The sequence below is a fragment of the Rhineura floridana genome, chromosome 8 (genome assembly GCF_030035675.1).
Source record: "Rhineura floridana isolate rRhiFlo1 chromosome 8, rRhiFlo1.hap2, whole genome shotgun sequence".
Lineage (NCBI taxonomy): Eukaryota > Metazoa > Chordata > Lepidosauria > Squamata > Rhineuridae > Rhineura > Rhineura floridana.
Window position 1 is genome coordinate 5768083 of NC_084487.1, and position 1005543 is coordinate 6773625.

A 1005543-nucleotide genomic window follows, 5' to 3' on the forward strand; every position below is an offset into this window, starting at 1 on the left:
CCACCATTCCAGAATACCATCCACAGAAACCCAAGCACAGAGGAGACACCCCCAAGTAGACTCACCTGAGTGTCTTCCTCTTAACTCACCTGGCTGGTTCCTTTCTCCTTGTTTCGCTCCAAACGTCTTTTCTTCAAAGGCCCCAGCAGCTCTGTGGATGCTTGCTCTAAAGAACGGTGTTCCGCCTCCTGATCGAGACTGGAGGGCATCTATGGGGCAAAAGCAAAGAAATGCAGTTTCAGAGAAGCAGCATTGAGGAACTCAACGCCTGAGCTGAGAAGATGCGGACAGCCACATTGGGGCACAGCAGGGGACTCGGCAATGCAACATCAGCATGGGCCAATGGAGCATGTCAAATAAGAACCTGCAGTTGGATCAAGCCAAAGGGCTATGTAGTCCAGCGTCCTATTCTCACAGTGGCCAACCTGATGCTCCAATAGGAAGTCTGTAAGCTGGACCTGAGTTAGCACAACATCACTCTCCTCTCTTGCAGTTCCCAGTAACTGCCTCTGATAGCCATCATGGCTGGTAGTCACTGCTAGTCTTCTCCTCCATGAAAGTGTCTAATCCGCTTTTAAAGCCATCCAAGCTGATGGCCATCACTGCCTCCTGTGGGTGTGATGATAAGGGGGGAGGTAGGGGTCTGCATCCATCCTGCTACACTGCCTGACTGTTCAAATGGCTTCCTATTCTGCATTAGTCAGGCCTCATCTGGAATACTGCGTTCAGTTCTGGGCGCCTCATTTTAAGAAAGATATAGTTAGAGCGGGTTCAGAAGAGGGCGACGAGGATGATAGCCGGCATGGAGAACAAGTCTTATGAGGAAAGGTTGAAGGAACTTGGCATGTTCAGTCTGGTGAAGAGAAGGCTGAGGGGTGACATGATTGCACTCTTTAAGTACCTGAAGGGCTGTCACATAGAGGAGGATACAGATTTGTTCTCTGCTGCCCCAGAGGGTAGGACTAGGTCTAATGGTTTTAAGTTGGCGGAGCGTAGATTCAGATTGGACATTAGAAGGAACTTCTTGACAGTAAGGGCAGTTCGGCAATGGAACCGACTACCTAGGGAGGTGGTGGGATCCCCTTCGCTGGATGTCTTCAAGCAGAGGCTGGACAGCTATCTGCGGGAGATGCTCTAGCTGTGGATTTCCTCCTGTGAGCAGGGGGTTGGACTCGATGGCCTACAAGGCCCCTTCCAACTCTATGATTCTATGATTCTATTGTGCATCTGGCAAGGAAGGTTGCACCAATGCATATGAGCATTTCCACCCCACATGAGTCCAAAGTGAGGAGCCTAAATAGCAAACAGGGAATCACTGAGAGCCAATATGGTGTAGTGGATAGAATGTTAGACTAGGACCTGGGGGACCAGGGTTCAAATCCTCACTCAGACAAGAAGCTCTCTCGGGTGATCTTGGGCCAGTCACTGCCTCTCAGCCTAAACAACCTCACAGGGTTGTTGTGAGAATTAAATGAGGAGGGGAAGAACTATGTACAACACCTTGAGCTCCTTGGAGAAGAAGGTAGGATATAAATGCGATAAATAATAATGATGAATTTCAGATGGTGATGTGGGATCTTCCCCCAGACTCAGATTGGCTTGGCTTGGAATAAGTGAGCTATTTCCCAAAGAAGATCGCACTTTATTGGCACTGAAGATAATAGGCATCTTTTTTTTATTAGGTTCTGGAGGTAGTGCTTACTTCAAGTTTGAATAGGTCTTCATCTGTCTTCATCTTGTCTGAAGTCTCGGTTACTCGATAGGATGCATTCTCTAATGAGTGTAACTGTGACTCTGGATTGAGATGAATGAAGCTGTGTTCTGCCTGAAGAAACTAAATAACCTCTTTTTTGGATGTCATAACAGATATTCAACTGAGCATGAGCCAATGACGTGATACTGCAGCACATATATCCAATATCGTTTCAGTTTGTATCAATGGAAACATCATTTCATAGACCCAAGAAACAACAACAGCAATTTACTCAGCACTGATAAGATCACACTGGAAGTCCTACACTTACTTCTAGGTGTGTAGTTAAGAAAGCTATGGACAAGTTGGAAAAGACTGATGAAGTAGCATCTTCAAAGAGGACCAAAGATCTGGAGGGAAAGTACTATGAGGATCTGGTATATTTTAGACTAGAGAAAGAAAGATCGAGGTACATTGACATTTCTAAAATATTTTAGAAGATATCAGAAAGAAGAGGCGTGCAGACAGCTGTTTATCCTAGGGAAAAGCCAGTGTTCTCAGAATCCTAGGGAAAGTCAGGATTTGCTGAGATGCAGAAGTCTAAGCTGTGAGCTTGCAGTGGCATCACAGTCATCATGTTTGTTCAGACTTAAAAGCTTTGCTTAAAGGTCATGATTGACTTCCTTCCTGGGCCAAATTCAAGGTGTTACTATTAGTAAACAACTCCCTTAACAGCTTGGGGCCAGTTTACCTGAGGGATTGCCTTACCCCATATATTCCCACTCGACTGCAAAACTGGCACTTTTACAAATGCCACATAATATTTGTTCCGTACTTGCAAGAAATCGACCCTTTAGTGTGGCAGCCCCTACTCTCTGGAACTCCTTGCTTATTGATATCAGGCAGGAGCCTTCATTGTGCTCTTTTTTGACACCTGCTAAAAATGTTTTTGCTTAGACAAGCCTAACCAGGTATGTAATCTCACTATATATACATGTATTTGTTTTTTAAATTGTTGATTGTATCTATATTTTGATACAGTTTCTTATGTCTGCTTGTTTTAAAAGTCTGATTTTACTGGTATTGTCTTATGAATTGCTTTATGAAAACTGCTTAGAGGTGTTTTTTTTTTTATTAAGCAGTATATAAATCTTTGCCACCCTGGGGTCCTACTGGAAGGAAGGGTGGGATATAAATCTAATAAAATAAATAAATAAAATATAGTAAAATATAGTAAAATAATAAAATAAATCTTGTTAAATAGAAATCATAAAACCGTTTCCCTGTTCCTCTCTGGAGCAGTTCAACTTAAAAAAATAAAAGAGAAAGAGAGAAAGTGCTTTATATTTTTTAAACTATAGCAAACAGCTTGCCTGAAACATATGAAGGAGAACGAGTCGGTATCAGAGTTTTCGTGTGTAGATTAGTACATATCACCAGCATTGCAACTGTGGATGGAAATCATGCTCACCACCTACGGCTAGCCTCCCTGCCTTCCACTCCACCAGTTCCAATGGGCACCAGTCTACTGTATAAAGGTCGGATTCCCATCCATTGCTGCACCCAGACTTGCCTTTGGCAAGTGGCCTCCAAGAGATTGCCCATGAAGGAACACAACCTTTGGGCTGAGAAAGTCTGTACCGATGCTTTACCTCTCCCTCTGTCTCTTTCCTTATTGGTGACTCTTCTAGAGACCACACTCCATCCTGGGTCTCTGAAAGGGTATCCTCAGCCGTGCCTGCCTGCTGTAAAGAGTTCTTGTCCATCTTCCTTTGAGGCTGAGCATCTGGCTCCTTTAGGCCTCTGGCATCAGCTGTGGCCTCTGACACCACAGAGTCACCAGGATGGCTATTAGTAGTTGCCATAGTCTTCTGATCTGCAGCAGCCTAAAAGAAATAAAATGTAGCTTATGAGGCATACAGAAATAAAACTACTGGCAGCTGAGCCAGCTGCTATATCTTTGAAGGAGGTTGTGGAGAAGCCATGAGACAAGGATACCCGTCACTTAAAAAAAAAAAAAAAACTACTTTCTTCATTACTGAAATGTAGCTATCCTTCCAAATTCACACGCCTCTGAATTTTGCAATGCAGTTCTGCAACCAAACAATATATTGCATATAAATTAGGGGAAAATGTGCATAAATTGCACATATTAGTGAAAATAACATTAAAATGCATTGCATCAGGGAAAATGCTTGCAAAAATGCGTATATTATACACAGTTGTTTATTAGGAGAAATTCACACACAAATGCTGATGAAATTTTCATGAGGATTAAAAAAATTGCTCTGGAAGTGGGGAGAATTGAATTTACGATTGGAAAAATGAGAAATGGAGAGATCCCAGATGGACAGATTTGTCCAACCCTACACTGTGTTATAGTCAAGCACCACCAACAGAACTGGGAAAAGTAGAAAGTTGGTGTCTGAATAACTTGATAATATTTCCAAACCCCTCCCCCTTCTTGGGAGGAGAAACCAGCCCCCCCCCGTCAAGATTCAGAAAGAAAATGCCCCACCTACCAGGCTCCCCTTAATGCAGCTAATTCTGAGAGTAGGCCAACTATTTTAACAAACATCCTCTTCTGGTTTGAGGCTGAGCAACACTCTTACTGCAGCAATGCTGCACATAAGCAAAACAGCGGATCTTTACAAGCTCAGCTTTCTTCTAGAAAAGCGGCTAGCCTCATGGGTGGCCGAGAAAAGTGTTTGAAAGTATATGGGCAGTAGGGATGGAACAATCTGTCAATTTTGTTTCTTTCAGTTTACTATTTTGCAAATCTTAAATGTAGTTCTCCACATTTCTGCAGCAATTTGCGATTTTTTTTAAAAAAAATCCTCATAAAAATTCTCCAGCATTTTAGTATGAATTTCTCCTAATAAATGCATTTTTGTAGGCAGTTTTGACTAATGTACACATTTTTGCACATTATTTTGGCTCATATATTCATTTTTATACACGCTTTCCTGTAATAAGAGCATTTTTGTAAACATCGCTTGGTTGGCAAACTGCAGTGCAAAATTCAAATGAGTGCAACTTTTAAAAGATGGCTGTGTTGCGGTTTTGGAAAGCGCGAATTTGATAAATTCAGCTTGAAATGTGAAAATGGAAATGGACTGCCTTCAAGTCGATCCCGACTTATGGCGATCCTACGAATAGGGTGTTCATGGTAAGCGGTATCCAGAGGGGGTTTCCCATTGCCTCCCTCTGAGGCTAGTCCTCCCCAGCTGGCTAGACCTGCTCAGCTTGCCACAGCCGCACAAGCCAGCCGCTTCCTTGTCTGCAACTGCCAGCTGGGGGGCAACTGGGCTCCTTGGGACTATGCAGCTTGCCCACGGCTGCACAGGTGGCAGGTCACGTAACCCCTGAGCCACTCACTGTGGGGGGGATCTTTAGCTGGACTGAAATTCTCACCCGCCCCTCATGGGCAGTGTCCGATAGCAGCTCAGGAACAGAGAAGTGATTCATGTGAATAACAGGGAGAGTTTCAGCGCTTCTTGGAAGCTCTTTCCCTCACCCATTACTGTTATTCTCTACATCTAGCCTACAGTTCACATATCTTCTTCATACCCCTTTCACTTCCAGGTCCTTGCCAAATGAGTCTATAGGCTCTGAACCCCTTTCTTTTGGAAGCAAGATCAGAAGAAATGGATGCAGATTAATTTAATTCAGCCTGAGGAATTAGGATTACCTTGAGACAGACATCCTTATCCTTATCCTTATTATTATTGACATAGGGATGTCGGTCCCTGCACATTTTTTACTTCCCAATGTGAGGACCAGCCTATCTGCCCCTTTGTGAACAGTTGTCAGGATCAATCTGCAGCTCCTCCTTATGGTGAAACTTTGAACTGCAGGTAGCAGCGTCTCAGTGAAGTACCTTCAGGCACTGGACTGACTTCACCCAATCAGGGGAGCCACTGGATCCTCCTGGGCCAGAAGGAGTATAGTAAAGGACTTCCTGCTTCAGTTAAGCCTTGCTGGAGCACCAAGGCTTTCCTGAGCTGTGGTGTGTTCCTGGACCATTAATTGTTCTTTGGTCCTCGCCTCTGGTTTACTCTTGGAGCCTGGTTTGCCCTCCACCTCTGACTTATTCTTTGGTCCTGCTGTTGGTCCTTTGGTCTGGTCCCACGGCTCCTGATTCACCCCAGAAGCTCACCCCAAACTGCTATCTATGGCCCAGCCCTGACAATTGCTCTGCTCTCTTCCACCAAGAAGTGCCGAAAACTGCAGTAAGAGTGTCTGTGTGCTCAGTTAGCCTGTGGAGCCTGCTCTGTTATGGCAGGCGGGGCACTGCCCCACCATAGATTCATAGAATCGTAGAGTTGGAAGGGGCCTATAAGGCCATCGAGTCCAACCCCCTGCTCAATGCAGGAATCTAACTTAAAGCTTGGTCCTGGGCCCAGTGCTCTTCAACATTTTTATGAATGACTTGGATGAGGAGGTACAGAGCATGCTTATCAAATTTGCAGATGATACAAAATTGGAGGGCATAGCTAATACCATGGAAGACAGAAACAAAATTCAAAGGGACTTGATAGGCTGGAGAATTGGGCTGAAAACAACAGAATGAAATTCAACAGGGATAAATGCAAAGTTCTACACTTAGGAAAAAGAAACCAAATGCACAGTTATAAGATGGGGGATACTTGGCTCAGCAATACGACATGTGAGAAGGATCTTGGAATTGTTGTTGATCACAAGCTGAATATGAGCCATCAGTGTGATGTGGCTGCAAAAAAGGCAAATGCTATATTAGGCTGCATTAACAGAAGTGTAGTTTCCAAAGTGCGTGAAGAATTAGTTCCCCTCTATTCAGCACTGATTAGGCCACATCTTGAGTACTGTGTCCAGTTCTGGTCTCCGCACTTCAAGAAGGATGCAGACAAACTGGAACAGGTTCAGAGGAGGGCAACAAGGGTGATCAGGGGACTGGAACAAATGAGGAGAGACTGAAAGAACTGGGCATGTTTAACCTGGAGAAGAGAAGCCTGAGAGGAGATATGATAGCACTCTTCAAGTACTTGAAAGGTTGCCACACAGAGGAGGGCCAGGATCTCTTCTCGGTCGTCCCAGAGTGCAGGACATGGGATAATAGGCTCAAGTTTCAGGAAGCCAGATTTTGACTGGACATCAGGAAAAACTCCTTGTTAGAGCCATACGACAATGGAACCAATTACCTAGAGAGGTAGTGGGCTCTCTGACACTGGAGGCATTCAAGAGGCAGCTGGACAGCCAGCCATCTGTCGGGAATGCTTTGATTTCGATTCCTTCATTGAGCAGGGGGTTGGACTTGATGGCCTTATAGGCCCCTTCCAACTCTACTCTTCTATGATTCTATGATTCATACCCGACAGGGGGCTGTCCAGCTCAGTCTGCCCTCAGCCACCCCCCACCTGCCTTACTTCCTCCTTACCTCCTTACTTCCAACCAGTCCTCCGTAGTCTCAGTGTTACCTTTGCAGAACTCAGCAGGGAGGAAAACGGGGGCAAAACTAGAATTAGTTGGCTCTGGTGCCACCTACTGTTGGCCCTCTTGCCTTCTGCAAAGTAGGGAACAGCCACCTAGCAAAAGGTGAATTTTTTTGTTTCCACAAAGTGACCTTCCCCCAACCCCCTGTGTTCAGCTCAGCGTTAATCTGCACATGTGCTTTTTTAATCACCTTAGCCAGAGTGGCAGGTGGGGAAGTGGAAGGAGAGGAAACGTATTCCTCAGCTTCTGGAACTGGGTATTCCAAATCTAGGCTCAGGTCTTCTTCTTCTTCTTCAGTAGCTTCCGTGATGCTAACTAGGTGCTCACCAGAAACATCATGCTTCAACGGGCTCTGTCAAGATTAAACACAAAGAGGCTAGTGGCAGTTACTGAGCAATCTGTTTATTATTTTTACTTATTTCACAAAATTTATACACTGCTTGATTGTAAGAAACCTCTAAGTGGTTTACAAAAAAAACCCTAAAGTTATCAGTAAAAGCAGTTTTGTTGTTATGTGCCTTCAAGTCGATTATGACTTATGGTGACCCTATGAATCAGCAACCTCCAATAGCATTTGTCATGAACCACCCTGTTCAGAACTTGCAAATTCAGGTCTGTGGCTTAGTTAAGGAATCAATCCATCTCTTCTTTGGCCTTCCCCTTTTTCTACTCCCTTCTGTTTTTCTCAGCATTATTGTCTTTTCTAGTGAATCATGTCTTCTCATTGTGTGTCCAAAGTATGATAACCTCAGTTTCATCATTTTAGCTTCTAGTGACAGTTCTGGTTCAATTTGTTCTAACACCCAATTATTTGTCTTTTTCACAGTCCATGGTATGCGCAAAGTTCTCCTCCAACACCACATTTCAAAGGAGTTGATTTTTCTCTTATCCGCCTTTTTCACTGTCCAACTTTCACATCCATACATAGAGATTGGGAATACTGTGGTCTGAATGATCCTGACTTTAGTGTTCAGTGATACATCTTTGCACTTGAGGACCTTTTCTAGTTCTCTCATAGCTGCCCTCCCCAGTCCTAGCCTTCATCTAATTTCTTGACTATTGTCTCCATTTTGGTGAATGACTGTGCCAAGGTATTGATAATCCTTGACAAGTTCAATGTCCTCGTTGTCAACTTTAAAGTTACATAAATCTTCTGTTGTCATTATTTTAGTCTTTTTGACGTTCAGCTGTAGTCCTGCTTTTATGCTTTCCTCTTTAACTTTCATCAGCATTCGTTTCAAAAGCAGTTAAAAGCATTTAACTTAAAGCATTTTTAAAAAAACGATTAAGAACAACAATGGACTAAAAGAGGTTAAAACACACCAGCATCTTTATATCTGGATTGCCTAAACAAAAACGTTCTAAGCAGGCGCCCAAAAGAGTACAGCAAGGGCACCTGTCTGGTGTCCACAAGCAGAGAGTTCTTGGCACAGGATTGGCACAGAAAGAACAATCTTAGCACAGGATGGATGAAACGAGAAAGGTGGGCTCCCAAGGGTTTTTTGTGGAGACCCCGTATATAACACATGAGGATATGTGAAAAACCCTGCCATTTCAGGCCAGAGGTCTATTTGGAAACCATCAGTTCTATCATCTTCTTCACAACAGCTCTGTGAAGTGAGTCCAGTTTTATGGTCCTAGTTTTACATCCAGGCTTGGTAAAGATCTCCAGTTGAGACCTTGGAGAGCTTCTGCTAATCAGGGGCAGGAGCAGCCATCAAGGACGGGCACCTCTGCAGACCTGGCATCCCAGCAGCAGCATCACTGCCATCTCTTGGGACAATGAGGGTATGCAGAGGCAGTGAGGCTGAGGCAGTGTGGATGTACCAGCAGATCCAATCTGGGGCTCCTGCCGGTGCACCCACTCCATCCCTAACCTCACCACTGGCCTGCCCCACCCTCTGACCATCCCAGTACACAGCAGTGATGCTGCTTCCGGGAGGTCAGGTATGCAGCACTGTGCCTCACTGCAGACCCTCCTGCCTCTGATTGGAGGCTCTCCAAGGTCTCAGCCAGAGATCTTTCCCAAACCTGGCTGTAAAACTAGGACCATAAAACTGGACTTGCTTTACAGAGCTGTTGTAAAGAAGAATGGAATGATGATTCTCAAAAAAACCACACACAATTGGTGGACTAACATTATGATATTAATGGGCACCAGAGCTATTCCCTTTTTCCAAACTCCTTTTCCATAACATGTACTCCTGTGATACTCACCACACCGTCTGTGGCTTGCTTAGATCCTTGTTTCTTCTTGGCTGCCTTCCCTTTCCCCTTCCGAGAGCTAACCATTTGCTGAGTCACCAGTTCAACGCCATCCCGTTGGAGAAGGTCACTCAGTTCCTTCAACAGAGCCAGCTGTAAACATGTAAAACGGGGTAGATATCATTATTCAACCAAGAAGAAGATGAGTGAATAGGCCCTGCTGGGATAATATGGTCAAATGTTTTTGGTAGGCTGTCCATCTGTTTTAAAATATGTGTTAATTTTTTTGTGGCTGCATATGGGCAGGATAAGAATAAGCTTATATGCGTATAAAAGCATAAACATTTAAAAGCCACTTGCAAAACTGTTTTGGATATTGGTGGTGGTGGTGGTGGAGGAGGAGGAGGAGGAGGAAATAGTGTTGGATTATGTCACCATTACTAGCCAAATGGAACCTAACTCAGGCAGCTTGAAGACTTTGTTCCCAGGTCTTGATCACAATTCATTGCTTGTCACTCTTGCCTCCCTCCTGTCTGCTGTCCCCCTGCAACTCTGAAATGTAGATTATAATCTCTCTGCATCTGAACAGTGCCTTTAAAAAACCTGCTTTCCTCCAGTAGCTCAAGATACACAGTTCCCAAAACATGGGTCCTATAATCTTACTTGTAGAATTCAATTTGTCTAACTCTTAAGTCATTTAGTTTGCAGCCACAGGTAGAACAAGTTACATACCTTGATGCCATAAGCTTCAAAAAGTCTTTCCAAATCCTACACTCGGAACAAATGACATCATCATCATCATCATCATCATCATTATTATTATTATTATTATTATTATTATTATTATTATTATATCCCATCTTTTTTCCAGAACTGGGATTCAAGGAGGCTTACAAAAGTTAAAATATATTTAAAAACACATAGATAAAACATACAGAAATTATAATTAAAATGTAATTAAACTAACTACAAAATTAAAACCATTGAGAACATAGCGATTTTTTTTAAAAAACCACAAAATACAAATCAGTAAAAACAGCACTCTACTTAATAACCCTTCCAGTCAGTTCCCAACAAAAGAAAAGTCTTCACCTGCCGACAGAAGGACAACAGGGAGGGAGTTCCAGAGCCTGGGGACAGCAACTGAGATCCTCTGAACTGTATCAAAACTATACACCCAGACGCACATTGATTTGGGATCATTTTCATGTTAAAAGTGATGGATAAGGAGCCAGGGCACAATTATGGAAGAGAGAAGAATGCAGATACCAGATATAATTCAGGGATGGGTTACTTCTGGCCCTCCGGAAGTTGTTGGACTCCAACACCCATCAGCCCCAGCCAGCATGGCCAATTGTCAGGGGTGATGGGAGTTGTAGGTTTAGGTTTATTAAATGTGTACGTTGCATCCCACTAAGCAAGTCCCAAAGTAGAAAAATACAATAATAAAATCACATAAACGTCATTGGAAACAGATGAAACAGTACAATCATAGTCCAACAACATCTGGAGGGCTACAGCTTCCCTATCCCAGCTGCAATTATTATGTTCCTGGGGCTGCTTTGGCCTTGGATATGTTTGCACTTACAGCAAAAAGGTCAAAATGGCACACAGGCTGTGTATACAGCACACATCAAAAGCACGTTAGTTCCCCCAAAGAACCCTGAGAACTGTGGTTTGTTAAGGGTGCTTGCAATTGTAGCTCTGTGAGGGGCAAACTATGGTTCCTAGGATTCTTTAAGAAATAAAGCTCTTTAAATATATGCTGTGTACACAGCCACACACTCCTCTTTTTTAAAGTGAGCCACAGTGCTGGACCTTGAGAAAGAATAAGGGGGCATCTCTTTGGAATTTGCTACTGAACTGCTTCACTGTTTGCCCTGTTGGAGAATGGAAGCGTGTGTCTCATGGTGTCCGTCAACTTTTGTTGCGATTTACCTTGATATCCAGGCCTTTCCCAGGCGGCCCAGGATCTCCCTTTGAAGAGAAACAAAAAACTGTCATGTAAATGCATCAGTTCAAGGACAGACCCCGAAACTGAACATCTATGCAGGCAGCTGATCCTTTGGCCCCCGTCCATGCCTGTGGGAAAAGGGCAACCAAAATGATCAAAAGGAATGAGCAACTTCCCTATGAGGAAAATGTCCAAAGTTGGGGCTTTAGAGTTGAGATAAAAAGGCAAGCAAGGAGGGGACACAAGAGAAGTAAGCGTATAATATTTTGCACAACGTAGAGAAAGAGGACAGAGAGAAGTTTTTCTCCTTGTTTCATAATTCTAGAACCCAGCGGGGCCATCCAATGAAGCGGAAGGTTGAAAGATTCAGGACAGATGAAAGAAAAGACTTCTTTACACTGTGCATAGTTCAAACTATGGAATTCGCTTCAATGAGATGTGGTCTACATGGCCACCAACCAAGTTAGAAGGCTTTAAAGGGGGGATTAGGCAAATTCATGCAGGATACAGCTTTGAGTAGCTCATTTGTTTTCCATGTTCTTAATTCTTTTAAATGTTTTGATTGGTTTCAAATAATTTAAAAATGCTTTCATTCTATTTTAAATGGCATTTTAATCAATCAGAATAAGAACCTAAGAAGAGCCCTATAGCAGCTGGACAGGCCAAAGGGGGGCCATCTAGTCCAGCATCCTGTTCTCACAGCGGCCAATCAGATGTCTCAATGGGAAGCTCAAAAGCAGGACCTGAGAGCAACAGCGACTCTCCCGTCCTGTGGCTCCCAGGATAAAATAGTAGCTACATAATATCTATATGCTCCAGAGAAATGCTGCAATCAACCTTGCAGTCTCTTGCATCAGCTCCTGGCTGGGTCAGGGGGCATAAAAGCCTGGCTGCCCTTGGGCAGCAAGTCTGCAGCCAATGGGGTTGCCACCGAAGGGGTGACACCAAAGGAATCACCCCTTGGGGAGTCCTGAGGGCTAGGGCGCTACCCCCTTCTGTTTTTTTTAACCAATCTAGATTGGTAGTGGGGAGAGCATATGGCACATGTGTAGTTCCCATGCAGGGTGAGAGCCTGTGCCGTGAACTGAATGATAGGGGAAAGTCGCCAGATGCTTTCAGAGAGAGTCTGCAACTGGCAGAAGGCTGGCCCTTCCCGGGTGTGAGACAGAGGGGGAGTAGATGTGCCCTGTGTGAAAAATATTGAGTGGGTCTGACTGTTCCCAATTCTCTCAGAGGCCTACTAGGATAATTGGCTCGGGTAGGTTTTGTTGGTGGGCTCGTGTTGGGTCCATATCAGGTGTTTAGGAGGAGTCTTAGTAAGGAGGGACATGGGTGATGCCACCCCAATTTCAGTGATCACTGGTAGAGGAAAGTATAGCCATGGGGTGTGTGAATTACCATAGAAGACAAGGGCAAGGCTATCGCGCCCACTCCTCCCATGGATGGGTTCCTTCTTGCTCATCTGCTGTGCCCACTGGCCTGTGTGTGTTGTTGTTTAAAGCCAGATTGATACATAATAAGACCACTCTCATCCATGATTTGATTGTGGATTAAGGTGCCAATTTGGTGTGCATTACCGAGATCTGGGTGGGTAAGCTGGGAGGAGTTGATCTGATCCATCTTTACCCACCTGGATACTCAGTGCAACACCAGCACAGGCTGCAGGGATGGGGGGGGGGAGTTGCTGTGGTCTACAGAACTTCCATCTCTGTCACCAGGAAACCACTCTGTCTTGGAGCTGGCTGTGAGGGCCTGCACCTGGTGTCGGGCAAGGAGACAGTAAACTAGGGTTGCTGCTGGTGTGCCATCCACCCTGTTGCCTGGCAGCTTCTCTGACTGAGCGGGTGGAGGTCATCTCGGCTGTGGTGTTGGAGGAGCCCAGAATGATAGTCCTGGGTGATTTCAATGTCCATGCTGAGGCTGCCTCTAGTGTTCCAGCTTGGGACTTCATGGCCTCCATGACTACCATGGGGCTGTCTCAAGTTGTCACCGGCCCGACGCATAGGGCAGGGCACACTCTAGACTTGGCTTTTGCTCTAGATGGTGGAAGGGGTGGTCTGGAGATGGAGGGGTGGATGTCACCCCATTGTCATGATCAGACCACTTCCTGGTGAAGTTTATACTTATGGCTCCAATCCTCCCCTCCGGGGTGGTGGACAGATTAAGATGGTCCGCCCCCAGAGCCTAATGGAATCCACTGGATTCCTAAATGCCCTGTGGGAGTTCCCAGTAGATAGAGCAGTTGACCCTGTTGAAGCCCTTGTACCATCTTATCAGGAGGTCCATTCTGCACAACATACGAAACGGACCTTTAGTGTAGTGCAGCAATTCTCAAACGGTGCGCCCAGGCACACTGGTGCGCCCTAAGAGGTGGCTAGGTGTGCCTCAAATATTATGAAAGTATACTTTAAAAATGAGAAGAAACCCAATTGTATAGTGTAAGTAATAGTGTTCTATAGTTATTTTTATTCATAGTTTAAAATATATTAATATATTTTTAATTTGGTACATGAAGTGCACCAGAAAGTTTTTATATGTTTTACAGTGCGCTGCGAACCAAAAAAGTTTGAGAACCACTGGTGTAGTGCCACCTACCCTTTGGAATTCCCTCCCCTTAAATATTAGGCAGGCGCCATCTCTGTCATCTTTTTGGCCCCTACTGAAGACCTTCCTCTTTCAACAAGCCTTTTAAGTAGAGACCTTATCCCAGTCTGTGTCAGTGTTGGAATTGCTTTTTAATAAGTTTTTAAACCCTTTCTTATTAAAAAAAAAAAAAAGATGTGTTCAAAGCTTTTAAAAATGTTTTTAAAGATGTTTGGTTTTAATATATTTTAAAGTCTGTTTTTATGATATTTTAAAGTGTTTTCAGTGCTTTTGTTTGCTGCCCTGGGCTCCTACTGAGAGGAAGGGCAGGATATAAATCCAATAAAATTAATAAATAAAATATATGCTACCTCCAGCGTGAGAGACAGTGTGTCTCTGAATACCAACTGCTGGAAGCAGCAACAGAAAAGGGTTATTGTACACATGTCCTGCTGATGGGTTTCCTGAGATGCATCTGGCTGGCATCTGTGAGAAACAGGATAATGGACTAAATAGGCCTTCACTCTGCTCCAGCAGGGCTATTTTTATGGAAAGCAAACTAGCAGGACCCCTATCCACCCATCCCCACCCTGCAAACCTCTGGCAGCCTCTAGATTTCAGGAGCTCCCATTAAACAATCCTTGATGCGAGTTGTCCCCTGACATCAGAGGGCTTTTAAAAAAAAGTTTCAGTAAATAGATTACAGGAGGTGTTCGGCCCTCCAGATGTTGCTGAACTTCAATTCCCATCAACCCTGCTTCAGCAACATCTGGAGGGTCAAAGGTTCCCCACTCCTTGGCTACAGTCATGCCTACATGTGAACATTAACATTTTATGTGTGACAGGGTGCCCCTTCATGAGATTTGGGTTAGGTCTCCCTACCACAGCCCACTGACAGCAGGACCACCACCACCATAACCACCTGGATGCTTAACTTCGCCATCTGTCTCAGCTTCTACAGCCACCTCAATAGAACCAACTTGAGGATGCTATGAAGTCTTTGCTTGATAGGCTCTGACAGATGGGGACCCAAAAGAACGAAGAGGGATTCCATGCCTGATGGACTTCATTTCACAGAAATCTGATTATCTGCCTCTACAGATTCCGGTGGAATGAAGGGCACCCAAGCCACGGACTAGCATGCTCTGTGGCAGGACATTTCATCCAGGAAGTTTTGTAGTCACCTGGAGGGTGGTCAACATTCTGCATTCTGTGGCTTAACCACTAGAGAGTTAGATACCAGGCACTTGCCTTGAAGGTTCCCATCAAGTGATGCAGTTTTGGCACCAACATTTCATAATTAATGGCATCAAATGGTAAAAGAAAACATAAGGACAAATAGCATCCATTTGCAAGTCTCTAGGTCAGCAGCAGGAAACACTGTTCAGCCTGAGGGCCGCATTTCCCCATGAGCAACCATCTGGGGGCCGCATGCCATGGGTGTCACTAATATTTCAGTAGGGGAAGAAGTGATACCTTCTCTCCTTTGATGACGATCCTGTTTTCCAGAGGAGGAACCTACAATTGTCAGAGGAATAATGATAAGCACATGGAAGGAGGAGATAGCACCTTTCTGAGGAAAGAGGAAGTGCCTGGCAGTTACCTAGCAATGTTCTCCAAGCACTTCCCATTCACTCAGGGTGTACCTCCTATGGTTGTTAGGCAACTTGGGATGCTTGCTTGTTCCTTAGCCCAACTCAAGACCAGGCAGGCTAAAGGACCACAGTGAAAACCAGTCGTTGGCACCATGGGTGGATTTTCATTTGTCCATTACGATGGTAATGTTGGATGGGCAAGCAGGAATATGACTTGAAAGGGGAGCTCCCCCCCCAAGAACAATTTCAGTCATTACCAAACACACACCATCAGCCAAATGTGCATGCAGTTCTTGCAAGGTACAAGAGGGAATCTTGTGCAGACTGTCCAAACAGATACGCCCTGTGCAATTCCCCAGACTCGATGTGTTGCATGTTAGAATCAGAGCTTGGAAAAGTTACTATTTTGAACTACAACTCCCATCAGCCCAATCCAGTGGCCATGCTGGCTGGGGCTGATGGGAGTTGTAGTTCAAAAAAGTAACTTTTCCAAGCTCTGGTTAGAATAAGGGTTGCCACCTGAACATGGTTGCATCTGGCAGCATGTTCAATTGACAACAATGCTGCCATCTTGCCGGAGACGAGTGTCCAGTTTCTTGTAAAATATCCTCCTATTTCTTGCACCACAAAAGAAGCTTCTGCTATTCTGCATTGTTCACAGGGCCCTTCTTTTAGCATTTTGGTGGGTGCGGGGTAGAACTTATTATTTTGAGATGGTGAGAGAGCGTGCGTGCTTTTTCTTTTCATGAAACCTTTCTCCAGCACTTTGCAGCTTCCCCCAGCTGCCTGCACTTCCTGATTTGAAACAGTACCATGGGAGGTGTCGCCTCATGATGGCTTCCCCTGGGCTTTCATTAAAGTGTGGGAAGTTGTGGCAGGGGGGCTACCAAGCATCTGAGACCAGCGCACTTACTGGTTTTGTTAAAGGGAAGTCCGTCCTTTTTCCCCCAAAAAACATTTCTGCACTGATTGCTTTGGAAGTAAAAGGACTTCACTTAAAAAAAAAAAAAATCAGCTGTCAGTATCACAGTGTTCAGCCACCCCAGCTTCCCACACTTACAGGAAAGCTCAGCCCAGGATGCCGGGGGGGGGGGGTCAGGAAGTGCAGACACCCAGGAAGGCCGCAGAGAGGTGGTATGTAGAATAGAAGGGCACTCTCTCTCACACACCGTTACTTGAAAGTAAGGTACATGCAATAAAAATCCCACTCGCCACCTATGAGAATATTAATAATATTTTCTTTCCTCATTTTGGTAATTTTTGAACGCAATTTATTTTCTCATTAATTGATGCAGAAATGGCTGGGGAAAATGCAAAAATAATTATCAGCAGAACACTAAATGATGACTGCACTCAAGATGGAGCAAATTCTTGGTGGCTTCAGTAAATGACCCGCAGAAGCACTACTAGCCCAGTCATAATTTGTTTGACCCAGGAGACACATTATAGATTTGCTTGCATTTGCCTAAGTTCAGTGCCAGATCTTATGAAAGTGGTGGCTATCTTCAAAATATGCAGTTTTGGAAATATTCCCCTAATTGCCCATACTGTTATGTTTGGTACGCTGCTTGCACTAATTAGATAGCTTGATATTACCCTCCAACTTTTAGTAGATAGACAGAACTATACTGGTCTGAATTAATTCGTTTTTCTAATTACATCTTCCCAAAGGAAAGGATTTGGTACTGTGCTTTGCAATAACTAGAAGAAAAGACTCTTGTGTAAAAGCAGGTGAAATGTCAAGCTTTTGACCCAACCTGGAAGGACCAACAAGGGTCAAACATGTGAAGGAACACCCAGATCCTGAATTCTAGGTTGACAATATAATTCTGTATGAGATTGCATGGGAGGCCTCTCCAGGCTGAGTCACCCCCTAGGCATTCGACTGGAGACCACAACAAGAGTCTCAAGGCCGCACTGCCTCAATGTCATGCCCCACTACCATTCTGTCTATCAGGACCAGAACAGAACTGGATGAATTTTCCTCCATGGAGGATGAGTTTGGCACTGGTCCTAGAACCTACATGGCTCAAGGTGAGTCTGTTGACATTAACATTTTCCTGTTCTGAAGATCTCAACCTTGGAAGATGCCCTGCTTGGAGACGCAGCCTATTCATGGGACCCAGTGCATCCTGTCTGGTTCCACTCGCTCCCTATCCAGACCCTCCAAGATCACTCCCACATGTCCAGTTGGCAACACTACCATCTTGAAATGTGCTGAAGCATTTCCAGGATGACTAAAGCGGGCACGTCCAAGCAGAAACCCAGAAGTAAATGCAAAGTGCTCCTCTTGCAGGAGGAGACTCCACCCCTGAGCCCTTCTCAAGAGGAAGAAGTCAGATTCAGCACATACTATGGGTCAGGGCCCTGCTGACGCCCCAGGAAGAGGCGAGGCAGCAGGGGCAGCTGTAAAGTTGCACAGTCGGTGCCTAGCCACTGCTGATGCAACATGTTCCCCTGCTCTACTTTCAGTGACTCATTTGCGGAGCGCTCCCTTGCTATCTTGAACACCTTGGTTCCCCCATCTGTTGGACAGCTACTCGGCCTGGCTGGTAAGGCAGGAAACTGAGCCACACAGCAGGATCTGATTTCTCCTGAATATCTGCCTCCTTAGACACAGTCCTCTGCTCTGGTTTTTCTGATATGGGTCTCCACTCAGTTTTCCAGCCAGACCCTTGCTGGGGCAAATTCTACATTAGCTTGGCTCTTGATCAGCCAGGCTTGTCAAGGAAAGAGACCCCTCTTCCTTTCCATCTTGCCATGTTTCCCCAGAGTGACAAGCGCTACTCACAGTCTTTCCAGGAATCCCAGGAGGGCCAGGCTGTCCCTGCAGAGACACAACAGACACATATGTGCCACCATGAAAACCTTCTGAGGAGATGGATGTAGAAGACTTGTAAGCTTTAAAGATGCCTCAGAAGCTCTCATGCAAGTCTAAAAGGAGAATGTGCAAACCTACAGATTCGCCCTTGTCGCCTTTCTCTCCATTGGCTCCCTAGGAGAAGGGTGAGAAAGGCAGAACGAAACAAAAGTCAGAGGAGATGTTGCTGAAAGAAGGTACTTCCCCATATCCTTCAAAGTCACATAGGGATGCTGGCAATCCTGTGCGCATCCCTTGGGCGGTCACCTGCTTGCAGGCATCCACAAGTCCCCTTCTCTGCTTGCCAGGGAAGAGTGCCCCTAGCTGCCTAGGGTTTCTCTCTCACAACACTAGAACTTGTGACATCCAATGAAGCTGGACATTGGGAGATTCAGGGAAGGCAGGAGAAAGGACTTCTTCACACAGGGCATAGTTAAACTATGGAATTGCCCCTGAGCCTGGCAACCCTATTAAGGACACATTCTAGCCAGGCAAAACCACTTGGGGGAGTGTGGAGAAGGACAGGTGCATGGCCTAGGATGAGTCCCAAGGGTGAGATAGAGAGGGCCGGAGGGCCTCATTTAGCCACTGAGCTGGGGGATCACTATCCCTGGATGATGGGATCTGAATCTTTTTCTTATTCCAGGAAGACTGTAGGGTTGGGACGATTAATATTTTGGCAACATGTTCATAAAAGTGCCAAGAGGACTTCCCCATTGCACAATTCTTTTGGCATTCAACTTACATCCTTGCCAGGTTCTCCTGTACTTCCTTTCATCCCTCGCTCTCCAGGACGTCCTGGCAGACCCAAAGGACCCTGCAGAATGATTGAGGGGAAGGTCAGCAGCTCTGGCCTTATTCCCACTTAGCTGTCCAGCCTGTGTATGGGCTGTCCATCCAATGGACACACACACACCCCTGCTGCATCTCCGCTTCTCTCTGCATTAGAGACAATGTTGGGCTATATAGACCAGTGGTCTGATTCAGAATATGACAGCTTCATAGGTACAATTTGCTTGGCTGTTGTTCAGTTCCATTTTGGCCTTTTCTGCTAGACTATTCTGTACTGACTCCTGGCCTGAACTTAGAACTGGTCTGCATTCTTCAGAGAAACATTTATGACCATTCTCTGCCACTGGAGATAGGGAGAGCAGTGAAAGCACCTTGGACAGCTCCTTGGAAGTTCAGACTAAAACCCGGAGCGGATTCCACTGATATGGAGCCACCAACCGCCACTGTCTCCGTGGCATGCAAGTCTGGAGAGATTTCTTACCCGGATTCCTCTTTCTCCCAGCTCCCCAGGAGTGCCTGCTTCTCCCTAGAAAGAGAGACAATACAGTGTTCATTGTAATACTCTTTTAGCAGCTTCAGACCTATAGATGCTGCCCTGTCATGCCAGGAAGCCCAATCTAGGACATTTTACACAGATGGTACGATTGGACATTACTGTGTCCTGTTGCACATCAGCATGTCCTGAAAACCCCAGAAAACTGAGCAAAAATGTTGATGCAACAATGTGTACTTTTGCTTAAGTATACTGTAGGGGTGGGTGAGAATTTCAATCCAGTTTGCATTTCAAGCAGAATTTATCGAAACTGCAATTTCTGAAACAATATGGGAACCGAAACACAGCCATCCTTCGAAATCCGCATTTATTAGAATTTTGGGATGGAATTCGCCAACTGAACATTTACAAAAATGCATATGTTAGGGGAAAGTCTGCATACAAATGAATATATGAGTGACAATAACATGCAAAAAGGCATGATCTGATGAGGAATCGCTTGCACAGATGTGCACCTTCATCAAACTGCCTACAAAAATGTGTTTATTTGGAGAAATTCAGACTAAAATGGTGAAGAATTTTCATGAGGATTAAAAAAAAAAATTCGCAGATCGCTGTAGAAATGTAGAGAACTGAGTTTAATGCTGGAAAAATAAGGAACTGAGAGAACCAACACAGACAGCTCTTTCCATGCCTATATACAGTGGGCTGTGATGCAAGAGATCAGAAGGCAAGCTAGATTTCTCAAGGCATTACCTGGACCCCAGGCTCCCCCTTCTTCCCTGGCTCTCCCTAGAATGAATTCAAAGCATCAGTTTCCATAGAGTTTCACAGTTATTTTTCACTAATCAAAATGTGCATCTTTGTACACTTTTGTCACTTAATATGCCATGGCTATAAGTTGGTATTCCAAATTTCCATCCTGATTTATCTCTAGAAAAGGTTATAGCAATACCTCATTTGCAATTGTCCTTGGTCTGCATCAGGGATGGGGAGCTGATGGCCCCCCAGAGGTTGCTGGACTACAACTTCTGTCATCTGCTTGGACGCCACAGTCACCATCGCTTATATCAGTGTTCTTAAATCTTGGGTCTCCAGATGTTGTTGGACCACAACTACCATAATCCCCAGTCAGATTAGCTGTTGGTCAGGAATGCTGGGACTTGTAATCTAACCACATCTGGGGGGATCCAAGGCTGAAGAACACTGGCTTATATGAGCAGATCACACTCACTTCTACTCCTTTTCACCCAAGCTGGAAAGAAACAAACCAAAATCCCTGTCTGAACCAGGAATTGCGATATGTTTTACTTCCACACAAACCATAAGGATAAACCAAGGTTTGTCCTTGGCTTAATGATTATGGTTTGTTTTGCTCAAACAAACAGCCTCTGGTTTTGATATAATGCTAAATCAGGGATTATGGCTTGTTTCTCCTCAGCCTGAGCAGGGAGGAGAGAAGATCAGCTCATGCACAGTGTGCCATTCACTATGGTTTCCTTTGACATGCAGATGTTGCCTATGACTAATTGTGATTGATAGACTTTTCCTCCATGAATTAGTTCTAATCCACTTCTACCTGAAAATTATATAGCAAAATTATAGCTAAAGCCATCTACATTATTATTCAGTTGTATCCAACTAAATTCTTCTCATAGACCTAAGGAAATTTGCCACCTCAGTAGCTCCCATGTCAGATCAAGTCCCTTTTAAAAAGTTGCAGTAATAGTGTAAGAGATATCCGCGTTACGATCAATTCAGGGTGCTTCCAGATAGGCGCTTAATAATGCAAATGCCCCATTCAGATATCACAAATGGGTTGTTGGTTTATGGGCTTTTTTTGTTTTTAAAGACTGCATTTCCCCCAGAGAGGGTGAATCCAAATTTAATCAGGGAAGGCAGGAAAATACAGGCTGGTATTTTGATGACAATGATGTCATGTAGATTCTGCCCCCTCCCTTCCCCCTCAAAAACACACCTTGCATGCATGGTGAGCTCAATAAACAATAAACGCAGGGAAGAGCCATGGCTTAGCGGGAGAACATCTGTTTTCATAGAATCATAGTAGAGTTGGAAGGGGCCTATAAGGCCATCAAGTCTAACCCCCTGCTCAATGCAGGAATCCAAATCAAAGCATTCCTGACAGATGGCTGTCCAGCTGCCCCTTGAATGCAGAAGGCCACAGGTTCAATCACTGGCATCCCCAAGCAGGGCTGGGAAAGATTTTTATTTTTATTTATTTAGTTATTAGATTTATATCCCGCCCTTCCTCCCAGTAGGAGCCCATTCCTGCCTGGGACCCTAGAGTGACTGTTTAATTGTTTTTAATGGTTTGATTGTATATTTTAATTAAGGATGTTTTCATTGTTTAATTGGACAGTAATTTTAATTATGTATGTATTTTATCACTGATTTTGTTGTAAACTGCTTAGCAGCCATTTTAGCATATAAGCAGTATGTAAATAAATAAGGAAGTCAGTGTAGCCAATCTTGTGCCAGACGGACAAATGGCCTGACTCCGTATAAAGCAGCTTCCTGTTTCTATCCATCTGGAGACACCATCATTCTATGGTGCTCCTGCAATATTTAAAGGCCTGTCGCCGTGTGAACAAGACCCAGCATAGAAAGGTCCTTCAGTGATCACCTTCGCACTTCAAGCCAGGTGACAATTCCGTAGTAAGGGTTAGGGAGCCAGTGCAAAAGGCTCCACTCAGGTTGTTGCAGGTGTATAAATGTTATCTCGTTTCTGTTGCTGTGTAAATTTGTATAAATGTTAGCAGAGATTGTCAATGGTCTGAAATGCGTGTGTGCCAGTCTGTGCGTTTACCTAAGAAGCAGGCTTTGACCCTGCATTGAGATCACTGAGACTTAAGACTTAGTAAAATAAGAAAAGCTACTGTATTTATGGAAATACGTAGTAGATAGGAAAGGCATACCTAGTTCTAACTAGCTAACTAAGTTGGAGGCGCAACGCCCAGGTTTGGGAGTTGCCCTCATGGCTCAGGAGAGAGAGAGCAGAGACAAAGGTGTCTCCTCTCTCTCTCGGACAGTCAGAGAAGAGAAGAAGGGAAGAGCGGGAAAGGCGGAAGGAGGAGGGGCAGATAAGCTTCCCTAAGACATTTCAGTCTAATGATGGAAGGAAATCAGTCAGGACATCACAGGTAAAGGTAGTCAAGCCTATCCATCTGGAGGACCCTAGCTCTGTCTCCCTTCTGGAGCACAAACAAAATATCAAAACAGGAGTTGCTCTTGCCCCACTTCCAACAGTTTCCACTTCTATCTATCTATCTATCTATCTATCTATCTATCTATCTATCTATCTATCTATCTATCTATCTATCTATCTATCTATCTATCTATCTATCTATCTATCTATCTATCTATCTATCTATCTATCTATCTATCTATCTATCTATCTATCTATCTATCTATCTATCTATCTACCTCCATCCTGTGCATATCTATCTACCTCCATCCTGTGCATATCTATCTACCTCCATCCTGTGCATATCTATCTACCTCCATCCTGTGCATATCTATCTACCTCCATCCTGTGCATATCTATCTATCTATCTATCTATCTATCTGTCTATCTATCTGTCTATCTATCTATCTATCTATCTATCTATCTATCTATCTATCTATCTATCTATCTATCTATCTATCTATCTATCTATCTATCTATCTATCTATCTATCTATCTATCTATCTATCTATCTATCTCCATCCTGTGCATATCTATCTATCTCCATCCTGTGCATATCTATCTATCTATCTATCTATCTGTCTATCTATCTGTCTATCTATCTGTCTGTCTGTCTGTCTGTCTGTCTGCCAACTATGTATACTCTGGCCACTCAATAATATCCAGGCAGTGTGCAACAATATACACAAATGAAACATAAGACATATAAAAACAATTCAAATCAATCACAAAAATGAAGCGTTCATCTTAAGTTAAACAACTGAATAGGCCTATTGGCATTTTTTAAAAGTGTTCCTGAGACATCTGAATGTTTGCTGCACATGTCGTTACAGAACAGGGATGAGGAACATTTCTTTATTTATAAATATATTTGTATACCGCTATTTCATTTTTTAAAAAACACCAAAGCAGTTTACAACAAATAAAAAAACATACAATAAAAACCATTAGAAATGCTGTAAAAACAAAGAGCAACATGTGGCCCTCCAGACGTTGTTGGACTCTGAATTCCCAGCAGCCAGGATGGCCAGTGGTCAGGGGTGATGGGAATTCTAGTCAGCAGCATCTGGAGGGCACCGTGTTGGCTACTCCTGAGCTAAAGCAACATATTGTCGTTTTGACATATACTGTGTATTTCCTCCCAGTCCTTGGTTTAGAAATTGCACAATTCAGCTCCCCAGATTTGTTGTACCTTTAGTTTTTACTTACATCTTTACCTCTTAGGCCGGGCTCCCCTGGTCTTCCAGATACTCCTGGCTCACCTTTATCACCCTTGGGACCAGTTTCCCCCTGCAGGAAACAGTATCCAAGATGTCTATCCTTCTTCCCACATACACAGCTACTCTCACTCACTGGCAACAGCAAACTTATCGTGGCATGACCATTGCAGGCCAGTTAATATAACTCTCAGTTAACTGAAATGGCAAGGACTTGCTTTCAACCCAGCCTCAAAACCTGGTGGGCCTAAATCTGCAGTGTGAGAAATTGGCCTCAGTCATCAGAGCTGGAAAGAGCCCATTCACAGATTGAGCACAGCCAATAAAATTCACATAACACCAACAAAATTCAATGCTTTTCAACAGAGCCAACCCACTCATTCAAGGCCAACTGACACAAAATGAATCATTACAAGCCACATCAGGTTTTGTGTTATTTTGTAATTGTCAGGAGGTACATGAGCGGGGAATTACAATCAGGACTACAGAGCACAGGAAAGAGGAGTTTCACCTTTCCTTCCCTCTCCGTGGTCCTGAAAAAAAATCCCACCTCCTAAACTGCCATTGGCTGGGGGGAGGGGGGAATGCTCCCATTGGCACATATAGGAGCTTTACTCAGGGCTTGTGGGGAGGAGGGTGATTCTTCTCCCCTGCCTGTGTACTGAGATCCTGATGAAAGGCAGGGACCCCCGTACCCACTTAGGGCTGGGAAATAAATCTGTTCCATGTGCATTTTAATGCTAACCTAACGCTAATTTGTACTTGCTAAAGTAATATGCAAACTCAAATGCAGGTCTCCTTCGAGTTACACCCTTCTCTTAATGGGGGTTGGGGGAAAACCTGTATCGGGGTCAATGCCATCACACGATCCTGGGCGCCCCTGAGACACTTTGTTTTGGGCCTTCGTGCCAGCTGCCGCCAACAAGACTGGGCGATTTGCATTGCACCCTAAAGCCTGAAGGACAAGCCCTGCTGGAATGGGGGCATCAAAGTTGGGTAAGAGTGGAGTCAATGAGCTGAGAAACCCTTCAAATCTTGCCTCTGCTTTGATCTCACCAGGTCAACCTTTGCCAGCCTGGTGCCCTCCAGCTGTTTTGGACTACAACTCCAAGCTGTGCTGGCTGGGGCTGATGGGAGTTGTAGTCCAAAACTTCTGCAGGGTACCAGGCTGGCAAAGGCTGACCTAGGCAAGATTGGGCGAGCCCACACCCACTTGTGGCTTAGCTACCTGTTAAAGCAGCTGCACAGATGTGCCTTTACACAACCTGTCAGCCTGGGACCCCCTATATGGACCAGAACCTTTGCATGGAGGTAGGAGGACATAACCCTTTCCCCCTGATGTAGCCCAAATCTGGATCAAGGTCCCTGTACGCTGCACTGGGAATTAAAATTGAAATGAAACAGCATTGGTGGCTCTGGTGGATGACATGAGAAGGGCATGGGATAGAGGCGAATATACTCTCCTTGTTCTTCCGGATCTCTCAGCAGCCTTTGACACTGTTGACCACGTTATCCTGTTAGATTGCCTAGAGAGCCTGGGTATTAGAGGCAGCGTTTACAATGGTTCTGTTCCTTCCTCTCTGGGAGGTACCAGAGAGTGGCGCTGGGAGAGGAGGTCTCTGAGCCCTGGCCTCTTACTTGTGGGGTTCCGCAGGGCTCCATCCTCTCCCCAATGTTATTCAATGTCTATATAAAGCCGCTGAGAGACATCATTAGAAGATCCGGTCTGCAATACCATCAATATGCAGACGACACGCAGATTTACCTCTCACTCAAATCCTCCCCACTGGCGGCACTGAATTGTTATCCAAGTCTCTGCAGTCGGTGGGGAACGGATGCGCAGGAATAAGCTTAGGCTGAATCCGGATAAAACTGAGGTTCTGTTGGTGGGTGATAAGGCAAAGCTGGGGATTACCAATTTGGTGCTCAACGGGGTACATCTGTCCCTGAGTGACCAAGTCTGGAGTTTGGGGGTCATCCTTGACTCCCAATTAACTATGGAGGCGCAGGTGGCGGCCGTTAGTCAGGCAGCGCTTTATCAACTTCACCTCATACGAAGGATACGCCCTTACCTCCCGAGCCGTTTGCTCCCTTCGGTGGTGCATGCTCTGGTTCTGTCTCGCTTGGACTATTGTAATGCTCTATATGTGGGTCTTCCGCTGAAGACGGTCCATAAGCTGCAGCTAGTGCTGAATGTGGCGGCTCGCCTGATTAAAGACAGCTGCCGCTGAGATCACATTACTCCAGTCCTCAGGGAGCTGCAGTGGCTGCCGGTGGTCGCTCAGGACAAATTTAAGGTTCTGACTTTAACCTTCCTTATTTGAAGCCAGCCCTCTCTACTTAAAGGAACGCCTCCATTCCCACCAGGGACGCCGTTGAACAAGATCATCCATGAATGGTTCACTCCTTATTCCCCCTACAAAAGCAGCTAGACTGGAGAGGACTAGGTCAAAAGCCTTCTCTGTAGTGGCTCCTTCGCTATGGAATGCCTTTCCAACTGATCTCCGCCAGGCCCCCTCCTTGGTGTGCTTTCGACGCGCCTTGAAGGCTTGGCTCTTCAACCAGGTTGGGGAGGGGGATTAGGTTGTTAGATTGCAGTTCTAGGGGTGGTTTTAATTTTTCTGCTTATGTTTTTTATGGAATGTATTTGTATTTTATTGTACGTCACCCAGAGTGGCAGGATAACCCCTGCTAGATGGGCGTCTAACAAATTTAATAAATAAATAAATAAATAAAAATTGCACGGGGAAATAAAAGTTCTGTTTGCTTCAATGGGATGTGCCCCTGAATGCAAATTGCATGCACGGAGGTTCGGCTCCAGATAAGGTCTACAGCAGGAGGTAAAGGCCTAAAGCTATCCCTCACACTAGAGCCCTGATACACATCACATCCTCTCCCCCACCCTGGCAATTTGTGTTCTCTCTCTCTCTCTCTCTCTCTCTCTCTCTCTCATGTGACGCCCTTCCCTGGTTCTCCCTGTCAGGTTCCCACCTGCCTGCGGCTACTGCCTTTCACTAGGCACCACCAGGGATACCACCAGTCCGGGCCGTCCTTTATATGGTTTCTCACTCCGCTCTAGCACAGATCTCACTAGATCCCCCTGCTAGGCAGCACCACCAGTCACGTCCTATAACCAATACTCCCAGAGACTTTGCCTGAGTCTCTCTCTAGCTGGTTACTTTTGTGACTGCGTGCTTATGCTGTTCCCAACCCCCTTGTATCTTTATAGATAACGCATACAACTTCGGGTTGCTCTGGATACTTGAATTGCTATTATTCCTCCCTTCACCGCTGCCACCATTAGCACCGCTGCCACCATTAGATACTGTTTCTGTTCAGCCTTGGTAATTACCTTGCCCTCCCTTCTGGCATGTATATCCCCCAGCCAAGGAACAGGCGCGCACACGCGCACACACACACAGATCACTTGTGTGCTCACCTTTTGCCCTGGCTTGCCGGATAGACCAACGTTTCCCTGTTAATTTTTTTAAAAAAGGTTAGCAATGCAGTCATTCATATATCACACGCATCAATACGACTAGCAAGTCAAAATGTATGAAAAACACTTCAAGTGAAAAACTATACTTGTAAGCATGCACAGGTTTCTTTGTTTGTTATGTGCCTTCATGTCAGGATCATTCAGACCATGGTGTTCCTGATCTCTATGTGAATCTTCTATGTGAAACTTGGACAGTGAAAAAAGCGGGTAAGAGAAAAATCAACTCCTTTGAAATGTGGTGTTGGAGGAGAGCTTTGCGCATACCATGGACTGTGAAAAAGACAAATAATTGGGTGTTAGAACAAATTAAACCACAACTATCACTGGGAGCTAAAATGATGAAACTGAGGTTATCATACTTTGGACACATCATGAGAAGACATGATTCACTAGAAAAGACAATAATGCTGGGAAAAACAGAAGGGAGTAGAAAAAGAGGAAGGCCAAACAAGAGATGGATTGATTCCATAAAGGAAGCCACAGACCTGAAGTCACAAGATCTGAACAGGGTGGTTCATGACAGATGCTCTTGGAGGTCGCTTATTCATAGGGTCACCATAAGTCGTAATCGACTTGAAGGCACATAACAACAACAACAAACCTGTGCATGCCTGTGTGTGTATAAAATGCAAAATTACAAAATACAGGCACAAATTTTCCAAGCTATAGCCACTGTATACGAAAGAAATAAACATTCCAGATAGACAAACGTTCCAGATAATACATTTATGAGATCTCCAGATTGTATGCCATTTCATGCTTCTTCAGTATCAAATTGGAGAATTATTCATAGATGGAAGGCCCCCTTATTGCCTCAGTTTTCCCCTTCTTTCAGGAATATGTTATTCCTGTTAATTGTGATTCTTCCAAGAGCAATTGAAAAGTGAAGAATTTTTGAATCGTAAGCAAGGAGTAAGTATACTGATATTCGTTTGCTGCTGCTCCTTGCCTTCAATTCAAAAATTCTTCCCTTTCAGATTTAGCTCTTGGCGTAACCTTTTAAGGCTGACCTCAAATGACTAAGCGTTTTAGCCCGGGATTACAGCATGACAAGCTTAGTGCCTTCCTCTTTTTTTGTGGGCTTCTTATTGGGACATCCTGTTGACCACTATGGGACACAGGATGCTTGGCTAGACATTTGTCCTGGTCCAGCAGATAGTTTTATGTGCCTTCGAAGGTTTGTGCACGGACCTCCCCGGCCACCGCAGCTGGAGGGTCCAACATGCGTCAAAGCCCATCCAGGGGAAAGGGTCGTAGTGGTACAGCAGTTGTTTTGCAGGGAGAAGGTCCCAGGTCCGATCCCTGGCAACATCTCCAGGTAGGGCTGGAAAAGACTCTTGCCTGAAATCCTGGAGAGAGGCTACCAGTTAGTGTAGACAGTTCCTGAGCCAGATGGATCAACAGTCCAAGCCACTTTCCTGTGCTTCTCTATTTGCAAGCTGACACAGGAAGCCCCACTGACTTTGTTTTTGAACAAAGAGAGGAGGCCCGAAATAACAGTCTTTGCCTCCTTCGAGTGCAGCTGCCACCTCACTGCCTTTCCTTGCTTGATGGAGAGACGCCACTCCGTTTTCCAACTCACCCTTTCTCCGGGCTCTCCCTTCAGCCCAAGTTGCCCTGGAATGCCGAACCCTGGGCTTCCCTGCAGAAATCAAGGCAAAGTTAAGCCCAGCTTGAGCCTTCTTCATCAAACTCAGAAACAACGGTGCAAGGAAACAAGCTTGCTGGTTTTTAAAAAGTGCAACAGTGGTAACACAGCTGGAAGGAGGAAGTCGGCGCTTGATTTCGAGGGCCCAAATCTAAATGCGATGGGAGCAAGATGGCCAGACTGAGAAGAAGACAGGGATTCTACAGCTGTGCTATCTGCATCGGGCCATCCTAGACCTTTGAGTCATGATGGGGGTCACTGCCGAATCCCTACAGAGCAGGGAGGATGGGAATTTAAACCACAACAGCAGGAGTGGGGAACCTCAGGCTCCCTGGCCAAATGTGGCCCTCCAGGCTTCTCTATCTGGCTCTTGGAACACTCTCCAGGCCACATCTCCTCTCCCCAAGCCACGCCCTTCACTGGCCTTGCTTACCCACATGTTTTTCCTGGCTTGAATGTGCCTTTGAAATCTCATCATGCCTCTTGTTCACTTGAATGGAAGGTTGTGTGAGTAAATTTATATTTGTTGTTTCATCAACTTTTGCTTATGGCCCCACCCACCATGTGGCCCCTAGAAGCTTGCATAAAAGGGAAAGTGGCCCTCAGGCTGAAAGATGTCCCCCACCCCTGGGATATCAGGGCCTTGGCTGGGCTGGGCTGCCTGGCCATCCTTCTTCCCTTGTGAGGAATTGTGTATGTGAATCTGAGTGCCATCCTTCTTGTGTTGCAAGGAAGTGTGTGTCTGAGTGATATCCTTCTTGACTTGCAAGGAATCAGATGTGTGTACGTGTGTGTAAGTAACCCCAAACAGCCTGCCAAATTCAAGATTTGGGGTTTATATACAGTCTTCACAAAGCCAGTTTAACTTTACAACAACCCTATAGGGGGAAAAGGCTATCTTTACTGTAATGCACTCTGCGAGAGGCTGCCTTTAAAAGATGGTTTGGAAATGTCAACCTGGAGCAGAATGCAAATTCTAGGATGCTTGTTAGGGCTAGGCATCCAAAGCACAGAACACAAATGCAGTACTGGTTGTATTGGCTGCCTATTCATTTCCAGACTCATTTTAAAATGCTGGTGTTGGGCTTCAAAACATGAAATGCTTTGGGGACCAGATGATTTGAAGAACTGCTTGCACCCTTATGTGAGCCTGGGCCTCAAGATCAGCCTCTGAGGCTTTTCTCTCAAACCTGCCATCAAGACCCACCATACTAAAAACAGGGCCTTCCCAATAGGGCCCCCCATATCCTTGAAACTCTTTCCCAAAAGATGCACGTATAACTTTGGCTTTAAAAAAAAAAACAAAGAAACAAACAAATCCCAGGACCTTTTCTGTTTCAATCAATATTCTATAAAAATGCCGCCCTGAGCTCTTACTGGGTGGAAGGAAGGGATATAAATCTAATAAATTAATAAATAAAAAGTGAGGGAAGTTGGGTTTTCTAACTGTTTTAAACCACTGCCATTTTCAATTTTTGCAATTTGAATTGTTTTTATTTGCATTTTTAAAATAGTTCTACGGCTTTAAGTCTCTTTCATAAGCTTCCTTGAGAGGACTTTGCCCTGAAAGAGAACTTGCGTTGTGAGGCAAGTGACAAATGCAACCAACTAACAAAAATAAAAATAGTTTACATAAATATATACATTTACCTTCTCCCCCGTTTCTCCTTGGTTCCCGGGGTCTCCTTTTGGACCTGGAGGGCCGATTGGCCCCAAATCCCCCTGTACAAAGGGACAAAAAAAATGTTTAGGAGAGTTGTTTTCACACTGTGTCCTTATGAGCCCTAGAAAGCTTATTGGGTAGTAATGGCAGATGATCACTAATGGCAGATGGTCACTAATGGCAGATGGTCACTAATGGCGGATGGTCACTCTTTTTGTACACCGCCCAGAGAGCCTTTGGGCTTAGGGCGGTATATAAATTAAATTAAATAAATAAATGAAATAAATAATGGCGGATGATCACTAATGGTAGATGATTACTATTGGCGGATGATCTCTCCTAAAAGACAGCTGGCCCATTGATGCAGAGCTTCCCTGGCAATTGTGCAATAAATAGCACAGGGTGCTGGATGTGTTTGTTGACCATTGAGCAGTACAGTCTGGAGTTTTTCCACAAGACTATGGCAGTGCTAAGCAGAGCAAGGGTTAAGCTGCTTACAGAGGCTTGCCAGGCACCCAAGGCCAACACCTGGCGTTGGCAAGGGCAACCATCCTGATAAAGGCTGGAAAGAGAAACCAGCAGATTGTGGGGGGAAAGTCTATGGAGAGGAACGTGGAGCTGGATTGTGTGTGTCTGAGGCTTGTGTCTAACTCAAGTAAAGGACTCTTAAAACTTTCAGAAGTCTGCACTTGTCTCTGTTCTCTGGTTCACTCACTGCCAGGTAACACCGGAACTGGGCACTTGCTTATTCACACGACGACAGTGTTCTGGAGGGCACACACTCCATGCACATCAACAGTTAGACACAACAGAAGAAGACAGTAACTGTATACACAAGTTACATGTGTGTACATTGAGCATGTGAATGGGGGAGGGAGTGGGATCATGCTTGCTGGCCCTTCTTAGGAGCATTCAGCATACCATGAGCTCAAAGCCTCCATGTAATTGGGAACTCTGCTCCCCCCCCCAAAAAAAACACTGGAGAAGACAAGGATATGGCGTACATGATAGTGGTCTTCAAATACCTGCAGGGCTATCATGTAAAAGATAGAGTAGGCTTGTTCCCTCTTGCTCCAAAGGGCAGGACTAGAACCAAGGGGTGGAAATGGAAAGGAAGCAGATTTTGGCTAAACTTTAGGAAAGGCTTTCTCCTAAAGGCTGTTCAGTGGTGAAACACAGTGGCGGCTGGTGGCTGCCTGCCAGCGGCGCAGTGGAATCCACTCCAGGTTTTAGTACAAACTTTCAGGGAGCTGTCCAACCTAAAGCAGATGCCCCACTGACAGGGAGCCACCACTGGTGGAACAGACCACAGCAGGAAGTGGTAGGCTTTCTTGCACTGGAGGTATTTAAATCAGGGCTGGACAGCCATCTATCAGGGATGATGCAGTTACAAGATTCCTGCATCAAGCAGGTGTTTGGATGGGATGACCTCCAAGTTCACTTCCGAAGCACGCAGGTGTTCCTTCTATAGACATGTAAGTCATATACAGGACAATTTTCTCTCTTGAATCAAGTTTGTGTCCTTGAGAGCCAGAGTGATGTAGGAGTTTCAGACTAGGACCTGGGAGACCAGCGGTCAAACCCTCTCGATCATGAAATTCACTGGGTGTCCTAGGGCCAATCACTGTTTCTTAGCCTAACCTACCTCACAGGGCTGTTGTGAGGATAAAATGGGGAGGGGGAGAACCTTGAACTTTTTGGAGGAAAGATGGGATATAAATGAAATAATATTTTTTTTAAGTATTGAAAGCCACCCGTTTGGTTGTAATTCATCTTTGTGAATGGGTGTTATCAACTTTCTGTATTTCCTGTAACAAGCCTATGGAAAAATATCAGATGGAAGGTGGACATTTTTATCAGGAGGACAGGACAAGGAGTTCTGACCCAACAGGGCTCTTTTTATGGCATAAAAGGTAACATCCACAAATGCTCTGAGGTCCATGGATTTTCTGCAATTTTAATTCAAATATATCCAAACCTTTCCTGAAGAAATTGCCTTCTTTCCCCCTCTGCTGGTGCCAGGACCTACATCTCTTGTCCTGCCCTTTCTACTACCTCTCCCTCCCCACAACCTCCCGCATATACCCTGGCACCACTTACCCTACTGCCTTTCTTTCCGGAAGGTCCCACCACCTATGGAGTAAGAGACCACGCGTGAGTCTTGCCACGTCTGCTTGGGAGCAGGGATTTCGGTCGCATGTTATTCTGCATCCCAGTGACCACTGCTCATTATTTCAGAAGGCCGGAAATATGATAACCACCGCTATCACCACCACCACCCAACAGTGGAAAATCTGATACTATTTATCTCAGTGGTATGTATGGGGAAGGGCCGTAGCTCAGTGGCAGAACATCTGTCTTGCATGCAGAAGGTAGGGCTAGGAGAGACCCCCTGTCTGAAATCCTGGAGAGCTACTACCAGTTGGTATAGATATGATAGTTGACATGGTAGAAGTCAGAGCTTGGAAAAGTTATGTTTTTGAACTACAACTCCCATCAGCCCCAGCCAGCATGGCCACTGGATTGGGCTGGTGGGAGTTGTAGTTCAAAAAAAGTGACTTTTCCAAGCTCTGATAGAAATGTATAAAATTACGCATGGCATGGAGGAAGCGGACAGAGAAATATTTTTCTCCCTCTCACATGACACTAGGACTAGGGGACATTCAACAAAGTTGAATGTTGGAAGATCCAGGAGAGACAAAAGGAAGTTCTTCTTCACACAGCGCATAGCTTATTTATTTATTACATTTATATACCGCCCATAGCCGAAGCTCTCTGGGCGGTTTACAGCAATTAAAAACAATAAAAACAAATATACAAATTTTAAAACACAAAAAACAATTTAAAAACCACAATGTAAAAAAAATTAAAAGCAATTTAAAAACACATACTAAAATGCCTGGGAGAAGAGAAAAGTCTTGACCTGGTGCCGAAAAGATAACAGTGTTGGCGCCAGGCTTACCTCGTCAGGGAGATCATTCCATAATTTGGGGGCCACCACTGAGAAGGCCCTCTCCCTTGTTGCCAGACTCCCAGCTTCCCTCGGAGTAGGCAACTGGAGGAGGGCCTTGGATGCTGAGCATAGTGTACAGGTGGGTTCATGTCGGGAGAGGCGTTCCATCAGGTATTGTGATCCTAAGCTGTGTAAGGCTTTATAGGTTAAAACCAGCACCTTGAATCGAGCTCCTTGAATCGAGTTAAACTATGGAATTCACTCCCACAGGAGGCAGTGATGGCCACCAACTTGGATGTCTTTAAAAGAGGATTAGACAAATTCCTGGAGGCTATCAACGGCTATTAGCCACAATGGATATGCTCTGCTTCCATGACTGCAGGCAGCGTGCTTCTCTGAGTACCAGTTGCTGGAAACAGCAGGAGGGGAGTGCGCTCTTATGCTCAGGCCCTGCTTGTGGGCTTCCCACAGGAGCATCTGGTTGGCCCCTATGAGAACAAGATGCTGGACTAGATGGGTCACTTGTCTGACCCAGCAGGGCTGTTCTTATGTTCTTAGATAGTATTGAGCTAGATGGATCCATGGTCTCACTCACGATAAGGCATTTCCATTGATAAATCAAACTGATAACACAGGTAAGCGCCACTGAAAGGCTACAGCCCTGCCTCCCAAAGGGTGAAAGAGATCTGGGGGATCAGGATGGCTGGGTGGGATCAAGGCAACAGGCAACTTCAGCAGTCAGACTAGGACAAACTATATCTGTTTGGGAACGTGCTCAGCTTATTTCTGAACCGTACAATTTGAGCTTGCAAAACCTTCCCCATCACTACAAAAAAACCCTTACACTTACCCCCATAGCAGGAGCACCAGGAAATCCTTGGATGCCCTGTTGAGGAAGGGGAAAGGGTTAGAGTTAGCAAAAAAAGAAAAGAAAGGGGTATGCCAGGTAGACACAGGAGCTGTGCTTTCAGCTGCCTCCCCAACGTTCCTCTTTTGGCTCACTCAGATGGAAACCCAGGTGAGCCAGGAGGGGGGCAGCCATGGACAACAGCCCAGGAAGATTTAAACTAGTTTGACTCCTGCACACAAGAGAGAAAAAGACTGAAAGCTACTTACTCAATTTATGAAACAACAGTTTTCAGGCCTTGCAATGTTGTCTTGGTACAGCCTGGAGGTCAACACTTATTGGCTACAAACCTGAAAGGGCGGGGTTAGAGCAGCCAGCTATGAGCTCATTTAACTGAGGTTGTGGGGTGGCGCTGATGTTTTGGTGTATATCTCAAGAACCAGACCACCTAGAAACTTAATTTTTTAAAAAATGAAAGCTGAGAGTCCAGAGATTAAGGTGACTTACCTGGAGAGGACCCCAAAAATCTGAAGTCTCTGGGCAAAAACCGGACATCTGGCAACCCTAGATCAGATGCTCAGAGTAGTGGCATGAAAGGCAAGATGTGGGAATTTTGAAAGAGAAGCCCTGGGAAAATTTATGAGTGGAAGATGCTGGAGAAGGAAAAAGGACAAGGGGGGGAAAGGTAGGAATTGGCTCCTAGGGGCGTCTGTTAATGTGGGAGAAGGCATTAACAAGGACCTCATTCTCAACTCAGCAAAAAAGGCAGGGGGAAGGGGGCATGGCTGTGACTACATAAAGAGACCCTGCACTTCTGAATTTGCCACTACACTACTGACTGACTATTACTAAAAGGTTATGAAGATCTGAAAGGAACCACTATTCATCTTAATTTTCTACTTCCTGTCATTTCTCATCTATTCCTTTTTTAGAAGCGACCTAGCTCCTTATTAAATCCTAGATCCTCAACTGCATAAAAACCTATTTCACAGTGCACATTATTTTTGACACTGCACAAAATGTGTCTAGCTGCCCATTAGAATGAACCCTGCCACTTCCCCTCTGCCTGCAGCCTGAAATGGTCCAGCCTAGGTCCAGCTTGACCACTCCAAGTGAGTATTGGGCCTTAGGTCTAGCAGCTCAATGGCTTGCTGTCATTTGCCCTCACCACTGGGATCCAAAACCCTTCCATGCTGTTTTCACTTACTTGGTCTCCTTTGGGTCCAACGGGGCCTGGAAGACCCTAAAAAGAAGAAGTTTAAAAGATAGGCAGATACATTTAGAGCACATCCAATGCATATTTTAAGAAAGCAGCTTCCCCAGAGAATCATGGAAACTGTGGTTTCCCCCTTACAGAGCTACAAATTCTCAGCACCCTTAAAAAACTACACTTCCCACAATTCTTTGGAGAAGTCACAGGCTTTAAACATGCACTGGATGTATTTAATCGTATGGTGTGGACCCGCAATAAAACTGCATGAAATATATACAGTATATTTAGTTGCAATATATTTGTTGACTTGGTTATGAATTCTGAAGGAGATAAGCAATTTGCCCTAAAAAATAATTGAATAAAGCGGGGTGGGGAGCTTTTATTTTAGCCTGAGGGCCACATTCCCTTCTGGAAAACCTCCTGCGAGCCACAAATCAGTGATGAGCTGGACAAGAGGCACAAAGGGGCAGAGCAATGAACAAAATCTTTACTTTTATACACTAGGCTAGTTTCTACATCCCTCTCTATCATCCATCGAAATGAGAAAAAATCAATTGACAAATCCAAGCCAGGTAAAAACTCTTGGGGTGCAAAGAAGAACCAGAGAGGGTTGTAGCCTGGGGAGAGTGGGTGTGGCTTGGGGGAGTCCTGAGGGCCAGAGAGAGAGGCCTGGAGAGCCACATGTGACCCCTGGGCTTAAGGTTCCCTGTCCCCCAATAAAGCATCAGATTTGCTTTATGCCTAGAGTCTCCCTGAAGGTACATCACCGGGAGTGTAGTTGTTCGGAGTCTTAGACCCCTTACTTTTTGGGGAACAGGGTCCCAGCAGGGTCCCTATGTCACCAGCATCCTATGAGCCAATCAGCATGAAAAGGGAGTGTATTACCCACTGGGAAGAGTCTTCTAACATGCTTCCTTATCCTTTCCTGCTGATTGGAGCTAAACAGAGTAAGGTGAGGTGAGTCAGCCACTGAGAAGACTCTTCTCAGTAGCTCACTCCCCTTTCATGCTTAAAAAAAGGATGGGAAGGGGCATGGCTGTGACTATCATGAAGGGACCGTGCACATCTGTACTTCACTGAGAAGCTGCCACTTGCAGTTCAGTAGCTCACCACACAGGGCAGCTATACACAGATCCAGCAGTTCCTGACAAATGTTTGCAAAGGGGCGGCTAGGCTGACCCTCACACTGGGATATAGAAACATTTCAGAATTGATATGCCTCTGTTGACACTCATTTCTCAATTGTTTTACCCACCATCCTAAGGGGGTGTATCTTAGTAAGTCATGCTCAGAGTAGACAGGGGATGGACAAACATGTCGACTTTGATTTCACACTATTTCTCATTTTCCCATTCTTGTTCGCTGTTCCCCATTTCTGCATCAGTATGTGAAAGTTCGACAACATTCAAGTGCCTGTCTCTCCTAATATGTTGTTGTTATCTACAAAAATGTGTTTTTTTTCTAATCAGACTAGCAAAATAATGGATGGATGATTAGCAATCCTAAATACAGGGTGCACTGAGCTTTCGACATGTACCCTACGAACTGAGGACACATCCTTGTCCTGAAATAGTTGGTTCTTTAATTTAGATCATAGTGGACATTACCTGGATTCTCCTGATAATCGTGACAGTCAAATTCAATTAAAAATGGGTTGGGGAGGATTCACATCAGGTGTCAGGCAATTGACACAGCAGCTCAACCAAACTTCATGATTTTATTTATTTATTATTTGATTTATATCCCACCCTTCCTCCCAGCAGAAGCCCAGAGCTTACCGCAATCCCATGAAGACCCTTCAGCCCTGCTTCACCACGCTCTCCCTGCAAAGGACAGAACTACAGATTCTCATTATGCACTACACAAATGCATAAGCATCCATGGCATCTAGGTCTAGGACATATTGGTGTCGTATAGTCTACATCTGCCTTTTCCAACATTTGGGTCCCAAGATGTTGCTGGACTACAATTCCCATCACCCCTGACCACTGGCCATGCTGGCTGGGGCTGATAGGAGTTGGAGTCCAACAACATCTGGGGACCCAAAAGCTGGGCTACATTCATTTAATATAGAGAGGGGTAGGGGGACCTATGGCTCTCCAGATGTTGCTGGACTATAGCTGCCATGATCCCTAATCACTGGCCATGCTAGCTAGCACTAATGGAGTCAAATCCAAGGCATTCAAATCTGTATGTGTTGCTGTGGCTGCAATCTTAGCTCCACTAACCTCGGAGTAAGCCCCATGGAATTCAATGGGATTTACTTTCTGAGTAGACATGGTTAATATTGCAGTCTGTTCTAGCCAAATGCGACAATAAATAGTCTTATGGCAACTCAAAACTAGCAAATTTATTATGGCACCAGCTTTCGCGGATCACAGTCTACTTAATCAAACATCTGATGAAGTAGACTGTGGACTGTGAAAGTTTATGCCACAGTAAGTTTTCCAAGTGTTTCTTCAAGGTGCCCAAAAGCTTTTTGCTGTAATTAAATCTGGGTTTGTGTTGCCATGCTAGAACAAAACCAACCGCACCTCCCACAACGCAATGTTATTTATTTCGGTCAATGTCAGGAGAGTCAGAGACAGAGTGGCTATAGTGGGGTCAAGCACTGTGGAGGGCTGGTTTCAAATCCCCACTCAGATTCACAGTGGCTGATCTTGGGCTAGTCGTTACCTCTAGGCTTAGCCTACTTCACAGGGCTGTTGTGAGGGTACAAGGAAAAGCTCCTTGGAAAAATGATAATGGGAAGATGTAAACACCTCACCTTTTCCCCTTTGACACCATCTTGGCCTTTTTTACCCTAGATTGAAAAACAGAAGACAACACAAAGCAAACCCCATTTGCAGAACTGGGTTAAACTTGCAAATATCTCCCCTCACGCTATGCAGGAAAAGGATGTGTGGGCTTCTTTCCTCCTCCAGAAGAGAGATGGTGAACTTTCATCTCTGCCTCTGTCAGGGCCCCCATCCTTGCCTCTCCTACCCCTGCCCCAAGAATGAGAGTCTCCCCCCTTCCCTACCCTCAGGCCAGGTGGTCCTTCCGTGCCCAGCATTCCTTGTTCACCCTAAAGAGAGAAAAATGAAGCCATTATTCCCAGCAAGCCAGTCACCTGAAGAGCATCTCACTGCAAATAACTGAACTCAGTATTATCATTATTATTATTTATTAAATTTATATCCCACCCTTCATCCCAGAAGGAGCTCAAGGCAGCAAAGAACAAAAAACTAAAACATCTATCATCAAAACAAAACATCTTACAAATAAAACACCTTTTTTTAAAAAATTAAAAACTTCTTAAAAACAGTTCCAACACAGATGCGGACTGGGATAAGGCCTCTGCGTAACAGGCTCATTGAAATAAGGTCTTCAGTTGGTGCTGAAAAGACAACAGAGAAGACACCTGTCTAATATTTAAGGCGAGGGAATTCCAAAGAGTAGGTGTCACAAAGCTAGAGGCCTGATTCCTATATTGTGCAGAATGGACCTCCCAATGAGATGGTATCTGCTGGAGGCCCTCACTTGCAGAGCGCAGTGATCCACTGGGTATATAAGGGGTAAGACTATCTTTCAGGCATGATATGATGATGTAAAACAGACTTTTTTTGGTTTCAGTTACTTAAAATAAATTAAAAATAGCTGGCATAGAGAAGATGAAAAGTGGCAAATGAAAGGGATTATCACTTATAAATAGAAAAACACACACACACATGCAACAGAAGATGATCACCAAAAATCCTAGTTAAAATAGCCCCAAGGACCACAGCTGGGAGAATAAGAACATCTTCACCTGCTGCCAAAAAACATGTCCAAGTCAGCACCACTTTGGAGAGAACATTCTGTAAGTGGGGGGCTGCTACTGAAAAGGCCTGTTTTCAAATTTCTCCTGGAAGGAACATGTGGAGAAGGGTCTAAGATGGTTATTGCAGGGTCTGGGTAGGCTTGCATAGGGGAAGGCAGTCCATGAGGTACTGGGGTCTGTAGCTCAGTGGTAGAACATCTGCTTTGCACACAGAAGGTCCCAGGTTCAATCCTCAGCAGGTACGGCTCAGAAGGACTCCTGCCTGGAGCCTGGGAGAGCCACTCCCAGCCAGTGGAGACAATACTGAGCTAGATAGACCAATAGTCTGACTCCAGTATACGGCAACTTGATATCAGTGGCAGCTGGGGCTTCTGAAGCACCCTGGTCAGCTCCTTGAAAGTTCAGACTAAAACCCAGAGCGGATTCCACTGCCCCACTGGCATGGACCCACCAGCCGCCACTGTTTCCTATGTTCCAGCATTCAAGGCATGGGGAGTCAAAACCAGTCCTTTGAACTGGGCCCGGAAATGAACTGGCAGCCAGTGCAGCTGGGCCAAAATTGGTGTTATATATTCAGGCAATGATCTGGCCACCAAATTCTGCACTACTTATACTTTATGTACCATCTTCGAAGGCAGCTCAGAGTATAAAACATTGCAGTAATCTAGCCTAGATTACAGCTGGAATAGCACAGTGGGGAGGACAGCCTGGCTGGGACGGGGACTTCAAGAGAATTTGATCACTTTTCTCCACTCCCCGGCCTTACTTGCTTGGCGAGAACATTTTTTAAGTTCCACTGACCCCCTTGACCTTTATGGGGTCATTAAGGCCCCGGCTATCCACCTCTCACCCTCCAACTAAGAGGAAATGTGGATGGCTTGATGGCCAGTGCACACAACTAAAGAAAACCCTTGCTGGAGCCATAAGAGCCCTGAGAAGAGTAAACTCCTCTGAAAATCTTGACTCTTACATTTTTTGGCGCAGGGCTTATAAAAACCTACTTCGGAAAAAAAAGGCAATGTTTGTACGCCAACAATGGTCGGACCTGACCCTAGCGCTAGCCGAACATAATTCGGCTAGCTTTTGGGCCATAATATCGAGAGGGCTCAAAGGGGGCTATTCTCCTATCGACAATCCAATTACCCCCTCTCAATGGTATGCACATTTCACAGATATCTTTGCTGGGGACCCTTTGATAGATACCCACCTTAGCTTAGTCACTGTGGCCCTCCAGACATGCAAGGAGTGGGCCCCAGTGAGTCCGGAAGAAGTGCTTGTACTAATTAACTCTCTCCCTTCCAAGAAAGCCCCAGGTCAGGATATGATTCCTGCTGAACTTTTCAAAGCCACCCTTGACTGGTGGGCACCCATTTTCGCTAAGCTATTTTCTCTCATAAACCAGCATGGCTCTATCCCTAAGGGTTGGACTGACAGCATTGTGATCCCAATTCACAAAAAGGGCTCCAAATCCGACCCCAAAAATTACAGGCCTATCAGCCTCATTGATGTGGCTGCAAAACTATACTCTAAATACCTGCTAGGGAAGTTACAACTCTGGGCCCTTGAGAACAAGAGCATTGCAGAGGAACAGGCGGGCTTTACAAAGGGCAAGTCTACTTTAGACCATTGCTTTACTCTTGCGCATTTGATCCAGAAATATGCCCTTCAAAAGAGAAGAGAGCTGTTTGTGACCTTCGTCGACTTCTCTTCCACATTTGATCTGATTGACCAGTCGAGACTCTGGCAAAAACTCACGGAGACAAACATCGACCGCCGCCTCCTCTGCCTCCTACAACTACTCCATTTTAATACGTCCCTTAGGGTTAGGGTTGGCCCAAGTGGTGCCCTAACAGAGGCAGTGCTCACAGGGAGAGGTGTCCGACAAGGTTGCTTGCTGGTGCCACTCCTTTTCAACCTTTATGTCAACAGCATTGTTAATGTTTTAGCGGGGCCGGAATTCTTCCCCCCTCGAATTTTAAACACAAAGTTGTCAGTATTACTTTATGCTGACGACCTAGCACTGATTTCCATCACACAGGTGGGCATGAGGCGATTGTTATCCTCTCTGGGTTGCTATTGTCATAATGAACACCTCAAAATTAATCATTCCAAGACTGTGGTGGTAGTTTTTGGGAAAAAGTCCAAACAGCATGTGTGGAAACTAAATGATAAGCCCATTCTCCAGCTACGCCAGTTTAGATATTTGGGCCTCACTTTTACTTCTTCTCTATCCTGGAATCCACACATCACAGCAATTAATTTAAAAACGTCCTATTCCATCCAATCGCTGTGCCGTTTTTTCTATTTTAAAGGTGGAAAGGCTGTCCCCCCTGCAGTTGAGGTGTTCCAAAAGAAACTTATTCCAACTCTCCTTTATGGTGCCGAGATTTGGGGCTACGTGAGGATCCCATCCCTAGAGAAGCTACAAAACGCCTTTATTCGAAGGATCCTGGCCCTTCCAAAAGGGACGCCATCCACCCTTTTGAGGCTGGAAACTGGCTTACACTCTTTAGAAGCATTGGCTCATGTAGCCCTTGCTTCTTTCTGGCTAAAATTGGTGGCCATGGATGACTCAAGGCTGCCAAAAAAATGTTATCTTGAGCAACTCCAGAACCCTGGGCAAGAAAATTGGCTAGCAAGGACCAAATTAATTTTAGCTTTTTATGGGATAAGCGTTGAAACTGCCCCCTCATACATATCCCCCAGAGCAAAGGCTCAGCTGAGGGACAGAATTCTTTTTTATGCATCAAGATGGGACCTGGTCTCTGCCTCACACTCTTCTTTTTCGCATTGGTATTCAATATACAAAACATCCTTCAAACTGGAGTCCTATCTCTCCTTCCTAGAAGCGCCATGGTTGAGAACCGCATTCACTGCCCTTCGCTTCCAATCAATGCCCTCCGCGCTTCTGGATGGGAGATATAGACGTATCCCATTTCACCTTCGCTGCTGCCCATGCAACTCAGGTGATGTGGAGGATATTTTTCATTACTTGCTGTGTTGCCCCCTTTACAAAGATCCTCGGGCTAAGTTCTTATCCTCTATTAGTAATCTCATTAAGGATAGGCCTCCCCTTGAACAGGTTTGCACCCTGCTTGTGGGCAATGACCCTTTTATATCACACCAAGTCGCTAAGTTCGCCCTTGCGGCAGCAAAAATTAGAGTTAAAACCCAAAGACAGTCCCCGCCGCCAGCATCTTTACCCTCTTAATTCTGTAAATATACTGTTGGTTCCATTGGTATAGACTTCTGTCTTATTTTTAACTTTTAACCTTTTATGTGTTTTTAGCAGGACTTCTGGTGTTTGTATTGGGTTGTTTCTGTTGTTTATATGATGTTTACATGTACCTGCGGTGGCCTACGAGCTGTAAGCAATAAACTCTTTTCCTGGGTGTCAATGGCCAGCTAAAGATCACCCCCACAGTGAGTGGCTCAGGGGTGACGTGCCCTGCCACCTGTGCAGCCGTGGGCAAGCTGCAGAGTCCCAAGCAGCCCAGTTGCCCCCCACCTGGCAGTTGCGGACAAGGAAGGGGCTGGCATGTGCAGCTGTGGCAAGCTGAGCAGGCCCTAGCCAGCTTCACAATCTCAGCCACTTCCACTCAGGTTTGACAAGCATCATTCAAAACCCACCTTCTGCCCTTGGGATCCAGAGAGCCCCGTTGCCCCCTGCAAAGGAAACAGAGACGGAAGTTCAGCCTGTCTGCCTTGGACCACTTTGTTTTGCAACCTGAAACATCACCTGTACATCTTTGACTGAGGAATGAGAAACTTCTTACAAAGAGGAAACCCACCTTGTCTCCTTCTGCTCCCTTTAAACCAGGGGCCCCTGGGAGCCCAACTCCTACCTCGCCCTGAAAAGTAAGCAGAGAAGCATAATCAGGGCACCAGAAAGTGTGTGTGTGGGGGGGGAGAAATTCAATGGCATTCACCTGTAAAGGCACTTCCTGAAACAAGGTGCAAATTGAAACTCACCCATCATTGGAAATTCATACTTCACTGAATTTTGCAATACAGTCCTCAAACAACAAAGGTGTACAAAAATATGTACATTGGGGGAAAGTGTGCACAGAAATGTATATGTTCATGGAAATAACATACATTATATTAGGGGACGTTGCTTGCAAACAGGTATATTAGGCAAAATTGCATACAAAATTATGTATGGGAGAAATTTGCTCTAAAATGCTGATTAATTTTCATGAGGATTTCTTTTTTTAAAAAAATGCAAATGATGACTTGTCATTTTCAGGCTCTACCCAGGTTCTAGACAGTTTTCCAAGAAAGGACAAGAAATTATCTTGGACACACTGTGAATCTTTCACAAGAACATCCACAGCGCTTAAAGAAGTCATCTTGAACTATCTGCCCTATAATTGAACCAAGGAACCTTGCTTATTCATTCATTCATTTGATCTATTCTATATCCACAGTAACTTACAAATATTTAAACACATGTAGCAAAGATAAACATCAATCAGTCAACCATTTAAATCAAATAAAATATTAAAAAATGCACAGTATAAAATTGCACATTACAACTGGGATCTGCAACAAGACATTGTAGTACAGAGTGCTTCTGTCCACTGTCCAGTCCGTCAGCTAGCGAGCCTCATCCTCTTTCACAGTACTCCACTCTATCTCACATCCCACCCACTTTTATGTCCACACATACACACACATACACACAAAACCAGTTAGTCAGTCAGTCAGTCAGTCAGCATTCTGTGGCCCCTGAGCACTTTAGTCCAAACTAGGGATGGGGGAGGATTTCAATTCAGTTCACATTTAAAGACACATCTATCCAATTCACACTTTTCAAAACAGTGTGAGAACCGAAAGACAGCCATCCTTCAAAATTTGCATTTATCCAAATGTAGCAGTGAGGTTCTCCAACCCAAGAATGTTTGCAAAAATGCATATATTAGGAAAAGGTTTGCATAAAAATGATTATATTTGTGAAAATAACATTAAAATGCATTATATTGGGAGAAACGGATTGCATAAATTTGTCCATTAGTCACGTGAAAAAAGGTGTTTATTAAAGAGACATTTGCCGTAAAATGCTGAAGGATTTTCATGAGGATGGAAAAAAATAATCTCAAATTGCTGCAGAAATGAATTGGTTGGAAAAAATGAGAAACAAAATCTACCGGTCTTTCCATCTGTAGTCCTCAATGGGCTGTTTTTGTGTTTTTTGGGGGGAGGCAGCACTCCTTAGGATTTTTTTCCTAAATATGTTTTTATACTTCTGCAAACCTTGAAGTTCCCCCAAACCTTCTGGTGCTTCCCTCTTGTGCATGGGGGCTCCTGTTTTGGCTATGCAAGCAATGACACTCACTGCCTGAACATCAGAAATATCCAGAATGACAAAACTAGGGCAAGAAATAGAACAAGACGCATTCTTCAGAAAGCAGCAAACCATCAAATAATTACAGCCTGCTTAAATAAATGTGTGTACAAGCACCCATCTGAACATAAGCAGAGAGGGATCCCAACAGGTCTTCCTAAGGAGGACATTCCACCGCTTTTTAATGTTTTAATTGTTGTAAACCTCCCAGAGAGCTTCGGCTATGGGGCCGTATACAAGTGTAATAAATAAATAAATAAATGGAAAGCAATAGAAATTGAATAGATCTATTTATTGTTTAAGCCAATGGCCATAACAATGTAAATATCGATACAAAACATCTGGTAAAACATACATATAAAACATATATGGGACATTAGGAATCTATCCCATTATGCATAGATAAAACCCTGAGTTTTCAAGAACTAATTAAAATAATTATAGAAATGTTGGGATTTATTTCGTTTTCCTATATTTAGATTAAAATGTGCTCAGGTGAATCTCCCTTTGTTGGTGGAACTCATGTGCTTTAGGCAGAGCTCTGAAAAGTTACTTTTTTGAACTACAACTCCCATCAGCCCAATCCAGTGGCCATGCTGGCTGGGGATGATGGGAGTTGTAGTTCCAAAAAGTAACTTCTCCAAGCTCTGGTTTTAGGAATGCCATTATTATCTTCGCTGCAGCTAATGCAAACAAGGCTACCCTGTAGGTGACAAGTTTATCTTTGTAGAAAGCAATACCTTTTCACCCTTTGGCCCAGAAGCACCAGGAGTACCATCCAGCCCTATGGGTCCCGGTAAACCAGCTTTTCCCTGTTACAAAAAAAAAAAAAAATGAGAGTCTGATTTCAGAAAAAGCTTCCATCCTTCTTGTATCTGTGCACCACGCCAAACTCAGAAGCAAATCAATAAGCTAGCGTCCCTTTCCGCCTTTTTGAGAATAATCCACAAGAGCAGCAGTGGAAATCCGTGGCCCTCCAGATGTGGTTGCACTTCAACTCCCATCAGCCCCAGCCAGGATGGACCACGGTCAAAGATGATGGGAGCTGAAGAGATGCCGGATGATTTGCAATAGACTGGGAAGGCATTCTGTCTTCTCTAACAACAGCAACAGATCCTCCCTTCCCCCTGACTATAAATTAGGTTGTTCGAATGCCTCATCGAATTAAGTAACAGCTAAAGATTTATACTGATAAAAGCAGGTTGTTCTAGGGCAGCCTTTGCCAACTGGCACCTTCCAGTCAGCTGGGAGTGATGGGAACTGTACATCTGGAGGGTGCCAGTTGGTCAAGGCTACCCTTTGGTGTGGCTCATGGGATATAGTAGTTTATTGGCTCCACTCCCTGGGCCACAAACATGGCTGACAAATTGTGACACCTTCCCATTCCCTGGAGCCCTAACAATAATGTTGGTTCCAGGGCTGTGCATCTCCCCCCCCCGATCTAATTTGGGGCCCAGTCTGGTGCTTTGGAATGGCCCTGATCTGAGCCAGGGCCAACCTGACTTCAGCCCTGAACAGAATTGGCTGCCTTGCAAATATTTAATTAGGGTTTTAAGCCCTCAGTACACATGCAATCGGAAGGGTGCAGGGAGAAGGGCACGCAGGCCAGCTGTCTGCATTTCCTTCTCTCCCCCCCCCTTGCTGTTCAACTGCCCTTTTGACAGTCCCGGATCACTCCAAGCGTACCCAATCCAACCCAGGGCTATCCAGGGCTGCCTCAACCAACTCCAGCTGAATCCTGGGTTGAGCCAAGCTGGCCCAAGCTGGGTCAGGATCCAGGATTTGTCAGGAACGGTTGCACGGCCCTGCTAAGTACTACCTAGCAGGGTCTCGGCCATGCCGCATGACTGCCAAACCCAGAGGAAAATCTCTTACATTTCAGCATCCCTGAAAAAGCCCTCCACTATTTCCCCTGACCACGAAAATGACCCGAAGGCCCAACTCACCATCTCTCCCACGTCTCCTCTCTCTCCCTTGGTGCCACTCTTTCCTCGAGGCCCCTGTGGGGCACAAAGAACCAATGAATTGTTGCAGTAAGCATGGCGGATCTCTAATGACGGCCACCAACTTGGATGGCTTTAAAAGAGGACTGGACAAATTCATAGAGGAGGATGAGGCTGTCAATGGCTACTAGCCAGGATGGCTATGCTCTGCCTCCACAATCAGAAGCAATGGGCCTCTCAACACTAATTGCTGCAATTGCACATGGGAAGAGTTGCTCTTGCGCTCAAGTCCTGCTTGCGGGCTTCCCATTGGGGCATTAGGTTGGCCACACTGAGAAGAGGATGTTGGACTAGCAGAAACTGGGGGTAAAATAACCAGGCACTTACTCTGATCCCAGGGTCTCCTGGATCACCCTGGAACAGAGAGACAGGAGAATGTTGGGGAATGCTAAAGGGGTTCCTTAAATCATCCCAACCTCTTAACTCTTCTCCTTTCCCCATAAGGCTGGCACAGACCCCCTGTTTTCTGCCCTTAAATGCTGTCAGGAACTCACTTGTGCCCAGAGGTCAAACCAGATTGGACCTGGGAGCAAAGGAGGAGGACTGCTGGGTCAAGGGGAGTTGACATTCCGGCAAGCAGGAGACATAATCACAACTGAAGGACACGCTCCAGCCAGGCAAAAGCGCTAGAGGAGGAGAGTGCAGAGCAGAGCTGAGGGTGTGGCTGGGGGGGACAATCCCGAGAGAGGCCAGAACAGCAAGGACTGGAGGCCCACATTTGCCCCTGGGGCCAGAGGTTCCCCACCCCCTGGTATATAGGCTAAGGATGAAGATTTGACAGACTTCAAGTTCATTAAAGATGTTATTCCTTTAGCTGACAGCAGGTGGAGCCACTGATTAATGCTGCTTTAAGGCATTCTCTGGTTAAAAGAACACATTGCAGCATCCTAGTCCAGCCTTTCCCAACTAGTGGGCCACCAGATGTTGTTGGACCACAACTCCCATCAGCCTCAGCCAGCATTGCCAATGGTCAGGAAAGATGGGAATTGTGGTCCAACAACATCTGGTGGCCCACTAGTTGGGAAAGGCTGTCCTAGGTGCTGTATCCAGCGTGGGCTGGGGAGCATCCCAAGGATTGGATAGAGAGGTCTGGAGGGCCATACTAGTCCCATGGGCAGTGGAGGCTGGTCCATTGGGGCTAGTGGGGCACTGACCCACCAGCCTTAGCCTGTCCTCAGCCCGCCTGCACCCACCTGCCTTCTTACTTATAACCAGTCCAGGGGGTGGCACTGGCTGTCAGCTTCCTCCTCAATCTCAGTGTTGCCACTCAGCAGGATGGGTACAAAACCAGAATTAGTTGACTCTGCCTGTCATTGGCTCTGGCTCCATCTACTGTTGGGTTCTCCGCCTTCCACCCCACCAGCCACCACTGGCCACAAGCTTTAGGTTCTCCCCCCCCTCAGTCTACTCTGGCTGGCAGCAGGTCTTCAGCAGAGGGGGGCATTTCCTTGTCATCTCCTACTGGATGCTTTTAACTGGAGATGCCAGGGACTGAACTGGGGAGGCCCTTCTTCATGCAACGCATGTGTTCTACCACTGAGCTATGGTCCTTACCCCCACACTGGATCCCGCTGTTTGCAAATGTAGGCAGAATGCCAGACTTGCATTCCCCTTACCAGCTCACAACACCATACGCACCTTGACTGACAATCCGGGTGGTCCCTGTGGTCCGGGTAGTCCGGGCAAACCTGGTGGGCCTGGCACGCCGGGAACTCCTGGCTGCCCCTTGTAACCCTGAAATGGTTTAACTTGGACATTTGAGCGATACAGCCTCCGTTGCGCTGCTAGGCATCCCGTGACCACCCACATTGCTCCCTGCAGGCTCTCCTTCTCCCAGGTAGAAAGCATCCGGCCACCGCCAAGACAAGGAAGCAGAAAAACTGCACTGGGGCTCCCAATGAGAGTCACGGGGGGGGAGGTAGATGGGGGCACGATCCCAATCCATTAAGAAAATGGATTGATTTTAAATGCTTGAATGGTTCAGTTGGGACTTCTCATACAGGGGAACCCAAAAAAGAGCCTCAAGCGAGACAAGGAGAAGGAAACAGCCCCCTCCTCCTAGATCTAGGTTTCCAAATGTGGTGCCTCTGGGCACCAGGGCACCCTCAGACATTCCCCTTGGTGACTTCTAAGGCCCTTGCCTCTCCCAACTTTAATTCTTAATGTTTTTTTTGGGGGGTTGCTCTTTGTTTGGGGAGTGTTATCTGTATTTTTAGGGTGTTGCTTGATCCCCGCTCCACCCGTTTCATTTTTATTGATTTTTATGTAGACAACTAAAACTGAAAGTAAATACCACTGAATCAAATAACAAAGGATGAAAATATTTTAGGCATTTCACTGGGAACATCAAAAGAATGCATCAAGTCCAAGAGCATTAAATTACCGACTGTCTCCCATCTTTGCAACAAAGAGATATAACTTGCCTCACAGGTAAATAATACATCAAAGGGAAAAAGGATCAACAAGGAACAATCATGGACTGAAAGAATTACAAATCCTGAAGTCTTACTTACTGACAGCCTGATACATTTGCCTGCGGTTTGTTGGTGAGTTTTGTGTCTGTGTACTTTGTCCATTTTTTTTTAGGGGTAGGGGTTGTTCTGAGCATTACCAGGTTTTCTTCTGTGAAACGGATATTTTGTGGTGCCCATGGCAATTTCTTAGATTGCTACATTCTCCTCTAGGCCCCAAAAGGTTAGGGACTCCTCTCCTCCTGGATGACATCATTGTTTTGAGGACCCCCAACCACCAGCAGGAAGAAGTGCAGACTTCAGATCTACCTTGCAACCAAAATGTTTGAGCAACAGAAGAATCTTCAGATTCTGACACTCAAGAGTTTAGTTTTCAGCATTAACATTCTAAACAATCAAGTTTCAGGATATAATGTAGGGATGTACTAGAATTCCACCCCATTCAGATTTGGTACCCAATTTTCCATTAATTCAATTATCCTCTATTGTTGCGGATCGGATTTTTATGCGGCAATTTTTGCAAATGGATTTAAAAAAAAAAAGAATTCCGCCTCTAAAACATCAATATTAAGAATGACAATTCTATCAATATTTCCTTTCATTTATTGATATTTCCTTTAAAAATATCAATATTAATATCAATATTTTTCCTGAGGGGAAAAATGTGTTGGCAAAAGCAGCAGCTAGTGGACAAAGAAGAAACTCAAAGCGATACCATCCTGTTAGGACAGCGGAATGCTTTCGAACCAGCACTGGCCAATGAATCCCATCCCTAATTTTAATGTGATGATTTCAAATTCAGCAAATGTGTTGAATTCTGAGTCTGGGCAAAACCTTGTTCCAGCTCTAGAGTAAACTGTATATATATATATATATATATATATATATATATATATATATATATATATTGGGGAAAGGAGGGCCAGATAAGAGCAATATTAAGAACAACGACAAGGTTTTTGCTCCTACTTACAGGGGGTCCAGGCAGTCCATTTTGCCCAGGAATGACTTCCACGCCTCCTAACACATATCCTGGCTCCCCCTGCAGAACACGGAGATGCTGCATTTATTTACATTTATCTGGTCTTGGTGTACAAAGCCCAATGCACTGGTAACCCTCCAGGCTGGATTACTGTAATGCACTCTATGTGGGGCTGCCCTTGAAGTTGGTCTGGAAGCTGCAGCTGGTGCAAAATGCAGTGGGGTGACATGCAGTGGTGAGACTGCTCACTGGGGCAGGGTATCGCCAACATGTCACTCCACTGCTGAAAGAATTGCACTGGTTGCCCATTTGCTACCGGGCCAAGTTCAAGGTTTTAGTTTTGGTGCACAAAGCCCTATATAGCTTGGGACCAGGATACCTGAAAGACCATCTTATCCCTTACATACCCAGTTGATCACTGCGCTCTGCAGGTGAGGGCCTCCTGCATATACCATATCATCAGGAGGTCCGTTCCGCACAACATAGGAAGTGGACCTTTGGTGTTGTGGCCCTACTTTTTGGAATTCCCTCCCCTTAAATATTAGACAGGTGCCATCTCTGTTATCTTTTTGGGACTTGCTGAAGACCTTCCTGTTTCAACAAGCCTTTTAAGTAGAGACCTTATCCCAGTCTGCGTCTCTGTTTTGGATTTGATTTTTAAGATGTTTTAAAAGCTTTTTTAAAAAGATGTTTTTAAAAATGTTTTGTTTGATACATTCTAAAGTCTGTTTTTAAGAAGTTTTAGAGTGTTTTTAGTATTTTGCCACCCTGGGCTCCTTCTGTGAGGAAGGGCAGGATATTAAATAAATAAATAAAATAAAATTTACATTGCTGATCTCTTTCCGTGGAAAAGCACCAAAGAAGCCCAAGGTGACAAATAGGGATGGAAGGGGATTCAGTTCTGTTTGCATTTAAAAGTGAGCCCACCTAATTCACACTTTCTGACACAATACATGAACTGAAAGACCATCTTTTGACATTTTCACTTCTCTGAATTTTGCAGTTTTCCAGCCAAGCAGTGTGTACAAAAATCCTTGGGTAAAGTGTGCGTACCTTAGTGAAAATAACATGCATAAATGTGTTTTATTAGGGGAAATTGCTTTGCCAAGCTGTGTGTATTAGGAGAAATTCACATTAAAATGCTGGTGAATTTCCATGAGGGCTTTTTAAGAAACAGCTTTGTAGACTGATGTAGAATTATGGAAAGCTGGACTTGAGATTGCAAAAATGAACAAATGAGAGATTTGGCCACCCCTGTGCCAGGGCTGCCTCAGTTGGTGCAGAGGTCATGTCATTTATTGTGACATGAACACCAACTGATGCATATGGAGATTGGAGAGGATATATCTATGTACAGCCTTCAAAAGGATCCTCAGAGGCCACCCATTCCAAAGGAAACATCACAAGCACATTTTGCTATACTAGAATTCAAGGCTACCAGGACTGCGCCACTCCACAGGAGTTAAAGCATGTTAAGAGCTCATTAAATAGAAGGAATTGTGCTTGGCTAGGTTAGGTTTGCTGAATTTATGAATCACTTCCCACAACAAAAAGTCCCAAAGTGATTCACAAAAAGAATAAAATACAGTAATAAAAATACTTAAACATATTAAAAACACAGCCAGACTATAAGCACCCAATCGTTGGTGCTGCCGAATGCTCAGGAAAACAAAAATGTGTTTGATTGGCACCAAAATTGTTACAAAGTTGGTGCCAGGCGGGCCTCTCTGGAGAGAGCATTTCATAGACAGGGAGCTACTACAGAAATGGCCCTGTTTCCTCAACACCATCCTTTGATCCTCCCTCGGAGGTGTCACACAGCAAAGGGCCTCAGATGACAACCTCAGGGTCTGGGCAGGTTCATATGGGAAAGGCAGTTAGCACAGCCAGGAAGAGACATTAACAATGCCGTCATGATTTAAATGCGTAATAGAAACTCACCCTGTCTCCTTTTGGCCCTGGGGGTCCCGGATACCCTGAAGGCCCCTAGAATGCCAAAGAAAGAATGGGTGCTTAGCCTGCTGCAAAAACAGAACAACTGAACGCCAGGAGCTCACATGCCAAAGGAAAGAAAATCCAAATCTACATCCCCATTGAGGAGCATGCATGTCGAGCTCCAATACTGCTCGGGGTCTGCAGATCTTCATGGAAGCTGGACAACAACACCACAGCAAATGCAAGGTGCCCTGCCCTGCCCCCTTCGCTCAAGGGGCAGGGTGAGAATTTGGGGCAGAGAGGAGGATGGGATGAGCCGACATTGTTCCAGGTTGGCCTCAAGCTGTGTTTTTGTGGCTGCAGTCCTACGATCAGCTATGGGGGGAGGGACCTAAAGCACTGATTATATAGTTCAGCATGAGTGGTTTATGCTTTGTATTTTAAAATATGCAAAGGGGTCATAGACCTCTGCACAAAGAAAGTCTTAGTACAGCAAACCATATTGTCAAGGACAGGCATGGGCATCTTTTTTTCTGTCAAGGGCCTCATTATCTCAGAAGTCATCTCTCGGGGGCCACATACCAGCATGTTGCAGGGCCAGAGTCAAATGCCGGCAGGACTAGAGTGAAAAATGAGTGGGATGGCCCCTTTTTTCTTTCTGCCACCCCTTCTCCCTCCATTTCCCCTCTCCATGCCACCCATATCAAATTATCTCAAAATTAGTCCCAGGCCCGCAAGCTGTCCATCTTTGATCTAGAAGACTGAAGTTAAAAACTGACTAGTTCACTTGGAACTAATGTGGGGAATTGCCCTCCTTCCCTGCCCCCTACCCTTGTGCTTAAAATGTCTCCCTCACCTTTCCCTCAGATTCCATTTATCAGCCCACTGCCTGTTTCTTCTGTTGCCCTCCCTTCAGCCCCTTTGCTTCTGGGGTCCTTTCAGAGATGGGCCAAGATGTTTTGCTGCCTGAGGTGAAGGACAAGATGGCGCCCACCACCACCACCACTCCATGTGCAGAAGACAACTGGAGCGGCGGTTGAATCTTATTCCAGCACTGGTGAGGGGACAGTGTCCTCCACGTCACCTGAAAACAGCAGGCTAGTTATGGGGGCTCCCACAGAGCCTACACAGCTCTGTCCATCAACAGATGATTACAGCCAGGGGACTCAGGAGGAGCAGCCAGGGGGCTACTTCCACTGACCCACACTCCAGCATCTGCCTCACTCTGCCTAATGCTAGCTCTGACCTTGGTTTCTGTCCCCTTCATCTTCCTTTCTCATGGGACCTCTTCTCAGCCTCAGCTTGTCTACCCGCAGCTCCTTTTTGGTTTTAATCGCAATAATAATAATAATAATAATAATAATTTAATTTATGTGTCGCCTATCTGGCCAATGGCCACTCTAGGCGACGTATAAATCAGTTGCAGTAAATGCAGCACAATAAAATACACATAAAATACAATATAACAAGGAAACTATAAATAGGAATGATAACAGTTCAGAGTAATAGGCAGTTAGTCCTGAAAATTAACCCTCCCCGGAAGTCCCAAAGGCCTGTCTGAAAAGCCAGGTCTTCAAGGCTTTGCGGAATACATTCAGGGAAGGGGCATGCCGAAGATCGTACGGGAGGGAGTTCCAGAGAGTGGGGGCCGCCACTGAAAATGCCCTCTCTCTAGTCCCCACCAACCTAGCTGTTTTAGTTGGTGGGACTGAGAGAAGGCCCTGAGTGGCTGATCTTGTCGGGCGGCATAATTGGTGATGCTGGAGGCGCTCCATCAGGTAAACTGGTCCGAAACCGTGTAGGGATTTAAAGGTTAGTACCAACACCTTGAATTGAGCCCGGAAAATAACTGGAAGCCAGTGTAGATCGAATAACACTGGAGTGATGTGTTCCCGGCGGCAACAATTTGTAAGTAGTCGAGCCGCAGCATTTTGTATAAGTTGTAATTTCCGGACCGTTTTCAAGGGTAACCCCACGTAGAGCGCATTGCAGTAGTCTAAACGAGAGGTGACCAGGGCATGTACTACCAGTGGGAGCTGATGAACAGGGAGGTAGGGTTGCAGCCTACGAATGAGGTGTAATTGATACCAGGCTGCCCGGCTCACTGCCGAAATCTGAGCCTCCATGGACAGCCTGGAATCAAGAACAACCCCAAGGCTGTGGACCTGGTCCTTTAGGGGCAATTTTACCCCATTGAACACCAGGTCAACATCTCCCAACCTTCCCTTGTCTCCCACAAGCAGCACCTCAGTCTTATCGGGATTCAACTTCAACCTGTTCCTTCCCATCCATCCACTCACGGATTCCAGGCACTTGGACATGGTCTCCACAGCCAACTCTGGCGAAGATTTAAACGAGAGATAGAGCTGAGTGTCATCCGCATATTGGTGACACTGCAGCCCAAATCTCCTAATGATTGTCCCCAGCGGCTTCATATAGATATTAAATAGCATGGGAGAGAGGATAGAGCCCTGTGGCACACTACAATTGAGAGGCCAAGGGTCTGAAACCTCCTCCCCCAATGCTACCTGTTGATGCCTATCGGAAAGAAAGGAATGGAACCACCGTAATACAGTGCCTCCTATTCCCAATCCCTCCAGGCGATGGAAAAGGATACTGTGGTCAACAGTATCAAAAGCCGCTGAAAGATCGAGGACAAGAAAGGTGAATTCTCCCCTATCTAATGCCCTCCTCATATCATCAACCAGAGCGACCAAGGCTGTTTCAGTTCCATGTCCAGTCCTGAACCCCGATTGGTATGGATCCAAATAATCCGTTTCATCCAAGTGTGTCAACAGCTGATTAGCCACCACTCGCTCAATGACCTTGCCCAAGAATGGTAAATTCGAAATTGGGCGAAAGTTATTCAAAACCTGGGGATCCAAGGAGGGCTTCTTTAAGATGGGCTTTACAATTGCCTCCTTGAGGGCTAATGGCATTACACCCTCCTTCAAGGATGCATTGACCACCGCCTTGATCCCCTCGCCCAGTTTCTCTTTGCAGCTCACCAGGAGCCACGATGGGCAAGGATCAGTTAGACAGGTGGTAGGCTTCACAGTCGAGAGCACCTTGTCCACATCCTCAGAAGGGAGAGGCCGAAACCGATCCCACTTGACTGGCTTGCAACTGGCCAACTCTGATTCACTCACTGCATCCACGGCGTACAGGATCGAGCTCCGTAAATGTTCGATCTTGTCAGCAAAGTGCTTTGCTAACTTGTCACAGGAGGTCTTGGACTGCTCCAAGGGTTCCTGAGCAACTGGACCGACCAGGCTTCGGACCACCTGGAACAACCTCCTGGGACAGCACTCTGCTGACGCAATAGAGGCAGCAAATAACTTCTTCTTTTCTGCCTTTATTGCCACTTGGTAGGCAGTTACTGCTGCTCTAACCTGTGTCCGGACATCTTCGGAACGGGATTTCCGCCACCGGCGCTCTAGTCGTCTCACCTCCTGTCTCAGATTACGCAACCGTGGTGTGTACCATGGTGCTAACTGAGTTCTGTTCAGGGGGAGAGGACGTTTCGGTGCCACCCGGTCCAGAGCCCTGGTGATCCCTTCATTCCACTCTAACACCAGGGAGTCAACCGAGCGGTCTTCAGCAGGTTCCAATTCCCCAAGCGCAGTCAGGAATCCTTCTGGATCCATCAGGCGTCTGGGGCGTACCATTCTAATAGGTCCTTTTCCCCTGCGGAGGGTGTGAGGCATCGAGAAGTCTATATTTACCAGGTAGTGATCTGACCATGACACAGGGGTGGAAGAAGCAACCCCCAACTTCAGAGCACTTCCCTCCCCTCTCAGGACAAACATAAGGTCGAGAGCATGACCGGCTACATGGGTGGGCCCAGTATTACTAAGGTGCAGTTCCCAGGAAGCCATGGTTTCCAGGAAATCCCGAGGGGCCCCAGTGAGAGTGGTCTCGGCATGCACGTTGAAGTCACCCAGCACCAATAATTCTGGGGACAACGCCCGTACAGCCGAGAAATCAATCAATCAATCAAGAAAGCAATCAAAACCAGACAACTTTTCCTTGCGTCACAGAAGCCAGATTGCAAATATCCTGTAGCTATGCTCCCTCAGCATTCCATGCCATCATACCAGCCTTGCCGACTGGTGTCAGGAGCTCCATTGTCACCAGCACAACATGATATAGACTAGCTCAGCCAACCAAAGGCTTTACTGCTGCAAGAGCAACATATTTGCATCTATGAGTCACGGAGAAAGTAAAAAAAGTATATAGAACACTGGTGACACTCTGGAAATTCACTTTTTTCTGTGGTTAATGAGAGATTTTTCCAGGCATTGCCTTCACACTTAACAATCCTCTCTTCTCAGTGTTCAGAACTAGGAACTCCCTTTTTCATAATCTCAGAAAAGAAAATCAACATGATCATGAAGTGGAATTCTGCCCCGGGTTCCAAATCCTGCACTTGCACAGTACCAGTTGCAGAATTGTGGGATATGCTCAGTCCTTCCTTCTGTCATTGAGCAAAGCAGATAGTTTAACAAGGCAAAAGGTTTAGAAGGTTTAGCAACATCCCCAATCAATCCCACCCACCCACAAATCCTCTGTCTGCAAAACTACTGCAGGAAACCTGTAACTACCAAGCCAAAGGACTTGTCCAAATCGCATGAAGTTCCCCTCTATTCGGCACTGGCTAGGCCTCATCTTGAAAACTGCATCCAGTTCTGGACACCCCACTTTAAGAAAGATGCAGACAAACTGGAACAGGTTCAGAGGAGAGCAACGAGGACTATCAGGGGACTGGAAACAAAGCCCTATGAGGAAAGAATGAAAGAACTGGGCATGTTTAGCCTTAAGAGAAGAGTTGAGGGGAGATATGGTAGCACTTTTCAAGTACTTGAAAGGTTGCCACACAGAGGAGGGCCAGGAACTCTTCTCCTTGAAGATTTTGATGGAACATCAGGAAAAACGTCCCAACTATTAGGGTGGTACGACAATGGAACCAATGACCTAGGGAGGTGGTGGGCTCTCCAACAATGGAGGCCTTCAAGAGGCAGCTGGACAGCCACATGTCGGGTATGCTTTAATTTGGAATTGAATTTGGGTTCCTGGTTGGACTCAGTGGCCTTATAGGTCCCTTCCAACTCTATGATTCTATGATTTTTTTTTTAATTGGGAGGGTGGGACACTGGTTGAGAAAAGGTGGCAAACACGACCAACTTACATGATCCCCTTGGATACCAGGGTGGCCCTGTCAGTCAACAGAGAGAAAGGAAAAGGAGGTGTTACAAAGACTGGATGCCACAAGGCCAATGTTCTGAAGGCCCTTTCAATCCAGTCCCCAGAGAGCTACCATCAGTCCAGGAGAGCCAGGAGGGCCCGTCCGCCCAGGCCGGCCAGGAAGTCCAGGAATTCCATCTTTACCAGGAAGGCCCTGAATATCGGGGGAAATGGCAAAAATCAGACTGGAGGGAGCCTTCAGACTTGGGAAACGCTGGAAAATCTCATCTGCTGTTGGAAACATTTTAAAGGATGATAACATAGAAATTGATATCTGTTTGTCTTCTCCCCCCCTCCGGTTTTTAAAAGACTGAGATTAATAGGTATTGATTTATTGTGTATATGTATATAATGAGCTAGTGTGGTGTAGTGGTTAGAATGTTGGACTGGGACCTGGGAGACCAGAGTTCAAATCCCTGCTTGGCCACAAAGCTCACTGGGTGACCTTGGGCCAGCCACTGTGTCTCAGCCTAACCTACCTCACAGGGTTGTTGTGAGGATTGTACACCACCTTGAGCTCCTTGGAGGAAAGGTGGGATGGAAATGTAGTAAATAATTTATTTCATATCATGCATATTTCTTTTACTTTCCATGTATGAAGAAACTAATGATAATAAAATTCAAAGGGGGGGAAGGAGGATAAAGCTATCAGTGTGCACAACATGACACATTCATGGCAGATAATTATTATTATTATTATTGAATTTATAAAGCTATCAATGGGCACTAGCCATGGTGGGTGTGTTCTCCCCCCCGCTGTTGGAGGTAGCATGGCTCTGAATACCAGTTGCAGGGAATCACAAGTGGGGAAAGCCCAGTTGCACTCAGGTCCTGCTTGTGGGCTTCCCATCGGGGCATCTGGTTGGCCACTGTGAGAACAGGATGCTGGACTCGATGGGCCCCCTTTGGCCTGATCCAGCTGTAGGGCTCTACTTATGTTCTTGTGTCTACCTTCCATTGAGGGCTGCGATCCTTCACTTTATAACAGATGCTCCCATGACAGTGTTGGTACAAAAACTCACCATGCTGCTTCACTTACCCGCTCTCCTTTCTCCCCCTTGGTGGCAAAATTAAATGGGTCGTAACCCCCTCCGGTAGGCAGGCCCATGAAGCTCTGGAAAAAAAGAGTCAGAAAGGAGTGCCGTTCAAAACGTTACCTTCATCCTCTTCCCTGCTCCCCAGAATCCAGACATGTCCCAATAATGGTGTAGTCCTCTGCTTTTTAGAAGTTGATTGCATTTTCAACGCAGGCTCTACAGAGCTGGGAGGGGGGAACAAGTGGGCTTCCATATGTTGTGGGACTACCAAGTCCCACCATCCCTTATTATTAGCCATGCTGGTTGGGGTCATTGGGAGTTGGAGTCCCTCAACATCTGGAAGGCCACAGATGTTTCCCATCCCTGGGGCTGAAGATCCATGGATCTCCTGGAGTTTCTTTCTAGGGAGGAATCTCAACACAACATGAGTAGGCTCAAACAGAAAATAAAGAGCCATTGTGTCCACAAGGTTTCTCTCATATGCCTTTAGAAACCTCATTCTCTACCCCGCCAGATCATCTACCCACAGAGAAAGCCCCCACTCGTCACTTACCACATCTCCAGGTGGCCCTTGGTCTCCCTGGGCAAAGAAACAGGAGGTCATTTTTATGGGAGGAATTAATTCAGCTGCATCACCCTTTCAGAGCAGGTGGCCTAGGGGCAACTCATTTTAAAACACAGGTGGTCAGTCCAAGGACAGCTCAGTCTAAGCAAGAAGTTGTCAGCAGTTGTAAAGTAGCAGGTGGAATGCTATTGGGCCCTTGTGTCATCTGACCCTGGGAAGTGGATAGCTGCAATACCATCCTCTGGCCACCTTCAGAGTGGTGGCGCTGCAGCGCAGCAGAAACCATGGGCTAGCAGATCTTTCTTTCAGCAAGCTGCCGGAATGTTATTAGAGTCTTTGTTTCAAGACTCCGGAGCTGTACACAACTGTCTGTAGCCATCATCTCACCTCCTACACTTTGAGGTATTTGCAAACTTTGGCAGGAGGCAGTCATCTATAGTAGCTCACAACAAGATGACAGAGGGCCTTTGCTTCATACAAAATGATTTGACTTAATGGACAGCAGTCACACGTGGGATATTTTATTCATTCGTTCATTTATACTTTACTATTACATTTCTATCCCACCTTTCCACCAAAGAGCTGAGTTGACGTACATGGTTCTCTGCCCTCAGCATGTTATCCACACAGCAACCCTGTGAGGTAGGTTTGGCTTAAGAGACAGTGACTGGCTCAAGATAACCTAGTGAGCTTCATGGCTGATTGGGGATTTGAACCCTGGTCTTCCAGGTCCTAGTCCAACACTCTCACCACTATACCACACTGGATCTATATCACAGTGGAGCAGGTATCATTTTCTGCTCCCTTTCCTGAAACGACTAAAGCAATTGGCAAGGAAACGTTGAAAGTTCATACTAAAAACCAGAGAGGATTCTACTGCTCCACTGACATACAGCCACCAGCCACCACGGCCTGCAAGAATGGAGAGGTTCTCCTACAGACTTCCAGGTCCCTGCCCTGCCTAAATCCTTCTCACAATAGCACCTGATTCTGTGTAGTCAGTTCCAGTCACCATCCTTCCACTGTTTGATGCTTTCATTGCAACCTGTTGCAATTCTGATAAGGCAAGCCGCATTTCAGTCTGAGTACTATATAATTTAGCTGGTATAGCACAGTATAGTTCCATTTCACTATATATTACTCTGAAAAGCAACTTGCCTCTTTGGCTAATAGTGGAAGTGGCTAAGCAGCCTCTGACTCATTTACAATTTTAATTGTTGTTATTTTTTATCATGGCTTCAGTGAGCACCACCTAGAAAAGTACTAGAGACACTGATTACCCCCCCAGATCACAGTTTAAGAATCACTGAATGATCTCATAATTAACATTACAATCATCCCAACTGTTTCTAGTCCATAGGTTTAATTCATAATCTGCATTCTCTGAATAGGTATATATTTCCTCGTATGTACTGTATATATACCTTCTGATGTCTCCAAAGTTTGCAACCCCCCCAAAAAAACTTGTGATCAGGTTAGAAAACTTACCTTCTCTCCCTTCTGTGCCTGCAAACAGAACAGAAAGCATGCTGGCTATTTTTATTGTTGTTGTTGTTATTATTATTATTATTGTTGTTGTTATTATTGTTATTAATATTACACATTTTATCCCACTCTTCAGCCATCCCCCCAAAAAAAGGTTCCCAGAGTGGCTTACAAATATTAATGAGAAGACAGTCTCTGCCCTCAGGTTCACAATTTAAGAGACACAACACAAAAGGAAAAGATACTGGGATAAAGGAGGAAAAAAGCAAGCTCAGGTAATTCCATAGTGCATCAGTGGCTTACTTTTGAGCATTTGAGATCACAAGGTCCTTGTGGGGTCTGAACCGTCAGAAGAGCCGAAGAGGAACTGGAGATGGGCGATGTTGTCTTCGCATCCAATGGCAGTTCTCCCTTCTTCATCTCCTTGCTGGCAAGCTGAGTACAAAGGACTCAAGTTGATATGACAGCACTCTTCAAGTACATGAAAGGTTGTCACACAAAGGACGGCCAGGATCTCTTTTCAATCATCCCAGAGTGCAGGACACGGAACAACGGGCTCAAGTTGCAGGAAGCCAGATTTCGACTGAACATCAGGAAAAACTTCCTGTTAGAGCCATACGACAATGGAACCAATTACCTAGAGAGGTAGTGGGCTCTCCGGCATTCAAGAGGCAGCTGGACAGCCAGCCATCTGTCGGGAATGCTTTGATTTGGATTCCTGCATTGCGCAGGGGGTTGAACTCGATGGCCTTATAGGCCCCTTCCAACTCTACTATTCTATGATTCTAAGTTAGGCCGATTTTCCTCAAAGAGAGTTGAGGGATTGACAGCGCAATCCTGTGTGTGTCTACTTTGAAGCTAACTCCCCTTGAGTTCAGTGAGGCTTATATAAGTGGGGATAATATTGCAGCTCTGATTGTTTACTTGGAAGTAAAACTCACTATCCCCAGAAATCCTTTGGCTAGTGGAAGTACTTAGGTGGATAACATCCTCGATTTCCCAAAGCAACCACCACATAACAGATATATGCAATAATGCTTATAGCTGTATAAAAATAATATTTACTAAAACAAAATTATGCTGCAGAAATACAGTACAGCATGGAGCTTGACTCTTTTATATTCTGTATATTATACATATAATATACATAGTTTTGCATATAATTTTGGATAGAATTATTTGGGCTTTTTTAAAAACAAAAAAAACTCAATAATGAACAAGCATTTGGACACAAACAGGCATTTGATACAAGAGGTGGTCCAACACGAGGAAAGCTCAATAAGGTCAGGACTGGCAAATTCCATGTATAAATCCATTTAGAAAGGATTCCTCTTATTTATTATTATTATTTCTTTATTATTTGATTTATATCCTGCCCTTCCTCCTGGCAGGAGCCCAGGGCGGCAAACAAAAGCACCAAAAACTTTAAAACATCATAAAAACAAACTTTAAAACACATTAAAACAAAACATCTTTAAAAACGTTTCTTAAAAAAAGCTTTCAAAACATTGTCTAAGATTAAAAACTTTTTTTTAAAAGACAGTTTAAGAACATATTAAAAAAGCAATTCCAACACAGACGTACACTCTTCCATCCCTAGTTCCTGTATCTCAGGAGTGGATAACTTGTGGCCTTCCAAATGTTTTTGGAGGGCAACCAGCTTGGCGAATGATCAGAGATGATGGGAGTTGTAGTCCAGCAACATGCATTCAGATACCTGAAATATCGTCTTACCCCTTATAGACTCAGATCACAGTGCTTTGCAGGTGAAGGGCCTCCTGCAGATACCATCTTATCAGGAGGTCCGTTCCACACAACATAGGAAGTGGACCTTTAGTGTAGTGGCACCAACCCTTTCAAATTCCCTCCTCTTAAATATTAGACAGGTGCCATCTCTGTTATCTTTTCGGTGTCTATTGAAGACCTTCCTCTTTCAACAAGCTTTTAAATAGAGATCCTAGTTCAGAATTGTTTTCAGCTTTTTTAATTGGAATCATAGAATCGTAGAGTTGGAAGGGGCCTATAAGGCCATCGAGTCCAACCCCTGGCTCAGTGCATGAATCTAGGTGAAAGCATAAGTTGCTTTTTCACTTATCGTTTGCCACCCTGGGCTCCTTCTGGGAGGAAGAGCAGGATATACATTTAATATATAATAATAAAACTACAACGACATTTTCAGGGCAACAGCTTCCCTTGCACCCCTGCTGTACTCTCTGGTCGGCCTTTAGTCTTCATATGCTTTTTGGTTCTGCTTCTCCATCCTGCCTCGTGGTTTTCTTTGGTTCTCACCTTTCAGTCGTGGCTATCAGCACCACCCCACAGACCCAGATATCTGGTTCCCAAGTCATCTTGCAAAGGTTACATTGGGGAAAACAGTTCTAATTTGCACATTGATTCTGCCCGTTACCTAAGGAATGCAGCCTTCAATAGAGAAACTAAATCAGGAAGAAGTAGTGGTATTGATAGATGGACTGAATAGCTTTTCTCATCCCACATGGGACAAACCACATTTGCCAGATTCCCCCTTCTGTACAATAGAAAGGGCAAGATCCCTTCTGGTCGCCTCATCTCAAAAAGGATATGATAGAGTTGGAAAAGGTTCAGAAGAGGGCAACCAGAATGATCAAGGGGATGGAGCGACTCCCTTACGAGGAAAGGTTGCAGCATTTGGGGCTTTTTAGTTTAGAGAAAAGGCGGGTCAGAGGAGACATGATAGAAGTGTATAAAATTATGCATGGCACTGAGAAAGTGGATAGAGAAAAGTTCTTCTCCCTCTCTCATAATACTAGAACTCGTGGACATTCAAAGAAGCTGAATGTTGGAAGATTCAGGACAGACAAAAGGAAGTACTTCTTTACTCAGCGCATAGTTAAACTATGGAATTTGCTCCCACAAGATGCAGTAATGGCCACCAGCTTGGATGGCTTTAAAAGATTAGACAAATTCATGGAGGACAGGGCTATAAATGGCTACTAGCCATGATGGCTGTGCTCCGCCACCCTTGTCAGAGGCAGCATGTTTCTGAAAACCAGTTGCCAGAAGCCTCAGGAGGGGAGAGTGTTCTTGCACTCGGGTCCTGCTTGCGGGCTTCCCCCAGGCACCTGGTTGGCCACTGTGAGTACAGGATGCTGGACTAGATGGGCCACTGGCCTGATCCAGCAGGCTCTTCTTATGTAATTATGTTCTTATCCCCATCTGTGTTTGGACCTGGTCAACCACCAGAGGAAATGCAAAAGCAGGGATTATAAGTTGATCAAAGAGAAAGACCCTCACCCTCTTTTCCTGAGGCACAACACCCACTTGCTGGGAGCCAAAGCAAATGGTTTGTATGAGCTCCCGTAGGATCTGCGGAAGGTCATCAAAAGTCCTGACGTAGAAGAGGTTGTACAGGTTCTGATGCAACAAGACCCTTTTCAGTTCTTCAGGATCAGCCCCTGAAATACCCACAGCAATCATGCGGATCCCTGGAGGGGGAAAGAATTTCCAAACTGAACCAGCTTTTTTCAAACTGTTTTTAATGATGTATTTTAAAATCATTAAACATCAACTGTTGTGACCTGCCCTGGGACCTTTTAGTACGTCTTATAGTATGTTGTGAATGTCACTACACCAATGTCACTTGTATAAACAACAAAATCCATCATAAGCATCAAAAACTCACATCAGTGTGAGTTTTTCTACAAAAAAAGGTGCCACTACACTACAGGCCCTGCCCTGCTGCAGGAAACCACAGGACAGGCCTCGGGAGCATGCAGCACCACTCAGAGAGCCCCCTCAGATGGCTGCAGTGACCAGGAAGATCTATCAGGTGGTCTGTGCTGTTAGTTTAATTCTGTAATTTGTATAGGAGAATCTAGAAATGTTTTGATAAATAAACATCTACCCTGAATATAATCAGCAGTCTAAGCTAGGGGTAGCTAACCCCCAGTTTGAGGGCCTGTCCCAGCCCCCAAGCAAATTTCTCTCCCCCCCCCAAAAAAATAAACCTCTGCTTATTTTTACGGCAGCAAAAATGGGAGGAAATTAAATTAGACAGAATGCTGGCATAGGCAAAGCCCAGCACCCTAACAGGGGTGCAAACTGCCCCCTCCTTGTAATTTATTGAGAGGGAGAAGGGGCAATAACCCCCACCTCATCTGATCTGCATGGATCAGCTGAGGATGTGTGTGCTTTTTTGTAGGTCTACCTGTCTGTGCATTTGCGAGTGTGTGTGTGAAAGAGTGTGGGGTGAACACTCCCACTCTGGGCCGCACCCACCACAGTTATGTCCCTCGAGACTTGGCCAAGGGTGAATGCAGCCCATCACTGCACTACACTGCAGCAGCTCTGACCTAGAAATGGGTGAGAAATTTGATTTAGTTCACATTAAAAGCTGAATTTAGCAAATCTGCCCTTTCCAAAACAATATGAGAACCAAAACACAATCAATCTTCAAAATTCACACTTATATGAATTTTGCAATGCAGCTCTCCAACGAAGCAATGTTTGCAAAAATGCCTGTATTAGGGGAAATATATTACTGAAAATAACATATAAAAATGCATTACATTAGAAGAAATTGCTTGCAAACCTGTGTAAATTAGTCAAAACTGCATACAAAAATGTGTTATAGGAGAAATTCTCATTAAAATTCTCTTTAAAATGCTGGAGAACTTTCATGAGGATTTTTTTTTTAAAAAAAACCACATATTGCTGCAGAAATGTGGAGAACTGAATTTAAGACTGGAGAAATGAGAGACTGAGAGAACCGAAACTGACAGATCCTTCCATCCCTACTCTGACCGAAGCAGATTAGAAGAAGCCAAGGACAACTTGTGAATCTATTTACTCATTTTATTCCCCCCCCCAAATTGCCTCCAGCTGGGGAAGGCTCTACTTAAGGGAAACACAGAATCCAGACAGGCTAAAAATCCTCAGTTTTACCTATAAGGTGGGCCACTTTGGCCGGGGGCATCACATCATCCTGAGATTGTCCGTCCGTCAGCAGAACCAAGGTTCGGGACACAGAGGGCCTCATCCCCTTGGAGGCTTGAAATATCTCTTTCAGCACATAGCCTATGCCCCTGCCTGTGAGAAAGCACAGAAATGAGGTAGAGCACTTGCCCAGCATCAAGGGGGAAAGAAGTATATATGCTTGGTGGAGGGAGAAGACAAGATCTGATGCAGAATTCCTGAAGTCCTGAAATGTTCGCTATTTATTCTTCAAGAGAAAGGAAAAGAAAACAAGTTTCTAGACCACATGGTTAGAGAATTCTAGAATTCTCTAAATAGTCTATTCTTTCTATGGAAATGTGACAACGTCCAGTAATTTAGAGTGGTATCCAATGCCAGTCCTACTCAAAATAGACCCATTAAAGTTAATGGACATGACTAACTTAAGTTAATGAATTTTAATGGGTGCATTCTGAGTAGAACTTAATTCTTAGGAAGCATTAGAAGTGCAAAGATGATGCTATGCAGGGGACACATGGGTTGTATTCAACTAAGTCCTACTCAGAGGAGACACATTGAAATTGATAAACCTAAGTTAATTTTAAAATTGTTTGGTTCTAAAGTTTCCTAATGAGGATCTATTGATGTTTTCATAGGATATATTAATTAGTCTGTGTTTTCCATTGAGGTTTTCATGAGATATATTCATTCATTTGTGTTCTTTGTTAGCGTTTTATTGTTACTCGTTTGAAATTTCAGGATGGTTGGTCATCAATTCAAACCGATAACATGAATTTTTTTTTTAAAAAAAGAATACATTAAATGATGCAATACTCACCCGTCTTTGTGTTCCCTCCAGCATAGCGGAGTCTCTTGAGAGCTTTTAGAATGCCACTCCGATCCTTATACTGGTTAAAGTGGAATTCCGTCCTGGGCTCTTCACTGTACTGAGCTACAGCAATCTGGTTAGGTAAAACAACAACTCAAAAACCTGGGTTTAGCTAGAAGGGGAGACAGAAGGCAATCCTTCCAAATTTAACTCTTCCCAGTTTGCCAGCAGATTCCTTGGCCAGTCAGGAGGAACTAACCATCAGCGCCTCTCAATTTCCTCCAATGTATCTTCAGTCCCATCACTCATGCGGGCTGAAGCAGAAGGCGGGTGGGGCCGTCTCCTCCAAGCTATAAACTGGCAGAGCTATTGGGCCCGATGCTGTCAAGTGACAGCAGCAGGGACAACTTGGGATTAAGCAGAACCCAGGTCAGCTCAGCCCTCCCCATTAGCCTTGAAACCTTGAGACTTTCTGCAGGTTGCCCGCAGCGGGAAGCCACTGGAGGTACTTCCACCACCATCCTGCACTTTCATCAGGGGGAACAGAAAACTCCATGGCAGTAGAGTGGAGTTGTTCCAGACTGGATGCTGGGATACTTCTATCCATTCAACACCCTGTCATGAGCCAGGCAGAAGGGAGGGGACTGGTTGAAGACAAGTCAGAAGATGAAGGCTTGGACTGGGAGCCAGAGAAGGGGGAGGACTGCAGGGTAAACTTGCAGGACACCCCAACCTGTCTTGGACAGTACAGCTCCCCCCACTCCCGATTTCCCTGCGGAAACACCACCTAGCTTATCGGACACTCCCCAGCGGGACACTCCCACACCGCTCACATCTGAGACACAGCCGGGCACATCGAACATTTCCCTGCCCTGGGTTGCCAAGTTTACCATGCCCGAACTGACTGTTAGAAGCTCCCCTCCATCAGAGTGGGAGCCAGAGATAAAACCACCTTCGCTCCATGCGAGGAGGCACCAGGGGCGGGAAGTTCAACAGGTGGAGGAGGAGCCTCCATGTGTGTGTGCCATTGAAGCCTACTTAAGCTGACTCAGGGGAGAGCCCCGTTGCTGAGTCAACATCTTAATGCCGCGTTAGCATTCTTAGACAGTGTTAGTTTAGGGCCAAAGTTCCTAGCAGGTGTAGTCAGGTTAATGAGGTGCACTGCTTTCGATGTATCCATAACTTTAATAAAAAGAGGGGGGAAACCACAGACACTTCTGCAACTAAGTCTTCTGATGACGGACAGAACACCCCCCCCAGCATGGTGGATTTTTGGGGGGAGGGATGGATTGCATTCTTAGCTAGTTAGCACTTAGAGGGGAAACCAACTTGGAGCCCTGTGTACACTAGCAATGCGAGAGGAAGGTGAAGGGAATCTGTAGAGAATCTTCCAGTAGCTCAGACCAGCAAACAAACCTGAGCTGGCATCATTTATACCTGGAACTTGTGACCTAGCTGCCCCACCAAGCATTGCTTGACTCCGACCATCCCTGACCACTGGCCATGTTGGATGGGGCTAATAGGAGTTGGAGTCCAGCAACATCTGGAGGACTCATACCTGGGTTAGGAGATACTCCTTGAACCTTCTCTTCTCAAAAATGTCCATAGGGGAGAGATGGGGGGAGGGATTCAATTTTGTTCACGTTTAACACTGAAGTTTTAAAATCCACACTTTCTGAAACAATCTGAGAACCGAAACACAGCCATCTTTCAAAAGAATTACTTATCTGAATTTTATGATGCAGTTCACCAACCAACCAATGTTGACAAACATGCATATTTTAGAGGAAACTGTGCATAAAAATGTGAAAATAACATGCAAAAATGCACTATTTTAGGAGGAATTGCTTCTAAAAATGCGTATATCGGTCAAAACTGCAGAAAGAAATGTTTTCATTACGAGAAATTCTCACTAAAATGCTGAATAATTTTCAGAAGGATTTAAAAAAAATAGTAAATTTCCACAGAAACGTAGAAAATTTAAGATTGGGAAAATGAAAAATTGGGAGAATGGACATGAACAGACCCTTCTGTCCCTAGTCATGCGATATGAAGGCTGAAAGCCTGGCTGATGGCATACCTCCGTTTCTCAGTGATGTCTTTAGTGTCAACAAAAGGAAATAATCTCGCGAGAGGATGAGGATCCCCCATGACAATGACCGTACAAACATGTGCATAATACAAGCTTTTACCTGTGTACCTTCAGGCCCAATTTTGGGGAAATAAGAGACAATGCGGAAGAGGAAGTCCTTTATTTTGGCAAAGTTGCTTTGGCCGATGCTCGAAGACTCGTCCACTAGGAAGGCAATGTCTGCTTTGGATTTGCTGCAGACTGAGAGTGAGAAAGGAAGGCAGCGGCCTCCATCAGTCACAGGCAATGTACATTTGCCCCCTCTTCCCTGCCCCGCTGTTTAAAAAAGAGTGTTATTTTTTTAAAAAAAGTTCAAGACCTGCTTCGTAGAAGATTGGGAAAATGGGTTAGGGACCTCACTGGTTCCTAGCCAATCAGTGCTATGCACAGATGTTTTGCTGCAAAAAGAAAGAACTAGGTTCCCCCAGACTCAGTTTGGGGGCAAAGCTTGTACACTTGATCAAAACACAGGTTATTCAATGAGAGTAGACCCATTGAAGTTAATAGACATGACTAACTTAGGTTCATTAATTTCAGTGGGCCTACTCTAAATAGGACTTAATTGAATACAACCCATTTTCAGGGCCCTTCCCCAGCAGGATCACAATGGATGCCTGGACATGCCTTTTAACAACAAAGCAGGACCTTTTTTGTGGTGGCCTCATCATCATCAATGCCCTTCCTAAAGACACCTACCTGAGCTCAAGTTCACAATTTTTCATGAAAAGTTTCAAGACATTTATTTTCACAACCATTCAATATCTTGGTATAGTTTGGGAGCTACCAGGTGTTTTGATTGATTCTCAAGTTTAATTGTTTTGTTATCCTGATGGTAGGGTGGACTTGAAGATGGGAAGTTGATTCACTGTGAAAATAAATTCACAAGGAGTTCAGAATCTCTTGTGGACAAACTTACTTGAGCCAGAGGTGGTCGCTGAAGGTCCTGGCACCTTGGCGATCCTTGCCGTGTGTGCAGCAGTGATTCTTGGTCCAACAGACGTGGCTGTTGGAGGAGGGAATTGACTTGAACTCACTGACAGAAGACTTGTTGTAGCAGGTGTGGCAGATGGAACTGTTGAAAGAGGAATGGATAGGTCCCTAGGAGATCCCGCTAAAAAAAATAATGCAAAAGGAAAGTTGGTAGGGATGCCCTTTTTGCATCAACCACAGAATAAGTGGTAACCTTCTGGAATGCACTACTGCTGATTGCAGGCAAGGGATCATAATTTGGAATGCTCCCTTGTGTAAAAAGTAATAGCCTATAGCTTTTATTATTATTATTATTATTATTATTATTATTATTATTATTATTATTATTATTATTAACGTAGCAGAGGTGGAAGAATTTTCTGCCACAGCTCCACAAATTTCTATTTCAAGCCTTGCAGAGAAGGAGCAGAAAGTTTTTGCAGTACTTACCAGTGCCTTGTGTAAGAGTGACCACTTTTCCGTTGGAGACTCCAAACACAGCACAAATCCCAATGGTGTACTGGGTATTGGGCAGCAAATTTTCCAAGCAATAAGCAAGTAGTGAGCTGTCCAAGAGCCGGCTCTTAGCCGTGTCTTTCTCTGAAACAGAAATACCGCCACCAACATTTGCTTTACTCCTTGCAAAACAGCTGATTGTTATGGTTATTCACCAGGCATACATGGCACTTTTCAGAACTTACAGTCTGGGGCTCAAACTGTCCATGATGCTGTGTTCTGTGATTCCTTCTTCCATGGGTTGTTGGATTTTTTAAAAAACAAATCCCTATAGAGCCTTGGCAAACTGAGAATTATAGCTGGATGACACCATGTGCCAGTCACTTCAAAGGTAATCCAGTGTTTATAGTGTCAAGTGATGGCAGTGCAGTGGGGTCAAAGAGGAAAGGAATAGTGCCAACCTACCAAGTATTCAGGGGGTCAGCTCATGCACTCCATTACTGCAATGCCTGTCCTGGTGCTCGGTGATGCTAAATTTATTACGACCAACTATGTGAGCCATACTTTCTGACTTTGTTTCCAGGAGATATAGTGATGTCCACCAGACATAAATGCAATTATGCTAGAACTAGGTCAGCCACTTAGATACAGTACAGATCAGTGTATAGGCTACAGTGATATTTCCCCCCAGCTTTTCTACAGGCTGAACTGGGAATTGTTTAATGCATATACATGTCCTTCTACTGGAATTAGAATGAGGATGTCTTAAGGGTAGAAGATCTACACTGGGGCTGATTTGATGCAAGTTGACTGTTCTCTGTGCCAGAGAAAGGTCCCATATGCATTGTGTTATTGTTGGACTTGAATTGTTGCATGTGAGCTGCTGAAAAGGAACACCCTGGCTGAAATGTGTACACTTTGTGTATGGATTGGGAAAGGGCCATAGCTCAGGAGTACAGCATCTGCCTTGCAAGCAGGATTTCAACCCCCAATGGCATGTCTCCTGCCTGATATCCCGGAGAGCTGCAGCCAGTCAGTGTAGCCAATACTGAGCTGGATGCACCACTGGTCTGACTCAGTAAAAGGCAGCACCCTATGTCCTTAAAAAACAATCAGACGGGCACCTACGATTCCGATAGTTTTGCCTCCTGGTGAAGAGGCACAGTGGTCCTGGGCCACTCTTTGGAGAACCTTGAGAATACAGAACCCTCTGGGTGAAGCCATAAATGTTAAAGTGGTATAAGACCTTTAAATGTATGGTATGGATGTGACGTAACCCTCCAAAGCTAGAACTAAGCCAGGGATCATAGAATCATAGAATAGTAGAGTTGGAAGGGGCCTATAAGGCCATCAAGTCCAACCCCCTGCTCAATGCAGGATGGGGAACCTCAGGCCTGGAAGCTGTGCACGGCCCTCTAGGCCTCTCTATTTGGCCCTTGGCAGTGTCCTCAGGTTGTACCCCCTCCACAGCCAAGCCCCTCCACAGCCTTAGGTGGACCACTCCTTCAGCGTTTTTGCTGGCTAGAATGCGTCCCTGAAATTTGATAAGGCCTCTTGCGTGCCTGGAGGACACAGAAGGGTGCATGAGTATGTGTAGAAACTAGCCTACTGTACAAAGGTAAGAGCCACACTCATTGCCCCACCCACTTTTGCCTCTGGCCTGTCCCACCACTGCCATGTGGCCCCTGGATGGTTGCCCAGAGGGGAATGTGGCCCTCAGGCTGAGAAAGCTGCCCCATCCCTGAGCTGAAGAGTCCCATATGGTCATACGTCATGTGAACGGACAGGGTACACTGAGCACCATTTGGCTTTTCGTTCCAGAGGGCATTTTACCTGGGCAAAAGCCAGGGAGCAACCTCATCATACCTTGCCCTGCTCCGGATGGCCTCCAGATGACCTTGTATTTGGTGGCAGCAGGGACGGCGCTCCAAGACAGAGAGATGGAAGTGCTTGTGTAAGAGGTCACCCTGAAATTAGTCACATAGCCCAGAGGAGCTGCAAAGGAAAGGAGTATGCTAAATAGCAGTCAACAGAGGAAAGGCCAGAGCTCAGTGGTAGAGCAGCTGCTTTGCGTGCAGAAGGTCCCAGGTCCAACCCCCAACATCTCCAGATACATCCGGGAGACCCCTGCCAGAAACCCTAGAGAGCTGCTGCCAGTCAATGCTGACAATATTGAGCTAGGTGGACCAATGGGCTGACTCAATAAGAGGCAGCTTTGTAGTTTGTAGGTTCCTCCTCCTTGTAGAATCCAGCAGAAAATGGACAAGGGCCTTTGAAGGCTGACAGCCAGCTCCTGCAATCAGGCAAAGTCAACTGCGCTACAAGTGTTGTCAGCCTTCATGAGGCTACAGCCCTTTGTAGAGAGAACTTCCCTCCATTGCCTGCAAAACGGAAAAGAACTGCAGCCAACAGAGGTCATTAGGAGCTCTCTGTTGTTCTTCCATGGGCTACCCAGATCTGGATGTATCTGGTCCAGGCAAGCTACATTATCCTGTATGTGACCCTGTTTATTGAGACTTTGATGGATGGATGGAAATGGCCTTCAAGTCGATCCCGACTTATGGCGACCCTACGAATAGGGTTTTCATGGTAAGCGGTATTCAGAGTATGTTTACCATTGCCTTCCTCTGAGGCTGAGAGGCAGTGACTGGCCCAAGGTTACCCAGTGAGCTTCATGGCTGTGTGGGGATTCAAACCCTGGTCTCCCAGGTCCTAGTCCAACACCTTGACCACTACACCACACTGGCTCTCTATTGAGACTTTACTGGATGAGAATATACCTGATAGTACATGACTAAGGAAGTCTGCTACCACTTCCTCTGCGAACCCTTGGCAAAACAAGACAGGGGTGAAAATGTTTCATGAAACACACACCCTTAAGTTGAAAAAAACAACCTGGACTTCTTAACAATTGGGTTTATAATTAATAATGTATCTCTTTTCCCATTGGGTTTTTCATAAAACCAACAATAGCAAACCTGACGGACAGAAACTTAATTTTATAAAAAGGAAAGTTGGCATTGTCAAGTTTCTAAGAGGAACTCATGGTCTGTATCTGGGGGCCAATCTCTTAAAACAGTCTACTTGAGATGATATTGTACTTGTGGGGGGGAAGTTCAGTCCTTCTTCTGCAATGCAAATGTACTTACATGTCTTTGCGGTAATGGTGATTCCAGGCCCTTCTACCGAACCAAAAAGGACATAGAGTGAAATAACATATTCAGTGTTATGGGCCAACTTTTGCAGGCGGTAAACTGTGGTAGAGCTGTTCAGAGCAAGCTGCCGAGGTCGGTCTCTGCCAAAGAATTCTTGAAACACACAGAAATGAGTAAAGTTGAAGTGCAGCATCCTTTGTGCATGCATTACTCCTAGGTGCCTATGGGGAGGGAAATGTGCCCATTATCACATGCCGTGAATGAAGCATGGCCATCCCCATAAGTGGTTCATGGCAAAGACAAATGCATGAAGCCACCACAACTGTGAGCCACACACCAGTGATGTGAAAGCTAACATGGGGAGCGCAATCATGTCTCATGCTCAGGGATCATGGTCTTCCATTGCCAACAACAGAGCCTAGTTTCACATGCCAATATCATCATCATCATCATCATTATTAATCTTTATTTATACCCCACCCTTTTTCCAAAACTAGAACTCAGGGCGGCTTTCAACTAAAAATGGGTACATATAATTTGAACATATCATCATCATCATTCCACCCTTCCTCCCAAAAGGAGCCCAGGGCAGCAAACAAGTAATAAAACCATAAAAAGATATTTCAAAATCTTAAAAACATCTTTAAAACAATCACAATACAGATGCAGACTGGGATAAAGGCATCTACTTAAAAGGCTTGTTGGAAGAGGAAGGTCTTCAACAGGCACTGAAAAGACAACAGAGATGGCGCCTGTCTAATATTTAAGGGGAGGGAATTCCAGAGGTGCCACAACATGAAAGATCTGCCTCTTATTTTGTGCAGAACGGACCTCCTAATAAGATGGTATCTACAGGAGGCCCTCACCTGCAGAGTGCAGTGACCGACTGGGTTTATAAGGGTGAGCCAATCTTTTATGTACCTGGTTCCAAGCTGTTTAGGGCTTTGTACACCAAAACCAGCACCTTGAACTTAGCTGGGTAGCAAATGGGCAGCCAGTGCAATTCTTGTTGAGGTAACATGCTGGTGATATCCTGCCCCAGCGAGCACTTGAGCCATTGCATTTTGCACCAGGTGCAGCTTTCAAACTTTAGAAACTATTCTTTGAATGAAGCATGTGTGTATGTTCACAAAAAAGTTTTCTGTAATTAGGGTAGCATGTCTTAGCATCACTTCCAGAAGTAGGGTTTTTTTTCCAGTTATAGGAGTTCGGATAAACTTTTAAAGATATACTTAACCTTCTCTGGGTTGCAGGTGTCCTTTTGTTTTTAAAACAACATTTTATTTTATTTCATATCCCACCTTTCCTCCAAGGAGCTCAAGGTGGCATACATGTTACTCGCCCTCCCCATTTTATCCTCACAACAACCGTGTGAGGTAGGTTAGGCTGAGAGACAGTGACTGGTCCAAGGTCACCCAGTGAGCTTCATGGCCGAGAGTGGATTTGAACAATGGTCTCTCAGGCCCCAGTCCGACACTCTAACCACTACCTCACACTGCTATGCTTTATTTCAACCTATCATAAATGTAAAGGCTTCAACGCTGTACATGTCCTTCAAATGTTGAGAGACAGAATGGTTTGACACCCAGAGAAGAGGAGCAAAGTTGTGACACTAGGCTTACTAGAGAGAAAGATCCCTGACCAACAGATCTGGATGCTTTGTTGTGATGGTTCTGTTACCTGGAGTCGGACCCCACGTCACTCGGTATCCAGTGGCCCCTGGCACTGAATTCCAGGAAACAAGCACGGAGCTGATCGTGACATCTGTTGCTTTCAAAATCCGCACAGCACTTGATGACACTGTAATAAACAGACGTATCAACAGCAGGAAAACAGCGAAGGGTCAGACTGGCATTCCAATATGCTGGGTGGATGCACTGCTTATCTTGGGCAGTGACGCACAACTATCCCACTGCTCAATCCAAACTGGGTCTAGCCTTTGCAGGTATCGCAACTGAACACTCACAAAGGCTCATGAGCCCTGGGGGAGTCCCACCTCTGCCACTTGTTTCTCCAACCCCGAGGTCTAGAGACTTACTTGGGAGCACAAGAAGGCAGAAGTGGGTGTGGTCTAGTCCCCAGCAGCATGCTTTTTCCTGCCCAGAATCCATGGCAGGAAACATTAGCTCCATATATCATTTCTGTTGGGAAGAATGCCCACCCAAGGCCTTGGATCCTAATTAATTCAGAATGTGTTGTTTTATCAGCTTACTAAGTAGTATTCAATGCTAGTCCTACTCAGAGTAGACCCACTGAAGTTAATACACATGACTAACTTTGCTTCATTCATTTCAATGCGACTACTCTATGTAGGCCTTAGGTCACATCCACACCAGACATTCATTCCACTTTAAACTGTCATGGCTTCCCCCAAAGAATGAAGGGTGTTGCGTGTTATTAGGAGACTCCTATTCCCCTGACAGAGCTCCAGTGGCCAAGGTGGTTTGACAGTCAGCCCCTCTTCCCAGATAATTCTGGGGACTGGAGCTCTGTGAGGGGAATAATGGTGTCGTAACAACTCTCAGCCCCCTTCACAAATTACACTTCCCAGGATTCTTTGGGGGAAGCCATGACTGTTTAAAGTGGAGTGTGGATGTGGCCCTACGTTGAAAACAACACATTGATATTATGTTATTTAATATTTTATTGTATATTGTATGTTTTGACATTCTGTACACTGCTTTGAAAGTTTTTTTTAAATGTAAGCAGTATATAAATATTTTGAAATAAACAAAACCATCAAATGAATCAGGGCCAGCTGTTATGCTGAGTGGGGCAGTGGCCTCAGGGGGTAGATTATGGGGGAATGGTGGCAAGGTGGTGGAGGACACCGCGATGTGTGCCCCACAGCCTGTCCTGAGCTGAGCTGGCCCCCAATGTTCAAGTAAGCTTCAGCTTCTGTTCGTAGAATTGGGGGGGAGGGACTATCTTGTCCTTTGCCTTAACCAGGAAATGTCTTGGGCCAGCCCTGGTTTTAATCGCTGCTTTCTTCGTTCTTGAATTAGCTTGTATCTTATTTTCTCATTAACTTGTCTTAGCCACCTTGAATTACGTATAGATAAGGCTGAATATAAATAACGCAAACGAACATTCGTTGCAGGTTAACATAAATGCCGCTCCACAGTGGGGAGACTTACAGGTCGTTGCTTCTGCGGTTACTGTCGGTCCCTCAATGGCGCCAAAGACAGGATTCACCGTGACGACGTATTCGGTGCCAGGCTGCAGCCCTTGGATCATGTAGTAGCTGAACGTGTCCCCCAGGTTCACATTCTGAACGCTCCCTTCTGTAAGCATCAGAGAAATAGCAGGGACATGACTAGAGGCAGTGTTAGCCTTTCTTTGCAAGGTGCAAGGGGGGTCTGGCTGCGAGATTCTAGTCTAGGCTTCCCAGGCCTATTGATTTGACCTGAGGTTTCAAAATAGTGCAGCTGTGGGGAGCCTCCAGGGGCTTATTGTTGTTGTTGCTGCTGTTATTGTTATTATTATTTCCCACCTTTCCTTCCATAGGAGCCCAGGGATGCAAACACACAAATGATGACATATCTAAAAACCTTTTCAAAACAGATGCAGACTTAAAAGGCTTGTTTGAAGAGGAAGATCTCCAGTAGGCACTGAAAAGACAACAGTGATGACGTTTTATGTTCAGCAGAAGGGGATTCCAAAGGGTTGGGACCACCACACTAAAGGCCCCATTCCTATAGTGTGCGGAACGGACCTCCTGATAAGATGGTACCTGCTGGAGGCTCTCACCAGCAGAGTACAGTGGTCAATTGGATTTCTAAGGAGTGAGACAATTTAACAGAATTTATATACTCCGTGGCACAGAGTGGTAAGCAGCAGGAACACAGCCAAAGCTCTGCTCACGGCCAGAGTTCGATTCCAACAGAAGGAGGAAGTCGAATCTCCAGTAAAAGGGGTCGAGGTCCACTCAGCCTTCCATCCATCCATGGTTGGTAAAATGAGTACTGGAATATGCTGGGGGGGGGTAAAGAAAGGCCGGGGATGGAACTGGCAGTCCCACCCCATATATACGGTCTGCCTAGTAAACGTCGCAAGACGTCACCCTAAGATTCGGAAACGACTCGCACCAGAAGTGCAGGGACACCTTTACCTTTAGTTGTAAAAACCTATAAATGGTTGACATAAAATAAAATATACATTTAAAATCATCACTAAAAGTCAGAGTTAAAAACATGTGAACCTACTAAAATTCAAAATATAAATAAAATATAAAATATTTTAATAATAATAATAATATGGGAGCCAGTTGCGTGTAGTGGTTAAGGTGTTGGACTACAACCTGGGAGACCAGGGTTCGAATCCCCACACAGCCATGAAGCTCACTGGGTGACCTTGGGCTACTCACTGCCTCTCAGCCTCAGAGGAAGGCAATGGTAAAACCACCTCTGAATACCATTTACCATGAAAACCCTGTTCATAGGGTCGCCATAAGTCGGAATTGACTTGAACACAGACCATTTCATTTTTCAATAATAATAATAATAATAATAATAATAATAATAATAATAATAATAAATATCCTGCCCACAAAGGGCTGGGCAAGACTCCAGCCTGAAACCTTGGAGAGCTGCTGCCAGTCAGAATAGACAATACTAAGTGAGATGGATCAATGGTCTGACTTGGTGGAAGGCAGCATCCTATGGTCCTAAAAGAACATCCTAATATTTTATCAGAAAAAAAAAAAAAAAGCTCCTCCAATGGTCCAGTGACATTGTCACAGGACTAGGGTCAATTGGGGTAAATGCCTAAGTCAGTCTCTCCCTATCCACTTCTGTACTACAAACATATCTACACTACAAACATATTGTTGCATGCGCCCCAATCTCTGAGCAGTTTGAGACTTCCAGGGGTTACTGCACTTGCCAGTGATGCAGGCGTCCAGGGTCTCAGGGGATATTAGACCCCTTACTTTTTTGAGAGCAGGGTCCCAATGTCTCCAGCATCCTATGAGCCAATCAGCATGAAAGGGAAGTATGTTAGCTACTGAGAAGAGTCTTCTAACATTCTTCCTTGTTCTTTCCTGCTGACTGGAGCCAATCAGAGTGGAAGGAGGTGTGTCAGCGACTGAGAAGACTCTTTTCAGCAGCTAACACTCTCATCTTTTGTGCTTATTGGCTCCTGGGGATTCTGTTCTTGTGAGAGAAGGCATTAGCAAGGATCTCATTCTGAACCAAGCAGCAAAAAAAGAGGGAAGGGCATAGTTGTGACTATCATGGAGCGACCCTTCACTTCTGAATTTGCCACTAAGCTACTGGCACATACCCAGGGTTTGGTTTCTTCATGATACAAACATACATAGTTTATTTACTTGTGTATACAACCTGAGCATAAGAGGGAGGGGCTCACAGCATTGGCAGTCCAGAAGATCTTGGTTCTCCATCAGGTTTCTAGGGGAGTCCTCCAAGCAATAGCTTGGTGTTCAACACAGAGAGCAGGACAAGCCACTCTGTGTCCTTCCAGCTTCAACTCAGATAACTTGAAATCTACCTTCTGCCCCAGTCAGGTGAAGGAGGGAGGGATGCCCTTGTTCCTATGGCAACATATTGCTCTCCTGGCCAAATCCTTACACATGTTAATGGGGCAGTTGATGACCTGATCAGCCCATCAGCTTATGAAAGGAACTAGTTTGACATAGTTCAGCAGGTTTCTCTGCTACAACTCCAGTGGTACAGATTCCAGATCAAAGGGTGGAAAGGGGAGCTAAAGACATAGTCTATCCCAACCCCACAATCCTATAACATTATGTTGCTTTTATACCATTTTAGCTGTCATAGCATCCTCTAAAGAATCCTGGGAATTGTAGTTAGATGAGAATTTTCCATTAAGAAATCCCTGTCTAGCCCCATCCCTCACTACAATTCCCAGGAAGAGGGACGGACTATTCAACCAGATTAACTCCTGATATTTAAATACACACTAGGGAGCAAATTGGACTTCATGCAGGATATCTATGACTAAGATCTCAAGCAGATTTCTTTCAAAAGTCAACATGTGCATGGGAAGGGATTTGGATCGCAGTCATGGCACAGGGAAGGGGGCTAACCATATACTCCCATATCATTTTTCCCCATTTAAATTGCCCTCTAGAGCTTCTATTTGCTCTATGGAGGAAAACATACAATTGCATGGTGAGACCTGTATACTCTGCTAGCAATGGGGCAAGTAGCAGTTGGGAGGCTATATAAATCTAGAAAATAATGCAATGGGGAGCCTTATACATACATACATACATACGAACACACACACATACACACACAGTGGCTGTTAATTAACTTTAAAATGTGTTCAAAGATCACCGACGTTGTGTCTAAGTTTTATAATATTGCAGGAATATCTCTGTTCTTTTTTTTCTGAAGTAACAGGTGATCATATTTCATTCCAACACTAGGCGGCAGCATTTACTCATTTTACTGACTGTTACTGACTCAGTACCAGAACTTTCCTCCCTGCGCAAAGAATGTTTCTTCTTTTTTTTAACCTCACCGGCTAGCCTAGTTTTTGAAATCTCGTTTGTGCAGTGAAACTTCTTGTTTAAACCGGAATACTCCTGGTGTCTCTACAGGCACGGAGGTTAAACAAATAGTGTGCATGAATTGTAAGAGACCTGCACTATTTCCCTAATCTGCAATGGTTGCATGCTTGTTTGTACATTTCTGAGTCTCAATAGCTCTCAGTAAGGCTTGTTACTATTTGTGCATCTGGGGGGAAAGCAGATTTGCACAGCTATCCTGGGGCTCTGTCACCTGAGACTGCAGGTGCTCGCTCACACACAACAAACTCACTGCCTACCAAAAAAAACAAATATGGCATGAGCTTTTGCGCACTACAATCTTCTTCATCAGATGCATGAAGAGGTATTATGGCCTATCGATATATCTTTTTACAGGACTGAGGGTTGGTTTGGATGATGTCTTTGGATCCCCTCCAACCCTGTAGTTTTCTATCTGCAGGACGTAGTAGAAGAAGTTCGTGCAGTGGTTAAACCAGTCCCTTTCTTAAATTAATGGGCACAGCTGAGCCTGTTAAGCACCTATGTGTGCATGGAATTAGAAACAGTGAGGTCAGAGGAAAATGAAATGCAGAAAACCTAGCTGGACACTCATAATTCACAAAACGGTTCTTAATGGCCCAGACATCCCGGCATTGGTCAGCCAGTTAACACATACAATGTGCTAAAAGTCATTTGTGTCTGTTCGATCCACAAGGGGTAACATTGAACCTTGTGATGTGTTGCGATCCTGTGGCTTCGTGCTGCACTCTCCCTTTTCACTGCCTCTGCTCTAGAATTGCCACTCTAAGGTCCCTTGCAGAGTGCCCTGGGAGATGATCATGTACTCCCGCCGGATTCTGAATGCTGCCGTTTATGAATTCAGATTTGCGTCAGGTTGAGGACCACGTGGCAGTGGCGACCAGGGCCAGGTGCAAGAGTGGGTGGAGCAACAAATGTACACTTTACCTTTTGTATAGTAGGCTAGTTTCTATACGCATTCACATGGGGCACCTGATCTGGATTAGGACCCTGGTGTAGGGTAAGGAGGCTTTAGCCCTTCCCTCACCCACTGTGATCCTGATCTGGACTGGGGGCGAGGTTTGCGACTGCGATTTGCTTAGAGGGCAAAAGTGCTACTCACTCTAATGGGAGTTTTTCCCCATGCAAATGGCAGGCATGGGGGGCAGTGTTGATCCACACTGGGACCACAAGCAGGGTCCAAAGCCCCCCTCCCTGCCATCAGCCCCCCCCCCAATTTTTGAAAAACCTTGCATTCAAGAGCAAGCCACGTGATCAACGTCACGTGCAGTTTGGCCCTCTGATTTGACTATTACATGAAGTCATGTTCTTCAGTTCAGCTAGTGTCTGGCCGCTTCCCTGCAAGAAGCCCCAGTGAGGATGCTCTACCTGAAGACACCCAGGTTAGTCTGTATCCTGACGCGCCCCTGACTTGCATCCATCTGGCCTGGATAGTATTGGTTGTTGCATTCTGGAGCTTGAGGCTTTCCACGGGCAACAGCTTCACTGCAAGAGACAAACATTTATGCTGGTCAGGAACCGGATGCTAACCCCGGAGGTCACCATCCCTCCACTTTTGTCACTTCATCCAAAGGTAGGGAACATTTTTCATCCCGAGGGCCACATTCCCTTCTGGGCAACCTCCCAGGGGCCACATGGCCATGGTGGGCGGGGCCAGGTGGGTTGGACAACAGACGTATGTTTTTGTCCTTGTACAAAAAAGCTAGTTTCTGCATGCACCTCTCTCTGTCCTCCATCCTGACATGAAAAAGGCACAAACAGAATCCAAAGGCGCATGCCAGCCAGGGAAAAATGCTGAAGAAGGGTGGGAAGTGGGACTGGTGATGGGTTTGGTCAGGGGAGAGTCTCAAGGGCCTAGACAGAGAGGCTTTGAGGGACACTTTGCCCCCCCGACCTAAAATTTCCCATCCCTATCTTAATCCATCTATGTATTGCCTTGAAACGAAGGAGTTATTTTCTTTCTCCAAACGCAGGAGAACCAAATGTCCTATCCTTCTTCTGGGAAAGACTCCTGTCTGAAGCCCCAGAGAGGCTGTCAGTGCACTGACTGAGCAAAATGGAGCAATGGTTTGGCTCAGTATTAGCCAACTGGAGGCTAAGCAGGAGATGCACAAGTGCTCTGTTGTTTTTGCTTTGGGGGGAGGATGTGATTGTTTGATCGGTGCTGCAGCTTGTTGGTTTCATTGCTTGCCGATTGCAAAGCACTTAGACATTGCATTCAGGGGTATACAAATACATTCAGTAAATTAAATAGATCAGAGTTTGCGTTGAGCATCTAGTGCAGAGGTGGGGAACCCCAGGCCTCAGGGCCAAATGTGGCCCTCTAGGCCTGTCTGTCTGGCCCTTGGGAGTCTCCCCAGGCTACACCCCCTCAAGTGTTTTTGCCAGGCTGTCTCCCTCTTGCTTGCCTAGACGGAAGATAAGAGAGGGACATGCGAGTATGTGTAGAAACGAGCCTACTGTACAAAGGTAAAAATAAAATGTTTATTTGTTTCACTGACTTTTGCCTCTGGCCCTGCTCACCACTGGTATCTGCCCCCCAGAAGATTGCCAAGAAGGGCCTGTGGCCCTTGGGTTGAAAAATGTTCCCCTTCCCCGATAAAGGCTAACCACTCTTATTAAAACCGCCAGCAACCTCTCTCTGCTTTATGCATAGCACATCATACAACTGGGCACAATTTCCACAAGGTCCTTCGCAGCCCACCGGGCTTCATGCAGTCCGTGGGAGTTGCGTGACATCATGCTCAGTCTGCGTGGGCTTGAGCTGCAAGCCATACATCAGCTACCACACCTGCTTTTTGCCAGCTTCGTCTCCGGACAGCTTCCAATCACATGGCATGTGCACTCGGCGGATGCAAAAACATCCAGGTGTCGCCAGAAGGGGACGGATGGCACACTCTAAACTTCAGCAGAAGGAGGAACTTCAGAGACCACGCTTTGCAATAGATGCTCCAAGCCATTATCCTGTTATATCTCGCAAAGTTAACAGAATTAATTGTGCTTACACAACGGCCCCATCCTCTGCAAAGCTGAAAGGGTCGAGCAGCTTGGAGCGACGGTTTTAATGTCCCACAATGTCATCAGTGTAGCAACCTACTCTGTGCAGGAAGCCCCTCCAGAAAGGCCTCATAGGGACATAGGAAGCTGCCTTGGATGCAGTGCGACCCTTGGGCCATCAAGCTCAGGATTGTCTACACTGACTGGTACCAGCTCTCCAGGCTTTGAGGCAGGAATCTCTCCCAGCCCTACCTGGAGATGTTGCCAGGGATTGACCCTGGGGCCTTCTGCATGCAGGTGCTCTACCTCTAAGCTATGGCTGATGGGACCCAGGCAAATGCCTAAGGTTGTTAGATGCTGATGCCAGTCCTGGGCAAACCAATCTATGAATTGCTAAACTTATACATTAGAGCGCTGGTATAGCACAGTGGGGAGGAGAGTCTGGCTGGGAGTCCAGAGTCTGTGAGTTCAAATCCCCGCTCGTGTCTCCTGGGCATCAAGGGCCAGGTAAAGATCACCCCCACAGGGAGTGGCTCAGGGGTTACGTGCCCTGCCACCTGTGCAGCCGTGGGCAAGCTGCAGGGTCCCAAGGAGCCCAGTTGCCCCCAGCTGGCAGTTGCGGGCAAGGAAGGGGCTGGCTTGTGCAACGGTGGCAAGCTAAGCAGGCCCTAGCCAGCTGGGGAGGACTAGCCCCAGAGGGAGGCAATGGAAAAACCCCTTTGAATACCGCTTATCATGAACACCCTATTCATAGGGTTGCCATAAATTGGGATCGACTTGAACGCAGTCCATTTCCATTTTTTTCATACATTACAGCATATGAGTGCAGACCAAGGAAAGGAGTCAAAACTAGACAAGACACATGTGGATCACATTCCAGAAACGTCTCTGGCAAACTGAAACTAGTGGAAGAACTTACACGTTCGGCCGGTCGTTGACACCGGCCGGCTTGTCCCTTCTAGATAGATGGCATAAATGCTGACTGCATAGTCTTTATCCTCCAGTAGGTTATCAAGGACGTGCGAGGAGACATCGCTGGCGAGAATCTTTTCCAAGGTCATCCCAGACCCGTTTGCTGCACAAAAGTTAGTAACAAGAGCGGGAGTTAAGTCTGCATAGCAGCCCCAATGAAATTTCAGGTTGAAAGAGAAGAATAAAGAGTTGACAGGTAGACAAGGGGTAGAGATGCATCCAGGAGGGGGCAGGATGATGGAGCAACGTCTCTAGCAGTTAGTCCACCCATCTTTAAACCAAGGCCAACGGCAACAGAAGCTGAAGTTTGGAAGATTCAGGACAGACAAAAGGAAATAATTTTTCACACAGTGCATTGTTCAACAATCGTCATTATTTAATTATTTCTGTCCCACCTTTTCTCCAAGGAACTCACAGTGGCATACTTGATTCCCCTGCTCCTTCTTGTTTAATCCCCACAACAACCCTGTGAGGTAGGTTAGGCTGAGAGGCGGCGACCGGCCCAAGGTCACCCAGTGAGCTTCCTGGCTGAGCGGGGATTTGATCCCCACTATGGAATTCGCCCTCACAGGAGGCAGTGATGGCCACCAACTTGGATGCCTTTACAAGAGGATTAGATGTAAATCGCCAATTGCCAAGAAAATCCAACATGGTCACATTTGACTTCAAAAGAGGAAACTTCACAAAAATGAGGGATTGGTAAAAAGAAAGCTGAAAAACAAAGTCCAGAGGGTCACATCACTCGAAAATGCATAGAAGTTTAAAAACACTATATTAGAAGCTCAACTGGAGTGCATACCGCAGATCAGAAAAGGTACCGCCAGGGCCAAGAAGATGCCAGCATGGTTAATGAGCAAAGTCAAGGAAGCTCTTAGAGGCAAAAAGTCTTCCTTCAGAAAATGGAAGTCTTGTCCGAATGAAGAAAATAAAAAGGAACACAAACTCTGGCGAAAGAAATGCAAGAAGACAATAAGGGATGCTAAAAAAGAATTTGAGGAGCACATTGCTAAGAACATAAAAACCAACAACAAAAAATTCTATAAATACATTCAAAGCAGGAGACCATCTAGAGAGGCGATTGGACCCTTGGATGATAAGGGAGTCAAAGGTGTACTAAAGAATGATAAGGAGATTGCAGAGAAGCTAAATGAATTCTTTGCATCTGTCTTCACAGTGGAAGATATAGGGCAGATCCCTGAACCTGAACTAACATTTGCAGGAAGGGATTCTGAGGAACTGAGACAAATAGTGGTAACGAGAGAGGAAGTTCTAAGCTTAATGGACAATATAAAAACTGACAAATCACCGGGCCTGGATGGCATCCACCCGAGAGTTCTCAAAGAACTCAAAGGTGAAGTTGCTGATCTGCTAACTAAAATATGTAACTTGTCCCTCGGGTCCTCCTCCGTGCCTGAGGACTGGAAAGTGGCAAATGTAACGCCAATCTTCAAAAAGGGATCCAGAGGGGATCCCGGAAATTACAGGCCAGTTAGCAACTTCTGTCCCTGGGAAACTGGTAGAAAGTATTATTAAAGCTAGATTCACTAAGCACATAGAAGAACAAGCCTTGCTGAAGCAGAGCCAGCATGGCTTCTGCAAGGGAAAGTCCTGTCTCAGTAACCTATTAGAATTCTTTGAGAGTGTCAACAAGCATATAGATAGAGGTGATCCAGTGGACATAGTGCACTTAGACTTTCAAAAAGCGTTTGACAAGGTACCTCACCAAAGACTTCTGAGGAAGCTTAGCAGTCATGGAATAAGAGGAGAGGTCCTCTTGTGGATAAGGAATTGGTTAAGAAGCAGAAAGCAGAGAGTAGGAATAAACGGACAGTTCTCCCAATGGAGGGCTGTAGAAAGTGGAGTCCCTCAAGGATCGGTATTGGGACCTGTACTTTTCAACTTGTTCATTAATGACCTAGAATTAGGAGTGAGCAGTGAAGTGGCCAAGTTTGCTGACGACACTAAATTGTTCAGGGTTGTTAAAACAAAAAGGGATTGCGAAGAGCTCCAAAAAGACCTCTCCAAACTGAGTGAATGGGCGGAAAAATGGCAAATGCAATTCAATATAAACAAGTGTAAAATTATGCATATTGGAGCAAAAAATCTGAATTTCACATATACGCTCATGGGGTCTGAACTGGCGGTGACCGACCAGGATAGAGACCTCGGGGTTGTAGTGGACAGCACAATGAAAATGTCAACCCAGTGTGCGGCAGCTGTGAAAAAGGCAAATTCCATGCTAGCGATAATTAGGAAAGGTATTGAAAATAAAACAGCCGATATCATAATGCCGTTGCATAAATCTATGGTGCGGCCACATTTGGAATACTGTGTACAGTTCTGGTCGCCTCATCTCAAAAAGGATATTATAGAGTTGGAAAAGGTTCAGAAGAGGGCAACCAGAATGATCAAGGGGATGGAGCGACTCCCTTACGAGGAAAGGTTGCAGCATTTGGGGCTTTTTAGTTTAGAGAAAAGGCGGGTCAGAGGAGACATGATAGAAGTGTATAAAATTATGCATGGCATTGAGAAAGTGGATAGAGAAAAGTTCTTCTCCCTCTCTCATAATACAAGAACTCGTGGACATTCAAAGAAGCTGAATGTTGGAAGATTCAGGACAGACAAAAGAAGTACTTCTTTACTCAGCGCATAGTTAAACTATGGGATTTGCTCCCACAAGTCGCAGTAATGGCCACCAGCTTGGATGGCTTTAAAAGAAGATTAGACAAATTCATGGAGGACAGGGCTATCATTGGCTACTAGCCGTGATGGCTGTGCTGTGCCACCCTAGTCAGAGGCAGCATGCTTCTGAAAACCAGTTGCCGGAAGCCTCAGGAGGGGAGAGTGTTCTTGCACTCGAGTCCTGCTTGCAGGCTTCCCCCAGGCACCTGGTTGGCCACTGTGAGAACAGGATGCTGGACTAGATGGGCCACTGGCCTGATCTAGCAGGCTCTTCTTATGTTCTTATGTTATGATTCTCTTCAAGACTATCGGTAGCTACTAGCCCTGATGGTTACGTTCTGCTTCCATTGTCAGAGGCCTCGGGATACCAGTTGCTGGAAACCCCAGCAGGGGAGAGTGCTCTTGTGCTCAGATCTTGCTTTGGGGCTTTCCATTGAGGGATCTAGTTAGTCACTGTGAGAACAGGACACTGGACTAGATGGGCTACTGGCCTGATCCAGCAGGCTCTTCTTGGGTCCCTGTCTCCTCTCCACATCTCACCCCTCCCCACCCCTGAATCCTTGCCACATACTCGCTCTGCATCCACACTGACTGACCCTTCAGGGACATTTTGTTAGCAAGAGCTCAATATTTGCCATTTATTTTGGTAGCACGCCAGAGGTAAAGTCAACTAAAGCTTTCAGTGATTAATTATACTGATGAAACCTGTCCAGGCTTGCAGCCCTAGGTTAACTAAAGAGGGGTGTGTGTGTGTGTGTGTTGTTTTGTTTTTCTTTTTGGCTTTGGAATGTTTATTAACCATCCATAGCACTGGGTAGATCAGAAATCTAAAGGCAGAAATAAATTAAATTAAAAATAAATTAGAAAGAAAATAAATTAAAAACCTACCACGCACAAGGGGACAAACTTCTTGCACCAACTATGCATATTTTATAGATTCATTGACTTCCCAAAGAAGGTGTTAGAATTCAAAGAAAATGTTCTCTGGGCTTATTCCAGGGGTCCCAACCTTTCTGGGATCTGGGGGCACATTTGTAAGTCTAAGAAATTGTCATGGGTGCCACAAAATGCCCCTTTTACAGAAGTAAAACTGGCAGTGCTCAGAACCCCCTTCCCCCAGGCATCATGAAAACATCTGCACACATCCTAAAACAAATAAAATGCAGACAGAAATAGTAGGAAACCCCAAAAATAATCAACTAGAAAAAATCCAAAAGCTCTCCGTTTTTTAAATAAACAAAAAGAAATTTGGGAGGAAGAGGGAGTCTTGATGAGTGCTATGGTGCCCACACACAAGATGTTGGGGACTCCAGACTTATTCCCCCTCCCTGAATACAGTCTCTCTCTCTCTCTCTCTCTCTCACACACACACACACACACACATACAGAGAGAGAGAGAGTCTAGCTGGGTTGCAGTTGACTTACTCAGCATGTAGATCTTGTAGCCTTCCAATTTTCCTAAAGGAGGGGTCCAAGCTACTTTGAGGCTAAACAATCCTTCTTCTATGACCCGGAAATGGGTCACTGGAGGTATGGATGCTTTAAGACAAAAGGGCATATGAGAAAGAATGAATCCACAATGCAAAACGAACGGAGCTTGTGGTGGTTGAGCCACCCTGTTAGCCTTGCAGGCCACACTGGAAAGATGAAACAGAGCCTGGATTGCAGCCTATAATGTATTACTTATGAGCAAAATGGACATCATGATGATGGGTGCGGAAGGAATATTAGAAGGACCTCTTAGGGTGTAGCCCATCTCTGCAGGGGCATATTCCACAAACTGGCACCCATGAGATGACTGATGACAGCAGTGGAGGACTTCTCCAGGTAGGCGCTATCAGACAGGTGCCTCCCCAGGCATCCTCCATAATAGGAATGGGGAACCTGTTTCAGCCCGAGGGCCACATTCCCTTGTGGGCAACCTCTGGAGGGCCACGTGCCAGTAGTGGGTTGGGGCAGAGGAAAAAGGGGGCGGAGCAATGAATGTGAATTTGTACCTTTATACAATAGGGTAGTTTCTACACACACACACCTCTCTTTCCTCCATCTAGACAAGCAAGAAGCATTATTAGATTTCAAGGATACAGCCCAACCAGGTAAAAACACTCATGTAAAGCATGGACAGTGAAATGCGTAGGGAGAGTCCCAAGGGCCATAGAGAAAGTCCTGAAGGGCCGGATTTGGCCCCTCAGCCTGAGGTTCCTCATACTGGCTCAACTGGTACAGAGGCCACCTCTGTAATCACACATGACTCCTTTGCCTACACCAAACAACCTCTTGGAGCACTTTCCCAGTCAGGCCTGCTCTACACACCAGGGAAAAACACTGGATGCCAGTTTGGTTTTCCCAAGTAGAATAGAATAGAATACTTTATTGCAAGCTTAGCCATAGGCCATGTGCAACCAAACATACATATACATACATATATACACAAAACCTCTAGTTGGTTTAGACAGCTAAACAAATGTAAAAATAAGGAAGGTCTTTTCAAGATATGATTCGTTTCACAAAGGCATCTCTCAGTTTTTGTGCAGCCAATGCAAAATTGGCGACTGCGCAGGTCACTGAATCGAAATTATCCATTAAAAGGTCGATTACCTTCTCACTATCTGAACTATGTACTAAAATATCTAAAAACGGAGATAAAAATTTCCTCCTGGGATCGTCGTAGAGTGGACAATGGAGTAAGTAGTGCACGATCTCCTCAATTGCATCGCAGCCGTAGATACAGAGACGCTGAGTCACTGGTATGCCACGATAACGGCCATCAAGATAGGCTGTGGGCATTACTTGGTACCGTAATGCAGTAAAAGCTTTTCTGATTGGTGCTCTATCAAGTACTTCTAGGTACTTTGCTGCCATATGATTCAGTTTAATATATGGGAACCAGGTTGAGAACGGGGCCAACACTATGGACGCACGGTCCTGAGCAGCATCATAATCATAAACCCAGTTGGTAAGTGCTGCTTTGCTTAGTTCCAATAATTTAGCTGGGGAAAGATCATATTTGGAGAATAGTGACTGGCATTCCATGGCCCACCCTTCCCGCAGCATTTGATCATACCAACATTTCTTAACCAAGGTTGAATCTTCGCTGTTCAAGATTCGGATCCAATATTGTAAGTAAGTTAGATCAATTCGTGCCGTGACTGAGGGTAATCCCAGCTCAGCTCTAAGATGTGCTGACGGAGTCCCCGGGGGAAGACCTAGCACCAACCTCATAAAAGCGTTCTGAATTGACTCCAGTTTAGTTCCTGCTGCCAATCCCCATAATTCTGCACCATATAAAATTTTGGGGAGAAATCTAGTTGTTAAAATTTTTATCATTGGCGTAACAAGTTGACCCCCTTTGGTAAAGAAAAACTTTTTTGCTAAGCCTAGGGCGCGTGTTCCAGCTAAGGTCACTGTTTTTAGCTGAGGGGTCCAGGATAGGTTGTTAGACAAAAAAATACCCAGGTATTTAAAAGAAGATACCTGGTCAATAGGGATCCCATTTAGTGACCAATTATTCTTTACTTTCCTGGCTTTACCACATACCATAATTTTGGTTTTAGTATGATTGATCTTAAGTTTCTGCGACTGACAATACTCCTCCAATTTATGGAGCATGTGTTTGAGTCCAATTTTCGTTAGAGAGCATAGAACTACATCATCTGCATATAGCAGAATAGAAATTTTTACCGCGCCAATAGAAGGAGGAAAAAAAGAAGGAGATGATAATGTATCAACTAAATCATTTATAAAAAAATTAAAAAGAAAGGGAGTCAATAAGCACCCTTGCTTGACTCCTTTGTACACTGGGATTTTAGCAGACAGGGTACCTTTATTTCCTAGGCGGACTTGGATGGCATTAGTTTGATATAAAGCTCTAATCAACCAGAGCAATCTTCGATCTATGTTTGTCAAAGCCAATTTTTGCCACAGCAGCTCTCGGTCAACAGAATCAAAAGCCGCTGAAAAATCTACAAAGGCCATATATAAGGATGAGAAGACTTTGGATTTAGTTTTCCTTATTAAATGATGGAGTATAAATGCCTGGTCGATTGTGCATTTTTGGGGTCTGAACCCAGCTTGTTCATCATGTATTATTGACTCTATCTCATCCCACTCCTTTAATTTGTTCAGCAACAAACGACTATACAGCTTCAATGATACGTTTAACAAGCTTATGGGTCGATAGTTTGCTGGCTTAGTAGGGTCTCCTGATTTAAATATCGGGACCACTATGCTGGTTAACCAGCCTTGTGGAATCACTCCAGTATTGTTTATGTAAGTAAAAAGAGTGGCAAGAAGAGGCGCCCACCAAGATGTATTTTGAATAAAAAAGTCAGGAGGGAGCAAATCCTCTCCGGGGGCTTTTCCTGCTCTCAGGGAGGACACTAACCCCTCAATATCTTCGATAGTAACCGGAGGCCAAGACGGAAGATCAACCGGCTTCTCAGAAGTACAGGCCGAATTTGACAGGAGATATCCAAAAATCGAACTAAAATAAGCTTCCCACTCCTCCTTCATTATGGGGGGGAGGCTATATAGTTTGCTGGTTTCGGGTTCCCCTGTAACATTTTCCAGAATTCTATCTCATTCCCCTTCTGGGCAGCTTTTGCCAGCGCCCTCCAATTTTCCTGGTAAAAAGATTGTTTCTTATTCTTGAGAAGAGATTTATAACCTCTTCTTTTCATTTTTAGCTGATGAAAAATGACCGGATGGTTATTAGATCTAAATAATTTAATTTGCTTAGTCAATTGTTTCTTAGCCATCCTACACTCTTTATCATACCAGGTCTTGGGATAGGGGGAGACTGATGCCATAGTAAGATCTTCAATTCGTGGACTGAGTTCTGCAATTATGAGCTCATATAGTTTTAAGCTATATTGTGGGTCAGATAAGGCCAGTTGGCGTAAATGCATAATAGAGTTTGTTGACAGAACAAGGCTAGCTTTTTCCCCTATCTCCTGCGACCATTTTAATCATTTGCGTCCATATTCAGGGTCTAAATAAGGGGCCTTTACAAGATCAGATCTATTATTTGCCGCGGTCTTGAAGGTTAGCCTTAGGGGGAGATGGTCACTTTCAGGCCTGGTTAAGACATTAAGTTCTTTAACGTTGTTTACCAAAAGCAAGGAGCCTAGAAAGAAATCCACTAGGCTGGCCCCGGACCTTGCATGGTAAGTAAAAGAGCCTTTAGAAATATCTAATGGAGAGCCGTTTAGACATACCAGTTGGAATTTTTGAATTAATTGAAACAGGGCACAGCCGTACTTGTTAATTACTCGATCTTTCGCTGATCTGTTTAAAAATGGAAGGCCCTCCAGGGGACCTGTCAAACCATCATCCCCTATAGGATAATTAATGCCCATTCTGGCATTAAAGTCACCTCCTAGGAGGAGCTCATAGGATGGAAACCTGTCCTGTAAACTTTCTAGAAAAGAGTCTAACACTAACCAGGGAGAATCTGGCAAGCTAGAATTTGCCGGGGGGATGTAGATATTTACGCCTATGACCGGCGGTAGGCCCTGGAACTTCATACCCAGCGCTAGAGAGACTGACGAGGCCTGGGGGTTCAGATCTATTACTTGGCCATTTAGATGGGTGGAAACTAATATAGCCAATCCCCCTCGTCCGCGACCTCTAGAAGCGCATTTGATCGCTGGATTTAACCAAGTTCTATAGCCCCTAATCTCAAGGGACTCTCCCTCAGTTAACCACGTTTCCAGCATGTACGACTATCTGCCTGTTGGACAGAAGTCGTGGGTATGCTCTCGGTGCAATGAGCTCCTGGCTCTCCGGGAACGACTTCATTTCCTTAAGGCCAAGGTGGCGGACCTGGAAAAGCTGAGAGAGGCAGAGAGGTGTGGAGGAGGCCTTCAGGGACGTTATAGCTGTGTCCCACTCCAACGATGATAGCTCTCCTGCTATCATGGACAATGATGATCTCGGGGAAGGAGAGCATCCAGCTGAGGAAGAGGGAAACGATCCCTTAGAAGGGACCCATTCCTTGGGGGATGAACAGCTATCCTCTCGTGCCGAGGATATATCTCCAGGGGCTGGAGGGATCCTTGTAGTGGGTGATTCGATCATTAGGAACATAGACAGTGGGGTGTGTGATGGGCGTGTAGACCGCAAGGTGTTTTGCCTGCCTGGTGCGAAGGTTGCAGATATCGCCCGCCGTTTAGATAGTTTGGTAGACAGTGCTGGGAAGGAGTCAGTGGTCGTGGTGCACGTTGGCACCAACGACATGGGGAAATGCAGCCGTGAGGTCCTGGAAGCAAAATTTAGGTTGCTAGGTAGGATGCTGAAAGCCAGGACCTCCAAGGTGGCTTTCTCTGAAATGCTACCGGTTCTACGCGCAGGACCAGCCAGACAGGCCCAGCTTCGCAGTCTCAATGCGTGGATGAGATGATGGTGTCGGGTGGAAGGGTTTGTTAGGCACTGGGGAACATTTTGGGACAAGCCGGGCCTGTACAAAAGGGACGGGCTCCACTTGAACCAGAATGGAACCAGACTGCTGGCATTTAAAATTAAAAAGGTGGCAGAGCAGCTTTTAAACTGACTGAGGGGGGAAACCCGACAGGAGCTGAGAAAGGTTCGGTTCGGAATAAACCTCCCCCCTGGGATAAAAACCAAAGAAATGATGAAATTTTAAAAGGGGTAGGCCTAGAAGTAGGCATTGTGAGAGCAGGGGCACAGGATATAAATTCAGAAGAGCAAAATTACCACAGGCCTAACCACAAGTGCCAAAGACACTTGAAGAGAGACACTGCTTACAAGTGCCTGTACGCTAATGCTAGGAGCCTGCGAACCAAGATGGGAGAACTGGAGTGCTTGGTCTTAGAGGAGAGCATTGATATAGTGAGCATAACGGAGACCTGGTGGAATGGAGAAAACCAGTGGGATACGGTTATCCCTGGATATAAACTATATCGGAAGGACAGGGAAGGACGTATTGGTGGCGGAGTCGCTCTATACGTGAAAGAAGGCATTGAATCCAGCAAGCTCGAAACCCCAAAAGAGGCAGACTCCTCCACAGAATCGTTGTGGGTGGTGATACCATGCCCCAGGAGGGACTTAATACTGGGAACGATCTATCGTCCCCCTGATCAAAATGCTCAGGGAGACCTGGAGATGAGATATGAAATTGAGGAAGCATCCAAACTAGGAAATGTGGTAGTAATGGGTGACTTCAACTACCCAGACATAGACTGGCTGCATATGTGTTCCAGTCATGACAAAGAAGCAAAGTTTCTAGATATTCTAAATGACTATTCCCTAGACCAGTTGGTCATGGAACCGACCAGAGGGACGGCAACCCTGGACTTAATCCTCAGTGGGGACCGGGACCTGGTGCGAGATGTAAGTGTTGTTGAACCGATTGGGAGCAGTGACCACAGTGCTATTAAATTAAACATACATGTAACTGGCCAATTGCCAAGAAAATCCAACACGGTCACATTTGACTTCAAAAGAGGAAACTTCACAAAAATGAGGGGATTGGTAAAAAGAGAGCTGAAAAACAAAGTCCAGAGGGTCACATCACTCGAAAACGCTTGGAAGTTGTTTAAAAACACTATATTAGAAGCTCAACTGGAGTGCATACCACAGATCAGAAAAGGTACCGCCAGGGCCAAGAAGATGCCAGCATGGTTAACGAGCAAAGTCAAGGAAGCTCTTAGAGGCAAAAAGTCTTCCTTCAAAAAATGGAAGTCTTGTCCAAATGAAGAAAATAAAAAAGAACACAAACTCTGGCAAAAGAAATGCAAGAAGACAATAAGGGATGCTAAAAAAGAATTTGAGGAGCACATTGCTAAGAACATAAAAACCAACAACAAAAAATTCTATAAATACATTCAAAGCAGGAGACCATCTAGGGAGACAATTGGACCCTTGGATGACAAGGGAGTCAAAGGTGTACTAAAGAACGATAAGGAGATTGCAGAGAAGCTAAATGAATTCTTTGCATCTGTCTTCACAGTGGAAGATATAGGGCAGATCCCTGAACCTGAACTAACATTTGCAGGAAGGGATTCTGAGGAACTGAGACAAATAGTGGTAACGAGAGAGGAAGTTCTAAGCTTAATGGACAATATAAAAACTGACAAATCACCGGGCCGCATTTGGAATACTGTGTACAGTTCTGGTCGCCTCATCTCAAAAAGGATATGATAGAGTTGGAAAAGGTTCAGAAGAGGGCAACCAGAATGATCAAGGGGATGGAGCGACTCCCTTACGAGGAAAGGTTGCAGCATTTGGGGCTTTTTAGTTTAGAGAAAAGGCGGGTCAGAGGAGACATGATAGAAGTGTATAAAATTATGCATGGCATTGAGAAAGTGGATAGAGAAAAGTTCTTCTCCCTCTCTCATAAGACTAGAACTCGTGGACATTCAAAGAAGCTGAATGTTGGAAGATTCAGGACAGACAAAAGGAAGTACTTCTTTACTCAGCGCATAGTTAACCTATGGAATTTGCTCCCACAAGATGCAGTAATGGCCACCAGCTTGCACGGCTTTAAAAGAAGATTAGACAAATTCATGGAGGACAGGGCTATCAATGGCTACTAGCCATGATGGCTGTGCTCTGCCACCCTAGTCAGAGGCAGCATGCTTCTGAAAACCAGTTGCCGGAAGCCTCAGGAGAGGAGAGTGTTCTTGCACTCGGGTCCTGCTTGCGGGCTTCCCCCAGGCACCTGGTTGGCCACTGTGAGAACAGGATGCTGGACTAGATGGACCACTGGCCTGATCCAGCAGGCTCTTCTTATGTTCTTATGTTCTTATGTTCTGAAGGAAAATAATGTCAAATTGTTGAAGGAACTGTATAAATGCCAGATCAGCCATCTTGGTTTTCCCAAGTATGATCCAGAGCTACGTGTTGAAATAGTAACAACAACAACAGCCTGTGCCACAAATCCCATACATCTTGCTGAGCCTTTGGTTCAGGGGAATCCCTCAAGGCTGGATTAAAAATCAAACAGACATGCCTGAAAAAGAACAATATGTCAGAAAGATCCCGTCCTCCATGCCTCCTGGCAAAATAGCTTATTGTTATTATGTGCCTTCAAGTCAATTTTGACTTATGGCGACCCTATGAATCAGCGACCTCCAACAGCATCTGTTATAAATCATCCTGTTCTGTGGCTTCCTTTATGGAATCAATCCATCTCTTGTTTGGCCTTCCTCTTTTTCTACTCCCTTCTGTTTTTCCCAGCATTATTTTCTTTTCTAGTGAATCGTGTCTTCTCATGATGTGTCCAAAGTAGGATAACCTCAGTTTCATCATTTTAGCTTCTAGGGATAGTCCTGGTTTAATTTGTTATGCCTGGCTGAAATCCACACCTCTCTCGACACATCTCCCAAGCAGAAGCACCAGCCTTTGAGGTGCAATGCAACCCTTTTGATATGGCCTGATGGTGCGTTGAATGGCACGGGGGAGTTTCCTATGCAATGTGAAAGTCCAGATCTAAGAATTTGCACATCCCTGTACTGGAGATGATGGAGGAAGACCTTGCTGGCTGATGCTTAAACTGATGCTCGGTGCTCCATCAAAGGTGACGTTGAAGGCAAAATATCAGGGGTAGTAGAGCTGAACTGCATCGCATAACAGCTTCTGAGTGAACATGCACAGTAAGTCTCCAAAAACCCTACAGCAGCCTTTGCCAACTTGGTGCCCTCCAGCTGTTTTGCACTACATCTCCCACTTCTGCCCCAGCAGCCAACATGTGGGGCGGGTGACAGTTCTCCAAAACATCTGGAGGGCACCGGGTTGGAGAAGGCTGCTTTACAGCTATCATTGCTGGTGGCTCAAAATCTTTTCCCATCCTATCATAGCATGTCCTGTCCATGCTATCAGCATCTGCAAATGTGACATCCGTGCATGTGTGGAATAAGTCATGCTAGAATTAAATCCGGCCCTTTCAAAATGGATTCCCATTTCCTCATTGTCTTCCTTGCCTGTCTTGTCAACAGTAGGTGCACTGGGGTGGGAACCCTAACCAAAAGGGTGTGCTTGAAAAAGGCAAACTCACTAGTTTTCCCTTTGATGGTTGCCGGCTCTCCGAGAACATTCGTGTAGACGGCCATGACAGTGAAGAAATATTTCGTGCTGGGTTTCAGATCTGTCACCAACGCGGAGCTCTTGTTGGCATCCAAAACAATCTGTCATATAAAATACACACAATACAGTAGCATAGCGGCAAATTCAGAAGTGCAGGGTGCCTTCATGATAGCTGCAGCCACACCTCTTCCCAGCCATGCTGCTGCAGCCACACCTCTTCCCAGCCATGCCCATGTTTCCATTTTCTCTCCTCTCCCTTGCTCGCCGTGTTGTCGCTGAGTTCGCACTCCACTATAACAGACGTCCCTAACAGCCAATCAGTATGAAAGGGGAGGCTGTGTTAGCTACTGAGAAGAGTCTTCTCAGTGGCTGATTCACCTCCTTTCACTCGGATTGGCTCCAATCAGCACAAAAGGACAAGGACTCTTCTCAGTGGCTAACACTGTCCCTTTTCGTGCTGATTGGCTCGTACATAGGGATCTGGTTGGGACTTTGCTCCCCCCAAAATCTATGACCCACTCCCCTGCAACTCCAGATGGCTACATCTCTGTATATATAGCTAGATCTGGCTGGCTGGGCTGTCTCAAAACTATATCAGGATTCAGTGAGAACTATCCTAAACGATTTTTAGGATAGTTCAGGATGATAATTTTTAAAGATGTTAAGTCCAGCACTTTAAGGACCTTATCTGTGCTTATGTGTTTAGTGTAGGAAGGGGCAAACATTTTTCCCAACCATGCATACATCTCCTGCCTTTCAGTCCAGCCCAGCCCACACCACAGAAATTTGCAGCTGCGACAGCTAACAGAGAGCTGAATGTAATGCCAGTACTCAGAGTGGACCCAGTGAAATTAATGGCCACAGCTAGTTTGGGGGTCTATTAATTTCATCGGGTCCACTCTAAGTAGAACTCAGCTGGAGACAACCTAGAGAGGCATGTGACAAGAGAAGCTGCCTTATACTGAGTCAGAACATTGGGGGTCCATCTAGCTCAATATTGCCCACACGGACTGGCAGCAGCTCTCTAGGGTTTCAGGCCGGGGTCTTTCCCAGCACTACCTGGAGATGTTGGGGGTTGAGCCTGGGACCTTCTGCATGCAAGGCAGATGCTCTGCCACTTCTCAGATAGGATCAGACTTCTGGTTTCAGGCAAGGGTCTAGTGGGAGGCTCTAGAACTGAAGGTGCTGTCAAACTGATATCTGATGGTGTCAGTGCTTCCCAAGGTCATGGTAGCTGGTGACCACTATTTCCCCCCAAAGATTCTCAGAATGAGAGCAAGACGTTTTACCCGCATTCTGATTGGTTGCAGGCTGACAAAATGTCATCAAGTAGTGTGAGTGAGGGCCTCCCCGTCACCCCAAAGTTCACCTTAAGCCAGTGTTCTCCAACCTGGTGCCCTATACGGGCCATGCTGGCTGGGGTTCATGGGAGTTGTAGTCCAAAACACCTAGAGGACATTAGGTTGAGGAAGGCTGGCTGAAGGTGAAATGTTATGTACCTTTTAAATAAGAGATGTGTCCGCAGCTGAGATCCCTGAGCTGCTAGTTCACATTGCCCCAACCTTCACAAACCTCCATTTGTTTTGGACTACAACTCCCATCAGCCCGAGTCAGACGTTGTAGTCCAAAACAACAGGTTGGCGAAGGATGTATTACCCATATGAGTAGTGAACTTCTAATGAATTGGGGGGTGGAGTCATCTGAGGACATATGTGTATCAGCATTCAGGTATTTAGCAGTGGTCACAATTCGAAATTCCCTGCAAATACACAGTGACCTCAGAGTGACCTATGCAAGATGGTCTGGCCAAAACTCTCCAAGACGCCCTGCTCGTGTAAATGTGCCATTGAAGCCAAATCTCTGAAACAACCTGATCCCTAAATAAGCTACAAGGGTGGGGTAAGTGTGGCTTTACCTGCCGCTCGTTCTCTGGAGTGCCCTGTCTGGCAGCCAAGAGCGACTCCAGGAGAATATGGTATCCAGTCACTTTTCCAGTGGCTGGCGTCCAACTAAGCCTCAAGGAGTTGTAGCTTTGCTCGCTGATTATGAGGTCCCGAGGCCCGACGATCTTCTCAGCTGCAAGGAGAAGAAAAAAGGGACGCCGAATCAAAGGTCCAAGTGATGCGGCTGGCAGGCAGCACAACAGGAAAGCAAGGACAAGACACTCTTGCCAAATGCTGGGCTGAAATTGGGACTGACTCTCAACACTCACAGGGTGTCAGGAGCCAGGCTAGAACTGGGAGCCTTCAGCTTTCTCTGCAGCTGCCCCAAGTGGTGAGCTAAGGGAACTGCAGGTCTGAACTCCTCCCTGGCTGGGAAATGTTCTCAAGTTCCAGACTGGTGGTTCCCAGCTAGCCTGACTGCTGGGCCCTCAAGGACAAGATGGCCTCTGGGAGGTTTCCTCTCTGAGACGGGACCTTGTCTGAGCCACATCCATCTTCCTGACTCTGTTGTGCTTTTGCGTATCCCTCAGCAATGATTCCCTGGCTTGGCTCTCACAGATGTGACTCGCCTCCCAGCTCCTCGCTCACAGCGGACAGTGCTTCAGTTCTGGCCTATGGCCTGAGGTTCAGGAAACCTGTGTTTTCAGCATCATGGCCCCAGACCAGAACAGTGACTCAAAGGAGGAGGATGGATCTGCCATGGTCCATTCTGCATGGGTCCACAGGGGCTGAGCCCCCAGGAGACACCTCTGCCACCAGACTCTGATGGCTGGTCCACAGACTCCTCAGGAGCTCAAGAGAGATCTCCACAGCTTGTAACCCCATTACCCAAGGAGCCAATGGCTGCAGAATGAGGCACTGTCCCTTGAATGGGCCAAGAGGCAGCACTAAGGGGGTGGGGCCTACCTAGGCCTGCTAGAAAACTTAACCAGTTGCGGTTGCTCCCTGCTGAGACAACGTAGATGTTTGGCTTCAGTTGGGGGGTTGCTATCCATGGTGCTGAACCCATACCTCTGCAGTGCCTTATCTTGCTCTGCCTGCCTGGCTGGCTGGCTGGCCAGCCTGCCTGCAGAACCAGGAACTATTGAGCTCCCCTTGCTTGGATCATCTCCCTTCCTTGGTGTCAGCTCTTCTCACGGATCGTGCCATTCAGTGCCTATGAACAGGTTCAAATTTTCACTGGCAGGCTTACCAAGCAAGAGGATAACCTGGGGCGTTCTGAATTTATTTATTTATTTATTAAATTTCTATACCACCCCATAGCTGAAGCTCTCTGGGCGGTTCACAACAAGCAAGACATCAAAAATACAATTAAAACCATTTATAGAACAATGTAAACATACTAAAATACAAATATACTAGCATACTAAGATGCTAAAAATAAATTGAGATGTTAAAATGTTAAAAATTAAAATTATTAAATTATTAAATTTATTAAATTAAAATGCCTGGGAGAAAAGGAATGTTTTAACCTGGCGTTGAAAAGATAATAATGTTGGCGCCAGGCGTACCTCCACAGGGAGATCGTTCCATAATTCGGGGGCCACCACTGAGAAAGCCCTTTTTCTGGTTACCATCCTCTGGGCTTCCCTCTGAGTAGGCACCCGGAGGAGGGCCTTCGATGTTGAACGAAGTGTACGGGTAGGTTCGTATCGGGAGAGACGTTCCATCAGGTATTGTGGTCCCAGGCCGTGTAAGGCTTTATAGGTTAAAACCAGCACCTTGAAACGGGCCCGGAAACATATAGGCAGCCAGTGCAAGCGGGCCAGAATCGGTGTTATATGTTCGGACCGCCGGGTCCCTGTTATCAATCTGGCCGCTGCATTTTGCACGAGCTGCAGTTTCCGAACCGTCTTCAACGGCAGCCCCACGTAGAGCGCATTGCAGTAATCTAATTTAGAGGTTACCAGAGCGTGGACAACTGAAGCGAGATCGTCTCTATCCAGTGGACAAATTCATTCTGTGATTGCAGGCAATGACCCCAAGCCCGCCCAATGCCTGATTCTGTCTGGCTTCCCGTCCGCTGTGGTGGACTCATTGGTGGCAGATGCACAAGCTCTTTGCACAAAGGCAGCTGGGTGTGCAAGTAGAGTAGCAGTAGCTGGTGCCAGTGGGGCAGTGGAATCTGCTCCAGGTTTTAGTCTGAACTTTCAAGGAGCTGTCCAAAGCACCAGCTCTTTGGAAATTTGAAGCAGGATTCCACTGCCCCACTGACATCTAGCCACCAGCCCCCACTGAAGAAGAGGGCCTTGAGCTTACCATTGATGGTTTGCTTGGCAGGCTGTGGGGGCTCCGAGGCAGTGACGCAAAGCCTCCGGGACAGCTTTCGCCAGAGGCTGCTGAGCTGGTGGAAGTCTTCGACGTAAAGCGCATGCTCCTCAGTGGGCTCAGATGCTACTTTCCTCAGTTCCTTCCGATCAGCATTTTTAATTCCTAACAGGGAGGAGGTCAGAAGGAAGGAATGCAAAGTGCTTCTTCAGACAGCCCATAGTTAAAACGGTGGGACTCCCTCCCACTGCGGGTAGTGAAGGCCACCAACTTGGATAGCTTTAAAAAGAGGCCCGGACAAATTTGCAGAAGATAATAAGGCCATCAATGGTTAGGTGACTTTGGACTGCCTTCAAGTTGATCCCGACTTATGGCGACCCTACGAAGAGGGTTTTCATGGTAAGCGGTATTCAGAGGGGGTTTACCATTGCCTTCCTCTGAGGCTGAGAGGCAGTGACTGGCCCAAGATCACCCAGGGAGCTTCATGGCTGTGTGGGGATTCCAACCCTGGTTTCCCAGGTCATAGTCCAACACTCCAACCATTATGCCACACTGGCTCTCCAATGGTTAGTAGTGATGGCGATGTTCTACATCCATTGTCGGAGGCAGTAAACTTTTGAATACCAATTGCTGGGAATTGCTAGTGGGGACAGCACAGTTGCACTAAGGTCCTGCTTGCAGGCTTTGCAGGGGCACCTGGTTGGCCACTGTGAAAATAGGATGCTGGACTAGATGGGCCACTGGCCTGATCCAGAAGGGCTCTTCTGATGTTCTCAAGGGCTCCCAGAATGTCCCAAGGGATAAAGCAGAATAGAGTGCATGTGACTCTCCAGATCTTCTTGGACTACAATTCCCATTAGTCTCAGCCTGTACAGCTAATTATCAGCGGTGATGGGAGTTGTAGTCTAGCGGCTTCTGTAGGGTCATACCTTTCCTATCACTGGGCTAAAGTAAATCAGCTGAATTTGAGACAGGTCAAAATCTGCCCATCACTCTTACTTACTTACTTACTTACTTACAGGAAGAAGTTTCAGCTTCTGCCCTGGGAGCGTCCCCAAATGACACACACATATGTAAACAGCCTCTATCCACTCATTGGTAAAGAGAATATTGTCTTCTTAAGATCTTCTGAGGAACCTCTGCTCTGCACCCATCCACTGCCTCAGTATGCAGGACAGGTCATTCTTGGTGGTGGCACTTATGCTCTTGAAACTCCCTTACTAGGGAGGCTCTCCTACCCCTACCCTTCCAGCCTTCCAGCAGTGTTTAGAGTATTGGACTGGGACCTGGGAGCCCAGGGTTTGAATCCCCACTCAGCCATGAAGCTTATTCAGTGACCTTGAGCCAGTCACAGCCTCTCAGCCTAACCTACCTCACAGGGTTGTTGTGAGGATATAATGGGGGGGGAGAACCACATATGCCACCTTGAGCTCCTTGGAAGAAAGGTGGGATAGAAATGTAAAATAAAAATAAAAATGGTTCTATATAGCCATGCTTTTTGTGCTGATTCCCCAGAATTTTGTCTTTCATTCATTCATTCATTGTTTTCAGAAGCCACCCTTCAATACAAAGGTTCTGATGCTGTTGCGTTTTTCAGTAAAGCAGTAGTTGTTCAAAATTGGTTTTAGTAGGTGGTGGTGATGGTGATGTCAACAATGTCAAGAAAACCATGATTTTTTCCCCCTTTACTGTACATACCCACTGCAAACACGGTTACACCCCTGTCCTTAAGGGTCACTGCTGGCTCATCGATGGAATCGGAAGATTTCCCATCCGTAATTAAAATCACCACCTGCAAAGACACACAATGAAACTGACAACAGCAAGGTTTAATGTGAATGATTGGTAACATGAAGAAGGGAACGTGTGCAGACTTCTTCACACAATATTACAGTCCCCGGGGAGTCAGCATGCCATGACCAGTGAGCATGCTGAGTCCACACTGGGCTGTTTTTGAGGTTTTCTCAGTCATTCTTTCCCCCTAAGGATCTTTCCCCCCGGGGATCCCTTCCTCTTCTGTATGGGTGGTGCTATTTTGGCTGCGTAAGGGTCCACACTCAGAGAATGAGTTCTGTATTGGTATATACCAATACAGTATATAGGGGGTTGAACTTAATGGCCTTATAGACCCCTTCCAACTCTACTATTCTATGATATAGCAGAGATGGGGAACCTTTTTCAGCCCAAGGGCCATATTTCCTGATGTGGAACCTTTTGGGGGCCACATGCCAGTGGTGGCTGAGGGGGGCAGAGGGAAAAGTGGACAGAGGAAATGGGTGTGACTCTTACTTTTGCGCCGTAGGCTACATTCCAGCCATGCAAAGGCCAAAGATTTCTACACACACACACACACCTCCATCCATGCAAGGAAGAGGCATGATCACAGACCAAGGACCCATTTCCAGCCATGCAAAGTGAAGAGTAGGAGGTGACTTTAGGAGGGTCCAGAAAGCCAGATAGCAAGGCCGGGGGCGGGGAACCAGAGCCTGAAAAAGTTACTTTTTTGAACTACAACTGCCATCAGCCCAATCCAGTGGCCATGCTGACTGGGGCTGATGGGAGTTGTAGTTCAAAAAAGTAACTTTTCCAAGCTCTGGGGGGGACCACATCTGGCCCACGGACCCGAGGTTTCCTACATGGTATACAGGATACAGATGAGAATTTGGCAGACTTAAGGTTGATTGAGGATGTACTTTGTTTAGCTGAAAGCAGGTGGCGAAATTGCTTAACTCCGCTTTAAGGCACGTTCTGATTCAAGAAACATACTACAACAACCTCAGAGGTGGAGCCACATGCCACCTTTGCTCACCTTTGCTGCCTCTTCTCTCAGTGTTCCTGGGGTGGTTACTGTGTCTGCGAGGAAGGACAGGGCATTCCCTGTCTTTGCGTTGCCCCCTTTGAAGGTCAGGTCCCGGACAGCCACCAGCACCTTCTCAATGGTGATGTTATCTGACAGTTCGATACTTACTCTGACAGCACCAAGGCAATCCCCAGATTTAAAAGAAAGAGAAATTGAGTTGATTTCTAGACATGTTTCAAACTTGGCTTTTTAAGTTGATTAACTGAGTTCTTTTAACTGAAGCACCTTGGACAGCTCCTTGAAAGTTCAGACTAAAACCTGGAGTGGAGTCCACTGCCCCACTGACATGGAGCCACCAACTTGGGAGACAATTTGTGATGATAACAGCAGTTCAGCAATGGAACCAATGACTTTGGGTTGTGGCTGGCCGTGGTAGCTGGTGGTGCGCATTTGGGACTGGTAGGGTGGAATGCAGAGATGCCAACTGTGGGTGGAACCAGAACCAATGGCAGACACAGATTCTAGTTTTGTCCCCATCCTCTTCTCTGCTGAGTTTTCCAAGGGGCAACACTGAGACTTAGGGGGAGGAAGCTGATAGGCAGAGCTACCCCCTGGACTGGTTTCAGATGAGAAAGCAGGCAGGTGGGTGGCAGGCTGAGGACAAACTGAAGTTGGTGGGGCACTGACCCATTTGCCCTAATGGACCAGCCTCCACTGATGGATAGGTTGTCCCTCACTGGAGGTCTTCAAGCAGAAGTTGCGCAGCCTTCTGTTGGGGATGTTCCACCCCTGGATTTCTTGCATCAAGCAGGAAGGTGAACTACAAGACCCCCACAGATTTTATGATCGTTCACATCACTCTGTCATATACACATAGCATTCACACATGTTCTAGCAATTGGCCAATACTTCAGTTGGGATGCTACCTACTGTGTGGAGCCCCAACAATACTAAATTCTGTACCTCCCTAGGGTTTGTGTGGCAACAGTTCTTCTGAGCAGTTGGAATATTCATGAACATTCCATAACACCACAACCACTGAGCAAATAGCTAGGGGAGTCTCCTTTTCCTATACTGAAGCTAGAGCTCTTATTTTATTTTATTTTTTTATTTATCTATCATTTGATTTATATCCTGCCCTTCCTCCCAGTAGAAGCCCAGGGCATCATTTCAGCCAATAAAATAAATCCCATGCCCACCTTGGTTTATCCCCATACAGCACCACGCCCAAACGAATGCCTGCCTTTCCCACCACAAGGTTTTCAAATGTCCGGATAACGTTATAGATGAAATCTCTGATTTGCCGGAAGTTGCTCTCCCCAATGCTCCAGGATTCATCCACGAGGAACAAAATGTCCGCTGTCTCCGCTGTACCACAGGCTGAGGAAAGAGAAAGGCAAATCAGTGTTCATGAGGCCTGCAGTTCCAACAGGGTCTGGGCTGGGGTGGCCGTGTTTGACAGGTGGGGAGGGGGAGGAGGCAGAGGGGGCGAGTGAGCTGGAGCCGAGTGGGATGGAGAAGGAGGACCCAGCCCTCTTGACTCAGGAGGTTAGGGATGGGAGAGTGGATTCCCTGGCTTTTGGCCCCGCTTTGCCCCCAGAGCAGGAAGTACACTGGGTACCAAGGAGGCCACGGATTCACTGGGAGGGGCAGCAGGGCAGCAGGAGGAGGAGGGGAACCTGGGGGGCAGGTCACTGTCCTGTTGCCAAAGGCTTGGTGGTGCCTCCGATAGCACCGGCAGTTGCATCCTTCTCACAGAAGTGCCCACCTCCAAGCAGTCTTTCTGTGCGGGGTGAGAGCCCTTATTGCACATTTTGTGCAAGCAATTTCTCTTAATAGAGTGCATTTTTATGTAATTTTCACCAATCATTTATATGCACACATTTACCTAATATACACATTTTTGTAAACAATATTTGCTGCCCTGGGCTCCTTCTGGGAGGAAAGGTGGGGTATTTTATTTTTATCATCATCATCATTATTGTAGTAGTAGTAATAGTAGTAGTAATTGGGATGGCAAACTGCATCTCAAAACTCAGATAAGTGCAAGTGTCAAAGGATCGCTGTGTTTCAGTTCTCAACTTGTTTGGGAAAGTGAAAATTTGATACGTTTACCTTTAAATGTCAACTGAATTAAATTTGTCTCCCATCCCTAAACCCCATTACAGTTTTCCCAAGAAAAACTGCCTTCCCCTTTCCACCCTGGCTTTAAAACAACACATAAGCATCCGGGACTGGATTGTCAGGGAAAGGCCCATGGCTCAGTGGTAGGGCATCTGCCTTGCATTCCCAGGTTCAATCCCAGACAACATCTCCAGGTAGGGCTGGGTTGTCTGCACAAACCCTGGAGAGTCCCTGCCAACCAGTGCAGGCAATACTGAGTTAGATGGACCTGGTTCAGTACAAGGCAGCTTTCTATGTTCCTAACGTTCACCATGAACAGAAGATGTCGGAGGCGAGTGAAGTGCCAGCCGCCAGGGCGATCAGAAAGGGAGGTGGCCAGGGCCCCCTGCAATTTAACAGAGTGATGTTGCCCTGTGGCTATAACAGGGAGCTAGCATAATAAAAACACTGTTTAAAGCCATGAAAAAGCATTTTCCAGCACTTAAAGCGTTTAATCTGTTTTCATTGGATTTCCTTGTCTGCTTGAATAATATTTCATGGACAGAATCCAGGAGCAATTTCCCCTTCCCCCTTCCACCATTGCAGAATCTAATGCATTTTTGCACAATATGTTTACTAATACCCTCCTCCTAAAAAAGACTTCTAAGTGGCACTTTTTACCCAAATTGGTATTTGCATTTATTTGATATTGTTTTTATATATGCAATTGTATTGTATATGCCATTATTCTAATGGTTATATATGCAAGTGTGAAATCACTTAAAGATGCTTCATAAGAAGCAATTCATAAATTAAATAATCATAATAATACATTTTAACCACTGGTGGCTGCTGGCTCCGTATCAGCAGGGCACTGGAATCCGCTCCGGGTTTTAGTCTGCACTTTCAAGGATCTTGGACAACACAGAGTGGATTCCATTGCCCAATGACATGCAGCCACCAGTCCCCACTGATTTTGATAGAAGTTTTGGGCTGAGAACTGCATCACAAAATTGAGAGAAGTGAAAATTTTGATGGATAGCTATGGTGTGGTTCACACATTGTTTTGGGAAAACGAATGCTGATGAAAGTTAAAGAGGAAAGCACAAAAGCAGGACTACAGCTGAACGTCAAAAAGACTAAAGTAATGACAACAGAAGATTTATGTGACTTTAAAGTTGACAATGAGGACATTGAACTTGTCAAGGATTATCAATACCTCGGCACAGTCATTAACCAAAATGGAGACAATAGTCAAGAAATCAGAAGAAGGCTAGGACTGGGGAGGGCAGCTATAACTAGAAAAGGTCCTCAAATGCAAAGATGTATCACTAAATACTAAAGTCAGGATCATTCAGACCATGGTATTCCCGATCTCTATGTATAGATGTGAAAGTTGGACAGTGAAAAAAGCGAAGAGAAAAATCAACTCATTTGAAATATGGTGTTGGAGGAGGGCTTTGCACATACTATGGACTGCGAAAAAGACAAATAATTGGGTGTTAGAACAAATTAAACCAGAACTATCACTAGAAGCTAGAATGATGAAACTGAGGTTGTCATACTTTGGACACATATGAGAAGACGTGATTCACTAGAAAAGACCATAATGCTGGGAAAAACAGAAGGGAGTAGAAAAAGAGGAAGGCCAAACAAGAGATGGACTGATTCCATAAAGGAAGCCACAGAGCTGAACTTACAAGGTCTGAACAGGGTGGTTCACGACAGATGCTCTTGGAGGTCACTGATTCATAGGGTCGCCATAAGTCGTAGTCGACTTGAAGGCACATAACAACAACAATTGTTTTGAGAAGTGTGAATTCAGTGGGGTTGCATTAAAATGTGGAGAGAAAGTCTCCCCTATCCCTGGAAAAGAAGGGACAGGGTGGAAATAATTTCCTCTGACTGAGGCTGCCCAACCCCAGCCTTTCCTCACATATGTAACAACAGAGATTTCAGGGTCTGGCGGAACTGAAATGGAACTGGAAGAATATATGTCAATATCCAAGTTTGCAATGTCTTCAGTTATGCCTTTTGTGGAGTTAAGCATAATATAAATTTGAGAACATAAGAGAAGCTGTGCTGGATCAGGCTAAAGGGAGCCCATCCAGTCCAGCATCCTGTTCTCACAGAGGCCAGCCAGAAGCCCCAGTGGGAAGGCCCCAAGCAGGAAACGAGTGCAAGAGCAACTCTCCCCTCCTGCCGTTTCCAGTAACTGGCATTTGGAAGCATCCTGCCTCCGACCATCGATGCAGCGTGGCTAGTAGTCACTGGTAGCCTCCACAAATTTGTCTAATCCCCTTCTAAAGCCATCCAAGTTGGGGGCCATCACTGCCTCCTGTGGGAGCAAATGCCATAGTTTATGTGCCACGTAAAGAAGTCCTTTCTTTGTCTGTCCTGAATCTTCGAACATTCAGCTGCTGTTGCCATTGGCCTTGGTTTAAAGATGGGCAGATCAACTGCTAGAAACTGTGCTCCACTATCCTGCCCGTTACATCTCTACCTCTCTTCCACCTGTCAACTCAGGAGGTGTCTGCTGAAGTCAACCAAGCTCTTCCACACATACACACCTTCAAACAAAAACCTGGAGAGTTGTTTTGAGCAGAAACAAAGTCATTTGCCTACTGATGCTAATCTAGAAAGAAGCTGTTTGAAAAAAGGGACATATGCACCGACACCCCCTCTAAATCATTCTTCATTTCCTATGCACAAAAAAACCCCACAACCCAAACCCCAACAACCCCGTCATGTATTTTTAAGCCTGTTTAGACTGGTACTGCAACAAAATACCAGACCAAGACAGCTATATTAATCATCAGGGGGATATGTTTTTATTTGAGAATTTCCTTGCACCTTAGATTACGCAGTTTCATAAATCAAAAGGTTGTCAGGGACAGTTGCAGGTGCTGATTTATGGCACTGTTCCCAGCTCTGAATTAAACAGCATTATAGTCAAGTATATTGGTTTAATTGACAGCTTAGAATTTAATACGTGTAAATTCTTTAGAGGCCACCAAAGCTTCCCTTTAACCCCTTGGTGGGCTTCCCAAAGTTTAAAGGCACATTCTATATCAGCATAGCTATCCTTTTTGGGGGGAGGGGGTTGAAGGATTACTCCAACCCTCTGAGGGTGTGGCCTAATTGGGGATAGCCAGAGTGGTCAATGCACTCGCTCACATAGAGACCACACATTCAAACAGGCAGGGACACACACACACACACACATTCAGACTAGCACACCCCACTCTTCTGCCAATCAGCAGAGGAGCAGTAGATGTTCCTCCCCTTCAGAGCACTGGGCTGGGAAGAGAAAAATCTCTCCTTCCCGCCCAGCACTGTAATGGGAGGAAAGTCCTCCACTTACCTTGCAAAGGCATTCTCTTCCCCCATTGCTAGAAGTCCGTAGCACTCAGGAAACAGCCATAGCTAGATGGTGCACCGTCTGGCTTGCCTACAGAAGGTCCCTGGTTCTCTCTGGCACCTTGAGGTAGGGCTGGGATTAGGGTTGCCAGGTTCAATTCCTGAGACTGATCCTGTATCTTTAGGAGAAGAGAAAGTCAGCCAAGTGCACGTGTTCTTGCAACCTTGTAATGGGAAAAACCACAAGGTGGAATTCTACCTTCCCCCTGCACAACTTTTAAAGATACAGAAGACCTCTCAGTTGCCAGGCCCAGCCTCCAAGAGGTCTTCTGCATCTTTAAAAGTTGTGGTGGGGGAAAGGGAGGATTCCACCTTGTGATTTTTCCCATTAGAGTGTTGCAAGAACACCTGCACTTGGCTGACTTTCTCTTCTCCTAAAGATACAGGATCAGCCTCAGGGATTGAACCTGGCAACCCTAGCTGGGATAGACGCCTGTCACTGCCAGTCAGTGTAGAGTAGGCAGTACTGAGCTAGAGGGACCATTGGCCTGACTCTGTAAGGAGAGTTCCTTCTTGTTGCCTCAGCGCTAGGTCCTTCTAGCAATGGCGTCGTGCCAGAAGGAAAAGAGGAATCTTTGCAAGGTAAGTGGAGGGCAAGATTATTTATTTATTTATTTATAGATTTATTAGATTTATATCTCACCCTTCCTCCTAGAACAGCCTTTCGCAACCAGTGTGCCTCCAGATGTTGTTGGACCACAACTCCCATCTTTCCTGACCATTGGCAATGCCGGCTGAGGCTGATGGGAGTTGTGGTCCAACAACATCTGGAGGCACACCGGTTGGGAAAGGCTGTCCTAGAAGGCGTCCAGGGATGCAAACAAAAGCACTAAAAACACTCTAAAACACATTAAAAACAAAAGACTTTAAAACAAATTTAGACAAAACAAAGTAAAACCAAGCATCTTTAAAAACATATTAGAACATATTTAAAAGATGTTAAAAACATCACAACAATACTGGTGCTCTGGTTGAAATAACTTGATGGCATCACCAGCATATGCATTCCCCAGGAAAAGCCCATTATCGATTGGGCACAGAAACTTCCTAGTTCAAGAGGAGAACATGTAGGTAACACACCCTACCTTCTTGTGGAGCCAATGCTCTGTACTGGGCCACAATCACTGCTAGAGTAAGGAAGAGCATGGGAAGTGACGCTTTCATCTTCCTAGAGTAGATACCCCTCCTGGGGCAAAGGCATCATTGGACAGCCTGGAAAGTCGGTTTTCTGCAACAGAAAAAAAGGTCTGGTGTGAATTTGGAGATTGAACCACATCAGTCCATCCAACACATTTGTGTGTAAAGGGAGGGGTCGGAGTTGCTGTTTAAAGGACCAAATGGTCATGAAGGTGGGCAGTGCTGAACTCTCCTCCACCCACTGGTCCAACCTTGGTGTACTGAGCCAGGTGACTGATCCATCTGGTTCAATATTGTCTCCCAAACTGTGGTCCGTGGACCACCAGCGGTCTGCCAGCTTCATTCAGGTGGTCCACTGCATGTCTGTGGATTTGTGGCTGGAAGATGGAAGGCAGCACATCCGTGGCATTCAACCTTCATTTTGATTTTTAATTGCATTTTTATTGCTCTTGTTTGTTTCTGATGTTGTATTTTATTGAAATATAATCTGGATTCTGTGGGAAATATAAGGAATAAAAAGAAGCAACAAAATGCCATTTAAAAACCATACTGCATCTAGCACAGCGCATTGCGATTGCTACAACAGGCAGAAAAATCATGAAGTGGTCCACCAACACCCTCGGCAACGTTCAAGTGGTCCATGGGGGAAAAAAAAGTTTGGAAAACCTCTAGTCTACACGGGCTTGCACCAACTCATCAGGGTCCTAGACAAGTCAAGCCATTGGCCAGCCTAGCTGATATTTGTCTGTATCAGGGATGGGGAGCCTGGGGCCCTCCAGATGTTGTTGTATGCAAGTTCCCATCATCCTTTACGATTACCAGTGGTGGCTGGGGTTGATGGGAACTGTAGTCTAACAAAAAAAAACCTGAATGGCATTGCATGGGCTATCCCTGGCCTACGCTGACTGGCAGAGGCTGTTCATGGTTTCAGACAGGGGTCTCTCCCAGCCCTACCCGGAGGTGCCATTAGGGATTGGACCTGCGACCTTCTGTATCCAAAGCAGAGTCTCTCTCTCTCTCTCTCTCTCTCTCTCTCTCTCTCTTTCTTTGTGACATCACAGGGGGGTTCACTTACAGAGTCAGACCCCAGCTTGAAAGGGTAAAGTATGGAAGTTACTGTTGCAGGCGTAAGGAGCGTTCAGTGTTTATTTTATTTATTTAAAATGGTTTATAGACTGTTCATTGCAACAACAACAACAACAACAAGGTGGTTATAAAATAAAACCAGTACAATCACAAATACACACAGTTATGCAAAGTTCAGTGCAGCCATGAGCTTCATCTTCAGCTAGGAATTGGGGAGAAATTCAATGCAGTTTGCATTTCAAGTCCAATCTATCAAATTCACGCTTTCTAAAACAATAGGAGTACCAAAAGAGCCATCCTTTGCAATTTGCACTTATCCGAATTTTGAAATGAAGTTCTCCAACCAGTCTTTACAAAAATGCATATATTTGGGGGGAAATTATGTTCATGAAAACAACATGCAAAAATGCATTATATCAGGAGCAATTGCTTATGATTCCCAGCAACTGCTATTCAGAGAAAGGCTGCCTCCGATGGTAGAGGTAGAATATAGCCATTGTGTCTAGTACCCACATTTCCTTGTTGGCAACCTTCAGGGTGGCAATGGGGTTGCATGCCAGCTGTTGTGCTTCTTTCCTTTATCTAATATGCTACATTTCAGCCATGCAAAAGTCAGAGGTGTCTACACACATCTCTCCATCCGCCATCGAGGCAAACAAAAAGCATGATCACAGTTGGACTTCCGGGAAGGGTGACTTAGCCTGTGCCTGCTTTTGAGACGGGCTCCTGCCTCAAAAGAAGCTTATTCAGATATATCAGTCAGTTTTTTCTTTTTTTTTGACTGATTAAACTTCTCCCGGGTAGGGAGAAACGAAGAGATTAACCTCAAAGCCTATTTTTGTTGGGACGACCAGATCTCATTAATTTATGGGACGAGGTCCAGCCGACGAAGGTGGGACGGATTTTCAACAGCAAGCTCTATCTGATAAAGCGAACGTTCACCTTATCTTCTAAGAGAGAACGCACTAACAGGCAAGCACCCTTCTTTCTATATTTTTCTTTTACTTGACTTAAATTGTTGCTGTTTAAAAGAGATTTGCCAGATTGATCGGTTTTTGACATCTCACTGGGGAGCCATAACTTCTCTCTGCTACGCACTAATTAATAGCTTATCTCTGTTTTTGTTGCAAAAAGCTGTCCTGGATTTGCATTCTAAAGATATACACAGAAGAGGGATTTCTATTCCAGATTTTTATTTTGAAGAATATTATATTGTCTGAGACTACTCTCTTTTTGGTCTATTTTATTTTATTTTATTTTGACGAATCTGTTTTCTGACGACTGCCATTAATTGTTTCGATCCTGGGAACTGCATTTTGTTTACTTAACTATGGAGAGATAAGGCTGTCTGCTCTGTTTATACTGTGATGTCACCAAGTTTGGAGTATTAACCCAATTGTTGCTGAAATAAGAAGTGGTTTTCCTATATTTTTCTTTTAAAATGGCAATTAAGAAAGTGGCTGAGAATCTGGAAATAACTATGTTTCAGAAAATAATGGATGAGATTGAGATAACGAAACAAAACCTGCGACAGGGTTGTAAGGAGCTGAAAATTGAATTGAGTAAAATGACGCAGGAGATTAAAGATATAGGGGTCCCTGTGAGAGAGGTGACCCTGGAAGGGGTCCCTGTGAGAGAGGAGACCCCGGAGATTGGAACAAACGTGGAACAGGAAAAAGATTTGGAGTCTATGGACTTTAGAAATAAAATCTATTGTTTGGAGACACAGGAGATTAAAGACATAGGGGTCCTTGTGAGAGAGGAGACCCTGGAGACTGGAACAGGGGTCCCTGTGAGAGAGGAGACCCTGGAGACTGGAACAGGGGTCCCTGTGAGAGAGGAGACCCCGGAGATTGGAACAAACGTGGAACAGGAAAAAGATTTGGAGTCTATGGACTTTAGAAATAAAATCTATTGTTTGGAACTCAATGTTATCTCTGAAGAAATTAATGAAGATTCTAGAGATAAAGTTATCAATGGCATGGATAATCTTCTGGACTGGAATGATGTGATGGAGCCCAATATAGAGGAAATCTATGGAATTAACTGCAGCCATGTGACAATGGAAAAACTTTCAAGAGATGACCCAGTGTATTTTGAAAAAAAGAACAGAGATATGATTTTACAGCAGTATTTCAGCAACCTATTCAGAATGGATGGCAAGAAAATATTTGGGATAGAGGTAATTCCCATCAGACTCTTACTATATGACTATGGCTTTGACAGCAAGATTATTATGGAATACTGATAATGGAAGATTGGATACTGAAATTACTGGACTTAACAAGACTACTGAAGATGGAAGATGGAAAATGGAACTAATAGGGATAATAGAACAATGGCTACTGAAATTACTGAACCTAACAGATTCTGATGTGATGGATTAATTGAAATGTTTATTTTGACTATGGTTATGACAATAAGATTATCATAATTAGTAATGAGATGGGTTAATCGATATGCTTATCTGGAAAAAAAAATTGATAGATATATTTCTTAAAGAATTGAAACCTCTCTTTGACTTTTTGTGGAAAGAATAAAGTAATGTTTATGAGATTTGATGATTAAGTAAGATAACTATTGGAGGAAAGTGATTTTATAATATGACTTAAGAGACAGGATTGTTATATATTATAGACTTATAACTGATCTGATCTTTGACAAATGGGAAGTCAATATTTTACTCTTTATTTTTTATTTTTATTTTTATTTTTTTTTATTTTTTTGTTTAACTATTTTTGATTTTGTTTTTTGTCTTTGAATGTTTTATGATTTTGTCTTGTATGTTTTATGAAAATTTGAATAAAAATTATTGGAAAAAAAAAAAAAAAAAAAAAAAGCATGATCACAGTTCAAGGACATGTTTCAGCCAGGCAGAAGCACTCAAGGGGGCAAAGTACCAGGACCAGGGAGTGGTGTGGTCAGGGGAGAGTCTCAAGGGCTATGACAGGCCCAGAGGGCCACCTTCAACCCTTCCACCCCATTTACACTATTCATCTTGTTACGCCTCTTCAGCATCAGTAAGGAGCAGTAATGGTTGGCAGAACGGCAGTAGATACCAGACCTCTAGTCACTGCCATCTCTGTGGCTTACCAGGAGGGGGAACAACAAATGAGGTCACTGTGTGCAAACACACTAGAGGAGCGAATCTGGTGCTCCCGTCGGTGTAATTGGACTAGGGCTCGGGGAGAAATTCAATTCAATTTGCATATAAAGCCAAATCTCTGAAATTCACACTTACCAAAAGACAGCCAACCTTCCAAATTCGCAGTTATCTGAATTTTGAGATGCAGTTCTCCAGCCAACTAATATTTATATCAATGCACATATTAGTGAAATATTTTGGTGAAAAATAACATACAGAAATGCATATTAGGGGAAACTGCTTGCAAAAATGTGTATGTTAGAAAAAACAAAATACAAAATGTTTATTATGAGAAATTTGCAGTAAAATGCTGAACATTTTCACAAGGATTTTTTTTAAAATCACAAATTGCTGCAGAAACCTGGAAAACTGAATTTAAGTCTGGAAAAATGGGAAACTGAGAGAATTGCAACTGACAGATCCTTTCATTTGCACCATACCAACCTCACCTCTCCTGGTAATCTGCAGCAGCACCAGTGGCAGAAGGTCAGCTATGCACTGCCTCACCACCAAACATGGACTCATATTCATGCTGTTTGGATCTTGTATTCCTTTCTGCTTTATGTAGCACTACGACATGCCTTTCCCTTGAATTGCTCAGTGCTTTGAACTCATTTTATTTTGTTTTGTTTTATTACATTGATCTAGCACCTTTCCTCCAAGGAGCTCTAAGTGGTGTATGTGATCCTTTCCTCTCCATTTTATCCTCACAACAAACCTGTGAGGTGTTGGGCTGGTGACCAGTAGGCATTACTGTCTCTAGTAGTTTTCCATGAAGCCTGCAAGTTTGAAGACGTAACTGTGGTTAAGGGGGAGTTATGTCTATGCTCTGTCTGGGAACGGACTGCCAGGGTCGTTGCTATGGTAGCCATCTGATAGCGACTGGGAAAGTTCTAACAGAGTCTATGTGTTGTTCTCTTCTGAATTATGCCTCTGAGCTGAGAGGCTGTCTTTTGTGTTTATCTATGGAGAGAGATGTACCAGAAGGGGGGTGACTGACGAATCTCTACATGTATTTACTCTTAAGCCTCTGGCCTTAATGTCTTTCAATAAAGACTCTTAACATGCTCTGAAGAAGTTTCTTGCTCAACTTAACTCCAATGTAATGTATGCTGTTTCACACAACAACGCACACACGCCAACATGAGGTAGGTTAGGCTGAGAGACAGTGACTGGCCCAAGGTCACCCAGTGAGCTTCATGGCTCTCTGAGTGGGGATTCGAATCCTGGTCTTCCAGATCAGAGTCCAGCACTCTAATGACTACTCCACACTGGCTCTGTTTTATTTAATAATTAAAACAAAGCTTTTTTCTTCTCTCTGAACTCGGGATGTCTCTACCCAATTAGGTGACCACTTCACATATCTGACAAAGTGAGCTCTGTCCCACAAAAGTTTTTGCCACAATCAATCTTTCAGGTGCCAAAGGACCCTTTTATTCTTTCAGCTTCCATCAGCTGCCAAGCCAAACAGCAAAAAGAAAGGACAATTTAAGAGTTGCAAAAATGAAAAGCAAAATCCATGGCGGAATAGGAAACATTTCTATAAACAGAAGGGCTTCAGATGGCATTTCAGCAGTGCCCTTGATCTTTTATTGTCCTTGCAAATGGTTATTGGTAGCATCTTTCTCCCTGTAAAAGACACCTTGACACACTATATAAGGTTATGTTGGCTTCAGTATGGCATGCTCCCAAATGAAGTCAGCTATGAGAGGACAGAATCTTCAGCATCTGAGAAACACTTACTGAAAACTCTTTGCAAAAAAACCCCTCTCTTTGGTTGAAGGCTACAACGCAGCATCAGTCTAGGGATGGCTGCAAAAATTCACAAGCTTTGAGAAGAGTTTAGATTGTTCATGGAATTCACAAAGTATTAGGGATGGGCAAATTTGTCAATTTTTGTTTGCTCACAGTTTCTTGTTTTTCCAATCTTAACTGCAATTCTTGACATTTCCACATGTTTTTGATTTTTTAAAGTCCTCATGCAAAATTCATTTGCATTTTACTGTGAATTTCTCCTAGCATACACATTTCAATGCAATTTGGCCTTATATACACATTTTTTGCAAAGCAATTTTCCCAAATAGAAAGCATTTTTGTGTTACTAATATATGCATTTATATGTACGCTTCACCCAAGTAGATGCAGTTTTGCACACATTACATGGCAGGAGAGCAGCTTTGCAAAATTTGGAGCAGTGCAAATTTCGAATGATGTCTGTGTTAGGGCTTGTACATTGCTTTGGGAAGTATGAATTAGGGAGGTTTGCCTTTAAATGCAAACTAAGTTGAATTTCTCCCCCAGCTCTACAACACAGGAAGCTGCTTTAGACCAGGTTTGTCACTCTATTTGTCCATCTGTCCAGGCATTGACTAGCACTGGCTCTCAGATCAAAATATTTCTTATGACTTGCTACCCAAGCTCTTTCAACTGGAGATGCTGGGGGTTGCATCCTGTACATTCTGCATGAAAAACATGTGCTCTGCCTCTGAGCTGTAGTTCTTTCCCCATTGCAGACAAGTGTCCCAACAGCCAGCAGGTGCACGTTATCATCTGATGCACACACTCAAAACTGTGTGTTGGGCTGAGAATCTAGGCTTCTCTTGAGTAAGCCTCTCTTTAAATGTTAAGGATGCACATTTAAGCCCTGTAGCTTTATTTGCAGAGACACTTTCCCTTTCTGCATACTCATTTCTCTTGTCTGAAATGCTTAACTGGAATTTGTCATCACTCAAAGTGAGCTTAACACTGGTGACAGCAGTGGGATAGTGGCAAGTTCACCCCATTTCTCTGAGCTGTGAGAAGTTCCAGGGGTGCCGTGCTTAGCCAGGCTTGGTTTTGTTTGGAAAGAAGTCACTGGTGGCTTATTGGCATTTTTACATATTTGAATTTATTTACAAATATATGGGATGGGCATAGGTGAAAACACACCTTATACACTCCAACAGAGAAAGTCTGCTACTCCCACATGAGATATCCAGGAAGACAGCCAGCTCTCTAAGGGCTTATCCAAACGGAGCGGGATAATCCACGGTTTCCATATTCGTTTTGTCATCTGATAGTCCTCACTTTGCCTTTTAGTTCGCTGTTTCCCAATTAAAAAAAACGCTTGTTTGCACCCGCACACGCAGCGGTAAGACCCCTACATTCTTTTCGCTTTTTCCAAGCTCCGCCTCTAAACCCTCCCCCTATCAACCTATTGGTCAGCCAAAAAATTACGTATGCTCCTCTCCCCCTTTGCAAGGAAGCACAATATGGCTGTAAAGGAGTTCTCACCTGGGAAGGAAAGGCTACTGGTCGGTTTCACGCCTGCCTTCCCAGGAGAATGAAATTGACAAAGCTTTCTGGAGCAGGCTTTGCAATATTACACTTAAACAAATGTATGCTTTTCTGCCTTTATTGATATTTAAGGAGATACACATGCTGGCAATTGCACTTATTTCTCCAAAAAAGCAAGAAACGTGCCCCCCCTCCTCCCTTTCCTTCCCACAGAGAATGAAATTGACAAAGCTTTCCTGAGCAGGCTTGAAACCGACCAGAAGCCCTTTTCTTGTTTGCATTTGCGATATTACACTTAAACTAATGTATGCTTTTCTGATTTGAAGCAAAACCCCCAGCAAGTAGAATGAAATTGACAAAGCTTTCCGGAGGCAGGCTGAAACCGACCCCCCCCTTTCTCACTTCCTGTGCATTGCAGATCTCACCCAGAGCGGCCGCCCAGTTTGCAGGCTGGCAAAAAATAAAATGCATCTGCGCAGTAGTTGCAGACCCCCCCCAACACCCCACCATTGCGATGATTGGTTCAATTTTCCCGGGCTTATTCTCGCACATGCACAAAAGTGCAGATACGTGATTGGCTGGAATGAGGAGAAGGGGCAAGGGGAAATGCCCAAGAACCGCCCATCAGCTGTAAAGTCCGCGGTATTGCATCCTAACTCCTGAAGGCACAGCGAATGATTCCCGATTTTAAACAGCAAATCGCATTTTTGCCGGTATTGCAAGGAGCGGATTTAACCCGCGAAAATGCATAACAGCGCGAGATGTCATTTGGATGACCGAAAAATAATGAACACACATAGCGGGCATGTCACACATTTTGCAGTCGTCTGGATGAGCCCTAAGATGCCTACAGAGCCAAAACTCAGTTCTCTGTGTCTGACTCAAACTGCCATCTCCCCTCACACAGAGAAACCTGGATTAGCTCAATCAGGGGAGGGGGAGTGTCTCTTGCCTTCTCTGATAGGCTTTTCCTATTCCTAACATTCCCAGAATAGTGCTGTAGCAAGAAGCAAGTGTCTAACCGTGGCATACCCATGGCAATGTATAGTTCATCTAACAAAAAGATGTCAGATCTGACTGGCAGGTTTGACTAGCCTCACCACAGTAATTCTTGCCACAGTAACCCATACTCTGATAACCTTCCCATTGGGTGACTGCAATGGGCTCTCTGCAAGTCTGCCCTTGATGACAGTTTGGAAGCTGCAACTTGTGCAGCTGCCAAAGCTTTCAGCTGTTCAACCAGCCAGAATCATGCAACGCCAACTCAGAAGGATCTGCATTAGTTGCCTAAGAACATAAGAGCCTGATTGATCAGACCAGTGGTGCATCTAGTCCAGCATCCTATTTTTGCAATGGCCAAGCAGGTGCCAATGGGAAGCCCGCAAGCAGGACCCAAGTGCAAGAGCATTCTCCCCTCTTGAGGCTCCCAGCAACTGATTTTCAGAAGCATACCGCCTCTGACTATGGTGACAGAGCACAGCCATCATGGCTAATAGCCACTGATGGCCTTTTCCTCCATGATTTTGTCTAATTCTCTTTTAAAGCCATCCAAGTTGGTGGCCATCACTGCCTCTTGTGGGAAAGAATTCCATAGTTTAAATGTGCACTGCCTATGAGCTTCCAAACCAAATTGAAGGTGATGGCTCATAAAGCCCAAAATGATTTGGAGACCAAAGACTTGAAGGAATGTCTCTCCCTGTGCACCAGCCTTCCTGGGCTTCAAGATCTTCAGGGAAGGCTCTTCTCATTGTTCCATTACTTGGTGATGTATGTTACATGGTGACATGGATAAGGGCCTAGGGTTACCAGGTCCATGGCCTGAGACTGATCCTGTATCTTTAGGAGAAGAGAAAGTCAGCCAAGTGCAGGTGTTCTTGCAACTCTGTAATGGGAAAAACCACAAGGTGGAATTCTCCCTTCCCCCTGCACAACTGTTAAAGATACAGAAGACCTTTTGAAGGTCGGGCCTGGCAACCAAGAGGTCTTCTGTATCTTTAAAAGTTGGGCAGGGGGAAGGGAGAATTCCATCTTGTGGTTTTTCTCATTACAGGGTTGCAAGAACACCTGCACTTGGCTGACTTTCTCTTCCCCTAAAGATACAGGATCAGTCTCAGGCCAAGAACCTGGCAACCCTATAAGGGCCTTACCTGTGGTGACACCCCATCTATAGAATGCTCTCCACTCTGAGGTATGGCTGGTACTGCTTAGTTTTGATGCAGACATATTTTGCCCATCTAGTCCAGCATCCTGTTCTCACAGTGGCCAGTCACATGACCCAATGGGAACCCCAAAAGCAGGACCTGAGTACAAGAGCACTCTTCCCACTTGTGCTTTTCAGCAGCTGATATTCAGAGGCAAAATGCTTCTGACAGAGGAAGTAGAACATAGCCATCATGGCTAGCCACCATTGATGGCCTTACCCTCCTTAACTAACTGAGCACAGAGACTGCCACTTGTAGCCCAACTGGTGGAAACATTGAACCAACTGTGTTTAGAGCAGCCTTTCTCAACCTGGTGGTCTGCAGATGTTTTGGACTACAACCCCCATCAGCCCCAGGCAGCCTGAAGGGTTCCAGGTTGTCGAAATGTGGTTTCTAGAAGCCAAATGCAAAAGACAAGAGTTATGCAGAGGCTGCGACAGGCCTGTCATCTTGTTAGCAAGCCAGGTGCTCACCTTTGTCAACGGGCACATCTGTTGAGCATCTGCCTGGGGAGAAAAGCAGGGGGTGCAGCAGCAAGATCTGTCAGAATATTCTCTCCCAGCTTTTGAACAGGCCAAGCCTAAATCCCAGGCCTTGTGAATCTGTGCAATCTGGTTTCTTTTACACTGGTAAACGATAGCAAATAGCTAAACTAGAATCGCTTGATCTGTGGCTCCAGGGTCAATTTTGAAAATGACGTTTCCTTTCACTCAAGCTGACAGCAGCGTTTGCTGAGAGGAGGTTATCACGCACAGAATACCTGGAGCTGGTTTCTGGGCTGCCAGCTCAGATCCTGCATTGGAATTAGGAAGAATAGGAGGAGGACAAAGGTGGCAGTAGCACCCAGAGGCAGCTTTCTTGTCTGGCCAGGAAAGACCTCTCTTAATGAAGTACTAAAGAGCCTATGAAGCCAACGTGGTCTAGTGGTTAGAGTGTTGGGCTAGGATTTGGGAGACCAGGGTTCAGCTCCCCAATCAGCCTTGGAGCTTGCTGGGTGACCTTGGGCCAGTCGCAGTCTCTCAGCCTAACCTACCTCACAAGGTTGCTGTGAGGATAAAATGGGGAGGGAGGAGGACCACCTTGAGCCTCTTGGGAGGAGAGGTGGGATGGATAAGTAGTAAATAAAGAAATAAACAAAATAAGCAAGTAAGTAAGAGCCCTGCTGGATCAGGACAGTCTCCTGTCTAGTCCAGCATCCTCTTCTCACAGTGGCCAACCAGATGCCCAGATGCCAGCGGGACTTGAGCGCAACACAGCCCACTGACCCTACTTGCGCTGATGGGGCTTTGGCCTGATCTCGCAGGGCTGCTTATGTTTTTAATGCTCCTAGTATGACCATCATGCTCCATTCATAAGCTCAGGGGGAAGTTGTTGGCAATGTAATACAGGGTGGCTGTGGTTGTTATATGCCTTCATTATGACTTATGGCGACCCCATGAATCTTTTTTGGATATATTCACAGGGTTTTCATGGTGAAATGTATTCAGAGGTGGTTTACTATTGCCTTCCTCTAAGCCTACGACACCCGGTATTCCCAGGAGGTCTCCCATCCAAATACTAACCAGGCCCAACCCTGCTTAGCTTCCGATATCAAACATGATCAGGCGTGTTCAGGGTAGTATGGCCATAGGCAATGCAGGGTCAAGAAGGATTTATGATGGTTCTTAATTTTCTATTATGTTTTCTGCATTTCATTTGTGTTCTCTCTCTCACACACACACACACAGTGGAGGCTGGTCCATTAGAGCAAATTGGGCATTGCCCCACCAATCTCAGTAAGCCCCCACCTACCTGCCTCCTAGCTTGCAACCAGTCCAGATGGCAGCACTGGCTGTCTACCTCCTCCTTTGTCTCACTGTTGCCTTTGTAGAACTCAGCAGGGCGGAGGACCAGAACAGAGTGAGCTGGCTCTGCTCTAGCTCCATCTACTGTTGGCCTCCTGGCCTTCTGCCCTACCAGTCCCAATGGGCATCAGCCTCCATTGGAGACTAGGGATGGAAGGACCTGTCAATTTCAGGTCTCTTAGTTTCCCTTTTTTTGCAATCTTAAATTCAGTTCTCCACATTTCTGCAGCAATTTGTGTGTGTGTGTGTGTGTGTTTGAAGAAAATGGAAATGGAAATGGACTGCCTTCAAGTCGATTCTGACTCATGGTGACCCTACGAAGAGGGTTTTCATGGTAAGCGGTATTCAGAGGGGTTTACCATTGCCTCCCTCTGAGGCTGAGAGGCAGTGACTGGCCCAAGGTCACCCAGTCAGCTTCATGGCTGTGTGGGGATTTGAACCCTGGTCTCCCAGGTCCTAATCCAACACTCTAACCACTACACCACAGCCTCATGAAAATTATTCAGTATTTTAGTGCGGATTTCTCTTAATAATTTTGTTCGCAGTTTTGACTAATGTACACATTTTTACAAGCATTTTCTCCTCATATAATGCATTCCTGTATGTTATCCTCACTAATGTATTCATTTTTATACACACTTTCCCCTAAGATATGCATTTCCCCCCTAAGATATGCTTTTTGTGCATTGCAAAATTCAGACATGTGCAAATTTTGAAGGATGTCTGTGTTTCGGTTCTCATATTGTTTTTGAAAAGTGCAAATGTAATACATTCGGCTTTAATCAATGGCTACTAGCCGTAATGGCTGTGCTGTGCCACCCTAGTCAGAGGCAGCATGCTTCTGAAAACCAGTTGCCGGAAGCCTCAGGAGGGGAGAGTGTTCTTGCACTCGGGTCCTGCTTGCGGGCTTCCCCCAGGCACCTGGTTGGCCACTGTGAGAACAGGATGCTGGACTAGATGGGCCACTGGCCTGATCCAGCAGGCTCTTCTTATGTTCTTATGTTCTTATGTTCTTAAATGTGAACACACTCAAAATTCTCCCCTCCCTATTGCATGCATGCACACATGCACACCCCTATGCACATCCAGAGGGCTTTAAGAAAGTTGAGTTTCAGTTATTTCTTTATTTGTAAGTGCCATCAATCCACTTCTGACAAGGACATGCACTGACTAGCAATGTTTACAAGACAGGAGACAAAGGAGTGTGTGAGTCAGTGTGAACCCTTGGCAAAGTCTGGTCAATAAAAGAATCAAGAGGCCATTGAAGGAAGACAGCTTTGTGCTCTGGACCCCAGTGAACATGCCGGGATTGTTCGAAAGCACCAGGCGAGGGGACCTGGCAGATCCTCCATCTCCTCAACTCACTCTTTAGCCCCCATACCTACTGTTGGCCCATGGAAGTGAAAGAACACCACCACCAAAACAACCCTTTAGTCCAAGTAAAAGACGATAAGTAGAATTAGCATTTCAATCGACCCTGGGAGAATTTGTGCCAACGTGAACAACGAATCCTGAGCTCCTTGAAGAGAAGGCAAGATATGCAACAGCCTTCAGCAACCTGGCGCCCTCCAACAACAGCTGGTGGAGTCTGATAGACATGGGAATGTAGGAACATAGGAAACTACCTTACAACAAGTCAGACCAAAGTGGTTTGTATATATCTCAGTATTGTCCACATGGACTGGCAGCGTCTCTCTAGGGTTTCGGGCCAGAGTCCGCAATCCTACCTGGAGATGCTGAGGACTGAACCTGGGGCCTTCTGCGTACACGGTAGATGCCCTGCTAGTGAGCTATAGCTCTTTCCAAACAAGAACATCAGAAGTTGGGCTCCTGCTGGGAGGAAGGGCGGGATATAAATCAAATATATACCCAGCCAATCACTGTGTTCTGCAGGTGAGGGCCTCCTGCAGATACCATCTTATCAGGAGATCTGTCCCACACAACATAGGAAGTGGACCTTTAGTGTAGTGGCACCAACCCTTTGGAATTCCCTCCCCTTAAATATTAGACAGGAGCCATCTCTGTTATCTTTTTGGCATGTACTGAAGACTTTCCTCTTTCAACAAGCCTTTTAAGTAGAGACCTTATCCCAGTCAGCGTCTGTGTTAGAATTGCTTTTAATATGTTTTTTTAATAATATGTTTTAACCCTTTTTAAAAAGATGTATTTAAAGCTTTTTTTAATGTTTTTAACGTTGTTTTGTTTTAATGTATTTTAAGGTCTGTTTTTATGATGTTTTAAAGTGTTTTTAGCGTTTCTGTTTGTTGCCCTGGGCTCCTGCTGGGAGGAAGGGCAGGATATAAATAAAATAATAAATAAATAGATAAATAAATAAATAAGTTGTGTTATTCCACAACTTGCCTCCATTTATCCCTTTTCATTCCTTTTCTGATAATCCCCCCAAATGCCCTACCCCAACTTCGTGCTCTCTTGACAGAATGGCAAAGTAGGGGGCAGCAACAGCTGGAGGCTCTGTTGGAAGTGGGGCAAGAGCAACTCCTGTTTGGGTTCTTCTGTTTGTATTCCAGAAGGGAGACAGAGTTTGGATCCTCCAGCTGGCTAGGCTTGCCTGCCTTTACCTGTGATGTTCTATTTTATTATTTGATTTATTTATTATTTGATTTATATCCTGCCCTTCCTCCCAGCAGGAGCCCAGGGCGGCACCTAACCTCTACCTAACTTCCTTCCATTGTAAACCGATATGTTCAGGGACGCTGACCTGCCCCTCCTTCCTTTGTCTTCTTCTTTGACTGTCCAAGGAGAGAGGAGACATCTTTGTCTTTGCCCTCTCTCCTGAGCCATGAAGGCAAGACCCACGTCTGGGCATTGCACCTCCAACTCAGTTAGAACTAGGTACGCCTTTCCTATCTACTATGTATTTCTATAAATAAAGTAGCTTTTCTTATTTTACTAAGTCTTAAGTCTCAGTGATCTCAATGCAGGGTAAAAGCCTGCTCCTTAGGTACATACACACACAGCTCAGACCGCTGAGGATCTCTGCATACATATATTTCCATTACAGGCTCCTCGTCCAACTCCTTGAAAGTTTGGATTCCATGACCCCACTGACATGGAGCCACCAGCCATCACTGGTGGGAGTCATTTGTTCTCAGCCCTCTTCTGCAGCCCTAAAACTCATATTGGCTAAAGTGGCCTTTAGTGTACTTTTGCTGCCTCTTTCTCTGCACACCAATAAAATGCCAGCAGCTGTGGGATCCAGCCCCCCCCTTTACATTTTCAAATTTGTTTCCAGTCTAACAAATCCGGGGCAGCTCTATTCAGTTGGCGAGCCACTTCACACATTAGCAAATGGCTCTCAAGGATGCCGTCTCCCAGCTGTTTCCACTCAAGGTTTTCTCTCCCACATCGGCTGCAGCGTCAGCTGTCGATGCCAAGGAAAAGACATGGCTGTGCAAAAACTGCAGCGCCCATTCATACGTCCCTCCCCTCGCTGATTGCCGTGCACAGGATTACGCCTCAGCTGTGTTGAATGTGCCTTGAATCAAGAGTGTTTTCAGCTTGAGAGACCAAACTCACCTTTTCTTACTGTGTCATTGAAATGCATAAAGACCCCTTTTGCTATTTTATCCAGAGATGAATGACTCCTGGCAACTGGCCAGGCTAAACAGCTGGAACAAGCTAGGGCAGAATCTTGGAAACGCGTCTTTGGGAAAGCAAAGCCAGAGGAAATCAGCAATACGGAAACACATACGAATCTAGGCTCGAGGGGGGGGGCTGTTCACACCCCCTTCTCCCCACCATCCACAGAATATGTCCTGGAAATATCATCATCATCATCAACATCATCATCATCATTTATTACCCACCCTTCACCCAAAGGTCCCAGGACAGGTTACAACCATTTTAAAAGATGACATCAAAAACAATTTAAAAAATCCCCAAATAGGGTGGTTCTTGAAAATACGTGTCTCAGGTGTCAAAGGACATGGTAAAGAGGTGAGTCTTTAGCATTAGCCTAAAGCTCTACATAGAGGGTTGCCAGGCTCAGGGCCTGAGACTGATCCTTTATCTTTAAGAGAAAATTCAGCCAAGTGCAGGTGTTCTTGCAACACTATAATAAGAACAACCACAAGGTGGAATTCCCCTGCCCCCTGCACAACTTTTAAAGATACAGAAGACCTCTTGGAGATTGGGCCTGGCAACCAACAGGTCTTCTGTATCTTTAAAAGCTGTGCAGGGGGAAGGGAGAATTCCACCTTGTGGTTTTTCCCGTCACAGCATTGCAAGAACACCTGCACTTGGCTGACTTTCTCTTCCCCTAAAGATACAGGATCATTCTCAGGCCCTGAACCTGGCAACTCTAACATAGAGAGCCAGTGTGGTGTAGTGGTTAAGGTGCTGGACTATGACTTGGGAGACCAGGGTTCGAATCCTCACACAGCCATGAAGCTCACTGGGTGACCTTGGGCCTGTCACTGCCTCTCAGCCTCAGAGGGAGGCAATGGTCAACCCCCTCTGAATACCGCTTACCATCAAAACCCTATTCATAGGGTCACCACAATTTGGAATCTGCTTGAAGGCAGTCCATTCCCATTTTTCAAAGCTGTACATATGTCCCAGTTAGCATCACAAAATAGTCATAGAAAGGGCTTTCCCCTTCAAAGAGGCACAATGCTCCATTCAATACTGGAGCACATGTTGTCAGGGATAATGGGTTTACTCATGAGTAGGAATGTCAGAGAATTCCAATGAATGAAGAAACAGGAGTGGAAATTGCTAATATTTGTTTATTTGTTTCATATCCAGAACGGAAATCAATCCAGCACATATAAGCAGCATTCACTATTATTGTTGATTTCAGTCCACAAATGATATGTAATTATGTTTCCCCCTGATTAGCATTGCATTTCCTTTGCATTGAAATGAACTGGATGGAATAATTTAAATGCATGTAAATTATATAGTTAATTAGTAAATTTTGTAAGTTATGTGATTTCACCACAGTGGACAGCAAGATGAATAACGTCATTTTTGGCAGAAGATGAACTGCAGCAGAACAGAAACAGTGCTGCATGCAACGAATACAGGGTGGAATGGAAAACAATGCCTTCTTACATCCTTACTCATAAGTAAGCCCCCAGCTACACTTGTTCGCAAGATCAAAGAGGGGAGCCAAGCTCAGTGCCAGCCTTGGCCAACCTGGGGGCCTCCAGATTTTTCAACCACAGAGACAGTTGTCACTCCCAGCCATCATAGCCAAGTTAGTGAAGCCTGCTCTATATACAACACCCCACCAGCCTATACAGCAGGGGTGGGGAGTCCTTTTCAGCCTGAGGGCCACATTCCCTCTCTTGGACACCTACCAGGGGCCACAAGCCAGTGGCGGCCGGAGCCAGACGCAAAAGTCAGTGGAGCAACAGATGTGGACTTTGTACAACAGGCTATATTCCAGCCACACACAATTCAGAGATTTCAACACACACACACACACTTCTCCATCCAGGAAAGCAACAGTTGTAATCACAGTTCAGCAACACATTCCAGCCATGCAAAACCACTAGAGTTTCCCAGACTGGGAAGAAGATATGTCTTCAGGGAGCGGCTCAGATAGAAAGAGAGTCCCAAGGGCCAGGTAGAAAGGCTCAGAGGGCCACATTCAGCCCGTAGTCCAGAGGTTCCCCACTGACTCCTGCTACACAGTCGCTCTTCGTACCTCTTCGACACCCACATAACGACTTACAAACTGGGGTTGGGGCCCAGCTGAGGGAGAGCCTCTCACCCTCACTTGGGACGGCACACAGCCTGCCTAGAAGGGCTGCTTGAGATCTATAGGTCTGAGAAGTAGCAATCAGGGATGGGGGGGCAGCACAGGCAGGGCGACGTCGCTCACCTGCCTTCCCAACACTGAATGCCACTGCTGGCTCCTGAGAGAGGGCAGGGGCAGACCCAGGGAGGTCAGCACGATGCAGGCACAGCAGAAGAGCCAAGTCGGTGCTCCTGCCACTGCACCCGCACTGCACTGAGCTCCCTGCCTCTTAACATGTCATGAAGCATCGATGAAACGGCATCGATGCTTGGCGTTGGGAATGCAGTGAGCATTACTGGCTCTAAGTCTTCCCATAGCCTGGCCACCACTGCCCCCTTGGTCACAAGGTGGCGGTGGCTACCTTTCCCCCCTCCTGAACAGTACATAGAATTGAAAGAGGAAGTTGGGAAAGTGACATTCTTTCCCACTTCTTCGTTCGGCTCTATGTGCTTTTCAAGCTTAAGCTCAGATTGATTCTACTGGATCGACTTTTACCCAGATCCTTTGGAAAATCAATGTCTGTGTGCATGCACTTTCTTTCTTTCTGTCCCTCTAGAGTGAGGTGGGGGGAACATAAGAACATAAGAAGAGCCTGCTGGATCAGGCCAGTGGCCCATCTAGTGCAGCATCCTGTTCTCACAGTGGCCAACCAGGTGCCTGGGGGAAGCCCGCAAGCAGAACCCGAGTGCAAGAACACTCTCCCCTCCTGAGGCTTCCGGCAACTGGTTTTCAGAAGCATGCTGCCTCTGACTAGGGTGGCACAGCACAGCCATCATGGCTAGTAGCCATTGATAGCCCTGTCCTCCATGAATTTGTCTAATCTTCTTTTAAAGCCATCCAAGCTGGTGGCCATTACTGCATCTTGTGGGAGCAAATTCCATAGTTTAACTATGCGCTGAGTAAAGAAGTACTTCCTTTTGTCTGTCCTGAATCTTCCAACATTCAGCTTCTTTGAATGTCCATGAGTTCTAGTATTACGAGAGAGGGAGAAGAACTTTTCTCTATCCACTTTCTCAATGCCATGCATAATTTTATACACTTCTATCATGTCTCCTCTGACCCGCCTTTTCTCTAAACTAAAAAGCCCCAAATGCTGCAACCTTTCCTCGTAAGGGAGTCGCTCCATCCCCTTGATCATTCTGGTTGCCCTCTTCTGAACCTTTTCCAACTCTATAATATCCTTTTTGAGATCAGGCGACCAGAACTGTACACAGTATTCCAAATGCGGCCGCACCATAGATTTATACAACGGCATTATGATATCGGCTGTTTTATTTTCAATACCTTTCCTAATTATTGCTAGCATGGAATTTGCCTTTTTCACAGCTGCCGCACACTGGGTCGACATTTTCATCGTGCTGTCCACTACAACCCCGAGGTCTCTCTCCTGGTCGGTCACCGCCAGTTCAGACCCCATCAGCGTATATGTGAAATTCAGATTTTTTGCTCCAATATGCATAATTTTACACTTGTTTATATTGAATTGCATTTGCCATTTTCCGCCCATTCACTCAGTTTGGAGAGGTCTTTTTGGAGCTCTTCGCAATCCCTTTTTGTTTTAACAACCCTGAACAATTTAGTGTTGTCAGCAAACTTGGCCACTTCACTGCTCACTCCTAATTCTAGGTCATTAATGAACAAGTTGAAAAGTACAGGTCCCAATACCGATCCTTGAGGGACTCCACTTTCTACAGCCCTCCATTGGGAGAACTGTCCGTTTATTCCTACTCTCTGCTTTCTGCTTCTTAACCAATTCCTTCTCCACAAGAGGAACTCTCCTCTTATTCCATGACTGCTAAGCTTCCTCAGAAGCCTTTGGTGAGGTACCTTGTCAAATGCTTTTTGAAAGTCTAAGTACACTATGTCCACTGGATCACCTCTATCTATATGCTTGTTGACACTCTCAAAGAATTCTAATAGGTTACTGAGACAGGACTTTCCCTTGCAGAAGCCATGCTGGCTCTGCTTCAGCAAGGCTTGTTCTTCTATGTGCTTGGTTAATCTAGCTTTAATAATACTTTCTACCAGTTTTCCAGGGACAGAAGTTAAGCTAACTGGCCTGTAATTTCCAGGATCCCCTCTGGATCCCTTTTTGAAGATTGGTGTTACATTTGCCACATGAATTAGAGGAGGGGGTGAGAAGTGACCAGAGGGGATGGAACCAAGAAAGAGTGTCTGCAGAAATATTTCTGAATGGGGAGGGGGGAACGGTCTATCAATTGTTACTACAGGTCATTGGCAACCCACTCCATCCACCATTAAGTTTAGCATTCTGAGGGTGGAAACCATGGCACTTACTCAAAAATCCAAATGTGCCCATGAGCCTAAAAATGTTGATGACACTTGTTTCAGTGACTATTTACTTGGTACTGTCCTGGCTTCTCTTATAAAGAAGCATTTGGTACCTGTACTGGGATAAATCCATGATTTGAATAAGGGTAGAGACATAGTTACTGTTCCGCCAGTTCCAGGTCATCTCCACCTCTCTTTTCTGAAAATGGGGGCACACAACACCAGAGGTGCAGCCATTCAGGGTCTTCGGGGTCTTAGACTCCTTACTTTTTTGGGAGCAGGGTCCCAACAGGGTCCCTATGTCTCTAGCATCCTACGAGCCAATCAGCATGAAAGGGGAGTGTGTTAGCCACTGAGAAGAGTCTTCTAACATGATTCCTTGTCCTTTCCTGCTGATTGGAGCCAATCAGCATGAAAGGAGGTGAGTTAGCCACTGAGAAGACTCTTCCCAGTAGCTAACACTCTCCCCGTTCATGCTGACTGGCTCCTAGGGACATCTGTTGTTGTGGGAGAATGCATTAACAAGGATCGCATTCTCAGCCCAGCAGTAAAAAAGGAGAGGGCTGTGGTTGTGACTGTCATGAAGGGACCCTGCGATTCTTAATTTGCCACTGCACTACTGCACAACACTAGTCAAACTTGCCCCTTTTTACTGTAAAACCTGGTGGGATGAGCTCAAATGCACTTTTAAAATTATTATTCAACTTCAAACAGATTTTGCAACTGATTGACAGATCAACCCATTGCCCCTGCAAGTGTGGCCAATGGAAATGCTTTGCTGAAGGTGACTAGTGTGTTCCCAGTCTAAATTGCACTAATACAGGGATAGCCAATGTGGTGCCCTCCAGCTGTTGCACTACAAATCCCATCAGCCCTGACCATTGGCCATGCTGACTGGGGCTGATGGGGGCTGGAGTCCAATGACATCTATAGGGTATCATTAAAAGGGTTGGTGACCCTTAGATCAAGGGATGGGGAAAGACTGCTCCCTGCCTGAGACCCTGGAGGGCTGCTGTCAATGCTGAAAATTAAGAACCAGGCACAAAAATGGGCAAGATTTTTAAGTTCCCCTCACCAGATATAGAACAGGAGCTGAGCATTCCAGAGCTGCGTGCAAAACAAAAGGCAGATGGTTTATGCATCTAGCACAAGTAGGGTTGCCAGGAGGACCATGGCCTGAGGCTGATCCTGTATCTTTAGGAGAAGAGAAAGTCAGCCAAGTGCAGGTGTTCTTGCAAAACTGTGATGGGAAAAACCACAAGGTGGAATTCTCTCTTCCCCCTGCACAACTTTTAAAGATACAGAAGACCTCTTGGAGGCCGGGCATGACAACCCTATGTAATGGGCTACTTTAAGACTGCGGGTACTTAGGCCTGAAAGCTCTCCTCAGGCCCACAAGATAACAGGAGCAAATAACTGTGTCTTACTGAACACTAAAGTCGGGATCATTCAGACCATGGTATTCCCGATCTCTGTGTATGGATGTGAAAGTTGGACAGTGAAAAAAGCAGATAAGACTAAAATCAACTCATTTGAAATGTGGTGTTGGAGGAGGGCCTTGCAGATACCATGAACTGCAAAAAAGACAAATAATTGGGTGTTAGAACAAATTAAACCAAAACTGTTAGTAGAAGCTAAAATGATGAAACTGAGGTTATCCTACTTTGGACACATCATGAGAAGACATAATTCACTAGAAAAGACAATAATGCAGGGAAAAACAGAAGGGAGTAGAAAAAGAGGAAGGCCAAACAGGAGATGGATTGTTTCCATAAAGGAAGCCACAGACCCGAACTTACAAGAACTGAACATGGCGGTTCATGACAGATGCTCTTGGAGGTCCCCGATTCATAGGGTCACCATAAGGTGAAATTGACTTGAGGGAACATAACAACAACAACTGTAAGCATTGCAATTGGCAAGTAGGAGGCAGCAGTGGCTGGCAAGGCAGGGCAGTGTTGCTGGCTAACAAGAGAGGAGGGCCAAGGCCTTGGGAAGCTAGTGTACGCACATTGGCGGAGCCAATGCGATGCTCCCACCGCTGCAACTGCACCATGCAGAGCTCCCTGTTGCCTGGCCCCTGGGAGCGGCACATGGGTTTGGAAAGCCAGGTGAACAATGCCAACCTGCCTGCCCCGTACACCAGCCACTACTGGCAGTATGATCCTTGTTAGTTCATGATTGCCACCCTGGGCTCCTTCAGGAGGAAGGGTGGGATATAAATTCAATAAACAACAGCAGCAGCAGCAGCAACTCCTAGGATTCTGGCCTTCTGTAGTAGAAAGTTTCAATAATGGGCATCAGGAAAATTAAGGTTTTGGGGAAACCATCCAAGGTGTGTAGATTCTGGTGCACAAACAGTCAAGCACACATTCTTGGCCAAGCCCTGACTTTAATTTATAATAATGCCCCAGATGTCGACAAGCAAAATATTATTATTATTATTATTATTATTATTATTATTATTATTATTATTATTATTATTATTATTATTATTATTATTATTATTTACCCGCCCTTCACCCAAACGTCTCAGGGTGGATTACAACAATTTTGAAATGCAGCACTGAAAACAATTAAAAACAACCTAACATCACAAACTAGGGAGGGTTCTAAAAGTATACATTTCAGGTGTCATACATACAAATACACATGATATATATACACATATATCTCAGTGGGAGGTTATCCATAGGGCACTTCCTTGCTCAGTTTTGCACACCCAAGTTTTGAATTTGGCAAATATCCAACATCCTTCCATGCAGAGGGATATAAAAGTGCACGTCTTATTTGCATAATTTGTTTTTCTGTGGAAATGTACCATTTTGGGGTTCTCAAAACTGACTTGGGGCAAGGGTAGCCCCTGTGACCCCTTCAGCTATTTGGGGTTGCAGCTCCTATCAGCCCCAGCCAGTATGTTTAAGGATCATGGGAGTTGTAATCCAACACCTTCTTGAAGGCACCACGTTGGGGGGGGGGGAAGTGAGGCAGAAATTCCAATGTGGGACATCCGAATACAAGACTGTAGGTTCCTGCTTCCAAAGCTCAGATTTTTATAGTCAGTGCAGATTTACAAGTACATACAAAAAACATCCAGAACTCATTCGGTGGGGGACTGGATTCCCGGAATTCACTTTATTCCACAGCTGTAGCTGCACGTGGGAGACTAGAAAGATTCCAAGTCCTATTTCTATTTGGAAGGGAAGGAGATCACATATCCATTGCCAGCACCACCACCAACTGGCATGAATCAGGATGCTTTGCATGACATAGTCAACTGGCAACAACATGACCCTGCCACAGTTATGCACTTGCATAGGGCAATCCTATATACACACTAACCAGGGAGTAAACCTCAGTTAACACAGCATGCATAGGATCGCATTGTAAGGCTGCTGCAACACACCTAATAAGGGATAAAGTTCCGCTGATAACAATGGGGACTCACTTCTTGTGTGTTTAAACTGCAGTGTGAAAGTCCCATTGATTTCAAAAGGAGAGGTTTAACACCATGACATCAGTGAGGCTATGAAGGGCGTACGTTTGGTCTAGGAATGGGTGAATCTGTCATTTTTGGCTTCTCTGTGTTTTCTGATTTCCCAGTCTCACGTCCAGCTCTCTCACATCAGTTTGCAATTTTTAAAAAAGTGCTCATGAAAAATTCATTTTTACTGCAAATAATATACACATTTTCATATGCAATTTTGCACAATACACACATTTTTGCAAAGCATTTTTCCTTAATATAATGCATTTTTGTGTGTTATTTTTCACTATATGTGCATTTGTATGCACACTTCTTGGCCGTTCTTATACATATTCCTTGGCCAGAGAACTTCATTGCGTTGGATCATCTGCAATGCAAAATTTGGAGAAGTGTGAATTTCGACGGCTGGCTGTGTTTTGGTTTGTGGATTGTTTCGGAAAGTGCAAATCAGGAAGATTCACCTTTAAATGTGAGCTGACTCGCATTTTCCCCTCATCCCTGCTAAGGTCGCATCACGCCCCCTGTGTTATAATACCATGGCTTGCGTGACTGGGAGACCAAAAGAAAAGTTCATCCAAACTGAGAGCCGCTAAAGCGGATTGATATTAATACCACTTACCTGCCGTGGGCTTGCACGTGCATCAAAATTCACTGCAGCAGCAGCACACTATAACCACAAGAAACCGTGTATAGGTGCTTTGTTTGTCCCTGCAGCCAAGGGCTCGACTCTATCTCTGACTTTGTCTTTCTGGGTTTTGTCGTTTAAAACTCCAGGCTATAAGCAGGCCAGGCTGTTCCCTGAAGCTTCACTAGATGGCTGTAATCCCCATGTCAGCATCGACAGCAAAAAGCACGATGTGCAGGTCGGAGAAAAAAAACAGAAAATGAACGCCAAGCAGAGTTAGGGCAAAGATGTAAGGCAGGAGGAGGGGCTGGTGGGAAGCCAGTCTCTGACATGGGGCTCCTTCTCTGATTCCTGGGGCAGAGGCTGTCAGGCAGGCTTTTGCAGGGGTCCCATGTGATGCTTGCAATAAGGAATGTGCGAGGGAGGGGAGAAAGGCCTCCTGTACCTCATGGGCAGAACACATCCATAACAGCGTGCATGTGGAATGCCTCAGCAAGAACAACCCCGTACTGAGCAGTGAGGAAAGGGAGCACCTGAGGGATTGGGAGGAAGGGGCAGGAAGGCAAAGGGCAGAGAATCCTGTGCTGCTAGGAAGCTGCCTTATTCTGAAGCAGAGAATTAGCCCCTCTAGCTTAGTGATATCTGCAGTGATTGGCAGTGGCCGCTTCCGACTCTACCAATCTGTCATTCTGTGCTTTAACCTGGATTCCTGCACTGAGCAGGGGGTTGGACTAGATGGCCTTATAGGCCCCTTCCAACTCTACTATTCTCTGATTCTGTACTTTAACTTGGATTCCTGCATTGAGCAGGGGGCTGGATTAGATGGCCTTATAGGATCCTTCCAACTCTACTATTCTGTGATTCTATGCTTTAACCTGGATTCCTGCACTGAGCAGGGGGTTGGACTAGATGGCCTTCTAGGCCCCTTCCAGCTCTACTATTGCATGAGGGTTTCCAGACAGGGGACATTCACAGCCTTGCTTGGGGATGCCATTGGGGATGCCATTGGGGATTGAACCTGGGACCTTCTGCCTGCACAGCAGGTGCTCTGCCACTGAGCAGAAACATAGAAAGCTGCTTTATACTGAGTCAGGAGAACATTGGTCCATCTAGCTCAGTACTGACTACACTGACTGGCAGCAGCTCTCCAGGGTTCCAGACAGGCCTGCCTGGAGATGTCAGGGACTGAACACAGAGCATGCACATGGATGCTGTGTCACTGAATTCCCAGCAGAAACATAAGCTTCCTTATACCAGGTCAGACCAGTCTAACTCAGTGTTGTGAACACTGACTGGCAGCTGCTCTTCAGGGTTTTAGAGAAGAGACATTCCCAGCCATACTGGGGATCTTCTTTTGCAGAGTGGGTGCACTGAGTCCCAAACAAGGATAACAGAACCTGCCATATATTGAGCCAAGCCACTGGCCCATCTAGCTGAGAGCAGTCTACACTGGCCAGCAGCGGCTCTCCCAACCCTGTCTGGAGATGCTGGGGACCAAATCTGGCTTAGCCTTCTCCGAACATTGACTGCAAACCCCACATTGTGGCATACTTGGATTTGCCACCTTTGGGCGTGGAAGTCTGTGCTTCCAAAAGGCAGGAGCTCCCCTTGTGCCAGATTTATCTTCCTTTGAGTTATAAAGGCATCCACTTGATTTGTCCCGTTTGATCAGCGTCCTCATCAAAGCATCACAGTGCCATGGGGGGCTTGTAGCTGACCTTCTAGAGCTAGGGTTGGATGAGCTTCAGGTGCATTGGGTCTTTCTTTTTTTTTTCTACTAGGAGCCCAGATCCCCCAACGAGTGCCAAGAGAAAGTCAGATGCCACCTGCCCCTCTTCTTGATTGCTTCCCTTGGCTATTTATGCTCCTGAGGTCCAAGAACCCTCCATCAGGCCTTGGTGGAAGCACGGGCTCCATGCCACCCTCTGCTCCTGGCTGGACAGGCTGCCCTGGCTCCTGCAGAGGCAGCATGAACGGAACAGTCAGGGCAGAAGTAACCCATGGTGGATCTTCATCCTACCAACCAGGGCAAAGTAAGGATGGAAGAACAGGGCGTCTCTGAGCACATTTCCAACCCAGGGATTTGTTTTTAGTTCCAGAATTCAACTGAGCTCATTGTCCTTTCACACAAAGGACCACTCCTGGGAAGCTTTCCTTATTTCAGCAGTCTATAGGTAGTAGGGTTGCCAGGTTCATGGCCTGAGGCTGATCCTATATCTTTAGGAGAAGAGAAAGTCAGACAAGGGCAGGTGTTCTTGCAACACTGTAATGGGAAAACCACAAGGTGGCATTCTCCCTTCCCCCTGCCCAACTTTTAAATATGTAGAAGACCTCTTGGAGGCTGGGCCTGGCAACCAAGAGGCCTTCTGTATCTGTAAAAGTTGTGCAGGGGGAAGGGAGAATTCCACCTTGTGGTTTTTCCCATCACAGCGTTGCAAGAACACCTGCACTTGGCTGACTTTCTCATCTCCTAAAGATACAGGATCAGTCTCAGGCCATGAACCTGGTAACCTTGATAGGTGGTGGTGGGGGAATGTTATTGTGTTGTGGCTATAGTTAGACAGTTGTGAGCCACTGGATCTCAGTCCAACTGCTGTTCCCCCAGAGTCTTCTGACCCTGCTGCTCCTCTTCCTTGCGTTGCTGCCTGCTCAGTCCTTGCCACCCAACCAGAACATCAGAACAGCCCTGCTGGTTCAGGCCAAAAGGGACCCCACCTTGTCCAGCATCCTGTTCTCAACAATGGCCAACCAGATGCCCCCATGGGAAGCCCAAAAGCAATCAGGACCTGAGGGCAACAGCAACACTCTTCCCGCTGGTGACTCCCAGGAACTGGCATTCAGAAGCACATTGCCTCCAACTGTGGAGACCATAGCCATTGTGGCTAGTAGCCCCAGATACCTTTTCTCTCTCTGAATTTGTCTAACTCTCTTTTAAAGCCATCCAAGTCGGTGGCCCTCACTACATCTTACTTGCCTCACATTTTGAGTTTACTCTCTTATTTTCGAAACGAAAAAGCCCCAAATGATGCAGCCTTTCCTCAAAGAGGAGTTGCTCCATCCCCCTGATCATTTTGGTCATTCTTTTCTGAACCTTTCTGAGCTCTGCAATTTTTTTGTTTGTGAGGTGCAGTGACCAGAAGTGTACACAATATTTTAAATGCAGTTGTACCGTAGATTTGTACAACTGCATTGTGATATTGGACGTTTTATTTTCAGTACCTTTCTTAATGATCCCTCGCATGGAATTTGACTTTCTTCACAGCTGGCACACACTAGGTCAGCATTTTCATCAAACTATCCACTATGACCCCAGGTTCTTGTTCCTGGTCAGTCACCGCCAGCCGTGTTAAGAGCTCAACATGCCCTTTTGTTCCACAGCATAATAAGGGCTTCAACAGGATCACCTGCTCTGTCTATAGAAACTCCCCCAGGGTGTTCAGGAATCCAGTGGATCCCATTAGTCTTTGGGGACAGACCACCTTAATCTGTCCTAACAGCCTGACGGCTGGATCAGGCCTATCTAGTCCAGCTTTCTGTTCTAACAGTGGCCAACCAGATGCCCCACTAGGTATCCTGCAAACAGGACCTGAGTTTAGCAGCACTCTTCCTGCTTCGGTTTCCCAGCAACTGGCATTCAGAGGCATCCTTGCTCTGACAGTGGAGGTAGAACATTATGGCTGGTAGCCACTGAAGCACCTTTATTGCAGTTTTGGCTAGAATTCGGTTCAGGTGCGGCTAAGGGTCTGCCTTTCCAAGGGAGCAAGGCCTTTTATGAAATGCACACACTAGCGATGGGGTTCACTGCCTAGTTCCATCCACTTGTATTCCAACAGACCGTAATTCAATCCCAATCTGGCTTTTTTTTGTTCCCCCTTGCTTTTATTATTTATTAATTAATTTATTACATTTCTACCCCACCTTTCTTTTCATGATTGAAACCCAAGGTGGCCTACACATGGTTTCCAGGCGGTCTCCCAACCAGGCACTGACCAGACCTGACCCAGCTGGCCTTATGTGCCTTCAGATCATAGCCTGGGACCTTTTGCACTTGCCAATTTGATCTGCTGTTTTTGGTTCTTTTTGGTGGTGAAAAAAATAATGTAATTTTTAACCTAAATACATATGTAAATCCATGTAAGTTAATGGATAATAGTGATTGTAATTACGAAGATAATTACGTAAAATCGGGGGGGGGTGTAGAAAAAAAAAGCTGTGCTGATTACAGCCACAGCTTGCCGCAAGAAATCAGTGCCGGTCCGAAAAGACAGGGAACTGTCGGATTCAGTCAAAATCCGGTACTAAATCCAATTTAGCGGATATTCTCCCATTCCTAGTACGCACTCACAGTGTTTACAAAGACAAAGGAAGGAAGAAAGGGAGGAAGGAAGGAAGGAAGGAAGGAAGGAAGGAAATCTCCTTGGCTGCCCGCCAGCACTCCTCCCTCCTCCCAACAAGGAAGGGGAAAAGCTGAAGCTCAAAGTTGTCAAAGGGGCTTGTCAAAGCAAAAGGAAGAGTGCCGATATGTGAAAATAAACAGAGCCAAAACGTTTCTTGGTCCCCATCCAAGGGAAGCATTTTTCAAGCGTTGGAGCGATCAGACATATTTGAAAGCAATCAAGGGAAAGAAGGGCCAGCAAACAAAGGTATTCGGGGAAAACTGCGCCAAGTCAGAGAGAGTAAATGACTCTCCTTAAAAAATTTGGGATTTAGCAAAAAAAAAAAGCACTTCAGACTGAAAAAAAAGTCCCTTATGATTTTAAAAATCCCCTCAAGTAGAAATGTAGCATGGCAGGGAGAGAGGTGGGCTAAAATCTCTCTCCCTTATGGGCTCATTTTCTGCTTGCAGGGAGGCTTTATTTTTTTTACATGAGGGAGCGTTTGAAAAGTGCTCACATTGTCTGCAGTGATACAGTCCACTCTCCCATCATAGGACTGTGCCGTCACATTCTGCTGCATGAGTAGATTAGGACTAAGGCTGTAACTGGATAAAACGGAAGGAGATCTGTGACTGGAGCTTCTGTGTTGTCGCATTTTAAAGGGATTGCAGTGCTTGGGGGGAAGGTTTAAACCTTTATATCCCTCCAAGTAGCAGCACCAACAGAAAGGGATCAAGGAAATGACACGGATGAAAGTATTAACACACACACACATACCAATTCATCAGTGAATTTCTACTAACATACATGTTTGTATGCAATTTTGCCTTATATACATATTTTCGCAAAGCACTTTTTCCTAATATAATGCATTTTGTATGTTATTTTCACTAATATGACCATTCTTATGTAAGAATATGGTATACGCATTTTTGCACACAGTACTTGGCTGCAGAACTGCATTGCAAAATTTGGAAAAGTGTGAATCTTGAAGGATGGCAGTGTTTTAGTTTCTGGGCTGTCTTTGAAAACTGTTTGGAAGCTCCAGTTATTGCAAAATGTGGCTGCCCAACTGTTGATGGGTTCAAGGAGAACAGAACATAGAACATCAATTCTGTTCCAGTTGCGCTGGCTGCCTGTACGCTTCCAAGCGCAATTCAAAGTGCTGGTTTTGACTCATGAAGCTCTTTGTGGCTCAGGAGCCCAATATCTTCTGGAATGCCTCTCTTGCTATGACACTGTCCAGGCCCTCAAATCTTCTTCTGAGGCCCTTCTCCAGGTGCCCCCCTCTGAGGGAAGCTCAGAGGGTGGTGGCACGGGTAACGGCCTGGTCAGTTGCTGCTCGCCATCTGTGGAATATCTCCCCGGTGAGGTCTGCCTGGCACATTCATTGACATCTTTTCAGGACCACTTAAGACTTACATTTTTTCCAGGTATTTGAAAGACTAAGATGATGTTGCTTGTATTAATGTGCTTCCAAAGCTTTCTGTGGCTGTAAAGGGCCAGCTAAAGATCACCCCCACAGTGAGTGGCTCAGGGGGTACGTGCCCTGCCACCTGTGCAGCCGTGGGGAAGCTGCATTGACCCAAGGAGCCCAGTTGCCCCCCAGCTGGCAGCTGCGGACAAGGAAGGAGCTGGCTTGTGTGGTGGTGGCAAGCTGAGCAGACCCTAGCCAGCTGGGGAGGACTAGCCTCAGAGGGAGGCAATGGTAAACCCCCTCTGAATACCGCTTACCATGAAATCCCTATTCATAGGGTCGCCATAAGGTGGGACTGACTTGAACGCAGTTCATTTCCATTTCATGGGGTGGTGGTGGTTTAATTATTTTGTTTTATGGTATGAGATATTTATTTTAGTTTTTAACAATGTTGTAAGTTACTTGGAGACCTTGGGTAACAAGTGACTAATATATCTAATAAATAATATATGTATATTGGGCATTATTGTATATAAAATGTGTGTATAAGAGAAACTCACAATAAAATGCTGATGAATTTTAGAATAGAATAGAATAGTAGAGTTGGAAGGGGCCTAAAAGGCTATCAAGTCCAACCCCCTGCTCAATGCTTTTTCATAAAGGTTTTTCATAAGAAAATGTGGGAATGTGGGAATGTGGAGAACTGAACTGAATATTGGAAATCTAGAAACTGAAACTGACAGATGAAATTGACAAATTTGTCCATCTCTGCCCTTACCTACCTTGCATTGATGAGCTAAACAGAAAACTCTGCTCCCACTGACATTTTAAAGAGCTTTACGAATGACGGAGAAAAAAGGAAACCTCTTTCTCAGGGGAAGAAAACTAAACATGGATCTTCCCCTTTCTTGCCCGGTCCGGTTCTCAGTCTCTAGCTGAATGTAAGAAAAACAATGTCTCTTTGATGATAGTGGCCAAATCCCTACAAGTTCTAGACTACAGAGATGTTTCTCTTAAAAAAAACTAGAGGAGGAGGAAAATTTGTCCATCCCTGATTCCTTGCCACAGACATTCTTTGTGTTTTTTTTTAAAATGCACTCAGGGTTCGTGTTGACAGGAAAACTAAAAGACATGCTGGAAAAATGCTATGGCATTGAATCAGTCAAGTACCATCTCAGACACAATAAGCTTCCAGCTGGCAGGTGGTTGGCATTCCATCTGGCTTCTTTATGGAAAATGAAAGAAAAAGGATGCATTGCCAATTGCCATCCACCCCTGGTGCTCTAGTGGTTACAAGGGCTAAATCCCAGATGCTGGAAGACTGAGAGGCATAAGCCAGTGGGATTCCCCCCCCCTTTCCATGTCCTCTTGAAATGACTGGCGCCTGAAGCACCTTGGACAGCTCTTTGGAAGTTCAGACTAAATCCCAGAGCGGATTCCACTGCCCCTCTGACATGGAGCCTTCAGCTACCAGTGCTTGAAATCAGCAGGAGCAGCACAACAGCCCGGTAGCCCCTTGCCTCTCCATGTTGGCATGGATTTTATTTTCAGCTTGAACATTTGCTGCCTGCCTTTCACTCAGGAACTCAAAGCAGCTAACATAGCACAGGACAGCCTTCCCTAGCCTGCTGTCCTCCTTCAATCTGCTGACCGGGTCTGATAGGAATTGTAATCTAAAATATCTGAAGGGAACCAGGCTTGGTTCTTTGCAAACAAATTACAAAAGGTAACCAAGGTTTATTTTGAGCAGTGGCTCATGGTGTGTTGGGGGGGGAAGGGAAGCATGCGACTATATACTGCAAATTCGTCTTTACACCATAGTTTAGCAAACCAGGCTATATGTGTTAATTGGCTTATCAATGCCAGACTCATGTGTGTGCGCACGTGCGTGCATGCATGCGAGATCATAGTGCCAAATTCAAAAGTGGCAGATCCCTTCATAATAGTCACAGTCATGCCCCCCTTTTAAGATTATAATCTGGCCAGGTTTGAACACTGCTTTCTTGCTTCTCTGTCACTATCACCGTTTGAATGTTCTTTCCCACCATCAGAGATATTGCTTGCATTCAGTGCCCACATGTTTATCTCCTGCTGCTACCAAACTGTATGATGATGTAGATGGGACACTATCATCAGGATTCACTGTCTCTTCTTCTGCAATTACAGAATTCTCACTCTCCACAACATGGCTTTTTGAAGTAGGAACTAATAGGACCTCCTTTCACTCTGACTGGCTCCAATCAGCAGGAAATGACATGGGAGCAAGTTAGAAGACTCTTCTCAGTGGCTAACACATTCCCCTTTCACACTGATTGGCTCACAGGATGCTGGAGACACAGGGAGCCTGCTGGGACCAGGCTCCCAAAAAAGTAAGGGGTCTAAGACCCCCTGCGACCCTGGATGACTACACCCTCTGTGTGTGTATGTTTATACACACACACACACACATATGTAACATAGAATAACACAGCATTCACTGTGGCAAGACCTACCTTACTCTGGAAAATTTTATTAGTCTTTATTAGAATAGTACATTGTGAGTACTACTTGCCCTGACGGTCCTCAATAGAGGAACTAACAAAATAAAGTGGACATGGGCAAACGAAATTGAGCCATTGTAGCAAAACAAGGTTTGGCTTTCACCTCTCCTACCAGCCCAACATATGAAGTTTTGGCCAAGCTACTATCCTCTCTGTTCCCATTGCCAGCCATAAAATTGAGAACCCCTGGCAGCCTACCTTGTTATAAGGATGAACATGGCAGACCGTCACATACTTTGCAAACTAATTTGCCAGTGCAACAACTTTAAAGGTTTTGGGGAATGTCCACAGCTCAGTGGTAGAACATCTGCTTTGCATGCAGAAGTATCAAGGTCCAGTCCAGGTAGGGTTAGGAAAGGCCCCTGCCTTAAACCTGGGGACCCATTGCCAATCCATGTATAAAGAGCCAGACATAGCTCAGCTAGATGTGTTCCAGGGCCAAAAAGGCTGGAGAATCCTGATGTACATGAGGCTGAATTGCAGCTCAGTGGCAGAGCACATGTCTGGCATACAAAAGGTTGCAGCTTCAGTCTCCAGGCAGGGTTGGGAACTCTGGAGAGCTGCTGCCGGTCAGTGAAGGCAATATTGAGCTAGACAGACCAAGGACCTGACTCAGTATAAAGTAACTTCCTAAATTCCTGTAGGCAGATTAAAAATGGGCCTTGCGAGAGCCAGTGTGGCGTAGTGGTTAAGGTGCTGGACTACAACCTGGGACACCCGGGTTCGAATTCCCACAGAGCCACGAAGCGCACTGGGTGACCTTGGGCCACTCACTGCCTCTCAGCCTCAGAGGGAGGCAACGGTAAACCCCCTCTGAATACCGCTTACCATGAAAACCCTATTCATAGCATCGCCATAAATCGGAATCGACTTGAAGGCAGTCCATTCCCATATTGCGGGAATACAGCTCCCATTCAGTTCAGCGAGGAGCTCATTTCAAACCTGCAGTTTTGACTATGCACTATGTGAAGAAGCATTTTCTTTTTCCTGTCGTGAATCTTCCAGCATTCGGCTTCTTTGGATGCCCACAAGTTGATGAGACTTATTGCAGCAACACTGAGTCTTTTCCAGCACACGCCTCCACACCCTCGTCCAATGCCTGCCAGAATAGCTGATCACTGCAGCCTCCGCCAGGACCTCAACATGGTTGGGCTTGACACGTTCGTTGAAAGATTCGGGACAGACAAAAGGAAGTCCTCCTTTACACACTGCGGAGCTAAACTACGGAATTCACTCATGCAGGACACATTGATGGCCACCAGCTTGGGTGGCTTTAACAGAGGATTAGCATGCTTCTGAATAGCAGTTGCCAGAAGCCGCTGGAGGGGCAAGTGGTCTTGCGCTCCAGTCCTGCTTGTGGGCTTCCAATTGAGGTATCTGGTTGGCCACGGTGAGAACAGGATGCTGGACTAGATGGGCCACTGGCCTGATCCAGCAGGTTCTTCTTAGGTTCTTACATTATGAATAAGCAACTAAACTGCAGGAAAGGAGAGCCCACTGCCTCCTGCAGTGATCTGCTCCACGGTCAAACAGCTGTTACTCCAAGGAAGTTTCTTCTACTGTTTAGCTAAACATAGGAGGACGTCAGACCACTGGTCTACCTAGCTTAGTACTGTCTACACTGGCTGGCAGTGGCTCTCCAGGGTTTCAGGCAGGAGACTTTCCCAGCCCTACTTGGAGATGCCATTTGGGATTGAACCTGGGACCTTCTGCATGCCAAGCAGATGTTCTGCTACTGAGCTACAGCCCTTTCCAGCTGCTGCTCTATTCCCTGAGCCTTGCTGGATCCAACCAAAGCCAATCTAGTCCAGCGTCCTCTTCTCACAGTGGCCAAGCAGAGGACCTAATGGGGAACCCGCACACAGGACCTGAGTGCAACAGCAACTCTCCCCTCCTGCAGTTTCCAGCAACAGGTATTCAGAAGCATACTGCCTCCAGCTATGGAGGCAGAGCATAGCTGTCATGGCCAGTAGCCACTGATAGCCTTCTCCTCCATGAATTTGTCTAATCTTCTTTTAAAGCCATCCAAGTTGGTGGCCATCACTGACTCCTGTGGGAGTGAATTCCACAGTTTAACTGCGTGAAGGACTTTCTTTTGTCTGTCCTGAATCTTCCAACATTCAGCTTCATTGGATGTCTACAAGTCTAGTGTTATGAGGGAGAAAAATGTTTCTCTATCCCCTTTCTCTGTCTCATGCATAATTTTATATACTTCTATCATGTTGCCTCTTTTCTCTAAATTAAAAACCCCCAAATGCTGCAACCTTTCCTCATAGGGGAGTTGTTCCAGCCCTTTGATCATTCTGGCTGCCCTTCTTTGAACCTTTTCCAGCTCTACAATTCTACTGCCTTCAACAGCAGAAGGAAAGCATAGCCATCAGAGCTAGTAGCCACTGATAGCCTTATCCTTTATGAATTTGACACTTCTCAGGGCGGTTTGGGCTCTGGAACCCTCCAGTTGCAAATGCCACACTTGAGATCACCTTCAGTGCTGGGCAATGGTTCATTTTAATAACATATACACTTAAAATCACCATGCGAAATAAAAACACTCCAAGGTGCTTCTACCAAGGAAGGAGAAAAGGGAGCATCAAAACAATTCCCAAAGTTTATTTTTGGTCTGGGGCCTTTTGGAGAAAGATTGCCAAGGCAGCCTGTACGTGCTGCAGGATTGCAGAGCCAACAACCGATAGAATTATGCAAGATCCTCTGAGGAAATGGCTTCAGATGGTCTGGGACAGGCAGCGTGGTGGATTCAAAAGCACACAAGCAGCAGCATTCACCACCTATGGTACAGAAGAGAAGATAATCCAGATTACAAACAGGCAAAGAATAATGGGGGGGGGAAGAGTGGATGGCCAGGAAAACCTTCACCATCTACATTTTTATTACGAATTGATAAAAAGGTTAGATTGCAACACAGGTACATAGGAAGTTCCTTTACACCATTGGTTCACCTAGCCCAGATTTGTCTACACTAGGGATGGGTGAAAATTTAGATTCAGTTTGCATTTCAAGCATTCGCAATTTCTGAAGCAATATGAGAACCGGAACACAGCCACCCTTCAAAACTGGCATTTATTAGAATGTTGGGACGTGGTTCGGCAGCTAAATAACATTTTAAAAAATGCATATATTAGGGGAAAGTGGGCATAAAAATGAATGCATGAGTGAAAATAACAGGCAAAAAGGCATGAAATGATGAGAAATGGCTGGCAAAAATGGGTACCTTTGTCAAAACTGCTTCCAAAAATGTGTTTATTTGGAGACATTTGCACCAAAATGGTGGAGAATATTCATGAGGATTTAAAAAATAAAATCACAGATTGCCGTACAAATGCAGAGAACTGAATTTAACATTGGGAAAATGAGAAACTGAGAGAACCGAAAGAGACAGATCTTTCCATCCCTAGTCTACCCCAAGCGCATGGACGTTTTTTCAACCTGAGGGCCACATTTCCTTCTAGGCAACCTTCCAGGGGCCACATGCCAGTGGTTGGCGGGGCCAGAGGGAAAAACGGGTGGAGCAAGGACTGTGAATTCTACTTTTGTACAGTTTGCTAGTTTCAACACACATTCACACACCTCGCTCTACGCTCCATGCAGGCAACCAACAGGCATGATCAGAGTTCAAGGGCATATTGCAGCCAGGCAAAAGCTCTCAAAGCAGGACATGAAGTAAGGCTGGTGAGAGTTGTAGCCTGAGGAGAGTCCCAAGCCAGATCCAGAGTGGTCTGGATCGTCATCAGCGGAGGAAGGGTGCCTGGGTCGTAATAAAAGCTAAAACCTTCTCTGTTAATTTTTACCTCTGTAGTCCCTTCACTACCACTCGCTATATATATGTGTGTGCGTATGTGTGTATATATACATACATACATACATATATATGTATATATATATATTATATTTTATGTATTTTAACTGCATTTCATGTATTTCAATTTATTTAATGTTTTTGTGATCTTTATTGTGTACAATTTTTATTATGTACATGTTTGATTTTATTGTAAGCCGCTGTGAGTGCCCTATTATAGGGTAGAAGGGCAGGATAGAAATATTTTTTAAAAATAAAGTGAACAGCTGTGAACTCTTTGTATTACAATCCCATTCGTTGCAGAATTTGACCGCATGTCCATGGTGCAGACCTTTGGCCTGAGGGCCAGATGCGGCCCCCAGGGTCTCTCCCTCCGGACCATAGCTCTCCACCTCGTTTCCTTCCCTGAGCCCCATTTCCTCCACTTTCCAGCTGTTTTCCTCTCTGACCAGCTGAGCAGCAGGGGAAGATTGCAGGGGGGGAGATTTCTACTTCCCCTCCCCATGATCTGCTGCCCCCTCCCCCACAAACTGCTCAGATTATCAGAGAGAGAGAAAGAGCTGAGAAGGAAAGGAGAGGTCATAAAGGACCTCCTATAACAGAGGAGAGGAAGACACAAACTAATTTGTGCAACTGGCAGTAAGGTCCAGTTTCACAGGTCAGTTCAGTACACACACCTGTCACCTGCACACAAAGAGAGAAAATAAGTGCACTGCAATCCTGAACCCTAGACTGCCATCCTACACCATCTCACCTAAACGAAAGTCTCACTGAATTCAACAGGGCTTAATTATGAGGCATGATGGGATTACAATGGATCTCTGCAGAGATCCTTTTTTATTGTGCATTCATGATGATTTGCGCTCACGATGCTGTTGGGGCTGTCATACGCGTTCCTGATTTCAATACTGTTTACCCCTGCAAAAGTCTTGGGTTGGTCACACTGTTTCACTTCTAATCAGTGCATGTCCCATAACTTCCTGCTGAATAAACCCACCACTAATGCAGTTATTGGGTCAAGAACATGTTGCAGAAGACACCCGCAAGAAAAAGCCCCCCCCCCAAAATCTATGAGACAGAGCCAGGTGGAAAAGACACGCCGTTAAAATGACAGAACAGGGAGCCCCAGAACACCCTCTGAGCCTAGGAATTTGTTTTCAGTACTAGAACCGAACTAAGCTCAGGTGGAATAAACAGTTTTGTTCTTGCCATTGTTAAACAACTGGCAGTCAAACACTTGTTGGTCTACTGCAAAACACCCAGAGATCTACCAGTAGGTCCAGATCTACCTTCTGACCACCCATGAACCACAGCTACACTAGCACTGTAAAACTTGCAGGTCATTTATTAAGCAGTTACAATTTGTCGAAGATGATGACATCATGTCCGATACTTTTGAGCGAACGACAAGTTCATAAGATGAAACTTTTTTTAAAAAAATGACAATCCTCCCAAACATTGTTTGGAACCAATGAACCAAATCAGTCAGCTCAAGTCTTTGCCAGCTAGTAAATTAGCCAGAAAGAGACGTTTAAAGCAGTGTAACATAGTGAGCACATTCTTTCCATGCCACAGACTCAGGCTGTTCAAAGAAACTGTCACATACGCGGTGCCAGAGACTGCTCAGACACAGAATATTTCACCTCAGGTTCATCGGTTCCCATTTGGATGGTGGCGTCTACTGAACGACAGCATCCATTCACTTTAGGCAGCTTTGGGATTATTTGGCACAAAACGTCTGATTGAGTAGTTCCAGTTCAGCTCCCAAGAAGAAAGGTGACCAAATTAAAAACAATTGTGGGTGCTGGGGAAAATCAGAACATTGTAGGTTGGCTGAATGGCAGCCATCTTGGCCAGGAAAAGGAATGTCTGATCCATGAACAAAGCAAAAGAATAAAGGGGGATGGGCTGAGAGCACATGATACAGTCATCTTACTGAAGCGAAGGAAGTTTCGGTCTGGTCAGTGCCTGGAAGGGAGACACACTGGAACCAGGTGTTGGAAGAAATGCATCATCATAACCATCATTATTATTTAAATTTATATCTTGCCCTTCCTCCCAGAAGGAGCCCAGGGCAACAAACAAATGACAAAACATCTATAAAACATATTAAAAACACTATAAAAACAAAACAACTCTTTAAAAAACATGTTTAATCAAAAACATCTTTAAAAGCATCTGTCAAACAATTCCAGCACAGACACAGACTGGGAATAAGGTCTCCACTTAAAAGTCTTGTTGAATGAGGAAAGTCTTCAATATGTGCCAAAAAGACAACAGAGATAGCGCCTATTTAATATTTAAGGGGAGGGAATTCCAAAGTGTCAGTGCCGCAACACTAAAAGTCAATTTCCTATGTTGGGCAGAGCAGACCTCCTGATAAGATGGTATCTGCAGGAGGCCCTTCACCTGCAGAGTGCAGTGATCGACTTGGTATATAAGGGGTGAGATGATCTTTCTGCATGCCTTAAACAAGTGCCTGGATGCAGTCATGGCCTGAATCAGATCTAATGGACTGAATCCCAACAAGAATCCGAAGTAGAAGCCCTGGGCTCCTACTGGGAGGAAGGGTGGGATATAAAGCAAATAAATAAAATAAATAAGATGGAGGCCCTATGAATGGGTGGTTCCCAAATCTGGGCATCCTGAGTACCAGCTCTGGTTGGGGTTCTACTCCTTCTGAAGGAGGTGTACGGTTTTTTTTGGGGGGAGGGGTATTTGCTAGATCATTGCTCTCACTAGAGATCCAGGTGATCTCAGAGGCTCAGAGTAATTATTATCAACTTGAGTTAGTGCACCAACTATGACTTTTCCTGGACAGTGGTCCATACATTAGTAACCTCTCAGACTACTGCCATGTGCTTTAAGTGGGGCCACCTTTGTGCCTGGTTCAGAAGCTGCAGCTGGTGCAAAATGCAGCTGCTAGGGTGCTTAGTGGGACACCCAGCTTTACAGAAGGTTGAAAGATCTGCATTGGGCACCTATTATTTGGTTGCTTATTTCATTTATGTAAAGCTTCCTATTAAGCATCTCAAAGTGATTTCACAATGGTAGACAGACAGACAGACAGGCAGATAGAAAACAACTGCAGATACAAAACCAGTGTCAGATCCAATACAGATACCAACTGGGATAAAAAAACTCAGCTTAGAAGGCTTGTTGAAAGAGGAAGGTCTTCAGAGATGTGTGATATGTAACGGGAGGGTGTTCCAAAGAGGAAGGCAATGGTAAACCACCTCTGAATACTGCTTACCATGAAAACCCTATTCATAGGGTTGCCATAAGTTGGAATCGACTTGAAGGCAGTCCGTTCCATTTCCATTCCAAAGGATAGGGGCCACCATCCTAACGGCCTGATTCTGACACAGTGTCCATCTCCTGATAAGATAGTACCAGAAGGGTGCCCTCTCCTGCAGAGCACAGTGATCAGTTGCGTATATAAGGGATGAGATGATTTTTTAGGTATCCTGGTTCCAAGCTGTAGGAGACTCAGGTGACAGTGGGATGGAAGACTGCCAGTGGTGAGAGGTGTGGCTACCATCCAATGCATGCAAGTTAACATGTGGAATGCCCTTTGGCAATAGTGACTCTCCCCCTAGGTAGGTATACTTCTTCAGGTCCCCCCCCTCAGAGGGAGGCTTGGAGGGTGATGACAAGGGAGAGGGCCTTTTCCGTTGTGGTCCTTGTCTGTGGAATGTTCTCTCCAGAGAGGTCCATCTGGCACCTTTGTTGACATCTTTTCAGCTCCAGGTAAAGATTTATCTTTTTCCCCAGGCACTTGGATAGACTGAGACAATTCTTTTTGTTACTAATCTACTGCCAAAGCTTCCTGTGGCTGTTATGTGGGTTCTTTGTTCTCTTTTATGGTTTTTATGGTATTATGTATTTGTATTTATGTATTTAATATGCCATAAGTCAGTTGGAGACCTTTTTGGAAACAAGCAACTAACAAGTTTAAATTATTATACTAATACGATATTAAGTTCAGCATTGGGAATTAATGTCTCACCTGTTTTGTTTTACGCTGTTAAATTTTAGGTTAATTTACTTGTTTTGTTTTATATAATGTATAGAATTTTTGTATTTATTGACATTATTATGATTTTAATTGTTCTTAATATATTATTAATTCTTACATTTATTACTGTTCATTTGGGCACAATTTTGTGGAAAATTCACATACAAATAAACTGATGATGACGAAGAAGCTCTATATGGCTGTTATTATTATTTATTGGGCTTATTAGTCACTTGTTACCTAAAAGGTCTCCAAGTGACTTATATTTAAAAACATAAATGTAAATATTTTATAACATTAAAAATTCATATAAAACATTAACATTCTCATTCAAACACCTACAATTCATATACTCACCCAGGCATACAAAAGCAACCCACCAAAAGAACCACAGAAAGCTTTGGCAACACACCGACAGCAGAATGAAATCATCTCAGTCCATCAAAAGCCTGGGGGAAAAGGTAAGTCTTTACCTAGGGCTGAAAAGATGGCAGCAAAGGCATCAGTTAGACCTTGCTGGGGACAGCATTCCACAAGTGGGGAGCCACAACTGAAACAGCCTTCTATTAGCCCTCTATCAGCTACCAAGCCAATTTCAAGATTTTGTTGTTGACATTTCCAGCCCTAAACAGGATACCTAGCAGATTGCTTCCCCCAGTACAGACCAACCTGATCCTCCAAAGAGTCTCTGCTTCTTGTTCCCTGAGTAGAGGATTGTCATTTGGTGATACCATGGAAACAGACCTTCTCAGTGACAGTACCCACCCTCTGGAATACCTTTCCTCGGGTAATTTGTGAGGCATAGAGAGTAATAAATGCCTCTTAAAAACATGTGTGTTCACCCAAGCTTTCCTGGACTCTGATGCTTAATGCATAATTTTTAACAATTTTGTACACAGCTCCATTTTATTTCTGATGTACAAATGCATTTTGTTCTTATCTAGTTTTTAAGAAATATTGTTGAATGTTATGTTTTTACTGTTTTTATGTAAACCGCTTAGAGATTTGTATTATGTTAAGAGGTATTAAAAAGTTTAAAAATAAATGAAGATTACAATTGCTATGGAACAGTCTTCACCACACTTGGTGCCCTCCAGATGTTGCTAGACTCCAACTCCCACAAGCCCCAGCCAAAGTAGCCAATAGTCAGGAGTGATGGGAGTTGGAATCAAACAGGTTCTAGATGGCACCAGGTTGGGGAAGGCTGTAATGGATGGTGCAACAGGATACAGACTTCACTCCATGGCTTCCCCTTTGGTTTTACTAGCAGCCTCATATGCAGCATTACTTGGAAATTCAAAGAAACCAAAACTTAACTGCAGTTTTGAAATCAATTGTTAAAATCAGTACAGTTTTGCAAGGTTCAGATTGATTCAAGATGGCTTCCAACTGTATCCACAGCTGAAAACCTACTCCTTGGTCTCAGGAACCATCAACTTTGGTTACAATATTTTAAGAGGTGTCCAAATGCATAATGAACAAACAACTTTCCCAAATAAATAGTAGATGTATCCGCCATAAAGCACAGCCAGGAAGCAAGGTAGGGGGCACAGCACATTCCTAACATAACTTGGTGTGCTCTACATGCCTTTCCGGGGGAGAACCTTGTCACCTTTTGCCTGGGCTGGTATTTCCATTCCACACACACACATGCACCTGGATGGGGCTGTTTGAAAAACGACTGTAAAAGGAAAAGTGATTAATAGGCAAAATGTTACCCTTGGCAGAGATGGCTAGAGAAATGCATTAATACCCTGAAGATAAGACAGATCCCAAAGATAAGAGTATAGTTTCATTCAAGGGAGTGAAGGAAAAGGTCTGTGTCTGAGGACAGATTCAGAACTAGAGCTGTGTTGAATGTTCAAACGTGAGTGTTTTTGGTGCAGAAATAGTGCTTTTGAGGGTGCTGTTTCTTTTGCAGCTGTTTGCCGTCAGTTTGTTGCTGAAGTGGCAGATGCTCCTGTGCCTTTTTAAAACAAAAAAAAATTGAGAAACACAAAGCTGTTTCTTCCTGGGGAAGTGTTCTCAGCCAATTGGTGATTACATGACAAACATGATGATGTTGTGACACAGCCAATCCAATCTGGCTATACGATCATGTCACACAGCCAGTTCAAAGCGAGGGTAATGGTTCCTGCCCTCACTTTGAACGGGCGAACATTTCTGCCCTGTTTGTACCACTCCCCTTGAAAAAAGAAAAACCAGCCCTGATTCAGATCATTTTCCCTTGAGAGGACTTTTGCTGTGTCTGAGTGGTGAGCATGCAGTGAGCAAATCTAATGTGAGATGGACTCTGTTGCCACAATAGTTGTAGGAAGCTATTGGATATATCTTAAAACAGCTACACTGGTTGCCGGTTGTTTTCCAGCTCCAATTCAAGATGCTTGCTCTGATGTTTAAAGCCCTAAATGACTTGGGACCAAATATCTGCAAGAACATCTTCCATATCAACCTCCCTGTGCTCTAAGATGGGCAGAAGAGGCTCTTCTGGTGGTTCCTATGTGGGATGAGGTACATGGTGTGTGGGTCTGGGAAAGGGCTTTTTCAGTGGTGGCTCCTTGTATGTGGAATGCTCTCCCTATGTGGTGTGTCTGGCCTCATCTCTTTACAACTTCAAGTGGTTGGTCAACACTTAAGTCTGGGGGAAGTGCAAGAATTCCACCCAATTGTCAGTCTTTGTCAGCTGCACCATGGTGACTGATGGCACAGTAAAACAATTAGTTGGTGGCTGGCCAGGCAGTGGCTGGGTTGTAAAACTGCTGAGGCTTTGAGATAGCGAGGGAAAGGAAGAGAGGAGCTGGGGTCTTTTTCCAATCAACGATACCAGTTGGGTTCAGCAAGTGAAGTCTGGCAAAGCACTCCAAGGACCAAAATATTTGGAAGGGTCCGGGTTACAAGCAAGGCTGGTGAAGGTTCAACGTTGCTTCCAGCGGAGGGCGAAAGGCCCCTCGTGGTCTTTTGAACTCCACTCCCTGGTGCAGGTGGTTGCAGTCAGCCCTCCGGCTCCCAGCAGCTTGCAACCGCCTGTGTTGCTCAGCTACTCACTGGCTTCTCTGCAGGGGGCACTCTTAAATACCTAAAACCTTTGATGCAGTGCAAGGGTACATTGGAACATATATCAAGTGAGATCATTGGCCCATCACGCTCAGTATTGTTTACACGGACTGGCAGTGGCTGTCCAGGATTTCAGACTGGGGTTTCTTCCAGCCCTACCTGGGGAAGGAGAGGATTGAACCTAGGACCTGCATGCAAAGCAGATGTTCCACCACTGAGTTAGGTCCCTTCCCCTAAGGGTAAACAATAACCAGATCTTACATCCTCTGGCTTGGTCAGCTCCTTGTAGGGTAAACTGGCTGGTTTCCTTCGTCCACTCTGCCACTTTTCCCAGAATTTGGTGAACAGGTACTTGTCCATAGATTCAGCAATCTCCCAAGGAGTATCCAACTTTTGAAAATCCTCCGATGGAAGCGTTTGGATATATCTGGAGGCATGCTGTTAAAAGGGTTAGCCTGTATTACCATTCCTTCAAAACCCCACCTGCAAAATCCAACCAGCCTTCCCCTGCCTGGTGCCCTCCACATATTTTGGACTACAACTCCCTTCAATCCCAGTCTGCACAGATTGTGTCATGGTTCTCCTCACACCTCCAGTGCAATCCTGCAAAATGTAGTTCTGCAAAGGCTCTCTAAAAAGAGAATTCTCAGCACCTAACATTTTTAGACTGCGTATGGGTGGGAGGTAACTGAAAGTACCTTGCTGCATTCCAAATGAATTTATTTGTTTGTTTGTTTGTTTATTATTTGATTTATATCCTGCCCTTCCTCCCAGCAGGAGCCCAGAGCGGCAAACAAAAGCACTAAAAACACTTTAAAACATCATAAAAACAGACTTTAAAATACATTAAAACAAAACAACTTTAAAAACGTTTTTTTTAAAGTTTTGAAGACATCTTTAAAAAAGGATAAAAAACATATTGTTTTAAAAAAAGGTTTAAAAACATATTAAAAAGCAATTCCAACACAGAAGCAGACTGTGTTTGAAATTTATCTTTAAAAATTTACCTTTTTCTCTCTCCCAAGGCAAGCTTTGAAATACGTGTTCTGAAAATCTTCAGCATAATCAGTTTGAACCAAGGAAAAGCTAGCAGCGGAAAGCTCCTAATGGATAGCACTGATGTGGCTCTATGTTAGAGCAGCATGGCTGCAACTGTGCGTATGTCCCGCCCTCTTGCAAAACATCAGGGCAGTGTGCAGCAACATAAAAACATTTTAAAAGCAATACAAAATCATCATTAAAATGACTGGCTAATCAAGAGACATTTTAAACAGCTGCATAGTGGGTTTTGTGGTTAGAGTGTTGGACTAGGACCTGGGAAACTAGGGTTTGAGGTTACATCCACAGCAGACACCTAAAGCACTCTTATACCAGGGCTGCGTATTGCCAACATGTCACCCTACTGCTGAAAGAATTGCACTGGCTGCCCATTTGCTCCCAGGCTAAGTTCAAGGTTCTGGTTTTGGTGCACAAAGCCCTATATAGCTTGGGACCAGGATACCTGAAGGACCGTCTTATCCCTTATATGCCCAGTCGATCACTGTGCTCTACAGGTGAGGGCCTCCTGCAGATACCATCAGGAGGTATCAGGAGGTCCGTTCCGCACAACATATGAAGTGGACCTTTAGTGTAGTGGCACTTACCCTTTGGAATTCCCTCCCCTTAAAAATTAGACAGGCACCATCTGTGTTATCTTTTTGGCGCCTACTGAAGATCTTCCTCTTTCAACAAGTCTTTTAAGTAGAGACCTTATCCCAGTCTGCGTCTGTGCTGGAATTGCTTTTTAAGATGTTTTTAATGCTGTTTTTAAAAAGATATCTTTAAAGATGCTTTGTTTTAATATGTTTTTAAATATGCTTTTAAAGATGTTTTTAAAGATGTTTTGTTTTAATATGTTTTAAAGTCTTTTGTTTTTAAGAAGTTTTAGAGTGTTTTTTAGCGTTTTTGTTTGCCGTCCTGGGCTTCTTCTGGGAGGAAGGGCGGGTTATAAATTAAACAAATTAACAAATTAAACAGCAAATTAAGAAATTAAACAACTAAATAAATAAATTCTGACAGCTGATCTGGTTAGAAAGGTCTTCTGTAATGCAAACTGCAATGCTGGGGTCACGCCATGAGTGAAAAACCTGCTGCGACTGTTCTTAAATATCTAACACCTGTCTTCCCCATCAAGATGACTCCTGATGCCTAAAAAATGAGCGAATCGATTCCAATTTCTCTAGAAAGATAGGGATTTGTTTTATTCCAGGTTGGACTACTTGTTTATCTGGCCCAGGAGCATCTGCCCTGGCTGGAAGCGGCTCTCCAGGGCAGAGAAAGGTCATTTCCCTCACTTGCTCCCTGTTTGTTTTGACCAAAGCGTCCAAGGACTGAACCTGAGATGGATCTTCTGTAGGCAAAGCTGGCATCCTACCAATGAGCTACAATCTCTTCCCTGTACACATCCAGCATCAGGTGTCGAGAAGCTTTCTTTTTGGGAGAGTTCTAGGGTTGCAAGCTTTAATTTGTACATCAATCAGCTAAAGTTTTAGGAACAGGGGAGGGTGCTGTATACCAGGTCAGCACACTGGCCCATCTAGCTCAGTTGTGTCTGCTGTGACTGGAAGTGGCTCTCCAAAGCTTATTATTTATTTATTTAATTTGTATCCCGCCCTTCCTCCCAGGAGGAGCCCAGGGCGGCAAATGAAGCACCAAAAAACTTTAAAACTTCATAAAAACAGATCTTAAAATACATTAATACAAAACAGCATTAAAAACAATTAAAAAAACAACCTTAAAAAGGGTTAAAAACATTATTAAAAAATAATGCTTAGAGCAAAGGCCTTCCTCAGCCTTGGCATCAACGGAGGCTGGTCTGTTAGTGCAAACGAGGCACTGCCCTACCAACCGCAGGGTGTCCTCAGTCAGCCTCCACCTGCTTCATTCCAACTGTGGCCGTTTCTGGACCGTGATAGCCTGACCACTGTTGTCCACGCACTGGTAATCTCCAGGCTGGATTACTGTAATGCGCTCTATGTGGGGCTGCCCTTGAGGTTGGTCTGGAAGCTAAAGCTGGTGCTGTATTAAAAATATGATTTAATATTTTTGGCGCTTTTGTTTGCCACCCTGGGCTCCTGCTGAGAGGAAGGGTGGGATATAAATCAAATAATAAATAAACCAGTCCAGGGCGTGCCATTGGCTGTCATCTTCCTTCTCAGTCTTACAGAGCTACAATTCCCAGAGTGGTTAACATTAGTCAGCCCCTCTTCCTGGGGAATACTGGGAACTGTAGCTTTGTGAAGGGAATAAGAGTCTCCTAACGGCACCCTTAACAAACTATGGGCTCATTCACACGGGAGCTGAACTTCACAGAAAGTTTCGCAGTTTTTGCCACCTCAATAGATTGGCAAGGTTCACACTTCCTACCTTCAAATCCGCTATTTTCCTTTCACACAAGTAGGCAATTCCTCTGGAAAGGGTTAGGATCATTTTTTCCTTGTGGCCCCGCCCCTAATTTTATGTGTTTACTCCCTCCGGAGTAGCAATATTGCTAATGGAGAAGGGGAGGGTTTTTTTTGCAAGCTTCATTGTTTCTTGTCAATGCAGTTGACACAAAACTGTATGAGACTGAATAGAGGGGGAGTGAGTGAAAGGCAAAGTAGGCAGCAGCTGCTGCAGCTTTCGCACACAGCAGAGAGAGGGGGAGCTGGCGATGGGGCATAAGACAGCCTGCCCACTAAAAAAACATCAAGACAAAGCACCTACACAGAGAAGCACAGCAAAGCTGAGACAGTTTTTCCTTTCCTTTTTGCATTATAATTGGATTGGGTTGATACGGGAAAACTGTGTGATAGATGCTGATTGCCTGCATCGTCATGTGAACCATGCAAATTAAACGGGGATGCAAGTAGCACCACTCTCACAGTAAGTCGCTGTGTGAATGAGCCCTACAGCTCCCAGGATTCTTTAGGGGAAGCCTGTCAGGTCCCTTCCTGTCAGGATCCCACCTCAGGCCACCACCTGCTAGGATCCCGCCTGTGGCTACTGCCTTGTCACAGTCCCACCTCAGGGTCCTGGTTTTTAAATGGTTCTCTCACCGGCTCTAGCAAAGATATCTCAAGATCCCACTGCTAGGCAGCACCACCAGTCACTCCCAGTAATTCAATATTGCCTTGAGACTGAGCCTTAGTCTCCTCCAGGCCTATTGATACTTTGTGTCTGGGTGCACTTGCAGGCCACAACCCCCCTGTATCTTTGTGCCTGTAAAGCATACAGCCCTGGGTTGCTCTGGATACCTGATGATGTTACACTATCTCTTCACCGCTGCCACCATTGATACTGTTGCCCAACCTTGGTATATGCCCTGCCCACTCTTCTGGTCTGTGTAAACCCAGCCAAGGATCATGCGTTAGGTAAACCAAGAAATATTTATTTATATATACAGGAATAACAAGATTATTTAAAGGCATAGTTTAACAAGCGTATGGTTTCATCAGATGCGTTATTCTTTATGTTACTAGTTGTCAATAACCTGCCTCACTACCAGCCTAATCCAATCCAACCCACAAAACCGACCAACAGCCTCCCTCAGAACTCCCATCAACCGAACTCTCCTCATCACCAACTGTCATCCTCTTATTTATACCTTCAGACACTCAAACGCGCACCCAATCATAATACAACATTCTCCAGCGTTCCAGCCCATGTACTCCTCCCTCTCACTCAGTCCACTTACCATATACACTCTAATAAACCTGCACTTACCATATTTACAGTCATATATACAGGGACCACAAAGCCATGACTGTTTAAAGTGGTACAATAGTATTGAATTTATTTTAATTTGGTCCAAGACCAGCAATTAAAGTGGTACGATAGTGCTTTATATGTGCTGTGCAGATGGGACCTTTGTCGGCTCTGCCCAGCATTTGCTCTGGCTCCGCCAGCTGTTGGCTCCCTTGCCTTCTGCCCTACCTGTCCCAACGAGCACAGTTGCTCCTTGGATTCTTTTAAGTGGAGATGTCAAGGATCAAACCTGGGGCCTTGTGCATGCAAAGCATGTGCTGCACTACCAAAGACCTATGGCCTTTTCCTCACAGCACACAACTTTCCTTACCTTACGCACCCATCCATTTCCAATCTAAGTTTTTCTTCATATTCTGTCAACTCTTCCTGAAGTTCCCTACGAGACGAGAGAAAGGGACTCAGAGAAGTATCCTTTGCCACCTCGTGACAACTTTTAGACGGAGCTTTCACCTCCTCTCAAGGCCACCAGACTTTTCCACGAAGGCCGCTAACCCGTTTGAGGAAAGGATGAGCGAGCTGGATATGTTCTGTCTACGGGAAAGGAGAATTGAAGCAGGAGATGGCAACAGATATCAAGTCTTTTGAAGGACACAAGGATGAAGAAGAAAACAAACATAATTTTCCCCCCATTTCTTTTTAGATAAGGAGGCTCATAAGTTCTGCTTGGCAGTCTTGAACTGAAGCCAGGGATTGGCAACTTGATCCCCGCACTCAGCAAAATACGCACCAGTGCTTGCTTTCCTTGTCCCTCCTCATCTCTTTTTCCTTTTGTATCACATCTGTTTGATTGTGAGCCTGTGGGTAAGGCCTGCCTGTCTTGCCTTTTAATATCGGTACAGTGCTTGGAAATTTTTTGGAGATTTATAAAATGATGATGATAAATTATAATTTCATTACATCCACCATTTTTAATGCTTGCTTTTATTGCTATGTTTAATGAATATTTTATAGTATCTTATGTAAATCACTTAGAGATGTTTTTAAAAAATTAAGCAATATATCTATTTCTATATTTCTACATATCTTGCTAAACAAACAAATAAATAAAATAACAATAATAATTGCTGAACAAAAAGACAAAAGAGGGATGCTAAGGAGGTCGCAACAGCTACAACAATAGGTTCTTACCACCTAACACAGAAAGCAGCTTTTCCCTCTTTTATCACTTGTTTCCTTTAAAAGACTTTATATCCAAATTGCTCCCTTAGCCTTTCCTCAGTTTGAATGATGACTGCAAGCTTATCTTGTTGCAGAAAGGCCAGCCCATCTAGTTGGTGGATGCAACAATGACACCAGGCCCCAGAGCAGCTGTAGCACCATGGATGAAAAGCCTGCAACACCCCTGGAGGATAGACAGGCATGCCTGGTGGAACCAGAAGAGAGAGGGCAGTGGTGGAGAGAAAGGCAGCTGAACCCTGGGTCCTGAGAATAAGATGGTGAGAGAAAAGGAGAGGGGCAGAGAGGAGGAACGGGGCTGGATGGAAGGAACTGGAGACTTCAAAAGGTGACATGTACCCAGCAGACAGTGGAGGCTGGTTCATTAGGGAAAGTGGGGCACTGCCCCACCAACCTCAGACAGCCCTCAGCTCCCACCTGACTGCCTTCATACTTACATCTACTCCAGGGGGTGGCCCTGGCTGTCAGCCTTCCTCCTCCTCAGTGCCAGTGTGGCCACTGTAGAACTCAGCCGGATTAGCTCTGCCAGAGTCTTTGGCTCTGGCTGTGCCTAGTGTAGGCCTCTCTGCCTTCTGTCATACCAGCCTGAATGGGCACCAGCCTCCAATGCCAGCACAACCACCCAATTTTTTGTACCTATTATTGTTGCTATAAGAACATAAGAACATAAGAAGAGCCTGCTGGATCAGGCCAGTGGCCCATCTAGTCCAGCATCCTGTTCTCACAGTGGCCAACCAGGTGCCTGGGGGAAGCCCGCAAGCAGGACCCGAGTGCAAGAACACTCTCCCCTCCTGAGGCTTCCGGCAACTGGTTTTCAGAAGCATGCTGCCTCTGACTAAGGTGGCACAGCACAGCCATCACGGCTAGTAGCCATTGATAGCCCTGTCCTCCATGAATTTGTCTAATCTTCTTTTAAAGCCATCCAAGCTGGTGGCCATTACTGCATCTTGTGGGAGCAAATTCCATAGTTTAACTATACGCTGAGTAAAGAAGTACTTCCTTTTGTCTGTCCTGAATCTTCCAACATTCAGCTTCTTTGAATGTCCACGAGTTCTAGTATTATGAGAGAGGGAGAAGAACTTTTCTCTATCCACATTCTCAATGCCATGCATAATTTTATACACTTCTATCATGTCTCCTCTGACCCGCCTTTTCTCTAAACTAAAAAGCCCCAAATGCTGCAACCTTTCCTCGAAAGTTAGTCACTCCATCCCCTTGATCATTCTGGTTGCCCTCTTCTGAACCTTTTCCAACTCTATAATATCCTTTTTGAGATGAGGCGACCAGAACTGTACACAGTATTCCAAATGCAGCCGCACCATAGATTTATACAACGGCATTATGATATCGGCTGTTTTATTTTCAATACCTTTCCTAATTATCACTAGCATGGAATTTGCCTTTTTCACAGCTGCCGCACACTGGGTCAACATTTTCATCGTGCTGTCCACTACAACCCCGAGGTCTCTCTCCTGGTCGGTCACCGCCAGTTCAGACCCCATGAGCGTATATGTGAAATTCAGATTTTTTGCTCCAATATGCATAATTTTACACTTGTTTATATTGAATTGCATTTGCCATTTTTCTGCCCATTCACTCAGTTTGGAGAGGTGTGTTTGGAGCTCTTCGCAATCCCTTTTTGTTTTAACAACCCTGAACAATTTAGTGTCGTCAGCAAACTTGGCCACTTCACTGCTCACTCCTAATTCTAGGTCATTAATGAACAAGTTGAAAAGTACAGGTCCCAATACCGATCCTTGAGGGACTCCACTTTCTACAGCCCTCCGTTGGGAGAACTGTCCGTTTATTCCTACTCTCTGCTTTCTGCTTCTTAACCAATTCCTTATCCACAAGAGGACCTCTCCTCTTATTCCATGACTGCTAAGCTTCCTCAGAAGCCTTTGGTGAGGTACCTTGTCAAACGCTTTTTGAAAGTCTAAGTACACTATGTCCACTGGATCACCTCTATCTATATGCTTGTTGACACTCTCAAAGAATTCTAATAGGTTACTGAGACAGGACTTTCCCTTGCAGAAGCCATGCTGGCTCTGCTTCAGCAAGGCTTGTTCTTCTATGTGCTTAGTTAATCTAGCTTTAATAATACTTTCTACCAGTTTTCCAGGGACAGAAGTGAAGCTAACTGGCCTGTAATTTCCGGGATCCCCTCTGGATCCCTTTTTGAAGATTGGCGTTACATTTGCCACTTTCCAGTCCTCAGGCACGGAGGAGGACCCAAGGGACAAGTTACATATTTTAGTTAGCAGATCAGCAATTTCACCTTTGAGTTCTTTGAGAACTCTCGGGTGGATGCCATCCGGGCCCGGTGATTTGTCAGTTTTTATATTGTCCATGAAGCTTAGAACTTCCTCTCTCGTTACCACTATTTGTCTCAGTTCCTCAGAATCCCTTCCTGCAAATGTTAGTTCAGGTTCAGGGATCTGCCCTATATCTTCCACTGTGAAGACAGATGCAAAGAATTCATTTAGCTTCTCTGCAATCTCCTTATCGTTCTTTAGTACACCTTTGACTCCCTTATCATCCAAGGGTCCAATCATCTCCCTAGATGGTCTCCTGCTTTGAATGTATTTATAGAATTTTTTGTTGTTGGTTTTTATGTTCTTAGCAATGTGCTCCTCAAATTCTTTTTTAGCATCCCTTATTGTCTTCTTGCATTTCTTTTGCCAGAGTTTGTGTTCTTTTTTATTTTCTTTATTCGGACAAGACTTCCATTTTTTGAAGGAAGACTTTTTGCCTCTAAGAGCTTCCTTGACTTTGCTCGTTAACTATATTCATTTATATCTTGCCTTTTCCTCAAAATTGGGACTCAAGGTGGCTTAGAAATATTTTAACAAATACGGATAAAAAAATAGCTAAAACATACAAAACGTTATTGTTAAAATGTAATTAAACTTATCTATAGAATTAAAACCATTTAAACCATATCCGTTTAAAAAGTCAAAGATAAAGATAAGTAGAACAGCACACTATTAAAAGCCCTTGCAGTTGGTTCCCAAAAGCCTGTCGGAACAGAAAGTTTTTCACCTGCCAGCAAGAGGACAGCAAAGCCAGTCTAACCTCCCTACGAAGAGACTTCCAGAGCCTGGGGGCACCCACCAAGAAGGTCCTTCCCTGTGTTCCCACCAGACATACCTGTGAGGGTGGCGGGACCGAGAGAAAGGCCTCCCCTGAAGACCTTAGAGCTAGAAAAGACTCTTATGGGAAGATACTGTCCTCCTTATAGCCAACAAGACTTCTCCAACAGGGAAGAGTCATTGTTCTGACCAGCCAAAAAAGAATCACCGGTGAGGCTGTGCCTCTCGTTGACAGAAGGCTACATAGAGCACAGCTGAGACATCAGCCCAACAGTGACTTCTGCTAGGTTACAAACACAACAAGATTTGTGCTATAACTTGCATTCCTCAGTTCTTTGCGTGTAACAGGGCCTGGCCTCTGGAAGGGTGCCCAGAAGAGATGAGGCCCTCAAACTGAAAAACTTTTCCCCAATCCCTGGCCTATAAGAAGGAATGCCTCCTTTGCACCTTCCAAGCAAGGCTCTTCAGGGGTAGATAATCAGGTCCCCTTCATCTTCCCACGTGTCAGTCCAAACGGTGAGCCCTTTGATGTCACCCTTCGATTCCTAGTCAAACCCTCCATTCTTATGAACAAAGTACGTTGCTGCCTGCCTGAATCCTCTGCTTGTCTGTGTCTCTGTTTACTTCTATGAAGCTCGAACATTGGGGTGCTTGGATCTGGAGCCTCCACCCTCCAAGGAAGGCCAACCACCACTACATATTCCCTATATACAGTATCTGATGGCCTTGTACACAAATCCACCCTGTGAGGGTAAGGAATCAAATGCCTTACAATATCCTGGAATGAAAGTGATGCACAGCGCTTCCAACATTATCTCTCTTCTCCTGCAGTCGTGGACTGAAGACCCTCCTAGCCACCTCCTTCAGGTCTGCTTTGGCTTGGACTACATCAGCTGAACTGGAAACTGGTTGCTGGAGGAAAGGCCACATGTGCAAAGGGAGAGCGGAGAGTCGTGATGGATGCCGGAGAAACATGCCATCTAGTATCTCCACAGAGGTGGACTCCTGGATGGCAGTGGTGTAGCGGTTGTCTCGGGCCACTGGGTTGTCCTTGGAAGGGGGTTGGGTAGGTAGAAGAAGGAAACACAAGCCATAGGAGGTTACCACACATACTGAAAGTGCATTGTCTGCACCTGTGATAAAGAACCATAAGTGCCCCAGTAGGGAGTGAACCCCCATCCCATCTTCTCAAAATGGTCTCTTGGTCCCACTACTACCTGACAAATCAGACATAATTAAATTGTGGAACACCCAGCCAGTAGATGTGGAGACAGCCACTGGCTCATATGGCTTTGGAAGGAGATTAGTTACCAAGAACTATCAGGTATGGTGGACTGTTCGGAAGCTGTAGCTTGTGCAAAACGCAGCGGCCAGATTGGTAACAGGGACCAGACAGTTCGAACACATAAAACCGATTCTGGCCCGCTTGCACTGGCTGCCTGTATGCTTCCGAACTCAAGTCAAGGTGCTGGTTTTAACCTATAAAGCAGCCTTTCCCAACCAGTGTGCCTCCAGATGTTGTTGGACTACAACTCCCATCAGCCTCAGCCAGCATTGCCAATGGTCAGGAAAGATGGGAATTGTGGTCCAACAACATCTGGAGGCACAATGGTTCGAAAAGGCTGCTATAAAGCCTTACACGACTTGGGACCACAATACCTGATGGAACGCCTCTCCTGACATGAACCCACCCGTTCACTACGCTCAACATCTAAGGCCCTCCTCCGGGTGCCTCCTCCGAGGGAAGCTGGGAGACTGGCAACAAGGGAGAGGGCCTTCTCAGTGGTGGCTCCCAAATTATGGAATGATATGTCTGACAAGGTGCACCTGGTGCCAACACTGTTATCTTTCCGGCGCCAGGTCATGACTCTCCTCTTTTCTCAGGCATTTTAGCATGTGTTTTTAAATTGTTTTTAATTTTTTTAAAAAATGTGTTTTTAAATTTTTTTTGTGTTTTAAAAATTTGTATATTTGTTTTTATACTGGTGAAAACAGCAAGCAAAAGTGCATTATATTACAGGAAAATGCTAGCAGAAATGTCTGTGTTAGGTACAAGTGCATACAAATATATATATATTAGGAGAAATCAACATCAAAACATTGAAACATTTCAGGAGGACTTTAAAAGAAAATTGCAAATTGACGTGGAAATGGGGAGAAATAAACCTAAGGTTGGAAAAATGAAAAATGTAGAGAAACCAAAATTGACACATTTGCCCATCCCTACTTGCCACTATATCTCAAACTCCATTCAAATGACAAAATCTGCCCATTATTCTAACCCAGTCTTCCCTTACCTGGTGCCCTCCAGATATTTTGGACTACAAGTCCCATCATCCCTCAGCTGGCTGGCTAAGGGATGATGAGCATTGTAGCCTGAAACATCTGGAGGGCACGAAGGCTTGTCTAACCTTTTGCTGTACGCCTTCTTGGTCAATATTTGACTGTAGCCCCATGCCTTGCCTTGAGGGTGAGATGCTTCAGCCTGCGGAGACCTCTGAGCATGTGCAAAGCCTCTGGCAGCCTGCGAATGCAATTGCCGGAGGCATCCAGGATGCTGAGAGACAGCAAAGCAGCAAGAGGCCGCAAGCTGGCAATGCAGTTCTTCTGCACGTAGAGCTCACAGAGCCGGGGGAGATTCTGCACTCCTTCCAGAGACTCCAACTTTAAAAGATGAGCACATGCAAAGAAAGGAAAGATGAACAGACATGATGTGTGGACAACAGTAGTGCAGTGGCAAATTCAGAAGTGCAGGGTCCCTTCACGATAGTCACAGCCACAATCCTTTTCTTTTCTTTTCTTGGCTGCTGTGTTGAGAATGAGATCCTTGTTAATGCCTTCTCCCACAATGGAACCAATAAGCATGAAAGGGGAGAGTGTAAGCTACTGAGAAGAGTCTTCTCAGTTGTTATCTCACCTCCTTTCACTCTGACCCCAGTCAGCAGGAAAGGACAAGGAAGCATGTTAGGAGACTCTTCTCAGTGGTTAGCACACTCTCCTTTCATGCTGATTGGTTTGTAGGATGCTGGAGACAGGGACCCTGTTACCAAAAAAGTAAGAGGTCTAAGACCCTGGATGACTACACCCCTGGAAGTGTTTTTTCATGCAATTTTCATGCCTTACTAGGTCAGGCTAATGGCCTGCCTCATTCAGCATCCTATTGTTATTTATTACATTCATTTGTCACTCACTGCACTGCAAAAATGTCTCAAAGCGACTTACAATTATAAAAGCATACCTAGTACAACATTTTAAATACATTAAAAAAAACAACAGAAACATTAATTAACTAAATGTGTTCCTCTTGCAGTAATGTAAAAAGGATGAATCCTACCCCACCCTACAAAAGATGAACACCAAATACAGGCTTGGGTGTAATCATAAACTCAATCAACTAAAAAAAGGAGGGGGCAGATTGACTGCTAAAATAGTTAGGGATGTTGCAGACGATCAGACAGGGGCACTCACAAGAGCAAATGCCCCAGTTCAGTTCCTTGACAGTTGGGTCAGGATGAGGTTCAATCCCTGGGATCTTTAGGGAGGGGGTCAAAAAGCCCTCTCCTGGAGCGCTGCTGCGAGTCAGTGCAGACCAAGGATGGGGAATTTTTTTTCATCCAGAGGGCCACATCCCCTCATGGGCAGACCTCCAGGGGCCACGTGCCAGTGGTGGGCAGGGGCAAGGACAAAAGCAGGCAGAGTAATGGATGTGATTCTTAACTTTCTACTAGAGACTACAGAGGTTTCCATACACACATACACCACCCATTTAGCTCTCCACCCCATTCAGCAAGTTGCATGACTACAGTTCATCGGCACATTCCAATCAAGCAAAAATATTCGAGGAGGCAATGAGTCAGGGAGGGCCAGCGAGGGGTATGGTCTGTGGAGAGAGGGGGTGTGGCCTAGAAACAGTCCTAATGGCCAGAGATCCTGGAAGGCTACCTTTGGCCCCCGGGCCTGAGGTTCCCGACCCCTAGTGTAGACAACACTGGCCTAGCTGGATCAATGGATAAGGCAGTTTCCACTGTTCCCAGTACAGCAAGTATCCCCCCACTATTGCGGCCCACTTCAGGACTCACAAACCAGAAAGGAGCCAGCAGTACAGGCCAATCGCACCATTTCCCCACAGCGGTTGATTGGACTTGCAGGGCTCAAAGGCCGTTTTAAAAATGTAATAGTGAGAGACTCTTCTGGGTCCCATCATACCTACCTGATGTTGCCCAGTGAGCTTCCATTTTGCCATCAAGTATCCTGACTGTTATCTCTCTGAGGAGAGGTGGCTAAACACCTGAAAGGCTTTTTGAGAGGGTTGGTTCTAACCCAGGACCTTGACCATTGACCAGGACTACTGTGTAAATGGGGATGCTTGTTTAGGGCCCCAGAGCAAGGAGTGTCTGCTTGTCTCTTGACTCTAGGGATCCCAGAAGAGCCAGGCTGTTGCTGGGTCAGGCCAAAGGGGACCCACCTTGTTTTCATAGTGGCCAAGCAGATGACCCAGCCAGAAGCTCACAAGTGGGGCAGCCCTTCCTCCCACAGGAGCCAGGGCAGAAGCGATAAAACAATTAAACCATTGGAAAACATGATCATTTGGAGATATAAAGAGTGAGACAATCTTTGAGATTCCAAAGAACAGCCATGGATTCTGCAGCAGTGAAGACATCTCTGTCAGAGTCTGGGGATTCCACTGATATTGTGAGAGAGTCCATTTGAAGCTTGTTTGCTGAATTACCTTTGGAATCTCACCTTCCCTGAAACAAATCAAAGGTGATCCTGCATTGCGTGGCATCGGAAACCTGTGATATCATCATCGCACATGCCAATGAACAATTTGTATTCACCAGTCATCTTTCAAGTTCATCACTGATACAGGGGACTTTGATTCCAACACACAGCCAAAGATTTCCACAGCAGGCATTTATTGCTGGAGAAAGATTGGTCGAAGACAGAGCTCTTCATCCTACACCAGACGACAGAACTGTACAAATGTAGGGATGTTTCCATGCTCCTATACCTTCTTTTGGAGCACAATCTGGAGCCAGCATTGGAGCAAACGTTACTCAGAATCCTCATGACTACATCTATGACAACAGCAGAAGCTGAAGAGGATGAAGCTCTGAAGAGGATGAAGACGATGAAGCTCTGAAGAGGATGAAGAGAATGAAGCTCTGAAGAGGATGAAGAGGATGAAGCTCTGAAGAGGATGAAGAGAATGAAGCTCTGAAGAGGATGAAGAGAATGAAGCTCTGAAGAGGATGAAGAGAATGAAGCTCTGAAAAGGATGAAGCTCTGAAGAGGATGAAGCTCTGAAGAGGATGAAGACATTCTCGAGGAATGCTGTTTCAGATGACAGCCTTGGTAATGCTGTCAGTTGAGAAATGATTGAGCAAACTTTGAATACAATATGACATTATGAGAAATCTTCTGAAGAACTGGAGGATAGGGGTGGCTGTAAGGGGTGGTGGAGGCCACAAACCAATAAATAAATAGCCAAGTGCAACAGCATGGAAACCTTCTGAACCAATGCTCCAAATAGTGGAAAACTTGGAGGAAAGGGGTGGCTGTAAGGGGAGGTGGAGGCCACACACACTTTCTCCCAGCAGAGAAGCAGCTGTGACAGCAGGGACCCCTTCTGAACCAAGGCAAGACTCTCTAAGTAACCTCGAAAAGAAATGCTAAACAACTGCCTGTTGGGCAGAAGTCGTGGGTGTGCTCTCGGTGCAATGAGCTCCTGGCTCTCCGGGAACGACTTCATTTCCTTGAGGCCAAGGTGGCGGACCTGGAAAAGCTGAGAGAGGCAGAGAGGTGTGGAGGAGGCCTTCAGGGACGTTATAGCAGTGTCCCACTCCAGCGATGATAGCTCTCCTGCTATCATGGAGAACGATGGTCTCGGGGAAGGAGAGCATCCAGCTGAGGAAGAGGGAAACGATCCGTTAGAAGGGACCCATTCCTTGGGGGATGAGCAGCTATCCTCTCGTGCCGAGGATATATCTCCAGGGGCTGGAGGGATCCTTGTAGTGGGTGATTCGATCATTAGGAACATAGACAGTGGGGTGTGTGATGGGCGTGTAGACCGCAAGGTGTTTTGCCTGCCTGGTGCGAAGGTTGCGGATATCGCCCGTCGTTTAGATAGTTTGGTAGACAGTGCTGGGGAGGAGTCAGTGGTCGTGGGGCACGTTGGCACCAACGACATGGGGAAATGCAGCCGTGAGGTCCTGGAAGCAAAATTTAGGTTGCTAGGTAGGATGCTGAAAGCCAGGACCTCCAAGGTGGCTTTCTCTGAAATGCTACCGGTTCCACGCGCAGGACCAGCCAGACAGGCACAGCTTTGCAGTCTCAATGCGTGGATGAGACAATGGTGTCGGGTGGAAGGGTTTGGATTTGTTAGGCACTGGGGAACATTTTGGGACAAGCCGGGCCTGTACAAAAGGGACGGGCTCCACTTGAACCAGAATGGAACCAGACTGCTGGCACTTAAAAGTAAAAAGGTGGCAGAGCAGCTTTTAAACTGACTGAGGGGGGAAACCCGACAGGAGCTGAGGAAGGTCCGGTTCGGAATAAACCTCCCCCCTGGGATAAAAACCAAAGAAATGATGAAATTTTAAAAGGGGTAGGCCTAGAAGTTGGCATTGTGAGAGCAGGGGCACAGGATATAAATTCAGAAGAGCAAAATTACCACAGGCCAAACGCCAAGTGCCAAAGACACTTGAAGAGAGACACTGCTTACAAGTGCCTGTACGCTAATGCTAGGAGCCTGCGAACCAAGATGGGAGAACTGGAGTGCTTGGTCTTAGAGGAAAGCATTGATATAGTGAGCATAACGGAGACCTGGTGGAATGGAGAAAACCAGTGGGATACGGTTATCCCTGGATATAAACCATATCGGAAGGACAGGGAAGGACGTATTGGTGGCGGAGTCGCTCTATACGTGAAAGAAGGCATTGAATCCAGCAAGCTCGAAACCCCAAAAGAGGCGGACTCCTCCACAGAATCGTTGTGGGTGGTGATATCATGCCCCAGGAGGGATTTAATTCTGGGAACGATCTATCGTCCCCCTGATCAAAATGCTCAAGTAGACCTTGAGATGAGATATGAAATTGAGGAAGCATCCAAACTAGGAAATGTGGTAGTAATGGGTGACTTCAACTACCCAGATATAGACTGGCCGCATATGTGTTCCAGTCATGACAAAGAAGCAAAATTTCTAGATATTCTAAATGACTACTCCCTAGACCAGTTGGTCATGGAACCGACCAGAGGGACGGCAACCTTGGACTTAATCCTCAGTGGGGACCGGGACCTGGTGCAAGATGTAAGTGTTGTTGAACCAATTGGGAGCAGTGACCATAGTGCTATCAAATTAAACATACATGTAAATGGCCAATTGCCAAGAAAATCCAACACGGTCACATTTGACTTCAAAAGAGGAAACTTCACAAAAGTGAGGGGATTGGTAAAATAAAGCTGAAAAACAAAGTCCAGAAGGTCACATCACTCGAAAATGCTTGGAAGTTGTTTAAAAACACTATATTAGAAGCTCAACTGCAGTGCATACAGCAGATCAGAAAAGGTACCGCCAGGGCCAAGAAGATGCCAGCATGGTTAACGAGCAAAGTCAAGGAAGCTCTTAGAGGCAAAAAGTCTTCCTTCAGAAAATGGAAGTCTTGTCCGAATGAAGAAAATAAAAAAGAACACAAACTCTGGCAAAAGAAATGCAAGAAGACAATAAGGGATGCTAAAAAAGAATTTGAGGAGCACATTGCTAAGAACATAAAAACCAACAACAAAAAATTCTATAAATACATTCAAAGCAGGAGACCATCTAGGGAGGCGATTGGACCCTTGGATGATAAGGGAGTCAAAGGTGTACTAAAGAACGATAAGGAGATTGCAGAGAAGCTAAATGAATTCTTTGCATCTGTCTTCACAGTGGAAGATATAGGGCAGATCCCTGAACCTGAACTAACATTTGCAGGAAGGGATTCTGAGGAACTGAGACAAATAGTGGTAACGAGAGAGGAAGTTCTAGGCTTAATGGACAATATAAAAACTGACAAATCACTGGGCCTGGATGGCATCCACCCGAGAGTTCTCAAAGAACTCAAATGTGAAATTGCTGATCTGCTAACTAAAATATGTAACTTGTCCCTCGGGTCCTCCTCCGTGCCTGAGGACTGGAAAGTGGCAAATGTAATGCCAATATTCAAAAAGGGATCCAGAGGGGATCCCGGAAATTACAGGCCAGTTAGCTTAACTTCTGTCCCTGGAAAACTGGTAGAAAGTATGATTAAAGCTAGATTAACTAAGCACATAGAAGAACAAGCCTTGCTGAAGTAGAGCCAGCATGGCTTCTGCAAGGGAAAGTCCTGTCTCAGTAACCTACTAGAATTCTTTGAGAGTGTCAATAAGCATATAGATAGAGGTGATCCAGTGGACATAGTGTACTTAGACTTTCAAAAAGCGTTTGACAAGGTACCTCACCAAAGACTTCTGAGGAAGCTTAGCAGTCATGGAATAAGAGGAGAGGTCCTCTTGTGGATAAGGAATTGGTTAAGAAGCAGAAAGCAGAGAGTAGGAATAAACGGACAGTTCTCCCAACGGAGGGCTGTAGAAAGTGGAGTCGCTCAAGGATCGGTATTGGGACCTGTACTTTTCAACTTGTTCATTAATGACCTAGAATTAGGAGTGAGCAGTGAAGTGGCCAAGTTTGCTGACGACACTAAATTGTTCAGGGTTGTTAAAACAAAAAGGGATTGCGAAGAGCTCCAAAAAGACCTCTCCAAACTGAGTGAATGGGCAGAAAAATGGCAAATGCAATTCAATATAAACAAGTGTAAAATTATGCATATTGGAGCAAAAAATCTGAATTTTACATATACGCTCATGGGGTCTGAACTGGTGGTGACCGACCAGGAGAGAGACCTCGGGGTTGTAGTGGACAGCACGATGAAAATGTTGACCCAGTGTGCGGTTGCTGTGAAAAAGGCAAATTCCATGCTAGCGATAATTAGGAAAGGTATTGAAAATAAAACAGCCGATATCATCATGCCGTTGTATAAATCTATGGTGCGGTCGCATTTGGAATACTGTGTACAGTTCTGGTCGCCTCATCTCAAAAAGGATATTATAGAGTTGGAAAAGGTTCAGAAGAGGGCAACCAGAATGATCAAGGGGATGGAGCGACTCCCTTACGAGGAAAGGTTGCAGCATTGGGGGCTTTTTAGTTTAGAGAAAAGGCGGGTCAGAGGAGACATGATAGAAGTGTATAAAATTATGCATGGCATTGAGAAAGTGGATAGAGAAAAGTTCTTCTCCCTCTCTCGTAATACTAGAACTCATGGACATTCAAAGAAGCTGAATGTTGGAAGATTCAGGACAGACAAAAGGAAGTACTTCTTTACTCAGCGCATAGTTAAACCATGGAATTTGCTCCCACAAGATGCAGTAATGGCCACCAGCTTGGACGGCTTTAAAAGAAGATTAGACAAATTCATGGAGGACAGGGCTATCAATGGCTACTAGCCGTGATGGTTGTGCTCTGCCACCCTAGTCAGAGGCAGCATGCTTCTGAAAACCAGTTGCCGGAAGCCTCAGGAGGGGAGAGTGTTCTTGCTCTCGGGTCCTGCTTGCGGGCTTCCCCCAGGCACCTGGTTGGCCACTGTGAGAACAGGATGCTGGACTAGATGGGCCACTGGCCTGATCCAGCAGGCTCTTCTTATGTTCTTGTGAGAGGTGTGGTAGCATTTCACTCTCGCTGAAAGTTCCAAGTTGTTTTCAAGGGCAGCCCCTCACAGAGCACATTACAGTAGTCAAGCCTGGGGGGTTACAAAAGCATGGATGAGCAAACCTCCAGAAGATGATGATGATGAAGAAAGACTCTCACAGCACCTTAAAGACTAACTGTTGTGGCCAAAGCTTTCATAGATTAGAGGCCACTGGACAGATGCGGCAAGCGTTATTCTTAGTTGACAGATATGCACATGGGAAAAGAAGGGTGTCCACCTCTAGCTGCACAGAAGTATGTTTACTGAGCTCAATGTGATTCAAATATATAAATCCTTTGCAGGAGCGCCCTTAGGCACAAACTACTTCATTTTGTCCAACAAAAAAGACCTAAGAAAGCATATGCCAGAATATATTTGTTAGCTTTTAAGAGGCCACCTAAAAACATTTTTTCCTTTTCTTTTTTTTAACTGCTACAGACTAACACATGTACCCTTCTGGAATTTGTCTAGAAAACGAGAGATCTAAGCTGCAATCCAATACATGTCTACTGAGAAGGAAGCTCCATGAGGTTCAATGGCACTTACTCCCAGGTAAATGTGTATTGAATTGCAGCCTTAGACCTGGGCAGGATCCTAGAGCACCTCTTTGCACGCTACAGCTATTCCAACTTGCTGCAAAGATTATACGCTTAAGAGAGGGTGAAATCTTGGTTGATCTAAAAGATAAGACACGTTCTCACAGTGCGCAAAGAAGATCAAAGCCAAAGGAAACAGAACGGCTTGCAAAGGTTTGGGACTCATTTAACATCATTAAAATAACAGCAGAATTCAGCAGTATGGAATCAATCAGCTCGGAGAGATCTGTTGTTCATTACCCACCAGGTAATTCTTCTTGGAATCTGGACTACTGGAACCTGTTACGAAAAGCTCTGATTCCCACCCATCTCTTCCTCTCCTTTTTTTATTACCTACAACAACGATGCTCCCCATTTCCTCTGTGTCATTTTATCTGATGTTATTTGTGCCTGCATGTGTTGCATTTATGTCAAGACTAGAGTTGCCACTTTGGCACCCACGGGCACCAGCGTGGAAGCCAGGGCCTCCTACGGTCCCTGCAAAAGTCTTAGCGTGTATCATCTCAAAACTCCACGGTGCACAAGAGCTCTTCCCGTTCGGTTCCTGCTTGCACTGACTTGGCCTCTCCTCCACTAAACACGCCCCCCCCCCAGACATGTCCACATTTCACTGGATTACAGGACTGGATGCCCTCCCGTTTTGAAGAGAGGTGCAAAGCAGCGGTGGCTGAAGCCCACTGAGACTAGTGGGGCAGAAGGCAGGGAGCCCAAACAGTAGGTGGGGCCAGAGCCATCGAGAGGCGGAGCCAACTAATCCTCATTGTGTCCCCCTCCTCCTCCTCCTCTCTGCTGAGTTGTACAAGTGGTCGCACTGAGACTAAGGAGGAGGAAGCCGGCAGTGCCACACCCTGGACTGATTGTAAGTAAAGAGGTAGGTAGGTGGGGGGTGGCTCAGGGTAGACTGAGGTTGGTGGGGCAGTGTCCCATTTGCTCTAATGGATCCACCTCTGCTGGTTGTTGTTGACATGTGCCTTCAAGTCGATTACGACTTACGGCGACCCTATGAATCAGCGACCTCCAAGAGCATCTATTATAAACCACCCTGTTCAGATCTTGTAAGGTCAGGTCTGGGGCTTCCTTTATGGAATCAATCCATCTCTTGTTTGGCCTTCCTCTTTTTCTACTTCCGTTTTTCCCAGCATTATGGTCTTTTCTACTGAAATGTCTTCTCATGATGTGTCCAAAGTATGATAACCTCAGTTTCATCATTTTAGCCTCTAATGATAGTTCTGGTTTAATTCGTTCTAACACCCAATTATTTGTCTTGCCAGTGTCACAGTGGCTGATGAACGTGCCTTTCCCCCCATTGATGGGGCGACTGATGGGGGGGGGGCTGTACCTGCACCATTTTGTGGCCCTATCTCTTTTCCTGCACTCTTAGATGTGGTGGCCATTTTGCAATATGCCACACCCCCACGGCAGCCATTTCATGAATGGAACCCACGGCACTTTCTCAAAATTCCAATCATGCCTGCTGGCCCCAAAAGGTTGGTGAGCCCTGGTTTAGGTAACATTTACAATATGGTATTTTTGCTGCTGTCTGCATATATTATAAAGTTACTTTTTAAAAAAATGTAACAATGGTGAATAGGGGAGAACAGGTTTTGTAGGCCGAACCAGCATCTTGAATCACTGCAGAAATCCAGTGCGCTGTCTCTCCCTGTTGTGATACGAATTCCTCCTTCCTCTGAGCAGTAGATTTGGGAGGCAGGGAGGCAGAAATGCAGTGCACACTGGCTAATACTCATTTTCTAAAGATGTTTCTGCTGGTTCGTGTGAAAGCAGAGGCAAGGTAATGATTCTGCGTCTACAGATGGATTAGAATAATGAGGAATAATGAGGAATAGTTTGAAACTAAGGATGGAAGGGTCTGTCAATTTTGATTCAATTTCTCATTTTTCTAATCTTATAGAGCAATCCAAATGAGGGGAAGCAGGCAGGGGGTGCGAAGCTCTGCGGCAGCCACTTGCTGCTTGGGAGCTGCCAGCCCAGCTGAACTCAGGCTCTGTTGGGAGTCATGTGCAGGGGGCAGAAAAGCAAAAGCTGGCTCCCACGAATACCCCCTACTAAGGAGTAGGCACTCCCCATTGACCACCATGGAAATTATTTTAGTCTGCCAGCCTATTGGCCAGCAGAAAATTTACTTGGATTAGGACCCACGGGAGTGCTCCAAACGCGAGCAGGATGACGCATAAGTCCCTTCCCCTCGGCTCCTCTGCCACACCCCCAGATGCCCCATTTTGGGGGGCGTTCCATCGGCTTCCACTGGCTCACCATCTGCCGGGCTGGCCATCCCCAGTGGACTCCCAGCTGAGCTGACCGAGTCCCAGTGGTGCGGCAGCTGAGCCGGGACGAGGGGCTTCTGCTGGAGGAGCCCGGTGGTGCCACAAACCGCCAACTCAACTAGGGGTCCGCCACATACAATGCCCCCCAGCCCGGCGCAAATACAAGTTGGATTGTGCCCTTAAACACAGTTCTACACATTTCTGCACCAATCTGCTCTTTTTAAAGGAAAAAATTCAGCATTTTAGTGCGAATTTCTCTTAGTGAACACACTTTTGTATGCCGTTTTGACTAAATGGACACCTTTCTGAAAGCAATTTCTCCTAATATGATGCATTTTTGTATGCTATTTTCACTAATATATTATGCCCACTTTCCCCTAATATATGTTTTTTTGTAAACATCGGTTGGCTGGTTGGAGAAATGCTCTGGGTACAGGTGCATGGGTGGAAGGACTTTAAGGGAACACCAGTGTAAGGCATTAAAACTTAGCACAGCATCATGTAGTTATACGAGTTGGAACATGTTCGGTCAAGTTTTTTGTTTCATACTTCCGTCTCCTGTGACATCTGTGGAAAGTTTCCCATGGTGCTTTATTTTACTTTGGAAAATAATCCGTCCCATAAGTTTCATAAATGAACAGATGCCCGTGGCAAATACAATTATTAAGCATGCATGGCCGCTTCAACGTTTTTTGTATTGCCGGCTAAACACGAGTAAAAGGGCATCAGGAAATTTTTCAAAGATGTGCACTTCTGCATTCAGGCAAGCAAGAGGCAATTTCACAGTTCAAGCACACATCCCAGCCCAGCGAAAGCACTTGTGGAGAGGGGCCGGTGAGGGATATAGTCTGCGGAGGAGGCCCGAGGGTCAGGTAGAGGAGCCTGGTTGGCCAACACTCAGCCCCTAGACCCCTAAGATTCCCCAACCCTGTCATAGAAGATCTACCATCTGCCTTGCTGTTTTGCTACTAGGGGCCCTGATCCTGCAAGGAAGCAGTGAGACCCACTTTCCAAGCTACTCTCTAAATTAAGTGTGGTGAACCTTTGGCCCTCCAGAGGTTGCTGAACTACAACTCCCATCATCCCTGCCCATTGGTGGGGGTTGATGAGAGTTGAAGTTCAGCAACATCTGGAGGGCCAAAGATTCCTCACCCTTGCTCTCCCATCAAAGATGGTGAAGTCGCGGCCCTGTACATGTTGTTGGACTACAACTCCCATCAGCCTGATCATTAACCATACTGGCTGTTGCTAATGGAAGATGGTGCCCAACAGAGTCTCAAGGGCCACAGGTTCCCCATCACTCCTCTGCATCCTCCTTCATGTAGCCTACCATCTTGTGAGGTCCCCAACACACAAAAGAAAATACCTTATTGGAAGACAAATGAAGCTGAGTCAAGTTGCTCAGGACAGGGATCTCCACGAGAGTCCTCATTTGGTTGTGGGACATCTGCAGCATGCACAGGTGGGGGCAGTTTTCCAGGCCCTTCATCTCTCTGAGCATGTTATAACTGAGGTTAAGTACCACAAGGCTGGGAAGATCTCCAATCCCTCTTGCGCTACAATCCCAGATGAAACAAACAGAAGATTGGAAATAGGTTAAGAATGGCTGACATTGTTGATGCCTCCAAGAACTCAAGGAGAAGGCATTGTCCCCCACCTCCTATGCCATAGCTCAGTGGTAGGGCATCTTCCTTGCATGCAGAACGTCCCACATTCAATCCCCGGCGTCTCCAGGTAGGAGTGAGATTGCCCCTTGCTCGAAATCCTGGAGAGTCACTGCCAGTCAGTGCAGACAATACTGAACTAGGTGGACCACTGGTCTAAGGCATCTTCCTATGCTCCTACCAGAGCTTGGAAAAGTTACTTTTTTGAACTACTAGTCCCATCAACCCAATCCAGTGGCTATGCTGTTTTTCCAGATCCACACCATACATTTAAAGCACATTCAAAGCATATTTAAAGCACATGGCTTCCCCAAAAGACTCTTGGGAACTAGATTGCAGCCTGATGTGTTTCTTGCTCTGTGCTAAGTTCATTAAAATATCCTAAAAATATTTTTTAGGGATTAAAAGAAACCATAATTCCTGTTATTTCCTAATTTCAGTGGTTTCCAAAATGTCCGTATGCATAGACACTGCATCATTGCAGCTTAGCACCAATTTACTTGTGGGGCCACCTTACCACGTATGTGCCCCACTCCACTACTTCGATCTGCACAACTGACACGGTTACCGGTGCCACATAATACTCATTCTGCACTTGTAAGAAATCATTCTTTTCGCATGGCAGCACCTACTCTATGGAACTCCCTGCCTATGGATACCAGGCAAGCACCTTCACTGTACTCTTTTTGGCACCTGCTTAAAACCTTTCTATTCAGGCAAGCCTATCCAGATTCACAGATGGTGATGGCTTTTAATCTCTTTTTAGTCTACTATTGTTCTTAATTGTTTTTAAAAATGTTTTTAATTACTTGTTTTTAACTGTATTGACTGAAAATTTTAATTTTTTTAAAATGCTTAGAGGTTTTTCACAATCAAGCAGTATATAAATATTGTTAAATAAAATAAAATCTCCAAAACCTTGGATCCCTTCTATGGTTGTCAAAGTCTGCTCAGGTTGCTGATGTGAACAAACTATTTATACACATCATCCTATATTCTATCAGGTGCCAACTTTGCAGTCCCCCATCTATTCATTGATACATTAACATTAACATAAATAAACATTAACATAACATACTCATCATCGCCATCCTATATTCCAATGCCAGTTCAATTCTCCAAATACTGCCACTTATGTGGTCAGAACTGCACCACCCACTGTCTACACACTAGAAGGATGACTCAGCAGTTTACAGAAGTAGAAAAACTTTTTAGGAAAAGCAACAGCCACTACCCAGGGGCAACCCACCCACAAAAAGCCTAATGAAGACTGAGCATCTCAGTGGGCATGGAATGCTGATGGACAGTTTCGTAATCCTAACAGCAGGTGCATTCTTCAAGCCTTGGTCATTTTTATTTATTACATTTATATCCCACCTTTCCTCCAAGGAGCTCAGGGTGACATCCAAACATGGTTCTCGCCTCCCAATTTTATCCTCACAACAACCCTGAGAGGTAGGTTAGGCTGTGAGATAGTGACTGGCCCAAGGTCATCCAGTGAGCTTCATGGCCGAGTGGAGATTTTAACCCTGGTCTCCTAGGTCCCAGTCCCACACTCTAACCACATAGGGAGTTGTGTTAGGCTAAGTCAGACCTTGGTCCATCTAGGTCAGTGCTGTCTACACTGACTGGCAGGAGCTCTCCAGGGCTTCAGACAAGGGACATTCCCAGCCCTACCTGGAGATACTGGGGATTGAACCTGGGGCCATCTGCACCCAAACCAAGTACTCTACCACTGAGTTATGGGCCTTCCCAAATAGAAGCACAGGATCCTGACTTATACCAATGGTCCAAACTGGCTCAGTATTGTCTACACTGACAGGCAGTGAGACATTCCTGGCCCTACCTAGAGGTGCTGGGAACTGAACATGGGATCTTCTGCATCCATTTCATGTGCTATTGAGCTACGGCCCTTCCTCCACATAGCCATGGCTTTAGACTGTTGCAAAATAATTCTGCTCAGTGCAAGTGGGACACATTTGCACCCTGAAGTGACCAGGACCAAAACTGGTTCTTCAAAAGTGGCCCTGGGGAGGAACTTAAATCGAAAGACGCTGAGCTCTCCTTTCTTCCTTGTTCCAAAGACAGGTGGTGGCCCGCCCAGGAGACGAGAGAGGGTGAACTCCAGGCATCTGCTCAGCCTGACAGCTTACAAAAATGGAAATGTGCAGACATTCTTGTTTTGATTATTGCTGGCACGTCTCCAGAGTTATGTCATGCTTTCTCTTTTTCTTTTTTTAATCTTTGAAATTGAAAGTAGCACAAAATTACAACTGGTGTAAATATGGCTGGTTCCATGTGCATGTACCTGCTTGCTTTCAACAAAAATGCTGTAACGGTGGTGGGAGTTTGGCTCTGCAAGCTACACTTCCCAAACACGCTCCTCCGGCACCTTGCCTTGATAAGAAGGCAGGGCAAGTGGGCGCTGGCTAAGGGCAGACTGAACTTGGAGGGGCAGAATCCCATCTGCCCTAACGCACCAGCCTCCGCTGCTACAAGGGAATGTGATGTCCATCTGAAAATCAAACTGTTCTTCAATTCCTGGGCAGAGCAATGACTGGTTGCCTTCTCCTTCTTCCTTTCGAAAGCCTTTTTCTGAAGTTCTGCTCCGTCTCAACTTGGAATGGAGGAGAAATTCGATTAAGTTTGCATTTAAAGGCAAACTTACCTAATTTCCACCTCCCAAAACGATGAGAACCGATACCCAGGCATCCTTCAAAACTTGCAATTCTCCTAATTCGACAATGCAGTTCTCAGCCCAGTAAGGGGTTCAAAATCCATATGTTGGGGTAAAAGAGTGCATAATAAATTCATACTGTATATTAGGGAAAATAATATACAAGCATGAACTACATTAAGGGGAATTGCTTGCAGAACGATGTTTGTCAAAATGTGCCTTTAAAAACGTGTATATTTGCAGAAATTTGCGCTAAAATGTTGACAATTTTCATGAGGCTTTAAAAAATAATAATCACAAATTGCTTCGGAAGTGTAAAGAACCAAAATTAAGTTGAGAAAAATAAGAAATGGAGAGAGAACCAAAATTGAGAGATTTGTCCATCCCTACTCCTCAGATGCCTAAAACCGCACTATGTTGCTCTGCAACATACCCCATCGCCCCTTCATTTTGTCCCATGCAAATAGCAAGCGCGGGTGGAGGGCCTGATATAGATCAGGACCATAGCAGGAGGCAAAGGGTTCAGTCTCCCTATTCCGCCTACTAGGGTCCTGATCCACATATGTGTGGGGTGTGTGTCCCCCACTGAATGACAAACTGTACCATTAGCATCATGTGTGAAAAAATGGACTGCCTTCAAGTCGATCCCAGCTTATGGCGACCCTGTGAATAGGGTTTTCATGGTAAGCGGTATTCAGAGGGGGTTTACCATTGCCTCCCTCTGAGGCTGAGAGGCAGTGACTGGCCCAAGGTCACCCAGTGAGCTTCATGGCTGTGTGGGGATTCTAACCCTGGTCTCCCAGGTCGTAGTCCAACACGCTAACCACTATGCCACACTGTCTCTAGCATCATGTGTAACTTGGCTTTTATACTGGCCAAAATGCCTATGAATGGGGCGGGCAGGTGGGTAGAGCAAAATCGAAGGGGGATTTTGGTGTAGCCCTGCTATGCAGAAGGTCCCAGGATCAATCCCAGGCATCTCCTGTTTAAAGGATTTCAGTAGCGCAGCCTCAGCGTAACTCCCTGGAGATCCACGGCTTGACAGAGTGAAAAATATTGGGCCAATGATCTGCTCAAGGGCAAAAGCAAAAAATCCCCTCTCTCTTCACAGGCCTTTAATCTCCTCCCCACCATCTCCCCCCACCCACTCCCAAACCCCATCCATCAAGTCGCACTCACGTGCCTAAAGCATTAAGCGATGCATCTAACTCAGCAAGATTCTCAAAGGGGAAAAGTGCTTCAGGTGGAATCTCTTTGAGTTCATTTAAAGAGATGTCAAGCTTCACAATCCTGAGGAATGAACAAGGCAGTGGGGAGAAGAGGGGGAGGGGAGGGGGAAAGAGAGGATCAGAACTATTTTCAACACTCCCTCCTATTGACCAACCATCATCATTTCATTTCTTGAGTGCCTGGCTAACGATATCACCCCTGGTGTTGGGCACATAGCAAGACAAAGGGGGAGCTATGGGCCCAGCGATGGCAGACTGGCATGTTTTAAAGCGGCGATCAATCAGAAAACACACCTCGCAGAAAAAGAAACCAGGGCAAAGTTGAGAACAAAGAGACAAGCTCGAAGCTAGTTGGACGTAGTAATGCCTGAGGCATTTGATCTTTGCAAATCCCAGTTTGAATTGACCTGATCCACATCACCTGGACTAACATGGGCAGATCAGAATGCAGCTATCCCCTAGACTTCACACTTCTCTGAATGCTGCAGCACAGTTCTTTGCTCAAAAAATAAAGTATCAAAATGAATTAGAATTAACAAAGCATGAGATTTTTCCTCTTCTTTCCCACTCCCTTTTCCTTTTGTGTCGTGTCTCTTAGATTGTGAGCCTGAAGGCAGGAACCATCTTCTCATCTATATTTGTAAGTTGTTTTCAGAGTCTTTTTCAGCTGAAGAGTGGGATAAAAATGCCTAATCATCATCACTGTTGTCTTTCTACCAACCTGCCTGTACATTGAGATCAGTGAGGGAGGCCCTTCTCATTGTTCCTCCACCTGGGAAAGTAAATGGGGTGAGGTGGGGGACAGGGCCTTCTCTGTAGTGACCCCTTCCCTTTGAAGTGCATTAAAAAACAAACCTCTTTGCTAGGCTTTGGGAGAGGCGTAGTCACCATAACCAATCACTCTCAGGGAATCACCAGCTGTTTAATGGATTATTATTTTTAGAGTTGCTGCGTATGTTTCCGTGGTATTTTGCTGTGGCTCTGGCCTATCCAAGGCCACATCTGTACGACACATTTAAAGCAGCATAATTCCACTTTAAACAGTCATGGCTTTCCCCCAAAGAATCCTGGGAACTGTGCTTTGTTCAGGGTGCTGGGAGTAGTTAAGAGACTCCTGTTCTGCTCCCAGAGCTGCAATTTTCAGAGTTCCCTGGGAAGAGAGATTGATTGTTAAACCACTCCAGGAATTCTAGCTCTGTGGGGGAATTGGGGTCTCCTATTACCTCTCAGCACCTTTAACAAACTACAGTTCCCACGATTCTCGGGGGGAAGTCACAAGTGGAATTGTTGTTGTTATGTGCCTTCAAGTCGACTACGACTTATGGCGACCCTATGAATCAGCGACCTCCAAGAGCATCTGTCATGAACCACCCTGTTCAGATCTTGTAAGTTCAGGTCTGTGGCTTCCTTTATGGAATCAATCCATCTCTTGTTTGGCCTTCCTCTTTTTCTACCCCCTTCTGTTTTTCCCAGCATTATTATCTTTTCTAATCAATCATGTCTTCTCATTATGTGTCCAAATTATAATAACCTCAGTTTCATCATTTTAACTTCTAGTGACAGTTCTGGTTTAATTTGTTCTAACACCCAATTATTGGTCTTTTTTGCAGTCCATGGTATATGCAAAGCTCTTCTCCAACACCACATTTCAAACGAGTTGATTTTTCTCTTATCAGCTTTTTTCACTGTCCAACTTTTACATCCATACATAGAGATCGGAAATACCATGGTCTGAATGATCCTGACTTTAGTATTCAGTGATAAAGTGGAATAATACTGCTTTAAATGTGAGGTGCAGTTGGGGCCTGATACAGATCTGCATTTGTCGTAACCTGCTCAGGGATCAATACTATGAAGAGCGGGGCTAATGAAAATAATGGAATAAATAATAAATAAATAAATTTTAAAACTTCGTATTTGCAGATAAAATACATTCAAAAATAAATATTTAAATGCAGTTTTATTTCATTATACATTTAAAGCACAGATTAATTTGGGAACAGGATGGAACAGAGAGGAACTGAACACATGCAAAAGTAACACACCAGAAATAGACTGATTTACTCATCCCACAGTGATAGCAGTTATCATTCATTCATCCCCCCCCCCCCCGCATGTGGAGTTCTGCTCAGGCCCGGGAGCTAAATGTGGCCCTCCAGGGATCTCTGTCTGCCCCTGGGCCACACCCCTCCATGCCCTCCTTGAGTGCTTTTGCCTAACAGGAATGTGTCTTTAAACAATGATAATGTCACTTACTAGGGGTGGCTGGTGGCTCTGTGCTAGTGTGGCAGCGGAATCCGCTCCAGGCTTTTGTCCAAGCTTTCAAGGAGCTGTCCAAAGTGATCAAAGGTATTCTCAAAATAGGTTCAGCCCCTTGGACAGCTCCTTGAAAGTTCACACTAAAACCTGGAGCGGATTCCACTGCCACACTGTCATACTCTGCCTTTGATGGCTTGTATGTGTGTGGGTGCATTTTGAGCTCTGCATGATTAAAGCGTAGACTGCCATTAAAAGGTGAGCCACATCCATTTTTCTGCCAGCTTCTAGCTCTGGGCAAACTCACTTTCGCCTCAAGCTGCACCCCCACTGGCATGCAGCCCCCAAAGACTGCCCACAAGGGAATGCAGCCCTCAGCCTGAAGAGAGTTCCCACCCCTGCATCTCACAATGTCCTGATTTAAATGCTCATTGGGTCAGTGAGTGTTCCCACATTGTGGAGGAGCATGTGACCATGCTCTCCTCTCCCCCCACACATTGGCATCATCCACAAGGGAGACAGCCTTCTCAGTGGTGGCCCCCAAAATATGGAATGATGTGTCTGATGAGGAGCTCCTGGCACCAACACTGTTATCTTTTCGGTGCCACGTCAAGACTTTCCTCTTCTCCCAGGCATTTTAGCATGTGTTTTTAAATGGCTTTTTAATAATGTTTTTTTTAAAATTTGTATATTTGTTTTCAATGTTTTTAATTGTTGTGAACCACCCAGAGAGCTTCGGCTATGGGGCGGTATACAAATGCAATAAATAAATAAATAAATCCCTTTCAGATATACACACTTGATCTTAGCCAAAAGGCCTTTCAGATATTTGATTCCTATGTGCTTATTGTGCTAGGAAATTGCTACCTGGTGACTGCGGGTAGGACTACCCCAAAGGTTTATGCCCGAATGCAGTACCCGGTCAGAGTCAGGAACCTGGACAAAATAATATTAATGGCCTGAGATAGGCAGGTGATAGAAGCTAATGGCCACAAACCAGATGGAGGTCTGCTTAGCCTTCCGAATAGGAAACACATTTGGGGAATAGCTGTAGCGTAGTGGCAGAGCATCTGCCTTGCATGCAGAAGGTCTCAGATTCAATCCCCAAAGGCATCTCCAGGTAGGGCTGGGAGAGATTCCTGCCTGAAATCCTGGAGAAGCTTGTGATGCCCCTGTAAATGTTGTACAGTAATTATGGTACATGTCAGTTTTGTAGGGTAAATGTGGTAAGTAAAGTGAGTGAGAGAGGGGAGTACATGGGGTGGAATGTTGAGGAATGCTGAGTTGTGATTGGCTGAGCATCTGGGTGACTGAAGGTATAAATGAGAGACTGACAGCTGGAGGTTAGTTGATTGTTGTAGGTTCTGGGTTTTGGAGGTGTGGATTTGTGTTTAGTGAGGCAGGCTTTAGGACTAAGAGATATAAAGAGAAAACTATTGTATGTAACCACACGCATGTTGACTGCACTTAAAGTGATCTTGTTTATTTATTCCTGGTGTTAATAAACAAATAGTTTTGGTTTAACATCATGCTTGATCCTTGGCTGGGACATTACAGACCAGAAGGGTGGGCAGAGCAAACACCAAAGCTGGAAACAGTCTCAATGGTGGCAGCGGTGAAGGGATAGTGTAACGGCAGCAGGTACCCAAAGCAACCCAGGGCTGTAATCTTTAAAGTCAGAAAGATCCAGGGGGGTTGTGGCATGTAAATGCACCCAGACACTACAAAGCAATCTGAGAAGGAGACTAAGGCACAGTCTCAGGGCAGTATTGTGTTACGGAGTGTCAGGTGGTGGCGCCTAGTAGTGGGATTGTGAGAGACCTGTGCTGGGGCCAGTGTGAGAGATCCATTACGAGTCCAGACCCAGAGTAGGGCTCTGACAAAGCCACTGCCGGTTAGTGTAGACAGTTCTCAGCGAGATGGACCAAAGGTCTGATTCCGTATAAGGCGGCTTCCTAACACATGAGGCGAGGGATCCTCAGCCACCCCCAGCTAGGAATGGGTCTTCAGGTGTGTGTATGTAACAGACACAGTTCAAAACAAAGGAAGTTGAAGCTTTGCAGAGAGCATATTGTGAGCTCTGGAAGAAGAACCTGAGGTGCTGGTACCTCTCCCTGAGAATCTGATGTGGCAGGAGAGAGTCTGCCGCTCTGCTAGGAGGGTGTAAGCCAGGGATGGTCAGCCTGTGTTGTCGGACTCCAACTCCCATCAGCCTCAGCCAATGGTCAGGGATGATGACAGCATTTTGCTTCCATAAGGCTTTACCAAACTTGGTGCCCTCTAAGTGTTGTGGACTACAACTCCCATCATCTCTGACCATTGGCAGTGCTGGCAAGGGCTGAAGGGAGCTGGAGTCCAGCAGCAACTCCAGGGACCCACAATGGCTTCCCTTTTCTACTCAATCCCTCCTCCCCACAGATACATATTTCCAACAGTAGCCATCATCCTGCTACCCAGCAGCCTTCCATAACTTGGTGCCCTCTAGCCATTCTGGAGAACAGCTTTCATCATCCCTGACGACTGACTAAGCTTGCTGGTGTTCAAATGGGAGCTGGGAGTCCAACAACCTCCGCTGGGCTACTCTGGTGCTAGATTTCTTCTTCTTTTTTAAAGAGAGACTTGGGGGACAAGCAATTTGGAAATTCTCCCATGCTGATCCCTCCGAAATGAATGGTAGCTACCATACTCTTGAGCAGCTCCCAGACATTCCAATGAGGTCCCCATGGAGAGATTTCTGTGGGGGGAGGGGTTAGACTGTTTGCAGCCTCACTAAATTCTGACGAAGGTGACTTTGCATCGCTGTTCAGAAACCACAAAAAGCCCACACAGATCAGGGATGACTCCTGTATCTGAATTCTCAAAGTAAGCGTTGGTGCGATGTTCAGGCAGATGAGGGAAGAAATTAGGTATCGCTTACGTGTCTTATGATTCTTGCTTACCGTTCAGGGAATTCCGTCTTTGGAAAAGATTGCCTAAAATAAACAAACAAGAGGACAGCTTTAACCATCAGTGCGGTCCTTGCTCGGGACTGGGTGAACAGACATTAAAACCCCAGTCTGCGTTGGAATTGCTTCTTAATATGTTTATAAACCTTCTTTTTTTAAAAAAATAGATTTTTAAAAACTTTTTAAACATGTTTTTTCAAAGTTTTTTTTAATATGTTTTTGATGGTTGTTTTGTTTTAATATATTTCAAAGTCTGTTTTTATGATGTGTTAATAGCATTTTTGGTCCTTTTGTTTGCCACCCTGGGCTCCTACTGGGAGAAAGGGCGGGATATAACCCCAATAAATAAATAAATAAATGGCAAATGCAATTCAGTGTAAACAAATGTACGTTGATGCATGTTGGGGCAAGAAATCTAAATCTCACATATGTACTCATGGGGTCTGAACTGGCGGTGATTGACCAGGAACGAGACCTGGGGGTTGCAATGGATAGCTTGGTGAAGATGTCGATCCAGTGTGCGGCAGCTGTGAAAAAGGCAAATTCCATGCTAGAGATCATCAGGAAAGGTATTGAAAATAAACCTGCCGATATCATAATGCTGTTATACAAATCTTATGGTGCGATTGCCCTTGGAATACTGTATACAGTTCCGGTTGCCTCACGTCTAAAAGGATATTTTAGAGCTGGAAACGATTCAGAAAAGGGCAACCAAAATGATTAAGGCGATGGAGCTACTCCCCTATGAAGAAAGGTTGCAACATTTGGGGCTTTTTAGTTTGGGGGGGAAAGCACGTGTGGGAAGATGTAAGAGGTGCATTTTCATGGTGTGGGGAGAACAGAGAGTGAATGTATTTATTATTTGATTTATTATTTGATTTATATCCCAGCCTTTCTCCCAGTAGGAGCCCTGGGTGGGAATAGAGAGGTTTTTCTCCCCACCTCCTAATGCTAGAACTCAGGGCCATATGATGGTTCAGGTTGGACGATTCAGGATAGACGAAAGAAAGTACTTCTTCACGTAATGCATATATCAGTTGGGGTGAGCCTGTTGCAGGCCTCAAACCAATAATTTCCCGAGGGATTTAGTGGGAGCCACAACTACAGATCACACTACAATCTCATGTGACCTTATCCCAAAGGCCCCTTCTAAGTTACAAAGCACCTTTAATGAAGAAAAGGGGTGCTTAACTCTTCCCCGGTCAGCCACTTCTGTTATTTCCACCAGAGTGTCCAGATATATATGGCCAGGATGCAGGACACAGCAGGGCTGGAGCTATGATCTAGGAAGTCACTGGATTGAATCTCGCCTCTGCTGTGAACTCATTCAGTGAGTTTAAGATACCCTCTCTCTCTCTTAGGCTGAGTCCGGCATCTGCAATGTGGGGGTGATAATATCCACCTTACAGGGTTGTTGTATCCATTTTACAACAGCATAACACATGCGAAGTGTTTTGAGCACTCTAACAGACTATACAATATTATTATACATGGTGTTGTGGTTAGAGTCTTTGACTAGGACCTTGACCACCAGGATCCAAATCCCCACTCAGCTATGAAGTTCACTGGGTGATCTTCCGTCAGTCACAGTCTCTCAGCCTAACCTGCCTCGCAGGGTTGTTATGAGGATAAAATGGGGAGAACTATGTATGCCACCTTCAACTCCTTGGAGGAAAGCTGGGGTATATGTGTAATAAATAAAATAAAAATCATAATCATTTATTACTTTAGGGAATACTTTCTCTCATATATATTTTCCCCTGGTGTGTGTGAGAGTAGAGCTGGTTCTGTATGCTACCCTAAGATTATTATTATTTTAAGCATACACCTGAAAATGTTGTGTGAACATGACAAACAGGTGTTTGAAAACATATTTATTACAGATGTAACTTTTTCACATGTTACGCAGTAAAGCCATACGTAGGTTGCCCTGCACTGGCATTTACCTGGGGTCTACAGATCCAAATTCAAAGGCGAATGCAAACTGCTTTAGCCGGGACATCTTCACATTGAGAGTGTAGTGGGGACCAGGTCCTTCCACATTCCAGATGAAAGGAAGGGGGTCCACCTCCACAATCCGGTCCTCAACAAACTGACGGTTCATCTCTTGGGAAATACTGGAACAGGCCCTTTTAAGAGAGAGATGCCTTGGCTCTTATTTTTGCAATGTTCATGTGCTTTAAATGTTTGGTGTGTACGCAGCCTAATAGCCATGGAAAAGCAAGCACCTTGAACAGCTCTTGAAAGTTCAGACTAAAACCTGGAGCTGATTCCACTGATTTGGAGCCACCAGCCACCACTGCACTGGTGGCAACTGCGTCGAGGGTCCCTGAAGCCTGGCACCAGCTTTGATGTTCTACACAGGAACACATCAACTTCAAATTCCTCACAGTTGCAGTTGGCACAAAAGGTCCTCTCAAGTTTAAATGCATCATTGGGTTGATAATCCATGACTTCATGTTCAAAACCCTGTTATAAAGCCCTCACTTACAGCCAAGACATGCCTCTTGCCAACTTAACTTCTTTAGCTTTCAGGAGGGGGGGGTACTTGGGGGGAAACCAGCCTGCAATGCCACCATAATAGCTCAATTCCCAGGCACACCAGAGGAGAAGGATTTTGAAATGTGCAGCAGGTAATTCAACATGAAAGCTTTGATGCTCACCTAGCAAGAGTTCACAGCCTTGCCTGTGATCTTTTACTTCAGATTTGGAAAATGGAACTGGACTGCCTTCAAGTCGATTCCGACTTATGGTTACCCTACGAATAGGGTTTTCATGGTAAGCGGTATTCAGAGGCGGTTTACCATTGCCTTCCTCTGAGGCTGAGAGACCGTGACTGGCCCAAGGCCACCTAGTGAGCTTCATGGCTGTGTGGGGATCGAACCCTGGTCTCCCAGGTCCTAGTCCAACACCTTAACCACAACGCCACACTGGCTGTACCCAAAATGCCTACAGAAGTTTACCCCTACACTTTAAAGTCCTGCACTATTTATGCTAAAACAAAGGAAATCACCTCCAAACATTGCCACGGCTTTAGGGTTTCTTGAATTGGAAGGGGGGGGAGAGGAACATCCTTTTATCTCAAACATCCCTGAAAGTCATTACGAAGTCATTACAAAGAGGCACTCAGGCAGTTGGCTGCTCCTGGCTGTGCGAGTGGGGTCCTAACCAGGCTTCCCTTCACCTCTAATTCAAAAAGCGAGACAAGGCTTCTCTGTTAGTACGCATAGGCCAGATGCTGCACATATCTGAGGCCTGGCACTATAGTCTGCTATGCAAGATAAAAAGTGGATGATGCAAGGATCCTTGCCCAGTTTAACACTACGACTCGTAGGGTTGCAACAGAGCAAACAAAATGCCCAGCTTAGCAGTGCTACACCACAGTAGCGTAAGTCTGAGGTGGGCCCCACGGGAAACCAGTGAGGGCATCCAATGAAGCTGAATGATGGAAGATTCAGGACAGACAAAAGAAACTACTTCTTTGCATAGCAAAACTGTGGAATTTGCTCCCACAGGATGGGGTGATGGCCACCATCTCTGATGGCTTTAAAAGGGCAGTAGACAAATTCATGGAGGATAAGGCTATGGATGGCTACCTGCCATAATGACTATGTTCTCCCTCCATTATCGGAGGCAGCATGCTTCTGTATCAAAGTTGCTGGAAAGGACAAATTGGTAATTTGCTGTTGCGCTCACGCCCTGCTTGCGGGCTTCCCAGAGGCATCTGGTTGGCCACTGTGAAGACAGGCTGCTGGACTAGATGGGCCATTGGCTTCATCCAGCAGGGCTCTTCTGATGTTACCTCAGGCAGGGTGAGATGTGCAATCCTCAAGCTCCATCCCATCCACATCAAGCCCCTTTGCACAGGTGTGCTGATGCAATCTCACAGACTAACTCCAAGTCCAGACCCTAAAGAGGTTCAAGCGATGCTGAACACCCCCACAAAGAGTACTGGAAGCCCAGCCGTGTACTAACGAATGTTGTCACCAAACCACCACCACAACAGGAGAAATGGGAAGGGAGAACTGCTCTGTGCTCGTTCAAGCAACACTGACACATGCCAATGCTTCATAAAATAAAAGACTTTCTCCTTTTTTGATTCTTGTTTTTAATTCCACAGGGGGGAAAGCAGTTCAAAAGAAGCAATTAACGGAGCGGCTTTCTGCCTGTAGCAGGCCAAAGGGCAACCCATTTATTAAGAGAGGCGCACATTTGACGCGAGGCAGGTGGGGAGGGGGAAAGGAAAGCAACTAGCAAACCTTGGGAGTTATTAATGCTGAGGTGAAGGGGGAGATCAATCATTTAGACTTGAAGGATTGTCATTTAATAACTCCTGGGCACAGCGGAACACTCCAGAGAGCTACTTTCCTCTTTGTTCTCTGCCAATGAACTATGAGATGCTTTTAATGATGCAAGCACAGAAGTCACCAGACCGGAGCTCATCCGGCCTCCACCCAGACTGCGTCTGTCCTACTGGCCAAAGCAACCCCCCTTTAAAGGGAAAGGGCTATAGCTTAATCATGCTTTGCAGAAGGTCCCCGGTTCAAACCCAAATGGCATCTCCAAGTGGGTCTGGGAGAGACTCCGTGCCTTAAACCCTGGAGAGCCACTGCTGGTCAGTGTATTATTTATTTATTTATTGTGTTTATATACCGCCCCATAGCCGAAGCTCTCTCGGCGGTTTACAATAACTAAAAACAAATATACAAATTTAAAAACACATCTTTTAAAAACAATTTAAAACACAATTTAAAACAACAGTACTGAGCTAGAAGGGCCAAGAGTCTAACTCTGTATAAGACAACTTCCTACGGTCCTGTTCGGGAAGGACCGAGGCTTTGCACGCAGAAGGTCCAAGTTTCAATCCCTGCCATCTCCAGTTCAAAGGGTCAGGTAGTATATTATGAGAAAGACCTTTTTCTGCTTGCAGGCCCTGAAGAGCTGCTGCCAGTCCCAATAGAGAAGCCAGCCTAGATTTATTTATTGCATTTATATACCGCCCCATAGCCAAAGCTCACTGGACGGTTTACAATACATGGCAAATAGACTGACCTCGTATAAGGTTTCTATCTTGGATTGCAAAATATTTAGGATGGCAGGCTTAGTATCTAATTCTGCTACTGTTTTTAATGAATTTATTTGCTGCTTTTTTTCTTCTAGAAAAAATGGCAATGGCCTGCCTTCAAGTCAATCCCAACTTATGGCTACCTATGAATAGGGTTTTCATGGTAAGCGGTATTTAGAGGGGGTTTACCATTGCTTCCCTCTGAGGCTAGTCCTCCCCGGCTGGCTAGGCCTGCTCCGCTTGCCACGGCTGCACAAGCCACCCCTTCCTTGCCTGCAACTGCCAGCTGGGGGGCAACTGGGCTCCTTGGGACTCTGCAGCTTGCCCACGGCTGCACAGGTGGCAGGGCACGTCACCCCTGAGCCACTCACTGTGGTGTGATCTTTAGCTGGCCCTTGACACCCAGGAGACGCGAGCGGGGATTGGAACTCACAGACTCTGGACTCCCAGCCAGGCTCTCCTCCCCACTGTGCTATACCAGCCGTTTCGCTTCTAGTCTCTTGGTATTTTCAGGTGGTGTTCAATCACTTACCGGCAAATTCAGGTTGCACAATGACAGGTGATTGGGAGATGTTGAGGAACAAACCTGCTTCCCTAAAAGACTGGATAAGGAAAGTGATAGGAAAATGCTCTGGAAAGTGTGGGATATCACTTGCTTGACACAATGACATTTAATCTCCCGGCGAACAAACTGAGACAAAGGCTCAATAAAAGGTCATCTTAGAAGCACCTTAATTCTCTGGTTTTAAAATTGTATTCTTTAATTTATTATTATCAGTTTCTTTTTCTCACAACCGCTCAGGGTAATTACCGGTAGAAAAGCAGAATAAACATACTTAATAATCATGTTTCAGAATGTACATGTAAAGAGCATTGAACAACAGATCAAACAAGGAAGCTGTGTTGATCTATTACAGGCATGGGGAACCTCAGGACTGGGGGCCAAATGTGGCCCTCCAGGCCTCTCTCGGTTTGGCCCTTGGAACCTGCCCCAGGCCATACCCCCTAGCCCCAGGCCACACCCCCTATCCCCAGGCCACACCCCCTATCCCCAGGCCACACCCCCTATCCCCAGGCCACACACCCCAACACAGTAGGACTTTCTGTTGAGTAAACAGCCTCAGATTCAGGCTGCCTGGGATCCACAAAACAAAGAAAAGTATTATTAAAAAAGGCAGCTTCGTTTTACCTCGCATGTCCTTTGAACACAGTGGGGCTTACTTTTGAGTAAACCTGCAGAGGAACACAGGAAACTGTCTACTATTGGATTTGGAGTCAGTCCATCTAGCTCAGGACTATCTACACCGATTGGCAGCAGCTCTGCAGACAAGGATATGTCCTCCCAGCCCTACCTGGAGATTGAACCTGGGTCCTTCTGCCTGCAAAACAGATACTCCACCACTCAGCTATTGCCCTGCTAGAGGATCAGCCTATCTATATTAGGGATGGAACGGTCAGTTTTGGCTCTCTTCATTCCTCATTTTTTTCCAGTCAGTTCTCCACATTTCAGCAGCAATTTGCAATTTTTAAAAAAATCCTCATGAAAATTCTCCAGCATTTTAATGAGTTTCTCCTAATCAACACAATTTTGTAGGCAGTTTTAACGAATGCATGCATTTTTGCAAGCCATTTATTGTCATATAATGCATTTTTGCATGTTATTTTCATTCATATATTCATTTTTCCCACATTTCCCCCTAATATGTGAATTTTCGTAAATATTGGTTGACAAACTGCATTGCAAAATTTGAACAAATGTGAATTTTGAAGGGTGGCTGTGTTTCGATTCTCATATTGCTTCAGAAACTGCAAATTTGATAGATTTGGATTGCAGTGCAAAATGAATTGAGTTTCTCATCCATCCCTAATATACACATATTACAAGTAGCATTAATTAGAAGCCTATTTGGGCATTAAAGATGGACCAACTTTCTAATATATGAAATGGACCGCCTTCAAATCGATTCCGACTTATGGCAACCCTATGGAGAGGTCATGGTAAGCGGTATTCAGAGGGGGTTTACCATTCCCTTCCTCTGAGGCTGAGAGGCAGTGATTGGCCCAAGGTCACCCAGCGAGCTTCATGGCTGTGTGGGGATTCGAACCCTGGTCTCCCAGGTCATAGTCCAACACACTGGTTCTCTCTCACACACACACACCACGCTGGTTCTCATATAACCTCAAGGCACAGCCAATTGTGTTGCAAAAATTAAAGTTTGTACCATATCTTTTGAGCTGATTGATTGCATTTGTATACCGCCCCATAGCTGAAGCTCTCTGGACAGTCTACAACAATTAAAATCATTAAAACAAATATACAAATTTAAAAACACATTTTTGAAAATCAAAGTTGCTTTTTGTGTATATGAAATAAAGGAATAAAAGCTCAGAGCCTGCATCTTTCCTAAAGAACATTTTTAAAAACACAATAAAGGGAGGCGAAAGGGGCAATTTACCTGCAGCAGGCAAACCCTTTTTCTGCGGGGACTTAGCAACCAGCTACCTTCATCCATCCCCGGGTTTATCGCAACCTGTCCCCAGCAATCAGTCTCCAAGACCAAGGCGGAGGGGAGGTGGAACTACGCTTCCCAGAAGCCCTTTGGAGAACACGCTCCCTGGGGAGGGAGGAGCCATTGACCAGAGAACGGCGGACACGTGTACCGGCCAGTGGCGGCGCGGAGCCTTCTGGGAGCCGTAGTCCTTGGCGCGCGGCAGAGCCGTAGGGCTGCGGGAGAGGAAACAGGCCCGAGAACTACAACGGAGGGCGGGCGGCTTGAAGCGGGAAGTGAAGGCGGAGAATCGGCTCCCTGTGCCGGCTGTGCCCGGGGCTGGTGCTTTGGAGGCACCCGACAGTGGCACGAGCGGGTCCTTTGCAGGATGCATCCCGGGCTGGCCGTGGGGCTGGTGTTCAGCGGGTGCTGCAGCAACGTTGTTTTCCTGGAGCTCTTGATCAGGTGAGCGCCTGGGGGGTGGGTGGCGAGGATAAGGGGGGTCCTGCCAAGATCAGCGGAGGGGGAGCTAGCCCTCGATCCAGGTGAGCAGACGGCCGCCTGCGGAATGTGCAGGTGCTCACCTGCCCGGGGGTGCCCTAAGGGGGAAGGGAGGAGCGCACGTGGGGAGGGGCCATAGGTCATGGGTAGGGTTGCCAGGTTCAGGGCCTGAGACTGATCCTGTATCTTGAGGAGAAGAAGAACTCAGCCAAGTGCAGGTGTTCTTGCAACACTGTAATGGGGAAAACCACAAGGTGGAATTCTCCTTTCCCCCTGCACAACCTTTAAAGATACAGAAGACTTCTTGGAGGCCGGGCCTGGCAACCAAGAGGTCTTCTGCAAAAGTTGTGCAGGGGGAAGGGAGAATTCTACCATGTGGTTTTTCCCATTACAGAGTTGCAAGAACACCTGCACTTGGCTGACTTTCTCTTTTCCTAAAGATACAGGATCAGCCTCAGGCCCTGAACCTGGCAACCCTAATCAGGGGCAGAGCACCTGTTTTGCATGCATGAGGTCCTGTGCCAAGCGTGGAGGCTTGCCGGCCCCGGGGTCAAATGTGGCCCCCTAGGCCTTTCTGTTTGGCCCTTGGAACCCTTGCCAATGCCACACCCCTCATTGGCCCTGCTTTGCACCCCCTCCCAATGTTTTTGCTGGCTGGAATGTGTCCCTGAGCTCTTGTAGTGCTTCTTGCTTGCCCGGATGGAGTATAGGGGTGGGGGGGATGAGCGTGTGTAGAAACTGGCCTACCCTGCAGAGGTAAAATTCCCATTTGTTGCTCTGCCCATGTTTGCCCCTGGTCGTTCCTGCCTCTGGCATGTGCCCCCCACCCCCAGAAGGGGATGTGGCCGGCCCTCAGGCTGAACAGATTTCTCTCTCCTGCCTGAAAATAATTGCGGGGCGTCACTGAAGAAGTATCGAAGAGTAACGAAGCTTGATTTTCAGATAATATGGAGACAATAAGCATGGAGATCCAATTGATCTAGGAGTTCTAGGAGATCTAGAATAAACCTCCCCCCTGGGATAAAAACCAAAGAAATGATGAAATTTTAAAAGGGGTAGGCCTAGAAGTAGGCATTGTGAGAGCAGGGGCACAGGATATAAATTCAGAAGAGCAAAATTACCACAGGCCTAACCACAAGTGCCAAAGACACTTGAAGAGAGACACTGCTTACAAGTGCCTGTACGCTAATGCTAGGAGCCTGCGAACCAAGATGGGAGAACTGGAGTGCTTGGTCTTGGAGGAGAACATTGATATAGTGAGCATAACGGAGACCTGGTGGAATGGAGAAAACCAGTGGGATACAGTTATCCCTGGATATAAACTATATCGGAAGGACAGGGAAGGACGTATTGGTGGCGGAGTCGCTCTATACGTGAAAGAAGGCATTGAATCCAGCAAGCTCGAAACCCCAAAAGAGGCAGACTCGTCCACAGAATCGTTGTGGGTGGTGATACCATGCCCCAGGAGGGACTTAATACTGGGAACGATCTATCGTCCCCCTGATCAAAATGCTCAGGGAGACCTTGAGATGAGATATGAAATTGAGGAAGCATCCAAAGTAGGAAATGTGGTAGTAATGGGTGACTTCAACTACCCGGACATAGACTGGCCGCATATGTGTTCCAGTCATGACAAAGAAGCAAAGTTTCTAGATATTCTAAATGACTATTCCCTAGACCAGTTGGTCATGGAACCGACCAGAGGGACGGCAACCCTGGACTTAATCCTCAGTGGGGACCGGGACCTGGTGCGAGATGTAAGTGTTGTTGAACCGATTGGGAGCAGTGACCACAGTGCTATTAAATTAAACATACATGTAACTGGCCAATTGCCAAGAAAATCCAACACGGTCACATTTGACTTCAAAAGAGGAAACTTCACAAAAATGAGGGGATTGGTAAAAAGAAAGCTGAAAAACAAAGTCCAGAGGGTCACATCACTCGAAAATGCTTGGAAGTTGTTTAAAAACACTATATTAGAAGCTCAACTGGAGTGCATACCGCAGATCAGAAAAGGTACTGCCAGGGCCAAGAAGATGCCAGCATGGTTAACGAGCAAAGTCAAGGAAGCTCTTAGAGGCAAAAAGTCTTCCTTCAAAAAATGGAAGTCTTGTCCAAATGAAGAAAATAAAAAAGAACACAAACTCTGGCAAAAGAAATGCAAGAAGACAATAAGGGATGCTAAAAAAGAATTTGAGGAGCACATTGCTAAGAACATAAAAACCAACAACAAAAAATTCTATAAATACATTCAAAGCAGGAGACCATCTAGGGAGACAATTGGACCCCTGGATGATAAGGGAGTCAAAGGTGTACTAAAGAACGATAAGGAGATTGCAGAGAAGCTAAATGAATTCTTTGCATCTGTCTTCACAGTGGAAGATATAGGGCAGAGGGGATCCCGGAAATTACAGGCCAGTTAGCTTAACTTCTGTCCCTGGAAAACTGGTAGAAAGTATGATTAAAGCTAGATTAACTAAGCACATAGAAGAACAAGCCTTGCTGAAGCAGAGCCAGCATGGCTTCTGCAAGGGAAAGTCCTGTCTCAGTAACCTATTAGAATTCTTTGAGAGTGTCAACAAGCATATAGATAGAGGTGATCCAGTGGACATAGTGTACTTAGACTTTCAAAATGCGTTTGACAAGGTACCTCACCAAAGGCTTCTGAGGAAGCTTAGCAGTCATGGAATAAGAGGAGAGGTCCTCTTGTGGATAAGAAATTGGTTAAGAAGCAGAAAGCAGAGAGTAGGAATAAACGGACAGTTCTCCCAATGGAGGGCTGTAGAAAGTGGAGTCCCTCAAGGATCGGTATTGGGACCTGTACTTTTCAACTTGTTCATTAATGACCTAGAATTAGGAGTGAGCAGTGAAGTGGCCAAGTTTGCTGACGACACTAAATTGTTCAGGGTTGTTAAAACAAAAAGGGATTGCGAAGAGCTCCAAAAAGATCTCTCCAAACTGAGTGAATGGGCAGAAAAATGGCAAATGCAATTCATTATAAACAAGTGTAAAATTATGCATATTGGAGCAAAAAATCTGAATTTCACATATACGCTCATGGGGTCTGAACTGGCGGTGACCGACCAGGAGAGAGACCTCGGGGTTGTAGTGGACAGCACGATGAAAATGTCGACCCAGTGTGCGGCAGTTGTGAAAAAGGCAAATTCCATGCTAGCGATAATTAGGAAAGGTATTGAAAATAAAACAGCCGATATCATAATGCCGTTGTATAAATCTGTGGTGCGGCCCCATTTGGAATACTGTGTACAGTTCTGGTCGCCTCATCTCAAAAAGGATATTATAGAGTTGGAAAAGGTTCAGAAGAGGGCAACCAGAATGATCAAGGGGATGGAGCGACTCCCTTACGAGGAAAGGTTGCAGCATTTGGGGCTTTTTAGTTTAGAGAAAAGGCGGGTCAGAGGAGACATGATAGAAGTGTATAAAATTATGCATGGCATTGAGAAAGTGGATAGAGAAAAGTTCTTCTCCCTCTCTCATAATACTAGAACTCGTGGACATTCAAAGAAGGTGAATGTTGGAAGATTCAGGACAGACAAAAGGAAGTACTTCTTTACTCAGCAACTATGGGATTTGCTCCCACAAGATGCAGTAATGGCCACCAGCTTGGACGGCTTTAAAAGAAGATTAGACAAATTCATGGAGGACAGGGCTATCAATGGCTACTAGCCATGATGGCTGTGCTGTGCCACCCTAGTCAGAGGCAGCATGCTTCTGAAAACCAGTTGCCGGAAGCCTCAGGAGGGGAGAGTGTTCTTGCACTCGGGTCCTGTTTGCAGGCTTCCCCCAGGCACCTGGTTGGCCACTGTGAGAACAGGATGCTGGACTAGATGGGCCACTGGCCTGATCCAGCAGGCTCTTCTTATGTTCTTATGTTCTTATGTTCTTAGTTGGAGGTGATTCAGTTCTGCATGGCATTATCCTTCCCCTGTGGGATCAGATGCATGATCTGCGGATATTCCCGTATCCGGCTTTGTTCCTGAGAACTTCAGGTGGTAGCTTTGGCTGAGAGTGTCTTTTGCCAACTTAGGTTTGATTGACCAGATGTGGCCACACCTGGAGGAGCGCGGCCTGTGATGCATGCTGTTGTGACCTCCAGGCTGGACTACTGCAATATGCTCTGTATGGAGCTGCCTTTGAAGGCTGTTTGATCTTGACAACCCAATTACTAACAGGCCTTGTTCAAAACCTCTCTTTTATTGGAAGTCAAGTAGAGCCTTCTTAGTAGTGACACCCAGCATTGAGGAACTCAATAAAGGCAGCTGTATTGCAGTTTTATAAAAGTTGTGAAAGAGAGCTTTTTTTTTATCCTGACAGGCATTTGGACAGCGCGTGTATTTTTCTCTTTTTATTCATTTGTATTGTGTGTCCTGCTTGTAGATATTTTTGCATAATGTTAATAAAGTTGTTTCACTGAACACTAAAGTCAGGATCATTCATACCATGGTATTCCCGATCTCTATGTATGGATGTGAAAGTTGGACAGTGAAGAAGGCGGATAAGAGAGAAATCAACTCATTTGAAATGTGGTGTTGCTTTGCAGATACCATGGACTGCAAAAAAGACAAATAATTGGGTGTTAGAACAAATTAAACCAGAACTATCACTAGAAGCTAAAATGATGAAACTGAGGTTATCATACTTTGGACACATAATGAGAAGACATGATTGATTAGAAAAGATAATAATGCTGGGAAAAACAGAAAGGAGTAGAAAAAGAGGAAGGCGAAACAAGAGATGGATTGATTCCATAAAGGAAGCCAGAGACTTGAACTTGTAAGGTCTGAACAGGTTGGTTCACGACAGATGATGTTGGAGGTCGCGGTCGCCATAAGTCGTAATCAACTTGAAAGGCACATAACAACAATAAAACTTTATGTTTTAATGTTGTTGGTTTTGTTTTTTTGGTGTGTTCTATTATACTTTGTGGCCTCTCTGTAGAAATGTGATAGATAGAGGATACATTCTAAAGTTTGTTGTTATGTGCCTTCAAGTCGATTACGACTTATGGCGACCCCATGAATCAGCGACCTCTAAGAGCATCTGTCATGAACCACCCTGTTCAGATCTTGTCAGTTCAGGTCTGTGGCTTCCTTCATGGAATCAATCCATCTCTTGTTTGGCCTTCCTCTTTTTCTACTCATAAGAACATAAGAAGAGCCTGCTGGATCAGGCCAGTGGCCCATCTAGTCCAGCATCCTGTTCTCACAGTGGCCAACCAGGTGCCTGGGGGAAGCCCGCAAGCAGGACCCGAGTGCAAGAACACTCTCCCCTCCTGAGGCTTCCGGCAACTGGTTTTCAGAAACATGCTGCCTCTGACTCGGGTGGCACAGCACAGCCATCATGGCTAGTAGCCATTGATAGCCCTGTCCTCCATGAATTTGTCTAATCTTCTTTTAAAGCCGTCCAAGCTGGTGGCCATTACTGCATCTTGTGGGAGCAAATCCCATAGTTTAACTATGTGCTGAGTAAAGAAGTACTTCCTTTTGTCTGTCCTGAATCTTCCAACATTCAGCTTCTTTGAATGTCCACGAGTTCTAGTCTTATGAGAGAGGGAGAAGAACTTTTCTCTATCCACTTTCTCAATGCCATGCATAATTTTATACACTTCTATCATGTCTCCTCTGACCCTCCTTTTCTCTAAACTAAAAAGCCCCAAATGCTGCAACCTTTCCTCGTAAGGGAGTCGCTCCATCCCCTTGATCATTCTGGTTGCCCTCTTCTGAACCTTTTCCAACTCTATCATATCCTTTTTGAGATGAGGCGACCAGAACTGTACACAGTATTCCAAATGGGGCTGCACCATAGATTTATACAACGGCATTATGATATCGGCTGTTTTATTTTCAATACCTTTCCTAATTATCGCTAGCATGGAATTTGCCTTTTTCACAGCTGCCGCACACTGGGTCGACATTTTCATCGTGCTGTCCACTACAACCCCGAGGTCTCTCTCCTGGTCGGTCACCGCCAGCTCAGACCCCATGAGCGTATATGTGAAATTCAGATTTTTTGCTCCAATATGCATAATTTTACACTTGTTTATATTGAATTGCATTTGCCATTTTTCTGCCCATTCACTCAGTTTGGAGAGATCTTCTTGGAGCTCTTCACAATCCCTTTTTGTTTTAACAACCCTGAACAATTTAGTGTCGTCAGCAAACTTGGCCACTTCACTGCTCACTCCTAATTCTAGGTCATTAATGAACAAGTTGAAAAGTACAGGTCCCAATACCGATCCTTGAGGGACTCCACTTTCTACAGCCCTCCATTGGGAGAACTGTCCGTTTATTCCTACTCTCTGCTTTCTGCTTCTTAACCAATTCCTTATCCACAAGAGGACCTCTCCTCTTATTCCATGACTGCTAAGCTTCCTCAGAAGTCTTTGGTGAGGTACCTTGTCAAACGCTTTTTGAAAGTCTAAGTACACTATGTCCACTGGATCACCTCTATCTATATGCTTGTTGACACTCTCAAAGAATTCTAATAGGTTACTGAGATAGGACTTTCCCTTGCAGAAGCCATGCTGGCTCTGCTTCAGCAAGGCTTGTTCTTCTATGTGCTTAGTTAATGTAGCTTTAATCATACTTTCTACCAGTTTTCCAGGGACAGAAGTGAAGCTAACTGGCCTGTAATTTCCGGGATCCCCTCTGGATCCCTTTTTGAAGATTGGTGTTACATTTGCCACTTTCCAGTCCTCAGGCACGGAGGAGGACCCGAGGGACAAGTTACATATTTTAGTTAGCAGATCAGCAATTTCACATTTGAGTTCTTTGAGAACTCTCGGGTGGATGCCATCTGGGCCCTGTGATTTGTCAGTTTTTATATTGTCCATTAAGCCTAGAACTTCCTCTCTCGTTACCACTATTTGTCTCAGTTCCTCAGAATCCCTTTCTGCAAATGTTAGTTCAGGTTCAGGGATCTGCCCTATATCTTCCACTGTGAAGACAGATGCAAAGAATTCATTTAGCTTCTCTGCAATCTCCTTATCGTTCTTTAGTACACCTTTGACTCCCTTATCATCCAAGGGTCCAATCGCCTCCCTAGATGGTCTCCTGCTTTGAATGTATTTATAGAATTTTTTGTTGTTGGTTTTTATGTTCTTAGCAATGTGCTCCTCAAATTCTTTTTTAGCATCCCTTATTGTCTTCTTGCATTTCTTTTGCCAGAGTTTGTGTTCTTTTTTATTTTCTTCATTCGGACAAGACTTCCATTTTCTGAAGGAAGACTTTTTGCCTCTAAGAGCTTCCTTGACTTTGCTCGTTAACCATGCTGGTATCTTCTTGGCCCTGGCAGTACCTTTTCTGATCTGCGGTATGCACTCCAGTTGAGCTTCTAATATAGTGTTTTTAAACAACTTCCAAGCATTTTTGAGTGATGTGACCCTCTGGACTTTGTTTTTCAGCTTTCTTTTTACCAATCCCCTCATTTTTGTGAAGTTTCCTCTTTTGAAGTCCAATGTGACCATGTTGGATATTCTTGGCAATTGGCCATTTACATGTATGTTTAATTTAATAGCACTGTGGTCACTGCTCCCAATCGGTTCAACAACACTTGCATCTCGCACCAGGTCCCGGTCCCCACTGAGGATTAAGTCCAGGGTTGCCGTCCCTCTGGTCGGTTCCATGACCAACTGGTCTAGGGAATAGTCATTTAGAATATCTAGAAACTTTGCTTCTTTGTCATGACTGGAACACATATGCGGTCAGTCTATGTCCGGGTAGTTGAAGTCACCCATTACTACCACATTTCCTAGTTTGGATGCTTCCTCAATTTCATATCTCATCTCAAGGTCTCCCTGAGCATTTTGATCAGGGGGACGATAGATCGTTCCCAGTATTAAGTCCCTCCTGGGGCATGGTATCACCACCCACAACGATTCTGTGGAGGAGTCTGCCTCTTTTGGGGTTTCGAGCTTGCTGGATTCAATGCCTTCTTTCACGTATAGAGCGACTCCGCCACCAATACGTCCTTCCCTGTCCTTCCGATATAGTTTATATCCAGGGATAACCGTATCCCACTGGTTTTCTCCATTCCACCAAGTCTCCGTTATGCTCACTATATCAATGCTCTCCTCTAAGACCAAGCACTCCAGTTCTCCCATCTTGGTTCGGAGGCTCCTAGCATTAGCGTACAGGCACTTGTAAGCAGTGTCTCTCTTCAAGTGTCTTTGGCACTTGGGGTTTGGCCTGTGGTAATTTTTCTCTTCTGAATTTATATCCTGTGCCCCTGCTCTCACAATGCCTACTTCTAGGCCTACCCCTTTTAAAATTTCATCATTTCTTTGGTTTTTATCCCAGGGGGGAGGTTTATTCCGAACCGGACCTTTCTCAGCTCCTGTCGGGTTTCCCCCCTCAGTCAGTTTAAAAGCTGCTCTGCTACCTTTTTAATTTTAAGTGCCAGCAGTCTGGTTCCATTCTGGTTAAAGTGGAGCCCGTCCCTTTTGTACAGGCCCGGCTTGTCCCAAAATGTTCCCCAGTGCCTAACAAATCCAAACCCTTCCACCAGACACCATCGTCTCATCCACGCATTGAGACTGCAAAGCTGGGCCTGTCTGGCTGGTCCTGCGCGTGGAACCTGTAGCATTTCAGAGAAAGCCACCTTGGAGGTCCTGGCTTTCAGCATCCTACATAGCAACCTAAATTTTGCTTCCAGGACCTCACGGCTGCATTTCCCCATGTCGTTGGTGCCAACGTGCACCACGACCACTGACTCCTCCCCAGCACTGTCTACCAAACTATCTAAACGACGGGCGATATCCGCAACCTTCGCACCAGGCAGGCAAAACACCTTGCGGTCTACACGCCCATCACACATCCCACTGTCTATGTTCCTAATGATCGAATCACCCACTACAAGGATCCCTCCACCCCCTGGAGATATATCCTCGGCACGAGAGGATAGCTGCTCATCCCCCAAGGAATGGGTCCCTTCTAAGGGATCGTTTCCCTCTTCCTCAGCTGGATGGTCTCCTTCCCCGAGACCATCGTTCTCCATGATAGCAGGAGAGCTATCATCGCTGGAGTGGGACACAGCTATAACGTCTCTGAAGGCCTCCTCCACACACCTCTCTGCCTCTCTCAGCTTTTCCAGGTCTGCCACCTTGGCCTCAAGGAAATGAAGTCGTTCCCGGAGAGCCAGGAGCTCATTGCACCGAGAGCACACCGACGACTGCTGTCCAACAGGCAGATAGTCGTACATGCTGCAGGTGGTGCAAAACACTGGAAAGCCCCCACACGCCTGCTGGCTTCTTACCTGCATAGTTTTGTTTGAGGTTTATTACGTCAATAGGTTGGAGACTGTGGTTTAGTTGAGGTCAGGGAACAGAAGGGCAGAGTGGGGGGCCCTGGCCTCCTCGCCCTGCTGCCAAACTCGCTCTGCTGCTTAACTCGCCTTGACGCTTCGTCAGCTGGGGCTCCCTCTCGCTCGTACTCCCTTCTGTTTTTCCCAGCATTATTGTCTAAAGTAAATAAATACATTTCTAAAGTTAATGACGCGCATGTTAGTTTGGGTGCTACAAGTGAGATGAGCCAGTGCCCCTACATTGCAGGGGTTGGGATGGACAGGACGTGGACCGCAGATCAGTTCCCAGTGGACCACACAGCTCTTCCTGGTTGGGGTTAAGAATGTGGATCCACTAAGCTCAGTATTGTATACAATGCCTGGGAGCTGCTCTCCAGGGTTTCAGACAGGGAGCCTTTTGCAGCCGTGCTGGGAGATGCTGAGGATTAAACCTGGGATCATCTGCATTCAGAGCAGGCGCTCCACCGCAGAGCTCTGGCCCTTCCCCTCAATCCCTGCCAAGAATGTGAGGTTGGTGGACTTTGGTAAGAGCCAGCAAGGTCCTTCCTTGGCACTTAGGCAAGAGTGTCTGCTCAGGATCACGTCACACCAGTGAGTTATGCACTAGCTCAGCATTGTAAACGAGCTTGCAAAAGTGACAAGTTTGCAGTTTATTTATTTTTACTAGCCTGCGAAGAGGCTGGTAGCAGGCACTTGGTTGCTGGCCACCAAGGAGGGGAAACTAAGTCACACCACCATTGCCGATCTAACTCAGAATTGTCTACACCCTGTGTGTGTGTTATGTGCCTTCAAGTTATGTACGACTTATTTTTTTTTTTTTTACAATTTTTATTCAAATTTTCATAAAACATACAAAACAAAATCATAAAACATTCAAAGACAAAAAACAAAACAAAACAAAAATGATTAAACAAAAAAAAAATGTTGACTTCCCATTTGTCGCAGATCAAATCAGTTATAGGTCTACAATATATAACAATCCTGTCTCTTAAATTATATTATAAGATCACTTTCCTCCAGTAGTTACCTTAATTAATCATCAAATCTCATAAACATTACTTTATTCTTTCCACAAAAAGTCAAAGAGAGGTTTCAGTTCTTTAAGAAATATATCTATCAATTTTTCTCCAAATAAGCATGTCGATTAATCCATCTCGTTAATAATAATAATAATCTTATTGTCATAACCGTAGTCCAAATAAACGTATCGATTAATCCATCTCATCAAAATCTGTTAGGTCCAATAATTTCAATAGCCATTATTCCATTATCCATATTAATTCCATCTTCCATCTTCAATAGTCCTGTTAAGTCCAGTAATTTCAGTGTCCAATCTTCCATTATCAGTATTCCATAATAATCTTGCTGTCATAGCCATAGTCATATAATAAGAGTCTGATGGGAATTTCCTCTATCCCAAATATTTTCTTGCCATCAATTCTGAATAAGTTGCTGAAATATTGTTGTAAAGTCATATCTCTGTTCTTTTTTACAAAATGCACTGGCTCATCTCTTGAGAGTTTTTCCATTGTCACATGGCTGCAGTTAATTCCATAGATTTTCTCTATATCAAGCTCCATCACGTCATTCCAGTCCAGAAGATTATCCAAGCCATTGATAACTTTATCTCTAATATCTTCATTAATTTCTTCAGAGATAACGTTAAATTCCAAACAGTAGATTTTATTTCTAATATCCATAAACTCCAGATCTTTTTCCAATTCCACATTTGTTCCAATCTCCAGGGCTTGTATCTTCCCTTTATTTTTTCTTTTCTCATCTCTGATCTCATTCTCCTCTCTCACAGGATCCCCTATTTCTTTAAGCTCCTGCGTCATTTTGCTCAGTTCAATTTTCAGCTCCTTACTGCCCTGTTGCAGGGTTTGTTTCGTTATCTCAATCTCATCCATTATTTTCTGAAACATAATTACTTCCAGATTCTCAGCCACTTTCTTGATTGCCATTCTTAAAACCACGAAAACAAAACAAAACAAAAATAAAGAAGAACCACTTCTTATTTCAGCAACAATTGAGTTAATATTCCAGGCTTGATGACATCACAGTATAAACAGAGCAGCCTGCCTTATCTCTCTATGTTCAAGAATACAAAACAAATTTAGTTCCCAGCATCAAAACAGTTAGTGGCGTCGTGAAGAAGCAGATTCGTCAAAATAAAATAGACCAAAAAGAGAATAGTCCCAGACAATATAATGTTCCTCGGAATAGAAATCCCTCTTCTGTTTATATCTTTAGAATGCACTTCCAGGACAGCTTTTTGCAATAGAAACAGAGATAAGCTGTTAATTTTGTGAATAACAGAGAAGAGTTATAGCTCACCCAGAAGTTCTTTAAAGCTGATTCATTTGACAAATCTCTTTTTGCTGCAACAATTTAAACCAAGTAAAAAAAAGAATAGAAAGAAGGGTGCTTGCCTGTTAGTCCGTTTTCTCTTTGAAGAAAAGATAAACGTATTGCATTAATCAGATAGAGCTTGTTCGGAAGTCCGTCCGGCATTGCTGGCTGGACCTTTTCTCATAAATTAATGAAATCCAGTCCTCCCAACAAAAACAGGCTTTTGAGGTTGATCTCTACGTTTCTCCCTGCCCGGGAGAAATTTCATCAGTCAAAAAAAAAATGTTCTGACTGATTTATATCTGAATAAGCTTCTTTTGAGGCGGGAGCCCGTCTCAAAAGCAGGCACAAGCGAAGTCACCCTTCCCGGAAGTCCAAGTCATTTACGACTTATGACGACCCTATGAATCAGCGACCTCCAATAGCATCTGTTGTGAACCACCCTGTTCAGACCTTGTAAGTTCAGGTCTGTGGCTTCCTTTATGGAATCAATCCATCTCTTGTTTGGCCTTCCTCTTTTTCTACCCCCTTCTGGTTTTCTCAGCATTATTGTCTTTTCTAGTGAATCATGCCTTCTCATGATGTGTCCAAAGTATGATAACCTCAGTTTCATCATTTTAGCTCTAGTGACAGTTCTGGTTTAATTTGTTCTAACACCCAATTATTTGTATTTTTTGCGGTCCATGGTACCCACAAAGCTCTCCTCCAACACCACATTTCAATGAGTTGATTTGTCTCTTATCTGCAATTTTCACTGTCCAACATTCACATCCATACATAGAGATCGGGAATACCATGGTCTGAATGATCCTGACTTTAGTGTTCGGTGATACATCTTTGCATTTGAGAACCTTTTCTAGTTCTCTCACAGCTGCCCTCCCCAGTCCTAGCCTTCTTCGGATTCCTTGTCTATTGTCTCCACTTTGGTTAATGCCGAGGTATTGATAATCCTTGACAAGTTCAATGTCCTCATTGTCAACTTTAAAGTTACATAAATCTTCTGTTGTCATTACTTTAGTCTTCTTGACATTCAGCCGTAGTCCTGCTTTTGGTCTACACCCTAGCCATACTGAAGTCAGCTCAGCTGGTCTCAGAGGAACATAGGGAAAGGCCTGATACCGAGTCAGACCCTTGCTCCATATAGCTCAGTATTGCCTACACTGACTGGCAGCGGCTCTCCAGAATTTTAGGCAAGGAATCTCTGCCAGCCCTACCCGGGGATTCCACTGGGGAGTGAACCAGAGACTTTCCGCGGGAGATGCTGTATCTCTGAGCTAAAGTCCTTGACCTGAAAGCACCAGTTCTGAGCTCTCTTTCTTAGTATCGGTACAAGGTGCTCTGCCCAGTTCTGAACGTTGGCCCACGCCTCCACGTTTGTTCCTTCGTCTGAGGAAGAGTACTGTAGTGGCAAATTCAGAAGTGCAGGGTCCCTTCATGATAGCCACAGAAACTGCCCCTTCCCCCTTTTTTGCTACTGGATTGAGAACGAGATCCTTGTTAATGCTTTCTCCCACAACAGCAGACATCCCTAGGGGCCAAGCAGCACAAAAGGGGGAGAGCGCTAGCTACTGAAAAGAGTCTTCTCAGTGGCTGGCTCGCCTCCTTTCACTCTGATTGGCTCCAGTCAGCAGGAAAGGACAAGGAAGCATGTTAGAAGACTTTTCTCAGTGGCTAACACACTCCCCTTTCATGCTGATTGGCTCGTAGGATGCTGGACACACACCCCCGAGACCCTGGACGACTGTACCCCTGCTCAGGAATTGTCTGATAGTGTGATGTTTGAGTGTAGGACTTATGCATTTCACCTGCGGAGGCTTCTGCAGTTCTCTGAATCCCAAAGTATACTCCACAGCAATGCGAGCAGAATTTTTGGCCCCCCGGATGTTGCTGCACTCCTGTCATTCTGACCATTGACCATAATGTTTGAGGCTGATGGGAGCTGGAGGCCAACAGTATTGGGAGAGCCACAGGTTGTTCTCCACCTCTGCTGTGCAGATTGCAGAAGGTCCCAGGTTCAACCACTGGCATCTCCAGGGAGGGCTAGGAGAGACTCCTGTCTGAAACCCTGGCGGGCCGCTGCCAGTCAGTGTAGCAAGTACTGGGTTAGATGGACCCAATGGTCAGACTTGGCATAGGCAGCCTGCTGTGTTTCCATAGCAGAAAGTTTAATTATGAGTCTCAGTCAGCGTCTCTTAGAAGTGAAGGACAACAGTCTTACAAAGTAACTTTGAATTGGCCCTTTTAAATCACAAGTGGCCTCCTCTCACGGCAGATTGTCATCTAAACTCTACTGCTGTACTCAAGAGGTGCTGCTGGCGGCATTCAAAGTCCTCCTCTAGAATAACTGTTCATGTAACTGGGTACACAGAACTGTTTTTGTATTTGCATGAACCACGTGACCGGCTCTCCACGGATTGCTTGTATTGACACAAGAGTGGATGAGGTTTTCTTCTTTTCTAATAGTTAAAGAGTCTATAATGAAGATCTGTTGAATCATTTTGTCGCCAGATGGACATTGCATAGAACTTGGTCTCGACATGTATCTTGGCATTGTCAGTTTCTGTAGTTATTTGTTGTTATATCTTGTTCATATTTGATGGAATTGGTATTGGAATGTAATGTGTGTGAAATCTTGTGGTGACATGAAAAATTGATACAGGTAAAAAACAAAGAGTGTTTACAAAAAAGAAAAAAAGAGTTTATAATGAAGTTGACACAGCCATTTCAGGTCGAGATGGGAGCCTTTAAGAAGGCCGCAGGGAGTGCGTGTTCTGGGTTTCACACAAGGCTGGGCTGTTACTTTATGTGGTTTCTTAGCCATGGTAGCCATGCGGCTTCTGAAACATATTTGATTCCTTCCAGCCCCCTGTTTGAAAGCAACAAGAGTTTTACTGTTTTAACCCTCAGTCATTACAGTAATAAAAAGTGCATGTCTGGAACAGAAATAAAAAACCTTAAAATAGGCACAAAACCAAGATTCAGCACTCTGCTTTGCCTCCCCATTCTCCGTCTTCACCACAATCCCACAAACATGTTTTGGAAACTTAAAATGACCCGATTGGTGCTGGTAAGGCAGGGGCTGAAATCTCAACGGGCTAACTTTTCGTCAAATTGTGCAAGCTTTCCGTTTGTTTTATTTTATGTGTTGTTTAGTTACAACATGGATTTTGGAACTGGGTTCAATATCCTCAAGATATTGCAAAGTCTTCATGTATAACTTGTCCTTCTTTTTCTCTCTTATCTCCTCCCCCTCCCCCCCCCCAAAAAAACACGCCACAGAGAATTGCCAGGATGTGGGAACTTGGTAACATTTGCACAATTCTTCTTCATAGCTGTCGAGGGTTTCATTTTCGAAGCAAACTTTGGAAGGAAGAGGGCAGCCATCCCAATCAGGTATGGTGGGTCTTAACAGGACAGTACCAAAACTGGCTGGGCAAGGACGATGCTCATTTCCATTGGCCCCAATCACTTTTATTTATTTATTCATTATTTGATTTATATCCTGCTCTTCCTCCCAGCAGGAGCCCAGGGCGGCAAACAGAAGCGCTAAAAACACTTTAAAACATCATAAATACAGACCTTAAAATACATTAAAACAAAACAACGTTAAAAACATTTTTTAAAAAAAGCTTTAAACAAAGGGTTAAAAACATTATTAAAAAAACATATTAACAAGCAATTCCAACACAGACACAGACTGGGATAGGTCTCAACTTAAAAGGCTTGTTGAAAGAGGAAAGTCTTCAAAAGGCGCCGAAAAGATAACAGAGATGGCGCCTGCCTAATATTCAAAGGGAGGGAGTTCCACGGGGTAGGTACAGCCACACTAAAGGTCCATTTCCTATATTGTGTAGAATGGACCTCTTAATAAGATGGTGTCTGCAGGAGGCCCTCACCTGCAGAGCGCAGTGATCAACTGGGTATATAAGGGATAAGATGGTCTTTCAGGTATCCTGGTCCCAAGCTATATAGGGCTTTGTACACCAAAACTAGAACCTTGAACTTGGCCCGGTAGCAAATGGGCAGCCAGTGCAATTCTTTCAGCAGCGGGGTGACATGTTGGCGATACCCTGCTCCAGTGAGCAGCCTTACCATTGCACTTTTGAATTGGATCTGTCCCCTTCCATTTATAGTTGCTGGTGACTGACTAATTCTGGCTGCCAACCAATGCCGGTAGTAGCCAAAGAGTCCTCCAAGGTCGCACAGGGGCCGTGGGTCACCTTATCAAGGAACAGATTTCTTTCCAGGCTGTCCAATCCCATTGCTGATGCTGCTTTTCTCTTTGGAGGGTAACTGGGATGTTTGCACTGTGCCCCGTCTAAAATTCCTGCCATGAACACGGTTCCCCTCTCCCGTTAAAGCTGAACTTGCAGCCCCAAATTATTTTATTTATTATTTATTTATTTATTTGTTGTATTTAAATACCGCCTCATAACTGACGCTCTCTGGGCGGTTTACAACAATTAAAAACACTAAAAACAAGTATACAAATTTAAACCATAAAAAATTAAAGCTTTTGCGATTCTCTTTCCAGGTACTATCTGATCATGGTGGCCATGTTCTTCACGGTCAGTGTGGTGAACAACTATGCCCTCAACTTGAACATAGCAATGCCGCTGCATATGATATTTAGATCGGTGAGTCCTGTATTTCCTTTGGAGTTGGGATGTGGGATCTGTAGCCCCCCAGGTGTTGCTGGACCACAACTCCTAACGTCCTTGAACATTGGCCATGGTGGCTGAGGCATAGAAAGCTGCCTTATACTGACTCTTGGTCCATCTAGGCTAGTATTGTCTACACTGACTGGCAGCAGCTCTGCAGGATTATCTCCCGGCTCTACCCAGAGATGCCATTGGGGATTTATTTATTTATTTATTATTTATTACATTTAAATACCGCCCCATAGCTGAAGCTCTCTAGGCGGTTTACAGCAATTAAAAACATTAAAAACAAATATACAAATTTTAAAACACAAAAAACAACTTAAAAACATAATTTTAAAAAATTAAAAACAATTTAAAAACACATGCTGAAATGCCTGGGAGAAGAGGAAAGTCTTGACCTGGCACCAAAAAGATAACAGTGTTGGCACCAGATGCACCTCGTCAGAGAGATCATTCCATAATTTGGGGGCCACCACTGAGAAGGCCCTCTCCCTTGTTGCCAGACTCCCAGCTTCCCTCGGAGGAGGCACCCGGAGGAGGGCCTTGGATGTTGAGCGTAGTGTACAGGTGAGTTCATGTCAGGAGAGGCGTTCCATCAGGTATTGTGGTCCTAAGCCATGTAAGGCTGTATAGGTTAAAATCATTGATTAAACCTGGGATCTTCTACATGCAAGGCAGACGCTCCAACACTGAGCTGCAGCCCTTCTCCAGGAGCCCAGCAACATGGCTCCCCTTTCCTACTTTAGAACATAAATCTGGCTCTCTTTTCAAACAGCGGCCAGTCTAGTGGCCTAGGCAGCGCACAAGCAGAGCATGAAAGCGGTGGACTTGGTTGTCCCTGCCATTTGGTGTTTGGAGGTATACTACCACTGAACGTGGAGGCTTCTTTTATTTATTTAATTTTTAAAATGTATTTTGAGACTTCTCGCCCACCCAAGGCAGTTCACAAAATTTCATAAAACTCTTACAAATAATTCACCAGATAATTCTGCCTGAATAATGAGCTGCAACAGTTAAAAACTCAAAAGCAGTACATCAGCCATGCTTAGTGCAAATGAAAAAGTAAGTCTTCAAGGACCTCTTTCAAGGCCGAGACTGAGGGGACCGTACATATTTCTCCCGGGAGGAGGGGGAGCGATACCGAAGAATGCCGACATTCTGGCTTCCCCCCGGCAGAGATAATATGGCCCTGAATACCAGTCGCTGGGAATCCTACTGTTGTGCTCAGGTCCTGCTTGGGGGCTTCCCATTGGGGCCTCTGGTTGGCCACTGTAAGAACAGAATGGACTAGATGGGCCACTGCCCTGATCCAGCAACCAGGCACTTCTTATCTCCCAATCGAGTAGACTTGTAATGCTGGGCGAGAAGAGGGCCTCTAAAGCTGACCTTAAAACCTGTGCAGAATGATCTGGGTATTCAGAGAACTTGGTCCCTGCCTGGTGCTGATGGGAGCTCTGGTCCAGTGTTCTGCAACTTTGGGTCCCCCAGATGTGGGCTACAATGGATCCCTTGACCAGTGGCTAAGCTGGCTGGAGAAGATGGGAGTTGTGGTCCAAGAACCTGTGGGGACCCAAGGCTGAAGGACACTGCTCTCATCCAGCAACATCTAGAGGGCCACTGGTTCCCCAGCCCTGCTGTAGTCTGATCAAGGAACAGAATCCCATTTCCCTCTCTGCTTTGCTGCATAATTTGCTAGGAGCTGGTTATTTGAGCAGTGCAGAGTTTAGCACATGTTAATTGTTGGAAGTGGAGCAAGAGCAACTCCTGTTTTGTTATTTTGCTTATGTTCCAGATAGAGCGAGGGTCCTCCAGATGGATAGGCTTGATTACCTTTACCTGTGATGCTCTGACTGACTTCCTTCCGTTGTTAGACTGATACGTCTTAGGGAAGGTTATCTGCCCCTCTTCCTTCCGCCCTTCCCTCTCTTCCCTTCTTCAACTGTCCAAGAGAGGAGACACCTTTGTCTCTACTCTCTCTCCTGAGCCATGAGGGCAACTCCCAAACCTGGGCGTTGCACCTCCAACTTAGCTACTTAGTTAGAACTAGGTATGCCTTTCTATCTACTATGTATTTCTCTAAATAAAGTAGCTTTTCTTATTTTACTAAGTCTTAAGTCTCAGTGATCTCAATGCAGGGTAAAAGCCTGGTAAACGCACCCACTGGCACACACACATTTCAGACCGTTGCTGTTCTCTGCGAACAAATATGCAAATTTACACAACATTAATAAGCGGGCGATTGCTTCCAGATCTCCATCCTGATATTTGATTCTAAACACCCTAATAGCAATATTTTTGGGTCTAACGTTTAATATATATCATGTTGCTTCATTTGAGTATATTACAGATAGAATTCCAGAAGGCCTGAATTTTTTTTGACACTCACAAAATATGTGCAGAAGGACTGTCCTTGAGACTTGACATCTCCAGCAATTATTTTGAGTTATTCCATATATCTGATTCAGGCTTGACACTGGATTTTTTTTATAAAGAAGCCTTCTGTAGATCTGCTCATAATAATTGAGGTGTAATTTCCTCCCACATCCATTTCCATTCATCAGTTTCAGTTGGGGAGCTGGGGGGCGGGGCGGGGAGATTAGAACAGTCATGATAATATTCAAATTAACAGATTGCAACAACCAAACAAATTTATGGAACAATGGTCACTATTTATCATATTTTGGAATGACAAATACTATGACAACATAATCTGTACAATGAATTTGGTTTATTGTGAATTTATCTTTTCAGTTTTCTTTCATTTATTTAATTTGTACAAGCCAAGATGCACTCTCTCTCTCTATTGAACAATAACTTTTAGCAATAATTTTTAAAAATGACCTTTCGCTCCTAGGGGGAAACTTAAAGTGCTGTTTTCATTGGAGCATCAGATCTCCAAGGCCAAAATCCTGCACCCGAATTCAGGTGTCCCAGCCACCACTTGCAGGGATCCCTCATAGGGGTGCAATATGTCTCTTTTCAGGGATGCATTGCACCTCCAACACCCCAAGGGGGCCTTGCACTATACAAATCTTTCACCTGTGTGCTCCTTGCCTGTCTATAATTATCAACTATTATTGTACTAGCTGTTTCCCATTGTCAAACCACCTTCCTTTTTTAATCCCCGCAATCCCTCTGACTGCCTTGCCTCCGTAGGGATCCCTGATAGCAAACATGGCTCTGGGCATCGTTATTCTGAAGAAAAGGTAAGTCTGCTTTATTTTCTTGTGATTGAGAACAGTCTAGAGCAGGGATTTCCAAACCTTTTCCCACATGGACCACTTGAAAATTGCTGGTGGTCTCGGTAGACTGCGTCATGATTTTTCTGTCTGTTGCAGCAATTGCAATAATGCCATGCGAACTGCAGTATGGTTTTTAAATGCATTTGCATTGCGTCTTTTATTTCTAATACTGTATTACAATTTGCATTCCATGGAATTCAAGCTGTGGTACAGTAAAGCACAATGTAAGAAATAAAGGTAGCAGTGCCAATAAATATTTTTAAAAAATCAAGGTGAATATTTAATGTGGACTTGCCACATTAAGCGGCGTTAACGCAGCCGACGCTCTGCTCACGGCCGGAGTTCGATTCCAACGGAAGGAGGAAGTCGAATCTCCGGTAAAAGGGGTCAAGGTCTACTCAGCCTTCCATCCATCCGTGGTCAGTAAAATGAGTACCTGGCATATGCTGGGGGGTAAAGAAAGGCCAAGGAAGGAACCGGCAGTCCCACCCCATATATACGGTCTGCCTAGTGAACGTCGCAAGACGTCACCCTAAGAGTCGAAAATGACTCGCGCTGTAAGTGCAGGGACACTTTTACCTTTACCTTTTTTGCCACGAACCGCCTGAGTGAAGCTTGTTTGGAAACCCCTGGTCTGGAATCCAGGTGGTGCGGGGAGGCAGGTGAGTGGCATGCTGGGAGTTGTAGTCCAAAGCATGAGGAGACCACTTGGTTGGGGAAGGCTGCTGTAAGGATTTTGCGCACACACACACACACACACACACACACACAGAGTGTCTTGGTGGATTGTCTTGGAAGCTCTAAAATTGTTATAAGAATGTCTGAGATAGTGTTTTGGTTATGTGATCTCCACAACCATGAGGACTGGGAGAATGAGCTTTCTCCTCCTTCTTCTGGTTTCTCACATGGAAGCTGAGATTCTCAAGACTTTGCTGGAGCTGCTGGATCCTGCAATGGAAGCCAGTGTGTGCAGGGATTGTGGCAACCCAGGTTCTTATGTTGACAGTCCCAGCCAACCCCCCAACCCCCAGTAACACTGTACTGGTACTTTAAGCGGGCTTACTGCACGGTCTTGGGCTAGCCTGGTTCTTCTGAAACCCTCCCTGTCCTCCTCTTGCACAGGTACACTGTCTCCAAATACACCTCCATAGCTCTGGTCTCTCTGGGGATCTTCACCTGCACCTTCATGTCAGCAAAGCAAGTGGTAAGGACCGCCATGCTCCCCCCTCCCCCACCGTAGCTGTGTGACCACCACCTCTCCCCTTCATATTGCATGAAGACCACCTTCAGAAAGAGCATCATTCAGTTCCCTGGTCTAAAAAACTAGATATTCACTCTCTGAAGCAGAGATGACCAAATGACAGGCCATATCTGGCCTCCACCTGATTCCTTGTGGTAGCACAGATGGGCAACTGGTGGCCTGTTGGCTGAATCAGTCTCCAAAGCAATTTTATCTGGTCCTTATTTGCCTTGTCTGATTTTAATCTTGCTGTCTTGTTAGATTGCTATGCATAGCACTGATTAGCCAGTGTCTGAAACATCGCTAACTCGCCCGCCCGCCCCCATTTGAAGTGTTTCCTCCCACCTTTGTAACATGGATTTTTTCCCTTTTCTATATGGAAAAAAGTTTGTCCACTTGTAAAGAAAAGTGTGTGAAATTCTGTATAGTGGGACAGAGTCCTTGATTATCTTTAGGTTTTGTGCATTAGGTCTAGCTGTGCTCAAAGACGTGTTCCATAGCTGTGAATCCCATGCAGCAAGGTAGTGTTGGCTCTACTCTAGAGCCTGACTGTTATTGAGGAGCTCTGCTTATATGGCATACATTTTGACTCCCCTGGCTATGATCTTTTGAATAGGATATCCCTTTACATCACCAAGAATATTGAAGTTCTCCACACCGGAGTTTCAAGATCTCTCCCTTTTCATAGGAAGGCTGGCCTTGGCCAAGCAGGATTTTATAGGAATGTTCTGTTATTTAAATACAGACTTGCGGAGGTTGACATTCTCTCCCCCCCCTCCCCCCTCTTTTGCTTCTTCAGAGTTCTACGTCGAGCACAGGTAAAGATGAAGAGAGTGTCTCTGCTTTCATCTGGTGGCTGCTAGGTCTGTATCTGCTGCAGTGCTAATTCCTTTATGAACAATCATGTCTGTTAAGTGGCAGAACTGGCTGGCCTTTCTGCTGCAAAAGCCAGGTGTGCACAGTGCTGATTGGCCAGCACTTGGAATGTCATAAACCCCACCTCTCCCTCTTCCTTTTAGATGGCTGTTTCACATTGTTTTAAAATAATGTGACAAACAAATGGCTTTGTGTGACTAATCCAAGCTTGTAATCTTTGCCTGGTCATCTGGGGTGACTAAGAATGGCCTCTATATGACCATGCTGGGAAGATGTACAAAAATTGGGTTTCATTTTCCCCCCACTTATGCCGCAAATGGCTGATATAGGAATGTCCGGATGGGAGACTGCCTGGGAAACATATGTAAGCTGCCTTGGGTTTCTATCATGAAAAGAAAGGCAGGGTATAAATGTAATAAATAATTAAAATAAATAAATAAATAGATAGATACTGGATGGGGATAAACTGGCTACAGTAATCTATGCTCTGGTAAACTCATGGTTGGATTATTGCCATGCCCTTTGTATATGGGGCTGCCTTTGAAAACGGTTCAGAAGCTTCAATTAGCGGCTGTCTGATTGTTGACAGGTTGAGGGAATAGCTCATGTAATCCCAATCCTGTTCCAGTTACATGGCTGCCTGTAGGCTTCCAAGCCCTATTCAAAGTGCTGGTTTTGGCCTATAAAGCTCTTAAAGCTCAGGAGCCCATTATCTTCCGGAGAGCCTCTCCTCATATGAACCTGCCCGGGGCCTTAGATCTTCTGAGGCCCTTCTCCAGGTTTCCCCCTCTGAGAGAGGCTTACAGGGTAGCGACGAGGGAGAGGGCCTTCTTGGTTGTGACTCCGCATCTGTGGAATACTCTTCCCAGTGAGGTCCTCCTGGTACCTTCACGGACATTTTTTGTGTGCCAGGTAAAGGCTTATCTTTCCCCCCGGCATTTGATAGACTAAGATGATACTGTTTGTATTAATGTGCTGCCAAAGCTGTCTGTGGCTATATGAGATTGCATCGGTAGCAATCTCAGTAAGGGGTCGGGATTGCAGTTCAAGATTGATAAGGAGGTAGTCAGGAAATACCTAAACCTAAATGAGTTCAAATCTCCAGGGCCTGATGAACTGCATCCCAGAAGGAACTTGCAGATGTACTCTCGGAACCTCTTGTCATCATCTTTGAGAAATCCTGGAGAACGGGAGAGGTGCCGGAGAATTGGAGATGGGCAAATGTTATCCCGCTCTTTAAAAAGGGTAAAAAAGGAGATCCGGGGAATTATAGGCCGGTCAGTCTGACTTCAATACCGGGAAAGATATTAGAACAGATTATGAAAGAGTCCATTGGCAACTATCTAGATGACAATGCTGTGATTAGTAGGAGCCAGCATGGGTTTGTCAAGAAAAAGTCCTGTCAAACTAATCTCATCTCTTTTTTTGATCGGGTCACTAGCTTAGTAGATGGTGGAAATGCTGTAGATGTCATCTATCTAGATTTCAGCAAAGCGTTTGATAAAGTCCCCCACAACCTTTTGATTAGCAAACTGGTCAAATGCGGACTAGATGGAAATACTGTCAGGTGGATTCACAACTGGTTGGAAAACCGTACTCAAAGAGTGGTCGTCGGTGGCTCTGCTTCGGACTGGAAGGAGGTTTCCAGTGGAGTGCCACAGGGTTCTGTCCTGGGGCTGATACTCTTCAACATTTTTATCAATGACTTAGATGACAGGGTGGAGGGAAGCCTTATGAAGTTTGCGGATGATACGAAACTGGGAGGGATAGCTAACACAACGGAAGACAGGAATAAAATCCAAAGGGACCTGGATAGACTAGAAAATTGGGCTGAAATTAATAAAATGAAATTCAATAAAGACAAATGCAAGATTCTGCATTTAGGCCACAAAAACAAAATGCATGTGTATAGGATGGGAAATACCCAGCTTAGCAGTAGTGCGTGTGAGAAGGACCTTGGAATTGTGGTGGATCGCAAGTTGAACATGACCTAGCAGTGTGATGCTGCGGCAAAAAAGGCAAACGCGGTTTTGGGCTGCATAAACAGAGCTATAGTTTCCAGGTCGAGGGAAGTAATAGTCCCACTATATTCTGCATTAGTCAGGCCTCATCTGGAATACTGCGTTCAGTTCTGGGCGCCTCATTTTAAGAAAGATATAGACAAGTTAGAGCGGTTCAGAAGAGGGCGACGAGGATGATAGCTGGTATGGAGAACAAGTCTTATGAGAAAAGGTTGAAGGAACTTGGCATGTTCAGTCTGGTGAAGAGAAGGCTGAGGGGTGACATGATTGCACTCTTTAAGTACCTGAAGGGCTGTCACATAGAGGAGGGTACAGATTTGTTCTCTGCTGCCCCAGAGGGTAGGACTAGGTCTAATGGTTTTAAGTTGGCGGAGCGTAGATTCAGATTGGACATTAGAAGGAACTTCTTGACAGTAAGGGCAGTTCAGCAATGGAACCGACTGCCTAGGGAGGTGGTGGGATCCCCTTCGCTGGATGTCTTCAAGCAGAGGCTGGACAGCTATCTGCGGGAGATGCTCTAGCTGTGGATTTCCTGCTGTGAGCAGGGGGTTGGACTTGATGGCCTACAAGGCCCCTTCCAACTCTCTGATTCTATGAGGTTGGTTGTTTCATTGTTTTGTTTTACAGTATGATACATTTATTTTGGTTTTTACCAATGTTGTAAGTCGCTTGGAGGCCTTTGGGTAACAAGTGACTATCATCATCATCATCATCATTATCATCTTGACTGCTTTAACAACTTAACTCCTGTCTTCTGCTTTTGATAGCCATGGGGAGAGGGACGCAGACCTACACGGATCCTGACAGCCTCTCCCGCTGCTGGAAATTACTCCTACAAGTGGCAAGCACAACCTGTTCATGTTGTCCTTGTGTTCCTAGGTATTCTTGCATTGACCTTTGCCCTCCTCATGTCGGCCCGGATGGGAATCTTCCAGGAGACCCTCTATAAGAAATTTGGCAAGCACTCCAAGGAAGCCCTTTTTTACAATGTAAGTCTCCATGCCCCTTTTTCATTGTGACCCCAACTGATCTTTCTTTCTTTCTTTCTTTCTTTCTTTCTTTCTTTCTTTCTTTCTTTCTTTCTTTCTTTCTTTCTTTCTTTCCTTCCTTCCTTCCTTCCTTCCTTCCTTCCTTCCTTCCTTCCTTCCTTCCTTCCTTCCTTCCTTCCTTCCTTCCTTCCTTCCTTCCTTCCTTCCTTCCTTTACTTACTTTACTTACTTACTTACTTAAATGGCTTCATAGAAGTTAAACCAAGTATTACACCCGGGGAATGCAATTCAGCAAAAGTTAGATGTGCTGTCGAAATCAGTGTGATTTAGAGTGTGTACTCAGCGGCCCATATAGGTCCACTTTATGCATCCAGAAGAATGGTCATGCTGTTCCTCGAATGTACCAACTGGGGAAGGGGGTTGCATAACCTGAATGTTGCCGCGTGGCTTACCATTCGTGTACGTGAAGTTTTTGTCTTTTAACGGGCCCAGTTTTAGATGTGGTGCTAAGCCAAACCATGGCTTGGTGCGAACAAGCAGATGCACGGGCTCTCAGTGAGAAGATCATGGCTGCTGTGATTCTCTTCCAGTCCTTCCTGCTGTGAGCTAAGCCATGGTTTGGCATAGTGTTGTATCCAAACCCCAGGCTCCCCCAGAAAAACCACAAGTGATAAACCATAGGATACGGGTTCCCAAACTGGTCCACTGGTCCGTGAGCTTCAATCAGGAGGTCTGCGGCATATCCGCATTAAATATTCATATTGATTTTTAATTGTGTTTTTCTTGCTTCTTCTTTTATATGGCATTTTATTCTGTAAAAACTTGAATTCTATGGAATGGGTAGAAATAGTTCATTTTGTAGTCTGTAGCATGAAGCGGCAAAGTCCAGGGACATGATTCTGCCTGTTGTACAGACTGGGCTGAAGTGTATAATGATGGCCTCTTCTCTCGGGGCAGACATCAGATTTCCAAATGCGTGTGTGTTGCATCAGACACTTCAAATTCATCATCTGAAATGTTTTGTAGGAGAGGGCCTGGTGCTTTCCCCTCCATTGCTTCTTAGCGTTCCATTCCTTTTGATTTAGCACAGTTGCGCCTTTCCTTGCCTCGGGGTGAATACACAGGGAGTTGCAAAGGAGGCTTTAGTGCTGCTGTGATTTTTAAATTTTATTTAGCTTCCGTTTGCAGCCCTTTCTTTGTCCAAGGTGTAGCGCTTTATCAACATGACACCCCTGCAAAGTAGATGCGGCTGAGAGAGTGTGACTTCTGCAATTCTGTCTAGTGAGGTTCTGTTGCCGTGTGAGGAATTTGAGCTTGGATGGAGAATTCCCAGTTTTCAAACGTGTGGGTCCTTTGTAATCTTTAAAAGGGGAAGTGCTTTTCTGTTGCGGTTCCGTGGAGGAGGCACCTGTGTCAAATCACTCTGGCCAGCGCTTGCATGTATCTCCCTGGAGCATGGCAATCAAGTCTTTATAACGGGGTGGATAACCTTTAGTTGTTTGTTTCTTTATTACATTTATATACCGCCCCATAGCCGAAGTTCTCTGGGCGGTTTACAACAATTAAAACATTAAAAACAAATATACAGATTTAAAAACACATTTTTAAAAAGCCATTTAAAAACACATGCCAAAATGCCTGGGAGAAGAGGAAAGTCTTGACCTGGTGCCAAAAAGATAACAGTGTTGGTGCCAGGCGCATCTCATCAGGGAGATCATTCCGTTTGTCCCGAGGGATTCATTCCCCGATGGGAAACCCTCCGTGTGAGCAAAAGTGGGTGTGCTCTCTGCCCTGTTGTGGGTAAGCACACACACCTCTCCTCAGCTGATTTTGTGCAGATCAGCTGAGGAGGGGGGTTACCACCCCTTCCTGCTCATCACATGATCTCTCTGATGACCGAGGAGGGGGCTGATATGCATCCCCTTCGAGGTGGTGGGCTGGTGGGTATTGGCGGAGGGAGGCTTAAACCTTTCTCCTTGCTTTTCTACACTTGGTCTACTTCAAGTTTTTTCTTTTTGCCACGGCTGCCACAATTGGTCGGGTCTTGGAGGACCAGAAAAATTTGCTTTCTGGGAGTGTGGATGGGTGAAGCGTGCTCTAGGGCCAGGGGTTAAGCTGGCCATGGTGTGTAGGATCCACTTTTAACAACAAGTCATTCATTTGAAAGTGCAAATGATTCCATCTGCACATTTCCTTTTTATCGAGTCATGGCAGCCTTTGAAAGGCTGTTTGGTACATGCCTAGTTGGGAGTCAAAGTGGTGTAGTAGCAACAGTGTTGGACTAGGACCTCACTCAGGCATGAAGCTCTCAGCCTGACCTACCTCACAGGGTTGTTTTGGGGATATAAGAGGGAGTGGGAGAACCATGTACACCACCTTGAGCTCCTTGGAGGAAAGGTGGGATACAAATGAAGTAGATAAATTATTAGCAATACTGGCTGTTCCATTGGTGACTGAGTTCTCTGTAGGTTTTCTGTGAAGCATACCTCCTCCCAAAGTCCTTGCCTCCTTTCCTCTCGACAGCATGCTCTCCCTATCCCAGGCTTCCTGCTTTTGGCTCCTGACATCTACAAGCACGCTCTGCTCTTCAACAAGTCTGGTAAGTTGGACTCTTCTCTCATTTTTCTCTATGTGCTGACAAAATCATTGTGCTTTACCATGTGTATGTAACAGCCTAATCCAGCATCCTGTTCTCACAATGGCCAGACGGATGGGAAGCCCCCATGCAGAACCTGAGTGCTACAGTGGCTCCAGGTTTCTAGGTCCAAGGAGAAACTGTTGAATTGTAGAAGGGGCCTATAAGGCCATCAAGTCCAACCCCCATCCTGCTCAATGCAGGAATCCAAATTAAAGCATTCCCGATAGGTGGCTGTCCAGCTGCCTCTTGAAGACCTCCAGTGTTGGAGAGCCCACCATCTCCCTAGGTCATTGGTTCCATTGTCATACCACCCTGAGACTTTTTCCTGATGTTCAGTCAAAATCTGGCTTCCTGTAACTTGAGCCTGTTATTCCGTGTCCTGCACTTTGGGACGATCGAGAAGAGATCCCGGCCCTCCTCTGTGTCTCAGCCTTTCAAGTACTTGAACAGTGCTATCATATCTCTCCATTATTGTTTTTGCTATTTTCAGGAGCTGTAATATTGTGACATCTATGGGACTGAGATGTTGTTTTTTGTATGCTTTTATACTTCCTATATTATATTGCTGTTTTATTATTCCTGCTGTTATGAAATTGTTCTTGCGACTCTTGGTTTTGAGATGTTTTGTTGTTTTTTGTGGAAAGGTGGCAAACAAATAAGATGATGATGATTCCCAGCAACTGGTATCCTGAGGCCCCTGAGAGGCAGAGCATAGCCATTGTGGCTTGTAGCTGTTGATAGCCTTGCAGCAGTTACCCTGTCAGAACCTTTTCTGAAAGCCCCCTGGTTTCCTGAAATGACGGTTGCAAGCGCTATGCGCTGCGTTTAAAGGAGAACACCTCCGTTTATGGGCTTCCTCTGTCAACAATGTAGGAACATAGGAAACTGTCTTCTACAGAAGACAGCCTGTTGGTCCATTGAGCTCAGTATTGTCTACACCGTCTGGCAGCAGCTCTGCAAGGTTTCAGGCAGCAACCCCACCTGGAGATGCTGGGGATTCAACCTGGGACCTTCTGGATGGAAACCCGGAGCTTCCCACTTTGGTGATAAACTGTAGGAGCCTATAAGGAAAAAGGAATACATAGATTTGGGGCACCTAGTGGGGTTTGCAGACCATTGTTGGCTATTCTCGTTCCTCCACCCACACCACTTTGACATAAATGGAAATGGATTGCCTTCAAGTCGATCCCGACTTATGGCGACCCTATGAATAGGCATTTCATGGTAAGCGGTATCCAGAGGGGGTTTACCATTGCCTCCCTCTGAGGCTAGTCCTCCCCAGCTGGCTAGGGCCTGCTCAGCTTGCCACAGCTGCACAAGCCAGCCCCTTCCTTGTTCGCAACTGCCAGCTGGGGGGCAACTGGGCTCCTTGGGACACTGCAGCTTGCCCACGGCTGCACAGGTGGCAGGGCACGTAACCCCTAAGCCACTCACTGTGGAGTGATCTTTAGCTGGCCCTTGACACCCAGGAGACACGAGTGGGGATTTGAACTCACAGACTCTGGACTCCCAGCCAGGCTCTCCTCCCCATTGTACTGTACCAGCTGTCATAATGCCTCTTTAAAAAAACGTGTTCTGTTGCATTCTTGTGACATTTCCCTTTAAAGAATAAATCCAGCACCTTTTAAGTTGTAAGACCTATCTCCTTACAAGAGTCTTATTGTAGAAGTGTTTTTCTTGCTATGAAATAAAGAGAACCTCTTAAAGCATTTCCAGGGTGGTGATGGTGCCGGTATCTCAATTGTGCAATCTATAGCTTGGAACAGTTGCATCTTTATTTTTTGATGCATGAAGCTTGGCTTGGGCTTATTTTCCCTTCCAAGATCCCCTGTAGCATATAATTGCCACTGACTAACCTCCTGCGTACTTTGATCCCTGTCTGGGGGCAGTGGAGGCAGTCTTGACCTTCTTCTGTTTCATGTAACACACACACACACACACACAGCACTGAAAATCAGCAGTGTCAGATCGCTTGCACATGCGCGCACACACATATGGATCACTTGCATGATAAATCTCCTGTTCTCGACAGTGGGACTTCCCAACTGATGGCCACAGGGGATCTGAGTAATGCTTCTGTCATGATTAACCCAAACCTTAGACTACAATGCACTGCAGTTGGCAAGCAGCAAAGAAGCTTATTTGAGTGTCTAATTTTTATTCTTGGCCCATGACTTTAATCATTTATTTGCAGCCTATTTCATAACTTGGATGCACGATTCACAGCATTGATTTGGTTGTCCATTTCATAACTTTACTTGCACGATCCCTCTAACATAATATACCTGTCTATAGTGTTTGTTTCAGCTGTTGAGTGGCTTGTCTAGGACAGCAGCCCCCCTGACCCCGACACCCCAGGCGCTTCCCTGGGTCACGTGCCCCTAAATCTGGCCCAGGCTCCAGCAGCCAGTCAGCTGTAGCTCAATAGGAGAGTCCTCGCTTTACATATGACAGCTCCAGGTTGGGTTAATAGAACTGAGAAGAGGCTGCCACCTTGGAAGGGATGTGGGGGAGGCATTGCCAGTGAGGAGGGCCTCAGGTGGGCCTCAGGAGGAGTGCCAGCCTTATTCCACACCAGTGGTGTAGTCGTCCAGGGTTTCAGGGGGACTTGGACCCCTTACTTTTTTGGGAGCAGGGTCCCTATGTCTCCAAAATGCTACTTGCTAATCAGCATGAAAGGAGAGTGTGTTAGCCACTGAGAAGAGTCTTCTAACATGCTTCCTTGTCCTTTCCTGCTTGTTGGAGCCAATCGGAGTGAAAGGAGGTGAGTCAGCCACTGAGAAGACCCTTCTCAATAGCTAACACTCTCTCTTTCATGCTTATTGGCTCCTAGGGACACCTGTTGTTGTGGGAGAAGGCATTAACAAGGATCTCATTCTCGACTCAGTAGCTAAAAAGAGTGTGTGTGACTGTGACTATCATGAAGAGGCCTTGCACTTCTGAATTTGCCACTGCACTAGTGTCACACATGTGGCAGATATGAGTAAGTGGCCTGAAGGCCTTCCAAGAGCAGAGCATCAGTTAGCATGGTTGGGGTTGCGGGAAGGGCCGTAGCTCACTGGTAGAGCTTCTGCTTAGCATGAAGAAGGTCCACGGTTCAATGCATGGCATCTCCAAGCATGTCCCCTGCCTGAAATCCTGGAGAGCCGCTACCAGCAGGGTGGACAGCGCTGAGCTAGATGGACCAGGGGTGTGGCTCTGTCTAAGGCAGCTTCCTGCATTCCCATCCATCCGGATAATGTGCCCCTTTTTCAATCCAAGCAGATTTCTCCTGATGATTTCCTGGTGTGTGGCTTTTAAATAACGGGGGCTTAATTTTCAGTTGTGTCTCTTCCCCCATCCTTGACATTTGAGCCAAGGGTGACTAAGGATAGGAAGAGGCCTGCATGGTTATGTGCCATGTATTTTCACCCTACGGCAATACTACTCTGAACATGCCCGATCTTGTCTGATCTTGGAAGCTAAGCAGGGTCAGGCCTGGTTAGTACTTGGATGGGAGACCGCCTGGGAATACCGGGTGCCGTAGGCTCAGAGGAAAGCAATGGGTGAATACCTCTTACCATGAAAACCCTATGTGTGTGTATATACGTCTGGGATTTGGGAAATGAGGAATCCTAGGCTTGCTTTTTCCTACCCAAACTGAAGATATGGCCTTTCTTTTAACTTCTTCAGGCCACCTAGCTTATTAAGAAACAATCCTAAGCATTTTAGCATTTTGGAATGAGGTTCATACTTACCAAGCCAATGCTGGAGCCCAAATCCTGTTGTCTGCAGTTGGGTGAGTGTGTATGATGGACAGGAGGTGTGGCTGCATTAACAGAAGTATAGTTTCCAAATTGTGTGGTTCTCCTCTATTCAGCATTGGTCAGGCCTCATCTTGAGTACTGCGTCCAGTTCTGGACACCACACTTTAAGAAGGATGCATACAAACTGGAACAGGTTCAGAGGAGGGCAACAAGGATGATCAAGGTACTGGAAACAAAGCCCTATGAGGAGAGACTGAAAGAGACTGAAAGAACTGGGCATGATTATCCTTGAGAAGAGAAAACTCTTCAAGCACTTAAGAGGTTGCCACACAGAGGAGGGCCAGGATCTCTTCTCAATCATCCCAGATTGCAGGACACGGAATAATGGGCTCAAGTTGCAGGAAGCTAGATTTCAAATGAACATCAGGATAAATGCCCTAACTGTTAGAGAGGTAAGACAATGGAACCAATGACCTGGGGAGGTAGTGGGCTGTCCAACACTGGAGGCCTTCAAAAGGCAGCTGGACAGCCACCTGTATGATGTGCTTTAATTTGGACTCCTGCAATGAGCAGGGGGTCAGACTCGATGGGCTTATAGGCCCCTTCCAGCTACTAGTCTATGATTCTATGTGCGTCAGAGAAAATGAGTGTTAGAACAACTTGATCATCATAACTTACGGCTATTATCCAATTCATTCTGACTTGGAGGAGACCCTCTGAAACTGGAAGACTTACTTAGAGTATGGCTGATGTTAGATATTCCCCTTAATATATCGTTGTCTGGGCTAATGTTGGCTGTGATTTTATTTATTCTGTAAGTGAGTTTTAATGTATTTCTGTACTCTCCTTTGTGCTGTTTGCATGGAAGCTGGTAGAGAAATATATTTAATAAATAATATTAAATTTTATTTATTTATTTATTTATTTATTAAATTTATATACCGCCCGACTAGCAATAGCTCTCTGGGTGGTGAACATAAAACAGCATAAAAATACAATAAATAACAAAACAATACGAAAATACAAGCAACAATCCAACACAATAAACATTTTTAAAATTAAATCAGTGTAACTTAAAATGCTTCAGAGAATAGGAAGGTTTTGACCTGGCGCCGGAAGGAGAGCAGAGTCGGCGCCAGGCGTACTTCCTCAGGGAGACTGTTCCATAGTTCGGGGGCCACCACTGAGAAGGCCCTAGATCTTGTCATCACCCTCCGGGCCTCCCTGTGAGTTGGAACCCGGAGGAGGGCCTTCGTAGCAGAACGTAGTGCACGGGCCGGTTCATATCGGAAGAGGCGTTATATTTATACTATATATAGTATAAGAATAAAATAAATAATAGGAGGAAGAAATGATTTGAAACACCTTTTGATAATCGATCCAGGACTAGACTAGATTTTTACCATCTTTTACGTGTATTTCATTACTTGGGTATTTCATTACTTGGGTAGGTGACCCCATGTCATGAGTGTCTGTAACTTGGGGAAAGTGCAGCTGGGATGTCATGCCTTTTTGGGGCCACCTTAACACTTCCCACCATAATTTTCAAAGAAAAGCACTGCTGTTGTGACGTCCACATTTGTTCTCTTTTCTCACCCTGCTAAGTATGCCTGGTATGTTGTGTTCTCTCTCTCTCATAACTTTTCACTGTGATTTAGCAGCAGTTTAAACAGCTTGCAGGAAGCTCAGACTTTTCCATTAATGTTATCCATTACTGGCTCATCATGGCTGCTTCTGATGTTTGCTGACGTTGGTGGCTCCTTGGGCCAAGGATCCTGACTTAATTGGCAGCAGATCTGTGAAAAGCTCGCTGCCTGTCTCTTGTGGATGCCGTCTGCTGAGTCAGACCACTGGAAAGACCAAGAGTTGTCTGGAAATGGCTGACAGTCTTCCGGCTCACTAAACTGGCTCACTTACTTATTTTGAGTAAACGTGTTATTTACATTCAGTCTGTTCTGTGTGTTTACACATAAAATAAATAGCTGGGTGTAAAAATGTACGTCAAATTTCTGTTACATAATTGGACAGGATATACAGATATAATGTTCCCAGTAATGAGTATGGTTCTGCATTATCTTGCACTTTGTTATGCCAATTCATAATGAAAGCACTCCATTTCTCCACAAAAAGGGTTAAATCAGATTGTCTGCCTTCTCTAACTCTATACCGTATTTGTTAGCTTACCCATGGAAAGAATATCCCTTATCTTAACAGTCTGTTCTTCCAAAGCTGGTGTTTTCATTTCTTCCAGTTGTGATAAATAATTGTTTGGCAACCATTAGTAAATGGTGAGCTAAGTCTCTATCCACTGCTAACACTATATCTTTAATGCAACATAAATAACATAATTAAAGGGTCTGTCAACAGTCTATATCCCGTTATTATGTCAATTTTACTTTTATTTTGATGCAAAATTTCTTGGGACAACCCCCCTCCCTAAAAATATGATGCATCCCAGCATTTGTTGGTTTGCATCTCCAACATGATATTAGCTGCACTATAAACATGGCTGAGCAGGGTTAAATACCAACAGAGCCAGACTGGCGCTTTTTAAGACACAGGCGGACTGCAGGGGAGAACAGCTGCCTTTGCGGCCTGCGTTCTGGCTTCTAGGAAGCACGTGCGGCTCTGGTGGCCCTCCAGATGTTGCTGGGTTTGGTCTCCCATCAGCCCTGACTGTTGGCCATGCTGGTTGGGGCGCATGCGAACTGCGAATCCAGCAACATCTGGAGCTCCCCATCCTTGCACTCGGTGAATCCTAAGAAACATCTGCTGCTGGAATTGTAGACTAGATGGATCCTTGGTCTGACCCGGTGGAAATCTTCTTGCGTTTAATAATGTCCCTCTGCAGGGCATGTAAGAATACTTGCAGGCAGGGCAGAGGGAGGTGGGTGGGCAGTCTGGTGGAGGTTTGCTCTCTGAAGCTGCCCAAAGACAAAGGATCCCTCACTGTTCTCTTCTGTTGCAGAACTCTTCCAAGTTCCAGGCACTGGGCTCAGCTTGCCTGTTATGTGGTTCTACCTCATCATGAACATCATAACTCAGTATCCTTTTTGTACAGGCTCAGTGGCCAGCAAGCCTTTCATGCTGGTTTTATTTATTTATTTATTTATTTATTATTTGATTTATATCCCGCCCTTCCTCCCAGCAGGAGCCCAGGGCGGCAAACAGAAGCGCTAAAACACTTTAAAACATCATAAAAAAATACATTAAAACAAAACAACATTAAAAACATTTTTAAAAAGCTTTAAAAACATCTTTTTAAAAAAGGGTTGAAAACATTATTTAAAAAAAAATATTAACAAGCAATTCTGACACAGACGTAGACTGGGATAGGTCTCGACTTAAAAGGCTTGTTGAAAGAGGAAAGTCTTCAAAAAGGCGCCGAAAAGATAGCAGAGATGGCGTGATGATAGCAGAGATGATGTGCAGCAAATTTTCTCAGACTTCCCTGGCTGGCACATGGGTTTGCCGAATCTCGTACCTTGCCTTGAGAACTAATTTTTCATTAGATAAAGCCCTCATTTGGATGCTTACTCTTGCCTTTGCATGGTTGAGGAGTGGCTCAGCCGTGGGTGAGCTATGGCAGTGCCCAGGATGTGCAAATTTCCTTCTTTAAAATAAGACTTTGGGGGAGAAAGGAAAGAGATCAAGCACATAGGCCAGCCTTTCCCAATCTTTGGGTCCCCAGATGCTGCTGGAGTACAGCTCCCATCAGCCCCAGCCAGCATGGCCAATGGTCAGGAATTATGGGAACTGTAGTCCAGCAAAATCTGGGGACCCAACTGTTGGGAAAGTTTGACACAGGCCATCATGTGGAGGGCTGAGCTCATTCTTGAAAACTGTGTCCTCCTCTACTGCACAAATTAATTGCTAAAGTGTCTGAACCGGTGCATATTCTGCTTCAGCTGTGCAGCCCAAAATGAGTTAACCACACATTTTGATGCAGAGAATCAGATGGATAATCTGTTCCCAAATTGCTCACATTGTGTTATAAATTACTGACTGTATGAGGGAAGGAATGTATTGTGTTTTGCATTTAAAAAGTTAGACCAAGCTCATCAGTGAGCTCTGTGTCCTTTATCAAAATTTTACTTTTTGTTTTTATAGATAAAAACACATACAAATATAATATTTACATCAAGTAGCTAGTTGTAAAAGAAAAAGTGGGAAACTATTTAGAAAAAAAAATTAGACTGGTTCAGATGTAATGCTAAACCATGGTTTATTGTGATGGGGACAAGCCTAGAGGAGCTGTGGCCTCTTGCACTCTTTCCCTTCTCTATCATCCTCTGCTGTAGAGGAGTTTGGAAACTTCCCCTGGATTATGAAGATGGCTTACCATAGTTTAAGGTTAACCACACCTGAAGTTTTGGACGTAACACTAAACCGTAGTTAATCTAAAATGGAAGTGAAAGCTTCCAAGCTCATTGCAGCCATGCCAGGAGAGGAGAGTAGGGGGAGCCCATGAGCCCGAAGCTTGCTGCTTATCCGTGGTTTTGCGCTCTGTGTGAACCAGGCCTTTTACCCTTCCCGAGTCATGGAGAAAATCCAATTTAGACAACCATAGGAGAGTTAATATTTTCATCTTGACTTTGTCCTGCCTGAACATATTTTTTTCCAGGAGTCCTCAAGAAAATTTCATTCTTCCATGGATAACTGAATTGCATTAAAATAAACCAGAACGGGCACATATAATTGCAATTATCTTGTTCATCATTGTAACAAACATTATTTTTCTTGAGCCCTTTCCACCCCAGAGCTGGGTTTCCAATATTTTGCTAACAATGTTCTGGCTGCTCATTACATGCTGGGTCATGAGCATTTTGCATTTCCAATTCTGAACTTCTGTGGGCTCATCCAAGATAACTGTTCCAGCCCAAAGACCTCTCCTATCTGTAGGGCTCTGTGCCCTTTTATGCAGCCAACAAACCCTTGTTGCCTGCACAAAGACTCCCATCCCCAGCATCTCTCTCCAAAACACATTTTCCCCTCCATTTAAAAATGTGGAGATGCCTATAAAACCCTCTTACTCACATGCTGGCCCAAAACTTGCATCCTCTTTCCCTTCGCTGGGGATCCTTTGCTGTGTTGTTGTTGTTTTTGCCCCCTTAACTCTGCCCTCTCCCTCAGATACGTTTGCATACGTGGAGTCTTCATCTTGACCACGGAGTGCACCTCCCTGACAGTCACGCTGGTGGTGACGCTGCGGAAGTTCGTCAGCCTCATTTTCTCCATCCTGTACTTCAGGAACCCCTTCACTGTCTGGCACTGGATAGGCACCCTCTTTGTCTTTGTGGGGACTCTGATGTACACGGAAGTGTGGAACAATCTTGGGCCTCTTCTGGACCGGAAGGGAAAGGAGGAAGAGGAGGTGAAGAAGCAGGAGTGACAATGGATACCTCCGCCTGGCAAAGAGGATGGGTTCTGTGCTGAAAGGTGGGCCGATCCTGGCTTGACTTCTCCTCTATGGTGCAGAGCTGCAGAAGATTCCCTTCTCATGGAAGTGAGGGGTTGATTTTTGTAATACAAAAATAACTGATTTTGGCTATGCCAAGCGGACGGACGAGTCCCGTGGAATGGGGAAGGGGGGGTCCTCTCTCTTTTAATTTTGTTGTAGCTGCTGAGGTAACAAACCAAACGTGGATGAGGTGAAACCTGCCGTGGCTCTGCTCCAGACAGGTCTAATTTTTGTCCCATGTGTGTTTTGGTGCCACCCACCCGTTAAGATGACAGCTGTCACGCAGTGTGGTTTGCGCATCAGCAATTCAGGGTGAGAGGCTTTAAGGCCCAGTCGCCATCTTGAAAAACCAAAAGGACGTTGGGTAAGGAAGGCCAGATTGCTGCACCCCAAAGTTGCCACAAGGTGACTTGTATACCCCTCTACGTTTTCTTATTTTGAGTGCAACCTCACAGAGGCCCATCTGCACAATACATTTAAAGCACTGCGATACCACTTTAAGCAATCATGGCTTCCCCAAAGAATCCTGGGAACTGTAGTATAAGAGTGCCAAGAATTATTGGGAGACCCCTATTCCCCTCATAGAGCTATGGTTCCTGGGGTTCCCTGTGAAGTAGGATTGACGGTTAAACCACTCTGGGAATTGTAGCTTTGTGAGGGGAATAGGGGTCTCCTGAAAACTTTCAGCACCCTTCACAAACTACAGATCCCAGGATTCTTTGGGGGAAGTCATGACTGCATAAAGTGGTATGACACTGCTTTAAATGTGCAGTGCGGATGGCGCCGGAATGGGAGGTGGTGTTCAGCACGGTGGATCAAGCCCTTGACTCAAGGCTTGCTCCTGTGGTGATGGTGGGTAACCTCTCTTGCAACAGAAGTGTACCTGCGGTGAGATTATTCACCACTCGAAAGCTTGTTGCAATGACTGTAACATCATAAAACAACCGTGTAAAGATTTAAGTCAAATACTGTCGACTTTCTGCAGGGCTCTGATGAGGGCAAATCTTAACGGCTTGTCCTCATGCGCTGCTTTTTGATACTTCTGAAGAGGATATAGCTAGCTAGTGCAGATACTATTCAAAGCTTACTTTCAGAGTAGGAATTGGGTGCTAGTCTGGTGATTCAAATCTTTAGCATGTGGATGTTCTGCTAAGAAACGTACATGGCCCAAAACTGGTTCTGTGTTGATTGGGTTGACCAACGGTCTAGTTCTCACTGAGGTGGGAAACCTGTCGTCCTATGTGGTAAACACAAGACACAGGTTGGGGCCCGCATCACTGAAAGCTACTCCCTATCAACCTGCTCCCCCCAAAAAACCCTCTCCATATGGAAAACTAGATGCCAGGGAAAAGAGTTCTAATCTAGCCTTTACCCTACCGTGATATGCAAGGTCTTTTTTTCTCAGGAGGGGTAGGGAAGAATTCTAACCTATATTTTGCTCTGACGATGCTTGTTTTCTTTCTGCAAGGAATTATCTTTTGTAGAAAGAACCAGGCACAAATTCTGGGTGCATTTTGGTCAACATTGATTTTGCCCTATAATATTTTCTTGTAAGTGGGGACCCTCCCAGATCTTTGGAAAAACTTGGGGACAGAACAGTGGGCATATGGAAGCCTCTTTAGACTTCTTTCCCAGGAGGCACTTCAAAGTCTGTTACCACAAGGCAGTTCTGCTTCAGCGGTGACTTCCAGAGCAGTCAGGCTGTTTTCTGGGTCTAGCTACCTTTCTCCAGATCTAGTTCCAGGTTTGATGGGGGGGGGGGCTCTGGTGGGATGACTCCTACTTCAGCGGATTCTGAAGGTGGCCAACAGCAACACTCCGATTTGGCACAAGGCCGTGGTGAGCCATCATTAGTATTTCCCACAGTGCCTCTGACATAGTGTCTCTCTGGGGCATTGTGGGAAATGAAAATGGCAGCTTCCAGAGCCAGCTGCCTTTTAAAAGGAGGGCTCGAGGCATGCCTCAGAGGTGGACCCTGCTGGGGCCCTGGGAGCTGCCCTACTATGCCTCCTGCTGATGCCGGCCTGGTCTTTCACCTTGGTGAACAAGTGACACATAGACTTGGTTCACACGTAGCAACAAACCATATTTTGCCATTGCATGCCAGAGCCTTGTTCTCCCCCCCCTGCCCTGAGTTCCAGTTCCACCCTGTGCTTCCTCTTATGACAAACTTACATGTCAGAATTTGGAAGCCATGATCAGATTGGTTTCCAGTTCTGCTTTTCAGGCAAACTTATGGCAAGCCAATAAAAAAAAAAAAGTACGGGGGAAGAGAACCGGCCACGAAACAAGAAAAGTACCCTCCAGCTGCTTGAAAGCCTATTTTATGTTTTAAAAATTGTAAAAATATTTTTAACACAAACTAACATAGTAGTTTTATCTCCTGCTTATTTAGTATGACTATGAGAATGCCTGATCCATGACACTTCACTGTCTTGTTTCCTGTGCATCTTGCTTGTATCGTTACATATTGCCCTGCCTCAGGCAAGGCTTTGTTCTGAAACATGCCAGGCCTGGAATAAACCTTATTTCAAGCACCTGCAGTTTTTCTGTTCCTCCCAATTTAAAAACAAAAGAGGAAGCAGAAAAGGGATCTTATCCTATGAGGGAACCCACAAGGAGGCTGAGGTCCCTTCATGTAGCGCCAAGCTGTGGTTTGGCTCTGCATCTGAACTCACCCCCATCATTGTCAGGACGAGTTTGCCTGGAAATGCAGACGCCTGCCTCCTTACAGTTTGGAACATGACTTTTGAACAACCGGGGGAGCTTTTCAGGGACGCAAGCTCGAAACAGGAACTGTGGGGAAATCCATAGTTGCTACCTTTTTAAAACAATTTTTAGAAAAGTGTTTTCCAGCCTAGTTTCTAACCATGGCAGATTGTGGTTGTTCTCAGAAGGGGCCAGCGTAAGAGTGGGGAGCCTGTGGCCTACGAGTTGTTGCTGGACCACACCTCCCATCGGCCTTGTCTGTTGGCCATTCTGTTGTGGGCTGATGGGAGTTGGAGGCCAAGAGCCACGCCTGGGCTAATGGTCTTTAATGCAGAACATCTCTCAGAATGGCAATTCACAGAGCTCCTTAGAAGAAGCTATGGCAATTCAAGGGTGATAGCATGAATGTGCCCAGAAGATGCTGATGTGAGAGAAGAGCAAGAATATGGTGGCCCATCCCGTGTTGAAGTAGGGGTTACCACCCACATCAACCAACGAGCCCAGGCCTCTGCTCAAAGGATGGGTCTCTTCACATGAGTAGATCTGGCCTTTGAGGTGCAGCAAAAAACAGGTGCCAGGTCAGCCAGCCTGGTTAGGTTGGCCTCATTCAGTGTTGGCGTAGGTGTTACTTCCCAGGTGCTTTTTCGCTGCTGTTCTGTTGGTCAGTGCTCGAAATGCCAAGTTGAGACCCTGGCCTTGAGGGACAGAAATGGGAATAGGAAGCATTTGTGAACGGAGAGAAGTCTCCATCCAGTTCTTAACAGGGTTCCTATTCATTTACTCCAGGTGTGGGGAAACTTTAGCCCTCCAGATGTTCCTGAGCTACAACTCCCATGTTTCCTTGCCATTCGCCAGGCTTGGTGGAGCTGATGGGAGTTGTAGTTCATCAACATCTGGAGGGCCAAGGATTCTCCACACCTGATTTAGTGTGGCAATATTTGCCTGTCAAGTTATTTGCGAAAAGCTGTGTAGCTTCTCTCTCCCAATACAGCGTCACCACTCTGGACAATTCTGTGAAATGGATGATAACTTGCGTTATACAGAGTTGGTGAATGTCTGGGTAGTGCCTCATTCTAATCCATTATGCTACACTGGTCCTCTTGGGTATCTGTAAAGGATTTTTGTGTATTAAGCTTTTTTTTTAGTTAGCATTTTCACCATGTTTATGCGTATTTATCTGTAATTCTTGTGTTTACAAGCCAGTTTGAATGTTATCTTTTAGTGCTGTAAATAGGAAGAGAGATTGTTTTTCTTTCCCATGTTTGGTACATCTGAATGTTTGGTCACAGGTTGCATTTTAGTTCTCATGTGTGCTAGGCAATGCCTTATGCACAGCAGTAAACGTGCATCCTATTGTCCTGACATCCTGGTGTGCTCAGGAGCTGCTTTTGTGCACTTTTGAATGCAGGTCTGTTGGGAATTTGTACTTGTGCTTGTGTGCACTGCTTCGATTTGCAAAAGATATATTTCCATGAATACTCATGGCTGGAATAGTCTCCTGCGACAGCAGAAGCAGAATGTGTGAACTGCTTCGGCCCCCATCTCTTCCTCTGATGCTCACATCCCACAAGGGCTGGTGTTGGGCAGATGTGCAGCTTTGTAATGAAATGCATCACCTGTCCCTTGGAGTGCTAGCTGTCGCTGTCATCAGCAGGTGCAGAGGACAGGTGAGTGTGCTCAGTCTCACAATTTAGGTGCTGCCTGCCAAAGACAATGGGTGTCTCTCTTATTGTCATTAAATTTGTTTTGCTAAGGGTTCCCCCACCTCCAATGACAGCAATTAGGGAATTAGGATTTTAGATGTTTCTTTTAGCAAGCCCTACCTCACCTCCTCACATAATTCCCATTGTTGCTTTGCAGGGGGATGAGGGCATGGGCGGGAAGCGCAGGGCAAAGGCCTTGCTTGTGGGTTAATGGACTGGAGCATAAACATCCCAGTGTTTTGAGAAACAAGCTTTATTAAACACTTGAAAAGACTATCAGTGACTTGAACAAACAAGAAGATGTGAGCTTCCTGCTTGCTGACTGGAAATGGGGAGAATTTGTACCATTAAATAAATACCTTTATTACAAAGAGGCATAGTCTAGTTTATTTCATGAACCCTCTTCCTCCCGCCCTGCCACCCATTTATTGAGCAGTCATTCTAATTTGCTTGCACAAAGCTTCCGCGGAGGTTGAATTATATTTGGTGTTGAGCATTAGTTCAGATATCTTTGCGGGGGGAGGGGTTGCAGCAACGAGCGTTCACTTTGATCTGCTTGCAGGTTAGTGTTTATACGCCTCCCCGTTAATCATTTCATTCCACACTTCTCAGTGCATTCCACCATCACTTTCCTAACCACAAAAAGTCTGTTTCTTTTTTAAAAAAAAGATTTGTTGCTCTAGGGCCAGAGTGCTTTAATCCACTTTAATTGCGCAAACCTACGTTTCCCAATATGCACTTGAATCTATCCTGCAAACTCCTGAAAGTCTGGAGGGGCCCTGAAACTGGCTGTAAATGTAGCTCTGAGTTGGATTTCATCATTAAGGTATGTGTCCCCTCTCAGCCTGACCTCCTACATGTATGTATTTAGACTAGTGAGAGTTCTGCCAAAAGGGCCATAAATATAGGTGGTAACCAAAGGTGGGTGGGTGGGTGGGTGCCCAGTCTACCCTTCCTTTTCCTGCTCTTGGCTGGATTTGGGGGCTGCCTCTCTTTCCCAAGGCTTGCATTACCAGACTGTGTCCTTGGAGGAAGGGAGGAATATAATAAATAAATAATAAAAAAGTGCATCTTACCAGACCATCTTAATTTAGAGTTATCATCCAGCTAAATTATTTATTTATTTATTTATTAAATTGATATCCCACCCCGCTTCCCAGAAGGAGCCCAGGGCAGAGTACTCCCAAATATCCACAAAACATTCAATATCCGTTTTTGGCATCCTATAATAATTTGTTGCAATCTTTCATAATTAGGAGTTGATATTTTGACAATATTTAACTTGATGTGCAGTGATAGTTTGGTGTCTGGTAGCTGACGTGCAATTGCGTTTACTATTTGACAGTGCATTTATTTAATTTTTTTTAAAAAAATGTATGACAAACCAAAAGAGATGCACCATCAGAAGAGCTCAAATTTTGGAAGTCAGAATTTTGCTTCAAAATTTTGAAGATGCAAAGCTGGAAATTTGGATTATCTTTCATTCTTTGCAAAGATCTGTTGTAGCCCACACATACACGTGCGCGCGCATCCGCACACACAGAGTCTGACACATGCTATTGTGTAACTTGAGAATGCTCTATTGTCTGCCTGCCTTCTGGACTGGTTCTAAGGACCCCTAGTTCCTTTTGTGGCATCTTATTTACCCGATTCAGTGGGCTTGAGAAATGAGGTGGTTTTTTTCAAAAGAGGAGGGGGGTGCTAGAAGATAGATTTTCAGGTTTCTTTGGCTGTCTAGTTAAATCCTCATTGCTTTCAAAGTGCAAGATAGAAGCTTTTGTCCCCCACATTAGATGGAAATGGCAAAGGGCTCTTTGGGGTCCTGTAAAGATGTCTTTATAAATCACCTACACACACTTTGGCTGGTTCTGGTTGTTTTTTTTACTGCTCTTTCTTTTTACAGACGATAAATTGTCTGCTGTGGAAACTAGGATAGGAGGGAGAAAATTCCTATTAAAAAGAAAATTCAGACGGGAAAGGGAAAATAGTTTATGTGAGGGATGTTGAGGGTTTTTTCCCATCTAGCTGTCTACAATGTATTGAAACAAAGAATCTTGATAGTATTCTAACCAGCAAACTTGGCTAGAGTGGGTTTATTTTGCTTTGAGTGGAACAGAGTCTGGAAATGGAGGAGTCACAATTCAGTTGCAAAGCATGCTTTTCATGTGCCCCAGGCTCATTCTTGGGTGACTCGGATGGCAGGGTTAGGGAAGACCTCTTTACCCCCAAGATCCTGAAAGGCCACAGCAGTTAGGGTAAATGGTCCTTGGCAGAGATGTGTCCATTTCTGTGCCTGCCTTCTTGCCTGGAGGGTCTGCTTAGCTATACCATTGCCAATTATTTTCATAGCTGATCTTTTTGTGAAACTATGTGTGTCAAGTTGGGTGGAGCCATTGTTCTCTGCCCCCTTGGTGTAAAAGGAGGCCTCAACATGAAACTTAGCGCAGAGTTGGGAGGGATGATAACTTCAGGTGAACCATACCCAATCCATTGGCCCTCAGAATGGCATGTATGGAGTTAGCCGTTTGCAGAAGTTGGATAGATGAGAGCATCCCAACCCCAACATAGGTTAATACAGAGCTTTGTGGGCTTGGGGCCCTTTACATGCAAACCTTCAAATATTTGTTAGATGAAAATGTGCATATGCTTTACAAGAAGTAGTGGGCTATGCTACCACTGTGATCACCCCCGTATTACTGCCTGAAAGATAATAGTAAATAAGATGAGAGTTTGGTTCATTGGCCAACTTGCGGAAATGTTAAATAAAAACTGACGGGTATGCAATTTGCGGTGTTTGGGAAGCTCCGTAGGCCTGGCTGCGAGAGCTCTGGTCTGTTTTGTTGAAATGAGCCCTCACTACCCATTGGCTGAGCTGCTGTGGTGTCATAGAATGTGCATATACATTCAGATGGCTGTTGCAGCAGCAGCAGGACGGGTGTGGAAAAGTGGGGGGATAAACAGTAGTTCACTACATTGTATAAGTGGGGTGTGAATTGTGTGGGTGATAATAGGGGGTGTGAGAAATGTATGGAGCTGATGAATAGGGATTGGCAATCGTAAGGGCATTTCAAACTGCATACACCACATTTTTTACAGACCTTCACTTGTTAGCTATCCCACTCAATGGATCGTCACCTTGTAGTGGTGAGTGGGCTTTCATGTTCCAATGAACCCTGTGAGCGATGCCGTCGGGAGTCATGTACTCCCAGCAGGGTCACCCATGGCGGTAAGGTCAAGGGAGAGGAACCAGACAAAGAACGATCCAAGAAAGTCCTCAACGGCAGCACAGGCAGAGGATAACAGTGTGTACGTTACAACGGCTGTGAAGGCGGATGAAGGCTGCAGCAGATAAAAGACTTCCAATCGTCGTGGTATCCATGCCATTTTTCTGTCAAGATTGTGTGTTGATCGTTGTGCGCCGATCTCCCCACATAAAACAAATTCACGCACAGGTGTCTTCCAAACCAAATTATCTTGGAAGACGATCTTACTTGGTCATGAGTGATCGCCAGTGAAAATGGATGTTAGCTATACACTATTAATTTTGGGTTATTGTGCTAATTTGTTGTCATTGTGATCCAAGGAAGTTAATATGTTGACTTCTTGCAGAGCTGCCCTGTCAGTTCAGTTGATATCTTTGTACCAGGTTTGTGAAGTGGTCGTTTCTTAGTAAAATACTTACGTTCACATCGTATTCCCTTTTTCAAGGCTTCAGGTGCCAGCTGATGCAAGGCTTGGCAGCCTTGAATCATGCTTACAATGAGGCGCATAGCAGCTGCAGATGTCCTTTTTGGAAAGCTCTCCACAGTTAGCTGGGTGCTTTCTACTTTCTGCATTTGAAAGCAACCTGCCTTGCTAATGGCTCCCAGCTGGTTCATCAATAACCCTCTTAGCATCTGGAGATTTATGTCTCCTCTTCAGTTGCTGGAGAGATGAAGCTGGTCTGTTGGGGGTGTGTGTGTGAAAGATGCATCTCCTTTGGGCACATGGCCTTCAGCAGTGACTTGTTTTACTGGATTTATTTTGAGTGCTGATGTTCCAGTTAGAATCACCAAAAGGTAGCATTTTATTTTCTAATCTGGATGCTAAAATGATCTTTCTCCTTCCAAGGTAAATTGGACCACTTTTTCTGTTACATGCCTCTTAGATTCTGCTTCCCACAATCATCCCCAGAAAGGGTGCACAACTAACCCATTTTGACCCAGCTTTTCCACAGATGTCCTATCACAATCTGTTTTCAGGATGTACATCTGTGTTGGAACAGGCCTGTGTGAGAGGAGGTAGGATGCCTCTTCCATAGTGGGGCCACGTGGTTTTGGAGAAATAGGTGTGTTAAAAAATAATTAAAACTAATCTTAAATATCCAATAAATGGGCTACTTTTTCAGTTATTTGGATAAAAAACTTTTTATCAGTTGAGCAAATTAGCGCCATAGTCGGTCCTAAGCACACTTACTAGGGAGTAAGCCCAATTGAATACAGTAGGGCTCTCTTTGATGTAAACATGTAGAAGATGCAGAAATGTTACCTTCCAGAATTTTCCTTATGCTTTATATAGAAAGGGAAGAAACAGCAAGTTTCTAACACCATCGCTGACAATTCAGGTTCTGGTTCTTTGCAGCTGGGAGATCATGACTCCATTCTGCCTTAAATATATTTTGTTCCATTTGCTCAGTCAGCATTGGCAACAAGGTCTGTCCTTGTCTGATGTGTCATAAGAGATGTAAAGCTGGCCCAGGTTGCTGTGCTGAGGCTGTACTACTCTCTTCCTGGAAACGGTGGCATGGAGCCATCTTAGCGAGAACTCTAATTCAGGATTCACTGGTATATTTTGTTCCCATCGGTCATAGTTGCATCATTTTGTTCCATCTCCTCAGTGAATGAAGAGCCACACCTCTCTTCTCAACAACAACTGAGCCTGTAAGTGAAGCAAATCCCTCCTGTAATGCCTATCCAGCTAAGCTAGTATTTCTTTCTAGCTTAGTGATTCTTAACTTTTGGGTCACAGATCCCTTTGAGAACCTGATGAAAGCTGTAGACCTACACAAATAAATATAATTTATTTTATTGTATTGGAATTATTTTCTTGCACCCAATTCACAGACCGCCCCCCAAAGCCCATCCACTGACCCTCAGTTAAGAACCCATGATCTTGCTAAAAAGGAGGTCTGTGCAACACCCAGGCTAGGCTCACTGTTGCAAAAGATGGAATGCTGCATAGATTTTATAGTAGTGTGCACCAGGGAAGGCTTCATGGAAATTCATCACCATTTTAGTGCACATTCCTTTTAATTCATACATTTTTTTGTATGCAATTTGTATTTATACACATTTTTGCAAGCAATTTTCCCTGGTGTAATGTTATTTTTATGACTACACGCCTACTAACACACACATTTTTGTAACATTTTTTGATTGGAGAAGTTGTGCTTTGCATGTGGCAGGCATGGGGGCCCTGCAGATGGCATTGGCCTCCAGTTCCCATCAGCCACAGCCACCACGGCCAAGAGTTAAGGGACGATTGTTTTAAATTGTTTTTATATTGTTTTAAATTTTAAAATTGTGTTTTAAATTGTTTTTAAAATATGTGTTTGAAATTGTATATTTGTTTTAATGTTTTTGATTGCTGTAAACCGCCCAGAGAGCTTTGGCTATGGGGCGGTATACAAGTGCAATAAATAAATATATAAATGATGGGAGTCGGGAGGCAGGGCCACAGCTTCACCACCCCTGGCGTATTTGTTTTGGGAAGTGTGAATAAGGATGGCTCATAACTAGTCATATAACATGTGGAGCGGCCTTTAGCATAGCTGTGTTCAGTTATGACAACATGATGGAAAACCTGGCCTTCTCTTTCAAGTTGAGAACACACAAAGTACATCAACACCACCAAGGGGGGGAGAAGAGGGTGTCCATTATTTAAAGGGCTACTAAATGCAAATAATGTTTGTTTGAAATAACAAAATAGTCATTTTGACTATGCAGTTGTTTTACAGTGAAACAATAAGCTGCCTTTATTCCTTAGGAGGGAGGAAAAGAGCTCTAACATACATCATAAGCAGTTGAACAGTCACCCCCCCCTCACCCCATAAAGTCTGCAATTTAGAAAGAGCAACCAACCAACCCCCCCCCCCAAAAAAACCCCTAATAGATGACTAAGGCTGAAGGGAAATGCTTGTCGTTTCCAAAGGAAAATCACGTCAGGAGTTATATATTCCAAGATGTACATTTAAATGAACTTACAATGTGCAGCCAACATCCTCTAAAAATGGCGCCCCGGGCGAGTGCTGTGTCACCATAACAGCACCCAAAATATCCATCCTGTTTTGAATGGCCTGTTTCCTGCAAGAGAGGGTCCGAGCAGCCTGCAGACAGATCTCGGAAGGGAGGAGCTATTCAGGGCACTTGGGAATAAAGAAGTCTTGTGCTGTATTTTCCCGGCAGAGTGGTGGCGGCGGTGGTAAACTGTTACGGCGAAGGCTTTGGACTAGGCATTGTAGAAGCAGTGTGCATGTCAGATCCCGAAGGCTTGTTTCTTTTCCGCCCTGATGGGATGGGAGGGAGCACCGGCTTGGTGTTGGAACCTGGACGGACTACGACTTGGGGTGCGAGAGGAGAAGTGGGTTTGGGTTTGGGAGTCTTCTTCTCTTTGGTGTCAGGAGGAAGGGTCACCTCTGTAAGAAAGAGAAAATGGGGTCCATTAGCAGTCCTGAGGTGTTGGCGACAGCCACCATTTCAACAGTGCTGGATTTCAGCCCCAGGCAATGGTCAGGAAGGATGGGAGAAGCAGCCTACTCTTGTGAGTCTGGCAAGAAGACCAGGAGATGGCCAAGGGAGAGATGTGGCTAAAAAGTTCCTGTTGAAGTAGAAACACTTCACCATTCCCCCCCCCCCATTGTAGCGCCTGCTGTGTCACCAAATACGTCCATACTTTCTAACAGGCAAATGGTCTTGTGTGCTTTAACTCCAGCTGCTCAGGAAGCCTCTACCCTTGTCATTGTTTCTGCTGCGTGGACTTGGGGTGAAATAGATATTCACATATGATTTGTGGCTTCATAAGCAGCATGCTGTACTGCTGAGGTGCCCAGAACTGGCATGCTGCATCTGGACCAAGAGCCATTTAGTTTGACACCCTCTCTTGGTCAGCCGTCTCCTTTCAGAAGTTCACTAGCACAACAGTGATGGCTCTGCCCTGCCATTTGCCTCCAGCTATACACACCTGGACTTCCATCTTGTTCTTATGGCTCGTAGCCCCTGATAGATCTTTCCTCTAAAGAGTTTACCCCCCCCCCAAAAAAAACACTATCAGGTCTTGAGTAGCACTACTTCATCTATGTTGCCACTACTGCTTATCAATTCCAAGGTGTCTGAGTGATTCTACTTTTTCCTTTTTTGACAGTTGGAGGGAGAATATCTTATGACTATTTTTTCCATAGATTTAACTCGTAATTCGATAAACCTTGACCATATTCCTCTCTCCCCCCCACCAGCTTCATATTAAGAGATGTCTAGATTATAATAGCACCAACCATTAAATGCGCACCAGAATCAATCCTTAAGGTCAAGGTTGTACTTCATTAGTAATCATAAAAAGAAGGCAATTTAATGCAGGTGTAACCTTATAGCAGAAGTCATAGCAGGATCTTCAGCAAGTCGTGTAACTCTGACTTTGCAATTTACACAGGCGGTACCCACCAGCAAATCTAATGCTGGTTCAGTCAAAAGGTGGCTGGTTCAGTTAAACTCTTGTGACACTCTCCATTCCTAACTGAACATGGCCATGAGCCGTGCTATTGTTCCATAGGCTCCTTCTCTGCACAGATGGCCATGTTCAGTTGGGAACCCATCAGTGTTGCTTCAATGAATCGGCAACTTTGTGTGCTCTAAAGGCTCAATGACTTGCTCCAGCGAATCAGTCCTGCTGAAAGCTGGCTTCACTACTGGTTTCTTGAGAGCAGGGACAAGAGACCTCAGGCCCGGGGGCCAAATGCAGCCCTTTGGGCCTCTTTACCTGGCCCTTGGGACTCTTCCCCAAACCATGCCCCCTCCTCCTCAGGCTGCGCCTGATTCACGCACTTTAGCAAGAAAATGTATGGGTTGTATTCAACATAGTACTAAATAAGTAGTTCTGTCAGTGCAAGGATTTCTGCTTCCACAATGAGCTTCTTCCTCTCCCTGCATGCCCCCTAAATGTGTTCTACGGGTTCCTACAGGCCCCCAGAGCATACATGGTTTGGACGCAGGGTATGCGCAGGGGAAGCAGAGGGATTAAAGTCCCATCACACTAGTGGTAACCCTTGCACAGATGAGACAGGTTAGTTTGACACTGCCCTTTGTATTTTTATTGTTTTTATGTAAATCACTTAAGAGATTTTTATTATATTAACCAGCATAAAAATTATAAATCGTGAACATAACTAGGGTTGCCAGGTCAGAAGAATCCCAAACCCTGAGATTTCAGGGGCGGGCTCTAGCGATGTCACGGGGCAGGCCCTGGTGATGTCATTAAGCATGATACATTAAGCATCAATCAGAGTTGATTGGAACAAAAAAATTTCTCTGATTGGAAATTTAGAAATCTTACCTTGGCTGTCTATTAGCTACTGGGCCCTGAATGACAATAATGCCTCTTGCTTGCCTAGAGAGGTGTGTGTAGGGGGTGGGTGGAGTTTTAGAAACATTTCACATTTTGTACAGCTGGAATGTAGCCCACTGAACAATCCCCTGCTCCGCCCACTTTTTCTTGCATTTGGTCCTCAGAAAATTGCCCTGTCCAGAATGTGGCCTTTGGGCTGGAGAAGATTAAATGCCTCCCGGCCCACCCCCACCTTAGAGCTGGCCACCGGAGATGGAGTGCTATGGCTGGATCAAAGGCAGGCAAAGGTGCTTCCAGAGCAGCCCCCACTGGCTCTTATTTCTGTCTTGGCCCAACAGAGGCCCCACGCGGGCAGCCGGCAGCCAACACTTTTGAGCCATTCCCACCTTTTCTGCCTTCCTGGTCATCGTTGCTCTCAGCGGATGAAACCACGTTGGCCACTGGCGTCTGAAAAGATGGGCGCATGGATGAAAATGCTCTCGGCGAGGAGATGAGCGGTGCCCCGGGTGTAGCGCGTGCATCTTTGGAGCTGAGAAAGGAAAGAGTGGTTCTTCCAAAGCTAAGCAGCCGCAGCAGCAGCAACAGAGAAGACCGGCATTTACTTTGCAAGCCTGGTGACTCAAAATCAGGATGTGGATTTTACAAAGCCCAAGTAGGCCTGAGACCTTTTTGCCCCTGCAAGCAGCAATGCCACGCAGTGGGCTCTGCGAGTGGTTAGCACAGCCTTTGCCACCCCTGAGGACACCCTGGACTGGCTGTGGCTGATGGGAATTACAGGTCAGAACCTCTGGAGGGCAGCAGCACCCCGAGTGGGCTGGTCCTGGACCCCCCCCCCCCAAGCTGTCAAACTATGAGACTTGGTTAAAGCCAAATGAGCAAAGGCCACACGGAGGGATTCCTCAGAATCACTTGATCCCTCCCACCATCAACCAGGTCAATGTTTGGAGCGCTTTTTTCTTTCCTGCATTTCCCATCACAACGTGGGGTATGCACAAGGGCTGGGTGAATCTGTCAAGCTTAGTTTCTCTCAGTGAAGAGAGAAACTAAATTCAGTTCCTCACATTTCCACACCAGTTTGTTTAAAAAAAAAAAAAAAAAAAAGTCCCCAAGGAAATTCATCTGCATATTCGCATGAATTTCTCCTAAAATGCACTTTTGTATGCAGTTTTGCCTAATATATGCACTTATGCAAAGCAATAGCGCATATGTCTGTATGTTATCTTCACAAGCATATGCATTCTTAGGTACACTTCACCCTCGTATATGCCCCCCGGACGCATTATTGGCAAAATTCAGAGAAGTGTGAATTTTAAAGGATGAATGTCTTTTGGTTTGTGAATTAGGGTTGCCTTTAAATGTGAATTAAATCTAATTTATCCCCCACCCTTAGTGCAGATGCAGGGCAGGAGCAACACAGCAGTTGCCCAGTGGGCCACTCTCCCTCCCTTGCCCTCTGCTTCTGGTATGCTGCGCTTGGCTACCCTTTGGCTTAGAAAATGGCAGGAGCGCCGGCCTCTGTTTATTGGCATGGGGTGGGACCCATAAGTCCCTAAGCAGCTATTCGGTCATGATGAAATCAGCAGCGGCTGACAGGACAACAACAGGGCACCTCTAGTCGTGACCTTCACATCCAAGCCTGCTCATGCTTTTGCCCCTACTTACCAGGACAGATTTTTTATTTTACCCGCTCTTCAATCCCAAATGATGGAAGCATGGAATGGAAAAGGAAGGATAGTTAGGAAACGGGTGTTGAGCAGCGCTGGGCTGACTCTCAAACCCTACCCAACGCCATCCCCTCCAAGTGGCCTGTCAGCAAGTCTTGTTCCCGCAGCCCCCGTCTTGGCCAGAGAATGGCCTTCGCTTACTCATAAGGGGGCTGCTTGCCATGCAAAAAGTCCCAGATTCAGCCCTTACCATCTCCAGGTAGGGCTTGCAATTTCCTCTTGGAAGAGAGCTGCTGCCAGTCTGTGTTTACAGTACTGAGCGAGATGGGCTAACCGTCTCACAATATAAGGTAGCTTCCTCACTCCTCTGGTTTGACAGCTGGCTGCTGTGATCTCAGGCCAGGGGAGGGACACTGCCTTTGCTCCAGAGGTTACCAGTTGTTGACCGCTGCCTTACAGGTCAGCCATCTCACTCGGGAGACCTTTGCCCTCAAGCTACATCCCTGCATCTATCAGCCAGGGATTGGTGGCCAGGGTGTACTTCCTGAGCTAGAACAGAACCACTGCAAAAACAGAAAGATGCCCCCACTTTGTTTCTGCCAGGGCTTAGGAAGCTCAAGGTGCAGGACCTGGCTGAGGAGAACGCTGCACCTATTCTCACTGGCCAACTATGGGAAGCCTACAAGCAGACCCAGAACACAACAGCACTCTCCCCACTTGTGAGTCCCAGCCAATGGTTTTCAGAGGTGTACTGCCTCTGACTGCAGAGGTGCAGCACAGCCACCATCGTTAGCAGCCATTGATAGCCTTTTCCTCCCTGAATTTGTCTAACCCTCTTTTAAAGCCACTATCTCTCATGGGAGCGAATTCCATCTTTCAGCTTGGTGCACTCATTGGCTCTGGTCCCTGGGCCACCATTTTGCATCTGATTGCACAGCACACACACAAAGTTCACAAAAGGAATCCCTGTGAACTTTCTGTGACATCACAGAAACTCAGCTGCGTTCATGCTCTTAGCTTTCCAACTTTCAAGATGCGTACAAGTTGCACGCCCGTTGTTTTTAGGTCTCACCTCATGCGTTTAGTTTCTCTTACCCGTACCCAACTTGTCAGACAAAGCCAAAAGAAGCCTGCCAGCCCTGCCAGGTGCTACTACTTTACATTTGGCTTGGAAGGCCACAGAATGTTTATCAATTACATCTCAACCCATGTGCTGCAAGGCAGCTGATGAAATAGGCTGTGGCCTATAAAAGCTCATTCCACACTAAGCCAGGCTGGCCTCTGGGCCAAAATGATTTGGCCTCTGTGCCATCTTTTTGCTGCTCCAGGCTGGCAGAGGTGATCCTCTGAAAGGGATTTCCATAGGGATGACATCAACCCCAGGACACCAAATTAGAGGAATAATTAGGATCCGGGCATATTCAACAGGTAGTTTTACGGATGGAGAAGCTGGCCATCTCACCCCTGGTCAATACATGGGTGAAGTGCTTTTGTCCTTACCCACCTTTGGTCTGGGCTAGTGGGTGGGATGCCACGATCCGGGCTGGTGGTGGTCCTAGTTGGCAGTGTGGAAAGGTGAGGCGTGGGTTCCAGAAATCGAGCATGCGAGACACCAACTGCTCCTGAGGTGCTGGCAAAATCCCTGGAATGATACGTAAATAGAGATGATGACCTGCTCTCAATTACATGCATCACAGAGGAAGTCGGGTCTCGAAAATAAATAGCACGTTTTTAACTTGCCTATAGATTTTTACGGGTTTTAATTTGGTATGGTTTTAAATTTGTATACTTGTTTTTAATGTTTTTAATTGTTGTAAACCGCCCAGAGAGCTTCGGCTATGAGGTGGTATATAAATGCAATAAATAAATAAATAAAATAAAAGGGGACCAACTCTTCCTCGCTATCCCATTGCCATGACCCTTAGCACTCCACAGCAAATTCATACTGTCAACCCTGACTTCTCCTCCCTATGTTGAAGGGTATCATAATGGAATTTGGGGTTTGTGGAAGGGGGAGGGGGGGCTAAATGACTCTCGGGGTCCCTCCCCTTCAACCCTGTGATTTTATGGATTCTGCAGGGAAAAGAGACTGCTAAAGAGGTCCAACAGGTTAGACAAGTGTAATCTGGCAGATACCATTTTGTTGGTAGAACAGAATGTTACTGCGATGAGTTCATTTTCTGCAGAGAATGGATGAGATCCATGGAAGGGTTGTGGTGTGGCATCCTCAGAACGCATTGCGCATGCTCTGTGTCTCTCTGTGCTTTTCTGCAAGAGCAGCTTTCATCATACCCCTCAGTCTGGGTAGCACAACTGTTTTCTCCCCCACCCCCAGTGATTTTTCTTAAACCCCTTGCATCAGGGATGGGGAACGTGGGGCCCTCCAGATGTTGGACCACAGTTCCCATCATCAAACTTGATCATTGGCTGTGGTGGCTGCGGCTGATGGGAGTTGGAGTCCAGCACCTGCTCCCCATCACTGTCCTACACAGAGGCAAAAAGTTGCTTCTCTGAGTTTGTGAGACAAGCAGCCTTCCAGCGGGTGACAGGAATGGGCTTTAAAACTCATTTCCAAAAGAGAAAGAAATAATTACTAGTAAATATGTTAAACTAACAAAGGAACCTATTTCTATATGCAGTTTTTTTCCTGGCATATGCAGAACCAAACTATTTAAGATTCTAATGGCTGCAAAGATGCCTCCGCACATATGATTTTAACAAAATTATGGCAACTGAGTGCTGTGCACTGAAAAGGCCAACATCCGTGACACCTTGTGGGCCCATCTTAAAAACAAAACGCTGCAGTGTGCTCAGAATGCATTTGTGACATGACTGGGCAGATGTGCAAGTACACCTGTACTCACATCTGGGAAAACCTGCTCATGCCTGGAGCGAGACTAGTTCCCAAGCACAGCAGGACAGAAACGCTGTGCTCTTTTCTTCAGAATGGACTGTGCAAAAACATCCGTGTACATTTAGCAACCAGATTATTTTTCGTCAGTCACATGGGAGATGGTGAGCTACCGATCAAAAGGCGGCTCTTGCTCCTCCATGGGGCCAGGCTGGGTAAGGATGCTGTGTGGCCATCTCTGCCGCTGCTGTGGCCGCTCCAAAGAATGTGCCTAGTTCCCTGCTGTGTCAGGCCAAAGAGCCATCTGGTCCGGGAGGAGGGAACCCTTTTCAGCCCGAGGGCCACATTCTCTTCTGGGTGACCTCCCAAGGGCCACATGTCAGTGGGGGTGGGACTAGAGGCCAAAGAGGGCAGAGCAACCATTTTTAATAAGCAACAAATTAAGTTTTACCTTCGTACAGAGTTATTTCTACACACTCTTGCACGTCCTTCTCTGTCCCCCGACCAGGCAAACAAAGGGCATTATCAGAGTTCAAGGAAACAATCCAGCCAGGCACAAACACTCAAAGAGGATGCAAAGCAAGGCCAGCCTCTCACTGGGGAGGAGGGCTGGCCTGGGGAAAGTTCGGAGGGCCACATTCGATCCCTGTGCCTTAGATTCCCCACCCCTGATGCGGCTTATAGTACCCAGCCTCTGGATGTCTCCAGCAAGCCCACAAGCAGGGCTGGGCGCAAAGGCCAATGGCCCTGTGCAGCTGCTGTTTCTGCCCTCCTGCAACCGACTCTGCTTCGTGGTGCTAGGCCTTGATCGCTGGGCATGGAGAGTCCCGATAGCTGCTGTCGCCCATAGCCAGTAATGGCCCCATGTATCACCCACAAATTTGTCTACCCCCTGCCGCTTCAAAGCCACCTGAGCTAGTGGCCGCCACAGGTTATGGCAGAGAATTTCAAAAGTCCCAGCCATTAACTCTGTGTGGCATTAATAAGCATGTAATTATACATTTTACGGATGTAGATACTGTGTGGGGGAGGAGAAGGACTCTTTGGAAGATGTTGTCTGTGCCCATTTGTGATGACCGCTCACGTCTTTCTTATACCAAAGCACATCAACCACCTCACACAGGTTGAAATGGCTGTCAGGCATGACATTCCTGCAGAGGTGTGTTACAGGAATGGTATTAATGCTTGTTAGCCTGCGTTGCTACTGTGGCCAGAGATCAGGAGGTGCTCCCTTTTGCGTTCTCCATCAATCCTGAAGCCCAGGGCTGGCCCCAAACTACCACCAACGCACTTGCAAAAACAGGAGAAAAGTCTCAATAAGAAGAAGGTTCTGAGAGTACACAAGGAGCCAAGCTACACCGACCATAGGCTGGGTCGGTCTGGTGGGCGGGATGACTCCTAGAGAGGAGACAAGAAAGCTCCAAGGACCCTGCCTGTTTTGACCAGCAGGAGGCATCATCCCTGTCGCAGAATGACCTCCAGCCTTGTCTCGCAGATCTCATGCCAATACTCCCTGCAACAGGATCTCATCCTTCAGACACTGGAGGACAGCAAGGTAGCTGAAAGGGTGCAGGACAGACCGTGGGGCACACACAGCTCTATCCTCCACAACCGAGGGGGATGTCTGAGGGCTCAGGAAGAAGAGCCAAGGGGCTGCTGTCACGGCCACCCCACCCTGCCCTCAGCATTTGCCACCTGAGGCCATTGCCTCACTCTGCCAATGATAGGACCAGCTCTGTTGAAGCTGGCATTGTTCTGATTAACTGATGAATTTATTGAATTTATTTCCCACCCTTCCTCCCAAAGGAACTCAGTGGGGCAAAGACACAAAACGGTTAAAACCATACAATTAAATTTAAATTAAAAAAAAATTATAAACTACAATGTAAAACATCTAAAAAGAACCATATACCCTCACAACTCATAATGTCAAGGTTGTCAAGAACAGTCTCTTTCAACCATCAAAAACCTGGGTAAACATGCTTTTAAATTCGTCCTGGATTTTAATAATAAGGGAGACAGATGAACCTCAGCAGGGAGGGCATTCCACAAATGGGGACCTGCTACTGAAAAGGCCCTGTCGTGGATCAGCACCCAACCAGGCAGCATCCAGCAGCTGTGGCACCAGCAGGGCCTCCCCTGCTGAACAGAGGACCCAAGATGGTCAATACTGGGGAGACACTCTTTTAGGTACTTCAGTCCCAAGCCGCTTAGGGCTTTGTATGCTAACACACCTTGAATAGGGCCCGGTTGCTCTCTGGCTCTCAGTCTTAGTGCATGGCTCCCAGTTGGGGACAAAAAAAAAGCCTCACCTCCTGACCCAAACTCACTCTGCAACTACACTTACCTTCCAACTAGATGGTGCTTGAGAGCTGCTCCAGCTGAAACTGCAGGAACTGCCTGCTCAGCACCATTTTCACCAACCTGCCAATTTCAAACTGCTGCATGCATTTAGGGGAACGTTACACATCAGTCTCCACTTCAGGATGGCGGAGACCTTTATAGGCTGCCTTAGTCAGATAGGAGTGGGAAAAGTTTTTTTGCCAAGTTTGTCCTTCATGGCCATTTCCCTGCCTGCATTTCCACTTTTGGTCGAAGTAAATTATTATTATTATTATTATTATTATTATTAGATTAATATCCCACCCTTCCTCCCAGCAGGAGCCCAGGGTGGCAAACAAAAGCGCTAAAAACACATCAAAATATCATAAAAACAGGCCTTAAAATACATTAAAACAAAACAACTTTAAAAACATTTTTTTAAAAAGCTTTAAAAACATCCTTTAAAAAAAGGGTTAAAAACATTTTTTTTTAAAAAAAACATATTAAAAAGTAATTCCAACACTGGGATAGGTCTCAACTTAAAAGGCTTGTTGAAACATGAACACATAATGAGAAGATATGGATCACTAGAAAAGATGATAATGCTGGGAGTAGAAAAAGAGGAAGGCCAAATAAGAGATGGATTGATGCCATAAAGAAAGCCACAGAACTGAACTTACAAGATCTGAACAGGGTGGTTTATAACTAGGGCTGCCAGGTTCTTGGCCCTGAGACTGATCCTGTATCTTTAGGAGAAGAGAAAGTCAGCCAAGTGCAGGTGTTCTTGCAACTCTGTAATGGGAAAAACCACAAGGTAGAATTCTCCCTTCCCCCTGCACAAATTTTGCAGAAGACCTCTTGGTTGCCAGGCCCGGCCTCCTAGAGGTCTTCTGTATCTTTAAAAGTTGTGCAGGGGGAAGGGAGAATTCCACCTGGTGGTTTTTCCCATTACAGTGTTGCAAGAACACCTGCACTGGGCTGACTTTCTCTTCTCCTAAAGATACAGGATCAGTCTCAGGCCATGGACCTGGCAACCCTATTTATAACAGATGCGACTGGAGGTCACTGATTCACGGGGTCGCCATAAGTTGCCATCGACTTGAAGTCACATAACAACACCCAACATGACCAGGGGAGGCGCCTTTCTGTTTAGCCCATTAACACCCTTACTAATCACATGGCATGAGATGAGTTCTATGCTGTAGCATCCACAGGAAAAAAAGAAACTCAAAGCTTTGTCTTGCAGTGAGCTCTCGACAGAAAGCCATTCTCTGTGTCTTGGCAACGCAGCGGTTGAACAGAGAAGCATGAAGCTTGCTTAGGTGCCTAAAGTGTTCCATGAAAGAAGCTATTCTGTTCTAAATTAAAATGAGTGATCCCCTCCCCCACAAGAGCATAGCCAGGAAAAGGGGAAAAGGCAGAAATGTATCAAAGCTTTTTGCAATTACTTTTCAGAGAGGCAGACATCTCCTTTGACCAAATCATTCACACAGAGCGCTCCAATCAGCTAATGTCTTGGGGAAAACAAATTTTAATGGAAGAGCAGTCTTTCTGAAATAGAGAGATGGTCAAACCTGACGGTATTTTGTCCCCGCTAACAATCCCAAATTTTGCATCAGAGGAAACTGAATTCAGCAACAGGGTGTAGGTCAGGTTAATGGCATACATTGGTAAGGCAGTTACAGAAGGGTATATCCTGACAGTGGTGCTGAAGAGAGACAGCTGTGCTTCAGTTAGTACTTCCATCCTTTACCTGCCCCCCATATGTCTTTATCAAACTGAAATGAATCCCCACTCTACAATTATTATCTGGAAAACTCACAGATTACTCCCTAAGTTACAAATATTTGGCAAGGACTTTGTACCGAGTATCAGCATTTGACCTCAGGAGATTTTCCAGTAACAGTCAACATTTGACACATGGACGAGATCAGTAATTGATGATATTTCGACAAGCTGGTTCTGGCTGAAGCTCTTCCCTATGTAATCCCAAAGGAGTATGTCAATGAGTGAGCAATCCTTGGATTCTCTGCTACGACACAACTGGGTCATCTTCAGCCTTCCAAATGCAGGTGTATATTCAACGGAACGATATTCCAGATGAGGTTTTAGCACAGAGTAGGGAGTTGCTGTTAGTTCTCACGTCCTGGAAACAATCCTTCTTAATGATGTACCGTTCTGCAGAAGGGTCAGCCCAAGACGTTTTGCTGCCAGAAGCGGAGTATGAAATGGTGCCCCATGGCCACTGCTGAGCCAAGGCCAGCCAAATTATTTGGGCCCTTGAAAATCCCATCTGCGCCTCTCCCGCTACACGGCAGTAAAATACAATAATGAGAAACTGAATAGTGGCCGCCTCAGTCTGCCTAACGGTAGGGCTGGCCTGACCCTGCAACACTTCTGGGGGTGGCTCCTCCCCACTTCCCCAACATTAAACTAGACATGGCCAAATCGGCCAGTCTTTGTTTCTCTCAGTTTCTCATCTTTCCAATCTTAAATTCAGTTCTCCACATTTCTGCAGCAATGTGTGTTTTTCCCCTAAAAAAAAATCCTCATGACAATTCACCAGCATTTTAGTATGAATTTCTCCTAATAAACACAGTTTTGTAGGCGCTTCTAACTAATGTGTACATTTTTGCAAGCCACTGTTTGTCATACAATGCATTTTTGCATATTATTTTTTCTTCTATACTTATTTTTATGCACACTTTCCCCTAATACATGCTTTTTTTGTAAGCGTCCTTCGGTTCGCGAACTGCAACATTTGAGTCAGTGAGTGTTTGGAAGGAGGGCTGCGTTTCGGTTCTCTCATTGTTTCCCAAAGTGTGAATTTTGACTGATTCAGCTTGAAATGCAAACTGCACAGAATTTCTTCCCCATCCCTAATCTTAATACATCTTTTTTTAAAATCACAAGTTCTGGTCCTCATGGTTACTGAAACATCTTTGGAAAACAGGCAGTGAATTGTCTGCAAAAATCTTGAGTGATTAGACTTCTATATCTCCTGTGAAAATAGCTGGTGGTGCCAAAGGCAGCTTGGGAGTGTGGCCTCCAAGTAGATGAGCACAAACGACAAGAGCATCCCCTCTCCCTCAGGCTCCTCCTTTCCATTTCCCCCCATTTTTCCATTTATCAGTCACTTTATACAAGTGACTTGACAAACAAAATACACCACAAACAAACCATTTAAAAGCAGAAACATTTAAAAACATACACTCCAAAATATATAAAATGCCCAACCAGCAGCATATTAATAAGGACAAGTCGTGCCCACCTCATGAGCACCTCCATAGGAGACTTAATTACCAAATGCCCAAGAGAGCGAAAAACAGATCTTTGCCTGATGCCTAAAGACTGACGAGGATGGTGCCAGGTGTATCCATGGATGGGGGGCCAGTACTGAAAAGACCTGTTCTCATGTGGCCACCCTCGGCACCTCCCTCAGATGGGGCGCACAGAGAAGGCCCTGTGATAAAGATCACAGGGTCTGGGCTGGTTCATCTGGGGAGAGATGGTTCTGGAGCTATTTAGCGGCTTTATCTTACCTTTGAAACAGCTGGGAGTAGGAGCTAACAGCCTTCCCTACCAGTCCCTGCTTGGCTGTGCGTTGCCGCCTCTGCAGAGAAGCCTCCTCCTGAACAAGAAGCACAATCAAATTAGAATAACATTCAAAGAGGCTGTGAATTGGCAGAGAAGACTCTCTCTGCCTAAAACCGGAGAGATAGCAAGAAGGCAAAATCCGTATCTGTGTGGGTGGGGGCTCATGTGATTGGTCCTCAACCCAAACAAAATGCCTGCACACAGAAACCTAGACATCAGGATAAAAGGCTAATCTACAGCCCTGTTCCCTGACACCTAATTTTCTATATGCAGGGATTTTTTTTATTTTTTTTTTGGTATATTTACTTATTTGTTTAAAAATATTTCTAAGATAACTTTTTGGGCAATGGTCATTAAAAAAACTGGGGAAAAAACAAAATACCAACAATACAAAAAAGTTAAAATTATCAAGCACTTTCCCCCACCACCACCACTTTGGGCAAGATAAAAGCCAAAAATCATACTTAGCCTGCCAATTAAAACACTGTTCACAGCAGTAGCAAACCATAATCCAGGGCATAAAAAAATATTTGGAAGAGTCGAGCATTTAATTCCGTGAGATCACCTGCCCCTGCCTTGCAGTCTAAACTGGCTCACCCCAGATGTAGGGCAACAACCTCAGTGACAACTAGGCTAAAAATATTACCAATTACGTCCCACCCTTTCTCCAAGGAGCTCAGGGCAACATATGCGCCTTTCCTCTCCCATTTTATCCACACAACAAACCTGCAAAGTAGGCTCAACTCGGCTGAGAGATGGTGACTGGCCCAAACTCACCCAGTGAACTAAGTCACCTGGGACTCCCCAGTCCAAAGGGACAACCTCCACTACGCACGGCACTGGCTAATTGGTTAGGCAAAGGACCTGCCAGGGACGCTGCCGGATTCTGCAAAAGATCCTGCCCAACTTGATCACTCAGCCTTCCCCAACCTGGTGCCCAATCTGGAGGACATAGGTTGGAAAAGGCGGTATGCAAGTTACTGATCTGTGTGGCTTCTTTTAATTGGAGCGAGGGCTCCCGTGCCTTTAACAGCAGCCTGGCCCACAAAAAGCAAGCAGGCGAACCTTTTCCTGGCGTGGAGATAAGGAGATGGGGGAAACGTCCTGCCTCCATTCTGCACGTCAGGATGCTGCCCACGGTGGGGCTGTCGCCCGTGTGTTGCTCCTTCCCCCATCCCTACCTCTCTCCACAGTAACGAAAGCCTTTTGCTGATCGGCGGGTAGCGGATCGGCTTCCGGCTTCTCTTCTCCATCTGGAGCTGTAACTCCAGAAATCAGAAAACTGGGCTTGATCTTCTCAGCAATAAGGCATGATGGTAATAATCCCACAGCTGCCAGGCCTGCTGAGCTGAAATTCAGCATTATTGCACCATCATTCTAGAACTGCAGGTTGGTTGGTTTATTTTCATCTAAGGCTTCCATGAGATTTCTCCTGCCAATTGGCATCCAGAGAAGCAAATGCACAGGAAATAAAGGAAGCTGGCCGGTGACAGGCCAGATTTATCCATATAGTCCACTACTGTCTATCTCGAAGGGCTGTGCCTTTCCAGGGTCTCAGGCAGAGGTCCTTGTTTTTTTTACCAACACCTGCTACTTGACCCAATTAACCAAAGGTGTGCCAAGGGCGGAACCTGGGTCCTCTCTCGTAGCGCAAGAACTAGAAGTGGACATCCAATGAGGCTGAATGGCAGAAGATTTCAAAACAGACAAAAGAAAGGACTGCTTCACGCAGCGCAGAGTTAAACTACGGAACTCGCTCCCACAAGAGGCAGTGATGGCCACCAGCTTGGATGGCTTTAAAAGAGGACTAGACAAATTCGTGGAGGAGGAGAAGGCTATCAATGGCTACGAGCCACGATGGCTATGCTCTGCTTCCACTGCCAGAGGCCCTATGTCTCTGTTTACCAGTAGCTGGGAATCACAAGTGGGATTTATGCAATCTGAAGAGAAACCAGAGTACAAGGAATTATAAGTGGGGAGAGTCGCTGCTGTGCTCAGGTCTTGGCTATGGGCTTCCCAAGGGCATCTGGTTGGCCACTGTGAGAACAGGATGCTGGACTGCATCCAGGCTCTTCTCAAGTTCTTTTGACCTTCTGCAGGCAAAGCATGTGCTCTACCACTGAGCTACACCCCCTCCCCTAAAGAAAAATAACTACATATTAGCGATACAAGTGAGCCAGTGTGGTGTAGTGGTTAAGGTGTTGGACTACGACCTGGGAGACCAGGGTTGGAATCCCCACACAGCCATGAAGCTCACTGGGTGACCTTGGGCCAGTCACTGCCTCTCAGCCTCAGAGGAAGGCAATGGGAAACCCCCTCTGAATACCGATTACCATGAAAACCCTATTCATAGGGCTGCCATAAGTCAGGATCGACTTGAAGGCAGTATATCATCATCATCAGCGATACAAACCTGGCAGCATTATACCAGGTTCAGTCAGTGTCTTTCCGGGATTTCTTGCTTGTTAATATGTTTTTTTTTAATAATGTTTTTAACCCTTTTAAAAAGATGTTTTTAAAGCTTTCTTTTTTAAATGTTTTAACGGTTTTGTTTTAATGTGTTTCGAAGTCTGTTTTTATGATGTTTTAAAGTGTTTAGCGTTTCTGTTTCCTGCCCTGGGCTCTGGCTGGGAGGAAGGGTGGGATATAAATCAAATAATAAATAAATAAATAAATTTCAGCTGTTCTGCTTCCTGAGATCCTTTAACTGGGGAGGTTGAGAACATCAGACCTTCAGCAGGCAAAGGGTGGGCTCTGCTATTGCGTCCATTTTCATCTGGTTTCATCTGGTTTGAGAGGCAAGCTGAAGTCAAGTGGGCCCTCAAGTGTCAGGGTGTGTGTGGGGTGCGTGTGTGTGTGTTGGGTGTGGGGTGTGTGTGGGGGGGGGGTGTGGGTGTGGGAGACCAGTTTAAATCAACCACAGCGTTCCCTCTCATGCTATGTCCAAATTTCAGTGAATGGACATGGACATGGGGATATTATATACATGCTGAGGCAAAATCCACTGTTTTGCACCCCTGACAAATGGTGTCTTGATAATTGGCTTGGCGGCAAAGAGTCACCCAAAGAAGGGAAATGTCAAGAGGTAAAGTCCTTCTCAGAACCTAAGAGAAATTGACCCTCCAGTCCAGTCCTGCATGGTGGAGGCTGAGAAAAAGTAGCTTAACCAGTGTCATCTGGCAGGGGGTGCTTGGAAGGGGGCATCACTCGGTAGAAGAGTACATACTCTGAGGGTTGATTGGATCCAGGCTAAGTCAGCTGCACTTGGTTCACAATGAAACTGAATGGGCTTCTCATGGCATGACTGACTTGTCTCACTGAATTCAACAGGACTCAGTTCAATCAACTCAGACTGCAACCCTAAGAATAGAAGCAGAGTCTGGCAGCTGGATCTGGTGTACTCCTGAGAAGACATGTCTACCACTGTAGTGTAAGGTAACTACAAAGCGAATTCTTAATGAGTCCTGCACTTTAGTGCCTGAATAGAAGGAGACATGCTTATCAAGCTTCTTTGCAAAATTTTCATTTGCCACTTGGGGAGGAGACACATTAACATCCACCTGCACTTATTGTGCAGTAGTATTTGCAGAAAATAACTTCTATGGAGTACTTGATCTCAGACAAACCCACCACAGGAAAGATGCATCCTGGTTGCTAGGAAAAAAGGATGGGCAAACCAAAGTTTCCAAGGACTAGAAAATGAGACAGTAGTAAGAGAAGTGCATTAAAGGGGAGGAGAAAAAAGCAACTCTTTAAGACCCCAGGGATTCCTACTGCCTGGTGTCCAAACAACTCACTTGTCAATCACAGCTCTGAGTCCACTCATTGATTAAAAACACTGAAAGGTAGAAGCAGCCAGGCTGGGTCATCTCACAGAAATCATTTTGAAGGGTACCTGCACAGTTTGCTCCATAATGTTCCTTCTAGAAGGACTGAGACTTGCTTCTGCCAGGCATAGCAGTGGTCATAGCTACCTGAAGGTTTGGTTGCTCCTGACACATCACCTGTATGACTTCGCAAGTGTCTTGACTACTCCCTGCCTAATTGGCTCCAGGGCTGCCTTTGCTATCTTCCTTGTAGAGGAACCATAATTGCAACAGGACCATATTTTCAATATTGATATATGTGCTGGCTATGGATTTTGGGAGTTGTTGTCCAACAACGTCTAGAGGGCACCAGGTTGGCGAAGGCTGGTGTAGGGGTTTAAGTGTGATTAACCATGGTAACACCCACACTTGAAAATGGAAATGGACTGTCTTCAAGTTGATTCGGACTTATGGGGACGCTATGAAGAGGGTTTTCGTGGTAAGCTGTATTCAGAGGGGGTTTACCATTGCCCTCCTCTGAGGCTGAGAGTCAGGGCCAGAAGGTAAGTCTTCACAAGTCATTTTAAGCAGCTGATGATTGCTGCGTCACGTATGGCAGAGGGAAGGGCATTCTGGAGCACAGGGGCAAAAAATGCCCATTTTGGGGTCACCGCCCTGTGATGTTCTGTAGGGTGCAGTCCCACCAGCAGAATTTCTCCAGATGATCTAAGTGGCCTTACAGGTAGTCCTTCAGGAAACCTGCTCCAGAGTTGTTCAGTGTGTTATATGTTAACAAGAAGACCTTGAACATCACATGGACCAGCAGCTGACTGGCAGCCAGTGCAGTTCCCTCAGCAAGATGTAATGTGTGGGTGTCCAGGCGCTACACTCAACCACCTGGCCACTGGACTGAACCCAAGGGCAGCCCCAGACAGAAGCACAGTACAGTAGTCTAATCGCAAGGTTACCAGCTTACCACTGGTGTCTTTTGTGCTGAAAGTTTGGCTGATATGACGGCAGAGTAGTTTTTGGCGGATGAGTCCATAAATGCATTGGGAGTGGGCAATGGTGCTACGCCGTCAGTTCCTTTGACAGTGGTTGCTTTCGGAAGTGCCGAGGGTGTCTCATCTGGAACTAAGAAAGAGCAAATCATCTTACTTAGGCTGGCAAACAAGATTAGTGTATTTACTGGCCCGTTTCAAAAATAGTAATTGTAGCCTGTTTTTTGTGCTATTGTTGTGTTTTTGAGCCATTAAGTTGAGACCGGTCCCCAGGTTATAGCAGGCGTCAGCTGTAGCTGCCCCAAAAGATTTCTACTTGCCTACAAATAAATGACCTCTCACCATTTTATCCCATGTTTTCCTTTTAGAAATGACACAATTTCCCCCCTCCCCACCCCAGCTCTTGTGTTCGACTGATCTGTGATCCATTTTATGACTTATGCAAGAAATCTCTCTCTCTCTCTCGTTTTCAGGCCTTGAGATATCAATAGGGGACTGGTTTATTTCCTCTCGTTTCATTCAGGCAGATTTTGAGCTGATTCAGCCTCTGAAGCCCCTTGCTCTATACCCTGACTCCATCTCTCCCTCAATCCTCTGCTTCCTCCACTCTTATCCTAAGCTGCCCACCCACCCCTCTCTGCCTGTTGTCTGCTTCCCCGTCCCTGCTCAGACCACTGATGCTTCCTCCCTCTTCCTCACACCCCCTCACCCATCACGTGCAAATCCTCTTGGGTCCCTGCCAAGGGTGTAGTCATGCAGTCTTGGGGTTTTTTTAGACCCTTTACTTTTTGCGGGGAGCAAGGTCCCAGCAGGGCCCCTATGTCTCCAGCATCTGACAAGCCAATCAGCATGAAAGGGGAGTGTGCTAGTCACTGAGAAGAGTCTTCTAATGTGTTTCCTTGTCCCTTCCATGGATTGGAGCCAATCAGAGTGAAAGGAGGTGAGTCAAACACTGAGAAGATTCTTCTCAGTAGCTAACACGCTACTCTTTCATGCTTATTGGTTCCTGGGCATTATCAATGATCTCATTCTCAATCCCACAGCAAAAAAAACAGGGAGGGGGCATGCCTGTGATTAACATGAAGGGACCCTGCACTTCTGAATTTGCCGCTACACTGCTGGCCCCTGCTGTTCTCCCTCAGCTTCTCAAGCCCTGCCTGCAACCCAACCTATCCCTCAGATGAGCTACTATCATGTCACAAATATATGGAGGGGGGACAGTGGAGGGGAGGTCAAAGGAGCTTCAAGTTCTGTCCATTGCTTCTGTGATTCTTCTGACAAAATTGGTTTGCTTTTTTTTTTTTACAATACATATTCTGTGCCTTAACATGATGCCACACCAAAGGGCTGGTTGAGACTCTCCTGGTGGTGTGGTTAAGAACATTATACTGAGTCAGACCATTGGTCCACTTAGCTTATAGTTATGTGTGCTCTGACTGGCAGTGGCATCCCACGGTTTCAGACAGGGGCCTCTCCTAGCCCTACATTTTTGAAATGTGAAAACATTCCTCTTTAACCAGGCATTTGATGTCTGAAGGAGACTGTTGCTGGCAACTCGAAAATCACTGGATAAAAGAATGTTTTTATCCGTTCTGCTTTTAGAATGTTTTTATATTTAACTTTTTAAAACTGTTTTTAGAATGCTTTTTGTTTTGTTGTTGTTAAATTGTTTTGCTGGTGTGTTTGCCACCCTGAGCTCCTTCGGGGTGGAAAGGCAAGATATAAATTCAATAAATAAATAAATACACGGAGATGCCTGGGACTGAACCGGGGACCTTTCGCATGCAAGGCAGATGCTCTGCAGAGATGATGAACCACAAGGTTGCCTAACCTTTGATTGCAACCTAATGGAACTCACAGGGACACAACTGCAGACAAGCAGTTGATAGCACAGTTAAGGGCTCGTCCTGTTAAGGATCCCACCAGCCTCACTTACATCTGATCCCTCAGGCAATGGTAACATGTCTTAAAACGGTACTACATTCTAACATGACTGCCACCGCCACACTCTCTTGCCTGTTTTGAAGAAAAGGCAGATGGAGCATCGGTCCTGAGCTTCTTTCAGTTCCCTTTCTTCAAGCTCCTTTTGTTTCCAGCTGCCCATGTTGTATTTATAAACAGACAGGGCAGGACAGTATATTAATAAAGCACAAGTGAAATGACAACTGCCCTTTAGAGATTGTTCCTTAGTCCTGGGATCTAGTATCATGTTCTCTAGCACACTGGAGGGCCTGATTCACTGACTCAAATATCCTGGCCCTGTTGATCCTATCAGTAGCCCTGGGGATCGTGTAGGAGAAAGCCATTTCTAAATGTCTTCAGAGTTGTCATCCCCAGCCCCAAACTGTCTTTGGCTGTCACTGACCACAAGGGACAATTATGCCACTTTCAACCCTCCCTCGAACTCAGTTTCCACCCACTACAGTTTCTCTGCTCTGTCCATTAGCAAAAAGCAAGAGCTCTCGGGTGTTGGTTCATTAAAAAAAGAAAAGAAAAAGATTTTTAATAGCCTCCCATTATATCGAACAACCAATCTCCTCTATTACGATCTTACTGCAAATGTTCATATTAAGAGTCAACCTTGAGGCAAGAATTTTTTTCAGACAAATAAATAAATAAATTTGCCTCATCCATAAGGAAAGAGCAATCTCTTCCAAAATAGGGTCATTACGTTAATTCAAAACACCTACAAATGAAACTCTAAATGAATTTAATGAAGCATAGTAAATTTTAAAGTTACTTTTATGGACAGTGGAATTGCCCAAACTCAGCGCTCATAATGAAGTTGCTGTGACTGGCAAAGAAATGCAAATTGACAGGATGGCAAGACATTAGAGGCTATTAAGAGCCCCTCCAAGGTATATCAGATGGTTTATGGCAGAGCATAAAATGATGAAGGCAAGGGTTCCTTTGTACTCCTTTGCCCTCCTCAATCACTGTATCCACAAGGGGGAAAGAAACCCTTTTGGATTTTGTGAACTTTTGGCTGACTTGCCCAAAGGCCTCTGTTCAAGATGACCTTCTGTTGAGGTGGCAGAGCAGCTGTTAAACTGATTGCAAGGGGTGGGTGGGAGGAGCCGACAGGAGCAGTGAAGCACCCGGTTTGGAACAAATCACTGCCCCCCCCCATGAGAGTGAAAATGGTTATGAGCATTCATGGGGAGGAATGCAGAGGCAGATGATAGTAATTTGGAGAGGCCAACCACCTGAGGGCAAACGCAGGTGCCAAAGTCATTTGGAGGGACATAAAATGTAGAGGTGTGTATATACGCGGATGCTAGAAGAAGCCTCTTCTGAGGCCTGACAGGTGAACTGGAGTGCTTGGTATTTGCGGAAAGAGTAGGTAAAGTGGGCATAAGGGAAAACAGGGGGAATGGAGAGAGCCACTTATCTCCTGGTATAGGCTCTACAGGAAGCACAGGGAAGGATGCATGGGAGGGGGTGTCTTTAGCTCAAGAGTCCAACAAGCTAGAAATCCCCAAAGGGGCAGACTCTTTTATCACTACCTCGGCACAGTCATTAACCAAAATGGAGACAATAGTCAAGAAATCAGAAGAAGGCTAGGATTGGCGAGGGCAGCTATGAGAGAACTAGAAAAGGTCCTCAAATGCAAAGATGTATCACTGAACACCAGTCAGGATCATTCAGGCCATGGTATTCTTGATCTCTATGTATGGATGTGAAAGTTGGACAGTGGAAAAAACGGATAAGAGAAAAATCCACTCATTTGAAATGTGGTGTTGGAGAAGAGCTTTACGTATACCATGGACTGTGAAAAAGACAAATAATTGGGTGTCAGAACAAATTAAACCAGAACTGTCACTAGAAGCTAAAATGATGAAACTGAGGTTATCCTACTTTGGACACATCATGAGAAGACATGATTCACTAGAGAAGACAATAATGGTGGGAAAAACAGAAGGGAGTAGAAAAAGAGGAAGGCCAAACAAGAGATGGTTTGATTCCATAAAGGAAGCCACAGACCCGAACTTACAAGATCTCAACAGGGTGGTTCATGACAGATGCTCTTGGAGGTCACTGATTCATAGGGTTGCCATAAGTCATAATCGACTTGAAGGCACATAAGAACAACAAACCTCCAGGATGCCTCTGAATATCATTTGCTGGGAATCACAAGTGGGGAGAGTGGTGTCACGCTCAGGTCATACTGGTGGGCTTCCTGTAGAACTAGATGGGCTGGATTATTCGGGCCTTTGGCATCATACAACACAACAGGGCTCTGTCTTCTGAGGTTCTCCTAGTGTCAGGAGATGGCACAGGCCTCAAACTGGGGCCACTGTGGGCCATTCAAGATGAGCAGTGGCCTGCAGTCCCGCCACAGATCATAGTGTGGTCTGCCACCACCATAAGAAAGGTTTCTGAGGGATCCCTTGGATACCAGGGTGGAAGGAATCAGAGGCCATTTTGCCAGGGCTCCTTCTAACCTGGTCTGCCCCTAGGGAACCTAAGCATTGACGTTCACTACCCAGAGGTTCTCAGGATGGAACGGTAGGCAGTGCATGCATACGCTCCACCCCAAACTCCCCTGTGGGGTACTGGCCCTACAGGCTATTTTAAAACTACCTCTGCAACATGGTAAAAAATGTAATTTCAAAGCCAAATAGCTGGCAAGTCCAGCTAGTGCAGGACCTCTCTTTCAATGATGAACGTAATTATAAGGAGCAAGCCACTTGTGGCAAGTTTCCATTTTGCTTCCTGGCTAACGCAGCTGAAAGCTCACACCTAGCAGATATGCAGTGCTATACCTGTAAGGAGATTGCTGTTCGATGCAGGAACTGTGACCTCAGTTTCCGACGGTTGTTTTAGTCCCAGGAACTCCTCAATGAGGTAGCTCAGCTTGGTGAATGCTTCGTCATAATCATCTAAATGGGATGGAGAGAAAGAATCACATATTACAGGGATCACCCAACCTTTTTAGGCCTGTGGGCACATTTGGATTTTTGACTGAGTGCCATGGGCACCACTTCTCTTCCCCCCACCCCCCACCACCACTGAGAGACAGAAAGAAAGTATGTGCATTTTTCCAAGGGATCTGGGTAAAAAGAATTAAACTGAGCCCCAAAAAGGAGATAGAGGTGAAAGAGGAAGTGGGAAAGAGTGTCACTCTTCCAAATTCCTCCTTCAATTCTATGACTTTTCATGAGAAGGTAGCCACCCTAACCCCCACATGACCAAGGGGTCGGTGAGTGGAGGGGGCTAAGTGGTTTTGTGGGCACCATGGAAAGATCTCAAAGGTGCTATTGCGCCCATGGGCGCCACGCTGTCAAATACGGTAAGGGCCACATCCCAGAGCAAAAACACAGCCTCAGTTATTTGTGAAGCCAGCATTCCACATCACTCTCATCTAATGCATCATAGTGCCCATTTGTGCTGCATCTGCAACTTCGCTGGACTGGCCATGTTGTTCGAATACCTGATCACCGTCTTCCACAGCAGCTACTTTACTCCCAACTTAAGAATGGAAAATGGAGTATCGGTGGACAGCAAAAGAGGTTTAAAGATGTTCTCAAAGCTAATCTAAAAAATGGTAACATAAGCATCAAGAACTGGGAAGCCTTGGCCCATGAGCGTCCCAATTGGAGATCGGCCATTATCAAAGGTGCTATGGACTTTGAAGAAGCACGAGTACAGGGCAAAAGGGACAAACGAGCTAAGCGGAAGGCACATCAAGCAAATCCTCATCGTGATCATCTTCCATCTGGAAATCTGTGTCCTCACTGTGGGAGGCTGTGTGGATCTAGAATTGGCCTCCACAGTCACTTACGGACCCACTGTTAAAGACCTTACCCTGGAAGACAATCTTACTCGGCCATGAGTGATCGCCAATGAATGAGCAGGCAATTTTCTGCCACAGGATGTGACAGCCATCTCTTTAGGTGGTTTCAAAGGAGGATTAGGCACGTTCATTTTCAAAGGAGGATTAGGCACGTTCATAGGGGATAAGGCTTTCAGTCACTACCAGCCATGATGGTTAATTCCAGCTTCAGTTGCTGGGGAACAGTAGCAGGGAAGAGCTCTTGCCTTCAAGTCCTGCTTGTGGACTTCCCAGAAGCATCAGGCTGGCCCCCGTGGAAAATAAGTCACTGGACTGGATTTATTTATTTATTAGATTTATATACCGCCCGACTAGCATTAGCTCTCTGGGCGGTGAACAACAGAATATAAAAATACAAAACATCTCAGATCTCATAATAAATACAGCATAAACATATATAAAACAAGAAATCAAAAACAATTACAACAAAATTTAAAACTAAAACGAGTTACATATTAAAACGCCATAGCAAAGAGGCAAGTCTTAACCTGGCGCCGAAAGGAGAGCAATGTCGGCGCCATATGCACCTCTTCGGGGAGACTGTTCCACAGTTCGGGGGCCACCACTGAGAAGGCCCTAGATCTTGTCACCGTCCTCCGAGCCTCCCTATAAGACGGAACTCGGAGGAGGACCTTCGATGTGGAGCGTAGTGTACGAGCAGGTTCATATCGGAAGAGGCGTTCCGATAGGTATTGTGGTCCCGTGCCATATAGGGCTTTATAGGTCAAAACCAAAACCAAAACCTTGGCCTAATCCAGCAGAGCTATTCATACAGCTTTCGGTCATTGCTCTCTGTCCATGTCCCCACCCGGGGCAGCCAATTCCTTTGAAGGAGATGGAGCTCGCCATTTCCCCCGTGGAACTTGTGTTTCCCAAAGGCAGTTGGTGGAATTCTCCACGTGAAAGGCAAGAGTGGTGGGAAGGCACAGGAATCGATGGGGAAAACCTAAATAACGGGGGCAAGATGAAGGGGTCTCTTTTGCTGCAGGGCTCTGAAATAATGGTGTCCTCTGCTCAAAGAAAATACGGGAGGCCTCTTGTGCTTGTAAAATGCTTGCAACGGGCAGAAATTCAATAAAGACCAATGGGGGAGAAAGATATTCGCAAGTGAACGTAAGAGGCTGAGGGGTGTAACCATCCTGCAGTGGTTGTGTGCTTTAAAAGCATCACATCCTCCATCTAAAAAGAAGAATGCAAGCTACGTACAGTTTAAAGTATGAGGAGAGAGGACCCCCATGCCTTTAAAGATGTTGGGGCACAAATCCAAAAGATAAGTCTTCCCTGACATGGGGACACAGTGCTAGGAGAGACTTTACCTGTTGAATTGGTGCCTGTCATTCCACTTTTAAAAACACAGGAAGTTTCCCAGTCAAAGCCAAACACTCTGTCTGTCTGTCTGTCATAGGGATGGGGGAACCCGTGGCAGTCCAGATGCTGGACTACAACTCTCATCATGCCCTGACCATTGGCCATTCTGGCCAAGGTTGATGAAAGTTGGAAATCAAACAATAGCTGAAGGGCCACAGGTTCCCCATCCGTGGTCTCTAATGTTGCTGCCTCCAACAAACCCCCAGTGGGCCCTGGCACCCTCATATAAAACCTTTGGTTTGGTTCTGGCAAATATCAAATATGCACCCTAGTTTCAAAGGTTAGTGCAGTGGGACTAGTGGTCCCCTAGCTACGTTTGCCCTTCTCTACTTGCTGTCCCTTCTAACTGGCCGGCTACCATTTCCCATTTCTGCCTCTCCTCCAGGAGATGTAATCTAAGCAGGGAGCAAATGTTGCTTTAAGTCTTGCTATCTGGATAGCACTATCTGGAGCATTGAGTTTCTGCAGTGCTTATGGCTTGTGCTCTTAGTTTAGAGAAAAAGCGAGTCGGAGGCGACATGATAGAAGGGTATAAAATTATGCACGGCGTGGAGAAAGTGGACAGAGAAAAGCCTTGCTCCCTCTCTCATAACACTAGAATGCGAGGACATCCAATGAAGCTAAATGTTGGAAGATTCAGGACAGACAAAAGGAAGGACTTCTACGTATAGCGGATAGTTAAACTATGGGATTTGCTTCTACAGGAGGCAGTGATGGCCATCCACTTGGATGGCTCTAAAAGAGCATTAGACAAATACATCCAGGCTAAGGCAATCCAGGTCTACTAGCCCTCATGGATATGCTTCATGGTTGGAGACACCATGCTTCTGAAGCAGCTGGGACCCGCAGAAGGGGAGAGGACTCTTGCACTCAGGCCCTGCTCGTGGGCTTCCCATTGGTGACTGGTGGGCTACTGTAAGAACAGCATGCTCGACTAGATGGGCCATTGGCCTCATCCAGCAGGCTCTTCTTATGTCATATTCTGTGTAACTCTTACATACACCAAAACAACCATGCTCATCCAATGACCACCAGCTTTTATGTTACCTGCTGTCTTTCTGTGCTGACACCAACAGCCCAATGATCTTTTTTCTTTTTAAAGACCTCCAGGGACCTATTTCAACAGCCTTTCACACAAGCCTTTGGTCACAATCCAGTGACCAAATGAGGAAGCACACATTTCAAACAACTGCAGCAAAAGGGAGTCTCCAGTAATCCCTGCTCTTTTGTTTACACTGATTGCTGTGAACTTCCACTATCATTTATATCCTGCCTTTCTTCCAAGAAGGTCTGGGTGGTGTACATGGTTCCCAATCCATTTTATCTTCACAACAATCCTGCGAGGCAAGTTAAGCTGATAGATAGTGCCTTGCCCAAAGTCACCCAGTGATTTGGATCTGGGTCTCCCTAGTCCTTATCCCGCGCTCTAACAAAGTGGTGGGTGACCTGTGAGCCCTCCAGATGTTGCTGGACTCTGACATCCACCAGCCCCAGCTAGCACGGCCACCGGACAGGGACGATGGGAGCTGTACTCCAGCAACATCTGGACTACACTGCACTAGTTCTTATCCTGTACATGGAGGCTTCTAAGGAACCATAATTGGGACCAGAAGTGAAGGCTGCGTGGAACTCCTTGTAAAACATATTTTGGGTGACCCAGAGAGTACAGTGCTTTGGTCCTCATTGAGAAGCCTATCCCCATACAATGTCCTGCTTGTGAGCCTCTAAGAGGCATGTGTCTGGACGCTGGCAGGTTCTGAACTTGGTGGGACCACTGGCTTTGCCCAAAGTAGTATGCCTTTTATTCTTGCCCATGAGCCCCTTGGCAGCATCTGCCCAGATCACTTGGATGCTGGGGTATGTCCTAGAAATCTCCAGTCAGTATATCGTGCAGGGCAGGAAAGTCAGGAGTCCACAGCACTCCGCTTCCTCCATTTGCCTATACGGGAAGATTTTACTGTCTCTTTGCCAGTAGGGGAGACTGGGTTTCCAAGGGGTGACTCACCTACGTTGATGACTGCATCAAAGAACCCTGGGAAATCCTGATTCAGTTTGATGTACATGTCCACCCGACAGATTGCTTCATCAATCTCTGCCCTACTGAACAGACCCTTCCTTCGCAGGTGACCCCCGTATTTTTCTTTGTTCATTGGGATCAGTAGGATGTAGCGAGGTTCAAAGTAGGAATTCTTCAAGCTCCTAACACCCTTGTAAAAAGAAGAAGGTGCTTGGTCATCATTTGCTTCTAGACTTTAGCTGTTAAATTTTACCCTTTAAATTCTACGTTAAATTTTACCCTTGTAGTCCACTTTAGTACCACTCCCTATATATATGTATATATGTGTGTGTATATATATATATATATATATATTGTATTTTATGTATTTTAATTGTATTTTATGTATTTTAATTTATTTTAATGTCTTTGTGATTTTACTGCTTAAAATTTTATTATGTACATGTTTGATTTTATTTTTGTAAGCCGCCCTGAGTGCCCCATTATAGGGTAGAAGGGCGGGATAGAAATATTTTAAGTAAATATTAAGTAAATATTTAAGTAGTACACGCCCTGGTCACCTCTCGTTTGGATTACTGTAATGCGCTCTACGTGGGGTTACCCTTGAAAACGGTCCGGAAACTACAACTTATACAAAATGCGACGGCTCGACTACTTACGAATAGTCGCCGCCGGGATCACATCACACCAGTGTTGTTCGATCTACACTGGCTTCCAGTTGTTTTCCGGGCCCAATTCAAGGTGTTGGTATTAACCTTTAAAGCCCTATATGGTCTCGGCCCAGTTTATCTTACGGAGCGCCTTCAACGCCACCAATTATGCCGCCCGACAAGATCAGCCACACAGAGCCTTCTCTCAATCCCGCCGACAAAAACAGCCAGATTGGCGGGTACTAGAGAGAGGGCATTCTCAGTGGCGGCCCCCACTCTTTGGAACTCCCTCCCACAAGATCTACGGCACGCCTCTTCCCTAAATACATTTCGTAAAGCCTTAAAGACCTGGCTCTTTCAACAGGCCTTTGGGATTTCCGGGGAGGGTTAATTACTGGATTGAATTGCCTCCTATCCTGTTTTAATACCCTGTTTTAATATCATTGTCTGCTGCTGTATTGTTTTTCTATTGTTTTTCTATTGTACTATTGTATTTTATCTTATTGTGTTTTAACTGCTGTACGTCGCCTAGGGTGGCCATTGGCCAGATAGGCGACACAGAAATTAAATTTATTTATTTATTTTAATTAATTAATTAATTAAACTGCACACAATGCCCCTGATTGACGCAAAAGGCAGTAAGCACTGTTGAACCAGCAGTGTCAAGTTGAGGTTCTCCTAATTTTAGGTGCGGGGCCAGAAGTCTGGGTTGCCCTGAGAACCATCCCTACATGGATTTTAAACCTCTAAAGTAGGGCAGTGAAGCAAGGATCAGAAAAATGGCTTCAGCTCAAACGAGGAATGTGGGTAGTGCCATCTATACAACACATAGTGCATCATCAGTTGCTGGCACTGACATCTGGCGAGTGTGTGCGCGAGTCCTCACCCTTATCTCAGAGGAGGCTCTGCGACAAACAGCAGGGAAAGGTTACTGCGCTGTCTAGCCCTGCTTTCAGGCTTCTCATTAGTGCATCTGGTTGACCACTGTGAGAACAAGATGCTGGACTAGATGTGCTTCCTTTGGCCTCTTTGAACAGGGCTCTTTTTATATTCTTATCTTCTTCAAGCCTTTCTTGTGGGAGTCTCAGAAGCTTCTGGGTAACCCCCGTTAAAAACTAGATTGGCTCTTCTTAGTCAGACAGAGCAGGGCTCTTTTGATATTCTTAAGTACCTATTTATTTACTTATTCATTCGTTTGATTACATTTATATCCCATCTTGGTCCCAGGCTATGGTCTGAAGGCACATAAGACCAGTTTCCTGCTGAAGCTAAGCAGGGTCAGGTCTGGTCAGTGCCTGGATGCGAGACCACCTGGGAACCATATGGAAGCCGCCTTGGGTTTCTATCATGAAAAGAAAGGCGGGGTATACATGTAATAAATAAATAAATAAAATGTCCCATCTTTCCTCCAATGGAGCACAAAGTGGCATACATGGTTCACTCCATTTTATCCTCAAAACTACCCTGTGAGGTAGGATAGACCAAGGCCACTCAGTGAGCTTCATGACTGACTGGGGATTTGAACCCTGGTCTCCTAGGTCTTAGTCTGAAATTCTAACCACTACACCACACTGGCTTGCAGCTTGGGGCCTTTAGACATCTAACATCTCCTGGAGTTTTCTCACAATGAAGGCCTAATTTCAACCAGGAAACTGAGGGTATTTAACACCTCAGCTGGGAGCCAGAAGTTGCTGGCACAACCCGTTGCTACTGACCAGCTTATGGAACTTCAGGAACCACGGCTTTGGAAGGATCCGCAGCTTGTTCTCCAGGGCTTCCTGCTTCCGATCACCCAGACCCTCGCCACAGGCCCAGCACTCGGATCACAATACAAACACAATTATACAGACTGTGCTGTGGTTGGGGATGAGGGTATCAAGTGATGCACATGTAACTGATGCTGCAAGAAAGGTTTCTGCACCCAGGGACCATTGTTACCTCTATTTCCAAGTGAACACAGGTTGCAAGTCCCTCCCGTGCAATGGATTCAATGGTGTCCCGGCCCAGTCCGTAGTAGAAGCTGCTGTATTTAAAAGACGCAATAAACTTCCCCTGAAATGAAAGGAATGAAGACAGTAAAGGTAACAGCTTTTGCAAATAACCATCATCTAGAGTCTAGAACAGCCTTTCCCAACCGGTGTGTCTCCAGATGTTGTTGGACCACAACTCCCATCAGCCTCAGCCAGCATTGCCAATGGTCAGGAAAGATGGGAATTGTGGTCCAACAACATCTGGAGACACACTGGTTGGGAAAGGCTGGTCTAGAATGTAAAACTTCAACACTCTATTCCTCAACATGAATATTTGCTGGTTAGATTACGCCTGCTTTATCTAGAAAAGTGAGGGTTAACTCATCTGCTAATTATGTAGAAGAGTGGGTAAGAAGTAGAACTATGAAACAAGAGACCCCCGGCTTCAAATCTTACTGGTTGGTGGTGACCCGTGACAGGGCCTTCTTGGTGGTGGTTGCCAACTGTGGAATGCCCTCCTTAGTGTGGTGCAGCAATCTCCCTCATTATTAACTTTTAGGAGAAATTTAAAAACATTTACCCAAACATCTGATGATAGAAAATCCTGTCCGTGGCAACTCTGAAATTATTAGTTTGAGAGTAGGCGGTTGATTTTAGGAGTTTTTAACTGCTTTTAGAGGGTTGCTTTTAATTGCTCTCAGAAGGCTTTAAACAGTTTTTAGAAGTTTTAATTGTATTATTTTTATATTGATATGTTTGCTGCCCTGAGATCCTTTGGAGAAAGGTGCAGGATATACATTTAATAAATAAATACATAAAAATAAGTAATACCAATTGCAAGCCCCTATCTCAGGGAAGGGCTGTAGTTCAGTGGTAGAGCATCTGGTCTCAGGTTCAATCCCCAATGGCATCTCCCTGTAGTCCTAAGAGAGACCCCTGCCTAAAATCCTGGACAGCCACTGCCAATCAGCATGGATACTGAGCTAGATAGACCAATTGCCTGACTCAGTATAAAGGCAGCATCCAATGTCTGTTCGTAAACCTCAGCCCACCCCAACACACTCGGCAACATGGAAGTAGCAAAGCTGATGTACCCGGAGGGTTTATTTATTTGATGAATTTATCTTTTCTAACAAAAAGCAAGTATTGATTACAGGCGAATGTACACGAAGCTCTGCAAACATTGTAATACGCTATATAAATACTAAGGGGATTTTGCCATTAAATTTCCAAAGGTTCCAGCAAACATTAAGCTGTCTGGGCTACTAAGCTTGGATTTGCACATTAGGAGGAAGCACTGAAATGGGGGGCAGGGGCACTTCCAGACAGGCTGTTTCTCGGCACAAAATCTGGCTGTTATGCCGCACTTTCTAAAACAGCCTTCACCAACCTGGCACCCTCCAGATGTTTTGGACTATAACTCCCATTAGCCCCAGCAAGCTAGTGCAATTGTCCCATCATTTTTCTAAATGCAAAAAGTCTTATTAAAAAGACGATGGGATATTGCACTGGAAAACGTACAACCATTAGCTGGCAATGCCATAGAAAGTCTCTGCAAACATTTATTTATTTATTAGATTTATATCCCACCTTTTTTCCCAGTAGAAGCCCAGGGTGACAAATATATGAGGATGAAAGCTCAATAGGGAGGCAACGTTGTATAAGCTTTGCATAAGTTTTGCACAAACATATCAATATCATGTTCAACAAAGAGCCCATCCGGCTGCTCCCCATGAATTAGTTGCACATTCATTTTTATGTGTTGTCTGAACAACACGTGAAGAGGAATGTAACATGCCTTTCCTGTGGCAAGACATGTGAGCTCTAGCTACGGAGAAAGCTCAGATATTTCACCACAGGGAAGTTGCATGAATTTCTCCTTTGCATATTACTCTGGAAGCACAAAACAAGATGATCCACTCATGCTTCCTCTGAGGGATTTCTCAGGATGCACAAGGCCATCCTGTTTTGAGTCCTGCATGGAGAAAAGACAAAAGTTCCCTTGGCCAGGATCAGGGCACAAGAATGTTAAGAACTGTCTCACTGGATCATACTGTCAAGCCCGGCATTTGGCTTCCAACAGCAGCCAGCCAGATGCCCTTGGAAAGCCCACAGGCAGAGTATGAAGACTGCAAGCAGCACCCAACATAGCTGGCTGCTGCAAGGCCTCTTATGACTTGACTAGGGGCTACATTGCTGAACATCAAAGCAAACCAGCATTTTCTGGGATGATGAAAAATGGAAATGGATTGCCTTCAAGTCAATCCCGACTTATGGCGACCCTATGAATAGGGTGTTCATGGTAAGCGGTATTCAGAGGGGGTTGACCATTGCCCCCCTCTGAGGCTAGTCCTCCCCAGCTGGCTAGGGCCTGCTCAGCTTGCCACAACTGCACAAGCCAGCCCCTTCCTTGTCCGCAACTGCCAGCTGGTGGGCAAGTGGGCTCCTTGGGACTATGCAGCTTGCCCACGGCTGCACAGGTGGCAGGGCACGTAATGCCTGAGCCACTCACTGTGGGAGTGATCTTTAACTGGCCCTTGACACCCAGGAGACATGAGCGGGGATTTGAACTCACAGACTCTGGACTCCCAACCAGGCTCTCCTCCCCACTGTGCTATACCAGCTGTTTCTGGGATGATAGAATACATTTAAAACAAACAAAAAGTTAAAAACTCACGATTTGTGGCTTATGTGCATAATCCTCCCAAAGAATGGAGAGCACAGCACCATTAAAAGTGAGCTGAAGGCTCTTAAGCAATTTAGGAACAACTAGACAGATTAAAAAACTATTCAATACGTGTTTTTTATGGTTTATCAGACATGCAAGTTAGATGAATATTACCACAGATGGTTTCCCCCCCAAAATCTCAAGCCCCAAAAGGAGTTGCTTACCCCTGCCCCTAAAGTGAGCTGTGATGAACTGTCAGGCATCTTCCCCTTAAGCCAAAAAGGAAATCAGCTCACTCCTTACCGTATTCACCATTTTGTCAAACTCCTCCTGGGAAACAAAATAGTAGTCTAATCTGTTTTCTTCTCCGAAATAAGCAGTCCTTGTGGTGTGGCAGGGACTGAAAGATAAGTAGCGTAGAAACAGAATAAGCAATTAAAAAGGAAGCAGCAGCCATTAAAGAGCTTGAGGGCAATCCAGTGCACAATTACTCAGGAGGAGTAAATCCCATTGATCTCAGTGGGGCTGAGTAAACAAGCTGTAAATGATGTAAATAGATGCATAGCAAGGGTTTTTTAAATTATAAGTGGGGTTGAGAGAGAAATCCTCCCCCCCCAAGACTAGAATTTGGGATAATCTAATGAAATTGATTGGCAGTAAATCCACAACACATAAAAGAAAGCCACACAGTGCATTAAAAAATTATGGGAATTATGAAATTGGTGATAGCCCTCTCCAAAGTCTTAGTGTGCATTCCTTATTGCGGTTGCATATCAGAACCAAAAGTGCCTCAACAACAGTTTGCCATTAATTTGCAGGACCATTTATTAAAATTACCCTCAGTTGATGATAATGATGTTTTAATGATGATGATTTAAACTTATTAGTCACTTGTTACTTAAAACGTCTCCAAGCAACTTTACATTTAAAAACATAAATGCATTATACCACAGGGTAAAAAAAAAAAAAAAAGTAACAAAACCCCCCTCATCATCTCAGTATATCAACTGCCTGGGAAAAAAGAGAAGCCTTTACCTGGTGCTGAGAAGATATCAATGAAGGTGCTAGGCAGACATTACCTGGACGAACATTCAACAGACGGGGAGCCACAACTGAAAAGGCCCTCTCCCTTTTTATCACCAGAGCTTGGAAAAGTTACTTTTTTGAAGTACAACTCCCATCAGCCCAATCCAGTGGCCATGCTGGCTGGGGCTGATGGGAGTTGTAGTTTAAAAAGTAACTTTTCCAAGCTCTGGTTATCACCCTCCAAGCCTCCCTCAGAGGAGTAACTCAGTTTAGTCCACTGAAGGACCATAGTTCAGTTATAGAGCACGTGCTTTGCAGGCAGAATGGCCCAGGGTTCAGCCGCCAGCATCGCTACTTAAAAGTCCTGGGAAGCAGGGTTGGGAAAGGCCTTTACCTGAGTTAGTGGAGAGCCACTGTTAGTCAGGGTTGGCCAGGAGTAGGCGGGTAGCCAGATGTTGTTGCACTACAGCTCCCATTATACCTGACCGTTTGCCATGCTGGCTGCAGCTGATGGGAGCTGGGAGTCCAACAACATCTGGAAGGCATTGCATTGGCCACCCCTGGAGTAGACAGTACTGGACTAGATGGAGCAACGATATAAAGAAGCTTCCCATGTTCCTAAAATTTCAGCTGATTAATGCCGGTTACAGCTTGGAGCCCCCAGAATGCATGCAAGAGCAAAGCTTCTAGAGGGTCTGTCTGTTGTGATTTGGGTGTGTGTGTTGTGTCTATTACCACATTTGTCTCTACTGAATAATTTGGAACTATTGATCTGCAGTCCTTTGCGGTCTGGACTGCACTGATTAATTAGTAGGGAGCAGCATGCATGGTTCTCTGAGAAGTGTAGGGAAAAGGGGGAGGTCATCAGCATGGGCATTCCCAGGAGCAGTCTATTAGAGTTGGAAAGTACCTTCAAAGGTCATATAGTCCAACCCCCCCGTCAATACAGGAAATTCACTGCTCCAGCATCCCTCTTACATAGCCATAAAACCTTTGTTTACAAACAGAACCACAGAGTTGGAAGGGACCTCAAAGGTTGTCAGCCATGGGTGAACAAACCCCTGAGAAAGCAGGCTAGAGCCCTGTTCCTTGAGCCACTTCCAAAGACCATAGGCCTTCTTGGGCTAAAGCAGCTTTACAGGCTCCTTGCCTTGCGCCACACGCTCCCCATCGGGATTGGTTCTTCCCATTTCCAGTCAGGTGCCTTCCAAGTGCAGGCCACATCTTCTAAGCTCTACTCCTACTAGCTCCTTCCACACTTCGACTCTTCTTTATTCATCTCCAACAGGGACACCCTTCCTGCTCTTCTCTCATGTCTGGGCTCCCTCTGGAAACTTACCTTGGCCTGCCTTTCTGACCAAACATCTCATACACTCCTGCTTACTACTTACCGAGCGCTATCCCTATTTCCAGGTGTCCGTTCATGAGGAAGGAGCTGTAGCTCAGGGGCAGAGCCATTGCTTTGCATGCAGAAGGTCCCAGGGCCAACCCCTGGCATCTCCAGGTAGAATCATAGACTAGTAGAGCTGGAAGGGGCCTACAAGGCCATCAAGTTCAACCCCCTGCTCAATGCAGGAATCCAAGTCAAAGCATTCCTGACAGATGGCTGTCCAGCTGCCTCTTGAAGGCCTCCAGTGCCGGAGAGCCCACTACCTCCCTAGGTAGACCTGGGAAAGACCCCTATCTGAAATCCTGGAGAGCTGGTGCCAATCAATACAGGCACAACAGAGCTTGGCAGAATAATTTATTTTATTTATTTATTATTTTATTTATATCCCGCCCTTCCTCCCAGCAGGAGCCCAGCAGGGATAATAGCCTGACTCATAGTCAGGCACCTTCCTAAGATAAGTGATTGTTCCCTTGTTTTTAAGCGATCTGCAGCTTGATCAGTCCTCTTCCAGATTTTGGCTCCATTTCCTGGGTCTCTAGAAGTGGGGTATGTGTGAGAACAACTTGTTTCCAGCGCACAAGCATTGTAAATACCTGTTTGTACGTGAACACTAACAGCACAATCCTATGCCTGTTGACTCGGAAGTTAGTCCCAATATGTTTAGCGGGAGTTACTCCCTAGTAAGCGTGTTAAGTTTCATCATCAGTTTAAGTTAAAGTTCTTAGATACTGCCTGTGTATATTAATGTTTTATCTGGCTAAGACCTGTATTTGGTTGCCTGCAATATACTGATAGTGTTAAGGAGTACAGCTAAGGATGTCGGAGAATTCCGACGAAAACAGAAATGGGAACAGAAATGGCCAGTGTCTGCTTATTTGTCCCATGTCCAGAATGGAAATTAATCCACTGAGTTCAATCTGTATTTGCTGCTTTCAGTCTGCAAACGACACGTAATGGATTATGGTTTCTTCCCATTAGCATTGTGTTTCCTTTGTATTAAAATGAAAGGGGTGAAATAATGTAATGACAATGCAACTTTCATAATTAATTATGTAATAAATCACGTAAGTTACACCAGAATAGAGAGCAAGATGGATAACACTGTTTGGGGTGGAAGGCGAATTGCAGCGAAACAGAAACAGTGCTGAATACAGGGCGGAATGGAAACCGATGACTTCTTACATTCCCTAACTGTAGCACAAGTCATCATGAATGTACCGCAAGACTCACCATTTCACACACTGAAGCTGAAGCAGTTTGCCTTAACTCTTGACTTTTACAGGCTACTACAGAGTAAATGAGTAAAAGCAAGCAGGGAAGAGCCTTCAGCAATGTGAATTTATGGGAGAGGGGAACTCAGGCAGTGATCCTTTGTGTAAGAGTGTGTGTGTGTGTGTGTCTGTGTGTGTGTGACAAGAACAGCGAGTGTCCCTCCCTATTTTCATCTGTGAAACGTTGGGTGGTGTGCAATTCTGCCACCTCCCACAGAGAGCTGCCTCATTCCAGTCCTACCGCAATAGTTCTACTTCCTGAAGGTTAGACATGAAAACGCTAGCCACTCCCGTCACAGTGATGCTCTGGGAAAGGAGATTCAGGCACCATCTTCTCCTAAAACTGTGCCAAATGAGAACCGTATGAGGCATGTGGACTCTATGAAGTTTAAACTTCAAAGGCTTGATTTTCTCAGAGATTTTTATCAACACACACATCTTGAAAGATCATTTCTAGGCATTGGCCAGATGTTTTCAATGCTCTACATATGTTACGAGCAACTTTTGACAGCAAAGTCATGTTTGCATTTGGCCCAATATCTTCCATAAAACACAACTTTAACAAGCGGTCTGTTGAAATTTGTAAAGAAGGCACACTAAAGCTACAGAAATCACCACTGAATAATTAAAATGCAAGTCTGCTTTATGGTAGCAATTTTCTGCTCTGCTAAGATTCTGTCACTCTGTTCTTCATATGCATAAAATTTATGAGGGAATAAAATATAAAATAAAACACAACAAGGCTCTTGGAAAACTTATGGCGTTTGGAAATCCCCACCAGTTTTCAATTATTTGGAAAATCCAGCCAGGCTTTTCAAACTGGATAATTTATTTAATATGTACTATATTTGATGTTTTCCCTCCTTCAGACAGATTTATTTTTAAGCGTTTAACTTACAAGATATCTGTCTCACTGATGGATTAATCTAGACTGGAGATAGTCAACATTATGCCCTCCAGATGTTCCTGGACTCCAACTCCCATCAGCCTCAGCCAGTGTGGCCAACGGTCAGGGACAAGAGGAGCTGTAGTTCAAGAACATCTATTAGGCACCAGACTAGCTAATCTAACATAGTCAGTTAAGCGTGGGATGGTTTGTGTTGTAAAATCTAAGCAACAGAAACCACAAAGTCTACAGGCAATTTTCTAGCTTTTCAACAACCAGGGGCACCAGGTGGATTTTAGACCAGGAATGGATAGCTCAGGGGCTATTGTGTTTCAGACAGTCAGTTGGAGGCCCAGACTGTCATCCAGGAACTGTGACTATCCTAATGTACATTCGGACTCTGTAATAAAGGTGTCATCACCTACCCGTCAGAAGTCATCAGGTGGCGTGGGATGGGGTAGCTTATTAAAATTCTGCAAGGAACAATTGTGCTTTCTGAAGAATCCTGTCAAAAGGCTGATTGGCAGGGATTCTGGGCCTTTCCAAGATATGTGTGAGATAGCAATGCAATGTCACTGATGTGAAATTTACACTGTATGTATCTTTTCCTTACAATTGAAATGGTAAACAACATTGTGTTTAACTACACTTTTGATCTTCTCTTGTGTTTAGACCATCGATCCAATCTTGTAATATTTGATAAACCAATATAAATCCCAGGCAGACTCACTGAGCTGACATGAAACCTCACCCTAGGATTACTGGCGTTACACGAACACAACCAGAGATGCCTGATATCCTATGCCTTGCACATCTGGTTTTGCCTCTGTTGCTGCTGTTGCCTCTGGAGGGGCAAAGTTTATGACTTCAGATGGGGTCCTACCTGGAGATGCTGGGGACTGAACCAGGGACCTTCTGCGTTCAGGGCAGATGCTCTACTCCTGAGCTACTGTCCTTTGCCCAAGGGAGGCCTTGTAGTGTTTGGTATAAGAAACAGGTGGCTTCTAGGAAAGGGGTTACAACAGCCTAGAGCTATAGCAATCTCTTAAGAGTGAATTCTCACTTTATATTTTGAACTTGGGTACAAAAAGGTACCTGAGTTTAAATGGCAAAAAAATACATGCAGCACTTGTTTACCCACATGCACTTTTTTTTTTAAAGGGAGGTTTCCATGCCCTGAACATGGAAGGGTCAGGATTTGTAGCTCAGTCCTGAAATGAAAGTTGGAGTTGATGGAGGGTGCACATATATTGGTAGTGGTGACTGGCCAGCTCAGTGCAGATTGCAAGTGGCTAAGACCAGCACAACCTCCAGCCCACAGGCCTAATTAGTGGGGGGGGATTCCCATTTGGTCCACAAGGCCATTTTGGTCAAACCACGGCCATAAGGCATCAGGTATGAGCGAGGAAAAGTTGTGGCACCCAGCTGAAAGTGAGGTTTGCCCACACTGCCAACCACCTAACTGGCGGTGCCTTCAAAGCCCTTTGTCTTCAAACTCCGCAGGCAAAGGAAAACATGTCACCTGATATTATTGTGGCATCAGGTGATTGACAGATGGACGGGCCCTGCCTACCTGTCAAGCTGGCGTGTGGGGGAACCTTGCCAGCTGGAAATGGTTCTCACCCCTCAGTTGAACTCTTTTTTTCCTCTCTGATTAAATTGATCAACATGCTTATTACTAAGAGCTCAGTATAGTGTGGTGTAGTGGTTAAGGTGTTGGACTATGACCTGGGAGACCAGGGTTCGAATCCCCACATAGCCATGAAGCTCACTGGGTGACCTTGGGCCACTCACTGCCTCTCAGCCTCATGAAAACCCTATTCATAGGGTCGCCATAAGTCAGAATCGACTTGAAGGTAGTACATTAATATTTATTTTTATAGCTACCTTTTTGCTATGTCAAACAAACAGCAGGATAACTCACAATTTACAAGGTTACAATTCATTGTTGGGGGGTGGAGGTCATTTTGAATATTTCCCCCTTTTATTCCTTTTTATAGTAACAGAGCAAAAATAGTTTCAAAAAAGAGAGAGCATTTAGTTCAGAGCCCCTCCAATTAAATTTGCACTCAGAAATTAAAATTGGACTCTGCCAATTAAACATCTAAATACTTGGAAGTAAGTTCCACTGCTTCAGTGGGGTTTCCTCCCAATTAAGCAGTGACAGGTCTGCAGCCACAAAACACGGATTAAAGCTTGCAGTCTTCAATCTGCCGTTAGCCCATGGTGAAATGGAGACGTGTAATTTGGATATTTTACGGAGAAATTCAAATAAACCACATATTTCCCTGCCCCCAAATCCAATCTGAAAGGCAATAAAAGATGGGAAGAAGGGAACTAGAAAAATGAAAACTGGTAGGAAGAGAGGAGTCTAATTGCCTTCCATAAAGATTTTATCTTCTTGAGAAAACCTGCATTGTTTTATTTCCAGCACCTCTCCAAGGACTCCTGAACATTTATATGCCAGATATACCTGTATCTGAAATAGTTGTTGAATTTTCTGCAGAGCCTGTGACAAAGTTCTCGCTTCCAGCAGGCCAGGGGTCCAGTCAACACCAGCATGGGGTAGGGGGCTTCGAGGCTGGGCAGAGTGCTGCATGGAGAGGGGAGCTGTCAATAAGCGTCTTACAGATGTCAGGGACGTCACACGCAACATGCACGTAAATCTCCCATAGTTCCCCTATAGGTATTTCCTGATCTCTGGTCCCATTTAGGTCTCAAGGACAACATGTTATAAGGCACGGAGACACACTAAGCAAAACAACAACTGTCTTTACATGAACAGTGGTGAAAAGCACAGGCAGCAGAGAGATGAGCCGGTCCAAATTGAAGGTGTTATCTAGCTGTCAAAGAATTTACTATTAGGCTCCTCTCAAGAAGGTGGTGGTGGGGAGAAATTCAATCTACCTCTCAAATCTGCACTTTCTGAAACAATATGAGAATGGAAATGCAGCCATCCTTTGACATTTGCACTTCTCTGTATTTTGCAATTCCAGGCATGTAACGTATGCAAAGATACATAAACTTGGGTAAAATGAACCCCCCAAAAACATATATTGTTGAAAATAACATGCACAAATGCATTATATTATGGAAAGTTGCTTTGCAAAAAAATGTGTATTATTGCATACAAACATGTATATATTACAAGACTGGAAAAATGAGAAACAAAGAGAGTCAGAAATTAACAGATCCACCCATCCCTAATCTAAAATATAAAGTCACGTGCAGAGGAATCACAACAGTCATAACGCGCATGACTATGAGCAAATGCCCATACGAGATATTTACAAAAACCAGAGAAGGACACAAAACGCAGCTGGGCATCTGTGCTCTGCAGGAACAAGACCCAGCAAACTGATTTATTTATTTATTTGGTTGCATTTATATACCGCCCTTAGCAAATAGCTAAGTTGTTGTTTTCATATCTCACTGTCCTCTGGCTTCCATAGCATTATCCATGTGGGGAGTGGTGGAGTGGATGTTCTCTTCCCTGAGCGAAGCCTTGGATGAGATGCCATGGAATAGCCCCTCTCAGGAGCAGTCCTTTTACAGGTCCTTTTCACAAGATATTCAATTGCATTGTGAACCTTCCAATGTCACAGCAACCTACGAAATGTTTGCTAAAAGGTTTAGGCTTTCACACTCTCAGAAATATCTTGTCTATTTAACTCCCTCATAAAGGAGAGCAGAGACTGTACCTTTCTCTGTGGCAGAGATGGGGCCCAGATGTCCTGCAATAGTGCCCTCTTCCCTTTCGGTACTATTGTTCAAAGTCATGTTTTTGATTGTCTTTTCAGGAATGTTGTTTGATGTTTTGGGGTTATTGGGGGGATATTAATTGCTACAAGTGTTTTAAATTGTGCATATTATTTACATAAGTCACCTTGAATCCATTTTGGGGGGAAAGAGTGGGGGGTGGCAGAAGTTTTTCAAATAAATAAATAAAATAATTTTGATCTTTTAAGGCGATGATTTATTCACTAGATCAAGATTATTCACCCAATCACTCCAATGAAGAAGCTACACATATATAATACATTCTTATGAGTTGGAGCTGTTACTTATAGAGCCCATCGAAGCGGTGGACTGGAGACTATTGATTTAATCCTGTGTGATGCCCTGGGACGAGTGCGCAACACAAGCGGTGCTGAGCTGTTTGGGAGCAGCTTCCCCAACGTTATCGCCTTCGATGTACATGCAAGCAGAAAACTGCCTACGAAATACCAATATAATACTTCTTTTTTTAAAATGGAAATGTCTGAAAAAATAAAAGGGAGCTGAAGGCTACAGATGGTCAAGTCCTTTCAAGGTGCAAGAGGGGGGGTTAGTTAAGAATGCAGAGGCTTTTATTACCAATTGTGAGTTTTGTGCCTGCCCCTTTTCTGGCCTTTGTAATCCATGCTGTGATCCGCAAGGGGAGGGATAGCCATTTTGCCCACCACGGGATGCCAATGCTCTTGACAGGAGAGAGTGAAAGACAGCCTGAAGAAATTACAGTTGCAAGTGCTCATCACCCTCTGGAGAATTCTTCATCGTTACTGGATATTGATAAGAGGTTCCCCCCGCACCCCGTCTTGCATTTGTGGTGTAAACGGCCATCTGCTCTTACAGATTGTTTAAAAGAAATGGAGTGGTGGGCAATCTGTCTTGGAACTCTGAGGTGAGCGACTAACTTCATTTCATAATCTGCTCAGCCATGCAAGATTTGCCTAATTTCCGTCCTGACAGTCATGGCGTGACTACAACATAGCTTCCTTTCTCTGAAGTGGAAGGGTGAGCAGTAGAGGTGGCATCCTATGCTTGCAAAAGCTTCATTTGAGTGCCACCTACAGGGTGGAAGGAAAACTGATGTTGAGATTACCTATCGAAGATCCGTTGTGGCTGCATCATGCTGTACATGATTTGGGTCATGTGATCCTGGGCGGCCACCACCTCAGGAGGAGGGTCGTACTTATTCACCGCTGCAACCTGCTCCCAGTAATTAACAGGAAAGGGATTAATTAATTAATTACACAAGTTCCTTCAACGGAGCAGGCGCCCAAATAGGCTTTTAGTTAGAATTTCCATCTGATTTATATGCTCTTTCTTTAGATCAGATAACTGCCTGTTATTTGTCATGCAGGCCGGATCTATTTCCAGCTGGTAGTCATTATGGCTGAATAAAATGTCCATGCTGGAGACCTGTGCAAGTGCCGGACAGACTTCTACCACTGCCACAACTGGCTCATGAATGTCCAGAAGCATCTACTGGTCAGTGCTGGAGGCAGAGTGTTGGACTAGATAGTCTGATGCAGGAAAGCAATGCACATGTTCTCTCTGAGGGTCAAAGTGAATTCCATCTGCTCCACATGCTTACAACATGAAGGCTCCACCCCAGTCTCCAGGTTTCTTCTAAACAGCTTTTGGAGGAGCAGAAGGATTCACACAAACGTGGTTCAGGCCACTGGCCCATCTAGTCCAACATCCTGTTCTCACAGTGGGCAGCCAGATGCCCATGAGAAGCCCACAATCAGTACCTGAGCACAAGAGCACTTCCCCTCCTGCAGTTTCCAGTAACTGGTTTTCAGAAGCATAATGCCTCTCCCTATGGAGAGTAGCCATTGATAGCCTTCTCCTCCATGAATGTGTCTAGTCCTCTTTTAAAGCCATCCAAGTTGGTGGCCATCACAGCCTCTTGTGGGAGCGAATCCCATAGCTTAACTATGCGCTGTGTGAAGAAGTACTTCCTTTTGCCTGTCCTGAATCTTCCAACATTCAGCTTCATAGGATGCCCATGAGTTCTAGTGTTATGAGAGAGGGAGAAAAACGTTTCTCTATCCACCTTCTCCATGCCATGCATAATCTATACACTTCTATAATGTCTCCTCTTACTTGTCTTTTTCCCAACTGAAAAGCCCCCAATGCTGCAACCTTTCCTCATCGGGGAGTTGCTCCGTTGCCTTGATCAGGAGCTCAAGGCATGCTCGGGCCATTGGTTGTGTCATTGTTATCCAGAGTATGCTATGTACTGGTGGCAACCCATTGCCAGCAACAGAAAGCAAGCAACGGTGAGCAAAATCCATAAAGGAGAGCTCTGCAGAATAGACCAAGGTTCTATCTAGTCCTGGATCCTGTTTCCAGGGTAAGCCATAAGCAATTGTAGGAGGGCAACAGTCCTCTCCTGCTCTGTGCTGCCCGGCAACTGTTATTCAGAGACAACCGGAAAGCACCAGCTGACTTCACAGCAGTGGCGGCTGGTGGCTCCATGTCAGTGGGGGAGTGGAATCCACTCCGGCTTTTAGTCTGAGCTTTCAAGGAGCTGTCTGAGGTGCCATTGGGCAGTGGAATCCGCTCCTGGTTTAGTCCAAATTTTCAAGGAGTTGTCCAAGGTGCTTCAGCTGAAGGCCCCCTCTGAAAGTTCAGACTAAAACCGGGAGCAGATTCCACTGCCCCGCTGATATGGAGCCACCACTGTTTCATAGGATTCTTTATTCTTGTCTTGTAGCAAATCCGTATACTGGCACTGGTGCAAGTATTCCCATGCATGAGACAGAATTACCAGCAGACGTGGGGTAACCCCAAGGTACACACAAGTACAAAAAAAATCTATGAGGGGGAGGGAAACTAAGGGAGTAAACCTCAAAACATCCCCGTCAACAACTCAATATTGAGTGGGAGAGGGAGAAAGGGACAAGCTGGTGGGGGAGGGAAACAGAACTGAGATGCTGCAACAGGAGGACACAGGCTCACAGATATATATCTGAAAGGTAGGAAGAACCATCTCATTGTCTGCATAGGTCACTTCCTGGCTCACACTCAGAAGTTATCTTTCAATGCCCCTAGGGATAGAACAGAGAGACGCACATATCCATAAACTGAGAAATTGAAAAAATTAATGAAACTGAGATTGGACACAAGTCTGCCCCCCACTCCCCCCAAAAAAACCTGAATGGAGGGGAGGAACACCCCATGATCAGCTGAAAGAGGGCTTAGCATGCTCAGTGGCCATGGAATGCTAAGACTGTTCAGGGGGAGGGGAGAGAGATGGGATGGAATGGCTGGAAGCACTCCACACTGCAACATTTTGTTGCAGGGCCCCACTTATAAGCTTACATTTCTGATATAGATGACACAAGCAAAATGACGCCCTTACCTTTTCTTGCACAGTGATTTTCTTATGATCCAGCTCTGTTAGTCGAAGTAGCATGAAAATGACCAGGAGCCAATAATCCCTGTGTTGCTGGTATTGTATATAACAAATTGGTGTCAGTTTCATTTAAATGAAGAATATTTAAGTTCAGCTCTTCAAACTAAAACCTGAAAGGCTGTTTTATCATACTTTGACACAGGAGATTAGGAAAGCAGAAGACATACACAGGAAATAAGAGAATAATCCATGCAAATCCACAGACTGACCATGACTTCTTCCAAATGAGAGAAGGAAACTGAGCCAGAACAGGCAGAGAGAAAGGCGATGTTGGCAGTAAAAATGCTTGGAAAATGATATATGCACACCATGAGATGTGTCTCCTCATCTCTGACCTGGTTTCCCATCTCCTTTCTTGTCCTTACCTTTAAAGCTCTCCATGGGCTTATGAACATAGGAAGCTGCGTCACGGCTGTCTGCAGATCCACACTATACATTTAAAGCACATTCAGTGCACAGTTAAAGCACATGATTTCCCCAAAAGAATCCTGGAAATGGTAGTTTCCCCCTTATAGAGCTACAATTCTGAGCATCCCTAACAAGCTACAGTTCCCAGATTATTTGCGGGGAAGCCATCTGTGTTAAATGTATGGTATGGATCTGCTTTGAGTTAGACCATTACTCCAACTCACCCTAAAAGTTCAAGGTTCTGGTTTTGGTGTACAAAGCCCTATGTAGCTTGGAAACAGAACACCTGAAAGATCGTCTTACCCCTTATGTACCCAGGTGATCACTGCGCTCTGCAGGTGAGGGCCTCCTGCAGATACCATCTTATCAGGAGCTCCGTTCAACACAACAGAGGAAAAGGATCTTTAGTGTTGTAGCACTGACCCTTTGGAATTCCCTCCCCTTAAATGTTAGACAGGCGCTATCTCTGTTATTTTTTTGGCACCTATTAAAAGCCTTCCTCTTTCAACAAGCCTTTTAAATAGAGACCTTATCCCAGTCTGCGTCTGTGTTGGAATTGCTTTTTAAGATTTTTTAAAGCTTTTTAAAAAAAATGTTTTAAAGATATTTTCTTTTAATATATTTTAAAATCTTTTTTTTAAATGTTTTAGAGTGGTTTTACTGTTTTGTTTACTGCTGTGGGTTCTTACTGGGAGGAAGGGCGGAATATTAATTGATTGATTGATTGATTGATTGATTAAAATGCCTTCCTCAGCCTGGTGCCCTTCAAATGTTTTTAAGGCTCCAACTCTCATCAGCCCCACCCAGCACAGCCTGTGGACAGGGATGATGGGAGATGTAGCCCAATCTGGAGGGCACCAAGTTGGAGAAGGAAGGTGTACTCTAACTAGCTATGGCTCAGTGGAGAGAGCTCCTCTCCAGCCCTGACATTTGAATGCCTTCAGCTGGGGAAAGCAGTCATTGAACCTGGACCTTGTACATGCCAACAATGTGCTTGACCACTGAGATATGACCTCTGCTGAACCACTAACCTATGGCTTGAGCCACACTCGCTCCCCTTATCTGCAGTACCTTCATCCTTCAGTTCCACCACTCTTGGCCACCTGAAGGTCCTGTAGTCTCTTAAATGACTCCACATATTTTCCCTGGCTGCCCACTGTCTGGCGCTCTTTGCTGAATCACTTTTGTTGTTATATGCCTTCAGGTTGATTACAACTTATGGCGACCTTATGAATCAGTGACCTCCAATAGCATCTGTTATAAAATACCCAGTTCAGATCTTGTAACTTCAGGTCTGTGAGTTCCTTTATAGAATCAATCCATCTCTTGTTTAGCCTTCCGCCTTTTCTGCTCCCCTCTGAAAACTATCTTTTGTTTTCTTTAATTAAGTCTACAAAATACAGCACAGAGACATATATAGCTGGATAAAGGAAATTATAGTTGTTGTTACATAAATCCACAAATCCACCACTGTTTTTTGTGCACATGTGCATGCTGCCCAACATAGCAGGTGCACACAGGAGTGTGTGGCTAACCTGTGACCCTTCAGACACTGGTAGATTCCAACTCGCACCAGCCCCAGTCAGCATGGCCACTGGTTATGGATGATAGGACCTGTAGTCCACGAACATTACGAGGGCCACAGGCTAGCCATCCCAATGCATATACTAGGATTTGGCATCACAGAGAAATGCCAAGAACGTTCACAAATCTTGCTTATGAGAGGTTCTAGACCAGAGGCTCATTCTGCACCTGCGGCAAACTCAAATTTTAGCATTTTGATGGGGCAGAATGTGCTATATCTCTTCAAACTGCTTGTGCTGGTGGGGAGGGGGCAGTGTTACATTTTTTAATCCTCTCCTTTTCTTTTTCTTAAACATCTCCATGCAGGTAGAAAACCAGCATTGCCAGCATAGCCTGGACTATAAGGTTTTTCCCTGATGAGCTAGTCTTCTATCTGTAGTTTATTTTTAATCTCATGGCACATGAGGGGAAAAGTGCCCCCCACATCTGCAACCTGAAGTGGTACAGCGCCCCACTATCTCTTTTTGCCTGTACAGCAGGCCATGCCCGGCGTTTCCAAGAGCACATTCAGACAGGGATCTTTTCAAGTAGTCAGAATCTGAGCCTGGGGATTCCCTATAACTGAACCACTAGGATAGCTGGTTAAAGGGGGGAAACTACAGGCAGTTCTGAGCCAACTTGCTGCAAGCCTCTGGTCTGTATCCTCCTGAGCCCAGGATTTGAGTGGCAGAGGAGCCTAGCACCCACCACGGACACAATTCCTGCAGCTCAACCGGTAGAGTTCGCATGTCACATGCAGAAGGCCCTGGGTTCAGTCCCTGCCATCTCCAGTCGGATCAGGTAGCAGGTGATGGAAAAAAACTTTCTCTGCCTGGGGCTCTGGTGGGCGGCTAAGTTTTCTCCACCTAAACGACATTGACAACAACGAGGGAAGCCACTTGGCCAACCCACTCTGTTTGGCGGGACCAGGCCACTCCTCTGCCTGTCTCCTGAACCTGCCCAGGTACCTGCTGTGTGTCCTGCCCTGTCCTCTCCTGCTGAATCCTTCATTCCAGCTTTCCCTCACCCGGTTACTCTCCAGATGTCTCAGACTACAGCTCCCATCAGCCCCAGCTAGCACAGCTGTAGGGAGCTGTAGTCCAAGACCAGAGCTTGGGAAAGTTACTTTTTTGAACTACAACTCCCATCACCCCGATCCAGTGGCCATGCTGGCTGGGGCTGATGGGAGTTGTAGTTCAAAAAAAGTAACTTTTCCAAGCTCTGTCCAAGACATCTGGAGAGCAACCAAATGAGGGAAAGGTGATTCATGTGTAAGAACAGCTACCTCAACCTTGGCTCTTCTGTCTGCTCTACAGATTTGGAAGCAGCCAGTCTCTTAGGAAGCAGCCTTGTACTGAACCAGACCACCGATCCATCTAGCTCAGTACTGTCTACACTGACTGGCAGAGCCTCTCCAGGATTTCACGTGGGATTCTCTCCCACCTGTACCTGGAGATGCTGGGGATTGAACCTGGGACCTTCTGCTTGCAAGGCAGATGCTCTGCCATTCTGCCTTCTGCCACAGGAATTAGTTCTCTACCACTATCTCAGACCTAACCTTTTGAGGTTCCACATGTCACCCTGAAATCGCCTTTGAGTCTTTTGCACTGCTATTTATTTACAGTCCTCCTCTAGGATGCACACCTTAACGTGGTGAGGGGGTTTGAGAGTATCGAAGAAGCTGAGAGCAAAGCCGTCAGGAGTCTAGACCAAGAGGCTAGACTCCTAGAATGGTCACCCAAGGCGGAATGGTCAAAGCTGAGACACCAGACTAAGATGCATCCAAACTCAGAGGAAGGCAATGGTAAACCACCTCTGAATACCTCTTACCACGAAAACCCTATGAACAGAGTATCCAAAATGCAACATGAGATAGTGCTGGAAGATGAGACCCCCAGGTCAGAAGGCACTCACCGAGCTACTGGGGAAGAACAAAGGACAAGTACGAGTAGCGCTGTGACTAATGATGCAAGTGGGTCAAAGCCGAAAGGAAGCCCAGCGGCTGATGCACACAGATGCAAAAGGAGAGTCCGGAGTTGTACGACGCACACAATAGGAACATGGAATGTGAGAAGAATGAACCAGGGAAAGTTAGAAATTGTCAAGAAAGAAATGGAACGTATCAACTGCTCGACACCCTGGACTCTCCATTGTGGAGTCCCACAGGGATCGGTACTGTCCCCCATGCTTTTCAACATCTATATGAAGCCGCTGGGTGCGGTCATCAGGAGTTTTGGAGTGCGTTGTCACCAGTACGCTGATGACATGCAACTCTATTTCTCCTTTGCATCTTCCTCAGGTGAGGCTGTTAACGTACTAAACCGTTGTCTGGCCGCGATAATGGATTGGATGGGAGCTAACAGACTGAAACTTAATCCAGACAAGACCGAGACGCTGTTAGTGAGTGCCTTCTCTGCCCAGATGGTGGATGTTCACCCTGTTCTGGATGGGGTTACACTCCCCTTGAAAGAACAGGTTCGTAGCTTGGGAGTTCTTTTCGACCCTTCCCTGTCTCTTGAGGCTCAGGTAGCCTCAGTGGCACGGAATGCTTTCTACCATCTCCGATTGGTAGCCCAGCTACGTCCCTATCTGGACAGTGACGACCTCGCCTCAGTCGTTCATGCTCTGGTAACTTCTAGATTGGACTACTGCAATGCGCTCTACGTTGGGCTGCCCTTGAAGATAGTTCGGAAACTACAGTTAGTCCAGAATGCAGCGGCCAGATTGTTGACGCGGACCTGTCCGCTCATATAACACCTGTTTTGGCCCGTCTGCACTGGCTTCCTATTTGTTTCCGGGCTAAATTCAAAGTGCTGGTTTTGACCTATAAAGCCTTACACGGCATGGGACCGCAATACCTGGTGGAGCGCCTCTCCCAATATGAACCTACCCGGACACTGCGCTCAAGATCTAAGCCCCCCCTCCGAGTACCATCCCATCAAGAAGCTCGGAGGATGGTGACTAGAAATAGGGCCTTTTCGGTTGTGGCTCCCGAACTGTGGAATGGTCTCCCCGATGAGGTGCGCCTGGCGCCGACGCTGCTATCTTTTCGGCGCCAGGTGAAAACGTTTTTATACTCCCAGGCATTTTAAAGTGTATTTTTACAGTATTTTATTACTATGTTGTATTCTGGATGTTGTTTGGTTCTCGTATTGTTTGTGTGTTTTTGTTTTTTGAGTTATTATATTTATTGTATTTATATATTGTGCCTGCTTTTACCTTTTATGTACACCGCCCAGAGAGCCTTCGGGCTTAGGGCGGTATATAAATAAAATAAAATAAAATAAATAAATAAATAAACATTACAATACTTGGTGTGAGAGAATTAAAATGGACTGGAATGGGACATTTTCAATCAGGCAACTACAAAATATTTTATGCAGGAAATGAGAAATCAAGAAGAAACAGGGTTGCTTTAATAGTGAGAAGTGATGTAGCAAAAGCAATTAGGAGCTGTAACACAAGGTCTGAGCGAGCGATATTAATGAGACTTAATGGGAAACCTAACAACATAACCATCGTCCAAGTCTACACTCCAACAGCAAACACAAAAGAAGAGGAAACAGAGAGATTTTATGAGGATGTACAGGAAGAAACCCACACACCAAAACAGGATGCTCTCATAATCATGGGGGACTGGAATGCAAAAGTAGGGAACAGAGAAGAACTAGCAAATATGGGGAAATGGGGCTTAGGAGATGGAAATGAAGCAGGAGAAAGACTTATTGAATTCTGTGAAGCCAATAATTTGTTTCTTGCAAACACATTTTTTGAGCAACTGAAAAGATGACTGTAGACGTGGACATCACCAGATGGTCAATATAGGGATCAAACTTATTGGTAGCAGAAGATGGAGAAGTTCCATACTTTCTGCAAAAACAAGACCAGGAGCAGAGTGCGGTACAGATCATGAACTGGTAATATCGAAAATCAGAGTAAAGCTAAAGAAGAACAACAAAGCAATCATAATGCCAAAATACAAATTAAATAACATCCCAGAAGAATATAAAGAGCAAATAAGGAACAGATTTGAGGCTTTAAACTTAGCTGACTGAGAACCAGAAGAACTATGGACTGAAGACATTATTAGGGAAGAATGCAAAAAGACAATACCTCTAGTTAAAAAGAGAGAAAGACCTCAATGGATGACTGATGAAACTCTTAAAATGAAAGAATGAAAGCAAAGGGAGATAGAAACACGGTCAGAACCCTAAATGCAACAATACAGCGACTAGTACGTAGGGACAAAGAGAACTATTACAATAGTTATTGTATAGAAATAGAAGAGGACAACAAAAAGGGAAGAACAAGAGCCCTATTCCAAAAGATTAGAGAAATGAAAGGGCAATTCAAAGCAAGAGTAGGGATGTTGAATAATCAACAGGGAAATACACTGACTGACCGAGATGAAATAAAAGGAAGATGGAAGCAATACACTGAAGACCTCTATAAAAGAGATGACAGGATGACAGATTCATTCATGGAGGAACCATGATGAAGAACTAGGAATTTTAGAATGTGAGGTGAAAGCTGCTCTTAAAATACTTGGAAGAAACAAATCACCAGGAACAGATGGCATACCAAGAGAGTTGCTACAAGCTACTGAGACTGAATCTGTCCAAATTTTGTAAAAAAAATAATCCAGCAAATATAAACAAAACTAAACAATGGCCCACAGACTGGAAGCGTTCAATATACATCCCAATTGCAAAGAAAGAGGATCCCAGGGAATCCAGTAATTATCGAACTATTCCCTTAATATCCCATGCAAGTAAAGTAATGCTCAAGATTCTACAACAAAGGCTCTTACCATATATGGAGCAAGAAATCCCAAATGTCCAAGCTGGATTTAGAAGGGGAAGAGGTGCCAGAGATCATATCGCAAATGTACGTTGGATAATGGAACAGACCAAGGAATTTCAGAAGAAAATCACCCTGTGCTTTATAAATTACAGCAAAGCCTTTGACTGTGTAGATTATGAAAAATTATTGAATGCTTTAAAAGAAATGGGGGTGCCGCAGCATCTAATTGTCCTGATGCGCAACCTATACTCTGGACAAGAGGCTACTGTAAGGACAGAATATGGAGAAACCGATTGGTTCCCCATAGGAGAGGGTGTGACACAGGGGTGTATTTTATCACCCTACAGTAGGGTCCTGCTTACTGGCGCTCCGCTTACTGGCGTTCCGCTAATGCGGCGGCTTTCCTCCCCTCTTTAAAAGCCGCTTTTGCCGCTTTTGCGGCATTTTCGCATCATTTTTGCACGATGCGCCCCATTAAAGTCAATGGGGTTCCGCCTTACGGCGATTTCTGCTTTACGGTGGGGGTCCAGAATGGAACCCACCATATAAGCGGGGCCCTACTGTATTTGTTTAATCTGTACGCAGAACATATCATACAGAAAGCAGGATTGGACCAAGATAAAGGAGGTGTGAAAATTGGAGGGAGAAATATCAATAGTTTAAGTTACGCAGATGATACTATACTATTTATTTATTTTATTTATTTATTATTTCTACTACTGGCAGAAACCAGTAATGATTTGAAACGAATGCTGATGAAAGTTAAAGAGGAAAGCACAAAAGCAGGACTACGCTGAACGTCAAGACTAAAGTAATGACAACAGAAGATTTATGCAACTTTAAAGCTGACAACAAGGACACTGAACTTGTCAAGGATTATCAATACCTTGGCACAGTCATTAACAAAAATGGAGACAATAGTCAAGAAATTAGAAGAACACTAGGACTGGGGAGGGCAGTTATGAGAGAACTAGAAAAGCTCCTCAAATGCAAAGATGTATCACTGAACACTAAAGTCAGGATCATTTAGACCATGATATTTCTGATTTCTATGTATGGATGCGAAAGTTGGACAGTGAAAAAAGCAGGTAAGAGAAAAATCAACTCATTTGAAATGTGGTGTTGGAGCAGAGCTTTGCGGATACCATGGACTGTGAAAAAGACAAATAATTGGGTGTTAGAACAAATTGAACCAGAACTATCACTAGAAGCTAAAATGATGAAACTGAGATTATCATACTTTGGACACATCATAACAAGACATGATTCACTAGAAAAGACCATGGGTAAACAGAAGGGAGTAGAAAAAGAGGAAGGCCAAAGAAGAGATGGATTGATTCCATCAAGGAAGCCACAGACCTGAACTTACAAGATCTGAACAGTGTGGTTTATAACAGATGCTATTGGAGGCCGCTGATTCATAGGGTTGCCATAAGTCGTAATCGACTTGAAGGCACATAACAACAACATTTATTTACAGTGGGCTGTATGTTAGTCGTACTCTCACAGTTATGACTCTGGACAGGGGTAACTTTGGTCCGTTCATTTTAATTGATCTACTCTGAGTAGATTTTAATTGGATACAATCCAATGGTCACATCCACACCATACATTTAAAGCACATGGCTTCCACAAAAGAATCCCAGGAACTGTAGTTTGCTAAGAGTGCTAGGAATAGTAGCTCTTTGAGGGGTAAACTGCAATACCCAACTGTCTACGGGGAAAGCCATGTGCATTAAATGTGCTTTAAATGTCTGGTGAGGATATGACCGAAGTCTAATTCTTGCTTGTGAGAAAGAGGAGAGGCATTTGTATTCTGAGCCCAAAGGATAAAACAAAGACAAATTGAGCATCCTTCATTTTAAACCCATCCAGATGTCCGTAATGCCCTGGGATGGGTCCTTCTCACCCCAGAATAGCTTGGTTCCCCTGTAGCATCCTAGCAAGAGGTAAGGAGGCCTTTATCACACATCAGTTGCCAAAGTGTAAGAGTGAAAGGAGCTGTCAGTTTGGGTTCTCTCAGTTCCTAATTTTTCCAGTCTTAAAATTTAATTTTTCACATTTCTGCAAAAATTCGTGACTTTTAAAAAAGGATTTCCATGAAAATTCTTCACCATTTTAGTGCAAATTTCTTCTAAAACATTTTTCTATGCAGTTTTGATTTACACATTTTTGCAAGCCATTTCACCTAATATAATCCATTTTGTATGTTTGTTTCACTAATATATTCATTTTTATGCATGCTTTCCCCTATTAGATGCATGTTTGTAAACACTGGTTGACTGGAGAACTGCATTACAAAATTCAGATAAGTGCAAATTTCGAAGGATGGCTGTGTTTCGGTTCTCATATTGGTTTGGAAAGTGCAGATTTGATTCATTTGGCTTTAAATGCGACCTTAATTAAATTTCTCCCTAATCCCTACCAAGGTGTGAGAGAAGGTGTGGTGAAATGATGAGCTTGCTGTTGGTTCTTTTTTAAATCCAACCTATTACTGAGGTTATCAGTCCTGAATGTGTTAAATTAATTCAGTGTTGTTGTTTTATCCGATCACAAGCAAGCATGTATGAAGGCCTGAAAATACCATCTGGGACTGAATAATTATCTAAACTCAAATTTGGTCAGAATAACAATTCCCGTGATTGTGAGTGAAGTGTCACAGGAATTTTAAGTGCAGAGAGAGAGAGAGAGAGAGAGAGAGAGAGAGTATGAAACATAGATGCTAAACAGAATAGTAAATGGATAAAAAAACAAAAGTTTAGTTGTCTGAAATATAACCTTAAGAGATACAGTAATTAACCATCAATGAGAAGGCTAAGATTTTGGCAGCTTGATTAGATGCATTGTCTCATGAAAATCTCATCTATTGTCTCATGAAAGTCAAGTCACATTAAATCAATCACATTCAAACCAATTCAATGCTGTCTTAACATAATTGCCACTTCCATTAGTAAAATAACTGAAAAGCCATGCAGATTAATTAGAGAGGTTTTTTTTTTTAAATGACCAAATGCTGATCTGAGGAGCATTGCCTGGTGTGGTTTAAGAGTGTTTCAGGAAGGTAGCCTGATTTCAGTTAGGGATGCTCTCCCCAAATATTATCATGGCACGCTATGGAACGCATTCCTGAAAATCGTCCCATATCCCCAAAAGTTCATAACATACTCACTGAGGGTTGGCAGGCGGATCAGTAATCAACCCTGGAAGCTCTTCCCTCAAACATTTATTATTATTATTAATTCATTTTTAGTCACTTGATACATAAGAAGTCTCCAAGCAATTTACATAATTTTAAAAGTATAAAGCATAACATGAAATTAGAAAAAAAGAATGCATGAAAATAAAAGCCATTCAACAACCTATAACACAAACCCAATAAAACTGCAGCAAAAACGTGCCATTGGTAGACAGCAAAATCTTAATCAACCATCAAATGTCTGGGAGAAGCTGATATTAATGATAGTGCCAGGCAGACTTCACCGGAGGGGGGGAGCATTCCACAAGGAGACGGCTGCAACTGAAAAGGCCCTGTCCCTTGTCACCACCCTCCAAACCTTCCTCAGAGGTGGCACCAAGAGAAGGGCCTCAGTTCAAGATTGAAAGGTCTGGGTAGATTCATACTGAGCCCCCAGGTTGAAGTTACATCTTACAGTAAACACAAGTCTGCCACAGAAGCCTCATGTTCTCTCCACTTCCCGTCTCAATAACCTTTGGAGATACTACTCAATACATGATATGCTGTCATTATGACATAAGGATCCCCACCCCTGCTCAACTTTGATTTCCGCCTATAGGAGAAAAAACTCAGCACTGTGATGACATCCAGTTTCATTGCTGACTATACCTGGAGGTTATGGGGAACGGAGAAGAAAGGTTGCTGTTTCAATGGCAGCCTCATATTCACCATAAAGTCTAATTTTGGCCCCAGAATATTGCAGGGGAGTGGGATGAACTTCACCTTCTACACCAACCTTTCCCAACCTCATGTCCTCGAGATGTTTTGGACTACAGCTCCCATCAGCTACTGTCCAAAACATCTCAAGGGCACCAGGCTGGGGAAGGCTGTCCTACATGCTCCCCCTGCTGCCCGAGTTCATTTCCTCTAATCAGGGGCAGCAGTCTGTTCACTGTGGTCCTCCCTGAATGTTCCAAAAGCCCTCTTCCTGCATAAGAATCCAGCCTGAACCTAACTGCATTAACTCAGAAGCAATCCACACTGATTTCAAAGGGACTAAGTATGCTCAGGATTGCAGCCGTTGGCTCCGGTATTGTGTTTCACAAATCACTGTACTGATGTATTTTCCCAACACAGTGCACTCTGAGAAACTGAAAGCCCTGCTGTGATAGTGGCAAAAACAAAAACAGTAAGCTGATGTGGCTTTCTCATAACTGCAAAGTCTCTGTGTACCACCAGTGAGGTCTGCATGGAACTTTCGCTTACTTTTTGGTTCCAGGTAAAAAAATTATCTTTACAACCCCAGGCTACTGATGCGACTATGATGATGTTGATGATGATTTGTTATTGATACGCTGCCAAAGCTTTCTGCTGCAACTGTGTGCATTTTTTAATGAATTGCATACGTTTTTGTGTGAATCTCTCTTTATTATAATGTATTTTTACTATGCTTATAAATATGCTGCAAGTCGCTTGGAGACCTTTTTGTGTAATGAGCAATTAACAGCTTGAATAAATAATAAAATAACAATACCCATACTGATGCGAGCATTTGTTCATGTGTGTCCTGCAATGTCCTCGCCTTCTCTACCTTTCGTGTTTGTTAACCTTGCCTCGCTATTCTCTTATGATGCTGTTTCTCTCCACTGTCAAATTTTAGACTGACTGCTCCCTGGGGCAAGGCCTCTGAAAAGGTACACCATGGATCTGGGATCCCCAAAATGGCACCTGTGAGCACATCGCCTTTAGACACACACACACACCCTTGGCACCTGCCAAGACCCCCTGCCTCTTTGGTGGGGGGGGGATGTCCAATGTGTGGTTTACTTTTTTTTGTCTTGGGGTACATGTAGGGATGTCAGAGAATTCCAACAAAAATGGGAAAGATTAGCGTGTTCGTCTGTGGTCAGGAAAGTAGATCAGTTGAGCAAATACGAACTGAATTTGTTCACATGGTGGGGTTTTTTTTCTTTAAATCCACAAATGATATGTAATTAATTACTTTTCCCCAGTATTTTGATGTTTCTTTTACACTGACATTAATGAAAGTTACGTGGGTCACGTAAGTGATGTAACTTAAGTAATTAGCAGACAGCGAGACAAATAATGTAGTATTTTATTCCAGCGGAATGGAAATGGTGACTAATAGAGATCAGAACAGAAATCACTGCCTCCTTACATCTCTAGGTGCCTGTAGTTGTTTTGCCTTTTTTGGGGGGGGGGGGTCTTGAGCATCACTAGTTTTTCTTCTGTGAAATTGGTTTTTTGTGGTACCCACAACAATTTCTTAGATTTCCCATTGCTCCCCAGGGCCCATAAAAGTTTGGGGAACTCTGGTATAGATATGCATTTTTAAAAAAAGATGTTTTGTTTTAATATGTTTTTAAAGATGTTTTTAATTTAATACATTTTAAAGTCTGTTTCTAAGATGTTTTAAAGAATTTTGTTTGTTGCCCTGGGCTCCTTTCTGGGAGGAGGGGCAAGATAGAGATTTAATAAATAAATGATCAGTAATGGTGCCGTGTGGGCTAATGGCCCTCAGCCTGCAACACTCATTCATTGCAGATTTAGCCTTCTTTTTGGCAAAGGTTCAGGGATCTACAGAAAGGAAGTGAATTCTTTTCCATACAGGTTCCATGAAAGGAAAGTTACACTTTGTGCAAAAGAAAAACCTTGGTGGATTGTGCCTAGTGACATCTACCAAGCAGGATGGTGTTGAGAAATGTGTAATATTTCTTTCCCAGATACCTGGAAATCATTTCAAAGATTATCTAAATCCCATCAAAATCAAGATGCCACTGCTGTTAATCTTCCACACTGTTCAGGAAAAGTTATAAACATGTGGTATATCACGTTGATACATGAGATTTGACTTTGCTTTAAATGTTGCTGTCATTGACGAATGGGATATTGTGGCTTGTTAATCACCAGAAACTCTTACACCCTTTGAATGAGAAGAGTCCATCTTGCAGAAGTTGCATCCAGATTCTAAAAGAGCAGCAGCTCAAAAGCCATCTTTGCATCTTTAGGTAGCTTTCTAGAAAGGGGAAGAAGGTGCACCACACTAATTTTTTCAGGTGTTTGATACTCAAGCCACAAGCTAGCCTGAGGCCTGCCTGGTTGCCCCAAGGCCCAACTGAGACCTTGTTGAGGGGGGCAGGGAGAGGCTGCCAGGGGCCCCTGCAAAGAGACCTCTGTCAGCTGAAGGAAAGAGGGTGAGCAGGAGCCGCTCTGCAGGAAACTGGGTCTGGAAGTCACATCAATTGTTAGGAATTACTGACCACGCATTCCTTTGTTAGAGCGATCACTGGCTAATAGCGTAGAATGGTTTGTTGAGGTTTCCTCTTTGGAAACTAATTGTTAGGAGACGGTTGCCTGAATCCTGGATATTAAGTGTTTTGAAGGAGACAGCCTTTAGGGAGGGGTGGGAAATGTGTACCCCTCCAGATGTTGTTGGATTAGGAACACAGGAAGCTAGCTACCTTATACCAAGTCTGACTGTTAGTCTATCTAGCTCAGTGGTTCTTAACCGGGGCTGCACGCACCCCCGGGGGTAGGAGACACTTTTTCTAGGGGTGCAAGGCATCGTTCAAGAGATTTTAAAAATTCATTTAAATAGAAGCAGAAAATTAATTATACAACCAATGAAATAAAATTAAAATAAAAAATGAATGGTATTTTTTCAGGGGGTGTGAGAGAGAATATTTTGGAAATCCAAGGGGTGCTGGCAGTGGAAAAGGTTAAGAACCACTGATCTAGCTCAATACTGTTTACCCTGACTGGCGGTGATTCCCCAGGATTTCAGGCAGGAGTCTTTCCCATCCCTACCTGGAGAGGCCACGGACAGGACTGGGACCTTCTGCATGCTCTGAGGCCCTTCTGCAGGGAGGCTTGGAGGGTGGTGACAAGGGAGAGGGCCTTTTCAGGTGTGGCTTCCTATCTGTGGAATATGCTCCCTAGTGAGGTCTGCCTGGAGCTTTCATTGACATCTTTTCGGCACCAGGTAAAGATGTACCTTTTCTCCCAGGGATTTGATAGATTAAGACGATGTTTGTTTTAATATGCTACCAAACCTTCCTGTGGCTGTGTGGGGGTGCTATTGCTATTTGTTTTGCTGTTACTTATTGTTATGTTTTTATAGTGTGTTTTATTTGTTTTTGTTTTATCATTGTGTAAGTCACTTGGGGACCTTTGGGTATCAAGCGACAAACAAACAATCAAGCAAATAATGCAAAGCAGATGCTCCTACCACTGACCTACAGCCCATCCCAAACAGGAACATAAGAATGTTTGCCTCCACTTGTATATGTGCTGGTATATTTGTAAAGAAATGAAACACTACAAAATAAATCTGCCATGTTCTCCTGGAATCTTCTGGCACTCAGAGGAGTCTCAAAGAATATGAAAGAAGACACACCACCACCATTCCTTTGCAGTCGGCACAGAAGCTATCCAGCTTTGCACTCATCTCAACAGTTAGCCACTTCCCCCCCCCCTTAGCTGAATCTTATACTTCCTCTGCTTTTACTTTTCCTTACCCGCACTGGATTGTTTAACAGGTTAAACACTCTGAGCAGAGGCAAGGTTTCAATGTATTCCAGTTCACCCAGTTCAGCCACCTGGATAAGATGCAGAAAAAAACAGCACTCATTTAAGGGATCCATTCCATGAGCAGAGAGCTCTGTGGATGCCACAGTTGTGTGTGAGTGTAGGAACTGCATAGAATGGGGGTGGGGAACCTGTGGCCCTCCAGATGTTGTTGAACTGCAGCTCCCATCAGCCCCAGCAAGCAGGGATGATGGGAGCTGTAGTTCACCAACATCTGGAGGGCCACAGGTTCCCCACCCCAGCACAGAACATGGCGGAGAGCACAGAATTCAACTTCCTGAGAACCTGAGCCTTCATTTTAAAAACAAGCTCAAGTTTCTAGCTCCTTTGACTCTGAAGAGAGGTTTGAAAATGTGCAGTCAATGGCTCTTGAAATCTCAGAAGCCAGAAGAGCAGCTGCTTAAAATTTCCAGTGTTTGTGGTGGGGCTTCAGTGGTATGGAGAATAAGTTATTCAAGACAATAATAGTTGTGGAATAAATTGTGCAAAAATAGGAGAATTTAGCCAAATATGCTTGGCTTATATATTTATAATTTGAATTAAAGCGTCATTCTAACTCGACTAAAAGTTAGAGGTTCTTGCTCAGTCCTGGCTGGATGCACCTTTACCTCTTTCCTCCTTTTGCCTCTCCTTAAACATGTAAGGCCTGGAACCTTACACCTAAGTATTTATTATTTGTTATATTTATAACCTGCCTTTTCCCCGAGGGAGTTTGAGAAGGTGTACATGATTCTTCTTCCCTTCCATCCCTTTATCCTCACAAGAACCCTGTGAGGTAGGTTAGGCTAACACATAGTGAATGGCCCAGGATCACCCAGTGATATTCATTGCTGAGTGGGGATTAGAACCCAGGTCCCCCAAGCCCTTCTCCAATTATTATACCACTTTGGTGCAGTACAGTCAAAATGGTGACAGTTTTCTGAGCTGTACCACTTGGACATGTAGGTTCCTAAAATGTAGAATTTCAGGATGCAGGTGGAGTGAGCTGCATATTTGGATACTTCTCTGCAAACACCAATTCTCCCTGTAAACAGAAAAATAACATGTAACAGACAAGGTAACCCTTCTCCCTGCCATGCTATTTTTCTATTTATAGGGCAGTGTTTTTTTAAACCCAAAACATACAGCAGCATTCAAACATGCAACCTCTTCCCCGGGGAGCCTGAAATGGAAAAAAAAAGCTTCACCATTAGATTCTGCTGACTAAACTGGCCCTTTGATTACCACGTCAGTGTTGCAAGGGCATGAGGCAGCACATCAGCTCTCAAAAGAGGCTGCACTCTGCTGGAAAAGGGTAGTTGACAAAAAAAATTGTTTGGCATGCAAGACCTTACCTGGTTATCTTTTAGGTTGATTTCCTCGAGTAGATTGTGCTCTTCCAGGCCTTCCAAACTGCTGATTTGATTGCCAGACAAGTCCAAGATCTGTAGAACTTTTAGCTCCTCTAAGCCAGCAGCTTTCGTTATCTGGTTTGATTTCTGCAAAAATAATTTGAAGCTTGGAAAGTCCTGGAGAGTAGACATCACAAGTGGGATTGCCTCTTGGGTAAGGTTGCCATATTGCCTGGTTAGCTGGATTTTACCTGGATTCTAGCCATTCTACCTGGTGCCCGCTTACCCCATTAGGTGGCCTGGAAGCCCAGCTTTCATTTTTTTAAAAAAGCAAGTCTCTAGCTCTTGTGGATCCAGAGATACAAGTCACAATGTTGAGGCAGTTTTCTGCCTATTTTGTGAGAAATCAGTCTATTCCCGCCTTCCATTGTTGTTAGCCAATGAGGGACACCACAGCTGTCCTGGGAACGTCAAAAATGTTAGCCTGAGTGCCTACTGCATATGCAAAATCTAGCAGTGTAGAAAACTGCACATGGTCACTCGATCAACACATGCAGCTCCACGCCTTACCAACAGACTTTCTGGTTGAGTCTGCCTGCCATCATGGAGGGTGGAATAAAGGGGTTTGAATCCACCAAATTCTCCCTGCCCAAATACAAATATAAAAACAAGCTGCTCTGTAGAAAAGGCTGAGGTATTTGCTTTTCTATTTTTCTTTGGAATGCAGCCTCGTTTATCCTGTGGCCCAGCAGAGCCTCTGTTCAGCAATTCAGAAAAGGCTAAAAAGTATTTTTTTTAATACACGTCCTTCTTCAAAATGACTGACAGGCATTTCCCCACCAAAAATCACCCTACTTTATTTCCTCCCCAGGGATGGATGGATGGATGTGTGTACACACACACACACACAACACACACACACATACATGTAAGTATAATAAATACATACACACACACACAGAGAGAGAGAGAGACTATATATAATGGACCGATCCACCCCACATTCACCAGCTTCTGAAAAGTTATTTGCTTACTATGTGGTATATTTTTTTCCTTGGTGCTACATGTCTGCCCCCTGGCAGTGGCTGAAATTCCTTATTCCTAATGCCAAATTAATAAAGGCAAGCTTAGAATGCAGTGCTGCAGAATGCACTCAGCATATTTTTAGAGGATCTGTTTCCTTTATTACTATTGCACACATTTAAAGCCCAATTCTTGTTTTCGCAAGGACTGGGGATAATTCCCTTTATTTAAAATTTGAAATAAAAATGACTTGTTTGTAGCTATCTACTTTTATACAGCCACATTTCAAACATCACATATTTTGCGATGTAAACCACTTTTGGAACTTTTTGTTGAAAAGCAGTATATAAATATTTTTACTACTACCACTACTATTTTTGGCAGGACTCCATATTCACTGTATGCTCAAAACACTCTGAAGTTCAAGCAAACCTTGCTGCACACCAAGGTTCAGTTCTTCCTAGTGGCATATTAAATACTCTAAAAATAGAATACATCCTTCCTATTTATTTATTAGATTTATATCCCGCTCTTCCACCTAGTAGAAGCCCAGGGCAGCTGATATTTACTTGCTGATCTTCAATTTACTGCTCAGCATAAGCAGAAACTTTGGTGTCTTCAAGTACTTCAAACTTGTGCAGGAATATAGTCTGGTGTTGGAAAGGATTCTACGACAGCACCGCTGGCTTTGAAGCGAATTAGATAAGATTATTGGCTGAACTGATCATACTGCAATCTTGATTTCTATTTGCAGTACAGGTTGCAGTGTTCATTTCATATTTACTAACTGTTCGCAAGACAACATCTTGGTCACAATGTTGCTTTTAATGATTGTGCATTTTTATTGTTTTTGTAAGCGGCACTGATGGCAGGATATAAATCCTCTAAATTAAATAAATAAACATTCCAAAGTGTTGGAAACTAGAGTCTTCTAGGCATTTAAGGCTGAAAATGTAAGGTAAAAAAAAGATTCCTCACATCCGTTACCACATTTTTGGTGGTAATTGAAAAATGGAAATGGCCTGCCTTCAGGTCGATCCCGACTTATGGCTACCCTGTGAATAGGGTTTTCATGGTCAGTATTCAGAGGGGGTTTACCATTGCCTCCCTCTGAGGCTAGTCCTCCCCAGCTGGCTAGGCCTGCTCAGCTTGCCACAGCTGCACAAGCCAGCCCCTTCCTTGTCCGCAACTGTCAGCTGGGGGCAACTGCGTCCCTTGAGACTCTGCAGCTTGCTCACGGCTGCACAGGTGGCAGGGCACGTCACCCCTGAGCCACTCACTGTGGGGGGATCTTTAGCTGGCCCTTGACACCCAGGAGACACGAGCGGGGATTTGAACTCACAGACTCTGGACTCCTCCCCACTGTGCTATACCAGCCGTTAAATTACTAGGCAGAAAAACAAAACAACTGGACAATGCAACCATTAATAGGCTTAATTTGCATAATTAGCACAAAATTTGTATAATATGCACATTAGCCTGTCCAGATTTGTGTAACTGGAATATTGCAACCCTACTGTTAGGCAAATCACTGCCTCTTATGTGACGTGCACATGGGGCTGTCTAGCAGCACTGTCCAACCCTAAAATTCTATGACTCACCAGACAGAGAGTTTTGATGGGTAATTTTCTCAGGCCAGTGACGGCTGTGATCTTGTTGTTCGCCAGGCTCAGGTAAGTCAAGCTGTGGCACTTCTCTAGACCTCGAATCTCCTCGATCTCATTATCTGTGCATCAGCATTAGACTTAAGGAAGAAGATTGCACTGCAAAGTCATTAACGGTCTAGAGTCCACCAAGGAAATCTTCCCGAGGAAGCCTCACTGAAATGAACGGGAGCTAAGCAAGAAGCAAGGATTTAGCAACAAAGGCAAACATTTATTCTTTAATTTGGATTCCTGCATTGAGTAAGGGGTTGGACTCGATGGCCTTATTCGCCCCTTCCAACTCTACAATTCTAATATAACAGCAGTGCACACCCTCAGTTTCTTCTCTAGCTTTTTTCCTTAAAAGACATCCTAAACACAAAAATACTCTGCATTGCCTCTGGAAAATGTCCGGGATGAAAGTAAAGAATCACACAATTTTCTCTACTGCTGCAGAGAGTCATCATTGGACTGTCGCCATCTGGAGTGGGAGGTGTGGGTTCTACTCCTACTAAACTAAAACCCTGCTCTTCTTTTTCCCGAAGTGGGAGGACCCACAGCTCAGACGTGCATTGACCCTTCAGAAAAGGGAACAGACGTAAGTCAGTTGTGGAGCACCTGCTTTGCATGCAGAAGGTCCCTAATTCACTCCCTGGCATCTCCAGGTAGGACTAGGAAAGACTCCGTCTGAGATCCTGGAGAGCTGCTGTCCATGGGCTAGACAAGCCAACAGCCTTACTTATTTATTTATTTATTTCTGGCATTTGTTAGTCGCTTTTTTTCAACAGTAGAACTCAAAGCGACTTACAACAAGAAAAAACACAATTGAAATCACTTATAACAAGAGCAAACAATTGCAAAACAATTTCAAACAAAATAATACAACCATAATAATAATAATAATAATAATAATAATAATAAAAAATAGCAAATATTAGCACAATACAAGAATTAATACCACACTATAAATATAAAATAACCTATAATAGGATAAGGTAGCATCTTATGGCTTCAGGCAAAACCTGCTCAGACAACAAGGCTGGAAAAGAACTCTGTCCGAGACCTCAGAGATCTGCTGCAACTAGTCAGAGTAGGTACTGCTGGGCTAGATAGGCCAAATGGATCACTTGGTGGCCAATGATTGTTGTTGTTGGGGAACCATTTTGTGCTCTTGTGCTGCAGGGTTGGCCTATAAACAGTGTAAGCAAAGGAATGCTCTTGAACGGTCTTTAAAGATGGAGATGGAACACAGAGGTGGTCTTTGAAGTGTACGGGGTGCCCTGTGGAAAGGGGGCTGAATGCGTCCCTCCAAGCTTCTCTAAGCGGCCCTTGGGGCTCTCTCTAGCCCATGTCCCCTTCCTAGACCACACCCTTCACTTGCCATGCTCTGCACCTTCCTCGAGTGCTTTTGTCTGGCTGGGATGTGGCCTTGTGCTGCCTCTTGCTTGCTTGGAGGGGGGATGGAAAGATGTGCATGGGTAGAAGCCTCTGATTTATAGGTGTCTGGATTTCAGCCTACTGTGTAATGTTAAGAGTCACATCCATTGCTCTGCCCACCTTTGCGTCCAGCCCTGCCCACCACTGACATGTGGCCCCTGTGGTTCCCCTCGAGAGAAAGTGGCCCTCTGGCTGAAAAAGGTTCACTAGCCCTGCTCTAGGTCTTACGGCCCTGGATTTAATGGCCTGCTTAGGTTCACTCCTTGGCATTTCCACTTACAAGAGATCAGGGAGCACAGCCTGGGAAGTGAGACTGCCAGTCAGAGTAGGCAATACTTAACTAAGGAATCAATGGCCTGACTCAGTATAAGGCAGATTTGTGTGTCTGAGGACTAAGAAGGTAGATTTATAGAGATGGATAGATAGAGATCTTCCCTTCAGGCTCGAAGGTGGTAACATTGCGTGACCTGATTCACTGTCACAACCATCCATCTACAGCCCCTGCTTTATAGATGCACAATTAAGGTAGAGAGAGATGCTGGATTTCCTCAGAGGCTTCCAACAAGACTGTGAGAACCTTGGGATCAAGGCCAGCTCAACCGCAGAAGCAACCCACAAGCTGTATTTTCAAGAACACGCCAGACCATTGGTCCACCTAGCTCACTGCAGTCCACATAGACTGGCAGCAGAGAATCTCTCCCAGCCCTGCATGCCAGGGCTACAAATTCCTTGCAGGGCTACCAATGATACTGTGGTACAAACTATCTGGGGCTGTGCCCCAGCATCCTTGGCGACACCACAAGGAAGCCAAGGGTACATCTCTTGGATTTTTTGCTTGGTGGTAGCAAACTGTGTGAGATTTGAACTCTGCTCTCTCTTAGGCCAGCCCTGTATCCACTGAACTACTTTAGGCATGGCTCAAAGAGCCCCAAAGACTGTCTGCAGGAGGCCCTCACCTGCACAGCGCAGGGATCGACTGGGTATATAAGGGGTAAGACAACCTTTTATACTGTCAGCTTATTGGTCCATCTAGCTGACTGGCAGCAGCTCTCATTTTAGGCAGGGGACATTCCCAGCCTTACCTGGAGATGCCGGGAAATGAACCTGGGACCTTCTGCATGCAAAGCAGATGATCTACTACTGAGCTACGGCCCTTTGCCTTTTGGATTCACAATACATGCACCCCGTTGTTCTCAGCATAACAAAACTGCACTGGGAAATAGTAACATAATAGAAATAGATATTTAGAAATATTACTACAGCAGAAACACCAGTCTGCTTACATCCAGGTGTTTCCAGAATGTGAAGCGAGATCATCAATAAAGTGTGGGAAGAATTCAGTCAGTAATTATTATTATTTACTTTATATTCCACCCTTCCTCCCAGCAGGAGCCCAGGGCGGCATAGTAATGCTATCTCACTGATTACAGGAATATTAAGGGTCCACTGCAAATGCTTTGTCAAGTATCCGAGCCTAAGGAGAAAGTGCTCCTCTTCCTCATTTTGAGGTAATACTTTTGAGCAGACAGATTTGTAATCCCAGGCTGTGGTCTGAAGGCACGTAAGGCCAACTCCCTGCTGAAGCTAAGCAGGGTCAGGTCTGGTCAGTGCCTGGTTGGGAGACCGCCTGGGAACCATATGTAAGCCGCCTTGAGTTTCTATCATGAAAAGAAAGGCAGGGTATAAATGAAATAAATAATAAAATAAATAATCCTGTCAAGTGTCTGTGTGTGCACATGAGTCCATATGCACAGTGGTCACAGTACCCATAAGGACCTCCAAAATCTGTGCTGCAGTTTCTGCAAGTAGAGCAAGAAATGTATCATTCCTGTCAGCTCAGCAATGCCTCTTTTGCTAAAGACTTTTAAGCATGTTGGCTCACCGGTAACCAAGAGGTCTTCTGTATCTTTAAAAGTTGTGCAGGGGGAAAGGAGAATCCCACCTTGTGGTTTTTCCCATTGCAGTGTTGCAAGAAAACCTGCACTTGGCTGAATTTTCTGTTCTCTTAAAGATACAGGATCATTCTCAGGCCCTGAGCCTGGCAACCCTAGTGTATTGCCCCAATACAACACCAACTGACACTTCTCATATTATAGCAGCACCCACTGCAAAAATGTTGTGGTATCAGAGCTTGGAAAAGTTACTTTTTTGAACTACAACTCCCATCAGCCCAATCCAGTGGCCATGCTGGCTGGGGCTGATGGGAGTAATAGTTCAAAAAAGTAACTTTTCCAAGCTCTGGTAGAAGTGCTGTCAAGTCCCAGCCAGGGGTATCCTCCTCAGAAGATCAGGAGGCTCCGGTTTTGGACCCAGCCCTGGATCAGGCTCGATCTGAGGGTGAGGGTCTAGGATCCTATGACGAGGCCCAAGATGGGCCATCTGCACCCGGGGCAAGTTTGACATCGAGGCTGAACAGACCCCAAGCCCAGTGGAGAGGCATTACCTCCGATGCCAGATGGAGACCCGGCCCATCGGGAAGAGTGCCCAAGTACAGGCCTGGACTCCTTGTGAGTAAAGGTCTGGCTGCAGGGGATCAATGGGAATCAGCTGAGGATTAGGGTGTGGTTCAGCAGCTTCAGCATATAAACCTCAGTGGAAGGTTGGAAGGACTGCTGGAATGTCTATATACTGACTCTGCATCTGCCCTGTCTAAAGAGTACCTGTGGACTCTGGACCTGTTTCTTGCCTTGCACCTTACCTGTGTTGCTTACAGACTGCTTAGCTTCTGACTCTGATTCTTTTCTGGGGTAGATTCTGACTTTGAACTGATCCTGGTTGCTGCCCTCACTTGTGTATCAGCCGGGGAGTCTCTAGCTTCCTTAAGGGGCCTGGTGAGAGCAGGACAAGTGCTGATCTTTAGGATGACCTTCTTGGGGCTACAATAAGATTTAAGGGCTCAAGGAGACCAGTTTACCCTCCTGCTTCTTTTCCAAGTGACACTCAACATCCCATGGCTCCTCATGCTATTTTTTGAAGGGAGAGGCCTTTTGATGTTTTTCTTTTTTTAATCTCTTAATTGTACTCCTACAAACTTCAGGGCTTCTCCAAGTATACCGATACCTCCCTCTTGTTTCCCAATGTACCTCTTTCGGCTCTCTTTCTATCAGCATGGAGGCCTTGAGTTTGTTATTAAAAGGAGTGATCTTTGGTTACCACTCTATTGTCAATGCAAGGTATACCTGGGTTTGACACGCTCTGAAAGCTAGGTATTAAACTGAAAGACCCCCTCCTTCCCTACAGACCCTCTTGGGTGTTAAGTTTAGCCAAGGAGACAGATCTGGGGTTCTGGGGGTGGCAGCCTGAGAGACGGCATTCTCTGTGACAGCCCCTTAGTTGTGGGACTTCCCCCCCCCCCCACAAGATGCCTCTGTCACCTTAGCCAGGGCTGTGGAGTTTTTCTACTGTCCGACTCTGACTCCTTCATAAATGGCAAATGTATATTAACTAGTAATAACAAATTTACTGTAGTAAAATGGTAGCACAAGGCATTTCTTCACCACCACGTGAATCCAGAGCTTGGAAAAGTTACTTTTTTGAACTACGACTCCCACGAGTCCAATCCCTGGTTAATATACATTTGCCATTTATGAAGGAGTCACGAGTCGGAATTGGTACATTTCTTCTGACTCCGACCACCCAAAATTGCTCCCGACTCCGACTCCACAGCCCTGACCTTAGCTACAGTTTTCATTGAATGCTGAAGATGCACCTCTTCATCCTGGCCTTTGACACTTGGTGTATATTTTTCAGACTCACCTTGTGCTTGTAATTTGTTTTAAACTATTTTTAATGTTGTATTTTAAATTGTTGCAGCTTGCCCTGGGACCTTAAGGTGAAGGGTGGGTAACTAATGATGATGATGTCTTTTTCAATCTCTCTGCCTCTCGCTCCATCATGGTCCTATCCCAGAAGTAAAGCTTCCCCATTTGGAACGGGGAAGGAGAGCTGCGCAGAATCTTTGCTTAGCTCAGCTAGCCAGAATTGTTCGGTTGTTCTGTGGATGCCATGGTTGATTTTGCCACATTGCTGGCAACCATACAAAGGAGAGAGGTAGAGACAGTGAAGTGCCTGCATTCAAAGCTATCCCTCCTCCTTCCCTGCCCCCCAAATGATAAGCAATGATCAGCCTTGGCCCTCATTTCATTCTTGCCGCATTATTTCTGTTCTGCAATGGGAAATTATAATTGCAAAGGGAGTGACTTGCTAGACTGCCAGCTGACAAGAACAAAGTCACCCAAACACCTTGCAAATAATGTACCTGAACATCTGGGACTGAGCTCTCTGTTGCATGCCAAGCTTTTAAAAAGGGGCTGAAATGGAACCTGTCCGGCATGATGTTCACATGCCAAGCTAACAGGATTTGGGCTGACTTTGGGAGCAAGAGGAAGGGTGGACAAAAAGGAGGTGCAGCAGCAGCAGGCGGGCCCCTGGCTTTCAAAGGGGACCTTCCCTTTCCAACAAGCCTTGTAAGTGGATATCTTTATCCCAGTCTCTGTATCGCATTTGAAATTGTTTTGACATATGACACTGTTTTTATACAAGGAATTGTTTTCAGTTCTTTGTGTATATGGAATTGATGCTTATTGTTGATGTTTTTGCTGTGAAATTGCTTTGAGATGTTTTATGGGAAGCGATTCGTAAATGGAAAAACAAATAAAATTGGCATAATAAGGGATAATACATCAATAAGCCATACAGAGTATATAAGAGAAAATTATTCCTTTTTACACCTATTATTACATGTGTGATATTGCAAGCTGTACTTGTTTTGTTAATAAATTTTCAACATTTAAATAAATAAATAAATAAGGCATATTTATTGGGGTCAGGCCTTTCCACAGCAATTAGCTGTGTTAACTAGACGATCCTCCCTGGTCAGAGGCAGTATGTTGCCAGGGAAGACAAGCTGCTGGGGGTGGCAAACAATAGGGGAGGGCTTTTTCTTTCGCACTCTGCATCTCGTGGGTCTTCCAGAAAAATCTGATGGTCCTCTGCTGGAAACCAGGCGCTAGGCTGGATGGAACCACTGTAGTCTGTTTCAGCAAGGCTCTCCTTCAAAAGCGGGCCAGCTTGGCTTTGCCTTGTCTTTAAAACTATACAGCTGTGCTCCTGCCATTCACAAGGCTGCAGGGAGCAGCAAGGTGCAAAGATGTCATGGGCTGCACATATGGACCAGGAGGCAGGCGAGGGCAGCCATGTTTGCCCTGATCCAGCCACAGAGGGGCAAGGCAAAAGCTCTGTGCCACCACAGCTAGCTGGATACATGGCCCAGCAAGGCAAGGGCCCCTGCATTCAGCAGGCCAGCTCTTTCGCCAAATCCTACTTCTGCCTGGAGCAGAATTTTGCAGTCTGAAAGTCAGGGCCATGATCTGAATAGAAAAGGGAAGACTGTTATGTCTCGACCAGCAAATGAGGAGTACAGCAGGGTGGGGGGGGGAGGTGGCAGACCTGGGTGCCATTACTTGTTGAGAGGCCACATGGGAATAAAAATGGAGGGAGGGGTGTGTGTGACAGAGAGAGGCCCCATGTGCATGATACACTTAAAACACTATTGTACCGCTTTAAACAGTTACAGCTTTCCCGCGAAGAATCCTGGGAACTATGGTTTGTTAAAGTGTTGAGAGTCGTTAGGAAGCTGTTACTCCCCTCGTTGTTGTTGTTATGTGCCTCCAAGTCGAGTATGACTTATGGCGACCCTATGAATCAGCGACCTCCAAGACCATCTGTTATAAACCACCCTGTTCAGATCTTGTAAGTTCAGGTCTGGGGCTTCCTTTCTGGAATCAATCCATCTCTTGTTTGGCCCTCCTCTTTTCCTACTCCCTTCTGTTTCACAGAGTTACAATTCCCAGAGTTCCCTAGGAAGAAAGACTGATTATCAAACCACTCTGGAAACTGTAGCTCCATGAGGGGAATAGTGGTCTCCTAACAACTAATCAGAACTCTTTGGGGTAAGCCATGACAGTAAAGCCATGATAACATTACCAGGACTTGAATGATCAGTCTTATTTCAGGTCAGGAGGAAGTCCCATCCAGCCCTCACCAGGTCAGATCAGCTGAGCATAGGGACAGGTTCTCACCTCATATATGGCTCAGCTTCATGGCCTGAGCTGAATGAAGTTGCATTCTCCTGCTGCTGCTGCAGCCGCCTCCCCACCACCACCTCTCTGCACTGATGGCAACTGCATGGGTGAGTGGGAGGCTGGCAAAAGGAGAATCCTGCTTCCCTGCATTGTTCCCTTGGGCTAGAGGGTCTGTCGCCCCCTCCTAGCTCCGCATGTCTAACACATCATAACGGTGCACATTCATTTTCAAGAGGGCAGGCCTAGGGGTGTCTAAGCACCGTTCCCACTGAATTCATTTCAAGGATCAGGACAGCGAGACTTAAAGAACACACGTCTTTGGTATCCAGGCAGAGAGACCGGCAGGCTTGTTTATCCTTTTCCTCTGAGCCTTTTGGGAGAATGACTCAGGGCCAGTCTCCCTCTGGATGGAAGAAACACATTTTCTTGTCAGGCATTTCTCCTCTTGAAATTAGAAATACGGATGTTTTTAACAAGTTAATATTGTTTTCCTCAACTGTGCAAACCCTTTTTCTTGGCTACATGTCCAAGAAGCCGTTTCCCCTTTTCCAGCATCACAATGTCCAAGATCAACTCTGCGTGTGTGTGTAGTTCAAATCCCCAGACATTCTCTTGCATTGAATATATTAACAATTTTTTTAGAACTGCTGCTGTTGGATTTCAATGAAGGAAAATTAGAAAGGGACATTTAACATATGATGCTCTATCACTCCGTCTTTCAGTATCGGTTCTTTTTAAAAGCACATGTGGAAACTGCACTCTGGCCCTCTGGATCCAGAAGCCCAAAGATGAAAGCAAAACAAATATGAAATTGATTCCTGGGCCAAACTGCCTCACAGAAGACCTGTGTGTCTGTTTAAAAGACCCCTAGGGTTGAGCTGATAACTCTCTGTAGTATCTCGCTTCTCTCCAGAATTTCCAATTTCCCCCCCAAAAAAGGATACTGTCCAGGATGAGCTTTGCAAGTGACTGGTAGGCAGAAAGATCTTTCATCGCTGAGATCTTGTTGTGTGAAAAATTCACTACCTAGAGAGGGAGGGGGGAAGAATATGTGAAGATGGCCCCACAGTGTTTTTTCTTTTTTCCTGTGGAACCAAAAGTTCCTCCTGTTCAACCGGGGTGCAAGGTTGGAGAATGAATATAATTCATGTGTGATTAGAACAGATCTGCACTTAACTACTTGCTTGGTCATCACTGGCGACAGGGATTCCAGACAAGCAGGTGGAATTCTCTGTAGGTGAATGACTGGGCTGGCAAAGCAAGGACAGAGCACTGTACTGGCTTCTGTACTGGCACCAGGGGAAGTGGCCTCCGTGGCCAGTACAGAAGTTGATCGGGCTAGCAAAGCTCTGCCCCTTCTTTGTAGCCACCAAGAAAGCCGATTGGGCTGGCAAAGTAAGAAAGACTGCTCTGCGTCGCCAGCTCGATAGCTGATTCGGCTGGCAAAGTGGCATGCTCCATGTTTGCCAGCCTATGCCACCCTGAGGCCTTCCAGACACTTTGGATGATGACTCCTATCAACCCTCTATAGATGATACTATTTGTTCCCGACACATTTTGAGTCTCAGAATAGCTGTGCCAAGTTTACTTAAAGATTACAGTCATAATATCTCATCAAACAATGAGGTAATATGAGAGCAGGTGAACCTTACATTGGGTCCAGAGAGGAGACTGTTGGAGTTCAGAGAAACAGGATTGCTCAACTTCATACATTAAAATAACCAGCCAAATGTTTGGCATCTGGTCTCTAAGAAATGATAATAATAAAAAATAAGGCCTGTCCTTACTTGTCACCTAGATTTCTTGAATTAAGTACAGTTTGATTAAGTAACCAGCTGCATTGAGGTGACCTGAATTCAAACAGAGCCCACAAAATTGCATTCTGTTTCTTACTTGAAGATTCTTAGGTGGTTTGAAGTCAAAGTATGTGATGAGTTCGTTCTGTGAAGCATTCAGTTCCAGCAAGTAAGGCATGTGGCTCACACACGAAAGATCTGGAAACAAAACATAAGAATATGGGGAGAAAAGAATAGAAGAAAAATGCAGGGACCACAGTGCCAGACTGGAGTTGGACGTCTGGACTGTGCGGACTCAGAGCTATAAAGAAATAAATACCTGTTGCATGGCCTAGGTACATTATGCAAAATGAGCCAAGAAACAGAACTCAAGAAATAGAGACAATCATGGAAAAAAGGCTCCATAAAAATCCATTCGTTTTTCCTTACTTTCCATAATTTACCTATGGTTTTTCATTATTTTACACATTCCTGCTCTGGTTACCTTGAGGTGGGGGGGGGCAAGGAGATAAAGAGGGCACCAGAGTACTGTCTGCTGGCTGCTGGGAATCTTATTTGGCAATCCTGACTTCTTTCACCAAGTGTTGCCCACAATTGCTTAAGTATGTCTTTGCAACAATAAGGGTTAGAAACTTCCTTTTTTTAGAGAGCTGAACTTTGCAGCCAATCCCACATTTGTCATATTCCACCCCTGGCAAGTTTTCTGCACTTTCGTGGAGCCATAACATGCTCCCTCCAGGCCTATGTATAAGCCGCCCTCCCTTAAGTGCTCGCTCAGGGAGAATTTTCATCTCCCATTCATCCTTGCAATACTTTTAGGGGGTGCAGGGACCACTAATATTTTAATTCCAAAACATGTTGCAGTGTTATGATTCTCATTCTAGAGACTGGAGAATGAAGCTTAGGAGACTGAGGGCTCATCCATACTCTCACATAAAATTGCTAAAAATCCACATTTTCCTTAGTCGAATTGCCTCCCCCCCCCCGTAGTCCAAACCTGATTGCTTTGCATAGCCTTCATACTCAGAGTAAAGTATTCCCCCATCCGTTCTTGTAGGCATGCCCTTTTCCCCCTTTGACTTTGCTCTTTTGCCCTTTGATTGCCTCGGCCTCCACCCCCCAACCCTCCTTCTGTGATCAAGTGAGTCCTGTGCAAGTCCACAAGTGAGTTTGCTGGGTTTACAAACTCCCCCTCCCTCCTTCATCCCCTCCCAGTACAGAGCTGACCATTACACACATCGGCAAAAATCGGGGGAGGGGGGAGAGGAGACAAGAGAAGCCTGGAGGAAAAGAGTCCCATTTCCCACTCCACGGTGCCTGTGAGAGTTCCACAGCGACAGATCCAGAAACACACTTAAAGCTTCTGGAAACCTTTCCCTTTTATTTGGGTCGATGCCATTCACTTTCTGAGAACTTGCCTCTTCTGATGCTTCCCACCTCCCCATCCTTTTTATTATTTTTCAGCCTCTGAGATACTGTTTCCTTCCATCTCGTTGCATTTTGGCTCAGAGCAGATAATAGAGGGAGGAGGGGCAAGGTGAGCTGAGCCAACAGGAACCCAGCAGAAGCAGGAGGAGTGGAAGGAGGTGGAGTCAGAACCACCCACAGAGGAAAACCAACGGAGGGGGGGGCTGTCTCTCCTTAGCAACGGGTTGAAATGCCTTTTTGAAGTATCCCTGGTATGAGTCAATCTGGATTAAGGGAGGGGAAAGTGTGGGAAGGCAGTGATTGGAGGAGAACGTCTTATGGATCAGAGGATTAATGGGTGCAAGGGAAATTTACTATTCACATTAAATGGCAGTGAGGATCAGCTCTGACTGATACAGATCTCACAGAGCAACAGCTCTCTAGGTAGACTTGTGGACAGCTAAAGAGTAGCATGTGTTTGCTTTCCCTTCCACCATTTGCTTTACCTTAAAAGCAGGATGGGGAACCTGAGGCCCTCCAGAGGTTAGGCTCTGATCATCAGACCCAGACAGCACAGCCAACGGTCTCGGAAGATAGGAGTTGGAACCAGCAACATGTGGAGGACCACAGGTTCCCCACCCCGGCTTTAAAATGAATGTAACAGCGAGCACCCATGGAAGACAGGGTTGAGACAGGAAGATCGATAGGAAACCTAAGCTGACATTGCTTGCCATAGCTCAGTGGCATGTCCAAGTTCCCAGGATTAATCCCGAGCATCCTCCTAAACTATTTCTGCTACCAGGGCCTGCGTGACCGCAGCAGAGGTGGCCCTCAATCAGCACAGCAAATAGGGGGTTAGAGAGACCATTGGTCTGACTCAAAACAAGGCTGCTCCTAATGTTTACTCTTGGCCCTCACTTCAGAACTCACATGGCTACTTGCATTTTTATTTCCAGATAATAAAGTGGACAATACGCTTCACATTGTAGTTGGTGAGCGTGTGCCATCATAGGTTGGTATGCGGGCTTAAGTGTGGCCATCCCATCATTCCCAAGGAGATCCAGTTGTTCTGTACAGCCATGTAAACAGAGTCAAGAAGAGCAGCTGTGTGGTCTGCCATTGCTTTCGTTTTATCTGAAACAGCTTTAGAGACAAGAGACCTAAAAAGTGGCAACTACATACCATTAATTTTATTGCAGGAAAGGTCTAGCTTCTCGAGGTGAATGTATTTGCAGAGAACACTAATGTCACTTAATCTGCGATCCTATGGGAAGAAAAGGGGGGAAAGAATTCAGTACGTGCAACCCTGCACCTGACTTCTCTTTCAAGGAGATGCCAAGACATGGTTCTGAAAATGAGGTTCTTAATTTGCCCCATAAATCTTTCCCAAAAGATTTTAGCTTCTCGGGTCCTGTTTGGTCACCACCCTCTTGCCCATTGGGGCAAGTTAAGAACCTCATTTTCAATTTCCACTAACACACTATGTGTGTGCAGGTCTGCATCCAGGAATATGCTCATGACCTTCCTGGTTGTGAAGGAACAAACTCAGGAGGAAAAATCCGACACGTTAAATGATCTAGAAATATCAAGGAACTGGTTTTTTGTGGGGGTTTTTGCTCTCTATAGGTTGGATTACTTATTTGAAGCATGAAAAACTATTTACTGTGCAGGCATCTTTCTGCAGTACACCTAAGACATGTCTGCCACGTCACATTAAAGTCCACCTAGCATCCTGTTTTTCACAGTATCCAAGCAGAGCCCTCCAGAGGCCCACAAGTAGCCACACTCTAGAACACAACCTTTCGTGGATCCAGAGTTAGCAACACATCCTCAGAGGACCATGGGAAATGCCCGCTGTGTCTCTGACTCGCTGGCTATCGTCAAGCCATTTGGCAGGATTGCTCTGAGACCTGCAGAACACAATGACGCAGCAACATCTAACCAGCTGCTGCAAGTTGGGTAACAGCAGGGGTGGGCTGATGTCTTCATACCCTGCTTGTGGGCTTCCCACAGACATCTGGAAAGGAGGATAAACCTATCAATGGCTACTCATCGTGATGGCTATATATTATTATTTATTTTGTAGATTGCTATCTGCCTTTTCAACTAGAGTCCTCAAAGTGGCTAACAACATGGATAAAACAGAACCACATATTCACAAAACAGAACAACCAATGTTAGAAGTCCCTTCTTACAGAACTGTTGCTATAAGTTGGCCCTGAAGTGGGAGGAAGGAGACGGGACAGTCCAACGGGAGCAGGCCATGCTGTTGTCTCTGCTTTCCTCACTCACTCACTCCTCTCTTCCCACAGGATATTACCTCCAGCATCAGTATGCCTCTGAAGACCAGTTGCTGGGGATAATGAGTGGGAAAGGGCTACTGTGACTTGCTCATGGGCTTCCCAGAGGCATCTGTCTGGCCACTGTAAGAAGAGAATGCTGGAATATTGGCCTGATCAAGCTGGGCTCTTATGATCTAGAATTAGCTGAACATCATTTAAGAATTCTAACCTGCCTTTGGGGGCACACTGCCCTCACAATACAGTTTTTGAAAAGTTAAAATACATAATCTAGTAATAGGCTGTCAAATGAGATTCGTTGACCCAAAAGCTTTATAGTTTTACTCAGCTGGTTAAATGTTTCTTGTTGGTTTATTTAATTCCATTTATGAATCACTTCCTATAAAATATCTCAAAGCAAGTTAACAATGAAAACAACTACAATAAAAATAATTACAACAATTTTATATATAAAAGCAATTTCAGGTTGCAATACAGATGAAGATTGGGATAAACATAGCTAGTTAAGAAGGCTTTTGGTAAAATTTTGGAACTCGGAGCTTATCTAATGCTCATCTATGACAATGTTTCAGGGTGTTTTTTCTCTCTAATTGTTTCTTCAGCCTGGTATGAAATACTGGTTTTTCATGATGCAGTTTCAGAGATGCTGAAAAAAACTGTATGATGTTTTGCTCTGCAAAATTGAAAAAATGGAAATGGACTGCCTTCAAGTCAATCCCGACTTATGGCGACCTATGAATAGGGTTTTCATGGTAAGTGGTATTCGGGGGGGGGGGTTCCCATTGCCTTCCTCTGAGGCTGAGAGGCAGTGACTGGCCCAAGGTCACCCAGTGAGCTTCATGGCTGCGTGGGGATTCGAACCCTACTCTCCCAGGTCGTAGTCCAGCACCTTAATCACTACACCACACTGGCTCTGCAAACCGCCTTGAATTCATTTCTTGGCAAAAAAGTAGAATAGAAGCTTTTCAAGTGAATGAATACAGAGAAATTTTGATAGCTTGGGTGGATCACAAGGAAATTTATGACTGCCTGACCCTATCGGGGTAAGGTTGGACAAGATAATAATCTGGATTCTTTCAGTTCTATGATGTAGTCATTGCAAAATCAGAATGGTTCCAAGTGAACCTGGTCCTCCAGGATAATCAAGTTCTAGTGGGTAGAAGGAATTTCTTGGTCAATACCAGAGCTTTGAAAAGTTACTTTTTTGAACTACAACTCCCATCAGCCCCAGCTAGCACGGCCACTGGATTGGGCTGATGGGAGTTGTAGTTCAAAAAAGTAACATTTCCAAGCTCTGGTCAATACAGTGTCACATTTTCAGTCCTAATACGTCAAATAACAAAAATGTAACTTGGGCAGAAGTGCATGATCAGGATCTCTAGAAAAAGATCATCCAAATATGCAGTCCGGTCAGCAGGGCCAGGTTAAGGATATAGGTGGGAGAGGCCACACTTCCAGTTTGACAGCAAAACTTTTTGGTATTAACTCACCGAGAGCGACAGACTGAGGTAGACATGTTCTGTGCCAGGGGCTGAACGCCCCAATTTATGCAGGGCTTCAGCAGTCATTTCTTCATCCAATACACCATCAAATTCCTCCTATGAAAGAGAAACAGGCAGTTTTGGTTAGGCAAAAATAATCGAAGTAGGGCAACCTCCCTAAAGAGATATGACCAACTTTGAGAAAAGGTGGGTGCTCCTTCTTGATTCTTTCCTCAGCCCAGTTTGATCGGATCACAGAGAAACATGACACATGCTTTCACCCAATCAGTGCAAAGTAAACAGCTAAAGACTAGAGCTGTCAGGTCCCTGTTACCATTATGGCCATATTTGCGCTACAGACCTACATTAGTTTAAGTGGCCACTTTTATTCGAAGGGAGACTGTAGATCTGTAAAGAGGGAAATCATAAAAAGGGCCTGGGACAATTAAAAAAGAAAGGTCTTTGCTTGACACCAAAAAGTAAGTGGAGGCAAGCCTTCAATGAGAGGGCACAACAACTGAGACAGCTCTATTTTGGGTCAATCCCCTCTCACCTAAAACCCACAGGTGGGAGCATGCAGAGAAGGGCCTCAGAGGGTGATCTTAATATTCAAGGCAAGGGGGCTGCCTGGTTGGCATTGACCCATGGCAGGCCTTTTCACTGGCAGTCCCCCATTCCTGGAATGCTCTCCCTGATGAGGTATGTCAGCTTCCCTCATTAGTGACTTTCAGGAGAAATTTAAAAACATTCCCGTTGCTCAGGCATTTGATGGCTGAAAAAAAAGGTTCCTGGAAACCTCGAGATCACATTTTTTTAATACTTTAAAGTATTTTTTAGAATTTTAAAAACTGTTTAGTTATTGATGTATTTGTGTTCTAGGCTCCTTTGGTAGGAAGGGTAGAATATAAATTGAATAAATAATAATATGTAATAATGAGATAAACAGTTTTTTAAGTAGTACCTTTAATTTCAAAGACCCAGGATTCTTTGGGGAAAGCCACAACATTTAAACTGGCATAGAACTGCAGAAAAACACACATTATAGCAAACACAGCAGCCCTACAATGTGTAGTGAGCATATCTGATTTCACAGCACCAGAGTTCCACATGACTCTTTATTTCTGAAATAAACCTTATGGCATGCCCAGATTCCCAGTCGGAATCTGCTCCAGTGCAAAGAAACAAGCCATCCACTGCCTCTATTGCCTCCACAGCCATCTCATCATCAGCCGTATTGACAGTGGGGCATTAGCAGGAGCCAAGGCATCCCTGCACACGCACGTGGTAAGGATCAGATGTATAGTCACTGCAAACCTAATTTCTCAAATTAGAGCCATAGGCACCGCTCCTTATATGCCACCTAAAAACCCAGAGTTTTATCATCTAAATAACCCAAAATTCATATCCACCCAAGCTAATCTGGTAGCATACTCTCATACGAACATAAGAAGAGCCTTTCTGAATAAGGCCAGTGGCCCACCTAGGCCAGCATCCTGTCCTCACAACAGCCAAACAGATGCCCCAAAGAGTAACCTGCAAGCAGGTCCTGAGCTCAACAGCACACTCCCCTTCTGTGGCTTCCAGCAACTGGTATTCAGAAGGATGCTGCCTCTGACTGTGGACCCATAAATTGCTCCCATATCTCTGCTTTTCAAAAAGTTTAAAATGATTCCCTCCAGCAGTTCATGAAACGACGCTTCCTTTATGCTTAATCCAGTTCTTCTCATTTGGGCAATCAACCACTCAAGAGTTGTAAAAATCAATTAACTGCCTGACACCTGAAGCTGACCCATTGAAACATACATTTCATTATGTTAATAGATTTTATTTTCAGAATCCAGAATGAAAAGGATAATTTTGTCATAAATCCATTGGCACCAGAGACACACAGGATGAAAACGTTATCAGGTGAACACACCTGCAGCAGTGGCCAAATATACTCAGCCACTAGCACCTACATCTAGCCAGACTGGACGCTGTCTTCTTATTCATTCATTTAATAGAAATATTCCACTTTTCCAAGGAACACATGGCAGCCATTTTTATCCTCTGGAAGGTACATGAGGTTAACAGACAGTAAGCGGCCAAGGTCAGCCACAGGAACACAGAGAGCAGCCTTTATACCAAGTTCCATCTAGCCCAGAAATGTCTACACTTACTAGGCTATTGTAATGCACAGCCTGTTTGGCCATAAGGATGTTCCTTGCTCAATGAAATCTTGGTTCCAGCAACCATTATCTGCTGCCTCTTTTCATTCCCTGAAATGCAGCCTGCCACTGAAACGCACAGAGTAAAAGCCCCAGTAGCCTTGCCAGGTCCTCACCTAACACTTTTAATATAGAGGTACCCTGGCACATTCAAAGGTACAGGTGCCATTGGGCAATGCTCTTGGGAAAAAGTGTTTGCTTTATATAGACACATGTGTTAATTTAACAATGTAATTAAACAGTTAATACAAATAGGAAGCCACCATATACCGAGTGAAACCATGGCTCATCCAGCTCAGGATGTGAACGGCTCTCTGGGGTCCCAGACAAGGGTCTTTCCCAACCCTGCCAGGGATTGAATCTGGGGCCTTCCTCATGCAAAGCAGACTCTGCCTGCGAGCTACAGCCCTTGCCACCCTACAGCAATCTCCTCCCTAGTTAAAGGCTTAATTCAGGCCAGCTGAAACTAAGAAGTTCTGCATTGCTTTCAAACCTAGCTTAGGGTCCAGGAGAAGATGACAGAGCCATAGTTTTCATTCATTCGTAAAACCAGGCCCACAGAAGAGTTTCTCCTTATTGCCCATTAGGGACAGAAGGATCTGTAAGCGCCTATCCTCCTTCTGATCATAATGCACAGGGGAGAAAAACACCCCCTGCCCTCCCCCAAGATATTAAGGTCAGGGGATCTGTGGCACTCCAGATGTTGGTGGCCTCCAGTTCCCATCGTCTCTGATCGTTTAGCATGCTGGCTAAGGCTGATGGGACTCCAACAACATCTGAAGGGCCACAGGTCCCCTCAACCTTGCCCTCACCTAACCCAAGCCTGAGTAGCGCAATCCCTTCTACAAAGGACGCTCCCGTAATTCTCCCCATAGGTGCGCCTCCCCAAAGGAAACACGGCTCCATTAAAACTAACACAGCAACCTCCCTATTTTTTCAAGGAGAGGGGGCGTTCTGAGCGGTCCCTAATTAATTACTCGAGTAGCGCGATCCCTTCTACAAAGGACCGTCCCGTAAGTCTCCCTATAGGTGTGCTCTCCCAAGAGAACATGACTCCATTAAAAAAAACCCCAGAGCAATCCCGTAATTCTCCCCATTGGGGAGCAACGTTCTCGAGCGTCCCTGAACCTTCCCGTAATTACTCGAGCAGCGCGACCCCCTCCACAAGTAACCCTCCCGTAATTCTCCCTATAGGGGGGCGACTTTCTTGAGGGTCCCTAACCCTTCCCGTAATCATCCGAATAGCGCGACCCAATTTTTTAAAAAGGGCCAAGCGCTCCCGTCATCCTCCTTGTGGGGGCGCCTGACGCAAAGCGAACCTCCTCCCGTAGTTAAGTCGAGCAGCGCAACCCCTCAACCCCCCGCGACTCCCCCTGCAGGGTGGACCCATCCTTCCTCCATTCCCCCCGTCCTCCCCGTCCACGCACCTCCATGGGCTCCGGCTCTGGCTCGGATTCGGTGGACTCCTCTTCGCCGAGCTCGAGCTCGAACTCTTCGTCCTGGCTGAAGCTGGTCTCGTCGTCCAGGCCCTCCCCATTGGTGCCCCGTGGGAACCGCTCGTCGAAGCGGCTGAGGAGGAGGGAGAAGGTGACGGACGGCGAGGTCGCCCAGGAGCGCAGCTGCGCCGCCCCGCCCTCGTCGCCATGGCTGCTCCGGAGCCTGCTCCTTGCGGAGAAGCCGCTGCGAGTCTGCATCCCGGGGTGAGGTGCGGTGGGGGCCTCTTCGTCCGCTTATTTTAATCTCCCCCCCTTCCCTCTCTCATGGGAAAAAGGGCCCTCCGGCGGACGCCATCTTGTGTACAGGCCGTTGCCCGGCAACAGGAGGAAGACTGCGGCGCAAGGCCTGCCGGGAGATGTAGGCACTTCCCTGCGGCGAAATGGCGCCGGGGAGGCCCGCGGTGTATGACGGGAAGTGTAGTTCGGCATGTCAGGGTCAGGCTCCCTCTGCCCGCCCACCCTCCTGCCTCACCGTCGTGTTCTTAGATGTGGGTCGCCTTTTGGGGAGGGAGGACGAAGGGCCGCAGAGCTCAAAAGAGAGTGAAGGAAAGTGCACCGTTAAGGACCAAAATGAAGTGGAACAAAAAATATACACGCGTGTTGGAAAGCCAGCAGAAAATCACAAATGAAATCCCACATACAGTAATAAATCAATGGCCACGCAAGATGGAATCCAAGATGCAGCTAGACACGTGTCGACGAGAGTTGTTCAGCGGCCTTGTGATTTAATAGGCATACTTTACAAAGGGCAGAAGATAAAAACATGTTTAAACGTTAATTACTCATAACATACACGGGCAAGTGGGGTCGCAGTATCCTAAAACAGCTGCTTTAAAAAAAAAAAAAAATCCAGAGACGCTCATAGTGAGAATTCAGGCGGCTCAGGAATGTGGGCCATTAGCTCTGTATTTTTTTATCTTATAATTGATGATGTTTGAATGATTTTTTCCCCTATACACCACCATATTTTTTAATGAACTGGTGGTTTAAAATAATCTTACCAATAAAAATAAATATAATTGTCTAGGGTTTGGAGAAAGTGGAAAGAGATTGGCAGGAGACTCAGGAGAGCTTTGCACATCGTGTCATTTTGTTGTTATGTGCCTTCAAGTCGATTACGACTTATGGCAACCCTATGAATCAGTGACCTCCAAGAGCATCTGTCCTGAATAGGGTTGCCAGGCCTTGTGGTTTTTCCCATTACAGTGTTGGAAGAAAACCTGCACTTGGCTGAATTTTCTCTTCTCTTAAAGATACAGAATCCTTCTCAGGCCCTGAACCTGGCAACCCTAGACTCGTGAACCGCCTTGTTCAGATCTTGTAAGTTCAGGTCTGCAGCTTTCTTTATGGAATCAATCCATCTCTTGTTTGGCCTTCCTCTTTTTCTACTCCCTTCTGTTTTCCCCAGCATTATGGTCTTTTCTAGTGAATCCTGTCTTCTCATGATGTGTCCAAAGTATGACAATCTCAGTTTCACTTAACTTACGGAATGCACTGCCACAAGATGCCAGCTCAGGTGGTTTTGAAAATGGATTATACAGAGTCAGTCCATAGCCGCTCAGTGGTAATGATGGCTAGATGGAAGCCCCAGGAGCACCGTACGCTGCACTTGATGCCCAGTTGCTGGGGAAGGCTGTTGCCTTCATGGCTTGCGTACGAGCTTCCCGTTAAGACATCTGGTTTGCCACTATTGAAAAGGTGAGATGCTGGGTTCTGGCACGGACTGGCCAAGATTTCAGGTGGGAACCTTTCCCTGCCCTGCCTGAAGATGTGGATTGAACCTGAGACCTTTTGCGTGCAAAGCAGATGGTCTGTCACGGAGCTGCAGCTCTTGCCCATAAGCATACAGGTAGATATTTCACAGGGGAGGATTCCAGTTTGTACTGCAGCCTGAAATGCTACAGTCCAGGAGGACCAGCTTCACTACTTGATTCTGCTGGGCTGATGACAGAAAACTTTGGCAGGCCAAGATAACAGCTCTCTGGAATGACTCAACTTTCTCGCTGTGCTTCTGATTCTTTTTTTAAAAAAACTGTAAAAAAGAAAACCACCCAAGACCAAACCAAACATTTCAAATCAAACATTATTGCTCATTTAGACACCTGGCACAGGCTGGTCCTCATTTCTCCGCTCAACATTTGTAGTCGGCCTTGTTGGATAGACGGGATTTCTTAATGAATCAGTTTTAGCCACTGGAAACAGCTTTATAGCTCCACAGGCTGCTGTTCACCCCTTGCTCCGCAGAATCATAGAGTTGTAGAGTTGGAAGGGGCCTATAAGGCCATCGAGTCCAACCCCCTGCGCAACGCAGGAATCCAAATCAAAGCATTCCCAACAGAAGGCTGTCCAGCTGCCTCTTGAAGGCCTCCCGTATTGGAGAGCCCACGACCTCTCTAGGTAATTGAGAGGTATCTGTTGCCTGGCAGGGTGGGCTTTGCTTCACCCCTCCCCCCCTATTTTATACCAGGTTACACCTTATGCTTGAAACAGCTTCAACCCTTCTTTGTAATATAATTTCTCAAACCTATGTTGCTCCATTTTTATGAGCGTGGGCTCCATACCTTTGACAGCCACATGACAGGCACCTCCCCCCAGTCTGATCCCATCGCTGCCACAAATTGGGGAAAAGCTGCAGTTCAGAGGTCCAGCATGTGCTGTGCATGCAGAAGGTCCCAGGTTCGACTCCTGGCATCTCCAGTTGGGCTGGCAATGTCCCCTGCCTGAAACCCTGCTGCCACTCAGTGTCAGCCGTATTGAGGTAGATGGACCAGTGGGTCTGATTCTGCATAAGGCAGCTTCCTATATTAGCTGTATCTCCATGCTAGGAAAAGATGAACCACGTTAGCATGCAAAGAGCCCTTCTGGATCAGGCCAGAGGCCTATGTAGTGCGGCATCCTTGTGACTAGCAGATGCCTCTGGGAAGCCCACAAGTGGGATACGGGCTCAATAGCCTCATCTTGCTGTGGTTCCCCAGCAACTGGTCTTCAGAGGCACACTTTGTCTGATCCCAAAGGTAATCTAGAGCCATCATGATTAGTAGTAACTGCAAGACTTTTCCTCCTTGGACTTATTTAATCCCCCTATAAAGCCATGTGCTAGAAGCTCTGGCCATTTCTTGTGGGACTGAGCTCCACAAATTGGTTGGACTTCAAAGCTGTCGGTGCTTTATATTTCCGTCATCTGCAGAACCAAGTTCTTCTTTGGTGGAAGGATGATTAGCAGGGGGTTTGGCGATGGGTGTTAGACAACCAGGAAGACCCAAATCCCTGCTCAGCCATGAAGTTCGCTGTGTGACCCTGATCCAGTCACTCTCAGGCTAACTTACCTCACAGGGTTGCTGTTGTGTGTGGAAGAGCCCAGAGTTCCCTGGAGGAAGTGCAGTATAAGCATGTAATAAATAAAGACTAACAGAACCGTGCTTAGGGGACATACCAAATCCTGTGCCTTGCTCCCATATGTGAATTCTGGTGCTCATTTTTGTACACCGTCTATTCTGGTATTTGCCAGTCATCCCAACTGTTTCATGTTTTGGATCTACAAAGCTTTTGCAAATTCCATTTTTCCCAATTCTCAGACCATAGGTTGCTACACTTCTGTATTGTTTTAGTGAGCTCCCCCCCAACCTTTCATTTTCCCCTCCACCTACCAATCATAGTGTCAGAATAATCTTTGAATGCTGTGCCTGTCAGTTAAGAAGAAGAAAAAAGATTCCTTATGGACATCATCCCCTGACTTTTATCTCTGTGCTTCAGGGAAATGTTATAACAATGGCAATAAAAGTCACCCAAATGACTTTCTTTCATTATCTTGCAGGCAATAAATGTGAAAGCCCCTTAATGAGAGTGACTCCTTTTCATTTAAGCACCCTTTAGAAGTTGCCTCAGGACGAGTCCCCCCCATATCTATGTCTAGGCAATGCACTCTGGGAAATTTGGAAGGGACGGGAACCTCAGAAGGAAAACAGTGCAGGGGGTGGTCATTGGAGGACGTTAAATTTTCAAAGAAAGAGCCAGCACAACAAAGTGCTGATATATCACTGTTTCCCCCTCCCCAAGAAATGTGGCGTGTGTTGCCCCAACCATCTGGGGCAGCAAGAGGAAGAGTTGTGTTGCCCCAACAGGATTTCTCCAAATAACAACAGCAATAAGAACATTTGTACAGCACTTCAGGTGTTTAAAGCATTTTAAATATAGTACTAGAATCATAGAATAGTGGAGTTGGAAGGTGCATATAAGGCCATCAAGTCCAACCCCCTGCGCAATGCAGGAATCCAAATCAAAGCATTCTCAACAGATGGCTGTCCAGCTGCCTCTTGAATGCCTCCAGTGTCAGAAAGCCCACTACCTCTCTAGGGAATTGGTTCCATTGTCATATGGCTCTAACAGTTAGGAAGTTTTTCCTGACTTTCAGTCGAAATCTGGCTTCCTGCAACTTGAGCCCATTATCCCGTGTCATGCACTCTGGGACGATCGAGAAGAGATCCCGGCCTTCCTCTATGTGACAACCTTACATGTACTTGAAGAGTGCTGCCATCTCTCCCCTCAGTCTTCTCTTCTCAAGGCTAAACATGCCCAGTTCTTTCAGTCTCTCCTCATAGGGCTTTGTTGCCAGTCCCCTGATCATCCTTGTTGCCCTTTTCTGAACCTGTTCCAGTTTGTCTGCATCCTTCTTGAAGTGCGGAGACCAGAACTGGGCACAGTATTCAAGATGAGGCCTAACCAGTGCTGAATAGAGAGGAACTAGTTAGTTAGTTAGTTAGTTATTCTTTATTTATATCCCGCCATCCTTCCAATACTGAAACTCATGGCGGCTTCCAGATAAACGCACATATAATTAAAACATACAGAATCTACATTAAAATGAAATAAACTACATCCAATATTAAAACCAATCATACTGCTAGATAAAAAGGAATCAAAACCAATTTAAAAATAGTAAAATTCGGCATTAGTAGTGCAGTTCCCAGCAGTCCCAACTTTAGCAACCGTCAGTACCAAAAGCTTGTTTGTTTATTTATTTATTTATTTCGTTTCATTTTTAGACCGCCCATAGCTAATAGCTCTCTGGGCGGTGTACAAACAGGATTAAAATACAATAGTATAATAAAATCAATAACACATAACAGCAAGTTAACTAACAACGTTAAACATGAAAACATTAAACATTAAAATGCCTGGGAGTATAGCCAGGTCTTAACCTGGCGCCTAAAAGAAAGTACCGTAGGCGCCAGGCGTATCTCCTCAGGTAAGCTGTTCCAGAGTTCGGGGGCCACCACAGAAAAGGCCCTAGATCTGACAACAATCCTCCGGGCTTCCTGATGAGTTGGTACCCGGAGGAGGGCCTTAGATACTGAACGAAGTGGACGGGTAGGTTCATAGCGGGAGAGGCGTTCCACAAGGTATTGCGGTCCCACACCGTATAAGGCTTTATAGGTCAAAACCAGCACCTTGAATCTAGCTCGGAAACAGATGGGTAGCCAGTGCAGGCGGGCCAGGACAGGTGTTATATGCGCAGACCGATGGGTCCTTGTTGGAACAGGAAAGTCTTTGCTTGACGCTGGAAGTACTGCAGGGAGGGGGTCATTATTATATCCCTAGGAAGAGCATTCCACAGCCTAGGAGCCGCCACCGAGAAGGCCCTATCCTGCATCCCCACCAATCATACTTGAGAGGAGGTGGGTACTGAGAGAAGGGCCTCTCCTGAAGATCTCAGGGCCCGGGCAGGTTCATACAGGGAGATACGGTCTGATAAATAGCCTGGACCTAAGCCGTATAGGGCTTTATAAGTCATCACCAGCACTTTGAATTGTGTTCGGAAATAGACTGGCAGCCAGTGGAGCTTTTTTAGCAGGGGGGTAGTATGGTCCCTGTAACCCGCCCCAGTTAACAATCTGGCAGGAGCACGTTGAACCAGCTGGAGTTTCCGAACAGTCTTCAGAGGCAGCCCCACGTAGAGCGCGTTACAGTAATCTAAGCGGGATGTAACTAAGGCATGTGTCACTAGTTGTCTTCCTTACCACAACCCTGTAAGGAAAGCCAGTATTATTATCCTCCATATTGCAGATGGAGGGCTGAAGGACAATGACAATCCTAAAGCCGCTCCGCAAGCATTTAGCAGAGGCGAGGTTCAAACTGTGGACTTCCCACTATGCTACCCCAGTTTTCTCATTAACCCAGTGGCAGGTAGTGGCTCCATGTCAGTGGGCAGTAGAATCCGCTCTGGGTTTTAGTCTGAACTTTCAAGGAGCTCATCTTGGACAGCTCCTTGGAAGTTCAGACTAAAACCTGGAGCGTATTCCATTGCTCCACTACCATGGAGCCACTAGCTGCCACTGAATTATCCTACAGCCACTAATATATGGCCATCTCAGGCAGCGGCCCTGAGCCCTCTCTTGGGTTGGGCTGACCTTCTATGCTCCAGCAATCACTTTTGGGAGCTCTCCCATTAGCAATACATGCCTGAGGGCCAATAGCAGGGATGGAGAATCTGTCGTTTAATCTTCATAAAAATGTGTCACATTTTGGTGCAAATTTCTCCATTTTTGTAGTTTTGACTATTATACACATTTTGCAAGCAATTATCCCTAACATAACACATTTTTTGCATGTCATTTTCACTAATATATGCATTTTTATGCACACTTCTCCTTATATATGCATTTTTGGACACATTATTTGCTTGGAAAACCAGATTGCAAAATCCAAAGAAGGGCACATTTCTAAGGAAAATTGTGTTTTGATTTGTGCATTGGGTCAAGAAGTGCGAATTAGTGAGCTTCTCATAACATGCAAACTGAATCGAATTTCTCCCCCATCCTAGCCAGTAGGGCTTGTACAGATTGTCTATGGGGGAAACAATTATGGAAACAGTCTCAAAAACATATTCCTTATAGTGGAACTATGCCTGACAGGGTAGCAGAGGTGGTGGGTGGAAACAGTCTTGGTGTGTGAGAAATAAAACACAATCTTGCAAAATATCCAACGTTAGTCAGAGCAGACCCAATGTAATCCACGCTTAAGTAATTTAAGTGCATTAATTTCAATAATCTGCTGTATGTTGGATATCACCCTTTATTTGTACCTTGCCCATCTTTGGAATAGCAGAGAATACTGTTAGAGATCCACAACAGCCCCCAGCGGTAGGTTAGGGCAAGAAATTATCTTGATATCAAAGATTTGAAACCAGGTTTCCCAACCAGGGATGGGGGGAGAAATTCAATTCAGTTCATGTTTAAAACCAAACCTATAAAATCCGCACTTTCTGAAACAATATGACAACTGAACACAGCCATCCTTCGAAATTCACACTCATCTGAACTCTACAATGCAGTTCTCCAATCAATCAATGTTTAGAAAAATGCATATCTTAGGGGAAAGTGTGCATAAATGAATATATCAGTGAAAATAACATACAAAAATGCATATTAGGAGAAATTGCTTGCATAAATGTACATTAGTCAAAACTGCATAATTAGAGGAAATTCACACTAAAATGCTGAAGAATTTTCATGAGGATTTAAAAGAAGAAATTCAGAAATTGCTGCAGAATGTGGAAAACTGAATTTAAGACTGGAAAAATGAAAAACGAACAGAACCCACACTGACAGTTCCTTCTGACTAAACTCAGCTCTGGCATTTAGATCTGGTTCACTGTAGCACATCCATCCCACAGTTGCTTATCAATTGATGAGTCTCAGCCAAATGTGTAAATGAAAAGTCTCCACAGAAGAGCGTAGCATGCCTGAGTTGGAACTGGCGTGATGTGAAAGTTTAATCTGTGATTATTCATCATTCAGGTGCGAGTCTGCAATCAGCAAGCAACAGCCTATTGGGATAGGTTAAAAAAAAAAAAAGAATTGCCCCAAACCAGAAAACTTTGCAAATTAATATCATTCTATTACCTTGAGGAAGAAAATAATTTTCCCCATTAGCTAAAGTGAAGATAACAATTGGAATATGCTATGATCATAATAATGTTATTGATATCATAGAGCTCCTCCTAACAGGCACTTGGGAGAAGTAACAGAATGCAAAGATAAAATAAAGTCAAATGGCATTATATATACCTCTTTAAGCCCATTTGAAAAGGAAAAATAAGACAGTGAAGGCAACACTGGGTAGTCTCAATGCACCCAGGGAATACATCAGACGCTTTTTCAAGGCAGGGAGGAGCCCAATTGATGCTTCAGGCCACACCTTATGGAGAGGGGCTGACATTTCCCTGCCTCCAAATTCTTCGCTGGATATCCTGGGGAGGGGCAGGGGGAGAATACCATTTTGACTTTTCCCTTTAGATGCCAAAATTAAAACAAAACAAAACAAACATTTAGGACCAGTTCTGTTGCTCACCTAGCAATCTAGGGTGAGCCTTGGCACGGAATCCCCCACGACTACGTGGTGCTTGAGTGCAGACAGCAACCAGGTTGACCTTTTCAGAAAGAAGCCTTGAATACAGAGACAGCGAGGTTAACATCTATTCACAAGGGCATGGTGCAAGTCCCTAGTGTGAGGGGTCGTGCTCCCCACCTACACAAGAAAGCCCTGCTGGATCAGGCCAGCGCCTTCCATCTAGTGCCCAGCATTCTGATTTCAATGGTGGCCAGCTAGATGTTCTCAGGAATCCCACAGGCAGGGCACGAAGGCTAGAGCTCTTCCCTGTTTGACCCCCAGTATCTGTCCTTCAGAGGCACACTGGTTTCCCACAATAGCTCTCATCACGGCTCCTAATCCGCTCTTTGGCAGTTCCTGTTTGTTTGCTTGCTTGTTCTATATCCCGCCTTTCCTCCAAGCTCAAGGTGGCATACATGGTTCTCCCCCTCCCTATTTCATCCTCACAACAACCCTGTGAGGTAGGTTAGGCTGAGAGATAGTGAGTGGCTCAAGTTCACCTGGGCCACATGCACACCAGACATGTATTCCACTATTATTCCACTTTAAGCAGTCATGGCTTCTCCCAAAGAATCCTGGGAAGTGTCATTTGTGAAGGGTGCTGAGAGGCGTGTGGAGACTCCTGTCCCCCTCACAGAGCTACAGTTCCCAGAGTTCTCTGGGAAGAGGAAATGATGGTTAAACCACACTGGCAAATTGTAGCTCTGTAAGGAGAAGAGGAGTCTCCTCACTACTCTCACAACCCTTCACAAACTACACTTCCCAGGATTCTTTGGGGGAAGCCATTACTGTTATAGTGGAATAAATGTATGGTGTGAATGTGGCCCAGGTGATCTTCATGACTGACTGGAGATTTGAACACAGGTCTCCCCATCTTAGTCCAGCACTCTGACCACTACATTACACTGGCTGATTCTCACAACTAAAATGACATGCAAGGTCATGGTTCCCTTGCAGTTGCAGTGGGGGGACTGAACACAGCTGTCATCTCAGCCCCCGACTTTCATTTATTGTTGCTACTGTGTTTTTTAAAAAAAATTAAAGATGTAATCTTTAATCCATTTAATCAGTAAATTAGTCAACTTTTTTAGGAATATATGACAGACATATGTTAAGAGGTACTGTGTTTACTGTATGGCTGATATGAATCAAATATACAACTAACTGGCTGAACTGGTGGTGGAAGAAACCATTTTTAATTGAGGAGTTCTGGGTTCAACTTATTTCAAGGCTATTTGGGTCCAGCATGTTGCTGTAATAAGGAGGGGCGGGGGAGGAAATATGAACCAACAGGTGGGATCTGCAACAAAACGTTGTAGTGTGGTGTGCTCCTGTTTTCCATTCCTCCACCACCCCAGTCACTCAGCATTCTGTGCCCACCGAGCTGTTGATGTGTGTGCGTTGTTGCGTGAAACAGCATACGTTACGTTGGAGTTAAGTTGCTCAAGAAACTTCTCAGATGCATTAGATCAGGTTAAGAGTCTTTTATTAAGACATTACGGCTTAAGGCTTTAAGATCCCCCCCTCTAGGAGAGAAGTTCTCAGTTCAAAGACATTACACAGAAGACTCAGCTCAACACAGATAGCTGCTAGAACTCTCCCAGTCTATCTTGATGCTGCCATGACAACGGCCTTGGCTATCCGTTCCCAGACTGGGCAAAGACATAACTTCTCTTAGCTACAGATTTCCACACTTTCAGACTTGATGGAAAAACACTCAGTGACAGTGTGGTTCAATGGTCAACAATCCCCCCTTTTTCCCATCATGTCTGTAACTCATTACAACAATAACAACAATACATTTCTCCAATACATCTTGCAATACAGCTTACATTTCAGTACAGTTCAGAACATCTCTGTACATTTAGCTAAAACTTTATTCAATCAAACTTTGGCTGTACACATGTCAAATACAAAGTGTCAGGATCCATTTCCACCAGTTTATGCATTCCAGGACTGGTAATTACCCCCACAGTATATCTTTCTGGCGGTTTCCCTATGTTTACTCTTGTAGAACGTCTTAATGGCACTAGGGCTTCTGCTCTCTCTGCCCCCCCATCTGTGCTTGTGCTTGGCACAGCCTGCGCAGGAGATTCCATTTCCTCAGCCTTACGTTTCTTTGATCTTCGTTTCCCACAAATGAGCTCATTTAACACATCTCTGAGAGGAATATGTGTGCCCTCCACCTTTATGTCTGGATTTGGCTTAAATGTTTGTGATTGTGTGTCATCTGACCCTGTAAGAATGACTGTTTCCCTTTGATCCCAAGGTTTTTCTGAGACTTTAATGCTTCTGCTCAGAATTAACTGCTGTGTTTCTGGACACCAAACTCTGAAATATGCATTCTGAAATCCCAAAACAAAACCTTGCAGTGCTCTGGGCGCAAGCTTGCCCCTCCTTTTTCCCTGTGGAATGTGGATCCAGCATCTTGCCCCGAATTTTTGAATGTGTTGTATTTTTGGTTTTCTGCCAGTGATTTTCTCATAAGGAGACATTCCAAGAGCACTGTGTAATACCCTGTTGTGAATATAATTCACATAAAGAATTGCTTCTGCCCAGAAGGAATTCCCTAAACTGCAATCCATCAGCATGGCTCTCATTGCTTCCTGAAGCACCCTGTTTTTGTTCTCTGCAACCCCGGTGGAAGGTTTAAGTGCTATTTTCTTACTTGCCAGCACTTCATGCAATGCTTTACCCATGAATTCTTCTCCCTGGCCTGAGTGTATAGCCCCCACCGTGATGCCATGTTGAGTTTCAATTCTCTTAATGAACAGTTTCAGCTTCTGCTCAGCTTCACTTTTATGCTTCAACAGAAAAACATGACAAAATCTTGAAAAATCATCTACCAGTACCATGAAGAATTTCGCACCTCCACGTGAAGCATTTATTGGCCCTGATAAATCAACATGAACTAGCTGGTAGGGAGCTATTGTGGTTCTTTCAGCCTCCCGGTTTATTGGTGCAATAGTCATTTTAGCTTTATGACAAGAATCACAATCCATTAACTGTCCACAATCTCTTAAACGCATGTCTTCACTATGCATTGGGGTTTTCTTAATCGTGTCAAGGTTTGTATGCCCCAGCCTTTGATGCCATTCATGGACACAGCCCTGATGTACCTGTGCCTCAGCATTTAACACAGCACACCCTGCTTGACTGCTCTTTATTACAAACTGTGAATCATTAAGGCTTCCCTGCAAACACACTTGATCTCCCCTCATTACATAACATTTGTCTTTGTGGAACAATACAGAAAAATCACAACTCACCAGTTTTCTGACTGACAAAATGTTATGAGCTAATTCTGGAACAAACAAACATTCTGAAAGTATTCCCAACTTGTCAAATCTCACCAGACCTCGGGCTTCCACGCTCTTTTGCGATCCATCCGCAAGTAAAACAAAGTCCTGCTCATTTGTAGACGTGTAAAACAAACTCCTGTCTTTAATTAATATATGGCTTGCCCCGCTGTCAACAATCCAATTAACAGGTCCTAAATCTTGAGACTTCTGTTTACAAACAAAGTTCACATTTCCCTGCTTCAAGCCTCCGTCCCTGGAGTTTCGCTTGACTGCACAGTCTTTCTGGAGATGCCCACGAGCCCCACAGGCATAACAAGCCTTCAGCCGTTGCTGTTCTTGCTTGTTTTCCTGTCTGCTGCTGCTTTCTTCTTTCAGCTTGGCTCTTTGCTTTTCCTCAGCACTTTTCACCTCTTGTCTCCACTGCCATTCCTGGGTCAGCTTTTCCTCAATAAACGCAACGTTCAGACCTCCGTCAGGCATGGCTTCGAAAGCCATGACCATATTATTCCAAGTCCCATCGAGTGAAGCCAGGATCAGATAGGTCTTCTGAAGTTCAGAGTGTTCGACGCCTCGGTCCGTCAGCTCAGCAAACAAACGTCTGTATTCTGTGAGATGCTCACTCATTTCGCACTCACCCGTGAAGCGCATCTGGTAAAGCTTCCGTGCCAAACACAATCTAGATCCCGCAGTCTGTTGCACATGAATGCCTTCCCACACGTCCCACATCTGTTTGGCGTTTGTAACATCTCTCACATGTAGAAGTTGAGAGTCTGATAGAGCCGGAAGTATAAAAGCTTGCGCCTTCTGATCTCTATGCGTCCAGGCCGCGGTCAGTACCGCCGGAGGGGGTCCATCTATAATGTCCCATAAATCCTCTTTTATCAGCAAAGCCCTCATCCTCGGCTTCCAGCTGCCATAATTCTTTTCCGTCAATCTTTCCATTGGCAAGCCTCCCCCAGACAGGTTTACAGCCATGTTGCTCACCTCTGTCTGGTACAATCAATCAAGCTGCCCTCTGGAACTCCGTCTGCCGTTCAGACCAGCAACTTACTCCCGTGTAATGCGCTGTGGATCTGGGCCCATAACCCTGTTGATGTGTGTGCATTGTTGCGTGAAACAGCATACGTTACGTTGGAGTTAAGTTGCTCAAGAAACTTCTCAGATGCATTAGATCAGGTTAAGAGTCTTTTATTAAGACATTATGGCTTAAGGCTTTAAGATCCCCCCCTCTAGGAGAGGAGTTCTCAGTTCAAAGACATTACACAGAAGACTCAGCTCAACACAGATAGCTGCTAGAACTCTCCCAGTCTATCTTGATGCTGCCATGACAACGGCCTTGGCTATCCGTTCCCAGACTGGGCAAAGACATAACTTCTCTTAGCTACAGATTTCCACACTTTCAGACTTGATGGAAAAACACTCAGTGACAGTGTGGTTCAATGGTCAACAAGAGCATGCTCAGACTCTGTGTGTGTGTGTGTGTGTGTGTGCGTGCATGCGCGCATGCACACACCCCCTTTGGTACTCTCCTCCTGATACCTCCCTTCTTGTTATGAATGGCTGCTTAAGGACTGGCATTAACTTGGAAGTAGCCTTCTTCACTGGCGGCACCCGTGTTGTGGAACACACTCCCTGATGAAATATGGGAGGCCCCATCAGCTTTGGCATCCCTGTGGCTCTTGAAGACACGCCTGTTTAGGCACGCATTTCCTTGATCTCCTGACTTGAACCTCCTGTGTTGTCATTTTCACAGCGTAACTGTTACGCTATTTTAATTGTTTTAATGTAGTAGTTTTACTATGTATTTTAATTACAAATGGCTGTATTTTATAATTGGGTTTATTCTTGTTATTCTGCTGTTGGTTTTTGTTTGTGAACTGCCTTGGTATTTTTTCTTGAAATGAAAAGTGGCATATACATTATTTTCTTACATATAAGAAAAATGTAAGAGTGTCATCACGCAGCCCCCACTGAAGGATTTGTAGTGCTGCATCACAATCCTGGACTTGCATGAAGCCAGGATAAGACAGGGGAGCAAAGAGAAGGAAGGTTGCACAATAGCAGCGGCTGTGGCATGGGAGTGGGAACGGAGGGAAACTGACTTTTCTTGAAAAAGTTTTTAAAAGGAGAAATAGCAGAGATGGGTACAACACAAAAGCTAACACAACAGAGCTTTTCCCAAGTCCCTTCTCTCTGTACTCAAACCTCTGCTCACTTTACTCAAACCTCTGCCATTGTTTAAAACAATAGTTTTTCCTAGTGTCTCTCAATCCCTGCTTCATTCAAACCTTTGGATTGTTTTAAAGAGCCACTTGCCCTTCTCAATATCACTCCTTTCTCGCTGTACTCAAACCTCTGCCATTGTTTAAAACCAATTTTTCTCCCAGTATCCCTCAATCCCTGCTTCACTCAAACCTTTGCATTGTTTTACACAGCCACTTTCCCCCTCTCAATGTCTCTCCATTTTCACTGTATTCAAACTTCTCCCATTCCTCAGCTACCTCATGTGTGAGAGATAAAGGATGTGGAGCCCTCAAATATTCCATAGTACCTTCACAATTTATTTAATTCCTGGTACCGTGTGTTGTCTTCCACATGAAGTTCTAGATTCAGTGTAGTAATTTCAAACAGTATTTCAGTAAGAAGCAGACACCCATATATATACAACATCCAGCAACTGAACTTAACCTTCTCTAACTGAACAGCGTTTCTCTTAAGATTCTAGTCATCTTAAATATACAGTAACATATATCATCATGGGGTGTGTGCAAAGTTGGCTGCAGATTAAGAGGGAGAAAGAATTACTGAAATGGGGATGGTCTCTGTACAAGAAGAAGTTTCACAAAAGGAAAGGGAGGAGGCATGGAGATGTGGGTGAAGGTGAAAATAAGTGCAGAGCAGGCCTGAAGAACAGAAGTGGGTTCAGAAATGGGGTTGGGAAGGTAAAAAAGTGGTTGCGTGGGGTGGCAATGGAAGCTCTAGGGGTTAATGTGGGGGAGTGGCAGGGGGTTGGCAAACGGAATGAGCAGGGGTGCAGCCCCTAGTAATAGCAATACGTAACAAATATATATTGGTTCATTCTTCTTCTCAAATAAAGTTGGTTTGGGTTGCATTTGATTGTTCAGTTGATACAATTTTTAGTTCAGTTCGAAGCCTAGGCACAGCCACAGAGGTAAGCATTCTTAAAATCCTGTTGAGGATTCAGCTGGAGAAGCCAGGCTCCCTGTGCAAAAAGTAGCACTCGTAATCCAATTAGCAGCTAGGCTGGCAAAGCGTCTGTGGAAGACTTGAGCTGCTGACTTGGTGGGAGAGCATGAAAGAGAGAAGGGTTGGTGCCAGGGCGGCTTCCACGAACTTCAGTGGAACCTGGCATCTCGCCAGCCTAGGTTAATGAGTCTCTGCACCGAAGTGTTCCAGAGTTTATTTCCCACCATCTGGAAAATGCCTACCCCTTCCAATGGGATTTGCAAGGGTTCCGCCAAAAAGAAGAGATGATTAAAAACTTCAGGACTGGAAAAAAAAGAAGCCACCATCTGCTCAGCTTTGGCAGAGCAGGGATGGCTGCTTCTTTGCTCAGCTCCAGCAGCACAGCTCCTCTGCGGCATCTCGCCCCAATGGCTGGCCATTTGGAGCACATTAGCCATATGTATTTTGGATGCTGGATGCATGACCATCGCTGCAGGGAAAGGGTTTTTTTAAAGCCTCAGAGAAGGTGCAAGAAAATGACTGGGACTCCAACGGGTAGGGTGGGGGGAAACAGCTCCACTGAAAAAACAAAGTTGGAGGCTGACTGTAAACCTTTTTTTTAAAAAACAGAAACCAAAAGTCTCTCCTTTCCATTGCAACTGCAGCCAAACACGGAGGCTTCCTGCCAGCCTTTGGCCTCCCCAGACTGCTTGCCAAACAAACGGGTTTGTGTAAATTTTTGGTGAATAAAGAACACAACTTGCTAGGAAGTTATCCCACCCACGCTTTATGAAAATGAGTGGACTGTGGAGGAGCACAGCTTTCGTTCATTGCAACAGGGCTTGAAGTGCAGAAGAACTGAATACATGTGAAGAACTGCCAGCTAAGACCCAAGTCTATCTAGCCCAGCAGTCTGAGTCACACCGTGGCTATCCAAGTTATCTCTGGAATCACATAACCGGAACAGGGAAGGCATCTCGTTTGTCCTGGTAGGGAAGCACCACAGCTCAGTCGTAGATAGAAACGGAAGGCTCTGCCAATTTTGATTCTCTGTTTTTCATTCTTTCCAGTCTTAAATTCAGTTCCCTACATTTGGGCAGCAATTTGCAATTAAAAAAGAATACTTATGGAAATTCATTTTTGTGCAAATTTCTCCTAATAAAACAGTTTTGCATGCATTTTGACTAAAGAAAAACATTTTTGCAAGCCATTTCTCATAATATAATGCATTTGTGTGTGTTATTTTCACTAATATGTTCGTTTTTATGCACACTTCCCCCCCCAATATATGCAGTTTTGAAAACACTGGCTGGTCAGAGAACTGCATCGCAAAACTCGGATAAGTGTGAATTTTGAAGGATGACTGTTTTGGTTCTCATTGTGTTTTGGAAAGTGTAAATTTGATTGATTTGGCTTTAAATGCGAACTGAATCAAATTTCTCCCCCATCCCTAGTGGAAGAGCACTTGCTTTGCATGCAGAAGGTCCCAGGGTAAATGCCTGGCATTTGCAGGCATTGCTGGGAATGTCCCCTATCTGAAATCCTAGAGAGCCGCTGCCAGTCAGTGTTGACAATACTGAGCTAGATGGAGCAACAGTCTGACTCGGTATAAGGCAGAGTTCTCTGTTTCTCAACTGGGGGACACATCATCTCAGACCATGCAGGTTCCATTTTGGCATTAGGGTGTATGGCATTTGTCTAACCCTTTAAGAACACAAGAGTTGTCTTAAAGTTCCTGGTGGATTGTGCTTCTGTTAACCATTTTGTGGAGATAAATATTTTTAATCACAGTAATTGCATGGTTTCTGCTAATTCCCTTAAGCAAGCAATATAATATTGGCTTTTATGGGTTGTTGTTTGTTTGTTTTTGCTAATTTCCCCCAAATTAAGCAAGGTGAAATGAGTGTTTCTAAAATAATCATGCCCATTACAATAATGTCTGTGGCGTGCAATCATCTCCAGCAAAGACCCCCCATAATAGCACTGCTGTGAGCTTGCAAGTAAGACAGAGGTTTATGTGTATGTGTGTATAAATACACCAGCCGCTCAGGTAACAAGTGCTTCCTCCCTTCCTCTTTGGGTAGCTGAGAACAAAAGTAACATGCCAAAACTCTGTACCCAAAATTTTATTTTACCTTCACAAGCATCCTCCTAAGTAGGCTGGTTAAACAGAGACAGTGATTTCTATCAGGCCACATCTGCTCAAGGTGTAGGAGATTCAAATTGAAGCAAGTTAGGGCTCTGTGCAGATGTGATTTGCATCATGGAATTAGGGTGTGTTGTGTGTGTCAGAGAGAGGAGTTAACCACTCAATTATTTGGCCCTGATCCAAATAGCTGCTTTTAGGAAAATGAAAAAGACATTGGGAGATCCAATCACAGAGTTCCTGTCTTGTATGTAATTAGCTCTCAGGAAACTTTATGGCTGAGCAAAGACTCGAATGTGGATTTCCAGATCCAAACCTAACTCCGTATCCTCTTCTCTGCTACAGTGGAAACAAATGGGGGGGCGTATGGATAAGCCCAGACAGAGGGGGCTTTAACAACTGTGAACAAGGGGCTGCATTCCTTTTGCTGCTTTGATCTATCCAACTGAGCCAACAGGGCGAAGGAGAAGGCAGTAATAAACACAATTCAGGCCGCTTGTTGCCCAGCCGTAATCATCAAATTTGTTTTTCATCAGCGGCAATTTATGAGGACGTTCATTGCATCAGTGTTCATAGTTCACTTTGTTAGGCGGAGGAGCAAGTGGCAATCAAGAGGGAAGATTGGCTTGTTAGGGTTTTGGATGCGCAAGCATTTGCAATTTCCCACACTGAGCTGTCCAGCAAAATACCTTTGGCAAATCATCAGCCGCTCTATTAGAGAGCCACCCTTGCTTGTTCTTGGATGAACCTGAAATTGGGCTTTCTAATAGTCAAAGCTGCTTCTCGCTACATCTGCCTGGTAGACTGTCATCACAGACTTGGTCCCTCAGCAGATATTTCTCGTTTGTGTAGACTAGGAAGCGGAGAGTGTCTTCCCGATTACAACCCATGTACCAGTTTAGAGGAGGCGACACTGGCCTACTGCAGAATCTTTTCTGGAGGCTCCCCTTTATACCTGGGATGGGTTTAAAGCTCAAATTAAGCTCAAAGCAGGGTGTATGCATCTGTTAATATTTAATAGCAAACCCCATCTTAGTATGTGCCCCAGTGCTGTGTATTAATGTGGCTCAAACGGTACGCAAAGGATCGTTCCTCCTGACATCATTCTCCCTCCCTCCACCCTGCCCAAATTTGTAGTGGTGCGAGCCAGTGGCAGTGGCACCTTGAGGGAGGCACACCCATGGTGCTGGGGCTGTGTGCATTCCTGGAAAAGAGGAGTCCCCTCCCCATGCTTCCCTTCTAGTGCTAATGGGATGAGCAGATGCCTGCAAGACAGAATTGGCCAGCTGGAGGGGAGCTCCTTCTCCCCTGCAAGTACCCCCCAGACCATTTTAGAGTAGTTTCCCTCCCCCCAGCTGGGAAATCAGAAGCAAGTTTTCCTTTGGGAAAAACAGTCCTGGGTGGTGGTGGTGGAAAGGAGCCAGCCAGTGTAGAAGGGGTTAAGCATTCCTTCTCCCTGCTCTGCTATCAGCCCGTGACTGCCTCCCCACCAATCCTTCCCAGGCCATGGTCTGAAAGCACATGAAGCCAGCTCCCTGCTGAAGCTAAGCAGGGTCAAGTCTGGTCAGTGCCTGGATGGGAGACCGCCTGGGAACCACGTGTAGGCCACCTTGGGTTTCAATCATGAAAAGAAAAGGGGGTATAAATGTAATAAATAATAATCCTTCCCTTCATGTTAGCACATGAAAGTGCAGTCAAGGAGGCCTGCTCCCCTGCCCCCAGGTCTGTACTGCTGCCAGAAGTGGAGGCCAGTGGAAGGAAGACGTGAGTGCCCTTTCTCTTGCAAGATCTAGTTCCATCGCCTGTGGCCAAATCCTGTTCTATGTTATTCTCCTGTGGATGAATGATTACAGTGCTTTTATATGGGATTCTTCAACATGCCACTTGCTCATAGGGTTGGAATAAAATGTTTAAGTTTGCAGCTGGCTGGTGAAAGCCATGCTAAGTTTTACCACTAAGATGCCACCAGCCCAGGGCCATTATGAACAAGTGCAGCAATATCTTTCCAGCAGGCCTCCTGGGTTCCTGTGAAAACGTCTTTCCTCTTCATGCCTGAAATGTTACTATTTGTAGGGTGGCGGGAAAAAGCCTTACTAAACCCTGCACTGCAACCTTCTTAAAAATCCTTGCCCAGAAGTTGCTGAAGTAGCCTAAGAGAATACCAGTGCATCCAAACAAACCACAATACAATAATTAAGGGCTCCAAAACTATCCTTTAATTTTCCAGTTGAACCAAAAGGAAAGCAGTGTAAGCAGCTGGCGAACAGAGCACGACCAGACAGGGTGATTCCTACTTTGAGCTGCAGGTAGAGGCAACAAACAGCTTGTATGAAGTCTGTCCTGCAGTGAAGGGCAAAACTGTTGTCAGGATTGTACCCTCCCCGCCCCCAGGATTATAAGCAAGCAGCCAGAGATTTCCGGGCTCTCAAAGGTGAAGGGAAGGTAGGTGTCTATGGAATTGGTTGACCCAAGTCTTTTCTGCAACAGCCAGAAAAGTGACATTGACCCCCAGTTTGCAAATCACATGAAACCATAGTTAAAAATAAACATATGAACTATTAGTATGAACTAGCAGCATGCTGTTGCAAGCTATTCAGGGGTCTCTGGTTTGCTCCTCCCCTGCTCCTGCTGTCGCTGCATTGGGAAGGAAACAAATCAGAGACGGGCTTCATGTTATGTGTGAACCAGCACTTGTGGTTTGTTTCCTCCAAACAAACCATGAGTGGTAAGTCTAGGAGAAAACCTTGGCTTCCAACTCATGGTTTGTCGGGAGAGAAACATACCACAAGTGCTGGTTCACACATATTCTGGCTTGTTTCCTCCTGGGGCCAGCAGCAGCAGGAGCAGAGGAGGACCAAAGCAGAACAGCTTGCACCAGCATGCTGCTCACTCATATTAAACCATAGTTTATTTTTAACTATGGTTTCATGTGATGTGCAAACCACACCATAATTAGGAACAGATCTGGGTTAGCTGTGGCATTGATGAGGTAAAACTCTATAGAAAGGCTTCGTAGTATCTTTAAGATATCACCCAACACACTATGGCTATGACCTAGTTGTGCTCAAGCTGAAATCTGGGGGACATCCAGCTGATATTCTTGCAATGATGGCTTGGAGTCTACCATGCAGACAGCACACCTTACACTGGTTCTATAGCCATCTCTGTCAAGCAAGGTGGGACCTGTCTAGAATGAACTTACTGCATATCGGCTGCATGGATCAAGTGTGCTATGTGATCAAACATGACCTCTCAGGCTTGTTGTAATGCCAGAAGTGCCCTTGGGTTGCAAGGTGTTGAAGAAAGCTGTCAATGACTAAAGTTCTGCTTTTGAATTGGAGAGAAAAACCTCAAAAGAAAATCACAATCCCTATTCGATAGCTAATGACCTTTGTGAATTCAGGGCCAACATCTTCAGGGAGGTCCAGCAACATTTGCTAAAAATAGTAAATGGTCTTCTCTATTGATCAAGTAGTAACTTACCACAGAATGAATGTAGGCATTTACTAAGCTGGCCAGCTGTTAATTGATGAAGAGAATCTTTCCACAACCAGCTGAAAAACTGGGGAAACAGGAGTGACAAAATTCTCACTACATAGCTAGACGACAGAGACAACCGGCTGTATACCATGGCTAATGGTTGTCTGAATAAAACCAAAGCAATGGACCAATGCAGTATCTGGCCAGCTCTGCCTTAGCATCTATTCTCTGCTTTCAGGCATGAGTTTACGTAGTTTTCCGAATGGACCAGTTACATGTTATTCAAGATGGCAGACAAACTCCATCGGCAGCCTATCTGAGAAAAGAAGAAGCTTCAAAACAAGTACAGCTGTGTATCATGATAGCATTTGCACGATCAGCAACTAATCGGTATGAAGTGGGAGGGGAGTCTCATTCCACTAGTTTTCATAGTGAGAGTTGAAGTTCAGCTTCAAACTGTTCATCAGCTTTTCTCAACAAAGGAGATCCAACTAGATCAAATGAACGACAGGCATCCCTCCTCCTCCTGTTCCCAACCCTTACACTCAGCTAAAGAAATCCGTCAGAACTCAAAAGGAAAGGACTCACCAGTCATTTGCATTCAGTTTTGTCTTGGTGACAAACATTGGTGATTCTCCTCTTGCCACAGAAATGGTTTTCAACCACCGCCCCCAAAAAGCAATGGCAAATATTTTCATGAAAAGGGTGTAAGACCCAAATATCACACTGTAGAGATATACCGCCCCCCCTCGCTTTGCTATAACAATGCAACTCCCATAACAATGCAATGCTTGATTGGCTGCAATCAAACATGAAGCCACTCTGGCTCCCCACCCCCACCCCCAGTAGAAAGGACCAGAGCCGTGTGAATTACACAGTGGTGATTTTCTTGTCCTTCGTGGCTTGTTTGATAGCTGCCTGCTCACAGATGATCTCTTTCAGGCGCTGTAGTCTCATGTTCTGGGTGGTTTGGTCCCCAACGCCGGTCTGGCTGCGGTGCAGCAAGCTCAGGGCATAGATGTACTCCAGCTCAGTGTATTTCACCCCTTGGTCCACAACCAAATTCAGCAACTCATCTGCTGTGTTGTATAGCATCTCATAGTATTGCCTGCAATGCAAAGACGAAAAATCCATAATCACTTCAACCATGTTTCATCCATCCAATTCATTTTTTTTCCTATGAGGACGGGGTGATTCTGATGTAACATTTTTGCTCCTTGGAACAGCATCTCCGTGACACTCTCACCACTGGCTGATGCTGGTCTTCAACGGAAAGGCCATAATTTACCGGTGGGTTGAGCAGAAAGGATGACAGGAAAAGAGGGAAGGGGGGAAAAATGGGCAGAGATGTATGAAAGGTAAATAAAGTAAAATAACCGAAGACAGAAAATTAAAACGAGTCCCGTGTAGAGGGTTCTAGTTAAAGGTGCTTCTGGGATGAAGGCCTCTTTCAGGTCCAATTTTCTGCCTCCAGAGGAAGAGCCATTGTAGGGGGAAAGCTGCAGCTCAGCAGCAGAGCATCCGCTTCACACGCAGGAGGTCCCTGGTTCCATCTCCAATATCTTTAGGTACCTATTTATTAAAGGTATATCCCGCCCTTCCTCCCAGAAGGAGCCCAGGGCAGGTAGGGAATGTCCCTGAAGTGGAAAATTCCACTCTCAGGGGTCGCTGGTATTAGTATGTAAATAAGGTGGAAGGAGACGGATGTTGCGACAGGATGGGGCAGACAAAAGATGAGTATGTGCGTTCATACTTCCTCGTAATGGAGAATTACCTGGCGAATCACAGAGCCAGGTGGAAGCAGGAAACAGGTAAAGCCCCTGATTGGGTACCTTGGGACACATGACTGTACCTTGTATAAACCTATAAAAGACCCTTGGTGTGGGGAAGAAGGCAGTCTCCCGCCATAGCACATGCTAGCAGGGACTCCTTACAATTGTAAGTATAATGAACAGCTGTAAGCTTCAACCTGCCTCAGTGCTGTTTCCTGGACAAGGGCTCCATTAAGGAAAAAATTCCACAACATCCCCTGTTCTGAAGCCTTGGACAGCCATTGCCACTCAGGGTTGACAACACTGAGCGAGACGGAGGGATGCCTAGACTCAGAGCGTTGGTTTGGAAAGAGAAAGTCATCTACGCTGCTCACCGTAATCTCTCATTGGGCTGAGTAGACATCAGCTCTGGGGTCCCCCACCCACAGGAGGGGCACATGGCTGCTGTTGCTATGGCAAAAGTACATGCTGAACATGCTCTCTTTCCTGACTAGAATCCAGAACTCACTGCTTTCAGAATTCACCTACCACTCCTTGGAGAATCAGATTGTTTTTAATTAAAAGAAACAATTATAAAGGTGACTGCGGGGGGGGGGAACTTGCATATTTAACTGGCTGCAATTAAATACACTGCTTTGTTTGCCCTGGTCTTGCCTTTGGCCAGCCGGCCTACACATGTGAAATTATTCACTTGATTAGCCACTCAGCTCAAGGTCTGCCTCCTCCATCTTCGCAAAGTATTAATAAATATTGATCAGCCGTGCTTCCTGTTTGCCTTTACCAAAGCAATTCCAATAGGCCTGCTCTCCTGATGTTATCAAATAATGAAATATGAAAGGGGGGGAAGAGAATTTGCCTCTTGATTAGCCTTCATTCCTTTTGCATAGTTTTTGCCTCCAGCCATCAGAAATGTTTTGTTTGATTTTCAGGAAAGGTGAGAGGGACACACACATTCTGTCTAGCGGCAGAACTTTTAATCAACAGGAGCCCCCACCCCAACCTGCCTGCTGCCTCCTCTTGTCTTGGTGCTTTATTCCCACCTTCTGTGGAACCAACATCTCTGATCAGGAAAACCACGTGGTGGATCTATTGCTGGGTTATGCCATTTCATACCACAGGTATCAAATGCCTGAATGCTCCCCAAAATGAAAACTACTTGAATGGACAAACAAGCAGGTCAGGGGAAAAAAGTTCCTTCTAGCCTCATCATCTCCCTAACATGCTAGTCATGCTTTTTTACACGCTCCCTAACATGCTTTTTTTACATGCAGTCAAAACAAGCCTTCCTCCATTTGCGCTCTGATGGTTCAGTCTAGGAGAAATTGCACCATATGATGTTTCTGACCATGCCTTTGAGTCGTTTCCTTACATTATTGTGCATGGTACAGTGTCCTCATAAGCCCACTCAGGTTTACTATTCTTGTTATGTGCAGCGTGGTGGAGAAGAGGAGAGACTCTGTGGACCTGATGTGATGGGCCATGTATTGTGGAACGGGTTGTAGGACCTGGAATGTATCAGAAATAGTGGAAATTTTACTTACCATGAATTGCTATTGGCAGACTGGAGGACACTCTACTGACAGGGATGACCCTCCCCTGGGAGTGATAGGCAGGGTCTTTTCCAATCTCCTCCAGGGGGAGGAGTTATCTCTCTCACCAGACCAACTGGCAGAGTGAGATGGCTCCTCCACCTCTCCCAAACAGCACACACAAAACACACCAAACACGCAGGAAACCACCCTAAATAGCCTATAAATAGCCGGGCCTAGATAGACTCTGAAACCACCTGGCCACAAACCACTCCAACTCAGAGACAAACTACACAGCCTTCACCAGCATTCACCAAGCAGAGGACGCGAGAGGAGGGCAGAGTGTTTTCCTCTCCAGGCTGCAAACAGCAATGCATGGTAAGTAAAAATTCCACTTTCGCCAGACTGGACTGAAGGACACTTGGTTGACAGGGATGATTAAAAGAGTGTAGGACCTGGAATGTATCAGAAATATTACGTTTCCAGTTTCTAGATGGCCCACTTTCACCCAGGAGCAGTGTGTCAGACACTTCTCAATGGTGCAGTCCCACACTGGTGGAGGAAGGCATGCATGCAGGCACGCAAGTGGAGCAGCAACATGGGCAAGGCAAATCATGCAGGCCTGTCCCCAAGCTATTCTGACCCAAGTGGGTGAAAAAACTGGGGTGGGAAAAGCCTAGGAAACTGCTCCCGAACACAATTCAGTTGCTGCATTCTCCCGTGACAGGGGACTTGGGGTGCTGCTGAGGCCAGAGCACAGCTCCAAGGCCTCGTGGAACCCAACTGACCCCAAAGATGGTGACACACCAGGAAGTGAACCACTGCACCAGAAGGCGAGATTCCAGTTGCCTGCCCTCCTAATTTACATCACTGATGGTTCCAAGGCGAGAGTGGCAGTGACTTCAGCAGACACCCCATTTTGGCAGCCGGAGAGGGGAGGGGAGCAATGGGCAGAGTTACAGGCTAGTTGCCGACATGCTCTCGTGTGGTTGGGAGCCTCCAAGGAAGAAGCTGCTGTTCCAGTCTGAGAACATTTCCACTTAGAAAGGTCAGGAAGGGGGTGGTGGAAAAAATCCTTTGCTTCAGACCTTGCAGAGCGAATGGCAGCCAGAGACAATACTGACCAATGCTTAGACTCAGGAGAAGGTGTATACTGACCAGCAAGCTGCATGCCAATTCCAAACCAGAATATCTATGATGGCTGTTCATTTATCGAGCCCCATCAATGTACATGGGAGCCCTACAAAGAAAGCAACTTTGTAGTCGAAAGAGAGACAAGTCTCTGCCCTCCAAAGCTCCCAGTCTTAATTTTGAGTGGGGATATAGTGAGAGAGAGGAGACAGAGAGATATGAGCAGGGGGAAGGCTTGAATAAGGCAGCCCAAGCGAACAGGGGATGAGCTACTTTCCGTGAAGGAATTCTGGAACATTTGAGGAGCTGCACCACTGAAATTAATGCAAAGATTTTCTCTCTGTCTCTTGGGAAGAAATCAAATCTTATCCAGATCAGGATTCAATCAGGAATTCCACCTGACTACCTCGTGAAACATTGTTTTTTTTTATGCAGACTGGTCTGGGGTTGGAGGTGAAAATTAGCATTTAAATGGAGAAAAGTATTGATGGCACTCAAGGGAGATTGTTTCATCTTGGTTGACTTTCCACAGAGATTTATTGTTTTTTTTAAAAAAAAGAAATCTAGGAATTTTCCTCCAAGTCAGGCAGTTCAAGATATGATCATTTCTCCCCACAGAGCCTTCCCAGAAGAAGGCGGCTTGTAAGAACTTCATTCGTATTAAAAAAGACCGTGGCGTTCTGGTTCAAGATCCCATTCATATGTTCTGAGCGGGGAGGAAAGTCAGGGATCAGCCGCAGAGTTCATGCTAGCCGCTTGTAAAGACGTCTCTGACGGACGGGCAGGAAAAACGACAAGAGCCGGGTTGTGTTCTCAAGAGCCACGGCTACTCAACGGCTGATAGCAATGGGCAAGATTGGCCTGTAATGAGGCCCACGGCCAGAAATTGTGTGCCCAAGGGCAGGCATCACTGCAGCAACTCACAGCAATGATGGACCGCAAACAATAAAACTAACTGAAGACAAACACCTAACTTACTAGAAATGCAGCATCATAAACTCTGTGGGTCAAAAGCCCATCTGCACAAAACAATCCTTCTGAAGGTTGGAGGGAATATATGAGCCTTCCAAGTGGCAGGGGGGGGGGGAATTCCGTTCAGTTCACATTTAAAAGCAAACCTCTTTCCAACCATCCTTTGAAATCCACACTTTTCTGAATATTGCAATGCAGTTCTCCAGCCAACTAATTCATGCAATAATGCATATTAGTGGAAAGAGTATACCGAAATGCATTTATGCAGGGAGATGTTGCTTTGCAAAAAGGTGTATAAGGCAAAATTGTACACAAAAATATGAATATTAGGAGAAATTCACAGTAAACTGCTGATAAATTTTCACGAGGACTTGTTTTTTTTAGCAAACATGTGGTAATGTGGAAAAACAAGCAATTGAAGGAAACTAACATTAACAGATTTGCCCATCCCTGCTTCCAAGGGTGGGAGCTCCAGAGCGTACATGCCACCACCAAGAGGGCCCTATCCTGCATACTCAGGCACACCTCAGATGGTGGTGAGATATGGACCAGTTTTCCTAGAAGATCTTAACAGATTGATTTAGGAAGAATCACACGGAAACAGCTGGTCCTTCAGGAATACCAGACCCAAACTGCATATGGCTTTAAATGGAGCAACCAGCACTTTGAATGGGGTAGGACAGCCACTGTGAGCCAATGAAGATTAACAAGGCATGGAGTCACATGCCACAAATAATGGACCCTTATCAGCCAGCTGTAGTTTCCAAAGGCACTCAATACTGTGCAGGTGAAGACAAAGTCAGTAAAACATTTAGAAAATGCCTGGCCATAGCGGTCAGCTATGGAATGAGCAACCTCTTGGGTGATCTGATGAGTCACCATATAGACCCATCACAAAGCAGCAGTCATGTCATTCAGCAGTCATGCGCACTTCACCTAGCAAAACCCACAATCATTGACAAACTATTTTTTTTAAAAAAGAAAGACCCCCCCCCGCCAACAGCTCCATCTGTGCTGCACTGCAAGTGAAAAAGGAAAGGAGTGTGAGAGAGGCAGCTTGAGCCCATTCAAACCCACTGAATATTGCTTCCAAAAACATCCTCTGAGACGGGGTCCCCTTAGCCCCCCACAAAATGATGAGAAAAAGCAGAGATGAAAATTCCCTCCTTCACCAAGTGGAACTTTATAGGGCATTAAAGAAACACCCTCTACATTTATCTAAATCTTTAATTAGTTCTATAATATACTGATGATATCAGGCCTAATTAAATTTATACAGATAAAGGGCAATGAAATTCTAACGAAGTGAGCTGGAAAGTACATATTAAACAGTAAATTTAATGGTTCAGGCCGATAAATGCAATTTCCTACACAAAAACTAAATTCAATTTAGTGTGTTGTATTCAAATTGATTTTGCATGTGCAAATTATTTGAGGGGAGGGAGGAGAGAGCTGGGATCTTGTTCATATATCAGTAAAACTGCTAATCCAGTCTATTTAAACATCACTTATTAATGCTTGCCATTGCACGTAAGTCAGACAGATTTGCATTTTTACTGCACAGAGTACAAAAATTATCTGAACTGGATACCACTTTATAAAGAATATTAAGCGACTTCCCTCCCTGCAAACAAGGGGGAGAGGTGGAAATGAAATGCCACCCTGAAGAGGAGGAAGGAGACAGTCAGCACTTTGGCGGAAAAGGCAAAGCCAAGAGTGCACCAGTCAGCATAAAACAGAATACAATTTTAGCTGCCCGCTGGGAACAACAAAGGCAGCAGTGAAGAGCATCCTGCCGTGCAGAAGGTGAACTGTGTTGGAACTGGACCCAGAAGCCTGATGCTGGAACAAAAGATCTCTAGGGCTATTATGATTCATTGCATATACAGCACTTGTAATCACTGGGTCCCTCATTATCTTTAGTGCCTTTGACTTCATAAGAAACCGTGCTCCCATTTTACAGACTGGGAACCCAGGATGAGAGATAGCTTGCCAACGAGTATGCATGGATGAAGCTGTTCTGTACGAAGCTGGATCATCGATCTATCTGAACACTCACTGTCTGCTCTGCCTGGAAGTGACTCTCCAAGGTCTCCGGTGCAGAACTTTCCCAGCCCTCTTACCTGAGTCCCTTTAAAACAGGAGCTGAACATCTTGCCCAGATGTAGAACTGGGCATCAAGTCTTGGGCAGGAGAGATGGGATCAGGTTCATTGGCCTTTGGACATCTAAGGCATGTATATTTTAGGACCAACCTTATTTTGTGAGTTTAGCTTGCTCTTAATTGTTTTTAATGCTGTATTTTAAAATTGTTGTAACCCACCCTGGGACCTTTGGGTGAAAGTGGTAGTAGTAGTGGTAGTAGCAGCAGGAGCAGCAGCAGTAGTAGTAATAATAATAATAATAATAAGGCAATCAGGAGGAGGTAAATTGGGAAGACAAGGAACAGGAGCATGGAGTCAGGCAGGAGGCTTCAGAAAAAGCCCCTCTAGGAGTTGCAGGCCACTGAGGACCAGAGCTTCCCAGACCAAGCAGGTGCAGGAGGACAAAGCTGAGGGTGTGGAACAGAGACGCTGCTCTGGGCAAAAATGGCCAACCTACCTGCCAATAGTCTGTTCAGGGAATGATGCTTTCTGCAGGGGAAACTGTGCTGGATAAAGGCCCAGGGAGTGAAATGAACCCCAGCCGTGTCCTCGTCCCCAAGCAGCAGAGCAGGACTGAAGAGAACATCCTGACAACATCCAGGCAAAAGACATTTTAGTGCCTGGGGTGGAAAATCCAAATGACATCCTCTGCTCCAGTAATTAACAAGGGACACTCTCTGGGGAGTTCTGCCACACGAGCTTCGCTGAAATGAACCAACTGCACTCTGGGGCAGCTCTGGTTAATTTTAATGACCTTGATGTAATCCCAGTGGGCTTGCAGCCCAAAGCATCTAGAGGGCACCAGCTTGGGGAAGGCTGTACTAGGTGTTCCTGGGGAGATGAGGGTCTGCCACGGCCACATGCCACGATAAGGCTAACGCAATGTCTGTGAAATGAGCTAGCCTGTTGTTCCAAGTCCCTGTGCCCCTTCTGCTTTTTAATCAATGACTGGAGTCAGAGCAGCAAAATCCGCTGTTTTCTCCTCTCTGGCTAGTGGCTTGTCTCTTTGTAGTCTCCGTTTGGTTATCAGGTACCCCTTATGAGTTATTTTCTGCACATTGTACTACGCAGTAAATTTGACTGGGTGTTAATGAGCCAGATGGGATATACTTCATGGTAACATTTTCCAGTGTACACACTCTTTCTCTCCCCCCCTCTTTTTCTTGTGTTGTCAAATAGGAAATGTGTACATCTGCTGATCCCCTCTTGGTTGGTGGCTTCCCTGCAGATGCTTTCCCTACTGCCTGTGGCCACGGATCTCTCATTGGAAGGGATGTAAGAGGAGCCCTGCTAGATCAGACCAAGAGCCAGAAACTCCAGCATCCTGTCTCCAAAATTAGCGAGGGCGATGCTTCTAGGAGGCTAAAAAGCAAACCACGTTTTTCTGCTCATTCTTGGAGGACACCTCATACTGGCAGGGAAACATCTATGAGGTAAACAAAATAAGGGACCCGTTCAGGGCAGGTGATCAGACCACAGTTCACATGGGGAGGGTTCTTTGAGACATGGATGTGTGCCTGTGATCTACCATGCATGTGCTTGGCCCCAAGATCAGTTCACAGCTAAATCGCTTTTTAAAAATGTGTTTTTTAAATTTGTATATTTGTTTTTAATGTTTTTAATTGTTGTAAACCGCCCAGAGAGTTTCAGCTATGGGGCGGTATAGAAATGTAATAAATAATAATAAATAATAATAAACCAGCTCTCAGCAAACAGGACTGAAGGATGAATTGAATGATAAGAGCAAAGCAGTTAACTGGATTGTGGGCTGGGCTTTATTTGACAAATATAGGCTTATCCACAGTTTACATTAACTCAAAAAGTAATTAGATTTTAAGCTAATATAGTCAGCGTGTCTGTCAGGCAGATAGATGTGTATCAGGATCTAGCTTAGCTTATCGGTTCTGTCAAGTAATGTTCATGCACAACACAATCTATTTTGCTTTAAACCTCCCCTATCCCTGCACCCCCACATGCCAAAAACGAAGCACTCGTTCCTTAAATCTCTGTTAGCGGCAAATGTTTATTCTTGGCTGCACAGAGCCGGTTAATGATGCGGTGGTTTGGACCGATGCATTACAGAGAGAACGAGAGAACGTGTATGCTGAAATCCCACATCTGATGTGTGAAGTTCAGGGGTTCCCATCAGGCAGCCCACAGATGCCACTCTGAGCCATTCTTAGACAGCCTCCATCTGCCAGATATGCTCATGCTAATCCATGGGCAAAAATCAATAATCTGCCTCCTTAACGCCATGCTCTCTACTTTTCTGGCAGAAGGCTTCAGAGGTGCGGCAAAAGAAGAGAACATGAACGCTGAGTTTCAACAAAGCCATCTGACTTCTGAGATGGGCACCCTCTTGGTGCTAAGATTGGCAGAGTTCTTAGTGAAATTTCTCTTACTCTAAAGATGAGCTTTGACGGTCTCATTTTAATCTATTCTAACAATATTTTGCCCTTCCATGCATAGCTTCCCCAATAATGAAGCAGGTTATCGAAAGCTGCAAAGACAAACATCGGAGATGAAGACCAGCAGCCAGCTTAAAGCTGAAGATAAATACATCTGTAGCAGTACAGCAAGAGAGAAAACTGTCCTTGGAATGAATCAAAGTCCTGTGGAAACAGAAAGGTAAAAAGCCATCCCAAGGGCTGTCAGATGCAAATGGTGGTGGCAAGCTTCAGTTTTACACTAAATGCAAAAACGGAGAAGGCTGAAGCCCTAATGAATCAGCTGACTATGGGTGCCCGTTTTGCACAGCACTTTGCAGGTGCTGCCAGTCAGTTGGTGGTGCCTGCAAATGCCCATTCAGCTCAACCATGTGTTTACCCGCCTCACACCCTGGGTCACATGTGGCATCAGGTGCAGGACAGGCGGGTAAGTCTTGGCCTGGCCAAAGCAGCCAAATGGGGAGGCCCGTGGGGCGGAGGTTTCCCTGCTGCTGCCCTAGAGGGAAATCTTGGGCAACGGAGAAAGTTGGATTGCAGGACACATGCAGAGTTGAAGAGATACCTAACCTGGCTGGAGAACTTACAATTCGAATCTGAAGAGGAATAGCCCTCCATGAAGTGGTGTTCAGTGCTCAACTGATCTATTTTAGCCATACCTGAGTGACAGCTTTGGGCTGTAGCTAGCTGTAGGCACTGTTGGGGGGGAGCAACACAGCTTTCACTTCCAGGGTCAAGTGACTCCTGAAGAAATAGAAGTTCTGTTGGTGGCTTATCTTAGACTTTGAATGGATTCAAAAGCATCTCTTGACAGCTGAAAGTTCACTGAACATAAGAAGAGTCTGCTAGATGAGGCCAATGGACCATCTAGCCTAGCATCCTCTTCTCACAGTGGCCAACTAGTTGCCCATGGGAAACCCACAGGCAGGAGTTGAGTGCAAAGAGCACTCTTCCCTCCTGCGGTTTCCAGCAACTGGTATTTGGAAGCAAACTGTCTCTGCCTATAGACCCAGAGCATAGCCGTCATGGCTACCAGCCATTGATAGCCTTTTCCTGCATGAATTTGTCTAATCCTCTTTTAAAGCCATCCAAGTTGGTGGCCATCACTGCCTCTTGTGGGAGCGAATTCCGTAGTTTAACTCTGTACTACGTGAAGGACTTACTTTTGTCTGTCCTGAATTTTCCAACATTCACCTTCATTGGATGTCCACGAGTTCTAGTGTTATGAGCGAGGGAGAAAAGCTTTTCTCTATCCATTTTCTCCATGCCGTGCATAATTTTATAAACTTCTATCATGTCGCCTCTGACTCACCTTTTCTCTAACCTAAAAATTCCCAAACACTGCAACTTTTCCTCATAGGGAAGTCGTTCCATCCCCTTTATCGTTGTGGTTGCCCTTTTCTGAACCTTTTCCAGCTCTACATTATCCTTTTTGAGGTGAGGCGACCAGAACTATGCAGAGTATTCCAAATGTGGCCGCACCATACATTTATATAATGGCCTCATGATATCAGCAATTTTATTTTCAATACCTTTCCTTATGATCCCTAGCATGGAATTTGCCTTCTTCACAGCTGCCGCACACTGGATCGACATCTTCATCAAGCTATCCACTACGACCCCAAGGTCTTGTTCCTGGTCAGTCACCGCTAGTTCAGACCCCATGAGCATATTTGTGAAAATAAGATTATTTGCTCCAATATGCATAACTTTACACTTGTTTACATTGAATTGCATTTGCCATTTTACTGCCCATTTACTCAGCTTGGAGAGGTCTCTTAGGAGCTCTTTGCAATCCCTTTTTGTTTTAATAACTTTGAACCAATTAGTACCATCAGCAAACTTGGCAACCTCACTGCTCACCTCTAACTCTAGATCATTTCTGAAAAAGTTAAAAGTTAAACAAGGTACTGTGTCTGCTCAATTTAATTAAGAGGGAGAGATGAACGATGGGATATGAAAAACACGGGATTAAATGGTCCCAATGAGGTGTACAGCAAAATGGAACGATACCACACTCTGCAAAATCTGTTACTGTCTACAGACAGGTGGGTGTGAAGCAGCAGAACCTCCTATAGTGAGGTATAGCCACCTTGTTGGCAAAAGACAACCCATTCCCTCCGGTGGAGAAGCTTTATGGTACAAAGAAAGAAGCAGAGCCCACTTCTTAGTTCCTGCCATTCCCAGGTGGAAACAAATTTCCACTGATTCCCAGTTTCTTTGAGGAGCTTTGAAGGATGGAGAGCGTTAAAGCACATGTCCAGGTGGTGTGTGTGCTTTAAAAAATGTGGGCAGATGTATACAGTAGGGCCCCACTCATACGGCGGGTTAGGTTCCAGACCCCTGCCGAAAAGTGGCAAAAAGTGCAACACGACAATGAAATGGCGCCCGAAGCCAGAAAAATGCCAAAAAGGCAGAACAAGCGCCGTATGAGTCGGGCCCTACTGTAACTGAAAGCCGCCGTATTAGTGGAACGCCGAGAAGCGGAACGCCGAAAAGCGGGACCCTACTGTATCCTCTTCGTCAACTTGACAAGATAGGACGACCAGATTGTGACTCTTGCCAAGATCCTAGCTTGCTCTTTCTTTCTGTTGCTCCCAGATCCTGATTTTGTTGCTAAGCCGGCTCGTACTGCCTGCTGCTTCTCCCACGTGCTCAATGACCTACCTATAATACTTGCTCTGTCCTTCCAACACTGAGTTTGCCTCACCTCCTTGGGTCTGGTGCTGCATTCAGAGGGATCTTCCTGCTGTGGTCTCCAGAGAAAAAAAGGCAGAGGTCACAACTGGTACCAGATTCTTTGGGTGGAGAGGCCTAGGCTCTCACCTATTCAGCCGGTAGAGAAGCTCACTGAAGGCAGCTTATTAGATAATCTAGCCCTGCCTTGCTTAGTACGCAACTGTTAGCTGTTGCTGCAATGCTTTTCCTTTCTTTTTTGCTATGAGGGCTGTGCAAAAAAAGAGGTTCATCTATCCTTTTCCCGAACAGCATTTCATGAGCGGTACCTATCAAAGGTGCCACATAATGTTCATTCCGCACTTGCAAGGAATCGATCCTTCAGTGTGGCAATACCTACACTTTGGAACTCCCTGCCCACTGATATCAGAGAGGTCCGTCCACTGTTCTGTTTTTGGAATCTGCTAAAAACTTTTTGTTTAAGCAAGCCTACCCAGACATATATATCTGAAAGTATTTTAACATGTAATTTTATGTTATAATACTTTTTAAACTGCTGGTTTTATTTATGTTTAACAAATGTTAGGTAAGTTTGTTTTTAATGTGCATTTTGGAGGGAATTTTAATGATGATCAAGTTGAATATAAATTCCTATTCCCTAGGAGGCAGGCCCTTCCCAAATCATGTGAGATCATCTCACCCCTTATATACCCAGTTGATCCTTGTGGTCTGCAGGTGAGGGCCTCCTGCAGATATCATCAGTGCGATCCTGTACAATATAGAAATCAGGCCTTTAGCGTTGCAGTACCTACCCTTTGAAATTCACTTTCCTTAAATATCAGACAGGCACCATCTTTATTGTTGGTGCCTGTTGAAGAACTTCCTCTTTCAAACTTTTTAAGTAGAGATCTTTATCCAAGTTTGCATCTGTATTGGAATTGCTTTTTGATGTTTTTAGATGTTTTAATTGTTTTACTGGTTGTGTGTAAATGTAATCAGTCAATCAATCAATGCTGGCACATAATAATTGACCTGACATTCTCCCAAAGAATGCATTTTGCACATGCATTTAAAACAAATCTCTAATGGGGGAAAGGAACTCTTCCCTTCTAATTACCATGGCTAGTGCTAAATAGCAATACTGAGGAGAGGGAAGGAAGTACATAAATGAAATAATTTGACAATGCACAATCATGCTCCCTCCTTCCAACAACACACACTTCATTCAGAATTCTCAGTACTCCTCAAGAAAGGAGAGATTAGCAAGACGGTCACTTATGGAATACATGAAAGTTTGTTCAAAAACTTCTGGGAGAAGGTACCACAGAGCCAAGGTATGGAAGGCTTGGGGTAGTTGCTTTGAGGAAACAGCGACCGCCAAGGCCAAGCTGGCTTCATGGAAGATAGGCCTTTCATGGCTATTTGTCAGGACAGCTCAATGGAACTTCCAGATTTAGAGGTAGTATACCTCTACACCTCCGGTGCTGGAGACAGCATCTGTTGATACTCAAGCTTTTCACTAAAAGGTCTCTGACAAAATTAACCTTGAACAATAAAGCCAATAAAGTATGTTAAAAATAGGATCCATGAAAAATACAGACAACAAAGCAACAAAAAGTCCACTAAAAACATTTATTCCCCTTCTCCTTCAAAGGCAGGTCTACACAAAATTGTAGGGATTTTTGGCCATCTGACAGAAGGAGAGAGGGCGTCAGGAAAACTTATCTGAGGAGGGAATATGTCTCCAAACAGAAAATAATTACAAAAACGTATATATTAGGGAAAAGCATGCATAAAAAGGCATATGTTTTGGACAACATACACACATACAGCATATTAGGAGAAATTGCTTGCAAAAATGTGTATATTGGTCAGAATCACAAGAAAACGTGTATACTAGGAGAATTCACACTAAAACACTGATGAATTTTCATGAGGAATATTAAAACAAAATGAGCAAATTGCTGCAGAAGTGTGAACTGAAGACTGGAAAACTGAAAAAGTGAAAGAAACCAAAATTGACAGGATCATCTGTCCCTAACTCTCTCACAGGGCTGATGGGAGGTGCACACCAAAAGTTCTGGGGGCACCAGGTTGGGGAAGATTAGTCTTGGGCCACTGCCCACAAAGCTGTTGCCCTAAAGTCCTGAGAGAGTACTGGACAACCTGGACCAACCCCGGTCTGATCCAAGCACGGCTCTTGTTATTTCTTCCATTGGTGCTACCATTATTGTTCAGTATTCAAGTAGTACCAACGGTTTGTTATGTGCTATATATCACCCAGAGAACTTTGGTATAGGGTGGCATATAAATATTGTCAGTAAGCAGCCTCTGGGTGCTTCCAGATGGTTGCTGATTTCAGGTGGGATTCGATCACATATCGGCAAATTCAGGTTCTGCAGCTAAAGTTGTTTTAGTGCTCCTGCACAACACACCTGCTTCTCTACACACACACCCTGCCCAAACAGGACTTTTGCAATCAGGAAAGTGGTGGGAGAATATACTGGAAAAGTGTGGGTTAACAATGGCTCAACACAACGTTGCAGAGCCTCCCCACAAACAAACCAGAGTAAATGCTCAATAAAGTGGTCTCTTCTGCCCAGCTGGGGTTATGATGTACAGTCACGCCATACCATGCACTGTCCCCCCTCGCCTCAGTCAGTGTTCAGTTTGGCAGAAGAGCTAAGGAAAGGAGGGGCCAGGACTGGTGGACCTGGCTGGTCGAGTTATAATTTTGTTGCCATTTCGTTATCTTCTGGGTTGGCAATTCTGGAGGGGGGAAATCTAGGAAGGTTGTTGGTTTGACCCAGGAGCTGCCAGTTGCTGACCCCTGCGTTACTCTCTGCAGTGCCAGCACAGCCCCTAGAGGAGGAGAAGGAGGTGGATGAAAGCTCCAAATTCAGCTCTTCTCTGAAATCTCGTCTCTGAGAATGTGAAAACAGGCTTTCTGTAGATTGAAAAGGTCACCAGTCAATCCCTCCTTCCTTCTTCACTTGCAGAGATTACCAGGTGAGGGGGAAAAAAACCCCATTCATTTCCCCTTCAACATAGTTTTAGCCTAGGAAAATGGAATTGCATCTGTTTACTCAGAGTGACCGGCAAACATCCATATTCAGGCACTGGAAAATCATTACCAAGGCCCTGAACACCCTATATATTTAAAAGGTTAGAGCAAGGGGATTAAAAGTCCCTCCAGGAAACGTTCAAATGGCGAATCTACATAACATCTTTGCGGCAAAAGGGAAAACCACCAAAAACAGTGGTGGCCATATGGGAAGCTGGGATTTTAAAACACCTGACTCACTGCTTAGGTGCTCTATAGTTTTGAATGGGCTGCTTAAAAAAAGAATAATTTTGATTATTTCAGAAGGCTGGGGCAGTGTATTTATTACACTTCTACCCTGTAGTAGTAAGAGACGGGGGCTGCCTTCAGACTGTCAGTATTTTGTGGAAGGGATTCAAGTGCATATTGGAAATTTAAGTTTGTGCAATTAAAGTGAATTAAAGCACTTTCATACTATGGCTCAACAAATCCACTTTTACAGCAACAACAACAAAAAAGCCCATGTTTTTGCAGACAGGAAAGTGATGAGAAAAATGTACGGAAAGTGTGGGATGAATGAATGCAGGGATGAATGAATGGGAAGATATGCAAGACACATAAACACCCCACAAGCAAATCAGGACGAATGCTTGTTGCTGTGTAACTCTCTACAAACAAATTGGAATGAATGCTCAATAAAGACCGGACATAGTTTAATCTCTGCATAAGCTTTGTGTAAGGAAATCAGGATGCTCAATGAACAGGCCCATCTGGGGAAGCTCTGAGCTACAAAAACCAGGGAGTTCCTGGTCCAGATCTCTCCTCGGACATTAGAATCATAGAGTTGGAAGGGGCCTATAAGGCCATTGAATCCAACCCCCTGCTCAATGCAGGAATCCAAATTAAAGCATCCCCAACAGGTGGCTGTCCAGCTGCCTCTTGAATGCCTCCCATGTTGGAGAGCCCACAACGTCCCGAGGTCATTGGTTCCATTATTATACTGCTCTAACAGGAAGTTTTTCCTGATGTCCAGTCGAAATCTGGCTTCTTGCAACTTGAGCCCATTATTCTGTGTCCTGTCCTCTGGAATGATTGAGAAGAGATCCTGTCTCTCCTCTGTGTGACAACCTTTCAAGTACTTGAAAAGTGCTATCATATCTCCCCTCAATCTTCTCCAGGCTAAACATGCCCAGTTCTTTCAGTCTCTCCACATAAGGCTTTGTTTCTAGTCCCATTGCTAAACTTGGATCCTTAGGGAAGCCACCCTCACTCCCCACCATCTGCTATATGGGGATAATGAGGGCAATAGTGGGAAATCTGTGACCAGATCTCTGCTTGGTGCCCCCCATCTGCCTCAATCTGACACTACTGGGGGGGGGGGAGGAGTGAACTCTTCGTCCCTGTGAAAAATCCCCCCATTGCTATTTCTCTTTTAGGGAAAACATACCCTATAGGTTGGTCAGGTTGATTTAAATCAGGAAAACTGCACAGGGAGAGTACCGTGTGGTGGTTGCTATCCCACCCACCTCCTGGATCTTGTTTCCAGGCCATTCTGGCTACAAGGAAAATGGTGGCAAAGCTGCCAAGAGAGAAGCTTTGTTGCTGCTGAGTGCTGTGGCAAGTAAGCCCCCCCCCTGCTACTGCTAAAGGTAACCCCATCTCCCACAATGGGGGTGAATTTTGTTGCCTCCCTCTAAACAAGCAAAACCAGTCACTTTTTTTAATGCATGTATGTTATTTTGCTTCCCTCTGAGAAAATTGCCAAAATTGTAAGTGATGGCCACCAACTTGGATGGCTTTTAAAGAGAATTAGACAAATTCATGGAGGATAAGGCTATCAATGGCTACTGGCCAGGATGGCTGTGCTCTGCCTCCACAGTCAGAGGCAGTATATTTCTTAAAACCAGTTGCCGGAAGCTGCAGGAGGGGAGAGTGCTCTTGCACTCAGGTCCTGCTGGTGAGCTTCCCACGGGCATCTGGATGGCCACTGAGAGAACAGGATGCTGGACTAGATGGGCCACTGGCCTGATTCAGCAGGCTCTTCTGATGTTCTTAAAATTTAAAATTTCAGCAATTTTTGTCTCAGCTCAATTGTATACAAACGTACTGCTGCGAGAGTGTCAGTTTTATTGCTTTATAAGCAAACACACTACTGCTGTTACAAGAAGGTTGTTAAAAAAAGTGGTTGTGCAGTGTTTTCATTTACTATGGTGAACAGGGAAAATCCACTTCTGGAGTATTTGCCTATTGGCTGGTGCTGGTGATGTCACAAACCCACCTCCACTTACAATCCCAGCAGCTTTAGTGAACTCTTAAAAATATTTGCAGGGTTCCTTCCCCCCCCCCCTCTCCAAGATGGAAAGATGAACAGATAAATGTGCATATGGTACTTTTATCATTTTCTTCAAAAAGACTGTCGGTGGGATATACATGTCTAGCATGCAAACTGCAAAGCTGAGAGGAAACTGAGCTCACACCACAGGCAAAGAACCCGCTGCGGATTCTCTTTTTATGACATGTCTGTCTTCATTCTGTGCTCAGCCTGCAAAGGGAAGTGTGGTCAGAGGGGAGCCCCCTCCCAGGAAGCATTTGAGACCTCTGGCTGTCCTTTGTGGACTGGAATTGAACCAGTAAGTTGGTTACTGTAGCATTTTGAGGCTGCTTTTCTTGTCATTTTAATCGCACACATGTGAATATAAATATCATTACTTGTTTCTGACCCTTTAGAATGCTGCAGGCTGTATTTAGAAACAAAGGGACATTGCTCTGGGCATCTTGCACTTCTAAAGCATTTGAACCCTATTCCGTTTGAGGAGAGGCTGCACGGAGATGCAGGGTGTTTGACTGCTATTCCCAAAGCCAGAGAAATGGCTCCCAGCCACGATGGCCCGCTGCTGGAGGCAGTATGCTTCCGAATCCTAGTTGCTGGAAACTGCAGGAGGGACGAGTGCGCCTGCATGTGTGCTTCCATTTGTGGCATTTGGGTGGCCACTGTGATAACAAGATGCTGGACTAGATGGGCCCCTTTTAGCCTGATCTAGCAGGGCTCTTCTTACGTTATTAAAAAGCTGGCGTCAGGAGTAGCCACAGTCTGAGGAGAGCTGGCTAAGATGAGAGACCTGCAAAGCCATCAACAGCGGAAAACCTGGCTGTGAGGGCCATTCCGCCTAGAAGAGATCACTGGAGGGAAGTGGCTTGTGAGAACCAGCAGCATGGAATCCTGGGCTGAGGAAAAAGCCCTGAAGGGTTTCAGACAGACCAGGGCCTGGTTACAAGTGAGTGGCCTGCCCAAGGCCTAGCTCAAGGAAAAGATGGCGCACAGCACACTGCCAGCCAGGAGGAAACACATGGCACCCAAGAATACAGGCTTGTCTGATCTGGGGCTGGATCTTCTGTGGATTTTGAATGATGCTCTGAGGAGAGAACTGCAGAAAGAGTTGTTTCCCTTTGGGACAGACAGGGATGCACTCTCAGGGGAGAAGCACCTCTGTAATATCAGTCACTGCCATCACTGTCCTCTCACTAGCTTTGAAGCTGGAGGCACTTCACAGCTATGGCATTTCTTGTGAGTTGGGTAATAACACTTCTCAAGCCCAACTGCTCACAACTGGCTGTTCATTACTTTATTGTATTTCGACTATTTGTCGAAAACAGCTCTTGAGCACAAATCTGTGAAAGATGCAGTATACAGACTGACTGGTCTGAGCTGCTTTTTCTGTGCACCTTGCCTTGCCCATCTGTACTATCGCATGGACGCAAGTTGGTTAGCCATGTGAGTGAGAAAACTCCTACGCTTCAGGCCTCATTTTAAGTACACTTATTAGGGATTCAGACAACCAAACAGAGAAACAGCAGGCTGCGTTAAAATAACATAAACAGTAGATTCTAACTGACTGCAGAATCGTATAGTCTCAAAAGAAGAGCTAGTAACTTATAAGCAAAGGAGCTTTATCTGACATGCTCCCAGAATTGGATCTGCTTCGCGGGGAGGGGCAGAGATTCTGCCAAGTGAAGACCTCCCCCCCACATAGCAAGCTAATGCTTTTAAAGGTGAGTTCTGGGGGTGGTGGTTGGATATAATCCAATCATCATCCAGCATCCAATCCAATCAGAGGCCAGCATCCAATCAAAACAGTCCTTAGAGGTTGTTTAAGTTCAGCAGGTAGGCAGGATATATTTGGCATCCAGCAAGCCAGGGAAATATCTGGAAAAGGTGTAAACTTGAAGAGGTTTCACCCTTCCTCTTTGCCAGACAGGAAAAAAGCTCCCCTTTGAGTATTATTATTATTACACAATCATCTGAAGTTCACAGATAGAATACTTGGATAGGATTTCTGAAAGGGTCAGAAACGGGGTGGGTCAGTGGAAAGAAAAGTGGGTGTGCGTGTGATGTCCCTATAGTTTGATAACTGTAAATATGGTAAGTGCAGGTTTATTAAGCAATATATGGTAAGTGACTGAGTGAGAGGGGGGAGTACATGGGCTAGAATGCTGGAGAATGTTGGATGATGATTTGCTGAGTGTTTGAATGGCTGAAGGTATAAATGAGAGGATGACAGTTGAGTCGGGGGAGTTGTTGGAGAGAGGGAGTGGAGCTGGGTTCTGGGGAGAGGAGAGTTGTTGAGAGGAGTGATTGACAGAGTTCTCAGGGGGTTTTGGATTATATTTGGCTGGTATTTAGACAGAATATATATGACTGGAAACATAAAAAGTGACACTAAATGAAACCATACGCTAGTTAAACATTCCTAAAGTAAACTTGTTATTTCCTGGTGTTATCAAATAAATAATTTTATTGGTTTACCAAAAGCCTGATCCTTGGCTGGGGATACACAGACCAGAAGGAAGGGCAGGGTAATTACCAAGGCTGGAGGGAAACAGTATCAAATAAATGGTGGCTGCGGTGAAGGGAGATATTGTAACATTGTCAAGTATCCAGAGCAACCCAGGATTGTATGCTTTATAGACAAAGATACAAGGGGGTTGTGGATGGCAAGGGCACCCAGACACAAAGTAACAATAAGCCATAGGGAGACTAAGGCGAAGTCTCTAGCAGTATTGTTTACAGGGAGTGGCTGGTGGTGCTGCCTAGCAGTGGGATCTTGTGAGATCTGTGCTAGAGCGTGTGAGAGAATAAATAAAAACCGAGATCCTGACAGGTGGTGGCCCTGGTGGGAGTATCTCAGGTAGAGCTAGCTGTGGGATCGTCACAGTGCGCTTAGTATTTCTTCTGTTACGGTGTAGAGAGTCTCCAAGCAAAGAGAGCATATATCAAGGGGATAGAGCTACTCCTCTATGAGGAAAGGTAGCAACATTTGGAGCTTTTTAGTTTAGAGAAAAGGCAAATAAGAAGTAGCATGACAGATGTGTATAAAATTATGCACGGCATGGAGAAAGTGGACAGAGATTTTTCCCCCCTCCCTCTCTCATAATCCTAGAACTCGTGGAAATCTGATGAAGCTGAACGCTGGAAGATTCAGACAGACAAAAGAAAGGAGTTCTTCACACAGTGCATAAAACTATGGAATTCGCTTCACTAAAGGCAGTGATGGCGACCAACTTGGATGGCTTTAAAAAAGGATTAGACAAATTCATGGAGGACAGGGCTATCAGTGGCTACTAGCCAGGATGGTGATGCTCCACCTCCATAGTCAGAGGCAGGATGCTTCTGAATGCCAGTTGCCGGAAACTGCACGAGTGGTGAGTGCTCTTGACTCTGGTCCTGCTTGTGGGCTTCCCATGGGCATCGGTTGGCCACTGTGAGAACAGGATGCTGGACTAGATGGGCCACTGGCCTGATCCAGCAGACTCTTCTTATGTTCTTAATGTTCTGAAGTAGAGCAGGCTCCCTTCTACAGAAACGCATGGAGGGCTGCAGGAGTGGGCCACAAGCAACGTAATGAGGGCAATGAGTACATATGCTATCATATCCCCCCTCAGTCTTCTCTTCTCCAGGCTAAACATGCCCAATTCTTTTAGTCTGTCCTCACAGGGCTTTGTTTCCAGTCCCCTGGTCGTCCTCGTTGCCCTCCTCTGAGCCTGTTCCAGTTTGTCTGCATCCTTCTTAAAGTGTGGTGTCCAGAACTGGATGCAGTTTCCAAGAGGAGGCGTAACCAGTGCCAAATAGAGGGGAACTAGTACTACAACAAGTACAAGTACTTTTATACATTGCGTAACAAGAAATATGAGGAATACATACATTTGAATTGTGGCAGAAGTGATCTGAACGCACATCCTGTTCCATAAGACACATAAGACCAATTCCGTCATTTACCTTCATGCAATTCCAGTTGTATGAGGGGAAAGAGTGGCAGCTAACCTCAAGGATGAATTGCTGAGACAAAGAACCAAACGTGGGGCAGCAAGTACATGGGGCTGGCCAGGCTCCCATTGATTCCTCAAGTCAGCTAGTCCATGATGTGCCATGATGTGGCAGGTGCTGCACAACAGCAAAGTTAGGCCGTGTGTGGGAAGCCTTTGCCCCCACCCCGATGTTGCTGAACTACAATCCCCATCTCTCCTGGCCAGGTATCTATTGAAGATGCCACAGTCCTATTCCATGGACTGAATCTGGCAGATCTGTTTTCTTGCCTGTATCTACGAAGGGGAGCAAGAGGAGGCCAGGCTTTGCTCACCCAATGCAAAAGGAACCACAATGAGGAGAGGCACCACAAAGCAGGGTGTGTGTCGGGCTTAATCCACTACGGTGGGGACTTTTTCGTTGTTAACACAGCACAAGCGCATTATTAAAGCTATGCTGGCATCAGAGCTCACCTGTAACTGCAGGAAAGATGACAAAAGAAGAGGCAAAAAAATTAAAAAGGGAAAAGAAATATTTTTGGAGCCAAGTTCTTAATTGAAAAGTGAGTAAAGCATGTGTTCTTAAGCACAAGCAGAAAGCAAAACCCAAGCAGGCACCCTTAAAGCTGATTCTAAACCTTTGAAGCCCTAACTGGCTAGGATCAGGAAACCTCAAGGACTGAGCATCCTCTCCCCTGAGCCTGCTGGGGTATCAAGATCCTCACTGGAGGCCCTTCTGTGCATCCCTCTGCTGTCCAAGGTGAGGCAGGTGGCGGCCCAGGAAGGGTTTCTCTCTCTCTAGGGCCCCACTTCTGGCACATGCTTCCCAAGATTAGAGCCAATGCGTTTTTCTTTTCAGCACCAAGTGAATGCCTTCTTTTTGCCCTGGATTTTAATGTCTTTCTTTCTTGATTAATTATTTGATTTATATCCCACCATTCCTCCCAGCAGGAGCCCAGAGCAGCCCTAACTTTCAACGCTAGTCAGATGGTTTCATTTGCTTTTACAGATTTAATATCACTTCATTGACAGGTTGCTTAAAACGAAAAAACAGTGCATGAATGTTTAATTATTCTGGCATTTATACCCTCCTTTCATCCAAGAAGCTCAAGCTGGTATACGTGGCCCTTCCCTCCTCGTCATATCTTCACAACAATCTTGTGAAGTAGGTTAGGTGGAGAGACGGGCTGGTCCAAGGTCACCCAGTGAGCTTCACGGCTGAGCAACACTCTAACCACTACACCACACTGGTTGTTGGTTAATGAAATTCAGTTTTAATGGTTGAGATGAACAAATAAAATAAAACATGAACCTTGGATCAATGACGGAGCTACACCTGACTCCAGACTCTTTGTGCTCTAAATCCTCATTCACAGCCAAAGGAAGGAAACAGAGTAGTTCTGCACTAGTCCTGATTCCCATGTTTGAACATGTTGGAATTTAAGCGTATGTGTGTGTTTACACCTATAAATTCCCCATTAGGAAACATTTCTTCAGAATATACCCCCATTATGGTGACAACTGAGGTTTACTACCTCCTGGACAATGAACAGAAACAAATACTCTGTAGAATGAAATGCATTTCCAGTTTCACCAATACGGGGAAAATTTCAAAACACACACAATTCAGTAGATAAAAATGTATCCGTAAGATTATAAGTACTAGTAAAATGAAACCACTGTAAAGCAGAAACCGTGAGTAATAATTTACCGTAGAATGACATTGTTAATAAGCAGCATGTGTTCTCTGGTGTCCAAAGCGTTTCATGAACATGATTTCACTGACTCCTACGACAAGCCTAAAAGGCAGCTCAGAGTTTTCTTCTTTATACTATAGGCGGCAGTGGAATGCACCAAGACAAAAGGCCTCAGTTTTCAGGAGGAAGGAATGGAACTTCAAGACCATGGGCGGCGGACCTCAGGCTCAAGGGGCTGAATGCGGCCCTCCAGGCCTCTCTGTCTGGCCCTTGGGAGACCCCCAGGCCACGCCCTTCACCCACTCTGCCCCACACCCTCCTCGAGTGCTTTTGCTTGCCTGGAATATGCCCCTGAACTGTGACAAGGCCTCTTGTTTGCCTAGATGAAGGATTATTTATTATTTATTGAATTCTTTAATTCTTTATTTATTCTTTATTGAATAATTTAATAAACAATTGAATTATTTATTATTTATTGAATATCCTGCCCTTCCTCCTGAAAGAGCCCAGGGGCAGCCCAGGATAGAAAGGGCTATGCCTGTGTAGAAACCTCTGACTTCCACTGGAAGGTAGCTGGAAGGTGGCTTACTGTACCATGCTCCAACCTACTTTTTGCCTCCGGCCCCACTCACCACGGGAATGTGGCCCCTGAAAAGTTACCCACAAGGGAATATGGCCCTCAGGTTGAAAAAAAAAAGTCCCCCACCCCTGTTTGAGTGATGCATGGAACCAACTGGTGAATTTGGACCAGAGGGACTTGTGCTTAGTCACAGAGCACACTAAGCAGCCGTGGGGAAAATGCTCTTTATGGAGCCCATCTCACAGGGCTTTTGTTAGGATACGACGGAGCTCAGCCCATACACCCCACTATGGGCTCCTTTGGAGAAACGGCGGTATATAAATTAAAAGGCAAGCAAATAAATGTCTAGCTACTGCCAGAAAGCACCAGTAGATGGCAGCATTACCTTGCCAAATAGCTACTGCACAAACACAGACACACTCCAATTAGTCTAGGGAGGAAACCCCCTGCAGCTTGCTACAGAACAAAATTTAAAACAACGGAATTGCACAGCGGCAGCAGAAAAGGGACCCTGGCAACCTGGATGCCATTTGCTGCACAGCACCGGCTCGGTGGAGCTGGATCCCAACTGGACGTGAGCTGTCAAGTTGGCCCTTGTCAAAACGAAGCAGCATGTTGCCAAATATTTCAAGAGGGGCCGAATCAGATCCAGAATGCCTCAGCCTGTATCATGCTGCACCACAGCCTACAGAAGAGATGGAGCAACATTTTGGGGACTGTAGTTCACTGCATTTAACATTCATTACACAGAAAAATGGAAATGGACTGCCTTCAAGTCGATCCCGACTTGTGGCGACCCTACGAAGAGGGTTTTCATGGTAAGCAGTATTCAGAGAGGGGGTTTACCATTGCCTTCCTCTGAGGCTGAGAGGCAGTGACTGGCCCAAGGTCACCCAGTGAGCTTCATGGCTGTGTGAGGATTCGAACCCTGGTCTCCCAGGTCGTAGTCCAACAGTCTAACCACTACACCACACTGGGTAGTCCAACACCTTAACCACTATACACACACAGAGAGAAACACGTGACACTGCTTTAAAGTGGGGCAGGCCACTAGCCCATCTCACTCAGGGTCTACTCTCACAGGAAGCAGCTCTTTGAGCTCTCAGTCAGGGGTCCCTTCCAGCCCTGAAACCTCGAATCATTCATCTGGCAACACCCGCAACTGAACCTGCACTCTTAGGCACGCAGGGCATGCGATCTACAAATGAGTCTAGGCTCCAGAGGAACATACACCATCCTGAGATTTTTGCGAGATAAAGAATTCTGAGAAACCCCAAAGCCTGCATATCCCTATATAGCGCTTTGCTGGTGCTGCATAAATACCAAACACGGCCCTCGTTACTACAGGAGTATCCCAACACGCATGTGGCACACCCATCTTGGGGGCTGAGTCCATGTTAAGAGATGCGGCTGGGTGTAGGTGGGTATTCCAGGGCCAATGTAAGAAAGTTGTTGGAATAGGCAAGTTCAAGGCAAATAACGCAGTTGGCCTCCTCATCCTCGGTTGCTACAAGCCATGAACAAAGCCCTGCTCTGAACTCCAGTGTTTCCGAGAGCCTGACCAATGGCTATGAGGAGCAGGGCTTTTTTTGTGATGGTGCCCTTATTGCCACAGGACCCTTTGCTCAGGTAAGCCCAGCAGCCTTTTAATGCATTAAAAACAGCCAGTCAAAACACCTGGATGGTGTGCAGCTGTGTTTTTCCTTTCATCTGCTGTTTGAAGATGCTTATATTTCAGAAGGTGGCTCTTTTAATTTAACAAGTGCTATTTGTTCCACATGTTTTGTAAGCTGCCTTGGGGTCTGGTCAAAAGATGGACTGGAAGCTATAGTGCTGGAGATTATTAGAGCTCCAAGGCAAGACTGCTAACAGCACAGCTGCAAACGTAATTATGCCAAAGAACAGTCTCAAGGCACCATTCTGAGGCTGGGCCCCTACCCAGTTGTCAAAATACATTCTGTGCTCCATGTGAGTCCAAAGTTTGTCACCTGTGTGAGATGCTTGGTTGGCCACTGTGAGAACAGGTTGCTGGACTAGACTGGCTGTTGATCTAATCCAGCAGCCAGGCTCTTTTTATGTTCTGATGCTTTGTGGCCACAGGAAGATGCAGAACAGTGGGCAAAGGAGAGTTAGTTTTATTAAATGTAAATGGACTGCCTTCAAGTTGATCCTGACTTATGGCGACCCTATGAAGAGGGTTTTCATGGTAAGCAGTATTCAGAGGGGGTTTCCCATTGCCTTCCTCTGAGGCTGAGAGGCAGTGACTGGCCCAAGGTCACCCAGTGAGCTTCATGGCTGTGTGGGGAAGAGTAAAGTCTGACCTACTTGAATCTCCCTGGAGGGTCAGACCATGCCTAGTTTGGGCACAAAGCTATAAATGAAAGCTCAGTTAGAGTTGCTCCAAATGGCTACAAAACTTTTATTATTATTATAATAATAATAATAATAATAATAATAATAATAATAATAATAATAATAATAATAATAATAAATTAGTTAGTTAGTTAGTTAGTTAATTAGTTAGTTAGTTAGTTAGTATACCGCCCTTCCTCCCAGCAGGAGCCCAGGGCGGCAAACAGAAGCTACTCTAAAGCATCATAAAAATAAACTTTAAAATATATTAAAACATCTTTGAAAACATGGAGTCAAGGCAATCAGAATGAACTCTTCAACATTACGCTCCTGAAGTTAAGCAGGCCTGGGCTTGAGAGATGCTGGATGGGAGATCAGTTTGGAAACTGTGTGTAAATCAAGGGCACAGATCTTGAATTCAGGAGGGTGGAGCTCTTCTGCCTGGGGTAAGATGGAGACCTTGGCCAAGCGTAGGCACAAAAGTTCAAAGTGCCAACACAGCTTGGGCCAAACCCCATTTGTGCGGCTGGCGAGGAGGTGAGCCACATCCCGCCCAGTGAGGCAACCTGGCCTGGTTACAAGACAGATTGTGAGTGCTGTTTACCTGCTCCTTGACTGAAGCCCTGGGCATGAGAAAGACCATGGCAGGGCAGTGGGCAGTGCATAATGTTTACCAATACAGGGACAACACCCAGAGCAGATGCAGCCTTAAAGATGCAGCAAGCATAGCCCTCAACGCTCGCAGCTGATTGCCTTGACTTTTTCGGCTGCCAACTTTTTCTTGCACTTGGGTCTCCGATACGGGTGCCAGTTGCTGTCAGCACATGCTCAAGTCCTTTGCTGCCTGCCAAAAACCTGGGCTAATTTAGTTAACATTTTGAGTTAAAAAAAATCATTTAAAACAGAAATGATTGAATTTGAGAATTATATTCTGGAGAGAATTGGTAATGCAGCCGCCGCCCCGCACTCTCTGCCTGGGTTTTTTGTAATTTCCCCATGTCAATGTTATTATGAATAGGCTAACTCAATAATGAGATCATTCCCCATATGAGAATCCAAATCATTGAAGCTTGCCAGAGGACTTTGTTCCCCCCTAAATCTGCTCAAGTCAGACTTCTGCACCCATCTAATTCGCTCTCAGGACAAAAGACTGTGAGCTTCCCTTTCCATTATTGGTGGATTATTCGAGTCGAAAGCGGGGGAGGGGGTTTGCACAAAAGCTTTTCTGTTCACTCCAAACAGGCATTTTGATTCCTGACCCCAAAAATATCCTTATGAATATTTCATACATTTAGCTGTCCATAGCTGACATGACTAATGCTGAGATTAAACAGACAACTGGCCAGAGAGAGGCAGCCCGTATTTCTCGTATCTGTTCGCAAAATCAATCCAATCCTTCTGGTGGTGATGTAGGGGAGGGGGACTGTTGATGCTTGCTTTCATTAATCTGGGTGCCAGTCCATAGCCCACACTGAATTACTGCAGAATTGAATCTGGAAAGGAGCCAAATTCTTGCCCTAAGGCTGGATCTGTGACAAAATAAGATCCACGCTGTATGTTAATGATCGTTGGAGCAGCCTCACTCAAATCTGAGCATGCCAGCAGGACCAAACACAAGTGGTAACTGCACACAAGGAATGGTTTCATCTTCAACAATCTACATGGCTCCAGCAAGCGAGCCAAGTCACATGTTGACAGGTCACACATAAGAATGGCCTGGCTGCTGGATCAGGTCAAAGTTAGGCCCATCTCGTCCATCGTCCTGTTCTCACAGTGGCCAACCAGATCCCCCAACTTGAAGCCCGCAAGCAGGACTTGAGTGCAACAGCACTCTCCCCTCTTGTGGTTTCCAGCAACTGGTATTCAGAGGTATACAACAGTCATGGTGGCTAGTAGCCATTGATGTAGCCTTATTCTCCATGAATTGTCTCAATCCTCTTTTAAAGCCATCCAAGTTGTTGGCCACCACTGCCTCTTATGGGAGCGAATTCCACAGTTCAGCTATGTCCTGAATCTTCGAACCTTCAGCGTCATCAGAGGGCCTTGAATTCTAGTATTACGAGACAGAAAATACTCTTCTTGTCCACTTACTCCACACCTTCATATAATCCTACACACCTCTGTCATGTCCCCCCTTTCCTCACTTTATTTCTAAACTGAACAGTCCTACACAGCTAATCAGACACAGGGAAGGAGAAAAATATTCCTGGCTCTCACCACCCAGCTCTTTTCATGCATGAAGAAGAAGTGCATCAGATCATATAAAAAAGAAACCATACAACAGCTTTAGAGTCATCCTCACTTTCTTGATGGGCTTAAAGACAATGCTGCCCACACCCCTTTGAGCAGTTCTCTACTGCAGCCAAGAACACAAATGGGGAGGAAAAGAGGAGGCCGCCTTGCAGCAGGCCAGGCTATTTGTCCATCTAGCCCAGTACTGACTACACTAACTGGTTTCGACTCTCCTGACTGGTCTGAGGCCTTTTCCTATCATTTCTACCTGGCCCTTTTAACTGCAGATGCCTTTGCTGAATCTGAGAGTCCCTTTTGCATGGGAAGCATGAGTTCTGCTGCCGGAGAGCTACAAATCAGTCCGTATGGCTGCAGTCGTTTTGTTCAGAAACACGGATGTGAGGTTTCTTTGACTTGTAAACATTTAGCACAGTTCTGGCAGCATGGCCTTGAAATGCAACTCTGCAGGGCCTCTGTTACTTTGAAAATAAATTATTTTGTGAGATTTCCCAAAATCTGTATAGAACCATTGTTGGGTTAGTTTGCAGCATGCACAGATTCTAGAAAACTAAAACAAAACATTGACATCTGTATTTGCATGAGAAGTGGCATCAGCTTGCCGCAAAAAGCAAGTAGGGCCACTCCGTCGGCTCTTTTGGCTCCTGCCCTCTGAACTGTTTTCATCACAGCGGGCCGTTGTATGGCTGGGGGAGTGGAGGCCTTGGGTGACCCGGGCACTGCGTCTTAGGTGGTGAAATTTGGTATGCCTCTGTCCTCGCCTCTGCTACCACAGTCTTGGGTGATGATGGGTGTGTGTGTGGAGGTGGGGTCCCTCAGCGGGAATCAGCTCCCTTTTTGTCATAGTGTCCTAGGGCAGGGTGCCATCTTGGGGGGGGGTAGGGTAGCCTCAGGTTGTTCCTTGGGGATGTGAACTTCCTGTGGTCCTACTCTGAGCTGGGGTCTGCCAGAAGGGCCCCTCCAAATATATTTTTTATTGCACACTGAAGATGATTTGTGCTCATGATGGTACCGAGCAGTCATAGCTGACCCCCCTTTCAATTCTATTTGTGCCTGCAAAGGCTTTGGGGCAGTCACACTGCTTTATTTTGAATCATTCAATGCCCCGTGATTTCCTGCTGAAATCCCATTAACTCTTTAGACCACAAATGTTGTGGTTTATGTCTGTCCCGCTTTTGTTGCGCTGTAGCCCCTCCAGAGCAGCAATAATATGGTAGCATTGGGGGCAGCAGCACAGAACAAACTAAAGCAGAAGTCCACCACTAAATGCACTATTATTGTGTCAAGAACATGTTGCAGAAGACACCTGCAAGGAAACGCCAATCTGGAGGAGCCCCAAGGCAATCCTCCTCCTCTGGCTTGAGACAGGAGGGTCCTGAAAAATGTTTCAGAACATGCGAGTTGCTTGGCTTGAGAGCTGACAGCTACTTTATTATGTTAAATTCTGCAAATACTGATGGCAGCATGACTCCTTGCATCTGGGAAAAAACTGTTGCACTGTGTGTAATTGTGTGCTTAATTTTGTTTAAAGCAACACAACAGCAACAGAGTAACAGCAGATGTTGAAATGCGAGTGTGCCAGTGTGTGCGTGGGTTTGCCTAAGGAAGAAGGCTTTTACCCTGCATCAGGATCACTGATACTGGATACTTAATAAAATAAGAAAAGCTACTTTATTTATAGAAATGCATTGTAGATAGAAAAGGCATACGTAGTTCTAACTAACTAAGTTGGAGGCATAACGCCCAGGTGTAGGAGTTAGCCCCATGCTTGGAGAGAGCAGAGACAAAGGGTTGTCTCCTCTCTCCCGGACAATCGAAGGACAAAGGAGTGGAAAGAGCAGAAGGAGAAGGGGCAGGTAAGCTTCCCTAAAGACATAACAGTCTAGCGACAGAGGGGAAGTCAGTCAGAGCATCACAGGTAAAGGTAAACAAGCCTATCCATCTGAAGGACCCTAGCTCTATCTCCCTTCTGGAACATAAACAAAAGAACAAAACAGGAGTTGCTCTTGCCCCACTTCCAACAAAAACATCACCCCAATGTAATGTGTGAACTAGTTGAGAGAGCCATGGCCAGGGAACCCTGTTAGGGACTGAAGCCAGGCCTTTACATATGCAAAACTTGCCCTCAGCTATTGAACCCTTGTCAGGTATCCTCCTGAGCTAATCTTTTGCCATCCACACTTTGGATGCAGCCCTGAGTTTCCCTCTCACCTTGCAAAGTCCAGGTCTGCCTCCCGGGACATGGTGATGTTAGTCAGGTTCTGCTGAAGGATAAAGATGTTTCGACACATCTTCTTGATGCCTGACTCGCTGATGCGCTTGAAATACTGGGCCCCATTTATGAGAATACAGGAAATCAAGTGGCCCAAACCTGGGAGGAACAGAAAAGGAACATTTCACATACAGGTGATCAGTCAGGAGAAAAGAATTTTTTAAAAAATCAGTAAACTAGTAATTCATGAAATAACTTTATTCTGCTTAATGGGCCACACAAAACAGGTGAAATTTTGACCTTTTTCTGGGCCTTATTTCTCTTAGGGCATACACAAAAAACGTTTCAGCACACATCTCCAGCAGAACCTTTCTGCAGAATTTCAGTTTTGGCTGTCCTGACTGATGAAATGCAATGGGGAGGGGTGTTGCGGGTGGAAGCAAAGGAGCAATGAGAGAGGGGTTGGCTATAGTGGGTGCCCCAAAGCAAGACCTGGCAGAAGCAACGAAGCACCCCTGGAATTTTTTGGACATTGGGGCGAGTGCGTGTGCACACGTACACACACCCCAGGCAGTAAACAAAAACCCTACCTAACACAACGGACCTAGAGCAGTTTTAGTAAGGGATTATTTATTTATTTGTTTATTAGATTTATATCCCCCCTTCCTCCCAGTAGGAGCCCAGACTAGGAAGAAAGTTCAACCATTTTTATATTTTTATCATACTGTGCCCCCCCCCGAGCCTTTCAAATGGGGAGAGGCTTCAGATTGAATCAGTCCTCTCCATGCAATTATGCATTCGCGAAGACAGGGCTGCACACCCCAAAGCCTGTCCCAATTGGAGGCCGGCCATTATCAAAGGTGCTATGGACTTTGAAGAAGCACGAGTACAGGGCGAAAGGGACAAATGAGCTAAGCGGAAGGCACGTCAAGCAAATCCTCATCGCGACCATCTCCCATCTGGAAACCTATGTCCTCACTGTGGGAGGCTGTGTGGATCTAGAATTGGCCTCCACAGTCACTTACGGACCCACCGTTAAAGACCTTATCTTGGAAGACAATCTTACTCGGCTACGAGTGATCGCCAATGAATGAACTTAATGTCAGCCTCCATATCCCAAAAATCTGTAAAAGGGGCAAAGTAATAATAACTCCATCCTCCCTGCTACCTCAGGCTCTAGCCACTGAAACCCATCTCACAGAAAGTGGCCTCACCACCATCCCGAGAGACATCAAGGTTCAAGGCTTCATCAAGTTTTCAGATGTTACACAGCGGCCCGCTTCTCATCAAGGGGAAAACCCACGTCTGGGCCGTGGAGGTTCATGTGATTGAAAGCTCCTCTGTTAAAAAAAACCCCTCACTTACTTCCAGAATGGAAATTGCAGCTGCTTCACTCTTCCCTGGTCCTGCTGCTGCCATGGTACTAAAAGCTAAACCATAGTTTGGCTTAGCATTACATCCAAATCCATGTTCTTGCTTTGCTCCCAACAAACCAGGAGCAGTAACTAAGGTTTGTTCATGGATTTACCCTTTGTGGTTTGTTTGGGGGAGACAAACCATGAGCTTGGGTTTGTACATAATACTAAGCTAAACCATGGCCTAGCTCCCAGTAGGGCAACAGCAACAAGAACAGGGAAGGAGCAAAACAGACACAGTTTTCGCTCTGGGTGCCCACACACTTGCACATTCTCACTAAGCCATAGTTTGGCTCAGCACTATGTGCGAAGAAGGTCACTATGAGCTCATTTCTTTAACCTGAGGCACCCTGCAATTTCATGTATGAACCCAGCAAGGTCTGCTTTTGTCCAGAAAATAGCAGTCTTCCCCTCCTTGCCCGACTCTATATGGTTGTCACCCTTAAATCACTAGAAAGCAAATCACCTTCAAAGATATACTGGAACTTGTGTTGCTGAAGACTAGCACTCATGGCTTCTTCAATGGCGCTGATGTCCTTATTGAGTCGCACCACCAGCGGGTCATAGTCCATGCTCTCCACATTGGCAACAATGGCATAGTTCCCTTGCTTAGCCAAGGGGATCAGATAGTGGAAACAGTGAACCCTGGAAAACAGAAGATCATTGTAGCCATGTAACTTATTCATCCATTTAAGCCAAGGAAGTATTTAGCTTAAACAACAGTTGCCAAGACCCAATAGCTGGGTGTACATTCACATGTGTGTGGGGATCCAAATAACCCATGGATCCCTTGGAGAAGACCAAGGAAATCTATGTGCCAAACTTCACACTGCTGTCTGTGAAGCTTGAGATGGCTACCACATCTTTATACCACAGAAGATAGTAACAGTATTCTTGCTGCTCCGAGGTAGAGTAGAATTAGGATCTGGGCCAAAAAGTAGCCTAAACTAGGCATCTCCCTGAACACTTTGATTTATGTAATGCCATCTGAGATGTGGGACAGGGATTTTTTGCGTTGCTGTAAACCAGGCTAGCGTAACTGTTCATCAACTGCAATATAAGAAATGCAGTCTTTGATTATTTATTGGGATTTCCCCCATATATACTTACACAATTAATGCTACGGTATTGAATGTACCACCTCCACCTTCTGCCCCTCACAAGCTCATTTCCTTCTCCTCCCTGGCACTCTTTCTGACCAAAACTGTTTCCTCCTCTCCTCACCCTAACCTCCAGTATGAAGTGGCAAGAGGCTAGCAAAAGCTGTACCACTTGATTCTTGTTTTTGTTACATGCCTTCATGTCGATTACGACTTATGGCGACCCTATGAATCAGCGGCCTCCAATAGCATCTGTTATAAATCACCCTGTTCTGTGGCTTCCATTATGGAATCAATCCATCTCTTGTTTGGCCTTCCTCTTTTTCTACTCCCTGCTGTTTTCCCCGCATTATTGTCTTTTCTAATAATAATAATAATAATAAACTTTAATTTGTTAGTTGCCTATCTGTCCAATCTCTGGACACTCTAGGCGACTTACAGCAGCAACAAGTACAATGTACAATACAATAAATACAACCATATTCATCAATTAAAACTAACATCAAAACATCAGTTAAAACATTACAAACTAATCTAGCTCAAAGGTCCTGTAGGCCTGCCTGAACAGCCAGGTCTTTAACGCTCGTCGAAAACTCATCAGGGAGGAGGCATGTCGAAGATCGTAGGGGAGGGAATTCCAGAGGGTGGGAGCCACTACTGAGAACGCCCTCTCTCTGGTCCGCACCAGCCGAGCTGTTTTGGCCGGTGGGACCGAGAGGAGATCCTGCACGGCTGATCTTGTAAGGCGGCTCAATTGGTGATACTGGAGGCGGTCCTTTAGATAAACCGGGCCGAAACCGTATAGGGTTTTAAAGGTCAATACCAACACCTTGAATTGGGCCCGGTAAACCACTGGTAGCCAGTGAAGATCTATCAACACCGGAGTGATGTGTTCCCGGCGACGGCTATGCGTAATCAAGCGTGCCGCCGCATTCTGCAGCAGCTGGAGTTTCCGGACCGTCTTCAAGGGTAACCCCACGTAGAGCGCATTACAATAGTCTAAGCGAGAGGAGACCAGGGCATGTATCACTCGCGGGAGAAGCTGTACAGGAAGGTAGGGTCGCAGCCTCTGTATCAGATGTAATTGATACCAAGCTGCCCGGCTCACTGCCAAAACTTGAGCTTCCATGGACAGCTGGGAGTCAAGAATGACCCCGAGGCTGCGGACCTGATCCTTCAGGGGCAATCTTACCCCGTTAAACACCAAGTCGATAGACATCCGCTATTGGAGGCCCAATCTTCTCTTATCACCCACGAGTAACACCTCGGTCTTATCCGGATTTAGCTTCAGCCTGTTCTCGCCCATCCATCCACTAACGGACTCCAGGCACTTGGACATGGTCTCCACAGCCACCTCTGGTGAGGACTTAAATGAGAGATAGAGCTGAGTGTCATCCGCATATTGTGACACTGCAGCCCAAAACTCCTGATGATGGCTCCCAGCGGCTTCACATAGATGTTAAATAGCATGGGGGAGAGGATAGAACCCTGTGGCACTCCACAAGTGAGAGGCCAAGGGTCTGAAACCTCATCCCCCAATGCTACCCGTTGGTACCTGCCTGAGAGATAGGAATGGAACCACCGTAGAACAGTGCCCCCCATCCCTAATCCCTCTAGGCGGCTTAACAAGATACCGTGGTCGACGGTATCAAAAGCCGCTGAGAGATCCAGGAGGACGAGGAAGGTATATTCTCCCCTATCCAACACCCTCCTCATATCATCTACCAGGGTGACCAAGGCTGTTTCAGTTCCATGTCCAGTCCTGAAGCCCGATTGGAATGGATCTAAATAATCCGCTTCATCCAAGTGTGTCTGTAGTTGTTTAGCCACCACTCGCTCTATCACCTTGCCTAAGAATGGTAAATTAGAAACTGGGCGAAAGTTCTTCAACTCTTGGGGATCCAAAGAGGGCTTTTTCAAGATGGGCCTTATCACTGCCTCCTTGAGGGCTGATGGCATTGCACCCTCTTCCAAGGATGCATTTACCACCGCCTTGATCTCTTCGCCCAGTTTCTCCTTGCAGCTCACATTGAGCCACAAGGGGCAAGGATCAAGCAGAGAAGTGGTTGGCTTCACAGTAGAGAACACCTTGTCCACTTCCTCAGCGAGAAGAGGCTGAAACCGCTCCCATCGGACCGGAATGCCACTGGCCGATTCTGGCCCACTACTTGTATCCACGGCGTGCGGAATCGTGCACTTCAGACGCTCGATTTTATCGGCAAAGTGCTTAGCAAGTATGTCACAGGAGGCTTTAGAATGTTCCATGGGTTCCTGCACAACTGGACCGACCAGGTCTAGTGAATCCTGTCTTCTCATGATGTGTCCAAAGTATGATAACCTCAGTTTCATCATTTTAGCTTCTAGTGACAGTTCTGGTTTAATTTGTTCTGACACCGAATTATTTGTCTTTTTCACAGTCCATGGTATGCACAAAGCTCTCCTTCAACACCACATTTCAAAGGAGTTGATTTTTCTCTTATCCGCTTTTTTCAGTTGGTTCTGCTGGATATATAAACTGCCCTGGGCTTTAGCCAAAGGGAGGAAAAGTACTTCTTTCCCTCTTAAGACTCAGACATCGAACAAGAAGTCGCCCATGCTTTCTTTCTCATAGCTTCAGGGGAAAGTCCAAAGCACATCTGAACTGAATTGTACAAAAGGCAAATTTTGTAAAGTGTGCCAATTACATACATTTATGCAAATAGGTCCAATTTCCATAATGCATTCCAATTGCAGATTATGGGGTTTGTGGTTGCCTTGATTACTTGAATAAGGCAGCTCTGAAGGCAAGGACTTAAAGCTGAGAGAGGAAGAGAAATGGCAAGTGCATATCCAGAGTGGGCCGCCACAGACCATCCCAGAGTTGAGGCCTAGACGATCACGTCACCAGTCCAGGGGCTTTGAGATCAGTGGCTGGAGCTGTACTTGGAACTGCAGTGGGCAGAAGGCCAGGATGCTAGTATTTATATTTTGCCAACCCAGAGGCTTCCTCTACTAGCCAATCACAGTGGCTGATGTTTCACACCCCTATTCCTTTCGGCTTCTGGAAGAGGCTCCAAAGCGCGAGGTCAGTATCCTATTCAAGTGAAGAAGATACTTCGCTTGGCCAGACTTCAGCTTTATATCCAGAACTTCCTGGTTCAAGCCCTGGAGCCCCTGCTGCCCAGTTCTTGCAACACGAGGAGGGGTGTACACTCTTGTGCAGGCCTAGGATGATGGAGATGGCTTTTGAGCACTGGTGCGGGTGAGGTCCCACCACGTGGCAGGGGGCTGGTCAGGGTGGTTGCTCGATTGTCCAACTTTAGGCTGAGACAGATGTGATGCTGTCTCCCTGTTAACAAACTCTAACCGTGGAAAAGTTGGTTCCCTAACCCAACCCTGCCCCCTGTCTCTGAAGCACTTTTCCTCAGGTCAACAGTCATGGTTAAAGTTAGCCAGGGTTTTCCTCAACCCAGGACCTGAAATCTGTAATTTCAGATTCTGGTTAAAACAGGAACTCCCATTAACAGCAGTTAATGACAGAGATGACAAACTGCTTACCCCAGGGTGAGGAGGAATTTGCTTCAGGGAGGCAGCTCTTGCTCCTAAGGCTAGCTCCCAATTTGTTAAACTGCAGTGAACAGGGAGACGGAGTTACATCTATGCTGGCTCAGTATGGTTTGCTGAAAATTTAAATGAAGTACAAAAGACAAGTCGTGTTGTCCCTCTGCCTCCCCCCACCAGGTCTCCCCTGTCTCTGTGCTGACATGTTTGCATTGACCTTGATGCAACTTTGGCATTAAGGTTTTCTGAAAACATTGCTGATTGCACAGCGGGGAGGTTGATTTTTGCAAAATGCTTCTTCAGGACCGTTGACTGTGATCTGTGGCTGGTGCCAAATCACTAAAAGCCCCCCTGAAGGGTAGACCTGTTATTTAACGAAACTGCCTGATAAAGGTGACATTCTCAAAATAAAGTGACAACTTAGTATTTTCCTTTTAAAGTTCAAATCGGGGAATAATAATAATAGGAAGAAAAACTCGGTTGGCGATTTCTGCTTTAAATATAACCACCATTTCAGTCTGTCATTCCCCCCCCCCTGTGGGGAAAATACATATAAAGGCCCATGCTGATTAGGTACAGCGCAAGCTGTCACAGGTAAAACGTCAAATGTTTCTTTTCTTTTGGCTCTCTCAACACAGATCATGCTGGTTCAGCAAATACATCCTTTGGAGGCATTTCAAATAAAATCCTCAAGGGGTGACAACGGAGTCTGGAGTTATGACCAGGCAAAGGAGAGCTAGGGGACACGGAGCAGTAATTTGCAGGTCAACACTGTTAGCTGCTTCTCGGCATCTGAGGTTCTGGAGGGGTCCTCTCCTTTGCTTTTTCTGTCTCACACCCTCATCTCAGTTCTACACCCATATGCCAGGTGGCCCTTTTGAAACTCACGAGCCAAAGCGTGGAGAGCAGGAATAGTGAAGGGCCAAATTAGCTGTGATGCAGAAGAGATGTAAAGCAACAACCTATCTTTTAAAAAATGTACACTTCAATGCAGCTGAAATTTAGTCCAAATTTGACTAGAGCGTTGGCAGAATGTATGCTAAACCTTTCCCCCTGTGGGTTCTTCCCCCCCAAATCAGAATTGCTGCCCCCCTATGCCCAACTCCCTTCTTAGAGACATATAATCTTAAGAGCTTTATAAGTATAAAATAGTAAGGTTCCTTCTAGAATCACCAACAAAGAGTCTTGTGGCACTGAAAAAAAATGGAAATGGACTGCCTTCAAGTCGATCCCAACTTATGGCTACCCTATGAATAGGGTTTTCATGGTAAGCGGTATTCAGAGGGGTTTACCATTGCCTCCCTCTGAGACTAGTCCTCCCTAGCTGGCTAGGGCCTGCTCACCTTGCCACCGCTGCACAAGCCAGCCCCTGCCTTGTCCGCAACTGCCAGCTGGGGGGCAAGTGGGCGCCTTGGGACTCTGCAGCTTGCCCACAGCTGCACAGGTGGCAGGGCACGTCACCCCTGAGCCACTCACTGTGGAGTGATCTTTAGCTGGCCCTTGACACCCAGGAGACACGAGTGGGGATTTGAACTCACAGACTCTGGACTCCCAGCCAGGCTCTCCTCCCCACTGGGCTATACCAGCTGTATGGCTGACACATTTATTATGGCAAAAACATTGGTGGACCACAGTACATTTTATTATACTTCATGCACCTGATGAAGTGAGCTCTTGTCCACAAAAGCTTATGCTGTTAATAGATGTTAGTCTTTCAAGTGCCACAAGACTCTTTGCTGTTTTTACTGCCACAGACTAACATGGGTATCCTCTAGCATCAAGACTCTATGGAACTTCGTGGTGTCAGTTTAAGTCCAGCTCTTGCATCCCATTTGTGTGGGGTAGCCAGGGTGGTGTAGTGGTTAGAGTATTGGACAAGGACCTGGGTGACCAAGGTTCACATCTCCATTAAATTATGAAGCTCACCAGCTGACCTTGGGCAAGTCATGGTCTCTCAGCCTCACCTACCTCACAGGGTTGTTGTGAGGATAAAATGGAGAGGGAGGAGAACCATGTACGCCACTTTGATTTCCTTGGAGGACTGTAATACATATAAATGTAATTATAGATAAATAAATAAATTTCAGAAATTGCCATAAAGCAAACCCATCATGACAAGGAAATGTCAACCAAAAGAAATGTCAACCAAGCCCACAAAATTTTAGTTGACTGGTGATTTGAACCTCAGTGTCCTACATTCAAAGTAGGGATGTGCTAGAATTCTGCCTAATTTGGATTTGGTTCTGAATTTTCCATTAATTTGCTTATTCAACATAGTTGTGGATCAGATTTTTATGTAGTGATTTTCTGCTACTATTTTTGGAAATTGATTTTTTTTTTAAAAAGCTGTGTTTAAAAATGATATTAATATGATATTTTTTACTGATATTCCTTTCAATTTATCAAAACTTCCTTTAATTTATTGGCAGTTCTTTTCAAAATATCATTTTTTTCCCAAGGGGAATAATGGCTCAGTAAAAGCCGTGGTTTGCAGACGAAGAATGAGCTTGAATTGATACCAGCCTGTTAGGTTGATGGAATGATTTTGAACCAGCACCGGCAAACGGATCCTACCCCTAATTTAAAGGCAACTCTCTATCCACTGTTCCACACTAGCCCCCACCCCACCCACAGAGCTTGGAAAGTTCATTTTTAAAATTAACTGGTTTTAGTTCAAATTCAACATGTCTAAAAAGGAACTAATTCCAGTTCATGTCTGTCCCTTTACAAAACAAACTAGCTCATTTCATGTTCAGTTCACAGTTTAATTCACGTTCACTCAAATGAACCTTGGCAATTCCCCCCCCCCCCAGCATTCAGAATTTTACAAGCTGTTGGGCTGAAGTATAGAATATATTTAAGAAGATTTAAAATAATAAAAAAAAAATCAACACACACACACAATGGAATGTGAACTGTTTAATTTACTTTCCCTAACAATTATGATCTTTAAGTTTAAAGGCGCAAAGAGTCTAAAAGCCTATGTAAGAGAATGAACTTGAAATGAACTACAAATCATTCAAAGTTCTACCCCCAAATGAACCTAATTCATGTTCAACTCACCCGGCAATTATGGGAACTACTTTCAGTGAACTTTGTTAAACTGAACAAATTCATTCCAAACACTGGCCTCAAACACAATGAATGGAACAGAGTGTAAAGAACATGAGCTGTCACATGGAAGCCCCTTGGTCAAACCTTAAATCAGCCATGGAATCACTGGATGGACTTAGGGAAGCTTCTGGATTCTGGTTTATCTTACATGATTGTTCTACGGATTGTCACACAAGTGTGATACTCCCCCTTTAAGAAGAATCCCTAATATGATTTTGAATGTCCAGAGATGGGTGATGAATATGGCATTTGGACTGGCTCAGGTGCCACATCATGGCTTCTGTATAACCAGTTGTATACATACCTGACTTCTAAGTGCAGAACCAGCAAGCAACGGTCAGCCATTTCCTGGAAGGATCGGGCTAGCTCAGTCAGGGTTTGCATTATCTGCTCGGATACCGGCGGGAGGTCCATGTTAGCATGGCTATCTTGGCCAGGTGACACTGCAGATGGAAGAGAGAGTGGAATGCAATCATTGCTTTGGAATACATTCTATCACAGCATCTGTTGTTACTTTGGTTGCTTTGAGACCTTTGGGAAAAAAGTGATTGTGAAGTCTAATAAATACATAAATATTCTCCTGCCCAAACTGAAGACAACACATTCAGTTTATTTAAATGCAATGAAAAGGAAACCCTAAACACCACATTTTTCACTAGTGATGGGGTGAAATCCGGAACAGGATATTTTTCCAAGCACTGGGTTTTAAGTAATTTGTTTGGTCTCACACCCACTGGAGACCAGCCAAATCAGAAATGGATGCATAACTTCTCCCAGTCTCACTGTGGTGTTTCCAGGAGTCTTCCCTGTTGCTCTCCCTTTCCCTGGTAAATTGCACGAATGAGGGTGGGAAGAGGCTGCTGGAGTATGGTGACGGTGTTGCATGACAGTCTAGGAGCCTGCTCTGCTCTGGACCCAGTCTAGGATTAGAATTAATTTTTCTGACAGCCAGTGGGCATCTGGGAAATTAATCTGTTAACTCTAAATTAATTTGAGAGTGAATTTGGACAGGTCTATCCATCACAAACTTTCACCAAGGTTGCCTCACCAAGTGGCACTTGAACAACAAAACCCACTGGTTATAACTTCCATGCAGTCTGTTTTTAAGCAGCACTGTGATCACACTGCAAATGATCACTCAAAATCCACACTCTGTCTACTATATTTCTTTATTTAGTCATTTAGTTTATGAATCAGCTAGTAAAAAATATTCCTTATGTAAAAACAAATTCAGTACCACAGATAGGACTATAGTCCTATGGAACATCCTCACATGAGTTAACATCTTGATATTCCTTGTGATCAAAAGGATGGTAGAATGGAGGATAGGGCTATCAATGGCTACTAGTCATGATGGCTATGCTCTGCCTCCACTTGCTGGAAACCACAGGAGGGGAGAGTGCTCTTGTGCTGAGGTCCTGAATGTGGGCTTCCCACAGGCATATGGTTGGCCACTGTGAGAACAGGATGCTGGACTAGATCTAGCAGAGCACCTCTTATGTTCTTAGGTAATGAAATCCTTCTTTGGAAAAAGGAAGTCCCTCCCAGACACTCCAGTCAATTCTTTTTATCCGTCATGGTCACTGCATCATGTTGCTTTCTTTTGCAACAATGAGGCCTAGAAAGTTGTTCTATTTAAAACACACAGACAGAGACTGGCCAAGACCACACACTGTTTTGCATAACTATCTCAACTACAGGGATTGCTGATCACCCCTCATTTCCAGCTAGCAGCTAGTTTCCGGGTCAGCTATTTTATCTAATAGGACTGATTTGGGAGGTGGGCTCCTAGTCAATGAGCATTTCTTTCTTGATGGCTCTAAACGCTTTTACAATAACATGTTCTGACAAACAGAGGAATAATTCATTCTGGCAAAGTGATGGGGGGGAAAAAGTAAGTCATTTGTGCTGGTTATCACCAGTGATTTCAATCATTTTGTTACTTGAAGGAATGGCAGTGCCTCTTGAAAAATTGAGCCTTGTAAATCAATGGATGCAAATGACAAGAGCTCAGGAACAAAAACAGAACTCGAAGTACTCCTGAAACACAATGGTTTGTACCCAATCAAGACCCATTGTGAAAGTCCACAGACCACTTCCTGATTGAACAGAATGCTGGGGAAGACTTTTGAATGGTTTAATGGCAGTGGGAGGAAAATCGATTTGGGGTTTCAGATTCTGGTTTGGTTGCAGCACAATGTGAACTGTGTGAGTTTTTAAAAGTATCTAACATGTCAGCTTGTACATGCACACAAACTATTCTTCAGAATTCCTCCCGACACAGTTCTGAAACACAGAAGAGAAAACCAGCATTTGAAAAGATAGTTGCACTATTGTGCAGATAGCTCTGAACTAGAGCTATGACAGACAATATTTATTCATATAATATTCCAGGGCTGTGGAACAAAAAAGAAATACCTCCTCTGGCCCTCTGTGTCCTATTCCCTCCCCTTTGACACATTTCTTGAACTAAAGACTAATGTCAGTGTTTGGGTCTAGGGTAGGAGTTCTTAACCTGTGTACCAAATCAATTTCAAATGATATATATATAATGGGAGTCCATAGCTTTTCTCAGATTCTTAAAGGGGTCTCTGACCCAAAAAAAAGGTTAAGAACCACTGTTCTAGGGGCTTCTGGGAAAATATGGGCTGGGGGTGCACTATAACAGCACTCCGACATCTACTCTAGCTTCCCACAGCTTCCCAAGTCTGAATCAAGGTGTCATTGTTAAATTACAGAACTCCAAATTTAAGTAAGGCTAGTAATGATAGGAGGCAAGGTATTTTCAGATGTGGCACCCTATATCTTGAGCTCCCTTTCCAGAGAAATTGCCGGGTGACATCTTTTTTCTCCTTTTGGTGCCAGGTGAAATTTTTTCTATCCACCCTAGGCCTTTTAGCCTTTTAGCTCTTTAGCTAAACATCCCTTTCCCAAATCACTGTGACTGGAGTGGCCTCATAAGATAATTCGCTGTGATTAAAAGCTAGACCTGTCTATCAAAACAAGACCACCCCTCCCTCTTGAAAAGGGTTTGGTTTCAGTCAGCTTGATTTCATGTCTCAGAAAAAACAAAAAAGAAAAAGAAATGTGTGTGTGTGGGGGAAGGCTGTGCATTTAACTTTTTGTAAAAACCAAAACCATGAAATGACTCAGAAGCTTAGAGAGTCCCAGATCCCTTGTTTATGGTGCAATCCGACTTGGGAACGTGACCGCTCTAATTCGCCTTAATTCAGGGTATGCACAAAGGTGATGCGCACCCCTAAAAAACAATAGCTTAGATTCTGGCACGCCTTGGAAATTGCCTCCTCAGTATCTCCCAACTTGATTTCCTAATTTCAAGTGTTCTCACATGATCTCTTCCATTCAGGTACTCGTTTGGAATAAAGCAAAGTACAGCAGCAACCCTCAGTTGCTTCCTGCAGCTACGGAACACTGTGTCCTCTTCCAAAAATAACTGACTGTTGGTGGCTTGGATTCCAGCCTCCCCCTCCCCCAGGTTCAAGATGACATGCTTCAGGAACACCTGTCTTTTCTGATCAACTCCCCAGCTCTACAGTTATAAAGTGGCACATCGCCCAGTCTCCGAGCGGTGTGAGACTTCCAGGGGTCCCTGCACTTACCCAGGGTTTAGTTTCATTGGAAAGAAGGTCAGCAGAGACTATGGTGTTTTATAGGATATAAGGTTTTTATTTACACACATTCCAACCTGAGCTTAAGATTGGGGGGAGGGTCACAGCGTGAACAGTCGAATAGATCTTGCTTTTCTATCAGGCTTGTAGGAGGCACCCCAAGCTATGGTGCAGAGAGCAGGCCTCTCTGTGTGTCTTCCTAGCTTCACCCCCAAGATGAGACTAAAACAATCCTCTCCTTGGATGGGGGGCAGGAGGGCCCCCCTCTTGAAAAGAGTTCCAACAGCCACGGGATCTCTCCTGGCCACATCCCTTTGTATATGCAGATGACCACTTAATAAGCCATTAACTCACAAGCTAACTTGGCTAAACTATTGTTGTTATGTGCCTCCAAGTCGACGACTTACGGCGACCCTATGAATCAGCAACCTCCAAGAGCATCTGTCGTGAACCACCCTGTTCAGATCTTGTAAAGTTCAGGTCTGTGGCTTCCTTTACGGAATCAATCCATCTCTTGTTTGGGCTTCCTCTTTTTCTACTCCCTTCTGTTAATAATAGGCTAAACTCAGAGCTTGGAAGTAACTAGTTACAAGTAACAAATTACTTGTAATTTATTACTTTTTTGAGTAACGAGTGGGTAACTTCATTACATTTTGCTGGTAACAGAACGAGTAGTAACTTCATTACTTTTGAGGAGTAATTGTAATGTTTCCAGCATTACTTTTGTGCATTACTTGGGGGGGAGCAGGGGAAGTCTTCTGCTCCTCTGATTTGTGAATAAAAATCATGTGCTTCAAATTGGGCTTCTGTGCAGCGTTGCTCTTCCCTTGTGCTCTGTGGGTGCTTAGGAGGCGCCGAGGGAGGAGGTGGAGAGCGAGATGGCGTGGAGAAAACAATTGTTTAAAAATTGACAGGAGTGGAAGGAGAAAAGAGCTGGAGGCAATATATATACACAAAAAATATGTGTGTTGGGGTATCATCATTGCTGGGGGTGGGGTGAGGGGATGTGAGATTCTGTTATGCCATTCTGTTAATCTTACGGATAAAAAAAAAATTCTACTACCCTCTGTGTGTGCGTTTGCTTATTTTTAATGTTGTTTTAGGCTACTTAGATGTGTAGCAGCCAAGGCTAGCACCTTGCAGGCAATTTTTTAAAGTAACTAAAATGTAATTGTAGCAATTACTTTTGAGCAAAAGTAAAGTAATCAGTTACTTTCAGAGCAACTGTAATTGTAACGGTAATTACTACTTTTGGGGGGTTGTGCAACTGTAACTGTAATTTATTTCTTTTTCAAAGGAATCTTCCAAGCTCTGGCTAAACTATTCGCTTATGCAAATAAAACTGGTTTGACCAGTGCTGCAGGTTTCTTCTCTTTGTAAGAAATTGCATCTGTTACAGGCACACAATGATAAACTAGAAGGGGTCTCACAGACACCACCCAAACCCAACCCCCACAATCCTATAACAATAATTAAATAGGTCTACATACCTAGTGTGTCACAAATCCCTTTCCTCTGGCGGCCAGACGAGGTGTGGGGAAGGGACTCTGACTTTTGTTGCTAACCCTGCTATAGTTCTTATGAGTTACATAAAAAAAGTAATCAGAACTGTTCAGGAAGGGGGAAATAAGAAATGAACATATCCAGGAGATGGCTTTTAAATCTTGCTGAGAAACTTTTTGTCACCATTATACGAGTGGAACCTGCAACAAATGTTCAGGATTCCAGCTGCGCCCTTCTCCAGAATACTCTATTCTAGACCTCCTCTTCACACCATCAGTTTTCCATCCCCCCCCAAATCAGGATTTAATGGGCAACTGAGTATGCTCAGTTCTCATTAAGCTGTTTTTGGGCCCTCCCCCTCTAAAGTTTTTTTTTTTTTGTATTTCTGCAAAACTGGGGCTTCTCTCAAGCTGGCTGATATCTTTCTGTTGTGGGCAGCTTATGTCTCTTTGGCTAGATAAGAATTCACACTCAGAGAACTATGTTTGCTATTAGTATGTAGGTTTTCCCCCTGCCCTTCTTCCAGGGAGTTCAGGGCAGTGGACATGGTCCCCCTTTTTATCCTCTTAACAGCCCTGTGAGGCAAATGAAGCTGAGGGAGGGAAAGGGACTGCTCCGAGGTCACCCAGGAAGGTTTGGGCTGTATTCAATGTTAGTCATGCTCAGAGGAGACCCACTGTGCAGCATCTAATGCTTCTGTTCTACTGCCGCAAGAGACTTCTGCTACAGGAACAGAACTTTCCCCTTCTCTCCAGCCTCCTGCGTGCCCTCAAAATCAGCTCCAGAAGGTTGGGGGATCATCCAGAGAAGATTTTGGGGGAGCACAGTAGGAGGAGAGGAAATGGAAGTGCCACTCCGTAGACATTGCACTGGACACCTTAATGAACATGGCTAACTTAGGCTCATTAATTTCAATGGGTCTACTCTGAGTAGAACTCAGTTGGCTACAAACCTTTGTGGCTAATGGTGGATTTGAATCTGAGTCACTCCTGTCCTAGCCCAACACCTGAATGACTTTATCATGCTGGGTCAAGTCTTGACTGTATGCTGGAGAAAGGGGGAGAGCGAGAGAGAAACAGAGAGACTCTCTCCAGGTGTTACAAGAAGCAGATAAATGTTAACAACAGCAAAAGCTGTTCCCCTTCCAGCGTTAAGAGTAGAAGCCTATAAATCTCTGCAGCTAAGTACAGCAGGATGAAAGGTGAGGGAGAGAGGCAGACCAGGTGAGCCGGAAAGGCACAACGGCTACCTCATTTGAGATAAGTGACGATAAGCCAGGCTGGGGGGGTGGCCCCCCATCCGTTCAGTAAACACTAATGATGGGGCGAGTGCTGACTGTCACTGGTGATAAAGAGCCAGCTAAACACTCTATTAGTCTTTCAATTTGCAAATTAATGTCCTTTATGGCGTGTGTACACTCTCCGGCTAATGAATTGTCTCGTTAGAACTGCCTGGGGTGCTCCTCAGCCGCCTCTGGTGGCAGGCATAAATTTCGCAAGGAAATTAAGCACTTTTTAAAAAGGCAATAATTCCTTGAAAAAGTGGTTTGCTTTCCACCCGTTTCTGCAAATGCGCAGAAAGTTTATTGGATGGGAGTGGGGTAGCGAGGGAGAGAGAAAATGACAAGAGTTCAAAAAGTAAAGAGAGAAAGAAAGGCAGGGAGGCATAGGGCTCAGGCCAATTTGCACTAAGGATGGAAAAGCTGAATGGTTCCCCAGACAGGCTTGAGATACAAATGAATCCTCGGGGGAAAAAACCAGTGAGTCCATGAGGGATGTCAGAGAATTCCAACAGAAACAGGAGCAGAAATTGCTGATGGTCACTTATTCGTCCTGTGTTGGAAATGGAAACAAATCCAGCAAACATGATCGACACTCACTGTTGTCTGCAACGATACACAATTGATTATGTATTTCCCCCATTTGCATTGCATTTCTGAAGATGGCAGAATAATGAAATGACAACATAAGTAAGTTATGTAATTTGCACCACAGTGGGCAGCAAATAATGAGGGTTTTGGTGGGAGATGAGCTGCAGCAGAACAGAACCAAATGCTACATGTGATGAATACAGGACAGGATGGAAAGTGATGTCTTCTTATTTTATTTATTGCTTTATTACATTTATATCCCACCCTTCCTCCCAGTAGAAGCCCAGGGTGGCTAGAGCCAAAGAGATCTTGGTGGCTGCTCATATCCTGTTTCCAGATCTGAAGTGTTGCACGGGATTGTAGAACTGAAGAGCAAAGGGAAAAAGCATTCACCAATCCCTCCTTTAACAAACGGAGAGTTTACAATTGCAAAACATGGCACTACGAACATCTATCACATGTCAATAGGGCATTAGAATGTATCATACTGCCAAAACAATGGAAATTTGCCTTAGAATGTATACAGAATGTTTCCTTATACCTGAAATTGAGACTGATTCAGCAGAAATTAATATTTTGAGCATACTGGACTCCACAAGGTTTGTAAAGGAAGGCAATGTCCAATATAGATAGATGCTGAAGGTGTAGTACAGAGAATGCGGCGCCTCGTTGAGGCATATGATGTGGGCTTGTCCAGGGCTATATTCATTCTGGTCTGAAGTTGTTATCTTGTTATCTGAAGTTGTTATTTTGTACTGGTGAAATCATTAATATTTCCATTAAATCCCAGTACTATGGACAACAAAGGTGGGTTTTTCAAGCCCTTATGGCTGCTAACAGACTCATAAGAACATAAGAACATAAGAAGAGCCTGCTGGATCAGGCCAGTGGCCCATCTAGTCCAGCATCCTGTTCTCACAGTGGCCAACCAGGTGCCTGGGGGAAGCCCGCAAGCAGGACCCGAGTGCAAGAACACTCTCCCCTCCTGAGGCTTCCGGCAACTGGTTTTCAGAAGCATGCTGCCTCTGACTAGGGTGGCACAGCACAGCCATCACGGCTAGTAGCCATTGATAGCCCTGTCCTCCATGAATTTGTCTAATCTTCTTTTAAAGCCATCCAAGCTGGTGGCCATTACTGCATCTTGTGGGAGCAAATTCCATAGTTTAACTATGCGCTGAGTAAAGAAGTACTTCCTTTTGTCTGTCCTGAATCTTCCAACATTCAGCTTCTTTGAATGTCCACGAGTTCTAGTATTATGAGAGAGGGAGAAGAACTTTTCTCTGTCCACTTTCTCCATGCCATGCATAATTTTACACACTTCTATCATGTCTCCTCTGACCCGCCTTTTCTCTAAACTAAAAAGCCCCAAATGCTGCAACCTTTCCTCGTAAGGGAGTCGCTCCATCCCCTTGATCATTCTGGTTGCCCTCTTCTGAACCTTTTCCAACTCTAGAATATCCTTTTTGAGATGAGGCGACCAGAACTGTACACAGTATTCCAAATGCGGCCGCACCATAGATTTATACAACGGCATTATGATATCGGCTGTTTTATTTTCAATACCTTTCCTAATGATCCCTAGCATGGAATTTGCCTTTTTCACAGCTGCCGCACACTGGGTCGACATTTTCATCGTGCTGTCCACTACAACCCCGAGGTCTCTCTCCTGGTCGGTCACCCCCAGTTCAGACCCCATGACCGTATATGTGAAATTCAGATTTTTTGCTCCAATATGCATAATTGTACACTTGTTTATATTGAATTGCATTTGCCATTTTTCCGCCCATTCACTCAGTTTGGAGAGGTCTTTTTGGAGCTCTTCGCAATCCCTTTTTGTTTTAACAACCCTGAACAATTTAGTGTCGTCAGCAAACTTGGCCACTTCACTGATCACTCCTAATTCTAGGTCATTAATGAACAAGTTGAAAAGTACAGGTCCCAATACCGATCCTTGAGGGACTCCACTTTCTACAGCCCTCCATTGGGAGAACTGTCCGTTTATTCCTACTCTCTGCTTTCTGCTTCTTAACCAATTCCTTATCCACAAGAGGACTTCTCCTCTTATTCCATGACTGCTAAGCTTCCTCAGAAGCCTTTGGTGAGGTACCTTGTCAAACGCTTTTTGAAAGTCTAAGTACACTATGTCCACTGGATCACCTCTATCTATATGTTTGTTGACACTCTCTAAGAATTCTAATAGGTTACTGAGACAGGACTTTCCCTTGCAGAAGCCATGCTGGCTCTGCTTCAGCAAGGCTTGTTCTTCTATGTGCTTGGTTAATCTAGCTTTAATAATACTTTCTACCAGTTTTCCAGGGACAGAAGTTAAGCTAACTGGCCTGTAATTTCCGGGATCCCCTCTGGATCCCTTTTTGAAGATTGGCGTTACATTTGCCACTTTCCAGTCCTCAGGCACGGAGGAGGACCCGAGGGACAAGTTACATATTTTAGTTAGCAGATCAGCAATTTCACCTTTGAGTTCTTTGAGAACTCTCGGGTGGATGCCATCCGGGCCCGGTGATTTGTCAGTTTTTATATTGTCCATTAAGCTTAGAACTTCCTCTCTCGTTACCACTATTTGTCTCAGTTCCTCAGAATCCCTTCCTGCAAATGTTAGTTCAGGTTCAGGGATCTGCCCTATATCTTCCACTGTGAAGACAGATGCAAAGAATTCATTTAGCTTCTCTGCAATCTCCTTATCGTTCTTTAGTACACCTTTGACTCCCTTATCATCCAAGGGTCCAATTGTCTCCCTAGATGGTCTCCTGCTTTGAATGTATTTATAGAAATTTTTGTTGTTGGTTTTTATGTTCTTAGCAATGTGCTCCTCAAATTCTTTTTTAGCATCCCTTATTGTCTTCTTGCATTTCTTTTGCCAGAGTTTGTGTTCTTTTTTATTTTCTTCATTCGGACAAGACTTCCATTTTCTGAAGGAAGACTTTTTGCCTCTAAGAGCTTCCTTGACTTTGCTCGTTAACCATGCTGGCATCTTCTTGGCCCTGGCGGTACCTTTTCTGATCTGCGGTATGCACTCCAGTTGAGCTTCTAATATAGTGTTTTTAAACAACTTCCAAGCATTTTCGAGTGATGTGACCCTCTGGACTTTGTTTTTCAGCTTTCTTTTTACCAATCCCCTCATTTTTGTGAAGTTTCCTCTTTTGAAGTCAAATGTGACCGTGTTGGATTTTCTTGGCAATTGGCCATTTACATGTATGTTTAATTTAATAGCACTGTGGTCACTGCTCCCAATCGGTTCAACAACACTTACATCTCGCACCAGGTCCCGGTCCCCACTGAGGATTAAGTCCAGGGTTGCCGTCCCTCTGGTCGGTTCCATGACCAACTGATCTAGGGAATAGTCATTTAGAATATCTAGAAACTTTGCTTCTTTGTCATGACTGGAACACATATGCAGCCAGTCTATGTCCGGGTAGTTGAAGTCACCCATTACTACCACATTTCCTAGTTTGGATGCTTCCTCAATTTCATATCTCATCTCAAGGTCTCCCTGAGCATTTTGATCAGGGGGACGATAGATCGTTCCCAGTATTAAGTCCCTCCTGGGGCACGGTATCACCACCCACAACGATTCTGTGGAGGAGTCTGCCTCTTTTGGGGTTTCGACCTTGCTGGATTCAATGCCTTCTTTCACGTATAGAGCGACTCCGCCACCAATACGTCCTTCCCTGTCCTTCCGATATAGTTTATATCCAGGGATAACCGTATCCCACTGGTTTTCTCCATTCCACCAGGTCTCGGTTATGCTCACTATATCAATGCTCTTCTCTAAGACCAAGCACTCCAGTTCTCCCATCTTGGTTCGGAGGCTCCTAGCATTAGCGTACAGGCACTTGTAAGCAGTGTCTCTCTTCAAGTGTCTTTGGCACTTGTGGTTAGGCCTGTGGTAATTTTGCTCTTCTGAATTTATATCCTGTGCCCCTGCTCTCACAATGCCTACTTCTAGGCCTACCCCTTTTAAAATTTCATCATTTCTTTGGTTTTTATCCCAGGGGGGAGGTTTATTCCGAACCGGACCTTTCTCAGCTCCTGTCGGCTTTCCCCTCTCAGTCAGTTTAAAAGCTGCTCTGCTACCTTTTTAATTTTAAGTGCCAGCAGTCTGGTTCCATTCTGGTTCAAGTGGAGCCCGTCCCTTTTGTACAGGCCCGGCTTGTCCCAAAATGTTCCCCAGTGCCTAACAAACCCTTCCACCCGACACCATCATCTCATCCACGCACTGAGACTGCGAAGCTGGGCCTGTCTGGCTGGTCCTGCGCGTGGAACCGGTAGCATTTCAGAGAAAGCCACCTTGGAGGTCCTGGCTTTCAGCATCCTACCTAGGAACCTAAATTTTGCTTCCAGGACCTCACGGCTGCATTTCCCCATGTCGTTGGTGCCAACGTGCACCACGACCACTGACTCTTTCCCAGCACTGTCTACCAAACTATCTAAACGACGGGCGATATCCGCAACCTTCGCACCAGGCAGGCAAAACACCTTGCGGTCTACATGCCCATCACACACCCCACTGTCTATGTTCCTAAAGATCGAATCACCCACTACAAGGATCCCTCCACCCCCTGGAGATATATCCTCGGCACGAGAGGATAGCTGCTCATCCCCCAAGGAATGGGTCCCTTCTAAGGGATCGTTTCCCTCTTCCTCAGCTGGATGCTCTCCTTCCCCGAGACTATCATTCTCCATGATAGCAGGAGAGCTATCATCGTTGGAGTGGGACACAGCTATAACGTCCCTGAAGGCCTCCTCCACACACCTCTCTGCCTCTCTCAGCTTTTCCAGGTCCGCCACCTTGGCCTCAAGGAAATGAAGTCGTTCCCGGACAGCCAGGAGCTCATTGCACCGAGAGCACACCCACGACTTCTGTCCAACAGCCAGATAGTCGTACATGCTGCAGGCGGTGCAAAACACTGGAAAGCCCCCACACCCCTGCTGGCTTCTTACCTGCATAGTTTTGTTTAAGGTTTATTACGTCAATGGGTTGGAGACTGTGGTTTAGTTGAGGTCAGGGAACAGACGGGCAGAGTGGGGGGCCCTGGCCTCCTCGCCCTGCTGCCGAACTCGCTCTGCTGCTTAATTCGCCTTGACGCGTCGTCAGCTGGGGCTCCCTCTCGCTCGTAGAGTCTCGTAGAGACTCATACTTTGAGCCTGGAAGGATAAATACCCATCATTTATTACACAGTGGACTGAAGACCTCACTGCCCTGACCACATTTCAACACACGTCATATAGACATCAGTTTTGAGTGGATACCTACAATATTTGAACATCTGGATGGCTTATATTAATGAATTCATATTAATAATGAATAAATGAATTTTACTAATGGATTCATATGAATGGAGGGATTAACTCAAGATGCATAAACTGATGGGTGCGTAATGTAAACTGGTGGTGGTTCATTGTTATTAGTAGTATTCATATTTTTGTACCTTCAATATTTTTATTTCTTTAATTTTAATTCATTTTAATTGTTTCCTTTTTTCCTTTTGTTACATTTGCAAATAAAAAAATCATTAAAAATGTGTTACATGTTAGATAATTTTGTATGCTAAAGATGGGCAAGGTCTCCCCTGTTCAGTTTGGATTAACTCAGAAATTATCCAAATCCTTCTGAAATAGCTCAGGAAAAATGTGGATAGTTTCCCAAGGGAAATTGAGCAGTTTTACTGGGGCAGCTCTTCAAAGCAGCTCCTTTGCAAAGTAACAGGGAAATGTCTCCAATGCTTTGCACTTTGGGGGGGGGGCAGGTTTGAAAGGCTGCCATCCAGGAAAGGGAGGGCCCATCAATGGCATGTGCCCCCACTGTGGCATGCCACCCCCAGGGTCAAAACCGTTGCCCACCCCAGATCTGTGGCACAAAGCAGAGAAAATGAGATGCTATTCTACAGCCATATACGGAGACACAGTGAAAGAGAATACGAGTTCAACTAGGAGAGCACTGAACAGGAATGTAAAATCCATGATCTGAAAGTGCTAGAGACAAAATATAATACAGAATCACAACATCAAAGCGTAATGAGCAAACTACTGGCTCCCATCACGTGCTACCGCCATTATGTATCACTGAGAAAGAACATCCTGTAATTTTTATCCAAGCCTCAAGAAATACTAATAGATAGTAGCTCTGCAGTCTTTCATTTCTTGCCATTTGGATTTTCTGTTTTTAAGAATCCTAATCTTAAAATTCAGCACTTCTCTGGTCATAAATTAAGCACTTCTGACATGTGAATTATCGTTTCCCTGATAAAAAGTAAAGAGTGATCTTGTGATGAAAGGTATCAGGAAGTTATCCAAAGAAGAAAAAGTTGTAGCGATGAGTGACTTCAATTACCCTTACACAGACTGGGTAAATGCATAACCCAAACCTTCCTAGAGTATCAGCTGGTCATGCAATTTACTGCATCTTACTGCTCACTATGAAGTTTGAACTGTATTTTATAATCCTTTGGTTAATGGCATTGTATGCCTGTCATCCTTTTGGTACGCTGCTTTGAGATTTCTGGATGTTAAGTGTTCTATAAATATTATTTTGGAGAGCCAGTGTGGTGTAGCGGTTAAGGTGTTGGCCTACGACCTGGGAGAGCAGGGTTCGAATCCCCACACAGCCATGAAGCTCACTGGGCCAGTCACTGCCTCTCAGCCTCAGAGGAAGGCAATGGTAAACCACCTCTGAGTACCACTGACCATGAAAACCCTATTCATAGGGTCACCATAAGTCGAAATCGACTTGAAGGCAGTCCATTTCCATTTTTTCAAAATTATTTTAAATAAAATGCCAAATCACATTGGCAACAATTAGGTGTGGCAGTGCTGGAAAAGGAGGAGTCCCGGTTCTGGGACATTGTTCCCTTCGGTATGAGTGCTGTTAGACCTATATTAGTCTAAATAATCTAAATTAGTCTAAGTAATCAAATCTGTGCAAGTGAATGGTACACTCACTTTAGTATGCTTTATGGGACAACTGATACAGAGTTTAGTCCTCCCATCTCCATTGCAGCATCTATCTGCCCCAGTGGCCTTCCGTCTCTGAATTTGAGATAAAGAATCTTATTACACCTCTCAAACCTAGCAAGGCCCCAGGTGAAGACATGATGCCACCTGAAATATACAAGTATTTCTCAGATTGGTGGGCCCCTTTATTGGCTAAAGTGTTTACTCAAATTAATAACTCAGGTATATTTCCAGCCAGTTAGAAACAGAGCATTATTTTCCCCATTTATAAGAAAGGTGATACAAGAGATCCTAACAACTACCAGCCAATAAGCCTTTTGGACATAGATTCTAAATTATACAGCACATTTCTCTTAAACAAGTTAGAGGATTGGGAAGCTTCTAATCATGTCATTCGCACCGAACAGGCTGGCTTCAGAAAAGGCTGAAGTAGTACTGGTCATTACTTAACCCTTCATATTTTAGCTCGACAGGCCATTGCAGGCCCCACCAAACACCTTTACTCTGCCTTTGTAGACCTTGCTGCGGCATTTGATTCATTTTATAGAAACCAGTTGTGGCTTAAATTGGCTGGCACTACTATGGATAAACGTCTCTTGTTCTTGGTTAAAGAACTCCATACTAACACATTTGCTAGAGTAAGAGTTGGGATTTATGGTTCTTTAACTGAACCTATTGCCACCACCAAAGGTGTAAAACAAGGGTGCCTTTTGGCCCCATCACTGTTTAATTTATATTTAAATGATATAGTCCCTAAGTTATCTGGTTCAGAATTATTTCCTCCTTCAATTGGGGCAAAAAATATTTCCATTCTTTTGTATGCTGATGACATGATTTTATTATCAATTACTCAAATAGGCCTAAGAAGGCTGTTGTCTAAGCTTAGTGACTATTGCATAAAAGTTAATCAATTATGCCAAAATGAAAGTGATGGTATTTGGAAAGAGACACACCCTTTCTCAATGGTTTATTGACAGTCATCAGATTGAGCAATGCAAGGAATTTAAATACCCTGGTATTCATTTTAAGGAAAACCTCTCTTGGCAAGCTCATGTGGAAGCAACTAAAGGAATGGCCTTAAGTACTATTGGAGCCATCCTTAAATTCTTTCACACAGCAGGGGGCCGTTAAGTTGGGCCAGCTCTGAAAATTTACCAGAGTAAGGTAATTGCCCAAATTTTATATGCTGTGGTAGTTTGGGGGTGAAATGATTTTTGCCAGGTAAACTAGAGGTTCTTCAAAACAAATTTCTTTCAGAACTTTTAATGTTGCCCCTTGGCACACCTGCAGCTCTGATTCAGGCAGAGGTAGGCCTTCCCTCTATTAGAGCCCATGCCCATTGCTCCTTGATTAATTATTGGAGAACTTTATTAGAATATCTAGCCAGGGTCTTTCCCAAGTTGTATTACAATCAGTTGCTAAAGTGCAAGTTTTGCACAGCAAGGTATCAGAATTTGCTTCAGACTTACTTTACCCCGGTTGAGACATTCTCTGACATAAAGTCAAAAGACAGGCTTTATGAAGTTATTTTTAGGCATAGTGAATTTTTAGACAGACAACCTATTATTAATTATAAAATTTCAAAATGGTCCAGATTCTATAAATGCGATCATCAAACAGTTGCCTATTTGTCAACGCTTCCTTTTCAAAATTTAGGCAAGCTTTTATGGCCCTTCGTTTCCAAACAATGTCAACAGCTTTGATTGACGGTAGATATGTCTGGACTCCTTTGAACCTCTCTCTTTGTATATGTGGAGCCCTGCAGATCAAAGACCTGCCCCATTACTTGCTGTTTTATCCATTGTATTCAGATCCTTGATCTAAATTTCAGGGTGTTATTTTGTCTTGCCTGCTTTTTAACTCTGTCCAAAAGAAGATTTTTCTCCTCTTGTCTGATACAGTCATCACTATAACTGATAGGGTCTCACTTTTTGCTCTGGAGGCATCAAAGATTTGTGAAAAATTTATCACTGATAATGCAGTCGCCTGTTCAGGAGATGCCTTGATTTAACGTTTTTGCTAAATGCTCTGATTTTACATTATAACCTATTTTAATTTTATAAGTGATCAAATTCCCTGTTAATTTTATTTAAGCATTTGGATTTCTCATTTTATATGTTATATCTACTGTAAATAGTGCTATGTTTTAATTCTTTTAATCCTTCTGTTTGCATCTGCAATGGCCTTTGGCTAAAACAGTAATAATAAACTGAACTGAAATAAAACAATAAAAATAATAAAAGGGCCCATCACAGGTAAGAGGTAACATGTCTGAATACCCCAAATGGCTATGCCTTAGAACAGTTGGTTGTAACCAGAGGAGAGGTGACTGTGGACTCAGGGCCTGGGGCAAGAAATAAGTATTGTTGAAAGGACTGAAAACAGTAACTATCAAGTTCAATTTATATGATACTGGACAGCTCCCAACAAATTCCAGCATGGGCACGTTCCACTTCAAAAGAAGCAACTTCTAAAATAAAAATAAAAGTGAGTGTATTGGTAAAAAGAATGTTGAAAGGGAAATCCAAGGGGGTCAGTTCCGCCCACAAGACTTGGAAGTTATTCAAAACCACAATAGTAGAAGTTGAGCTGGAATGTACACCATAAACCAGGAAAAGCAGCATCAGAGCCAAGAGGATGCCTTCACGGTTAATGAGCCGTGTTAAGGAAGCCGTTAGAGGCAACAAGGCGTCCTTCAGAAAATGGAAAGTCTTGCCCAGATGAGGAGGACTAGAACCTGCGCTTATCCGATGATGTTGAATGATAGAAGAGTAGGTTAGACAAAATAAAGTACTTCTTCACACACTGCATCTATGGAATGCATGAATCTATGGAATTCTCTACCACAAGATGTGATGATTGATTTTCAAAGGCTTTAAAAGGGGATTAGACCAATTTATGGATGATCAGGCTATCAGTGGCTATAAATAAAAATGTAAATGTACTGCCTTCAAGTTGATTCTGACTTATGGTGACCCTGTGAATAGGGTTTTCATGGTAAGCGGTATTCAAAGGGGGTTTACCATTGCCTTCCTCTGAGAGGCATTGACTGATTTGAACCCTGGTCTTCCAGGTCGTAGTCCAACACCTTAACCACTACACCACACTGGCTATATATAATCTGCCTATATGCCGGTATGCTATCTCCAGTATCACAAGCATTATGTCCCTGAATACCAGCTGATGGGAATCATGAATGGAGCGGGTTGTTGTGTTCATGTCCTGCTGACAGGCTTCTCAAGAGGCAACTGGTTGACCACTGTGAGTAACAGGATGCTGGACTAGATAGACCTTAGGTAGTCTGATTAAGTATAACCGTTAAACATAAGAAGAGCTCTACAGGTGGAACAGGCCAATGGACCACCTAGTCCAGCATCCTATTCTCACAGTGGCCAACCAGATGCCCCAATGGGAAGCTTGCAAGCAGGACCTGAACGCAACAGCGCTCTCCTCACTTGTGGTTCTCAGCAACTGGTATACAGAGTCATACTGCTTCCAACAGTTGGAGGCAGAATGTAGCCATCATGACTAGTGGCCATCAATAGCTTTTTCCTCTGTGATAGTCTCCATGAATCCTTATCCTCTTCTTAACTGTGTGAATTGACACCAAATCTCTCCTTTCAACACAGGTACTTCAAATAAAGCCAAATAAGCTTCTAAGTGGCAGCCTTGGCTTCTCAGGTTGAGATGACTTTGTTTAACCCTCTGCCCTGTTTCCCTTCCCCTTAGTCTGCCCACAGAGAGGGGACTTTACTCCCTTTGTCTCCCCCATTAGTTCTTATATTAATACATAATTTGGTTTAAAGCCAGAATTACACATTCTTTAGTGTCTGCCTGACCTCAGACAGCAAAAGCCAGTCTTAATGAATGTTGGTGTTTCATTGCTGCAATAAATGTGGATTTTAAGAGGAGGTTTATGTGTGCGCCCCCCACTTCCTAATGTAAGTCACCTATTATTATTTTAAGCTAATAAATTTCAAGTGCTTTTTATTCTCTGGTGAATTCTATAGACACCAAGAGCTCTCACAGGCAGATGATAAATCTTCCAGATATCTCCCAGACACACATTCCATTTTCTTGGGCCTTCATGCTCATCTAAAAGCCATGGGCACCATCTGCTGGGGAATATCTTCTGCTCAAACCCTGTTGAAATGCACATAGATGTATCCTAGCAAATTCATCTAGCCTCTCCCTTTTAACTGGCCATCCAAGGCCAATCTACATGCTGCCATAAATACACGGCTGACCCTGACATTTGTATTTAAAGACCACCAGAGACATGCTGTCATTACATTCAGCTTCTACCCCACTCCCACCTTTACTTTGTAAGCTGCCACTTGCGGGGACTCAGTTGGGAGATAAAAATGCTGAAAACAATGGCATCATATTATGCTTTTTCTTCACCTAAATGTCACCAAGAGGACTCAGACTGATGGCAGAAGTGTTTAGGGTAACATCTAATTTGGCCTAGAATCATATGCTCTTCTCTACTTGAGGGATCCAATATAAGGACTCTATTCCTTCCTACAAAGGGATGAGACTAATTAGTAGATCTCAGTGGCCTCTTTCTGATGGGCTCTCACTACATCTCATGTTCGGATTCTGTGAATACTGCTGTGCGGTTTGAATTCCCCATCTTACTTGGTGAGGCTGAAGAGCTGGGCGGCTGTTGAGCCTCAGCTAACCCAGAAGGGACAGAGAGGGGCGAGGCATGAGTTTCAGGCCCCTCCGCTGCCAGAACAAGCAGAGTTGGGAGTTGTTGAGTCTGAGCAGGACCTTGCGGGAGGGCGTCAGCCTACACTCCAGCCAGTTCCCATGGGTAGCGCACTCTCCGAGGAACAGAGTGCGCCGCCCCCAGTTGATGCAGAGGACTTGTTGGGGGAAGCTCCAGAGACAGTGCCAGCTCCTCCCTTGCCAAGCAGTTCCCAGAAGGATACCAGTGTGGCACAGCCCCCTGACCTCGAGCCCGTTGCTCAGGAGCAGGTGTCTTCCGATGAGCAGTTGGAAACACGCCCCCTGTCCCCTTGCTCCTGCCGCCACGAGAAACGGACAGGGCAAAGACAGGAATTACGAAGGAGTCAGAGATTACGTTCAAAAACGTTACCTACTTAAGCTTGCCGATCGCAGTGGGGAGTCGTTGAGTCAACTTCCTTCACACGCCACAGAGCATGTCTAGAGTGTAGTTACAGATTCTAGTGAGTTAGCGCAGGGTTTTCTATGAAGCACAATGCCTTTGATGTATCCATTACTCTAATAAAACGAGATTTACTTGCACCCTCGTCTCAGCCTCGTCCTTCCGGCTCTGGATGGGACAACAGCAGATCAAGAGAGAGGTCTGTGGCAAAGCTGCTGAGATGGCAAGAGGGCTGTCCAGTCAAAGAGTCACACGGAATTAGCTGCTCGGCAGAGTGAGCTATTGCATCAGAGAGAGCTAGGCATTAAGTGAGCATTTCTATAGCTGCCCCACCCCTTGCTAGAGCACTGAGTGTCCTTGACCAGGGCATGCATAAGCACTGGCTTGCACCTTATGGCATAGGTTTCCATTCAAATTTATAGCTGTCTCTACCCCAGGACACTGGGGGTGATCGTGGAGGGCCTGAAGATGTAAGTGTGTGACTACACAGAGTGCATTGGGTGCCCTGTGACTGCAGATTCCTTGGGTGGGTCGTCTTCTGGGGCGGCAGTCTCAAGATGTTTGTCAGGGTGTCCTGACTCCCCTTGATTCTCAATGTGTGTTAGGGCCAGTGGTGGAGTCCTTCTCTGGGAAGGAGATCTCATCCAGTTCTGAATCGAGGCTGATCTCGACAGGAAGGTGGTGGAACATGACTCAACTCTACATCACCAGCAGAACAAGGTTTTGAGTCACCAACTTCCATTTCTTCCATTTAGTGGGACTGGAAATGCTTGTATTCCAGGGCTCTATCAGAAGCAAGGGTGTTTTCCCTGAGGAACTCATCTGGTTAGAAAGGAGCTGGTCCATCTGTTCTGATTGACAGTGCCTCTCCCAGGGGTTCAGGCATTCCCAGCCTTTCTGTCTAAGTTCCTATTCACTGAAAACGCGAAGGACTGAAACTGGGAGATTCTGCATACAAACACGTGTGCTTCACCACTTTACTCTGTCCTATCAGTTTATTTTATTTATCAAATTTATACACCACCCTTAGTCAAGAGACCCCAGGATAGCACACACCAAACAATATGTGTAAATACTTAATATCTATACCATACAAAAATTAAAGCAATTACAATTGGAAATACATAATAAAATACAAAATCTCACAACCTAAGTTATTATCTCAGATACAACTGTAAAACATAATACATATTATGCATCTGTGTTGGAATTGCTTTTTAAGATATTTTTAAAGCCTTTAAAAAGATGTTTTTTAAAAAAATTTTTCGTTATGTTTATAAAGATGTTTTATTTTAATATATTTTAAAGTCTGTTTTTAAGGGGTTTCATATTTTTTTTAGTGCGTTGTCTGCCGTCCTGGGCTCCTTCTGGGAAGTAGGGCGGGATATAAATTTAATCAATCAATCAATCAATCAATTAAATAAAACTTATATAACAGCAACAACCTAGGAACTAAGGGAGGGAAAATCAGGAGCAGGGTATATAAAATATAAAAACAATGTAAAGTACGTAATCTTTTCTCTTTACAAAAGGAATGCTTAATTCCCTCTTCCTGCCCTCACAGAAAATGACTGACCCTCCTAGCTCTCACCTGGGAGCTTCCCTTTCCTCTTACAGTCTCTCACCCTGGGAGATCTCCCCTGCCTCTCACATGGGGTTCTTCTTCCCTCTATCTGCCACGTTCATGTGGGTGAAGTCCTTGCCCCCCAATGGCATCCCAGAAGGGGTGACTTCACTTTCATTGGCACATCACTGGTGGTTGTGATCACTCACACATCACCATTGCCTACAGCATGACCAGCTTCACTCTCCCCATCCTGAAACACCCTCAGGGTAGACAGAATCCATTCTGCCTGCCTCTTAAGTTCAACAGCATACTTATTAACGCAAGGCCATCCAAGTCTCCATTGGAGTGCTCTTATATACCGCTGCCCCGACCCATTCTGGGGCAGCAGAACCACATGTTAAACTGGCTGTCCAACCCGCTGATTTAGCATCACATGATGATGATCACAGTGTGTTGATTAAGGGCAGGGCAGTGTGGTGTAGTGGTTAAGGTGTTGGACTACGACCTGGGAGACCAGGGTTCGAATCCCCACATAGCCATGAAGCTCACTGGATGACCTTGGGCCAGTCACTGCCTCAGCCTCATGAAAACCCTATTCATAGGGTCGCCATAAGTCGGAATCGACTTGAAGGCAGTACATTTACATTTTAAGGGTAACAAGGTTTTGAGAACTGCACTGCTGCCAGGCGGAAAACTGAAAACTGTTGCATGTTCCTCCCTTCAGGTCCACCTCTTCATATTGGATACTGGTCAATCCAGACTTGGAGACTGCTGGCCTTAAAGCCACAAGCAGGTGGGTCTCACCACCCATGTCCTTGGGATTGTGGCTAAAACAGCCAAACCGTATCCTCTTCCAGCTCAACTTGCTGCTGAACGTTTCGGGATCCCACCAAGGATATTGGGCAGAGAACGTTCCTCTGTATTTTTTCCTCCCTTAGGAAGGGCCCAGCTTCTTAGTGGAGCCTTAGAAAAAAGTTGAGGCTGGGGCTATTAGCAGGCAGAGCCCTCCTGAACCTCTGCATCAAATATTTAACAGCCAGAGAATCACAACCTCCGATGCACGAAGCTGATGGCCTTCGTTCCTAGACAGTGCACATCCTGCTCTCCTGGAGATTCATCTTGTGTCCTGGGATCAACACTTTCGCTTGAGGTTATGATTAAGTTAATTGCTCCTCATCCCACTTTCCTCCCCCCCCCCGGCCAGCCTTCCAACCCTGCACGTAGAGAACTCACATGAATATATGCAACTTAGTTGGTGGTGTAAACAAAACTCTAACTGCAGAAACCACATGGCCGGACCTCAGGGCTACAGATTCATGAACTACAGAGTGTGGTGTGTCAGGCGAGAAGCGATACCTTGTTTTTCTTAGCAGTTAACTCCAGCTCTCATGCAGAGACTCCCCAGACATGTGCCAAATTCTCTAAAGCTTGGTCCAGTCCTGGAGTGAACTATCAGCCCCTTTTTCCTCTGGTCCAGAAGCCAATGTCGTGGCTTGGGACCACAATACCTGATGGAAAGCCTCTCCCGACACGAACCCACCCGTACACTACTCTCAACATCCAAGGCCCTCCTCTGGGTGCCTACTTCGAGAGAAGCTGGGAGGCTGGCAACAAGGGAGAGGGCCTTCTCAGTGATGGCCCCCAAATTATGGAATGATCTTCTTGACAAGGTGCGCCTGGTGCCAACACTGTTATCTTTTTGGCACCAGGTCAAGACTTTCCTCTTCCAGGCATTTCCAGAGAGCTTCAGCTATGGGGCGGTATACAAATGTAATAAATAATAATAATAATAATAATTTATTTTCTTTATCAAACTTTTACATCCCAAAGAATTTCAAGGCAATGAACAGGCACAGCAGAATAAGTTCACAATAGAATAGCTCAAAAAGTACACTCACCAATGAAAATTAGCATTGGCACAGAGCAAGGCAGAGGTGGGAACTGTCTGTCTGCATTGGACGGAGTGGCCTGCCTTTGTCCTGGACAGACTATTTACTACCACTCAGCATTTCTGCAATGACTGGCAAAAGCCCTCCAGGTAATTCCTGGGATCTTCTGCATGCAAAGCAGCTGGTGTGTCCAGTGAGTTGTGGCCCCTCCCCAAAAGCTTTCGGTGTGCTTCACATCCTTACAACAACCTCATCCAGTAAATCAGTTTTATTCAGATGCCAGCTGAGGTGCCTTCTTGTTAGTGGTGTCCTAGTTATGGAACTTCCTCTCCAGGGATGCCTTATGCAGAAGCCAGCTCAAAACGGTTTCATTCGCGTGTGCTTTTAACTGGATTCATTGTAATTGCTGCTCTCAAGTTTTATCCTGGTTTTATGCTGCCTTCTGCTACTTGCCATTTTATTTTTATTTTATATTGCATTAATAACGTCTATTTCTGGCTAACCACCTTGACAATTCCTATCACACTGAAAGGTCAATTTGTAGTTAGAAAAGGCAGTCATGATGGAACCAGCATTTGCATGTCACATGGGGCTGTCACCTACAGCTTGTCACCCCCCCACCCTTCCAGCACCTTGTGCTTTGGCGTAGCCCCACTGTGCATTTCTCTTCCCCCCGCCCACATCAGCCAACACAGCCGAGGCAAAAAAATGTGCAACATGGACATGATAGGAACAGCGAAGCATGGAAAAGTGGCTTATACTAAGTCTCACCATTGGTCTAGCCCAGTATGGTCTACACTGACTGGAAGCAGCTCTTTCCCAGCCCTGCCTGGAGATGGTAGGAAATGAACCTGGGGCCCTCTGCATGCGAAACAGATTCTCTATCACGGACAGGGGTGGAAAGATCTGTCAATTTCAGTTCTAGCAGTTTCTCTTTTTCGCATCTTAAATTCAGTTCTCCGTATTTCTGCAGCAATTTGCAATTTTTTAAAATAAAAAAATCCTCACGAAAATTCTCCAGCATTTTAGTGAGAATTTCTCCTACTCAACACATTTTTGTAGGCAGGTTTGACTAATGTTCACACTGTTGCAAGCAATTTCTCCTAATATACTGCATCTTGGTTATTTTTATGTTACTTTTGCTAATATATTCACTTTTATGCACACTTTTCAATGAAAAATGGAAATGGACTGCCTTCAAGTTGATTCCGACTTATGGCAACCCTACAAAGAGGGTTTTCATGGTAAGTGGTATTCAGAGGGGGTTTACCACTGCCTTCCTCTGAGGCTGAGAGGCAGTGACTGGCCCAAGGTCACCCAGTGAGGTTCATGGCTGTGTGGGGATTCGAACCCGGGTCTCCCAGGTCGTAGTTCAACACTCTAACCACTACACCACACTGCCTCTCACACTTTCCCCCAACATATGCATATTTGCAAACATTGCTTAGTTGGAGAATTGCATTGTAGAGTTCGGGTAAGCGTGAATTTCAATGGATGGCTGTCTTTTGGTTCTCATGTTATTTTGGAAAGGGTAGATTTGATAAATTTGGCTTTAAATGTGAACTGAATCAAATTTCTCCCCCGTCCCTAATCACTGAGCTAACACTTTTCCACAATATGTGGGAGCTAACTATGTATTACCAGTATGGACTGGAGAGAATGTGATGTGGGGATTTGGTGGCTTCCCTGAAGCACCTGGTTATCTACTGTGGGCCTATATTATTATTATTATTAATTATTGTTATTTAGATTTGTTAGTCACTTGTGACTCAAAGGTCTCCAAAGTCCTGTCTAGATGGACCTTTGCTACGATTCAGTGCCACCCAAAGCCAGCCAGTAGATATGAAGCCTGTGGCACAAAATGAAGAACATGTATTTGACTAGATGAGGTCAAAGTAGGAGGCAAAGCACAAGCATATCCTCCTAAAAAGCCAGCAGCTCTAGATGTGTTCCAGTTGCAGATAGCACACCCACAAGATGTTTGGTGCTTATTAATGCAGAGGCAATCAGCATAATCAGGGTCTGATTGCACAAAGATGGGAAACAAGATGGTTTCTTGGTTAAAAGATTGATCAACCAGCTAGAGAACTCTCTCCCCTCCACCTAACAGAGGGCTACGTTTGGGTGGAAAGAACTGTGCTGCCACTTTGCTTAAAAGCAAAACGAAATGACTCAGTAGGAGAATGTTTCCCCAAAGTGGGACATGTGACTTCTAGGAGGGGGTGCTCGCTGGTGGGTTGCAAGACCCTGGCCTTCATACAGAATCTGATATCAGATAATATATAAAAGGGAACCAAGGATCAGTTCCCACAACTATTCCTAAAGCAGCCCAAACCATGCATTTGCCCCACCCCTCTTTAGGTGAATTTAGGTGTTTTGATTTACAGCTTGGTTGAGTGCCTCAACATTCATGGAATAGGCTCAGAAATCCCAGACAGGGGAAAGTGACAGGAGCTGCTGGAGCTAGAACTGTGAGCCTTTGGATCAGTGCTCTGCTGCACAAAGAGTCCCAGAGGCTAAGATGTTCTGCCGACACCAAGGTAATTCCCTCCAGAAGAAGACTGGGTAGTTCCAGTGGCAATAAAAGCTTCTGAGTCTGGCTTGGGTTTTGCCCAGGCAGCAAGCAACACTGGCTTTGCTTGCCAGGCTGCAAGCCCTGCCCTTGCATTTTCCTACCTACTGACCTATCTGTTGGACCCCCTAAAGCCCTAGTAGCAAGGACTTGGCCCTCCTGCTCCCCAGGCTACGTATGGCCCAGTAGCACAATATGATGGCACAAGACTGTGTCTTGCAATAATTTAGGGTTGTCCTCTGGATTCTCCAGCATGGAAGCACATTATGTTAAAGGAACACTATCAGCAGCTGTGGGCAGGTGCAAAAGTTGGTGCTGCCCAGCTGCCCTTGGGACAGTGGCTGAACAAGCAAAGGGAAAGGACAGCTGCCATCTTAACTCGCAAACACTTATTTGTCCTCCAGGCACCTATTTGCTCCTGCCGTTGCTGCTGCTGAATCTCCTTGGAGCTTTGTCTTGCCAGGCACAGTTCTCCGGGGTACTCAGTCCTCTTCCAAGCTGTCAAGGAATTGCTGAGGAAGCACACAGAAGCTGCCCATTGGCTGGCTATCTGCCTGAGAAGCTCGATAGATGGATGCCTACCTTCCATTCCTGAAGGACACACTGCCCACTTCTCAGGTAGAAACAGAGACAAGAGCATTCCATTGTTTTTCATGATCTACACAGTCAAAGGCTTTGCTATAATCTATAAAGCACAGGGTGATTTTCTTCTGAAATTCGTTGCTGAGCAGAGACAAGTTGGATGGACGGATGGCTACCTCCTATTCCTGAGGAACACATTACCCACCTCTCTCTACTCAGTTCCTAGTTGTGCAAACAATTGTCACCTGTAACTTGCCTGACAAAACGGCAGCTGCTTCCCTTTTTCAAGGCAAAGCTGCCTAGTGCACTTATTGTACAAGGAAATAAGATACCCTCATGAAAAACTATGGAATGCTTTAAAAGAAATGGGGGTGCCACAGCATCTGATTGTCCTGATGCGCAACCTATACTCTGGACAAAAGGCTACTATAAGGACAGAATATGGAGAAACCGATTGTTCCCCATCGGAAAGGGTGTGAGACAGGGGTGTATTTTATCACCCTATTTGTTTAATCTATACGCAGAACATATCATACGGAAAGTGGGATTGGACCAAGATGAAGGAGGAAAACTGGAGGGAGAAATATCAATAATATAAGATATGCAGAAGATACCATACTACTAGCAGAAACCAGTAATGATTTGAAACAAATGCTGATGAAAGTTAAAGAGGAAAGCACAAAAGCAGGACTACAGCTGAACGTCAAAAAGACTAAAGTAATGACAACAGAAGATTTGTGTAACTTTACAGTTGACAATGAGGACATTAAACTTGTCAAGGATTATCAATACCTTGGCACAGTCATTAACCAAAATGGAGACAATAGTCAAGAAATCAGAAGAAGGCTAGGACTGGGTAGGGCAGCTGTGAGAGAACTAGAAAAGGTCCTCAAATGCAAAGATGTATCACTGAACACCAAAATCAGGATCATTCAGACCATGGTATTCCTGATTTCTATGTATGGATGTGAAAGTTGGACAGTGAAAAAAGTGGATAGGAGAAAAATCAACTCCTTTGAAATGTGGTGTTGGAGGAGAGCTTTGCGCATACCATGGACTGCGAAAGACAAATAATTGGGTGAAAAGGACAACAAAATGGGAAGAACAAGAGCCCTATTCCAAAATATTAGAGAAATGAAAGGGAAATTTAAACCAAGAGTAAATAGTAAATAATCAACAGGGGCACACACTGACTGATCGAGATGAAATAAAACGAAGATGGAAGCAATACACTGAAGAACTCTGTAAAAGAGATGCAAGGACGACAGATTCATTCATGGAGGAACCATATGATGAAGAACCAGAAATTTTAGAATGCGAGGTGAAAGCTGCTCTTAAAATTCTTAGAAGAAACAAATCACCAGGAATAGATGGTATACGAATAGAGTTGCTACAAGCTACTGACACTGAATCTGTCCAAATTTTGACAAAAATTTGTCAAGAAATATGGAAAACTAAACAATGGCCCACAGACTGGAAGCGTTCAATATATATCCCAATTCCAAAGAAAGGGGATCCCAGAGATTATCGAACTATTGCCTTAATATTCCATGCAAGTAAAGTAATGCTCAAGATTCTACAACAAAGGGTCTTGCCATATATGGAGTGAGAAATGCCAGATGTCCAAGCTGGATTTAGAAAGGGAAGAGGCACCAGAGATTATATCGCAAATATACGTTGGATAATGGAACGGAGCAACGAATTTCAGAAGAAAATCACCCTGTGCTTTATAGATTATAGCAAAGCCTTTGACTGTGTAGATCATGAAAAACAATGGAATGCTTTAAAAGAAATGGGGGGTGCCACAGCATCTGATTGTCCTGATGCACAACCTATACTTTGGACAAGAGGCTGCTGTAAGGACAGAATATGGAGAAACCGATTGTTCCCCATCGGAAAGGGTGTGAGACAGGGTTGTATTTTATCACCCTATTTGTTTAATCTGTACGCAGAACATATCATACGGAAAGTGGGATTGGACCAAGAAGAAGGAGGTGTGAAAATTGGAGGGAGAAACATCAATAATGTAAGATATGCAGACGATTCAATACTCTTAGCAGAAACCAGTAATGTTTTGAAACGAACCCTGATGAAAGTTGAAGAGGAAAGCACAAAATCAACTCATTTGAAATGTGGTGCTGGAGGAGAGCTTTGCACATACCATGGACTGCGAAAAAGACACATAATTGGGTGTTAGAACTGTCACTAGAAGCTAAAATGATGAAACTGAGGTTATCATACTTTGGACACATCATGAGAAGACATGATTCACTAGAAAAGACAGTAATGCTGGGAAAAACAGAAGGGAGTAGAAAAAGAGGAAGGCCAAACAAGAGATGGATTGATTCCATCAAGGAAGCCACAGAGCTGAACTTACAAGATCTGAACAGGGTGGTTCATGACAGATGCTCTTGAAGGTCTCTGATTCATAGTGTCGCCATAAGTCGTAATTGACTTGAAGGCACATAACAACAACGTACCTTCCTTTTCTCTTCAACTATGTGTCTCTATGTCAAACACAACAAAAGAACCTGGCTGCCACACCTGGAATATCTTAAAACCAGGCTGTCTGTCTGTATTCATTCATTCTAAGCATCAATTTAAATTCTGAAGAGGAAAACACAGACATACCCTTGGGACTAATACCACTTCTGAAAGCAGGTGGTGGAGTTGTTTGAATCCTCTCTCAAGCTCAAGAACTCCCTTAACATGGGAAGCTAGCATACCCCTAAGAAAGGTTCTAGCCCAGTCTCATGCTAGCTTTCCACATCCCAGGAAATTTTGACCCTGAAGGCCTGCTTTTTCTCAGCATTTAATTCTTCAAAAGCTTCACAAGCTCCAGCTCTATATCACCTTGAAATAGAAATCTTGTTCTTGGTTCTTATTATTGAAGCCTCCGTGTTATTATTTTACCACCCACTAAGACACCATCTGTTCTCCCCCCCCCCCCCGCTGCCTCTGATAAATAGTTTGTTCTGTCTGGGAGAGTATATATGTGCATGTCTGAATGTTTTTTACTGCTGCAGTTAAGGATAAATGATTAAAAGCCAGAGGTCTTGGACACTACATGACCACAGCTGTGTGTTGCTGAGTGAGGCACATGATGTTTAACATGGATTCCAGCAGCTCAAATAGGATCATGAATTTTATTTACAAAAGACAGCAAACATCGAATCCAAACGGAAGCAGAGAAAAACTGAAAATGTGTTACTTTTTGTTGTTGTTAAAAACTAAGGAAAGGAGAAAAGCTCTGGGAGGCGATTCCAGAGACTATAGAGTGGGGGCAGCTCCACTTAGCAAATGTGGTCACAACTTCCCCATAATCTACAGCAGAAACATTCCTCAGCCTAAGGGCCGCATTCCCTCGTGGGCAACTTCTGGGGGGCCACATGCCAGTGGTGGCAAAAGTGGGCACAGCAACAGTATGACTTTTACCTTTGCACAATAGGTTATATTCCAGCCATGCAAAAGTCAATGGTTTCTGATACCCGCATTTCTCCATCCCAGGCAAGCAAGAGGCTTATTACGGTTCAACAGCACATCCTAGCCAGGCAAAAGTGGTTGGGGAGGGTATAGAGGAGGCCTGATGAGGGGGGTGGGCTGGGGAGAGTCACAAGGGCCACAGAGGCCTAGAGGGTGGAGTTCAGCCAATGAGCCTTAAATTCTCAGTCCTTGACCTACGATCCATGCTTCTTGTATGGATTTATCCTCCCGTTAGATCCTCAACTTTTCCGCAAGCCTGTCTTTTCTAGACAAACAAACGAAACAAAACTGGGCTCTAAATGAGACATTTTAGAAAAAAGTAAACCTTACAGGTAACAATCCAGTCAATTATTAACTTAAAACGACTTGTAATCCTTCCTAAATAGGGACAAGGGACAGAGACAATACACATCATGAGCAATTATGCAAGGCCCCATAAACCTTTGGGTATACACAGGATTATACATATCGACACGCCATACAAAGTAATTGTCCCAACCCTGTTTCTCGTTATTTCTCTGGGGAGAAAAGGCAGTTCTGCTCTTGTGCCAACCCTCTTCCAGTCTCTCCACCCTGCAGAAACTGGCTGCTCAGAGTTACTACAGGCTACTCTTAATAGTAGTCCGGGTACTAAAAAGAATAGAGACAGGAGATCCTCCTTTAAAGAAGATGAGTGATGAGTGATGTGTGTGCACGTGTGCGTACTGTTTCGGTAAATTTTAATGGTGCAATGGCGTGGGGGAAAGGGAGTGTTGAAACCTTTGTCCTCATACTGTTTTTTCTTGATTGAAATCTCCCTACCCCCAGTTGCGTTTAGCCTCACCCGGGGGGGGGGATGATGATACAGGAATCCCTCCCCCTGGTATGGCTTTTAGGAATATGTATGTGGTTCTCGTATGTATGATTTTGATCAGGAAAAATGGTGCAAATGGGAAGGGTTAAAACTCCCCAATAGCCTGCACTAATGCTTCCATCAAAATCAGAACACCCCATACCCCCAAGAAACACAGCTGCTTTAAGGGGGAGAGATTTGATCATGTTGTTGTTGTTATGCGCCTTCAAGTCGATTACGTCTTATGGTGACCCTATGAATCAGTGACCTCCAAGAGCATCTGTCGTGAACCACCCTGTTCAGATCTATTAGCTATGGGCGGTCTAGAAATGAAAATAAATAAATAAATAAATAAATTGTAAGTTCAGGTCTGTGGCTTCCTTTATGGAATCAATTGATCTCTTGTTTGGTCTTCCTCTTTTTCTACTCCCTTTTGTTTTCCCCAGCCTTATTGTCTTTTCTAGTGAATCCTGTCTTCTTGTGGTGTGTCCAAAGTATGACAACCTCAGTTTCATCATTTTAGCTTCTAGTGACAGTTCTGGTTTAATTTGGCCCCCATATGTCTGTGTTGGGCCCTCTGCAGGATTAAGCAAAATGGGGGCAGGACACACATAGAGCTGTGTCATTAAGAAGCTCCTATAAGTCCTACAATGGACTGACTGATGGACCAGCTGCTTATTACAACCCTGCACAATTCTCTCCCCTGGCCTTCCAGTCAGCCTCTGTTGGGCTAGGTAATCCTGCCCCATCTGTGCACAGGAGCACTCAGTCACTCACAGAGACATGGTGGAATTTCATGCCCTCAGAAGAGGATGCCTGCTGCATCTCTGCATTCATCAAAGCATGTGAGGGCTACAAATCTGGAAGCAGAGCACTGCAGAACAGTGTCTCACCCAGAAATATATGGCAAGTAATTCCTACCTCCAAATAGTTTTCCAATACCTTTCTGCCATGCCACCAATTTTAAGTTTGAAAAAGCTTGCCTCAGCTACTGGAAGTCTGGGAAACACTGCACTAAGGACATGCTATTTGCTTGTGCATTTGTTTGCACAATAAGCCACCACATCCAAATACAGTCCAGATGAAGGCAAAAGAACCACAGCCCAGCAGGGGAGGAACCTTCAACAGTATGCAGACAGGGCACACAATGATAACATTCTGAATGCTTAGTTAGCACAGAATTCTAACCAGTACAGATAGCATTGCACATGCACAAAACAAGGAGGGAAATGCCTAAAAGGGAGATATACAGCTGTTTACATTTACTCCAAGGACAACTTCAGATGATTATTTATTTGATTTATATCCCGCCCTTCCTCCCAGCAGGAGCCCAGGGCGGCAAACAAGGCACTAAAAACACTTTAAAACATCATAAAAACAAATTTTTAAAATACCTTAAGACAAAACAGCGTTAAAAACATTTTAAAAACGTTTTAAAAAGGTTAAAAACATTATTAAAAACATGATCTATGTGTTGAGCATTCATCTTGATTTGCTTGCAGAAACCTTATGTGGAGGTCAGATTATATCTGGTCTTTATTTTTCTTAATGTTTTTAATGTTTTGTTTTAATGTATTTTAAGGTCTGTTTTATGATATTTTAAAGTGTTTTTAGCTCTTCTGTTTGCCTCCTCGGGCTCTTGCTCAGAGGAAGGGTGGGATATAAATCAAATAATAAATAAAATAAATAAATAAATATTGACCATTCATTCTGATTTGTTTACAGGGTGATTATATGACAACAAGCGTTCATCCTGATTCCCTTGTGGTCCATTTACATATCTTCCCTTTTTTCATTCATTCATCCCACACTTTTCAAATGTATTTCCCCTCACTTTCTGAACTGCAAAAAGTCTGTTTTTGGTTTTTTAAAGTTGATTTGTTGTGCTAGGGTGACAGTAAATTTCTGGTACCTGCTTGAATCCCTCCCACAAAATACTGACCGTCTGGAGGCACCCGACTGTGAGTGAGTCACTAATGTGTGAGTCATATGCAAAGGTGCACCTTTTTAACTGGGCTTTTGGAAATATTTGATTACTGTCCATCCTCTGCTAATGACTTTACTGGTTGCATTGTTGTTTTGGAGATTCATTATTTATGTATTGTCTGTTACCGGTTTAGTATGATGTAACCCACCTTGGGACCTCTCGTGAAGGGCAGGTAATAAATGTATCTAATAAATAATAACGGCAAGTGAAAATTGTGCTCCAGTAGCTTCTAGAGACAATTCAAGGTGCTGATGTTGGCCTATCAATCTACCATTCATCTGGAGGAGGAAGCCAGTTGCCTGAGTACAACCTGTATCATAAGAACAAAAGAGCCTGGCTGCTGGATTGGGCCAAAGGGGGCTTATCTACTCCAGCATCCTGTTCTCACAATGGCCAGCCAGATGCCCCAACGGGAATCCTACAAGCAAGACCCGGGTGCAAGAGCACTCACCCCACTCATCAGTGGCTCCAAATACCAATACAGTAGGGCCCCACTCGTTCAGCGGGTTACGTTTCAGTCCCCCGCCAAAAAGCAAAACTCCGTCAATAAAATGGCACTTGACGCCCGAAAAACACCGTAAAAGCAGAACAAGCGCCGTATGAGTGGGGCCTTACTCTAATCGAAAGCCGCCATATTAGCAGAATGCCGAAAAGCAGGCCGCCGAAGAGCGAGGCCCTACTGTACCTGGAAGAAGGCAGGCCAACAAGTGATACAAGCCATGAGGCAGTCCTTTTGTCCACAGAAGGTGCTCAGGATCAGTGGCAGAGCACACGCGTGGCATATGCGCACCCCCATGTTAAAGGCTCCTTTTTTATTTATCTGGAATGTTTATGCTCTACCTACTAACCATGTTCTTGAGGCAGCTTATGATATATTTAAAATACAATAAAATAGACAAGAGATGCCAGGGAGGGGCAAAACACTATATAGGTTTGTAACCCCCCCTCCCCCAATGTCCTCAGGTGTTTGGAGAGGGGCCATAGCTTAGTGGCAGAGCATCTGCCTTGCATGCAGAAGGTCCCACATTGAAACCCCAGCATTTTGAGGTGGGGCTGGGAGAGACTCCTGCCTGACACCCTGAAGACGCTGCTGCCAGTCAGTGCTGACAATACTGAGCTAGATGGGCTGTTGGTCTGAGTTAGTATGACTCCAGCCTGGAAACAGCTGCTGAAGTAGCCAATTGTTAGTTCTTCTCAGGGTGGGGACTATAAGGAGGAATGAAAGACTGGCCTTTTAAAAATCTTTGATTCATCTCAGTGAACCAAAGTCTGGAAGCTTGCAATAGCAAGGAATCCTGGGGAACAGCCCTTCTGTGAACTCTGAATAGCTATGTATCTCGAAACCCTGACGGTATAGACTTCCTGACTCCTACGAAAATTTGGGGAATGTTGCCCAGTGAGAAGCAAGCACTCCTTTCAAATGAAGAAATAGTATGCATTGTGTTTATGATAATCTTAACCTATAGAAGGAGCCAGGATAGCAATCATCTAAAACATCAGGAATTTACAGTGGGGAGATTGCAGTCATTCTCTGGGAATTTATCTGGAAATGGTTTCTGGAAAAGAACAGATTCTGGGACTGGTAATCCTAAATCCTTTTATTGTCTTTACCCGTCATGTCTGCATCTCTCCGGTCACGTTTATATTGGGGTTAGATTAGTTAGAAAAAGTATAAAGCACGAGGGGGTTGAAGGGGTCGGCAGTTCCTCTTCCTGGAGGGCTGCATGGCTGCCTTACTTACCAATGCATCCAGCATCACTGGGACAAACACTGAGCTTCAGAGCTAAGGTCTTGGGTGAGATCTTTCAAATCTACTGCAGGTTACACAAGGGTGAAGCCTTGGCTCATTGGGCTAGACACAAAAGTCTCTCTTAGCCTTAGACTCACAGCAACTCTCCAGGAAAGGTATACACAACTTCTGAGCTCCTTTCTTTTCTATCTCCTTCTGTGTGGGTGAACTGAAATTGTTTTTATATTGTTTTAAATTTTAAAATTGTGTTTTAATTTGTTTTTAAAATATGTGTTTTAAATTGTATATTTGTTTTAATGTTCCTGATTGCTGTAAACCGCCCAGAGAGCTTCGGCTATGGGGCGGTATACAAGTGCAATAAATAAATAAACAAACAAACAAACTGAACTTGGAAGTGTGCATAGGGTTTATACTTGAGTCTATCTAGCACTATACAACAAATGAATGAGCAACACTTAGAATGCTGCTCGCTATTAACTGCAACTGTAAACTGCAACATTTTCCCTTGTTTCCTCTATTAATAAAACCACTGTTTTAAGTTCTGTGTGCGTTATGGGGTTAAGGGTAGAGTTACGCACTCTTTAGGATGACATGTGGGTTTTTGTTGTTGTTGTTATGTGCCTTCAAGATGATAACAACTTATGGCGACCCTATGAATCAGTGACCTCCAAAAGCATCTGTCATGAACCACCCTGTTCACATCTTGTAAGTTCAGGTCTGTGGCTTCCTTGATGGAATACAACTCCGGACTCTCTTTTGCATCTGTGCGCATCAGCCTCTGGGCTTCCTTTTGGCTTTGACCCAGCTGCATCATTAGTCACAGCGCTGCTCGTACTTGTCCTTCGTTCTTCCCCAGTAGCTCGGTGAGTGCCTTCTGACCTAGGGGTCTCATCTTCCAGCACTATCTCGTGTTGCATTTTGGATACTCCGGGCACTTGAACTTCTAGTGAGCCAAGCTCACGAGCAGGTTCAAAAGGTCCATTCATAACAAGGCTTCTTCACAAGGGCTTCCGCAGCCACGGTCTGTTGCAGTTTCCGGCTCTGGTCAGGCAAAGGTGTTTATGAGCCTCCCCTGCCCCCGCCTCTGTCCAGTTCTCGGTGGTTTGGAGGGAGAAGGGGTGGGAATGACCTGATAACCTGGAGAGCTTCTGCCAGCCAGAATTAGAGGGGTCCATTGCTTTGACTCAGTGTAAGAAAGTGCTTTTGGGAGGAAGCCTACACAGCAGATAGAACAAGTATTACATTCCTAGTCAGAGGCAATGACTCTCACCAGCGCACATGGAAGTCAATGGTGTCACACCTGGAATCCCTTTCCCATAAGCCAGAGTGGCACAGACCGGATGTCGGTTTGAAAGAGAGTGGCTCCGGGCTCTAGCATTGCTTCTCATACTGGTAACCATGGTTTGCTGCGAACAAAGCAAACCCCCAACACTGGCAAAGACTAGCACTGGCAGCAGTTTCTAGGCTGGAGTCATTTCTTGGTCCCAGAGATACAGCGTGGCTATTCCATCTGTACATCCAAGGGCTCATCTTGGAGCGATGGCGACAGTTCCATCAGTTTAAACACAGAACTTCATATTCTGAACTCCCCCGAGCCCCAGTTCTCAACATACAGTAACATATTGCTATGTGTTAATGGGAATCAATTTTAGACTAGAAGCCTGTAACCGAAGAACAGGCCAGTTAGCTCATCAATATCCCAGCTTTTTGGTCCTTGTTGCCTGTGAGAGTAAAATCTCTCGGTAATTACTTCTCAGACTTCATTGTTCGTTTTAAATTGTTTTATTGTTTGTTTTAAACATTGAACTGATATTTGGAATTTTTATCTATGCCACCTTGGAATCCACATTTGGATGAAGGTGCTCTTTGGAGCATTACAAAATAAATAAAGCCGTGTCTGGCAGGTTTCCCCTGTCAGGGTCTAGACACTACCACCCAGAGACCCCCTGCCTTTGCTACCCTCCCCTCTTGACCACCCTTCCTAGCACTTCCAATGTCCCACTTCACTCTCCACAGCACACAGAGAATCCCTCTTGACCGTAGGTTTCTCCGGAGTCCCTCCAGACTCTTTTTGCCACAGTTCCCTGTCTCCTCATGCCACCAACCTGTCCTTCAAGCTCTTCGTTCTCACAGTACTACAGTCCACCACTGGTGATGGGGTGGAAACCCCCCTTCCAACACTGTCATCACTGCTACTTACCTGAACAATGTCTGGGCTGTGCAGTTGCACCTGCAGGAAGGCTGGATTGGCAGTGGTGCTCCTGTTGGGTGCAACCATGTGGCCCTAATGTCACCCCCACCCCCTCCAGGTAGGCAGTGGCTATGCCAGTGTCGGGAGGGTGGTTCTGCCCCCCTCACCGCTGCTGCAGCCCAACTGCCTGTTCTCCCCTATTCCGTCAGCCTCCTAGTCTCTTAGCTACCTGTCCTTTAGCTTTGCAATACCTTGGGACCTCTTCTCAAGTCCTTAGTCTGCTTCTGTGAGAGGTTTTATTACCAGGGAGGGGGGTGGGAAATGACAGCTTTCCATTTCCTCACAAAAGTTGCCCTGAAAATTACTTTGGGTGGTACTCAAGGGTAGCCCTACGTAGAGTAGCCCATTGAAATTCATAGACATGAATAACTTAGGTTTGTTAATTTCAGTGGGTCTACTCTGAGTAAGACTTAGTTGAATATAACCCAAAGAACTATGAGCTACTGAACACTTGGAGACCTCATACCCACTCAACCAATCAGCAGCAGAGGCATCACTGCCCGAAATTCAACATGGTTCAGCTCTTTTGACATCGTTTTTGTTTCCAAATATCACTATCAGCCCCAAATTCTCAGGAGGTGGAGGACCCACCATTGAAATTATGAATAAATAAAAATTTGCTTGACCACTCTGGTGAATTCAGCTCCGTGATTTAACTTTAGCATCTCTACAGTTATTGTTAAGAGTAAAGTTTGTATCCATTGAAGGGGGAGAATTGAAACAGGGGGAAGGGGAAAAAACCAAGGAAAGACAAAAATGACTGTGTCATATCTGACTGGTTTGGAAAATACAAAAATCCAATTCTGAAGAAGTGCAGATAAGGAGAGAGCTCTGGAAGTGCCATCAGCTTAGCAAACACTAAATAATGAACGAGGGAGAGACTGCAGGGTGTGATAAATCACTCCATTAGCTGGGCTGGTTTTAAATGAGTGATAATTGTGGCAGACACACAGCAAAAAAGGTTATTGAATTTTTATCTGTAGGAAGGGGCGGCCTTTGACAGACTAACCATAAAAAGTCACCCAGCCCACTTCGTATATTGTACAAATACTGTTAACAACAACAACAAAAAGTCTTAACCCCAAATCCTGACTGAGCCTTACACCGAGTATCAGACCACGGTCTATCTTGCTCAGTACTGTCCATCCTGACTAGAAGAGGCTCTCTAGAGTTTTCAGGCAGGAGACATTTCCAACCCTACCTAGAGATGCCAGGGATTGATCCTGGGCCAGTCAGCACACAAGGAAGATGCTCTACCACTGAACTATGGATCTTCTCTATTATCCCCCTGTGCAGCGGAAGACAGCAGGCAAGGCAGCATCTCCATTCTTGATGGACGTTTGCGTCCATTTGAGGCAACAGAAAAGTCTGCTGCATACCCCTAGGGCCCCAGTGCCTACTTGCGCTGGAATGGGTGGGATCTCCTTGAAAAAATACTCTAAGATGGGGACAGGGAAATACATTTATTGTATAGTTGTTTAATGATACAATCGTTATGTACTGAATAACAGTTGCTGGAAAACACAGGAGGGGAGAGTGTTCTTGCACTCAGGTCCTGCTTGTGGGCTTCCCAAGGGCATCTGGCTGACCGCCGTGAGAACAGGATTCTGGACAAGAATTGGCGTGATCCTGCAGGCTCTTCTTTTGTTACTTAATAAAACTCTATTTATTTATTCATTTATTTGATTTATATCCCGCCCTTCCTCCCATCAGGAGCCCAGGGCAGCAAACAAAAGCACTAAAAACACTTTTAAAAACATCATAAAAACAGACTTCAAAATATATTAAAACAAAACATCTTTAAAAACATTTTTTTTAAAAAGCTTTAAAAACATCTTTTAAAAAACATATGAAAAATATTAAAAAGCTATTCCAGCAAAGACACAGACTGAGATAAGGTCTCTACTTAAAAGACTTATTGAAAGAGGAAGGTCTTCAGTAGGCACTGAAAAGATAACAGAGATGGCGCCTGTCTAATATTTAAGAGCAGAGAATTCCAAAGGGTTGGTGCCACCACACTAAAGGCCCGCTTTTTATGTTGTGAAGAATGGACCTCCTGATAAGATGGTATCTGCAGGAGGCCCTCACCTGTAGTGCACAGTGGTTGACTGGGTATATAAGGGATAAGACGGTCTTTCAGGTATCCTGGTCCCAAGCTGTATAGGGCTTTGTACACCAAAACTAGAACCTTGAACTTGGCCTGGTAGCTAATAGGTAGCCAATGCAATTATTTCAGCAGTGGGATGACATGTTGGGATACCCTGCCCCAGTGAGCAGCCTCGCCACCACGTTTTGCACCAGCTGCAGCTTCTGGACCAACCTCAAAGGAAGCCCCACACAGAACACATTACAGTAATCCAGCCTGGAGATTACCAGTGCGTGGACAACAGTGGTCAGGCTATCCCAGTCCAGAAACAGCCACAAATGTCTTCCCAGCTAAAGCTGGTAAAAGGCACTCCTAGCCACAGAGGTCACCTGGGCCTCCAGTGACAAAGATGGATCCAGGAGCACCCCCATACTATGGACCTGCTCTTTCAGAGGGAGTATGACCCCATTCAAAGCAGGCAACTGACCAATTATCCGAACTCAGCACCCTCACCCTTGGGACTCCCTAAGGAGCTCCCCAAGAGGAGACCCCTTCGGTGGCGACCCTGCCAGCAGGAGACCCACCACCTAAGGGCAGCCGGTCTTTTAAGCCCCCTGACTATTGCGCTGCAGCCAGCTCAGAAGGGACAGGAAGGGGGGAGGCATGAGTTTCAGGCGCCTCCGCAGCCAGAAGCAGCAGAGTTGGGGATTGTTGTGTCTGAGCAGGATCGTGCAGGAGGGGGGCAGCCTGCTCTCCAGCCAGTTCCCACGAGTAACGCCCTTTCTGAGGAGCCGAGCGCACCACCCCCAGTCGATGCAGAGGACTTGTGGGGGGAAGCTTCAGAGTCAGTGCCAGCTCCTCCTTTACCAAGCAGTTCCCAGGAGGATTCCATTGTGGCCCCGCCCCCTGACCTCGAGCCCGTTGCTCGGGAGCAGGTGTCTTCAGATGAGCCGTTGGATGCACGTCCCCTGTCTCCTCGTTCCCGTCGCCGCGAGAAACGGACAGGGCAAAGACAGGAATTACGAAGGAGTCAGAGATTACGTTCGAAAACATTTCCTATATAAGCCTGCCGCTCCCAGTGGGGGGTCGTTGAGTCAACTTCCTTCACACGCTGCAGAGCATGTCTAGAGTATAGTTAGGGACTCTAGTGAGTTAGCGTAGGGTTTCCTATGAAGCACAATGCCTTTGATGTATCCATTACTCTAATAAAACGAGATTTACTTGCACACACACTCCAGCCTCATTCTTTCGGCTCTGGACGGGACACTGACCCAGCCAGGGGCTGATGCAAGAGTCTGCAAGATTGACTGCAGCCTCTCTCTGGAGTCAGGTTCAGGCAAGGGGACCCAGTCCTCGGAGCACTTACCAGGGACTTCAGCTGTCTCAAGAGACAGCAACCCAGAGGAGTGAGCAGGCAAGCACCCAGATGCTCAGGTACTCACTCCCAGGGCAGGTCTTCTCCCGGTATTGCAGCTGTTTAATAGAAAAACAAAAATCACCTATTATCTGAGCTAAGATTTCTGATGGATTTACCAAACAACTCATTTCTTACATTTTAAGCCATGAGAGGGTGCCAGATTCCTTTCCTACGTTCCTTTTTGGGGTATAACTGCTGCCTGTCCTTTTCAATGACTTGCACATCTACCTGCCAAACCCTTCACCTACAACAGCCTCATAAGGACATCAGAGGAGGCCTACTGGATCAGTCCACATAGTCCAGCATCCTGTTCCCACTGTGGCCAACCAGACGCCCCAACGGCACTCTCCCCAATTGTGCTCCTCAGCAAATGGTATTCAGAAGCACACTGCTTGACCACAAGAGCATTCTCTCCTCCTGCAGTTTCTGGCAACTTCAGAAACATGCCGCCTCTGACCCTGGAGGCAGAGCATAGCCGTCATGGCTAGTAGCCACTAACAGCTTTATCCTCCATGAATTTGTCTCATGCTCTTTTAAAACCATCCAAGTTGGTGGTCATCTCTGCCTCTTGTGGGAGCAAATTCCATCGTTTCACTATGTGTTGTGTGAAGAAGTGCTCCTTTTGCCTGTCTTGAACCTTCCAACATCCAGCTTCACTGGAAGTCCACGGGTTGTAGTGTTATGAGAAAGGCCTATCCACTTTCTCCATGTTGCTGTGTGTGTGTGCTTAATCTAGTTTAAAGCAACACCACAGCAAGCAGCGTAACAGCGGATGTTGAAATGCGAGTGTGCCAGCGTGTGCGTGCGTTTGCCTAAGGAAGAAGGCTTTTACCCTGCATCAGCATCACTGAGACTTGAGACTTAGTAAAATAAGAAAAGCTACTTTATTTATGGAAATGCATAGTAGATAGAAAGGCAAACCTAGTTCTAACTAACTAAGTTGGAGGCGTAACGCCCAGGTGTGGGAGTTAGCCCCATGGCTTGGAGAGAGCAGAGACAAAGGGATGTCTCCTCTCTTCCGGACAGTCGGAGAAGGAAGGAGTGGAAAGGGCAGAAGGAGGAGGGGCAGGTAAGCTTCCCTAAAGACGTAACAGTTTAGCGACAGAAGGAAGTCAGTCAGAGCATCACAGGTAAAGGTAAACAAGCCTATCCATCTGAAGGACCCTAGCTCTATCTCCCTTCTGGAACATAGACAAAAGAACAAAACAGGAGTTGCTCTTGCCCCACTTCCAACACTCCACACCAAGCATAATTTTATACAGCTAAATGATGACCCCCTCTTTAGTTCCCTTTTTTTTAAATCTAAAAAGCCCCAAGATGTCTTCAACAAGACCCCTCTTATTTTCAAGCTATCCTCACCTGTATTTGTACATGCTCTACCCTTTTCACGTTACCCTTTAGCAATCCTCCATCCTCTCCCACCATCCTTGTCTTGTTAATCTGATGTAGCCCACATGTCAGGAACTGAACCCTTTTTAATCTCCATCCAATAGTGGTTTTGGAGAAATGTTGAATGTGCTGTCCTGCTTTCCAAAATGGCCAACTGGATGGGCCCAGGAAGTTTGGAAGCAAGCCATGAAGGCAGTACCCCTAACCCCTGTCAACCAGTATTCAAGAATACTGCCTCTGAAGATGACTAATAAGCATTGAGAGACATGCCCTCCATAAATATTTATCTAATCTAATTTATCTAATGTTTTATAGTTGCACCTGAGATAAATCGTTACTAAGATGTTATGGGGCTCTGTATTTTACAGGAGTTGTGGAATTTATTGCTGGGATGACAGTGTGTATAATTTGACATTGCTGCTAAGTATGTATTCATTGTGTACTATTATGTACATGTGGGGTGGTAGTTAGAGCCACTCAGGGATTTCCTGGCATTTTCCTGTTCCGGTATCTATTCTTTTTCCTTCACACCTGTTGAGGTCGGGGACTAACAGGTGGACCCTGACACTTGGTTGGAGTGGTCAAGGGGGTGGAGGTTAATCTCTGCTTGTTCAGCCGGTCTGGACAGAAAGGGATGGCCCCTCCCCTCAGGATGAGGTAATCTGAAGTGGACTCTGCCTGCTGTACCAGAGGGAGGTGCCATCCCGAGGCCAATTACTGGCATCCAAGAACCTCCAGGGAATTGCTATTTATTCATGAGTCTCCACTGGTATAATCTTTATTCTGAAATCTGTATTTACTGCCTGTTTACATTCTTTTTCAAGTGCACTGCAGAGCAGATTAAGGCAGATAATCAAGTCAGTGTCTTCTCCCCCCTCCCCACTGCTTACAATCAACACCTCATTTCCCTCTGCTGCTTTCTGTCGGTCTATTACAATCAACACTTCACTGACATCTGTGAAAGGGAATACATATTTGAAGAGCTCACATAGAAAGCAGATTGATAAAAGTATCACTCACACTATTGATGATTTCAAAGCAAATTACAAAAAAAACAATAGGAAAAGAAGAAGAATGAGTTGGAAACCAGGCGCGGAGAGTTGCTACTTCAAAATTCTCTCCGCAGAGATAGAGAATCTCAGCAATAATAATTCAATGGCAAAGAGCCCATTGCTATGATATGGCAATATAGAAATACTTTTAATAAATTTATTATGTTCTATGTTGCAAACTGCCCTGTAATCTTCTGATGAAAGGCAATATATAAATTTTAAAAATAAATGAATAATTAATCCTATTTTAAAGCAGTATCAGCTATCAATACTTCTTGTGGCAGTGAATTCCACAAGTTAAATGTTGCATTATGTGAAGTATGGTCTTTTCTCTGTCCTGAATTGACTATCAATCCGTTTCACTGTGTGATTTCACTGAGTTCTAGCAACAGTGGGTATTATTTGACCCAGTAGGGTTGTGGTTATATAGTAATATAATTGTCTAGAGATCACTTACTTTGTGCCATTGGAAGGTTGGAGAAAACTGCCTTCATACGGCTAGAGAGCCATTCCAAGCTTTCATGCATATTGGCCAAGGCCTTCAGGTCACTGACATCACGGAGAATCTCTTGTGGGGGAATCAGTTTATCGCCTAGGTTCCCAATGAGCACTTCAGACTCTTTGCCAAAGGCAGTCCTAGAACAACAACAAAAATAGCACAAGGCCCATACAGATAACACAGAACCCAGCAACACAGTCAGCAAAAGGACAGCCTTAGTCAGATTTGTTTGGAGGGCTTTTTCTGGACTTGGATTTCACATGTGGCCTGATCTGAGCCCGTGTTAATCCTACATCAGTCTGTCAGGTGGTTCTGATTAGGTTCATCTGCATGCATTCTTTACTGTAGCCTGGGCTCCTTCTGGGAGGCAGGGCGGGATATATATTAATTAAATAAATAAATAATAGGTTAGCCACACTTCAGTCCCATTGAAATCCACAGGACTAAGATTTGCCATGATTAACTTGCCCCACTGATTTCAGCAGGACTAAAGCATGACTAAGTTGGGATCCAACCCATTTTTATTGAAGTTTATTTTATTTTACATGATTTTATCCCACTTTTCAGCTAGAAGCAGCTTACAACCAAAAATTAAAAATCAAGTAACACTAGTTCAAAACTGTTAATAAATGGCACAACTCCATTACAAAATTTACACCTCTAACAAGAACATGTATGTATTGTAAAGATGTAGATGGTCCTTTGTTTTTGTTATATCACTTCAAGTTGTATTCTTTTATAAGAAAAAAACTTATGCTAATAAAATGAAATGAAATAAAATATTTATTATTTTTTATTTATTATTGGATTTATATCCCACCCTTCCTCCCAGCAGGAACCGAAAATAAAATAAATGGCACAAACAAAAAAGCAAACCATGCTTCCTTCTAAGCATGTGAAGGAGTTTCGCCACTGTGCCAGGGCTGACTCCAGACAACATGGTAAGGGATAAGAATTCCTTAACATAATTTTCCTAATGGATTCTGGTAAGTTGTAATAACAAGCCTCTCATTTATCACCAGGGATTTCTAAAGCAACTTAGTAGCTCATGAACAGGCTTTTTCAGCTGTCCCAGGGGGAAGGGCTGGGCAGTCGGACAGAGAAGGCTAGTAAAATTGATCATAAGGTCAGGCGGTCAAACACTGAGTCATCCACTAAAGTAATACACACCATTAATGCCCCAAGGGAACCTCCCACAGTTGAACTCTATTTCCTGGTAACAAGCAACCCTGAAGCAATACATCCTATACATTCAAAGGAATCTGAGGGCTGTACATGTGTACACTGACAGAAAAGATAATCCACTCAAGGAAAGGCTACCCTCTCTTGTCACTACATCTACTATAATTTTAGGAAGAACTTACCTTACAAAGTCCTCCTCTTCCTCCCTCTTTGGCCTCAGCTGCTTGGGCTGGGCCATATTGATCCAGTTTGGAAGAGACTTCAAGAGTCTGGTGATATCATCGTCTTTTGCCCAAGATGCACTGATGACCAGCTTTTCATCGGATTGAACAATGTTCCTAAATAAAATTAGCAAAGGTGCTGTGAGGAAGAAGCAAGCTGTATTTCCTAAGCATTGGCTGTCTGGTTATTCGATATTCCAGCTTATATATATAAGAATCATCTCCCAAATGTGATGGGTGTCCAGACTGTGGGACGCAAGCAGTGTGTTCCTACACCATGCAGTAGAGATAGTTATAATCAACTTTGATCTCTGTGTAACCAAGAATAAGTGGTGTTAGTGAAGAATTCTTTGCAACTCAAGAGTTTGTAAAGGCTTTTAAATCAACAAGTTGGTTCAGTAGGAGGTAACTGTAACCCATTCTGTAGCTGTAAAGTTTCGTCTGCCAAAAGCTAAATGACACAGTTTGATTTTCAAATGCCGCAGGATCCCAGAGCCTAAATCTCCATTTCAACCTTCACTACTCTCTGGAACAATGTGCTTTCCCATTTCCTAAACTATCAACCCCTGAGCTGCATCAAAAATCAACGCAAAATTGAAAAGGAGATAAGAGTAAAAGCTGTCTTGAACAACAAATAACCCTCCAGCTCAGACTATAGAAAACCCAACGGTTCTGCCTAGTATTCTGTTAAAACTATCCAAAAAACATAGCTATTTTTGAAGGAAGAGAAGAATTTGGTCATTTACCCCATTTCTTTCTCATGGAGGGCTTATTTACTAGACTACGTTAACCAGTATGCTTTGACCACTCAAGTCTGAAATGACAACAGCAATGAAGCTGGGACTTCTCTGGGGTGGTTATGTCACAGTCTAACAGATACAACTGTTTTCTTCTCAATTTTACATCTCAGAACTATAGCCTTAGATTCATTTTATCCTATGTACCTCCCAGACATAAGCCCCTGTAACACTCTCTTAATGGTTTCAAATATTATCTAATAATTCAAGGAGAGAGATAATCCAAAGAAGTAACAAGAAAGAGACCCCTGGATGGAAGACAACAAATTAGCTACTGTCAATACGTTCGTGCTATTATTTGTTTATACAGGACTCCATCGCAATTAGAAGCTTTTGTTACTGCTTGGCTGTGTCACCTGGACCAGGTTGTGATCCACTGTAGCAAACCTTGGTTTGGATTGTGTTGACTGACGGGGGCGGGCGAGTGGATGTCCTGGTGCATGATAGAGGGTTGCTCTTTTGATCCTCTCTAGGATTTTAGTTTGGGCGATATAATATATGGCAGGTAAATATGTCTCTGAAGGAGAGCCTCAACTCAGCAGTCTTCTAATGCAGAAGCAGCCAATGTGGTGTCCTCCAAGTGTATTGCACTACAGATCTCCCATCCCTGCTTTAGATGGAGAGATCAGAGATTGAACCTGGGATCTTTTGGATACAAACCATACTACTGAGCTGCAGTCTCCTCCCTGTAACTCAATGCTCAGGCATATGGCATGTGTTTGGGGCACCAGACCAGAACCAACCCCTGCTTTATCTCTCGCTGAGTAAGAATTCTGTCATATTCAGACAAGTTATATGTGAAAGTGAAGGATCCATGCCACTGATTACTAGTGCTGTTGTCAGCAAATACCTGGGTCTCAATTAGCCCCAACGGCCTCCAGACATTTCCCTAGTCAAAGCCCCAAGCGCCTCTACTATTTTGTTTCCAGGGGCTATTAGCAGCCATTCACATTTTGGAAGCTGTGCAGGTTCTGGATCTGCTCTGCCATCTCAAGCAGATGTCTGATGCACTCAGCGCACTCAGCTGCGAAGGGGGTTGGGCCTTTCTCTGCCATGCCCTGTCACCTGTTTATACTTTACACCCCTTTCCCAGCCCCCTCCAGGGAGCCAGATACAAGACAGCAACGCAGATGGCTCTGTCTGTGGGCCAATGAGCCAAGAACTAATTATTAGATTGTCAGGCTGGCGGCAATGATTAACCCTATTAGTGGAACAGGAGAGAAAAAAATGCATAGCTAGTTGCTTTGAGAGGGCGGTGGTGGGAGGATATCAGTTTTAAGATTACAGTTCTGCTCTCCAATGAGTGCCACCTCTCCAAGACGATTAGTGTCTCTGTCTCTCCCACACCACTCCTTTAATGGCTCTTGCCATTTCTCTGCCGCTTCTGACAGCTGCTAGAATCCCAGGGCTAGCCTCCACATTTCCTAGTTAATATTCTGCACATCCATGTCCGTGCATCACCATAAGGAAGCACGGCAGTTAGGACAGGTGTAGAGGAAGCCATCAGAGGCAACAATTGTGTGAGGCAGATGACACTTCCCTTAGTAGGTGGTTAGTGGTTGGGGCCACAATGAAATTGCTAGATATTAACCTGTGCTGTTATCACATATACGATTGTGTGGATCCAGGGTGGCGTCAATGCATCTTTGCGGGAGGGAGTGGTCCCAGCCACCCTGAAAGAGGCGGTGATCTGAGTGCTCCCGAAGAAGCCCACCCTGGACCCAATGGTTTGTGACAACTACTGCCCAGTCGAAAATACCCCTTTTTAGGGAAGGTGATCGAGAGGGTTGTGGCACAGCAATTGCAAGTATTCTTGGAGGAAGCAGATTATCTTGACCCATTCCAGTCTGGGTTCAGGCCTGGCTGTGGGACTGAATCGGCCATGGTTGCCCTGATGGATGACCTTTATCGGACCCTGTTATTCTTACTTGGTCTCTCAGCGGCTTTTGATACCAATGACCATGGTATTCTTCTGGGCCGATTTGGTGAGATGGGTATCAGAGGCACTGCTCTACAGTAGTTCAGAACCTACCTCTAGAGTTGTTTTATTTATTATTTGAATTTATATCCCACCCTTCCCCCCAGAAGGAGCCAGCAGGGCCATTTTCAGAAGATAGCAGTGGGCAATTGTCTTTTGCCCCCCTGGCAGTTGTGCTATGGGGTGCCGCAGGATACCATCTTGTCCCACATGATGTTTAACATCTATATGAAGCCCTTGGGAGTGGTCATCAGGAGATTTGCGATGAGGTGTCAGCAGTATGCTGACAATACCCAGCTCTATTTCTCCATAATATCTGACTTGGGGGAGGTTGTGCAAACCCTGGACCGCTGTATGGACTCGGTGATGGGCTGGATGAGGGCCAATAAACTGAGTCTGAATCCTAGCAAGATGGAGGCGCTGTGGGTTGGTGGCTCCCGAGTTCATAATTAGTCAATTGCCTGCTTTGGATGGGGTTGTATTCCCTCTAAAACAGCAGGTTCATGGTCTGGGGGTGCTCCTAGATCCATCCTTGTCACTAGAGGACCAGATGACCTCAGTGGCTAGGAATGCTTTTTACCAGCTTCGGCTGATAAGACAGCTGTGGCCATTTCTGGACCGGGATAGCCTGACCACTGTTGGATTACTGTAATGTGCTCTATGTGGGGCTGCCCTTGAGGTTGGTCTGGAAGCTGCAGCTGGTGCAAAATGCAGCAGCGAGACTGCTCATTGGGGCAGGGTATCGCCAACATGTTACCCTGCTGCTGATAAAATTGCATTGGCTGCCCATTAGCTACCAGGCTAAGTTGAAGGTTCTAGCTTTGGTGTACAAAGCCCTATACAGCTTGGGACCAGCACACCAGAAATACCGTCTTCCCCCTTATATACGCAGTCGATCACTGCACTCTGCAGGTGAGGGCCTCCTGCAGAAACCATCTCACCAGGAGGTCCATTCTGCACAACATAGGAAGTGGACCTTTAGTGTGGCGGCACCTACCCTGTGGAATCCCCTCCTCTTAAATATCATACAGGTGCCATTTCTGTTATCTTTTCGACACGTACTGAAGACCTTCCTCTTTCCATAAGCCTTTTAAGTAGAGACCTTATCCCAGTCTGTACCTGTGCTGGAACTGCTTTTTAAGATGTTGTTAAAGCTTTTTTTTTAAAAAAAGATGTTTTTAAAGATTTTTGTTTTAATGTATTTTAAAGTCTGTTTTTAATTTGCTTCCGAGTGCTTTTAGTGTTTTGTTTGCCGCCCTGGACTCCTTTTTGGAGAAAGGGTGGGATATAAATTTAATAAATAAATAAATAAATAATATTGATTGGATGTTCCTTAGAAGCATGTATTCCTTCGATTACATTCCTCTCTCTGGTAAAGGACATAAAGTCCAGCTCCTTGTTCCGAGCCAAGATTCGCTCCACCTGCAAACTGTAGCCACTTCCCGTTGTTTCCAGTCTCAGTTTGCTGTTCCCTTGAACAGGAATATCAGCGTCATCTACACCAGCTTAAATGTGATGTAATGACCCATGCTACCTTCGACACATTCATTTTTTCTGATGAAGAGGAAAGTCCAAGACATTTGGATAGGAGAGAGCCTGCGAGTTACCTCCTCATTATGGTATTTTACTCTGCTCTGCGTGTGAGAGAGGGAGAGGGAGAGAATACCACATGGGGAGGAGCTAAGCGTAGCAGCCTTTATGCCCTGATTGATAAGGCATGTGATGATCAGGGGAAAAGGGACACGCCATTGAACCTGCTCATGTGTTGCAATACTGGAGTGTGCCTCTTCCTAGTGGAGCCACATGGGGACACTCAACAAGGAAGCGGCTCTTGTGTGGCAAGGCATGTGCCTAAAAAGACTGCACTGCAGGAGATATGAGAGCAGGGGCAGCCAACAACATGCCCTCCAGATGCTGCTGGACTCCCATCAGCCCCAGGCAGCATGGCCAATGGTCAGGGGTGATGGGAGTTGTAGTCCAGCAATACCTGGAGGGCCACAGGTTTCCCATCCCTGACCTAAAGGATTCCAGGTAGCAGGGCTAAGAAGGATTCCTGGCCAAGGTCTTGCGATAGCCACTCCCAGACAGAGCACACAGCACTGGGCAAGATGGACCAATGGCACAGCTTGGAAAAGTTACTTTTTTGAACTACAACTCCCATCAGCCCCAGCCAGCACAGCCACTGGATTGGGCTGATGGGAGTTGTAGTTCAAAAAAAGTAACTTTTCCAAGCTCTGACCAATGACTCTGTATAAGGCAGCTGTAAATGACATGATGAGGTGTTATAAATCAGGAGTGGAGCATATGCTTTGTAGTCCAAAAGTCCCAGGTTCAAATCGTTGGCATCTCCCGTTTCAGGACTGTGGATAGCTAACTGGGCCGGGAAACTCTGAAGAACTGCTGGCCAGATTAATTAATAGTCTGAATCAGTAGCAGGCAGCCACTTCATACATTCCCTTCTCTCGCACTCACAAAATTAAGAGAACTTCTTTTGCCTCTATTATGCTCTTTCTAGTCACATAAACGGTTTAATGACTTCTATTTGTATCTAGCATCTGCTAGCTGCACGATCAACTAGCATATGCTCTGGGCTCTTTCGTGTCCTCCTCCTGTAATCAGGGACTGGTCACTGAAATGACAACTGACCTAATTATATGGCAGCAGGTGCCATTCCCTGGAAAGGATAGCAGGGAAGGAGGGATTTTGAGAGAGGCCAACAACCTAGAGAAATCATTCTCTGTAGCACGGAGAGGTTTTTCCCTGCATGCCATTTGCACAGCACCCCTTGTTTGTCCTCCCCTCTGTGCAGTGATTTAATGTAATCTGGATTTTAGGGCTCACAGCTGCCAGACAAGGTGGGACTCACAAATGGAAAGAGGAAGATCTGATGAGCAAGCAGTGGGACATCTCCCCTGCTATTTTCCATCTGCAACGGGAAGAGAGCTAGCAAAACTTGGATTTCTGGGGGATCTTCTATCCTTTCACTAAGTTTGGCATCTCAAGTTGCCCTTGTTATCTTAAAAGTAGGGCAGCCAAGCACATACAGATAATTCAGCAGCTGATTAACTGTGTTTTAATTGATTAGCTACATTTGAATGCAACCATATAGCTCAGTAAAAGTGGCTTCCCTGAAGTGACCACATAGGAACATGGGAAGCTTCCCTATATACTGTCAGACCATTAGTCCACCTAGCCCAGTACTGCCTACACTGACTGGCAGAGGCTTTGCAGGGTTCTCTCCCAGGTAGGGCTTAATATGGGACCTTCTACATGGAAAGCATGTGCTCTACCACTGACCTACAGCCTGTTAGCTTACCTGAATGAAGACAACCATTTTGCTTTGTAACTTAATATTTTTTAAAAAGCCCAAGTAACTTGCTGCATTTGTTTAATAAAGGTAATGAAAATTATGTAGATGGATTCGTTTTCTCTACACAATAAGTGGTAGTTTGTTGGTTTTCTAAGGCTGCATACCCACCATACATTTAAAGCAAATGGATTCCAACCCCAAGACTCCTGGGAACTGTAGTTTACCCCTCGCAGATTTCCAGCACCCATAAAAAACCAGTTTCCCAAGATTCTTTGGGGGAAGCGGTGTGTTTTAAATGCATGGCATGCATGCAGCCTAAATGCACTGTATTAATGAACAGAGCTGGTGATTTCTGAGGTCTGCACCGCACAGGGCACTGTCCAGGTCCAGCAGGCAAGGCTATTGGGCCAGCTCATTAACACATGCAAAATCCAGAGATGTGCCCAGATGGCTCACAGTACAGATTGCTTTGAACACCCTTTTACAAAGCACTGATATGGCTGCAGTACACAGAGTTTGTTTTGTCTCCCCAAATTCCTTTGCTCATGCAGACCTTCCTTACTAAGCTCAAAGGAGACAAGAGTTCCCAGATTAAATGGCTTGCTCTTACAGTTGTGTAACAAAAGCTTTGCGTGGTGAAAAGTACTGGATTTAAGCTTTGAAGCCCTCTTTAAAATGTATTTTATCACATTTGTACCCTGCCCTTCCTTCAATAGATTCAAGAAGGTGTGCACGGGGATTATTCTATTTTATCTTCACAACAATCCTGCAATGTAGAATAGGCTGAGAGATAGTCACATGCTCAAAGCTACCCAGTGACCTTCATGACAGAATAATAAAAGAAGAGCATTTCTGGATCGGATCAAGGATCCCCCGAGCCAGCATCCTGTTCCTCAAAGAGGTTAGCAGAATGCTTTTGGGAAGCTCACAAGCAGGGCATGAAAGCAGCAGCCTTATCCTGCAGTTTGCTCCTCCCCCTGGCAACTGGCATTTCGGGGTACAAGTGTATCCCTGGTGTGTGTGTGTACCTGAGCCTATGGCTGAGGGGGTTGAAAAACAAAGATTAGCATCAAAGACAGGAGTCCTTGCTCTAACTCCATGTGCAAAATGTTATGTATTTCTTTATAGGTTTTGAATATTTAAGAAGTGCAGTCTCTACATGCTCATGAAGAGAACATGAGGCTTCTCCATGCAATTAAGTGCTTGATTTGACCTGGTAGGAGATCTCAAGGGACAACATAAGGAATTCCCTGCTGATCTGCAATATTGACACTGAACTATATTTCAGGGCTGCTGTAACCAATTCTCTCTTTTCTCTCAGATTCAGCCTAATTTCCAATGTGCAATAGGGGTAAAACATCTCCAGACAACACTGCAGGGTTTCTGTAAACCACTCAAAGTTTGTCATGTGGTAGTCAGTGTAAGTTACCCTGCAGGGCTGCCATACCATAAGCCACTCCCTTCCAGCAAGTCACTTCCAACCTGCAATTTGAGGACAATGAACTGCATCTGCTTTAGAATTTGCATTAACCAGGGTTGTTTTTCTACAAATGTTTCACACTAAACAAGACTGACTTAGAAAGAGCAGGAACTCTTCTCTTTGCTCCAAATTCCAGCTGCATTAAATTATTTACTTTCTCCACTGAAGCCTGTGAACAGCACTCCCTTTCACTTCCAGGGCTATTTAAAAGCAGATTCTCAAGTGACCTATGAGCTGGTTCTTTCCACCCTTTATATATGTCTATGGGCTCATCTACACAGCGGTTTAGTGTGTGTTTGGTGCTACTTGCATCCCCTTTTAATTCGCATGGTTCATATGATGTTACTGGCAAACAGAAGCTATTACGCAGTCTTCCCCCTGTAAATCTGTACTAACCCAATCCTCTGATAATCCGAAAAGAGAAGGAAAAAACATCTTCATTCCATATCACCAGTACTTGCAGATGCTTTGCTCTGATGCTTTTAAATGGGTGTGTCAATCGTTCCCCTCTCCACGGCCACTCCCTCCTCCTTCCTTCCTTCATTTCATTTCCTGTGAGGTGAAGGGAAACTTCCCCTGCTCTCTCCCATTCTGCAAGCCTTTTTTATGTTGCTGCAAACGGTGCCTTCCTTTTGTTCCCCCTCCCCCCAACTTGTGTGCAAAAATATAACACCGCTCAAACAAAGGTTTGTATTTCAGCTGTATTGTACCAGTGAAAATAGAAATAACTGCACTTCTGGGTTGTTGTTTTCTTAAATGAAACTTACTGGTAGAACAAACTGAGCATGCTTGGTTGCCAGGTAACCAGAGGGAGTGGAAATGTTAAATTAGAGGGCATGGTCTTTAGGAAACTGCGTGATTGATGCTTCCCCTCAAGTGTGACTAGAAAACACCATGTTTGCAGCCAGCATTGAGCCCTTACTGTGGACAGTGCAAACAGAAAACAGAGGAAAAACATAGTCTTTAGCACGAAGTTATGCTTCCATGTGGATAAGCCCTATGTGCCTCTGTCCTCCTGTTTTAGCCATTCCATTCTGTTCCCCCATCCCACCCAGCTGTGAAGATATTGCGGAGCTGTTTGGGGGTTTCCTCCCCCTTAGGGTTTTTCCTTGTATTTTTTAATGCTTGTACTTTGGGCTTTACTCTGAATGTGTTGACACCTACTATTTGTTTGTGGATGGCTACATAACTACTTTAAAGACTCAAACTGGGCTCAGTATATAGATGATGACTGCCTCTGAACATGGAAGTCCAACTGAGCCTTTGACAGCCTTTATCCTCCATGAATTTGTCTAATCCTCGCTCATGACCATCAGAATAGCTTGTGGAAGTGAATTCCAGAACTTAATTGTGCACTGAATGAAGAAGTATTTTCATTTGCCTGTCCTGTGTCTATTCCCAATTAGTTTCATTGGATGACCCTCACGTTCTAGGATTATAGGAGTGGGAGAAAAAACATCTCCATGACCAAATTTGTCCACACCATTCATAATTTTATTTAGTCATGTTGGTTCAGTGTCAATCATTTGTTCTGTATTTTATGATTTTATAGAATTATGATCTAATTATTTTATTGTACACTGCCATGATTTTTTAATGAGTTGGTGATTTAGAAATACACATAAATAAAAAAGTATAAAAATGCCTTTCCTTATTTGTTCCCCCCCATACAAGAAAGTCCCAAATGCTTTAGCCATACATACACACCTGAAGGGTGCCACCTTGACCTCAAACAAGTCTTACCTGTAGGCCACAATGCAGGTGTCCTTGTACTCTTGGAGTTTGATGCATACCATGTTGAGAAACTGGTCAGAGTAAGCACTTAGGTCATGCATCAGATTCATGAGGTCCTGGACGGTTTTCTCCACAACCACTGTGCTCTGTCACACACACACACAAGGGGGGAAAAAAGACTAATCATTATGAGCCTCAGCCAAGAACAGCATTTTTCAAGCCTAAGCACATTTGAAATAAGCAAACGAAGAATACCATCGTTAGTTTTAATTAAATGCAACAATTTGAATACAACCGCCTAAGAGTTTTGTCCTCAACCTTAGAGACTTTGTACTTCTTCACCCAGCACATAGTTAAGCTGCGGAATTCACCCCCACAGGAGGCAGTGATGGTTACGAGCTTGGAGGGCTTTAAAAGAGGATAGGACAAATTCATGGAGGAAGAGAAGGCTATCAGTGGCTACTAGCCACGAGGGCTGGCTACTGCTTCCACTGTTGGAGGCAGTAGGCCTCCGAACACCAGTTGCTGGAAGTCACAAGTGGGGAGAGGGTTGCTATGCTCAGGTCCTGCTTGCAGGCTTCCCACTGGGGCATCTGGCTGGTCATTGCGCGAAAGGGATGCTGGACTAGATAGATGTTTGGCCTGATCCAGCAGCCAGGCTCTTCCTGTTCTTCTTAAAAGGCTCACTTATCCATCTCTATCTCTCTGAGATTTCAGAGCAGAGAGCCCCTCTTATGCTGAGATGGAAAAAGTAGGGTGTTTCGCATGGCACAGTCCAAAACATTCGCCATACCTCTAACTCCCCACTGGATGGACAGTGAAGAAACACAAGGAACTATTGTGGTTGAGTTTATGGCTGGGTCATAGCAGTAACAATGCAGACACCCTGGAGAGAAACTGCCTTGTTGGTAGAAAGAGGTGGGAATGGCCGGTTTCCAAAGGAGCCCAGCAGTGCATCCAGAGGGGATGAAGAGGGAGGGTAGAAACACACTCACTGTTCTGCCAGTTCTGCTCTCCTCTGAAAATGGAGGCACATGATGCCAGTCGCCTCCTTTTTTACTGTAAAACCTGGTGGGAGCAGCTTGAGTGCATTCCCCCCCCCAATTCAGCTTCAAAGAGGTTTTGCAACTGATCGGCAGATCAACCAGTTCCCCCCAGGTGCCGGAGATGGAGATTACTCAGACTCTCAGCACTGGGAATGGCCATCAGCTAAACGTAAAAAATGTCAATGTACTGCCTTCAAGTCAATTCCGACTTATGGCGACCCTATGAATGGGTTTTCATGAGGCTGAGAGGCAGTGACTGGCCCAAGGTCACCCAGTGAGCTTCATGGCTATGTGGGGATTCAAACCCTGGTCTCCCAGGTCATAGTCCAACACCTTAACCACCACACCACACCGGCTCATGGTCACCCGCTACCTGGAAGAAAATGCCTGAAGAGGAACCTCCCATTCTGGCACAGCTTTTCATACCTTCCTTGGCTAATCAGAATATAAGAACAACATTACTGGACCAGATCAAGGGTTGACCTGCCATTCTATTCCCCACAGAGGCTAGCTGGATGCTCCTGGGAAGCTCATAAGCAAGACACAAAGGCAAAAAACACTCCTTTGTTGTCCCCCCCCCAAATAAATGAAATCCAAGGCCAGGCTGTCCCTGAGCATTTAGCTATCATGGCTAGTGGTCACTGAGAGATGTGACTCTTCTCCCACCCACAATGAATTAATCTAGTCCTCTTCTAAAGCTGTCTAGGAATACAGGAAGCTGCCTTATAATGAGTCAGACCATTCGTCCATCCAGCTTAGTATTGTCTACACTGACTGGCAGTGGTTTCAGCAGGGAAAATTCCCAGTCTGACCTGGAGATTTTGGGGAATGAACCTGGAACCTTCTGCATGCAAAGTAGATGCTCTACCACCAACCTACAGCCCTTCCCATATCTAAACCTGTAGCCATCACTACACCTTTGGGTGGTGAATTCCATAAATTAGTTATGTGCTGTCCTGAATCCTCTAGCCATCGATTTCAGTGGAAGACCACGAGGTCTACTACAACGAGAGAAGAAAAACGTCTTTGCCCACTTATCCCATGCCATGCATTATTTTATAAAGCTCCATCATGCTCCCTGCTTTTGCCAGTTTTTTCTAATCTAAAAACAATCAAGCCAGCAACAAATAAACAAACACACACACATCGCCCTTTCCTCATAGACAAAGTGTTCCAGCCCCCAATCATTTTGCTTTATTTTGCATCTGTTCCAGCTCAACAATCTCCCTTTTTTATTTGGTTCATGAGAACCTCCACATCCCTTTCTCACTTTCTGCCTGCCCCACTGAATAGCCTGTGGCTCAAGCCACCCCCTGGTCACCAATAATTCCATTCACGGGCCTCTCCTGCGCACAAGCAACTGTGCGTGCAAGTTATCCCAAGGGGAGCTGGCTTGATTTTGCAGCATTTTGCATGCAACCTCCTTAGCTGCAACACTTCTATTTCATACAAGGCACTCTCATGGGTGTAGCCAAAATCCCAAAGGTAAAATTAACTTCCAGAGAGGTAACTGTGTTAGTCTCTTGCAGCAAAAGCAGCAGTCTTGTGGCACCTTAAAACAACAACAACGAACCAATTTAATATGGTGTAAGGTAATATTTGGCCTCATAGGCTAGCAGGATTATTTCTTGAGCTGTGCACTTAAAAACAAGAGGTTGAAGCCTTGCTTGGGTTTACGTATACTGAATTATAAAGTACCCCATGAAGTTGATTCCACTGACTGCCTCCCTTGCAAGAGATGGGCACTTTTTTTGTCTGAAGTTGCAAAACCTCATCAGAGTCAAAGTTAGAGCCTCTCCACTACCCTCCCCCAAGCCTGGCTTCCTTCTCAACATTGATTTGAAGATTAAAGCACTGCAAGGAGGACCCAGATCCATAATCCTGTTCCTGCAGATTTACCGGTGAGTGACAGGAATTGATTCTGCTTTCCAAGCTGCTAAAAAACAACAACCAGGAAGCCTCTCTCTCGCTTAAATGCTGCAACTTGGCCCTTTGCATGTGTGGCACGTTATTCCAAGGGAAGCTTGACGGTCATCAAAAGCACTTTGCAGAGAGTGTCCTTGGCTGGGAATATACGGAGAGGGAAAATACCTCAGCTCCGCACACGTGTTGTTATTCCACAGATAGCCTACACAACTCATGACTTTCTGAGCTGAAGGCATCCCATCAGTCATAGCCTTGGCCTATCTGGGGCTTGAGAAAGCTCCTGCTTTTGGAGCCTGCCTGGACCTGCAACAGGCAGAGGGCTGTTCAAGCACCTGGCTAGCCAGGGCACTAAAGAGATTATGGGCTGGACCTTGTTTGGTAACATAGGAACAAAGGAAGATGCCTGGTACCATTAGCCTGTCTAGCTCAGTATATGATCTACACAGCTCTACCTGGAGACACTGCCGGGGACTGAACCTGGGACCTCCAGCATGCACAGCAGATGCTCTGCCACTGAGCTATGGCCCTTCCCCCAAGCCACCAACTGTGCATGGCAGGCCCAAGCCAGAAGGACTAATGCATCCCATTCCTGAGTTTCTATGGGCCCTTTTGGGCATTGATCCACAGAGTTTCCAACATCCTTAAAAACAGCCCATTTTTTGTTTATCCAACTATGGGTGTGCCGTGTACATTGGTTACTGTAGTGATGCTTTGTGTCGTCATGATCTCCCCAGCTAAACCTACCAGATGAGAGATGCCCCATTTAGAACCTTTGGTCAGTGCTGCATGTGCTCTGGGCTAAGAAGAAATTAAGTTTATGCAGCTGAGCCCCCGTTGTTGGTTTCCTGGACTCACAAAGAAGGTAAAACAGACCAAAATTCATGCTTCCTTTTTGTTTTTAAAAGCATTTCAGTTGACAAATGTCATGGGTTTGGCACACCACCACTCAGATCCCTACTGCACCCAAAACTAATGTTTTGGGAGTGACCGCAGCTCAGTGGTAGAGCCTCTGCTTTGCATGCAGCAGGCCGCAGCTTCAATCCCCAAAAGCATCTCCATTTTAAAAAAAGCAGGTGATGGGAAAGGCTCTGCCTGGACCCATTCCTGGGGAACTGCTGCCTCTCAGGGTAGACAAGTATGGGACAGAAGGGCAAACAGTGTGACTTGGCGCAAGTCAAGAGGAACAGGAAGTGAGGAAGCTTCTGATTTTCAGTCTGGTTTGCAGACATTACAGGTTTTGATGATGCCACCTTGTTACAGAGTAAAACGTGTCAAAACGAATTTAGGCAAAGTATAAACATAAATTGAATATTAACAGGCCTAATCTTATGGGACAAGGAAAGTCTGGACAAAAGGAATGTGTCTTTACAAGACATCTGAAGCAACTGATGGGATGATGCTTCACATATGGCAGAGGGAAGGGCACTCCAGAGCAGCGGCTGAGTGCTGGAAAATGCCCGCTTCCAGGTCATTGCCCTGTAGTATTCTGTAGGGTGCAGGTACGACAAGTAAATTTTCCCCAGATGACCTAAGTGGTTTTACAGGTCTATACAGGGACAGGAAAACTTTCAGGTAACCTGGTCCCGAGTTGTTCAGGGCTTTATATGTTAATAACAAGACCATGAGCATGACCCGTGTCTAATCAGCAGCCCATTTTGCATTGGTTACAGCTTCCAAACTGTCTTCAAGGGCAGTCCCATACACAGCATGTTACAAAAATCCAACCTAAAGTTTACCAGAGCATGGGTAACTGCAACCAGGCTATTTAACTCTGTCCAGAAGTTGCTGCACCAGCTGAAGCTGGACATAGGCACTCCTAGCCATTGAGGACACCTGGGCCTGAAATAAAATGATGACTCTAGGAGCACCCTCAGACTACTCCTTCAAAGGTTCAATTTGGCTGTTCTGCCACATCCCAGATCCAGGAACTTCCCACCCACAGTACCTCTGTCATGTCTGGATTCAGCCTCAATTTACTGGCCTGCATCCAGCCCATTACCGCTGCATGAGTTCATGAACCATTTCCTTTATATTTCTTTTTTTAAAACCGAAGCTGGTGTTGCTTTCCACACACCCTTTCAATGCTGCAGTGCATGCCTTCTATCGTACTGCACTCGTGGAGTGAATCCTAGCCCCAAACAGCACATGTGTCAGGGAGGAGGAGGAGGAGACTTCAGAGTCTTGCAGTACTACAGGGATGGGTTCTGGCTGCCAGAATAACCAATGTGAGGTTCCTCTCCCAGCCAGAGTTAGCTGCAACAGGGGATCATGTTGCTTTGTTTTTTGCAATCAGATTGCTGCTTCTTGCCTGGTTCTTCTGCAGCATCTCCTAATGACTTGCTCATGTACCCGCCAGCTGGGAAATCTCAATATGTGCTTCCTCCAGATCAGGTTGGGCACCTATTCTCTCATCCTTCCCCGTGCACACAGAAAAAGTTGGGAGAAAAAGATGGACAGTGAGATTGCAAGCAGCAGAATGGCAGAGGCAGGAACACACTGCTGATGGTCGCTAGAGGAGCGGGGTGGACAGTTGGAATTCACGGGCCAACATATTTTATTTTATGTGTTCACTGAATTTATATCTTGTCCTTCCTCCCAATGGAGCCGAAGACAGCAAACACCAAAAGTAAAACAATACAATTAAAAAACCAAGTAAAAAAGTATTTTAAAAGATTTAAAACATTTGAAAACATTATATCTAACAACATGTAAAACAGTCACACACCCTCCCGGCAAATGATACAAGGTTGCCAGGAAAAGTATCTTTCAGCCATCAAATGCCTAGGTGAACAGGAATGTTTTTAAATTCCTCCTGAAAGTCAATAATGAGTGAGACAGATGCACCTCACCAGGGAGGGCATTCCATACATGGATACTGCCACTGAGAAGGCCCTGTCCCAGCGCAACACTTAACAGTGGCACCACAAATAGGGCCTCCCCTGTTGATTGTGGGATCCGAGATGGTTGATATTGGGGGAGGTGCTCTTTTAGACATGCTTTTTTTTAAGTTGGGAAGATGGCACATAGGAAAAATAAAAATAAAGGGCACTGTAAAGGTTAAAATGGTGTGTGGTGTGTGTGTCTGGGTCATACTTTGGAATGATTTCCTGGATGAAACAAGAGGAATAGGAAGTGAGGAAGCGTCTGATTTTCAATTTGGTTTGCAGACATTTTAGGTTCATCACATAGCAAAACCATGCAGGACAGATGAAAGTATTTCAGCCCATCACTATGATGGTGGGTTTCAAAATTCAAGCAGACTAGACATTAAAATTTCACAGAAAGCAGCACCCTATATATTGCATTTCTCTGCTGGAACACTTTTTTTGTGGAGGGAGTGTCCCATCTTTGCTTGGGGTTGTTAATTACTTTTTCTCAGCTATCCCCCTGCATGTACTCAAGCACTGCTAAATTCACTGCATAAGGCTTTGGAAAACATGATTCATTCCCTTGATGTGGTGCTGATGGGGGTCTATACAGCAGGGGGCTCCAGTGACCTGTGATGGGGCACTATTCATTAGGGAAGGGAGCTGCAAATATATAAATCAACATGTCAGAGGAAGGAGCCATGGCCCGACCCAGCGGGAATGTGCGATACATACAGATTTGTTCCACTCCATGCCATTTCACCTGTCGTCAGCAGCCTGTGCCGCGCAGTAATCAATTAGGCTGACAAGTTTCTCTACAAATCGGCTTAGTTTCAGCTTCTCCTGTGCCTTTAGGGTGCAGCACAGAGAAAAGTATCTGCAGCTAAAGGGAAGAAGGGGATGCTCCCTCATAAGGAAGGGCTCAGGGGCAGAGCATCTGCTCTGCATGCGGAAGGTCCAAGGTCCAATCGCCAGCGACTCCAGGTACGGCAGGGAGAGACTTCCTCTCTGAAACCCTGAAGAGTGCCACCGGTCAGCGGAGACAATAGTGAGGTGAGACTGACCACTGGTCTGACTTGGTAAATGGTCCTATACGCCGGCGGCAGTTGGAAAACCTAACACAGAGGGTAGCTCTATCAGCTTCTATTAACAGTGGCAGATACACAGACCCGGTATGTTCAGAGACAGTATGGCTTTTAATACGGAACTGCTGGGGAACAAACACTAGGGGAGGGCTGCTGCATTCATGCCCTGTTTATGGAACTCCTGGAAGCATCTGCCTGTGAGAAACAGCATACCGGACTAGGAGCACCGTTTGTTTGACCTAGCAGGGCTCTTCCTATGTTCTTATAACACCCATTCTAGGAAAATGAGCACTGTCTGACTAAAACAAGATTATTCTGGGTAGAGGAAGGATTTGGGATTCAGATCCAGGCTGCAAACTCAAGATCACCTAAAGATTAGTTGCTCATTTGTTGCCATTGACCATTCGTGACAGATTCACAGGGAAGGCGCTTGAAGAGTGATGGAAAGGTGGTGGGTGGTTTTGTTTTTTTGCCTTTCAGTGCATGCTTAGGAAGGCAGACAAAATGGGGGTCCAAATCCCTGTCAGCATCATCACATGTCACAAACATTCCTTGCACAACTTGACTCACACAACCTGACCATTCTCACAAGGTAGGCAACATAAAATTCAACTGTGCAAAACTCTTGGAAACTGAACATTTTGTTTACAATACCTGGGCTTCACCTACTGAAGTTTAATCTAACTTCCCAGGCACAAAGGCACAAAAATACTTCACACAGTGGAAGATTAAGGTTATCAATAGCTACTAGTCACAGTGGCTGTGCTCTCCCTCCACTGTCAGAGGCAGTATATTTCTGAAAACCAATTGCTGCTATGGTGGACAGAGTGATAGCGGTGGCTACTCTGGCATTCCCGATCTCTATGTATGGATGTGAAAGTTGGACAGTGAAAAAGGTGGATAAGAGAAAAATCAACTCATTTGAAATGTGGTGTTGGAGGAGAGCTTTAAGCATACCATGGACTGCGAAAAAGACAATGATGAAACTGAGGTTATCATACTTTGGACACATCATGAGAAGACATGATTCACTAGAAAAGACAATAATGCTGGGAAAAACAGCAGGGAGTAGAAAAAGAGGAAAGCCAAACAAGAGATGGATTGATTCCATAAAGGAAGCCACAGACCTGCACTTACAAGATCTGAACAGGGTGGTTCACGACAGATGCTGTTGGAGGTCACTGATTCATAGGGCTGCCATAAGTCGAAATCGACTTGAAGGCACATAACAACAACAACTCTGGGATGACCTGAATTCAAATCTAACATCACCTACGAAGCTTGTTGTTGATTTTAAATGTCTCCATTAACTTTGATCCTTCCAACCTCCTCATCCTCCTTACTCTTCTACCACTCATCTTCACTTTAAGCCCAACATTTTCTCAGCTGCTTTGTCTACATGTGTTTTCCTCAGCTGCCACTGACCAATGGAGGACTTGCTCCTTGCCATCTGTTTTGCTCTGTTCTGTATCTTCCAAGGGGGAGATAGGACTCATCTTCATATTCAGGCCTTCTGAAAAGATTCACTTCCTGTACTCCTTCCATTCTCCATTCTCTCTCCTTATGGGTTGTATCTCACTTCAGATTGATAGCGTGTGATAGGGCTCTGTCGATTCTTTACATTTTAAGTGTGTGAGAGGGGCTGCCCGTCCCTCATCTTTGTAAGGCATCCACTCTGCTTTTTGGTGCTGAATAATATGGACAGAATGATATAATAGATATTGATTTATCTGTAATACCTCTCACTATCTCTCAGCTAGAGATATTGGTGAGTGTGGGCCCAGAAATGAACTTTGAGAGCTTATGATGCTTGCTTCGCAGGAGAGGAAAACATCAAGAAGTTCCAGAATTCTTCTAGAATTTGGATCAACTTGGATCAAACCCAGAGTTGAAGCCCTGCTATGAAGGGCTGCTCCGAGGAAAATTGCTACGCCACTGAGGAAGCAAAACCCCACACCTGCCACAGAACCCTCTTGCCCTAAGGGTCTCTGGTGTGTGTGTGGTGGATGGGCTTTTGCCCCTAGCAGCACCAGAATACCAGTGACCCTATGCAAAGCTATGGAAAAGTGTCTCCGTTGCTTTAGATAGGGGACTTCTTTACATAAATGGGTCACAGATCCCTGTGAGAATATGATGAAAACTATGGACCCCCATAAACAAACAAAGAAACAAAGATTGCATTGGAAATTGATTTTTTTGTGCCCGGTTCACAAACCCCCTACGAGTCCATGGGCCACAGGTTAAGAACCCCTGATATAGAATGTGTGTGTGGGAGTGAAAAGGCTAATTTGCAGGAAAAGCACCAAACTATCTCCATAGTCAGAGGTGGTATGCTTCTGAATACCAGTAGCTGGAAACCACGGGGGGGGGTGCTCTTGCACTCAGGTCCTGCTTGTGGGCTCCCCATGAGCAACCGGTTGGCCACTGTGAGAACAGGATGTTGGGCCAGATGGGCTGGCTGATCCAGCAGACTCTCCTTATGTTAACTAAAGATGTTGGCACTGTCAGAGAAATAGTCCCTTTATGAACAGAATCCTCGAAGGAGAATGTCACACGCTTCTAGGACTGCTGAATCCTCACTTCCCATACAACCACTGGTTACAAGAGCAGTCTGCAGTCAAGGTACTAACACCACACACCAGAATCCTGGAAATCAGGTGATGCTGGTGAGCCAATCCCATGCCACTGCCAGCTATAAAGATGCAGGGCCTCAGCACTCTGATACATAGTGAGGGCCTTTCTCTGAACTTTGAGGCTGTAGACTGGCCACACATGGGGGGGGGGACAGAGGTTACTGAGAGGAAAATATGTTAAGATTTATAAAATTATGTGGAGAGGATAAATCTTAAGTGTAAGGGTCACCTGCTGAAATGGACAGGCCCGCCCTTAGCATGTGCGGGGCCTGCAGCAAAAACATAGTTGCCCCCCCCCACATTCTTTCAATGTAACAGAGACAGCCATGAACAGCTTACAAAACCGTATCATTTCAAGACCATTCCTGGGAAGGAAAAAGCCGACTGTGGTGCAAATTCAGAAGTCTGACCTACAAATTCCCAAGGACCGCGAAATGGTGGAAGACATTCGCCCCAGTTAGCCCTGGCCGGTGGGGGGGGGGAGGTGGCAACAACATACGCTATCTATCCTTTGAAGGAATGAAGCTGCCCGGTGGTTTTTTATTTGCTTAAGAACTAGCCACTTTATTCTGCTACATACATGTCTGGGAGGAAAGAAGAAGTGAGAGAGTCCAAAGCCCACACTTGGGAGAAGATATTTCAAGAAAAAAATAGGCCTTCATGTAACCAAGTCTGATTGGTTACACTGGTGTCATGATCCTTGATTGGCTTGACCATGTAGCCAACTAGAAAAACCTTTTCTTAAGATAGACTGTGCCGAAGTACAATCTGTTGAGATGGGCAGTGAACAGATGGGGAGGTGTGAAATGGCAAGGATTCAAGGGGCATCCCCCCCCCCAAAATCCCTTTACTAGACTGAAAAATTTCACCCTCCAAATTTGTCTAGACCTTCACAAAATATAGTGATCACAACAGAGACACTCATGGTTGTTAGACAACTAAGGTATGTTCAAGATAGAACCAATGGGCCACATGTAGTCATGCTGATTATTTTCAATGAATAGGGCTAACAATAGATAAAGCCCACCACGACATCACCCAGATATGAGGAAGAACCACAGAAATAGCTACCAGGTCACTCCAGGGGTAAACTGGCCTAAATCTGCATTGATATTGGCTGGATACTATGATTGTCTACACACCATCAGTCGGTGCACTCTGATGATCCACTATGCTATTCCAAGGGTGTGTGTGTGTATGTGTGTGTTTTAAATAGACTGTGAGGCCTTTGTAAGCTGGAGAAAGCCTCTTTTAGTTTTGCAGAGTGTAACCTCAATGTGTATTGTTTGTGTATTGTCTTAGAAAGTGTGAATCAGGTAGGTTCGCCTTTAAATGCAAACAGAATCAAATTCCTCCCACATCCCTACTGGCAACCCCATGGTAAGCATCATCCCAACCCCTCCTTGACTCTTCAGCAAATTTCTTCCTTTTGCAAATGAGACAGAAAAAAACCCGGCCTCATATTGAGAGAGCAAAGTCATTTATAAAAGTAGGGGTCAGGATTCAGCTCCGCACTATTCCAGGCCATGCCCTGTGACCTTAGTAACATATTGTGGCCCACCTATGAGACAGAAGTAAGATGAGGGATTGTGTCAAAGTAAAGAATACACATACAGTACATACCCCAAAGGAAAACAAAGGATAAATTGAATGCATTCCTTAATAGACTAATAAAAAAGATTTAAAGAGGAGTTCGTTTATTTATTAGGAGTTATATAAAAAGCTAGTAAAGCAACTGCATAATATGTACTTTGTCCATTTTTGAAAAAAGAATATAGCTTTTAAAACCACTCTGTGAATTGGACAGGTAAGTGATAAACCCACATCTGGAGACCAATTGGAGATTTACCATTTTCTTTGGAAGAAATTACGTACTTACTAAACCATTTTGCAATTTTATGACTTTGGGATTTGCAGATACGAATGTCTTCCAATGGTGCTTCTGTGCAGAACACCTAATAAGAGTTCAGCTTTTTTTAAATTTTATTTTAAATCCAGCTCTCTTATTTTTCACTTTGATTTAAAACAACAATTGTGATTTTTTTTCCTGTACATTATCTGCAGGTTGGGTGTCTGTTGGAGGCTGTTTTAGATATAGGCTTTCACTTGCCTGCTCTGTCGCTGATTCTTGGGCCTGGCCATCACACCACTATCCAACGCTGGGCTCGCTTGGTGCCCGCTGCCAGGAGCCTCCTTGCCCTGCTGGGCTCCATTTGCAGATGAACTACACCCCCTCAGTTTGCCCGCCGGAGGGAGGGCGCTGTGTTGCAACCCGCAGCGAGCCACCTATTCACTCGCAGCCCGCCGCAGTGCACACGCTCCTTCCCAGGTCACCGCTCCCGCCATGCTACAGCAGCTGCAGCATAGAGCTCCTGGACCTCCAGCAGGCGCCTGAGCGCTGGTGCCGCCCGGCCAAGGCTGACCGCAGCGGCGGAGGCAGGAGCGGGACAGGCGGCAGCGAGCATTTCCCCGTTGAGCGGCTGCCGCCGCCTCCTCCTCCTCTGGCGGCAGCACCCCTTTATTGTTTGCACCTGGGGTGGCCTGCTCCCCCGACCCCTTGGTACGCCACTGCGCAGATCGCCAAGTGCAGGGCCCCCCGAAAGTGTGGGGCCTGGGGCAAGTACCCCGTGTCCCAGTGCCTAGGGGCGGTACTGGAAATGGACTGCCAGTAGGATTTGGAGGGACAGAATGAAGTGCTTCACACAGTGCAGAGTCAGTTTATGGAACTCCCTTCTAGAGGGGGGAGCCACTAGCAGAGATGGATTTTTAGAAAGGCTTCGACCAGCCTTTGCCAAGCTGATGCCCTCTGGATGTGTTGCTTTACAACTCCCATGAGCAACAGCCAGCACAGTCTGAATGACACCAGAGCACAGAGAATGTCTGGCTTGAATTTTGGAGGTGTCCACTAGCAAATTGCGGTGGTGGAGGGGTGTGTGTGTTAAAGGTTGAACTCACTGTGGAAGGAGAAAAAAGATTTTGGCTCAGCTCTAACTTCTCTGTGGTGGTTAGCCACAGTAGTTGAACATGATCAAAGGCCTCACACGTTGGGGCACTGAGATTATTATCATCATGCCTGCAAGCTTTCCTGGGGATCTGTCTGGCCACGTAGGCCAGGAGCAGGAGGGGAGGGTAGGAAGCTGGTCAAGGGCGGCAGTGGCAGCCTCAGCAGGAGGCTGGTAAGAAGCCTAGGCAGGGCGGCAATGGTGGTGCTGGCAGAATGGGCAGCTGGGAGGCTGGTAAGGTTTGTGAGGGCCCAGGGGAGGAGAGGGGTTTGTGAGTCCCTGTGGGTGTGTTTGGAAGTGCTTGGGGGGCGGGCGGGCACGCGGGCGCGCGAGCACACGTGTGTGTGTGTGTGTGTGTGTGTGTGTGTGTGTGTGTGTAAGAGAGAGAGAGAGTGTGTGTGTCTGTGTCCATGCGTGTGTGTTTGGGTTGCCTGATTATTTGGGGGTGCCTGGTGTGTGTGTGTTAGGGGGTACCTGGTATGTGTGTGTGTGAGTCCCTGTGTCTGTGTGTTGGGGTGGGCTGGCAAGCAAAAGTATCTTAAATACTTATCTCTCACAACTTCAGTGCTTCAGACAAGTAGCAAGATTTTAGGAACAAACAAAAAACTTTAAAAGCATTCAGAACATGGATTGATGGATCTTGGGTCTAGCCCAGGCGGGCAATTCTTATGTTCCTTGGAGTGCATCATAACGTCCTGAATTTTGACACTGGGCTGGGTCAAGGATGCATACGGAACAGTATAGCCATTTACAGCAAGGCCCCTAAAGAGTCTGGCCTTTTTCCTTCCTGATTTATATCTGCTACCAATGCAGATGGCTTCCTGTCGATCTTGCTCTACAGAACTCCCAGGCAGTCGTTGATTTCACAGAGTAAGCATTTCAATTCTGTCTTGTGCTCATACATTATTTTCCCCACGCTAACGACAGTCAAGTTACTGTCCTGTGAAAAAATCCATTTAGCTCTAGCGACGCTGGCTGCAAAGTGGGAAATGAAGGGCACCAGGGAAGCCTAAGCTGGCACCAGGCGAGTGCGGGCACAGCCATCCACAAAGCGCTCATCCATTACCCAATCAGCGGCATTTCCAAACCCAGCGGGGTCCAGCTGGGGTCCTGCTGGGAAACAGAAATTAACTTGGAATGGAGGTAATTCATCTTCAGACGCTAGTCATCTTTCTAAAGTGCTCCTTGGCAATAAAGGGGAGCGATCCACCAGCAACTGGGCACCATGAAAGAAACGCTTATCAGGAAGTTTGGTGGTGCTCAAGACCAGAGTGGTGCTCCATCTTCATTTTGTCCTTTGACACTCAAAACATGACATACGCAGAAGTGAAATCTGCATCTATGGCAGCATCTGGTTAGGCCATTTTTAAAGTGGATTATCCTCCTTAGCCCCAACTAAAATCAGACTTACTACAACTAAGGCAAAATGTAAGCTGGAATGTAATGCAGGCTAAGAAAGTGCAAATGTGCCCTTAGGTGGCTGTAACAGCTGGTAGTGGAGAGCCCCCTTCCAACTTTCTCTCAGCGCTACTGGCATCCTCTTCCTTGCAAGGAACAAGAAAGTCAAAGAGAAACTGTCACGCCTTCCTCATTCCTCTTAAGAACATAAGAACATAAGAAGAGCCTGCTGGATCAGGCCAGTGGCCCATCTAGTCCAGCATCCTGTTCTCACAGTGGCCAACCAGGTGCCTGGGGGAAGCCCGCAAGCAGGACCCGAGTGCAAGAACACTCTCCCCTCCTGAGGCTTCCGGCAACTGGTTTTCAGAAGCATGCTGCCTCTGACTAGGGTGGCAGAGCACAGCCATCATGGCTAGTAGCCATTGATAGCCCTGTCCTCCATGAATTTGTCTAATCTTCTTTTAAAGCCATCCAAGCTGGTGGCCATTACTGCATCTTGTGGGAGCAAATTCCATAGTTTAACTATGCGCTGAGTAAAGAAGTACTTCCTTTTGTCTGTCCTGAATCTTCCAACATTCAGCTTCTTTGAATGTCCACGAGTTCTAGTATTATGAGAGAGGGAGAAGAACTTTTCTCTATCCACTTTCTCAATGCCATGCATAATTTTATACACTTCTATCATGTCTCCTCTGACCCACCTTTTCTCTAAACTAAAAAGCCCCAAATGCTGCAACCTTTCCTCGTAAGGGAGTCGCTCCATCCCCTTGATCATTCTGGTTGCCCTCTTCTGAACCTTTTCCAACTCTAGAATATCCTTTTTGAGATGAGGCGACCAGAACTGTACACAGCTGTCAGGCCCTTTTGAAGAGCGAGTGGGAGGCTTGCAGCTGGGAACACTGAGAAGGGACCGGAAGGCAAGTCTCCTGACAGGCACAGCAGCTGTCAGAATCAAGGCCAACTACTATCCTATGGAGTCTTCTGACCATGTGCAGGGCTCTTGTGTGAAACAGTCCAAAGATTCCAAATTACATATTTGAAGGACCCTTCTATATCAGTTCAAGGTCTACAGTGTCTGCATGTTGGTCCATCTGGCTGACCTTTTCTCAACTTTTTTCATGGTCACTTATTAAGGTCAGATTATTATTTATACTGGCCAGATATTCTGTAAACTCCAAAATGTCATTAGAGCTTGGGCAGCTGGCAATGAAGTACATAACATATTGACAAGGGATCTGGAGTCTTTGTGGCCTTTTCTACATTATAGGGCATAGTACACAGCAATCAGTACAAAAATGCAGTATTTGAGAATCTTCAATTTCATTTTTTGCAAAAACATCAAAAGAGGGCTGTAATTCCTTATGAATATAGGGAAAAAAATTAAACCACAGTGGTATTGTGGAATTGGAAAAGTTTCAGAAAAGGGCAACCAGAATGATCAAGGGGATGGAGCGACATTTGGGGTAACTAAGTGGAGACAGTCCATCCATCAGGTGGGGACACGTTAGAGTGGTGTAGAAAATTATGCATGATGTGGAGAAAGTAGATAATACTAGAATTTGGGGACATCCAATGAAGCTGAAGGTTGGAAGATTTAGGACAGGCAAAAGGAAGGACTTATTCACACACTGCATAGCTTAACTATGGAATTTGCTTCCACAAGAGGTAGTAGTGACCTAAATGGAAATGGGCTGCCTTCAAGTCAATCCTGACTTATGGTGACCCTATGAATAGGGTTTTCATGGTAAGTGATATTCAGAGGGGGTTTACCATTGCCTCCCTCTGAGGCTGAGAGGCAGTGACTGGCTCAAGGTCACCCAGTGAGCTGCATGGCTGTGTGGGAATTCGAACCCTGGTCTCCTAGGTCGTAGTCCAATACCTTAACCACTACGCCACACTGGCTCTCAGTAGTGAGCTAGAAATGGAAAAAGTCCCTCACCTCTATTTTTCCCTATGTCCTCTTATTCTTCGCTATACCCAAAATTGAAGTATTTTGCCAAAACCAGAATGGCTTTGAAAAGTAAGCGTGCTCTTTAGTCTAAGCCCTCCCAATGAAATCGGCCACCCAATCGATTAATCAGGTAAACCTCGAACTGCCATGGTGTGTGGGCATTCTTTGGCAAGGTGAGTCACAGTGTGCTTAGAAAAACAGTATGCCCAGACTCCGAGGCCATGAGTGGTGGTTGGGAAGGGTAGTGATACTGCTCCATAGGAGCTGCTCTGAACCCTGGTCTCTGAGCATACAGTGTACAGGATTGCTGCTATGTTTGATGAATCTACTGACTAAACCCATTAAGGCCTGGAGCTGTCTTTTTTGTCAACCAAGAGCTCATATTGATGAAGTTGTCTCTAAGATGTCACAAATTTTGCATCTTCAGAGTACATTTCTCACACAATCACAGCACAGATGCAGCATTCCTGGGCATGTATGCAGGCACTCTTTTAAAAACCGAAAGAGGTTATTTTCTGCCACTGAAAATAAGAGACAGTTTTTTAAGAAAAAAAAATGGCAGGCTTCAAATTCATTAGGATGTAATTTAGCATCAGCATGTAAACCTCTTAGAGGTTTGTTTGTTTTTTAAGTGGTGCATACATTTTGTTAAATAAGATAAATAAATAAACAAACATGTTAGAAATGAATACTGGGATCATAGCACTTGTGCTTTTTTTTTTTTCCTGAGTGGCAAAATCGTCCCTATATGAAACATTCCACTGTCATTGGGAGTGGGGCTTCAGAAAATAACTTATTTAGCTTTATGTTTGAAAAGCCATTAATCTTGCTTTTGTCTCTGCATGAGTTTGCTGTCAGATTTCACATTACACTTAAAAAACCCAACAACCCACAAAACATCTAGGTATAGTTATGTGTGTTAAGAGCAGAGAGGAACGTGGAAATCAGAAGCTGAATAGTAGCAGACGCTTTGCAACTTGTAGAATCTAGTAGAAATACTTCTGCCTGACGTCTACTCTGTATCTGCAATTATATTCTCTTCTGAGTAATGCAATTATTAAAAATGGAAATAGTCTTAATGTCCAAAGAAATTTTTCAGCCCTTGTTTTTCCGCAGAAGAATAATTCCTTAAAACTTTTGAGAAAGGAGAAGGGAATGGTGTTTGCAATTCCACAAAGTAGTCTACTACTAAGATTTGAAATATTTCATAATAAAAATTACAACAAGATTGTTCAGGGATTGCTAAAGAGCAACACAAAGAGTTCACATATTATGTGTTTTTAAAGTGTATTTTAAAGACATGTTAAGAATAAACTTGGAAAAATGTAAAGTATGAACAAGAAGTGGCAGCAAACTTGTGTTTGCAAACATGTATCTTACAGATCCCCTCATCATAACGGGGTCCCTACTAAGTGTGCTTTTAGTGGAAAATCCAGAGTTGCCACTGCGCAATGTTTGAAACCAACCACAGCATCAAGTGATGTACCAGATGAATCACTGCAGTGAGATCTGATATTCTATATCACCTGAAGCCAACTCAAACACAATAGTTTTCACCTGAGACACTGCATATACTCAGCTGAGAGTCATCAAGTGATGAGTAACTGATGTGAATACATGCATGTCTGAAGCCGCCGGCGTTCACTCTGGAGTCTAACCTGGGGAAGATACTGCTGTTTAATCTCTTCCGCGAGGTACAGGGGCTCCTGAGCATTCACAACTTTTACAAGTTTAGCTGACAATTTCATGCACAACTTCTTTATTTAACTTAGGTGTTTTCCCAAACAACTGTATCTCTTCCCTCTCTATTATATCTACTGTTGCAGGTTTTGAGCATTTTACATGATTGACAAGAGCTGTGGTTCCCCCCCCCCATCCAAACCAGAGATATACCATCCAGCTGTTACAGAGAACAGAACAAACGGATAAAAATTGAGGGGGGTGATCAAAGAGAAGTCACTATGGAAGACTTCTGTTCTGCATTTCCCATCATCCTTGAGAACTTCAGATGCAAACAAACTACCACAAGAACATAGCCCTGACTAATTCTTGCCTTCACTAGCCAGCAGTATAGTCTTAGTATTGGATGTACCACTGGTCATTAGAACTTACTGCCGCAAGTTGTGACGGTGGGGTTCAGTTCAGGAAATGGCAGACAGAAATATCAATACCTACTGATGAAAGGGTAAGCCTCAGAGTTGTGAAAACTGGAGGTGACTGACAGAGATTGCCAATACCATCCAATACTGAGCAGTGGTGGAGGCTGGATACTGAGATAGGTGGATCCCTGGTTCAATGCAGTTAAAGCTGCTCTTTTGTTCTCAGAATTTCAGGCTTGGTCATTCTGGCTTTTGGGTGGACTGAAGGAGACTACCAGGAAACACTTTTAATCAGATCTGAGGGGTTCCCAGCCAAACGGCTTCTGGATGTGGACAAGGGGATGAGAGCAGCTACAGAGATATGGTCGAAGGGGTAAAAATTAAGATTTATGAGCACAATATTTGCCTTGTGAAGGCAAGCTTGTCCATGCCGTCGGGCTAATTAAAATAATCCATCACACAGTGTGTGTCTGAGGACAGGTCAGCTGAAAAGCTGGGTATAAACCAAATGTCAAGATATGCTGATGGAAAAGCATACATGTATGTGAATCTCTCTCCCTCTCTGTGCATCCGTGCACATCTGTGTATGTCAAGACCAAATTGTGAGAACATTTTGTGACTTTTACTGGTCTGTCCACACTGACTGTCCAATAAACGATGCTCCCAAACAGTGGTCCAGTTTGCACTGATATCACAGCAGCTGATGTCCTGCATGTAGAAGACCCTCTTTCTATTTACTGCCTTCATCTTGGATCCATGGCAGGCAGTGCTTGGGGGTGCCTGGGCTGCCTCACACAAGTGCTTTCTCATCCAGTAATGCAACTAGAGTGGGGGAAAAGATGCCAGCTTACTCAGAGGGTCAGAGAGGGCATCAGGCCAGGCAGGATGGCATCACTACAGGTTCTCATTGTCCCTGTCTCTGCATGGGAATTGGGAACTGCTCCAATCTGATTAAATGCATTTCTTGGTGGCCTGTTTCAATCCACATGAATGCCAGGATGACCAAAGCTGAGAGTCTGAGAATAAAAGTAAAGCAAAGCACATTCAGCCATTGAATCCTGTTGGTGGGGAAGAGGTCACAGGCATGCAACTCTGGCCAGCTTGCTTGTTGGCCACCAGCAATCAACAAGATTTTGTATTTGTATTTGTTTGTGTGTGTGTGTGTATATATGTGTGTGTGTGTGTGTGCGTGCGTGCACGCGTGCACACGTGCACAATAGTTTATAATGAGCAAGCTGACTTCAGGGCAGCATAAGCTGTCTGAATAGTGAAACCTTAAAAGGTCTCAAACGGATCAGGTTCCAGACTAGGGTTGCCAGGTTCCTGCCCTGAGACTGATCCTGTATCTTTAGGAGAAGAGAAAGTCAGCCAAGTGCTGGTGTTCTTGCAACACTGTAATGGGAAAACCACAAGGTGGAATTCTCCCTTCCCCCTGCACAACTTTTAAAGATACAGAAGACCTCTTGGTTGCCAGGCCCAGCCTCCAAGAGATCTTCTGTATCTTTCAAAGTTGTGCAGGGGGAAGGGAGAATTCCACCTTGTGGTTTTTGCCATTACAATGTTGCAAGTACACCTGCACTTGGCTGACTTTCTCTTCTCCTAAAGATATAGCATCAGTCTCAGGCCAGGAACCTGGCAACCCTATTCCAGACTGTCAGGTTCCACAACAAGGTCCATCTGTGGATATATGGTCTGAAGCAGGCCAGGTTGCGTCCTACAGCAGCAAACAGGGGTTGCAGAAGGTGACAGCAGATGTGTAGTCAAGGGGAGGCAGACATAAAGATCTAATGCAACAGCAGATGATCAAGAGGCAAGGATCAAGAGAAAGGGATGTAGCCCAAGGCAAGCAGAGGGCAAAACCCAGGCAAACCAAAACAGTTTACATAGCCCACCTAAAGCTAGGCAAAGATGGAGCCAACCTGGCCTCTCTTCAGCAGAAAAGACCCCACCCCAGGAACTCACCAACCGTCTCTCTTGGTGGTACAATATACAACAAATCTCTGATGAAGATCATACATTTCAGGCAGCCTCATATGGGAGGAGGAAGCTTTCAGATACCCTGGCCCCCCAAAATTTAGGGATTTAAAGGACGGAGCAAGCACCTTGAATTGTGCTCGGGAATGATCCATACGGTCTTATAAAGTCTGGCTTATGACTGCCACATGCAGTTTCTGAACACTTTTCCAGTGCAACCCCATATAGAGCACACTGCAGTAGCCTAAACAAGAGATGATTAAGGCAAGGATCACTGTGACCAAATCCACCTTCTCCAGGAAGGGGCGCAGCTGGGGTACCAGTCAAAGATAAGCAAAGGCATTCCTAGCCACAGCTGCCACTTGACCCTCCAGGAATAATGCAGGGTCCAAAAGAACCCACAAGCTGTGAACCTGGTGCTTCAGATTCACCCAGGAAGGCTGTATATCCTATCCTGGATTAGCTTGTCTACTGAGCAACAGAACCTCTGCCTTGTTTGGACTGAACCTCACGTTTTCATCCCACATACAATCCATGACTATGCCCAGACCATTTCTAGTTCCAGACCAAATCACAACTAAAAAGTATTGAGCTGTCCCTAAGTGCACTTCCTTCCCCCAATTCCATGTTGCAGTACTTGAGAATGCTGCAGCTATCTTATGAAGAGGGAGTTAGCTTTTTCTTGGGACAGCTCTACACACTGGAGGGAGACAGCAGGGAGGCCTGGAAAGGTTATGCAGGTATCTTTACCACTTTTGTACTATATTCAACATGCACCCCCACTGAAATTACTTGTAGATTTTCAATCTTGCTTTAATAACAAAGTGCCCAAGAAAGTGCACCTAACTCAAAAAAAAGTCACTGAAGTTGACCAAATCATTGTTGCTCGAATTCAAAGAGCAAAACAGTACTTGTAAATTAGCAGTAACTAGTGAGCATGGTTGATTTTAAGTGTGTTATTTTTATACTTCTCATGTTATCAGTTGCTGTGGGAATTCAAACAGGGATCAAAAGGGGGAAATGTAGGCATAACACCCCCAAACAAGCCTGCATTTCTCAATTAGCCTTCCACTTTGCGTTGACCTCAAGCTATGCCTATGATTGGATTCAGGTTATCCTGACTCTTAAAACAACCTCTTAGCCAGGTTCACAGTGGCTAAACATTGGCGGACTCTTAAGGGCATGACCATTTTTTATTGGTACCAAAAAGCATGATTCATAGCCTATATGGAAAAACATCAAAATTGAGAGTTGCACATGTCTCAGGAAAAAGAGACAAATTCCTCAGGATATGGTAACGTCAACTATAGAGAGTTTGGGCACGGGCCACCTCCACAATACACTGATGTTTGGGACACATAAGGAATTCCCCTTTATTTTTGCTGTTCCATGATTTCTCCAGTTATATCTCTTGTCTATCATCTTTATTGTTTATTGGAACCAAGGTTGGCACATTTTCTCATCTATTTTGTTGGCTAGTGCCACTGTAAATGGGGAGGGAGGGGAGGGGTTTATGGGAAAGGTTGGGGGGGGTTTCAGTGTGGATGTGGCTTTCTTATATGGGCCACGTGATGTCTTCTGTAGTATCAAATATGGTTGTGGAAATTTGGTTTTATTTCTTTTTGTTTTTTTCTTGCCATTGTATCTGGTTACATGTTTCTATAAAACCTAATAAAGATTACTGAACAAACCACCACCACCACTACCACCTCTTGGTGTCTCAGTTTAGCCACTAATAATTTAAAGGGTGCGTCTGTGTGTGCTTATGCATGTATGTGCGTGCAAATATATAAAAAAGCACTTCTGATAAGACTGAAAATCACTACATAGCACAAAGCATTATTTATTGATCAGAATTTTCACTCATGTCTCAAAGGTCACGTTCACCCTTCAGAAGCAAGGAATGCACAATTGATCGGCTATGACTGCAGCCTAATAGTTTCTGATTATGGCTGCAAATGGACCTGAAAGAAAACTCATTTGTTTACGGCACTAAACAACAAAACTCGCTTGGCAGCAATTGGTGGCCATTTGAACATCATTGTCACCAACATCCATCTGATTAATGTACAGTAATTTGACAAGATGAGAACAGTATGTCATTGTGGCTGGTAACGGTATTTTCTTGGGAGAGCCACAAGTGATCTCTCCCAGAAGCCACAGAGAAGGCCAATCCCAGCAATGGCCTCATTATTGTAAGCAACTCATTATGGCAGAAGCAGCTGTGCAGGCAGCCTTCAGAATGAGTTTTACTAGATTATCCACTTTCATGATGCCTCCATCAAAAATGCTTACATTCTACCATGATCAATCTGAAAGGAAGGCTTCCCTCAAGGGCGTCTTGGAATCACAGCTACTTTAAACAAGCATTGGGACAACCAAAAACTACATCAAGATATAGCCATCTCAAGGACATCTCCTGCAACTCTCAGGTGGGAGAAGGAAGTGAAAAGTGCCCCATGAAACAGGAGCTTCAGAAAATACCCTGTGGGTGGATGACTGTACACCACCAATGGCATGAGCACACTAGGGATGGCACTGGGCTATTATCTGGATGACTCTCATGGGTTCTGGCTTGGGGTGTAGATCCCTTGGAAAGGTTATACTTTGGCTAAAAACTGATGCATAACCATCCCTGGAGAAAAAAAGCCAATGCAACCCATTTTAATTCATCTATTTGGCCAATAACTGCCTGGACCAACCAGTTCTCTTCTGTAGCCTTCCCTGTCTGCCCACAGGTCTTTCCACTCCATATAGCTCTTTTTGGTTATAAAGACAAAAAACATGGTTTATATATAAAAAGTCCTAGGATGCCAGTCACAGATTTCCATGCCTGCCATTGTGTGGCATTTCAGTCATGCAGAATTCACAGCAGCTCTAAAGACGAGATCTTATTTCAGAGACTGGCAAGATTGTCAGAAAAGAGCAATTAACTAGAGAAAGTAAAGGAGGAAAAGCAGGACTCTTACCAAGTTTATAAGACAGAAGGTTTTTTAAATTAGTATGAACACACTCCAAAGAGGCACTGTATTATCAGCTAAATAAAAACCTGAATAAAAACCTTTCTAATATGTTGCCATTTTCTATTTAAAGGTGAATATTCTTTCCTGCAAGCCAAGAAACACTTTTGGAAACTTGTCCTACTAACATGTACACAAAAAGGCCAAAACAACCAAAAGGCCTGTGTTACCTCAAAGGCTAACAAATTTACTATGATATAAGCCTGGGAGTTGCTCGCAAAGGCTGTCATTGACACTTTAGGCAGGGCCCCCAGACTCACCTTTCATTTTTTAAAAAAACAAGCCTCCAGCCTGCCTAGAAAAAGGGTTATGAAGCAAGATGTGCCGATACCCTTCTAAGCAATTTCTGTAAAATGGTGGCCTGGTTGCTCCAGCCTGTCAGTGTTTTTAAACCAACGAGTGAGTACTGTGGGTACAGATTAGGGTTGCCAGGTTCCTGCCCTGAGACTGATCCTGTATCTTTAGGAGAAGAGAAAGTCAGCCAAGTGCTGGTGTTCTTGCAACACTGTAATGGGAAAACCACAAGGTGGAATTCTCCCTTCCCCCTGCACAACTTTTAAAGATACAGAAGACCTCTTGGTTGCCAGGCCCAGCCTCCAAGAGATCTTCTGTATCTTTCAAAGTTGTGCAGGGGGAAGGGAGAATTCCACCTTGTGGTTTTTGCCATTACAGTGTTGCAAGAACACCTGCACTTCGCTGACTTTCTCTTCTCCTAAAGATATAGCATCAGTCTCAGGCCAGGAACCTGGCAACCCTAGTACAGAATGGCAGCCTAGGCTTTGGTTGAGGACTAGCTTCAGCAAAAGCAGGGTTCTTGCACCTTTAACAGCTGTGTCTCCACAATCAGGACGAGCAGGACATAGCTGACTCCCCATGATAAACATGGGGCTGTGCGGGGGGGGGGAGGAGAAGCAGCAATGGCTGTACTTGCTCTAATTTTATGTTAGGCCATGCTCCATGGCAGCCATTTTGTGACTAGCACCCTCAGCACTGACAGAATTCAAATGTGCCGACTGAATGTATAAGGTTAGCGAGCCTTGGCTTTTGTGAATTTGACAAAGCAGTCATGAACCCATGAACGCTTATGCCATACTAAACATGTTTGTTTTTAAAGATGCAACAAGACTCTTTCTTGGTTTTGCTACAAAAGCTATGCCTCTTATTTATTTATTTATTTATTTTTACAAAAAGGACATTTTTAACCAAGGGGCTCTGGTCACAACAAACACCACCTCTCAACGTTGTGCTGTGTTGCTACATACACTGTTTACGGAGGCAGAAAAACTGGGAAGAATTTTTTTTCTTGAACTGCTTCCTTTCTATATAGTAAGCCAATTAATTTTTTTTAAAAAGTCTGCTAGGAAATGCCAAAAGTTCAGATACTTGCTCTGTTTGTGTGGTCACTTAAAGAGATGATAAAAGTCCAATAATTGTCTTGTAACTTGGAAATAGTCAGAAATGGAATTTCAAATGAGTCAGCTGGCTTAGGGGAGGAGCTGCTAGCGCGAGTTAAGCTGCCTCCTTTGAAAAGAGAAAGACTTTGGTTTTATCATGTAAAGCCCCATACGGACAAGGCTTCCCAAGAGTTGCCTCTGTTCTCCTATCCAACCTGAATGGCAATGGTACATAGCAGAGTTTTCTTCCTTGATTATGGAAAGCCATCCGATTCCCATGACCTCCAGTGCCACCATGCGCCTAAAGTTACATGCAGTTCAGAAACTCCAAAGGGAGGCTTCAAACAAAGCAGGGCCTTCGCACATCAGGCTGATGCACATGCATGAGCCTGTGCATGAAGCACCAGCATGACATACTAAACTAGGCCCTGTGTGGAAGGAAGGGATGGCGGCTCTACCACCAAGAGTTGGAATTCTGGCAGGTAGACATGAAAGCCATGCCATCGGTGCATTCAAAATGAAGATGGTGCACAGCAAGGTGCCTTCAACCTGTTTTCTCCACAGTTGTCATTCCTTCCCCTGAGGACTCCCCAGCGTCCAAGTGGGAAAGCCTCCTTCAGCTCAGCATTGTTACCTGCAAGAGAGGCCTCTGTGCCCCCAGCATCTTCATGGTGTCTGCATTGGCCAGTATCTTCAGTGGGTCAGTTATCTTGGTGACCCCTTCTATTTCCTTGTTGATTTCTCCCAGGACTTGGCTCAAGAAGATGTTCTTGATGTACATGGTGAGGAATTCCCGGAGTGGGCACTGCTTAGTTGGGCTGAGTCCCAAAGCATGCTCAGTCTCTTGAATAAATCTGAAATACAGCAAATGAGGGGAAACCCGTGGTTACTATGTTTCCCAAGTCAAATGGAACCAGACTTAAGCTAATGATTTCCAGACATTTCATAAAAGAGGGAGAGAGAAAAATCCTTCTTTGTTTTTCAGAAATGACTTCCTCCCTTCCAATGACTATTGATAGGTGTTCATTTATATATTTTTAAAAGCATATTATTTGTATGGCTCCCATGAAAACAGGCCTGGGGAACTACCAGAAAGTGGGCCAGATGTGGCCTATCGCAGCAGGGGGCGTTTTCCTTATTGCCCCACCCCCATGAAACAACTGGGCTTGAAAACAGCCTCCCATTGGAGACAACAGGAAGCAACTTTCAGGCCTGGATGCCCCCAATCCTCCACTAAAGCCAATGGGAAGCTGTCTTCAAAGCCTAACTGCTGGGTGGGGAGGAGGGAACCTTTGTAGAGAGTGCAACTGAGGAGGAAAGGGTAAGCCTTCCCCTCCCTGGCTGTAATTTCCATTAAGATCATCTTTCTCTCTAGCAATTAGGCTTGGAGAGAAGCTAACGGGTGTTCTCCAAGCCTAATTGCTGGGAGGTGGGGTAGAGAGAGGCTGCTGGTGTACGTCTCGGGCGCATTATAAGTCAGCATGTCTGTATTATCCATGTGCTCTATGTGTGCCAACTGTTGCCCCACGCATGTTGAATTAATTAATTTTTATTTAAAATACTTTTATGTCACCTTTAAGGACTAAAGTGGTCTCAACATATTTTGCAAGACAAAATGTAACAGGGCAAAGCACACAATAAATAAAAGCTGGCAATAAATAATAAAACAACAACCCCAAAATGTTCAACTCCAATGACAAGATACAAGTAAAACTATCACTGCAGTAAGAACACTTCTAAAGAAGGCCAAAGTAAACAGATGTGTCAGAATGTTCAATAAATAAATAAAATTGAAAATGGGGCGGAGAGTCAAAGGACTGGTACACATACAGCAGATACTACCCATATATATATGAGAGAGAGAGAGAGAGAGAGAGAGAGAGAGAGAGAGAGAGAGAGAGAGAGAGAGAGAGAGAGAGGGAGGGAGGGAGGGAGGGAGGGAGGGAGGGAGGGAGGGAGGGAGTTGGCATGTGCCTCACCACTAGCAGCCCAGGAAGCTTGATCTCAGGGTAATATGGCTTTCAGACTGAAAAAGCACCTGTCTGCATTAAAATAACGGATACCCCTTTGTTTTAAGACATCCTGGCTCCTGAAAAATCCTGTACAGTGAAGGTCAACGCTCAAAAGCATCCCTTGCATTTGCAAATGTGCCCCACCTTAACCATTTTGTGCTACACCTGTCTTTTCCATTAATAATCCTGAACCTAACTGGTACAACTCCCTTGTTATTTATTTTATTCATTAAAGTTCTTATTCTTCAACGAATAACAAATGATGACTAACACATGATTAATAACAATTACAATGAATAAAGCAAGAAATGATTTTTTAAAAAAGGCCAAAAGAGACAGAAGCATAATGTCAAAACCAGATACCAAATTCTGTAAGAATTATTGTACTGAAATCTGCATCAGGTCTATGGAAGCTATGCCACAGTTTCTCTGCCGGTAAAATGGAATCAATGATGTCCCACCCATTGTATAAAAATCATAGAGCTCTACCTGGAATATGTGTCCTCTGCAATCATACTACAATGAGATTTGGCATGAGGAAAGCAATACAGAGCCGTCACACACAACCTTTCAATGCCCCAGCTATTGGTCCCCCTTCCCCAAACCGGCATGAGAGAGTTTCCACTGTTCTAGTAACCCCTTGAATAAGCCCCTCTAGGCCAGTGGTTCTCGAACCTTTTCCCCCATGGACCACCTGAAAATTGCTGAGGGTCTTGGTGGACCACGGAATGATCTTTTCTGCCTGTTGAAGCAATTGTAGTGCACTGTGTGAGATGCTGTTATGATTTTTAATTGTATTTTTACAGATATGCTATGGACCATCTAAACAAAGCACACAGACCACCCTCAGTTTGGGAACCCCTGCTCTCAGCCTCCCAAGACAACCACATCAGAGTCTATCAGCAACCTCCAGCCCAGACAGCTTCAGGGTATGTGAGAGGAGGATCAAAACAGGAACACCATACTCATACAGTGTGGGACCCCCAAAGCTGGCTGGCTCAACTCTGTTCCTCTTAACCAAACAACCCTACAAGCTAATAATAGAGAGAATCAAAGAGAAGTCTACACATGAGGAAAGGTTGAAGGAACTTGGCATGTTCAGTCTGGTGAAGAGAAGGCTGAGGGGTGACATGATTGCACTCTTTAAGTACCTGAAGGGCTGTCACATAGAGGAGGGTACAGATTTGTTCTCTGCTGCCCCAGAGGGTAGGACTAGGTCTAATGGTTTTAAGTTGCAGGAGCATAGATTCAGACTGGACATTAGAAGGAACTTCTTGACAGTAAGGGAAGTTCGGCAATGGAACCGACTGCCTAGGGAGGTGGTGGGATCCCCTTCACTGGATGTCTTCAAGCAGAGGCTGGACAGCTATCTGCGGGAGATGCTCTAGCTGTGGATTTCCTGCTGTGAGCAGGGGGTTGGACTCGATGGCCTACAACGCCCCTTCCAACACTATGATTCTATGATTGATTAAAATATCTGCAGTGCGTGGAACAAAAGCATCTGTTATTGCATTATGATACTTCATCCAGCCTTCCCCACCACAGCCTTATGAGATTGGGTTAGGCTGAGAGAGTATGACTGACCTATTGTCAATCCAGTGAGCTTTGTAGCTGAGTGAAGCAAAAGGCATCTAGACAAACCCTATCCTACAGCGCTTTGACTTTCAAGAATCGGGATCTTTCTGTAATGCAGCCTCAGCCAGGATCCTATGCGGATCCAAAATAGCCAAGACTAGGGCTGTTCTAGATGCCCTTAGTCACAGCAAAAAGAGACATTCCCAGTAGCTGACTGGTTATGTCACTGGTACAATATCTTCAGTCCCAATGCAAATTTCAGCCCTAAACATGTCATTAGCCAGGCCTCGAAAACTGAACCTACACGTTATGTGGAGTTCCACAACTGAGTCCTCCATATTTAAAAAACAAAATCTGCCTAGACAGGCTATGAGTCTGGTATGCAAGGAGATAATGCTTAACCCTTTCCCAGCTGGTAGTTTTTCACCTCAAAAGTGCCCTCTACAACCTGCTTTTTCATCTGCAAACAGGGAAAATATGTGAGATATACAGGGAGCCTGTATCTTTCCACAGGTAAAAAAAATCAGCGTGGGAAGGACCATGTTGAACTGAAAGACTGCCAGATGGGAAGGTGTTAAGCCTCTTCCCACACACCCACTCCCTTCCTCAGTAAAGACTCACAGCCTGGCCTGGTTGACTGTGATTTTTAAAAAAACCAGTGTGGAAAAAAGAACCACAGAACTCTGCCCAAGCATAACATGTAGTCTGAGCCTAAACTGGCACAGTCAGACAGAGAGGGTTTATTTTCTTTTTCTGTCCATGGGAACTGGGATTACTTCCTTGGATATGATGGTTGAGGCAGGGCCTGGCACGGATCAGAAGAGCCCATCCCTGCCTGGAAGCAAGAAGGCCACAAAACTAAAGTGTTTATCAATTCCTTGGCAGGGGGCAACATGCGGCTGACATATCCTGCACATGGTCGAATGGGTCCAATGTGATGGAAGTCTATGCAGGTAATTTCACTTAAACCATTTCATCAAGAAAAGAACCATCCAGATGTAAATTTACAAGGGAATCAGACTCTGCTCAAAAAACATAAAGGTTAAAAAAAACCAAAAACCTGTGGGGTGTATTTTCTCAGTGTGAGAGAGCAAGTCATGTGGCAAGTCAAGGATGGAAAATTCCCCTAACGCATGGTAATTACACTTATTTAACATAACAACCGCAGTGCTCTTTCTTGTAAAATGCTAAGGAGATTTTGTGCAAATCAATATGCAAAGCAAGGTGCATCTCTGGTTTGCTGGACTGATGTCCTGAGGGAGGGGAGAGAGCCCAAAAACTTAATGAACCAAAACGGGGGAGGGGGAGGGAGAGAGAGAAAGAGATCAATTTGCCTGTTCCCATACTGCTATGAAATGTCTGAACAGAAACAAATAAGATCTGGGTGGGAGCCCTAAAGAAGCAGGAGGGAAAGCTGAAATCTCCATCTCATATCCAATTCAGAAGCAAGCGCTTGCCGAGTGATATACAAATTTAGCTTGTTTTATCTTTCTAGGAAAGCATTCAAGGTGATTTGTGACTACAATTAAGCGGTCCCTCTAGACAGAAAAGCACTTTAGGTAAAATCAAGTTTGTCTTTTTCTTCTTTTTTTGCAAATGACAACACACACACACACTTATAGTTTCCTAAAACTAAAGTAATTTTAACTCCTAACTTTATTGCCTTAGCTAGCCTGCAATATAAATAAGGATTTGACACAGAAACAGATGATCGTCATCTTTTGCAATGTATACATCAGCCTTTGCTTTTTAGTTGCAATGTATCTTATTTCAAGAGCTAAATCCCCATAACAGAATCCCTCCTCCACCCATGGACAAATGGGTTTGATATAGCTGCCAGCCTGGTCAAAGAGTTGGGTTTTATGAGGCCAGGGATGTTCAAAGTGTCTTCCACCAAGCCTTGGCATCCTTTGGAATATTTATCTTTGGGGGAAGTCATGTGCTTTGAAGGTGTGTTCAACATGCTTTAAATGTATGGTAACAGCTTCCAGGCTACGCTGGGCTGCATTTTGATTTTGTTTCCTCTGCCTGCCTGACTACATCCCACCTCTCCTTCCTGGTCATGATTCTTACAGAGTTAAGGAGACATCTCTGTAAAACTGAAAGCGGTTGTCAGGGAAGCAGAGAATCCTTCCTGAGGCCCCATTCACACACAGTACAGTAGCTGTTTCCCAATGATATTATCCAACACACACTACCATATATGACTGAATATCAGAACCACATTGATGTGGCCACTTACATTGGCCTCCTCCAGACCATTATTGTTGTTGTTGTTGTTATACAACAACAACCATCACCACCACCTACCCTTTGCCCTCAGATTCCAGGGTGGGTTACAACAATGCAAAATACATCCTTAAGAACTATTTAAAACAACTTACAAGCACAAACATTTTTATTTCATATCCCACCTACATGTTATGACGGAACTCAAGGCCTGATGCCTGCGGTTCCCCAAGGAAAGTCCTTCCAGGCACTGACCAGGCCCAGGCCTGCTTAGCTTCAGTTAGGTTGCAGCGTCAAATGCCTTCATGCCCCTGGGATCACAGCACAGGAATCATCTGCTATGCAGCATGTGTAAAAGGGGCCTCTGTCGACTCAAATTAGTCGATGTTTGGAGAAGCTCTCTGGAATTCCTCTCTACCATTTTGGTTTCCTGGGATCCCTAGCCCTTAAGAGTTCCTACAGTACATATGGGATCTCCTGCCCTTTCCCAACTAATTGGCCTGGTCCCATGCCTGGGACGAGTGAGCACTGTTTGGGGGAGGCTTTTCTGTCTTACAGCTGTTAGAAAGATGCATAGGAGATTCTGTTATTCAGGCTTCCACATTAATATCTTTGAAAGTCATCCTCTGGATGGAAACTATAATGGGTGAATGGGTCTAGGGGCTCTTTCTACTTAGTACTAACAATTCCAGATAAAAGATCTTAATCAAGGGCCCATTCATACTATCCATTATCCTGGCATAAACCCCTTGAACTCACTTCAGCCTTCGAGTTACTTACAAACCCAAGAGCTATATGATCATGCAAACAAAAATGGAACTATTGTCTATGGCAGATAAGAGTTTAAAATTCCCCTAGATCCTTCAAGGTTGTGTGGGAAATGAAACACTTGGGAATTCTGTGGCTGGGTAGACAGAAGTTATTTCTTCAGAATAATAATCCAGGACTGAGAGGATTTACAAGGCCAGAATATCTAGGATGTTGCTTTTGGGACTTTGCTATAGTCTTTGGCATATCTTTAAAATATTCTCTCAACTCATGGCACCTGTATAGCTGCAGCTGAGCCCAGTACTGATCTAAGCATTTTATAATGACTATTAACCTTCCAGGCAGCACTAAAGTTTAATAGTCTTCTTTGTATACAATGAAAACACCATCTTGCTCTCTTTCTCTTCCAAAATACAGAAGCCATTTCAGGTGGGCCCTGCATTTTGGCAAAACTGATTTGATGAAAGCTGCTTTCTCATTGCATTCCTACATTGTCTCCTGCAGCCTCCCACCCACCCCTTTCTTTGCATAAAAAAAATATCTCACTGAAGCTCTGGAAGTGACAGAGGATATTGACAATTAGTCATGCACATTCCTTAATACATATAATATGATGAACGTAAAGCATTCTACCTAACTGGATGTGCCAGGGATCATTTGCTACTGAAGAAACATTCAATGAGGAGGTACTAAAAGGAGAAATTCAGAAGAAAATGAGACACCAGGGAATTGAGCTACAGCATTATCCCTTACTACAGAACAGATATTGCTTTTAAGAACAAGCTGGTGACAAATATTTCACTGTATGGAAAGATAAGCCGTCCTGCCTCTGTTGAATGCTTCCAAATCCTCCCCCTGCTTGCCCAAACTCACACTCCTCTTTAGCAGCTCTTATTTTATTCAACCTCCCACCAAAAAGTGATAAGACTCAAAGAAAACCAACAATTCCCTGAATTCAAGACTGGGGTTACCTGAAGGAAGAACATCTATGCAACCAACCAACCTGGGCTGTTGTGCAAGAGCTGGCATCCATGTATACCATACAATGTCTGAAAGAAGGTGCCAGAAGGCGTTACTACTCTGCCATCCAGCCATGATGGATATATCCAACCTTTCCCCCAAGGTACTTGGGGCAGAGTACATACTATGCATCCTCACAACTATCCTGTCAGGTAGCTAGGACAACAGCAACCAACTTATCCAAGGCCACCAAGAGAGAGAGCTTCATGGCTAAGCAGCTTTCAGACAGGGGGCAATCCCAGTTCTATCTGGAGATGGTGGGGAATGAACCTGGAACCTTCTGCATGCAGAATGGGTGCTCTACCACTGACCTGCAGCACTTTCTTTCTGGTCCACATCTAACACCTATCCACACAGAGTCTCCAACACAAAGCCACCGGCAATTTAAATGGCTCCAACAGTATGCTGGGTGGCAGACAGAACATAGAAGGGACTCAGAACGCTTACAATCTACATTAGACAGGAGAGAGAGGTGTCAGGGACTGATAATGAGTATAATGCTATGCTTGATAATATGCTTGTTCACATGCTTCTGGGGAAGATTTATCTGAAACAGAGGTTTGAGCTAGATGCTCTGACAAATCTAACACTTTGAAGGTAAAGTTTATATCCTGAACTTCTGAATCTCTCTCCCTTCAAACCGATTTTGAAGCTACTTTGAATTTTCAGAGGCCATTTTCTTCATGGAAGGATATTTTTATATCACGAGAACACATTATTTTGGGTACATTTAATTCATTGGGAAGTCAGTATGTATTTGTGCTTTCTTTCTGTTGCTGTTGTTTTCTGGTTTAATCCAGTGGTTGCTTGTTAATTAAATCCATACTTCACATTTTGTTAGCGGCACTTTTCTCAGGTGTCCTGCATATGGAAAAGAGTCCAGGGGCCAACAGAGGAAGACGCAGCAAGGGAAAGCTTGGTTGGTTTGAGAAAGGCTCAGGGAGCGGTGGAGGAATTCAAAGACCAGCATGTCAAATGAAAGCTGCCAATCTGAGGAGCCTGAGTTGCATTTCCAGGAGTCACTTTAAAGAAACATTGCAGAATAAACCCAACAGCTGCGGTCGCGCAATGTGTCCAGGCAGCCCCTGTAGCAGAATTCATCTCTCTTTCTAGACAAATCTCTAACTGCAGCCTTTCCCTTTGACCAGGGGAGTGCTGAGCTATCATGTTATTAGCTACAATAAGCCATTGTAGTGCATAAAACTAAAATGGTGTCTGGGGAGCAACATGAGATGGCAATTCTAGCTAAACTGAGTAGTAACTAAACTCAAGTACTTTGGATCACTGAGGTTTTTAAAGATACAAACTGTCATCACACAACTTCTAAGACAGCAAGCACACAACAAGAAAAAAACATAGTCCCACGCAGAGCAAAATATTCCCCATGTTAATGGGACTAAAATACACTGGATCTTTCTTGGATGGCTTCCAACATTTAGTAAATCTTTGATTAACCATACACATACACAGCTTTAACATGAAGGATAACTGGCATGGTTAGAGATGGTACACACGAGCTGATTGTGAGATGCAGCGGTTCTACCCCACCCTGGGATGTACCGTGCCCCTAACTCTGAGAAATTGTGATAGCCTTTTTGAAATTTTTCTAGATTCCTTCGAAATTACTCTAGTGTTCCACCCAATAAAAAGAGCAAGGCCATTTTAGGTTGCATTGATTGTCATGCTCACAGACAGAAACAAAATTCAAAGGGACCTTGATAGGCTGGAGCATTGGGCTGAAAACAACAGAATGAAATTCAACAGGGATAAATGCAAAGTTCTACACTTAGGAAAAAGAAACCAAATGCACAGTTATAAGATGGGGGATATTTGGCTTAGCAGTACGACATGTGAGAAGGAACTTGTCGTTGATCACAAGCTGAATATGAGCCAACAGTGTCATGTGGCTGCAAAAAAGGCAAATGCTATATTAGGCTGCATTAACAGAAGTATAGTTTCCAAATCGCGTGAAGTACTAGTTCCCCTCGATTCAGTACTGGTTAGGCCTCATCTTGAATACTGCGTCCCGTTCTGGTCTCCTCACTTCAAGAAAGATGCAGACAAACCGGAACAGGTTCAGAGGAGGGCAACAAGGCTAATCAGGGGACTGGAAACAAAGCCCTATGAGGAGAGACTGAAAGAACAGGGCATGTTTAGCCTGGGGAAGAGAAGACTGAGGGGAGATATGATAGCACTCTTCAAGTACGTGAAAGGTTGTCACACAGAGGAGTGCTGGGATCTCTTCTTGATCGCCCCAGAGTGCAGGACATGGAATAATGGGCTCATGTTGCAGGAAGCCAGATTTCGACTGAACATCAAGAAAAACTTCCTAACCATTGCCATATGACAATGGAACCAATTACCTAGAGGTAGTGGGCTCTCCAGCACTGGAGGCCTTCAAGAGGCAGCTGGACAGCCATCTGTTAGGCATGCTTTGATTTGGATTCCTGCATTGAGCAGGGGGTTGGACTTGATGGCCTTATAGGCCCCTTCCAACTCTACTATTCTATGATTCTATGACTGACATATTAGATTAGAGCAGATGAGATGAGATGAGATGAGACTAGATTAGATTAACAGACAGACAGACACGTTTGCTACACTGGGCTCCTTCAAAAGAAAGGACTGGATATTAAATTGAATGAATGAATGATGTTACCATAACAGCATAAGAAGAGTCTGCCATTGGCCCATCTACTTGAGCATCTTGTTCTCAGTGGTCAACCAGATGCCTATGATAAATCTGCAAGTAGGATCAAATGGATCTTGTAGAGTTCTAACTTTTCCCAAGCTAAGTTCTTGTCAGTAATGTCACTTAAGAAGAAATTATTTGTGCTCTAGTTATTTAACCCCATTGGAATGTTTTTGCTGTTAATCTGGAGTTTTTATTGTTGGACCTTATTATGAATTATCAGTGGACTACTTAATTTTATTGTGAAGTTATTAATATGAGATTTTTTTATTAATTTACAGATGTCTTAAAATTTTGTTATGTCTTGCATTTGTTAGTGAATTATGTAAAACTTTTTGATGTTGTGAGCTGTCCTGAGCATGGTTTACAATGGAAAGGCAGCATACAAATAAACAACGATGAGGTTTCTGGAGAAACCTGGCAAATTTGCTGTGCAATAAGAACCTTTTCCATGGATTAGAAACCACACTATTGTTCCACTCTGGGAAGAGACAGCCATGCCTCTGATTGTACCCAATTCCCAATTCACTTCCCACCTCCACATTTGTGTGTTGCACAACTGCACTGCATTAGCACTATATAGAAGCACAACAAAGAGAGGGTTTTTTTTTGCATACGTGTGATCATATCTCTAATGCCTTTTTAAAACCATTATTTTTAAGCCTTAGTTGCTTTTCCCCTTACTTTTAACAGAGTATAACTGAGTAAATTTAACACAAAGAACCATGTAACAAATGCATTTGTCAAAGGGAAGAAAAAATAAATAAGTGATAATAAAGAATCCACCCCTCTGCTCAACAGCATTGAACTTGTGCTTCATAGTTCTCCCTGAGATAGTTCATTCAGGGCGATGAGTGACAGCTCATAAGTCACACCCAGTATCGGACTGACTTGGAAAGTCAGTTATGCTTGTGAAGTAATGCCCATCATCTGAAAAGTTGCAGTCAAAACCGTGCACCACTCTTTCCCTTGAATCTGCTTTGCTTCATTTCCTAATCTGTCACTTGTTCTATTAAAATTTTAATTTTAATCTGTCAGATACAGCAACAACTTTACAGATGGGAGTCATCTTTACGCAACTGACCTTCAATCAGAATGCACTATAACAACATTTATAGCATCCAAGGATGGACAGATCAGCTGTTTCCAGTAAGAAGGCATCGTTTTCTCTTCCACCCTGTATCCGTCACTGTTTGTGTTCTGCTGCAGTTTGTCTTGCACCAAACATTACGTTATTTGTCTCACTGTCTGTTGGGGTGAAATTGCGTAACTTATGTAATGTGCCTAATTAATTAAATAAATTGCATTGTCATTACTTTATCCCATGCCATTCATTTCAATGCAAAGGAAACACAACGCAAATGGGGGGGGGGATATAATCAGTTACATAACATTAATGGACTGAAAGTAGGAACTGAAAGTGAATACCGATCAAATTCGTTGGATTGATTTTCGTTCTGGACATGGGACGAATCAGCAAACATTGGCTATTACTGTTCCTGGTGCGTCCGGAATTCTCCAACATCCCTCTTCTTAAATCTGTTTTATCCCATTTCTATAACTGTACAAAAATCCGTATCTAACGATAAAACATATTTTATCGCAAAATATGTATTTACTGTATCTAAATTTGTGCATGTATCCTAAAATAAATAAATAAATAAATATATAAATTTGTATATGCTTTTTGAAGCAAAAAATGGGAAGTGCAAAATCTGAAGGATAATTATGTTCCAACTGATGTATTAGTCCAGGAGGTGCAAATGAGAGTCAGTTCCTTAAAAATATGGCCCAAGCAAAATTCTTCCTCAGTGCATTAAGAAGAAATGGAAACTGCACAAACTCAACATGGCTGGCGAACTTTCAAATGGCAAATATCGCCATGGTGGGCCACCCATGCCTGCAGTGTCAGATATTATCAGATCAACTCAATTACCGCTCTCAGCTCCCCTGCCTGCTACTCCCCCTTTCCATTTCATGCCCCTCTTTCCTAATCAGATAACAAACACTCTAATAACTGACTGTGTGTCTGTCAATTCAATTATTTCCTATTTGGGATGTGCTGACACTCCATTAAATAAAGCAGACAGATGGCAAGATCTTTCATTATCGTTCAACTGACTGATAAGCCGCTTATGCGCAGCACGGGAGCGCAGAAATCAATGCAATCAGATGTTCATCGTCTGAAAACTCCAGAGGGCAAATGCCAGAGGGCAGGTGCAAAATCTGTGTCCAGTATACCAGTGCCCTCTGTGCTCCCCTCTCAACTCACGGCCACACATCTGGGACTGAGGAAGGAAGATTGCTGCTTACTTTTGTAACTGACAGCTTATTAACAAGAATAGAAAATAGTGGGTTAAATGCCAGAGAGGTAGCAAAACACTGTGCCCTGCCTGTTGCACTACATGTGAAGGCCTCCAACCCACATCCCAGCCTGCAGCATTGGCACCATCATGCATCTCTTCTCCACGTCATCCAAGCAGTGTTCACCCACTGACTTTAGCTAGAATCACTGTGTCATTGATGCAATGTTCTCAAGCCAAATTGTCTCTCTTTTGAGAGATACAAATTTCCCTGGAGGGAGGAGGGATTTCTTAAGGGACCTACAACTCTGTTTCTTTGATCTGAAAAAAGGAAGAACTTCATCCAATTTACAACGTTTTTCACAGAAGCAAATCCTTTGGCCAAAGGAGCTTCATATCTGACTGTCTTATTTGACTAATAAGTGGAACAAGCTGAGGATTCTCTGTGTGATGATGCAATGCTGTCACTGTTGTGTCTTTTTAACTTGATTCCTACTGGACCAAAGAGACGTAGGAGTTCAGAGCAAACTCTGCTCCAGAGGTGGTCACAGTCAGAATTAGGCACAATAGCTTTATCTGCAGCCATCGTTGCACACTCCACACATCTGAACTCCAGTGAAATTAAAAAAAAAATTAACTAGAAACAGCCCTGAGTTACATCTCTGAACAGAGGCCAGAGAAAGAGGGAGCAGCTGAATCTGCAATTATTCTGAAGTACTTCTGAAGAGAGGAGAATTAAAGTGGCAGGCAAGGAGCATTAAAACATTTGTGGGACTGCATTTAAAAGATGGAAAGTGCATCGTTCTTTATATATATATAATATATATATTTTCTTGCTTTGGTGCCAGATTTTCTGAAAATTATAGAATTTCAGAGATGGCTTTCAGTGCCTTGCAAGAAAAATGTACAGATTTTTTTATAAATTATATATATATATATATTATATAATATATATATATATTATAGATATATATATTATAGATATAGATATATACATATATATATATATATATATATATATATATATATCATATATATACATAAAAAAATCTATAGATTTTTCTTGCAAGGCACTGAAAGCCATCTCTGAAATTCTATAATTTTCAGAAAATCTGGCACCAAAGCAAGAAAATTAGTATTCTAGCAGCTAAGGAAGTCTACATTAAGGGTATACTCCAGTGTTAGATTCAACTTTATGATGCATCACAAAACTGGAAGCAATGCTAGTCTTAGACATGTTCACATCTGAAACAGAATGATACCCCCTTTGCTCTTGGACTAGAGTTCTGTTTTTTAAATCTTGGTGGCAGGAAAATGGCAATATCAGAAACTGCTGCCTGTAGGTTGCTACGTGAGAAGGTCAGCCTTGATTAGAACTTCACCCATTTCCATTTGGAATGGGGTAGTGGTTAGAGTGTTGGACTACGACCTGGGAGACCAGGGTTCGAATCCCCACACAGCCATGCAGCTCACTGGGTGACCTTGGGCCAGTCACTGCCTCTCAGCCTCAGAGGAAGGCAATGGTAAACCACCTCTGAGTACCGCTTACCATGAAAACCGTATTCATAGGGTTGCCATAAGTCAGAATCAACTTGAAGGCAGTCCATTTCATTTTTCACCCCATCCTAGAAAATACATATAAAATATCCAACAATATCACCGACATGAGCATCCCTGCCCATCTCAGGAGAACAGGAACTTGCCCAGGGCAGGAGATACAAAAATGAATACATGAGTGACCAGATTGTTTTTCAAGGTTTATTGTTCATTTTAAGACAGCTAGTAATCCATTTCATTTTGAAAAGTGGACAGCTGGTCACTGCTGAATTTCCCCTACTCTGTACTGTAACTGCAGGAATGTGGCTCCTTGCATTAATACTAAATAAAGAAATTTTAAAATTAAAGAAAAAATGGTCAGATAAGTACAAAGTGTGATTTTAGAGGCACAAAACTCCCGATGAGAATTGGTGTAGTACAGAACGCAGCACAGAGATTGAGGCCTCAGGCCTACTTCATTTTTAACATGCTTAATCCACCACCAGATGCCTCTCTCACCACATTTTGCACACTGAATGCACTCCCATACCTTTGTAGGGATACACTTTTCAACTAAAATCTTTGTATGTACATGATCATCTATTAATATAGCACTGCTGAATAACTGGGACGAAATGATTTGGAGAAGGTGGGAAAGTGGAAATCCTAGTAAGTGTGCGCATACACGCATTTCCCTAAAACCTACTCTACCAAATTCCTCCAAGGAAAAAAGATTCCACTTAATATTTTTCTCTCTAGATAAATCATGGCATAGCTACCAAGATTTTCAGGTGTGAGCTGGGCAGCCTGATCCCCATTACTTTTGCAAGCAAAACTATTTCCTTCACAGGGAGTGCTTTCCCTTCCCAGCCTTTCCTGAACCACTTAGCTCTGTAAGAACTGCATTGGATGCTTAGGTATGTGAAACAGATAAACGACAGCAGGCATGCACCAAATCCGAAATCCACCTTTCACTTTAGGCTAGGCTATGTCGGAGCCAAGTACTATTTGAACCTTAATCAGACTCATTACTGGGTTGGCGGAGTAATAAGCCTCATGGCATGGAGCAATATTGTGCTTTAAGGAAGGAGGGGGGAACTCATCTAAAGCAACCAGCTGTGCCCCACAATCCAGCTCCAACTGAACAGGCCTTTCATCTAGGAAAGTCTGGAGGAAAGCGTTGTCATCAAATTTTATTGCATGTCTTAGGAGGAGGCACATGCTAAACCAATAAAGTTGATGATGATGACCAGAGGGGCTCCTTGTATGTTTCTTCAAAATCAGACTGATGGAGCTGTTATGAGCATGGGGGTTGGGATGGATGATTCCTGTGGGTCCCCTTCCAACCTCTGATTTGGAATCCTATGCCTTGGGGACAGAAACTCACTCTGCTGGTCAGATGAGTCTCTCCTTTGTTAACCAAATAGATTGGCCAGGTAAGATAATGGGCCTATCAGTTGCCCAGCAACGGTGAATGGGCCAGGAAGACCCTTTTGTCATTGAAACTCTTCAGGAGAGCATCCCCCCTCCTTCCTGGAGTCCAGCAGAGGCTTGTAGTTTTGAGTTTTGTCTAGAGAATGCTTGGAGACTGAAGGCAGGCAGAGAGACTGGCTCTCTGCACCATGGCATTTGGGGTGCCTCCTGCAACCCAGATGGAAAATCTGGATATTGGACTGCTGATGCACTGAACCCCTCCATTCTTAAGCTCAAGTTGGAATGTGTGTAAATAAATAAACCATATTTCATAAAGACACCGCAGTCTCCGCTGACCTTCTTCCTCAAAGGAAACCAAATCCCGGAGGAGCGCAGGGACCCCGGAAATCTCATAGCTCGGAGATTGGGGGAGGCACGCAACAAAGCATTTAAGACAGAGCTCAGGCCAAATCCAAAAAAACAGCAGCAGTTAAACAGTAGTCATATAAGTATCCAACAGAGGTGTAAGCTGATTAAAGGAAAGTAACAGTGGCCCATCACACTACAAGGGACCCATGGAAGAAAGAGTAATAAAGCAAAAAATAAGAAATCCAAGGCTGGCCACTGCTGAAAGCAGAATTGTAGACCACATGGTCTTCTGATCTGATCCATCATGATCCTTCTCTGTGTTCTTACAAGTAGTGGGATGTACAGCAAGGATGGGGAACATGTGGATTTCCCTATGTTGCTGGACACCAACTCCCACTGGCCCCAGCCAGCATGGCTAATGGTCAGAGACGATGGGAGCTGTAGTCCAGCAACATCTGGAGAGAAACAGGATCCCTATCCATTCTGCAGCATCTTCTTTACAGCACAGCTTGGGAAGCAATGTCTTGGCCCAGTCAGTGCAAAGCACTGCAGCTCTGATTCAGTCTCTATGGCAGTACCTTCAGCCTTCAGCTTGGCCTGCAGAACTGCCCCAAATCTCACATTCAGCAGGCCTACTACAATAACTGTCCACACAGTGCTACCACATATCTTGACCGCAATAGGTCTAGGAATTGCAACAGAAGGAGTTCTGACCTAATCTTACGCCCATGTAGTTTAATTTCTGAAGGAGGAAAAACTGGGATTTTCCCTAAATAAGGCCAGTCCTAATACTAAGTGATGCTGGTGACTGACTAGGACAGTACTGAGATGAAGGAGCATTCTGCTGTAACAGCAGGAACCAAGGATGATTCTTTTGTGATACCACTTTTCTTGTTCAGAAAGAACAAGGAGTGATGCATGGTCCTGTAGGAAGGAAAAGAAGGGCTACAGAATGAACAAAAAACATAAACAAGTTGGCAAGCAACTCAATGCACCTAGGTTGAAAATTACAGTAGGACTGACTAGAGATGGATTGGGAATTTGAAACCAAGGAAGCCTTGAACTTGCAACATTTCAGAAATCTAAGTCAAGAATGCTAACATGAATACTGTGTCTCACATATCCGTGTGTGTGTGCGTACATGCATATGCACACTCACATGATATACATATTTTTATTTTCACGGGAGAAATACTATAGCACACTGTCTTTGAGTATAAGCTGGAAAAATCCCAGATCAAATCTAGCATCAGCTACAAGCCCATAGGATGGTCTTAGGCAAGCTATTATATCTTAGCTTCTGCCCCCATCTCACCCCAGGTTGCAACATGGAGATAATAATACTGACCTACCATCCAAGAGTGTTGTAAGCAGACTGAAGCAATGAATATGAAATAATCTGAACAATGAAAAAGCATTATATAAACTACTAGCAGTGTTGTTTGTCGTTATTGCGACTGTCCTACCTCCAGAGCAGAGCATATCTAGTATAAAAAACCTGGTTGAATGCGGTTCTCTCGTGACTCATTTAAATGTCTTTTTCTTTTCTTTTAATAATGTTATTTGTTATTGCATTATTTTATTGATGTATGTATTGCTATATTTGTGTTTTTGTAAGCTGCCTTGAGGGCCTTTTGGCCATAAGGCGGGGTATAAATTTAATAAATAATAATATAATAATTATTTGCCTTCATGTCAATTATGACTTATGATGACCCTATGAATCAGCTACCTCCAGTAGCATCTGTTATAACCCACCCTGTTCAGATCTTGTAAGTTCAAGTCTGTGGCTTCCATTAAGGAATCAATCCATCTCTTGTTTGGCCTTCCTCTTTTCTATTCCCTTGTTTTCCCCAGCGTTATTGTCTTTTCTAGTGAATTATGTCTTCTCATTGTGTGTCCAAAGTATGATAACCTCAGTTTCATCATTTTAGCTTCTAGTGATAGTTCGGGTTTAATTTGTTCTAACACCCAATTATTTGTCTTTTTCACAGTCCATGGTATCTGCAAAGCTCCCCTCCAACACCACATTTCAAATCAGTTGATTTTTCTCTTATCCACTTTTTTTCACTGTCCAACTTTCACATCCATACTTTAGTGTTCAATGATAATCTTTGCATTTGAGGACTTTTTCTAGTTCTCTCATAGCTGCCCTACCCAGTCCTAGCCTTCTTCTGATTTCTTGACTATTGTCTCCATTTTGGTTAATGACTGTGCTGAGGTATTGATAATCCTTGACAAGTTCAATGTCCTCATTGTCAAATGTAAAGTTACATAAATCTTCTGTTGTCATCACTTTAGTCTTCTTGGCGTTCAACTGTAGTCCTGCTTTTGTGCTTTCCTCTTTAACTTTCATCAGCATTCGTTTCAAATCATTACTGGTTTCTGCTAAGAGTATGGTATCATCTGCATATCTTAAATTATTGATATTTCTCCCTCCAATTTTCACACCTCCTTCATCTTGGTCCAATCCTGCTTTCTATATGATATGTTCTGCGTACAGATTAAACAAATAGGGTGATAAAATACACCCGTCTCACACCCTTTCCGATGGGGAACCAATCGGTTTCTCCATATTCTGTCCTTACAGTAGCCTCTTGTCCAGAGTATAGGTTGCACATCAGGACAATCATAAGAACATAAGAAGAGCCTGCTGGATCAGGCCAGTGGCCCATCTAGTCCAGCATCCTGTTCTCACAGTGGCCAATCAGATGCTGTAGCACCCCCATTTCTTTTAAAGCATTCCATAGTTTTTCATGATCTACACAATCAAAGGTGTTGCTGTAATCAAGCACAGGGTGATTTTCTTCTGAAGCAGTGTTGTACCCAGTGTTTTTTGGGGAATTCTAAGAAACCAAAAAAACCAGTGAAATTTTGAAAACAGTGGTGAAAATCAGTGAAGTTTTGAAAGGTTCAGTCTGCCATCTTGATTGAAACTGGCATCCAGTTGTATCCAAATATAGCCAAAAACTCCTTGATCTCAGGAGCCATCATGCAAAAGCTGGTTATGATATCTTAAGTAGTATCCAAATGCATAGCAAACATTTCCAAATATAGCAATCATATTCAGTTTTATTAGCATTTTTCCAGAGTTGTCTTGATCTCTCCTTCAGGGCATCCTCACCTGCTGCCCCTGCATCACAGCATGCTCAGCCAGTCCTCTCCCGAATCTCACATCTTCCTCAATCAAGATTTACCCTGTGGCTTTCTGGTGGCAGCCCAGTGACCTGAGCTTCTTTTTTAATGCCAAGTAACAGTCTCCTCCCTTGAACGGTATGGGTTTAGCCTCTTAACTTTTACTGCAGGCACATTTAAAGCTCAGCAATGTTGTTCTAATTACAGGCTCAGAAGGAAGAAAGCAGAAAGTATGGTAGGAACCAGCCGGCACTCACAGCTCTCCAGATGGAGAGCACAAAGTATGCCATATTGCTTGGGCATGACTCGGAGGAGGGGGAGGAGGGGGAGGTGTGTATGTTCGGGGTGGTGGTGGTAGAAGCTGTAAATGAAAAGGCAAACCAGGAGGTAAAGTTTTGGTCCTTCCCCAGGAGCAATGCTCAATTCTAAAATATCCCGATTCAAGAGTATTTGAAATTCGTTTGTCATTCTACGGATTGTTTAGTAATTTGCACTGTCAGGATCACATGAAAATGTGGGACGTGCTTCTCCAGTTATCTGCAGATATCTGCAGAAAGCTAAAAGTCTCCACTTCAAACACAAAAAGACACCCACCCACTCTTCCCCAGGTATCAGTTTCCTCTGCCATGCCACCATGCTTAATCGTAGTGTTTTTACAGTCAGGAGGAATCCTTGTGCTTGTCTACAAGGTCAGGGCCCTTGTGGCATTTTCTCAGGATCTGTAAACTGCATGTCATAATATTATTGTTGTTATTGTTCAATTTATATGCCACCCTTCATCACAAAGGAGAATAGGGCAGCAATCACATCAACAAAACAGCACTCTAAAAACAATTAAAACATTCCCAAAACATCCATCCATCTATCCATTAGAGAAGGCGATTGAGAGGGTTGTGGTGCAGCAATTGTAAGTACTTTTGGATGAAACAGATTATCTTGACCCATTCCAGTCTGGGTTCAGGCCTGGTTATGGGACCAAATCAGCATTAGCTGCCCTGATGGATGACCTTTATTGGAAGGAGGACAGGGGGAATGCGACCCTGTTACTCTTACTTGATCTCTCAGCGGCTTTTGATACCATTGACCGTGGTATCATTCTGGGCCAACTTGGTGGGATGGGTATTGGAAGCACTGTTTTACAGTGCTTCCGATCCTGTCTCCAAGGTCGTTTTCAGAGAATAGCATTGGGTGATTGTCTTTCAGCCCCTGGGCAGTTGTGCTGTGGGGTGCCACAGGGTACCATCTTGTCCCCTATATGAAGCCCTTGGGAGCGGCCATGAGGAGATTTGGGGTGAGGTGTCAGCAGTATGCTGATGATACCCTGCTCTATTTCCCTGTAACATCTGGATTGGGAGAGGCCGTGCAAGCCCTGGACTACTGCCTGGACTTGGTGGGGGGGCTGGATGAGGGCTAATAAACTGAGTCTGAATCCTAGGAAGATGGAGGCACTGTGGGTTGGTGGTTCCCCAGTTCAGATTGGTCAGTTGCCTGCTTTGGATGGGGTTGGATGAAAGAGCAGGTCTGTAGTCTGTGGGTGCTCTTGGATCCATCTTTGTCGCTAGAGGCCCAGGTGACCTCAGTGACTAGGAGTGCCTTTTACCAGCTTCAGCTGGTAAGGCAGCTGTGGCCATTTCTGGACTGGGATAGCCTGACCACTGTTGTCCATGCACTGGTAACCTCCAGGCTGGATTACTGCAATGTTCATTATGTGGGGCTGCCCTTGAGGTTGGTCCAGAAGCTGCAGCTGGTGCAAAATGCGGCATCATGACAGCTCACTGGGGCAGGATATCGCCAACATGTTACCCTGCTGCTGAAAGAATTGCACTGGCTGCCCATTAGTTACCGAGCCAAGTTCAAGGTGTAGAAAGCCCTATACAGCTTGGGACCAGGATATCTGTCAAATCGTCTTACCCCTTATATACCCAGTCGACCACTCCGCTCTGCAGGTGAGGACCTCCTGCAGATACCATCTTATCAGGAGGTTCATTCTGCACAACATAGGAAGCAGATTTTTAGTGTAGTGGCATCTACCTTTTTGAATTTCCTCCGCTTAAATATTAGACAGGTGCCATCTCTGTGATCTTTTCAGTGTGTATTGAAGACCTTTCTCTTTCAACAAGCCCTTTAAGTAGAGACCTTATCCCAGTCTTCATCCATGCTGGAATTGCTTTTTAAAGTTGTTTTTAAAGTTGTTGTTTTTTAAAAGATGTTTTAAGATTTTTAAAAATATTTTTTAAAAGATGTTCTGTTTCAATATGCTTTAAAATCTTTTGTTTTTAAGATGCTTTAAAGTGCTTTTAGTGTTTTTGTTTGCTGCCCTGGGCTCCTTTTGGGAGGAAGGGCAGGAAAGAACTTTAATGAAGGAAGAAATCTATGGAATGCTAGGAATAGTCTCCGCTAGCCATCAAATGCCTGGGTAAATAGCAATGCTTTCAAATTCCTCATAAAAGTCAATAATGATGAAGACAGACACACCTCAATGTGAGGGGCATTCTAGGAACAGGGAGCCACCACTGAAAAGGTCCTGTCCCAGGTCAACACTAACCAGATGGCCCCTGGTAGGTTCTTTGATGCATAAATGGCCAAACTACCTCTTACATAAAATAACATGTAGCTCTAGCTAGTCAGACAACCCCCTTTCAGATAGAAAAGTCATTTTGAGAAGGGGAGAACTGATCCTCTCTGCAACCACGCTGGCTCAGAATGTCCCTGTGCTGCCAAACTGGGTTTGAAATGAATAAATGTTCTTCCAAACACATGTCTCAAAGTCAGACCCCACCAAGGGGCATCTTTGGGAGGGTGTTGTTTGTAACAGTGGTTGGGGAAAATGTCAAGGGCCTACGCTCCTTCTGCACTCTTAACTGTTCCCTCTGCAAAGCAGTTTTTCAAGCTCAAAGAAGACCATCAGGTTACAGTTACAAACATTTGAATGTAACATAAAGTTTGGCTAATAATAATAATAATAATAATAATAATAATAATAAAATTTTATTTCTAGGCCGCCTATCTGGCCAAATTAACGGCCACTCTAGGCGGCGTACATAGACTAAAATATAACGTAGAGTAAAATATAACATATAATACTAAACAAAACCCCAGTAGTCTATAGACATCCCGAGCAGCAGGTTTACGCACACATACACACACACGGTCTCTGGCCCCTTCAGCAGTTGCTGCTTTTGTAGCTGGAGAGAGACAGGGCCCCGCCCTTCCAGGCCAGGTGGAAATCAGCCAGAAATGCAGGGAGCAGGTCTTGCAGAAACTCACACAGGTAGATGGTCTCTGGCCCCTTCAGCAGTTGCTGCTTTTGTAGCTGGAGAGAGACAGGGCCCCGCCCTTCCAGGCCAGGTGGAAATCAGCCAGAAATGCAGGGAGCAGGTCTTGCAGAAACTCACACAGGTAGATGGTCTCTGGCCCCTTCAGCAGTTGCTGCTTTTGTAGCTGGAGAGAGACAGGGCCCCGCCCTTCCAGGCCAGGTGCAAATCAGCCAGAAATGCAGGGAGCAGGTCTTGCAGAAACTCACACAGGTAGATGGTCTCTGGCCCCTTCAGCAGTTGCTGCTTTTGTAGCTGGAGAGAGACAGGGCCCCGCCCTTCCAGGCCAGGTGGAAATCAGCCAGAAATGCAGGGAGCAGGTCTTGCAGAAACTCACACAGGTAGATGGTCTCTGGCCCCTTCAGCAGTTGCTGCTTTTGTAGCTGGAGAGAGACAGGGCCCCACCCTTCCAGGCCAGGTGGAAATCAGCCAGAAATGCAGGGAGCAGGTCTTGCAGAAACTCACACAGGTAGATGGTCTCTGGCCCCTTCAGCAGTTGCTGCTTTTGTAGCTGGAGAGAGACAGGGCCCCGCCCTTCCAGGCCAGGTGGAAATCAGCCAGAAATGCAGGGAGCAGGTCTTGCAGAAACTCACACAGGTAGATGGTCTCTGGCCCCTTCAGCAGTTGCTGCTTTTGTAGCTGGAGAGAGACAGGGCCCCGCCCTTCCAGGCCAGGTGGAAATCAGCCAGAAATGCAGGGAGCAGGTCTTGCAGAAACTCAGAAAAATGTGGCAGCAGAATGGGGAAATTTATATAGGGATAAGGAAAGGGTGTGTGGTTTTCTACAGAGATGCAGTGGCTCAAGGAACAGGGCTCCAGCCAGAAGATCTGCATTTCTAATCTGCCTATGGCCAATTACTTTGACAATTAGACTCATGAGGTGTTCAGTCCAGGATAAATTAGATTTACCTTGGGATAAACCGCTATCTGCACCCATAGAATAGTACGGCTGGAAGGGATGCCTGTTCTAAGAGAGAATACCTCTCTTAGTGCTTCCCAAGAGTTGCCTGTCCAGCCATCCCACCACCATCAACATCAAGGAAGGCAATCTCCTAAATTCCTGAGGCAGTTTAACCCAGATCTAAGAATGCTCAACTTACATGAGTTCCAAGTAACTTTAAATTATTGCTTCTTGTCCTGTATACAGTGGACAGGAAGATATATTATACAGACTAGAAAGAATAATGCATCTTTGTAAAGGTATGGTTGGTAAAGGAAGACGGCATTTCCCCTCCCCTGGAAGGTGGCTTGCAGAAGTATGGGCTGCCTTCACAGAACCAGAGCTTGGAAAAGTTACTTTTTTGAACTACAACTCCCATCAGCCCCAGCCAGCACATGCTGATGGGAGTTGTAGTTCAAAAAAGTAACTTTTCCAAGCTCTGTCAGAAACAGCAGGTGTGTTGGTGAACCTGTTTTGTGACCATTTTGAAATGTGTTGTGTGCGGGGAAAGCATATCAGTGAATGCTCCTCCTTCAAAAAAGAAAATAAAACCTTCCCTGAGCATGCAAAAAGAATTCTAGCCTAGCTTTCCCCTCCCTGATGTGCAGAGGTTTATACGTTCAGGGAACTTTTTTTTCCTGGAGAAGCATTCAGATATTTAACAAAATTTATGTATACTGCTTGAATGCAAAGACCTCTAAGCAGTTTATAAAAAACATTAAAATTAAAACTATTAAAATAGCATGTGTTTTTAAATTGCTTTTTAAATGTGTATATTTGTTTTTAATATTTTTAATTGTTGTAAACCTCCCAGAGAGCTTTGGCTATGGGGCGGTATACAAATGCAATAAATAAATAAATACTACGTAAAAAAATTAAAGCAGATTAACATCTATGTGCTTAAATGTTTTAAGCAGGCATTGAAGGGAATATAGTGAAGGCGCCTGCCTGACGTCAATAGGCAGGGAGTTCCAAAGAGGAGGTGCTGCCACCCTAAAAGAACAATATTTTTACAAGTGCGGAACGAATATTATGTGGCACCGGTAACAGTGCCTGTTTCACATGTGATCTCCTGCCCCCCATCTGCAGCATGAAGTGGCACAGTTCCAGACAGTTTTGCCAGCTTACATACTCTTAGTGAAAACTCAACTATGCTCTCCGTGTGCCACAGAAATTAAAGCTCCTTTGCCTTTATCACTATCACTTCTTCTATGCTACTGATATTCCCATAAGCTACATGGGCATTTGAATAAAACTACTCAATCAAAAGTACTTTTTAAAAGGTTTGACCTGTAAGGCAATGCTGTTTTTAAAACAAGGTTCATCCTAGTTGTAACATGCAGAAATCGAGGTTAAAGAACAAGTAGGAACTATGCTGAATATATAATTTTAAAATGGCTCATTTGCACAGATTAGGAAATTCTAACATTTGTATTTCAACTTTTTGCTCCCACAGTGAAAGAAATGCTTAAGTGGAAATTTCATAGTGTCTGCAAAGGTAACGCACGCACGCACACACACACACCCTGTAGCCCCATCAGGAAACATGAAAACAGTAATCTTATAATGCAACTTTGGAATGGAAATTTAAACTCCCAAGGTAATTTTCCATTGACGATGCCTGGTGATGCGTGAATTACACTCGCAGGGATGGGTAAATAGGATTGGTCTTGATTGCTTCATTGCCCCTCCATTATTTCAAATCTTCTGAAGGGGAAGGAGACTTCACAGAGATGAATGTAGATTCCTTGTTTGAAAACACAGTGGGGGACACAATCCCATCAGTCCTACAGAGGAACATGGCCCTTTGCTGTGAAATCATAATTAATACCGTAACAATCTACTTATAAGTCTCAAAAGCAGCCCAGATGGGGATAAATTAAGAGCAAAATATTGTTAGCATTTTATTTAAATTAAACAGAAGTGTCTCTGACAGAACGCAAATCGTATTACAGACTAATAAAGGGATCAGATGAAGCAATTAAGGTGTAAGCCGTTGTTTGCTAGGTTTGCGTATGCTGCTATTGGGCCCCTGAGGTGCACATGTGCAGGATTCATAAGGATATGCAGCGGCGAGGACTGGTACACCAGCTGGTGGTAAAAGCTGTAGAGAGAAGCGGCGACTGGCAAGGAAGAAACAGAGGGTCAGTGCATTGGTTAAAGGCTCAGCATCTCTAAGGTAGTTGCTGGGATTTCTATAAAGGAACTGGGTAAAGCTCCGCAGTGAAGTATAAACCTTACTGGCCAACACTCAGTAATTGTGAGGTGCCCCTCACCACACAGCGGGGAAGGGCCGAGGCTCAGTACTAGAGCATCTGCTTTAGGCTCCAAGTTTAGTCTCCAATGGTATCTCCAGGTAGGGCTGGGAATGTCCCCTGCCTGAAAACCAGGAGAATTGCTGCCAAGTCACTGTAGACAATACTAAGCAAGATGAACCAATAGTCCAAGTCAGCATAAGGCAGCCTCTTATGTTCGCATGATGACGCTTGACATGAACAATGGTTTGGGTTCGAAGAGAGGATCTGCAGGGAACATATGCAAACAAATTTACTGCTTTAGGGGCTGGATGCAAGGGCATTTTCTAGCCTATTCATGCCTATGAATTTAGGCATGGGTTGACAACTTGTGGCATGGGCTCCAGAGGAAGCAGGAGGTGTTTGTTCTTTGCATGCCTGGACAGTCCTGCAGACTCAGTAGATTGGAAGGTAAACCAGCCGAAGCACAGGGAGAGTTCTATGCACTATGGTGGGTACTAGGACAGCAATACCTCCTACTGCGGACCTAAATTTTGGGCACACTTGCAGAACAATTGGCCAGCATTCAACTAAAGGAACAACAGAGCAGTGGCTAAGGAGGAACAACTTGTGGGTCCAGCAAAATGCCTTTTCATGGGCCCAGTATGCTAACTTACATGTGCATCATGCTTCCAGAAAATGAGGGCTGTAAGTGGTGCCCGCAGCTCTACTGCTATGAGCACGACGGTCACAGGGGATTGACATATGCTGCGTTGCTGAACAGCTCCCTAAAATTTCTGAGTGCCATATGGAAGGGCTTCTCAATGCCAGCCTCTTTATGCCTATTGTCTTTATGACTCTGCCAGAAGAACAACGGAGGGGAAAAAGCCTTCCAAACTTTGGCTGACATTTACACTGAAGGCTTTATTTGACCTCAGTGGGACCTATCGGAGGTGCTCATACTGTATCCAGCTGCTTTCAAATCAAGGCAGTTCTTTGCTTCTGTTTCTGATAAGGGCACTATATAGTATTTTACTCCTTTAAAAGCTAGATTATATATTACAATTGATACAGGGAAATTTGCTTTAAATTGATTTTGGCAATGGCTATTACAACATGAACAATTTGCACAAAAGAACTCGTCACACAGACTTCTGTTCATATTGCAAAGGTGCAAAAGAAAAGATACACAGTGGCATGGTGCCTGAATCATTTATGTAAGCTGTTGCAGATGAGTAGTTCTCTGTAGGATAATGCTTGCCACATGGAACAATTTAAAGTGCTCCCTATGTGAACCAGCCATAAAAGGTTTATGTATTTATTGCCTTTATTTATTAATTTTATATCTTCTCTTCCTCCCAAGAAAGCCCAGGGTGGCAAACACACAAACAATAAAACAATTAAAACATCTTTTAAAAATTCTAATACAGATGCAGGCTGGGATAATGTCTCTACTTAAAAGGCGTGTTGGAAGATGAAGGTTTTCAGTTGGCACCGAAAAGACAACAGAGACGATGCCTGTTTAATATTTAAGGGGAGGGAATTCCAAATGGCAGTTGTCACAATAGGTCCGATTCCTGTACTGTGTGGAACAGGCCTCCTGATAAGATGGTACTTGCAGGAGGCCCTCACCTGCAGAGCATGGCGATCGACTGGGTGCACAAGGGATGAGATGATCTGGTCCCAGGCTGCAGAGGGCTTTATACACCAAAACCAACACTAAACTTAGCCAGGTAATTATTTATATAGCGCCCATCAATGTATATGATGGTTTATCTTGTTGGTTTCTTTGTGATGAAAATTAATTTTAGTCATCAGGTCCAAACTTGAGGGTTACTTCTGAATCACAGGGGAAAAAATTGCCATGGATACCTTGGCCAAAAGGCAGTATGTAAATGCAACCAATCAATTAATCAATCAAGGTTACAATATGTAACAAAATATAAGCAAAAGATGAAGCATGTCAGGTCCTAGGTACTACAATCTAAATTTTAACTGTGGGGAGACAGAAGCAGGAATGGGAAAGGAAGGCAAAAGAATGAATAAGTTCAAATGCAGGTAGCCAAGTTCCATTTCCTTTTCGGACAAAGACACACTTGGGTGGTTTCACTGCCCTGGATAATTTAATACAATTAGTTGCACATTATCCCACATATATTAAAATAAAATAGGGATTCTGTGAGTCAGAAAGAATCCACAACACTGGACCTGAAAGAAACATAAATCGCAATGGAATCAACAAAATTCCTAGGAACTATGAAAGAGGAGACATTTCTTTTAAGTGTTAGAACAATTTTACATTTACAATATTTTAAAATATATTTATACATTTGCACATGAATAATATTTAGTTCTATTATAAAACATTTATAAAATACTTATATTTGGGTTGAAAGAGTGCTTCTAAAATTTATTTTAGACTGGAATCCCTAATGTTATTATGGAAACAAACCCACCTTGAGACAGGTTGCGCTGAACCCATGTTCGTTCTCCTAACCTCTGTTCTAATCCCGGAATAAGGACAGGTTTATGTAAAGCAGGGACACCATAGGCCCAAGCCATTGTGTTGTACTCCAGATGTTGCTGAACTACAACTCCCATCCTACCTGACCATTAAGCCTTGCTGGCTGGTGCTGATATAAGTTGGAATCCAACAACATATGCCAGGCACCATGCTGGCTACTCCTGGCCTACGGTTTCTGTAAAGCCTTGTCACTCTCCCACATAAAGTTCTATAATAAAATATTTGTACACAGCAACTTTGTGTGGGCTACTTTGAGGCAGGACTTGGGAGGGGGGAGGGATGAGCCCAATACACTCCTTGCACATCATAATGGCTCACCGGTCAGCAGGTTTGTCTACTTTCTGATTGCCTTGCCTCCCCACAACCATGCTTTAATTTGGATTCCTGCATTGAGCAGAGGGTTGGACTCTATGGCCTTATAAGCCCCTTCTAATTCTACAATTCTATGAATCAGAAAGCATGCCTACAAGGCCAACACGGCCATAATTCCATCTTCCAGAATTTTGGCAGTAAGGAGAACAGGTATGTGAGGAGGGAGGGAGGGAGGGGGGGAGAGAGAGGGGAGAGAGAGAGAGAGAGAGAGAGAGAGAGAGAGAGGGAGGGAGGGAGGGAGGGGGGAGAGAGAGAGAGAGAGAGAGAGAGAGAGGGAGGGAGAGAGAGAGAGAGAGAGAGAGAGAGAGGGAGGGAGGGAGGGGAGAGGGAGAGAGAGAGAGAGAGAGAGAGAGAGAGAGAGAAAGAGATGGGGGCACACAAGCCACTGAAGGAGAGGAGAAACGTCAAGAAGGGAAACCCCTTTGCAATGCTTCACCTGCTCACATTTGTGCTTCCTCCAATGTCTGAATCTGGAAAGATGGGGAGAATAACACAAAGGATAACTGAGGCTCATAGCCACTAAACCTTGAGGGGGGTAGCTTAACATGCTAGGTAATATTAGGTTAGATTTTAGGGTGCAGTGGCACCAAGACACTTGATTATATTGCAAGCCATCCCTGCTTCTTCACTCAGTTCAGGCAAAAAGCTTTCATTATATCAACAACCTGATCCTACGAATCCTCACAGATTAAAAAAAAAGAGAAGTACACAAGTTAATATGTCCCCCCCCCAAAAAAAATACAAAGCTAGGCCCACATGGTCTAATCACGTGGGTGAGTTTGGAGCTATGGACACCAGCTGTCCTTCACTTTCCCAATCAAGTCCACAAAGGTCTCAAACCTAGCAAGAAATGGGATAGTAAGACCAGCAAATCTCCAAGGCTAGTCATGAGATCATTGGGGTCAGCCAGGAGAAAGGGAAAGAGCTCAGAGGTTTTGCTCCATGGAATGTAGCTGCCTTGAGTAGGTGAGGAGATGATAGTGCTTCCTCTTGAGCCAAGGAGAAAAAGCAAAAAATTGCTGGGAATTAGGATTTCTCGAGATACATTCTAGCATGACTGACAGCAAAATTGTTCCGTCATTCAGCTGGTTTGAGCCAAAGTCCAAAAAGGAGTGACTTCTTTCTTCCATGATTGTGGAGAACTGAAAGAGATTTTTTTTGACTCGGCAGTCCTTAAGTTTAAAACTCCATGCTATGTAACAGATCCCTGGACATAGTGGTGGCTGGTGGTACTGGAGACAGCACAATATCTTTTCCTCTGCAAGGCAGTTTTATCCCAGAGAGTGCACAGCCATTTGGAAATCAAGAAGAGACTGATTAAAAGGGCCCCCACTGGCTGGCATGCAAAAGGGAGTCTAGATTAATTGTCAAGCTAACACTTCATATATTCATTGTTAATTTTACCAACTGATTTCATTTCAAGGGAAAAAGCTGGGGGGGGGGGGCAGAGAGGAAGAAGGGTCCTGTCCTTCAAGTTTCTAGACATGTATTAGAAATGACAGCCTATGATTGCTGTAGACAACATCTAATTAACTGTCATTACAAAACACATGTCAAAGCCCGAGGCCTATGCTGGATCTGCTGTCTAATTTAGCTCTAGAATATTAAAAAGGCCCCTTTCATTTTGCCAAGCTGGTGAATGAATCTTGTTGGCTTATTAAACAACTTGTTCTTGTTGCACCCCTCCCTCCTGCATCCTCCCTCCTCAAACTGTCTCTGTTGCTTGTATAAAAAAAAATAAAAGAAAGATGGATATTTAAAACCACTTCCATGCCTGCTCCCTACTCTCCTGACTTGGAGGAGAATCAGAATGCAGATATGACATGAAAGGGGAAGCTGTCTGCAAAACTATTAGATGACTAATGAAACAATTATACCCAAACAGTCACCGCAACCGCTTACGGGGCTTATTTTCGCAGCGCAGCACAGCATGGTTAGACCTTATTTCTCCTCTTTTATTAATTAGGAGAAAGGATACACTAATCAATCACTGCCTCTGTTCAAGTGACTGGTAGGACTGGGAACTGTTCACATTTCAATTAGCAGTGCATTTCTTCTCTTCCCTTGCTGGATGAGGTCACCCAACATGCTAACCAATCCCGCTGCCATCCTGAAAGAGGTGTGTGTCAGAGAAATCACAGATTCCAGCACAGTTGCTCATTACCCAGCATGCCTTGGGGCTCACCTCCACAGCAACTGGAAGTGAAATGGCTACTGAATGGAACTCCATCCCTGCTGTTTTGCATCCTGCAAGAGCTCCACTGGAAAATACTGTGCGGATGCAAGGGTGGTGGAACAGGAAGATTTCTTGTCACCTTTCAGACCCCTTACATCACCTTGCCAGGTCATTAGTCACTTCCAGAATTAAATCATGGCAATGACTTCTGTGACAACTTAACATTAACAGGCTGCTGGTTCTGGATAGAAGGTTCAGCAGAAGTGAGTGTTTCCTGAACTGAGAGGAAGTTGAGAAGAGGACAAGGCTCTCCTCTCAAGCTGCATATTTCATTCTCTTCCGTCCTTATCACAATGTTCTTTTTCCCAATGCCATATCTGCCTTCCCCTTTCCAGTCTACCCCTTTCCAATGACAATCTGGAGATTTTCCACCCTTGCCAGGCCTGTTTAATTGGACACAAACCACCACCTCCATGCCCAATTTGCAGGGTAGTAATTTATTCAGTGCCACCACCACCTCATGGATTTCAATTCTTCCTCAAACTCTGAAACCCTTCCAATCTAAATCCAACTCACCCTCCCTATGTGCCAACCCCATGGCAAAGGGCCAACATTTTTAGCAGCATCTACTGCAACAGCTTCAACAAAACTAAAACTAAAACATTTTAATTGTGTACATTTTTACAGCCTAAGCCACATCAAACATCTTTGAAAATAGTGGGCTACACAACTACTGTGTATTTTAGAAAGTTGTTTGTATGTTTGCTGAGACCAAGGAGCAGGTTTTCATCTATGTTTGGATGCAACTGGATGCCGTTTTGAAACAAGAGAGCAGCCTGAACCTTTCAAAACTACACTGTTTTAAACTCTGACTTCAAAACTGCACTTATGTTCTGGTTTCTTACAGTTCCTGAGCGACACCAGGTACGAGGCTGCTAGTTTTAAAATGCATAGATGCATCTGGTATGCCGCCACCACCACCTCCTCTTGCTGCAGGAAGGTCTTTACAGTAACTCATGGAGGAAAGTGTGTATCAAAAGGAGGTCTTGGGATCGTGAAAGCAAAAGCATACCAAAGTTCTTGCCCCAGCTGCAGTACAACAATACATCTCCTTGGGTGCTGAGAACTACTCCAGCATCACACCTCATAGAATCACAGAGCTGGAAGGGGTCTTTTGGCGATCTAGTTGGACTACCTGTTTGATGTGGAAAATATAGAGGTAGAGCATCCCCAACAGATGGCTGTCCAACTTCTGCTTGAAGACCTCTAGCAAGGCAGAGCTCACTGCCCATGACTTCATAGGCAAACAAAGCAGGGATGACAGCAGCCGCATCCGAGGATACCTTGTTATGTCATGGGATGAATCACAGTGGACTTGAATGCAGCAAGTATCACAAAAGCTGGTGGTGAGAAGGAACAATGGGTGCCTCTCACTTTCCATAAACTTGAGTTAAAGCATCTCCCTCCTGTATTATTCCTTTACAATATTTCTCCCAAATTCTAGAAAATGCAGAGGCTTTTTTGGGTGGCAGTTGTGGTGGTGAGGGAACAACAAATTAGGATGAAGAGGAAAATGGTGAAAGTATCACTGTCGTTACCCAGCACTGAACTGCTACATCAACGAGCCATTTCATTTTTTAAAAATTACAACTTTATCTTGCTTTTCCTCTGTACAGTTGATGGCTACATGATTTTCCTCCCTTATTTTATACATGCAAGAACCATATAAGGAAGGGTAGGCTGGGAGGGTGTGACTAGCCCAAGGTCATCCCTTAAAATTTGTGGCGGAGAACAGATTTGACCCTTAGTCTCTCTCCCTGTTCTAAGGGATGATGATGATGATGATGATAATTAATCCACCCTTCCTCCCAGTAGGAGCAAACAAAAACACTAGAAAACATCATAAAAACAGACATTAAAATATATTAAAACAAAATATGCTTAAAAACATATTAAAACAAACATATTTTAAAATATCTTTTTTAGAAAAGCTTTAAAAACATCTAAAAAAGGAATTGCAACATAGACACAGACTGGGATAAGGTCTCTACTTAAAAGGCTTGTTGGAAGAGGAAGGTCTTCAACAGGCACTGAAAAGACAACAGAGATGGCACTTGTATAATATTTAAGAGGAGGGAATTCCAAAGGGTAGGTGCCACTACACTAAAGGTCTGCTTCCTATGTTGTGTGGAATGGACCTCCTGATAAGATGGTATCTGCAACAAGCCCTCACCTGCACAGCGCAGTGATCTACTGGGTATATAAGGGGTAAAACGATCTTTCAGGTATCCTGGTCCCAAGCTGTACAGGGCTTTGTACACCAAAACCAGAACCTTGAACTTAGCCCAGTAGCTAATGGGCAGCGACATGGGAGCATTACTTTATACTAAAGATGCTGTTTTCACCTCCATTTTCTGTTTGCACTGTCTGCAGTGAGTGCTCAGTGCCAGCTGCAAACACAGTCTTTTCAATTCACACCAGCAGGCCTACCTCCATGAAGAATCAACCACACAGTTTCCTAATGACCATGTCCCCTAATTTTACATTGCTACTCCCTCTGGTTGCTAGGAAACTGAGCATGCTCAGTTTATTTTACCAGCCACTGTAGATTCTTTTAAAAAAAACCCAGGGGAGAAAAAACTCCAAAAATGTTGGGCAAAAGGGGATGACCCATGGGCAGAGGACTCAAAATTAGTGTAAACACTCTAGGTCAGGAGTTCTGAAACTTTGTCTCCTATTGTACCTTGTCCAAATTGCCAATGGTCTTTGTGGGCAAACGAATTGATTTTATTCCTGTTTTAGCAACTGTAATATGCTGTGCTAGATGATCTATGACATTTAAATTTATTTGTATTGCTGCTATTATTTCTGCTTTGAGTGCTTATGTATTGATACTTTTTCAACTTTCATCTACACAAAAGCTACTTAAGTGCCCCAGCAAGCTGAGATTGAAGGGCTAGTCTCCTAATGCATCAACAGATATTCACCTGCCTTGAGATATGTTAAATCAGGTACCCAGTGTGGCAATTACAAAGAAATGAGCTGGACAAGTTTATTTTGAGTTGATACAGCTAGAAGTACAAACCTTTGTTTGAGCAGTATTGCACATTTGCACACAAGTAAGGGGGGAAAGAAAAAAAAATCACCACCAACCCACTCTTTGTAGGAGTCTGCAAATAAGGGAGAAAACAGGTAATGCCACCTATGTGAGTACAGCTGAAAGTACAAACCTTTGTTTGAGCAGTATTACATATTTGCGCACAAGTTAGGGGAAAATAAAAATAAAAATAAAAGGCACCGTGCCAAGAAGCGGAGCTGCTTGTTGCAGTAAATAGCCCCTGTGTCTGTTAGCAGCAACATAAAAAAGGCCAGAGCAGTAGGAAGTTGCTTGTCAGCCCCAGGAAATAAAATGAAAGAAGAGAGGATATACTGGGTGTGGAAAGGGGGGTTGAAAAAGTAAAGTTTGACACACCTACCTGAAAACATCAAAGCAAAGGGTCTGCAACTACTAGTGGAGCAGAGTGGACATGTACTTTTCTCCACTTTTTGTATTACCAGCGGACTGGGTTTGTATGTATTTACAGGGGGGAAACCGTGTGATAGCATCTGTTTGCCGGTAACGTCATGTGAAAGATGGGAAATAAGAGGAGATGTGAGTAGCAGCAAACACACAGTGAACCATCGTGTAGATAAGCCCCAAGTCTAACACCGGCAGCATCACACTGGCTCTCCTGACGCAAATGAGTGGTGTACAGAACAGAGACAGCTTAGTCTCTGTCTAGAGGCTTCCATTCCATGTTCAACAGACAAGATGGGAGTGGTGAGAAAGTCTTGGAACTGACAAAGGTGGAGGGGGAAGAAGAGGGGGAATTAGGAGAGCTGAATAGTGGAAGGGGAGCTGAGTCAGAGGGTTTGATGTACAGAAGCAAAGAGAAGCTAACAAAGGAGGATGGATAATATGAGCACAGCAGCCATAGTATGGGGGAAAAAATTCTCTGAAATCACCTGGGGAGGGATGGAAAGGTGGAAGATCAGCATGAAGGAGCTGGGTGATGACCAGAATGTGAATAAGGCTCTTAGTAGAAAAGAAAGAAAATAACATTGATGAAAAAGCAGCATTAGGATTTTGTCACTATAAAGGGCCATCAGGGCATAAATTGCTTCTGAAAATGTTTTTAAAAATGGCATTGGCAGCAATGGATTTTATATTTTGAAATATAACATTAAAAACATTTTTATTTATTCATTTTTTCAAATGAAAATGTTTCCTATGTGGGGAATAATAATATCATCCACATGATAACCATAAAATCAACAGCAAGATGGAATAAAATGACAAATTCAAAGCACAATGGCAAGGAGCAATTGCAACTCTAACTGGGATTTGGCTACTGTGATGCATACCCAGGCAACCTCCTATTTAGACGACTCTAACGTGCTTTACATGCAGAAGCCCTTGAAAATGATTTTGGAACTTCCAGATCACAGCAGCCAGGCTTATTACTGATGCTAGAAAGACCACTTCAACAGACCAAGCTCCTGGACCTGGCTGATAATCTCAGTACGATAACCTCAGTTTCATCATTTTAGCTTCTAGTGATAGTTCTGGTTTAATTTGTTCTAACACCCAATTATTTGTCTTTTTTGCAGTCCATGGTATCCGCATAGCTTTTTCAATAGTAGGCACTTGTAATGAATTGTTGCTCTAGATCTCATTGAGCAGGATGAACATATAGGAACAGGCAGTGCCAGACCCGTAATTTGGATCAGGAAACAAACTGGCATCCAGTGGAGTTCATAGAAAATATATGGGGTTTTTTTATATAAATGTATACTCTGTACTCAGGACCAAGTACACATGTTCAATATGTGTTATACTTGTGTGCTATCCTGCCAGAAGTAAATGATTCCTGTAACACCTGAGTTCTTATAGCCTGATTGGAGTGAGATCATAGTACAACAGCACTACACCCCAACTCCAGAGAGGGCACAGTCTCGGTCAATCACTGAGCTCAGTGTTCCAAGCAGGTCTCCATCAGTGTCAAGTTCGTCTCTTTGGAGGTAAACAAAAAAGACCAGAGTGAAAGGATGGAATAGGAGATGGGAAGCTCCTCGCCTCACTCCTCTTCTGCTGCTGCTATTAGAGTCCTCAGGTGGCAGTTGAGGTCTTAATGCTTGACTTGGAGAACGCTCACAAGGTGCCAATAACACTCTTCCGGGCCCAGGAAGGAAAGCAGGCAGAAGTCTCAGCCACTCAGTGGGGTTGATGTTCTAGGCAGAACTAGCTGAATGAATTGTTTTGTTGAGACTCAGTACACAGCACAAAGAAAAATAACCCCATCTTGGTGTAGGTGCTGCTGCAATACTTTAAAATTTAAATGTCCAGATGATCAAAGGAAAATAACGTGATAACAGTCATTGTACTTCATTTTCTGAGCAGCAAGAGGGATACAATAGTTTCTATTTGTCTGTGTTTAAAAGGCTGCATTATAGAAAATTTAGAGTGAATTTTAGTTTCACTGAAGACCAACTGCAACATATTGGCCAAAAATGATATAACCACTCTTTAAGTGCATGAAATCAGTAATTTAACGCAGAAGCATGTTTCTTTTCTGAGAAGAATTAAACTGCTTGTGGTAAGCAAATAATAATTAACGCTGGTACATACAGTGCTAATTAACAAGGGATTTAATTAAACAAATACACCAACACAACAAGTTGCACAACAATGTAATTGTGCTGTGTCTTGCTGGCATATTATACTACTTTAAAGTTTGGTTTGTTCCATGAGCCTTATAATGTGAACTTTTAAGAAGCATTTAAGAAATTAAAAGCAGGCTTAACACAACACATCCAACACATGCATATGCACACACTCCAGAGGAGGAGAAACAGGAGGAAAACACACACACAACTCAGTTCATTTATGGAGGTGTCTCAGCCTCATGAAAACCCTATTCATAAGGTCGCCATAAGTCGGAATCGACTTGAAGGCAGTACATTGACATTTTACCATTTGTGTCAAAGTCTGTGTAAAACACTCTATTTGGAAAGAAGGGACAGCAACTAGTAAGGACAAGGATTTGGTAATGGGGAGAAAAGAACTGGGCTTCTTCTTTTTTAAAAAGTGTAATTGATCTATTCCAAAAAAGTAATAATAATAAATTACTATTATTAATAATAAAACTATGGCTCCCCCACAGATAAAATTCAGAAAAGTCTGTTGGCTGTATTTCATAGTTTTTAAATTAGTTGTACAAATGAGAAAATAGAGCCTATGAGACTTATGCCGAAGATGTTTTAAGGTCAGCTTCTTAATTAGTAACACTTAATTATTCAACAGCTTGGCTTGAACCAGAAGACATACACTTTGCTCAGCCACTCAGAGTTGAACATTCAGAGGGTGGATGCTGGAATTCCCTCCCTCACACACATTTTGGAAACAGACATGTGGGATTTCCCTTTTAAACACAAACCCTGAATATTTTAGTTGCTAGCATTACCCTCTAAGGACAGACAGACATACGTTACATTTGTCTTCAGAAAGAATTTTTTTAAAAAAAAACACCATAGAAACATTAAAAGATATGTAAACAAATATTCTCTGGAGCTTCTCCACAATTATTCTAACATGGTGTGCCTGTCATGAAATACGCATACATTATCTAAAAATGAAGAATATTCTCCCCTCAGGAATTGTTTTGTACATATGCAACTTTGTGCAGATTTAATCAATCAATTATAGCTCATATGATTAATGGACTAAGATGTCTCTATTGAGGTTACAGCATAAACTATAGCCACTGAAGCTAGATTTGGGTGTTCCTACCTTAGGTTGCTTCCATACTAGCTCCTTTCTCTTGAATTTCCATCCTTTGTACACTCACTTTTATGAAGAATCCAGATGATATAACTGAGAAATTATTGCAATCCAGTGTTGTCTATATTATCCTCCCAATTTATTTTCACACTTGATTTATATGGGTTGTATTCAACGCTAGTCCTACTCAGAGGAGAGCCATTGCAGTTAACAGACATGACTAATGTAGGTTTATTAATTTCAATAGGTCAACTGTGACTAGAACTTCATTGGATACAATCCTATGTATGTATATAAGTGTGTGTACACACATGAACATACATACATAGGATCATCAGACACCAGTGTGTCTGATGTGGGCAAAGTGTTATTTTCAAGACTTTGTGCCTTTAATTGAAAGTTTCCCCTTGCCCAGGCTATTATTGCTTTCTGTTGATGGTAGATCATGCCTGGTGTATATGTGAAGATTAGCCTGTTAATTGTCCCTCCCATAGTCTCTCTTTATTGCCCCAGTGTCTGCTTCTGTTTCCACTGGGAGAGTTAATTAGTAGTTTCCTTGCATTATTTTTCTTCTCACTTAAATAACAGAATGGTTTGTTATAAAACATGAAAAGAAAAAATAATGCAAGGAAACTAGTAATTAAAGTCCCCCACCCTGGAATGGAAACTGACATTAGGCCCTAAAGATTAGGGCAATAAAGGACAATCAACAGGCTATTCATCAATAATTCCACTGCTTTGTTTAACAGGAAGTAAAACAGGCAGGACCAGCAAACAGGTAAATTTTGAATAATACTGGAAAGGACCTTTGCTAAATGGTATATACATCTGATTACACAAGGACCTTGGCTATGAGGAACGGGATAGCTGGATAATATAATGTTAAGTGCCATGTAGAGCCTTCATTTTAATTGTACTTCCAGCTCCTTAAGTCGCTAGCGTGGAAGCAACCTTACTTTCAACTGGAAACTGAATGTTTTGTTTAACCTGATTATTTTGGCTGCTTCATAAGGTTTTTACTGTGAAAAGTTGAATGGATTCACAAAGTTCTAAAGAAGAGATATGCATGAATTCTGTCCAGTTTGCTCCCACAAGACGCAATAACGGCCACCAGCTTGGATGGCTTTAAAAGAAGATTAGACAAATTAATGGAGGACAGGGCTATCAATGGCTACTAGCCGTGATGGCTGTGCTCTGCCACCCTAGTCAGAGGCAGCATGCTTCTGAAAACCAGTTGCCGGAAGCCTCAGGAGGGGAGAGTGTTCTTGCACTCGGGTCCTGCTTGCGGGGTTCCCCCAGGCACCTGGTTGGCCACTGTGAGAACAGGATGCTGGACTAGATGGGCCACTGGCCTGATCCAGCAGGCTCTTCTTATGTTCTTATGTAGTTGTCTCTTCAGTCGCGAAAATTGCTTCAGTGGTGGGAACTGCAGCGGCATGCAAAGCTATAGCTATACATGATGGCCTGTTCCTTTGTCAGATTTTGGCTCACATTGTATTAGACAGGTTACTTTACACCTGCATTTTGTGTCTTTGGATTACTTGACTATGTTATGTAAACATGCTTTGTTAAGTGCCTAACACTGGCCATAAACCAGAGTTAAGCAAATCAGTCTATGAACAAGTACTCCCATTTTGCTCCTCCCTTCCTTGAGCAGGGAATCGAACAGCAGAGCACTTGATTTAGCATTATATCCAAACCAGTGTTCATGGTCGGCTTCTCCCAAACAAACCGTGCTCAGGAAGCTAAGGCTTGTTCCTGGCTTCCCAATCACAGCTTGTGTGAGAGAAACAACAGAAGAAAGGGGCAAAGGAGGAATCAGAGACAGCACCAGGAATGACTGGGCCCTTGGGTACCAGCCTGCCCCGGGCCCATGGAGCTGTGGCCCAACACCTCCCATACAGGCGGGGTGGAGCTAACCCTGCTGTGGATCGTGGAGAGAGAGCTCCCAGGTACCCCTCCAATACGGACAGTGTGCCCACCCCACCTCTCGTGTTGTGAGAATGACGTGCACGCATAGCGCACATGCGGGCCATCAACCAAGATGGTGGCAGGGGTGTCAGCCCCTTAAGGAAGCCCTCACCACCATATTGCGTGATGGCAGGAATGTGTGCACAGCACACATGGCATTTACACTGATGGGAGTGGAAGGTGGGGCATGCAGGTGGGCTTATTGAAACCTGCACTGTCTGTATTGGGGGGGTGCCTGGGAGCTCCTTCTTTGCGATCCATGGCAGGGTTGGATTGCAGGAATCAATGCTGCCACAGATCGCAGAATGGGAGCGCCACCCTCCCACCCGAGGGAGAGGCCCTTCAGAGGCCCCTCTGAATCACAGGGGCCTTCAGTCAGGGCCCAGTATGGCCACCCTCTGGTGCCAGCCCTGGGAGGGAGTGCTTGAGTTGTATTGCCATAGTGTACAGCTGATTCACAAGCTAGCTTGCCTAGCTATGATTTACGGCTGGCATTCCAACCCAATGTGGTATCTACCTGAAGCTTAATGCTCCCAGGAATTTATAATGATGAATCAGGACATATCCAGGACATATCACTGTAATTCTCCACATTACAAGCCACATCAGCAGTTCACTAATTGCCAATCACAAACTTCCATGTTCAGGGATAGCATGAGTGGTAAACTGAATATTCCTATTATCTACCTCATATTAAAGGTGTCAGATTTTCCTACAATCTGAAATTTCTGTATCCAAGTACTACAATATTTGAATAGAACTGGCTCACACATTTGTGAAAATGTAAGAGGAAATTCTAAAGGAAAGGGACAGCCACCAAAAATACTTCTTCATTATTTCTTACAGATCTAATTCTTACAGATCAAACATCAGGACTGGTTTGATGAGAATGATAGTGAGATTGAACATATCATGACAAGAAAAGGAAAGCCTTCCAGATATGGCAAAAAGACATTGACTGTGCTGCTAAGAAAAACATCTATGCCAGTGCAAAGGCTGAGGTTCAAAGAAAAACTAGAGAACTTAAGAACGCCTGGTGGATAAAGAAAGCTCAAGAAATCCAGCATTTTGCAGATGCTCATGATGCACGGGGCTTTTTTAATGCCACAAAGGCCATCTACGGACCAACAAATTATGGTACAAATCCCTTACGTTCAATAGATGGTACCAAACTTCTAAAGGACGAAGAGTCTATTGCACTGCGTTGGAAAGAGCATTTCCATGACCTCCTTAATTGTAACCCTATTGTGGCTGATGAGGTCTTCTCGCAAATCCCGCAACAACAAATTAGAGATGAGCTTGCAGCATCCCCTAATTTGGATGAAGTCAGTAAAGCCATTAATCAAATGAAGAATAACAAAAGCTAGTGGACCTGATGGGATTCCTACTGAAGTCTTTAAAGAAGGTGGGCCTGAATTTGCACAACAACTTCATAAGCTCATCGAAAAAATCTGAATGAGGGAGGAGATCCCGGAAGACTTTAGGGATGCCATAATTATCACTCTTTTCAAGAAGGGTTATAGAACAGATTGTGGGAACTACCGAGGCATCTGTCTTCTAGCTACCACAGGTAAAATCCTTGCAAGGATCCTCGCAAATCGCCTCCTACCTATCTCAGAAGACATCCTCCCTGAATCCCAAAATGGTTTCTGCTCTTCCAGGGGAACAGTGGACATGATCTTCACTGCATGACAGCTTCAAGAAAAATGCAGGGAGCAAAACCGACCTTTTCATATGGCATTTCTTAATCTGACTAAGGCCTTTGATACTGTATATCGAACTGCTCTCTGGACCATCCTTCTGAAAATTGGATGCCCTGATAAACTTGTGAATATTTTGCGACTCCTCCATGACAACATGACGGCAACAATTTTGGTTAACAATGTTTCTCAAAGTGATCCATTCAAAGTGGGATCAGGCGTCAAACAGGGATGTGTCATTGCTCCGACCTTATTTGCTATTTTCATCGCCATGATTCTACATCTTGTTGAGGGGAAACTTCCCACTGGCGTGGAAATCACATACCAAACAGATGGAAAGCTTTTTAATCTCAGTAGGCTGAAAGCAAAAAGTAAGGTAATTACAACCTCCGTCGTAGAACTTCAATATGCCGATGATAATGTAATCTCTGCACGTTCAGAGGAAGATCTTCAGACTATCCTAAATCTCTTTGCAGAAGCATATGGAAAGCTTGGCCTCTCGCTTAACATCAAAAAACCCCAAAGTGCTTCATCATCAAGTGCGAACCAATCCCTCTGTAGCACCACCGATCCAGCTTAATGATGCGACACTGGAGAATGTCGATCACTTTTCTTATCTTGGCAGCCATCTCTCTGTAAAAGCTGACATCGACAGTGAAATTCAGCATTGTCTGAGCTCTGCGAGTGCTGCATTCTCCTGAATGAAGCGTAGAGTGTTCGAGGATCGGGATATTCGCAGGGAGACCAAAATCTTTATTTACAAAGCCACTGTACTACCGACCTTACTGTACGCCTGTGAAACATGGACCATCTATAAACGCCACTCCCAACTTCTTGAAAGATTCCACCAATGCTGCCTCCGGAAAATTCTGCAAATTACTTGGGAAGACAGGCGGACTAATACTAGTGCATTGGAAGAAACAAAGACCACCAGTGTTGAAACAATGATCCTCCAACATCAACTTCACTGGACCGGCCATGTTGTTCGAATGTCTGATCACCATCTTCCAAAGCAGCTACTTTACTCCCAACTTAAGGATGGAAAACGGAATATCGGTGGACAGCAAAAGAGGTTTAAAGATGTTCTCAAAGCTAATCGAAAAAAATGTAACATGAGCATTGAGAACTGGGAAGCCTTGGCCCATGAGCGTCCTAATTGGAGGCTGGCCATTATCAAAGGTGCTATGGACTTTGAAGAAGCACGAGTACAGGGCGAAAGGGACAAATGAGCTAAGCGGAATGCACGTCAAGCAAATCCTCATCGTGACCATCTTCCATCTGGAAACCTAAGACCTTACCCTGGAAGACAATCTTACTCAGCTACGAGTGATCGCCAATGAATGAATGAATTTGGTGCATAGAAGCTAAACTTAACAGGGTGTTATTGAAAGGAAAAAATGGAAATGGACTACCTTCAAGTCAATCCCGACTTATGGCAACCCTATGAATAAGGTTTTCATGGTAAGAGGTGTTCAGAGGTGGTTTACCATTGCCTTCCTCTGAGGCTGAGAGGCAGTGACTGGCCCAAGGTCACCCAGTGAACTTCATGGCTGTGTGGTGATTCGAACCCTGGTCTCCCAGATCGTAGTCCAACACTGTAACCACTACACCACATTGGCTCTAACAGGGTGCTATTACTGGGATTCAAAGGTCATGGGGCCTTAAGAATGGAAGCCAGGTCCAAGGAATGCTGGGGCCAAGTTTTTTATGAATTTATAGGCCAATCAACACCATGGAATTGTGCCCAGAAGAGAATGGGGAACCAGTCCAATTGCTAGAACCTTGAGCCATGTTTTCCTGGCAATCTATCTCCATCAGGAAGTAGCCTCAGCATCGTGTACCAGCTGAAGCTGCTGAACCATCAATAAGTGTAGCATTACAGTAGCTGACCTTATACAAAAGCCTGAATTTGCATGTAATCTGGGAAAGTAGGAACTTGACCCTTATTTATCTCCTCTCCTAACTCAGTGAGGTGAGCAAGAGTTCCTGGGAATCAGAGAATCCGCCACATTTGTGGACTGGCTAACAGAGTGAGAGAGCAAGGGTTGGGATGGGAGTTGGAGATACAAGTCTTGGGAAAGATTAGGAGGCTGCTGGGGGTGTGAAGAGACATAACACAGGTTGCATGTGGAGCTGCTCAAATGGGAGATATGAGTGTCTCATGGGATGCAGCCATCTGAAGATTTTATTACGAAGCTCCTCGATCAGCTACAGTAGAGAAAACTGAGCCACACAATGCTGTCTATGGAGCTCATCTCTCTGATGCTTTCTTGTTGCAATAAGTGTTCTAGAGGCTAATTTATTTATTTATTTATTTATTTCATTTCTAAACCGCCCATAGCTGATAGCTCTCTGGGCGGTGTACAAAACAAGATTAAAATAAAATCAGTAATAAAAAGCAACAAAATTAAACTAAAATATTAAACATAAAAACATTGAACATTAAAATGCCTGGGAGTATAACCAGGTCTTAACCTGACGCCTAAAAGAAAGAACCGTAGGCGCCAGGCGTATCTCCTCCGGTAGGCTGTTCCACAGTTCGGGGGCCACCACAGAAAAGGCCCTAGATCTAGTAACAATCCTCCGGGCATCCTGGTGAGTTGGTACCCGGAGGAGGGCCTTAGATACTGAACGAAGTGAGCGGGTAGGTTCATAATTAAATCAATTCATCTGTGCAGTGCTTGGACGTCTCTTGAAACCCTCCATGCGGCTTCTCTTCTAACTCACGTACTGGCTCTCTGTGAGCTTCGGAGGTAAACAAGGGCCGCCGTAACATCAAAATGCTATTTTTTCTCATGGAATGCTCAGCAGCCGGCAAAGGTTAAGGCCCCCAAAGGTGTATCGTTCATCCTGAGTTCTCTGCTCATTCTCAGCCTGAGGCTATGCACTAGCATCCCACAATGAGCTCTCTATGATTATTTGCATTGTTTATTATTTCCAGCATGATATTGCCTGAGGAGCTTTTGGGTTTTCTTTTATTGGCACCAGGTAGGAAGATTGGCTCTTACATCCTCATTGCATTTGCAAAGCATTACACAAGCCATGGTTATAAAGCACCTCTTTCTAATGTGCCTACAATAGCAAACTGCTTTTTTCTGGAGGCATTGTTGGCACCTCTCTGCAAGGCCACAAAATACCATTATGACATGTCAAATGTACGCACACACTTGCCAAGAGAATCAGTGCCCACACAGGAAGGGCTGGTGTAACTATTTTTATCTGAACTGTTTACAGTTAGTTATATTAGGGATGTGCAAAACCTGCAGGTGGAATTTTATCATCAGATATCTTACCTGGCATCAAACAGCAGATGTCTATGAGACATTCATCTGTCTATCTGAATTATGGCCAGTTTGATTTTCACTGCTCTTCCTTTACAATGGGCAAATGCTTTTGAAACTCATATTTATGTGAAACCCTGTACAGTAGGGCCCCGCTTTACAGCAGTTTTCGCTTTACAGCGGGGGTCCGGAACATAACCCGCTGTATGAGTGGGGCCCTACTGTATGTGTATTTTTTTAAATAAAGAAACTTTTTTTAAAAAAAAAAAGGTCAAGTAAATGACCCTCAATTATGCTTTTTTCTTTTGGGGCTGTGGAAACATATGAATATTTCACTCAGTCACACTGCATTATGGTTTTGTAGTCTTAAGATTTAATAACCCCCTGAATGGTTTTGCGCATGCTTGCCTTGTGAGATTTCACAAGACTATAAGAGATTGGTGCAAAAAGGTTAATGGATCTCCTGGTTAAAGAGACTGAAAGCGTTCAGAATGATCAATGCAGTATACAGTAACTGAAAAATATTGGGAAGGCTTACTAGAAGAATGAACGTGAGGCAAATTCCAGGAGGAGAGGAGTTGGGGCTTCCTTTAATGGGTTACCTAATGAGGTTTTGGCTAATCGGAGACTTGAATTGGGAACTTGCCTGGTTCACCACTTGTCCTTCTTTGCCACTCCATTCCACTCAGGTAGGAGCCTAGGATGAGGAACAAGACATTCATCCTTTTGGAAAGAGTGACTTTCTTTCCTACAACTCATTCTCATGGCCGAAATCTGAATATTAGAAGTGTTTACATGGTTTTGCATAGAGTAATCTTTGTAGAAAGTTCACTTTCAGATTTACCATGTCATTACAAGAACCTATTCATTTAGCAATGTCAGTAAGCTGAGCAGGTGTTACAGGGACCTGACAGCAAGCACACAAGCAGTGCTATTCATACGGCAATATCAATTCCAGCCACTGAAACCTCAAATCACCTCCAAACATAATAAAATCCAAAACTGTTTCAAGAAAACTCTCAGAGCAACCATTGAATCAGACCCAGCACATGATTTCAACCTGCAACCTTTGCAGGTAGGAGATATTTCCTTCTATATTTGAAGTAACTAGAGTCAAAGAGCTTTTGACAATGATTCCCCCCCTCTGACATTTACTGATGGGGGGGAACACCTCGGCCTGAGATCCAAGAGAAGTCTCTAAAGCTAGGAGCTGAGGCTGTTACAATTTTACAGGTGAGCTGAGAATCCCAGAACTGTGTTTTTCCCCACTGCAGAATTTGCGGTTTTTATGTTTGCCAAGGGACCCCAGCAAAAATCCCTTGCCAGGCTGGCTTTGCCCTTCTCAAACTTTAGAAGTGAAAATCACTTTGTAAACTCCTTTTTCACCTAGAAATCTGATGAGCAGATTTTAAACCTGATGTCACAAGGGAATTTCTCTTGCTCTGTGCCTCTGCCAATGTTGGGCATCGCTTATGGACTGCAGAATCCTCCTGGTACCTGTCAAACTTCTGAACCACAGAAGCAGCAAACAGCAAGGGAATGAATGAAAACTGGAAGCCTCAAGCCCTTCTAAACCCATTTGCTGTTGCTCCTTTCATTTCTCCTCATCCTCAGGAAAGGAAGGAAGGAAGGAAGGAAGGAAGGAAGGAAGGAAGGAAGGAAGGAAGGAAGGAAGGAAGGAAGGAAGGAAGGAAGGAAGGAAGGAAGGAAGGAAGGAAGGAAGGAAGAAAGAAAGAAAGAAAGAAAGAAAGATGGAGAAGAAGTCTGAGCTGCTTAACCACAGCTCTAAAGCACTATGTTCAATGGCTGACTTTTAGTGTTAAAATCCTTTCCTGGCCCTAATCTAACTCTAGAGTCAGGAATCTACTATCGTTCGATGAAAGACGCTCATCCTGGAACACGAGCCCTATCTGTATAAAGCCAGGATGTTAGTAGTTGCTTATCCTCTCTCTTGCACAAGGCAAAAATCTCTTAATACGCAATTTAACACAATACATCTGAAAAAAAATCACCAGAAGCCTGAAATGAATGTGCAAAGTTATTCCTTCCTCCCTTTTTTAAAAGCAGGCATATATGTCTTCCTAGAAAGACAACACAAAAGCAACGAGCTGAAACTGCTGCTTTAGTACTTTTTAGGTAACAATCTAACAATATCATCAGCACAGTTAAATAATATTTTAAATAAAATTAGAGCTATCATGGTAATCCCCCAGGTTTTATTTCCAAAGTGCAAATGGTTGTTATGCCAGCATTGGCAATTATTACAAACTTTCCTTTTTGTTGGATTTGCTCCGATTTACATTTCCATTGGGGGAAAATAATCAGTGGCAAAATGTACAATGTTTGAGCAAGCTATGCAACAAGAGAGAAAATAGAAGCAGAAGGTGCATTTTAAAAAGTGCATTCCCATTCACTACTAGTACAACAGCACAGTGCTGGATGTGAAACTAATACTGGGGGACTTGGGTTCAAATCCACAGTCAACCATGAAGCTTTCTGGTGACTTTGGGCCAGTCACTCTTTCTCAGCCTAATCTATCTCACAGGGCTGTTGTGAAGGAGTCATGCAAACTGCCCTGAACTCCTTGGACGAAAGCAAGGATAAAACTAGGCTGTGAACATGCTAGTTGCCCACAGCAGAGTGTTTCCATTAACCTCAACTGGAGAGGGAATGGGTTGATCTGGTGAAAATCTCTTTGAAGCTCTTTTTTTTTTAAAGCACTCAGGCTGCTCCCATCAGGAGCACCAAGCTCCACCAGGGCTTGACTAGCACCATGTGCCCCCATTTTCAGAAGAGAGAGGTGGAGACTCACTGGAACTGGCAAGAGAGTGAGTGTTTCTACCCATAGTCACACAACTACATACAACTAGAACTGGAGTGGAGCAAATGCATGGACCAAGCACAGAAAACAATATTTTTCTTTTATTGACAATCTATGTACATGGGCTGGCAAGTACAATTTTTCCTCTTCTCCTTCTTCCAAGATTGAGCATGTGGTTGCAAGGTAACAAAATGAAACAGAAAATATAGCACAACCAGAAATATCATACAAGCATACAAGAAAAATAAGGGCCTCACATGCAGAGAAGTTGCTCTGATAAACAAAAGTATTGATATCTGGAAAACCTGACAGCTTGCACACCATTTTAGGAACATTCAGGAAATTTTAGGAACAAGTTTTGCCTTTCCCTAAATTAAACCTTGCTGAGTGCTATGTAGGCATTTGCTGAAGCCATGTAATACAATAGGGAAGATAACATTGGGAATCAATCCCCTATATAAAATATATCAGGCCTCGCCCCATCCACTGGAGATTTCTATTTGGACATGGAATGATAGCTATTATACAGACTAAGAAGAGACTGTGAATCAAAGGCCCCTACTTCAAACACTGCCTCTGCCATAAATTCAGTAACTGAGCTTAGGCAAGCCTCCTTTCTGCAACATGAGGATTGGAACATTGACCTATAGGGTTGTAAAGATTACAACAAAATGATGTGCATGAAGTACGTGAGCACACTGAAATAATGCTCCAGAGCAGCATGACCACTGCACACAGCTTGAGGGTGCTCTTGCAGCTAAGTCAGCAGGGGTCAGATAACAAGGATCAATAGGGACTGCTGACTCTGGCCTGGCCTCTCAGTATAAACAACTGAATGCTCAAGTACAGACAGCATGGCTCTGAGACTAAGCACCAACTCTTGACCACCTGCTTACCTCCAGACCATAAGCCCAGTCATACAGCAACATACGTGATAACTATGCAGAACTGCCAGCAAAATTTAGAGGTTCTGAAGAATTGACAGTCTCTAGGATCCCAACCATGAAGAGAGAGACATAAGGCTGGCAAGTCCCAGGACTCTCTCAGTGGTGGCCCCAAACTCATGGCATTTCCCCCCTGGGGGAATATTAGGTCTTGTTATTCCTAGTCTGTGTTTGGATGAATTATACTATACTTGGGGGGGGGGACTCTAGCTGCTCTCTCTCTGTCTCTCTGTTAATTTGTAATTATATTTTCATGTGGTTTAGAGTTTTGTAGGCTGCCTTGTGATGACAGGGTGCGCTGAAGGGCATTTATTTTAAACAAACAAGCAAGCAAACAGCTTATAAATCACCCTGGGGTTCTTGGAGGAACGATGGGACAAAAATGTAATCATCACCACCACCACCAACCCAACCCAACCCAGCTCTTTGAAGTAATCTGGAGATGAAAAGTCGTAACCTATTCTTGGCCTCTTGTTTTATTTTGGTGCTTCCTCTCCCCCCTCCTTTCATGTGTGCCCCAGATATTTAGCTAATTGGAACTGCATATTTCCAGCATAAGTCTTTGGCTGTAATTTGGTGCAGCTGTTTTAGGGCTGTAACTAGGAATCTGAAATGATTTAATTATAATGTGCAGGCATCAGGAACGGCAAGGCAATTACAAATAACAACCATAGAAATGCTAATAGATAGAGCTTTGTTAGGGAGGAGGAAGACAAGAGACTGTTTCAATGTGAGCAATTACAAGGGCCCGTTGTATGCTGGAAAATGAACTGGCCTTCAAAACATTTTGACGGTTTCATTTGTACATAAAATAAAAGGTCTCCAAAGGGGGCTGCCTGACAAATCAGAGTCGGGGCGGGTGGGGGGGGGAGGAGGAATATCCCTTACATGACAAACATACAAGAGAACAAAGTCATGTTTTTGCCATTTGCACATGAAAGTCAGCACGGTTGCACCGTCTGCCATACCCATGTTCAATGTACACATCATTTCCCAGTGCTGACCAGGTCTCCTGTTCCATGCTGCAGTTTCAGACAACTCAGCATCTACCATTAAATATAGATTTATCGCTTATTCTCTTCACTCTGATTATGGCTGCTCTATCGTGACCGCTTTAGACATTAGAACACTAAAGTTACTATGGTCAGCAAACCTGAATCTCATCCCTCAAAAGAAGGAATAGGAAGCACTCTCCAAAGTGGTTGCACTAATTCCACATCACCCAGAGAGCTAAAATTGGGCAAAGCAACATGAAAATGTGCCATCTTTCTCTCAAAACAGAGTATATTAAGTACATACTCACCTTCACCCCACCCCCAAAAACTAAAATTTCTTATACGTTGTCCAACTGAACAGTATGAGATCATGATATTTTTAAAAAACTTTCACTCTACATGGGAGACATGAAGTATTTCCTCACAGTGGTTAAGCTACACTAGCTAGAAAGCTGAATTTGGGTGTTTATATAATTGATTAGTTTATTTATCTATGAAGTCTGCAACACTGAGAAGTGTGTGTGTAGATATGTTTTGTAAGCTAACACATGCTCTCTCTCACTTGTATGAAAGATTTTGCACACACAAAAAATCCTCTACTGCATAAATACTGACCAGAATTTTTCAAATCTATCTTTTCTGTCTCTTTCCTTCTATTGTATGTATCAAATAAGCCACTTTATTTGTATTATAGGACTTTCTCTGCTGATCTGCAAGAGTCCTAGTTAGATTCCTGTTGCTTGCACAGTGGGGAGGAGAGCCGGTCTGGGAGTCCAGAGTCTGTGAGTTCAAATCCCCGCTCGTGTCTCCTGGGTGTCAAGGGCCAGCTAAAGATCACCCCCACAGTGAGTGGCTCAGGGGTTACGTGCCCTGCCACCTGTGCAGCCGTGGGCAAGCTGCAGAGTCCCAAGGAGCCCACTTGCCCCCCAGGTGGCAGTTGCGGACAAGGAAGGGGCTGGCTTGTGCAGCTGTGGCAAGCCGAGCAGGCCTAGCCATCTGGGGAGGACTAGCCTCAGAGGGAGGCAATGGGAATCCCCCTCTGAATACCGCTTGCCATGAAAACCCTATTCATAGGGTCGCCATAAGTCAGGATCGACTTGAAGGCAGGCCATTTCCATGTTCCTTTTTACAGTTAGTGATGACATTAACGTGGCCATTAATAAACCAATTAAGTTGCTCTCTTGCAGTTTTATCTAACATTTTGTCATCAGGACCAAGAGGCAGCAGATTGTACCCTGCCCTGCTACGCAGAATTTTAGCTCTCCTATGACCATGTGATGCTGCCTGACCTCATTGGCTCACCGAGTCCAGTCTACTCACTCTCTAACTGGAAGCAGCAGCAGCTCTCCAGGCTCTTAAGCAGAGAGAGGCCAGGGTAGACCCCGGGGCCTTGGGCATGCAAAGCATGTGTCCTCTTTCTGTCTCTGCCAGTGAGCTAGAGCCACAACGAGTTCAGGTTGGACTTGCGGTGTCCCAGTTTAAAACTTGGGAGCGGGAATGTATTATTAATACAACAACGTAATGCAGCCTTGACCGTCTCTCCACAGATGCCTACGTTCTGGCAGCCTCTAGTCCCTTTTGCACAACACAATTCTCACTCCCACTTTTAAATTAATTCTGACACTTCCCACACAGAAGCAGAAGTGCTCGGAAGGGGGAGGGGCGAGGAGGCACACAACGGTGGAATATAGTAAATAGAGATATTACACATCTCTTTCCCCTTTAAAGGAGTTCCAGTTAAGAGAGAGAGAGAGAGAGAGATACCCTCAGAGCAACATGTTCTACTTCATGGCCCCAAATACAGTTGGTATGAGATCGACGGCTGTCGCCCATGGAGGGATAATAAAGAGGAGGGTTCGCAGCTTGGTCGCTCCCCCCCCCCCGGCTTCCCCAACGACTTTGAAATATTGGAGAGAAAATGAAAAGGACCCAGCGCGCTTCTTTTGAATTAGCTCCACTATCAGTCCCTCGGCTGGCAGCTTTGTGAGATGCAACCTGCCTGGGAAATGAGATTTGGGAATACAAGACCCTTTCCGTGAACCCTGGAGTGACAGGTCAATTTCGACAGAGAAGTGGGGGGGGGGGAAACACCATGTACGGTAATGAAACATGGCTTTTCTCTCTGTGAACACACACACACACATTCTATGTTCTGAGGCAGACAGCCTTCAAGCAGGGTTGGGCGATAAGGAGGGAAAGATAAAATGCTACCCTGTTAAAGGGTAAAGCCAGCGACTGGCAGATAAGACAGGGGATTGCATGCATCAGGCACATCTGGTAGCCACCTTTTGTTCAGACCACTCAAAAAAAAAAAAAAAAAAGGAAACCCTCTCTTCAAACATAAGGTTAAATGAAATGTTCCCATTATACTGGAAACCTCTATCCTTATTTCCATGTAGTTAGGGATGGACATTGGATACGTGGAGCGCTTGTTGTGGTCCAAAGAGGTGGGGAGGAAGGGGTGCGCAGCAACCTGCAGGGGGGTCTCTAATGCAACTGCCTCCCCAGCAGTGTCAGGAATCTATTACTTTTCCCTCCCTACCACTGCTACAGGAAGGAATTGCGTGTGTGTGTGTCTTTGCTTAGTTGGAAATGCCTTGTTCTCATTCTGCAGTGTAGGTGAAGGCATGACAGAAAGCCCCAACCGTTAAGAAAACAAAAAGCCACCCTCCATATAGAAAATTAGATCTTAGGGGGAAGGCTATGCTATTTCCCCTGGCATGCTTGTGGAAGAAGAGTTAGTTCATCATGAGAGACTCTTCCTGCTTCTCTGTAATCTCAGGAGGCACAGCCTGGACATGGACACAGGTATGCCACCAAAAAGACAGCTGGGGGAGGATGGATGGACGGATGCATGCCATGTAGAAAGACAGTTGGTCCAGGCTGAGAGATCTAAAGCCCTTTTCCAAGATACATAGTTGCCTTGTTGAGGTCTGACCATTCTATGTAAGCATTGGCTCAAGTAAAGGACGACTGAACAAGCCATGCTGATGGGAGGTGAAGCTCCCACAATTATTCTTATTTTATCGCTAGGGAGAACCTGTCATTTGCTACCTCGGACAGGCCCACCACAAGAGTACAGACTTTCCACCTTCAGTGTCATCAAGTGACTGCTTAAAGAGAACAGGGAGATGAGGCAGGAGAGTCTGACAATGGGTTTTCAGTCAACTTGCAGGAAATTTTAACGGTCTTAGAATGGAAAGTTACACGGGAGGGTAGCAGATGATAAGACATCTGCCAAGAGGTTGAGTTGCCACTAAAATAAATTTTGCCAAGCCTGAATTTACATGTTGGTTTGCAAAGAAACAAAATTCCAGTTTTCAGTAACATAGGACACGTTGTTCAAGAGTAGGCTGCCTTGGGCCCATAGAAAAGATAGGGTCTTCTTTGTGTTGGCACCCCTCCAAAGAAATCCCTCACTGGAGTAGTCCAGAAGGCCTGTACTGTGGGATACTTAGTGAAAAAAACACTCTATTTCACCGGGACTTAGGCCTGGTAGCTTGTATAGATGGTGCCCTACTGCTCATCTTATTGCTGCTCATAGTTTTTATTAAGCTGGACTGCCATGTTTTAAGGGTTGTTTTTATTGTTTTATTTTAACTGTGAGCCACGGGGGGGGGGGCTTTAATGAGCTGAAAGGTGAGATAATATATAAATCAATGAAGCAAGCAAGCATCCAACCAACTCAGAAAAAGTTTTATGTGATGCAGCTGTAAAAAAACCCAACTATTATAGCATCTTTAAAAGGCTACTGTTGGAAAGGAGCTATCAAGTGTTACTACATGCCTGAAAAGGTGATCGTCACTGGTTAACTCATGCACATAATCAAGCCTGCAACAGAGTTCTCTGATGCAGAAAGGAAGCCAAGTCCTTTAGTTGAATCCTGTAAAACAACAGTATACATAGCAGGATGGATTTGGAAACTAGGAGACCATGTTCGGGAGCTATGGGGAGGGAGGGTGCCCACTGAAGGATTATTGTAGCTCCAAGGCTCTAGACCAGGAGTGGGCAACTTGTGGCCCTCCAGATGTTGATGGACTACAACTTCCATCACCCTCAGCCCACAGGTTTCCCACTCCTGCGCTTGACCATTGAGAAGGCACCTTCTATCTCTTATCAGTCATTACCTGGCATGCATTTTAAAAGTTTGACTTCTGCTTCATTAGTGGCTCAGCAAATTCTAAGATGCCTAGCTGAAACATGGTGTTCTGGTTTTCCCATCAAACTGGGGGTGGCCATCTTACATAGAGTCTGAGCCACCCTTCTCAGCCTAAAATGACAGACAAACCGTGATATGAGCGCAGGACAACCAGACAAACCACACTATTCCTCCTGCTGGGTGAAGTGGCAATGCAGTGAGAGAGACACACAAAATTGGTCAGTACCAAACACTAAGGTCAAAATGGTACTGAAAAATGTTGGATGTTTCCTATTTTATTAAAGTTCCCTACATTTTCCACTGCCATTTTGAGGCACACCTCTTTGTTTTTGTGCCAATACAATCACTTGTTTGAAGTGCCAGTATAACCTCTTGTTTGATGGCATGGGCTGATGGCTCACCAGGGAAGGGAGGAGATGAATGACCATGGCAGAAGCAATCAGTGCTGCCTTCCAAGGAAAGTTACAGCCCTTTCACCACTTATCAGGGTTCCCTTGGTGAGAATATCAGCTGTTTTCCCTTGAAAGACAGCGTGTCCCACATTCCTTTCTCACATATAAAAAGGAGGGGGGTTGCAAAGAGCTCCAAAGGGATCTTTTCAAACTGAGTTTCAAACTCAGGCCAGTCAAAATGGAGTATACGGTTAAAAATATGGAATTCACTACCACATGGTGTGGCCACCAACTTATGTGGCATTAAAAGAATATAGACAAACTATAAAGATAAGACTAACAATGACTACTAATCAGGATGGCTATATGCTACCTCCAGGACCGGAGGCTGCACACCTCTGAGTATTAGGTGCCAAGGAACAGCAGAGGGCTGTTCCCCTTCCTGCTTGTGGCCTTCCCATACACATCTGGCTGGCCACAGTGGGAGACAAGATCCTGGATTATGTAGGCCTTTGGTCTGATCCAGCAAGGCTCATTTTATCTTCTTATGCACTGCCTTGGGGAATTGGTGGCACACTATAGAGTGTGCTCTCTATTCTTGTGAGGCAACAGAAAGCCCCTTATAACAGCTTGCACCTAGAATGCTGTACAACTGTCATGACCCCACAATCCAGAGGTGACCAGGACACTGAGTGTGAGACTATAGTGTGAGCAGAGCCTGATCCTCCGAACCCAAGGCTGACAGACAGCAGCCCCCACATCAGGTCCCAGAAAACCACAGCTGGGATGCTCAAGGACATCTTCTCCTTAGGGACTGAGTGCCTCCCAAACCACATCTCCATTCCAACAAGGCTATCAATGACTACTAGCCACAATGGTTATGTTCCACCTTCACTGTTGGAGTCAGTTTGCCTCTGAATGTCATGCGCTGGGATTCACAAGCAGGGAGAGTGCTGTTGTGCCCAGGTCGTGCTTGTGGGCTCCCATTGGGTCATCTGGTTAACCACTATGAGAACAGGAAGCAGGACTAGATGGGCTTGGCCTGATCCAGCAGGCATTTCTTATGTTCTTACAGGGAGCACATCAAGATAGAGGAAGGTGCAGAACACAGGAGAAGTGCAGAACACAGAAGAAATGCCCATATTAACTCTGCCTTAATATGAGGGCAGAGTTCAGGAGTCATAGACTGGAGGCAGAGGCTCAAAAGGTCTCAGTTGACTTCCAACCCTTGTCAGAGCAAGTGGCTCACTTGGAGCTCTCCATGGTATTATAACACCTGATCAGCCTGGGTCTGTGGGCTCCTCCTTGGAACCAGAACAAGACATCAGCCTCCAGACATATGGGGCTTCCTTGGCAGGTAAATGGAATTGGATCATTGAAGAAGTTTAAAAACCATTAATGTCAAAGAAGAGGCCAAACAGGTAACCAAGAACAACACAGCTGCAAGCCAGCACAGTCTAAATCAAGCCTATTGTTTCTTTGCCATCCTGTGTAGCCCCCATTTGATGCACCAAAAACAAAAAGGCACTAATTTTACTTCCTGCTTTCCTTTGTGGAAATGTTGACATGTCCTCAGTCAAACATTATCCACTCCTTCAATCAGGCCCCATTTTTCTCAAGAAGTGGGGGGGGGGGAGAGAGAGGAAGTTAAAAGTAATTATTGAAAACTCATAAGCCACAGCTTTAGTTTAATTACCCCAACTCTCCTTTTTAATTTTTGTATTGATTGCCTCCAGCGAATGTACAATTATTGACTGAACGTGTGCAGCCTCCCAGTGTGGCGATAAGAACAGCATCCAATGAGAAACAAAATGAAATTAAATGACCCATAAAAGTTAAAACAAACTCTACGAAACATCACCATGGGATTGAATTTTTACAGATAGCGTGCCATGGCCTCCACCTAGCTGCATGTGTTGGTAATTCCAGGTGACCTCCTATTGCCACAACAGTTTCACTGCTAGGGAGCAAACTTTCATGGGTGTGCTAAAACAGGGAAGCAGAAGCTGTTGTGAAGTGTCTGTTGACAGAATGCACCATTTCAGGCTGCCAGTGGAGCACTCAATGTTCATATTACACACACACAGAACTCTCTTCACATATGAACAAATGACATGTTAGGGGAAAATCTAGCCTAGAACCATTTTCCTAGCATGCTAGCATTGTATCTTCAATGACAGTCTCCCATGTGTCCAATTATAGATTGCAAACCCTCATGGCAGAGGCCTGTTCTCAAGTATTATGTAAAATACCATGCACATCAATGGTACACTATAAGGTACACATCAAATCAATCACTACTTGAGCTACCATACACCAAGGCAGACGGCTGGTCAATCACTCTGTATGGCAATGGCTCCTTGAGATCTCAAGCAAAGGTCTTTCCAAGCCCTGAGATCCTTTTGACAGGATATGCCAACAAAGGAACCTGAGACCTTCAGCATGCAAAGCACATGCTCTGTTGCTGAACTATGACCCCATCCCCTGGTATAACCTAGCAACAGACCCTTAAAGTGGGTGGAGCTTCTGTGCCTCCATTGTAGCTCTATGACTAGGTCAGGGATGAATAACTGGCCTACAGAGATCAGTTGATACAGAGTTGGTTTGGGTATGAGATCGACTGGATTTTGGAGATACACAATATTCAGGTCCACAAGGTAGAACTGTGGGGCAACATTTGAGGAATGTCTCCCACTGACCTGCATCGTCTTTGCTACACCAGCCCTCAGAGCCTTTGCTGTACCCAAGACCACTTCACCCACCTTTCAAGCAAAGGCCCCACTTGTCAAATACAAGCAGGGTCAACACTTGCTGTCAAAGTGCAAGCAAAAAGCGCCTGACAAACTATCCTCAGGTAAGTGAGTTCCAAAAGATCCCATTTAAATTCTGCCACATCTTGTTTAAGTAAAATGGAATTGGCATTTACGAAGCACAGTCCTCCCATCTTGCTTAATGTGCTAATGATTGCAGGAGATGAAACCTCATTTCAAACTGTTCCACCAGCTCCTCCCCACCCCTTTGAAGCGTACAAGTAAATTTGCAAGATTTCTTCAACAAAGCCAGCCCAAGCAGCTGGACAGGGAACAAGCTATATAGTATCACCCCAATACCCTCTTACAACCTAAAATAAAGAAATTCATCCACTGACTCTTCTCCAGAGCTTGGTATTTGGTTCAGATAAAAATCCATATATTGAACCCAGTAGAAGCAAAAATAAAGCCTCAGCCATGACAGAATGTCAATGGTAGGGGCTTGTACAGCCACCTTCATTGTTTTTGTTTTGTTTTCATTTTCAGTTGCCCACTTTAGCAGCATCTGAGATCAGAAGAAACTACATTTCAACAGCTCTCTCCACTGTAGGGCTGCCATATTTAAGGGCCAAAAGAAGGGATCAGATAAATCCAGTCTTGCTTTCCGTTTCTAAGAACAACTAGCACCTATTCCATCAGAGGAAGTGTGAAACAGAAGGGGCACATTAGGCAACCCATTCTTCAAGAGAAAGGTAGAAGTTGGAATGATTAGCAAACTGGGCACAGCCGTGACTATACAGCCATTATTATAATTTATATTTGAATGTGGAGCGCAAAATAAAGTAATAGCAATTAGAAAGACAGGGTGAACTTAAATGACGTGAAAGCAGCCTGAGAAAGCAGACAACATCAAAGCTCCTAGCAATCAGCCAAAGACAACTTCATGGTCTTCTCTCCTAAGGCCTACCTCTCAGTCTCAACTCATTCTATACCTTTCTAATATGCTCTTACCTTTCTAGCCTCCCGGTCCAATGCAAGACTGTGGGAAGAACCAACACTTCACTGCCGGAGTAATACCAGTGTTTGGTGTTAATTTAATAATAACCATTTCAAATAATGAATTTTATGCTAATTTCCCTATTTTTAATATTGAATTCCAGCTATAAAATTGGGTTTTTATAGTTGCAGAATAATACCTCTGATATGAACCTATACATCAGGGCACTTGCTATATATAAATTACCCTAGGAACCCAGAGGGAAAACAATCTTTTAAAAACTCAACATTAATATTTTCTTTCCAATTTTTATTAAATGGTTTTTAATGGACTGCTCCAAAACCATTTCTTGGTGCAATTAGAAGGTTTAATGAGGTATCCCAACAGTTTGTAATGGGAACCCAACAATCCAGCAGCCGCAATAGTCAGAGTTATAACTGAAAGAAGGGTTCCATACATTTTGTTGGGATTTCTAATTAAGGACATAAGAAGAGCCTGCTGCATCAGGCCAGTAGCCCATCTAGGCCAGCATCCTGTTCTCACAGTGGCCAGTCAGGGTCACATTCACAAAATACATTTGTCCCACTATTATTCCTCTTTAAATAGTCATGGCTTCCCCCCCAAAATCCTAGTAAGTGTAGTTTGTGAAGGGTGCTGAGAATTGTTAGGAGACTCCCTTTCCCCCCTCAAAAAGGTAAAGGTGTCCCCGCACTTATAGTGCGAGTCGTTTCCGAATCTTAGGGTGATGTCTTGCGACGTTTACTAGGCAGACCGTATATATGGGGTGGGATTGCCAGTTCCTTCCCTGGCCTTTCTTTACCCCCCAGCATATGCCGGGTGCTCATTTTACCAACCACGGATGGATGGAAGGCTGAGTGGACCTTGACCCCTTTTACCGGAGATTTGACTTCCTCTTTCCGTTGGAATCAAAGTCCGGCCGTGAGCAGAGCGTCGGCTGCGTTACCGCCGCTTACCACTCTGCGCCACGGAGGATCTTTTCCCCCTCAGAGAGGTACAATTCCCAGAGTTCTCTGGAAAGATGGACTGACTGTTAAACCATTCTAAGATCTGTAGCTCTGTGAGGGGGAGTTGATAGGAGTCTCCTAACAACTCTCAGCACCCTTTCACAAGCTACACTTCCCAGGATTTTTTAGGGGAAGCCAAGACTGCTTGAAGTGGAATAATAGTGGAATAAATGTATAGTTTGAATATGGCCCAGATCACAGCTTGGAAAAGTTACTTTTTTGAACTACAACTCCCATCAGCCCAATCCAGTAGCCATGCTGGCTGGGGCTGATGGGAGTTGTAGTTAAAAAAAAGGGTAACTTTTCTAAGCTCTGGCCCAGATGCCCATAGGAAACCCACAACCAGGACCTGAACCCAAGAACACCCTCCCCTCCTGCACCTTCTGACAACTGGATTTTAGAAGCATCCTGCCTCTGACTATGGTGGCTGACCACAAGCATCATGGCTAGTAGCCACTGATAGCTGAATCTTCCATGAAATTGTAATTCCACTTAGAAGCAACAACATGATTGTCATGTTACTCCTGTGGGCTAAATGACCCCCCACACACACACACACTAATTTCTTCCTTCAGCACTTTGCACTTCAGTTTGGGAGTGGGGGACCTATAGCTCAGTGAAAGATCTACATGCTTTGCACATAGAAGGTCTCAGGTTCAATCTGGCATTGTTAACTGAGAAAGAACATTCAGCCAGTTTGGTTTGAGTTGTAAATGCTGGGGTGTAAAACGGTTGCTTGTTGCTTTAGACTGAGGCTCTTTTGCACAGGGTGAAGTGGTGCGTGGGAGGGTCAAAAGGTCACTGGAGGATGGAGGGTCAAACATTCAGCCTAGGAACCTGGCAACTAAAAGAGGGGGGGGGGGTTAACCGGAGGTCAACTCTTCTTCTGACTGGCTAAAAGGCTGGGGAGGGGAGTAAGAATATTGTATCTATGTCAAGCTGGGAAATAGGGTAGTTTGATGGACAGACTTGAAGGTCAGGAGCTGAAACACTGCATGAGATCAGGATTGCTGTAGAAGGCCACAGGTAAAACACCACCTCTTTAGCCGGGCTTTTAACAACGTGGGACCTTGACATATTAGGTCACTGGGTTTCATAAGAAGGTGGAGTAATTGTTATACCAACTAATTTTAAATCTGAATGTTTTCACTGGCAATATTAGTTTGGTTTCATATCTGATGTACCCTGTCCTAGGATTTGGGTTTAAAATAAAATAAATATTGGCTTGTTTAGAAAAACAGTCTAGAAAAGGTCTGGCTTGATGCATTTATCTCTATTTTTATTTGCTCTTTATGACAGCCAGTGTGGCGTAGTGGTTAAGAGTGTTGGACTATGACGTGGGAGACCACGGTTCGAATCCCCACACAGCCATGAAGCTCACTGGGTGACCTTGGGCCAGTCACTGCCTCTCAGTCTCAGAGGAAAGCAATGGTAAACCCCCTCTGAATACCACTTACCATGAAAATCCTCTTCATAGGGTTGCCATAAGTCGGGATTGACTTGAAGGCAGTCCATTTCATTTTTTTATGGGTATTTATTATGCATTTCATTTTTTTATTAAACTTCTATTCTGCCATTCCTCCTAGGAGGTGCCCAGGTTGGCAAACAAAAAACAAAACATTAAAAACATTTTAAAACATCTTAAAAATATTGAAAAAATAAAACATCTTAAAAACATATTTTTTTAAAAAAATTAAAAACATCTTAAAACGCAATTCCAACACAGATGCAGACTGGGATAAGGTCTCTACTTAAAAGGCTTGTTGAAAGAGGAAGGTCTTCAGCAGGCGCCGAAAAGATAACACAGATAGTGCATGTCTAATACTTAAGCAGCCAGATGGGTGACTAATAAATAAATAAATAAGGGTATCTACTCAAACTATAAAACTAGTCCCCCTCCCCATAAAAAACCCTTCCTCAAAAAGTGTTTAAGCTATTGCCATACTAAGACTCTAACAAGCTTAAATGGTTTGGGGGGGGATGGTCTTAAGGTCTTGTTATTCACCCCATACCAATCTACCCAAGTAAGGAATAGGTTGGGCTAGTTAAAATGCAAAAGGTTAAAGGGCTGTTAAGTGGTGGCAGCCAAAGGAGGGGCACTAGATGGCATCAGTGCAGTGAATGAGGGGTTGGTTTGGCTCGTCTGCTTGCCTCGCTTCTCTGTCACAGTACAGGTTACAGTTCATCTCTAGTTTTATAGGATCTCTGACAGCAGGTAATAGGAAAGACCTTGGACAGCAAGTGCCAGTAAGGCCACATCCACACTACACATTTAAAGCATTCTCATACCACTGTAAACAGTTATGCCTCGCCCCCTCCAAGAATCCTGGGAACTGTAGTTTGTTAAGGCTGCTGAGAGTTGTTAGAATGCCCCTTTTCCCCTCACGGAGCTACACTTCCCAGTGTGGTCTAACAATCAATCCCTCTTCCCAGGGAACTCTGGGGACTGTAGCTCTCCATGGGGAAACTGGGTCTCCTAACACCTCTCAGCACACTTAACAAACTATAGTTCCCAGGATTTGTCAGGGAAGCCATGATTGTTAAAGTGATATGAGAGTACTTTAAATGTATGGTGTGGATAGGACCTAAGACTGGAAGGGCCCAGTGTTTGATTGACTTTTAATGTGGTTTCGGAATTGACAACATTCAAAAGATAGTATTCGATTCTAGTCCTACTCAGAACAGGCCCATTGATGTTAATGGGCATAACTAATTTGGGGTCACTCATTTCAGTGGGTCTACTCTGAGTAAGACATAGCTGAATATAACCCAAAATGTTTCTTTGAATTATCCACATTCACACAGAGTCTTTTTTCCAGGTTAGGCCTTAGAGTTTCAGCACTTTTGCGCATATGAAGCTGGTTTATGATGAGTCACAGATAATTTGCCCTTCAAGCCCAGAGCTATCAACAAGTCTTTTAAGTAGCAACCTTATCTCAGTCTGCATCTGTATTGGAATTGTTTTAAGTATGTTTCTTAAAAAAAATGTTTTTAAAATGTTTTAAGATGTTTTGTTTTTAAGGTTTGTTTTTTAAAAAAAAATACATTTTGTTTTTCAGATGCTTTCAGTGTTTTATCGTTTGTTGTTTGCTGCCCTGGGCTCCTTCTGGGGGAAGGGCAGGATATAAATTCAACCAATCAATCAACAAATGTTTAGCAGCTCTCTGGGTTTATTGCTCATTGTATTCATAATTTGTTCATTAAAATCATTTATATGCTGCTGCTGCTCCAAAACAGAGGTTTATTTATTTATTTATTAAATTTCTATACCGCCCCATAGCCGAAGCTCTCTGGGCGGTGCACAACAATCAAACATCAAATACAAAGCTACATATAAACAATGTAAAACTTTCTTTAAACTTACATTAAACTTTAAAATTATCAAAATCAAGACAATTATCAACACATACTAAATGTTAAAAATGTTAAATGTTAAAATGCCTGGGAGAAGAGGAAAGTTTTAACCTGGCGCCGAAAAGATAGCAATGTTGGCGCCAGGCGTACCTCATCAGGGAGATTGTTCCATAGTTCAGGGGCCACCACTGAGAAGGCCCTTTTTCTTGTTGCCACCCTCCGAGCTTCCCTATAGGTAGGTACCCGGAGGAGGGTCTTCGATGTAGAGCGTAGTGTACGGGTAGGTTCATATCGGGGGAGGCGTTCCACCAGGTATTGTGGACCCGTGCCGTGTAAGGCTTTATAGGTTAAAACCAGCACTTTGAACCTGGCACGGAAACATATAGGCAGCCAGTGCAGGCGGGCCAGAATCGGTGTTATATGATCGGAACGCCTAGTCCCTGTTATCAGTCTGGCCGCCGCATTTTGTACAAGCTGCAGCTTCCGGACCGTCTTCAAAGGCAACCCCACGTATAGCGCATTGCAGTAATCTAACTTCAAGGTTACCAGAGCATGGACAACCGAAGCGAGGTTCTCTCTGTCAAGATAGGGGCGTAGGTGGGCCACCAGTCAGAGTTGGTAAAAAGCATTCTGTGCCACCGAGGCTACCTGAGCCTCAAGTGACAGGAATGGATCTAAAAGAACTCCCAAGCTACGAACCTGCTCCTTCAGGGGGAGTGTAACCCCATCCAGAACAGGTCGAGCATCCACCATCCAATCAGGAGAAGCACCCACTAACAGCACCTCAGTCTTGTCTGGATTGAGCCTCAGTTTATTAGCTCTCATCCAGTCCATTGTCGCAGTCAGGCATTGGTTCAGCATATCGACAGCCTCACCTGAAAAAGATGAAAAGGAGAAGTAGAGTTGTGTGTCATCAGCATACTGATGGCTACGCACCCCAAAACTCCTGATGACCACACCCAGCGGCTTCATATAGATATTAAAAAGCATGGGGGACAGAACTGACCCCTGCGGAACCCCATACTGGAGAGCCCAGGGTGTCGAGCAATGCTCCCCAAGCACTACCTTCTGGAGACGGCCCGCCAAGTAGGAGCGGAACCACTGCCAAGCAGTACCGCCAACTCCCAGATCAGCGAGCCTCCCCAAAAGGATACCATGGTCGATGGTATCAAAAGCCGCTGAGAGATCAAGGAGAATCAACAGAGTCACACTCCCCCTGTCTCTCTCCCGACAAAGGTCATCATACAGGGCGACCAAGGCTGTCTCCGTGCCAAAACCAGGCCTGAAACCCAACTGAAATGGATCGAGATAATCGGTTTCATCCAAGAGTGTCTGGAGCTGGCCAGCAACCACTCGTTCCAGGACCTTGCCCAGGAATGGGACATTTGCCACCGGCCTATAATTGTTAAGGTTTTCTGGGTCCAGGGACGATTCCTTCAGAAGTGGTCTTACTACCGCCTCCTTCAGGCAGCCAGGGACCACTCCCTCTCGTAATGAGGCATTAATCACTTCCCTGGCCCAGCCGGCTGTTCCAATCCTACTAGCTGTTATTAGCCACAAGGGGCAAGGATCCAGCCTAGAAGTGGTTGCACGCACCAGTCCAAGCACCTTGTCAACGTCCTCAAGCTGTACCAATTGAAACTCATCCAAAAAATCAGGACAAGACCGTGCTCTGGATACCTCATTCGATTCAACTGCTACAACACTGGAGTCTAAGTCCTGGTGGATGCAAAAGATTTTATCCTGGAAGTGCCTAGCAAATTCATTACAGCGGGCCTCAGATGATTCGACCATGTCACTAGAGCCAGAGTGTAATAGCCGTCGGACAATTTTAAAAAGCTCAGCTGGTCGGGAGATAGATGATTTAATAGTGGCAGCAAAATATTGCTTTTTTGCTGCCCTCACTGCCCCTAAGTACAACTTAGTATAGGCACTTACCAGAGCAAAATTGCATCCATCAGGAGTTCGCCTCCATCTGCACTCAAGCCGTCGCCTATGTTGTTTCATCGCTCTCAGCTCCAAAGTATACCATGGAGCTGCATGAACTCTACCCAGGAGAGGGCGCTCAGGAGCAATCATGTCAACCACCCGGGTCATTTCTGCATTCCACAGTTCAACCAGGGTTTCGACAGGAGCACCAGTCCTATCAGCCAGAAAACTCCCCAGAGCCCTTTGGAAATCACTAGGCACCATTAGCCTCTGGGGGCGGACCATCTTAATAGATCCCCCACCCTTGCAGAGGGGAAAAGCTGCTGTGAGTCTAAACCTCAACAAGCGGTGATCTGTCCATGACAAAGGGACTGATGTAAAACTCCTTACATTCAGATCACCATCCCCCTGTCCAGTTGCGAAAACCAAATCTAGAGTATGTCCCGCTACATGCGTTGGGCCAACAGCATATTGTGACAGCCCCATGGTTGTCATGGAAACCATGAAGTCCTGTGCCGCCCCAGGTAAGGTGGCCTCAGCATGGATGTTGACATCCCCCAGCACCAACAATCTGGGGGATCTCAGCAATAGTGTACATAAAAATGCCTAAAAATACAATATAAACAATAACAATAGAATTACCATGTAAAACACCATCACAGCAGAGATAATTCAATAAAATCAGCAGAGACAGATCTTCAAACTTTCGCCTGATCTTGAAAAGAATAGAAGGCAGGCACCAGGTAAGTCTCTCTGGGTAGGACATTCCAGATATAGGCCTTTCCTAGTTCTGCTCAGCAAGATCCTATTAGCTGGAGATGTGAGGGACTGAACAGGAAATTTTCTGTCGGAAGGGCACAAACTCTGCCACCAAGCCATGCCCACCCCCTTCTACCACTGTGTTTTACATATTTGTTGTGGGGATATGGTTACCATTAGCAAGGCTCTAGGATGTGGGGTGTCCAATTATCTTCTGGGCCCAATTCAAGATGCTTTCGTTGACAAAGCCCTGAACAGCCTGGGGCCCAAGTATCTGCCCATGAATATCAACCTGCACATGCTAATGAGTTACATGTCTTTTAATAATGCTGCTAATTAAGTTTTTATGTAATTTGTCAGAATTATTTTAATGTTTTGCTTGCTTCTTATATATTAGGTTTTATTTATATATATTGTAAACTGCGCTGTGACCATCTTTGGTGAAGAGTGTTATAGAAATCTCTAAATAAAAGAGATCAAGTATATATAAAAAAGAAATTCCAAAATGTTTCCATCTTATTCACTATCTTCCTTGTTCCTCTCTATACTAACGTTAATGCCACGCACCAGAGATGACAGCCCCCACCTATGTTTTGTATCATCATCATTTTCCTGGGATAAAAGAGACATGATTCCCCATGAGCTTTTTTTTTTAAAAAAAAGCTACACACATAAATCAGAGCTGTTCTAAGTTTAGTAGTCCTTATCCCAAGACGATCAACTGTACAGCGAGAGCCCAAGCACTAAAGCACTGAATTGAGAACATGATGAGCTATTGTACAGATGAACCCTTGGAGATGGGATGGACTATAAATCTCTCTCAATGAAAATAACGTGACTCAGCTGGACAGCATTTGCCATCCGCCAAGAGAAAACAGCTTTCTGTAAAGAAGATAGAGGGACCGATTTTGATGTTAATCCTTCACAAGTACCAAGAACTGGTAAATGCCATTAGAGCAAACAGCAGCCTAGTAAGAAATTACATGCTGGCAGTTATCAATTACATTCACCCACATCAACAAAACATTTTGGAAAAGCGACAAAAGCTTCCCTGTGCCAAAAGGGCTCCGTCATCAAAACAGCTCTCAGTCTGACAGACACTGTTCTCTGTGTACCTTGGATGCATTTAAGTTGCTGGAGTCATCAAGAAAAAGGGTCCTGAAATTCCCTCCAAATAGTAATGCTGAAACACTGCTCCATAAGTGCTGTGTGTTGCTACTATGCTTGTTTAATCTGTTGCAACATGATGTTTATAGCTATTTTTCCTCCTGCTAGTTTGTATGGTGTATTCTGCACTTATTAGTGTTTATGGTATATATGTTTTTGTTTGGTATTTATACTGTGAGATGCTTTGGGCTTATCTATGATGTAGAGAAAGCAGGATACAAATTATTAAAATATCATAAAATGAATAAATGCAAAGGATGTCAAAATAAAGCAACTAGGGGTATTCAAAGCCTTGAGATGAGTTTTAAATTTGTGAGCAGAATCCTATCTTTTGCATTGCTTCAAGAAGAAACTAGTATTCAAAATGCTAATAAGAAAATTAATGATAACCATGTATATATAGTGCTGCATGAGTGCTGGAAGCATTACATTGGTAACATACATATATATCCTCGGTCTGAAGTATGGTAGATGGCTATGCGGGAAAACCATTCTCATCAGCAGTGGCATTGTTGAGAAAATACAGAGTGTGTTAGAATGTATAATAGAAATAAAGTACAGCCACATCGAAGGTCAAAAGACCTCAGGGAACTGATTACAATGTACTGAGATAAGGATAAGAAAACTAGCTGGAAGTTCTGGTTTATCTTGTTTATGCAGATGTAATGGGCCGATAGTCAAACGGTGGCACATCTTTAAGTTTCGTTTTCTTTGTTAAACTGCTTGAGCTTTGTAACTTTTTATTGCCACATAGCATTACTGAGATAAGGTATAAAAAGCAGTCCTGCTCAGTAACATGCAGGCAGCTTACTTTTACGCATGAGCGTGTGAGTGTGTCTCTATTCTGCAGAATAAACTTGGGTTGAACCCTCAACTGACTGACTTCTCATTCTTGGTGGTATATCAGAGAAAGCCTACCAAGGGGAACGGACGGCAATATTTGCAACAGCATCAAAAATGTGAAACTCCCTCCAATGGGATCCACAGCACGTTCTTTCTCTGCTGTCTTTCAGGCAATTGGCCTATAACTATATTGAGCTTCTGGGGTTCTGTGACTGGCCTGATTTTTGTTCTATATTTCCTGCTCCTGTTGACATTTCTGAAGTCTTGAGTTGCCGTTGTCAATTTCTGTCCTGAGTGCCTCCAGTGAACTTAATTATTTTTGGGGGGGTATGGTTGTAATATTTTGCATTTGTCTTAGTGAGCTGACGTCTGGATTTTTCAACTGGAAAAGTGAGGCTTAACAATAACGACAGACATATACATTATATACATACATTATATACAAACCTGCCTTACACAGAATCATGCCATTGGTTCATGTAGCCCAATAAGGTAGGCTAGTATTGTCATCTTCATATTTCAGATGAGTAGCTGAGGCTAAGAAAACAGTTCTTTGTTCAGGGCCACCAGGGGAATTCATAGGTCACAGCCAATGTGAGATTTGAACCAGGGACCCCCGGCTCAGAACTCATGCATGTAGTCTCTACATGGCACCAGCTCACAAAATCAGAACAGAAAAAATAGGTGTATGCCTTACACAGCCATCTCATTTATTTCATGGGTGAGACTGATATTCTAAAAGTGCCCCTATAGAAACAGCAATAATAAAAACATCAGGAATGCTTTGGATCAGTTTTGACACACTAAATTCAAATTCCTAAACATGTTAATAATGCATTAGAATTAAATGTAAATGCTAAAGCAACATTTGGCTCATAAATAATATCCATAAAGAAAACCATCTTCTCCCTCAAAGGAATAAGAATAAAAGCATTCTGAAAGCAGATGATGGTTGACCCGGGGAAAAGGTTTGGCACACTCTTAAATAATATATGTAAACCTGCAATTCACACTGATATGCACTCATTTTTCTTGCTATGACACCAAAGTTGAAATAATCCAATCGACAAGACAGAGTATACTTGGTGAAGCCATTACTCAAACAAAGGCAGTTCAGATTTCTCTCTTTAAAAAACAGGGAAAAAAAGAATATGTAGCAATTTGGTGCAATTTAGAGTAGTGATATTATGTGCCATTTTGCATTGCAATCAGCTGAGAAATTCTAACATTGATCTTTAAATAACCCGGCCAGTAAACCATTGCATGGATTTTTCCTTCTCTTGACCTCTATGAAGCTCAGGAAAGTTGCATTGAATAGTATAATGCTTATCACCTCTGCTTATGGCGACTGAATACAGCTGAAGCTTTGAAAGACCTAGCAAAAAGCTTGCAGGCGAGAGACAGGAGTGCTTAATTACCCAAATCTCTGTTAAAGAGTACCACTTTTCCCTTCCAAAATGACATTTTCTCATTTATCATAGAATACATTCAATAGCTTTTCCCCAATATTAAGGTAGTCTGAACAAAACATTCTAGAAATTGTTATGGGGAAACAACTACTAAGAAGTAAGAGAAATCCGGAGCTAAGGCTGCATATGCATCAACTGGAAACCTAAAACCACTGATATTACAACTCCTATTCAGAATGTGTCTATGAGCATATGATTGCAGAGCACCTGAGTACAGGTGAGAAAAGGCTAGAGAAGGCAATGGTGTGTAGACATATCCCTTGATAGGCGAAGGGAAGGGAACAGAGAACTGTGCCAAAGTCAAGCTTTGTTTCAATACAGTATCTTAAAGCAAAAAAGAGCAGATTTCTGAGTATCTCCCCTAACATATTTTCAGATACAACAGTGTTTTTGCTCTTGATGTACCAATAAATAAGTAAATACATAAAACATTATTAGTGTGTTTCAGGGTGCGCCTATAATACCAACATAAGGGTCAATGGCATACAACAAAACGAGTCGATTTTCACATTACTTCTTTCAAATATGGGATGGCTCCCATGAACAATTCATATGGCTGTGTGCATAGAGGTTTTTTGTGGATATGGGTTTAGAGCCACTTTGCAGAGAAAGCTATATTATTCTGTGAACTGATTCTACTTCAGCTGCTCAAAACTGCCAGTGGAGCCTTTGTGCTGGTGGTATTCAACATCAGATTGTAAGAAGGTTCCACAGCTTAGCACACAAAAACTGTATTACTGGATATTCTATGCTTACTCTGAAGGGCTCTTTCATCGAAGTAAGTAAGGCCCTATCTGTACATTTAAAACAGTATCATACCATTGTAAACAATCATGGCTTCTTCCAACGAACCCTGGGATGTGTGGTTTGTTAAGGGTGCAAAAAGGAGACCCCTATTCCCTTCACAGAGCTACAATTCCCACAGTGGTTTACCAATTAATATCTCTTCCCAGGGTACTCTGGGAATTGTAGCTCTGTGAGGGCAAATAAGGGTCTCCAAAAACTCTCCACATCCTTAAACTACAGTTCCTAGGATTCTTTGGGGGAAGCCATGGCTGTTTAAAGTGGTGTGATATTGCTTTAACTGTATAGTGCAGATGGGGCCTAAAGTCCCACCTCCAGGTCCTGTGGCACAAACACTCCAACTGTTTGGCAGCAGAGAGGGAACAATTCAACCAAGCAGTGATCACACTTCTGGACCTACTGCTGCCCAGCCAAGATCAAGACTCCTTAGGTTTTAGTACACTTAGCATAAATTAGTCAACTCTGGGGTTGGTACTTCATGACATTAAGAAGCACCATGGAACCTGATCCATGCAACTATGGTTTAATCCCTCATTGTTGCTTTTCAGTTAATGGTCTTCAGTTGCTCATGCTCACAACTGTAACAGTCCCTGATGCAGCAGAGACCTTATCATAGAAAAGTAGAGTTGGAAGGGGTATATAAGGCCATCAAGTCCAACCCCCTGCACAATGCAGGAATCCAAATTAAAGCGTTCCCGACAGATGGCTGTCCAGCTGCCTCTTGAAGGCGTCCAGTGTCGGAGAGCCCACGACCTCTATAGGTCATTGGTTCCATTGGCGTATGGGTCTAACAGTTAGGAAGTTTTTCCTGATGTCCAGTCGAAATCTGGCTTCCTGCAACTTGAGCCCATTTTTCCGTGTCCTGCACTCTGGGACGATTGAGAAGAGATCCCGGCCCTCCTCTGTGTGACAACCTTTCATGTACTTGAAGAGTGCTATCCTATCTCCACTCAGTCTTCTCTTCTCCAGGCTAAACATACCCAGTTCTTTCAGTCTCTCCTCATAGGGTTTTGTTTCCAGTCCCCTGATCATCCTTGTTGCCCTCCTCTGAACCTGTTTCAGTTTGTCTGCATCCTTCTTGAAGTATGGAGACCAGAACTGGACGCAGTATTCAAGATGAGGCCTAACCAGTGCTGAATAGAGGGGAAATAATACTTCATGCGATTTGGAAACAATACTTCTGTTAATGCAGCCTAAAAAAGCATTCACCTTTTTTGCAGCCACATCGCACTGTTAGCTTATATTCAGTTTGTGATCAATGACAATTCCAAGTTCCTGCTCACATGTCGTATTGCTGAGCCAAGTATCCCCCATCTGATAACTGTGCATTTGGTTTCTTTTTCCTACGTGTAGAACTTTGCATTTATCCCTGTTGAATTTCATTCTGTTGTTTTCAGCCCAATGCTCCAGCCTATCAAGGTCCCTTTGAATTTTGTTGCTGTCTTCCATGGTATTAGCTGTGTCCCCCAATTTTGTATCATTTGCAAATTTGATAAACATGCTCTGTACCTCCTCATCCAAGTCATTAATAAAAATGTTGAAGAGCACTGGGCCCAGGACCCAGCCCTGTGGTACCCCACTTGTTATTTCCGCCCAGTTTGAGAAGGAACCATTGATAAGCACTCTTTGAGTACAATTCTGGAGCCAACTGTGGATCCACCTGATAGTTGTTCCATCCAGCCCACATTTAGCTAGCTTGCTAATCAGAATCTCATGGGGCACTTTGTCAAAAACTTTGCTGAAGTTGAGATATATTGTGTCACCAGTCCTTCATGATTCCGCAAAGATAATAGACAGTGGTTCTGAGAGTTCTTCAGCCAGTTCATTCAATATTCTAGGATGCAGTTTATCGGGCCCTGCCGATTTGAACTCGTTCAAAGTGATTAGGTATTCCTTGACCATTTGTCTATCAATCTCATCCTGCCCCTTCTACTTCATGTTTCTCGGGAGGGTCATAGACCCTTTTTGGGGAGAAGACTGAGCCAAAGTAGGAATTGAGCACTTCTGCCTTTTCTTTGTCATCTGTTGTCATTTTGCCTTCCTCACTGAGTAGCTGTGCCACCATTTCTTTTCTCTGTCTTTTACTATGGATAGCCACTTCCTGTATGTGTCCTTTTTTGTTTTCAAGTCATCTCTAAGCTTTTTGTGAAGCCACATTGGCTTCTTCTGTTGTTTCCCCCCTTTTTTCCTTATTGGAATTGCTTGCCATTGCACTTTTAGAATTTCCTTTTTTAGAAACTCCCACCCATCTCGACTCCTTTTCATTAGGGTCGCTCACCATGGAACCGTACTTACAATTGTTCTGAGTTTATTAAAATCAGCTTTCCTGAAGTCCAGGGTGCGCGTATGGCTACTCTCAGCTTTTGCTTCTGTTAAAAGCAAGAATTCAAGTATGCTGTGGTCACTTTCCTCCAGTGTTCCCGTAACTGCCACTTCATCCACCAAGTCATCTCTATTGGTTAGAATCAAGTCCAGGATAGCTGATCTTCTGGTTGCTTCCTCCACTTTCTGTAGCAGAAAGTTATATCCAACACAAGTCAGAAATATCTTGGAGGGGCCATGTTTGGCAGAATGTGTCTCCCAACAGATACCGTGATAATTGAAGTCCCCCATTACTACTACATCATGCCTCCTTGAAACATTGGCAATTTGCTTTTCAAAAGTTACATTCTTGTCTTCTCTTTGATTGGGTGGTCAGCAGTAGACTCCAAGCACCACATTCCTTTTATTACTTGCCCCATTAATTTTAATTCAGATACTCTCAGTGGAGCTACCAAGCTCATCTTCCTGTATTTCTGTGCAGGGATATATATTTTTAACATATAGCACAACTCCACCTCCCTTTTTATTCCTTCTGTTCTTTTTGAACTAGTTATATCCTTTAATTGCTGTATTCCAGTCATGGGAGTCATCCCACCAAGTTTCAGTTATACCTATCAAGTCGTAACTACCCTCCCGTATTAAGAGTTCAACTTCATCCTGCTTGTTTCCCATGCTCTGCGCATTAGTATACAGACGTCGAAGACCATGTATTTATGGCTTGGCTTCCTTACTACATTTTTCTGAGGACTGTTACTGGGACCTATTAGAGCCGATCTCTCTGTTCCAATTACTGTGTGCAAGCCTTCATCAGTCGTTACTACCAAGTTTACGTCTCCCTCCCGCTTAGGATTCAGTTTAAAGGCCTCCTGATGGACTTCTCCATGCTGTGACCAAACACATTCTACCCAGTCCTTGTGAGATGCAACCCATCACTTGCCAGCAATAGATTAAGAAACTAGGGAATAAAGACAAAAGCCTACCAAATCCAACACACATTTATCCATACCATCCCTCTTCCTTCATGGAAAGGGGGAGGAGGTAACCCTGCCCTTGCTTCCTTCCAGAGGACACCTTACCAGCCCTCACCACGTATGCTGCTGTGTTCCAGAGCTTTGAAGCACCTCCCTGTCTCAGCTGCCATAAGCTCATTTCCTGAAAGAAAAGGCTAGCCTATCCAAGCTCTTACCAAGGATCCTGATAAATCTCTGATACTAAATTGTTTTAATTATTCTATTAGATCTTTTTTATTACTTCCTCAATTATATTGTATGCTGCCTCAAGCTTCTGAAGAAGTGAGATTCATTTTTAAAAATAAACAAACACACAAATGACTTTGTTTCTGTAATCTACGGCACGTTGTGGAATTTCAGAGATCACAGTAATTGCTACACATCAGTTACCAGCTTGCACATGAACAAGCAATTGGCATCAACGTAACATATTAATCAGTTCTTAGTGCACATCTGTTTGCAAGAAGGGCCATAGGTCAGTGATGGAGCATCTACTTTGCATTTTAGAAGATCCTAGTTCAGTCCCTGGTACTTTCAGGTAAGGCTGGAAATATCTCTTGCCCCAAATCCTGGAGAGCCATGGCCAGTCAGTGTTGACAATACTGAGAAGGATGGACCAATGGTCTGACTCAGTGTAAGGAACTTCCCTATGTTCCTTCTGGAAACATCACACACAAACTGAACACTAGGCACCGAGAATAGGTCACCAGAACACTAGAAAGAGAATCTATCCCTAGATGCAAGGATGGGAAGTCGTCCTGGGAAGGGTTTGAAAAATTTTGCTGTGGCAAATGGGTGACGACAAGTTGTGGACTTCAGTGTGAGAAATCCTGATTGGAAAGAAGCCCCAAGGTTGCCCAGTCTGCTGAATTCTGCAGTGGTGGAGGTCAAGCATTAACAGGGTTGCATCTTCCCTTCAAAAAACCAGAGAGATTTTTCCTGATCAGGAGGAAAAGTTAGAGAAAAACACTATTATTACCAAAAGAGGATTAAATTTCAGAGTTGTCATTCTCTGCAATGGCCTCTTCGTTTATGATTTTGAATCCCAGCAGGTTTAAAAGTGGAAAGGAGCAGGAGGTAACCCTGCCCTTGTTTCCGTTGAGACTGCTTGCTTTTTTATAATAGCTTTCTTCAAGCAAAGGGAAGCAGTAAATTGCAAGGTGATGGAGCAGCTGATAAATGTGCAAATAAGAAGGTTGTTCTTAATCGTCCCTGTTGGGGGAGGGGGTTGTGCTGCCACATGAACACAAAAGACGCACTATTAATTCTGCAAAGAATGAGAACCAGGTTCCTCCATGTCCCATTCTCCCTTTAACTGGATCTATCAGCAAGATGGGACCCTGCAGAGTTCGCAAGGAGAAAGAGAAAAGGGTTTCTTGCAATCTCTCTTCCTCTAATCAATATGAAGAGTGTGTTCATTTGCTGGTCCTTTACTCCACTATCACTACTATACATTTCATTTAGTACCCACACTGGATCTGTGCTGTACAAAACATGGAAATGATAGGCTTACAGTCTACTTTAGACAAGATTGAGGTGTAGAATTCAAGAGTAACAAAATAGGACTGAGAATGGAATGGGAGAGAATCAGGAGTGGAGTGTACTGGAGGCGAGCAGGCAAGGCCCAGATAAAAAAGCAATGCACACAAAACATAGTCAAAATATGACCGTGAATCAAATTCTGTGTCTCCAAATTTTGCCAGATTTGTTTGAGGCTAACAAAACACACATTCCAGGAGGAAACAAAATTAATGTCAACTGAAAAATCCAACAGGAAAATTCTAATTTGTTCTGCAGATTTTGGAATTTAAGAAGTCATGAAACTACACATTACAGAATTTAAAATTTGGTTTCCTTGTATCTGTTTGGTCTCCGTGTGAGGATTATGTGGCATTATAGGTTTAATCTTTGAAAAGAAAGTACTTTTTAAATTGAAGTAGCTTCTGTAGATGTAGGGGACATGCCAGTTTTAAAAATCATACAAGTAACTCCTTTTGGAGTTACAAGGGCTCCTTTGGGATGAAGGGCAGGATACAAATTCAATAAATAAATAAATAAATAATCAATAGAATGATTCTTAGATCAATAATATTTAAGAAACTCTGTGGTTCCAATTAGAAGAAACCACATATTAAAATATTTATTCAGTTTCTTTTAAGGAACTCCAGTTTTTTAAGACACTAAAATGCCCATGTCAACAGACTGTTTCATTTAATATTTAATACACATGCACAGTTAGCTAATAGGCTTGGCTGCTTGTGAGTCTCGCTATTCACTACCATTTTATGCTTTTCCTTTTTCCCTTTTAAATCCAGAACTGTTCATCTTACCAACTGGAGCTGCTTGCGCAGCAGAACAAAATGGTTTTATTGACTTGATCATGAACCATATTAACAATATGATCTCTCACCTATCATAGCTGGCAAGTACAAAGCCCAAGGAATGTGAAAAGAGAAGATGCAAATACAGACAATTTTTTATGAGAGCTTGTGAAATGTACTTCCCAACCAGAAGCTAGTCTCAGGTTTAAATGTCCACCTTTCTGCAAAGCTGCTGGCTGGTAGATAGTAGTATTGATTGCTAGCAAATGAGGCAGACAATCCATAGATAATGTGGTTGAATGCAGTCCACAATTCTCAGTGTTTTGACTAACAGAATTATTCTGCTAAAGGCATTTGGAGGTAACAGACAACAAAAGACCTGTTTGAATGCTTATGATGAAGCCATAGTGTGTACACACACACACACACACACACACACACACACACAAACACCTATTAAAGCTTTGCTTTCCTAGAACAGTAAAGATAAAGGTGTCCCCGCACTTGTAGTGCAAGTCGTTTCCGACTCTTAGGGTTACATCTTGCGACGTTTACTAGGCAGACCGTATATATGGGGTGGGATTGCCAGTTCCTTCCCCGGCCTTTCTTTACCCCCCAGCATATGCCGGGTACTCATTTTACCGACCACGGATGGATGGAAGGCTGAGTGGACCTCAACCCCTTTTACCGGAGATTCGACTTCCTCCTTCCGTTGGAATCGAACTCCGGCCATGAGCAGAGCTTCGACTGCGTTACTGCCACTTACCACTCTGTGCCACGGAGGCAGTAGGGGACACCTAAGAATAACAACTCTCTTGAAGGGGAGCATTCAATAACAAAGTGAACAGAATGGATATCTGACGATTCACCCAGAAGGTGTGAGAGAGGAAACCAGGCCACCTGAGATGCAGTTTGGCCACTAAGGAAGGCACAACTGATGGATCACCTCAACAATGAGTGCCTTTCTCAGATTCATATGTTCCTTGTGTCCCCATACAGATTATCTAGAGAGAGGGGAGCCCACAGAAGGTCTTGCTTGTGGTTCACAGCCCCCTAGGGATCCGTAAACAGAAGGAATACCCTTCTTCCACGGAGAAGGGTACATTAAGAATCTTCCCCCATCACCAAAGCATGGGAGGAAACATGACTCCTGTTATACTACAAACACCATTTTTGCCCACATGCCCTTTTGTTTGCATTGGCCAAAGCTGTTACTGCTGCTTTAGCTGCTACAGTTCTCTCTCCTGGTTTATTCCAGATGCCTGCTTCACAATGGGTTAAACATCAGAAATATTCCCTACTCCCCTGACCTGCCTTCCCCTTGTAAAACTACATTTCTCCATCTAAACAAATATATGATGGATGAAAATTCAAATGCTGTATTTCTGCAATCTAAAAACTACAAGTGATTCTACACTGGAGATTAAAAAAACCCTAGTTTTGGAATGTTAAGGCCATCCACCTTTGCAGCCACGGCATACCTCAATGCTACATTTTGAACTAGAAATCAGCCAGTGTGCACCTGTCTTCTGAATATTCTCACATGTTCTTGGTCCTGCAGGAGAAGTGAGAAATCCAGTTTCAGAAATTGGCACCATATCAGCTACTGGGAAGCGTGGCTATGGGAGCAAACACATGGGAAAGGAACCACTAAAAAGCACATTTAAATGGATTTGGCCACAGCAAATGGCAATATCATAGAAGACTCTCCCGAATGTAACCTATCACACCCAACAGACCATTCTTTACAAGAGAAAAATTCTTTAGCTTTCCCCTGGAAACCTGTTCATTTTCTACTGCCATTTTTCTTAATACGCAAGTATACCTTATGAAAACAACATAAACACTTTCTTATATAGCCTCTTTTGTGGATAGCAACTTGAACCACAGTACTCAAAAGAAGTCCAGGGATGAGCAGTGTTATTTGACCCACATTTTGAATGTAGTTCCTTTTGCCAGCACAGCCCAACTTGGCACCACCTTTCATGCCGCAGCGGCACCCTGTAGTCCCCTCTTTCATTTAGCCACTTTGCTTCTTTCCTAGGAAGGTGGTGTAAAATATATCAAAAATATTTAAATCTATATCTCGTAATCCTTCTGAACAAGTTACTGCCTCACCTGGCTGTCCCACGTCTCATGCATGTGCTTTTGAGTTTTCTCTCCTATGCAGAACATCTGACATTTGCTCTTATTAATTTCATCATCATGCAGGAATCCTGTTTGTCAAGATTACGCACATATTCAGCTTTTGTTCTAAAACAGGGATGGACAAGGAAGCCCTTGATCCATTGGTGAACCACCTAGTACTGGGAATCTTGCAAGGAATGCTGGACTCTAGATCTTGGGTTGAACCAGCAGGACTCTTCTTGTAGAAGGGTACCTTCTAGGTGCACTTAAGATACACTTAATAGTAAAAAAAAATCCTGTGCATGCGCTCTTGTTTCATAAATGTAACACATATTAGTAGACCATGGGGCTACCAAAGTGAACTGTACAAAACACCCATTCTTAAGTGAGTGTAAATTATTCCCTCCCAGTTTGAGCACACAATACAGGAAAAACATTTTCCATCGTCGAAATATACTTATTTTTCTACAAACATTACTGAGCTGTTGCCTACCATCATGTGTGTCTAACTTAGCATTTCAGTGGATGCAATGCCTTATTCATAAATCTAAGGATTCTGCTCAGTCTGTCTCATCCCCATCCCCCACCCACCCCAAAATCCCTCTCACTGTTGCCTGAGCCTTTCAATCCGACTCTACAGGTATCAAATTGAAATGTTTAGTGGTCCATTGCAGACAGATTGAATCTGAAAAGAATACGGCAATAAGAACGAAGCCCAGCATCAATATCATATAGTAAAGCTCTCATGCTCAAGATGGCAATGATGTCGGATGAATGACTGAGCATTTGTTAAACTCCTACCATTGTGAAAGCAACCTATTATTTTCCTGGTTGTGCTCCGAAATGCCTCAATCACTGACTGAACAAAGTGAGTGAGAAATAATACAGTTCATTTTCGATTGCCTTTGTTCAATAGAGCCATTGTGGTGCATACATCCTCCATGCAGCTTTTATCATCAACTTTCTAATATCCTCTCTCCCCCCCGTCCCTTACTTTTTTACCCTTATTTTCCATATGGAGATCTTCTGATAGATAGTTGTTCTCTTTAAAAGGTGTGTGTGTGTGTAAAAATATCACAGCCACCCCCTTAAACACACACACACACACACACATATACAGGTGTCTGATGACATACAGTAATATGTTAAAGGATTTGTCTTGCAAAGAAAACTACAGCTTTAAGTAAAGGTTACAATTTCAATAAAACCAAAGAGCTTCACAGCTAGAAACTATGCCTGTCTAAAGACTGCAGCATGAGATTATTCATACTGAGATGACCAGTGACTACCCATCCAGTTTTATGTTCACATCTGAGCTAAGTGATGTTTTTAGCTGTGCCCTAATCTCCCCCCTTCTCTCTCTCTCTCTCCCCCTCTCTCCTCCTCTCTCCAGACTATCTTGGAGAAATTTGGTTTCTTCCCGATCTGCAAAAGATCTTGAAAAATATATAGAGGGCAATGATGGGACACATCTAATGGTCTAGCTAAGCTTGATGTTCTGCCTTCCAAGCTGGCCAGTGCCCTAATCCATTCTAATCTCCACCACCAAGGGAAGGCGATGGCCCATGCAAGATGGAGACCACTAGGCTTGGGCTTCAGGAACAGACTGGCAGCTTAAACTAAGAAAGTTCAGAACCTTGGAGAATGGGGCCATGGTGCTGGTTCAGGACCACAATTAGCAGCCCTTCAGGTGAGGCAGAAAAAGCAAGTTGTCTCAGCGGTGTCTTAGAGCAACTGGCTGAACTTTATACCCTGCCTGAACAAGTAGCCATGATGCAAGCCCTGCCCTGAGTACTGCATCTGGCCAGTTAAAGGCCCTGTGCCTTTTTATGCAGCCATTCACTTTCTCTAGGCAGTGGGGTTTCAAGCTGCAATGACTGCTTTGGGAAGAGTTCCTCAGAGCTTTCCTGATCCTCTGGGGAGTCTGTGGGTCAATCATCATAGCATGGCGACAAAAGTGTTCCCTCAGTGTTTGAGGGACAAGATGTGGGCTCTTGTTCCACACGATCTACACAGGAAAGGAATGGGAAGTGATCACTCTTCTCCTCCTTGAAACTATCATTGTAGGAAGACTCTACGTAGGAGGATTCCTGCTCTACAGCCACAGATGGTCCAAGGTCAGAACTGTCTGTCTGCCAATGACTTTCAAATTTGAACCAGAAACCTCAAGATGGTAGGCTGGAACTGTCTATGCTTTTCCCTGAAAACTCTTCAGCAATAAGAGGGAAGAAGGGCATATAGCATTGACCCCTGTGATTTACCTGCTGTATGAAGCCTCAGGATTGAACAGGCCTGATGGAAATACTATAAACCTGACACTTTGTTCTTGCCCTGTCTTCAAATCACTGCCTTTTGCATTTCAGAGCCCTCCTTCCCGCCTCCTTCCCTATGGACCCTCTTGGGTGTTAAGGTCAGCAGAGTTCTACCATCCTCAGAACTTCAGGTGACAGTAGCCCGGGAGTTGTGGAATTCCCTCCTCACAGCAGTGCGCCTGGCACCTTCACTGTACAGTCTTCAGTGAATGCTAAAGACACACCTCTTTACCTTGGCCTTTGGCACTTCAGATGCATGTTTTCAGAATCCACCCTATTCCTGTGACTGTAATTTTGCTTTAATAGTTTTTAATACTGAATTGTAAACTGCTGTAACCCATCCTGGGACCGGTCAGCGAAGGGCAGGTAATAAATATAACCATCATAATCATCTCAGCATCAGCTCCAACACCTGACCTTAGGGACCCCAAGTTGGAAAACACATACCCCAGGTCTGGATTTCGGTGCAACTATCACTTCAGGTGACTCACAAGCAGGCTATGCTGAATATAGCAAGCTACCTCATACTGAGCTAGACCACTGATCTATCTAGTTGAACTCATTGCCTCTCCAACGTCTGAGGCAGAGGACTTTTCCATGCTGCTATCCAGGACTTTTTAAACTAGAGATTGCCAAGAACTGAGCCTGGAGTTTTCAGCTTGCAAAAGACGTGCTCCACAAGTGCTAGACCCTCACTGCACTCATTCCCTTGTTGTTAACATACAACATCTGGAAGTCATCTGGAAGTCAGATGTATCCTGCTGCCGCTCTGGCTATCATGACTAGTAGCCACTGCCTAAATTTACCCCTGCATGTATATTATTTACAGGGTGTTTTTTCTTAAAAAAACCCACCAAAAGTTGTGATAGTGGTATGGCTCAGATTAGAGCAGGATTAAGAGCGGGGGACCAGTTTCAGCAGGGGGATACTTTTCTTTATTTCTGTATCTGAGAGTGAGCCTGACAGCAGCAGGATTAAGATCTCCCTGAGGGAACCCACTGGTACCATAGACAACTAATACACATTCCAGTCATTATTCTGCCTTTGTGTATGGAAAGGAGAAGATTTATAATCATCATCATCGTCATTATTATTATTATTACTATGACGATGACAACAACGTTCAGAAGCATTTCAAAAGGGATCAGCCCTGTGTTAGACAACAAACAAACAAAATAAACAAATAAAGTAAATTATTTATTTATTTATTTAATTTATTTATTTATTGTACTTATATACCACCCCATAGACGAAGCTCTCTGGGCAGTTTACAGTAACTAATACATTTTCAAGTGACTACCCAAAATGTTAAGCATTTACATATTTGCAGACATGTGCATCATTGGGTACACTCATCTGGGTGCAATGATTGGTGGCCGTTTACTCTCAAGTATACACTTGGTGACAAAGCTGGGTTGGCCTCTGTGCAATATATGAAGTGGAAAAGCCTACTTACGGGCAGGATTTTACACCAACACAGAAGCAAGTCAAGACTAGGATTCACGATCAGGACTCCTTTGCTTTGATGTATAGTAATACCTCAGTTAGCAAAGTAGATGTGTTCCTGGACATTACTTCTTTAGCAGAAACTTTGGTACCAGAGGTAGGAATAACATGGAAAGAACAGGGATAGGTTCCTACACCCCCTCATAGATGGTGGGGCAGCTTCAATAGAGGCTTTAAAGGGTGCCTACCTGGGGGGCCCTCCCCTCCCCTCCTCTGAATTCTATTGGATCTTTCCCTTCCCAGCCCTGGGAGAAAGCAAGAGATCTCTTTAATGCAAAGCAAACACACGGGCGTGCCAGTTTCACCCTAGCAAAGCAAAGGCATAGGCTTATCAGTTTATTGATAGCAAAGCAAGGTACCTGCTTTAAAGTTTATCCACAGCAAAGCAAAACTAGTCAGTTTCACCTTTAAAAAAGCATTCTTTAAAAGGAGTTTGGTTCCCAGCAGATTTGTTAACGGAGGTATTACTATACAATCATAGTTGAGAGATAGAGACAGAGACAGGGAGAGAGAGAATGTATGTATGTATACAATTTATTTCTTTATAGCAGGGGTTCTCAAACTTTCTAGGGCTACTTGAGGCGGCTGAAAATGACCAGTCACAGAATAGTGGCGCAGAGGCAGCACCTGACACAAAATGGTGGCACAGTATTTGGCATAAGCAGGTAGCAATTACTGACATCACTTTCTGTTGATACACTTTCTATTGATATCCATTCCATCTTTGGAAATATCCATATTCTTTGCGACAGCATTTTCCTTGTTGCCAGAAGTTCCATAGTTCAGGTTTCCTAAACTTTAACTTCAGGTATTTTAACTGAAGGTGAATTTTCCCCATTTCAGGCAGAATTTGCAGATCCAGAGGCTCTAGGTGAAAAAGGTCTTTTCTTTTATACTTTTCCCTTCCAGCTTCACATGCCTCTTAAAGTGTTTTTTTACCCATCTCCTGTAATTTCTTCACTCATTCTCCTTTCAAATTCAGCTCATACTTTATTCCTCTCTCCACAAACTGCCAGTTTCTATTTCTTTTTATCCCTTCCCCTCTAACTCCATTTATATTATTATCATTATCATCATCATCACTACTGCTACTGCTACTACTACTACTACTACTACTACTAGTAGTAGTAGTAGTAGTAGTGGTAGTAGTAGTGGTAGTAGCAGCAGCAGCAGCAGCCTTTTATCTCACTTTCTAACTTCCTTCAACACCTTATCTGGCCCTTTCCCCTCAGAGGACAGAGATCTTCCTTCCTTTCCCCTGAACATCTCTGTCTCCTTGCCACCTTTACTCAGCCTGCAAGGAGTTCTGATGCTGACCATGCAAGTGAGAGTCACTGGGCAGGCTGTGGCACTGACACCCACCTGAAAGTGGTCCAAGCCCTACTGGTGGGTCAGAAATACTGGTTTAAGGTTTGAGAAATATTGGTTTATGTCCTTCAGCATAAGGTCTCAGGGTGGGTTACAAGAATATAAAAATACAGTATTAAAATCACTTCAATATGGAGCTGTCTTATACTGAGTCAAAGCATTGGTCTATCTAGTCTAATTTTATCTACTTTGACAGAGTAGCTCTTCTGGATCTCAGGCAAAGGTCGTTCAGGGCCTTACTACTTGAGATCCTTTTTCTGGAAATGTCAGGGATTTAGCTGATGCCCTTTTGCTTGTAACTCACAAGCATTGCCCCTGGTGCGGCACCTCCCTGCTACCCCTGGTTGCCAGTAAGCAACATCTGGTCTATCCTGCTTCACTTGGGAGAACTCTGGGTAAGGAAATCTTCAACAGAGACAAAAAAAACCTGTATGAGTTATAACATCCACCAGTGTCTGTCTTTACAATCACAATGGCATTGGAACCGGGGGAGGGGGAATCTTTCCTAGTTTTTGAAGGACACTTTAAACTTTTGGAACAATCATATTCTGCAGTACAATCAGGTGGCGAATGGTGGTGTCTTTCCTCATAAAGAAGAAAATGCCATCGTGATTTTTTCTAGTGTTCTGTCTTTTGTCTGACATGAAAACAAGACTGGCTCTTGGTTCATCATAACAATTCATGGGATCTCACCACCTTTTCCACCTCTTTGGGGGCCGACCCGATTTCATCATTCCTCCAGCCTTTTTACTGTGTGCCAGGTACTGAATTTTTACAAGGCCAATCTGCTTCTAGTTAAACACAAGCCTTTGATTGTGGTTTAATATAATGGCCCATATGCTCCCAGGCAGCTGTCTCTCGTGCTCCATATCCACAGCTACAGTGAGAGTTCTCGACAACAATGTTATTTCCCTGAAAGGGAGACTGGGCATCTGGTCTACTGTACAATGACAGAAACTCTGCTACAATCACCTTAAATCAAAGGAGCGGTTCATTGAGATGTAAATGATTACAGGACTCCTCCCCTAAGCGGCCATTGGGAGAAGGCTGTTTTGTGGCACCAGAGGAGTTTAAATTTTATGAGGGAGACACCTATTTGTATTATTACAGTGTTTTTATCCTGTCCACCCTCCCCCTCATCAAAACTCCAGGTGATATATACACCACGTCCCCAGCCACGTTTATCCTCACAGCTACCCTGTGTGGTAGGTTAAGCCAAGAGATAGCGTTAGCAATAGGAAATGAATAAGATCTTTTAATTAAAACCAAAAACCAAAAAAGCACTCCAAAGCGCTCAGGTATGAATGGCCAATTCCTTACCTCTGCATATTAACAAGCTCCTGTCATTAGGCTAGCTAAATAGCATCCAAAATCATTTGCTTTGTCATAAGCCTTCTCTCTCTCTCTCACACACACACACACACAAACAAATGAGAGAGAGAGAGAGAGAGAGAGAGAGAGAGAATTAAAAGACAGGCAGGGGCAGACTCATCTAGCATATTTGTCCAACATTAAATACCATTAAATTCTGTTGCTTCAAACAGGCAGCCTATGGGGGCCACATCACCTTCTTAATCCCCCTTCCCCCACTTTTCCTCTCCAGCCATCCACAAAGATAGCCCCATATATTTCTTCTCCGCTCCTGGATGTCCAGGTTTGGTCACTACAAGAAAAATGATACCTTATAGTTACAGCCCAATCCTAAACATGCTTAGTCACAAGTAAATACCACAGATTTCAGTAGAACCTATGGAAGCAGCATAGAACTGTCATATTTAGAGGGCAACCTATTCCCAGGGCCCTTGTGAAAGCTTTGGGCTGCAGCTGTTGCATACTGTAGAGACTCCCAATTATGATGAGGTTGTAGGCTTCCCCCTCCAAGCTTTGGCAGCATTTCCAAATTAAACAAGAAGAGCAGAGGGCTCCAGCCCCCACAGCACGAAGCGCCCTGCAAGAAAGCATTCCTGCTGTGTCAGTTAGCTGGAGGGAAGATGATGGTTCCAAGGTCACCTAGGGAGCTGAGCGGGGACTTGAACCTGGGGCTCCCCAGTACTTTCGATTTAATTAATAACTTCTTCAGACTGGAACCCTGGGCTCTCCCGTGCTTTTAATTAACAATATTATAATAATGTTCTGCTCCACGAGCTACAGGGAGCCTCCAGCTGACAAAGCGTCAAGGCAAGTTAACCAGCAGAGCGAGAAGAGCGTAAGTAGCACCCATTTATTTCATTATTTAATTGAATTAAAACAGCTCAGAGGAATAAGTAATAAGGGCAGACTAGGGTCACCCTGAGCTAGGAGCCAAATCCTGAAAGAACCTACATCTTAGGAGACAGATCCTAGGGGTAGGAAGCCTATAGATAGCTAGTTTTCAACACCACCCTAGCAGGAAAGCTTCAGGGGCCACTGTAAACAAGGCTAAATTCCAGTTGGAGAGAAGGGGAAACACTCCACCAAAGGGGAAACTCCACCAATACATACAGGAAGAGAGTCAGCTCAGTCTTGGCTAAAAAGGGCAGCTTTAGCCTTCCTTAAACACAACCACAAGCTCTGTTTCCCTAGGTTAAAGAAAGGTCAGGCTGTTCTAGGTGGGAAAACAAAAAACAAAAAAGATTCACCTGGAAGTCGCAGCCCCTGCTTAGATTAAAAGCAGCCAAAAGCTAGTCTAGTTTGCCCAGGCCAGAGTGCAAGGCACCACTTAAAACTACAGGGGAACTTGCACTGATAAAAGTGGTTGTTGTCAGCAAATAAAATAAAAATAGAGTAAAAGCTAGTTAACCTTTCTTAGTACCACTAGTCAAAGTCCTTAAACAGCCCCCCCTTGCTAAGGAAGGAAGCCTGCCTTCCTGTCTTCAAAGGAAGGAAGCCTAACATAATCCTAAGGAGTTAAGCCCCAGCTGATAGTTGAGCCATCAGCCTCAATTAACACATCATTGGCTGGTAGCAGTAGCTGGGAGGGACCAGCCACACATATAAATTCAGAGCACCCTAGCGATGGAGCCTGCTCCACGAGCTAGAGGGAGCCCCCAGCTGACGATGCATCAAGGCCCCAGCTGACGACGCGTCAAGGCGAGTTAAGCAGCAGAGCGAGTTTGGCAGCAGGGCGAGGAGGCCAGGGCCCCCCACTCTGCCCATCTGTTCCCTGACCTCAACTAAACCATAGTCCCCCAACCCATTAACGTAATAAACCTTAAACAAAGCTATGCAGGTAAGAAGCCAGCAGGAGTGTGGGGGCTTTCCAGTGTTTTGCATTGCCTGCAGCATGTACGACTATCTGCCAGTTGGACAGAAGTCGTGGGTGTGCTCTCGGTGCAATAAGCTCCTGGCTCTCCGGGAATGACTTCATTTTCTTGAGGCCAAGGTGGCGGACCTGGAAAAGCTGAGAGAGGCAGAGAGGTGTGTGGATGAGGCCTTCAGGGACACTATAGCTGTGTCCCACTCTAAGGATTATAGCTCTCCTGTTACCATGGAGAACGATGGTCTCAGGGAAGGAGAGCATCCAGCTGAGGAAGAGGAAAAAGATCCCTTAGAAGGGACCCATTCCTTGGGGGATGAGCAGCTATCCTCTTGTGCCGAGGATATATCTCCAGGGGGTGGAGGGATCCTTGTAGTGGGCAATTCGATCATTAGGAATATAGACAGTGGGGTGTGTGATGGGCGTGTAAATAGTTTAAATAGTTTGGTAGACACTGCTGGGGAGGAGTCAGTGGTCGTGGTGCACGTTGGCAGCAATAACATGAGGAAATGCAGCTGTGAGGTCCTGGAAGCAAAATTTAGGTTGCTAGGTAGGATGCTGAAAGCCAGGACCTCCAAGGTGGCTTTCTCTGAAATGCTACCAGTTCCACACGCAGAACCAGCCAGATAGGCACAGCTTTGTAGTCTCAATGCGTGGATGAGACGATGGTGTCGGGAGGAGGGGTTTGGATTTGTTACACACTGGGGAACATTTTGAGACAAGCCGGGCCTGTACAAAAGGGACGGGCTCCACTTGAACCAGAATGGAACCAGACTGCTGGCACTTAAAAGTAAAAAGGTGGCAGAGCAGCTTTTAAACTGACTGAGGGGGGAAACCCGACAGGAGCTGAGGAAGGTCCGCTTCGGAATAAACCTCCCCCCTGGGATAAAGACCAAAGAAATGATGAAATTGTAAAAGGGGTAGGCCTAGAAGTAGGCATTGTGAGAGCAGGGGCACAGGATATAAATTCAGAAGGGCAAAATTAACACAGGCCAAACTAAAAGTGCCAAAGATACTTGAAGAGAGACACTGCTTACAAGTGCCTGTATGCTAATGGCAGAAGCCTCTGAACTAAGATGGGAGAACTGGAGTGCTTGGTCTAGTGAGTAGATATAGCATTGATATAGTGAGCATAACCGAGACCTGGTGGAATGGAGAAAACCAGTGGGATACGGTTATCCCTGGATATAAGCTATATAGGAAGGGCAGGGAAGGACGTATTGGTGGCGGAGTCGCTCTATATGTGAAAGAAGGCACTGAATCCAGCATGCTCGAAACCCCCAAAGAGGCGGACTCCTCCACAGAATCGTTGTGGGTGGTGATACCATGCCCCAGGAGGGATTTAATACTGGGAACGATCTATCGTCCCCTGATCAAAATGCTCAGGGAGACCGGGAGATGAGATATGAAATTGAGGAAGCATCCAACTAGGAAATGTGGTAGTAATGGGTGACTTCAACTACCCGGACATAGACTGGCTGCATATGTGTTCCAGTCATGACAAAGAAGCAAAATTTCTAGATATTCTAAATGACTATTCCCTAGACCAGTTGGTCATGGAACCGACCAGAGGGACGGCAACCCTGGACTTAATCCTCAGTGGGGACTGGGACCTGGTGCAAGGTGTAAGTGTTGTTGAACCGACTGGGAGCAGTGACCACAGTGCTATTAAATTAAACATACATGTAACTGGCCAATTGCCAAGAAAATCCAGCACGGTCACATTTGACTTCAAAAGAGGAAACTTCACAAAAATGAGGGGATTGGTAAAAAGAAAGCTGAAAAACAAAGTCCAGAGGGTCACTTCACTCAAAAATGCTTGGAAGTTGTTTAAAAACACTATATTAGAAGCTCAACTGGAATGCATACCGCAGATCAGAAAAGGTACCGCCAGGGCCAAGAAGATGCCAGCATGGTTAATGAGCAAAGTCAAGGAAGCTCTTAGAGGCAAAAAGTCTTCCTTCAGAAAATGGAAGTCTTGTCCGAATGAGGAAAATAAAAAGGAACACAAACTCTGGCAAAAGAAATGCAAGAAGACAATAAGGGATGCTAAAACAGAATTTGAGGAGCACATAGCTAAGAACATAAAAACCAACAACAAAAAATTCTATAAATACATTCAAAGCAGGAGACCATCTAGGGAGGCGATTGGACCCTTGGATGATAAGGGAGTCAAAGGTGTACTAAAGAACGATAAGGAGATTGCAGAGAAGCTAAATGAATTCTTTGCATCTGTCTTCACAGTGGAAGATATAGGGCAGATCCCTGAACCTGAACTAACATTTGCAGGAAGGGATTCTGAGGAACTGAGACAAATAGTGGTAACGAGAGAGGAAGGTCTAGGCTTAATGGACAATATAAAAACTGACAAATCACCGGGCCCGGATGGCATCCACCCGAGAGTTCTCAAAGAACTCAAAGGTGAAATTGCTGATCTGCTAACTAAAATATGTAACTTGTTCCTCAGGTTCTCCTCTGTGCCTGAGGACTGGAAAGTGGCAAATGTAACACCAATATTCAAAAAGGAAATTACAGGCCAGTTAGCTTCTGTCCCTGGAAAACTGGTAGAAAGTATTATTAAAGCTAGATTAACTAAGCACATAGAAGAACAAGCCTTGCTGAAGCAGAGCCAGCATGGCTTCTGCAAGGGAAAGTCCTGTCTCAGTAACCTATTAGAATTCTTTGAGAGTGTCAACAAGCATATAGATAGAGATGATCCAGTGGACATAGTGTACTTAGACTTTCAAAAAGCTTTTGACAAGGTACCTCACCAAAGACTTCTGAGGAAGCGACTTCCGGGAAGGGTGACTTAGCCTGTGCCTGCTTTTGAGACGGGCTCCTGCCTCAAAAGAAGCTTATTCAGATATATCAGTCAGTTTTTTCTTTTTTTTTGACTGATTAAACTTCTCCCGGGTAGGGAGAAACGAAGAGATTAACCTCAAAGCCTATTTTTGTTGGGACGACCAGATCTCATTAATTTATGGGACGAGGTCCAGCCGACGAAGGTGGGACGGATTTTCAACAGCAAGCTCTATCTGATAAAGCGAACGTTCACCTTATCTTCTAAGAGAGAACGCACTAACAGGCAAGCACCCTTCTTTCTATATTTTTCTTTTACTTGACTTAAATTGTTGCTGTTTAAAAGAGATTTGCCAGATTGATCGGTTTTTGACATCTCACTGGGGAGCCATAACTTCTCTCTGCTACGCACTAATTAATAGCTTATCTCTGTTTTTGTTGCAAAAAGCTGTCCTGGATTTGCATTCTAAAGATATACACAGAAGAGGGATTTCTATTCCAGATTTTTATTTTGAAGAATATTATATTGTCTGAGACTACTCTCTTTTTGGTCTATTTTATTTTGACGAATCTGTTTTCTGACGACTGCCATTAATTGTTTCGATCCTGGGAACTGCATTTTGTTTACTTAACTATGGAGAGATAAGGCTGTCTGCTCTGTTTATACTGTGATGTCACCAAGTTTGGAGTATTAACCCAATTGTTGCTGAAATAAGAAGTGGTTTTCCTATATTTTTCTTTTAAAATGGCTATTAAGAAAGTGGCTGAGAATCTGGAAATAACTATGTTTCAGAAAATAATGGATGAGATTGAGATAACGAAACAAAACCTGCGACAGGGTTGTAAGGAGTTGAAAATTGAATTGAGTAAAATGACGCAGGAGATTAAAGATATAGGGGTCCCTGTGAGAGAGGCGACCCTGGAAGGGGTCCCTGTGAGAGAGGAGACCCCGGAGATTGGAACAAACGTGGAACAGGAAAAAGATTTGGAGTCTATGGACTTTAGAAATAAAATCTATTGTTTGGAGACACAGGAGATTAAAGACATAGGGGTCCTTGTGAGAGAGGAGACCCTGGAGACTGGAACAGGGGTCCCTGTGAGAGAGGAGACCCTGGAGACTGGAACAGGGGTCCCTGTGAGAGAGGAGACCCCGGAGATTGGAACAAACGTTGAACAGGAAAAAGATTTGGAGTCTATGGACTTTAGAAATAAAATTTATTGTTTGGAACTCAATGTTATCTCTGAAGAAATTAATGAAGATTCTAGAGATAAAGTTATCAATGGCATGGATAATCTTCTGGACTGGAATGACGTGATGGAGCCCAATATAGAGAAAATCTATGGAATTAACTGCAGCCATGTGACAATGGAAAAACTTTCAAGAGATGACCCAGTGTATTTTGAAAAAAAGAACAGAGATATGATTTTACAGCAGTATTTCAGCAACCTATTCAGAATGGATGGCAAGAAAATATTTGGGATAGAGGTAATTCCCATCAGACTCTTACTATATGACTATGGCTTTGACAGCAAGATTATTATGGAATACTGATAATGGAAGATTGGATACTGAAATTTCTGGACTTAACAAGACTACTGAAGATGGAAGATGGAAAATGGAACTAATAGGGATAATAGAACAATGGCTACTGAAATTACTGAACCTAACAGATTCTGATGTGATGGATTAATTGAAATGTTTATTTTGACTATGGTTATGACAATAAGATTATCATAATTAGTAATGAGATGGATTAATCGATATGCTTATCTGGAAAAAAAAAATTGATAGATATATTTCTTAAAGAATTGAAACCTCTCTTTGACTTTTTGTGGAAAGAATAAAGTAATGTTTATGAGATTTGATGATTAAGTAAGATAACTATTGGAGGAAACTGATTTTATAATATGACTTAAGAGACAGGATTGTTATATATTATAGACTTATAACTGATCTGATCTTTGACAAATGGGAAGTCAATATTTTACTCTTTATTTTTTATTTTTATTTTTATTTTTATTTTTTTATTTTTTTTTTTTTGTTTAACTATTTTTGATTTTGTTTTTTGTCTTTGAATGTTTTATGATTTCGTCTTGTATGTTTTATGAAAATTTGAATAAAAATTATTGAAAAAAAAAAAAAAAAAAAAACAAAGACTTCTGAGGAAGCTTAGCAGTCATGGAATAAGAGGAGAGGTCCTCTTGTGGATAAGGAATTGGTTAAGAAGCAGAAAGCAGTGTAGGAATAAACGGACAGTTCTCCCAATGGAGGGCTGTAGAAAGTGGAGTCCCTCAAGGATCGGTACTGGGACCTGTACTTCTCAACTTGTTCATTAATGACCTAGAGTTAGGAGTGAGCAGTGAAGTGGCCAAGTTTGCTGACAATACTAAATTGTTCAGGGTTGTTAAAACAAAAAGGGATTGCGAAGAGCTCCAAAAAAGACCTCTCCAAACTGAGTGAATCGGCAGAAAAATGGCAAATGCAATTCAATATAAACAAGTGTAAAATGATGCATATTGGAACAAAAAATCTTAATTTCACATATACGCTCATGGGGTCTGAACTGGCGGTGACCAACCAGGAGAGAGACCTCGGGATTGTAGTGGACAGCACGATGAAAATGTCGACCCAGTGTGCGGCAGCTGTGAAAAAGGCAAATTCCATGCTAGGGATAATTAGGAAAGGTATTGAAAATAAAACAGCCGATATAATGCCGTTGTATAAATCTATGGTGCGGCCACATTTGGAATACTGTGTACAGTTCTGGTCACCTCATCTCAAAAAGGATATTATAGAGTTGGAAAAGGATCAGAAGAGGGCAACCAGAATGATCAAGGGGATGGAGCGACTGCCTTATGAGGAAAGGTTGCAGCATTTGGGGCTTTTTAGTTTAGAGAAAAGGCGGGTCAGAGGAGACATGATAGAAGTGTATAAAATTATGCATGGCATTGAGAAAGTGGATAGACAAAAGTTCTTCTCCCTCTCCCATAATACTAGAACTTGTGGGCATTCAAAGAAGCTGAATGTTGGAAGATTCAGGACAGACAAAAGGAAGTACTTCTTTACTCAGCGCATAATTAAACTATGGAATTTGCTCCCACAAGATGCAGTAATGGCCACCAGCTTGGATGGCTTTAAAAGAAGATTAGACAAATTCATGGAGGACAGGGCTATCAATGGCTACTAGCCGTGATGGCTGTGCTCTGCCACCCTAGTCAGAGGCAGCATGCTTCTGGAAACCAGTTGCTGGAAGCCTCAGGAGGGGAGAGTGTTCTTGCACTCGGGTCCTGCTTGCGGGCTTCCCCCAGGCACCTGGTTGGCCACTGTGAGAACAGGATGCTGAACTAGATGGGCCACTGGCCTGATCCAGCAGGCTCTTCTTATGTTCTTATGTTATTTGTTATTTAATTTAATTTTTGTAAATTGTATTGTTTTTATTGTATTTTTATTGTATTATTATACCTGTGTTTATTTTTCTTTGTAAGCTGCCTTGAGGGCCTTTGGCTGAAAGGCGGGGTATAAATAAAATTTAATAATAATAATAATAATAATAATAATAATAATGAGTAACTGGCCCAGAATCAATGAGACTACTCTGAGTTTCTTGCGATCATGTCATCAACCCAAGGTGGGTGGGTGGGTGGATGGAGGTGGGAGTGGAGATGGTGAAGAGTGGGACTACAACCATGTATTTATGAGTTTGAAAGTTCAAGCTAAATGCACCTTAGTAGTCAAAGAGTTAATGAATACACTGAGTGTTGTGGCATATGCTTTTTTGTGTTGTCTAGTTTGGTTTAGTTAATTGCTTTGGTTGTGGAAAGCTCTGGATGCTTGCACATTCTTCTGTGAGCACTGATGAGTTGTACTAAAACTCTGAAGGGGTCTCCATGGCCAATAACATCCATTCCTGAGAAAGTCCCCAATGACACCATGACCTGTGGGTTGGGTTGTACCCAACTGAGTTCTAACTGATTTAGCCATGTCTATTAATGTGAATGGGTCTACTCTGAGTAGGAGGATGGGGGGAACCCAGGATGCCAGAAAGAAAAAACGTAGATGATGAAGTTCCAAATGGATTTATTAAAAATAGTAAAGAAAATATGCCCAACGCGTTTCGGCCAGACAAATCTCAGCCTTCGTCAGGGGCTAAAACACATAAATCATAATCAATAAATAGTCAAGGCTGAAACGCATTGGGCATATTTTCTTTACTATTATTAATAAGTCAATTTGGAACTTCATCATCTACGTTTTTTCTTTCTGGCATCCTGGGTTCCCCCCCCCCAATCCTCCTGTTTCGGTGGATGCCATCCACTCCTGCTACTCTACTCTGAGTAGGACCAGCACTGGATACAATCCCTTGGTGTCAGACTCCACTTCTTCAGAGAATGAGGCTGGGGATTTGCCCTCAGGGCCAGTCTCAGAAGTTCATCATACACCAGAAGCACTTGTACAAAAGGAGTCCGTTGTTTCAGTAGCTCTCTGCCCTGAGCACATACTGTTGCTCTCCTCTGAAGACTCCACCTCAGAAGCCCTAGTGGAACCACAGCCCCCCCCTCCTCATTCCCTTCAGGTTATCTGACAGCTAAAGCAGTCTGGACCCTTTTAAATGAAGAAGCTCTTCTCACAGAAAGCAGAGCTAGCTACTGCAATAGAGCTGCTGCTCTGAGTTATGGCTGCCAAGGAACAACATTCACTTGAGTCACCGCCTGAGCCTTGCTGTTCAGGGTACCATGAAGTATCACTCACCTCCACATTGATGAAGCTGTTGCTCAAAACAGAACACTACCCTACTTGATATAAAGGACAACTGTTGTGTGTATTTGCATTGCACCAGGCCAAGAAAAAAGAGAAGAAGATGGCAGTGCTAGACTGAATCACTTGGGAAGCCAGGGTGGGACAAAACTTTCCAAGGCCATATAAATGTGGGGTAACTCTCCGAAGAGGCTAGGAAATTAAGATGAAACTGTATACAAAGCAGGCTTGGAAGAGGAAATTTTTATTGTTTGTAGCCAGTGGCCATCACAATATAATACATCCAATCAAATAGGAATAAAACCATATAAAATGTAAAAGACACCTATTACAAGAGATCACACACAATACCTAAAATGCATTAAAAGAAAAACAAGCCAAGGGGCTTATAGTTAAAATAGACTAGTCAGGGACAGGCTCCGGACGCATACCCACAGTTGCTAAATGACCAGCTCTCAATTTCCCCGCCACCAAGGCAAATTTTGCCACTTGAAGTGTTACCCATGGATCGGAGGGAGCAAGAAGAGCACACGTTTGCTCCAAAGGTGGTCTGTATCTCCAGGAGTATAAAATGGCGGCAAGGAATTTCCTTCTAGGCTCGGTATACAGCGCACATCGTAGTAAATAGTGCGCGATGTCCTCCACTTCAGGAAATTCACAAATACAGAGTCCTTGATGAATAGGGCGTTTTGCGTATCTCCCCTCCAAAAAAGCGGAGGGCATAGTTTGAAAGCGTAAGGCCATAAAGGCCTTTCTTAAAGCAGTGGAGGTCAGATAGATGAAATATTGTTCAAACCCAAAAGATGTTTTAACTAAGGGATACCACCGGGAAAAGGCTGACTGAGTGGAAGCAAACACGTCCTTCCTTCTTGAGTAGAACAGAATTCTGTCCTTATAAAGAAATCTTACTTGAGGGGTGACACAGGAGGGCAAAATTTCTGTGTTTATCCCATATGAGGACAGCATTAATTTAGCGCGCATAGCCCAAGTGTTAGAAGAGGGGCTCTGTAACTGCTCCAGAAAGCATTTCTTAACAAGGCGGGCATCGTTCGAGGATGAGAGTTTTAGCCAGTAACTGGCAAGGGCCGCATGTACAAGGGATTCTATTGACTGGAGGCCAGTTTCCATCCTTAAAAGTGGGGCAGGCGTGCCTCTTGGGAGGGCAAGGATGGAGCGCAAAAAAGAATTCTGTATTGTCTCAAGAATGGCAAAGTTGTCATGCCCCCAAATTTGGGCTCCATAAAGGAGCTGAGGGATCACTTTTCCCCGGAAAACCTCAATCATAGGGGAAACTAAACTGCCCCCATTAAACCTAAAAAAAATGAAGAGAGTGTACCGAGGGGGATGCTTTTAATTTCACTGCCTGCAAGTGAGATTTCCAAGATTGGTTGGCCGTGAAGTTAACACCTAAGTATCTAGCATGGTGGAATTGGGCAATAGCCTGGTTGTTCAATTTCCAGCTATGGAATTTCCTTCTCTTTCCGAATACCACTACATTGGTTTTTGAATAGTTAATTAAGAGATGTTCTTTGTTGCAAAATTCTCCCAGAGCTCTTAGTAGCCTCCTCATTCCAACCAAGGTGATGGCGACCAAGGCCAAATCATTGGCATAAAGTAAAACTGAGAGTTTAGTGCCCAAGATGGAAACAGGAAAGAACTGTGGGCCACTCAAGTCTTGCACGATATCATTAACATGGAAATTAAAAAGAAAGGGTGCCAAAAGGCACCCCTGCCTTACCCCTTTAGTCGTTGAAACTGACTCCGATAGACAGCCACTAGCGCCAACTCTAAGCCTAAGTGAGGTGTTCGTATGTAGTATACGTAGTAAGCAAAGAAGTCTTCTATCAATGTTAGTCAAGGAGAGTTTGAACCATAATCAATCTCTATCGATAAGGTCAAATGCGGATGTGAAATCCACAAAGGTGACAAATAATTCCTTGTTTCCCCTTCCAGAGTATTTTTGAATTAAATGGGATAGGATAAAGCAATGATCTATTGCTGACTTCCCTTTTGTAAAACCCGCCTGTTCCTCCGCAATAATTGGGCTGCATTTTCGGCAGCCCAATCTTCAAGCCTGCATAGCAGATACTTGGCATACAGTTTGGCCACTATATCCAGTAGGCTGATTGGTCGAAAGTTTTTTGGGTCAGCCTTGGATCCCTTTTTGTGGATTGGTACAATTATGCTGACTCCCCACCCAGGAGGAACTTCACCTCGATGGTTTATGAAGGTGAACATTTTGGCGAGAATTGGTGCCCACCAGTGGAAATTTGCTCTAAATAACTCTGCAGGGAGCATGTCCTCACCTGGAGCTTTCTTTACGGGTAAGGACGAAATCAGAGTGGAAATTTCTTGGGGAGTAACGGGTTCCCACTCCGGACAGTGGGAGAGGGTGAAAGATTCACCAACAAGAGAGGGATAAACCTGTGGCAAGCAAAGGTGGCGGTCGTAGAGGGCATTAAAATAGGAGCACCATTGAGAGGAGGTAATTTGATTATCAAGGGGGAAGTAATTCCCCCTAGTCCCTTTAGACACTAGAGCCCAAAATCTATCTGTGTTCTTTTCTTGAGATGCCAGACCGAGGTCCAGCCATTGCCGTCGGATATACCATTCTTTTTTTCTTCATAGAAGATTTTTCTATTTTTTTCGAGCAGAGATGTAGGAGTTAAAGTTTGCTAGGGAGTCAACTCTCCTGAGCTTCCTTATTGCTCTTGTGAGAGATTTTTTTGGCCTAGGGACATAACATTTACTCATCAACGGTTTTATCTCTGATGTTATTAAGCAATAGTGATCCAAAGGATTGTCCACAGCCAGGAGTTGACCTCTCAGCACCTGTAGTCTGGGGGAGGATAACAATAAATTACTGGCCGTTTGAATAGTGCCATTCCAACGAATCCCTCTAATGCCCAAGCAGGCTTGGAAGTAGGAGAACCCACTATAGCAATCCACATGCCCTGTGATAATCAAGCAGGGGTCATTCAAAGCAGAGCCACAGGGTCTGCAGAGGGAACCAAACACACTGTTGCAAGACACCAAGCCTGACTTCAGAAATCCTGATGGAGAGCATGGTAAGTCACCCTATGAAGGAAAAGCCACCACAAGTACTTAGAAGGAAGGGCGGTAGGGTGACTCTACTATCAGGTGGGAGCTATGTCTGGGGTGGTAAATGAACACACCTGGCAGATATAGGTCTTGTGGTCAATCTTCAGAACTCTTCCAGTGAAAAGGATCTCAAGGAGTGGGACTGGGAATGGTCCCTGCCAAAGACCCTAGGAAGCTCCTGACAATCAGACTAAAAAGTGGGTTACATAGACCAGTGATCTGACTCAGCATAAAATTTTGCGCATACCTCAACTGTGTGGAATGAAAATAGGGCTATCAGAGAATTCCAATGAAATGGGAACGGAAAATGACAGTGTTTGCTTATTTGTCCCATGTCCAGAACAGAAATCAATCCAGCAAATATGATTGGTATCTGATGTTGTTGCTTTCAGGCCGCAAACGACAGGTAACTGATTACATTATTCCCCATCTGCATTGTGTTTCCTCTGCACTGAAATGAATTGGGTGGAATAATGTAATAACAATGTAACTTACATAATTCATTACATAAATGTTGTTTTTTGTTGAAGACTATCTGCAGCAGAACAGAAACATTCCTGCATGCGATGAATACAGGGTGGAACAGAAAACGATGCCTTCTTACATCCCTAGGTGAAAGTGAGGCTCCAACCCCCAACTGAAGAAGTGGAGACGTCATAGACTGCCTACTGGGGCAAACGGAGGAACTAGCCTCTTTAACTTAAAGGCCCAGCTGCTCACTTTATTAAGCATTTTCCTGTCACGACTTTGACTTTTCTAAGCAGATATTACAAGCAATAATTTAAAATAAAACAAAACAAAATCAGAGTGGGATTGTGTTCTTGAAATATTCAGGCCTGCTTAGTGGTATGTCAGTGTGGCTTTGAGAGCACAGAAAGCCATGGAGCAGAATGATTTGCTTGGATTACTCTTTGCAGAGAGCCAATTCAATCTCCAGCGGATTATATACCGAGTGCTGCTGAAAGGTGAGGCGAGTCATTCCCCATCTTGTAGAGGCTTAAGGTGATATTCTTTTGAACCACATGTGTCTCAGAAGCTTATATAAAAGCTTTCAATGTACTAGAGGGGGAGTCTATACCAATTTTATGTCTAAACCTTATCTGAAAGGCTTTGCCCCCCTCCATACTATATGCAAAGTAGCAAAAGAAAAACCCAGGAAAGAAAAAAACTCTGTTGAGCTAAAATTGAGTTCATCCTATGCCTGTAATATATCACAACATTCCAAGTAAGTTCCAGAAATGTCACTAGCCTATCTGCCCACATATGCACGTGATAGTCATTTGTGGTGCATTAATTGCCTGAAAGGCAGGAAAATCCTGCTGACTCTCCTATAGTTTACAAAAGGTTCTCTGTGTGATCCCCAGGAGCCAAATCCTTCTCCCCAAAGGCAACTGGGAAAGTGGCTCTTTGCAAGCCTGATGTACTAGGCTGTCCACATAGGTAAGGTATAAAGAATGTACTACCACTAGGCTTATAATTTAACACAGTGGTGGCCTTTCAGATTTTGTTAGACTACAACTCCCATCAACCCTGACTATTGGTTGTACTGGCTGGGACCAGAGCTTGGAAAAGTTACTTTTTTGAACTACAATTCCCATCAGCCCCAGCCAGCATGGCCACTGGATTGGGCTGATGGGAGTTGTAGTTCAAAAACGTAACTTTTCCAAGCTCTGGCTGGGACTGATGGGACTTGGAATCCAGCAGCATCTGTAGGGCCACACGTAATATAACACACCAAGGGAAGGAAGAGAAGGTGAGCTGTCCTGCTGCAGCTTCCATTGCACATGAATCTGGGCACAGTTGCAACTTGGGCCACCATGGCACGGCTGAAGCGATCGGGTTTTTTTACCAGATTGTCACATCAGTTGACAATACCAGTACACTAGAACACACTGGTTCTCATATGCAAGAGCCCCTATTCTTCATAACTCATAACAAGTGATGTGCTGTTCCAACATCTGCCTTATACTACGTAAATTTAAATAGGACTGGTAGGGATCCCAATACTTTTTCAGCTGAGGGGTTAAGACCAGCCATAAAAAAATCCTGTGTTATGAATATTTATTTCATCACTTCAGCACAAAGCAAACACCATCTTCATGTCAATAATTTCATCTCCCTTCAAATCAAAACTTTATTCATTTAAAAGCCATTGCTCTACTCTGTTCTTTGGACTCTGCAGCCTGCAGTGACAGTTACCGCGCCGAATACTAATGAGCAGCATAATGGAGCACCATTTCGGTCTCTGGTGCTCTCCAGGGAAGAGTAATCATCTCTGAACTGTCATTGCTAATGCAAACGACTACAGCTAATCCATTGGGGCTCTGAGTAAAAATGCTGGGAGCTATTGTTTCACGCATGCCCCCTCTCCCTTTTCAAGATCCATTTCCCTCTTGTAGAAACCTCTCCAATTACATTAAATGCACATAAATAAAATAGATTACAGCAACATACACATAAACTCATTAGGTACACACACCTCTCCCCACATAATGGATTACCCATGGCAGAGACCTAATGTGATGTAGCTTTTCTTGAGGTCTCTTATTAAATGGCATAATTCCTGTAAGGGTGCTCTTTTTCAGATTAGAAGAATTTGAGTTAACAGGTACAGCTTTGGTGCAGTGGAGCCTATCTTGTTTGTGCTGCCATCCACATTTGTTAAAATGTAACGAATCATATCTTATATGTTTGTCAAGAAGGTCTGGGTAATGCACTAAGGGATGATACAACATAAATGTCATAGATCCAGTTATTTAAAAAAACATTATGTTACACTGGCATTAGTGGGGTTAAACTAATATACACCAGCAGAAGATGTGGGTTCAGGCTTGGTTATGGGACTGAATCAGCCTTGGTTGCCCTGATGGATGACCTTTATCGGGAGGAGGACAGGGGGAGTGCGACCCTGTTACTCTTACTTGATCTCTCAGCGGCTTTTGATACCATTGACCTGTTGACCATTGAACAACACTGTCACTGAGTGTTTTTTCCATCAAGTCTGAAAGTGTGGAAATCTGTAGCTAAGAGAAGTTATGTCTTTGCCCAGTCTGGGAACAGATAGCCAAGGCCGTTGTCATGGCAGCATCAAGATAGACTGGGAGAGTTCTAGCAGCTATCTGTGTTGAGCTGAGTCTTTTGTGTAATGTCTTTGAACTGAGAACTTCTCTCCTAGAGGGGGGGGGTCTTAAAGCCTTAAGCCATAATGTCTTAATAAAAGACTCTTAACCTGATCTAATGCATCTGAGAAGTTTCTTGAGCAACTTAACTCCAACGTAACGTATGCTGTTTCACGCAACAACGCACACACATCAACATGACCACGGTATCCTTCTGGGCTGACTTGGTGAGATGGGCATTGGAGGCACTGCTTTACAGTGGTTCCGATCCTATCTCCAGGGTCGTTCTCAGAGAATAGCATTGGGTGACTGTTCTTTGGCCCCTGGGCAGTTGTGCTGTGGGGTGCTGCAGGGTACCATCTTGTCCCCCATGCTGTTTAACATCTATATGAAGCCCTTGGGAGCGGTAAAGCCCTTAGGAGCGGCCATGAGGAGATTTGGGGCGAGGTGTCAGCAGCATGCTGATGATACCCAGCTCTATTTCTCCGTAACATCTGAATCAGGAGATGCCGTACAAGCCCTGGACTGCTGCCTGGACTCAGTGGTGGGCTGGATGAGGGTCAATTAACTGAGTCTGAATCCTAGCAAGACAGAGGCACTGTGGGTTGGTGGTTTCCAAATTCAGATAATTGGTCAGTTGCCTGATTTGGATGGGGTCACACTCCCTCTGAAAGAGCAGGTCCATAGTCTGGGGGTGCTCCTGGATCCATCTTTGTCGCTAGAGGCTCAGGTGACCTCCGTGGCTAGGAGTGCCTTTTACCAGCTTCAGCTGGTAAAACAGCTGTGGCCGTTTCTGGACTGGGATAGCCTGACCACTGTTGTCCACGCAATGGTAACCTCCAGGCTGGATTACTGTAATGTGCTCTATGTGGGGCTACCATTGATGTTAGTCCGGAAGCTGCAGCTTGTGAAAAATGCGGTGGTGAGACTGCTCACTGGGGCAGGGTATCACCAACATGTCACCCAGCTGCTGAAAGAATTGCACTGGCTGCCCATTTGCTACCGGGCCAAGTTCAAGGTTTTAGTTTTGGTGTACAAAACCCTATATAGCTTGGGACCAGGATACCTGAAAGACCATCTTATCCCTTATATACCCAGTCAGTCATTGCGCTCTGCAGATGAGGGCCTCCTGCAGATATCATCTTATCAGGAGGTCCGTTCTGCACAACATAGGAAACAGACCTAAGTGTGGCGGCACCTACCCTGTGGAATTTCCTCCCCTTAAATATTAGACAGGCGCCATCTCTGTTATTTTTTTAGCGCCTACTGAAAACCTTCCACTTTCAACAAGCCAGTTGAGACTTTATCCCAGTCGGTGTCTGTGTTGGAATAGATTTTTAGTATGTTTTTAAACCTTCTTTTTTAAAGAATATGTTTTGTTTTAATATATTTTAATGTCTATTTTTATGATGTTTTAAAGTGTTTTTAGTGCTTTTGTTTGCTGTCCTGGGCTCCTACTGGGAGGAAGGGTGGGATATAAATCAAATAATAAATAAATAAATCTACATAAAAAACCTGCTGGACAAAGAATTGTGGGTTCACCAACAACCCTGAAATGGTGTGAACAAAGCTGCTTGAGGATAGTTGCCACTTAATCACCACACTATACTAATGAGGTGTAAATTAGCTTTTAAACTAATCTCCATCCCGAAACAGTATGCATGTCTGGACATCTGTCCAACATTTCTTGTCCTTTTACGTCATAAATGTGAAACTAACAGGGCTGTGTTTTGATTGCCTTGCAATATTTTTCCACTGTATAAGTGTAACACATCTAGAGATGCTTTGTGAAAGTGACCAAGCTCCAGAGTGTGAGTTACTAACATATAAGTAAACGCAATGGACCTAGCTGTGAATGAAGAAAGGTAAATCATGCAAAGGGCTTATGTAAAATGCCCCCTATAATATTTATTTCTGGCTCAAAATTCTCGGCATGTGGATACATGGAATTGTTCGGTGTCTGCAACAGCACACCCCTAAAGTGATGAGCAGAGCAAAAATCTGTGTGTCAGTACTGGGTTGGACTGGCGACTAACCAACGCAGTCAGTTTGGTAACAGAAGCTTCATGGCACAAGGTGACCTATGGCACATACTATGCTCTGCCTTGTGATATTCACTCACATATTGGACCTGTGAAAGCTGCTGTGAAAGCAACAAATTCCACAGCTACACATGAAACACGGGTAATTTTTGAAGCACAGATATACTTGCAGAAGTACTGACCACAACACAACATATAGCCCCACTGAGAGCATCACCGATTTATAGGAATGGCAAAGCACTAAAGATCCAGTGAGTGCTAATGTATAACCATTACAGAACATCTACAAATCACATGGTACACCATCATTTCAGGTGCCTGCTGTAGATCTGTTTGACAGATGGGGAAATATTAAAAAGAAATAAACAAACGTAATGGAAAGCAGCTGTTGGGTCAGAAACAGCAATGAGGAAAAGCAGCTCAGAAAGCATAATGATGCTTGGTCAGAGCCTCCAAGTCATAGCGCCAGAGCTCACTCCCTGTTTTCTGTCCTCCAAGTCAACAAGTGCCCTCATCATATAGTTAAAGCAACTGCTAGGAAGTTCTAGCCATCCATTACATTCTTGATGATTTCTAAATAAAGGGAGAGAACAGTGGAAATGAGTAAGTTGCTTTGGAACTATTTATTCCTCTGCTAGCATGGTTTTGACATCTACTTCACAAATAACACTCTTGCTACAACAGAAATAAGCTGAATGGTGCTCACAGAGGTTACTTCTGTTGGTCCACCTCATCCATCTGCCACCACAAACAAAAGGTGCCAGCAAGCATGAGCCGTGTGCGTGCGTGTGTGCGTGCGTGCGTGCATGCTCACGCACGCACACACACCTGCCCATTAGAAAGCAGAGGAGGGAAGCTTCACAAAGGCAGGGAAGACTATTCAGAACAGGAAGGATCCACAAGGGAAGGAAGCAGCGGGGGAGATGGAGAAGATAAAAAGCTTTGGAATTAGGGTACAGGCCAATGACGTTCAAGGGGGGCAGTCTGGCAGAAAATGAGCCAGAGAGATGGAAGAGAGTCAGTAAAAATCCAAATGTCACAAAGAAGCCTCAATTTATTTCTCCCTATGCACACTTTACCTTTCATAGCAAAATAGTTTTTCTGTTACGCAACTGTCAGACCGCTACACTTTTCAGCTAGCCTTGAGAAGATGGCTTCCTCCTCTCTTGTTTCATCATGCTGTCTAGTGCCAAATTCATATGGTCAAGTCCTTGCACTCAGCATTAATCAATCTAGAGTAATGACCAACTCATGACAACTTAAGATGAGTAAGAATCCCCACTCTGCTCACAAGCATAAATTAAAGGGCAGAGAAAGAGGCCACTGAGGTCTCACACCCCTGATAGCAAATACAATGGTTTACCAAGGGCATATGAAGGGGCAATTAATATCTGTTAAATCAGAAGATTAAAATCAGGCAGAGAGGTGTTCTTAATGGTCTCTTCTCTGGTAGGTTGTCCCATATACCTAGACTGCCTCCTAACCTGCATGATGCGACTGTTCTTACTTGCTTCAAATCCCTCCTCAAAACCCACCTTTTTCATAAACCCTACTGATTAAACCCCCCAAATGAAACCCCCTTGCTGTCACTCATCACATGTTAACCTCTGTCACTCCCTTTCCTGTTTTCCCTCCTGTGCACTCCCAGAAAAGCTTATAAAATTGTAAACGTGTTTTTTTTAAGTTACAAAAAAATCTAAAACAAATATAACACAAAGGGACAGTGCAAGATAAAAACCTCAAGCAGTTAAAAAAACTTCAGAGCAAGTAAAATTATTAAAGATGGTGAAAGTTAGGGGTGTTGAAAAGCTTAAGAAAAGAAAAAGGTATTTCTCTGCTGACGAAATGACAGCCAAGTGAGTGACAGGCAAGCCTCTCTGGGAAGGGCATTCAACAGACAGGGCACCATCACCAAACAGTCTCTGTCTCTGTCTCTCAGTGCCACCCACCCTATTTCTGACGGTGGAGTCACTCAAAGAGCCTCCAGGTCAACTTATGCATGATGTTAAATGTGCCTTGGCATTTAATGTGCACATTTTTTAAAAATGCAAATAGTAGTTGAAGGGTGGGACTGATGATTCCTGGGATCACAACAGGTGGGGAGGAGGATTTAACCCTTTCCTCCTCTGTTGTAGATCTCATGAAAATTGCTCCTTTTATTTCAGTTCAGCCCAGAAGATTGTGGTTACCGCTCATCTGATGTACTGTGAGCTGCTTTGGGCACAATCTTGTGGAAAAAGCAGCATACAAACAAACAGATGGATGATCTTTCCCAGCCTACATATCCAAGATCCTCTTAAATGGAGGTTCCAGGGATAGAATCTGCAACCTTCTGTATGCAAATGATGTGTTTTACTGTTGGGGTACACTCTCCTCTTCTGGTCTTGTGGATTTGCAGAATCAGCATAGGTTGTGAAACCCAACATGAATTCCACTTGCTAAGTGGTCCCTCTATCCTGTTGCACCTTCACCAACCACTCCTCCCCACCGTCACCCCCAGTTTGGCACTGCAGCTCTAAATCTAACATCAGAGAAAGTGTACCCCGCAATAGCCATAAGAGCCAGACCCACTCACCATATCCAAAGCACCACTACACACACCGTCACATTGCAAATCACAGGTTGTGCACAGCAGGGAAGTCAAGGCACCAGATCAGATTGCCTGGGCGTTGGTAACCACACAGACACTTTCCATCGCCAACCACATAGCAAAGTGAGATCTACAGAGGAGCTTTTATGCTGTTTTTCCTTACTTAGGGATAGATATTCTGAGGACAAAGCCAGATAAAATCAATAACACAAAAACTACTTTTCCTTGGCTAGGCAAGCTTATTGAATTGGCAGTAATCTTGAGTGTGCTGAGGAAGTAGGAATAATAGCATGTGTGTCTGTATACGCAGTTTGATGGGTGCTAACAACTGCTCTACACAAACAAGATAGCCAGAGGGGGGGTATCATCTAGAAAATGGGGGAGACAGAAAATAACACAGAAGATATTCAAATGTCAGATATTTATTGTAAAAAATTCACAGAATAAATATTGATCAGATAATTGTTGGTGCCCACAAAATAAGACAGCAGAACAAAAGGAAGCCACAGGAGAGAACAATTAGGCAACAGAATTCCATGCCACAGGATATTTTGATGGTCACTAGCATAAAAGATAATAATAATGATGATAATAATGATAATGATGATGATAACAATAACGACAACAACAACAACAATAATAATGAGATGTCTGGAGTCTACTAGTAGCAAAAGTAGTGCTGATTCCCCACACTCAGATATTGTCTACTGGATTCTGAGGATATTCCCCTGCAAGTCCTGCTCATAAACATTCATCATCATCACCATCGTCACTTTTTATTTGTATGCCGCCTTTCCATAGTAATCCATGCTCAAGGCAGCTCACAACCAGGTCCTACTTCACAAAGCTCAGGAAAAGATATTACTTCAAAGATATTATTAAACTTTCCCTATGATGCAGGACTAGCCACTGCATGGAGACAAAGTGTGGAACTTATAGCCCAGCAATTGTTGTCTTCATTATTCCTTTTCCAGATGGAGATTTCAAACGCTCTTATTTCAGGCAGTGGGTATAAAAACAAAGTTTCTTAACTTTCTCCCCCACCTCAAATTTCTCCCATTATTCTCCAGGATGCCCACATAGGAGATGTTATGTTCAGAGGTTTCATAGCTAAAGTGAAACTCAACTGTACCACTGAGAAAAAGTTTTTCTCATTTTCCAAAGCCCATAAGTGATATTCACTAATAAGCAATATTCACTAATAACAAGTGACATTAGCGAAGAGAGATTAACCCCAGACATTCAAGGCTAAACTTCTTATACTTAGTTCTGTGACAACTGACAACCTAATCCTAGACATACAAGGTGGAAGAGCCTGAAATTGAGTGGCATCTTCCCAAGTTCTGGTACTAAGGTTTCTGATTATGGCTACTTGCAGTAATTTTTGTAAGTGCTTCAGAACAGACAAAGGATTTTCCAGTTTGAAGTCCACAGCAGAAACAGGTTCCTGCTTGTGGGCTTCCAGGGAGCACCTAGGTAGCCACTGCAGAAAAGGGATAGGAAAGTAGTTGGAGCCTTGGTCTGATCCAGCAGGCCACTTCTGACATTCTTATGTTAGGAGATCTCATTGCAGACTAGATGGGTAAGCAGCAGATGAAACTAACTGTAGACAGCTACAAAAATGATACGTGTTGAAAAATAAAACTATTATGCTAAGTCAGAGCTGTAGAAACCTGGACAGAAAGTTTGTGAATTAGGTATTGCCTCTCAACAGATTTGGGGGCAATGAAAGGTTGTCATCTACTATCTGAAAGTGTTAGATAGAAGTGCTGTGGTCCCTACAACAAAGCAAATGAGAGAAAACTTAACAATACAATTAAAAAAAACTGCGGCTACCCCAAATTTTCTGCCACTCAAGACAACTGGAAATGTGTCCATTAAAACTCCATTTTCTTCTTTAACCTACAGAAAAGAGAACAACCCCATGCTTCCCTACCACTCTTATGCACCATTGTTCATTCCTTGGGTGAGATTTTGCTGCACCACGAGGCAGTGTAAAGCAGAAATTTAAGACAACAGATTTGGGAGCAATAAAGGATAGCAGAATAGGAAACTAGGCAGAGCTGATCCCTTGGGGCACCATCTACTGGGATGTCCTCCCAGCAAGCCTGAACCCAATGGGAGCTGCATCAGAACACAGTCTATTTATTTATTTAGTTAATTTATACCCCACCATTCCTCCCACAAGGAGCCCAGGGGGGCAAAAAAACCTCCACAGAAAGCACTCTAAAACATCTTAAAAACAAGGGAGACAAGTTGGCGACAAAATGGTTTGTTTCATCCTGAGCTTCACAGGTTGGTTTAGGTTTTTTTACAGCTCTGTCTTAATTGTGCCAAATTGCTGCAATTTCTTGAACTATTGTAAACAGCAGAACCTGACCAGCAAGCACTTCTATTTTATTTTTGTTTCTTTATCTCCGGACTTAGAAAGTTTTTCGGAATTTTATACCACATAGCTGCTGGTAGATGGGTGGGAGCCCATAGTTGTGCCGGAATCACTCTTGGTTTTTCTGTGTTTCCTGCATTGTATGTGCTGCTGGATGCTGTTTTGGGTCCCTGTTTTTGCCTTCTGTGGAGCTAGCCAACCTCGTTGTGGTTGGTTTCCTTTCTTTCTTTCTTTCTTTCTTTCTTTCTTTCTTTCTTTCTTTCTTTCTTTCTTTCTTTCTTTCTTTCTTTCTTACTTGCTTACTTTACAACCCTTACTGACTTCTGCTGAATATAACAAATATATAACAATGGGATACATTAAGGATATGAAAATCCTATTTGATATAATCTAATTGAAAGAAGAATGCCGCCCTGGGCTTCTGCTGGGAGGAAGGGCGGGATATAAAATAAATAAATAAATAACTATAAATGGCAATCGGCGGCAATACAAGCTGAGGAATAGCAACATGAAGAAACTTAGAAGACCCAGGAGTTCAGATAAAGATGAAAATGTTGTGTTACCAAACACTAAGCAGAGCAGACTGGCCAAATATTTCTCGTCAATGGAAGTTATGTTAGGCTCATCTTGAAAACAAAAAGCTTCAAAACATATTAAAACAAAGCAGTTGTTCAGTTCAGGGAGGCTTGCCAGTGTACTGTGCCCCTTGTTAATTAGCAAAGGGGCCGGGGTGCCTTTGCACATCAAAGCCCAAACTATCTTGGGCTGATCTTGCTTTTCATGCACATTCCCTTCTTTAAGTCTTGTTGTTTTGCCTTCATCTATGCTGTGCAGAGAGCTAACAGACACGGGCCAAGTGGGTGGGAGGTGGTGTCATATGGACAGGTAACCAAGCAACTTAAGAGCCCTTGTGTAACATGCACTGTGCATCCCCTCTTCTCCGTCTCATCATGCCCAGATCCCACAGTTTTAGCACTGCATTTGTACTAACAGTCAGGCACATAAATGGCGCCATGGGAAGAAGAGCACAGTGGATTTTCGATCATAATTTCTCTGCTTGAACCATGTTCGTCTACCTGCAGAGAAGATTATCACTGGCTTTACCCCCTATATGCTCCTGTGGGACCCCTTATTTATTGCATTAGATTTTACAGCACTGGATAAATAAATACCATCAAAATCCTAAATGTCTTCTTCAAAATGAATTGTGTTCAGGGGCTGCAGTTGTTCCTTTAACTTCGGCAAATGCTGTTATTAGGCACTCTATAAAAGATTGGGGAGGTGTTGGGCAGAGAGAGGAGGAGAAATTCATCCTAATATGAATGGAAATGGACTGCCTTCAAGTCGATTCAGACTTATGGCGAGCCTGTGAATAGGGTTTTGATGGTAAGTGGTATTCAGAGGTGGTTTTACCATTGCCTTCCTCTGAGGCTGAGAGACAGTGACTGGCTCAAGGTCACCCAGTGAGCTTCATGGCTGTGTGGGAATTCGAACCGTGGTCTCCCAGGTCATAGTCCAACACCATAAACACTACAACACTGGCTCTCGTTCATCCTAATATAGATGTAATCAAACAAGGCATCTGGAAGACTAGCGGTGACTCTGTGGGAGTGCAAGATTTGCACATGTGCCTGTGTAACCATCGTTCCTCTTGTGGCTCAGCCTGCTGACATGACCTCCTATCTGTGCAACTCCCTGGCTTTGATCATTCCTAGCAGATGCCATTTCAAAAATATTAATTTAGATCATTACTTGCTGTATATATCATACCATTAAAATGGACCATTGGTCTCACCTGAAAGGTGGTTTTCCCAGGTATCATGCCATCAGGTGGGTTATACCGCTGCCTAGTGTCCGAAGGCATGAATGCACAGGAGTCAAGACTTAAGCTACTCCTTCCAGACCTCAACCCACTCCATTCCAGATGAGACTGAAGGAGGACATCTTGACCACAGTCACATGGTGAACACACAGCACAACAAGAAAACAGAAAAAACTACTGCACACACAACAGGGTAATACATGCAATAAAGTCTTGACTATTTCGCAACATAATAAATTCAGCAAGAAAAAAGCAGCCTTAGCAATATGTGTATGGATAAAACCTTACAGGAGAAATTAACATATAGGTAGCCCACCTAGCAGGGAAGAAGAAGAGGGTTACCAAGGTCTTGTTACATCATGTTTCACTCCACAAAGTCAGCAGCCATCTTGGCCGCCCTGGCCACTAACATTCTGCTTGTGATTGTTTGGTCTAGCTCTAACTTGTTTAATTTGCACTACAAATTATATTGTTATGCTTCTACAGAAGCTTCTCCTGGGAGGCGCACTTTGAAACACATGGTATATCATATTTAGAAAGGCTGGGGGAAACCTCCCTACTGGGACTGCTTTGGTACATCCCACCTGATGGCATGCTTCATGGGGAAAATGGACCATTGGTCTCACCTGAAAGGTGGTTTTCCCCAGGTAACATGCCATCAGGGCCCTGCCTGCTAGGAAAATAAGAAGAAGAGAGGAGAACCAAAGGCTAGGAGCTCAGTAGAGACCAACTGAGAAGAAAAAGGGAGAGAAAGCGATTGGGGGGGCAGAGAAAAGAGCTCCCAGAGCTGCATGCATCAGCGGCTACTAGGGAGGAACGGTCTGGAGCTGCTAACTGCAAGCCCAGGGAGCGAGAAAAGAAGCAGCCAGCCAGAAGGAATGAAGCTGGAGCCACAGGTGGCAGCAAAGAGGGAGGGAACCACAGCCACGAGCTCTGGAGAGCAAGCAGTGTCCCAGGCGGGCAAGGGACAGCAAAGGATGGAGCCGTGCTGCGAACTCCAAGGGGAGAAGAAGCGGAGCTGCAACCAATGAGCTCCGTGAGCAGGTGAGGAGAAGGCAGCCAACAAACGCCTCCCTGGGAGAGAGGCCCGGGAAAGAAAACCAGGGAGACTGCAGGGAGAGCTGCCCGAATGGGCCAGAGGAAGGAGGCTGCAGTAGTGAGGCTTGAGGAAGGGAACCAGGGAGGCCACAAGGAAGGCCACCCCAAGGAGCCAGGGGAAGGAGTCCACAGTAGTGAGCCTCTGACTTTTTTTTAAAACACAAATGCAAGCAGGCAGAGTAAAACCAAGATAGAAATACAACAAGGAAACAGACTCACAATTAGAGTGACTAAAGGTGAATAAGAACTAAGGCTGAGAGAAAGGTAGGAATGGACTGGGTTGAGGACCGGAAGAAGCAAGTCAGGTCTTGACTCCTGTGCATTCCTGCCTTCAGACACTAGGCGGCACTATAACCCACCTGATGCCATGCTACCTGGGGGGAAAAACGAATAAAACCACCACCCCCATACAGCCACAGGAAGCTTTAGCACCACACAAATAGCAAAACAACATTATCTCAGTTTATCAAATGCCTAGGAAAAAAGAGAGGGCTTTACCTGGCACAGAAAAGAAGTCAATGAAGGACCTCACTGGAGAGTGCATTCCACAAATTATTTTGCTATTTAACAAAATTTATATACTGCTTGATTGTAAATAGACCTTTTATGTCTCTGTAGAGTGCCGTGCAGCATGGAATCCAATATGCAATTTATCTCTGAGAACCTTCACTTTAGGCACACTGACACATCCATCCAATCTACTGTTATCTGATCCAATGTAGTTGCCTAGTTTCTATTGCATATCCCTATGGAGGACTCTGAGCAACCTGGGGGTGGGAGGAGAAGGGTCAAAATCCACAAACAAGACTCATCTCAGCCCCCTCACAGCTCCCCAAGGTATTGGCACCGGCTCAGATCAGATCAGATTCCTTTTGATTAAAATATCTGTATATAGAGACAGAAATCTGGCAAACTTCTGAGGGGGGAAGAGTTCCATAGTTGTGCTGTCTGGACTTCACAATGCTCTCATCACTAAATACAGGCTTTAAAATGTCATAACAAGCTGTGCATTGCCAATCTCCCCCTTCCCCAACACACACAGAATAAATCATATGTCAAGAGACATTCAGTGTGTCTCAACTATATGAGAGCAAATAATTTAACACTGGAGTGCTTTTAATTTCGTCTAACACATAACACATGGCAGGTAGGAGCCTTGAAGACAGCTGAGGAAGAGTGCTGGCGCAATTCCAAAGTAATCACAGAAGTTAGTGACAGAAGGGGACCTTGAGGCTTATCAGGTCTCATTCAAACTCGCCTCCCTCAATTTTGTAAAAACACTTCCAAGCTCATGTCAAGCATTCAAGTTGGACCAAGTTTGAGGATAACATGGCTATGCACTGCCTTCATGGTCAAAGGCAGTCTGCTTTTGAATACAGTTGCTGGAAACTGCAGGAGGGAAGAGTGCTCCTGCGCTCAAAGCTGCTTGTGGGCACCTGGTTGGCCACTGTGAGAACAGGACGTTGGACTAGATGGGCCACTAGCCTGATACAGCAGGGTTCTTCTTATGTTATTATGCCATGCGTTGACTTTATCTGGCATATGGTAATGGGTGGGGATCACAACTTTTAAAGGCCTGGATCAGATGGTGACTTTGCCTATTTTGCTGGAAAATATCTACCACCAGAGAAAAAGGATAGACACACCTTGTAACTGATGGAGCGGAAATCTTCTAGTCACTCAGGGACACCCCTGAAGTGCTAGATTCATTGTTCCATGGGGAGTTCTAGGTTGAGGATGTGGCCAGGACCATTTTTGGCTAATTTTACTGGGTGAGAACATTCCAGTCCTACTTATCAGATGTGGACACGTTCATGCTCACGCAACCAGCTAAGGCTACTGTAGTGTGCTCTACAGTCTACATGGAGAACCCCAAGATGACTGCCCTAAAATGTATAGCCAGCAAAAATATTAAGGTCTACTATTTAATGGGAATGGGATACTTGAAGCACAATGAACTAGTGCGCCAACAACATCTGCACTGGATTTCTTTTGACTTCTAATCACAATTCGAAGTGCTTAAAAGTGTTTATCATCGATTCAACTCTTTAAAAGTTTGTCCCTGATTTAAGAAAACATAATCTTCTCAATTCCCCCATTGTGAATTTAAGTTCAGACATGAACACCCTCTTATCAGTATCATACACATAGTATATTGAGACAAGGGCATATAGAAAAGGTGTGTGTGTGTTATGTGCCTTCAAGTCGATTACGACCTATGAATCAGCGACCTCCAAGAGCATCTGTCATGAACCACCCTGTTCAGATCTTGTAAGTTCAGGTCTGTGGCTTCCTTTATGGAATCAATCCATCTCTTGTTTGGCCTTCCTCTTTTTCGTCTCCCTTCTGTTTTTCCCAGCATTATTGTCTTTTCTAGTGAATCATGTCTTCTCATTATGTGTCCAAAGTATGATAACCTCAGTTTCATCATTTTAGCTTCTAGTGACAGTTCTGGTTTAATTTGTTCTAACACCCAATTATTGGTCTTTTTCGCAGTCCACGGTATGCGCAAAGCTCTCCTCCAGCACCACATTTCAAATGAGTTGATTTTTCTCTTATCCACTTTTTTCACTGTCCAACTTTCACATCCATACACAGAGATCAGGAATACCATGGTCTGAATGATCCTGACCTTAGTGTTTGTTTGTTTGTTTATTATTTGATTTATATCCAGCCCTTCCTCCTAGCAGGAGCCCAGGGCAGCAAACAAAAGCACTAAAAACACTTTAAAACATCATAAAACCAGACTTTTATGGGGGTCTCATCTTCCAGCACCATCTCATATTGCATTGTGGATAGTTTATTCATATAGTTTTCATGGTAAAAGGTATTCAGAGGTGATTTACCATTGCCTTCCCCTGAGTCTGGATGCATCCTAGTCTGGTGTCTCAGCTTTGACCATTCTGCCTTGGGTGACCATGCTAGGAGTCTTGCCTCTTGGTGCTGACAAGGTGATCGCCCCATAAATAATATTTATGTATCTATTGATAGCAACACCACCTTTCTGTCCTCAATAAAAAAGAGCATTCAGAAGTGCTCACAATTGCATTTTCAGGGTGCTTCACACAAAGCTCTCCCAATAATCACAACACCTCTGTACAGTAGCCTAGGACTGCTAGTCCCGTAATACTGAATGGAGTGGGGGCTGAGACAGAGAGAGAGAGCATTTTTCTTAAGGCTACCTGGTGAGTTCATGCCCAAGGAGATACGTGAACTGGGGTCTTCCCAGCTAACAGCTTTGCCCCTTAGCTACTAAATAATCTCAGCTCTCTGCAGAGCTTCTACCTCCCCAGAAACTTGCTGAACCCTCAACATTTTTTTAGAATCCTTGCAAACCTAACTGGGTTCACTCTTGAGGACTGCAGTAAAATGAAATGGAAGGCTAGACATTCTAGCTATTTTGAAATGTAATGTAACGCTGTACATCTGCTTTTTAAAATCTGTTGTCAACTGTCCTGCACTTTCAGGATGGGGTAGCTGTACATTCTTATCAATACACAATGAATGTTTCATTACTTTACAAGTTAATTCTAATCTTATTTTTTGTTTGAGGAGGGTGGGGGAGAACAGATTAGCCCCTCTGAAACGTGTCTTCCAAATCCTACCACTTCATTTTCAATTCTCTTTTGCATTTAATTAATATTTCAAGTCTATTATTTCTAATTCAACACAGACAAGCTCATCACAAACTTTTTCTCTTCCATTTTTGCCCTTGAACTAAAAGGCATCAACTTTACACAGCAGCAAGAAACAACGTGAGTGAGTGGAAGACTGGAATTAATAAGTTTGAAGTCAAAGCTAAATATCTACTAATGTTCCACAAATTATTACTACCTGTCTAGGGACCTGCACAGTCTTAGGTTAACCAAAGTTTTAAAGATTTATCAATATCAGTCAAGTCTCCTACACGAATCTTTGACTTTCTACCTGGGAAATGCTATTTGCATATCATCAGATAATTATAAGCCACAGATACATTTCCCAGCCCCCTCCTGTGAATGTCGAAACTATGGAAAGTTCTGAGAGGAACGGCAAAATTGGATCCTTATTAAAAAAAAAAAAAGATCAAGCCAGGTGGACCCAAGGGTTACCCATGCTGAGAGAAAAGGGAGATAATTGGGTCATGTCCTTTACAACATTTGCTTTATTAAGAAGTGTATCAGATCACGCTCTCTGCTTTGTATGCAATTCAGAAGGTACTATGTATATTCACGCCAATTCCTCCTGGCATATGGGTTCTCACTGAGAGATTTGCTATTCCCTGGATTGTCCCTATATTTGACATGCAAAGCAATTCCAGACAAACAAACATAATGACGAGGAAAATAAATTCCTGTTATCAAGTCTTCTGAACAGCCAATGTGATGTCGACTTTGGAGAGACAATTAATGGCAAGCCAGGTAGCCAAGGGCCAGCTTCAGAGGCTGGCAAGGTCAGGCATGACTTCAACAGTGCTACAGTCTTCACTGCACATTGAGTACCCAAGATGTTTGGATGCAGCTTCAGAAAATCCTCTGTTTCCATGCCCTGCCTATTCCAGGTTAAGCGAGGGCAACTGTCTTGCTTGAGGATCCCCAAGATCTCAGAGCCAGCACTGAGTTAGCCCCTTTTAGATATTCAATGGAGTCCCTGTACACTTTTGATGCTTTATATTGTCTTGAGTCGAGATCACTGGATACTTACCTGAAGACTAAAATATCGTGTGTTGAGAGAGAATGATGAAAACCTCTCTCTCTGTGGGCCATTTCAAAAACTGCTACTTCCTTCAGTCATCCACACCCTGTGCTACATCTGCTTCTATCTCTAGGCAGACAGGATAGTATACAGTGTGCTTAACTATATGCTTGTATGCACGCATGCGTGCACACACACACACACACACACACAAATGTGGGCCTGTAACCCACTCTGCATTGGGAACTGCTGGTTTACCAACACATGAATTGGCTCTCCAACGCTGTCATAAAATTTTACAGCTGCTCTGGCTCATAAAAGCTTAAACCACAACACATTTGTTAGCCTTTAAGGCATCACGACTGTTGATTTTACAAAGCGATGAAAAACTTGCAATTCTTAGTTCCTCCAGGATTTGAACTATAAGGTGCAGTCCACATTCTACACTACAGACTACAGCAGTTAAGTTTTCTGAGCGACTGTGCCTTCGTTCACTTTTTGTGATATTCCAGACTCACTTTTTTTGGGGGGGTGCACTTTGGTGCTTTTTCTTCTTGGTCTTCATTTTCATTCTCTTAAACATAAGAATAGTCTTGCAAATTAGGCCAAAGTCTTCTGACCAGCCAATGGAAGCTCAATGAAGGGCATGAAGAGAATGACCATCCCCTATTGTTTGTCCCAGCATCAGGTACTCAGAAAACAGAGGTTGCATTTAGCTGTTGTGACTTATAGCCATTGATAAATCTATGCTCAATGGGCTTGTCCGGTACAAAGTTGATAAAGAGTTGTGCAAGACAGTGCTTTTATTGCAAATATGGAAATAATTTTCATTTAAGACTTTTTCTGAAACCTAAAGAATCTTAAGGTACACCCATGTAGGAAGTTCATGCTTAGGCCACATCCCAAAAATTCAAAAAGCACTCTCAAAAAAGAAGTCACTGTGTGGCATTGCAGAACCCCAGGCTAACATCACATCTTGGCTCAGCCCGAGAGCCCAGCCCAGCCTCATTTTTAGTTGAACTGATATGCCCCTTTTCTGCAATGGGCTGTACCTGCAGCAGCTCACAATAAATGTCAACTTATCAATATGCAACATCTCAACGGAAAAAACAAAAAAAACTTGTTACAAAACACGACAAACTCAGATAAGACAAAATACACAATTCAGTAAACATAGTGTGAATTCAGTATTACAATGAAATAATCTAGACTTGATACATACTAAGCACAAAGCAGAAGCAAAATTAACCATATTTTAAAAAAACCCAAGATCTAACCCTACTCTCACTGCTACCGCTAGTCTTGCAGCCTCTGCAGCCTGGCTTTAAAAGAGTTCAGAAATCTTGGAGATGGGATTCTCACCATATTAGGTTATTCACAGCTGGCTCCCTCATCTCTCCCTCCAAAGAAGCCTGGCAGCAAGCAATGCTGGGAAGTGGCAATGATGGCAAGTTCTCCCCCCAGCCTCCCAGGTGCTGATCTTGACTGCATTCATTCCACTGAGGTCCGTCTCTGGCGTACCAGGAACATTGGAAGCTGCCTTATGCCATGTCAGAACACTGGTCTTTCTAGCACAGTATACTGGACTGGCAGTGGCTGTCCACCGTTCCAGACTGGGGCATGCCGCACCGCCCCTGGAGGGACCTTGGGGCCATCTGTATGCAAAGCAGGCGCTCAGCCACTGAGCTACTCAGTCCCTGACACTTCCAGGTAAGGCATACTGAGAATGGGGATAGAGGTTCAAGAGCTCAGCTTTCAGCATGAATGAAAATGAAATGGGCTGCCTTCGATCCCGACTTATGGTGACCCTATGAATAGGATTTTCATGGCAAGTGGTATTCAGAGGTGGTTTCACCATTGCCTTCCCCTGAGGCTGAGAGGCAGTGACTGGCCCAAGGTCACTCATTGAGCTTCATGGCTGTGTGGGGATTCAAACTCTGATCTCCCAGGTTGTAGTCCAACACCTTAACCACTACACCTTAACCGCTACACTAGATGAGATACACTAAATGAACCTTTGTGGGTTATCCAGTCCTCAACCCCTTTCTAGTTCAGCGAGGCTTCCTGACTAAGAATAGGCATAGTTGGCCGGACAAATTAATAGCCCAACAGCATGCAACTAGCAGTGGCCAGCACCAGAAGCTGCAGAGTGTACTTGCAAGACCAGGTCGATCCTGGTACGGTCCAGTCTCCTGCCAGCACCCCACTCCTGGCAGTTAGAGGATCAGCACTTAACTGTCTGATCATGAATCTAAAGGTGCCATAAATGTCAAAGAACAATGCCATTTTTGATATTTGGAGAAGGAACATCATGTTCGCTGTTTTGCAACAGACATATCCTGAGGGCGTATGGAAAATTTCATGCCAACAAAGGTCATGGGCTAGCAACTTGTTGGTTTTGGATAGCAGCACAGTTCCATGTTCCCTCTGAAAGAAGCCAGCAGCTTGCACTTCCCAGAAGAATGGAAGGGTGAAACAAGCCTAGGGACCATGTGATGTTAATGGTCACCACTTCAGTAGCAAAATGAGCACTGCTTTATCTCAGATGTTCAGCTATAGCTCTATAGTTATCGAACTATCTCTTTCAACAAATTAAGCTCATTTCCATCACAAGAAGTTCATCTACACATTACAAACGGGCAGATTAACCTACACTTTCCAAAATAATGGAATGTGCCCCACTGGGGTGACTTCATAGTACATTGCTTCAGATGACGCAAGCAAGCGACTCAATCCAGACATTTCAAGGAAAGGTAGAAAATGCAGTGTTGTTATGGGCCACTTGACTCTTACATAACAGAGGAACAACTTAGTAGGATAAAAAAGGGAGGCATTATAACAGCAAGGAGGGAGGGCAGGCAAATTGGTAATTCGCTACTTTAAATGTTCAGCATGTAAGCCCAACTCACAGAAGTCCCACAAACTCCCAGTGCAACCACCATGACCAGAAGTTAAACAGTAGGCGGGACACAGGGTCCAAAAGTCAGCTAATCACAAGACTGGGTGCTTTTGCTTTGTATTTAAGAGCTGAACGGATTCATCCATGGAACCAATGACCTAGAGAGGTAGTGGGCTCTCCAACACTGGAGGCATTCAAGAGGCAGTTGGACAGCCATCTGTCGGGAATGCTTTGATTTGGATTCCTGCACTGCGCAGGGGGTTGGACTCGATGGCCTTGTAGGCCCCTTCCAACTCTACTATTGTATGAATATCTATGAATCTGGATAGGTGAATTAAGGCACAAATTTAATGTGTAATGGGGCTGATCTATAAGCCACCCAAGCTTTGGGTGCAGATCATGCAAATACAGAATCCATGTAAAACTGACCTGTGCTACTGAAAGTATGAAGCTCAATTCCTATGGCAGGACGTACATAAAAAGCACTTCAATTTTTTCACCAGTTTTGCAGGCTTTTGCTTTCTACGTCTTTTTTTATTCTTATTATTTTAAGGATTTAGTTAATTCTTTTACACAGAAGGCAGCACACAAGACACAGGGGTGTGGTATGGTGAGAGACACAACTGGACAGCAACAGAATAAACAATGGCCATCCATTCTGGATTCAATGTGCTGCCTTATATGTGACAAGGACTCAACCGAAGTGGAAGCCTAACTTGAAATGAAGTTACTATAAGGGCCTCAGATGCAGCAATGCCCAAAATTGACCATCTTCCCAGCATGTACAGCAGCTACGCTTTCCAAGTGGCCTTAGGACAACACAGAGACCTCTCTCTCTCCCCATCTCCTCCTGCTGCACACTGCCCCATGAACTGGCCACATTCATGCCTCAAAGGGCCACACTCAGAGTGTGTGTTCCATTAGTCTCTGAATGACACAGACTTCTTGGCATACTGAAAGTGTCACCACGCAAGGCTTTCCAACAACTCAGTGTAAAGCCTCTTCAGGCCAGTGACCATCCCAGCATGCTGCTCAAGTGACAGGCCCTCTAACCACAGAAGCTCACAATGTCTCTTCCCCTCAATGACTCCTTTTGCAAGAGGGATCTCTACAGAGCTTGCCAAAGGGAGCAGACCTGCCAAGCTGAACTACAAAATCTTAACAGCTAATAGCCTGTGGCATGCCAGCTTGTGTGCAGAGGATTCTCATAGGAAATTAGGATGTCCCCCTACTACCACTTTAAGTTATGACAAGAATATTATTAAAAGATACAGCCCCCACCCCACCAAAAGACTCCATCCAAGGTCAAGTTCAAAGTTGTTTGTGTGCTCTTATTTCTCGGTTTTTCCCCTTACCGAGATTCCTCACGGTAGTTCTACTTTTTTTGAACAGTATGAAAATATAGACAGGAAAGTAAGAGAGGTCATGGTTGTGTAAGAGAGGTGAAGACGAGGCCAAGGTTTTCTCCATTACCTCCTACTTGATCCTTCTAACTGGAGGTGCAAGAGTTTGAAGATGGTGCTTCTAGGATGCATAGCATGTGTTCTGCCTCAAAGTTTTATCCCCCTGGGTGGGAGGTCCCTGGAAGCCTCATGTAAAAGCAGGTTGCAAGTGGAGGAAATGTTTGTTTTAAGATCGTCCATTAAGGTGAGGGGCCATAGTTCAGCAGCAGAGCATCTGCCTTGCATGCAGAAGGTCCCAGGTTCAATCCCCAGCATCTCAAGGTAGGGCTGGGAGAGACTCCCTTGTCTGAAATCCTGGGGAGCTGCTACCAGTCAACGCAGACAGTACTGAGCTAGATGACCCAATGGTCTGACTCGTAGAAGGCAGCTTCCTATGTTCCATTGCATTCACAAGTGACACTAAAACTAGCTTGTGTCTCAGATATGCACTCTGGCCAGTCAAGAGCAAACAAAAACAATAGCACAAAGGAACCACAAAACAAGAGTGACCTTTTCTGCCAGATCTGCTTGCATTTTCTCCAGCTATCATTATTTTCAATTACCTAGATCCCATTCTCTGCCCTTTATTCACTTGTCCTCTGCCTTTCTGGTATAACACCAGCCTGTAACAAGAAACCTAGCTAATGAAGGGTTGAGGGAGAGCCCTACTCAACAGAGATGCACCACTATTAATGAGGATTTCAACCCAAAGGAAACCACAGAACGGCAACTCCTTAAAATTGGACCACCACATACAGTATACAGATTTAATTTGAGAGAAAGGACATCAAAACATCATATCTAAGAAAGGCAAACATTTTCACTGTTGGCAAAATGAAAGCTTCAGGGCCACAGATGACATCCAGCTGCAATCAACTAGGCATTAGTGTTGATTGCCCCAGTTACTTCAAGATGCCCAAGAGGGCCATTCCACAAGGGTGCCCCCATGAAGCTCTTTGAAGTGGCAATCCCAAACAGTTCGGACAGCTTGACCTTTTTCTTTTTCTTTTGTCACTGAGCTGCTGGGACTTGCCACAAAACACAGGGAAAGTCATCACACATGTCCTCAGGTGACACTGACATGCCCTTATGCAGCACTCACAACCTCATGCCAGCTCCAGCTAGAGAGGGAGTTATTCCTATTAGATTCTATACAAATGTGCTGTCAAGTCCTTGTTATCCAAGTTTCAAGGCTGGAGGGGTGAGAAGGGAGAGGGAAGGGTGTGACAAACAGAGTTTCACAATTATATAAAAAAAGGCTTCACTGTTGCAGCTTAAAAGAAACCTCCAACACCTCACCTAAACGTCACATCTATAGGTGCTAGGTTAGTTGTAGTCCAGATAAAAAGGTAAAGGTGTCCCTGCACTTGTAGTGCGAGTCGTTTCTGACTCTTAGGGTGACGTCTTGCGACATTTACTAGGCAGACCATATATATGGGGTGGGATTGCCAGTTCCTTCCCCGGCCTTTCTTTACCCCCCAGTGTATGCCGGGTACTCATTTTACCGACCACGGATGGATGGAAGGCTGAGTAGACCTTGACCCCTTTTACTGGAGATTCGACTTCCTCCTTCTGTTGGAATCGAACTCCGGCCGTGAGCAGAGTTTGGCTGCATTACCACTGCTTACCACTCTGTGAATTGGAAGATAAATGGACATTACAATTTAAACATTTACTTATTTACTTACAGCACTTAGATGCCACCCAATTAAAAAAAAAGTGGTTGACAATAAAAATGAAATGGTTAGTACAAATGTGAAGTGATAAAACCATTTTTAAAAAGCAATGCAGCATAAAAGCACCACACAGGATAAAAATCAATGTGGCAGAATTCTTAACAGCACTGAAAATCTCACAAATCTTAAAACTCCAGAAATAGTCAAAGAAGGATTTAAGGATTGCATTTTATTTTAAAAGGTGGATATAGATCTTTGGGATTGAGAGGCCAAAAGAGAAATTTATTTTATTTACTTTAAAAAAAGAGTTACAGATAACCCTTCATCAAAACCGATACCGGGGGGGAGGGGGGTAACCACATAAAATAAATTATAAACAGTCAGGTTGTTTTTTTAAAAGAAGTCTTAAAAACATCAGCAAACAAGGACAGCTGAAAACAGCTACCCCGTGGAGAAGGCTAAAACAGTCACTCACTAAAAATCAAAAATTCATAAACAATCTATGTTTTCCCTTGGAACCAAAATGATGACAATGTCAGCACCTGGCATACCCATAAGGGGAGGACATTCCCCAGTGGGTGCCACCATGGAAAAGGCTCTATCCTAAACGAGCCTCCCTAACTGTGGAACACAAATAAGAATTGCCTTGGCTAATCTTAGAGCATGGGAAGGCTGACAGAGGGAGAGCCACTCCGTCACGTATTTGGGTCCCAAAAATAGGCTGATATGGGAAGGAACCTGGTGGTGAGGTTTAAGAAGAATATTTGAATATGCAGAATAAAGGGAGTTGGAAAAAATACTGAATGCAAAAAGAGGGGTTGCTGGAAGATTTATTAAAAATAAGGAGTCTGTAGTAATATATGACAAGGATCTAAATAATTAATAAAAGGGAAGAGGAAAAAGCAAGTATGTGCTATCCTGTCCTGGCACTACTTAACTTAAGAACATAAGAAAAGTCTCTCTAGTCCAGCAGCCTGTTCTCCCAGTAGCCAACCAAACGCCGATAAGAAGCCTAAGCAGGACCTGAGTGCAAGAGCACTCTCCCCTCCTGCGGTTTCCAGCAACTGGTATTCAGAAGCACGCTGCCTCGGACTGTGGAGTATTTCTGCTCAACTTCTCCTACACCGCACAAAAGAGGACAGGATGTTGTGCCACAGCCCCGATCTAGCTTAAGTGGCAAAAATAATTTCTTTTTCTCTCCTGTTGTCTGGAGAGGCCCCGAGTGCAATCTTTTAAATGAACTTCTTCCAAAGACTTTTCATTCGATGCAACCATCTTTATTCTGTTAAAAGTAAATATGTGGGGGGGGGGGAGCTTAACTGGCAGTGCATGAAAAATAAAAAGAAGAAATGTTGCTTCTGGGCTGAAAAGTGGCCTTTCCATGGAGGTGAAGTGCAAGGAGGAAATCTCCCTACACTCCTCTTCTTTCCATAAACCTTAACAAAAGTTGGGTGAATTTCAAAACTTTCCCATTGTGCACCAGGGTGTTTTGATCTTCTGTGCTGTAATCGCTTTGCTGCTTGGGCCCTAACTAGACCAGGGCTCTCAGAAAATGCTGCCAGTCACTTTCATCAAAATGAAACCTGGCACAACAGCAAGTTTCACCTGGAGCTTCAGAGACCTATTAGAGAAAAGCTGGACCTGGCAGTTCTTTGCATCTTTTCTCCCTTCTCGCAACACTTGAATGTTATTTCCAGAAGGCTTTAAAGTGGCTTTTCATAATCCAGCTAACGATATTGACAGAACAGTCTCCCTGTTTTATCTGTAATTTCAGCACTACAAAGATACTAAAGATTTCCCAAGGACCCAGGCCAGAGCTGGCCTCATTACTCAACAATGTTGTATCATTGCTAACAGGTGCAATGTTTTTGCCTTGCAATGGAGGGAACACTAACAAGCCTAAATTGGCCAGTGGGTCACACTAGGATTGTCAACTAACCAGGAAAAAAGAAACATACAGGGACAGAGGAATTAGCTTGGTTGACTTTTGGCCTCTAGGCCAGTTATCAGTATTATGATTGTTGTTATTGCTATTTGATACTGATGTTGCTGTTGCCAGAAATTTGAAAGATGTCCAAGGTTATTTGATTCAGCATCATTCCTTTCCACCCAGCAAACATGTTTTAAGTGTGCAACCCAATTCACACAATGGAGAGTATTGATGGGTGATTTGAGTACTGGATTTTGTTTGCAATTTAGTTTGGCCAAGCAAGCTCTTTACCCAAAAATCTAGAAGATAGTTGGGTTATTTCTGAGTCTAATTATTAGCACTTTTTTTAACCTTGTGGTGGTTGTGGTTAACACTGTGGTGGTTGTGGCAGCAGCTGGTAGTTCTATCCTTTTTCCTGGGCATGTAAGCCGTAACTACAATTCTCAGGGACGTACTTACCTGCTGCCACCATAGCTAAGCAAAGGGGAAGTGAATGAATTGGGTGTGTGTGTGTGTGGATAACTAGAGGAGAGGTCAAGTTTATAAGGAGAGGTTGAAATGAAGCCCTTACTTTGGAACTAGGGGCAGGAGAGGCCTGTGTTTTGAACAGGGGGCAGAGAGGCAAGGGATCAAGCTGCACAGGAAGTCAAGAATGCTGCAGAGTTTGAATCCCATACAGTCAAACAATGGGGCAGATATACATTGTTATTTCTGCACGCAAGGAGCTAATGCCACCACCATCACAATACAAATGGTACTTCTGCTATGTTCTTTCCCAGCAGCACTCTCATTCCATAAGAGGTCTTCTAAGAAAAGCCAATATATATAAAAAAACCTTAATAGAAGATGCTCTCCCATAGTCTAAAAGGCTTCCTGGAGCACCCACTTCATTAGTTGTAAGTGCTGTTCTAGGAAGTAGCACTTAAGATGTTATTTTTTAAAATAAAAAAGTAACACTCTTGCATCCCTCTGTGCCATTTATTTCACAGTATTTGCAGAGAGCTGAAACTCAAAAGCAATATAGCAGCCCAAACAGTATAAATAAGTCTAAATCAGTGACATTAAACTGTGCTCCTTGGCTTTTACAACATGGAGTTGCCACTCTCAAGTGGCACAACTGAATTTAAAGGTTCATTTCACAAATTAAATCTTTGCTGTGTTGTACCAGGCAGACTTCCTACAGTAGTGAAAATTCTGTACTGGTGGTCACGGTTCCTCACATACACTGTGATTCTCTGGGGATGCCTTTCATGAATATGGAAATGGACTGCCTTCGATTCTGACTTATGGCGACCCTATGAATAGGGTTTTCATGGTAAGCAGTATTCAGAGGCGGTTTACCATTGGCTTCCTCTGAGGCTGAGAGGCAGTGAGTGGCCCAAGGTCACCCAGTGAGCTTCATGGCTGTGTGGGGATTCAAACCCGGGTCTCCCAGGATGTAGTCCAACACTCTAACCACTACATCACACTGGCTCTCACACCACACTGGCCTTTCATAAGACCCAAAAATTTTCCAGACACAAACCAGCCATCACTCCTATCAAAAAGTTAAGAGAATCTTCAAGATATAGAGCACAGCCTAAAGGGAAGCCTCTCACACAAGCACCATTGAAATGAATGAGAATTCATTTATTTCACTAGCTACAAAGGAACTGCCTTATACTGTGTCAGACATTTGATCCTTCTAGCTCAGTATTGCCTCATTTCAGCATCCCAGACAGGACTCTTTCCCAGCCCTACCTGAGATTGAACCTGGGACGTTTTGCATGCAAGCAGATGCTCAGCCACTAAACCATGGCCCTTTCCCCATCAGGTAAGTCCAGAAGTAATCATGCAGTCCTGGGAAGCTTAAAATCATAATTATCTTCCCCCTTTCTCACCATCTTGCCGCCCTGGGCTCCTGCTGGGAGGAAGGGCAGTATATAAATCATATAATTAATCAATTAATTAATCTGATAGCATTTTTAAGCCACGCGCATAACAGAAAAAAAGTAAGCAGAGTAGGAATCAACGGACAGTTCTCCCAATGGAGGGCTGTAGAAAGTGGAGTCCCTCAAGGATCGGTATTGGGACCTGTACTTTTCAACTTGTTCATTAATGACCTAGAATTAGGAGTGAGCAGTGAAGTGGCCAAGTTTGCTGATGACACTAAATTGTTCAGGGTTGTTAAAACAAAAAGGGATTGCGAAGAGCTCCAAAAAGACCTCTCCAAACTGAGTGAATGGGCGGAAAAATGGCAAATGCAATTCAATATAAACAAGTGTAAAATTATGCATATTGGAGCAAAAAATCTGAATTTCACATATATGCTCATGGGGTCTGAACTGGCGGTGACCGACCAGGAGAGAGACCTCGGGGTTGTAGTGGACAGCACGATGAAGATGTCGACCCAGTGTGCGGCAGCTGTGAAAAAGGCAAATTCCATGCTAGCGATAATTAGGAAAGGTATTGAAAATAAAACAGCCGATATCATAATGCCGTTGTATAAATCTATGGTGTGGCCGCATTTGGAATACTGTGTACAGTTCTGGTCGCCTCATCTCAAAAAGGATATTATAGAGTTGGAAAAGGTTCAGAAGAGGGCAACCAGAATGATCAAGGGGATGGAGCGACTCCCTTATGAGGAAAGGTTGCAGCATTTGGGGCTTTTTAGTTTAGAGAAAAGGCGGGTCAGAGGAGACATGATAGAAGTGTATAAAATTATGCATGGCATTGAGAAAGTGGATAGAGAAAAGTTCTTCTCCCTCTCTCATAATACTAGAACTCGTGGACATTCAAAGAAGCTGAATGTTGGAAGATTCAGGACAGACAAAAGGAAGTACTTCTTTACTCAGTGCATAGTTAAACTATGGAATTTGCTCCCACAAGATGCGGTAATGGCCACCAGCTTGGATGGCTTTAAAAGAAGATTAGAGAAATTCATGGAGGACAGGGCTATCAATGGCTACTAGCCGTGATGGCTGTGCTGTGCCACCCTAGTCAGAGGCAGCATGCTTCTGAAAACCAGTTGCTGGAAGCCTCAGGAGGGGAGAGTGTTCTTGCACTCGGGTCCTGCTTGCGGGCTTCCCCCAGGCACCTGGTTGGCCACTGTGAGAACAGGATGCTGGACTAGATGGGCCACTGGCCTGATCCAGCAGGCTCTTCTTATGTTCTTATGTCATTTGATTGTTGAGCATGAAAATGCATATAGTTATGTTTTTAGTCCAGTCCATCCCATCCCATCTCACTGCATTCCATCCCAGCTACAGGGATAACAGCAGTTAACTGCACATATGTACAATAAATATCCAATGGCAATCTAATCCAGATGGACAACATAGCCAGTACTAATGCTCCAACCTACTACCAACTTTAAACTGATCACCAAAAACTATCCACCAAGCAAAGGTCTCATATGCACAGGATCCAGCTTTGAAGGACTGGAAGGAAGTATTACAGGCCGGGGTGGGGGAGGTGTGTTATGTAAAAGAAGGACTAACCCTCCTTAGGGTCTCTGGAGTGTCTCTTCCAGCAGTAGTATAAAATTTATTTCCGTTGGCTTTTGGTGGTCAGGGATAGGGTTCTATGAGAGTTGAGTTTTAAACATAAAGTCCTTACATATGCTAACATGTTATCTGCCCCCAAGCCTTTGAGTTGAGATGAACTATTAAACCCACACCCACTTTCCAACAATGCACAAGCACCACATAAGCTTTCATAAACTACAGCTTCACTAACCTGACAGGCCATACTTTTTATCTTGATTTAAGGTTTTTTTCCCCTCCTAGGAAGAAAAAAGGCCTGTTTGGTGGAGATGGTGATGGTGGAGAGAATGACCCACAACGGGGCATTTAGTCAAAATGCCAGCTGAAGGAAACCTTTTGTATATGGAAAGTAGCAAAAAATACTCCTTGTACCATAATCCAAGGCTTCCAAAGACAATTTTTCAAGAGCTTCTGTTTAGAGCGGCAATCTCCACCCCCAGAGCATTATTGTTATTATTTACATACTGAAGCTCTAACTCTGAGAAGTGAGATTAGGTCCTCTAAGGAAAGTCACATAGGTGTGCTTGCTATGCCCTACTAATTGCTCCTCACCCAGTCCTCAACAGCACATATGCTTCTGTAAGGATCTGCTCCAAATTCTTTTTTTAAAGAATGTGTTCAAATGAAATATTTAACTGATGAATGCTTTCATCCCAACATTTTAGTCAGATACCTCCACCATTATCTTTATAATGATAACCTTTGATTTTCGTCAACCAGTCATTACAAGCAAATACTCTTACACATAAAAATTCCAACCATTCCCAATGGCACATCTTTCCGTTTCTCTGTGTATCCATTCAGCCTTCGCTAATCATGTTGCAATCTAAGATTCTCACAACATTCTCTATACTAATCTAATAGGATAGGAAGGATATTGATAATATATCTTCCCTATATAATATAATATAATATAATATAATATAATATAATATAATATAATATAATATAATATAATATAATATAATATAATATAATATAATATATTAACATCTTCCCTAGGCAATGCAAGGTATACTGGGAAAATGGCACAACCCAGCAATGAGTGAATGTCTTCTTGCCATTTGGTTCCAGTAACTAAACACAGTGTAGGAGGAGACGTCACTGCTGAGCAGATCTTTTTTAAAAATCCACAGCTCTTGGTTTTTCAAAATTTTCTGTAACAGTACAGGGAACAAATATGTACAATAAAAGAAAAGAAAAAACAGAGGAGCAAAAAATGTCAGTTTGTAATACCATTAAGAAATCAGGCGTGTGTTTAAAAAGGAGGAAAAAGATAGCAATAAATATAAATAAATAAATTTGGAGGGAGAGGGGGTCAGATAAGGGAAGGAAAGTGAGGCAATGAACTCCAACAGAGCCCACATGGTGTACTGATCATGCCAACAGCTCCCAGATCGCAAAGTATTTAAGTTCTTTGTGACTCTGAGTAAAAGTAGCTCTTTCATATGCTGCAAGGGAAGAAAGTTCTTCTGACCAACAAACAATTGGAGGAGCCATTGGAGCCTTCCAGTGTTGTCAGACCAGTCACTTGGCTACTAATAAAGTGTGCAGGGCCCAGCTAAAGTGTCCCTCCATCAAATTCCACAACACTGGGATATAATGAAATATGGCATGAAGATATGAAAATGTTAAGAGACTTTCCTAGGACCAGGTTAATGTGAGTAAGGACTTGCCCCAAATGGAGCTGCTGCCAGGCAAGACAAAGATATGTTTCAATGCTGTTGCTCCTCACCACGACGCCAACATGCACCAGCAGATGTAATATGCTTCTGATAGAGGCAATGGGGAGTCCAGTCGGCCCAAAATACAAGTTTCTTCTGGAGAAGACATAACCTAAGGTCCAGTTGTCCTTACAGCGGTAAACGTCTCAAATGTATGGGGTGCTCCAATTCTCTGTTCCAGTCCTCCACTAGGCCACCTGTATCTAACTTCCAAATTCTCAACAAAGTTAAATAAAAGCAAATTGTGGGTTTTGGAAATTGTGCTGAAGCTACCAGATCCAGAGTTTCAGAACCACTGAAGGCCACTGGGCCATAGATCGAGACCAGGAGGTGTAGCAGCTGCAAGAATTGCCACTCCGCTGAAAATAGCAGCCTAAACAGATCTTTTAGGAGGGAATAAGGCAAGAAGCCCCCCTCTTTGCTTATCAGCTGATCCAGGGTAGAGAGCCCCCCCAGGCCATCTAACTCTTCCACAACACCGTCTTGTTCCCAAAAATTAATACAGAGGTTACACCACAAAGTAAGTTTCTCATGTAGGTAACAGTGAAATGAGTACTTCACAGCCAGCTGCCTCCAAACCTCCCTAACCATCGTAACTGATGGCGCTGAGCAGCTCTTTGAATCCAGACATTCATCCTTATGTTGAACTAAATCTGCAACTTCATTTCACAACTTCAATCACAAGCTGTAAAGCAAAGGCACTATCCTGTTCTTTATGTAGCTGGACCCAGAGTGTTCACACACCCAGCATGATGTTAGCAACTGCACACTGTGAGAATGTTTTGACACCTTTCATCTCATCAGTTAGATGCATTCATTAATTAAGACTAAACTCAATAGTATAGTGCAGCAGTCACTGTTGGCCTGGCCCACAAACTGTAAAAGTTATGTTGCGACTTTGTATAAGAAACCTAATTAGGTGATGTATAAATTCAGTTACACGACATAGGAGGTGAATTACGTTAGTTAAATCATGCTAGTGATCATTAGATGAAGTTGTAAATAAAGCTTACATTAAACAGGGGCCAATTTTGGAGAACATTTTTGCATCCATCCTGTTCCCCACTCTCTACATCGCTGCGAGGGTTAAAGTGAGAGAAAGTGTTTGTTGGCAGTTGCACATGCAATGTTGGCTCCCAACAGCAGCAAACAAAAAACCTACCTGCAGAAACAGACCAGAGCCAGGTAAATGGCTGAGGAGAAAAAAAAGATACACCTGAAGTGGGATTCCTGGAACCAGAGTTTGCCTTCCACACCGAAAAGGCCAGAGAAAAATTGCACAGACCCAAGAAATCCCCAACTTTAAAAAGGCAACACCGATGAACACTTTAAATAAAGTGCCTTCTCATAGATCACCATTGTGGTAATAGAATCTGGACTACTATGAAACTTGTAGTGCCAAAAAATAGCTAAGCGTGGTAACTAAGCAACGTCATCAATGTTCAGCAGGATTTTTTTTTTAAAAAAAGTATTTGCTAAGAGTGATTTATCTTTCCACAAATGCTTCACCGCTGTGGAATGTCAACTTCTGCATCGAAATCAAGCTCATTATGAACATTTAGTTGTAAGCCTATAAAACAATTATCAATTGTTCATTATACAAGATTTTGAAGTCTCTGTCTGATTTTCAATTTTCAGGTATGACTCTGTGGTCTAATATAACAAAGGCTTTAAACCATACAGAGCATGGTTTTGTAGAATGAATAAATCCTGCAGAGCACACTTCTGAGAGCCTGGAACCTAAGTGTTAGTTGATAATGCTCTTTTTATCTTTTAATGTATTTTAAATTTGGTATTATATGCTTTTTAAAAAATGTGGTAAACTACAAATAAATACATAAATAAAACTGCTCACAGCAAGGAGGAAATGCTGAAGCCAGGACCTGAACAGCTGGTCCCTGGCACTGCCCTACTTTCAGCCTAACGCTTTGTGGGTTGCATCCTCTACCCACACATTCTGAGAACTGACTACCTGTGGATTTGCCTAGTTTATTTTAACAGGAAAGGAAACCAAAGCAAAGACTGCTTTCTCTTCCTTGTCAAATCTGGTTAACAGAGCAGACAATATTGTGCTTGTGCTTTCATTAAGGATCAGATCCATCTAATTACAATAAGCAATTCAGAAGAATTTCAGAAAGACACCAGATGCTCTCCCAGCAGGTGTCCATGGATGCCTGCATTTCATTTAGTATGTTTAAGATATGGTGAAACTTCTGCCCTCAATTGGCGACGTATACAGTGCCAATTTTGTCTGCATCAACAAATCTGTACGATGGGTATATCCTGCTGGATGCTAAGATTAAGGGTGGGGGGAAATTATTGGAAAAGTCTCTTGCTAATTTTCATATCCAGGGGGATCCAACAATTGTATGTTTCAGCTAGAAATAAGCGCCTTCCTAGAGGGCATAAAGAATCTATGGGTTCTTTATTTCTTGAGAAATTGTGTTTCTCAAGCTGGATCTGAGGCTACCACATGCACTATCTTCCCAATGCATGTATCGAACTGCAACACACTCCTTCAGTGCTTTATGTTCAGGTAATCCTTGCTGCTACCCAAATCAGAGTGAGATTCATACTCACGTTCAATACATGATAGATAGGAAAACACTTCAGGTTCTCATAACGCAAGAAAAACAAATTACAAAGCTTTTCATCTGGGTGTATGGATTGCCATGTAGGTAATTACTTGAAGGTTCTATGATGGTGCAGGAGGGTACACAACCCAAGGTTCACTCACACATGTGAAACCTAACAGAGCAGTGTGTAAAGCTGCCCCAAGTCATCCAGATCTGATATTCACAGGAGAGGTTCTTTCCAACTGGCTCCACAGGCATAGTCTGGTCCATAACATAACCCATTTGCTTACAGCCTTTGCTACATTTTGTATCACATGATGGTGTCATGAGATTTCTTTGTTTGGGCCTGGCTGTGCCAAACTGCAGATTTCCTGTCAGAAAGAAAGAGGTTTTGCTTTGTTTTCACAATAGGGTTAAGCTCAAGGATTTCTCTGTAAAATGCTTTGGAAATAAAAACTAGCCGCACATTGCAATCTCTGTTGTTTTCCAGGGGTATGAGCACCATGTCAGAACACCCTACATTTCTAAGCTACCAACCAAGACTTTGAACACCACGTATGACTGTCAGGCACTTGTATTACCGGATGTGTCAAAATGTGTATATTGTTTAGTTCTGTGCCAAGTTTGTTTTGGAAAAGAGAGCTGGGGAGAGAGAGACCGATGACGGGCTGTCTTGATTTATAGTGCAGACAAAACATCTTGCAAAATCCAAACCTGACTGATCAGATGTAGCACCTTCCCTGACAAGATGGGAACAAGACAAATGCATCACACAGGTTAGGGGATTTTGTTTCTCTGCTTCCAGGTGCTCACGTGTCAGCAAAAGGAAGGGGAGTTTTATTGGCTGTCACAGGAAATGAATAGCCTCACCTGAAGGATTTTCATAACCTGTCACCTCTAATAAGGCATGTGCAGCAAGACTGTCAACTCTCATAAAGCATTAACTATGGCACAAAAATGAACCCTCAATGTCATCACACAGTGGCCTGGTTTCCACATCACATAAAACCATGGTCTGTTTTTAACTATGGTTTAATGTGATATTTCAATCAAGCCATACACTGCTCATACAGTGAGCTGTTTCATAATTAGACCTCCTCTTAGCAATGTCAAAATAATTAGATTTCCTCCCCTCCAGTTGTTTAAATAATCCTTTATAATTCAGCTATATACAGCGCAGACTTTTGAAGAACAAGTAAACAAAAGAACAGAAGAGCTAGTTCTAACATTTGCCACTATCTCCCATAGACTGACCAGAGTAGCATGCTGGGCTGGGATTAGGCAGAAGCGCTATGCAAACAACCAGCCACAATTTATGCCATCATGGCAACCTTTTCTTTTGCACTGCTGTGGTCACAAACCTTTTACGAGTCCTATGCGAAGGTACCAGTTTGTACATTCAGTACCCTCCCATGACCTCCTCCAGAGATCCTGAACATTCCTGCAAGGGACTGTGTATGTGTATGGGGGTCACCAACTGTTTGAACTGGGTCACAGAAGGACAGTATTTGTGTGCATGTTTTTATTTATGCACAAGGACATTTCATCAGAAAGAAACAATTTGTGCTTGTCAGATAAAATGCTAAATGTCAACAGCCAGCAAGTCCTAAATGAAGGACATGTTTGCGCTAACAATTTGCTGAGAGTTGGTATCTAAGTCCTCTGCAATCTGTATCTGGCCTGCCTCATCTTCACTGACAAACTCTAAGAAGCAATGACACAGTTGAAAATTGTACACGGGTTCCACTGGCTACTAGCCATGATGGTTAGTCAGAGGGAGTATGCTTCCAAAAGCAGTTGCTGGAAGCCTCAAGAGGGGGGAGTGCTCTTATGCTCAGGTCCTCCTTGCGGGCTTCCCATGGGCATCTGGTTGGACACAGTGAGAACAGGATGCTGGACTAGATGGGCCACAGGCCTGATCCAGCAGGCTGTTCTTATGTTCTGATTTATCACAATGTGCACTGCAAAATAGTGTGGGGTGGGAGAGAGAAAGAGAGTTATAGATTGCCCGGTATCATCTTGGGTAAATGCCTTTTTCTGGATTATAATCCAGAAGTGCAAGTGATCATCCATGAGTGTTTCCAAGGTGAGCATTAAACAGCATACAAAAGAAGATGGTCTGGTTGCTATGGAGGATGCATACTGGCAGGGTTCTAACAAAGCATTTTAAAATGAAGCAGTAAGGCTGACTTTAACTTGCATTTTTATATGACTATGATCAGTGCATTCTGGGACAAATCCTACTAAGTCTTACACAGAGGAGACCCACTGAAATTAATCAACCTAAATTAGTCCAGCCCATTAATTTCAATGGGTCTACTCTGAGCAGAACTTATTTGGCTTCAACCCAACTCACACACAGCCTGGTTGTTTCTGTGCTCAATTCAAGATACTCACATGAATGTTTGAAGCCCCAAATATCTGAAATACCACCTCCTTCCCTACAGATCCTCTCAGAAGTTATTATCATCAGAGGGGGCCCTCTTGGTAATTCCACTGCCCTTAGAAGTTCAGAGTCCTTCCTCTTCTTTAAACAAATAAGGTGATAAAATACACCCCTGTCTCACACCCTTTCCGATGAAGAACCAATCGGTTTCTCCATATCCTGTCCTTACAGTAGTATCTTGTCCAGAGTATAGCGCGTATCAGGACGATCAGAGGCTGTGGCACCCCCATTTCTTTTAAAGTATTCCATAGTTTTTCATGATCTACACAATCAAAGGCTTTGCTGTAATCTATAAAGCACAGGGTGATCTCCTTCTGAAATTCCTTGGTCCATTCCATTATCCAACATGTGTTTGCAATATGATCTGTGGTACCTCTTTCTTTTTAAAATCCAGCTTAGATGTCTGGCACTTCTCGCTCCATATATGGTAAGAGCCTTTGTTGTAGAATCTTGAGCATTACTTTACTTGCATGGGATATTAAGGCAATAGTTCAATAATTACTGCATTCCTTGGGATTCCCTTTCTTTGCAATTGGGATGTATACTGAAAGCTTCCAGTCTGTGGGCCATCGTTTTCTTTTCCATATTTGTTGACAATTTTTTGTCAAACTTTGGACAGATTCAGTCTCAGTAGCTTGTAGCAACTCTATTGGTATGCCATCTGTTCCTCGTGATTTGTTTCTTCCAAGTATTTTAAGAGCAGCTTTCACCTCACATCCTACAATTTCTGGTTCCTTTTACCTCACACCCTAAAATTTCCATCTTCCTTTTATTTCATCTCGGTCAGTCAGTGTGTTCCCCTGTTGATGGTAATTTGTGTAAATGTGTTTTAATGTTGTATTTTAAATTGTTGTAACCTGCCCTAGGACCTCAAAAGGAAGGGTGGGTAATAAACACACAAGAGAAGGGAAGGGAGAGAGACAGAGAGAGACAGAGAAGGGGCAAGGATGACCAACCTCCAATTCAGGGGGTTAATCCAGCTCTCCAAGCAAATGTTTCTGCCTCCCCTAACCCCCCACCAATTTTGGCAATGATAACTCTCCCATTCAGGTGATCGGCATAGATCAACTGAGAAAGGGGAGCTGCCTGCCTGTATGTGCATGCGTGTGGGTGGATGGTGGCACGCAGTCCCCACATAATGACTCACTTATGGCACGCAGTCCCCACAGAATCTGCCATGGGAAATATGCAGCCTTTGGGCCAAAAAACCACCCCTGATTTAAAGGCTCCAAATGAATTCAATCAATATGCGCCAATTGGAAAGTCCATTGCACACAAGCAATATTTATAAGGTTCAATAAAAGTTTCTCATTGGCTTTCAAAATCCAGTTCTAAGGTCTCAAAGTCCCTCTTAGCACTCATCTGTCAAGCTCTACAGTGTAATGGCCTTCTGTGTCATCAGTGCAGCTAAGCCAATTGCAAACTGAGAGGCCACAACATCTATGCCTGCCAAGCCCAACATTTGACAGTAGATGACAAAAAACTAGAAGGGCTTGTCCTTGCAGAGCAACAGGGATACTGAAGAACAAAAGCTATAGCTGCTACAAATGATGTCTGAAAAAAATAAAAACAAACATTAATGCCTGGTGTGTTATGAGCAGAGAATCAGGGCAGAATCTATGGCATGTGACCTCATTTGCCACATATACCTTCTTCAGCTATTGTGTCACAATAATGAAGTGGAATCTGCCCTGATCTTTCTTTCTTTTTTTAAATAATTGCAACAAAAACAAAGAAAAGGGGCAAGGAATGTGAAATTTGCTGAAAGACGGAAGCAATCATTTTACATTTAGGGGATTCGAGGCTCATATTGTAAAAACAACTTCCACAAAGCAGCTCTGGATCATTACAAGTGGGGCTTTTTGAACCAGAGTGCGACTATCAGTTTTGATTGGCTTGTTCTGACTCTGAGAGGCACTTTCTTGGCCTCACCCAACAGGCTACTGAAGATAGCCACTCTCTGCCACTTGTTGAGTTTATCCAAGACAAGATCTCGGTATGATTTAGCCTTCCCCTCACTAAATCAGAGGCAGCAATCCAAGAATCACTGATGGATGTACCACCATCAGCTTTCCATCGGAGCAGTCTGTTGCCTGACAGATGCTGTCTCCTCCAAGACACAGAGAGGAAAACTGGGGTGTCAGGCTCATTTAACATCTCCACCCTTTTGTGACATGTAAACCAAGTGATTTAGACAGAACTTCTGCTTTCAGGCCAATAAGCCTTCTTGCTATCTGCTCCTTCCCTGCAACCTTCTTTTAATTGCTGCCTGATCTGAATGAAGTGCGGCTTGTACTGAGATATCCTAGCGGCCTTGGCACCCAGCATCCAAAGGGTTAGGACTAACAGCAGTTCCACAGTCAGAAAACACTATGATCTCTGTCCCTCTCCCTCCTGTCTCCAGCCCCTTCATTGTCTTCCCTCTATCAGCCTCAAGACTGTAGACATCTGTTATCCAATTGTCTGGTAATAAACATATTCCATAAAGCATATGTAAAATTATTATTACCCTGAAGAGCCAAGCACCTTCCAAATGGCAGCTGAAACCAGCAAAAGAAAAAAACATTCGCGTTGAACAAACGTTACACCGAGCGGCTTTGGCCAGACTGAGCTACCTGAGCAGCTCACAGGTTTTGGTCGGCCACGTTTCCCTTCCCACCAATGGGAAATACACAACCACAGAGAAGCACCGCCCTCTGTCTAGAACATTAGCATCTGAGCAGATGTTGGATATTAATGGATGACAGAGGCAGCAACCAACCTTCTTTCATAGTCCTAATTTTCATACTTCAGCACCTCCCACAATATCTAATCAAGGAAAAAATCATGTGTGTGTATTCCTCATCAGGCTGGATGTCTAATTAGCTTTTCATAACTGTAAAAATCTATTCCCAGGGATCAACTCCTTTCAATGAGCCACTTGCCTGTTAGAAAATGATATCTGCTATTCATTTATTGCATGCAAGTGAGCCCCATTAAGTGCTGGTAATTAATCTGGGACTTTGTGCATTACAGTTGTCCTACTGGAAATTAGACTGTCTACTTCAGGGCCAACACATCCCTCCATTTCCCATTTCTGGCTTGCTGTTCCCAATAAAAAGTTGAGAGATCCAGCTTCAGTTCTTTATGTTCATTCATATTTTTGGAGATGGGAGAACTTGGGTTAACGTCCTCTAGCACCTATACCTAACAAGCTATTGCAGAGTACAATTGGAGGGGGAGTGGCATCGCCCATTCCAAGGCAGATATCTCCTCAGTGGCACAATCTCACACAGGTTTACTCAGAAGGAGTTTCCACTGAAGTTAATGTAACCTAATGCCTAATGTGTGGAATTGAAGTGCAGCCTAGATTACACAATGGTTCACAAATTATCACATCTTATCTCTTCATCATTCCTTTCTTAAGTATCTGGATGAACACTATGGAAAAACAACAACAATGGACTAGATGAATCTTTGTTTGAAACCCAGCAAAGAGGTTCCCCCCCTTTTTTTTCATTGTATGTAACTTTCTCTTTAGTTACCACCTCTTAACATGGCCCTTTATTGGTTCCCCAGTTTTGGATTTCCAGTGTTTATTTTATTTTTATGTATTCCATTTATATCCCTCCCTTCCTCCTGAAGAAGCCCATTTATTTGTTGTACAATTATTATCTCCCCCTTTTTTCTGGTTGTATTGATCACATATATCAAGTTTACTTGTGCAGGATTTTACACGTGTGCTGCATTCAAACATAAAGCCCATAGATGAGGTGCCTGTGGAATTGGAGATGGAACAGGTATGTCAGCTGGTCAGAGGGAAGGTGCACTGCTATGCCAAACCAACTCCCACAAATTGATTAGCATATTATTTAACCTGGCCCTAAAGGTTGCATTTAACTAAGTCTTACTCAGAGTAAACCCACTGAAATTAACGAAGTTAGCCATGTTCATTAACTTCAATGGGCCTACTATGAGTAGAATTAGCACTGAATACCACCCAAAGTCTGGTTTGGCAACAGCATGTATCACTGCATACAGCGTGGCTGCTGGGAGAGTATACCTTTCTTCCTAGGTTCCCCCACCCCAGGAGACGAGGATTTCATGTTCCTGCAAGGTGCAGACATAGAAGATCTAAGGATGAGGGTAACAAGAAGGGAAGAATCAGGTAACAGAGTTTGTAGCTACATGCAAACCTTTTGAAAAACTATGCACATAGAATTCAGAGGTTTTGCCTGTCTGCTAGCCGCCCCTAACCATTGGCTAATGTACTGTGATATAATAGAATGTTCACAAACACTCTAACTTCTAAAGGAGAAAGTGTCAGTCCTGGGAAATAACTAGCCATATTTGCACATTTAAGAAAAATAGACATTCTGACTCCAGCAGAAAATATAATTATTTTCCTGCTATACTTTTAGAAGGGGCCACCACCAGAATTACATTTTGACTCTAAAGTCACACATTCCTTGAGCCCTCTGTAAAGCATTGTCCTCAACATTCATTTCAGCCAACCCTTCACTTTCCCTCTGCTGCACCACTTTGCCATCATAGCACACTATTGTATCTGTGTCAGTAACAGAAAAGGAGCCAGGCTTCTTGCAAACCTATCCATTGCCCTGATGGATACTGCCAGTGGCATTGCACTAAAGAAACCATTGTACTCTCAGCCTGTTTCTCTCTATCAGCTTCCTCTGCTTGCACTACAAGGCAAGCCTTAGTAGAAGGACTTCTGTAGTAACTCCATTTCTCCTCTCCCCCACAGTTATTGATGTGCTACTTGGGGGGGGGGGGAAGTAAGTTAAGATGTAGCAAATGCCATCTTTTTTCCTCCCAGTGTGACAAGAGCGTTGTACAATGCAAAGAGATCTTTCCATTGTAAATCTTGCCCTAACCATTTTTATGACACGCATTATTTCCACTGCCTACCCATCAAGCTGGTAATGAAACCAAAGTGTGTCATGAAAATTGCTATTCAAAATGTGTCATCTGTGTTTGACAGAGGCTGGGGCAGGGAGGAGGGGACAGGGGAAATAGGAAGTTTTCATTATGCCTTACATGCTTGTTGAATGTCAGCAATGAAGATAATATCTGATTGCACATGACAAACTGACAGAAATGCTAAAGATGAACAGTCAGAACTACACGCTGCAGCAAGCGGTCACTTTGGAGAAAGCATTTCCCTAACAGGCGTCTTTCCTGTCACAATGTAGTGGTTGACAATTTTATAAAACGCACTCTAAGCCAGCAAGAGTTTATTGACATCAGAGTCATTAGCTGCAAGTACTTCACAAACACAAGGAATCTAAACAGATTGCTTGTCGACTTATTTTTGAAAAATTATTTTTAACAAACAAGGCACGTAGGATTGCAAACCAACACTTCTTTTCCTTTAAAAGCAAGCAGAGAACGAAGCATGGTGCCCTGCACAATCTAATCCATACGATGACAAAATCTTTACAATAACAACAAGAGGGCCACTTTAGCAGAGCAGCTCTGTGTGCAGCCAAGGAATTCCTTAGGTCCATCCTCTTTCAGCCATGAACTCACTCACTGGCAGTAGATAAACTGCTATAAGCTAAGCCTTAACTCTATGTCCAGTCCTGGCTTGTCCTAGTGTTTGTTGCAAGGAGTACTAAAGCTAATGCAATGTATGTGAAATTCTTTCAACATCTTAGTGATTTATAAAATTGCACATGTGGAGAGAGTGGATAGAGAGAATATTTCCCCCTCTCATATAAGAGTGGCAGAGTACATGCTTTGGATGCAGAAGATCTTGTGCCCAACTGCTGGCATCTCCAATTAAAACAGGATTAGGTAGCAGGTGATATGAAAGACTTCTGCCCAAGACCCTAGAGATTGCTTAATAGACACATTAGACACTGCTAGCTATTTTCCTTATAACAGAATTCCGAATTCCAGTGGCAGTAGATTCAGAACAGACAAAAGAAAGTACTGCTTCAGAGGGACAGGTAGCTGGTTTCTATCCATTTGAATTCCGACAGTCTGGCTTTCAGTACCAATCTGAAATTTGTTCTCAATTGTTTGTGCAGTTGCCAATTTACGTTTTTTTTTCCCAGCGAAAAAATTAACGTAATTGCGAACAAAAATGTTAATGAAAATGCTTATGCTGTAGACACTTGTTCCACTGAGTTAAGAATGCATCAGCTTAGAGGATAGATGGCTACAAAGACAATAACACAAAATTTGGAGCAGATTTTTTTTAAAAAAGTGCAGATGACAGCCACAACCCATTGTAAGAAATCAATGCCGGTCCGAACCCAATGTGGATTGTCAGATTATATCAAAATCCAGTAATAAATCTGATTTAGCAAATATCCTCCCCCATCCCTACTGATTCAAACAATAAGAACGTAACAAGAACGTCGATGGATCAGGCCAATGGCCCACCTAGTCCAACATCCTGTTCTCACAGCAGCCAACCAGATGCCCTAATGGGAAGCCTGCAAGCAAGATACAAGCAGAATAGCAGATACTCTCTCCACTTGTGATTCTCACAAGAACCGTTTTTCCTGTTCTGTTTGTCAGGCCATCATCCTCTTTTCCTTCAAGTCCTTCGTAAGACTCAGAGGGGACTTCCATGCCCCAGACTTTGGACCCCTCTGACACTAACTCTCTTCTTGAGAGTACAAACCACAAGACAGCTAAAGCACCCAACACCATATCTGAAGAAGGAACTGAGGATCTCTGAGAAGTGTGGGTTGTTTGCCTCAGGAAGTGCTGGGTCAGGTCTCTCAAGTGATACATTCAAAATTCTTGCCATGCTGGGTCACCCACCACTTCTGGCTATCCGTTCCTCTACATGAGGAGGCAACAGACACCATCCAGGCCATCCAACAGCACCACAAGGAGGCCCCAAGCTTTTTGGTTTCTCATAAGCTTCAGTTGTTGCAGTGCTTGAAACTGTTCCAGATGCTGCTCTCATGGCTGTTCACTGTGGCACAATCTATCCTGCCCCCTCAAATGTGTGATCATCTTGCTTGTATATTTCTTTCCCCTGTTGAACCCACCTATCGCAACTTGCACCCTCTTCCTGCTGCCTAGTCCCTCTATAGCCCTGGTTGATCATTCACAATCCTGCTCTCTATCTAGCTCCAGTCCCAAGCTCAGCACAGAGGACATGTCTACACTACCAACCTAAAGTGCTTTCAGCTGTCATTGCTTCTCCTCAGGAAATCTTGCAACTCCAATCTGTGAGGAAGCCAGAGATTCTTTAGGGAGATTTCTGATTTCATTCATGCACATCGCTCATGTATGTGGGCTCATGTATTTTTTAATCATTTAAGAATGTTTTGTTTGTGTTGATGTAGAGTACACAATGAGTGAAACAAAATACTCTCATATTTATGGCAAAGAGCAATGGAGGTACATGTGGACTTAAATCTCCCCATGGTTCTGACATACTAATCTCTTTGTAGAGATATATTCTTGCTTCTATCACATAGTTGTGCAGCTTTCCTGGTAACTTTGCTGCAAATGCATGCTCTTGGCTTCTTTAAAACACAACAGCTCTCTTGCTGGCTTTATTTGTCTGCTTGATCCCCTTGGCGGCAAACAACGTAATTTATTATTGATCAAGAATGGGGAAAAGTTTAGTTGTGGCTTGTAGCAAATTGTTTATCATTCACTGCCAGTTATGATTAATAAGCAGCAAACGAATGCTGCAGCCGCTGCAAGGTAAGCTGATTTCTTGATAAACAGGTTTCAGCTTTACAAGACTGCAAATGAAGGCCTCTCTGCCTTTGGAAGCAATGTGTCAATTATTAAAATACTTTAGAAATTCTCAGCTGGAAAACTCATCAGGGGCTGCTGTAACTTGTAAATACCTGAGCTGAGTCAGGTGGAAATGGGAAGCTTATTAGAGTGCCATTCAAGTTTAATCTCCCCACTTCCATCTTCCAGTCAGATGATTAATGTTCTTTTTATCATCAGTGCCTAAGTAGCAGAAAGATTATTTCTCTGCTCGGCAGCTAACAAATTGTGCCTTCTGACATTGTTGATGTGCTTTCTCCAGTTTCGTTCGACACCACTTGCGTCCATTGCTTCTGCCATTACACATTGTACTGGCACTGATCTGAAGAACTATGTTGAGTACCACTCTTTAAAAGATTAATCTAAAACTTGAATCAAAACTGGCAACCAATCCTAGCTTCCACTTTGCGGCACAAGTGTCCCCATCACCACCACCGCCATGACAAAACGGTCCCATTCTTAAATATTTTCATTCAATAGTGCTTTATTTTTCGTTGAGGTGTTCAGGAACTGGTCAAGATGAGGAAATGGCTATTAGGGAATAGTTGCACCCTTGAGAGGCGGGTGCGCTATATTTATTGTTTGGCCCTTTTGAGTGAAGGGTTAGGAGAATCCTCTGCCATTATACATTGTGCTGGTACTGATCTGAAGATCTATGTTGAGTACCACTCTTTAAAAGATTAGATTAATGCTAGCCAACCTATGATTGTATCTCAGGATTTGCTGCCACCTCAGTTGAATTGTCAACTTCTGCTAGCCATGGAGAGGGGCAAGAAGCTGGAGCACACAGAAACCCCCAGACCATCAGAAATCCTATTCCCGGCAGACCCCTCCTGGCTTTTCAGATTTCAGCAGGGACTGCCTCCACACTGTGCCAATGTTTGCAGCCTTAATGGCTAGAAACGTGGATCTTTTTTCTCTCACAATGGAACAGAGAGTCTCAAGATTCTGAATTCTATGCACGATACCAAGCTACACAGTTTTATTGTACCAGTGGAAACAACCTGAAGCTTTGCAATAACAAACTAAATGTATGAACACAGTCCAAGAAAGAACTATAAATTTTTCTGTATTTACATGGCGTTGCACACACACATGTTATTCAGTAGGACAGGGTTACCTCAGAAGCGGATGAAAGATGACTGTGATATTTCGGGCTCCCGGCTTGCAGACAAACTTTGTCCCACCGCCTTCTATCAAGTTGTCATCAGGTCCTCCTTAAAAGGAAACACACACAAAACACCCAAATGTTGATTTTCAAGCACCATGCACTTTCCTGCCTTCATGATCATCTGAATTAGTCCACTTTTGCGCTGAATGAATGCCAAGAGGCTCAGGCTGTTGCAGCGTATTAGAAATTGGATCTCCCCCAGCTTACTATATCTCTCTTTTTTGGATACTGATATGCATGGGCAGATGGGCTAGTAACTTTTGTGGAGTTAATTACAAGATTGCACAAGAAAGAAACATGCCACCAGGAAAGGAACACACACACCCAGTCATAACCCAATTTAACTGCGGGAAGGGGACTTCTTTCCCAATGCAAATAACAACAAACCTGAAGTCCCCAACAGTGAGCAAAACCACTGGAGTCTTCATTTGGGGAGGAGGGTTCAAATCCATCCTACCTAACATCATGTCCACCCCACCAAAAAAAAATGGTGGTTCCTGATGCCCCAGGAGACAGAAGGGGGAAGCTGACCCAAGTAACTTGCAATTGCTTCTTGTCTGAGATAATATTCAACAGTCCACTTTGCCACCAGTTTAATACTGGAATGCACAGACATAACTCAACTGCTTCCAACAGTAACTGTGAGCCAAACCACATGATTAGAAAAATCATATTGTGCAATTTTCCTGAGCTGGACCAGGCTTCCACCTCCAGATGCTCTGAAAATCCCACAAGCATGGCATGAAGAGCCCTCTCTCATTGTTTGTCCCCAGTATTTGATAGTGAGGTAGGTAATCTTCAGAATCAGTGTAGTATACTGGTTAAAGCATTGGAGTGGGACATGGAAGACCAGGGTTCAAATCCCCACTTGGACATGAATCTCCCCAGGTGACCTTGGGCCTGTCATTGTCTCTCAACCTAATGCTACCTCACAGGGTTGTTGTGAGGATACAATATGGAGGGGAAACCATGTTTGTGCGCCACCCCAAGCCCCTTGGACAAAAGGTGGGATATAAATGTAATAATAATAATAACAACAACAACAACAACAATAATAACAATAACAATAATAATAATAAGAAGAAGAGGTAGTAGTAGTCATAGTGGTAGCAGCAGCAGCAGTAGTAGTACAATAATATAATAAAAGGTTAGCTGCAGGGGGTGAAATTTTGCCATCATGGTTAATTGTAGTTGATCAGGCCTTTCCTCCATGAATTTCTCCAATCCTTTTAAAAATCCATCTCAGCTAGAGAACACCACCAGATGGCATTGAAGCAAATCCTCAAATTTAATTACACATGGCATGAACAAGTGCTCTCTTTAGACCATCCAGAATCTACTACCAATCAGTTTCAGCGGGTGATCCTGAGCAGAACTCTAGAAGTTCCAAGCAATGACTCAAAAAATTCTATCTACTCTTTGTGTAATTCATAGTTTTATAAACATCTATTATCTCCCCATTATCATGTCTTTTTTTCTAATCTAGAAAGCCTCAAATGCTTAACCTTTCTTACTAGGGAAGATGCTCCCAACCCTTGATCATTTTTCTGCACCTTTTTCATCTATAGGGCAACCTTTTTTAAATGGACCAGGGTTGGGGTGGAGAGAGACAAATAAAGGGGGAATATTCAAGCATGTAACTCCACTTGTGAATGGTACAATCCAGGAAAAAAACTCAAAATCTTCTACTTCTCTGTGTTAGTCATCACTGGGAAAGGAGAACAAACTGAGACTTGCAAAAGTTAAAGGAAATGTAGAGAAGAAGAAGTCTACGCTTCTCATTCATGCATTAAAATTATGACTTGGATGGGAGAGTTAATAACAAAACATACAATGTGTATTCAGATCTCCTCAGAATGTAAGAACATAAGAAGAGCCCTGCTAGCCCAGGATCTTTTTTTCCCAGGCTCCAACCAGATGCCTCCGGGAAGCTTGTCAGTAGGACATGAGTGCAACAGCACTCTCTCCATTTGTGGTCTCCAGCAATTAGTACATGCTTCACCAGTGGGTGAACTGGAACTTGAATCAAGAGATATCACACCATAGACTCTGTCCTCTGGACACACCACACTGTAGGAAATGGGAGATGCCAACAGCATCAGCTTTACACAATGTACTTCGTAGGACCTCAGGAGTGACAATATCCAGAAAGCAATGCACTCACAGTTCAGAAATGGCGGCTGTTACCTTTAATTTGTTTAAGACCCAATTATACCCAATCTGCAGCCTTCTGCCTCCTGTGTAGAAAATTTTAACTCACGTGTTTAACTCAGAGAGGGAGAGCCAGATTAACTACATTTCAAGTTCTAAGGCCTGGAAACAAAACTACCAAGCCTTGCTAGCTAATTAGTACACAATTGTTAAATAAACCCTCATTTGGCTGCACCAAGACTATCCCAACAACTGAACTTGCTGTGTGAGGGCTTTGGAACCAAGACAAAAAAAAGAAGCTTAATTATGGCTGCATTGGTTTTGTCGAAAGCTACATACACTACCCTAATGCCCAACCCTAGAACATAGGAACATACCGCATATTTTTTTATCAGCCAAATTTTCTACTTCTATAAAATTAGTAAATCTTTCACTTGGAGCAGAACAGCCAGATTACTTCCAAGCCGTTATGAAAATGATGGTAGCTCTGCATACCAACAAGTCTGCAACTGCCTGCCATGAAATCCCTCTATGAACACAACCTTCACCTCCACAGAATGCTGCTTTTTCTTTTACAAATTCAAGGAACAGTGGCTTTCGTGACCTCCTCACCATTCCCAGATATCTCACATTCCTATCAATGGTTGTTTTATTTTTCAGATCTTTATGAAAGATGGGTTATGGCTGCCTTCTATAGCAATCAGGAAAGCTTTAAACATTTTCCAGCTGCAGTATAAAAGGAAGTGTGCCAGCATGCTGATTTAATTTTACTGATAATCAACTATAAGGTTTCTCTTTTTTGGGGAGGGGGGGTGGATGCAAAGCAAAAATGATCATAAAGTCAAGGATAACTTCTTTTGTTGTGCTCTCAACCAAGTGAACCTACCTGAAGGTATTCCTGAGTGGAAGTCAAGAGACAGCGTCCATTAGCGGAATATCTTCATAATGGACCCTGAAATGTCAATGCTATGTCATGTGTGCGTCTCCATGAAGAGAAGGCATGTGCATTATGTGTGACTGAATGCTCCAACTGAGCCCAACACAGTGCCACATAGCAAAACTACCCACTCTCAATGGGGCTGCCCACTGTGACTCTGCATGTGCCCTGGGCTTCCCTCCTTCCAATAAGAGAGCAAGGAAAACCAGGTTTTTTGGAACACAGGAGGGTCACACAACTAGTCTGCCACCAAGTATTTTCTATAATAATAATAATAATAATAATAATAAATCTTTATTTTTACCCCGCCCTTTTTCCAAAATTGGAACTCAGGGCGGCTTACCAATAAAAACTGGCTGTAGCTCTCCAGCATCTTGGGCAAGTCTTTACTATCACCTGCTCCTGATCCTTTTAACAGGAGATGCCAATCATAGAAGAGTAGGGTTGGAAGGGGCCTATAAGGCCATCAACTTCCTCCCACTTTTTCTGCCATTTCGGATCCTGTGCATCATTTTAGGGGAGTTTGACAAAACAACATTAAAAACATTTCTTTAAAAAAGCTTTAAAAACACCTTTAAAAGAGGGTTAAAACATGAATTTAAAAAACTTATTAATTCCAAGATCCTTCCCATATATCGTATTGCTGAGCCAAGTATCCCCCATCTTATAACTGTGCATTTGGTTTCTTTTTCCTACGTGTAGAACTTTGCATTTATCCCTGTTGAATTTCATTCTGTTGTTTTCAGCCCAATGCTCCAGCCTATCAAGGTACCTTTGAATTTTGTTGCTGTCTTCCATGGTATTAGCTGTGCCCCCCAATTTTGTATCATCTGCAAATTTGATAAGCATGCTCTATACCTCCTCATCCAAGTCATTAATAAAAATGTTGAAGAGCACTAGGCCCAGAACCGAGCCCTGTGGTACCCCACTAGTTACATCTGCCCAGTTTGAGAAGGAACCAATGATAAGCACTCTTTGAGTACGATACTGGAGCCAACTGTGGATCCACCTGATAGTTGTTCCATCCAGCCCACATTTAGCTAGCTTGCTAATCAGAATCTCATGGGGCACTTTGTCAAAAGCTTTGCTGAAGTCGAGATATATTATGTCCACAGCATTCCCACAGTCTACAAGGGAGGTTACCCGATTAAAAAACAAGATAAGATTAGTTTAGCAGGATTTGTTCTTCATAAATCCATGCTGGGTCCTAGTAATCACTGCATTGCTTTCAAGGTGCTTACAGATTGACTGCTTTATAATCTACTCCAGAGTTTTTCCAGGGACTGATGTTAGGCTGACTGGTCTGTAGTTCTCTGGTTCCTCCTTCTTGCCCTTTTTGAAGATAGGGACAACATTAGCTCTCCTCCAGTCATCTGACACTTCACCAGTCCTTCACGATTTCACAAAGATAATAGACAGCGGTTCTGAGAGTTCTTCAGCCAGTTCCTTCAATATTCTAGGATGCAGTTTATTGGGCCCTGCCGATTTGAACTCGTTCAAAGTGATTAGGTATTCCTTGACCATTTGTCTATCAATCTCAAGTTCCAATCTTGCCCCTTCTACTTCATGTTTCCCAGGAGGGTCACAGACCCTTTTTGGGGAGAAGACTGAGCCAAAGTAGGAACTGAGCACTTCTGCCTTTTCTTTGTCATCTGTTATCATTTTGCCATCCTTATTGAGTAGGTGTGCCACCATTTCTTTTCTCTGTCTTTTACTATGGACATACCTGAAAAAAGCTTTTTTGTTGCTTTTAGCATCTCTTGCTAACCTCAGCTCATTCTCAGCTTTAGCCTTCCTGACACCATCCCTGCAATTCCGTGATACCTGCCTGTACTCTTCCTTTGTGGCTTGGCCTACTTTCCACTTCCTGTATATGCCCTTTTTTGTTTTCAGGTCGTCTCTAAGCTTTTTGTGAAGCCACACTGGTGTGGTCACTTTGCCCCAGCATTCCTGTAACTGCCACTTCATCCACCAAATCATCTCTATTGGTCAGAATCAAGTCCAGGATAGCTGATCCTCTGGTTGCTTCCTCCACTTTCTGTAGGAGAAAGTTATCTCCAACATGTCAGAAATTTCTTGGAGGGGCTGTGTTTGGCACAATGTGTCTCCCAACAGATACTGTGATAATTGAAGTCCCCCATTACTACTACATCATGCCTCCTCGAAACATTGGCAATTTGCTTTTCAAAAGTTACATTCTCGTCTTCTCCTTGACTGGGTGGTCAGCAGTAGACTCCAAGCATCACATTCCTTTTCTTACTTGCCCCATTAATATTAATCCAGATACTCTCAGTGGAGCTACCAAGCTCATATTCCTGTATTTCTGTGCAGGGATATATATTTTTAACATATAGCACAACTCCACCTCCCTTTTTATTCCTTCTGTTCTTTTTGAACAAGTTATATCCTTCAATTGCTGTATGCCAGTCATGGGAGTCATCCCACCAATGATTCAGTCTGAAGCCTTCTGCATGCTACACAGGTACTCTACCATTGACCTATGGTCCCCAGATTCTTAGTCTTATAGTGTGGCGTAATGGTTAGAGTGTTGGACGTCAACCTGGGAGAGCAGGATTCAAGCTCACTGGGTGACCTTGGGCCAGTCACTGCCTCTCAGCCTCAGAGGGAGGCGATGGTAAACCCCCTCTGACTACCGCTTACCATGAACACCCTATTCATAGGGTCGCCATAAGTCATAATCGACTTGAAGGCAGTCCATTTCCATACAATGCAAGAGTACAGTACACCATTAATTTCAAATTTTTTAAAAATGTGCTTCATTGGTCTTCTGAGGCCCTTTTCAAGGTCCCCGGTTCATCTGGAATATGTCAGGTTGGAACCAGTGACAGGACCTGACCAGGAACCTTGAATCTGGACAGTTTCACCAGCTTCTTTGCAGCCTGCTTTTACGTGGACAGCTGGCTACTCTGGAATATTGTTTCTACAGCATACATTGCTGTTGTTTCGAAATTGACTGATATTGTTAGTTTTTGTTTTAGTAAGTTGAACATTATTATTAGTTGTAGTAGTTTATATGGTTTTAAGTTCCTGAGCTACCATATGTTTTTAGAAAGGCAGAACAGAAATTATAGTAATAAATGAAATAAAACTGGAAATATTAATTAACAACTATAGCATATTTCAAGCGTTCAAAGTCTGTACATTTACTTAGGCATCCTTAAATCAACCCTATAAAGAAGCTCAGGCCAGCCACTGAAAACAGGTTTTGAATCTAAGTTTTTTCAAGTACTTACTAAAATCTAGGCCTTGGCCTTCTATGCACAATAATGCAGAGAACTGAGGAGTAAGATGTAGCTAAGTCTCAGCTTGGAGAGATACTCTTTCGGAGTTCAAGGGGAAATAGATAATGACATCATACACCTTTCTCAGCAAGGTGGTAGAAGTTTCCAGTTTTAAAACTTGCCGAAACTACTCCTATGCGTATCATGCTGGCTGCTAATTGGAGGAAATTTGAGCTCAGTGAAGTTTCTAAATATTTTAATACCGGGGGGGAAAAGGAGGGGGAATCAGCTTTCTCATGGTACACAGAGAAGACAGTTAAACAGTAGTGAAAAATCTAGAACTTACTATACCTAAGAAACCATTCCTTGACCACCAACCAGCAGCATTAAAAGTGCAAACCCACCATCCTAGCCAAGAAGTTTAGTGTCACGAGCCACCACAAGAATCGTAGGCAACACTTTACAACAGACAGAAGAAATAGGCTCTCTCCTTTGCTTTCAGGAACATACACACACAAATACAGAGATTATTTTCAGACTCCAACCACAGTTCCTATAGCTGAGCAGCACAAGACATTAAATCCAAAGGTGCAACCATTAGGAATGCTATGAGGGAACTTGTCACCCTGAAATGTTTCTAAGGATATTGTTGTGTTGTGGTGCCCAGGACAGCAAACAAAAACAGTAAAAGCACTCTAAAACATCTTTAAAAAGAAAAAACTTTAAGACATTAAAACAAAGCATCTTTAAAAACACATTAAAACAAAACATCTTAAAAACATCTTTTTTTAAAAAAAAGTTTTTAAAACATCTTAAAAAGCAATTCCAACACAGATGCAGACTGGTATAAGGTCTCTACTTAAAAGGTGTTTTGAAAGAGGAAGGTCTTCAGTAAGTGCCAAAAAGATAACAGAGATGGCGCCTGTCTAATATTTAAAGGGTGGGAATTCCAAAGAGTAGATACGCACCACAACCTTAAAGACCAGTTTGTCTTGGGATTAAAAACAAAACAAAATGCCATGAAGTCACTCCAACTTCTGAAATCTCTAGAATACATTAAAGGCTTTAACCAGATGTTACAGAGATCAAAAAGATCAACAATCCATGGCAAGATCAGGAGTGTTTCACTCACCTCTCTTTCACTCCAGGAAAAGTGATTATTCAGGAGTATTGTCTCTATTGGATGGAGCTGGCAGTTTCATGGAGAAATGCAATGATCCATGAACCAGCCAAGTTAGCTAGAAAAGATGTGTGTGCCCAAAACACCTTGCTTTGGTAGGCATTGGGAGGTATCTGAATTTTGACTGAGTGGGCAATCCTTTAGTGCAGAATAATTTCTGACATTTTTTGTAGAGTACGTGCAACAACACCCATCAATTGCACCTGCATACATTTGTGAAAATGACATATAATGTTCATTAGATGTAAAGAAAATCCACAAACATTCACATGAAACTGGCTTATATTGAGACAGATCAAACCAGCCAGCCCAGTGTGGTCTAATCTGACTAGCAGTACCTCTCCAGGATCTCAGGTAGGAGTCTTTCACAGCCATCCCTGCTGTATGCTAACTTTTAACTCGAGATATCACAAATTAAACCTAGGACTTTTTGTATGCAACAAATATGCTCTGTTCTTGAGACTTAAAGACTCCTAGAGAAACAAGATAAACCTCAAGCTCTTTGGCTGAAGGTGCCATTTGCATCCTATACCCAGGAATGGGTAATTTGCAGGAATGGGTGAAGAGAGGTGGCACAGGCAAGTGGCATATTTAAGGTAGGCAAGAAAAGTAGTCCCAAGGAAGGGGGAAAGCTATATTTTAAAAAGGAAGTACCAGCCTCCCATATTACAATATATGAAGGGGAAAATGCAACCATTGGATTGAACGCTATCAAAAAGTGAAGGATCTCAGTATGTACCTTCCCAAGAAAACTGTCCTTGACTCACTGAAGAAACCTTTGCTTGACTTACAAATAATTGAGTCATACTGAGTAAGACCATAGTTTGCAGTACCAATCACTCTGATAGCAGCTCTTTGGGATCCCAGGGAGTGGGAGGGGAGAGACACAGAGAAAGACAGACAGACAGACAGACAGACAGATGTTTCGCATACATTCTTTTGGCTAGAGATGTCTGGGATTGAGCCTCATACTTTCTGCATGAAAAGGATGTGCTCTACAACAGGTCTACGATCCTTTTTCCTTTGAGAAAAGAAAATCTGGCACATGCATCCTCAAACCCTCAAATGTTTGGGAGGGAGCTAGCATGCTACCTTCCAACCCAACCAGCTCTCTCATATATGAATATATGAAGCTAGGAACATAGGATGTATGGTTTACCACTTGCGTTATATTGAGCCACATTACTGGTCCTTCTAGCTCAATATTGTGTACAATGACAGGCAGTGGCTCCCCTGGATTTCAGACTGGGCTCTCTCCCAACCCTACCTGGAGATGCTGGGGGTTGACCCTGGGACCTTCTGCCTGCAAAGCAGATGCTCTATCACTAAGCTACAGCCCTGTCCCCTGAACTGCCTTTTACTGAATCAAACCAGTATTATATACTCTCACTGGCAGCAGCTTTCTAAAGTCTCAATAAGAAGGGCCTTTCTCAGTCCTGCTACCTAAGACTCTTTACCTGAAAATGCCAGATTGAACTTGAGACAGTCATGCAAAGCACTGAGCTATGCCCTCCCCGCATGCCCCCCCCCGAAGGCCTGGATATAAGAATCTTCCATCTGCTCTGGTACATTAGGTAGGCTTGCCTCCGACTTTCAAAATCCTGGCTAGAGCATAGACTGCCTTCAAGTCGATCCCGACTTATGGCAACCCTATGAATAGGGTTTTCATGGTAAGAGGTATTCAGAGGGGGTTTACCATTGCCTCCCTCTGAGGCTAGTCCTCCCCAGCTGGCTAGGGCCTGCTCAGCTTGCCACCGCTGCACAAGCCAGCCCCTTCCTTGTCTGCAACTGCCAGCTGGGGGCAACTGGGCTCCTTGGGACTATGCAGCTTGCCCACAGCTGCACAGGTGGCAGGGCATGTAACCCCTGAGCCACTCTCTGTGGGGGTGATCTTTAGCTGGCCCTTTACACCCAGGAGACACGAGCGGCGATTTGAAGTCACAGACTCTGGACTCCCAGCCAGGCTCTCCTAGAGCATAAGAACATAATAAGAGCCTGCTGGATCAGGTAAATGGCCCATCTAGTCCAGCATCCTGTTCTCTCAGTGGACAGCCGGATACCTCTGGGAAGCCAGCAGACAGGGCCTGAGTGCAAGAGCTCTCTTGCCTCCTGTGGTTTCCAGCAAGTGACTTTCAGAAGCGTAATACCTCTGACTGTGGAGGGAGAACTTAGCCGTTGTGACTAGTAGCCATTAATAGCTGTATCCTCCATGTATTTGTGTAATTTAGCATGTGTTTTTAAATTATTTTTAATTTTTTTTGTGTTTTAAAGTTTGTATATTTGTTTTTAATTGCTGTAAACTGCCCAGAGAGCTTTGGCTATGGGGCAGTATACAAATGTAATAAATAAATAAATAAATAATCCTCTTTTAAAGCCATCCAAGTTGGTGGCCATCGCTACATTCTCTGTGAGTGAATTGCATAGTTTAACTATGCACTGTGTGAAGAAGTCCTTTCTTTTGTCTGTCCTGATTCAGCTTTTTTGAAGAGCCGCCAGTTTTAGTGTTATGAGGGAAACTTTTCTCTGTCCACTTTCTCCATGCCATGCATAATTTTACATGCCTCTATCATGTTCCCTTTACTCTTTACTGTTCCCTTCACTATCCTGTCACCTCTTACTTTATTATATTTATTATTTGATTTTTATATTATTTGATTTACTTGCCTTTTCTCTAAATTAAAAAGCCCCAAATGCAGCAACCTTTCCTCATAGGGGAGTCGCTCCATCTCCTTGCTGGTAGACATTCATAAGAACATAAGACCATAAGAAGAGCCTGCTGGATCAGGCCAGTGGCCCATCTAGTCCAGCATCCTGTTCTCACAGTGGCCAACCAGGTGCCTGGGGGAAGCCCGCAAGCAGGACCCGAGTGCAAGCACACTCTCCTCTCCTGAGGCTTCCGGCAACTGGTTTTCAGAAGCATGCTGCCTCTGACTAGGATGGCAGAGCACAGCCATCATGGCTAGTAGCCATTGATAGCCCTGTCCTCCATGAATTTGTCTAATTTTCTTTTAAAGCCATCCAAGCTGGTGGCCATTACTGCATCTTGTGGGAGCAAATTCCATAGTTTAACTATGCGCTGAGTAAAGAAGTACTTCCTTTTGTCTGTCCTGAATCTTCCAACATTCAGCTTCTTTGAATGTCCACGAGTTCTAGTATTATGAGAGAGGGAGAAGAACTTTTCTCTATCCACTTTCTCAATGCCATGCATAATTTTATACACTTCTATCATGTCTTCTCTGACCCGCCTTTTCTCTAAACTAAAAAGCCCCAAATGCTGCAACCTTTCCTCATAAGGGAGTCGCTCCATCCCCTTGATCATTCTGGTTGCCCTCTTCTGAACCTTTTCCAACTCTGTAATATCCTTTTTGAGATGAGGCGACCAGAACTGTACACAGTATTCCAAATGCAGCCACACCATAGATTTATACAATGGCATTATGATATCGGCAGTTTTATTTTCAATACCTTTCCTAATTATCGCTAGCATGGAATTTGCCTTTTTCACAGCTGCCGCACACTGGGTCGACATTTTCATCGTGCTGTCCACTACAACCCCGAGGTCTCTCTCCTGGTCGGTCACCGCCAGTTCAGACCCCATGAGCGTATATGTGAAATTAAGATTTTTTGCTCCAATATGCATAATTTTACACTTGTTTATATTGAATTGCATTTGACATTTTTCCACCCATTCACTCAGTTTGGAGAGGTCTTTTTGGAGCTCTTCGCAATCCCTTTTTGTTTTAACAACCCTGAACAATTTAGTGAAGTCAGCAAACTTGGCCACTTCACTGCTCACTCCTAATTCTAGGTCATTAATGAACAAGTTGAAAAGTACAGGTCCCAATACCGATCCTTGAGGGACTCCACTTTCTACAGCCCTCCATTGGGAGAACTGTCCGTTTATTCCTACTCTCTGCTTTCTGCTTCTTAACCAATCCCTTATCCACAAGAGGACCTCTCCTCTTATTCCATGACTGCTAAGCTTCCTCAGAAGTCTTTGGTGAGGTACCTTGTCAAACGCTTTTTGAAAGTCTAAGTACACTATGTCCACTGGATCACCTCTACCTATATGCTTGTTGACACTCTCAAAGAATTCTAGTAGGTTACTGAGACAGGACTTTCCCTTGCAGAAGCCATGCTGGCTCTGCTTCAGCAAGGCTTGTTCTTCTATGTGTTTAGTTAATCTAGCTTTAATAATACTTTCTACCAGTTTTCCAGGGACAGAAGTTAAGCTAACTGGCCTGTAATTTCCGGGATCCCCTCTGGATCCCTTTTTGAAGATTGGTGTTACATTTGCCACTTTCCAGTCCTCAGGCACGGAGGAGGACCCAAGGGACAAGTTACATATTTTAGTTAGCAGATCAGCAATTTCACCTTTGAGTTCTTTGAGAACTCTCGGGTGGATGCCATCCGGGCCCGGTGATTTGTCAGTTTTTATATTGTCCATTAAGCTTAGAACTTCCTCTCTCGTTACCACTATTTGTCTCAGTTCCTCAGAATCCCTTCCTGCAAATGTTAGTTCAGGTTCAGGGATCTGCCCTATATCTTCCACTGTGAAGACAGATGCAAAGAATTCATTTAGCTTCTCTGCAATCTCTTTATCGTTCTTTAGTACGCCTTTGACTCCCTTATCATCCAAGGGTCCAATCGCCTCCCTAGATGGTCTCCTGCTTTGAATGTATTTATAGAATTTTTTTTGTTGGTTTTTATGTTCTTAGCAATGTGCTCCTCAAATTCTGTTTTAGCATCCCTTATTGTCTTCTTGCATTTCTTTTGCCAGAGTTTGTGTCCTTTTTTATTTTCTTCATTCGGACAAGACTTCCATTTTCTGAAGGAAGACTTTTTGCCTCTAAGAGCTTCCTTGACTTTGCTCGTTAACCATGCTGGCATCTTCTTGGCCCTGGCAGTACCTTTTCTGATCTGCGGTATTGTCGTGCCCGGGTTGGGACTCAAGAACAGAATCACTTGATGAAAGCAAATCAGTTTTTATTAGAGTAATTTCCAGACATAGGCTTCTCCGCCTCATGAACTCTTAACATGAACCAAAACCCGCGGCATGGAAGAGAGTTGATAGAACAGAGTATCAAACATTCCCTGTCCCTTATCAAGGGGGCTTTTGGGCACGGATCCTCTCACTCCGCCTCAAACTGCCCACATCTACGCCCCTTCCCTCCTCTTTTCTTTGGCGCCTTTTTAACTGTCTTCGGGTGCGGGGCGATGGGGGGGTGGCTACCTCCTCCCCTTCTGATTTGGAAAGGATGGTAGGGAGTGGGGGGGGTTGGCCCAACTCTTCAGGCGATTTCTCTCTACCCTTCTCTGCAGACGAAGGGCCTTGGTCTCCCTCCTCCTCCCCCTCTGTCCGTAACTGCTTCACATTCCTAGGGGGGAGAGTGCGTGGGAAACGAGTCTGTTGCCTGTTCAAGGTTTTCCCCCTCTATCTGGGAAGCCTCCTCCTCCCCTCCAGATGACTCAGCCCAACTGCCCCCCCTCCTAACTCATCCTCAGAAACATCAGAATCCCAACCATACATCCTGACATCATCCCCTTCTCCATGCTGTGCTCCCTCCCACCCTGTTGGTTTGGGGTGATGAGGGAATTTCTCATGAAAGTCTCTCACTAAAATGGGGGCGTGAACGTCTTCTGATTTTTCCCAGGATCTGTCGGCTGGCCCATAATTCTTCCAATGAATTAGATATTGCAGCTGATTTCTCCTTCTCCTGGAGTCCAGGATCTGTTCCACTTCAAACTCTGTTTGTTCCCCCACCAATATCGGTGCCCCTGGAGATTCTATCGGCCTCAACTCACTGGGAGGGGCGTCCTTCGTCAGCAAGGAACAATGGAATACTGGGTGCATTTTAAAAGTCTCTGGCAACTTTAAACGAAAAGCCACTGGATTTATCTGAGCCTGGATCTCGAAGGGCCCCACTCTCCTATCCTGCAACTTCCTGCACTTACCCGGCATGTTAAAAAAGCGGGTTGACAGCCATACTTGATCGCCCACCTGGAGGGGGACCCCCTCACACCGACGTTGATCAGCAACTCTTTTGTATTCCCTTTTGGCCTCGTCTAATTGTTGTTTTAACACTTGCTGTGCTGCCTGTAATTCCTGGAGAAAGTCCTCTGCCGCTGGCACAGGTCCACCGCCTGAGCGGCTGGGAAAAGCTTTGGGATGAAATCCATAATTAGCAAAGAAGGGTGTTTGCCCAGTGCTGGTGTGCACGGAGTTATTGTAGGCGAATTCTGCAACATGCAAATAGGAAATCCAGTCATTTTGCTGGTAAGATATGTAGCAACGCAGGTACCTCTCTAAAACTGCGTTACGTTTCTCAGTTTGTCCATCAGTCTGGGGGTGGTGAGATGAGGAGTGCCTTAGCTCCGTTTTCAACTGCTTCCAAACAGCCTTCCAAAACTTAGCTGTGAACTGGGTGCCTCGATCCGAGACGAGGCTGTCTGGCAACCCATGCAATCTGTAAATCTCTTTTATGAACACCTTTGCCGTTTCTTTGGCGTCCAAGGCACCAGAGCAAGGGAGGAAGTGGGCCATTTTAGTCAATGAATCCACGATCACCAAAATAGCAGTCATTCCTTGTGACCTTGGTAGATCGGTTATAAAATCCATGGAGAGGTCCTGCCAGGGCCCCTTTGGAGTGGCTAGAGGTTCCAACAGCCCTGCAGGCCTTCCCGTGCTTGTCTTCGCCCTCAAACACACGGCGCAGGATTTTACATAGTTCTCAACATCTCTGCGCATTTGAGGCCACCAAAAATCCTTAGCTACATTTTGAATGGTTTTAAAAATGCCGAAGTGCCCAGCTGTGACATTGTCATGGCATTGACGCAATACTCTGAGTCTGAAGTCCCCTTTTGGCACATATCTGGCAGTTTTAAACCACAACAACCCATCCCTCCAGTGGAAACTTACTTCTGAGTCCGTGCTCTGCTCCACTTCCTGGATGTAATGTTGTATGTCTGGATCCCCCTGTTGGGCCCTCTTGAGCTCTTCTTCCCAGGACGGCTGACAGGCTCCTAACGTGAGGTTTTCCAGTGGGATGATGTGTTGGGGGGGGTGTCAGGTTGTCTGGATAGGGCATCCGCCCTCTGATTTTTTGTATGGGAGTGGTACTTTATTTTGAAGTTAAACCTGGCGAAAAACTGCGACCAGCGTATCTGTCTCTGGTTCAATTTCCGAGCTGTCTGTAGGCTCTCAAGGTTCTTATGATCGGATTGTACTTCTATCTGATGTTGAGCCCCCTCTAAATATTGCCTCCAGTTTTCGAATGCATCTTTGATAGCTAAAAGTTCCTTTTCCCACACAGTGTAGTTTTTCTCAGCATCCTTGAGCTTTCGAGAGTAGTATGCACACGGGTGTAGTTCCTTCCCACCCCTGTCAGGCTGCAAGAGAACCCCCCCCCCGACTGCCCGGTCCGAGGCGTCAGCTTCCACGACGAAAGGCCGGGTCGGGTCAGCAAAGCGTAGGATAGGTTCGGAGGCGAATTTCTCTTTCAGGTCTTCAAATGCTCTTGTTGCCTGATCTGTCCATTGAAATTTCCCTTTTCCCCTTAAACAGTCTGTGAGGGGGGCGGTTCGTTTGGAGAAGCCCGGGATGAATTTTCTGTAGTAGTTGGTGAAGCCCAAGAAACGTTGCACGTCTTTCTTGGTGGTCGGTTGTCCCCAATCCAACACACAGCTCACCTTTCCGGGATCCATCTCCACTCCCCCTGCTGAAATTCGGTATCCAAGGAAGTCCAGGGAAGACAGGTCAAAGCCACACTTTTCCAGCTTGGCATATAGGTGATTCTCTCTCAGCCTTCCCAGCACAGTTCTCACATGTTGGTCATGCTCTGACTGGCTCCTTGAAAATATCAGGATGTCATCCAGATAACAAACCACGTACTGGTCCAAGAGGTCCTTAAACACTTCGTTCATGAACTTCTGGAACACTCCTGGACTGTTACTTAACCCGAACGGCATGACCAGGTACTCAAATTGACCATAAGAGGTGTTGAAACTCGTCTTCCATTCATGTCCCTCCTTCATTCAGACCAAATTATATGCCCCCCGCAGATCCAACTTTGTGAAAATCGTGGCAGAACGCAGTCAATCTAATAACTCTGGAATTAGGGGCAGGGGGTAGCTGTTCGGGATGGTAATTTGGTTGAGGGCGCGATAATCATTGCAAGGCCGTAATTCACCCCCTTTTTTTTCACGAAGAGTAGGGGGGCTCCTGCAGGCGACTGCAAGGGACGAATAAATCCCCGCTTCAAGTTCTTTTCCAAAATTTTTTTCAGAGCTACTCTCTCTTGTTCTGTGAGGAAGTAGATTTTGCCTGATGGAATGCTCGCTCCTGGCACCAAATCGATAGCGCAGTCATACGGCCGATGGGGGGGTAAAGTCTCAGCTTCAGTTTCACTAAACACATCCTCAAAGTCCAGGTATTTCGAGGGGAGGGTCACCTCCTTGACCTCCTGCACAGCTCCTGCTAGGGCTTTTATTGCTTTCTCTGGCTGACAATTTTTGTGGCAATACTGGGACGTAAACCACACGACTGCTTCCCTCCAGGCTATTTTTGGGTCATGCTTTATCAACCATGGCATTTCCAGAATCACATCAAAGTTATAGACAGGTCTGATACACACAAGAAAATGAACTCTTCGTGCCCCGGGATTTCTAACTTCAAATCCTCAGTGGCTCTAGTGACCCCCCTGGACTTTAGTGGTCTGCCATCTATCGTCTCCACTGATAAGGGGGCTTCTAGTTTCCGATGCGGGATATGATGGCGTTTGACTAGGGCGGTATCGATGAAGTTTGTAGAGGCTCCACTGTCGATTAACGCTGTTGAGTTGAACTGCACTCCTGTGGAAGTTGTAATCCTAATGGGTAATACCAGAACCTGTTTTGGGGGGGATGGGTTAACGGAGGCCCTTTGCACAGCACTGTCCCCAGTCCTCCGGCCTGCACTAGGACTGGGTGCTTCCGTTTCCCGACGACCCTGTTCGGTCTCCTTTCAGTTCACAGTCCCTGGCTAGATGGCCTGGCTTGGAACAAATAAAGCAGAGACGTTCTCTGCGACGTCTGTCTCTTTCCTCCTCCGACAGCTTCGTCCGTGCCCCTCCCGAGCCGTCCCCCGCGTTGCCTGACGTCCCGGGGGTCGAAGGGATTTTACTGCGGGATACTGAGGCGGAATATTTTTGCACCTCTTGTTTTCTCTCTAAACGTCTTCCTTCCAGTCGGTGATCAATTTGTAGGCACAGCTGGATTAGTCCAGACAAATCAGTTGGAGGTGCGACTCTGGCCAGCTCATCCAATATCTCAGCATTCAGTCCGCTTCGGTACATAAACATCAGTGCTGAGTCATTGTATCCAGTCTCTCGGGATAAGATCTTAAAGGCATTGGTGTATTCCAGCACAGCTCCTTTTCCCTGCTTCAGGGCACTCAATTGCCTAGCCACCGTCTCGGCTCTTTGGGGATCCTGAAACATTTCAGTCAGGGCTTGTATAAATGCTCCATACCTGCCCAGGATGGCATCCTTTCTGATCAGATAGGGGGTGACCCACTTGGTAGCTTCCCCTTCCAATAGACTGATCACAAATGCCACTTTGGCAGCATCATTGGGGAATTCTGCATCCTTAACGTCCAGGTACATCTCACATTGGGCCACGAAAGTGGAGAGCTGGTCGCTCTGTCCCACATACTTGGGTGGTAGTCCAATTGGGATCTTGGCCACGGCGGCTGCAGAGGCTGCCCGCATTCGATCTATTGTGGATTTCAGGCTCTGGTTGTCCAATTTCAAGGTTCTCACAGTTGCTAACAGGCTTTGAACGTCCGACTGTAGGTCTGCCACGCTCGACCTCAGTAGCTTCACTTCACGTCTCAGAAGTGGGGTTTATCCCCCCAGCAGCTCCCTTTTCCATCTTGTCACGTTCAAGTGGCGGGAGTAAGGAGGGTTGAGTAGTTGGTTCTATCAAACTGTCGTGCCCGGGTTGGGACTCAAGAACAGAATCACTTGATGAAAGCAAATCAGTTTTTATTAGAGTAATTTCCAGACATAGGCTTCTCCGCCTCATGAACTCTTAACATGAACCAAAACCCGCAGCATGGAAAAGAGTTGATAGAACAGAGTATCAAACATTCCCTGTCCCTTATCAAGGGGGCTTTCGGGCATGGATCCTCTCACTCCGCCTCAAACTGCCCACATCTACACCCCTTCCCTCCTCTTTTCTTTGGCGCCTTTTTAACTGTCTTCGGGTGCGGGGCGATGGGGGGCGGCTACCTCCTCCCCTTCTGATTCGGAAAGGATGGTAGGGAGTGGGGGGGTTGGCCCAACTCTTCAGGCGATTTCTCTCTACCCTTCTCTGCAGACGAAGGGCCTTGGTCTCCCTCCTCCTCCCCCTCTGTCCGTAACTGCTTCACATTCCTAGGGGGGGGAGTGTGTGGGAAACGAGTCTGTTGCCTGTTCAAGGTTTTCCCCCTCTATCTGGGAAGCCTCCTCCCCCCCTCCAGACGACTCAGCCCAACTGCCCCCCCTCCTAACTCATCCTCAGAAACATCAGAATCCCAACCATACATCCTGACAGGTATGCACTCCAGTTGAGCTTCTAATATAGTGTTTTTAAACAGCTTCCAAGCATTTTCGAGTGATGTGACCCTCTGGACTTTGTTTTTCAGCTTTCTTTTTACCAATCCCCTCATTTTTGTGAAGTTTCCTCTTTTGAAGTCAAATGTGACCGTGTTGGATTTTCTTGGCAATTGGCCAGTTACATGTATGTTTAATTTAATAGCACTATGGTCACTGCTCCCAATCGGTTCAACAACACTTACATCTCGCACCAGGTCCCGGTCCCCACTGAGGATTAAGTCCAGGGTTGCCGTCCCTCTGGTCGGTTCCATGACCAACTGGTCTAGGGAACAGTCATTTAGAATATCTAGAAATTTTGCTTCTTTGTCATGACTGGAACACATATGTGGCCAGTCTATGTCCGGGTAGTTGAAGTCACCCATTACTACCACATTTCCTAGTTTGGATGCTTCCTCAATTTCATATCTCATCTCCAGCTCTCCCTGAGCGTTTTGATCAGGGGACGATAGATCGTTCCCAGAATTAAATCCCTCCTGGGGCATGGTATCACCACCCACAACGATTCTGTGGAGGAGTCTGTCTCTTTGGGGGTTTCCAGCTTGCTGGATTCAATGCCTTCTTTCACGTATAGAACGACTCCGCCACCAATACATCCTTCCCTGTCCTTCCGATATTGTTTATATCCAGGGATAACCGTATCCCACTGGTTTTCTCCATTCCACCAGGTCTCCGTTATGCTCACTATATCAATGCTCTCCTCTAAGACCAAGCACTCCAGTTCTCCCATCTTGGTTCGCAGGCTCCTAGCATTAGCGTACAGGCACTTGTAAGCAGTGTCTCTCTTCAAGTGTCTTTGGCACTTGTGGTTAGGCCTGTGGTAATTTTGCTCTTCTGAATTTATATCCTGTGCCCCTGCTCTCACAATGCCTACTTCTAGGCCTACCCCTTTTAAACTTTCATCATTTCTTTGGTTTTTATCCCGGGGGGAGGTTTATTCCGAACCGAACCTTTCTCAGCTCCTGTCGGGTTTCCCCCCTCAGTCAGTTTAAAAGCTGCTCTGCCACCTTTTTACTTTTAAGTGCCAGCAGTCTGGTTCCATTCTGGTTCAAGTGGAGCCCGTCCCTTTTGTACAGGCCCGGCTTGTCCCAAAATGTTCCCCAGTGCCTAACAAATCCAAACCCTTCCTCCCGACACCATCGTCTCATCCACGCATTGAGACTGTGAAGCTGTGCCTGTCTGGCTGGTCCTGCGCGTGGAACCGGTAGCATTTCAGAGAAAGCCACAGAGGATATGACAATAGGAGATCACCCTGTTTTGGAATCATTTTTGCATCCCTGCAGTCTATAAACCCTTGGGAAAACAATTTTCACTTGGAAAAATAACAACAAAAAACAGCCCTCCTTGACATTTGTTTTTATGATGCTGTATTTTGGATGTAGCTACAGTTTTACTATTGCTGTAATGTCACTTTAATTTGTGAGCCGCCTCTAGTGCCATGTATTCGTAGAAAGAGGAGCTGTAAATTTTATAAAGAATAAATGTTTCTCACAATCGGCTTCTAAATGCGTCCTCTTTTTTCACCCTTTATTATTACTGCTGACAGCTACCTTGGCTTTTAAGATATGGCGCGCGCACACACACACCTCTGTAAGTCTGTCCCCCTAAAAAAGTCTCTGAAATATTTATTTAAATGAATTTATAAATCACTCAGTATTTCAATAATTTCTAAGTAGTGTTCAGTCTAAAAAACAAACGATGTATCTTTAAAACAGGAACAATAACACAACTTAAAACTAATAAAAGAACAATATTTCTTTTCTGGGAAAGGGGCGTAGCTCAGTTGTAGAGCATCTCCCTTGCACGCAGAAGTTCCCAGGTTCAATCCCTGGTGTCTCCAGGTAGGTTGGGAGAGTCTCCTGCCTAAACACCTGGAGAGTTGCTGCCAGTCAGTGTAGATAATGCTGAGCTATAAGGACCAAGTGCAAGGCAGCTTCCTATGTTCCTAGCAATATAAAAAAAACATACAAGCACATAAAAGTGAATAAAAGAGAAAAACCAGAGGATTCAAACATGTAAAATATAAAACAAGGTTCAAACAGTAAGTGTTTGCAAGATGTCTGAAACAAGTGATGGTTGATGCTTCACATCTGGCAGACAGAATGACATTCCACAGTGCCAGAAAAAAACTGGCAAGTTGTTGAGTCCAACACCTCATTCAATTGAACACGGAGAGTAATGATTTTATCCTCAAAGGGCCTGGCAAACTTGTCACAGCAGACTTCCAACAGGTCCAACACTCTATTCCTGCAGACATGTGTCCACTGTCCTCTCGCCACACGGGAAAGCTCTGCTGGATGGCTACTCTAGGATGTGACTGAGGAGGCAGAATAACCTGCGGCACAATAGACATGCCTATGCACTCGAGCATGTGTCCGATCAACTTCATATTCAGTCTTATGCCGCTTGCACTCTATCCTTCACCTAACAAAATTTCTTGATATGGAACAAATCCAGTCACTCCTGCACGTTGATCATCAGAACCAACCCCCAACATTTCACCACCTCAGGCAGCTGCGCCATATAATCAAAAGGACAGGGCCCCTTGCAAGTCCCAGAAGATGCTGGGATGCAACACAAGAGGTTTTCATGTTGCTTCATTTGGGGACCCTAAAAGAGCAGCCAGCTGGGGTTCCTTATGTTCTGCATTAATTGCTATCGGTTAATGTTCACACTGATGCTATACTTCCCTTCCTTCACACTTGGAAAGTAAGCATTCTGGCCAAGAGCCATGCTAGTTTTGAATTAAGAGCAGCACCTCACATGTTGAGCAGAAGCATCATTAGTATATTATTTTAACTGTGAATTGCAATGAAATGCCACAGACTGAATCCTGCACCTTCTACTTGCAGAGCTTATGCAACCACTGAGCTACAGAGCTTGCCCATCAAGAGTACTTCATGATCTTCAAATGCAGTATGTTCTAGTGTCCAAAGTCAGGACTCTGAATTCCTAAACACTTGAGGGATTATCAACATTTATGTGAAACCGTGAATTAAACAGCCTGTTTCAACCCATCACATCCTACATGCTTACTGGAAAGCCAGTGGGGCACCAATACTGTTGCAACAAAAATGTTACTCTCCACTGGTTAGATTCCTGAGCATTTTCGCTTTCTAAATGTTCAGAGAGAGCCCTGCAGTCAACTTGCCGACATTGCTCTGCCAGTATCTTCATCTTTCAGCCTTACCACAGTTCCCCAGAGCCGCCACCGTCTAAGATACACCTCCATATGAATTCCAGTAATCGGACGCTTAATATTTCAAAGCCTCTTACTCTCATTCTGTCTGCCTAAAAACAAAACAAAACAAGGAGCCAGCAGTGGGGGGGGGGGGAGCATCGTGCATCTTCACTCCAGTAGGTTGTATAAATAAGGCTGAGGTTCAACGTGACTGTATTTAATCAGTGTCAGACACATATTTACAATATTTCAGCACCATAACCTGTTAAAAAACCAAGTTTCTTTTTCTCCCTTCTTTTTTGACCCAGGATACAGTAGGAGGAGGTCTGATTAATCATTCTCATATTTACGTATTTCCCCTAAAAACTCTGTGTACACCAAATCCACACATGCAGGGAAATGCTGCCGCACTGCACCATTATAGCACAACCTTCACCACAAGCACCACTGAGAGAACACAGCAGCATGTTTTTAGGCATAATGTAAAATTAACACAATGCAAACACTACATGCTATGGTAGTACTTGACTACTGGTGGCACTTGTCACCTTAGATTTTCATATGATCTGCTGCCATTTCAAGATACGATAGAAGGCTGCCCATTTTTTTCCAGCAATCTTTCTTCAGAGTGAGCTGTTCCATCCCCCAAATATCAAAAACAACATTTTTTAATTCTAATATACTTCTGTTTCTTTGTCCATTCCTCTATTGAGAATAAGTTTATCAAAGGCTACTCGCCATGATGGTTTGGCTCTGCCTCCACAGTCGGAAGCAGCATGCTTCTGAATACCAGTTGCTGGAAACCGCAGGAGGGGAGAGTGCTCTTGCGCTCAAATCCTTCTCACGGGTTCCCACAGACATCTGGTTGGCCACTGTGAGGACAGGATGCTGGACTAGATGGGCCACTGGCCTGATCCAGCAGGCTCTTCTTATGTTCTTTTTGTGAGAATTTACATTTCCAGTAGTTTCCCAATAGTATCATCAAAGCAGCCTGTAGATTCCCCTCTCCTGTGCAGCACCTCTCAAACATTTCAAACAGAATAGTCTAGGAACATAGGACTGGCTGATATGAAGTCAGATCAATGGTCCATATAGCTCGGTGCTGTCTACACTGACTGGAAGCAGCTCTGCAGGGCTTCAGAAAGGGGACTCTCACAACCCTATCTGGAGATGCCAGGGGCTGAACCTGGGACCTTCTGCATGCAAAGCAGATGCTCTGCCACTGAGCTCGGTCCTTCTGTTGTTATGTTTCTTATACTCTTACTGCCAACCCTGAGACCCTGGGAAGGAGACTTATTGACCCAACAAAGCAATCAAATTCATGTTTACTCAGATGTAATTCCTACTGTATTCAAAGAGGCTTACTCCCTAGTTAATGAGCTGGCCTGACACAGGGAGTGCTCCTGACTTCTGACAAAGGATTGAACCTTTTGTTCCTTGCTCTCTCAGCCTCAGTCATTTTCCAAAGGACTGTAAAACATTTGAACATTAAAGTCTTATTGAAATGAAATAAAGACCAATGACAGGGGGTTGAAGCACAACAGAAAGATGATTTGCCCAAGGCATTCCAGTGATCTCATGGTTAAAGCAACCAACTCTTCCAAGCTCAATTCCAATATTCTGTTGAGTGACAACAGAAAGGGGATGCAACAAGTTTGGAGGCCAGGTGGAAAGACTAAATTGGTCTTATGTACCTAGCCTATTATCTGATATTCCAAAATGGCAAACTGCCTCTTAGCAAATGATTATCTGCAAATGCCCAAAAGGCATAGTTACAGTGGGTCTGAAAACAACTTGGAACTTCATGCTGGTATAGACATGAGGTGTTTCAGAACAGCAGTCTTAAATTAAAAAATCTGTCATCATTTACTCTTAACTGTATAAACTGAGTCACTAAAGCTCATACATAGTGCATCCCCATACATAGATAATCTTCGGCAGATTAACTATGGCAACTAAGGTACTGGTATAACAAATTCCAAAAGATTAAGGAGGCTTGCCAGCTCCAGGGTTGCTGTGACTATTGAACTCTCCAGGGGAAGGTTTAAGAAATTGCTCCTGATGCTGGTAAACTTGCTGGGCCCACATCAAGCTAGGAAAGCATTGTCAGTCTTGCCTGAAATCTGTTACATCAAAGCTCAAACAAGAGAAAATCCTACTTGGCTATTCTGAGCTGTGATATCTCTATCAATCTGCAAGCAAGAGTGGGGTGGGCTGAGGGAGAAAGACTGCCATGAACACAAAAGGGGTCCGAATTAATTCAATATCAAGTAATGTGTACACAGAATCTGGGTAATAATATGCACTTTCCCCAGAGGGAATCCTAAATGGATTGTCTTTGCAAGCAAAGCACAAAGTACAAAGCTACAACTCCCATCTGCAGCAGAAATGATCAGATTGTTCAGAATTTGAGCTGTCAGCTGGCATTACTCAACCTGTTCATCCATAATCTTTTTCAAATGGGCTTCTCCCTACCTCCTCATTTCATCACTTTGTTTTGCCCAAGATTCAATCAAAGGTGCATTAGGCATTCGAAAGCATCCAACCCTCCCACTCCCCAGCCACATTAGAAAAGCTTGAGACCCCAGTGTTAATTTGGTTACAGCTTTAATCCTTGCATTTCAATGCAGAGGGAAGTCCCCCAAAGACCACGCTTACCAATATTGGTGAGAAAGCACAAAGGGGCCCATATGCAAGAGAAACCTGAGCACCAATAACCAAGATGGTAACTCAGCCCTTCAACAGATATTAGCAATTGTGGGAAAGCTGCCAGAACTTTAATCACAATTCTTTGAAAACACAGCCAGGGATTTGGAAATGCTGTTAGTCCAGGATATGATCCTAATACTATGCTTAATCAAAGCCATGGCAGGCACCAGAGCAACCTGCAGACTTTAATAAAAACCAATTTCATAAAAGTCACCGTGTCAAAAACATGCTGAACCCTAATTTAGTAGACTCTTGGGGAAAGGAAAAAAAGTTTACTTTTCCATATATTTCTGGGTGATATATACCAAAGGCAACACAAGGCCGCTCCTACATTGAGAACACAGCTCATATATAACCAGCATCTTCTAGAAAGGAATGATGATTTAATTTCCCCCCTTCATCTGCTATTTTTCTCCCCTTGCGATATTTCAAGGAGAAGGACAGAGAATTCAGTGTCAGCCAGAGCAGGAAGCAATAATTTCCTTGCTTATTCTAGTGCTGAATGAAAAGCAGCAAGAAAGGGGGAGAGGGCACATGGAAGTAGAACTTTTGCTTCACAAAAGAAAAGAGAACTTTTTCAGCTGGCAAAGGGATGGGTTTCTACTATTTGAAAGCCTTAACAGACAAGTGTCCAAAGGCAACTGACCTGGTTCTGTGACTGTGCATTCAACATGGTGCTTGCAATTGTAAGTGTCCCTCCAGTGGCAAGGCTTCCACTTGTCAATGAAAGGGTTTGTTCTCATGAATGCTTAAATCTTTTAAGGCCTCACTGAAGTCTGATCCGTAAAAATATATTTCAGTAGTATATTCGGTCTCCAGAGATACCCATCCTAGACTGAAACGGTGCCTGGTAAAGTAGTTGTAAAGTGGCTGTAACACTGCCAATCTCTTCAATATGGTTCAAGGATCAGAAGCAGACTGTTGGCTCCCATGCTCCTTCACTCTTCTCCCTCCCTTCTGCAGCACTAGTTCCCACCTCCATTCCTTAGGCTCTAACCATGGTTTACCAGTATACTTGCATTGACATTAACCAGGGTTAGTTAACTAGGATCTGAAACCAAGGCTTGAAGTTTATTTACAAACCCAGGTTAAAAGAGAATCTAGCCAATGTTCATGAATGTGTAACACTAAATCATAATTCAAGTCAAGAGAGGGGGCACATGGGGGAGATCTGCACTGGAGAAGAGAGACAGGAAGGAACTGCACAAACCTGTGGCCTAAACATGGTTAAGAGATTAGCAATGTTATACCTTCAATGGGCCACCAAACTCTGTCACATACCCAGGAATGAGTTACAACACCATTGTAAACGATATTTTTGGAAATAATGACACCCTTGTTTTTAGGATGTGCAACACCACCAGGATACCCCACAAACGCACTATTATTTTCCTAACATTTCTCCCTACCTTTTCTTTTGCTGGCTGTTTTATTTGCATTGCAGGCTTTCCTAGTAGGCACTATGTCTCTTTTGCATTCTGTCCAACACTTTGCATGCTGCTGGAACTACATAAATGTAAAGACAGTAATAGAGGCAATCACAGTGGGACAATAATGCAATCCTAAGCCAAAGGGCTGCAGGCAATCTAACAGCACTGGAATACTAGTTCAAAAATAGCCCACTAGAAGGTAAAATGATGAAACTGAGGTGATCATACTTTGGACACATCATGATTCATTAGGAAAGACAATCATGCTGGGAAAAACAGAAGGAAGTAGAAAAAGAGGAAGGCCAAACAAGAGATGGATTGATTCCATAAAGGAAGCCACAGACCTCAACTTACAAGATCTGAACAGGGCGGTTCACGACAGATGCTCTTGGAGGTCACTGATTCATAGGGTCGCCATAAGTCGTAATCAACTTGAAGGCACATAACAACAACAAAGATTAGATAGTTTGGGGTACTGGACTCAACAGAGGCCTGAAACTTCAAGGGACCAGCCAAAAATATATGCACATTTCTTGTTAAATCTCACCACTTGATTAGAGCCCCTGATTTTAAAGATTATTATTCTGAAAAAAAGAGGCTGCAAAAATAATGAAAAATAGGTACTCATTATCAGAATGGCCATGATAGAACTATGGTGCACACCACTACTTATTCTTCAAAACACAACAACATTTCAAGGAAATATCAGCTTAAACTGATTACAGGATCATCTTTCTATAAGTAATTGTATCCTGGGGTACAATTGTTCCATAAGGATCTGCCTTTCCTTTCTACCTACTGGGACAATTTAAGCTAGCTTGGGCCATTTCTGACTCCAAGCAAGTAAAATTTACAATTTAGTTTAGGGATAATAAGCTAGCCTAAGATTGGAAGAAGAGTCTGGTCAGGGGAAATTTTGGATGAAGAAATGTCAATTCCCTGAAGGACTGAGAGGGAGCAATGGCAACCCTGACTCATGCTAAAGTCCAGGCACTATATTTTATAATGAAGTTTCATTCCACATTCGGCCCTCAGGGAAACCTGCTCAAACTAATCAAACTGTTGTGTTGCTTTTTAAAAAAACTTTAAAATAAATACAATAATGTCTGCCTGCAGGCTTCACTTGACAGCTCATGGAATTGTCCCGTTAAAGTTGAATGAATATATATATATATATATATATATATATACACACACACACACACACACACACAGAGAGAGAGAGAGAGAGAGAGAGAGAGAGTTATACGTTCTTTTATTATAAATGTATAAGTCAGTGATATGTCAGCATTCTGCTTTATAGTTGCATACGTACATGCTGTCCTGGCTCCCACCCAAAACACGACAGCAGGTACACTTACTTATAAGTAAGAAAGTGATACTTTATTAAAGCAGATTAACAGTACAGACTCAGGCCCCATTTGTAATTTATGGGTGCTAAGAGTTGTTAGGAGACCCCTGTTCCCCTCACAGAGCACCAACTCCCAGAGTGGTTTAACAGTCTGCCCATCTTCCCAGGAAGCCATGACTGTTTAAAGTGGTATAAGACTGCTTTAAATGTATAGTGCAGGGAGAGTCTCAGATGCACGGAAGAGCCAGGTGCAGTCCAGAAGTTCTTACAAGGTGAAGGGTTAGCAGGAATAACAATCTGGTCCAAGTGCAACAGCCACGGCTCACAAGTCCAAGATCGGTAACAAAAATTCCAAGGCTGCATGGGAGCTGTGAAGTTGTTCCAACAAGTTTCCTCACGTACCTTGCACGCTTTTAAAAGCAGAGACGGAGATGTCCAGCTACACATGAGAATCCCTGCTCCTGCGGACTTCCGGGAAGGGTGACTTCGCTTGTGCCTGCTTTTGGGACGGGCTCCCGCCTCAAAAGAAGCTTATTCAGATATAAATCAGTCAGAACATTTTTTTTTTTGACTGATGAAATTTCTCCCGGGCAGGGAGAAACGTAGAGATCAACCTCAAAGCCTGTTTTTGTTGGGAGGACTGGATTTCATTAATTTATGAGATAAGGTCCAGCCAACAATGCCGGACGGACTTTCTAACAAGCTCTATCTGCTTAAGCGATACGTTTATCTTTTCTTTAAAGAGAGAACGGACTAACAGGCAAGCACCCTTCTTTCTATTATTTTTTTTACTTGGTTTAAATTGTTGCAGCAAAAGGAGATTTGTCAGATTGATCGGCTTTGGACAACTTCTGGGTGAGATATAGCTCTTCTCTGTTATTCACGAAATTAACAGCTTATCTCTGTTTCTGTCGCAAAAAGCTGTCCTGGAAGTGCATTCTAAAAATAATAAACAGAAGAGGGATTTCTATTCCTGATTTCTATTCCGAGGAATATTATATTGTCTGGGACTATTCTCTTTTTGGTCTATTTTATTTTGACAAATCTGCTTCTTCACGACGCCACTAACTGTTTTGATGCTGGGAACTAAATTTGTTTTGCATTCTTGCACAAGAGAGATAAGGCAGGTTGCTCTGTTTATACTGTGATGTCATCAAGCCTGGAATATTAACCCAATTGTTGCTGAAATAAGAAGTGGTTCTTCTTTATTTTTGTTTTGCTTTGTTTTCGTGGTTTTAAAAATGGCAATCAAGAAAGTGGCTGAGAATCTGGAAGTAATTATGTTTCAGAAAATAATGGATGAGATTGAGATAACGAAACAAACCCTGCGACAGGGTAGTAAGGAGCTGAAAATTGAACTGAGCAAAATGACGCAGGAGCTTAAAGAAATAGGGGACCCTGTGAGAGAGGAGAATGAGATCAGAGATGAGAAAAGAAAAAATAAAGGGAAGATACAAGCCCTGGAGATTGGAACAAATGTGGAATTGGAAAAAGATCTGGAGTTTATGGATTTTAGAAATAAAATCTACTGTTTGGAATTTAACGTTATCTCTGAAGAAATTAATGAAGATATTAGAGATAAAGTTATCAATGGCTTGGATAATCTTCTGGACTGGAATGATGTGATGGAGCTTGATATAGAGAAAATCTATGGAATTAACTGCAGCCATGTGACAATGGAAAAACTCTTAAGAGATGAGCCAGTGCATTTTGTAAAAAAGAAGAACACAGATATGACTTTACAACAGTATTTCAGCAACTTATTCAGAATGGATGGCAAGAAAATATTTGGGATAGAGGAAATTCCCATCAGACTCTTATTATATGACTATGGCTACAACAGCAAGATTATTATGGAATACTGATAATGGAAGATTGGACACTGAAATTACTGGACTTAACAGGACTATTGAAGATGGAAGATGGAACTAATAGGGATAATGGAATAATGGCTATTGAAATTATTGGACCTAACAGATTCTGATGAGATGGATTAATCGAAATGTTTATTTGGACTATGGTTATGACAATAAGATTATTATAATTATTAACGAGATGGATTAATTGACATGTTTATTTGGAGAAAAATTGATAGATATATTTCTTAAAGAATTGAAACCTCTCTTTGACTTTTTGTGGAAAGAATAAAGTAATGTTTATGAGATTTGATGATTAATTAAGATAACTACTGGAGGAAAGTGATTTTATAATATGATTTAAGAGACAGGATTGTTATATATTGTAGACCTATAACTGATTTGATATGTGACAAATGGGAAGTCAACATTTTATTTTATTTTATTTTTTTGTTTAATCATTTTTGTTTTGTTTTGTTTTTTGTCTTTGAATGTTTTATGATTTTGTTTTCTATGTTTTATGAAAATTTGAATAAAAATTATTGTAAAAACAAAAGAATCCCTGCTCCTGCAAGAGTTCCTAGCCTGAAGGCAGGCTCTACATCAACTCTAGAGGGACACGTCTCATCTCTTTCCTTGATACTCCACCTCCCCTAGGAAACACCACCAGGGCTGCCTCCACCTTGGAATACTCTTATCCAGTCACATCAGACTGCGCCCCAGAGCCCTCCCCATCTCCCGGTGGGGAAGCAGCCTCTTATTATTTATTTATTTATTTATTTCAATTTATATACCGCCCTTAGCAGAATAGCTCTCAGGGCGGTGAACAAACAAGATAAAATACAATATATCATAATAAAAATCATAAAAACATATACAAACAACAAAAAACACTACAAAAACACAATACGACAAAATTTAAAAAATACGGATTAAAAGATTAAAATGGTTAAGAAAATTAAAATGCCTGGGAGCATAAAAAGGTCTTCACCTGGCGCCGAAAAGATAGAAGTGTAGGCGCCAGGCGTACCTCTTCGGGGAGGCTGTTCCACAACTCAGGGGCCACCACAGAAAAGGCCCTAGATCTAGTAACCACCCTCCGGGCTTCCCGATGGGTTGGTACCCGGAGGAGGGCCTTAGATTCTGAACGAAGTGAACAGGTAGGTTCGTAGCGAGAGAGGTGTTCCACAAGGTATTGAGGTCCCACGCCGTGTAAGGCTTTATAGATCAAAACCAGCACCTTGAATCTTGCCCGGAAGCAAATAGGAAGCCAGTGCAGACGCGCCAGAATAGGTGTTATATGCGAAGACCGACTGGTCCTCGTCAATAGTCTGGCAGCCGCGTTCTGCACCAGCTGAAGCTTCCGAACTGTCTTCAAGGGCAGCCCTACGTAGAGCGCATTACAGTAACTTCCTCTCTCGTTACCATTATTTGTTTCGGTTCCTCAGAATCCCTTCCTGCAAATGTTAGTTCAGGTTCAGGGATCTGCCCTATATCTTCCACTGTGAAGACAGATGCAAAGAATTCATTTAGCTTCTCTGCAATCTCCTTATCGTTCTTTAGTACACCTTTGACTCCCTTATCATCCAAGGGTCCAATTGTCTCCCTAGATGGTCTCCTGCTTTGAATGTCTTTATAGAATTTTTTGTTGTTGGTTTTTATGTTCTTAGCAATGTGCTCCTCAAATTCTGTTTTAGCATCCCTTATTGTCTTCTTGCATTTCTTTTGCCAGAGTTTGTGTTCTTTTTTATTTTCTTCATTCGGACAAGACTTCCATTTTCTGAAGGAAGACTTTTTGCCTCTAAGAGCTTCCTTGACTTTGCTCGTTAACCGTGCTGGCATCTTCTTGGCCCTGGCGGTACCTTTTCTGATCTGCGGTATGCACTCCAGTTGAGCTTCTAATATAGTGTTTTTAAACAACTTCCAAGCATTTTCGAGTGATGTGACCCTCTGGACTTTGTTTTTCAGCTTTCTTTTTACCAATCCCCTCATTTTTGTGAAGTTTCCTCTTTTGAAGTCAAATGTGACCGTGTTGGATTTTCTTGGCAATTGGCCAGTTACATGTATGTTTAATTTAATAGCACTGTGGTCACTGCTCCCAATCGGTTCAACAACACTTACATCTCGCACCAGGTCCCGGTGCCCACTGAGGATTAAGTCCAGGGTTGCCGTCCCTCTGGTCGGTTCCATGACCAACTGCTCTAGGGAATAGTCATTTAGAATATCTAGAAACTTTGCTTCTTTGTCATGACTGGAACACATATGCAGCCAGGGTTGGTACCCAGAGGAGGGCCTTAGATTCTGAACGAAGTGAACGGATAGGTTCGTATCGAGAGAGGCGTTCCACAAGGTATTGAGGTCCCACACCGTGTAAGGCTTTATAGGTAAGAACCAGCACCTTGAATCTCGCCCGGAAGCAAATAGGAAGCCAGTGCAGACGCGCCAAGACAGGTGTTATATGCGAAGACCGACTGGTCCTCGTCAGTAGTCTGGCAGCTGCGTTCTGCACCAGCTGAAGCTTCCGAATTGTCTTCAAGGGCAGCCCTACGTAGAGCGCATTACAGTAATCCAATCTTGAAGTTACCAGAGTGTGAACAACGGAGGTGAGGTCTTCTCTGCAGCTTCTGACAGCTTCTGACAGCCCCCTCTCTTCCATGAGCGAATTAGAGGAAGTCTCTAGGACTTCTGCTTCAATGGGGAGTCAGGTACATCCGGTGGCATGGAGCTGCTCTGTCAACCAAACTCTGTTCCATTGTCTCATTGCACTCCCTCCTTTTTCTCCAGTGCCTGCCACTCCTGGTCTGAATCAGAATATTTGGAGGGAATCATGGCACATGCATATTCTCTCTCTGGCCTATTAGGAAGCTTTAAGGGCAGACATAGCTCATTGTCATAACCCATATATGTGGGGAGGGCCGGGTGAAATACCCCAGCCTGAAGGTTTGTGTTCTCCGGGTCACTTTCCTGGAGATCAGTGTCAAGTACAAAGGGCAGCACTCTGCCAGAGCTAGAGTCTCTCATGGTACCTCTGGGCCTGGTTTGGTGGAAAAAGCAAGGTCTGTAGAGCCCAATAAGCTTTCCAGGGAAGACAATGGTATCTGACAATTTTAGCAGGAAAACATCTAGGGAGCAGAGAGAGAGAGAGTAGTGTCCCTGTGGTTCTTCCCCATCTTCAGAAAAAAGGCTACCCCAGTAGCTGTTTCCTGAGATGGCAAGAGGCAGGACTGCCTCTGTAGCCTCCCTTGATGCAGCTGTTTCCTGGCCCATGACTCATATTTAGAGGTCTCATGTCCTGACTATGTAGTTTGCTCTGTCATTTCCTGGCCATGCTAGATCCCAGATACAGTAGCTAACCACATGCCTGCTTCTGATTATAAAACTAGCTGTGCCCCTTGTGACCATACCAGCTTCTGACTTTACCATTATCCATCCAGAGACTTAAATGTTATTGTTGTTATGTGCCTTCAAGTGTATTATGACTTACGGCGACCCTACGAATCAGCGACCTCCGATAGCATCTGTCATGAACCACCCTGTTCAGATCTTGTAAGGTCAGGTCTGTGGCTTCCTTTATGGAATCAATCCATCTCTTGTTTGGCCTTCCTCTTTCTCTACTCATAAGAACATAAGAAGAGCCTGCTGGATCAGGCCAGTGGCCCATCTAGTCCAGCATCCTGTTCTCACAGTGGCCAACCAGGTGCCTGGGGGAAGACCGCAAGCAGGACCCGAGTGCAAGAACACTCTCCCCTCCTGAGGCTTCCGGCAACTGGTTTTCAGAAGCATGCTGCCTCTGACTAGGGTGGCACAGCACAGCCATCATGGCTAGTAGCCATTGATAGCCCTGTCCTCCATGAATTTGTCTAATCTTCTTTTAAAGCCGTCCAAGCTGGTGGCCATTACTGCATCTTGTGGGAGCAAATTCCATAGTTTAACTATGAGCTGAGTAAAGAAGTACTTCCTTTTGTCTGTCCTGAATCTTCCAACATTCAGCTTCTTTGAATGTCCACGAGTTCTAGTATTATGAGAGAGGGAGAAGAACTTTTCTCTATCCACTTTCTCAATGCCATGCATAATTTTATACACTTCTATCATGTCTCCTCTGACCCGCCTTTTCTCTAAACTAAAAAGCCCCAAATGCTGCAACCTTTCCTCGTAAGGGAGTCGCTCCATCCCCTTGATCATTCTGGTTGCCCTCTTCTGAACCTTTTCCAACTCTATAATATCCTTTTTGAGATGAGGCAACCAGAACTGTACACAGTATTCCAAATGCGGCCGCACCATAGATTTATACAACGGCATTATGATATCGGCTGTTTTATTTTCAATACCTTTCCTAATTATCGCTAGCATGGAATTTGCCTTTTTCACAGCTGCCGCACACTGGGTCGACATTTTCATCGTGCTGTCCACTACAACCCCGAGGTCTCTCTCCTGGTCGGTCACCGCCAGTTCAGACCCCATGAGCGTATATGTGAAATTCAGATTTTTTGCTCCAATATGCATAATTTTACACTTGTTTATATTGAATTGCATTTGCCATTTTTCCGCCCATTCACTCAGTTTGGAGAGGTCTTTTTGGAGCTCTTCGCAATCCCTTTTTGTTTTAACAACCCTGAACAATTTAGTGTCGTCAGCAAACTTGGCCACTTCACTGCTCACTCCTAATTCTAGGTCATTAATGAACAAGTTGAAAAGTACAGGTCCCAATACCGATCCTTGAGGGACTCCACTTTCTACAGCCCTCCATTGGGAGAACTGTCCGTTTATTCCTACTCTCTGCTTTCTGCTTCTTAACCAATTCCTTATCCACAAGAGGACCTCTCCTCTTATTCCATGACTGCTAAGCTTCCTCAGAAGCCTTTGGTGAGGTACCTTGTCAAACGCTTTTTGAAAGTCTAAGTACACTATGTCCACTGGATCACCTCTATCTATATGCTTGTTGACACTCTCAAAGAATTCTAATAGGTTACTGAGACAGGACTTTCCCTTGCAGAAGCCATGCTGGCTCTGCTTCAGCAAGGCTTGTTCTTCTATGTGCTTAGTTAATCTAGCTTTAATCATACTTTCTACCAGTTTTCCAGGGACAGAAGTTAAGCTAACTGGCCTGTAATTTCCAGGATCCCCTCTTGATCCCTTTTTGAAGATTGGCGTTACATTTGCCACTTTCCAGTCCTCAGGCACGGAGGAGGACCCAAGGGACAAGTTACATATTTTAGTCAGCAGATCAGCAATTTCACATTTGAGTTCTTTGAGAACTCTCGGGTGGATGCCATCTGGGCCCGGTGATTTGTCAGTTTTTATATTGTCCATTAAGCTTAGAACTTCCTCTTTTGTTACCACTATTTGTCTCAGTTCCTCAGAATCCCTTCCTGCAAATGTTAGTGAATCATGTCTTCTCATGATGTGTCCAAAGCAGGATAACCTCAGTTTCATCATTTTAGCTTCTAGTGATAGTTCTGGTTTAATGTGTTCTAACACCCAATTATCTGTCTTTTTCGCAGTCCATGGTATACGCAAAGCTCTCCTCCAACACCACATTTCAAATGAGTTGATTTTTCTCTTATCCGTTTTTTTCACTGTCCAACTTTCACATCCATACTTATAGATTGGGAATACCATGGTCTGAATGATCCTGACTTTAGTGTTCAGTGATACATCTTTGCATTGCAGGACCTTTTCTAGTTCTCTCATAGCTGCCCTCCCCAGCCCTAGCCTTCTTCTGATTTATTGACTATTGTCTCCATTTTGGTTAATGACTGTGCCGAGGTATTGATAATCCTTGACAAGTTCAATGTCCTCATGGTCAACTGTAAAGTTGCATAAATCTTACCTTGAATCCTGGCATGCCAACCCCTACCAATGGTATCTAATGATATGGAAGAGAGGCAGAGAAATGCTTAGCGTAATAACATGCCATGAGGTACTGAACCACCTGTTACAGGGGAGTGGGGACAACTTGGCACAGGGCTGCCGTATGAAGCTTTAGCTCTTTTTTTCTCATTCAAGAAGTTCCAACCTACTCACAGAGGAATAACCTCAGGGAATTACACAATGTTGTAAAACCCATCTCCAAACATCTAGCATTCTATATTGAGCCTCACTGACAGGATTCTGTTAATAAGATAGGTGGCATCATAAAATATATATATATATATATTGGGGGGTAACGTAGAAATGGTAAATAACATTGGGGGGGGGCTGTTAAACTTCATAAAGAGAAGCAACAGTATATTTCATATTAAAACTCCCACACTAAAGATGCTTTCTTTGAAATAAAAGCCCTATTGATTTTTTTAGGTGGAGTTAACGTTTGAGGAAGAAAGTTTAGGGTTGCAGCCTTATTTAATTTCCGTTTTATGTTCTAGCTATAAGTTGCATGTGAAAAGGACCTTTCCTTCAAGTAACCACAGGGGTCCAGCGATGGGGATGGGGTAGGGTGGTGGTGGGGCGAATATCTGCTAAATTGGACTTAGCACCGGATTCCGACTGAATTCGTCAGTCCGTTATCTTTATCAACTGACACTGATTTCTTGTGGTGGGCTGCAGCTGTAATCGGCACAGATTTTTTAAAAAGAAATTCTCCCCAATTTTATGTAATTATCTTTGTAATTTCATCTAAATTGATGCATTTGTAACAGTGTGTAAGTGTGATAAACAGGAAAAAATAAACCACTGTGATCATTTACATAGGCATTTACATTAAAAATTACACAATTTCCCCACCCACCCCCCAAAAAAACCAGCAGATTGAATTGGCAAGTGGCAAAGCAAGAGGAAACAAAGAAAGGGCAGCTCGGGAGGGAATGACGGACTATCAGAATACAAGCGGATCAGAACCAGGCAGCGACCCCCATCCCTAGGAGGGTCCCCTTCTGGTGCTCCCTCTGGTTAATAACCTGAGTTAATCTGCCCCCCCCTCAGATACCTGGCTATCAATGCTGACAGTCTTTCCTAGGTTCTAAACTTTCAAGACAGACTTTATTTGGAGCCAACAGAGCTGGAGCCAGCTAGCAACTGAGCATACAGGAAAGGTTATTGTGACTACAGAAAGCAATGTCATCCACCATAAGGCTACTACTAGCCAGTAAGAGAAAAGGACAACATTCTGGCTCATTTAAGATAGGCAACCTTTTTTGGTTTATGTCAGCGCAATGCATTTGTAAGAGCGTCTACATTATTCACTGCACAGTTTAATTTGGGAGAGATTCCTGTCCATTTTCATGCAAGCGAATAGCACCTTCGTACTTTCGTAGCAATTTCTTCCTTGGAAATTGCTACGAAAGATGGAGAATAATGGTTTGACTTTTGTGCCCCTTCTTCTGTGTTAGACTCCTATTCGTCTTTCTCTTAGCAAGTTGACCTTTTCTCTTAAAAATTTCAATCTGTATGCCTCATTGACATTTGCTGGACCATCTGCTGCTCAGTTTCCATTCTGCCTTCACGAATATTTTTATTTCTTTCCTGTAAATTGGCACAGTCAAGGGAAATATCTGCTGGCGGGTCCCAATAAAGAGATCCACTGTGAGAGAGGTATGCATGTTCTTGGCGGTTTCAGGCTACTGACATCTCACTCTCAGATTTCCTGAGCCAAAAAAGTTGTATGCCCTAGGTGTATTTACTTCATTATTTATTATTTCAAATTTATAACTCTCTCTTCCTCGCCAAGGGGAGCCCAGGGCAGATGATAACAATACCTTTACATGAAACAACTCAAAACAAACTACAGGCATTCCTGGACTAGGACAGCCCGGCATCAGTTGTTAATTCCCTAGTGACTTCCCATCTGGACTACTGCAATATCCTATATGCGGGTCTGTCTTTGAAGATGATCTGGAGAAGGCAGCTAGTGCAGAATTCAGCTACTAGGCCAGCCTTTCCCAACCAGTGTGCCTCCAGATGTTGTTGGACCACAACTCCCATCTTTCCTTACCATTGGCAATGCTGGCTGAGGCTGATGGGAGTTGTGGTCCAACAACATCTGGAGGCACACTGGTTGGGAAAGGCTGTACCAGGCTGCTAAGTGGGGCAGCCCAATGGGACCATGTTTCACCGGTCCTGAAAGTGCTGCACTGGCTGCCAATGAGCTACTGGGCCCAATTCAAGGTGTTTGTACTAGCATATAAAGCCCTAAATGGCTTGGGACCCAATTATCTAAAAGAGCTCCTTCCCGAGTATCAACCATTTCAGGCCCTATGATTGGCAGGCAAGGCCTTGGTGGTGCCACCACCGAGTGCTGCCCGGTTGGTGATGACCCATGACAGGGCCTTTTCAATGGTGGCTCCATTCGTAGAATGCCCTCCCCAGTGATGTGCGTCTGTCTCCATCATTATTAACTTTCAGGAGGAATTTGAAAATGTTCCTGTTTAGCCAGGTATTTGATGGCTGAAGAGAACTGTTCCTGGTTACCTGAAGATCACTGGTAAAAGAATGTTTTTGTTGTTGTTGTTATGTGCCTTCAAGTCTATTACGATTTATGGCAACCCTATGACAGAGCTTGGAAGTAACTAGTTACAAGTAACTTCATTACTTGTAATTTATTACTTTTTTGAGTAACGAGTGGGTAACTTCATTACATTTTGCTGGTAATAGAACGAGTAGTAACTTCATTACTTTTGAGGAGTAATTGTAATGTTTCCAGCATTACATTTGTGCATTACTTGGGGGAGAGCAGGGGAAGTCTTCTGCTCCTCTGATTTGTGAATAAAAATCATGTGCTTCAAATTGGGCTTCTGTGCAGCATTGTTCTTCCTTCATGCTCTATAAGTGCTTAGGAGGCAACGAGGGAGGAGGTGGAGAGCGAGATGACGTGGAGAAAACAATTGTTTAAAAATTGACAGGAGTAGAAGGAGAAAAGAGCTGGAGGCAATATATATATACAAAAAATATGTGTGTTGGGGTATCATCATTGCTGGGGGTGGGGTGAGGGGATGTGAGATTCTGTTACGCCATTCTGTTAATCTTACAAATAAAAAAAGATTATTCTACTACCCTCTGTGTGTGCGTTTGCTTATTTTTAATGTTGTTTTAGGCTACTTAGATGTGCAGCAGCCAAGGCCAGCAGCTTGTAGGCAATTTTTTTGAAAAAAAGTAACTAAAATGTAATTGTAGCAATTACTTTTGAGCAAAAGTAAAGTAATCAGTTACTTTCAGAGCAATTGTAATTGTGACTGTAATTACTACTTTTGGGGGGCCATGTAACTGTAACTGTAATTTATTACTTTTTAAAAGTAATCTTCCAAGCGCTGCCCTATGATTCAGCGACCTCCAATAGCATCTGTTATATTTTTAACTGTGTTTTGGAATGGTTTTGTTTTTAATATGTTTTTAAATATGGGATATAAATTCAATTAATAATAATAATAAATTACACGCAGCAGTGATGGTGTCCAGTTCAAGATTAACTGCATATACAGATATGAACAGTAAAACCAAAGAAGATGACCCTAGAATCAGAGTTGGAATGTTTCTTATGAATTGTCTAGCTCTTTGCAATAGCTAGGTAAGGCAGATACATTTGGGGCTTTATGATGCTGCATCAGCAGCATCTTGACCATGTTGCAAACAGTGGGGATTGTTTCACTGAAGTCTGGTCATAATGCTGTGGTTTAGTCTTTGGCAAGTGAAAAATATGCATTTATCATCTAACTACAAACAGCACAATCTAGAAATTGTATATTTTAGTTAGTTGTCCAAGACCAATCTCCTTCCACCAACACACAATTAACTTTCATTTAAGTCTTCCACTCCTTTGCCATGAAGCATAACCGAAATATCATATGACTTCCATTGCTTATTTTATTAATTTATTTTAAGCGTTTTGAAGCCACCTTTCCAAATAAAGTGCTCTCAAGGTAGCACAATATAAACCATAAAATCAAAACAATGTAGACTTTACAAAAAGTTATTAAAATACAAAATTCAAAGATAAGCAATATTTTAAAATATAAAACAGCCAGCATAATTATCATAAATCATAGCAACAAAGTAGTAAGTCAGCAGCACATCCAATAAAAGAAGTTAAAAGCCACTTGGAACAGAAAGGTCTTAAAAGCCTTTTTTTTTAACACCAAGACTGAACAATTTACATCCCTTGAAAGGGAATTCAACAGAGAAGGGGCTACTATTCAGAAATCCCTGTCCCTAGTGCCCACCAATCTCACCAGTCTTGAAGGTAAGCCAGAAACCAGGGCCTCCAATGGGTAGCTTCATACAGGGACCAGAGGTCCTTCAAACAGCCTGGTCCCAAACTACTTCCGGCTTTATAGTTCATAACTAGGATTTTTAATTGGGTTTACGAATGCACTGGCAATCAGCACAATATGTTCTGACTTCCTAGTCATAATGAACACCCAAGCAGCCATTGTTTGTACCAGCTGAAGTTTTCAAAAGCAACCCACTGGAGAACATGTTACAATTGTCTGGTCTATAAAAGGAGCATTTGCATTTGGAGGCAAATCCTCTGTTGGAGGCACAGTCCGGTTCGGAATAAACCTCCCCCCTGGGATAAAAAACAAAGAAATGATGAAAGTTTAAAAGGGGTAGGCCTAGAAGTAGGCATTGTGAGAGCAGGGGCACAGGATATAAATTCAGAAGAGCAAAATTACCACAGGCCTAACCACAAGTGCCAAAGACACTTGAAGAGAGACACTGCTTACAAGTGCCTGTACGCTAATGCTAGGAGCCTCCGAACCAAGATGGGAGAACTGGAGTGCTTGGTCTTAGAGGAGAGCATTGATATAGTGAGCATAACGGAGACCTGGTGGAATGGAGAAAACCAGTGGGATACGGTTATCCCTGGATATAAACTATATCGGAAGGACAGGCAAGGACGTATTGGTGGCGGTGTCGCTCTATACGTGAAAGAAGGCATTGAATCCAGCAAGCTCGAAACCCCAAAAGAGGCAGACTCCTCCACAGAATCGTTGTGGGTGGTGATACCATGCCCCAGGAGGGACTTAATACTGGAACGACCTATCGTCCCCCTGATCAAAATGCTCAGGGAGACCTTGAGATGAGATATGAAATTGAGGAAGCATCCAAACTAGGAAATGTGGTAGTAATGGGTGACTTCAACTACCCGGACATAGACTGGCTGCATATGTGTTCCAGTCATGACAAAGAAGCAAAGTTTCTAGATATTCCAAATGACTATTCCCTAGACCAGTTGGTCATGGAACCGACCAGAGGGACGGCAACCCTGGACTTAATCCTCAGTGGGGACCGGGACCTGGTACGAGATGTAAGTGTTATTGAACCGATTGGGAGCAGTGACCACAGTGCTATTAAATTAAACATACATGTAACTGGCCAATTGCCAAGAAAATCCAACACGGTCACATTTGACTTCAAAAGAGGAAACTTCACAAAAATGAGGGGATTGGTAAAAATAAAGCTGAAAAACAAAGTCCAGAGGGTCACATCACTCGAAAATTCTTGGAAGTTGTTTAAAAACACTATATTAGAAGCTCAACTGGAGTGCATACCGCAGATCAGAAAAGGTACCGCCAGGGCCAAGAACATGCCAGCATGGTTAACGAGCAAAGTCAAGGAAGCTCTTAGAGGCAAAAAGTCTTCCTTCAGAAAATGGAAGTCTTGTCCGAATGAAGAAAATAAAAAAGAACACAAACTCTGGCAAAAGAAATGCAAGAAGACAATAAGGGATGCTAAAAAAGAATTTGAGGAGCACATTGCTAAGAACATAAAAACCAACAACAACAAATTCTATAAATACATTCAAAGCAGGAGACCATGTAGGGAGACGATTGGACCCTTGGATGATAAGGGAGTCAAAGGTGTACTAAAGAACGATAAGGAGATTGCAGAGAAGCTAAATGAATTCTTTGCATCTGTCTTCACAGTGGAAGATATAGGGCAGAACCCTGAACCTGAACTAACATTTGCAGGAAGGGATTCTGAGGAACTGAGACAAATAGTGGTAATGAGAGAGGAAGTTTTTTTTTTTTTTTTATAATAATTTTTATTCAAATTTTTCCAAAAACAAACAAAAGTCAAAAAAACATAACAATACATCAACAAAAAATGAAAATAAAATAGTTGACTTCCGATTTGTCGCAGATCAGCTATAAGTATATAATATACATCAAACCTGTCCCTTAATGTATACATACAGAGTCCCTTTTCTCCATAGGCTGTCTTAATTAATCGTCAAATCCCAGTATCATCATTTTATTTTGATCTTTCAACAAAAAGTCTAAAAGAGGCTTCCATTCCTTAAGAAATGTATCTGTCGATTTTTCTCTAAGTAAACATGTCAATTTGTCCATTTCTACTAAATCCATTAATTTCAATAGCCATTCTTCCATTGTTGGTGTTGATTCCATTTTCCACTTTTGTGCATATAATAATCTTGCTGCCGTAATCATATATAATATTATTCTTCCATATTTCTTTTCTATTTGTTTATCCATAAAACCCAATAAAAAAAAATTCTGGTTTTGACTGAATATTTATCTTTAGAATTTTTTGCATCTTCCTACCTATCTGTGCCCAAAATGATTTTGCCTTTTTACATAACCACCACATATGATAAAATGATCCTTCTTGTTGTTTACATTTCCAACAAACATTAGAAACATTACTATACATTTTTGACAACTTTTCTGGAGTCATGTACCAACGGTACATCATTTTATAAAAATTTTCTTTAAGATTATAGCACAGTGTAAATTTCAAACCTTTTTTCCACATATTTTCCCATTGATCCATTTGTATGTTATGACCAAAATTTTTTGCCCACTTTACCATACACTCTTTTACTTGTTCTTCCTCCATATCCATTTTCAATAAGAGTTTATACATTTTCGCAATTATATTTTCATCATTTGTACACAATCCTATTTCAAAATCAGATTTACTTATTTCAAACCCATACATTTTCTTGTCCATTTTATATCTTTCTAACAATTGTAAATAGGCAAACCATTGAAAACTATATCCTTCCTTTGTCAGTTGTTCTCTCTCTTTCATTGTATATTCTCCATGTACATTTTCTAATAGTTCTTGATAAGAACCATTTCTCTTTTCCAGCCGTTTCTCTTCTATAAAACGCTTCTTGACTTGAGACACATAATGGTATTTTCGAATAAAACCTTGGTTTATATCTATTCCATATTTTCAACAGAGGACGTCTTATAAAATGATTGTTAAAGTCTACATTTACTTTTACTTTGTCATACCATAAATATCCATGCCATCCCCACTTCAAATTATGGCCCTCCAAATCCAATAGTCTTTTATTCCTCAATAAAATCCATTCCTTTATCCAGACTAGACAGCAGGCAGCAAAATAAAGTCTCAGATTTGGTAATCCCAGTCCTCCTCTTTCTTTGGCATCTTGTAGTAGTTTAAATTTAACTCTTGGTTTTTTTCCTTGCCATACAAATTTAGAGATATCTTTTTGCCATTGTTTAAAAGGTAAATCAGAGGATATTACAGGTATTGTTTGAAACAAAAACATCATTCTCGGTAATACATTCATTTTTATCACAGATATTCTACCCATTAATGACAGTTGTAGTTTATCCCATCTTAGCAAGTCTTTCTTAATCTCTGTCCATAATTTTTCATAATTATTATGAAACAACTTTGAATTTTTATTTGTCATAATGATACCTAAATATTTCAACTTTTTCTCTATTGTAAAATCTGTCTTGTCCATTAACTCTTTCTGTTCCCTTAAAGTTAAATTTTTCACCAACATCTTTGTTTTTTGATTGTTGATCTTAAATCCTGCTAATGGTCCAAATTCTTTTAATTTGTCCATCAATACATTAATTCCTTCCAAAGGATTTTCTAGTACAATTATCAAATCATCAGCAAATGCTCTCAATTTATATTCTTCTTTTTTTATCTTTAATCCCGAAATTCTTTTATCTTGCCTTATATCTCTAAGCAGCACTTCTAAGACCAGAATAAATAAAAGGGGAGATAAAGGACATCCCTGTCTTGTACCCTTTTGTATTTCACATGAATCCGTTAAATCTCCATTAACAATTATCTGAGCCTTCTGAGATGTATAGATCGATCTAATCCATTTTATAAAATTGTCTCCAAAATCCATTTGCTCCAAAACCTGGAACATAAATTTCCAATTCAAATTATCAAATGCTTTTTCAGCATCTAAAAAAATCAAAGCTGCTTGTTTATCATTTCGTTGTTCTAAATATTCCAAGACATTCAAGACATTCCTGACGTTGTCACGTAATTGTCTTTTAGGTAAAAACCCTGATTGATCTTCCTGAATAAATTGTTGCAATATTATTTTCAATCTTTCTGCCAAGATCATTGTAAAAATTTTATAGTCATTATTCAATAGAGATACTGGTCGATAATTTTTTGTTTTAGTTAAATCTTGCTCCTCTTTAGGTATTAATGTTATATTAGCATTTTTCCAACTATCCGGTATCTTTCCCTCTTGCAGAATAAGATTCATTGTAGACTGTAAAGGTAGTAAGAGTTCTTCCTCCAAACATTTATAATACATTGCAGATAACCCATCTGGTCCTGGTGCCTTTCCTAATTTAATTTTATTTATAGCTTCAGATATCTCTCTTGACGTAATAGGACCATTAATAGCTTGTCTCTGAAAGTCTGTAATTTTAAGCAAATTCTGTTTAGATATATACTCTTCTATTCTTTCAGATGGAATTTCCTGACATTTGTACAATGTTGAATAATATTGATGAAAAATCTTTTTAATTTTTACATTATCTGTCAACGTCTCATCTCCTTCTTGTATCTTTAAAATGATATTTTTTTGACGTTCTTTTCTTAATTTATATGCTAACCATTTCCCAGGTTTATTTGCAAATTCAAAAGTCCTTTGTTTAGCAAAATTTAGTTTTCTTTCAATTTCTCTAACTGTCAGCATTGATACTTGCTTCTGTAACATTTTGATTTGATTTACAATAGAAACTTTAGTTGGATTCTTTTTCAATTCTTCCTCTTTTTGTTTTATTTCTTCCAAAATTAATTGCATTTTCTGTTGTTTCTTTTTTTTTAATTCAGAGTTACATTTAATAAGATATCCCCTCATAAATGCCTTACTTGTATCCCAAACGATATTTTCACTTGTTCCTTTATGTAAATTATGTTCAAAAAACTCTTTTAATTTCTTCTTACATTCTTGTACTACTTTGTCATTCTGTAATAAAGATTCATTTAGTCTCCATCTAAATCCAAGATTTTTCTTTTTTAAAGTTAATATCACAGGGTTATGATCCGAAAAAGTTTTTGGTAATATATCCATTTTAAAAGTGTCCTTCACTAAAATTTTAGACATCCAAATCATATCAATCCTCGAGAATGTTTTGTGTCTTTCTGAAAAATAAGTAAATTCCTTTGCATTATCATTTATATATCTCCAGGTATCCACCAATTCTAAATGTTCCATCAGTTCAAAGCAAATCTTCGGTAATTTACCCTGTGTCTCTTTGATATTTTTTTCAGAAAGCCTATCAATTTTTGGTGAGATTACCCCATTCCAATCACCCATAACGCACCAATGGTCATATGAAAACTCTGACAATTTTTCCATAAGTCCTGTGTAAAACCTTGTTTTATCTTCATTGGGGGCATAAATACCCACTATCAAAATGTTTGTACCCTGTAGAGTAATTTCGACCCCCACAAATCTACCACTATCATCCAATAATACCAATTTAGGAAGCAATTGTGGGTTAATGTAGAGAACAACTCCATTTTTTTTTTTTGGTCCAGCCGAAATAAATTCTTCACCCAAATTTTTACAAATCAAATATTTGGAATCTTTCTTCTTAATATGAGTTTCTTGTAAACAAATTATATCCAATTTTAATTTTTTCAAATAATGAAACACTTTCTTTCTCTTCTGCGCCGTATTGGCTCCATTTATATTCCAAGTTAGATATTTGTAATCCATCTTTAAGCGTGTATTTTAAAATGTGCCTGATGCTCCTTTTAATCCCTCATCTTCCTTCCCTTCCTCCGCATATCTTGTTGACTTTGTTCCCCAGGAATTATATCCATATCTTTGAGTTTATCTTCATCCATATCTTTTGAAGCTTTTCTCAAGAAGTCCCTTGCTTTTTGAACAGTATTCAATCTACATTTCTGTTGTCTGAATGTAAAGTTCACTCCTTCTGGAACATCCCATCTAAATTGAATTTTGCGTTGCTTAAGTTTCTCTGTAAAGAAAGCATATTCTTTTCTCTTACGTAAAAGTCTAACAGGAATTTCTTTCATCACCAGTATTTCCTTACCATCAATTTTAAAGGTATTTTTAAAGTGTTGCTGTAATACCATATCTCTGGTCGTCTTCTTTATAAAATGAACAAGCACATCTCTTGGAATTTTACTCATTGTTGCATATCTGGAATTAATTCTATACACTTTGTCTATTTCAAATTCCATCCGATCTTCATTCAAATCCAGAAATTTTGCTAGAGCATTAACAATTTTATCTCTGATGTCTTCACCTGTTTCCTCAGGAATTGCACGGAATCTCAAACAATGTTCTTTATTTCTCATTTCAATCACAGCCATATAATCCAAAATTTTTTCTAATTCCAGATTTAATATATCTGTTCTATTCTCCAAGATTTGTACCTTTTCTTTAGTGTTTTTTGCATCCTCCTTTATTTGCCCAATTGTCCCTTTAATCTCATCCACTTGTGTTTTAATATATTTTTTTATATCTGTCAATTCAGTTTTCATATCCTGTTTTATATCATTAATCCCTTCCATTATTATTTGAAACATATCTGGGGGTATAGCCCCTTCCTGTGGATCAGTAGAACCTCTTCGCTCCCGGGCCTTAGTTGCTTTTTTAGTTGTCATTTTCAAGAGAAGCCTTTAATTTCTGATATTAATCACTGTTCCAAAACCTAGAGGCAGTCTATTTCTTTTTTTTTCCTCCACCAACAAAAAAGTTAATATTCCAGGCCTGTTATTGAAATCCAGCCGGCACAGCACAGTTTTTATCTACATCCAAGAATGCAAAACAATTCTGGTTCCCAACACCAAGCAATTAGTAACATATACGAGCAGCAGATTCGTCCAAAAAGAAATAGTCCAAAGAGAAAAATAGTCCAAAATATAATAATTACCTCTCATCCGTTTTTAAACTTTAAAGCTCCAAATTCAGGCCAGCTTTTTGTCGTAAAAAAAGTATATAAGTTGTTTACATTTTCTTTCTTCCTTAATTATATTTAAAAGAGAAAAAGTATGACTCACCCAGGTTTCTCAGTTGCTGGTTCGTAAACAAATCTCTTTTATTGTAGTAATTTAAGCCAAATGATAAGATTTAGACAGAAGTAGGCTCGCTGGTTAAGAACGTTTTTTTTTAAGAAGAAAAAAAAGAACGCTTCGCTTTTTTTCAGTACAGCTTGCGTGGAAATCCTGACTCCGTCTTCAGCCGATCGGCATGCCTTCTTATCTCAGGGATTTCCTGATCAATTCCAGCCGCCGACAGCTCAACGAAGTCTTGTGGAAAATCTGATCGGTTCTCCTATACCTTGGAGAACATTTAAGCCAGTCCAAGATTCCTCTTGGCTGGCTTTTAACCTGAAAAAAGCTTCCTCTGAGGCAGAGCTCCCTCAGAGACAACCACCAGCCAGCACTCCTTCCGGGAAGTCTCGAGAGAGAGGAAGTTCTAAGCTTAATGGACAATATAAAAACTGACAAATCACCGGGCCCGGATGGCATCCACCCGAGAGTTCTCAAAGAACTCAAAGGTGAAATTGCTGATCTGCTAACTCAAATATGTAACTTGTCCCTTGGGTCCTCCTCCGTGCCTGAGGACTGGAAAGTGGCAAATTTAACGCCAATCTTCAAAAAGGGATCCAGAGGGGATCCCGGAAATTACAGGCCAGTTAGCTTAACTTCTGTCCCTGGAAAACTGGTAGAAAGTATTATTAAAGCTAGATTAACTAAGCACATAGAAGAACAAGCCTTGCTGAAGCAGAGCCAGCGTGGCTTCTGCAAGGGAAAGTCCTGTCTCAGTAACCTATTAGAATTCTTTGAGAGTGTCAACAAGCATATAGATAGAGGTGATCCAGTGGACATAGTGTACTTAGACTTTCAAAAAGCGTTTGACAAGGTACCTCACCAAAGGCTTCTGAGGAAGCTTAGCAGTCATGGAATAAGAGGAGAGGTCCTCTTGTGGATAAGGAATTGGTTAAGAAGCAGAAAGCAGAGAGTAGGAATAAACGGACAGTTCTCCCAATGGAGGACTGTAGAAAGTGGAGTCCCTCAAGGATCGGTATTGGGACCTGTACTTTTCAACTTGTTCATTAATGACCTAGAATTAGGAGTGAGCAGTGAAGTGGCCAAGTTTGCTGATGACACTAAATTGTTCAGGGTTGTTAAAACAAAAAGGGATTGCGAAGAGCTCCAAAAAGACCTCTCCAAACTGAGTGAATGGGCGGAAAAATGGCAAATGCAATTCAATATAAACAAGTGTAAAATTATGCATATTGGAGCAAAAAATCTGAATTTCACATATACGCTCATGGGGTCTGAACTGGCGGTGACCAACCAGGAGAGAGACCTCGGGGTTGTAGTGGACAGCACGATGAAAATGTCGACCCAGTGTGCGGCAGCTGTGAAAAAGGCAAATTCCATGCTAGCAATAATTAGGAAAGGTATTGAAAATAAAACAGCCGATATCATAATGCCGTTGTATAAATCTATGGTGCGGCCGCATTTGGAATACTGTGTACAGTTCTGGTCGACTCATCTCAAAAAGGATATTATAGAGTTGGAAAAGGTTCAGAAGAGGGCAACCAGAATGATCAAGGGATGGAGCGACTCCCTTACGAGGAAAGGTTGCAGCATTTGGGGCTTTTTAGTTTAGAGAAAAGGCGGGTCAGAGGAGACATGATAGAAGTGTATAAAATTATGCATGGCATTGAGAAAGTGGATAGAGAAAAGTTCTTCTCCCTCTCTCATAATACTAGAACTCGTGGACATTCAAAGAAGCTGAATGTTGGAAGATTCAGGACAGACAAAAGGAAGTACTTCTTTACTCAGCTCATAGTTAAACTATGGAATTTGCTCCCACAAGATGCAGTAATGGCCACCAGCTTGGACGGCTTTAAAAGAAGATTAGACAAATTCATGGAGGACAGGGCTATCAATGGCTACTAGCCGTGATGGCTGTGCTCTGCCACCCTAGTCAGAGGCAGCATGCTTCTGAAAACCAGTTGCTGGAAGCCTCAGGAGGGGAGAGTGTTCTTGCACTCGGGTCCTGCTTGCGGGCTTCCCTCAGGCACCTGGTTGGCCACTGTGAGAACAGGATGCTGGACTAGATGGGCCACTGGCCTGATCCAGCAGGCTCTTCTTATGTTCTTATGTCCTTCAAAGTCAAACCATTAATGTCAGCTGAAAGATGGCATATTGTTGAAGATGAAGAGACATACAACTACTAGTGTGTCATCATGAGTGCTTGCAGAATGTTTGGGAAGGAATGGGATACAGGCATTAGGCAGCAAGAAGGGTTCATCATGAACTGTAGTGCCTTATGGAGAAGTCATAATACAATCACAGAAACACATTCATTGCATGCATCATCACAGGAACATCACAAAGTATTAACAAACTACCTCCTACCAAAGTTAAGCCAATGGTCCATTTAACTCAGTATTGTCTACAACAACTGGCAGGGGGATCTTCACAGTTTCAAACAGGAATACCTGAAGATGCCACAGATTGAACACAGGCTCTTCTGCATGCAAATCATGTGCTCTAGAGAAAGTGTCAAAATTCAGTGGTAAAGAATGAGGAAATCACAGCTAGGCTGAGAAAGACCCCTCAGACTCAGAACGATGTTGCCAGTCAGAACAGGCAGGACTAGACGAGACTCAGTCGGCTATTTCTGCTCATATAACCATGATCCATAGATAAGTCTGAATATCACTATATGAGGAAATGGTCTTAGAAAGACAAAGAGTGATCCAAACAGAGTCTGAATACGTAACAAATTTTGTCAGGGAATCCTTACCACAGGATGACCCAGGAGATCAAGGTAACGAGAGTGGAGAGGCAGAATTTGAAAGACAGGCAAAGCTGAGTGAGGCTGGCAGGAAGAAAGGACAAAAATTATCATTAGAGCAGAGCTGCTCACTGGCATGCAGAAGGAAGCCTCAGTTCCCTTTTCAAAAGAACAGGGGCAAAGGCATGCCCAAACTTGGCAGGAGGAAGCACAGGAGAGCACGTGCCGCATGGGTGTGGTTCAGTACCACTATAGCCACAATTCAACCTCCTGATCCTGTCAAATGGGATGTTTTTCCTTCCACTGTGCTGTGCTGCAGGCTGCAAAGGATGGTTACTCCCTGTCTCTATGTACCTGCAAAATTCAGAAGCAAAGTAACAAGTGCACATGCCTAACTAAGGAAAAGCATGCTGAAGAGTGTGGCAGGACTTGCTAATCAACCCGAAAAATCAGTGAGAACAGAGCAAAAATTCCCACATTTGGGGATCTGGAATGTGATGCTTGTAAGCTTCTACCTTTAATGGCCCAATTGCCCTTTTCAGTTTGACCCTCTCCCCAGACGTTACCATTCGCAAGATGGGTCTCTGAACGATCGATCGCCCTATTGGGAGAAATGCAAGTGCATTAAGCATTTGGAAGAACCTGTCTGGGGGAAATCTTCTACCAACAGAGAATAAAGAAGCTATATAAATCACCAAATGGGGGCAGACAGCATGTAGGATCCCACTGCCAGGAGATTAGTTGAACACTGATGAAAGAGCTTCAGGTTCATGAGGGTTTTACTGTAGGGCACATGAAGATGTGCCCGGGCCCCAAAGCTTTGTCTGATACGCAGTGGGATAACCTTTAAGAATAAAATACAAAGCCCAGTTTAAGTTTCTATGACACATCTTATTTTCTGCAAAATCAACATTGCTTGAGGGGAAGGAATGTTGTTCAGTGGTAGAGCATCTTCCTTGCATGCAGAAGGCCACAGGTTCAATCCCTGGCACCTCCAGTTACAGCTTGGAGAGGCTCCTGCCTGAAACCCTGGAGAGCAGCTGCCAGTCAGCGTAGACAATACTGGGCTAGATGGACCAGTGGTCTGACTCATAGAAGGCAGCGTCCTAAGGGCTTATGTTCTATCTTATCTCATCCTAACGTACTGTTTCATCATCCCTGACAATCTTCATGTTTCTTTTACCATAGACTGAACTCAAAGAGCCCTGTGTTTGAAGTTCTAGACACTTTGAATCAATATATCTCAAACATTTCAGAAGGACATCAAGGTGTTTAGCAAGTAGCACGTGCGGTTTCTGATTTGGGGAAACTAAGGCAGGGATAACAGCAGCCAAGACAACTCTGCTTGCTGCTTCGGAGTACCAGAGCCCTGCCAGAGAATCATATGATACTTTATACAAATGCATGTTTTAATGTAGACAGAGGGATCGCCCTATGTCCCTGAAACACACGTGAAACAGAATGATGACCTTCAAAAGCTTCTTGTGTATACGTCCCGTCTCTGATAAATCATTACCCCCTAACTACATATTTGGAATACTTGAATGGACAATATTTGCTAGGGTTTAACAGCTACATGTTGATGTGCAAAAAATTAATTGTGCATCTCTTGTCTCTGGTATAAATATAAATCACCATCCCATCTGTAGGTGCATCATTCTGTTGCTTTCTTTCCACCTGATCTTTCCATTCCCCACATAATCCAAACAAAACTATTTATGGATACTCAGAGTCCACAAAAGTACTGGTGCGTCATTAATATTTTAATTGAAACCTAATGAATATTCACGGCCATTTTGGCTTCTCATTCTAGTATGCAAATGCATTCCTGACATGACACCTTGCCTTCATCTACATTACAAAACTACAGCATTTTTAGCTCTTTCATTATTTATGTAATCCTGCCGGTTTATTTTCAGATTAACAAGAGCTCTTCAAGGCAGCCAATATTTTCTGAGTTCGGGGGCCAGTGTCATAAAGTCATACCTTATCCTTGACATTGAGGATGGCAGGAGGGGAGGGGGAGGGACGTTACATTTTATGTTTTCAAGTTAATTTCAACAGTATCTTGGTACCTGATATTTACCACAAGCCCAAGGGGAGAATGTGTGCAGGCAAAAAGTTATTAAAGTTTTCATCATTTCAAGCCTCGAGAAGGCTTCAGCAAAAGCAAAAATGGATTGCTTGGTATGATGGATCGAAGTGCCAACTTCTTGAATTCTATATTACTTTGATTTGTAGCAGTAACTAAATATTGGGAAACCCCTCCATGCCATGCATGCTAGAAAGAATAAGTTCATTACGGCATTTTCTCCTACCTGCATCTCCTGGAATGAGTCATTACTATTACACTCAAAAGGACACCATGTCAAGAAAGACTTTCTATTTTTCTTTTTAAAAAGAAAACTGCTACCCTTTTTATTTCTTGCCACAACAACAAGAGCTTCATGCAACCCTGGAGGCAAATGGCTGCCATTAACACATATCACAAGAACATCAGGAAAATACCTGACAAACTAGGCCACAGGTCAGCTTTCAGTGGTGATAAGGGGACACCAGCCGTTCTTTTCCGTTTGAATGACCAAAGGTCACAATTCTTTATTATTAGCATTGTGAAACAATTAAAAGACTAAAGGTTTCACACTGAATCATAGAATAAATAAAATATTAAATACTTTTAAATAACTCTAGTCCAAAACCTCTGCCAAAGATGACACTGGTGTTTAAATGATAAGATCTGCTTAGTTCCAGGCCAGGATTGCCCTCCTGTGGCACTTGGAAAATACCCCCCCAAAAAACCACAATGTGTGAGGCATGTTTGCTCTTCCTGCTCAGCTCCTCTGTGCACCTGCTCAGACTTTCCTACACTGAACACACACCCCTTTAAACTTATCCATATTTCTCTGGATGCCAGGATTAGGCACCCCACCCCTCCTTTCTGAACAGAGAAGAACTGCAGAAAGCTTCTCTCTTTCAGCAGGTGCAAAACTGGATTTATTTATTTATTATTTGATTTATATCCGGCCCTTCCTCCCGGCAGGAGCCCAGGATGATGTAAGTGCATTTTTTCCCCAATGATGGAGTGACTGATGGCAGAATAAGCCCACACTATTTTGTGGTTGTGTCTTTTCCTGCTCTTTGAGATGTGACAGCTGTTATACCATGTCCTTATGGCAGCCATTTGATGTTATGCCACACTCCTGTGGCAGCCATTTTGTTACCTCAAGCACCATAGCAGCCATTTTGTAATATGCAATGCCTGCACCATAGCCATTTTGTGACTGGCACCATGACAATTCCTCAAAATTCCAAATGTGCCCACTGGCCCAAAAAAGTCGGTGACCCCTAGCCTAGAGCCTCCCTGCTCTACTGTCATTTGAAGTTTAGTTTTCCCTAAGCATGGCTTCACTTTTGCCCCCATATATATTTTCAAAAGGTTTTACTGACCCCTCAGCCATAAGCCCAGTTTGAACCCTTGTCTGGCACAATCAGAAGGAAGAGATCAGAAGCATGCACTTCCAGGTTACGTCCATTAAGAATAGCCTATGACTGATTTAAACTATGGTATATCTGAACAAACCAAGATCAAACCATGGTTTCTGATCTTGGATGCTTCCAATAAACCAGTTTAAACTAACTGCAGTTCCTGATTTGAACATAATGGTTAGTTTAAACAAGGGTTGGGGGAACGATTCCTTTAAATTCGAATTTGTTGCCAAATTCCTCCCAAATCTGTACGTTTGTCATCTTTGCAAACCAATTATGAATGCTGCCAGCTTCCCTGGCTTTTCTCAACACCGGATTTTTTTGCTAACAAAACTGACCAGCCAGCATCTATGCTTTCCTAACGTGAAACTGACTTTACTCACACTGAATCGCTGACTATGACAAAATCCACTCTGTCCCTGATGACTGCAAAAACAACCCTCTCTGCAGTCAGTTTTTAACATTAAAACACGAAAAGGAGTTTAAGGGAGGAGTTTTTTAACTGAGCTTGTTTGAGTTGTTGATAGGGGAAGGGGGCAAAGAGAGAGGAGTGAGCTCTAGCACTCTAGTATGGTACTCATCCAGCAGCAGGCAAAGTGTCTCTATCCTGCCAAACAGCTGGTGGGGTGTGTGTCTTGAGGTTAACAAAGCCAAAGACCCAAAACCAGAGACAGCCAGATGTATATAACTTGAAACTGAATGACAAGTGATCTCTTGCTTTCTCCCATGTCTGGGGTTGGAGGATCTAATACAATTCAGGATGAGGAGGCGTGAAGGGGGATTTGATGAGTGCACTGTGCAGAAGGAAAGTCATTTTTGAAATGGTAACCGCTGGAGATAGCGGGGAAACAATTGAACACAGAAAGGGATTTGCCTCCCAGTTCAATGGAATGCAGCTGAACTGGGAGTAACCAGCAGCTCCCGTCTTTGTTTTAAACCAAGAAGACATGGGTATTTCCAACCTTCTCCCTGTGGCGTATACTAGAGGAGGACAGGTGATGATGGAGCAGCTGAGCTCAAGGAGAATGATTTGCATAGCACTAAACTATGGCTTAGCATTGTGTCTGAAGTAGGCCATTGCTTATCCTAAGGACTCGTAAGCATGTCTGCCCATTTAATCTGGTCTAAATTTATAAAATAGGAAAACTTTATTAGATTAAATTGTCTGTTTTTATTTACTTCTCTGGAAATAAAGGCACCTAGGTACATCATTTATCTGCTTTCCAGGAAAAGGGACAATGAGCTACTCTAATTGGCACAGCTTCCATTTTATTTCAATTAATCTCATAACCAGTTTTATTTCCAAAATGGTCTATTAATTTCATGAGTCAGGGAACAGTATGTTCTGGGTTTGAGAGGAAGAGGAGGGCATCATCTGCTTAGAGGGTACAATATACTTTCTAATAACCCTAAATATTAAACGGTTTTTTAAATCATCTTGCTAAAATGTCGGCTCATCGCCTCCCTCCTGTCCCACTATTTCTCACTCCAGGCCATTTGTGCAGTTACCAGGAAGAAGAAAAGAAGTCAATTCCATCAACACATCTACAAGAGCAGTTGGCACTTGCTCTACGCCAGTTTGTACTAACATATTGATACTTTCTTGAAAGGGGTGGGGGGACGACCGAGGAAAGAAAAGAGAATTAACTGCAAAAAGAAAAGTTCCAAATGGAGCATGTCAGAAGGCTTATGGAGGGAAAATAGCAACACAGAGATCTCCCCCACAAAAAAAGCAGCTAAAAATGTTGGCAAAGCTTGGCACTCAGAAGCATAAGGAGCATCCAGAGGTCCCGAACATTTTAAACATTCAGTGTGACCATCTGTCACTGACAAAGTCACCGAACAGAACAAGCAATTATCGAAGCCCTTTTCAGATGTAAGCCATCAACCACAGTCTGTCTGGCTGCCAAGAGGCATCAGGCCAAAGAATATAAAAGCAGATCTGTCTTCTGGGAGTAAGGATCAGTCCACCTGGGCAGGTGAATAGGGAGAATTTACCAGGCTACTGTCATCCCAAACAGTCTCAGCTCTCAGGGGGAGTCTGTCATTTTGTGATGCAAGTGACAAAAGGATGTAGTTTCTCTGACTTTATATATTTTAAAAACTACAAAAAGGAGGGGAGGGGGAAGAATGAGAGAAACCACTGACAGATGTCAGCCAGCATTCCTGCTGCGCAGGAAAAAGAAACATGCTAAGCTTAAAACAACAAGTCATTTCAGGTAAGCAGAAACATGGATTTATACTTACTTTGCTACTAATTACTAGATAAAGGCCCATCAAATCTGGCAGCTACAGACAGGAGGGTCCAGTTCTTTCTTTAACTCCTCTCCCTACAGGCAGACTTGCTTTTCCAAACCAGATTTTGCTCCCTATTCCAACAAATTAGCAAGGCCTCCAGGCCTTGAGATGAAAGTAAAGAATTCTCCTCCCAACCCGGAAACTGTTATGGTGTGGGTATGCAGCTGTGTAATGTTTTGCATTGCCTCCTTCCCTACTCCCTCTAACGAAACATCTTTCCCAACCTTGGGGTGAGGGAGAAGGGGGATAGGGATCAGTCCAGACGTAACATCTGCTCTTTCTTGGTATACTTAAGTCTAACCAGGGTTCCCATTAAACGTAGTTAAATGGGAACTCTGGTTAACTTAAACTAACGTCAGTGCTGCCATTTCCCTTAATTGGCTCTTTCAAAAGACTAGCTGTGTTTAGCTCTCCCTCATCCGTCACTTAGCAATGGCTATTCCATTAGGCTACCAAAACTGTCGCCTTCCCAACAAGTCATTATAAAACCTCTGGGTTGTATTCAATTAGTTAGTTAGCCATGTCTTTTAACTTCAAGGCACATCTCTTCCAGCAGACTTTTGGGTGAGGGGAACTGAGACTGTAGTGATTCACAAATGCTGATGCTTTTACTGAAAATTGTATCGAAGTAATTGGTTTAAGTTTTTGTCATTGCAAGGTTATAACATTGTTTTTATGCTGTAAACCACCTGTGGCCCTTTGACAAAGAGTGGTATATATGTTTCTAAATAAATAAATATGTGCATGGAGATCATTTTTTTAGATGTGCTTAGGACTAGGATCAGAGGGGGGCAATGGTAAACCCCCTCTGCATACCGCGTACCATGAAAACCCTATTCACAGGGTCGCCATAAGTTGGAATCCACTTGAAGGCAGTCCATTTTTCCATGACTAGGATTCCTATGCTACATCCACTGTTGCTATATCCACCACTGCTCTTGGCTCCTCCTGAAGAACAATGCACCCTGCAAATGTCTTCCTGAGCGGAGGCTGTAGTTATAGGATTCTTTGTTTCTCAGCAGCAGGAAGTGACAGCAGAACAAGTTCATCATACAGGGGATGGGAGAAAGGGGGGAAGGACTACACGAGGAGGCAATGCCTTGCTTGGTACTGTGGCTACCAATGCTGCTGCATCCTGCTCAAGAAGCACCTTGTAGCAACAACAGTCTCTTGCCTTCTGCCAGAGAGCTTCAAACTGGCTTACATATGGCTCCCAGGCAAACTCTGATCTAGGCCATTTGTAGGACCAGACACGATTTGGGTTCAGAAGTAGAACTCTGGATCTAACCTACCTCACAGGATTGTTATAATAAAAAGCCCTTTACATCCTGAAAAGTGAACCCACACAGACGCCTGCTAAAGGCCCATCTACTCCAGCATCCTGTCCTCACAGAGGCCAACCTGATGACCTAATGGGAATCTCACAAGCAGGACGTAAGTACGACAACACTCTACCCACATGTGAATCTCAGCAATTAGAATACTGCCTCTGACACTGGAGGTAGAACCTAACCATCATGGCTGGTAGCCATTAATAGTCTTAATCCTCCATGAATTTGTCTAAACCCCTTTTAAACCCATCCAAGTCAGAGGTCATTACTACATCTTGTGCAAGAAACACATAATATTAATAATATACTTATTACTATGGTTTTGTGTCCAAGCATAATTACTCAACATTGGTACCAACATCCATCCTGCTTACATGACAGCCCAGGAATGGCCAATCCCCATTTGCTCAGGGTCAACACATGTAGAAGATAGCCATTTCATAAAGGCACCCCACATCCCTATTCCTGCGGAGGAGGACAAAAGCATTTAATTTGAATTATGGAACTGCTTGAATGGTCCATAAAGCTGGGGTAGGGGAGGATGGACACAAAATGAGACAGAAGAAAATGGTCCTCCAAAGGCCTTCCCGCATATACTCTGTACCAACTGCAGCTCAATTAATAGCTTCTGTGAAGAGGTGTCTGAAGAAGAAACTTTAAGCACATTTCTGGAGGAGAACTGGGAGACATTTTTCCCTACCTGAGAAGTTCAGCAGATTAGGAAAAAGTATTTTTTAATATCAAGTAAAGCAAAGGGCAGGAGAGAAATAAACCTGCCACCCACCCAACCCTACACACAGATGAACATCTACTATAGCTCAGGTTCAGATGTTCACAGGAGCAGTATTCAAAACTTGGATGCACAGGTTGCATCTTTGAAAAAAAATGATCACATATACAACAGGCTTTAAAGACTGGTTAAACACACACACACACACACACACACTCAAGATAATTAATCTAAATTAGGAGTAGACCTTTTCCTCTGATTAGTTCAGTGCAGATCAAATGCAACTCTTAAAACCTTCAGGGCTTTATAGCACCCCTTCTCCCCCACCCTCTCAGTAACTTTGGGTCCTCCATGCCCTTATTTTCTGGGAGAAGGACCAGTGAAACACCAAAAACCATTTTGTGCACTTCATCAGTATCAATCTCAATCATGGCCTCTCCCAGCAGACCGGCACACATCGCTAATGAGCCTTTCTATTATTAAAATTAATTAGGGAGGAATTTGCTTTAGCCACAAGGGGCTAGCAAAGCAGCAAAAATGTGATGACTTGGGAAATGAAAGTTAAAAGCTTGTATTAAGTGGCATGAAGATTAAAGAGTAACTCCTCTTTGTGTCACTAAATCTCCCCAAGTAACAAGGGCTGGGGAGAAATCAGAAATACTTTCTTAACAATACTAATGCTGGTCCCAATTAAAAAGCTGAAGGAGACTAAACCTTTTCAGAGCCCCCTTGTCTGTCTTGGACAGGGAAGGCTCAAGATCTGAATCAAGAGTGCTACAGATGAACTCCAGCCCTTTAAGCTAATTGCCAGAGATGGACTGCTCCGAAGTCACTACACAACAAAAAGATAGCAAAGCCAAAATAGACCAGACTGTCAGGTCCCAGCTAGGGGAGTCCTCATCGAAGGAAGACCAGGAGCCTTCAGTCTTGGACGCAGCCCTGGCTCAGGCTCCATCTGACAGTGAGGAGCCAGGGTCCCATGATGAGGTGCAGGATGGGCCGTCTGCACACGGGGCAAGTTTGGCCTCTGACATCAGGGCTGAATGGCCCCTGAACCCAAGAGCATGGGTCCAGTTGGAGAGCCGGCCCATGCGGAGGAGTGCCCGACTACAGGTCTAGACTCCTCGGGAGTAAGTATGGCTGCAGGTGATCAATGGGAGTCAGCTGAAGTTTGAGGTGTGGTTCGGCAGCTCCAGCATAAAAGCCTGTGCTAGGCTGGAAGAGCTGCTGGAACATCAATACTCCAGCTCTGTACCTTATCTGTCTAAAGCAGCCTTTCCTAACTGGTGTGCCTCCAGATGTTGTTGGACCACAACTCCCATCAGCCTCAGCCGTTGGCAATGCTGGCTGAGGCTGATGGGAGTTGTGGTCCAACAACATCTGGAGGCAAGGCTGGTCTAAAGATTACCTGTGGACTCTGGACCTGTCTCTTGCTTTGCTCCTTACCTGTGTTGCTTACAGACTGCTTGGCTTCTGACCCTGAAGTGCTCTGACCCTGATTCTTGCCTGAAACCCTTGGTTTTGAGGTAGACTCTGGACTCTGACTTCAGCCTGTCCCTAGATACTGCCCTTGTGCTGCCCTCACTTGTGTTTTTGCTGGGAAGTCTCTCGCCTCCTTGAGGCACTTGGATGGACAACTCAGCTCTGACTCTAGGCCATGAAAAATGGATTAGGTAAATCTGCTATGGGCCCTTAGCCACACCTACCCTTGGCAAATTATTCCTGGAGCTCTCTGGCAACTATGGCACTCAACTCACTCTGGAGGAATTCAGAGATGATTAATCATGGAATAAATTAAAATTCTTACCATGAATTTCTCTTCCCAGGTGTTCCTGGAGGGCATTCTGCAGCTTGGGATGCCGGCTCCTCCTGGCGCAGTAGCCAGGGTCTAATCTTCATATTACCTCACCCAGAGGAAGGGGCCATCCCACCCTCCAGACTGACTGGAAGAGCCAGTACAACCCCTCGACCCCCAGACGTATTCCATCGATGGAGCTGGACTTTTTGGCCCGAATGACCCACCACCACCTCAACAGAAAACATGCGAACTTGCGGAAGTGAAAAGGCAAGCTAACCGCCCCATAGAAAGGTAATTAACTAAGTGGAATTAACAGAAACAATAGGCACATAATACAGAACTAGAAACAAGCCATGAAATCCCCAGATAGGCCCTAACTACCTCCCCCTCATGTACGGTGCCAGCAGAAGCCATTAAGATCCAGCATAACTCAGTTCAAAAGCACCAGAATGGAGAGGTGGGGGAATGCCCTCCAGGAACCCCTGGGAAGGGAAATTCACGATAAAAAATTCTGTTTATTCCCCAGTGGTTCCTTGAGGGCATTCTACAGCTTGGGATATATCAGAGTATTGACAACGTCCCAGGAAGGATTCCAGCTGAAGAAAGGTCATGCATGGACAACCCTTTGCAGAACCCTCCTAACAAAAGCAACATCTGCCAAAGACCAGAAGTTAATTTTGTAATGCTTGGAGAAGGTGTGCAAGGATGCCCATGTAGCAGCTCTACAGCTTTCTATGATGGTGAAACTTCCCTTGAAAGCTTCTGATGTAGAAGTCCCCTGCAGAGATGAGCTGTGAGCGCTCCCAGTGGTGGTTTACTCAGTGCCTGCTGGGCCTGAATAATAGTGTCCCTCAGCCACCGTGAAATGGATGAAGAGGAAACCTTCCGCCCCATAGTGACTCCACCAAAGGAAATGAAGAGGGCCTCTGACTTAGTAAACCACCCCCTATGGCTCCTTGGCTAGCTGCTCTTCTGGCGTCAGGAGGCTTGTCATTTCTTTGCCCCCTTCCGGAACTTGGAAGTGGAGGGGTAAGTGGAGGCAGGTTGTGTTCTGGATTGTTGGGAGCCTGAAGTTCTATCAGACTTCCCCCAGCGGGACTTGTACCCCACTGAGGTGTTCTGTTAATGGAAATGTCTCAAACTCCAAAAGGATTGATGGTGCTTGCTCTTGCATTTGACCTTCTCAGCCATGAGAAGGGCCTTCTATTTATCCCTCATTTCCACTAGGATCTTCTCCAGCAGTTCCCTGAATAGAATCATAGAATCACAGAATCATAGAATAGTAAAGTTGGAAGGGGCCTATAAGGCCATCAAGTCCAACCCCCTGCGCAATGCAGGAATCCAAACCAAAACATTCCCGACAGGTGGCTGTCCAGCTGCCTCTTGAATGCCCCCAGTGTCAGACAGCCCACTATCTCTCTAGGTCATTGGTTCCATTGTCGTATGGCTCTAACAGTTAGGAAGTTTTTCCTGATGTCCAGTTGAAATCTGGCTTCCTGCAACTTGAGCCCATTATTCCGTGTCCTGCACTCTGGGACAATTGAGAAGAGATCCCGGCCCTCCTCTGTGCGACAACCTTTCATGTACTTGAAGAGTGCTATCATATCTCCCCTCAGTCTTCCCTTCTCCAGACTAAACATGCCCAGTTCTTTCAGTCTCTCCTCATAATGCTTTGTTTCTTCATTGCCCTCCTCTGAACCTGTTTAAGTTTGACTGCATCCTTCTTAAAGTGCGGTGTCCAGAACTGGACACAGTACTCAAGATGAGGCCTAATCAGTGCAGAATAGCGGGGAACTAATATTTCATGCAATTTGGAAATGATACTTCTGTTAATGCAGCTTAAAACAACAGTTGCCTTTTTTCCAGACACATCACACTATTGGCTCATATTTAGCTTGTGTCCTGTTCAGAGCAGGATTCACGAGGCTGAGACGAGGGTGCAATCAATTCTTGTTTTATTAATCGATACATCAAAGGCAGCGTGCCTCATAGGAAACCCTATGCTAACTCACTACAATTTCCTAACTACACTCTAGACATGCTCTGCAACGTGTGGAGTTGATTCAGCGCCCAATTCTGAACGCAGCAGACTTAAATAGGGAAGGTCTTTGAGCATAACCTCTCACTCCTGCGCACACACGCCCTCTGCCCCGTCTGCTTCTCCAGACGTGTGCACGGTGAAGGGGGGCGAACATCCAAAGCCTCGTCGGACAGAACAGGTTCTTTATCGGCAGGTTGGGGAGCAGCGGGCAGGAAAGCATCGGGCGTCTCTAGGACCCTGCTTGTTGAAGGAGGAGTAACTGCTTTCTCAGGAGCATCCCTTAACAGTCCCGGGGGTGTGCTTGGAGGCTGAGGGCTGTCTCCTCGGAGGGCAGGGCTATCCGCGGGAACTGACAGGGCGGCAAGCTCCCTCTCCTCCTCAAGGTCGGGACTAGCCTCAACAACAACTGGAACATCCAGGCTTTCTAACTGCTGTGACACCTGAAACTCATGCCTTCCCCCTCCCCGCTCCTCATGAGAGGGCCTGGGCTCAACAGCTTGTAATCAGCATTTCCTGGACCTCCTCATCCAAGTCATTAATAAAAACGTTTAAGAACACTAGGACCAGGACCGAGCCCTGTGGTACCCCACTCGTTACCTCCTCCCAGTTTTAGAAGGAACCACTGATAAGCACTCTTTGAGCATGATTTTAGCCAACTCTGGATCCACCTGATAGTTGTTCCATCCAGCCCACATTTAACTAAGTTACTAATCAGAATATCATGGGGTACTTTGTCAAAAGCTTTGCTAAAGCCTTTGCTTAAGATGCCCTTGGCTCATCCAGGTCCAAATCCCAGCTCAACTGTGAAGATCATGTAGTGGCACGCCCTCCCTATGTCTTAGCTTATTCTACAAATACAAAGTTATTGTGGAAATAATATAATCATTCCCCTTACCAAGAGCTCATAACAAGATAGGAAATATAAGTAAGTTTTCTTTTTGTTAATAGCCCTTATGAAATATCTATAGATGTCTTCAAAATGTACATTAGACAATTGGGTTTCAGACATATTTTACAGTCCTGTAAGCCAATAGCAACTTGTTGAACACTGATTGTAATGACACTCAAGGAAGTGTTACCTTTGAACCCAGAAATTCTGTTATTAGGTCTGTTTGGACAGGAAAAAAAGAATATGAATGTTTAATCATTTGCAACACAGATTTTTGGCTGCAAAAGATGGGAAGAGACAAAAATTTATCTACGACAATTTATCTGCAGAGCACATAGCAAATGCTAGTAATGTTAAAAAATAATGTACAGTAAAATGCCATGGGATAACAATCACACTACATGTTTGGTCAACAGGAGAGCTTTTTTGGTGTACTGGAATAGTAATATGCTATATATTTTGGAAAGCTGTTTGTTTGCCAAACATTTGGATGTCTCTTAAGATATCATAAGCAAATTTTACATGATGATTCCTGAGATGAAGGAGCTGGTTTTTATTTATGTTTGGGTACATTGGATGTCATTTTGAATTAAATTCAAATCCTTTCAAAAATGCACTGATTTTAACCACTGGTTTAAAAAACTGCACTTTTCTTGGTTTCTTATAATTCCCAAGCAATGCCTGGTACGAGGCTGCTAGTATTAAATATTTTAAGGATGAACAGATCATTGTCTCATTTTCTCCTGTCTTCCTTCCAAAGTTCTTTTGATTCCATTTCCCAGGTTTATGACCTGCACCTAAACTTTTCCATTCTGCTTTTAAACATCTAATAGTGTTTCCATGCAACTGGAAACCTGGGCTGTTGACGTGGCAATTACAGTGAATGTTTAAAAAAGGGACTGCAAATGCCCAGGAGTGACACGACTTGCTAATGTACCATCCATGAAGCAGCCATCTTTTTTCCATACAAAGTCTCTGGAAAGGACAGTATGTCATTACATATTATCACTTCCCCGTGCAGTCAAATCCACATTTTGAGCATATGTGGAAACAGCAATGCCAGCAGCTGGGATTTCTAGCCATTTGGAATAGCCATTATGTTATTTTGTTCTTAAAGAATAGAAAACTTTAGGAGCACTCCTCGTAACACAGTAAATCTGGAGAAGTATGAAATCCAGTCTGCAGATAACACTGGCCCATTTGTATCAAAATGCTGACAGACTGAATTCCTTGAGCATTTCTCTATAGAGGCGAAGTGTGGAGGGCTGTTGGATGTAATCTCCATTCTGGTTTTTCATGTAGTGTATTTGTCTGTTTTTAATGGCAGGTTTTTTAAAAAAAAGTTGGAACCCAAATAAATGTCTTAGGGGACGAAAGGCTATTGCCAGCTCACAGCTCCCTCATAAAATCTAATAAAATTAATGCATGACTGGATATTAGTTTGTTCAGTGTTTCTCCACTATGTACACACACACAGACAGACACCCCTCTGGCAAGCAGCAGCCAATAATGTAGAGCAGCCATGGGGAAAACCCTGGATGCAAATGTAGAGCCACATCATGTTTCTTTTACTAGGTGCTACCAGAAATATACGTGAGCAAGAGATGGACTAGCAGCAGCTATGTGTTTCCTGGACTATTTTTAGGAATTAATCTGCAGGTGCAATACTCAGACAACCTATAATTCGTTTTGTATGCTCCATATCTTTTTTTTATCATATCTTATTTTACAGCTCCATACGTAGAAATGTTGTATAGCAATTATGGCAAACCAGAGGACTTTCTTTAAATCTGGTTTTTGACAGGAACCTAGAGAAAGGATCAGTCAGCATGAGCAGCTAGATTTATTCATCAAGTAGATGTATAATAGGCTGAATAAGAACAACAGAAGAGTTATGTTAAACTTTTTTCAATGCTAGCAAATGAAGCTTCTATTTTAAAAGTTTTATCAGCAGCTATTCTAATGGCTTTAAAAATTCAGGAAACCCCTCTGACCCACATCAAATTACTAAAGATAATTTCTTTAACTTAACTTTCTAAATTAGGTTACTCTCTCTCTGAGTGTGTGAATGCGAAAAAGCGAATGTGTAAAAAAAAGAGAAAGGTAAGAGTTATTTTGTACATAGGCGCAAAATCTATTCTAGAAATGTAATGATTCAAAATGTTGCATGTTGAATGCCAACAATGACCTCTTGAACGGTTGTTTCAGAACAATATGTTTTTACAGATACTGTGTGAAAACCACCGCACACAGATGGCACCTCCTAAGAGTGTGCAAGGAAGGAAAGTCTGCTTTGGAAACAGTAGAATTAGCTCTAGATGTCTGTAGAAATTTCATTTAGGATAAGAATCAGGGACAGGGAAGAGCAAGAAGGGCCTTTTTGAAACTGAAATACAAGCCATTAAGTTGAGCCAAGCTAAGAGCAAATGACTGCAGAGGCAACTGCTGGCTGCAGATAATTAGTTTAGAACCTATTTGAACATGAATATTTTATCATGCAGCACAAAACTCGTTATGGAGAAGAATTAGAGAGTTGGGCCGTCTGGAAGCACTGGAGAGGTGATCTGTCAGGTCCCAATAACAAACTTTCCAGGAAAAAGTTTAGTGATTCAGCAGGAACAGCTTTCATTAAAGCTACAACAATCCATTAAGGGACATTTCTGTTCACAAGTACAGGTAGGATGCTGTGTTTAACTGATTTAACTATGGGCAGCTACAAGAAAATAAAATGTCACGATCAGACACACATTGGTATTAGAGTGTATTCTGTTCTTATGAGTTCCCCAGCTTTTGTTTGTATGCTTGTTTTTGTTTTTGCCACAAACCCCTAAAAAGGGCAATTTAGATTTTCCATTGTGGCCCCTTCATTAAATAAAACAGCTTTGTCATTCTTTGCAGTTTATCTAGTGCTCATTAAAATGCTCCTCTTACAGACACGAATGGAAAATACTAGCTGGCCAAGAGGCATTGTGGGACATGAAACTCAACAGTACAATTCGGTAAGGGTGAAATTAGTTGTAGACTCTCTAGCAGCCTAACCACCTGACCTCAGATTGGATCCTCTTTACTTAACTTCCCCAAGGGATTAATCCATACATTTCAGATTATGTACAACTCAAGTCTTATTCACATTCCTATTAAAAATTGTCCTGAGTTGGGAAAGCCAGCCTCCTGCCTACTTTCCCCCCACTGATAATTGAAATTTTAATTTGTTGATTTTAGGGTTTACTTAGCTGCATTTAATGCCATTTTCCGCAGAAAAAAATGTAAAAAATAGTTAAATGCCAAAGTAGTAAATAAACAAAATACATCAGAATTGGGTGGGGCAAAAAGTCCTGAAACGAAATAGAACAGAAAGCAGAACTGACAACAAATGACAACAGAAACAGACAAAAAGTAGCACATTCTTGTCTTAACCTGAAACCCCTGGCCTTGGCTGCAGTCTTCTCCCAAGCAGAGGTGCCTTGACATCAATAATCTAATATGGATCCTTCTGTACTGTGAGAAACCTCTCATTGTAAAGCAAGTGCCTTTTGGATAATGAGACCCAAAATCACCTTGTTATTTCTGTTCTCAAGAGGATTGTCTCCTCTCCTTTGCAGCCAGAAACATATTTCAGCCTGTTCAGCTTTGCCACTAAGATCCACAGAACGAGTCTACTTCTAGAAGAGTCTGCTTTTTATAGCACCTATATTTAAACATCAGGCATAATATAATAAAACACAGGCCCAAGACAAAAAGGAGGCACAGGTAAAATGATGTGTGTAATAACATAAGTGCAATAGATGATTACAGGCGGGCCCTGCTTATACGGCAGGTTCCGTTCCGGACCCCCACCGTAAAGTGGAAATCACCGTAAAGCGGAAGCCCATTGAGTATAATGGGGCGCGTCACGCGAAATGCCGCAAAATCGGCTTTAAAATGGGGAATGAAAGCCGCCGCATTAGCAGAACACTGGGAAGCGAAGCGCCGGGAAGCAGGGCCCTACTGTATCCACCACTCAAAGTGATGAGGACCTAATCTGTTCTGGGTGAATAAGGATGCCTAACTAACAGCCTGTATATCTGGAGCAGACTCTGGCCCCAGAGGCAGTTTTAAGGAGCTGTGTTATTACATGTTCAGTTGGACAATTAAGCTTGGAAGCAGAAACAGCTGTCCAGACACTGTCAAGACATTCAAAATGGAGGCTGCTAAACTGTTGGAACCCTAAGAACATAAGAGCAGCCCTGCCTGATCAGGCCAAAGGCCCATCTAGTCCAGCAGCCTGTTCTCACAGCAGCCTAAGGAAAGCCTGCGGGCAGGATCTGATATTGGGTGAAGGAAGGATACCAGCCTGGCTCTGTCCATCAACCTGTCCTGGGCTCCTACTAGGAGGAAGGGCAGGATATATATCTAATAAGTAAGTAAGTAATAAACCCAGAGCTTCAACGGCTGGCCACACTTTCCACTTAGCAGAATTGCATTTTTCTAAGTTCTGAGTTTTCTAAGTTGCTACCTACCACAGCCTCTCTGAAGGCTATCTAAAAGCAGTAAGTGCAGAACTGCTGAAAGAAGGAACAGATGAAGATCCATCAGACATCAAGGGAAGACCACAAAGAGTCTGGTATATTAACAGCAACAGTGCTTGGCTTGCATAAAGATGAATTATTTATTGTACACCATTTTGAGAAAAGTGGGCTAAAGTATTATAAATAAATAATAAAACACAGTCCTCCACGTGCTTTCCCATTGCTACAATTTACAAAACTAATGGAGTGTAAATTGGGATCAAAGGAATAACGCCACATCAAGCAGGGACACCAGAACACGGGAAGCTGCCTTATACCGAGTCAGACCATTGGTCCATCTAGCTCAGTATTGTCTACCCTGACTGGCAGCAGCTCTCCAGGGTTTTGGACAGGAGTCCCTCCCGGCCCTACTTGGAGATGCCGGGGATTGAACTTGGGACCTTCTCCTTGCAAGGCAGATGCTCCACCACCAGCTACGGCTCTTCCCCCTCATTCTTATCCTTCCTACCAGCAAGAGGGTTAAAATCAAACGCAAACCAATTTTGGAGTTCACTTAACCACTACTGTCTCTCTAATATGAGCAGCCAGTGGCTTGGTTGAGTTCTTCCCTTTTAAGTACAGTAGGGCCCCGCTTATATGGCTGGTTAGGGACCAGGCCCCCGCCGTAAAGCGGAAATCGCTGTAAAGTGGAACCCATTGACTATAATGGGTCGCGTCACGCGAAAATGCCGCAAAAGCGGCTTTAAAACAGAAAACGGAACGCCGTAAAGCGGGGCCCTACTGTATTTGTAATAAGAACTGTAACTTAAAGAACTGGTGCCTAAGCTGGCTTCTTCCCCTCCTGCCTCCCCATCCCTTTTTCATTACATGCCGTGTCTTTTAGATTGGAAGCCTGGGGATCGTCTTACTATTGCTCTCATAAGCTGCTCTTTTTGACGAAAGAGTAGTGTAAAAATGCTGCAAACAAATAATACAACTAATAGTGAAAAACTCACGGTGGTATCAGTGTAAGCACCTGTGGTTTGATTTTTACACTGCTGTAAACACAGTAGTATGTAGGATAAAGATTTCCCCACCTCACTTTCCAGAAAAAGAATTCTCTTAGCATATATTCTTTTGTAAATACTGGGCATCCATCTTTTAATGGCTGAGATTAGGATGGCTTCTGACGACTCTTAAATCTAGAGAATACTGTCTGCTCCTTGCGCATTTCCTCACATTAGAATAAACCTTCAAACGCTGAAGGTCCTCACACAGATATAAAAACACTATTAAGATGTCAAATCCATGGTAACAGCAAAATAATAATAATACTATACTTTATTATTACTATTATTATTATTATTAGATTAATTACGGTCAATTGACCAGCCAGAGAAATTCAGTACAAAAAATACACTAAAACATATTCAAAAACAGTACAAAATAGTACAGGTAAATTAATTATTTCATGAGGCAATGGATCGATTAGGTCAAAGGTTCCTTACTCATCAGGTCTCTACGTGTATCAATGGCTGCTGCGAAAAAATTCGCGACTTTACGGGTTATGGGGGAATTAATATCCGCTAACAGATATTGTGCAAAAAAATTTTTATCTCTGCCTGGAAATTTCTGGAAGAGAGGAATAATAAAATGGCTGCGAAGGCTGGTATAAAACCTGCACTCCAGTAATACATGTCCTGCTGTCTCAATGGCACCACTGTCGCAAGGACAGTAACGTTCGGTCCGAGGGATTCTATTGAACCTTCCCTCTAGTAGAGCTGAGGGCAAAACGTCAAATTTGGCCGTCGTAAAGGCCTTCCTTAACCTAGGAATAGATAGGTGATAAAGAAATTGAGCAGAAGTGAATGGTTTTAGGGATGGCGAGCTTGCGAACCTAGGGCCGAGACAGGATAGTACATTTTGGAAATCCACACCCAGAATCCTCTGGGTGATGGCTAACAGCGCTTTCAAGCGCCCCAATGATATAACATAAGGGATAGAAAAGCCAAGAGAAGTAAGCTGCAAGGAAAGGGATTTTTTCCATTTGGATTGAAAGTTGTCAATTAATATAAGGGGGGAAAGACCAACTGGCTCAAAAATCAGTTTCATCCAGTAGCGAAATTTAAGAATCCAGATCCGCGATTCTATGGAGGGCACACCTGTTATATATCTCAGTTTGGCATTTGAAACGCAAGGGGGGACGGCTAAAATACTTCTAAGAAATTTAGTTTGAATAATCTCAAAGGGTAAGTGTGTAGTTGCTCACTTGGGCACCATACAATAATTTTGAGATTACCTTGGCCGTGAAAACCCTGATCGCAGACGGTACATAATGGCCACCTTTTGAGCAAAAAAAGGATAAAAGGGCTTTTGATGATCTTAAGGCAATCGCTCTGGCACTCTCCACCTGCGAGCGCCAGAGACCTGACATATGAAATAGTATTCCCAAGTATCTGTACGATGGAACTTGGTCGATGGAGGTGCCATTAACTTGCCAATGATACTTCCTTCTCTTTCTAGAAAACACTATAACCTTAGATTTGCTGTGGTTAATCACTAGCTGGTCTTCTATACAGTTGCGAGCAAGGACTCTTAACAGATGTTTCAATCCAACGGGCGATAGCGATAGCAAGACCACATCATCGGCGTATAATAATACTGATATAGGTTTATTAGCTAAGGTGGGAGGGTGAGCAGGGCATTGTCTCAACTTCTGAGTCAAGGAGTTGATATATAGGTTAAATAGGGATGGGGCCAATATACAACCCTGTTTGACTCCCTTATACGTGGAGATGGGTTTGGTAAGGATCCCCTCGCGGTTGCATCTAATTTGAATGTATGTGTTATGGTGCAACCCACGGATCAGGGCAAGCAGACGTCTATCAATAGTGGAAGCCTCCAACTTAGACCAAAGGATATCTCTTGAAAGTGAATCAAAAGCCGCCTTGAAGTCGATGAAGGCGGCAAAAAGAGCACCGCCCGGCCTAACCATGTATTTATCTACTAGATGTTGAAGTACAACAATATGATCCAAGGAGGAGCGCGATGCCCTAAATCCAGCCTGTTCCTCTTCTAGGATAGACTCCTGTTCCATCCAATCTTGTAGCCTGGACAATAAGTGCCCTGCATATAATTTCCTTATAATGTTTAAAAGAGAAATAGGCCAGTAATTAGCGGGATCCTTTCGTGAGCCCTTTTTAAAGATCGGAATAAAGATGGCACAACCCCAATCTTCTGGGATACATAGGGATTGATCTATACTAGTAAATAAAGCAGACAGGACCGGGGCCCACCATTCTGGATTAGCTTTAAGAACTTTGGGAATAATGTTATCCGGCCCGGGTGCTTTATGCGGTTTTAATCCAGCTATAAGGGATTTTATCTCCTTTACAGGTACGGGCGGCCAAGGAGGGAGGTTTTCTATAGGAGGGTGAATCCTAATTAAATTGGTTTGCCCTAAATTAAAGATATTATGGAAATAGTTTCCCATGTATGGACCGGAATATGATGATCCACTACATTTGGAGTAGTTGGCCAGCCCCCGGCCACAAGCTTCCAAAAGGCAGATACGTCATTTGACTTAGAGGCAACTATCAATGCGTGCCAGAGTTGGATCTGAGCAATTCTTTTTTTTTTGTTTAATCAGTTGCTTGTAATTTCTTTTTAAGGGCGCCCCCCTTTAGCACTTGGGATAGCAGCCATCGAATGGGCTGAAAATCCGTCTAATTCCAAATTATCCTGACTCCAGGTTTCCTGGAGGAGAATAATATCATAATTGTTCAAATACTTCTTAAATGAAGGGTCTGGTTCCTTTGCTCTCCAACCAGCAATGTTCCAGGAAAGGAATCTCAACTGAGATATCCCACCTAAAGATTCTAGTCAAGGGTTGGAGGAGGGCTGGCCTATAACTAAAGGATTTCGATTTTTATGAGTATCAGCGGAAGGAGGGCATTCAGTCCATAAGGTGTCTATTAAATCTAAATTTGGGTCCATTCGACTAACATTAGAGATGTGAGGCCTAGAAGGGGGGGTAGAGTGGGCATTAGAAGAAGGAGCTTTCTGAGGTACATTCACTTGCTTTCTCGTAGACCCAAAGAAAGGGTTTCCCATATTTAAAGGGCTCTGAATTTCAGCTGTATTCAGAGATGGAATATTAATTTCAGCTGTGATTGAGAGAGGGCCATGGAAGTTGTTTACCGGGGCCCCAAGCAGCGGCATAGCGGTAAATGGAGTTGCCCTCTCCCCCTCACTCACATTAGCTCCCTGAGGGTCGGGACCCAAGCCGCCACCTGATAGTTGCTTTAATTGCAGGATTAATTTTTGTAAGCTATAAACTATCTCAGCTTGATCCTGGGGGGACAATAGAGTATAAACTTCAAACAGTTCCATTTCTTCTTTACAGAGATCGTCCTTATCGATAGAGCACCATAAGATGTAATTGGCAGGAACTTCCAATGAACAATTCGGATGACTTGGCCCAGGATCCAGTAGCTGATCAGAGGGGAGCACAGAGACAACTTCGAGTGAATTTAAATTCTCAACAGAGCCCTGAACAGATGGTATCTGTGGTTTCGTGGAAGAAAAGGAACGAAAATTGCATAAGGGTTGAGGAGGAGCAACATTGTCAAAAAATCTTGATGTCAAAATGCCCATAGAAGACGGGATCCTGTTAAGTAACAGTGATGTTTTCCGAGCCGATTTAAAAGTCACAAGAATCCGATCAAAAAGCGAGTTCTCATCTAAGTATTCAGCTTGGCTGATGTCTCCAGTTGCTAGAAGGTCCGGTAAGGCCTTTTCCAGGGTTCTCAAAAAGTAAGTTTTGCGTTCATGGGGAGAGAAACATCCAACTGGTTTGCAATAATTATAAAAAACAAGTTTATGTCGATTTAGTACTAATAACCACTTGGAAGCAGAAGGCCACCTTGGATGCGACTTTACTTTTTTTAGATTGAGGGTGTGATGAACTTGCACGCCTTGCATCTGGCTCTGCCCAGAATTATGTGAAGCATGGAAGGGTAATGATGGAAACCTTTTATCCTCATATGAAGTTAGAATGGATGGAGTAGTGTTTTCCTTCCTTGGTTGTGATGTAGACTTTTTTTCTTCTCTTGAGGATAAAGCAGGTGGAGTATCTTTCCCCCTCTTTTCTTGAGGAGCACGAGGCTTCTGTCTCTCACCTTTTTTGGGCACATAAATTTTGTCCAGCCGTTTGCAGAGCTTAGAAAAATTAATCTTGCTGGATCGGTTATGTTTTAAGCACTTGATGTTTTTAGGTTTCTTAGTAAAAGTAGCCTTCTTAGCTTTTATTTGCCCCTTAGGGACACTTTTTAGCTTTTTGCCCAGACCATCTCTAGCCCTTTGTCGCTTTGAAGCCGTTTGAGATCCCCTGGATACAAAGTCTGATTGCCGGGAGAACTTGTTGGCTGTCTCTGTTAGAATGGAAAGAAGAGAATTCGTTTCCGCCAAAAAGGTCTTCATATATTCAAAGTCTTTAACCAGCATCAAAAGCCAGCACTCAAGCGGAACGTCTTTAGAGTGAGGTAAGCTGTTATCGGATTCAGGAGGATTTGGAGGGGGATAACTTATTTTAAGGGGGCCGCTTCTGGGAGTAGACAGGCTAATAAAGGAGCTTGAAGGTGGATGCTGCCTAAGCTCGGCAGTTTGATGTTCAGATGTCGATAATAAAAGAGTTAACTTGGAATGTAACTCTGCCTCTTCTAGCTCAGAAGCCAGATTAACTTGAGATGTATCGATACTTTTCTGATGTAGCAGTCCCTTTAGGTCTAGCGACCAGTCTAGGGGAGAAGTGGACTGAGAGGACTCCGGCTGTACTTGAGGAGTCTGAACTGGAGAAGTTAATAAATGCGCTGATATAGTATGAGCACTGCTTCTCGCTCTCCTCTTTTCTGGGGATAAGGAACTGCCTGTAGCGATTTCGATACACTCTCTACCCACTAGGCTTTTATGTTCCTGCTCTATTTCCGATTCCTTCGGTTTAGGTCCAAAAAAAGATTCCAGCTTTGTCTGTCTAAATTTCTCTGGGTTTCTGGTCGGCTCTGTTAGAGCCAAACCCTGGCCCTTGTAATCCGACTGCGTTAAAACCATATCCTCTTCAAATAAATTGTACGACAAAGCGGCAAATACCAGCTTAGGGATGAGTAGAGAAACAAGTAAAAAAAATGGCATAAGATAAACTGAGGCAGCTTAAAAACAAGCATGGAGAACCCAGCCAAGGTTGGATTCACTGCCGGCTCACTCAAACAACCTTCTGGGCAGCTCGCCAGGTCCTTGCAAGGGAAATATCAGAGATAAGGGCTGTTGCAGGGCGAGGCAGCCTTTGGTTTTTACCAGGCTGCATGTTAAGAATTACCATCTGAGAAACAGGCTCAGATCGTATAATTAAAATGATTTAAAATAGTCTATAGAAGTCTAAAAAAGAAAATGTTGCAGAGCGGCTCGAGTTGCTTACCGACCTCAGCCGCCATCTTTCAGTCTATCATAATCCTATACAATACTAACCTTTTTTTTTTTTTAAGTTTTACATTTGGATTGTAGAAACATTTAAACTGACTCTTTAGCAGAGAGAACTAGCATGATGCTGCTCTCTCCATTTCATGAAGGGTATATAGTGAGATGGGGGTCCACACGGGTCTTTGGTCCCTTTCAGTAAAGTCTTTGCTATTATGCAACGTCACATTTGGAGGGCTAGAGCTCAGTGGTAGATCCCAGGTTTAAGATCCCAGAGAGAGTAGCAGTAGCTGTGATGCAGAACAGGTATTGCATGCAAAAGGCCCCAAGTTCAATCAGTCAAGACAGACAGTACTGGGCTAGAGAGGCCAATGGTCTGACATGGTATATAAGGCAGGCTTGTAATCCTTGGCGTCTCCTGTCAAAAAGGTAAGTTAGTTGGTGATGAGAAGGATGTTTTCCTGACCCCCTGCAAAGCCACTGGCAGAGCAGGTGTCACTAGACTACATAAACCAAGGGTCTGAATCCTTATTAGGAAGCTTCAGATATTCATATATATGTTCATTCCACAAGCAGAAGGAAGACCATGAAGAAGATTAAAATGGGAACAACATTAAGAAGGAATGCTGGGAGCAAATATTTCTTGCTAGAAAGGTCACAGGTTATTAATAATACTCTGAACAGGGAAAAAATACAGGGTGATATCCAACATTATGCATACGCAAAGAAGATGCTAACCCAACACTGTGCATTAATATTTGTTTACAAGTGGGGCTCTGCGTTGCAGTGCAGAGTACTTTTTTTTAGGATTTCAGCCATTGCATTGTTTTCCATTTCCCTTCCCAACAGTCAATAGAAGCTGTTTTGACATATAACATTTGACATATGTTAATGTATTTCTATTGGAAGTTGTAACTGCTGCTTTTTGTAAATTGTATTGGGGTTTTTTATTGATGTATTTTTATATTTGTGTTTATTTTTTGTAAGCCGCCTTAAGGGCCTTTTGGCCAAAAGGCGGGGTAGAAATAAACAACAACAATAAAGATCCAGTGGAAACAACTGACTTAAGTAATTTAAGTCCATTGTTTTCAGTGGGACTACTTTTCTTTTTTGTGAATATCACCCACAGTTTATTTTTTACAATAAAATTCTTCTTGAACCATGGACATTGGGTTTAAATCCATTAGCCCTGTTGATGCTCCAACTGAGGTAACCTCAGCTTCCCAAGTACAAACCCAATTCAGACTTATGGGGGAAAGCCATAGCCCAATACCAGAGCATGTGTTTCGCATGCAGAAGGTCCCAGGTTCAATCCCCAATGGCATCTCCTGGCAGGTCTGGGAGAGACCCCTATCTGTAAACCTGGAACGTTGCTACCAGTCAGTGCAGGCAATACTGAGACAGTTCAATGTGTCTTCCTGTGTTCCTAACTGAAAGCAAAACGGATTTCCAGCTCTGCCAAGAGACAAACAGCCTCAAACAGGGTGCCAGGAAAGGCAATAGCTTACAGTATGTATTAATGCCATGCTTGTTAAATACTTCCTCTCCACGTGTAGTAATTATTGTAATAAAGGTGACTCACATAAAAATGTCACTAGCTGAACACTGCTACCTTATTTTCCTTGCAGGGTTTATTTTCCCTTCTCTGCTTTCCCCTCCCCATTGCTTTCTGATGGAAAATCAACTTAACTACAAATGGTATAAATCTGGGAAGGGATGCTATATGGAGAACCATATGCTATGGCACTGAATCTGTATTTGAGACTACCCTGAGATACGAAACCAGGAAAAAGCTGACTGACAAAATCCCCCTCCAACTGACCTGGGTGCCTTAAAGGGTCATCCATGGTTGGGCTTGAAGAAGTTCTACCAAGTGGCATTTATAGCAGCCCCATGTGCTTGTCGTAGACCCCGCTGGCCTAAAGTGTAATGCTGCACCAAACACCCGTCAGACATCTTGCCAGCTTCCGTTTACACTCTGAAGCCTCCAATCTAGCCATCCCAGCTATGCAAGAGGAAGGTGTCCTTTGCTCCCTGGGGAACAGGAAAACACTGGATGTCTGGCTTTCAGCCCACTTTTATACAGATTTACAGGGCATGACATTATACATGGTATCTGCCAAACAACAGGAGTTCTCCTCCTGCGACAGTCCATGCAAAGCCTGGTCTGTACATGAAGCAGAATGTGCTGCTGGTGGTCAAGGAGTCTCTTATCAGTGTCCTAATCCACAACATGAAAAAAGCATACTTTGTTCCTCATGTTTATTTATTGTATTTTTATCCTGCCTTTCCTTATTCCACATCCCAAATATTACCTTCCATTTCACTAGCAAAAAGGTGCATTTCATAAATGGGGTATGATGTACCTGTTATATCTCATGAAGGTTGCAAATTCCTGAACTTGTGAAAGTGGCTGGTTAGTTTAAAACAAAACAAAACAAAACACAACCCAAGGCAGTGAAATTCAATTCTGCTTTCCCTAGGCTGGAGCTCTTAAAAGAAACAGATGCTATCCTGATACGCAGAAGCAGGAAATATAATGGAAATGATATTGGGATGGGATGGGACCTAATCTACATGCAGAAATTTAAATGCTTAACTCTAAAATTCACTTTGTGAACGTTCATGTTTAGTTTGAGGAGCTGATTTGGGATGTGGCACACTGCGCCTTCTACCAGATTAGGATGGCGGGGCAGCTGCTTGGACACAGATATCCAGAGCTCAGAAGCTGAAGCCCTGGTAACGTCTAGATTAGACTACTGCAAAATGCTGTACGTGGGGCTGCCTTTGAAGATGGTTCAAAAATGGCAATTAGTCCAAAGCAGAGCTGTGAGACAGTTAACTGGAACTGACTGCATCTGTGCTTCACCAAGTACACTGGCTCCCAGTTAATTTCTGGGCTTAATTTGAAGTGCTGGTTATTGATCTTTAAAGCTCTCTACACTTGGGACTAAGAGACCTGAAGGACCCCTGGTCTCCACAGGTGCCTGTCTATATGAGGCCCTTCTTCTCTACCTGAAGAATGGCATATTGATATCAAGGAAAGGGCCTGCTCTGGGGTCACACCTCAAACTGGAATGCTCTTCCCAGGGAGGATCCCCTGGCACCTACCCTTATGTCATTTCAACCCCCCCCAAAGCACCTTAAAAAAAAATTCTCCAGGCTTTTCAATCCTCTGTACACTGATTGTAGACACTTTGGTGTTTGCTTTTAAATCTGCTGACTGCTGTTTTTACTGTGATGTCTTATGTTCTGGCATTTTAATGTTTTAGTTTTAAATAATTTTCACTGTAATTTACACAGACTTTAGTTCCTTGGAGGGAAGACAGGATATAAATGCACTTAATAAATCAATGATTTAAAGAATCCTTAAGCCTATCTAACAGATTTTAGTACATCTGGATTTACACCAGCCTTTCCCAACCTCTGGGTTCCCAGATGTTGCTGGACTACATCTCCCTTCAGCCCCAGACAGCATAGCCAATGGTGAGGAATTATGGGAATTAGTCCAGCAACATCTGGGAACCCAAAGTTTGGGAAAGGCTGGTTTACACGTTTTGTTGGTTTTCAGTTTAAGTACCAACCAGATTTTAGGAACTGGAAACCCTTCCCATGCCCTTTTGTCCATTGACTTTTGTTCTAATCTCGTTTAAAAGGGTCCAGAAGCGAGTCTTTCATCCAAAAAATACAACTGACCAAAACCTCCATTGTATAAATCTTGCTGAAATTTATGGAGTTTAGCAAGACAACATCCACATTCTTGCACAATATATTTCACATAAGCTTCAACTGGAGTGTGTCGAAATTATTTTACTTTAATTCAGCACCAGGAAAAAACCACAGAAGCCACAATAGGTGCACATACAGCTTTTAAAGCATGAATTCCTTTTTCTGCATATCACTTTAATCCAAAATAGACATTTAACAAGAACCTTTTCACAGCTCAGAAACTTCCAAGCCATGCTCCGTCTTAGATCCTAAAGCTTTTATCAGTGTTAAGGAAAAATCACAGAGAACAGAATGAAGGGCAAAAGTTGCCTTCCTAATAACATAAACCAGATATCCATCTTCTTTCATACTGCTTAAGTGCAAAGAACTAAAGCATATTCTGCGAGGAAAAAATAAAACCAGAAAGATTTTTTTTAAATCCCTAAAAGCTACAGTGCTTGGTTGCTCGATATCCTATAGATTAATAAGGGGGATGTTAAAGAAGACAGCATGTTAATTTTCCTTGTGCTAGACAAAAGATTTATAACAATTATATTTATTAATTTCACATTGACAGTAATGTACCAATGAAAAGGAAAATTAATTATACACTTCACACTTGTAGAGATGGTTGAAAGTCAAAAACTCACAAGACAAGTTAATCCTAAATTAACATGGCAAAGAGAAAGAGGGAAGGTAAATAATTCTTGCAAGTGGTGAGGATAAACACTTGCAAAATGGCAACTGCTTAGAATTAGGCACTTACAGGGAGGGCTCTTATAGCACAGGGGGCCTTTTCAGTGGTGGCGCAAGTGGCCCTGCAGCCAGCCTTCCTTATTAGGTGGGGCAGCCACATTTCTAGGTTAGGCATGGGGAGAGGCACATAGCGCCAGCCAATCCCACACACACACCAGTGGAGAGGATGTGAGGGCTAAGACAGGGGAAGCGAAAGGCAGTGACCTCACTCCTCTTCCATCCAGAGAGCATGTTAACTTACATGAGTGAAGATTAATCAGTTGGATTGTCTCACCCTTTTTTGAGAGATCCCCAAGTATACCAGACTCAAAAGCTTGACTCTGCCTACAGCTACAGTCCCCTTTCACCTGTGGTCTGTCCCTGTGTTCTGATTCTTCATGAACTAAACTACTTTGATAAACATGGTGAACTCCTGAGCTTGGCTTTGATGCTGCATTAGGTATCTCAGTTTTACATTCCACCCGAAAAACAAACTTGTCCATACAAGTTTAGGGAAAAGGGGAGAGAAAATAAATACTGTAGGGTATGTTTGTTAACTCCTCCTCGATAGTCTCTTCATCTAGTCTTGCTCCTGGCCTTTAGATTTTTCCTTCCTGCTGCACAATCGAGGGAAACCTTTTTAACTTTGATTTAAAATCAGGTTACAAAAACTAGGTGAGCTGTTGAAGTATCAGTGATGTCGCAGGACTCGGAGGATTTCAACATGGGCCACTCCAGCTTTATCTCGCACCAGCGCCTGGAGCTCGCTTTCCACGCCCCACACTTCTACCTATGCTGCCTTGGCAAGAACGATGTCCTTGTTGGCGGTGCCTTCCAGAGCAGGGGCGGCCTGGGCCTCCAGCTGCCCCTGCATCCTTCTGTTCACCATTTTTGGGATCTCCTGGGAAGCCCATGAGACTTTGGGGGCGATTTCTGTTTGTTGGACCCTGGGTGAGAGCCAGGGTGGATGGGTGGAGTCCTGGGTGGGAGCCAGGAGGATGAGAGATGTTGAGTGGAGAAGTGCAAAGCAATTGTTTTAATATTTGTTAATTTGTATTATGTATGCATTTGTATTGTGGTTTTATTGTATATTTTTACAATATTTGCTGTTTTATCTTCTGTACACTGCTTAGAGATTTTTTATATATATTAAGCGGTATAGAAATGGCTTACATAATAATAATAACTGGCTGCTATATAAAAGAGGGGGAAAGCAGAGTGGGAGGCACCCCAAATGAACCACAGACAAGAAGAGGGGAACCCTCGAAGTGCCAAGCCAGCAACTAGCCAAAATAAAAATAGCTTTTTACACCGATCAGATAGCAATGTGTTACTTGCAGAAGATTGCCCCTGATAAAGGGTTTTTCAATACCTGAAATGTGTTGGGCTGCAATAAACATAAACATATTTTTATTTTGGCTGGTTGCTGGCTTGGCACTTTGAGGGTTCCCCTCTTCTTGTCTGCGATGCTATATAAAGGACTAACTAAGCTATTGGAAGCTAACTGTGGAAAGCAATTGGGTTTTTTTTATTGGTTGCTGGGTTGATTTTTCTGTCCAGAAATCCTGAAAATGCCTCATGCTGAGCTGCACATATTAGGAAAATCAGAAACCAAGCCTGAGTTACAGCCTAGGTGTCCAGCCAGCTAGCTAACTGTAGTGTACACAGCAATATTTCTATTCCTCTAGAGTAGTTTTCATCCTTTGCCATCAAGTAATCAAGAAAAAGAAGAAAAAATAGCCAGTATAATGGTGGGTATAGTGAGTACTTTGAAAGAATACCCATTTTTTTCAGATCACTTTAAATTATCTCTTTATTTCACCCTTCAGCAATACCAATCCTGCTCTACTCATTATAATGACTGAAGAATAAACAAACCCTTACTTCTTACTGCAGGCAAAAAAAAGCTTTTTTCTTGCTGACTGGGTAGACTGCACAACTGAAAATGAAAAGCAGAGTAAAGGAAAGTCCAAGGGGTGGAGTTTAACTCTACCCCATAATACAAAGTTCTAATATTTAACTCTTCAAGGGTTCCTGTACAGACTGTGTTTTGTTTCCAGGACCATTTAAGTAATTATAATTATGAAAAATCCACCTTCAGTCAGGGTGAGCAGACTTTTGGGGGCTCTTCCATATGAGGCTTTTGTTATTCACTCATCCTGCCTTATTCACTCAATTTTTCAGAGGGTCATATTCTTAAATTGCTGTTCTTAAAACAAGTGCTCATTCTTTAAATGAAGGTTGTCATTGTCTGTCATGTCACAAATTAAAAAGAAGCCAATTTCCCCCCAAAATCATGTGGGGGATGAAGCATAGCTCTGGGGGGTGGCACCCCCATTCTCCCCTCCCCTGCCACAGGCCAGTGGCACACACCTCTGAAGTGTGCACCTGGCATCTACAGGGAAGTCATTTTAGCACCAGGCAAAGTTGTGTTACCATTCCACACACCCAGCCCCAGGTTTTTATATTGTTATATATTGTTATATCTACATTTTTCAAAATTCAGTTGCTGTTTTTATGCTGCTCTTTTAAAATGTTGTTGTTTGCTTTATTTATTTATTTTATTTTGGGGGTGGGGTGGTATAACCTGCCCTGGGACATACTGAAGGGAAGACTAAAAAAGCAGAACAAGGAATTATATAAATAGGAGTTAGGAAAAGTCTAGTTTTTGACTAATCATTGTTCTCAGGCCAGAGTGGGGACCACAGCACTTGATCTCAAAGACCTTCTCGTTTCTAAGGGCACAGCTACACTACATATACAGATATCATCATCAATCATCATCATAATCATATAACACTAGAATTTGCACATTTAATGAAGCTGACAGCTGGAAGATTCAGGACGGATAAAAGAAAGTACTTCGTCACACAGTGCATAGTACTGTGGAATTTGCTCCCACAAGAGGGAGTAATAGCCACTAACTTGGAAGATGAGACAAATTCATGGAGGGTAAGGCTATCTATCAGTGGCTCCTACCCATGATGGCTGTGCTCTGCTTCCATAGTCAGAGGCAATATGCTTCTGAAAACCAGTTGCCAGCACCTGCAGAAGGGGAGAGTGCTGTTGCACTCAGGTCCTGTTGGTGGGCTTCCTATGGGCATCTGGTTGGCCACTGTGAGAGAACAGGATGTTAGACTAGATGGGCCACTGACCTGATCCAGCAGGCTCTTATGTTCTTCTTATTATTTATATTTGTTACTTATTACAGATTTTATTTGTCTCAAAGTGGACTTACAATTTTTAAAACCATCCAATACAAAATTCAAAATAAATCAAAAGTTAAAGGAACATTATTAGCTAAAAGTGTTTATCCTACAATAACATAAAAAGGACACATCTTACCCCACCCAGTTAAAAGATGAACACCAATTTGGAGCAAAATGTCTGGGTGAACAAAAACGCCTTCACCTCGTGCCCAAAGACTGATAGTAATGGTGCCAGGCATACCTCTCCCTTACATAAAGCCTAAATAAAGACAGGCTTCCCACCTGCTGATAATTGCAGTTTGGTGAAGGTGTACCAAGAACTCTCTGTTAGATATTCCTAGGCAAGCCCATAGCCAAAATATTTTGTGGAGAACAGGAGCTAATGGGACGGGGAATCAGAACAGAATAGCCAGAGCATAATAACAGGGAGCATATGATGTTTATAATTATTTAATAGTATTAAATATGAATAAACTGAAATGGTATAAAATTGAAAAATATAGGGTTTAGTGCTTGGCAGTTATTTCACTGTGCATGCATTCACTGGTTAGAAGACTGGAAAGAAGGAGCAAGTTTATCTCTTGGTGGTTCATTGTGTAGAATATAGCAAGCACACTATTTCTTAGCAAAGAAATTAGAGACCCAAGTATGAGAAACATTTAGGGCAGAGGTAAGTCCCTTCCCACCTCTACCTACCAAGACTCCTGTGGCTCTGGCCCTGTTCCTAGCCCTCTCACATCCAACATCTCCCAGAGTTCCCAGGTAAAATGGAATGGCTATTAAATAGCTTGACCACAATTGTCCATGTACTGGTAAACGTAAGGATGGATTACTGCAATGTGCTCTGTGTGGGTCTACCCTTAAGGATTGGTCTGGAGCTTACAGCTGGTGCTGAATGTGGTGGCCAGGCTACTTCCAAATGCAGACTACCTCCAGAATGTAACACCTTGTCTGTCGGATCTGTACTGCCTGCCAATCTGGGCCAAATTCAAGGTTTGTGTATTAATATATAAGGCCCTATACAGCTGTGGTTAGGGCATGGTTTAGGAGGCCAGACTATATTAGGTTTCCTTCTTGAGCCTTCCAGTTGCTGGAAACCACCCAGGTATCTTGCTCCTTTTTGGTCTTCATTCTAGTTATTTCTCCTTGCTCTATTGTACCTTGAGGCATACCCTGTGATATTAACCTTGGATTGTTTCTTGACCTTCTTCTGGATCATGCTTTGACCTATACGATTCCCTGTTATTTGTTTGGACTGCGCTGCACTAGAAACCCTGTCTGTGCTGTTAAGTACTTTAGCTTATTGGGACTGGAAACTTAGCCGAGAGGACCACCTGGAGTGTGACACTCTGAATTACCTGTGCCATCTTCGGCTTCCATGAAGTCCAATCTGTTGATGCAATCACTCTCCAAATGCCACCCTATTACAGTGGCCATCTGTCTTACTTTAGAAAGGACAATCATCTTTCTGAAGAACTGTCAGGGCCAAGCTGGGTTTAAAGAAGGGAGAGTGGGGGCCTTGAAATTGCCCATTGCCAGTTGGCAAGCAGACTGAGCAGGCACACTGGTCATTTGGTCACAGTCTTCCCCACTATGGTTAAATGTGATGTATTTCTATTTGAACTACCTATACATATGCATTAGCATATGCAAATATTATGCAAATCTGTACCCTACTTTGTTCTTTTTCTGGTGATGCATTTCTGTTTTGGTGGTATGTAAGTGGCCACCCTCAAAGGCTGCACAAATTGTGACCAACCAAGTCACTGTGACCAACCAAGTCAAACACAGCCCATCCACCACATATGGTGTCCCACTAAAGGCTCCATTGATCTCTTGTTTTGGCTGTCTGCCTAAAATGAAAAAAAAACAGGAGAACTGTCATCCCTAGCTGCTATTTCTTCCTCCTTCCTGGATTAGTTATGTGGCTGATTCCACCCACTTGGGGATCATGCTCTGAATGAGATGCCACAGTACTTCTTAGCCAATCAAATTTGGCTACATGACATCATTGAGGGGAAGGGACACTGGGAGTGAGGTTAAGTAAAAACAATGAAAATGAAGAAGGAAATGTTTGCCCAGAAACTGCAGATAAAATGCTGAAAACAATCACCAAAATGTGTAGCATTCATTCAGCTCTAATTTAAACTTCACAATCTATTCATGTCCAGAATCACCAGTGTTTTAAAACCTGGTTTGAGCTGTAGTGATTTAATTTTATGAGTTATGATGATTGCTGACTAAAACCTGGATTTTGCTACATCTTATCAGTCCTAAAACAGAGAGATGGAATCTGCATATTTATTTTGGGCCAAAAGGGTATACCAAGCCTCAACACACAACAGCAGCAGTTTTTTGAGCATTACTTTACTTGCATGGGATATTAAGGCAATAAAGGCAAAGGTAAAGGTGTCCCCGCACTTATAGTGCGAGTCGTTTCCGACTCTTAGGGTGACATCTTGCGACATTTACAAGGCAGACCGTATATATGGGGTGGGATTGCCAGTTCCTTCCCCCGGCCTTTCTTTACCCCCCCAGCATATGCTGGGCAGAGTGAAAGGCAATAGTTCGGTAAATTCTGCATTCCCCGAGATCCCCTTTCTTTGGAATTGGGATGTATATTGAACGCTTCCAGTCTGTGGGCTCTTGTTTAGTTTTCCAAATTTCTTGACAATTTTTGTCAAAATTTGGACAGATTCAGTCTCAGTAGCTTGTAGCAACTCTATTGGTATGCCATCTATTCCTGGTGATTTGTTTCTTCCAAGTATTTGAAGAGCAGCTTTCACCTCACATTCTAAAATGTCTGGTTCTTCATCATACAGTTCCTCCGTGAATGAATCTGCCATTCTGGCATCTCTTTCACAGAGTTCTTCAGTGTATTGCTTCCATCTTCCTTTTATTTCATTTCGGTCAGTTGGTGTGTTCCCCCATTCATTATTCAACATCCCTGCTCTTGGTTTAAATTTGCCTTTCATTTCTCTGATCTTGTGGAATAGGGCTCTTGTTCTTCCCTTTTTGTTGTCCTCTTCTATTTCTATACAATAACTATTGTAACAGTTCTCTTTGTCCCTACGTACTAATCGCTGTATTGTTGCATTTAGGGTTCTGACTGTGTTTCTATCTCCCTTTGCTTTTGCTTTCCTTCTCTCTTTAACCATTTTAAGAGTTTCTTCAATCATCCATTGAGGTCTTTCTCTCTTGCTAACTAGAGGTATTGTCTTTTTGCATTTTTCCCTGATAATGTCTCTTGCTTCGCTCCATAGTTCTTTTGGTTCTCAGTCAACTAAGTTTAAAGCCTCAAATCTGTTCCTTATTTGATCTTTGTATTCTTCTGGGATGTTATTTACATTGTAGTTTGGCATTATGATTGCTTTTTTCTTCTTTAGCTTTACTCTGATTTTCAATATTACCAGTTCACGATCTGTACCGCAGTCTACTCCTGATCTTGTTTTCACAGAAAGTATGGAACTTCTCCATCTTCTTTTACCAATTATATAATCAATTCACTAATAGGCAAAAAACCTTGCGGTTTAAGAACATATCTATAGCCCACAGCTATTCTATCAAACTTTAAAAAGCAGGGAAATTGGGCAGCTATAATGAATGCACCAGGGGAGCAGGAGACCTGAACTCCTCTCTGAGATATTGTACTGCCCTACAAATTGGTCAAAATGCAAACACCATTTGGGTTGGTCTTTCACAGTCCAATCCACTTCCTGAGTGGTGGCAACACCTGCTATATCCAAAGATGGAGAATTATATTTTTGTATGTTTGCTGGTGTTCTTCTTACTTTGCTTCTTTCCTCTGTTATTAATGTTTCTACAGAGAATCTACACTAGAAAATTTTATTTCCCTCATTATTCATCCTAGAAATCTGTGTCAAATTTATTTGTATTAATTTCAAAGCCTTTTTATTGGTCAGTGACATATGATGGTGAAGACGCCTTTTGTGTTTCAAATTAGAGGTTATGTTCTATTTCTATTTTGGGTACATTAACAGTGGAATTTGGACCTGCGGTTTGATGAAAAATCAGACTGATTCCAATATGTTGCTACTTCAGCAATGACACTAGCTGTTGGAAAAAAGAGGATGCATATTTTCAGCCGGCTATGTTTAAACCACTTCATTTAAGGCAAGGTGGGCACAGTCAATTAAAAACATAGAGCACACCTAGCATTTTGCTAGAATATATTTCACCTCCCACCGTTTTATCTTGTGCAAATTGAGACACTCCTGAGGTCCACTGGAGACTATTCTGCAGAAGTCAGTGCCATTATTCCACAATTATGTTTGGAGTTTTTTTAGTATAAATTTTGCAGAGAGTTGCAGTACTTCACATATTCACAGAAATAGAAACAAAAGAAAATGATTTCCTATAGGAAACTTCACTAAAATTGCAAAGGAAATCAGACATATTCAAAGTGACCATCTGAACTATATCAACTGTCTTAATAATGTTGCTTCCTCCCTGCTAAAACAAGATCAGCACAGCACATGTCTTCTTTCTATTCTTTGGGCTGATTGCAGGTGTTGCCACCACTCACCATATGCTCAGAGGCACAGGTTACCAAATTCTTCCAAGCTACACAGCAAGTGGATTGGACTGTGAAAGACCAACCCAAATGGTGTTGACATTTTGACCAATTTGTAGGGCAGTCCAATATCTCAGAGAGGAGTTCAGGTCTCCTGCTCCCCTGGTGCATTCACTATAGCTGCCCAATTTCCCTGCTTTTTAAAGTTTGATAGAATAGCTGTGGGCTATAGGTATGTTCTTAAACCGCAAGGTTTTTTGCCTCTTAGTGAATTTCCCTGCTTTTTAATCCGGGAGGTAAGAAATGGGATCCTGTCCAAGTTTGCTGAGAATGGATGGATCATTTGCATGCTTATTGAGTTCAATGGGATTTACTCCCCTGCAATCATGCTTAGGATAGGTGAAACTGACCACAGAGGATGGGGAGGGGAGGAGGAGGAGGAGGAGGAGGGAGGGGAGGAAATGCAGAGGGGAGGACTGGGAGGGGAGCAGGCAGGATGGGGAGGGGAGGAGAAAGACAGGTTTGATCATTTGCATGTTTATTAAATTCAGTGCGATTTACTCCCGTGCAATCATGCTTAGGATAGGTAAAACTGACTGGGGGGGGAGGGAGGGAGGGCTGGAGTGGGCAGGGGAGGAGGAGGAAGAGGGGAAAAGCAGGTCTGATCATTTGCATGCTTATTTTCAATGGGATTTACTCCTATGCAATCTTGGTTAGGATAGGAAACACTGACCATGGGGGAGGGGGAGGGGGAGGGGGAAGGAGCGTATTGGACAGGGGCAAAGGAAGGTGGAGGGGAGGGCAGGTCTGATCATTTGCATGCTTATAGAATTCAATGGTATTTACTTCCATGCAATCATGTTTAAGATAGGTAAAACTGACCATGGGGAGGAGGAAGGGGAGGAGGGGGAAGGGGCAAGAGGGGATTGGAAGGGGATGGGGAGTGAGGGACAAAGGAAGGGGGAGGGAAGGGGCAAGAGGAGGGGATAGGAGAAGGGAGGGTGGGTTTGATCATTTGCATATTTTTTTTAGTTCAGTGGGATTTATTTCTATGCCATCATGTTTGAAAATGAAAATGGACTGCCTTCAAGTCAATCCCCACCTATTGCGACCCTTTGAATAGGGTTTTCATGGTAAACGGTATTCAGAGGTGATTTCACCATTGCCTTCCTCTAAGACTAAGAGGCAGTGACTGGCCCAAGGTCACCCAGTAAGCTTCATGGCTGTGTGGGGATTCAAACCCTGGTCTCCCAGGTCGTAGTCCAACACTGACCCAGGGAAGGGGCAGGAAGTGGGAGGGGAGGAGACTGGGTGGGTGGGCACTGGGCAGAAGGGAAGCCCCTTTCCTTTCCAAAAGGAAAACATTATAAACAGAATCATTCTTTTTCAGGCTTTCTGTGTAATAATGTTTAGCACAGGTGAAACTGACCTGGGGGAGGGGCGGGGAGGGGCAGGGACAGTGGAAGAGCTTGGATGGGTGGGCACTGGACAGAGGGGAAGCCCCTTTTCAAAAGGAAAACACTGTGAACAGTATCATTGCTTTTCAGCATTTCCCCCACCTTTTTATTCTACAGCAGACACATGTAGCCTCCCACCCAAATTTAAACCAAAGCTTTCCCTGGCCACATCCACACCAGGCCTTTATTTCACTTTGGACAGTCATGGCTTCTCTCAAAGAATCCTGGGAAGTGTAGTTAGTGAAGGGTGCTGAGAGGTGCTGTTCCCCTCACAGACCTTCAATCAGAGTGGCTGACTGTTAAACCATTCTCTCGGGGGGGGGGGAATAGGAGTCTCTTAGCACCCTTCACAAACTACACTTCCCAGGATTCTTTGAGGGAAGCCATGACTGTCTCACATGAAATCAAAGTCTGGTGTGGGTGTGGCCCTCTGATTAGGCAAGCCCAGCAGCTGGGAGGCTTTTAGAACTCTGACAGTTGGTTCTTACTGAGCATGCTCCGCATTATCATTGTGTCCCAGCCAAAATTTATTAAATTAATTAAAAATCAGCCAGGCATTTTTTAAACTTTTAAACTGCAGCAGATGAAGGTCAGAGTATGGGGCAACGTCAGTATTAGGATTACAGGTACTCTGTGAACATGACTGATTTTTAATGAATTTCAACAGATTATGAGAACTCTCAGAGAAAAAACTCCAAAAGGGCTCTGAGGTTTTTCTCTCTCTTTTTACACTTTGAACTGTCTATTCTCTCTGACTGTTTTGTGTATCACCATGAAAATTGACAGGGTTGTTAAGCAAGCGTTTCTGAGTTCAGGACTATAAGTTATGTAAGGTTTTGTTTTGAAATGAGCTTATGGGAAGCATCAGAATGGCATGGGGGGTATTTTCAATTTAACATTGCGGAATGTGAAAAATCCCCGCTGGCTATAGTAATACAGCCACTCTCGTGGCTGTATAATTTGATTCCTATATTGACCATTTGGTGATGTCCACGTGTACAGTCATGCTTTTGGTTGCTTTTATGTAACTTTAAAGTTGACAATGAGGACACTGAATTAGTCACGGATTATCAATACCTTGGCACAGTCATTCACCAAAATGGAGACAGTAGAAATCAAAAGAAGGCTAGGACTGGGGAGGGCAGCTGTGAGAGAACTAGAAAGGTCCTCAAATGCAAAGATGTATCACTGAACATCAAAGTCAGGATCATTCAGACCATGGTATTCCCGATCTCTATGTATGGATGTGAAAGTTGGACAGTGAAAAAGGCGGATAAGAGACAAATCAACTCATTTGAAATGTGATGTTGGAGGAGAGATTTGCATGTACCATGAACCACAAAAAAAACAAATAATTGGGTGTTCACTAGAAGCTAAAATGATGAAACTGAGGTTATCATACTTTGGACACATCATGAGAAGACATGATTCACTAGAAATGACAATAATGCTGGGACAAACAGAAGGGAGTAGAAAAAGAGGAAGGCCAAACCAGAGATGGATTGATTCCATAAAGGAAGCCACAGACCTGAACTAACAAGATCTGAACAGGGTGGTTCATGACAGATGCTCTTGGAGGTTGCTGATTCATAGGGTCGCCATAAGTCGTGATCGACTTGAAGGCACATAACAACAAAATTACTCCCCTCATGAAAGTAGTGAATGAAGACAGGGCATGATAATTGTTGCCATTTTAAGATTCCTTCAGCTGCCTGGAAGCCCAGTGCTTCAGGATGACAAATGATTAGTGCAAAGGTTAAAAGGGCAATCTCGAATCTGTCCACATGAGCTTTAGAACAGGCATGCAAATTTAATGTGAAGAGCCTCCAACCCAGCAAGGGCAGATATACCTGCAGGCAATTTGGCTTAGTTTCAGAATGTGGAAATTCAATTGTCAAGCAGACCTTAAGGACATCTGGTAAACGTTTCCTTTTAAAGCAAAATGATTTCAGTAAACTACAGAATATGACCAAAAACAATCCCTTGCTCACAAACTCCAGAGGATTTGAAGAAAAATTCCAAATGGGAATTGGCAAGAAAATATTCCCATATGCCCAGATACTTCAGTGAAAGAATACCAGCACTCATCCCAAAGCATCCTGCTCGTTGATACAGAAAGCAGAATCACACAACCATTTTTAGACATGTCAAGCTAATGTGTGGAGCATCCTCGTTACCTGCATCCAATGTCTTAAGACATGGGCATTTATGCAGCCACTATACCAAGAAGGATTTGGGTTCAAAGACTCCTTGCTCCTAGCACACCCCATTGCTGTCACAGACTAAGGCAGAATAAAATTATCATTTTAGAATCAGAGTGAACAAATGGTAAAAGTTAGAAACCAGTGAGGGAACATTTCAAGCTCCAAGGATGTTCTACAGCAGCCTTTAAATTCATCACACTCCCAACAATATTTTCAAAGGGAGACTTGAGTGTAAAATGCATTAACAGATTTGAGACTGTGGAACTTCAACAAATCCTGAGAACAGTTAGCTGACTACAGAAATAAGTCCCTCTTCAGGTTCTTGTTTATTGATGTTACTAAGTCTGTTCATCACCACTGGCTGCTAGATGGGAAGGGAGTGAATTAAACTTATGTTGATTTGACCTTGTATTCATTTATTGTCTCATAATACTGTGACGGACACCAATTCTTGTACTGCTTGACCTTTAGGCCTCCTTTTCTTTAAAACACCCAACACAAACCATTTTCTTCTCTGCATTTAGAGCATGGAAACATACTAAGCTGACCACTAGTATCTACAGGTGATGAAGTGGGCTCTTGCAATAAGACTTTAAAGACACTATGTTGTTCTGGCTGCCACAGACCTATACAGCTTCTCTCTTTTTTGTGATTTTGGAATGCCAGGGCTGGATACTGTGTGCGTAAGAGAGAGATTCCAAGCATGGAGTTAAAAACTAGCAGAGAAAACCGCTCTGAACCCTTGATTAAAGTTTGCATTTAACTATCAGGCCCATCAAAAAATCCAACTGATGAGTAGCTATTTGGACACACACAGAGCTGTTATTTTTCATCCACTTTAATAATCAAAGAGGTCGGATTTACTCCTAATGCGACATTGATGAACCCAGGAATGATGCAGAAGTTGACAATGATGAACAAGAATGACAGGCTCAGGCTTGATTAAAATTAGCCCTTTTTATTTTCTTTCTTACTGCAGAGGACTACAAAAAGGAGATATGAACCCAGCATTCAAGCTTGCAATCTTTCTGTTGCAAAGAAAAGGAGAGCAATGTCTGTTTAGTAGCCACAGGACAAGGAAGGCAGTTAAGCCATATGCGTATATTATTCACTGTAAACACATGAAAGACCTCCACATAATGCTCTTTCTATGTAAAGCAGCCAGCAAAGTTGCATGAAGTCCCCCAATACATGCTTTCCCGGTAAAAGAGACATGAATAATCCTGCTCATGTACATTTTCTCTTTCTCCTGCATAAAACATGCTGCCCTGGGCTCCTGCTTGGCAGGATATAAATGAAATAATAAATAATATAAATAAACATCATGTTCCCAATGAATTTATGAACCCAGATGCACATCCTCCAATAGCACAGAGAACACCAAGTCATGCCTGGCTAGCTGTCTGTCTCTTTCCATCCTTACCTCTTCTGGTCACAATGACCCCCACTGCTTTTGCTACTGGTCTTCATAGCCCAATGATCAGTTATTGTGTGTCTTTGCGATACTTATCCTTGTGCAAAATCATAAGGAAGCATGACTGCCAGACTGTCATGGAGGCCATTTAGAACAGATGTGCAGCTAGCCAACAGCTGTCCCATTCAGAGTGGGAGCCACGAGACTGAGACGCAGGTGCAAGTAATTCTTGTTTTATTAAAGTAATGGATACATCAAAGGCAGAGCGCTTCATAGGATTCCCGTTGCCAGTTCACTACAATTCCCCAACTAAACTCTACACATGCTCTGCAACGTATGAAGGAAGTTGACTCAGTGCCCAAATACAGGAGCTGCAGTCTTAAATACGAAAGGTCTTAGATCGCAATCTCTGGCTCCTGCACACGCTCTCCCTCTGCCCTGTCCATTTCTCATGGTGTCGAGAGCGAGGTGAAGGGGGGCATGCCTCCAGCGGTTCGTCCAAAAGAACCAGTTCCTTGGCAACAGGCTCAAGGTCAGGGGGCGGAGAAGCGTCTGAAGCATCCCCAAAGCCGCTTGGTAAAGGGGGGGTTACCGCGTGCTCCGAAGCATCGCCCAAAGGCTCTACTGGCATGTCCGGGGCCTGCGTGTTGTCCTCTTCGGAGGCAGCGTCGTTCGTGGGAACTGGCACGACATCAAACTCACTCCCTTCCCCAAGGTCTTGAGAAGACAACAACCACTGGCTCCTCCATGCCTTCTAACTGCTGGGGAACCTGAAACTCATGCCTTCCCCCTCCCAGGCCTCGTGAGAGAGCTGGGGCTCAACAACAGCCATAGGTGAATAGTTAGAGAATGGGGATGACCTGCTAAATAATCTGACTCATACTCTACTAGAGGCTGGGCTTAGTAGCTACACATCCTCTTTCACCTCACAGCTGAGGCACACGACATACAGGCAAACAAGGAATTATTAGCGAGATCAGGATAAGCAAGATTGCAAAGGAATTTTGCAAGGCTGGAATCAACACAAGCTTCAAATGGTCAAACCTGAATCTTCTTCATTATCTCTCCAATGTTTTTAAAAGTTACTGTGAAGGGACAGTGTCTGGTCCCAAGGGGGAAGCTGGTAGGGAGAAGCTGGTGCCAAGCCAACCACATTACAAATCAGATCTGGAATAGACCTGCTCTGCAACCCCATAGCTGGAGCTGGGGGCTTGAGCCACAGACTAACACACTGCAGGCAGGAAGTTCTGCTGTACAGGCATGGGTAAAGCCAAACACCAGGCAACTCTTCACAATTAGACAACACAGAGGGTTCCTGCTGCCTGCTCACAACACATTTTGATGTTTCAGTCCCTTTCTGTGCCTGCAAAGGACTCTAGGGTGCGGCTAAAACAGCCCTGATTAGCTTAGAACACAGCCTCCCACCACAAGATCTCCAGCTGAAACTCTGATAGCTCCAGAAAAGTGCTGAGTACATCACCCCAAACCTATGCAGGTTACTGAAGCAGCTTATTTTGTAATGAGCCCAGTTCGTATCAAGTAATTACCTAAAAGAAATTTCCTGTGTCCCTTCTTCAATGTACACAGGAATATCCATTCACACAGGTGCACAAGTCTCACAACCTGTGCAGTCAGAACATTTAGTAGCTGTCAACATTTCAGAATCTCTGAGGAAAATCCTGAGAGAGCAGTAGGCACCAGTATAATTATTTTGTTCACTAGAGACAATAATTGGCTGGTTCAGAAGTAATGAGATAATTCAGATGTAAATTCATTTTTGAGCCAGAATGTTAATAATGGCTAATCTAGAAAATTATATTACGAACAAAAGAATATTTTGTTTATAAAAGGGAATAAGCAACTATGGAAGGTTAGGGCTATTGCAACTAATTTGCAGCTAGGAAGTAATTTCAGGAGGCTTCAACTGGCAGCCAGAGAAATGCAGTGGGTTAAGCAGAGATGAAAAGGCAGCTGTCTTGAACCCAAGGGTGGGAAATGTGGGTTAAGGAAACCTGAGGTTGCATTCAACTAAGTCCCACTCAAAGTAGACCCACTGAACTTACTGAACCTAAATTAGTCATGTCCATTCAACTCTTGGGTAGAACTCACTTGAATACAACCCCTGGAGTTTGTAACAAAATCAGCTACCTAGAAATAATAGCTAAGAAATTGAGGGTAGCTGCATTTAATGTCTGCTCTGTCAGGAGCAACAAAAATCTAAGCCCTTGTATAACCAAGAATGGCTTTTTACTGAAACATTTTGCTGGAATTCTGCAACTTCTCAAGATTGCTTATGAATATGTATTGTATGTTCACCTATCACAGGAGAAAGTCTAAACTGCCCATCTGGTCATTTTGGAAAGGTTGCAGCCAGGGACATTCCTGTGAAGTGGCCCAGGTATGAAGCAAGGTGAGGTGGCAGGTTTGGGGTACCAGTGAGGTGGCAGAATGACAGAGACAAACTGATCCATGGGGCATAATCCAACACAAACACCACTGAAATGAATGGAAGCTGAACAAAAGCACAGCTGGCTTGCACAGTAGAATTTGCTGCTGAAGTGTGGTCATAGGCAAAGAGGGGTTATTTGTATTTTCCACTCGGGAAATAAAATGCCTTGTGATAGCCCTGAAAGCAGCCAGTTTCTGGGTAAGCATTGTCAAATTATTAGAAGTATAAAAATTGTAGAATGATCTGCTTAGAACCTCGTGTAGCTGGTCCAGATGTATGTAAACGCAGAGGAGAGGTGAAATGGATCAAGTACCAGACTGCACTAGATCCCAGTATGTGGAAACTTACAGGATAATTTCGGTCAGATGAGCCTCTTGGGAATGGTACTTTTTCTTAATTAGAAGAGATGACAATGAGTGGGGATTAAAGAGGGGGCAGCCTGAGCCCCCCCTGAAAATGATGCAAAGGTCTGGCTCGCTACAGCCCACCTCAATGTGCACTTTGAAAACTGAACTAAAAGCTGAAATTTAAAAACTGAGGTCTACACTTACAGAAAGATGGATTGACTTTTCCACTAGCTAGGTCCCCACTGAGGCCTTTGTCAATGTGGAACTACAGTTTAACCCCTTTCCATAATTGCATTTATACCAGTCTTCTGGTTGACATTTACAGCGGCCACTCACGGCTTCCCTATCAGAGCATAGTATTTGCAACAGCAGAATTCCCCTAGGATTCAGTTCCTTACGTGTAAATTTCAGGATTGGTTTCTTTGAATATAGCCCCCTTGTTTCAGCTTCAGTTGGTGATGAATACATGAACAGCACTTACCTTCTCTTCACAAACGTGATTCACTTATCTGTGTCCTTAATTGTTTCCCTCAACACTTTATCACTGGGGCCGAGGCACCATCAGCTGGGGCTTCCCTAATGCTTGGGGAGTGGGGCTCCATCAGGATCATATTTTACTTTATACCCCTGGCTTATTCCTTCAATGTCATCTTCTCACACAGGTGCTTAACTCACCTGGATGCTTAACAGTTTACCCCAATGCTTTGTCACTGGTGCTGAGAAACAAGACTCCCCTTGTGCTCCTCGCATTTGACTTTATACTCCAAAGTCAGCCGTGATTTCAACAGCTAATCCATCATCAAACTCCAGTGTCAAATGCTTGATAATATTTCAAAGCTCATATTCTCAACTGCTTTCTAATAATACATATAATCATTGGGAAAGAGATGCTCTGATCGTTTTAGAAAAGGTGGCTTCTAGCGTTAGACTGCAACGGATGGATAGAAGAAAAAAGTCAAAAGGCTGATTACAGCAACAGCAATTTATAGTCTATTTTCTAGTAAAATATTAAGCTGAGAAATTTGTGTTGGTCTCCATAGTGTGCCCACCATTTAAATTTCTTGAAACTGGATGTCAAACAGGTTAGTCATGGAGTAAATATTTGTATATCTTTAGGTTGGAATCTATATAGTATAATACACAGTTTGCACTGACATCCTCTACACCTCTGCAAACCGTTTCGTCCTCTCCCTCCTGAATCACTTTGCCAGGAGAGACAGGAGAGGGGCCATTTGAAAGATTGTTGGGGAAGGAATAGACTTCATTCAATAAACTTCCAACCTTTGTCACACAACAGTCCCCCTAATTCCCTAGCAGCTCTTACACAAAGCCCCATCCTCATCTTAGATCTATGTCCACGCTTAGCAATCAACACATCTCACACTAAAGAAGGGAATAAGAACTATCACGCACTTATCAGGATTGAAAGCAAAGGGCCAAGAATGAATATGAGCACAGAGATAAAAAAAAAAACACCACCACAGCTACACTCCACTGAATGTGGACTTCCACTGAATGATAGTGCTGGGCGTGGGGAAGCTAGGACTCTTGCCAAAGGTTGGGGCAAACAAAAGCCCAAACCAACACTGTGCACAGTGCAAGGACTCCAGGTCAGGTTTCTTCATACGTTTTTGCTCTTCTGTAGGCACCCCACTAATTTGGCCATGGGAATGGTAGAAAGGGGCAGGGCCTAAGACAAGAAAAAATGTGTGGCAACAGACTTAGTTAAGAGTCCATAGAGGGAGGGAGGGAGGAAAAGGGAGTCAACAAGAGGAAGCTGGAGCAAAGCTGGCTGGAAATGAAAGCTGAGGCTAGCACTCACCCACCCACCCTGCTATCGCCTATCTGTACAGGAACATTTTCATTCAAATCCCCATCATTTGGTAGGCATCTTGCTGGCTAAACAGAAGCAATTCACAGTTTACAGCTAAAAACAAAAATATGCCCAACTGGCACTAAGGCTCTATGAACTTCTCAAGGGCTCCATTTCTGTGATCCCTACTTCCTAGAATCCCAAATCCTGAAACTTGCCAGAATAAAAAAACATTTCCTTACCTTCCTCTCTTCCCCCTCCACCAAAAAAAGAAAAGGGAAAAAAGGCTGAAATTATGGTTTCATTTCAATCAAATTTACCTGGGAGCTAAGCAACATGAACAATCTTATCCAAAAATAATTTGGGGAAGACATAGATGTCACAATATACATGTTTTTATAGCAGAACTATAGACTAATTGATAAAATGATCTGGGAGGGAACATTCCTCCTCCTGGACGGCAGAGATTTGCTGTCTTTAAGATGACGCATGCAGCAGCTCACACAGCCAGATTATATCTATCTGGTATTCAACAGAAACACTGGAGAAATATTAGTTCACATAAAGTTTTTGTTTCTATTTACCATGCATACTCTCAGCTGCATCCGAGTATTTAACATGGTACATAATGGGAAAGATTTTCAGCAGTACAAATGAGAATTACCCACATAATGAGTGGGGGATGCATATTGTTTTTCAGGGAGAACAATTTTTAAAACTTAGCATATTAAGGAAAGCTCCTCTCATCCATCACCCTGCCATTTAACCTGCGGTAATTATAGTCAAGCCATCCCTGATACATGCTTACCTAATCCATGATCAATTCCATCAGCTTCTCTGGGAATTGGTTCCATTAGCTAGCTATTTCTTATAGGTAAGATTTCCGCTCGAGGTTTATTCCTTGATTATGCTCACACATCCTTTCTTTGGCAGAGCTCACAGATTCAGGCTAATGGTGCAACAGAGCTTTCCCCAATGGCCGTGCTGGTTGGAGCTGATGGGAGAGTTGTTGTCCAACATATCTGGAGGGCACCTGCTTGAGGAAGGCTGGTGTAACAGAAGACATCCAGCTGCCTTGGCTCCCATTGTGAGGTAAGAGCAAGATGCAAAAAGAGGCCATGACAACTGATGATGAAAAACACAGCAGATTCATATGGCAGGTTGGAGTGAGTTCAGGATTTGTTGCTCATAGATAACAGGCAGAAAACACACTTTCCATTTATTCATATGGAATCTTGTTCAAATCTAGCCCATTCAACTAAAATTGGGCTGGGAAAGAGCTCTCCATTTCTGAGACTTTGAGGAGTCACGGCCTGCTGGAATAGACCATACTGGCCTACCAAGATCAATGGTTTGCCTCGAGAGCTTCATATTTGTCCTTCACGTGCACAACCGTAAAACTAATAAATGAGAAAAAAAGCAGAGAGAAGCAGCACCACAACCACTTCCAGTTGTAAAAATAAGAGAGCTTGGCATAGCATTAAAGAAAAGTCAGTCAATGTCCTGGCAGCACCCACTGGAATCAAATTCGCTGATGTATTTTTCTCCAGTATATGTAATGTGAAACTTCAGTTTAGAGTGTTTCATGGATCAGTTTCCAGGCCACACAAGATTCTGTATCTCTACACAGCATAACCAGGCATGACTACTCAAAGCTAAGACGACGTTGCAGCAATTGGACATCCCAACCACCCCCCTTACAACCCTTAAATATGTTCAGGCAAGCTCTTTCTACCTGCATGAGGAAGGTGTCACAGAACAGGCACGCATGCGCAAACAAGCACTCCTCCCAGTTGGAAAAGGGGGGGCCAGCTGAGTCGGCCAGCGCAGTTGTCTGCATGTCTAAATTGGTGGCAGAAATGGCACCTCCCTGAGGAGGTGTTGCAGTGGCTGTGGCTTGGGCTATGGAGGGGGCAGAGGGGAGGAGAAGGGATTGGCTCCTGATCAGACAGCATTCCCTTTGTGGTAACTGGAGTTAAGGGGGAGGAGTTGTCCCTGTCAAAAGTCACTTCCTGGTTGTAAGCCACTGAGGCCCTCCCCTGGGACCCATCCTGAATCATCTTCTTCATCATCACTATGGGAAAGAATGCTCCACGGGGCTCATGACAGTCAAGGTAAAAAACGTCATGAAATAAAACTGTCCTTACAACTTGCCCAAGAATTTACAGTCTAGTAGTCATATAAATCTCCAGGGGGAGAGCATCCTATAGCTTAGAGGCCACTGCTGAAAAGACCTTGACCCATATCACCATCCACTGTATTTCTCATAGCAGCAGGACACAATGCAAAACTTTGGATGGATATCTTCGTATGTTTATTGGAAACCAGATGCTGCTGAGGTTTCACAGCAGAGGCATCGACTGCATTAGATGCCAAGCTAACTCAGAGCTACAATTCAAGGCTGCATTTCTTATAGTTTCTTTACTAGAACTATACTATACTTTGTTAGCCTTGGATTTCTTGCTCTTGTATCTACTACTTCTTTCTTCCATCTGTACAAGTCAAGCATTAAGGTGGAGGTAAGAGCACCCTAAAACCTTGGAGCCTCCTTGTGATTTCCCTTCATACCACCCACAGGAATGAGTTCAAAAGCAATCCAGTGTAGAACTTAGCCCAGTGGTCCTTTAGCAAAAGTGAAGCCTATGCAAGCAGTCTTTCTCAAGAACAGTTTTCTTCAACTGGCAGCAGAACAAGCAAAACTGTATCTTGATTTAAGGTAGCAGCGATCAATACAATAGCCTTGACATTCAAATGTACTCTCAGTACTGCAGCAAGTACTTATCATTCTCTCTCAAGGACAGCTTCAACCAGCAGCAGCTCCCATTATATAAAGTCCCCATTAGCTTGTTCAGAAAGTATTTAAAATGCTGCATTTTTAGATGGTGCCACCCTGGGTCAAGGCCAGCATTACATTGTCTCCAGCAGCAGCCAGTTAGGTACTCCTCAGAAACTCTCAAAGCAAGCCACAACCTGACACTCCTCCCTTGCAAAACATGGCCGATCCATTTAGTTAGCCTAATGGTAGCCACTAATAGAACTAGTCAGTCTGTGAATTACAAACCTTTTTTTTAAAAAGAAAAAAGGTAACCTGAACAAATAGCCATCATCACATGCAGAGTAGATTGTATCCAACTCAGAGTACATCTGCTGAAATCAATTAACCTAAGTTAGTCATGCCCAAGACATTCAATGGGTCTGCTCTGAGTAGGACTAGCATTGGATACAACCCAATACTTCTATATTTTGGGTATACTGGATTTATATAATGATATTAGAATATTTTCCTCTTTATTTTCCATTCCAACAATGTTCACACCAACAAGTCTTGTCTGGATAATCAAAGCCATTTTAGACCCCATCAACAGGTACATGAAGATAAGATTGCTTTCCTCCCAAAGGGCTCTACTCCTTATTTTATATTACATATAATATTGGTTGTGGGGTTTTTTAATGCATATTTTAAAGGTGCTGAAAGAGATGTAGTGAGGAGGGAGGTAGCAAATGCAACAGAAGGAAATAAATAAGACAAAGTTTTGTTTCACAGTCAAACTATGTGGAGCAAGAAATCTACTCCTACCCTACATCTTTCTCTGTTTTCTTGCCCCCCTTTTCTGCCTTCTCAACTAGAGTGAAAAACCAACCCAAAAAAGAAAGGGAACAACAGAGATGAAAAACTCATGTAAGATTCTTAACTGATTCTGGTGCATTTTCAGGTTTGTACAATTACCTTATTGTACGTAGCGTCACCCCCCCCCCAAAAAAAGTGCTTTCCACATGACTATAAAAAGGCCATAAACAAATATATGTTTCTGTATGGAATATGCTAAAACTTTAGCTACTAAATTCCTTTTACCTTAACATTTAGAAGCCATTTCTATGGTTTGCTAGCTGTTTTTTATATATATATATTTTTAGTATGATGCTAACCAGATGAAAAGAGTTTGCTTTCTTTAGGAACATAGGAAGCCGCTTTATACTGAGTCAGACCATTGGTCCACCTAGCTCAGCTTTGTCTACACTGACTAGCAGTGGCTCTGCAAGATTTCAGCCAGGGAGTCTCTCCCAACCCTACCTGGAGATGCTGGAGATTGAATCTGGGGCCTTCTGCACAGAAGACAGATATTCCAACACTGAGCTACAACCCTTCCCTTATCTTTACTCCTGTTAAAAAGTCCTCCGCCCAGGTTCTTAGGTCCTATTATTCGTTACGCCCTTTCTCTGCTCACCTCCCTCCTTTCACTGACAGCCAATTACTAACCCTAAGGGATGAAATGGAAATGGGCTGACTTCAAGTCGATTCCGACTTATGGTTACCCTACGAATAGGGTTTTCATGGTAAGCGGTATTCAGAGGCGGTTTACCATTGCCTTCCTCTGAGGCTGAGAGACAGTGACTGGCCCAAGGCCACCTAGTGAGCTTCATGGCTGTGTGGGGATGCGAACCCTGGTCTCTTAAGCCCTAGTCCAACACCTTGACCACTACACCACACTGGCTCACACCGCTAAGGGACAGGGCAGTGAAAAAAGAACTACACTGCCTTTACCTTCCCCCCTCCAGGCTCAGCCTACTTGTGGCAAAATGGAAACAAAACTGTGACTCAACATACCAGCATCAGCATAGATGCCTACAAGCACAGATCATCTACACGCTGCCCAAATCATCTCCCACTAAGGCTAAAGCAGAGGAACCCTAGGTAACAAGTTGGGACCTTCTACAGAGCAGGTTCATGTACAGCAGGACCTGGTCCCGATGCCTGGCTAAATACAGGGGGCAAAGCAGAAACCTCTCACACACTCTCCACACGCCAGCCTTTCCATTCTCTCAGCTTAACACAGGATCTCATTTACTGTCAGCGAATACAGCTGCACATATGTCACCAAGGAAGATTCTGACTGGTTCCCTTGGTAACATGAGAAAGCAAACAGACAATCGCTCCCAGTGTCACAGGGTGCAACATCACAGCCCACGATTTCAGCATTCAGTTGCTTCAGACTGCACTGGCACACCCCACTGCAGCTGCTGGGGCACAACCGGAAGCAGCAGCAGCAAACGCGAAGACCACAACAGTGTGCAATGGGTAAGCAGTGCCAGCATTTGGCCCCATTCCAGAGCCACTGGATTCTCTCAGTCGACCACCAAGATCCCCATCTTACACATAGAGCAGTATCAAGCTGACACCAAAAATAAGAAAAGCCCCTCACAATTGTACAGATCCCATGGATGGCAACTAATGATGGCATGTTTTCCAACACATCTCCACATTCCCCAGTAGTAATTTTCTGCTGTAAACCACACACACAGCCTAACACTCTTAAGGAATCCCTGCTTGATACAAGGTTTTATACAAAAACACAAAATTGTGGGAAATAGATGGCTGCGTTTCAGGGCTGGCAGGATGAAGGCACCGTCATCTCATCTGACAACCAGCCAGCAGATCAGAAGCAAGCGGAGTCTTCGCACGGCATGGCAAGGCACATAAGGGGTGGGCAGGGAAGCAAGTAAGCAAAGCTGGCATATAATTAATCAGACAGCAGCTCAGATCTCACAGTAAGTAACAGAATGAAGTATCGTGGAAGAAGGTATAGCCGTCTGTCCAAATTCTTTAAAAGGAGCACTCCACACTGCAACATTTTGTTGCGGGCCACACTTGTTTAACTGTTACTAACATAACCCAGAATGGTGCTCCACAGGGATCTGACCCTCAGCTATCTACCTGCTGTTTATCCAGTCCTTCCCTTTCCTTTCTCTCTTCTTCCCTCTTCTTTGTGTATAAGGCAAAAGAAAAGAACTCATTCACCCAGAAACAGCCTTAGAATTTCTGGAAGAAAGGTTGGCAAAGTTCATAATGCAGCAGACATTGAATGCATGTGGATTTTAGCCCTGTTTACAGATGTTGGCAGCTACGCATAGACCTCTGCTAGTCACTTGTGGGGCATTTGATAGTCAAGAAGGAGACTGTGCCATCCAACTTGGAAAAGCTTTCCATGCCTGATCACCTGCAGGCTATTTTTATTTTATTTTTTGCCATTGGTGAGCTACTAGCTATTTAAGGGAAGGACTAGGCAACCATTAATTCCCTATTACACCTTTAGTTGGCTGAACTGTTAAGCAAGAGCCTGAAGAGCTGAGCCTGTAATATAATTCATTTGCAGAACTCCACAGCTATTAAAAAAAATTTGGCCTAAAAATTAGTCGGTTTAGTTTTGCCAGCATTTTGCCTGTTGCTCCTCTCTCCAACACACTGCCTTTCTAAAACTGCATCATTAACTCCCAATACAGACAATCAAATCCCATAATTTCAACTCCACATAATTTAATTAAAAAGTATCAGAATTTCCTTAGCCGATAACATCTGCATACAGATTCATATTATGAGAAAAAGGGGGGAAGTCCTTGTATACTCTCCCTGCATGTAATTCAATCATGTGGCATTACTTTCCATAATGAAGCCCCACAATGCATCTGCATGAAGGAAGGTTAGTGCTTTCAATAGTTCAGGAGACACTCACAGCATGGTGTGTGCGTGAGTGAGTATATATGTGTGTATGTAACTGAAACAATTTGCATAAAATTAGTCAGGTCTCAGAATTTTGGCCTGTCTTAGACCCAGATTTGGGGAAATTTAGCATAAGGTGTGGAGGTGGTGATGTCGTTGACAGCATGTTGATGTGTTGAAGCTGTCCACAGCTTCCTGAGGATAACATTTTGACAACTAGACTAAATCCACAGGATCAGGCTGCATGTTACACAACTCATTTTTTTCCTGTCTATAGGTTGCCAATTTACTGATGAAGTCAAATTTCCTTACTTTCTGCAAGCCATTCTGCTGCCACTAGCAACAGGGAAGACTAAGAAACTATGGAGAGCAGGGAAGCCCAGCACCACTCAGGCGGCTGGAAGCCCTGCGCAGATCCCCCATCTGGTGTTTGAGAGTTTACTAAGCACTGTGCACAATTCCTCAAACTTACCTCAGCTATAAGGACTTGAAACTTGCTTTTTAAAATTAAGAAATCAGAGCTTCAAGTAAACTGAGTATGCATACTGAGTGTGCAAAATCCAGAATATTGTCCCTCATGTATAAACTCTTCTTCTGGTGCACCTGGCTTCTGCTTGCAGCACACTGTTTCCTCTATTGTACACCTTGTAGTGGTGAGTGGGTTTGTGTGTTCCAATGAACCCTGTGAGCGATGCCGTCGGGAGTCATGTACTCCCAGCAGGGTCACCCATGGCGGTAAGGTCAAGGGAGAGGAACCAGACAAAGAACGATCCAAGAAAGTCCTCAATGGCAGAACAGGCGGAAGATAACAATGTGTACGTTACAACGGCTGTGAAGGTGGATGAAGGCTGCAGCAGATAAAGGACTTCCAATCGTCATGGTACCCATGCCATTGGATCAAAACCTTTTTCTGTCAAGATTGTGTGTTGATCGTGGTGTGCTGATCTCCCCACATCAAACAAATTCACGCACAGGTGTCTTCCATAACAAAAGTCCCATGGAAAGACTTTATTTTGGAAGAGAATCTTACTCGGTCACGAGTGATCGCCAAGCACTTCTGAGGTCCTAACATTTCAGTAGGGATGGAAGGCTAGTCAATTTTGATTCTCTAGCTTTCTCATTCTTCCAATCTTAAATGCAGGTCTCCACATTTCTGCAACAGTTTGAGATTTTTTAAAAAATATATCTTCATGAAAATTCTTCAGCATTTTAGTGTGAATGTCTCCTAATAAACATGAAGGCTGCAGCAGATATAAGACTTCCAATTGTTGTGGTATCCATGCCATTGGATCAAAGCCTTTTTCTGTCAAGACTGTGTGTTGATCGTGGTGCGCCGATCTCCCCACATCAAACAAATTCACGCACAGGCGTCTTCCGTAACAGAAGTCCCATGGCGATTGGCAAATGGCGACGGGGGCAGGACTGTGAAATCCAGAAGCCCCTAGTCATGGACTGGTACATCGGCGGTGGATACAGATTCAGACAGATCCATTGTTAAAGACTATATTTTGGAAGACAATCTTACTCGGTCACAAGTGATCGCCAAGAAGAAGACACAGTTAATTTGGAAGATGGCAAAAAGAGGTGCTAGCAGGTGGATTGTTGAGATAGATGGCCTTTTTAGTCTTAGGATCTGTGATCTGCCCTTGATCTGGGCAGAAGTGTTAAAAGGAAACATGAAGAGTGAACATTTTGACAGCGGTCTTGAAATGCACATGGGAAACAAAGTCCTCTATGTCACACCAACAATTAGACTAAATAGCAGAAACCGACACCAAATTATTTGTTATGAATGTAGTGAAAGCCTGATGGTTCAATCTGCGTATTCAAATGACCATTATTTACCTTCCCAGTCTCAATCATGCCACACGCATCCAAGATTAAACCAAGAGCTACCACAGCAATAGCAAACTTACTACTGCCAAGTGGCCTTATTATTTATTTATTTATTTATTTATTTATTTATTACATTCATATACCGCCCCATAGCCGAAGCTTTCTGGGCGGTTTACAGCAATTAAAACAATAAAAAAACATACAAATTTTAAAATACAAGAAAACAATTTAAAAACACAATTAAAAAAAAATTAAAAACAATTTAAAAACACAATTAAAAAAAAATTTAAAACAATTTAAAAACACAATTAAAAAAAAAATTAAAACAATTTAAAAACACATGCTAAAATGCCTGGGAGAAGAGGAAAGTTTGACCTGGCGCCGAAAAGACAACAGTGTTGGTGCCAGGTGCACCTTGTCAGAAACATCATTCTAGAATGCTAGATGGTGGGGACAAATAAAGGGAAGAAAAGGTTACCTTAGAGGTAACTAAGCTAGCAATAAAAATAGTCTAGTAATAAAGGCTTAACTGAAATATTATACAATTTCAGAAAATTGAAAGGGTAGTTTTGCTGCATAGCACATTTTGAGCAAAGAACCACAAGGTGTTACTCCAGGCATTGTGGAGTGAAATGGAAGAAAACCCTGGCTCATGACTGAAGGAGGCCTGAATGCCTGTCTTGAGGCCAGAAAAGTTTTGTCTGGGGCAGAAATGCAGACAAGGTCTCATTTGAGCTAAGGCGTTGCTATGACGTGTCACGCTAGGAGATCTTCATGGGTCTCCCTGTATACTAACATAGGAAGCTGATTTATACTGAGTCCAGGCCCAGTGCTAGTAGGTAGCCAAGTCGGCCCCTGGCTGAGGGCCCCTGCAGCCCAGAGGAGCGCCTCCCTTAAGGTGGGAGGGCGAAGCCCCCGCTCAGTGATCCATGGCAGCATTGGCTCTTGGGACTCAATGACCCAACACTGCCGTGGATCATAAAGTGGGAGCTCCTAGAGACCCCCACCCCCCAATACAGGCAGTGCATGATTTAAATAAGCCCACCTACCTGTCATGTCAATGTGCATGCCCTGTGCACACATGTCTGCCATTACCCAAGGTGGCAGCGGGAACATCTCTAAGAGGCTGATGCCACGGCTGGCATCTTGGGTGATAGCAGGCATGCATTTACATGACAGGTAGGCGGGCATTGCAGGCCTGGTGCCCAGGGGCCTAGTCATGCCTGGCACTGGCCCTGCCTGAGTCAGAACATTAGCCCATATAGCTCAGTATTGTTTACACTGACTGGCAGGAGGAGTCTCCTTATGTGGAGATGCCAGGGGTTGAACCTGGGACCTTATGCAAAGCAGATGTTCTACCACAGAGTTACGGTCCTTCCCCAGTTACCAACAAGGCTTGGGATCATGTCACCCCCTAAAACAATAGAAAACTATTTGTGCAGATGTTTTCTCCAGTGACCTGTCATTTACAAATGGACAAGACATTTTGGTTATAAGCAAAAGAGGAATCAGAGGATCAGTCAGCAAGCAAGTTTCTGGAATGTTAGGGAACAGAGAGATAGATGTTTCAACTTCTCCCCTGAACTCTATCTTAGCTTCATTTCTATTTCACACAAGCATTCTCTTCTGTTGTCTTTTATGCTGCAACTTATCTTTTCTCTCGCATGCACAGATAAAACTTCGCTGTTAGATTCCATTTTTGCTGCTTGCAATAAACATTTTTTCTTTATTTTTTTACCTGGAGCGATTTTCTGTTTGGATTTTCCTCGATCCTGGCCTCCAGATTATTCTCTAGAAATTCAAGACCACAACGGCCTGTTTCTGAGAATTTCAGTCTGGACTACTGCTATGTTCTCCTCTTAAACTAAAAGGCCATGTAATGAGAGTAGCTGGGATAATGTAGTAAGCTTTAACTAGACAGCTAATGGAATTTAGGTGGGGCAGCGTAGGATTCAGCAGCAGCTAAGTTGTAGTTAATTTTAATTTTGCATATTTCAATCATTGTATTAACCACTTAATTAAAAAAAAAAAATTCCCTTCTCCAAGATTCATTTATGTATAATGTGCTTTTGATTTTTCTTTGGTATTTTTTACGCCTTTATAAACTGAAATGCATTCATTGGTCTTCTGCTGATGTAAATATTTCCAAATGGATTTCAGCCTCTTGCCTCATTTTCACAAGGATTCTGGGTAATGCAGACTAATGAGGCCACTGAGCCGAGGGGGCACCCTTTCTGGTGCAGAAAGGCCTTTGATTTTTCCTCCTAGGTTTTACTGTACTATTTGCTAGTCTCCCATCAAAGGACAGCTGCAGCTTTAAGTCTTGGAAACAGGCCGTCGAAAAGCACTTACATATTCATTAAACACAGAGAGAAAGTGTCATTTTGTTACAGTTGCTGACATGTGTTGGTTGCAATGAACATGCAGCTTTTACACTGGGGAGACTCTCCAGTAGCTGAGGATGACAATTAAGTCAAACACAACTGCGTGATCATGGCAATTAAAACTCCCAGAGAGGAACATGGGAAGCAATCCAAGCTCCTAATCGCTTACAATAGTTTTGATATTATTTTAGAAATTCCAAGCTCCAGACCATCAAGCCTTTATTATAACATTGTCATGTAATTAGCCCAGAATTCAGAAAGATTAAGGAGTGCTGCAGAAAGTACTTAAGCTGCTCCCTCCATACACAAGGTGAAACTAGCGAGGGCCCTTGCAAGTCACCCAGAATAAACTGTCAGAGGCAGTGTGAGTGGAAGGAGTTTTACAGGGGACTAAACAGTTTGCAGAAACATCTGGTGCCATCCTGTGACAAATTTTTCCAACAATAATGACTGGAGTGGAGAGGAAATGAGGCAAAGAGTTTCCCCCATTTGACTCAAGACTGCACAGGAATAAAAGTCAAGGCACTCCTGTATCCCTCGTGGTGGTTTCAGGAGGAAAATTGTGGAGAATCTGGGAGAAGATGGAGTAAATACAGTTTTAGTTCTTTTTAAAACAAGAAAGCAAAACCAAACTTGCTAGACAACAGAGCTACAGTCCTTTTACTCTTCATGCAGCCTCTGAGGATTGTGCTCTGGGTGAGATCAGAATGGGCCTTGAACTTAGACTCTCCCTTCTCAGCTGCCCTCACTGCGGATAAACGTTTTCAACCAGAGATCCTGCATTCAAACGTACACGGGGTCCTGGCAATTTTCAACGATGCTGAATGGAACAAAGAAGCGGAGGGAGGTGAGACAGCCGGAGGCTTGCTCCTGACCAAACGCCAAGTGCAATCCCATGGGGCACTTAATGTGAACAATCCCCAAAACAAATGACTGCCTTGTAGCCATCTGACGTGCCCAAGGAGGAGAGGAAAACAGAAATTTGAACAAGTCATGTCTGAAGAGTTGTAGCTCAGCGGCAGAGCACATGCATACCATGCAGAAGCTCCCTGGCATTAATCAGGGCATCCCCAGATAGGGCTGGAAAGACCCCTGCCTGCCTGGAATCCTGAAGAGCTGGTGTAGATGATACTGAGCAATGGTCTGGCTCAGTAAAAGGCAGATTCCTATTTTCCTATAACCAAGGCTGTGGAGTCAGAAGCAATTTTGGGTGGAGTTGGAGTCGGTAGAAATGTCGGTAGAAATATTAATTTATTAATATTAATACATTAACATACATTTGCTATTTATGAAGGAGTCAGAGTCGGAGTCAGGGAGTAGAAAAATTAATATACATTTGCCATTTATGAAGGAGTCGGAGTCGGACAGTAGAAAAATAGAGATGGAGTCAGAGTCGAAGGTTTGACGTATAGACTTCACAGCCCTGCCTATAACAGTAGTTAAGTTGACAGAAACAGAATGCAAAAGCAGGATGCAATCAAAAGGAGACCACCCCTACATAGCAGAGAACTCCCTACCCCACTCTGCCACACAAAAGTGTATTACAAGGCGTTTTGCAAATGCCTCTTGACAAGCAGCCCACCCTTTCCCACTCTTGGTACTTTTACACTGCGGCAGGAACTGCAGCTACCTATGGCTTTCAAAAACAAAACAAACTCCATGACATTGCAGCTTCCAAGAATGAAATCAGTATGGGGCAGTGGATAGAATGCTGGCATGGGTCTCAAGAATAACATTTAACTCTGTAAATTCTTTGGGGGTTAATATACAAAATAAGGTGGCTGTACAAGAGAGAGGTCTCTCATAAAGTTTCAGCTCTTATACCTACTGGGATTCCTTTCTCCTGCTCTCAAGGCCCCCAAACGTTTATGCAGCAAAAGAGAAGTGTGCTGGGCACTGTATATCAGGGCTCAGCCTTCACAGGGAGAATGGAATGAACATGTGGGCTGCTTGGCAGAGAGTCAGTTGGATTCCAGGCTGTGTTCTAGAGCAGCCTTCAACAACCAAATGCCCTCAGATGCTTTGGACTGCAGCTCCCACTAGCCCCAGCCAGCAAAGTTGGGACTCATGGACATTGCAGTCTGTTCTTGAAGATGACAGCCAGGTCGGATCAAAAAGACCCATATTTTAAGGGCAGTATTCAATTAACCTCTTGCACTAGTGGAACAAAGTCAACTAGCGCAAAGGGATTTCTCCACTCCTCCCCCTGTATCGTCCACAAATCTGCTCCAGGGGGTTGGAGGAACCCCCAGAATAGATTTAGGGGGTTTGCAGGCTGCATGCGGGGGGGGGAGGAGAGGGGGGAAATCCCCTTGAGCTAGTTGAAGTCATTCCGTTAGCAGAAGGGTTTAGTTGAATGCTGCCCTTAGTTACATTTAAGAGTTAAAACTAGTTTCAAAATCACACAATGGACACAGAGCTTGCTCTTCAGAGAGACATTCCTCAGTCAGGCCAAGGATAATTGGGTGGGTATCTCACAAATCTGCACAATATTGGCCCATTCAGCTTAATGTACAATTAGGAGTGGCAGATATCATGTGCCAGTATGATGATTTTTACTGACTGAAGACCCACAACCTGAGCACCAGGAAGGAGAAGACTAAAAAGGAGAAAGCAATGGAGGTTAGAGTGAAGTGATGCATTGGTAGCATATGTATTAATGAGAAGGGAAGGACTGGAGGCAAAGAGCAGGGGAGTCATAAATCAGCCAGCATGAACACAAACTCAAGAGTCTGAGCAGCAGTCACCACAGGGTCCGCTAGACATTATATGTCTAAGACAAGCTCAATAGCATATACATCTTATGACAGGCCAATTGTGACCTAAGAAAGGGCTCACACAGAGCCTTATCTGGCTTATCCGGCTCAGAGAGAGTAGTTGCTGCTAGTCAGAGCCCATGCTGGCTTTGGCTCTGGAAGTGAAATCAAAAGGATCTGAATTCAAAAGGCGCACTTTACCATGATGGGCTTTCCAGCTTCCAAGACCGGCCAGAAGAACAGACTATGAAGGGTATGGAGATTTTTCTTTGGCGGGGGGGGGGGTTATATAAGTGTTTATTTATACATTTAACACCATTAGCATAAATACCACTTTACAGTGTTACACAAGCAAAGGCAGGCCCTTGCTCCCAAGAAGCAGGAGAAAGGCTGTAGCTCAGTGGTAGAGCACCAGCTTTGCAGACAGAAGATCCCAGGTTCAATCCACAGCAGCTCCAAACAGAGCTGGGAATATCCCCTGCCTGCAAACCAGGGCTGTGGAGTCGGTACGCCAAACCATCGACTCCGACTCCTCTATTTTTCTACTGTCCATCTCTGACTCCAACTCCACCCAAAATTGCTTCCAACTCCACAGCCCTGGAAAGGGCTGTAAATGTCTTTTTAAACTGGAAGCTCTCATAGGAGCATTTTTATCGCTGCCTGAATATGCGCTGATCTTGGCATCACAGCATTTGTCTTCATCTGGGTCCTGTGTCATACACTGACACACAAAATGTTTTCCATCTTGAGTTATGGTGAAATGCCCAACTACAGCTGACTTCATGGGAAGATTCTTTGACATTTTGAATTGATATTTTAAAAAATTTGTCAATCAGAATTTATTTTGAAGCCGGAGTCAGAGTTGGTACATTTCTACCGACTCCGACTCCACCCAAAATTGCTTCCGACTCCAAATCAGACTCCACGACTCAGACTCTGCAGCCCTGTTGCAAACCTGGAGAGCCACTGCCAGTCAGTGCTGACAATAGGGGTCTAGATAAACCAATGTTCTGACTGAGCACAAGGCAGCTACCAATATCCCAATGGAGCTATAATCTGAAAAGAAGAAGAAGACAATAAAGGAAGGAAAGGGTGTGGGCAAATGCCATGTGCTGATTTATTATTTAACAACTTCCTATTTTAAAAACATTATGAACAACAACTAGACTAAACGTGCAAAGGAAAGGAAAAGGGATGAGCAAGGAAGGCTAAGGAATAGGTGGGGAAGGGAAGACTCATCCAGGTGAGGACAGTAAGAAAACGGATGTTGGTAAAATGAACTTGACCCAATTTTTTGACCATTATCCATACTTAAGTCCTGGCTGGTTCACAAGCGTTATGCCAAGGGCCACAAGGAAAAGGTGGATTCTGAGAAGGAATTTGAATAAAAGGAGAAAAGGAGCACCACAGACACGGCACATGATCAGGGCAGCAGTTCTGCACTTGGGGAGCAGTAAGGAGAATGAGTGGAACCACTGAAGAGCGCATGAGACCTTCAGTCGATGGAGGATGGAAGAGAGTTGGAGGAATGACCTGCAGGAAGAGAAGTCATGAAAAAACTGGGGCTTCCCTCGCCACAAGTCCATAACAAATTGCTCTGAACTGGCTGGAACATGAGGTGCCAACCCAGAACAGAGTGACTCCCCATTCTTTCCACTGCCCAGTCTTTCCTGCTGTTCATATCTGCAGAATTTCAACAGCCTTGCCTTGAACTGTGGTGGCTGCCAGTCGGCAACCCAAATCTTCTAGCCTCAGTTCCCCAGTTCACAATGAAACTGAGTTAACATCTTTCTCCACAAGTTTATTGTGTGGCTAAATGAGACAGCATCTGTGAAGCAATTTGTAAACTAAAATGCACTAAAAAAACACCACACTGCTAAAACTCTCCAAGAAACATTGTTGTAAAGCAACGTTCACAACATTTTTCCCCACAGTTCCCGAGCTTCACTAAGGGGTGGAGGGGAGAGAGCAAGAAAACATTCTTCAGGGGTCCACTGAATAGCTACAGAATGGGGTAGAGACTCTACAACGAAGTACCATTGAACGCTGACAAAGGATATCTCTTAAGTGCTTGGATTACTTTTAATGGAAACCAAGTTCACCAAGATCACTGTTGGAAAGCAAAGTAGAGACAAGAGTACAATATACAATTCAACAATAAAATAAGATGGCCCAAAGCTCCAAGTAGGCTGCCTGCTTCAAGCAGGAGTTCGTATTCTAGCCTAGCAAGTTGGAGATCAAATGAAACAAATGCATCCAATGCACATGTACTCAGAAGTCAGTTCCACTGAGTCCAATGGGGCTGACTGTCTAGCAAGTTTGCATCTGATTGCGGCCTTAGAGGAAGAGAGAGAGGGAGCAGCTACCCGAGGTCAGGGTATGACAGTCACATACCATTGCCCGTTATTCTTGAGCCATTCACAAGCCAATGAGGCAAGGAAGTGGGAAAGAGACCCTGCACACTAGTTTCCTCTTGCTCACATAGCCCAAGATGAAACAGTGGTGAGCCAATAGCTCCTCATTCTGTCAAGCATATATTTCTCAGAATAGGAAAAGAGCAGAGGTAGAAGTACATGAACAATTTGCTGTCCAAAGATGTAAACAAACAGGCCCTTTAAGACTCCACTAAAACTCCTGTAAACAAGAATCATAATAATTCTTGCCCTGCAGAAATTCAAACTAAGGCTCTCTCTGCCAGTTTAGATTTCTCCAACTCAATTTGTACATAGTCACTGTTAGGGTCAAACCACTCACCACTGGTGGCCACTGTTCTTCATCCCAGCTTCTGCTGATTACCACCACTCTGCTCTTCCCTCTGTCTGCTCTCCAGCCCTGGCTAAAATATGTTCCTTAACTATACTGTGAACATAAATTCACATCTCTGGTTTAAAAATGGATGGTATAGGTGAAAATGGTGGCAACCTAATGGGATGCTCTCTCGAAGTAGCATATGTTTTTACATCTGGCAGCCAAATAAAACACAGATATCAGTGCAAATATGCAATGACAAAAAGGTAGCTGTCAAAGCTATGTAATAAATATGAGGAGGGCAGATATAAATTGCTTTGGTCAACTTTAAAAAATCTCAGTAGCAAGTACATTCACTCAAGGTCTACCATTGGGTCAGGCAATTCGATGCCAGAAATCAGAAGGATAGCAGCATCTTTGGCTGAAGAGCTGCTAAGAGAAATTAAGATATTTGTATTCCAATGACCTGCGATACCATCATGTTGTATTCTATATACACATTTTATGTGTGCTTTTATGTATTTCATTTTATGTGTTTCAAGGAAGATAAGGCTATCAATGGCTACTAACCCTGATGGGTTCTTCCTCCATGGTTGGAGACTGCATGCTTCTGAATGCCACGTGCTAGAAATGGGAGGAAGGGAGAGTGCTCTTGTGCTCAGGTCCTGCTCGTGGGCTTCCCTTTGTGGCATTTGGCTGGCCACTGTGAGAACAGGATGCTGGACTAGATGGGCCACTGTGAGAACAGGATGCTGGACTAGATGGGCCACTGTGAGAACAGGATGCTGGACTAGATGGGCCACTGTGAGAACAGGATGCTGGACTAGATGGGCCACTGTGAGAACAGGATGCTGGACTAGATGGGCCACTGACCTGATCCAGCAGGCTCTTCTTACATTCTCATATGCTTTTATGTTGCTACTATCTCCAAACGTCAGTGCAAATGAAGAGCGGAATTTATTTTTTTAATAGTACTATCTGAATTTTGTTTTTTTAAAAAATGCTTCTAATAAGTGACGCACATATCTAATTTTTTTCTTACAAATAGTTGGCATATGTGAAAATGTATACGTATTTTTCTCTCTCCCTCTTTTATCTTCTATGCTGCCTTCAGCAATATCCATTGAGAAGAGCAATGGGGGGGGGGGCTAAAATTAATTGCCAAACAGAAAAATACAAGTAAAAGGGGCTTATTACCAGTACAAGATGGACTTGAAACATTAGCTGTAAGATGGACTAGTTACACCAACAAATGAAATCAAGATAAGCTGCAGATGCTTATCATCCATGAAACAACAGATTTGTAAAAATAGAGGATAGGACACTACATGTACAGGATAGCACCTTATTGGTAGAAATGAAAAAGCAGGGTAGATTGGCTATCATTTATGTTTTTCTCATCATGCAGTGTTAACCAGGTCTACTCAGAAGTAAGTCCTACTGAATCCAAGTGGGGGTGGGATTGCAGCCATAGGCTGCAATCCAATACATGTCTACTCAGAAGTAAGCTCCATTGGGTTTAATGGGACTTACTCTCAGGCCTTTTCTGTGGTGGCCCCCGAACTCTGGAACAGCTTACCTGAGGAGATACGCCTGGCGCCTACGGTACTTTCTTTTAGGCGCCAGGTTAAGACCTGGTTATACTCCCAGGCATTTTAACGTTCATGTTTTATATTCAATGTTTTTTACTCTACCTTGTTGTGACCTTGTATGTTTTATTGTAACTTTGTATTTTAACTCTGCTGTTCACCGCCCAGAGAGCTATTCGCTATGGGCGGTCTATAAATAAAATAAAATAAATAAAATAAAATAAAAATAAAAATAAATGTGTACTGGATTGCAGCCTTAGTCAGGATAATGCACAAATTGTTCACACAAACTCTGGAAGACAGGAACATGGATAAACTCCAGGGGTGATGGATGGCAAGTCCTTGAGGTTAATTAAGAAAAATTAAATCCCATGAGGCCAGAAGGCCAGGGATGTGTTTCAAATCACAATATGAGGCATGACTCAGATAAGAACAGAACTCTGCGCTGAGGGAAATATCTTCATTTTTTTGCACTTGAGCGAGACGGAAGGTCTATCGCTTAACTCCGCATGAGCTGCTGTATGCCCCTCAAAATGCTCTAAGAGCATTAAAAAGAAAAACAAAATCAAAATCAAGTGAATGGTGAATTTTTTTGGAATAGGCAAATATTGCATGTTCACCTTGGGGGATATTTGGGGAAATATCCCACGTACCCATTCACCATGATGTAACTTCCTTATGGGTGGAGTTAGTTACCTGGTTTCCTCCTTCCTTTGTCCTGGGGATTCTTTGAATATTCTCCATTGCTGATCTATCTACCACTGGGAGAGGCCGCATGGCGCATGGCTCTCTGCTGAGAGCATCAATACTAAAGACTAAGATGGACTGAGACTATTTTTCTTTCATCTAAGCTAGAGCCTATGTTTCTGAACATATGAAGAGGTCGTGAGTAAATGTTCTTTATCTTTTACCTAAGGAGATTGTGTCTGTTATTTGTATAGAGAAAGGTGTGGACTGGTTTATCTCACTCTGCTGCTTGTTTTTATCTCTGCTAAGAAATAGGACCACCAAACTTAGTTCCTATTTCAGCTTGGTATATTTTAAAATACCAAACAAATTTTTCATATCTGTTTCACTATGAGCACCCTTTAGCCACAGCATGATAGCAGTGTTTGATAAGATCACTTTAACCATGGTGTTTGAGGTAATTCTACAAACTGGGACCCTCCTCCTTTATCCCAAAACAGCACACTTCTAAATCAGAACATAACAAGATCAAGCCAATGGCTTATTTGGTCCAGCATCTTGTTCTCACAGTGACTAATGGGAAGTGCGCAGGCAGGGCCTGAGTGCAAGAGCACTCCCCTGCCCACTGCGGTTTCCAGAAACTGGTATTTGGAGAGCATAACCATCATGGCTAGTAGCCATTGATAGCCTTCTCGTCCATGAATGTGTCTAAACCTCTTTTAAAAACATCCAAGTTGGTAGCCATCATTGCCTCTTGTGGGAGCATAAAGAAGCCCTTCCTTTTGTCTGTCCTGAATCTCCCAGCATTCAGCTTCCATGGGTGCCCACAAGTTCTAGTGTTATGAGAGAGGAGAAAACTTCTCTATCCACTTTCTCAATGCCATGCATAATTTTATACACTTCTATCATGTCGCCTCTAACTTCTCCAAACTTAAAAGCTCCAAATGCTGCAACCTTTCCTCATAGGGGAGTTGCTCCATCCCCTTGATCATTTTGGTTGCCCTTTTCTGAACCTTCTCCAGCTTTACAATATCCTCTTTGAGGTGAGGTAACCAGAACTCTACACTGTATTCCAAATATGGTGACAGCATAGATTTATGTAATGGCATTATGATACAGTCAGTTTATTTTCAATACCTTTCCTAATGATTCTTAGCATGGAATTTGCCTTTTTCACAGCCACCACACATTGGGTCAACATCTTCATCGAGCTATCTACTACAATCCCATGGTCTCGTTCTTGGTCAGTCACTGCCAGTTCAGACCCCATGAGTGCATATGTGAAATTTAGGTTTCTTGCCCCAGCATGCATCACTTTACACTTAATCACATTAAATTGCATCTGCCATTTTATTGTGCATTCACTCAGTTTGGAAAAGTCCTTTTGGAGCTCTTCACAATCCCTTTTGGTTTAAACAACCCTGAACAATTTAGTATTATCAGCTAACCTGGTCACCTCATTGCTCACTCCTAACTCTAGATTGTGTATGAACAACTTAAAAAGGACAGGTGCCAATAGTGATGATTGGAGAACTCCACTTTCTACATCTCTCCATTGGGAGAACTGTCCATTTATTCCCACTCTCTGCTTTCTGCTTCCTAGCCAGTTCGTTATCTACAAGATGACCTCTCCTCTGCTAAGTTTTCTCAGGAGTCTTTGGCGAGGTATCTTGTCAAAAGCTTTTTGAAAGTCCAAGTACACTATGTCCACTGGATCACCTCTACCTATATACTTGTTGACACTCTCAAAGAACTCTAATAGATTAGTGAGACAGGACTTAACCGTGCAGAAGCCATGATAGTTCTGCTTCAACAAGGCTCACTATTCTATATGGTTGGTTACTTTAACAATACTTTCTACCAGTTTTCCCAGGACAGGCATTAAGCTAACAAGCTTGGAATTTCCGGGATCCTCCCTGGATCACTTTTTAAAGATGGGTGTTACATTGACAACTTTCCAGACCTCAGCTATGGAGATGGATCTGAGAGACAAGACACATTTTTTTTGGTTAGAAGATCAGCAATCTCACATTTAGTTCTTTGAGAACTCTCAAGTGAATGCCTTCTGGACCTGGAGATTTGTCAGTTTTATTTGGTCTATTAAGCCTAGAACTTCATCTGGTCATGACTATTTAGCTCTGTTCCTCAGACTCCCTTCCTGCAAAAGTTAGATCAGGTACAAAGATCTGCCCTATATCCTCCACTGTGAAGACAGATGCAAAGCATTCATTTAGCTTTTCTGCAGTCTCCTCATCCTGCTTTAGCACACTTTTGACTCCCTTGTCATCCAAGGGTCCAACCGCCTCCCTAGATGGCTTCCTGCTTTGAATTTATTTAAATATTTTGTTGCTGTTGGTTTTTATGTTTTTAGCAATGTGTTCCTCAAATTCTTCTTAAACATCCCTTATTGTCTCCCTGCATTTCTTTTGCGAGAGTTTAGGTTCCTTTTTATTCTTGTCATTTGGACAAGACGTTCATTTTTTGAAGGAAGCCTTCTTGCTTCTAATAGATTCTTAAACTCTGCTTGTTAACCATGCCAGCATCCTCTTGGCCCTGGTGGTACGTTTCCTGATCTGTGGTTCACACACTCCAGTCTCTAATATTGTGTTTTTAAACAACTCCCAAGCATTTTGGAGTGATTTGACCCTCTGGACTTTGCCTTTCAACTTCCTTTTTACCAATTCCCTCATTTTGGGGATGTTTCTTCTTTTGAAGTCAAATGTGACCATGTTGGATTTTCTTGGCAATTGGCCATTTACATGTATGTTTAATTGAATAGCACTATGGTCACAGTTCCCAGTCAGTTTGACAACGTATACATCTTGCACCAAGTCCTGGGCACCACTTATGATTAATCTGGAGATTCGTATCTGGGCCCTGCAATTTAAACATAGCTACGATGGAAACATAAAGTGTTCAGTTTCCAATAGTCTCGCAATAGTACCTCCACATTCTGGAAAAGTTAACACTTAACATTTTTAATGTACTATGTTCCGTGCTGTGCTGTGCTTAGGGGGAATGAAAATTGCATAGGGAATTCCAACTGTCTCCCACCTGTCTACCCCTGCAAATCCCTCCTGAGAACCCATCTTTGAAGCCTTGACCCCTAAGTCTTCATCCCCAATGAAAACTAAGTATTGGCATACAGAATTGTATTGGCTCACATTCATCATTTGTTACCCAACGTCTCTCCCCCTTCCTTCCTTGGCTACCCTCACCATTGTCTAAATTTAGATTTTAAGTTCCTTGAGGCAGGGGGCCTAGAGCTGTGTTTTCCCCCTTATGTTACTCTGTAAAATATCATGTAGAATGCTGGCCCTATGAAAACCACACACAGACCTATTTGAAAAGTGTCTAGTGAGCAGATGCTGAGAGTGCCAACACCGAAATAAAGCATTTAGGACTTGAAGGAGAGGGTTTTAAAAAAAGTTTTCTTCCAAGTCCCATCCATCTTTAATGATCCCCCTCCAAAAAAAACCCCACCACAAACCCTGTCTGCATGAGGCCAGATGCATCCAATAATTATTCTCAAGGATATTTGACCTAAAAGTATTTAGATGCTGTCTTTCATTCAATACCTCCTCCCTTTCCCCCCTTCAATATCCTCCAAGGGGCTTACCTGGAGTTCATGGCAGAGACTAGATTTGAACCAGTAATTTCCTGGTTCATAGTTCAGCCCCTTAGCCACTTCACTAACATTTAAAAACAAAACCACTTCACTGCCCACTTGAGCTATCATGTTTCTTTCCTCCCCGACCCCATCAGGTTTTATAATGCATAGCAAAACTCCAGCATGTTTTTCTTTAGTCTTGACTTATACCATAAACAATCAGTTATTCCTCCTTATTAGGGTATCACATTTCTGGCAACAGGAGGTAGTCTCCATTGCCAGCACTTTCCGGCAGCCCATACTGGGTATTCATTCCATGCAGTATTGTACTACCACTTTCTGAGGTTGAGACTCTAACAGAGCATCCAAAAAAAAAAAAAAGCCCCCAAGGCCAAGTTTTCCACTGCTTGCACCTTTCGATAGCAATTTAGCCAGCTCAGTTGGTTACACAGCAGAGATTAAGCTGTCCTGCTCCTTACCATGGACACTTGGAGCCTTGGAAAGAGTTTGGCTTAGTTTGTTTTGAATAAGCAGCAGCTTCAGATAGCAACTGCAGACCAGAAAAATTGCTTAAGTTATACATGCTTACACACAGAGAGAAAGCTGTATGTCAATGGAAAGGTTCTTTGTTCCAAAAGATCATCAATATTTTGAGTGTTTAGAAGAAGGAATCTCAATAAACGGTGTCTACTGGAAAATGAAGAACAGAAATGCAGCTGAGTTCTACAAGTGCAAAATCGAGACTACAGAGGAAGAAGCTGACAGCCACTGCCAACCCGTGGGCTGGTTGTAAATAAGAAGGCAGGCAGGCAGGCATGGACTGGTTACGGGTAGGCTGAGGTTGGCGGGGCAGTACACCATTTGCCACCCTGGGCTCCTGCTGGGAGGAAGGGAGGGATATATATATAAATAAATAAGATTAGACAGACAGACAGATGTGCCCCAATGGACCAGCCTCCTGTGGGCCCAGAGCATGCTGCTTCCCATATCTTAGCTCAATAATGGGTGGAAGGCAAGCAGCCACCTCTTCCCCAAGAGGAGTCATGGCAGGAGGTATCTGTTAGCCTTGCAGCCCTCACAGGGCTAAGATACGCAAAGCAGCCGAGGAGGAAGCGAGGTGGGGGGTAAAGGAAAGAAAAGTCTCTAGGCGGCAGCTGAACAGAAAGCCCAACCCAGCTGGTAAAGCAGAACAGAGACTGTGTTGGGCCCCTCCATCAGCCTCCCACCAACATTTTGGTTTGAAAAGCCCTCCGTCTGGATGCAGGAAGGAGGAGCTTTGCCATCGGGACTTATCCTCTTTCACTGAGACAGAATTCTGATAGACTTAATAACAATCTCTGCAGCACAAGGATAAACAAGTTAATTTCGTACATACAAATCCCCTTTCCCTTCTCCCTCCCTCCCACCCCTTCTTCTTTGCCGTCAAGTTATCTGACCTCTGTTTGATAATCTCATTTCCTGAAAATCAAAATACCGGAAATTTAAGCTTCCTAGAGTGTTAATTGTGACCCTGCTCCATTGCTAATCAAAAAATTGGATGTTTTGCATGAAAATGCTGCTCTAATTAATTCTCAGTCATAAAGCGCCTTGGTTTTAATAACCCCTTCTTGATTGGATAGCCTTTGAAGAGATGGTTGCTGCTAATCCGCTACACTAGAAAAACCGCACGCCGAGGAAATCATAAGTGGGCTTTGAAGGTCTGAACGAGATGATTGCATTAACACAGTCACAGCGAAGAAGAAGAGCAACCCTTCTGCCCCAACCCCAAATAACGCTCCGATGTTAACTATGAGACAACAAAGACACCTGAGAGAATGCCATGTCCCATTGCTGCATTCCTCAAGGCAGAAACAGCTCTTCATTTCAAATCATTCTGCCATTTTGGGGTTCCTTTTTTGAAACTTCAGGGCATCCATCTTGTCACGCCTTTTTCAAAAAACCGAGACAGGACACCTCAGTCCCTTCTTCCCCTCCCCTCTCCTCTGAATGACAACATATTATCATACGCAACTCTTAAGAGTACTGAACTGAATTTTCATTACTCCAAAGGACAAAACCAGTCTGGCCACCGTAGAACACAGATGGTCGGCCCAGGCAACCTTGTTGTTGCTGTTGCTGCTACTGCTGCTGTTCTTGGTTAACCTGTACTGCACAAGCCATAAGAGACTGGGCCTTGCTAAAGAGGTGGGTACTGCTGGGAATTCCATTCCCTACATAGAAAGGGTGGCCTACATGCTCAGCAAAGTCAGCGTCTGACATGGACTTTACCATGTCAGACTGCAGGTGCAGGAGGCTACATTTCTGAATGCTCTTCAAAAACACCCTGAACATAGAGAAAGCTAGACAAGGAGGTGATAGAGACAAGGACAGAGTGTTTTAGCACCACGGAAGACTCAGTTGTTCTGTTCTGTGTTCCTAAAGAAAGTTGTCAAGAGAACCTTGCAATTAGCCTGGAAAGACTAAATGCTGGGGAAAAGCTTTCAGTTGCTTTCCTTGCTGCTTTGTGGCCCCAAGGCTCTTAAGATTCTCTCTCTCTCTCTCTCTCTCTCTCTCTCTCACACACACACACACACACACACACAGAGAGAGAGAGAGAGAGAGAGAGAGAGAGAGAGAGAGAGAGAGAGAGAGAGAGAGAGAGAGATTCTTCTTCATTGGCAAACTAATCTGGGAGCATGCTTTCAGTGGGGGAACCTAACTATGTTGACTTCCTATGGATAATAAGATCAGAAATAACACCAGGTGTATTTTTTTTTTAAAAAAATCTGAGACTCTCTCTGGCTTTGACAAAAACATGCAACTTATTAGCAAGACTCATCCTAGTAACCATCTCTCTCCCCTCTGGCATGTTAATTTCACCTGAAACCACACACAGGGGAGTATTGCCCTAAAAGAATATTAGCGAACATTTTTCTCTAGCAAATGTAAAATTATAAAGGCAGCCCATATTAAAAGTTAAGACCTTTATTATTCAAATCTTGTTTTAACTTTTAGTAGCCAGCTGAAAACTTTTGTATTCTGCCAGGCTTATGCAGGTAAATTAAGGAGATGCCTTTTTGCAACAGCTGGTCTTTGTTTTTATTGTATTTTTAATGTTTTTATCACCTTGGTTGTTTGTTTTAACTTGTAAACCGCTTTGATGTTTTTAACAAAACAGTGGTATACAAATATTTATAAAATAAAAAATAAATGCACAATCAAATGTATATGTAAACAAATATAAAGTGATGCATATTCGTGCAAAAATTCCTATCATTATGGGGTCTGAAGTTGCAGTGACTGACCACAAAAAGGATCTACTAGTGCCAGAAAAGGTTCGGAAAAGGGTAACCAAAATGATCAAGGGGTTTGAGCAACTTCCCTATGAGGAAAGGCTGCAACATTTTGGGACTTTCTAGGTTAGAAAAAAGAAGACTAAAGGGAACATGACAAAGGTGTATAAAATTATGCTTGGTGTGAAGAAAGTGGATAAGGGGACATTTTTCTCCTTCACTCATGATACTAGAAGTTGGGGGCATCCAATAAAGCTGAATGTTGGAAGATTCAGGACAGAGAAAAAGAAGTACTTCTTCATACAGTGTGCTGTTAGCCTATGAAATTTACTCCCACCAGATATGGTGATATCTTAAAAAGGAGATTAGACAGATTCATGGAGGACAAGGTCTTCACTGGCTGCTAGTCACCGTGGCTATATCTGCCTCTGCATGGTGGCAGTATGCCTCTGGCCACAAATTGCTGAGCATCATGATCAGGAGGGTGCTACTGCCAGATATTTTGCTGCTTGAAGTGAATGACAAGATGGTGCCCTCACCCTACTCCATATTCAGAAGCCAAACGGACTGGCAGCTGAATCTTCAACAATGGTGGCGGGGCAGCATCCTCCAGCACTCCTGGGAACACATAGCTTTGTCCCCCAAACAGCTTGCCACATTCCCCACCTCTGGCAACTAGAGTCGGCCCTGGCCACTGTGCTTGAATCCTGCTTGTGGGTTTCCCACTGGGGCATCTGGTTCACCACTGTGACAGCAGAACACTGGACCAGACTGGCCTTTGGTCTAGCATAGAAAGGCTGTTCTAACATTCTCACCGATGACTCCTGACTGACCTGCTCTCAAATATCAATCAATCATCATTTATTATGGTCAATGACCAGTACTATAAAATGTAAAAACAGTAAAACAATAAAACATCAGTATTATACAGAGGAGGAAACAAGGGCAGCAGCCTGAGATAATATGGTACTAATGGTGTTGAATTAAGGCATCAATGGCCCACCCAAGATTAACTATTATTGTTATTGGCCATTGGAAGCTCTCAAATATAATCACTGGCATGACTGTATAAGCAACCATCACACCAGTTCCTTTTTACTACTGGAATCTTCCAGATAATTTGAATTAATAACGTAGGGGGTTTGGTTACTCTTTCTTTCTTTCTTTCTTTCTTTTTCTTTCTTTCTTTCTTTCTTGCACAATCTTAAGTTACCTGCTGCTCTCTTCCAAATGTTGCAAGTTATCATCTGCATAAAATGCTGTAAGCATTTCTTGTCAGGCAAGCTCCTAATACACTCCTTGACATGCACGCACGCACGCACGCACACACACACACAAAGTCATGGGTCCCATTTCGTGGGTTATATTCTAACCTATATAGCATAACAAGTAAGGGAGACAAATGTAGGTTTGGAAAGATATGCACACTAAAAAGCCACAAATAGCTCCTGATCCCCGCCATGGGTACATGTCTAACACCACAGGTTTGTCTCTTACACAGTATGGGGTAGACTCCTCCTGATATGTATTAGAGAAGACCATGCACGACACAATGTTTTCACAAGTAAACATTTCAGGATGTGAAATATATACTCCTCTTCAAAGATAGCTGTGACCACAAAATGATCGCTGCTTAATGGGCAAATGCTTAATGCATTCTTAACTCCTGCAGTGTTCAGACAGAGAGAGGAGAAAAAGAGTTGTCTGTGGCCTTATTGCTGAACTGTTTGTTCATATGAACATTGTTGTTGTTGTTATGGGCCTTCAAGTCAATTAAGATTTATGGCGACCCTATGAATCAGCAACCTCCAAGAGCATCTGTCATGAACCACCCTGTTCAGATCTTGTAAGTTCAGGTCTGTGGCTTCCTTTATGGAATCAATCCATCTCTTGTTTGGCCTTCCTCTTTTTCTACTCCCTTCTGTTTTTCCAAGCATTATGGTCTTTTCTAGTGAATCATGTCTTCTCATGATGTGTCCAAAGTATGATAACCTCAGTTTCATCATTTTAGCTTCTAGTGACAGTTCTGGTTTAATTTGTTCTAACACCCAATTATTTGACTTTTTTGCAGTCCATGGTATCCGCAAAGCTCTCCTCCAACATCACATTTCAAATCAGTTGATTTTTCTCTTGTTTCACTGTTCAACTTTCACATCCATACATAGAGATTGGGAATACTGTGGTCTGAATGATCCTGACTTTGGTGTTCAGTGATACATCTTTGCATTTGAGGACCTTTTCTAGTTCTCTCACAGCTGCCCTACCCAGTCCCAGCCTTCTTCTGATTTCTTGACTATTGTCTCCATTTTGGTGAATGACTGTGCCAAGGTACTGATAATCCTTGACAAGTTCAATGCCCTCATTGTCAACTGTAAAGTTACACAAATCTTCTGTTGTCATTACTTTAGCCTTCTTGACTTTCAGCTGTAGTCCTGCTTTTGTGCTTTCCTCTTTAACTTTCATCAGCATTCGTGTCAAATCATTACTGGTTTCTGCTAAGAGTATGGTATCGTCAGCATATCTTAAATTACTGATGTTTCTCCCTCCAATTTTCACACCTCCTTCTTGGTCCAATCCTGCTTTCCGTATGATATGTTCTGCATATAGATTAAATAAATAGGGTGATAAAATACACCCCTGTCTCACACCCTTTCCGATGGGGAACCAATTGGTTTCTCCATATTCTGTCCTTACAGAAGCCTCTTGTGCAGAGTATAGGTTGCGCATCAGGACAATCAGATGCTGTGGCACCCCCATTTCTTTTAAAGCATTCTAATATGAACATTACAGCATGACATACAAAGTGCTAGATATGGATGTGGAAGACTCTGGTCCCCGCCCAGTCACAAACCTCTCTAGAATAAGTAGTCCTTGCCTTGCAGCCTAGCTTACTTCACAGGGTTACTGCAAGGATAAAATGAGATTGATTACACGGCACCATGAGCACTATACAGTGAACACTCATACATACTGTATGAACAGCATATCTCAGAGAGGTTGGCAACTTTCTCTCTAGCAAGCAGAACACAGGAAAACTCTGAATATTTTCATGTCATCCTTTAGAGATCTCCAAAGCGAAGGGGGGAGAGTGGGGTAAATGTACTTCTGAATGAAAGGGTCATAGGCCAATACAGAGCTAGGTGTGCACAAGCCTACTGACTGATAAGCTCAACTTGGACCTTATCTGGTGTTCAAACAACCTGCTTCTGAATAGTTCCTACAGAAAATTTGGCTTTGTTCCTGTGAATACACGCAAAAAGGAAACGCATGTGTTCACTCCACACACCTTCCCTCCCATTACACTGCCATAGTGTTGCCGATCTAGTACCTAAGGCAACTAAAGGGGAACTTTAGAGAGGGGACGACACTTCCACTCAGCCAACCAATGACAACATTCTGGCATGGATGATGCTCTCCCAGCCTGCTTCAAAGTGCAGAAAGCTGTGGCAGTCAAGAGAGCAGGAGAGGCTGTTTCTCTAAAAACCCTGAGCATCCACCTCTGAGTCACTTTGGCTTTGCATTTTATGGCAGAGTCAGAATCAGTAGGGGGCATTGGTAGCGACAGTAATTAAATCCTATAGTGTCTGCTATGCAAAGGGCACTTCATTAATTACAAGAAAGGTGACGGCTGTGCTATGCAGCTCTTTTGACAACCATGCTGCTTGGTGGAATTAACTATACTATTAGTGTAACAGATAAGATCACTGTTACAGATCTAATAGTAAATTCTTCTGAATACAAAACTTCAAACACACACACACATACATACAGCCCTTTTATCAATAAAAAGCCAAGATCTCACTTCTTCCTATTAGATTGGCATTTTATAGCAGCTCCTCACTCGCATACACAATAAGTAAGTATGTTGCTTGCAGCAAAGTTGTAGCAATTATTTTCTATCAACCAAAATCCGTTAAGGAAAAATGTATTAAAACATTCAGAATGAATTTATTAAAATAAAATGAAAAACAACCACGTATAAACAGCGATGATACCAAATTATGAACCATTAGCACAAACTTTTCCAGGTCAATTAATATAACCTACGTCCTCCATACAAATGTATCTTATTGCTCCAGATTCAAAGGCTTTAGTGAGGATTTAAAACCCTTTTTTCTTTTGACCATTAGTAAGCTTATATCAAGCCTCTGTTGCCTCCCTTCTTAGTCATCAAAAGCCTGGGAAAGTTTGTACTCAGGGTCAAAATAATTTGGTAAGTCTTGAGAAAATTAATGTTGAGGTTTGGGATTTTTGAAGGCAGAGATTTAAGTTATTTTAACTTGTGATTATTGAAAACTGTCAATTTATCTGGGACAGTTGTTTACAGTGGAGGTTTGAAGTGAATTGCTCTGCCCTCCTCTGAAATTTTATATCCAAGAGTCAAAGCCTATTGGTGAGTGTCAGCATGTTGTGTTTTATATTGTTTTCTGGATTTGTTAATGCTTATTTTTTATAGATTTGTTATGTTGATGTTATGTTTACTTTTAAAAATGTTTATTGTATTGGATTGTTGATTGTATTTTAGTATTATTTTGTTATTCATTGTATTTTTATGCTATTTTATGTTCACCGCCCAGAGAGCTATTGCTAGTCGGGCGGTATATAAATTTAATAAATAATAAATAATAATAATAATAAAGCACACTCCGCAACCACAATGAATAATTGCATAACTGCATCTGCTCACTTTCATCCCTTGTTACCCTCTACCACTAGCATTCCAACCCGGCCTCTGATTTTTAAATGGAGAAAGCTTTAAACGGCAAGATCCCCAAGACAGGAGCCTCTGTCATTCCTTCTCTTATCTATTATCCGGTAAAGGGACAGGTACATGGATGGCTTTATATAAATTGTAAGCAGCAAGCAAGGACTTGCAACAAAATGTTGCAGTGGATCTGGGCCTGGGATTGAAAATATAAAAACTAGGAACAGGAATCCTTGCTCTAACTTGGGTCTATCTTCATGTGATTTGTTTGATTGGTTGATTTTTAGTTTTTGAACATTTTAAGGTGCAAGCAGTCTGCTTGTGAGTCAATAGAGTATGAGGCTTCTGTATGCAACTGAGTGCTGGGATTTGGCCTAGGAGCAAGAGATCTGAGGGATGGCAATTTCAGTAGAAAGAAATGGATTTTTTTTTTTACTGGAAATTCTAATCAGTCTCAGTTCCATCTTTGACTAGCAATATTAACAATGGACTGCATTGCAAAGCTAACGCTCCTGTCTCTCCAGAGTCCTCCAACCTGAAATAGGGATGTAGCAGTGCATTACACTGCAAGGTTGTTGCATGCTACTCGCTCAGCCCACCCTGCAATGTGGAGAAAAAGCAATAGATAACACAGCACGGTTCTTGTAAGCTACTTTCTCAGCTTCAGCTCCTACCCACAACATGCAACAGTGGCTTAATACTAGGGTTGCAGTAAGCCATTCAGCGCCTGATTTGCAGTATTCTGTATGAAATACACTGCAGGGATGTCATAAAGCCACTCTCTCCCAGCCACAGCCCCCTGTAACCTGCAATGTGGGTGGGGGGAGAGGGAGAATGAATTGCATATGCGTTGAAATTTGCATTAGCAGGATTTTCAGATGTTTCACACTAAATTAGAACTGAGATAGAAAGAGTAGGAGCTCTTCTCTTGGCTGCTAACGTTTGGAGGTGTGATGAACGCACTGCTGCCCAATTCAAGCTACATTAACATCTTGGATCCATCCACTGATTTCTCTGGGCAGCTTTCTCTTCCACCTCTCAGTCACATGTAAAAATAGCTTCTGTATGAACCAGGAAGTGACCTATCCAAACAATGAGATGGTCCTCTCTACCTTACTTATATCCATGTGTGTCTTCCTCCAAGCCTTCTTTTCTAGCCATTCCACTCCATTTCCAGTTCCACTCCCCCTCCATCTGTTTTTTCCTCCAAATAGTCAGTCTATTCCATGCCCCCTGAGTGTTCTCAGCCCCCATTGGGCTGTTTTGGCATTCTTCCTCTTAAAGTCCACCCACCCACACACACAATATTTTATTTGTATCTGTGCATGCTTTGGAGTTCCCCCAAGCCTCCCACTACCTTCTTACCAATGTGCATGGGTGACACTGTTTTGGCTACATCAGTGCAGCCACTCGTCCCCGAAGACTGGAAATGGAATATACATTAATCAGTAGGGAGTAGCCCAGTCCTGTCAGACTCATAGCAGATCTCAGGCAGAGGTCTTTCCCATCACCTGCCACCTGAGCCTTTGAACTAGGCATGCCCACAATTAAACCTGGGACCTGCTGCTTGGAAAGTATTGCCTCCACCACTGAGCTGCAGTCCCTTCCTCTGGTACAGTAATACCATCACCAACACCCCACATGCCTCACCATGTCTCTCCCAAGGGGTCCAGGGGATAATGGGTAAAAGGAAGATGATGGTGCGTCAAGCATGACAGAAAACCTAATGATATATGCAAAGGCTGTCCTGTTTGTTTCAAATGTACCTGGGCTATGTGAGGAAAGGCACTGCGTGCAAGTTCAGAGGAACCATCCTTGGCTGTTCCCTCATCTATCCCAAGCCTGAACACCCAGATTTAAGCTTTCTGGGCTCAAAAAAAGGCATTAGAGAAGAAAATGAGAAGAAAACAAAGGGGAGTCAATATGTGGTTGTTAGATAAGTCAAATTCTTGCAACAAGCCTGGCTCGCTTTCAGCCTTGAATATTTCAAACATGTGGCAGATCCCTACAGCAGACGGTTCCTGCTTCTGAAACAAATTATCAAACACTTCCGAAGGTATTTCAAGTGTGACACCAGATTGTAAAGACAGGTGCCTTCCTCAAGAACTGCCACACAATTGCTATAGAACCCTTCAGAAGTGTCTTGCAAACATCAGCTGGCTACTGTCTAGAGCAGCCTTTCCCAACCAGTGTGCCTCCAGATGTTGTTGGACCACAACTCCCATCTTTCCTGACCATTGGCAATGCTGGCTGAGGCTGATGGGAGTTGTGGTCCAACAACAACTGGAGGCACACTGGTTGGGAAAGGCTGGTCTAAAGAGGAACACTCCATACCTGTTTGACACAGTCCTCAAAGCTGTCCTTTCCAGCCCCATCAAGTGCCATCACTTTCCACAATTCTTCCATCTCCCCCAACCACTGCCAAACCCCCAGCAGATAGTAGAGATAACATTGTGGGGAGAGGGCATTTCTTGCAGTCAGCTGCTTGACAACAAGGGGCAGGAATTTCACTACATTTTCAGAATCCTGCTATTTCTTAGTCCATTTTGTGATTCCTGTCTAGTAGGTTTAATGCGCACACATCAAAGCGAACAAAATACGAATAATTATCACAGCATGTTTGTGTAGTAACCAGCACAGGTGAATTGAAAGGGAGGCAACCTCAATAAAGTTTAGTATTAAATAACCAAAATGCATTGTGCTACAAAAGGAAGTGGGGAGAAAAAGAGAGGAAAGCAGAGTTGTGGTTGTGCAAATATCGCCTAATGTTCTGTGTTAATGTACAAACGTAAAGGATGCTTGTTTGGACAGCACTACCCCCTTTCTAATCACTTGGGGCAACTGATGGTCTTTTGAAGGATAGGCCTATAGCTTTTAATAAATGTTTTCAATTGGCATGCCCTTCTCAATCACACACACACACACACACACACACACACACACACACAGAGAGAGAGAGAGAGAGAGAGAGAGAGAGGTGCAGAAAGTACTCCCCCGTTTCTCAGATAGCTCTTAGTGTTCCTCTTCTCTTCAGCTCATATTCCTGTGAACCCCTCTCCTGGTTTGAGGAAAGCCATTGTTTGCTGCTTCATCCAAGCCAGCAAACTATGGTTTCCTTTAAAGCAGGAAAAGAGAGAGGGGAAGAGGAAAGAGAGAGCATGCATGCCCAAGACTCCATTGTTATTTCACATAATGTCAGAAGCATCTGTTAGACTGGACTCTCATTAATAAAATATAATACAACTGGAAAGAAATTTCATCCAAATCTATCATCCTGAAACCATTACAAAAACATACTGGTTGGGTGGGGGAATCAAATTTCACAATTCAAAACCCGGCTGTATTGTGAAATTCCAATATGACAAAACTCAAAATTTGATATTGCTACTATGGAGTTTTATCCTTGCAATTCAGTATTTTGAATTCTGACTTAACACACACAAACCACTAATTTGCAGTTCTGCTTTGTCTCCAGCTTATTTCATCAATGCCAGCAGCTTTCAGTGGCGGTGAAAAAATATTAGATATTTTTCAAGTGGTTCATTTGAAACCAGATTTCCCATCTAGTCTGGCCTACCTTGAAGTTCACCACTCCTGCTGTAAAGCTCCCTCCTCTGTTCCCGCAAATAGGCACTCATACTAATGGCATGGGAAGATGATTCAAACCTGCAATGAGACAAACACAGCACATCAACAAGCCTTTTGAACAGGCAGCTCACACAAGAGCTTTTACATCTCAATACCAAAGTCAAGGCCAGTTCTAAGATGATGTGTGTTCATATATTGACAATATACGAGGGAGGGGGGGAGAGAGAGAGAGAGAGGCCACTAGTAGCAACCTTACAGAGCCTAAACAACTTCCTAGTTCTGTAGATCTCTGACAGAGACCCTGTATCTCTCCCCAATATTTATCACTTTGTAAAATTCATTCTGCTGCTAAGGTCTAAACTAGATGTGATTAGGAAGCTATGTTAGTTTCAAATATCTGCCCCATTCATATTCATTTATATTTACATATAGTGCTCTCTCTCTCTCTCTCTCTCTCCCCCCCCTCTCTCTCTGAAGGTGGTGGGTTTTCTTTTTACACCTGAAGGGGAAAGGAAGTTGCTATTATTCCTCCCAGGTTCCAGGAGGTTCCAGGGACAGGATACATCACGTCTCCCCCCCCCCCCCAAGATATAGGTTAGACTGAAAGACAGCAACTTTTCCAAAGTCACTGAGCAATCTTCTTGGGTAGGAAGAAATCTGAACCTGGGTAAAAATCAGTCACATTCACAGAGTACCTGTAATCCTATTACTGACTTTGCCCTATACTCTGGCCTTCATCTTCTGCAGTTTAAACGTTAAAAAAAATGCCTGGCTGGACTTCCCGGAAGGATTGCTCCGCCTGTGGCTGCCTCTGAGATGAGCTCTGTCTCAGAGGAAGCTTTTTTCAGTTTAAAATCAGTCAAAAGGGAACTTGTTCTCCCAGGCAAGGGTGAACCGAAGATTATCCACAGAAACTTCGTTAGGCTGTCGGTGGCTGGAATCGATCAGGAATTCCCTGGGAAAGGAGGGCATACCTGGCAGCCGAGGACGGAGTTAGGAGTTCCAGCAAGCTGGGCTGAAAAAAGCGAGACTTTTTTCTTTTAAACGATCCACAACGGGCGAGCTTCCTTCTGTCTAATCTTATCATTTGGCTTAAATTACTACAGTAAAAGAGATTTGTTTAAGAATCAGAAATCAAGATACCTGGGTGAGTTACACTTCTCTCTTTTATACAAGGAATTAAGGAGGAGGAGGAAAGAAAATTTAAAAAGGTTATCTTATTTTTTATGGCAAAAAGCTGGCCTGAATTTGGAAACTATAAAGATTAAAACGGATGAGGGGCAACTTACCCGAAGAGAAAATCTGATCTAGATTATTATTTGATTGATATATGTCTGGGACTACTTTCTTTAGACGAATCTGCTGTTTGTGTATGTTACTAATTGTTCGGCGTTGTGAACCAAATTTGTTTTGCATTCTTGGACGTGCGGGAAATAAGAACTATGCTGGCCAGATGATGTCAACAGGCCTGGAATATTAACCCCCTTATTGCTGGAAAAAGAAGCAAATTACTCTTTGCTTGGGAATTGTGGCTATATTGGAAATTTGAAGGGTTTTTTCTTCGGCTTTAAGAATGACAATCAAAGAAGTGGCAGAGACCCTGGATGTATCCCTGGAAGGGTTTTCCCCTGTGGATATGTTTCAGAAGATAATGGATGAGATTAAGATAACGAAACAAGAACTGGGACAGAGTAGACAAGAGATGGCAACTGAATTTGGTAAAGTGAAACAGGAGTTGAAAGAAATAAAGGATTATATGAGAAAAGGAGCAGATGGACAAGCAATAGAAGATGAAAAAGAAATTAAAGGGAAGGAGCAAATTCTGGAGATTGGATCAGATATATTAAATGTGGAATTGGAAAAAGATTTGGACTTTATGGCAAAAATTAAAGGGAGGATGCAAGTCCTGGAGATTGGAACAGATATATCAAGTGTGGAACTGGAAAAATATTTGGAGTTTGTGGATCCTGGAGATAAAGATTACTGTTTGGAATTCGGCGTTGTCCCTGGATAAATTGATGAAGATATCAGAGATAAAGTTATCAATGTTTCGATGGAATTTCTGGACTGGAATGATTTGATGGAACTTGAAAAAGAGAAAATTTATAGAATTAATTCCAGATATGTGACAATGGAAAAACTCTCAAGAGATGTGCTAGTGCATTTTGTAAAAAAGAGGAACAGAGATATGACTTTACAACAATGTTTCAGCAACACATTCAGAATTGACGGCAAGGAAATATTTGTGATGAGGGAAATTCCCATCAGACTCTTACTATATGACTATGACTATGACAGCAAGATTATTATGGGTGCAAGGATGGAAGTTGGAAGATGGAATTAACACTGATAATGGAAAAATGGCTATTGAAATTATTGGACCTAGCAGACTTGATGAGATGGATTAATTGACATGTTTATTTGGAGAAAAATCGATGGATATATTTCTCAAGGAGTGGAAACCTCTCTTTGACTTTTTGCGGAAAGAATAAAGTGATGTTAATGAGATTTGATGATTAATTAAGATAACTACTGGAGGAAAGTGATTTTGTAATATATTAAGAGACAGGTTTGTTATATATCATAGACCTATAACTGATCTGCGACAAATCGGAAATCAACATTTTATTTTATTGGTTAATCTGTTTCTTTTTTGTTTTGTTTTGTGTTTGAAAATTTGAATAAAATTAATGATAAAAAAAAATGCCTGGCTTATTTTTAATTTATTTTACAATTTTAGCATTGAAGTCTATTATGACATCGGGCATGCTCAGAAAGAAACAACCATCTGTGTTCTAAAAGTCAGACTCACAGCTACTGGACTTGGCTAATCAGGGGACCACACCCACACCAGACCTTTATTCCACTTTAGACAGTCATGGCTTCCCCCAAAGAATCCTGGGAAGTGTAGTTTGTGAAGGGCTGAGAGGAGACTCCTATTCCACTGACAGAGCTCCAGTGGCCAGACTGGTTTAGCAGTCAGCTGCTCTGACTGAAGCTCTGTGATGTGAACAGGGCATCTCCTAGCAACTCTCAGCACCCTTCACTAACTACACTTCCCAGGATTCTTTGGGAGAAGCCATGACTGTCTAAAGTAAAAAAAGTAAAGTAAAAGTAAAGTAAAGTAAAAAAAGTCTGGTGTGGATGTGGCCAGGGACAGCTTTGGTTTAAATTTGGGTGGGAGGATACATGTGCCTGCTGTAGAATAAAAAGGTGGAGGAAACCCTGCAAAAGAATGATACGTTTCACAATGATTTCCTTTTGGAAAGAAAAGGGACTTCCCCTCTGCCCAATTTCCCTGGTGCATTCACTATAGCTGCCCAATTTTCCTGCTTTTTAAAGTTTGATAGAAATATCTGTTGACTATAGGTACGTTATTAAACCGCTTTTGTTTTGTTCTGTTTTGAAATGAGCTTATGGGAAGCATCAGAATGACATGGGGATGTTTCCAATTTAAAATTGCGGAATGCAAAAAATCCACGCTGGCTATAGTATACAGCCACTCTTGTGGCTGTATAATAACTACAAACGTGTACTCATGTTTACTTATTTGCTCCTCCTTCCCAATCCATTTTCTTTTTGTTTTGTGTTTTTTTAGTCTGTAAGCGTGATGTCTGAATGCAAACTCTGCCTCTGAAAATTAGAGTAAGTGGCCAGATGGATCAGGGCAGAATACAGTAGCAGCAATGAGACATGGTCAGGAACTGAACAGAATAATAACAAAGCCTAACCAATGAAATATTGGCCCAGCAAACCTGTTTAAGACTACATTGCCCACTATTACCTAAAGGTTCTGGATTTTTAAAAAAATAAACAGGTAACATTAGATCTGGTGCTGCTTTTTTTTTATTTAAAGTCTTTCCAACCATAAAAATAGCACAGCAAAAATTAGGTGAAGAACCTAAAAAGACCCTGCTGTGCTGGACCAAAGGACCACCTAGACCAGCATCCTGTTTCTAACACTGACCAGCCAGTACTTCGACGACACCCACAAGCTGGTTGTGTGAACGTCACAGCCCTTGTTTTTACTACTTGCAACTCAATTTAATTAAATGTTTAAAAAATACCACACTCAAGTGCTTAATTGCTGGCAACAGGGCTTAATGTGAGCCAAGACTCACTATAGTCTTGGCTGTTCTCTTTTTGTTGTTGTTGGTTTTTGGGTTTTTTTAGAGCCACTGGCCAGATCTGAGGCCTGACCCAGGAATACGTGATGAGACAGCATCTCTGATCACATGCAGAGTGCCTTGCTCTGGGCTTTGAGCTATCGCAACCAGCCCCTGCATATGTGGGATTAGAGAACAGGACTCATGTCACTTGTTATAGTTTTCTCATAGGCCTGAGCTCCAGCACACCTCATTTCACAAGTCAAAAACAGGTTGACTGAGAAAGGACCACAGTTCAGTGGCAGCCAACAACCTTAGCAAATAGAAAGCCTCAAGTTCAGTTACCAGCACCTCAAAATTACAATGATCTCTCAGACAGCAGGAGAGTTGAGAAAGACCTCTGTCGCAGATCTAGGAGTGGTACTGTAGTTAAGAGAAGACAGTACAGGGTTGGAGGAACTAATGGTCTGACACAGTATTAAAGCAGCTTTGTATATTTATACATGCATATTACTAACAGGTTCTAAATAGCTCCCAGAAGAGTTGCATATACAAAGAGGCTATCCTATTTCCTGGGGCCTGAGGCTCATAGGTGAAGTGTAGACATCAGACCAAGACTCTTCTGGATAGGCCAAGTCAGGCCAGGTCCTTTTAAGTAAAGATCAGGAATGTCAAGACCACGGACAGCTCCCAGTGGACCCTGCTGACTGAACCCCCCGCCCCCGCTCCAGCTATATCATAGCAGAGAGATGAAGCCAGATTAAGCTGACAAGGCCTCCACTATAACTGGCACCACCTCCTTACTGGAATTGACTGCATTTATTAAAGAGGCCCTGACAGATTTTGCATGTGTTGGCTTATAAGGGGGTTGAGGAGGTGAAGGTGCTGTTGGAGACTTGTCCAAGGACTAGGGTAGAGTCACATCCTCCAGTAGGGCAGGCACAGCAAAAAGTACCAAATGTTCTCTTGTGGGTTAAGCAGCCTATAGCTCATCCTCCCCGAGTCTTCCTCGGAGTAGTATGGCCCTTGGGGTCAAGAGTGTTGACAGGGGATACAGGTGATTTGCTCAGAGCAACACTTTTGTGCTGATCAAGGGCACTTCCCATCGCCACCCCAACCCTATGCTAAAAGGGCATTTATCACACCAAACAAAGTCAGGCCCCCTAACCTAACTTTTTGTATGAATATTCCTGGCCATGGGAAATTACCAAGATTCATTCCTGTAAGAGTTTTATTCCCAGCAGGCTCTTCTCTAAGGCCCTCTGTGCATAGCAGCCCTGCAACAACAGGGATTGAACCTGAGGCCTTTTGCACACAAGGCAGATGCTTTGCCACTGAGCTATGGCCCTTTTCCTGACTTAACACAAGTACTCAGGGAGGGCACTCTAAAATGCAGAGATTATACTGACAGGTGAATGGCCCTCTAAATGGGAAAGAGGAGTAGGAGACAGCTGCCCTACGTGGCGAGACAAACACTGAAGGAAGAACAAACAGCACGACTGAGGCATTATCAAGCATACACACACCTCTCAACAGGATGAAAAATGCCATTTTAATGGAAAGATCTCTGGAGACACAGTGACAGCTGACAGATAATGCAACCACAGATCCCAGCAAGTATGGCTGTCACTGTGGTGAAAGCAACAATGAGAAAATGAGCAGCAAGGGACATGCTCTTCTTACTAAGCAATTATGCCTTACTTCATTTTTGTCAGACAGAAAGGAGTGCATGGGGCTAGAGCAAGGAAGCTGATGTAGAGGAGGGAGCAACTCAGGACTCAGTAAGCTGAAGATCCAAGATGGCGGAGGTCTCGGTAGCTGCAGCATCCGCTGTCTCTCGGCACCACTTCTTCTTCTGCAGTTACAAGTGGGAGGTTAGCCCCAAAGTCCCGATACTATCTGGTGTTTATCCACTGTTACCTCAGCTTGAAGGAGCAGCCAACACTATCATGGTCATCTCCCATAGCATGGTGGAGAGGGCGAGGAGAGGCACCCAGAGGAGTCCAGCACAACTCCTGGGGTGAGGAGTCGCCTGCCGCCCACCGCCTCACACACAAGGTTGCCAGTCCACCTGCCTGCCTACAGTCGCCATGTCATGGAGCCTGGTGCAGATGGGTGGGGCACCAAGCAACAGAGTGGGGACACTGGGGGGTTCCACCACATCGTGCATTCCGGGGAGTGTTTGTGTGAGCTCTGGGTGCTCCGTTTCATCGGGGACTCAACCAAGGCACTGCCTTGTCCAGTGTCTTGCCTTTCGGGGGGAGCCTACAAGCAATAGCCTTCTCCCACCATGGGTTCTCTCCAGCCACCGGTGCCCAGAGTTAGTCTGCCTCTGAACATGGAGTCTTCATATAACAGCAGCCATCCGCAGAGACTTTTAACATCAATGATAGAGTGACAGAAAACTGTTTTCTTATCCTTTTGTATTGGAATGTTATGTTATTAATATTGAAATGATGTTATTAATTTGATATGTTTTAACTGATTGATAGCTTGTTTTATGATGTTTTATGATGACTTTAAATGTGATAATGTTTAGGTAATTAATTGGAGTTATTGTTGGATTGTTATGTTTTGAAATGATTTGAAATGATTATGTTTTTTGAATTGATTGCTATTGATATCATCATTCGCATTTTTGTGTTACTGTAAGCCACTTTGAACATATTTATATGGAAAAGTGTCATATAAATTCAAGTAATAAATAAACAAATAAATAAAGGATGAGCAGGGAGAGCAACAACTCCAAACCTTCCAGGTAATCTGTGAGGGAATCTCATAAAGGTGTCCCATCCTGGATGCTAGCCCTTTGATGCTGAGTGGGAACTGCCTGGCTGCTTGCCATTCTACACAACGTGTGAATTTATGGCACACCTGAACATATGACAAGCAAGCACCAGTCCTTTCCAGAAAACATTTGTATAGAAAGAAGGTCCCCACAAGGAATGCTTATTTCCTAATATATGTGGATTGGATCTAGAGTAAGATAGTTACACTTAGTTCCCACCGAAGCCAATGAGAGTTAAATCACAACTAACTTGTCCAATTGATTTCAATGAGATCCAAGTTCAACTCACTTGATCTGGGTCCAATCCTGTAATTGCTTTGTCAAATCACAGACATAATTGGCAAGGAAATCTTGACCCTATCTATAATCAACATACTGATTACATCCCCCTCCACAACAAGTTAACAACAATTATATACTGCTTACTTGACAGAAGACCAATCTTAGAACAATCTAAAATATTCATTTAAAACTACCGATAAAGGCAAACAATAAAAACAAGTTAACATAAAATTTTAAAATATAAAATCAACAATTCTAAAACCATTATACATAGTAAAACTGCATGTTAAAATTACATTCCTAGGTAATAATAATAATAATAAATAATAAATTTTATTTCTAGGCCGCCTATCTGGCCGCACAAGCAGCCACTCTAGGTGGCGTACAAGATAAAGTAAAATACAACATACAAACTACATAAAAACCCAAGAACTACAATATAAAACGAAACCGAACCCACCCATAGATAAAACCAATGGCACCCAAAAGAAAACAAAAACAAAACAAAAGACAAAACCCCAGGCCACCTCAGCCAGCCGGCTTATGTATCCCTCCCAAGAGGGACAGGTGATGGGAATCAGTCACAGCTGGCTGGGTACCTGGGACCTGGTCCTGCAGGAGGCACATCTGCCAGGCAGCAGTCCCACTGGGAAGGGTGGTGGAGGTGGTGTTGCAGCAGCAACAGCAGGCTCTCCTTCCCTGGGTGGCGATGTTCTCCTTCTTCCTGCAGGCACTGGGTCTCCCAGGCCACCTCAGCCAGCCGGCTTATGTATCCCTCCCAAGAGGGACAGGTGATGGGAATCAGTCACAGCTGGCTGGGTACCTGGGACCTGGTCCTGCAGGAGGCACATCTGCCAGGCAGCAGTCCCACTGGGAAGGGTGGTGGAGGTGGTGTTGCAGCAGCAACAGCAGGCTCTCCTTCCCTGGGTGGCGATGTTCTCCTTCTTCCTGCAGGCACTGGGTCTCCCAGGCCACCTCAGCCAGCCAGCTTATGTATCCCTCCCAAGAGGGACAGGTGATGGGAATCAGTCACAGCTGGCTGGGTACCTGGGACCTGGTCCTGCAGGAGGCACATCTGCCAGGCAGCAGTCCCACTGGGAAGGGTGGTGGAGGTGGTGTTGCAGCAGCAACAGCAGGCTCTCCTTCCCTGGGTGGCGATGTTCTCCTTCTTCCTGCAGGCACTGGGTCTCCCAGGCCACCTCAGCCAGCCGGCTTATGTATCCCTCCCAAGAGGGACAGGTGATGGGAATCAGTCACAGCTGGCTGGGTACCTGGGACCTGGTCCTGCAGGAGGCACGTCTGCCAGGCAGCAGTCCCACTGGGAAGGGTGGTGGAGGTGGTGTTCCAGCAGCAGCAGCAACAGCAGGCTCTCCTTCCCTGGGTGGCGATGTTCTCCTTCTTCCTGCAGGCACTGGGTAAACTTGCTGAAGAAAATTTTATTTTAGCAAGCACCAAAAACTATACAGTGAAAGTGCCTGCTTACTATGAAAAGGCAGGTAGTTCCAAAGAGTACGTACTGCCACATCAAAGGACTGATTCCTAGCAAGCACAGAACAAATATTATGTGGCCCCTGTAATAGTGCCAGTCCCCAGATTGAAGAGATCGAGTGGGCACATATGGGGTAAGCTCAAGCAAACTGGTCCCAAGTTGTTGAGGAATTTATATACCAATAGTAACACCTTGGATTTAGCCTAGTAACAAATAGGCACCCAGTGAAGATCTCTGAGCAGAGGTGTTATATGCTAACAGAGTCTCACTCCTGTCAGCAATCATGCTGCAGCATTCTGCATCAACCGTAGTTTCCAGACCTAACACATCAGTAAGACCCACATAAAGTTGCAGGAATCTGCTCTTGAAGTTACCAACGTTTGGACGATTAACAATGTTTGGACAACTGGCTTATCTTTTCACAGAACTTTGAAAGAACAAGTGGTTCAGTTTTCCACACAACTTGCTTTAATTTCACTTTAGTTCAAAACACCGGAAAGGGGAAGGAAAATGAACGCACTTTAGAAGATCACAAGAATCCAGGGATACATGTGTAGTAAATATTATTATTTTAGGATTTATTTACTTATTAGAGTTTCCACAAGACTAATGTTGGATCATCAAAAGAAGGCATATGGGTGAAAAGGTTCTGGTTCTTCAGGAGACCAATACACAAATCAGGTACAGGACAATATTACACACAGACAAAGAACCATAGCTCAGAGACAGAGAATGTGATTTGCATGCAGTTGTTGTTGTTGTTGTTGTGTGCCTCCAAGTCGACCACAACTTATGGTGACCCAATGAATCAGCGACCTCCAAGAGCATCTGTCATGAACCACCCTGTTCCGATCTTGGAAGTTCAGGTCTGTGGCTTCCTTTATGGAATCAATCCATCTCTTGTTTGGCCTTCCTCTTTTTCTACTCCCTTCTGTTTTTCCCAGCATTATTGTCTTTCCTAGTGAATCATGTTTTCTCATGATGTGTCCAAAGTAGGATAACGTCAGTTTCATCATTTTAGCTTCTAGTGATAGTTCTGGTTTAATTTGTTCTAACACCCAATTATTTGACTTTTTCGCAGTCCATGGTATCTGCAAAGCTCTCCTCCAACACCACATTTCATATTAGTTGATTTTTCTCTTACCCACTTTTTTCACTGTCCAACTTTCATATCCATACACAGAGATCGGAAATACCATGGCCTGAATGATCCTGACTTTGGTGTTCAGTGATACATCTTTGCATTTGAGGACCTTTTCTAGTTCTCTCATAGCTGCCCTCCCCAGTCCTAGCCGTCTTCTAATTTCTTGACTATTGTCTCCATTTTGGTTAATGACTGTGCCGAGGTATTGATAATCCTTGACAAGTTCAATGTCCTCATTGTCAACTGTAAAAAGGTAAAGGTGACCCCGCACTTATAGTGTGAGTCGTTTCCAACTCTTAGGGTGACGACTTGCGACGTTCACTAGGCAGACCGTATATATGGGGTGGGATTGCCAGTTCCTTCCTCGGCCTTTCTTTACCCCCCAGCATATGCCGGGTGCTCATTTTACCAACCACGGATGGATGGAAGGCTGAGTGGACCTTGACCCCTTTTACCGGAGATTTGACTTCCTCCTTCCGTTGGAATCAAAGTCCGGCCATGAGCAGAGCTTCGGCTGCGTTACCGCCGCTTACCACTCTGTGCCACGGAGGGACGTAAAGTTACATAAATCTTCTGTTGCCATTACTTTAGTCTTTTTGACTTTCAGCTGTAGTCCTGCTTTTGTGCTTTCCTCTTTAACTTTCATCAGCTTTCGTTTCAAATCATTACTGGCTTCTGCTAAGAGTATGGTATCATCTGCATATCTTAAATTATTGATATTTCTCCCTCCAATTTTCACACCTCCTTCATCTTGGTCCAATCCTGCTTTCTATATGATATGTTCTGCGTATAGATTAAATAAATAGGGTGATAAAATACACCCCTGTCTCACACTCTTTCCGATGGAGAACCAATTGGTTTCTCCATATTCTGTCCTTACAGTAGCCTCTTGTGCAGAGTATAGGCTGCGCATCAGGACAATCAGATGCTGTGGCACCCCCATTTCTTTTAAAGCATTCCATAGTGTTTCATGATCTACACAGTCAAAGGCTTTGCTGTAGTCTATAAAGTCTGTGGTCTCTTGTTTAGTTTTCCATATTTCTTGACAATTTTTGTTAAAATTTGGACAGATTCAGTCTCAGTAGCTTATAGCAATTCTATTGGTATGCCATCTATTCCTAGTGATTTCTTTCTTCCAAGTATTTCAAGAGCAGCTTTCACCTCACATTCTAAAATTTCTGGTTCTTCATCATACGGTTTCTCTGTGAAAGAATCTTTCATCCTTGCATTTCTTTTATAGAGTTCTACAGTGCATTGCTTCCATCTTCCTTTTATTTCATCTCGGTCAGTCAGTGTGCTCCCCTGTTGATTATTCAACATCCCCACTCGTGGTTTAAATTTCCCTTTCATTTCTCTAATCTTTTGGAATAGGGCTCTCGTTCTACCCTTTCTCTTGTCCTCTTCTATTTCTATACAGTGACTATTGTAATAGTTCTCTTTGTCCATACATACTAGTCGCTGTATTGTTGCATTTAGGGTTCTGACTGTGTTTCTATCTCCTTTTGCTTTTGCTTTCCTCTCTTTAACCATTTCAAGAGTTTCTTCAGTCATCCATTGAGGTCTTTCTCTCTTTTTAACGAGAGGTATTGTCTTTTTGCATTCTTCCCTGATAACGTCTCTGACTTCACTCCATAGTTCTTCTGGTTCTCTGTCAACTAAGTTTAAAGCCCCAAACCTGTTCCTTATTTGATCTTTATATGCTTCTAGGATGTTATTTATATTGTATTTTGGCATCATAATTGCTTTTTTGGTCTTATTTAGCTTTACTCTGATTTTCAATACGACCAGTTCATGATCTATACCACAGTCTGCTCCTGGTCTTGTTTTTGCAGAAAGTATGGAACTTCTCCATCTTCTGTTACCAATTATATAATCAATTTGATTCCTATATTGACCAATTGGTGATGTCCATGTGTACAGTCATCTTTTTGGTTGCAAAAAATGTGTCTGCAAGAAACAAATTATTGGCTTCACAGAATTCAATAAGTCTTTCTCCTTCTTCATTTCTATCTCCTAAGCCCCATTTCCCCACAATTCCTAGTTCTTCTCTGTTCCCTACGTTTGCATTCCAGTCCCCCATGATTATCATCATATCTTGTTTTGATGTGTGATCAATTTCTTCCTGTACTTCTGCGTAAAATCTCTCCAATTCTTCTTATTCTGCGTTTGACATTGGATGATGACTTGGATGATGGTTATGTTAATAGGTTTCCCGTTTAATCTCACTGATATCACTCGCTCAGACCTTGCGTTGTAGCTCCTAATTGCTTTTGCTACATCACTTCTCACTATTAAAGCAACCCTGTTTCTTCTTGATTTCTCATTTCCTGCATAAAATATTTTGTAGTTGCCTGATTGAAAATGTCCCATTCCCGTCCATTTTAATTCACTCATGCCAAGTATTGTAATGTTGATACATTCCATTTCTTGCTTGACAATTTCTAACTTTCCCTGGTTCATGCTTCTCACATTCCATGTGTGCGTCGTACAACTCCAGACTTTTTTTTGCATCTGTGCGCATCAGCCTCTGGGCTTCCTTTCGGCTTTGACCCAGCTGCGTCATTAGTCACAGTGCTACTCGTACTTGTCCTTTGTTCTTCCCCAGTAGCTCATTGAGTACCTTCTAACCTGGGGGTCTCATCTTCCAGCACTATCTCGTGTTGCATTTTGGATACTCTGATCATAGGATTTTCGTGGTAAGAAGTATTCAGAGGTGGTTTACCACTGCCTTCCTCTGAGTTTGGATGCATCTTAGTCTGGTGTCTCAGCTTTGACCATTCCACCTTGGGTGCCCCTGCTAGGAGTCTAGCCTCTTGGTCTAGACTCCTGACTGCATTGCTCTCAGCTTCTTCAACACTCTCAAACCCCCTCACCACGTTAAGGTCTGCATCCTAAAGGGTGTATGCATGCACACACTTTCATAAATGGAAATCCTACGAAGATAGTAGTCAAGAAGTCTGAAAATCCTAGAGTAGGAGAACCAGCCAACTAATGACATCATAATCCCAATGAAGTAGTTTCTGAATGTAAAAGCTCCAGCTTCTAAACATTTGAACAAACATTGTTTCCGCCAATAAAAACATAGTTTTATCATTAATTTAAAAGATGTGTATCCAGCCTGCCGCTAATCAATCAAAAGAGTTTACTTTGAAGTAATGGGCTAATGGTCTTCAAAACATCAAATGAGTTGGTCAAAGAGAAGTCATAAATGGGGGGGGGTTGCTGAATGAAGGCTGTAACTCGGGAGTACATAAGATGAAGCTGATAATCATCTATGTAAAAGATGTTGATTAAAACACCATGAATGAAAGAAGCAAACAATGGATCAAGGCCAGAATTCTGCAGCTGATCAAAAGAGCATGGAAGACAGGATGCATAACTGCCAACGAAGATCCGGCTTTGCCCTTGTTGTCCTATAACTTTATGTAAGAGATGTTCCTGCGCATGTCTACGTAAGCGTGTATGTCAATCAGAAGCAGAGAATTCTGAAACAAACCAGAGTATCTGACTTTCAGCTATGAAGCCGAAACACCCCAATCATTTTATCCTTTGCAAGAACCACCAACCCATCCCTACTCTGCATGTGTATACTCAGCATGTGTATGTTCTCTATCCCCCCAGAGGGGACAGAGAGCTCCCCCAGCCCCTCTGCCTTCCCCAGTTTATGGAGATGGATAAAGCAGTGTCTTGTACTGTGCCTCACAAGGGAAACAGAAGAGCATCAGTCTCCACTTCCTCTTCCCTCTACCACTTTTTTGCAGCCAGGAATCCACCTCCGCAGCTCTCTTAGAGAGGCCAGACTCCCAATGAATGTGAAAATGGAAGAGCCCATTTACATTTGCAGCACTCCGCACTAAATTAAGTGAAAACAAATGGATGTCGGGTTATTCTCAAGCACAAGGCAGTACTGAAGGTGTACAGGCCAATCTCAATGCATAGCATAGCTTGGAAAAGACAGGCTCAGCAGCACTTACTTGAACAGAGATGTTTTAGGCCTCTGGGGTTTCTTTTTTGCAAAGAACGCTGCAAATTCCCTTCCCGAGCTGGCATAACTAAGCTGAGCTGATGGCTCCGAGGACGTCTGTGTATTTTTCATATCCAAGTACTCCGTGAGCAGCATCTGGAGAGAAAGGGAGGAGGGCAACAGTGTTTCAAGAAACCCATTCAAACAGTTTTGTAAACAAGTTGCAAGTTAATGCAGTAAACCTAACACATACCATACATGACTACAGTTTGCACAAAAGTTGATAGTCACATTAAAGTTTCATCAGCAGAAGGCTTTTGTTTCTACTGATAAAACTGGCAAATTTCTAAGCTACTAACACACCACCACCATTTTGTGTTGTAGGTGCCAACACAGCCCGTTTCACATGTAATTATATTATCTTGCAGAAGACATTCCATGCTGGAAATTTAGAAAACTCCCTATAAAGGTCAGTAAAGTTGAATTTTGTAAAAAAAAGGTTCCCCTGATTTCCTGAAAATGCAGAAATTTATTGATCCCTCTCAGCAAATATTTGCTGCACAGATTTGAATATTTAGCCTGCCAAACTGGGCCAAATTTTGTAAATTCTTCAAATGCATTGCAGAGCAAATTCACACTACAGAGCTGGATTATTTTAACTATAATTCCCTCTTTGCAGTGACCCTTGGGAATTGCACTTCTTCTTTTTTTATCATTAATTTTTATTCAAATTTTCAAAGACAAAAAACAAAACAAAACAAAAACAATTAAACAATAAAATAAAATGTTGACTTCCGATTTGTCGCAGATCAGTTATAGGTCTACAATATATAACAATCCTGTCTCTAAAATTATATTATAAAATCACTTTCCTCCAGTAGTTATCTTAATTAATCATCAAATCTCATAAACATTACTTTATTCTTTCCACAAAAAGTCAAAGAGAGGTTTCAATTCCTTGAGAGATATATCTTTCAATTTTTCTCCAAATAAACATGTCGCTTAATCCATCTGATTCAAATCTGTTAGGCCCAATAATTTCAATAGCCATTCTTCCATTATCTGTATTAATTCCATCTTCCATCTTCAATAATCCTGTTAAGTCCAGTAATTTCAGTAGCCATTCTTCCATTATCAGTATCCCATAATAATCTTGTTGTCATAGCCATAGTCCAAATAAACATATTGATTAATCCATCTCGTCAAATCTGTTAGGTCCAATAATTTCCATAACCATTCTTCCATTATCAATATTAATTCATAAGAACATAAGAACATAAGAAGAGCCTGCTGGATCAGGCCAGTGGCCCATCTAGTCCAGCATCCTGTTCTCACAGTGGCCAACCAGGTGCCTGGGGGAAGCCCGCAAGCAGGACCCGAGTGCAAGAACACTCTCCCCTCCTGAGGCTTCCGGCAACTGGTTTTCAGAAGCATGCTGCCTCTGACTAGGGTGGCAGAGCACAGCCATCATGGCTAGTAGCATTGATAGCCCTGTCCTCCATGAATTTGTCTAATCTTCTTTTAAAGCCATCCAAGCTGGTGGCCATTACTGCATCTTGTGGGAGCAAATTCCATAGTTTAACTATGCGCTGAGTAAAGAAGTACTTCCTTTTGTCTGTCCTGAATCTTCCAACATTCAGTTTCTTTGAATGTCCACGAGTTCTAGTATTATGAGAGAGGGAGAAGAACTTTTCTCTATCCACTTTCTCAATGCCATGCATAATTTTATACACTTCTATCATGTCTCCTCTGACCCGCCTTTTCTCTAAACTCAAAAGCCCCAAATGCTGCAACCTTTCCTCGTAAGGGAGTCGCTCCATCCCCTTGATCATTCTGGTTGCCCTCTTCTGAACCTTTCCCAACTCTATAATATCCTTTCTGAGATGAGTCGACCAGAACTGTACACAGTATTCCAAATGCGGCCGCACCATAGATTTATACAACGGCATTATGATATCGGCTGTTTTATTTTCAATACCTTTCCTAACTATTGCTAGCATGGAATTTGCCTTTTTCACAGCTGCCGCACACTGGGTCGACATTTTCATCGTGCTGTCCACCACAACCCCGAGGTCTCTCTCCTGGTCGGTCACCGCCAGTTCAGACCCCATGAGCGTATATGTGAAATTAAGATTTTTTGCTCCAATATGCATAATTTTACACTTGTTTATATTGAATTGCATTTGCCATTTTTCCGCCCATTCACTCAGTTTGGAGAGGTCTTTTTGGAGCTCTTCGCAATCCCTTTTTGTTTTAACAACCCTGAACAATTTAGTGTCGTCAGCAAACTTGGCCACTTCACTGCTCACTCCTAATTCTAGGTCATTAATGAACAAGTTGAAAAGTACAGGTCCCAATACCGATCCTTGAGGGACTCCACTTTCTACAGCCCTCCATTGGGAGAACTGTCCGTTTATTCCTACTCTCTGCTTTCATCTTCCATCTTCCATCTTCAATAGTCCTGTTAAATCCAGTGGTTTCAGTATCCATTCATCCATTATCAGTATCCCATGATGATCTTGCTGTCATAGCCATAGTCATATAACAAGAGTCTGATGGGAATTTCCCCCATCACAAATATGTCCTTGCCATCAATTCTGAATATGTTGCTGAAATATTGTTGTAAAGTCACATCTCTGCTCTTCTTTTTTACAAAATGCACTGGCTCATCTCTTAAAAGTTTTTCCATTGTCACATATTTGTAGTTAATTCCATAAATTTTTTCTATGTCAAGCCCCATCACATCATTCCAGTCAAGAATTCTGAATATGTTGCTGAAATATTGCTGCAAAGTCATATCTCTGTTCTTCTTTTTTACAAAATGCACTGGCTCATCTCTTAAGAGTTTCTCCACTGTCACATATCTGTAGCCAACTCCATAGATTTTTTCTATGTCAAGCTCCATCACATCATTCCAGTCCAGAAAATTATCCTCGAAATAGAAATCCCTCTTCCGTTGGTATCTTTAGAATGCACCTCCAGGACAGCTTTTTGCAATAAAAACAAATATAAGCTTTTTCGATTTCTTTCCTCCTTAATTTCGTGAAAGAGAAAAGCCATAACTCACCCAGAAGTTCTTCACAGCTGATTCATTGACAAATCTCTTTTTTGCTGCAACAATTTAAACCAAGTAAAAAAAGAAAATAGAAAGAAGGATGCTTATCTGCCTGTTAGAGTCCGTTTTTCTTTGAGGAAAAGATAAACGTGTCACTGTAATCAGCTAGAGCTTGATGAAAGTCCGTCCGGCATTGCAGTTTGAACCTTCTCTCATAAATAAATGAAATCCAGTCCTCCCCACAAAAACAGGCTTTGTGGTTAATCTCTACGTTTCTCCCTGTCCGGGAGAAAATCTTTACCAGTCAAAAAGAATGTTTTGACTGATTTTAAAGCTGAAAAAGCTTCTTCTGAGACGAGAGCTCGACTCAGAGGCAGCACAGGCAAAGCAACCCTTCCCGGAAGTGGGGAATTGCACTTCTGTAAGGAGGAGATCCCCAGAGAATTATCACCAAACCCAGACCAACGTACGATTCACAAATATTCATTGGGTAGGCAATGGCAATTGAAGCAGTATAAAGCATATGGGTTTGTAGCATAGATAGGGCCTAGGATACAGTCACTAAAGTAAACTATTCCATTGTTTATAAGAGATAGAAGGCGAGGTCAGTTACTCTCATTCCATCATCTTTACTCAGTGAAAGATTATGTTTTTAAAAGGCAGAAAAATAAATTGATTTTGATCAGCACAACTTAGGGCAGTGATGACACCTGGGGCCCCTAAGAGCACAGCAGGATTATTGGTTATCATATTTCACGCTGTTAGAAAGCTGCCTAACCTAACAAGAGAGCACTGAAGGTAACAAGGGGGATGTATCTGTGAAGGAAGGATCGTATTCAAACAAACTAGCATGAAATAACAACCAGGCCAACAGCACTGAGCTGCTAATTAGACACAACTGAGAATTCTTTTTTTAAAAAAGATACAACACAATTAAATAAAGATAACCTGATTCCTATCCCTAAATATCTCAATTAGTTCACCAGCAGAGAGACGTCTGATGCATTCTCATTCCAGTGCAAAAAGAAAAAGCAGCAGGATACGGCTATTTTTCACAGCAACATATCCACTTGCTTAGTTCACTGTTAAAGGCTGAGTCACACATTCAAGGTATACAAGGCCTATAAGTTAAGTTGCACTTAAAGCTGCAGTATGCAGATAAGGAATGTGAGCTCTGAAACATGTCCATCATATCAGAGAGCCAGGATTGCTGCAGCACCCTGTCAAGCAAACAGCCAACAATAATGCTACCATGTAAAGTGCGGAACACTGCTTAATTTCCATCTCATGTTCTTCTCAAAGAAAAATCTCTTAAGGGGGGAAAGTATATTCATTTGTATTCAGTATGGCTGAAGTTTTCTGGGTAATGCACAACTCTGCAGGAGCAAACTGATAAGCACAGGTGCGGTTTGGGGAAAGCACAGCCACATCCAAAAGGAAATGATAACAGAAACCACCAGATGATAGGATGAGGCAACCGAACAGGTGTTGAACCCAATACAGGCTGGCCCCGCTTATATAGCAGGTTCTGTTCCAGACTGCCGCCAAAAAGCAGAAACCGCCAAAAAGCGGAACCCATTGAAAATAATGGTGCACATCACATGAAAATGACATGAAAATGGCGCGTGACAAAAAACCGCCATAAAAGCAGAACAAGCGCTTTAAAGCTGGGACTTTCCGGAATTGAAAGCCGCCGCATTAGCACAACGCCAAAAGGTGAAACACCATAAAGCGGGGCCCGTCTGTACCTGGAAGGAAATCTGAGCAAATGCTGCAATTCTTGTGCAGACCTTGTCAAAGGAAGGAAGGAAGGAAGGAAGGAAGGAAGGAAGGAAGGAAGGAAAGGAAGGAAGGAAGGAAGGAAGGAAAGGAAGGAAGGAAGGAAGGAAGGAAGGAAGGAAGGAAGGAAGGAAGGAAGGAAGGAAGGAAGGAAGGAAGGAAGGAAGGAAGGAAGGAAGGAAGGAAGGAAGGAAGGAAGGAAGGAAGGAAGGAAGGAAGGAAGGAAGGAGAGCCCTTCTTCAATCAGGGAGGCAAGCTGACTGGACACCCAGTACCACCTGAAAAAAACTTTTTTGTTTCACCTCCCAAGAATAACCAGGAAATCAGTTGGCTATTTCTAGGTTACTATCTCAGGAAGGCAAGACCAGATCTGGATAAGCTCATGAGCAAAGATAGGTGGACAAGCATCCAGCATCTGAACACAAAATGTTTCATGAGCATCACTGCAATGAGCTGGGGGGGATGGATGGAGGAGAAAGCAAGTAATGAACCATCTCCATACAGCGCCTGTTAATATTTTTGATTCACTGTAAGCCTCTTGGCTTTTTATGAGCTCAGGATGGCATTCATGGGTCAATTAATTGTAGGAAAGCCAAGAAGCAAAGCTGAGAATCTTTATAACTTCGTAGGCAAACTATTCACAGTTGAGATAGCTTGTTTTAAAAAAATTGCTGAAGACCTTGCCTAATTAGTTTCATGCAGTACCAGCTTCACAGGGCAACCACTATTATTTATTAGTATTCACTTATAAAATACCTAAAATTTTCTGTTAGAGCCTACTCCAATTCATAGCTCACCTCCAATGCCAGTCCCTTCAGCTGGCTGTTCTAAAAAAGGTTACTAGGTTTAAATTTTACAGCCTCGAGCGGGGAGGGGGCTTGCACACGTAGCGCTATACAACCCATTTTTTTCTGCTCATTGAAGTGATTAGGCATATTTGCCTGAGGATGAAGTAAGGCTGTGAGTGTTTGGTCCTACAACGTTTAATTATTAACTGCAAAGCCATCCATCAAAATCCTTGTTAGACATTAACCAAATGCATAAAGAGCAAGATTTATGAGTAACTGTACAGTTTGCAGCATCCCATCCGTCTATAACAAGGACTTCTGACTTCCTGTTCAACAGGGGTTGAATGTAACCATCCGTGTATTAGACATTAAGAGCAAACAAATTTGGACAAGACAGCAAAGAGATCTAGTGCATAATTATTTTCTTTTTTCAAAAACCAAACTAAAACCCAAGTATTGTAGAAAAATAGCTGTTGGACTGTTGCAGCAAAACCAACAGAATATACATGTTTGTACATCACAGTAAGCTTGTTTTCTGCTGCTGCTGATTTACAATTAATCATCAGCACACCCATAGACACTGCCAAATTGTTCCCCCTTAGCTCCTCCTCTGGAACCTTCTAGCAAGAACCTTTTCCAATCAGAAAGCTAAGCTTCTTATAGCTAAGAAGACAAAAATGGATGAACAGTTTCATTCCTTCACATCGACAAACCACCCATCACCAATACCTACAAAGTATTTGCTGGACAAAGGTTAGATGGACTAAAGTGGCTGGAGAATAAGAAAAAAAGGAAAGGCAAGAGGCTGTGTTAACAGCTACATGGGGGAAGCCCCTTTGATCTCACCATTGGGAGTTCCATTTGGCCCCTTCTCAAATCTGAGCCTTCAGAAGGAAAAAAAACATGTGGCTAATCTCTGCACTGGTTGCTTGCTTTTATTTTAATGCAAAGATAAGGCTAAAACAGGATGAGAGGCACAATTTTATTTTTGTGGAGAGCCTGTGGACATATAGAGTGCACATTGCTCTCACATAGAAACAGAGTTTCATGCATGTACTTCTCTGTACCTGAATTCCTGGAAATGTGAAATTGAATTTAAAAGCTATGGGTTTTTAAAAATAAAAATAACTCTCATATTCAACGTGCTGTTCAGAATCCATCATTGTGCAAGTGCTAAGCAATATTTTCAACTGAAGAAAAATTAAGCAAAGAAATGCTTGGCTAATGGAAAGAATGCCAATCTTGCTGTGATAGTTGTTAAATGCTCGTTCTTTAATTAGCATAGGCCTGCAAATGTCCATTCCACAATGGCAGAGAGGAGTAATTCTCCAAATGCCCAATACCCAGGTTATATAGGACGTCCTTCCCTCTGCAAAATTCTGCTGTGGCTGGGACTTGTCACTGTGAAGAAGTACAGCTACTAAGGAATGGAACTCTCTCATATTTCACATATTCAGAACAACACTGTCACTATATCTCTGTTGCAGGACTTGGGGGAATACAGGACAGGCAAGACAGTATCTTACAGGCAGACAGTTTGGAGTACTCCAGTTGTTTGCACACTGGCTCAACCACAAAATTCCTGCATGTTGCAGGAACCTTGGGAAGTGCTGTAGGTGGGCATCAGCTCCATGTGAACTATACTCCCTCGAATATACCCAACATGTCCTACACAGGCATGCTGAGCATGTTCAAATAATCTTCTGAGGACTTTCAGACCATTTCTAAACTTTTAATTGGGAAAAGGTTTCCAAGGAATTCTCAGAACTCTCTTAGAAAACTATGTACTAACTAGGAGCTTCACACGCTAACCCCCCACCCACCCATACACACAGGGACTCCCAAACACATACACACTCACACAGACTCCCCCCCACCAGGGCTCCCAAACATACATACACCCACAGACTCCCAAAACACAAACATACACACAGAGAGAAGGAGGGCAACTCCCAAAATGCCCCCATCCCTCCAGGCATCTTCCAAAATTGCTCCACCCCCAGGTAACCACTTATCTGCCTCCCATGTTGTTGTTGTCATTGCCGCCCCACCCCACTCGCTTGCCTGCCCCCCACTCGCTCACCTGCCTGACATCCTTGCATCCCTCACTCCCTTGCCTGCCTGCTGTCCTGTTGCTGCGCCCCACTCCCATGAGTGACGGCTTACAAAAATATTATATCATTTAGATATATTCTTTTTAATTTATAATGTCCTAAACAGTTTGGTTGCAACATACTTCAAAGAATGATCATAACCATGCTTGCTCAGAATTAAGTCCCTTTTACTTCAGTAGCATTTACTCCCAGGTAAGAATGCTTGAAAAGAAATTATTCAGACACAAAGACTTTATGAAAAGCAAGCAACATAATTGGCTATCCTGAAATTATAAAATGTATACACTTAGAAAATCAACCTTGGTTTGAGTACTTTCAGATTAGAGCAGTATTCTAGGAATTCTTGAATGCCAAACGTATGAGAGATCTAATTGAATATGAGAAATGGATTATAAAAATGCAAGTTGATTTATCATTTGCTCTTGAAATATGATGTTGACCATGAACAAGTGAAAAAATGCATAATTATATGGCCACAAAGTGTAGGAAATAACATACCAATTGAGACACTTTGGAATACAGGTTCTCCTTAAATGTGAATATATTTTAAACAAGTTAGGACTGGATAATTTACTGTATTTTTGGTCTGACTGATCTCTTTTTCCTTACCACCACTTAGCCTCGCTGGAATAAGCTCAATGAAACTAAATTTAAGAACCTATGTTCAATACGCCTACAGCCATACTACCCTGAACATACCCGATCTCGCCTGATCTCAGAAGCTAAGCAGGGTCAGCAGGGCTGTTAGTACTTGGATGGGAGACCACCTCTGAATACCTCTTACCATGAAAACCCTATGAATATATATAAAAAAATTCATAGGGTCATCATATGTCGTAATCGACTTGAAGGAATATAACAAAAACAAAAATGTTCAATACGGGGGGGGGGGCATCCAGGAGCTATCATCTCTTTCCTAAACTATCATATGGAGACTGTAGTCAAGTGCATAAGGGTGAACAAGCTGAAGTTCAAATTTAAGAAACCAGAGGTTGGGGAATCCCAAGGCTTTGGAGAGTGTTGGCGTGGCTAAGGTTGATGGAATAGCAGTCTTGAAATTCAGACACGTTCAGGGCCCAGAGGTACTCCTGAATATGCAGGTAACACCAGTGGGCAGGGGTCCCTGTTATCACCTGCAATCACTGAAGCATTTTCCAGTGTAGGGGTGGGCTGGGGCATGATGCTGGCAAGGGAAGCTAAATTATTTTTGCATAGGTCAGCAACATAGCTTAATTTGACCTGAAATTCAACCACAGACATGTCTTTCAGAATCTACAAATTTGCCCCTAAATTTCCCTTGCCAAAAGTTTAGAGAAACTTTGTTGGCAACTTTATTAAGCAGTAAGCTACTACTTCCCCCTTTAGGATGCAGACCTTAACGTGGTGAGGGGGTTTGAGAGTGTTGAAGAAGCTGAGAGCAATACCATCAGGGGTCTAGGCGAAGAGGCTAGACTCCCAGCAGGGGCACCCATGGCAGAATGGTCAAAGCTGGGATACCAGACTAAGATGCATACAAACTCAAAGGAAGACAATGGTAAACCACCTCTGAATATCTCTTACCACAAAAACCCTATGAACAGAGTATCCAAAATGCAACATGAGATAGTGCTGGAAGATGAGACCCCCAGGTCAGAAGGCACTCACCGAGCTACTGGGGAAGAACAAAGGACAAGTACGAGTAGCGCTGTGACTAATGACGCAGCTGGGTCAAAGCCAAAAGGAAGCCAGAGTCTGATGCACACAGACGCGAAAGGAGAGTCTGGAGTTGTACGACACACACAATAGGAACATGGAATGTGAGAAGCATGAACCAGGGAAAGTTAGAAATTGTCAAGCAAGAAATGGAACGCATCAACATTACAATCCTTGGCGTGAGTGAATTAAAATGGACGGGAATGGGACATTTTCAATCAGGCAACTACAAAATATTTTATGCAGGAAATGAGAAATCAATAAACGGGGTTGCTTTAATAGCGACAAGTGATGTAGCAAAAGCAATTAGGAGCTACAACGCAAGGTCTGAGCGAGTGATATCAATGAGATTAAATGGGAAACCTATTAACATAACCATCATCCAAGTCATCATCCAATGTCAAACGCAGAATAAGAAGAATTGGAGAGATTTTACGCAGAAGTACAGGAGGAAATTGATCACACATCAAAACAAGATATGATGATAATCATGGGGGACTGGAATGCAAAAGTAGGGAACAGAGAAGAATTAAGAATTGTGGGGAAATGGGGCTTAGGAGATAGAAATGAAGAAGGAGAAAGACTTATTGAATTCTGTGAAACCAATGATTTGTTTCTTGCAAATACATTTTTTGAGCAACCGAAAAGACACCTCTATATGTGGACATCACCAGATGGTCAATATAGGAATCAAATTGATTATATAACTGGTAACAGAAGATGGAGAAGTTCCATACTTTCTGCAAAAACAAGACCAGGAGCAGACTGCGGTATAGATCATGAACTGGTCGTATCGAAAATCAGAGTAAAGCTAAAGAAGACCAAAAAAGCAATTATGATGCCAAAATACAATATAAATAACATCCTAGAAGCATATAAAGATCAAATAAGGAACAGGTTTGGGGCTTTAAACTTAGTTGACAGAGAACCAGAAGAACTATGGACTGAAGTCAGAGACGTTATCAGAAGAATGCAAAAAGACAATACCTCTCGTTAAAAAGAGAGAAAGACCTCAATGGATTACTGAAGAAACTCTTAAAATGGTTAAAGAGAGAAGGAAAGCAAAAGCAAAAGGAGATAGAAACACAGTCAGAACCCTACATGCAACTATACAACAACTAGTATGTATGGACAAAGAAAACTATTACAATAGTTATTGTATAGAAATAGAAAGGACAACAAAATGGGAAGAACAAGAGCCCTATTCCAAAAGATTAGAGAAATGAAAGGGAAATTTAAACCACGAGTGGGGATGTTGAATAATCAACAGGGGAGCACACTGACTGACCGAGATGAAATAAAAGGAAGATGGAAGCAATACACTGAAGTACTCTATAAAAGAGATGACAGGATGACAGATTCATTCATGGGGGAACCATATGATGAAGAACCAGAAATTTTAGAATGTGAGGTGAAAGCTGCTCTTCAAATACTTGGAAGAAACAAATCACCAGGAATAGATGGCATACCAATAGAGTTGCTACAAGCTACTGAGAATGAATTTGTCCAAATTTTGACAATTTGTCAACAAATATGGAAAACTAAACAACAGCCCACAGACTGGAGGCGGTCAATATATATTCCAATTGCAAAGAAAGGGGATCCCAGGGAATGCAGTAATTATTGAACTATTGCCTTAATGTAATGTACTGCCTTCAAGTCGATTCCAACTTATGGCAACCCTAAGAATAGGGTTTTCATGAGGCTGAGAGGCAGTGACTGGCCCAAGGTCACCCAGTGAGCTTCATGGCTATGTATCCCATGCAACTAAAGTAATGCTCAAGATTCTACAACAAAGGCTGTTACCATATATGGAGCGAGAAATGCCAGATGTCCAAGCTGGATTTAGAAAGGGAAGAGGCACCAGAGATCATATCGCAAACATATGTTGGATAATGGAACGGAGCAAGGAATTTCAGAAGAAAATCACCTTGTGCTTTATAGACTACAGCAAAGCCTTTGACTGTGTAGAACATGAAACACTATGGAATGCTTTAAAAGAAATGGGGGTGCCACAGCATCTGATTGTCCTGATGCGCAACCTATACTCTGCACAAGAGGCTACTGTAAGGACAGAATATGGAGAAACCGATTGGTTCCCCATCGGAAAGGGTGTGAGACAGGGGTGTATTTTATCACCCTATTTGTTTAATCTATACGCAGAACATATCATACGGAAAGCAGAATTGGACCAAGATGAAGGAGGTGTGAAAATTGGAGGGAGAAATATGAATTATTTAAGATATGCAGACGATACCATACTCTTAGCAGAAGCCAGTAATGATTTGAAACGAATGCTGATGAAAGTTAAAGAGGAAAGCACAAAAGCAGGACTACAACTGAACATAAAAAAGACTAAAGTAATGACAACAGAAGATTTGTGTAACTTTACAGTTGACAATGAGTGCATTGAACTTGTCAAAGATTATCAATACCTCGGCACAGTCATTCACCAAAATGGAGACAATAGTCAAGAAATCAGAAGAAGGCTGGGACTGGGGAGGGCAGCTGTGAGAGAACTAGAAAAGGTCCTCAAATGCAAAGATTTATCACTGAACACCAAAGTCAGGATCATTCAGACCATGGTATTTCCGATCTCTATGTATGGATGTGAAAGTTGGACAGTGAAAAAAGCGGATAAGAGAAAAATCAACTCATTTGAAATGTGGTGCTGGAGGAGCGCTTTGCGCATACCATGGACTGTGAAAAAAACAAATAATTGGGTGTCAGAACAAATTAAACCAGAACTGTCACTAGAAGCTAAAATGATGAAACTGAGGTTATCATACTTTGGACACATCATGAGAAGACATGATTCATTAGAAAAGACCATAATTCTGGGAAAGACAGCAGGGAGTAGAAAAAGAGGAAGGCCAAAGAAGAGATGGATTGATTCCATCAAGGAAGCCACAGACCTGAACTTACAAGATCTGAACAGGGTGGTTCATGACAGATGCTCTTGGAGGTCGCTGATTCATAGGGTCGCCATAAGTCATAATCGACTTGAAAGCACATAACAACAACAAAGCTACTACTTAGGCAGCACTAACACTTCGATGGAGTGCTGGAAATAAATTCCTAGACTTAGAATGTAGCCGCAGAAGCACTGTTTTCAATTCCAACTTGTGTACTTTTTGCATCTGACACTGGTTGGTACAACTTGGAATAACAAAGTAGATCTGACAAGCCTGAAGTCTGCGCTACCCCATGTGCTTAGTGGGTCGTGACAACTCCAGGAATATTTCTGCTAGTAGGGTTGTAGCCTTCATATACTCTACACAAAGTTAAGCATAATCAGTAGAGCTGTCAAACAGCTAATTAATTTTAGTTTATTAATAATCTGGCTTTTAACCAAATCAATTAAATTTCAATAAGTTTGCAGGCTGCCAAAGCCACAACAAAGATGCCTTCTTGAAAAAATGATGTGTGAGATAACTTACCATCCATTAAAATATACTACTCACTACTGAGGGAAACGGCCACCTTGACCATTTTCTGTTTTTTTTTAATTTCATATTTGGGTTTCACGACCAAAATAGTTTTAAAACAATGAGCAATTCTCAGTCCCTCAATTCTAATGTTGCTCTCTACAATTAAGCAGCTTAAGAAAGGATGAAGGACCTGGACCTTTCCAGATGTTGTTGAACTCCAACCCCCATCAGCCCCAGCCTGCATTACCTGTGGTCGGGGCGGTGGGAGATAGAGAACACACCTGGAGGACCACAGTTTGGTATCCATGAACTAAAATCCGAGTGGATTAATCTGCTGATGAAAGCTTGCAGCCCTAATTATCAGTCCTGCCCAGGTGCTTACTCCCCATCAACCCCAAGCATGTAGCACAACCTAATTCATCTATTTCCCTAACAGAAGGCATCTAAGCCAAAGTCAAATAAGCCAAGAAACAGCAGGATGTTAAGTACACAATTTTATTTTTCTTCCATAAGCTTATGGGAGGGAGAAGAGAAAGGCATGGATTGATACCGGATAAAGAACTTGACAAAAGACGTCAGACATCTGTCAGCTGTCACTCTTCAAAGTCTTCCCCATCAAAACATCCCTTCAACTGTATTACCAACTGCAAATCTCTTTTAGAAACACCACCCATTACAATAATTAATTACAAAATGTCCTTTGTAGTTTGGGTCGCAAACACTTTAAAAACAGTTGGAGGCAGAGACGAAAAAAAGCACAGGGATTCTTAAAGCAATAAAAAATCAACCGTTTCTCCCAAGGATACATAATGAACAAATAATCCATTACATTTTATTATTTTTACATGAGAGCTGAATGTTAAATACATTTCAATCTTCAAGCCTCCAAATTAAGAACCAGATGAATTCTTAACAGCAAAACTCAGATATAAGCACAGCTCATGCACAGTAATTTATTATACTGACATTATTCCATCACAGGAAAAATCACATATAGAATCATAGAATAGTAGAGCTGGAAGGGGCCTATAAGGCCATCGAGTCCAATCCCCCTGCTCAATGCAGGAATCCAAATTAAAGCATACCCAACAGATGGCTGTCCAGCGGCCTCTTGAACGCCTCCAGTGTTGGAGACCCCACAACCTCCCAAGGTCATTGGTTCCATTGTCCTACCGTTCTAACGTTAGGAAGTTTTTCCTGATGTTCAGTCGAAATCTGGCTTCCTGTAACTTGAGCCCATTATTCCTTGTTCTGTACTTTGGGATGATCAAGAAGAGATCCCAGCCCTCCTTTGTGTGGCAACCTTTTCAAGTACTTGAACAGTGCTATCTCCCCTCAGTTTTCTCTTCTCAAGGCTAAACATGCCCAGTTCTTTCACTCTCCCCTCGTAGGGCTTTGTTTCCAGTCCCCTGATCATCCTCGTTGCCCTCCCCTGAACCTGTTCCAGTTTGTCTGCATACTTCTTAAAGTGTCGTGTCCAGAACTAGATGCAGTACTCAAGATGAGGGCTAGCCAGTGCCGAATAGAGGGGATCTAGTACTTCATGCAATTTGGAAACCATACTTCTGTTAAAACAGCCTAAAATAGCATTTGCCACATCACATTGTTGGCTCATATTCAGTTTGTGATCCACAACAATTCCAAGATTCTTCTCGCATGTAGTATTGCCAAGCCAAGTATCCCCCATCTTGTAACTGCACATTTGTTTTCTTTTTCCTAAGTGTATAACTTTGCACTTATCCCTGTTACACTTCATTCTGTTGTTTTTAGCCCAATGCTCCAGCCTATCTAGATCCCTCTGAATTTTGTTCTACGCCATGTTTTGGCAAGTCTGCAAAACAAAGGAGTTCTGTAACTGGTGGGAAGTAGGGAGCAGCCAGACCTGCCCATTTTCTTATTATTATTAAAAATGTCCCCATCAAAAGCAGCCTCAGTTTACCTTAGATTGTTTTCTGTAGCACAGTATGACACAGCAGAGGTACTAATCAAGAGTTGCTGCTCTTCCTTCCCATACACATGATCCTGTACATGCTCTCCTTATCTAATAGAACTCCCCTGGAGCAGATATGTGTCTTGTTAGCAGGCAATGACCAATTTATTACTACTCCGGCGGCAAAACTTGCATTAGCTGCAGGAAAAGAGCTGGCTATCTAAAACATCATGCAGGATGAGCGGGCTGTGCCCTTGCGCTATTTTGATGGCAGCATCTATGCATTAAGATATGGGATGGGTCAAGGTATCTTCCAGGAGAGGAAATTTTATTTGAATTGTGCTGCTGCTCTTCCATTTTATGCTAAAGAACTGTGTTTTGTTGTAATATGATCTGTTTTAATATATATTTTGTATTTTTTATGCCTGTTTAATTGTGGTGGCCTATGGCTTTGAACAATAAAGATTCATTCATTCACGTTAAAATAAGCTTCCTACACACCCTTTTACCCCCGACTGAGTCACCATGGCTTCGTTTCTTGACTGGCATTTTGGCAGATGGTTTACTTTTTTTATATCTGAGACATTACCACAACTTATTCTCCGAGAAATGTTCAGTCCAGGTTTTTTTCCATTGAAAAGTACAATATTTCCCATGGTTCATATCCCTAAACCTAGACAATGCCACTGCTATCTGAAAGGATAGCAAAGGAGCTGGACTACAGAGCCACGTGTCTCTAGATTTCACCGGGTCATTGTGTACACAACCATTTTAGTATCTGTTTGCATCTGCCATGTCTTAAGCATGCCCTTTAAAATGTCAAGTGTAAATGCAACACAGAAAACTACCCTGCCTACCTCCAAGGCTGTGGTGTCTACCTTCTGGGTGTGAAATTAAGCTCTGCATGTCCAAATGCAAAGAAAGAAAAAATCCAGTTGCTTCTTTGACACTGGGACTACTGGAGGGTGGGGTTTTCCTAGAGCAAGGCTTTGAAAAATGTGATTGTCCCACACAGCAAGGCCGGGAAAGACCTTTGTCTGAGAGCTGCTGCCAGTCACTGCCAACCATCCTGACTGAGATGGATCAACAGTCTGACTACATATAAGGAAGTTCCAAACTCTGAAGCTTAACACCAAAGTCCAATCTTTGATCATCCCTAGCTTCAGACTTCCTGCAACGAGCAGCAGCTTGGCCTAGTTGGTCTATAATCTCCCTCCAATTCTATTCTTCTTTCCATGCATTCATCAAGCATAGATTAATTGCAGCTCCTCATTGTGAGCACATTCAGCAGCAAACCTCAGTTTGCTACAACTTTATATGTGAAAGAGCCTTTAGAAACTTGATTAAAAGCCTGCCAAAAAGGAGAGATTGGCTCAATGGATTTTTGAGCAGCCAATCAATACTAAGAGTTTGTGCCACTCTTAAGCACTATCTCACCCTCCCTTTCTTATTGAGACCGTATGCTTTGAAAACTGTGCAATGTTGCTCGATACATGCAACATAATTAATCACTGATATACTGAAGCACGGTGCTCTAAGGACAGGTATATGATTCAGAGACTGGCGCTTACAATTCAGGAAGCAGCAAAGAAGTAGGGAGGGAAGATGGCATGTTTAAATACCAGGCATGTTAACTCTTGGGTAATACAGTGGGTTTCATGTTCTTCATCCTTCCAACTAATTGCTTAAGACATCCTGCTGCAGTCAAGATAGGTAACAGTATATGCCTTTAGTATTCATTAAATGCCACTGCTTAATAAGAGACTCCCCAAAGGGGGAGGGGGGCTTAGCCGCATTTACTCCAAGCTCCTGAACTTTAAAAAGTTGTTAATCAGACTGCTATGTAAATGGAATGACGATTAAAGGTTAAGTACAGGTTTCGGAAATTTCAGAAGTTGAAGACTTATCACCCTTAAAATGGAGAGGGGAAGCGGGAGAGAAGTATCAAGCTATGACAGGAACTAAACATCTTAATTAAAATGCTCAGAAGTACAAGTACTCATTTCTGCATGAAGTTCTTTTTTTTTTTCAAATGTCAAATTTAATCAGGCACTTGAATAAAAATGTGCAATATTCCTATGGCAGGGAAGAAAGGAAAGAAATGCCTTGGGATTCCTCCTATCCTCTGCTTGTCCTTAAAAATCTTCTCTTTTCTTCTAAGGAAAAGATTGCACTCTGAGGCACCTTGACACAATAGACTCTTCCTCTCCCACAATCCACTGTTACAGCACAGGTGTGAGGAACCTTTGGCCCTCCAGTGGTGCTGAACTACAATTCCCATCAGGCTCAGCAAGCTTGGCCAATGACCAGGGATGATGGGAGTTGTAGTTCAGCAACATCTGGAGAGCCAAAGGCTCCCCACATCTGCTGTAGCAATTGGAGAATATTGCTGGCATCCTATTTTGCAAATGTGACAAAATCTGCATCAACAAGCGAGGCCTTAGTAAATGTACTCTCTTTCGGAAACTATGGGTGGCATGTTGATGTTTAAAAATAAGAGCCTTCATAAATCTGATTCAAAAGGATTTACGTTCTCTGGAGAGCTCTCCTATGTTTTTGTGAAGAGTCTAAATGCATTTTTTTGTTGTTGTTTAAAAAATCCTTTTCAGGATGAGCCTACCACTTCAGGGAACACTGAACTGACAACTGAAAGTGAGCAATTTCATCTGGCGAAAAGCAAAATTGCCCACTGCCACTACACCTCAATTCATGGCTGGTTCCTACAGCAGAGGTGTAAGCCCTTTTTCAGGACAAGGGCCATATTCCCTCACAGGCAGGGGCCACATGCCAGTGGTGGGGAGGGCCAGAGGCAAATGTAGGTTGATGGATGCAACTCTCTCCTTGGTTCAATAAGTTGCAGTCCAGCCATGCAAAAGCCAGAGGTTCTCACACACAGTCCTCCCTCTCCATCCATTATCACAGTCCAAGGATGCTTTCCAGCCAGGGACTTGAGGAGGGTACAGAGCAGACCGGTGCTGGGCACTGCCTGGAACGGGGTGTTGTCTCACATTCCCAAGGGCCAAACAGAAAGGCTTGGGGGGGCACAGCCTGTGGTGCCTCCCCACTGTTCAACTGCTTAATCTGACACTGCTTATAGGTGAAGGTAGGGAAAGGTGGGAAACATTGCAGGTTTTCGGATGTATTGCCTCATATCCTGCCCAAAGCAGGAACCATCCCAGCTCCCAAAGCAATCCTGATGACACAAAGAAAGTAGGGGGACTTCAGAAGGTGCCTACAGAGCTAACATTCCAGATGAGCCAAGCCTGCCTTGCCAGGCCACATCGCTCAGGGCTTAAGGCATCATGCGTAGATGGGCTATTTCAAGAACAGCCTTGCTCTGAGCAACCAATTTCCCAGAATGAGGACCAAGGCCAGAGACATGAGCATAACAAAACCAACTGGAACCCTGCTGAGCCCTTGATGCCACCCAATTCCTGCTGAGCAGACAGCAGGTCCTTCCTCCAGTCTTGCCAAGAGGAAGGCATCCCAAGTCCCAAGTCTGAAATTGCTGGTGCTTTAAACAGAGAAAGGCAAAAAGTAAAAATTCTAACCACCTAACCACATTCTGGTAGCACCTAACACACAATGGTTGATCTATGCCTAAATAGAAAAATTGGGAAGGGTAGAAAGTATTATTAAAGCTAGATTAACTAAGCACATAGAAGAACAAGCCTTGCTGAAGCAGAGCCAGCATGGCTTCTGCAAGGGAAAGTCCTGTCTCAGTAACCTATTAGAATTCTTTGAGAGTGTCAACAAGCATATAGATAGAGGTGATCCAGTGGACATAGTGTACTTAGACTTTCAAAAAGCGTTTGACAAGGTACCTCACCAAAGGCTTCTGAGGAAGCTTAGCAGTCATGGAATAAGAGGAGAGGTCCTCTTGTGGATAAGGAATTGGTTAAGAAGCAGAAAGCAGAGAGTAGGAATAAACGGACAGTTCTCCCAATGGAGGGCTGTAGAAAGTGGAGTCCCTCAAGGATCGGTATTGGGACCTGTACTTTTCAACTTGTTCATTAATGACCTAGAATTAGGAATGAGCAGTGAAGTGGCCAAGTTTGCTGATGACACTAAATTGTTCAGGGTTGTTAAAACAAAAAGGGATTGAGAAGAGCTCCAAAAAGACCTCTCCAAACTGAGTGAATGGGCAGAAAAATGGCAAATGCAATTCAATATAAACAAGTGTAAAATTATGCATATTGGAGCAAAAAATCTTAATTTCACATATACGCTCATGGGGTCTGAACTGGCAGTGACCAACCAGGAGAGAGACCTCGGGGTTGTAGTGGACAGCACGATGAAAATGTCGACCCAGTGTGCGGCAGCTGTGAAAAAGGCAAATTCCATGCTAGCGATAATTAGGAAAGGTATTGAAAATAAAACAGCCGATATCATAATGCCGTTGTATAAATCTATGGTGCGGCCGCATTTGGAATACTGTGTACAGTTCTGGTCGCCTCATCTCAAAAAGGATATTATAGAGTTGGAAAAGGTTCAGAAGAGGGCAACCAGAATGATCAAGGGGATGGAACGACTCCCTTACGAGGAAAGGTTGCAGAATTTGGGGCTTTTTAGTTTAGAGAAAAGGCGGGTCAGAGGAGACATGATAGAAGTGTATAAAATTATGCATGGCATTGAGAAAGTGGATAGAGAAAAGTTCTTCTCCCTCTCTCATAATACTAGAACTCGTGGACATTCAAAGAAGCTGAATGTTGGAAGATTCAGGACAGACAAAAGGAAGTACTTCTTTACTCAGCGCATAGTTAAACTATGGAATTTGCTCCTACAAGATGCAGTAATGGCCACCAGCTTGGACGGCTTTAAAAGAAGATTAGACAAATTTATGGAGGACAGGGCTATCAATGGCTACTAGCCATGATGGCTGTGCTCTGCCACCCTAGTCAGAGGCAACATGCTTCTGAAAACCAGTTGCCGGAAGCCTCAGGAGGGGAGAGTGTTCTTGCACTCGGGTCCTGCTTGCGGGCTTCCCCCAGGCACCTGGTTGGCCACTGTGAGAACAGGATGCTGGACTAGATGGGCCACTGGCCTGATCCAGCAGGCTCTTCTTATGTTCTTATGTTCTTATGTTCTTTACATCTGATAGTCTCAGAGCAGGCCAGTCTCAAAAGCCAAGCATATGCCTCCCTGTCCTGATTATTTTGAGAAGCAAAAATACTGTACATTCAATTGTTCCTATTATTGTTACTGAGAAACCTTGGGTCAAAATGCATCCAGCATGTTTTATTTATTTATTATTTATTTATATTTCCATTTATAGACCGCTTACTATCTGAAAGAACGCAAAGCGGTTTACAGTAGAATACACAAGGTACAATAAAAAAAAATATCAAATCAATTTACAAAACAAAATACATGAACAATATCCATATACATAAACACAGTATAAAAGCCAGAGTAGGCCTCAAGGGACCCAAGTGCAAAAGATCCAAACACTGGAATTCCTTGCATGGGTCTCAGGAAGAATCTATCTGCAGCTGATACTCTAAGCTCTGATAAACCAGGCAGGTGATGGGGATCTAGCACCCATTGACAGCGCTCATGTGACCAGGGAAAACGGGGTACAAAAACTGTGTGCTCCCTGGGCTTCTGTGGTGAGATGTTTTGGTTCCTCCATTCAGGGCGTGGCATGCATGGCCACACTCCAGTCGCCCCAATGCACTGCTCTTTCCAGTTGTCTTCCGCACTGACACCGACCAGCCCCCAACCACAACCGTCCAGGTCGACTCCTCATCCCACCCCACCGTCACTGCCACCGCCGCCCAGGGGGTAGTCCTAGACAAACAGGTCCTGGATGAGATGAAATGGCTCCTGGGCCAGGGACCGCCACCACCGCTGCTTTACCAGGGAGACACTGTGAGCTCTTTCAGGTGTTCACCATGGCTCCACCGCAACCACATCAGGAAAGCAGGCACTGTAGCTGGCTCTGCCTCAGCCTCTGCAAAGTTACAGCTTGCTTCAGTTCTCTGCACGCCGACAGCAGCAAAAAGCTAAGGAGCCACATGGCCGCTGCGCAGTTGCTACAGGTGCACCTTTAACCTTTTACAGTTTTAACCTTTTAAAGGTGTATCAAGTCTCAAAATTGTCCATTTTGAGCGATGGGGAACTTTATTGCCCTCCAACATCAGCCCTGACTACTGCCCATTCTGGCTGGGGCTTACGCAAGTCAGAGTCTAACAACACCAGGTTCATCACCTCTGATACAAAGGATAGTTTTAGTGCCATAGTGAGGTTCATGGGCAAACTGATCTTTTAAAGAAAGCAAAATAGTAGTAACTGAAAATATATTATAGGTTATTGTATAAAAGAAAAAGAAGGGGAAAAGCCAATTCTAAACTGATATACAGAAAAATAATGTCCTGCTGCTGCCCCATGTACAAGATGGGTCAAGAACAGTACAAACATAGCAATGGATGATGCAGCATTAAACTAAATCCCTAAGGAAGTATAAAAGCTTAAAACAGCAGGGCTCTTTACAATGACATGTAGACCACTAAAAAGGAAGTTAAATAGCCAACAGAATGCAAAATATCTTTAGATTGCATGCGGTCTTTCAAGGTGGCATTTAGAAATTTGAAGTAAATGAGATATTCCACATAAACCTAGAAACAACTTGATTCTTAGAGGAGATTAGAAACAGGAGTTGTATTAATCTTCCAAGTCTAAACCCTTATGAATGAAAGCTGCTGTGGTCTAGAGAGTGCTGCACCAAGCACACAAGCATTGTGTCTTTATGTATACGTTTTAAATTACAGATTTCAAATGAATGTTTCTCAAAGTGGCTTGCAACAGATTGTTATAATACCCAACGCCCACATACACACAAAACCCAGCAGCTATCCCTCTGACTGGCAGAAGGGACCAGACCAGTCTTCTACCAACTGGAAAAGAATGTTACTTCTGGTAGGAAAGCCAGCTCCTTGCAGCTGCTCTATCAGATGGTAAGCTGGTCTCTCCTTTGCAATGATGCTCTTTAGGGGAGCCAAGGGCTGCAGCCTCCCAGTGGCCATTGGTTCTCCCCAGGACGAGCCATGAAGCCATAACGTGCTTCCCTTCAAATACCTCCTCAAACTCCTGGGATGACTTTGAGCCAGTCACCATCTCTCAACCTAGTTTCCCTCACAGGGTTGTTGTAAGAATAAAATGAGAAAAATGTTTGTTATCTTGTGAGCCTCAGAAGAAGGGTGAAGTACAAATGTAATAAAAATCTCACAGAGAGAGAGAGAGATTTAAACTTTAAAATGCATAATCAGCAACAAATGAAGTCAGCTTTCAGAAAACAACCATCATATGAAGTCACAAACCCAACACGCTGAACTGGGGCCCATCTACCTGGAACCTCTTTCCCACACGTACCAGTGAAATTAAATGCGAGGTTTGCATAAAGCATGGCTATTTTTAAGGACATTTTCTAGCCCTCCCTCAATTTTAAGCTACAGCCAAGGCCAAACTTGATTGCACAGATGTTTACTATATTTCCAAGACTTCTAGAAGAGCAACAGGAAAGACCACTTCCTATCTCCTCCAAACACATACCCATCTCCAATTCATGCCGGCTGGAGGGGCTTTTACTTGCTTTACTAGAGAGTTTTAAAAATAAATAAATAGGAAACTAATGCCAGAGGGGGGAGCTCACAGCAAAGAGAAGATTCACAAAGAAGCCGTTTAAGGGAGGGAGGGAGGGAGGGAAATATGAAGTTGCACAACATATACAAACCATTTCCTTTTTTCCCCCTTTGCGTTTTCAAAAAAAGCCTTCAAGCTCCACCCCACATTTCTTTTGTCATGTACACTCCGCTATGAAAAGCACAACGTTGGGCAACCAAAATGCCACCGTTAAGCGGATTATAATGTTTCCAAACATGCTCCATTACAGCAAGAGTGTAAGTGTGTTTCTGCATCAGGGAGCCCTTTCCCCAGCCTTCCTTTCATCAACTTATCAAGTGAAGCTAAACAGCGCCGCTTGCATCTAATGATACTGGGGGGGCCATAATGGGATTAGGCAAAGCAGCGATGTCATTACTTTCAAGGTGGTGTGTGCAGCCGTGCCTACAGTCCCCGCTTTGTGCTTTTAAACAGACATGCCATAAAAAGACAGACATGCCAGTCTGAAAGGAACTGCTGAATACCCGAGGCATGTCTGCATTGCTTTATTCCAAAAAGGAAGCCACGGGAGTCAGTGACACAACAGTTAAAACAGATTGGGTGCACAATTATTGCGAGTAACCTCCAGGCTGCAGTATGGGCACTAGCATTCAATTTACCAGCTGTTTGTGTGCTTGGAAACTTCTGCCCCTATAAGTGTGAGACCCAGAGACCTCAAAGAGCAGCCGACTCCAAGATTTAAATAAAATAAAGGAAAATGACAGTGGACCAGCTGGCTCCTACAGCTTTCTGTTACATTTCCACCAGAAAATGGAGCCTCTGCAGTAGTGGTAGAAAATGGTAATGGCCGTGAGTGGAAGGATGTGTCAATTGGTGGATGTGTCAATTGGTGGGAGGATGTGTCAATTTCAGTCCTGTTGGGCTTTTCAGCTTTCCACTCTTAAATTCAATTCATTACATTGCTGCAACAATTTGCAATTTTTTTAAAAAAAATCCGCATGAAAATCCTTCAGCATTTTGGCATGAATTTCTCTTCAAACATATTTCTGTATGCAGTTTTGATTAATATACACATTTTTGCAAGCAATTTGGGGCTTTTTAGTTTAGAGAAAAGGAGATTTCTCTTCAAACACATTTCTGTATGCAGTTTTGACTAATGTACACATTTTTGCAAGCAATTTGGGACTTTTTAGTTTAAAGAAAAGGAGATTTCTCTTCAAACATATTTCTGTATGCAGTTTTGACTAATGTACACATTTTTGCAAGCTTCTAATATAATGCATTTTCTATGTAATTTTCACTAATATATTCATTTTTATGCATACTTTCCCCTAAAATACAGATGTTTGAAAATATTGTTTGGTTGGAGAACTTCTCTGCAAAGTTCCAGGAAGTGTGAATTTCAAAGGATGCCTGTGTTTCAGCTCTCATATTGTTTCAGAAAGTGCAAATTTGATAGCTTCGACTTGAAATGAGGACTGAATCAAATTTCTCCCCCCTTCCTAATGGTGCAGTGCCAGAAGAGAAAATAGGGAAACTGTGGCAGTGGTAGACAAAGAGCAGACCTATCACCGAGTCTCAGTCCCAGCTTCACTAGCTGTGAAGATCACCTCTCCCCTCCCCCAACCCGGATCTGGTGCCTTTCTGAAATCAATGACCAAAAGGATCTTCTTATTTGTGGCTCCAGAACTTGGAACTCTTTTTTTCTTATCCCCAAACCCAGATGACATTGAAGAGATGGTGTAAAATGGTTTTTTATACTGGCATGGTTTTCAAGACCTTGTATAAATATATTATTCCTTTTGCCTCTACAGCACTGTGAAACAGAGAAACTATACATGCATGTATTTATTGAGAACTAGTGTGGTGAAGTAGTTAGAGCAGCCTTTCCCAACCAGTGTGCCTCCAGATGTTGTTGGACCACAACTCCCATCAGCCTCAGCCAGCATTGCCAATGGCTGAGGCTGATGGGAGTTGTGGTCCAACAACATCTGGAGGCACACCAGTTGGGAAAGGCTGAGTTAGAGTGTCAGACTGGGACCTGGGAGACATGGGTTCAAATCCCTGCTCAGCCCAGAAACTCACTGGGTATTCTTGCACCAGTCACTGTCTCTTGGCCTAACCTACCTCACAGGGTTGTTGTGAGGATAAAATCAGGAGTGTCCAGGAGCGCTTTCGCCCAGTTAAGACTGGTTGGCCAACTGCGTCCGTTTCTAGAGATGTCCGATCTGACGAGAGTAACACATGCCTTAGGTTACATCCCGGTTGGATTACTGCAACACACTCTACGTGGGGCTGCCTTTGAAGACAGTTTGGAAGCTTAAATTGGTTCAACGTGCAGCAGTGAGAATCTGGATGGGAGCAGGCCTTTGAGCCCATACAACGCCTTTGTTACAACAACTCCACTGGCTGCCGCTTCGCTTCCGGACTCAATTCAAAGTGCTGGTATTAACCTTTAAAGCCCTACACGGCTTGGGCCTTGTCTATTTGTCTGACCGGTTGTCTCGTTATGAACCTTCCCGTTCTTGGAGGTCCTCGGAAGAAATACTTCTTATGATCCCTCCAGTCTCACAACGTCACTTGTCAGGAACCAGAAATAGGGTGTTCTCGGTTATAGCTCCTAGTCTCTGGAATGCTTTACCGATTGAGGTTCGGTTGGCTCCTTCACTTGCGGCATTCCGCCGTCAGGTGAAGACGTTCCTTTTTCGGGTTGCGTTTAACTATACGTAGAATAGGAATTTTAATAAATCATGGTAACGAGTATATAATTATTGTATTTTTTAACTGTATTCGATCTATGTAGATTTGGTATCTTATTGTTTTATTCTTTTTTTATGTACTGGTTTTAGGTTGTTCGCCGCTCTGAGTTTCTGGGGAAAAAATAGAGCGGGCTAGAAATATTTTAAATAAATAAATAAATAATCCAATGTGCATCGGCTGTGAATAAGGCTCCATGATGGGGATTATTAGGACAGGTATTGAAAATAAAACTGCTGAGATCGTAATTCTGTTATATAAATCTGTGGTGTGGCTACACATGGAATACTGTGTACAGTTCCGGACGCCTCACCTCAAAAAGGATATTGTAGAGTTGGAAAAGGTTCAAAAAAAGGGCAACCAAGATGTTCAAAGGGATGGAGCAACTCCCCTATGAGGAAAGGTTGCAGCATTTGGGGCTTTTTCGTTTAGAGAAAAGGAGAATAAAAGGTGACAGGATAGAAGTGTATAAAATTATGCGTGGGATGGAGAAAGTGGAAAGAGAAAAGCCTTTCTCCCTCTCTCATAACACCAGGACTCATGGACATCCAATGAAGCTGAATGCTGGAAGATTCAGGACAGACAAAAGAGCACTTCTTCACACAGTGCACAGTTTAACTATGGAATTCCCACCCACAAGAGGTAGCGGTGGCCACCAATTTGAATGTCTTTAAAAGAGGATTAGCCAAATTCATGGAGGAAAAGGCTATCAATAGCAACTAGCCATGATGGCTATGCTCTGCCTCCATAGTCGGAGGCTGCATGCTTCCAAATACCCGTTGCTGGAAACCGCAGGAGAGGAGTGTGCTGTATGTGAACAGGATGTTGGACTAGATGGGCCATTGTCCTGATCCAGTAGGCTCTTCTTATATTCTTAAGGGTCCCATCCTTATTGCCACCAGAAGGACTGTCAACAAATGCAGCTCATTCAGCAGGGCCCCCTTAGTTGATCTTGAAGCATGAGTTGAAACGAAAGGAAGGTGTTTCTCAATGTAACCAAGGCCCAGATCATGTTGGGCTTTTGAAGTAAAAACCTGCATTCTGAAATTGTTTCAGAAAACAACTGGCAACCACTGTGGCTCTTCAGGGACTGCTGTTAAGACACCCTAGAGGTTGTGGGATGGAACTTCATTGAGAATCCTTAATAAAGGATTATAACACAGCCAGCAATAACTACCTGGAGTTGGTAATAATGGAATGGTCCAACTCTATTAAGCAAAAATTCTGGATCAAGTGCAACACCTGCTGCTCTAAAGACAGCATCCCTTCTTCCATATTTTGAACCTGGGAGACATCACCCCTGACTATCTGACAGACCTTAATTATGTTGTCTTCACCTGCTCCCCCCTCCAGGCCAGAGACAAAGCATGTCTGATACTGTGTTCCAAAAAGAAACCTATGTTTTTCTTTACCCTGCTACAACCACTTGATTTCCACTAATCCGCTAGAGCAGCCTTTCCCAACTAGTGGGCCACCAGATGTGGTTGGACCACAACTCCCATCTCTCCTGACCATTGGCAATGCTGGCTGAGGCTGATGGGAGTTGTGGTCCAACAACATCTGGAGGCCCACTAGTTGGGAAAGGCTGTTCTAGAGAGTTCCATCCCTATTACCCACGGGATTTTCTCACTTGCTCTGACCCTATGGACTCCAATATCCTCAAATTGCATTCCCTGCTCTTCCACTTGTGGGCATCTATCGCAGGAGGGGAGCAAATTGAGGAGGAAAGAGTGACTATTAAACACACATTCACAGAGAGAGGGAAGGAAACACTAGCACACTTGCACACAGCAATGCATCTCTATTCTTTTTCCATTTTCCTTCTTTACCCCTCTATCCATTACTGCATTGAGCCTGCTTAAAAGCCAAGAACTTTTAAAATAGCTGGAAGAAGCCAAGGAACATTAACAGACCAAAGACAAGAAGGCAAGTTGTATAACGCTAGCCAAAGCTGTTCAAACCAACTTTATCATTTCCCTGCCAGAAGCATTAAGTTCATATGGACACAATTGTGAAATTCACACAGCCTTAACACCAATAGAGACAGGGACAAGGCAGATGGCTCTAGAGCAAATGTTCCCATCGTTGGCAGCATCTATCCCACGGGTGCCATTTAAGGCCCATGTCTCATAAAGAAATGCTGCTTCAGCGCAGCCAAGCCAAGCCAAGCCATAGAATTCAGTGGCATAAGCATCCCTTGAGACTAAACAGGAAAACACATCAGACTGCTAGGCATAAGGCCACAAGGCTAACACAAAGTGATGTGTCAATAACGCGAGACAAGAGACTCAGGTGACTCAGCTAAGCAAGGCGTCTGGGCCAGAAGGCAATAATGTAGATGCTGCAATAGGTAATTCAAAAGAACCAATGAAGTCCCAATATGGCTTGGGCCCAATCCATCCTTAGAGACCCCTCTATCCCTGCATTCTATCATGCTCAATGGTTAGTTGAAAGCTGCCTCATGATAATGAGCTGTTAACAAGCTGTGTCACATACTGAAAACAGAAGCCACAATGTCAAGTGCAAAGTCATTCCTATAGCCTGCACCTTGTTTTCAAACTTTACCACCACAGCTTGAAAGAAAATGACTGATGCAGACATGTCCTGGGCCCCAGCTTAACCATAACTAAAAGATCACACATGCTTCTTCGGTTGACTACCGCACTGTGCTCTGTGGCAGAGCTGCCTTGAAGAAAAGTGAGGCTTCAGCTGCTGCAAAATGTTGTATTCCCTCTTCTGGAGGGTATGGGGAGGCAGGAGCACATGCAACCACTTTTGCAGTGGTTGCATTGCCCACCAGTTGGCTTCAAAGCTAAATTCAAAAGGTGCTGGTTTGAAACCCAAGATGATCTCGGGCCTACATGCCGACAGGACTGCCTCTTCTCCTGTGTTCCCCTCCTTGAAACTTAAGATCTGACCCAAACAACCTGCTTTGTGTTCTGTCATTGCATGAAGTCAACACACACTCAGCGAGAAGCAAGAGGGTTTCAGTGGCTGGTCTGTTGTCATGGAATGGACTTAACCCCAGTAGAAACAAATTTACCAAAATACATGCCTAGCAGTCTTCAGAAAATGCTCTTGCTTAATGGGGGGGCATCTGGGAGCTGAGGTCAGGGGAGCTGAAGATTAAATTCAGCTGTTTTCAGATGCATGGGCTATGTGAAATTTATTTTCATTGATCTGATTAGCTTTCCTGCTGCCATTTTCAATTATAAATCAATAAATGGTACTTTACTGTTCCAGTATTACACTAATCAACAATTAAGACAGTAAGACCTGAACTAGTGAAGTGGCATGGTGTCAAATGAATGGTTATACTTCTGCTGATGCCAAATAGAGTTTCGTCAAATAATTCTTCACACCACATTTGCATAATACATACCCTTTGCGTCATTAATTCTTACTTGCTGTAGATATGCAGAAATGCTGAAGATTTTGAGTTCATTTTCATTTTCAGGAAAACTAACATGCCTCCCTATGTTGTTGTTATGTGCCTCCAAGTCGACTGCGACTTATGGTGACCCTATGAATCAGCGACCTCCAAGAGCATCTGTCATGAACCACCCTGTTCAGATCTTGTAAGTTCAGGTCTGTGGCTTCCTTGATGGAATCAATCCATCTCTTCTTTGGCCTTCCTCTTTTTCTGCTCCTTTCTGTTTTTCCCAGCATTATTGTCTTTTCTAATGAATCATGTCTTCTCATGTGTCCAAAGTAGGATAACCTCAGTTTCATCATTTTAGCTTCTAGTGACAGTTCTGGTTTAATTTGTTCTGACACCCAATTATTTGTCTTTTTCACAGTCCATGGTATCCGCAAAGCTCTCCTCCAGCATCACAATTCAAATGAGTTGATTTTTCTCTTATCTGCTTTTTTCACTGTCCAACTTTCATATCCATACATAGAGATCGGAAATACCATGGTCTGAATGATCCTGACTTTAGTGTTCAGTGATACATCTTTGCATTTGAGGACCTTTTCTAGTTCTCTCACAGCTGCCCTACCCAGTCCCAGCCTTCTTCTGATTTCTTGACTATTGTCTCCATTTTGGTTAATGACTGTGCCGAGGTATTGATAATCCTTGACAAGTTCAATGCACTCATTGTCAACTGTAAAGTTACATAAATCTTCTGTTGTCATTACTTTAGTCTTTTTGACTTTCAGCTGTAGTCCTGCTTTTGTGCTTTCCTCTTTAATTTTCATCAGCATTCATTTCAAATAATTACTGGTTTCTGCTAGTAGTATGGTATCATCTGCATATCTTAAATTATTGATATTTCTCCCTCCAATTTTCACACCTCCTTCATCTTGGTCCAATTCTGCTTTCCGTATGATATGTTCTGCGTATAGATTAAATAAATAGGGTGATAAAATACACCCCTGTCTCACACCCTTTCCGATGGGGAACCAGTCGGTTTCTCCATATTCTGTCCTTACAGTAGCCTCTTGTCCAAAGTATAGGTTGCGCATCAGGACAATCAGATGCTGTGGCACCCCCATTTCTTTTAAAGCATTCCATAGTGTTTCATGTTCTACACAGTCAAAGGCTTTGCTGTAATCTATAAAGCACAGGGTGATTTTCTTCTAAAATTCCTTGGTCCACTCCATTATCCAACGTCTGCTTGAGATATGATCTCTGGTGCCTCTTCCCTTTCTAAATCCAGCTTGGACATCTGGCATTTCTCGCTCCATATATGGTAACAGCCTTTGTTGTAGAATCATAGAATAGTAGAGTTGAAAGGGGCCTACAAGGCCATCAAGTCCAACCCTCTGCTCAATGCAGGAATCCAAATCTTCAGCATTACTTTACTTGCATGGGATATTAAGGTAATAGTTTGATAATTACTGCATTCTCTGGGATTCCCTTTCTTTGGAATTGGGATGTATATGGAACGCTTCCACTCTGTGGGCCATTGTTTAGTTTTCCATATTTCTTGACAGATTTTTGTCAAAGGTTGGACAGATTCAGTCTCAGTAGCTAGTAGCAACTCTATTGGTATGCCATCTATTCCTGGTGATTTGTTTCTTCCAAGTATTTTAAGAGCAGCTTTCAACTCACATTCTAAAATTTCTGGTTCTTCATCATACGGTTCCCTCTGTGAATGAATCTGTCATCCTGTCATCTCTTTTAGAGTTCTTCAGTGCATTGCTTCCATCTTCATTTCATCTCGGTCAGTCACCGTGCTCCCCTGTTGATTATTCAACATCCCTACTCGTGGTTTAAATTTCCCTTTCATTTCTCTAATCTTTTGGAATAGGGCTTTTGTTCTACCCTTTTTCTTGTCCTCTTCTATTTCTATACAGTAACTATTGTAGTTCTCTTTGTCCCTACGTACTAGTCGCTGTATTGTTGCATGTAGGGTTCTGACTGTGTTTCTATCTCCTTTTGCTTTTGCTTTCCTTCTCTCTTTAACCATTTTAAGAGTTTCTTCAGTCATCCATTGAGGTCTTTCTCTCTTTTTAACGAGAGGTATTGTCTTTTTGCATTCTTCCCTGATAACGTCTCTGACTTCACTCCATAGTTCTTCTGGTTCTCTGTCAACTAAGTTTAAAGCCTCACACCTGTTCCTTATTTGATCTTTATATGCTTCTGGGATGTTATTTACATTGTATTTTGGCATCATAATTGCTTTGTTGGTCTTCTTTAGCTCTACTCTGATTTTCGATACGACCAGTTCATGGTCTGTACCACAGTCTGCTCCTGGTCTTGTTTTTGCAGAAAGTATGGAACTTCTCCATCTTCTGCTACCAATTATATAATCAATTTTACTCCTATATTGACCATTTGGTGATGTCCACATGTACAGTCGTCTTTTCGGTTGCTCAAAAAATTGTGTTTGCAAGAAACAAATTATTGGCGTCACAGAATTCAATTAGTCTTTCTCCTGCTTCATTTCTGTCTCCTAAGCCCCATTTCCCCACAATTCCTAATTCTTCTCTGTTCCCTACTTTTGCATTCCAGTCCCCCATGATTATCATCATATCTTGTTTTGATGTGTGATCAATTTCTTCCTGTACTTCTGCGTAAAATCTCTCCAGTTCTTCTTATTCTGCGTTTGACATTCGATGATGACTTGGATGATGGTTATGTTAATAGGTTTCCCATTTAATCTCACTGATATCACTCGCTCAGACCTTGCGTTGTAGCTCTTAATTGCTTTTGCTACATCACTTCTCACTATTAAAGCAACCCCATTTCTTCTTAATTTCTCATTTCCTGCATAAATATTTTGTAGTTGCCTGATTGAAAATGTCCTATTCCCGTCCATTTTAGTTCATTCACACCAAGTATTGTAATGTTGATGCGTTCCATTTCTTGCTTGACAATTTCTAACTTTTCCTGGTTCATGCTTCTCATATTCCATGTTCCAATTGTGTGCGTCGTACAACTCTGGACTCTCCTTTCGCATCTGTGCTCATCAGCCTTTGGGCTTCCTTTTGGCTTTGACCCAACTGCGTCATTAGTCATAGCGCTACTCGTACTTGTCCTTTGTTCTTCCCCAGTAGCTCGGTGAGTGCCTTCTGACCTGGGGGTCTCATCTTCCAGCACTATCTCGTGTTGCATTTTGGATACTCTGTTCATAGGGTTTTCATGGTAAGAGATATTCAGAGGTGGTTTGCCATTGCCTTCCTCTAAGTTTGGATGCATCTTAGTCTGGTGTTTCAGCTTTGTTTCATCCTCCCTATAGCTATGAGCAAAAACTCAGCATGGCGTAAAGGAGTCTACATGCAGCGCCCACCAGGGATATCGGAGGAATGTACACTGGTTTGCATCACCTGCCCCGCATGGTTTCAATTCATGTTATTCCATTTTTTTTAAAAAAAGGTGATCAGGATTTCTATAGTAGTTTGGAATACAGGAAGCTGCCTTATACCAGACTAGCCTCTTTGTCGATCTCGCCTAGTAAGGTCTACTATGACTCACAACGGCTCTCCATGGTGTCAGGCAGACGGTCTCGATCATCACCTGTGACCAGGCTCTTTAAGCAGACGTGCCAGTGATTGAACTTGCAACCTTTCACAAGCAAAAGATGTGCTCTTCGACTGAGTGATCACCCTGTTCCCAACTTGCTCATTGCTTTATTCCAAGAGGGAAATATCTCTGCTCTTCTTCAGCAGGGCCTTAAGGGCTGTGTGGATGCCACAGTTCCACAGCAGCCCAGAAAACCTGCAGAATGCAATACAAGGTACAAAATGGGTCATAATTTTCAGGGTTTTTTTTTAAAAAAAATGGTTGTAAAGGTACTGTTGAATATGCATGGGTGATGCATGCTCAAAACAGTGAGTTTGCTGAACAAGATTTCCATTGATTAGCGGCAGAGTTACAGAGCTGTGCATAAGTCCTTACCCTTCCTTAACAGAAAACCAGAAATACACCAAATGCTATACATGGCAAAGCAGCATATATGGAGTAAGAAAAATTATGCAGTTCTGCACAGGTCATAGAATTTCAGTTTTAGGGCAGAATATACTGCTTCCTCCTTACATAGAGACAAACCATTGGTTCATCTAACCCATTAATGCCTCAATGGCAATGGCTCCTCAACACAAGCCCTCCTATCCAAGGTCCTTTGTAACTGAGAATTCCAGAGACTAAACTGGGACCTTCCCCATGCAACACAGACCCTCTGAGTGGAGCCCCTCTCCATTTAACTAAGTCAAGCAAGATACTATTCAGTCACACAATTTGATTACGTTAAATTTGCTTTAGGTGTTTTATCGTAATTAGATGCTTTTAGCAGTTTTTAAATATTTGAAATATGTTACATTTGAATTATGTTTTATATATTTTAATTTTTAACTTTATTTTTTAAATCACAGAAATGTTTGCCACCCTGGACTCCATTAGGACGAAGGGCAGGACATTAATTTAATAAATAAATAAACTAAAATGATCCCCTAAAATGACGCTGAAAATCATTCCTGCCTGGCACATAAAATGTTTTAATATATAATGTATATATGCCACTAAAGCAACAGCCCACTGAAGGGTTCCCTCCCTGTTTAGATCAGCTATGCTTAATTTATTTTTCTATTACTTGAGGGGGGGGCGATACCTTACAGACTGGATTCTAAGCACAGACAATGGTGATCAGAACTGATGGGAAAATGAGTAGCTTGCAAACCTACATTCACTTGTCTCTGTTTTATATAATTACTTTTAAGTTTTGGTTTTTTTAAAGATGTTTGCGATTCACAAGGGAGTCTATGAATGTATTGTCTTCCACCATCTAATAAGGCTGGCAGCCATGTGCATTCCCTATTTATTGATGTGACAGCAATTTATCTCCAGTGTATAAAATGTAGCTATTTAAACTGGTTAAACACACACAAACGCACACACAGGGTTTGGGCATGCAGAACCTTCAAGCAGTAAAAAGGATAAATTACTCAAAGAAAATAAAACAGGCTTAGTAACAGCAGCCGGATTCTCCGCACTCGAAGGAACACTGTTGCCTGGCAGATGTGCTACGCGACACAGCAGGAGAAGTAATGGCTCAAAATCGTCAGAAGGAGGCAGCATGGCTGAGTTGAAGGGCAAGGATTAAGATCCACAGCCCAAAGATGGTTGTTGACATATGAACTGTGCTCTCAGTGATTCATTTAGTACATTTAGTTCATTTAGACCTGCAATGGAAGGTTTGACTGGTTGCTGTAAATTAGTGTATGCCATCACACTCAGCTCATCTCCTCGGCCAGGAGTAGCCAACATGGTGCACTCCATATGCTGTGGGACCACCCTTCCCATCATCCCTGACCACTGCATATGCCAGCTGGAGCTGATGGAGCTTGATGTCCAATAATAGGTTGGCTACCTTTGTCCTTACAGCTGGTATAGCACAGTGGGGAGGAGAGCCTGGCTGGGAGTCCAGAGTCTGTGAGTTCAAATCCCCGCTCATGTCTCCTGGGTGTCAAGGGCCAGCTAAAGATCACACCACAGCGAGTGGCTTAGGGATTATGTGCCCTGCCACCTGTGGAGCCGTGGGCAAGCTGCAGAGTCCCAAGGAGCCCAGTTGCCCCCAGCTGACAGTTGCGGACAAGGAAGGGGCTGGCTTGTGCAGCGGTGGCAAGCTGAGCAGGCCCTAGCCAGCTGGGGAGGACTAGCCTCAAAGGGAGGCAATGGTAAACCCCCTCTGAATACCGCTTACCATGAAAACCCTGTTTGTAGGGTTGCCATAAGTCGGAATCATCTTGAAGGCAGTCAGCCTACTGGAGATCCTTCTCTCTTCAGCTCTTGCCTCCATGGGCTCTCAGCTTGTGCTAACTATGCTGCTCAGGCCACTACTCACTCAGTCCTCCTTCCGTCAGTCAGCCTGCTCCTGGGCTTCATTTGTACTAGGGCTCCCACATACATAATCTAAGAATGTAAGATAAACCCTGCTAGTTGAGGCACAAGAACACCTAATCTCATTTCACACTTGTGAGATGCCCCTCGCCTTTCCACACAGTAGCAGGTGCACCACCATTTGCCAACATGTCCAATTCTTTCCTCAGCAATCAAAATGTGCATGATCATTCCGTAGCATATCACAACAGTTCAGCCAGTGACTAAATGGGGGAGGAGTTATCATCCCAGGCAGCAACCAGTTTGTCAACCCTGTTTCAAGAAATTAAGAAATATGAGCTACCCTACCCACATTATTTGCAACTGCTTGACAACTAGCAACATTTTTGCCCTAGGAAATGTAAAGGACACATTTGCAGTCTTAGCTATACTCACACAAATCACTGACAGCATGAACCATCACTTTTCGAATGCTTCTCTATTCATTTCCATTAAAGCTTGGAGCATTTCCCTTCATTCTACCTCCCATCCTATCAATCATAAGTTGAGGAATTGCCGGTGTTTGTGTGCTAAGTTCTAAATGCATCAAGCCTGGAGCAAAATTATTTACAGAACAAAATGTGTTCTGACAGAGTCTAGCTAAAGTGAGAAGCTTAGGAAATGGGGTGGAGCGGGGCTGGAGACCAGGAGGAGAGAATTCAAATCCTCCCAGTCCACTCATCTCTACCTAGCTCCCCCCCCAATTTTCAGTGTTTTCCTTAATCTTTGGGCTTCCAAAGGACAGGTAAGGGAGAGAGCGAGCTGCTATTAATGCTCAGTGTTCAGCTACTTCCTTTATGTGCCCTTACTTTCTGCCCCCTACTTCTAGGGAAGGAGCTGGACAGGGCAACCACCACTGATTTATCCTGCCCTTCCTCCACAGAGCCAGGGACAGCACACAGGGTCCCATCTTCCTTTTATCCTCACAAAAACCTTGTGAGGTAGGCTTGGCTTAGAAACCGCGACTGGCCTAAGGTCATCCAGAATGCTTTGGGATATAGGGTTTGAACCTACATTTCCCTGGTTTAAAGTCAGCACTGCCACCACTACACCACAGTCTGTATTTCCTGAGTGTTAATAGTTGGGCTTGCACAGCTCTCTCCCCCCCCCTTCTGCTGGAGAGACAGAAATTGGGGGGGGGCACAGAGAGGAGTCACCTGCCTGTCTCCAAATAAGGACACTGCTACAGTGAAGGCATAAAAGGCTCTTCAACCTTTGAATACCTCAGCCCCCCATCCCAAAGGGAACCACAAATGGGTGCTCCTGGCATACTTGTTTTCTACAGGTAGAGAGTTTTATTGTCTGGGAAAGTAAGCAAACATGCAACCTTGAAACCTACTTTCTCAAGTGATTTGATCACAGGAGACCTGTGCATGGCAGGACTGACTATATTGCTTCCTTGGCTCTGTGCCTCCTTCCACACAATGACTTTGCCTTCTGCCCCCATGCCCTAGTCTACGGCAGCTCCTGCCACAACCACCTTCACTTTATGTTATCGTGCAGGGTCAGAAAGGAGATGATTGATGCCCAGGCTGTAATTCCCGCATCTGCTGCACCCAAGAGATGAGGACCTCAGGGCACTAACCAAGGTGTAGGCTAGCTTACCCAAAAATATATTGAAGTATGTCATGACTAGGATGGCAGCCAATCTGCAGGGGGAAAAAGTAAGGATGGATCTGCTCTGACTGGAGTTCCATTTCCAGCTGCAATTCCTCACCCCTTCTTTTATTGCTTTTTGCTCAGCCCTCCCACTCTGCTGTCAGCCTTTGGTCAGTCCTGCACAGAGATGTAAAATTTCCACAAATTTTGAAAGCCATGCAAAAAAATTGGTTTTTTTCTGGGGGGGGGGGAGGGTTCCACAAAAAAACAGAAATTTTTGGAAAAATTGAAAAATGCAATACTAGCACTTTTTACAGATTGAAAGTCACTTTGTTACTTCAGGAACATCAAATATAATTATGTACAAATTGGTTTGGCATAAAATTATCACATTTGGTATATTAAAAGTACATTTTATTCAAGCAATTATTACAAATTGAATTTACTTTTTTTAAATTTTTACTTTTTATGTAACAAATCTACAAGATCCTGAACGGTAAGGAACACCTGAACTGTAAGGAATCTCTTTCATTTGGCAGTTTATGAGGAGCAGGCAAAAAACCATTTTTAAAACCATCAACATTAATAACAAAGAAAATTATGTCTCCGCTAGTCCTTGCTGCCACCACCAGCCAATGATGGGATGACACAGGGGGCTTTTATTTCAGGGGGGTAGATGGTGAGGGGTTCAACATACAGATGCTGTCTTCTGTAGCAGCAATGTGTTCTTGCACCCTAGATATATGCTTGCGAAGACACACACTCCATTTAGGTTTCTCCATTTCTCTTACTAATATCTTGCTCTGTTCCACATAATACATTTGAGATATATTTGCAGAAGGGGATCCATTGTTCATGTTAAAGCCTTTTGTTAACCTTGTCTAATTTCTTTTTCTTTGTCTTTTTTAAAAAGAAAAAAAGAAAAAGAGGCAGCCAAAGAAGGATTTCCCCCCCCACTGCTCCCTGAACGTGTCAGGTCAGCCTGTCATCTTATCTCTAGTTTTTATTAGAAGAAATGTGTCTTCTGTCTTCTTTAATTGCTACTTACATTCCAGAGCACAGTCTTGGCAAAATACTCATTTCAGTCATTTCACTCCAGCTCATGATATGCTCAAAGTCAAACTCTCAGAGAGGGAGGGAGGGAGGGAGGGAGGGAGGGGGAGACAGAGAGAGAGAGAGAGAAAGGGGGGGGCACTTTTTGAAGTGCGTCAAACTAGCTCAATGGGGGGGGGGGACACCCAATAGCCTCAGTGATCTGAAAATGTGTTTAGAGAGAATAGGATCTTCTTTTCAAGCTTACTACTAATAACAATATGTTCAAAAAATGAACCATTTCCCCTGCAAAGAACAGAGTGCTTGGTTAACTGACACTGATATTCCCTAGTATTCCATAGCCAGGGACGCAAGCCACACCTATCTACGGAGAGGTAGTTTTGGCAGTTTTGAAGAAAACAGGAGCCTGCATTTCTGCATCTGGTAGGCTGTATGCTGCTGTTTTTGAAGAACTGGTACTACTTTGAAGACTAACACGATGTCTGGCTGGCTAATTGACTACCTTCCCCCCCCCACCCCATTTCTGTGTGTGTAAATAAAAAGCTATTACAAAAACATCATGAGCTAAATCACACCCATAGCCAGGGGTGGGCTGGGAAGTGCCCCCCCTAAATTTTTCTCCCCCCCCCCCTTTTTTTTTACAAAAAATAAATAATTAAATTTATTATAGAAAAATCCCCTCTCCCTACTTCCCCCCCCCCGAACATTTAGGCTGCCTATGTGCTTGTTAGGTCCCATTTATTTCAGTGAGACCATTATAACCATGTGCATGGGTCTTAACAATGAAATTAATAGTATTTAGAAGTGGTTAATTTGGACCAGACTATACTCCCTAAACCCCAGCACTCCCGTCATACAAGATAGATGGCCCTGTAAAAAACCTACCTTTGTAACATCCCATCACTTGAGGAAGCAGAAAAAAATGATACAGGGATGGAAGGGTCTGTTGATTTCAGTTCTCTGTTTCTCATATTCCATCTTAAATTCAGTTCTCCAGATTTTTGCAGCAGTTTGTGGATTTCTTTTAAGAAATCCTCATGAAAATTCTTCAGCATTTTAATGCAAATTTCTCTAAAGAAACATCCGTTGGATGCAGTTTTGACTAATCATGCAGCCTTTCCCAACCTTTGGGTCCCCAGATGTTTTTTGGATACAATTCCTATCATTCCTGACCACTGGCCATGCTGGCTGGGGCTGAGAGGAGCTGTAGTTCAGCAACATCTGGGGACCCAAAGGCTGGGAAAGGCTGCACTAATGCACTCATTTTTGCAAGCAATTTCTCCGAATACAATGCATTTATGTATGTTATTTACACTGCTATACTCATTTTTATACACACTTTCCCCTAACAAATGCACGTTTTAAAAAATCTTATTTGGTTACAGAACTGTATTGTAAAATTCAGATAAGTGCGAATTTTGAAGGATAGCTCCATTTTGGTTCTCATATTGTTTGGAAAAATATGAATTCAATAAATTCAGCTTTAAATGTGAACACACTTGAATGTCTCCACCATCCCTAGAATGAAACAGCAGGCCCTTTCAGGCATAGCGATCATCGTCCACTAACCCACAGTTCAACAAACTGAGAACGAGTGTGCAGCACATGCACTCCTCCCTTGCCCCTTCCCTTCCCCCTCCACACACCAGTTCTGGCGCTGCAATCCTGCTCTGCTTAAACTAGAGCTCCACATTACATACAAAGCAGGGAACTCTGGTTTAATATTGGCTTACTAGCAAGGAATGTATATATTTGGCTTCACGCCAGGCCAAGGCTCAACATGGGGAAAACACGACTAAAAGTGCAACTCAGTAAAATCAGATATTTAAAATATCTATTAAAACATATACAGCCATATCATCTATTAAATCTAAGCTACCTCATACCTCTTTAATGATACCCACCAGTTGAAGACAAATGTTCTAATGTATGTTTGCAGTTTATAAAAATCTTCTCTTTCAAAAAACTGTTTTTAATCTAGCAAAATCTATATTTTTTCCAAAGGTTGTTACATAGCCAAAGTCTTTATGAGTTTGTTGTTGTTGTTGTTGTTATGTGCCTTCAAGTCGATTACAACTCATGGCGACCCTATGAATCAGCGACCTCCAAGAGCATCTGTCATGAACCACCCTGTTCAGATCTTGGAAGTTCTGTGGCTTCCTTTCTGGAATTAATCCATCTCTTGTTTGGCCTTCCTCTTTTTCCACTCCCTGCTGTTTTCCCCTGCATTATTCTCTTTTCCAGTGAATCAGGTCTTCTCATGATGTGCCTAAAGTATGATAACCTCAGTTTCATCATTTTAGCTTCTAGTGATAGTTCTGGTTTTATTTCAGCTTCTTTCTTCTGATAATGAAGTGGTGGCGCAGCAGTTGCAAGCGCACTTGGAGGAAGCGGATTATCTGGATCCATTTCAATCAGGCTTCAGGCCTGGACATGGGACTGAAACGGCCTTGGTCGCCTTGGGGGATGATATGAGGAGGGCGCTGGATAGGGGCGAATGCACCTTCCTTGTCCTCCTTGATCTCTCAGCGGCTTTTGATACTGTTGACCACGGTATCCTTCTGGACCATCTGGGCAGGTTAGGTATAAGGGGCACTGTATTGCAGTGGTTCCGTTCCTTCCTCTCTGGTAGGTACCAGAGAGTGGTACTGGGAGATGAGGTTTCAGATCCTTGGCCTCTCACTTGTGGGGTGCCACAGGGTTCTATCCTCTCCCCGATGCTGTTCAACATCTATATAAAGCCACTGGGGGCTATCATCAGAGGATTTGGGCTGCAGTGTCACCAATATGCGGATGACACGCAGCTCTATCTCTCATTTAAATCTTCACTGAGAGTGGCTGTAGAAACCCTGTCCAAGTACCTGGAGTCGGTGAGTGGCTGGATAGGAAGGAATAAACTGAGGCTGAACCCTGACAAAACCAAGGTACTGTTCGAGGGAGCCAAGGGAGGGTTGGGGGATGTTGACCTGGTCTGCAATGGGGTACAATTGCCCCTAAAAGACCAGGTCCACAGCCTGGGGGTCATTCTCGACTCCCAGCTGTCCATGGAGGCTCAGGTCTTGGCTGTGAGCCGGGCAGCACTGTATCAACTCCATCTGATACGGAGGCTGCGCCCCTACCTTCCTAACCATCTGCTCTCATTGGTGGTACATGCCCTCGTCTCCTCTCGCCTAGACTACTGTAATGTGCTCTACGTGGGGTTACCCTTGAAAATGGTCTGGAAGCTGCAACTGGTACAGAATGCAGCGGCTCACCTGATCAAAGGCAGCCGCCGGCGAGATCACATCAGTGATGAAGGAGTTGCACTGGCTGCTGGTTATTTTCCGGGCCCAATTCAAGGTGTTGGTTTTGACTTTAAAACTCTATACGGTCTCAGCCCAGTTTACCTGAAAGAGCGCCTCCAGCTTCATCAAGGATACCACAAAACAAGATCAGCCTCAAAAGGCCTCCTCTCTATCCCACCAGTTAAAACAGCTAGACTGGTGAGGACTAGGGAGAGGGCTTTTTCTATTGTGGCTCCCACTCTGTGGAATTCCCTCCCAAATGATCTCTGTCACGCCCCCGCTATGATGAGCTTCCGCCGGGCCTTGAAGACCTGGCTCTTCAGACAGGCTTTTGGGATGGGTTAGGTTTATTACTACTGTTGAGATTTTAATGTTTTAATGTATTTGTATGTTTTTATTCTGTACGTCGCCCAGAGTGGCTGGACAACCAGCCAGATGGGCGATAAATAAATAAATAACACCCAATTATTTGTCTTTTTCGCAGTCCATGGTATGCGCAAAGCTCTCCTCCAACACCACATTCCAAATGAGTTGATTTTTCTCTTACCCGCTTTTTTCACTGTCCAACTTTCACATCCATACATAGAGATCGGGAATAACATGGTCTTTATGAGTAGGATGGGCTATAAAAATATAAATACTCTTCTTCCAATAATCCCATCCCTTTTCATCACACACACCTTTTTCCTTTCAGTTGCTTCTGTCTGTCCCTTGCAGTTTTTAGCACCAACAATCCATCACGAATACATCTATTCCATTGCATAAACAGTGCCCTACAGCCTCAGTGTGACAAGTCAAAATCTTACCCCACTCATCTATCCCCATCAAAAACTCCTTTCTTCTGAAATGCTTCATTTTACTGAACTACCTGGATGTGTTAAAATCTGTTCAGTGAGCTGAATTGCAAGACTTGTCTTTTGTCTCATATTATAAATAAAAACCAGATAATGTGCATTTGCAAGAGTTTAAACGTGATATCCAAATGAAGTCATACTCAAGAGTAAAGCCACTGTAATCAATGGGGTTAAGTATGCTAGGGATATAAGGCCTTAACTGGAGAGGAGAAGTCAGAAAATGTAGCCAGCTCCTGAGACTGCCCTTGTTCTCCAGGACCCTGATATCAGACTATATTCTGCCCGTGCACCATTCATCACTCTAACCTTATGGAAGCATACGGTTGCCACCCTGGGCTCCTACTGGGAGGAAGGGTGGGATATAAATCTAATAAATAAATAAATAAATAAAATCATAATCATGAATTGGATTCTGTCTGCCTAGCTGGATTCAGCACTTATCATCACGTTTACTGGACTTGTATCCTTCCTGCTCACCTGTGGGTTTCACTTCTCCAGAATGCAAAAGAACTACATTTTTATCACACTTCTTTGTTCTAAGAATGCCCAGTGGATTATCTGCAGCATTCCAAGTCCCCTCCAAGACTGAAACCAAGAGCTTAAATAAATGATATTTTTCCCATGGGAGAAACAGGACAGTGGTGCTAGTAGTAGCAGAAACAAAAATCAATGGAAAGCCTATCTTGAGTTGGAAGCAGAAAGTCAACTCAACACAAGACCACAAGCACACCTGCTCAGATGCTCCTGGTAGGAAGCCATATTAAGCAGATCAAATACATGTGCCATTTGGAAGCAATGACCCTAGCTTTAAGAATCCAAGACAACACTATCACTGTGCTTCTGAGGAATTAACCTAGGCTGGAATCAATAGTCTTCTGCAGTGTAATGGCACCGACAAGGAAAGATCTAAGCACTCCCTCACTGGATTGGAAGAAACCATAATTAAATCATTGGAAGAAAGAAAAAAACATTATCCTGAGACTACCGATGAGGCCCCTGTATGCCAGTGCCTCTCCCCTCAAAATATAAACATCAGTGATCTCGCTGTGCTTTCTAAAGCAATTACAACAATAGGAAATCAAACAGGATAAATTCTTTTTTCCAAGAAAAGGAAAAAAAGAACTGAATATTGGATTGGCAAAAACAAAAGCCAGTATTTAATATTTTTTTTGAAGAATCCATGTACAATCACAACATAAGAGACATTGTGGTTCACACACTTACTAGACTGCCCATGCTCTTCCTTTGATAAAGATGTACCTTCCACCATGCATATATCAAAACAGTCCACATGGACCCCAAACTTGCATGATTCCTACCATTTAAAGCTCATTGTTTTCATGCATACAAGCCTCTTTGTGGTGTGCCAGCCTCACATGTTGCATTATATGCACAGGTGAGAGACACATTTCCATTTCTTTATTACACTGACAGAATCCCACACACATATTCCTCAAAGCAGTCAAGCCACTCCTAACCTCAAGGACCACCTGATCCCTTACACCTCTGCCTGATCACTGAGAACGGTGAGGGAGTCTTTGCTGGTGGTCCCCCGTGGTTCAGATGCATGGCTCATAAATGGTCCATTGGACTCACCTGAAGGGTGATTTTCACAGGTACGCCTGCCATCAACTTGGGCTTTACTGCCATCTAGTGTCCGAAGGCAAGAATGCACTCAAGTTAAAAGCTGGGCCTCGGGCCCCTCCCACTCCATTTCATTAGGGACGAGTCCGAAGTGGCATATCTGAAAAGAACAGAGGCCGCAGGCCCAAACAGCAAGGAAAACGGAGAAAAAGCATGGCAACATGGAAAACACAGAACTTGCAACCTAAGCATAGAGGTTTTAACCGAGGGAAAACAGAGCAAGGCACAACAACTTACGACAAATAGACTATAAAGATGGAACCAATCAACCAGAGACCCCCACAAGGGAGGGACGTGATGGCAGGCATACCTGTGAAAATCACCCTTCAGGTGAGTCCAATGGACCATTTTCCACAGGTAGCCTGCTATCAACTTGGGATGTACCAATGCAGCCCCCTAATCGGAAGGGACTACACACAGCTTACTATTCAGAAAGGCCATGTTGGAGGACACGTCTCCCGAAGGAGGCGTCAGCAGAAGCATATCTGTCGATCTTATAATGCTTCACAAAAGAGTTAGGAGTAGACCAAACCGCAGCCCTACATATATCTGCAAGGGGTGCATTAGTTAGAAACGCAGCAAAGTGGCCGCTGATCTGGTGGAGTGAGCCGTAATGTTAGCCGGCACTGGAAGGTTAAGGGACTGATAAGCCAGGGCAATGCAGGCCCGCAACCAGCAGGACAATGTGGATTTGGAGACCTTTTTCCCCAAGGTCCTAGGGTGAAAGGATACGAATAAGGAATCTGTCTGCCTAATGTCTTGGGTGCGAGATAGATACAGTTTGAGGGCTCTCCGAACATCCAGCGAATGCCAGGCCTTTTCCAGGGGATGCACAGGCTTTGGGCAGAATGACAGAAGCACAATGTCCTGGCTACAGTGAAATAAAGAGTTGATCTTGGGGCAGAAGGATGGATCCGGTCGCAAGACCACAGAATCCTTATGAAAAATGCAGAGATGACGGGCCGAGGACAGGGCGTGTAGTTCTGAGATCCATCTCGCTGAGGTAATGGCAACAAGGAACAGGACCTTGAAAGTTAACCGTCTGAGCGGCGCTGAGGCAAGCGGTTCAAACGGAGGGCGCTGTAGGGCTTGCAGGACCTTCGAGAGGCTCCAGGAAGGAAAGTAGTGGCGCACAGCTGGTGAGAGGCGGGCGGCTCCTCTTAAAAAGCGTTTGATGAGTGGATGAGCGCCCAAAGGGGCAGTCCATAAGGAGACGGACAGTATGGAAGAGATGGTGGAAGCATAGCGACACAGGGTGTTCGGCCGCAGTCCCTTAGACAGTCCTCTGTATAAGAACTGGAGAACGTGCTGAACAGCGGCTTGAGAAGCTGGAAAGCCCTTAGAGGAGCACCATTTGGAAAATGCGCACCACGTACTCCGATAAATGCGATTTGTCGACGGTCGTCTTGATGCTAGAATAGTATCCACCACTCCCTGGGAAAGTCCCGCGGTGGTCAGGTGCTGCCGTTCAAAAGCCAGGCCGTCAAACTCAGCCAGGCCGGATCCGGATGCCAAACTGGTCCCTGCACTAGAAGATCCGGCCTGACAGGGAGGATCCAGGGATCCACGACTGACAGTGAGAGAAGATCTGAGAACCAAGGTCGGCGAGGCCAGTACGGAGCTATCAGGAGAAGCCGAGCCCCCTCGTGCCGGAGCTTCATCAGTGTCTTGCCCAGTAAGGAGATCGGAGGGAAGGCGTACAGGAGGCCGTCTGGCCAAGGTGCCGTCAATGCATCCACTGCTTCCGCCGTTGGCTCCAGGTACCTCGAGAAGAAGCGAGGCAGCTGGCAGTTGTGGCTCGATGCAAAGAGGTCCACCAAGAGGGCGCCGAATCTGAGTTGGAGCAGGTCGAACACTGCTGGATGGAGCTTCCACTCTCCCGGGCATACATGCTGCCTGCTGAGCCAATCGGCAGTGACATTCAGCAGCCCGCTGAGGTGTTCCGCCCGTATAGATAGTAGGTGTTTTTCGGCCCAGCCTGTCGGAAGGCAGAGCTGGGGTCCCAATCCCGGGGAGCTGGATCCCGGAGAGTTGGGAGAAGAGTATTCGGATGGATGGCAGAGGGAAGGGGGAGGAACTTCCCCCCTTTGGAGCGAAGACGAAACAGAGGAACTGCCAGTGATAAGGTCGCTTAGCAACGGGGAGCCTCAGCCCTCCCTGGACATTCTCACGCCTCCCCCTCTTTCAGGCTCAGAGCAAGAGGGGGAAGAGGGAGGGCTGCTCACAGCCGAAAAGCGGGGAGGCAGTTTACCATCAGCCCCTCCCCTATCCCCCATCCTGGAATCGGAAACTTCAGAAGAGGAGGGGGTGATGCTTCCCCCCTCACCGCGCACACGCAGACAGCTGAAAAGACAGGAGAGAAGGGGGGGAAGGCGGGCAGTACCTGAGGGGCAGTTAAGGAGGAGCGAAAGATTGCGCGCCCGTTTGGCCCCTTCTTAAAGAACAGGCGGGAAGAAGTCCCTTGCTCTGTCAACTTTCTCCCAATGCCGCAGGACCTGTATCCCTGTATTGATTCATGAGAAAACGCAGTCTTTGTTTGGACATTACCCTAATAAAACACGAATTAACTACAATCGTTGGTCTGGTTCCTGAGTCACATCCTGAGCCTGACAGCTTGACAGAGCCACCTAAATCACCCTCAACGCTCTCTTCACTTGACTGGGACAAGATGTCAAAGGGAGCAGCGGGGGGGACGAACCCCACTTCTGAGACGGAAGAAGTGGAACTCCTGAGGACTAAGGTAGCTGATTTGCAGACGGATGTCCAAGCCCTGCTAGCAGCAGTCAAGGCGCTGAAGACGGATAATCAAACCTTGAAGGCCACGATAGACCAGATGCGAACAGCCCCTCCAGCTGCCGTAGTAAAGGTTCCCATTGGATTGCCCCCAAAATACGCGGGACAAAGTGATCAGTTGGCAACCTTCGTGGCTCAATGTGAGTTATATCTGGATGTCAGGCACACGGAATTTCCAGACAATGGGGCTAAAGTAGCTTTCATGATTAGCCTCCTGGAGGGAGAAGCTGCAAAATGGGTGACTCCGTATCTCGTGAGAAAGGATACTGTCTTAGGAAGGTACAGAGGATTTATACAGGAGATGACCGAGATGTTTCAAGACCCGCAAAGGGCTGAAACAGTAGCGCAGCAACTAGGCGCTCTGAAGCAAGCTAAAGGGACTGTTTCCGAGTACACTAACGCTTTTAAAATTCTGTCCCAGGAAACTGGTTACAATGACGCCGCCCTGATGTTTATGTACCGGAGTGGATTAAATGCTGAAATCCTGGATGAGTTGGCCAGGACCTCCCCCCCCCCCGCTGACCTACCAGGGCTCATCCGGCTATGCCTACAGGTAGATCACCGGATGGAAGGAAGGTGCCTGGAAAGGAAGCAGGAGGTCCCGAGATACTCAGCCTCGGCATCCCACAACAAGACCCTTCCCACTGCAGGGATGGCAGGTAATGCAACTGAGGGACAGGGAGGGGCTAGGACAAGACTGTTGGAAGAAGAAAAGGAAAGACGCCGCCGGGAATGCTTATGCTTTTATTGTTCAAAGCCGGGCCATGTGGCCAGAGACTGTGGACTGAAAGGGGGGAAAGCCGAGCCGTCGGGAAACTAGAACACCCAGTCCACATGCAGGCCGGTGGACTGGGGGCAGCGTTGTATAAAGGCCCCCCAACGATCCAACCTCCCTCAAAGGGGGTGTTGGTCTTGCCTATTCGGATTACAACTTCCAGAGGAGTGGTGTTTAATTCCACTGCCTTAATTGACAGTGGAGCCTCCACAAATTTTATTGATGCAAAGTTAGTCAAGCGTCATGGAATTTCCCGGTGGAAACTGGACGCTCCCCTAGCTGTGGAGACTATCGATGGGAGACCCCTGAAATCAGGAGGGGTGACACAAGCCACGGAGGAAGTGAAACTTCAAATCCCTGGGCACGAAGAGTTCATTTCGCTATACGTGTCAGATCTCTCGAACTTTGAGGTGATTCTGGGAATGCCCTGGCTAGCAAAGCATGAACCCAAAATAAGTTGGAAGGAGGCGGTGGTGTGGTTCACCTCACAGTATTGCCAGGAGAACTGTCAACCTGAAGAAATCAAGAACACCTTAGCAGGGGCAGTGCAAGAGATCGAGCAAGTGACCCTGCCGCCAAAGTATGAAGAATTCAAAGATGTGTTTGATGAAAAAGAGGCAGAGACTTTACCCCCCCACCACCCTTACGACTGTGCGATTGATCTAGTGCCAGGAGCCAGCATCCCATCAGGGAGAATCTACTCTCTCACAGAGAATGAGAGGGAGGCCCTGAAGGAATTCCTGGATAAAAACCTGAGGCGAGGATTCATACGCCCCTCACAATCCCCTGCTGGAGCGCCACTATTGTTTGTGAAAAAGAAGGGGGGGAACTCAGACCCTGTAACAACTATCACGCATTGAACCAGATCACCATCCCCAACAGCTACCCGCTGCCCCTGATCTCAGAGTTGCTGGACCGACTGCGCTCTGCAAAAATCTTCACGAAGTTGGATTTGAGAGGAGCGTACAATCTGATCAGAATGAAGGAGGGAGATGAATGGAAAACAGGATTCTTGACCGCTTACGGACAGTATGAATACCTGGTCATGCCGTTCGGGCTTTGTGGAAGGCCAGGAATTTTTCAAAAATTCATGAACGACGTATTTAGAGACTTGTTGGACACGTATGTAATCTGTTACTTAGATGATATCCTGGTGTTCTCATAGAACCAGGAAGACCACGAGCAGCATGTGAAGACGGTGTTGAAGAGACTGAGAGAAAATCACCTGTATGCTAAATTAGAGAAATGTGGATTTGACCTCAAGTCTCTAGACTTCCTTGGATATCGAATCTCAGCGGAAGGCGTGGAGATGGACCCAGGGAAAGTAAGCTGCATATTGGACTGGGGACAACCTGTCACCAAAAAGGATGTACAACGGTTTTTGGGGTTTGCCAATTATTACAGAAAGTTCATTCCAGGGTTTTCCAAATTAACAGCTCCTCTGACTGACTGTTTAAGGGGGAAGAAGAAGTTTCAATGGACAGAGAACGCCACCGAGGCCTTTGAGGAGCTGAAGAGAAGGTTTGCTACTGAGCCCATTCTGCGCTTTGCTGATCCGAACCGCCCTTTCGTAGTGGAAGCAGATGCTTCATATTTTGCCATCGGGGGGGTCCTGCTACAATTAGACCAAGAAGGGAAGGAGCTGCACCCCTGTGCGTACTTCTCTCGGAAGTTAAAGCCTGCAGAGAAGAACTACACAGTTTGGGAGAAGGAGCTGCTGGCCATCAAGGACTCTTTTGAAAACTGGAGACAATACCTAGAGGGGACCTCTCATCGAATTGAAGTGCGCTCCGACCACAAGAATCTTGAAAGCCTCCAAACAGCCAGAAAGCTGAACCAGAGACAGATAAGATGGTCCCAGTTCTTCACTAGGTTTAACTTCCAGATTACTTACCATGCCCAAGCCAAAAACCAGAGAGCGGATGCCTTATCCAGACAGCCACAATACAAAGAAAGTGAATCTGAGGACCAGCCTCAGTACGTAATCCCGCCAGAGAAATTAACGTTGGGAGTATGCCAGCCTTCATGGGAAGAGGAACTCAAAAAGGCACAACAAGAAGATGCAGACATGCTAAAATATCAGCAGGAGACGGGACAAGGTCAAGACTCAGAAGTAACCTTTCACTGGAGAAATAGACTGTTATGGTTCAAAACCGCCAGATATGTGCCAGAAGGGGAATTAAGGCTCAGAATCCTACGCCAGTGTCATGATTCCATCACAGCGGGACACTTTGGGATTTACAAGACCATTCAGAACGTGGCCAAGGACTTCTGGTGGCCTAAAATGCGTCGGGATATTGAGAGTTATGTAAAGTCCTGCTCTGTCTGTCTGCAGACAAAAACACAAACAGGGACACCAGCAGGACTGTTACAACCGTTGCCTGTCCCACACGAACCCTGGAAGGACCTCTCCATGGATTTTATAACTGATCTACCCAAGTCCCAAGGAATGACAGCCATCTTAGTAGTGGTGGATCTACTTACCAAAATGGCACACTTTCTTCCTTGTGCAGGGGCCTTAGAGGCTAAAGAAACGGCCAAGTTATTCATCAAAGAAGTCTACCGGCTGCATGGATTGCCAAACAGCGTAGTCTCAGACCGAGGAACTCAGTTCACAGCCAAATTTTGGAGAGCAATGTGGAAACAGTTGCAGACGGAATTAAAACTCTCCTCCGCCCATCACCCCCAGACAGATGGGCAGACGGAACGCTTGAACGCCGTTTTGGAAAGATATTTACGAAGTTATGTGTCCTATCAACAGACTGACTGGGTATCATATTTGCATTTTGCAGAGTTCGCCTACAACAATTCTCTGCACTCCAGCACTCAACAAACCCCGTTCTTCGCTAATTATGGATTCCATCCTAAAGTCTTTCCAAGCAGCTCAGAAGGAATGCTGGTACCGGCAGCTGAGAACTTCCTTAAGGAATTGCAAGCGGCGCAACAGACACTGAAACAGCAGTTAAACGAAGCCAAAACGGAGTACAAGCGAGTTGCTGACCTGCACAGGAAGGAGGGCCCCCCCCTTCAACCGGGAGACCAGGTATGGCTGTCCACCCGCTTCCTCCAGATGCCGGGCAAATGCAGAAAATTACAAGACAAGAGGGTGGGTCCTTTCAAAATAGAAACTCAAATCAATCCCGTGGCGTACCGACTGAAGCTGCCTGACACGTTTAAAATACATCCTGTGTTCCATCGATCCCTCTTAACGAAAGCCGCCCCTCCCAGTGAGTTACGGCCGGAGGAACCTCCCGGAGCTCCACTCCTGGTAAATGAGCAGCTTGAGTTTGAAGTTGAGGAGATCTTAGATTCCAGGATCAGACGCCACAAGCTGCAGTACTTGATTCACTGGAAAGGCTATGGGGTGGCTGACAGATCATGGGAAGATGCAGCTGATGTGCATGCTCCAGAATTGGTAAAACTTTTCCATCAACGTTTTCCCCACCGTCCCAAGCCAGACAAGGGGAAGGGGGCACAGCCTGGGAGGGGGGATGGTGTCGGAAGGCAGAGCTGGGGTCCCAATCCCGGGGAGCTGGATCCCGGAGAGTTGGGAGAAGAGTATTCGGATGGATGGCAGAGGGAAGGGGGAGGAACTTCCCCCCTTTGGAGCGAAGACGAAACAGAGGAACTGCCAGTGATAAGGTTGCTTAGCAACGGGGAGCCTGAGCCCTCCCTGGACATTCTCATGCCTCCCCCTCTTTCAGGCTCAGAGCAAGAGAGGGAAGAGGGAGGGCTGCTCACAGCTGAAAAGCGGGGAGGCAGTTTACCATCAGCCCCTCCCCTATCCCCCATCCTGGAATCGGAAACTTCAGAAGAGGAGGGGGTGATGCTTCCCCCCTCACCGCGCACATGCAGACAGCTGAAAAGACAGGAGAGAAGGGGGGAAGGCGGGCAGTACCTGAGGGGCAGTTAAGGAGGAGCGAAAGATTGCGCGCCCGTTTGGCCCCTTCTTAAAGAACAGGCGGGAAGAAGTCCCTTGCTCTGTCAACTTTCTCCCAATGCTGCAGGACCTGTATCCCTGTATTGATTCATGAGAAAACGCAGTCTTTGTTTGGACATTACCCTAATAAAACACGAATTAACTACAATCGTTGGTCTGGTTCCTGAGTCACATCCTGGGCCTGACACAGCCAAAGATTTGGGCCACCTCTGCCTGAAGAGCTCTGGACCTGGTCACCCCCTGCCTGTTGAGATGAGATTTCACGCAAACGTTGTCCGTTCGGATCAGCACGTGCTGCAGGGAGAACAGTGGCCTGGAAATGTCGAAGGGCGAGATGAACCGCCCTTAGCTCCAACCAGTTTATGTTGTGAGTTAGGTCTGCTGGGGACCACACTCCCTGGACAAAGCTGGCGTTGCAGTGTGCTCCCCAGCCTGATAGGCTGGCATCTATAGTGATGATAACCCTGACAGGCTCCCTGAAGGGTGTACCCTTGCTGAGATGTGCCGTCACAGTCCACCAGCGGAAAAATGCCCTCAGAGAGGGTCCCAGCGGAATCACGCGGTGATTGGACTTGGCAATGTCCTCCTGGAAGGGTAGGAGGGCCCATTGTAAAGTTCTCATGTGATGTCGAGCCCATGGGACAATATGAATGGTGGAGACCAGCATTCCTAGCATCTGGGCCAGAAGCATGATGTCTGCCCTTGAACGATGAGTCAGAAAGGTTGCCATGGCTGTGATGGAGGCGATACGGTCTGGCAACAGGAAGATCATGGCTAGGGACATGTCCAGTATGGCTCCCAGGTGTAGGAGGCGCTGGGTTGGCTGCAGATGACTTTTCCACGTTGACTAGCCAGCCGTGCGAAGTTAGGGCATCTAGAGTGAACTGGAGCTGTCAGTCGGCTAGGTCCCGGGAGCACGCTCGGAGGAGAAGGTCGTCCAGGTAGGGGTAAATATGCACCCCCTGTAGGCGGAGAAAGGCCACCATGGTGGCCATCACTTTGGTAAAGACTCGAGGAGCCGATGTAAGGCCGAACGGCATAGCGCAGTACTGGAAGTGGTGTTGGCCGAGGGAAAATCTGAGGAAACGTCTGTGAGCCGGGCAGATTGGGATGTGTAAGTAGGCATCCTTCAAGTCGACGGATGCTAGGAAATCCCCTTGTTGCAGAGCTTCCACAATTGAGGCCAGTGACTCCATCTTGAAGCGGCGGTACTTGACAAAGCGGTTGACAAACTTGAGGTCTAAGACCGCTCTCCATGAAGAATCTCGCTTGGGAACCGCGAAGAGGACGGAGTAGACGCCTTGCAGCCTTTCGGATGGAGGAACTGGCTCTATAGCGGCTATGTCTAGCAGATGATGTAGGGCATCCTGCATAACCGTCCTGCGTGACTTGGAGATGGGGGAGAGGCAAAATCTGTCCAGGGGGGTCCGCCAAAATTCTATGTTGTACCCCTGGGTGAAGATGGCCCTGACCCAGGCAATGTGTGTCAGAGTGAGCCAGGAGCTTGCGTAAGAGGCCAGTCTGCCTCCTATGGGGATGACGTCAGAACTGCCTACGCTGATGGGCTCCTCTGCCATAGGAAGAGGAGGAGGCTTGCCTGTTTTGATATTGGGGTCTGCCCTGGAAGCGTTGTCTAGGCCAGGGTGCCCTGGAGGAGCGAAAGTCTGCGGACCTGGCATCTCGTCCCCGCCCGCCAGGCCGCCCCCCCCGAAAGGGCTGGAAGGAGCGGTAAGGAGTAAATCGCCGAAAGGGTCTGCGGTCATCCCTTTTGACTGTGGCCAAGGTAGGTTTACGATTGTCCTTGGGGTCAACCAAGACTGCTTTAAGAGCATCATCACCAAAGAGCATAGAGCCCGAGTATGGGGCCATAGACAGGTTAGTTCTGGCAGCAGTGTCGGCATCCCAATGTCAGAGCCATAGGGTTCGTCAAGCAACTATCTCAGCAGCAAGGGCTCGTGCTCCTTGGTGGGTAGCGTCCAAAGTGGCATCAGCCACGAAGGCAGCAGCTTTATGCAATTTGAGTAGGCTTTTACGTAACTTGGCTGGATCAGGATTGGGATCGTCCAACAGGTCATCGAGCCACATCATGGAGGCGCGTGAGAAGATGGAGGCGGCGGCGGAGGCCCGGATGGAGTGGGCAGATGCCTCGTGGTTTTTACGTAGTATGAAGTCAAGCTGCCTCTCAGAGGGGTCTTTAAGCTGAGATTCTCCCTCTTTAGGAAGGAGAGATTGAGACACAAGATCGGAGATAGGCTGGTCCACCCCAGGGACATTCAGGAAGGACATAAATTCCGGGGCCAATGGGTACAGTTTGTTGGCCAACAGTGAGAAGCGACGTGGGCGCAAGGGGTGGGCCCATTCTTCCCTGGCTAGCTTGTAAATGGGATCTGGCACAGGGATAAAATGATCCGTTGATCTGGGGGACTTTAGAACTCTAGCGCCCTTGACTGGGGGGGCGGTAGGTTGTGTTTGAGCAGGTTGAATGCCCAGGGTATCCATTACCCTGCGTGAGAGTGGGGGGTAATCAGCCGAGTCGAAGAGGCGATAGGAGAAGTCCTCATCTAGATCGGATTGTCCACTCCACTCATCAGGATCAGCCTGCAGGAAAGGTAAGTAATCCTGCATCTCCGAGGGCTCGCCAGCAAGTCTGCTTCTAGAAACATCAAACGGATTAGGCGAGGAGGGAGGGATATCCTCATAACAAGCCGGTTGTCTTACAGAGCTGGACTGCCGTGAAACTCCGGGCTGGGGCGACAGCTGTGCTTGGGGCAGAAGTTGAGCTTGGGAGAGACACCCTAGTACCTCTCATAAGAACATAAGAACATAAGAAGAGCCTGCTGGATCAGGCCAGTGGCCCATCTAGTCCAGCATCCTGTTCTCACAGTGGCCAACCAGGTGCCTGGGGGAAGCCCGCAAGCAGGACCCGAGTGCAAGAACACTCTCCCCTCCTGAGGCTTCCGGCAACTGGTTTTCAGAAGCATGCTGCCTCTGACTAGGGTGGCAGAGCACAGCCATCACGGCTAGTAGCCATTGATAGCCCTGTCCTCCATGAATTTATCTAATCTTCTTTTAAAGCCATCCAAGCTGGTGGCCATTACTGCATCTTGTGGGAGCAAATTCCATAGTTTAACTATACGCTGAGTAAAGAAGTACTTCCTTTTGTCTGTCCTGAATCTTCCAACATTCAGCTTCTTTGAATGTCCACGAGTTCTAGTATTATGAGAGAGGGAGAAGAACTTTTCTCTATCCACTTTCTCAATGCCATGCATAATTTTATACACTTCTATCATGTCTCCTCTGACCCGCCTTTTCTCTAAACTAAAAAGCCCCAAATGCTGCAACCTTTCCTCGTAAGGGAGTTGCTCCATCCCCTTGATCATTCTGGTTGCCCTCTTCTGAACCTTTTCCAACTCTATAATATCCTTTTTGAGATGAGGCGACCAGAACTGTACACAGTATTCCAAATGCGGCCGCACCATAGATTTATACAACGGCATTATGATATCGGCTGTTTTATTTTCAATACCTTTCCTAATTATCCCTAGCATGGAATTTGCCTTTTTCACAGCTGCCGCACACTGGGTCGACATTTTCATCGTGCTGTCCACTACAACCCCGAGGTCTCTCTCCTGGTCGGTCACCGCCAGTTCAGACCCCATGAGCGTATATGTGAAATTAAGATTTTTTGCTCCAATATGCATAATTTTACACTTGTTTATATTGAATTGCATTTGACATTTTTCTGCCCATTCACTCAGTTTGGAGAGGTCTTTTTGGAGCTCTTCGCAATCCCTTTTTGTTTTAACAACCCTGAACAATTTAGTGTCGTCAGCAAACTTGGCCACTTCACTGCTCACTCCTAATTCTAGGTCATTAATGAACAAGTTGAAAAGTACAGGTCCCAATACCGATCCTTGAGGGACTCCACTTTCTACAGCCCTCCATTGGGAGAACTGTCCATTTATCCCTACTCTCTGCTTTCTGCTTCTTAACCAATTCCTTATCCACAAGAGGACCTCTCCTCTTATTCCATGACTGCTAAGCTTCCTCAGAAGCCTTTGGTGAGGTACCTTGTCAAACGCTTTTTGAAAGTCTAAGTACACTATGTCCACTGGATCACCTCTATCTATATGCTTGTTGACACTCTCAAAGAATTCTAATAGGTTACTGAGACAGGACTTTCCCTTGCAGAAGCCATGCTGGCTCTGCTTCAGCAAGGCTTGTTCTTCTATGTGCTTGGTTAATCTAGCTTTAATAATACTTTCTACCAGTTTTCCAGGGACAGAAGTGAAGCTAACTGGCCTGTAATTTCCGGGATCCCCTCTGGATCCCTTTTTGAAGATTGGTGTTACATTTGCCACTTTCCAGTCCTCAGGCACGGAGGAGGACCCGAGGGACAAGTTACATATTTTAGTTAGCAGATCAGCAATTTCACCTTTGAGTTCTTTGAGAACTCTCGGGTGGATGCCATCCGGGCCCGGTGATTTGTCAGTTTTTATATTGTCCATTAAGCTTAGAACTTCCTCTCTCGTTACCACTATTTGTCTCAGTTCCTCAGAATCCCTTCCTGCAAATGTTAGTTCAGGTTCAGGGATCTGACCTATATCTTCCACTGTGAAGACAGATGCAAAGAATTCATTTAGCTTCTCTGCAATCTCCTTATCGTTCTTTAGTACACCTTTGACTCCCTTATCATCCAAGGGTCCAATTGTCTCCCTAGATGGTCTCCTGCTTTGAATGTATTTATAGAATTTTTTGTTGTTGGCTTTTATGTTCTTAGCAATGTGCTCCTCAAATTCTTTTTTAGCATCCCTTATTGTCTTCTTGCATTTCTTTTGCCAGAGTTTGTGTTCTTTTTTATTTTCTTCATTCGGACAAGACTTCCATTTTCTGAAGGAAGACTTTTTGCCTCTAAGAGCTTCCTTGACTTTGCTTGTTAACCATGCTGGCATCTTCTTGGCCCTGGCAGTACCTTTTCTGATCTGTGGTATGCACTCCAGTTGAGCTTCTAATATAGTGTTTTTAAACAACTTCCAAGCATTTTCGAGTGATGTGACCCTCTGGACTTTGTTTTTCAGCTTTCTTTTTACTAATCCCCTCATTTTTGTGAAGTTTCCTCTTTTGAAGTCAAATGTGACCGTGTTGGATTTTCTTGGCAATTGGCCAGTTTACATGTATGTTTAATTTAATAGCACTGTGGTCACTGCTGCCAATCGGTTCAACAACACTTACATCTCGCACCAGGTCCCGGTCCCCACTGAGGATTAAGTCCAGCTGTAAAAGGAATTCCGGAGACAACTGGAGCCCTGAAGGAGGAGCAGAGGGCACAGGATGCTCTTGTGTAGGCAAAAGAGGCTGCACTGGAGGATTCAGAGGAATCAGAGGGACATCGGAACGTGGAGTCTGACTGGGGAAGCCTTCAAATTCGTCCTCTGACGACACAGAGGGGGATTGAAAAAGAGTGGGTATTGTTTCTTGTGCAGGTTTCTCTAAGGACGGAGCAGAAACGTAATGGGCCCTCTTAGGAGCGCCATGGTGAGATAAATGTTTAGTCTTGGCCAAGGCCTTAGAGTGCTTATGCTTGGAAGGCTTGTGCTGAGGTAAAGCGATGCGCTGGTGGCTTAGCCCTGCGGAATGCGCCTCCTGCGGCTGCTGGTCTGCCATGGTGGAGTCTAGATACACGCACACAATGGGGAAGGTGCGGTAACACTCGTATGCTGAGAGGTGATGAGAAGTAGGCTGTGCACTAAGGTGCCAGGTGCCAAGAGAAAAAAGGCTTGTTCGCTATGGCACTGCAAAAAAGGAGGGAGTGGGAACTCACCACAAGAGAGGCACTAATATCGCCCTGATCAGTCAGGGAGCCAAGAAAGTAAGTCAAGCTGCAATATTGGCCACTGGCTAAGTACACGCACACAATGGGGAAGGTGCGAGACCACTACAATACACTGCCAGGAAAAAATTGCCTTTTGAAAAAATGCAGTGTGGACCAAGGCTAAATACACGCACACAATGGGGAACGTGCGGTACCGCCAATGTGCACAGAGAGACTAGATGATCGGTAGAAAAAATTGCGTATAACAAAATTGAGTGCACAGAAGTAGATACACACGCGCAATGGGGAAGGCGTGGTATCTCAAAGAACACAGCTTGCTCAAAATGTGCAGCACTCCGCTGCAGATAGGTATTGCAACCCTTGGAAAAGGCACTGAAAAATAGCTGGATAATAAAAAACAAATAGGAAAAGACAAAAAACAAGAGCCAAAAAACAAGACTAAGAAATAAAAGGAGTACTGGAAACCAGACCTCCTAAAAAAGGCCCCTGCAAGGGTAAACGGCCGCCAGAAAGAAACGCTGCCGGCTAGGGCCGAGCAAGAAGCCCTCACATGGCTACGAGCTGCCAGAGGAGCTGCAGCAGCGTGGAGAAACAAAAAACGCCGCTTCCAGAAGACGGAGACCAGAAGAAGCAGCCCAGCCAAGGAAAAAAGGGGACTGCAAAGTCTTGAAGAGGGTGAAAAAACGCTGCCCAGGAGCCGGCATGGGAGGACGGCCAAGGAGGGAGCCGCGGCCGCGAGCTACCCTACTTCAAACGAAAACGGCCCCGGGAGGGGGGGGAACCGCAGCCGCGGATCCCCTGAACAAGAAGAGAGCAGCTGCCGCTGCTAAAGGAGGCCGCAGCCGTGCGCCCCCAAACAAAAGGGAGGCAAAAACAAAAATGGAAGCGGCCGCGCTGCCAACACAAACTGAAAGGGTCAAAGAAAAAAGAAAAAAGCAAGAAAAATGAGTGAAAAACACCCGAAAGGGAAAAAACAGACCCAAAATTCCCACACACTCCTAACCAAAAAAGGAGAGGGGGGGGAATACAAAGGGAACAGCAAACATCAGAACAAAGAGAAACTTAGCTACGCTAGTCAGGAATCCAAGTTCTTCGGACGAAGGCAAGAATGGAATGGAGTGGGAGGGGCCCGAGGCCCAGCTTTTAACGCGAGTGCATTCTTGCCTTCGGACACTAGATGGCAGTAAAGCCCAAGTTGATGGCAGGCTACCTGTGGAAAATACCTGAAACCCACGCCCGTGGAACTGCCTCCCAATTGAGATTAAACAGGCATCCTCCTTGCTGAACCTCAGGTGAATAAGAAAGACTTTCTTATTCCAGCAGGCATTTTAAGGTAGTGTTCTGGTTTCTGTTTGGTTTTATGATGATTTTATTCTGTATGGTTTATTGTATGTACACCACTTAGAAATGCAAATGATTAAGCAATATATAAACACCATACATAAATAAAATGAAAATAAATATTTTACAGAAGACAAATCATCTGCCTCAGAGGGGCAGGAGTACTCTTTGTGTAATTTAAGTCTTAACTACAAATCCCTACATGGATTGGGACCACATTCTAGGCTTCTACCACTTCTTCACTGTGTTTGTCAGCCAGGCTCTCCTCCAGATCATCCCACCATCTGAAGTTTTATTGAATGACCTTCCCAAAGAGGCTCACATGGTGTCAACTCTGATACCATTCTTCTTGCACCAGGTGAAAACATTTATATTTGGCCAGCAGGAGAGTAGTGGCAAATTCAGAAGTGCAGGGGCCCTTCACAGCCACACCCCCACACAGCAATGCTCCCTTCTTAGACTAGAGAATAATCTGGTCAGGCTTGAATTCTGCTTTTTGATTCTCTGTCACCGTCACCATTTGACTATTTTTTCTCACTAATAGATATATTGCTTGAATTACTGAATTCAGTGCTTACATCATCAAACTGCTTGATGATGTAGATGGGATGCTATCATGAGTTGCTGTCTCTTCTGCAATTACAGAATTCTCACTCTCTGCAACTTGGCTTTTTGAAATAGGAACTAATAGGAACTCCTTTCACTCTGATTGGCTCCAATCAGCAGGAAATGACACAGAAGCACATTCAAAGACTTTTCTCAGTGGCTAACACACTCCCCTTTCATTCTGATTGGTTCATAGGATGCTGGAAACATAGGCACCCTGCTGCGACCTGGCTTCCCATTAAGTAAGGGGTCTAAGACCTCCTGAGCCCCTAGACAACTACACCCAGGTTGGCCAGACATACCCAGACCTAGTGTGAACTGGTGGAGTTTATGATGTTATTCTGTTTTGTGTTTAGTTATCACTGTGACTTTATAATGATATTTTCATTCTTGCTGTATACTGTTTTACTGAAGAATGTCCTAAAAAAACTAAATAAATGATGGAAATAGCTTTTTTAAAAAATGCTAGGGCTCAATCTTAGTTTAATCTTACTTTAGGCTCATTCCTAGAATAACAGAACAAGTGACTGTGCAGAGCCTTCACCACTGAAAATAAAATAAAAATAAAACCAGCCTCTACACATCTGAGATCAGTGATCTTCCAGGTCAGAGGCTCTGACTTCCAGGCAGGTTAGAGGTTTAGTGCCAAATATTTTTCATCACGAACTGCCACAGGGAAGGGGTTCTTGAAAAGGAAATAGATTAAGTGGGCCAAGGCAGTTCTAATCATTATTTTCCTGTGCTGCCTAGATGAGGAATATTTTCACAACAGACTGTACACTCTTGCACTTGAAATTTTAAAACCATTCCACCTCTCAGTTTGCCTTGATTGGTAGGGCTTACATCTCCCACACACTCAATCAGATTTGAATCTACATTTGTATAAAAATTACCCTTTTGCGCTGACCTGGTGAGCATAATTGCGTACAGTCCCAATATACACATGATGAAAGAAATCAGTCAGATTGGTTGGGTCACTAGCTTGTACTGCCATCATATAAAAAATAATTTACACAAATTATTTTTTGCCTCGAATTGATGCTTTCCCTGTAAAGTTAATCCTCCATGCTGCGCCAAGAGCTAACACTTGGCAGGTGGTAAATACTTGATATTACTATATGAAGAAAAAAAAAAAGATAAATCCTATAATACCAGTAATCAACATAAAAAGGAGCATAATCAGACCTTCCTATCTGCATAATCATAATATGGGGTGGGGGAACAGTCATTAAACAATACTCCCAAAAGAGTACTGCGAACTAGATTTGCTGGAAACATATAGCCCACATACAGAGTGCACACATGAATCAATGTCTACGGTACCAAGCACTGAAGTGTTTGTTGTTGTTTCTGAATACTGCTTACCATGAAAACCCTATTCATAGGATAGCCATAAGTCGGGATTGGTTTGAAGGCAGTCCATTTCATTTTTCCAAGTCGCTTGGAGACTGTTCGAGTAACAACCATCTAATAAATCATAATCATAAGGCTAGGACTCATCAGTGGGTCACAGAAGACTTACCAATGGGTCACAAAGCTGTTGGTATTTATTTATTTATTTATTATTTATTAATTGCATTTCTAAACCGCCCTATAGCAACAAGCTCTCAGGGCGGTGTACACAAGATAAAACCAGCATTATAATCCTGGCGCTATGGATGTGATCCAAGTATTTGCTCACCAATAACCAGCACTGATTGAGCCTGGATATAGTATGAGTCAGATTCACATGGGCATTCAATTTTCCCTGTACCATTTTACACAAAAGGATGATTATGTTTCTTTTCTCCCCATCCCCAACACCTGTGTCAGCCCTATTCACTCATTAATTCATTCTGGGCAGAACAAGAAACAAAGGGCTGCCACAAAAATGGGCCTCCCTGTCCTTAACTTGTAGTAAAACTTCACACCTCTAGGGGAGGAGCCCAAACTAGTAGAAACAGCAACCAAAAATGTTCCTGCTTAACACCAAAAGCAAAATAATGATTGCCTACTGGTTCATTCAGATTAAATGCACACATTTCTAGTGACTGTAATTCAAACTGAACATGTGTGTTACTTCCATTCCATGCTGAATAATCTGGTTCCACAAGTTAAAATAAAAAGCAACAAAAATGCATTCTTAACATCTGATGCTGAATGAACAGGGTAGCTCACGACAGATGCTATTGGAGGTCGTTGATTCAAAGTGTCGTCATAAATCATAATAAACTTGAAGGCACATAACAACAAAATATTAGTCAGGCACAGTTTCTGTTATCTTCTCAGTGCCTATTGAAGACCTTCTTCTTTCAACAAGCCTTTTAAGAAAAGACCTTATCCCAATCTGCGTCTGTGCTGAAATTGCTTTTTAAGATGTTTTTAAAGTTGCGTTTTGAAGATGTTTTATTTTAATATGTCTTTAAAGATGTTTTGTTTTAATATGTTTTAAAGTCGTTTGTTTTTAAGATGTTTGAAAGTGCTGGTAGTGTTTTTGTTTGCCGTCCTGGGCTCCTTCTGGGAGGAGGGGTGGGATATAAATTTAATAAAATGAATGAATGAATGAATCCCACAATGCTATCACATTCAACATATATGTAAATGGACAATTGCCAAGAAAATCCAACACAGTCAGTTTTAACTTCAAAAGAGGACACATCCCAAACATGAGGGGATTGGTAAGCAGGAAGTTGAAAGGCAAGACAAGAGGGTCAAATATCCCCACAATGCTTAAGAGTTGTTTAAAATCACAATATTACAAGAACGTATAGAGCAGATCAAGAAAGGTACCATCTGGACCAAAGCGGTTAACGAGCAGAGTCAAAGCAGCTACTCGAAGCAAGAAGACTTCCTGTAGAAATGGAAGTCTTGTTCAAATGAGGAGAAGAAAAAGGAACACAGACTTTGGCAAAAGAAATGCAAATGGACAATAAGGGATGTTAAAAAAAGAATTTGAGGAGCACATTACTAAAACAGAAGGGCCAACAACAAAAATGTTTAAATATATTAGTAACAGGAGACCAGCTAGGGAGGCAGTTGGACCCTCACATGGTAATGGAGTCAAAGGGATGCTAAAGGAGGATAAGGAGATTGTGGAGAACCTGAATTAATTCTTTACATCTGTCTTCGCAGTGGAAGATGAAGGGCAGATCCCTGTGCCCAAACTAACTTTCACAGGAAGAGCCTGAGGATCTGAGACAAATAGTGGTGACAGGAGACAAAGTTCATGTAGGCTGCTAAGATGTATGTGTCTGGTTTTCCACAAAGACAGAGGGCAGAAAAGTCCAGTTATGGGTTAAAACTGTACTGGCAGTCCAAGGCCACAGACTGCAGCTGTACAGAGCTGGATAGCTATAAATCCTTGAAAGTGAAAGCACACTGTGTGGGGGATGTTGTTAGAAGTTAGGAGCCGGGAATGTGTTCATGTCTGTACCTTCAAGTCAGTAAAGACTCTTAAAACTATAACGGTCTGCGTCTATCTACTGGCTCTCTGGGACTGGGTTGCAACCGGGTACAACCGGGTGCTGGGTATATGCTGGAATTCACCGCACAACAGGGGTTATGGGCCCAGCCTGCCCAGCCTAACCAGCCTAGCCAGCAAAGCTGAACAGCAGAATAGCCCGGGTCATGGGCAAACAGACCAGACCAGCGAAGCAAGCAAACCAGAAGCTTGGGAGGAAGCGGTAATGTGGCTGAGTGCTTGATTGAGAAAAGCGGAAGGAGACGTGTGCTGCAGAGATGGCAGTCTCACTTTCAGCAGGGATGCCTCTGGAAAGGCTCACTGAACGTAATTATTCAAGCTGGAGACTAAGAATGCAGGCTTTCCTGATGAAAGAAGATTTATGGCAAGTGATCGAAGAAGACCCACCGGATGCTCCGCAGCAAGCCTGGATACGCATGGACGAAAAGGCAAGAGCGTTTATTATATTGGCTTTATCTGACTCTCAGTTGTTACATGTAAAAGAACAGCCAACAGTGAAGCGTATGTGGACAGCTTTAAACGCAGTTCATGTAAGGCAGACGGCCAGTAGCAAGATTTACTTAGCGCGTAAACTGTATCAGATGAAACTGGCTGAGGACGGGACTATGTCTGAGCATTTGATGGAATTCAAGAGACTGTTTGCAGAGCTGCAGGAGCGGAACATAGAGCACACACAGTTGCAGAAAGTTTACATCATCTTGTCTTCGTTAGACGCATCGTGGGATCCTTTGGTCAGTTTATTAGAAGCGATGCAGGACACAGATTTGACAGAGGATTACGTTGCAGGCAAACTTCTCCAGGAGTGGGAGAGAAGAAAAGAGACCGGAGGAAAAGAGAAAACAGAGAAAAGAGAAAGCAGGAAGATTTCTTTCAAAGACACAGAAGCAAGATCATTTGGACTTAAAGCTTGTTATTGTTGTGGTTCAAAAACATATCTGCAGAGAGACTGTGACGCGAAGCGAAGAGGACGGAGCTGGAAACCATCAAGCGTGCAGCTGGTGAGTGCGGGGACTTGTAAGCCGGAGAGCTGTGAAAGCAGAGACAGTGTTTCGTGGGTTGTTGATTCTGGAGCTTCCCACAGCATGGTAAAAGACTTAAACTTGTTTAAAACTTCACTTCCCATGACAGAAGTTGTCGTATTGGCGGATGGAACAAGAAGGGAGGTGTTGGGCAGAGGTACAGTGAAACTGAGTTTATTAAATACAATTATGACTGATGTATTGTATGTGCCAAGCTTGGAATGTAACATAATGTCTGTAAAGAAGCTAAATGAAATGGGATACACTGTCACATTCAAACAAGGGACGTGTGAAATACAGAAGGGCAACAAAGTCTGTATGAAAGGGTTTCTGAGAAATTCGCTGTTTCACATTCAGTTTAAACACACAGGTTGTGCCACAGTGAGTGCTAACAGAAAGCCTCATGAGAGCTGTGTTCATTTATGGCACAGAAAACTGGGACATGCTGGTTATGGGACAATAATGAAAACGCCAAATCATAGTGTGGATGTGACACTGAAGGAGTGTGGTCAATATATGGATTGTGATGTGTGTAAACAAACAAAAGCCACAGTAGCGCCTATAGGCAAAGAGGCAGAAAATAACACAAATGCACCATACCAGATGATTCACACTGACTTAGCAGGACCATTTCAAAGTTCACAAGGAGGTGCAAAGTACTTTATGGTGATTGTGGATGACTACACTAGATACAGCACCATATATCTGCTTAAGAGTAAAGATGAAGCAGAGGGGAAGCTGAAAATGTTTATAAAGAAGGTTGAAACGCAACATGGTGTAACAATACAGAGCATACGCTCTGATCAAGGGGGAGAGTTTACAGGAAAATCCTTAGAGCAATACCTGGCAAATAAAGGTATAGAACAGAATTTCACTGCACCATTTTCACCATTTCAAAACAGAATTTCAGAAAGAAAAAATAGGTCACTTCAAGAGGCAACGAGAGCCATGTTAAAGGATTCTGAGTTAACGAATGCGTTTTGGACAAAATGTATGCTGTATGCTACTTACATTCAGAACAGGCTGTTCCATAGAGCACTTAACATGTCGCCATATGAGAGGCTAACAGGGAAGAAACCTAGGCTTCAGCACATTACAAGGTTTGGGGCGAGGTGCTGGGTGCACATACCCAAAGGGAAAAGACATGGCAAACTAGCTCAAAGAGCACAAAGAGGAAATGTGCTCGGATTTCAGAACGCGTACTACCATGTGTGGGTACCTAGTCAAAGACAGGTAGTGATGAGTAGAAGTGTTAAGGTTCAAGAGCAGGATTGGGAACAAAGCACATATGTTGAGCTAAATAATTCACGTAATGCAACCACAGTAAATGAAGTAGAACAGGAGGTTAAACAAGAAGAAGAAGACAAACGTGTTTCTAGAGTGGATGAGGGAAACATAGAGGAAACAGCAACATTAAGACGCTCTGAGAGAGCTAACTTGGGGAAACCGCCGGACAGGTTTCGAATTGGCACAGTGAAAGGCCAAGAAACAAACAAACACACAGAAACGTATGATGAAAACACATTGTATTTAGATTGTGTGAAAACATAAAAGACTGTAATGTCTGTAATGTGATAATGCAATGGCATGTATGTAACGAAATGTTTTGCCTAATGAAATGTATGTCTTTATGGAAAAGGTGGGAACTGTAGGCTGCTAAGATGTATGTGTCTGGTTTTCCACAAAGACAGAGGAGTCCAGTTATGGGTTAAAACTGTATTGGCAGTCCAAGGCCACAGACTGCAGCTGTACAGAGCTGGATAGCTATAAATCCTTGAAAGTGAAAGCACACTGTGTGGGGGATGTTGTTAGAAGTTAGGAGCCGGGAATGTGTTCATGTCTGTACCTTCAAGTCAGTAAAGACTCTTAAAACTATAACGGTCTGTGTCTCTCTATCTGCTGGCTCTCTGGGACTGGGTTGCAACCGGGTACAACCGGGTGCTGGGTATACGCTGGAATTCACCGCACAACAGTTCAACGCCTCATTGACAAAATAAAAACTGACAAATCACCAGGTCTGGATGGCATCCATCTGAGAGTTCTTAAAGAATTCACATGTGAAATTGCTTATCTGCTAACAAAAATATATAATTTGTCCCTAATCTCAGGCTCTGTACCAAAGGACTAGAAAGTGGCCAATGTAACACCACATTTTAAAATGGGATTCCAAGGGATATCCTGGTAATTTTACAGGCTATGTTGGAAGCCTCTGAATGCCAGTTGCTAGGAATCACAAGTGGTGAGAATCCTGTTGCACACTTGTTGGCTTGTTCTGCTTATTGGCTTCATGTAGACATCTGGCTGGATACTGTAAGAACAGGATGCTGGACTAGATGGGCCATTGCCTGATCCAGTGGGTTCTTCGTATATATGTTCTTAAAAACTGTTCACAATTGAACTCAGCAATCAAGTTCTGCTTGTAAGCAGCTACAAATTTGTTGGTTCTTACAGGGATCCATGTATGCCTGTGTGTTAAATTTATAGAGTGCTTTGGGATGAGAAATAGAAATTCAGGGACTATTAATGTATCAGATATGTGACACTTCAGGAGCAAATAGATCATACTGTAATCTAAAGGACATAATGAATACACAATTGGAGGACCACATTTCTATAGCTTCAGTCAATGCATGTGAATCTATCACTCAGATCTTTAAGGGGGTTGTTAATTATGCTGTCAATGGAAAAGCCCAAACACAAAGAAGAAGAAAAATATTCAACAAGATCTCCAACCTGTAACCAATGGCCTTCATTATTGTTTTTCAAGAGCATTAATAGAAAAATGCAGTCCTACTGCTTTCTATATCAACAGTCTACTATTGCAAGAAGAAAAACAGCCGCTCTGGGATACAACTTGTGCAGATGATGGTATTTTTCCCTCTTGTTGATCATGTGCACAGGCACTAATATTATAAGCCACAACAAATGTTTCCTGCACACTGAAATAAAACAAAAGATTCTCAAGAGCACGGACCATGTTCTTCCTCAATTCACATTCACTTCATCATAGCTTGTGTGGGACACATTACCAGTGTGGTCCCACAACTTTCCAGTTACTTGCGGCACATAAGTACTCTGAGTTACCCTGTTAAACAACCAGTGATGATATACACAATCTGGGGCACATCTGCTCCGTTATGGGAGTGATTAATTCAATTTCTAACTGTGCACTATTTCATGGCTAAAACCTCACTTTCTCTGGTTCAACAGATGCTTGAGACTTGCAGAAGCAGGAGACAGAGTTTAATGAAGACATGTCAGGCAGGTAAAGACTAGTCAAGGTGGGCAAGGTCAGATCAAGCAGGATAAGTCCAAAAGTAGGCAAAGTGAAGTCAAATCAAAGCAGTGAAAGATTGCCACAGTCAAGTCAAAACTCTCTTACACAGAGCACAGGCAAGAACAGGACTTTTGAGAACTCCAAGTGGGCCCTGATAGCTGAAGCTCTCTGCTCCTGAAACAGCTATAGGAAGAAGCAGACTCGGAATGGAGCTAGAGCGTGCTGAAGTCTTATGTAGACTGGAAAACCCTGGAGTGGGCATGGCTCCATCTCCTTGGAGTAGATGACAGACTTGCGAAAGGGTCATTGCCTGATTTTGCAGTTGTTCACTTTTACAAAGCAGATAAGATAGAAATACTCAAGAGGATTCACCAAGTGTGAGGGTGGCAGCAGGCCTGTGTCTCCAGCAGGAAGTCCCTAATTAAGGTATTGTGGTTCTACCCTAAAGAAGCAGCCTGATGCTCGACCTCATCAGTCCTCCACCATAAACTGCAGTGAATGGGTCATGACTCATTTAGGACACTGTGTTCCATGCTGGGCATTCTATGGAAGGTACCGGGAGTCATTCTAGTAGTAGCAGCTTGCCAGAGAGGTGGTGATGGGTGGTCTACTCTGGGCTTTAGTACCACTACTGCAGATGGCCAAAAAGGGATTCAATCTCAACATGTGAAGTGGCTAAACCTGGCGTGATTTCTGATTCTGAGTGCCTGTCATTCAATACCTAAAATGCTCATCCAATAACACAATAAAAAAAACTCCTACCCACCCCACTAAAAGATGAACACCACCAGATTAGTTACCAAAGGCCTGAGTGAATAAAAATTATTTAGACAGGTGCCTAAAAACTTATGATAATGGTGCCGGGCACATTTCCCTGGGGACAGCATTCCAAAGACTACTTCCCGCACCTCTCTTGGGTGAGATACATGGAGAAGGGTCTCTGATGAAGACCTCAGTGTCTGGCCTGGTTCATATGGGAAGAGAGAGTCCTTAAAGAATTAGGGTCCTGAGGTCAAAACCACCACACTGACCCAGATACATCTGACCCTCAAACCACATAATCTTGCTGCCTCATACTCGCCCATTCCATTTTGTCCTGATCTGAAATGTTCCACAATACAAACAGCACTTCTCCACATCCCCAGATTACCAACATACTGCATAGGGGCATATCCTCCTTGTTGTGTCAATAGCAGGGATATCAAGGTCATGTAAAAGACCTTTTCATTTTCCCAAACATTCCAGGTTTAGCAATTCAGCCGGATATTATTAGTCACAGTGATATCCTGGCTGTTTTTGAACTACATTTATAATATTTTATGAACTGCTTATTATGTCTGGTCTAGTATGTTTGTGCATGCCACTTTGAAACGTTGTATGTTAAACACTCAGTCGAAGTAGTGAGAAGTAAAGGAATATTCTAGGCTGGGGTCATGTGATTAACTAGGAAGTTAGCAATCTGTAGCAACTTAGAAAAATTGTTCATTCTGGCCTCCTCATTAAATTTTAAAAATTTTTAAAAAATTAAAACACTGAGGATTCAGGAAGAAGCCTAGAATATTCTGCAGCCAAAGCACAAGTGTTAGGAACATAGATGGCACTGGTTGAAAAGAAGCCATCTCATTCCACAAGTCCCAAGACACACAGAGCCCAAAACACACTCATTATATCTTTCAAGCAAAGTTGTAGGTGGCCTCAACTTATGAGAGCCTATTCATTCCAACACGACACCCTGGGTTGGAAGGAAAAGACATCACTGCCAATAAAGGCAAGCTATCATAGGTAGCTCGCAAGGGAGGACATTTCTAAGTGTGCGCCGTCATTTATCACTTTGCTAGCTTACGTGAGTGGGAAACGCAATTTTTCTAACAGGGTATCAGACATGTGACGTTCTGATTAAATAGCAAGGAAATGCAGCAACAAATCACTGTAATAAAGTGAGATCATCCATTTATTGTCTCCCAGCTAATCATTTGTAAATCTGCTGGTTCATTTTTTATGGCCTTTTGTGAGCAATAGGGGAAGACTGGGGAGATTATGCTTAAGGGAGAAGAATGATTTATCTATTTACCAACCTGCTGGGAAATTTTATCTAATCTGGATAATACAAATGTTTCATATGCAGAAGCCCCTCCACAGCTTAAGGTAAGAGGGCAAATGTACTGACAAGATTAAATTTGTGACAACGCAATCAAATGGCGAGATTCTGGCTATTTTACCCTTGTTCCCCTCCCCCACCCCTGCTGCTTACCGATCACTTTAAACATGGTGTTTATTTATATTTCTATTGAGACCCATCCTAAAATTTCGGGGCCAGTAACAATGCTTCAGATTATTATTGTTAATTTGGTTTATTACCTGCCCTTCACTATAACTCCTAAAGCAGGTTACAACCACCGTTTAACACAGAGCATGATCCAGCAAGAGTTACACCCCTTTCATGAGTCTGGGGTCAGACTCCTCTATTTCTGGCAATGAAACCAGGAATTCAGAGAGGGAGAGGGAACTGCTGTCATGGCCAGGCCCAGTGGGACCTACGCAACTAGAAGCACTTTTGCAAGAAGAGCTCATAGTGCCAGTACCACTCCAGCCCAAGTATGCTGTGTTGCCCTCCAGCTCAGAACCCCTAGTGTAATCAAGATCCGCCTTAAGAACATAAGAACATAAGAAGAGCGTGCTGGAACAGGCCAGTGGCCCATCAAGTCCAGCATCCTGTTCTCACAGTGGCCAACCAGGTGCCTGGGGGAAGCCCGCAAGCAGGACCTGAGTGCAAGAACACTCTCCCCTCCTGAGGCTTCCGGCAACTGGTTTTCAGAAGCATGCTGCCTCTGATTAGGGTGGCACAGCACAGCCATCATGGCTAGTAGCCATTGATAGCCCTGTCCTCCATGAATTTATCTAATCTTCTTTTAAAGCCGTCCAAGCTGGTGGCCATTACTGCATCTTGTGGGAGCAAATTCCATAGTTTAACTATGCGCTGAGTAAAGAAGTACTTCCTTTTGTCTGTCCTGAATCTTCCAACATTCAGTTTCTTTGAATGTCCACGAGTTCTAGTATTATGAGAGAGGGAGAAGAACTTTTCTCTATCCACTTTCTCAATGCCATGCATAATTTTATACACTTCTATCATGTCTCCTCTGACCCGCCTTTTCTCTAAACTAAAAAGCCCCAAATGCTGCAACCTTTCCTCGTAAGGGAGTCGCTCCATCCCCATGATCATTCTGGTTGCCCTCTTCTGAACCTTTTCCAACTCTATAATATCCTTTTTGAGATGAGGCGACCAGAACTGTACACAGTATTCCAAATGCGGCCACACCATAGATTTATACAACGGCATTATGATATCGGCTGTTTTATTTTCAATACCTTTCCTAATTATCCCTAGCATGGAATTTGCCTTTTTCACAGCTGCCGCACACTGGGTCGACATTTTCATCGTGCTGTCCACTACAACCCCGAGGTCTCTCTCCTGGTCAGTCACCGCCAGTTCAGACCCCATGAGCGTATATGTGAAATTCAGATTTTTTGCTCCAATATGCATAATTTTACACTTGTTTATATTGAATTGCATTTGCCATTTTTCCGCCCATTCACTCAGTTTGGAGAGGTCTTTTTGGAGCTCTTCGCAATCCCTTTTTGTTTTAACAACCCTGAACAATTTAGTGTCATCAGCAAACCTGGCCACTTCACTGCTCACTCCTAATTCTAGGTCATTAATGAACAAGTTGAAAAGTACAGGTCCCAATACCGATCCTTGAGGGACTCCACTTTCTACAGCCCTCCATTGGGAGAACCGTCCGTTTATTCCTACTCTCTGCTTTCTGCTTCTTAACCAATTCCTTATCCACAAGAGGACCTCTCCTCTTATTCCATGACTGCTAAGCTTCCTCAGAAGCCTTTGGTGAGGTACCTTGTCAAACGCTTTTTGAAAGTCTAAGTACACTATGTCCACTGGATCACCTCTATCTATATGCTTGTTGACACTCTCAAAGAATTCTAATAGGTTACTGAGACAGGACTTTCCCTTGCAGAAGCCATGCTGGCTCTGCTTGCTCAGTTGGAGCACACAACTGGCAAAGCACACTGTCTCTCTTTAAATGAAGAGGTTCCTTTCGGTGAATGTAGAGCTAGCTACTGAGACACCTACAGCTCCTATTTAAGGCTCAGCCTGAGGATGACTGCTGCTGAAACAACATCTCAGCTCTGCCCTCATGAAGAGTTCAAACTTAGCCTTGCACATAGCTGTCCAGGGTATCCTTGTCTCTGGTGAGGTCAACACTTGCAAGAGAGCACCCCCTTTTAGTCCTATTGATTTCTATGAGAGAATTAGCCGTGTGCTTAACTCTATCCCCAACAGTAGGATTCCAGCTACGGTTGTCGCAGGGACTCCAGTACAGGAATATAAGCAGGTGGACTTCTCTGCTTGACTTTTGCAAGAAGAATCAGGGGAGGCAGCACAGCTCACCACAGACAAGCTGCCCACCCTGATTCTGCTGTCATGTGCATGCACACACACAGGCCAGTGTGTCCTGGCCCTGAAGGGGGAGCGTGCCTTACGAAGCAGGATGCAGCAGCAGATGGAGCCTCCAGCAATGGCTCCAGGTGCAGTGGGGAAGTAGGATCATGGCTGGCCTCACAGGGCATTCACATGCACTAACCGTTTCCAACATGCAGTCGCTATACAAGGACCTCCTGGGGGCCCTAAGACTGGACAGGTGCAGCCATTGGGCAAGTACAATCCCAGCCCCACCACCACCCTCACAAATTTGGCCAGAGATAAGTAACTGAAACTAATTAGGAAAAATTCAAAGTCAGTAAAAATTACTGAAGCCGTAGCAACAGAATGGAAGGCAAAGGAAATTAACAAAAGCAAACAGAACGAAACAAACGCTGTCCTGATTATTATTATTTTACCCTGGTTAACTTCTGAAACCTTTAACATCCCTGAAATGGAACACAACTCCTATTAGAATCACAAGTACAATCACTGTTTTGCTGACTCATTCCAACTCTAATGCTTACTAAGAACATAACCTATAAATGAGTGTGTCTTAACACACTTTCCCAGTAACCTTAATGACCCCAATGACAGCAAACAGTTCACTTGCATTAATTCCCTACCCGCCCCTCGCCTTTGGGTGCAACCATGTCCAGTGTAGCTCCGTTAACAAACACTGTGATTGTCCTCTCTCAAAATGATTTGCCTTAAAAAAATAATTTAAATGTTCAATCCATGAAACAGCAGCTATTAATTAAAACAAAAAGTACCCTGTTAAAAATACTGAAGAAAACATACTGGGATGTTTTGAGTAAACAGAACAAAACAAGAGTGTTGATACATATCACATTCCATCAGCTCAAAAAATGACTTTTTTATTTATTTATTTTTAAACTGTGGTTTTATTTTCAGAAACCTGAACTATAAAACCAGAAAGGATGTGTGAGAATCAATGCCTTGGTTCAAACAAAGGCTTGATTCAGGCATAATGTTGAATCATGGTTTGGCGCTAAATGATCCAACTATGTGCTCGGTTTCCCGCCTCCCCTGCCCTTACATGCTTGAGTTCAATTCATTACTTCTTCAGCACTAGCCAGAGTTTGCCATTACATTTGAACCAACAAAGTGTGTTTTGTTCTTGCCCCGTAAACCAGGATTACAAACCATTGTTCAAAACAGGTTTCCAAACCTGGTTTGAAGAGCAAGTGCAAACCACAAGTTTTGCCAGTTCAGATGTATTGGCAAGCTATGGTTTGCACTCAACAGGAAACAACTAACTGAGCTGGAGCTAGCAAGTACAAGGCTCATTCACATAGTGCCAAACCAGAGTTTGGCATTTCATGAGCCCTACGGGTCCAAAGAACAAGTGAATTCAGCAAAAGTGGTGGAAATGGATGACAGAAATGATAGCATCTAGCTCTGTGCAAACAGCTTGTAACGTTTGCCAAGGCTACAAGGAACACTGCAGACATCAGAGTAGATGAGTGAACTCTAATATACTTGCTTTGGTTCTAAGAAGATGCTGATCTGAAATTATTTGATATGATGTCTATGACAATGGGTTGTATCCAACTAAGTTCTTCTCAGAGCAGACTCACTGAAATTAATAATCCTGTTAATCATGTCCATTAAAGTCAATGGGCCTATTCTGAGTAGGACTACCATTGGATACAACCCAAGAAGTATATTATAGCAATAGTGGCTATACTTTTCCTTGGGAAATTCTGAGCATATATGAAAGGTAGAAAAAAAAAACCCAGGCTACAGACCCTGCATATCACATCTGAGGCCCTTCTTCGTATGCCCTCTCCGAGGGAGGTGTAGAGGGTAGTGACATGAGAACAGGCCTTCTCAGTGGTGGCTCCCTGGTTATGGAATGCTCTCCCAGGAACGCATGCCTGGCACCATCATTATCTATCTTTAGGCACCAGGCAAAAGCATTCCTCTTCTCCTAGGCATTTGGTTTCTAAGCTTGGGCCAAGTTCAAGGTTCTAGTTTTGGTGTACAAAGCCCTATACAGCTCTGGACCAGGATACCTGAAGGGCAGTCTTACCCCTTATATACCCAGTCGATCACTGCACCTGCTGCTGAGGGCCTCCTGCAGTTACCATCTTATCAGGAGGTTCATTCTGCACAATATAGGAAACGGCACAATATAGTATGGCGGCACCTGCCCTGTGGAATTCCCTACCCTTAAATATTAGGAAGGCGCCGTCTCTGCTATCTTTTCAGCACATTTTGAAGACTTTCCTCTTTCAACAAGCCTTTTAAGTTGAGACCTATCCCAATCTGCATCTGTGTTAGAACTGCTTGTTAATATGTGTTTTTTAAATGTTTTTAACCCTTTTTTAAATATGTTTTTAAAGCTTTTTTAAAAATGTTTTTAATGTTGTTTTGTTTTAATGTATTTTAAGGTCTCTTTTTATGATGTTTTTAGCGCTTCTGTTTGTCGCCCTGGGCTCCTGCTGGGAGGAAGGGCAGGATATAAATCAAATAATAAATTTAAAAAAATAGTTTGGAGGGCTTTGGGCGGGGATTTTCATGTCAGGGGGTGGTTTTTTTCCTTTAACTTTTTATTTTGTTTTAATCTTTTCTTCCCTATAAGCCCTTTGCGAGATTGGTGAGACACAGTCTCACTGAACTTCCTACTACCTTTCCTTTCCCTTTTCTTTCTCTCTCTGGTCTACAGGAGAAGGAGGGTTCTTTGCACTTTCTGACCAACTGCACTGAGATAGTATCTATGAATTTATCTTGAATAATGCTAAAATGTGATGCAGTCAGAACAGCCAGGAAACTCAGGAAGCTTTGAACGAGATGGGTTGGAGGGCATTTTAACAGGAAACTATAGCATAGGGCCTGACAATACATGTATTCATTATATTCTCACTGCTTTTATTAGTTACTTTTGTTTTGTGTTCTTATGCCATTATTATGATTTCTTTATTCACATTGTTACAGTATTATTTCTCATTTATTCACTGTTCCACTGTGCTGTTATCACATTTTACTGCCTGGATGGATTTTCTCTTATGTTCTTGTGTAGTCACATTTAGGTCTACAATATTAATTCTCTTCTGTTCTTGTATTAAGCATTGTGTATCAATAAACCAAGTTAATTTGTCTCAGTTACTATCTTAAGTCTGTGATCCTTGCTCTTGGTTAAGCATTAAATAATGGGGTACAAATCCAAACCCTAACTGACAGCATAAACCAGCCCATCAAGTTACAGATTATGCAGTTACAGTAGGGCCCCACTTTATGGCACTTCGCTAATGCGGTGGTCTCAATTAGACGCAATTAGACTAAAGCCCCACTCGTACGGCGCTTGTTTTGCTTTTATGGCGGTTTTCAGGCATTGCGCACCATTCTATTACATGAGCTCTGCTTTTCGGCGGTTTTTGCTTTTCAGCGGGGTCCAGAACGCAACCCGCCATATGTGTGGGGCCTTACTGTATATTTGTGATGTATGGTCTGTGTTGCCTCACCCATACATGCAAGACATCCCTTGAATACAGGCATGTGTGAAATAACCTAGTCTCTCTGGTGATTGGCAGCGGGGGGGAAACGTGTTTATGAATGTCTTGCAATGATTCAACAGGCAGATTGGCAGCCCCAGTTTAATCAATTTTATTCCACTCCAACTTTTGCAAGCCCAATCCTCACAGCCAATAACCTTCCTCTGTAATTTCATGGACATCATTATAATTTTAATGGAGCTCTTCTGAGATATGATGAAAATGAGATTACAGTAGGGCCCCACTCATACGGTGGGTTACGTTCCGGACCCCCGATGAAAAGCGAAAACCGCTGAAAAGCAGAACTCATTGAATAGAATAGCACGCAACGCCCGAAAACGGCCGTAAAAGCGGAACAAGCGCCGTATGAGTGGGGCTTTAGTCTAATTGCGTCTAATTGAGACTGCCACATTAGCAAAGCGCCGTAAAGCGAAGCGCCGTAAAGCAGGCCCCTACTGTATCATACTTTGGACACATAATGAGAAGACATGATTTACAAGAACGATCATAATGCTGGGAAAAACAGAAGGGAGTAGAAAAAGAGGAAGGCCAAACAAGAGATGGATTGATTCCATAAAGGAAGACACAGACCTGAACTTACAAGATCTGAACAGGGTGGTTTATAACAGATGCTATTGGAGGTCACTGACTCATAGGGTTGCCATAAGTCGTAATTGATTTGAAGGCACACAACAACAACTTGTGAGATATGAGTGTTTCTCAGGTTCCTAAATAACATTCCCCTTTAAGGCTAAGGTAGCTAAAATATTCAACATGAAGGGTCACAACACCAGAAAGTAATCACCATTTGGAAAGTTAAATTGGTGCTTTTGATGATTTAGCTATAATTTATGTAAGTTGGACAAATACTGCATATGCCCTCAGGCTGAACACAATATGGTGGTGATGAGAGAGGAAGAGGAGAGGGAACAATGGCCAAGAATGGGGAAGAAGCAATGGAGTGGCAGTGCAAGATTTTCCTGTTTGGGGGAAACAGGAACGACTGCCTGCACAGATCTTATATTGGATATTCAATGGGCATCATGCCCACATGGTTAGCAGCTCAGTTAGGCTGAATCATTTTCCCATCTGCACTGTTCGCGGTGCTGGGAAATGTAGATCTCATTACCTTTCAGTCTAATCACCAGCAGCCTAAACATGAATGAGCTCAGACCATCAAAATGACTGAGATTTTATGATCCTAATAAACCCCAACCACAAATGTTGATTAATTGCTCAATGCCTTGCCTAATTTGTTTTCTGACAGTCAGGGGATGCTGATAAACAAAGAGAATTTTCAGGCTGGGAGGAAAAAAACCCTCTCTAAGGAAAGGGAATCACTCTCTTCTGCAGATTCCACCTCCAACCTTTTCAGCCAATAAATGTTCCAAACGATAAAGTTCAGAAAATGAAGGTGTGGCCTATTCGCCTTTGTTCAATTTTACACATTTTTCATGCAAGCGGGAAGATGAAAGTGCAAAAGTAAAGTCAAGCAAATCTGTTTTGTTATAAAATTGACAGCTACTGGCCTCATTGGCACATACCACTAAGCCAGACCATGGCTAAGCGTGAATAAGCAAGCAAGGAGCAAAACCTATGACCAATTCTGCCTCACTCTTGCCACATTACCAGAAGCAAAGCCATAGCTTGGCTTAGCATTTTGTGGAAACCTGGGCTTGTGGTCTGTCTACCCCAAACAAACCATAAGCAATAAGTGAAGGGAGAAATAAACAGTTCCAAAACTGCAACTTGAGTAAATTTTGCACATTTGCCATTGTAGTTAGCTTTGCATAATATAATCTTTCTTCCAGCATTAAGGGAGGACAAGGAGCAAGGCACTGAAGGCCCACCCAGTGAGCCTTGGAAGTCCTACTTAGCTCTTTAACAATTCATCGGTTAACATTTATAATCCACCTTTATCCCCATGCATTCAAGGCACCATTGTACCGAATACTGCCCACTTATTTTCAAGACTCCTGCAACATTAAAGGGATAGAAATATGATTTTAAAAAATGAAAGCTGAGTTCTGCAGCAAACACCAAATTCCAAGCACAGCATTATCAACATTAAACACACAGCCCATGGAAGGAGTACAACATTGATCTGGTTGAAGAGAACAATTTCCCTCATTACTTGATAAACAGCCATATTATCCTCCCTTTCTAGGTCTGCATTTTCCTCTAATTCTGCAAACTCTTCAGGAAGAAAAGTATTTCTTCCTGCATGCTTCTACAGCCTTGTTCTTGGATGAGAGCTGAAGGCATGACAGTAATATAAATGAACTTCAGTTTACAAGAACAAAACACACAAGTTTTAATGGAGCCTTTTCCCTAAACAAAACAAAGAACTCCATTATTTGTACTACTCTCCTGAACCTTGAAATTAAAAAAAATCCCTTACTAATTTAGTCCTTTCCCATTTGATGAACATCTTTCTTTTCCCTCTTGCATCTCTAATGGAGCTTAAAATTAATATGACTTTTGCGTTCAAGGCATAGATGGTACACTGACACCCTCATGATGAGAGGAAGGTTCTACAAATGGACAAAAAAGTTAATTATTTTGTACCTACACAGGCTTTTCAAATGAAAAGGAACCAGGGGGGCTTCTATCACTTATATGGTACTCCTAATATGCAAAAAAGCCTTTTCCATATTTAATGTCCATCCTCATACCTTTGTAAAAATGGGAACAAATACAGGAATAATGATTTGGACAGAACATCCTGTTGACACCACTGGCTGATGGAGATTTCTTGCATCTTACTGCTTTTTGTTTTCAACAGGAATGGTTTATTGCAGAATGTGTCATGCCAGCACTTTTACAGTCTGTAGAAATTGAATTTAGTTAATATGCACAACACTTTCAGGAAATCGTTAGTTGCTGAATTATTACTGCACAAGCTCAGAGAGTCTGAAAAGTGGAGAGGCAGCCTAAGGTATCTGTGAGTTAAACTGCACTGTTGCAATATTCTGCCCTTTATCCTTCCAGCTAATTTTCTAGTGAACAAATAGTTCCTGATTCATCATAGATTCACCAAATAGTTCCTGATTTGCACTTTTCTATCTCCTATCATTTTTAACTAGAGCGGCCAGGAATCGAAGCTTGGGACTCCTGCATGCAGAGCATGTGTTCCTAACCCTCATCGGATTTTATTGCTTGTTGACCAAACATACGCATACACACAATCACAATAACAACCACCACCACCAATAATAAACATCAGAATGAGTACATATAAAATGTATTACTATAAAAAGTGACTAAACCAGAACTGTCACTAGAAGCTAAAATGATGAAACTGAGGTTATCATACTTTGGACACATAATGAGAAGACGGGATTCACTAGAAAAGACAATAATGCTGGGAAAAACAGAAGTGAGTAGAAAAAGAGGAAAACCAAACAAGAGATGGATTGATTTCAAAAAGGAAGCCACAGACCTGAACTTACAAGGTCTGAATAGGGTGGTTTATAACAGATGCTCTTGGAGGTCGCTGATTCATAGGGTCGTCATAAGTCATAATCGACTTGAAGGCACATAACACCAACAAGGCAATGGCAATGGCAATTAAAGCAGTATAAAGCATATAGGTTTGTAGCATAGATAGGGCCTAGGATACAACTGACTGGTTCAGCCAATAAAGTAAACTATTCCATTGTTTGCAAGAGACAGAAGTCGAGGTCAGTTACTCTCATTTCATCATGTTCGCTCAGTGAAAGATTACGTTTTTAAAAGGCAGAAAAATAAATCTGTACAATCTGAACCAGCCAGTACAAATATAGTTGCATATAAAAGGGAGTTGTTGCTAATCTCAGCTAATAAGGGCTCAAGATATTGAGTCCCCTATTGGAATAGAGGGGACATTCTATTAGGAAATGTACCATAATTTCCACCTTAAGATAACCAGCTGAACAATATCTATCCACACCATACTGAGCCCCACAGTGTTCCTTCATCTTTATCAACTTCAGACTACATTTAGTTAAGAGCCATTTCAGCTCATGTGAGCAAATAAGGCATCTTTCCAGGCAGTATAGCGAAATCTTTATGTATCTCGTTGGAGCGGCATCCAGCTGCAAATGCCATCGTGGTCTGAATATCGATGTCATATAGTTGTCTAGAGATCTCATCTCAAGCACCTACCTAGCCCCTTGCAGACAAATGAGCCAGCGAGAAGCCTAGCATGGAATTAAGTGAGCACATCTGAGCTACCCAAGAGACCCTCCCCATGTCCTGACATGCCAATAACACCAAGGATCAAAACTTGTGCTGTGCTGCTTTCAATGCTGCAATCTCCCAGTCTGCTTCTGTGTCGGAATTGCTTTTTAATATGTTTTTAAACCTTTTTTTAAAAAAAAGTTTTTAAAGTTGTTTTAAAGATGTCTTCAAAGCTTTTTTTAAAAAAAGTTTTAAAAGTTGTTTTGTTTTAATTTTAAAGTCTGCTTTCATGAAGTTTTAAAGTGTTTTTAGTGCTTTTGTTTGCCGCCCTGGGCTCCTGCTGGGAGGAAGGGTGGGATATAAATCAATTAGTTAAGAGCTACCGGGAAGAAGAGGGGTCTCTACCACCAATTCTCATCTCCTCCGTGGACGCTATCTGCTCCTCACTGCCTTTGTGGAGAGCACACACCCCTTGCTTGGAATGAGGGGAGGGCTTTTGCTGAAGCACTGGAGCATCTTTCAGGCACACCGAGGGCAGGCGACTGCCTATAAAACACTTGACAGATGCTGAAGGAGGCTGAGGGCAGAGCTGCCGAGAAGAAGAGGGGTGGTGGCAGTGGGGCCACCAGCAGCAGCAGTAGCAGCACCAGTGGCCACCATTGAGGCAGGGTTGTTTAGTGGGTGTTGGTAGGAAGAAGGCAATCTAGGGGAGCCAATGGGAGAGGAGGTTGGGGGGGGGAAGAAAACCAAGACTTGCCCTGGGCCTTGCTGCACTCAGCGGGGGGGGGGCACCTGCTTCTTCTTCTCTCCCCCTCCTCTCTCTCTTTTTTCCTTTCCTTTATTTTTCGTAAAAATTAAGATGGAGCCTCCTCTCTCTCCTCTTCCCCTTATATCAGCCTTTCCACTGGTGCCTCCTCACCAAACCCATCCACAACCACCAGGAAGGGCCCTGCACAACCAACAAACAACAATGTTGTCTGCAGCGGGAATGGGGAGCAGACAGCAGACGTCCTGCCCTCTTGTTCCAAACAGATGGAGACGGCAGTGGTTGGGCAAGACAGGCAGCAGCCTCCGTGGTGCTTCCACTGCGGCGAGGGAGCGGCTTGGCTACTGTCCTTGGCTGAAGGGGGCGAATGGTGGGGCAATAGTAGCCCCCCCATTCCTCCCCCTCTTCTTCCATCTCCTGTTGAAAGAGGGAAAGGCCTCAAGAGAGCTCCCTCCAATGTCCCTGCCCACCTTTCCATGTGAGGTAGCCATCCCATCTTTTCTGTGGCTTCATGACCTTAGCTTTGATGTTGAACACATGCAAAAATAATGGATCACCGCCCACAACACACACTGGGGGAGGGTACCTTTCTAGCTGCCCAACAAAAAGGAGGAAAACTCCTGGTTCTTTCTCTATATCTTAATTGTACAGTATTTATAAACAGATTCCCCCTCCCCAAACTATATTTGAGCAGTCTTTCCTCACAGCCTCACTTCTAAAATTACAACAATCAGCATGTGGGGATCACAAAATTTTTTGAGGTTACATAGGGAGTCCCGTACTCATAAAGGCTGGGAACCACTGTGATAGACCAACCACTTCTGAACTCAAGGAATAAGACAGAAGTGTGTATATATGTATTAAAGACAATTCTGTTTGCAAGTTCTCACAGCAAAAAAGCTTTGAGTAAGAGAGAATCCCTCTCTGTATACCAAAGTTTCGGAAGTTAATGAAAAACATTTTAGGAAGTATACTGGAATGGTCAGATTTTGTTTTTAATCTTCTTTTTAAAAGGAACTTGTATTCCTTAGATTCAAGAACATTATACAAGTCTTAAAAGGTCATTTTCTAACTTGTCCTGCTTTAACTTTTCTGTAAAGAATAGTTATTCTTCTGAGGAAGCAACCAAGTATCACAGCGTTAGTTTGCTAAAGCCATAGTTTAAAAAAAAAAAAGCAAATGTGTTCTTTTTAGAAATGAACTGAAAAATATAAAAGAGGCAAGGGCTCAAAGTTTGAAAGTCTCTCTTTTAAAAGCCTAACAGTCCCAGGAGTATTATTTTGCTCTCATCCAAGTCAAGCTTGCCTTCAGCAGCATTTTTCAACTGCGGCAGCTGTCAATCAACATCCACCAGCTATCCTCTCAATCGAATGGAAGAACAATGTTAATGAGAGTACTGCAATCAGAATTTCAAGGGCGTCGATGCAGCACACTTGAGGCTACATGGAATGCAACAGAGAAGATCCCTCCAATTCTGGAAGAAATTGCAATGCCCCAGAAGTTTGTGACCTCCAAAAGAAGTTCATGCTGTTCTTGAATCAACAGAACCTCATGGCATGAATCACACAATTATACTGTTTTTAAGGTTAACAAAATGTGGGCATTTATTTATTTATTATTGTTGTTGTTATTCATTGTTGTTGTTCTTGGTAGTAGTAGTAGTAGAATTAGAATTAATTACCCGCCCTTCACCCAGAGGTCCCAGGGCAAGTTACAACGATTTAAAACACATAATTAAAACAGTTAAAAACAACCTAAACCACATCACAAAAAATAGTGCAGGTCCTAAAAATATGCATCTCAGGTGTCAAAGGCCCTCAGGGTAAAGAGGTGCATCTTCAGCATTCACCGAAAGCTGCACAATGAAGTTGCTAGACACACCCAAGCTTCCAAGGGTGGCAGAACTACCAAAAATCTACTGGAATGCTGCAAAACTGGATATTAGAATTGATACTAACAAGTACTTATGGGCAGTGGCACCTAGATCCTCCCCTCCCAAAAAGTGGGTGGATGGGCAAGCAGGGGGCAGGCGAGCAATGACCTTAATATGTTTACCCAAGCTCAATTCTGACCTTCAGTCTTTAATTTTTTTGTACACTGGTCAGCTTTATTTGTGATATATAGTTGTGTTGTTTTTCTATCATCTTTATCTCCTGTTTAGGAATATTTACTGAATGTTGTTGCATTTTTATTGCTTTTATGTAAACAGCTTAGAGATTATATGAAATTTACAAATTTTATAAATAAATAAGAAGTGCAAACCAGCCTACCCTGGTTTCCTAACAAGCATAACTATATTATACGCTGAGGCCCTTCTCTATGTCCCCCCTCTGAGGGAGGCTCAGCGGGTGGTGACAATGGAGAGAGCCTTTGCAGTTGTGCCTCACCATCTGTGGAATATGCTCTCAGTGAGGTCCACCTGGTGGCCTTCATTGACATCTTTTTGGTGCCAGGTAAAGACTTAACTTTTTTCCCCAGGGTTTTGATAGACGAAGATTATGTTGTTTGTATTAATGTGCTGCCAAAGGTTTCTGTGGCTACATGGGGTTGGTTGTTGTTTCATTGTTTTGTTTTATGGTATGATATATTTATTTTGGTTTTTAACAATGTTGTAAGTCATGTGGTAATCTTTGGTAACAAGCAACTAAATAATAATACAAATAAAAATACACTTATCGGGAGCATTCACACTGCACCCTTAAAGCACCTTAAATATATTGCAAAATAATGTGATAGATTTAAGGCTCAAAACAGAATCAGTATGCTTCAGCAAGAAACTGGTTCTGTGCCTCATTTGAGCGTTCTTCCCATAACACCACCTGAAATGGCAGCAGTTCCTACAACCTGGTCTGGAGAAGGTTTCAAAGAGGCACCTTAATTGTGCCAAAAGAGCCTACAGCTGCACTAATCATTTTATCCTGAAGCAGCTTATCCATGCTATCACATCTTTAACTGGAGGAGTCTTATTCTTCTTTTCAATCAAATATTTAGTACTGCAGTAATTATGCTCTCAACGAACTGCTAAATTAAAGAACTAAATTAGCAACATGCCTAAAATGTCAGAGAGAAAAATCTAATATCTGTATTACTAGAGAGCACAGATGCAGGGATGCACCTGACAGGCTGCTGAAAACACACAAGAACATTCGCTAAAGATCAAAGGCAGTTACTGCATCTTTTGTTTAATTTTTTAGGGCTACATAGAGCAGAATAAATGATCTGGGGCAAGTTGCAGTGCAAACCCCAAAAGAAAGCCTTGTCAGGTAATGTTGCTCCTGTTCCTTCAAAATACTTTTGCACTCGGTTGCACAGAAGCAACAAAGCACTTGATATAGGTATAGCAGGCAAACAGAAGAGCCTTTTCAGTTGTGGCACCCAAATGATTTCAACATATTTAAATCTTCCTGCTTGAAATTAATGAGACTTAAAGTGCTTAGTTTTGATTAGTTCTTGCTCCAAAATTCATCTGTCACCAGCTATAAAAACATTTTAAGAAAAAAAAAACAAAAAAATAGACCAACAGTAAGATCAGTTCTCCAACGCTTGCTTTTAAAATGGGCTTTACCATGTGTCCCAAGCCTCAACAAGGAAGCAAGCCAACGGGCCTACTCTGGAAAAACAGCTAAGGGCTGTGTAAAAGGAAAACCACAAGAAGGAGGAGGACCGTCCCAGAAACTTCCAATCTAAACTGACTACACACACGGAGTGGGTGAGACACAAAGAGGACTGAAAAGTGCAAAGAGAAGGGAGACGGAAAGACTCATTTTATTTGAGATCAGAATCTATACCTTGGTTTCCCTTTCCCCCATCCTAGTATTCTTCCCCGCCCCCCCATCTGTTAGTTGCTCTGTTAAAACCTTCATGATGTATTTGATTTAAAACCATTCTAAGGTTCTTTCCCCTACCCAAAAACCTCCACTTAAAAACAGTTATAAAAACAACAGGGGTATTAATAGGTCAAGATTTCTCTTGCAACAGACGATCTCTACACTGAAGGAACACAGCCGAGAGGTAAAGCACACGGCTCACCACGTAGGCGTGATGACACTAATCCTGACAATTGCTTCTTCACCCAAGTTCTGCCCACTGCTCCCATCTGCTCAGAAAATGCATCAACACATCAGTGTTTGGGAAAGATTCAGACACCCACAAAACCAACCTCACGTGTCTGGGCTATGTTTTATGGCACTTTCATTTTCAAAAGTGTTATCCTCAAATTACGAGCACTCAAAACGAAGCTGCTAACAATTCTGTATTAGAATAATATTAATAGCAGCAAGCTGCTTTGCTCCAAGAAATGTGCTGTTATAAGGTACGCTCTGGCTTCAACATACTTATCGGGGCAGGTGCGGTTCTAGGAGATAGGGAACTGGCCAAAAGGGTGTGTATGGACTGACCTTGCAACCAAGATTCTGCAGTTGCTCTCTCAGAATTATTATTTGGAATAACTACTAGATAAATTAACAGAGGACTTCTGGGGTGCATTTGACCACAGGCACAACTTGTGCGGCTTTAAAAGGGGGTTAGACAAACATAGGAGGATAAGGCTATCAATGGCCACTAGCCATGATGGCTGTGTACTATCTCCACTAACAGAAGCTGTTTGCCTCTCAAGTGGGGAGAGGGCTGTTGTTGCACTCAGGTCCTGCTTGTGGGCTTCCCAAAGGCATCTGGTTGGCCACTGAGAGAAACAGGACCCTGGACTAGATGCACTTCTTTCATGGTTCCTCCTGAACCTCCATGTCCCCACAGCAGTGGATATATAAATACTGACAGTGTGTATAGCTATTTATTGAGGAACATCTGCAAAAGACAGGGCATAGATGAGAGGAGTTTACAATATAAATTTTGATACTAGCAGATATGGAAAGGCAAGGGGAAAATGGACGGAACCTGCAGAGCTGAGGAGTAAGCCATCCTCACCCATGTCATTACTCTCAGATGGCAGACTGGCACAGCAAAGAAAAAAGGGGGGTGGGAGGATGGAAGTTATGCAAAGGCCTCTCAACTTCATGGACTACTTGACTACTATGATCAAACATCAAGCAGACAGCTGCTGAATACCCAGTCCTAAATGCAGACCACTACCACAAATGGTCAGTGGTCAAGTCAAATAGTAACTGCATGCCAATTTAGCCACTGCCAATACCTGTTAAAATATTTTTACTTATATTGTGCAAGTTTGGTAATTCACAGGTCCACAAAAGGCCCCAGTGCCCAACGCATGGATCTTTTGATTCCTGCAGAATTAGACAAGCCTTCCTCAAATTTTCCACCACTAATTCCAACTACAGACTATCCCTCTCCTGCACATCACTTGTACCTTCAAATGTATTTAAGAGAATTCAGAATTAATGTATGGAATGATGATTAGACAACACTGGTGCCAACCGAACCTCTTAGGGGAATGCGTTCCATAACCAGGGAGCTAGCACTGAGTGGGCTACCTGGAAAGTCAGTGTAAGTGTAAGTGATGGAACAAGAGGTATTGTCCCTATGCCAATCAATGGAGAGCTGCTGGGGAGGCCTGTGATGTTCCTGTATTAGTGTATATATGGTAAGTGCTGTTTGAATAGAAGATACATGGTAAGTGGAGTGAAAGAGGAGGGGGAGTGAATGGGCAGTAGAATGCTGGATGATTGGCTGAGTGTTTAAAATGGCTGAGGGTATAAATGGAAGGATGACAGTGGACGTTGGTGGTGAATGTTAGTGGGTTGTTTTTGGTGGGTTTTGAGAGGAGATTGTGAGGAGAGTTGGTGGATGTGAGGAGAGGGTGGAGTTCGGATTAATACTAAGACCAGTACCTCAGGAATAGATGTAACCATATGCTTAAGTGCCTTTTAAAGAAATCTTGTTATCTTTGTTATTCAATAAATACTTTTGGTTTACCAAAGGCCTGATCCTTGGCTGGGGTTTCACAGACCAGAAGGGAGGGTAAGGTAAATACCAAGGCTGAAGGATAACAAATGGTGGCAGCGGGGAAGGGAAGAATAACACCACAAGCAGTCTGAGTAAATTAAAGGGATTGGGACAGCTTAAGCACGCAGTCACAGAGGTAACCTAATTGAGGGAGACTCAGGCCGAGTCTCTGGGACTACTGGTTATAGGACATGACTGGTGGTGCTGCCTAGCAGGGGGATCTGTTGAGATCTGTGCTAGAGCGGGGAGAGAAACCATAAAAAAGGACAGTCCGGACTGGTGGAGTCCCTGGTGGTGCCTAGAGACAGGCAGTAACCACGAGCAGGTAGGAACCTGACAGGGAGAGCCAGGGAAGGGCGTCACAAGGCCCTCTTGGTAGCTCCACTGCTTAATGAAATTCAGGAGCCTGTGATGGATCAGAGGGAATTTTCAGCAATAGCACCCCAGTTATGGAACACATCCCCCTCCCAAGGTCTGCCAGGAGCCAATGCTGCCTATTTTTAAGCACCAGCAAGACACTTGTCTCTTTCAGCAGGCCTTTGAATGCTAAGGTTTGCCCTGTATACTAAGATATGGACAGATGGGTAATGTTTGTTTAAGTGTGTTGAACTGTTTAACTGTATTTTATTTTTACTGATGTAATGCCACCCTAGGGGCCTTTTGTCCAAGGCAGGAATATAAGTTTTTAAATAAATAAATAAATGCAAGAGAGCGGTTTTAGTTTTCTTGCTAGTGAATTGGCTCTGCTTCCATGAAAAAAACATTTTACCATGCATTCCCAGGGAGGGCCAGAGGGGCTTAATTTCAATGGCCTACATACTTGGATTCACAAAAATGGTAGAATGTTAAGGAACAGAGTTCCATCTCAGCTTCTTCCCATGTGGAGTTTTTCTACAGCAAGTTCTACCGCACTTTTGAGGTAGCATTCAAATCCCTAACTGCAGCTCAAAGTGGCAGCTGTCCATGAAAAAGCCACTTGATTTGGCTTAATGCAACAGCTTAAGAATGGAAAAGATGCAGTCTACAGGAGAGATCTCACAATATCTAGCTGCCTAGGATCCCATTATCAATCTGAGTATTTTGATAGCCATTGTCCCTATATTCATGAAAGGCAGGGAAGGGGAGCCTATGATCCTCCTAATGCTGCTAGACTCCAACTCCTTCTAGTCCAACCATCAGTGCAGACAGTCATCACTGAGGATGGAAGCTGGAGTCCAACAAGATCTGGAGGACCACAGATGCTACATTATTGATGTAAGGAATATTAACAATGATACCTGGTTATAATGCATTGGGATATTTGGTTGTATATCCCTTTGTTGTCCTGGTTCAGTTATGCAATTATATTTAAGAAAGAGACTGACCAGAACCGTACAACAGCTCCATAGGAAGCATTTTGGGTAACTGCCAAACTCAATTCTCTGCTGGATATCCCAGCACGAATCTATCCAGCAGCTATAACTAAGGCATAACGACAGAAAGAGACAGGTGTTGTAGAACTGCGGCATTTTTATAAGAGACAGAGGCAGCCCCAGCATCAGGCAGGTTGAAACCTCCTTATGCATCATTTGATAACTTAGCAAGCATTTCCCTCATCCTCTTCAGATGTTAGGACAAAGCAAAGGAAGACACTGAGGGCACTGAAACACTTGGGACCTCAGCTAGTTTTAATCAAGACAGAACCCTCCGCATTCTAAACTATGTTTCAGGAAGACCTGCAAAAAAGTTCGTGCTCAGAATGCAAATCCTTGCAGGGCCATCAAGGACACTTTTGTACACTTAAGACTCTGGAAAACCTGGGGAGGAAAGCTTGTGCTTGAAAAAAGCCAGCACTCCCAAACTGCATTCGTATGCCCATTGGGCGTTCTTACCTGCAAGACATCCTGAATCTTTACCCACACATCTGCCATGTCATATAACTTGATATCACCATCATACTGACTAGAGGGAGAAGCCACCGTCTGCTGGAGACGCCCCAGGACAACAGCATGAGCAGCAGCGACAGCATTGAACTTGTCAAAGAGGAGCTCCAGAAGTTCCAGGAGTAACCTAAAAATAATTTTGAAGAGGGAGAAAAAAGTAATCACTTAATACTCTTTGAATTTTAAGGGCACTAAGTTAATACAGCAGCATTACAGTAGTCCAGTCGTGACCCCAACTCCAAGCAGCGTCCTGGGTACGGACACAAGATGAGTGAGGGGCCAGCTGAAATCAGGAGAAAAAAGCAATATCTGAGAGAGATTCGGTGACACATTATTTTTGGGTTTTCCATGTAATGCCTGAATGCATGTGCTCATTAAGCATGAAGCCCTCAGTATTAGATGGAGCCAACTGTATCAGAGATCCTGACAAGTTGCAATGGGGTCAGTTTATGAAGCAAAATACACACTTCCAGCTCCTAGACCACAGTCTGACGAAAAGACACATGCACGAAATACAGAAGTTGACCACCCATTATTAAGGATGTCAAAAAACATGAATCACATCAGTTGTTTTAATAGCCCATTTCCCCTCTGCTGGCTCATCTACCATGGGAAGTTCCAGGCGTTTGCTAATAAGATGGTACCTGAAGGAAATGAGAAACACAGTATATTGCTAAAATGCCCAGTTTCTGTAATATAGGGAAATTTTGAAACCAGATTTTTTTCCTTTGCACTCTACTCTTCAACCACCTGGAAAAAACTAGAAAATGGGTGTGTCCGTGAAATATATGCACTGTTTATTTTCTGACCAAATCTAAATTTACTTTGTTACTTAAAGAACATCAAACAAATTGTGTATAATTTTGCACATTTGTATATTTATGAAAATTTTAAGTATAAAAATGTTCACTTTCGTTTTTATGTCCACAGACTTCAGAGAACTGAAGGTTCACACAGATCAAATTAAGCTTTTCAGCTCTTTCACACGTTCATTTTATTTTCAAGCACAGATTAGTTTCTTTTGCATGTTTCAAAAGTTGGAAGAATCTGAACCCAGCAAGAGGATTTGAGAGGTGTACATGTTTACAATATATGGGAACATTAGTTACCTAAAACTGTAGATTGGTCTAAATAATTGTTATACTCATTTTGAGAGTAACAGGCAGCTAACACAGTATGTTAAAACCTTGCCTTATGAAATATTTCATTCAACATTCTGAAACAGAAAGTTGCTTGTGTTGTTTGACCAATTGTTCTTGGTTTTAAAAAAAATCCTTTTGAGGTCCTTTAGAGTTCTTCAGATTGTATGAAGCAACAGTAAGGTGTGTACAGAAGTGGAGATGTGAAGGCTCACCTGCCAAAAAAAATCCCAGCGCTGTTTTAGGTCTGTATCAATTTTCTTTTATCAGGTGCATTTTATATACGATTGTAATTTTTGTTACCTAAGATATGTAATTATGAATTGATCAAATACAATAAATGTAACGTTCCAGGTTTATTAAAAGAGTTGAGTGGTTGAAAGTACATAGTGCTCTTACAGTAGAATTTAAGAAACCCATTTGTACTCTAATATGGTAGAAACATTTGGGAAGGAGGCTTAAAACCAAACATGCAAGATCAAAAACCTGAAATCTCAAAGCTCATCAGCGGTACCAATTACAAAGATTTCCTGTTTCCTATCAAGTGTCTCTCTCATCAACTGTTCCTATGCCTTTTTAACAGTCCAGTTATTATAACTGATGTACCATGGCAAAGCTTATAACTGTTTTGTGGTCACACTGAAACTTCACTGTTACTTAGAAAACAGAAGATTTCCAGTGTCTGTTGCTGTTTATATCATTAGACACAGATGCAAGTTTAAAGGAAGTTTTGACATCAATGGAATGCCAGACACCTAGCTTCAATACTACTGTAGTTTATCATATATACAGTAAAGTGTAGGAATAAAAATGAATGGCATCCAATATCAGCACAGATGTTTCAGCGTACAATTGGTAACAGGTACAGAGATAATGTAGGTCTTTATTTTTATTGCCTACATTAATAATGAGACAATTAGAGCAACCTGAACTGCAGCTTTTGTTTGCAGTGAACTGCTCTTTCAGTTGCCACTAAAAACAAAAGTGGGGACCTCTATTGGAGGAGCAGCCATTAAATGAAAATCAAAGCCTTCAACAGTGATAAATATTAATATCATGCTGATAACTGGATGCTGTCTGTTACTTTTCCTTACAAGATGAGCCAAGTTACTGGAAAACAGGTTAGAACCTGTGTTTATTAATAGTTATACATGAAAAGTTCACCTTTTCCTTCAGGAACCTTTTGTAATGACTCTTAGAGCTCATCTTGTCTCAATATCATATATCGATACATTGAGCACAATTCAGTCAAAGCTAAACAAGTTCCACTAATTTCAACATGAAAGATTTAAGCTTCATTTCCCAATAATTACAAACATGAGGAAGCTGCCTGTTACTGAAAGTCAGATCAATGGTCTATCTAGCTCAGTAGTGTTCACACTGACTGGCAGCAGCTCTCCAGGGTTACAGGCAGGGAGTCTTTCCCAGTCCTACCTGCGGATGCCAGGGACTGAATTTTAGATCTTCTGCTTGCAAAGCAGGTGCTCTACCACTGAGCTATAGCCCTTGATTTCAGTGGATAAGTTTTAAGCACATTCTTACATTTGAAATCAATGGGACTGAACAATACTTCTGCAGTAGATCATGGCCATACCTTATATTTTACATGGAAGGCTTTGCAGAAGTATTTATAGCTTTCATCCAGAAAACAATGCAATGAGAAACTTCCATGACAGAAGTGGCAGTATTCAACTAACCTGTTCCATCTGCACAAGGTTTGCACTTGCAGAACAGAACTTCCCCCCTTCCTCTCCCCACGCCTGCCCCGCATCCTCACTCAATCTGCTGCAGAAGGTTGGGGGGAAACCAAGAACAGATTTAGAGGAGAGAGCAGTGGGGAGTTCCATTAAAGAAAGCACAAATCCTTACACTGATGGAACAAGTGAATTGCATTCCACCCAACATTTTTAAGTGACTTCATAACTGAATCAGCTGCCACAACAAACTTTATCTTAAAGCTATTTAGAGTTTTTTCCCCAAGTAAATATGAGCCAACTGGGAAGACCTTATGGATAAAGCATGTTTAGCAAGTCAAAATCAATATTATTATTATTATTATTATTACATTTATCAGTCGCTATATACAATAAAAAGTCTCAAAGTGACTTGACAAAATAAAATATAATACATAAAAGCCATTTAAAACCAGATTTAAAAAAAATTAGACAACACAAAATCCATAAAATGCCCATCTAGCAACATATTAATGACTGAGTCCCACCCACCCCACTAAAACATGAGCACCAAGGTCAGGGGCAACTTTAACCAAAGGTTTGAAAGGTCTTAGCCTGGCACCTAAAGACTGCCAAAGATGGCACCCAGGGGACAGCATTCCACAGATGGGGGGCCACCACTGAAAAGGCCAATTCTCATGTGGCCACCCTTCGCACCTCTGTCAGGTGGGGCACACAGAGAAAGTCCTCTGATGAAGACTGCAATCTCCAGGATGGTTCATATCAGGAGAGGTGGTCCTTGACACATTATGGTCCTGAGCCATTTAGGGCTTTAATTTAACCTAGAAACACATTGGTAGCCAATGCAGTTGGGCCAGCCCTTCGCATAAGGTTCCAGGGTGGGTTACAACAATTTAAAATTCAACATTAAAAACACTTTAAAACAGATGGCTAATGAAGATTGATTGTATTTATAATTGCTGTTAATATTTATTTGTTTGTTTGTTTGTTTATTTTTATATTTATTTATTTCCCACCCTTCCTCCCAGTAGAAGCATAGGACGGCAATATGTGTATTAGTGAAATTTCTAAAGATACTCTAAAGGGGATCCCAGAGAATGCAGTAATTATCGAACTATTGCCTTAATATCCCATGCAAGTAAAGTAATGCTCAAGATTCTACAACGAAGGCTATTACCATATATGGAGCGAGAAATGCCAGACGTCCAAGCTGGATTTAGAAAGGAAAGAGGCACCAGAGATCATATCGCAAACATACGTTGGATAATGGAATAGAGCAAGGAATTTCAGAAGAAAATCACCCGGTGCTTTATTGACTACAGCAAAGCCTTTGACTGTGTAGATCATGAAAAACTATGCTTTAAAAGAAATGGGGGTGCCGCAGCATCTGATTGTCCTGATGCGCAACCTATACTCTGCACAAGAGTATGGAGAAACAGAATATGGAGAAACCAATTGGTTCCCCATCGGAAAGGGTGTGAGACAGGGGTGTATTTTATCACCCTATTTGTTTAATCTGTACTCAGAACATATCATACGGAAAGTGGAATTGAACCAAGATGAAGGAGGTGTGAAAATTGGAGGGAGAAATATCAATAATTTAAGATATGCAGATGATACCATACTCTTAGCAGAAACCAGTAATGATTTGAAACAAATGCTGATGAAAGTTAAAGAGGAAAGCACAAAAGCAGGACTACAGCTGAACGTCAAAAAGACTAAAGTAATGACAACAGAAGATTTATGTAACTTTAAAGGTGACAATGAGGACATTGAACTTGTCAAGGATTATCAATACCTCGGCACAGTCATTAACCAACATGGAGACAATAGTCAAGAAATCAGAAGACGGCTAGGACCTGGGAGGGCAGCTATGAGAGAACTAGAAAAGGTCCTCAAATGCAAAGATGTATCACTGAACACCAAAGTCAGGATCATTCAGGCCATGGTATTTCCGATCTCTGTGTATGGATATGAAAGTTGGACAGTGAAAAAAGTGGATAAGAGAAAAATCAACTAATATGAAATGTGGTGTTGGAGGAGAGCTTTGCGGATACCATGGACTGCGAAAAAGTCAAATAATTGGGTGTTAGAACAAATTAAACCAGAACTGTCACTAGAAGCTAAAATGATGAAACTGAGGTTATCATACTTTGGACACATCATGAGAAGACATGATTCAGTAGAAAAGACCATAATGCTGGGAAAAACAGAAGGGAGTAGAAAAAGAGGAAGGCCGAACAAGAGATGGATTGATTCCATAAAGGAAGCCACAGACCTGAAGTCACAAGATCTGAACAGGGTGGTTCATGACAGATGCTCTTGGAGGTCACTGATTCATAGGGTCACCATAAGTCGTAATCGACTTGAAGGCACATAACAACAACAACAAACTCTATTTTAAGTCATTTTTATCCACTTTTTCCTTTGCATTTTGGTTTTTTTAAGTTTGTATTCAAAAAAATCCTTTGTGTTGTTCTTAACTGCTGGAGAAGCAGAGGTATGTAATTTATTTTTGACTGTGTAAACTTTATAAACTGCTGTCCCTTCACACTGCAAGCAAATAAAACAGGGCCTCATAAAAGGGTTTTAAGATGCACTAATGGGAACAATGAAAACCAGTGCTGAAATAACTTCCCAAAAGCCCTAAGTATCATAAACAATATAGATCTGGCAGAACTGGACTTCAGGGCCCTTCCGATTATGCTGCCTGACAATGCAGAAACAAAAAGTTTGTCAAGCACCTGATAAACCACATGACACAGTCAGTGAGCTATATTTGGTTTGCTGAATCACAAGTTGTGCAGGCCTGAATCAAAACATGCTACAGGCTGACAACCCTATCCTTTCCCTCTTCCCCATTTTTTAAAAATGTTATCCATTACCAGACCTAGGAGAGAAAGTGAGCACTGTCAGCTCAGGATGCTCATGTTTGCATTTTTGTGAAATTTGGGGAGACATGATAAGACTTTCTTCCTATTTGTAAGGTCAAATGTCTGAGAACTTCCCCTGTGCACTGATACAGGCTTTGATGACAAGCAAGACAGACAGCAGTATCTATCCTTCAAAGCACCATCCCTGGTACCTGAAGAGGCATTCCGTGCAATTAAACAAAACAGACACCATTTCAGGGTCAACAGCTTCAGGCTGCCCATTAACTCAGACCGTCAGCTTTGCTTCACTCACACTCTCCGTATAGAAAGATCTCTCTGCAACATACTAGTTACCTGTTCTTTAAAAGGAAAGGGAGAAATTGCGGACAATGAAACAACACCAGAAATTATATACATGCCACAATGTGTGAAAGACAATTTGCATTAAAGTATGTAATTAACTTAATTTGCATGTCATTTTCATGAACATGGCAGATGCCAAACAACGATCAATGGACATGTATTATTATACAAAATATTCTTATTCTGAAATTGTCATCTTTGAATATGAAACTTCATGAGCTGAAAAACAAGATGAAATTTGGACTTATTGCCTTCAATCACTATTTATGCTATCACTTTTTCGTTTCTCTTGCAAAATTTCATTTTAAAGATTTATGGTATGCTCTGCTAAGATCGTTTGAGTCAATGTTAGAGATATAGAATCTATATGCCCAGTCTAAGATCAACAGCTGTTCTTCATACCTGCTCCGCATTTATGAAGCCTGGAACTTCATGCCAACCTCGGTTCAGAAACATTCAACAAGATAATGGAGTTTTAAAAGGGCAACAAGAAGGGCTGTCTAAAGCCACTTCCAATCCTTGTTTCTGCAGGATTCCATGAAATTATCAGCATATATAGCGGCCAATATTAAAACAGGAGCAAATATGCAAAACTGTGGTGTGGAAGTCCTAGAAATGCTTGTGCAGTTAAAGGTTCTCATTTCCATCAGGAATGTCTTTTGAGGCCTTCTCTAACGCAAGGCTCCTACCTCGGCTGGTTCTCCTGGACTATGTTTTCTCCCCTCTGGTAGCCACTGTCTGCCACCTGTGTGGTGGATCTCTTGACAATTTGCTTCAGTTCCTGCTCGAGGCGATCCTGGATGGCCTTCACTGTCTCTGGAATCTTCCTCAGCTTGGCCAGGCCTTTGATGAGAATGCCCATAAATATAGAGCTGTTTTCCTCAGGATCCATCTCTAAATCCTCCTTGATTTCCATCAAGCTGATATCTCTCCCTGGAACATATAAAAAAAAGAACACCAAAAAATCATCAAAGGGCTTCAGAGCCAAAGGCCAAAGTTTAAGTGAGTTTAAAATGTGAAACTGCATATCTTCCAAATCTTTTTTTTTAAACCAGGTTTGCAAACATTTTTGTGAATTTTTGGCTGTAAAATATGAGAAATGTAGAAGATGGGGTGGGCCTCTTTTCGTATCACAAAACACCTGACAAAATTTCCAATCCACACAGCTGTTTAGGGCCCATTGGGGATTTAATGTCACTCCAGGAGTTAGAAAAATCCTACAGTCAATGCATGAATATCCCTGCCTCAATACAAGCTGGTTCAGGACTAAAATAACAATCTTTATAACTTCATGGCCCAAGCAAAACAAAATCTAAACACAGAGGTATTTACAGAGAATTTTAACACCATAGAAATAAAAAGCATTGACCTTTGTAGATTCATCACCCTAACTAATGATTTCTCCAAGTCCTTTCGCAATTCAATGATTCATCCCATAAAAACGGATTTCCCATTTCAGTGTCAGACTAATCTGTATGATGCAGCACTAAACAACCCAAGTCCCACCACCCCGCTCAAATCACCCACAAGAATATATCAGCTCACTTGGGGGTGTTTGTGTGTGTGTGTGTGCGGGCGGACGGGCAGACGGGCAGGCATGTGTGTCTCACAGTCATCCATTTTTGCTACTATTTATTTTCCTTAGCTGTCTGCTTTTTCAGGTACTAAAATTTTATGCCTTACTCTGCATAATTTAAGCCTTCCCAGATTATGTCCTGCTTGTACCAGATCTTTTTATCTGAAAGGACAGAGGCTCATGAGGCCCACCAGTCTACCTTGAGAGTTCTCGACAGCCGCTTTCCAGCAGCATTTCCACTGCTGAACTTCTACCTACACCCAGGTGCATCGCTAATAAGCAACAAGATAGGAGCACTTCAAAGCCTTTCAAAAATTCCCTGTCCCTTTCCACTTCTGATCGCCGTCTTCCAAAGCAGCTACTTTACTCACAACTTAAGGATGGAAAACGGAACATCAGTGGACAGCAAAAGAGGTTTAAAGATGTTCTTAAAGCTAATCTAAAAAAATGTGACATAAGCATCAAGAACTGGGAAGCCTTGGCCCATGAGCGTCCCAATTAGAGGTCAGCCATTATCAAAGGTGCTATGGACTTTGAAGAAGCACGAGTACAGGGCGAAAGGGACAAACGAGCTAAGTGGAAGGCATGTCAAACAAATCCTCATCATGACCATCTTCCATCTGGAAACCTATGTCCTCACTGTGGGAGGCTGCGTGGATCCAGAATTGGCCTCCACTGTCACTTACGGACCCACCGCTAAAGACCTTATCTTGGAAGACAGTCTTACTCGGCCACGAGTGATCACCAATGAAACGAATGAATGGTACTCTGCCCAAACATATGCAAAAACAGCCTCCCCAAAAAAATTAGTCACAGAATCAGCTCCATAACATTTACCTTACCTAAAAGTAACAAAATAGAGAAGGAAGTTCAATGGGCAAAATTCCTAATTTTGTTTGTTTGTTTGTTTATTTGATTGATTGATTGATATCCCACCCTTCCTCCCAGCAGGAGCCCAGGGCAGCAAACAAAAGCACTAAAACACTTTAAAACATCATAAAAACAGACTTTAAAATAAGCATTTTTAAAAAGGTTTCAAGACATCTTTTAAAAAAGGGTTAAAAACATTGTTTTAAAAAAAAGATTTAAAAACATTAAAAAGCAATTCCAACGCAGACGCATGCGCACACGTTGATGGGGTCTGAAGTGGTGGTGGTGGTTAATCAGGAAAGATATCTTGGGGCTGTAATAGATAGCTCACTGAAAACATCAAATCAGCATGAAGTGGCACTGAAGAAGGCAAAATCCATGCAAGGGATTATTAGAAAAGATACTGAAAATGAGCCAGTATCTTCATGCCTTAAGTAAATCTACGGTGCAATCACATTTGGTATGCTGCATATAGTTCTGGTCATCCCATCTTTAAAAAAGAAAAGTATTGTGGAGCTGGAAAAGGTGCAGAAAGGGGCAACCAAAATAATCAGGAGGCAGAGGGGAAAATATTTATACTCCATTAGCATGTGTGAGCGCACACACACCATGTTCTACTCAGACAATCTGAAAGCCATAACCTGAATTGTCCAAGCAAACCAAAGGCTTTGCTCATTCTCCCCACCTGCCCAGGGCCCCTCTATTGGGGTTCTATATCTCACACACTCCTTCCAAAAACACTGTTCTACAAATAAAAATGGGTTGGGATTCTACTACAAACATTTGTATGCAATATGCAGTTATACCTGTTATATGCCTGCACTGAAGACTACCTTGGGAGAAAAATTAAAAGTGACTGTAAACAAACCCTTGAGATTAGGGAACTGCTACCACATCCCCCTGCCATTAGACTCCCTTGCTCCAGCTTAGGTCCCCTCCAAGCTTGACATTTCCCTCCCCACAAACCATATTCAAAACTATATTTATCTAGGTGGATAAAGCCACACATGAAACATAACTAAAAGGACATATGGAAACATTTCACCACTCACCACTGGTGTTTCCAGAGGTGCTGAACTGAGAGGATTCAAGGAACTTGCGAGGAGTGGACAGGTTAGCCATGTCAAGGAGAGGCACCGGAGAGACATCCTTCACAAGTGAACTGCAGTGAAGAGAAATGAAACTTGAAAGAACTCCTACGGCAGGCACTATGAACAAGTGGAGGTATAAATTAGAAAATTACAGGTCTTCACAGAGACTTCAAAGCAGACCCTTCACCCATGAGTGCTCCCCACTGATGGAAAAATTCAAGGTGAATGTGCCCTTTTCAGGCACAAAGCTCCATTATCCTGGCCTATCACCAAATCTGGCCTTACCATGATGTGACATGAAACAGTTATTTCAGACACCAGAAGCTACAGGACATTTCCCTGCCTCCAATCTCAACCGATAGACCACTAAAAATATAGAGGGTTCTAACTTTGACACTTCCTTCTATGAAAAACTGTCCAAGTTCTGAATTATCTATAGTCTTAAGGCAGATACTGAAACCAGAAAAGGGGAAGAGCTCAGTGGCAAAGCCTATGCATAAGATCCCAGCTTCATCCCCTGACTTCTCAAGCAGGAAGATGAGAAAAGATCCCTGCCACAAACCCTGGAGGGCCTCTGATGGCTTGCAGTGACATGGCTAGACTAGAGGGACCCTAGCTTTGAAGTCAACTCCAAATATCTTACAACTTTAAAAGGCCCTAGAGCCATCAAAATGCCTTTCTACGTTGCCTCTTGAAAGGGGAAGTTAGAACTAGTTGTAGCAGGCTCAGGTTTTCCTCTGAACATCTGAATGTTTATTCAGATTTGATTTAAGCCTACGCTTAAACCTTTCCTAAATGACACCCTGCTCATCACAAGAACAAGGCCTTCTTTACTGCATGAGAATGGTCCATCAAACTAACCTTTTCTTCCCCTTTTCTCTGTTCTGTTGTCCAACCCTACTGGTAGATTTAATGTAAAGATGGCGGTGCAGTTCATCTATGAGCACCAAGTGCATATTCATCTTCTTACTGTGAAGCTCCAGTCTCAGATCACTTAGTCCCTCCACTTGAAGGAGAGGGCCCTCCAGGGAATCCACTGCTGACACCTGTGAAAAAGAATCCATGGTATGTTTGAGCTACTTCTCAAAATTCTCACTATCCAGTGTACCACTTGGCACACGTTTCCACGTTATGACAACACCATCAATGAATATATTTTTAAAAGAAACAAACAAAACACAGGTCCTGTCCCAAAAAGCTGGAAATCTAGAGGAGAAGAAGACAGGTGTTCAAGTACTTTACTCCTTAGCCCTCACCTCTCACTGAAATTAAGGCTGAGTCACGGGGGAATTTGAGGACATTTTTACCTTTTTTTAAAAAACAAACTTTATTACAATAAATTGCAATAGATTTAATATTCAAACATTATATATAATGAAGCAGATAAGGCTTTTAACCATCATTTTTCATTTAAACCTTTCATACCAAATGACTACCTAAACATTCATTTTATAAGTCAATGAATAAATGCATAAAATTTACACCTTGCACTAAGATTCTTAGTTCTCTCTATCAGATTATCAGACACCATTTATCAATAGCTTCTCTAAAAATTTCTTTTAATATAACTATTTAATAATATTTAACTGTTCTCATATTTTTTCTTACTAGTTCTAGTTTATTAGGTTTCCAATTATTTTTCCATGCCTTTACATACAAAATTCTAGTCACTGTAATAATATATAATGCTTGATTCTGATGTTCTGATCTTGTAGGGGTTTTTACATAATTCAATAGGCACAACAGAGGATCTAATGGGATATTCAAAGATCTCAATGAGTACAGTAGTTACCATTTGCCAGTATTCTTCCCTGTACATTTCCACCATAAATGGAAGGTCACCTTATCTGCATTGCAATGCCAACACTTGCTATTCCCATTTCCCCCTATTTTAGCAGACTTCCAAGGTGCCCAGTGCCATCGGTGTAGCACAATTTTCCTTATAATTACTTGCAACTGAAAAGGTAGATCCTCTGTGAGTAGGAATATCTAAGCGTCTTCTAATATATTTATTTATTTATTTATTATTTAATTTGTATCCCACCCTAAAAACAGGTCTTAAAATACATTAAAACAAAACAGCGTTAAAACATTTTTTTAAAAGCAACTTTTTAAAAGGGTTAAAAACATTGTAGAACGGGGGTTCCTGTTCTCCGGCACTGGATTTTCTGGCACTGCCTTGCATAGACCTGTGGATCATGGCGTTTGGACGACCTGGCGGTGCCGACAAACTGCCTTCGCGCTTGTGATCCGCGGGCTGGAATTATGGTTGGACTTGGGGTGCCTGTCCTTATTACCTGTGACTTTCTCGCCATGCTTGGTGGAGGAAGACAACGGCTAGATTATTTTTAACGAAGCAGGAGGCAGCTGGTGGTGCACTGCTCATTCTGGAGGAAGGCAGTTTGACATTTTTAACGACGAAGCCTTGCTAGAAACGGAGTGGCCCTGCAGCAATTCTTGCCTTGTGTGGGGGGGAGTGTACGGTCTGAGTGTGTGTGGGTTTGTAATATGTGCCTGGGAGAGAGGAGCCAACGTTGATTGGGAGGATTTCAGGGGGCCCCAATAAACGTAGTGACGGGTAGAGGGAGGTATGATGTTGTGTGGAGGACTTGCCAGGTGAGGGGAACACGGCCCAGACAGCTAATAGCTATGCTGTGTTCCGGTCCCCCACGCACCCACAGGTTTGTTGGTTGCCCTATCAGCCAGCTCTCTAATCTCCAGATGCTGCTTTTAAATGCAAGATCGGTTCACAATAAGATCTCTCTCATCCACGATTTAATTGTGGATGAAATGGCCGATCTGGCATGTATAACCGAGACCTGGGTGGGTGAGCAGGGGGGGTTAGTCTCTCCCAGCTATGCCCACCTGGGTATTTGGTTCAGCATCAGGGTAGATCTGAGGGCCAGGGAGGGGGGATTGCTGTGGTCTATAGGAGTTCCATCTCTCTCTCCAAGCACCCTGTCCATTTAACTACTGGTCTGGAGTGTTTGCACCTTGTGTTGGGTCAAGGGGACAGATTGGGGATTCTGTTGGTGTACCGTCCACCCCGCTGCCCAACAGACTCCCTGACTGAGCTGACGGAGGTGGTCTTGGATGTGTTGTTGAGATCCCCTAGACTTTTGGTGCTGGGGGATGTCAACATCCATGCTGAGGCCGCCTTATCTGGGGCGGCTCAGGACTTCATGGCCTCCATGACAACCATGGGGCTGTCCCAATACGCTATTGGCCCAACGCATGTGGCGGGGCATACTCTAGACCTGATTTTTGCAACTGGGCAGGGCGAAGGTGATCTGATGGTAGGGAATCTTACATCAGCCCCTTTGTCATGGACAGATCACCGCTTGTTGAAGTTTAGACTTACAGCAGCTTCTCCCCTCTGCAGGGGTGGGGGACCTGTTAAGATGGTCCGTCCCCGGAGACTAATGAATCCGGATGGTTTTCAAAAGGCTCTGGGGAGTTTTCCGGCTGATAAGGCTGGCACTCCTGTCGAAACCCTGGTCAAATTATGGAATACTGAAATGACCCGGGCAGTTGACATGATCGCTCCTGAGCGCCCTCTCCTGGGTAGAGCTCATACAGCTGCATGATATACTCCAGAGCTGAGAGTGATGAAACAGTATAGGAGATGGCTTGAGTGCAGATGGAGACGAACTCCTGATGAATGCAGTTTTGCACTGGTAAGTGCCTATACCAAGTTATATTTAGGGGCAGTGCGGGCAGCAAAAAAACAATATTTTGTTGCCACCATACAATCTTCTATCTGCCGACTGGCGGAGCTTTTTAAAATTGTCCGAGGGCTGTTACATTCTGGCCCTATGGACATGATAGATCCATCCAAAGCCCGGTGTAATGACTTCGCTAGGCACTTCCAGGAAAAAATCGCATGCATCCGTCAGGACTTGGACTCCAATGTTATAGCAGTGGAATTAAGTGAGGTATCCGGAGCACAGTCTGGTCATGATTTATTGGATGAGTTTCAATTGGTGCAGCTTGAGGACGTTGACAAGGTGCTTGGACAGGTACGTACTACCACTTCTACATTGGATCCTTGCCCCTCTTGGCTGATAAAAGCCAGCAGAGCTGGAACTGCCGGCTGGGCCAGGGAAGTGATTAATGCCTCATTGCGTGAGGGAGTGGTCCCTGGCTGCCTGAAGGCGGCGATGGTGAGACCACTTTTGAAAAAATCTTCCCTGGCCCCAGAAAATCTTAATAACTACAGGCCGGTAGCAAATGTTCCATTCTTGGGCAAGGTCCTAGAAAGAGTGGTTGCAGACCAGCTCCAGACACTCTTGGATGAGACCGATTATCTAGATCCATTTCAATCGGGTTTCAGGCACGGAGACGGCCTTGGTCGCCCTGTATGATGACCTTTGTCGGGAGAAAGACAGGGGGAGTGTAACTCTGTTGATTCTCCTCGATCTCTCAGTGGCTTTTGATACCATCGACCATGGTATCCTTCTGGGGAGACTCGCTGATCTGGGAGTTGGAGGTACTGCTTGGCAGTGGTTCTGCTCCTACTTGGCGGGTCGTCTCCAGAAGGTAGTGCTTGGGGAGTTTTGCTCGGCACCCTGGGCCCTCCAATATGGAGTTCCACAGGGGTCAGTACTATCCCCCATGCTTTTTAACATCTACATGAAGCCACTGGGTGCTGTCATCAGGAGTTCTGGAGTGCGTTGCCACCAGTATGCTGATGACACGCAGCTCTACTTCTCCTGTTCATCTTTTTCAGGTGAGGCCGTCAAGGTGCTGAACCGATGCCTGGCTGCGATAATGGGCTGGATGAGAGCGAACAAATTGAGGCTTAATCCAGACAAGACTGAGATGCTGTTAGTAGGTGGTTCTCCTGACCAGATGGTGGATGTTCAACCTGTCCTGGATTTATTTATTTATTTAAAAAAATTCTATCCCACTCTCTTTCCAAAGAAATTCAGAGCGGCATAACAGAACAGTTATACACAATTAATATCAAATAACAAAGTAAAACAGTATCTCACAATTTAAAAGCTAAAGAGAATAAAAAAGTTTTAAGCTGCCGACGAAAAATTAAAAGGCAAGAAGACAGACGTATTTCTTGCGGTAGATTGTTCCATAAAGTAGGGGCAATTACAGAAAATGTCTTATTTCTAACATTGGACAAGTGAATCCGGGAAAAAGGAGGGATAGTAAGGGCCGGATCTAAGGCAGATCTCAAGAGCCGAGGGGGTTCATACAAAGAGATCCGATTGGGTAAATAAGAGGGGCCCAAACCATGTAGCGCTTTAAAAGTTAAAGTTAGTATTTTAAAATGTATTCGATAGAAAACAGGCAGCCAATGAAGTTGTTGAAGGAGCGGTGTGGTGTGTGCTTGCCAGTTTGCTCCTGTTATCATTAGAGCCGCTGCTCTTTGCACCAATTTAAGTTGTTGCAGTATTCTTTGGGGGAGCCCAGTATAAAGAGAATTACAATAATCAAGTCGAGAAGTGACCAATGCATGGGTCACTTTAGCTAGATCAGCAGTCTCCAGAAATGGACGGAGTTGACGAACCAGTTTTAATTGGGCGAAGGCACTTCTAGAGACTGCTGAGACCTGTGCTTCCGAAGTCAAGGCGGAGTCCAGCAGAACACCCAAGCTCCGGACTTGAGACTTTAGTGGCAAGGTAATTCCGTCCAGAATTGGGTGATTTTCATTTGCTAAATCAGGTTTATGACTAACTAAAAGTACTTCAGTTTTATTCGGATTTAATTTCAATTTATTGAGACGCATCCAGGACATCACTGCGGACAAACAAGAATTTAAAGGTTGAATAGGGGTTGCACTCCCTCTGAAGGAGCAGGTTCGTAGTTTGGGAGTTCTTTTAGAACCATCCCTGTCATTAGAGGCACAAGTAGCCTCGGTGGCACGGAGTGCTTTCTATCAACTTCAGTTGGTGGCCCAACTACGCCCCTATCTGGACAGGGACAACCTTGCGTCAGTTGTCCACGCACTGGTAACCTCTAGATTAGACTACTGCAATGCACTCTACGTGGGGCTGCCTTTGAAGACGGTTCGGAAGCTACAGCTCGTGCAAAATGCAGCGGCCAGAATGTTAACAGGGACTCGGAGGTCCGATCATATAACACCGATTCTGGCCCGCTTGCACTGGCTGCCTATATGCTTCCGGGCTCAATTCAAGGTGCTGGTTTTAACCTATAAAGCTTTACACGGCCTGGGACCACAATGCCTGTTGGAATGCCTCTCCCGATATGAACCTACCCGTACGCTGCGATCAACATCAAAGGCCCTCCTCCGGGTGCCGACCCAGAGAGAAGCCCGGAAGGTGACAACGAGAAAAAGGGCCTTTTCAGTGGTGGCCCCCGAACTATGGAATTCTCTCCCTGATGAGGTACACCTGGCGCCAACGTTACTATCTTTTCGGCATCAGGTAAAAACCTTCCTCTTCTCCCAGGCATTTTAACATTTTAACATTTAATATATAATTATTTAATATTTAACATCTTAACATCTTTACATCTTAACCAGTTTAATACTTTTTTAACAGTTAATATTTTAGTATTGAGTTTTGTGCTCGTCTATGTGTCTAATTATGTTTTGGGTTTTTGGTATAATTTTTCTGCATTTTTAGTTGTTTAATAATGTTTTAATTGTATTGGATGTTTACATGTTGTGAACCACCCAGAGAGCTTCGGCTATGGGGCGGTATAAAAATCTAATAAATAAATAAATAAATAAATTATTAGAAAACATATTAAGCAATTCTAACACAGACGCAGACTGGGATAGGTCTCAACTTAAAAGGCTTGTTGAAAGAGGAAAGTCTTCAAAAGGCGCCGAAAAGATAGCAGAGATGGCGCCTGCCTAATATTCAAAGGGAGGGAATTCCACAGGGTAGGTGCCACCACACTAAAGGTCCGTTTCCTATATTGTACAGAACGAACCTCCTGATACGATGGTATCTGCAGGAGGCCCTCATCTGCAGAGCGCAGTGATCGACTGGGTATATAAGGGGTAAGACCTTTCAGGTATCCTGGTCCTGAGCTGTATAGGGCTTTGTACACCAAAACTAGAACCTTGAACTTGGCCCAGCAGCAAATGGGCAGACAGTGCAATTCTTTCAGCAGCAGGGTGACATGTTGGAGATACCCTGCCCCAGTGAGCAGTCTCGCCGCTGCATTTTGCACCAGCTGCAGCTTCCAGACCAACCTCAAGGGCAGCCCCACATAGAGCGCATTATAGTAATCCAGCCTGGAGATTACCAGTGCATGGACAACAGTGGTCAGGCTATCCCGGTCCAGAAACGGCCACAGCTATCTCACCAGCCGAAACTGGTAAAAGGCGCTCCTAGCCACGGAGGTCACCTGGGCCTCTAGAGACAAAGATAGATATAGGAGCACCCCCAGGCTACTGACCTGCTCTTTCAGAGGGAGTACGACCCCATCCAAAGCAGGCAACTGACCAATCATCTGAACTCGGGAACCACCAACCCACAGTGCCTCCATCTTGCTAGGATTCAGACTCAGTTTACTGGCCCTCATCCAGCCCACCACCAAGTCCAGGCAGCGGTCCAGGGCTTGCACGGCCTCTCCCAATTCAGATGTTATGGAGAAATAGAGTTGGGTATCATCAGAATACTGCTGACACCTCACCTCAGAGCTCCTGATGACCGCTCCCAAGGGCTTCATATAGATGTTAAACAGCATGGGGGACAAGATGGTACCCTGTGGCACCCCACAGCACAGCTGCTAGGGGGCCGAAAGAAAATCACCCAATACTATTCTCTGAGAGAGAACTTGGAGATAGGATCGGAACCACTGTAAAACAGTGCCTCCAACACCCAGCTCACCAAGTCGGCCCAGAAGAATATCATGGTCAATGGTATCAAAAGCTGCTGAGAGATCAAGTAAGAGTAACAGGGTCGCACTCCCCCATCTTTCTCCCGATAAAGGTCATCCATCAGGGCGACCAAGGCCGATTCAGTCCCATAACCAGGCCTGAACCCAGAGGTCAAAATAATCTGTTTCATCCAAGAGTACTTGCAGTTGCTGCGCCATAACCCTCTCAATCGCCTTCCCTAAAAAGGGGGTATTTGCAACCGGTCGGTAGTTCTCGCAAACCAATGGGTCCAGGGTGGGCATTTTCAGGAGCGGTCGGATCACCGCCTCTTTCAAGGTGGCTGGAACCACTCCCTCCCGCAATTATGCGTTGACCACACCCTGGATCCACTCGGTCAGACCCCCTCGGCAATCTTTAATAAGCCAAGAAGGGCAATGGTCGAGAGGACACATTGCTGGCCGCATCATCGCAAGCACCTTGTCCATGTCATCAGGCCGCATCAACTGAAACCGTTCCCAAGAAGTTGCAGCAGACGTTCCACTGGACACCTCATTGGGGACTACAGTAGATGTGGATGGGGCATAAAGACTGCTACGGAGGCGAGCAACTTTACCCTCAAAGCGCCTTGCAAACAATTCACAGTGGGCCTCCGAAAGGTCTAAAACTCCATTTCCAACAGACCCCTGATAATACGGAAAAGCTCCATCGGACGGCTACTTGAGGATGTGATGGAGGCAGATAAGTGGGCCTTCTTCACCGCCCTCACCGCCACACAGTAGGCATGGTTATGATGTTTTACTCGTGCCCGATCAGCCTCACAGCACGTCTTTCGCCACTTGTGCTCTAGCCGTCGTCCAGCCTGTTTCATTGCCCTTAAGCTCACTGGTGTACCAAGGTGCAAGCCGGGCTCCACAGTGCTGGAGAGGGTGCTCGGGGGCAACTGTGTCAAGAGCCCGATGCGCCTCGCTGTTCCACAGCGTGACAAGGGCTTCAACATGGTCGCCTGCTCTATCTACTGGGAACTCCCCCAGGGCATGCAGGAATCCAGTGGATTCCATTAGGCTCCAGGGGTGGACCATCTTAATCTGTCCACCACTCCTGCAAGGAAGGATCGGAGCCATAAGTCTAAACTTCACCAGGAAGTGAACTGACCATGACAATTGGGTGACATCCACCCCCGCTATCTCCAGACCACCCCTTCCTACATCTGGAGCAAAAACCAAGTCAAGGGTGTGCCCTGCCCTATGTGTTGGGCCAGTAACAAGTTGAGACAGCCCCATGGTTGTCATGGAGGCCATGAAGTCCTGAGCCGGAACACTAGAGGCAGCCTCAGCATGGACACTGAAATCACCCAGCACTATCGTTCTGGGCTCCTCCAATGCCACAGCCAAGATGACCTCCACCAACTCGGTCAGAGAAGCTGCTGGGCAGCAGGGTGGATGGTATATCAGCAGCAACCCTAGTTTACTGTCTCCTTGGCCCAACACCAGGTGCAGGCCCTCACAGCCAGCTCCAAGACAGAGTGGTTTCCTGGTGACAGAGATGGAAGTTCTGTAGACCACAGCAACTCCTCTCCCCCATTCCTGCAGCATGTGCTGGTGCTGCAGCGAGTATCCAGGTGGGCAAAGCTGGGTCAGATCAACCCCTCCAAGCTCACCCACCCAGGTCTCGGTAATACACACCAAATCGGCACCTTCATCCACAATCAAGTCATGGATGAGAGTGGTCTTATTTTGTACCAGTCTGGCATTAAACAACAACACACACAGGCCAGTGGGCACAGCAGATGAGCAACGAGGAACCAAACCATGAGAGGAGTGGCAGCAAAGAACAAGGAGCAGATAGCCTTGCCTTTGCCTTCTCGGGTAATTCACCACCTCCCCATGGCTATATTTCCCTCTGCCCGTAATCACTGAAATTGGGGCGGCATCACCCATGTTCCTCCGTACTAAGACTCCTCCTAAACACCTAATATGGGCCCAACACAAGCCCACCAACAAAGCCTGCTGGAGCCAATTATCCCAGTAGGCCTCTGCGAGAATTGGGAACAGTCACACCCATTCAAACTTTTTCACACAGGGCCCATCTACTCCCCCTCCTGTCTCACACCCAGGGAGGGCCAGCCTTCTGCCAGTTACAGACTCTCACTCTGAAGGCATCTGGCAACTTTCTCCTCTCATTCAGTTCACTGCACAGACTCCCACCCTGTGCAGGAACTACAGATGCACCACAGGCCTTCCCCACCACCAATCTCCTCCAGACTGGTTTAACAACAACAACAAAATAAAAAAATTTAAACAAAAAACAAAAAAACCCAAGAAAAAGTAATAGAAAGGGGGTAGCGCCCTCGCCCTCGGGACTCCCTAAGGGGCTCCCCAAGGGCAGCCAGGCTTTTATGCCTCTTGGCCCACCCATCAGCTGTTGCAAAGGGCTGCGAGATTAACTGCAGCCTCTCTCTGAAGCAAGGGCCAGGAAGGGGGTCCCAGTCCTTGCAGCACTTACAAGGGACTTCAGCTGTCTGGACATTTGAAAATAATTGTAAGCCAGTAATGAAACAAATGGGCTTGTGTTGGGCCCATATTATGTGTTTAGGAGGAGTCTTACTACGGAGGAACATGGGTGATGCCACCCCAATTTCAACTTCTGGAGGGACACAAATTAGCTACTCCTGCCCTAGAACTATTTCTGCTCTTGTTGCTGGCCAATCTAGCAACCAACCAAAGACATCAAGACTCAAAATAGTTTCACTCACCAGTTTCAGTTTATGGAAATTTCTATATACACCTAAGAATGAATAAAAACCTCAAGCCTAGAGAAGGGCCAAACTGGTGGCTACAGCAACACTACAAATGCACATGTAAACAGTGTTTAAGGTGCCCTTGCATAAGACATGATTTAATAAACCCAATAGCTGATAAATGCTTCAGCAATTCTGTTTAATTTTATCAGTTCACAATTCCCCTGCAGCACTGGAAATGCTTCATCACGAAGCAATTAAAACAAAGGTGACCGACAACAAAAAAGAAAATCTCATTTTGCAGAAATTCAATGTTCATGTCTTAAGAGGTAAGCACAGAGCATAAATAGCTTGAAGCAAATTAAACAATATTTCATTTAGTAATCTAAGGTATCATTAGTATGAGAAATGAGCTTCGTTTTAACATACAGGTTTTAAGCACCGAGAGTCAAAGGTCAGAAGATAATAGAGGCATTTTCCAAAACCTGGACTCCAGAAACTCACTTCTTTTTTAAAGTGGGAGAGGGTAATGGAGCTCAAGTCTACCTCAAAAGCTGTGCCCTTCTTAACAGAAATTCTTGATCTCTAATCTCAGATATGTTAGGGCTGACTGTCATTACCCAAATGGGAGGCACAGATCTGTACATGCTCAGAGAGACAGTTTATTATTATAACTCTTATCACAAGGTGAGCCTGGCATTGAGAACAGATTCAGATTCAAGTCCTGGTTCTAATTGTCTATTAACATCAAGGAGTTAAAAGGATGCAAGAGGTTATTTCCTTGTACAAAGTCTGACCTATGAGATCTTATTCACGGTTCCAATAACTTTCAGCCAGCCTTCTGTTTGGCCACAGATTAAAAAAAAAAATGTTCCTGAGTCAGGACAGCCTTCAGCCTTACACATTCTGGCAAGGACTGGGCATGAACTCTTTCAAGCATTCAGCCCTGCTTGACCCCAAACTGTAGCCTCAATTTCACTTAGTGGCACTGACACAGAGGACCCATGGGGACAGCCTGGGAGGATCAAAGAGGATATGGGTATTTCAAAAAGAATACACAAAGACGAAACTATTACATCAACATAAAGCTCTCAGGCAGGCCTTGAGAAAAAGCAAACAGATAAGTCCATCGCTGACTACAGTATTAAGAAGAAGGAGAAGCCAATGGAGCTTTCATTTTCTTCTTTGGTGAAAAACGCAGCCATTCCGCCCCCCCAAAAAACAATTGCCTATGTGACACTTCATATTTGCTGGGGCACTATGGCCTTGGCAATGCTACTTTTAAAGCAATTGAATTCTTGAGGCAAACAGCATAGCCAAGGTGCAATGTTACGCAAGCTTCGCAGCCGTCTTACGAGTCAGAGCCACACATCAGTAAGCCCCATTTAAACATCCTTTCTCCTCCCGCCACGTTATTTCATTCCTCATCACTGCCCATTACCAAAGCACTTATATTTAAGGCAAAGCAATTATACCGAGAAAATATTTATGTCCAGAAAAGGAAGCCAAGTCCACTTCAGGAACTGAGACCATCACGCTGAAGCTGGCTACTTTAGATCCACTTTTAAATATAGCAGTTTCTGAGCTGCCATAACATTTCCATTCAATACTTCTACAAAAGTTATCAGGTTTAAAATGAGCTCATAGTTCATCCTCCCAATTATCACATGATGAAACCATGGGTGTTGATGCTTTTTTTATCAAAACTTAAGAATCACCTTCAATTCCTGATTCTACCAGTGTCCATTGCAACATATCCATCTCATCTGCTGTCAGTGAAGTCAGTCCTAAACATCTGAATGATCTGGATTATTTATCCTATCCTGAGAACTTAGAAGCAGCGTTCTTTTGCTCAACTTGTTTAGCCTTTTCAGCATTTGTCCATATTAGCAGAGCACTTCAAAGTTCACAGATGGGCACTAGGAATTAACATTTATCATTCGGAGACTAATGTGTATAAAGGGTTCTATCAGGACTGATCTTTGGGCAATCAAGAGCACCTTTGCTAGCAGAATTTTTTTATTTTTTTATTATGAGATTTGTTAGTCGCCCATCTGGCTGGTTGGCCAGCCACTCTGGGCAACGTACACGTTAAGAGTACAATCTTCCATTACTACCAGTGCATACACTGAAATGTTTTCCCCAAATGCAAAATCATCAGGGAAGGGCTTTGGCTCAGTGATCAAGCATCTGACTTGCATGCAAATGGCCCCAGGTTCAATAGCTGGTATGTGTGGGTAGGGCTGGGAAATATTCTTTGCCTGAAACCCTGGAGAGCTGTTGTCAATCAATGTAGATGGACTAATGGTCTGACTCAGTATAAGACAGCCTCCTATTACAAGTCCACTTGTAACAGTGTTGCTGATTATGGACTAAAGAGTGCTCTGTAATGTCTTACACCTGAGTATTTTCCCCTTCAAACAGACAGAACAAAAGAACAGCAGGTGTTAAAGGCTAGCTGGCTGAAAGTAATCTGCTGCACATTAACCAAATTTCAATCAAGTATCCTTTTTAAAGTTTCAGGGTACCCCATTCCTATACCCAAAGTACCAAAAGTAATGTGCATTGTACTAATCCTGTGAATTAGTTTGGACACAGATGGTTCCGGAGCAGTGAATCCATGCATTAACTGTCAAAGGAATGCTTTAGTTTGCCAGGAGCACAGCTGTTTCACTGAATGACTGGACATGTTGCTTAACCAGTCATTAAGTTTGAAGTCTACAGAACGCCAAGTTTCCACTTCTTGAGTTTCCCCTTCTTTAAAACTCCCTCATCCCAGGATAAGCCACTTATCCCAGGATAAGCCACTTTTCCCCATCCCAGGATAAGTCACTTTCAGTCCTGGAAGGAAATACATGGACCAGCAACAAGAGTATGCTCTGTCCGCAAGTTAGGAAGAGGTACCTGCTGCAGTAGCATGAACCAGGAACAAAGGCACAATGACAACAGGAAAGATTTACATCAGCCTTCCCCATCCTGGTGCCCTCTAGTTGTCTTGGGCTACAACTCCCAACTGCCCCAGTGGCCATGCTGACTGAGGCTGTGGGGAATTGTAGCCCAAAACATCTGCAGGGCACCAGCATGGGGAAGACTAATTTACGCCATGAAGGCAAATTGCAGATAATGCAGGAAAACAGACATAAATGGTATTCAGACAACATCAATATGGGAGACAAGCAAATGAAATGGTTCAGAGACAAGGGCAGATAGAAGGGAGCATTTTGGACAAGGATTAGGAGGGTAGCCAGGAAAGGTCCATGGAAGCAGTGAACAAGAACCCACAGCTGCAATACAACCTTTTGCTTAGGCAACAGCTAAATGGTCACCACCCAAATGTTCTTATGGGCAGTCCCAAGCTCAAGATTGTACCACAATGTAAGGGCAAAACACCAGTTCAATAATAAACTACTTTTACTTTGAAGATTCAAAGAAGATCCAAGAGTGGGGGACTTTCAGCATTAAGTAGATAGCAAAGAACAGGATTTTTGTGGGTTTTTGAAAAAGTGAAAAATAGTGACAATTAAGACAGAAGGCTGTTCAGATTTCTGGTTCCAAACTGGCAGGTACCAATAGCCTTATACAGTAGGGCCCCGCTTTTCGGCGGCCTGCTTATTGATGTTCGACTAATACGGTGGTTTTCAATTAGAGTAAGGCCCCACTCATACGGTGCTTGTTCGGCGTTTTTCGGGTATTGGGCGCCATTTTATTGATGGAGTTCTGCTTCTCGGCAGGTTTCACTTTTCGGTGGGGGTCTGGTACGTAACCCACCATACAAGTGGGGCCCTACTGTATACCACATTCAGAATACTGTTTGTGCTGAAGCATTTAAGAGATTTCATATATCCTCATTCCAGAAGAAACAAAAGGAGAGTCGGGGCATTTCCCACACCTCAGAATAAAGAGAGAAGACTGTCTTTCATTTCAAGAGTCTGCAGAATGTTTACTCCTTATTCAGTGTCAAAAGGACACTCCTTAAATGCAAGACTGAGCAAATCCTGCCTTCCACAATTTAACAAATGAGTCTGTGTGTGGCATGGGAATATTAAAAGGAGTCAAGGATATGATTCTTCCCTGTGCTTTGGAAGTGAAAAATGCCAATGCCACAAGTGCATCCCACATCAAGTACTTTCTCTCAGAGATTTCCAAATAGCAGCAGATGCTACTGAACATGCTGTGTCCGCAGAGTGTTGTCCCAGGATTGCTGTTCCAAGTGGTCTAGAGCCTGGTCAGTCCAGTTGCCCTGGAACCAATGGAATATGTCAAGGCCTCCTGTGATGAGTTTGCAAAGCACTTTGCGAATAAAATCGATCGGATTAAGAGTGCTATTCCGTGCACTGTGGACACAGTGAGCGAGCCAGAGGCAGCCAGTTGTGCTCTGGTGGTGTGGGATCGGTTTCGGCTTCTTCCTTCTGATGAAGTGGACAAGGTGGTTTCAACCATAAAGCCAACTACTTGCTTACTCGATCCTTGCCCATCATGGCTCATCAAGAGCTGCAAGGACAGACTGGGCGAGGGGATAAAGGCGGTGGTAAATATGTCCTTGGAAGAGGGAGTAATACCATCAGCCCTCAAGGAGGCAGTAATAAAACCGATTCTAAAGAAGCCCTCCTTGGATCCCCAAGGTTTGAACAACTTTCGCCCAGTCTCAAATCTGCCATTCTTGGGCAAGGCGGTCAAGCGGGTGATGGCGCAGCAGTTGTAAGCGCACTTGGAGGAAGCGGATTATCTGGATCCATTTCAATCAGGCTTCAGGCCTGGACATGGGACTGAAACAGCCTTGGTCGCCTTGGGGGATGATATGAGGAGGGCGCTGGATAGGGGCGAATGCACCTTCCTTGTCCTCCTTGATCTCTCAGCGGCTTTTGATACTGTTGACCACGGTATCCTTCTGGACCATCTGGACAGGTTAGGTATAAGGGGGAACTTTATTGCAGTGGTTCCGTTCCTTCCTCTCTGGTAGGTACCAGAGAGTGGCACTGGGGGATGAGGTTTCAGATCCTTGGCCTCTCACTTGTGGGGTGCCACAGGGTTCTATCCTCTCCCCGATGCTGTTCAACATCTATATAAAGCCACTGGGGGCTATCATCAGAGGATTTGGGCTGCAGTGTCACCAGTATGCGGATGACACACAGTTCTACCTCTCATTCAAGTCCTCACCGAGGTTGGCTGTAGGAACCCAGTCCAAGTGCCTGGAGTCGGTGAGTGGCTGGATAGGAAGGAATAAACTGAGGCTGAACCCTGACAAAACCAAGGTACTGTTCGTGGGAGACAAAGGAAGGTTGGGGGATGTTGACCTGGTCTGCAATGGGGTACAATTGCCCCTAAAAGACCAGGTCCACAGCCTGGGGGTCATTCTCAACTCCCAGCTGTCCATGGAGGCTCAGGTCTTGGCTGTGAGCCGGGCAGCGCTGTATCAACTCCATCTGATACGGAGGCTGCGCCCCTACCTTCCCAACCATCTGCTCCCATTGGTGGTACATGCCCTCGTCTCCTCTCGCCTAAACAACTGTAATGCGCTCTACGTGGCGCTACCCTTGAAAACAGTCCAGAAGCTGCAACTGGTACAGAATGCAGCGGCTCGCCTGATCAAAGGCAGCCACCAGCGAGGTCACATCACTCAGTGCTGAAGGAGTTGCACTGGTTGCCGGTTATTTTCCAGGCCCAATTCAAGGTGTTGGTTTTGACCTTTAAAACCCTATACAGTTTCAGCCCAGTTTATCTGAAAGAGCGCCTCCAGCTTCATCAAGGATACCACAAAACAAGATCAGCCTCAAAAGGCCTCCTCTCTATCCCACCAGTTAAAACAGCTAGACTGGTGAGGACTAGGGAGAGGGCTTTTTCTATTGTGGCTCCCACTCTGTGGAATTCCCTCCCAAACGATCTCTGTCACGCCCCCGCTATGATGAGCTTCCGCCGGGCCTTGAAGACCTGGCTCTTCAGACAGGCTTTTGGGATGGGTTAGGTTTATTACTACTGTTGAGATTTTAATGTTTTAATGTATTTGTATGTTTTTATTCTGTACGTCGCCCAGAGTGGCTGGACAACCAGCCAGATGGGCGATAAATAAATAAATAACACCCAATTATTTGTCTTTTTCGCAGTCCATGGTATGCGCAAAGCTCTCCTCCAACACCACATTCCAAATGAGTTGATTTTTCTCTTACCCGCTTTTTTCACTGTCCAACTTTCACATCCATACATAGAGATCGGGAATAACATGGTCTTTATGAGTAGGATGGGCTATAAAAATATAAATACTCTTCTTCCAATAATCCCATCCCTTTTCATCGCACACACCTTTTTCCTTTCAGTTGCTTCTGTCTGTCCCTTGCAGTTTTTAGCACCAACAATCCATCACGAATACATCTATCCAATTGCATAAACAGTGCCCTACAGCTTCAGTGTGACAAGTCAAAATCTTACCCCACTCATCTATCCCCATCAAAAACTCCTTTCTTCTGAAATGGACTTCATTTTACTGAACTACCTGGATGTGTTAAAATCTGTTCAGTGAGCTGAATTGCAAGACTTGTCTTTTGTCTCATATTATAAATAAAAACCAGATAATGTGCATTTGCAAGAGTTTAAACGTGATATCCAAATGAAGTCATACTCAAGAGTAAAGCCACTGTAATCAATGGGGTTAAGTATGCTAGGGATATAAGGCCTTAACTGGAGAGGAGAAGTCAGAAAATGTAGCCAGCTCCTGAGACTGCCCTTGTTCTCCAGGACCCTGATATCAGACTATATTCTGCCCGTGCATTTCCTGCACCATTCATCACTCTAACCTTATGGAAGCATACGGTTGCCACCCTGGGCTCCTACTGGGAGGAAGGGTGGGATATAAATCTAATAAATAAATAAATAAATAAATAAATAAAATCATAATCATGAATTGGATTCTGTCTGCCTAGCTGGATTCAGCACTTATCATCACGTTTACTGGACTTGTATCCTTCCTGCTCACCTGTAGGTTTCACTTCTCCAGAATGCAAAAGAACTACATTTTTATCACACTTCTTTGTTCTAAGAATGATAAGCTGCCTTATCATTTGTGGGCTTAAATTTGATACATCAGTCATCTATCAGTGACTATGGTGTTGTTGTTGTTGTTATGTGCCTTCAAGTCGATTACGACTCATGGCGACCCTATGAATCAGCGATCTCCAAGAGCATCTGTCATGAACCACCTTGTTCAGATCTTGTAAATTCAGGTCTGTGGCTTCCTTTATGGAATTGATCCATCTCTTCTTTGGTCTTCCTCTTTTTCTACTCCCTGCTGTTTTCCCCTGCATTATTGTCTTTTCTAGTGAATCATGTCTTCTTATGATGTGTCCAAAGTATGATAACCTCAGTTTCATCATTTTAGCTCTAGTGACAGTTCTGGTTTAATTTGTTCTAACACCCAATTATTTGTCTTTTTCGCAGTCCATGGTATGCGCAAAGCTCTCCTCCAACACCACATTTCAAATGAGTTGATTTTTCTCTTATCCGCCTTTTTCACTGTCCAACTTTGACATCCATACATAGAGATTGGGAATACCATGGCCTGAATGATCCTGACTTTGGTGTTCAGTGATACATCTTTGCATTTGAGGACCTTTTCTCGTTCTCTCACAGCTGCCCTCCCCAGTCCTAGCCTTCTTCTGATTTCTTGACTATTGTCTCCATGTTGGTTAATGACTGTGCCGAGGTATTGATAATCCTTGACAAGTTCAATGTCCTCATTGTCAACTTTAAAGTTACATAAACCTTCTGTTGTCATTACTTTAGTCTTTTTGACATTCAGCTGTAGTCCTGCTTTTGTGCTTTCCTCTTTAACTTTCATCAGCATTTGTTTCAAATCATTGCTGGTTTCTGCTAAGAGTATGGTATCGTCTGCATATCTTAAATTATTGATATTTCTCCCTCCAATTTTCACACCTTCATCTTGGTCCAATTCTGCTTTCTGTATGATATGTTCTGCGTATAGATTAAATAAATAGGGTGATAAAATACACCCCTGTCTCACACCCTTTCCGATGGGGAACCAATTGGTTTCTCCATATTCTGTCCTTACAGTAGCCTCTTGTCCCGAGTATAAGTTGCACATCAGGACAATCAGATGCTGCGGCACCCCCATTTCTTTTAAAGCATTCCATAGTTTTTCTACACAGTCAAAGGCTTTGCTGTAGTCTATAAAGCACAGGGTGATTTTCTTCTGAAATTCCTTGCTCCGTTCCATTATCCAACGTATGTTTGCGATATGATCTCTGGTGTCTCTTCCCTTTCTAGATCCAGTTTGGAAGTCTGGCATTTCTCGCTCCATATTTGGTAATAGCCTTTGTTGTAGAATCTTGAGCATTACTTTACTTGTTTGGGATATTAAGGCAATAGTTCGATAATTACTGCATTCTCTGGGATCCCCTTTCTTTGGAATTGGGATATATATTGAACGCTTCCAGTTTGTGGTCCATTGTTTAGTTTTCCATATTTCTTGACAATCTTTGTCAAAATTTGGACAGATTCAGTCTCAGTAGCTTGTAGCAACTCTATTGGTATGCCATCTGTTCCTGGTGATTTGTTTCTTCCAAGAATTTTAAGAGCAGCTTTCACCTCACATTCTAAAATTTCTGGTTCTTCATCATATGGTTCCTCCATGAATGAATCTGTCATCCTGTCATCTCTTTTATAGAGTTCTTCAGTGTATTGCTTCCATCTTCCTTTTATTTCATCTTGGTCAGTCAGTGTGTTCCCCTGTTGATTATTCAACATCCCTACTCGTGGTTTAAATTTCCCTTTCATTTCTCTAATCTTTTGGAATAGGGCTCTTGTTCTTCCCATTTTGTTGTCCTTTTCTATTCCTATACAATAACTATTGTAATAGTTTTCTTTGTTCCTACGTACTAGTCGTTGTATAGTTGCATTTAGGGTTCTGACTGTGTTTCTATCTCCTTTTGCTTTTGCTTTCCTTCTCTCTTTAGCCAATAAGCCGCCTTATCATTTGTGGGCTTAAATTTGATACATCAGTCATCTATCAGTGACTATGGTAAACACTCTAAAATATTACCCAAAGCTTTGAATATGGCTTATTTAATTTTAAATGAATCACTTGTTTTTAATGATACATTTATACCCCACTTTCTTCCATCTTTGCACTCAAGCTGGGCTCCCAAGCTTGCACTCAAGAGACCCAGACCTGCTTAGCTTCAGCAAGGTCCTTGCGTCATATGTTCTTTTTATTGTCCCTTAAAATATATTAAAGTAGGCATTTTCTTCTTCCTCTTAAAGTTCCAGATTTGTAGTGGTGGTACTGATTGTTCTTCCTTTAGACTGCAGGATGCAGGCCAGGTTATGGTGGTTTAAAGTCATATTCTTTTTGAAGTTTGTTTCCAATGAAAAAATGTAGCTTTCTAAAGAATATATTTGTTGTATTAAGTCCAAGAACCATGAGATAAGTGGCTGGTGGTAGTGTTTATATTCTTTTTCTTTTGATACTTCAATAATTTATTTTGTTTTTTCCTGCCTTTTTTGTCTGTGTTTGTGTTTATAACTAGAAGCAAAAAAATAAAAATATAGCTTTCTCTCTTTTTTCAGTAGGTCTTTCTGACATGGAGGTTCATAGTAACAGTGCTATGGTGCTTCTCTTCTGAAAAATATACTTATTCAGAATACGAGATGAGTTTTCCTGTTGTATTTGATTTGCATCAACTTTAAGAAGACCAGTCTGGCTGATGGGACATCACACAGTATCTTCAGGGACTGGGGTATACACTAAGACCATAGACTGTGTTGCCACTTCTGAGAAGCCTGATTACTTCTAGAGATGCTTGCAGAGCTTTGAGGCCTGTATCTCCTACATCAGCAACTAGTTCTGCAGTAGAACGACTTCAAAGAGGGTGCAGAGGGACTCTTTGGGTGCAGCTACAGTTTCCTTCTCTACACTACCCCTCATGTTGACAACTCAGAGAAGAGAGCTGTATCTGATCCTAAGGCCTCCAATTGCTGATGCATAGTATATTATTCCCCTGTAAACAAGTGTCATGAAAAGGTATGGTTGTTGCTAGATCTCACTTTTAGGCCTGGCCCACTGCCAGAAGAAGTGATGAGGATCTTTTCTGTTGCTCCTAACTGTAATGAATGTTTCAATTGCCACTGTGTTCTACAGCAAAGGTAGCATTACTTGTTTGTTTATTTATTTATTTGTTTGTTTGTTTGTTTATTAGATTTGTTAGTCGCCCATCTGGCTGGTTGTCCAGCCACTCTGGGCGACGTACAGAATAAAAACATACAAATACATTAAAACATTAAAATCTCAACAGTAGTAATAAACCTAACCCATCCCAAAAGCCTGTCTGAAGAGCCAGGTCTTCAAGGCCCAGCGGAAGCTCATCATAGCCGGGGCGTGACAGAGATCGTTTGGGAGGGAATTCCACAGAGTGGGAGCCACAATAGAAAAAGCCCTCTCCCTAGTCCTCACCAGTCTAGCTGTTTTAACTGGTGGGATAGAGAGGAGGCCTTTTGAGGCTGATCTTGTTGCGCGGCATCCTTGATGAAGCTGGAGGCGCTCTTTCAGGTAAACTGGGCTGAGACCGTATAGAGTTTTAAAGTCAAAACCAACACCTTGAATTGGGCCCGGAAAATAACCGGCAGCCAGTGCAACTCCTTCATCACTGGAGTGATGTGATCTCGCCGGCGGCTGCCTTTGATCAGGTGAGCCGCTGCATTCTGTACCAGTTGCAGCTTCCAGACCATTTTCAAGAGTAACCCCACGTAGAGCACATTACAGTAGTCTAGGCGAGAGGAGACGAGGGCATGTACCACCGATGAGAGCAGATGGTTAGGAAGGTAGGGGCGCAGCCTCCGTATCAGATGGAGTTGATACAGTGCTGCCCGGCTCACAGCCAAGACCTGAGCCTCCATGGACAGCTGGGAGTCGAGAATGACCCCCAGGCTGTGGACCTGGTCTTTTAGGGGCAATTGTACCCCATTGCAGACCAGGTCAACATCCCCCAACCCTCCCTTGGCTCCCTCAAACAGTACCTTGGTTTTGTCAGGGTTCAGCCTCAGTTTATTCCTTCCTATCCAGCCACTCACCGACTCCAGGTACTTGGACAGGGTTTCTACAGCCACTCTCAGTGAAGATTTAAATGAGAGATAGAGCTGTGTGTCTTCCGCATATTGGTGACACTGCAGCCCAAATCCTCTGATGATAGCCCCCAGTGGCTTTATATAGATGTTGGACAGCATTGGGGAGAGGATAGAACACCCCACAAGTGTGGCACCCCACAAGTGAGAGGCCAAGGATCTGAAACCTCATCCCCCAGTGCCACTCTCTGGTACCTACCAGAGAGGAAGGAACGAAACCACTGCAATACAGTGCCCCTTATACCTAACCTGTCCAGATGGTCCAGAAGGATACCGTGGTCAACAGTATCAAAAGCCGCTGAGAGATCAAGGAGGACAAGGAAGGTGCATTCGCCCCTATCCAGCGCCCTCCTCATATCATCCCCCATGGCGACCAAGGCCGTTTCAGTCCCATGTCCAGGCCTGAAGCCTGATTGAAATGGATCCAGATAATCCGCTTCCTCCAAGTGCGCTTGCAACTGCTGCGCCACCACTTCATCATCAGAAGAAAGAAGCTGAAATAAAACCAGAACTATCACTAGAAGCTAAAATGATGAAACTGAGGTTATCATACTTTAGGCACATCATGAGAAGACCTGATTCACTGGAAAAGAGAATAATGCAGGGGAAAACAGCAGGGAGTGGAAAAAGAGGAAGGCCAAACAAGAGATGGATTAATTCCAGAAAGGAAGCCACAGAACTTCCAAGATCTGAACAGGGTGGTTCATGACAGATGCTCTTGGAGGTCGCTGATTCATAGGGTCGCCATGAGTCGTAATCGACTTGAAGGCACATAACAACAACAACAACAACAACAACACCATAGTCACTGATAGATGACTGATGTATCAAATTTAAGCCCACAAATGATAAGGCAGCTTATTGGTGAATTCTCTACACACAGGGACACAAATGCATATCAGATCAACCAGTACAATTAATACACTAATAAATAATAAACTCAATATAAGAGATGGTGGAAATGAAGAAAACACAGACTGCAATCTAACTGTAAGAGCTCAGGCTTCAACAAATTGAAATAAGATTATCTTAAACACTGGCTCAATTGCTGACGTGTTATGGCATGTTCATTTATTTAACTGTATATCCCGCCCTTCCTCCTACAAGGAGCCCAGGGCTGAAAACAAGTGATAAAACACTAAAAACATATTTTTAAAAAATCTTTAAAACAAACATCTTAAAACATCTTAAAAATAACTTTTGAACAATTGCACTACAGATGCAAACTGGGATAAGATCCCTACTTAAAAGGGTTGCGAAAGAGGAAGGTCTTCAGTGGGCGCCAAAAAGACAACAGAGATGGCACCTGTCTAGCATTTAAGGAGAGTGAATTCCAAAAGGTAGGTGCCACAACACTAAAAATCTGCTTCCTATGCTGTGTGGAACAGGCCTCCTGATAAGATGGCATCTGCAGGAGGTCCTCACCTGCAGATTGCAGTGATGGATTGGGTATATAAGGGGTAAAATAATTCTGACAAACTGTATAGGGCTTTATATACCAAAATCAGCACCTTGAACTTAGCTCAGTAGCTAATGGGTACCCAGCATGATTTTTTTCAGCAGCAGGGTAACATGTAAATGTCCTGCCCCAGTGAGCAGTCGCACCACCACACTTTGCACCAGCCACAGCTTCCATATCCATCTCAAGGGCAGCCCCACATAGAATGCATTACATTAATCTAGTCTGGAGATTACCGGTGCATGGGCAACAGTGATCAGAATGTCCTGGTCAAGAAACAGCCAAAGGCGCTCCTAGCCACTGAGGTCACCTGGACCTCTAGTGACAAAGAGGGATCCAGAAGCACCCCGTTTATGACCATTTCAACTGTGCATAAATTGTGCACATAACGCAATGGGGCAACAGGTGGGCATGTACTTTCACTAAGAATGGGTTCCACAGAGAAGAACAGGCATTTAAAATTTTTGTAAAAGTAGTATGAATTTCAGAGTAAAAAAGAGTGAAAGAAGAATGGCCATACAGAAGATACCACACACACACACACACACACACACACACACACACAAACACATTAAAATGTGGGCATCCAGTTGTGCGCTAAACTTTAGGAATTTCTTCCTTGCCATAAGAGTAGATTCAGCACTGGAAGAAATAATGCCCTCATTACGGTTATGAGGTAATAGGATCTTTGCCCATCTAAAGATTAATTCTTTCTTGTTGTAAGGAGATCAAAAACCAAGAGATTGCATAAGGAACCATCTGCAATGCATTGAGGTGAACAGGGTCTTATGACATGGGGCTGGAATAGATGATCCACAGAATCCTCCTTCCAACTGTGATTCTTTACTTTTTTAACAATCCAATTCTTACTGTTTCTCTTGGTCCCTTTGGGGTTATAAAAACAGTGCAATTTTACATTTAGAAATGCAATCTAGTTTCTCTGGCAGAGTTCTGTACTTTGTTGCTCCATTATCCCCAAGATCATGAGCATTTCCAGTCCCTTTGCAAGAGTTTCATTAGTTTACAAGGGACAAAATTATAAGCCCGTAAATCAGAGCTTGGGAAACAATCAAAATAATACCAGAGTTCTAGAAAATGCTCTTTTGTAGCTGTACTCTAGGAGAAATTGAAGTAGTTACAAATGAGAAGATGTCTCGTAACAGAAGCCTTAACAAATTAACCTCATAATAAAATCTCCCAGAAGTCCCTGTGGCAGAAGGTGGCTTTTCATTAAATTTTTTCTTATGGATGATTCTGGAGAGCAATCTGACATCTTCCAGCTCTACTGAAATGCAAGTCATCAGCAGTGATGAACCATCCAGTCCATTAGGAAAGCTTCAGTATGATGATGGGCAGTCCTCTCCAGCATCGGCAGCCAAAGGAAGCAAGCTTCTGCATGCTCCACACTTAGAAAACATTGCAAAAACTTATTTTCACATTGGTCCACAGAGTATTTATTGCTGTTTGTGGTTTTATAAAAAGCTCTATGGTTTTGATAACCGTAGTTTATTGCCATTAGATTTGCCTTTCTTTCTGTTGAATTGGCTGCATCTTTGGTGTGAGCTATTTTGAAGGATATTAATTTAAATAAATCATGATCATCATGTCTAACCTCTGCTGACAACAAATCTTTTCTTTCAAGTTACACATTTTTACCAAAAACTGGGCAAAATGCATAGACTATAAGGAGAGGTTAAGTAAGAGATACCCCTAAGCATTTTAAAGGGTACAAAGTCAACCCAGTCAACCTCTTAATTTAAGTACAACCACTGAATAGGGCAGAACTATATGCAATACCAATCACAGCATTGCCTCCAAAAAGAAACAACCCATACCCATATGTCCATAGTGATATTAAGGGAAACACAGTTTTCTGTTTTGAGCAGCGACCTCAGTAGTACAGAGGTGAGGCTTCAGTGGTACCCTAGACAGCTTTGAGTAGGGCTCAGGCTGGAGACTCCCTAACAGCAGAGTTCAGATGTTGTTTTATCAGTAGTCTTCCTCAGACTGGGCCTTAAAGAGGCACTGCAACTCTGTTGCTGTTGCTGGCTCCACCTTTGGTGAGAGAAGTGCTGAGGATATATCTCCAGGGGGTGGAGGGATCCTTGTAGTGGGTGATTCGATCATTAGGAACATAGACAGTGAGGTGTGTGATGGGCGTGTAGACCGCAAGGTGTTTTGCCTGCCTGGTGCGAAGGTTGCGGATATCGCCCATCGTTTAGATAGTTTGGTAGACAGTGCTGGGAAGGAGTCAGTGGTCGTGGTGCACGATGGCACCAACGACATGGGGAAATGCAGCCGTGAGGTCCTGGAAGCAAAATTTAGGTTGCTAGGTAGGATGCTGAAAGCCAGGACCTCCAAGGTGGCTTTCTCTGAAATGCTACCGGTTCCACGCGCAGGACCAGCCAGACAGGCCCAGCTTCGCAGTCTCAATGCGTGGATGAGACGATGGTGTCGGGTGGATGGGTTTGGATTTGTTAGGCACGGGGGAACATTTTGGGACAAGCCGGGCCTGTACAAAAGGGACGGGCTCCACTTGAACCAGAATGGAACCAGACTGCTGGCACTTAAAATTAAAAAGGTGGCAGAGCAGCTTTTAAACTGACTGAGGGGGGAAACCCGACAGGAGCTGAGAAAGGTCCGGTTCGGAATAAACTTCCCCCCTGGGATAAAAACCAAAGAAATGATGAAATTTTAAAAGGGGTAGGCCTAGAAGTAGGCATTGTGAGAGCAGGGGCACAGGATATAAATTCAGAAGAGCAAAATTACCACAGGCCTAACCACAAGTGCCAAAGACACTTGAAGAGAGACACTGCTTACAAGTGCCTGTACGCTAATGCTAGGAGCCTCCGAACCAAGATGGGAGAACTGGAGTGCTTGGTCTTAGAGGAGAGCATTGATATAGTGAGCATAAAGGAGACCTGGTGGAATGGAGAAAACCAGTGGGATACGGTTATCCCTGGATATAAACTATATCGGAAGGACAGGGAAGGACGTATTGGTGGCGGAGTCGCTCTATACGTGAAAGAAGGTATTGAATCCAGCAAGCTCGAAACCCCAAAAGAGGCAGACTCCTCCACAGAATCGTTGTGGGTGGTGATACCATGCCCCAGGAGGGACTTAATACTGGGAACGATCTATCGTCCCCCTGATCAAAATGCTCAGGGAGACCTGGAGATGAGATATGAAATTGAGGAAGCATCCAAACTAGGAAATGGGGTAGTAATGGGTGACTTCAACTACCCGGACATAGACTGGCTGCATATGTGTTCCAGTCATGACAAAGAAGCAAAGTTTCTAGATATTCTAAATGACTATTCCCTAGACCAGTTGGTCATGGAACCGACCAGAGGGACGGCAACCCTGGACTTAATCCTCAGTGGGGACCGGGACCTGGTGCGAGATGTAAGTGTTGTTGAACCGATTGGGAGCAGTGACCACAGTGCTATTAAATTAAACATACATGTAACTGGCCAATTGCCAAGAAAATCCAACACGGTCACTTTTGACTTCAAAAGAGGAAACTTCACAAAAATGAGGGGATTGGTAAAAAGAAAGCTGAAAAACAAAGTCCAGAGGGTCACATCACTCGAAAATGCTTGGAAGTTGTTTAAAAACACTATATTAGAAGCTCAACTGGAGTGCATACCGCAGATCAGAAAAGGTACCGCCAGGGCCAAGAAGATGCCAGCATGGTTAACGAGCAAAGTCAAGGAAGCTCTTAGAGGCAAAAAGTCTTCCTTCAGAAAATGGAAGTCTTGTCCGAATGAAGAAAATAAAAAAGAACACAAACTCTGGCAAAAGAAATGCAAGAAGACAATAAGGGATGCTAAAAAAGAATTTGAGGAGCACATTGCTAAGAACATAAAAACCAACAACAAAAAATTCTATAAATACATTCAAAGCAGGAGACCATCTAGGGAGGTGATTGGACCCTTGGATGATAAGGGAGTCAAAGGTGTACTAAAGAACGATAAGGAGATTGCAGAGAAGCTAAATGAATTCTTTGCATCTGTCTTCACAGTGGAAGATATAGGGCAGATCCCTGAACCTGAACTAACATTTGCAGGAAGGGATTCTGAGGAACCGAGACAAATAGTGGTAACGAGAGAGGAAGTTACTGTAATGCGCTCTACGTAGGGCTGCCCTTGAAGACAGTTCGGAAGCTTCAGCTGGTGCAGAACGCGGCTGCCAGACTATCGACGAGGACCAGTCGGTCTTCGCATATAACACCTATTCTGGCGCGTCTGCACTGGCTTCCTATTTGCTTCCGGGCAAGATTCAAGGTGCTGGTTTTGACCTATAAAGCCTTACACGGCGTGGGACCTCAATACCTTGTGGAACACCTCTCTCGCTACGAACCTACCCATTCACTTCGTTCAGAATCTAAGGCCCTCCTCCGGGTACCAACCCATCGGGAAGCCCGGAGGGTGGTCACCAGATCTAGGGCCTTTTCTGTGGTGGCCCCTGAGTTGTGGAACAGCCTCCCCGAAGAGGTACGCCTGGCACCTACACTTCTATCTTTTCGGCGCCAGGTGAAGACCTTTTTATGCTCCTAGGCATTTTAATCTTTTAATCTTCTTAACCTTTCTAATCTTTTAATCTGTATTTTCTTTAATTTGTGCTGTATTTCATTTTTGTCGTGTTTTTTGTTGTTTGTTTATATATGTTTTTGTGTTTTTTTATTATGATATATTGTATTTTACTTTGTTTGTTCACCGCCCTGAGAGCTATTTTTGCTAAGGGCGGTATATAAATCGAAATAATAAATAAATAAATAAATAAGTTCTAAGCTTAATGGACAATATAAAAACTGACAAATCACCAGGCCCGGATGGCATCCACCCGAGAGTTCTCAAAGAACTCAAAGGTGAAATTGCTGATCTGCTAACTAAAATATGTAACTTGTCCCTTGGGTCCTCCTCCGTGCCTGACGACTGGAAAGTGGCAAATGTAACGCCAATCTTCAAAAAGGGATCCAGAGGGGATCCCGGAAATTACAGGCCAGTTAGCTTCACTTCTGTCCCTGGAAAACTGGTAGAAAGTATTATTAAAGCTAGATTAACTAAGCACATAGAAGAACAAGCCTTGCTGAAGCAGAGCCAGCATGGCTTCTGCAAGGGAAAGTCCTGTCTCAGTAACCTATTAGAATTCTTTGAGAGTGTCAACAAGCATATAGATAGAGGTGATCCAGTGGACATAGTGTACTTAGACTTTCAAAAAGCGTTTGACAAGGTACCTCACCAAAGGCTTCTGAGGAAGCTTAGCAGTCATGGAATAAGAGGAGAGGTCCTCTTGTGGATAAGAAATTGGTTAAGAAGCAGAAAGCAGAGAGTAGGAATAAACGGACAGTTCTCCCAATGGAGGGCTGTAGAAAGTGGAGTCCCTCAAGGATCGGTATTGGGACCTGTACTTTTCAACTTGTTCATTAATGACCTAGAATTAGGAGTGAGCAGTGAAGTGGCCAAGTTTGCTGATGACACTAAATTGTTCAGGGTTGTTAAAACAAAAAGGGATTGTGAAGAGCTCCAAAAAGACCTCTCCAAACTGAGTGAATGGGCAGAAAAATGGCAAATGCAATTCAATATAAACAAGTGTAAAATTATGCATATTGGAGCAAAAAATCTGAATTTCACATATACGCTCATGGGGTCTGAACTGGCGGTGACCGACCAGGAGAGAGACCTCGGGGTTGTAGTGGACAGCACGATGAAAATGTCGACCCAGTGTGCGGCAGCTGTGAAAAAGGCAAATTCCATGCTAGCGATAATTAGGAAAGGTATTGAAAATAAAACAGCCGATATCATAATGCCGTTGTATAAATCTATGGTGCGGCCGCATTTGGAATACTGTGTACAGTTCTGGTCGCCTCATCTCAAAAAGGATATTATAGAGTTGGAAAAGGTTCAAAAGAGGGCAACCAGAATGATCAAGGGGATGGAGCGACTCCCTTACGAGGAAAGGTTGCAGCATTTGGGGCTTTTTAGTTTAGAGAAAAGGCGGGTCAGAGGAGACATGATAGAAGTGTATAAAATTATGCATGGCATTGAGAAAGTGGATAGAGAAAAGTTCTTCTCCCTCTCTCATAATACTAGAACTCGTGGACATTCAAAGAAGCTGAATGTTGGAAGATTCAGGACAGACAAAAGGAAGTACTTCTTTACTCAGCGCATAGTTAAACTATGGAATTTGCTCCCACAAGATGCAGTAATGGCCACCAGCTTGGACGGCTTTAAAAGAAGATTAGACAAATTCATGGAGGACAGGGCTATCAATGGCTACTAGCCGTGATGGCTGTGCTCTGCCACCCTAGTCAGAGGCAGCATGCTTCTGAAAACCAGTTGCCAGAAGCCTCAGGAGGGGAGAGTGTTCTTGCACTCGGGTCCTGCTTGCGGGCTTCCCCCAGGCACCTGGTTGGCCACTGTGAGAACAGGATGCTGGACTAGATGGGCCACTGGCCTGATCCAGCAGGCTCTTCTTATGTTCTTATATAAAGGAGCCCAGCCTGCTTTAGGAATCCATCAACTCCAATGGAGCAGAGGAGGTCATGGCTCCACTGGGACTTCTGAGATGGAGTCAGAAGACAGCAACGTGATGTCCTCAAACTGGAGAGGTACTAGCACAACAGGCTCCTCTTGTGCAAGTGCTTCTGGTTGGTTATGTACATCTATGTTTGACCCTGGGGACAATTCCCTCTCCCACTCCAAATCTCTGGCCTCAACCCTTGAAGAAAAGGAATCTGACCCCAGGGTCACTACATCAGCGCATTATCATTTTTCTGCCCCTCTTTCCACATTAGCAGCAGCTACTGCTGCTGGAGGTAAATGGGCGGGAAACACACTATTTTGTGGACATCACCTGTTTCTCTTACAGGGCGTAAGATTGCTGCTGGTGGCACTAACTCTGTGACCAGTGTCACATCTAGTTGCATCTTAATCTTGCCCCACACCTCAGTTACATCTCTCCTAGAACACCAAGACACTACAATACCAAATCTAGTACACTTTACTGAGAGACTGCAAGCCCTTGCTATAAAAACAAAAACAAAAACGAGGATGCCATCTATCGCTACTCCACCACCTTCATTACCACCCATTTTTATTTAATAAACCTTCATCAGCTTAAATGAATGGTTGTTATTAGTTGAGCTAACAGCCAAATGATAATGCTCCAGAGAGATATCAGTGCTTGTTGATGCATTAACGAAAAGAGGAGAGGGGCTGAGGTCAAGCATGTGTCAATGCAAATGAGGCAATGGGAGGCACTAATGGTTTAATGCAACAAAATGCCTCAGATAATGGAATTTACAAGATTAAAAGGAAAGAGATGAAGTTATTGATAAGTATATTAAAGGAAGAAAAGGCGATAAGATGTTACAAAGGGAAAGAAATCCTCCGTCCATGTGCTCCTGCTTTCAAAATATCTTTTCATCTCCGTGATGAAATTAACAAAACAAAACTTGAACAGGATCAGAAAATGGGATTAGAAGCAATAATGAAAAAGCTGGCTGAGAATAATGCTGAGCACTTTTAAGATATGTTCTGCACTACTTGCTCACAAAAGGAGTCTCTTGCTGTTCATTATTTGAACATTTAGAGAGTCTCATTAAGAAGTATCCCCATTCAGCATATGGGGAATACTGAGGAACCCTATAGGAAGAGATGTTTGCATTAAAACAACAGCAGAGGCAGCAAGGATGAAGGTCCATTCCCAGGTTATTATTTCATCTCTACATTCCCCAAACCTCACTTGTTAAGATCCATCACATGTTAAGATCTTTTTAAGCTACAGAAATAAGTGCCACTTTCATATTATTTTCATTGCAGGAAGACAGGGGTGGGGGTGGAATGCATGCTGACTAAATGAATTAATTGTTCAGTTAAGAATCTGCCACCCTTCTGAAGTGCTAATGACGTGGATCATGAGATGTGCCTCACATATTAAAGAGGTGGCATCACAGCACAAGGAACCACACGGATCAGTCCCTTAAACTGGGCCCATCTTATGTTGCGCCTCCTCAAGGGGTGAAGGTTTGGAATGTGGGGAGAAGGCAGTTGCAGGTTGCAGGAGTAGAAGAGGCTGGAGTCAAGCAGCCAGCAGAAAACAGGGACAGATACATGAGTTGCAGAGACCAGACCGCCGGGAGGGGGGGGGGGTCTAAGGCTGAGAGAAAAGCAAGACACAACTATACGGTCTCGGCCCAGTTTATCTAAAGGAGCGCCTACAACGCCACCAATTATGCCGCCTGACAAGATCGGCCACACAGGGCCTTCTCTCGGTCCCGCCAACCAAATTAGCTAGATTGGCGGGAACTAGAGAGAGGGCCTTTTCAGTGGCGGCCCCTACCCTCTGGAACTCCCTCCCACAAGATCTTCGGCACGCCTCTTCCCTGAATATGTTCCGCAAGGCCTTAAAGACCTGGCTTTTTCAACAGGCTTTTGGGACTTCTGGGGAATCTTAATGTTCTTAAGTTTGAAATGCCTCCTACCCTGTATTGTTGTTATCTTAATTTATATTGTTATATTGTATTTTACTGTATTGTATTCTGCTGCATTTTATTATATGTACGTCGCCTAGAGTGGCCATCGGCCAGATAGGCGACACATAAATTAAATTTTATTATTATTATTTTATTAACTGTGCCAGGGAGAAAAGTCGTGAATATATTTATTTATTTATTTATTACATTTATAGCCCGCCTTTCTTTTCATCACAGAAATCCAAGGCGGCTTCCGTGTGGTTCCCAGGCGGTCTCCCATCCAGGCACTGACCAGACCTGACCCTGCTTAGCTTCAGCAGGAAGCTGGCCTCATGTGCCTTCAGACCACAGCCTGGGACCATATGCACCTTGCCTGCTTCTTGCACCTGTGCCCAAAGGGGCCAATAAGGGCCCTCGAGGGAAACTTTAACAAGGTTTTCCTACAGCTCCCTCTGGCCAGAACAACCAGAACACTCAGCAAGGCCTTATTTCCTTGGGGGATGGGTAAATTCCCCACTTCTGTGTCAAGGGGCATAAGTCTCCGCTCCCCTGTTCCCCGTTTTTGTCTCAGTAAAACTTCACAACACCTTTGCACTTATCATGAACACAAACCATCCTGAAACACATAAAGAAAGACCGTGGTAACTGGTCAACCACCCTGGAAAACGACATCGTCATTATTCCATGATAAAGTTTTGCTTGTGTGTCCTGTTTTGTGGTGTACCACCTTGAGTATCCTTCAACCACAATAACTGGACCACTGTCCTTCTGACTGCACTGTTCCAGTACATGGGGCTGGCTGTGAACACTACTTTAAGACTTTAGCTGATCCAGAATACGCTTGCTTCATGGTTGACCAAGACAAGCTGGAATATACCACACCAGTTCTGAAACAGCTTCACTGGTTACTGGGCCCATTTCCAAGCATAATTCAGCTTTTGATCTCTAATGTCCTTTACAGCTTGGTACCCAATTATCTAAAACAGGACTAGAGAACCTTTTTGTTCCTTGAGTGCAATCCGCCAGGGGCCACATGCCAGAGTCAAAAGTCGGTGGGACTCCCCCTCCTCTCTCTCAATGACAGCCCCTTCTCTGTCTCCTTCCCTCTCCATCCAGTAGGCTGCTTGTGGAAAGACAAAGGCCTGAACTAATCACTTGCAGAGGACTGCATGAAATTAGACAGAGAGGGAGCATGTGGCCTTAAAGAACTACTTTCTCCCTCATGAAACTGACCAAGTACCAAGGTCATCTTCAGTGGTCTTCTCCCAGTGACCCTATCATCTGAGATGAGGTAGATGGCAACCAGGGGGAAAGATTTTTCAGCAGTAAAATGCAGCTTGTGATTCTCTTCCCCCAGAGAGGCACACCTGGTACCAGGTCTATTGTCCTGTGGACACCAGGTAAAGACCTTTCTATTTACAAAGGTCTTTTAACCGTTTTCTGCTTTTGCATTCATTGCTGCTGTTCTGTCCCTGTCTTTTTAGTCTATTGCTGCTTTAAGAATGCATAACACTGGATTGAAATGTGCTCTTTTTATTGTCCCTTGTTGCTATGCCAGAACTGTATACTGCCTTAAGAGTTAGAACGGAATTGAAGGGAGAGAGATTAACAAAACAAACAACATGCAATACATATTTTTATAAATAAATAAGTGATAAACAACATATTAGGGCATTTTTACAGTACTTGATCAATCCCCTCCTATACAAATGGTCAGGCTTATGACAAACTTTACTGTTAATCAAGAGCCTTGTGGCAACATAAAAAACACCAAATTAATTGTGCAAGCCCAGTGTGTGTAAATTCAGAAAGTGCAAGCATACCAGCAGCAGCAGCAAAAAATAAATAAAAATGTTTATGACATGAAGTCAAAAGATCAAGCAACACAAGAGATAGCAGTGACTGTATCACAGTATTATGCAAAATACAAATGAACACAAGATCAGATCAGCATGAGTGTGATCCACTAGTGACTAATGAACACTGAGGATGAATAGGCATAACAAGATCAATAGCACAGACATACACATGGAGTCACGTTGACTTCAAGTGACTGGGAAAACATATCCATGGGTCACGCAGACAGGTTTCCAAAGACACCTTTCATGGGGCTGACACTCGAAAAGATCTGTAGCTGTACATTAAGGCACACATTTTCTAAGATCTTCAACTTTTGAAACACATATGAAAGAGAAGGCCACACATTTTGAGCCATGGTGACTGGTGACAAGAGAGAGAACCACACGTGTGCAAACCAAGCCCAAGAAAGGAGCATCTTTCACAGGGTTGGTGCAAGGGGCTGGCAATCTGAATAGGGGTGCCTGGCAGCAGGGCCCAAGCACCTTACTTTGTGCTACCAGGACAGCTCACAGGTGGGGCTGGCCTGAGCCTTACTGCTCCACAACATTCCCCTGATAGTGGCACCAAGGGAGACTGCAGTGCCAGAGGAGTCAGGCCACCAGGGGAGGCAACGGGGCCCCTGCTAGCCTTGAATAAGGAAAATACTAGTTTTGGCTCCCCAGTTTAAACAACTCATCTGCGAAAGATGTAGTAACAGAATCCTTTTGCCTCCTTGTCTGTCTGCTCAAGAACCTGTCCACCAGCCCATCTTAGATCATGTCATCTACCTCTGGAGTACTTCTCTGCTTACTCCAGAACCTGACCACTGGCCTGTTTGGGCACAGCATTTGCCTCTGATCTTACCAGGCCCAGACAAACAATCCTTTGCCATTAAGAACAGATAAATGCTCCTGGACAATCCTGCAGCTTTCCAGTTTTCCTTTTTCACAGCACCAAGCAAAGAGACTCTTCTTGACCCAACTGATGGAAATATCTCACAGCTTAATAAGGTAGACTCTAAATCTGAGGTCCAGATATGGCAACAAAAAGGTGCAGTGGTAAAACTTGCTGTGCTTCAGGGGCTGCCGTGTCAGCACAACAACACAAAATGAACTAATTTGACTGCAAACAAGGCTCCTTTTCTGAACAAATTATCTTTGGCTGGACACATTCCAATCAAATGCAATAGCAAAGAGATGGCTCCACCTGCTCAATTCTGAAAACGAAACAGCAGGTGGCAGCAATGCAGGCTTTGGTCCAAGAAGCAAACATCTAGCTCAGGGGGGAACTATGGATGCTATTATTCACCTCTGGATGCAGAAATAAAGAGCTGCGTGCTCTTTTTACAGATGCAGGAAAGCCACAACAATTATGCTCAATGAGGGAAGGTAGAGGAACTGGCCAGAATCATTTCAATTCAGGAATCAAATGCAGCAGAGCCTGAGCAATGCAGGGATTCTTTGCCCCTGTTCAGTAGAAGTAGCAGAATTATGCAAAATATGTCGACTTGCTTGGTTTATACAGTTCATCAAACCTAGCTTCTCTTGGGTAAATGTGGCACTGAATCTTTTTATATACACACTTATTCTGGCAACACAGAGCAGACATAGCCCAGGTTACATCAGCAACTCCACACAAGATTTAGACTCTTGCATCACTTTGCTGCTCTCCTTGGAATCCTTTCAAATCCATATCTATCTTTCTTGAACTATGATGTACAAAATAGAACATAGGATTCCAAAAGAAATCTCATCCAGGCTGAGGGGAATAGTACTAAATCTTCCTAAATTCTGGAGCCAGTTCATCTAGTTGCCCCTACTCCCACCCACCCAATTATGAACACTGGATATGCAATGAGGAATAGGAGTGCTTCCATGTTTAAAACATGCATGTACAGATGTATATGCATATAACAAATATGCCTATTGCAAAATTTGGAGTGGGTGAATAGCATGGATGTATGATGTTATATGCATGTAGAGATGACCAGAGTTCAAATCTCCACATAACCATGAAGCTTACTGGGTGACCTTGGGCCAGCCACTGCCTCCCAGCCTCATGAAAACCCTATTCATAGGGTCGCCATAAGTCGGAATCGACTTGAAGGCAGTACATTTACATTTTTAGAGATGTACAAGCAGATCACATATTGCTATACACACACTGGGCAGGACAAGTACATGACTGTGAGACATGTTCCTGTACCCAGGGGTAGCCAACAGGATGCCCTCCAGATGTTGTTGCACAAGAACTAACCACTGACCATTCCAACTGGGGTTGATGGGGGTTCAAATCTCCACATAACCATGAAGCTTACTGGGTGACCTTGGGCCAGCCACTGCCTCCCAGCCTCATGAAAACCCTATTCATAGGGTCGCCATAAGTCGGAATCGACTTGAAGGCAGTACATTTACATTTTTAGAGATGTACAAGCAGATCACATATTGCTATACACACACTGGGCAGGACAAGTACATGACTGTGAGACATGTTCCTGTACCCAGGGGTAGCCAACAGGATGCCCTCCAGATGTTGTTGCACAAGAACTAACCACTGACCATTCCAACTGGGGTTGATGGGGGTTGGAGTCCAACAATATCTGGAGGTCACCTCGTTGACAACTCCTGTTGTACCTCATCATGCATCCAGACTATGGATTGATGACATCATGGGAGAACTTGGTTTGGAAAGAAAACACTCCCGCTGATGCAAATGAAAACAAAAATGTCTTTTCATCCACAGTATCACACTGTTGATTCATAGTCCATCTGTTATTCCTCTAGAGCGCCCAACCCCTATTCAGTAATCCTTCCCCCCCGCTCCCACCCTTCCCTCATCTTTGTTTTCTTCTGGGGCTCCTGAGAGTCATGCCCTAAGCAAGTGCCCTTTTTACTCTTGCTTCCCTGGAATAAAACACAGCACAAGAAGCCCAATGCAATGCCTGGAATGCTGCAGGCCCCTATCTATGCTACACAGGTGGTTGCCTAGCAGGGGGATCTGTTGAGATCTGTGCTAGAGCGGGGAGAGAAACAATAAAATAGGACAGTCCAGACTGGTGGAGTCGCTGGTGGTGCCTAGTGACAGGCAGTAGCCACGCACAGGTAGGAACCTGACAGGGAGAGCCAGGGAAGGGCGTCACAGGTGGTGGCAGCGGTGAAGAGAATAACAATACCAGTATTCAGAGTCTCTGGGAATACTAGTATTAGAACGTGACTGGTGGTTGCCTAGTAGGGGGATCTGTTGAGATCTGTGCTAGAGCGGGGAGAGAAACAATAAAATAGGACAGTCCGGACTGGTGGAGTCCCTGGTGGTGCCTAGTGACAGGCAGTAGCCACGCGCAGGTAGGAACCTGACAGGGAGAGCCAGGGAAGGGCGTCACAGGTGGTGGCAGCGGTGAAGAGAATAACAATACCAGTATTCAGAGTCTCTGGGAATACTAGTATTAGGACGTGACTGGTGGTTGCCTAGCAGGGGGATCTGTTGAGATCTGTGCTAGAGCGGGGAGAGAAACAATAATAAAGGACAGTCCGGACTGGTGGAGTCCCTGGTGGTGCCTAATGACAGGCAGTAGCCACGCGCAGGTAGGAACCTGACAGGGAGAGCCAGGGAAGGGTGTCACAGGTGGTGGCAGTAGCGGTGGGATACGAACAACAGACAATCCAGATACGAACAAAGGAGACTACGTCACAGGTGTTGGCTGTAGCAGTGGTACAAATACTAGAGAATCCTTAACAGTGGTGTGGCAAACAGAAATAACAAAACAAGATTACTTGTGAGAGTGACTGGCAAAGAGTGTGTGGCAAAGAGTGAGTGAACTCAAACACCATGACTGAATATATAAAAATGAAAAGAGAGGAGCTGGTGGAGAAGTGCATAACATTCAATTTACCTCACGAGGGTAAAGGGGTAGATGAATTGAGGGTAGCACTTATAGGATTTGCAACTGCCCAGCAAAAACAACCTGTCAGAGAAGAGACTCCAGAAGGATATTTAAGCAATCCCGCTTATATAGAGTACTTGAGAGAGAAGTTGAAGATGGAAGCTGAGAGATTGAGGATGGAAGCTGATGGGAAAGACAAGCAGAGGGAGTTGGAAGCTGAGAGATTGAGGATGGAAGGTGCAGAGAAGGAAAAACAAGAGGGAGTTGGAAATTGAGAGAATGAGATTGGGGTTTGAGGAGAGGGAGAAGCAACGAGCATTGGATGCTGAATTACAAGTAGAAAAGTTAAAATTTGATAGAGAGAAATTTCACTCTGAGGAGACAAGGAAAGACAGAGATGGAGCAAAAATAAAAATTACTCCAAAGGACTTTGCTGTCTATGAGCCTGGTCAAGATCCTCAAATTTACCTCAGCACCTTTGAAAAAGCAGCTCAGTTGTGGGGGCTACCTGAAGATAAATACATGCAGTATTTATCAAACCTGATTAAAGGGGAATTGGCTGAGGTATACCAATATTTCCCCTCAGACAGGCCCGTCACCTATGCTGAATTCAAAGAAGCAGTGTTTAAAAGATTCAGACTGGAGCCTGATTATTTTAGAAAGCTTTTCAGAAACTGCCAGATACAGACAGGGAGGTCTTTCGTGGAGCTGGGGGCAAAACTGATGGACATATTTGGGAAATGGCTGACAAGTGCAAAAGCTCAGTCTGTGGAGGAGGTGAAAAACCTCATGATATTGGATCAATTATACCATCAGTTACCACCAGAAATAAGGCTCCTGGTCAAAGACCGTTCCCCTACATCGGTGCAGGAGGCCGCAGAGATGGCGGATCACTTCGCCTCCAACAGAACTGGCTGGGTGGGGAAAACATCAAGAGATTTTAAACCCAGACCATATAATGCTGGCAGAAGGGATGTGGTACCACAGAGAGTGAGTCCTCCAGTAAAATCTGAAGGGCACAGGACACCCCAGAGTGGATCTGTGTACCCTAAAAGTGAGGAGAAATTATGCTACAAATGTGGTAGACCGGGGCACCTACGTTTTCAATGTGAGGTTGCCAACCACATTAGTAATCCTGCTCAGACAAGGGCAGTGAAAACAGAGCCCAAGGCTTTAGAAACAGCGAAAAAGGTTCAGTTCTGCCAGATAAACTGGACAGAAGTAACAGACCTTGATTCAAGTCTGAGAGAGGAAGTGAGTGTACAAGGGGCAAATTATTGGGCATTGCTTGATACTGGTGCCGCTCAGACATTACTGAGGCCAGATTTAATAAAATCTGAGGTAATATTACCTCAGGAAACTGTGACTATCCAAGGAGTGAGGGGTCAACCAGAAAGTTTGCCTGTGGCCCTGGTGGAAATGACTTGGAGAGGCCGAGAGGGCCGATATAAAGTAGGCATTAATGCCCAGCAACAAGAACCAGTAATACTGGGAAGAGATGTAATGGGAGCTCAAGGAAAGATATATGTAGTGACCAGACAGCAAATTGGCAGAGAAAAAGAAGCCATATTAAGGGGGGCTGAAACAAACAGGGTGGAATCTGTTAACCAGCCTCAGGTCACCATAGCAACCACTAGCAGGCCTGCTGAAGGAGACAAACTGTATCAAGTGGTCTCTGGGGAAGAAGCAGATCAATTCAGGGAAGAGCTGCATAAAGATACCAGTTTGAATCAAATAAAGGAACAAGCCCTGACCCAACAGATTCCTTTCACTGACAAACTGAGGATTCAGGTTGTGTGTGAGAATGGGATTTTATATAGACTGTGGATGCCTGCTGAGAGAAAGGATGAATGTGAACCAGTGAAACAAATGATGGAAGTGGTGAAAGAGAATCTCAGTCAAGCTCAGCAGAAGCAAAGTTACTGGTATGACAGAACAGCCAGGGAACGTGTGTATAATGTGGGAGATATGGTTATGGCGTTCATACCCAGGAAACATGACAAATTACAGGCTAACTGGGAAGGACCATATACCATCAGAGAAAGGCTTGACACAGTGACGTATGTAATCACCACAGACCAATTAAACAAAAGCAAAGTGGTTCGTGTAAATATGTTGAAGCCTTACCATACCAGCGATGTACAGGTGTTGCAAGTTACCTTGTTCCCTGAGGGAAGTGGGCCTGAACTTCCAGATTTGGTACAGGAAAGCAAAGACAAAGGAGGGGTAGATCAAGTGGAATGGTCAGAGGAGGTGAAGGAGGACGCAAAAGAAGAGATTCTGAGAGTTTTGAAAACCTATAGGAATCTCTTTAGCAACAAACCTGGCCGAACCAGTATAGTTATACATTCCATTGATACTGGAGATCATGCCCCAATTAGATCTATGCCGTACCGTGTGAATGGGAAAGTTTTGAATGAGATCAAAAAGGAGGTGGAAGATATGCTGGAATTAGGAGTGATCAGGGAATCCATCAGTCCCTGGGCCTCAAGTATTGTCCTGGTTCCGAAAAAAGATGGAACGACAAGGTTTTGCATTGATTATCGGCTAATCAATAAAATTACTGTCCCAGATGCGTATCCTATGCCTAGGGTAGACGCAATGTTAGAGTTATTGGGGGCAGCAACCATTATCTCTACACTAGATCTCTGTAAAGGATTTTGGCAAATGGAACTAGACGAACAATCCAGAGCCAAAACTGCCTTCAGTACACCAGATGGGTTATATGAGTTTGTGACCTTACCCATGGGACTAAGGAACTCACCAAGTTCATTTCAGAGGCTAATCAATACTGTGTTGCGAGGCATGTCAGATTTTGCAGTGGCCTATATCGATGACGTGGCCATTTTTAGCAAGTCGGTGCCTGAGCATGTCCAACACCTGACAACAGTATTGGAGGCCTTAAGAAAAGCAGGCCTCACAATAAAAGCTAAGAAATGCCAGTTTGGACTAAAGGAAGTAATCTATTTAGGACATAAGGTGGGGAGTGGGAAAATCACCCCCTTATGGAGCAAGGTGGAGGCAATACAAGCGTGGCCGATCCCCTTAACCAAAAAACAAGTAAGGGCATTTCTGGGTGTGGCTGGATTTTATAGGAAGTTTGTGAGAAATTTTGGGGAAATAGCAACCCCCATGCATGAATTAACAAAGAAGAAGTGTTCTGAGCGTGTGGTATGGACGGATGAATGTCAGAAGGCTTTTGATCTACTGAAGCAAGCCTTGTGCCAAGGACCCATATTAATAGCACCAGACTATGAGAAACCATTCATCGTGGCTACAGATGCGTCGGACCTGGCGCTGGGAGTCGTCTTGCTACAGGAGAGAGAAGGCACCAGACATCCAGTGGCGTACCTGAGTCGCAAGCTGACGCCGAGGGAGAAAAACTATTCGTCGGTCCAGAAGGAGTGCCTAGCGGTCGTGTGGGGACTGAACAAGTTGCGCCCATACGTGTGGGGACGAAGATTCACAGTGACTACGGATCATCGGGCCTTGTTATGGTTGCAGACTATGAAAAACCATAACACTATGCTGCAGAGGTGGTCCTGGGCCGTACAGGACTATCAAGTGGACTTCCAGTTCATAAAAGGCAAGGACAATGTACTGGCCGATGGACTTTCCAGGCAAGTGGCTGGGACTGCAGTGACGTGACCAGACTGAGGAACAAAGAAAGACATTTTCCCCATAGAGACTTTTATTTGTTAACGCGACGTATAAATCCTGGAACAGGAATAATACTCTGCCGTTGTTTTAAGGGGGGGGGAAATGTGATGTTCCTATATTAATGTATATATGGTAAGTGTTGTTGTTTTAGAAGATACATGGTAAGTGGAGTGAAAGAGGAGGAGGAGTGAATGGGCAGTAGAATGCTAGATGATTGGCTGAGTGTTTAAAATGGCTGAATGTATAAAAGGAAGAGTGAGAGTGGGGGTGGATGAGGTGAACTGAGTGGGCTGCTTGGTGGGGGGTTTAGAGAGTTGTTTGCCAGGAGAGAGTGGAGAAGGAGGGGTGTGGAGTTCGGATTAGTATTGAGTAAAACCATATGCTTATGTGCTTTAAGAAGAAATCTTGTTAATCTTGTTGGCTTTGTTATCTTTAATAAATACTTAATTTAGTTTACCAAAGGCCTGATCCTTGGCTGGGGTTTCACAGACCAGAAGGGAGGGTAAGGTAATGACCAAGGCTGAAGGAAAACTGTAACAAATGGTGGCAGCGGTGAAGAGAATAACAATACCAGTATTCAGAGTCTCTGGGAATACTAGTATTAGGACGTGACTGGTGGTTGCCTAGCAGGGGGATCTGTTGAGATCTGTGCTAGAGCGGGGAGAGAAAAAATAAAATAAAGGACAGTCCGGACTGGTGGAGTCCCTGGTGGTGCCTAGTGACAGGCAGTAGCCACGTGCAGGTAGGAACCTGACAGGGAGAGCCAGGGAAGGGCGTCACAGGCACCACAGAGACGAAATGCCTAACAGGAAGGTTGACACAGAGCCAACAGCCCAAGATAATTCAATGCAAGCCATACAATGCAGAGGAATGCACACACTCACACACCAACACTGGGCGCAATCAGACAGTAGGACACAGAATACAAGTAAAGGGATGGGAATAGGCTGGGGTACCTAATTCCTCCCCACCAGCAGCCTGGCTTTTTAACTTCTGCTCCTCTTTGAGGTAGTAAGATATGGAAGCCTCCCTGTTACGGCACAGCATGAGCATAGGTTGCTGAATACCCCAACATAAGGAGTAGAATGTCTTGGACTGCCGTGCCACAGCCTGGTCCACTGCTGTGCAACTGGTACAGAAGGACTTTAGCTCAATAGGAGAGCACACACTCCACATGCAGAAAGTCCCAGGGTCAAACCTCAGCACACGCAGGAGGGCTAGGAAAGATTCCTGTCTGAAAACCTGGAGAGCCACCCCCAGTCAGCATAGACTGTAGTGAGCCAGATGGACCAATGGTCTGAGGGTAAAACGGCTTCCTACTCATAGACAGCAGGACTATACCCCCCCACCCACCCCCAAAAAATGTATTCTAGGCTCATAGGCAGAAATTTCCCGAGCAACTCTAAACTTGCAACTGAATGTGTAATATTTTTCTCTCAATAATCCTGATAACAGGACTTACTTCCCAGCATAATCACTAAGTAAGCTAATCTGCACCTGCCCCCAAACGATGCACGTAGCACAAGCCTGTGCTGCACCATTCCAAAATTATTCTTGCTGGATCTATTCATTCATAAATGTGCAGAACTTCCTCCAGATCATATCTGCCAGTTTTACGTCTATGTGAAGTGACAGCTACACACACACACACTTTTCTTCATCTAGCTTCATATAAACAGCAGCCGTCACCAAAGTACCTTTGCTTCTTTGCTCCTGCTTCTGGGAAATGTTGCCTTTCTTACATTAATAAGTCTTCCCAGAATTAATCATTGTACATTAGAACCAGCTGGAGTGTTTTGAGTGATAATGAAACCTGTAACAAGCCATCTTCAGACGTCTTTGCCAAACAATAAGGGAATTAAAATTTCAATTTAAATGCAGAGGTTGGAAGCATGCTTCAGTGGCAAAATTACTTCAATTAATGTGAGTGGAATACAAAGAACAGGCTGCAGAAATGTGATGCGGCAACCAGAAATTATGCCATTAATGCACTTGCATCAAGCCCACACCATGACTGCAAAGGTCTAATTTAGACTGCACATATCACAAAGGTACAGGCAACAATATTTATCAGCTGTTCCATTTCAACGTGAGAGATATCAGCGTCTTTGTCGGATCATTTTTGGCTTTTGATAAGCCAACAGCTGTTTACCTTGAGGACAAAGGAGAAGAAACATCATGCATCCCTGACACTTTAATAATTATTTTATACACTACTCAGATCATATAATGAAAGAGAATGGAATTACCCAACAGCAAGAGCACTATTATGGTGTCATTCTGATGAGGAGACAGAAGCAAGCTAAACACAACTGAAGCCAAGAAGCTCCATTCTAGAAGCATTTAATACCCTGATACAGTGAAAAATACCTGTGCTGTCAGAAGAAAAGGGAATTGCAAGTCCATACTACTGGATGGATAGATACATAGCCACAATTCAGAGAAGAGTTCAATGTGAAGTCAGCCCATTATGGCTCTAAGAAATAAACCAATCTGAGGTCTGTCACGCTTTGTGTTATATAGCTATAGAAAAGCACAATAGTTAATGCCTGTCGGCTGAGACCAGGCCTTGAATGTGGAAGACCTGCATTCCACTTCCACCCGTAGGTATGGAGCCCCACTGTGAGATGCAGCAACACCCTCAGAGCTTCAAATCCCCAAGATGGGAATACCGAGGGGAAACGGCAACATTTGAAAATGCACTTTGAAACTTAAGAGTGCTAGAGAGTAATGTGTGAACTGAGGCTGTCAGTGAATTTCTGGTCACAAGCATCAGGTTATACATGCTGTAACATTTCAGGGCCATCTTACATATATTACACAGAGGCAAACCCAGATTTGCCACCAGGTATGCACTCAACAAGGAGCTGTGCAGCCACTCACAGCTCCTTAGCCAGTGTACCAGCTAGGATCAAAGGTTTGCAAACCTGAGTTGGTTTCATTCGCATTTTGCATGCTATGGGGCAGATTTGTTTTTGCAACCAACTCTAAACATGCACTGGCTGGAGTGATCCTCAAAACTGTTTTTAAGAAGAACCTGAAGTTGAAGAATTTATCAGGTGATTCCCAAGATACCAAAAACTCTACCAGTAAGCTAAGAATTCTTCAGCCACAATTTTAAACAGACGTGTGCAACTTAAAACCACAACGCCAGCAATGATAAGTGCCCTTTCTCAAGGCACTGGCATGGCTGGGATAAGTAGAGGTTTCTTTCTTTACCACATTCTTTAGTGTGCTTTGAGATTAAGAAGAAAGGGTTAGTCAATTTATCAGAGAAGGCAACGAGGGCATCATGCGAGGAGGCCAGAAAATATGAGATGTGCATTCACAGGGGCAGACTGCAGACTAGGCTACACTACACTGAGCAAAGGAAGGGACAAAAAGTGAGCAGTGAACTCAAATTACTACTTCAAGAACACCTGCAGTAAAGAGGGAATCACTGAGGAACTGGAACATCAACAAAAGGTTAGCGTTTCAATGGACTTTAATGAGTACCAGGTTTCTGATCAATCACACCAATCTAATTTTCTACAAAAGGTACAGACTCCTTCCATATTCATCAGTAATGACACAGAAGGAACATTGTGACAAAAAAATCTGTCCTCTGAATTTACCCAGAGTTAAAGGCCAACATTGTTAGAATGAGGATCTTTGGACGACCATGGAAATCAACAGGAGGGGAGCGCAGACACAAAAAAGATGTGATGACTTCAGTGGCAGAGGAACAGGCATTCTGAAATGACTGGCAATGGCAAAGAGAGAGGTAACAAGATGCAAGAGCCTCAAAGAGAGACGTCGGGAACATGGACAAGAGAACAACAGAAGTGACTCGTGGGAAGGGAGGAGGAGGAAATGCTAAAAGCGGAAACCACATCCAAGGGATGAGAGTACATGGGAAAGGGGTTAAGGACACAGAGTCAAAATCAGCAGAGCTTTCAAAGCAGTCAAAGAGGTTAATAGACTGAAGATCAAAAAAAGGAGTGAGTGACAGAAGAGGGTAAAAGAGACAGGCAGGGAACAATAGAGTAGGTGAGTAAATGGCAGATCTAATTACTCAGGCCCAGATAGCAAATCTAGCAGACACTTATCGGACAGCTGTCTGTCAAGCGCCGGCTATCACCTCTTACCAGCATATCTGTGGCAGTTAGGTAGTGCTTGCTTGCCATGCACTGCTGCAGCTTCTGGGGCACTTGCTTGATGTTCTCAATCTCATCCAGCAAATTCAAGACGTGCTTGTGCTCAATGCCTTCAATCCACAATTTGCGCAGTTCATCCCGCTTGCAGTGTAGAAGCATCTTACAGGACAGCAGATTCTCCTTAACCTGCAAAAGGTACCATAAAGCAGCTCAGGAGAGTCGAGTCTTACTGGCCTCCCAGTTAAGAGCCAGCCTGCATGGGATCTCTGCTCATGTCAAAACACAGTATTAGCATATATATCAATACAGATTTCAATTCGGAGTGCCAGTCCTTAGGTAGCTAAAAAGGCGCCACCCTTGCCCAAGGCAGAGGTATGAGGAGGCTTGGGGGAAACCCAGTGTTTGCAAAAGTACAAAAAAAGCCTTTAGGGGAAAAAAAACCCTCTCAGGTAGGGGGAAGAGACCCTCCCAAGCGTCCCTGTAACAGAGCATTCCCGTTAGGCATGGAATGCTGACAGACTAAGCCCCATTGAAAGCAGTGGAATGGGATTTATCCATGGCTGCTGAAATCTCATTGATTTCACTAACATTTGTTGGATTACACCAAATTCCTCCAAACTCAAAAACTGCTATCTTCAGGCTGGTAACAGTTCTCCCCCCTCTGGCCTTGCTTAGAATGCAGATTCCCCCAACCTTAACAGGTAACTGACAAGAAAGCAACACCTCCTTGGTGGAGTTGTTATCAGTAGGAGGGAAATGAAACAGGTTGAAGCACAAATATGGAGACATGTCCATGCATAAAAATGTCTTTAAAGGAACCTGATCTTGTACACCTCCAGACTGCTGTTGCTGCTGTGAATGCTTTCAAAATGTAGTTTGCTTTTGGTGGAAAAAGCCAACAAAGGAAACAAAAGGCCAGAGTTTTTCCTTACGTTGGCCAGGATCCAGAGAACTATACTACTTCCAGAGTACTCTACTAGTTTCATGCCCACAAGATGTGAGCCATCCCACACGGGCAACTGTTTTTGACACTGCAGGAACATGCAAAAGCAGTTTGTTGTATACCACAGGGCTCCATTATTTATTTATTTATTTATTTATACCCCACCCTTCCTTCCAGCAGGAGCCCACAGCAGCAAACAGAAACATCAAAAACACTTTAAAACATCATGAAAAAACCTTAAAATACGATTAAAACAAAACAACATTAAAAACATTTTAAAAACTTTAAAAACATCTTTTAAAAAGGGTTAAAGATATTAAAAGACATATTAAAAGCAATTCTAACACAGATGCAGACTGGGATACCATATAGCATATGTGGGGCAAGGGGTAGCCAAAATCCCCAATGGCATTCCTAAAGCAGTTCTTTGGATTCCAGCCACTGGGTTTTACAGCAGTGATAAGGAATCTGTGGCCCACGGGATGTTGCTGAACTCCAACTCCCATCAGCCCCACCTAGCATGAATAATGGCAAGGGATGATGGTCCAGCAACATCTGGAGGACCACAGGTTCCCCATCCTTGATTTACAGGATGCTGCTGTGGCACCACTGATACTAGCCACATCTATGTAATGGAATGCAAAAAGCCAAGTGCCCAGAAATCACTAGCACATATAAAGAAAGTGAGCCTACGGCCACACTATCCTGAACACTCCAATCCAATCTCGTCTGATCTCAGAAGCTAAGCAGCATCAGGCCTGGTTAGTACTTGGATGGGAGACCGCCTGGGAATACCGGGTGCCGTAGGCTTAGCTTAGAGGAAGGCAATGGTAAACCACCTCTGAATACCTCTTACCATGAAAACCCTAAGACTACATCCAAAAAAAGATTCATAGGGTTAACATAAGTTGTAATCGATTTGAAGGCATAACAACAACAACAAAAAAGTGAACCTTAAGTTTTGGAAGAAGTTCTCTTCCTATCTGTCTTAAAAATTTTGGAAACGTTTTTGCAGCTTAGCCTATGCATATCAGACTGGGATGCCAATTTCACAACTTCAATAACTGCTTGAGTGGTGTGAAAATTGTAGCTTCGGTTATGGAGAGAAAGCTTAAATCCACGGCAGCCAAATCAAATCCAAATCATGAGTCTGTCTACATTTCAGTACAATATATATGCTGCTTCCATTTCTTTGGGTTGCCGTTGCCCCAGTCTATCGAAACATATTTGGGAGAAACCTCCAAGATCCCTTTCCAGCATGAACTAGAGTTCTTTTTTTAATATATGCTTTATTAATTTTCAAGTGACCATCATTATCACACAATACATATAAAATAACTTGTTCCCATATGAAGACATAGTAATACATCACTGGTTTTCCTTTCTCCTCCTCCCCCTCGCCATACAGGGCAGATAGATTACTGTAAACTCCTAGAGGCTTTGAATATTAGGCAGGTGCCATCTCTGCTATCTTTTCGGCACCTTTTGAAGACTTTCCTCTTTCAACAAGCCTTTTAGGTTGAGACCTATCCCAGTCTGTGTCTGTGTTAGAATTGCTTAATATGTTTTTTAATAATGTTTTTAACCCTTTTTTAAAGTTTTTTTTTTTTATGTTTTGAACGCTGTTTTGTTTTAATGTATTTTAAGATCTGTTTTTATGATGTTTTAAAGTGTTTTTAGTGCTTTGTTTGCTGCCCTGGGCTCCTGCTGGAAGGAAGGGCGGGTTACAAATTAAATAATAAATAAATAAATAGAGGCTGAAGTGCAGACTCATCCTTGTTTATTATAATCAAAGAAAGGAAACCACATTTCAATAAAATAGTTGTTTCTTGTTATGCCTCTGGACAGTCTACGTTTCTGATGAGACAATATCCCAAACTAGACTGATCCATTCTCCAGCTGCAAGACCCAACTGGGACTTCAGTGCTGCACTCTCTTTGTCCTTGCCACTACAAAAAGAAAGTTATGAATGGGAACAGAGATGGTGAAGTTCAGATGTTGCCCTCTGTGATCTGGGGGAATCATGTCCCCAAGTAAAAAAAGCTTGAGTTCTGTACAGAAGAAAACCAGATCCTAGAATGATTGCAAATGAAAAGTATGACAACATCTTTAATATTTTAAGCAATTCACAGGCATTTTCCCCCTGGTTCTAACATTTAGAAAGTAGAGAATACTGTGGACAGCATGTCGAACTTTGCTTTGACAGACGTGGTTTCTCTCTCTCCCACACACACACACACTACTTACGTACCTTTTAGGGCTGACAAGAAAATTAATAATATACAGAAAGATTAATAAGCCCCAATAACCTTTGAGGGATAAAGTAGTGTACAATTCTAAGAAAATTCAAAAGTTAAGAAAAAGCAATATCAGACTTGCCTTCAATCCCACTCCAATTGCTGTAAGGACAAAAAAGCAAAAATAAAAGGCTGAACAAAGTATGTATTATGATGCAAAATGTCTCTCCAGGTCTGTAAAATCTATCACCTTATAAAGGTGAAGGGGAGAATGGGAACACAAAAATGGGAAGGCTGCTAATTTAACAGACCAATCGGTGAGGAAAAGGGAAAAAGAAATCAGACCTAGTGTGCTGACAATCACTTCCCAAGAGGTTAAAGAAAAGCTCCTTCAATACATGTTGACTGAATCTAATCAAGAACAGTAAATACCAAAAGGTCCTTCATCCTCTGTGGTTATTTTAAGGTGGTATCTCAAGGTCACTACACCTATACATTTGCTTCTGACCTGTGCAGAGCTTAATTGTATTGAGTAAGCCTGGACTATGGTTTTTTTTCAAATTTCGTGTAATTGATCTCTGCCTTCACAGAGAGTTGAGCTTTGTACATAAATCCCTGAATTCAACTCCTGCCCTTGGAAGGGATCAGACTAGCCTCACACCCCTTTGAAAACACTAAATGAATTTGAAAGTTCAAAAGGGTTACCATTCATGGTCTCAAGAGGAGTGATGCCCTTCTGTTCATAGAATGCCAGTTTGAAAGGAGCCAGAGTGGAATTTCTGTCCTGGACAACTCCATTCGATTCAGACTCGGACTCACAGGTGTGCTTTTCTCCGCTATATTTAATGCAAAATCTAAGCTTTGAGTATTTCATAGAACAGCTTACAAAAAGCACAGATCTCTGCAACCCTACATGGCATAGCTAGGCATGGTTACTCAAACTAAGATGTCACAGCAATTAGACACAACCCCTGAGACCAATTACGTAGACTAGTGGTGGGCTCAATATTTGTGCGGAAAGGTCTCCCAGATCAGGTCTGAGCAAGAACTGGCTGAAAGAAGGTTTCTATCTGTTTGCACCTCTGTAGCCAACGGCACATCCTCAGCCAAGTCTTCCCCAGCCTCCCCCTTGGGTTGCGCCTCCAACTCCTCCCTCCCAGGAGGCAGTGCTGCAGAAGCGGCTCAGAAAGACAGGCAGAGTCGGAGTGCACCGTGGGAGGAGGCTCCTTCGCTAGCTTGGCCTCTTCCTCAGCCTCTGTCACCTTGGAGGTGGGGCTGTGACGCGGCAAGCTGCTGATGCTCTCCCCAGCCGCGGACACCTCTCTCTGTTGCCCACTGAGCCCCTCCCCTGGACCACAGTCCCCGTCCTCCTCTGGATCACTTTGCCAAGAGTTCTTAAAGGGGCCCATGGGAAGCGGGACATTCCATCCTCCGCATAATATGCTTTGCCCAGCCTTGATCGACTCAGGTACTCCACCATACATGCCTACAGTTCCATTCAGGGTTCACTCCACTCCACATACCTTCTGTGTCACTGCATATACCCAACATATAACCAACCAAATGCTTTCTGTAGTTTATTGAACTTCTGCAGAGAGCACAAGCAACTGTTTGTTATTTATTTATTGACTGATTGATTTGATTTGATTTATATCCCGCCCTTCCTCCCAGCAGGAGCCCAGGACAGCAAACAAAAGCACTAAAAACACTTTAAAACATCATAAAAACAGACTTTAAAATACATTAAAACAAAACAACTTTAAAAACATTTTTAAAAGCTTTGAAGACATCTTAAAAAAGAAAAAGGTTAAAAACATATTGTTTTTTTAAAAGGTTTTAAAAAATATATTAAAAAGCAATTCCAACACAGACACGGACCAGGCTAAGGTCTCTACTTAAAAGGCTTGTTGAAAGAAGAAGGTGTTCAGTAGGCGTTGAAAAGACAACAGAGATGGTACCTGTCTAATATTTAAGGGGAGGGAATTCCAAAGGGTAGGTGCCATCACACTAAAGGTCTGTTTCCTATATTGTGCAGAATGGACCTCCTGATAAGATGGTATCTGCAGGAGGCCCTCACCTGCAGAGCGCTGTGATCAACTGGGGTTATAAGGGATAAGACAGTCTTTCAGGTATCCTGGTCCCAAGCTGCATAGGGCTTTGTACACTAAAACTAGAACCTTGAACTTGGCCTGGTAGCAAATGGGCAGCCAGTGCAATTTTTTCAGCAGCAGGATGACATGTTGGCGATACCCTGCCCCAGTGAGCAGTCTCACCGCTGCATTTTGCACCAGCTGCAGCTTCCGGACCCTCAAGGGCAGCCCCACATAGAGTGCATTACAGTAATCCAGCCTGGAGGTCACCAGTGCATAAAAAACAGTGGTCAGGCTATTCCAGTCCAGAAACGGCCGCAGCTGTCTTACCAGCCAAAGCTGATAAAAGGCACTCCTAGCCACTGAGGTCACCTGGGCCTCTAGTGACAAAGATGGATCCAGGAACACCCCCAGACTACAGACCTGCTCTTTCAGAGGGAGTATGACCCCATCCAAAGCAGGCAACTGACCAATTATACTACAGTATTTCACAGTCCCATTCCTTTTCATATACACAATATGATAGATACACACACCCTAAGTACCCAAGCAGGACTATTTAGCAAGGCAGTGCTACATTTTTATTCATCAGCCCTACTGAGGCTGAATAAATAATTCCAAACCTCTAGGAGCCATCATCACACTACTCGGCAGCCAGATAACCAGATGCCTGGGCTGAAAAGTCAGGCCTCCCAAACTATTTGGACAAACATGCATACATAGATACATGCACACATCTCTCTCTTCTTCCATAGTCCTTCCAGGGCTCCACTAGCCAGATTGAGGATTCACCAGCAATTAGCCCCAGAGCCTCCTGAACACATAAACCTCTTATATAGCTAAACAACTGGTCCACTTAGTCTGATACCGTCCATGCAGATTGGAAGCAACTCTCCACAGTCTCAAGGTGAGGTCTTTTCCAAGTAATGTTAAATGTGATCCTTTTAAACTGATATTAGGGATTAAGCCCAGGATTTTATGGATGTATGCCACAGACTCTCCCTCTTAGGTATGGCTCCTTCCCTCTTCTAAATCCCAAGGCTCATCCAACACAGGAAGTAATAATGAAGTGGGCAACTTTCAATACATGTGCCGTCTCCTTCCCACAGTAGTGAGTAGCCACAGACCACCTGAACATATCTGGTTGAGGGCACAGCTACAGGGAAGTTAGAGACCCATCACCTCTTATGAGAATGTAGCCACTGCCCACTTATCTGAAAGAGGTGCCATTTCAGAAAGCGCTGCCCAATTTTACACATGCCTGTGAGATGTGGGCTGATTCTGTGTTCACTTATTTATAAAAGTATTTCTAAACTGCCCTCTTGCAAAACATCAGGGTGGTGTACAGCAATATAAAAAAAATTAAAACAATACAAAATAATCATAAAAATGACTGGCTACTTAGAAAACATTTTAAACAGCTGCATAGGCCTGTCGACACAAAAAGCTTTCAGTATAATTCTTAACCAGTAAATTCAAATGAGTTATGCAGTCTTGTTACAGTAACAAACCAAGCTAACATTTCCTCAGATACAGACAAAGTAGTGCTCACTGCTAGCAAGAAAAAATGAAGGTTCAGCTCCTTGTGTACTGGAATCTGTTGGAGAGGCTCTGCAAGCAAACGAGCTCTGCAATGGTGAGGAGGAGCAGGGCCTTCTCTGTCATTGCACTGACTTTATGGAATTCACTCCAAAGGCAAATCCATTCTAACTGGCTTCGTTTGCCAAGTAAAAAAAGTTCAGAAAGCCTTTCCTGCTGCCTGAAGGCTGTCGTTGGGGCTTTTATTTGAGAACTGGACCTGCTACTGATGCTTTTGCTGGGTTTTGTTTTTTAGACTATAAAGTGAGACACTGCAAAAAACGTTCCTTGTGTGGGTGGGAGGTGTTCCTGCTCTCTTGCTTCTCTCCCTCCCACACACTCCGTCTCCAACAAACCAAGAGTCAGGATCAAAGAGCAATCAGAACCAGAGGGCAAAACAGAGAGCAGGACTAGAAGAGCAAGCTAGGGACAAGGAACAAAGAGCAAGATCAGACACTTTATCACAGGAATGGGGAACAGAATCTGTCCATGGGCCAGACTGTGAGCTCCCCCACCCCTACGGGCCACTTTGACACATGGGCAGGGCTGCCCACCTGCCAATCATGTGATTCACCAAAATCACAAAGAAAAGAATTGGGAGCGTACTCTTAAGTGTGCTCATGATTCTTCCTTTGAAGGCGTGGCTTCTTCTGAGTGCAAGCCACAGCTGAAAAGGAAAAGTGGTCCTTTGCCTTCCTAGCTTAAATTCAAGCCAGGGATGTAAAGGAAGTATGCTCCCAATTTTTCTTCCTTTTAACCACAGTTTGAATTTTCCTGCACCTGACATCATATGACATCGGGTCCAGGAAAGATGGACATGGTCAGCCTGGTGGACCAAACTCTGAGGCCCAACAGTCCTACTTAGGTCAGCGGACCAAAGTGCCCCATCAATACTGAAAAACTGCAGAGACATGGCTCACCATAAAAGTAGAAATCAGCAGCTCCTGACACTGCCTGAGGACAGACAACTGTATGCATGTTCTTTTCCTGCTTCTTCCACCTCCTCATAAGATTGCACACTTGAAAAGCCATTATAACTCTTTTTAAAGGGTTGCCCCCCCCAAGCTTCTAAAAAAAATAATTATGTACTTTTGCAAATCTTGTAGTTTCTCCAATTATGCTTGTGAGTGACATCATTTCGGCTACAGAAGGATTGGCACTCACCCCTGAACTTTATTTCAAAAATAAAAAGACCAATTGTGTTGACTTTACTATGTTCAATGAAATGCTTCATGATTTTAATAGTGTATAGAACTTTGGGAACTATTAAAAACAGAATAGTAGGCACTAAGATCCAGGCTTGCACTGTATGGCAAGTGCTTATTGGCAGAACAGTAACATTATCTGCTTTGCACCGCACAGCCCTTCACCTGCTTAATCTTGTTGCGCGAGTTGGTGATGCGCTCTGTGATGCTCTGGTAGGTGCGGATGGCAGTAGTAAGCTCAGTGTAGTGCTGAACAATCAACTCATCCAAATCACGATCGCACTTCTCGTACGCTTCTTCCAAACGGCCCTTCTCATTCTCTCTGTCCTCAACATCATCACTGGTGGACAGTGTCCTAAAGAAAGGAAGAAACCAACAAAGAAGCAATTGAAGAAATGGCTTCACAAGACAGAACCCCTCCATCTTGGAAAGCTGCCACTATTATATTGTTCCTTATCATTCCCTGGGGATTATTTTCAGGACACAGAACTGCACACAGACCCATCACTACCACCACATTTTACAAGCTAGAGGTCCTTTAGAAATCCTCATTAGCTATCATACAAAAGGACTAATAAGGTTAGCACTTATCGGATCTGAGAGGAGCTCCCCCCACCAACACAGAGTGCTTCGTGTTATAACTTATGTATTTATTTTTCTTCTACTCCATCTCATGGGTTCAGGATTGCATTAGACCCATTATATGAAATGGAAGGCTCAACATCCACAGCAAAGAGCTCATGTTGTACAATAGATAATCAGACCCAAGAAACATAATGGTGGAGAACAAAGGAAAGCCAGAATCTGTACCCTTCATGAAAGCATGAAGAAGGTCCAGAGCAAGTGGAGCTACTCAGATAAGGTTGGGGGCTTTTACTGATGGCAGAGATTCTCTAGCCATACTAGAATATATACTGCAAGTGCGAACAGCCCACATGCCTGCCTGCTCCTTCCACGCTCCTCCTCGCTAGCATGCATAAGTTAGTCTCAAGCCACTGAAGACAGTCCCTATCAACTGAATTAGTGAATATGAACTTTAAACATAGTTTCTAAGTAGAAAAAAACATGTACACAGGGAGCATTTTTATTTTGTCATGAGATTAGACAGCAGAAGACTGTCAAAATCATGGTCCGGACCTCATATAACGACCTATGTGCCTAAGTGACTTTTGTTTTTTTTAACTAGATATTACTAAATCTCATTATTTCTACACCTCTCTGATTATTTTTTTAACTAGAATTCCGAACTTTTGGAAATAGCAGTGGCAGCACATCTCAGCTACTCCAGACAGTTAAATTATTTCCTACTTTTAAAAAAACTTTGGTTTTAATGAACTTCACAAGTTTATACATAAACAAATCATTTTGAAATCACCACTGTCAGGAAAATAGCCACAAATGAACCTCTAAGACTCTGAAAGGAAACCACAACCATTAATGACCAGTCCCATCAACGTATTTACCATCCTCAAGGCCTTTAAGTGTCATGTTCGCCTTTATTGTACAATACAGTATTGGAAAGGATTATACCATCTAACAGTAATAACAAAGAACAACAGACCAATCCTGGCCATCACCTCTCGGACTTGCCAATCACCCATGTGTTGGAGCAAAAAATGTTTGTCTATTTCCTTTCCAAGCTCTGCTCAGAGAGTTTAGAGCAACAGGTCAAGTGATTTGAAGGGAAAATCACTGAAGGTCAACATAGCGCTCACTCCTGCACAATTTGGCTTTCATTTCTGAACTTGTTGAAGCAAGTGAACCTATCCGCCCAGCAAAGAGTGAGATACAGAGGAGAGACACAAGAGAAAGTGGGAACCAATTACAGTCAAATAGCAAGTCCATTTTTTGAAGTAACAGTACCCACAGAAGAGAGTAGATGGAAATGGGCCTACAAGAATTATAAGGTTGAGAAAACAGGAAGAAAATTATTTCTCAAGTGTTCAGTACAGACATTAGGAGTAAGAATAATGGGGGCAGAATGTAAGACCTCCTTAATAAAATGAGCCAGATCTGAAACACTAAAGTGCACACGTCACTCTTCCAAAGTGATAATGTATTAATCTCTGATGGCTTTGGACATATCACATTCATGAGAAAGCATTAATCAGGGAACAAATTAAGAACATTAAAAAGATCAATAAAATACCAATAATATACACATAAGACCATTTAATCCATGTCACTAAGCGCTGGCTGACCAAATGAAAAGAAGCCTTCAGCAATTCTTCAAAAGGGAGTCAAGAAGCTGAGAAACAAGTATCAAGAATGCCAAGCTAGAAAGAGGCTTCTGAGTCTGAAGCAACACTTCATGGTAGCATATGTTATAAAGGAGCCTTCAAGCTGAAATGCCTCCTCTCATTCTTCCGTAGGACAAAAGAACAAAAGACAAACACCCATTTTCCTCTCTTCTTTGGCTGGGGGTGTTACAAAAGGGCCAGGCCTTATGCTTTTTAGGCCTGGCACTCTAGACTCCAATTCTACAATTCTCCAATTCAACAGCTCTATCTCTCCTTTAAATCTTCACCAGAGATGGCTGTGGAGACCTTGTCCAAGTGCCTGGAATCTGTGAGTGGGTGGATGGGAAGGAACAGACTGAAGCTCAATCCTGATAAGACCGAGGTGCTATTTGTGGGTGACAGGGGGAGGTTGGGTGCTGTTGACCTACAGTTTAATGGGGTAAGTTTACCCCTGAAAGATCAGGTCCGCAGCCTCGGGGTGGTTCTTGATTCCAGGCTGTCCATGGAGGCTCAGATTTCGGCAGTGAGCCGGGCAGCTTGGTACCAATTACATCTCATACGGAGGCTGCAACCCTACCTCCCTATTCATCAGCTCCCACTGGTGGTACACGCCCTGGTCACCTCTCGATTAGACTACTGCAATGCGCTCTACATGGGGTTACCCTTGAAAACGGTCCGGAAACTACAACTGGTGCAGAATGCGGCGGCGCGGTTGCTTACAAACAGCCGCCACCGTGATCACATCACGCCAGTATTATTTCACCTACATTGGCTTCCAGTTGTTTTCCGGGCCCAATTCAAGGTGTTGGTATTAACCTTTAAATCCCTATACGGTCTCGGCCCAGTTTACCTGAAGGAGCGCCTCCAGTACCACAAATTAAGCCGCCCAACCAGATCAGCCACACAGGGCCTTCTCTCAGTCCCACCAACGAAAACAGCTAGGTTGGTAGGGACTAGAGAGAGGGCATTTTCAGTGGTGGCCCCCACTCTCTGGAACTCCCTCCCATTCGATCTTCGCCATGCCGCTTCCCTGGATACATTCCGCCGGGCCTTAAAAACTTGGCTCTTTGGACAGGCCTTTAGGATTTCCGGGGAGGGCTAACTTTTTTGGGATACTTATTATCTATTGATTGCCCTAACTGATCTCATGCTGCTGTGATTAATGACTTCATTGTATTTTATCTGCATTGTATTGTATTTTACTGAATTTTAGTTTGTACGTCGCCTAGAGTGGCTTCGGCCAGATAGGCGACACAAAAATTAAATTTTATTATTATTTTATTATTATTATTATTATTCCCTGTGTTGCAGATCAGGAATTAGAGACGAGACCAAGCTAGCAAAAAGTTGCCTTTATTGAAACCTTTGCAAAGGGAGAACACAATCAAGTGAGCTCTCCTATTGAGCTGACAGCCATCATATTTATAAGCCACTACGCATCTCATACATAATCAAGCTGTTGTGTCATAAACATAATCATTAAAGCATTACAGCATCAAAGGATATTGCTAATCAGTTATTTTGGGTACTTTCCTATCTTAGCTTTTTACAGACATCTGGTTTCTCATGGTCAGCTTCCCAATTCTTACTCCCAGTTCCTCTATCCTTGACCTTCAGTCTATGCAACTTAAGCATAATAAAATGACAGCCAAGATATGTCCTCCAGCTAAGCCTTGTGCTCCTCTTGTGCTCCTTTAGAAGCATCTCTAGTAAGCAAAGCATTTATATTCAAAATCTAAGCAAAAAGGCATATATGTTATGAATACTACAAAATGGCTGGGCATTATTCCACAGGAGAGCTATGAATTAGAGACCCCAAGTCTCCCAATTAGTGTCATTAGCATCACTAATAATTAAACCAGGATAGGGAACCTTTTTCAGCCTGAGAGCCACATGCCCTCACAGATATCCTTCCAGACACCAGCAGTGGGCAAATCCAGAGGCAAAAGGGGGTGGGTGGGAGAGAACAGACTGACTCTTAACTATGTATAGCAGGCTACATTCCAGGCATACAGAAGCTAGAGGTGTCTGCATTTCACATACATCTCTCCATCCAGGCAGTTAAGAGGCATTATCACAATTCAAGGAGCCATTCCAACTGGGCAAAAGCACTCGAACAGAGCAGGGAGCAACAGCAGTGAAGAGATTGGGCTAGGGAGAGGAGGTGTGGCCTGTGGAGGGTGCCAAGCCCCAGAGAAAAAGAGGCTTGGAGGATGGCGTTCTGCAGGCTGGATAATTTAGACCATTTTTCTTCTAGGGCATCAGCCAAGTTCCTCTCTATGACACCTATCGACAAGGTATACCTCTCATTCTCCCTATTAGTAAAGCAGGTGTGCTGTGTGTGGATGCAGTGGGCACAAAAGGCACAAGCAGATCACACAGGCAGGGTGTATCCCTAAGGTATGCAAGCAAATCTTGTGCAGCCCACCACAATGGCAACAGTTGTGTAGAGGACAGGGAACAAGATCCGCCTCCAGCCACTGCAGCTCCCAGGTCATTTAATACTTTGTTCTTCAACTTTGAATTGCTAGATGTTGTTGGACTACAACTCCCATCAACCCCAGCCAGCTCAGCCAATGGCCAAGGATGATGGGAGTTGTGGTCCAACAACATCTTGGGCCCCAAGGTTGAAGAACAGTGATTTAATACCTTGAGATCAAGACAAGCCCCACCACTGCCCCCAGAATGACCAGGCTGACTTTAGAGGTGAAGGAGGGAGAAAGCTCACACATACACACACCCTCAGCCCTCAAAGCAGTTGTGGAAGCTGCCCCTCTATTCGAGCAGGGAACTGCCTAGGCTGAGCAGAAGGGCTACATCAGGTCTGCCCAAGACGAACTCCATGGATCAGGATCAGGAGGCATCTGCACTACTGCAGCCTCTTGTTCTTGAGCTGAGAATTGCCCAGCTTGCTCAACGGGGCTCAAGCCCAATTCTTCTCTCCATAAGATCCTTTAAACAGCAAGGAAGGGAAGCCAAGGACCAAACAGGAGGAGGAAATGGATTGGGGGATCATGAATCCTCTGAGGCCAGTTTCAACCACTGTTCCCTTTCAACCATGAATGTTTTTCACGTGTCGCTATTTTCATTAGTCCACAATATTTTCATTCCATATTAAGAGTTATTTTAGAATATTTTAACTGTTTTATATAATACTTTTAACTGTGTTTTAGAAAGTTTTAATTGTAATTGTGCTTCGGAATGCTTTTAATATGTTTTTCTTCTTTTCGGTAAATGGCCTTATGTCTGCGGCCCTGGGTTACTTCGGGAGGAAGGGCGGGATATAAATTCAATTAATAAATAAATCATTTTTCTGCTCAAAAATCCTCTCTCAAACAAGCTGGGAATCAATTTTCCTATGTTTGTTTTGATTTTTTGAAGATAGAAATCTTTCCTCAAATCCAGCCTGTTACCATACTCTTTTCAATCAGAGCCTTGCAAAAAAGCCTCCCAAAAATCACCAGGTGTGCCTGAACTCAGCAGATTTAAACATGATGTCCCCTCTGAGCAAGGCAAGAGAGATACTTAATATTCTCAGGACTGCACACACATTCCTGCTGAGATTGCAGAAAAGTAAATGAAGGGCATCTAAACATTCACTGCAGTCCCATTAAAATGTTTGTTGTTGGAAAGCCTACAAAATGTTTGCAAATGAAGTGTTTGCTCTGGCAAAAAAAACTTTTCTACTTTCAAACTTCTGAAAAGGGTATTGCAAACAGAAGGCAGGATAATACATACATAAATATTAAAAAGCTGATGTATGCTTCAACTTGATGATTTGCTGGCAAGCAAACACCTCAGAAATTAATAGGCTACGCTGAATAAATGATCTAGACCAGGGTGGGCAGAGCCTCAAATCCATCATGCATGCAAAATAGTGGTTCAGGGGTAGCAAAATTCTCTTAGAATTATGGACCAGGGTGCCTCTGAATACATGCTCAGCCAAGGAAGTTGCTTCCAGTGCCAGCACTGAGCTCCCAGTCCTCTCCCACAACATCCAACTCCTGGTTTCCCTTCTAAGCTTTCCTGATTTCCCTAGATCGTGGCTCAGCAATGCGGCACCTGTAGGTGCTACCTGACCTACGGGTCCCCTTCCCTGCCATCTGCTGGGTCCTGTTCCCCCCCTCCCCCTGCTGAAATTAGGTTTGAAAAAAGCATTCTGCTGTCATTTTCTCAAGCCCAATTGTGGCCCAGGGGTGGGGGGCAATTTCAGGGGCTGCAACTGGAAATGTAAAGGTTAACCCTTTCTTCCTTAGCTATGACCCCCTCAAAGTGAACCCTTCCCATTACAATTAGGTAACTGCTGGCAGGTGGGGTGAGTGAGTATGCATGTGCCCGTGATTGTGGTGCATGCCTGGTGCCCACAACAGTTTCTTCACTTTGCAAATGCACCCACTGATCCAGAAAGAGAACGCCGGAATCACCAACTTAATTTAGAAGGGGAGGGAAGAAGTCTTTTTGATGTTACTATTCTTAAACAATTAGGAATCGGAAACCTTGCTGATCTACTGCAAATCATTCAGAGATCTATCGTATTATTGCTAACATCGCAATTTTTTAGCAACTGTTGCTTTTTCATAACCAACTCTGAGTGGTTATTTGTGTGCACATATTTGTGTGCACATATTAAGTATGTCCCTCTCGCACAAAGACAAAGCAACACAATGCAGAGGTTGTTGACCGTGCAAATACCAGCCAAACTTGGAAGGTCTCTTAAAAACACATGCACTTGAACTTATATTTCAGAAATACGCTTATTTATTCATTTATTTATTTATTTGTCACCCTTCAGTTTGAAAACTACCTCTGGGATGTACATAATGACTCAATTATGTGCAATGCCCTGGTAGTACATCATCTAGGATTTGGGACCTTGCTCCATTCAGGCAGACAGTTAAGACCACTCTGCTTAGGCAAGCACTAATTACATTTAATCTTCAAATACAGTATTTATTTTAAGAGACTGTCAACTGTACCTCTTGTTTTGCCACTGCATAGCTTGGTTGTATCCAATGTTAGTCATACTCAGAGTAAACCCATCAAAATTAATGGACATGACTAACTTAGGTTCGTTAATTTCAATGAGGAGACTCTGAGCAGATGTTAGCTGGCTACAACCCTATGCTTTCAATATGTTCATTTCAATTGCACTGTTTTGATTTTATTGTATTCTGCTGTGAAAGCTTAGTTGAAAAAAATGGATTTACACATTTATAAATAAAGGGGGACAAGCCTGCCAACTCAAGAATTCCAACAAGATGCAATGTTTTAAAAACACAAGATTACTTTTAATAAGAGTGTAAGTGAACACATAAACAGCCATTCAATTTGTCACTTGGCTTCTCATTCAGGATAAGCAGCAACAAAACAATGGAAGACTATTTTTTTAAAAAAGCACTAAAATGTGTGCCTTTCACTAGGGCCAATTCATTCAAGGCCGAGAACTTGACAAGAAGTTGAAAAACCAGGCCAGGATATCTCTTGTTTTCAGTCAACAAATAAGATCAAGGAAGGAGAGTTGAGATCCAGGTTATGTGTCTTATACATCAAGGTGCAAACGCTGTGTGTGTGTGGTTGGGTGTGAAAAAAACCTATTCCTCACTCTCTACAACATTGCTTTTTGCCATGACAGAACAGTATGAATAACAACTAGATTCACCTGAAATAATAAAAGCATTATCTCTTTTCAAGTAATCCAGAGTATTATCATGACCCCCAAATCTAGCAGTGATCTGGACACAGAATCGGAGGCTGCAGGGGTACCTGATGGAGAGCCAGGTCAGGTTCAAGTCTCAGAGCTGACTGCTGAACACAGGGAGACCATTGCAACTGAAGCTGTTATTCACCAACTGTCTGCGTAATGTTTGATTATAGTAGTCAAGTAGTCCATGAAGTTGACGGGCCTTTGCATAACCTCCATCCTCCCACCCACCCCTTTTTTTCTTTGCTGTGCCAGGGTGCCATCTGAGAGTAATGACATGGGTGAGGATGGCTTGCTCCTCATCTCTGCAGGTTCCGTCCTTCATTTTCCCCTTGCCTCTCCCTATCTCAGAATTTATTCAGGCAATACATCTGAAATAATTTTCCTGAGAATAAATAATTTGTCAGCTTTATTTACTTGAAAGCAACTGCTGTCTTCATTGCATATCCTCAGAAATACCACTTTCATTGAGGTAATGCAATATTTACTTTGATTAATGAGTTAAAGCAAGGTACTTAATCGACTATAACATTTGATCAGTTGACAGTCCCAATTCATAGCAGTGGAGGAGAGAAGCAACACTGAATTAAGACCTCACAAGAAAAATCTACAGACTCTGCACTCTTGCGTGCTGCAGAGGGACAACAGATAATTACTGCACCAGTCTGCAATATTAGGCAATCAATCAGAAAACAATTTGATAATTCTCTAGTCCTGACAACCTGCCACTCTAAAAACACAAACTGGAAGTGAACTGTTGCCATGAGATTGTAATCATGACAATTACATGTCAAGAAAGATACCACAAAGCACGTAGAAAAAGCATCCTCAAACTAACTACATGTGCTAAACTACATGTCATGTTAATCACATAGTTTGCCCTTGGTCACCAAACTTTTTTTTCTTTCCATTCCACACCTAAATGGGAAAACTGGGAAGACAATTCCTCTGGCTCACCTTATAGTTTGCCATTTTAAAAATCAGCTAAGGTACATTCATTCTGTAGGATATTTCTTTGTTTTCTAGAGTTAAATCAGCTCCATGATTTAAAGTTCAACTTTAAGTATGAATGTGTGTCTTTCCAATTGTAGTGTATTGTCCTTCCAGGCTTGCCATACCAGGAACTGCTGAGTCAGCCCCAGGCTGTGGCAGTTTCAATTTCCAGTCCTGCCTTACAAGCAGCACCATGCTGTGGCCTTGTTCTCTTCATATCATTAGTTAGTAAAATTCTTGTTGTTGTACATCCTCTGTGTGGCCTTTTTCTTCATAATACTTTTCACCAACCTTCCTATTGTGCCAAAAAGCCAGGATCCAACACCCAAGATTTCAGCACATGCCTGCCTTCAGCCATCTTAGATAGCCATTATAGAAAAGATGTTTTGCCCAGAGGCACTGAGTCTGTGGCTGCAATTCCATAAAAACATCTTGCTGGTTATCTGAGACTATCCCAGTTACAAAGAAGTCATCATTAAATTATTTCCTTAGCTGCCTGAACCCACTCATGAATTAATCTAAACAAAATCCATTTTTTAGACTGGTACAGAAAGATTTCATCATGGACATGGTTGCTTCTTTTGTATTACCAGCACATAGATCTAAGCAACTTCACTTGAACACATGAGAGAACAAAAGTTTTAATGATATCTGAATGTGCTTGTTCTTCTTTGTCTTGTACGTAATTCTGAATATTGATAATGCTACATAATTTTATTCAATTATACTGGGGTTGTCAGGTATTTTCCTAAGGTGGCAGATCTCCATGGCCATCTCTAGTAATGCACAAAAAATTAGAAACCAAATCAATCCCTCCATCTGACAGACAGAGAACTGTGGACTAGATGGTTCCTTTGTTTAATCCAGGTAGTCCTAATCATCTCTTCCCATACAAACTCAACCACTTGTTGAGATCATTTGAAAAAGCTCTACTTTGGGCAACATCTATTCATGTTGTAAAATCTAAGAGTTCAGAACAAGGCTCCTTCTGACATGGCCTAGAGCTAAGGAACTCTCTTGGGAGAGATCCATCTGAGCTCATCTAGCCAGGATGACATGTAACTCGAACACCGCCACTGTCTGCTCTTCAGCATGCATGCTATTTTCTCTTAAGAGCACAGCTGGTTATCTCCTGTAACTTCTGCTTATGATTTGCTTGTTGTTAGGATTCTCAGATCTGTAACAAGGTCAATTAAAGTCCAATCCTGTGGACTTTTATTTGGAAGTAAGCTTCATGGAGATTAACGGTACTAAGGATTTACATCCTTAGAAAAATATTTTTATACATTTGTTTATGCTTATTTATAAAGCAGTTGTTCTATCAATAAGAACGCTAGAGGAAAGTGGAGATGGAAAGGGTGGGAGCAACAACTTGGTTTGCCTAGATGGAGCCAGCATAGGTAGAACTTTAATCCCATGACCACAGATTTTTCTTTGAAGGAACAGTGTTGTGTGTGTTGTGTGTTTCACTTTGCATATCATCCCTAAAAGGTAAGGTATTTGACCACCCACATTGACTACAATCACTCTTTCGCACTCAGAAAGAGCTGCATCTCCATATGTTTTCTGTTTTTATGATAAATTTTAATTGATCTTATCCATTGCATACTATTTGATGTTCACATACACAGCTTAGAAAATTCAGTATATAAGTAGTTTAAATAAATAAATAAAACTGTAATGCCCAAGTTTCAACGTGGTGAAGATTCTGCTAAGTGCCCAGATATGTGTATCTTTGCCACTGATATGTGTATCTTTGCCTGATATGTGTATCAGGATCGAGAAATCCTATTTGAATGTTATAATTGAAAAGTTATTTTTAAGGACCAGTCCCAGATGAAATCATCTACAGCTTCTGGCAGTACTTAACCTCAAAACAGATATCTGATAATACTTTCTGAAAGCCCATTGAAGCAATTACACAATTCTGAGGGAAGAGGAGAGAGATAAGCTAAAAGATACCCAAGGTAAATGGAATAGGGTTATTTAGTGATTTAACCTAAAACACACAATATATTATCTCATCATTTCTTCAATTTCATTGAGTACACCCTTTTAGGAAACAGGGGAGGTATAATTTTAAAAGCTTGAAAAGGCAACAGATTAAAATGTTTGGGAGATAAAATATGCACCTGGGGAGTCAGCCATGTGCTAGAAGGAATATCAGTTTGTACCTGTTAATAGAGACGGACTGTGGGAACTAGGGATATCAACAACAGGAACAGACAAGTGCCTGGAGACAACTAAAATCCTTTCATCAGTGGAGTTTGTGATACAGACCTAATTCTCAGAGAGGAGAGTGTGCTGTCAACAGTTATTACACTGCCAAAATAGGAAGCTCTCAGTCCTTTGCATCAGGCTCAATAGGGCAAACTGATTCACCAATAGAGCTATGGAGATGGATTTGTATTTTTTTGTTCCGTTATAAGACATTGCCTCTGCTTGTATGCTGCTCCAAGCAAACCTGGAACAAACTCAGCTCAGCCATAGACTCAACAAGTGGCCTCCAAAAACCCAGTCTTCTCTCAGTCTGTCCCCAATTCATTCTTACCCCCATAGCATTGGGATAAAATATGTGATTGTCAGAATTAGGGCAAAGTAAGTGGAATACTTGTATTCTATTATTATTCTCCAATAACAGCAAAACCAAGCATTTGTATAGTACATTCACAAGCATTCTTTCAGCATTCTTGACAAAAGCAAGCCAGATTGAGGAGGGGGGGGAGGGGTTGCTGGTGATAAGAAAGAGCCATTCACCCTAAGGTCACCTAGGGAATTCATGCTGGAGGAGAAATCCGGACCAGAGATTTCCTAGCTTGCATCTTTAACCATTGCAACACACCAAGCACAAACAGGCAAGACAATGACCAACTGAAAGAGTTAACTGTGAGCTTTGGAGGCAGTCCTTGAAAAATTGGCCTAGCGCATTTCATGTCCTCTTCCCTATCCAAATACACAGGTCCGGCCACCCAGTAAGCATATGCGTCATCCATGAAAAATAGGAAATGGGATGCTTCATAATCCTTAGCAGAGCCAAGAATCAGATGAGGCGGGGGGGCACTCATGGCCTAATAGAGAGAAAGTCAGAACTTTAGGGGACAGCTTGTGCCTCATTTAATGATGTTTAATGCTGTCTTGCTAGTACCTCTTACCAAATATTCCTAGTAGTTCCTCAGATGATAAGCCAAGAACAAACCTTCTGGAGCAAGAGAAACAATGAGGCCACTTTCAGATGCAATCCAATACCAAACCATGGCTTAGCTCCAGGTAGTGAGGCGGCAGCAGAACTGGAGAAGCAAAGCCGCCAATATTTTTCACGCTTAGCCATAGTTTGGCTTAGTGTTATGTGCAAACTAGGCCACTGCTTCTTTCGCTATCCTTTAATGACATCTATCAATATCTGAAAGCAATCAATATCTTCTCCTTCAACATCTACATGTACATCCATCAATATGAACTGATTACTTATTAGTAAGTCCTAATTATTTCAATAGGATTTATTCTCAAAAGTGTGCATAGTTTCTGAAGTTTGAACTTGGGGAAGAAACAAAGTATACACAAATATAAAAAGAAGACAACCCTTCTTGGCATTCAGAGTGTGTCCCAATGACAAGAACATTCTCAAGTAACAACCAAACTTAGCCTTTCCAGTTAAATAAGGCCTTTAAGACAGAAGCTTGGGGAGTTGTCATTTTTAAAGCAACTCTTGCAGTCCAACCTTATACATGTTTACTTAAAAGTAAGTTCCACTATGTTCAGTGGAGCTTACTCCCAGGTAAGTGTACTTAAGACCGCAGCCTGAACTGGACAGAAAAAAATCCCAACACTAAATAAAGGCAGATACATTCACCAATTAAAAAAAATCTGACAAGCTCTCACCAACAGATAGCATTTGCTAAATGCCAGCTAGCTTGTTTCAGAATACAAAAGCCACTCCAACCAAGTATGGTCAAAACAAAAAGTTAGGAGGGGAGTGAGAAAGAAATCAATGGAAGTACATAAACGTATCTCCTTAGAAGACAATATTGTCCAGATTGTCCTTCATCAGTTGGCTGGAATTCTCCATGCAGTGCACTACATTTTAAAGAAACAAATACTGCCGTAGGCAGTGTGTCAGTCTCATAATCTCAGTGCTCCAAGGTTTTGCCTCAAAAGCAACAAAGGCTCATGTCCCCTTCCCCTTGTAGGGTATGAGCCCACAGCTCAGTTGCAGAGCATGTGCTTTGCATGCACAAGAACATAAGAGGAGGCATACAAGACTGAAACAAGAACCAATCTAGTCCAGCGTCCTGTCTCCCACACTGGCTAACCAGAGGTCTCCTGGAAGCAGACAAGCAGAACACAAAAGCAATAGCCCCCCCCCATTGTTGCTCCCCAGTAACTGGTACTAAAAAGGCATACCATTTCTGAAACAAAGGCTGCATACAGCCATCATGAAGCATCACTAGTAGCCACTGATTCTCCATGAACTAAGGCCGGAGTCATCATCATATCCTGTTGCAATTAATTCCAGTAGTCAAGCACTCTGTGAAGAAAAACTTCCTTTTGTCTGTTGTCAGTCTGATTCATCAGGTGACCCTGAGTTATAACAATATGAAAGAGGGAGAAAAACTTCTCTCTGCCCACTTTCTCTACCCTATGCATAACTTCATAAAACTCTTGTCATGTTCCCACTAAGCTGTAGAAGGTCCTAGGTTCAACAAAGGCATCTTCAGTTACCAGGATCAAGAAAGGGGAAGACCTTGTAAAGCCACTGCCAGTCAGAGTAGAGAATACTGGACTAGATGGACCAATGTCTGACTCATTTCGAGGCTATTAAGTAATTATTCCCACACATTTTCTGATCCCAGTGAACCACAACTAGGATATCAGGTTTAAAAAAAAAGACAGCGTTCACAAAGATTTCCAGTTCTATGACAAAAGGTATCATATTCTTGTTTCCGTAAGTGCTCTATCAAGTCATGCCCAAGTTTTTCACAAAAACCACCACTACCATTTCTGGCTGCAGCAAAGGGAGAGGTGAGAAGAGCGAGGCCCACTCCATTTATTCAGCAATATTTGGCTCCTTCTGTGCTCACTGCAGCAGGACATATACTAAAATTGGAATGATACAGACATTTCACTCCTCCTCTCCCTGAATTATTTCCATTAAAACTGGTCATTATAAGAACTTTGTAACTTTAAGAATTGGTACCTGTTCCTCTTCCCTACCCATCTCTTTTTCCTTTTAAATGGCTTCTTTTAGATTGTAAGTCTACAGGCAGAGACCACCTTATTTGTTATTGATCTTATGAAAGCCACTCTGGGAGCCTTTGGGGCTGACAAATGGGGTAAAAATACTTAAAATAAACAAAGCAACTCTCCCTGCTAATTCCATACCATATATATAAGAACTAACAAATCTGCTTGCTTCCTTACTGGGACTACCGCTTATTGCCCCCTGGCAATAAGACGACCCACAGCAGCCTCGGGCAGACACCTCATCAAGTCCTCTGTACTTGCTAGAGGGATGAACAAAGAGGCTTTCTTCTTTACAAAAAGCTGTGGAGAAACACCTGTTTCATTCCTTCTCCAAAGCTTCCTGCAGGTGATAAGAGCCCATCTCTTTCCAGAGCCCACTGTGGTTGCCACTGTTCTTCAGCCTTGGTTCCCCAGATATTGTTGGACTACAACTCCCATCATCCTTGGCCATTGGCTAAGCTGACAGGAGTTGTAGTCCAACAACGACTGGGGTCTCAAGGCTGAAGAACAATGCCCTAGACTGTCCCCCAGGTCACTAAACCATACCAAGGAAATTAGGATAGCATGAAGTGTAAAGAGTGCAGCACATATTAAAAATAACATTAAGAGGCATAAGATGCAGGTCTGTCCTGTAGTGTCTCCTTTTTGATCAGAAATTTTTGTCTGTATTAACTTGGTTTTGGAAAAATCCTTAATATTTGTGGATGTTCACACACTTTTGAACTATATTCCTGTGACGTGGGGAATAACAGGTGGATAATAAAAGTGGATCCTGCGAACCCGTGGTTGCAAACAGACTTATACGTCAAGGTTGGGAGTACAAACACGAAACACTCGGTGATATGAAGATGTTACTGCCCTTTCTAAATGTGAACATATATCTTATAATTGTCAATTTCATTTGGATACTTATTTGGATATATGGATGGCTTATACTAATGTATATGTTTGAATTAGCATTGGTGGATTACTCATATTTTTGATGAATTGTTCTTATTGTTAATGGAGGCTGATCGTTCCTTTTTTTCTTCTGTTATATTTGCAATTGTTAAAAGCATTGCTACTCTGTCCTTGGGACTTGACTCATATTTTGGCACATCTGCAAGAAAGTTTGGCCTCAGTCAAGTTGCAAATTAAGCAACCTCCCCACTCAGCTATGTTGTCAGTCTCTCTCTGTGTCTTCAGATGCTCCTTCCACTAAAAAAAGGACCTCGACTATCTGAAATGACCTAAAACGGGTGGCTAACCCTTAGTCTGGGGGCCTGATTTGGCCCCTTGAGCTATTTCTTCTGCCCCCCCCCCAAAAAAACCTTACTAACTTTGACCATGGCAGCAAAATTACTGCAGACACAAGTCTGGGATGGGCTGAGAGAATTGCACCTCTCCATCCAGTTCATCACCCTGACAGGCATATCGCCCTTCCCCCAGACATCAAACCCATCATTTAATGAGTGGGGAAGGCAATAACCCTCCTCCTGAGTGGATCTGCACAGATAACCTATGGGGAGGTGTTGCTGTACACACCTTTGTGCGTGAGAGATTATGGATTGGAATGAGGCCCCAGGTGGGTTGGAGAAGGAGGAATGTGGCCCTCGGACAAAAACAAGTTAGGCACTCCTGACTTAAAGAATCAGCTGGGAAAAATAACCCATTACACTTTACAAGTCATGAATTCTTTTCCTGAATGAAATGCTGTCGTTGTTATATGCCTTCAAGTTGATTCATGAGTTATGGCGACCCCATGAATCAGCGACCTCTAATAGCATCTGTTATAAACCACCCTGTTCAGATCTTGTAAGTTCAGGTCTGTGGCTTCCTTGATGGAATCAATCCATCTCTTGTTTGGCATTCCTCTTTTTCTACTCCCTTCTGTTTTTCCCAGCATTATTGTCATACTCATAAATCATGTCTTCTCATTATGTGTCCAAAATATGATAACCTCAGTTTCATCATTTTAGCTTCTAATGATAGTTCTGGTTTAATTTGTTCTAACACCCAATTATTTGTTTTTTTCGCAGTTCATGGTATGCACAAAGCTCTCCTCCAACATCATATTTCAAATGAGTTGATTTTTCTCTTATTCACTTTTTTCACTGTCCAACTTTCACGTCCATACATAGAATAGGGAATACCATGCTTGAATGAAATGGTAGCTAGGGCATAAAGTTAACAGTACTTGGCCTATTTGAAGATGCAGTGGCATCCATCATATCTCTTGCTAAGTTTTAGAAAAAGGTACTTAATCCTGAGACCTCCAGCGCATGATCAATTTCAATGAAGCCCTCAGCGGCAAATAAGTTATTTCAGCTCTACCAGAGAATCCAGTTGTGATGGATAATGTCCTTTTCTCAGAGTTTCTGAACATGGGGGAAATGGTGCCTGTTCTTCAGAACGTTCTTTCATTTCTTTTTTTTTTAACGCACACTTCTAGTAAAAGAGCATCCACTTTAATTTCCTTTGTGCCATTTACTTTTTGCAGTCAGCTTGGACAATAAAATTAATAGGTCACCTTTCATTTCCAGTCAGTTTTACTTTCAAAACCTCATACTGTAGATCAGCACTGCAATGCCTTGATAGCAAACACTGCAGGAGCAAGCTTCCAGTGCCCACACAAGAACTATTTCCATCGATTTCTTTTGTATCCTAAATGTCAGAACTCATGAGATCAGTTTTCATTAACAGCTCTCTGTATAACGTTTTAACTTACATTTTCAACCTAAGCTACAGAAATGAACTATCTTAGATTACATATCTCAAACCCACATTTAAAATATGCAAGGGGGGGGGACAAAAGAAAGCAAGATAATTTCTCCAGTCATCCAGTTCATAAATCAACATATGACCACCAAAGCATCAGTGTGAGAAAAACAAGGTAACTGTATACACTACCCTAGTCTCCTTGAAAAAAAGGGACAATGCAAAAGTAATAAATAAATGTGAGCTGGCCCTCAGGCAATTCTTTTGTAAAATACAACAAATGGACAAATACAACTTAAACAATATTTATTTATTTAATTAATTTGGTAGTTGCTTTTCTAAACAAAAGTGAACCCAGAGTGACTTACTATCAATAAAAAAGTTAAAACCAGGATAAAAACTTGAACAAAACAAAAAGTTAAAAGCGCATAAATATAACAGCCATGGAACACGCATCCCCTAAAAGAGGCTACAACATCAAGAGCTCTCCAAAAGCCCTCCAAAATTAGGAGTCAAATGCCTGGGAGAAGAAAAAGGCACCTAAAAATAGATAATGATGGCACCAGGCGTGCCTCCCAGGGAAGACAATTCCGTAAGTGGGAGGGCACCACTGAGAAGGCCCACTCTCATGCCACCACCCTCCGCACACAAAGAAGGGCCTCAGATGCCAAACACAGGGACTGGATTGGTTCATATGGGAGAGGTGGTCCTTGAGGTATTGGGGTCCTGAGCTGCGTAAGGCTTTATAGGCCAAAACCTGCACTTTGAACTCAGCCCGGAAAATCCAATGATACAGAAAGTTCTCTGTATCACCTTTGAAGATGGTAAAAAAATTACAAAGTCATCCCAGAGTGAAAGAGCTCACCCCAGGGATGTTTTGCCATCGGTATGGTCTCACTGATTACCAGTAGTACAACAGATCGTCTTGTGGAGACACATCCGTCTGCACAATGGCACTTCCTCTTCCTGGCCTCTCTAGCCCCCCACACACCCTCAAAATCTGTTCCAGAGGACTGGGGGACCCTCCAGAGCAGATGCTGGAGGCACACAGGGGGAGGAGAAGAAATGGAAGTCCCACTGTACGAGCAGATCTCCACTCATTTAGTGTTGGATACAACCCATATGCTTTTTTCCCCACCACGTCTGTCCTATGTCAGTAAGCTTTGCTTATGTTCAGTGACACACTCGCATCTATCCTTTACTGATCTTATACTGATTTTGCATCAGGGGAAATTTGAGGGTTACAGATTCTCCTCTCATTGCACAGACAAACAGTATATTTGAGAGTCTTAAACCCCAGCTTTTATGTACCCATCACACTTAAGAGCACTTCCAATATGCATGCTTTTCCTTATCCACATCTCTTGCATAAAGAAGGAAGCATGCAAATTGTTACAGCCCTGTGGTGTTTTTCCTTGGTGTCCTTGTCCAGGTGGTCCCATCCCTCACTTTTTCTCTGCACCTGTCCCAGGAATGAGTACTGGCTGTGCCTGCAGCCAGTTTCTTCTCCACTTTATTCCCCAATCCTAGGGAATATACTTATTTATAATGTATTCAAAGCAGTGGTTGTATGGTTAGAAAGCTTCTTCCATTAGGAAGCTGCCTTATAAAGAGTCAAACCAATGGTTCATTTAACTCAGTACTGTCTACACTGACTGGCAGCAGCTCTCCAGAGTTTCAGACAGGAGTCTTTCCCAGCCCTAAATGGAGATGCCGAGGAATTAATCTGGGGCCGTCTGCATGAGCTCTACCACAGAGTTATGTCCCTTTCCTAAGGCAACATTTAAAACTAACTAGGAATTCCTGCTGAACAAAACCATCTTAGAGCTATATTTAGACAGCAGGACAACGGACAGAAACATCTTTGATAGCTGCCTCAATCTATGGAGCTATCTTCCCTGGTATCTCTGACTGAAATCCAACCTCTTTCAGAATTATCACCAGATTTTTCTGTTTAGGAGGCCATGATGATCAGATAGATACTCAAGGTTACAGAACTTGGAATTTCGGGCTGTTTAACTTTTGATTTGAGTTTTAAACAGGATGCATAAAGTTTAAATCCTGAGAGAAGCTGGGCCCTTTTCAGCAGGCCCCTTAAAAATCCTACCACCATTACAGATTTAGGGCACTCTGCTTTTGATTCATTTCTACACAAGTACTCTCAACCAAAGAGGGATGCAGATTTCCTATCTGTGCAGTTTGGGGTATAACATACAGGTGCCTCTAACACCTTTCCCCCTATTCCAATACAGAAAGCCAGATTCAACATGTGTCCTGCCACACCTGGAGAGTGTTGGACTAGGACTGAGGTTCAAATCCCCACTCCGCCATGAAGTTCAACGGGTCAGTTGCTATCCCTCATCCTAACCTACTCTACAGGATTGGTACTATCAGAGCCAAGAGGATGCTGGCATGGTTAACGAGCAGAGTATAAGAAGCTGTTAGAGGAAAGAAGGCTTCCTTCAGAAAATGGAAGACTTGTTCAAATGAGGAGAATAAAAAGAAACACAAACTCTGGCAAAAGAAATGCAAGTAGACAATAACGGATGCTAAAAAAGAATTTGAGAAGCACATTGCTAAAAACATAAAAACAACAAAAAATTCTTTAAATGCATTCAAAGTAGGAGATCATCTAAGGAGTCAGTTGGATCCTTGGATGACCGGAGAGACGAAGATATGCTAAAGCAGGATAATGAGACTGCAGAGAAGCTAAATGAATTCTTTGTGTCTGTCTTCACAGTGGAGGATACAGAGCAGATCCCTGTGCCTGAACTAACTTCTGCAGGAAAGGAGTCTGAAGAACTGAGGCAAATAGGGGTGATGAGAGATGAAGTTCTAGGCTTAATAGACAAAAAAAACCCTGACAAATCACCAGGTCTGGATGGCATCCACCCAAGAGTTCTCAAAATTGCCTATATTCTTACAAAAATATCTGACTTGTCCCTCAGATCCATCTCCATACCTGAGGTCTGGAAAGTGGCTAATGTAACACCAATTTTTAAAAATGGATCCAGGGGGGATCCCAGAAATTACAGACCAGTCAGCTTAATGTCTGTCCTGGGAAAACTAAACACAAAATACCCAAGCATACAGAACAAGCCTTGCTGAACCTGAAGCAGAAACAGCGTGGCTTTAGCAAGCATAAGTCCTGTCTCACTAACATATTAGAGTTCTTTGAGAGTGTCAACAAGCCTACAGAAAGAGGTGATCCAGTGGACACAGAGTACTTAAGACTTTCAAAAAGCATTTGACAAGGTACCTCAGCAAAGACTTCTGAGTAACAGTCATGTAATAAGAGAGGTCCTCTTGTGGATCAGGAGCTGGCTAGCAAAAAGGAAGCAGAAACTAGGAATAAATGGGCAGTTCTAAATGGAGGAATGTAGAAAATAGTCTCTTCCAAGGATTGGTATTTGGGGACCTGTGCTTTTTGACTTGTTCATAAATTATCTAGAGTTAGGGGTGCTCAGTGAGATGGCCATGTTTGCTGATGATGTTAAATTGTTCAAGGTTGTTAAAACAAAAAGGGACTGTGAAAACCTCCAAAAGGATCTCTTCAAACTGAGTCAATGGGTGATAACATGACAAATGGAATTCAATCTAAACAAATGTAAACTTTTGCATATTGGAGCAAAAATTCTTAATTTCACATATACGCTCATAGGGTCTGAACTGGGGGTGACTGACCAGGAATGAGACCTTGGAGTTGCAGTGGATAGCTCGATGAAGATGTTGACCAAGAGTGCAGCGGCTGTTAAGAAAAAAGGCAAATTCCATGCTAGGGATCATTAGTAAAGGTACTGAAAATAAGGCTGCCATCATAATATCATAATGCCATTAGTGAAGTCTATGGTGTAACCTCATTTGGAATACTATGTACAGTTCTGGTCATCTCACCTCAAAAAGGATATTGTAGAGCTGAAAAGGGTTCAGAAAACAGCAACCGAAATGATCAAGGGGATGGAGTGACTCCCCTATAAGGAAAGGTTACACCATTTGGAGCTTTTTCGTTTACAGAAAAGGCGAGTCATAAGCAACATGATAGAAGTGTATAAAATTATGCATGGCGTGGAGAAACTGAAAAAATCTGATTCATAACACTAGAATGCATGGACATTCAAGGAAGCTGAATGTTGGAAGATTGAGGAGACACAAAAGGAAATAATTCTTCATGCAGCACATAGTTAAACTATGAAATTTGCTCCCACAAGAGGCAGTGATGGCCACTAACTTGGATGGCTTTGAAAGAGGTTTTGATCCAAGAAGGACCAGCTATTGATGGCTACTAACCAAGGTTGGAGACAGTATGTCTCTGAATGCCAGTTGCTGGAAGCCGCAGGAGGGGAGAGTTGCTGTTGCGTTCAGGTCCTGCTTGTGGGCTTCCCATTGGGACACCTGGCTGGCCACTGTGAGAACAGGATGCTGGACTGGATGGGCCACTGGCCTGATCCAGGAGGACTCTTCTTACGTTCTTAGGGCACGGTTGAGCATGTTTTTAACTGTTTTAATTGTGTGTTTTCAAATTGCTGTAACCCACCCTGGGACTTCTTGGTGAAGAGTGGGTAATTAATAACAACAACAACAGGGAGTACCCCAATTATGACAGGGGTCCCAGGGGGCTGCTATTCTCAAGACAGACTAACTCTCTCACACAAACACACACACAGAGGCCCTTCAAGGTGCAACAACGAAGGCTGAAGGAAATGTGGAGCCGGGAAGTCCCCCAGTCAGCTTCCCCTGGTGGAAGCGGAAACGCCAAGGCTTTCCCCTTCGCAGGGCGGAGAAGGCCCCTCAGGCCCTGGAGAAAGAGAGAGAGGCCGCCCCCTACCTGATGACAGAGATGAGGAGGCCGGAGGGGTCCTTGCTTTTGCTCATAGTGGTTCTGTATCTGCCAGGCGCATCAGACGCCGCCATGTTGGGCTCCGCCTCGGAAAAGGGTCGGGCACGCCCCTCTCGCAGCCTTCTGGCCAATCCGCAGGCAGGCTGGCCAAGAATCGCCCTATCGCCGCCGGAGAGAGGCGGGGAAGCGTCGCCCAACCGCCTCGCCCCTTTGCGCTGTGTATTCTGGGACTTGTAGTTGCCATCGGCTTCTCAGGTGAAGGCCAGCAGGTGAATGAGCGGAGGGGACGGCAGGATGCTGGAGCCGCCGCAGAGTCTCCAGCGATGCGAGCGGCGTTTCCTGCCTGCTGAGAGTCAGGGCTGAATACGGCTGAGCCCGTTTCTGTCGCTGTGCCTACAAGCAGAAAAGCAGGATTCGTTATTTATTTTTCATTTGCCGACGTTGTTTTTATTGTCACATTATTATTTTTTATTTATTACGATGATAATTACAGAATATATTCATAAACATATGACAAGACGAAAAAGAAGAGACCTTTCAGGATCGTAACGAGAAAAAAGCAAACATATGATTGCACCTTATCTTTAGCACTATGGATATTATTAATAATATTATTCTCTATTTATATTAGGCGGGTGCCCTCGTTGCACTGTTTTCTATGCCTGCTAAAACCGATTTTGTCATTGTGTTGAGTCTCATGTACATCTCCCAGAGACAGTTGTAATTAAGCGGTATATACATTGTCTAACTAACAAATAAATTTTAATACTGCTGATGTTTATATTTTGATCATATTATTTTGTTTACCGTTTTTAAGCCTGTTTTTATTGCTGTTTTTAAATAAGATGTTTTTTGATTAAGTATTATTTTTGATTAGGCGGTTTATAAATTCTGTTAAATAAAATATAAAACAACATATTGTTCCAAATGCTTAAAAACAAATCTCTAAATAACCTTGTCAATTTGATTCCTAAAATAACTTCTTGGATATGAACAGAAAATGGTAGTGGTATTACTACTATGCCATCAATGTGTGTGATTATTTACAAAGCACAAGAGAACCCAGGTTATTTATTTTACAATGTATATCCTGTCCTTCCTGAAGGAGCCCAGAGGTGTACTATAAAATTTGTCACAAGGGAGACAGCAGAAGAAGGGGAAGACTATGTGTTTATTTCAGTCACACATACATTGTTGTTGTTATTTGCCTTCAAGTCGATTACGACTTATGGCGACCCTATGAAACAGTGACATCCAAGAGTATCTGTCATAAACCACCCTGTTCAGATCTTGTAAGTTCAGGTCTGTGGCTTCCTTTCTGGAATTAATCCATCTCTTGTTTGGCATTCATCTTTTTCTACTCCCTTCTGTTTTTCGCAGCATTATTGTCTTTTCTAGTGAATCATGTCTTCTCATGATGTGTCCAAAGTATGATAACCTCAGTTTCATCATTTTAGCTTCTAGTGACAGTTCTGGTTTAATTTGTTCTAACACCCAATTATTTGTCTTTTTCACAGTCCATGGTATGCTCAAAGTTCTCCTCCAACACTGCATTTCGAATGAGTTGATTTTTCTCTTATCTGCTTTTTTCACTGTCCAACTTTCACATCCATACATAGAGATTGGGAATACCATGGTATGAATGATCGTGACCTTAGTGTTCAGTGATACATCTTTCCATTTGAGGACCTTCTAGTTCTCTCATAGCTGCCCTCCCCAGTCCTAGCCTTCTTCTAATTTCTTGACTATTGTCTCCATTTTGGTTAATGACTATTCCAAGGTATTGATAATCCTTGACAAGTTCAATGTCCTCATTGTCAGCTTTAAAGTTATGTAAATCTTCTGTTGTCATTACTTTAATAATCTTGACATTCAGCTATAGTCCTGCTTTTGTGCTTTCCTCTTTAACTTTCATCAGCATTCGTTGCAAATCATTACTGGTTTCTGCAGGTAGTATAGTATTGTCTGCATATCTTAAATTATTGATATTTCTCCCTCCACTATTCACACTTCTTTCCCGCTTTCCATATGATATGTTCTGCATATAGATTAAGCAAATAGGGTGATAAAATACACCCCTGTGTCACACCCTTTCCGATAGGGAACCAGTCGGTTTCTCCATATTCTGTCCTTACAGTAGCCTCTTGTCCAGAGTACAAGTTGCACATCAGGACAATCAGATGCTGTGGCACCCCCATTTCTTTTAAAGCATTCCATAGTTTTTCATGATCTACACAGTCAAAGGCTTTGCTGTAATCTATAAAGCACAGGGTGATTTTCTTCTGAAATTCCTTGCTCCGTTCCATTATCCATTGTATGTTTGCTATATGATCTCTGGTGCCTCTTCCCTTTCTAAATCCAGCTTGGACATCTGGCATTTCTCGCTCCATATATGGTAAGAGCCTTTGTTATAGAATCTTGAGCATTTCTTTACTTGCATGGGATATTAAGGCAATAGTTCGATAATTACTGCATTCTCTGGGATCCCCTTTCTTTGGAATTGGGATATATATTGAACGCTTCCAGTCTGTGGGCCATTGTTTAGTTTTCCATATTTCTTGACAGATTTTTGTCAAAATTTTGAGAGATTCAGTGTCAGTAGCTTGTAGCAACTCTATTCGTATACCATCTGTTCCTGGTGATTTGTTTCTTCCAAGTATTTTAAGAACAGCTTTCACCTCACATTCTAAAATTTCTGGTTCTTCATCATACGATTCCTCCGTGAATGAATCTGTCATCCTTGCATATCTTTTATAGAGTTCTTTGGTGTATTGGTTCCATCTTTCTTTTACAGTATTTCATCTCAGTCAGTCAGTGTGTTCCCCTGTTGATTATTCAACATCCCTTCTCTTGCTTTGAATTGCTCTTTAATTTCTCTAATCTTTTGGAATAGGGCTCTTGTTCTACCCTTTTTGTTGTCCTCTTCTATGTCTATACAATAACTATTGTAATCGTTCTCTTTGTCCCTATGTACTAGTCGCTGTATTATTGCATTTAGGGTTCTAAACGTGTTTCTATCTCCCTTTGCTTTTGCTTTCCTTCTCTCTTTAACCATTTTAAGAGATTCTTCAGTCATCCATTGAGGTCTTTCTTTTTAACTAGAGGTATTGTCTTTTTGCATTCTTCCCTGATCATGTCTCTGACTTCACTCCATAGTTCTTCCGGTTCTCTATCAACTAAGTTTGAAGCCTCAAATCTGTTTCTTACTTGATCTTTATATTCTTCTGCGATGTTATTTAAATTGTATTTTGGCATTATGATTGCTTTGTTCTTCTTCTTTAGCTTTACTCTCATTTTTTATATTACCAGTTTATGATCTGTACTGCAGTCTGCTCCTGGTCTTGTTTTCGCAGAAAGTATGGAACTTCTCCATCTTCTGCTACCAATTATGTAATCAATTTGATTCCTATATTGACCATTTGGTGATGTCCACGTGTACAGTCACCTTTTTGGTTGCTCAAAAAATGTGTTTGCAAGAAACAAATCATTGGCTTCATAGAATTCAATAAGTCTTTCTCCTGCTTCATTTCTGACTGCTAAGCCCCATTTTGCCACAATTCCTAGTTATTCTCTGTTCCTTGCTATTACATTCCAGTCCCCCATGATTATCAGCACATCTTGTTTTCGTGTGTGATAATTTCGTCCTGTACTTCTGTGTAAAATCTCTCAAATTCCTCTTCTGCATTTGCTGTTGGAGCATAGGCTTGGATGATGGTTATATTAATAGGTTTACCGTTAAATCTCATTGATATCAGTCGCTCAGACCTTGCATTATAGCTCCTAATTGCTTTTGCTACATCACTTCTCACTATTAAAGCAACCCCGTTTCTTCTTAATTTCTCGTTTTCTGCATAAAATATTTTGTAGTTGCTTGATTGAAAGAGTCCCATTCCAGTCCATTTTAAGAACATAAGAACATAAGAAAAGCCTGCTGGATCAGGCCAGTGGCCCATCTAGTCCAGCATCCTGTTCTCACAGTGGCCAACCAGGTGCCTGGGGGAAGCCCGCAAGCACGACCCGGGTGCAAGAACACTCTCCCCTCCTGAGGCTTCCGGCAACTGGTTTTCAGAAGCATGCTGCCTCTGACTAGGGTGGCACAGCACAGCCATCATGGCTAGTAGCCATTGATAGCCCTGTCCTCCATGAATTTGTCTAATCTTCTTTTAAAGCCATCCAAGCTGGTGGCCATTACTGCATCTTGTGGGAGCAAATTCCATAGTTTAACTATGCGCTGAGTAAAGAAGTACTTCCTTTTGTCTGTCCTGAATCTTCCAACATTCAGCTTCTTTGAATGTCCACGAGTTCTAGTATTATGAGAGAGGGAGAAGAACTTTTCTCTATCCACTTTCTCAATGCCATGCATAATTTTATACACTTCTATCATGTCTCCTCTGACCCGCCTTTTCTCTAAACTAAAAAGCCCCAAATGCTGCAACCTTTTCTCGTAAGGGAGTCGCTCCATCCCCTTGATCATTCTGGTTGCCCTCTTCTGAACCTTTTCCAACTCTATAATATCCTTTTTGAGATGAGGCGACCAGAACTGTACACAGTATTCCAAATGCGGCCGCACCATAGATTTATACAACGGCATTATGATATCGGCTGTTTTATTTTCAATACCTTTCCTAATTATTGCTAGCATGGAATTTGCCTTTTTCACAGCTGCCGCACACTGGGTCGACATTTTCATCGTGCTGTCCACTACAACCCCGAGGTCTCTCTCCTGGTCGGGCACCGCCAGTTCAGACCCCATGAGCGTATATGTGAAATTCAGATTTTTTGCTCCAATATGCATAATTTTACACTTGTTTATATTGAATTGCATTTGCCATTTTTCCGCCCATTCACTCAGTTTGGAGAGGTCTTTTTGGAGCTCTTCGCAATCCCTTTTTGTTTTAACAACCCTGAACAATTTAGTGTCGTCAGCAAACTTGGCCACTTCACTGCTCACTCCTAATTCTAGGTCATTAATGAACAAGTTGAAAAGTACAGGTCCCAATACCGATCCTTGAGGGACTCCACTTTCTACAGCCCTCCATTGGGAGAACTGTCCGTTTATTCCTACTCTCTGCTTTCTGCTTCTTAACCAATTCCTTATCCACAAGAGGACCTCTCCTCTTATTCCATGACTGCTAAGCTTCCTCAGAAGCCTTTGGTGAGGTACCTTGTCAAACGCTTTTTGAAAGTCTAAGTACACTATGTCCACTGGATCACCTCTATCTATATGCTTGTTGACACTCTCAAAGAATTCTAATAGGTTACTGAGACAGGACTTTCCCTTGCAGAAGCCATGCTGGCTCTGCTTCAGCAAGGCTTGTTCTTCTATGTGCTTAGTTAATCTAGCTTTAATAATACTTTCTACCAGTTTTCCAGGGACAGAAGTTAAGCTAACTGGCCTGTAATTTCCGGGATCCCCTCTGGATCCCTTTTTGAAGATTGGCGTTACATTTGCCACTTTCCAGTCCTCAGGCACGGAGGAGGACCCAAGGGACAAGTTACATATTTTAGTTAGCAGATCAGCAATTTCACCTTTGAGTTCTTTGAGAACTCTCGGGTGGATGCCATCCGGGCCCGATGATTTGTCAGTTTTTATATTGTCCATTAAGCTTAGAACTTCCTCTCTCATTACCACTATTTGTCTTAGTTCCTCAGAATCCCTTCCTGCAAACGTTAGTTCAGGTTCAGGGATCTGCCCTATATCTTCCACTGTGAAGACAGATGCAAAGAGTTCATTTAGCTTCTCTGCAATCTCCTTATCGTTCTTTAGTACACCTTTGACTCCCTTATCATCCAAGGGTCCAATTGTCTCCCTAGATGGTCTCCTGCTTTGAATGTATTTATAGAATTTTTTGTTGTTGGTTTTTATGTTCTTAGCAATGTGCTCCTCAAATTCTTTTTTAGCATCCCTTATTGTCTTCTTGCATTTCCTTTGCCAGAGTTTGTGTTCTTTTTTATTTTCTTCATTCGGACAAGACTTCCATTTTCTGAAGGAAGACTTTTTGCCTCTAAGAGCTTCCTTGACTTTGCTCGTTAACCATGCTGGCATCTTCTTGGCCCTGGCGGTACCTTTTCTGATCTGCGGTATGCACTCCAGTTGAGCTTCTAATATAGTGTTTTTAAACAACTTCCAAGCATTTTCGAGTGATGTGACCCTCTGGACTTTGTTTTTCAGCTTTCTTTTTACCAATCCCCTCATTTTTGTGAAGTTTCCTCTTTTGAAGTCAAATGTGACCGTGTTGGATTTTCTTGGCAATTGGCCAGTTACATGTATGTTTAATTTAATAGCACTGTGGTCACTGCTCCCAATCGGTTCAACAACACTTACATCTCGCATTTTAATTCACTCATGCCAAGTATTGTAAAGTTGATACGTTCCATTTCTTGCTTGACAGTTTCTAACTTTTCCTGGTTCATGCTTCTCACATTCCATGTTCCTATTGTGTCCATCGTACAACTCTGGACTCTCCTTTCGCATCTGTGCACATCAGCCTCTGGGCTTCCTTTCGGCTTTGACCCAGCTGCGTCATTAGTCACAGCGCTATTGTCCTGTGTTCTTCCCCTGTAGCTCGGTGAGTGCCTTCTGACCTGGGGGTTTCATCTTCCAGCACTATCTCATATTGCATTTTGGATACTCTGTTCATAGAGTTTTCATGGTAAGAGGTATTCAAAGGTGGTTTACCATTGCCTTCCTCTGAGTCTGGATGCATCTTAGTCACACACATACATAGGGTTACTTATAATGAATTATATGGGGACTAAGGGGCTGTAAGACTTTATTTGAAAAGGTGGGCCTTCTTGAAGGCACATGACAACAAATGGATGATTATACATTGGTATAGATTTATAATGCATAAATAGTGATTTTAGTATATGGCAAAAAGAAGGAAGTACTGAGAAGTGCTGTAGAGATGCTTAGCAATAATACTAATAACCCTATGATACATTGTCACTAACTAATCAGTCACATCATTACCTCCCACTGTCCATTCTTGCCTGATGCCCAAGGCCCCTCCAGGCTCCTTTGGGAGGAAGACTAGGATATAACTTTAATAAAAATATATGGAGGCTTAGGGTTCTATTCAACAAAGTCTTATTCAGAGTAGACCCACTGAAATTAATGAACCTAAGTTAGGCCGCAATCCAATACACACTTACCTGGGAGTAAGTCCCATTGAACCCAATCGAACTTACTTCTGGGTAGACAAGTACTGGATTGCAGCCTTAGTCATGTCCATTGACTTCAGTAGGTCTGCTCTGAGTAGGACTAGGATTGACTATTATTTATTGTATTTAACAAAATTTATATACTGCTTGATTGAAAAAAAAACCTCTAAGTGACTAACAAGAAATATTAAAATTAACAGTAAAAACAGTTACAATCAGGTAATTAAAAACATTTTTAAATGATTAAAACAACAGTATAAAAAGGGATTAAGACTCCAATCCAATGCATATCTACTCAGAAGTAAGCTCCATCGGCTTCATACAGGGAGTTCCAAAGGATAGGCACTGCCACATAAAAGAAAATTTCTTACAAGTGTGAAATGAGTATTATGTGGCCCCTCTACAGTGCCAGTTCCACAGATCAACACAGTCAAGTGAGCATATATGGAGTAAGTTGGTCCCACAGGTAAACTACCACCCTTATACTTCAAGCCTGGAAAAATAAATACCCACTGTCTATTGCTTAATTGTCTGAGGACCTCAGTGCCTTTTCTGCATTTGACCATATTTCCTATAAACATCAATCTCATGTGAATATATATTTGGATATCTGGACAGCTGGTATTTACTTATACGGCTAATGTCAGATGGATGTACTAATGATTATATATGTGGTCCCTGCACCATTTTATACCTCACCCCAACCTTTCATGTTATATATGGTGCCCCCCTCTCTCTGCAAACTCCTCCTCAAAACCTACTTTTTTGTGTGTAAAGTATTTTACTTAACTCTCTGCAGTCTGATCCTTTGCTTAAACCCCATGATGCTCAATGGGGTTTTATCCCAGGCAAGGGGGGTTAGGATAGCAACCTAACTTGTCCATATCTCCAGCTGAAAGGAAGCCAAACTGCACACTGCTACGCATGTTTATTCAGAAGACCCACAATGTTCCGTGGGGCTTACTCCCAGGTAAATCTGTGTGTAGTAGTACAGCTTAAGAACATGAAACATCATTTACTTTTGATCATCCCTTCTTCTTTCCTCCCTTCCTGCCTCTTCTGTTGTAATTTTCCCCATGCTCAGTCTCGGGCAACTCCACACAGAGCTGGGAAAGATTTCTGTCTGAAACCTTGGACAACCACTTGCAAGCAATGTAGATAACACTGCATGTTCATTAGGGTAGGAATCTTTTTTGCTTACATGACTCTCTAAAGTGACATGTACATTAATGGTGCTATGCAAACTATATTAATCAAATGATAATGATTAACTTCACCCTTTCCACTTATGACTCAAATTTTAGACTTTTTGCCTTGTAGCAGCTCCTGAGAATCCTCTTCAGTCCTGTCAAGATTATTCTTAAACTTTGATTCTTGACTTAAGGCTGTAATACTCTACATTGTTTTAAAATTTTCTGGTTTTAAGTTGCTTTTAATTGTGAATTTTATCTTGTTAAGTCACTTTGAGACTTTTTCTTTTGTATAAAGTGATTAACAAAGTAATTAATAGCAGCAGCAGCAGCAGCAACACCAACATGCAAGATTAGGGCAAAGGCAGCCAGTGCACCACCAGCCTCAGTCTGATCTCAGCCAGCCCCCACCTGCCTACTTTCTTAGTCACTACCAACCCAGAGGGTGGTCCTAGCTATAAGCGTCCTCCTCCTTAGTCTCAGTGTTGCCCTTGTAGGACACAGCAGAGAGGAGGCTAGGGATAATATTATAACGGCATCGGACCGCAATATCTGATGGAACGCCTCTCTCGCTATGTACCTACCCGTTCACTGCGCTCGACGTCCAAGGCCCTTCTCCGGGTCCCAACTCATCAGGAGGCCCGGAGAACAGTAATTAGATCTAGGGCCTTCTCAGTGGTGGCCCCCGAATTATGGAATGCCCTCCCAGATGAGATACGCCTGGCGCCTTCTTTATTATCCTTTCGGCGCCAGGTAAAAACCTACCTCTTTGCCCAGGCATTTTAAGCTTAATTTTAATTTTAATTTTAAATTTAAACTGTAATTGTAATTTTTATTTCATTTTTATTCTAATTTTGTTCTTAAATATGTTTTATAATTGTATAGTGTAATCCACACTTGTTCGTATTTTAAAATGTGGTTTTATCTCATTGTACACCGCCCTGAGAGCTTGTTGCTATAGGGCGGTTTAAAAGTGCAATTAAATAGATAAATAAATAAATAAAATAATTCGTTGGCTCTGCTATCATTAGCTGTAGCTCTACCTACTGTTGGCATTGCCTTCTGTCATACCTGTCCCAGTTGTCACCAGCCACCAATGTACATAATGTGTTGCCAGGTAAAGCCAAGCCAAGCTGTCATCTTCTGTCTTGAATATGGGCTTCTGAGTCACAATACTGCACATTATTGGCTCAGTTGTGATGTCAGCAGAGCTCCCTAGCATGATGCAATCAGTAAGTATGGGCCCATCCGTACCTAACGGCAAAATCCACATTTTCTGTATTTGGTTGGTGGCCTCCAGATCCATACATGTCATGTTTGTGGTCAGATTATAATTTTTGTCTAAATTGCTTTAGCCTTGGCCACCCCCCTAAGTCCACCCCTTTTCAGTGAACGGTCCTTAACAGTCAATTGTTTTTCATGCCTTTTTTCAGAAGAACGCAGAAACATATATCTTTTTTTTTTATCCCCATGCATGCACAGATTTGTGGATTTGCTATTGGATGGGAAGAAGACGGGTCTTGGCATACAATGGAGGAATGTCCATGGACCGCCTATTGCAGGAAAGTCTGCGGCATTGCATCCAAGCACACAGATCAGAGCTTGGAAGTAACTAGTTACAAGTAACAAATTACTTGTAATTCATTACTTTTTTGAGTAACGAGTGGGTAATTCCTTTACATTTTGATTGTAATAGAACTAGGAGTAATTTTATTACTTTTGTGGAGTAATTGTAACGTTTCCAGAATTACTTTTGGGCATTACTTGGGGGGGAGCAGGGGAAGTCTTCTGCTCCTCTGATTTGTGGATGAAAATCATGTGCCTCAAACTGGGCTTCTGTGCAGTGTCGCTCTTTCCTCATGCTCTGTGGATGGGTAGGAGGCGACAAGTGAGGAGGCGGAGAGTGAGACGGGGTGGAGTGGAGAAAACAATTATTTAAAAAAACGGATAGTGGTGGTGAAGAATGGAGTGGAGGGGGAAAGGATCTGGAGGTCAAGAACATGGATAAAGGAGGATAAGGAGGCAGCAGCAGAATGGAGATAAATAACTGTGGAGATGAAAGATGACAACATGTGTGTGTGTGTGTGAATTCTGTGTTTGCACTTAGCACACAAAGTGGCCTCCACCACCCTCTCTGGCTACTGTGCTGCATTTGCAGTATTTTAACTTTTTTGCATCTCAGGGGAAAATGTTTGCTTGAGTGAGTGTCCCTTAGTTGGTGGCAGGGCAGGGTCCGGGAGGTGGTTAAGTGAGAGAGATTATGCTGTCTGTCTGAGTGGGGGGGAGTTTGCACTTGGTTTGACGTGCAAAGATCTGAGTAGTGGCCTCAGCCTCCCTCCCTACCACCCTTACCAGCGGAGAGACCACCATTGCTATCTTATGAATAAAAATAATTATTCTACTACCTCTGTATGTGTGTGTTTATTTTTAATGTTGTTTTAGGCTACTTAGATGTGCAGCAGCCAAGGCCAGCACCTTGTAGGCGTTTTTTTAAAAAGCAACTAAAATGTAATTGTAGTGATTACTTTGAAGGAAAAGTAAAGTAATCAGTTACTTTCAGAGCACTTGTAATTGTAACGGTAATTACTACTTTTTGGGGCCATGTAACTGTAACTGTAATTTATTACTTTTTAAAAGTAATCTTCCAAGCTCTGACACAGATGTTAATGCGATTGATTATCAATGCAGGAAAGCATATCGGGTTTTCAGTGGTATTTCTAATGCAGATTTGTGAACACGAAAATCCGTACTAGGTTGCAATGTCATATGGACGATGGTGAATTAATGAGGACGAAAAGCAATAACATTGCAGATTATACAGTCATACAGACGGGCCATAAGAGTTGGGTAGGTGAGCTTTAGAGGCAAAAGCTGCAGCGGAGACTTTGGTAGTGACAGCACTCACCCTCTGGAATACCCTCTCTCCAGTAATTTGTGAGATGGAGACAGTAGCCCCCTTTAAACATTTCTTTAAAACTTTTATGTGTATTCAAGCTCTCCTGGACTCTGATGCTTAATTTTTTTATACTCTGTTCTGTACACTGCTCAGTTGTGTTCGTGATATATACAGTTTTGTTTTATTTTTGTCCAGTTTTTATTGAATGTTATTGTTGTATTTTTAGTGCTTTTGTAGAAAGCATTATATTACGTGCTACTAACAAATACACAAAATGAAAGGTCTTTTTTTTCATTGTCCCCTCATTTGCAGGAGTGAAATCTGCTCGGTCAGGACAGCAAACCGGGAGTCTTCCAAATGTCAGTGGACTACAATTTTTATCATCATAGGAACACAGGAAGCTGCTTTATACTATTGAGTCAGACTATTGATCCATCTAGCTCAGTCTTGTCCACGGTGAATGGCAGTGGCTCACCAGCGTTTCAGGCAGTGGGCATTCCAAGTCCTACATGAAGGCGCAGTGGAGTGAACCTGGCACCTTCTTATTATTAATGCCTTAGAGACCAGGCTTGTAAAATCCATCGGGGGTGTACACACTGAGGTTTACTGCTACAGATTTTGCAACCAATTATTTCTTTATTGCATTCTTTTCTCGTTCTTCCTTAAAGAAGATCAGGGCAACACAAGGGATTCTCACAACACTTTTATGAGTTAGGCTGGACTGTGAAAAAATGGCTGGCTCAAACTCACCTGGTGAGCTTCATGACTGAGTGGAGATTTGAACCCAGGTTTTCCCGGTCCAAGCCTGACACTCTAACTGCTATACCCCATACTGGTTCTCAATGTATTTTTCCAGCAGTATACTAATACAAGCACTTTTTATTCTCTGTTCACCCGATGGCCTTTTGCTGTTGGCTTTAAGCCGACAGGAAAGTGGCAAATTGCAACCCCATTTCAGAGATGGGTTGGGCCAGTGTATTCGTGTGTGACCTCCTTAGAAATGAGCTGCCATTTGAGAGGAAAGCATCCATTGCAATGCTTTCTGTGCAAGCCATTTGGGCCATGCAGTGTCCAGGCAAGCAATAGATAGATCAGATGAGCTGCAGGTAACTGACCACGAATCCAAGAAGATAAACAGAAAATAATCAATAGCAACACAAGGGTGAACAACACGACTGTCAGTGTGATTTTACCACCTTCTCAACAGAGTGAGGAGAGGGACTGAAGAGGTTGTAATAAAGCCTATATTGACTTTTATTTTCCACAGGAAAAATCAATAAGTGTATAGCCTTGGGTTATGAACATCTCCTTGATTGTTCAATCGCATCTTCGTCAACTGGCTGCAGACATTATAAGCCAAATATGCTCAAAACCCTTTGGAAAAATGCTGTCGCTAATACAATTTTCTTTAAAGGAGGTGAGGAAGAGAGCTCTGTACCAGATTCTCTTGCTGCTTAATTTGATCCATGGCTTACCTATAGAACCCCTTTTCCGTGATTAGTTCTCCTGGGACACATGTTCTAATAAAGTAAAAATACAAGTGTATCTCTGAGCATGTACAGAGTGCCTTCCCATCCATGCAGAATAATGACAGCTTGCCAATCCACCCTCAACAGGTGAGAGTGTGGCATTTCAAGCAAGCACTTGCTTCCATCTCTCTCTTCAGAAATTCCACTCTGGTGATCAGATTGGCTCAGGAAACAAAGGGATGAGTCCCCCTCCTTTTTTTTAATTCCAGATTTGATTCTGAATTTATCTACTGTAATCAAGTTTTATAAAAATTATGTACGGCATGAAAAGCCTGGATGGAGTGCGGAGGTCTCCATCTCTCATAACACTAGAATTCAAGGTCATCGGACAAAATGGAAGGCAGAGCTTCGACACATATAATTCATTTTTGATATTCAGAGGAATTATTATTCCATAGAGTACAGGGGTGTAGTCATCCAGGGTCTCAGGGGCTCTTAGATTCCTTACTTTTTTGACAGCAGGGTCCCTTTGTCTCCAGCATCCTATAAGCCAATAAGCAGGAAAAGGGAGTGTGTTGGTCACTGAGAAGAGTCTTCTAACATGCTTCCTTGTCCTTTCCTGCTGATTGGAGCCAATCAGTGAAAGGAGGTGAGTCAGCCACTGAGAAGGCTCTTCTCAGTAGCTAATCCCCCCCTTTCATGCTCATAGAAGGTTGTATAATCTTAGAAGGGGGTGTAGCTATGAGAGGGCATGGCTGTAACTGTCATAAAGGGACCCTGCACTTCTAAATTTGCCACTACACTACTGATAGGGTACCAGAGCAGGTTACAAAATCAAAATACAATTTTAAAACCAGCTTTAAAAAAATCAGAAGAATAGGGTGGATTATAATATATATCAGGTGCCAAAGGTCAGAGTAAAGAGGTGCGTCTTCAGCATATGATGAAAGTTCTACAATGAAAGTGCCTGATGCACCTCTGTGGGTCTGCAGGGTTTCAGGCAGGGAAGGGGCCTTTTGCAGCCCTACCTGGAGATGTCGGGGATTGAACCAGGGACCTTCTGCGTGCAAGGCAGATGCTCTGGCACTCAGTTATCGGCCATCCCCAACCAGTTGCCCCAATAGGAAGCCCAAAAGAAACAGGAGAGAGTGCAGCCGCCATCACCCCCTGGCGTTTCCCAGCAAATTGGTATTCAGAGGTATGTTGCCCAAAGGATGCTTGTTGCTTTTTAAAATCATTTCTTCCCTGCACCACAATTGTTATTGGAGAATAGAGTTGCTTCCATCTCCTTTTTTTCTTTTCTTTTTTTCTGCTGGTTGACCTCCTGCGCTTCTACCATTAGCCTAACACTGCAGATATTATTCAGATGCCTGGGATTGAAGCTGCATGCAAGCTGATGCTTCACCATGGAGCAATACGAGCATCTCTGTCTTGTCATGATTCAACATTCGTTTATTGGCCCCCATCCAACCCTTTACTATAATAAATAAATAAATAAATAAATGTTATATGCCTTCAAGTCGATTATGACTTATGGCAACCCTATCAATCTTTTTTGGCTATATTCATAGGGTTTTTTTTTAATGGTAAGAGGTATTCAGAGGTGGTTTACCATTGCCTTCCTTACCTCTAAGTCTATGGCACCTGGTATTCCCAGGCGGTCTCCCATCCAAGTATTAACCTTGCCTGACCCTGCTTAGCTTCCATGATCAGACGTGTTCAGGATAGCATGACCATAGCCAATACTACTACTACTACTAATAATAATAATAATAATACAGAAGGATATATGGCTCTGATGAGAGACAAGCCAGCTGAAACCTGGATGAGAAGCAGAATGATCCAAGCTGCGATTCCAGCTGTGCCAAGAAGAGAGAGAATGGATTAATCAATCCTCAGCCCTCTGCCAGAAAAAAAAATTAGTCAGTTTACCAGGACAGGACAAGTGACCTACTGCCCTTGTTTGCTGATCCAAAGTATATGTTCTCAATAAACGTAGCAATAATTAAAGTTACTACAGGGTCCATTGACCTAGCTACTTAGCAGCACCTCAGCAGCAATACTGGGCTTCAGTTCCGTCAAAGCTACAGCTTTTGTAGGATTCCAGATGCCAAACATTCAAGAATCCAAAATGGAATCCTTGACATTAAAACCCCCGAGAGACACAGAATAGATAGCTGGCTGGCGGCTGTTGTTCTTTTAATCCATGTTAATGCACATTTCCTCATGCTAACGCAGAATGCTCACGAGAAAATGCTCCAAAGTGGGCACCAAGGGCCTAAAACCGAGCAGGAGAAATAGGGAATGGGTATTCAAGTATCCCGAACAAAGGCCACAATTCCTCCTTGCAGTGGAGGCTTATCCATTGGGACAAATGGAACACTGCCCCATCACCCTCACTCTCCCCTCAACCAGCCCCCACCTGCCGGCCTTCTTACTTGCAACCAATCCAGTGGGGTGGCACTGACTGTGGCAGCTTCCTCCTCCTCAATCTCAGTGTTGTCCCTTGTAGGACTCAGTGGGGAGGAGGATGGGAAGGGGACAAAACAAGGATTAGTTTATTATTTATTATTTATTTATTCATTATATTTATATCCTGCCCTTCCTCCCAGTAGGAGCCCAGGGCGGCAAACAAAAGCACTAAAAATAATTTAAAACACCATAAAAACAGGCTTCAAACTATATTAAAACAAAACATCTTTAAAAACATTTTTTAAAAAGCTTTAAAAACATATTTTTAAAAACATATTAAAAGCATATTAAAAAGCAATTCTGACATAGACACAGACTGGGATAAGGTCTCTACTTAAAAGGCTTGTTGAAAGAGGAAAGTCTTCAGTAGGCGCCAAAAAGATAACACAGATGGCGCCTGTCTAATATTTAAGGGGAGGGAATTCCACAGGGTTAGTTTATTTATTTATTTAGACTATTTCTATACTGCTTAATATGTAAAAAGATCTCTAGGTGAAAAATAAAACTACAACAAGTATTATAAGAAATGCACAATAAAACCATAATACATACATAATACAAATTATTAATAAATAAATACTGACACGAATTTCTTCACACTTCCCCACTCAAAATTTCTCAGCCTCCTGGATTCCACATGAATTTGCTGAGTTCTTTGCTGAACACTCAGAACCAGAGCGTGGAGTTGTTGCAGCCAATCAGGAGCTCTGCTCTTCCTCTCCACCACCAAGTTGGCCTGCTCTATTGATATCCTGTCAGCCAGCATCTTGCACTCAGGTTACTGATTCTCATCTTGCAGCTTGCATCCTCTGAAGCAGGTTTGGAATTCTGCATTTGCACATCACAATAAGCTGGGATGGGGAGACATTTTCAGGCTGAGGGCCACGTTCCCTTCCAGGCAACCTTCTGCGGGCCACATGCCTTATTGCTTGAGAGTCCAAGTGTGCTGTTAGCGTTGAGCTTAGTTGGCTCTGCCTGCTATTGGCCCTGGCTCCAGTGACAGTTAGTCTCATTGCCTTCTACCCTGCCAGTCCCAGTGGGCACCAGCAGACTTCCTCCTTCGGATGTTCCCCCTACATCCATGGGCATCTGCAATGGGGGGAGGCTTCCCTCTCTTGGATGAGCCATGATCCCCAGATTCCCAAAAGACTGGGAAAGGACACAGAGCCACAAAACGGTGTCTGCATCAACCACTCCCATCAATGGAAGAAAATGCACCTACCTCAGCCACTATTATGCTCACTCACTGAGAGAAGCACTCTGCGTGTTGTGTCCCAGGCGAAGGGAGAGTTAGATCAGGGAGTCATAAGAACATAAGAAGAGCCTGCTGGATCAGGCCAGTGGCCCATCTAGTCCAGCATCCTGTTCTCACAGTGGCCAACCAGGTGCCTGGGGGAAGCCCGCAAGCAGGACCCGAGTGCAAGAACACTCTCCCCTCCTGAGGCTTCCGGCAACTGGTTTTCAGAAGCATGCTGCCTCTGACTAGGGTGGCACAGCACAGCCATCAAGGCTAGTAGCCATTGATAGCCCTATCCTCCATGAATTTGTCTAATCTTCTTTTAAAGCCGTCCAAGCTGGTGGCCATTACTGCATCTTGTGGGAGCAAATTCCATAGTTTAACTATGCGCTGAGTAAAGAAGTACTTCCTTTTGTCTGTCCTGAATCTTCCAACATTCAGCTTCTTTGAATGTCCACGAGTTCTAGTCTTATGAGAGAGGGAGAAGAACTTTTCTCTATCCACTTTCTCAATGCCATGCATAATTTTATACACTTCTATCATGTCTCCTCTGACCCACCTTTTCTCCAAACTAAAAAGCCCCAAATGTTGCAACCTTTCCTCATAAGGGAGTCGCTCCATCCCCTTGATCATTCTGGTTGCCCTCTTCTGAACCTTTTCCAACTCTATAATATCCTTTTTGAGATGAGTCGACCAGAACTGTACACAGTATTCCAAATGCGGCCGCACCATAGATTTATACAACGGCATTATGATATCGGCTGTTTTATTTTCAATACCTTTCCTAATTATCGCTAGCATGGAATTTGCCTTTTTCACAGCTGCCGCACACTGGGTCGACATTTTCATCGTGCTGTCCACTACAACCCCGAGGTCTCTCTCCTGGTCGGTCACCGCCAGTTCAGACCCCATGAGCGTATATGTGAAATTAAGATTTTTTGCTCCAATATGCATAATTTTACACTTGTTTATATTGAATTGCATTTGACATTTTTCCGCCCATTCACTCAGTTTGGAGATATCTTTTTGGAGCTCTTCACAATCCCTTTTTGTTTTAACAACCCTGAACAATTTAGTGTCATCAGCAAACTTGGCCACTTCACTGCTCACTCCTAATTCTAGGTCATTAATGAACAAGTTGAAAAGTACAGGTCCCAATACCGATCCTTGAGGGACTCCACTTTCTACAGCCCTCCATTGGGAGAACTGTCCATTTATTCCTACTCTCTGCTTTCTGCTTCTTAACCAATTCCTTATCCACAAGAGGACCTCTCCTCTTATTCCATGACTACTAAGCTTCCTCAGAAGTCTTTGGTGAGGTACCTTGTCAAACGCTTTTTGAAAGTCTAAGTACACTATGTCCACTGGATCACCTCTATCTATATGCTTGTTGACACTCTCAAAGAATTCTAATAGGTTACTGAGACAGGACTTTCCCTTGCAGAAGCCATGCTGGCTCTGCTTCAGCAAGGCTTGTTCTTCTATGTGCTTAGTTAATCTAGCTTTAATAATACTTTCTACCAGTTTTCCAGGGACAGAAGTTAAGCTAACTGGCCTGTAATTTCCGGGATCCCTTCTGGATCCCTTTTTGAAGATTGGCGTTACATTTGCCACTTTCCAGTCCTCAGGCACGGAGGAGGACCCGAGGGACAAGTTACATATTTTAGTTAGCAGATCAGCAATTTCACATTTGAGTTCTTTGAGAACTCTCGGGTGGATGCCATCCGGGCCCGGTGATTTGTCAGTTTTTATATTGTCCATTAAGCCTAGAACTTCCTCTCTCGTTACCACTATTTGTCTCAGTTCCTCAGAATCCCTTCCTGCAAATGTTAGTTCAGGTTCAGGGATCTGCCCTATATCTTCCACTGTGAAGACAGATGCAAAGAATTCATTTAGCTTCTCTGCAATCTCCTTATCGTTCTTTAGTACACCTTTGACTCCCTTATCATCCAAGGGTCCAATTCCCTCCCTAGATGGTCTCCTGCTTTGAATGTATTTATAGAATTTTTTGTGGTTGGTTTTTATGTTCTTAGCAATGTGCTCCTCAAATTCTTTTTTAGCATCCCTTATTGTCTTCTTGCATTTCTTTTGCTAGAGTTTGTGTTCTTTTTTATTTTCTTCATTCGGACAAGACTTCCATTTTCTGAAGGAAGACTTTTTGCCTCTAAGAGCTTCTTTGACTTTGCTTGTTAACCATGCTGGCATCTTCTTGGCCCTGGCGGTACCTTTTCTGATCTGCGGTATGCACTCCAGTTGAGCTTCTAATATAGTGTTTTTAAACAACTTCCAAGCATTTTCGAGTGATGTGACCCTCTGGACTTTGTTTTTCAGCTTTCTTTTTACCAATCCCCTCATTTTTGTGAAGTTTCCTCTTTTGAAGTCAAATGTGACCGTGTTGGATTTTCTAGGCAATTGGCCATTTACATGTATGTTTAATTTAATAGCACTGTGGTCACTGCTCCCAATCGGTTCAACAACACTTACATCTTGCACCAGGTCCCGGTCCCCACTGAGGATTAAGTCCAGGGTTGCCGTCCCTCTGGTCGGTTCCATGACCAACTGGTCTAGGGAATAGTCATTTAGAATATCTAGAAACTTTGCTTCTTTGTCATGACTGGAACACATATGCAGCCAGTCTATGTCCGGGTAGTTGAAGTCACCCATTACTACCACATTTCCTAGTTTGGATGCTTCCTCAATTTCATATCTCATCTCAAGGTCTCCCTGAGCATTTTGATCAGGGGGACAATAGATCGTTCCCAGTATTAAGTCCCTCCTGGGGCATGGTATCACCACCCACAACGATTCTGTGGAGGAGTCTGCCTCTTTTGGGGTTTCGAGCTTGCTGGATTCAATGCCTTCTTTCACGTATAGAGCGACTCCGCCACCAATACGTCCTTCCCTGTCCTTCCGATATAGTTTATATCCAGGGATAACCGTATCCCACTGGTTTTCTCCATTCCACCAGGTCTCCGTTATGCTCACTATATCAATGGTCTCCTCTAAGACCAAGCACTCCAGTTCTCCCATCTTGGTTCGCAGGCTCCTAGCATTAGCGTACAGGCACTTGTAAGCAGTGTCTCTCTTCAAGTGTCTTTGGCACTTGTGGTTAGGCCTGTGGTAATTTTGCTGTTCTGAATTTATATCCTGTGCCCCTGCTCTCACAATGCCTACTTCTAGGCCTACCCCTTTTAAAATTTCATCATTTCTTTGGTTTTTATCCCAGGGGGGAGGTTTATTCCGAACCGGACCTTTCTCAGCTCCTGTCGGGTTTCCCCCCTCAGTCAGTTTAAAAGCTGCTCTGCTACCTTTTTAATTTTTTTTTTTTCAATAATTTTTATTCAGATTTTCATAAAACATACAAGACGAAATCATAAAACATTCAAAGACAAAAAACAAAATCAAAAATAGTTAAACAAAAAAAAAAAAAGAAAAAAAAAACAAAAATAAAAAATAAAGAGTAAAATATTGACTTCCCATTTGTCAAAGATCAAATCAGTTATAAGTCTATAATATATAACAATCCTGTCTCTTAAGTCATATTATAAAATCACTTTCCTCCAGTAGTTATCTTACTTAATCATCAAATCTCATAAACATTACTTTATTCTTTCCACAAAAAGTCAAAGAGAGGTTTCAATTCTTTAAGAAATATATCTATCAATTTTTTTTTCCAGATAAGCATATCGATTAATCCATCTCATTACTAATTATGATAATCTTATTGTCATAACCATAGTCAAAATAAACATTTCAATTAATCCATCACATCAGAATCTGTTAGGTTCAGTAATTTCAGTAGCCATTGTTCTATTATCCCTATTAGTTCCATTTTCCATCTTCCATCTTCAGTAGTCTTGTTAAGTCCAGTAATTTCAGTATCCAATCTTCCATTATCAGTATTCCATAATAATCTTGCTGTCAAAGCCATAGTCATATAATAAGAGTCTGATGGGAATTACCTCTATCCCAAATATTTTCTTGCCATCCATTCTGAATAGGTTGCTGAAATACTGCTGTAAAATCATCTCTGTTCTTTTTTTCAAAATACACTGGGTCATCTCTTGAAAGTTTTTCCATTGTCACATGGCTGCAGTTAATTCCATAGATTTTCTCTATATTGGGCTCCATCACATCAATCCAGTCCAGAAGATTATCCATGCCATTGATAACTTTATCTCTAGAATCTTCATTAATTTCTTCAGAGATAACATTGAGTTCCAAACAATAGATTTTATTTCTAAAGTCCATAGACTCCAAATCTTGTTCCTGTTCCACGTTTGTTCCAATCTCCGGGATCTCCTCTCTCACAGGGACCCCTGTTCCAGTCTCCAGGGTCTCCTCTCTCACAGGGACCCCTGTTCCAGTCTCCAGGGTCTCCTCTCTCACAAGGACCCCTATGTCTTTAATCTCCTGTGTCTCCAAACAATAGATTTTGTTTCTAAAGTCCATAGACTCCAAATCTTTTTCCTGTTCCACGTTTGTTCCAATCTCCGGGGTCTCCTCTCTCACAGGGACCCCTTCCAGGGTCACCTCTCTCACAGGGACCCCTATATCTTTAATCTCCTGCTTCATTTTACTCAATTCAATTTTCAGCTCCTTACAACCCTGTCGCAGGTTTTGTTTCGTTATCTCAATCTCATCCATTATTTTCTGAAACATAGTTATTTCCAGATTCTCAGCCACTTTCTTAATTGCCATTTTAAAAGAAAAATATAGGAAAACCACTTCTTATTTCAGCAACAATTGGGTTAATACTCCAAACTTGGTGACATCACAGTATAAACAGAGCAGACAGCCTTATCTCTCCATGCTTAAGTAAACAAAATGCAGTTCCCAGGATCGAAACAATTAATGGCGGTCGTCAGGAAACAGATTCGTCAAAATAAAATAGACCAAAAAGAGAGTAGTCTCAGACAATATAATATTCTTCAAAATAAAAATCTGGAATAGAAATCCCTCTTCTGTGTATATCTTTAGAATGCAAATCCAGGACAGCTTTTTGCAACAAAAACAGAGATAAGCTATTAATTAGTGAGTAGCAGAGAGAAGTTATGGCTCCCCAGTGAGATGTCAAAAACCGATCAATCTGGCAAATCTCTTTTAAACAGCAACAATTTAAGTCAAGTAAAAGAAAAATATAGAAAGAAGGGTGCTTGCCTGTTAGTGCGTTCTCTCTTAGAAGATAAGATGAACGTTCGCTTTATCAGATAGAGCTTGTTGTTGAAAATCCGTCCCACCTTCGTCGGCTGGACCTCGTCCCATAAATTAATGAGATCTGGTCGTCCCAACAAAAATAGGCTTTGAGGTTAATCTCTTCGTTTCTCCCTACCCGGGAGAAGTTTAATCAGTCAAAAAAAAAAAAAATCTGACTGATATATCTGAATAAGCTTCTTTTGAGGCAGGAGCCCGTCTCAAAAGCAGGCACAGGCTAAGTCACCCTTCCCGGAAGTGGCTGCTACCTTTTTAATTTTAAGTGCCAGCAGTCTGGTTCCATTCTGGTTCAAGTGGAGCCCGTCCCTTTTGTACAGGCCCGGCTTGTCCCAAAATGTTCCCCAGTGCCTTACAAATCCAAACCCTTCCACCCGACACCATCGTCTCATCCACGCATTGAGACTGCGAAGCTGGGCCTGTCTGGCTGGTCCTGCGCGTGGAACCGGTAGCATTTCAGAGAAAGCCACCTTGGAGGTCCTGGCTTTCAGCATCCTACCTAGCAACCTAAATTTTGCTTCCAGGACCTCACGGCTGCATTTCCCCATGTCGTTGGTGCCAACGTGCACCACGACCACTGACTCCTCCCCAGCACTGTCTACCAAACTATCTAAACGACGGGCGATATCCGCAACCTTCGCACCAGGCAGGCAAAACACCTTGCAGTCTACACGCCCATCACACACCCCACTGTCTATGTTCCTAATGATCGAATCACCCACTACAAGGATCCCTCCACCCCCTGGAGACATATCTTCGGCACGAGAGGATAGCTGCTCATCCCCCAAGGAATGGGTCCCTTCTAAGGGATCGTTTCCCTCTTCCTCAGCTGGATGCTCTCCTTCCCCCAGACCATCGTTCTCCATGATAGCAGGAGAGCTATCATCGCTGGAGTGGGACACAGCTATAACGTCCCTGAAGGCCTCCTCCACACACCTCTCTGCCTCTCTCAGCTTTTCCAGGTCTGCCACCTTGGCCTCAAGGAAATGAAGTCGTTCCCGAAGAGCCAGGAGCTCATTGCACCGAGAGCACACCCAGTCAGATGAGGATGAGGCTCCTTGGGGAGTTGGAGTAAGGGAGACAAGCGGGGAAGGTTCTGGCAGCCCTCACTCCCATGCCCAGGACTTCAACCAAGGCCCTTATGGACCCACTGTTAAAGACCTTATCTTGGAAGACAATCTTACTTGGCCACGAGTGATCGCCAGAAGACACTGACTGGCAGTGCTCTCCAGGGTTTCAGACTGGGGTCTCTCCCAGCCCTACAAGGAGATGATAGGGATTTAATCTGGGACCTTCTGCATGCTCTCGCACTGAGCCACGGGTTCCCCATCCCCGAGCTAATGCGTTCAGCTTGCCTTGTCGAACTACACTTGCCAAAACGAAACAAAAACTTGGCCATCACTCGTCACTGATTTCATGTCTTTCAGTGCCATTCACAAAGCAGGAACGCAAGGATCCCAGAATGCAACAGTTAAGAAGAACATGCCTGCCATCTTCTCCAGCAGCATCAAGCCTTTGCATCAAGCAGCTCTCAAGCAGACGCTTCTTGCTGCCATTAAACCTTATTGCAATGTTAGTGGGGTTTTGAAAAGATCTCTTAATGGCTTGTTTGTCAGAAGATTTTGGCATATCTGGACTTTGTTTCGATCTTCTACACAGCTGCTAGCTTCACATTTGAAGACAGTGGCATATGTTCGCTCCACAGGGTGCTGTGGCAGGGATTTTTAAAATGGCTTTTGCATACCAGGTAAGCTGGCACAATGGCACAGCAATTGCTTTGAAAGGAAAGAGGGGGAAATAATAATGAGATTTGTTTCCCTTCACAGTTTTGTGGAAGTGTAAATTTGCAGCTGAAGTGTTGACAAAACGATGCGGTCAACGTTTGAGTGGGTTTTTTTTTTATTAGCAAAGCAACACAATAGATAATATCTAACTGATGAATCACTTCAGGAATTATTGATTTGTGTTAATGAATTGGGAATGGGTTTTATAGGCATCCGTTTATTTGCAAAGCTACTCAACATTCCAGAGGGAATAAAAACATTTAAAAATACCCCCAAAGTATAACACATGTCCACATTACAAATGAATCAAGTTGCCAAGATTTTAATGCTCTACAGCCACCTCCTTATCTAGCTGCAAATTAGCTATTGGAACTGTAGATCCAGAGGGCTAAGGACACTTAAGAAAGAAATGTGAGCAACTATTCAAAAGTACAATCCCCAGTATACTTTAAGGGGAGCCAAAGAACATTCCATTGGTTGCCCTTTGAAGAACAGTTTGAACTAACTGGGGTCATATCCATACCATATATTTAAAGTGCATCTCCCCCAAAGAAACCTGGAAACTGTAGTTTGTTAAGGGTGCTGGGAACTGTACCTCTGTGGGGGTAAACTACCAGGTTTCTTGAGGAAAAGCCATAAGCTTTAAAGTCGTGCTTTGAATATATGGTCTGGATAAAACTTGAATATATGGTCTTTCACGGAACTGAATAAAACTTTGACGGCAGCGCAGCAAGTCAGTGAGCTAATATTCCATTTCTTCTGATCAAAGAAGTAAGAGAACAAAACCATCCAGCCTTAACAAGATGTCTTGTCAATTTGAGACCTGATGAAATTTGGAGAGCACAGAGATAAAAATGGTTACAAACACTGAGGCATGGACTGATCTGGGAACCTCAGACAGGGTGCTGGCAACGTGCAACATTTTTGAGTGTGATGTGGTGTGGTGGAAAGCATAAGTAAGTCAGGAATCCTTTACATTAGCCAACTCTTGGCATGGGCACAAGACAAACACTCTGTCCTGAAAGTGTGTGGTAGTGGACCAACAAGAGTGGGAAGCATCCTTGCCCAGCAGCCAATCAGGATCTCAAGAGTTGCTTAGATTATGATCTAGCAGAGAAGAGACAAAATATGTATTACAGAAAATATATACATACTAACTTTCCCCTTCGGCAGTTCAAAGCAGATAACATAAGAGTAACAAAACAGAATTAAAACTAATGAACAGCAACAAAAAATTGTACAAGAATACCTGAAAGATTGTCTTACCCCTTACATACCTAGTCCATCACTGAGATCTGCAGGTGAGGGCCTCCTGCAGATACCATCCCATCAGGAGGTCCATTTTGCACTATCTAGGAACTGGGCCTTTAGTGTTGTGGAACCTACCCTTTGGGATTCCCTCCTCTTAAATATTAGACAGGCACCATCTTTTTTTGGAGCCTACTAAAGATCTTCCTCTTTCAACAAACCTCTTAAGTAGAAACCTTTATCCCAATCTGCAACTGTAATGGAACTGGTTTTTACAATAGTTTGTTTTCAAGATCTTTTGATTGTTTTATTGCTTGTTTAGAGAAATGAAAGGGAAATTTAGACCAAGAGTAGGCATGTTTAATAGTCAACACAGGAACACACTGACTGATTGAGATTAAATAAAAGGAAGATGGAAGCAATGCACTGAAGAACTATATAAAAGAGATGCAAGGATGACAGATTCATTCACGAAGGAACCGTGTGACAAAGAACCAGAAATTTTAGAATGTGAGGTGAAAGCTGGTCTTCAAATACTTGGAAGAAACAAATCACCAGGAACAGACAGCATACCAACAGAGTTGCTACAAGCTATGGAGAATGAATCTGTCCAGATTTTGACAAAAATTTGTCAACAAATATGGAAAACTAAACAATGGCCCACAGACTAGAAGCGTTCAATATACATCCCAGTTCCAAAGAAAGAGGATCCCAAGGAATGCAGTAATTATCGAGCTATTGCCTTAATATCCCATACAAGTAAAGTAATGCTCAAGATTCTACAAGAAAGGCTCTTACCATATATGGAGTGGGAAATGCCAGATATCCAAGCTGGATTTAGAGAAGGAAGAGGTACCAGAGATCATGTTGCAAACATACAATGGATAATGGAACGGAGCAAGGAATATCAGAAGAAAATCACCCTGTGCTTTATAGATTACAGCAAAGCTTTTGATTGTGTAGATTATGAAAAACTATGGAATACTGTAAAAGAAATGGGGGTGCCGCAACATCTGATTGTCCTGATGCGCAACCTATACTGTGGACAAGAGGCTACTGTAAGGACAGGATATGAAGAAACCGACTGGTTCCCCATCGGAAAGGGTGTGAGACAGGGGTGTATTTTATCACCCTATTTGTTTAATCTATATGCAGAACATATCATACGGAAAGCCGGATTGGACCAATATGATGGAGGTGTGAATATAGGAGGGAGAAATATAAATAATTTAAGATATGCAGATGATATCATACTCCTGGCAGAAACCAGTAATGATTTGAAACGAATGCTGTTGAAAGTTTAAGAGGAAAGCACAAAAGCAGGACTACAGCTGAACATCAAAAAGACTAAAGTAATGACAACAGAAGATTTATGTAACTTTAAAGTTGACAATGAGGACATTGAACTTGTCAAGGATTATCAATACCTTGGCACAGTCTTTAACCAAAATGGAGACAATAGTCAAGAAATCAGAAGAAGGCTGGGACTGGGGAGGGCAGCTGTGAGAGGACTAGAAAAGGTCCTGAAATGCAAAGATGTATCACTGAACACTAAAGTCAGGATAATTCAGACCATGATATTCCCAATCTCTATGTATGGATGTGAAAGTTGGACAGTGAAAAAAGCGGATAAGAGAAAAATCAACTCCTTTGAAATGTGGTGCTGGAGGAGAGTTTTGTGCATACCAAGCACTGCGAAAAACACAAATAATTGGGTGTTAGAACAAATTAAACCAGAACTACCATTAGAACTAAAATGATGAAACTGAGGTTATCCTACTTTGGACACATCATGAGAAGACATGATTCACTAGAAAAGACCATAATGCTGGGAAAAACAGAAGGGAGACGAAAAAGAGGAAGGCCAAACAAGAGATGGATTGATTCCATAAAGGAAGCCACAGACCTGAACTTACAAGATCTGAACAGGGTGGTTCATGACAGATGCTCTTGGAAGTCTCTGATTCATAGGGTTGCCATAAGTCATAATACACTTGAAGGCACATAATAACAACAACAAATTGCTTGTTTGCCACCCCTGGACTTCTTTTGGGAGGAAGGGAGGGATATAAATTTAACAATTAAAAACAGTAGCAATAGAACCACAATAGAGATATCTGGGAGTTATTCACACTTCGATAATAATAGTAAGTATGAGTCTTGAGCAGTACAGTTAGAGGTTAAAAAATTTCTGGAACAGGAAGGTCTTGACGGTATGGGAGAAGGCTAAGAAGACCAACAGAGGCTGTGAGTTCCTAAAGTCTGGCTGCCGCAACAGAGAAAAGCCTCTCATCTGTTCCACCCAAATGTGGGTTTGGAACAGACAGGAGCTCCTCTGTGGATGACCTTAATGAGTGGGCAGGCTCATATGTTTCTAAGCTGTGCTTTAGAATATTTTAATTGTGTGTTACAATATGTTTATGGTTTTGAATGTTTTTAATTGAGTTTTGGAATGTTTCTGACTGTTTTCTGTGTTTTTCTTTTCCTTGTTAAATTGCTTTATTTTTGCCGCGGTGGGCTCCTTTGTGAGGAATGGCGGAATATAAATTAAAGAAACAAAACAATATGAGGGAAGGCAGTCCTTCAGATATTCCATTCTGAAGGGCTACTAAATTTCCCATCACACTCCTACGTCCAGAGGAAGGGCTGTTGCTCAGTGATGGTGCATCTGTCTTGTGTGAGAAGGTCCCAGATTCACTCCCCAACATCTCCAGGTGGGGTGGGCAGAGACACTCCCTCTGAAACCTTGGAGAGCTGGTGCCAGACAGTGTTGACAATACTGAGCTAGATGGATCAATGGTCTGACTCAGTATAAGGCAGCCTTCCTGGGTTTCTATGTACAGTGGAAGTATGATTTGACTGCAGGTCTGCTGATGCCAGCAATTTTAGATGTATAACATCACAGTTCCTGGCTGTAGATACGGTGGTTCAAAAACAAATCTGTACTCAGGAGCATTCACAGGATCAGTTCTCTGCACTAAAGCCATTGAAACAACTTGACCTTATTGAATTGTATCAAAGTTTTACTCAAAGTAGACCCACTGAAATTAACAGATCCGAGTTAGTAATTGTTATTAATTTTAACGGGGGTACTCTGAGCAGGAGTAACATTGGCCACAATTCATTGAGCCCAAATCAATTTGCATTAATTTTACTGTGTTTTTTTTTTAAAAAAATAGTTGTGTGAATCAGCACAGGGAAGATAACTTAGGACACCAAAGGTTGGTTCTTTGCATCAGTAATGAACTATTTTTTAAACACAATTTTTGTATTTTCATTAGCCTGCCTGAGGGTTTTGAAAATATTGCCAAGTTATCCTAAGATGTCATTAATATTTCTGCAAAGCATTGGATATCAGCCAAAGCCAAGAACAGACTCTTGGACTCAGGCCAACATCTGATTGAATCAAACATGTCCAGAATTGGAGAATTACTCACCTTGGAAAGTCACTTGCTCACCCTACTTGTAGCCAAGCAGCCCTTCCTTGTCAAATTTGCTTGTTGTACATGGAGTGGTCTGTGTATATTATATCTAATTAGCTGATTGAATGAGCTAATTTAATGTTAATAGTGAAACTGAGTGTTCCATGCCAGCAAATCAGCTCCCTGAACAGAGGCGTGTTGCTGTTCAGTTGATCTGTTCTAGTATGTTGTACCTTGAACTATATATGTTGGGAAAATTTAGGATTTGAGGATTGGCTCTAGCTTTTGGAGTTCCTTTTGGGAGCATTGATCTATGAAGGCCCCATAGTTGTCCTGACAGGGGATAGACAGTCCAAGGAAAGCGTGTGGTGCACAAACTTACGAGAACAAGACTGTTTCCTACAATGACTCACTCATAGTACAATCCTAACCATGCCTACATGGAACGGAAGTTAAGTCCTATTGAATTCAATGGGGCTTACTCCCAGGTAAGTGGGACTGCAGTCTTAATGCATAGCTGGAGCATGTTAAAGGTCTTTGTACCAAGTGAGAATCAAGTTGGGAGGGAGATCTCTTGGGAAGTAAGCTCCATAATGGCCCTACATAGCTTGGTGTCCAGGTACCTAAAGGAATGCCTAATCCTACATCAACCTGCCTGTACATTTATGTCATCAGTGAGAGCCATCCTCTAGATTTCCCTGCCGCCTGAGGTCAGGTGAGTGGTAGCCAGGGAGAGGGCCTTCTTAGTTGTGGCCCTCAGTCTTTGGAACAGAATACTCAGGGAAACTTGAATGGCAGCAGCTCTCAGAGCTTCAAAAAGTTACTTTTTTGAACTACAACTCCCATCAGCACAATCCAGTGGCCATGTTGGCTGGGGCTGATGGGAGCTGTAGTTTAAAAAAGTAACTTTTCCAAGCTCTGGCAGCTCTTATCTTCTACCTCCACTGTCAGAGGCAGTATGTCTCTGAGCATTCCAGTTGCCGGGAATTGCAAGTTTTTATTTATTTAAGAACATAGAAGAGCCTGCTGGATCGTGCCAATGGACTTTCTGGTCTCTCATCCTGTTCGCACAGCAGCCAACCAGATGCCCACAAGAAGGCCACAAGCAGGACCTGACTGTAAGAGCACTCTCCCATCCTGTGTTTGCCAGCAACTGGTATTCAAAACCATACTGCCTCTAACTATGAAGGCAGAGCATAGCTATTGTGGCTAGTAGCCACTGATAGCCTTTTTCTCCATGAATTTGTCTAGTCCTCATTTAAATCCTCCAAGGTGTTCGCCTTCACTGCCTCTTGAGGAAGCAATTCCATAGTCTTACTATTTCTTTGTTTGTTTATTAGATTTATATCCTTCCTTTCCTCCCCATAGGAGCCCAGGGAGGCAAACAGAAGCACTAAAAACACTTTTACAAAACTAACATTTAGTTTTATAAAAACTAACTTTACAATATATTAAAACAAAACATTCTTAACAATACATTAAAATATCTTTAAAAACATTTTTTAAAAACAAATCTTTAAAAACATCTTAAAAAGCAATTCCAGCACAGATACAGAGTGGGCTAAGGTCTCTCCTTAAAAGGCTTCTTGAAAGAGGAAGGTCTTGTAACAAAATACATGTTAATGCAAAATGGAAATAAAAATAAATTTTAAAAAAGAGGAAGTTCTTCAGTATGTGCCGAAAAGACAACAGATGGTGCTTGTATAATATTTAAGGGGAGGGAATTCCAAAGGGTAGGTGCCACTACACTAAAGGTCCATTTCCTATGTTCCCCTCACTGGATCGTCACCTTGTAGTGGTGAGTGGGCTTGAGTGTTCCAACCCTGTGAGCAATGCCGTCAGGAGTCATGTACTCCCAGCAGGGTCACCCATGGCGGTAAGGTCAAGGGAGAGGAACCAGACAAAGAACGATCCGAGAATGTCCTCAATGGCAGAACAGGCGGATAACAATACGTACGTTACAACGGCTGTGAAGGCGGATGAAGGCTGCAGCAGATAAAAGACTTCCAATCGTCGTGGTATCCATGCCATTGGATCAAAGCCTTTTTCTGTCAAGATTGTGTGTTGATTGTTGTGCGCCAATCTACCCACATAAAACAAATTCACACACAGGCATCTTCCATAACAAAAGTCCTGTGGCGATCGGCAAACGGCGATGGGGGCAGACTGTGAAATCCAGAAGCCCTTAATCATGGACTGGCACATCGGTGGTGGATACAGATTCAGATGGATCCATTGTTAAAGACTTTATTTTGGAAGACAATCTTACTCGGTCACGAGTGATCACCAAGAAAGAGATTTCCTATGTTGGGCAGAACAGATCTCCTGATAAGATGGCATCTGCAGGAGGCCCTCACCTGCAAAGTTCAGTGATCTACTGGGTATATAAGGGATACGATGATATTTCAGGTATCCTAGACCTAAGCTGTGTAGGGTTTTGTACACCAAAACTAGAACCTTGAATTTAAGCATATTATGCACTGTGTGAAGAAGTACTCTTTCATCTGTCCTGAATGTTCCAGCATTCAGCTTCATTGGATGTCCACAAGTTCTAGTGCTATAATTTATTTATTTGGGTTTATTTATATACCTTTTTTTGGCCCAAAGCCTCTCAAAGCAGTGAACAGAATATTATTTTGAAAAGATTTTAGCAATTCCATGCACTTGTCACATTTAGTTTGACCCTAAGTGCGTAGCTATTGCTGCCTCCTGAAACCACAGCTAATAGAATTATTCCCTATTTCATTCTCGTATTGCAACTTTTGTACATATAGCACTAGAGTTTCACATAAGACAGTGGCTATCTTCTGTCCTTTCCTCTGCAATGCTTGTTTGCATTGTATGGCACTGTGATGATCCCTGGTCAGTTTTGCAAAAGTCTGCAGCACTGTGTACTTGTGGGTCCCCTCTAAAGAGATTTCAAATTAATGTCTGTAGGTTTGGTTACATTTGCCACACACACACAGCCCCCATGCGTTCTGAACATCTGAGAAAGAGCTTGTATATATGCAGAAAGAGGGCTTTTGTCAGCCATCCCCAACCTGATGCTCTTCAGATGTTTTGGACAACTACTCCCATCAACCCCCATCAGCATAGCTGTGGGATTTGTAGTCCAAAACATCTGGTTGAGGCACCAAGTTAAGGAAGGCTGGCTTTCATATGTCAAAAGCCTCATGCAGGGATGCAAACTGGTTATGCAACTCCCCATCCAATCATAGCTATTGCTGTGTCCCGTTCTTTTGCATGAGGAGGGTTTTTTAGCAGAGCTTTCTGATAAAGCATACCCCATGGAAGGAGCTGGGGGTGCCATTTTGATTCCCATTTTAAGTACCAAAGTGTCTTGGAATGGTGCAAATGACAGTCATTAGTTTGCACGTTGCCTCTTTCAACTGAACAGCTACCTGGTTTTGTTTTAAGAAGGTTGTTGTTGTTGTTATGTGCCTCCACGTCGACTACGACTTATGGCAACCCTATGAATCAGTGACCCCTAGAGCATCTGTCATGAACCACCCTGTTCAGATCTTGTAAGTTCACGTCTGTGGCTTCCTTTATGGAATCAATCCATCTCTTGTTTGGCATTCCTCTTTTTCTACTCCCTTCTGTTTTTCCCAGCATTTTTGTCTTTTCTAATGAATCATGTCTTCTCATGATGTGTCCAAAGTATGATAACCTCAGTTTCATCATTTTAGCTTCTAGTGATAGTTCTGGTTTAATTTGTTTTAACACCCAATTATTTGTCTTTTTCGCAGTCCATGGTATCTGCAAAGCTCTGCTCCAACACCACATTTCAAATGAGATGATTTTTCTCTTATCCGCTTTTTTCACTGTCCAACTTTCACATCCATACATAGAGAACGGAAATACCATGGTCTGAATTATCCTGACCTTAGTGTTCAGTGATACCTCTTTGCATTTGAGGACCTTTTCTAGTTCTCTCACAGCTGCCCTCCCCAGTCCCAGCCTTCTTCTGATTTCTTGACTATTGTCTCCATTTAAGAAGGTACCACAACTGAAAAAACTGGAGATATGCAAATGAAGGGAAATAGTTATGCAAATAAAGGTATTTGCATTGATTGTATCAACTTGTAGAGTTCATTTGGCCCAGGGGTCCAAGCTATAAAATGTTAGGAATGCTGGAATCTTTGAGAGTCATGTTCTGTCAAAAGGCGATGCAAACTGCTGTCCTACCTGGGGGACAGGAAATGGTCACTTTGGTGGCCCATCATGATGAGATTGGTTGATTACCTGTGAAGATCTGTTTCTATGCATAGGTGATTTCCTGTGCTATTAAAAGCACCTCTAGGTTTTTTTTTCTGGAAACAAAATCTCTTCCTCCTAGTTCAGCTTCAGATATATGTGAGACCTTCACAACATAAGCAGCTGGATAAGGAAAATCAGTGGCATGCCCATCAAACTGTGAGGTCATATCAGAAGAGGTTTCTGAATCAGGCCAAAGACCCTTCCATTTTTCTGAGTCAGGAAACCTTCACATCTGCAAATGGTACTGATGATCTCAATTCAGCTGGCTCCCCCTCTCCTCTGCCTGAGTTCTGGCTGCCACTCAAGGGTATGGATGTCCCTTGAGGACAGGGTCAAGACAATAAACCCTGTGTCAAACCAAGGCTGAATTTGGCAAAAATGTTGGGAGGAATCACACAGATTGTTTGCATAGGGGGCATGGTGAGCAACCTGACCATTTTGTCTCCAAAAACTGCCAGCCAGATCACTCTTGGTAGATTATAACAATAGGTACTGTATATCTTGTTTGCCCCCATAAACAGAGCTATATTGCCCCTAAATAGAGAGGTTTTATTCTCTTGTCATTAATTATTATCAGTGGTTGCATCCTAAGTTCTAAGAAGATAGACCTACTCTGCATGATGGAGGAAGTCCAATTCTTCTGGGATGAGAGGCAAATTGCTGCCCTCATTCCAGTCCATTGCAATTCAAATGTAAACAAGCTAGCTAGAGAGACTTTGGCTAAGTACAAAGCATCCATTTAAAGCACATGACTTCCCCCAAAGAATCCTGGGAGCTGTTATTTGTTCAGGATGCTGAGCATGGTAGCTCTTTAAGGGGTAAACTTCAATTCCCAGGTTTCTCTGGGTGCTTTAAATGTATGGTATGTACAGAGCCTGGAGTGAGTGCAGGTTTTTTTTTAAATTCAGGTTATGTGCCTAAGTGAGTTGTACAAAAAAATCTCTTTTAAGGAATTTAGCTATTAATGGAGGGAGAGTTGTTTTTTTCAAATGAAAAGCCTCATTTACATTGATTTACATCCCAAGTATTCAACAAGAGGATGCACTGAGACGAACAGAGCGACCCATCAGCCAACGGAAATTGATAATCTGAGTCAGTATGGTGTGGGGGACAGAAAAGAAAAGAAAAATAAAATAATGCCAAGTGAATATAGCAGTTAAATTGCTCATCATATCTCTTGCACAACGTTAGCATGGTGTGTGATTTACTGAGATCTCGGCTGCTAATGCCCCCCCAATCCATTTACATGACGACTTAGCCCAATATAAAAGACGTTCTGCTACTTTCATCAATAAGTTTATCTTTTTCATTCTTTGACAAGAACAATACATCCTATGAACACCCTTACGGTAGGTTCTATCAATCAGGCACTCGTTGGAAAATCAAAAATGACAATGCAACCTGCAGCAGTAAATAAGCCTGGGTGCTGGAAATTAATGACGGATCTGATGCTCTCAAAGACAAATGTGTTTTTAATAAATTAGATTTGAGAGCTGCTTAGAAGCCACACATTACAAGCTGAAGGGTGGCTGGTTGCGATTTGTACTGACAAGTCCCAGGAGTACATCCCAATCTACATATTCAGGGAGAGATAATACCATAGCGCAGAAGGAAAGTTACAATACTGATCAGGCATAAGTTCTGCCAGTTTAGATTTAAACCTAGAAGATTTCTTGGATGCTAGTGATTCTATAGGATCAGAAAATTGTAGAGTTGGAAGGGACCTTCAAGGTCATCTAGCCCAACCCCCTGTCCACAGCAGGTATCCACAGCATCCCTGACAGATGACCATCCAGCCTCTGCTTAAATAGCTCCAGGAAAGCAGAGCCCACTGGGGCCATAGCTCAGTGGTAGAGCACCTGCCTTGCATTCAGAAGGTCCCAGGTTCAATCCCCAGCATCTCCAGATAGGGCTAGGAGAAATTCCCTGCCTGAAACCTTAGAGGGCCACTGCCCATCAGTGTAGACCAAAAGTCAGGAACCTTTGGCTCTCTCATTGTTGCTGAACTACAACTCCCATTATCCCCAGCAATTGGCGATGCTTTCTCGGGCTGATGGGATTTGTAGTTCAGCATAGGGTTGTCAGCTCCATGGCCTGAGACTGATCCTGTATCTTTAGGAGAAGAGAAGGTCAGCCAAGTGCAGGTGTTCTTGCAACTCTGTAATGGGAAAAACCACAAAGTGGAATTCTTCCCCTCCCCTCCACAACTTTTAGAGACACAGAAGACCTCTTGGAGGCTGGGCCTGGGAACCAAGAGGTCTTCTGTATCTTTAAAAGTTGTGCAGGGGGAAGGGAGAATTCCACCTAACCCTAACCCTATCTACAATAGATTACAAAAAGAAAATACTCCATTTTCAGCAACATCTGGAGGATTTAAGGTTCTTTCCACCTGGTGTAGATAATACAGAGCTAGATGGACCCATTGTCTGCCTCATTATAAGGTAGCTTCCTATGTTCTTGTGCTCCTATGCTCCATTACCCAGAGTAATGGCTTCTAGTTGTGGCTCAACCTCGATGCATGTGAGGGCTCACCCCCAGACACAGGGAAAGGGTCCATGACAGGAGCATCAGAGGACAAGAGGGTTGAGTGGGGAGCGGATGGGGAGGCACAGCCAAGGAAGAGATGCCCTTGCAAGGGAGGCTGTGGACGGTCAGCTGCCCAGCAGGCTGGTTCCCTTGGGCTAGAGTGAGGCCTCCTTGTTGGTTGAAGGGCCTACTGGCATGTAAGGGCTTGCTCACGAGCAAAGCAAGGGAGGAAAAAGCAAATGTAGCCAGAAAGCTGCATAAGGAGAGCAGAGGAAGAGGAAGAATAATGAGGAATTGCTGATTGTTTGGAAAAAAAAATTCTATATCACTAACATTAAAGGGAGGAAATATTATGGTGCTGAACAGCATAACATCCACAATTAAATTACATTCATAAAACAAGTACAAAACACCTCTCAAATCATTCGATTTGTTATTATTACATCTTATTTTTTAATTGGATGTGATCTGCCTTGAGCACTCTGCGTCCAGGGTGGAAAGGTGGGATAAAATACTGAGAGAAATAAAATGTTAATATTCTGCAGTTTTACAAATCGGCTCTCAGCCTGCCTTTGAAAAGCTTGTTGTTGTTATTTGAAGTCTATTAGATGCTCTCTTTTTTTTCTTTAAATGCACACTCAAAGCAATGTACATAAATGAAAACAATCAATAAAAGAAATCCAATTGGTAAAACAATGAAAGAAAAATATAGAAAAAGTCAAAATAGCAGCCGCCTAAGGGAGCAGAGGAATGGGTGAATGTAACCAGGGAAGACTTTATGGCCCCATCTGCACTATACGTTTAAAGCAGTATTACACCACTTTAAACAGTTGTGGCTTCCCCCCAAAGAATCCTGGGAACTGTAGCTTGTTGAGGGTTCTATGCATTCTTAGAAGACCCCTATTCCCCTCCCTGACCTACAATTGTCCGAGTGGCTTAACAATCAATCCCTTTCCCCATGGAACTCTGGGAATTGTACCTCTGTGTGGGAAATAGGAGTCTCCTGACAATTCTCAGCACCCTTCACAAACTACAGCCCCCAGGATTCTTTGGGGGGAAGCCATGGCTGTTTAAAGTGGTATGGTACTCCTTTAAATGTATATAGTGCCAAACGGGGCCTTAGATATAGAAATGTCTTTGCTTGCTGATGGATGTTCTGTATTAAGATCCTTGCCAGGGAAGTGGATATAACCCTGTAAAATAAAACCATTTTGCAGACCTGTACAAAGATCCTTGTCCCATAACTGTCATAGCCCCGTCAGAGGACTCATCAGACGAGGATGACTCGGGAGTAACAGCAGCAGACCCAGAAGCAGCAGACCCAGAAGGAGAAATGGAGGAAACTCCTGAGAACCCAGCTCCTTCTCCCCCTCAGCTGCAGAGCACCCCAGACACAGCTGAAGCCCTTCAGCCAGATGCAGACAGTGAACACGATACTCCACCCTCACCTGCAGAACGTAGACAGCAGAAGGTCAGGCAGAAGAGGGGCAGGCCTGTCCACTTAAGGCCAAAACGCTGAGGGCTCACACTTGCTGACAAACCTGCTCCTTAAAAGTCAAACCTTGGTTTCAGCTTGTTGCTGACTACAATGTCAGGCGTGGCTTTGTGTGTTTCTAGTTTCCCTGAATCTTAGCTTGGACTGACCCCTTGGCAATTGAACCCGGACCTCTACTTACCTCGCTTCTGGACTTCTGGCTTGGCATGTAAACTTAGGACGGGCCTTGCCCTTATCATGCTTCATCCTCGTTGGCCTGGCAGATTTACGACCAGACTGCCAGCTAAGGACTTTCCTGTCCTGGTAAATACCCAGGAATTTCCAGCCCCCACCGGCACTGCTGTCTCAGTGCAGAGCTGACAATAACCTTGTCAATAAAACCAGTTCCCATTGTTGGCATGTGCGGAGCAGAGCTTGGAAAGGTTACTTTTTTGAACTACAACTCCCACCAGCCCAATCCAGTGGCCATGCTGGCTGGGGCTGATGGGAGTTGTAGTTTCAAAAAAGTAACTTTTCCAAGCTCTAGTGTGGAGCCTGAATTCTCTAATCACAGCACGTTCATGGGCTGCAGCATTCTCTAGGATAAGTGCTTGGGTGGTAGCTTTAAAATGTTGTCCCAGGAGATCTCGAAAACTTATTGTCAACTGAGCATGAGCCCTAAAAGGATTCCTGGAAGATACAAAGTTTCAAAATCTCTGTCTCAGGACACGCTCCTGGGTTACCCAAGCTGTTGGCTGGGGCTGTCGGGCCTCCCTGTCAGCCCACCTTGACTGAGGGGCAGGGAGATGGTTGCTGCACAAGCTTGGCATGCAGAAGGTCCCAGGTTCCATCTCCAGCATCTCCAGGTAGGGCTGGGGACCCTGTCTGAAAGAGCTTCTGCCAATCACTGTAGATAATATTGCACTAGAGGGACCAACACTCTACCTGGGTATAAGACAGCTTTGTTTGTTCCTATGTTTAGTGTGGCCTACAATAAACCCAGCACTGACCTGCAGCTGCCTACTGTAAGGAAAGACGACAATCTGTCTTTCATGGGAAGCATGTTTGCCATTACTGGTTTTCCTGTTGTGGAACACCAGTAAGCTTGCCAGGAACCCCGATGATTCTTGAGATGCAGCTCCAGTTCAGCAGAAACCAGTGGCTTGGCTTTGCATCCATGCTCACAGTGGGGAGGAGAGCCGGGCTGGGAGTCCAGAGTCTTGAGTTCAAATCCCCGCTCATGTCTCCTGGGTGTCAAGGGCCAGCTAAAGATCACCCCCACAGTGAGTGGCTCAGGTGTGATGTGCCCTGCCACCTGTGCAGCTGTGGGCAAGCTGCATACTCCCAAGGAGCCCAGTTGCCCCCCAGCTGGCAGTTGTGGACAAGGAAGGGGCTGACTTGTGCAGCTGTGGCAAGCTGAGCAGGCCCTAACCAGCTGGGGAGGACTACCCTCAGAGGGAGACTATGGTAAACCCCCTCTGAATACCGCTTACCATGAAATCCCTATTCATAGGGTAGCCATAAGTCGGGATCGAAGGCAGTCCATTTCCATTTTCAGTGGTCTTATGTGAGCTTTCCAGGTTTGTCCAGCCAGGCTCATCTGCTGGTGTGTGAGGCCTGCTCTCTCACAATTAGGCAGCTAATTAAGAAATAGCGACATATTCCCTCCCCCTCCCCATTATAAATTGATAGATGCGGGCTGGCACTGTTAACATCGGGGATAAATTGAGCAGTGATGTGCAAAGGATGTTATTGCTATTATAAAAATAAAGATCTGTCTCCCCAACCAATCAATTCAGCAGATATATACCAACAATCAAATTGTTAAAAATGACTTCCATAAATTACCCAGTCTTCCATCTAATGGAGCCAGAAACAGCTGTGAGACAATTTAGAGCCAACATAACCATAAGATGGGTACTCTTCTTCATCCGGAGTGCACCCCCTTCTTCTCCTTTCCACCTCCATCCCCTTCAAATCAATTGCACAGAAGCAAGCATCTTTGTTTAATGCACCCCAGTGAAAACAGCCTATATTTCACACCACGGGTTAGCAAAGTAATTTTGGCAGAATTGCTCAAGAATATATGCATTTAATATGGGGAGAAGAATTCAATTTCCTTCCTATTATTTCAGCTGTGCGGTTACCACCGCCTTAATTCTTCATTAAACCCTCTGAGCTCATGGGATGTTGCTGTGGTTTATTATCTGCCATCCTTCTTTCAAACGAAAATGGAAAGACACACCAAGGAGCTGTCGCAATCGTGTATTTTTGAGTCATATATATTGTCAACTCCAGTTAAATCGAAACTGTTTAGTGCTCTGCTTTGGTCCACAGCGTGCTCAAGGGTGCTTGTTGTTTCACCCCAATGTCTTGTCCACCATCTGCAGCTCCCATGTTTCCTCCCAACTTCATTTCAGCTACAATAGTTGGCAAATGCTCAGCGGCTTGGTGGCAGCTTATCACCCATCAGAAGCCATCATGCAGTGGATTACTCTCTGTGTCAGGAGACAGTTGCTTATTGTAAAGTGAGATGGATACATACTTTGTTTCTCTTAACTCTATTCTAATAGTCCCTCAAGTTCACCATTTCTGGAATGAAATAAAAACTCAGGGGCACAATCTGCTGGGAATTTCCCCTGAGCAGGGCTGGCTGAAAATTTCCACAAGTGGTGCAAGAGATGTTTCTAGCCACCTCCGTCACTTATGTTATGTCTGGTAGGGCAGCTTCAGGATTCAAGGCCAGAGCATGTTCTGAGCCTGGAGGATATTAAGGCAGGGACCCAGGGACCCATCGTCATCTATGCATTGTGGAAAGGTTTCTGGATGGCATGACATCTTCACTGCAGGCACAACCTATCAGGGTTGGGTGTAGGACCAGATGGATGTAGGACCAGATATGCAGACCAGATATCCATTTTTACACATCTCCATCGTGTAACTTGTGTAAGTGTGTGTAGTGTTGCAGCTGAAAAATCTCATCCTATGCACATCTACTGAGATGCAAGTCCCAGTGAATTCAGCGAACCTCTCCAATTGTAGCTTTATGATGCAGGGTTGAAAGAGTATCAAGAGCTCAAGGCAAACACTGTGTGGGAACGCCTTTCTAAAGCTGCAGCATTTTTCTTTGCCACAAGGGTGCCCAGCATCTAGAGGGCTGTTTCAGAATTTTGCCATCTTGTGCAAGAAACACATTGAAGAATTACAGCCCATTTCTAAGCCGGTTTATGCAGAAGTAAGTTCCACTTCCATCTGTGGGATGCACTCCAAAAATGTATGCATAATATTGCAGCCTTAGGGTGCAATCCAATTAAGGTTGCCAGGTTCAGGGCCTGAGACTGATCCTGTATCTTTAGGGGAAGAGAAAGTAAGCCAAGTGCAGGTGTTCTTGCAACCCTGTAATGAGAAAAACCACAAGGTGGAATTCTCCCTTCCCCCTACACAACTTTTAAAGATACAGAAGACCTCTTGGTTGCCAGGCCCAGCCTCCAAGAGGTCTTCTGTATCTTTAACAGTTGTGCAGGGGGAAGGCAGAATTCCACCTTGTGGTTTTTCCCATTACAGTGTTACAAGAACACCTGCACTTGGCTGACTTTCTCTTCTCCTAAAGATACAGGATCAGTCTCAGGCCAGGAACCTGGCAACCCTAAATCCAATGCATTTACCTGGGAGAATCCCTCATTGTAGGACTTACTCCTGAGTAAATATGCATAGCTCAGCGGTAGAGAAGCTGCTTTGTGTGCAGAAGTTCCCAGGTTCATTCCCTGCTATCTCAGGGTAGGGCTGGGATGTTCCCTGTCTGAAACTTGGAAAGCCATTGCCGGTCAGTGTAGATAATATGGAATCAGGTGGACCAAGAACCTGACTCAATAGAAGGCAGCACCTTCCTAGGTCCCTATGTTGCTAGTATCCCAAAAGATAACCAGTATATTTTGATATAGACAGGGGTGTTCTTGTTTCATAACAACCACTTCAGGGTCTCCCTCTTTTCTTTTCTTCCTTTGCAGCTGTCCCTTAAAGCAGCCAGGATATTCTTAGCTAACATCCCAGCCGTGAAAAGCCTCTTCTCACATTACACACTCAAATTAGATCTAATACAGCAAATATTTGTTTCAATTAGTTAGCAATGCCTGTACAAAAGCCACATTGTTTTACATCGCAACCATGTGGTATCTGTAGCCTTGTGGCTATGCAAAGTGGTGCATTGTTCCCTAATTACATCATTTTAAAAATGACTCTGGGAGGAATTCACACTCTGCCTCAGATTTGTTCTTTTGTTTGGTTTTTCCCTCCCTGTGATTTGTGCAATTGCTTCCCCACTGAGCAGCCCCTCTCCTCCTGGAGAGCATTTCTGCTGGAAGGACCCCACTTGGTACATAGGGCCAGCAGGCGTATGCCTGTAACCAGCACCATTTTATATTCTAGCAAGGGAAAACTGGAGCAAAAATGCTGGCATTAAGAACACAAGAAGAGCCCTACAGCTGGGTCAGGCCAGTGGCCCATCTAGTCCAGCATCCTTTTCTCACAGTGGCCAACCAGATGCCCATTATGGGAAGTCCTTCCATGTACATCACCCTGCATACATGAAGGGTACAGCTTGTGTTCAATGTAGCAGTAACTAACAGTCCCATCAGTGCAAGAATTTACACTTGTGCAGTAGGACTTCCTCCCCCTCTTATTCCCCTGTGCACCCCCTAAATCTGTTCTGGGTTTTTTCCCAACCCTCCAGAACAGATTTGGGGAGGGTGCAGGGCAGAGGAGAGGGGGGAAAGTCCATTGTGCAAGTGAAATCCTTGTGTTGGTGGGATAGTTACTTAGGGCTACACTTGATACAAGATTATGTGGCATTGTGTTTACTCAGCATTGTGTACACATGTTTAAAACCCCCCCACAATAGTAGCCATTGATAGACTTCTAACATTATCAGTAGCTACAAGTCATGATGGCTATTTGCAGTTTTCCACTCTCTGGAGACCTCCCACCTGGACTACTGCACTGTACTGTATGTGGGGCTGCCCTTGAAGACAGTCCAGAAGCTGCAGATAGTGCAAAATGTGGCCGGCCAGGTTGGTAAGTGGGGCAACTTGATGGTACCATGTGTCAGTGGTCCTGAAGTGTGGCACTGGCTGCCAACGAACTACCAGATCCTATTCAAGGTGTTAGTAATAGTGTATACAGCTCTAAATGGCTTGGGATCCAAGTACCCTAAAGACTGCCTTCCAGAATAGCATCGATATTGGGCCCTGCAATCAGCATGGGTTGCCCTGTTGGTGGTTGGTTGGTTAATTTTATTGGTTCATACATTATTGTTTGCCACTCTGGGAAGAAGGGTGAGATAGAAATTTAATAAATAAATTTAATAAATAAATAAACAAACCGTCCAGGTTTCAAAGGCGGTGTGCCTCTAATTAACAGTTGCTGGGGTCCCTGAGCTAGAGAGGGCTACTGTGTTCATGTCCTGATTGTGGGCTTCCCAGAGGCCTCTGGTTAGCCTCTTTGGGAAACAGCTTTTTGGATTAGACAGGTTTTTGTTCTAATCTGGCCCAGTTCTTGTTATGTTCTAAACTTGTGCCCACAAGATCCAAATTCTGCACAGAAAAAAAGCTGGGTCCTGAAATCATGTCACCCATCCTCACTTCCCAATATTTCTACCTCAGCCTACCCCTACTCCCCCAGGAGTCATCACATCTTATTCCACTCCTGTGCCAACTTCCATTATAGAAATTATTCCTAATATTCTTATTCTTAGAATTTATATTCCAGACCCAGTTCTCAGAGGAGTCCTGAACAGAGCCTCCATCTGATCAGAAGCTTCTGGGTAACTGTAGCAGTTACTAGTTCTGATGGCTGCCACAGGGAATCCTCTTCTAACCCATTGGGAATGTTTCCCCTAAACCTCTGGAAGTGCATGGTGGGTTCCCCCCCCCTTATGGCAGCAGGTAGAAACAAGAAAGTAAAAGGCCTTTCCTGCAAGTTCCTCCTTCATCTTTGTTGCTGCTGGAACAAGCAAGACAGTGTCAAAATAGTGAGCGGCTGAGGAGCTGGGTTGCGGATGGCCTCCTGGAAGGTGGAGAGGTGGTCCTCTGCTGGTGGCTGGAGCAACTGTCGCAACCAATAGCTAGAACAGTCACCCAGACACTTCTCACAAACTTATACAATCCCCCTTGGTGGTGTTTGATCTGCGATGGCTCTTTTTATGCATGCAAGTCATTGGTTGAAACTGTGTCCATCAAGCGGCAGGCGCGAAACTGCTTTCAGAGCCAGCATCCGTACCGTTAAGAAGATGTATGGCACAGAGCTCATAGAGCCCTTAGTTTGCACCTGACCTTTGCCAGAGGGTTGTCTTATGCCTGCTCCTCTTGAAGCTTGTCTGATTCCTGCTCCGGTTTACTTGGAGCTCTCCATGGTGCTAGTTCCTTGCCTGAACTTTGCAGTGCCTTCCCGGTTCTTCCTGTGGATGCTGCCTGGAATATGATAGAGCAGGGTTTCCTAAGCTATGCTCTGTGGACCACCAGTGATCCACAAGATGCATTCAGGTGGTCCATGGCAGGTCTGTGGATTCATAGTTGAAGATGGGAGGTGGCATACCCATCACATTGAATATTCATACTGATTTTTAATTATATTTTATTTCTTCTTTTATTTCTTTTATTTTTTTATTTATTACATTTATATCCCACCCCTTCTCCCAGAAGGAGCCCAGGACAGCAAACACAGATGCAGACAGTGATAAGGACTCTAGTTAAAAGGCTTGTTGAAAAAGGCTTGTTGAAAGAGGAAGGTCTTCAACAGACACCGAAAAGACAACAGAGATAGTGCCTGTCTAATATTTAAGGGGAGGGGATTTCAAAGGTGCCACCACACTAAAAGTCCATTTCCTATGTTGTGCAGGATGGACCTCATAATAAGATGGTATCTGCAGGAGGCCCTTCACCTGCAGAGTGCAGTGATCGACTGGGAATATAAGGGGTAAGACAATCTTTCAGGTATCCTGGTCCCAAACTGCATAGGGCTTTGTACACCAAAACTAGAATCTTGAACTTGGAATTGCAATTGCTACAGCAGGCAGAAAGATCTTAAAGTGGTCCACCAAGACCCTCAGCAATTTTCAAGTGGTCTGTGTGGAGAAAGGTTTGAGAACCCCTGTGACAAAGGGATTTCCCCCCTTTTACAGATTTCAGCATAGGCATTAGGGTTCCTGCGTGGGAATTTTTACTCAGCTCCTGTGCCTTTAACAGCACCTGTCACAGCTGCTCATAGTAGGTTGATAAAGAGATGAAGAAAATGTCCCCCATTAGATATCTAGTGGCTGTTAAAGACACAGGATCAGGGCCAGTAAAAATAAAATAGATTTTAGGGCTAAGCCCTGGTTAGCCCTGTGTATTAAGCCCTGTGCTATAATTCAAAAGTGACACTTGGCAAATCAAGGCTGGGAATCTGTATTTTAGAAAGAAGGTCCTTTCCTCCATAACTGTGCGTTATTGTTGGGATTGGCATTGAGCGGGGGTTGGACTTGATGGCCCCTTCCAACTCTACTATTCTATGATTAGTGCTGGATAGCAGAAGAAAAAGAGAAGCCTTGACAGACTGCCTCCCTCCTCCCTGCCCCCTTGTTATATTCTGCTAAAAATTCTGCTACAAATTAAGCAAGTTTGTGGATGTGTTGCTCCAAAGTTTGTTTATTTTGCATGGCAATTTATCCTTGAAATAATCTTTGTGCCCTCTAAACAGCCCTGCTTGCTGCTGTGATTTCCCCTAGAGGAGCTGGTATATTGTTGGGCCAACAGCTCAAGCCTTTTAATCTTGCAGGAGGTTCAGCTATTAGGCTGCCTGCACTCGGGGGGGGGGGAAATCCCATGTTCTTTTGGATGTTTCCTTTACAGCAGATCTTTAATTAATCTAACCCAGATAGGCCTTTAATTCTTTTTCTTAATAAAAACTCCTGTGTTTATTCACTGCCCATTTAATCTTATCAGCCTGCCCTCTGCAGAAAACCAGTTCACGCTGCTTGCCTGATTGTATTTAAATCTACGGACTGAACTGGATAGGGTGCAAAGCGCTGAAGTTCAAAAGCAGGAGGAAATACGAGCAGTGAAAGGGAAGGAGGCTGAGTCTTGCTGGAGTCATTTCTCCACTCCCAATTATATCAGGGCTGGAACAAGAATAAGTGGCAGCTTTTGGAGTGATATCACTGGCCCACCAAGGCTGGGGCTTTTGACTGAGACTGCTACTGGATCTCCAAAGTAGCACTGCAAGGGCACAGCCTAAAGAAGGACCGTAGCTCAGTGGCATGGCATCTGCTTTGAATGCAGAAGGTCCCAGGTTCAATCCCAGGCAACTGTGGAATTCTCTTCCCTTAAATAATTGGGTGTTAGAACAAATTAAACCAGAACTATCACTAGAAGCTAAAATGATGAAACTGAGGTTATCTTACTTCGGACACATAATGAGAAGACATGATTCACTAGAAAAGACAACAATGCTGGGAAAAACAGAAGGGAGTAGAAAAAGAGGAAGGCCAAACAAGAGATGGATTGATTCCGCAAAGGAAGCCACAGAGCTGAACTTATAAGATCTGAACAGGGTGGTTTCTGGGACCTTCTGCATGCAAAGCAGATGCTCTACTGCTGCACTACAACCCTTCAATTACCAGCTAACTATATCTTTAAACACTCTGAAAAGTCATGGGGTGAGGTAGCCACAGCTGTCTTCTCCAGCTCCTTTACTGAGCTGGGCCTTTTTGCCTCTGCCATCTTCTCTCCCTTCCTAGCCTGCAATGTTTGTTGTCCATCTGTCGGCCGTATTGTTTGCCCCTTGCCTTGCATCCCTGTTGCAGAGAGACTCCTCAAGGCTGGATCCTGAAGGGACCCCCAAGGCTTCCACATATGTTAGGCAGGTCTTGTCATAAACAATTTGGGAGAACTTGTCTCCTGCCAGGTCAACAGAGGAGATGATGGCCCTAGAGCTGGGGGGATGGGGAGAGCGAGAGCGAGAGCGACTTGAGGCCTAGGACCCAAATGTAGTCCTCCAAGCCTCTCTGTTCAGCCCTCAAAATGCTTTCCAAGGCCACACCCTGACCAACCCTCTTCTGCACCTTCCTTGAGGGCTCTTGCCTGGCATGAATGTGCCCATCAATTATGCTAATTCCTGTTGCTTGCCTGGATGGAGAGATGTGGGTGACCAGGAGTATATAGAAATGTCAGATTTTTGCATGAGTAGAATGTACTCAAGTGTACATGATTGTTCCATCCACATTTGGGTCTGGCCACACCCATCACATTGTGCAGCCCCCAGAAGGTTGCCCCTTGTGGAATGAGACCTTTGGGCTGGAAAAGGTTCCCTGACCCTGCTGTAGAGCAACAGGCTTGCCAGCAGGATAGGAGATATGTTTGGCTAGGAGGAAAAGCTCATGCAGCATCCTGGGGCTAGGTTCATACCTACGAAGAGCTAGGCAGGCAGGTTGTTTCAGCAGCTCACCTTGTAGCTGCGCCCTTCCTGGCACACCAGCGGAGGCCTTGATCCTGGAAGTTATTGCATCAGAGTCTTGTTGCCAGGAGCAGAGCCAAGAGAAAGGAGGCTTCATGCTGCAAAGCAAGTAAGGATGGGAAGAGAGACTTGATTCTCTTCTCATTTAAAGGTGAATCTATCTAATTCTCACTTTCTGAAACAACACGTGAACCAAAACCCAGCCATCTTTCAAAATGTGCACTTCTCCGAATGTTGCAATGCAGTTCTCCAATGAAGTAATGTGTACAAAAACGCATATATTAGGGGAAAGTGTGTAATAAAAATCCATATATTCATGAAAATAGTGTACAAAAATGCATTATATTAGGGAACACTGCTGTGCAAAAATGTGTATATTAGTCAAAATCACATACAAAAATGTGTATATTTGGAGAAATTCACACTAAAATGTTGATGAATTTTCAGAAGGACTTCTTTTAAAAAATACAACCAAGTTATATGGAAATGTGGAGAATTGAACTTAAGAATGGAAAAATGAGAAGTCAAAATTTTATCATTTATTATATTTATATCCTACCTTTCCTCCACTGAGCTCATAGCAGTATACTTGGTTCTCCTCCCTCTCCATTTTATCCTCACAACAATCCTGTGAAGTAGATTAGGCTGAGAAATGGTGACTAGCCCAAGGTCACCAAGAAATCTTTATGGCTGAGTGGAGGATTTGAACCCTCATCTCCCAGGTCCTAGTCTGACACTCTAATCACTATACCACATTAGTTCTCAGATTCAAACTGACAGATACACACATCCTTACAAGCAAATGTTCTCCTTTGTGATAGTGTCTCCTGTCAAGTTTTTGTTCAAGAGATATTGTAGGATGTTCTGTGGCATAAAAGTATGTCTTGGCTAGGGACAGGTGGATACATATCCCCAGATTATGCAAGGTCCAAGGTTGGGGTGTCCTTCATAACAGCTGTGCAAGTCCCCTCTAGGGGAGTCACCTGCTCAGGCTTTCAGCATGTCTTGGGAGCTGCACGGGGTGGATGGGTGACTAGGGTTCTCCCTCCCCCCTACACAACTTTTAAAGATACAAAAGACCTCTTGGTTGCCAGGCCCGGCCTCCAAGAGGTCTTCTGTATCTTTAAAAGTTGTGCAGGGAGAAGGGAGAATTCCAGCTTGTGGTTTTTCCCATTACAGAGTTGCAAGAACACCTGCACTTGGCTGACTTTCTTTTCCCTTAAGATACAGGATCAGTCTCAGGCCAAGAACCTGGCAAGTCTATGGGTGACTGATAAATTTCCTCTTTTGTGTGGGCCCTGCCTAATTCAGACCATGGTAGCTGACAGCTCCCGACAGTCATCATTGGAGTTCCATTTGCACAGGATTTCTGAAAGACTTGTAAATGGCATAACATCCAACAAGACAGGCAGTCTGGAAAGAAGAGTTTACAGGGTGTGAGATAAAAATTAAATATTACATACTGAGAAGCCAGTGGGGCATGAATCCACTCCGGGTTTTAGTCTGAACTTTCAAGGAGCTGTCCAAGGTGCTGCTCCACTGTCAGAAGGCCTGACAAACTCCTGGTGCCATCAGAGTTGGAGGAAGACAAGCAGATGGAACAAGAATGGGGGGGGGGGAGGCACCTCATTAATGTATGTGACAATTGCACAGTTTTCTCCCCAGAGGTGAAATGGCCTACAATAAGATATGAAAAACCCAGGATTGTCATGGTTAATGTAACATTTTTAATTCCAACTTATATCGTAAATGTTTAATGTTTTTTTATACAGCTTCCCTCCTTTTCCTGTTCTATCATTCCTTAAATGTTTAATGGTGTGAATTTATCACTTTAATGTGGAATTGTTGTGGCTTCCGGATGGGAAGGGTGAGATGATTTGCACAAAGCGTGCGGGAGAAAACGGAGGGTGCTTAGAAACAGTGAGATGTTACCACACTCTTGATGGAATTTCAATAGGTACATTACGTCATCGGTGTAGGCAACTGCATTAGCAGGGCAGTTGACCTGTCAGATAAAAGCTGTTGAAGGACATATGGACCCAAACTCATTCTAAGCATTGTGGTATAACTTTATTTTGTATGTGCCAAGGGAGGATCAGATGGGGTGACCATGGCAAATTATTGAGATACTTACTAGAATGATGGGCAGTTGGGAGCAATAGACACCTATTCTGGACTCAGTGACCAGCAACCTCCCAAACAAAGGAATAGTCAGTCAGGATTCACTCAGCAACACCATGTTCTCTATAGATGTGGATGTATGGAACTTCCAGAAGGAACATGGGGAACTTTCCTACAAAACGTCTGTATTACTGTAATGCTCTGGATTACTGTAATGCACTCTATGTGGGGCTGCCCTTGAGGTTGGTCCGGAAGCTGCAGCTGGTGCAAAATGCGGTGGTGAGACTGCTCACTGGGGCAGGGTATCGCCAACATGTCACCCTGCTGCTGAAAGAATTGCACTGGCTGCCCATTTGCTACCGGGCCAAGTTCAAGGTTCTAGTTTTGAAGACCTTCCTCTTTCAACAACCCTTTTAAGTTGAGACCTATCCCAGTCTGCGTCTGTGTTAGAATTGCTTTTAATATGTTTTCTTTAATATGTTTTAACCCTTTTTTAAAAAAAGATGTTATTAAAGCTTTTAAAAAAATGTTTTTAACATTTTGTTTTAATGTATTTTAAGGTCTTTTTATGATGTTTTAAAGTGTTTTTGGCATTTCTGTTTGCCACCCTGGGCTCCTGCTGGGAGGAAGGGTGGGATATAAATCAAATAATAAATATATAAATAAATAAATATTACCCCCCCTTAGCTTCTCTAAAAATTCTGCAGATATTTTGCTTGAGGAGGAAACCTCAAGTTTTGCTTCAGTCACAAACTGACTGAAGTTTGGAGTCTGGAGTGCTGCATTCTAGCCAGCCATTCCCTCTTCCAGGAGACTCCATTCCATGCCCCTACCCCTGGTTCTCCACTCCACACAACAGATGCTCACCATTCTCTGGCTGCTGCCAGCATTCAGTCCTTGTTGTGCTATTTGGCGGGGCGGCAGTGGGGTGCGGGGAGACTTTCCACATTAGACTTTTTCTCCTAATGATTTTTTTTTGTACTTTGACAAACTTGGGGTTCTTCTGAGCATGCTGATACTTCCCACTTCTTTCTCAGCAGCCTCTTTTGTCTATGGTCCTGTTGGCAGTCACCTACTGAGCTTGCTAATAGAAGGAGTAATTTGATATTACAAACTCTAAAAAGCAAGCAAAGATTGGGAGCAGCGGCGGTGGCTGCTGCCCATTGGGTCTGGTGGGGTGGAAGGCAGGGTTCCCAAACAGTAGGCAGAGCCAAGTCCAATGAGAGGCTGATCTGACTAATTGTAGTTTTGTCCCCGCCCTCCTCCCTGCCTGGTTGTTAAGTAAGAAAGGCAGGCAGGTGTGGACTGGCTGAGGGGCGGCTGAGTTTGGTGGGGCAGTGCCCCACTTGCCCTTGTGGGCCAGCCTCCAGTGATGGTGAGCTTGAGCTACTTTTGTGAGGGAACACAAATGGACATGAGTCAACATCGCCTTCATGAAACGCTACCTACATCTGCAGGCATATGAAAATAGGCTAGCTAGGATTCTTGAAACCACTACCTGCCAGCATTTTCTGTCCAGAGGATATAATCTCATTCTCCACACTGGGAGAAAGAAAACTATGCACCGTGTGTGTATGTTATTATGATATTATTATTTGTTAAGTGTATAATAATAATAATAATAATATAATTGTTATTTATTGCATGTATTTATTATGATATTATTATTGTTGTTGTTACATTTCTTCTTTCCTCTTTCAACAAGCCTTTTAAGTAGAGACCTAATCCCAGTCTGCGTCTGTGTTAGAATTGCTTAATATGTTTTTTAATAATGTTTTTAACCCTTTCTTAAAGTTGTTTTTTTTAAAAAAAATGTTTTTAACACTGTTTTATTTTAATGTATTTTATGATCTGTTTTTATGATGTTTTAAAGTGTTTTTAGCACTTTGTTTCCTGCCCTGGGCTCCTGCTGGGAGGAAGGGCAGGGTACAAATTAAATAACAGATAAATAAATAAATAAATAAATAATGTTATGAAATTGATTATTAAATTAATTATTATTTATTTGATATATTTCTGTCCTGCTTTTATATAAAACTACACTCAAAAATGTGAATGGCATTTTAATATTATTAAATATTTGTTATATATTATCATTATTAAATGTATATCCTGCTCTTCCTCCCAAAGGAATCGAGGGTGGCAAACATAGCAAAGTAATTTCATAGCAACAATTTCCTATTGGGAGGAAGGGTGGGATATAAATCTAATGAATGAATGAATAAATAAATAAATAAATAAATAAATAAATAAATAAATAAATAAATAAAAGCATTCCAAAAACAGTTTCAAACAGCCTGAAAGCACAGTTACCGTTTCAAAACATTCTTCCATCCAGTGATCTCCAGATTGCCAGGAATGGTCCCCTTCAGCCATCAAATGCCTGGGTAAACAGGGTACATATGCCACTCTTGTGGTTAAGCAGAAATTGCAGCACAAATCTAGATCTCAAATGAAAAGCATTACTCACTTCTCCAGACCAGATCTGGGGAAATGTGACACCTGGCTTTGACAAAGCCCTTCATGCCCATAATCCTTACCTGAGTATAATCTCGTTGGCCACATCAGGGAAAAGAAAATAATGCATTGTCTGCTGTTGCCCCTCTTTCGGGAGAATTATACATTTGTGAGTTCGGGTCACAAAGCTCTAAAATCTCTAGGCAAGCTGGCTTCCTTGAATCCCAAATGCTAGCATCCCCTGCCCATAGGTAACATATTTTTATTTATTGAATATATTTCTGTCCTGCTTTTGTATAACACTACACTCAAAGATGCTAATGGCATTTAAAAATATATATGGTAAAGCTTCAGTAAAGTCACCCTTTAAAGATACATAACAAAATACAAAAATACCAGACACATAGCAGCAAACTAAGCCGATTAAAAATCCAGACGCAGCAACCTTGCACAATCTTGTTCTTCTCATCAGGAAGAAAGAAAAAGGAAAATAATGTGTCATGTGCTTGTGTCACTCTAACAAATAAGCAGAAATTGCCACAAGTCCTTTATGAACCATTATTTTCCTCTCTAGCCCGCATGTAGGGCAAGAGGAGAGCTGGTTTCTCAAAGCCCAACATGCTGACGTGTACACCATCTCATCCTTTACATCCAAACTTTCTTGAGAAATTGCAAGAGTCTTAGTAAAACTCTTTTAGCTTCTGTCAGTATCGATCGGCAGTTTTGCTACAAGGGGGAACCTTCAATTTTACTTCAAATTTTGCTTTAAATGAAGTTGGGTGGCAATTCAACACTACAGGGTTCATGCCTCAGTTGTGCATATTTTGCTGTGAACTAGTATTTATTGATTTAAAACATTTATATACTACTTAATCATTTGCATTTCTAAGCAATGTACACAACAACAGACCAAACAGAAAATGAAAAAAAATTAAACAATAAAATGTTATCATAAAACCAAACACTACCATTAAAATGTCTGCTGGAACAAGAAAGTCTTAGTCGTGTGCTTGATGTTCAACTAGTAACTGCTCCTGTAATCTCTTTGCTTAGATAATTATAACAATATGGCTTGTACTGGTGACTTGCCTGTGCCCTTATCCAAATGTCTGATTATCAGCATGTTTTGGGTGCATATTTGCCAACTCTTCAAAAGCTGTTAGATTCTGCCCCTTGGCCCTGGGCTGCCATGCTGCTCCTTGATCAATGATGAAAACATAGCCAAGACAAGCAAGGCTCATCAAGATTGATTTTTGTGTGTTTGCATTTATTCCAGTAGTATTTGAAAGCATGTGCTAACATCAAAAGCAGACAGGTAAATCAGACTGCAAAGTGTGAGGGAGACCACCCGCTTCGCTCAGTGTAGATGTTGGAATGGAGTGAGGCTGAGTGTTGGATGTTTGGGTCTGGAGTTGCAAGGCGCTGTGCCTGTTAGATGTGCTAGCAACGTGCCAGGCTCCTGTGTATGTTGTGAGACCAGCTGTTTTGTGCTGAGTGCCTTCTCTTCCCTTTCCCTATTGCCAGATTTTCCCTTTGTGAGCTCTGAGTTTGCATGGCACGAAGCCAAAGAGATTCACCCTGTCATCTGAGTTATGATCTCCCTAGGGTGATGAGCCTTATGCCCAGGGGCCAAGGGTGGCTCTCCACGCCTCTCCACCTGGCCCTTAGAACTCTTCCCAGGCCACACCTCTCAGTGGCTGTGCTTTGCACCACAAATGTTTTTGCATAACTGGAATGTGTTGTTGAATGCCAATAATGCATCTTGCTTGCCCGGATGGAGCAGAGAGAGAGAGGGAGGGAGGGAGGGAGGGAGGGAGGGATGGGTGTGTGTGTGTGTGTGTACAAACTAGCTTATTGTACTAGAGGAGAATGTACATTTGTTGTTCTGCCCACCTTTGCTTCTGGCCCTGCCACGCTGGTCCATTCAGGCAAGTGAGGCACTACCTAGTGTGCGTCCAGCCAGCTAGTCCAAGGGGTGGCACTGCCTGTCACCTTCCTCCTCCTGGGTTTCTTGTAGAACTCAGAAGTCCTGTCATTGTAGAACTCACCAAGGGAAGAGGATGGGGACAAAACTAGAATGAGTTGGCTCTGCCTGTCAGTGGCTCTGGCGCCACCTACTGTTGGCCTCACTGCCTTCCGCCCTATCAGCCTCAATGGGCACCAGCCACCGCTGCTGCTGACTTGTGGCCCTCGGAAGATTGCCCAGAAGGGGATGTGGCCCTTAGGCTGAAAAAGGTTCCTGACTCTCTGCCATCTCCCATGCTCTGTTGTGGGAATGTTGGCAGGGTTGTTATTGCTGAGGCAGTGGCAGCCATTTTTGAACAGGAGGGCAATTTCCTTTAGCGGGACTGGTGCCATCAACAGAGATGTAGCAGTGCTCTGGGGAAGCATGTGATGTGGCGTCAGTCTGCTTCTCCACTGTCTCACCCATGCCTCACCCCATTTCAGCTGCTCTCCTGCGGTACTTGGGGGGTTCTGCCGGGGTCTTTCTCATGCTAGCATCCTATCAGCTGTTATGCTAGTGCAGCAGCATTTCTCCAGAATCCTAAAACCCTTCAGCCAGAATGACTCCCGTAAATGATTGCGTGCACCGTTACATCAATAATTGTTTGCTGAAGGGGGGAAAGCTACAAATAAATCAAGAGGGATGTTTGCATGGGGTTGGGGGAGTGGACATTTTAAAAGAAACGTCTTTCCCCCTCTTAGGGGCACCTGGAATTAAGCGCACGCCTGTCACTTAAATTTTAGCAATGAGCAGCACAGAATAGATGCTGGCCCCAGAGAACAATCATTTTTAGTGATAAAGCCCCTGCAAACTATAATTTGGCTGCCAAAGTCATAATCAGGTGTTGACTTAATTAAAATCCTTTGAAGGGATGTGTAGAGAGAGAGAATGAGAGAGGGGAAAACACATTTTTTTCCAAAATAAAAAGCATCTCACTTCTGTGATTACCTATGACTCTCCGCTGAGAACACCACATAGAATACAAATCAGTTTGCCTTAGTGACTCATGTTTGCTGCTTTTTTTCTGTTGGAAAATATTGATACAACGGATGCTGTGGCTAAGAATCTGGCCATAAGTCAGAGACTTGGGGTTTGTGCCCAATTATATCTTTCCCCCCCCTTGGCTGTTGTATCAAGAGTTTGGCTGTTGTATCAAGAGTTTGATGTGACATAAACCTCCAGATAGCTGCAAGCCTACCTCTTAGCAGTGACTTGGGGTCAGCAAGCAAGCACCATGCTCTAGAGCTGTTCCTCACATCACCAAGCAATGAGAAGAGGCCAGGGGTGGTGGAACTCTGAGGGGTTTGGTCTCCTGTGGACGACAGAGTGCTGGAGACTTAGTGGCACTTTTGTAATATTCAATTTATTTACAAAAGTAGAACAAAAGTGGAAGCATTCCTACAAGTCAGCAGATCCACTACCTTATAATATTATTTTATTGTTGTTTATTAATTTATATGCTGCTTGATGTCACAGTAGGCTTCTGAGCAGATTAGAAGCATAAAAACCAATTACGCGAACATTCAGTTATAATTATGATTACTATTAGCTTCATAGCTGACTTGGGATGCTTAGACTCAACAGCCCCTGATCTGCTGGGCTTATGGATTGTCCTCTGGTGCTGCTGAACTTGTGGATTGGACCAGCCTCTCCAGTTCAGAACCCAGGCTGTTGCTTCAGACTTAGTTGTCTCCAGATATGTTGCTGTCATTGGTGCAACTCATCCGACTGGTCCCTCTTCATCTTGGCTGGAAGTCCAGGTCCAGCCTGCCAGTCCAGCATGGGGAAAGGCTGTAGCAGTCCCCGGCATCTCCAGATAGAGTTTGGACAGACCCGTGCCTGAAACCCTGGAGAGCTGCTGTCAGTCAGTGTAGACACAATTCTAGATGGACCAATGGTCTGACTCAGGGCAAGGCAGTTTCCTATGATCATGTCGCCTGGGAACGCTTTACTGTCCAAGAGTTGCTCCATCTTCTAGCCCCAGTGACTCGCAGACATGGGGCAGCTATGTGCAGAGCCGTGGATTCCTGTTTCTTGCTTGGACAGTGCTTTAGAACAGGTGTGGGGAACCTTTGGCTCTCCAAATGTTGAACAACACCTCCCTTCAGCACCAGCAAGCATGGCCAATGGCCAGGGCTGATGGGAGTTGTAGTTCAGCAATATCTGGAGGGCCATGGGTTCCCCACACTTGCTTTGCAGTGGCTGGAAATGGTGCAATGCAAAATTGTTGATTCTTTTGCCTTCCCTTAGTGCCATGTTGCTCAAACCACAGCTATGAAACAAGTGACTGATGCATATAAATATTTCCCCAGAGCAGAGATGTAATAAGCAAGAGTGGCACCGCCACTGTTGTTTCTTCCTCCTAGTGGAGACGAGGGCTCTGTAGGCACTGGCCATCTAGTTGCATGATTAGGAGATTATTAATAGCAATATATCTAATCATAGAATGCTAAAGAAGACAGTTGGTAATTGCAATTTTACTGGTTAAAATTATGAGCGTTTCAACACACCATCTGCTAATGGCTACCTCAAAAGTATTAAAATAGAAGCAGAATTTACATAACGTCTGGCTGTGGAGTCTCTGCAGACCTCCATGATGGAGGAGATCTCCCTGGGCATCCATTGCACAACAGAGGAGGAAATAATGGCTTCCTACAGCACCTGTGAGCCCCGTAGGTGTAGATATTTGTACTCTTCCAAGTCATGAAATTCCCAAATTCCTCTTTGCTTCCACATGCACAGGGAAACATCTGGGTGAGTCAAGAGAAGTCCACAAACTTTAGCAGATGAAAGCATTCTTCAATGGAGAGCCTGCAGGCAGAGGGCCAGGTCCAGTAGAATTGTTTAAAGGCAGGTAGGCAGGAAGAAAGGAGGAGGAGGAGGTAGGCAGCTGAGAGTACTTAGGGAGGTTGGACCTCTGTGAGAGGCAAATTGCCCAGGTAAAAAATCATGGACAATTGACCAATTACCAAGTGACCAATTATGGACTAATTATCTAGGGAGTTGGTGGGCTCTCCAGCTCTGGAGGCATTCAAGAGGTGGCTACCTGTCAAATATGCTTCACTGAGCAGGGGGTTGGACTGGATGGCCTTATAGGCCCCTTCCAACTCTATGATTCTATGATTATGAGGCAGGCCTTTTGACTCAGCCTTATCCTGCCTATAGCACCTCCTTTTGGTTGGATGTCTTAAATGTCCAGCAATGGACCATTGGCTTCATTGAATTCCAGTGCTGGCTCCATATTAGCAAACAGAACATAAGGAGGCGGCTGATACTGGAGAAGACTTCAACAGTGTGGCCAGCAACAGGTTTATCCTGAGCTGTTCCAGGGGAGACATACCAGTGGTGAGACCAGAGGAGGAGGCTGGGGAAGAACTGGCTGATGTGTCTCCACTCCCCATCTCCAAGGATGCACCAGAGCAAACAGACAGTGCCAGCTTCCCCGTGCAACAGAGCATCCCATGCCTGAGCAGTCCTGATCTGAGAGACAGTTCCCGTGTGAGTAGTGAGTCTGCCTCAACCCTATTTAAGTGGTGTCAGGGGGCATGTCAGGTTGCTGCAACAAGTTCTTTGCTTGAGTAGCCATGCCTAATAAACTCTTGTAATGTCACAGAGACCTGTGCTGTCTGTAAGCTGATCTATGATCCACTCTAGTGGTGCATTTTGCATTAAACATAACCGAGAAGAGCAAGTCAACGATTTAGAGTCTGATTCTAATGGGGTAGGCCAGGACAAAGACTTTTCTCCTCTTTCCCATTTTGCCTGTAAACCAAATACCATTATCAACTGTCAGCTAAGCCCTACTCAGAGTAGACCCATTGGATGGTATTCAATTCTAGTCCTCCTCAGAGCAGACCCTTTAAAGACTAACTTAGGTTCATTCATTTCAATGGATCTACTCTGAGTGTTACTTGAGTTCACCCCATTGAAATGAATGAACCTAAGTTAGTCATGTCTATTAACTTCAGTGAGTCTACTCTGAGTAGGACCAGCATTGCATACTACCCATTGCTTGTCCTTTGACATTTTATTTTACTTTATTGCTGGCCAGAGTGTGTAAGAGAAAAGGGGCTCCTTTCTTTTCCTGATCTGCTGTAGCCGTCACATAAGCTTCATATTCTGAAATTGCATTAGCCTGTTGTTTATTTATCAAAGTGCCAGATCAAACAGACTTAACAATGGCACTGCAGGAAGAGATAGAGATTGCCATGCTACTCCCTTACTGAGTAAATAATCTGCTCTAGTCACATACAATTAATCAATTTGCTATTTCACGGGGGAATTGGCAAACCTTGAACTTCCCGTAGGCAAGACGCACAGAGCTGGCTGGTTTCTGCGCATGCAAGCAGTTAACTGAACTCTTGCTTTCCCTGGGAGCGGGAGCCAATAAAGCTGCTGGAATTACACCTGGAGCAGCAAAAATGCAGTCAGCACAAACGTGAGAAGCCCAGTGGGTCAGAAGAGAGCTGGGCAGACATGTTTGCTTCTGGAATTGAGCAGAACTGTGGCAAGCAACTGTTCCTTGAGAGTGAATATAATATACCGGAATAGCTGACTTCACCATCTGGTCTCTCTTTCTGCAATGTGTCACGACCAGCATCATTCAAGACTCTGGATTTAACCAATATTGCTTTTATAAACAGCTTGACCCTTACACAGTGGAGACTGGGGTGCCAATGTCATCAGTCAGAGAATCTCTCAGGATTTCAGCACCTTGGACAGCTCCTTGAAAGCTTGGACTAAGGGCTGAGCAGAGTTGCATGCGTCAGACCCCTGGCTGAGCTGGCTGGGTTCTGGCTCAGCCAGGCTATACTGGCAGAAACCCCTCATCCCCGGCTTGGCCGGGGGTCTGCAGAGGAAGCCCAGCCCAGCATAAGAGAACTGGTGGAAGCTGCCTGAAGGCCTGAAAAAGGGACTGAGGGGGGTGTCTTAGGCCACATCCAACTTCTGTCCAGAGCATTCCTGCAGGTCCCGATCCACACAAAAGTTACACTAGCAAAAAGGTCGGTCTAAGACAATAATTGCAATGGAAGTCTATGGAGAGCTCTTACTTCTTGGTAGGGGTATTTGCGAGGGAAGGCCTTTCCATTCTGGTCCCTGCACCCAGTGCCTGGCTTCTGAATGGCAATTGGATGCCATGGACCTTCCCGCTGGTTCCTCTTCTGCTGGCTCCCCTTCTGCTGGCTTCCTCTGTGCTGGATTGGTCTGTAAAACCTGGAGTGTATTCACTGCCTCATTGACATTGGAGGCTTCAGTCTCCACTGCCCTTAACAGGGCTGGCACCAGGCGTGACTGGGCCCTTGGGCACCATCCTGCTCCCTACCACCCCCTACAGACTGTGTGGGACCACTCCACCTACCTCTTCTCTTTTTGAGTTCCTTGTGTGCTAGGCACACAGGTAGCTGCCATCAACCAAGATGGCAGTGGAGGCTTCTCTAAGGGGCTGATACCTCTGCCACCATCTTTGTTGATGACATGCAGGTGTGCTACACTGCGTGTGCTCACATGCTTGCCATCAATCAAGATGGCAGTAGGGGCATCAGCCCCTTATAGAAGTCTCTGCTGCCATCTTGGTTGATGGCAACTGCACGCGCAGGGCATTCAGAGAAAGAGAGCAGAGGTAGGTGGGGTGGGCGGGCACCGCAGGCCCGCATGGTCTGGAGGGCCCCTGGGAGCTCTGTCTCTGTGATCTGCAGGAGGGTCGGGAGTCGACCCTGCTAAGGATTACAGAAGGGGAGCACTACCCCCTCGGCCAGGCCCCCACCTGGCCGCCCTTTCATACGGTATCTTTGATACCTGACCACGTCTTCCACCGTGCCCATGTCAAGACCTGGTGACTCTGGGTGCCACATTGTAGAGACACAAGAACACAAAGGGAGCATGGCTGGATCTTACCAAAGGAGCTTCTGTTCAGCTTTCAGCACTGGCCACCCAGGCAACTCCGTGAACAGGACACCCACACTCTCCGCTGTATGTCTCCAGCACTAAGTATTTGGGAGTTTGACTGTCTCTGAACATGTAGGTTCCCTGTAGGTCCTATGCTGTTTTACTTAACGTAAGAAGATCCTGGCTGCTGGATCATCCTGTTTTCACTGTGGCCAACCAGATGCCTATCAGAAGGCCATAAGTGAGCCTTGAGAGCAACAGCAGTCTCCCCTTCTGCAGTTTCCAGCAACTGGAATTCAGAAGCATACTGCCTCCGACTGTAGAGATAGAACATATATTTATTTTATTTATTTATTAAATTTATTAGTCACCCATCTGGCTGGTTATCCAGCCACTCTGGGTGACGTACAACACAAAAACATACAAATTACATTAGAGCATTAAAAATCTCAAACATTAATAATAAAACCTAACCCACCCCAAAAGCCTGCCTGAAGAGCCAGGTCTTCAAGGCCCGGCGGAAGCTCATCATATATATCAGGGTCAGTACCCAATGATAGTCTTATCCTCCGTGAATTAGTCCAGTCCTCATTTAAAGCCATCTAAGTTGCTGGCCATCATTACATTTTATGAGAGTGAATTCCATAGTTTAACTATGTGCTATGTGAAGTGCTCCCCCCTCCTTACTGAATCTATCAACATTCTGTTTCATTGGATGGTCCCTATTTAGATCTCCTTTAAGGGGGAATGTGGGCACTAAAATATATTCACTAACAGGCAAAACCCCTTGCGGTTTAAGAAGGTACCTATAGCCAACAGATATTTCTATCAAACCTTAAAAAGCAGAGAGATTGGGCAGCTATAGTGAATGCACCAGGGAAGCAGTAGACCTGACCTTCGCTCTGAGATATTGTACTGCCCTACAAATTTGCAAAAATGCAAACACAATTTGGGTTGGTCTTTCACAGTCCAATCCACTTCCAGTGTAGCTTGGAAGAATTTGCCTCTGAGCATATGGTGAGTGGTGGCAACACCTGCCATCTCCCAAGATGGAGAATTACATTTTTGTATGTTTGTTGGTGTTCTTCTTACTTTGCTTTTTTTCTGTGTTACTATTGTTTCTACAGAGAATCTAACCTAGAAAAGTATATTTCTCTTATTACTCATCGTAGAAATCTGTGTCAAATTTATTTTTATTAATTTCAAAGCCTTTTTATTGGTCGATGTCATATGATGGTGAAGACAGCCTTTTTGGTTTCAAACTGGAGGTTATACTCTGTTTCTATTTTGGACGCATTAACAGTTGAATATGTTGCCACTTAAGCAATGACTCTATCTGTTGGAAAAACAAACTTGGCCTGCCCAAGATTATTTTATTTATTTATTTTATTTTATTACATTTTTAGACCGCCCTATAGCAATAAGCTCCCAGGGCGGTGTACAGCATAATAAAACAGATTAAAATACATGCAGATGTAAATACAATACAGTACACAATAAAACAATTAAAATTTCCAAATTTAAATTCAATTTTAAAAAATTTAAATTTTTTTTAAAATGCCTGGGCAAAGAAGTAGGTCTTTACCTGGCGCCGAAAAGATAACAGAGAAGGCGCCAGGCGTATCTCATCAGGGAGGGCGTTCCATAGTTCGGGGGCCACCACCGAGAAGGCCCTAGCTCTAATTGTTGTTCTCCATGCCTCCTTATGCATTGGGACACGGAGAAGGGCCTTCGATGTCGGCGCAGCGAACGGGTAGGTACATAGCGGGAGAGGTGTTCCACCAGGTATTGCGGTCCGATGCCGTTAAGGGCTTTATAGGTAAGAACCAACACTTTGAATCTGGCCCGGAAACATATTGGTAGCCAGTGCAGCTGGGCCAGAACAGGTGTTATATGATCAAATTTTTTAGTCCCAGTAAGGACTCTGGCCGCAGCATTCTGCACCAGCTGAAGTTTCCGAACCGTCTTCAAAGGTAACCCTACGTAGAGTGCATTACAGTAGTCCAATCTAGAGGTTACCAGAGCATGGATAACTGTGGCGAGGTTCTCCCTCTCCAGATAGGGTCGTAGTTGGGCTACCAGCCGAAGCTGGTAGAACGCATTCCGTGCCACCGAGGCTACTTGAGCCTCCAGTGACAGGAGCGGATCTAATAAGACCCCCAAACTACGGACCTGCTCCTTTAGGGGGAGTGTAACCCCATCTAGGGCAGGTTGGACATCATCCATCTGGGCAGAGAGCCCCCCTACCAACAGCATCTCAGTCTTGTCAGGATTGAGTCTCAGTTTGTTAGCTCTCATCCAGTCCATTATCGCGGCCAGGCAGCGGTTTAGTACATTAACAGCCTCACCTGAGGAAGATGAAAAGGAGAAGTAGAGCTGCGTATCATCAGCATATTGCTGGAAACGCACTCCAAATCTCCTAATGACCTCACCCAGCGGCTTCATATAGATATTAAAGAGCATGGGGGACAGAACTGAACCCTGTGGGACCCCATATTGGAGTATCCAGGGGTTCGAGTAATGCTCCCCAAGCATCAACTTCTGGAGACAATTCTCAAGGTAGGAGCACAGCCACTGCCAAGCAGTGCCTCCAACTCCTAAGTCCGCAAGACGTCCCAGAAGGATACCATGGTCGATGGTATCAAAAGCCGCTGAGAGATCAAGGAGAACCAACAGAGTTACACTCCCTCTGTCTTTCTTCCGACAGAGGTCATCATACAGGGCGACCAAGGCTGTTTCTGTACCAAACCCCGGCCGAAAGCCCGATTGACATGGATCCAGATAATCAGTTTCATCCAAGAGAGCCTGGAGCTGGTGAGTGACCACACGCTCTAAGACCTTGCCCAAGAACGGAACATTTGCTACCGGTCTATAGTTGTCAAAATTTTCAGGGTCCAAGGAGGGTTTCTTTAGGAGCGGTCTCACCACCGCCTGTTTCAGGCAGGGTGGTACCACCAGAGCTTGGAAAAGTTACTTTTTTGAACTACAACTCCCATCAGCCCCAGCCAGCATGGCCACTGGATTGGGCTGATGGGAGTTGTAGTTCAAAAAAGTAACTTTTCCAAGCTCTGGGTACCACTCCCTCTTGTAGGGAGGCATTGATCACCTCCTTGGCCCATCCGGCTGTTCCGTTCCAGCTAGCTTTTATTAGCCATGAGGGGCAAGGATCCAGAGCAGAAGTGGTCGCCCGCGCCCGTCCAAGCACCTTGTCCACATCCTCGAGCTGTACCAACTGAAACTCATCCAATAAAACAGGACAAGACTGCGCTGTGTTTTGTTCACCGCCCAGAGAGCTATTCGCTATGGGCGGTTTAAAAATGAAATAAATGAAATGAAATGAAATGAAATGAAATGTGCTCCGGACACCTCATTAGGCTCAACTGCTACAATACTGGAGTCAAGGTCCCGGCGGATGTTCGTGATCTTATCTTGGAAGTGTCTCGCAAACTCATTAAAGCGGGCTATTGATGGTATTATTGCGTTCTGAGGCCCAGAGTGTAAAAGTCCCCGAACAACTTTATAAAGTTCCGCTGGGCGGTTAGAAGATGACTGAATGGAGGCAGCAAAGTACTGCTTCTTCGCTGCCCTCACCGCCTTCACATAGAGCTTGGTAGAGACCTTCACAAGTGCAAGACCACAGCCGTCAGGAGTTTGTCTCCATTTGCACTCAAGCCTTCTCCTTTCTTGCTTCATCACTCTTAGCTCTGGGGTGAACCACGGAGCCACTTGAGCTCTGCAGAGGAGAGGGCGCACCAGGGTGATCGTGTCAACTGCCTGGGTCATTTCCGTATTCCACAGATTGACCAGGGTTTCGACAGGAGCGTCAGTTTTATCAGCCGGAAAACTCCCCAGAGCCTTCTGAAAGCCTTCAGGATTCATTAGTCTCCGGGGACGGACCATCTTAATTGGTCCTCCACCCTTGCAGAGGGGAGAAAACATTGTGAGCCTACACCTCAATAGGCGATGATCTGACCATGACAGAGGAATAGATGTAAAATCCGTTACTCCCAGATCACCATCCCCTGTTCCAGTAGCAAAAATTAAGTCTAGAGTGTGTCCCGAAATATGCGTAGGGCCAGTAACAAATTGAGACAGCCCCATGGCTGTCATGGAGGCCATGAAGTCCTGAGCCGCCCCAGACAAAGTGGTCTTGGCATGAATGTTGAGATCCCCCAATACCAAAAATTTGGGGGATCGCAACACCAGACTCGAGACCACTTCCGTCAGCTCAGTTAGGGAGGCTGTTGGGCAGCAGGGTGGATGGTACACCAACAGCATTCCCAGTCTGTCTCACTGGCCCAACGTAATATGAAGACACTCCAGACCATTAGCTACCTGGATAGGGTGCCTAACAAGAGGGATGGAACTTCTATGCATGTTTTCAGCCTGCTATGCTTAAACCACTCCACTTAAGGAAAGGTGGACATGGTCAATTAAAAACACACTTAGAATTTTGCTAGAATATATTTCACCTCCCACTGTTTTATCTTGTGCAAACTGAGACACTCCTCATGTCCACTGGAAATTATTCTGCAGAATAGTCAGTGCCGTTATTCCACAATTGTTTTTGGAACTTTTTTTAGTGTTGCAAAGTGTTGCTGTAGTTCACATATTCACAGAAACAGAAGCAAAAGAAAATGATTTACTACAGGAAACTTCACTAAACCCCAAAAGAGGCAGACTCCTCCACAGAATCGTTGTGGGTGGTGATACCATGCCCCAGGAGGGACTTAATACTGGGAACGATCTATCGTCCCCCTGATCAAAATGCTCAGGGAGACCTTGAGATGAGATATGAAATTGAGGAAGCATCCAAACTAGGAAATGTGGTAGTAATGGGTGACTTCAACTACCCGGACATAGACTGGCCGCATATGTGTTCCAGTCATGACAAAGAAGCAAAGTTTCTAGATATTCTAAATGACTATTCCCTAGATCAGTTGGTCATGGAACCGACCAGAGGGACAGCAACCCTGGACTTAATCCTCAGTGGGGACCGGGACCTGGTGCGAGATGTAAGTGTTGTTGAACCGATTGGGAGCAGTGACCACAGTGCTATTAAATTAAACATACATGTAACTGGCCAATTGCCAAGAAAATCCAACACGGTCACATTTGACTTCAAAAGAGGAAACTTCACAAAAATGAGGGGATTGGTAAAAAGAAAGCTGAAAAACAAAGTCCAGAGGGTCACATCACTCGAAAATGCTTGGAAGTTGTTTAAAAACACTATATTAGAAGCTCAACTGGAGTGCATACCGCAGATCAGAAAAGGTACCGCCAGGGCCAAGAAGATGCCAGCATGGTTAACGAGCAAAGTCAAGGAAGCTCTTAGAGGCAAAAAGTCTTCCTTCAGAAAATGGAAGTCTTGTCTGAATGAAGAAAATAAAAAAGAACACAAACTCTGGCAAAAGAAATGCAAGAAGACAATAAGGGATGCTAAAAAAGAATTTGAGGAGCACATTGCTAAGAACATAAAAACCAACCACAAAAAATTCTATAAATACATTCAAAGCAGGAGACCATCTAGGGAGGCGATTGGACCCTTGGATGATAAGGGAGTCAAAGGTGTACTAAAGAACGATAAGGAGATTGCAGAGAAGCTAAATGAATTCTTTGCATCTGTCTTCACAGTGGAAGATATAGGGCAGATCCCTGAACCTGAACTAACATTTGCAGGAAGGGATTCTGAGGAACTGAGACAAATAGTGGTAACGAGAGAGGAAGTTCTAAGCTTAATGGACAATATAAAAACTGACAAATCACCGGGCCCGGATGGTATCCACCCAAGAGTTCTCAAAGAACTCAAAGGTGAAATTGCTGATCTGCTAACTAAAATATGTAACTTGTCCCTTGGGTCCTCCTCCGTGCCTGAGGACTGGAAAGTGGCAAATGTAACACCAATCTTCAAAAAGGGATCCAGAGGGGATCCCGGAAATTACAGGCCAGTTAGCTTAACTTCTGTCCCTGGAAAACTGGTAGAAAGTATAATTAAAGCTAGATTAACCAAGCACATAGAAGAACAAGCCTTGCTGAAGCAGAGCCAGCATGGCTTCTGCAAGGGAAAGTCCTGTCTCAGTAACCTATTAGAATTCTCTGAGAGTGTCAACAAGCATATAGATAGAGGTGATCCAGTGGACATAGTGTACTTAGACTTTCAAAAAGTGTTTGACAAGGTACCTCACCAAAGGCTTCTGAGGAAGCTTAGCAGTCATGGAATAAGAGGAGAGGTCCTCTTGTGGATAAGGAATTGGTTAAGAAGCAGAAAGCAGAGAGTAGGAATAAATGGACAGTTCTCCCAATGGAGGGCTGTAGAAAGTGGAGTCCCTCAAGGATCGGTATTGGGACCTGTACTTTTCAACTTGTTCATTAATGACCTAGAATTAGGAGTGAGCAGTGAAGTGGCCAAGTTTGCTGATGACACTAAATTGTTCAGGGTTGTTAAAACAAAAAGGGATTGCGAAGAGCTCCAAAAAGATATCTCCAAACTGAGTGAATGGGTGGAAAAATGGCAAATGCAATTCAATATAAAGAAGTGTAAAATGATGCATATTGGAGCAAAAAATCTTAATTTCACATATACGCTCATGGGGTCTGAACTGGCGGTGACTGACCAGGAGAGAGACCTCGGGGTTGTAGTGGACAGCACGATGAAAATGTCGACCCAGTGTGCGGCAGCTGTGAAAAAGGCAAATTCCATGCTAGCGATAATTAGGAAAGGTATTGAAAATAAAACAGCCGATATCATAATGCCGTTGTATAAATCTATGGTGCGGCCGCATTTGGAATACTGTGTACAGTTCTGGTCGTCTCATCTCAAAAAGGATATTATAGAGTTGGAAAAGGTTCAGAAGAGGGCAACCAGAATGATCAAAGGGATGGAGCGACTCCCTTACGAGGAAAGGTTGCAGCATTTGGGGCTTTTTAGTTTAGAGAAAAGGCGGGTCAGAGGAGACATGATAGAAGTGTATAAAATTATGCATGGCATTGAGAAAGTGGATAGAGAAAAGTTCTTCTCCCTCTCTCATAAGACTAGAACTTGTGGACATTCAAAGAAGCTGAATGTTGGAAGATTCAGGACAGACAAAAGGAAGTACTTCTTTACTCAGCGCATAGTTAAACTATGGAATTTGCTCCCACAAGATGCAGTAATGGCCACCAGCTTGGACGGCTTTAAAAGAAGATTAGACAAATTCATGGAGGACAGGGCTATCAATGGCTACTAGCCGTGATGGCTGTGCTGTGCCACCCTAGTCAGAGGCAGCATGCTTCTGAAAACCAGTTGCCGGAAGCCTCAGGAGGGGAGAGTGTTCTTGCACTCGGCTCCTGCTTGCGGGCTTCCCCCAGGCACCTGGTTGGCCACTGTGAGAACAGGATGCTGGACTAGATGGGCCACTGGCCTGATCCAGCAGGCTCTTCTTATGTTCTTATGTTCTTATGTTCTTAAAATTGCAAAGTAAATCAAACATTTAAAGTGAGTTTCTGAATGATAGCAACTGTTTTAATATAGTTGCTTCCTCCCTGCAAAACCAAGATCAGCACAGCACATGTTTTGTTTCTGTTCTTTGGGCTGACTGCAGGCTTTTTTATCATTTAGTTTTAGTTTAGTTTAGTTTAATTTCATTTATAAACCGCCCATAACCAATGGCTCCCTGGACGGTGTACAACATAAGATAATACAATAAATCAACAAAAATCACGAAATATAAAAAATACAGATACATAATAACAATAATGTAATATTAAGATCACTAAACCATTAAAACATTAAAATACTTTAACATGAATTAAAATGCCTGGGAGAATAGAAAGGTTTTAGCCTGGCACCGAAAGGATAACAACGTAGGCGCCAGGCGTACCTCCTCGGGGAGCCTATTCCACAATTCGGGGGCCACCACCGAAAAGGCCCTAGATCTTGTCACTACCCTCCGAGCTTCTCGATGAGTCGGTACTCGGAGGAGGGCCTTAGATGTCGAACGAAGTGCACGGGTAGGTTCGTAGCGGGAGAGGCGTTCCATCAGGTATTGCGGACCCGCACCGTGTAAGGCTTTATAGGTCAATACTAGCACCTTGAATCTAGCCCGGAAACAAATCGGCAACCAGTGCAAACGGGCCAGAACAGGTGTAATATGTGAGGACCAATTGGTCCTCGTCAACAGTCTGGCTGCTGCGTTTTGCACTAGCTGCAGCTTCCGAACCGTCCTCAAGGGCAGCCCCACGTAGAGTGCATTACAGTAATCCAATCTAGAGATCACCAGAGCATAAACAACTGAGGCGAGGTCGTCACTGTCCAGATAGGGGCGTAGTTGGGCTACCAACCGAAGGTGGTAGAACGCATTCCGAGCCACTGAGGCTACCTGAGCCTCCAGTGACAAGGAAGGATGCTTATTGAGTTCAGTGGGATTTACTCCCATGCAATCATGCTTAGGATAGGTAAAACTGACCATGGGGAGGGAAGCCTGGAGTGGGCAGGGGAGGAGGAAGAAGGAAGAGGGGAGGGGAGGAAGAAGGGAGGAGGAAGGGAGGAGGAAGGGAGAGGAGAGGGGAAGGAGGGGAAAGGCAGGTCTGATCATTTGCATGTTTATTGAGTTCAATGGGATCTACTCCTGTGCAATCATGGCTAGGATAGGTAAAACTGACCATGGGGGAAGAGGAGGGGAGGGCAGAGTAGAGGGAAGGAAGAAGGGGGAGAGAGGAACAGGAGTGGGAGAGGGAAGGAGAGGATTGGAAGGGGAGGGAAGGGGCAAAAGGGAGGTGATGGGAGGGAGGAGGAGGGCAGGGCAGGTTTGATCATTTGCATACTTACTGACTTCAATGGGATTTACTCCCATGCAATGATGCTTGAAAATGAAATCGACTGCCTTCAAGTTAATTCTGACTTATGGCGACCCTATGAATAGGGTTTTCATGGTAAGCGGTATTCAGAGGTGATTTACCATTGCCTCCCTCTGAGGCTGAGAGGCAGTGACTGCCTTGTCCTTCTTTATTGGATGAGTTTCAGTTGGTGCAGCTCGAGGAAGTGGACAAGGTGCTTGGAATGGTTCGGGCAACCACGTCTGTTCTGGATCCTTGCCCATCTTGGCTAGTGAAAGCTAGCAGGGCTGGGACCACCGGTTGGGCCAAGGAAGTGGTTAATGCCTCCTTGAGGGAGGGAGTAGTCCCTGGTAGCCTCAAGGAGGCAGTAGTAAGACCTCTTTTAAAGAAACCCTCCTTGGACCCAGATAATCTGAATAACTATAGACCGGTGGCGAATGTCCCTTTTTTGGGCAAGGTTTTGGAGCGGGTGGTTGCCAGCCAACTCCAGGCGCTCTTGGATGAAACCGATTATCTAGATCCATTTCAATCCGGTTTCAGGCCCGGTTTTGGCACCGAAACAGCCTTGGTCGCCCTGTATGATGACCTTTGTCGGGAGAGGGACAGGGGGAGTGTGACTCTGTTGATTCTCCTTGATCTCTCAGCGGCGTTTGATACCATCGACCATGGTATCCTTCTGGGGAGACTCGCGGAGTTGGGTGTCGGGGGCACTGCTTGGCAGTGGTTCCGCTCCTACTTCGCGGATCGTCACCAGAAGGTAGTGCTTGGGGAACATCACTCGACACCATGGACTCTCCATTGTGGAGTCCCCCAGGGATCGGTCTTGTCCCCCATGCTTTTCAACATCTACATGCAGCCGCTGGGTGCGGTCATCAGGAGTTTTGGAGTGCGTTGCCATCAGTACGCTGATGACACGCAGCTCTATTTCTCCTTTTCATCTTCCTCAGGTGAGTCTGTTGATGTGCTGAACCGTTGCCTGACCGCGATAATGGACTGGATGAGAGCTAATAAACTGACACTCAATCCAGACAAGACCGAAACATTGTTGGTGAACGCCTTCCCTGCCCAGATGGTGGATGCTTACCCTGTTCTGGATGGGGTTACACTCCCCCTGAAAGAACAGGTACGTAGTTTGGGGGTTCTTCTCGACTCTTCCTTGTCTCTCAAGGCCCAAGTGGCCTCGGTGGCACGGAATGCGTTTTACCATCTTCGTCTGGTAGCCCAACTACGCCCCTATCTGGACAGGGACGACCTCGCCTCCGTTGTCCACGCTCTGGTAACTTCAAGATTGGATTACTGTAATGCGCTCTACGTAGGGCTGCCCTTGAAGACAGTTTGGAAGCTTCAGCTGGTGCAGAACGCAGCTGCCAGATTATTGACAAGGACCAGTCGGTCTTCGCATATAACACCTGTCCTGGCACGTCTGCACTGGCTTCCTATTTGCTTCCGGGCGAGATTCAAGGTGCTGGTTTTGACCTATAAAGCCTTACACGGCGTGGGACCTCAATACCTTGTGGAATGCCTCTCTCGCTACGAACCTACCCGTTCACTTCGTTCAGAATCTAAGGCCCTCCTCCGGGTACCAACCCATCGGGAAGCCCGGAGGGTGGTTACGAGATCTAGGGCCTTTTCTGTGGTGGCCCCTGAGTTGTGGAACAGCCTCCCCGAAGAGGTACGCCTGGCGCCTACACTTCCATCTTTTCGGCGCCAGGTAAAGACCTTTTTATGCTCCCAGGCATTTTAATCTTCTTAACTTTTTAAATCTTTTAATCTGTATTTTAATTTTTGTAGTATTTATTTTGTTTTTGCTGTGCTTTTCGTTGTTTGTTTGTATATGTTTTTGTATTTTTATTATGATATATTGTATTTTATTTTGTTTGTTCACCGCCCTGAGAGCTATTTCGCTAAGGGCGGTATATAAATTGAAATAATAAATAAATAAATAAGTAAATAAAAATAAATATGAATAGGGTTTTCATGGTAATCGGTATTCAGAGGTGGTTTACCATTGCCTCCCTCTGAGGCTGAGAGGCAGTGACTGGCCCAAGGTCACCCAGTGAGCTTCATGGCTGTGTGGGGATTCGAACCCTGGTCTCCCAGGTCATAGTCCTAGGATAGGTAAAATTGACAATGGGGGAGGAGGAGGGGGAGGGGGAGGGGAGGAGGAGGGGATTGGATGTGGAGGGGAAGGGAGGCGTGAAGGAACAGGTAGGGAACAGGCAAGAGGGAGGAGATAGGAGGGAGAAGGTGGGAAGGGTAGGTTTGATCATTTGCATGCTTTTTGAATTCAGTGGGATTTACTCCTGTGCAATCATGTTTAGGATAGGTGAAACTGACCTAGGGGAGGGGAGGGGGGAATTGGAGGGCAGGAAGGGGAGGGGAGGGGAGGGGGAAGAGAGGAGATTGGGTGGGTGGGTACTTGGCAGACGAGAAGCCCCTTTCCTTTCCAAAAGGAAAACATTGTGAACAGTATCATTCTTTTGCAGGGTTTCCTCCACCTTTTTATTCTACAGCAGGCACATGTAGCCTCCCACCCAAATTTAAACCAAAGCTGTCGCTGGCCACATCTACACCAGACCTTTATTTCACTTTGGACAGTCATGGCTTCTCCCAAAGAATCCTGGGAAGTGCAGTTAGTGAAGGGATACACAGAGATTGGGAATATCATGGTCTGAATGATCCTGACTTTAGAGTTCAGTGATACATCTTTGCATTTGAGGCCCTTTTCTAGTTCTCTCATAGCTGCCCTCCCCAGTCCTAGCCTTCTGCTGATTTCTTGACTATTCTCTCCATTTTGATGAATAACTGTGCCAAGGTATTGATAATCCTTGACAAGTTGTAGGAGTAGAGAGATTTTAAAGGGACAGTCCCCTCTGCTCTGTCTCGCCAGGTGTGCTCCCTGCATTGGTGCAGTGCATGGCCTTCAATGGTGAGTGTGTTGCTCTTTGGGGGTCTCTGGCTCATGGAGTTCCTGCTAGGTTGTTGTTCTGTGTTGGGAGCCAGCTCCAGAGCCTCTGCGACCCACACCACTGGCCCTCCTGGGCTGTCTGGGCTCTCTCCCTCTACATCAGTCTCCAGGTCACTCCTTGCAGCTGGGATCGTGGAAAGGAAGGTGAGCTGTCCCACTCCTAGATCACCAGTCCCACTGGTGGGGAAGTGGCAGAGCATCTGCTTTGCATGCAGAAGGTTCCAAGTTCCATCCTCAGCATCACCAGGTAGGGTTGGGAGAGGCTCCTGCCTGAAGCCTTGAGAGCTGCTGCCAGTCAGTGTAGACAGCACTGAGCTGGACGGACCATTGGTCTGACTCAGTATAAGGCATCTCTCCATCTTATGTTGCTGAGGAAATTCTTGCTTTGCCTTCTCCATGTCATCCATTCATCCCCCTTCATCAACTGCCCTTTTATGCTCGGTCAGGCGGTCAACACAGGGTTGCAGACCCGTTGCCCCATGTTGCAGCCATCTGGGCCTAACCAGTGGAGGCTGGGCCCTTAGGGTATATTTGTTTTTAATTTTTTTAATTGCTGTAAACCGCCCAGAGAGCTTTGGCTATGGGGCGGTATATAAATGTAATAAATGAATGAATGAGTGAATGAATGAATGAGTGAATGAATGAATGAATAAATGGGGCACTGCCCCACCAATCTCCTTCTGCCCTCAGTCAGCCCTTGCCAGCCTGTTTGCCTTACAAGGAGCCCAGTGGATGACCTTGGTAGTGGCTGGGAGGTAGGGCTGGGAGAGGCTCCACCCGTCTGAAAACCCAGAGGGTCGCTGCCATTCAATGTAGGCAATACTAAGCTAGATGGACCAATGGATTGACTCATTTCAGGACAACTTCCTCTGATCCTAAATTAGTCGTGTCTATTAATTTCCATGGGTCTTCTCTGAGTAGGGCTAAGATTGGCTCCGACCCTAGAGCCTAGAAGCTCTCCAGGATTTCAGGCAGGAGACATGGTTAGCCCTACCTGGAGATGTCTGGGACTGAACTGGGGGCTTTATGCACGCAGAGCAGATGCTCTGCCAATGGGCTACGGCCCTTCCCCCTTTGGGTCAGCATCACATTTGTGAACATCATGCTTCCTAAACATGCAAACAGCAAATATTTAATAATTTTGAGATGTTGCAATGCTGCCCATCTAAAGGTCCTCAAATGCAAAGAGGTATCATTGACCAGTAAAATCAGGATCATTCAGATCATGGTATTCCCGATCTCTATGTATGCATGTGAAAGCTGGATGGTGAAAAAAGCAGATAAGAGAAAAATCAACTTATTTGAAATGTGGTGTTGGAGGAGAGCTTTGCGCATACCATGGACTGCGAAAAAGACAAATAATTGGGTGTTAGAACAAATTAAACCAGAACTGTCACTAGAAGCTAACATGATGAAACTAAGGTTATCATAATGAGAAGACACAATTCACTGGAAAAGACAATCATGGTGGGAAAAACAGAAGTGAGTAGAAAAAGAGGAAGGCCAAACAAGAGATGGATTGATTCCATAAAGTAAGCCACAGACCTGAACTTACAAGATCTCAACAGGGTGGTTCATGACAGATGCTCTTGGAGGTTGCTGATTCATATATAGATATATATTTGTCAGTGTCAGAGAGGGGTGTGGCCTGCGGAGAGTTCCAAGGGCCAGAGAGAGAGGCTTGGAGGGCCGTATTTGGCCCACAGGACTGAGGTTCCCCACTGCTGTCTTAAGACTTTGCAGGGTGAGTCCTGTGCTCTGTATTGCTCAAATACAGGAATGCACATGTCACTGTTTTTTTTTTTTTTTAATGGCAAAACCAATAGGCTGCCTCCTGCAACTCACCCTCTGTTGTCTGGCATTGTCCTACCATTTTGTTTCCATTCTCTGTGTTTTGTTAGGATTTTCATTTTTTAAGGGCTCTGCCCTTTCTCTTTCTGGGAATGACACAAACATCTCTCTTGATTTTTTTTGTGAGCTCAAATTGCCCTCCTGGAACAAGGCTGTTTCTCTCCCCAACCCACTATCATATGGAGGCAAGATATCATGATACTTGGACTGGCAAGAGCGTTGTTCTAAAATCCGTCCATTTTTTAATAATCTGGAAAGGCCCTTTGCCTTGCCCCCTTTTCCACAGACAGAACTGGATGGTCTGATCAAAAGCATCTTTTGGGGAGAGCATCCTTGCATTTCCAACTGAGTGGAGAGACTAATCATGGCTAGAGCTGCTGCCCCTTGATGCTCTCGGCAGGAGGCCCTCAAATGTGTCTGAGATGATTCTGCAGCTTGGTCATGTTTTTTTCCTGATGAATAACTCTGTGGGGAGCAGGAGGCCTGCTGAAGGTCATGAAACATTTCTGCTGACATTGATGTTAAATGCTAAATTCCCTCTTGCTTTGTACTCTGAAGCGGCAAGATGCTCTGCTTAGCACTGCTCTCCTTTGCCAGGCATTCATTTACTAAACTAGCTGTGGTGCAGCATGCGCGCAGGGACCAGCCCACAGCTAGACAGCCCCAGTCTTCAGTCTCCACTTGAATCTCACTGGGGAGGGCAGTCTGAGGTGGTTTCTAGCAGCAAATCTCTCTAGCTGCTATTGACTTTGTGCTTGGCAACGTGAATCTCTCCCTCCTCCCTCCATATATACTATCCATTTAAAGCAGTATTACACCACTTCATACAGCCATGGTTTCCCCCAAAGGATCCTGGGAATTATAGTTTGTTGAGGGTGCTGAGAGTTGTTGGGAGGCCCTGTTCCTCTCACAGAACTACAGTTCCCAGAGTGGTTTAACAATGAATCCTCTTTCAGAACTCTGAGAATTGTAGCTCTGTGTGGGGCATCAACAGCTCCCAAGATTCTTGGGGGTGGGTGGGAATCATGGCTGTTTAAAGTAGTATCCAGAAATTCCCCGGTGGGGGGTGGGTTCGCCTGGCCATTGCAATTTTCCTCTCAATTCAAGAAATCAGAAGAAGGCTAGGACTGGAGAGGGCAGCTGTGAGAGAACTCGAAAAGGTCCTCAAATGCAAAGATGTATCACTGAACACCAAAGTCAGGATCATTCAGGCCATGGTATTCTTGATTTCTATGTATGGACGTGAAAGCTGGACAGTGAAAAAAGCAGATAAGAGAAAAATCAACTCATTTGAACAGGGGTGGGGGACCTATTAAGATGGTCCGCCCCAGAGACTAATGAATCCTGATGGTTTTCAAACGGCTCTGGGGAGTTTTCCGGCTGACAGCGCTGGTCAAATTATGGAATACTGAAATGACCTGGGCAGTTGACATGATCGCTCCTGAGCGCCCTCTCCTGGGTAGAGCTCATACAGCTGCATGGTATACTCCAGAGCTGAGAGCAATGAAACAGCACAGGAGACGGCTCGAGTGCAGATGGAGACGAACTCCTGATGGATGCAATTTTGCTCTGGTAAGTGCCTATACCAAGTTGTATTTAGGGGCAGTGCGGGCAGCAAAGAAACAATATTTTGTTGCCACTATACAATCTTCTATCTGCCGGCCGGCGGAGCTTTTTAAAATTGTCTGCGGGCTATTACATTCTGGCCCTAGGGACATGACAGATCCAACTGAAGCCCGTTGTAATGAATTTGCTAGGCACTTCCAGGATAAAATCTTTTGCATCCGTCAGGACTTGGACTCCACTGTTGTAGCAGTGGGATCAAATGAGGTGTCCAGAGTGCAGTCTGGTCATGATTCCTTGGATGAGTTTCAATTGATGCAGCTTGAGGACGTTGACAAGGTGCTTGGACAGGTGCGTGCGACCACTTCTGTGTTGGATCCTTGCCCCTCTTGGCTAATAAAAGCTAGCAGGGCTGGAACTGCCGGCTGGGCCAGGGAAGTGATTAATGCCTCTTTGCGAGAGGGAGTGGTCCCTGACTGCCTGAAGATGGCGGTGGTGAGGCCACTTTTGAAGAAATCTTCCCTGGACCCAGAAAATCTTAACAACTACAGGCCGGTAGCAAATATTCCATTCCTGGGCAAGGTCCTAGAAAGAGTGGTTGCAGACCAGCTCCAGGCGCTCTTGGATGAGACCGATTATCTGGATCCATTTCAATCGGGTTTCAGGCCCGGTTTTGGCACGGAGACGGCCTTGGTCGCCCTGTATGATGACTTGTGTCGGGAGAAAGACAGGGGGAGTGTAACTCTGTTGATTCTCCTTGATCTATCAGTGGCTTTTGATACCATCGACCATGGTATCCTTCTGGGGAGACTCGCTGATCTGGGAGTTGGAGGTACTGCCTGGCAGTGGTTCCGCTCCTACTTGGCGGGTCGTCTCCAGAAGGTAGTGCTTGGGGAATTCTGCTTGGCACCCTGGGCTCTCCAATATGGAGTTCCGCAGGGGTCAGTACTATCCCCCATGCTTTTTAACATCTACATGAAGCCACTGGGTGCTGTCATCAGGAGTTTTGGAGTGCGTTGCCACCAGTATGCTGATGACACGCAGCTCTACTTCTCCTGTTCATCTTTCTCAGGTGAGGCTGTCAAGGTGCTGAACCGATGCTTGGCTGCGATTATGGACTGGATGAGAGCAAATAAATTGAGGCTCAATCCAGACAAGACTGAGATGCTGTTAGTAGGTGGTTCTCCTGACCAGATGGTGGATGCTTATCCTGTTCTGGATGGGGTTACACTCCCCCTGAAGGAGCAGGTCCGTAGTTTGGGAGTTCTTTTAGAACCATCCCTGTCACTTGAGGCACAGGTAGCCTCGGTGGCACAGAGTGCTTTCTACCAACTTCGGCTGCTGGTCCAACTACGCTCCTATCTGGACAGGGACAACCTTGTGTCAGTTGTCCATGCACTGGTAACCTCTAAATTAGACTACTGCAATGCACTCTACATGGGGCTGCCTTTGAAGACGGTTCGGAAGCTACAGCTTGTGCAAAATGCAGCGGCCAGATTGGTAACAGGGACTAGGTGGTCCGATCATATAACACCGACTCTGGCCCGCTTGCACTGGTTGCCTATATGTTTCCGAGCTCGATTCAAGGTGCTGGTTTTAACTTATAAAGCCCTACACGGCCTGGGACCGCAATACTTGATGGAACGCCTATCCCGATACGAACCTACCCGTACACTGCGCTCGACATCAAAGGCCCTCCTCCGAGTGCCTACTCAGAGAGAAGCCCGGAAGGTGTCAACGAGAAAAAGGGCCTTCTCAGTGGTGGCCCCCAAACTGTGGAATACTCTTCCTGATGAGGTACGCCTGGTGCCAACATTATTATCTTTTCGGCGCCAGGTAAAAACCTTCCTCTTTTCCCAGGCATTTTAATAGTTAATATTTTAATATTTTTAATATTTAATATTGTAGCACTTTTGACATCTTGACATCGTCACATCCTAATAATTTTAACTAATTCAATTTTAACACTTAGTACCGTGTACTTGGTTTTTAGTTATTTTATGTTTAATTATGTTTCGATTTTTTGGTATAATGAACTCATTTTAAGCTGTTTAACATATGGGTTTAATTGTATATTGATTGTTTGTCTGTTGTGAACCTCCCAAGAGCTTTGACTATGGGGCGGTATATAAATTTAATTAATAAATAAATATAAATAATAAATAAATCAATTAAACCAGAACTATCATTAGAAGCTAAAATGATGAAACTGAGGTTATCATACTTTGGACACATAATGAGAAGACATGATTCACTAGAAAAGACAATAATGCTGGGAAAAACAGAAGGGAGTAGAAAAAGAGGAAGGCCAAACAAGAGATGTACTAAGATCAATTTGCTTCCTCAAGAGTCTAGTTTTAAATCTGTCATGTTGTTGAATAATGGAAATCGAAGGATAATCAGAGTGGTATTTTCTGGATCCTGGTCTAGATTTTCAAGGAAAGAATATAACTGCACTAAGGCCACATGGGCTACGGCTGTATTAATAACTGCAAGGGGTTGGATCAAGTGAAACAGGAATGTTTTTTGGGAAGCAGCTGGAGCCAATTGGGCCAAGTTCAAGGTTCTGGTTTTGGTATACAAAGCCGTACGCAGTTTGGGACCAGGATACCGGATCGTCTTACCTCCTGCAGGTACCATCTTATCAGGAGGTCCGTTCTGCAAAACATAGGAAGTGGACCATTAGTGTAGTGGCACCTACCCTGTGGAATTCCCTCCCCTTGAATATTAGGCAGGCGCCATTTGTGTTATCTTTTTGGCACCTACTGAAGACCTTCCTCTTTCAACAAGCCTTTTAAATAGAGACCTTATCCCAGTCTGCGTCTGTTTTGGAATTGCTTTTTAAGATGTTTTTCAAGTTATGTTTTGAAGATATTTTGAAGATGTTTTATTTTAATATGTTTAATATTTTTTAAGATGTTTTGTTCTAATATGTTTTAAAGTCTTTTGTTTTTAAGATGTTTTAAAGTGCTTTTAGTGTTTTTGTTTGCTGCCCTGGACCCCTTCTGGGAGGAAGGGCAGGATATACAGTTAATAAATTAATTAATTAATAATACTGCTTTAAATGTATAGTGCAGATGGGGCCTATTTTTGAAACTCAACATTTTTAAAAAACAGCAACAAGCTTTTAGCTCTCAAGAGCTTTGAGATAATATATAAGGAGATGTCTTAATTATGTCAGGCCAATGTGTAGTACAAGGATAGTCAACGTTTTTACTCTCTAGATGTTGTTGGACTGCAACTCCAGTCATCCTTGACCATTGACCTTAGTGGCTGGGGCTCCAGGGAGTTATCGTCCAGCAACACCTGGAGGGCACCATGTTGGCTATCCCTGGACTGTAGTGTATTCTAATTTCTATATGCATGCCTAGAGGTGAAGTGGCAAATTTGAAATAATTGTAAATATTCAAAATTACAACTTCAGATTTTAGTTTTATGCACCAAATTTTAATCTCAGCCTTCAAAATTTGAGTGTTTTGGATTTGTTGGATTTCCTTGGTTCTTTTGATTTGTAGAAGGAATCAAATATTTGAAATTTCATACATCAACTGTCAGATACAAAATAGCACTGCAAGCCAGGTATCGAGTATGGCTGACTTCTAAATACCATTGCATGCCAACAATCAAATACAAAATACCATTACATGCCAAATATCAAATACTGTTTAGTTCTAACAATTTCCAGAGGAATAGCCATGCTAGTCTTTTGCAGCAAAACCAATATAGTCTTGGGGCACCTTAAAGGAATTTATTCTGGCGTGACCATTTGTGGATGATACTTCATGCATCTGATGAAATGGACTGTAGCCTACAAAAGCTCATGTCATATTACATTTCTTAGTTTTTAAGGTCCCACAAGACTGTTGTTTTTGTTAAATTCTAAACGCCATTGAAAGACAGCATAGTGTAGTGTTTCAAGTGTTGCAGGTTCAAATCCTCATTCAACCATGAAGCACACTGTGCCTGTGGAGTGGTCCAGGAGAAGGGGCCATTGAATGCCCCCTGAACAATCAGTTCCCTAGTGTTTCCCTTTTGATCCCCAGTCCAAGGAACCAATCAGGCTATGCAGATATATGCAGGCAACCAGTTTATTACATGATGTGTTACAGCACCTTTGTCCATTAGGCCAGGGGTTCTCAAACTCCCCCCCCCCGGACCACTTGCTGGCCACTTAATCATTTTTCTGCCTGTTGCAGCAACTGTAATTCCACAGAATTCAAATTGTAATACAATAAAATACAATGAAAGACCAACATGAATATTTTATGCAATGGATGTGCTATCTTCCATCTTCACCTACAAATCTAAGGACACACCATAGACTGCCTGAATAAACTTGTGGACCCTGGTGATCCACAGACCACAGTTTGGGAGCCCCTGAATTAGGCCGTTTAGGCTTTTCCAGAATTGAGGCGGGAGGTGTCCCCTCACTAGAGCAATGAGTAAGCAAGTCAAACAGGCCTTGCTTTGAGGTTTGGACAGCGCCACGGCAGTTCTTCCCCCATGGCTTCCAGCTCATCTTTCTTCACACAGAGGTCCCTCCCACCACCAGCCTAGACTTCCCCCCTCCCCAAGGAGTGGAATAATTCCAAGTCAAAACTGGATTGAGAAAAGTAGGTCATGGAGCTCCCCTTGGAGATTTTGGGAGCTCTCTGATGCAAGAATAGCAGGCTCGCCTTTCTCCCCACAGGGCACCAGACTGGAGACTCCACCCCCTAACCTGGCCAGATGGCATTTCCTTAAGGCTTAGCTGCCTTACAGGGCAGTCAAGAGCTAGTTGGGGCCAAGGGCTATCAAATGGGAGGAGATATCTGGAGTTGGCTGTCCGGTCCCTGCAAAAAGGGGCTTCCAGGAGGCGAGCTTGGAAAAGTTACTTTTTTGAACTACAACTCCCATCAGTCCAGCCAGCATGGCCACTGGATTGGGCTGATGGGAGTTGTAGTTCAAAAAAAGTAACTTTTCCAAGCTCTAGGAGTGAAGCCCAGGGCCTCCTTCCTTCAAAGCTGGTGGGGCTGGTTTTTGCCCCTATTCCTTCCAGAGAATGGACTGACAGTGTCTGCACATACACCATCCATTTAAATCACATGGCTTCCCCCAAAGAATCTTAGGAACTGTAGGCTGTTAAGGGTGCTGGGAATTATAGCCCTGTCGGTGTGTGGGAACACTACAGTTTCCAAGATTCTCTGGAGGACGTTATAGGCTTTAAATGTATAGTGCATACACAGGCAGTGTTCCCCACTGATCTTTCTGGTTTGTTTGGTAGAGGCAGCTGCTGCACGTTCCCACCAGTTTGCCTCCACCATGACTCTCATCTCTCATCCATGCACCAACTCCTGGCACCATTTAAATGAAGCTCCTGGCTCCATCCTTCATTGGTCTCCATTGTCCTCACCTGTTCCTCCTCCTGCCCACTGGAGAGCCAGGCATCACTTCATCTTCTGCTGTGGATGGACAGCAGACACTTGCTGACGTCTCAGGTTGGCTCCAGAGGGGCCCAGGGATGGTGGTACGGAAGCCATTGGGGTTGCCAATGGGGTTGCCCAATGTACCCTTAGGACTGCCACTAAACCACCTTACAGGGTTGTTGTGATGATAAACTGGGGGAATGTCCTGTTCAGAGCGGGATTCACGAGGCTGAGACGCAGGTGCAATCAAATCTTGTTTTTTTAAAATAATGGATGCATCAAAAGCAGTACGCTTCATAGAAATCTCTAAGCTAGCTCACTAGAAGTCCCTAACTGCACTCTAGACATGCTCTGCAATGCGTGAAGAAAGTTGACTCAGCAACTTAATCCAGAGCGTGACAGTCTTAAGTAGGGAAAGTTTGAGATCGTAATCTCTGGCTCCTCCACAAGTCCTGCCTCTGTCCTGTCCACTTCTCGCGGCATCGAGAGCGGGGTGACGGGGTGTGTGCCTCCAATGGCTCGTCCGAAAGAACTGTCTCCTTAGCAACCGGCTCGAGGTCAGGGGGCGGTGACACGCTCGAGGCATCCTGGGAACCGCTTGGCAAAGGGGGAGTCAACGCCCCCTCTGAAACATCTTCCAACGGCTCCTCCAACCTGTTGTGGAGCGGCGCGCTCTCCGCTTCCGAGGCCGCGCCATCTGTGGGAACTGGCTCAGAGTCAAACTCCCCTTCCCTCCCAAGGTTTTGCTCAGACTCAACAATTCCTTGGTCTTCCGTGCCCTCTGACAGCTGGGAAACCTGGAACTCATGCCTCCCCCCTCCCTGGCCCTCATGGGGAAGCGGAGGCTCAACAGGGAATGAGAGAACCATGGGATGCTGCTCAGAGCCCTTGGGAGTAAGCATGGGAAGTAAATGTAACAAATAAATAAAAGGATAATACAAAATACTGTTGCATGCTGCCTTTCAGAAACTGGCAAATTTTAGTCTGTTGCAGTAAAATGCCAGAGAGTCCTGTGGCATCTTAAAGCATATATATATTATTTAATATATATGGGTATATATATTGGTATAAAGCTTTCAGTGGATCAGTTCAAATACCACTTAGCATTTTAACTGGCAACTGGAAAGAATTAACTGTTTTGCAAAAGTTCCAGATGTTGTTTGGTAGGATGAGGGTGCACGATCACCGTCAAGGCACAAGATCATAATTAAAAAGTAAACTTGCCACCCATTTGGCAAGATTTGGGGGGTACAAATTTGTAGGAAAGCAGAAATGTATAAACTTAAAGCATTAACAAGACTGAGAGATGGTAGAGAGAAATATAAGGATAAATGGACTCCTTTAGTTGAATTTATGAAAAATACAGTAGATGCAGTATAAATACTGATGAGTACAACAGTTTTTCTATGTGGTAAATAAATGACTTTTTATCATTAAGAATGTAAATGGACTGCCTTCAAGTCAATTCTGACTTATGGCGACCGACCCTATGAATAGGCTTTTCATGGTAAGCGGTATTCAGAGGAGGTTTACCATTGCCTTCCTCTGAGACTGAGAGGCAGTGACTGGCCCAGGGTCACCTAGTGAGCTTCATGGCTGTGTGGGGATTCAAACCCTGGTCTCCCAGGTCATAGTCCAACACTCTATACAACTATACAAACTATACAACTCTAACCACTATGCCACACTGGCCCTTTTGCCATTATTGGATTATGTTTGTAATATTAGCATTTATAACTGTATAATTTGATATTACATGAATATATATTTGTTCTATCTTTGCAATTATTGTATTGTATACATTAAATTACAGATAATGTATTTAAATTACAGATAATATATTTATTCTGAAGAAACCGTCCCTGGACCCAGAAAATCTTGATAATTACAGGCCGGTAGCAAATGTCCCATTCCTGGGCAAGGTCCTGGAACGAGTGGTTGCTGGCCAGCTCCAGACACTCTTGGATGAAACCGATTATCTAGATCCATTTCAGTCGGGTTTCAGGCCAGGTTTTGGCACAGAGACAGCCTTGGTCGCCCTGTATGATGACCTTTGTCGGGAGAGAGACAGGGGGAGTGTGACTCTATTGATTCTCCTTGATCTCTCAGCGGCTTTTGATACCATCGACCATGGTATCCTTTTGGGGAGACTCGCTGATTTGGGAGTTGGCGGTACTGCTTGGCAGTGGTTCCGCTCCTACTTGGCGGGCCGTCTCCAGAAGGTAGTGCTTGGGGAACATTGCTCGGCACCCTGGGCTCTCCAATATGGGGTTCCGCAGGGGTCAGTTCTGTCCCCCATGCTTTTTAATATCTATATGAAGCCGCTGGGTGCGGTCATCAGGAGTTTTGGGGTGCGCTGCCATCAATATGCTGATGACACGCAACTCTACTTCTCCTTTTCATCTTTTTCAGGTGAGGCTGTCGATATGCTGAACCGATGCCTGACTGTGACAATGGACTGGATGAGAGCTAATAAACTGAGGCTCAATCCAGACAAGACTGAGGTGCTGTTAGTGGGTGCTTCTCCTGACCGGATGGTGGATGTTCAACCTGTTCTGGATGGGGTTGCACTCCCCCTGAAGGAGCAGGTTCGTAGCATGGGAGTTCTTTTAGAACCATCCCTGTCACTTGAGGCTCAGGTAGCCTCGGTGGCACGGAATGCTTTTTACCAACTTCGGTTGGTGGCCCAGCTACGCCCCTATCTGGATAGAGAGAATCTCGCTTCGGTTGTCCATGCTCTGGTAACCTCGAAGTTAGATTACTGCAATGCGCTCTACGTGGGGCTGCCTTTGAAGACGGTCCGGAAACTGCAGCTTGTACAAAATGCAGCGGACAGATTGATAACAGGGACTAGGCTTTCCGATCATATAACACCTATCCTGGCTCGCTTGCATTGGCTGCCTATATGTTTCCGGGCCAGGTTCAAAGTGCTGGTTTTAACCTATAAAGCCTTATATGGCGCGGGACCACAATACCTGGTGGAACGCCTCCCCCGATATGAACCCACCCATACACTACGCTCTACATCGAAGACCCTCCTCCGGGTACCTACCCATAGGGAAGCTCGGAGGGTGATAACAAGGAAAAGGGCCTTCTCAGTGGTGGCCCCCGAATTATGGAACAATCTCCCTGATGAGGTACGCCTGGCGCCAACATTACTATCATTTCGGTGCCAGGTTAAAACTTTCCTCTTTTCCCAGGCATTTTAGCATTTTAGTATGTGTTGAAAACTGTTTTGATTCTTCTGGGTATTTTATAATTTTAAAGTTTTTAAAAAGTTTGTAAATTTGTTTATATGTGACCTATTGTATTTTTATGTTTGACTGTTGTGCACCGCCCAGAGAGCTTCGGCTATGGGGCGGTATAGAAATTTAATAAATAAATAAATAAATACATTAAATAAGTTCAAGATACATGTGGGTGGATATAACAATTTAAGCTTCCTTCACAACAATGTTATTTGACCCAAGAGCATACAAAAACATGCTTGAAAAATGGAAATGGACTGCCTTCAAGTCGATCCCAACTTATGGCAACCCTATGAATAGGGTTTTCATGGTAAGCGGTATTCAGAGGGGGTTTACCATTGCCTCCCTCTGAAGTTAGTCCTCCCCAGCTGGCTCAGGCCTGCTCAGCTTGCCACCGCTGCACAAGCCAGCCCCTTCCTTGTCTGCAACTGCCAGCTGGGGGCAACTGGGCTCCTTGGGACTATGCAGCTTGTCCACATCTGCACAGGTGGCAGGACACATAACCCCTGAGCCACTCACTGTGGTGTGATCTTTAGCTGGCCCTTGACACCCAGGAGACGCAAGCGGGGATTTGAACTCACAGACTCTGGACTCCCAGCCAGGCTCTCCTCCCCACTGTGCTATACCAGCTACTTAGCGAGAGAAAATAGTCCTTTGTTCACCAAAATGGAGCCCAATACGCATCCCCTCAAAGCAAAGAGGCATGAAGGAGGAGCCAAAAGAAGCATATTCTATTTTATTTGTTTAACAAGATTTGTATCCTGCTTAATCAAGAAAAACCTCTAAGTGGTTAACATACAACAGTATCAAACTTTCATTTGTGTTTTCTTTTTAAAAACCCATAAAATCAAATGTTAAAAATAAGTTGACATAAAATTTATCAAAATATAAATAAGATCAGCAGATTTTATACAAATCCACAACATAATATCACATGTTAAAATTACATGTCTGGGTAGAGTTGCCTAAAAAGAAGTTTTGTGCAGATGCTGAAAACAATATTGTATGGCGCCTGCCTAATATCAGTGTGCTTTTTTTCTGTCAGGGCAGAAAATCTTAATTTCACATGTACACTCATGGGGTCTGAATTGGCAGTGACTGACCAGGAACGAGACCTTGGGTTGTAGTGGATATCTTGATGAAGATGTCAACCCGCTGTGCGGCAACTGTGAAAAAGGCCAATTCCATGCTCGGGATCATTAGGAAAGGTATTGAAAATAAAACTGCTGATATCATAATGCCATTGTATAAATCTATGGTGCGGCCACATTTGGAATACTATGTACAATTCTGGTTGCCTCACCTCAAAAGGATGTTGTAGAGTTGGAAAACGTTCTGAAAAGGGAAGAAAAATTATCAAGGGGATGATCAAGAGGAAAGGTTGCAGCATTTGGGGCTTTTTAGTTTAGAGAAAAGGCAAGTAAGAGGTGACATGACAGAAGTGTGTAAAATTATGCCTGGCATGGAGAAAGTGGATAGAGAAAAGCCTTTCTCCCTGTCTCGTAACACTGGAGCTCATGGACATCCAATCAAGCTGAATGTTGGAAGATTCAGGACAGACAAAAGAAAGAACTTCTTCACACAACACATAGTTAATCTATGGAATTTGCTCCCACAGGAGGCCTCCAGCTTGGATAGATTTAAAAGAGGATTAGACAGAGTCATGGAGGAAAAGGCAGTGTAGTGTAGTGGTTAAGGTGCTGGGCTACGACCTGGGAGACCAGGGTTCGAATCCCCACACAGCCATGAAGCTCACTGGGTGACCTTTGGCCAGTCACTGCCTCTCAGCCTCAGAGGAAAGCAATGGTAAACCACCTCTGAATACCACTTACCATGAAAACCCTATTCATAGGGTCACCATAAGTCGGAATCAACTTGAAGGCAGTCCATTTACATTTACATTTTTATGCTCTGTCTCCATAGTCGGTGGCAGGATGCTTCTAAATACCAGTTGCTGGAAACGGCAAGAGGGGAGAGTGCTCTTTGTACTCAGGCACAGTTGGCCACTGTGAGAGCAGGATGCCAGACTAGATGGGCCACTGGCCTGATCCAGCTGGCTCTTCTTATGTTTTTAGTAGGTGCTGCTGCACTGAAGGACTGATCCCTTGCAAATGTGGAATGAGCATTATGTGCCATTTGTAAAAGCACCAGTGACGGGGAATTCTGTAGTTCATTGGACTGGCGGTCCTTGAGTAAAATCAAAGAAACAGGCTTGCAGTAAAAAGGTAGGCCTTTATTGGATAACAAGTGTACACTTGGTCAGTCTCTCCCTTAGTGAGTGGAGAACTGCCACATGGCGCTGGTTGCCTGGTTTTTTTATACATTTCAGGACAAAGACCAGGGCTGGCCCCAGGCATGCCGGTGCCCTTCGGCACCAGCCTGCCCCTGCCCCTGGCACTCCCCTTCTGCGATTCGCAGCAGGATTGGCACCGCAGATTGCAGGGCGGGAGATCCCAAGCCACCTGCCATTCCCCCGCTCTACTTACCTTTCTCTGTGCAGTTTCGTGCAGGTTTGCCATCAATCAAGATGGCGGCCAAGGTTTCCCTAAGGGGCTGAAGCCTCTGCCATCATCTTGGTTGATGGCATGCATGCATGCTGCTTTGATGAACTGTTTGTACATAGCCTTAAAATCCCAAAGAGGTTCTTAGCAGGGGAAATGGCTTCATATTAAATCAAAAGTGGGTTTCTGTTTGTGGTAAATGACTCAGTGCCACAATTCACCACTAATAGCTTCTCCTAGCTTCTGTTCAACCTTATCTTTTCCACCTGGTGTCTCAGTGCTTAACATCATGGCATGCCTGGTTTTCTGCTTCATGCATCAATTTGTACAGGATGCCAAGAGACTCCCTTGTGTTTGTGTTGACTGGAGGTCTCTCTGAAATACACGCATGCATTGCTGCCATCAACCAAGATGGCGGCAGAGGCTTCAGCCCCTTAGGGAAGCTTTGGCCCCCATCTTGATCGATGACAAACCTGCGCGCACAGCACGCATAGACGCAAAAAACAGCAGAGAGAAAGGTAGGTGAAGCAGGGGAATGGCGGGCGGCTCTGAAGCTCCTGTCCTGCATTGTGGAAGGGGAGTGCAGGGGCCCTTGGCCAGTGCCCCACCTGGCCGCCCTTTAGAACCGGCCCTGACAAAGACTGTAGCATCTACGAATCAGGATTTAACACATCAGTGTGACACAGTTTGACATAGGCATTGCAGTATTGCACAGGTATTTGCATAAGTACTGTATTTTCTGCATCATGTTCTAGTGAATTTGGCAATGTGCAGTACTTCACATAACAGTACATTTTCACAGTGAGCTAAGCACTCCAGCTAATGAGCTAAGCATTTTAGTTACTGCAATTCTTTCTATGTCTTAGAGATACTGAGATGTCCAGCACAGTGTTCTATGTTATCTAATCTATTAAAGTTGAAGTTGTGCCAAACATACCAGCACACAGAGAAAAAGGCAGCTCTAAAGAGAAAAGGATCCTGGCTAGCTACTAAACTTATTAAAATATTATAAATCTTTGTAGCTTTATAAAAGACTGTTTTTGCTTATTGATTGTATATAAAAATTTCCCCATCACCAGTTGCTGAGGGACTGAGAGGTCCTCCAACTAATGCATGAGAGGACTGAAAACTGAGGGAGAGGGTGGAAATCCACCAATCATACAAGAACGTTCAAGTGTATCTGCCTATGTGACTTCACCTGGCTAGGTGAGCTGGGACGTCACAATCTTAGTATGCCAGTGTGTGTCTATGTCTGCGTCTGTGTCTAGGCTTTATATATCCACTGCCTAGTGACAAGCAGGTAGGAAAGGATGAGGGGCACCAGTGACATCATGACAAGACCCATAGCCCATCCCCCAGGAGTGTCCAAAATGCAGCGGAGGCTACTCCATTAGGGCAAGTGGGACACTGTCCCAACTACCCCAGTCTACCCTCAACCAGCCTCCACTTGTCCGCCTTCTTCCTTACATCCAGTGCACGGGGGGGGGGGGGGGCAGCATGACCTGTCAGTTTCCTTCTTCTTTGCCTCAGTGTCGCCCTTGTAGAACTCAGCAGGGAGGAGGAAGATGGAGACAAACCGAGAATTAGCTAGGTCTGTTTAGGCTCTGTGCATTCCAGAGCTTCAAAAAGTTATGAACTCCCATCAGCCCAATCTGGTGGCCATGCTGGCTGGGCTGATGGGAATTGTAGTTTTAAAAAAGTAACTTTTCCAAGCTCTGCCCTGCTGGTCTCAATGGACACCAGCTACCACCGCAAAAATGTACAGCAACTCTCTTGGTCCACAAACTTCAGCGGGGTAGCCCTGGGGTCGCGTAGACCTGATTAGCCATGAAGTTCCCTGGGTGATCTTCAGTCAGCCACTGTTTGAACGTAGCCTACCTCACAGAGTCATTATGAGGATAAAAGAAGGGGGTAACCCACACCTGTGATTGCCACCCTAAACTTAACGGAGGATGGAATATGGCTGTGAAAATTGAAGTACTATGGAGTGGACACCCTCCTATTTCAAGTGTCTGGTGAGACTCATTGCGTATTGTTTCTAACTGATTGCAGGACAGCTGTGTTACGTTTCTGACAAATATTTAATGTTAAATGAACAAGTGAACAAACAAAACAAAACCCAGACACTCCTGCAGATGCCATCATCTCTCCTGCTCTGAAAAAAAGGACCACACTCCCCTGACTTCCTGCTCTACTACACCAGGATTTGGGGGTGTCAGCTGCTGGAAGCTGAATGATCCACATGCACACATTTCCAAGCAAACAGGCAGCTGGAAAGCCAGGTTTTAGGAATGTAGGGACATAGGAAGTTACCTTATAACAGGAAAGGGTCCCATTTGACCCAGGATTGTCTTCCCTGACAGGTAGTCCCTCTCTAGGGTCTCAGACAATAAGCCTTTCCCCTTCAGTTGCGACCTGATTCTTTTTACCAGACATGGCAGGGATTGAACCCTAACCTGCACCCCCTTTCCTAATGAGGTGGGCTGGATTTCTCCAGAAACTGATTGGCTGTTGAAGTGGTGGAAGTGGGGCATCCTTGGCCGTGGTGTTTGCTTTCTCTTTAGCACCTTGGGAAAGCAAGGCTTAATTTGAACCTAAACTGCTATCATTTTTTCTCTCTCTGCAAGCATTGATGTTTTCAAGAAAAAACCAGCAACCCAAGGCAACTGCTGCTTTGATGAACTGTTTGTACATAGCCTTAAAATCCCAAAGAGGTTCTTAGCAGGGGAAATGGCTTCATATTAAATCAAAAGTGGGTTTCTGTTTGTGGTAAATGACTCAGTGCCACAATTCACCACTAATAGCTTCTCCTAGCTTCTGTTCAACCTTATCTTTTCCACCTGGTGTCTCAGTGCTTAACATCATGGCATGCCTGGTTTTCTGCTTCATGCATCAATTTGTACAGGATACCAAGAGACTCCCTTGTGTTTGTGTTGACTGGAGGTCTCTCTGAAATACTGGGATGATTTTGGGGGGTGGGGTTGTTGTGCAATTCAGTCATGCCAAGGCTAACTTCCTTGCAATACACAGCTGTTCAAGGTGCTATTAATTTATATCTACAGCCACTTCTGATATCTCCCCCCCCCAGTCAGTATGCGCACTAAGGGCTGTTTCTGCAAGGAACAGGAAAAGTAGAGTGTATGTTGGGGTAACCTATGGTGTAATGTGCTTTCAGCTGCTCAACCTTATCAGGAGGCATCTGGCTACATTTGGCGTGAGCTGAAAAGATGCAGACATCATGTAAAGGCTTCCGTGTGTCCTTGGTACATTTTGAAGACACATTCAACAAGGCAGTAAACTGTTCCAGTATGCCTGTGATAGTCTTAAGATCCAAGGAAGGTAGATTTGCTGAAGCATGATCTGGTAGGCACTCTGCAGCCAAACAAATGAAAATGCTCTGAAAATGTATCAAGGGTGTGGTTGGAGTGCTGGGGGACAATTGCTTCAATGCATGGTGATGGATCAGTGGATGCAAGAGGAAAAAATTAATTGTGACAAAGAAAAGATACATCAGTAAAGATGACGTGGTGGGGAAAATGTTCATTCTTGTTTCATTGTCAAACAAGAGACTTGCTTGCAGCAAAGAACACTTAGTATGTACATACAGCTTTACAGCCTTCAAAGCACTTCTTCTACAGTATCTCATAATTGTCACAACAGCCTTGTAAGGCAGGCCAGTATTATTTAGTCCATATAGCAGAGGGGTGTGTGCCTGGGCTAAGGGTGAGTAGATGCACCTAATACAGGAGCTGGCATGCTTTTACTCTCCTGGAGGAGGTGCCCAGCTTCCCTTTCATCCTTTTATGCTGCAGTTGACAGGTGTATTTGCCTTCACTTCAAATGCTAATAAGTCATTGCTGGTTCAGTCCCTTCCCCCAAGCTTAAGGCAGACTCTCTGCTGTTTGTTTTAAAGTGCCACTTAATGAATGCAATTAATTCATGTAATTAAATAATAATAATAATAATAATAATAATAATTAATAATAATTTAATTTGTGGGTCGCCTATCTGGCCAATGGCCACTCTAGGTGACGTACAATTTAACAACAATACATTACATCATAATAAAATACATAATAAAATACAATATAACAATAAAACAATAAAACAGTTCCAGGACAGAGTAGTAGGCTATTGGTCGTAAAAATTTAACCCTCCCCGTAAGTCCCAAAGGCCTGTCTGAAGAGCCAGGTCTTCAAAGCTTGGCAGAATACATTCAGGGAAGGGGCATGTCAAAGGTCATACGGGAGGGAGTTCCAGAGAGTGGGAGCCGCCACTGAAAATGCCCTCTCTCTTGTCCCCGCCAACCTAGCTGTTTTAGTTGGCGGGATTGAGAGAAGGTCCTGTGTGGCTGATCTTGTTGGGCGGCATGGTTGGTGGTACTGGAGGTGCTCCTTCAGGTAAACTGGGCCGAGACCGTATAGGGATTTAAAGGTTAATACCAACACCTTGAATTGGGCCCGGAAAGCAACTGGGAGCCAGTGTAGATGAACTAACACTGGGGTGATGTGTTCCCGGCGGCGACAGTTTGTAAGTAGTCGAGCCGCAGCATTTTGTATAAGTTGTAATTTCCGGACCGTTTTCAAGGGTAACCCCACGTACAGCGCATTACAGTAATCCAACCGAGAGGTGACCAGGGCATGTACCACCAGTGGGAGCTGATGAGCAGGAAGGTAGGGCTGCAGTCTACGAATGAGGTGTAATTGATACCAAGCTGCCCGGCTCACTGCCAAAATCTGAGCCTCCATGGACAGCTTGGAATCAAGAACAACCCCAAGGCTGCGGACCTGGTCCTTCAGGGGCAATTTCACCCCGTCGAACACCAGGTCAACATCTCCTAGACTTCCCTTGTGTCCCACGAGTAGCACCTCAGTCTTATCAGGATTCAACTTCAGCCTGTTCCTTCCCATCCATCCACTCACGGATTCCAGGCACTTGGACATGGTCTCCACAGCAGACTCTGGTGAAGATTTAAATGAGAGATAGAGCTGAGTGTCATCCGCATATTGGTGACACTGCAGCCCAAATCTCCTGATGATTGTCCCCAGCGGCTTCATATAGATATTAAATAGCATGGGAGAGAGGATAGAGCCCTGTGGCACACCACAATTGAGAGGCCAAGGGTCTGAAACCTCCTCCCCCAGTGCTACCTGTTGATGCCTATTGGAGAGAAAGGAGCGGAACCACTGCAGTACAGTGCCTCCTATTCCCAGTCCCTCCAGGCGATGTAAAAGGATACTGTGGTCGACAGTATCAAAAGCCGCTGAGAGATCGAGGAGGACAAGAAAGGTGAATTCTCCCCTATCTAATGCCCTCCTCATATCATCAACCAGAGCGACCAATGCTGTTTCAGTTCCATGTCCAGTCCTGAAACCCGATTGGTATGGATCCAAATAATCCGTTTCATCCAAGTGTGTCAACAACTGATTAGCCACCACTCGCTCAATGATCTTGCCCAGGAATGGTAGGTTCGAAATTGGGCGAAAGTTATTCAAAACTTGGGGATCCAAGGAGGACTTCTTTAAGATGGGCTTTACAATTGCCTCCTTGAGTGCTAATGGCATTACACCCTCCTCCAAGGATGCATTGACCACCGCCTTAATCCCCTCGCCCAATTTCTCTTTGCAGCTCACAAGGAGCCACGATGGGCAAGGATCAGTTAGACAGGTGGTAGGCTTCACAGTCGAGAGCACCTTGTCCACATCCTCAGAAGGAAGAGGTCGAAACCGATCCCATTTGACCGGATTGCAACTGGCCAACTCTGTTTCATTTACTGTGTCCACGGCGTACGGAATTGAGCTCCGTAAATGTTCGATTTTGTCGGCAAAGTGCTTTGCTAATTTGTCACAGGAGGCCTTAGACTGTTCCAAGGGTTCCTGAGCAACTGGACCGACCAGGCTTCGGACCACTTGGAACAACCTCCGGGGACAGCACTTTGCGGACGCAATAGAGGCAGCAAAGAACCTCTTCTTTTCTGCCTTTATTGCCACTTGGTAGGCAGTTACTGCTGCTCTAACCTGTGTCCGGACATCTTCGGAACGGGATTTCCGCCACCGGCGTTCTAGTCATCTCACCTCCTGTCTCAGATTTCGCAACCGTGGAGTATACCAAGGTGCTAACTGAGTTCTGTTCAGGGGGAGAGGACGTTTCGGCGCCACGCGGTCCAGAGCCCTGGTGATCCCCTCATTCCACTCCATCACCAGGGTATCGACCGTGCGGCCTTCAGCAGGTTCCAATTCCCCAAGCGCAGTCAGGAATCCTTCTGGATCCATTAGGCGTCTGGGGTGGACCATTCTAATAGGTCCTTTTCCCCTACGGAGGGTGTGTGGTATCGAGAAGTCTATATTTACCAGATAGTGGTCTGACCATGACACAGGGGTGGAAGAAGCCACTCCCAACTTCAGAACACATCCCTCCCCTCCCAGGAGAAATATAAGGTCGAGAGCATGACCGGCTACATGGGTGGGCCCAATATTACTAAGGTGCAGTTCCCAGGAAGCCATGGTTTCCAGGAAATCCTGAGGGGCTCCTACTAGAGTGGCCTCAGCATGTACATTGAAGTCCCCGAGAATTAACAGCTCTGGGGACAACGCACGTACAGCCGAGACCATCTCTAGCACCTCGGCCAGGGAGTCTGCTGTGCAGCGGGGTGGGCGGTATACAAGCAGGATCCCCAAACTGCCCTTTGGGCCCAACCTCCAGTACGTGCAGTCAACAAACTTAGTCCTATGAAGAGGAGGTCTGGTAAAAACTAGAGACTCCCGATAGATGACTGCCACACCCCCTCCCCGCCTTCCCACCCTCGGTTGTTGTGCATAACGGAAACCCGGCGGACACATGGCCTCAAGAATGGGAGCTGAGGCCTCATCCAGCCAGGTCTCCGTAATACATGCCAGGTCTGCTTGCCCATCCAAGATTATATCATGGATATGCGATGTTTTTTGTACTACAGACCTGGCATTACACAACAACAATCGAAGGTCGGTAGGAATCCTGCATCCCCCAGTTGTCGTCTGGTTCTGAACAGACCCGGAACATGGGATGGGTATTACACATCTATCCCGTGTTCCCCTCATCTGGCATGGTCTGCCAACAGTACCATTCCAGCGTCTGCCGCCCACTCTTTCTATAGTTTGGCCCCTCACCCTCCCTGTCACATCCCCCCCTGACTTGCACATGCCCCTGTCCCTGTTCGCAAAAACTCCTCAAGAGGGACAATTATTTTCTATAGCAAGCCAGCCACTCCTGTCTCTGTTCAGCCCAAGGCTGATAGCATCGAATCTATCAAGGAATTCTAAGGCACTAGCTTCATGCAGCAGTCTCCCTTTGCTTTTGTTTTTAATGTTTATTACAAGAAACAAATAATACTCCAAACTAACATATCCAGCATAAACACATCTGTATAGCCATATAGAACAATGCTTGATAACATGAAATTCCAGGTGCAGGTGAAGACAAGGATTTCTATAAGGATTTCTCTGTGTCTTTTCGGTGACTGATGAAGACCTTCCTCTTTCAACAAGCCTTTTAAGTAGAGACCTTGTCTCAGTCTGCATCTCATAGAATCATAGAATAGTGGAGTTGGAAGGGGCCTATAAGGCCATCGAGTCCAACCCCCTGCGCAATGCAGGAATCCAAATCAAAGCATTCCCAACAGATGGCTGTCCAGCTGCCTCGTGAATGCCTCCAGTGTCAGAGAACCCACTACCTCTCTAGGTCATGGGTTCCATTGTCATATGGCTCTAACAGTTAGGAAGTTTTTCCTGATGTCCAGTCAAAATCTGGCTTCCTGCAACTTGAGCCCATTATTTCGTGTCCTGTATTCTGGGACGATCAAGAAGAGATCCCG

General features: G+C 44.0%; 5 protein-coding genes, 1 non-coding gene and 2 pseudogenes across 18 annotated transcripts; 3 read left to right on the plus strand and 5 right to left on the minus strand.

Annotated features, from left to right (window-relative positions):
• Positions 1–1558: 1558 nt before the first annotated feature.
• Positions 1559–87958, minus strand: LOC133390880 (collagen alpha-1(VII) chain-like). Its single transcript, XM_061640333.1, has 49 exons — positions 87862–87958; positions 83702–83857; positions 81154–81270; positions 76373–76519; positions 74916–75035; positions 73230–73388; positions 71947–72075; positions 70071–70224; positions 69572–69753; positions 68717–68856; positions 66534–66657; positions 65687–65830; positions 64037–64227; positions 61067–61186; positions 60767–60784; positions 59267–59293; positions 58716–58790; positions 57750–57830; positions 57621–57647; positions 52439–52483; positions 50489–50557; positions 48683–48778; positions 47372–47398; positions 46988–47041; positions 45782–45853; positions 43486–43545; positions 43325–43360; positions 38915–38959; positions 38660–38695; positions 37671–37715; positions 35887–35922; positions 34683–34718; positions 32980–33012; positions 30867–30938; positions 29151–29210; positions 27509–27544; positions 24062–24142; positions 20404–20439; positions 19636–19680; positions 19108–19179; positions 18462–18497; positions 18294–18329; positions 15384–15425; positions 11309–11347; positions 10103–10138; positions 9383–9523; positions 7356–7517; positions 3346–3579; positions 1559–1618 (listed from the first exon to the last, which is right to left on the minus strand). Exons 1-49 carry the CDS (start codon positions 87866–87868, stop codon positions 1559–1561), a joined length of 3996 nt encoding a protein of 1331 aa, XP_061496317.1. The 5' UTR covers positions 87869–87958.
• Positions 87959–121372: 33414 nt separating this feature from the next.
• Positions 121373–121491, minus strand: LOC133363550 (5S ribosomal RNA; annotated as a pseudogene).
• Positions 121492–144743: 23252 nt separating this feature from the next.
• On the minus strand, positions 144744–193294 carry LOC133390130 (protein phosphatase 1 regulatory subunit 7-like). Of its 7 annotated transcripts, XM_061638073.1 has the most exons (10): positions 193081–193294; positions 187506–187688; positions 185554–185586; positions 180309–180419; positions 176155–176344; positions 164610–164810; positions 162919–163196; positions 158189–158254; positions 153355–153531; positions 144744–144993 (listed from the first exon to the last, which is right to left on the minus strand). In XM_061638073.1, exons 2-9 carry the CDS (start codon positions 187661–187663, stop codon positions 153369–153371), a joined length of 1200 nt encoding a protein of 399 aa, XP_061494057.1. In that variant the 5' UTR covers positions 187664–187688; positions 193081–193294; the 3' UTR covers positions 144744–144993; positions 153355–153368. The 7 variants fall into 7 exon arrangements, 6 of the variants coding, with proteins under 6 accessions (XP_061494057.1, XP_061494059.1, XP_061494058.1 ...); XM_061638075.1 differs by lacking the exon at positions 164610–164810; XM_061638074.1 differs by lacking the exon at positions 153355–153531.
• On the plus strand, positions 193263–234950 carry SLC35B4 (solute carrier family 35 member B4). Of its 4 annotated transcripts, none has more exons than XM_061638080.1 (10): positions 193266–193578; positions 208567–208680; positions 209822–209924; positions 213108–213157; positions 214316–214397; positions 215233–215251; positions 218210–218319; positions 220843–220918; positions 227672–227747; positions 229837–234950. In XM_061638080.1, exons 1-10 carry the CDS (start codon positions 193502–193504, stop codon positions 230093–230095), a joined length of 966 nt encoding a protein of 321 aa, XP_061494064.1. In that variant the 5' UTR covers positions 193266–193501; the 3' UTR covers positions 230096–234950. The 4 variants fall into 4 exon arrangements, with proteins under 4 accessions (XP_061494066.1, XP_061494064.1, XP_061494063.1 ...); XM_061638079.1 differs by having other exon boundaries at positions 193268–193578; positions 215233–215296; XM_061638081.1 differs by having other exon boundaries at positions 193501–193578; positions 208620–208680; positions 215233–215296.
• On the plus strand, positions 224368–224486 carry LOC133363542 (5S ribosomal RNA). Its single transcript, XR_009757709.1, has one exon. It is a non-coding gene; the product is annotated as a 5S ribosomal RNA (ribosomal RNA).
• A 5773-nt stretch (positions 234951–240723) lies between the features above and the next one.
• On the minus strand, positions 240724–321787 carry LRGUK (leucine rich repeats and guanylate kinase domain containing). 2 transcript variants are annotated; one of them, XM_061638083.1, is made up of 20 exons: positions 321376–321786; positions 317751–317858; positions 315143–315224; positions 312651–312751; positions 311702–311783; positions 303196–303320; positions 300575–300718; positions 299171–299251; positions 284630–284716; positions 282359–282465; positions 279968–280087; positions 273225–273321; positions 270222–270335; positions 267622–267823; positions 263179–263295; positions 258388–258545; positions 253551–253639; positions 246340–246477; positions 243558–243700; positions 240724–241249 (listed from the first exon to the last, which is right to left on the minus strand). In XM_061638083.1, exons 1-20 carry the CDS (start codon positions 321640–321642, stop codon positions 241044–241046), a joined length of 2568 nt encoding a protein of 855 aa, XP_061494067.1. In that variant the 5' UTR covers positions 321643–321786; the 3' UTR covers positions 240724–241043. The 2 variants fall into 2 exon arrangements, with proteins under 2 accessions (XP_061494067.1, XP_061494068.1); XM_061638084.1 differs by lacking the exons at positions 240724–241249; positions 243558–243700; positions 246340–246477 and adding an exon at positions 251625–252315 and having other exon boundaries at positions 321376–321787.
• Positions 321788–340659: 18872 nt separating this feature from the next.
• Positions 340660–913156, minus strand: EXOC4 (exocyst complex component 4). 3 transcript variants are annotated; one of them, XM_061638085.1, is made up of 18 exons: positions 913025–913153; positions 891493–891682; positions 883266–883460; positions 839009–839193; positions 838109–838218; positions 835300–835543; positions 828491–828668; positions 741805–741950; positions 728011–728099; positions 600241–600337; positions 460406–460625; positions 435389–435525; positions 426042–426197; positions 424636–424814; positions 382521–382659; positions 374929–375107; positions 373047–373206; positions 340660–343054 (listed from the first exon to the last, which is right to left on the minus strand). In XM_061638085.1, the coding sequence occupies exons 1-18, from the start codon at positions 913108–913110 to the stop codon at positions 342817–342819; spliced, it is 2928 nt and encodes a 975-aa protein (XP_061494069.1). In that variant the 5' UTR covers positions 913111–913153; the 3' UTR covers positions 340660–342816. The 3 variants fall into 3 exon arrangements, with proteins under 3 accessions (XP_061494069.1, XP_061494072.1, XP_061494071.1); XM_061638088.1 differs by lacking the exons at positions 340660–343054; positions 373047–373206; positions 374929–375107; ... (3 more) ...; positions 435389–435525; positions 460406–460625 and adding an exon at positions 522134–522466 and having other exon boundaries at positions 913025–913156; XM_061638087.1 differs by lacking the exons at positions 340660–343054; positions 373047–373206; positions 374929–375107; ... (3 more) ...; positions 435389–435525; positions 460406–460625 and adding an exon at positions 524179–524235 and having other exon boundaries at positions 913025–913156.
• LOC133363438 (5S ribosomal RNA) lies at positions 884905–885027 on the plus strand (annotated as a pseudogene).
• Positions 913157–1005543: the final 92387 nt, after the last annotated feature.

Excerpts from the sequence above, each read along its gene's own strand:
- LOC133390880 (XM_061640333.1), bottom strand. Across the intron at positions 48,779-50,488 it reads ATGGACTGCCTGGACCCCCT|GGTTACAAGGGGCAGCCAGG; the intron begins GTAAGTAGGAGC and ends AAACCATTTCAG. Across the intron at positions 43,546-45,781 it reads CTGGGCCAAAGGGTGAAAAG|GGCGAGGTAGGAGTTGGGCT; the intron begins GTATTGCTTTCT and ends CTTACTTTTCAG.
- LOC133390130 (XM_061638073.1), bottom strand. The coding sequence starts at position 187,663 with ATGAACCGTCAGTTTGTTGAGGACCGGATTGTGGAGGTGGACCCCCTT. Across the intron at positions 185,587-187,505 it reads TTTGGATCTGTAGACCCCAG|GCAATCTTTTCCAAAGACGG; the intron begins GTAAATGCCAGT and ends TGTTTATTTTAG. Across the intron at positions 164,811-176,154 it reads TTCATTTGTCTTCCAATAAG|TTGGAGTCTCTGGAAGGAGT; the intron begins GTATTTTCTTTT and ends CATCTTTTAAAG.
- SLC35B4 (XM_061638079.1), top strand. The coding sequence starts at position 193,502 with ATGCATCCCGGGCTGGCCGTGGGGCTGGTGTTCAGCGGGTGCTGCAGC. Across the intron at positions 214,398-215,232 it reads TCATGTCAGCAAAGCAAGTG|AGTTCTACGTCGAGCACAGG; the intron begins GTAAGGACCGCC and ends TTGCTTCTTCAG. Across the intron at positions 227,748-229,836 it reads ATCATGAACATCATAACTCA|ATACGTTTGCATACGTGGAG; the intron begins GTATCCTTTTTG and ends CCTCTCCCTCAG.
- LRGUK (XM_061638083.1), bottom strand. The coding sequence starts at position 321,642 with ATGCAGACTCGCAGCGGCTTCTCCGCAAGGAGCAGGCTCCGGAGCAGC. Across the intron at positions 317,859-321,375 it reads CAGAGCCGGAGCCCATGGAG|GAGGAATTTGATGGTGTATT; the intron begins GTGCGTGGACGG and ends TCTCTTTCATAG. Across the intron at positions 311,784-312,650 it reads AACCACCTAAGAATCTTCAA|GTAGTGAATTTTTCACACAA; the intron begins GTAAGAAACAGA and ends CTCCCTCTCTAG.
- EXOC4 (XM_061638085.1), bottom strand. The coding sequence starts at position 913,110 with ATGGCGGCGTCTGATGCGCCTGGCAGATACAGAACCACTATGAGCAAA. Across the intron at positions 600,338-728,010 it reads CAGGAGTGGTGAACTTCAAG|GAGGACCTGATGACAACTTG; the intron begins GTAGGCCAGACT and ends TTTCCTTTTAAG. Across the intron at positions 426,198-435,388 it reads ACCTGCATTGTGGCCTACAG|GAACATTGTTCAATCCGATG; the intron begins GTAAGACTTGTT and ends AATTTTATTTAG.